The sequence below is a fragment of the Pogoniulus pusillus genome, chromosome 25 (assembly GCF_015220805.1).
Source record: "Pogoniulus pusillus isolate bPogPus1 chromosome 25, bPogPus1.pri, whole genome shotgun sequence".
NCBI lineage: Eukaryota > Metazoa > Chordata > Aves > Piciformes > Lybiidae > Pogoniulus > Pogoniulus pusillus.
In genome coordinates, this window is record NC_087288.1 from 12,676,126 (window position 1) to 13,671,792 (window position 995,667).

The 995,667-nt window shown below is 41.0% G+C and overlaps 7 protein-coding genes and 2 long non-coding RNA genes across 19 annotated transcripts; 5 read left to right on the forward strand and 4 right to left on the reverse strand.

Moving 5' to 3' along the window:
- Window positions 1–51,934: 51,934 nt before the first annotated feature.
- SMYD2 (SET and MYND domain containing 2) lies at window positions 51,935–85,104 on the forward strand. 3 transcript variants are annotated; one of them, XR_010307057.1, is made up of 13 exons: window positions 51,935–52,792; window positions 55,838–55,901; window positions 63,239–63,349; window positions 64,941–65,001; window positions 67,486–67,610; window positions 71,100–71,167; window positions 72,407–72,509; window positions 74,811–74,921; window positions 76,646–76,766; window positions 77,534–77,708; window positions 79,048–79,156; window positions 81,089–81,249; window positions 81,369–85,104. XR_010307057.1 is itself a non-coding variant. In XM_064164500.1 (12 exons), the coding sequence occupies exons 1-12, from the start codon at window positions 52,611–52,613 to the stop codon at window positions 81,167–81,169; spliced, it is 1,311 nt and encodes a 436-aa protein (XP_064020570.1). In that variant the 5' UTR covers window positions 51,936–52,610; the 3' UTR covers window positions 81,170–85,104. The 3 variants fall into 3 exon arrangements, 1 of the variants encoding a protein (XP_064020570.1); XR_010307058.1 differs by having other exon boundaries at window positions 82,039–85,104; XM_064164500.1 differs by having other exon boundaries at window positions 51,936–52,792; window positions 81,089–85,104.
- Window positions 85,105–87,871: 2,767 nt separating this feature from the next.
- On the reverse strand, window positions 87,872–158,015 carry PTPN14 (protein tyrosine phosphatase non-receptor type 14). 2 transcript variants are annotated; one of them, XM_064164498.1, is made up of 18 exons: window positions 157,828–158,015; window positions 151,038–151,207; window positions 129,164–129,261; window positions 126,883–126,950; window positions 123,978–124,048; window positions 121,714–121,801; window positions 118,923–119,011; window positions 116,659–116,746; window positions 115,865–115,947; window positions 113,279–113,336; window positions 109,197–109,275; window positions 106,151–107,640; window positions 103,062–103,205; window positions 100,981–101,199; window positions 96,707–96,835; window positions 95,550–95,784; window positions 93,300–93,463; window positions 87,872–88,667 (listed from the first exon to the last, which is right to left on the reverse strand). In XM_064164498.1, the coding sequence occupies exons 1-18, from the start codon at window positions 157,999–158,001 to the stop codon at window positions 88,539–88,541; spliced, it is 3,576 nt and encodes a 1,191-aa protein (XP_064020568.1). In that variant the 5' UTR covers window positions 158,002–158,015; the 3' UTR covers window positions 87,872–88,538. The 2 variants fall into 2 exon arrangements, with proteins under 2 accessions (XP_064020568.1, XP_064020569.1); XM_064164499.1 differs by lacking the exon at window positions 157,828–158,015 and adding an exon at window positions 151,359–151,412.
- Window positions 158,016–158,072: 57 nt separating this feature from the next.
- LOC135186410 (uncharacterized) lies at window positions 158,073–199,600 on the reverse strand. The gene is made up of 3 exons (XM_064164054.1): window positions 199,254–199,600; window positions 198,620–199,205; window positions 158,073–158,157 (listed from the first exon to the last, which is right to left on the reverse strand). The coding sequence occupies exons 1-3, from the start codon at window positions 199,598–199,600 to the stop codon at window positions 158,086–158,088; spliced, it is 1,005 nt and encodes a 334-aa protein (XP_064020124.1). The 3' UTR covers window positions 158,073–158,085.
- Window positions 199,601–200,419: 819 nt separating this feature from the next.
- LOC135186618 (uncharacterized) lies at window positions 200,420–203,735 on the forward strand. Of its 3 annotated transcripts, none has more exons than XR_010307061.1 (4): window positions 200,420–200,766; window positions 200,871–200,916; window positions 201,013–201,786; window positions 202,237–203,735. It is a non-coding gene; the product is annotated as an uncharacterized LOC135186618 (long non-coding RNA). The 3 variants fall into 3 exon arrangements; XR_010307059.1 differs by having other exon boundaries at window positions 201,749–201,786; XR_010307060.1 differs by lacking the exon at window positions 201,013–201,786.
- Window positions 203,736–242,023: 38,288 nt separating this feature from the next.
- On the forward strand, window positions 242,024–264,344 carry LOC135186625 (uncharacterized). The gene is made up of 3 exons (XR_010307062.1): window positions 242,024–242,054; window positions 243,745–243,855; window positions 264,221–264,344. It is a non-coding gene; the product is annotated as an uncharacterized LOC135186625 (long non-coding RNA).
- LOC135186622 (spermatogenesis-associated protein 7 homolog) lies at window positions 253,390–354,789 on the reverse strand. Of its 2 annotated transcripts, XM_064164509.1 has the most exons (6): window positions 293,737–293,804; window positions 277,390–277,468; window positions 270,771–270,863; window positions 266,367–266,414; window positions 255,937–256,055; window positions 253,390–253,956 (listed from the first exon to the last, which is right to left on the reverse strand). In XM_064164509.1, the coding sequence occupies exons 2-6, from the start codon at window positions 277,448–277,450 to the stop codon at window positions 253,444–253,446; spliced, it is 834 nt and encodes a 277-aa protein (XP_064020579.1). In that variant the 5' UTR covers window positions 277,451–277,468; window positions 293,737–293,804; the 3' UTR covers window positions 253,390–253,443. The 2 variants fall into 2 exon arrangements, with proteins under 2 accessions (XP_064020579.1, XP_064020580.1); XM_064164510.1 differs by lacking the exons at window positions 277,390–277,468; window positions 293,737–293,804 and adding an exon at window positions 354,706–354,789.
- A 4,060-nt stretch (window positions 354,790–358,849) lies between these two features.
- On the forward strand, window positions 358,850–447,778 carry KCNK2 (potassium two pore domain channel subfamily K member 2). 4 transcript variants are annotated; one of them, XM_064164506.1, is made up of 8 exons: window positions 358,850–359,631; window positions 359,742–359,799; window positions 361,506–361,816; window positions 375,942–376,059; window positions 412,243–412,403; window positions 414,411–414,597; window positions 424,228–424,367; window positions 445,553–447,778. In XM_064164506.1, coding segments are annotated over exons 2-8 (1,236 nt in total). In that variant the 5' UTR covers window positions 358,850–359,631; window positions 359,742–359,798; the 3' UTR covers window positions 445,871–447,778. The 4 variants fall into 4 exon arrangements, with proteins under 4 accessions (XP_064020576.1, XP_064020577.1, XP_064020578.1 ...); XM_064164507.1 differs by having other exon boundaries at window positions 358,850–359,217; XM_064164508.1 differs by lacking the exons at window positions 358,850–359,631; window positions 359,742–359,799 and adding an exon at window positions 360,371–360,909.
- A 13,269-nt stretch (window positions 447,779–461,047) lies between these two features.
- On the forward strand, window positions 461,048–558,998 carry KCTD3 (potassium channel tetramerization domain containing 3). 2 transcript variants are annotated; one of them, XM_064164503.1, is made up of 19 exons: window positions 461,074–461,133; window positions 529,866–530,566; window positions 534,769–534,822; window positions 536,186–536,231; window positions 536,964–537,037; window positions 537,487–537,545; window positions 537,753–537,833; window positions 538,611–538,748; window positions 540,530–540,620; window positions 542,921–543,111; window positions 546,907–547,022; window positions 550,392–550,479; window positions 550,599–550,715; window positions 552,191–552,361; window positions 553,606–553,761; window positions 554,748–554,844; window positions 555,879–556,063; window positions 556,166–556,304; window positions 556,644–558,998. In XM_064164503.1, exons 2-19 carry the CDS (start codon window positions 530,493–530,495, stop codon window positions 557,224–557,226), a joined length of 2,460 nt encoding a protein of 819 aa, XP_064020573.1. In that variant the 5' UTR covers window positions 461,074–461,133; window positions 529,866–530,492; the 3' UTR covers window positions 557,227–558,998. The 2 variants fall into 2 exon arrangements, with proteins under 2 accessions (XP_064020574.1, XP_064020573.1); XM_064164504.1 differs by lacking the exon at window positions 529,866–530,566 and having other exon boundaries at window positions 461,048–461,133.
- On the reverse strand, window positions 557,919–969,734 carry USH2A (usherin). Its single transcript, XM_064164511.1, has 71 exons — window positions 969,059–969,734; window positions 963,980–964,145; window positions 935,242–935,371; window positions 933,557–933,620; window positions 930,962–931,256; window positions 929,460–929,644; window positions 923,887–924,108; window positions 922,541–922,634; window positions 911,634–911,829; window positions 909,921–910,051; window positions 900,190–900,385; window positions 896,310–896,951; window positions 889,705–889,888; window positions 882,565–882,728; window positions 876,865–877,023; window positions 871,212–871,706; window positions 868,527–868,799; window positions 866,611–866,768; window positions 864,641–864,785; window positions 852,976–853,206; window positions 814,112–814,242; window positions 807,190–807,316; window positions 806,674–806,775; window positions 803,391–803,564; window positions 802,517–802,647; window positions 797,319–797,592; window positions 793,801–794,004; window positions 793,610–793,690; window positions 790,636–790,821; window positions 780,145–780,258; window positions 777,337–777,498; window positions 754,672–754,831; window positions 754,018–754,189; window positions 749,181–749,328; window positions 743,418–743,569; window positions 739,183–739,345; window positions 721,793–721,972; window positions 698,281–698,431; window positions 697,972–698,114; window positions 689,674–690,302; window positions 675,791–676,125; window positions 673,476–673,598; window positions 670,451–670,614; window positions 668,074–668,283; window positions 666,500–666,702; window positions 664,402–664,514; window positions 658,998–659,196; window positions 650,406–650,574; window positions 646,002–646,223; window positions 640,235–640,458; window positions 636,707–636,917; window positions 636,108–636,305; window positions 635,107–635,261; window positions 633,030–633,228; window positions 627,694–627,801; window positions 626,975–627,158; window positions 626,142–626,299; window positions 617,339–617,497; window positions 616,181–616,343; window positions 609,560–609,914; window positions 585,924–586,151; window positions 583,008–584,512; window positions 581,207–581,528; window positions 571,383–571,592; window positions 568,816–569,054; window positions 568,032–568,249; window positions 566,028–566,204; window positions 565,476–565,559; window positions 563,385–563,629; window positions 561,166–561,399; window positions 557,919–558,884 (listed from the first exon to the last, which is right to left on the reverse strand). Exons 1-71 carry the CDS (start codon window positions 969,541–969,543, stop codon window positions 558,795–558,797), a joined length of 15,603 nt encoding a protein of 5,200 aa, XP_064020581.1. The 5' UTR covers window positions 969,544–969,734; the 3' UTR covers window positions 557,919–558,794.
- Between the last annotated feature and the right edge of the window lie 25,933 nt (window positions 969,735–995,667).

Below are 995,667 nucleotides of genomic sequence, written 5' to 3' on the forward strand. Positions count from 1 at the left end.
TTCATACTAAAAGAAGACATGAGCAACAAGGAGAGCAAATCTCCACTGGACAACACAGTGTGTTCATCTGTTTGGTCACAATGAGCTTTAAAACACAAAGTGCTGATGAACTGAAAATATGCAGAAATACAGTATATTCATAAAGGTAAGAAAGAAAGAAAGGAACAGTGTGGTTAGTATTATAAAAGATGGTGGATTAGTATCCATGGAGACTCCTTTCCTTTCTTCATTCACCCAATACATACAGGATGACTGGTAATTTCACTACAACATCCCAATACTGCCTTAATCTGGACAGACAACAAACACCACTGTAGCTAAAAGAGTGATTTGGACTCCATGTCCCTTAGCTTGAGGCCTCTCTTTGTGTGCAATTGGGATGGATGTCAGTTAAGATAGTAATTTCTACAGCACAGCCACTTGCCTACTTTGGAAGTAGACTGGTGGACATCAATACTCCTAAGTCACTCAGCAACCTTGAAACAGTGATCTACATGAGGTTCATATTTATTACTACTCCTTCCAAACAACCTACCACCTCCAACTGATATTATTCTTTAATGATTAAGTGTTTTGTTAACAATAAGGGGGAGGGGAGGTTATTATTTTGTATCTTTGTGGAAGACAAAATATTTTTCAGTGCTGTGTTTTCCTTGCTTACCATATGATTGCTGGCAGTGGGTACTAAATGCTTTAACATGCTAGAAGTGTAGTTTTATGTGATGTTTACACATGGTAAACGCCTGAGGCTAGAAAACAGATACTTGTCTTCTAGGAGCAGTCTTCCAGGCAGCCCTTTTTATTATATAGGCCATGTGAATGAGATTAGCTTAGAGGCAAATGCCCTTTTGTTCCTCCAGTAAGAAGGTAAAGAACAAGCAAAAGAAGGAGAAAGCCTATCTAGACAGGACTGGCTCAAAAAACCCAAGGCGTTGGCATGTGAATGTTAATATATTTTCATATTGGAGAAACAATTCAGCAAGAAGAGTTGCCTCATGCCTCTATTTCTTTCAAGATGCCTGGCTAATTTATAAAATAACACTAAAAGCACATTTCATATGTGACTGTCAACACATAGAACAACGCTGTGGTAGCTGAAGCATGTCAGCTACACTACATCTCCCCAAAGTAGACCTAGTCACATCCTCCAGATTCTGCTGCATAGTCAACAGCTTAACCAAAACAGTAAACAAAAAGTAGTTTGTGCACACTACAACCCACTTAGATGCAGCCACACCAGTTGTGAGAGCTGGCATGATGGAGAACTTCAACTAAAAAGTATGCTACTAGCTTTAGGGAGTTTAGCTCCCAGGAGCTCCAAAGAGGTTGCATCCAGTAGACAGGCTATACCAAGGCTGGGAAATGATAGGTTTGGATACACCTGTATCATAAGGCCTGCAGCCCACCTTGGACACCCTATCTAGAGGCAAATAAGTATGCAGTGGTACTCCTTAATTCAGGGATCTTTAAGGGTTTACTCAAGCCAATTATACTACAGTAGCACAGAGGTTACAAAGACAAGAAAATGTCGATAACAGAGAGGGACGGTCACAGCCTTAGGGCCAACTGCTAATGAGAATTAGCAATGCATGTCCCTATGTCTATTATCTAGGAACTGAATGACACTGGTATGTATGATATGACCCCTAATGTATTTAGTCTTCCACTCTAGAGCTTCATTTCCCCTTTAGTTTCCCCTCTGCTATTCCCATTACACCTTTCTAATCTTTACAGTGTACATTTCTCTACAGCTATTCTCATCCCCTTTGTGTCAGTGCATGTGCAACAGCTCTGTGGGAAAGTCTTCATGTTGGAAAGTTTTCACGAGGTAGGCTATGAGAATACCTTTTTATTTTTTCTACAGTAATATTTTTTTAAGGGCTAATAACTAACTGAATACCATGTTTTTTACACGTCTCCTAACTTCTATTTTGAAACACCATCTTATCAAAAAGAAAAGTAGTTGCTTCACAATCTTTGAAGCAAAACTGATTAAAATAGCTCATGTTTTTCTTCCATTTAAATGTTCTATTTTCATTTATATGACAAGTAGTCTTGGAGCAACCTCTCTCCTTTGACCTGACATTAGACATTTTTTGAAATTACATCTGTTCTGGCTGAAGTCTTGAGGAATTCCAAACCACAAAGTTCTCAGGTGTGAACCAAGACGTAGAGCAACAGACGTGTATCATAGTTTTTTGACAAGAGCAGTTCAGTCTACCTCAGCTGATATCCCAGAGACAATGATATTGTACTGGTTTGAGGCGAATTGGAATATTTTAATGAGAGAAATTAGATTATTGGCTGTGAGAAGAAAAATAAAGTGACATCTGTATTACCCATTTGTGCTGCTGGGACATATAAAAACACGGACACAAACAAAGATAAGAGACTCTCTGCCTGGCTGTTGCCCTATTAACTCTTCTGCATGAATTTGCACATTTCCAACTAATTATTTTGCTTCTGACATCCCTTGCTGACCTTTCCAGCTCACCTCGCACATAAGAGAGATTCTGAGATAACTGCAAGGGTGGAAAGAAGGTGGAGAGGTGGTTGGAAGCCCCTCTTGGCCAGTCTGGCTGCTGGGAGGGATTTAAGTTTTCTGCATTATTTTTAACTTGTATATTACTGCATATAGTTGTAAATATCTGTAATATATTGTAAATATCTGCTTGTAAATTGTGCTAAGCTAGAAATATAAAGCTTCATTTCTTAACTTCCATCTGTCTGAGTTAGTCTGGTTAATCTAGTGTCTAGGGGGGTTAGTCTAGGGGGGAACTCCAGAACCACTACAAACATATATATTTTTTCTCTTTTGTAGTACATGTGGGCTCTTCAGCCACAACTACATTCTATGTTTTAATTAAACATATGATATAGCTATGTATTGAACTGCTTGCCTTGTGAAACATTTCTTAATGGTCTGCAATAATTATTTGCTTTTACACAGCTTTAGAAGATGTGTAAAAGCTTCTCTCAATTTGATCCTCATGCAACTTGGGTGCCTATTATTATTAACAGAGAAAGCTCTTAAAGTATCCTTATTTTTACTGCAGCTGAAATGTGATTATCCCTTTGAGATCCATCATGTCACCTATAGTTATCCAAAATGCTGTTCTCAGTTCATTATACACAGAAACAAAGATACAAATCCAATCCTTCAGTCTCATTTTATATGACAGCTCTCAGTCATGTGGGAGATGTGTACCACCAAACTGTATTTATAGTAAATCTATATTAAAAGCCTGTCCTATATGAGTAAGTGGAATAGAAAACATGTTCCTGAACATGTCCACAAATGCACAGTCCAATCCACATATCCTTTGCTCAAACACAATTCTAAAAAACATGTTCACAAAATTCTTAAGGGTTTGCTGCCTTTCAATTTCTCCCTCTCAGGTGCTTCCTTCCCAGGGGACTGGTTGTTTTAAAACAAAATCTAAGTATGAGACTTGTTTTTCCTAGAAAATCACAAGTTGAAATTGCCTTTTTTTTTTCCATCAGAGTTATTTCTTTATATCATAGAATCATAGAATCAATCAGGTTGGAAGAAACATCCAAGGTCATCCAGTACAACCTAGCACCCAGCCCTGTCCAATCAACCAGACCATGGCACTCATCCAGTCTTTTCTTGGATGCCTCCAGGGACAGCAACTCCACCACTTCCCTGGGTAGCCCATTCCAATGCCAATCACTCTCTCTGTCAAGAACTTCCTCCTAACATCCAGTCTAGACCTCCCGCAGCACAGCTTGAGACTGTGTCCCCTTGTTCTGTTGCTGGTTGCCTGGCAGAAGAGACCAACTCTACCTGGCTACAGCCTCCCTTCAGGTAGTTGTAGACAGCAATGAAGTCACCCCTCTTTTCCAGGCTACACACCCCCAGCTCCCTCAGCCTCTCCTCACAGGACTGTGCTCCAGGCCCTTCAACAGCTTTGTCGCCTTTCTCTGGACATGTTCCAGTACCTCCACATCTCTCTTGAATTGAGGAGCCCAGGACTTGACACAGTACTCAAGTTGTGGCCTGACCAGTGCTGAGTACAGGGGCAGAATAACCTCCCTTGTCCTGTTGGCCACACTGTTCCTGATATATCTTTGACATTGTTTTTGTTGTCTTAAATTAAAGGGGAAATCTGCAAATCTCCAAAACTGCAAAGGCCTGGTTGCAGGAAAGGCCATGATTTAAAGCAAAGCTCATAGCTCATAGCTCTGCACTTGAACACATGGGCTCCCAGTTCACAGCATGTGTAAAGGGCTTTCCAACCCACTGCATTAGCAGCTCATTTCTCTGTGTGGAGGTCGGGCTAGTCTAAATCTGGAACGGTCCAGTAATATTAAGTGATACATTGTGGGGATACAGTGAAGGGAGTGAAAGGGAAAATGTGTCACTTTCCATGATTCCCCACCACTCCCAAATTTAGAAATGAGGAAAGGTCTATGGAAAAAATGGCACTGCCTCCCACAGCACACTTTGATTCTCTTCTATCATAAATCATCACAGCCACAGCAATACAACTGTTACAGATGTAGAATCAACAAGAGTTTAGTTACCCAGATATTCAGAAAGGCAGTCTTCTGGGCTGTTGCAGTGCATTCAGAAAGTGTGCCTTTCACTCCCTGTGAAAGGCACACTGCTTTGTTGAATTGATACAGACCTCTTCTCTCTAAGGTAAGAAGCACATCTGCACATGCTGACAGAACCCACGTGAAAAGCCCAGAGTTGCTCAGGGCTTTCTTAACCTGTTTGCATAATTGTGGTTTTTCAGACCAAAAGCGGAAGGTAAACTTCATTCATGCCTGACCTGCTGGCCTTCACAGTTGGAACATGTTGGGAATCACTTCTGGCACAGAAAAGGTTAATTGTCTCCTGCTGTGAGGTAGTAGTCTAGAAAAGGATACCACATTTGGTGGGAATTATAGTAAATGAGGTTTTCTTTACAGCACTGCTCATTCTCAACATGTTGAAAGGGCATTAGTTCACAGTCACTTTCTCTGGAATTATCAAATCTGCTCAGGAAGCCTTCATTAGGATATTAAACAAGACTTAATAAGTGAAAGTGATTTGCATCGCTGATAATCGTGTGCATTAATCAAGCAAGCTTCTGTCTCTCCCTCTGCAATATGTTTCATGTTCCATTGTAAAGCCTCTTTAATTCTGTAGGGCTTCTTAAAAGGGAAATGTTACATTTAGAAAGCCATTTTTAAAATTATTTACTTAGCAAAGATCACTATAAATAATGTTCAACTCACTCCTCAGCTTTAACCATCAATATAATTAATACTGAGGGGTTTGTATCAGGGATATGGACCAGATGTGTTCCCATTTATCAGATATAGATTGCACTTACTCTAATAAATGTGTTTTCATTCTGAGTAACTTCTGAAACCAAATAACTGCATGTCGCACTTTAATCTGAAGTCTCAATTTTAGGCTAAGGCATTTATTTCTCATGCCATGGGGGACCTTGCAGGCTTTCACTACATCATCCCACATGCCAGAGTCACACCACAGTTCTTAACGAAACTGTGTGGCAAATATTTCCTTCTCTTTGGTAATTCCAAAGTAACTTTGCATGATCTACTCTTAAGGGGTGACATTGCTTACCTAAAGAGCACAGCCAACCAGCATGATGTACATGGTTGCTGTCTGGGCTGCACTCACATTGCAGGCTCATGTTGAGCTTTTCATCACCCCAGACCCCCAGGACCTTTTTCTCAGGGCTGCTCTCAGTCTGGATTTGCACTTGGGATTGCACCCACCCAGGTGCAGGACCTTACACTTGGCCTTGTTAAATGTCATGAGGTCGGCCTGGGCCCACGTCTCCAGCCTGTCCAAGTCCCTTTGGATGGATCCCTTCCCTCTAGCAAGTGGACTGTGCCACACAGCTTGGTGTCATCTGCAAAGTTGCTGAGGGTGCACTCAATTCCTCTGTCCATGTCACTGACAAGGATGCTAAACAGCACTGGTGCCAGCACTGACTCCTGAGAGAGTCACTTGGCACTGGTCTCCAGGTGGACATTTTTCCCTACACACAACAATCCTTGAGAAAACAGCATTAGATTCTTAAAAAGCCTTTCTCTGCTGCTTTTGCCTCTAGCCTTGCCAGTGTTGTCTGCCCCCTCTAACATGACCCCACAAACATCATACTCACAAGAGCCACTCAGATACTCCACAGCCATGGGAATATTTTCATCAAGAAAAACAGTATCTTCACCAAATGTCTCACCACGGATAGCCTTAAGGAACAACTTGTCACAAGAATCAACAGCTGTTGTGAAAAATGAAAGGCTAATTATTGTTTGTCCTGCATCAGGAAGGACTGTGGCTATGCTCTGTAAATGAACAAAAGTGACTGTGCTCGTTTGAGGCTAATTGGAATATTTTAATGGGAAAAATTAGATTATAGGCTGTGGAAAGGAAAGCTCTCATAGGCTTGCTGAGATGTATCACTCATATGGATGACCTCTTATCCACCAAAATGAGCTAGAACAAGCAAGTGCTTAGACATTTACTTAGGTGTGCAGATCAAAGCTTGACCAACTATGACTGTGCTAGGCTACTTGTGATATTTTAATCCTTCTGTGTCTGAAGAAGAGACGTAGAAATTACTGGTGAGAGTACAAGGTCCACTTTTTCTTCAGGTCTGAGGTGTTGAAGTACTAGAACATGTTCAAAGAAAGGCGACGAAGCTGGTGAGGGGGCCTGGAACACAAGCCCTATGAGGAGAGGCTGAGGGAGCTGGGGGTGTCCAGCCTGGAGAAGAGGAGGCTCAGGGGAGACCTCATTGCTCTCTACAACTACCTGAAGGGAGGTTGTAGCCAGGTGGGGTTGGTCTTTTCTCCCAGGCAGCCAGCAATAGAACAAGGGCACACAGTCTCAAGTTGTGCCACGGGAGGTCTAGGCTGGATGTTAGGAGGAAATCCTTGCCAGGGAGAGTGATTTGCATTGGAATGGGCTGCCCAGGCAGGTGGTGGAGTTGCCATCCCTGGAGGTGTTCAAGAAAAGACTGACTGAGGCACTTAGTGCCATGGTCTAGTTGATTGTCTAGGGCTGGGTGCTAGGTTGGACTGGATGATCTTGAGGGTCTCTTCCAACCTGCCTGATTCTATGATTCTATTTAGTTCAGTTCCTAGGAGGAGCAGCCATGGTTTCTCCTTACCTGCTGCACAGACTTTCTGCAGTTGTCCTTTTTGCAGCATTTCCTGCTGTTTACATTGTCCCAAGACCTGAACACAGCATTTAAGAAACCATCACTAAAATTAAGACCATTGAAATATTTATGTCTTTTAAGAAACTGCTGTTTGCTAGAGATCTTGTTTGCATTCACTCAGGCTGAGCACATAGCTTAAATGGAGCTAAAGAGATGATGTTTCTATAAACTTGTGGAGACGCAATTCATTCTAATGGCCTGAAACATGAATTATGTGCCCTGCTTCACTACCTTCATGGTTCAGTAAGCTGCTATAGCTCAGATGTAACCATTTATCTGAGGAGAGAAAGGTGTTATTCCCTGCTTACTGCTTATTTCCTTATACTTGTCTCTATATGTGTTTATGTGTGGTGTTCTCCCAGATAACAGGTATATTTAAGAAGATCAACATCCAGTAACTCTTTTCTCTTTTCCATAACAAGATTTATGGTTGGACCATTCACATGAGTAAGAAACTGTGCCTCTAAGCTTTGAAATCAGTTATGTGAATTCACTCTGACAACAACCAAATGGGAAAGGTATTTCAGTGTCCAATAACAAGAGCACAAATGCAACCATATTTTTTCCTAACTGCTGTGCAAAAGTTTTAAATTTTCAAAACAAGACCATAAAGTTTAAGTTCTCAGATCAATGCTTTGATGTTTAAATGGATGTGGCCGTTTAGTTTTCAAGTATGGTGAGAGTTGTACTGGAGGTCAGTGCAGCAGGCTTGCCTGAACATGGTCTATTACCCTCTGCAGCAGCAGCAGCAGCAGCAAGCATGGAACAAAGGGACCCCTTCATTATTACACACAAGGAAAACTCTGGCAGAGGCCAAGAGAAGGTAATGAGTCTATCTACACTGAGCAAATATAGTACTGTATGAAGATATGCTAACTAGCTCTAATTGACAAAATGTAGTCTTTCTACATTGCATTGCATTGTGCCATGTAAACATAGCCCAAACCTTTGCTTGCAATGGTACATTTCTGGGAGCTCTGAGTAAAGCCAGCTTTTGAGCCAAGACTCTCTCCCTCTACCTCAGACAACTGGAAGATTGGAGATAATGCTAATGACATCCCTCTATTCTGAATTATTGTTGCCAACTGTAACAGTCTTAAAGCCACTACTCCTGGGATCATATGATTTGCTGAGAATGTCTACTCTCATTTAATAATAAAAAGGTAATTTCCATCAATGATGCAGAGGAAAGCTTGGAAGCATGACCAGAATATGTCCTAAAACCTCTCCTCTCCTGCCAAAAAAATCCCTCAGAGGTAGTAAAAGGAGTCTAAAAGGTATTCTTTTTAATCTTCTAATATTTAAGCCAATGACATAATTCTCTGTGCTGCAGCATCTTATGATTTTTGAGCACTCAGAAGTATTAATAATGCAGCCTAAAACAGATATTTGTGAAAAGGCATCACTAAATAGCACAGAGGATAGCCACATGAGGCCTTCAAAATAGCATAGCAGGGCTGAGAAGGAAGGGAAGGGCAATGAACACACACACACAGACGTGTGCACATGCACACACACTGTATCAGTATGACAAAATGAAATAGGCTGTAGATGTTTCTCTGGTCAGAAGCCAAGATGGAAGAAATTGCTGGTGCTCATATACACCAATTTCCTTTTCCCCCAAGTAGGGTGGCTGCATTCAAACTGCCTACTGAGACTAATCCCTGGCTAATGCTGAGAAACTATTGCACTGTCCAAGAGAGTGCTAGTGGCTGTCAGCTAAAACCATGCCAAGAAGTTTGTTGAGAGTTAATATAGATATTTCCACACAAGTGCTCAGCTCTGTGTTCAGACCCATTCTATTTACTACTATAGGCTCCCAGTGTAGTAGTGTAATGAATTAGGGAATGGAGTACATGCAGAAGCTCTGATTCAGTGGCAGGCATGAGGGAGCTGCAGGACAATGGAGAGGGGTAAGAGAAGCACAAGCGTGAGGGAGTGTCTGGCAGGTGAGAAAAGGAAAGCATGAGGAGCCAGAAGGCACCACAAATTGTGTGCCTGTTAACACTACACAGAAAAGCAAAACTGCCTTTTCTTTTTGCTGTAAAACACGGCTTCAGTTTCGCAGGACCACTTCTTGATATAGAATCACAGAATCACAGAGTCAACCAGGTTGGAAGAGACCTCCAAGATCATCCAGTCCAACCTATCGCCCAGTCCTGTCCAGTCAACTAGACCAGACTACAGCCATAGTAATTCCTCAGCATGGCATTTTGTACTGCTGCTGAATTATCAGTGACTTTCACCAGTCTCTCAGATCTTCTGTGCTGTTACACTGTGAAATAGCAAAGTTTCCTGGTAAATATAAGCCTTACTAAGTTGGACCGGCATGAGTCTGAAAGAACTCCATGCCAAGTTTTAATTTAATCTTTATATGCCATGTTGAAAAATCAAACAAGATGATATCAACCACTGGTTTCAGGGAAAAAAGAAACCACCAACAATCCACAAACACACAAGAAATCATGTAGAGTAAGATCGTTGATTAAGGCTTAAATGGAGCAAAGGCTGCTATAAAAGGCATGTGTATATATAATTTATCAGGCTGCTAAAATTTATGAGTAATATTGATGTCTCCTATGAGGAGAGGCTGAGGGAGCTGGGGTTGTTTAGTCTGGAAAAGAGGAGGCTCACAGGAGACCCCATTACTCTCTACAACTATCTTAAGGAAGGTAGTAGCCAGGTGGGGATTGGTCTCTTCTCCCAGGCAACCAGCAACAGAGCAAGGGCACACAGTCTCAACTTGTGCTGGGGGAGATATAGGCTGGATGTCAGGGGGGACATTCTTGCCAGAGAGAGTGATTGGCATTGGAATGGGCTGCTGAGGGAGGTGGTGGAGTTGCCATCCCTGGAGGTGTTGAAGAAAAGCCTGGCTGAGGCACTTAGTGCCATGGTCTAGTTGATTGGCTAGGGCTGGGTGCTAGGTTGGACTGGATGATCTTGAGGGTCTCTTCCAACCTGGCTGATTCTATGACTTTATGAAATGCAGTTCTGTATGACTTAAAAATGGAGGAATATCTCCAAATATAGGGCCAGACCCTATCTCCATTGCCTCTGGTGTAGGTTTTCACTCCCTGAGAAAATGCTAGCAGAGTAGAGACAAACACTTCTTCCAATTTGTTGGAAAATCTGGATGTTACATTTTTGATCAGGCTCATCTCATGACCTGAAGCCAAGTACAGGAAAACTTTTTTATAACCATAGGATGCAAACACAGAGGGATCTAGTGACATTTTTATTTAGCAGAACAAGTAAAGCAGAAAGTTTGGGCACAGGAGAAAGCAAAGAAGCTGATTGAGCCAACATAATAAACCACCCAGATTTTGCCAGAGCCTTGGACATAGAATCATAGAATCAACCAAACATCACCTGTTTTTAACTGCTAGGGCCAGAAGGTCAGATATGAACTGCAATAATTGCTTTCAAAAATCATAACAAGCATTGAGCAGTACTTGTCACAGAACATGAGTCTGATTCTGCTGATCATCATGCGTAAACAACAAGAGGAAATCCTTTCAAGGTTTTGTGCAAGCAGTGCCATGGACTCTCCCAGTCCCCAGCTTTCTCACTGTTGTGCACTACTTGGTTGCTAATCCCTGTTTGGTGGCCCAGTTGCAGTGAGATCTGCACCCACACACTGACTTCTCTCAGAAACCACACTCCTCTTCCCAGAGGCACCTTCTGGAACCTACAGTAGACGATAGCTCACTGGTAATTTCTATAATGATGTACCAGTGGTACTAAGATACTTGCCTTCTTGCTGGAAGCACTTGGATAACCTGTCAGTGTCTGTTATGTTACCATGTCATATCATATTTATGTGACACTGCCTACAGGGTGGCATATATGAAGTTTCATGAGCACCTTCCCAGTGGTCATGGAGGGTGTTTGGAGCAATAGTAATCTTTACAACTTCTGGAGTGACACAAAACATTTTTGGCTTTCAAGTAATAAACCTGATGTCAAATGGAGGCTTTGCTATTGCCCTGATGTATGGTGCATCATGAAAAGGACAAGAAATGTGCCTGCTGTCCTTCATGGTAAACTATTGCAAGGATCACAGAATAATCACAGAATTAACCATGTTGGAAGAGACCTCTAAGATCATCCAGTCCAACCTATCACCTAACCATTCAAATTAACCACGGCACAAAGTGTCTCATCCAGCCTCCTCTTAAACATCTCCAGGAATGGCAACTCCACCACCTCACTGGACAGCCCATTCCAATGCCAATCACTCTTTCTGTGAAGTACTTCTTCCTAATATTCAGCCTAAACCTGCCCTGGTGCAGCTTGAGACTGTGTCCTCTTCTTCTGTCACTGGGTGTCTGGGAGAAGAGACCAACTCCCACCTGGCTACAACATCCTTTCAAGTAGTTGTAGAGAGCAATAAGGTCTGCCCTGAGCCTCCTCTTCTCCAAGCTGAACACACCCAGTTCCCTCAGCCTCTCCTCGTAGGGCTGTGTTCCAGCCCCCTCATCAGCCTCCACCCAGCAGAAAAAGACCATACTCCTGATACCAACCAGAATGGAGGTGGGAACTCAGATAAAGCTCCCACAGAAGCAGGCCATGATGCAAACTAAAAGCTGCAAGGAGTGCCTCAGCCTTTCCCTTGTAGCAGGGGACTGTACAAGGTGTGAGCAGGTAAATTTTCTGCTCAGTTGGGCAGCACAGCTTCAAGGACAGGTCAAAAAATTACAAGATGAAGTTGAAAGGCCTTAGGAATATCAAAGAAGCTGAAAACGAGATTGACTGGTGGAGTCAGGCTCTACCTGACCTGATGAAAAGTCAGGGACACCCATCCCTGAGAGAGGGGCATCAGGTGTGGGTGGCACAAGGAGCAGGGGATTCTATGCCCTCTTGCCACCTGCCACATAAAATTGGATTCTGGCAGAATGATCAACTCATTTGCCTTGTGATCTGCTTAGCAATGCCTTCTTGGCATACCAGATGTTACAGCCTAAATCTACATGTCTTTGTTTTCTTCAGGGTTATTACTGCTCTCACATGCCACTAACTCAGTGTTGGTACTCAAGTAAGAGAAAAACACAGGTTAAGCAATCAATATAAATTGGCACACAACTGAAGTAATTTAATAGTGATGAGACTGTCATAAATGGACTAAATTGAAGGAGAATCATTGCAATCAGTTCTTCAAAGCAGTACAGTAGCAACTGCATCTTTCTTCCTGCTGGAGATGGACTATACATAGAGAGAAAGAGACAGATGAAGAGAGGAAGGGAAAAAGAACCCTGATGTTGTTGGTTTTCTATTTTGGTATACCTGGCTGATACATCTTGTTCAAGGGAAACTGAAATACCAGTAGTGACTGAGGGAGTTGGGGCTGTTCAGTTTGAAAAAGAGGAGGCTGAGGGGAGACTTCATTGCTGTCTACAACTACCTGAAGGGACACTGTGGAGAGGCTGGAGATGGTCTCTTCTCACAAGTAGCTGGAGACAGAACAAGGGGGGATCGCCTCAAGCTGAAACTCAGTAGGTTTAAATTAGCTATTAGGAAAATGTTTTTCATGGAGAGAGTGGTCAGGCACTGGAATGAGCTGCCCAAGGAGTTGGTGGAGTCACCAACCCTGGATGTGTTTAAGTGTTGTTTGAACGTGGTGCGTAGGGATATGGTTTAAGGTGAATCTTGTAGAGTAAGGTTATAGATTGGACTTGGTGATCCTGAGGGGCTTTTCCAACCTGGATGTTTCTATGATTCTGTAAAGACTACACAAGAATTACCAAGACTGTGGAAGACTAAAGTTTGAACTGCTATCACATTAAAAACAAAAACAACACCAAAATTTAAAACCTTTTATAGATTGGTATTATTTTATCCACCTTTATAAGAAAGCTATTCACTGTTACATCCTTAAGAGGTGAGGATAACTTAGAGTGCATTCAGGCTGTAAAGTGCCTGTTAGGGGGACAGGCCAAGGATGGAACCAAGGGGCTGTGAATCCCAAATCCCTGCTCTGACAAATACTCAATGCCTCCACTCAATATGAAGTATTACTTTTCTGGGCCACTTCAGGCTACATAACCTCTTAATGGTTGTTCAAGCTCAGAGTGAATCAACAGGTTCCAAGAAAGCAGTGAAAAGTAAAAATTCCATATTAATTTGCCTGTGAGAGTCTCCCCCTTTGAAGAAAAAGAGTAATTTCCAATATGATTTTATTACAAAAGTAACAAAAAATTATTTTCTTAAATGAAGTTATAAAATTATTTTTTTATCACATCCTTCCGCATCTCCTTTTTCTGCAGATCAGAATGACAGGAACCAGATGCTAAGCCAGAAAGGACATTGTTCCACCTGCAACATCTGGCTCTTTGGCAAGCCATACGGGAAGCTTCAAAGTTGCATCTCTGCCTCTCACATGGTAAGGCTGTTGGTCGATTCCTTTATCTTCCTGGATGTAATTTTCCTTTGATTCACCTATAATTCTGAGGAACTGATGCATTTGTATCCATTTTGAATAAGGTTCTGAACAAATGCCACATTTGATCTCTAGGCAGATCCTTTTATTTCCTTTTATATGTTCTTTAATTCATGCACTAGCTTTACTGCTGCTCAGCTACATCGTGGCGGATACTTGCACACATGCCACGGCCTTTTTTCCCTACATGAAGTTAAATATCCAGGCTCTCAGCCATGCAAAACCCAGTAGAAATTAAAATACTTTTCTTAGTGCTTCTCCTTGCTGCAGTGAGATGTTCTTAGAGGAGAAGCAGCCTCCTGTTACTTGCTAACATTCCTGAATCAATCCTTTCCTCAATTCCTCAGTCCTACCAGATTCTTTCCTCTGTTACTTGTGAGCATTAAATCATATAAGTTAAACATTAAAGTAACTTCCAGGTGCACCAGAAAATGCAAGACAAGTGTAAGTTAAGACCAGGCACGACTCTCCTCAGATCCAGCTGGTGGAGTACGGCAACAACTAATTTCAGCTGTTTCCAAGCACTTTGATGTATAAGTATCAAAAAGCCTACAAAAGAGTGACATAATCGAGATCGCCGAGAACTACATATACCACCTATAGCACCCCCGTGTTCTGGCTCAGGTCTATAGAGGGTGCTGTGAAACACTCAATTAATAGGAAAGGAGTAATTCTCCATTAGCATTCATTCATTTAGGATTTAAATCCTGGTTAGAAATGCATCCTGCCCTACGGCTATCAGTATCTTTTTTTCTCTGTGCTGGAATCTGTAAAAGGGAAGACCGTTCCTACCTTCACTCCACTATTCCCTTCTTCCACCTGCATCAGACATCAGGCTGAAATGTATTTTTATTGTTATCTTATCCCTGCTTTGGGGTAGGTAGCATGCAGCCCATCATAATGTGGGATAAGGTGAAGCCTAAAAAAAACCCTTTTTTTTCCTCAAACAGCTCTTTTTTTTTTTCCTCTAGGTTCTCTATCTGGGACTGACCAAAACCCAGCAGCTAATTCAAAACATCATAACTCATGACTCAGGGCAAGTCATTAGTCCACAGAAAGCAATGAGTAGTTTCCAGGACACGGCCCAAAAGTGCCCCATCTGTTTGCTTTAAGCACACTGGGTCAGGCTCTGTCTTATGGTGGATGGACAAAGACGTACTTTTTAGCAAGTAAATCCCTAGGGAAAACTAATTGCAGCTCTGCCAATGACTGAATATTGAGTTCAAGAATAAATGCCTTGCAACCTACAGATAAAGCAATAAAAAGTAAAATTAATGGAAGTTAAATAAACGAGGATTGATCCAGTGCAATTAGTAGAAACATGACCCATTGTGTTCCAGCTTCAAAAAAGACTGCAGGAGTAAAGGAAGCCTACATTTTTCTGAATGTATTTGAAAAAGTATTGAGTCAGAAAAGCTGTGTTTTTTCCAACCTTTGGAAATTTTTGATGTGGAAGTTTCTTGGCATGGCTATTGCACTCAGGAAGCTGCAAGTGGAGTTAAGTCCCAGTCCTCCTAGGGTCTGTAAAACTCAGGATAAGAGATGGTCTCACATGTAATGGACTAATGTGTCCAGTTCTGAGCTCCTCAATACAAGAGAGATGTTGAGATATTGGAATGTGTTCAGAGAAGGGTGATAAAGCTGGTGAGGGGCCTGGAACACAGCCCTGTGAGGGGTGCTTAGCCTGGAACCCCAGGGGTGTTTAGCTTGGAAAAGAGGAGGCTCAGGGGTGACCTCATTGCTCTCTACAACTACCTGAAGGGAGGTTGTAGCCAGGTAGGGGTTGATCTCTTCTCCCAGGCAGCCAGCAATAGAACAAGGGCACACAGTCTCAAGCTGTGTCAGGGGAGGTCTAGGCTGGATGTTAGGAGGAAGTTCTTCCCAGGGAAAGTGACTGGCATTGGAATGGGCTGGCCAGGGAGGTGGTGCAGTCACTGTCCCTGAAGGTGTTGAAGAAAAGCCTGGCTGAGGCATTTAGTGCCATGGTCTAGTTGATTGGCTAGGGCTGGGTGCTAGGTTGAACGGGATGAGGTTGGAGGTCTCTTCCTACCTGGTTGATTCTATGATTCTATGACTAGCAATAAATTTAAAAAGACATGTGAGAAATGCCTATGGAAAGAGAAGCACAGAGCTAAGAGTAGAATACAACTCTACTCATGCCTTCCTAAGCACCCAATAGAAGAGACCATAGACACCCTTCAATGTTTCCAGACAGACACCCCAGTATTTGTTACCCTCAATTGGATCCCTTTATTTGGTCTTTGGACTGTACCTTTACTGCGCTGCCACAGTACTTTGCAATTATGAACAGGTAAAGGGGTCATGGTACTCTGCAATAGGCTGCCCGGGGAGGTTGTGGAGCAAGGCCTTAAGGCCAAGCTGGATGAGGCCTTCAGCAGAGTCTGGTTGAGAGGCATCCCTGCCCACAACAGAGAGTTTGAAGATAATCTCTAAGGTCCCTTCCAACCTAAGCCATTCAATGAGTTTGAGCTCATTTATTGCTTTTATTTTACTCATTTTGCATATTTATGTAGGAATATAAATGTATGTGGGATTTCATTCATTTCTCCTGCAATCTGTACAGACCCCTTTTTGCAGTCTGACAGTACAGCAGCCATGGTTGATAATCTCTGTCATGAAGTAGCCACAGAAAGTTTGTGGATAAAGAATCATCAGTGTTGTCAGTTTGGCTCAGAAAGAAATTAAGATCTGAAGGTGTCAGCTTTCATGGAAGTCTACACATCTTTTTCTCTCTTAGCAGTGGAGAAGTCAGCCAAAGGTGCAATACCTTCTCAGACTGACAGCAAAGAAGAATTTCATTCACTTCAGGCAGCAGTGTATAGTGAAAGGGAAGGTACAGGTGTCTCTTCTTGTAAAAATCTCACAGAAGAGCTGAAGTCATGCTCACCACAAACCAGCAGTGAACAAATAAATGTTATTGATATGTATGTATGAACATGCACTTTTGAGAAGCAGAACGGAAGCACTCATTGCTTCAGTGGATATCCGCAATCACAGAGTCACTGGATAAGTGTTGGCCAGTGTAAGGTAATGCACAGTCCTTTCTGGCACACCTGCAGCAACTGCCTGTCTCCCAACCTTCCCACTTTTTTTTCTATTCAAGGAAAACAAACAACTGCCTTCCTTGCTCCAGAGGCACAGGTAATGGTTTTCCTCTCAACTCAGAGAGACTGATCCCAGTCTTTACTTAACTTGCTGACACTGATTTACAGGTGTCAAGGACCATCAGAAAAATAATTCTCTGCACAGTGAACAACATCTTTGTGAGTAAACTCAGCACCTTTGAAAATCAGGCTCTCTTGTGCTTAGCTATCAAAATGATTGGCACCAGACATATCCCTAGACTGTGTGATCTATATAAAAGTAGTCCTCCTTCAAAGTCTTGTCACTAATTCCAAACCACATTCCTTCAAAATCCTGTAAAAAAGCTATTCAATTTCCACATAACCCAGTCCACCTCTCTGCAGAACAGTGTAATTCACCCTGTTCAACCTGGTTAGGCTATTCATATTTTCCTTTCAATTGGGCCAGCTCTATTTTTCATCACATCAGCACCAGAACAAATATAATTTCCCAGATAAGGTCTCAGAACATGCATGTTTTAATGTCTTCACTCAAATACTGCTGTTTTTTTCCTGTGTATCACAGTCCTTTTCCTATATTTCATACCATTTTCAAATAATCTCTATGGTGCCCTGTGAGAATTCCCTCCATCATCTCATGGAGTCCCTCAAAAGTGAATGGTGATTTGCCCTCTCTTTGGTCATGATCTTCTCTGCAAAATCAACAGCATTCTCTTTATGAAGGCAGTGACACTGTTCTTTCATAAACCACTATTAATTATTTCTTTTGTGTCTGTGGTCTTTCCCAGAAAAAATTAGATGGCAGTAGATGTCTTAAGAGTGGCTAGGGAATTCTCCCTGGTTTTGAGTGCTTACATCAGGCAGGCTTGCATGTGCACACCCAACCACAAGCATATGTAAGTTTACAGCAAATTCATTCCATCTAGTCAATGGAAATCAAAAGGGCTACACTGCCCTGCAACACATCTACCAAATACCCAGGAGAAAAACTTGGCATTAACCTTCAATAAATGAATGGGTAATATTGCAAATAATAAGATGGCTAAATATAGGCACAGTCTATGAATTAAACATTGCCTAACTTTGCATGATGCTAATTTACTTCGGCATATCTTGATGATATGTGGCTGTGTCCTTCTGAATGCTTTTTTATGGTCCAGTGTTGCCCTTTATAACTGCCTGCAGTAAAATATACAGTAATCTATGTCAACACAGGATACACAACAACATGCACACATTGTATACTGGACATGGATGATGCTTTACGTGATACAGGTAGACAGACAGGCATATATATAAACAAGGCCTCCTTAATTTCAACAAACTAAACTTCAGTTTATTGAACTGACTAGAAATATCATCAGTAGAGAAACTGTGTATAATATGACCAAAGTTTTCTGTGTGTTTTCAAACTATAAAACATTAGCACTCTGTACAGATAAATGTTATCTTATTCTTAGGAGAGAGACCAACCCCCAGCTGGCTACAACCTCCCTTCTCTGTATTTGGCCTTCTGTAAAAACCAGAGGCCTCCACCAAGGCAAAAGCAACCTTTACTGTATGCTTCACAAGCACAAAGGAAGAGTGAGCCACAGTGTAACAACAGAGATTACAATAGATAGAAAACAAACACACAGAAAGGGGACTTGCCCAAAGTCGCAGGTACACAGCAGGTATTCATTCCTTGTAAGCTTCTACTTGAAGACAGAATGAGACTAGCACCAGATAAGAGATGGGACAGACAGCTGTTGGTGGGAAGGCAGCTACAGGAATAATTACTGATGGGAAAGACTGTCTGAAGAGAGAGAATTTGAAGAAGAGCAATAAAGCTAAAATAGTCCATAGCAGGTTGCAGAAGGCCCCACGCTGATACAGGAGGATGTACTGTGTCTGTCCCTGTCTGAAGTGCCATGAAACGGCACTCCCACCATGGCAGCGACATCCCTCTGAATGTGCATGAGGCAGGCAGTCACCTAAACAATGTTTAGCACTATGAGCACCTTGGTGTGTACATGGTACAGTTATTTATAGCACAGCCAGTACTACACAGCATATGACTTTGTCCTCACATGTTCATTTCAAATACATGTGCTCTGTAAGTGCCATGCTCCTTTCAGCCAGAAAGGCATTTGATCCATAAACACACTTTTTACTCCTTTGCTCCCCTTAGAAGCCTACCTGTGCCTCAGAACTAATTCTTGAGTAGAACTTTCAAATGCACCAAGGGTGCTTGTTCCCCTTTCCATCCTCAGAGCTTTACCATATTTGTTCTTCTCCAAGTCAGAAAATACACTGAAGGAGAATATGCCAATGCTTTCACAAAAGACATGCATATCATGGATGGGAGGCTGACTGTCCTAAGACACATGCATTCAGCCTCTACCACCTCCTTGTACTCTCAGTGGATGAACAACTGGAAGGAAGTTGCAAAAGTCAAACAAACAAAAAAATTAATGTTTAACATTGGTCATTGTTAGAGGTCACAGAGATTCTAAGCCATTAAAAACTGAAAAGCCTTCTGGATCAAACCAGGCGCAACATATCCCATTGACTGTCCTTCCTAAATTAATTATGCAAATTCTGATCAAGTTTCTTGATCAGATATCACTGCCTGGATTCATATAAATGATGGCTGGAGAGGCCTTCAGTCACATAAAATTTGTCTTTTGGGCACTGTCATTTTTGAACATGTTTTTTTCCTGTTATTTTTATTTCCAGCTCAATATATGAAATATTTTGACACTTCAAATCTTCAAGTAGGAAGATGAGCCATCTCCAGAACATGGAATGTACTTCTAAACAAGTGGCAAACACCACCTCACACACACAGTCCTGAAAGATGTGCTCAGTAAACTAGTATGATTGTTTTTTTAAATAAAGAGATAAGCTTCCCACTACCCTCCCTGGTGTAAAGCTCATTAAGGAAGCTAGTTTTACCAGTTCACCTCCGTGTTTACCAAAACTGGATACTGAGAGCTCAGAGAAATAAAAGAAAATACAGCAGTATATAAAATAATAAATATTGGAAATCCTATGTTTAATTCATACAGCAAATTACCAGAGATTACTTGTACAAGTAGCCTGCAATGTCCTTAAAAATATTCTTTAACTGAGGAAAAGTTTTCTGACCTTTGGAGGAAATGCTTGCTTCTAGCTATGACTAAAAAGAGATTTCCTTCTTTCTCTGTTGTGTTAAGAATCTTTTCTTCTTATAAAGAAGGCACCACAGTGGTTTATAACTGTCATAAAAGCCTGCAATCCTTTTGAGGTTAAGCTACTCAGCTATTCAACTTCTACTACAGAAACTTTGAAATTCAAAAAGAAAAAATAATGTAAGTTTTTGAAGGACATGTGTTGCTGTAGGTGATCCTGTTAATTAAAAGTGATTGCCTGCTAGGAAATCATACTTTAAAAAGTTTCATGAATTTATTAGAACCCTGAAGGTATCTTTGTATGCACAGGGCTTTACATGCCATTTATGCAATTTTGTTTCAGATCTGTTTAAAGCTTCACTGACACTCCCTGAGCAGGGAACAGCACTGCCAGCATTTGTATGTATTTTGGCTAATTGAACTATGTGAAAATACATACTAATGAAGTGATGTTTGCTGAGAACAGTTTAAGACTCATTTTCTTCTATATTTGCAGCATCTTTCTGTTGCAGATATATCTTTTTGAAAAAAAAAAGCACAGATTCCTATAGGGTTTTGTGCAGAAATAGTCTTTTTTCATCTTTTTTTTTTTTTTTTTTGCAATGTGATTCAGAAAGTAGCTATGTGAATGTATATGTAAGTGTATGTCAGTGGACATAGTTTTTAATAGAGGTGAAAAGAAGACAGTCAACTGTGATTTGAGATGAAAATGCATCGGATTGTTATTAGGAGTGAAAAATTTTAAATGCAAAGCTAATGAACATCTACTGCAACTATTTATTTTGTTCTGTTTCTAGACTTACAGATTGTATTTTAATTGGTCATTAGTGAATCAGTCATATCTGCACAAATCCATTTGGCGTTATTCTCATATAGGCTTTTCCTCAGCAATGCTTTACTACCTCTTGACAACGGTGTTTGAGGAATAAACGATTGAGACAGAACAGTTGTTTATTGTGTGTGGATTTTTTAACCTGTACCATGGGAAATATCAAAGCTGAGGCATATGAATCTGTTGCAGTTGAAATGGGTGGGGATCCAAGTCCCTGTGCTCACCCACTGACTGCAGGTATCACAAGTTTGTCACTACTTCACAAAAGCAATCAGCTAATTGCCTAATAAAAATTGCAATCGGGTATTTGCTGCTCACGTTTTCTTTTCCAGGTCACAGACATTAGAAAAGTCTTTTCTTCTTTTCTGTCATGTCATTTTTGTACCTTATAATGTCTTGCATAAACTAACCCAATAGGTAGGCAGCACCCTGCCTTGGTGTAATATCAAAAACTGAAATGTTAAAAGGGAAAAAAATCCTCTGTGACTCTTACCAGTCAAGAAAAAAAGAGCTGAGGAAAAGTAACAGGAGATTTATGAAAGTTCACCCTACACTTTGATGAATGTGTGGGCAGGTAGTTTTGCAGAAGTTACAGAGAAATTTATGCATTCTAGGACTGATCCAGAATGATCAGCATCAGGAAATTGTTGAGACCTGACTGGGCATTCAGTAATGTCAGTGTTCATCTTGAGCTCTGGCACCCTTTTTTGCTGAGCTTTTCCAGATTGACACCACTTAAAATAGTATTCCAGTGGAGCTATAGACCTGTTCTAGTGGGAGGTGTCCCTGCCTATAGCAGGAGGTTGGAACTGGATGATCCTTGAGGTCACTTCCAACCTAAATCATTCTATGATTCTATAGGCAATGTGCATAATTTCAGGGGAAAAAAGCCCGTTAATAGCAAGCAGGGGAAACTGTCATTTGGTATAATGCAATCTTATTCTTTAATGCTAGAGTCCTTTTAAGTTATTGTTCTTTATTTCACAAAGACTGGGATTGGAGGAGTTGATTTTTTTTTTTAAGCTGGTCTTCTCAGACCATTGATAATATTTAATGGCAGTACCTTTACTAACTTAAATATTTAGAGTTTGCATGTGGATGTGCATATGCATGCACTTCAGAGTCAAAGCTACAGACTTGAGAGTTCTGACTTTTTCAAGTCAGAATATGCATTTATCTGTCTACCAGGCACAGCACAGACAGTTTGTTATGTAATGCATGAATAAGAGATGGATGCATTTCTGAATAACAAAGCCAAGAGTTAATGCTTTAGAAGGGAATATAAAGTACTGTCAGAAAAGCAAATATGCAATTTTTATCAGTCTCCCACTAATATTGGTACTGTCGATCCAGACTATAATGTCTTTGAGAATTAAATAAATGTGTCAGTTCATCCGAATGACTGAGTGAATAATGTATTAATGTGCATTTGATGTGCACATCTACAAGTATGTATCTGCCAAACCCAGTAAAAAAAAATCTCTTCTACACAGACTCTTTTTTTTTTCAGAAATGATACCTCTTGAGGCATTAGAAACAAACAGGGCTTTTCCCTCAAGCTGTTAGAGTCCCTCTTTGCCCTCCAAAATAATCAGAGGAGCATTATTGACATGTCAGTGAATTCATCATTAAATAATATCTAATTTCCATCACTATAATAGCAAGGTGTTTCAGAAAACTTAAACAAAATAAGACTGCAGGCTAAGGGAAGGACTTTGTTCAGTCATGCAAGATGTGGAAGAAAGAATCAGGAAAGATCCACAGCCTTTTGAAAAATCTCTAACTTCTGACCAAGAGAAAAGCAACATATTTTGCATTTTGTCTTACTTATCTGTCAAGTCTTCCTGCTGAGTGCTGGTGTCTTGTAACTGCTTCTGCAGCAGGACACAGCCAGTTCAACAAGTTCTCTGCCACCAGTGCACACTCAAATAATCACCAGCTGTTTTGCTCTGAAAAGAAAAAAAAAAAAAAAAGACAACCTGGTGTTGTTACCAAATGCCAAGACCCTAGTTGAGATGCAGACAATGTCTCCAGGCTCCCATTATGTTGCTTCAGCCCTGAGCTCTGAAGAGTATCGATAAGGGGCACAAAATAAAACAGGGAAATCAAGAGACGCTGAGTAATAGACCTTTGAATCTTTGTTATTGTTAGATTTACAAATAGCACAAACTGGTTTGGGTAGGGAAGGGAAATCAGTTTGCGGTTCAGCATTGGCCTTGATACAATACAATTTCTCATATGTGGGGGAAAAAAACATATTTGAACACTGAGAGTCATCTTGGTACAATGAAAGTGAATAAATCATGGCTGCTGTATTAATGGGTCAGCCTCCCCATACCCATGTAAAAGAGCTAGCAGTGTTCATGCTAACGTAAAGCTTATTCACCTGAATGCATAGTGCATTGAAAGAGAATAGTTTTGTGTTCTGAGTATTTGCCATCTTGCAAGATCCTCTTTCCTTTGTATCAGACATTTTTCATCTCTCCTTATATTTTGCCTGCAGCCAATAAAATCTTATGGTTTTGAACCCAAAAGATTTACAGAGAAATGCTGTATTTTGAATGAAAAATGACTCCAGAAGCTGAAAGCCTGGATCTCAGCTTGTATGCATTTGAATGCTATTGTTCAGCCTTCTAGAAAGAAATGTATAGTTACTTGCTCTTTAAAATGTCACCAAACCCAGAAGGCTTTAAGCAAAGCCATGGTCTAGTTGCTTGGATAGGGCTGGGTGACAGGTTTGGCTCGATGATCTTGGAGGTCTCTTCCAACCTGGTTGACTCTATGATTCTATAATGTGCTTTACTAAACCCCAAAAAGATCTCACCCGAAATGCCCATAAGTAAAACCCTTTCTGGAAGAGATGCCGATGCATAGCACTCATCCAGATGCAGGGCTTGGCAATACCCCTGGATGCTGTCTGCTCCTGAGGGATGTCTGGGACTGCTGCACCTTTTCCTAAGTGTTTGCTACATCACTGCTTTTTATCTCATTTCCACATCCACTGCAGGTGATAGCTGCAGTCTGCAGAGCAACAGGCTTCCAAATGAAAAAAGTAACTGGAATAATCACAATTGGTTTAGATTATTTGCTTAGTTCAGGTGAATTTTTCAGCACCTCTGTACAAAAATGAAAGATAAAAGTAATGTTTTTAAGGAAAAACTGTGAGTTTAGCATCTTTGCATGTCTCAGTAAATATGGTCTTATTGTGCCACTACTGAATCTGGAACTCAGTCTTCCAAACACATCCTTGGCTTCAGGTAGGGTTGTTATCTGCCTGCTTTCCAATCATACTGCCCAGTTTGGCCCACACATAGACTGATCTGTGCCTGCAGAGCAGCCCTTTGTCTGAAGTGACTTGGGTTTTGTATTTCCAAGGCAGCAACCCTAGAGGGAATAATACATACTCTTTTTGGCAGTGTTTTTCTCCTTAAGATGGCAGCTTGTATCCCACTATTTTTAAGGTAGTCCACTGAAGCAGTCTATTGCTTTGAGGCAAAACCACAAGAAAGTTAGCTTTATATGTGGTTCTTGGGTAAAATACACCAGCATTTCCCACCAGGCTGGTATTATGGTGGAGATATAATCCTTTCCCAAAAGATCCATCTTTCTTGGGCCTCAGTTCCAACCAATGAAGTAAAGGATGGGTCATCCAGAATGAAAAACAAAAAAAAAAAAAAAGAGAGAACAACAAAACAACAGAAGACAGCCATGGCTCTTTGCAGCTTGCAGTCCTGATATAACAGCCTCCCCAGCCTCTGGGGGATCAGGTAACAATGGGATTTGATAATACTGCCGAAGTTTATTTGAGGGATGTTGACAAGCCTAATTGCTTGGCAGCTTGGAGCAGCTGCAGGGCCCCTGGCTGGGAGGGGTGGGGGCGTTAACTCTTGGCTTGCCTGTGGGGTTCCTCATCACAGCTGAAACACTGCCTTAGAGAGGGTTATTGTGATACCAAACTGTGAGAAACACTCCTGGAAAGCATTAAAGTCCAAAATATGGGAAGTACTAAGCAAAAATACTGAAAGGATGTAACAGTACTAGGAGAACGAACAATGGGTTGTAAATAAAGAGCAGGTCTAGAAGTGGGCTTTCTGCACAAATTCTCTCCACATTTAAAGTAATGCGCAGCAGTGTCAGTTCTTGCCATAAAAGCTTTTTCCTGTGTTATCTAGAGAGCTAGCTGCCTGAAAAGAAAGACCAACCAAGGCAAAAAATACCCTATGACAAATCATTTCTCTAACAGAGACAATGAGTCAACTTCCCTCAGCAGCCTCTCCGCTATTTATTTTCACTTTTCGCTGAACTTTGATTGTTAAAGCAAATGGGGAAAATATATTTAATATTCTACTCAGAAGCAGAAGTGAATGAGGAAACACAACCCAACACCAGCATCACTGTGATATAAAACACTGCAGATGTTAGAAATCTGCACCATTTCCACTTTGTGTTCCACCCTAGTGGAAATGGGTCATTTGCACATCTAGCAGCAGGTATACAGCTCTAACATGACAGGGTAAAGTTGCTGTGGGAGTTTCAACTGTGTATTTCCAGACTATTTTAGTGACAGTGAAGTCTCCATTCTGCATTACAGTGGCAGTTTTGCAAACAATGTAGTTATCTGATGTGGAAAATAAAACACACAATTGTACAATTGTTTTGGAACACAATAAAACTGCAATTCTCATTATGCAGTGGCCATTTAATGCAGAAATCCCTAAATTATGTCTTAACTTTTTGGATTAGCACTTGGCATTTCACCATTTCATGGTTTGTGCTACCAGAAGTATGAGTAGCCAGAACTATGGCAGAAACCAAAAAAAACCTGCAACTTTTCACCATCACTGCCAAAAGGTCTTCATGGTGCTAGCCACAGACCTGCTTTTCTCAATTCCATTGTCAGTTGGGAAACAATTCTTAAAACTTGGCATGCAAGGGCAGCTCTAAGTCAAGCCCACTTGGCACAACTATCCCAGGCCCAAAGTATTTCCAGCATTACTATCTTTTCAGAGAGACCCCAGCTGTGGCATACAGTTATGACTTTTCCCTGCCATATTCATACGCTGTCTGCTTCTCTACCTGGCCCAAAGCACACATATCCTGTCCCAGTAAGGAAACACAGTCCTTCCCTTAATTACAATTTTCTTCTCCTCATAGTCACAGATTGCATTGGGTTGGAAGAGACCCTTAAAGCTCATCTTGTCCAACCCCCCTGCAGTGAGCAGTGACACCTCCAACCTGAAGGGGCATTGTAGCCAGGTGGAGGGTGGCCTCTTCTCCCAGGCAACCAGCAATAGAACAAGGGGACACAGTCTCAAGTTGTGCCAGGGTAGATATAGGCTGGATATTAGGAAGAAGTTCTTCACAGAGAGAGTGATTTCCCATTGGAATGGGCTGCCCAGGGAGGTGGTGGAGGCACCGTCCCTGGGGGTCTTCAAGAAAAGCCTGGATGAGGCACTCAGTGCCATGGTCTAGTTGATTGGTTAGGGCTGGGTGATAGGTTGGACTGGATGATCTTGGAGGTCTCTTCCAACCTGGCTGATTCTATGATTCTAAGATCAGGCTGCCTTGGGCCATACTAAGTCTGATCTCCTTCATTTTATCTTTAAGCATTTAGGATAGTGTTTTGAACCTACTCCAGCAACATTTCTGCATGAAATCAGGAGTTCTGAGTCTGCATCATCTGCATGTTCCATACATAAGAAATATTTTCTTTTAATTGTTTCTATTGATACTGGGCCTTCAGAGCAAGGGTTTCTAACAAACAAGCTGTAAACCCTAGAGATCTGTGAACTATTTCTAAGGAAGGTCTAAACATAGCAACTATATTGCAAACAATTCTATTTTCTTTGTAACCATCTAAAAACTTTCTAGAAATCCTCTAGGTTGAGGGCTACTTAGGGCAATCTTTCTCAGAACACAATTCATACTTACCATACTTCACATACTCGCCAAAAACATGACCCCTTCAGATCTGAAAAGACCAAAACTCTCCTTTGCACAACTGGTGTGATTTTTTAGTGTTTGTCATTTGGCTTGTATCAGTGAATCCCACACAGTGCATCATTTATGATAGGAATAGCTGGATGCACTTACGTATCAACCCACACCATCTGCTATTCAGGGTGTATTTTGACCACACCTCTTTGGTGCAGACCTTTGGATTTTTCCTTTTGTGATTTGCCATTTCTATTTTCTTAGCAATCAATAAACTCTGAGGATGACAGAGCTATTTCTTAGCTGTACATCAACACATTAAAAACAAGAAAATAGTTTCTAGTACCCGTATAGAAGCTAATGCAAAGGAGAAGACAAGATTTTAGATAGCTAATACACTCAAGTTGCTTTTATAGGCTCTCATGGCTGGCAGGCTAACTGCTTGTTTTGCACTGACTAAAGTAAAAAATAACTCTGTTTTAAATAGCCTCTCCTTTCATCACTTCTATCAGAGGAGAATACTTTGTTTACTAGGTGTCGTGTCCTCTTAAAGTGCTGAGAGGATTGATAAAAGCTAATCAGTTTCAGCATTTAAGATACAGTAAAAGACACAATTACCATCTGTGTATTAATGTACATCAAGGTGATTAATTTTATTTTCTTCCAGCTCAGTGAAAAAGAGCATAGTAAGGTAAAATGAACAATGGGTTCCAAATGAGTGTATTCTCCTATATCAATATTTTTCTTTCACCTGGGACAGTTTTGCTTTCTGATTTTCATTTTTTTCCCAGCACTTAATTCCAGACAATCCTACAATAAGCCACCCAAAGTGGCATTTATGCCAAGACAGTGAAAGGCCAAAAATCCCAATCTGCCAGCAGTGACTTCTAGTGCACAGTAAAAGGATACAGTGCTATGTAGTGCTCCATGGATTTGGACACATGGTGCATGTTAAAAGTAATGTCTGCTTACCTCTATTCCTTTTGACCATAAAGGGTTTTGTTCCTAAGTGGCACATTAAGGACAAATAACTGCTTGAAACATTTCCAGATAAATACTTTGAGGCAGCACTAATTTGCAACACCAGAGATCTGCTCAAAAATAACCTGAACACCTGTGTAGAAACCCCACACCTGGCCCTTTCTCCTTCTGTGGCTCAGAGTCACTTATTTGCAATTCGTGTCAGTTGACTCATCCAGAAGACAGGCACAGCAACTGCTACAACAGCCAGGGATTACTTTAGCCATCATTTCCTGGTGTTTAGGAAGTACCTTAAAAGCACATGGCTGAAGAAGAACCGGAATTTTGTTCTGTGATTAACTCACCCCTTGGCATTGAACATGTTGTTCCTTGGATCTCCAGTGAAATGATGAGAATTTAGGGGCTTCTGAGGTCCTCCACCTCGGTTGGTGCAATCCCAAGCACAGATGTAGACTGGGTGGCAAATGGCTGAGAGCAGCCCTGAGGAAAATGACCTGGGGGTCCAGGTTGATGAAAAGCTCAACATGAGCTGGTAGTGTGAGTGCAGCCCAGACAGCAACCCTGTGCAGGGGTGCAGCAAAAGCAGCGTGGCCAGCAGGGCAAGGGAGGGGATTCTGCCCCTTTACTCTGCACCTTTACTCTGCTCTCATCAGACTCCATCTGCTACAGGTCTGGAGCCCTCAACACAAGGACATGGAACTGTTGGAGCGAGTCCAGAGGAGGCCCACAAAGATGATTAGAGGGCTGCAGCAGCTCTGCTATGAGGACAGGCTACAAGAGTTGGGGCTCTGTAGCTTGAAGAGGAGAAGGCTTTGAGGAGACCTTCTAGTGGCCTTCCAGTATCTGAAGGGGGCCTACAGGAAGGCTGGGGAGGGACTATTGACAAGGTCTTGTAATGACAGGGCAAGGGGGAATGGGTTTAAACTGGCAGAGGGGAGATTCAACTAGATGTTAGGCAAGGGTTCTTTGCAGTGAGAGTGGTGAGACACTGGCACAGGTTGCCCAGGGAGGTTGTGGCTGCTCTCTCCCTGGAGGTGTTGAAGGCCAGGTTGGATGAGGCCTTGAGTGACCTGTTCTAGTGGGAGGTGTCCCTGCCTGTGGTAGGGGGTTGGAGCTGGATGATCTTTGAGGTCCCTCCCAACCTAAACCACTCTGTGACTCTATATACTGGCCACAGCAACTATGTGAGAACACAGACTCCTTCCAAGGCAGGGCAGTGCCCTACAGCTTCCTTTTGCATAGATAGGGAAGGGGAAAGAGTAAGTGGACAGAACGTGGTTAGGTGAGGGCCATGATCTGCCTGCAGCCCCTCCACTTCCCAGCTGCTGCTGCACGAAGAGCTTGCTCCAAATGCTACACCACCAGCCCAAGTCTGGCCAGTACTTCCTCCACATCCCCATAAGCGCAGACACCTGCTCTAACTAAATGCACTGGGGCCTGCAGCAAACAAAAACACTCCAAACACAAAACAGGAGATACCACACATGAAGGCCTCTGAGCCCCCTTGTTCTGCTGACAGACACGGCTATGGCGACACTGAGACCTTGGCGGCCTTATGGGCACCTCGGACCTGACTTCACAGGGAGGCTCCCAAGGCCCCTGCCGGAGGAAAGCCTCCGCAAACCGACCCAACCCCTGCTCGCTACCCGGCGGCCCTCCGAAATTATTCATGGCGTAGCCAGCAGATGTCAGCAAGCGATAATGAAACGCTGGCCGAGCCTCGCAGGAGAGACGGCGTTTGGGGTTGCCCGCGCCTGGCGTGGGCAGGGACCTCGGCGTGTACCCACGCACAGCTTCGCTCGGAGCTAAGTGCCCCGCACCCCGAAAGTCTCCCAGTCGCCCAGAGTCACTGGGACACAGGGACTCTGAGGGGAATAAACGGCTGGGTATGCTCCCGCCGGTAGCATCACAACCCAAAGAAGGAGCTGTGTCCTTCCAGCAGCTCTCTGTTTGCTCCATCCCCTCTTAAAAACCGAGGGGAGCTGCTGTGAAACCGACGTGGGGCCCCCTGGAGAAGGGAGGGTGTGGTACTGCGCAAGAGGAGAGGCATCGGGGAGCCTGGCCTGGGGAGGATAAGATGGCTGCTCTACAGAATCATTTGGGTTGGAAAAGGCCTCTAAGACCATCAAGTCCAGCCACCATTCAACTCTACCAAGTCTGGTGCTAAGTCATGCCCCTTAGCATCACATTTCTGCATCTTTTAAATGCCTCCCTGGGGAGCTGCTTCCACTGTTTGAAATCTCTTTCTCTGTAGAAGTTTCTTCTAATAACGAACAGAAGCCTCCCTCATGACAACTGGAAGCCATTTCCTTTTATCCTGCGTCTCGTTACTTGGGAGAAGAGACTGACACCCACCTCACACTACAACCTCCTTTTAGGCAGTTGTAGAAAGTGATAAGGGCTGCCCTTGGCCTCCTTTTCTCCAGGCTGCACAACCTCAGTTCCGTCAGCCACTTCTCATAAGATTTGTTCTCCAGACCCCTCACCAGCTTTACTGCCATCCTCCAGACCCACTCTGGGGCCAAAATGTCTGCCTTGTAGTGGGTGCCCCAAAACAGAACGCAGTAGTCCAGGTGTGGCCTCACCATTGCTAATAAATGAAAGGCACCAGCTCTCAGGAGCATTCCTCCCTCCTGGCACCACTCATTTTGCAGTGCATGAATAGTCAATATGTATCTGGACCTGCTTGACAAGCCACTGTTAAAGAGCAAACACAGTATCACAGTATCACAGTATCACCAAGGTTGGAAGAGACCTCACAGATCATCAAGTCCAACCCTTTACCACAGAGCTCAAGGCTAGACCATGGCACCAAGTGCCACGTCCAATCCTGCCTTGAACAGCTCCAGGGACGGCGACTCCACCACCTCCCCGGGCAGCCCATTCCAGTGTCCAATGACTCTCTCAGGGAAGAACTTTCTCCTCACCTCCAGCCTAAATTTCCCCTGGTGTAGCTTGAGGCTGTGTCCTCTTGTTCTGGCGCTGGCCACCTGAGAGAAGACAGCAACCTCCTCCTGGCTACAACCTCCCCTCAGGTAGTTGTAGACAGCAATAAGGTCTCTCCTGAGCCTCCTCTTCTCCAGGCTAAACAACCCCAGCTCCCTCAGCCTCTCCTCGTAGGGCTGTGCTCAAGGCCTCTCACCAGCCTCGTCGCCCTTCTCTGGACACGCTCAAGCATCTCAATGTCCCTCCTAAACTGAGGGACCAAAACTGAACACAGTACTCAAGGTGTGGTCTAACCAGTGCAGAGTACAGGGGCAGAATGACCTCCCTGCTCCTGCTGACCACACCATTCCTGATGCAGGCCAGGATGCCACTGGCTCTCTTGGCCACCTGGGCACACTGCTGGCTCATGTTCAGGCGGGTATCAATCAGCACCCCCAGATCCCTCTCTGTTTGGCTGCTCTCCAGCCACTCCGACCCCAGCCTGTATCTCTGCATGGGGTTGTTGTGGCCAAAGTGCAGCACCCTGCACTTGGAGCTATTGAACACCATCCCATTGGACCAGCCACCTTAAAACCTAGGGTTCTGTCTCAAAACTCTTACTCCACAGATTTACGAATCACCAAAAGAAGCAAAATAGCAGCACAGCAATCTCCATACAGCAGTGCTTCTATCAGGGTAGTGTACTTTTACGTAGGTTCAGATTTCAACACAGCCATAGGCAGAAGTAGAAATGGGAATGCATTCCGCTGAACACATACTGATTCCTTGTAAAACATCAAATATATCTGCTGACACTTTTCAGAAACACATAATAACATAAGCAGTAATTTTGCTATCAGGACTTTATATCAGCTACTGGGAGTAAGATTAGTTTAGTTCTTGCTGTGTTTATAGTGCCCCAGGTAGTAAATGTCAGGAGAAGCCCACACCAGTATCCTGCACGTTATTTGTTGACTACTAACTCTCTTCTGGCCTTGCCAGGAGAAATAAGGGTGAGGTAGCAAATTTTAATTCTTGTTGCACTTCTGGATGAACACCTCATCCCCTCATCAAGGAAACTGAAGCCATGGGAGTGTTGACAAGGCACATGTAAAATTGCTGTACATTTGCTAGGATTTTGCAGTAAAGCCTCACAGCTGAGCCTGGAGTAATCTGTTTCTACTGAGCTTTGCAGGTTTTCAGGAAAGAAGAATAAAATCCAGGGTCCTGAATCCTGTGGCTGAAGTTCTGAGTGAACCACTGAACCCTAGAGGCAGACATGTCAGTACACACCAAAAGACAGTGGTGGGTTTAAGTATTCTATCTGCTTTTCTCACTTTCTGATGTTGTTACTTAGACTGGAAAAATGTAAAGAAAACAATCACGTTACAGAAGCATTTGAAAAGCAATGAGGGACATTTTTTATAGGGAGATAGAAGGCATTAAAGTGGCATCATATGAGGGTCTGGACTTGCCTAACTAGTTTTCTTCATATTGGACTTTCTTTCCAAGTCCTAAGTGTCCATAAAGAAATCTTTCTCACATAGCTCAATTCTGTTATTTCACTGAGCCTGTGTTTGTGAGCTGGATAATTTACATTTTTTGGCCCCAGCTTCAAACTCCTCATTTCAGGCAGTTTGGACTTTTTTTTTTAGCCTGAAAATCAATTGGAACTTATGCAGAATAATGGTATTTTTCATACAAGTATGCCAAAGGCTTTGCCAGTTCTGCCCTAGCTGTCCGAACTGTCACCAAGCACAGAAATTACCAGCCCCAGAGGAATTGCTCCTTGACATTATGGGCTGCTAAAATGAAGTAAGACCAAACCCTTCTGCCCTGGTCCTCTCAGAAAGTTGCCCAGGCAGGGAGCACTTCATCTGTGCTTAAACCAGTGAAGAAAGGGAAAGTGGGTGAGAATAAGAACGCTGAAATTCTTCAGTGCAAATTCTAGATGAGATCAGGAAGTTATAGGAAATTCCCTACTGTAAACCTATGTGTGTAAGGAACACAAGGATGTGGCTGAAGGGGCTGGAGATCATCTAGCAATACCTGTTGCAACAGATTTAAGTCCATTCAGACGGACATGAAAGTATAAAACAAAGGCTGGGTTAAAGAAACTCCAGAAAGGTCTATATTTTCAGAGGTAAAAGACACAAAACCCCACCACTGAATACAATTTATAAAGTCAAAGTGGGATGTTAGTAAAACTAGGTTGAAAGACCAACTGATGGTATTTTACATCTCATTATTAATTGGAGTAGCTAAATCTTCAGGCTCCTGGTACACTCATAAAAAGTAACCCAAAGCCAGAAGATATCACTAACATTAATATTTACCTCAGTGAAACAAGTCAGAACAGGTTCCCAGAGAGGCTGTATTTTCTTTTATGTTAAATTGCTATTGCTACAGTAACCCCAAGAAAACACAAAGCCAAGGATGTTTGCACAGGTGCGGATGTGTTTGTTATTGCAGGATTTCTCCCCAGGGCTGCAGTACACAGGAGTGGATACAGGTGCTAAGGGCCAGCAGGGTCCAACAGCCGCCACACGGCTCCATGTCATGCAACCCCCTCACCCCCTGCTCCTTACCTTCCTCTGAAAATACCTCTGATGTTGGACTGTTTATCATGAAACTTAGCAAGGGGGGCTGTAATTTGAGGGGCTTACTGGTGCCAGTGGGCTTTTTTCCACAGGGTTCTAAGGTCCTTGTTCACCTGTCCAGGTTATTGGCTGTAAGCTTAAATGTGTACTTACATGATTAAAGCAGGTGTTTTGATCGAGTGACTGAACAGAGAAGCATTGAAATGGGTGCTTAAATGATTTGTGGAACTGAGGCCTGGAAAACGCCCAATTTCTCCTCAATGTGAAGGAAGAATCGACAAATGATAGGAGAAGTTAGTCACAGAGTTCAGAGAATTACCTGGAGGTGTAAAAGAAAAGCCTGGCTGAGGCACTTAGTGCAGTGGTCTAGTTGACTGGCTAGGGCTGGGTGCTAGTTTGGACTGGATGATCTTGGAGGTCTCTTCCAACTTGGTTGATTCTATGAATCTTGGATGCAGTCCTGTCTTCCATTAGGTAGCATATATTGCTACCAAATAGAGGGAGCTGTTGGAGTTGCTTTTTCAATCTTGATATTGTGCACCCCTCTTAGATTTTGCTAGTGCTATGCAGCAATAGAAATCCCCTTTTTTCCCCATATGTTAGGAGGCATTACAGGATAAACATATAATTTTATGTCTAAAAAGCAAGAAAAAATATTATTTGCAATACCTGTGATCCAACTTGTGGCCATTTGAGCTAGATTTCTAGCTCAGACATTAAAAAACTGGAAACAGAGAAACTTGAAGAGTATTGGAGTCTCTGACTAGAGAGGTGAACATTAGAGGGATATGCCATAAAATGGCAACAATGGATAAGTTAATATAATTTCACTGGAGCATCAAAAGCTTTATGCCTGGAAACACAGCTTATATCTTCCCCCTTTGCTGCTTCTGCTGCTTCTGCTGTGCCCGCTGCTATCTTCCCCCATCACTGTTTTGGCTGCTGCTTTCCTGCTTTGCCACTGCTTGATCCCATCCCCATCCTCTTTAAGGTTATTATATTCTGTAGTAGTTTATTCTCCTTATACTGTTATATTTAGTTTAAACTGTAAAAAACAGAATTTCATTTTTTCCAACTTTCAAAAAACTGAGCTGTAGTGAATTTACTCTATTGGAGGAGGGATCCGCTCTAACCCAGTACACCACAGCAAGGGAATGCTTGAGGAATCCTGATATTTAACAGAGGGTGAGATTTCTAGAAAGTTCTGTCAGTGAAGCAAGAATGAAGTAAAATCAAGGAGGAAAGATGTCAACACTCTTTGAGACATTGAGGTTTGTATCATAAGCCTGGAATTTACCTAAAGGTCTGAAAAAATCCAAGTAACTCTTTAGAGCAAAGCTGTCTGTACTCTCTGCTCATCTCTTGTCAAGCCTGGTGAGTTCTGTGGTTCTTTAACAGTCATTTAACCTGAATTTAAAAAAATATATTCCTCATGTTGAGATAACATTTAATAAATGCAGCTTTTCTATGACTGCATTTTTATACAGTCTCAGACAACTTTAAAATTATCAAAGTTGTAGGGAAATATAAGTTGCTGCATCAGTCCCTTACCATGCAGCTGTCCAAAGATTACAAATGGAGGTAGAGCATATCTGTAAAATAGAAAAATATGCACCAGGGATACATTCTCGTAGAGGACACTCTCAGCTTCTACAAATTTCATTAAGGGCTAGATTGTGATACTCTTACCCATGTCAAGTGCTGTCTTACTACTTCAGTCCAATGGGTTAATTCAAAGAATTGGGTATTATTCAACTTGAGAAAGGCACCACAATCTAACCTTAAAAGCTGAGTACTCTTATGCACAGTAGCACCAGGCTCATTGTGAAGAAAATTAATGTTGGACTCCCAAGGTCAATAATACAAGTCATTTGCCAGAAATGTTACATTCTACCAAAAAATATTCTGAGAAATTGCTTAACTTATGTGCTAAATCCTCTGGGGGGGAGGGGAGAATATCTCCAGTTTCACTGCCTAAGTGTCTGTTCCATTTAAAGGATATTAGCTAGCCAAATGAAAAATGCATGAATCAATCAGCAACAAGGACCTTGATCTCCGAATGAGACAATGCTGAGCTTTGAGATTTATAGTCTTGCTTCCAGAATTCCATTATTTGGAGGAACAACAACAATAACAATGGGAGATTACATCAGAATAGTGAGTGTTCTTCTTTTCCATTCTTTTCCTGTTGATCACAAGATGCTGACTTCTGTGTCACTCACCCCTGCCAAATGAATAAATGTTCAGCGTTTTAAAACATTACTACATGCATGCTCAGTTCAAAATATAATGCCTTGCATGTAAGGGCATTATTGCCACTTGCATTTTGCACTGCTAATGAGTTTATCCACAGAAGAATTACCCATTGCTTACTTTTCTTTCATATTTCTTCTGCGGGCAGAGCTCCTTTTGGGTTTTACTCATAGAAAAGATATTCTTGGGAATCATAATGCACTGATGCAGAGCTTCCAAGAATTTCATTCTAATCATTCGTAATTCTTGTTTTCTATTTCTCTGGACAATTGTAGAAAACATAATAGTGTTGCCTCTACTTTATAATGTTAACTTTTTGATACCTGCAGTGGGTGAAGTTCCCTTCTACATTGTCTGCCTGATAAGACCTGCTTAAGCTCTTTGCCATAGTGACAAAAGTGAGTGAAGGTAAGGAAGGGAGAGATTTACTGGAGAAGGCAAGATAGAGACACTTTTAAATACTGTGATATGCTTGTGAGCACACAGTTTTGGATGTCCTTCCCTACAAGATAAAGACTGAATGGAAATACTAAAGAATGATATGGTCAACATACAGATTGTTAGTAGCCGTTTATAACATTAGATCCTTTTACCATGTAGTCATATAGACACAGTTCTGGTAGGAGAAATAGTCAAAAGTAGCTTATTGTGAAAAAGATGCACATATCTGAAAATGGTAGTAAAGATCACATGTAAATCATAGAATCATAGAATCAACCAGGTTGGAAGAGACCTCCAAGAGCATCCAGTCCAACCTATCCCCCAGCCCTATCCAGTCAACTAGACCACGGCACTAAGTGCCTCATCCAGTCTTTTCTTGAAGACCTCCAGGGACAGTGCCTCCACCACCTCCCTGGGCAGCCCATTCCAATGCCAATCACTCTCTCTGTGAAGAACTTCCTCCTAACATCCAGCCTATACTTTCCCCGGCACAACTTGAGACTGTGTCCCCTTGTTCTATTGAGCCCTGAACTCTCTCCAGACTAAGAGATATTTGGATTTAGACTTCATTCAGTGCCTTATGAATTCTGCTCTGGGGCTGCATCCCTTCATGGCACAGCTCAGCCAGTGAGGCAGGAAGGAAAGGTGAAGGATATATCAGAGATAGGGATGTCCTTGCTTCCTTACTTCAGAAAAGTACAAATTATCCATGCCTTTGATATAATCTGAAGACACATCAAAATAACCAGCTAAACCTCATTCTCTGTTGATATGCTCCTCATTTGGGATGACAGTGAGCTTAGTACAGAACATATCAAGTTAGGGAGGTAATGCAAGGATTACATTACTTGAAACTTCCCATATTTCAGGAGTGACTCAGTAATCGGTTATCTGCAGTGAAAACAACATCCAGAATGAAGCTATGTGTCTCTATATGAATGTGTGTATATAAAAAACAAATTCCAATGTGAAATTGCCATTCACCAACCTTATCAGTGAAGAATTTCTCCTCAGTAGCTTTGTACAACCTCTTCACAAATAATTCTGCACAGAGCATAACTTAGTTATTCTAATAGCACAGAGAAAACACCTCCAAAACCACTGATATATGTATGCTTGCTAACAGACAGCAGTGGATTTTCTGTACTCAGGTGCCACATCCAGTAACAGGAGGAAAAAAAATAGATACGAATGTTAGACCTGAGCTAATTGTAGTCACAGACTACATTTCTAAGGTACTAGTTGACATGCTGTGCAAAGCTAAAGCCTTGACTACTAAACTGGGCTTGTATCATGCTATCTGCTCAGTGCTCCCCAGAGAGTGATCCAGTGTGCTGCAGGAAAAAAAAAAGTAAGTCCTTCAAGTCTCAGTAAGAAATCCACATCTCCTAGCAGGTACATAAGTTAAATAAAGACTCATTCCTCCCACAGATTACCTGAACATATACATCCCCTTTCAGCCTGAATAACAACATTTAATCCCCTTTTAGCCTGAATATTTATAACATACTACATTTGCAGTTGCTTTTCTACAAGAACTTTTACTTACTGTGTCAGGGTATATTTCTACAGAATTTATGATGAAGATTAGGAGGAGAAAGCAATGGTCTTCAGTACTCCTGACTGAATGCAAAATACAGAAATTCCTCATGGGTTTCGGTTGAGTTTGGGATTAAAACATTTTAAATTGCCTAATGAAAAATGGACAAAGGAAAAGTCTGAAAATATGACAGCTAAGAAATCATCTTGCTTGGAAAAATATTATATTTAATAAAATTATAGTAAAATGTCCATTTTCTACACTCTGAATAAGTGATTATTTATTAGCATTACTGGGGATGGTTCCTTAACAATAAATTCTTATGTTTTCAGAGTTCACTTGCTCCTGCTGTTGATAGGAGCAGTTTGCTGAGACCAGCAGTCCTCCAGCTTTTCAGGTCATTTATTTTAGACAAAGCAACCTTTCACCGTCTGGCTGTCTCTGCTGTCCTGAGTGAAGTGGCCATATAGAAGGCACTGCAACATAGGACATCATGGCATTGTCTGGTGCTAGTTGATGACTTGGTGGCATTTCTAGAAAAAGCAAGTGACAGAAAAACTCAGCTATGTATCTCATACATCCTCAAGTGAACCATGTTTTGGAGAAAGAGTAAAAGATAAGGGAATGGCCTGTACATGAGCTCAGAAAGAATTTGAAACCTGAAAGGAAAAGATTCTCATACTTTATGGTCTTGAGGTATTAGAAGGTTTGCACAGCTTCAGGAAGGAAAGCACAATTCAGTGTGAGGGGAAATAGTGAAGGTAATCAGGAACTACAGTTTCCATTTTGTGGCAAATGTTACCTTTTTAAAAGTGCTTTTCCAATTCTGAAACGGCACAAAATTTCTTCTGAAGTTTTCCTAGAAGTAAGATGCTAACAGAAAAATGTATTTAGTATTTACTCAAATGCTTTGATGTTGAACATTTATAAATGCTTGAATTAAAGTACATTTGGAGATGAAAATAAAAATGTAACATCTTTATTTCTTTTCTTTACTTTTTTTTCCATAATCAAATTTCAAAGAGTTAATATTTTCCATATAGAGTTTTCTGTTTATTTCCCAAAATTTCCAGACAGGCAGGGAAAATAAAGGGGAACAGTTACCACAGAGATTTTCACAGAATTATACAATCATAGAATCAACCAGATTGGAAGACACCTCCAAGATCATCCATTTCAACTTATCATCCAGTCCTGTCCAATCAACTAGACCATGGCACCAAGTGCCTCATCCAGGCTTTTCTTCAACACCTCCAGAGATGATGACTCCACCACCTCCCTGGGCAGCCCATTCCAATGCCAATCACTCTCTCTGTGAAGAACTTCCTCCTAACATCCAGACTAGACCTCCCCTGGCACAACTTGAGACTGTTGCCTGGAAGAAGAGACCAACTCTCACCTGGCTACAACCTCCCTTCAGGTAGTTGTAGACATCAATGAGGTCACCCTGCCCACTGCACCAGACACATACACATTAATAAATAAATAAATAAACAAGCCTTTGCCAGTGCTGTTCTAAACAGGTCTTAGCATAAAGTTTCTCTACTTGCTGTCATTGCTCCAAACATACTTGCAGACAAGTAATCTGAAGAAAGGGTCCATATCGTCACTCTTTTGTTTGTCAATTGATATCTACTGGGGAAAAAAAATACAATGTGATTTCAGTGGCCCCCTGTGGGTGGAGGAATCTGGAGAGATAAGTTAGGTTTCCCATTTTAGCAACATACTGTACTAAATTAAGTGATGGCTTTTCTTTTATTTAAGTGCAGTTTCCAGCATTGATACAGCTGCAAGAAAAGACTGGCAGCTAACATATTAATGAGTCAGAATCTATTGAGATTCACTCATTACTATTAATTTCCTCATCACTTCCAATTGATTCAGGAACTACTTATGGATATTCTTCTTCTGTCTTACTGAAATCCTGCACTGTTGCTGTCAAACCTGCCAACAGGCACAGCAATGCTACTCTGATAAACTAAGTCCAGTTCTATCCCAATCTTGCTTTCCTAGGGAAGAACAGAACTCATTAAATAATTATCATCTGTGACAAGAAAGTAGCTGGCCAAACACTTGCTGCTAATCTAGGTTTGACAGCAGGACTATACCTTTCAAAGCAGTGATTAGCTAGATGAACAGCAACATAAGTACCAGACAATGACATGGAAAGGACTGTTCCTAAAGGACAGATTCATTATATGTAGGGTTTAGTGTTTGTGTGACTTATGAATGGTATTTTCCAGTACACAATTTCACTTCTGCTGCCTTTCTCTTTGTTTTCTGCACATTTTCTGGAAGGGGACAGAGAGAAAATCTAGAGCTGAAGCCACAAGAGAGCAGGTGATGAAAGCTCTGCAAGACCTTGCTTACATTCACGAAACAAAGGTGGCTTGATCTCATGCTAGAACAAACCCATCAGCCTGCACCCCTATCTTGTGGGAATAAGAAATCCCTTACTTGCATCCTGCCCTCGTTTTATGCTTGGATTTATATTCACCTACTGTTTGTGGATTACATTTTTTAATCCCTGTGACTTTTCTTTCTCAGCAGAGCAGATTCTCAGTCGCTTTAAATTGGTGTAACACTACTAAAGCCAGTGGAGTAATATGGACTTTTCCACAGTGTACACCAAACAAGCAGTCAGCAGCAGTGCCAAAGGTGTTGTCCTATCAGCTAAAAGAAATCACAAACCCAAACTGTTTCCATTGTATGTAAAAGGCAGGACTAGATCATACCTAGAGCTGATGCTAGAATTATCTGCAGACAGACTTGTTTTCAACTGGACTGTTCAAGTGCTTGAAGTTAAGCATACACATAAGTGTTTGCAGGATTAAAGCCTCCATTTGGGATGACAGACTAAATCCAAATGGAGATGGATTATCTGGCAGAGGGCAGGTGAGGTGGTCAAAGTGACACACAGTTTATCATATGTCTCTGTAATTTACTACATGATTATCACAACTACATATTTGGTGTGGGGATATAGATATACATGCACACGTGTATACACAGAGCCAAACTTTCTTGGCATGGGGGCCACACAGTCATTTCAAATTGAGACTCTGAGCTGCAGTTGTTCCAGGACTGCTTGTCTGTTGCCAACACACTGAAGCGCCTCAGGCTTCAGTCTGATTCTTTGTTTGCTTGCCCATTAAAGTTCTTATCCCACACTCCCTTTTGGCAGAAAATTTTGTTATTTCTGCTTTATGCTGGCCTAGGCCCTTCTCTTGCTTCTGTTCCTATTAACCTATAGCAGTGACAGCCAGGAGCAAACTGAAGCAGCTGGTTGGAGATGCTACTATCAGACTGTGAAACAGCTGTTGTGCAGAGGGGCCACCCTGAAAAACTTCTATTACAGCACTGTTGGGTCATATTTTGGCCACTGCAGACAGAGAATTGGGAAAAGAAAGCACTTTCATTTGCAGATATTTAATTGCTGAAAAATGTAGGGGTGTGTGTGGCATCTTTATTGGATGTCACACAGAAGTAATGCTTTCCAGGTATTTTTTTGGCAGTTCTTATCATTATCCTGTTACTGCCAGCATGCAGTGGCCCCATGTTGAAACTCAGTGTGAAACTGACTTCCATTTTTTTCTGTTTAAATTAATATTTACCAGTTGGTTATTTCTGGCAGACTTGTAGTGATTGTATTGATTCAAGACAAATAGCCAAAGTCAGTTGGTGGTTACAGCAGTATGACATCTGGCATTAACTCCACTTTTACCAATGTCACCAAGAGCAGACATGGTTCTTTTCTCTTTTTGCTTTTTACAGCATGGCATTTGCTCTGTCCTTACCCATGGTAAGGCAGTTTTAACTTTGAGAAAGGTGGGATACAGCATTGAATATAGCTCTGGAATTTACTGGTTGGGCACTTCTCTTAAGATACTTAATGGGACCTACCTACATATTAACTTTCAGGAACCAGTCACTTCAGAATATCATTAGGTGCGTGCAGAAACAACTCTTACAAAAGCAGTATAACTTAGACCACCTCTATGAGACCAAAATAAAATAGAGTACTTTTGTATCCAGCATCAATCAGGTGGATTAATCACTTCAGAGTTATTTGAGCTATTTCTAAACAAAAGCTGTAGCAGAATCATTGACTAGGGCACAGAACCTCCATTGGATATTGATACAGGTCAATAGCTCTGCTATTTTAATCAAAAAACTATAAAATTGCATAACAATGCCTTTGTAATTTGCATGTGAGATTAAGCACTGTTGTGTTCAACTTCCATTAAGGGCTAGCTGTACTTGGAACTACACTCCTGTTTGTCATCTTAAGGGTGGGAAATCGCTAAAAGAACAAAGTCAGCTACCAAGGCTGCCAACCTGTTTGCTGTGACATTGATAAATATTCAAGCCAATGTCTTTCAAATGTTATTGTGAATCACCTTTCCCTCCTTCCTTCCCCTGCTTCAGTCATCTTGCTGGCTCAGAATATTCACCTTTGTCTCAGACCTCAGCTGCCTTCACTTTATAGCATATGATTGCTATTGTCTTTGTCTCTTTTATCCGCTTCACTGTGTCTCATTTTCCTAAAGTACCTGGCATCCACTTTTCCATAACACTGTTCCTTTGTTTCAGGAAAACATAATTTCAGGAGGCAGCAGAAATACAGTTCCAAAGGCCACAAGGTGACATCCTCTCTCACCTGATCTTTATTCATATCAGGGTTTAATGGCATTTTTTTTTCCATTTCTCAAGCACCCTGTAACTCCCTTCCTCCCTGACAGGAAGGCACATTTTATTTCTCATAAAAATGCTTTCCTATCAATCTTCTGTTCTTCAGAAGCTTCAGAGGCCCTTCTGTTAAAGGTTGGTTTTCTCATGTGGATGGACCTGTTGACCTGGTTGTGGTTTATTACTGTTTTGACATTTTTTCCTCCTTCCTAAATTTGGAGGAACTTAGACCCTTTTGTCATGTCTCATCTCTGTTGTATTGGCTTCAGCAGCAATCTTCCCAAACTCTGTTTTTAATTTTGTGGCAGGAACAATTGAGAAGCTGCAATTTCTGGACAGGCTGGCTTTCTAAAAGTAGTACTTTTAACATAGAGCTAATTTTGTGTTTGTGGTTCATACATAATCTATCTGCCTTAGATATCACACAAAAAAAATAAAAGGTAGTTTCTCTCATTTCTACCAAGTCAGGGAAGGACACATGTTATGTAGTCCTTTATGTACACTTTCTTACCTCCCTGATGCAGTAAAAAAGGGCCCATAGTCCATTGAAATAACACAAAACCTCAGTTGCTGATGGAAGTAGTATGTGATTTTCTGTGTACGTTTTACACCAGAAGGTACAGTGCCTATTGTACATCCCCATTTAAAACTCAAACACAATGGCTCATGCAGCTGGATGGTGACCTGCAGATGAAGTTTAAGACAGCATAGACTTCCACATGAATCTGCAGATTAATGAGACAGAGAACTATCTTCTTTTTTACCCACAAAAGGCTACTCATGGATTCAGAATGTGCTGCAGTCTAAAACCAAAGTTCAGCTCGCCACAGGAGCAGAGAAGAAATACGCACAGGATACACCTCAGAAACAGCCCAGCCCTTATGGAAAACTCCTGTGGAATTTAACAAAATGAGAAGCTTTCTGCAGCATTTTTTTTCAAAAACCATCCTATAGTTCAGATACCTCTGCTATTAAATTCTATACAATGGCTCAAAAAAGTTCATATAAAAGATGTAATGCTCCACAGGTTTTAGAGTAATTTCTGCAGTGTTCTGTTACATTTCTATAGGACCCCCTTGTTTCTATTCCAATTATGTTATCTAGAACTTTTCACAAAAGACCTGTCTTATAACAGGCCCTTTCCCTCTCTTTCTGTTTTCTTTATAAGTATTACAAAATGTGTATAGAGATATATATCACAATGTCTACTTCTTCCAACTCCATGATTTCAGGTGTACTACCACATGTGGCAAAGGCATCATTTGTCTTTCAGCTAGTTAGCTAAGTAAACTGTAAAAACTAGGTAACTATGATAGCAACTGCCTTCTCATCTTGATTAGGACAACACTAGTGTGGAAGAGGAGCCAACATGAAGTTTCAGTTGTTTAATTATAATTTTGAAGCAAAGCCTGAACTATAAACACTTACAGAAAGCCTTGTTCGTGAGCATCTCTCTTGGGACATTGTGTTGCAAGATTAAGTATGTTGGGCAAAAGTTAATATAGCTCCTCAGATAATTTTAAAAGTCTTTAGGAAGTGTTTGGCACATAATATTCCTTCAGTTCTGATGTAATTATTATGTATCACCCCTTCAGGAATACAGTAGCATTTTTCTTAGGTATTGATTCAAGCATTTTCATGAAAATGGACTACTTAATGTTTCTCATGGACAAAAAGACAGCAAGTACTTCAAGGCTGAAGTTTTTAAGGTATTTCTGTTGTCTTAATTTTCTCTCCTATCAGTCAAATTGTTCACAATTTACTCTTACCCATCTCTGAACCTCTTGAGCACTGTTAGAGTCACCGTTTCTGCATTCCTTTCCTGTTATCTCCCAGGCAAACTCTGTATCCACCTAGAGAGGGGCAAACTGTGGTGGGAATTTGGACATGAGACACAGACAAGCTGCTTAAAGTCTGCCAAGACCCAGTGGCACTACTTGTGGGATGGTAATGCTGTCAAGCAGATGGCTATGACAGCCAGATCACAAGTGACCCAGACTCAGAGCAAGTTAGGTTAAAGAGGAACATCTAAATTATCTCAATGGAGGCTCAGAGATCAGAACTCTGCACAACCCTTCATCTGCCTCTTCCTCATCCACTGGCTTGATGGAGAGAGCTGAAGTGGAAGATTAATATAATCTGATACTTTGATAGCCAGGAGGTTGTAATCTACCATGGAAACAGAGGTCAGAATTCATTTAAATGGACTAGCCAAATTTATTGACAATTGAGTGGAGAAACAGCAGTACTTTAATTAGATATTTTTGTCTTAAAAGCCACATATTTAACTCTTATAACACCACTGAATTCACTAGTCTCAGTAGGGAAAGAGGCTGCAAGAAATTCTATATGACCTTATGATGAGCAATACAAAAAGCCAGGGGAAATTTAGGCTCGAGGTGAGGAGGAAGTTCTTCACTGAGAGAGTCATTGGACACTGGAATGGGCTGCCTGGGGAGGTGGTGGAGTCGCCGTCCCTGGGGCTGTTCAAGGCAAGGTTGGATGTGGCACTTGGTGCCATGGTCTAGCCTTGAGCTCTGTGGTAAAGGGTTGGACTTGATGATCTGTGAGGTCTCTTCCAACCCTGATGATACTGTGATACTGTGAAATTACAGTGACTAAAGAGATGCTAAGAAATAACTTTCATTACTCAGATTTTGCATTTACAGAGATAGTTATGAAAATGAATAATGCAACATCTATGGAGGCAAATGGTAGGTATAATAACAAATGGGTAGAAGACTAAAAGTAATTGAACCAGAAAAGGTCCTGTGGTCTACTGTCTTTTTCTTTCCTATTTATTTTATAGGGTAACCAGCTTTCATCTTAAAGAGGCAGGAGGTGGAAACATAAAGCAAAGTGGTAGGCTTTATGAGTTTGAGACAAATACTTTTAGTTGCTAATTCTTGACTCAAGGATTGCCCATGCCGGGTTGAAGAGGCCCGAGAAAGGTTTGCTGAAGTCAAAATGCCTTTCCAAATGACTCACAGAAAAAAAAAAAAAGGAAAAGAAAAATAGGACAAAACATGTACATTATTCAAAAAGAGTATTTGAAGTGTGTTAGAGAAGAAATTCCAGAAATTCAAAAACTGAATTAGCCAGTTACTATATGAAGGTGGTAAAATCATTAATAATGAAGAATGCTATATTCAATAAACATGTCTCTCCTCAATTTGGAAAAAGAAGGATGACAGCAGTATCATATCAGACAGCCAAAAGCCTTTTTCAGTCCATTAGTAACCAAAGAGGATGTTAAACATCTACTTGTGATGAAACCCTGTAATTCATCAGACCCAGATAATTTGCACCTGAGGAGTCTCAAATAGTTGGTGGAGGACATTCTTCCTTCCACATGTTAATTTTTAATGGGTCTTGAAATAACATAGAAATTCCAGAAGACGGGAAGAAGACCTTTTGCCAGTATTCAGCAAGGATGAACAAGATGACCTTGGCAAATATAAGCCAGCTAACCTAACATCAAACTGGAGCAAAATAATAGAATATGGGACTCAACCGATAAAGAATTAAAGGACAGGAAGTAATTAATGCCAGTCAGCATAGTTTTATGGAAAACAGATCTTGTCAGACAAGCCTGATTCGATTACAAATTTGGCTGAAAAGGTAACTGCTTCGGTGTGATATACTGAGACATTTGATTGAATTCTGCAGAACACTCAGAGTAAAAATAACATTGTGCAGTCTCAGTGAAATACCCACTTGCAGTACAGTGGTTTCAGTAAGCAGCAAATCTCAAAAATGGGTTATCACTAGGAAGTCATCACTGAAGATAGATATGTTTAGTATGGCTGGAAAGGGGTCAGTCTTAGGCCTGGCACTAAACCATTTTTGTTGCTGAGTTCAATATAAATTACCATAGGTTGCTTTGCTAATACAATCTTCACATGTATAAATAGAAAACTAACCAAGATGTACATAGATGTGATGTTACATTTCTACACAACATTGGCGTGGCTACTGAAACACCACACAGTTTCAGTGACCATATGTTTAATGAAGCTGAAAAAAAATCAAAAGTTTAGAAAATAGCTGCAAAAATCATTGTTAGAACTGAAGAAAACACTTTACCATGAGAACTTCAGGGAGTGTGGAGAGATTGCTTGATTATAGTGTGTAAATACATCCATCAGCAGAAAAGCAGCTCACTCACTTTCCTTTTCTAGCGGTCCCAGCATGAGCTGGACAAAAAAGGTACACAATCTTAGGGCCCATGTCACCCTTGAAGGGTTTCAGTTTTCACATCAGTGGCAGGATAGGTTAAGCACAGCCTGGTGGCAATGGGGTGTCCCTCATGTCAGGAAGGGTGCCTGACCTGCTACACAGAGCAGCACTCATGCAGGTTGTCTGCAACTGTGAAGGCTCCAGGACTTTTCTCTTGCCTGTAATCCCTCTCCATGTAAAAGGGCAGGTAAAATGACCCTGGGTAACTCAGAAAATGTGCTGGCCAATTATCTTAAAGAGCCCCAAGGAGTTATCAGAGGATCAAAGATCCTTCTCTAGTCTTCAAGAAGCAAAGTTGCAGCTTGACGACAAAAGAGAGGCAGAGGAAGAATGTGACAACTTAATGATGCTATAGAAGCACTGGCTAAGATCCTCAACTTGAGTGAGCAGGTGCTGTTCCTTCAAAGTCTGTGGAGAGATGCTGATTTACACCAGTGGAGAATCTGACATATTGTATTTTTTTATTTGCTTGAGTCCTGCCGTGGCTCCATAAGCAAAGGTTAACGCAGGTCTGCCAGGGGCAGGCTGGAGTTAACACAGAATGGCAGTTGTGAGGTTGCTGATTCTGATAAAAGCAAATTGTGAACTGCAAGCATCTGAGTGTTGAGTGTCACTTTCACACCTAACAGCTGCCCTTGCCTGTTCCCCACAGTCATCCAGTTCTGTCATCATGATATGTTCCTGAAACCACATTTGTGCTGCTGTCACTTTTTGTCTTTGGAAATTTGTGTACAGGCTTTCTGTAATGACATACTAAAAATGCTTGCAAACCTCAAATAGGAGGATTAAAACACATTTAACCCAGGCAAATCACTTCCACACAGAAAGTCGGTTCTTCTTTGAGGTTTCCCCTGTAAAGACTTGCAGTAGGGATGTTAATGCTAACCAAGTTGTAGGAGGTATCTAGTGGGTGCAGGCTGTGAAGACTGTTACTTTAATAAAGAAAATGAGGAGCCCCTTTCTGAGTCTGGTTAAGTCTCACAAATGTCTCCAAAGAGAAGAGAGACATTTCTATGGGGTTGCCTAGCCTCTCCATTTCCACCAGTTCTCTTTGGTTGGGAACAGCCTGGCTATCAACAGAGCCAGGGCATGTCTAGAGCATTTTTGTCTGTGTATCAGTACTGGGCAATGTCAATACTGTCAACATGTCAACAATTCATGGCATACATGTGGAAGATAACACAAGGACAGACTTTGAATGTCAAACCCAGGCCCCTCAAGGGCTGGGAGCTGGGAGCACACCAGCCTGAGAGATGCACCAATCACTCACTGTGCTTGCAGCCCCTACTGAATTCTCAACTCACTGTTGTCTCTGAACTCCCACCTTGCAGGTTATTTCCTAAAAGTGATTAACTTCACTTTTCCTTTTTGAAAGGCATCGTTCCCCATCTCCTGCTGAGTTTTCACCTTCACATTTAATCTCAGGTTTGAAAAGAATAATATAGACTTGCACTCACCTGCTGAAAAGGTGCAAATCTCTGAACACAAATTACCCACAAATTGCCCAGACACCAGAAGCAGCTGCTACAGCAAGACAGAGTTAGGGGTGAGCAGTGAAATCTGCCCACAAAGTCTGTTAAATCAGCTTATGCTGATTGGTTTTGTTAGTTGTATGCAGGACGTGCTTCCAGTGCTCTGTCTATCCTGTTGTCAGTACCTGCACTGACCAGCTGAAAGCATCTGATGGTACCAATAATTTTTTGGGGAAAAAAAATGTACAAGGTTAGTAAACCAGATCTCTATGGAAATAATTGCATTAAATATAGAAAAGGTTATATACAGTTTCCTTTGTCCCTTCTCTCCCCACAGGCTGTTGGCTTATGATCATTCCTTGTACCTACCCTGTAGCTGATTTCATTGTTTATTCCTAGCTCACCCTCCAGTATGCTTGGGGCCCTGTGTCTTAGCGAGAGACTCCCTGTTCCCTTTCCAAGTTCAGAACCTTTCTGGCTAACATCTGTGGTGACGCCTAACACAAAAAGACAGCTTTGGGCACAGGGCGTGCAGCCTTTACTGAAGAGTACAGTCTGCGGTTCGGCGGTACCATTTCTGGAAGACTAAGTGATTAAGCCTAACTAAAAGTGACTAACAGGGATGGATCTTTTTCTGTCAAATGTGTGCAGTTTTCCACAGAGCAGCTCCAAGGTTGTGAGTGAAGGTGAACAGCTCTGCTTCTAAAGACTCCTTAATTTTAAGAAATTCAAAGAGCAGGCATGACACTTTGTTCTGTGACTTTCTTAAACCTATACCCTACTTCAGATCCTTTCATGAGCCATCATCTTTCATATTTAAAACAGATGTAATGGAAGTTGAAAGAAGACAAAGGAGATGAGAAGTACAAGTCTCTGCAGATGTAAGGTATAATTTAGCAAAGTATCATTTTATCACCCAATCCTGCCAGGTCCTCAACACATCCTGCAGGGTACGGACTCCTCCGTTCATCTTGTGAGCAGCAGGGAGTGAGAACACTCCAGTCTTTTTCTGGTTGCTTGAAACTCCCTAGTGTTGGCTATTTATTCTGCAATTGCATGCATATTTATATGGCTAAAGCCTTGAGAATCTTCATAAACTGATTAACAAGCCTGTGTGTTTTGCAATAAACAGTATCTCTTTAGGCAAAAAAAAAAAAAACCACATTCAGATTATCTGATGAACATGGATGAAAAAGGCAGACACCAAAAAGTATGCTCTATATACAGGTCTTATGTAAAGATAGGAAAAAAAAAGAGGGACTGCATAAATACACTAACAAAGTAGTTACAAAACTGTTTTCATTAATAACTTATTAAATCAGTTTTATTTCTTGAAAACATCCAAAGTAAGCTAAAAGCCGTGCAGGCAGCTGGCTGAATTTCTCCTGGAGGATTTGAATGGGACTTCAGGCTAGTGCTGAATTTCACTCTTGTGAATAAGTTTATGTATTATCTCTTGGAAAGCAACGTTTTTCAGGGTGGAATAAAGCCGATTCAGTAAATCACTATTTTTGTTTTTAAAACTAAATGGCTGTTTATTAAAAAAAGAGAGATTCTGAGATTAAATTTTTTCCTCATTACCTGAGGCATAATCAAATCGTCAGCAGTGATAATGTGGAACAGCAGTGTGCTAACTTTTGCTATCATCCCAGCTGGTTCCCTCCATAAAAACCTCATGAGCTTCTTAGATGTGGCCTATGACAAGGGTAGATGTGATCTGATAAGGTGTATGAGTTGTTAGATCTCTTTTATTTGGACACAGAAACTAAAGCCATGTCAGGAAAGAAGGCAGGAATTTGTCACTGCCTTTAGCATGACCAGGATTTCACTACTGGAGAATATAATGCTGTGTTTTCAGATTTCAGAAGCAAATGCTGAATCACTTCATTTTACCAATGTCTACAACTACAAATATAAAAAGAGAAAAGTTGAGAACTTTTCAGAGTAGTTTATAATGTTGTAAAAAGATTCTGTAGTTGAAAAGACAGCTGGGCCTATTAAGGATAGAAACAAAGCATATGTGTTTAGTAGGGTTTTTGGTAAAATCACTTATTAAGGACACTTTGAAATCAATAATGGCTGTTTCCTAAAAGTTTTGCTTTACTTTGATCAGGAATTAGTTCAAGGAATTCAATTGCTTGTGCAGTATAAAAAGTCAGAGTAGATGGTTTTAGGAGCTGTGGCTCTATCTATAATTGATCCATCAATTATTCAAACTGGACTAAACATAAGGGCAGTTTCCCAGTTAATGCTATTTCATTCATAAAATGGATACATTATTGACTACTATTTTAAAATACACTCAGTTGTAGAGATGCCTGTGATTGAAGAGTTCAGATCTTTGAGCCAGACATCCACTATCTATTCTGAGCTGGGATATGGAGTAAATGGCAGTCCTCACACATATGATGTGGTACTTGGCCAGTTGATTACATGCTGCTTATAATAAAGCTAACTGGATATTCTAATTCCATCCCTGCCATCCACAGATCTACACTGGGTCATGACTAACACTTAGCTCAGTAGTAGAGAGTGACAGCATATTTTTCAACAGCTGCATCTGTTTTAATTGCTCAATCTTTCCTTGTAAAAAGTGATGCATTAACTAGTTCAAATAATGTTGCTTCAGAAAGATATATTATTTTTACAATGGCCCCAACAGTTTCATCATGAGCATGTTAAAGATGTTAAGTATATGAAACCGAGTATAAAACACATTATTTATATGGAATAGCTTATTTTCATGGCCCTGAGAGCATGAATAGGTCTTAATTCCTCTGGCCAACCTCCTTGGGGACTCCAATTCACAACCCCTGCATCTTGTCTCCTGCTGTCCCAGGCATGGTCTTTGGACCTGGTTCAACTCCTAGCACCTGGAGTTGGCTGTCAATGGACCTGTTTCTAGCATATAGCTTTGTTTGTCCAGCTGAACCCTTGTGGGATTATGATGCAGCAGGTGAGAGATCCAACTTAAGAACCGAGTGAGGTTAGTTTTTGGGGAGTAGCATCACTTTACACACTAGGGTACTTCCAGTTCTGATTTTTGAGGTGCTTCACAACTGAAATATGATAGGGTTAAAGCAAATGCAGACACATCTTTGCTGCAGCTCAGGTGGTGAGCTGATCACCTGTGACATAGCTCATTTAGACACCAACAGCAGAGAAGGACCCAAGGACCCAAGCACCTAGCTTGAGGGAGGTGATGCTGGGAAAATGCCTCACACCTCAGCACAGCTTTTACCCCACCTTGTGGCTGCCACCTGGTGTCCATGGTGAGGCAGCTTGGGATGCCTTACCTTTTTTTTGCAAATTAAATCTTGCCATGCTCATATTCTGTACTGCTATTTTAGTGTTTCTACTTCTTTTTAGTTGAAATGATCCAGAGAAACTGCCTGGCTTTGAATATTAAAACCGAGTAGCTACAAACTACTGCTGCTGTTTTAATTTAGGACTAGATTCTCAGTTCAGTGACACAGTAGTTTTAGCTCTGTCACATGCTGCACTCTTAGTGTGCTAGTTTGAGACTAACTGGAATACTTTAATGAGAAAAATTAGATTGTAGGCTGTGAAAAGGAAACAATGGTGGTGGCCACTTACTGGCTCATTCAGATGTATTAACACAAGAACACAATACACAGAGAATACAGACTGTGTGAGAGTGTGTGGATCTCTGTCACAATTGGTGCCTATGCTTTTTTCTCCCTGTGTAACCCAACTAATTCTGCTTTCTGCCCTCCTTGCCAATCCTCCGACCTCACCTTGCATGTAAGGTATATTCTGGGGTAAGGTAGAGGGGTAGAAAGAAGGTGGAGGTGTGGTTGGAAGCCCCTCCTGAGGACTCTGATTTCTGGGAGAGGTGCTGTGTTTCTGTATTACCTTTAACTCATCTATTTCTGTCTACAGCTGTAAATATTGTAAATACCTGCTTGTTTATTGTGCTAAATAACACAGGAGAATCAGGGGAGCATGACCAGCTTCCTAGCTTGTAACCTAATTCTGGAACCCACTGAGCTGTCCAAGGCCCTCTGCTAACTCTTAAGCTGTCCCAGCTGCTGAATTGCCACTTCTGGAGGGCCCGGCCCCTCCCCGTCCGCGATCTCCCACCGTCCTCACCGATTTTAGCGACCTCATTTTCTCACACCACTGGAGGAGTGGGAGGTGACACAGTCCTGCAGCAGATGCTGGAAACCAGGATGGGTGGGGGGCAACCCTGAATGGCACTCAGCTTGCACGTATTGAATCCTGCCTCGCTTACCAACCAGGCTGCTGTGATCCAAACAGCAAAACTGCTCTTGATTGAAGCACTTTGTCTTGCTGATACTCTAAATAGGGTGAGGTGGTGGGGCAAACTCCCTTCCCTAAGAGCTGCGTCTCGGGTTGGCTTCCACCAGGTCTGTAAATGGAATTACGAGTGGGCTGCCCTCCCCAACGGCGAGGAGGGCCGTGGGCTGGGCAGCTCTCCCGGCACGCCTGCTAGGCAAGATTTCATGGCCTTGCTAGCCGAAGCTACCACAGCCTCTTGGAGCACAGGCCCTGCTGTCGCAGCTCGAAAACAGCTTCCCAGGTGCGCAGCCTGTGGCTGGCCTCCCCGGTCACGGCTGGCTAGTCCCCCGCCGCCCGGAGGAGGCGCTCCCCGCGCCGCACGGCAGGCAGGGGCAAGCAGCCGGGGCAGGCGGCAGCGGCTCTCCGGCGCCCCACAACGCGGCAGGACTCGGCCGGCCGCGGCCTCCCCGGGCATAGGTCTGCCGGGAGAGGAGCGTGGCGAAAGCTTGCCACGTCGCCTGTTTCCTTTCATCGCGGCAGGATGCGCTCTGAGGCAGCGCCGCATCCGGGCGACCTGGAGAGATTCGACAGTGCCGGCAAGGGTCGGGGTCTGAGGGCGCGCCGGCGCTACGCCGTGGGGGAGCTGCTCTTTAGCTGCCCGGCCTACGCCTCCGTGCTGACCGTCAGCGAACGCGGCAGCCACTGCGACGGCTGCTTCGCCAGGTAGGGCCTGGGGCGGGCCCGGGGTGCGGCGGCGGCTCTGCGGGCGACTGAAGCGAGAGCAGCCTCAGGGCTTCTCGCCGTTCGGCTGGCGACGGCCCGCCCCAAGGCGGAGGGGCGGCCCACCCGCGCCGTGGCCGTGTCTGCGGCACGCAGGCCACGGCTCCACGAGGGGGCCCTCGCCTCGGGCTCGCCGGTACTGATCCCGGCACCAGTGCCCCTTAGAGAGCTTGCGGGGGAGGGGGGAGGGTTCCGGTTGTCTTTCTGCACTAAACTCTTCCCCTTCCTCGGCTCGTGGTTCTCTGGCGGCAGCGCCATGACGAAGCTGTTAGCTCTGAGCAGGTCTTCCTTGCTTGGCAGTTCAGGAAAAAGGAAACACGTTTTGCGCCTAATGTGGTGTGGAAGTTAAGGTACACGTGTGTAACCTGGCTCCAGGGGAAGTTTCACCCATCCACCTAATGTTGTTGTAATGTAACGTTCACGGGAGAAAGGCTCTGCAGCTGCCTAGTTCATACTTTGCATTTCCATGGTGTGAATGGAAATACATACGGATGTGTAACGAGACACACCAAAACATCTGTATATTTCAGCCTCTCTATTGAAACCTTCAGGGCAAAGCAGAGGCAGAGAGCTTCGTTGTCATGCGGCTGTGGGTTTAAACTCGAGTGACGCCTTTGGTGACAGCAGAGCTGCTGTGGCACAGTTCGTGGCTCCCAGGCTGAGCTTTCTGGGTGCTCACCAGCTGCCCAGCTCACCTGTGTGCAGGAGCGGTCTGAGCTGCTGTGTGTATTGCAGTGGTTGTCATAAATATCTCCATGTCAGCTGCTGACTTGTGGCAGTTTAATGAAGAATGGCAGTGCTCACCTGGTTATAAATTGGAGCAAATGTTAGTGCTTGCTTCAGTAAAGGAAGCTGTGCTTTTGCTGGTTTTATCCCTATGTAAGTATTGCTTGCGTATGTAGACTGAGGAGAATATAATTGCTGCATTCTATTAGCTGTCATCTTAACTCATGCCTTTTTTTTCCACTTTGTCCTTCTTTGCTCATTATCTACTTAAGTGACTTACCCCTGTTGTTGCATATGAGATTTAGACTGGATATTAAGCAAAAAAGATTTACTAAAAGATTAACCAGGCATTGAAATAGGTTGCTGAGGGAGATGGTAGAGTCACTGTGCTCTGGAGGCGTTTAAGAAATGTGTGGATGTGGCACTTTAGTACATGCTATAATGGCCACGATGGTCTTATGTTGATGGTTGGACTCAATGATCTTCAAGGTCTTTTTCAGCTGAAACAATTCTCTTATTCTGTGATTTTTATAATACAGTTCCTAGTAAAGTCAGTCAAGTCAGTCCCATTAATTTGATGAACACCTGTAGAACGGAGGTGGTTTTCTTCAGTTTCTTCACACTGGTGGCTTTACTTAGGCCCTGAGTTTTACATTGTTTGGTGAGGATTTTTTTTTGGTTTTGGGCTTTTTTGTGCCTAATGACAAATTCTGCTGAAGAAACTGGCTAATTTGCTTACTCCATCCAGAAGATTTCTGTCTGTAAAAGAACCAGGCAACACTTTCCGTGGTCCACTGATATGAGGTAATATTGTAAAGATAATAGTTGCCTCATGGAATAACATTTAAAGGTCATCTCCAGGAGCAGCGTGTTTTAAATGCTACTTGTTCTCCATGCAGGCTTCTTTCATGGAGCTCTGGAGTAGCACTGTGAGTAAGGATCATACTGAATGCAGTACCATAGCAAGTTGCAGTGAGGTAGTCTGAAACCTGTTTCACACTCGAGTAATGAGGTTCCACTAAGAGGAAAAATATCTCTGTGGTGTAACATGATCTGCCAAGTGCTCAGAAGTGTATTTTGTGTCAGTGCCCTCTCGCATTAGCGCTGAACTAGCACATACTGGATTCCAAACTGAGCTTGTTGAACTTGCAGAGAGTGTTAGGAGGAAGGTTGTGGGCTCAGCAGTAGTCCCTGGAAGAGAAACTTTGCTAAGTGGTCATAGAACCATTGTAGTAAAATGAGAACATGACTAGAACGTTGTATTTGCATCTCACAGTATCTGTTACTTTAGGCAGCTGTGCTTGAGATGCATACTGTCAGCAAGCAGAATCATAAAGTCGGCCTGAACTCACTCAAATTGTACCATCTTCTTTGCAAGAGCAGTCAGAGGATGTAAAGACTCCAAATGCCAGTGACCTTGAAGTTTTGTGCACTGTCATATTGTACAAGGACATATACCCTTATTTTAATCAAATAACTTACCTTGTTAGAAGACAGGTTTTTTTGGGTGTGTAGACATGTTGAAGTCCTTGATACTGCTGTTGCTGTCACACCAAAATGTCACTTATTGGGTAACACATGCTCTGGTTTTGATGGGATCTGCCACAACACATGTACCTTGAAGCAGAAAAGGACCTTCCTTTCGGCAGTTGCCTGTGCTGGTGTATATACCAATACAAAAATGAGGAGTGTGCAAGCCTTAGGTCACCTTTGAATACACAGATCTCAGAGCAGTTGCTAGCAGGACATTATCAGGCTACGTGGTGACTGAAGTTCCATCAGTGTATTTAATAACATGATTTTTTGATACTGGGATGTGGTTACTCATGTAACAGTGGTCATGCTTTCTGTACCTAGACAGAGAAACATAAATCTAGCCGAGTAGAAGTAAAGAGCTAATACTGGCAAGCAAGTATACAAAGCAGTTGGGAAGTTTGGGAAAGAAAAAGAGTTAGCTGTGTGTCAGTGTCTGTCAAACAGCGTAGAATACTATGTTTCCAAACCAAACAATTTATCAGGACAGCAGGGTGCTTTTGGGTAGTAACAGTTGTTAGGGAAAACTTGGTTTTGAAACTCAAAACAAATTAAAATAGCACCTGCTATCAGGAGATGAGGGTCAAGTTCTGAAGAAAGCAGAGTTTTCATTGTGAAATGTAAACTATTGTGCAATATCCTGTATATATTTGTATACAATTATATACAGGATATATTTGTATTTCACAGAGATTGATAGAACAGAGTAACCTCTGTTTTCTTTTTAAGGAAAGAAGACTTGTCCAAGTGTGGAAGATGTAAGCAGGCCTTTTACTGCAATGTGGAATGTCAGGTATGGTAATGCAATTTGTAGGGATGGTGGGGGGGAGAGGAGAATGGGGGCTTGCTGAACTCTGTTTGTTATTTGTGTGGCGTTGGTAGTCTCTCATTTTTGCTGTGGTTAATAGTAGTCCAGCATCCTACAGATACTGACCATGGTGATGTGCATTGGACGATTACAGGATTTAGATATGGTCTGCGTGAGTCTTTCAAGGTCAGTTGCCCGAGGGCATGGTACCACAGAGAGTCTGATTAGCGCTGCCTGTCAGCCCTCTAATTATGTCTGTATTACTTCTTTCTTTAAGTGCAAATCAGGTAATTTAACATTAGCTCGCTAAACTGGTAAAAGAGTAGCTAATGGAAAAATCAAACCATTAAATATAACTTAAGGGGAGGTGGTTATTTTGTTTGGTTTTGGTGGTTTGGGTTTTTTTTGTTTGTTTTCAGAATCTTTGCAAATATTTTGGGTGGTCACAGGTAACAGTAGTTAGCATTTGAGACCTACCATGCTTTTCCCTAATTCATTCATTCTGGCAACTTTCTTCTTGCTGTATACTTTGTTTTTTAAAAGCCTCAGAAAACAGAATATCGGCGTACACTGAAGTAGGGCAGTATGAAGACATTCAAATATTTGCATGCAGTTTTAATGCCATTTTTTATTTCAAACTAGAATAAGCACCTTTAAGGAAAAAAAAAATCTTGCCAGAACTAGTTATCTAGGCTTTGTGGGCTGTCAACTTGATATGGGAGAATTATCCAGTTTACTTGTGAAAAACTCAAGTGGGTTGCAAGCTAAATAATGAAAGCTATGTAAAAATCTGTGATGCTGGGCTCAGAGTATGGAACAGTGCTCGTGAAGGATTGGAGTCATCAAAGGTCTGGCATGCAGCTATGTGTGAGCTATAAATAATCCAAACCTTCTCCTGCATGGTAGCGTGCTGTTGATGTGTGCGTTGCATGCAAAGTGTTCTCCATTGTTGTTATCTGGACAGAGATGTTGCTGTTCATGCTGCTCAGTTCTCAAGCACTTGGGAGCTGGCTACTGCTTTTAATTCAAGGATCCATCTTGCTCTCCCGCTGCACAAGCCTGGACCTCCCCATAGTTTCTCCTCCTATTGCCTCCCTAGATTCTTGCTTACCCATAGCGTCTTACTGGATTGTGGGTGAACCAAATGGCCTTTTGGTTTTGAGGCACCAGGAGGACTCAGAATGCATAAAAGGAATATTTTATTTTTACAAAATTTGTAATAGTTCACAAAGTACTGAAAAGACTGACAGCCTGTAGTTGCTAGGAAGAAAGTGAACACATATTGTGTGAACATCCTTAAGGCTCTTCAGAGCAATCTGGATGAGGTTTAAAGACTGTGTAGAGAAAAACCATGACTCCTTAATAAGAAATGCAAATCTGTAAGAAATGCTTCTATATGACATTCTTTCTTAGGAAGTTTTTAACTTGATGAGGGAAGGAAATACTTAAACCAGTTCATTGAGTGGTTTGTTCTTTTTATCTGAGACTGAGTTTCTTGTCCTGCCATATCAAATTTGCAGTGGTTTATGAAGTAGTTAAGCAAGATTTACTGAAGCAAGAAAGCCTAATACTTTTTGCCAGGAAAAATAGCTATTGGATCTCATGGTGGAACTAATAGAACTTCTTTCTCATGATCCACAGTCCTTTGCTTTTACTTCTAAGCCCCTGCTCCAGTCCCTTCCTCAGTGTCCTTGTTTTCAGTCTTTACTTTCATCTTGAAGAACAAGGAGAGGGTTTTTTCTGTCTTTCCCCTGAGTAAAGCCTTGCACATATTTTGCTTTCTTAATTAGTGTTAGGGTTTAGTGTGATGGCTAACATGCCTTCTCCCAAACAGAGAAGCCAGTTACACAGAGAACTTAGGGTCGAGATAGAGATAAGAGTTCAATATGGGGTATCATAATCACAGTTCATAATTACCTTAGCAAATAATCTAATCAATCCAGTAATACAATGCATGATTACCTTAGCCTAGCCTGTTAGCAGAAGCAGCATAGTGAAATACACAGGGGAAATAAACCAGCATAAAACAGAAAACAAAAACCATCAGCTAGCCAACTCCCACCTGTTCCACTGCCATGCCTCCAGAGAACTGCCTACACCCAAGAACCTGGAACCCAGAAGCAGCAGCCAGGACAGGAAGTCTCCCATGTTGCAATCTTCAAACCCTGTAATACTTAGCTGCAGTTAGCACTGACGTTTTTGAAGCTGACATGACTGCAGCATGGCATGAGTAACAGCAGCAGGTTTGATTCAATCCATGACAATTACACTTTTAATTTTAGTGCATATAATTGCTTATTACTGTATGCAAGTAGTATAAAATGATATAAAATGTAAGTAACTGGGTGTTATGGTGGTTTTGGTGTTTGTTTTTTTTCCTCTAGTGGGACATAGTCTAAGAATAAAAAAACTTAACTGCTCATGCCAGCTGAGTGTTTTTAAAAAGACTGCAAGAGGTGATGCTTAGTAAAAGCCTGTCTGATAAGTTAATGAATTAACATCTTTTCTACCTGTTGGTGTGTAGTACAATGCTGTAAAGGTGTTTTTCAGATGGGATGTCTAGACAGTTGTATGACAAGCACAGGTACTACCACTTTGCTCTTACTGGCTTTTGACTCTTTTATTGCTATAGCATTGTCTTCCATGTTTTGAGCCCTTATGAGTCAGTCTGAGGAAATGTATGAATGTTGCAAAGATTGAATTTTTGACATTCAAAGTTACCTTCAAGCGTAATATTCTTCACTGGTCTCCACTGACTGTACGTGCTGCACAGACAGTCTGCACTGCATCTTCAACCCTGTCTTCTTCAAAGGCACTTTTCAGCAGTTCAGCAATTCTTTGTCAAAGCCAGAAAGGACATTTGTGCCTTGATACTGAACATGTAACACTAGGATATGCAGTAAATGAGTCCCTTTTGCCTCTATGCATGTGAGGCTTCTCCATGCAACACTGATAAAAGAGCAGGGCTGTACTTGAGAATTGTGATGCTGTTATTAAATTGATTTTTATTTGTTTTCTCTGTAAATCCATGTTTTCTTTGCTCACCTCAGCTAAAAATTGCGTGTACCCAACATGTATGGCATGATATGATTTCATATGTTGTTTATACCTTGTTACTCAATGTATTTTGTTTGATGACAGTTCATCGGGTGAAGCATACTGTGTGGTACAGAAAACCAGATTTTTTGAGCTTACTCTTTTCTTGCTCAAAGACCTGCTATGCTACTTCCTAAGAATTCTTTCTAGTGGTGAGGAAAGACGTATCAAGAGACAAGAAAAAGGTGCCTAAGTGTGCAAGCAACAAGCAATTCAGAATTAGAGATTTTATAACTGTAGATGTCTTCCTCTCTCTAGTGTGTTTCTGTTGAATGAGGTTTGGTTGTTTGGTTTTTTTATCAGAATGATGTGGTTTTTGAAGCTGAAGTTAGTGACATTACTTGTATTTCCCACTCTGTTGAGCCTTATAGTATCCTTGTTTTGAGAGTCTTAAAATAATTTCCAAGCAATTAATCAGTGAAGCCTCACAGCAGCCTTTGTGGCTTTTCTCTTTTTTTTGCAAATTTGGTGTATGTACACAAAGGCACATTGGCTTGCTCAGGATGCTCTTAAGTGGTAAAAGAGCTTGTCTTCTGCCATAAGGTCAGCTGTATGATGCATTGACACCATAGTGTGAAAGACTGAATGTGGAGGAAGACAAGGTGTTTCAGTGCTAGAGTAGCTGTTTTGCCTTAGACTCTGTTTATACACACACATGCATGCAGAGCATCCCTAACACAGTTCCCTTGGTGCTAATGTGTCTTTTGTCTGTTGTGGTCTATCATTTTGCTATTATGATGGATAACCTTAAGTTTGGCCTGTGTTAAGCTGGATGTTTGCATAGGTATAGATTCAGGGCTTGGATGAAGAGTGGAAGTTGTCTTCAGCATTTGTCCTTGCTGCTTTGAATATTTTGTGGCTGATAGGATCTAGCCTGGGCTTGCTATGACTTTGTTTTCCCAGAGTCTGACCCAGTTCTTTTAAAAAGATCTGTTATTTCCAGATGATTCATACTGTTCTACACTTCGCTGTTGCCTCCTCAGAGCACAGGCTTATTGTTATAGTAGTAGTGCCAGGGGAGGTCTAGGCTTGATGTCAGGAGGAAGTTCTTGCCAGAGAGAGTGATTGGCATTGGAACGGGCTGCCCAGAGAGGTGATGGAGTCGCCGTCTCTGGAGGTGTTCAAGACTGAATGAGGCACTTAGTGCCATGGTCTAGTTGATTGGCTAGGGCTGGGTGCTAGCTTGGACTGGATGATCTTGGAGGTCTCTTCCAACCTGGATGATTCTATTCTATTGGCTCTCAGATCCCATCTGCAGCTGTTCAGGTTAATAATTTTAGACAAACAGGAGACCTGTGCTCATTTTTTCTGCTTAGAAATTAGCTGCTGAAACACTTTGACGAGATGTTTTAGAGAGTTATGTGGTTGCAATTGTGGAATGGGTGAACTTGATCCAGCTACTGGAGCTCCTCTTTCTATTATTTTACACATAGCTATTATTTATCTGAGACAGAGTTGAGGTCAGCTAGCCAAAGTGCAGAAAGAGATGCTTTTGTCTTGAGTGGAGAAAGGAGGTACAAGGACATTTGTTGTGACTTAGGTTTTTGGTTGGTTGTGGTTTTTTTTTTCTCTTTAGTATTCTGGGGTTTTTTTGTTTGTGTGTTTGTTTTAATACTGACCTATATGACACTGTTCTGGGAATTAATCCAGTAGCCCTGAATGGTGGAATTACTTTGAAGAACTTGCTGGAGAAGGTTATTTTAATGCTTTGATGTAAAAAGAATAAGCTTTGAAGAACTTCCTTTCCAAAAATGTTCTCAGTCATTCCTAAGTGAAGGGAAAAATACTAAGGATGTGATGAAATTAGGAAGAAAATGTAGCATTAGGGATTCAACTAGAACAATGCTACCTGTTATAATTCAAACCACTTAGAGGAAAAAAAAACTGTGGAAAGGAATGCAAAATACAGTCCTGCTGTGATCGCAGGGAAATCTGCTGTCACAGTGTTTCCATCCCAGGTATTACTCAGTCATCAGTACTCTCTCTTCTTGTGATGTTTCAGACTTTTATCTCATTTTGTACAATTCAGCCCTATCTTGTCCCTGTAACCTCCCTTACTCCTTCATATAACTCAGTATGATTCTGCCTGAGGAAAGATTTTAATTAACAATGTGTAAAGAATAAAGAGAACAAACAGATTTTTAAAAACACTGCTTTGAGACAGGCACATGAGTTTGCATTTTGATTTTTGGTTTCAGTGAGTAATCTCTCCTGTTTGTTTAAGGGGGAGTGTGTGTGTGTGGTCTTACAAAATTTGAGGTTCTTGAGCACCCTTCTTCAGGTTGTCGAATGCCCAGCAGTCAGATTGAAGCTGGTAGGTGTCATGGGCATGCAAAAAGGGGTGAGAGACAGAGTGTTCCCCTCTGTCTCTCAGCCTTTGGCCTGTGAATTCCTACGAAAAGACTATTGGGGATTTACCCAAAAAAGGACTTGGGGCATACATAGGAAACAGGCCTCTTGGGGGGGATGTATTTTGTAGTGTGACAGCTGTAGGAGAGTTGAGAGTGTAATTTCACATGACATGATTACAGTGCAATATACTATTTTGGTTCTCCTGATCTGTACTGCCACATCCTCTTAGCACATTTACACTGCACCTTCTTTCAAATGGCCTGTACATGGGCTTTTTTGGAAGTACCATACTGAAATGTCAGGGACAATGAAGTTGATGTTGTGAGGGTTGAACACCCTTAGTGTTGCACCACTTCAAATCCTACATGAGGCTGGGGTGGGTGTTCACCTTTCTGTTCCTGATAAAGCAAACCTAAAACTGTCCATGCCCATGGCCATTTTCAGTGGAAGAGTTTTTGGTGTACTGACTTTGACATTAGTGATCTCAGCTTTTGTTTTGTTCTGACCTCTAAATGAGAGTACCAACCAAGACAGGAGATACTGGGGGTCCCAATACAGGTTTGGGATGCCCTGTTCTACATGACCTCCAGCTGTAGCTCATGGATCATGGATCTCCCAGTAGAATTATATCCTATCTACTGCTCCTGGGTAGATGCTTGAGAGCTCAGGGTGTCTGAAATGGCTCTTGACACCAGTTAGGAAGCTGAGGGATGGTGTGTTACTTCTGTTCCTGCCACTCAATCATTCTGATGGGCTATATTGGCTTAAAAAAAATAATTGAGTGGGATAAGACGGGGTCTGTGATACAGGATGGATCACAGTAAGGGGAATTAAGAACTTTCTGGAGGCTACAAAAAGTTTTTCAATTTTCACTTTCAGTCAATTATAATGTTGTGGCCTTTGTTGTGATTACTTTCCTCTGGTACTGTTTTCTACCAGTTTAGTCTGAAAACAAAATTTGATGCTCACTATAGAGGCAGAATGTTATAGGTCTCTTGTAACACAGTGCTATAAAGGTGTGTCTGGGGTAAGTAACTCTGCATGTTTCAAATGTATAAAGGTTTGAATGGAGTAATTTCCAAAAAAGAAAGTCACTGCAGTCTGAGGGCAGCCCAAAGCAGTCTGTCTGTCTGTGCAGTGTTGATCTGAAATGCTGTGCTCATCTTGGAAAGATTCACTTGCTTTGGTGGAGATCTGTAGAGTGCCAAACGCTGGTGGCATGTGCCATGACTCTGAGTGTTAGTGTGTGCTGAGCTAGGAATATGCTACATATTCTTAACTGAAGTGTGTTTGTTTTTACTGCTGTGTTTTCACTGCCTAGCTGTGTTCTTATCCTACTACATTTAAGGGAAAAATCTGATAATTCTATTCAGTAGGTTTGGTTTTGACCTTACTTATACTGATTGTTACAGTGATTGTGAATCCATTGACTTCAAACACATTACTCCTGATTATACCAGGGTCATCTCATAATGAGGGGCCAAGGTATTAAATGGAAATGAACCCAATAAAGCCATCAAGCTTAGACCTACCCTGTCCTCATGTGCTTGATCTGAACAATAAGAACTGGTGATTTATAAATCATGTTGTCTGTTTGCTTCTTTGTAATTTAATGCTTTCTTTCCGTTGACTAAATGAAGATGTTCTGACCTCAGCTCATCACTTGTGAATCTGCTCGAATAAAGCAGGATAGCCGCACCCCCTAAATGTGACTCAAGCTTTTGTTCAGCTTCAGTGAGCATCATCTTATTTTTTTTAAAGGAAACACATTTCACTTGACCTTTAGGATTTGGCAGGACTTGCTGCATCCTCTTTTTCCTCACTTTATATTCATGTTTTATATGTTTTTAAAGTGTTTTTTTCTGCATTATCAGAGGGAAGACTGGCCAATGCACAAGCTGGAGTGCTCTGCCATGTGCACTTTTGGGCAGAGCTGGAACCCCTCGGAGACTGTGAGGCTAACAGCAAGGATCCTTGCCAAACAGGTGAGCAGGAGGCTAGACTTGGGACTTATGCCAGGGAAGACAGGAAGGTGAACATTGACCAACATAACTGTCCTTGCAAAGCACATTCATACAGGCTTCCTTGTGTCCAGATGGGTGTTGTACAGAGCATGAGCAGCTGAAGAAACTGGCCATCAGGCCACTGCAGCAGTATCAGGATTACTGTAGTCCAAGGGAAGACTTCTGGGGAAAGATGCAAGAGGCTAGTGAGCTTTTAAGCTGTGTAGTTCTAACTTAGGGTCAAGGTACTGTTGAACAGTCTGGAAAAGATTACTGGTGGTTTCACAATGTGTGTGGTGTTTCAGCCTACATTCTGGTGTTTTGGAGCTCATGGTTGCATGTGTGGCCAGCACCAAGGCCACACTGGTGAAGAGAAAGATGGATGAGACCAAGTATTAGTGATGAAATTCTGAGGAATGCTTCTACTGTTACCTGGCTGCAAGCAGTGACATCTTCATGAAGTAGTGTTTTCCAGCTGCACCTCTGTAGTGTTGCTCAGTGTGCAACTCCTAGTACCTTTTGTAAATCAAGAGCACCTCTGAGGTATTCAGGTATAGATGTTTCAATGACTGGAGTTAACTAGTGAAAAACAGATGGAGAGAGAAATCTCAGGCCCTTTGTCTTTGGAGAAAAAGAATACAAGAATTAGATTGCAATGTTAGCCTGCATTTTAGTGTCCCCTAACTATGTGGCTACTGAGGACAGCACAAATGCTTGCAGGGAAGGGACAGGATTTGTGAATTTCAAGGTTATTATGCTGTGTATCTTTGTAGAGCTATAAACTCTCTGCAAAAACAAATTTCTCTTTGAAGCATATTTGTGTGATTGAGGTCTGCTTATGTAGCAAGGGCAGCCTGGATACTATATAGTGAGATTTTGGTGGCCTGCTGAGAAGGTAGCTGCATTCTTGCTGTGTGTGTAGATGCATGTGTGAATGTATGTGTGTGTGACTTAATTAAGCCTGGTTTAGTGGTGATCCACAAACAAAATTGATTGTTTAATGACAAAAAGTCATTTGAATAAATTTGTGCTTTTATTGCTTACAGGGAGCAGGGAGAACTCTCCATGTCATATAAAAGCTAAATATGCAAACCATAGTCCCTGAACCTCAGCTGCTGGGCCACCTGCAAAGCCATATTTAATGGCCAAGATTACAAAGCAGTGGCCTTAGGCCAACAATGGAGCATTGCTTTTGAACTCTGTCAACAGTCAGTTTATTCACTTTCCTCAAAGTGAAGCCTGTCTCCTGTCTGCTCAGTATTGTTAGCAGCTTTCTGGGTGTCTAGAACAAAGCAAATGACATATTTAAAATACTGTTCAGTTTATGTATATAAATTTGATAGGAGTTAATATTTGACTGCCTAATTTGATGCAGAGAAATATTTCTGTGGCTTTACTGCCTGTAGTTAATAAATTCATTGCTGTTCATGAACTTCTATACTTTCCATATAGTGTGGGTGTGGACTTGTTTTACAGGTTCCCAGCTTATGAATGAGTAGACAAAACCAACAAATTGAAACATTAAAATAATTTTCTTGGTGTTTGGTGTTTTGTTTTTTTCCCTTATTGCTAGAAAACTAACCCTGAAAGAACACAATCAGAGAAGCTGCTTGCTGTAAAAGAGTTTGAATCACGTAAGTAAAAAAGGCTTGCAGGTAAACAGAGGCACTTATCTATATTCATGATTTGCTTTCCCCTGGTTCCACTCCATCAAAACCTTTCAGAGCATCCCACTCCTGTTGGAGGGAGTAAACAAAGAGAATTGTTACTTGGTTTTTGAAAGTGCAATGCTCTTTTTTTCTTTTGGTTGTTTGTGGGGGCTGTGAAACAAGGGTGAAAACCTAGACAGAGTTAATTATGTAGCATACATCCAGCTCACGGCTTTTCTGGTACTCTGGTGTCTTTTGAGAATTGTAATGTTGTAAAATTAAAATAGCTGGTATTTGTTACCAGGAGGCATAAAATCAGAGACAGCACAGTTGCTTGATGGTGACAGTGACTAAGGGGCTAATTGCAGAACCCTCTGGACTGTGCTTCAGTATCTGTCACTGCCAGTCAAATCTGACATGTTATGTATGATTGTGTTGAAATTCCATGTCCTAAATGCTCCAAAATAATCCAAGGAAGGAGATGAGGCAATGGCTTGCTTTTAACTGGAAGACTGCTGTTCATGTATGGTGAGGCAGAGTTAGAAGTCAGACAAGTAAAGACTAGTAACTATCCTGGCATAGAGAGTGGTGTCTGTTGTTTCTGTCATGGTATAGTATGGAAGGAGACAGTAGTTTTGCATATTCACATTTCACACTCTCATAGCTTCTAAAACCCTCTATAAAATGCTGAATAAGTGCAGTCCTTGCTAGGACCTCAGGTGGCAGTCACCAGGCACAGCAAGATTACAGTCTTGTTTCCTGAACAAAAGCTCCTGTCACAGCTGTTGGGACAACAAGGGAAATAAGAGGGGGAAGTGTCAACATTGGACCTTGCCTAAGGCAAGGGTAATTTTTACAGGTAGGTTGGTAGGATTAAGATGGAAGAAGATAAGTAAGTGCTGAAGTAACTTCTATGTATTCTGCATTGCAGCTTGTCTTCAGTAATTTATTAATCTGGGAGCCAGCATGTTGAAATATTTTCTACTATTGGAATGCCCCCTTTCTCCTCTAGGAGCCCTTGTCTTGTTTCTGGCTTAGTTAGTAAGAATCCCTGTTCCTTTCCTCATGTCTTAGCACACCTTTGCCATGTTCAGCAGTCACCTTGTGCATTGCAACACCCTGCACAGGAGAGGAAAAGGCACCTGGCTGTCAAATTTCCTATTTCTGATTTGTCCTCACAAAATTCTCATCGTTTTGTAATTGCCTCATTTAATTTTCCTCATTATTTTTTGTGACTCTCTTGTAATTTACATCTGCCCTTAGATATCATTTCCCACCTTCTTCCACTGTCATGCAGCCTTTCCTCTTCCTGCATGTTTTTAGCTCTTCTGTTGTTTTGAGTCGAAGGTGGGGGGAACTGGTGAGTTGTTGTCTTTCACAGAACATGAGTGAGCTGGTGACACTGCCATTGTGAGAGAGAGGATTAGGAAGAAACTTCCCAGCGCTCTGCTCTAGAGGAGAGACAAGGTGTCCACAGTGTATGGTCTGTCATCTGTCTTGCTCTGCAAGGCCCAGGCAGGAAAAGTTTTCAGTGGCCACAGCTTTGACTAGAACATGTCATTGGCTTGAGGGTCTCCAAACAAACTCGTACAGGAGCACACTTGGCATGTGTGCCATGAGATTTCCCCTTATGTTCTTGGTGTCTCTTGTTACCCTCAGATAATCTGCAGGTTAAACACATCTCTCTTGTTGGTTACCTCCCAGCCCATGGAGACATGTGCGCTCTCAGGCATTGTTTCTTACCTCCTGAAGCAGGTGCCTGCGATTGGTAAAGTTGACTGCACTCCTGTGCACTCTCATGTTACCCTCTTCTGGCTATAGAGGGAACCACTGGTGACTAGCCCCAGCATTGCTGTCAGCCTTTGTTGGGTTCCTGTCACACATGGACACAAATAGTTAGGGCCTCAGTGCAGGGAAAAGCCTACGTCTTTTAAAAGCAGAGACGAGAAGTCTCCCTTAGCAGGAGGCCAGGCTGGTACGTACTGCTAAGGATTAGGTCCATATGAGGAAGTTTCATTATGCAAAGCATGCTTCTTTTACCAAAAGTACCATGCTGAGTGTGACTTTATGGCACAGTAGGCAGGACCAGGTATCTCAAAATCACATTAGGCAGCTGAGGATAGCTGCCCATGCTTGATAAACTTCCAGAGAGTCAGGCTTGGCTGGTCTGCTAGCATTGACAAATGGACTCTAAATGCTGTAACTCATCTCCCAGAAAAAGGAAGTTTGTGTCCAGTTTACCTGATGATAAAATATGCTTTTTAGTCCTGCATGTTCTTGTAGCGCACATGTGGCTTTGGCAGAAGCAGCATTACGTTTGTGGAAGAAGAGACATTCTTGCAGTGCTTCCAAGTAGCTGTTTTGTAGAAGGGTTTCTGGTTTAAGTCTGGGTCTGTTCTAACCTAAGCCAGCTGCAGTGCATGGGGAAGTGTTCCTTTTACTGAAATGGAATGTATTCTTTGTCCACAGACCTTGACAAACTAGACAATGAAAAGAGAGAGCTGATTCAGAACGACATTGCTGCCCTTCATCATTTTTACTCAAAGCACTTGGAGTGCCCTGACAATGATGCCCTTGTAGTTCTCTTTGCACAAGTAAGTTGGCTAGAATACAGCCTGCTTAGGTGGATGGTGCTATAGGAGTTCAGCCTTTGTGAAAGGGGAAACATTTTGACAGTAATGGAAATGGTAGCTCTTTGCTAATCCTAAGGAGAGATGAGTATGCTTGATGGAGAGGATCCTCTTCCTTGAGCAGAAGTGGCTGGACATGGCCCATTTCAGTAGAGCAGGGAGAGCGTGCAGTCTTTTTGTGAGGTGCTTTGAAGAAAAGGGGAAGGAGTCTGTGTTAGACCCTGCCAAAATTAGACTTCTTGTGGGCCAAACCTAGTGCAGCTGTTCTTGCACTTACACGGAAGGCTTCTGGTCTGAGACCCTGCAGAGGCAAAATCCTTCATTCAGACTTCAAACTCGTGGAAATCCTTGCTGGTCAGGTCATCAATGTGTTTGACCTTCACAGGGAGTAAACTTCAGAGAGGTAGAAAGAAGAGCCCAAAACTTTTATCTAGCATATGGCTTTTAAATACGGTCAGGTAGTTCGGTCCTGTGGAGAGATGAAGGAAAGGCAGGATGTCTTGTTAGATAACTTCTGAAATGTCATCCCTTTCTTTTTTCCCTCACCTGCTTTTCATATACAGCTAAATTGAATAGATTGTGGTGGGTGGAATAGCACACCAGTGGAACACTGAAAGATGCATTTTCTTAGTTTCTCTCCTTGTACTTCAAAATAATCTAGTTTTTAACAGCTGGGTTAACAGTTTAAATTATTTTGATAGGGGAGCAAATGTTAATTGCTGTGATGAAAGCTAAAATGGCAATATGCAGGTTAACACTGGGCATCTACCAACAAGGAGGACAGTTACTATTCCCTAAACACAGAGGTACTTTTATTCTGTAGGGAAATGACTCTTCATCATGTTTAGCCTCTCCTCTCTATCCATTGTGTTGTTTCTAATTATAAACTTCAGTGAAAAGTGTTCTGTTTTAAAGACTTTACAGTTTGTATTTGTCAGAGGGATATTTTAAAGACATTAATACTTCTAATTTCTTGTGGTGTTTCTGAACGTTTTTGTTAGAACAAAACCAGAATTCCCAGAGATTGCATTGTTTTGGCTCTAATGACTTTTGCTTCATGTTCTGTCCTGGATCAACTCCAGCAGATCAAGATACTTTAGCTGACTTCCATGAAGTGCTAACTCCCAGATCTGATGTTTTATCTAGTCTTCTCTCTAGCTACACCTTAAGCTCACCCAGACCTTCAGGCAACTATCTGCCACTTATGGGTATTGCATTTGTTTTTATCTAAAATCTGGATGTGCTTCAGCAGTGTTTTGCAGGACACAACCTTCTGAGGTTTTAGGCCCACCATAAACCTTTCTAGAAGGAGAGGCATGTCTGTATAAATTTGTTTCCCAATAATTAATTGATTAATCTGACCTAAACCAAATAATATGGATATATTTTTTGCTCCTTTGTCTTGCTTTAACACTTTCTCTAGCCTAACTTTGTCTACTTTGCTCTTGCATTCAACGTTCTTTCTCCCCGTGGTTCAGGGCAGCTGTCTGGGACTTGGATATATCTAACACCTTTCTCACTGCTTTTGTGGGCTCTGTTGTTTCTTTTTTGCTTTTTGTTTCTTTGTTGTGGCTTTTGTTGTTTCTTACTCAACACAACTAAGGTATAATTTGTCATTTTGAGTGCAGCAAAGATTTTTGTCCAGACTATCCCTGCCTTTCCCTATTCTCTTTCTCACGTGTTGGTATCTTTGTACTCTCTTTTGCCTCTGTGGGACATTGTTCTCAAGAGTGGCACTCTTTCTTCTCATTCACACCTTGTCATAGTCTTCAGAAAGTCTATTTCTTATCTCAAACTCCAGTGTCTCAGCTTTTCCTTGAAGACCTTGCATAACTTTGCCTTGCTCTGATATTCTCTTTTCCATCCTTTGGAATGACCTTGAGTTCTATTTTTTTTTTTTTTGGTGTAGTCTCTTTACTCCCTCCACATTATTTTTTTTCTGTCATGCATTCATCTGGTGAAATCAGTGGTATCTCATCCCTTCTAATTCTTGTGATATTTCTGGTATGGTGCATGCAAGAAGTGAGTTGTCTCTGGCTTAGTGGAGGGGAGTTGATGATAACTCACTACATATTTTGAAATGTTTCACTGTGATTCAGAACCCTCAGGCTGTTCTTTCATATCAGCCTTTTGGGCTTTATGTTCTTACTTGCTGTTGATGTGATTTCTCTCTTCTGTTGTTTCTGTATGCTTGTACATTGGCTAGTGCAGTGGTGTGCTCATTTTGAGAGACAAGGGAGCCTTTGGATACTACCTTACTAAAAATAGCAGAATAAAGATCAAGGAAAGTTACTGGTGACTGAATCAGAGAAACGGACAACTTTCTTCACTTGTGAACTCATCCTTAACTGTTCAAACTTGAGGAGTGGCTTTGGGAAGTATTTGTGTGCTTTAAAAAATCTAATCCAAGATGTGTTCCAGCTTGTGGGGCATATCATTATTGGTAGTTTTGTTGTCAACTCTTAACCTTCCAGAATAAATGCTTAATTGACTGTTCCCATGCCCATTGTAGTTCCAGCTGGGCTTGGCCACACTGATAGTGGTTTTAGTGCTTTACTGGTACTGATGATTGTAAGGAGATGGTTGGCGATTGTGGAGAGAGCTCGCTTTGTGTTGCTATGTGTGTGACTCACAGTGAAAGTGGAATGAAGTACTTCAAGTGACCAAGATGCACCTCACATAAAACTACATGAAAGAAAGCTGAAACTCCTCTAAGATTCTCTTAAGTTTAGTGAGACTAAAATGAGAAGGTTTTTGAAATCTGAAACTGTTCTATAAGGAAGAGCAATCTCTTTTGATCATGTGTCTAGTTTAGTAATACTCTTCCTGTTCTATCTCTGCCTATTCTGCCTTTTATCAAGTTCAAGTCCTTATCACTGCCTTTGTTGTTCCTTCTGCGTGCTTTAGCTATAGCTGGTATGTACAGCCCTTGATGAGAGGTACCACTGTGTGGCAAATCACTATAATATATGTTTCACCAAAGCTCTTCACTGCCCCAGCCCAAATGAGTTTGCTGTTGTTCATCCCAGCATTGCTCCTATGTGTGTTGGCCCTTTCCTTGTCATGGCCAAATGAAGTCTCTAAGCCCTGTCATTGTTTAGCTTTGTTTCATCTTCACAGTTGTCTTGCTATGACATTTTCTAGTACTCTTTTGAAGCCCCATTTCTCTTTGTTTGCCTTCCAAGGAGCAATCCACTGGATGTTGTGTCCTGAGCAAGTGCAGGTGTTGGTCTGTCAGTTCTTTAGTGTCCTGCATATCAGTTTAGGATAGGAGCTTTTCCCTCACTTCACTTCTTGACGTGTCCTCTAGCTCCCTGTTAGTATGGGAGAGGTGGAAAGAAAATTCTAAGCAAATTACTGCAATTGACTGAAGTATGAGAATATGATGTGTGGGTGTGGAGTACTAAACTGGCCAGAATCTAATTTCTTCTCTCTCTATTTTTTTTCCCTTAGGTTAACTGTAATGGCTTCACAATTGAAGATGAAGAGCTCTCTCATTTGGGATCAGCCATATTTCCTGAGTAGGTTGATTTTAGTAGCTTTTAAAAATAAAGTTAACTTACTTAAAAACAAAGCTTCTCACACATGTAGGGAAGGAGATTTCTACTGGAAGCAATTTAATTAAACAGTTTGTCTTGTTTTAAATATCTTCAGTCAGCTAATAATACATGGCCAATGATTTACATCAGTTTTTCTTTAAAATCAGGTAGTTTTCATAAAATTGAGCTTGTAATTTGCCTGATTGTGAACTGCATGCAGATTGGTAGGAAACACTTGGCTGGCAAGTTCTGAACAATGACATCATGTAATGATCAAAGCAAAATGAGAAGGATTGCAGGTGACTTGCTCTATTCACAGTTTTCTGTCTTGACTGAGTGTAATCCTTCACCTGTTGTTCATTCTTTGTTCCTGGGCAAACAGTAAATCCCTTTTATAACTTCATTCAGTCCCCTCAGATGTTTTAAAAACCGCAGTGCTTTATGTTCCTCTGTCAGTAGAAAAAATATGTACAAGCTTCTTAGCTTTAGAAACAAACTTCAAGGTGTTACATGTCAGCTGCAGTCTGTGCATTGGGGAGCACAGCTCTCTTTTAAGGCTGTGAAACATGCTTCCATTTAAGTTTGGCCTTCCCACTTAATGTTGTGGCAGAGGAGGATATTTTCTGCCCCTGTTCTTTGCAGATCCTGTTCTGAAAGTATTATCACTGTCTGCTTAGGTTCATTTCCTTGTGAGACATAAATCACTAGCAGCTTATCTGTGTCAGGGTAATCTGAAACTTAACAGATGCACAGCTAAAGCAGGACCTGATTTTGCCAAGTGCTGCATACAGGCAGTAGTAGATAGTCCTTGCTTCACAGTTCTCCATCTTCAGGTTTCTTTTCCTTTTTCCACGAAGGAAAATAGTTTGTCTAGCATCGGTACCTGAATAGGATGTTGATAGTTAAACTATGTGAACAGCTCTGTCAGCTGTCCCATAGCACTGTAAGAACAGGAAGATAACAACTTGCCTGGTCCTACAGCAATAGGATTTTAAAACCATAATGCTTAATTAGCACAGCCATTCTCCATGTTATTAGAATAAATAACAGTACAACAGATTCTCCCAAGGTTACCTTCACGTTAAGCCTCAGAATAAAAACTGGTTTACAGAGAGAGGTTACTTCCATTTTTCAGACTTGTTTTGTAAAGTGGTGCTTAACTTTTTGCCTGTTGCTTTTGGTAGTGGTGGGGGAAAAAGATTTATTCTTTTACTTTTATAGTGTTGCATTGATGAACCATAGCTGTTGTCCAAATGTGATTGTAACTTACAAGGGGACGTTGGCTGAGGTCAGAGCTGTTAAAGAGATTGAGCCTGGAGAAGAGGTAAATGCACTGTGTTTGAATGTACTCCATATGCATGCATACTAAAAGTAGGGTCCATTCTGCTGTTCAGGAGTCATTTCTAAGAGGCAAGAATTTAATGATGTGGAGGAAGCATCTCTTGTTTCTCAGAGAAGTGTAAGATGTTGTTTTGGAAAAGTTGGTGTGGCTCTCGAGGACCAAAGTGATTCTCAGAGGCAGTACCCTAATTTTTGCACCTGCAGCAGTCACTGTGTATCTGCCACCCTCTGTCTCAGTTTATCCATCTGTAGAAGGAGGCTAAGTTTGCTGATGTTTGGCTGGTACTTTGAAATTCCGAGAGCAAAGGAAATTACTACTGCTATAATAGTTCCCAGTATGAAAGTAAGGTATTGAAATTGAAGCCAGAATAAACAAGGTAAATGGGTACAGTCCTTTGATTTCTGTTTGGACAGAGCATCCACAAAACATGGGCCTCAGTCCTAGCCACCTCAACAGCTTTTGCTGGGAAGTCACAGGTGAACAGGAGTGTGATTTTAGCTGTGAGTGAAGCTGAACAATGATAGATAAAATTCTGTGAGATTAAGGATCTGTGTTTACTTTCCAACTTCCCCAGTCAAATAATGGACCTGGCAGGAAGTCTTCAGCAGCAGAGCTGCTTTTTGCATTTAAAAAAGAAAAAAAAGTTGTTAAACTGTTGCAGAGGACATTGAGATATCTGCAGAGGATAAAGATACAGAGCATTCTCTCTGATGATGGAGCTTGGGTAGAGTTTCAAAGGCTGATTTACTGGTAATTTAGTGGGCAAGGTTAACGCTGATCAAAATAAGTGAAGATTTATTTTTGCTGACTTTTACTGCTTTCTGAAGTGTGTGATGCCAGTTTTGAAGGAGGGGAGAGAGGTTATTTGTGTGGATTATAGCAGTTCACCACTGTGAACGAGGCGGGTTTCAGTTGCTGAAAACAAGGGCGAATGACTCGGGTGAGCGACTTCTTCCAACGCCATTTACTAACGATGATTTGTCTGTGATGTTGGCAGTCACTGCAAATGCATTGTGGTAATGGACAAGGACTGATCCTGGTTATGGAATTTTACTGTGGAGTCCTGGACGTTTTCAGCATGTTGGGGGAGGGCTTACAGTGAGAGGTAGAGATATGGATTATTTACCTTGCTTGGCATCTTCTTTTGATTTAGTTGTGTCTTCAAAGCTGCATCAGTTCTCCAGGACCTCATGGCTTTTGCACATTTGCTTTTCTAACACTTAAGAACTTTATAAATGTGAGCTGGTGGTTTTGCTTGGGCTCTGGTGTGGTCTTATGGCCTGTGTCTCCATCTTCAGGTTCAGTGTGGCCATTGCATCACAACATCTGTGAAGTTTCTGCTGTAATTGTGGTTCCTGCATTCTGCATGCTTTTAAAATAGAGAGGGGAGGAGTGTGGGATCACACAAAGTGAGAAGAAGAAGGTGTACTGAGTGGAATTATAGGCACACTATACTTAAAAAGAAAGGAACATTAAACATAGATTGAGCAATGTGTTGCAAATACCTATAAAGAAGGAAATAGAACTAAAGCTGCTCTTTAGTCTGCAAAATGATGACTGCACTGTGCTTCTGACATGTTTCTTGGGGGAGATTTCATTTTTAAAACAGCATGAAAGCTAGTTGCAGGGGGTCTTTTCTGAAGACTGCTGAAGCAAAGGAAAACTTAAGAACTGTATATGTGAAAGGCCTTAAAAACCTTCAAAAGCAGGTTTTCTTTGCTTTAAAATATCGCTGCTGAAGTAAATCTGGAATTCGTTCCCTTGCAACTGGAGTACTGGGCCTGCCTTCAAACACCCCAAAGTCCTGTCCAGAGTTTCTAAAGCTACTAGTGACTCTTGTTGCTCCAATTTGCATAGGTGTTCAGAAACAAACAATGGAGATTTCAACCTCCAATAAACCAGGCCACAGTAATTTATCCTAGGCTGGATATCGTTGTTTTACTTCTGAAAACCAGCCATCTCTTTGTAGTCTGACAAGAGCCTGAGATAGTTTCCTTATCCACACCTGAATCTTGTCCTGGGTTTAAGCCAGAGTAATATTTGAGGGAGATTTCATAGTGAATAGGAGAGGAAACACTTCTCTGTCAGGTTTCATTCAGAAGTGTCAACTCCTGATGCTGCCAAGAGACTTGCAGTGTGAGGGAACAGGCAGGTTATGTGGCTGCAGGGATGCACAAGTTGCATGAAAACGTAATCAATGTACTACATATATCAGAACTAGTAGTAGTAAATACGTGTAGTTACACTGCTTTTCACTGACTGCTCTGGTTTTATGCTATATAGGTTTTTACCAGCTACATTGACCTGTTGTATCCCACTGAAGACAGAAATGACCGGTTAAGAGACTCCTATTTTTTCAACTGTGACTGCAGAGAGTGCATTGCAAAAGATAAGGTAATAAAATTGGTGTGAAATTTGCTTCTGGCTCTTAAGGCATCTACATAGGTTCTTAGATGGAATATGATAGCTGGTTTAATTACATTTTGGAAAGTAAGATAATAGAGAGCGTGGCTTGGGTTTGCTCTTCTGTCTAGAAGAGTTTCTGATACTCATTCTTTCCACTGCAATCATGACTTGTCAGGAAATTTCCTGATAGAGGCCTCCTTCAAGTTGAGCTACAAAGCAAATATGAAAACTTTGTTAAAAGTAGGTAATTATACTGTGTCTACACTACCTGGCCAAAAGAATTTAGCTCAGAACTCCTTGGGGTTTTTTTTTTGTAACTGCATGTTTTCTACAAGTTCTCAGTGACTCTTGCTTGGAGCTTTTCTGGGGTCTGGTTCTGGGATAGAATCCTGCTGCAGTTTCCAGTTTGGGCATTGACTGAGAAGTCAATTCTAGGTGATATTATAATGTTACTGGATGATTTGGAGAGCCAGAAGAATCTGAAACTGGCTTTCCTTCAGTGTTGCTTTATCAGTTGTCTTAGAGATAGTAGGGTCCTAGGTCACAGCTGCTTGTGATGTTCAGGCCAGATTTATGTTCATTAGACATCACCTAGTGCCCTTCAATGGACAAAAGCAGACATCCTAACAGTGTTCCTTAAAACAAGATGTTCCTTTGAAGAAAAGGACTTTGGCAGGGGGGAAGTTACCCAAATGGATGGTGAAACGATTGTGTCTGTGTGACTGTTTGGACCTTCACTGGCAGACCCGGGAGAAGTGAGCTTTGTGTGACCCCTGTCACTCCAGCCAAGATCAGTCTGATCCCTAAGTGCCAGATCATTTCCCCTTCCCCCTGCCTATTTTCACAGAGGGGCCCTTTTAAGAGTTGCTTCCCAAAGTAACTAGACATCCATCTCTACCTCTAAATGGGGTCGTCTTTTGTAACTTCTTGCCAAATCCTACCTAATGGTCTTGTTTCAGGCCATTCTTTTGATACTGTAGTTGTATTTTTCCCCAGTTACCTTGTTAATTTTGCCACTGAATTTAACAAAGTCAGGTTTTCATCTGTGATTTTCAGCAACACACTGCCTGTCACTGAGCCTCCTTCAGCTCTGGAAAAGAGTGCCCTGTAGCCCTCCAAGTTGACTGATGAAATAATAAAGGAAAAAAGAAATCTGGCAACAGGAAAAGATTGTCTCCAGGTTGCAGCTGACTCTTCATGAAGCAGTAAGAGAGAAGGATAAAGAGTAAATGGAGCTGTCCAGCAGAAATAACAAAATATGGGATTTCTCTGTAGATATAAAGGATCTTTTTCTGTCTTTAATACCTTCTTGTTTTCTGCTGAGCTGTCATTTGGTAGTAGGTCTAAGGTGTTTAGGCTTTTTCTGTCCTTAAATTTGTGTTAATCTCTGATCTCTGGGAAGCACTGAAATTTTCTGTATAAAGCTGCTTTCATCACAAAGTCAGAAAGCTCTTGAGTCTTTCAAGAGAAAGGGACTGGACTTCATGGGAGTAGAGGATGGCAGATGAACTGGAAGGCACAGGATTCTAGGTTTCTCAGCCAAGGCTTTAGAGAAAAACTGCAGGTGCACACTGTACCTTTGTTTTTAGCTTTATTGAAGAGCTTAAGTTCCCATCTGTGTCCTTTCATTGGAGTTAATTTTGTGTGGCAGATGCACTTTTATTTGTAGGGCTTGGAACCTGCATTTCTAACATCCATTGTGTTTCCTTCAGGATAAAGAGAAACTGGAAATCCGCAAGCTGACTGTTCCCCCATCAGCACAGACAGTATGGGACATGATCAAATATGCCAGAAACGTGATTGAGGAGTTCAGGCGAGCCAAGCAGTACAAATATATCCTTTGTCTCACCCTGACTCCACTGGCTTGGTGTGTGTGACCTAAAACATCCTACCTGCTGGATTGCTTCAGAAATAGCCTCAGGAGAAATACTATGACCGTTTGAAGTTAATCTCACCACAGCAGTCTTTGTGTCTGAAGAGTTGTCCCTGGAAATGAGAGGCAGTTTAACATTGCAGGTGCTATTGGATTGTGAGACCCTGTGGGGCTCTCGGAGTGCAGCACAGGGTTGTCTTCACACAGCAGACCAGCGTCAGGCCTGTGCATAGGTGTGTGCTTGTGTTAGTCTGCTGCAGTATTGCTCTGTTTTGAGAGGCTGTGCATGAGGCTGCAGCTGTGGCAGGTGGTCAGGAGCCTACCTGTTGTTAACTGTGCTGTGATGCAGACAAAAATGCAGGATTTGCTGGGCCAGAAGCAAACCAGGCCACCTCAGGCCTGATTCAGTGCCCACTGCATGGGGAACTGCCCTCCCTCGTGCCGGTGCAGCGGTGGTTTAGAAAAGCTACCATTTTTTGGGGTTGCTTTTTCAGTCTGAAAGCTAGTTTTGTAGAGTATCTGAGAAGGAGGGGGAATACTGCCATGAGCAGAATCCCTCCTAGTATAGACCACCTTGTGAAAGGAGCTCTGGAGTTGTATCACAGATGAGTTGATGCCTTCTGAGAGAAAAGAGGACTTAGCAGACCTGTACTTTGCTTTGGCATAAGCAGGTAGATTTTTGATCAGAGGCCATCTATTTTTACTGGGTTCCTTAACTTCTTCATACCTCCTAGTGAATTACTGGAGATCTGTGAACTCAGCCTGGACAAGATGGGTGCGTTGTTTGAAGACAGCAATGTTTATATGTTACATATGATGTACCAGGCCATGGGTGTGTGTCTCTATGTGCAGGACTGGGAAGGTGCACTACGTTATGGGCAAAAAATTATCAGACCATACAGGTAAATATAAGACTTTCTTGCCTTTAGTGTTCTAACTCAGTAATCTGAATAATTAAGGCAAGTTTGGGCACTTCTCTCAGTACATATTGTATAAACATGCTACCCGTGACATCACTACTTGAAATGGAATGTTTAAATGCTGGGACGGGTTTTGTTACTGTCAAAATGTGGCCTGTAATACATAGCAGAGGGTGACAGCTGTGCTTTGAGTTCTTAAGTTTGTAGCATCTTAGGGACTGTGCTAGTTCTGCTTAGGGTTTTTAATATCCTATTACTTTACCATAGCAAAGCTTGGAATTTCATCTGCCGTTCGTACTTTGAGGCAATGGAGGCAAAGACTGCTGTTGCTGTCCCGTCCCGGTCCTTTCCTTCTTCAAGTAGCACAATGGTCACCTGCAGGAGAGCAGAGACCTGTCCCAGGGCTGGGGCTGAGCAACAAAGGGAGCTGGGGCTGAGCTCAGCTCCTGCACTCAGAGGCTGTGGGTGCCCCACTGCCCTACAGCTGAGTGTGCAGGCTGAAGCCCCACGTGGGGCAGGGCAGCACACAGCCTCTGCAAGGCATAAGTTCTCCCACCAACAAGTTCTTCTGTGGTTTTGCAGTAACGATCTTGTTCATTAGATCCAGCCAGTTAAGTGCTGTATCTGATCCTGCCTTCAATCTCCCAGGCAGATTTTTGTCTTGAAATGGGACTGTCTTGCCAGCTGGGGGAAGCACAAGTAAAACTCTCCCTGTGGAACAGATGCCAATTTAAAGTCACAGATCACTTGGCAAAGAGCAGTGATACAAAGGAGCGGCCAACATTCCCCCCGCTGGGGGCTTAGTACTATTTATCTTTCCTGGGACTTGCCCAGCTCCTCTGGCTCTGAGCCTGGCATTCCAGGTCAGCTTGGCTGAACTGGGCTCTGCTAGTTCAGTGTGTGTGCATACAGAATGGCCTGTGTGCTGTACGTGCTGCTGAGAGCCCCTGGCTTCCCAGCAAAGATCAGCTGTTGTGGAACTCTTGCAGAGTTACTTCTGCAAGAGTAGGTGGCTCAAAAAACTCGGAACAATACAGTCTCTTTCTGTAGCTGGCCAGATTAAAACTAGTGACAGAAAGTCATTGCCATCTGACAGCTGTTCAGAGGCATATGGTAGTTTCAGTGCAATTCCCAATTGACAGGCGTCCCCATCCCAGACGCAGTTGGCACCGGCTCTTGGCAGTCACGGCAGAGGGGACGAGTGGTGAATGGGTAGGGGCAAGGAGAGGCAGCTTCTTACTCCCTGAGAGAAGGCTGGGAGCTGGGAAAATGCTGTGAAACTGCCAGGTTTGATACAACTGAATTTCTTTCTCTCTTGCAGTAAACATTATCCCTCCTACTCACTGAACGTTGCCTCCATGTGGCTGAAGTTAGGGAGACTGTATATGACGCTGGAGAACAGACCGGCTGGAGTTAAAGCCCTGAAGAGGGTACTTATTTCCTGCTTTCTTAATTAAAAATACCTGTTCAGGCATGGGACCATTGAAACACTACGTGCTGCTCTCTGGGAGCTTGGCTTGGTAGGAAATGCACCACATGGTAAGGTATTTGGTTATTGGATTTTTTTTGGCTCAGCTTTGACTTTTCCAAAGATGCAGCACAGGTCTGTTCTCGCGTACGGAGCGGTCTTACCTTTCCACAAGGGACTTCTGCTGCAGCAGCTGAATGAGCACAATGCTTAATCATTTGTTACTCGTTCTTCCTTGGGCTAGAGCTCTACCAGTGTAAATGAAGCAAAACTCCAGCTTCTCACTTGCTAGGGAAGGATAGAAAAAATGCTTGTCTCAGAAGAGGCATGTCATGTTTGACTGAAGCTGGTGATTTGGGTAGCCAAGTTAAACTAGGCCTGCTTTTGGTGGTTGGTTGTTCTGGAACCAATTGATTTTTAAAGAGCCCAAGGAAATGTAGTGCATCTGTTCATGCTGAAATTGGCAAATAGGAACATTTGGCTTCACATTTTTCCTCACCCTTTTTCACTACTAAATTTCTTACCCTTTTTTAATTGGTCTATAGTATGTTTCTTGACTTCTTCCCCTGTTGTTGGACACAAGTTTATTTTAGTTTCTTATGCATCAGTGACTACTGTAGCATGGAATGGCCTGGTGTAGAATAGCATGAATTTTTTTGTCTTCCTTTTTAGATGCTGCTAAGTTTTCAGCCAGCAATAACAGAGCCATCCAGCCATGGCAAAAGATACCATGAGAATATATGCTCTAAAATTTAGCTGTTACCTAGTTTAAAATTAGCATAGGTTTTCCTTTACTGTGGCGTTAAAAGCTTTGACAAAAACTGGGATTTGTGCCAGTAGGAACATGGGATTAGGGGGGTTGGGAACTGTAGGTAGATGTGTTGGCATAGTTAGCTTCCTAACACAAACATTTTCTAATGACTCACTTCCAAAAGCTGCCTACAGGAACAGCCCAAAGTTATCCCAGCCCCTGATGTTTGGGATTTAGTGGAAAAACAAACCCGTTGTTCTCTGTCAGTTTGCAAGCAGCTTGTCCAGGCCATCCTTTCTTCTTGTGGGCAGGAGTGGGCAATGAGTTCATTTCTAACTGCTGCTGAGGTGGAACCAAAAGCTTTTGTTGTACTCAGTTAACAAGATCATAATTCCACCAAGGAGAAAACTGCTAAATGGTCTGAGGGCTAGGATGCTGCAATTGCTCACCTTATCACTCTGGTCCTTAAATATTCTCAAGCTTACTCCAAAATTGTTTCTTTCATTCCTATCTACTGTATCCTTTTATGATGTCTGCTCTCCTTTTTTCCCAGTTGTGGATAGTGGCAGGAAGCACAAGTCTCTTAGAACCAGAGCAAGCTGTTGGTGAAACTGCAGGGAGCTGGGCACAGCAGTTTGACTCTGACAGGGTCTCCCTTTTGCCTAAGTGGGTGCCTGAGCAGTTACTTCCTTTGTAAAGCCCCTGGAGCCAGCAGAAGGTTTACAGAATCAAGTCTGAAATGCCTTAACATAACTTGTGCAGTAGGTCTGCTTTTCAGTCTGATGGCTGAAGGATAAATTGGTAGGAACAGAGCTCTGTCTGATACTGCTTAAGTCCTCTGCCAGAACATTACCCACCCCACTTACAGTTTTCTGTCCTGGAGCTGGTTGCATTCAAAGTCATTTTGTCAGGAATATAATTTTGAAAGGTGCTTTGGGATCCTTTAAGATGAAAGATTCATTCTCTGAATGTAAAACCTTTATTACTTAGTTTTGAATTTCATTTTATTGCCTACTGGGTTTATGACTACAAGGGGACAAAAAGTAGCTAGAGGTGTCAGACTGTTTCAAACCTCTAAAGAGCGTATTTATAGCCTGGTGTTATATAGGAATCAATTGTGTGAATATTTTTTTCTTTTCATAGGCAATTGCTATCATGGAAGTAGCACACGGGAAAGATCATCCATACATTTCAGAGATCAAACAGGAATTAGAGGACCACTGAGCCTTTGAATCTATGCAATCCTTCAAACCTTTATTTAAAAAGCCTTCTTACGGAAACCTTCGGGAGCGCTTTGAAAAGCGGTAGAGTATGAACACAGTTCTCTCCTATAATTGGAATGACAAACACACTTAGGCCTTGCAAAATGTCCCTAGCTTCTACACAGCTACAATTGCCATTTTTCTTTCTTCTTCTTTTTAAGGAAGCATCCATGGTCTCTTAAAGATTATGCCTTTTGACAGCTCACCTGCAAAAATGGCCATTTTTTCTTTATGGATTTGAACGTGTATTTGGGTAAAGTAAAATAAACACTTAGCTGGGTAGAGCAGTTCTGTGATGTCCACCCTCACTTAGATCACTTCATTTGATTTGACAAATGAGCAAAAGCTGTACTTCTTGTGTTGTAGGATGCAGTTCCTCTTTTCACAAGTCCTTTTTTGTTTGCAGTCATTTAAGAGAGAGGGGAAATGAAGGTGATGGATTCTGCACATTGTGCACTACCACCACCACTGTTCCCCCAGCCAGGTCATCTGCAGGTCCATCACTGCTACTGGCAGGTGGGAATTCATCACTGCAAGGACCTGGAGCTCAGCATGTCTTGTTCAGAGAATGCTGGCACCTAGCTCAGGCTCAAAGGCTTGCATAAGGTGTGAATTGTGCAGCTTCTGGCTCTTTAACCCCCTTCACTAGTTAGAATGGATTTGTTGCAGAGGAGAGCTACCTTTGCTTCCAGTGGATTAAAACTGTTCTGTTAATACATTAGCAATTAATTTTAGTAGAGAAATAAGAACCTTTTTTTGAGGAGAGAATCCAGGACTTGGCTTTCTCTGCCCATATGCAAGACTGAAGAATTGTTTTTTCTCTCCATTTAGATCAATTGCAGGAGACTGCTTGTTAGGATAGAGGAGGAAGAGGAGGGTGAGAGTGGCTGTACAGTTCCAGCACTGAAGCTGAAATAGGTTGCACAGTAAAACTACGTGGCCACTCCTTACAGCCAGCACAGCTTACAAGGTACAGTGGGACAGAGAACACATCACCATTAAAAAGGTCACATTTTCTTCCTGCTATGCACTGCTCTGAAAACAAAACTGCTGGAGAACAAGGGTTTTGTCAGCTCATTCCGATGAAAGCTTTTATAGCTCTCTAGGCAGCTGGAGTACATAAAACTGCACCAGATCCTGTGCTGCCAGAAACCCAAGACCACTTAACTATAGCCAAGCCTAGGAAGAGGGCACCAAATGTTTGTCCTACCTTTATCTCATCCAATGGAACACTTGCCCAAAGAAATGGCACCTTAGCTTCAGAATATAGCTAGAGCCCAGGCAATACTTCACAACACTATAAAGAATCAGGTTAGCTTACCAGAGCACCAGTGGGAGTCTTGCCCCTGTGAAACTTGGATTTATTTACAAGAGGTTCTTTAAAGCTGACTGTGGCACTGGCTGCGCCTATCAGGTTAACATGGGAAAGTAAAGCAGGGGAGCTGCAAGTACAAAACCTCAAGCTGGTACAGGAAATAAAACACAAGTATAGTTTTCCTTGGGGGGGGAGGAAAACAGGTTTATTGTATACTGTGAATTTGAAGGACAGCTTTACCAAAAAACCTTAGTGACTATAGCATATAAGAAACTATTTACACAAAGGCAGTGAAATGGGTAAAAAATTATTTCGGTCAGTTAATGCTGAATAGAACTTTATAAAAAAGAGAAAGAAAAGAAACAGTGCAAAAATACTGTCAAAAGTAATCAGTTCTATACACAAGATAAAACTGACAAGCATAAGCTTATGTACTGATATGAATAATACATTAGAATATAAAATAGCATGCATAGATTTCATTTTTTAAAGGCTTTCAATAGCATAAGGTAGTTCTGCCATTCAGCCCTAACAGGAAGGAGTGAGAGGCAGGAACTGATGTCTTGTTTCCCCAAAAATGTGTACGTACACTGAGGTGGTGAGATTCAGATCACTGTTTTGTGCTAAACTGGCATGTACAGAATTACAGAACAAATACAACAGGAAGCATCAAAATACTGAATTAAAACAGGACAGTAAAATCCAGTGACGTAAAACTTACTTAAACATCTTATTTCATTTAACACATCCCACACAGTTATATATGGGAATATTACAGTCATCTGCATATGTAAACTTTTTCCTTTGTAAAATAGCCAAAAAGAGGTACTTTGCTCCATATGGAGGACATGTTTTCCTCTTCAGTAATCTCAACAGGATAAACAGCTGATTAACAATGTTTCTGGCACTAAAGATTTATATTCTTTTCAAGACTGAGTAGCAGCAAGAAAATACTTTAACATACACAGGAAAGGAAGTTCTTACAAACCTAATGTATAATGAACTCGTGGAACTTAACCAACGTAGGATGTTGTGAAGGCCAGAGGAATAAATGGTTTCTGAAGAAAAGGTGATGTGACTCAGGGAAGATGGATCCATCAGCAGTTACTGAACGCAGCAAGTGGGATCTAACGTTTGCCTCAAGAAGCCCCAAAAGGGCTGGTTGCCAGATGTGCTAGAGGCTGAGCACCCTCTTCTAGATGCTTTCATGTTTCTTCTTTGTCAACTACCAGCCACTGCCCAAGACAGGCTCTGACCTCCAATCTGCCATGGAACTAGTCTGAGAGAAGCCTTCCTTTTTTATGCCTGCTTGCCTGCTTGCCTGCCTGCCCCTGAGATGTCAGAAGCTGCGTGTCCAAAACACTTGAGTCTGTACCAAAGCGATTTGCAAGAATAAAACTATTAAGCACTACGTTCATTTTAGGGATCAGCTGAAGTATTAATCTTTCCTGCACTGGGATTCCTCAGTGAAAGCTGCTAGTTAAGATCTGACTCCCAGATCACCCTCCAAAAGCAAAGTACCTGCTGCTGTTGCATGTGGGAAGCTCTCAGTGAGGGTGCAGATAAAGGACAAGAAACAAAACTTCAAAGAAACGCCAGCCAAACAATGGCAGAGAGGAACCAACACAACTGTAATCTAAGATACTCTACAAACACAACATTGATTTACTTTAAATGGATAAACACTGGTGGTTTTGACCTGTGTGCAATGTTTTGTTTCACACTCTAACAATAGTTTTATCTATGGTTAAGGATTAATCTTCTGTTCTTTGTCCAACAGCCCCAGCAGCTGGCTGATCCCTTCCTCAGATCACAGTCCCTGCAAGCTAAGGCTGCATGTATAATGTCTGCTTCTTTAAAGACTGGGATGGCATCTGTAGCTCCTAGAAGCAGCAAACAACTCTCTAGGAGGCTAAGAACAAATGGGGGACAACTGCCTTTGGCGTTTTGAATTTGCAGCCTTTCTTATGTTGGCATCAAACCTCATCCCCAAACTCTGCATTAGCAGATTTACATGCATTTTTGTAGCAGGGAGGCCAAATCATATTGTCATGCAGTGCTTCCCTTTCAAGGCCAATTCTGGTATTTGCTCTTTGGATACGATGCATCCAATACGCTGGTGCATCCTATATCCCGTGCAGCAGGTACCTCTGCAACTCTATGGCTGTACAGCATTCTTTTCCACAAAGAACAGCAGCAAAATTGACCTCTCAGTGATGCATGAGCTGCTACAGCAAATACCAGCTGTAGAGATGCTTCCACTTTCTGAATATACAGTTCACAAATCATTTGCAAGCCTGACAACAGCTAATATAGTCATCATCTCCTCCCAGGAGACTGGTGGGAAGCCAGCTGTTGAGAATGCAGCCTGGTCAGTAGCTGCTGAGTTTTCCCCATAGGCTTCTGTGTTACATGGGAGTACGAGATTGCCCATCAGCATTTAGAGTTGCTTGTGGATTACACAGACAGAGCAGCTGTTGGATCAAAGAATAAACTGTTCGTTTAAAATGACCATCTCTCTTGAAGCGTAAGACTTTTCCAGCCTATGTTTTGCCATTTGCAGTCTTGTCTGTTTACAAAAAGTCATTTAAAAAAGCTCTTGAATTCATGCAAATATTTAGTAGTATTTGTAGCTGAGGTAACTGATTTAAAATAAGAGGAAGAGAAATGTCCTTCAGTAAACCTTATATAAAGGACTGCATTAGCAGTAGGTTTACTGCAGTTCTCACAGCTGGAACAGTGTCTCCTGCCAGCTGGAACTAGTTTTGAGAAAAGGTATTTCCAGTAAAGCTAAGCATTTAGGTTCCCTGTATAGCTATACACGACAGAGGTTGTGGGAACAAGCTGCTTCTTTTCTTAGGTACTTGAGGACAAGAGGTGTCAATGCAGCTCTGCTGAGGATGACTGCAGCACTGAGTAACATCAGAACTCAGCTGTCACCTCTCCCACCCCTGACCCTCTAGAGAAACAACAATAGGTGTGAAATGTTCAGTTAACTTCAACCAAAACTTTGATGCCAGTAACCTCAATACCATAATTGCTAAGAGAGTAAAAAAAAACCTGGGAGTGGGGGGAAGGCTACAAAATACAGATGAAGAGTGGACAAAAAGGGATGACCTACACAATAGATTCCCAAGTCCGACTCTCACTCTAAGTTTTCTCTTAGTCGTGGAGCATGGGCAAACATGCCAGACTGCAATATGGATGCCTTGGGAGAAGGCTGCTTTTGTCAGATGTTTCAAGATGCAGATCTATTCACTGACTGTTGATGCATCTTTGCAAGGATTTCACTCCAGACTTTGCTCTAAATGAATGAAATTGGTCTCTTACAACCTACTCACTGTCATGCTTTGGTGTTAAAAACTCCATGCAGCTCAACATACAGCATCTCTAAACTGTCTCCTTTTCTCTTAAGGATTCTGCTTTTGAAGTCAGTGGAACAGAAACTAAACAACACTGTTGCTTCAGTCTCATGCATTTGTTCCTGCTATGACTAATAAAAGAATGGATGCAAAATGCATTTTCCTGTCACTCCCTGAAAGTTAGGAAATACTGCCCAAGCAATTTTGGTCTGATAGAATGGCAGCAGGTTCAAAGGCAGAGGGTTCAGTTTTTCCCTTACAAGACTGTATCACATTTCAGCTGTAAAACACTGGTTTGGTTGAAGCCTGGGCTGGAAAGGAACCTCTGAAAACATGCAGCAGCCCAATTCACTTATGGTATTAGCAGATCTAGTCAAGATAAAATCTAGCAGGAAAAAATACATTGAAGTCAGATGAAAGGAAAAGTTTAAAATTACCATTCTTTGAAAATGAAAGGGGAAAAATGAGTCATGTTGGCCTCTATCTACCACACCAGCCCTGTTAATTGGAAATGACTGTTTATTACATGGCCACTTACTTGGTTCATTAATAGGCACTGACTTAATTTGGAAAAGGCTTTTCAGTGCCATTTTATAATTATTATTTTTCTAAGCCACCTCTGGTGCATCTTTGCATGAAAAAAACCCATTTGTTTCATTTTCTTCCTTTCAAACGTAGCACTTTACCTTCTCGTCAACAAGAACCTTCCTGTGCCTGCTGCAGAAACAGAAGTAAACATTTCAGCCAAGAAAAGCAGAACAGTGAGGCACAAGAATGAATTTTTTTCCCTCCTGATTTTCTACTTCTCACATCCAAATGGAGCAATGGGACTTGACAGCTCTGAGTTCAAACTTAATTCATCATTAGGAAATTATTCAAAAAGTTATAACGAGATAACTAATTTAATACATTTTGCTTCAAGGTTTATTCCTTGGCTGTTTTCCCAGATATAAAGCATCTCTCAGCAATTATCATGCAGATGCTGCTGAAAAGACTTTAAATGGTTGCTGCACTAATTTAACAAGAGATGTATTGGCACTGGCAGAAGAAATTAAGAGGAAAACTAAGTTGATTGAAAATTCAGCTGATCCCTAAAAGGAACATGGTCAACATGCTACAGCTAAGTAACTTTCTGTGATGTGTTGGTAGTTGGAAGTCTCCACAAGAACACAGGTCACCTCGTTAGGCCTGTACTACAGAGAGCCAGATTAGCACAGCACAGGTTTAAATAAACTGAAGGAATATTCTGGTGCAGAGCCTTAGCTTGGGCTCCCACTGATTATAGGAAAAGGTAGGTGTGCAGACCTCTTCAGTGCTGAAGCTGAGTGCTCGTAGTCCTAGCCTTTGTATGCTGACCAGCAGTTTGGAGGTGGGGATGCAATGGATAAACAGTGATGGAACTGGAAGATAAATTTTATCTGGGAAAAGGATACAAAGAAAGCTGATTTCACCGTGACAGAGTAACTGCATTCTATCGCATGCCCCGAGGGGATGCAAGAGATTTCTGAAACTGGGTGTGACCCTGGGCAAGCCCATCCAGCTTTAAAGTTAGCCCTGGGGTGAGAAGGGCTGGGACCAGAGATGCCCGAGGCTCTTCTCCAGCCTGATCCATTCTCTGACAGCCTGACAGAACTGCACTTGAAGCAGGGCTGGACTGCTTAAAGGAGAGTGGCAGTGTGCAGGGAAGGGAGAGAGGAGTCAAGTGTGAGGAGGGTGCTTGGGTCATCTCATTTAAACTACACCATCACCTAGAAAGGTAGGACCAGATGATCTTTAGGGTCCCTTCCAACCTGGAATTCTGTGATTCTGAACTTCAGTGCAGGAACTTTCCACCTCTTACACCAGAAATAAAAGTGTAAGAGTCCCACCACAACTTTCTTAACCCACAGACCACCACAGTTCCCTGAAAGATTCATTCTCTGACTTCACCCTGCACTGCTTCAGCTCTTTGAAACCCCTTCAAAGATTGCAGGCAGTAGGAAAGGCCTCATTTAAAAGGTGGATATATTGCTTTTTTTCCAAGGACAAATATAAAACCATAATTCTTGTCGAATTTGAGCAGCTTAGCACCCAAAACTCTCTGCTCTCACAACATCCTGTGTTTGAGCCCTCTGGTACATGACCAGTCTCTGCACGTACAGAGACTCGGGTCTCCTTCATCCAGGACTGTGTTCCCTCAGCTTCCACCTGTACAGAACTGTAGCTGACGCCTAGCAGGTCTTGTTTTTACCACGGAAGCCACATATCTGGGTCCAAAACGTTCTTACATGAGAAAAAGCCTACTGCCAAATGACTCTTCATTTCAGAAGCTGTGTGACAAAATAAAAGTCCAGTACACTACCTCTACAAAGGATTGCTTTCCTTACGGACACGTTACAATGCAGACCAGTCACGTCAAATGTGGTTCAGCTTGAAGATCACTGTAAATTTTACAAGTTATTAAAGTAATTCACAAGTTGTTCAAAGAAAAAAATAAATTATGTCATGTATAAAATAATCCACTGGAGATTCTAGTAAAGAACAATCACTCCTTACTTTCAGGACAACTTTAAAAAGTGCAAGATATGCACATAGTGTTGTTAAGGTATTTTCACCTTGTTCATGAGTAAGGTTCAGTCAGATCCACAAAGCTGGGTCTGGGATGTTAGAAAAGGTTAAATAAGTCTGGAGTTCTGCAGGAACTGGATGAGCACTTGATAGACAAACTTGTACTGGGCTATGGTCTGTATCATAAACATTCTCTGCTCCCGCAGGTGTCTCAGCATCACAGGAACATCCACTTTCTGTAAAGCACAGGCAAGAAAAAGACACTTAAGGATGTGGGTTCATTCAATCAGTCAATCAATCAATCAATCATTGCCTCAAAGATCAGTTATCTGATGCAGAGACCTGTACTGAATGTAGTGTATTATAACCAACCAGAATAAAACACAGGGTTTTTTTCACCAGCTTTCATTTCAAGGAGGGTTACAGCAGTCAGGTTACTGCTCACCCAGGGCTTTCCCCACCAAGGCTTATGGGAATTTCTGAACTGATGTAAATAGGCAGATGACTAATGGCCTGTCTTCCAGTTGTGTACCACTGATTACCTCTCAACAGACCATCAACAGAACACTTAATAAAGTGTGGCTTCTTTTGGAGTTTTCTTCTGCTACTACATACTTATTTTCAGATCAGCAAGCTAACAGCTAGATAAATACATGCAGAAAGTCCAGTGCAAAACTTCAACAGCCAGCATTCTATAGCTTGGCTCAGACTACCACTGAGTGCACCAACAGGTGCCATGTCCACCTGCATACTGCCCTCAGATCTATGGCCAAACTTAGTGAAGGAGGATCTGAGAGGTTTTTAAAACAGCAAGGGGGTGTTGGGATCGTAGGCACAAAGGTCACTTGGACAGAATTAGAAGCGCAGGCAAATACACCCGTCCTGCCACTGAAGGATAAGGGAACTCGTCACCAAAAGGTCCAAAAACTCTCTGACACCTGACCTCCCACAGCCAAGACTTGGCTAGTAAATAATGTTCCTGAAGAAATACATCTGTAGAAGTGAAACAAGGACCCAATATCTGCAATGAGTATTTTGCAGACTTCTGGTCAGCGCTGGTCCATTCCCATCTACTTGTATGTCCATCAGCAGCTGGGACACATTGGGTATTCTCCAGGGATGCACCTTCCAGCTTAGCTTCATCTAAAAGAAATTCACTCACATGCCCCAGAAATGCTCTGCAATAGGAACCAAAGCACAGCAAGTGGAGACAGATCAGGTGGTGCAACATGAAGGCACATCCCATACCCTGTCAAGCACACTGGGGCACAGGCACCCTATAATGGCCCAAATTAAAAAACTCTGTGACACAGAAGTCCATCAAATGAGGCAAAGCATAAGAAGTCACTGCAAACTTCATTAGGTGTTACCATCAAGTATCTGGCATTTAGGGAGCAAACAACCCTACGATGTGCCTGCATTTTGTCTGTTACAGCAGGTACGTGATCTATTCAGAAGTCATCAAGCCATGAAGCTCAGTTTGCCAAGCTCTAAATCTAAAGGGCATGTAATAGGACCCAGGATCAGGGGCACATATTTTCTGTGGCAGCAGTAAATGCAAGCACTAAGATACATGCTCTTTGAGGAAGCTCTTAAACAGTTCAAGATACAAACCAGTTGTTCCATAAGCAGCAAACTGCACTTCATAATGTTAGTTTGTCATTCCAGAAACACAAAAAGAAACACAGAAAGTCTTTTGGCTGAGATGAGAAACGTTACAAGCTCTATGCCTGGACAGAGAAACAAAGTACGACTGCTGCTAACACCTGGAAGTGCAGCTGGGCACAGAGTCAGCTTCCCTGCACACTGAAGTTTTCTGGAGAGCTTAAAATAAAACTCACCCTGCATATCCATTTCTGTCCATACAGAAATCTCATCATCTCCATTCTGTGTAAACAAGCCCTAACTCACAGGCTATCACTTTCTGAAAACAAGGCCAAATATTCTGCCACATACCCAACAAGCTGTTATGAAAAGGACATCTCTAGAGAGTCAACAAGTGCAAAGACCTGTGATGAGTAATGCCATATTACTTTCAAACAGGTGCAAAGGAAAACCTAAGCTTGTTGCAGTTAACTTGGAGGAAGCTGCCCCCGTGGACTTGAACGCTTATGAAAGCCACACAGTCCTTCATTGAGCAGTCGTGTGGAATCTGATCTCACCTGAGCAACTACACCAAAAATGCAGGCCAGCTTCAACCTGCACACCACATGCTTCTCTCACAGGTTTGGTGCCTGACAGCTCGTTCATTTTCACTGGGCACACAGTGATATGTGCACCTCCTCGACACGGACTAGGCTCTGACTTACCTCAGAAACGAAAGAAAAATCTGTCCTGCCTATTTGACCTTGCCATTTGTAGTCAACTCAGAATTTCAGTCCAGGGAAGCAGAATCTTCAAACTCACCTCCACTACAACATACATGTCCAAAAAAGACAGGTAATGCTTTGCTAAGGTGGCGTTTGTGAAAAGCACAAACAAAAATGGCACTCATTTCTGACGCTCAGGCTAAAAGCTCTCTCTTACAAAAACACACTACAGCTGCAATCATGAGTTCATGTCCCAGTGCCAAGTCCGAAGCAGAAGCTGGGAAAGCAGAAGTTGGTAAAGCAGGGTATCAATTACTTTCTCGTGCTACTTGTCTACAGCAGTAAGGATGTAATGATGTGACATATCACTATACAGCAAGTAACTGAAACTCTATCCCTGCCATGAGATAAACAGCTTCAGACTCAAGCAGCTACTGCTTAGATGCCAGACTGACTGAAGATGTATAGGGACTTAAATATGACTTTCTGCCTAAATCTGAAACCTCAGACTCAAGAGTTCTGGTCTTAGTTCCACCACTGCAGCAGAATTTCCAAGATGGTATGCATCAGGATTTTCAACCTCCTTATTCTTCACTGCTCACATGTTAACTTCAGTAACTTGACTTACTAGGACACTTCTGAGGAAATCAAACAATAAGATGATATAACTCACTACTTAAAATCTTTCCGTCTCAGAAAAACACTCCAAATAATCTTGCTTCAAAATAAATCAATACAACCACTGCAAGAAACCTCTGTGCAGAATGCACTGTCACAAACAGAAAATAGACCATTAAGATTTTTATATTTTTTTTAAAATTAGGTTTTAATAAACCAAAAGCATGAACTTAGTACAATCTAGAACAACAAAGCCCTGAAGGAAAATTGTCTTTAACACTGACAATGACTTTCACCATTAATCAAGACAACAGAATGCTTTAAGGCGCATCAGAGAAATCCCTTATTAATGAGCACTACCATCAGCTCCTAGTGAAGTTGCCAAGAATCCTTCTGAGTGTCAACGTTCACTCCTGTGCTCAGATGTTGAGGCACTGCCTTTATGTTCACTTGCTACTTAACTCCTCTGCCAGACAGGTGGCTTCCTTAAACCTCACACTAAGGTGTCCAGAACTATTGCACAACCATTGGTGCAAACAGAGGCTACAATGAAGCTGACACAGCTACACTGATGCTCACAAGTGATTTGGGTATGGCTCCTCTAACTAGATATTGTTTGGCATGCAGAAGTGTCATGGCTGCTGTGGGAATAGCAGCAGTCAGTCACTTCCAGGTGCTAGCATGTAAGGAAAGAGGTCAAGCATGCTACAGAGTCAGAGCTGTTGTCGCAGACAAGCAGTTATTAAACTGCAGTCAGCACAGGAAGTCTGCAGTGGATCCTTTCTATCTGAGCCAGCTCCATCTTTCCCTTCCTCCCCCACCCTCAAATAAAAAAGAAGGGAAGATGGCATAAATTGTGACACAGATCTATGTGGTGGCTTTACCTCTACTGAGGCCCAGAGTTGGAGGAGGGTAATCTCAGCTGAACCAAGGGCAGGGTCTCTTGGTGAGAATGATAAGCTGCAGGAGGGGGCTAACGCAGGACAAAAAAACCTACTTCTTGCATCAACTTTAAGAAAAAAAGTGATGAAGTAGGCTGGTACTTGCCTGCTTTAGGATGCACATTTTTGCATGAGCCAAATCTGCACTGTGCACAGAAAGGCTCCCACCTGTAACTCCTCTATGGTAACACAGAAGTAGGTGAGCATTTCAGTGCTGCGTACATCCAGGCTCCCCTGAATTTCATACAGCTCATCCAGTGGATGATAGTTGGAAGGGCAGATGATACACAGCTGTCAGTCCTGCTCCATTTTTATCTCTACAAGAGGTTTTGATCTTTGGACAGTTTCTTTGCCAACTGAACCCAATAGCTGTTGCTTGGAAACTGTGGCACGTTATTATTCAAGATGTCATTTTCTTCCTGGACAGTTCCCCAGTGAGATAGCACATAGATGAAAAGCAAGTTGCTGCTACTGCTCTTACTCTCAACTCCAGAACATATTACTATAATTGTAATACTGTCTGTCGTTTCTAAAGCCCTATTCCCCCACATACACACATGCTTCTTTCTTAAGACAGGTAAGTTTTAGTCCAGATGGGGTTAGAGACCGTGCAAGAGAGGGAAGGAGTCCAAAGAGTGAATTTAGAGAGCAAAGAACTAGTTAAAAGAGCAAAGAATATGACATTATTGTCTAGGTTCTCTCAGGTAATCCTTGTAAACACACTATCTCTAAACTGTTAAGTAAATAAATATATGACTTAGACCAAGTTGTTAAAGAGCTAAAAAAGCCCTAACTTTGAATGTATTTAAAAAATACTAGTAAAAATGGTTTATTACTAACTCAGCAGAAAACGATGAATAACCTGCCATGGGAAATCCCTGCACGTAAGGCTCTTGTCTCACAAGGCTCATGGAAAGCACTTCAGTATCTTTTAGTTTACACATAGCTAGTCACTCAAGAGAGGCACTCAGGCTTTGTCTTGAGAAAGAAGCTGACTTACCTCATTATGCTCCAAGCACCCAATCATCAGTTCTGTCAGGATAACCACTCCAGTCCTTCCTACCCCTGCGCTGCAGTGAACCACGATGGGAGGGTTGCAGCTGTTGCTGCTGTCCAACACACTGTTGGTATGGCGACGCACTGACTGAATCTCCTCCAAGTAAGCTGCAAGATAAAATGCAGGTGAGGTTGCAAACATCTGTACACCTAAACATAAAATACAGGGGAGAAAAGCATAAGCAAGAGTAAACCTTTGTCAAAGTGGCAGTAATTTACATTTTTTTACAGCATGGTAATTACTTTGGCCAGGGCATGCTTAACAGCACTGAATCCAGCAGGTACCAGCTGGGTATCAATTACTGTTTTGGAGTCTGCTCCTTTAAATTAAACAGTTCTTTAAAAAATTAAATTCTGTTTTCCCTTCTGCAAATCTCCAGGTCCCCTGAGCAGATGATTCTAGACATTACTTACATCAATTCCTGCTATTAACAGGCTGGGATCAAAACAACAGCTAAGTCCCACTACTGCCTGTCAAAGCCAGTATCAGATGGGAAGTGAGCATCCATCTGCCCTCTTTGCACCTCCCTGCTTTCTCCCTTCTAGAGTGAGCCAGATTCTCACCTACTCTTCTGCTCAGGGTTTGTTTCTCAACAGCTGTGAGCCCTTCTGGGAGCCCACTGTCTTTGTTTTCCCTGAAGCTGTTTGTAGAAAGGGCATGATTCAAGAACAGTTGTCTTGTGGGGCTGTCCCGGTGTCAAACTGCTCACTTGGTTAGATAAACACACTGTAAACTACAGCTGACTGACCTCAAAACATCATTCCAGCATTGTGTAGATGCATGAGAAAGATGATGGACCTTGCTTGGAAAGATACATCTGGATGTGTTAACTGTTAAGAGATCTAAGATTCCCACCAGAGTGGGAAGTGAGACTGGAAATGAACTGTTCTGTCCCTACTTGTGGTGCCGTGGGACTGCAGCCTGAGAAGTCCTTTCCACGGAGATGAGCTATGGCTGGAGGCCTATCAGCAAAATAGTATGTGGTGGCAAAAACACTATGTGATGGCAAACAATGGGACAGAGGAAATGGGGGATGGTCAGGTTCTGATTACTGCTATGCTCAAACACAGCTACAGGGGTTAGCAGGAGAAACAAAGTATTAAACCAGGAACTGGGCAATAGCTTTGCCTTAAAGACAGACCCCACAAAACTCCTCTGTCACAGCTGAAATGTCGTTTTTACTTCCTACGCCTGTGACAGAAGTGGGGAAAGGAGAAGGAAGCTACTTACATTAAGATTACAGCACACAAAGGAGAGTGGATCACTGAAGGATGGTAGTTGTGTCAAGACCGAAGTGGAACTAATTGGACCTTGCTGGTAGTTGCAACTGAGCTACACTGCTGCAGCTGCAAAGCTTTCATGAACTAAGAGAGCAGGCATCTCCAACACATCAATACACCATGGGCAGAATCCTTCAGTTGCAATTTCAAGATCTCTGCATCACTCTCTACTGTAGCACCAGGGATGTGGCTTCAGTTAAATAATGGTTAAATTCCTGTTGCCTCCTATGGCAGTGTTTATTACTTGTTAAGAAGGAGGAAGCATTGTTAACTCCTTACAGGTTAATATCATAGCTGTGTTTTCAGAAATGCACAAACCAAGATGACAGTCAGTTAGGAGGCCCTTAGCATTCCACATATGGATAGGAGAGTGGCAGTGAGTTCAGACTGCTGCACATGTGATGGCACCCTCTGCTCTTTTGGCAACAAGTCCAGTGCCTCTGGATTACTAAGTGCTGGCTGTCAGTGATAAGGGCCTACTATGAAACTGGAGGAGTTGTGCCATATTTCATTAACATCTGAACCTCTCTCACCACATTTGTGTGCAGCCTAGTACCTCCTACGCTCATTAGGTAGCTGGGAAGTAGCAATAACTTACACTGACAGATCAGTCAGCAGAGGTATCCTATTATTTAAAATTTCCTGAGTCTTTAGCACTGCTGCTGCCTCTGATTTTAACTCCCATTATGTTGGATCTTTCAGGACCAAAATCCTCAATCACTTTAGCTCCTACCTCTTGAATCCAACTTTTCTCTCCAAATCACAGCAAAGTACAATCTAGTTGAGGCCTTTGTGTGCCACAGCAATAGCCATTTAATATCAATCCCAGCTGTCACTAGGTGCAGTGAACTGAATCAAGTCTGAGCAACCTTCTCCTTGATGTATTTTATCAGGGAAGTTGAAGAAGTCTTACATAAAAAGCCTTGGACCTCTTCTGGACAGCCATGGTCTGGCCAGTCAGTATACTGCAAATGCCACACTGTCCGCTCTTGTCCAGATAGCAGATGCTTGACCTTCAGACCAGTAGTCGCGTAGCAGCCAGAGTCAGTGCGGAACTTATTGGTCACCTTGAACTTCCCGTAAGTAGCTGAGCTGTGCTTAGAGCCCAGTTTAGGCCAGTAACGATGACTCTTACTTCTTCCTCCCTCCTTAATGACAACAATTGGAAAAAAAAAATAGCCATTAGTTCCTGCAGTTATAATTCTCTGCAAACAGAGGGCATAAAAGTCTGCAGATAAGCCAAGTAGTCTTGTTTCGTATTATTGAAGAGCAAGAAGCAAAGAAAATATCCTTTAAAACTGAAAATTCTCAGCCATAAAATAGCTCTGCATGCTGATGAACTAACTCTTATGGCAAAAGCCACCTACTGCTTGCAGCCCCTCACTAAACATTCTCCTCCCGGTAAAGCCTCTCCTTTAAATGGAAGGAGATTCTCTTCAGCAACTCCCAAGTATCTTTTGTTGATCAGCCTTGGGAACTGGACAGTGACTTGATGTGCTGTGGCACTCCCTGGGTTTGCTAAAAGCAACCAGGCATAAAAGTGAACTCAGTGCTAAGTTAGCAACATGTGCCAGTTTGTATAACATAGCACATAGTTCTTGGAATACTACAGAAACAAAATGTTTTGCTTGGCATAAGAAGAAAAAGATTTCTCTTTCTCTCTCTTTTTTTTTCCCCCATGGACACTCCTATGGAAACAACAGCTTCTGGTCTCTTTGCTGCTGATAAGAGTGACAGTGTGCAGAACTGGCCTTGGATGAGGTGGAAGCCTGTGTCATTTTAACCAGAAGCAGTTCAGTGCTTTCCGTTCCAATGGAAACATCTTTGTTTGGTTTGGCCAAACTGATGTGAAGCAGGAGGATGCGGAGGTTCTGCTTGTTTCACTTTAGTACTTGCCAAACTGAGTTTCAGAAGGTTACAAAGCACAGCATTAAAGCAGTACAGACATATGTTCAGAGTAAGAGGAAAAAAGGGTTGTTGATAGAAGAAACAGGTTAAGTGGGATGGGAAGCGATGATAACAGGAGGTTTGCTCACATCAAAAAGGGATGTATCCTGTGATTTTACCTACCTCTTCAGCTGTGACCATGGCTATAACATTCACCCCTTGTTCCCAGACCATCTGCCAGAAGTCATGGCATGTGTGTGGCAGAGGCCCTTGGGTAGCAATGTAGTGCCACTCCTCTCCACCTACCGTAACCTGGGAGTAACAGAAACAAACCAACAAACACCAAAACACCACAGTCAGTGCCCAAATTATCATCAGTGTCTGTGCCAGAACTTCCTTTTAAACAAAAGGGAACACAACAAAATCTTTCCTCCTTTGTTGTTCTGCTTTTGCTGAACATTCTGAACCAAAAATCATCCTGTTGATATGAAAAATCTGACAAACCTAAGTCATTTCTTGATTCCCATAAACATAAGGCATTGACCAAAATGTCATCTGTTTGTCTTGCAACTTGCCATTGCAACTGGATCATAAAGATGAAGGGGGAAAAAAGGCAGTTTTGTCAGATATGGCTGAAGTACAAGTAAACAGCTGACTGACTTCTCTGGGCTCGATGACAGATCCATGCTGAAATCAGACCCAGAGAAAGTGTCCACAGACATTAAAAAAAACATTGCATTGTTGCAAATTAACACAAAGCCTGAATGCAAATAACGTTTTTCAGGACAAATGCTACAAGCCTCTGCTCTTTAGGACCTCCCTCTATTATTTTCCACTTAGGCAAAAAGGTAATTTCTTAAACAGACTCTTTACTACATTAACCACTGCTGAAGACATGGCGAAGCTGTCCCCATGGGACACCATTATGCCCAAACACTGTCCATTACATACAGCCCAGGTAGGCTTGCTGCCAACTAGTCAAAAGACCACGACAGGTATAGTTTCAAGTTACCCTTCCTTATTCATCTTGGGTTTTCAGTTCAGAAGCTCCAAACTACTATAAAGTAACACATGAAATGGCTTTCAAATGCCATGTGAAGTTTAAAATTAATCTACAGCTGTACCTACTTAGATCTATTTCTCAATACACAACTGCAGAAATACATGTGCATTTTCATGGTGACATGCACTGGAACTTCTTTTAAAAGCACTAACACACAAATTTACACACTGTAAATTATGTAGGGTGCTAAACACATGCAACACTACCAGTGTAAAAGTTAACCAGTGTAAAACACTGCTGAGGCAGATCTTCATACTGAGGCAGTTCAAAAACAAAAAGCAAACAAACAAAAGATCACTTGTGCTTAAAAACAAAAAGCTATTCTCTGAGAGGTTACTTACTACACATCAGGAAAGGTTTATAGCAAAAAGATTTAACATTTTAGGTAAAACCCAAGGCACTTTGAGAGCTCCAGGTACTGTTTGGAAAAGTGCTTACCAGCAAAAAAAGGAAACCAGATGAACTAATTATTTTGGAAAGTTAAAAAGGTTTTCCTTCTAATTCTACGTATTAGCCCAGAGCCACTTCTCACAACAAAGTTATAAATCCCAGAGAAGATTTACAACAGAAATACTGACACGCTCATATATATCAAGGTGCCAGCAGACAACACTACAAGAAACAATCAATAACTGCCAGATTTAAGCATAAGCTGTGTTTGAGGTGCAGACCTTTGACTACTTCCAGTTATTTCCTATTCAAACAGCTGTTCATTAAGCTGGAATGCTTGTGCCTTGACACCTCTATCTAGCATAGCGTTTGTACAGTAACAAAACCTTCACTCCTCAAACCTGTGCATCAGTTCATTTTCTTATTTCATACTATGCAGCATTGTCCTGTTTGAAGGGTGGTTAAAATCTGCAGGACCAATGGATGTAGACTGGGAACAAACATAAACTGCACAGCACTAACTGACATCTTGCACTAGGACTGGTCCGGTGCTTGCATGCTTGTCTGCACTCCTGGGTGTTGGTATAGTATCACTGAGCTTTGAAACTGAACTGACACAAACAGTCAGATGATGTGGTCTTAAGAACTTTTTGGCTTACTAGATAAGTTTAATTACTTTCTTTATTTTTTCTCTGATACAGATGATGATCTTCATACCTTAACAGCAGAGGTCAATGATAAACAAGCAGAGAAATACTGTGAAACTGTGGGGCATGCAGACTGAGCAGTGGGAGCTGGAATCCTCCAGGCATGGATCTTATCAGAATGATAGAGGAGTTTTCTTTGTCTGCTGACTTTTGGTCCAAATATCCAGCCTCCTGGCACATGATTATGAAAGGACCATAAATAGTCTGGAGGGAATGGGCTGCCTGGAATGTTTACTGCATTCTGATGCCCTAACTGCAGGGTATTAAAAACTGAATACTGGGCTGCAAATACACAGACATACACACACGCTGTGCTACTGAGGTAAATTTCACAGATGCAATTTCACCTTCTAAGCAAAAGCACATCTGCTTGGCTTCCATGAGGCCATGACGAGTGCACAAGTTAAATACTAGCAGGGACCACTGCCATGCACTGAAATATTTGCGCCTGTATTCTGGGGGCTCTGGGAACGCGAGATGCAAGTGTGCCCAACACCGACACAGAAGGTAAAACACAGATGCAGAACTGCCCAGGGAAGATTATTTTCTAGCTTAGTTTTGTGGGTATAATTTATGTTGGGTATCTCTTGGCTTTGGCCTCCTACAAAGCAGATGAAAAATTCTGGGCTCAGAAATCCATCATCATAGCAACATTTGATTATGCAAAAATTCAGTATTTGCTACCTACCAGGCTATGTACAAAAGTGATAAACTGCCAGGACCCTGGTTCAGAAATTGTTTGAATCAACAGGATTTAACACTGTGAATCACAACTAAGGAGGCCAGCAAGTCTCTTTAGAAACTTTTACAAGACTCTTCCTCCAAGAAAACATTACTTTAACAGAATGTTTCAGTGGTTACTTTTTATTTCTTTTCAACGTGGATTTTGACAATGAGAAAACGCAGACAGCCCTCTCTGACAACAAGAGACTGTCATCTGAGGGAGGTGAGCACAGCTACTTCTCTCAAGGTAAAGTGAAAGCCAACAAAAAGACTCTGCAAATAATACTGGAAACAAAGGAAAACGAGCATCTGCAGCCACTGCAAAGATAGTTCACTGTTAAAACTGGCCACGTTTGCAAGTAACAGTCAGATCACAATTTAACATAGAAATAATTAAAACCAACATGAAATCTAAAATTTCTTGATAAAAACTTTGAAGCATAGAAGTTCAATGCAGAGATCTCACTGGTGAGCTGTTCTCTTTATCAAGGCATACTTTGAAATTCCTCAGGTCTCATCAGAAAAGGAAGCAACACATTATTTATATGTGTAAGTGCAGTGTCTATGTGAGCATGCATTGCTCATAACAAAATACTTCCTCTTTGGACGTGGAACTGCATACATGGGGCTCTATCCCTACCTTTATAAGTCATATCTTATGTGCTAGGAAATGGAAATGTATTTCAATCAAACCTAGTACACTGTTTCTTTCAGGCTGCACCAATCAATTACAGGCTCACAGGATGTTAGGGGTTGGAGGAGACCCAAGGAGATCATTGAGTCCAAACTCACTGCCAGAGCAGGGCAATACTATCTAACACAGATCACAGAGGAACACATCCAGACAGGCCTTGAAAGTCTCCAGAGAAGGACACCCCCACAACCTCTCTGGGAAGTCTATTCCAGTGCTCTGTGACCCTTACAGTAAGGAAGTTCCCACTTGTGTTGAGGCACAACCTCTTTTGCTGCAACTTACACCCATTGCCCCTTGTCCTATTGCAGGGAGCAAGCGAGCAGAGCCTGTCCCCCCACTCCTGGCCAGCCCTCAGATACTTATAAACATTTATCAAATGCCCTCTCAGTCCTCTTTTCTCCAGACTAGACAGTCCCAGGTCCCTCAGCCTCTCCTCATAAGCCATACCCTCCAGTCCCCTAATCATTCTCATAGCATGGCTTGTTGCAGTTCCCCACTGGCATGTATTGACTGCTCACCGTTTCAGGTACACAGTCATGACAGCCATGGTCATTGCCGCTATTGGGGCTGATCCAACTCAGGTTTAAGAAACATAGCATCTCCTTCTACATTAACCAACAGAGATATTCCACAATCAGCTGATAGAAGCAGGCATAAAAAAAACAAACCAATGCACTCTCTAGCAGTTAAATCAGCCCGTGCATGTTAGTTGACAGGGGACTTTAGAGATGCTCAAGCCAACACATAGGGTCAGTGATAAACTCCCAGGTTATGTTTTCAGATGCTCCAGAGTTACAGAATACGCTGCTCTGCATGCAGAACTGCAACCAAAGACTTAGCATACCTTCATTTGCACAGCAAAGTTCAAGAAAGCTTTTACCTTTACGTGTGAAGCATTGATGTAGCCTGTATTGTTTTCTTTGGTCGGCACCAGCTCTACTCGGTTCTCCTCGTAAGGAACAACCTCCCTAATGCGATTGCGCTCCGTGTTCTCAGGCAGGGCAGCAGTGGTGAAGACCCCATCTGCCTTTTTCTTTGGAATTTGCTCGTATTCTGTAAACACCATCCCTTCTTCCAACTTCCTCTTCAAGATCTTGCACTAAGATTTAACAGAAAGGAACACCAATGCATTAATCCTTCCTGGAAGAATGTTTACCACTGGACCAGTCCATCACTTGTTTGAGTTTTCAGTTGCAATTATCTGAGGAAACATGGCACAGTCTTATTTCTACTGAAATAAGGCAAATTTTACGTTTTTACTTTCTACCTCCAACTTTTTTTTTAAGACTGACTCCGTAAGAAACAAAACCATGCTAAATATGATCAGTCTGAACTTCTGCGACTTCACCACAGCAGATACTTGCAAAAATATTTGGAATTATTCTTCTTAGGCAGAAGATCACACTGTAAGAGTATCACTGTGTGATGTGGCCCACATTTTCAAAATGCTCCCTGACCTAGAATCATTAAATGGTTTAGGTTGTAAGGGACCTCAAGGATCATCTGATTCTAACCCCCCACCATAGGCAGGGACACGTCCCACTAGAACAGGTCGCACAAGGCCTCATCCAATTTGGCCTTGAACACCTCCAGGGAGGGAGAAGCCACAACCTCCCCAGGCAACCTGTGCCAGTGTCTCACCCTTGTCATTGGAAAGAACCCTTTCCTAACATCTAATTTGAATCTCTCTTCTGCCAGTTTAAACCCATTCCTCCTCATCCTGTCATTACAAGACCTTGTCAATAGTCCCTCCCCAGCCTTCCTGTAGCCCCCTTCAGATACTGGAAGGCCACTATAAGGTCTCCTCAAAGCCTTCTCTTCTCCAGGATGAAGACCCCCAACTCTTGTAGGTTGTCCTCATAGCAGAGCTGCTGCAGCCCTCTGAGCATCTTTGTGGAGTCCACTGGATTGGCTCAAACAGTTCCATGTCCTTCCTGTGTTGGGGGCTCCAGAACTGCACACAGTACTCCAGGTGGGGTCTGAGGAGAGCAAAGGGGCAAAATCCCTCCCTTGCCCTGCTGCCCACACTGCTCTTGCTGCAGCCCAGCACAGAGTTGCTGTCTGGGCTGCACTCACACTGCAGGCTCATGTTGAGCTTTTCATCACCCCAGACCCCCATGGCCTCTTCCTCAGGGCTGCTCTCAGCCATTTGTTACCCAGCCTGGATTTGTGCTTGGGACTGCACCCACCCAGGTGCAGGACCTTACACTTGGGCTTGTTGAATGTCATGAGGTTGGCCTGGGCCCACCTCTGCAGCCTGTCCAGGTCTCTCTTGATGGATCCCTGCCCTCTAGCAAGTCGACTGTGCCACACAGCTTGGTGTCACTTGCAAGGATGCAATTTCTGTGGTTGAACACAATGCCTGTGTATGCACAGGCAGAGTTTGAGTTCTGTCCTCTGAGTGCCAAACAATGCAAGGCTGCAAATTTCTATGCAGAAAGACACAAAAAATTCTTTTCAAATGCTGTCTCTCAAACCTTAATGGCAGCAACTGTTGTTAATTTCTGGAATTCCAGGCACATGCACATACTTGCAAGTGCAAACATCAGGAGGCAAACAACTTATGATTATTAATTTAATCCCCTTAGAGATACTAACTGAACTCCTTAGTTGCACTGGAACAGGTAAGATGGCATCTACAGATGATCACTGTAGAAAGGCTGCCTAATCAAGAGAAAAGTGTGTAAAATATTAAGATTTAAGGACTGATCTTGTATGACATTGTATGGTCACATGAAATGGTGAACAGCCTCAATTTTCACCAACTTCAGCAAACATCAAGATGTTTAACACATTGCCAGCATCTAAAGACAAACCAGTGTTAGGCACAGAACTTTGCCATTAATGCCTCTGAAAACTTTGGAAAGAGTGATTTTTTCACATTTCAATTTTAACACTACAGAAATTTCATGCTGCTAGGAATAAAGGGAACAACCAACATTCCACGAGGATCCATCTTACCCTCTCATCCATTGGCACCTTGGTGACTTCATCCTGGCTGTCCTCAGGCACTGGAACCCTAGCAACTGAGAGTCCGTTCAGTGCTGCCAACATCAAGGGCCTCTTCTGGGCCTCCAGGCCTGCCATCTTCTGCTTTTCTAGATTCTTTTGGCAAGAAAAGGCACGTTTTCATCTCTGTGTGATTATTTATAATGCCAGTAAAATGCTGGGATGTTTTTTTAATCTCCAAAATCTGCAACTCTCTGGCCAAGGAATGCAGATGATCACCATTAGCATCGTAATTTCAAATACAACCACTATTCTTCCTGTTATTCCTCAAAGGCTTGCTCCTACATGAGCACAGAATTTTCATTTCAAAGAAGCAATCCCAGCATCTAATACAGTTTACACACCATCAAAAGACACACCAGCTCAAGCACTCTTCTGCAAAGACTGCTCTGAATGTAGGACACACAAAGCATCACCCTGTGACGTTAAAGCAGCACTTCCATAGCCAAGGTACCTGAGGCACCTTCTAAAAAGCAATCATGTCAATCTGTTACAATGCACAGGAAAACACAGGCCATTGTTTCTCTTCTCATGCTTAAAATGAGGAGTCTTCTGACACACTCAGCTAGAACAGTGATTCGATTAGCACCCAGGATACATTTTGTACAAAAAAAATTAGCTTGCATATCCCAGAAGCTGAACCTAACAGTAGCCAAGGAGGTTTACAGTTCATCATATTCATGCATCATATGCTATGATGTGGAGAACTAGAGCAGGTATTTTAAATTCATCCTGCTGCCCTCCTTGAAGCACTGGGGACTGAAACATCTAAAAAGAAGACAGATCATCTCCAGAACTACCCAAATTGGGAGTATTTTATTCTGTTTCCTTAACAGCTCTTTCTGCTGGATTTGGAAGGAGAGATGAACACAGGGGAAGCAGTTCCTAGCGTGCATATGGAATCTGTGGTCATCACACTGGCCAAGGTCAGCTCCCAGAAATGCATCACAGAACCTGAACACACTCAGACATATGTAAATGGTTTGATTTTTCAAAAGCCTGTGAATGTTTTCCTCACCACTGGGCTCCTCTACAACACCAAGTAAAAAAACAAAACAAACAACCCAAAGCCAAACAAAAAAGCAGAACAAAAACCCAAACTCGCTCTGCTTTCCTTTCACACTTTCATAAAGCAGGTTCTTTCTTTGGTACTTGCAAGGTAAAATATGCAAGTCTGAGTTTAAAAGATCATCAAATTTCCATTAATATAACATGTGATCCCCTGTGACAAAAGGACAGTCTGCATGTATTAAGACTGCTGATGTAGGCTGAAACCACCTTAAAAGCTTAATGCAAAAGCTACTACTTTACTTTCAAATGAACAACAAAAAACCCCACCTTTTGACCAAAAAGTAATCTGAATGATTACTCAGAGGAAAAGTCTTCAAACACCACCTCAAAGCTCCCTTCTTACCTTCATTTCCACCCTAAAATCCTTTGAATTTCTGCATCTCCATACGTTCTCTTTCCTCAGATCAAAGGAGCCTGTTATTACACCAATGTCTACAGTATTCAGTCGTGAAAGATTATCCTTCTATATTTAAGCTTTAAGATTCTGCAGGGAGTAAATTCAGTCTCCATGATACAACTGAATGGCCCTGGTTTGATTCCCTAAGCATCACATCAGTGCAATGATCACCAATGAACAAGAATGCTTATGGATACAAAATATCTTTGAATATACAGTAGTATTTAAATCTAACTGCTCGAGTACATTGCAAACTCTTTTCTGCTCTGGACTGTTTAGATGCTTCACTGATTTGTTTCAGTGGCTGTTTTTGTTTCAGTTCTCACTTTTGAAAATAAAAAGGAAGAAGTCTGGCATATGTTTTGCTTTCTGTGACTGCAGTTACACTCCCCAGGGCACTACATCAAGCACCTAAGCCAGTCACTATCTGGTGAGCACTTCATATTTCTGTCATTGCTTGCAGGGGTACTGAAGCTTTTAAATACTTTTTTAAATTATAAATTAATTGTTTACAAGGACTCTCTCTCTCATAGTTGAGTACACTTACAAAAACAACAACAAACAATCCCCAAAAGCCACAAACAGCAAAACAAAACACAGAATCGCAGAATCAGTCAGGGACCACAAGGATCATCTAGTTCCAACCCCTCTGCCGTGGGTAGAGACACCCTGCCCTAGATCAGGCTGGCCAGAGCCTCATCCAGCCTGGCCTTAAACACCTCCAGGGATGGGACCTCAACTACCTCCCTGAGCTCCCACCAGGTGCATTCCAGGCTCTCACCACTCTCATGGTGAAGAACTTCCTCCTCACATCCAGGCTGAATCTCCCCACCTCCAGCTTTGCTCCATTTAGACAACGGCAGACACACACACACACATAAAAAAAAGAAACCCCAAAATGATCCAGATGCTCAACATCTGCTGCTTCTGTAATAAACAGGTATCAGGCCATTCAGTAAGTGGCAAAATAGGCAATCCCTATTCTACAGCTCCCAGTGGCTTATTCTGAAAACTGTTCTACAGAAAGTAGCAGGAAAGTCAATCAAAGGGATCACTTGAAAAACTCAAGTTTCCATTACGTTAGATATTAAGCGATACTTAAGTTGGCACCCCTGCAGAGAAGAAAGGCAATGCCAGACCTGAAACAGTTTCTCACCCAACACAGTGAACGTGCATCAGAGCCACCGTGCCAACAGATCTGCAGGGGCCAGGGAGCTGTGCAGGCAGGAGGGGAGCAGGCTTTGAAGGTGCCTCTGTGGTTAGTCTCCTTGCCACCTGGCTGTGTGCTCTGCCACCTGCCTCAGGCTGGTACTGCTGCCAGGGTGGTGGCATCAGCAGCTGGATTAGACTTGGATGTGGCCAGCAGCTGAACAACCAGAATACAGGGAGCAGACAAGCCCAATAGCAGCACGCAGGATCAGGCTGTTTGGTGGCCACACAGACCAAAAAAACCCCTAACTGCCTGTGGCATTTGCCAACTTTAAGCACACCAGCATACCGTTTTCTGGTATGGAAACTGATCTGTATGACTACTCGTTTCCAAAACAACACTGCAATAGACAAAGGCACTTACCCTCATCATGATTTCTCTTTCTATAATGCTGTCCTCAATAGAAAACATTTCAGACACAGGCCTTTCCTTGACAGGTTCTTTCTTGACCCGCTCCTTCACACTGGTGAGGTCAGGCTCTGAGATAGATGGCCCAAGTGAAGACCCATTTATTGCCATTTGATCAGTTCGAGAGACACTAATGGCTTTGGAAGGCCCTGGCCTCATGGCCTTAGCCCTGGCTACAGCCACAGAAATGCTAACACGGTCCTGCCTCAGGGCACCGTTGCTGACACTTTTACGAGGCCCTGGGTACTCCGGAGGAGGTTTATTTGGTATTCTAGCCAAGGCAGCCTGCAGCTGTGCACTGTACTCCATGTCCTCATGGAGGGAGGTTATCCGTGAGACGGATCCTGGGGCTTCCTCTTCCTCTTCGCTTTCACTGCTGTGGATCAGCATTGTGGCATCAGAGAATGTCTTTCTGTGATGATAATGAGGAACTTGCTGAACTTCATGTCCCATCTGAACTGACTCCTCTGGCTGCACCTGCTCCCGCAAGGTGTTCCTGCGCGGCAGGGGAGCATTTAAAGTTTTCAATGCCATGGCTTCTATGTCACGTACCATATTGCTGATCACCTCCAAACTGTGCCGCTTGTTCACAGCTGCATGGTGCTTCACGGCCATGAGCGGCTCACTGACCTCCTGCAGCGACTGACAGACAACTGGGGAGCTGTCCTCCTGGAAGGTCTTTACTGAGAGCTGGACTTTGCGAGTGACCAAGTCAGGACTGCTCCCACTGACATACCTGTGTCGGTGACTTGCCAGGTCCGGTGTGCTGGTGGCAGGACGTGGGCGTGGGTAGGGCGGTGGAGGTCTGAAGAGATAGTTCTTTAACATGTGAGTGGTGTTGTAACTCTGGTTGTTCTGCAGCTGCATGTTAGCCAGCTCTGGCGTGCTGACAGTGTGGGATATGGCACTGGCTGCTGTCTTATTTTGCCCGGCGTTATTTGGGTTCACTTGGTCAGCTGGGGCGACAGGCTTATTATAGCCACTACCCTGAGGCCTGTAGGTAATCGTGTAAGGATGTCTCTCGCGGATCTCAGGCTGACTGTAAACTAGGTCTTCTGGCTGGTTATAAACATGTGTGTTTCCAATATTGAGATTCCTCAAAGACTGACTTTGGCTGTCCACCTCGATCACCCCTCTCTTCATTTGCCTCATCACAGTTTCATAATCTGGAGTCGGACGATAAGACGGTACTATGATTGCACTGTGTCTGTGGCTGGGAATATAGTCTGCTCTCATGATGTCACTTCCAGGGATGCTCAGATTTGAGGACATTGGAGATGCCTGGATGAAGTTCTGTGAGCGATTGAGGGAGTTCATGCTGTGGGCACTGCATACACTCCCATTAGGTCCATTACCATTCAAGTAGCTAAAGTCCACTGGACACCTATCCAAACTGGTCTGAGACCTACAGTAGAAAGTTTCTTCATTTCCATGGAAAATGCTATCTGTGTGGAACAGAGATAAAGACATGGACAATTTTAATGTTCAAGGACCCACTCAATGTTAACAAAACCTCAAATGAGTCTGCACCAACAAATACAGAGACAGCGCGGTGCACAAGAACTGCAGGGAATGTTTGGTCTTAGGAGCATCCTTGAGTCACTGACTGAAGTAAAACAAAACTACTCAGTTAAAAACTCCTAACAGAAAAAATGGCAGTTTAGATTCTTGTAAGAGATGTGAAAGGGGAAAGAGAGGAAGTGCGTTTTTGTCTGGGGTGGCAAGGAAAAATAAAAGGCCATCTCCTCCCTCAGTATTCTGGAAAGATTCACTGCTGCTGCCACCTTAAAAATCCAATACTGCTCTAGCCTATAGTGATCCTAAAAATTCTCTTGTTTCTGCTGATGCACTGCTGCCTGTGAACTGAAGTAGCTGAGGATGGAGAAGTTAGAAATCCTACTTCAGATCAATCAATATTTTTGAGGATCTGAAGTATAACATAGCAGGGAGATCGAGACTCAGGGGAAAAACAAAACAAAGCAAAACCACTCCACAGATGCACTAAAGAATATTACAGACTTCAGCAAAAGACACTTGAGAGAGAATCAAGATGGTAAAGATGATGTCCTGGATCACAACTTCACCACGAGACTGCCCATGCTGAAAGTCTTGTACAAAAGTAACAGCAGCTCCCAAAAGTCTGAAATCAGCTGATTCTTTAACAGTATAGATAAGCCTGTGGTAAAGCTAAGGGAACTCTGCAATTCTTCTACAACTGAGCATATAGCTCTTCACACAGCCTCAGCTTCACAGGAGAACACTGATGGCCACTGAGTCACACAAGAAACTATACTTTCAAAATATCAAATTCTGTCTTAAACTTTGTCAGACCATCATGACTCTGAAATATTATCAAGGTATGACAAAGAGCTCCTCTGCTGGTAACAGTACTTCACACGAACTGCAACAAGCAGTAACCTAACAGACCTGGCATGTATATTCCAAAAGGTGGTGCAGTTAAGGGTGTGAACTTGAGGTGTTCAGGGGCTGGGCTCCATTCCTGACTTTTATCAAAGGAACCTGTACTCTTAGAGAATTTGTTTGTCAAACATGAGCATTAAATTAGTTTCTAACAATGCAGACAGGTGTTAGTAAAAAATGCAGAGATTATCTAAATACAGAGGACACTATGATTTGTCCTACAGCAAAAGGTAATTCCTGTCTCCTCTCACTCCATTTCTCTCCCTGGCCCCAGCTGGCACTGCCTTTAACTACAGCCATCACACTTCCTATAGAAAGGAACTCTTTTTTCAGCTCACTGAACTGGAATGCCAACTTTAAGGTCCATATAGTTGTGCACAGACAATTTCAGAGGACCTTCAAATTTGAAACTGACCTTTAAACAGAAGACTTACTGCAACATTAACTATAAATCTGCTTGCTCTCCCCCACAAGAAGCTCCCATTTGACCCTAACAGCATTAGAAAAGTAGAGCTAAGGGTTCTTTGCATACAGATAAAATTAAAGTCCATTAAAGGAAAAACATATATCCTCTAAATACCTTGTGAGTTATGTGTTTCAGTGTAGTGTTCTCCACACTGGACATGCATAGGAGGCAGTATAAATGGATGTTGCCTTGGCTGAAATCAAAGCACAAGTTAAAAACAAAAAGCATTAGGAACTTTGTTTGCCACAATTTTTCCAGCTGAAACAGGAAAAACAGTTCTATGCCCTTTCTACTGAATACTGCTCTTTTTTACCCAGCCAAAGACACGTGGCTTGGCATTTCTTTATAGAACAGAGAATAACATATTGTAAATTGTTTGCTCAGTTTTGTCACAGAGCCCAGAGCTGACCAATTGATTCCTTTAAACTAAACCACTTCAGAAAGCAACACCCAAACTCCCATTCCACTTAGAACTTTGCAAAAAGTTTATTAAAAGCCTTTGCCCTTGAATTAAAACAAAGTAAACCAGAAACCTAACCAGAACAAAAACAGGAGAGATGGAACAAATTCAAGGACCTATAACATTGTTATACAAGCAAAAGAGCACGTATGGGCTTAAAATAACTTTGCAAATAGATAACGAATTGGAGCCTTTCTCCAACTGTCTGCACTGCAACAAGTTCTTTAATACAGCAAGTACCAAGGGATGCAATTCAGCATTAAATCAGCAGGATCATTTGCAGAGAAATCATAGCTGCCACCAGCTTTGTCCAACGGTAAACTCCTGCATTCTGCAGCTCCATTTTACCACCTGCACTGGTGTGCAGGTTTATGAAAATACATTTTGATAACACGAAGAAAGCAGAAAAGAGAAGGAAGACATTTTCTCTTCATGAATACAAAACATTCAATCTCATGAATATGTCTTCCTTAACAGCAGAGAAAAGGTCTTTAGATCTAGGCTAATTCAAATAGTTCAAACTATTAAGGAACAGTGTGGATGCCTAAGATAAATGGAAACACCAAACAATTTACCTTTCCATGCACACGCACAACATGAGCACTGTGCAAGTTAACTACTGAAGAAGAGAGGGTGGGGAACAGGTTAAGTTTGCATTTTGCATGTTCATGGTGAGAAGGAGAATCAAAGGTGAACATGCATATGAATTCTTGCATACAAAATAGCTGTGTTAAGCCAAAACTGAAAAATGACAACAAATATTTCTGCTACAACAATTAAAAAGTATAAAAAACCCAGTCTCACTGCAGAGTCTGGACTAAGAAGCCTACTACCGGCAACCTGAGTAGCCGATCTTAGTCTGGAACAGAGATGTTAGAAAGCCTAACAAATGGAGGGCAGAGGAAAAGTGCAAAAAAGAAATGACTTCTACTGGGAATGTATAGATCTGAAACTGAAAGTTTTCTTTGGGCTAGACTGCTACAAAAGACATCTGCAAAAAATTAGGGGGGGTTACATCTGCAGAAGGTCAATATCCAAATTAAGGCTAACTTGGAATTTTAAACTGGCTAATTATACATATCATATTACATTATACATACATACATTTTTGCTGGAAAACCAACATCATGATCTTCTGAGAAATGGGCAGAGCCTTACCCCAGATATTCTACTTCGCTTCCCATTTTTGACTGCTGATTCATTACCATACAAATGAATAGGTGTATAAAGGTATGTACACTGCAGACAGCACTCAGAAAGGCTTTTCTTTTCCTTCCCAAAGAGAGTTGTCCCAACAAGTTAATAAAACAATTATGCAAAAAGCAGTTGAAAGTTCAACGCAAAGGGTTAGCAATCCAGTTCACTTTCTAATTGATGAGCACACACTCCTCCTCTTCGTCTTCCTAAGACTTTGGTTTTGTCCTAAAACATGTTGCATCCTTATGTTTAAAACACAAAGACGCAGCAAGATTTGTTTTTCCTTTGAAAAAGGAGATTTCCATTTCCTGTATTTAATACAGAAGGCAGCTCTCTCTTTCCCTTTGTTATGTATCTGAAGCCATACCACAAGAATTCAAAACACATTTCACTTCTTCATCTTCAGATTTTCATAGTCATGTCCAAGGACCAAACAAGCAGATACCAAAAAAACCTATAAATGTCTCTCTCAGAGAATACATCACAATGCCTTAGTAATATGGTAAGAACGAAAGGACAAGGAAATCCAAAACCAACAACAGCAGCTTTCCTACCTAGTGGCTGGGAAACCTATAATGTGACTAAGTGACCACAATGACAAGCAGAGGAAAACAGGCTGGGCTGAAACCTGCAAAGGTAAAACTATTCTGTTATCAGTACTGGCTTAACTGTAATTTTGGAACATATTCAGAAGCTGCACCCATACCAAGCGGATATGTCAAGAAAATATTCCTGCCCTTACTACTTTTCTGCCATGAAGCAACAGGCCAATGGTGTTACCACTCCAAGATAGTTTGCAAAGCAGGTACCACCATGAAAACTGACAATCTGCACACAGAATCATAGAATCAACCAGGTTGGAAAAGACCTCCAACATCATCCAGTCCAACCTAGCACCCGGCCCTAGACAATCAACTAGACCATGGCACTAAGTGCCTCATCCAGGCTTTTCTTCAACACCTCCAGGAACAGCGACTCCACCACCTCCCTGGGCAGCCCATTCCAATGCCAATCACTCTCTCTGGCAAGAACTTCCTCCTAACCTATAACTATATGTATAGAACCTCCTAATCTATACCAGCCTATACCTTCCCTGGCACAACTTGTGGCTGTGTCCTCTTATGCTGTTGCTGGTTGCCTGGGAGAAGAGATCAACCCCCACCTGGCTACAACCTCCCTTCAGGTAGTTGTAGACAGCAGTAAGGTCAGCTCTGAGCCTCCTCTTCTCCAGGCTAAACACCCCCAGCTCCCTCAGCCTCTCCTCACAGGGTTGTGTTCCAGGCCTCTCACCAGCTTTGTTGCCCTTCTCTGGACACATTCCAGTACCCATGGCCTGACCAGTGCTGAGTACAGGGACAGAATAACCTCCCTTGTCCTACTGGACACACTGTTCCTGATCCAGGCCAGGATGCTTAGCTGCCTGGGCACACTGTTGGCTCATGTCCAGCTACTATCAGTATCCCCAGGTCCTTTTCTGTGTAGCTGCTCACCAGCCACTCTGTCCCCAGCCTGTAACGCTGCTTGGGGTTGTTGTGGCCAAAATGTAGAACCCTGCACTTAGCCTTGTTAAATCTCATCCCACTGGCCTCTGCCTACTCATCCAGCCTGTCAAGGTCCCTCTGCAGAGCTCTCCTACCCTTCACACCTGCTCCTAGCTTGGTGTCATCTGCAAACTTACTGATGATGGAGTCAATTTCCTGGCCCAGATCATCAATAAAGATATATATAAAAATCTAAAAATACATATAAATAAAAATATATAAATATATATATATAAAAGTAGGTAATAGTGCCCTCTATCCAAGGAATCAGCAGTGCTGTTGCTGCTCTTATTTAACAAACTTTGAATTACTTCAAGAAATACATGCTAGATGTTAAAACTGGATCCTGAAAAATGTCCTTAGAACTGACTGGGAAAGACTCCCACTGCCTTGTTTTGTAAAGATCTCAGGAAAAAGTTACCCAGTTTTGTCAGGTTTGTAGTATTTATAGAGGTCAGTGGAATGGAAACAAGTACAGCTGAAGGAAAAGCTCTGAATCATAGTGCAATATGATTCTGGATTATAATCTGTTTAGCTAACAACCACACAGAACTTCACATGGAAAACAGGCTCTTAACCCACGGAGTTGGTAAATTTTAAGTAGACTTTATACAAAAACATGGGGAATGGAAGAAATGCAAAATGAGAGGCTGTAAAACGATGTATTGGCTGGGTTTTGACACATACAGCAGGAGACACTTCAAATTCTTTCTAGAGGATTATTTTCTCTACACACTGAAATAACTCAATCCAGTAGGAAAGATGCTTGGTTTCCTCAGGGCAAATGAAAATATAATGCCTTGAAGACAGTAATTTTTAATACTCAGTGGTGATATTATCCGGTTAAATTAATCACCCTGGGCAACCACACCCTTGAAACTCATTCCACTCATACTGCCTACAAGAAATGAGTTGATATGCTTATTTGAAATTGAGAAGGTATTACACAATGCCTCATCCTATTAGAAATGGTATAGACATTCTGAAAGACCACATACCAAGGATGATCTACTCCAAGTGGGTCGCCGTCGGATAGGGGGAGGAGAACTTGATTGTCTGTGGAAGAAAAAGGAAAGAGGAATACTAGACACTGCAATATTTCAGTACTGACTTCAGACTGAACAGGGAAAGCAAGAGGTGAAGAGTCTCTTAAGTATGTCTCATTAATGAGATGTAAAAAAAACAAAAATACAAGTAAAAGAAAATAATTCAGGTTCTTCTCAAGACAGAAAGTATTCCAGTTCAATAATACACATGCCTTCTGTTCATTATCCTGGATGGCTTACATTGAAACAAAGGAAACATCTCTGGTTTAAAAAATGAATCAAACAAACGAGTCTCTTACGAAATCAAAACTGAATGTGGTGCTCAGGCAGAGTCTTGGGTGGCTTAGTGGGAAATTTAAAACAATGACAATTTTATGAAATTCAGAGCAATCACTCCAAGGCAATGCACACAGATAATGAGGGAACAAAAGCAACTGGTTAGGTAACACTGGCAGAGCCACATACGATGTTAGAGTACCCAGATGCAGCGGAAGGCGTGTAGGAGGTAAAAAAACCCAACCAAACAAATGGAAAAAAAACCCAAGACACACAAATGAAGAAGGGAAAGGAAGAAGTTGAAAGAGGCAGAAATATAGTGCTTACGTGAAGAGAGGAAAGGTGGGATTTGTCCTCTTACAGTTTCTGATCTGGTGAATGATGTTATGTGCAATTAGAGGAAATGCACACAGGAAAACAAACTGTCATTTTAACACAGAGGGCAGGAACATTATTTAGCTAGAAAACACACATTGGCAAATGCTGTCACCAATATCTGTGGCTCTAACACAGAAGCTGACACCACATAAGACTGTGGTAAGTAGTTCCAGCAGCAAAAAAACATTTAAACTCCAGTTGTTTCGACACAGTGACCTCACATGCTGTTCCCTATCTTTGTTAGTCCACATATTTGTACCTTGTATATGAAAATGATATACACACCCAGCTCATAGTGTCCTCATATGGCTTGGCATTTAGAAATCAACACCATCTACAACTATTGCTTCTGAAATCTGGATTTTGAACACAGCAGCCCTTTCTGTTGGCCCTAATATATGGCTTTGAAGGGGACATACTCCATGATGACAGACTATGGGACTTGGCTTCCCTTGATTGTTACAGTGGAGGCAAGCAGGAGCTTCCTTTGTGCTCAACTCCTCTGAAATCATTAGCATTAAATTTAGCACTGGACTACTGAAATGCATTACGTGCTGCTCAAGAAATGTCTTCTCTGGTCTTCCACTCCCCTCCCACGAACCGCAAGTGCCATCTGTAATCTAACAAATGTCTCTTTTCAGTAAGTGAAAAGATAACTCTATGTAGTTCATGTCACTGGTCTCTCCAATACTCTAACTCAGTGTATGTTAATATGTGTGCACAGGTAGTATCAGAAAACTAGACCTTCCAATCTTCCCTTTCATCATTTCGGCTTTATTTTCCAACAGATCACAGGATATTAGGGGTTGGAAGGGACCCAAGGAGATCATCGAGAACAACCCCCCTGCCACAGTAGGACCACAGAATCTAGCACAGATCACAGAGGAACACATCCAGACAGGCCTTGAACCAGACAGGCCTTGAAAGTCTCCAGAGAAGGAGACTCCACAACCTCTCTGGGAAGCCTGTTCCAGTGCTATGTGACCCTTAGAGTAAATAAGTTCCCCCTTGTGTGGAAGCGGAACCTCTTTTGCTGCAACTTACACCCACTGCTCCTTGTCCTGTGACAGATGACATTACTCAGCCAAACAGATGAGCTGTCCAGCTCTAACTAGAGCTGTTGACAGAGACTCCTTCATACCTTTTCTAGCTAACTCGACTGATGAGTTTTGCAAGTAATTTATGTTCTCACTGCTGTACAAACCCAACGTATCATGAAACTTCTCAAAACTCTTGCATTCTTGAAAGTTAAATTTACTTCAAACAAAAATCGCTAACAGGCATTCTGACTTACAAGTAAAGCCTCATGAATTCCTCCACCACTTAGGATGACTCCACCTGTGTGAGAGGACTAGCTCAAGGCTAGATCCTTAACAGGTACTCAAAGTAGAGCCTAAGGGCAACTTCAGGTACAAATTTACAGCCGTTGCCGCTGTATGTGCAGTGCTACTGTGGCTACACAGATTAATGTTCCCAGATATCCTCCCACGTCTGGCACACATAAGAAGCAGATAAATTATACTGTTTCTTCAAAATGCCACTACAGTTCACATTTTGGCATGTTAACATACGTCAGCTTTCACTCCCATTTATACAAATACTCTGGATTATGAATGGCAGAGACCAAGGGCTTCAATTCAAGACTCTGTCAGATTGGCTGACTGGGGAGCAACAAGCCTCACAAGGCTCAGAATAAAATTTCTCAACTCTCTGTTCTTGTTGCTGGTTAAAACAAAATGAGAAATAAAAGAGGAAAGAGGGAAAAGAATAACTGACATAAGTGACTAGAAAAAAAAAAAACAAAAAACAAAACCAGACATGCTAAAACTCAGATCAGTTTCAAAGCCGGGGGTCAGAAAACAACTCTGCAGAAAGAGTACTCACTCGGTGCAGATTTTGTTCTGCTTGTAAAACTTGTGTCTTGCTGAAAACAGACGTGAAATGTATTTGGCATTTTCAAGATCATCCTTTAAATGCAAGGGAAAAAAAAGTGTGGCATCATTAATTTTATTAATCTTATCAAGAAGTAACAAAGAAGAGCTCTAAAAATCCAGTTGCAGTAATGCTTGTAAGGTTTGTCATGTACAGAACCTGACTGCCAAGTACATGTCTAGTGCCCTTGAGAGCATTCAAGGCACTGAATTACTGAAATATAGTGGCATGCCTTTACATGCTGCCACTTCACTGCTAAGTCACAGTGGGAGGGGAGGAGGGACAACAACAAAATATGGTTCAGGTTTGCTGGTTCATTTTTGATACTGGCCTTGGCTCAGGGAGAGACAGAGTGATTTTGAATAGTGCAGAACAGCATTGCAGCCCTCTAGGTTCCAGTACGTGCATGTATAGTAGCTTATGCCCAGTTTCTGCAACTGCTTTTGCTGCTATATTTATGCCAGCATTAAAGATGCTGTGGCACTATGGATGTTTAATTCAACAAGCACTTCACTTTCTTTTAGACTTCCCAACATAGTATGCTTTGGGATGTCTGGAGGAGAATACAAATATTGGTAGCCAAATTAAAGTAATTTCACATTTTGCATAAAGTAAAACATGAGCCTGCAGGGAGGGCGAGGACTTAGTGACTCTCAGCACAAGCCCCTTCAGGAAAGAGGGATTTTAAAGGTTTATTTTTCATATAAGCAGCCTTCTTGATGACACTGATGAAATTCTTTGCTTACAGTGTGAAAGAGTACATTCTCTTCTTTGTTGATCAACTCCAGAACAATTGAAGACTTGTTATGTGCTATATTCCCAATGTCATTCCACCTGCAGAGTGAAAAAATGCGGTAGAGTTTGCCAACACATACATTCAAACGTTTCACAAACACTAAGAATCCTTTAGTCAATAGGAATCTCATTTTATATGAAAGCTTTTCAGTAGCTGTTTGGTAAAGAAACATGGTCAGGAAAATAAGGAAGTCATGCTCTGGTTCAAAGAGAAACAGATATTCAGCTCTTAACCCAAAGCAGAATTAAAAGGTCTCTTTAAAAACACCAATGTGAAAGCTCATAATAAAAGAAACATGGAAATACATCAGTAACAATTTACTGAACAGTGACATATCTGAACTGACTGACTTCAGCCACATGCAAATGAGGTTTTAAAGCATGTTTTTTAACAGTGCCTTTCCCCTCCCCAAATGCTGTTTCCAGCTTTCCTCCAGTGCCAATTCTTCCTAAGGAAGGCTGATGACATGGTTATGTAGGCTATGCAAACCGTGTTCATACTCTGGTTTTAAGTTTGCAATCTCTTTTTTTCAAGTAATTGTCAGGTTACTCAACAGCAGAGTTATAATCTTCTTACAAATAGCTGACAGACATTTGTGTACATTGCATGCAATCCACGGAGATGGAAAGGACTTGTTTGTTCTGTTTGCAGCATACATTCCTCTTCATGTCACGGCAGGATGCTTGAAGTGCATATTTCCAAAGAGTTAAGATAGCTCAGAACCAACTGTCACTTCTACATGTAAAGAAACTTCTTGCCTTTGTCACTCAGCATAGATAAAGGATTATCTAATTTCTTCTCCAAATGAAATACGCAAAACATCAGCTATGAGGAAAAGGGAGCCCTACCATTTTTGAAGATGACACTCTAAAGGCAAAACCCTCTCAACTTTCTAGCTCAAGTCTGATACAAGACTTAGCTACAGCCTAGAAATTACTGCATCTCAGAAACCACTTTTTTTTTTGGCTGTACAAACATTCAGATTTTAATAGCAAGGACTAGTAAAAATTCACTTCAAGTTAATACCAATAGGTAGGACAAGGGAGGTTATTCTTCCTCTGTACTCAACACTGGTCAGGCCACACCTTGAGTACTGTGTCCAGTTCTGGGCTCCTCAATTCAAGAGAGATGTTGAGGTACTGGAATGTGTCCAGAGAAGGGCGACAAAGCTGGTGAAAGGCCTGGAACACAAACCCTGTGAGGAGAGGCTGAGGGAGCTGGGATTGTTTAGCCTAGAGAAGAGGAGGCTCAGGGATGACTTCATTGCTGTCTACAACTACCTGAAGTGACATTGTAGCCAGGTGGGGGGTGGCCTCTTCTCCCAGGCAACCAGCGATAGAACAAGTGGACACAGTCTCAAGTTGTGCTGGGGGAAGTATAGGCTGGATGTTAGGAAGAAGTTCTTCACAGAGAGAGTGATTGGCATTGGAATGGGCTGCCCAGGGAGGTGGTGGAGGCACCATCCTTGGAGGTCTTCAAAAAAAGACTGGATGGGGCACTTAGTGCCATGGTCTAGTTGACTGGCTAGGGCTGGGTACTAGGTTGGACTGGATGATCTTGGAGGTCTCTTCCAACCTCGTTGATTCTATGACTCTGTGATTCAATAGCAACCCACCAGAACAGTAGTAAAGAAGAGTAAGTGAAATCTTAGCTTCCTTGGAATCATGGAGACTTCTAGCAATGTTTTCAGAGAACAAACTTTTACCAGTAGTAACAAAACCCATGAAAGAAAGATAATGGAAAGGCTTGAGTGATTTTTAATAACCATGATAAAGAGCAGAACAGATAAACAAATGACACAACCTGGATTTTCAGAACTATAGAGTGAGAAAGTTCAGCTTTCTTTTAGTGGGGCACCTAAATATGGCAACCAGATTCTCTGAAATGCTGAGCACTCAGGCTGCGAACCACGAAGTTTAACAGATTTGCATTCAGAAGCATCAAAGAAGCAGACATAAAGGCAGGAAAAGGGATCAAAGCCTTGTAAGTAGAACAAGATACATGACAGACAACTACATCTTTCTTGCCATCAAACCCATTCACAGACATCAGAAATTATTCTTCATCACATCTCTTACAGCCAAGAAGGCAATCCTGAAAACTCCTTAGTTGGAGGATTGGCACTATTGAAGTCATATATATATAAGGAGAAGACCCCACACACAGAGCCCCGAGAAAAAACTTGCTTTAAATACAAAAGACCCTAGTTTGTACCTATAAATCACAGTTGTCCTTCCAATTCTGTTTTTTATGAAGATTCCCATGAAGAAAATACCGAGGTGTATGTCATTTCCATGATTATCCTGCAAAGAAAGGACAATACACTTAGTTTAATAAAGAGACTGGCCAATACATGCATATAAATGCATGCTGAGCTAACAAACAGAAACCCTTCCTCAGGACCAACTCTTAACTAAGCTGTATTTTACTGCTTGGTCAGACTAAGATTTTCATTTTTTCAAAGCAGTTAGCATTTAACTGGATTAATTCTGTTGACTAGTGAGAATAGATGAAAGCTAAACAAGCTCAAGGTTCTCCTCTGTTGAACAATACACACCCCACAAACTGACATTCACTGGATAATGCCCCACATTCTCTACCATAGAGCAGCACAGGTTCCAGTACAGACCCCTGAGGGACAGCACTTATCACTGCTCTCCATCTAGACTTCAAGCCATTGAACACCACCCTCTGGATGCGACCATCCAGCCAATTCCTTATCCACTACACAGTCCACCCATGAAATCCACGTCTCTAACTTGGCCAGTAGGATGCTGTGGGGGACTGTGTCAAAGGCCTTGCAGAATTCCAGGTAGATCACATCCATAGGTTGTCCCTTATCTACTGACACAGGCACTTTATCATAGTCACTTTATCATATCTATCAGTGTTACTGCAGCTATCTAGAGCCTGTATGACTATCAAAAGCACCTCTTCTGCATTCACAGTATTTTTCCACTCATCTGTTAAAACATGTAGAGACTTCAGAAAACCACACCTGGAGATGGAATCCCTCTCAAAAGCTCTACCCTTTATGCTTCCTCTTTAAAATACTCCATGTAGAAGTTCACAGCACGTCACCCTAAAAAGTACTCTATAAAGATATAGCCTCCATTGGTTTTCAGCTATTGGGTTAAAGATTCATCTGCATGTTCTACACAACATCTATGATTCTTGCCTTGTTTTCCAGAAGTTCCACTGGTTTTGTGCCTACCCATGTCACCTGGCAGCCTCCTGTTCCATTTTGCAATTATCTGTTTTCCTTTAAAAAAGATTGTTTTTTTTTCTCGGGGTGCAAAAACTCAATGCTGTTAATGAAGAGGTTTTTCTAGATTTATCAAGGAAACAACTCCCCCTCCCTCAGCTGCACATATAGTAACTGGTTTACACTTTTAAATGGTAAATAAAACTATGCTAACACAAAGATTGTGGTCAAAAAGAATAGCTAAAAGAAAGGATATGAGAGAAGTTAATACACTAGCATGAGCAAATTCTAGAAGCCATCAGGTGCCCCTGCATTTTAATAGATCAGATTAGAGTTGTTCACCTGGCTGCCTTGTACTCAACCCCCAGAAGGCAAGAGTGGAGTATCCACACCTGTTTGTGACTCCTAAGTGCTAGGTCTTTCGCAAGCAAATGATGGATGTCAATTTTCAAGCCCCAGCCTATGCACTGACTCTCAGTGTTGCATATGCCAGCATTCCTCCACATGTAGCACATGTTAGCATAGGTCCCACGGCTGACAGTTTTCAGATGACTCTAATTAGAAGACTACACATTCCTCTGCCTTGTCCCAGAGGCAGTGTTAGAAGGCAAAGAGACTGGGAAAATGTATATAAATGTGTACATTTATACCTACATATAAAAGAGAAATGCATTTCTAATGCATTCTAATGTAATTCTAAGAGCAGCAGCAAAAGGGAAATCTTTCATTTTTCCCTTTGAAGGCAGTTCTTTCTGTGTACAAGGCCAGCACACTTCTCTTTGATATAGGAGTAACATTTTCCTGCAGAGCACCCAGTCTACTGTTCATACTTACCTAACTGCCATGCAACAGTACCCTAGAATTGCTCTGCAGCAGCATTCAGCATTAAACCCAATTAATTTCAGGAAAACATTATTGGCAATAAACATTCTATAACTGTTGTTCTTGGGTAGGAGGTTTTTTTGCCATGCAGCTCCTTCTCTTTGGGCTAGTTTTGAGATTGGCCAAAGGATCCATTTTGACTTCAGTGGAAAGGTTTTTTTTGTTGTTGTTTTGGTTTTTTTTTGTTTGTTTTGTTTTGTTTTGTTTTTTTGTTTGGTGTAGGTTTTGTTTGATTATAAATTCCAAGTCATCTTTAACTGGCAGAAAAACTGCTAGCAGTCCACCATTTACAGTGGCTGGCTTGGTCAGCAAAGAGAAATGGGTCATGTTGTATCTCAGTTTCTCAGCACAACTTTATCACAGTGGCATGCATTCTGTAAGGCCAGGCAGACCATCCATGGCAGAAGGGGACTGCCTGCAAAGGCAAACTGATTACAAATGCATAATAAACCTTGAATCAGCTGCCTCAAGTTTATGCATGGAAGACCTGTGTGCATATGTAAGAAACTAAGGAAAGGGAAAAAAATAATGCTTAGTAAATGGCAACTTAGGAAGACATGAAAAGTTCTCATCCTCTTATCCTGCTAAAGATGACCAGAGTTGAGGCTCATCTGCTCCAGCCACTGAGACAGCCCTGACAGAAAACCAAAGAACATTCTCTGCTGCCCAAGTAAACAGGTCTTAGCATGTTATCAGCTTCTTCTGTGTAAGGGGTTTTGGTGGAGAAGTGACACTATAGGCCTAAGATATCCTCATACTGCAATGTCTGTTCTAACTACCAGCAGTATTTCACCCTCCAAAACAGAAAAACAAGCCCTGTCTCTTTTGGACAAACAGAGCTTGCATGTGTTCCAAAGGTTTCTGCAGACTTCTGCTTTGTTTGCTCCAGAGGTTCCATTACAATGTGCATAAACATACCTTCACAGGGAAAATTTCCTGTCCAAACCCATCAAGGCGTTCCACTTCATTGATGTACATTAGCTCAGCCTCTGCTGCTGTAATGCCGCTGCAATTAGAGTGATAAAAGGCAACAACAGTTTCAATATTGCATGCACACAAAAAAATACTAGTCAAAAAAACAGATTCACAAATCACTTTAGAAGATGCTGCAAGAAATGCACAAGACAAAATTGACTTTCAAAAACAGGATCAGCATCAGCAAAGGAAGGAATTTTACTGACTGTTGCTAAGGTCAGGTACAAAGCACAATTCAAACCACAAGACGAACAAATTGAACAGATGGCACCACATCAGTGCTCCAGGCCTTATTAAAACAAGCTATCACATCAGGTTGTGTCAGGTTTTGGATGGCAAATTTGAGACATATGGGTCCTAATCTGCAAAAATAATCTACAAGTTCACTGAAGTTTCTTTAATTTCCTTAAAATGGAAGACCTACATTTTCAAGTTGGCTGCTGAAAAACACAGGCATTACATCCGAATGTTAAGCAGATTCTCTTTCATAATAGAGAACAAACCAGCTGAAAACTTTCACACACATGTCTATACATGCTCCTGTCAGAGCTCAGGAATTCTGACAGATTTCTGTTCTCAAAGCACGTCAGAATAGATTGCAGGTTGTTCCAGAAGGCGGCCACTATTAATGTTTCTCTTTTTTGCTGCTCCATACTATAGCTTACAAACAGAACTACAGATGTTGAGGTGCTGGAACATGTCCAGAGAAGGGCAACAAAGCTGGTGAGGGGCCTGGAGCACAAATCCTATGAGGAGAGGTTGAGGGAGCTGGGCCTGTTTAGCCTGGAGAAGAGGAGGCTCAGGGGTGATCTTATTACTGTCTACAACTACCTGAAGGGGCATTGTAGCCAGGTGGGGGGTGGCCTCTTCTCCCAGGCAAACAGCAATAGAACAAGGGGACACAGTCTCAAGTTGTGCTGGGGGAAGTATAGGCTGGATATTAGGAAGAAGTTCTTCACAGAGAGAGTGATTTCCCATTGGAATGGGCTGCCCAGGGAGGTGGTGGAGGCACCGTCCCTGGGGGTCTTCAAGAAAAGACTGGATGTGGCACTTAGTGCCATGGTCTGGTTGATTGGTTAGGGCTGGGTGATAGGTTGGACTAGATGATCTTGGAGGTCTCTTCCAACCTGGTTGATTCTATAATTCTGTGATTCTAAGGCAGGTAAATACTTTGGAGAAAGAGGGAAATAAAGGAGGGAGAATGTTATCTACCTGCTGAAATGAGAGCAAGTTTTCATTTGTGTTGCAGAATTGGCACTAAAGTGCACAGCAGGGGAGAGAAATCTTTCCTTTCAATTCTGTGAGTTTACAGACATCATACAAGCAGCCCATGGCAGACAGCGAAGAACAGAACCAGACCTGCTCATGGCCAGCTTGGAACCCTTTGGTGGCATCAAAGGCCCAAGACTGCGTTGAAACTCAGATTGAGAATGGCCTTAGACTCAAGACTGGTATTGACCCCTTTAAAAGACTGGTATTCACCCCTTTAAAACTATCTTTTGTCATATAACACAGAGGGCTGCACTCATCACATAACATTCCTATTACAGTTTGTGTAATAAAGCTTTAAGTGCAAATACATAATATAACATGAAAGATTATTCCCAAGGACATACAGGCACTGTCATTTTCCTAAGAATAGCAGATATTTGAGTACTTCCACTAGCAAAGCAACTAGACAACACAAAAGAAGCCTGCTTACAAAGAAGGTATTTGTACCCAAGCACTAATACATGCCCTACCTCATCAACACCACAGTGTACCTTTCCCACAAGATCTAGAACTCAACTCCTGCTATTTTCTATCCCATCACACAGACAGCATGCAGTTTCCCCCTCTCTTGGAAGAGAGAAAACCTTCAGACAGACCCTCAGACCACCCCCAATCAAGTCATAGTATCTTTCATCATCAGATATTAAATGAGATTGAGAAAGGAGTCAGCTACATAGCACCATTAGTGTCACCCATGCTCATTAAACCTTACCATGCAAACGCTTGTTTATTTGGCATTAAGTTCCTCAGTCATTCTGTGTTCACAAGAGGCAGATAATCTTTTGCAACAGACTAATTAAAAATCCTGTGAGATGTAGCATAATAGCAACATCAAGATAGGCTAGTTTACCAGAAAAGCATGAGGGAGAAAGGGAAGTAATAGGAGAATGATGACAGCAAAGAAAACAATCAGAACCTTAACACATGAAGCTTACCTGTGAGTTCGGTGCTCCTGAGCAACCTTTTGAGTCAGTTCCTCCAAGACAGCTTCATCTTGGGTCCAGTCCTGTAGGAATGTGAAGCAACATCAAAAAACAGTCATCCAAAAAGAGAGACAACAAAATGAAAGACAAGAATTACAACAGCAGATGTTTTAGGATTGTCTCTTGTTCATACTCTCACAAAAGGTAGTGATAAAAAGAGAACTTATTACTAGCTGCACTGAAAATACAGAGCACAGGATGCTGAAAATGTTCAAGGAGAAGATGATTGTCTGATTTTAAAACTTCTTTTTAAGGGAGTGCAAAAGAATACTGTTAAAAATAGGGGTAAGGTGCTTATTATACCAAACTAGAAAACAGACTACAGAGCATGGATAACAGACCTTTTCCTGCATGAGGATCAACCAAGTCTTCAAAACCATTTGGAAGTGCACAGACCATGAAAATTGAAGTCATGGGTATTTTCTGCCCTACAACCCACAGCTACTCCCTCCCCCATATTAAAGGGGATTAAAAGTTTTGCTACCTCTTCAAATATGTAATGAAATGTACTTAATGCTACAACTCATTCCAAGCAGAAATTTTTGTCTTATACAAATTGAATAATGCGTAGCAGAAGCAATGCCGAAAGAATTTGGAACAAGTTAATAAAGGAAATTGGTTCATAAATTCAAGGGCAAAAGAAAAAAAATAACCTTTCTTGCAAAACCTCAGAGTTCTTATTCCTATTTTAAAAAGCCTTAAGGCTGCATGTAGTGTACTTAAATACACTGCCTGTTTCTTGCTCAGTGGGGCCCTCCCTCTCATATTTGCTTCTGCCACAAAAAAATGTGGAAGTGGTAGCGTGCTAATGAAAAATGGCACAGTACATGCCTATGCACAGCTACACACCTGTGGGGTGTACCGTGTACATAACTTTGTTCTTTTCACTGCTGAAGAAATGCTATTTGACACACATTGTAGCCTCACAAGATCAAACAGTGCAAATGTAGCTGCCCCTCCCTCATCCACCAGCTCACTTTGCTAATGAATTCACAGCAATGTTCTTGTTGGAGGCTCTTTCTATGCCCGAGATTCACTCAAATCCTTCCACTTGCTTCAGGACTAATTTGTATCTGCAGCTCCTGGCAACTGTCACTGAACTTGCAGTGAAATATTTACTAGCATGTTATCCCATCCTCCCCAGAAGAGCAAAGACATGTAGTAAAAAAAATGTGTAGAAAAGCAGCTAATTTAAGAGTAGGCTTCTGAAGACTGCAGGAAGCAGACACTTAGCTGATCTTGTTAAATTTAGGAACAGCAGCATGGATGAAAGGCAAGATACCACAAAATGAGCACATGCAAAACAGAAGAGAGCTGACCACGACACCATGTAGACAGCTGACTCAAAAACTGAGGTTCCAGAAGATGGGCCCAAGGAATAAAGTACTGAATTACTTAGAAATTAACCATCTGAAAGCTCATCTAGCTGATACCCTCCCCTAATTGCTTTTTGTTGTTGTGGCTGTTTGGGTTCTGATGTCTGGCTTTGGTTGGTTGTTTGTTTTGGGGGGCTTTATTTGTTTTTTTTTTTCTGAACAGAAAAATAATGCCAGTATATTGAAAAAACCTTGCAGAAGTTCAGCAATTTACAAAGTGACTGCTCGGTAACACATTTTTTTGTCTACATTTGCAGTCATCTTTCCCACTTAAGCCATCAACTATACACAAGACCATCAGTTACTTATCAATAGATAAAGGCAGCCTATCAAAGAGATCCTGTTCCACTAGTCAGGCTAACAGCAGTTTCTCAGTGAAAGGCCAATCATGAAACCAAATTCTAGCTATACAGGACATATTTGCATCTCTACACATTCATTGATTCTTCTTCCTGCTCACTGTTTTTCAGGTGCTACTGAACTCTTGTCTGCCATCTCAAAATTGCACTTCCACCCTAAGACACTGTGCAGCTGTCACTTTTTTTGGACTTCAGAATGGACTGTCCACTGCAGGTTTTTTGTACAAAGAGTGTTGGTAAATGGGATTAAATGCTTCTGGAAGCACCTTTCTCAAGCCTCCAAAATACAGTGAGATGATTCATTCTGCTACCACCACTCCACTAATTGCAGAGGGAAACCAGATTATCTTAACTTTGAGGCAGCTATACTCAGGGTGTGAGAATACCACTCCACTTCCACACCCCCCCCAGTTAGAAATAACTCCATGATCTTTTACATTTTATGACTCTTCTACTCAAGCCTTGATGGACTTGTTCATCTAAGATAAAACCAAGCTCCATCTCTGCAGGCTTTTGTTTTCTCTAATTCATTCTCCTACAGAGGCTCAGTGTCACGGATGTCAACTGCTTGATATTTGTCACCAGACCTTCTAACATCATCAGTGATCCAAAACACTTCAATCAGCATTTAAATTCCTTGCTAGTTGCCAATGTAAGTTTAAAACAAATTTATAGCACAGGCCCTGAAGAACATTCTGCAAAGACTTCAGACTAATACTAAGTTCACATTCCCCTGAGCAAAAGCTTCATGTGTCCTGTGACACTTTTACTACATCAGCAGCCCTCATATCCACTTGTTATGCCATGTGACTAATACTGCAGTACTGCTAATATACAGCTTTTTAAACAGCTGAACATACTTTTGTTGGTTCAAAGTAGTTGTTGTTGTTGCTGACACCTGTTCCTAATGGAGGCTTAAGAGAAACTGAAAAAGGGCTAAATTTCCACAGCATACATTCATTCAGATAAAATCACATTTGCTGCAGGTTTGGGGGAGACAGTTTTATTTCCACTACTATTAGTTCAGTGCTGGTGCTTTTACTCTGTTATCAACAAGGCCATCTCTCATGAATAATTTCTCCATGCCTCAAAGACCACAAAAGAAGGGGATGAGGAACTCACCATAGGAAACAAGACATACTCTCGGAGGAAGTCATGAGATTCAAACTGATTATAGTCTCCAAAACCCGCTGGAAAAAAACACCACAATTACTCATTTTAGCACTTTCCACACATGTTAAGACCTCACTCAACCTTTGCACAGATGCTTAATTTCAAGTGGGCGAGTCCTCTCTGAAGCCACAACTCAGCACAGATTTCTGATTGTACTTTAGCTTTTAACATGGTGGTCTGAAAATAAAAGTGTTATTATCAGAGATCAAACAGCATCCAACAAGTAATTTTTCTCTTTTGATCCCTAATATTATGACCATCTGTGATGTTGAACCAGCAGAAGTGCAAGAGTTTCTTTTTCTGTAGCCTTCATGAGCTAGTATCATCATCTAATATGGCTGAGCTTAGCCTCCACAAAAATGGTGCACACTTTTGCTTCTGCAACATTTCCAAACCTGAGCAGGAAAAATCAACTCATAAATAAACCTACCTCTGCCACAGTCCTACAAAAAAGATGCTTAATTTTACAGTTGAGGAAGTTAAAATCCACTAAATTTTTTCACTCAATTAAAAATTGTCAACAACCAACACAGTGGGAGGTGTGAGCCCCATCCTGTTAAAGCCACTATAAAAGTATGTCTCTCTAACTGACTGGCTCACACCTTTAAATTTACTTTTCAACCACTCCTCTTTAAGAGGTACTCACCTCCATGCTCACATTCTCCCCTATGTCTGGCTGAGGGCCCTTATCTAAATGTCCTTGAAACTTTTGAAAAAAGCATACTAAAGGCTAAAGTATGTTAAAGAAATCCAAAACAAAGTCTGTATTTATCTGTTAAATACACAGCAGCTTATATCAAAAGAATATCTTGCCAGGAGGTTTTTATTTTATATTAATTGAACTGGATCAAACACCATCTACAAGATTCTCACATTATAGAAGCTGGAAATCCCCACCATAAATCATGTTATCTAAACATTCTTTCAAAGCTTCTAGACAATTTGATGTACTGCAGGATGCCAAAAATGCAGCTTCATTTTGTTTTCACCTCAGAGTTATGTTCAAACATAAACAGAAAGAAATCAAAATGGACATGAAACAGAGTCTGTAAGTTTAAAAGAAATAAGTATTTCAAATACCATGAGTTGCATCACATGAAAAGGACAAAGGGAGTAATGCAAGGGCAGGAATAAAGCAAACAAGATTAGGTGTTGCATTCTGATGCAATGGTCTTTGAAATAGAATGGATTATGTAGAAAATTCAGAATGAAGTGATCATAAAGTATCAAACTAATTTCAAAGACTGACTCATTCTCAGTACTAGCAAAGCTGCAAAACCACAGGACCAGTGAAATGTATTCAGTATCCAGTCAGCCCTAATTTTACACAGACTTCATTTGCTTAATTTACACAATTAAACTGCAAGATTCGGTATGAAATTTTATTCACATATTTTCCTTTACCAATAAAACATTTCAGGACCTGACCAGAAACATTTTTTGATTCAATTTTTAACCAAGAAGTAAGATCCTAAACCAGAATTTCTGATTTCTAAGAAAGACCTTACTAGCATTACTCTCCTTGAATTTTCAAAAATGAGATTTTCATGTGTGCTGTGTACATACTTCTCCCTTTACTCATATCAGAGGATGTGCACAGGGCATGGCTGCTGGAAGAATCAGCAGACAGAAGCCCTGCATTTGGATAAAGTATGTTTCAGACTATCCATGACTGACTATGAGAACCTGAAACGCTTTCTCCACATACAAGGTTTCCATCTCTGCCCATATACATTATTTGATCCCACTTTTACTAATGTCCTTAGGAGGCTCAGAATAAAATGTAAGAGGTAGTTCATTACTCATTTATAACTCACATAATTATGATCATGTGTTCTTTCATACTTCAGATAGTACTGTAGAGCAAAATGAGTTTTTAATTAAAAACAAAATTAAAGCTGCTGCTATGCTCTTTGATGTAACTGCATTTGGAACCAGAGAACATGAAGCAAATTCATTACTGCAAAGTACTCTGTGGTTAAGTGTGGAAAATCTGGTGTTTTGTTCAGTTTCATTTACTTGGATTTTAGAAACAGGAAAGATGAACTCTGTGAAGTGTCCATCATTCCCTCCCTGAGGGTGCAAATGTTTCATCAATAGCACTTTCAAACCAACAGAAAACCCAGCTGTTGTGAGTAGAAGTCATAGGAGGCCTTACTGTCCAGTCAACACACAGAACAAACCAAAAAATGCCATGTTGTAGAAGGGCCATCAGGTCATGTCATCTTACCTTGCACTGCCAAACCAGCTAGTCGAATTCCCTGCTCCAGCGAAGAAAGTAACCGGCCATCAAGAACATCCTTCTTCACTTGCAGGTAATACTGGTATCTATAAAGAAAGAGCACTCATTATAACATCTACCTGCTTGTACATTTTCCACAGAACAAAAGACTGATGAAAGGAAGAAAAGTTCACCACAAACAGGACAGGTGCTTAAACAGCCTGTATCTGGTTTCAGATTATTTCACATTACTAAAACCAATCAATATGATGCCCACATGTGCAATGCTTCCAGGTGCATGAAAAGAAAAAGTTCTAATTTCTGCTCCCTAGGCTGCACAGAAGAAGGATATCTGCTCCTCCACAAAGTTTGTGGAGGTACTGAAGACCATGCAACCATCAACAGAAAACCAGGCTGCTCCATATTTCTTTTTAACCTCCTCCCCTTTCTCTTTTTTCTCCAGTGTGACTTATTTGATAGAAAAAAAATAGAATTTTAGCCATACATTTTGACCTACTGATACAACTTTAACTACAGCCATTTTAATGGACATCTCTCATCTGTAAGGATGGCTGACACACAGTATCATGTAGTTGCTGATCTGCACTTACTAATCACAAGACAAATTTTTTGAGCCATAGCAACAGAACTCATGCATTTCACCTTACATTTGCAACACAGCAGATTAAAATAAACAAGAAGCTTTCCACACAAAGCTTAACAAGGAACTGTCCTCCACGCATCCCTGAACAGGACCAGACCCACAGCAGAGCTGGCCAAAGCAGCAGAGATATGCGCTGGTCCCTCGAGTGTATCAGGTTGAAATGCAGCAGAGACAGCTCCAAGTGAGTTACAGTGCAGCCACAGTCCACCACACCTGCCCTCAGTCTCACCTACCCAGTCCCCAAACTTGCTGGTAGTAAATGATGCACCTGGGTGACCCAAATGAGGGAAACCCTAAAAGTCAACAAAGGGGTTTCAGTCTGTGACTTGACATGCCAATCTGGCTGCAGATGAACCAGGTTATGAGGTTACTGCTCCTTTCAGCTGGGTGACTGCTCACCGTCTCCCCCAGGACAAAGGACATCCATTTAATTTAGCATGGATTTAAAAGATAATTGCTTGAGATAAACTATGTTAGAAAGAAATAGCACATAAGCATACCAGTTTGACTTGGAGACTGCAATATCTGCAAAGTGGACAGCAAAAACTCTCAGAAAGACTGGAGACAGTAAACTATCTGGGTTCATCCTCAACCAGCACACCATATCTGACCTTATCTTTGAGCCCTTGGGAAGAGCAAAAGAAACTGTTCTGGTCTTGCTTTAGTTTAAGTCACATTCCCAGTTCCAACAGGCAAGGAGAATCACTATTAACATTACCAACGTCACAGAGACTGCACTGCCTACACTCTACTCACAAAAGTTGCCATTTAATTCAGTGTGGAGCTGTCAGGAAATACATCTGTGCTTGAAAACCAGCATAACCCAAGCCATGCTTTGAAGGCTAGAAATCAAACGCAGCATTTCACACTTCTCTTCGGTTAACTCTTCCATCAGTGATGTGAGATGCAGTAACTTGCCACTAGACAGCACCAACGCTCTGACCAGACCAGCACTCTGAAGGCAGCCTACAAATACCGCATGGCAGAGAAATCCTCTGAGGGAAAGTCTCTCCACATATTCTTCAGGTCTGAGAAGTCCCCTTCAGAGTTCACAATTTTTATATGTACTACAAAAGAATTGCTGAGTTACTGGGTTTTAGGTTTTTTCTTCCTCTCTCTCCCCTACAAAAGGCAAAATAATGTTTTTCAAATACTAAACTATAATCTCATTTTAATGCTTGTATTTGGCTTTCACACAGCATAATAGTGATTTTGAAACTCAACTGAGAGAGAGTGTAAAAAGCATAAGTCTTCTCAGCTTGAGCCATCTACTTCAGCCCCAGGTTTCACATCTGTCAGTCCAGGAGACATAGCATCTCTTTCCACTTCTCTGTAATGACTAAATCTGAATTCTGAAAACACACACACACCTTTTTATACAAGCTTAACATAAGCTGCTTTATCAAGTATGCAGGTGAGCAAGTCTTAGCTGAATCTGGTCTTTGAGAATTACAATCCTGAAAGTGGCCTGTTTATGTCAATGTCACATATGTGTGCATGAACTACATATTCCAGGCTAACAGAAGTAAAATCCAGACCTGCCAGAAAATTTCAGCTATTGTTAAAACAAAGCTAAGAACTACATGAAAGTCAAAACAATGTAAAATCATACAGTGATATTCTAGCTCCATAGAAGTCAAGGATGCCATTGGCTTTAGTGGAACTGTGATTTCCACCACAGCACCCACAAAATTATAGACAATTTTGTCTATAAATCAATAAATACAAATAGATAAAGAAAATAGATTAAAAAGTATATAGGTAATCATCAAAAATACTGTGTCAATGCAATGACTGTAGTATCAAGTATTATGACCAAGATATTCAAAAGAAACAGTGATGTGAGGTTTTAGTTGCTATTTTAATTGCCAGTACCTGAGAAAAATGGATTTAAAGCAGCAGTCAGCACCCACTTCATCAGAAGGATGACCATTTTGTTTCATTCTGGTTGTCAGAAACAGGTCACATTTAAAAAGCTTAAGGGAATATTCTACAATACTATGGCACAGCATTGCATTGACTTAGACCAGCAGAATGAAGTTCAAGATGTGTTATATAGTGCATAGATTGATATGCAGTAAGTATTTAAAAGACATCTAATTAGTGCTCTGATGTTAACCAGTGTATCTATCAGGAAAAACCTCATGGAGAAAATTGTCATCTTTCACAGGTAAAATGCACTGAAAAGCAATCACCTACTGTGGCTCTGATACCTTTTTCAATGGAAGTGCTAAAATAAACTGAAGAACACTGATGCAGAAACCTAGGGTATACATCTTTTTCCCTGGACTGACAGTGACAAGGGTTACCCACCTAAGGTGCTCCCTGGCATCTCCTTTCATTGTGGCTATATATGGAATGGGCTGCTCAGGGAGGTGGTGGAGTCATCATCCCTAGAAGTGTTCAAGAAAAGACTGGCTGAGGCACTTAGTGCCATGGTCTAGTTGATTGTCTAGAACTGTGTGCTAGGTTGGACTGGATGATCTTGGAGGTCTCTTCCAACCTGGTTGATTCTATGTTTCTAAGACACAAACTGGCATACCTCTTTCCTAAGGCACAAACTGGCATGGCTAACCCACTCTCAAGGAAGAGGAGGAGCATACCCTGGAGGAAGCTGTGCTTGAAGGCTCCAATAGCTCTACCGGCCACAGATTCATGGCTCAGACATGCTGCAAAACTGTGGTCAGGCTCTCTGCCCAGCCAACAGAGAGGATAAATTGGCCCATATTCTGCCAAGAATCTGAAGCTACTCCATCTGAAATTATATTAAATGCTGTTATTATGGCACGGTGCTAGCTGAGATTGCTCTTTGTTTGCCTGGATTGCAAAACTAGATCTATGGAAAAAAAAATCAGCTATAGATTCACCAAGGAAAATAGTTTCAGAACAGTAAGTAAAAACATGCATTTAATAAGCCCCCTATTAGGTGGTTTAGTTGGGAAACTGAACAAAAGAGAAGTTTGAAAGCTGCATCCCAGATAATCAAAGACAAGAAATTCAAAACTAGTACTTGGAAAGCTTTAACCACCAAGCCATTCTGGTGTAGCAGGGTTGTATAGGGTAAGAGAGAGACACCACCATAGCCAAGTGGGCTGAGTGTTGCAATCTCTCACCTTCATTGCTCACTTTGGTTTAAGCATTTTTAGAGAAGCTGTTGTGTATTCAATATAATAAAGGCTACTAGTTTGCCAGCCTGTAGCTAACTCCAAGGGGAATGGGAGTGAACAACAAGTCTGAACAAAGCCATAATTATAAGGATATAATTTTCCACAACTCTCTTTAGCCAATGCAGAAAACATTAAAAATATAGTTGCATTTATTGCATCAAAAAGCACACTGTATTTATAAAGTAAATCAGCTGCAACTGGACAACTATGAGACAACATGTAAACTCCAGAATCAACATCTACATTTTAGCAAACTATACTACATCAGAGGGGAAAAAAAAAAACAAATCCAACCACATGAATAGTATTATTAAGCAAGAGATAAAGATACTGGTTTTGAATTTAGCTGCAACACCCATATTCTGACTCAGCTGCAGCTGTGTAAATGCAGAGAAACTCCATTTGCCCATACAATTCTGCAGAGACCTCTCAAGATTAGGATTCAGGTTTGCTCTCCTGTCACTTAAAAAAAAAAGAATGTGGACGTTTGTACGATATCACTGAACTCTTTTTATCTTCTCATCCCCACTGTTTATCTGATGTATAACCTCTGTTGTTGTTTTATATGTGCAGAAAATAACTGTTTTACTGATTTCTGATCTCTCCAACAACCAATGTTTAACAACCAATGACTCAGATAGCACAAGCCACACAGAACCCGGCCTGATGAATACGGGAAAGGAGATCTTTGTGAAGAAACTAAAGGATGGTTTTACAAAAGAAAGAATATGGGTTAGTACTCCAGAATTTTCCTATGTGCTAGTTTGAGGTTAATTGGAATATTTTAGTGAGAAAAATCAGATTATAGGCTGTGAAAAGAAAACAGTGGTGATTTCTACTGCACTCAGTAGGCCTGCTGAGATGTATCAAAATAAGAACACAAATATAGATAAGACAGTGTGTGTGCATCCCCATCAATACCTGTGTTTTCTCCCTGGGCTTTTTGCTGTGTAACTCAACTAATTCTGCTTCTAATTCCCCTTGCCGATCTGCACAGCTCACCTTGCACGTGAGGCAGACTCTGGGATAAGGTAGAGGGGTGGAAAGAAGGTGGAATGGTGGTTGGGAGCCCCTCCCGGGGATTCTGGTTTCTGGGAGGGCTGCTGTGTTTCTGTATTACCTTTAACTTGTCTAGTTCTGTCTATAGCTGTAAATACTGTAAATATCTGCTTGTATATTGTGCTAAGCTGTGAATAGAAAGTTTCATTCCTCAACTTCCAGCTGGCTGAGTCTAGTCTGGGTGATTTCATGAGAGCTGGGGGGGCCTGAGTAACACCCTCAACTATCTCATCCTACTAGTAACTCTCACAAAAAAACACAAGGCAAATACTCCATTAATAATTACTTAAAATATATATACAGCATAGTATATCCAGTAGCCTTAGTAATTGAGCAGCATCCAGCTCTACTAGGAAATGTACAACAACAACAACAACAAAAAGCTTATTACACCAGGGACTTACAATCTAAAGATGCATCCACACACATGCATCAATATATGTATACTAAATGGTGGAAGGACTGAGATAAATAAAGATTCATACTGTTTGAAAGCTGTACTGTGATCAGTCTGGATTTTTACTTTCCCCTGCTTTTATAGTCTCCTTCTCTGTACATCAGTGAGAGGAAGAGTTTGGAATAGACAGTATCTCTAGTGCAGCAGGAAACATGTTTTTGTAAAACAAATTTTCACTGAATCAATGCATTTTTTACCACTAAATATTCACCTTGAGTGTACCTGGAAAAAACACAAAGCACTACAAGACACATTCTCCTTTAATATAACTACTACTAATGCAATTGCTGGCATGAGTAATTTTTTTGTAACTCACTAGGTATCTCCTTTGTCAAGCCTATCTGTTGGATAACTGCATAGCTATGCAGTTTGGTCTCTTCTCTGGAGGTAAAAGGAGCTGCTTTACCTTCAGTATCTTCAAAATAACAAGTCTTTAAGACTCAAAAGAGAAACAGACTGGCCCACAAGTGGTTTAGCTCAAGACCTTCAGCTTGAAAAACCACAAATAGAGCGTAATAAGATCTTCTAAAATCAGGAACATAATAAAAGTCTCACCGAATCACAGCAACTCAATTCAGCTCTTCTGGGTTTATCGTTGTATGGTAATACACTTCTGAGCAGAAATGCTGCAACGTGCACTTATGTAATAATCTGCCTGTAGAGGAAACACTTTCTCCAGCACAGAGAATTGCTTACTGACATTATTTTGAGTGTTAGCTTCGATACTGGTGTGTATGTATATTACTCATCTCACACCTTAAAATCTCTTGGCTTTGATGCTATTTAGCCACAAGATTCCACAGATACCAGAATGTTATGTTTGGAAGAGGAACTTAGTTTTTTTTAAACACAGAGTCTTGCATATTTTCTCAGCCTTTGAATTAGATATCTGAGCCAATGACATAGCTAATCAATGAGCAATCAAAATAATTACTTTATAATGACCAAAAGATTATTTTTATTTATTTATTACATATTGCAGAACATCATTATAATAGTTAACTCTTAGTGGTTGCTTTTCTGAGTGGACTCATGGAATCAACCAGGTTGGAATAGAACTCCAAGCGCATCCAGGCCAACCAAGCACCTAGACCTAGAAAATCAACTACATCATGGCACTAAGTGCCCCATACCGTCTCTTCTTGAACTCCTCCAAGGACAGCAACTCCATCACCTCCCTGGACAGCTCATTCCAATGCCAATCACTCTCTCTGCCAACAACTTCCTCCTAACATTCAGCCTAGACCTCCCCTGGCACAACTAGAGACTGTGTCCCCTTGTTCTCTTGCTGGCTGCCTGGGAGAAGAGATCAATCTCCACCTGGCTACAGCCTCCCTTCAGGTAGTTGCAGACAGCAATGAGGTCAGCCCTGAGCCTCCTCTTCTGCAGGCTGCACACCCCCAGCTCCCTCAGCCTCTCCTCACAGGGCTGTGCTCCAGGCCTCTCACCAGCTTCGTCGCCCTTGTCTGGACACATTCCAGTATCTCAACGTCTCTCTTGAATTGAGGAGCCAAAGTTGTATTAATTAGCTTAATTTTACGAACAGATTATCTGAGGCACACATCTGTTGAAGTCACTGGTGTAAACCTGGGCAAGAGACCAAGGAAAATTTGAGAGATCTAGATTTTGTTCCAAAGTTTCAAACCAGAGTACTACTTACTGGATGCTGAGTATTTCATGCAAGCCACTCAAGATGCCGCAACCAAACTGTCTGCAAACTTGGACTGGATTTCATATGGCAAGACAGAAAGGCAGGCAGACAAGACTGGGCTTTTCAGACATGATGTTCTGTATATTGACATAGATGGTGTTATGATTTCTGCGCTTGAGCATGCTGAAACACATTTCAGGTGCAAGGATTCAATCAGCACATCTTAATCTAAAGGCACTTTGAAAAGAGAGCTATATACATTGATGATGTCATTGTCAGTAATGCAGTGCAAAGGCCTTGTCTTTGCTGTTGATAAACAGAACATCTCCAGCTCGCTCCTCTGGAATTTCATCAGCTTGTCTCCCAGTGGAAGTCTGACATTTTGCAGTACTAGACAATAGCCATTTATCTGGGATTTGTGGGAGAGTATAAAAAGCAAAGGCTTTGCTCTCACTAAAGGGTAATGTTTTTGGAAGTGTATTATTGAGAACAAGTCTACCACACCCTGTCAGAAAGTTCAGTAGACTCACCAGAAAAAAAAGGGAAAGAAGAGGAAAGAGCCTTTGCCACCCGTGCAGGAGGAAATTCCTTCAGAAACTGAAATTGTTCATGCCAGGAGTAAACACAGTCATAACACAACTTAACAACCTTTTAAGACAGGTCAAGGTTAGCTTCAGGTAACTGAGAAACGAGGGTGTTCAAAAGCAGCATCCAACTGTCTACACCCCGGTTTCCTCCAGCAGCTAGATGGAAAACATGACTGAAACTAAAAATAAAGAGGTGGAAAGATTTGTGTCATTCCCTCCCCCTTCCTAAGAGAACAATGCTGCTTTAGCATCATTTTCACACAGGGGACTGGAAAAGGAGGGCAGACCAAAACACAGTTCACAAAACCATCTTCCACATCGCTCAGTTCCTCTCTTTAAAAGCAACACTTTACTGCTGGAGGGAAGAAAAGGGGATTTGGCTAAGGGCTTACTTCACAATGACAGTCACTTTGCATATTCTGATACACAACTTGTGAGCATAAGGACAAACAGGACACAGCCTCGGTGCACCTAGGTATGTACAGCAAACGGAGATGTTTAGGAAGACAGCACACACTTTGTAACTGCTCCCATGCAAGCTGCTTTTCCAGGATCAAAGTGTAGTAGCTCCTTTGTGTCCAGTGTTAAACAGGTATCTAGTGAAACTCTTTGCAGTTAGAAAGGAGATTAACAGCACTGCTCTCAACATTCTCACTGGCAGCAAAAGACTGAGCTTGGACTGCAAAGAAGTGCTCTTCCAGTGCTTTCCTTTTAATGCCATTTCTAATGAGCCACAAGCATGGACACGCACCCAGGCCTTGCTGTGGCCCAGAGACATGACACAAGCCTTTCAAAACACGCAGACCTTCCACAAGAGGCTTAGCCAGCAGATGCAGCTTTACAGTACCCACCAATATCTCTGCATTTAAAAAGGACCACCTCCAACCACAACGGGCACATTCTCTGTACTTGTGCTTTTTCTTAAGAATGCACTGTACTTTTTGGATACTCCAAACAAACCCACAAAGTTAAACCTTACATAAAAAAGCCAGTAATAGCATGCTTTAGCAAGAAAGGAAGGCATGCCACAACCTGATCCTGATTTTCTGCCCTTGAACACTTGAATTAATCATAACAAATTACAAGGAGCCCCACTACAATTTATAGGCACAATGAACTCCCTTACAACCACCTATAATTTTATCAGAGGTAATCCAAATACCTGAAGAATTATACAGCACAAAACTCTAACACAACTTTTGCAGTTAAAAAAAAAACCCAGAGTAAGTCATATTCTCTTGGTCTTCCCAGCCCTCCCTCTCTGCAAAGATCAACACAGGCTGGTGTCCAGCAAATCCAGGCTCTGGTGACACCACCATCTGTATAAAGGCTGAAGTGAGATTGAAGAAATAAAGCAAAACAATCAAAATAATGTAATATAATGGAATCTGTACTGCAGCATTTTCAGTTGAAAAACAACATTCAATATTACACAGAAAAACTAGAATAAAACATTTGTGGCTGAGGAGTTTGCTAGGCATATGTCTTTGTGAAAAAAAAAAACACCAACACATATCCATCTGGTTTGTGTTTTAAGCAGGTGTTAAAAGGGTTACTGTTCAGCATGGCTGTTCCATTGACTTCAGACTACTCACACAATTAAGTTTAATGCATGCTCAGCTACACACTTATGTCTCCTGAGCTGAACAAAACACTTGCATTAGGCTACAGGGGTTCAGAGGTTAAAATACAGGTGTGCTGGTTTGAGGCTAATTGAATAATTTTGTGAGAAAAATTAGACTATAGGCTGTGAAAACAGTGGTGATGTCTACTGCACTCAACAGGCTTGCTGTGATGTATAAAACAAGAACACAAAACATAGATAAGACAGTGTGTGTGTCTCTATGTCTGTCTGTCTGTCTCTTGGAGTCTGTGTTTCTCCCTAGCCTTCTTCTGTGTAACTAATCTTTCTGCTTCTAACTCCCCTTGCCGATCCTCCAAACTCATCTTGACTGTAATGCAGACTCTGGGATAAGGTAGAGGGGTGGAAAGAAGGTGGAAGGGTGGTTGGGAGCCCCTCCTGGGGAATCTGGTTTCTGGGAGGGCTGTTGTGGTTTTGTATTACCTTTAACTTGTCTATTTCTGTCTATAGCTGTAAATATTGTAAATATCTGCTTGCATATTGTGCTAAGCTGTGAATAGAAAGCTTCACTCCTTAACTTCTAGCTCATCTGAGTCTAGTCTGGGTGATTTCATAAGAGTAGGGGGGCAGGTAACTCCCAAACCATCACAATAGAAGGCTTTGTTTTTTCATCTGATTACTGTCACTTACTTTTCTGATCACACACACACACAAAATGTAGAACTGAGTCAGGTAGGTTAATCGCAGTAATGCCACATGCTGCCTTTAATACACAGATCAGGTTGTGGTGGTAACTAACAAGGTTTCAAGTATAAATCATGCCTGACAAACTTGCTGACTTTCTATGATGGATTTAGAGCATCAGTGGATAAGGGAAAAGCAACTAATATGCAGAAACAAAAAGGTGATCCATAGCTATGTATGCTGAAGACAATTAAATCTCCCGGAGAAGAGAAGCACAAGAAGCTCCAATTTAGAACCAGGAAAGATTTCAGCAAAGATGACATTGGAACCCAAAACATTAGTAACAGCTTAAATTTACTTCCTTTTCTCCTATGTGTTGATTCACTTCAAAACATGTGGTTCCTTGCCCTAAAAGAAAACACAGCTAACCTTCATGCTGTCTCCACTGTGGGAAAAGGTGGTTTAACTTACATATGGAAGCAACAGGAGTCAACAGTTAGAAATTTCTCCTGGTAGTCAGTCAGGCTAATGGCCAAGCAGGTTAGAAAATCATGCTAAAAAAATGTGGTGAGTTAACAAGAACATATGTAAACTCCAGCTTACATTCTGCAGTAATGAAAATAAAGAGATAACCCCTTTCAAAAACTGGACTAAGTACAGGCATAACTCTATTCTTTGGACACAAAACAAACATGAAGACTTCTGACTGCCCCAGTCTACCCTTCCTCTATTATGCCAGTTAAGAGTAATAAAACATACTGTATACATCCCATAAATCCTGTCTCATTTTTCAATATATATTTCAAATAATGTTCTCCAGTAGGGCTCTGAGGTCTGGAATGATATAAGTCATAGAATCAGTTGGGATTGGAAGGGACCACAAGGACCATCTAGTTCCAAACCCCCGGCTGTGGACAGGGATACCCTACTCTAGATCAGGCTGCCCACAGCCTCAGCCAGCCTGGCCTTGAACACCTCCAGGGATGGGGCCTCAACCACCTCCCTGGGCAACCCATTCCAGGCTCTCACCATTCTTATGGTGAAGAACTTACTCCTCACATCCAGCCTGAACCTATCCATCTCCAGCTTCGCTCCATTCTCCCTAGTCCTGTCACTTCCTCGTAGCCTGAAAAGTCCTTCCCCAGCCTTTTTGTAGGCCTCCTTCAGATACTGAAAGGCCACAAGGTCACCTGGGAGCCTCCTCTTCTCCAGACTGAACAGACCCAACTCTTTCAGTCTGTCCTCATAGCAGAGGTACTCCAGCCCTCTCACCATCCCAGTGGCCCTTCTTGTAATGGGGGCTCCAGAACTGGATGCAGTACTCCAGATGGGGTCTCAGAGGAGCAGAGCAGAGGGGGAGAATCACCTCCCTGGCCCTGCTGGCCACAGTCCTCCTGATACAGCGATTGCTCTAGTTGGCCTTCCGGGCTGCAAGCGCACACTGCTGGCTCCTGTTGAGCTTCTTGTCCACCAGCACCTCCAAGTCCCTCTCCTCAGGGCTGCTCTCCAGCCAGTCACTGCCCAGCCTGTGATCTTTGATCACATTTGGTGATTTGTGCTCCATAACCTTCACGGAAGTGTTCAAGTCCACACTGGATGTAGTCTTGAGTGACCTGTTCTAGTGGGAGGTGTCCCTGCCTATGGCAGGGGGTTGGAACTGGATAATATTTGAGGTCCCTTCCAACCTAAACCATTCTATGATTCTGTGAATTTATGGATCTTTGGGGAAAAAAAAAAATCTCATCAGTTAGGTAGCATCCCTGCCTCACCTAATCATTGTTTGAGAAAGTTCCATTGATTTAGTGGGGATTTACACTACTTGTAGGTAGTGTAAATCCAATCTATTCACTACTGCCTTCCACAGTAACCAGCTCTGGTAACGAAACATAATTCATGAAATGTGACACAAAGAAGTTGTCACCTATCTTACAGGCTGCCAGCAAAACAGCTTGCTTTCCTGTGAAAAGACTGCTGATGTGCTCACTGCCAGCAGAAACCAGGAAAACTCAGGTTGTTTCTGTCTTCCAAAGAGCTTGGTGACCCTAGTTTTTTCACAGGAACCATTGAAAACAGTCACTCCACACATCAGCAGATCATGCAACAAAACCGTGGCCCAGGAAGTTCTAATGTCCCAGTGAACACAGCCCTTCAAAACTCAACACAGCTCTGATAACAACAGGATGTTGCCAGAGAAATAGGAGACTCAGTGCCCTGTTGGGTGGGTGAAGTAGATCTATTTCACTAAATGAATAATTATTCTTTGTAAAACCTCCAAACCCAGCTGAAGATATCAAGTGCAAAAGCAGCTGCCAAAGATAAAACAGTGAACCAGTAAGCATCTCACTGCACAGGAATCTGTCATCTTCTGACACTGAGTTTTCTGCCAAATTCTTGTTGAGATTTTCAGCTGCATAAACAGCCTCCACAAAAATGCCTCTTCTAACCACATTTGGAGATTTCAGGATTGTACTGACATCCAATTTCAGCTCCTTCAGCTTTACACCTTATCAGCAAGGCAAAAAATACCCAAGGTATTCAGCTCCCTGAAACAAAGTGTTATGTTTAGAACTAGTTTAGTGGTTTGTGTCTCAAGAGAAGAGAAGTTTGCTCGCCTGCAGTACAACCATCAAAATCCAGAACAATTAACTGAAGACTGGCAGTGATACTGCAACCAAGATTTTCACTATCAAATTCTCACAATTTAAATGCAGTTAGAAATCCCAATGAAAAAGCACAGGTCTGTTCACAGGTTGCTGCTGTTGGCTTGACCCTCATGCTGACACTGCAGCTAAATGTCAGACATCTGAAACAGAAGATCAGTGAGCTGCAGATCCCTTTTCAAAACATCCAGTATAAAAAGAGAAAATTAATCACTAGCAGAAAGTGATGCACAACAGAGGAATACTGAATCATGCTGTGGAAATGTCCATTTCTCACTGATTACACAAGTCTAGAGCAACCTTCACTCTTGAGGCTTCATCAGGAGAAGCAACATGACACTGTGTAAAGTGTGTATCTTTATCCAGTAAGAAGAGTAGATACTAAAATACATAACCTTTACTGCCACTTAAAAGGGCCCAATAATATAAACAAACAAACAAATAAATAAAACCATAGAATCAACCAGGCTGGAAGAAACCTCCAAGCTCATCCAGTCCAACCTATCACCCAGCCCTAGCCAACCAACTAGACCATGGCACTAAGCGCTTCATCCAGTCTTTTCTTTAACACCTTCAGGGATGGCAACTCCACCACCTCCCTGGGCAGCCCATTCTGTTCTACTATCAAATACACAAATAGTTCCCATCAGGACAGTGATATGTAAGAACACGTGACTAAGCCCTAGAACATAAAATAAGTATCATTTTCACACCATCAGATGTAAATGTGATACTGTCTAACGCCAAGACTTTCCTGTTACAACATTTCTAACCACCACAGCCACTGCCTTGAAAACATACTAAAGCAAGAATGCAGGCTGAAGTATCAAACACTGCATTTAAAGTTATGCAACACTAGTTTTGAGAATTGCTACATATGTACTGCCCAACCACAGACATGAAAACACATTCACTTTCTGATCTAAAAGCACGGTACAATGTAATAGATTAGATCTAAGCATCAACAGTGTCTTAAAATATCTGGCACAAAGAGCTCAGCTTTCAATAACGAATACAGAGAGAACAAGCTCCCCATTCACTGAAAAAAAAAGTCAGCTGAGGCTTTGCCTTCCTCAGCAAATTATTTTATAAACAGAGAATTAACGTTGAATCTTAGGTCTCTCTTGAAGGAGCTCTTATTTTTAAGTCAAAGTTTAAACAGCCACTAAAATACACATCCAAAACCAACCAACTCAGGAATATTGCTGAAAAGCAAAACAACACATACACTGCAATAACATGAACACAAGAAAAGCCAGGGAAACACTGCACATTATTTATTGTTGCTGTCCTCTAAGAAGAACATTAAAGCTAATTAAGCATCAGCTTGTTTACAACAAGGCAGTCTACAAGTCTAATGTGTGCTTTTTATGCTGCAGTAGCCACTAATATTTAAAAAGTCTAATAATTAAAACAAAACAATAAAGTCATCAAAGCAGCACTAAAATGCAAATACCCCAGACTGTCTAAGCCTGGGTGGCCACCCAGGGCTCTTAAGACTCATCCAGCTTGCAAGCATTTTCAAGCTGCTCCCCTGCCCAGGCTACATGAGCTCCTAGACAATGGACGGAGTGTCTGAGAGGGCTGCTGTTTAGACCCAAATTCCTGCAGATGGAAAGAAAGAAAATCCATATCAGTGCAGTTGCAGTAATGAGAAAAATAGCACTGGGTCCAGGATGAGGCCTGGGACCTGTAGGCTCAGGCAGGCTGGCAACCAGAGTCTAAAAAAATTAAAGCAGCATTCTGTTCCAGCAGAAATTTCTTTGTCTTCCATCAATTCATAAAATTTCAGCTCCAGAGTTTCTGCTGCTCATTTGTGAGACATAGTTAAGAGCTCTCCCAGAGGACTTCCATGAATGCATCACTTTCATGAGGGCAAGTTCTAACTATTCTTTTACTGTGTTACAAGACACAGCACCTAGCTAGAGTGCTGTGTATTGGTTCCTCAGTTCAAAAAGAGTTAGTAGCACCACATATAGGTCAGCTGGCATCCCGTGCCACTTTGCAGCTGTTCAACACTACTTCCCTGTGAAAATCAGTCAGTCATTTGACTCTCCAGATCATCTCACTTTGAAAAAGAGATCTGACAGGATTCAAGGGAAGAAATTATCTTCTCTTTCTAATGTCTGCCCTTCTAATAGAACATCCTGAACTTTTCTGTTTATCTAACTTCCACTTACAGTAGTGATTTACTTAATTTATGTAATAACTTAAAATTAGTTTGTTGACTTCTGCCTCTCTGTGAAACAGAAATATTCTCTATATGTATATATAAAAAACATAGGTACTTATAAAGATGGAAATATTCTGTTATATGATAGGAGCTACATTGGTTTATGCAACACAATGATCCAAGAAGAAAGAGAATTAAAAGACATTTTTTATATGGAAATGTTTAAAAAGTATTTCCAGACTTAAAAAACATGGGATGATTCTAATCATTACTGTTCAGTCTTGCCTCTTAGTGAAGAGGTGCATCATCTTCCCATTCAGACAAGCTGCAAAGCTCTTTATAGTGCCAAGAAATGGCTATGGCCTTTCCTGCACAGAATCACAGAATTTAGGCTGGAAAAGACCTCTAAGATCAGTGATCCAACCATTAACCTAACACCGCCTAGTCTGCTGCTAAACCATGCCCCTAAGTCCATTTCTACCAGGCAGTTTTCCAGCCACTCTGCCCCAGACCTGCTGCATGAGGTTGTTGTGACTCCAGTGAAGGACCTCCAGTGAAGGACCCAGCACAGCATGTCCAGAGCTGCTCTATAAGCATAGCTCTGCTGACTGGCACATACTTAGCAGCTGGGAAATCTTCCAGAAGAGAGGACACCAAGAAACTGGTTGCATCATTTTTCTGGAAGCTACATAGCCTGCTCCTGGATACCATCTTTCCAGAGATGCAGACATGCTCTTAAAACATGTGCTGGGAAGTACACTGTAAGCATGAAATGCTTACAGAAACGCTTTCAGAAAGAGACAAATTTGGACAAGGCAGTTAAGACTTTTGCTGCCTGAAAACCCAGCTTTTCTTTTCTGCTTAGTTATACCAGTAATACTTCAATGATTAAATCCTGACTAAAACGTTCAGGTGTGAAAGACCAAACTCTGAACCTTAGTTTTTAAAATACTCCACCTTCCCTCTTGTTAAGCATCACTCAATTTTCACTCATTTGCCAGCCCATCCAACTTAATCCCACAAAACCAGACTGGCACAGCTTGAGTGATATCCAGCCTTAAGACAGCAACTAAAAGCACTGTGCAAAGGCAGCTGTAGCTGGCACAAAACTCCAGCTGATTTTATTTGTATTAAAACCTAGCAACATGGGACAATGTGAAACTTTAGCTCGTTCAGAAAAAGAAAAGCAAAGTAGACTAAAAGCAAAGATAAGCTGAAGTAGATGAGACACTGAAGGACTATTTTGAGGGAAAAGAAAAATGTCAATAGTTCATCAAATAAATAAATAGTTGGCAGAATATTTTAACCTCTAAATATGAAGCAGTCAGTACTAAATTTTCCCCACTAATTTATCTTCACATGATTCAAAAATTCATATAGAGTCCTATGGGTCTGTAGCTTTAAAAGGTGAGTTTAAATATTCTTCACCTAACACTTTGAAGAAGAAATCTCTCTTTGAAATACAAACAGAAAAACAAAAGCTACAAGAAGTGTGAAGAAAAGGGTATGACAGCAAAATATCAGAGGACATATATCTTCACTTAGTTAATGAAGAACAAGTTTGAGACTGATTTTTCACAGGGCCTCCAAAAAAGAGGGCTGGCAGGCACAGGCTCTAATTTTCCACCTGCCAACACATTCATTCCCACACTTTGCAGGTGCAGCCATCCCATTCCAAACTACCACACTGTCACAGGAAAGCTCTACAGCACATTCTTCAGGAAAACACAAGCTGACAGACAAACTTAAGGCAAACCCCCAATGCAGCACAGAGCAGATCCTGGAGTATGTCATTCCCTACAGAGCAGCTGATACCAGACCTACCATGCACAGCACCATGCAGACCCAACCCCATTGGTGGCACCCAAACTAGGAATTTCTGTCATTTTGCAAGATTATGGCCTAATCTGCAACAGAACAAAAGCCAATAGATGACTACTGGGTACAGGGCATATAGTAAGATACTAAAAGCTTCTTCCAAGGAAGAAAAACAGAAAACCAGACCAAAGCACTCCTTCATTCCTTTGCATCTGGCATGGCAGTATCACCTGTGGAGACACTGCACGGAGTAAAATGTAATGTAACTTCAGTTTTCTTTACAGTTCTAAGGCAAAAGAAAGAGGAGATGGGGAGAAGGGAAAGGAGAGGAACTGTTTGATAGTTGTGCAGAAAACAGCATCACACCCACATTTTCAGAAAGCTTAAAGAGTGTGTGGGCTCTGCTTTTGGAACAAGAGCAAAATGAAAGCAAGATTGTTCACTTTTAGACACTGCACAAAGACTTATTTTTTAAAAATAAATGGCTGAAAGGATGCCTCCCCTCCAAGGAGTTAGCAGAAAATAAAAGGCAGATTTATATTTCTAATCTATGCAAATATCTGCTCTACAGGGCATCACAAAGACTGCTTTATATTAGACAGTTTGCAGATCCCAGGTGTTTTAAATGAGCCAAAAGCACACACAGCATCTCCACCTGCAATGACTCAGATAACAGCTGGATCAGTAAAAAGAGGTGGTCTAAATAGTCTTCCATGAAAAACACCTTTTGCTAATGTGCCAACCCTCAGACTCCCACCCAAATGGTTCCTGCTGTAGCTGCATCAGAAAAAAAAATAACAAAGTTTTTTGTTTGTTTGTTATCTTGTTTTTTGTTTGTTTCAGGGATTTGGGTTTGGTTTTGTTTTGCCTTTTGTTGTTTTCTTTGATGGTTGTTTCTGGTTGGGTTTGCTTGTCCTGGCTGGCTATTCTATTTTTTTTTGTTGTTGTTTAAAATTTTAGTTTATTGCAAGTTCTTACTGAAATTTTCTAATGATATCAATTACAACATGGTGTAACTCCTACTGACACTTTAAGAAACCATCATAGTGCTTTAATGCATAATTCCCTCTGGAAAATGTCTGTGGGACTGGGTGGATGTAGAATACCAGGACTAGAGGTGGAAGAAACACTGGAGTGGTTGAAATCTTCAAGGATTAATCAGGACATATGTAGAGGTGAGAGCCCCAATCCAAGACAAAAGAAACAGAGCAGAAGTAGTAGAGAAAATAAGAGAACTCAAGGGTAGGAAATAACTCTTCTAGGAAAAGACCCAATGCCAAGAGTACAATGCTATTATGTTGAAATGAAGGCAGAGCAATAATTATTTCATTGCCATTACCTGAAAGAAGAGACAAGCAAAGCAGAACCAGTGGCTGCCTTCTGTACGCTTCCCTAGGACATCTGCTGGAAGCTTCTGTCATAGGTCCACAAACATGGCTGGCTGGAGAAGACTCACCATTCACACTCAAAATTGCTAACTGAACAGGAGTGACAGTGCCCTGCAGGTGGTCCTTCCCCTGTCCCAATGTTCCCCTTCATTTTTGAGAAGAAAAAAATCCCACGCCATCAATGGTTGCATCTTTAAGCAAGTGTCAGTTCTGTAAAACTCATCTGACCTACTGAACTGTTTCATGTGTGCCTCTGAGTATTCTCTGTTCATCTTTCCTTGCAGGCCTCAGAGGTTGACATAAAAGAGCTGCTAGCAGAATAAACTGCAGTTGTCACATTTTCTTTCCTCAGGATCCCACAGGCACTTCCTTCTCACATTATCAGAAATACCTCTTACAAATCAACTACAGACATCCTCCACTAAGTCATGGCTGTGCTTGTGTTTATACAATAGGTGCCTGCAGCTCTACAGGACCCCAGTCATCAGTTACATAGCCAGCTAAGATAACCCTTTCACACCTTTGAAATTATGAGGTCATTTGGGAATAAAATGAAGTTTAAAAAGCCTTATAAATGTAAAATCCCCTTCTGTGCCACAAGGGTGACTGAACACCGAAACAGGTTTCCCAGAGAAGTTTTGGAGTTTCTCTATCCATGGATTTATTAGAAACCCAGTGGGACACAGTCCTAGAGCAATCTCCTCTATCTGACCCTGCTGTGAGCAAGCAATCTCCAGAGGCATCTTGCAGCCTCTGTGATTAGCAGCACTGCTTTATGCTTAGGTTCGGCAAGTCAACTGACACTCCCACATCCACCTTTGAAGGACAGCACTGACTTCTTACTAGATTACTCTTCCACTCCTCTGCCAGCACGCCACACATGGACAGGTTTTCATACAGTCTGCTCACCTCTGCAGGACATAGTGCTTGCAGCAGTGACTCACCCTTATTTCTACATCCACATTTGGCTTGTGCAATACAAGAAGTTATCAGAAAAACCATGGAGAACTCCTGACCACTACCAACATCTGCAGGCAGATAAAATCCAGGAACCCACAGGCATAATTATCATTTTACACTTCCAACACCAAAGATTTCACAGATAAATTTTTATGGCTTCACCTCAACAAAAATTATCCTATTTGTACAAGAATTCCCCCTGTTGGTCCCAAATATCAGATGACAGTAGAACACAAAATGGTCCACAGATTGCTTTGAAGAGTTAGATGTTCTTTCAAATAAAACTTATGACAGACCACTGTCTCAGAGCCACTAACCAGCCACACAAGCAATGCTGCTCTCAACAAAACCTAAAGCCTTAGAGCACTTCTCCTCTTTGCAATGACAGAACATGAGGTGCAGGGCAATGCAGCCACTGGAAGCAGGGAGGAATGTGCAGCTTGGGACAAATCTCTCAAAACCTGCTATCAAGCCAGTCTATACAGAGCAGAGTAAACCACCTCTGTCAACCAATTCCTTGTTCTTTGGATGCTTGAGCATTATGTGTTTGCTCAACTAGTCTCAGAGGACTTCTCATCATCTTCAGGGAGCATTAATCAACCTTGGATATTCTGGAGTCTGCAATTAGCTAAAAGACATGAATGAGAGATGAATTTCACCTCAAGCTCCAAACACGGTCTGGCAAACTCAGGGATGAAGAAGTTTCCACTAAGAGAAGGTTACAGAGGTAACACATTCACTCCCAGCAGTGTCATCAGTTTGGAAGCTTCAGCCTTTGGTGATGCTTTTGGTTTGGCATTGGGTTTGTTTGGTTTTGGTGGTTATGCAACTTCCCAGGAGAAGATGAAGTGCCTCATGATGAGTTTTGTATTTAGGACACTTTTGTTATTTGTATGCAAATGCATTTCAAATACACAGACACTGAGTGGATGTGTCTAATGCCTACCTGACTATGACAGGTAACTGTAACATGATCAAACCTAAGAGAGGCCAATTTCAATTTTAAAACTAATGTTTTATCAGACTACCAAAAACAAAGAAAAATAACCAACAACACCATACAAAACAACTCACTTCCCATCTCTCAATTCCATCATACTTTAGACTAAGCCCTTCTCCACCATTTGTTTCAGGAGTCCTTCATGTTCCCACCACTCACTGCTTCAAACATGAGATTCACTGCATCTGCCCAGAACTGCACACAGCTGGATGTCTGCTACTATCACATTGTCTACAGTGAAGTAATTCCACTTCAGGAAACAACAAAAAGAAAATAATTGTAACAGGCTATTCTGTATCTAAGACACATTAGTAAGCAGCTGGTCATGCTACAGACATTTAAAGAAGCCTTGAGAAGCGCTTTTAAGACTTAAGTTATGAATCATTTCAGAAAGAAAAAACAATTCAGCAGCCACTCCATCTGAAAGTGCTGTGAGGTTCAAACTGTCAGTGAAATGTTTTGTTAATAGCAACCCGGGCAGAAAGAGCAAATGCATCTCTGCAGGTGAGCTATGAGTGAGCAATCAGCACTGCAGGCTGCAGATTGAAGAGATAACTCCCGAACAACTACAATGCTTCCTTGCACCAAGTTAGGCCAGGATTAGGCTAACAAAGGTGAGCAATGGAACATTTCAGACATTCCAGCTGCATATCAAACAATTCTGAAGGAAAGGGTATGAGGCTTCTCTCTGCCAGCAGGAACAGACACACAGACAAGCATTGATGTTCAGTCTATTCCCAGGGAAATACTTAAGTTTTGTGATGCATTTAGCCCACCGTTTGGCAAGAACTCCACATGGACAGCAACCGAGGGATGGCTTCTGACAGCTGTCATTTTAAGAATCAAATCTTCTGCATCCTACCAGAACCATTTTGCCAGTTCAGTGTTAGGAAAATAATCCTTGAAAATATACACTCTGTAATGTACAAAATGCTTTGCATCTTCCACTCTTTCTCCACTATGTATACATCTTCTGTAGACACAACTACCATGTGGTCAGTTTCAGGTTTGCAGCAACAGAACTTTAGTGTCATGGTCTAGTTGACTGGATAGAATCATAGAATGAGTCAGGGTTGAAAGGGACCACAAGGATCATCTAATTCCAACCCCCACTATAGCCCAGACAGGGACAGGTGATAGGTTGGACTGGATGATCTTAGAGGTCTCTTTCAACCTGGTTGATTCTGTGATTCCTTTCAGTGAGGAGGCTTCGCCCACTTACTTCAGAAGCTTTACCTTTAGTTGTGCTGATATAACTTTGTTCTAGCCAGATAAATGAAATAATTTTGGTTAAAAAGACAACAAGCCCACCCCTTCTTTGGATGAGGTGGGATATTTTTATTCTTTCTGGGGTTTGGTGTGGTTTTTTTTTTCCTTTTATTTAACTATAGCACAGATGTGCAAAAACCACACAGTGATGTGGTTTACAGGAATAGCCCCTCAAAATATTTGCATTGTTGCAACTGCAGTACTGGGCTCTGAACAGAAGAGGAATTCCCACTGAAGCTGTTTGCAAAGGTGCACCCTGATCCTAATTAAAGGACTAATACCCTCTAAAAATTTTAATCCTTTTGTGAATCATAAGGGGGAAAATCAGGAGTGGGATGGGCGAAACCCAGAAAAGTGCTAAAGTTCACTTTCAGTGAAGCACAGGCAGATATAAGAACCATGAACTAGAACTGCATCTAGAGGTCCTTTGCCTACGGCTTCCTTTTAATCAGTAAAAAGTTAAAGGAAAGATTTACAGTTCCTTTCACCATTTATGCCAGCTTTTTAGACTTTTATCTACTATTCCACTTCATTTCTGCAGTTATGTGTACTCATTCACCAATACAGCTTCTCTCTCTTCTATTTCACCCCTCTCCCACCCGCCCCATCAAGTGGTGAATTCTCTCCTTTGGTCCTTTTCTGAACAACTACCAGAAAAGGAAAGAACCAGGTGGTACCTGAGCAAATACTGAATGCCAGAAACAGTGACTGCCCATTCCATCCCAGCTCTACCACAATAGTGTGAACCAAGGGAAATCACATACCTTGTTACCTCCTGCTGCAGTCGGGAAACACTGGGCACATAGAACATCACCCCAAAGAAAAGCAAAGGCTCATTGGCAAATTTGTCCAGCTGCTTCTTCAGAGGCTTTTCCAGTTCAACCCAGCGGGACTGCTGGTTCTTGCTCAGAAACCAGAGGCCGAAGTAGTGAGTCTAGATAGAGATAAAATAGCATCAGCTTAACTTTTTCAGCTAGATCACACAAGCAATCAATGACACAAACATGAACAAATGGTCCTGTGTACTACTTTTACATATGCAAAATCAGAATCTCTTTTTTGCTGTCCTTTATTTTTAGGACAACCTTGAAGACCATGGCAAATAAATATTGCACTATGATATACTTCATCTGCTCCTCATGGCTCCAAAATGTGCATTAAAGAGCTCTGACTGACACTATGGCACAGGTGACATCAATCATTTACAGAAAGTGCCTGAGCCTTTGTCTTGTTGTACACCTGTGCCTTGTTAACACACAGCAAACAGTAAGCCCAAACCAAAGCACAAAGGCTTCATGAGACTTTGGATCTGTCCCACTGCAAGCAAAGGACAAGGACTCTTCCAGGAATAAAAAAGAATGAAAAACCACATGCTTATGTGAAAACATATCTACCAATCCTAGAACCAGTTACCCAATACAGAATAGGTTTTGTTTTTTCTTTTGTTGATTTTCTTAATGCAGCAATCCCAGGGTTTTACGATGGACAAGTATTAGACATAAAATGTACATCACACACACATGTTATTTGCTCTAGGCTCTTACAGAATGACTGCATCAGGGAAGGTTTAGGTTGGATATTAGGAAACACTTCCTCTTGGAAAGGGGAATTAGACACTGGAACCGACTGCTCAGGGATGTGGTGGAGTTGCTGCCCCTGGAAGCACTTCAGGAAAGACTGGATGTGGCACTTAGTGACATGGTTTAGTCAGTGTGGTGGTGTTAGGTTATAGGCTGGACTTGATGATCTCAGAGGTCTATTCCAGCCTCATTAATTCTGTGATTCTGTGAAAAACTCAACTATTTTCTATCTTATGTAAATCTCAATAGATGCGGTACTTTCCACATGAGTCACACAGGACTGTTGCTTGTGAAAGGTAACTAACAAAGGACAGTGTTCAGAATCAAGCTTCAAATGCTATAAACTGGCAAAAAGCAGTTGAAGGAAGAGCCAATCCATCATGAAGGATTCTGTCGAAGAGCTCTTAAGACAGTGTATTAAACACACTGACCTACCATTCAAACAAATGTATACTATAATAGACTGCAAGTACTACAGCTAGAGAGCTGAAGAAAGGTAGTTTAGCAAAGGAACCAATATATTAATTGCCTGCAAATCAGACTGTAGCCCTAACTGTGAAGTTCATATCAAAATCTTCTTCTTCAGCATTTCAGCTCAGAGCATGTGGAGACTTCCAGCAATACCTTAAATAGAAGAATACCACCCTGTGCTAACACTGGAATGAATGAAATGGAAACTGAGGCTTTTGCAGACACCAAGCAGACTTAATATCTCTAGGTAGGATCATTACTATTTTTGCCTATTTCATTGTGCTTGAATAAGCTTTCTTGGTGTTTAATACAACTATGCAACAAAACCTTGGCAGTGGTTTCCAGTAGATCAAATTAACCCTAAACAAATAACAACATAAAAAGATAAAAACAAAATTTGTTATAGCTTAACTTGCCTGGACAGGTAAACACAATGCTTTATACATAGAACCACATTCTAAATATAGATACTTTAAACAAATAATAGACAAAAAAAAACCCAAAAACACCATATACTGTTTTAGAAAGCTTTTCTTTGAAATCACTTTAAATACAGTAAAAAATGTTTGGCCTATAAATCAAATATCAAGATTTCACCCACTTCATTTCCCAGATGTTCATGCTTTTAAATAAAGAGCCTACTAAGTCAGCAGACAGATGTAAACCATCCCACCTTACAAGAGCCACCATCAACAACCTGCTTCATTTCAGCAAGAATCATTTTCTTGACTTAGCACATACCACAGAGCCAACTAATGCAACACTTAAAAATTAAAAAGCTTTTAGAAATCACAAGAAGCCAGCAGGGGCAACACTGCTCCAACGATTTTATAGCTGAGGGCATGCAAGAAAGAGCCATATGCAAAACCTGTGAATTGGAGTGTAGGTGTATTACTTAAGGGCCTCATTACATACCTATTTCCAACTGAAGAGAAAGTCCAGACTAGCATGTAACTAAGGTGACTAATAATTCAACCTGATCCCTCAGTTACACCTGACAAACCTGCAGTAGAGCTTCAACACTGCTCAGGCCTTTCTCTTTAAGCTCAGTTTGGTACAGTGAAGCAAGCCAGTTTTCTGTTTTAAGAAAATCAGTGTAGAATTTCCTTCTACAATTTAAAGGTATCTTCAATAAGTCTATCAATCCAGGGCACAAATAAAGAAAGAAGTCACTATCTCCCACAGCATAAACTTAAAACTAACCAAATAACTGATACAGTATTTCCTTTCCCTCCACAATCATCACCAGGTTAAAAATTCTTTCTGACAAGCTCACTGTGACAGCAATGATTAAAAAAAAAGGGGGGGGGGGGAGATGACAGTTGAGACAGTAAAGAGAAGGAATTTATTTGAAGGCAGAAAAAGGGACAGCTTTTTTATCACCTCATAAGGTGCAGTACAGAGCTGTTAAAAATGGACCTTCCATATTACTTTATAAAGGAAGTACTCCACCTAGGACCCAAGTTTGCAGTCTCAAGTACTTGTAAAATATCCAGCAACTAACATGGTTTGGAGTCTGAATTCAGCTTGAGAGAGTAATTTTGATAGAAAAGGTCCTTCTTAATCCCCCTCCCTCTCAGAATACATCAAAACATTCCATCTTTAAAACTTTCATCATTTTATAAAATGAATCAGGGAGAATAAAGAGGAGAAAGAAATGTGAAGTCTCACAGCAGACTTGTACATGTCATTTCAAGTAGGTTCAACTTAGCCTCACTTAAAAGGTAACAAAGCCATTAAAGGGGGAAAAAAATACAATAATCCCTGTGTATCCTACACATATAGACAAGATCATAAAATGCCTTTCCCAACCTTGTCTCTCCTCTTTCCCTTCCACCCCTCTTTTCACCTTTACTTTCTTACCTAATGCTGGTCTAAGAGCTCTTTCTATTGGAAACAGCAGCTGTTCAACCAGGATGCTTTGTCAAGAGCTTTGCTGAAAAGGCTAGACCCAGATTTTACAGTAGTTACATGGCTACACTTTCTACTGACCTATCCCTGAACCCTGACTCAGTCAGGGAGGGAGCTGCATTCCCCAGAGATCAAATAGAAATATGCATAATCCATTAGGTACTCTTTTTCAGTCATGTGTGGTGTAATGATTGAGAGTCTTTCACAACAATACATACAGCAATCTTAAACAGTTTTGCTCTTTAGCACTGGAGAGTTGGACAGCTTTTTGTTTATTTCTAAGAAATTAGCTTGAATGAAGCATGGAGGTAATCCTAATACAAAACTTGGGGTACACCTTTCTTTAAATATAAGGCTAAACTGAAATATTGAACAAAAATCAGTCTTTAGTTTTAAGAGACCACACATGTTCTCATCTGAGATGGCATGAATGAGTGTTGTTTTCTCAGTGTAGGATTTCATGGAGCTTTGATTCTTCCTTACTTGTACATCGTACTTTACTGATTAGGATTTCTAAGAAAAGGAATACTTCAGCTGAAGTTTTTGCTGCACCCGAGGAACTTTCAAGGTCTCTTTCCACAGGATCACAGGATGCTAGGGGTTGGAAGGGACCCAAGGAGATCATCAAAAGTCCAACCCCCCTGCCAGTGCAGGACCACACAATCTAGCACAGATCACAGAGGAACACATCCAGACAGGCCTTGAAAGTCTCCAGAGAAGGAGACTCCACAACCTCTCTGGGAAGCCTGTTCCAGTGCTTTGTGACCCTTACAGTAAAGAAGTTCCAGTGTAGACACTTGTAAGGATTTTCTCCTCAGTACACTAACCGGGCTCTTCTCCTGTACCCAGCTATCCAGATGCACAAATCTAGCAGAAATCTGACCTCTGTCAAAGTATTTTTGACCCTTTTGAAGAATTTGGTCACAAAGTTAATAAAAATGATGGTGAACCTAAGGAGGCAAGAAGATAGGCAACAGATGACTGCTTCAGCCACATTTCCTCTTGGATCAGGGCAGGAAGTCTAGGGCAGCAGCAGCAGAATTGAATTTGGGGACTGAGGGAAAGAACAGCACCCACAATAGCACCCAGTACCAGGCACATCCAAGCTTGCTGGCTCAAATTATTCCTCAGGAAAGGAGTAAAAGAGGATACATGCATAAAAGAGGTTGGTAATTCTCTTCTCTCCTAAACATTTTAAGTATCAATGGATGCTACCAGAATCAATCAGAAAACAAAGATTAACAAAACCCAAACCACTTCTGTCAAAAGATGCTGTGCTGTTGAAATGTGAACTTCACAAAATTAGTTCAATGTTGCCAAAACTTTGTTTGTAGAAGAAGCAGGGAGGGTGATGAAGGAAGGGGAAAGTGTTCCAACAACATCAAAGCATTCTCTTCCATGCGGTTAAAATATTTTTTTATCTTGAAACACAAACTTCTTATGCTGTCATATTTCTTTTTGCATGACACAATTCTGAAAATGAAAAAAAAAACCCAAAGCAACAGAAATCCCCTGTGAAACTGAACACCGACCAAAACAAGGTCCTTTGCTACTCTACTGTCCAATCTTTTTAGTTTGGAAATTTTTGACATTTCAGGCTTTGCTCCAAAGTGGAACAAAACATGTTAGAAATCACAAAATGCTTTGTGGAAAAGAATGCTAACCTGCCAACAGAGCTATTGCTCCCAAATGCAGGTGGACCTCCACAGAGAACCATTAAGCTCCAGACTTAGGCTGCACCAACATGATAAGCCTATAAGGAGTAAGAGGAGAATCACATTCATGGCACTCTTTTCTGCACTGCAAGGAAAGGGAAAGACTTAGTCTCTATATAAGCACATCCTAAAGCATCACAAAATGGTTTAGGTTGGAAGGGACCTCAAGGATCATCCAGTTCCAACCCCCTGCCATAAGCATGGACACCTCCCACTAGAACAGGCTGCCCAAGGCCTCATCCAACCTGGCCTTGAACACCTCCAGGGAGGTTGTGCTCCACAACCTCCCTGGGCAACCTGTGCCAGTGTCTCACCACCCTCACTGCAAAGAACCCTTGCCTAACATCTAGTTTTAATCTCCCCTCTGCCAGTTTAAACCTATTCCCCCTTGTCCTTACAAGGCCTTGTCAACAGTCCTTCCTCAGTCTTCCTGTAGGTGCCCTTCAGATACCGAAAAGCCACTATAAGGTCTCAACAGAAAGAAATGACAGATCAAAAGTAATTATTAGAAAACCTTCATCTCTAAAAGGGTAGGGGAAAGATGACTCTATTAAAATTCACATTAAAAAAATACCACACACACCCCCAAGTGTGAAAAATCACTATACAATATTCTGACTTTCTGTCCTAGATGACTGGATAGGGCTGGGTGCTAGGTTGGACTGGATGATCTTGGAGGTCTCTTCCAACCTGGTTGATTCTATGATTCTATTCCTGTCTTCGCATTCTCCTGTGTGCAGACACAGAAAGTGAGATGCTTTTCTCTCATTCCTTATGCTTGTTGACGTGCAAAAAGCAGATTTTGTTTAGTTTTCATCTGCAGTGGTTATTTGTATGCTACCTTCCAGTTGCCATCATTACAAAGGGACGTGGACCAACAAACATTAAGACACTGCAAAATTACTAGATTTCCAAGCCATGCTTACAGAAAGCATAAGCCAGGACAGTGAGATGATAGTGCAGCTATGTCTAAGCAATGATTTTCAACATGTGATTTGCAAAAGCGGGATACATGTGAGGAGTCCACAACGGGTAAGAAGAGACAGCTCTCTCTCCAGTGGGCATGACACAAGTGATTTCTAAAAAAGCCTCAGCACTTAAACACTGAACTTTACAGCAAGAAACAGAAGTGAAAGGATTTCAGTCTTTAAGAAAGACTTGAGTTTCTTCAGTCTTTTCAGAGGCACTGGGAATGTAAAAGAAGCCTTTCAGAGTTTCAGACGTGAAAACATTTTAGTTAGACAAAACCAACATCCTTGGGTTTTTACTAAGTAATCCCTGCTTGTAACACAACTCTTGTCTCTTTCAGCATGTTAGTAAAAATAATGTATTTCTATCACAGAATGGAAGAGGTTGGAATTTCTGAAGATCTCCCAGTCCAATAACCTTGCTAACACAGGTTTGCCTAGATCAGGTTGCACAGGAACACATCCAGGCAGGTTTTGGAAGTCTCCAGAGAAGGAGACCCCACAACATCTCTGCTCCAGTGCCCCAGCACCCTCAGCATATAGCTAGATATCCAAGTCAGTCACTGGCATAATTCAGCCAGCAGCACTGGTGAGACCAGGGTTACATCCAGGTGAAAGTTACTGTAACTTGGCCTTTCAGCTGTTCTGAATGTAACAGCCATTGCTTTCTAAGAAAAGAAGAAATCTCATCTTCTTAGTACAAAGAGCTCTCAAAGCTGTGATGAATAAGCAACAACAGGAAACCTTTAGTGCTGTTCTCCCTTCGGTTTTCATGCAACCAGATTACATTTGTCCAAGCTCCAGCTGCTGGTACCTGGCCAGCTCCAAGAATAACATGATTCAGACTGCCCGAGCTAAAACTGTGTCAATATGTACAGGGACAGATGATCCTTCCCGGGTTACTCTTACCTCACGCAATTCCAGCCTCTGAGCAACAGCCTCTAAGCACTCCTGCCCTGTGCTCTCCACAGAGAGGGTACACTCGATCACATTATTGTCCAGCAGACGGATCCTGGTCACAAAGCAGTTCTTGCTCAAGACATTGTAGCGTCTGGTTCGTCGCAGTTTCAGCCCGAAAGGCATGGCTGCTGGCCTGGAAGGTCCCCCCCTTCCCAGCACTCTTCCAGCAGTCAGCAGCACACTTGTCGACTTGCCTCCAAGGCTTCTTCAATCGGCACTACTCTTCTCCAGAAGTGGAGGGAGCTGTCCATTCCCAGGGCGAGCTTCAAGGGCGGCTTCCTGCAAAACACACACAAATAAGTTCAGCGTGAATCAAGATGCTCCTAAAGGTCAGTCAGTGCAGAAGAAAAAATGCTGAAAGGAAAAAAAGAGTCACCTATCAAACAGTAACACAAACACCTCCGCACACAGGACTGCCAGGACTTACATCTCCCAGGAGAACAAGTTATAAAAGAATTCTTATCAAATTCTGGCTTTGGCGCAGAAATTCAAGCGCTGATTTAACCGCAAAGCTGCTCTTTGAGAAGCTCACTACTAACAGCAACTCCACAGGGCACACATTCAGAGGTGCTAACTCTCCCACCATTACCCCCCACCACAGGGGTCTATATATAATCTTCAAGTCAAATTTTGGTGCCTTCGGGCCAGCTTTGAAAGTTAGTTTTAAAAGCTAAGGGATAGAGGCATGTAAAAGAGGTGTGACTTTGAAAGAAGAAAGGCTGGCCGAAATCAGCAGGAAATGCAGGGCTCAGCACCTCTGAAAAAAAACCAAACCAAACCTAAAGTATGCATGTGAAAGGCAAGAAGCATCCCAGCCACCTCAGGGAAGGCTCCCTCTGAAACAGTCCTTGACATTTTGCTCATTCCCAGCTGCAAAGCAATTCTGAGCTTCACTCTTTCAGGTGGAATGAATAACTGCAGGAACACAGCTGTCAGAGACCAGGATAACACTGAGTGGGAGAAAGAGAACACATATTCTACACGTAGTTTCTAATCTCGACCCCTAAAATATATCAGGGACAACTGCAACTCCTAAGTAAAAATACAAAGTATATAGAAGTACCAGAGACACAGAAATAACTACAACAAACCAGAGGAAAGCATTTGTACTAGCATAACCTGATTAAAAATGTCATTTCCCACATGCAGAGAATCAAAGAATCATTAAGGTTCGAAAATATCTTTAAGATCATCAAGTCCAACTGTAATCCCACTGCCACGACCACTAAGCTATATTCTGAAGCACCATATCTACACACTTCTTGAACACTTCCAGGGATGGGGACTCCATCACCTGCCTGGGCAGCCTGTTCCAACGCCCCTCCACTCCTTGTGTAAAGAATGTTTTCTTAATACTCAATCTAAACTTCCTCCAGCACAACTTAAGCTCATAAAGAATGAAATAAAAAGCAAATTGCTTGCTACCAAGTCTTCCTTATTTCGTTTGAATATTCTGGAGGAGATGGAGGGACACTAATGCTGGCACAGAAGATGGTTTTAAGGAAGGCCTCCTAAGATTCCTCTTCTGTTAACAAGTGGTACTGCAAGTAAAATCTCTCATTTCCTCGCTTCTTAAGAAAAGCAAGGAAAGCATTGCCAGCAGAGTATGCCTCAATCACCTGAATGTGACATTTCAGACAGTACACTGCTCACATCTACTATTTGGCTTCAAATTGCATGAATCAGTACTTTTCACTTTTTCCTGAATATAGTTGCTATGGAAAATATTAAAAGCAGCTAAATAGATGACAGTGATCACTAGAAACATAACTATCACACATTTAAATGCATTTTCCAAAGCCAGTATATCTTGGCACATATTAGGAGGTTAATGCAACACAAAGCAAAAAAACAAACAAAAAACCTCTAACACACACACACACACACACACTCACCCCCCCCAAAAACAAACAAAATAGACCAAAACAAAACACACAAAAAAAACCCAAACCAAAACACCACAAAAAACAACACCACCAAGGAAACAAAAAACACAACAAAACACTTCCACACAAACAGAAAATCACCAACAGCTTCTCACTGGTTAGGAGTGTGCCTACCCTGGCAGTCCACTACCTTCAGCAGAGAAAATCACAGAGAGCTTGATAAGGGGCTCAAGCTATTTGACTGAAGTGCAAACAAATGCATAGTCACCCATTTCTAACTCTCACAGGTACAGACATATATGCATTATTTTGACATGATTGCACAAGAGAGCTGTTATACTCTGCATTGCTGTAACATCTCAATCCAAAGACACATATATACATCCTTCTAACAATCTGACCAGCCAAGGACATGTCATCTGTCACTCACAAAAGGGGAACTGAGGTTGCTTGTGCTTGTCCAGCACCTCTCAGGAGAATGGCAGAAGGTCTGTGTACTCACAGGTAAGGTTACTGCTTTAACTCCTAGCCAACTATTTGGCAATTACCTTGATGACCAACCTATCTGAAAGTACAGCATGAAGTTGAGAAGTGGGAAGAATGGAAGGAAATGACAGAGAGAAGGAAGGGTGTGGAGGACTATGTCTTATCATTGTTCAGTCTCTGGCTTTGCAGATTACTCCAAATCAGACACGTGGAGAGTTCTAGCCAGCCAATTCAGCGTTTTAAATCATGCCACTCTTATCTTTCATTACTGTTAGTTACACACATTTCCTTGCAGAACAAGAGTCATCCTCTGTACAGTAACCACATAATTAGCAGTAGACTAAAGATTAACCCTACATTAGTAAAAAAGATTTGGCTTGCTGACCAGGTACATTGGAGATTACACCTACTGCAGGATAAGCCATCCTAGAAGATGTGTGTGCAAATATACTTTTCTGAAACAAATTCATCAATTCCTCTATAACAGAAATGTCAACATAGATCACAAAATAATTGCTCTAAGTTATATTACGTGCTCAGGTAAACAAGGCAAATATTTCCCTCACTTTGTAGCAACCAGTGAAGTAATGGAAGTTTGCTTTCAGTTAGAATCACAGAATGGCTTGGGTTGGAAGGGACCTCAAGGATCATCCAGTTCCAACCCCCTGCCATAAGCATAGACACCTCCCACTAGAACAGGCTGCCCAAGGCCTCATCCAACCTGGCCTTGAACACCTCCAGGGAGGTTGTGGAACACAACCTCTCTGGGCAACCTGTGCCAGTCTCTCACCACCCTCACTGCAAAGAACCCTTTCCTAACATCTAGTTTGAATCTCCCTTCTTCCAGTTTAAACCCATTACTCCTTGTCCTGCCAAGAGTGACCAGACACCACCATTTTCTAAAGATTCAGACATGCAGATGGGCTCATGGATGCACTGTGCAATACAATTTGTGTTACTTCTTCATTTCACTGATATATGTATGAATGTGCTGGTTTGAGGCTAATTGCAATATTTTACTGAGAGAAATGAAATCCTTAACTGTGAGAAGAAAGAAATAAATCCAACAGTAAGCTGTACCTCTAATTTTTCTGCTGAGAAACACGACTAGTCAAAATATAGATAAGACACTCACTTCTCACACACTTCTCAGCTCTCAGTTCTGTTCTAATCCTTCTTTCTGGCGGTCTGGTCTCTGTGACTGTATCTGCCATAACTCTTTGATCCAACCTAACCCTTTTTCCTCCAACCTCCTTGTCATCTTTTTTGACATCTCACCTCAGATCTCTCCAGATTTATCACATGAGATATCTGGTTGTTTCTGAAGGGAGGGAAAGAAGGAGGGGGGAGGAGGTTCGGGTTGGGAGCCCTCCTGGGGACTCAGATTTCTGGGAGGGCTATTGTGTTTCTGTATTACTAACTTGTATATAACTGTAAATATTTGTGTATATATGCTTCTAAATTGTGCTAAGCTGTAAACATAGCTTCATTCCTTAAATTCCAGCCAGCTGCATCTAGTCTGGGTGATTTTCTTGGTGGGGGGCAGGGGCAAGTAACTTCCAAACCATTACAATGAATGCCTGATGACAGCTCTTTCACATGAAATATCACAAATTAGTTTCCAGTTAAAGAATTAATTGCTATGGCAAGGCTGGGGCATCTTGAAATACCTCTGATTGGCCCAATTCGTCAGATATCCATGAACTTAATTCTAACATAAAAAAGAGTCACAAAAGGCAACACAATTTCAGCGTGCTGGACCAGATGAGCAGAGTACTCTGCATTTTAAACCTTTATCTCTTTTCAATGCATGCTCATCTGAGATGTAAACTCCATTCTACAAAATATTTCTCCTGAAACTCTTTGATGATAAAATTTGTGTACAAAATTAAACCAGCTTTTAAAATAATTGTCTATCATAAATGCAGTTCCATCAGTATGAAGATGAAGTCATACCATGTCTTAGTGGATCTTTGGTAAAGTTTGATATCCCTGTTTCAGCAGGCAAAAAAACCCCAATGAGTCAGCTCCTTTGCTATCACAGACACTGGAATACTACCATATGGATGAAGTCTGTGACTGTGGAATGGGGAATACTGAAAGTGGCAAGAGTATAAAGAATGAAAACATATTTAACAAAGAATAAAACTGAACCTTTAACCCAAAATATCATTCCAAGTACACCATCAGTTCTATTAACAAATTTCACTAGAAAGCAGCTTAAAGATGGAACCTGATACAAACTATTTATGTATCAGCTCAAGACATGCTTACCTGTCTCATTCTCTACCTCACATGGAAGCTTTGCATAACCAAGACTATCTCCCAAATACAAAGATCAGGCATTACACTCAAACACCTTAACGTAACAGACGGCACAGCCGTAATGGTTTAGGTAGGAGAAGGCTTATCCATAGCCGTAGTAGTAGTATCCATTAGCAACTATGCCTTCCTCACTGTCCAGTCCTGAATGAAGAACCAGGTCAGAATCACATTCTGATAGGTAATGCAGAGTTGCTTCTCATTTCTAAGAAAACTTGGTTAAGGTTTATACAGAAACTAACACCTCCTTAAGGGTTTACATTACTTGATGCAGATAAAAACTTGTGTCTTTCCAAAACAGTAATTATTTTGTTTCTTTATGAGACATTACAGTGAAACTGAAACAAACCACTAGTACACAGAAAGCAAATAAACCAATATTTTACACCTTTTCCAAACGTAAAACCAAAAGAAGCCAGAAATATGACCAAAAAAGTCTTCCTTTGCTATCCCAGAGTCAGTTTGGGCTGGTCAGGTCTTTCTGTTACCGTTTTAAAAGGCACAGACTGAAGGAAGTGATAGAAGCTGCTCAGTGCTTCATGAGGAGGAGGCCACACAGCAGAAACTGCTTTGTGCTATGAGGGACGAATGTCACAGGACATTCTCTGTCTTCCTTCTTTAAAGGCCAGGAGAGAAGAAAGTCTTATAAAGAACGAAGGCCAAGATAACTCTCAAGACATTTCCAGATATATGACTTGCTCCTCTATTACAGACTTCATACATTGAACTGCATCACAATCAAAGGAGCATAAAGAGCAAATAGCATGCGATACGAAATGCACTTAAAGGAGAATGTTTTCTCTCACTTAATTGGCTTTTGTACCAAACTTCTGAAACTCCAGGAAGAAAGCAATTACTGTCAAACTGCAGTCTGTATTTACCAACAGTGCATGGCACCTCTCCAAGCATTCCTAGCACTGCAGGAGCAGCAGCACACCTAACAGAAGTATGTAACCCTGGGCTAGGCTGAGACCGCAGCATTTGATGTAAGCTGCAAGTGGAGCTGCTAACCTACAGTTTTAGAGAAGAATAAAAACAAGCATATAGGAGACTGAACGTCTGGCACAATCCACCTCCATCTAGCTGAGTTTTGTCTAGAGGAGAAAATCTCTCACTGTGAAATACATCTCTCTCCCTTGATTGTCCTCACACGAGTGTTTCATGCAAGGATTATTTCTATCCTATTTCTATCACATCTATAATGTGACTGCATTCTACCCAATTACGGGTGAGGTCCCAAAGAGCCTGATAAACTCTCAGGAGACAAATTCTCTGGACAGCCAAAAGGAGGTCTTAACCCATATATGACACAAGCCTTCTGCTGCAAGGCTGCTGTTTTCAACTACTTGTTTATGCAGCTCCTGGCAAGACATGGACCTTCACCCTCAAGCATTTCGATCTTTAAAAATTCTTAGGAGGATTTAACTATTACCTTAATCCAAACAGCAATCCAAACAATAACATTCTCACCTTCTGGGAAAAGAATCAAATTATACTTTTAACTTTTGTAACTATTACAGTATCCTATGCTGAACTTGGAAAGTCTCTAAGGATCACAGATCACATACTTATGCGCATGAACGGACGCCAAGGACTCTCTAGGACCTTCAAAGCACAAGAAAAACTGCTGTAGTTACACTATTGTATCATAGTATCACAGTATCATCAGGGTTGGAAGAGACCTCACAGATCGAGTCCAACCCTTTACCACAGAGCTCAAGGCTAGACCATGGCACCAAGTGCCACATCCAACCTTGCCTTAAAGTGCCCCAGGGACGGCGACTCCACCACCTCCCCGGGCAGCCCATTCCAGTGTCCAATGACTCTCTCAGTGAAGAACTTTCTCCTCACCTCGAGCCTAAACCTCCCCTGGCGCAGCCTAAGGCTGTGTCCTCTTGTTCTGGCGCTGGCCACCTGAGAGAAGAGAGCAACCTCCTCCTGGCCACAACCACCCCTCAGGTAGTTGTAGACAACAATAAGGTCACCCCTGAGCCTCCTCTTCTCCAGGCTAAACAATCCCAGCTCCCTCAGCCTCTCCTCATAGGGCTGTGCTCAAGGCCTCTCACCAGCCTCGTCGCCCTTCTCTGGACACGCTCAAGCATCTCAACGTCCCTTTTAAACTGGGGAGCCCAGAACAGGTCCCAGTCTTGATAGAGCTCCTGCTGTGAGGAGATTGTAGCCAGGTGGGGGTTGGTCTCTTCTCCCAGACAACCAGCAACAGAACAAGAGGACAGAGTCTCAAGTTGTGCTGGGGGAAGTATAGGCTGGATGTTAGGAGGAAGTTCTTCACAGAGAGAGTGATTGGCATTGGAATGGGCTGCCCAGGGAGGTGGTGGAGGCACCATCCCTGGAGGTGTTCAAACAAAGCCTGGCTGAGGCACTTAGTGCCATGGTCTAGTTGACTGGCTAGGGCTGGGTGCTCAGTTGGACTGGTTGATCTTGGAGGTCTCTTCCAACCTGGTTGATTCTATGAGGCTGATCAGAATCCTAGCTGGAAACTGAAGTGTGATACCAGTGCGTATCTCATTCAACAATTTACCACAAAGACAGGTCTGTGATAATACAAATTCCTGTTGTCATGGTAGAGCAAGTTGCTGCTGTACATGAAAATAAAAAGGCAAACCAAAGAGGAGCAAAGGCAGGCAGGATGCTGTCTTACAGCAACATCTACTGCATACACGTGTCAGTGGAAGGGAAAAAGAAGTGCTCTCCACCAAGCAGCCACTGCATTGCAATTTCACCCATGCTGTTTATTACTGCTAAAAGTTCATCATTTCCATTTGCAGAGACAAAGCTTCAGGACTAACTTGCCAAGAATTAACCAGTCTGGCATTTTTATAAAATGATTAGCTGTGCTTCTGAAAGAGTTACTAAGGACCAAAGGGTCATGGGGTAATTACTTACAAAAATCGTGCCAGGAATTAAGTGACAGATAAAGCTACTGCATAGACATGCAAAGTGGAGCGTGGAAAACTCCCGAAGTTTGTTGACAGTCACTGTGAAGTACAATTCAGCTCAAAGACAGCACAGGCTCTGTTCTTCCCTTTTGATACTGACAGACTACAAAAATGCAAGACTTGACTCCAGACCTTCGTTCTCCATTTATAAGTTTACAACAGAACTACTTAGAAGGGGGGAAAAAAGACGAAACTGAGTCCACCACACAGCAGACATTACGAAGAGAAGGCTTTGAGAAGACCTTATAGTGGCCTTCCAGTACCTGAAGGGGGGCCTACAGGAAGGCTGTGGAGGGACTACTGACAAGGTCTTGTAATGACAGTACGAGTACAAGGGGTAATGGGTTTAGACTAGATGTTAGGAAAGGGCTCTTTACAGTGAGGGTACTGACACACTGGCACAGGTTGCCCAGGGAGGTTGTGGAGCACAGAATCACTGAATGTGATCTTGATCACATTCAGTGATTCTGTGCTCCACAACCTCCCTGGAGGTGTTCAAGGCCAGGTTGGATGAGGCCTCGAGCAACCTGTTCTAGTGGGAGGTGTCCCTGCCTATGGCAGTGAGTTGGAACCGCATGAGCTTTGAGGTCCCTTCTAACCTAAACCATTCTCTGATTTTATGAAGAAGTGACTTTGCCTTGCTTTGGAAAGGCATCCAGCTCAACTGTGACAAAACACAAGTACTGCTGTTCAAGTTAACACTTGTAGCACAAACCACTGTCCTGCGCCTCAGCATAAGGAGGGTTTATAACCTGGCTGTTGTGGGAGGGTGACTGGAGGCAGCACAGTTCAACCATAACTAAGAGAGATGAGGATCATTGGAAAAGAATTAAGTATCCTTGTAAAGGAAAGCACAGCTCCTACCTTACTCAGCCATTCCTCCTCACTGCAGAACACAAGACACTCAGTCCAAAAGTACTGCCAGTGCCTAAACATAACACAGACATTACAGGACATAAGGAGGAGAGCCCTTCTGGAGGGCTGTCTTCAGAACAACCTCCATTTCTAAGCAAGACTAAAGTTCAAAAGTCATATACTGGCATGGCAAATTCTGGATATCCTTGTGAGAATAATTAATTTGTTATTGTACCCAGCTATTTTTGTAAAGCTTCTAGAACCAAGAAACATGAAATGAGCTTAAACAACTACTGGTTATCTCTTTGTGCTTCTCTTCAGACACAAAGCAAAAAGATTTGTATATGGTCATCTTTATGGGATTTCACAGCATCAGTTTTCATTGGCAGCCACTGATTACATACTCCAAAATCTAGATGCTACATTTTCTCAGCCTTTTTTTCTGCACTTTCATATATAAACTTTCAGAGCAAAATAAAGCTGGCCCTTAATACTATAGTTTGTGCCCAAAATAAGACAAAAATCAATGGTGACAAACACAAAAATTCAATTGGAATATGAACACTGAAAAACATACAAGCACAAAAACTGTATCAAGGAACAGTAAGGAGGAAAAAAAAGAGTAGAGTTGTGGTGGTTTGGCCCAGGTCCCCTTAAGAAAGCCACAGAGTTCTCCAGAAGGACCAGAGAGGTCCAGGAGGTAGACCCTGAAAATTGTAATCCTGTTGTTCAACCCCACAGCCCTGCTATCACTTTGTAAGTAGCCAGCAAAGCTAAATCTCTTTCTCTCTCCCTTTGGCTCTCTGAAGGGAGTCCTTATCTGGTGAACCCATGGAGGGAGTAATCTGCTTGCAGTCTTCACAGTGAATGTCTTGCTGTGCAATCAAGGCATATTTGGGCCTAATGGGGGGGGGGGGGGGGGGGGGGGCGGGGGGAGAAGAAAATGAGCACTGAGGGTTTGTGGTTTAGTTTGGTTGAGGGGAGAGTTTTGGGGGAGTTCTCATGTATCCTGTATCTGTATTAGGTGTTAAGGATTCATGCATTCTGTACATTTTTTTTTACATCTTTAAATACTTTCCTGTATTCCTTTCAATTCAGCAAAAGCATTTTTATTCCTTTGAGAGTGAAATAATTATTTCTCTCCATTCTCTAAGCCCAAGCCAAGAGTTTTGAAGAAAAACTAGTAGGCAAAAAACCAAAACCACAACAGATAAGAGAACTCACAGGCAAGCCCAAAAGATCCCAGAAACAAAATCTAAAAGATAGTCCAAGAATCTGTTTCTTGTTCTGATCCACCTACTCCATCATGTGTTCTAGTAGAAGAACTCAATCATCATTCATTTCCAAACAAAGTGTCACTGGGGACCATTAAACATTATAAAATGAGTGGACTTGCTCCTCTTTCCAACCATGTTATCCCATCTGAACTATCAGCTCCTGCAGGACACAGCGTCAGCTGTTCACAGCCACTGAAAGCAGTAACCCAGGTGCACCAGAAATAACCTGCACTAACTTAAACTCTTAAAGAAAGTGACAGGTATCTTCAGTCCTTCCTGGATCATGTGTGTACCAACTTGGCAGATGCAGCATCTCCATAGCAGCTGCTCATGACAGACAAACTTCAAAACCCTTTGTTACAACTCCAAACACTCAAGTAAGTTACTTTAACCAGCAGTAGGATGCATGCACAGCAGATACATGCCTTCTGACAGTGACAAGAGTAGTGGAAAATCCTCTATTGTGTTTCCACAGTGGAAATCAAAAATAAATTAATTAAGAGGACCACAAGAGCAAGCTCATATTGCAGGATCCTTCTTTAGGTCACTGGGCTAAACAGTGTTTTCCTCGCTCTCCCTACCATGATGTATCAAAGTATTCGGACTTACAGGAGGAAAAAAAAATATATTTACTGTAAGTTAGAACAAGTATTTAGTTTGCACAGGAGAAAAAAAAAACAAGCATCACTTTGTCTGGCATAGAGAGTAAAGAAAAAAGTTGGCAAAGATAAGCCAAGAGCACGGAGAAAACATTTCTTCAGTGCAGATAGAAAAAAGGCAAAACTCTATCCAGCTGTTAGGCCATTTACACAAGTTTCAGAAGTGGTATAAAAAGGTATAACAGTGAGTACATAAACCCTATGTCACGCACAATTTAGAAGACAAAATTCTTCTCCCAAATTCCTTTGCCTATTCAGGCTGCATTTTTCCCTACTGCAGCCAAATTCACCTACTTTTTCCTTGCAAAGCTGGTAAAATGTAACTAACTCATCTAACTTGTCTTCTAAACAAAAACAAACAAGCAAAAATCTGGGACTTGCACCACTGATGAAAAACAAAGCTAGAAACCACTTCAACTCTAATTTATCTCTTAGCTCCTTCAGTACACACAACTACTCTTTACTCATTTCCAAGTCAGGTTAATCCACGTATGTGGACTATTCAGAAACCAGAAGACAGCAATGATAGTCCATTAAAATAAGTTCACATTAGCATACTGCTATCATCTAGTACCTCATGGAAGTGATCAAGTGCAGTTCTGAAAAATACTATAGTAGTTTCAAAAAGTTAACAAGGTAAACAAAAAGTTAGCAATTCTGCCATCAAGACTACCTACCACCCTAGACAACAAATAGACTCCCAATATTTCATTTTACTTTTCCCTGGAACAGTCTCCATAGGTCTTAGAGGATTTACAAAACAAAATTTGCTGCTTTTGAAGCCAAGTATTCATGTGCTACACAATTTCCTATTGCTACTACAGTTACCTCTGGAGTCTTAAGAAACTGCAAACAAGACAAAGGCTGAGATGTTGAGAATTGAAGGGAGATTTCAGGCAAGAAGACTACATTAAAAAATGGTCCATACAGTTGAGGAGGTTTGAACACCTTCTTGCAGCTGGAGAAACAGGACAGAAACGGCATAAAAACTCTCGACCAATATTAAAATGATGTATCTTAGCTGTATCCCATATATAGTTAGCTTCCTTTCACAGGGTGGTACCCTGAATACTGCACAATGAAAACAGAGGAAGAATCTGGTCGTAGATATTAGTATAAACCTGCCTTTCTAAGTATTGTTTTCCTTCAGCAGAACAAAGAGTGAAATCTTCCATGTAACATTTTGTTCTTCTGTAAAAGAAGAATTCTGCAGGCAGACTTCCTGTAGTGGAACACACTTTGCCATACCCAATTTAAACTGCCAAGCTTAAACAGAGAAAAATATTATATGTATCCATGGATATCTAATTTTAGAAAGACAAACAGTTCTCCTACTCCAGCAGCAGGGGAAGGATGGTAAGAAACAAGCAGTTACTACGAGTAGTATGGAAAGGAACTATGATATTACATGATGTGCCTGAAGGCAGTAAGTATGGACTTGGGCAAGTGCCCGTGACGAAAACAAGACTTCTGCAGGCTCTGCCTCTGGAATGGACTGACCACACTCAAAACCATCACATTTCATTGCCAGACTGATAAGCTATGTTTATTATCCTTTGAAAAGGGTGACACCTCTTGAGCCTTTGCAACCACTTTCAAGTGCTACATCACATTAGTAAGCACTGAAACTGGCACTATTACGACTCCATGGAAGGAACTATTAAGTTCTGCATGCAATTGATACAATTTTTTTCCCACAGTCACTGTGGGTTTGGCTTCCAGGATGTGGCCAAAAAGTCTTCAGAAACTTAACTGGGAGACTTTCATTTGTAGAATCTGAAGCAGAAAACTAGGTTGTTTCATTACTACCTAGTAACTCACCATCATCTATTATAGTCCTTGCAACCAAAAAGGAATAAAATCCAGTATGTGAAATGTACTATGAACATTCCAAAGGGAATATAGACAGGGAGAGTGAAAACAAAACAAACAAAAAAATTGAGAGATGGTTGAAATTTTGTGGGTTGGTTTGAGTTTTTTTCCCTAACAAAAAAGAAAGTCACCATTCTCAAAACAAACACTTGGATATAAATGATCTGGAGCACTACTGGCAGCCAAGAGATCTCTTTGAGCAAGGAATGTGGGGAGGAAGCACAGGACACTATTGGTAAAGCCTTCAGAAATTAAAACAATTTCTTTTTTCTTAACAACTGGCAATATCAAAGCTTCTGGGCAGAATGCATATTTTGCTGAGATAAAGCTACAAGGAAGCTTTGGAGATGCACTGTTTCAAAATATTTTGAGTGCTGAGTATAAATTCTTTCCCATTCTGACCCTAAACACAAATTATGCCTGCTTGCAACTCAAAGTTTAGCTGCTACTTTAGTTTTAGGCAACACCAAAACCATAACAAAACCTTTAAAAGGAAGTATTTGCATTCACTAAAGCACACATGGCTTCTATATGAGGAGGTCCACTAAACAACAAAGACAAGCATCTAAAATGAGTAAATAAAGGCTCTGTATCTTATGGGTTCTGGAGAAAAAGCCCAGATATTCTTCCAAGTGGAGTATCAGTGCTAGAAAACTGATGGCAAAACCAAGACAAGAAAGGGCTCATCTGGAGTACTGTGTGTAGTTCTGGAGCCCCCAACACAAGAAGGATATCAAACTGTTGGAGCAAGTCCAGAGGACCACAGAAATAATCAGAGGCTGGAGCAGCTCTGCTATGAGGACAGGCTACAAGAGTTGGGGCTCTTTAGCCTGCAGAAGAGAAGGCTTTGAGAAGACCTTGCAGTGGCCTACCAGTATCTAAAGGGGGCCTACAGGAAGGCTGGGGAGGGACTATTGACAAGGTCTTGTAATGACAGGACAAGGGGGAATGGGTTTAAACTGGCAGAGGGGAGATTCAAACTGGATGTTAGGCAAGGGTTCTTTGCAGTGAGGGTGGTGAGACACTGGCACAGGTTGCCCAGGGAGGTTGTGGCTGTTCCTTCCCTGGAGGCGTTGTCGGCCAGGCTGGATGAGGCCTTGCGCGGCCTGTTCTAGTGGGAGGTGTCCCTGCCTAGGCGGGGGGGTGGACCTGGATGATCCTTGAGGTCCCTTCCAACTCAAACCATTCTATGTTACCACTCTCACAGTAAAGAATTTCTCCCGAGTATCTAATTTAAATCAGCCCTCTTTCAGTTTGAAAACATTGCCTTTTCTCCTGTCATCACATTCCTGGACAAAGAGTCCCTCCCCAGCTTTCCCGCAGGCCCCAAGCAGGCACTGAAGATTGCTGTAAGGGCCTCCCAGAGGCTTCTCTTCTCCAGGCTGAACAACCTCAACTGTCTCAGCCTGTCTTCCTCGGAGAGGTGCTCCAGCCCTCTGATCATCTTTGTGGCATTCCTCTGGACCTGCTCAAGCAGGCTCATGTCTTTCTTACACTGGGACCCACAGAGCGGGATGCAGTACTCCAGGCTGGGGTCTCACAAGAACAGAATGAAGGCAAAGAATCTCCTCCCTTGCCTGCCAGCCACGCTTCTTCGGATGCAGCTCAGAATATGGTTGGCCTTCTGGGTTGTGAGCACACACTGTTGGTTCCCACCTAGCATTTCATCCACCACTCATCCTCTAACCCATGTTTGTGCTTGCATATTTATCTCGCTGGCCTTCTCTTTAGTAAAATACTGCTGGTCAGAAACACACCTTCTGTTCAAAATAATATCCAGTTTAATCACCTTGGTTCATTAAAACCATACACAACTGAACTCGGTATCACTGCTCATTAACACTACCGAAATTTAAAAGGACAATCTGAAAACAAAGCAAGCACTCAAACCCAGCAATAACACAAAAGGTCTGTATAAAGTCCAACCAAAAACAAAAAAGCATTTTTTAAAGGGTAGTTTCAAAATTTCCTATAGTAAAATCTAGAAATAACCACTAAACAACTACAATTACAAATTCAGCTTGCCAAGTTACAACTACGTTGTGTAATTCTAGCGTGTTATGCTGGATCCTATGCAGAGCAGCAACACTCCCACTTCAGCGTCCCACCAAGACCTTATAAATGGGATGATCTCCCTCTTCTATTCCTCTCTGTGGTTCTTCCTTAATGGCTGGCTTGAGTTTCTCTTTCTGTGTTTTTATCACACATGAGAACATTGGGCTGATTTGATGGTTTTGAATTAAAAAAACTGAAAGAATATAAATTAATCAAGAGGAAATACTGATATGGCACACACTTCCCCCTGCTAAAATCTTGCTGTTTAACCAACATTTTATCAGCTAGAAGTTTACCAGCCAGATTTCCTCCCCCTGCTTCAGTCACTCAGGCACTGCAAAGTGATTGAATCTCTCCCAGCAGCCAGTCAAGCATTCCCTAACTTCCGCCCCATGCAGTGACCCAAACTGGAATGCTGGCCCAGAGGTGCCCTGACAGTCAGGTAGTCCTGTTTGTTTTCCACCATCTGTGCTAACCAAACCTCGACAAAGGTTCTTCTACTCAAACACTACAATTCTTAAGCTAACTAAACAAATGCTCCCAAAATCCTTCTAACAGGGAGCTCATACATATCCCTGAACTCACAAAAAAAAAAAAAACCACCAACAAAAAAACCCAAAGAAAACAAAACATTAAACCAGATTATAACATTGCTTAGGAAGCCCAAACCCCAATCAAGAGCATGTGTTCAAGACCCCACAGCCAGAGTGCTTTGAAACACAATACAGTCTCTTTGATACAGCTCACTAGTTTAGAAGTAGGGGAAGCATATCCTATTAAAACATAACAGGAAATTGACCAGAGCCATAAATCTGAAGTTCTGGCTACTGCAGTTTCTTATCTTCCATGAGCAGTTGTTGGTGTGCAAACTCATGCAACCTTTTTTTCCCTTCAAATTAAAAAAGTAAACAAACAAACAACAAAAAAACATTTCAAAAGTGGAGCTTCCACTTGGTAATAGCCAATCACAGCCTTGGGAGACCTACATCTCCGAAAACTTCTCTTTGTCATGCCAGGATATCCTGTTATATTTTGATGGCTTACTTCTGCCTTCAGGCAAAACCATGTCACTGAAAAAGTTGGTGCACTAAGACTGACAAGTCCCAAGGAATCACTTGCATTTTCTTTTCATGTGCTTTCTGCATCCAGGTGATCACTATCTCATCTGATAGCATGCTTCTCTTTATCTACTGAAATATATTAAGATCCAAGATAATGGCAGCATCTTCTAATGGCTTACCAATGCTTAAATATTACCTCCATGAATTCCAGTAGTGGAGACAGTTTCTGCTGGGCTGGAGAAAAAAGGATGGTGGCAGGGAAGGAGTAGCCAAGGCTTTTCCTTGAATGGAACAAAATACATACACCAAAGGATTTTATTCAACTGGCAGCAATACACTAAGCTTTTTGCCAGCATGACAGTCTGTTGTGGGTAGGACTTGTTTTCCCACTCCTAAAAGCAGAGTTTTGCCAACAAAACATTAAAGACCAAGACGAATGGTGTAGGTGTGGGGTTTGGTTTGTTTTCAGTACACACAAGTGAAGTTAACTATGGTCCAGTTTCCTGCCAATCCAATCCACACATCATGGAACACTACTTTTCTTTGTTTCTGATTGTGATTAGATCCTGCATGCCTTTTTCTGGTTTTGTTTTTTTTAATCCTAGTGTAAGATCTCAAAGGTTGGAAAAAAAAAAGATCAGGAAAGTGGCTGAATTCAAAGGGCAGAGAACTACTCTAAGAACTAAAAGGACTTCTAAAACATGTATTTTTTGCCTACATTTAGACAACCAGCTCCTTTTATTAGACACTGTATGCAGAATGGAAAGATCAAATCACCACACCTACTGAAAAAACCAACAACAACAAAACAACCACTCTTCCATCTCTAGAGACTTATAAAAACATAAGCTGTCGCTCCTTGCACTAGGATTAATTATAGCAGAGTAGTTACAGCATGTTTGGAGATCACCTCATCTATGCATATGTGCCAAAAATAGGACTCAATTCTCTTCTTGATGGAAGGTGAGAAGGGAATTTAGTGTTATTTTAGATCCTGTAGAAGCCCAAGAATTATCTCCCTTTAGAAACATACATAGGAAAATGAGATGAAAGATCTTCCTCTCTTTGCATAAGCTGTTTTTTCAAAGCTGTTCCTAAGACTCCAAAAGCTATGCTAGAGCTGAGACTACTACGTGCAACTTCCCATTTCAGTCATTCAGTTCTGAATCTCAACCAGTTCCTGTTCCCAAGGATATAGAACCATAGAATCAACCAGACTGGAAGAGACCTCCAAGATCATCCAGTCCAACCTATCTCCCAGCCCTAGCCAATCAACCAGACCATGGCACTAAGTGTCTCATTCAGGCTTTTCCTGAACACCTCCAGGGATGGTGACTCCACCACCTCCCTGGGCAGCCCATTCCAATGTCAATCACGTGTTTTTCAGAAGACCTTCCCCCAGGGGCAAAAGCTTGTTAGCCAGAAAGTTTTATTTTTTGACATTACTCCTAGATAGTCTCCTCCCTAACAATCAAAGTCTAATTCAGAAGCCCACCAAGTGCATCATGATGATCCTATTGGCAGGAAAACTGTGTTACAGCAGCACAGAAATCTCCATCAGGGCACCAAAATTGCTTCACACTAGCGTATTAGAAGGGAGAGTTAAAAAGTTACAGAATTTCTTCATGCTTGAGAGCAGTAACAACTCATGTCATACACTGGTTTATGTCTGCTTTGATTTCTTTTTGCTGCAAAAATGCAGAATGCATGTTAGAAATGTTTCGGACCACCAGATTTGTTTCATATACTAAGTTCACTTTCAGGCATTTTATGAAGATTAAGAGAGTCCAAGAGTTGTTATTCTTCCATGTGCAAGGCTCTCTCTTTCAACCAAATTAAAAAGTGGAGTTCACGGTATGTTGTTAATTCCTGAGGGGAAATGATACATAACTCACATGCACAAAGAAATTGGCTTGCACACAGTTGTTTTTACAGCATGGGATCTGTTTCAATCTATGTTTATTTAACAATATGCAAGTCTAACAATAGTAATTTACTAAAAGCTTGTTCACTAAGTATGTACAATACCAGAAACAATGGTTGTAACTCCTTCCAAAGATACAAAAGCACCTACAAAACTACCAAAACATAAGCACTGCTCTGAATTAGCTATTTCAAAATCCCACATTCCAAACAGCTTCATCATTTCAATACATATAAACACTTCAATTTTGGACTACTGTTTCTCCTTTCAGCAAAGAGTTACTGCTGTTGAATTCAGCACAAAATTTTACTGTTTGTATTTTCATTGTTGTTTTTTTTTAATCCATAGCATTATTGCTGTTTGCTCAGACATCTTTTGCCACAGTAAATCTTAAGCATCGCACTGAAACACTGATAATTCAAATAGCTATTTACTAAGCTACTCAATCTATATTTAAGCACTTGAATAACCAGCTGCTTGTACGACTAATGGCCAGTGACAACACATTTGCAGGAGGGAAGGTGGCATTCCACCTTTCCAACAGGCCTGTCTGCAAATTCCCAGGCCCAACCTGCATCCAGAAGGATTACAGTCACAATCACATTTTGAAATCATTCATTATTCACAACAGTTGTTTGAAATGTACGAGGTTGTATTCTGTCCTCTCTTAAAAGCTGAGACAGCTAAATAAACTGTGATGAACAACCACCTCTGTTGTTAGCTACTGCATCAGCTGAGTCAAAATTCCTTCAACCCCTACACTCTTCATGGTCCCAACACATACTTTACCATCTCGCCGTGATGTATGCTAGTACCTTACTTACTTCATGTCTCTACCAGAAGACTGGAATTTTCTTTTTCTTGCTGAACATGTGGACCATAACACAATGTTGGCAATAACATTTGCAGTTTTAAGTCAAGACAGCATGGAAACTTCTGAAGAGGCAAGTCACCTCACTAAAAAGCAATCGATCAGAAAACAACCAGGTGTAGCAATTCCTATTGTGGCTCATAATCATTACAAAACACTTATGAACAAGGACGGTTTAAAGGTGTGTTAAGAATGTCAGACATACTTGTTTTGCAGCAACAACGAATGCATGAATCCTTTGCTGAGTTCAGGCAGCTGAGGAGGAGGCAAAGTTTGCAGACAGATTGTAGTAAGGTTTGTAAACTGCGGGTGTACTTCTTACTACCTTCAAAAATAAAGTGTTTCACATTTCAAATGCATCTCCTCTCAATCGACTGTGGCAATCAGTTAACCATCATTCAACTCACACATACTTGGAGGGTGAGTCACCAGATGTCAGGTGTTTAAGTTGCATGTTCCTCAAGTAACTCTCTAGTTGCTGACAGTTTTTCCACCTCTGCCTCCAAAGCACTGTGCACAAACGATCACAGCAGCAGAAAACTTCCATCAGAGGATTAGTATCATTAGTTATCATGGTTAGGATTAGTATCATTAGGAGAGATCTGAAATGCCGTAACCACTCTGAATCTTGTAACTACCATGAGCTACGCTGCACGTTGTCTCTGCAATGAAAAAATTTAATTAAGGGAATGGCATTACCAAGATTATTTGGAAATTCCTTTTTTCTGCTAACATTCTACTTCTTTGTTCTTCAGCCACTCCAATGCAGGCATCATCACTATTCTAATTTTTTAAAACACATTAATTCACTAGTGCTACCTATTTGAAACAGATCTGTCATTTCAGCTGAGCACATTTCATTGTTTTCCCCACTACTGGCAGGTGCCTATATACGCAGTGCTCACAGAGCATCTGGTTAGCAAGATGCAGCAGCCTTCAAGCTTTGGAATTCATTTCAAGCACTTCTCCACAAGAGAATTTTTTTAATGCCCATGTTGGTCCAGATGGCATCTCAGAGTTGTCCACTTGCCATGCGAGATAGCCGCCGCTATTGGACCACAACGGCAAGCAAACGAGCTTTTCAAAGTAAGCCATCGCTACTGGAGATGATCTATCTAAGAAAGTTCACAACATCTAAATTCTCTAAAAAGCACTTACAGGAGGTTTTTTGTAAATTAAAACTCTTTCTCCAGTGTGTCAGAGACTAGAGCTTTGAAGTCCCAGGCAGCGGCTGGGCTGGCAGCACGAAACAAAAGATTTCCTCAAAACTCTTGAATGCTCCTCCTAAAATTGCAACAAACAGCCTCTATGGTTGGCTTGAACTGGGGAGTCCTACCCCACAGCTGGTAGAATTTCAGTGCTTGCATGGAAATATCACCACACTGCAAACACTTAAAACCAACACAAGAATGCAAGATGTGCAATTCCCCAGCACTAAATACTGAAGACAAGATGATCCTATCACTTAACACCTCACGTGCCTGTCCCACCAATTTCAGCCAATCTCAAAAGCCACACATGCATAGAAGATGACACCAAACCTCAGAATCTCTCACTATAGCAACATTTAAATACAGAATGCACAGCAACACTGACAATCCATGCACAAAGGTGAGAAACAGGGAAAAATCAAGCAAGTTGCTTTCATTTTAGTAGTGGTTCTGCCATTAAAATAAAGCCTCTCCTCTGGCCACTTTGCCTAAGCAATAACTTGAGGACTGTGTCCAGTTCTGTGCTACTCAATTCAGGAGAGATATTGATGTACTGGAACGTGTCCAGAGAAAGGCACCAAGGCTGGTGAGGGGCCTGGAAGACAGCCCTGTGAGGAGAGGCTGAGGGAGCTGGGGATGTGCAGCCTGGAGAGAGTAGGCTCAGGGCAGATCTCATTGCTGTCTACAATTCCCTGAAGGGAGATTGTAGCCAGGTGGGGATCGGTCTCTTCTCCCAGGCAACCAGTAACAGAACAAAGGGACACAATTTCAAGCTGTGCTGGAGGAGGTCTAGGCTGGATGTTAGGAGGAAGTTGTTGCCAGAGAGAGTGATTGGCATTGGAATGGGCTGCCCAGGGCGGGTGGTGGAGCTGCTGTCCTTGGAGGTGTCCAAGAAAAGACTGGATGAGGCACTTAGTGCCATGGTCTAGTTGACTGGACAGGGCTGGGTGCTAGGTTGGACTGGATGATCTTGGAGGTCTCTTCCAACCTGGTTGATTCTATGATTCTATAATAACCAAATAAATAGAACATCTTTTTGATCCTTAAATACAAAAAAAGTACACGTAGACATAGATGCAGAGAGATCCACTGCTAACTGAACACACTGCAGACTTCAGTCAGGCTTCATTTAAAAACCAAAAATAAAATTGCAAGTGAATTATAAGGATATCCTCAATCTCTTGCAAAATAAGACCATAGTTTCTGCAAATTGTATAAGAATCACTGACATCAAATGCATCAGATGTACTTACTTACAGACAATATAAATGCACACAACTTACAAACAGATGTAATTTAAGTAGTTCTGCATAGAAAGAAATGTCAGCACGTGTCACACTCTCTACAGTTTCTTCCTTGTCATTCACACTCAATTTTCAGCTGCTATGCATAGCTATGAAAAAAAAAAAATCACATTTTGCAGCTGCTATACCAGTGTCTAAATGAAACAGGGAAGTGTTTATTTGTACCTTTTGGTTGGAGGCACTTTAAGGAAAGAATTAGTATTAAGAACAATACTTTAGTCTACAGCAAAAGATACTTGGCAGTATTGTTTCTGTCACAGTGATGAAGTACTTTGGGGGAGGAGGGAAATGAAAATCCAATATTATCATAATCATCATCATTCTTATTATTATTATTAACCTTTTATTACAGTTAAAACAACCGAGAGGTATAAGAGATGGAAATCAGGTACTCAAAGTTTCCCAATAACCCTAAGCTACCACAGATACTGACCCTCATCAATGCTTTGGAGACTCCAGACTGCTGACATTCATCTTTGCTTGTTCCCAGCAAGACGACACTTTGTTTAATCCAAACTGGAAGCAAAATTATCCTTCTGGGAAGTGCAGAAAAAGAGCTGTGCAAAGAAAGTGATTATATCACTATGATTAAGGAAATCCTTTTCCTCTCAACTGGTTTGCAAACCTCAACACTGCAAATTCAACAAACCACGTTTAGTCCAAGTGTTTAACAGCCACATACACTTGGGAGCTTTTTTTAGTTAGCAAGTTTATTACTGTCCCTACAACACCAAGGAAAGAGTGCCATCATTCCAAGAAATAAATCCCAATAAATGAAAAATTAGAAGTCACCTAACTCTCCAAAATTACCAGACCTGAAGTGGAAAACACAGCAAGTTCCTCAAAAAAAGAAAAAAAAAAACAACAAAATAAGTTAATGTAGAAGAGATATCAAAAGATCTTGTTAGAAAAACGAGGTCAATTTCTTTAACCATCCATTACAGTCCTGCACACCTAAATATATAAACACCCTCTTCCGCTGGGAGAAATATTTTCCAATACAAACCCAGACAAAATACCAAAAAGCATTTTCAGTTTTGTGAACACCAAATGTTAACTCCATTAAAGATATATGGAAAATGTAGCCATGTGCAAGATAGTTTGACTTTTTAATGGAACAATTCTCTTTGCCAGAAGCTTTTTGCCTTCTTCGCAAGCTGTGTTTTCCCTTCACCTATACACTAAAAAAAAAAAAAAAGCAGTTTTCAAGTGTGGCTGGTAAGGTCCATATTATAAACAGTGTATTTTATTTTACTTGTACTCTAAAGCAACAGAAGCTATTTACTCAATTCGTTTACCTAAATACCAAGTTAAGAGTATTTTACACTAAAATATGACAGAAAGAAGTTAATTTCCCTGTGAGTGTCACCAATCTGGCTTCATGTTTTACCTCAGGATTGAAACATTCTGCCTGCAAGTACTGCCATTAACACTTTGCTAAGCACAGAAATCAAAGTGAAAATGTTTTAAAGTATCCTCTCTTCAGCTTGTTAAAATGGATTATATGCAAAGTTCATTCAACAGAACCTTGCTACATTTTCCATTAGAGGGTCAGAGAAAAGCACTTTTCCCCCATACACTAAGGTCGTCTCTATCTTGCCACAAACTGATGGGAACCTCCGTTTGCTGCTTCTCCTTCCTATCTGGTGTTCCTGTGATGGAGGTCAACTCTCTTTGCATTTGCTAATAACTTTTCTGCTTCCTTACTGCCACTGCGAAGTCACTCTTCCGCTAAATGTAACCCAGGAATTCATGAAGGCAGTGGCATGGGACACCAAAACCACTGTACTGCAGAATCCTTTTCTTTTCTTTCCTGTTCACTGAGGGCTCTCTGAAATCACTTCTCTTTGATGTCTTTCCCACCCTTGAGAGAGACGACTGGCACCCCAGGTCACTGTGCTAGAGCCACTTCTTGATCTCCCTTCCCCTCTCCTGTAACTTTGCATCATCTCTTTGACATGGATGGTCCCTAAAGCTCCAAGAGCAACACCACATCCCTTGTTGCTTGCATATATGTTGCTGTACAATACATGTAGCAACAACAGAAAACATTTCTGAAGTAGATACATAAATCTCAGCCCCAGACAGGCACAGAAGGTGAAAGTCAATTTAAAAGAGATAATCAGATCTCAATTTGATGGTATTTCTTTAAAGTGTCCAATAACTAAATTAACTTTCTATGTTTTTTAAATGTAATTTTCACACTGTAAACCCCAAAAAAGCAGAGGTATTTGAGAAAAGCAGCTTTAGACAGAAACCTGATCTCTGGCAAAAATGCAGCATCAAAGGGACAAAAAGATTGCTCCCAAAGAAGGTTTAGAACTGTTCTGCTCAAAGCTGGAAAATTCACATCCAAATGATATATGCTGAACACAGAAATGAGTGAATTTCCTACAAGCAATTTTGGAAGGTACTGCTGAAATCCTTCAGGAAGATAGTTCACAGCAGAATCCTACTTCCAACAGATTCCTCTATCATTGGCACTATTCAAACATGTTCTCTTACACAGTATGAGCTACTGGACCTTTAATACACATTGCTACTCAAAGGGTACTGAAACAAAATACTTATCTAGGCTAATAATTTGCAGCAACTGAATCACATCACTGCAGTTACACCTAACACAAACCCTAAACACTGATGCACTTCAAAGGCCAAACCCTGGCCAACAAATGCACTCACACAACAAAATACACAGGCAATCTACATTTCTGTGTATTCATGTGCAGCACAGATAGGGGCTTAAAATACATAGCGGTGTCTGGTTTCATAACATATGCCCTTCCTTATCAAATGTCATTAGTATTGCCATCCCTGCATCTGTCTCCACAGATGTCATCCCATGTAATGAAGCATATGGGCTTAAGCTGACATTGTTTGCAAACAGGAAGAGCTTTTGGCAAAAGGCAGCAAACATAAAGGGTTCTGTGGGCTGCCTCTCTTAACCCATCTTTGGTTGGCTCCTCTGCTCAGCTGAAACTGGTCAGCTACTTTCTAAGAAGGCAGAATGCCAGCCTAACAGATGGGCAAAAGTAAAGTCATGCCAAAGAACCAGAATGTGCATCTAATTTGATAATTAGGGGCTGAATTTCCCCTTAGAAATACTGCAACTGCAGCACAGACCAAGTTTTCAAGCGTTAAGGGTAAGTGAATATGCTTCAATCTATCCCGTTGAGGGTTAATTCTGAAAATGACTAAACACAAACAAAAGTGAACCAGGGTGGAGACCAACCATTGGCTCCTAGCATTTAGGATTAGCCTTCTTCAAGCAGAGATGCGATAGAGAGAAGGGGATGAAAGAAACAGTAAGATTAAGCCTTTATCCTGAAACAGCTCTCCACAAGGGACACCTGCAAATCTTGGCCAAAACAGTTCTTTGGCCTTGCTGAAAATAATTTATGCTGACTACAGATAAAAGCAAGGAACTGATGGCCACTTTACAAAGCATTAAACACAGCTTTCCTGTCCAGAAGGAATAGCCAAACCAATAGCTAGTAAAAGGCAAAGGACAAAGACTGTTTATGGCTTGGTGGAAATCAAAACCAGTAATGTATACACTTACTTGGAACTGTTGACAATTATTGTCTCAGTTTTGATAGACAATGTTCCAGAGCTGTGGCATTCAGACGAAACATTTTATGGTAAAAGCAAGAGAAAGCTGGGAAGGCAACTGAAATCCTCTTCCCACACATTTTACAAGTTTTCATGCAGTAAAGGAGTAGTCCTGTAATTATTCTAAAGAGTCCTGCTGCAGAAGGCTCTTCCCCTTCTTTCTTACACCAGTTTACTCAGCAGGACAAGTGACAAGAGTCACACAAGACAGAGTCTGGAAAAAAGCATTGTTCTCATTCAGTCTTCTCATTCGACTCCTAAAGTTGCCTCTTCAGATTTATGGCTTTTAAAATAAATACTAAGAGTAATAGCTACATTGGCTCCAAGTAAGTGGGATTTACAGGCTTTTTGATTAATTTTTTAATCCTGACTTTCATCATATACCCCTGTGTTGAACTACTCTAAGAAGCTAAGAGATTGCTTGCTCTCATCTTGCCTACTTCGAGAAGATGTTTCAAGGGAGCTTTCACACTGTTGATGGAAGGAAATAAAACCACAGCTTGTGCTGGAGGAGCTGAGTCACATCTTCAGAGCAGAGCAGAAGGCTCAGCCACAGATTTTAAATAATTTAAAAGTGATAGCTGCTAAGTGCCTAAAATCACACACACACTGCTTTACAGACCTCCACTGAGACATTTTCCTCTTAAGAAATTTGTCAATGAAACATCCTTTGTTCTGCTGTCAAATTCTGGCAAGTTACTTTCCAGTACAGGGTGAGACTTAATTGGGCCTTTGTTTAATTACCATGAAGACAATGATGCTCAAATGAAGAGCAGGACATAGGCAAGTGAGTGAAAGCAGTCAATTAGGATGATCCTCGAACTATCTTTTAAGCAAAAGAAAGGGGCTATTTGTTGCTGTGGTCATAGGCTAAAAATGCAACACAATAAACCCGTCACTTACTAAAATGATGCCTACATTTTAGGAGTAAATAATTAAATGACAGACTAACTACAAAGAAGCAGCATTATTATGATTCAAGATCAAAATTTTATATCATAGCTCTGCTGCCACATCTTAGAATTCATTCAGTGGAATAATGTGAATGCTGGTGACAAATTGGTACAGACTCCCATGCTGAATTCTTTCACAGGTTCAGACTCAAAAAGAGGCTTAGATGAGAGACTAATCACTGAACACAGAAATAAATTACCAGAGTACATGTTAGTAAAAAATAACCATGCAATGAATTAAGAAACCATTTAGCATCCCAAAAATTGAAATACAAACAAACTAATTTAACTTTTATCCCGATAACTTCCAAATTCAGTATTACATTTGATAAAAGAGAAAAGGAGAGAATGCTCACTCTACAGCAATAACACAAGAGTTTATATAAAACTCACAAAGAAACATCAATTGGCAAGGCAGAAACTGCATTTGCAAACTCAAAACGTTTTAATTGGAGGGGTAAAGCCTGAAGATTTTCACATTCAAGTGTTACTTCAATCCTCTCACTTAATCCTTTCACTAAAAGCTGCAATCTTGCCAACATTATAGCCAAACACACGCTCTCATGAGCAAATGAGATCTATTAATGGAACATGAGACTTAGCTGTAAGCAAGACACAGAAAGTCAGGCAGAATACACAGCACAGCAAAACGCCTGCCTATGTTCTAAGGCAAGACTATCCTGGAGGAGTTCTACCTCAGTGTTCTCAAAATTCAGCTTGATATTTTGCTTTAAAATCTCATGTAAAGACTTACCTTTGTCTTCAGCTGGGCACCATAACAAAGATGTGATGGTTTGGGTGTTACCCCACCCCACCCCTCCACTTCAGAAATCACCCAGACTGGACTCAGCAGCTCTGGAAATCGAACGAAGCTTTATATTTACTGCTTAACACAATACACAAGCAGATATTTACAATATATACAGAAATATACCAGTTAAAAAGGTAATACAGAAACACAACAGCCCTCCCAGAAACCAGAGGCCCTAAGAGGGGCTTGCAACCACCCTTCCACCTTCCTCCCACCCCTCTACCTTACCCCAGACTTTGCCTTACAATTAAGGTAGTTTGGAGGGTTGGCCAGGGAGGTTAGGAAGCAGATGGATTAGTCACACAGACGGTGGTTAGGTTAGAGAGAGAAGTTCAGCTCAAAGCCCAGAGAGAGAACTCCCTTATCTATGTTTGTGTTCTTGTTCTCAACAAGCCTATGAGTGAAGTAGAGCTCACCACTGTTTCCTTTTCACAGCCTATAATCTAATTCTTCTCACCAAAGCATTCTAGCTAGGCTCAAACTAGCACAATAAGTAAAAGAGCACATAAGAAATTCAGCACATCAATTATTTTCAATGTCCACTTCAATAACTCTACCCTAGATGAGCCAAACAGAACACTGTGCATGCATCTCATTTCCTCATTTTCTCATCCAGAGTTCACATTCGAACAATCAGCTATTGAAACAACAGCACTTTCCCCAAGAGAGGCAAAAAATAAAAGCAGCTTAATGGTTGATTAGGGCAGTTAAACAACACAGCTCATTTCCTTTTTGCTGTCCAACCCAAGATATCACACAGGTGAGTTTACAACTCTTTCTGACACACAGACATCTAATAAACAAAGCACATAACCAAAATACTCAAACCATGGTGCAATATGCTAATGGATGTTTTGTGAGTCAGGTAAATGGGAATCCAACTCTGAAACAGTGAAAGACAGTGCCCCCACAGCACACACACACCCCACACACTTGAAAGTGCACTTAATAGCCTAGGGTACTTTACAGAGCAAGAATAAAAAGTGATACAGCTAAACAGGTTGTTCATCTTTCTGCATAAATTATTAGAGGACCAAGTACAGGCAAAAGTAGTATTGCTTTTTCTTAGCCTGCATGCTATTACAATAGCATCTACCATTAGAAGTCATCATCTAAGAAAGGGTCAGTTAGAATGCTATTGTAGAGAAAGTGGAGAGAAAAAAGTGAATGAAAGAAAAAAAAAAAGGGAAAAACCAATCCCATCTCATAATTTAAGTGAAACCTTTATCACTGAAATATTATATTGATAGCTCCTGAAAGAGATTACACAACTAATGGAAAAAACCCTGGTGAGACAGGAAGCTTAAACACAGCCAATCTAATGATGACTTTGGTAACGCAGGAAGCAGGCACACTACCAAAGAGATGGCAAAACCAGAGATTATTTTAGGTGCTTAGTTATTCCCAGACCTAACTGAAAAGTGTGCTTCAGGAACTCGGGGTAAACATATCAGTCTCACAACCACAGCTCTTTTGTTTAAAATAAAATCATAGCGACTGACTTTGCAAGCCACGCTTCTCCAGCAGAACTTACTTTGCAACAAGCTGTCAAGAGCTACTGACCCCTTTCACACACCGTTGGAAGTGCAATTTCCTGTTCCAAACTGATTCCCTGACTCCTCAAACCTCTATTCATGCACATTCTGGTTATGCTGGCGGCAGTGGGGCTGGTATGCGTATGCCAGAGGCTTTGGGATGCACTGCTCACCAACTGAACTTCCTGCTTGGAGCTCACAGTGCCAAGGTAAATAATCACAATACCACACTGACAAATGTGTCAGAAGTATGAGGTATTAACTAGATTGACTAGGGTCTTGAATAACTGAATTGTAATTTTCCGCTCTCCTAGCACGTAAGGTAAGGATGTGAGGTGTGTTACAATGCCAGCAGGTACCCAGCTGCAACACTGAAACCTTTTTGTATCTTAGAATCCACGCAGATTGTACTGGCTTCTCTTGCATAGAACTCACAGGCTCCTTTGTCTAATTTTCCTGCTTCATATTTGCCTTCAGAAAGAGATGTGAATGCAATCTAACAAAGTCTCAATTACTGATGCCTTACAGTCACACAAAACACAGTTGCCATCATCACGATGAGCAATGAAGGTGGTGAGGGACCTATGAGGAGAGGCTGAGGGAGCTGGGGTTGTTTAGCCTGGAAAAGAGGAGGCTCAGGGGTGACCTCATTGCTATCTACAACTACCTGAAGGAGGCTGTAGCCAGGTGGGGGTCAGTTTCTTCTCCCAGGCAACCAACAACAGAACATGTGGACACAGTCTGAAGTTGTGCTGGGGGAGGTCTAGGCTGGATATTAGGAGGAAGTTGTTGGCAGAGAGAGTGATTGGCATTGGAATGGGCTGCCCAGGGAGGTGGTGGAGTCGCTGTCCCTGGAGGTGTTCAATAAAAACCTGGCTGAGGCACTTAGTGCCATGGCCTAATTGACTGGACAGGGGGGGTGATAGGTTAGACTGGATGATCTTGGAGGTCTCTTCCGACATCGTTGACTCTATGCTCCTACCAAGACAAGGATCAAGTAATCAGCTCTTGGTCTTACTAGACATGGCAATTGCGTTTGCCTTTGTTTTTCATTTCCTCTAGCCTTGCAGCTTGTTCTTGTAAAGTTCATGAGTTAATACATCTGTGTTTAAACAAACTCAGTACATGAACTGCTTCCAAACACTTGATAACATCATCTGCTTATACACTTCTATCAGATCATCAGAACCACCATTGCCGTATTTCTTAAGTCAAGAAGAGATAAAAGTATATAAATCACTGAAGATACCATATAGACTTTGAAACAGTCTTTAAAGGCATAAACAGACAAATACCACAATGAAATATTCTTATTGATCACATTATTACAAAGTCTCCTAGATACAAAGAGAACTTTTTGTTGTCTGAAACATTTCTAACTCCTGCAAGAGACAAAGTGCAGCGGTAAAGCTTACAGCTGCATCTAGTATCTCTTTTCCCATGCAAAATACTGCAGTGGTTATAGTGATAGGCAGCACAAGGTGCAGTCAGATGGAGACTGTAATGAAGCACATCACATCTGAGAGACTCCAGATTAAGGATTTTTGTCATGTGGAAGAACTACTCTCAGGCCGTATACACTTCTGGTATTTTTATAACTTCATTTGCCTTTCATATACCTCTCTACCATTATGGGGATGAGATACATCATGTTTAAAAAAAAAGTATTTCACACACGCCTCATTTTCTTTTCCTAGTAGGCAGAGGCCTCACTGCATAAAGACAACAGCGACAACATCATCCAGAGCAGATTCTGCAGTGCTTGGTGCAGAGTCCCTTGTGCTGCAGTTAGAGCTTGATACCCAGCATAAGCAGTTTGCTACATTGATCAGATTCTTTTAGGTTTGACCCCTGTACACAAAGAAGTCACACAAGCCACTAAAATAACTTGAGGGAGACAACAATGGAGGAAATCTACATAAGCAGTTCCTATCTACACTCCTTCTATTGATGAATGGAACACATTTCTTAAAGTATGCTGTGAAGAACCGGTCTAATGATGTCTGATAAAACCTTGCATAAAGCACACCCAGTGTAGCTAGCATGAACCTGCCTTGGACATCACACCTCAAGACAGTCATATCTGTAATATACAAGGGGGAATGAATATTTGGCCTTAGGATAATGCAAATGAAGCACATAACAATGTACAAAGACGTGAAATATTGCAAAGGAGATCACTTTGCTCATAAAGACCCCAAACCACCAAACCATCAAAACTATTTACTTAAAGATCTCTGGATTGGTTTTCTATTACTGTTTTACTACATTCTTTGCTAAAAAAGCTTAAGTGTCCAAGCCAGAAAAAAAAATCCCTGACTTTTTTGAAGTTGAGTTATGCAGCTCATCTTCTCCCTCAATAAAGCTGTAGAAAAATAACAATTAGTGGAGCTAGTATTATGTTTTTAATTAGAAAAATATTTTATTCCAAACCACTATGAATAGACTTATATGATTACAAGGTCAAAACCTTGTCCATTTTACTAATGGAGACTTAGACTCTTCACTGAATGCTCAAGTGAACTGTCTAATGTTATTTTAACATGGTCCCTGAAACAAAACTGCTATTCCTGAGAGATTAATACAATAAAGCATAAAGCTCATTAGTAGGAAGTTGTCTTTTTTTTTTTCTGATAAGCAAAATAGATTCTGCCTTAATCTTATAAAATGATTTTATTCACTGTATTATCAAAGGGTCTTTTTCAACACCTGTGTTTTAAATGGTATTTTAATTCCAATATTTCAGCTCACAAAACACTCAGCTTTCCAAACTGCTCCCAGAGCTCACTAAGACCCTGGCAAAAAGCCTTTTTCAGATAAACAGGCACAAGTCCGTTTTTTCATCCTAAGAAAATACTGGAATAATTGAGGATATCCTTTCCTGTCATTGTCATATCCTTTGTCACTCTGATGGCAACATACAAGATGAAAAGACTGAGAACTGCATTTGCTTTGATTTGTTCCAAGCAAACACTAAACTACATTTTAAATCCACATTACAGTGGAAAACAGATAAGGCAAAATTTAAGTGGTATTTAATAGAGGACAGCATTTTATGAAGTTAGGTAGATATCCCATTCGTTTAAGAGATTGACTTGCATCAAAGTGACTGTATTACTGCAAGCTCGCAGTTCTGCTACTCATCACTATTTCAGTGTATCGATGTGGGAGGGGAAAGTTTCACCACTGTAGGCAATGTTACTGGTACTTGTCAAGGACACTGAACGCATAAAGCTAAGGCAAAAGTTAACCTACACGTTAACAAACTTCTATCCAAAACAAGCTGAAAATACAAAGGCAGGAAAAGAAACCTTATATAACATCAACAGAAGTTGACACTATTGACTAATGGGAGACAATTAGTAATTTTCTTCTGTGTGTACCCACACCTTGTCAGATGTTTTGACAGATTAATTAGTGCACAGGTGACAATCTGCATACCTTAGTCAGGTTCTAGGAAGAGTGTCAGAATGTACCGGTCTCTGCATAAACACATTTGTACATCAGAAGACACAACTGAGCCATCGTTAGGAGAGGGTTAACGTTTTCTGCAAGCACATCCAACCCACATGAATAATTTACCTTTTCAGCAGTGAAGATTTATCGGCAAATGTGTACTATAAAAGCTCAGAGCTATTCTGTGAGCAACTGCTTTAGGTTACAACATGAGCAACAAAGAACATGACTAGAGCAAAACTAACGTATCAGGTAGAGAATGTCTCTTAATCCACACTGCTGTATTCTCCTTGAATGTGCGTCCCTCCATCCCAGCTCCAAGGAAACATTCATCACCTTACAAGGTCTTGTTCTGAGGCAGTATCAGTAATTCCCTTCCAAAACAGATGTCCCTGAATTACTGAACTGTCCATTGGCAGGAAATGTGCCTTCCTGAACTTGCATATTTAACTACCTCTGCTTATGACAAATTATCAATTAAATACAGAAATCAGAAAAACTCCTGAGAAATGAAACCACCTATAGAGGAGGGCAAACCATGACCAAAAAGACCCAAACCTTCAGGTATGTGTCAGCAATCCCTAACACAACATTTGCCTACTGCACCAAATAATTTATTTTCCTTTCTTAGACTGTAACTCAAGTCCAGTACCATGTCTTTCGCTATTTGAAGCACTCAGCACAATTCACAATGCACAAAGGAATTAAAAAATATTATTAAATTAAATCTCTGACATGCAGCATAGTATTTAAACACTTTTCTCTATGTAACATTAAGTAGTATGAAGCATTAACTGCATACCAGAAGCCCTAAAATATGTAACACAGAAAAAACCCCAAAACTTTAAATGGCAGCTTTTATTTCCAGCTTGTCAGAAGGAAAGTTACTTTTAAAATTTGGAAGCTAAATATATTGGCAATGAACGTACTTCATGTTTGGATGCTAACTGCTCATCTGCCTCAATAGCACTCCCCAGCAAATATTTCACTTCTATTTTATGGACAAGATTTAGAGAGTCCAGGAGGCTACAAGGATGCTCAGAGGGCTGCAGCAGCTCTGTTATAAGGACAGGCTACAAGAGTTGGGGGTCTTCAGCCCGCAGAAGAAAAGGCTTTAAGGAGACCTTATAGTGGTCTGCCAGTATCTGAAGAGAGCCTATAAGAAGGCTGAGGAGGGACTATTGACAAGGTCTTGTAATGACAGGACAAGGAGGAATGGGTTTAAACTGGCAGAGGGGAAATTCAAACTAGATGTTAGGTAAGAGTTCTTTGCAGTGAGGGTGGTGAGACACTGGCACAGGCTGCCCAGGGAGACTGTGGCTGCTCCCTCCCTGGAGGTGTTCAAGGCCAGTATGGATGACGCCTTGAGCAATCTCTTCTAGTGGGAGGTGTCCCTGCTTAAGGCAGGGGGTTGGAACTGGATGATCCTTGAGGTCCCTTCCAACCTAAACCATTCCATGATTTCCAACTACTCACAAAGGCATTCTGGGACCTCAAACTACCAACAGAAACATGGAGAAGTAAAAGTAAAATTGCAAGAAAGCCCTGCCATCATCTTTCTTGGTTCTCAGAAAGGACCACAACAAAGTGGGAAGCAGCAGCTCTTATGCATCAGTATCATGATTTAGCTGCCCCTGCTATCAACGATTCCCACAATAGAGCCTTGGCAAAGGTGCCAGCAATTACAGGAACTTTACTCACATATGTCTACATGTGTCATTCTCTTCAAAAGCCAAAACTTACCCTGTTGGGCCTCCATTCTGAACCCAACAGAGCTCTGAACCTCTGTTAATACTTCTGTCTACCAGTGAAAGACTGCATCAGCCACCCCTTTAAGTTAGCAGCCAACTTCTTTATCTGGTACATTGATTGAAGTGTTGTCCTAAACAGAATAAGTCCTCAAAACACTATGCAGAATGCAAAGAGACACCAATCTTAGTAGTTCTTACGAGCATGACAACCAAGGGAAGAAAATCAAAATTAAATACATATATAATCTCTGATGCCTGTTTTAAAAGACCTTTGAAATAAATTATAAATTGCCATTATATCCTCAAAGCTCATCAGAGTTCTTCCTCCTGAAGCAAGTGTGATCACCTTGAGCATTTCAGAAAGCTCTTAAGGAAGAAGGCAGATTTTCACTATTTGGAGCAAGATTTTCAAGGCCTGCTTCAAATGAAGGCATCAGAAGTTTTACTCTACCTAGGCAGAAAATGAGCTTATCCATTGGATAGATTGCTTTTCCCTCTCCTCTCCTTCTGTCCTGGTAAACAACAGGCACAAAGTTTTGTGTAGAAATTCCTTTACACATTATCTCCTTTTTAAAGCACCTAAGATAAACATATCACATACTCAGAAAGTGCAGGGCTTCCACTACCAACAGGATACAGTTTGGCACTGAAAGAACAAATCACAATACTGAGGGAAGGGTGATAATGGCATGTATTAAGAGACATCAAAAATAGGATCTGGCTTCTATTAGTTGAATCTCAGATTGGCAAAGTCCCTGGATTTTGCCCAGACTTGCCCAAAAACCTACCTTAATTATCATCATCAATAAAAAGCTAAAGGCATTTTATCTACAGGGTAGTGAATGCCTCCTCTCAAAAGAGGGAGTTTCATGATAAGAGCTAATCTGAAAAACCTGAGGAATGCAAACTATTTTCTTGGTTGTAAAAACAAGAAAGAATTGCACAAACACGAGTTAAAACAACTACTGGTAACCCCCCAGTACTGCACAGCCAACCTCTTCTCAGCTAAGGCACTACACAGCGTCCTTCAGGTAGAAAAATGCTTTAAACCAAGTCCTATGTCCAAAGGATGGAGTCTTGAAAGAGTGCATTACTTTCAGGCATGGTCACAAATTTGGCCTTCCTATTAACCCCATATTCTGAGTTCATAAAAGCAGTGCAAGGTCCAAAAGAGCTTCAGCTCCTTCAGCTGGCAAGTCAGAAAATCAGTGCACGTTTTGTTTTGTCGATAGCTGCAAGACAGCCTTTCAGATAACTCATTCTGGTTGGTAAGACCACGTGCAGTCACAGAAGACTTAAGTTTTTATACTTTGGCCTGTAGCCTTGTTTTCTGAAAGTTCTACAGACAAAGTGTGTATTACACCCTACCTACACTAATCTGTTAACATCAGGTCTTGCTTATTAGATCAGTCACATTGCCTGCTACTAAACCAGTTTTTCCCCACTTTCCCCACAGCTTAACATTTATAGAATGGTTTAGATTGGAAGGGACCTCAATGATCATCCAGTTCCAACTCTCTGCCATAGGCAGACACCTCCAACTAGAACAAGTTCCTCAGGCCTCATTCACCCTGGCCTTGAACATCTCCAGGGAGGGAGCAGCCACAGCCTCCCTGAGCAACCTGTTTAGCCTAAACACATCCAAGAATCCCATGGTGTTGATACACTATTGCTTTGACAAGATTTTCTTTGAAAGATCCTTTAAGTTACAGAAGAGCTAACTACCTCCAGAAGCCGATCCACCATTTTTTGTCAGTCAGTGCACAACTATATTTTTTTTTACAGAAATAAAAAATAATTTTAGTAACTGTATAAGTAAAAAAAAAAAATCCTTGCCCACTGAAACACGCTCTAGAAATCATTGATCATTGCAAACCAATCATTTTTAAATGAAATCTAACCATCATTTCTGTCCTCCACATCAATGCAGGCTGTAGCAAGGCATGTCTCAACAAATTAAAATACCCAAATTTGTGTTGAGTTAAATCTGACATACAGCTTCTACGAAGCCTGAACATACATAATGAAGAACTAGTTAAATTCCACCTGCATTAATACTTAACTAAAACTACCACAATTCAGTGGTATTCCTTGTCCACTGACGCATATACTAGAAATCAGTGATCACTGCAAACCAATGATTTTTAAATGAAGTCTAACCATCATTTCTGTCCTGCACTTCAGCCCAGGCTGCAGCACAGCATGTCTCAACAAATTAAAATACCCAACTTTGTGTTAAGAGTTAAATCTGACATACAGCTTCTATGAAGGCTGAACATACATAATAAATACATAGTCAAACTCCACCTGCATTAATAGTTAACTAAAACTACCACAATTCAGAGTACAACAGAAATTAAACTGCTATAGTGGGTTAAATCATCATCATCCTGACACCCTGTTTCTAACAGCAGCTTACTCTATGTCCTCTAGAACAAAACATGAAATATCACAGCAGACAACAAAAGCATCATCTATCCTAAGGTACGTTTCTCAACCCCTTTCAGGTACTGCTGATTTATACCCTAGAGTAACACAGTTAAGATCCCTTCAGATATCCCTGTGACTGTTCCTCCTGTCCCCAGCAGTAGTTCAGTTTTTCATCCTACCAGGCTCTTGGTATAATGATAGATATTCCTTTGGCACTAAGTATTGCAATGACTTGTCGTTTTCTCTCTTTTTTAAAGGTGATTTGGTAGTACAAGACACTGTCTTTCAAAGTACTAGTCACTGCATCAAAGAGCAAGGGAATTATTACTTACTAATTGCAAAATATTATTTTGCATGTATATCCTACCTCTGCCAACCCCCTTGAAACAAAGTTACACTAATTTTGACCATTCCATTTTGTAAGAATGCCTTCCAATTTCTCCTCAATAGATGACAAATTGAGTGTTCCAGATGAATTTACACATGTTAATAATGTCCTCTGTGTTATTAAGACAGCACTGCATGATGACTGTGGCATTGCTTTTTTGCCCAATGCAAAGCACTAAGGATCAACACAAGTTCAAATAAAACGCTGTTGAAGTCTTTTCTCCCCACCTCAATAAATATAGTTAATTTACAATCTAGTCATAAGTCATTTGATTATTCCCTCTAACATGCATATTCTTGAATTTATCAGCATCATCTGCTGTGCTTCCCTTTTACCCAGCTTTTTTGGATTCCCTTTACAGTTCCTCAGTCATCTTCAAGCTTGCCTAATCCAAATACTTTTGCATCATTAGCAAGTTTTGGCACACCATCATTCATCTAGTTTATTAGATCACCAACATATACATTCACCACTCTCTTTTCAGAGCCGCTTCTACATCATGATGTAGTTTAAGATTTACATTATTATTGAAAAAAAAAAAGACAACAAACCAACAAAAACTTCTAGTCATAAGATGGAGTACACCAAAAACTAGAAAGGAAAGTTACAGTTTTGAAAACATCTGGTCTTAAGCAAGGCTGGTATCTAAACTCTTTACTTGAGAAGAATACAAGGCTCTCACTATGTCTACAAGACATAAGAGGGGGGCCTGCAGGTTAATGCTTTCTTTTTTCCAGAATGTTGCCCATCCAACATGTTACATATCTGATTCCCTCCATAAAAATCTTCTGGTTAGAAATCCTTCTCAATGTTACCTACATTTATGCTTAATTAGTCCAAGGTTTATGGTCCCCTCGGTATTTTCACAAGTTGCTCACATCTAGTTCACCATAATAAGTACAACTGCTTATTAGGGCAGCGCTGACGGCAGGGGAAACACATTTTAAAAGAAGCATGTGCATTCCTCAGACATGTTTTGGGCTGCATCATCATCTTGAGTCCTTAATTCCAGATGGCACTTTTAGCTTGAGAAACATTAAAGAGCAATCTTAAAACCTTCTTCACCTTCCTCTGAAACTACAGCCCAAAATACCACCCAGCACAGTTCAGACAGCAAGGCACTGTATTTGCATAGTTACATTACCTTTATTTGACCACAATCTTATCTTACCTCTTCACTAAAACTGGGCTAAGTTTCATTATATTATCCATGGACACTGAATGTCAAAGACAACAAAATTAAAATGCTCCTAATCCTTCAAACCCTCACATGAAGCCATCTTTTCATTCTGTATGTTTGCTTTAAAACTGGACTCCATTATATGTTAACAATTAAAAAACAACAAAGAAAAATAGCTCAACTGTACTATCTTAAAGGATCAGTAAAGCCAGTATTTTCTTGCCTACCAAAACACTGATTGTGAATAAACAGATTAAAATCACCTAAAGATTTATTTAAAGAGAAGAGGTGTAAGCAGGAGAAAAGACAATACATACATCCTTGTTTAACAAGGAAAGCCAAATCTGATTTCATCTAAAAATGGTAACATCAGTAACGATTTTGATTCCCCTTACACTTAATATAAGCTGTACCTTGTGATATATCTTCAGCTTTAAAGTGTTCAGCAAGCTCCAATTTTGTGCTCTGATTGCTTATCATTACAAAAGTATGCAGACACTTCAATCAAACTCAATTTAGCTGACTAAATGTATTTACAATAAAAATACCCAATAAAATAAGCACAAGCCCCAAAGATTGGATAATGAAGCCACATAGTATCAAGAGGCAGGAAAACAGAAAATAACCATCCCAAGAATGCACGTAACTCGAAAACAGTTCACAAAAGAGATGAGGACCAAGCCAACACCATCTCCATAACCTGATAATGCACCTAAATAGCAGCTTTTGGATACTTGGATGTTCAAGCCTTGATTCTTTTACACTCCAGAACTCTCATCACTCCTTTCTATAGCCTAGAGGAAAGAGAAGAGTCATGGACTGCAGTTCCTCCTCCCAGGGCTATTTCCATATTTGAGAGGAGCCCTACTCCTTCAGAGCATGTGAGAGGTCTCCTCATAGATCGCCTCTTCAGCTCCACGTGCAGAGCAAACCAGAAGGCCTTCAGGAGAAGATAAGCATGTGTAGCATAGACTACACTCCTTCTGGACAGGGACTGAATACAGCACAACCAGAGGAAAGTTCAAGTGCCCACTGAATTTTGACATCTCCTGTGCTAGGTTAGCAAGTGGAACCAAAAAAATCACACTTTTATCATGATCTTGAGTTTCCTCTCAGGTCTACCTCAGTGACTTTAGGATTTAATCTTCAATTGTTTTTTAATTTGTTGTGTTTTTTTTTTAAATATGCTTTTTAAAAAATCAGCCTAAGAATCAAGGAATCAGCAGATTTCACAAGGTCTCTGCATAGAGAACCCACAGATTTGAAAACTGCAACCAGACCTTGTCACATAAATTACAGAGACACTTGTGCACAGGCATACTCCTCACAGGGGGCAGATCTACAAGGTAAAGGTTTGTTTTCACAGATCAGGAGCTGAGCCAGCAGAACTCCACAAAGTAAAGTAAGGCAAGGCACACTGCAGTTGACAACGGACTTAGACATAAACCAAATTTTATGGCATCTGCTCTGCATAAAAATTAAGCCTTAATTGAAATCTTCTTGTAATTGTGCTGGAGGCATATGCACAAATATATTGCATACCAAGTATTACAGCCTGGCTCCTGCAAAGACGTGTATACATGTTTATTATTATGTATAAAAAATAAATTCCATAGTTTCAAAAGCACTATGCATGAACATGAACTTAAGCACAAGTGCACGGGTGGGACTTTTCAGGACTTCAAGACCCATACACTACTGAGCAGCACTGCAAGCTGAAAACCTTTTACCTTCCTATACTGCCAGCAGTTTATAAAACCCCCTCAGCTGACTAACCCTTGGAACAGAAAAGGACCTGCTTCCAGCTCAGAAGCTGGAGTTGTAATACACTTTTCACACTCCATGTATCTATGCTAAACTTAAATCTTGATTAAAATGAGGTGCTTAAGTACCATTTAATCAAACAGCCTCACTGGATATGAAGAGAAACAGAACCAAGAGCAGCCACTATAGCTGTTGTGGTAAGAAAACAAACAGAGAAAAAGGAAACCACAGAGTTACCAGAAGTATGCAGACAAATCCGGGTTTTTTTATATTAAATATTTTCTTCAAGGCTGGAGGAGCAACTAGCGGCCAAGACAAGCAGCTAAGCATACAAAATTAGAGATATTTCAGAGAATGCCATTCTATTCCTAAGTTATGGTAACTGACAGTCATGGGCTTCTGCTGGACAAGAACGACCACCAGGAGGAAAGCCAGGCACTAGTATTACCATTGGTTGCTAATTAACGACGCTGCACCAAAGCTACTTCTGCTGCTACTACAGAAACATTTAACAGACACGTTTAAAACTCTGAAGTATAACGTCTATACAAAACCTCAATTTGCCGTGCTGGGATCAGCCTGGCAGCCCTCGCTGTAGCCTTGATCTGACCACTAGGTCCCCCGAGCTTGCACCGAGCCACTTGTGATCTCAAGCTTCTTGCACACAGACGAAGTGCCAGAACGGATGGCCACAAACTTTAGGGCTTATCTTTTAGCTGACAGGCTGTGCTTTAAACTCTAAGTTTGCAAAACTCCCGACTTCTGTATCACGACCCATTAGATACACACAAGTGCCCTCTGCCTGTAAGCAACTCTGGCACAGCTTCTTAAAGAAACCAAAAGAAGTTCAAGCAAGTACTGCCAATAACAGAACAGGGCCCAAAGCTTATTTGCATCGCTATTATATCAACACATGCTTTATTTTACACCACGGAACAAGGACTAAACGTCAGCTACAGACCCCCCGGAGGGCAGGAGCAAAAGCTGTATAGTCTGTATTTAGTTACTCAGATTTCATAGGACATTCTCAGCTGGATAAACAGAAAGCAGCCCCTGTTGGGGCTTTCTTACCTCTCCCCAAGGAGACCTGGCTACCTTCTCGCTTAATATGGAGGTTGGCAGGTGGTGACTTGTGATTTGGGGGGAGCCATTTTATACGTATATTGTCCCAAACTCTGAGGAACTTCACCGTGTAACAGTGCTTTCAGAATAACCAAACCCAGCAGTGATTATCTACACAAGAGTTTAAAGAAAAAGAACTGTCTCCTGGTATATTTTTTTTTCGCCTACAGCTTCAGCCTGCGTGCCAAAAATCCCGCAAAACTTATTTTGGACAACAACCTCGACCTGCCACCGTTCCCATCTTGTTAAAGTTACAAACAGCTGAAGCGTTCCTTATAATGGAAGCGAATCATTATTCCATGCAGAGATAAAATGTTCTCGATGGGAAAGCTCCAGCACACATTATATCCACATACCACACATACATTACGTAACGCTTGTCCCAAATACACTGCGATAAAGAAAGGCAGCTCGACACCTTAAAAATGCATTGCCTTTGCCACATCAGAAATGTGAGTAGATGTCACTCTCTCTCCTTGCTGGGTTCTTTCCTGCATAACTTAGAGCTACAAGTTACTTGCTCGAAGACGAGCGGCCGGGTTCGGCTTGACTGTTAACTAACAAAGAACAAGGTAAACCCCAGGGCGGGGGGAGACAAACAGGAGCACGCCGCGGTGTAAATACTGGCGGCTCAGCAAAGAGCCCTTCTCCTCCTTGGCTATTTACAATTACCTCTTGATTCCACGAATGCCATGTTATCTGGGCGTCCAGCAGCTTAAATTCACAGCCCAGGCAGGCTGTCCGAAGCTTGTTTTTCGCAGGTCACCGACTGGCCCTGGTAACCCAAGCTCAGCTATTTTCGTCATTTACGAAGAACAGCGCACACGCCGCGCAGCTGTAACCGCACCTCGCGAAGCGCTGCGCGCCTCACGCAAACACTGCCCGTCGCACACATGGAGTCAAAGGCATCACTCAGATCGTTTCAAAGTCAGCGCGGGTGGCTGATAGGCGCGGAGACGCGCCCCAGCCCAAACTCCAGCAAACTCGGCGGCTCCTTACCTGCTGGGCGGGCGCCGGGGCAGCGCGGCGGCTCCGGCTTTGTGCGCTCCCGCGGCAGGCGGCTGTCCTGGCCCGGAAGGCGGCGACGTCTGCCGGCGGGATCCGAAAGGAGCGGGGAGCGCGGCGATCCGCTCTCCAGGGCGGTGAAGGAGGGATACCCGCTTCCGCCGCCCCGGCCCGACCACCGCGGGGAACTTCGGCGGGGCAGCCCGGAGCTGCGGCCGCCAGTGGCGGCGGCGGCGGCGCGGGGGGCCGGGGCGTCTCGAGCTCCTGCTGGCGCCCGCGGGGTGCGGGAAGAACGGAGGCAGGGCGGGAGGGAGGGAGGGGACTGGTGTCCCGCGGGGGCGAGCGGACCGGCGGGCTAGCGAGCCGGAGGCGGCGGGGCCGGGGCCGGGCTGAGGCGGCGCGGGGAGTCACGGCCCTGGAATGCCAGGAATGTGGGGCGGCCGCTGCGGTCGCGGGGCCCGGAGACGTCGGGAACGCGGCTTGGGATTTCTTTTCTCTGTCGTTGCTGGTAGGAGTTTTTTTGAGGGGTGGGGTTGTTTGGGGCTTTTGCTTTGTTTTCGGGTTTTTGTTTGTTTGTTTGCTTTAACTCTTCTCCCCTCCCCAAGGTAGGAGGAGAGCTGAAACCCACCCCGCGGAGGAGGGAAGCGAAGGGAGGAAGAGGAGGGCACAGCCTCCTGCCAATCCGTGAGAGTGCTGGCGGCAGCCTTCCCGAGAAGGGCAGCGCTGCCAGGCGCCAGGCTTCTTTGGCTCTGCGGTGCTGTCCCGGCCGGTCCCGTCCCGTCCCTCCCCGCCGCCGGGAACCAGCCCCTTTCCCGGCCTGCGTGTGGCCGCGCGGCGCCGGTGGCGTCTGCGCACGTGTCGGCGCGGGCCGCGGCGGGAGGGGCGGGCGGGGGCCAGCCCAGCGCCCTGTGGGCAGTGCGGCTGGGCGGGAGGCGCTGCGGCAGCCCGCGGCCGGGGGCGCACCTCCTGGAGCATTCGGGGTGGGGAGCGGAGAAGCTAAGGAACTCTTGGTACTCGTGGGCCTCGAAAGCTCCTGCGTACCCCTCCCAGCCCTACTGGGGGTAGGCGAGGTGCCACCCTGTGCCCCTCTTACAGAATCGTAGCTCCCACGATCTCCTTTCCATCTCCCCCGAGACTTGAATTACAGCATCATTTTTTATGCTCTCCCTGAGGTCGCTCTTCCTGCTCTCTTCCCGCTTTTCCCCTTGTCAGCTCTTTCGGTCTCGTAGTTACTGTGTGACCCTCGCTCCCATGTGGGTGATTCTCCCTGCTTCTCCAGCGGTGCAGAGATGCATGGTGCCTGCCTCGAGCACCAGCCTTGCTGGAAAGCAAAAGGCAGAACACCCGAAGTTGGTACGAAATGGGATAGTTGGCAGTACATTAAATGTCCAGGATGCCCAGTTCATGGCAGATGTGAGGAAGCCTTGCAGTGGTCTGCCGTGAGAGAGAAGGGGTAGAAAGGGCACCATGCTGTAGGAAGAGTAAGTACCATCAGGAAGGATTGATCTACCAAGAGTGAATAGATTACACCAGATAAATCAGGCTTAAGAACAACGTATGAGAAATTATGTGTAGATGCTCTTGCATATCATAGCTGATGGACAGTTTGCAAAGTTATGTTTGCCTTAAAATTATCCACATTCCCAAAAGCACACACAAATACTTCAGGTACCAGTGGGTACCAGAAAAAATGTCAAAGGGAGGTATCCATCCCCAGAGCGCAAGGACTTGTACACCTTACTGAACTCGTACGTGGGCAGATTTGTTGGGAGCCAGGATTACTCAGATTGATAAGAGGATCAAGAGCTGAGAGAGGGAGAAATAGATTCATGAATTTGATAGATAACTAATTGTATTTAAATACTGTATGTGGAATCAGGAATAATATAGTTAACGTTCTTGCACAGAAAGTCCTTTTCATCTGAGACTCAAACAAACACCACACCTTAATGAACTAAGCAATTACTGCCATTTTACATGCAGCTACACTGAGGCACTAAGAAGTGACACCATTTAAGATTTTAATATGAAATATGCTTGACCAAGTGTAGATGCAGAGTTTTGAGTAACAGTCTGGAAGAAACCTCAGGTGTCAGCAGTAGATGAGAAGATGGATCATCGAGCTCCTGTGCCCTGAATTGGTAAATTTTATGCTAAAATGTAGCTTTCCCCTGCTGAATGGAAAGTTGCATGAGGGGGTAGCATGCATCAGAAATAAGGTTTAACTTGTTTTGTTCACTCTCAGGTTCTTCCCGTGCCTGGGCAGGTGTAAGGATTTTGGGGTTTACACAGTAAGTACTAACGTTTGCATCTATGCCTCAAGGTGGTGTGCTGCTGCCTTAAGTGTTTTAGTTGAATTCCTGGCTTGCAGCTGCTCACTTCCATAGGTCTCTGCATTGGAACTGAACTTATTTAATGAGCCTCACTGCAAATGAAATAATGTTGCCAGAAGCATAAACATGTTGACAGATGAGAAGATTTGGAGAGGAGATTTTATGTATTGTTTACCTGCGGAATGGGTTCCCCTAGAAGAAATGAAACCAACTAGCATAAATAAAATCAGACTACTTGTCAGTAAGAGCTTTCACTAAAAGGTCAGCTCAACAAACTCTGCAAAATGAAATGTATTTTAAACTAACTTAACAAAGGGAAGCTCCTGAAACTGGGAATGGTGAAGATGATTGGTTTTTTTGTGAGATTACTTAATGCAGTGATTAATGTCTGTATTAGTCTTGCCAAGATTGTTGCAGGAGGTGCTTTGGAAAAACTAACTTTCCCAGTGATTATAGCCCGTTACTGCAAAGAGTCTTCCATCAGAAGATCGGTTGTGTTGGTGCTACTACTGCATTCTAGGACCATTGAAACCTGGAATCTTTACATTCATTTTGTTCCCCAAGAGATGTCAGGAGTACAGAACATAGGGATTAGAAGCAAGAGTCATTACCTGCTAAGTGGGGAGTGGTTTCAGGAAATACTAAAACCAGACTAGGTGCTCCTCACACTGTTTCAAAATTTGGATGTTAAAATGATACAAGTAATTGATTTGTTTCCAAAGGCTGGTTCAGATTAGCTCAGAAAACTTTGATGGTTAGTCTTCTATTAATTATATGTACTCTGGCTCAGGTGTCATCTTTCTGTGTTGCTGGAGAACCATGCTACAGGTTTGTTTTTTTTCCTGAGAAGGTGACAACTCTAAATTATATTTAGAGATTTTATTGACTTTCTGTAATGATTTATGGAATTGATCTCCAAAATATTCCCTGTGCTCTGGTGTAATTCTTTTACTGGCTCCTCCTACAATTCCATTACATTAAGATGCTCTACAAAACAGTAGAGTAGATGGGAAACTACTTATTGACTGCACCTCAGTTACCTTAGCTACCAGTATTCACTCTGATTTTGGGCATGTAGCAGCGCATCCCTGTGATGTAATTTTCTTCTCTGAAAACTGAGATAATGATCTTTAGAAGGTGCTTTTTGTGTTGCAGATGAAAGCACTGTGTAGAGAGAGGGGTTTTGGTTTTGTTTGTTTGTTTGTTTGTTCTTGGGGTGTTTTTTTGTTTGTGCCTTTTTTTTTTTGTTGTTTGTTTGTTTGTTTGTTTGTTTTATAGAATGATGGAATCAACCAGCTTGCAGGATACCTCCAAGATCATCCAGTCCAACCTATCCAATCAACTAGACCATGGCACTAAGTGCCTCATCTACTCTTTTTTTGAACACCTCCAGGGAAGGCGACTCCACCACCTCCCTGGGCAGCCCATTCCAATGCCAATCACTCTCTCTGGCAAGAACTTCCTCCTAACATCCAGCCTAGACCTCCTCCAGCACAACTTGAGACTGTGTCCCCTTCTTCTGTTGCTGGTTGCCTGGGAGAAGAGACCAACCCCCACCTGGCTACAGCCTCCCTTCAGGTAGTTGTTGAGAGCAATGAGGTCACCCCTGAGCCTCCTCTTCTCCAGGCTAAACACCCCCAGTTCCCTCAGCCTCTCCTCACAGGGCTGTGTTCCAGGCCCCTCAACAGCCTTAGTGCCCTACTCTGGTCACGTTCCAGTACCTCAACATCTCTCTTGAATTGAGGAGCCCAGAACTGGACACAGGACTCAAAGTGTGGCCTGACCAGTGCTGAGTACAGGGGAAGAATAAACTCCCTTGTCCTTGTGAAAATAAAGCCCAATGCCATTCATCTTGACTGAGTGGTTAACTATCAGCAGAAGAAACCTGGTTTAATCTCCATCAAAACAGAGGAGACATATTCTTTCAGTGTTATCTGCAGCTACATGCAATGAATACTGCACTGCCTTGGCACTTTGCTAGCAATACCAGTATTAAACATTTTTTTAACGTGTTTAAGCTGAGGCTAAAAGTAATTCCAGTCTTGTTATAACATGGAAAAATCTGTCCTTGTTAGTTGGTGAAACCATGTCATAACCTGTTTCATATAAAACTGCCTTTAAACTGTGCTTAAGCAACAGCTGGTGGTTTCTCCTGTGAACAGCAGAAGATGTTTAATTAGCTTTGCAGTCATCTACATTACAATCAAATCAGAGAATGCAGTTGCAACACATTCCCGATTTGTATTGTAAACGTGACCCTAACTGTGTTCCTAAAATCTCTGTCATGTGCTACAGCTGGCCACACTGACCCGATTGTAACAGAAGCAGAAACTTCACATGCTGCTAGCCGAAATTTCTGCTCCTAAAGTCATAGTCATTCTTTATAATGTTTGAAGCTTACCAAAAAAGTTTACTCCTCAAGCATTCCATGCTCGTTAATTATTCCATTTAATAGTGTTTCTCAAAGTCATCTCTTAGAAGAGGAATTTGGATTACACAATCTTGGAAAACAAACCTGTTGCCACCAAGCATGAGCTAACATGTTATAGTACTCTACAGCTTATCACAAGTAAGCCAGCACCCAGTTTTGTAGACCAGAAAAAGCCTTGATTGATTATCTGTGCAAATAAACTACGCTGTGTTGAATATTGTAGCTTGCTTAGGTTAGAGTTGTGTTCAGCCTGTGGACTGAATACCTGTGCCTCTTTTCAGCTCTTCAGGAAGAGCTGTAAAACTTTTAAAACTGTCTGGCATTTGTGAATAAAGTGAAAAACTTTCACACTTAAACTTTCTGGCATTTGTGAGTGAAGTGATGAACTTTTACAGTTGCATCATTATAAGTACTTCAGATGGGATTTAGCATGAGGAATATACCTTTCTAGGCAACTGTTACTGCTACAATAGTCAGAATGAGTAATATTTTTCCAGTTTTCATGGATTATAAAGTTGGGTACTTCTAAATGTATCATTTGACATGGTCTCTGGGTTTTCAAATTTCTGAAAACTGGTCTCCTGAGGAAAAAAAAAATTACTGTTTTTTAACAGAGGTTAATTTAGGAGCACACCTAGAAGTCAGCATACACCAGTGACTTGTAGGTATTTTAATGGCTGCTCACTACAGATAATTTTTATGTGTCTCAGCATGAATTTAAGTGTCTCACCATGGGCTCTCAGATGAAAATGTTGTGTTGGCACTTAGAGATAAATGGTTTATTGAGAAAGCAAAGCCTAATGTTGTAATACAAAATGTGGCTTATGGAACTGTCACAAACTTGTGTACATTGAATTGAGCCATTAATGTTTACTTACTGGTGTGAGACCATATTTGGATATGAGAGTACTGTGAAACTCTGAATTTCTGAAATTAACAATGAAGTGTACTCTAAAATAATAAAACCTCAGCTAGATATACCTTAGCATTACCTCCTTGGTACTCCTGGGTGACTTCACCCTGATATGTGCTGGGAAGCTCACAGAGCCAGGCATAGCCAGTCCAAAAGGCTCTTGCAGTGTATCAATGATAACTTCTTGATGCAGCTAGTGGAGGAACCAACAAGGAGAGCTGCACTGCTGGACCTTGTATTAACTAATGAAGAGGGACTAGTTGAGGGTATTAAGGTCAGGAACAGCCTTGGAGACAGTGATCATGACATAACGGCGTTTAGTATTATACAGGGTAGAAACAGGGCAACAAGTAGAAGTACAACTCTGGACTTCTGCAGAGCTAACTTCATGCTCTTCAGAGACATGCTTGCAGAAATCCCACAAGCTAATGCTCTAGAGGGTAAAGGAGCCCAAGAAAGTTGCTTAATTTTTCAAGGCCACTTTCTCCAAACCCACGCTAGGTGTGTTCCCCTGAGTAAAAAATTGGGTAGACATGCTAGGAGAGCTGCGTGACTAAGCAAGGAGCTCCTGAAGGAAGTCTGAGGGAAGAAAGAAACTTACAATTCGTGGAAGAAGGGATTTTTCATTTGGAAGAACTATGGAGAAGTTGTCAGGGCATGTAGGAAGGCAACAAGGAAGGCCAAAGCCTTCTTGGAACTGAAAGTGGCAAAGGAAGTTAAACAGAACAAGAAGAGCTTCTTCAAATCTCTCAGTAGGAAAAGGAAGAACAGGTCACACAGGAACACATCCAAACAGGCCTTAAAAGTCTCCAGGGAAGGAGGCTCCACAGTCTCTCTGGGGAGCCTGTTCCAGTGCTCTGTGACCCTTACAGTAAAGAAGTTCCCCCTTGCATTGAGGTGGAACCCCCTGTGCTGCAGTTTACATCCACTGCTCCTTGTCCTGTCCCAGGGAGCAAGTGAGCAGAGCTTGTCCCCCTCTCCTCGGGGGTGGGAACAGCCCTCAGATTTTTATAAACATTTCTTAAATCCCCTCTCAGTCTTCTCCAGACTAAGCAGCCCCAGGTCCCTCAGCCTCTGCTCATCAGACAGTGATCCACTCCCCAAATCATCTTTGTAGCCCTTCACTAGACCCTCTCCAGCAGATCCCTGTCCATCTTCAACTGGGGAGCCCAAACCTGAACACAGTATTCAAGATGAGGTCTCACCAGGGCAGAATAGAGGGGGAGGAGAACGTCCCTTAATCTGCAGGACACACTCTTCTTAATACACCCCAGGATTCCATTAGCCTTGGCCACAAGTGTACATTGCTGTGCCATGTATCTTATCCAGCAGCACTCCCAGGTCCCTCTCCACAGGACTGCTCTCCAGCAGATCACCTCCCAGCCTGTACTGGTGCAGTTTATTATTCCTCCCTAGGTGCAGGACTCTGCACTTGTCCTTTTTGAGTCTCATTTGGTTCCTCTGTGCCCAGCTCTCCAATCTGTCCAAGTCTCACTGGACTGCCCTGGCAGGGGGGTTGCACTCTATCTCTGGATCCCTTCCAACCCCTGACATCCTGTGATCCTGTGATTTTTGAAGTCTGTATATTGCTTCTAAAAGAGCCCTGGATTTCATTCTATTTTTTTTTGGTCAAAATTATCAGGAAAGTTGCTGAGAGTTAGAGCAATTTGCGAATGTGAAGCAGCCTATCAATATTATTTTCTATGCTAGCTATCCTTTGCATGATACACTAGGCACCCTGGAAAAACTTAAAACACACACAAACGAATTCCTGGAAAGGACTGATACAAAAATGGCGAAAGAAATACCAACAAAGCTGTTAGGAATGATACTCGGAAGAGGTGAGCAGGTCAAGTGACAGCCAAAGCCATTAAGATGTACAATGCAGGTGTTCTCTCGCTGCATGCAGAGATACAGGCTGGGGTCGGAGTGGCTGGAGAGCAGCCAGACAGAGAGGGATCTGGGGGTGCTGATTGATACCCGCCTGAACATGAGTCAGCAGTGTGCCCAGGTGGCCAAGAGAGCCAGTGGCATCCTGGCCTGCATCAGGAATGGTGTGGTCAGCAGGAGCAGGGAGGTCATTCTGCCCCTGTACTCTACACTGGTTAGACCACACCTTGAGTACTGTGTTCAGTTCTGGGCCCCCCAGTTTAGGAAGGACATTGAGATGCTTGAGCCTGTCCAGAGAAGGGCAACGAGGCTGGTGAGAGGCCTTGAGCACAGCCCTACAAGGAGAGGCTGAGGGAGCTGGGATTGTTTAGCCTGGAGAAGAGGAGGCTCAGGGGTGACCTTATTGCTGTCTACAACTACCTGAAGGGTGGTTGTGGCCAGGAGGAGGTTGCTCTCTTCTCTCAGGTGGCCAGCACCAGAACGAGAGGACACAGCCTCAGGCTGTGCCAGGGGAGATTTAGGCTGGAGGTGAGGAGAAAGTTCTTCACTGAGAGAGTCATTGGACACTGGAATGGGCTGCCTGGGGAGCTGGTGGAGTCGCCATCCCTGGAGCTGTTCAAGGCAAGATTGGATGTGGCACTTGGTGCCGTGGTCTAGCCTTAAGCTCTGTGGTAAAGGGTTGGACTTGATCTATGAGGTCTCTTCCAACCCTGATAATACTGTGATACTGTGATATTTGTTACATTCTGCTGAAGCATTTCAGTTAGTGGTTCATAAACTATGGCTGTTTGAGACAGGTTTCCCACTGCAATTAGTTGGGTGACTGAAAACTCTCTCTGAAACTTGCCTGTGAAAATGGCAGAAGTAATGTTGAGGTGGTTATGATGTGTGTAGGATAAGGAGGCATACTTCTGTCTTATCTATGCAATCTTTTAACAATGAAACACTGGAAGACTTTGGAGACAGCATTAAGATAGGTAGAGGTTAATAAGTAATTTGATTAGTTTCTCATCAGTGGTGTAGGTGATGTTCTTAATTATTCCACTGTCTGATAAGATTTGACCAGTAGGTAAACAAAAGAAGCAAGTACAGGTTCTCAGATAATTCTTGTGCTAGTTTAAGGCTAACTGGAATGAGAAAAAATGGATTATAGGCTGTGAAAAGGACACAATGGTCATGGTTACTTCACTCATAGGCATGATGAGATGTCTGAAAACAAGAACACAAACATAGATAAGACAAAGTGGGAGGGTCAGAGTGTGTGGGTATTTGTTGCAGTTGGTGCCTGTGCTTTTCTTCTTGGGCTTCTTCTGTGTAATTAACCCTTCTGCTTTTTAATCCCCCTTGCCTGGGAACTCTGATTTCTGGGAGGGCTGTTGTGTTTCTGTATTCCTTTTAACTTGTATATTTCTGTACATAGCTGTATATATTGTAAACATCTGCTTGTACATTGTGCTAAACTGTAAATATAAAGTTTCATTCCTTAATTTCCAGCCAGCTGAATCTAGTCTGGGGGATTTCATAAGAGTAGGGGGGCAGGTAACTCTTCTCTTAAATTCATATATATAAAAACCCCACTTTATGTGTATATATATATATATATATATATATATATATATATAATAAATACATATATAGTATATATACATAATAAATACATATGTAAAATAAATATAAATTGAGGTGTAACACAGAGAAAAAAATATGAGCTTTAAATTAGGTAATTCCCAGAAACAGGTTGTTTAAATGGATTCATAAAAATGGGTTGTTCAAATAGAGATTAGGCAAGAGCAACCATGGCAAATGGACAAGGACTTAGAATAGGTGTTCAAGAGAAGAGTGGATGAGGCACTTAGTGCCATGGTCTAATTGATTGTCTAGGGCTGGATGCTAGGTTGGGCTGGATGATCTTGGAGGTCTCTTCCAACCTGGTTGATTCTATGATGCTATGTGTGCACTTAAATAACAAACGTTTTTAATGTTTGCCTTTCTTTCTACCCTTCCAGTATACTAACAAGGGTTAAACTACTGACAAACATCCCCAACCTCTTGTTTTCAGTCTTTTATATGGATAAATAATTGTATTATTGTTTATGGTAATGAGTCTATCTGTGTAACTGTTCAGCAGGTTTAATTTCAGGGGTTACCACATCTGCAGAAGTTTGCAGATTACTAAAAAATCACAGTACTTTGACACTGCTCGCAAAGGTCAGAGAATATTTTCCTATGATGCAAATTATTCAGAGTAATTGCACTTAATATGTCAGAAGCAGTTAAAGGAAAGTCAAAGATAGTTTTATTCTTGTAAAGCATACAGGTTATAAGACACAATAATGTATTTACTGTGGGAAGGTTTCTTACTAGCATTTATGACAGATAGGTGGTAGGAATTAGAGCATAGGGAGTTGAGGTCTTGTTCCATAATGTTCTAACTGATCGAAGCTGATGTTATCATAGCACCATCCACTCTCCTGCATGTGTCCATTCCATCTTGTGATCTGAATCAGGCATTTTTCTTACCCCACAGTGCAGCAATGTGGAGACCCAAGCTGTATACACGCTGATATTACTGCAAAAGTTGTTGCCTAGTTTAACAGTGCTTACTATTTTAACCATCTCACCAGGCAGTTCAGATCTGCATCAAAGTTGTCATATAGGAGCAGTGACAGCATGCAAATGGAGGGCAGTAGAGAGGGTGAGAATATGGCAACATTGCCTTGAGGTGTTTGAAGCTGCCAGGGGCCACACCTGTAGGTTCATTGCATGTGATTCACTGTTACCTTATACATGCTAGGTAACCTCAGTCACCTTCTCAGTACTAGGCAAAGTACCCAGTGGTGTTGGGTAGGCCAGATGAGACAATGTGATCACCAAAGAGTAGAGCATCTGTAGGTATTTGGTCCACTAATATGGCCATCCAGTTGACCCTGACACTGGTGTCAACATGAGCATTTCAGGAGCACTTTCCATTAGTAGGTAAGAAATATGATGGTCCTTACTAGAGAAACACCTTGTTTCCTTTCCCAACAAATTTATACTTTATAACTTGTGATGTGCTATGGTCTCTGATTCTGTCCATGAACTGGGAAAAAAAAAAAAGTGCAGGTTATTTTAACCTTTTTTAAGAGCTTAAAACTAGACAGTTAAGAAATGTAAGGTATGAGGTTATCCATACATCCTAATGGCACTCTCCTTTATGTTCATTCTGTTCACCACCCAAAACATGGCTTCCATGAAGAAATACAACTATATAAAAGGATAGGTAATCTAAGAGTGTGTAAGTGATCAAACATATTTTACAGCAGTAGCTCACTGGACTTTATTAGCACAGACTTAAGCTTGCAACTCCTGTACTAACAACTAAACTGCCATCTTCTTAGTTACCTGCCTGCATTGGCAAAGATGGAGAATTTTGTTTCCCAGAGGCAAGAGGAAGGACTTAGTAGAGAGTGGGGTTTGGGTGAGGCTAAGAGAAGTGATCTGGCTTTCTTTTCTCTCACCCCCAGTCTGGCAGAGCACCTGCCTCTAAGCACCTCAACAGGGAAGCTGGAACCACGTCACATGCAGAGTGCCTGGCTTGTTTCTCTGGATGAGTGGGATTACTCCAGCTCCTCGGGTGCTCTTTGATCTCTGTGTGTGTATATGTATACATATATATATATATATATATATATATATATATATATATATAAATGAAATAGGCTTTACCTGACAGCATTTGAATCTGGCAAGGAATAATATGGAGGAAATGCTCTGCCTAGTTTCTGCTCCTTGTAATGTCTATACCAGGTGAGATTTTGTCACCAGAAGCTCTTTGCTTTTATTTCCCTTCCAGTTTTGTTCTTCTGTGTGCTCTGACATACGCTGCAGTAATATGAATTCAGCCTTTAGTGGTTTTTGTGTTCTACTTACTGTTCTGGCCTTTTACCAAAAAGTAGAGTAAAGGATACACGTGGGCAAACGTAATGCTGATTTTTTAACATTTGGTAAGAACTGAATGGAATTTCAAGGACAGAGAAAAACCACTTCACAGGGCTGAGGTTGGTTTTTCTGCTTGAACTCATAGGGTGTTTTAAATCTGGGAATTTTGAGAGCCTCTTAGAAAGACCTCAAGAATTCCAGCCATTAGAAAGTAATAAAAATTAGAAGTGTAAAGCAAACTGATGGTTGCTAGTAACACCTTTTATTACTATTGTTCAGTATATTTGGCCTTACTCTCCTATCTTCTACTTCAATTTTACATTGACTAATATTTTGTATTTCATATTTACTTCTGATTAATACATATAAAATACTTAGGGAGTAAGTATGGATTGATTCCATCATTTTTTGTTCTAGAGCTAGTTTAGATGCTTTATAACAATGCACTAGTGAGTTTGTTGCATCTTTTTATCCAATGAATGTCTCAAGGAAGGTTTGTTTAACTCCATTTCCTAAATATGATTAAAAGGGTTGGGTGCTCAGGTGCCCCTCTGGCAAGCAGCTCCTGTGGGGAATATTGCAGGAACCAGATCATCTTTCAGGCCCCTTCTACCCCGACCCATTCTCTGCCTCACATTCCCATTCCCGCACTCTGTCAGGGTCCAGAAGGACAAAGCTAAACCCTCCTCTTTGCTTTCAGAGGCTTTTTCCAGCCTCAGTCCACCCAAGCAACTCAGCCCCACGAGCTGCAAATTGCCATGAATCAAACCCTGTCACCTGAAGAGGTTAGAATCATAGAATCATAGAATCAACAGATTCTATGAACAGATCTCCAAGATCACCCAGTCCAACCTACCACCCAGCCCAGTCCAATCAACTAGACCGTGGCACTAAGTGCCTCAGCCACTCTTTTTTTGAACATTTCCAGGGATGGTGACTCCACCACCTCCCTGAGCAGCCCATTCCAATGCCAGTCACTCTCTCTGGGAAGAACTTCTAATATCCCGCCTAGACCTCCCCTGGCACAACTGGAGACTGTGTCCCCTTCTTCTGTTGCTGGTTGCCTGGGAGAAGAGACCAACCCCACCTGGCTACAACCTCCCTTCAGGGAGTTGTAGAGAGCAATGAGCTCTGCCCTGAGCCTCCTCTTCTGCAGGCTGCACACCCCCAGCTCCCTCAGCCTCTCCTCCCAGGGCTGTGCTCCAGGCCCCTCACCAGCTTTGGCGCCCTCCTGTGGACACATTCCAGTACCTCAACATCTCTCTTGAATTGAGGAGCCCAGAACTGGACACAGCACTCAAGGTGTATCCTGAGCAGTGCTGAGCACAGGGGGGAGAATAACTTCCCTTGTCCTACTGGCCACACTGTTCCTGATCCAGGCCAGGATGCCATTGGCTCTCCTGGCCACCTGGGCACACTGCTGGCTCATCTTCAGCTACAATCTAGTAGCACCCCCAGGTCCCTTTCTTCCTGGCTGCTCTCCAGCCACTCTGTCCTCAGCCTGTAGTGCTGCTTGGGGTTGTTTTGGCCAAAGTGTAGAACCCTGCACTTGGCCTTGTTAAATCTCATCCCATTGGCCTCTATCCATTCATGCAGCCTGTCAAGGTCCCTCTGCAGGGCTCTCCTACCCTCCAACAGATCCACACCTGCTCCTAGCTTGGTGTCATCTGCCAGGAGCTGACCCTGGAAAACCAATGAAACCTGCTCTTCCCAGAATGATCTGGACAGGATCACCTCTGTGATTATTATTATGTGCTTTTTTTGTTGTTTTTTTTTTTGGCGTTGGTGGTTGTTGCTCTCTACTCCTGGGGTTGGGGAGCAGTGAGGAGAAGGCTGCCAAGACATTTAATTAGGTGAAATGATAATCAGCTCAGTGGTTCCGAGTTTCTGATAGAAAACATCATTGTGTTTCAAACCTGAAAACTCCTTCAGGGTGGTGGTCAGGGAATAAAAAACACACTGGAAAAAAAAAATGTGCTCTTTTAAACTTTTAGTACAGCAATCATACAAGATTGAGCTGAATTATCTTTCCTTCCTTTCAGAACAACCCAAACTCCCTGGAACAGTTTGGGCAGAACTAAACACTAAGCCGCTTCGTGATCCTTCTGTAGGTCTTTTCAAGTGAGTATGTTCTCATGAGGACAATCTTTTTTTCCTTCGCAAAACAGTTTCTCTGTGAGACCGGGAAAGTGATTTCGGGTAAAGAGGTCTGAAGCACTCCCTCTGCCCCTGTGTGACATCTACTGCCCCCCTGGCTGCGCTGCTCACAGCCCTTCCCGCCGTGTCGGGGACCTGCCCCGGCGGGCTGCCCTCCTGCCCGCGGGAGTGCCCGGTGCACGGCTCAGCGCTTGCCTCAGGGCCGGTCCCCCGGCCCGGCTCCAGACAGTAGCCTGCAGGGCCAACCACGAGCCGGCACCGCCCGGCCTCGGCTGTGCTCCCTCCCCTAGAGCTTGCACGCTTCCGAGCCAGGCAATCAGAGGGGGGGCCGGCCGGCGCTGCGCCTTGCAGCTAAGGAGGCGAGACCCCCGCGGCCAGCGGTTGTGTGGCGGGGCCAATGGGCGCGCTGCGGCTGGGCCGTTGCTGGGGTGTGCGTGAACGGCCGCCGGGCAGCGGCGGCTTTGAGTTGCGGCGGGGACCCGTCCGGGCGCGTTGCGAGGGCTGCCCAGCGGGAGCTGGGGGCTCCTGCCTGCCAGCCGCCCACTCAGTCACCCAGCAGCAGAGGCTCTGCTTGGCCTCATGGCGAGCGAGCGAGAGTTGGTTGTGCTTTCGGGGCGCCTCTGCGCGGTCCGCTAGGCAACCCGAGAGGGCAGCTGCGCTGAGGCCTGCCGTGAGCTTCGCAGCGTCGCTGCTAATATGGAGCAGGCAAGATGCTCTAACAGAGCGAGTAACTGCGGTTAGCTGCGCACTGCCCGCGGCTGTGCCCTAGGCAGCGAGATGCAGGCGGTGCCTGCCTTCAGCGCGTCTCAAGGAGGGGACAGCAGCAGAGCTCAAGTCAGGCCCAGTGAGATGCGGGAGACGTCGAGCCCCTCAGTCCAGGGTTGGTTCTGTTTGTCCCTCCATCGTTAAAATCTGGGTTTACTTGGTTTGGGGTAACTTCTTGCTCACAACTCTCTTGCAGAGTCTCTAAAGGTAGAATCATTAGAACATCAGGACATAAAGTCCTATGAGTGTGTCAAACTTGGATTTGGGGCTTCAGTCTCACACTGCTGTCTGTGCCATCAGAAGAGAGCATTGTCGGTGTCTTGGGCTCGGCATTGTTGTACTGAAAAGTTGATTTGAAGACAGAAGCATAGCTGCCACCTAACCCAAAGCCGTGTTTTTTCAGAAGGCTTTCAGGCTGAGCACCACTAAAGTACAGTTCTGTCTGACTGCTAATGACCTTCTGCAGTGGGAGCAGATGTGAAGGGACATCAGGGAGGTGGTGGAGTCGCCGTCCCTGGAGGTCTTCAAGAAAAGACTGGATGAGGCACTTAGTGCCATGGTCTGGTTGATTGGATAGGTCTGGGTGCTAGGTTGGACTGGATGAGCTTGGAGGTCTCATCCAACCTAGTTGATTCTATGATTCTACAATTTGTTTAGTACAGGGCATTATTGTTTAGGGTTTGATTGAGGTTTTAAAATACCAACTTAACCTTCCAGAAGTGTGTCAATATAGGACGTTAGAAGTTGCTGCTTAGTGTTTAGATCAAATTACCAAGATGTATTATCTGGTACTTGTTAGGGAGTGGGTTAGTATTTTATTTCTTCCCACTGATTGTCTGGAAAGGTAGCACAAAAACATAAGCTTATCTCCATCTTGCTTCACACACATCACATTCTCCCCGCTGTTTAGTTCTTATTGATTGTTAATAGAATTCTTGCCTTCTGTCCATGTTTGGCATGATTGGCCATCTCCAGGTGTTTATGTTTACACTGAGACTTTCCTACATCTCTTTATTATTAGAAACAGAAGTTACTTTCTACTTGTTTAAAAACATTGATAATAATCACTAGGCCTATGTAGGTAGTTAGGACATAATTTTACACCTCATCTGACTCCACCTTGTCATCCCTCTATCCAGGAAACCTGAGATCCTCTTGGTCAGGGTCCTGTTATGCTTCAGATCAGAAATGATTCACAGAATGTTAGGAGTTGGAAGGAACCTCTAGATATCATTGAGTCCAACCCTCCCTGACAAAGTAGGATCACCCAGGGCATGCCACACAGGAACACATCCAGGCAGGTTTTGAAAGTCTTCAGAGGAGACTCCACAACTGCTATGGGCAGCCTGTTCAGTGCTCTGTCACCCTCACCATAAATAAGTGTCTCCTTGTGTTGCAGTGGAACCTCCTGTGTTCTAGCTTGTACTTGTTGTTCCTTGTCCTATCACTGGGCACCACTGAAGAGACTGGTACCTTCATCTTGGCACCCACCCCTCAGATACTTATAGACAATAAGATTCATTTGGTTCAGTTTTCTTTTGCGATGTTTCAATACAGCTCAGAGGAAAAGTTTAAAGGTTGCATTTATTCCCCTTAGGCTGCTGCAGCTTTCTAGCAAAACTTAAGCCCAGTAGTTTCCTTTAAGTTTCTTCCTGTGAGCTTCTAGGTACTTATTTCAGCCATCCAGAGGAACTGCTGTGCTCCCCAGACACTGAGCTTGTGCCTAGTCTGATTTTGTACACACCTAAGAAAATTAAAACTGAGGATATCTGGGGTTTCCATGCTGGCAAAATTTTGAAGTGCTATGAATAAAATCAAAAGTTTTCCATATTAGAGTCTGTATTTGGGATGAATGTGTGGCACAGAAGTAGTCTTAAAATTGATAAAGTGAATAATAATAAAAAATATTACCCAATACAAATAATATTGACCCACAATGAACTGACAGGGCACTGTAGTGTGGGACTGCCAGACCACTGTGATGTACAACTTCTCTAATTGTTTTGACACTGAAAGGTGAGAAGGATGATGCTGTTGTTTTAAAAGAAACCTTGTAGTGCTGATAGCTGTCAATGCAATTCAGTCAGATCAGATTTCTATTCTGGGCAAGTTGGTAGATTCATAGATATAATGTATGAAGAGAAGATCATTTTAAAGTAAAAATCATGCTTCCCATTTTCAGGAGTTTTGGGTAAATCAGAGTTAAGTGAGACTTAGTGTAATGTTGTTGGATATCCATAAAACAGGAAAAATGGAAACAATATTGGTAAAGGGGAGTTAGTGCAAACTTAGAGAGTGAGGACAGTGAAAAACCACAAGTTTTACAGTTGGAGAATGACCCAACAGTGAATCCTGAAAAGGATTAGTAAAGACAATTGGGCTACTGAGCATATTCATTAGTGATCTGAAAAGGAGATGAATACTAACAGTGTGGCAAGGAGGACAAGGGAGGTTATTCTGCCCCTGAACTCAGCACTGGTCAGGCCACACCTTGAGTGCTGTGTCCAGTTCTGGGCTCCTTAATTCAAGAGAGATGTTGAGGTACTGGAATGTGTCCACAAGAGGGCGCCAAAGCTGTTGAGGGGCCTGGAGCACAGCCCTGGGAGGAGAGGCTGAGGGAGCTGGGGGTGTGCAGCCTGCAGAAGAGGAGGCTCAGGGCAGAGCTCATTGCTGTCTACAACTACCTGAAGGGAGGCTGCAGCCAGGTGGAGATTGGTCTCTTCTCCCAGGCAACCAGCAACTGAAGGGGACACAGTCTCCAGTTGTGCCAGGGGAGGTATAGGCTTGATATTAGGAGGAAGTTGTTGGCAGAGAGAGTGATTGGCATTGGAATGAGCTGCCCAGGGAGGTGGTGGAGTTGCTGCCCCTGGAGGTGTTCAAGAGAAGAGTGGATGATGCACTTAGTGCCATGGTCTAGTTGATTGGATGGGGCTGGGTGCTAGGTTGGCCTGGATGAGCTTGGAGGTCTCTTCCAACCTAGCTGATTCTATAATTCTAAGACCACACAGTATTTCATAATACACAATAATTGCAATAGTTAAAATGGTAATTAAAAATCCTTTTTTTTAAAAATAAAATCAAAATGAAAGTGAAGTAATGGATTTGGGAAACATAATCTGAACAATGCACACCCAGTACATCTAGGCTCTGACTCTGATGGCCTGATTCCAGGAAGCTATTCAGTAACTCTTGTGGCTAGTTCTCTCAGCACTTCAATAGAGTGTTCACCAATGATAAAAAAGACTTTTATTAGGAAAAGAATTAAGAACTAATTAGAAAATGTTCTTTGACCATACATAGCCAAATGTATTTCACATCTTGAATATTCTTTGAAAATCTCGCTTCCAAACATATGGTAGAAGTGAATGGTACAAAGAAGAGTGAGGATCAAGAGAAGAACCAGGGAATGTTCATTTTTCTGCTTTTCATGAAGCATAATTACAGTACTGGCTTTGCAGGCTCAGAACAAAAAGCCTTTTATTACACTGTGCTGTGTTAAAAGGCAGAACTTTTTGTCACGGAGTACTGTAAAAATCCCAGAGTGGAAATAGATCCAAAAGCGAAAGTACATGTAAAGTATTTCAGTTAAAAAACATTATTATTTACCATTAATTTCTTGAATTGAAACTTTTGTCTCAGAAACACTGTAGATTTAGATGGCATATGCGAGGTACGATTACTAAATGCATGGTTAGGTTTGTATGGTCTTTAAACAAGTTACTTCACAGGGTTGGATTCAACATTTTGGACTATTTAGATTCTTGCTTCTAGCATAGGTATTCCTACATAAGATATTCTCTGGCTGAATTGAGAAGTCACAGAATCATAGAATCAATCAGGTTGGAAGAGACTTCGAAGATCATCCAGTCCAACCTATCCCCCTGCCCTACCCAGCCAAATAGACCATGGCACTAAGTGCCTCAGCCAGTCTTTTCTTGAACACCTCCAGGGACGGTGACTCCACCACCTCCCTGGGCAGCCCATTCCAATGCCAATCACTCTCTCTGCCAACAACTTCCTCCTAACATCCAGCCTATACTTTCCCTGGCACAATTTGAGACTGTGTCCCCTTGTTCTATTGCTGGCTGCCTGGGAGAAGAGGCCACCCCCCACCTGGCTACAATGTCCCTTCAGGTAGTTGTAGACAGCAATGAGGTCACCCCTGAGCCTTCACTTCTCCAGGCTAAACACCCCCAGTTCCCTCAGCCTCTCCTCATAGGCTTTGTGTTCCAGGCCCCTCACCAGCTTTGTCGTCCTTCTCTGGACATGTTCCTGCACCTCAACATCTCTCTTGAATTGAAGGGCCCACAACTGGACACAGTATATGTTGTGTATTACCTGGTTTGGGGCTTTAGTTGGAAAAAGAGTAGCTCAAATGAGAGGCATTTAAAATCCAGCTAGAAATACAATAAGGGGTTTACTGTTTGGGGGTTGTTTTTTTCACTTAAGGAATAAAAAGCTGCCAAGTATTATTACTGTATTCTTTCTCTAGAAAGAGGTTGAAAGCTGGTACTTGGCATGTTGTATTATTGCAATTTTGGAAGATTTAGTGTGTATAACTTGAAATGTCTGTTCTGAATTTACCTGTGTTTGTCCAGAACAATTAACTGTGGGTCAGATATCACAGATTGCACTGGCTTGGAAGGGATCCTCCAAAATTCTCTTGTCCACCCTGCTGCAGTGAGCAGGGATACCTCAGCTGGAGCAGGCTGCTCAGGGCCATGTTGAGTCTGATCTTGCCTGTCTCCTGTGACAGGGTCCCAACCACATTCCTGGGCAACCTGTGCCAGTATTTTACCACTGTCATTGTAATGAACTTCCTCCTTATGCCCAACCTAAATCTACCCTGCTCCAGTTTAAAACCATTGCCCCTTGTTGTATTGCTACAGGCCCCTCTGTTCAGTCCTTAGCCTTCCTGTAGGTCCCCTTCTGATACTGAAATTTAGCTCTAAGGTCTCTCTGGAGTCTTCTCCCTTATCAGATATGTTACTCTAGACTTCTGTATTTCTTGAAATTCCCTTCTGTTAGCACTTGCCTGCAAAAATGTAGGCTTCAGTTTTGGAAAATGTAGGATGTAACCTGTGGGATCTCTCTTGCAACTGACAAAAATATGGGTTTGTTACTTAGAAAGATACACAGATCAAACTACTTTTTGGGGAGACGTTTTTGTATCAACTATTCTTGGATACCTCTGCTAAATTGATTTGTTTAGTATGAAAAAAAGCAATTTGATTCAGTGATTTGCACTGGTGTGATGTTATAAAAACATGAAGTGACTACCATCTATCATTTACTTCTTAGTTATTTTGTGTTGCATATAGAGCTGTGTAAAGATAAATCCCTTTTTTATTCTTAGATGCAGAAAATAAATGGGCCTCATCTTCAAAGGTCTTTGCAACAGAGAGAGATTGTTTGACATCAGTCTTCCTCATCTGTGTTTTCATTGCAACAAGAGAAGACACCATCTAGAAATCATGAATCATAGAATTAACGAGGTTGGAAGAGACCTCCAAGATCATCCAGTCCAACCTAGCACCCAGCCCTAGCCAGTCAACTAGACCATGGCACTAAGTGCTTCCTTCAGTCTTTTCTTGGAAGGTCTACAACATTCTTTTTTCCATGGGAAAAAGAAACAAATTATCAGAGAAGAATGAGTTTGACAACAGCTTTATTGAGAACTGTAATTTTTCAGTTGTAATCCAGCTAAAAGCACAGAACCAAGGTATGTGTTATAATTTCTTTAAAACCCAGAGCCTGTCTCCTATATAGTTTCATGAAAGTTGATGGATGAGTAGAAGAGAGGTATCAAAATGAGTACTTTAGTGAGGAAAAGAGAAATATATCTGTTGTTGCCTTTGGCAGCTAGCCCAGCTGGCTGCTTGTTTATCCTTTTTCAATGATCAACCAGTACACATTGGTGATCCACAAGCTGTGGTATCTTACCTACTGGATGTTAGAAGGAAGGAGTTTGTATTTTGGGGGTGAGTAGAGACATATAAAAGGAAAATGGCCTTTTCTGATAATTTCATTGCTTATGGATCAGTTCTTTTAAAAGACAGTTAAAAAACTCAGGATTTCATGACATCTCACTGTTCAGTTCAATTTTATTACTTATTTAATTTTATATGACTCTTGAGATTTGTGACTAAGCACTACTTGAGTTAAAAATCCATTGATTGAATATGCTTCATGCATAACTGAGTTGATCCATAATAGATGCTAGTGAAAACACAAAGTGAATATCCAATGAAATGAAGTATGATGAAAAAGCAAGGTATGAAGTTGTATTGCCCATATTGACATGCTGAAATACTCTCTTCCATCTATCAGATATCAGGAACGAGTAAATAGTTGGTTTGTTGTGGATTTGGTGTAAAACTTCAATCTAGACAGCATTTTTAAACTGGAAAACATCTGAAGTCAGCACCAGGAAGACAGTGGGTGGTTTCTTAACAAGAAGTATTACCACATGATAGTAATTCTGGGTAACACTACCTGTAGGTGACTAAAGTTTTCCACTGTAAAATTACATTGTGATTTTGGAAGATAAACTCTTACTGATGTATATTTTGGGAAGATCACAGAGTTTCACTTTATATGTTTCTTACTTTGGTAAAGGAAAAAAAAACAAATATAAAATATTCTATGTACAGATGCTCAGTATCTGAAAAGCCTATTTGAAACACAAGTTCAGAGTTGCCCCAAAACAAATGTTTGTAGTGCATATAAGTAGTAATAATAAAAATGTAAGTCAAGTGACAGGTTTGTGTTTAAAAACACAAAAATAAATGCCTACAAATGGTCAGAGGAACAAATTGTCTTTGCTTTTGCAGAATTAGTGGCCAACCTTGCCTTTTGCTGCATTCCCATATATTATGAAGTGGAAATTATAGGTTGTTAATTGTCTTTCCGTCTTGTTAGTTTTAATCATTGATATAGCAGTAGAAGAGACTTGAAACTTTTATTTCAGCTTGCTGAGCATTTTACAAGGGTGTCTGTCTGTGTCAGGAACTTGAGTTCACAGGATCACAGGATATTAGAGGTTGGAAGGGACCCAAGGAGATCATTGAATCCAACCCCCCTGACAAAGCAGGACAATGCTATCTTAACACAGATCACAGTGGAACACGTCCAGACAGGCTTTGAAAGTCCCCAGAGGAGGAGACTCCACGATCTCCCTGGGAAGCCTATTCCAGTGCTCTGTGACCCTTACAGTAAAGAAGTTCCTCCTTGTGTTGAGGCAGAACCTCTTTTACTGCAACTTACACCCATTGGTCCTTGTCCTGTTACAGGGAGCAAGTGAAAAGAGCCTGTCCTCCCCATCCTGGCCATCCTTCAGATACTTATAAACATTTATCAAATCCCCACTAAGTCTTCTCTTCTCCAGACTAAAAAGCCGCAGCTCCCTCAGCCTCTCCTCATCAGCCATGCCCTCCAGTCCCCTAATCATCCTCGTAGCCCTATGTTTGTTATCAAACATACTAAAATACAGCTGGAAATTTGAATACCTGAAAGACATACCTTTCAAAGCAGGAAATATCTTTAATCTGTACTTGTTTTACAATTTAGAGTTAAATTCTACTGTTAGAGACCTAGAACAACAACTGCAAGCTCAAGAAAAAGTGAATAAATCCCATAGGAATAAACAAGAAGAAACCGAGCTACAGCTGAACAGAATGAAGCTGGAATTACAGAGAAGGATAAAGTTCTGAACCAAACCAGAGATGAACTGACTAAAGGGAGAGCACAGCTTGATCGAGCTACCACACAGGTAAAATGTTACATCACTTATCTTCTGACTGTCCTTACAGTTAATTTCCAGTTTTAATGTGCACCAGTTTAGTAAGAGCCAAGCTTCTCAGATGTGTTTCTTGAACGTTTGCCAAGGTTCAAGATTTGAGAAGTATCTTAGCTTGATATGTATTACCTGTAAACATATAAAACCTTGTAAGTAGTTGGAAGGGTCTTTTAGCACCTGGAGAAATATTTTTCCTCCTCAGGCAAGATTGAGCCCAATTCTGAAAAAAAAAAAAAAAAAAAGAAAAAAAAAAATCGATCTTGATGGAGTGGCATAGAGCAAGGGTGACATCTGGTGGCAAGTTCTGACCTTAAATAGACTTTGTCATGCAACTGGCTGAAAATCAGCTGTTCTATGTACTGCTTAATGTTGTGGAGGCGCAGTCTTTGGATTGCGAATTACTTTTGTTAAAACAAGACAAGCAAAAAATGTAAGAATACCATGCAAGTCTGGAGTGTGTGTAGTTTCCAAATGAGATTTTACAACTGAAGGAGTTTGGCTTCATAGTGAAAAATCAATAGGTTACTACAAATTGCTTAGTCAAGAATATTACAGAGTGTATTTAAATTACATATATGTGAAAACATGAAATGATTTGCATTTTAGCTCAGAATCATGCAAAGAAGAGGAGATTCCTGGTGTTTAAAATCACAGTATCACAGTATCACCAAGGTTGGAAGAGACCTCACAGATCATCAAGTCCAACCCTTTACCACAGAGCTCAAGGCTAGACCATGGCACCAAGTGCCATGTCCAACCTTGCCTTGAACTGCCCCAGGGACATAACAAGTAACAGCAATTTTCTCTTTTTCTTGATTAGTCAAGGGGCATTACCTTCCTAAAATAATTTTAAACAGCATTTGACAAATTTAGAAGTAGTGCACAGGCATCATAATTCATTGAATCTTCATTATTTCCATCTATCCTTTTACTGTTTGTTTTTTAAAATGTATTTTATTAGTTTTATTCATCTACAGGGTAAGAAAAGAGATGTTTCTGCGTGTATCTTCTCCGGCTATAATGATCATTCTCCATCTTTGTCAGCAAGGTTCTGCATGCTATTTAACTCTATTGGAGGATGTCTGTTTCCTGCAACTTCTGCATTGGTCCTTGAAAAATAAACCTTTGCATGCCGAGGGTTAATCTGTGTTTTAAAACAGATGGCAGCACTTGGTTATTGGTAGCTGTGAGGAAGTGGTTTAGGGAAGTCTTGGCTGGGAGTAAAGTGAAATCACGTTCTTCATGTAGTTCATTGACTACAGAAAGACACTGTCATCACAGTAAGGCTGTGGAAAGACAGCTTGCCAAACCTAGCAGCTCAGTTTGTCTGAAAAAAAAAATCTTTCTTTTCACTTATTTGATCCTCCTTGTGACCTGATTCAGCTTCCTAGATGATTTCGGTATTGAATGTTGCCTTGTTAATTTTCTGTGGGTTTAAGAGCTGCACTTCGAAATCAAAGGGGCATTAAATCCAGCCCAAGGGACAAGGTTACATAAGAAGACTCCTGGAGAAGGATGAGGAGTAGTAAGACAGCCTGGTCTCATTTGATTAGAGGTACAGCCCATCCTTAAGGTGTAGCATAACATATTGTCCAAAAAGATTCCTTCTGACCTGACACCTCAAAGTTAGCTCCTTTCTGTTTTGTTTCTTCTTTCTTGCACTGCAATTGGATCTCTGCTTGCTCTTGGACTTTGGATGTAGGTCTGTATTGAGATTCTTGATTTCAGTTTTCTGCCTCCTAGCTCCTGCTGGGGAGCTCCAAGCTGCATCTCTCTCTAACCTCACCCTCCATTTCTCTGATTAATCCATTTTGCTTCCTAACCCCCTGGCCAAACCTCCATTCTTCCTTGGGATTGGGGTAAGGTTGAGAGGGGTAGGGGGAAGGTGAAGGGGTGGTTGGGAGCCCCTCCTGGGGACTCAGGTTTCTGGGAGGGCTGTTGTGTTTCTGTATTACCTTTTACCTTGTATATTTCAATATATACTGTAAATAGCTGCTTGTATATTCTGCTAAGCTGTAAATATAAGCTTCATTCAATTTCCAGAGCCAGCTGAGTCTAGCCTGGGTGATTTCCAAAGTGTGGTGGGGCACATAACATCCAAACCATCACACTTTGTCTCTATTATCACTAATAAAAGGAAGTATGAGTTTAGTACTTACTCTCAAGTTGTGCCAGGGCAGGTTTAGGCTGGATCTTAGGAAGAAGGTCTTCACAGAGAGAGTGATTGGCATTGGAATGGGCTGCCCAGTTGCTGTCTCTGAGGGGTTTGGGAGTGGACTGGATGAAACACTTAGTGCCATGGTCTAGTTGACTGGATAGGGCTGGGTGATAGGTTGGATGGAATGATCTTGGAGGTCTCTTCCAACCTGGTTGATTCTACGATTGCTAAGAATTTATGTGGTACCAGCTAAAATTAACCTGTAGGTTATAAGAATGCTAGAGCAATTGTAGTAGATGACATCAGTCTTTCTGTATGGATACATATAATTTTAAACAAAAGTCATGTGTGCTTTTCACACTTGTGGTTGATAACTAAATTATGATAGGTGCAAAAGGTGAAAAGATTATCAGAAGAACTGAATTGACAAAGTGCTGAGAGTGCTGCTCAGTCTTTAGAACAGGAAATAAAGGCCAAGGTAAAGGAATACCAACAGTTAAGGCAAGGAAAAAAAGTATTTTGACTTCCTGAGGAGCTGAAATCACATGGCTTATTTTGTGCAGCCATTATTTTGTGCACCTGAGAGAGGTCAAAATTGCAAAGGTAATTGAAAAACTGAAAACAATCATCCCATTAGAGGAGGAAGGCTGATGGAGAGGTGCAGGATTATGTTAGTGGAGGGGTGCAGGATTATGTTAGTATTCACTAGACAATAGAAATATGTGCCAGAGACTCAACAGATACAAATCTATGAGAAACCAGACTTCATTGTTCACAGAGGTACATGTGTGTTAGTTCCAGTGTAATAACTGTCACAGTTATCTGACTTAATTTTTCATGCACCTTGCACAAAGAAAATAGTTTCTTTAGGATTACATATCTATTATTCCAATTTTGGTTCATGTGCAGAAATTGGTAAAATATGGGATTAGCATAACTGTCTTTAATTTCCTAAGTGCCAGCTCTTGCAAAGTGTAGCAGTATTCCCAGAGGTGTTTTGGAGTGAAGTTCTGTTTAGCATTAACACTGATTTGGCTCAGATCTAAACTCTTGGTGTTTCTCTTTTTGAGCTTAATAATGCAATGAGTGTTAGGAAATCCAAGATGTAGATTTTGCCATTTCAGATGTGCATTTTAAGTTTGCTTTTGAGGACTGAGTAAGAGTATGAACCTGAAGAAGACTACTGTTGTGTTAAATGTTGAACTTGAAACCATTTATCTGAGGTATGTCCAGAAAGGGAAATAATTGCCAGAGGATTTGTGCTGCAGTGGCTGATGAACGGGGCTCCTACCAATGTTCTTGAGTGAAAACTGGTTTCATAAAGTATCTGTGATGGTTTGGGTGTTACTTGCCCCCCACACTTTGGAAATCACTCAGGCTAGACTCAGCTGGCTCTGGAAATTGAATGAAGCTTATTATTTACAGCTTAGCACAATATACAAGCAGATATTTACAGTATATACAGTTATAGACAGAAATATACAAGGTAAAAGGTAATACAGAAACCCAACAGCCCTCCCAGAAACCTGAGTCCCCAGGAGAGGCTCTCAACCACCTTTCCACCTTTCCCCTACCCCTCTCAACCTTACCCCAGTCCCAAGGAAGAATGGAGGTTTGACCAAGGGGTTAGGAAGCAAAGTGGATTAGTCAGAGAGACAGCAGAGAGGCTACAAAGAAAAGCAGCTAAGGCAATGCCCCAAGGAGAAGTACCTTATCTGTGTTTGGATTCTTGTCCTTATAACTCTCAGCAAGCCTATGAGTGAACTAGACATCACCATTGTTTTTTTTCTTTCACAGCCTGTAATCCTTCTCACCAAAGCATTCTAGCTAGCTTCAAACTAGCACAGTGTCTTAGTCTGGGTGCTAATACAGGATCTCAGAGATACTGAACCTTATGTAGAAGTGGCAAATGAGAACTGGTCTTTGTATTTGAATTGTTGTAGCATGATAACATCCACTGTTGGATGCTATATTCAAATATAGCAGTCATATTAATCAAAACATGGGTTAAAGGCCTGTGACCCTTCTGTCAGAGTTTCTCCTTGCAAACACAGTCCATAGTGACTCTGTTATGCCTGGTGCATGCCCCTTGGGCACTAGCACTCTCTCAAGTGGGATCATTTCAGAATATGGCATTTTTGAGGCATTTTTTCAGAGAAGTAGCATGTCATCCACTGTGTGTGGGTTGTTGCTACAGCTTGTTTCCCCAGCTGATCGTTTGGATGTCAGGCAGTTTAGGTGCCATGCACAGGAACTGCTCTTGTGAAGCAAAATTTATTTTTAGTTACAAACAAAGTCATAAGACTAATGTGTAATTTCACATACCATCATCTAGGTTGTTCAGCAAGGCCTTTAACTGTGAAGGACTCTCTTGCAATCTGTAATGTGTGTGAGTTGTTATGTGCTTAATGTTCATTCATTTCTTTTTGGCTGTCAAGTCCAATTTAAAGGCTCTGTTTTACACACATTCAAATTTATGTGATATTGTGGAAATTCTGATCTGTGCATTTTCCTCAGGGAGGGATTCAGCCCTTCTATGAAACCCAGATACCAGTGCTGGTCTTACTGAATTCCATCCTGTAAAGCCTTGCTTCTGTGTACCTTACTACATGTCTGTTTCTAGAAGGCAGATGAGATTCAGCAATGCATTTCATGAACTTCCACCTGAGAGCCACACTGCAGAAAACATCAGCTCTAGGACTATTTTGGAAAAGCTGAAAGCTGTTTAGATATTGTAAAATCTGTGCCAGGGGAGCAGTAAGTGCAGTCATGATGCTAGCTTCCCGATTTGCATACCTTAGCAAAAAAGCTATTGCAACCTCAAGTCCAATTCTATCCTACAGATACCACTGTGCTGAAGTCACTGCAAGATGGATGTGTTAATCCAATTTCAGACACACTAGAAATATCTTAGAGTCATACCATCTTTCTGGACAGAGGCAGAGACATGCAAGGCAATGAGCAGCTATTTTGTTAATCACAGTAAAGCAACCTTAGGTTCATAGTGGGATAAAGTATTGTAGTCTTATTTTGTAATCATAGAGTGGTTTGGGTTGGAAAGGACTTTAACAGAATGTTGGAGTTCAAGAGTTCAAGAACGGGAATTAAAAAACCAACCAAACAAACAAAAAAAGAGCTATTATTATCTGTAAATACAGCATTGATTTTCAAACTTCTTATGAGTAATGGCAGTGAAACAACACTTGGAACATGAGACCTGTGACCTCACCCAGAAGCTGTGCAGAGCAGGCTGAGAAAACTGATTTGACAAGAAGCTTTGAGGTAACCGGTGCAGAAGAGTAGCTGATAGAATTAGTAGCATAAATTGGCAAGCTGTAAGCAATAGTGCTGTTGAGCATTTACTTACATAGCATGTTTTCCTCTAAGCAATCTTAAAATACTTTAATGGGTTATCTTAATAACCTATCTTAGTTGTAACACAAAAGGAGACCTTCACTAACATCACATAGATGAATGCAATTTGTGGAACTGGCTGTGTGGTTAGGATTTGTGGCTGTAACGCTGCTAATATGGTTCTTATCTTTTTCGCAGAAATAGGCTTTTGTTGCTTTTAGTCTCCAAACAGAAGTATGTCAATGCTTATCTGAGTTTAAAGTATGCACATTTGCTAAATTCAATGATTTTGTACAAAGGCTTAATATATCCTCGTTTTGTTTAAATAATCAATATATGCTGCTATAAAAAACTTTCCCCCAAATAAGGATAAATTCAGAGAGGTCTTTCAATGCTGCCCTACTACCTCATAGTCACATATGCAGGAATCTTTTCACTTACATGGCTCCTTTGCCGTCTGTGCTGGTTTAAGGCTCAGTGGAATATTCTAAGAGGAGAACTTAGATCATTGTTTATAAAAAGTATCATTCATGGGTTTCTTAAAAGGGATAAAATGCCAAAGTACAAACAATTTATCCTTTGCTTCTGAGCACTTGCTTCCTTCACTTCTCTTTTAATATCTTCCACTAACTTTGGCTGACCAGATAACACTTAAGCCTCAGTGGTTGTTTTCTGTCTGGGAGGGAGAGGGGGTGGCATTGAGCCCCTCTTGGGCTTCTTTTCTTTGTCCAGGAGGGAGTTTGGATTTCTGTATTATTTCTAAATTGTATATAGTTGTAAATACATGTGAATATACTGTGTACATATGCTTGTAAATTTAGCTTTGCTGCAAACATAGTTTTATCTTACTTCCAATACATCTGAGCTCATCTGGTAAACGTTGAATGGAGGTTCCTAACCCACTACATCTTCTCACTTTTGCTTTGGTGGCAATTAGAGAAGCTACACTTCAACAATTTCAAGTTGTGCTTCTAGAAACCTCTCACTGCAAATTTTACCCTTTCTTTGGAGAATCAATTAAAAAACAGAGCTCAGCATCTATATTTGGTTTATTTTATTTATTTTGCTTTTCACTTGTAGACGTGAAAAGATAGAATCTGGCCTTCTTCACTGAAAGGGTTATTAAACACTAGAAGAGGCTGCCCAGGGAGGCAATTGATTCCCCATCTTTGGAGGTATTCAAAAGCTGCAGAGATGTGGTACTAAGGGACACCTTTTAGCACCAGACTTGGTAGTTAGGTGATGGTTGGACTTGATGACCTCAGAGGTCTTTTCCAACCAAAACAATTTTATGATTCTATAATTTCTGCCAAAAATTTATCTGTCAAAATTGAGATTGTGGCTTTTGTTCAGATCTGCACAAACATTGGTACAGCTTTTGTATATTGTGAAACTTTAGGTACATTCATGCTGGTAGATTACCATGTCTGGAACATTCCCAGCTATTAGAATGTGTCTATTTTTGCTGCTAATTGTTAGAACAGCACTTTGCATGGCTTTAGCCCAGCTGACTAGCACTCTTTCATACAATTCCCAGGCACACTTTGGGAGTTCACATGAGCCTGGGACCATTCCCAGCAAGCGGTTTGGTTAGAGCCACCTGTTGTGGAAAACAGAAGGCTTTCGTGGCTGTTCTGTGCCACTTGGCCTCTATGCCAAACACTGGTTCTTGAAACCTGTTTAGTAAATAAATGTAACTGGTGCTTTCCAGTGGTAAGACTAATAACTTTTGTTTTTCCAGTGTATCTCAGAGGAGGAAATCTTTAGAAAATAAAAGAATTTATATTAGATGTTGAAATGGGCTGCCCAGGGAGGTGCTGTCCCTGGAGGTATTCAGGAAAAGACTGGATGAGGCATTTAGTGCCATGGTGTAGCTGATTGGCTAGGGCTGGGTGCTAGGTTGGACTGGATGATCTTGGAAGTCTCTTCCAACCTGGTTGATTCTATGATTCTATGATATTGTGCGCCTGTGGCTCTCTTTGGCCTTAAGAAGTTCAGTCTGGAGGAAATTGTAATATTGGAAGTAACAGTTCTGTCTTAAGAGCTGTGCATGAAACCATGGTATACATCACATTAGTACATAGCTTGTTGCCTTCACTGTCAGAAATCAATATAATGCAAAATATTACATGGAATTGTTGACTGAGTCTTGGAGGGTTTGTTTATAGCAAAAGAAAGCAAGAGTGAGATTGGCATCTGTTTTCCTTTATTAATGCTAATGGTCTAGCTATCCAGTGGAGAGCACAGCAGTGGTTAATCCACTACTTTGGTTTAGTCCTTACTGTGTAACAAGGCTGGTGTTCCAAAACACATACAGTTGTGAGACATACAGCATGTGTTTACTCTAAGGACAGCTAGGTTTTGCAATTGTGCTGTCTCAATAACTTAGCAGTTACAGCATCTTAGCAGTGGTTTACATATTCATGCTGCAGACAAACCCCTAACAATTCAGGGGAAAATTGGTCAGATGCTAAACTGCTCCTAAGTTTGCTCCATGCAGAGTATCTCCAGATAAACAGTACTACCTTTATATATCTTGTGGAGTTTGGTTTGGGTTTTGCTGTTTCAAGGGACAACTGCAGAATGGCTACCTTAAGTAATACAGCATACAAGTAGAATTGATGACCAGATTGAAAACAAATTGATTCTTGTGCTTATAGCTTTGGAAAGTGTAAATGACTAATTATTATTAGATACTTGATCCATTAAATCAAGTGAAGTCGGGGCTTGCTTTTACCCATTTAGGGCAGAACATGAACAAGTGTATAAACAAGGTATCCTCACGTGTTTACAAGTTAGAATGGAACATGGAGGAGACTCAAAGGTGTCAGGCCTTTCATTCTCCTTTCCCTCAGTGCTTCCCCCAACAGCAGAAGAGAGGGAGAGCAGAAAACATGTCTGGGCAAGCCAGAACATGTTTAGGCCTAATTTGGCCTTCCATGACAGGATCACAGGCTTGTTTAGGTCATGTACTTCTATTGTATCTGCCTGTGGTACCTTGAATGCAAGGGGTTTAGACATTTGTACTTTAAAAAAATCACTAAACTTTCTTAACTGAAACTTAGGTGACTACAACTTTATTTTTAAGAACTGTGGATGGAGAAGGGTATGAGTAGAAGGGAAGGTAACTGTTAGTGACAGTGACAATTTTAATCATGTTCTGAGGGTGATTTATTTATGTTGTTGCAAAAGCAAGCCTGTCATGCCAGCAAGCTTTTAATTTTTTTTCCCTCAGACCTTTCCATTTCTTGAACTTGGCTTTTGTGCTTTGCTGCCCATCTGGTAGCAGTAAATGGATGAATAACTGATGGCCTGTTTCCAGTTGGGCCATGCCAGTTCTATGCCATCTGTTGTCCAGCAGCACAGGAGTATGGAGAAAAAGGATTAGTTTCCTTAAAAGAACTTGTATTTGGCTTCCTAGATGGAATGTAGTTACATAGTTTTGTTTGTGTTTTGGTTTGTGGTTTGTTTTTTTGTTTGTTTGTGGCTTTGGTTTTTGTTGGTTTTTTTTAAGCACATCCTCAATTTATTTGGAGGAAAACACTTATAATGGTGAAACAACTCTCAGAAATATTCTGAACAAAATTTGGATGGTGTTGCCATGGTGGATGTTGCAAAATGTTGCTGTGCTGTGCCACAACTCCAGTGGAAAGAGAACTTGCCTCTACCTGAGATGATAGATGAAATCTAATCTATACATTTCTTGTTGATTTCGATGCCATTGCATGTTTTCTTTCCTTTTGTTGCTTTAGGAAAGTAGTCCAACTTTATCAACTCAGATTTTGTATACTATGTCCTGTCATGATCTGTTTGAGGCAGGTCATGTGGAGCTGGTTGCTCTAAGCAAACAAAGACTATGCCAACTACTTCAGCTGATAGCATGTCTCAGGTGCTGTCAACCAATAAAGAATAGTTCAGCTTATGCTCCTAAGCAGTGCTTAGGAACCCAGGCATAGCTGCCCAAACACTTAATATGACCTAATGGAATATCTTGCTTTTGATTTAAATTAACTGAATGGTTTGGCAATTCACATGAATGTGATCTTCCTTTGATTTTATAGAAAATATACAATCAACCAGGTTGGAAGAGACCTCCAAATCATCCAGTCCAACCTATCCCTCAGCCCTATCCAGTCAGCTAGACCATGGCACTAAGTGCATCATCCACTCTTCTCTTGAACACCTCCAGGGACAGCAACTCCACCACCTCCCTGGGCAGCCCATTCCAATGCCAATCACTCTCTCTGGCAACAACTTCCTCCTAATATCAAGCCTATACCTCCCCTGGCACAACTGGAGACTGTGTTCCCTTGTTCTGTTGCTGGTTGCCTGGGAGAAGAGACCAACCTCGACCTGGCTGCAGCCTCCCTTCAGGTAGTTGTAGGCAGCAATGAGCTCTGCCCTGAGCCACCTCTTCTGCAGGCTGCACACCCCCAGCTCCCTCAGCCTCTCCTCACAGGGCTGTGCTCCAGGCCCCTTTGTCGCCCTCTTGTGGACACATTCCAGTACCTCAACATCTCTGTTTCCCAGGCAGACAAACAAAATCAACCAGCAAAGCTTATGTTATGTGTTAGTGGAGGAATTAGGACGGAGTGAAAAGGAAGTGAATCGAAGCAAAGCTGCAGAACAGAGCAGGACAAATTATTGGCATTTTGGCTTTTTATCCCTCTCAGCAAAGCAATGAATGACATAGACTTCATCTCTCTCTTTTTTTTTTTTTTTTTTAACAATCAAGGATTAAATTTCTGTCGTTAAAATATTCCAGTTGGGAATCTCTTGCCGAGATCCACAGCCCTGTGCCGTCGCAACCTAATGCAAGACCAGTAGCAGGGGGCCAGTTGCCACAGAGGGCACCAGCACCGGGTACTGCGGTTGTTTCGGGCTGGCTATCGCTTACAGCGAAGGCCACACACGAACTATCCACACCCGCGGCTGGGGCGGGCTGCAGCCGGCCGCGTCGCTGTCCCTACGCCGGAGGAGGCAGTGGCTGCGCTGCAGACCGTTCGCCCCAGCGCTGCGCAGGGGGTGGCCTCCTCCCTTCCCGCTTCTGGGGATTAGCCCGGCGGGCGGGGGCTCCGCCGTCTGCCGCCAGTTTTGTTACACCGACTGCCGCTGCTTCATCCCGCAGGGCAGCAGGAGCAGCCGCAACCGCGTCCCATGCCGATCAAATGCATCGGCCGCTGTGGCTGCTTCCACCGTCGGGGAATCCGCGTCGAAGGGCGGGGAAGCGTTTGGTTTGGTTTGTTTTTACTAAGCGCCGGGGCGAGTCCGTCCGGACCGGTCTTCATAGTGCCCACTGTCCGAAGCAGTAGCTGCCACTGTTTTCCTCAGGGCTGCCGCCGCCGCTTTCCCCCGTGCCGCATTCAAAGCTGCTTTTCCACCTGAGACCGTAGAAAGAGCCGCTCCGCCTGCACCATCCCCACCGCGCCGCTGCCAGGGAGGGGCTGAACGGGATTCAAACTACCCGATTAATCTCTGGACCTGCGCCAGCCTACTGCACATGTACTCTGTAGACGCTAGAGTGAGAAATGAGGTGCAACACCAGAGAGATGACAGCTAGGGGGTTCCTGCCTGCCCGAACAATTGCGCTAAAAACAAGGACCGGGTTCAGACCTCTATCTCCTGCACTCACATCTCGCCGAATTTGCAGTGTGCAGCACAGCAGAGTAGGCTGTGTATCTAAAGGAAAGTCAGGGTGCTTTCCCCAGGTGCTTGCTTATTTGTGTGCTTCTAGTTATTTCAGTACCAGAATCAGTAATTAGAAAGTGTGCTAACTTGTAGTACATTAAAGTTCCTCGAATTCCCTGAGTCAAAACTGTTTTGCCTACAAGAAACTTACAGCATCCTTCTGGCACATGAAGAGGGCTACAGGAGAGCAGGGGAAGAATGTTCTACAAGGGCTTATGGTGACAGGATGAAGGGGAATGGCTTTGAGCTGGAAGAGGGGTGATTTAGGCTGGCTGCTAGGAAGCAACTCTTCACAGCGAGTGTAGAGGACACTGAAACATTGCTCAGGGAGGTTGTGAATGCCACCTCTCTGGACATACTGAAGGCCAGGTTGGATGAGACCTTGAGCAACCTGATCTAGTGGAAGGTGTCCCTGCCTGTGGCATGGGGAGTCAAACTAGGTGATCTTTAAGGCTCCTTCCACCTCAAACCATTCTATAATTCTACGATTGCTGCTGCACCTTGGCTACAGTTTGCAGGGCTTGCATATCAATTTTGGAATACACAAAATCTGTTCATCAGTCTTTTGGATCCACTTGCTTTTATAGGTTGTATTATTGATTTTAATCAGTTATTTTTATCCCTGTTGTGAAAAAAAGACACCTCTCTGAGAAAATCAGAGAATCACAGAATTAAGCAGCTTGAAAAAGACCTCTGACATCGTTGAGTCCAACCACTCACCCAACACCTAATTAACTGAGCCATGGCACCAAGTGCCTCATCCAGCTTCCTTTTAAACACAACTCTGAGCTCTGCTCAATCTTGGTGGGAAGAGTACAGAGCCAAATGCTTTGCTCCTGCCCCAACTGCCAGCCACTTACTCCTCCAAACATCACATTGGGGTTCACATCAGTGAGTGAAGAAGCACCCAGAAGGTGTCCTCCTCTTCAGAAAACACAACACTATCATGTCACCTATCAACTATTTTTCACAGAAGCAGTTCATTTTTCAGGTTTTGATGATCTCCCCGCTGCAAAGACTCGCCCTGACATTTTACGGAGAGCAGCTATCAATGTAAGAAGCAGTCCCATCTGGCTTCCCCTAGTGAGAAGTTGCCTTTGCCTACACAAGTAGGGAGATGCAGAGCACACAAGCCTGGTGAGTGCTCTTGTTCGACACTTGGTGGCAGCAAACCACAAAAGGTAACTTAAAGAGTATCTGAACAGGAAAGCCCTGGCGAAAATAAATACATCCTCCAAATATATTCATCTTGCTAAGGAAGTTTGAGTGCATAACATCATTCTTTACATCTCTCAACAATTCAGCGAAGATAAGATCATAAATACTAAATCATTAAAACACAACAATTGTTGATTGGATAGGGCTAGGTGATAGGTTGCACTGGATGATCTTGGAGGTCTCTTTCAGCCTGGTTGATTCTATGACAGAGGTCTTCACCGTGCAAACAGTCTGAAAATTGTTCCTATGATGTAATTAATGACCATTTGAGAATTGTAAATAAAGCATATTTCACTTTCTTATAATGGATATTAAAGAGCAGATATTCCTTAGACTGAGGTTTGTTAAGTTTCAGGAAAAAAACAAACAGTAAAGGAATTAATATCTGGGAACTTGAGTTGAGGCTGAAATTTTTCTGCTAAGAAATTTTCTTGGAATTCCATATTTGAAATATTATAAAATAACTACAGATAACTGAGAAGCTGTTGAATGTATAATCAGGGAACATGTAGATGGTAAAGAACCTGGCCTTTAGTGGTACTGCTTGCCAGATTTTGAGGTTATCAAAACGAATAAAAACTACAGAGTTATGTTTTGACAGCTGATGTTTATTAACAAAACTTTTAGTAAGTGAAATTTACAGTAACTTTACAAGTGCTTTCAGTGATGCCACACTGCTGAATGTTTCACAGTACACCAGAAAAAGGCATTCTTTCCAAGCTGATGCAAATGCTTTGCAGATTATAGAAACATGTTCTATCTTAAGAACAGAAGTAAACCTTTTGTCTGAAATCTCCAAAGTTTTTAACCATGATATCTCAAACTGATCAGTAAGAGAATAGTCACTCTATATTGATTCTTGAGGGCTCAGTTCAAGAGAGATGTTGAGATACAGAACCATGTCTATAGAAGGGTGACAAAGCTTGTGAGGGGCCTGGAGCACAGCCCTGTAAGGAGAGGCTGAGGAAGCTGGGGATGTGCAGCCTGGAGAAGAGGAGGCTCAGGGGGGACCTCATTGCTGTCTGCAGCTACCTGAAGGGAGGCTGTAGCCAGGTGGGGGTTGGTCTCTTCTCCCAGGCAACCAGCAACAGAACAAAGGAACACAGTCTCAAGTTGTGCTAGGAGAGGTATAGGCTTGATATTAGGAGGAAGTTGTTGGCAGAGAGAGTGATTGGCATTGGAATGGGCTGCCCAGGGAGGTGGTGGAGTCACCGTCTCTGGAGGTGTTGAAGAAAAGCCTGGCTGAGGCACTTAGTGCCATGGTCTAGTTGACTGGCTAGGGCTGGGTGATAGATTGGACTGGATGATCTTGGAGGTCTCTTCCAACCTGGTTAATTCTATGACTACATAGAAATACACCAATATATAAATATTGTTCCAGTTTGCCAAGCTTCACAACAAGCATTCTCTTGGCAATCAGTGGAATCTGATGCACAGCTGTAAATAAAGCCTTAAAGCAAGAGAACAACTTTTGTTTTGTTTTTAAAATGCAGCTATTTTATGCTAGCACAGAAAATATATTGGGAAGATGCTGAAAGTAAGTAAAAGCAAGAGCCACATAGTTTACTGAATATATAGGTTTTGAGGTCTGAAAGCATTGTTTTGGAAGATGACTTAGATCATAGCCTTATGTTTTTATAGCTATAGCAATAGGAGATCTGTATTTTGAAGTGAACCTGAATCCAAATTCTTGTATGTTATTTCAAGTGTTAGTTACCCTCCTTGCGCAAATCTGCTGCTTCTTACAGATGCTGGCCAGAGGTCTATGTTTTAGTATGGAATAGAATCAACCAGATTGGAATAGACCTCCGAGATCATCCAGTCCAACTTAGCACCCAGCCCTAGCTGGTCAACTAGACCATAGCACTAAGTGCCTCAGCCAGGCTTTTCTTCAACACCTCCAGGGACAGTGACTCCACTACCTCCCTGGGCAGCCCATTCCAATGGCAAATCGCTTTCTCTGGCAACAACTTCTCCTAATGTCAAGCCTATTCCTCTCCTAGCACAACTTGAGTCTGTGTTCCCTTGTTCTGTTGCTCGTTGCCTGGGAGAAGAGACCAACCCCCACCTGGCTACAGCAATAAAGTCACCATTGACTGTGGGAGAAATTTCCCAAGTAGTCCTCCTCTTTGCCTAAGATTGTATTGTCTAGCTCTAAGGACAAACTCCTCCTTATCTTCAACTGTATGTGAGAAGCTAAGATTTCAGAGTTGTTTTTCCTCCATATGTAGTCTTCAGTTCCAGGAATTTGTGTCCTTCTCTCCTGGCCATCCACGGATATATCCGTTTGGTTTATTTTAAGGTGACATACACCTGGTAATTCCAGGAGGAATTGCTCATAATATCATTCCATCACTTATTGACACTATCAAAACATGCTGTTTCCTGCCTTATATGAATGCAGTAATTGGTATTTTAAAAGTTAAGCTTTATTTCCTTCTGTTTGACAGTTACTTGTGGGTACTTCATTTCAGATGCTCAGTTTCAAACTGTTGCAAGTTTCTCGGGGTAGTTAAGATGTACCCTGTCATATTTATACACAGATTATACCTTTTTCAATGTGAATTTAATGCAGCATTTAAATTGAATGCTTTGACTGCACATCAGTTAAAATGTGAAAGCAGTGGTTTCTATCTAGATATCAGTAAAAAGGGTGACAACTATGCTTTATGTTTTCAGAATATGTGCAGGAGAAATTAAATACAGATCTCAGTACACAACACCTAGTAATCTTAGTAAACAGATCCAGAGTACTGTCTCCTCCTGATTTAGCTTTTCCCTGCTCCTAGCAAATAGCTTGCCAACTGTGTAGCAGCTGTGTGCATCTTACACCACATCAAAATGATTGATATTAAGTCTTACTGTATTGTGTATTTAAAGTGCTCAGATGCATTCAAAATGCTTTTGTCTGGTTTTGACATTTATGGATATGATTTTGGCAGATTCTCAATATTTAGTCTTTAGAGCTGCTACAGAAAGGTAATAGTGGTTTTCAACTACAAATAAACCAGGACACTTCTGTCTGTGTTACAGGTAAATGATAAGCAGCAGTCCCAAGCAGGTACAACTTCTCTACCAATGAAATCTACATCAGGGTCAAGCAACCAACAAAAAACACTTGTAGGAGAGTCACATGATGCACAAAGCTAAAAATCCTTAATGAAGAAGGACTCCCTAAGCAAGATGAGCAAAAAGGAAATCGTAAGTTGCAGTAAACCTGCATGAATTTAACTCATAGTAACTCTTAGTTATTGCTAACAAAAAGCCAGTTTGTGAAATAAATATTAAAAACTATATGGAGAGCACCATTTTATCTTACCCAGTGTTTAATGCTACAGGGGTTCTGCAGAGCTTGTTCTTGAATATTTACTAATATCTATAGTCACACAAACTTGTGGAATAAGAATGAAGAAGCAGATATCACTGATCTTCTGTAGAATTTTCGGTAAGTAATGCTTCATAAAACTGTTAACAAGATTAAACCTCAGGAAATGTGGACTACGTGTTGCTATTGTTGCCATTTGACTGTGTGTACAGTCAGTACAGGTTGATTTACAAATAGAAACTCAACTCACCAAATTATCTCTGAAGGCATTATGTCTTTGGAAAAATAAGGCAAACAGTAGTGGATAATTTCCTTTGTATCCAATACCCTACCTGATTTACTTTTTGCTATTTTTTTCTATTCAACACCTCTGGAATTTTACTAGACTATGTTTATAAATTACAGTTAGGCTAGAGGCTTAGTTTTAAACCACCCCAAAAATGAAGCAGTGACTTAATTTGCAAGTGGAAAACTAAATTTAAAGCCAGAGATATGATTCATGCAGTGCACAGGTCCAGTGCACTGTACCTTGGTATCCCTAATCCTAGATGGCATAGCATTCTGCAAGGAGGGATGAGGCCTGATGTTAACAGATCCAGAGAGGACTGTCAGTTTTTCCAGAATGTAAGCATCTGCCAATCCATCTCTTTTTACTTCCCAGCATACTGGCTTTGACCATAGCTGAAGGTCTTATTATATTCATCTTCACCTCTGCAGAAGAGAGCATCATAGAATCATAGAATCAAACAGGTTGGAAGAGACCTCCAAGATCATCCAGTGCAATCTATCACCCAGCCCTATCCAATCAACTAGACCATGGCACTAAGTGCCTCATCCACTCTTTTCTTGAACACCTCCAGGGACGGTGACTCCACCACCTCCCTGGGCAGCCCATTCCAATGCCAATCACTCTCTCGGGCAACAACTTCCTCCTAACATCCAGCCTATACTTCCCCCAGCACAACTTGAGACTGTGTCCCCTTGTTCTGTTGCTGGTTGCCTGGAGAAGAGACCAACCTCCACCTGAAGCCTCCCTTCGGGTAGTTGTAGACAGATCTTGCATTTTTTTCTTAAACATCTGTGTGTTAAGTAATTAGGTAATTCAATCAATCCTTGTCGTACTATGTCTAGAGACATCTTCCAGGGAGACTGAAAGAGGCCCATCTTAAAGAATGCATTTTGATTGCCTCATTTTCTATCATTATATCCACAAAGCTGCTCATAAAAAGTGAATTATTCCAGGTAAGGTTTTTGTCTTCAACTTGTTTAGAAATCTCATGTGGAATTGTAGCAATTAAAAAATCAACTCTATTGAGGAGCGAGCATGGATGTGAAAACACATTGGTAGCAGACAATAGGAAAGAAAAACAGTGACAAAACTGGTGTGTTTTCTTTTATCCCAGTCATTGTTTGTCTGTTTTAATCTGAAGCCTTGAAAAGTGTCCACTTGGAAAAGTGCTTGGAAAAAAAAAATCTATCTTTAGAAAGCTGCCTAATCTTTCCCAGGCATATTTAAATGGCTTTCTTATAATGAAGTAAGTAAATGTCACTAAAAGAAAGGACTGAGGTTTTAATAATCACTTATTTTCCTACCTGGCCTTGTTTGTGTTTTACAAGACTTTAGCTTTTGCTAAGTGTGAAATGTCTGCATTTTGAAAGATTGCAATGCCTGTTATGTTTCAGTAATTGGTATGAATTGTATTGGTTAATCTTAGCTTTTTGTTGCGTGAGTTAATACAGGTTAAGATTTTCAAGAAATCTGAAGTTACTTAGGTAGCTGCAATATTGAAATCAATTGAAAATGGGACTTCATACTCTACATCATGCTGCAGACTGATGAGACTTGAGGTCACATTTCATATATATCAAAGCCAGTTTTCAACCTGTCCGTGACTCAAGCATGCAGTGGAAAAAACATCAAAATGCCTCAGCAGAATTCCCTGTGAGAGGATTGCACAGGACATGTTTTACCACTGTGGCTATCCAGAGCAAATGAAAGAACATTTGTATCTGGCTTCCTAGTCTGAGTGTGAAAGTCCCTGTGAAGATGTCTTTGGTGTTCTGGTGCTGTTTGTAGCATGCTCAGCTGATTGTTGCTCTAGCGATCCTGTACTACATCACAGGAAGATGCGTTAGCACTCCTTTATTTTCCTGTTACATTGTAATTGGGGTAACATCTAAGTCGCTGTCCTAATTAGTTTTGAATGCTCTCTCAAATGCCCAGAATTCTAAGTGTTTCAGGAATGCTGGTATCCTTTTGCTGTGCACCCATACAGCTGATGGAAGGGTTTGGTTCATTCAAGATGTTCAGTTCCTTCTTCAGCCTTTAAACTGAATTTCTCCTTTTTACCTGGAAGGAAAGTGGAACAGAAAGGCAGATCTGTTTGGCTGCTGCACTTCCACAATTACTAAAGGCCAATGTTTGAAGTGATTTCTCATATATTAGAATTCAAAATACTCCCAGATCAGATCCTGCTGTGACTTTTGTAGCCTTTACAGCTGCATCATGAGTTTTCCAAGCCTTGAACACAGGAGCAGTACAGCAGTGGCAGGCCTGAGGCAGTCTTATGCACCCCACAGCATAGCTGCAGTCTAACTACCATTTGGGTAGAGTTTGCACAGCACATAAAACTTAATCCTTGGTAGGAGAAATGCCACTTACTGAAGATGAGGGTGAGCTACTTTTTCAAGCATCAGCTTCCACAAGATGCTTCACACCAAATTTCAGTTCCACTCTTGGGTGTAGTGCTACAATAGGTACAGTGCTACTGCTGTATACAACTACCTGAAGGGAGGTTGTAGCCAGGTGGGGGTTGGTCTCTTCTCCCAGGCAATCAGAAACAGAACAAGGGGACACAGTCTCAAGTTGTGCCAGGAGAGGTATAGACTGAATGTTAGGAGGAAGTTCTTGACAGAGAGAGTGATTTGCCATTGGAATGGGCTGCCCAGGGAGGTAGTGGAGTCATCATCCCTGGAGGTGTTGAAGAAAAGCCTAGCTGAGGCACTTAGTGCCATGGTCCAGTTGATTGTCTAGGGCTGGGTGCTAGGTTGGACTGGATGATCTTGGAGGTCTCTTCCAACCTGGTTGATTCTATGACCCAGAGTCTTTATGGCCAGAGGCTTGCACTTTGCATTCTAAAGCTCCTATTTGCTGCACCAGGAACTGTTGTAGTGTGTCTTTTAGGGCAGCAAATTTGCAAAAGTTATTTTACCCTCAGTAATGCTTGTTGATTTACAACAGTATCAAATCTGTCGTCTCAGCTATGCATACTGGACACTAATCCTATAGGACCCTAGAACCTGGACAGCAGTGTCAGAGAGAAGTGCAACGCACATCTAATGGGGATTTTCTGTGTACTATACACTGCAAGTGAGTTCCTTTTTAGAAGGGAAACATAGCTGAACAATGTAAAGACTCTGTACAGTAGGGAAAGTAGTATCACTCCATGACTCAAGTGCCACCTTTGTGGTGAGAACACTGAATTTGTTACAGAAATGGTTTCAGCTGCCTTATCCTTGTTCTTCTGTTTGATATTTCATCTGTCTAACCCTTAAAATGAGTCCATCTCCCTCTGCTTTTGTTACCTAAATAGCAACATATCCCAAAAGGCTGCAGGAAACATGAATTGGAAGCAGCTGTTTGAACTTTTTTAAGATACTGACACATTAATACTTGGTGGACTCACTGTGAAAGCAGATTGCAGTAGCAGCATTCAAAAGCAGTGTCGTGGATTTGTTTAAAATATGGAGTAGTGTATATATCATTTCAGTGACAGGAGACAGGTATGTCTCTTCTGTTGGATATATAGAATCATAGAAGCAACCAGGTTGGAAGAGACCTCCAAGATCATCCAGTCCAACCTAGCACCCAGCCCTAGCCAATCAACTAGACCATGGCACTAAGTGCCTCATCCAGGCTTTTCTTGAACACCTCCAGGGATGGCGAATCCACTACCTCCCTGGGCAGCCCATTCCAATGTTCAGCTACTATCTACCAGTACCCCCAAGTCCCTTCCTAGCTGCTCTTCAGCCACTCTGTCCCCAGCCTGTAGCACTACTTGGGGTTGTTGTGTCCAAAGTGTAGAACCCTGCACTTGGCCTTGTTAAATTTCATCCCATTGGCCTCTGTCCACCCATCTGCCTGGCAAGGTCCCTCTGCAGGGCTCTCCTACCCTCCAACAGATCCGCACCTGCTCCCAGCTTGGTGTCATCTGTAAACTTACTGATGCTGGACTCAATCTCCTGGTCCAGATCATAATTAAAGATATTGAAAGATATTAAAATATATCTGTGCATGTGCATATTCTCTGACACAGAGGCACAGCCAAACACTTGTTTCTGTGTAGCGTTCAGAAGCTATACAGAACTTAGCTATTTTATGGCTGCATCCTGGGTTTTTTAGGTCCACTTAGTTTTTTTGCATTGTTTTATTTGTTTTGCTGGTAATTTTTTAAACAGTAGACAGAATTTCCCTTGACAACTCAACTGGTGAAATACTTGAGTGCAGTGATGATTGATGGGTGCACAGAAAAGTCAGCAGCTTTCTGTATTTTGCCCTTCTGCTACTGTGCTTCATAAATTAAACAGATGAAAGCTTAGTGAGACTCCACTTTCAGTACTGGATGGATGGTGCCTCAGGGTACCTTTCTTTAGAAGCCCTGCTGAGTACCACATCAAATTCAGTGTAAGTGCATTTGATATTGTGAAGGAAGATTGCCTTTTTCACTAAGTCTGTGTATCCACATTGGCTTACTGGGTTGGGGTTTTTTTTTGGACAAAAGAGAGGAATGGGAAACTGTTAATTGTGCCTGGGGACTGCTTTGGTTTCTCCACTACAGACAAGGGAAATGTTCTGGGGTTTTTTTGGTCTTGTGCTGAAAATTAATATTTTCAGTGCTGTAGAGATTTAAAGGTGCTAGTCAGATATCGTCTGGCATGAAGTGATTGAAGATTTTAGTTCTCCTAAGGAGCATAGTTTAGATCCTTTTAAATTAACTTAGATTCAGGTGGTGAAGGTTAAAGCAGGAATGGAGATGACTGATACTTTGTCCTTGTCAATTTCTTGTGAGCAGTTACAGAATCACAGAATTACAGAATTAACCAGGTTGGAAAAAACCTCTAGGATCATCAAGTCCCACCTGTCACCTAACCTTTTAATTAACTAACCCATGGCAGTAAGTGTCTCATCCAGTCTCCTCTTAAACACCTCTTGGGATTTGACTCCACCATCTCCCTGGGCAGCCCATTCCAATGCCAATCACTCTTTCTGTGAAGAATATAATCTTTGCTCCTTTCCCACCCCACATTTCCCCCTTTTTTCCCCAAACCTACAGCACCTGGGTGCTGTTGCAGTCTCCTCCCACCCCAGGTGCGACCACTTTGCCCTCCCTGCTCACTCCCCTTTATAATCGGCTGCAGAAGAGGCAGTAGTCTCAAGCTTGCCCAACTGAGCAGAGGATCCTCCTCCTGTCACCACTGGTGAGTCTCCCACCTTGGTGTGTGCACACTGGGTGAGTGGTGGAGGGGTTCAAAGGCCAGGGGACCTGGTGGCCCCCTGGCTATGTAGGAATAGGCTTGATGAGTGCTCTGACATTACCCACAGGTGCTGGCTGGGCCTCCTCATATAGGCTGATCTCCTCTGTGTTTAACTGCTGCTTTCTGCATCCATGTCATCCATGGGACAGCAATGTGCCCTTGTGGCCAGGAGGGCCAACAGCGTTCTGGTGTGCCTTAGGAAAAATATGTCCATCAGCTTCAGAGAGGTTCTCCTCCCCCTCTATTCTACCCTGGTGAGACCACACCTGGAATACTGTGTCCATTTTTGGGCTCTCCAGTTCGAGAGACAGGGATATGCAGCAGAGAGTCCAACAGAGTGCTGCAAGGATGATTAAGGGACTTGAGCATCTCTTGTAGGAAGGAAGACTGAAAGTTTTGGGTAGAGAAGACAGAGAGGGGATCTTATCAACATTATGAATATCTGAGGGGTGTGTGTCAAAATGAAGGTGCCAGTCTCTTTTTGGTGATGCCCAGTGACAGCACAAGGAACAATGGGGACAAGCTAGAACACTCAATGTGAGGAGACACCTCTTCTTTACAGTGAGAGTGACAGATCACTGGAACAGGCTGCTGAGAGGGTTTGTGGAGTCTCTTTCACTGGAGATTTTCAAAACCTACTTGGATGTGTTTCTGTGCAGCCTGCCCTAGGTGATCTTGCTCTGGCAGGGTGGTTGAACTGGGCAATCTCTAGAGGTCCCTTCCAACCCCTAACATTCTGTGATAGCATTGAAAGATCTGCCAGAGCTTTCAAAAGCATAGGATGCTTTAGGTTGGAAGGGACCTTTAATGGAGTTTGTGAGCAGAGTTCACTGGGTTTGGCTACAAGGTAGAACTAAAAGGTGGGGAAACTGAAGTTTTGTCTTTGCTCTAAATCTGATGCTTTGAAAACAGGCACAACCTAACCTGCTGTAGGATGGGTGCTGGAATAGCTGTATTCCATACCCTGTGAACTGGTGAAGAATGCTTGGTGCTCTGACGAGCTCTAACAAAGGAGAGCAATCCTTAATGAAAATTTCTTCCCTATTGGTTTCTCATCCCATATCTTGTCACCAGCAGAGGAAAGTGTGGGATTTTGCAGTCATTTTAGAGGCAAGTCTCCTGGTTTCAGCCACCACAGTTACTATTTCTGCATTGCTGCCTAGGGTACATTGTGAAAATGTTGATGAGAACATAAGTGATTGCTGCCTTGCTGTAGCAGGCAAGAGAATTCTGTAGCAGGCATCATCCCTGTAGTACATGGGAGAAACTTCTATAAATTCAGTAATGCAGCTATGATTATTCTTCTCCTCTCCTCTCAATTAACCAGTACTGCACATATTGTTCCCTGTCAAATATCTTATTTTGTCAGATGGCAGAGAGCAGTGTTGTTCTCTTTTCGAATTGCTGGTTTGATTTCTGGCAGTGCTTGATTGCTTTAAAATGTGCTTTTTGCCTCCATTTCCCTCAATACTTAATTAACTGGAGAAGAAGACTGAAATGAGGTTTTGGTTAAGTAGGTGTTTCAGTTTTGTCCCCGCTATCTCATTCATTTATTTCCTCTAGCTCCCTAAAATACTCTGAGAGACTTTTTCATTTGTAAGAAATTTTGCAGTCCAAATTATCTCTCCTATAGCTAAATCTCTCTGGCAACTGCAGCCCATACTGGGAAGAAGCAGGGAGGCAAAACTGCTGAAGGGGTGCTGAAAAACAATTCAGTATCAAGCCAAAACTGCAGTGACTGTAGGTAAGCAAAACACAGCTGATTGGTTGAGAGGCATGTTCAGCTGGCCATGGCAAAAGGCTGCATGCCTGACAGTGCTGCAGCACCAGAGCTGAGTTAGGAGTGGCAACACAATGCAGGAAAGCTCTTGTAACTTTGCAGTCATGTTGCAAATGCTGTTTCCATCTGCACAGACAAAGTGAGGAGTCTAAGTACTGCTTTACAAGATTGCAGCAATGCTCAAGCAACACCTGAGGTACTTCTGTGCCTGTACAGGAATGTTTTTAGACATCTACAGTGCAGGCAAGTCCTCAAAAGCACTTGGCTCTCACCTTTATCCCCTTTCCCTTGGTACAGCCTCTTCTGTCCTAAGTGCCTGTGGGAAGATGAGAGCCTGCACACAATAAGCTACCATGGAGCAGAGCTCCAAGGAACACATTGCAAAAAGCAGCAGCACATTTACCTTTCTAAGATGACTTGGGAATTCCCTGCCCCTCCTCCCACTCATATGAAATCACCCAGACTAGACTCAGCTGGTTGAAAATTAAGGAATGAAGGTTTATATTTGTGGCTTAGCACAATATACAAGCAGATATCTATAATATATTCAGCTATACACAGAAATATACAAGTTAGAAGTGATACAGAAATGCAATACCCACTCCCAGAAACCAGAGTTCCCAGGAGGGGCTCCCTTCCACCTTCTTTCCACCCCTCTACTTTATCCCAGAGTTTGCCTTATGTGCGAGGTGAGTTTGGAGGATCAGCCACGAGGGTTAGAAAGGAGAAGGATCAGTTACACAGAAAGCAGATTAGGGAGAGAAGTTCATGCACCAGCTGCAACAGAGAGCCACTGCAACTGTGGTATGTATGTTTTGTGTTCTTGTTTTTATACATCTCAGCAAGCCTATGAGTGAAGTAGCCATCACCATTGTTTCCTTTTCTCTCACAAAAATATTTCAGCTAGCCTCAAACTAGCACACTTTTCTTTCTAAGGATAATATGGAAGTCTGCTACTTAGCCTAGAACTCCATATAGTCTAAGGTTATGCCTACCACATACACAGGTTCCTCAGGGATAGGGCATCCAGCTTGAAGTTTTAGAGTTAACTTCAGTCAGTAGATCAGTGTTCCAGCACAACTGTAGTGGGAAAAGGGAAAATGGTAATGAAATTCATGATTTACTGTTTAATCAGTTAGGAGTACTAGAACACCTCCATGGAATTTCACTTCATATATGATCTGCAATTTGAATCCTGGCTTGTCAGTAAGGCACTGAGAGTACCTAACCTGTGTGATTTGACTTGCTCAAGACAGAGAAAATTACTACTGTAACAGAATGAATCAAGTGGAAAATGGATTACTGTTTAATCAGTTAGGAGTACTAGAACACCTCCATGGAATTTCAGTTCATTAAGAGATGATAATCCTGATAGGCTCTCTTTGAAGACCTGTGGGTATTTGTAACACAAAAAAACCTGGGTGGAATTTCACTTCATTTCATACATGATCTGCAGTTAGAATTCCTCCTTGTCAGTAAGCAGTCTAAAAGTTCACCTGTCTTGGAAAACACATGAGTGGGTTCTGAATGACACATGATTGCAGAGTGGACTGAGGGTGTCTAACCTGTGTGATTTGACTTTCTCAAGACAGAGAAAATTACTAATGTAATAGAATGAATCAAGTAAAAAATGGATTACTGTTTAATCAGTTAGGAGTACCAGAACACCTCCATGGAATTTCAGTTCATTAAGAGATGACAATCCTGATAGGCTCTCTTTGAAGACCTGTGGCTTTTTGTAACACAAAATGGAATCTAGAAGTTGTCATGTAGAAAAGGAAAAAGGAAGGATGGAATTAAAAGCTGTTCAGCAGAGTCTGAGAAACTTATTGGAAAACCCTGAAAACTAGTCCAATTTGAAATTCATTAGGATGGGCACTTCAACAAAAAATGAGTTGTTCTTGTGGGAACATATTAAGGACAGTGGATAATTCACTTTTCACGAGCTGGGAACGCGGAATGTCCAGTGCTTCAAAAGGAATCACTTGTCTAGCTTGGTGTACCTGGTGCTTAGGAAGTAAATAGCAATCCAAACTGTGTGACAAAGATCCAGTGGTTTTCTTTGTGCAAATGCTCTGTTAAACTGACAGATGAGATCTGCCATATTTAATGGCAAGGGCTTTCCTCTCCTCTAGAGACATGGATGGCCTTGACAGACATTGAGAAATACCCAAGACCGGTGAAAAGAGCAACTGTCAAACCTCTTCCCTGGCTCTGAAGTGATTCTTATAATCGTGTCTGAAGTAATCTAAACGTTATTTAAACCTATTTGCAAGGCTGATCTTTGTAAATATTATGAGGTCATTTTATAGCTTCTGTGTTCTGTTTTGCTGAGTTGACTGCTAAAGACAGCCTTCAACAAAAGGGAAAAATTCAGAATGGGAGGCTGAGGACTGTGAGCACTTGTGGCTAGATCTCCACAGTGCTGCACCAGAAGATTCTGTTCTGTGTTTTGATTATGTGAGCATCTCCTTTCCTTCTTTTTTTCTCTTCCTGCTGATATAACTAGGCCATGGTCTGGTTAGACTTGGTTTCAGTGGCTAAGATAATCAAAACTCTCATCCATGCAGATGTGAAAATTCAGCTGTACATGTGTCCTGTCGTTGTGAGGTAGATGAGCATCCTGTAAACGTGGTTCATGTATGTTTTGCAATTGTTTCCATTTATGGAAGCCCTGAAGAAACTGGTATTTACTACTGTATGCATGTAGCTGAATCAGCATGCAAAGGGGGAAGAGCTGGACCTTGCCAGGCTGGATGGGTGGGCAGAGGCCAATGGGATGAGATTTAACAAGGCCAAGTGCAGGGTTCTACGCTTTGGCCACAACAACCCCAAGCAGTGCTACAGGCTGGGGACAGAGTGGCTGGAGAGCAGAGAGGGACCTGAGGGTACTGGTAGATAGTAGCTGAACATGAGCTAGCAGTGTGGCCAGGAGAGCCAATGGCATCCTGGCCTGCATCAGGAACAGTGTGGCCAGTAGGACAAGGGAGGTTATTCTGCCCCTGGACTCGGCACTGGTCAGGCCACACCTTGAGTGCTGTGTCCAGTTCTGGGCTCCTCAATTCAAGAGAGAGGTTGAGGTGCTGGAAAGTGTCCACAGGAGGGCGCCAAAGCTGGTGAGTGGCCTGGAGCACAGCCCTGTGAGGAGAGGCTGAGGGAGCTGGGGGTGTGCAGCCTGCAGAAGAGGAGGCTCAGGGCAGACCTCATTGCTGTCTACAACTACCTGAAGGGAGGTTGTAGCCAGATGAGATTTGTCTCTTCTCCCAGGCAACCAGCAACAGAAGGGGACACAGTCTCAAGTTGTGCTGGGGAGGTCTAGGCTGGATGTTAGGAGGAAGTCATTGCCAGACAGTGATTGGCATTGGAATGAGCTGCCCAGGGAGGTGGTGGAGTCACTGTCCCTGGAAGTGTTGAAGCAAAGCCTGGATGATGCACTTAGTGTCATGGTCTAGCTGATTGGATGGGGCTGGGTGCTAGGTTAGACTGGCTGATCTTGGAGGTCTCTTTCAGCCTAGTTGCTTCTATGATTCTATGTCAGTATACACTTGGCTAGGCAGTGTGTACTGCCAGAGCAGGCAGTGAAATGAGTATGTCCAGTTGAAACTCCAGAAGAAATTTAAGAAATTGAAATGGAACTGTTCTCACTGGAATTCTTGAAAATATTATCCATGCTACTTTGCCAGAGTAGAAGTTTCCTACTTTAAGTCCCATGCAGAAGAGAACATCTTCCCTTCTGCTGGGCTGGGGCTGGTGTGTCAGTAGTGGTTAAGAAAGTTTCCATATACGAGATCAGTGATGTTTTCTGTTGCGAGAAGAATAAGCTTGGGTGCTCATGTCAGCACAGTCACTTATCCTGCTGCTCTTTTAAAACTTTCCCATGTGCATTATCTAATTATAGAGCATTACAAGAACCTGTATTTAAATGGTAACAGTGCACACTGCTGAAAGGGATTGTTGGTAAATTGCTTATTCACTTTGATTAAGCCAGTAATTATTGCATTAGCATCCAAAATCACACTCATCTGCTGGTATATCTGGCAAGGGGGTGGGACTCGATCTCTGGAGGTCCTTTCCAACCTCTAACGTCCTATGATCCTGAATATCTCTTCCTAAGGCAACTCTGAGATGTGGTGGGCTAAGTAGAAAGGGTATGGCCCTTGAAAGGAAGAGTAAAGAACATGCATGAGATAGCACCAGGGATTAAGCAGAGGTCGCTTTCTGTGTTTGCTTCCATGTGACTCAGGGTAGTGCTGGGGTGTGGTACATCAGAAAGGATTTTTGGTTTGACTTAAAAATGTAAAAATAGGCTTTCCCCCTACTGGCTATGAAAGACACTGAAATATCCTGTGGGATCTTACCACAGAGGCTATACTCCCACAGTAATCAAAGCAAATAATTATATTTGAGTAAGGGCTTTCACCTTTTCATCTGTGGCATTCAGCTGTCTATGTTCCTGTCCTGAAATCTTTGGTAGTATTACTGGATGACATTTATCAGCTGTCTTCCACCTCAAATGAGGTGAAGCTTTTGATGTCTTTACAATGCTTTTTTTTTTCTTGAGAATTAATGCTTTATGATGCTTCTGAAAGTAAAGGCATAACACAAGTGTAAGATGTTACTTTTTGTCTTCAGAATGTTTTGGCTTTATATGATAAAAATCCAGGAAATAAGTTCTTTGGAACAGTTTGCTCACTGGAAGACAGATGGGCACCAGATCCTGTACCCTTGCAGGTGCTGTGTTAGCTTCCCAGCAATTTCCTGAAATGATGCACTTGCAGACCCATTCTGATGGCTATTTCAAGCCTAGGAATGATGTTTTTTTCCACTCTTCTGCATTCTAAGAGCTACTCTTTCAGCTATAGCTCTTAGCAAGAACCATATTTTTTTTTTGTCTTTATGGAAATATTTTTCATGGACTTGTGATGGCTTCTTGAATTCTGAGTATGGACCAGGGTTTAACATATCTATTGTGCAGCTGAAACCTCATTCTCACACTTCTTTATTGATGACTTGGACTGGGAGATTGAGTCCAGCATCAGTAAGTTTACAGATGACACCAAGCTAGGAGCAGGTGCGGATCTGTTGGAGGGTAGGAGAGCCCTGCAGAGGGACCTGGACAGGCTGGATGGGTGGGCAGAGGCCAATGGGATGAGATTTAACAAGGCCAAGTGCAGGGTTCTAACCTTTGACCACAACAACCCCAAGCAGTGCTACAGGCTGGGGACAGAGTGGCTGGAGAGCAGCCAGGCAGAGAGGGACCTGGGGGTGCTGGTAGATAGTAGCTGAACAGGAGCTGGCAGTTTGCCCAGGTGGCCAGGAGAGCCAATGGCATCCTGGCCTGCATCAGGAACAGTGTGGCCAGTAGGACAAGGGAGGTTATTCTGCCCCTGGACTCAGCACTGGTCAGGCCACATCTTGAGTGCTGTGTCCAGTTCTGGGCTCCTCAATTCAAGAGATGTTGAAGTACTGAAATGTGTCCACAGGAGGGCGCCAAAGCTGGTGAGGGGCCTGGAGCACAGCCCTGTGAGGAGAGGCTGAGGGAGCTGGGGGTGTGCAGCCTGCAGAAGAGGAGGCTCAGGGCAGAGCTCATTGCTGTCTACAACTACCTGAAGGGAGGTTGTAGCCAGGTGGGGGTTGGTCTCTTCTCCCAGGCAACCAGCAACAGAACAAGGGGACACAGTCTCCAGTTGTGCCAGGGGAGGTATAGGTTGGCTGTTAGGAGGAAGTTGCCAGAGAGAGTGATTGGCATTGGAATGGGCTGCCCAGGGAGGTGGTGGATTCGCCATCCCTGGAAGTGTTCAAGAAAAGCCTGGTTGGGGCACTTAGTGTCATGGTCTAGTTGATTGGCTAGGGCTGGGTGCTAGGTTAGACTGGCTGATCTTGGAGGTCTCTTCCAGCCTAGTTGCTTCTATGATTCTAAAACTACCTGATGTTGGTTTGAGTAAGTGGCTAGATAAAACAAAAGAAAACTCTTACAAGCTTTCCTGAGTGGAGACCATTTCATTACTAGCATGAATAGGAGACTCTGTTTGTTCTGCAAAAGTCTGTTAGAAAAACTGTCCAGTTTTTTAGTAAATGTGCTAGAAAAAAAATAGTTCTCAGACATAAAAACATATTTTAACCCTTGAGCTTGTGTAGGGAAAAAGAGCCCTTAGCCAAAGATTTCTAAGCAGACCACAGAACGCAGTCTGCAGGAGCAGTAAAACAGCATGAACAGCAGAAGTAAATCTTGGTGGGAGGAGCGGTGCATGCTTCCTCCTGGGCACACTGTTTGAAATTGCATGTTCTAAGGCAAAGAAAATTGCTTTTCAGACGTAGCTTGATGAACCAGACTGAAAATTGCCTTGGGCTGGAGTCCAGCAAAAGAATGGCACTCAGTGCACCACTTTACACCGTAGCTATGCCATGTAGGTACCTAGAGATTACTAGCACCTTCACCTTTGAAGTTAATCATAAAGGCTCTTGTCTTTGAGACACTCCTTCTTTCCTCCATGTATGCATTCCCTATATTCTTTCTTCACTCTTTCTTTCCCAGCTATGGAGTTACCGTCTTCTTTTGTGGCTTTTGTTGTTGGGTTTGGGGTGGCGTTGTTTTGTCTGTTGTTGCTGACTTCGTGTTTTGTTTTCCTAACAGTGAGGCAATTAATTGCTTTCTTCTTCCCCTTGGTTACTGTGTAACATCCTATTGAGCACATAACCCTCTCCCTGGAAGAGGGAAGGTTCTGCTCTTTCTCAAAGCTACAGGTGCTACAGCGGTGAATTTCCTGGTTGGGGGGAGAGGATCACTTGTCTGCAGTGCATGGCCCAACACAGGCTGTGGATCAGGCAATGAAGCTAGATGGGTTTAAGCATCTTCATAATGCATTAGCTGGCAGCAGGCCAGAGTGGAGGTTGTTGTAGGGAACGGATGTCAGACACTACACTGGAGTAATTGCCAGCCAGGAACTTGGAAAACGGTGTTGGTTTTGGACAGCAAGTACTCAGAAGAACAGAGCCCAGAGAAGGAAGTACCCAAATAACAAGTTGACAGGCATCCAGCATGGGTAAAAAAGGATAAGGCAAAGACCTTGAGAAATGTCTCCATATTCTTATTTTGTCTGTCTGGTCCAGAAAACAGTGATACTGAAAAAAAAATACTTTGGTATGAAGACAACAATGTAAAAGAGGAAAAATATATTTCTGTAGGACAAGAAGCCCACTCACTATGAAATTCCTTTCCCTCTGCTGGCCAACTAGCTTTTTCAAATTTCAAAGTGATTCAGCTTCCATTTTGTCTCTTGTGGGAACTATACCTATTCTAGTAAAAGTCACTGCCCACAGAGTTTTCATACTGTAGGTTACATTTATACTTCTCACTATCTTTCCCAAGAGTGTTTCTTTCTCCTGTGCCTGCTGTGTCCTTCTAACATACAGAGACAGTATTGGTCTTTTTCTTTTCATTGTTGCATGACTGAACATGCAGACATATAATTTAAAAGTCCTTTAAATCTGTCCTTGGGCAATCAGTTTTATTCTTTTTTTTCCCCTGGATTCCTTTGAAGTCTTCAGTCAGTATTTTTGGAGAGGAAAACACCAGGCTTAAGCTTTACTCAGGTGTACAACAATACATGTATCCTTAGTAAGCTTTATTTTTGAGGGAATTGTGTATAGCATCTAAACAACCTCCATCTCAAGTCAGCACTTTACAAACCTGAGCAGAGACACCCTGGTGCCCCACAGTGTCCTGAATTTGGCTTCATGTGGAGCTCACACATGACCCCTGCTGCTGGCATGCCACACAGGTACCACTTTTTGTTCTCTTGGTTTGGTTTTCACTATCTGTAGGGAAAACCAACTTATTTTCTGAAGGATGCCAATCCTCCTGTTAATAAGGAGGCCAACACCCATTAGCATTCTGAGGTTTTTTGTTATTTGAATATTTATCATCTTTTTACCTCTGCTGTATGGGCAGGCATGATACTTGGCAATCTCTCCAATCTGTGGTGTCAGTGTTTCTCAAACCAGCTACTGTTCAACTCAGTGTTTGGGCCTTGAAATTTGCCTAAAACTGCTGTATCCAGAAGGCAGGAGAAAAGATCTTACCTTTGCTCAGAAAAGAAGCTAACCACTTGTCTTAAGAGACACTTAATAAAACAACATTTAGAAGAGGTTTTTTAAGTGAAATCCTCTAGATTGAAAGGGACATATCTTTGTTTGGTGTCAGATTGCTTTGATTTGGTCTTAGCACTTCTCCAGCATCAAAGCATAGCACTTGAGAAAGACTGAAGTCTTAAACACAGGGGTTAAATTCTCTACCAAAGGTGGAGTTTGTCCCATTTAAAGTGCAGCCCAGGAAATGGCATAGAAAAGGAACACACAAGGCTGTCACTTTTAGCAGGCCTCCAAACAGACCTGTGGTTGATCACAGCTCTCTAAATATTAGGAATGTGATCCACTTCTATTAGAAGTGGGAGCATGAAGTGTGTGTGTGACAGGATGTCAGATGCAGCAAATGAAACCCAGAGAGGATGCTGCAGCTGGGTGCCAGCAGCACTGGTTCTGTTTGGCCCTAGCCTTTCAGTGTGGATCGTTGTGATAGCGCAAACACCTTAAAGAAAGAAATTCTTCCATTTATTTATTTTGCTTCTATAGGAGAGGGGAACAACTCTTTACATTTTTTTTCTATGATGCACTTTGCTAAGATGCATTGTAGTGTCACAGCTTGCTAGTTCAGGATTGACTGGGATCTGGAATGAAACTGTGGGAGCAAGAGCTGCGGGAGCTGGGGTTGTTTAGCCTGGAGAAGCAAGAGCTGCGGGAGCTGGGGTTGTTTAGCCTGGAGAAGCAAGAGCTGAGGGAGCTGGGGTTGTTTAGCCTGGAGAAGCAAGAGCTGAGGGAGCTGGGGTTGTTTAGCCTGGAGAAGCAAGAGCTGAGGTTTATTATCCTGGAGAAGCAGAGGCTCAGGGGTGATCTCATTGCTGTCTACAATTACCTGAAAGGAGGTTGTAGCCAGGTGGGGTTGGTCTCTTCTCCCAGACAACCAGCATCAGAACAAGGGGACACAATATCAAGTTGTGCCAGGGGAGGTCTAGTCTGGATGTTAGGAGGAAGTTCTTGCCAGAGAGAGTGATTGGCATTGGAATGGGCTGCCCAGGGAGGTGGTGGAGTTGCTGTCCCTGGAAGTGCTGAAGAAAAGCCTGTCTGAGGCACTCAGTGCCATGGTCTAGTTGATTGTCTAGGGCTGGGTGCTAGGTTGGACTGGATGATCTTGGAGGTCTCTTCCAACCTGGTTGATTCTATGATTCTATGATTTCTGTATTATTGCTAAATCGTTTATAATTGTAAATATATTTTGTATATATGCTTGTAACTAGCTTTGCTGTAAAATATACCTTTATCTTACCCCTAAGCTGTATTTAGCTGGTCTGGTAAATTTTACCTGGGGGGAGGGGGGGAGTTCCTAGCCCACCACACATGTATCTTCTAAAAACATGAAAGGAAAAAGCATGGTGAAAAATCAGTTCTGCTTTAATAGCAAAATTATTTACTTGTAGTACTGATGTATAAACAAAGTTATCCATGCAACTCTCTTTTCTTGTCGTTGTTGATGTCTGCTGATTTAAGTGATGGTTTGCCAAGGGAGGAGTTCCTTCTTTGAGGAGGAGGATTATAATACCTATATTTTACAAGAAAAGATTGGTGTGATGTTTTCAAGATTTGAGGAGTAAAGCACTGCTGCTTTTCTGAGAAGTATATTGAATGTTTGTCAAGGAGGTCCCCAGAGTAGGTTTTATTAGAAGAGTTTTGAAACACCTTCTTCCTGCTGCAGCTGTCTAAATGCATGCAAGGCTGCAGAAGTGGTGTAGCAGATGATCTGCCTCTACTTGAGTTGTGAACAGCAGTCTGAGACAAAGCATACTGAGCAGTACTTTGGGTAGTCTTCTCTGCAGTGGGAGCTGACATCAAAGTCCTTGAAGAGGGCTTCTGAAAAGATACAGACAGGCACTTCTCTCTCTTTGTCCTAGAACTGTTGCTCTGGCCTGGTGTCAAATGTAGGTGAGCATTTTCCACCAGTGGCCACTTTGCCTGTAAGTTAAAGAACAAAGTAACTGGGATAAAAATCACAAAACCAATTCATTGAAGGCAGTGTCTCCTACAAACCAATTCATACAGGAGGAATATTAAGAAACTTTTCAGATGGTCTTATGTGCACTGAGTTACCAAGGAAGGAGAAAAACCACCCTGCCACTGTGCTAGGGCTAGTTAGCAAGCTCTTTTTTCTAGCTTCTTTTGCCTTCCTTCTCTTTACAGGGTTGAGGATGCTAATGACAAGTAGTCCTAGGAAATGTTTTGCTTACCAGGGCCCACACAGGGAGAACAGGACATTTTTCTTTCTTGGCATTTTGCATTCTCCTCTACACAACTGATGCTTACTGGCAATCTGATAGCCCTTAAATAGCATCTTCTATTCTTTCTGCTTGTACACCCGTGCAGGTGTGAGCATGACTGTAAGAGGGAAGAGTTGACATGTGTTTGATCAGAAGTTATAGGAGGCTGGTTGTCAGTAGGTTACTAGAGATAAGATCTGGGGCTTGCAAGTATGCCCATGAGCAGTAGGGAAAGATGGGATGTAACAGACAGCAAAATAAAGGAGGAGCTCTGTTCTGCTTTGTTCAGCCTTCTGGGATGTCTTGGCCATATGTGACAGAATTCTGAACCCATCTCTAGTGAGAGCCTAAGTGGCTGGGTTGGAGCAGCACCAGTCTTACCACCCTGACAGTGTGGTTCCCGGTGGGGACGCCTGCCTTAAGAAGGTAAGTGCCTGCCAGCCCTGCCATCTATGCATCTCAGGAGTTTTGCTGGTCAGTTGGGTAGGGTGAGTATAATCTGCTCCTTGATCAATAGAGTTACTCAGCATTTCTTGTCATACACTTTTCTCTCTATGATTTCAGTATTTGAGCTATAAGCATTGTAGTTTCCAGTATACCTTTCTCTTTATGGTTTTTGTATTTGAGCTATAATGAAGTGTTGAAACTGTACCCAGAGAGGGGATACCCCTGTGTGAGAGCATTCCCTGCTCCCCCAAGAACTCGCTGAACACTCCTTCTCATGGATTCAAAGTCAAACAGAGCCATTGTTATCCTCATTAATAACACAGGTGAAATTGTGGCCTGTGATTTTGCTACGTGTCTCAGGGAGAGCACAGTTTCACAGATCCAAATAATGCACATGCTTGAGTTGGATGACATTCTTTATAAACAGCATCACTGCTGATCTAAAAGGAAACCTCAATTCTCAAAAACTGGAAAGTTTTACAATCTAAATATAGTCTACTGTATTTAGAGACTCTTGACTATGGCAGAAGGAGATGTTCTGCAAGACTTTGAAGTGAGGTACACTGGCCAAATTTGGTGAAGAACAGGCCTACCCATACTAGCATGAGGTTGAACAGCTTCTGGTATCTGGCAGAATATATAGAATTAAGCTGAATTACTTTAGGGTCTTGCTTTCACCAGTAAACATCATTCTGAAATTCAAAGGATTTAAAGTTATTACATTGCATTCAGGGGGAATCCTAAGAAAATCTCTGATTTAGTTCTCTTGAAAATGTTGCATATAGAAATCGTCCTAACAAGAATGTTGTCACTCCTCAGTAAGTTATTCAATTAAACTCACTCCCTTTTTGTCTGAGCACCCATGTAATACTTTCTCAAAGATTCTAATTCCACCTGTAAAAGGAGCAAAAAGAAAGTGTGTGGGTTTGAGTGGCAGGCACAGTCATGCTGGACATGTTTTAGTCATGTACATCTAATCATGACACAGGTGCCTATCATTGTAGGTCATGTAGGGATAGTAACAGTTAGATGAAAGGGCAGCTGCCACTTGGCAAAAGTGGGAGTCAAATATTCTCTTTGCCTAGACTACACAAAGCTGTGAGGAACAAACCTGCATTTAACTGCTGTGTTACAGGCACTCCCCAACAGCTCACAGTAAGGGGACTGGTCTCTTTCATGAGAGTCAGTGGTACCAGTGTGACAGGTCCTGCACTGTCAGAGTGTCACATACCTTCTGCTGGTTTGGAGAAATGCTTCTGGAATTGAATGGTGAGGCAGGAAGACCATGTGCAAGACCCTTATATTTCACAAGGCCTTGAATCAGTCTGTTCCTTTTCTGCTGGTCTTTGTCTGTACAAGTAAACATGTGAAAACCTGTGGTCAAGTCATAGGGTATTGCTCTTCGTTACTCTTTTTGCCACTAAAGACTATTTTGTCCTCTGATCTTAACACTAAGTAGCAGTTAGAGAGGACTACCCCTCTGTTCAGTTAGTGCCTGCTTCTTCCATGCTCAGCACACATCTGAGTTTGAAATAAATGCAAGCCAGCACTTTGCTATGTCACTTGCACAGTGAGTAATGAGCTCCTAAAGGAATAAGAGAGTGGGTTTTTTTCCAGCTCCTGCATGCTCTTCTCCCTATCCTAAACAGGAGCTGAGGCAGATCAAAACAAAAGAAAATCTGCAGCAATTAAGGAAGGATTCAAGTCCTGTGTACCAAGCTGAGTGACCAAAGTTAATCTGTAGCCTGTACAGTCTGCAACGCCAAGGAAGTCTCCTCTCAGTACCGCTCAAACTCAAGTTGAAAAGAGTAGGGTGACACATCTTGTAGCACCTCATGCACAAAAAGAAGAGAAATAGACTTAGCACAGGAAGATCCAAAGCACTACTGAAAATACGCAAGCAAGAGCAGGAATACTTACAAAAAGCATTATTGCTATAGGTCATACTTCACACATCAGATATATGAGATATACAACTAAATAAGAATACCTATAAATAAGAAGGGGATATGAGTTACCCAGGGCCACGGAGGCCCAACAGGCATATTCATGGATAACACAGTCTCACCATCCACTGCCTTTAGTCAGAACCTTACATTTGGCAATGAAAACTAGAATCATAGAATCATCCAGGTTGGAAGGGATCTCCAAGATCATCCAGTCCAACCTAGCACCCATCCCTAGACAATGGCACTAAGTGCCCCATCCAGTCTTTTCTTCAACATGTCCAGGGATGGTGACTCCTCCACCTCCCTGGGCAGCCCATTCCAATGTCAATCACTCTGTGAAGAATTTCCTCCTAACATCCAGCTTAGACCTCCCCCAGCACAACTTGAGACTGTGTCCCTTTGTTCTGTTGCTGGTTGCCTGGCAGAAGAGATGGACCCCCACCTAGCTACAGCTTTCCTTCAGGTAGTTGTAGGCAGCAGTTCATCTCACCAGTAACATGACAGAATAATGCTTGGAATGTGGCAAAGCTAGCTGACACACTTTTTTTTCCTCCCTAAAAAGCAAGCAACCAGAAAAAAAAACAAACCACCCCAACAACAAACCAAAACAAACCCCAAACAAACACCACCACCACTTAGGTATCACACAAAATGGTTGGCTCCTCTGAAGTTTGTGATGGATCTGTTGTGGGGCACACCATGTCACTGAAAAAACCCCAGATTTCACTAACAGCTAAAGCTGATTGGTACTCTCCCTAGGCATATAATCTGGCTTTCCAGTCTTGCATGAACGTGAGTTCGCAGCATCATCCTATTAAGAAAAACATGTTGACTGTGCTAAATCCTATTTGGATGACTGGGAAGTAGGATTATGCAACTCAGTGGAACAAATAACAAAATGCACTTGCTTAGTCTCATTCACACACACATTAATACCATCTCCTTTTGTCTAGGTTTGCACAGCACTCGGGACATGATTATTTTCATTCCTGCAACAGCCTGTTAGCTCTTAACTATATTTTTGGCTGCTGCTTGGTGAACAGATCATGTGGTATAGTAGGTGTAGCTGTTATTTGGGCAAACTTATTCAGTAACCTGTCTGTGAAGCACATTTATTTGCTGCTTTATCATCCCTCCTGTTTTGTCAGGTGTCAGTGTATCAGTACTATTGTACAGATTCGCTGATACTTGTACTGGTATCTGGTACTTGTCAGTGCAACAGAAAATAAAAGGGATTTAGTCCAAATCTGGCCTGTTTGAAAACAGGAAGATCCAGATGCTAGAGTCTCCACTGTTTTCTTGGCAGTTCCTTCTCCTTACCAGCTAATAAACCATCTTGTCCCCCTTTTGATGCTATGCAAGAGGCCTGTGTACAAACTGAGCAAACACAAACTTAACAGAAGCAATTTAGCTGATAAAATTGCTTAATCAGAACAAAACTAACTAAACTATGGTTTGCTGGGTTTGTTTTTGCTTAAAACTCTAGTGCCTTTCAGTTCTACTTCCCTTAAATAGTAAGAAGAACTGGCAAACACCTTAGACTGATTCCACAGCTGCCTACTAAACCAGAAGGTTGTTTTCAGGCCTAAGACAAAACATTATGGCTTGAGTATGAACATGGGATACAGAGCTGGAACAGGCTTCCCTGAAGTTGTTTACCAGATGTTATGAAACTCGGTGACTGCAGATAGAAATAGCATCCACACCTTGGCTTGTGCCTTCGTTTTTGGCTTGGAGTGGGAGTTCTGGTTTAATTCCTACCAAGTGTTTTAAAAGAGTTGGTTGATGTTTACCTCCTGATGAGTTTTCAAACAAGAAAGATTTGAAGGGCTGGTGAGGGAGAGGGAGGCATGTGAAGAAGAGCAAAAGTGGTAAATGAACTTCAGGCTGCTTTCAGACCTGATCATAACAACTGAATGATTGGTACAAGACTCAGTTAAACAAAGTAAAAAGTGTGTGGATTTTGTTTTTTAATCACCATGCCAGCTTGATAAGAAATAAAAATTTCCAATTATGGTTGAGTGAGATAAAAGTGTTGGTTTAAAAGACTTCTGTAAACTCTTTGGCTTTGTTCTGCATGATGTTTTGACTAAGAAATTAGAGCATGACAAAATTACTTGTGTTTACAAAACAACTAGCTGGCAGATCTGAAAATGTAATTGGGAGTGAGGACTTGATGCAAGGCAGGTATTTCATAGAATCAAACAGGTTGGAAGAGACCTCCAAGCTCATCCAGGCCAACCTAGCACCCAGCCCCAGCCAATCAATTAGACCATGGCACTAAGTGCCTCATCCACGCTTTGCTTGAACATCTCCAGGGATGGCAACTCCACAACCTCCCTGGGCAGCCCATTCCAATGCCAATCACTCTCTCTGGCAACAACTTCCTCCTAACATCCAGTCTGTACTTCCCTTGGTACAGCTTGAGACTGTGTCTCCTTGTTCTGTTGCTGGCAGAAGAGACTGACCCCCATCTGGCTACAGCCTCCCTTCAGGGAGTTGTAGACAGCAATGAGCTCTGCCCTGAGCCTCCTCTTCTGCAGGCTGCACACCCCCAGCTCCCTCAGCCTCTCCTCACAGGGCTGTGCTCCAGGCCCCTCACCAGCTTTGGCGCCCTCCTGTGGACACATTCCAGTACCTCAACCTCTCTCTTGAATTGAGGAGCCCAGAACTGGACACAGCACTCAAGGTGTGGCCTGACCAGTGCTGAGTACAGGGGCAGGATAACCTCCCTTGTCCTGCTGGCCACACTGTTCCTGATCCAGGCCAGGATGCCACTGGCTCTCTTGGCCACCTGGGCACGCTCATGTTCAGCTACTATCTACCAGTACCCTCAGGCCCCTGTCTGCCTGGCTGCTCTCCAGCCACACTGTCCCCAGCTTGGGGTTGTTGTGGCCAAAGTGTTGAACCCTGCATTTAGCCTTGTAAAATCTCATCCCATTTGCCTCTGCCTGCCCATCCAGCCTGTCCAGGTCCCTCTGTAGGGTTCTCCTACCATCCTACAGATCCACACCTGCTCCTAGCTTGGTGTTATCTGCAAGCTTACTGATGCTGGACTCAATCTCCTGTTCAAGATCATTAATAAAGATATCGAACAGGACTGGGCCCAGCAGTGATCTCTGGGAAACACCACTAGTGACAGCTGCCAACTGGATGTGGCACCATTCACCACTACTCTCTGGGCCCAGCCCACCAGCCAGTTCTTGACCCATATAGTTGTAAATATCTGTATATATTGTGTATATTTGTTTATACATTTTGCCTTGCTGCAAATATAGCTTCATTCCTTAACTTCTAGCTGGCTTAGTTAGTCTGGTAAATCATGGAGGAGGGGATAACTCCAAAACCACCACAGTGTTCCTCAAAGCAAGGCAAGTTAACCTTTGGGACAGTTTAATGTGAAGTGGGATGTAAATAAATGCAATAGTTTGGACATAAACCTTCCCTACCTATCTCTGTAAAACAACAATGAATGGAGAGAAGACTCAGGGTAAAAATGCACTAAATAGCCACAGCTGTTTATCCTCTCTGTGCCTATGAAACTCTGAGGTACACAGCAGTCATCATGGATCACCTGTCAACTTCTCTGATGTTTCATTTTCTCTCATTTTTTGCTGCTACTGTTAACTGATGTCATCTCAGAGGTTTGACTAGTACAATGCAAAGGGATGCAAGGACAGCTACTCATAATGATCATGTCTATGGGCTGGATGCTGCAGGCTGCACTGCTAATACCCTGCCTGGTGTGAGGATTGCTTATTTTGGCATTTCAGAGCAAGTAAGATGATTCCTTCAGCTGAAACCAGTGGTAGGTGAAGCTCGAGTGCTTTGATTTGATTTCAGATGCTCTTTGCCATGCTAGCTATCATTATGGAAAGCCTGTGCTGGCACACAAACCTACAGCATGTGGGTGTCTTTTTTTAAGCCCCAAGCTCTGGTTCAGCAGGATTTGTTTTCATCAATATTTAAATGCTGCAATACTATCAAGTGGGTGAATAACAATGATTTTATAGGGGAAGAAAAGTCTCTGGCATGCCACATATACTCAGAAAACATTGCTAAGCTACACTGCCTGCTTTTGTTTGCCATGTTCCTTTGTAGCTTGGTGCCAGATTCCACATGCTCGCTTATGTGAATACTCATGCTGACATTAACAGGGATTTCCCCAACAGGAGGGCAACAAGGAATCAGCTCTCCATGACAAATCACCTCGTACAGCAGTTCTGAGCTGCTTGAAGTGTTTGGCCATAACTCATGTCTTCTGTAACTGCTTCTGCCTTTATTCACAAATTCATGGACATGAGCGGAGATGATGTCACTTGACACAACTCCTTCACAGACCACATCAAAATAGAGAACATACTCTGTTCAGTTACTCCAGCCAAGACTAGAGTTGGCATTTGTTTTGTTTATATAAGGGAAGTAGTCTATTTTCCTTAATCTTTTAGTGAGTGTCAGTAAGATGTATTCAACAGGTCAAGTTCAGAGGTCTGTAGTGGCTATCCACTCTTAACCTCTAAGTATTCATAGTTTGCTGTAGAAGCAAATAAGAGCAAACTCTTGACACTTAGAGCACCTCCTATTCTTGCAGCTTATTTCTCATCTAAAGCATGTTTCAGTTCATTTCCTGGTACAAAAGTCCAGATCTCCCTCCCTCCCTTGTGTCAAATGGTACTTTATACTGTGAAAAGTGGTCCAACAGAAGGATACCTCCAGTAGCACTGCTGTGATTTTTCAAGATTCTAAGAATTACTAAAAATTAGGTTCTATATTTTGTGCTGAAAGGGCATTGATGAGGTCAGAAGTAGAAATAACATATACCTGCAGATGGCTGACAGGAATGTCGTAGTCTCTAGAGGCATAACAGCACTTTGAAAAAGTCGATACTGTACAGAGGTATTTGAGGGGGGAAAAGAATTCCCAAAGTTGGAGTAGAAGAGAAATATCACAGTGCTTCAACTCTTTTTAAAGTACTGCCCGATTTCTGGTTTCTCATTTGGTAGCAGAGTAGGAATGTGAAATTGAAGTAGCCAGTGCAGAATGGTCATGACAAGACTCCTGCTCTCTGCACCCACCAGTAGCTCTCACTACCTCTTACTCCCCTTTTACAAATACTCCTTTCAACAGCCCTGGTTTTGCAAGTAAAGCTCTGCACTGGGGAATCAGAAAACTTATCATTTAATTCCCAGTTCTACAACAGCCTCCAGTGTGACCACGGGTATGTTAACTAGTTTCTGGTGTCTTAATTTCCTCCCTGTGGAAGATGATAGACATTCATTCTGTCCTAACTGGCTATCAAAAAGAGTTCAGATCTGTGATGGTTTGGGTGTTACCCACTCCCCCACACTTCAGCAATCACTCAGACTAGACTCAGCTGGATCTGGAAATTGAATGAAGCTTATATTTACAGCTTAGCAGAATATACCAGCAGCTATTTACAGTATCTACATTTATATACAGAAATATACAAGGTAAAAGGTAATACAGAAACACAACAGACTTCCTCAAAACCTGAGTCCCCAGGAGGGGCTCCCAACTACCCTTCCACCTTCTCCCACCTCTCTCAACCTTACCCCAGTCCCAAGGAAGAATGGGGGTTTGGCCAGGGGGTTAGGAAGCAAAGTGGATTAATCAGAGAGACAGCAGAGAGGCTAGAGAGAGGAAAAAATGCAGCTCCGAGCTCCCCAGCAGAAGTGTGACTCAGGCAATGCCCCAAGAAGTGCCTTATCTATGTTTGGATTCTTGTTCTTATACATCTCAGCAAGCCTATGAGTGAAGTAGACATCATCACTGTTTGTCTTTCACAGCTTGTAATCTCGTTCTTCTCACCAAAATATTCTAGCTAGCTTCAAACTAGCACAAGATCCCAAGTGGAGCTGCTAGCATAGTGTAGGATGCAAAGCAAGAGCAAATTTTAGTTGTTTAATCATTGAGAACTGATGCAGTGTAGCCATACATTTGATATTCCCTTCATTGCAGGTCCCTTGTAACAGTGATGGGCACATTTATTTTTGCAGACTGTAAAATTTATTATTAGATCCCCTCTCACTAACGCTCTATAAACTTGCAATGATAGAAAATTGATCTTTGCATATAGAAACACATTTGTTTCCAGCGATTGCTAAATGATCCATTCAATTGCCCAAGATTAATGGCAGCTAAGATTCCACATCTATAAGGGTAAAATTATGTTTATCTAATTGCCTGTATAGATAATTCATACAGACTTCAGATAAATAACTGCAATTTTGTATGTCTTTGAACTGCCTGGATAGCATCTAAGTGAAACCACTTTGAGTTAATGCTTTAGTTAGAGTGATGCTGTTGAGGTTAGGCTGAAATATACTCTTCTAAGGAGGACCATTGATCAGCAGCTTCATTGTATAAGCCTGGTTACTTTGGTTAAACAGTGCCTGCCTTGCTAGGGACTATAACCTTGATAAGGAGCTCTGGATGTATTATGGTTGCTGCACTCCAGATAAATGACCCTGCTTTTGAGATAGCAAGGAGAAACAATTTGTTCTTTTTCACAGCTGTTACAGTCTTGAAAGTCACAAAGCAACTTCATTTTAGATTGGTTAAAACCTAAATAAAAATTTTGACTAAGATCTGTCTCATGCAGAGACTTAGACAGGGAAAAATACAGGTTATAAAAAGACCACTATGTGCCATATCTAAGCACTTAAGTACTCTGAATCATTGAATCATAGAATCATAGCATGAACCAGGTTGGAAGAGACCTCCGAGATCATCCAGTCCAACCTATCACCCAGTCTCATCCAATCAACTAGACCATAGCACTAAGTGCCTCAGCCAGAGCAGTGGAAAGGAGGTGGAAGGGTGGTTGGGAGCCCCTCCTGGGGACTCTGGTTTCTGGGAGGGCTGCTGTGTTTCTGTATTATCTTTAACTTGCAAATTTCTGTATATAGCTGTAAATATTGTAAATACCTGCTTGTATGCTGTGCTAGGCTGTAAATGTAAAGCTTCATTCCCTAATTTCCAGCTGGCTGGAGTCTAGTCTGGGTGATTTCATAAGAGCTGGGGGGCGGGTAGCACCCAAACTGTCACACCTCTCCTTTCCACACAAAAAAGTGGTGAAAGCTGGCACTTACAACATTTTAGAAACCATATTTAGAGGTCACAAGTATAACTTTTTTTGTAGGAAAGAAACTCAACAAATTCAATGATACTCTTACTAGATGCAACAGTAGTTATTCCATAAATTTAAAAGAGCAAAAAAGGCCAATAATGCACCAAATTTTAAACAGTGCCCTTCAGAAACCTAGATTTGAAGTTTTAAGATACATCTGAAGACATTCAGGAGAAAGTCCTATACATTGTACATCTCCCATTTTGTCTGTACAGTTCTTAATCTGCAACAGTACAGAATGGTACTGAAAACTGAATTTCCAGACTGTCAGAGCAGCTAATTGTCTACTGTGTTTTATCTGCAAGGCAGTTCTTAAAATTAAACAAAGCATTCCAGCTGTATTTTCTTCTGTCTTTTCAGAACTAATCTTTGCAGCTGTTTGAGTTTTCCTCTTTTATTATTCTTTCTTCTAACAGGTCTGCATATGTCTGTATCACTGCTATGTGACCTAAGTTTTCTTCTTGCAGCCTTCTGGTGAAACATGTGGTATCCAACAAAGCTCACACATGGGAAAATAAAGGGTCTGAGTGTGAGGACTGAGAACAAATAAATCATTCTGCATCAAAATGTATATCTATCTGCCCAAGTTCTGATACATCTCAAGGTCTAAAAGCAATCCACTCTTAGTAACTAGTAATAGAAATAGTGGGAGATTGTTGTGGGAGAAGATTTTACATGAAAAGAAGGAACTGCTGTAATCTTGTGCTAAGCAGAAAATTGGTTTTATCTTCCTATTATTCTAGCAAGGCTGGCAAAAACAGCCTTCATTTATTTTGTGTCTTTGACTATGCAAATGATAAACAGAAGCCGATTTTTGTAGGCATAAAGTCATTTTATATTGCTGAAATGATTTGCACATCAACCCCATTAGCAGCAACTCTGCTTCCATTGTGCTGCTTCCTTGCTTAACACTTCAGAAGACATGAGTTCAGATGCACCTTTTCATTGTGACTTCTAAGTTCTGAATTTTATCCTTCAAGGGACAGAATTTCTTGTGCCCAGACAGACATTTCTGTTAGAGAAAGGACTTGGCTGATATGTAGTATCTTTTAGTGAAGATAAATGCTAAACTGCAAAGGTGGGCTGCTTACGAGAATAAGATTGAGTCCTCACTGTCTCTGTATGAAAATCTGTTGTTTGAGTGTCTGTGTGCATCAATTTGTACTCAATGTGAGTGTCTAAACTGATAGAAATACATGCACACATCAGCAGAGTCCTGCTTAGCTATGTAAAAGTAATGCCTTCTTGGGAAAGCCTAGTAAGAAACACAGATAATGTTCACCTTTGATATATCATCTGGGAAAAGTTGCTGTTGTAGCTACTGCAGGTATCTGAACCTGTTCTATGTCATCTTGATCTTCTCAAGCAGGTGAGGTCCGCTTCTGTGTCAGAATCCTCTCTACCAAGCTAAGGTTCTCAGAAAGCTTTCTGTGGCATTTTTTCTGTTACCACAACACTGTTTCCATAAAATGATTCATCAAAACCACTTATTTAAAAACTACTATATAAAAGACAGCATTGAAAAAAGAAGAAAAACCTACTGTTGAGCATGAAGAGTTAAACAACAAAGAGAAAGGAATTCTGATTGTGATGTGTTATGATCCTGAACTTGCTCTCTTGCTTTTCTGCACTGAAGGTCTCCTATGAAACGTTTCCTGAATCTTTATGGGAAGGAGTTTGCCTTCTTGCCTTGTGTATATCTTGCTCAAAGAACTGCATCTCACCATTGCCTTTGAGCTATCTTTGCTTCAAAGTACTTTATAGTTTGCTCAGAGGAATAGGCTACCACAAATCTCTGTTACACAGTTCTCCTGCTATGCAAGCACTGTGGAAAAATAGAAGCTGTCGTTTTCCCAGCCTTTTAAATTTCATTTTAAAATGCAGGGGGATGGCATGTAGAAAGGCTGTGTGCTCCCTCGTACATAGCTATCGCACGGAGGAGCAGCACCTGCCTCACAACCCGGTGAATGACAGAAAGCTAAACACATTCCCAAGCGAATTCTCAGTTTTCAGGGCAAGGGATGAGTCATCCCTTTCCATCAACCTTGCTTTCGAAAAAGGAAGGGCAGAACAGACTGACATTGGGCGCTGCAGGCTTCAGCCAAGAGGTGGCGTTAAGGTGCAGTGCAATGTTCTCTTAACGAAACCCCATTCATTCCTCAATCTGTTCTAGCTGTAGCGTGCCTGAGGCCCAAAGATACGTCAAACAGTTAAGCAAATAAAAATAAAGTGTGGATTAGGAAGGGATTTAAAGGGATTTCAGACTGGAAAACTAAACCAATTTATGCCTCCAACAACCATGCTGCTTGAAGTTTATATATCAATCACACAGTCTGCAGGATATCTGTGTAAACATGACCCTAATGCTAGAGACAGCTATTAAGTCAGATACTAGGAGATAGTGTAGTATGGTATAGATACTATTTTATTTACCACAGTAATGCATAGTTTGAGCACATATATGCCTCTTCAGAACACCTTCCTTGTAAAAGACAAGTATTTCCAAACCAAGCTAATGCAGCCAAGCCTGTTTTGAAAACAAAACAAAACAAAGCTACTCACATTTAACACTGGAGTGCAGACTCTTTGGTGCAGATGAATCAACAGCAGCTGTACCAACAAAAAGGAGATTCAGTCCAATGACACACCAACATCACACTAATAATCATATGAAAATGGGTAGAAATAAAACTGATCATCCTGAGGTGTTAAAGTCCCTATGGGAATCTGGTAGCAGCCCAATGAACAATGCATACCTGCAACCCACCAAATCTTATTGTTTCCCTAGTGAGGTACAACATTGTGTAACTATTTCCTGCTAATAACAGACAAAGCTGTGTACAAAACTGCCTGTGTAATTGTAGAGTCAAATAACTTCTGTTAGTAGAAATATGTGAAGAACTGATGACCTTGAGCCTAGGGACAACTTGAATCACATGCTGAGAGCATCACTTGGCAGCTTCTCCTGGCTGTACTACTCATCCTTGAAATAGAAACTTTCTGGGTAGGAGTAGACGCCAATACAAAACTAGTGCAGCCTTCACCACTAGTGAGCTTTTGAAAGATAACATAGTGAAGTTAGTTGAGTTATGCCAACTGCAATTACACCAACCGAGGACTTGCTCCCTCATCCTCATCAGGGTAAAAGCATAGGATAAGTGCCTTAGCAGTGCTGTTGTTGGCTCAGTATCAAACCCGAGTCTGAATTGTGTGGGGTTTGCCATGTTTACTTGGGTACAGAAATAAGACCCCGTACAGCTACACTTATTAACTTTAATTTTAGTTTACAATTTAGGAAAAGCTGTACTAGTTTTGCATTGGTATCTACTCCTACCCAGAAAGGTTTTATTTCAGGGATGAGTAGTGCAGCCAGGAGAAGCTGCCAAGTGATGCTCTGAGAATGAGATTCAAGTTGTCCCTAGGCTCAAGGTCATCAGTTCTTCATGTATTTCTACAAACAGAAGTTATTTGACTCTACAGTTACACAGGCAGTTGTGTACACAGGGTTGTCTGTTATTCAGTGATTTGGTTTTCGTTGTAAAAGACTGAATCAAGAAGGCTTCAAGGAACCAAGCCTTGGCACTCTGCTGCTGCACAGTCTTCATTAAGCTATATAGGAGATGGCAAGGATGTTAATGGGCCTGGAGCACAGCCCTGTGAGGAGAGGCTGAGGGAGCTGGGGTGTGCAGCCTGCAGAAGAGGAGGCTCAGGGCAGAGCTCATTGCTGTCTACAACTACCTGAAGGGAGGGTACAGCCAGGTGGGGTTGGTCTCTTCTCCCAGGCAACCAGCAACAGAACAAGGGGACACAGTCTCAAGTTGTGCCAGGGGAGGTCTAGGCTGGATGTTAGGAGGAAGTTCTTGCCAGAGAGAGTGACTAGCATTGGATTGGGCTGCCCAGGGAGGTGGTGGAGTTGCTTTCCTGGGGGGGTATTGAAGAAAAGCTTGGCTGAGGCACTGAGTGCCCTGGTCTAGTTGGTTGTCTAGGGCTGGGTGCTAGGTTGGACTGGATGATCTTGAAGGTCTCCTCAGCCTGGTTGATTCTATGTATGTTTGATTGCATATACTTGGATATGACTAACATAGATGGAGAAATAACTATTTTTGACTGTGGAGTGAAAATCAGTTGAGTAGGAGAAGTTCAGTATTCCAGTTTCATTTGCAGAAAACTGACTCTATTGCTATCAAGACACTTTTGTGATTCCTGCCAAGTACCACAGACAGCTGGAGTTTATAGAAGTCCTCCAAATGAACTTTCAGACAAGCAGGTCTAACTACTGTATGCAATGAAGCCAAATTGGTTGTATCTAAGTAGGCAGCCATGTTTTCCAAAAGAATCATAGAATCAGTCAGGGTTGGAAGGGACCACAAGGATCATCTAGTTCCAACCCCCCTGCCATGGGCAGGGACACACTACCCTCCAAAAGATTGGAGAATATTTAGAAGGATGCTGAAGAGGTCCTTCAGTCAAGCCTGATGAGATTTTTTTCAGAGGCTCAAAATCCTACCATCTCCTCCAGGGATGTACAGAACATGTTGCAAGTTAGCACTTCAGAGCGTCAAGGTATGAGCAGAGGAGAACTTTGATATCCTTCCACAAGTGTGGCTTTTACTATGTATGCAGAAGTTTAGCTCTATAGGGAAAACCTGTAGGAATGACAGAGCACTACAATAAGTAAAGTAAGTGTTTTAATATTAAAGTTTCCTTCTGTATTATATTCCAAATCTGACTTTTGAGAACTCTAACATCAGATGGTGAAACACCTGGCAATTAGAAATTTTAGCCACTGGAAATCTGGTTTAGCACCTACTGTGAGAAGCTCTTTCCAGCTTGACTTAATCCTGCTACAAACAAGTAGGATTGACACTGGGAAAAGAAAAAAGAGAGAGAGAAAAATGGAAACCTGCTTGGGAACAAAGCACTCCTATGCCAAGAGTGTCTTCTGGATATTTTCTTCTGAGCTTTAAGAATGTAGAAGACAAAAAGGCTGCAGAACATCTTTGTTTTCTTCCTTTTAATTTTTTTTTAACCTTTGCACCTTCATTTAGGCTTTCACCAGTTGAGAATAAATCAATTTCTATTATACACATTAGTCTAAGCAGTTCTTAATTAGTCTTGATTCTTCTGTATGTTGATAGGCAATGCACTAGGACACAAATTCTACAGTCACTGTTTCTGTGATATTAGCCTTGCAAAAGTTGCTTAAGTACACAGCAACAATCCAGGCTCCAGCTTCCCATGTGCATGAAACTTTGAAGTGGTGCTGACACCATGATGAAAAGATCTGCTGGATTTCAATTAGGCTAAAGCACTTGGCATTGCAAATTGATGAAAGGATTGGTCTCCTGTCAAAAAAAAATTAAAAAGGCAGCAGCAATCTCATCTACTGTGCAGCAGCTACATGTTGTGTTTAAGCTCACAGCATGTTATCAGTCAGCTGTTTGGTTAGAACAGAACTGGACGCAATATTCCAGATGCAGCCTCAGCAGGGCAGAGTAGAAGGGCAGGAGAACCTCCCATCCACTATGACCCCCAGGGCCTTTTTCCCTTCACTGCTCTCCAACAGGTTAGTCCCCAACCTATACTGGTCCCTGGGGTTGTTCTTTCCCAGGTGCTGGACTCTACACTTGCCCTTGTTGAATTTCATTCCATTCCTCCCTGCCCACCTCTCACTCTAAGTCTGGTTGAATGGTAGCACAACCCTGCGGTGTGGCAGCCACTCCACCCAGTTTGGTGTCATCAGCAAACTTGCTGACAGTGCACTCTGTGCCCTCATCCAGGAATTGATATATTCATCAATGAAGAATATACTGAACAGAACTGGTCCCAGTACTGACTCCTGAGGGACTCCACTGGTTACAGGCCTCCAACTAGGCTCTGTCCCATTGACCACAATTCTCTGACTTCTTTCCTTCAACCAGTTCACATCCAGCTCACTCCCTGATCATCCAGACCACACTGCCTCAGTTTAGCTGCAAGGATGCTTTGGCAGATAGTGTCAAATGCCTTACTGAAATCAACATCCACTGCACTACCATCATCTAGTCACCTGATTCTGTCCTCATCAAAGGCTATCATGTTGCTCAGACATGACTGCCCCTTGGTAAAACTGTGTTGGCTGCTCTTAATGAGCCTCTTGTCCTTGATAGGCCTGAGGACAGCATCAAGGATAAGTTGCTCCATTACCTTCCAGGGATGGAGGTGAGGCTGATGGGTCTAGAGTTATCTGGGTTAGAAAGCCTTTGGAGTTCAAGCACTAGAAGTCTTGCAGTAATCTAACTACTGCTGTGACCATTCATCTCTGGTTGTTTCCATCTGCACCTGAAGTGCTATGAAGTTCACACAACTTGCAACTGGTGGAGGAATTTTTTAATTCCAAATTTTCTTATTATCAGTTTGCAGCTATTTATAGGAAGAAGAATATTTGGAGATCCCTCTCAAACATGAGTGCACGCTAATGAAACTTCCCTCTAGGTTATTTAGGATCGATACTGTACCTTTCTAAACATCAAAAGCTGTAATCTCACTGTTACTCTTCAGTGGTGTCCCCTAATTAAACACCTATCTTAGTTTTCATTTTACCTTCCTTTCAGTCAGCTGCCATATACATGCAAACAGAAACCACTGTTAAAACAGTATGAGGGAATTAAATAATACTTTCCTTTCTAGCATGAACTTGTAACTTTGTGGAATGATTTGATTCTTATGCCTCTTGGCAGTTGGGATTGCTTCTCCCAAGACAAGACTACAGTTCCAATCAAGTACTCTGTGTATCTCTTCTTTTAGGGCACACTATGTTATGCCTCAATTTTAGATCTTCATACATCTGTTGTGTAAGTGAGAGGGAGAAGCAAGAAGGGGGAAGAAATTCAGCAGGCAGCCTAACACAAGGAAATCCAATGTATTCTGTAGTAGGGTTTCATCTTTAGTTATGTAGATATTGTAATCACTAAAGACTATACACACCTTTGGCAGACATCAGTTTCTTGTAATGAGCCACCATGTGATCTTGAATGATGTAGTGGTTGGAGAGCTTGCAGGAAGGTCCAGGAGAAAAAGCTGCAAGAGGGAAAAGTCTTAGTTCATTCAAGAGGACAAGTAATGTCTCAGGAAATAATGTCTTTGAAAACAGTTTAATATTTAGTCTCTCCTGCTTGCAATAAAATCATGTCAGTGTTCATTCAGTTATTTCAAAAAGTAAAGGTAACACAAAATGGCATGAAAAGTGGGAAATTACTCTCATGCTGCAGGTTTCTGAATACCTAAGAATTATGGCTTGCAATCAGTAATGGAAGAGCCCTGGATATTACAGAACTCTGGAGCATAATAGAGGACTTCCCTCTCTAGTATCTGATATGATAAAAAGCATTTACATTTTCAAAGATCTCATATTAGAGAGTAGGACAAAGTACTATAGAAAACTGCAGATCAACATCTTACCTCTTGATGGTTCCAGGCCTAACTCTAGCACTCTGTAGTGAGGAAAATGGGCTGGATGCACACAAAGACAGAAGTTGGGCCAGAAAAGAAGCCAGAACATGGACAAAGCTGGTGAGAGGCCTGGAGCACAGCACTGTGAGGCTGAGGGAGCTGGGAATGTGCAGCCTGCAGAAGAGGAGGCTCAGGGCAGACCTCATTGCTGTCGACAGCTACCTGAAGGGAGGCTGTAGCCAGGTGAGGGTCAGTCTCTTCTCCCAGGCAACCAGCAACAGCATAAGAGGACACAATCTCAAGTTGTGCCAGGGGAGGTCTAGGCTGGATGTCTTGCCAGAGAGAGTGATTGACATTGGAATGGCATTGGAATTAGGAGTATTCTTGAACTCTATCAAAAAGAATAATTCATACTTTTGCAAGAATATATTCACAACTGTAAATTGTTACACACAGGAAAAGATCTAGAGATAAATGGACAAGATATGGTCAAAGCATTTTATAAAGCAGTTAAATTTATGGATTCTGTGACTGACCATGACACTCCTTTCAATCTCTAACCTACGAGAATCCTTAGATTGGAAGTTATTTACCTGATAAAACTTCATTAGCTTAGGAAAAAAGTCAAGAAGCAGATAGGCATTTTCCCACTTTAAATTTTAATCTGGTAGTACAGCTGAGCTGGATCATTGTCTTTCAACCTGTTTCCAAATGAAACTGTTCTATCTGTTTTCCTTCTCAAACGATCAGACAGGGTTTGTAGATGGAAAATTGCTAGGAAATGATGTTTGAAAATAACTGGAACACTGGAGAGCAGAACTCTTATGTGTATTTGGCCTTCCACCCATGAACACTGCAGTAGCCCTTACACAGAGATAATTAGTCCATCCGACCTATACAGACTTTGCTTTCTGACACAACAAAGTAAGTTATTGTTTCATTGATCATGCCCCCAGAGCACAATCTCAGTTAATGACTTATTGTACTTTGAAAGAATAGGAGACACTGGCTTGAGTCTGGGAAACAAATCCCTCTAATCTTGGTTTGGCTGCTCTCTTTCTTGTCTTAATCTCTTGCCTACCAAGTGAGACAGTGCTACAAATTGGTTTTTACTGCAAAGGGCTTTGACTAAATTAATTTTACTGTGTCATCTTTTGAACAAGCACCATAAGAAAGACCTAATGCCATATTTGTTGCTTCACTTAGTATTACTTACTAATGTGCTCCTGCCAGCAACTAAAATGGCACTGGTGTGACTCTGCTTTCAACAGCCTGTCCAGGAGCAGTACCGCATTCCAGCACAACCAGCTGCAGAAAGGTGGTGTTACTTAGCTGCAGCACCATCCATACTGACTGTTCATTGAGCAAGCTGACACAGCCACAGTGCTTACACCATGACACAGATAGGTGCAGAGACACCAACAGAGGTGCAGAGACACCAACAGAAATTATGACTCTTATGTTTGCTATAAAGCACCAGAGAACCTGAGGCAAAGTTATGACAAAACTGCATTTATCTCTTGTCTCAATGGAATTTAACAGTAGTGCAGGTACCACAAAGGAACCCAATGTTTTAAGCAGGCAAATACAAACCTCACAAAATTTCTAACCACAAGTGTTTACCACATGTCCAATTTCACAGAGATACCACTCATGGAGGTCAGTACCATATCAAAGAAACCAAATAGTTACAATTAGAACTATTCTGTTTCAGAGTTTTTATGTGCTTGAGACTCTAAGTTACTGACTTCCAAAATGTTGAAAACTTTTTGTTTGTTTGTTTTCATTATTTTTGCCAGTTGTGCTGTAACTTTCTGCTGGCAAAAGGAACCGGAATGTGTTAGTTTGAAGCTAACTGGAGTATTTTAGTGAGAGAAATTAGATTATAGGCTGTGAAAAGGAAACAGTGGTGGTGCACTCATAGGCTTGCTGAGATGCATAAAAACAAGAACACAAGCATAGATAAGTGTGGGTCTCTGTCGCAGCTGGTGTCTGTGCTTTCTCCTCTAATTCTGTGTAACTAATCCTTCTGCTTTCTAACCTCCCTGGCTGATCCTCCAAACTCACCTTGCATGTAAAGTATACTCTGGGATAAGGGAGAAAGGTGGAAAGAAGGTGGAAGTGTAGTTGAGAGCCCCTCCTGGGGACTCAGGTTTCTGGGAGGGCTGTTGTGTTTCTGTATCACCTTTAACTTGTCTATTTCTGTCTATAGCTGTATATACTGTAAATGTCTGCTTGGACATTGTGCTAAGCTGCGAATATAAAGCTTCATTCCTTAACTTTCAGCTTGTCTGAGTCTAGTCTGGGTGATTTCACAAGAGTGGGGGGGGTGAGGGACTCCCAAACCCTCACATGGAACAAGCTCTTCAATAACATTCAGCACCATCCCCAACTGATGTAAAGTGGGGCAGCTCTACTGAGCTCAGGGAATGGCAATGCCCTAAATCACAGCAGTCAGAGGCTCTTGTCACTAAGAAAGTGGTATTTCAGGGAATGCCTCTCATCTTTCCCTGATTGGCACTGACAGCCTGATGTCAATATATGCAGTGAAAAAGACAGGATGATAGAAGAACAATGTGATAATCCAAACAATATCCAAGAATTAAAAAGGGATGAAAAATCCATTTATAAAAAAAAAAATTCTTCTCAAAACCAATTACTGTCCCAGATTTCAAATGCTGATAATATAGAGGGCACTGGTAGTGTAATCTATGTTTTTTCTGGAGTCTTTCACAAAATCCTGTGTCCTGAAAATGTTAAACTTTGTGCAATAAGTGTGACTTGGGTTACTCCTATGTAAGGAAAACCAAAGAATTAAAAAGAAATTCTTTGCCAGAGACTTTCTGTTGAACTTTGGCAAGTTATGTTGTTTGTTCTGTGTCTCAATCTATCTGAAAAGAGGGCCATAAAAGACTTCTCTCTTTCTCAAAGAAGATGTTTTAAGGATAAAAAGGAATAAAATGAGACTTAGTGGCTGCCCTTCTAAGTACCTCACACCCCTATGAGCTTGTTTGAGCTCACTGGAAAGTTCATACTTTTAGAAAGATTTTCTGTTGTTTTCTTTTACATCTTTGAATAAATTCATACTGAGAGAAATATCTAATATGAATCTTCCAGGAATTTTAAGTAGCCATGTTTTCAGGCTCTGTTGATGGGACAAACACATCAGGTCAAATTAAAACAGCTCTTTGGTATGCTGTAAAGATAGGCAGAGTTCTAAAGGCCACGTCTGAAGAGAATCAAACTTCTGCATTTTCTGCTGTCTACACAGATCTTAATTACCTGCAACATTGAGCTAATTGCTTTGTCCAAGTTTTCAATATTTCAGAGTTTCAACATTTTCTATGTTTGTATGCTCATGCACAGATCTAACTACAACAAGTTGCCTGCTATGGAAATCTAAAGTCTGAATGCTATTGTACTGTCAAGACTTTTACATCTTGCCTCTATAGAATCATAGAATCAACCAGGTTGGAAGAGACCTCCAAAATTATCCAATCCAGCCTAGCACTCAGCCCTAGACAGTCGACTAGACCATGGCACTAAGTGCCTCATCCACGCTTTTCTTGAACACCTCCAGGGACAGTGACTCCACCACTTCCCTGGGCAGCCCATTCCAATGCCAATCACTCTCTCTGGCAACAACTTCCTCCTAACATCCAGCCTAGACCTCCCCTGGCACAACTGGAGACTGTGTCCCCTTGTTCTGATGCTGGTTGCCTGGGAGAAGAGACCAACCCCACCTGGCTACAGCCTCCCTTCAGGGAGTTGTAGACAGCAATGAGCTCTGCCCTGAGCCTCCTCTTCTGCAGGCTGCACACCCCCAGCTCCCTCAGCCTCTCCTCACAGGGCTGTGCTCCAGGCCCCTCACCAGCTTTGTCGCCCTCTTGTGGACACCTTCCAGTATCTCAACATCTTTCTTGAATTGAGGAGCCTGGAACTGGACACAGCACTCAAAGTACACAGAACTGAAGTTCTCCAGGAAACAGAGGCCCAACAACGAGCTATAGCAAACCAAGACAACTCTTTCAACACTGACTCTCTATTTCCTACTTTGTAATGACTTTCCTAGCAATTTCTTACAGTCCTGAACGTGTAGTTGCACGATGACTAATTTACCTCGTTTCCACTCATTGAATTGCAAGAGATTACTTCTGCACATCATGTCTGGAGAATGTATCATGTCCAGAGGTATAATGTCATACCATAAATCCTGCAGTAGCACTGTTAAAGTCTGACTGATACACAATGTCAGTGCTAAAACTTGTCTTTTCCCTGTAGCTGAGAAATGAGGATATGCTTTTGAAAAACTCAGGAGGTGACTTTGCTCCTCACCAGACTGCCAGTTCAAAGCCACTAGTTCTTGCCTCTTATAGGAGCAAACACATGTTCTCAGGAACATGTCAACTAGTTTACTCTCTGAAAGACTGCAGTGCTGCTCTAGCCCAAATAGTTTATACCATTGCTAATTCTTACAAGTGGAATTGCACAACATGGAGATAAAGCTACATGTACTTCAAATCAACAAATAAAACCTGTTCAGTGATGCTTAACTGTCCAACACCTGGAAATCCCAAATTCTTATCTACCCTTGATATTACTGGCAAGTGGAAACTGTCTCTGTAACATCCTTGGCTTTGCCTTTTAGAAACTGGTAGAAGTATTTAAGCAGTGTTGCAAGGAAAGAGATATCTCATACCATAAGCAGTTCTTCACTGTTCTGGTCTGGCACCTATTTGTTATCTCTCTACTTCTTCATCTTGCATTTAGAGCCTAAATTTGAAGAGGAGAGGGACCACCTCCTTGCTCTGTGTTTGACAAGGTAGAACATTTTTCCATGGCTATAACCACAGTGCTTGCTTCAGTACAGCTAAGAAGGTAATTGATGAGGTTGAAGAGTGCTCCAGTCAGCGGCTGACAAATGTTTGGGCTCAGCTGCATAGTTATCTCAAGATGCTCTCCTTCTGGGCAAGTATTTCTGCCCTTTTCCAGCTACATGAAGCACTGGCAGGCATTGAGTTTTGGCTTCTGCTTTAAACATTTAGCAGAGGTGTCTCTGCCTCTCTTCCCTTCAGAAAATACACATGTATCACTTTACACAGGAAGCCAGTGTAACAGACTGTTGAGGTTGGAATATGATAGATGTCATCTCTCAGTTCTTTGGAGTTCCTTTGAAAATATAGGAAGAGGAAGATGGTAGGATAATACCCTGCAGGCCCTGAAATGCAGAAGTCTCTATGTACAAGGAGCACAGTATATTTTCATACTCTGTGTCCCACCCTGGGTCCTTCCCTATGTGAAAGACATTGAGGTGCTGGCGTATATCCAAAGAAGGGAAAGTAGTCTGGGGAAGGGTCTAGAGAAGAAGTTTTATGAGGAGCAACTAAGGGAACTGGAGTTCTTCAGTCTGGAGAAAAAGAGGCTGAGGGGGAGCCTTCTCACTCTCTACATCTCCACGAAAGGAGGTTGTAGCAAGGTGGATGTCAGTCTTTTCTCCCAAGTAACAGGACACAGAGCAAGAGGAAATGGTCTGAAGTTATGCCAGGGGAGATAAGGTTGGGTATGAGGAAAAAAAAATCTTCACCAAAAGGCTTGTCAAGCACTAAAATGAGCTACCCAGGGAACAGTGGAGTCACCATCCCTAGAAGGATCTACAAGATATGTAGATGTGGTGCATTGTGACATGGTTTAGTGGTGGGCTTGGCAGTGCTGGCTTAGCAGTTGGACTTGATGATCTTAAAATGATTCTATGATTCCATTAAATGCCTCTGACTGGAGCTGGACATCATCAAGGGAGGAATGACGGACAAAAAGGGACAGGGAATGGCAGCAAATGGTAGTGTTTGTGAGCGTGCAACTAAGGACTGAAATATACAGATCTGGGGAAGATAGAGTGGAACAGCCTTTCTGAGAAGAGAAGCTTCAGGTAGAATGGCTTTCTGGCAATTCTATATATGCTTTGCATATATAGACCCAGTAAGCTGCTTGCCTGAATTAAGGTGACATTTTGGTAAGAACAGATATTAGAAGCACACATCTGATTTACATTGTTTCAGTAATAAAAAATGTATCTTTAATAATCCCATAAAATTCCAGCTACTCTTCCAAAATTTGATCATATAATCCCCTCTCAAGTAGTAATCTGAATACTTACGTTTGCTTTTGAGACTCCTGTGTCCTCTGAAGGGTCCCATCATGGAGTATGGGGGCACCATTGCTCTCTGAGACCCTTGCTAAGGAAGGAAAATATATTGGTAACATGTTACAGAGGCAATAAGAAGCACAGGTATCTTTCTGCAAATGTTATGGGAACTACAGAGGAGTCATCTCCTGGCCAAAATGCTGTGCTACAACTGAGAGAGGTAGGCATGAAAAGGCTGGTGCTTCTGACTTGTATCAAGAACAGTGTGGCCAGCAGGACAAATGAGGTTATTCTTCCCCTGTACTCAGCACTGCTCAGGCCACACCTTGCTTACTGTGTCCAGTTCTGGGCTCCTCAATGCAAGAGAGATGTTGAGGTGCTGGAGCGTGCCCAGAGAAGGGCAACGAAACTGGTGAGGGGCCTGGAGCACAGCCCTGTGAGGAGAGGCTGAGGGAGCTGGGAGTGTTCAGTCTGGAAAAGAGGAGGCTCAGGGCAGAGCTCATTGCTGTCTACAACGACCTGAAGGGAGGTTGTAGCCAGGTGGGGTTGGACTTTTCTCCCAGGCAACCAGCAATAGAACAAGGGGTCACAGTCTGAAGTTGTGCCGGGGAGGTCTAGGCTGGATGTCTTGCCAGAGAGAGTGATTGGCATTGGAATGGACAGATCAGGGAGGTGGTGGAGTCATTGTCCCTGGAGGTGTTCAAGAAAAGCCTGGCTGAGGCACTTAGTGCCATGGTCTGGTTGACTGGCTAGGGCTGGGTGCTTGACACATTACTTCTGTTTGTTTTATCAATTAGTAGGGCTCTTTTGACCAGACACTCTGAGAGAAAATTCCCTCTTACAACAGCATCTACTTTCTGCAGGCTACAGAAATCACCCATGGCACTGCACAAATGTCACATATTTGGCAATCTGAAATATCACCTCTGCTAAGCATAAATCTTCACGGCAACAGCAGCAGCAGCTCAGTAAGCTACTGTGCTGCTTGCTCCCAAGGGAAGTAGTGGGGAAGAAAGCACAACATCAGAGATTTTCTAAAGATACTCTAGGAGAGGCTCACCACAAAAAGCCAGGCCCAACACAGCAAAGTAAGCAAACAAGCCCTCTCTCATTTCAGCTAAGTGGCAAGCTGCAAGAACACACATTCCAAATAAACAGAATTCTACCCATTTTATGGACAGAAGTCCCCTTGTGACAGCTGAATTAATCTCACATGACTTACAGGGTAAAGTTTACTGTGTGCCACAACAGCTCAAGGAGCCAATCCTCAAATTTAAAAGCCACTCATTTCACGGGAGTCAGGCAGGCACAGATTCATAGGAATTTCAGGAGATGCCAGTCCCTGCCTGTCCAGTGATATGGCCTTCCTAACTCCCCCTAGAATCAAGAAGTTGGCACTTTAGTATGCAAGTCTGATCATGGAGACTAAACTTCAGTCCTTATTTTTAACTTACTTTTATCTTAGTGAAATGATTTGGTTACTGTGAGGGTTTGGGTGTTACCCCCCCACACACTTTGTAAGTCACCCAGACTAGACTCAGCTGGCTCTGGAAATTGAATGAAGCTTATTATTTACAGCTTAGCTCAATATACAAGCAGATAGTTACAGGATATACAGTTATATACAGAAATATACAGGGTAAAAGGTAATACAGAAACAAAACAGCCCTCCCAGAAACCTGAGTCCCCAGGAGGGGCTCCCAACTGCCTTTTCACCTTCTCCCCCTACCTCTCTTCCTTACCCCAGTCCCAAGGAAGAATGGAGGTTTGGCCAGGGGGTTAGGAAGCCAAGTGGATTAATCAGAGAGGCTAGAGAAAGAAATGTAGCTTGGAGCTCCCCAGCAGAAGTGAGTTATCTATGTTTGGATTCTTGTTCTTGTATCTCTCAGCAAGCCTATGAGGCAAGTAGACCTCATTGTGTTTTCCTTTTCACAGCCTGTAATCTAGTTCTCACCAAAACATTCTAGCTAGCTTCAAACCAGCACAGTTACCTGCAGAAGTTCCAGCAGTAATTTCAACTATGATTTAAATTGACTTCCTCCAGTTTAGAAACTTCTTTTGGTTCAACTTAAACCCATTCCTGGTTAACATAAAGCAAGCCAGTTGTCAATGCAGCACACATATATATATCTTTTCACTTTAAACCCACACTTAAACGTCCATGCTTGTTAAGCAGACAGGACATCTAAAGAGCTCCAAAGAGCTTTGTACTCCAAAGGGTTGTCCGCCAGCAGAAGTTCCTTGTGAACTTAGATCTGTGAACTGTACAGGAAACATCTTAAAGATGATGCCAAATGTCAAAGGACATGCCAAGTGCCATTAGAACTAGAAGAAACATGCAATTTTAAAGTTGAGTTTCAAGGTAACATAATTTGTGTGAGGAACCAGTGGCCAGTAGGTTGAGGGAGGTGATTCTCCCCCACTACTCTGCTCTGGTACCCACCTGGAGTACTGCATCCAGTTCTGGAGCCTCTATTACAAGAAGGATGTGGACGTGCTGGAACGTGTGCAGAGAAGGGCCATGAAGATGCTCAGAGGGCTGGAGCAGCTCTGCTATGAGGACAGACTGAAAGAGTTGGGGCTGTTCAGGCTGGAGGAGAGCAGGCTCCCAGGTGACCTTCTTGTGGCCTTCCAGGATCTGAAAGGGGCCTACAAAAAAGCTGGGGAAGGACTTTTCAGGATATCAGGGAGTGACAGAACTAGGGGGAAGGGAGCAAAGCTGGAGATGGGTAGGTTCAGGCTGGATGTGAGGAGGAAGTTGTTGAGCATGAGAGTGGTGAGAGCCTGGAATGGGTTGCTCAGGGAGGTGGTTGAGGCCCCGTCCCTGGAGATGCTTAAGGCCAGGCTGGATGAGACTGTGGCCAGCCTGATCTAGGGTAGGGTGTCCCTGCCCATGGCAGGGGGGGTTGGATCTAGATGATCCTTGTGGTTCCTTCCAAACCTGAATGATTCTATGATTCTATGATACCTTTCTTTTCCCCCCCATACACACAGTGCAGGATAATTGTTAGCTTGAAAGGCGTTGCCGTAACTTCAGAATCCTTGCTTTTATACAGGCGTAAACAAAACCTAAATGCTTAAAGACACTATTAAATAAATGGGAGATGACTAAACATTATTGGTTTTCCTCTCTGCTCATATTTCTAATTGCCATGAATCCCTAAGTTAATAAAATCACTAAAAGGTCAGGCTTTTCTTTTTTCCCTTTGGAAAATATCCTTCTACAGTCACAACAGGATATGGACAGAGGAAGTTGCCACTCTCAAACACAACGCAACACATTGAAACATTTGTATTGTTTTTTAAAGTAGTATTTATTAAACATATTCTTGAACCATTTTTATTAAGGTTATGAAATACTAGTAGAACTTAATAACAGCTATATATATATAATGGCTATTGGCTTAAAAACAAATTTGTTTAGCAACTGCTCACTGTATATTACTATTAATAATTTTTATCCTTTAGTGTCTTTTGAAATACAAATTATGCTGGCCAAATCCTTCACTCTTGACTTTTTCTTTTTGATGTCAAACATCTATAAAAGAATAGAATCATAGAATCAACCAGGTTGGAAGAGACCTCCAAGATCATCCAGTCCAACCTATTCCCTAGCCCTATGCAGTCAACCAGACCATGGCACCAAGTGCCTTATCCAGTCTCTTCTTGATGACCTCCAGGGACGGTGACTCCACCACCTCCCTGGGCAGCCCATTCCAATGCCAATCACTCTCTGCCAACAACTTCCTCCTAACATCCAGTCTATACTTTCCACGGCACAACTGGAGACTGTGTCCTCTTGTTCTGTTGCTGCTTGCCTAGGAGAAGAGGCCACCCCCCACCTGGCTACAACCTCCCTTCAGGGAGTTGTAGACAGCAATGAGGTCACCCCTGAGCCTCCTCTTCTCCAGGCTAAACAACCCCAGCTCCCTCAGCCTCTCCTCATAGCATTTGTGTTCCAGGCCTTTCACCAGCTTTGTCACCCTTCTCTGGACATGTTCCAGCACCTCAACATCTCTCTTGAATTGAGGGGCCCAGAACTGGACACAGTATGAACAGAGCTCTTAATCATGTGCAAATTTAGACTAGAGAGTAATTCTTTATTTTCTTGTGTATGGTCCTATCATTTTAGCTCAACAGTTACTCCACTATGATTTGAAGTGGAAAAGTGTAAGTGGGAGACTGCTCCGAGTAAGATAACAATGGAGAAAGCATGTAGCAAAAATTGTAATTAACTGACCCAAATACTTTTAATTTAATATGTGCAGGCTCTTTGTAACACATCACAGAGGCACTAAACAATTGTTATTATTGAACACAGTCAGAATAACAGCAGATCTTTCAGTAGCTAGTCCTTTACATGATCACAGAATCACAGAATCAACCAGGTTGGAAGAGACCTCCAAGCTCATCCAGTCCAACCTAGCACCCAGCCCTAGCCAATCAACTACACCATAGCACTAAATGCCTCATCCAGGCTTTTTTTGAACACCTCCAGGAACTGCTACTCCACCACCTCCCTGGGCAGCCCATTCCAATGCCAATCACTCCCTCTGTCAAGAACTTCCTCCTAATATCAAGCCTGTATCTCCTCTCAGCACAACATGAGACTGTGTCCCCTTGCTCTGGTGCTGGTTGCCTTAGAACAGTTAACTCATGCAGTGATGTCATTGCTGTTGTATGAACTCTGGTAACTTTCTGAAGACTCAATCAGATCACTGTCCCAGGCTTTACATAAGTAGTCATTAACATACCCAGAGAGTTTACAATTGAAGTTTGCAAACCAGATAAGTAGGAAGCAGGGGAAAAGCCCACTGCTGTTATTTCAGAGCTTTGTTCATTGTAACAAGATAAGAGTCAGTGGCAGAGAAACAAAACTTGATTTTCTCAGTACCAGAGCAATGCCTAAACCTCAGGGCATCTAATTTCATCTTAATCTTTCTTCTCTCTTCTGAGAAAAACACTGCATAGTTTCTATAGCTGGCTTTTGTTTTTCACTCCAGGATTCCTAAAAGCTTATAGGAACAGTGTGTTTTCCCATAGAAAGCCATACAAAATTATTTCAACAACGAGCTGATAGTATAAAACTACTGTGTCCAACTTATGATGATTCATTGTGGTGGTCCAATACTACACATGGAGTCAGACTGTACCCAAGACGATGCCACTAGCAATATACTCCAGTTAACATCAAAATCAGGTGTTGAATAATGAACATTCTTTTCCAGAGCAAAGTGTCTGACAGGACTTTCTGAATCTGAAGGACATGGTCACTTAAAAGCAGTATGTTGGCAATGTTCCTTACCACAAGCTTAAGTCCTCCTAGCTCCAGACACAGACTTTGTAAAACCATACTTGAATACTGTTGTTGAATAGTCCAGGAGCTATGCAAATGCTGTTACTTTTCCCTTTCCAGAGAATTAAGACAAGCACATAGCCTTTGAAAGAATGGTGTTAACTTTTGTGAAACTTTGAATTTGAATCATAGCCAACTGAGAGAAAACAGAGCTCCTGCCTCATCTCTGCTTCAACTCAGGTACAGTAGCAGAAGCTGCTGTGTTTTGGGATAATTTCAGAAAGGGAATTTCCCAAATCTGTCTTAATTTCTAACAATCTCTGTTAAACTGTACCAGATGCAGCAGGGAGTCTATAGCACATACTCAATAGTTACCTATCTATCTACAATTTAAACCCTAATCTTTGCAGTTGTTATCTGAAAGAAAAGTCCCAGATCCAGCAAAGGCTCATTTATATTTAATGATGTGTTCTGTTGTCATGATAATCTATTCAGTATCTTTGTATTTTCTGCATTCCTATAACATCTGAATCTGTCTTCCTACACAAACCCTGCAGCAGTTATTTTAGTCTGCGCCAAACAGCTTCAGTTTCACTGGATCATCATTAAACAATTCAATCAGTAATACTTTGCTATTTTACATCAATGCTTACCAGAATCATAGAATCAACCAGGTTGGAAGAGACCTCCAAGATCATCCAGTCCAACATAGCACCCAGCCTTATCCAAACAACTAGACCATGGCACTAAGTGCCTCATCCACGCTTTTAAACACCCCCGAGGAAAGTGACTCCACCACCTCCCTGGGCAGCCCATACCAATGCCAATCACTCTCTCTGGCAACAACTTTCTCCTAACATCCAGCCTGTACTTTCCCCGGCACAACTTGAGACTGTGTCCCCTTGTTCTGTTGCTGGTTGTCTGGGAGAAGAGACCAACCCTGCCTGGCTACAGTGTCCTTTCAGGTAGTTGTAGACAGCAGTGAGTCTGCCCTGAGCCTCCTCTTCTGCAGGCTAAACAACCCCCAGCTCCCTCAGCCTCTCCTCACAGGGCTGTGCTCCAGGCCTCTCACCAGCTTAGCCACCCTTCTCTGGACATGTTCCAGTGTATCAACATCTCTCTTGATCTGAGGAGCCCAGAACTGCACACAGGACTCAAGGTGTGGCCTGACCAGTGCTGAGTACAGGGGCAGAATAACCTCCCTTGTCCTGCTGGCCACACTGTTCCTGATGCAGGCCAGGATGCCATTAGCTCTCCTGGCCACCTGGGCCCTCTGCTGGCTCATGTTCAGCTACTATCTACCAATACTCTCAGGTCCCTTTCTTCCTGGCTGCTCTCCAGCCACTCTGTCCCCAGCCTGTAGTGCTGCTTGGGGTTGTTGTGGCCAAAGTTTAGAACCTAGGCTGTGAATTTTATAGACAGAAGTTCAGGTCTTATAACAGATAGATACTGAAATGCTTCACAGGGGATTGTTTCTATTGAATATCAAATGAAGCACACCTAAACAGGTTAACACTAAAATTGCTGAACTGCAGTTAAAGAGAGATGAGCTTTTACATTTTAGCTAATAATAATGCACAGACACAACCTGACATTGCTAATGGCATTCACAGAAGGTGTAAGACGGACTCTTCCTGAATATTTTGAATGATGTATAATGAAACAGATTTAAGCATACAGCTGGGCAGTTGGTGCTGTGAGAGGGTCATTCTCCAAAAAACAAGAGGTTTGGTTCTGTAGCTTTGTACTTGCCTACAGTAAGCAGCAGAGCAGCATCAGCTCCCAGATTTCCAGGCCTTTGTGTGTTGCACAATTTGGCTCTCAGTACAAAAGTTGTACTCAGTACAAGTGTAATTTTTAAGAAGGTTTCAACATCAGTCTTGTATCCTGTATTATTATTCACTAGTGATAGAATACTCTGGTTTATGTTCTCATCTTTAAGGATTTGTCACTGCATGCTATAATGGGTTAAAAATTAGCCATATATTAAGCAGTTCCCATTGATAAGAATGTGGAAAGTTTAGCATAGTTCTGAAACAGAAACAGCTCTGATCATATGTACTGAGCAATGGAATTTATGCTTGAAAATATTCTCAGGGGGTTTCTATTGATAAAGTCTGAGTTTAAAAGAGTGACCATTCACAGGAATACAGAACTACAGATCCAGATGGTATTTAGGGCTCAGAGCTGATTATGATATATACATTACTTCACTTTGAGGGTGGCAGCGCACTAGAATGAGCTGCCCAGACAGGTTGTGGAGCTTCTGTCTCTGGAGGCATTAAAAACCCACCTGGATGCGTTCCTGTGTGATTTACTCTAAAGGATCCTGTTCCAGCAGGGAGGCTGGACTAGAAGATCTTTGGAGGTTCCTTCCAAGCACTACCATTCTGTTATTTTGTGGTTATTTGTCAGTATGCTGAGATCCACATTAATGTCCTAGTGTTCCAGAATCAATCTAGGTCCATATTTGAATACCTGCAGCAGATTGCATCCTTCATCAAGCATCAGATATGAAGTAGCATATGCATGTTTCATCCGAAATGTTACAACAAACCCAGCTTGATTGTGTCTTATGCAGCACTTTAAAGCTGAGTGAAAAACTTCCAGGAAAATAAGACTTTTTTGTCAGTTTGTTAAAATAGAAATATTTCTTAAAGAAATAACAGGGTTTCACTGAACTTCAGCAACAGGACCTGCAAGAAATCTTGCTGGATCACATGGCTGTCTATGGGAGAGTGCAGGCTCCCAGGACCCACAGCTCCAAAGCAGACCCACCATGTCCTTCTCTCTCTCAGGAACTGTGACCACTCCTACACCTGACACTTCCAGGCCTACTGGCTTTCAGGAAGTATCAGGGCCATCTTCTCTCTTGTGGACTTGAAAACTACATCACAGAATCACAGAAACATTCAGGTTGGAAAAGACCCATAGGATCACCAAGTTCAGCCAATAACCCTACTCTACAAGGTTCACCACTAAACCATCTCCCCAAATACCACATCCAAATTACTTCTAAACACATCCAGGGTTGGTGACTCAACCACCTCCCTGGGAAGCCCATTCCAATGCCCTACCACTCTTTCTGTGAAAACAAATGTTTTCTAATATCCAGTCTAAACCTACTCAGTTGCAGCTTGAGGCCATTCTCTCTTCTTCTAGCACTGTTTACCTATGAGAACAGACCAGCACCAACCTCTCCACAATGTCCTTTCAGGTAGCTGTAGACAGTGATGAGGTCTCCCCTCAGCCTCCCCTTTTTCACACTAACCATTCCCAGCTCCCTCAGGTGCCCCTCATAAGATTTATTCTCCAGGCCTTTCCCCAGCTTTGTTGCCCTTCTCTGCACTTGCTCCAGTACCTCCACATCCCTCTTGTAATGAGGTGCCCAAAACTGAACACAATACTTGAGGTGTGGCCTCACCAGAGCCAAGTACAAGCAGACAATCACCTTCTTATCTCTGGCTCTGTCCTCCTGACGCCAGTCTCCATATCCTTATAACATGAATGAGGTCACCTCTGAGTCTCCTCCACTCCAAGCTGAAGACCCCCAGCTCCCTCTGCCCCTCCTCACATTTGTCACATTTGGCTTTCTGGTTGAGCAGCAGGAAACTTGAGACCTTTGAAAACACCTTTTCTGCTCAGGCTCTGTCAGAGTCTCTGAAGCCCTGGAAGATTGTTGTGGGCTTCTCAGGGCTCACTTCAGTACTAATAGCTAAAACACACGAAAGCTTGGGGATTTAGGAAGCTATGAGACAGAGTCTCCAGATTTAATGAATGCTAAAAAATTAATTTAAAGGCCCATGCAGATGGCTTCTAATGTGCATTCTAATAAGGCATAATTTATTTTCCTTCATCTTGGACTTTCCTGTGGAACAGGAGTTCTGCCACTTGACTGCCTCTACTAAAGTCTACCATACTTGCATTGGATGACATGCTGATATTTGTACTCTGTGGTGTTTAATTAGCTGATATCTTAAACTGCATGATTAACTATTAAGAGCTGGAGGCAAATTAAGCAACTGTTACAGTTACATAAGCGACACCCTAGAGAGTCCCTATGAAGAGATGTATGAACCCATACTCAAGCCATCCTCCCACTGATCAGCAGGAGCCAATTTTAGCAGCGTTCATGTCAGCTGGAAGGCCCCCCAGTGCAGCAAAGGCACTCCTTTTCAAATGCCTTTGCTGTCGATGGGTGGTATCCAATTGAAAACACGGAGAAGCAAGGAGAGACAGATGAAAGGAAGAAAGACCAGGGCTGTCCTTCATCAAATCCCTTTGATGTAAAATGGAGATGTTATACTTTGGGTATCTGTACAGCCAGAAAAGTAAGAACAGGAGACAAATAATAAGAAAACCATGAAAGCATGTGGAAAAATTATGGCTGCTCTTTATTCTCTATTTCTTTTCATTAACAGAACAGAACATGTTATAACTAGCAATGCATTTTAGAAAGTTGTCTTTCTTTCTGTAAGAGCTCTGACATTTTCACTCACTTCTGCATGTCATTTCTATGTAGCTGCACACAGATCAATTATTTTTTCTTATCTAGGACAGACTCATACATTCCTAGTAACAGTTTCAAGATTCTTAAATAAATAGAAAGAGCACCATGATTGTATCAGCCTTTTTTCATCCCAATTAAATAGAGGGTTGCTCAAGTACTGGTTAGCCTATAATCTTGCCCTGCAGGATAAGAATCACTCTTACTGGGCTTCTCACGGGCCAGAGCTCATCTGCAAATTGTTATCTTTTACACAGTATCCAAAGGAGAGAACTTCTAAACAGCAGGGAGTCTATTCATTAAAATATAAACTCTAGTTGATGAAGAACAAATTACTCAATTGCCTGAGAAATTAACTGAGCCACCTTTCAAGTAGGCAGCCATGCTGTGGTAGCTTATGGATTTCAGTGGGCAACACAGTCAAGTAGTTACTTCAGTGAAGACAAAAGCCTTTTTCTGAGTTTCTAAAATAAACACGTTGTAAGTGAAGCACTTCAGATTGCATTCATCAACAAGAAATATGGCCCCATCCTGGGCAGGTAAAAGCAGGAGAGAAATAAATTTATGCTGTGTCTGCTGATGGATACAAACCTGCTGCTGACACATTACTGCAGTTATTTGGAAACTTAAACCCTAGAATCTTTTCTACCCCTCTGCTCCTTCCAAAATTCTGTTTCTCTTCTCCACAAGTAGAAGGCTGACTTTGGGCGGGTGCAATACTGTCTCTTCCTTCTACCAGTGCCCATGAGCTGCTTGGACAAGGTCTACACCTCTAAGGACTGGGAGGCTTGTGGCAGCATTTGGCCAAGTATGTGCTGCCTACTCCACCAGCATGCTCTGCTCATCCTCTGTTCCCTGTGAAGAGGACTAAATGTCCCTCACTGACTGGAAAACGGGAATCATAACCCCCATTGTTAAAAAGGGAAAGAAGGATGATCCAAGGAACTATAGGCCATTCAGTCTCACCTGTGCCTGGTAAGATCATGGAGCAGATCCTCCTGCAGGCACTGCTGAGGCAGAAGAATTGTCATGATATTTATTATTATTCTGTTATATCTATTTCCCACTTTTCAACTCACAGGACTGAAAATCATCACTGATGTGCCATGTGGTAGGTCAAAGGTGACCATCTTGAACATAAGAACTTCACAGGGAACTGCAGTTCACATTTGAAACCTGCTGGCTCACAGCAGTTAAGTACAAGTTTCAACAGTTCACAAAGGTAATACAGCCTCTTCCTGCAGCAGCTGCATCAGATAGAAATAACAGACTGATTGTTGAAGAGGAGAAAAAAAACTTGGGAACTTTTTTTTTGTTCATTATGTCACTCCAAGGGCATGCTGTGCACTTGGTGGGGCTCCCAAGAAGCTTACTACAGTACCTTCAGCACTGGTGAGAAATAATCAGTGTCAGGTGTCACAAAGCAAAGTTAAGATCAGTAACAACTGTGGCTACAACAGCAACAAGGGAGGGTGAAGCCCTGGATGCTAGAAAACTGGAGAGTTTTCCAGAGTATGCAGAAAGCTCCCAGTGGCCAAAATCCAGTAAAGCAGCAATGCTCCATCTATTTGGAAAGCCTCTAGCATAATGGCAGCAGGAACAGGAACGTGTCTGTTTCTAAATGTCAATAAACAAACAACAACAAACCTACAGGGGGATGAATGAAGCCCAGTTCGGGGAATAACTACAAAGGCAGTGTAAATCACTGAGGATGTGTACACTGTCAGCTCAAGAAAATGAGCTTTCTGTAACTTTTTTGTGACATATGTCAATAAAATGATTGCTTTTTCCTGTCAGAACTGTAGTCCATCTAGTTCAGCATCTTGCCACTGGGATCCTGCCTTTTGAGTACTTGAAAAAGCCCTTCAGCAAGTAGAAATATAAAACCCAGTCCACTCTTCTCCTCCTGCTACATCTTCTAACACCCACAAGCTTCCTTCTGAATAAATATTAATTACTCTTCCCATTAAATCCACTGGAATTCATTACCAAGTAATTGATAGATCAGTTTGTATCATCTCTCCACACCATTAAAAGGATGAGAAACAAAATCTTGCTGTTTATCAATACTTTGTATTTGTAAGCAACAACTTAAACAGCTGCCTAGAAAGCTTTTCAGTTCCTCTAAATCATTAAGTAATATTAACTCAGCATTTGTGAATCTTCCAAATACTTCTTCTGCTAACTGTATACCATGACACCTTGACTACTGAGGCCAAGTTAACAACTTCCAAGTTTTAAATGAAATAAAGAGCCACTGACTGATATCTAAATCTGCTGAGATAAAAATTAAACCCACAGTTTACTACCAAATCTTCTACAGATACACTGTTGCAAAGTTAATGTGGTATTGAAGGACAGTGAAAAATATGCTATCAGGTACTAATGATAAATTCAGCCAAGCCTGAGACTAATAAGTATTTGTGATCACTAAAAGCTGTAAAGTTAGCATCATATCTTTGTGTGGTTTTGGCCTCACTAATTAGATACTGCAGGATGCAAAGGATGACATTATAACACTTCTTTCATGAGAGGCATGAAAGCTCTCTAAGAATCCACTTCACAGGCAGAATTGGGCCAACCAGTTGTAAATAACTAAAAGAGTTAAGACTTTCTTATTATCTTCATGGGTCAGAATGCTGGCACTGGACAGAACTTAAAGTCTTTATTTGCCTACCTATACATTCCTTGGTGTGTCTTAGAAAGCATCGTAGGTATCCACACTCTTGGGCAACTGTCACAGTAGGCCTGATAGGCCGAAATAGACTTATCCTTGTCCTGGCTTGCCCAGGAATGTTTTCCAGCTCTCCCTCCTTCTGTTTTGGGGAGAAGGAACCACAGGAAAGAGGACAAAGAATCTGGAGCCACAGAAGCCTGGCCTGCCCAGACTTCTTTACATCCTGTGGTAAACAAGGTACACACACTTAGCTCATGCCTGCCTTGTGCAAGGCCTGTGCTCACCCCAAATTTGGATAAAGCAAGACTATGGCTTCACCTAATATGGTCAGGTTTGGCTAACTGCCATTTCAATTGGCTGTTCTGTGTCCAAAGGCCCATTGGTCTCGAGCTACATTGATAAAAGGAGATAAGCAGGTAAACAGAACATGTGCTCTGCCACTGTATTTGTGCCTGCTGTTGCCTGCTGCTACTGCTCTCTGCTTATGGAAGTGATTCTGCCATTGCCTTGTGCAGCATTCTGCTAGCTCTGCTGAATTGCCTGGAAACTGCCTGCCTCAAGTTTACCAGGAACAGGCTCTAACTGCCTCCACGAGATGGGTCTGCATACCCAGGGTGACATTGTGCTGAGACTGCACATTGCAACGCATCCTGCCTGCACCTGAAAGTCTCCTGCCAAGACGGGAAGCCCTGGATACACAGATCATCCAGAGGACTAGGTCAGAGATTGTCTGCCTCCTTTTCCCAGAAGCCTGGCAAGAATCAGAAGTCTCAGTGACTGGCAGGACAGTAACAGAATTCCTTGAAAGTGTTTGGGTACTGTTTGAAGCTGTAGCTAGCCCTGTGAGTCATGAGATAGAATTTTGTGAGTAAATACTCAAAGCCCTTTTGTTACTCACCACTGCTTTCTGCCATAAGCAGAAAAGAGCTCCTTAAATCCATCTAGTGGACAAGTGGTATTGACTGCAAGCAGTATATTGGCCGCAAGAACCTTCTCTTCCAGTTCAGTTAATGTTTATATATTTTTGCAAGTTATTTCAAAATCCTATATTATTATCTGCATGAAGTTTCCATGACCATATGAAGAACCCATTATTATTATTAAAATGAGTGGTCAGGGGCGGTGAGAGTTATGAATATCAAAATTCATAAACAGTATTAATTTGGGGGAAATATAATCTTGCATTAATTAATTACCTCTCCACAACAGCAACCAACAGCTCTTTGTATGTTAATAAGCACATTTCTATCACTTCAGCTACTCATTTATTTAGATGGAAACTTTTTTACTTCGTTACAATTTCCTGAATATTTTTCATATTATGTTAGTGTGATGGTTTGGGTGTTTCCTGCCCCCCCCCCCCCCCACTTTGTAAATCACCCAGACTAGACTCAGCTGGCTCTGGAAACTGAATGAAGCTTATTATTTACAGCTTAGCACAATATACAAGCAGATAGTTACAGGATATACAGTTATAGACAGACATAGACAAGGTAAATGGTAATACAGAAACACAACAGCCCTCCCAGAAACCTGAGTCCCCAGGAGGGGCTCCCAATGCCCTTCCACCTTCTCTCCCCTCCCCCCCCTCAACCTTACCCCAGTCCCAAGGAAGAATGGAGGTTTGGCCAGGGGGTTAGGAAGCAAAATGGATTAATCAGAGAAAATGACAGAGAGGCTAGAGAGAGAAATGCAACTCGGAGCTCCCCAGCAGGAGTAGTGCCTTATCTATGTTTTGATTCTTGTTCTTATACATCTCAGCAAGCCTATGAGTGAAGTAGACATCATCACTGTTTGTCTTTCACAGCTTGTAATCTCGTTCTTCTCACCAAAATATTCTAGCTAGCTTCAAACTAGCACAGTTAGTCAATAAATTCTCAGGATGCCTTTTGGCACATTTCAATTTCTTCGTAATTCATTAAAAAATGAAAGTAAATCCACTCCATAAATATTTTTCCACTTTAATCTTTTACAGAACTGTCCCAGTGAAATATTTAACAAAGGTAGGAAGACTAATAGAAATAATACATTTTAGTTCTCATTTTCATCTCAATCGTGGATTTGCTTCCAACTCTGGCCCCCACTTAACTCCATGATAATGCTGACATTGACTTCAACGAGGTCACAATTTGATCCTCTAGAAGCTCACAGGCATTTTCAAATAGAAGACATGAAGACATAGGGGCAGGTATATGTGTGCCTGCAAAAGTGACAGAGAGGCCAGACCTGTCTTGTCTTCCACAGTTATGTACTTCACTAGTTTCTTCAAATGCCATTAAAAGGTTGGCTGAAAAAGACTTTATTGGAAGCTGAAGGCTTCTTAAAACAAACTCTCCAAAATGTGTAGTAAAACTATAATTTCATATTGCAAATGCAATATTTTCCATTTTATGAAAAGAAAATGTTCTTAACTAAAATGAATCTCTCTGAAGCATAGTGGCTATGCTACTGCAGCAAAACACTGGCTGGCTCTATCACAGAGACCCAGCTCTTAGAATCACAGAATCAGCTGATTCATGATCAAGCTCATCCAGTCCAACCTAGCACCCAGCCCTAGTCAATCAACTAGACCATGGCACTAAGTGCCCCATCCAGTCTTTTCTTCAACACCTCCAGGGACGGTGACCCCACTACCTCCCTGGGCAGCCCATTCCAATGCCAATCATAGAATCATAGAATCAACCAGGTTGGAAGAGACCTCCAAGATCATCCAGTCCAACCTATCACCCAGCCCTAACCAATCAACTAGACCATGGCACTAAGTGCCTCATCCAGTCTTTTCTTGAAGACCCCCAGGGACGGTGCCTCCACCACCTCCCTGGGCAGCCCATTCCAATGGGAAATCACTCTCTCTGTGAAGAACTTCTTCCTAATATCCAGCCTATACCTACCCTGGCACAACTTGAGACTGTGTCCCCTTGTAATATTGAGCCTATACCTTCCCCGGCACAGCTTGAGACTGTGTCCCTTTGCTCTGTTGCTAAAATATTACCTAAAGTTTTCTGATTTTTGTTCATTTTCTGTTTCTTATTCTCTCAAATGATGTAGACATTGTATCAGAGTGGAAGTGGCACGTTCAGTATGACAAACCAACACTGTTTAAAACTACAGCACCCTACCACTCTTTGCGGCCACATGATTGTTTTTTTAAGTGGTGCAAGCAAGAGCATTCCTGTTACAAGGGGAAATTAGCTAAGAGAACGAGATCATACAGCATAGTAGGAGATTCCTGCTGTTACTTGCTGGAAGAACACTGGAAGTGAAAGGAGGCAGTTTTAAATGTAACTCCCTGCTGCTCAGTCTCTTAAGGCATAGGCAGCTCTCTACTGGAAGCCTGCGAGCTGCAATCAAAGCTTGTCCTAAGAAACCTCCACCATAAAGCCATAAGCAGCAGACTATAAAGCTCTTACTAAGTTTGAACACAATCCTGGAAGTCCCAAGCACAAGGGGATCCTCCTGAGTGCAGCTCCACAGCGTTTGACAAAGTCATTCAATGGGTGAGGCGGGAAGGCACTTCTAGAGGTCAGCTAGTCTGAGCCCTCCTGCTCAAGCACTCAGAGCTGATTGCCCAGGGCCACGGCCAGATGGCTTCCCAGTATCTCCAAGGATGGATACTCTTCCAAGCAACCTGTGTCAGCGCTCCATCACCCTCACAGGAAAAGTGATTCCTGATATTCACGGAGACTCTCCTGTGTTTCAGTCTGTGCCTGTGCACAAACTGCTTCTTCAGTCACTTGGCAGCACTGAGATAAGCCTGGCTCCTGGCACCCGCACCTGCCCGCCTCGCAGCCTCCGAGAAGCCTGTCGTTCCCGCCCGTACCCCGGCGAGGGCGGCGCTCCTTCCCGCCCAGTCCGGGGCTACCGCGGCTGCAGAGTTACCTCTCAGGCGGAGGGCTGCCGGGGGGAAGGGAACCCTGCGCAACTCCGCGGACCTGCACCCGCACAGCAGAAGCTCTCGGCCCGCGTGGGTTCCGCCTGGCAACGGCGCCTACCCGGGGAGGAGGTTGGCGGCGCCGCAGGCCGCCTTCAGAGGGTCACCGCCCGGCGGGCGTCTCCGCCCGCCTGCCCTTCGTTACCCTGCCCTCCCTTCCTCAGCCTCCCCTGCCTTGCCCCCGGGGCGCCTCCTGAAGCAGCCCTGCCCTACGAAGCAGTGGCATCGACCAGGCATTTTGAAACTGCTTTAAGCGGCTCCTATTTATAGCTCTTCTGACTTATTTTTAGAGCTGAGCCTGGGTCTCGGCAGCAAAGGCTGGCGAAGCGTGTGCAGGGTACGGCCGGGCAGGCAGCGCCATCACCCCGAGCGCTTTCAGAAACACGGGTAGTGAAGCGATAAAATGTGTCGGCTCATCAGATGAAAAACAACTTGGAGCTTAAGCATAGGCTTGAGTCTGCTGACAAATGTATGGGCAGGCTGCAGGCAGCGTCTGAAGTGGAGGAGAGGCTGAAACGATGAAGAGGGCAGCATCGCCTGTCAGCGTGGCCTAGCTGGAGTGTGTCTGTCAGCACTTCTTGGCTGCATCTCTCTTCTGAAGGGAATAGAAGAATATCTCGGAGTCAGTAATGCTTCCCACACGTGTAGTGTTGCATAGTACTGGATGAATACAGAGCTGTCAGGAAAACATATTTCTGTGCTGCCAATAGCATGCTGCAGTTTCAGATGAACCATTGAAGCAGTCCCGAAGGTGCTCAGTTATCAGTATCCAGTCCTTAGCATCATCTTTGACACAGACGATGTTGCAGGAGGTCGTTAGCTTTTTCTGAGCACATGCATTCACCCTGAAGGACAGGTCCTCTCTTTCCTTGGTACGTTAAATTCACATTAAACTTAAAGGGAGCCACGTGTGTAATGAAGCAGCACATGGCCCAGGGCACACACATTCCATCACTGGTGTCCATTATCCGCATTAAGTGACTAGAAGATAAATTAGACTTCTTGTGAGCACTACTCTGGTATTTTCTGTGCTTCTTAAAAAAAAAAAAAAAAGTGTTCATCCAGATCTCTGTGTCCTCTGCCTTTCAGATTATGCAGCTCCAAAAGAAGGATTTAAGAAGCTGTAACCATAGAATCCAGACTACAGGCCACACTACCAGGCAAAATGGTTACACCAACGGCATAAGCTCATGTAAGTTAGAAAAGAAGTCATTCACAGGATTAATAGCAGAGATTAAATCTATCCTTTTCAGAGCCCAGACAGGGTTTTAACACTTCGCTTGAAGGGATCTGGGGGTGCGGATTGATACCCGCCTGAACATGAGCCAGCAGTGTGCCCAGGTGGCCAAGAGAGCCAGTGGCATCCTGGCCTGCATCAGGAATGGTGTGGTCAGCAGGAGCAGGGAGGTCATTCTGCCCCTCTACTCTGCACTGGTTAGACCACACCTTGAGTACTGTGTTCAGTTCTGGCCCCCCCAGTTTAGGAGGGACATTGAGATGCTTGAGCGTGTCCAGAGAAGGGCGACGAGGCTGGGGAGAGGCCTTGAGCACAGCCCTACGAGGAGAGGCTGAGGGAGCTGGGATTGTTTAGCCTGGAGAAGAGGAGGCTCAGGGGAGACCTTATTACTGTCTACAACTACCTGAGGGGAGGTTGTGGCCAGGAGGAGGTTGCTCTCTTCTCTCAGGTGGCCAGCACCAGAACAAGAGGACACAGCCTCAGGCTGTGCCAGGGGAAATTTAGGCTCGAGGTGAGGAGAAAGTTCTTCCTTGAGAGAGTCATTGGACACTGGAATGGGCTGCCTGGGGAGGTGGTGGAGTCGCTGTCCCTGGAGCTGTTCAAGGCAAGATTGGACGTGGCACTTGGTGCCATGGTCTAGCCTTGAGCTCTGTAGTAAAGGGAAGAGACTGTGAGGTCTCTTCCAACCCTGATAATACTGTGATACTGTGAATATTTTAATTAACTGATAGTTACTGTACACTCTTGTTAATTAATAGTACCTAGCCACTACAAAGAAACTCGACTCTTAGAATCATGGAATGGCCCAGGTTGGGAGTGACCTCAAAGATAATCCAGCTCCAACCCCCTGCCATAGGCAGGGACACCTCCCACTAGAATAGGTCTCTCAGGGCCTCATCCAACCTGGCCTTCAACACCTCCAGGGAGGGAGCAGCCACAACCTCCCTGGGCAACCTGTGCCAGTGTCTCACCACCCCCACTGGAAAGAACCCTTTCCTAATATGTAGTTTGGATCTCCCCTCTGCCAGTTTAAACCCATTTCTCCTTGTCCTGTTGTTACAATACTTTGTCCCTCCCCAGCCTTCCTGTAAGCCCCCTTCAGATACTGGAAGACCACTATAAGGTCTCCTTGATGCCTTCTGCAGGCTGCAGAGGCCCAACTTTTGTAGCCTGTCCTCATAGCAGAGCTGCTGCAGCCCTCTGAGCATCTTTGTGGCCTCCTCTAGACTCACTTCAACAGTTCCATGTCTTTCTTATGTTGGGGGCTCCAGAACTGCACACAGTACTCCATGTGGGATCTGAGGAAAGCGAAGTAAAGGAGCAGAATACCCTCCCTTGCCCTGCTGGCCATGCTGCTCTTGATGAGGCCCAGCACATGGTTGCTTTCTGGACTACACTCATGCTGTTTTAGTGAGAGTTTCATCTGCTTTTGAGTAATAGATGAGGAAGGGCATTCTGAGTAGAACATACCAATCATTGATCCTCCTTGTGTGTAGTTAAAGAGATTTAAACATTAATACTATGCTCCAGAAAATACCATAAATTCCAGAACTCACATTGAAGCAGTGGAGACTGACTGCTGTTCAGGAGTCATCCTGGTGACTAAAGTCTTGAACCTGTGTGCCATATAAGATAACATATTTAGGTAAAGCAACAGTTATACAGCAGGAAGATTAAATTTGCACATTTAGAAATATGTGTTTAATATTTCCAGCCACTTCAAAATAAAATGGCAAGTGGAAGATGGACTTTCTTTCCCTAAGTCTTCACATTAAATCAAGCAACTAGACAGTTTTATCTCCTAGCTTCATGTCTTCTAGCAGATCACTAGAGGTGACAAATGTTCTGAAGGGCAAGCTGCCTTTTAATTTCAACCAGGCAGTTAATTTGCATACAAATAACTGACTAGTCCTCTAATTATCTCGTAGTTCTGTTGATGATAAACAAGAGCTATAGCTCGTACTCTCTCAGTTGTGTTGGTGTAGCAAGAATAACAAGTAACTTTAAAAAACAAGTGGTTTTGTTACAAAGTCAGCACACGCATCTCTGAATTCACACAGAGAGCAGATGTCATAAGAAGATACCATTTATGCGCAGTCGCTCTGTGGGGTTGAACTGCGCTTAAGACAAAGTTTCTTAGATCCCGACTCTACAATCAGGACAAGTTGTTGCTAATGTGCTAATTCTTTTGGAACCAAGACAGTGTTTACATCCTCTAAACACCCACTTTTCTTCTATCAGTCATTGTTTTGATTGAAGAGAAGATAAAACAAGCACCTTATGTGGAAGATGTAGAGCTACTCTGAAAAGTTTGATTTACAAATGCTTCTATTTGAACTCAGTCCCTCACAAAGAGTGGATTCTTGCCTGAACCATCCTCTGTGAACAGGTAAGTTCAGATGCTTTTATTACCTTTTAATCTAGCAGGCTGGTTTCTAGCTTGTATTTAATTAACATCTCTTATGCTCATACTCTTGCAAAGGTTTGTTGAGAGCAACCTTGAAGAAATTCAGAATGAGATAAAGACGGGCAAACAGAAAACTGTTGGTTATCCTCATAAAAACCACTCTGCTGTTCTTTCTTCCTTTGCTTAGACTTAGGAGCTTCTTTTCATGCTGGACATGATAGAGTTTTGCTTGCAGCCCTATTCTTTTTTAGCTCAGGAGCAAGGTTTTTTTAAAAGCTCTTATTCTACAGGAGTAAGGCAGTCTCAGTCTTAGTGCATACTTTGATATATTAACAATATTAGTCTTATACCTGAGGAGATAAATACAGTTGTTTCAGAGTAATTCAATCGAAGTTATACTCAGTATTTGAGTTTGCAGATGTTCAAGATTAAGCATCTTTGTGTGTGTGTGTGTGTTTCTTTGGTGGTTTTTGTTGGTTGGTTGGTTGTTGTGGAGTGTGTTTGTGTTGTGTTTGGTTTTTTCCCCAACTCACAAGGATGCATAAAATCTTTGAACTTGAAAGTGGATTATTATAACAGGTTGCTATTTTCACTTTTCCTGAAATGATTAGGAGACAATGTATGAAAAAGCAGCAAGAAATATCAGTCTGGTTCTGTAACCTTTACTCAAGTGAGTAACAGTGCTGAGTTTGGGGGTACTACAGTGATGAGAAGTCATTTGGTTCTTAAGTTTAATTTGTTAACAAAATACAAGGAAAATACATAGCAATTCAGTGTTGTTGGACTTTTCAAGAGGCACAGCAACTAAACAAACAGTTGAATGATCTAGCAGCAGCAGGAGACCTGCTAATGCAAATACTTAGTGAAGTGACTCATAAAAACAAGCCAAAAGAAAAACATTAAACAGCTTGCCCTTTCTTCCTCTCTCTTTATCTCTTTTTTTTTCCCCTTTTACTCTCCATTTCCTTCCTCTCTTTTCCCCTCTCTAACTCCTCTCTCTCCCTCTCATCTCTCCCTCTTCCTGCTCCTCTCTGTTTCTCCCTTGCCACATCTTCTGTCTTAAAAGCACAAGCAGATCAACACCAGGGAATTTTCCCCTACTTGTATATGGTGCATCCAAAAGAGAGGCCAGAGAGAGATGCCATTCCTTTTTAAAACTCAAACCAATTTATAACATTCTCTCTCTTGCTGAATTACTGAGAGGAAAGAGGTCTAAAGAGATTCTCTAGCTGTCTTACTACATTCTTTAGTCACCATCTTGGAGTGAAAACAAACATCAAGACTAAGACTTCAAATGTAGTTGTGGCGTAAAAACTCCATAGAGGCTTTAAAGCCTCATTTTCAGAAATGCAGATATTAGAAATAACTGAATACTCCCAACTTTGGTAATAATCTAACTTCTGTGTCTGTTGAATTTTCATATGAATTCATTTAGTCCTTATGTCCTCTGCTTTCTTTCTGTGTCTCTTTCAGTGGATATTGTTCTAAACTGAGTCTACTGTAATGTGGCACATTCTCTGAAGTTTTCTCTGGCTTTCCTATTCCAAGTTTTCTTTCCAGGAAGCTGTGGTCACATGGGTTTAACCAATATATCTCTAAGTGCTTGCATTAACAAGGGGTGACATTTGAAGCAACATGAAATTCAAACTAGTAGGTGAAGGCTGCTATAGTACAGGAATTGAAAAAGATTTTTGTCTGTGGTTACCACACACAACTATCACTTAGAGAGGATAGCCCTCTTAAGGGTCTCATGAAAGCACAAGTTTTACTTCTTTAGAAAACATACAAACTGCCGATACTTATACCACCTTGTGAATATTAGTGTGGATTGTGCATATTGCAAGTTCAAGCACACTATAAACTGCAGAATTAAGCTTCTGACGAGATTGTTTCCATCATCTTCTCCCCTCCAAAACAAAGCAAAACTGTAACATACAAAATCTGCATTCTTGCTCATAACTAAGCTGTCTACAACTGTCTGCAGCTACCTGAAGGGAGACAGTAGCCAGGTGGAGGTTGGGCTCTTTTCCCAGGCAAACAGCAACAGAACAAGAGGACACAGTCTCAAGTTGTGCCAGGGTAGGTGTAGGCTGGATGTTAGGAGGAAGTTCTTCCCGGAGAGAGTGATTGGCATTGGAATGAGCTGCCCAGGGAGGTGGTGGAGTTGCCATCACTGGAGGTGTTCAATGAAAGCCTGGATGAGGTATTTAGTGCCATGGTCTAGCTGATTGGATGGGGCTGGGTGCTAGGTTGAACTGGCTGATCTTGGAGGTCTTTTCCAGCCTGGTTGATTCGGTCATTCTATAAACTGAGGGGCACTTATAAATGTACTTATATCTGCTCATTTATCTCCAGGTACTGGCACAGGTATAAGCTACTCTAGTTATTGCTGAATATTAAAAACAAAATCTATCTTTCATGTTTCTCATCTAATATAAAAATAGCCTGATTTGATTCTTGGAAACCTTTACCTGTCAGCTGCAGTGAAATGGTAGAGGAGCATGTTTCTAAAATACATTGTTTCCAACTATTGGAAGGAAGTTTGTCTTACTAATATCTCTATCATTAATTTGCAGTAATGATCCAAGAACTCAAACCATCAGGAAGGATAAAAATATAAGAGCAAGCCTTAAATAGTTTGTTGACAGAGACTCTTTAGAAACAAATGTAATGTCAATTTCAGCTACAGTGACCACTTGCCACTCTATAGTGCATTGTATTCTGTGCTTTTTACTGTTCTGTCATGCATAGGAAACTACAAAATTGATGCAGTCTGGTAAGAGAAGGCAGGATTTGGGAACTGGTACAGGAAGTATATATCCTAAGCCATTTTACAGGATATACCCTCACCTTTACTCATGATATGGTCTTTTCTAAGCAGAGATGGTACATTCTACAGGTTCTGAAGTCATGAAGCTAGTTAAGCATTACAGCCATGAAGTACCTCAGCTTGGAGGTACCCACCTGCCAGCCATATGGAGCGCTGCAGTAATTTAATCTCTCTAGTGGCATTTGAGATACAAATTTGCAGTCTGAGGAGATTATGCCCTGTGTCAAACTGGGCTTGGAGTGAAGGATTTAACTTACTTCACCTGAGACCCTGATGAGTATCACTTTTCTATGCTCATTGCAAAAGGTACATCTGCACAGCTAAAGCAAAAGTTACTGTATATTCAGTTTGTATGGGTTTGTAGATTGAGCTTTGCCTTTCCAAACTGAAACTCATAATCCAGAGATTTCAAGCCCTTCACATTCAAAAGAAAAGTGACCAGCATAGATGCAGATGGCTATCTGTAGGATTTAATTCATGGTATTGATAGCATTTCAGATAATTACTGAGTTTGTTATTATGCAATTACTTCATTGGCAAGTTGGGAAATAATTAGCAGCATCTGTTTTATAATATTTTCAACAAATCTCAGCCTGGATTCAGATGCATGATCCTTGTTGAAGTCCAAGGATGTCCACTGAAGTATTTTATTTGTGTTACAAGGGCACATTGGATGGCATTGCATGTCATGTGTTACCTTGGCTTTAAGATTATGTTGCCTAAATCACCATGAAAGCCCTGTTCTCTGCATTGTGCAAGAGACCTGGTGATTGCTTCCCAGCAGTGATGAGAATGAGTTATGAGCCTCTCTGCCTCTTCCTAAAATAACAAGGAACGAATTTCATGTGGGCAAACACTTGACTCATTATTCTTGGAACTGATAGCTTACCACACAGGAATTGGAGGCTGCTCAGTGAACCAGTCCATGGTTCACAGGAAGAAGAAGCCTCCAGAGGAGCGCAGCACTCAAAGAATAACATTCTTAGCTAAAAATAACCCTGAGCACTGAAAACAAACAGGAAAAAACCCCATTGGTTTACTTGTAGATGTGTTGCAGCAACATGTACCCCCAGACATATCGGAGAGCTGAATGATGCAGCCATCTTTGTCTCTTCGTTCTCTTCTTTCCAAGTAAAGCTTTTTCCTAACCACACCAGTGCTACATATGATTTACATGGTTTAACATCATGAGTGACATGAGCTAGTCAGCTGCTACTGGTGAAGACTGTGGTGTAAGATGTGAAGGTAAGAATGGCTGCCATAGGGCAATTGAAATGATGCAATGATATTTGCAGAGGGACTGAGAAAAGCAGGATTGATTAGAGATTGTAACAATGTGGTGTGAGGGAGGACAGTCCCGTATAGGAAGCTGTACAAGAAGAATGGGGAGGTGTCATTCTTGGCATCAGCTGAATCAGTTTGCAAAGGATGTAATGCAGCATGTTGTGCTATGAGTGTCATCAGTGGCTTGTATGGATGTATGTCAACATAGGTGTGAGGATGGATGCATTCAGGATAGTAGCAGCAATACATTTCCCCTGCCTGTTCACAGACACTGGCAAACCAGGGATTGCCTTTTCTCCCGTATCTTCCACTTGTGCTGTATGTTTTTCCCTCAGTTCTGTAGCTGACTGTGAGGAATGGCATGGCCATGTGTACACCATGGTTTTGAATCTGTATGTTTTGACAGTCGTTCTGCAGAGTCTTTGGCACAAAGTAGATAATGGCTCACTGACAGCAGAAGGAATATGTCTTTCTTGGAGATGTGAATCTCTCCTTGGATGAAAAAGCTGCTGTGTACTGCCAGCTAGTGCTCTTGCTGAACGTTAAGATTCCAAATTAAATCATGATTTAATCTACCTGAGGCAATATGTGCTATGAGGTGTGGCATGAAACTTGTATTGACTGTCGCATAGACTGGGAACCAAAACCAAACCTATCCTCACACCTTTTTCCTGCCATTGTGTTCCCTTCCTTATCCCCTGTGCAACCATTCCTCCCAAGGAGCAATAAAACACTCTTTCCTTGCTCACAATTTTAAATGGGGATAAGGAAAGTGATCAGCCTGCCAAGAGCAAGGGAGAGGGTCTGAAACTGCTTGATGGTAATGGGAAGTGGAGAAGAGTTGGTCACTCCCCAGAACAGTTCCCTTGCTTCTCAAAATATGTCATTTCATAACTGATACTACAAAAATAATAATGTTTCCATCGCTGAGAGAATTTCAGGAAGAACAATTAGCATCCTTGTTTGTATGTTGACAAGGCAGCCTTCATTTCAGTGATGGCATGAGTCTCCAAGGAAAGAATAATATTTCTGTTCCAGAATATTAGTGGCCTGAGGCTGATGTCTGTAAACTGTCTACAACCAAGGCTTCTCTGCACTGGAAATGACATTCATGTTGGAACAGGAATGCAGGAAATTAATGTGGCAACAGATACACTGCTAAACATAACTGTCTGTGTTAGGAGCTGGGCTTTCATTTGTGCTAAACTCTGCTTACCTATGCAAGAAGCTATAAAGGGATATTCAAATGAATAAAATTGTTAGAATTTAGCAAAACATGGAATAGCTTAAGCTGAAGGACACATTTTAATGCAGCTTACTGGTGTAAACAGCAGAAAACAAGTCATTTAAAGGAGGCCATTGCCATTATCTTGATTAGTGATGATAGCTTCATGCTGAAGTTGAGTTTGTGCTTGATTGCAGAGATAAGCACAACAAAAATCCTGATGAACGTCTTTATAAAATAAAAAAGGATCATATTTTCATATAAGCATAGAGTCATATGGAATTAAGCAGGTTGGAAGAGACTTCCAAGATCATCCAGTCCAACCTAGCACCCAGCCCTAGCCAGTCAACTAGACCACGTCACTAAGTGCCTCAGCCAGTCTTTCTTGAATACCTCCAGGGACGGCAACTCCACCACCTCCCTGGGCAGCCCATTCCAATGCCAATCACTCTCTCTGGCAAGAACTTCCTCCTAACATCCAGACTAGACCTTCCCTGGCACAACTTGAAACTGTGTCCTCTTGTCCTGTTGCTGGTTGACTGGCAGAAGGGACCCACCCCTACCTCCCTTCAGGTAGTTGTGGACAGCAATGAGGTGACCCCTGAGCCTCCTCAAGTCTAAACACCCCCAGCTGCTTCATCCTCTCCTCACAGGGCTGTGTTCCATGCCTGTCACTAGCCTCGTTGCCCTTCTCTGGGCACATTCCAGTATCTCAACATCTCTCTTGAATTGAGATGTCCAGAACTGGACACAGCACTCAAGGTGTGGCCTTACCCGTGCTGAGTACAGGGAAAGAATAACCTCTCTTGTCCTACTGGCCACACTGTTTCTGATCCAGGCCAGGATGCCATTGGCTCTCCTGGCCGCCTGGGCAGGCTTCTGGCTCATGTTCAGCTACTATCTACCAACACCTCCAGGTCCCTTTCTTCCTGGCTGCTCTTCAGCTGCTCTGTCCCCAGCCTGTAGCACTGCACTTGGCCTCATTAAATCTCATCCCATTGGTCTCTGCTCACCCATCCAGCCACTCTGCAGAGCTCTCCTACCCTCCAACAGATCAAGACCTGCTTCTAACTTGGTGTCATCTGCAAACTTACTGGTGCTGGTCTGAATCCTCTGGTCCAGATCATCAACAAAGATATTGAACAGGACTGTGCCCAGCACTAATCCCTGAGGGACACCACTAGTGACAGCTGCCAACTGGATGTGGCACCATTCACCACCACTCTCTGGGCCCATATATAGATATACTTAGCATGGTTCTGTTTACTTGAAGACATTTGTGTTAAAAACTCCAGGAAACTTCAAACACCTTTTGCCCATTCTTGTAGTGGGTCACAAGGGGGCTCTTAAAAATGACAGGTCCAGATTGACATGAAAATCCCATTTATGAAATGTCTTTAAGGAACACGATGCCTCTTTCCTGCTCATCTGCTGGTTTTGTTAGAACCTGTGCAGCACCAGTAATGTTTCTTGTTGTAATACCTTCTCTTTGAACAAAAATGGCATGTGTTTTCATCCTCTGAGAGCTGGGGTATGTAAGTACCTGTAATGGGTTTGAACAAATCATAATAAGTCTAGAAACATTAGACAGTAACTGCTTAACCCTGCAGTTATTTTATTAGTTTTTCTTTGTTATTAAGGTAGTAAAAGTAATTGAAATGTTAACCTAAGATATTTGCTAAAACATTATGCTTACTCTATCTTCAACTGATGTTCCAGTGCTGTGGGTTAAAGATGGATTTGCTGTTAGGAAAATAAGAGATTCTTAGATCTCAGCAGTTTTGACTTAGGGGATTAAGTTGCATTAATTGTACTTGTTGTCTCCCCACAGGGTGTATAGAGATGATCAAAAGGCTGGCAAGCCTCCTATGACTTTGATATTGTTGCATGCTAACAACAATAGATCTGCAAAAGCAGGAATTCCTCCAGAAGTTAGCAAGTTAGCCTGTAGAGTAAATGTTTTAGCAGGTGCCATAGCACAGGTGAAGTAAGTGAGGCTGTGACCTTGGGGAGCACTGTGCTTGGTACTTTCTAATTCAGATTGTAGATGCTTTTCGTTTAGCTTAGCTAGAGTTATATGAAATATTTTTTAAAGGAAGGGATACCTGTAGTAACATAGTACAAGGTGGAAGATATTTGTGTTATTTTAATTCTGCTTTCATGCAGCAGGGAAAGTGAGATAGTGTTTGGATATTGGTCTGAGAAGAGGAGCCGAGAAATTCTGGTTTTAGATCCTGATACTGACTCCAAGCTAGAAATAATGAGGCAGCTCCTGAGGCACAGTGTGGTAGTTTGGGTGTACCCTGCCCCCCACACTTTTAGAAATACTCAGTCGGGCTCTGGGAATATAAATGAAGCTATTTATTTACAGCTAGCACAATATACAAACAGATATTTACAGTATATACAGTTATAGACAGAAATATACAAGGTAAAAGGTAATACAGAAGCACAACTCCCCTCCCAGAAACCTGAATCCCCAGGAGGGGCTCTCAACCACCCTGCACCTTCCCTCTGCCCCTCTCAACCTTACCCCAGTCCTAAGGAAGAAAAGACGTTCAGCGAAGAGGTTAAGAAGCAAAGGTGAGTGGCAGGTGAGGTTAGGAATATGCAGCTCAGTCCGAGCCTAGCCAGAAAGTGAAGACAAAATGGCGAAAGTATTATCTAATGTTTACATTCTTTGTCAGCAAGACTCTGAGGGAAGCAGACATCACCATTGTTTTTTTTTCTTTTCACAGCCTATGATCTAGTTTTTCTCACCAAAACATTCTAGCTTGCTTCAAACTAGCACACACAGTTACCCCATTTTTGCTAGAGCATCACAAAATCAGCCCTAGTTACCTTACTTTCAAGATGTAGAAATACTGCCTGTATTATGAAGGTTAACTAGATAGTGCATGACAAACCGCTTTGATGATTGAGCATCAAAGAGATTGTATACTTCAAAATAGGGCTCAGTATTTAATAACTTATCAGATAACTGGATCCTGCTCCCTCTCGTCTTGCAAGAGTTTTGCAATTTGTTTTATGATGCTAGAATGACCTCTAAAGCTTCTACAATTTTCATCTGCATTTTATTTGATGGCTGCTATGCCTGGTCTCAGTGACATTTTGTGTTTGCCTTCAACCTCACTTCCTTGTAATTTTTTTTAAAGTCCTATGATAATTCAAGAGACAAAAAAAAAATCCCTTTAGGCTCTAAGATTCTGTAACATTTTAGATATTTAATCATGTATCTAAATTCCAGCATTATGTCAGATGCACATTTCCTCTGCTTTCATCCCTCTTCATCCGCTCTTTTAAGAGAAAGCCAGTTGTTCCATCAGCTGAACACTTCAAGTGTGTGGCTGTGATCAAAGTGAAGTCAGGACAAATAAGTTGCATAGGAACAGCTTAATTATACAACTGTGCACAGTTTAGGAGTATAAAACGTGTGCTCTCTTACTGGATTTGGGCAGGAGAGAACTATTGTTTTGTAAGAATAATTTTCTGGTTGTGGAAAAATAAATGTTGGATTCTTGGCATATCTGTTATACTGAAAATTCAGGGGAATTTAGAGCTGCATGTGAAATTTGTGGCTAGATAGAACCCATCTCTGGGAAAAATACAAGTCAGGGCAAAACAGTGACAAGTCATCTCTTTAAAATGAGGTAACTGTATTGTGAGGGTCTTCCAAGAGAGATGACTTTTTTGCTTAGCCTCTTCTTGTACTCTGTTCCATGTATGTACTTGTGTTCATTCTCAAGGAGAGGTATTGTTGGCGCTCAGGGCAAGTTGCAGCTCTCAGCTACTTTCATTTCACCCCTTAGCTCACTCCAGATAGTGTAGTTGCACCCTAACTTTTCACCCTTGCACAAGCACTTCCCTCACATTTGGATGTTGGGAAAATTAATATGGGCCAGGTTTCTGCATGTGTCAGTATCACATCCAACATTAGTGTACCATATTTTTGCTGGTGGACACAGGGCTTTGTAGGACACTCCTCTCTTATCCAGATGTAGATGTATAGATGCATTCCAGAGGGAATTCTTCACTGTTTCTACAGAAGCTTCTATGGCTACAACAGTAGTTCAGGGCTGCTGTTATGAAGGGGTAATTAATGTGAGATTATATTTCCCCCAAATAAATATCACTTATTAATTTTGATACTCAGAACTCTCACCACCCCGGACCATTAACTGTAATAATAATGGGTTCTTCGTACAGTCGTGGAAACTTCATACAAATAATAACATAGTATCTAGAAATAACCAGCAAAAACAGAAACATTAACTGAACTGGAAGAGAAGGTTCCCATGGTCAATATATGTCCTGCTTGCAGTCAATACTACTTGTCCACTAGATGGACTCAAGGAGCACCTTTCTGCTTATGGCAGAAGGCTTTAAATACTTACTCACAAAATATTATCCCCCAACTCACAGGGCTAGGTACAGCTTCAGACCGTACCCAAACACTTTCAAGGAATTCTGTTACTGTCTCGTTGGCTGCTGAGAGTTCTGATTTTTCCCAGGCTTTTGGGGAAAGGAGGCAGACAATCTCTGACCTGATCCTCTGGACAGTCTATGTATCCTGGGCTTCCCATCTTGGCAGGAGACTTTCAGGTGTAGGCAGGCTGTCTTGCGGTGTGCAGTCTCAGCACAATGTCAGTCTGTCTATGCAGGCTGATTGTGTGGAGGCATTTAGAGCCTGTTCGGAGTAAACTTGAGGCAAGCAGTTTCTAGGCAATTTAGGATGCACTGAGGCAGTAAGCAATGGCAGCAGGCAACAGCAGGCACAAATACAATGGCAGAGCACACTGCATTAACTGCTCAACTCCTTTTATCAATGTAGTCAAGTCTAATGGGCCTTTGGACACAGAACAGCCAATTAGAATGGCAGTTAGCCAAGCTTGACCATGTTAGGTGAAGCCATAGTCTTGCTTTATCCAAATTTGGGAAAAGCATAGGCCTTGCACAAGGCAGGCACAAGCTAAGGGTGTGTACCTTGCTTACCACAGGAGCAAAACAAGTCTGGGCAGGCCAGAGTCCTTTGAATCAGTGACTCCAGGTTCTTTGTCCTCTTTCTCACGGTTGCTTCTCCCCAAAACAGAGGGAGGGAGAGCAGAAAAACATGCATGGGCAAGCCAGGACACGAATAAGCCTATTTTGGGCTATCAGGCCTACTGTGACAGTTGCTTGCACCTCTGCAACAGAAATTGGTCTGTACTAAGTAAATCGTATTGGATTTTTAATCTATTGTTGACTTTAGATCAACAAATACGAAGGAGGAATAATTAAATGTATTGCTTGCTAACTGCACTCAAGATGTACATGTTCTATTACATCTCATTCTGTTATTTTTGTTCTTTGGTTAACAAATATAATAAACATGCCCACCTTAAATACATTACTGCAGGATGCTAATATACTGAGGATATTAAATATAATAGTTGTCCTGGAGAAGTAGTCCAACAGAACAAATAAAAATACATAAATAAGTTGATATGATTTGATGTGATTAGTCTGTCTTAAATTTCTAGGGAAAACAATTATCACTCTAATTTCTTTCTCGGATGTCCTAAGTAGCAAGATAGAGGAGCAAAGGATGATCACCAGAGCCACAGACCAGTTACGGACGTAAACCATCTATAGTGAATTTTGGTCTAGTTTACTTTAAACATTTGGTAGTTTAGCTGTCTGCCCTGGAAAAGAGCAGACTGAGAGGGGATGTTCTCAATGCTGATCAATACCTGAGGGTGGAGAGCAAGTGGACGGGGCTGGGCTTTTTTAAGTGGTGTCTAGTGACATGACAAAGTGACAACTGACACAAACCAGAACACAGAAGGTTCCAGTTGAACCTAAGGAAAAAAATTCTTCACTTTGAGAGTGCTGGACCATTCTGCCCAGAGAGGTTGTGGAGTCTCCTCTGGAGGCTTTCAAAACTCACCTGGATGTCATCCTATGCAACCTGCTCTAGGTGAACCTGCTTTAAGCAGGAGGGTTGGATTAGATGACCTCCAAAGGTCGCTTCTAACCTCTATAATTCTGTGATTCTGTGATTATGGAATCATGGAATCCTGTAAGTTGGAAAAGACCAGTGAGATCATGGAGTCCAACTGTTAATCCAGCACAGCGAAGTGCATGTCACTAAGCATCACATCTGCATGTCTTTCAAATACCTTCAGGGATGGTGACTCTACTACTTCAGTGGCAGCCTGTTCCAATGCTTGACAACCCTTTTGGCAGTGAAATTTTTACTAATATCCAACCTGAAGCTTCCCTGGTGCAACATGAGGCCATTTCCTCTTCTTCTGTCTTGTTACTTTGGAGATGATAGTCACAGTTCACTACAGCCTCAGGTAGTTGTAGAGATTAAGCTTCCTTTTATCCAGATTAAATGACTGCATTTCCCTCAGTCACTCCTCACAAGATTTGTGCTCTAGTCCCTTCACCATTTTTTGTTGCATTCTTCTGACATATTTCAGCACTTTGATGTCTTTGTACTGAGGCACCCAAAATGCAACACAGTATTCAAGGTGTGACCTCACAGAGGGACAACCACTTCTCTAGCCCTGCGGACCACACTATGTATAATTGAGAGATGCTTTCCTAAGAGAAGTAATAATACTAATAAGTAATATATTTCTGCTTTATAGAGGTCTATATTAATGAATATAATTTATCTGACCTTGATCAAGCTTTTGTTCTCTGTTATTTGTCAGCAGACTTCCTTATTTTCTGAAATAGAGTATTCAAAGCAAGCTTTGCTACACCTACTTTTCAGCAAAACAAACCCCCCTAAAATCAGTGAGCTTTCCACCACACAAAAATATTGAATTAATCACTCATCATTATTTTGTGTTCTTTGATAAATGTTTCAACACTGCAGTTTAAATCAGCAGGGTACCTGTTTGACATGATTTTCAGGGAGATTCCAACTGAGCCCTGATCTGCAAAAGCCTATACTTTAAATGAGCTCTTATTTTTGTAGTGCAAGTGCTCAGAGGTTGAATGAAATGTAAAAATAAGGTATGTGTGAAGGCCTGTTTTTAGTCTTTCGTTCTACATGGCCAGGTTGTTTACAAATGTGAGGTGTGAACTCTAGAGTAAGAGTGGAAGGTCACACTAGTCACACTATTTCTGAAAACATCATACAGTTTTATAGATACTGCTGCTTTTTTTTCTTCATGGAATTTTTTCTGTGCATTTATTAAGTACAAAAAGCCAAACAGGATATTGATGATGCTTTGAGCCTTCAGGGTCTTCACACATCCTTGCAAGACCAGTGAGAGAAATCCTTCTACTTTTTCTGTCATTTTTCTGTTATCAATCACAGAATTCATACCAAAAGAGTTTAATCAGAACCTTTTATATATCTACATATATTGGATAGCTCTGAAATTAGCTGCCTTGAAATACAGGGTTGCTGTTTGTCATGTTTGCATTGATGAAAATCATATGAATGGTATTTCCTGAGTTTTCTGGTGGTTTTCCTTGAACTTGACAAGCAAGATGGATTTTTGGGGTTTAGGCTGTCGTTGTGTTCCATTTCCAAAACGCTTGAAAGAGGCTGTGCTCTAATCTCCATATGAATGTTGGATTTCTGTATTCCAAACACCCACCATCCTAACTGCAATACATCTAAAATATGTTCTATAGCAGTCTGCAGTTTTATGCAGAAGTTCACAAATATTAGTCATTTTGAGGGATGATACTCATATTAATCTCAACAACACTTTCTGTCTCCTTACCTGTACAGTTGTATTGATGAAAATTATTTCACAGAATCAGTCAGGTTTGGAAGAGACCACAAGGATCATCTAGTTCCAAGCCCCTTGCCATGGGCAGGGACACCCTACCCTAGATCAGGCTGGCCACAGTCTCATCCAGCCTGGCCTTAAGCACCTCCAGGGATGGGGCCTCAGCCACCTCCCTGAGGAACCCATTCCAGGCTCTCACCACTCTCATGCTCAACAACTTCCTCCTCACATCCAACCTGAACCTACCCATCTCCAGCTTAGCTCCATTCTCCCTAGTTCTGTCACTCCCTGATATCCCGAAAAGTCCTTCCCCAGCTTTTTTTGTAGGCCCCCTTCAGATCCTAGAAGGCCACAAGAAGGTCACCTGGGAGCCTCCTCTTCTCCAGCCTGAACAGCCCCAACTCTTTCAGTCTGTCCTCATAGCAGAGCTGCTCCAGCCCTCTGAGCATCCTCGTGGCCCTTCTCTGGGCACACTCCAGCATCTCCACATCCTTCTTGTAATGGGGGCTCCAGAATTGGATACAGTACTCCAGGTGGGGCCTCACCAGAGCAGAGTAGTGGGGGAGAATCACCTTCCTGGCCCTGCTGGCCACACTTCTCCTGATGCAGCCCAGGATCCGGTTGGCCCTCTGGGCTGCAGGTGCACTCTGCTGGCTCACATTGAGCCTCTCATCTACCAGCACCTCCACGTCCCTCTCCTCAGGGCTGCTCTCCAGCCAGTCACTGACCAGCCTGTATTTGTGCTTGAGGTTGCCCTGACCCAGCTATGTTTCACACATAACTGCAAAGCAGTGTAAATGAGTCCTTATATGAAGCCTCATATCACCCTTAAGGTTACTGCTTGAAAGCTGCACATCAAAGCATTTTGTGCATCATTAGCTTGTTCCTTGCCAGATGACGTGGTACCCACACAAATATTACCATCTGGTAACTTCTGTTTAAAGCAGCTGTAGTCAGAGTATTCCAGAATTTTAATCAGTATTTAGATTTCTAAATGCCAAAGCCAAGATACCTAAGAAGAGCTTCTTAGACTAAGGTCTGCTCTACAGAGTGCTGACCTCCTCCCTGAACTCCATGCACATAAAGGCCATGTTCCCGATGATAATTGACTGGTTTTAAGAATAACTTTCTGTGGAAACATCTGCAAGGTCATATGGAATGAAGCAAGAAGTAAAGAGAATTGTCCACTAAATTGTGATGGTCTAGAAGTTGCTTAGGCTATTGAGTTTTAAGGGAAGCTGTGACTGAAAGCACGAGAGCTGTTTTGGTACAGTGCCTTTTAACAACCATATGCTGATAAAAACTTTTAAGTTTGGGTCAGATCCCAATTGAACACTGAAACAACCTTGGCTAAGACAAAATGAATCTGATATAGTAAATGATGAAATCTAAAAGAACCTGTATAGAATGTAGGGGGGTTTGTTTGGTTTGTTGGGTTTTTTTTTGTTTTGTGGGGTTTTTTGGTTTTGTTTTTGTTTTGGGGTTTGTTTGTTTGTTGTTTTTTTTATCATAGGGATTTATTTATAATTTCAGAATGACACAGTAGCAGAAAGAAACTGATGAAAAACCTGTCAGAAATGGGTCTTCCATTGCTGACAAGTAAGAAGCATCAACATTTTATTCTTCTTTTCCTTGAGCCAGAGTTTATATTTTAAGCTACAGGAATGATTTACTGGAATTTCTGTGTGATATAGGAGCAAGTAGTATTACTGCCTTAGCTCTAGATGCTGGACCTTATTTCTTTATCATCACAAATATGGATTTTTCTCTGGAGAACTCAGTGTTTGTACTTTGTTTTCCAGTCAGTGGAGTTTTGCCACTGATGTAGCATGTAGTTACTTGTGACCCATAGGTTGTAACTATAGAGAATGACTTTGTGTTGCTGAAAATTATGATTCCTTCCAGGAATCATTGGAGGAAAGAGAACTGGGGGACTTGTTGCTATAGCAGTGGGTAAAATGTAGCCTACTATAGATGAATAATACTGGCATGGGATTTCTATGAAATACAGCAGAATGTAGGTAAGAAATCAGTGGGTACACTTCAAAAAAGTTTAACACGAGAGTTCAAATATCAGTTCTCCATAATTTGATTTTACTAATTCCAAACCAAACAAGCTAACAAAAGCCAATCTCAATGGATAACATTTTACTACCCTAAATCTTCAAAACTTGTTCTTCTATGTCGTTGTTTTCCACATCTCCTTCTTATACTGGGCAAAGCTCATATTCGTGTTTGCCAGGTATCCCTTGAAAACTCCAGTTGCGAAGTCTAGGGTGCTTTACTAGAAACTGCAGATACTAATGCTGATTCTAGGAGATGCTCTTTGGGAAGGTTTTGTGGTGTGAGCATTGGTATATGCAGGTATTACAAAAAGAGATAAATGTTTCACTTTGATTTACTCTGCTCTCGACTGTGTGCAGTTCTGGAGCCCCCAACACAAGAAGGACATGGAACTGTTGGAGTGAGCCTAGAGGAGGGCCACAAAGATGCTCAGAGGGCTGCAGCAGCTCTGCTATGAGGACAGGCTACAAGAGTTGGGGCTCTGCAGCCTGGAGAAGAGAAGCCTTCAAGAAGACCTTGTACTAGCCTTCCAGTATCCAAAGGGGACCTACAGGAAGGCTAGGGAGGGTCTATTGACAAGATCTTGTAATGACAGGATGAGGAGGAATGGGTTTAAACTGGAAGAGGAGAGATTCAAATTAGATGTTAGGAAAGGGTTCTTTGCAGTGAGGGTGGTGAGACACTGGCAGAGGTTGCCCAGGGAGGTTATGGCTGCTCCCTCCTGGAGGTGTTCAAGGCCAGGTTGGATGAGGCCTTGAAGCAACCTGTTCTAGTGGGAGTTGTCCTTGCCTATGGCAGGGAGTTGGAATTGGATGATCCTTGAGGTTCCTTCCAACCTAAACCATTCTATGATTCTGTGATTCTTGTGTTGTGGAGATTATCCCATCAGAAATCTCCTTCCTTGTTCAGTTATTGTGATGTAGATGTCTTCCATGTTTGTGGTAGCTGAAAGTGCAGGCTTGACATCAGGTTGTCCACAGAATCTAGGAAATAGGTGGAGTACTTGCTTCTGCTAAGACTGTATAGTTTCAGAGGGAGTTTATATCACTATTGGTATCTGCTGCTATTGGAACTGAATATTTTCTGCTATTCATAGCAAACTTCCTGCTTACGTCTGGTAGGTGAGTGGATGTCCTTTCACCTGGAACTGTGCCACTTCTCTGGACTGGATCTCAGTCCTAGGTTTTTGCACAGCTATACAAGTCAATAGTCAGACACATTTGTCCAGTATTAAACAGCTCCACACAAGCAGACCAGGAGATTAGTGTAGATAAATATGCTGACACATAGTATATATGAGCACATATATTCTCTGCATTCCACTTACTTATGTTCAAGGTATATTATTTATTTGGGGTGCTTATCAGTCCAGGCATCAGAGCAGATTTCTTTAAAGCACTTTGTTTTCCCTTTTCTCTGGCTTCACTGAGGCACCCACACTGCTTTATGCATATCTACTGCTGTTCATCAATCAGAAGGCCACAATCAGCTCATCAAGGCACTTTGAAATCTTTGTAATGTGCATTTGTTGATGATCTTCTCCCCTTCCAGTATATAATTGCTTAGCCCCTGCTTTATCACAGATTTAGTAAGATATTTTTCTCAACCGTTCAAGTGCTTTTGCTAAAGTACAATTACAGCAATTATATTAAGGAAGGTTATGAGCTGAAAAAAAATGTACAAAGCCTTATTGTGAAATGAGGTAATATTAGCAACATGAATTACATGAAGCTTGGAACTTGGTTCAGATAAAACAGATTGAAGAAGACAAATTTTTGGAAGGTCAGGATTTTTTTTGGAAAACCATAGAAATGCTGGAACAATTGGAAGTATCACAACAATGCTGATTTGGAACAGGTAGAGTAGAAGAATCAGATTATTTGGTTCTTACACTTGAGTAAATCAAGGGTGATTCCATCCAAGCAAATATAATTTTGCCAATAGGAAATGTAAATGTAAACAGGAGGAGAACTGACCTAGAGCCCTTCGAGAGCTCTATGGGCAAGTCAAGTCTGACATTTTCTGTTGTCTGTGTTGAGAAAACCAAAACAAATACACCTCCTGTTGGTTTATTTTTGTGCCTTCAACAACATGGGAAAGCATGGGCTATGCCAAATGTCATTTCAGTGTGGATTACATATATGCATATGCACTGCTGGTACACAAATCACAGCACTTTTCAGGACATTCTGCATTCAGGGCATTCAGGGCACTACTCCTCCAGAAGTAGTAGTCACCAAAAAAAAGGGAGAGCCTGCAAATCCATGACATTTCACCAGTACCTGGCTTCTCCCAGCAAAACTCCCAAGAGGCAGAACGTAAAGAACAAGCCATATCTTTCATGAACCATTTGATATGATCAAGTTTATGTTGCACCAGTAACAATCTGCCTTGTGCATTAGAAATAGACCATGAGAGTAGTCTGATTTTATCAGGTCTACTTGTGTAACATTTATGTGTCTGTGATTTCAGAGGAGACAGGGACATAGGACTTCCTGAATTATATTAGACTATTGACTGATCAAGTCAGATACCTTGCTTCCTACAGTAGCCATGGCCTAATATTTCATAGCTGCAATTATTCAGATGTGGCTGGCTGAAAGACAGAAAGTAACTCCTATGTTCTCTTATCACAGCTTAAGGATTAAAATACTATCAATGTTCATTGATTGTTGATTAATGTTGTTTTAAGAACATAGCTGCAAATACTTCCTGAATCTGTATGCTTCTATTATTTTATATATATATATATATATATATATATATATATAATAATTTGAGGTTTAGCAGAAAAATTCTCTTTCTGTAAAAGCAAAGGCATCCATTGCCTTTGAACTGCAGGACAGAAGAGTGTATCTCCTCTTCTTCCCCACCCTTCCATAAGGAAGATAAAGAGGTAATGACTGAATGTAGCTCAAAAATGAGAGAAAGGGAAAATGCAGTCTGCTCTGCAAAGACTACTGATGGAACTATTTCTGGTACTGAATTTTATTCATTTGGAAATCTGGTGGCTTGAGCCCTCAGCCACCAGCTATGGATTTAATCGATGTTTGCAGCTGGATGAATAATTCAATTTGACCTGTCCTCTTCAGCTTGTGAAAACCATCTTCAGGTTTCAGCTCCCTCATGCATTTATCCAGACACTACTTGAATCTGTTCAAAACTGTGCTTGTCTTCCTTCAGGATGATGTTTCAGATAACATGGGCAGACTCTCAGTTCTGCAAAGATTCTGGTTAAACAGAAACACGTCAAAAGGGTTGTGCAAGGGAAAACCTGTGAGATTCAGCCTTGATATTTTGGTCTCTGGGTTAAATGGACACGTGGATGACATTATAATAATGGTGAAATGAATGGTACAGTTCCCTTGGACTTGGAAATGAGAGTGATTTCAGAGTAGATCCCAATTCCTGCAGATGAGAATTTAAAATTCAGACTTGAAAATGCTATTTTGAAATGTATTTTCTGTGTTCAGCTTTATGAAATGTCTCTTGTCATTTTAAAGAAAGAGAAGGTAAGGTTGGCTGATGTTGTTGCAGTGTAAATATTTGCATGAATGGTTGTTCAAAGTCTTTTCTGACAATTTTATGCAAAAGCTTTTGGTCAGGATGGTTGAAATATAACTTCCTTATACTAAAGAGGTCAGAGTAAACTCTCTGGTTTAGATGACCTGGAGAAAAACAATGCCAGATGATTAATTTTTGCTTTCTAAAACCATCATCTGACTAGTTCACTACAATAGAAGCTTGGTGGAAAATGCAGTGCTTTAGTGATGAGTATGCTAATTTGTTTGCAAGTTTAGGCAATCTTTGCTGGAGCAGCTGTTCTGTCTGTAGCATTCCTATCTCTGAACTAAATGACCATCCTACATTTCATGGACTTGTTATTTTAGGCTTACTTTTTCTGGTTCTGTTAGACATTCACTGCATTATGAGTTACAGTTAATGTACCTCATGTCTTTCATTCTCCATTAGACATCAGTAAAAGCCAAGAAGCAATATTCAATAGAGCCTATTTCTAAAAGCTTAGTAATTTTGTTTTTTTAGTTTCTATGTAACTTCCATCTAGATCCTTCCTCCCCACCTTTTTTTTTCAGTGAACACATTTAGCCACTAACATCAAGAAAACAAAATTATATGTTTTTAAAACAATCAAAGTGTGACAGTAAATGGTGTTATGATGAAATAGGCATAAAGTGGCTATATTGTGGGCAGAACATTGGTGTTCTTAATTATTCATTTTCATGCTTTTAGGTGCTTGGATTTTTAATGTGATGTAATAGGTACAGTTTTATCTCATTATTACATTTAGGGCCTTCAAGTGATTTGATTTTCTGGTTCAATAATCTGGCAATATTTGGATGAAATGCAAAAAACAAATCACACGCTGGTGAGGAGGGTCAGGTAGATGTAATTTCTACATCAGAGGGAAGGTGTAGGTCAAAAGAAATTGGAGACCAGCTTGTTGGTTTTGTCCTGCTTGTTTTGTGACAGAGCTGCTGCAAAGCTTCCCAGCAATGTGGGAAATATAGTTTTAAGTTGCAAAAGTTAGTGGTTGAAAGGAACTGAGCTTACTACTTGCACCCTGATAATAGATGTTGGCAAGAAAATCAGAGTTTGATTACTTTCATTGCCCTCTCGACATATCCCCCAATGTTCCTTGGGACAGTTGCAGCCAACATGGATTATAAAGACCTTGAGTTAAGCAAAAGGCAGAAAAGCTTCTGCAGTTGCCCTGCCCTGCCCTCAGCTTGCTTTTTCCAAGTTGTTGCAGTTCATGCAGTAGAGACTGAGTCCTCCTCTTATTTTCATCCTTGTCGGTATGTCTTCTGTACTATCCAGTCTGATTATTGCTGACTTTGAAATGTTTATGTAGCACAGGAGTAGAGGGCACCTCCATATCCCTAGAAGATCTTTTCTTGACTGGAGGAAGCAGGAGCAGGATCTAGTTTTGGTATGACTGGTGAACTGGGAGAAAAATTACTTCTTTCTCCAACATACCAGTCAGCAACATCACCTTGTCTCATTGTAGAAGGAAATATATGCTTTCAAAATCTTGCTTCTAGAAACCAAGTATCTGTAGTTGTCTCTAAATCCATGAAAGAACAACCCAGCCCACAGGAACTTTGAAGTACCTTGTCCTTTTGATTAGTTTGGGTACATATTCAAGCAGATTTATCTTTTAGCAGTAGTTTTCTATACTTTGTATGGAAATGACTGAAAATATTTCTGGTTAGTATTTTCTGCCTTCTGGGCAAAGATTATACTACATTTTGGATTATAATCTGAAAATATCTAATGCTCTCTGTTTTAGTGCAATATAGAACATTTGATTTTCATGGATACTGAATGCTGTTATGGATTTAGCAGCTCAGTTCTTATTTATCTTTCAGATCATTAAATCTGACATAAGTACTCCATGGGAAATAGAAATAATTTTGTTCCTTATGGTTATCAAATCATTAGAAAGGCAGAGATACATCTGTAATGGCTGTCCATTAATACAGTCATTATATTTAATAATAATCAACTTGCAGGCTTGGATTTTCTAGTAGCTGTTATTGAGGGAGCCCACTAGTCTTGATCTTTCCAAATGATTATGGAGCTTTTGCCTTCCTTCAGATGAAGGTAATTGGAGATGTTCACAGCACCCCACACCACCTGGAATGCACTGTCCAGGAGCACTGAAAGTTAAATGTGACTGTCAGAGTAGCTCTTGGTTCCAACCTTTTGTATTTTGAGTGTTATTGGGTAAGATTTCTCACCTCTGTGTGACACTAATGTAGATTTGATCCTCATTTAATAAATGCTGAGTGGGTGGTGGGGATGTGAACAACTTATAAAGCCAGTCTTGCTTCAGAGATACTACCCGAATGGCACTTAGACTCATCAAAATGGCTCATAATCATTTCCTAATGTTACTTTCCCATCATCAAGCAAAGAAGCTTAATCTAATGTGAACAACATTTGCAAGATGTTTGCATGTCTGGTGTCACCTATTTTAGATATAAATATTTAAATATTAACATATAGAAACATAGAATCAACCAGGTTGGAAGAGAGCTCCAAGATCGTCCAGTCCAACCAATAACCCAGCCCTAGCCAATCAACAAGACCATGGCACTGAGTGCCTCAGCCAGGCTTTTCTTGTACACCTCCAGTGATGGTGACTCCACCATCTCCCTGGGAAGCCCATACCAATGCCAATCACTCTCTCTGTGAAGAACTTCCTCCTAACATCCAGCCTAGACCTCCCCAGCACAACTTGAAACTCTGCCCTCTTGTTCTGTTGCTGGTTGCTCGGCAGAAGAGCCCAACGCCATCTGGCTACAACCTCCCTTCAGGGAGTTATAGACAACAGTGAGGTCACCCCTGAGCCTCCTCTTCTCCAAGCTAAACACCCCCAGCTCCATCAGCCTCTCCTCACAGGGCTGTGCTCCAGGCCTGTCACCAGCCTCATTGCCCTTCTCTGGATACATTCCAGTATCTCAGCATCTCTCTGGAATTGATGAGTCCAGAACTGGACACAGCACTCAAGCTGTGGCCTGACCAGTGCTGAGTACAGGGGCAGAATAACCTCTCTTGTCCTGCTGGCCACGCTGTTCCTTATCCAGGCCAGGATGCCATTGGCTTTCCTGGCCACCTGGGCACACTACTGGCTTATGTTCAGCTACTGTCTACCAGCACCCTCAGGTCTGGCTGCTCTCCAGCCACTCTGTCCCCAGCCTGTAGCACTGCTTGGGGTTATTGTGGACAAAGTGTAGAACCCTGCACTTGGCCTTGTTACCTCTCATCCAATTGGCCTCTGCCCACCCATCCAGCCTGTACAGGTCCCTCTGCAGAGCTCTCCTACCCTCCAACAGATCCACACCTGCTCCTAGCTTGGTGTCATCTGCAAACTTAGTGGTGATGAACTCAATCCCCTGGTCCAGATCATCAATAAAGATGAAGAGGACCAGGCCCAGCAGTGATCCCTGGGGAACACCACCAGTGACAGCTGCCAACTGGATGTGGCACCATTCACCACCACTCTCTAGGCTGGGCTCTGCAGCCTGTTCTTGACCCGTTTCAGAGTGAATCTGTCCAAGCCATGAGCTACCAGCTTTGCCAGGCGCTTGCTGTGGCAGACAGTGTCAAAGCTTGTGGGATATTGTTTTTCTGTAATGCAGTGCTGTGTTTTTCTAAGACACAGCAGCTATCCATCTGCCTCAAGTATACAAAAGCACCCATTTTTTCTAAAACTCAAGTGTGCTCTTCTATAATTGAAAAAAAAAAATCTAGTCATTTTCTGAAAAGTGACAGCAAATAACTCAATTTTCATGCTAGAGGTATTGAGTTATGCTGTCTCTTTCCAGTGATACAGTCTCACAGCCTTCAAATTAATCCTGTCTCTACAGACCTGTTGGGCACAGTGAGCTACTGCAGATCTAGCTGCAGACAGCATCCATCTGATTCTGTTCATCCAGGAGGAACAGAACACAGCTCTTAAAATTTGTCCTTGTCTGGACTGAAGTTGGCAATTTGCAAGCATGTGTGAAGAGATCAGTTGCTTAAGGAAAGGCTGTTTCTGTCTTCTTTGGAGGAGGAGGATCTTATAAGAAAAAACAAATGCACTAAACAGCTGAAAGCTGCAGTGCCAGACTAAAACAGGATAGAATGGGATTGTTGATGTCCCAAATTTCTCCCTTTTCATGATCCATTCTCTCCTCCAAATTGGCAGCTGTTTCCATGAACACTAATTCCTTCCCCTAACTATTGGCAAAGAGACTATTTCTAAGACTGTTGCAATACAATTTAAGATGAGAGTGCTCTTAGAAACACAAGTTGTTGTCATGCTCTGTCCTTTCCCCTAAAACCCCAATAGGTTTGTATGCCACACTGTTCCCTGTAAAATGGCCCTGATTGTTCAGTTTTCCTTCCCAGACCTTTTTATGGCCACAGCATAAACATTATTTTATCACCAACTTTGTGGGTGCCAATATACTTACCTGACAGCTAACTTAGATTTCACATGGGGAGTCTTATTCCTGGGTGGAACTCTGGCTTAGCAGAGTAAGCCTCTGTTAAAACTGAAACTATGTTAATTGCATAGTGTACCTAACTACTTTAGGCTTTAATTCTCTGAGTCATGTTGCTTGCTTTCTTCCTCACATAATGAAGCTGTACTTTCCTTTGTTTTTTCACTTCATTTTGAAGTAACAGTAAATCCTTTTGTTGATAGTTTTGGCTTTTTCTTTTTTTCATCATTGCTTTTAAAGTTCATTTTCTTTCTTAGCCTTTCTGACTCCGTTATGGCATTCTTGTGCTATTTCATCATTTTCATCCTTAGTCCTGTAGTCTTTTCAAACTTTATATGATTCTTCAACTAAAATATTAGTGAAGAGAAATTTTATTAGGAATCTCTACCAGTTACTTAATTTCTTTTGTAACTTTTGTAACAAAGACTTAGTTCTGGCTATTCTTCTATGTAAAAAACAGTCATATAAGTACCTAAATTGATTTTGATCTTGTAAATTCTTGTTGCACTGAATGAAAAGGATTTTCTCTTCAGTTTTGAGTTGTTCAACTTTTACTTTCACTGCATCTGCGACAGTATGTAGTATGATATTCCAAGAGTGCAACAATACTTTCCAGTATTATCATAGAATCACAGAATCAACCAGGTTGGAAGAGACCTCCAAGATCATCCAGTCCAACCTATCACTCAGCCCTAGCCAATCAACTAGACCATGGCACCAAGTGCCCCATCCAGGCTTTTCTTTTCACCTCCAGGGACGGTGACTCCACCACCTCCCTGGGCAGCCCATTCCAATGCCAATCACTCTCCTAACATCCAGCCTCGCCCAGGACAACTTGAGAATGTGTCCCCTTGTTCTCTTGCTGGTTGCCTGGGAGAGGAGACCAACTCCCACCTGGCTACAGCGTCCCTTCAGGTAGTTGTAGACAGCAATGAAGTCACCCCTGAGCTTCCTCTTCACCAGGCTACACACCCCCAGCTCCCTCAGCTTCTCCTCATAGGTATCCATGCCTTTAAAAAAATATTTTGCCTCTAAAATCTACAAATAAAATTCTGTTTCCCATTTTCAGATGAAAACAAAATTATCAGCTCAAATAGTTTATTTGTATGGGAAATCAGTGGTGCCCCTAGAAGGTTAAGCCTGTGATGATGTTGAAGGCACATATATTCAAGATTTTATCTTCCAGCATTATCAGTAGATCAGCATTTTGTAGGCACTGTATCAGTTTTCTGTAATCAATCTGTAATTCAGTTGAAGTATAGAGCAAGGGATGTTTTATCTTTAATTCTTCAAGTTCTGGCACAGTTAAGATACCTTATTTTGCCCTTACCTGTAGAACAGAACAGCCTCAGTACTACTTCAGTAGAATTCTATGAGACTGAATAGAAAGGAATACAGAGCACTGGTTAGAGAGGCTTTGTAAGTCTTTGAAAGAAGGTGAATTTGTGTTTAGAAAAATGGCTGACATTTCTAACTGTAAAGAGTTGTATGTGGAGTTCCTCAGGAGTGTGTGCTGGGTGCAGTGCTGTTTAACATCTTTGTCAGCAACATGGACAGTGGGCATGGAGTGCACCTTCGGCAAGTTCGCCAGTGGTGTGGTGTGGTGTGGTGGGAGGGAAGCAATGCCATCCAGAGGATCTTGGGCCAGTGACAACTGCATGAGGTTCAGTAAGTCAAAGTGCAAATCCAGGCTGGGTGCAGAGTGGGTTGAGAGAAGCTCTGAAGAAAGAGGCTTGGGTCTATTGATTGATGAGAAGCTCAACATGAGCTGGCAGTGTGTTCATGCAGCCCAGAAGGCAAATTGCATCCTAGGCTGCATCAAGAGGAGTGTGGCCAGCAGGGCAAGAGAGGGGATTCTGCCCTTTTACTCTCATGAGACCCCACCTTGAATACAGCATTGTGTTCTGGTTCCTCATCATAAGAAGGGCATGGAGCAATTCCAGAGGAGGACCACAAAGATGATCCAAGGGCTGCAATACCTCTGCTCTGAGTATTGGCTGTGGAAGCTGGGATTATTCAGCCTAGAGAAGAGAAGACTCCAGAGGCACTTTTAGCTGCCTTCCTATGCCTAAAGGGAGCCTATGGAAAGGCTGGAGAGGAACTTTTCATAAGGGTGTGTAGAGGTAGGACCAGAGGAAATGTTTTTAAGCTGAGGGAGAGTAGGTTTAGACTGGATCTTAGGTAGAAGTTGCTCAGGACAAGCCTGTGATAGATTGTCTAGGGAGGCTGTGGATGCCTCGTCCAGGGGTGTTTAAGACCAGGCTGGCTGAGGCCTTGAGCACCTGAGTCTAGTTGAGAGGCGTATGGCAGGGAGGTTGGAGTAGATGATCTCTAAGGTCCCTTCCTAAGCCATTCTATGATTCTATGATTCTGTGAATTCTCCAAAGTGCTGTTTTGCCATCGATTTCAAAAGGAATGGAATTAATCTGACAAAATGTCACAAGAAAAGTACTTGGAATACTTTGTTAATGACATAATGTTACCACTTTTTTAGTTGTGTACTTTCTTTATCCCTCTAAATGGCATATCTGGTATGAATATATAAAAGTTTATACTTTGAGGAAAGCTACATCTCCACAAGGTAAGAGATTTGATGTTGTTGTCTCAATAAGGGAAACGTTTGATGTTCAAATAAAGGTAGCCACATTCAGTTAGAAAGTGCACTACTGTTTTATTTACCCTAGCTCTTCTGGGTCTTGCTGGCTGAAATGCTAGATAGAAGACAAGAGGTAGCAAATAAGAGCTTACTAAAAGATGAATCACTGTAAGACAGTGTATGTGCACTCCTCACTTTGTTTCAGGACAAAGTCAGAGAGTTTATTTAAAATTTACTCCAGCAGTTCCTGCAATTTGTGTGCCTGACTGTTGAAGCATGAAAAGCACATACCTTCAGGTGCAAGTGAGAGAGGCTTTAAGAGGATGTTGAGGACTGAGTATTGAATATATATATTTTTTTTTTTCCCTTTTAGAACAGACTAAGATTGCTTGTGAAACTTGAAGTGAACAACTCTGCCATGCACTTGGGATTGCAAGCCCACAGGAGCTTGCAGACTGCATGGGCAATCACCTCCTGCCCTTAGAGTACCTTTGTCCTTGTGCACTGGCTTTGAACCTGAGATATTTTTGGAGTTGATCTATTTTCTCAGATACTGGGATTTGATGCAGTTACTCCACATGAGGAAGTAGATGTCTTTAGCCTAGCATTTATAGTAACTGCCCATCCTAATTGCCTTGTGATGTGAAAAGGGACAAGCAAGTGTTTCCTGCTTCTCTGTTTTGGTATCTTTCCATGGCTTAGGTGTGAGGCAGACATCTGAACTTCATTGGACTTTGTAAACAGGAAAGTCTTTTATAACCTTTTTCAGAGGAGTGCAATTTGAGCAGCTTATTCCATCTGTTACAAAATGTCAACAGGTTTATGCCTGATGATAGAAGACCAAAAAGCCATTTGAAACTTCAAATGTTTCTTGTGTTGCCTTCTATCAGATAGAATAACACAGTAAAACCTTCTGATAAGTTAGGAAAAATGCTTCTGAGCTCTGTTCCAAGGTCAGGCATATATTGCTACTGTACACAAAAGCATAGATGAGGGGTGTGGAACACAGCCCTATAAGAGCCTGAGGGAGCTGGGGCTGTTTAGCCTGGAGAAGAGGAGGCTCAGGGGTCATCTCATTGCTGTCTACAGCTACCTGAAGGGAGGCTGTAGCCAGGTGGGGGTTGATCTCCCAGGCAACCAGCAACAGAACAAGGGGACACAATCTCAAGTTGTGCTGGGGGAGGTCTAGGCTGGATGTTAGGAGGAAGTTGTTGGCAGAGAGAGTGATTGGCATTGGAATGGGCTGCCCAGGGAGGTGGTGGAGTCACCGTCCCTGGAGGTGTTCAAGAAAGCCTGGCTGAGGCACTCCGTGCCATGGTCTAGTTGATTGTCTAGGGCTGGGTGATAGATTGGACTGGCTGATCTTGGGGGTCTCTTCCAGCCTGACTGATTCTATGATTCTATGCATATGCACTGCATGTGAGTGAGGGGTGTTGTATTTGTGGTACACCAGTCAAGACTGATTGTATCGTCATGTCCTAAAATTCCAGCAGGAAGAGGAACTTGGAAGTGATTCAGGGATTTTTTGATACAAAAGGTGAACTAGTTTCGAGGGTTTAAGAGTATTCTTGAACTCTATCAAAATTCATGCTTTTGGGAGAATATATTCACAACTGTAAATTGTTACATAGAGGAAAAGGCCTAGAGATAAATGGACAAGATATGGCCAAAGTATTTTATAAAGCAGATAAATTTATGGAATTAGTTTTAACATTTTAAAAGTAAAATTGCCCTATGTGACACTAAGATCATCTGATAGAAATATATTCCACAGCAGAGACTAAAGACATCCTTAAAAAAACACTTTTGGGGACAGACTTGGAGAGAAAAGGTAGGAAGAACAAAGGAAGGATATAGTAATGACAAAGTGGAAATTAATGTGAGACCTACTGGCTGTAATATTTTTCCAGTTTCTAGAATATCCAGATGACTACAGTTGAACATTGTGAGAGGTGTTATCAGGCTTATGGCTGCATAATCTTGGACTACAAATGAGATTTACATTATTTTAGCAAAGAAAACTCTGCTCTACTTCTCAGGGGACAAGCCAGCAGAGTTCCCATTTCCCTAGGAATTCCAGGAAAACCTGTTAATTAGTCAGTGATTCATAGAGCTTGACTCTTCCCCACTGTGGATTTATGCTCAAAGATCTTCATTAACTGACTCTTATTAAGTGAATTCATTTCACACATTTCTAGATACTGTCAGCACTCAAGTGCAGGCACACTAGATTTACAGAATTGTGGTAATTGCTCATAGAAAGGAGTTACACAACTTACAGAAATGGGAAATGAGAATAGGCAATTTGTGTGCTTGTGTAATATCTAAATAGTCAAAAGTGAACTAAATAAAGAGTATTGATCATCTGCAAGTATTTTCATAGACATCCACACCAGGAAAATATTTTTTGTCTATAAAAAACCCCTACCAAGCAATCAAAATAGAATTACAGTGGAAACACATGCTATGTGAAAAATCTCTCTTGATAATTTATGCTTTCAGATCACAGTGTCAGTCTTGCCTTGACCATGGTTGATGCTTCTTTTAGTTCTAAGAGTTCTTATTTTTGAAATGTAATTCCTGGGGCTTGGTTTTCTGTGAGATTGACTTTTGTTGGTTCTTAGGTGGCAGCATTTACATGGTTGTTTTCACAGAGAAATAGAAAGCTGGATCAAAAAATTTGGTGTCACTTCAAATTAAACGGGAATAGAGGAGTACTGTTTATCAGAAGCAGTTGCTTACAGAGTAGCTGGGACCCTGTACTTAAAATGCACAAAAATAAAAGTATTCTCTATTTTAAAGAAATCATGGCACTAGTGATTTGTTAACAAATCCTGTATAAGCTAAGTCTTGCTATAAGGCAGATTTTCCTTTAATTTGCATCTACATCTTCATTGTAGCTGTCAGGCTCTTGGTAAGTGGAAGTTTTACAGTTAATAAAAAAAATACTACTCTGGTTTTATTTTATTTGGTCTTTGTCAACTACAGCTCCTATTTCTAGCTCTTCACTGCAAACCAAAGACCAAGAAATGGAAGAAAATATGTCATTTTGCCTGACTTCATATGTTAGGGCTTTAAGCTAATATTGGCTATTTTAGAGTTCCTGGTGGAAGACTGTGAAATTGAGGCATGTATGTGCCAGTTTGTGAGGCAAACTGGAATATTTTAATGGGAAAATGTAGGTTATAGGCTGTGAAAAGGAAACATTGGTGATGTCTACTTCATTCATAAGCTTGCTGAGATGTATAAAAACAAGAACACAAAAGAGATAAAAGTGGGAGACAGTGTCAGTGTCTGTCTCTGTTACAGTTGGTACCCTAGGCTTCTGTGTAACTAATCCTTCTGCTTTCTAACCCCCCTTGTTGATCCTTCAACCTCACCTTGCACATAAAGTATACTCTGGGATAAGATAGAAGGGTGGAAAGAAGATGGAAGGGTGGTTGGGAGCCCCTCCTAGAGACTCTGATTTCTGGGAGGGCAGTTGTGTTTCTGTATCACTTTTAACTTGTATATTTCTGTGTATAGCTGTAAATACTGTAAACATCTGCTTGTATATTGTGCTAAGCTGTAAGTATAAATCTTCATCCCTTAATTTCCAGCTGTCTGAGTCTCGTCTGGGTGTTTTCATAAGAGTGGGGAGGTGGGGAACTCCCAAACCATCACAATGTGAACTGTTGAAGTATCTATCAGAGGGACTCACATATGGCACATCTTCACATTGAGAGGTTCTAGGAAAACCTTAAGAAATGCTATTGTATGACTATCTGTGAGCAGTATAATGGTTTTAATGTTTTCCAGAGTCTGGGCCCAGATTACCAGCCTGTCTGGTCATAAATTATAAAGCTCTGAAATTAATGAGGAATAGATCCCTTTTTAATTTAATAAGAGTGGGAATTGGTTCTTTGTTACACAGTCTCTAGAAAACTTTTTCCCTGTCTAGAGAAGTTCAACTATTGGCCATAAAAGAATTAAGATTATAAGTAGGGGGTTGCAAATCAAGCATGCACAAGTGTTTGTCTACAAGTTAAAGTCCCAAGGGTGAAGGCACATTTTCTTTTGTTTGTGGATACATACATTTACAAATTGATTAAGAAGGCATCAAACTGTTGGAGCGAGTCCAGAGGAGGCTGCAAAGATGCTCAGAGGGCTGCAGCAGCTCTTCTATGAGGACAGGCTACAAGAGTTGGGGCTCTACAGCCTGGAGAAGAGAAGGCTTTGAGGAGATGTTGTACTAGCTTTCCAATATCTGAAGGAGGCCTACAGGAAGGCTGGGGAGGGACTATTTACAAAGTCTTGTAATGCCAGGATGAGGGGTAATGGATTTAAACTGGAAGAGGGGAGATTTAAACTAGATGTTAGGATGAAGTTCATTACAGTGAGGGTTGTGAGACACTGGCACAGATTGCCCAGGGAGGTTTGTGGATGCTCTCTCCCTGAAGATGTTCAAAGCTATGTTGGATGAGGCCTTGAGTGACCTGTTCTAGTGGGAGGTGTCCCTGCCTATGGTGGGGGGTTGGAACTGGATGATCTTTGAGGTCCCTTCCAACCTAAACCATTCTATGATTCTATGATTACAGAATTTTTTTAAAAAAGAAATATAGTTGGACTGGATGATCTTGGAGGCCTCTTCCAACCTGGTTGGGATAGGTAGTTACATTTGCTCTTTTAACTCCTCACCATATCTTCATATACCTTAAATGTCATACCAGAGATTTTAGAACAAGGTTCTGACTGTCATTTTGCTGCATTACTTAAAAGAGAAAAGAGTTTTCTTAGTCTACTTTGTTACATTTCTCTTGTGACAGCTACATTTTCTGAAATATGACTAACAGATGAGTTCCTCTGTGTAAGATTCCTATGTGATACAATTTTCTAGAATATGGAAAAGTTTGCCTTAGAATCTTTTTAGAGAATGGAATAAAAATATAAAGAGTGTGCCTTAAATTGCTGAGCCAAGTACAGATTTAGCTCCCTAGCTGCCAGCTGCAGGTAGGGAACTAAATAAATCTAGCTTCTTTTTCAACATTTATAATTGGGATAATCATAGTGCTGCAAACCATAGGGGGGGAAGAGTAGATGGAGGAGCCATGGAGAATTAGATTTCTTAAAATGTTACAGAAAATAAAACTCTAAAGATTATGTTATTCCCATCTCCTTTCTTCTAAGCAATAACTATTGATACAGTTGAAAAAAGATGTATAAAAGCCCATTTTGTGGCTGCTATTGTATAAACTCCTGAATGAAAAAAGTAAATTGGAGCAATGTAAGCCTTCCACCTTTAAATAATGGAATGAATTTTACACTCTGAGGCATACCTGAATCTCTAAAACACACTGGGGATCTTTCAGTGGCATTTAGACTGCATGCTGCATATGCACATTTCAGGTGAATGATGCTTAAGAAAGAGTTAATGAGAACACTGATTTTTTGCATCTATTCATTTGTAGTAAAGAAGCTCCAGTCTTTTAAAAACTCCTGGAATATTTGAGATACAATTACACAATCTTTTAGGAGACTTGGGGTAAATTTGGCTCAGACTTCTAAGTGCTTCCTAACCTGTTCAGTCAGCTGCGCTTTGTGAAGTCCCATGAAAATGTAAAACTTGACAGAAATGCCATTTGCTACAGTTAGTAACTTACAAGTTTACTCTTGTGTGTACATTGTGTGTTTTGAACAGGCAATACACAGAAAGAACGTAAGTGTACTTCAGAAGAGAGTATGTTATGACAAAATGACTTGTTCAGAAGACTCCTGAAAGACAGCAACAAGGGAAATGCTTTATCTGAGAACAAAAGCATGGTGACTTCTGAATATTACATCACCAAATGAGGAACCCACAAGCAAGACATAATTTTTACTGTAAGTACCACTGCTTTAGACAAATACTTTATTTAGCTTAAACTTTACAGTTTTTAGTGAGTTACCATAACTTGAGATAGTGGAGTAAGGTTATCTTGGGGGTGATAAGAGCGCACCTGAGGGATGGCAAAGGGCTCAGGTCCAGCCAGCATGGGTTTAGGAAGGGCAGATCCTGCTCTCCAACCTGATCTCCTTCTATGATCAGGTGACCCGCTTGGTGGATGTGGGGAGGCCTGTGGATGTGGTCTATCTGGACTTCAGCAAGGCCTTTGACACTGTCCCCCACAACAAACTGCTGGCTAAGCTGTCAGCCCATGGCCTGGATGGCAACACTCTGTGCTGGGTTAGGAACTGGCTGGAGGGCCGGACCGAGAGAGTGGAGTTGAATGGTGCCACATCCAGCTGGCAGCCAGTCACTAGTGATGTCCCTCAGGGACCAGTGCTGGGCCCCATCCTCTTTAACATCTTCATAGATGATCTGGATGAGGGCATCGAGTCAGTCATCAGCAAGTTTGCAGATGACACTAAGCTGGGGGCAGATGTGGCTGGGTTGGAGGGCAGAAGAGCTCTGCAGCAGGACCTTGACCACCTAGACAGATGGGCAGAGTCCAATGGGATGGCGTTCAATAGCTCCAAGTGCAGGGTGCTGCACTTTGGCCACAGCAACCCCATGCACAGATACAGGCTAGGGTCAGAGTGGCTGGAGAGCAGCCAAACAGAGAGGCATCTGGGGGTGCTGATTGATACCCGCCTGAACATGAGCCAGCAGTGTGCCCAGGTGGCCAAGAGAGCCAGTGGCATCCTGGCCTGCATCAGGAATGGTGTGGTCAGCAGGAGCAGGGAGGTCATTCTGCCCCTGTACTCTGCACTGGTTAGACCACACCTTGAGTCCTGTGTTCAGTTCTGGGCCCCTCAGTTTAGGAGGGACATTGAGATGCTTGAGCGTGTCCAGAGAAGGGCAACGAGGCTGGGGAGAGACCTCGAGCACAGCCCTATGAGGAGAGGCTGAGGGAGCTGGGATTGGTTAGCCTGGAGAAGAGGAGGCTCAGGGGTGACCTTATTGCTGTCTACAACTACCTGAAGGGTGGTTGTGGCCAGGAGGAGGTTGCTCTCTTCTCTCAGGTGGCCAGCGCCAGAATGAGAGGACACAGCCTCAAGCTGTGCCAGGGGAAATTTAGGCTTGAGGTGAGGAGAAAGTTCTTCACTGAGAGAGTCATTGGACACTGGAATGGGCTGCCCGGGGAGGTGGTGGAGTTGCCGTCCCTGGAGCTGTTTAAGGCAGGATTGGACGTGGCACTTGGTGCCATGGTCTAGCCTTGAGCTCTGTGGTAAAGGGTTGGACTTGATGATCTGTGAGGTCTCTTCCAACCCTGATAATACTGTGATACTGTAAATGGTAGAATTAGATTGATTCATAGTTAATTCAGCAAAAATGCCTTAATGACATACCTATATATAATGAAGTGTCATTTTAGTTAATGACTTTGCTTTTGAAATGTTGATTTTGTAGTAAGATCTGCTCAGATGCAGTACTTGTGCATGCATTGAAGGTTTCTTGTATCTGAATGGTAGAACTTGGGCAAATTGCGTCAGTTACCCCATGTGCTATTACTGTGAATCCTTACTGGGGAATTTGAAGGTATCCTTAAGTTTTTTTTTGATCACAGATATCATTTAAATACATGAAGACATATTTACTTACATAAAATATTGTGACAATTAATGTGGAGCTTGGAGATGAAGAAACTGTTGAATAGATTTATCCTTACCCCAAAACCCCACTTAAAACAGGCTTTCATTTGCACGTGTTGATATGAGTAGCCCCTATTGGAGGTCCTTGTGATTTTATTTGGGAATTGTCAATAGGTGTGTAAGTTCTGACACCAGTTTTTTCAGGCACTGAGGAAAATCCTGCCCAAAATTTAATAAAGCAGAAATTGATTTTGTAGTCCTTGGGTTGCATGATAGAGGAAAATCTGTTTGCAGACATCTATCACTCTAAGGACTTCCACTGTGGGTTTCTGAATTCAAGATGAATCTTCTGAGCTAACACAAAAACAGCTGTTCTGGTTTTAGATGATTTCCTCTGCTTTTGTATTGGTTTTGGGTTGTTGTTATTGGAGGTTGTTGTTTTGTGTGTTTTGGGGGGATGACTTTGTTGTTTGATTTGGTTTTGTTTTCTCCCCTCAAAAAGCCTGGTTTAGAAAATGTCTGTTTGTTTCTAATGTGATGCATGGATGTTTTTCTCCTCTTGATTGTAGTCCTCACTGAGCATAATGGTACACATAATCTTGAGTAATTGTGTTGGATGGGAGATAAACAACTTATCACTGTAATAGAACCTTTAATGCCATGCAACAGAACTTTGATGCAGTTCTGTTGTTTTTAGAGTTATGTCGCCTTTGGATCACTATCTACTGTCCAACATTTCTGAAGGTGAACTAGAATTTATCTTCCTTTTAAATGCCTAATTATGCTGAGATGATACTTTCCAAAATACTTGCCTCTTTTTTATTGAAGGGCACTTTGCCTCAAATTAATTCAATCTTCTATCATATACTCCTTTAAGGTGTATACTATGGATATGGATGTTCAGGCTGGAATTACTGATTTAAAAGCTGAGGTTATGATTATTTCTTCTTATTTTACTTTACTCCCTTCTCTGCTCCCTCAGAGTGTCAGTGAGTACATAGTTCTCTCTAGAAGGAGTTTAACATTGCTCTTTGCAGCAATGTCAGAAACGTTAGATAACCTGCCAACCATTAGCATCACAGATGAAGAATGAGTAGTTTTGAATCTCCAGGAAGTTGATGAACTCAAGCATTTATTCTTAAAATCTGAGAACAAACATCACCACCACCAAATTATTTTCTATCCGTTTTTATCCTGTGTTTCTAAAAGGTATGGAAAACAGCTGAGGTAAGTTATACTCAGGTAGCAAGACTGCTGCAGCACCTACTTGAAGCTGTTCCACAGCCTGCAGCACCACTACAAACTCATGACAAATGAAGTATACATTTGCAAAATCTAAATGAGACCTCAGGCAGGCAGAATGTAATTACCTCATGAGAATTTAAGTAAGGCCCCAGGACCACTGGGGAGGGAAGCTGTTGCTCACTGTTAGTAGGTGCCAGGCAGGAAATGTTTTTTGGATTATTTACTACATAGAGTAACCTGCAGTGTAGTCATAATTTAAAATGATAGAGTACTAAAGAGAAAAAATGTACAGTGTCAGTAATTTTCAACCTAATAATGAGGCATGATGGAACAGAGCCATCATGTTATATTATGTAATCTGCATTTTATAGAATGGGTGAATCTAACTTCAGTTGTTTGCTGTTTACTAGGTGAAATCACACCCACTTAGCATTTAAAAACAAAAAGTATTTTTCAACAGAAAAGAGAAGGAGGTAACAACTCTGCCCTCTTTGATATGGATGTTTTGCATAGGGGCTTGGCTTAATAGGATGCAATCATTTTCTTTATCTATCTGTAGCATTTAATATGAAGGGTATATTAGAGTACAATTCATAAGAGAGTTGGTGCACCACATATAAGAAGATGGGGGGTTAATATTAGCTATGGGCTGTAGCACAACTCCCCTTTCACGTGAAAACCAGAACACAATGCAAACAAGCCAAGGTCAGAGGTGATTTGCTTTGAAGGTTGTATATAACAGGTGTTTCATCTGTACATCTTTAGAGTTATTGATGCTGTTTCAGTATTTGCAAGACAAGTGCTGCCAGAAAAGCCATAATAAAAAATAAGAGAGAACTAAGAGCATAAGGAAAAGTCATAAACACTAACGATTTTTCCTAATACTACAAACAACACCTCAGCTTCTCTCTCTGAGGATACTGGAGAATCATAGAATCAACCAAGTTGGAAGAGACCTCCAAGATCATCCAGTCCAACCTACCACTCATCCCTAGACAGTCAACTAGACCATGGCACTAAGTGCCTCATCCAGGCTTTTCTTCAACACCTTCAGGGATGGTGACTCCACCACCTCCCTGGCAGCCCATTCCTCGTAACATCCAGCCTATACCTCCCCTGGCACAACTTGAGACTGTATCCCCCTGTTCTGTTGCTGGTTGCCTAGGAGAAGAGACCAACCCCCACCTGGCTACAACTTCCCTTCAGGTAGTTGTAGACAGCAACGAAGTCACCCCTGAACATCCTCTTCTGCAGGCTGCACACCCACAGCTCCCTCAGCCTCTCCTCACAGCGCTCCAGGCCTTTCACCAGCTTTGTTGCCCTTCTCTGGACACATTCCAGTATCTCAGCATCTCTCTTGAATTGTGGAACTAAATTGAGAAGCTGAGGTGAAAATTAAGAGAATGGAAAGGAAAATATTTTAGATGTCTTAGAAACAGGCCTTGTGTTTGAAAGCAGAGGATGAATAGTAGAAGGCTGTCCCATAACTGGCACTCATCCGACTAACTTTTCACCTTGCAAATATTTTGGTACACACTAAATCATGCTCCAGCCAAATGGTGATGTTTTATTTATGTAGCCTATGTTTCATTATTCCATTGGTCTTTAAACTTTTCTGAATTAGCTAAGGTGTGCTGCATCAGGAAATGTAGCCAGGTATTCGTCAGCACACTGCAGCTGTAAGGACTTCATTTGCAGTAATTGTTTAAACATATGGATGCTTAGTATGGAGGCTTTGTGTTTCTCCTGGCCCTTGGTGAGAATTCTACTGTGGTCAAGATTTCAAAGTTGGAAGTGTACTGAGTGCAGGAACAGGGAAAAGCTGAAATTTATTTGGGAGAATAAAATAAGTCAGGGTGTGAAAAAAAGCAAAGTTGGAACTGGATGATCTTTGAGGTCCCTTCCAACCTAAACCGTTCTATGATTCTATTATTTTATAAATGGAAGTTAACATGTGGTATCTTTGGAGTATGAGGTCACAGAATGATAGGGGTTGGAAGGGAACTCTGGAGATCATCAAGTCCAACCCCCTACCAGAGCAGGACCATAGAATCTAGTTCAAGTCACACAGGAATGCATCCAGATAGGTCTTGAAAGTCTCCAGAAAAGGAGACTCTGGGGAGCCTGTTCCAGTGCTCTGTAAGGAATTTCTTCCACATGTTGAGGTGTAACTTCCTGTGCTGTAGCTTACATCCATTGCCCCTTGTCCTGTCACAGGGCACAAGTGAGAGTAGGCTCTTCCTTCCTTCTTGGCACCCAGTTCTCATATATTTGTATTAAATCTCCTTTCAGTCTTCTCCTCTCCAGACTAAAAAGCCTTAGGTCTCTCAGCCTTTCATCATAAGGGAGACATGCTGCAGTCCCTTAATCATCTTTGTAGCCTTCTGTTGGACTGTTTCAAGTGGATCTCCGTCCCTTCCAAACTGGGGAGCCGAGAACTGGATGCAATATTCCAGGTGAGGTCTCACTAGGGCAGAGTAGAGGGGGAGAAGAACCTTCCTTGATCTTCTGGACACAGTCTTCTTAATGCACCCCAGGATCCTGTTGACCTTGGCCACAAGGGCACATTGCTGTCCCATGGATAACTTCTTGTCCACCAGGACTCCTAGGTCTTTCTCCACGGATCACCTCCCAGCCTGCACTGGTGCAGCTTATTATTCCTTCCCAGATGCAGCACTCTGCACTTATCCTTGTTGAATCTCATTAGGTTCCTCTTTGCCCAGCTCTACAGTCTGTCCAAGTCTTGCTGAATGATCACACAGCCATAGAATCATAGAATGGTTTAGGTTGGAAGGGACCTCAAAGATCATCTAGTTCCACCCCCCTGCCATAGGCAGAGACACTTTCTGCTAGGACAGGTTGCTTAAGGCCTTCAGGTATTCAGCATCCTTCATTATCAGGGCTGCCTTTTCATTCAGCAGGGGACCCACATTTTCCCTATTTTTGCTTTTGCTACTGATAGATTTGAAGAGGCTCTCATTCTCTTTTACTTCCTTTCCCAGTTTTAGTTCTAAGAGGACTTTGGACTTTCTTATTGCCTTCTTATATGCCCTGACAACTCTCTGTAGATCTCCCAAGTGACAAGTCCCTTCTTCCATGAACTGTAAGTTTATTTCTTGAAAAAAAGATAAGTGGTAGTGATAAAGCATGTTTGAGAAGTCAGGAGGCATCATGTTGAGATTAAGTGGATTTTTCATAGTTTCATTTTAATATGATTGATTGGCATAGACAAAATAGATGCTAGTGGAATTTTCTTGTATGTATAACCAATTCCCACCTTAATTAATCTGTAATTGAAAGAGTGGAATTACTTCCTTCATCCACTCCTGGAAGAGAAAGGAGCCACTCGATGCTGGTAGCAAATTCATATGACACTGAACATGATATAATCCTGAGATCTTCAGTCTGATGCCATACATCACAAAGTAACATATAGGCCTCCTTTCATGGTTTTATTTATGACAGCTGATATCAATTTGATTAGTTAATTTTAAAAGGAATATTAACATACAAGTGAAAAATAATAAACTGTGGAAAAATTATTTATTAATATTAAATCTCACCAGAAAACTTGTTTGTAAGGCTCGAACTCATGGTTGTGGGTATTTTGTTTCATTTTTTTAACAGGCTGGATGGGTGGGCAGAGGCCAATGGGATGAGATTGAACAAGGCCAAGTGCAGGGTTCTGGACTTCGGCCACAACAACCCCAAGCAGCACTACAGGCTGGGGACAGAGTGGTTGGAGAGCAACCAGGCAGAGCAGGACCTGAGAGTGCTGATAGATAGTAGCTGAACATGAGCCAGCAGAGTGCCCAGGTGGCCAGGAGAGCCAATGGCATCCTGGCCTGGATCAGGAACAGTGTGGCCAGCAGGACAAGGGAGGTTATTCTGCCCCTGTGCTCAGCACTGCTCAGGCCACACCTTGAGTGCTGTGTCCAGTTCTGGGCTCCTCAATTCAAAGGAGATTTTGAGGTACTGGAAGGTGTCCACAGGAGGGCGCCAAAGCTGGTGAGGGGCCTGGAACACAAACCCTATGAGGAGAGGCTGAGGGAGCTGGGGGTGTGCAGCCTGCAGAAGAGGAGGCTCAGGGCAGAGCTCATTGCTGTCTACAACTTCCTGAAGGGAGGCTGTAGCCAGGTGGGGTTGGTCTCTTCTCCCAGGCAACCAGCAACAGAACAAGGGGACACAGTCTCAAGTTGTGCTGGGGGAGGTCTAGGTTGGTTGTTAGGAGGAAGTTGTTGCCAGAGAGAGTGATTGGCATTGGAATGGGCTGCCCAGGGAAGTGGTGGAGTTGCTGTCCCTGGCGGTGTTCAAGAAGAGACTGGATGAGGCACTCCGTGCCATGGTCTAGTTGATTGGCTAGGGCTGGGTGGTTGGTTGGATTGGATAATCTTGGAGGTCTCTTCCAACCTGGTTGACTCAGTGATTCTGTGGAACAATATAATACATACAGATAAATTAGCTAGAAAGCAACTTAAGGAAGCTCATAACCTCATTTTTTCTCTCTACCTGACAAATATGTAAGTCTCTGTGTATAAAATCAGTGGGACTCTATAAAGGCATAGCAATCTATTCAGAATTGATTGACAACTAGAAGAAACCCTGCCAAGTCTGTGTTCTGGGCCAAAATATGATGCTTATTCCTGGATTTAATATGGATCAATCCTTGCACCAGTGATGAATAAAATATATTTTCACTTCTGATGTTTGTACTAAAAATGTCATGCATAGATTATTTAGGAGAAAAAGTTTTTTGACTTGTTCTCACCCTCAAAGATTTGGAATAACATGTTCTGTATCACTGTAAACTGAATGTCTGTAAAACCCAGAACAAATTCTTTCTCAACAGCGACTTGAATGATGGAGAGGTGGTTGCTGATCATTTGCAAACTCATTGGGTTGCATAGTTATCACAGAATCTCCAGTTTTATTATCCTTTATGTAACTGAGAAATTCCTGCTGATTTGTTGTTCTGTTTTCATTTCCATCATGTTCCAAACCAGCAATGCGTCACTGTCTAAAAATGTATTGGCAGGTAATAGAGAAAGGCAAGTGAAAGGTTGTCTCTTTTGCAAACTGGTAAAACCACATAACTTACATTTAAATGGAAACCACATTCTATGATCAGAGACAAACAACTTACGGGTTGTAGTAGAATTTATAAAATGAAGAACAGTGTAATTAAAGAAGCCCAGAAATGAAGCACTAAAGCAGAATTCCCATTGACTTGCCTTTAGATGTGCACTGTGTTCTTGTTTGGTTGAGGTAAGGGCATTTCTTTGGATTTTCTCTGCTGCATTTAATGCCTCTTCTATTTTTCCCCACTCTTTATAGAAACATGTATACAAAACAAGAACTCCTCAGTGGGAGACATGCCTACATAATGACTTTATCTTGCTAATATTGCCATTATTCCCTCAAATAGATCTTTCAGCTTTCCCACCTACGATTTGCTTCATATTTGCTCATGAAACAACTTGGTACATTGTGTGCACTTATGTATAAACAGGAAAGATAGTAGAAGGCTAAAGAACGTGCTGACACCATCCTCCTTCTTCTCAGACTCGTAACTTTATCAGTAAAGGACTCTTAAGAGTCTGCTGCAGTATCCCTGCAAAGTCTCATTTTGCCCCCAGGCCTTGGTTGACAAGGATAGATTGTGAGATGTTACCACCCTACTAGAACTGGCAGGAGAAATGCTGAGGCCACACCAGAGGTTGTGCAGGTGACCTCTGTCACACAGAAGACACAAGCTTAGACCATATCCACATATATAAACATAACAGAGCCTTGAACACCTCATAACACATTCAAATGAGAGATGGCATCTGCCTGTCGTGCTACCCAAACTGCTTCTGTCCAACTTCCCTATAGAAAAGGAAGCAGATCAGCAGGGTCCATCTGTAATGTGCACATGGTGCTGTCTGAGACTGGTATACATAGTCTGATCTCTCACACAAATAACCATTTGCTTCCAAAGAAGTCCAGGCAGGCAGAAATTGGACACTGGAGCTGAGTGCAGTGCAGCAGTTTGAAAATCACCACAAAGTTGTATTATACCTTTTTTTTGTTTAAGTGGTTATTTTTTTAAAGGTTATACCTCCAGCATAACCTTGGCATTGCAAAGAACCAAATCAAATATTGAAATATTATTCGCTACCAATTCATGTAGAAAAAAGGTTTCTGAAGTTTTAGTGATGCCCTTTTTTAAGACTGCCGTGGTGCTTCAGATGAGACATTCCCTACTTTCAAATGTTATTGTAATTATTTTAAAGATGTTTGAAAACCATTGATCAAGAAGAGTACAAAAAAATCACAGCTGCAGAAATAATCTGGTCTCTGATTGAAATGGGGAGATGTATAGTGCCTGTTGCTGAGGTATATGCAGAAATAACATGATAAAGTAATCACAGGCACCGTCATACTTTTGCTGTAATACAGAAAACTCACATAAAGAATAAACTGTAAGAGACAAAGTAAAACCCTCCTAATATATGAGCCATTGCTGCATGGATTGTATGACCTCTGGAGTGCAATTTCTGATGAACAGAGGAATTGCAAGATAAAGGCAGGGCAGGGTCTTACTAAACAGCTCTGCTGATGTAGCTCAGCTCTTGGAGAGGCAAGACACTCGGGAGATGCTGCATGCCACAGCTTCCCTTATTCTTTACATGTGCTGCTTGGAGTTTGGTCCATTTTGATTCTGTGATAATTATCATCTAATGTCCAAAAAGCAATGGCTTTATGAATATATGGGAAAAAAATGTTCTAGCACAAATAACATCCTCAGAGACAACAAACCATATGTTTTTTGCCTTGCAAAATATAAAGTTTTGGTTATTTATATGCTTACTTCCATTAATCTTCTCAAAATACAGACTGTAAGGCAACTGGGATGCTTAGATTGAAGAATTTACTTCAAGTTTCTATTTGACTGAAGTTAAGTATCTGGCAGAAAGGAACAGCATTGTGAAGAATTCATCCAGACTGCTATTGCATGGCAAAAAGAAGGCACACAGATGAGGAACTAAATTCCATGTAGAAGTTTTCTATGTTGTAGAAGCTATTGCTTCTATAGATAGCTGAGTACTTGTGCAAGGAAGACAACATAGAGTGATAGAATCAACCAGATTGGAAGAGACCTCCAAGCTCAGCCAGTCCAACCTAGCACCCAGCTCTAGACAATCAACTAGACCATGGCACTAAGTGCCCCATCCAGGCTTTCTTGAAGACCTCCAGGGATGGTGACTCCACCACCTCCCTGGGCAGCCCATTCCAATGCCAATCACTCTCTCTGTGAACTTCCTCCTAACATCCAGCTTAGACCTCTCCCTGCACAACTTGAGACTTGTTCTGTTGCTGGTTGCCTGGGACAAGAGACCAAACCCCACCTGGCTACAACCTCCCTTCAGGTAGTTGTAGACACCAGTGAGATCACCCCTGAGCCTCCTCTTCTCCAGGCTAAACACCCCCAGCTCCCTCAGCTTCTGTTTACCCAGGGTAGGAAAAATAACTCTTAACTGCAGAGAAAATGGAGATGGGGAAATCCTACAATGAAAACCTTTAGATAACTGAACAACCCACAGTGAGCCCATGCCTGCTCTTCTGATTAATTTTCCTGCATATTTTGTTCCCTGTGACTGCCCCCCCGAAAACAAAGGTTGCCATCCTGTTCATTATGACTTTTTTTTCTGCTTCACATGGACAAGCACAGCCTCTTTTGCAATTTCTAAACGTATGTGATAAACAGAACTATGTTGTAAGGGAAAGTAACCTCACTAACCTGTGCAAATACCAGAGAAGAGTGTGAGGATTGTATTAGAGGGTGAAAAAAAGGTTAATGTTATGAAGAAGTAGAAGAAAACAGAAAAGGGGATGTTTCAACTGCTTTTTAGACCTGTCTTTCAGCCATTTCTTTGACACTTTGGCCACTCGTGATTTATTTTTTTCTTCATTCATCCCAATTTTTAATTATATTAGTAACTCGAGGCTACTTCTTAGCTCAGCAATAGCTTCATCTTCTATTAATAAATGGCACATAGCCTTGTCTTTGACACTTGCTGTGAGTATTTTGGCTTTGATAGAACATGCAGTCCAGGACACTGTTATTGCCTTTTAAATCTCAAATCTTTTCAAGTTACCAGTACAGTGTTTCACCCTGATGATGATAACTTAGCATCAAAATGTTCAATTTTCACTAGGGTTCTTAGTGCTACTGTTGCTAAAAATACAGATCAGAGAACAAGTTCTTAAAAAACACCCTCCTTATTCTACAAGACATTCTTCCAGATGGTTTTTCTTCTCCATAGTCTGGAGACAGGCAGATAGAAGGGACAGCCTGGTACCTGAGAGCTGTGGGTTGGAGGAATATTACATCTCAGTGTGTGTGACTGAAAGGGCTTGGGATGAGTGTCTCAGGTTTTTTAGCTGCACACCAAGTGACCTGCCACGCTGGGGTTACAGCCCTCACGTGGCAGTGGGCTACATTGGTTTGGAGTCTGCTAGGGGACATGAGCCAACTGACGTGATTTGAGCCAGGATGCAGAGGCCATCCAGCCCAAATCCACAAGGGAGCACTAAAAGATCTGGAACATGCTGAGCTATCCACTCTCCCCACAGCTCTCTAAAGTCTATGTGGCTCTGTGAAGAAAAGAGAATGTGGCTTATGGGGTCAGGAAGACTGCCCATCTCTCCACTGAGCCTCTGAGACCAATCTGTTTTTGCAGGCAGCATGTCAGATAAATCTTTTTTATAAACTGACCATCCTCTGTTTTAAAATGTTAGGGTTTTGTTCTCATACTGCTTATTCAGAGTTTGTTCCAGAAGCTGGATCTTCTCATGCTTTTTTGTGATTTCCAGCCAAAATTTATTCACAGAATGGATTTGGGTTTGTGCCAACATGATCCATTAGCTCAAAAGTGCCTTTTTGATTGATCTACAATCTGTCTTTGTTTTGCCAGAATAAGTGAGCTGGGCTCCTCTTGTTTGCTCTGACATAATCCATTCTCTTTCTCTTTAAGTTTTGTGGATCACTGATGACTAGAACTAAGTGCATTTTGCCACTGATGTTTCACCAGGGCTTATGGTTGGCATGCAGCACATTGATAGCATTTGCTTGTGAAACCTCAACTCCTATGTGTTGTTGACACTAGCAAAAACAATCAGTCTAATCAAGATGGTGGATTTAACAGGATTTGTAATAAATGTAGCTAAAACAGGCTAGAAGGGTCCAGTTTATTATGCATCACTCCTTCATATTCACACAGGGATCAGGACCCACCATGATTAGGAACCAAAACTGACTGACCCACACGAGTAGTGCTATTTGTAGGTGGGTCTGAAAGAATCAGTATCCCAAGTGTGTGATATTTGATGGCTCTCTACTCAGAGACTGGTCACTTTGGGTTCCTTTGACAAAGTACTAGCTCTTCCCATTCACTTCCTGTAGGCTTGCAGCTCCTAAGAAGCTCCTTCCAATGGCCACAAAGCTTCTTTTAATTTCAGGTTGAGGGAAAAGTTTAATGATAATTTGGCCTTGAATAGTCCTAGGTAGATGCATATCGTTGCCTGTGCAACATATTGCTTTGAACCAGAACAGATCAATAGCTAGAGGAAGAAGAAAAACATCAACTTCCCTCCCTTGCAAGCTCCAGTGTTGCAAATAACTGACAAATATTTGTCAGCTTACCCCTTACATCCAGAAAGATTCATCACAGTTAGAAGAATTTCAGTTCAAGAGATATGTTGAGGTACTGGAACATGTCCAGAGAAGAGCAACAAAGCTGGTGAGGGGCCTGGAGCACAGCCCTGTGAGGAGAGGCTGAGGGAGCTGGGGGTGTTTAGGCTGGAGAAAAGGAGGCTCAGGGCAGACCTCATTGGTGTCTGCAACTACCTGAAGGGAGGTTGCACCCAGGTGGGGTCGGTCTCTTCTCCCAGGCAACCAGCAGCAGAACAAGGGGACAGTCTCAAGAGAGACTGGAAGAGACCTCCAACCTCTCACCCAGCCCTAGCCAAGCAACTAGACCATGGCACTAAGTGCCTCAGCCAGGCTTTTCTTCAACACCTCCAGGGACGGTGACTGCACCACCTCCCTGGACAGCCCATGCCAATGCCAATCACTCTCTCTGGCAACAACTTCCTCTTAACATCCAGCCTATACTTCCCCCAGCACAACTTGAGACTGTCCCCCTTTGTTCTGTTGCTGGTTGCCTGAGAGAAGAGACCAACCCCTCCTGGCTACAACCTCCCTTCAGGTAGTTGTAGATGGCAATGAGGTCACCCCGAGCCCCCTCTTCTCCAGGCTGCACAACCCCAGCTCCCTCAGCCTCTCCTCAGTAGTCAGAAAGGACTAGAGAGGTCAGAAAGGATTACAGAAGTTGGAAAGGACTACAGAGGTCATCTACTCTAACCTCCCTGCAATAGGCAGGGCCACCTGTCAACAAAAAGAGCGATCTAATTACTTTGTGCTAATTACTGTTTTGTGTTAAGGAAAAAAAAAATCTGATAGAGTGGAAAGATTTCAGATATCTGAGAGGATATCCAAAATAGAAAACTATTTAATATTTCTAAAAGAACAAAAATATTTTGGGTGTTTTATTCCCCCTGTTTATGGGATACTGATTTTGAGATCTGATTGGAATAAAGACCAAAACTGAAGCATCATATGAGATTCTGACTTAAGTGCAGAAGCAGCTGTGTTAGACTGCCAAGCCGCAGAACTCTCTTGGATGAGAATAGAAGTTTTAGAAAGAAAAGAGGTGATGGTACAGTAGATGGGGCTGACAAGCAGATCTTACTGAAAAAAAACACAAAACATTGCAAAGTTAAAACCCCCAAAACTTCAACAGTACAATTCTCATGTGTAATGATCTTACAAGAATGTGAATTTTACATGTGAAGGCAAAAAACCAAAAAGGGAACTAAACAATGACTGGCCTTTGACAGAACTACTATTTTGGTAAGAAACAAAGCTGTGTGGGAAGCTGTACCTCAAAGAAAATGAAGGGTTCTGCACAGTGAAGAAGATAATTTTGTGGAAATTGCTCCAATAGAGAGCTATTTCAGAAGACTGCAATGCCCCCTTGAACATGAATTGCATTGTTGTTGCTTATAAATGGGATATTGATATCCAGGTCAATATCAAATCTTACGTAAGTTTGAGTCAAAACAAAAAAATCCCAGGTTGTGCCATGATAAACTCACTCCTGTAATAGCTGTATACAAGATATAATTGCAAAGCAGCCTCTTCAAAACAGAATTTTACTGATTCCTGAGGGAGGCAGAAGCTGGAAATGCATGTGGCACTTCACCTGACAGGGAGAATGTATAAGCCAGCAGGCCAGGTGCACTTGGAGAGAGAAAAACAGATTGAAAGAAGCAACAAACAAATAAATAAAGACATAGACAGCAAAGAAAAGAAAATGGGAAAATTGAAATGGTCGTTGCAGTTTTAAGAGAACACTAAGAAAAATGTAGAACAAAGATCAGAAGTTGAACATATGTGCATGCTTAAAGAAACTTTCTACCCTGGAGACGTAAGAAACAAATGTCCATTGAGGCTTTTTAGATTGGAGAGGAGACGACTAGGGGGTGACCTCATTCATGCTTTTAAATATGTAAGGGGTTAAGTGCCAGGAGGCTGGAGCCAGCCTCTTCTCGGTGATGCCCAGTGACAAGACAAGGGGCAGGGGGTGGAAGTTGAGACAGAGGAGGTTCAGTGTGAACCTGAAGAAGATTTTTTTCACTGTGAGGGTGACAGAGCACTGGAACAGGCTGCCTAGGGAGGTTGTGGAGTCTCCCTCTCTGGAGATATTCAACAACTGAATGTGTTCCAGTGTGATCTGATATAGGTGATCCTGCTCTGGCAGGGGGGCTGGACCAGATGATCTTTCGAGGTCAGTTTAAGCCCCTGACATTCTATGATTCCATGATTACAAAGGAGAAAAATGGCCCAGTTCTCAGTGCGTATTTACAACTGAGTACACAATAAGCTAAATTGCAACTTGTTAAAAATTTCTTGTCCCCAGAGAATTCCCTATGTAATGTCATCAAGTTACTGGTTTTTAAATCCCTTTAATAAAAATGCAATTTTCCACCTCAAAGAATTAAGGAAACAAAGAGTGCTTCACTATATTTAACATTCCCATGCCATTGTAATGAGGCTAACACACACATCTTCCTCAGCAAGACTTAGCTGTCCAGGGAGAACACTTATGGTAAGGACTAAAGGACTGTGAATAAGTGGCATGGTTTACATTCTAAAGTAAAGAATGACTGGGTTTTGGCTTCATTTATACACTGATTTCAAATACAGTGGGTAAGGTGACTTCTAGCACAGTTCCACTTAATCCAAAGCCAAACTGCACATACTTTTTTTGAGGTACTCTTGTTTTTTAGTGTTTGCCTTTTTGTGCTTTCCTGCAGTTAATATTATCTGAGCATTATGTTCTGCAGAATGCCCATGAAAACTTCTTGAGCAGGTAGGGTACTTCTGTGTCATGGCTTGTGAGAGTCCTTCCCATTTCTCTAGGTTCATAAGTACATGCAGGCTGAACGCCACTGTTGTACCAGGGCAAGACCCAGGCATGCAATGATCCCTTGTCCCCATATCTCTCACACCCAGTTGCCATGCCAAGGAAAGCTCAAACCCAGATCCTGAATGTGAGCCATGGCATGTTGTAGCCGGGCGTTGGTCTGAAAGTTTGTGGAGCAGGACCCTGAGGCATGCCAGGTCATGCATGAGAACATAAATAGAGACACAGCCATAGATAATGTGAGAATTGAATGCCTCTAAGTTTTTAGGCTTCCTTTGAAGTTGATGGGAATTTGCCTGAGTAAGGTATGCATAAAAATGGAATAAACGTGCTCAGTTTTGGCCTGCTGGGACATGGGTGTCAATAGTAAATGCTTTATTGCTGAAATCGTAAGCAGCTAAATATTTCAGGATTAAGAATACTCCACCCAATGTTTTTCTGGTTAGAGTATTCCTAGGGAGGTAGATGTAAGCTCCTATCTCCTTTCCTGTCTCCCGGGTGGATGCTTTGGTTACTGAGTTGCACTTAGTGAAGCCTTTTAGCTCTTTATTCTCTCCCTTCCCTTCTTCACTTCCCACTTTGTCCCTGTTAAGTACTTTAAAAAGTCCACTCAAACAGTGTCTGGAATCCCCTCCTTTAAGAGGCCTGGATCCCAGAGAATGACAGGGATTCTTTTTCTGTAGTGTTGCCCAGTGGCTGGTTGATAGCAGTTCCTGGAGGACTGTTGTGAGTTTGTGGATTATTTCTTTACCCAATATGTTATATCCAGAACCCAGGTTCTAACTTTAGACTGCATCTGCTGTTCAATTAAAACTAGGTGTACCAGAGCAGAGCACAGTGACTCTTAAAATCATAGAATCAACTAGGTTGGAAGAAACCTCCAAGATTATCCAGTCCAACCTAGCACCCAGCTCTAGACAATCAACTAGACCATGGCACTAAGTGCCCCGTCCAGTCTTTTCAACACCTCCAAGGACAGTGACTCCACCACCTCCCTGAGCAGCCCATTCCAATGCCAATCACTCTCTCTGGCAACAGCTTTCTCCTAACATCCAGCCTATACTTCCCCCAGCACAACTTGAGACTGTCCCCCTTTGTTCTGTTGCTGGTTGCCTGGGAGAAGAGACCAACCCCACCTGGCTACAGTCTCCCTTCAGGTAGTTGTAGAGAGCAATGAGGTCACCCTTGAGCCTCCTCTTCTGCAGGCTGCACACCCCCAGCTCCCTCAGCCTCTCCTCACAGAGCTGTGCTCCAGGTCCCTCACCAGCTTCATTGCCCTTCTCTGGACACCTTCCAGTTCTTGTGTGTACGTTCTTTCCAAGTGGTCATTTTGAATGGTTAGTGGTTCAGCAGTTATCGGCAGGTTGCTTTCTTGTCTTAAAAATAGAGGAGGGTGTGAATCCTTGTGCACAGTGGGTATTCAAGTACTGATGAAAGTGACTGATGATAAAAAGCTTGCTTTCTACTCTTCTGTCGTCAACCGTCTATTGGAATCAAAAGCACATGGATAGAAATTAATCTTCCTTGAGTTGTTCTAAACAGACAATTGATGGGGGACTGCTTTGATCTTATTCAGTTGAAATTGATGAATTCTCTTAATTGCTGTGTTTGAATAGAGTTAGCAAAATTTTTCTGCATGCTGAAGCACCCTTGATGGTTTGTCTTCTTGAATGCCAAAGGAATAAAGTTGGTGAAGAATCTGAAGGGAGGTGGTGTCAGTGTACTGTTTGACAACTCAGACAGATGACAACTATCAGTGATAGATACTGGTAGAAGTGACCAGGTGTAATTTGTTTCTGTACTTGAATTTTTCATTGAAACTGCCATTGCTTAAAATGCATAAACAGTCCTTGGAATGGGAACTCACATCTTCCTGTGCCAAGTGAATACATAACCACTAAGCTAGGAATGTTTTCTCTTTTCCTCCTCTGTCCTTTTCCCACTTCATGAATCCTGGATTTTACAGGAAGAACTGGGATTACATAACAGTTCTTTAATGCCTGCTGGATTACAGGACTGTTGTAAATCTAAGGAGGGCCCTTGAATCTCATGCTGTCTCCTTATTATGCTCATGCTTGCTGAGCAGGTTTTGAAAGTGGGCCACCTAATCTCCTACCTGGAGTCTGTTTTTTCCAGCAAGCAGATTGCATCTTGCCAGCTGAAAGAGACACTCAGGGTGGCTGGGACTGTAACAGTAGACTGACATACACTGAAGGATTTGCCACATACTGAGGAGATGGCTGCTCAAGATTTGTCAGCTATCCTGAAACCCATCTTGGTTTCTAGTAAAAAATATGTTATTATACTAAAATATTGAGATTAGGAAAATAAGTCAGTGACTATTTCTGGAGAGAGGTATAGGAAATGAAATAATAAAACATATTGTAGCTACATCTCATTCTAGTTAGGTTTAAATCACTTTGAAGCCTGACTTTCTTGTGTAGCTAGCAGAAATTTAAGCCAAAATTCTTTCCCATGTAACGGACAACTGACACAGACCTCTGGTGCTCAGAGCAAGTTCTCTTGCATCCTGCCTGCCATGGGTTAGTCTTTGATCTTTAAAGGTACTTTTGGAGTGCCTTTCTGTGACAGTAGAGGCTCAACTGGAAGTCAGCAGCTAACAGACTCTGAAGAAATCCTTTATGCAACAGGAAGACAAAACATAATGATGAGTTCAGAACTTGCTCTGGGGTAAACAGGTCCTTTACTTGATTTCAGTAAAACTCTAATGATGGCAATGGAGGTTAAACACTCCAAGTACCCATATAAGTACATGTTCTGGTTTTGCTGGGACAGAATCAAAGGCCACCCTGGGCTGCAGGCCATTAGCAGTTGTGAGTCTGCTAGGACAACTGACTTCAGTTGGCTCACAGGTGTATCCCAGCCCATAAGCATCACACTCAGCATAAAGGAGGAAGTTTGCTGAAGAGTTGTGGCTCTCTTGCTTTGGCTCCCACCTTAACCTTCTTTCTACTCTGGAGGACTACCTTCTTGGATATTAGGACTGCAGTGTTTTTGCTGGACTGAGTATGACAGGATTTATCTTGTACTGGCATTGGTATTAATTTGGCTACTTTGTTAAATCTGTGTTCATTTCAGCCTGTGGGAATTCTTTCTTTTTTCTGATTCCCCTTCTCCATTGCAGAGAGGTCACTGGGTGATAGAATAACTGCTATAGTTTAGCCCCAGATATAGACTAAATGTAGACAACATATTCCAAGTGTAGACTTTATTTTGCACAAATATGTGAGGGCTACAAGTACAGCTCAGTAATACTTTCTAGGGACCTGACCCAATTGCAGAACAGTGCACTTGAGTTCAATAACATATTAGGGTAGGTGATCTCAAAGTATGGCTTCCTGGCAGTCCCAGAGATAAGTTTTCTTGAGGAAGGTGAAAGATGTGGGGTTAAATTCCTGTGTGCAGAATAAGCAGTTCTTTTTTCCCCTCTGTCCTGAGCGAGTCTTCTGATCATTGCACTATTGCATAATAGGACAAGGGCCAAGGGGTTTACATTGAGACATAGGAAGTTTCATTTAAACATGAGAAGGATTTTTTTCCCTGTGAGGGTGGCAGAACTCTGGAACAGGCTGCCCAGGGGGGTTGTGGAATCTCCCTCTTTGGAGATATTCAAAACTCGCCTGGACATATTCTTCTGTAATCTGGTTTAGGTGATCCTGCTCTGGCAGGGATGTTGGACTGGATGAGCTTTTGAGGTCCCATCCAGCCCCTGACATTCTGTGATTCTATGACAAAGTCTCTTGGAGGCATTTCTTTTATTTATGCTTTAAAAGAAAAGGGTCACCATCCCTACATTTTACACAAAGTTTGTTCTGCTAGCCATCTAGAAAAGCCTGCCAAATAAACTCTCCTGAGGAGATAAGTAAGGAAGGCTTATTTTCCCAGATCAGTTGGGCACAAGAATGCCATTAGTGTTGAATAGCGTGGTGGGAAGTGGTTTTGTGTCCAGGAGCAAAAATCTTGTGAGAGAAAACCAGTGGTACAGAGAGATTTAAAAGGAGTAGGTTTGGCTTTGGGTCACAATTTGCACATAGGCACCTCTGTCCAAATCAGATGCTGTGCCAGTCCCCTGCATAGTGAAACAGAAAACCCCACAGACATGAGGTAAGTCCAGAACTGGAGGTAACACATACGTGTCAGGAAAGCACTGTATTTGAGCCTGTTTACAATGCTGAGCGGTCAGAGGCACTAGTCTGAGTGTGTTGCTGTGAAGACCATACCTGCCCTACTTTCAGGAGCTGGCAATATTTATTTGTTAGGCTGTGCAATCTCATGCATGCAGCAGCTTGCTCCAAATTCCCACACAACTCCTTGTGTTGTGATGTGCAGCTATATCCAAAATCCTTCATATCTGGCTTACACTTATTGCTGCAGATTTGCTAACAGGATGCAGGACCTACTCCCTGTGACCCTCTAAGTTGTGGATACTTTCCCCACAAGTCTACTTTATTAGTTACAATATTGTGATTGTGGCTGACTTGCCACGAAATATTCCAGGTGGTTTTTTTTTATAAGTAAGAAAAATCATCAGATCTTTCCTCTAAAATAAAGAAAACATCCAATGAGTCCCCAAGAATCCAGTAAAAATGTTCAGCCTGAGGCTTCCTTACTCATTGCTTTTGTTGTGTTTCTTCCATTGAGATATTCTTACTGGATAAAGCCTTAAGTAAAAATCTCAAGTAGTAATCCTCTTAATAGCTGAAGTTGTTAAGGAAGAGAACATGAAAAGCTAGGATAACGGTAATTTCAGGAATTGGTTGCTTTATGGCTTTTCTATTAACTTCCCTTGGCAATCTCATGCTCGTTACACTGCTTTACTCCCATTTTTAAGGGAAAAAAATCACAGGAAGTTTACATAAATTGTTATGGGGGTCAGTTAGGTTGTATCTGTTGCTAATAAAAACTAAGAGAAATAGTTTTTTTTATTGAATACTACCTTTTATACTACCACCCTGATTTTTTTAGCTTTACTTTGCCTTTTTTATGTGATAGGGCAAGTGATTATAAAAATATTGAGATGCTGAGGAATTCAGAAATAGAACAGTCTCCATGTTCAGGCTGCTAAAATGTCATGGAAACTTCATAATATTAATTTTAGCTGTTTTACTTGAAGGAGTCATATAAAGAAACTCTCTCACCAGTCTGCTGTCCAAAATCTGTCTGGTTCCATTTGGCATCTGGGATATTTACATCTGGGGTACATTTATCCCCCCAATTGAAGAGAGATGTTGAGGTGCTGGAACGTGTCCAGAGAAGGGCAACAAAGCTGGTGAGGGGCCTGGAGCACAAACCCTATGAGGAGAGGCTGAGGGAGCTGGGGGTGTTTAGCCTGGAGAAGAGGAGGCTCAGGGGTGACCTCATTGCTGTCTACAACTCCCTGAAGGGAAGCTATAGCCAGGTGGGGGTTGGCCTCTTCTCCCAGGCAACCACCGATAGAACAAGGGGGGATAGTCTCAAATTGTGCTGGGGAAAATCTAGGCTGGATGTTAGGAGGAAGTTCTTCACAGAGAGAGTGATTGGCATTGGAATGGGCTGCCCAGGGAGGTGGTGGAGTCACCGTCCCTGGAGGTGTTCAAGAAAAGCCTGGCTGAGGCACTTAGTGCCATGGTCTAGTTGACTGGCTAGGGCTGGGTGCTAGGTTGGACTGGCTGATCTTGGAGGTCTCTTCCAGCCTGGTTGATTCTATGATTCTATGATTTATATTTGTAAAGAGGAAAATCTGGGCCAGCCTCCCCCTGTACTTGGTACCTACATTCTCCTTGGACCTGGAGACAAGCTTTTAATGTTCTTTCTGAAAACAAACCAGGAAACTGTACAAAATAGTACACCAGTTTCCTTACATGCTTAACATCAGTGGCATGACACAACTGCCATGACACAAACCTTATTTCTAGCAAAACTGTAAAGGCAGATTAGCAGATACTTCAAAGCTGAAAAGACCAGTATGAACCTGTACCTGTTCTCCTGCCAACATGGTCCATAACTGCCAGCCCAAAATTAAACCACCAAACCCAGAATTTCAAGTGCCTACACCTTACAGAAAGCAGAGGTAAGAGTGATTTAGGATGAGAGTGCTGAGAATGGCAATGCCCCATGCATCTAAATACCTGCAATTTGTGTTTCTTGCTATACAAGCAGCTTACAAAAACTGGGCTCTGTTCACCCAGCTTTCTGCCTCCATGGTGCCACTGGCATCTTTATTACAGGAGAAAGATTTGGTCACCAGGAAGGGCAACTAATCACTAATCCTTTGCAGCTAAAGCTAGAACACTGTGACATAATCATTTTCACTATCAGTCTTTTAATGGGGTGTGAAACTACCTCTTCACTTCTGTTTAGGTGCTGATGTGTAAAACTGTGAGATACTTTTTTTTTTCCCCCTCAGAATTTTAATAGCTGAAATTCTCTGCCTCTCTAACTATTGCTTGCAACCACCATATTTTGACATGAGCATTAATGCACAGCTTAGTTTCACACTGTGATTTGTGAGCTCGGTGTGTGGCATGGGGGGAGGAGAAAATGGGAAGATAATTGAGACAAACTAAGAGGTCTATCCTTAGAACAAGCTGTTGAATTAAAAACCAACCAACCGACCGAAACCACCAAACCACTGTCTTTATATGAAGGATTTGTAGCATCTTTTTCCAGATTTATCTCCATGTAACTGAAGAATGCTGAAGCTGCTAGAAAAAGGAGTCTCTTGTGCACATTTGAAAAGAATTCCTAGATTTCATTCACTTTCTCTTATGATTACTGTCATATACAGTAAGTCTGGTTTAAAACATTGATAGAATCATAGAATGGTTTAGGTTGGAAGGGACCTCAAAGATCATCCAGTTCCAAGCCTCTGCCATAGGCAGGGACACCTCCCACTGGAACAGGCTGCCCAAGGTCTCATCCAACCTGACTTTGAACACCTCCAGGGAGGGAGCATCCACAACCTCCTTGGGCAACTTGTGCCACTGTCTCACCACCCTCACTGTCTAATTTGAATCTCCCCTCTGCCAGTTTAAACCCATTACCCCTCATCCTGTCATTACCAGACCTTGTCAACAGTCCCTCTCCAGCCTTCCTGTAGGTCCCCTTCAGATACTGGAAGACCACTATAAGATTAATATTCTCCTTTTTCCATCTCCTCATTTGTATTACTTCTGCTGGCAAGTTCCTTCATTGATCCTGCATGATACTTGGTTTTGTCCAGGCTATTTTCTCTTATCTTGTTTTCATCTGGTTTATTTCAAACTTTGTTTGTGGATTACCCCACCAAAACCCAAACCAAACCAAACAACTAAACCACCAAACACCTCCTGCCTCAAAAAAACCCACCCAAAAACCCAACAACCCACAAAACAAAACCCACACCAGCCAACCAAACAAAGCTAACAACAACACAATCCCAACAAAATCCAAAACACACTCCAACCAGTAATGCAATTTTAGGTGATTTCCAATGTCCTCTCTCTGTCATTTTATTTCCAGATTGTTGTGCCATAGGTCTGTGTTGCTACGTTTAGACTTCCCTAAATGTGAATGTAGTACTTCACAAATATAAAAATCAAATCCTCAACTCAAGGCATAGTTTAAAATCAAATCCTCAGCTCAAGGCATAGTTTAAAAGTCAGCACATGCTTGCTTACTTACTCAAGAAAAACTACCTTTAGAGTCTGCATGAACTTTGGACACTTTTTGTATTGAGCCTGATGTGTGCAGTCTTTTATTTACATTCTTTTTCTTTCAAAATACTCTGGTTTTTTTTTATCAGTCTGCAAAGACAATACAGAGATTAGGTTTCCAATGCTGCCATGAAAATCTGAGGAGAGCTTGGTGATTAGTACTAATAGAAGTGGAGAGACAGATATACACCCTAGATATTCTCATTGCCAATCTCCTATTTTGGGGAAATTACAGCTAGGCCAAATGAAAACCAAATTACAAACCAGTGATTTTGTAGAACATTTTCATGATTACATAAAAATATTTTGTAACTATCCTGAAGCAGCACTAACTTTCCCTCAAGGAAATCAGTAATTCAAAGTAGTAGTAAGTTTTTCCTGTGCATAAATAATCAGTAACAAAAGTGATATATGGCAACCCACATTTATCATTGATGGAAAAGTCATTGAAAAGTTAGTTATAATTGTTGCTTCTGAAGCTGTCCAAGCATAACATGTTTGTGAAAGCAAATATGAAAAGAACAGTGACAGAACATGTGACAAATAAATCCCATTGGGTCTGGTAACACGACACAGACAGGGAGGAAACCCACTGGGAGATTTATAAACCAGTGAAGAAAAACACTTACAATAGCAAATACCTTATGGGTTCCAAAACAACTTCCCACTTGCTGCACGTGGATAAACAGGTAAGAGTTAGTAGTGATGGAAAGAATTAGAACCTAGTTAAAACTGACAGATGAGCTGTATGAAAATAGATGCACACATGTAAACATCCTTTCTGGTAATTGATGAGGTGAGAAACAATAACTTTTCTGATGAACAAATGATTCATCACAGACAGACGCTCAGGGTAGATCTAGTAGCTTGCTAGGGAGGTAAAATTCATTAATATATATTCTAGTTGCACCTCATACACTTAACTAATTTAAAAAGTTAATTAAAAGTGGTCATGTATTTTCAATTAGGACTGCTTTAAGTCCTATTAAGGTCTTAGCAGTCCTAGGACTGCTTTAAGTCCACTTTCAGGGGTGTTGGTGGACGAGAACCTCAACATGAGCCAGCAGTGTGCACTTGCAGCCCAGAAAGCCAACCAGATCCTGGGCTGCATCAGAAGTGTGGCCAGCAGGTCGAGGGAGGTGATTCTCCCCTACTACTCTGCTCTAGTGAGACCCCACCTGGAGTACTACATCCAGTTCTGGAGCCCCCATTACAAGAAGGATGTGGAGATGCTGGAGCATGTCCAGAGAAGGGCCACTGGGTTGATCAGAGGGCTGGAGCAGCTCTCCTATGTGTACAGACTGAAAAGAGTTGGGGCTGTTCAGTTTGCAGAAGAGGAGGCCCCCAGGTGACCTTCTTGTGGCCTTCCAGGATCTGAAGGGGGGCTACAAAAATGCTGGGGAGGGACTTTTTAGGCTATCAGGGAGTGACAGGACTAGAGGGAGTGGAGATAGGTAGGTTCAGACTGGATGTGAGGAGGAAGTTGTTCAGCATGATAATGGTGAGAGCCTGGAATGGGTTCCTCAAGGAGGTGGTTGAGGCCCCATCCCTGGAGATGTTTAAGGCCAGGCTGGATGAGACTGTGGCCAGCCTGATGTAGGGTAGGATGTCCCTGCCCATGGCACGGGGGTTGGAACTAGATGATGCTTGTGGTCCCTTCCAACCTTGACTGATTCTATGATTCTAAGTCTTTACCACTTCTAGAAACAGATGAGGGCTGACTGTCACTCAGCAAATGTTTCCTACCTACTGTATTTTCTTTGCCCTTCTATCACTTGTGGTGGGCTGGGAGGGTATGCTCTCAGAATGGGCACTAGGAGTAGCCCTGCATCTTTGCTGCTGTGAAGCACATTTCATTTGCTCAAAAGAGAAGCAAGTTCTAGCCATTAGTTTTTCCTTTAGTGTAAATCCCCATAGCAGGATATAGCTGATGGTTTAATAGCAGAATATAGTAACATGACATGGCCTTAATGTCATAATTATCCACAAAGAACTGAAAGAGATCGTTTAATGTCTCCAAAGAAGTGAAGAAGAAAGTAATTCAAAAGTCCTGCTGTAGAGTAAAATGAGCCTTAAAATTCACTTACTGAAGTCCAGTGGTAGTTCTGCTGAGCACCTTGGTAGTAAAATCTAGCAGTAGCAAATGCTTAGCTTTGACTTTAACTGGGTATGTGGCCTGGCCTGTTCTGGAGAGCAGCAGAGGCTTCCTGCTCTTAAGTCATGAGGAAGCAGAGGTTCCTTTAGAGGGAGGGAGTCTTGGCCACGCAAGGCCTGACGACTGTAGCAATGCCAAAAGATCAAAGACATGGGTTCCTTGCCATAAGTGCCTGTATGAATTGTCTGCACAAGTCAATGAGGGCAATGCCCTCATTGGAAGCTTCACCATAACAGTCCCTTGGGAATGTAGAAATCCTGGGCAATTAAATAAGGGTGAAGAAGGCTGAAACCTATAGTGCCTCCTGTTGCACAGTTGATTAAAGAAGAGCATTTTTTGTACCAGAGGTGGGGAGTTAGCAGGAGTCACTTGCTCTGGGCACAAAGGAAGTGCCCTTCATGGTCTTCCAGGGAAGGAATGGATCCTGCAATTAGTAAGAGGAAAAGAAAGCATTAGCAGTAGATAAGTGTGCCTTTTATGTACACTTTTAAAACTAGTCTTTCTAGGGTGATGTTTTTCTGGGATGACTATTTCCTTACAAGTTTGCTCCTGTCCTATCAAAGCTATATTTATATCACCTGCAGCCATTATTTGTGTGAATATGAAACTGCTATGTTTGTTGTGCAGCTTTGACTTCCTCTGCATGCTGCACGCCTGTCTCTCTTGGCTGAGCCTACTTTTAACATTTCAAAGAGTTGATCAGCTTCCAGCAGCCACTGTCTGTGAGTAAAGTGGCCATCCCAAACTCATGCCAATACATTTTTAGACAGCATTTGACAGTCCTGTACTTTGTGAGTCATGTTAGCATGAAATACCCAAACCTGAATATACTTGCTTGTATTTTTGTTGTTGTTGTTCAGATAAATCTCTTGCTCAGCAGCAAGCCTATTTGCTTGCAAGGTTGGAATTCTCTGTTGTAGCACTTTTTATTACTTAATCTTGTCAGTGTTGGTTGGTGGCATGTTTTGTCAGTGATATGCTGCATTTGAGTAAATTGAGTGCTCAGTAAAGCTCAGGCCTGAATCATCAAACTGGTTAAATATCAATTCCAAATTTGAGGGCAAAATGGTCACAATATTTAAACAATATGTGGTGCACATTGTGATTAAAAGGGGCTTCTAATCAACAAGCAACTGAACATGAGCAAGCAGTGTGCCCAGAAGGCCAAGAAAGCCAGTGGCATTCTGTCTTCTGTTAGAAATACTGTGTCCAGTGGGAGCGGGGAGGTGATTGTCCCCTTGTACTCAGGTCTGGTGAGGCCACACCTTGAGTATTGTGTTCAGTTTTGGGCACCTCAATGTAAGAGAGGTGTGGAGGTACTGGAGTGAGTGCAGAAGAGGACAATGAAGTGGAGGAAGGGTCTGGAGAAGAAGTCTTAGGAAGGGCAACTGAAGGAGCTGGGGATGGTTAGTTTGAAAAAGAGGAGGCTGAAGGGAGACCTCATTGCTCTACAAATACCTGAAAGGATGTTATGGAGAGAGAGGCTGGTGCTGGTCTCTTCTCACAGGTAATCAGTGATAGAACAAGAGGGAATGGCCTCAAGCTGTGACTGGGTAGGTTTAGACTGTATATTAGGTATCTTTTTTTTCACAGAAAGAATGGTCAGGCATTGGAATGAGCTGCCCAGGGAGGTGGTGGAATCACTAACCCTGGATGCATTTAAAGGTTGTTTGGATGTGGTGCTCGGGGATATGGGTTAGAGGTGAAGCTTGTAGATTAGGGTTATTGGTTGGACTTGGTGATCCTCAGGGTCTTACCCACCTCAATGTTTTTGTGATTCTGTGAGTAAAGATCTTCACAGCTGGATATTTTTTATACACACACACACACACAAATCATCAGCTTTCTTCCTTTCTCCCCTGAAAATTTCTTAGCTGTCAGCCTATATAAACACTGTCTGTACCTATCTCATGCAAAAGAATCCAATCACACGATTTTTTCCAGCATCCTATGGGAAAACAGGCACAAGTTTTCCTCCATGCTGACCTGTGTATCTAAAATGTTGTGGAAAATAGTACTACATGCCCTTCTTTAGCAATCTAAATATTTGGAATAAGATTTTGTTTTTCCTTGAGTAGAGGAATTATTATTAAAAGCTGAAAAAGGGTCATACTTATTGCCTACAATTTGAAATCAGTGGGATGTCTCCCAATAGCTTCAGGAGAGTTTGGATGAGGCCTTAAATTTAAGTGTTCTACCCAACAGGCAGAAACAACTTTGACATGCACTGGAATGACTGCACTGGAGCTTTGACTTTAATAGCCAAAGTGCTGTCTCTGTGAAAGTAAATATTTTCATTAATTACCTAGTAAATATCTCTAATGTCTTCTTTCAGTTGGCTAATAATTTTTCACCTATTGTCATCCCAGGTGCAGTCTTTGGCTGGAGCATACCACTTACTTAAAGTGAACTTGAGCTGTGCTTTATCACTTCTCCCAGGAGTGGTATCTGACATGTACCTTTAGTGATAGGCATCTTCATACCCATCAAGAAAACCACTCATTCTTTTGTATAACACAAAGTAGTTGTGTATAGCAGTTCCTGCTTTCCCAAAGCCTTACATAGCACTAGCATTTATTCTATGAAGTCACATCCTCTAATAATCCAGGTCCCTTCCAGCTAGATGGCTTTCCAGCCACCCTTTCCTAAGCCTGTGACACTGCTTGGGGTTGTTGTGACCCAAGTGCAGGGCCTGACATTTGACCTTGTTGAAGCTCATCCTATTAATGTTGGCCCATTGATCCAATCTATCCAAGTCCCTCTGTAGAGCCTCCCTACCTTCATGAAGATCAACACTGCCACCTAACTTGGTGTCATCTGTGAACTTACTGCTGACACACTCTGTCTTCATCAAGATCATCGATAAGGATGTTAAACAGAAGTGGTCCCAACACTTAGCCCTGAGGAGCACCACTTGTGACTCACTGGCTGCCAGCTGGATTGAACTCCACTGACCACCACTCTTTGGGCCAGTTCATCCAGTCAGTGCTTTATCCAGCAGTATGTGCTCATCCAAGCCATGAGCAGCCAGTTTTTCCATGAGACTTCCGTGAGCAACAGTGTCTAGGTAGACAATATCCACAGCCTTTCCCTCATACAATAGTCAGGTCACCTTGTTGTAGAAGGAGATCAGGTTCATCAGGCAGAATCTGCCCTTCATAAACCCATGATGACTGGGCCTGATCCCCTGGTTGTTCTCTATATGGCATGTAATAGTGCTTGAGATGACCTGCTCCAAGACCTTCCCTGGGACCAAGGTCAGGCTGACAGGTCTAGAGTTTCCCAGATCCTCCTTTCTTCCTTTCTTGTAGACAGGTGTTACATTTGCTACCCTCCAGTCCATGAATACCTCCCCAGTTAGCCAGGACTTCAGGCAAATAATGGGAAGTGTCTTGGCAAGGACGTCTCCCAACTCCTTTAGCACCCTTGGGTGTAGCCCATTTGGCCCCATAGCGTTCTGTGCATCTAGGCAGTAGATCACTAACCACTTCCTGATTTATTGTGATCACCTAATTCTGATTCCTCTCCCTGACTCCTAGTTCATGGGGCTGGGTGTCCAGGGAACTGTTGGATCCAGTGCTAAAGATTGAGGCAAAGTTAGTGTTGACCACTTCAGCCTTCTCCTCACCCATAGTCACCATGTTTCACTCTGCATCCAATAAAGGATGGAGATTTTTGCTCTTCAAGACTGCCTTGAGAAAGTGAGTATCAGTAGACAAGGAGAGGCATTTCACTTTTCTTCTGTTGTTTTGAGTACTGGGACTATGTTGATGAAGTTGACTGTGAGAATGAAGGTCTGCTTGCAAAAGAGTTTCTTGGGCTGGGCCTCATGTCTCTTGTTACTCACAACTGCTCTGGGGGTTCACAGTGATGGGAAGTGATGAGCTACAGCTCAATCTGAAATGACAGATGCAGTTTCCTTCCCCTGCTGTATCTCTCAGAAATGTGTGACCACACTAGGGAAGATCGGCATGACTGATGCTGCTGAAATTGGAGTCCTAAGGAACTCAATATTAGCCTCATTTGTATTATGTCACATTGATGGGGGAAGCGTTAAAGTAAGTGGCTTCTAAAGTGTTTGCTGATGGTGTCGCTGATTTGAGCAGGATTATAATCCATTAAACACCCGATGTACCACTGAATTTGGCCATTTTACTGGTAGAGACTCCGGCTTTAAAGGCTTGTGACCTATTCCTTTTTGTTATAGTGAGTAATCTTTTAATGTGATTGCAGAGACTTTTCAGAGAGTGGTGGTTGTGGGAGCAGTTTTTTGATTCTCCTAGTAAATCTTCTGCCTTTTAGGCCAGTGTAGATGTTCATCAGCTCAGTGTGAACGACTGACAGATGAAGGGGAAATCGGGGAGTTAGCCCGTGGAGAAGATAACTAGAACAATTTCAGGCTTTTTAGTGGCTGAAGCCACAGCTGAAGCAGCGTTTCTGATGTACCTATCAGAGTAAAATGGAAGGAGGCAGTTCGCTGGCTGGGCGTGCGATAGGAGAGCAGCTGCCATCCCTGACTCCTAGATCCCACCTCGTTAACTCCTTGCAGCAAAAGGCCGGGCTCTAAAGCACACGGGTTAAAAATCAGGCCAAGCCGAGAAAGGACGGAGCCGCCACGCAGCTTCGTCCCTCTGCCCGGAGAGGTCTCCTCGCTCGTTCCCCCGGTCCCTGCGGCTGCGGTGACATTTCGCCTAGTTCAAAAGTTCACGGGGAGGCTCTAGCGAGGCGGTCACGTTTAGGGCTGGAGCGGAGATCTCCGGCAGGTCCTGCCTTGCTGCCGGGGGCGGCCGGTGTCTTCTGCTCCCTTCTGCTTCTCCGCTCGCTCGTTTCCAGGCGAGACGTTGGTCTCCGCAGGTACCACGCTGTCTGCCCCTCTCCGTTTCTAACCTGCGCCCCTGCAGCATCTGCCAGCCGGGCTGCTGGCGCGGAGGGGGGCGCGCCCGGGGGGCCCGGAGCGGCGGAGGCGAGGGTGGGGGGGACACCCTCGTGGCGGCTGCCCGCCGCCCCACAAAGGGCATCGCCGGGCTCGGGCCGCTCCCACGCCCCGCGCACCGGAGCATGCACGGACGGTCACACACACACACTCTCACACACGGACACACACAACCCCCCCCACACACACACGCCGTGATGTGCGATGCGCGATGCGCGACGTGAGGCACCTCGCACGCCCCGGGGCCGGGGGGAGCCGGCGGGATCTGCGCTGCCAGCCCGCCCGCCCCTGCCGCTCCCTCTCCTCCAGACCCATCCATCAGTCTCTTCCTTTCGGTCTGCTCCTTTATTTTCTTTCTTTTTTTCCCCCCTTAAATTTCCTTTTTTTTTTTTTTTTTTTTTTTTAAATTTTAAATTTGAATTTCTTCTAACTGTATCTACACAAGCCCTGAAAAAATGCCTGCCCGTGGAGCGAGGAGAGGGCACCGGGTCGGTAAATAAGAAGTGAGTACGAGCACAATGGCGTGCCTCCCCGCTTCCAGCCCTGCGGATGCTGCATGCGCCCCTGCTTCCCCCGCGTTCGGGCGCCGGAGGGACCCCAGGATAGTCGCGGCGATGGCCCGGGCCCCCTTTGTGCCTTGCCTGGATGCTTTTCCTTTTTTCCCCGGCTCCGCTCCTCGGCCCCACCGCCGGTCGCCTCGCCCCCGCGCTGCACCCCGACGCGGAGCATCCCTGCCGCCGGCGGCTGGGGGCTCATCCACTGCTGTCCGCTGGACCGGGTCTGCGCCCCTCGGGGGCGGCGGGCATAACCCAGCACATTGGAACCGCCGTGGCCAAAGGGCGGCGGTGCCCGGTGCCCGCTCCTTTGTTCGCCGGCGGCCGCGGCGGGTCGGCGCTACTCCCGGCAAGCGGGCGGGCTGTGGGCTCGGCGGACCCGGCCGGGAGTGCCGAGGCCCCCCATACAGCCCTTGGGGGCTCGGAAAGTCGCGGGGGTGAGACGGGAGAGGTGAAGGCGGCGGGGAGTAGGCTCCCCCCGCCAAGGTGTGGGGCGCGGGAAGGGGGCCGTGCCTTTCCTCCGGAGCCCGTGGGGTGGGGGCCGGGCAGTGGGAGGCATGGACCATGGTGTGACTGATGCGCGGAGCCCGGCCCGTGGGCTACGCGGGGTGTCACGGGTCCTCGCTTGGCCCGAGACAAGGACCGACTCTCTCTCCCTCCTGGACCCGAGGTGGGTGACCCTGCCAAGTACCACCCTATCGCCACTCCCGCTAAGGAAGTGTCCCAGCTCTGCTGTCCCGAGGGCGACTTTCCTTTACATTTAAAAGATCTTTAGACCTGGACTTTCCCCACCGGCAACTGGAAGCGATGTGGTGGCTGTTCAGAATGTACTTCTAATTCAGAACAATTTAAATACAGCTAGTGTGGTCAGCTGCTGGGGCCGTCTGCCCACGGGAAACCTTTACCTGCGCTTGATGGGGAAGATACTTTTAGTGCCCATGTAGTTGCCGGTAGTCACATGGGTTATCGGGCTGACATACAGATGCTTTTTTTCTAGCCCGGTGGGTTTCTGTAGCTCTAAATAAAAATAACACACTCTAACAAATGGTGACTTTTCCAGTAAGTACACATATGTTTTGCTGGTATTTTCTGAAAGATGTGATCAATACTTAATTACTGCTTTAAGACTGGTATGATGAGCAGTGTATCGGTTTTATGGTTGTGCCTAGAGAGTTCAGAAATGATCATGTAGCTGTTGCTGGAGCACATTTGTTGGAGCGCAGGGCAAAATAGGTGAGAGAAAGAAAGATTTGTGTTTTTTCTGTTAGTTCTGTAATGCTGAGGTAAGACAGCTGGGAAGCTGCTTAGCAGTGGTTAAGAGAGCAGCGGATGTAAAGAATCTGCAGCAAAATACCACCTGATACTAACTTAATGAAATGCAGGAGTGTAAGGGAAATCTGCATTTTGGGAATGACTGAACATCATAAGGGAACAGATGCACATAGAAAGTGTTGCAAAATGTGTGTTTGCAGGTAAAAGGGGGAATACTAAGAGCAGCAGATTTGTTGTAAAGTGGCATGAGATTTAAGGGAAAGATTCAACAGTTTGAAGTATTCCTTTTAGAAGCAACAGGATTTTTGTAACCTCTTGGCAGAAGTTGCTAGCAAAATATGAGTGGCACTGTAAAAACTAACTTTCTTTTCCTCTTTTGCCAGTGGCGGCACCTGACTTGTTGGATCCCAAATCGGCCACTCAGAACTCCAAACCAAGATTATCATTTTCCACCAAGCCTACCGTGCTGACTTCACGGGAGGAAAGTGATTCGGCTATTAATGTTATGAAATGGAAGACAGTCTCAACAATCTTCCTGGTGGTAGTTGTGTATTTAATAATTGGAGCAACAGTATTTAAAGCCCTGGAGCAGCCTCATGAGACCTCCCAGAGAACCACCATAGTGATTCAGAAGCAGACGTTTGTATCTCAGCATTCTTGTGTGAATGCAACAGAGCTGGACGAACTAATTCAGGTAATCCATACCAAACCCTTGTCACTATGCCCTAGAGGAGCAAATTATATATGGCAGCATTGCTGTGATAAAAGGGGAGAACTTTATTAACAAAGCTCTGTATTGGCCAGGTGGTGTAACAAGTGTCAAGACCAGAAGCTGAGCAGCAATGTTTTCATGCAAAGCCTCACAGTTGAAAGCTATTGCTACTTTTAGGTCCAGTATGCTTGATAGACAGTCTTTTCACCGAAGCCTCCTATGATGCTAATTAAATGATTATTTGTCAGCAATATATATAATTAATAGTTCACATAGGAATTGATGTATTGATTGTGCCTTACTAGGTCTGTTGGAGTTTGAAATGCCTAACTCTGAGGAAGAAAACACACCGTCCATTGCCTTAAGGACTTCTGATTTACTGTGATTGTATCCCGCTAGCTTTCCTTCCAGCTGTATGTTTCCTTTTATTGATTTTGTTTTAAGCAAAGTACAACAGACTTGCTATTTTGATTTTAAATCTCAGTTTTCTGCAGTTCTTAAAACCATATCCACAACTGACATACATTGGTGTGCTCTTACTTATGTGTCTTTGCCCTTGCAGGTCACCAGTCTCAGATTCATAGGAAATATTTATTTGCAGTAGCACAGAGCTAGATCCAGAGCCTTATGAGGCCTTCTCTGAATTGAATTCCATATTCCCATATTCTTTAGTGCCATGGTCTAGTTGATTGGATAGGGCTGAACTAGATGATCTTGGTTGGATATGTTGGACTGGATAGATAGGTTGGACTGGGTGATCTTGGAGGTATCTTCTTATCTGGTTGATTGGATGATTCTGTGATTCTTATATGCATCCAGTGGCACTGCAGGGATCAACAAGGGGCTGCCAAATAATGCCAGTTCTGGAGATGTGACTGTGAAACTGGAAGCTAGAGTGAACAGCCAAAAGTTGGCAAGGATTGACCCCTTCATTAGTAGTGGCCATGGGGCTGTCTGGGTTGCAGAGCCTGAGATGGGACAGCAGAGAGCAGGCAGGTGTCCAGACCCTGATTAGCACAGACTCTGAAGCATGGGCAGCAAAGGAGATGGTTTTTGACAGCAGATATGGCTGGGAGTTTAGAATTAATTTCACCTTTCTAGACCAATCTGCATTGAGCAGCATTGTGGATACCTGTGGGTTGTGTTGGTTTTGACTTTATTTTGTTTATTTTCCTGTCAGTTTTAAATGCAGAGCTCAGGGGTACTGAGTTATTTTATGACACACTATCTCTGAATTTTAAAGGCAGACTGGGAAAATGTCTTTTATTTTCTTACTTCTCTCCTGCCTTGTTGCTAAAATGTGTTTCCAAAGTGCCACCCTTTAAATGACTGTCAGGCAGTTTCTGTCACTATGTCCTGACTAGGCATGCCTGAGGAGGTGCTGTCAATGCCAATTTCAGTGCTGTGCAATATGTTTTAGTGGCTTCACCAGCACAACATGGGAATCTTTCAGAGAAATATACACACATATTTTGACTAGAACAATTTTTTTTTTCAGATAGTATAAATATTCCCATGTGAAATTTTTAGGTCAGATATGGTACTGTGAAGATAAAAATAGAATTTTTTAAGCAATGTTATCTTACATTATCTATGAGATGGTCCTTAAGGCAAAAAATGCTGAAATTTGCTCTGGAGTACTTAGATATTTTAGCATTTATGATTCCCTACCCAGGAGCACAGAATGGTAATGAACCCCCACTTTGTCAGCATTCAGTGCCATTTTTATGTTCTGTGTGAAGGTCTCACAGATATCTGTATTAGCATTAGCTCCCATATTTGCTAGTGATTTTGGCATGACCAGAAAGACACAGACTTGTGATGTGTTGTGGAGGTGACGCAGCCTCCTACAGCACATGGATGAGAGGTGAATGTGGGAAGGCTCTGGGTGCAGTTAGGGTAAATGGAAAACTTTATTTCTCCTTGTTCCATTCTGCTTCTCTGCAAAGAAGAATACCTCAATGTGAAGGAAAGAATATGCTGCTGTGCTTCTTTTATAGGAAGAAATCTGAGGTATAGAGATCCCACCTGGTCCTACAAGTGCATTTGTGTGCCTTTCTTTAGAACAAGTGATAACAAATTACATCAAGTTAAGGAATTGACTGTCCAAAGTAAAATAGAAGTTCAGTGGCAAAGCAGAGTCTCAAATAATGTTTTCAAGTCTAGGCTTGTACCCTAACCATGGGGTCATATTTCTGCTCTACTTAACCACTTTGTTGCAGAAGCTAAATTACTAGAATACCATTTGTCTTTCTGGGCTTAGGTCTGTCTGAACTACAAGTTAATGCAGTGGTTCTTCAGTTTTCTTTGAATGTATGTGCATGTGAGGAACAAGTAAATAATATTTAAGAATTCACTGAAAGCTTTAAAACTGAAAATTAATATGTGCTAGTGTAGTAGGAAGCTGGAATGATTAGTGTGTGTGAAGAAAATTACAGAGCTTACAGACCATAATCTCTCTTTAATCAAGTATTTACCTTGGAACAAACTATAATGAAATTCATGATAAACTTTTCCTTTTGAACTTGGTGTTCTGGGATTCCAGAATCTGTTTTGCCTCTGGTTTGTGCTAGTCATTGCTCAAGGTGCTGATCATATTATTTTTCAATCTTCACAATTTCTGATCTGCCATTTACCCTGAAGCAGGATTGACTGTCCCAGGATTGCTAACCAACAGTACAATGTGCAGTGGCCTAGTCAGGTGAGGAAACTAGTTTGAAAGCACAAATTCAGCTGAAAAAGTTAAGTGGAATAAAAGTCCAGTTCACTAGCACTGAAGCACCATCTAGATTCCATCACCTCTGAGAGAATCCTTTTGCACAGAGCACAGCAGAGGGCTGTGCGCTTCTATAAATGCACACAGGATAGGGAATTTTCCCTTCCTGTCTGCTCTGTCCTTGCTTTATCCCACCTATCACCAAAAACCTTAGGCTTGATATTAGGAGGAAGTTCTTCATAGAGAGAGTGATTTGTCATTGGAATGGGCTGCCCGGGAAGGTGGTGGAGTTGCCATCCCTGGAGATGTTGAAGGAAAGATTGGATGAGGCACTTAGTGCAATGGTCTAGTGGATTGTCTAGGGCTGGGTGCTAGGTTGGACTGGATGAGCTTGGAGGTCTCTTCCTACCTGGTTGATTCTATGATTCTATATAATGCTGACAAATTTTCAGCATGTGTAGCTTTATTCCTAGGCCATTTTGGATTCCTGAAACCATGTTCTTTTCTTGGCTCTTCTAGGTGTACTCAGTGAGAATTATATGTTTATACACCGTATAGATTTTATATACCTATGAAACATGGGACAAAGAAGAGCTGCTGTGCAGCATAAAACATGTGCAAAGTAAATGAAATAGAGTATTCTGATGATGGCAGCCAAGTAGCCTCAGCTGTTTCAGAAAAGCAACCTGGGTTTTCCTTCTAATGTTTTGTCTCAGACCAGCAGAATTGTTCTTGTGTTGACAAAAAGGTGATCTTCACGACCTTCTCTGTTTTGGCTTCCATGGTCTGGTGTTGCAAATCTTTTGTTCAGTTAATTGTTGTCTCACTATAATGAGGTACACCTGCAATGAATAATAGCAATCTCTGATCCTGATACCTGCTTCCAAGTACATTGTTTTTTTCTTGGATATATTGTGAGAGCTTCTAGTTAGTGCTGTACCTAAAATGTGCAGAAGTCATGCAGAGTTTGGCCCAGAGGCCATTTTTTCCAGGCATTCTTAACTCCTCTTGCTGTAGCCTGAAGCCAGTATTAACAGCAAGGTTAGGTGCATCACTGTGTCTTGTGTACAACAGTGCTGAGATGGGCAGTGCACAGCAATCAATGCTGACATATCTGAATTTACAACCAGAGAAATATCCCAGAAGGGAAGCTTGTGAATGTATAACACTATCTTGGTGAGTCAAATAAGTATACAACAGACTTGGCAGGCAGTGCATGCTGTGATGTTAAACTTTGTTTTTTTCAAAGTTTCAGCTGGAAAGTTTTGAAAAGACCTCAGTTGTCAGATGAGAAAGCATTGATTTGGTGAAGGTTACACATAGTATCTAATAGGTTATAAAGCTGTGGAAAGAAATGCAGCCACTTTGCTACTGTTCCTTTTTTTTCTGGAAGACCTCTTGGATAGTGTTTTGGTTTGTCTCCTCATGCCTGCTCTCAGCTTGACCCTGGCATGCATGTCAAAGTAATGGCCAAGTGACAGAACAACAGATTAAATGTGGCTTGTACTGTGTGGATATGTGAGGAAATAGGAAATGTGATCTTCATTTACAGAAGAGATTTTTTACATCTTGCACAAAAAAGTTTTTTTTTCATCAGTGAGCTTTCTGTTGGCAAAAGCTGAGAGAAAGCTGGGAGTAATCCATCTGCACACACAAAACTAACTATAAGTATTAAAGAATGAAAAAAGAAAGAAAAATAATCCAACTAGAGAACTTGTGTCTACTTCTTTTAATCTAGATCTGGTTTACTTTTAGTGTGTTGACTGTTCCCTATAGTTTGTCACTAAATATTTGAGTCACTTTTCAAATTCAGATGCACAAAGAGTCTTACCAAGTACCTAGAAAAATCTCCTGCTCTATTTATATAACTGTGCATAGTAGCAAATGTGAAAATGCCTTAGGTTACATGTTCAAGTTGCACCCAGATCCTCTTGAAAAGCCGTGAAATACACACATATACCTTCATGGCATCTCCTAGGATTAAGAGTTTATCTTTGGGCACAGTTGAGCCTGACCAAATATGATATCAAACAACTTTGTAAAGTTGTAATTTTTTATCCTTTCCTACTTCTCATTCTTGCTATAGAGGGAATGAGATATAGGAAATAAAACATAGTTTACTTTCATAGTATCATAGAATAGAATCATGGAATGGCTTAGGTTGGAAGAGACCTCAAGGATCATCCAGTTGGGCTTGATGATCTTAAAGGTCTTTTCCGGCCAGAACAGTTTTATGGTAAGTGTCTGTTATAGGCTATAACTAATCATAGAATCACAAAATGGTTTAGTTTGTGAGGGACTTCAAGGATCATCCAGTTCCAACCCTCTGCCATAGGCAGGGACACCTCCCACTAGAACAGGTTGCTCAAAGCCGCATCCAACCTGACCTTGAACACCTCCAGGGAGGGAGCAGCCACAACCTCCCTGGGCATAGATTCTATGAATCTATGAAATCCCTCGAAAACCCAAAATGAAAACCAAGGAAAAGAACCACCAGGATTAATTGAGGGCTGGTCAGGGGCAGGGGGACAGGCTCTGCTCATTTGCTCCCTGTGATAGGACAAGAAGCAATGGGTATAAGTTGCAGCCAGGAGGTTCCACCTCAAGACAAGTGGGAACTTCTTTGCTGTAAGGGTCCCAGAGCACTGGAACAGGCTCCCGAGAGAGGATGTGTTCTGTGTGATCTGTGCTGGATTGTGTGGTCCTGCTGTGGCAGGGGAGTTGGACTTGATGATCTCCTTGGGTCCCTTCCAATCCCTAATATCCTGTGATCCTGTGAATTGACCTTGATCCCCCAAGTTGACCTCCTTGGGTTCTGTGTGGGTATATGGTTAACATGAGGAGAACAGCTCTCTGCTGAGGTCCACAGTCATGTCCCATACTAGTTTTCATCTTGCATTTGTGTCAGCTGTGTTCTCCCTTCTCTTTCCATTCATCTCTTAGACTGTGAATGAGATCAAAATGTGTTTCTTATCTCCCTCGAGGAAAAGCCTATTTTTTTGTTTATCTCTCTTGAGGAAAGTCTGACACAGTTAATGAATGGCATGGCAGCAGTGCTTCTTTCATCAAGCTGTCACCACTAGAATGTCATCATGGCTTCTCATGTGATTAATTTCTCATAAAAAAAATACTGGAGCCTGTCCAGAGAAGGGCGCCAAAGCTGGTGAGGGGCCTGGAACTCAGCCTGTGAGGAGAGGCTGAGGGAGCTGGGGGTGTGCAGCCTGCAGAAGAGGAGGCTCAGGGCTGACCTCATTGCTGTCTACAACTACCTGAAGGGAGGCTGTAGCCAGGTGGAGTTGGTCTCTTCTCCCAGGCAACCATCAAGAGAAGAAGGGCACACAGTCTCAAGTAGTGCAGGGGAAGGTATAGGCTGGATGTTAGGAGAAAGTTCTTCCCAGAGAGAGTGATTGGCATTGCAATGGGCTGCCCAGGGAGGTGGTGGAGTTGCCACCCCTGGAGTGTTGAAGAAAAGCCTGGCTGAGGCACTTAGTGCCCTGGTCTGGTTGATTGTCTAGGGCTGGGTGCTAGGTTGTACTGGCTCATCTTGGAGGTCTTTTCCAACCTGGTTGATTCTATGATACTTCAAAGTATGTGTTTCCCATGCCTTGTGTTTTATAGTTCAAGGTAGCTTGTTGCATCTCTACCAGTAGCTGATTTTTTAATCTTTTTCACAGTTTGGAGTTTTGTTTGGGATTTTTTGTTTATTTTGATTTTGTTTGCTTCTTTACAAAATTAAATTGCATTGTGGCCCCAAGAAACTTAATTTTCTGCATTCTCAGGAGCACATTGTTTTATTTCAGCCAGATAATGTCCATGATCCATGACCCTCAATCTCTGACTACTTAGAAAACTGCTAAACTAAAGAAGCACAAATTCTTCTTTCTCTCCCAGAGATTGAAATATATTTGAGCTTGCTATATCATTTTTGAGATAATAGAACACCGAGATGGAAGGATCTTGTTTTCAGACAAATCTGAAATTTATTTAGACAGGTTTACAATTTATTAGCTAAACCTATGAACTTGAATGAAATTGGTTTTATTCTTTGAATTACAACATTTACAGACATTCTCAATGCTGTGACCTGGAGCTCATGGGTTCTCTAAGTAGAAACTTCTTGAGTGAGCTTGAATGCACCAGTTTAAAGCTCAAATATTCTTAATCTCTCCCTTTTGTAATTCCTTCTAGCCTCTCCTAAAGGAAAGAGGAACCACCACATGTCTGAATGTGCAGCACATGGTCGTGCTGTGTAAACCTTAAAGCCTTAAAAAGAGTGATAGGCCAACATAAAATAAATTGATACTGCATCATGTTTTATTTATCTGGGTATCCAGAATACCACTGCATCAGATTTTTACTGTCATGCATTTCAGACCTTTATGAACTTTATGGCAGATTACAGGTACCTGTAGCAGAGTTGCCCATTGGTGGTGTTTTTGAAGCAACATGAAATGAGCATGTCTTAAAGTAGTTCAAAGATGAAGCTCAGAAATTTTAGTTTGGGTCATTTTGCTATGCATGTGTCTTTCCTTAGTAAAGAGTTTGTCCATCAAAGCACTGGACCCTGTGTATTCTTAACTTTTAAGTATAGAGGTAGTTCTAACCTGTACAGTGAGACCCTGTTTATCTTCTGCTCTCAGTAAGTCTGTCAGTCTAGTGGTCTCCCCAATATTTTCTTTCTGTCAGAAAGTAATGTTCCAATGCTATTGTCTCCCTCCATAGTAAATCCCATCTCCCAATTCTACCTGATCAGAGGAGTATTTGTTATGTAAAAGAGCTCTGTGAAAGACCTTTGATCATAACTGCACTCAGACCTGTGCTCCACAGATACCCACCTGCTGTGGTTGAGTCTGGGTGGGCTGCAGAATCCCCTGGGCTGTCTGCATTCCTTGCTTATCATAGAATCAGCCAGGTTGGAAGAGACTTCCAAGATCATCCAGTCCAGTCTATCACTGCTGCTCTGGTTCCTGCTGTCCTCTTGTAGCCGTATCTCCTCTTCTGGCTCTGCGCTTAGCTCCTGGAGGTTGCCTGGGAGCATTCCCTGCTGTGACAGATCAACTCCCTGTGCTTTATTTTCTACATGGCAATCAGACTAAAAGATTTTGTTTTTTAAGTGCAGTCTTTATCCTTCATAAGCATAAGAGTGATACAGATTTTTTTGAGAATAAATTAATTCTGACTGCCCTTGTCACTTCTTTGTTCAAGCAGATTGGTTTCTAACATTTTTTGCTGCTTCTGGTGTTGGGGTTCTTAGAGGATACATTTACGTCAGTTGAACAGTAGCTGGCTTGAATGCATCTGAATGACAGCTTTTGTCTGAGAAAAGGTGGCAGATATGACTCATTACTAAGTCAGTTTTGCTGAGCAGCTGTCTGCATAATTCTTCCAGTCTTTAATCTCAAGAAGCAAAGCAAAGCCCCCTTCCCTGAACGTGTATATGTACATACATATAGCTATGGACTCACATACACACAAGATTTATATACATAGACTGTTTGTAATGCATATTTAGAAATAGAACTGTGTTTCAATATGTTTCTTCACATTTTTTGCTCAAGTAGATTGTGAACATAAGGAGAAAGAAGTCCTTCAGTTCTTGCAACATGTTGGGTACTAGTCCCCAGTGCACATTACAGTCATATGTTACACTAAACAGAAAACCAGGGAGTCACAGAATTAGGCTATAAACATCACTGCAATCTCTTTCAACAGCAAGCTCCAAAGCATGTGCCTTTGGAGGTAGGCAAGTAATTTGCTAAATGTTAAAGGAATTCTAGTGTGCCTCTGAACAGAGAGCTAGGGTTTCCATTTCTAAACAAAAACTGAAATGAAAATGCAGGCCTTGTAGAATCATAGAATCAACCACGTTGGAAGAGACCTCCAAGATCAGCCAGTCCAACCTAGCACCCAGCCCTAGCCAGTCAACTAGACCATGGCACTAAGTGCCTCATCCAATCTTTTCTTGAACACCTCCAGGGACATTGCCTCCACCACCTCCCTGGGCAGCCTATTCCAATGCCAACCACTCTCTCTGGGAAGAACTTCCTCCTAATATCCAACCTATACCTCCCCCAGGACAACTTGAGACTGTGTCCCCTTGTTCTGTTGCTGGTTGCCTGGAAGAGCCCAACCCCCACCTGGCTACAGCCTCCCTCCAGGTAGTTGTAGACAGCAGTAGCTGGGCCATGTGAGGTGTATTGCCATACCACAAATGGGAAAGTGCATTGTCAAATGGCAACAAGACAATGAAGGAAGAAATCTAGGCTGAGAAATGGGTTTCTAGGAACTGTAAGGCATATCTGACTTTCTGACATCGCTTGTTAAATGATTGCCAGGAAGCACAAACCTTACTCCTGGGAAGCTGGGTAATGAAATATTGCACACTCTGTATTTTGTCAGAAGCATAATTTAATGTGTCTCTCTTTTAATGTCTGAACAGAAAAGCTGAAATGTTGTGTTACATCACTTCATAAAAGTGAAATTACTGGAAGATGGTACAAAGGCATGTATTCATGGTGTGGAAGGAGATGAGCATTAGAGTGACTGGTTTGACACATACTTCTTTCTGCCTGATCTCTCTATGAGGCAGTAGTTGACCACCAGAAGTTAGCAATCTCAGTTTACAACCTCTCTGTATTTCTCCTGTGGCTCTGTGGCCAATGGGCTGGCTTTTGTCAGTCATCTCCATTGACTCCTTGCAGGGCAAAGAGAACCAGAGGTTAAAATCTCTGACCTAGGAGGATTGTCTTCAGTTTTCACAAAATGACTGTGCTGTTTGAAAGGCTGTTTTATCTCTTGTCCTGGCTGAAAAAAGACACACCATTCTGTGTCCTAATCTGCAAGGGTAGCTCAGTGTGGCATTTATGGACAGATACCCATATCAGCACAGGGATGTCATAATAAAAAGCTGCAATGTATTTATCAGAAAGTGTTTCTAAACTATTTGGGCAATTAAATACTAACATTCAATTAAAAATATATTTTTATATTGTTACAATCCTTTTCCCAGTGTTCTAATTTCAGTGTGAACTGATGTAGTTTTGGAGCTCAGCTCCTGTTTTTGAAAGTAAGATAGGTCATGCCTGACCTATGCTTTCTGGGCTCAAGCCTCTTTTCTCTGGTGCTCTGCTGAAGCTTATTCCTCCATGCTGAAGCTTATTTCTTGGTTCTGCACTTTGGCCATAACAACCCCAAGCAGCGCTACAGGCTGGGGATAGAGTGGCTGGAGAGCAGCCAGGAGGAAAGGGACCTGGGGGTACTGGTAGATAGTAGCTGAAGATGAGCCAGCAGTGTGCCCAGGTGGCCAAGAGAGCCAATGGCATCCTGGCCTGGATCAGGAGCAGTGTGGCCAGTAGGACGAGGGAGGTTATTCTGCCTCTGTACTCAGCACTGGTCAGGCCACACCTTGAGTGCTGTGTCCAGTTCTGGGCTCCTCAATTCAAGAGATATGCTGAGATGCTGGAATGTGTCCAGAGAAGGGTGATGATGTTGGTGAAGGTCCTGGAGCACAGCCCTATGAGGAGAGGCTGAGGGAGCTGGGGGTGTGCAGTCTGGAGAAGAGGAGGCTCAGGGCAGACCTCATTGGTGTCTGCAACTACCTGAAGGGATGTTGTAGCTAGGAGGGGTTGGTCTCTTCTCCCAGGCAACCAGCAACAGAACAAGGGGACAGAGTGTCAAGTTGTGCCAGGGGATGTCTAGGCTGGATGTTAGGAGGAAGTTGTTGGCAGAGAGAGTGATTGGCAAAGGAATGGGCTGCCCAGGGAGGTGGTGGAGTCACTGTCCCTGGAGGTGTTCAAGAAAAGACTGAGTGTAAAGGGTTAACCCTGCTGGGGTGTGGTCTTGACTCTGACCCCAGGTATCCCTGACCCCTCCCCAGGGGTGGATCTGAACACTATCAGGTGTGGTGCTTAGCCCACGCCCACTTCCTATCTAAGATCCATATAAAACCAGAGGAAGTTGCTGTTTCTCTCTTGCCCTTCTTCCCTACCTGACTATGTCACCATCCTGTTTCCTGGTGCTCTTTGTTTTACCACATGGCCACAACCAATGAGGTGGACAAACCATTGGTTGTATTTACATATTTTGTATCTTGTTTTCCCCTTTCCTATACCTTTTGTATCTTCCCTACCTCTAATATATTTTATTTATTGTTAAAATTTTATTCTTTGAACTTCCTAAGTGTGACACTGTTTATTTGAGTCTGTTTACCTTTTCCTCTCTACAGCTAATTCCCTTTCTTTGGAAAAAGGGCATGGAGGAAGAGGGAAAGGTGTCCTATAAACTGTTATTGGTTCCCTTAACTATATTTGAGTCTCTGGCAAATTGAGATTAGAACTGAGCCACTGGATGACGCACTTGGTGCCATGGTCAAGTTGATTGGCTAGGGCTGGTGATAGGTTGGACTGGACGACCTTGGAGGTCTCTTCCTACCTTGGTTAATTCTATGATTCCATGACATAAAGATCGTGGCTGATCGTGTCGTGTAGCCATCTGTTGTGATTTGTTAAGCCTGGTCCAACACAACAGTTTTTGGGTTAAGCTGTATCCTTTACCTGAAAGTGTGTAGGTACAGCCTACTGCAGTTAGGAGACACATAGCCATAATGGAACTTTGAGCAGCTTAGCTCAGCACAACTTCCATGTAAAAGATGTTGAGGTGTAGTATGGCATCAAAAATGTACAGTGATGATAAAAAGCTCTGAAAACACTTTTCATCTGCATCTGTATAAAACTCAGTCTTGTTAGGTGGCCTAAACAGATGTATTGCTCTGGGTAGTGCATTCATCCACTACAACAAACTAATAAAAAGTGAACGGTCCCAGTGCTGCACCATATGATGTCCTCACTGGACAGGTGCAAGGACTTGTGATGAAAATTCTTAGTTTGGTGAAATGAAATTGTTTTCAAAATGTATTCAGTAGGCTTTATAATGCAGCACACTGGGGCTTATAAATCAAAGGAGTATCTGTATTGTGTAAATCACAGAATCACTACAAGGGATGGTTTCCACATGCTGCTTAGTCTGAGGTATCCCTACAGTAATGGAAATACCTGCCAGTATCACTGCTGCAGTGTTACTGCTGGCCAGTTGTACATGTTGTACAAATATAGAAGAGGCTTTATTCTTCTAATTCAAAGGGAAATTAAACTCTCTTTCCCTTCCTTTTCTTGCCTCCTCCTTTCTTGTTCCACAGTAGCTGTGCCAGTTTGAGGCAACTTGGAATATTTTAATGACAAAAATTAGATTATAGGCTGTGAAAAGGAAACAGTGGTGATGTCTACTGCTCTCTTAGGCTTGCTGAGATGTATGAAAACAAGGACACAAGCATAAATAAGACAGTGTGTGTGTCTCTGTCTCCTGGAGTGTGCATTTCCCTTCTGCTTGGATCTGTGTAACTAATCCTTCTGCTTCTAACCTCTCCTTGCCGATCCTCCAAACTCACCTTGCACATAAGGCAAACTCTGGGATAAGGTAGTGTAGTGGAAAGAAGGTGGAAGGGTGATAGGGAGCCCCTCCTGGGAACTCTGATTTCTGGGAGGGCTGTTGTGTTTCTGTATTACTTTTAACTTGTCTATTTCTATCTATAGCTGTAAAAATTGTAAATACCTGCTTATATATTGTGCTAAGCTGTGAATAGAAAGCTTTATTCCTTAGTTTCTGGCCAGCTGAGTCTAGTCTGGGTGATTTCATAAGAGTAGGTGGGCAGGTAACTCCCAAACTGTCACAGTAGTATTGAAATTTCCACATCTTTGATGCCTTCCTCCCTGGTCTTAAAAAAAAAAAAAAAAAAAAAAAAAAAAAAAAAAAAAAAAGCGAAATGGGAACAGCTGAAGGTACTGAAGATAAAACAGTGTCAAGTGTTTGTAAACACACCTCAGCATGCTTTCTGTTGACAACTCAGTGTGGAAAATAGTTTAGGTGTGGCAGCAGGATCCCTGTGGCTGTGGAGATGCAGCTGTGGAGTTTGAAATGGCTTCTTTGTGCATCTGAGTTTTGAGAATGGGAAAGTGGAAACTAACTTACTCTGAGATTGCATCAGGAAAAATGGTGTTAATGCAGCCTTGGTATTTTGCTATTTATGTCCAGACCAACTGATTTCCATGGGCACTGCTTAGAAACAAAAACGTTTCCATTTGCAATTATCAATATACTTTGTTATTGAATAAAATGCTGCTGCTGCACAACGCTGTTCTCTTGCAACAGAGTGGCCATGTGGAGAACTTTTCTTCTCTGCTCTATTGCTAAGTATCTTTGTGCATAATCACTGTTGGACAATTCAGCGAGCAGAAACTGTTAGTTGAAAACTTCATCTTATCTTTGCAGTATTTATTCTTCTGTTGATCTTCCCTTAAACATCTATTATTACTATAAGAATCTCAATGATGAAATAAGTCTTGCTTTAATGTTTCAGAATGAAATGATAATTTACATTCCTTAAAAAGGTTTATTGCAAGTTTAAAATTGACTTCTCTTGATGTTTAAGTGTTTGACTGAAATACCAGTATGTATCCTCAGTTGAGGTATAACTAAGCAGGAATACTTTTTGTGTTAAGAATTTGCATTAGGTCTGAGCAGGAATACTTTTTGTGTTAAGAATTTGCATTAGGTCTGAGCAGGAATACTTTTTGTGTTGAGAATTTGCATTAGGTCTGAGCAGGAATACTTTTTGTGTTGAGAATGTGCATTAGATGACAATGCTGAAATAGGAGGTGTTTCATATTTCTCAAGACTATGAAGATGTCACTAGTGGTCAACTAGTTCATTCTAGCAGCTCGAATTGAAGTTTTCAAGACTGATGTTTATGAAGTAGAAAGTTGTCTAAACTTAGGGATGCATATTTGATTCTTTTATTAATGTGATGAATTTTTTTCAACCATAAGTGTAATTGTTAATGTATTGAATTATCTCTTCTGCAGTGATTAATTGATCATTGGACCCAAAAGAATGGACAGGCATTTTTTCTTGGAAGTTTTGAAGTGACTGTTTTAGGAAGTACATTTGCTCACCTAGCTCAATAAGGGAATGTTTTGGGAGACTCAGTGTAAATATTTGTCTGATGAGTTTTTTTCTTCAGCAAATAGCTGCAACAGTGAAAATAATTGTTTGCCATCTATCTAGTGTGATGCTGTTACTGATACAGTGGATTTTGTGTTCTCCTTAATGATCAGAAATTTATGGCTCTGCTGTGTGCTGAAATGCTTGAGGTTGGTTGCTGAAGACTAAACTGTAGCCTGGCAGAATGATAAAACTTGAGCAGAGCCACACTGATCCTTTTCTGCTTTATTGGTTGGATTAAAGAAGTAATTTAATCAATTTACTGTGTAGTGTGTATTAGTATCATTCTTTCATGAATATTGACAAAAGTGTTTGTTTTTTTTTTTTAACTTGCAGCAAGTAGTGGCAGCAATAAATGCAGGAATCATACCTTTAGGAAACACAACTACTCAGATCAGTCACTGGGACTTGGGAAGTTCCTTCTTCTTTGCTGGCACTGTTATTACCACAATAGGTAGGACAAAGCTTATTCTCTTTTCATACTAAATGAGCTGAAAACGACTTTGATTTCCAGTGTGTATATTTGTTAATGGTAAATCTTACAAGTCTTCTGTTTTAAAGTACTTGTTAGCTGCTAGGGCAGAAATTGTAGCAGTCTGGAAGCATCCCTGCCTGAGTCAATGAGTCTTCTCTAGAAGAAAATTGTTGCTGTGTATTTCTGAGGTGACTACAAGATGTTGTGGAAGCATTTTCTGGGGGAAATTTGGTCAACTGTGTAATCACAAGTGTTAAGTAGGGCATGAGTTGAAGTGCATGTGCATTAAACCTTGACTGAGATTTATGGAATTTCAGGTCTGTATGTGCCCATTCTATACTGCTGTTGTCTCTAAATTCTGACAAATGATGAGAACATGGTAATCATTTGTAAGTATTGCATTGATAAGCAGATAGATATTTTGGAGGCTAACTTTGAGACATACTGCATTCAGAGAATTCTAAAGCTGTAAGGTGATTTATCTGTGCACACATCATTTCTGCTTTTGAGACCACTCTCTAAGCAGGTGTGAACAGGAGCTGTGTTTGATCTTTGAGTTTCTTCCCTTTGACTGCAATATAATTGGCATGGCACACAGTTCAGAGCTGTAGTGTAGATCACAGAAAGAGTGTCCACAAATGTGGAAGGAAAATGCAGAGAGGAAATCAAATGAGAAAAAGTTAAGACCTACATTATGAGGGTATTGCATAAGGAATTGCAGCACTGTTAGAATAATTACCTCTATGTAGTATTTATTTGCTTACTTAAGAGGATGTTCAACTGTTGTATGTATCTTTGTTCTTTCTTTAACAGTGTGTAAACATGATATTTTTTTGTGTGCTCAAGTATATGCATGCCTATATTTATGTTTAAATATTATTTTCCCACATCTAGAGCTGTTGAAACACGCTTTGTGAAAACAAAGGTTTAGTGAAAACAAAGAAGGAAACTCTTAACCTCCTTGAGATTAATACCAAACTTACTCATTATTTAGTAATAGGTCCACAAGGTAATAAAACCCAAGAGTGATGAAAAATGTAATTTTAGCAGACTAAAACAAACAAACAAAAAAGAAGCTAGAACTCTGAAAAGATAACTTTGTGATCCACCTTATGTTGTCCTCTTCTGGCAGCATAAAGCTTTTTGTTGTTCTGTTCTGCTGTTGTTATGTTTCAAAGTTCTATAGATAGTGTTTAATAACTGTTTTAGTTCCCACTAAGGATAAAAGTTAATGTAAAAAGACATTAAAAGTACTAAATGGTTCAAAAGGTATTCTAAAGGGCTGAAACGTGTTTTGTCATGTTATTTCCAGTAAAATGAGGACTTTTCTAATTCAAAATGTTATCAACTTGACTTTACAAAAAAATGTGTGAATACTGCGTAGTGGAGAGAGTGGCATCTGCAGAGGCATCCAGGCCTCTGATCCACTGTCCCCAAAAGGCAAGATAAGCCAATAGGCAATACATTAGAACATTAATGTATCAGGTAATTTATACAAACCAGAGTAGTCAGAATCAGGTAACACTAGGCGACTGTATATATTTATTTAAGAGTTTGTGATTAAAAACTTGAGAAAATCTGGGGAAAATAAACTCTTCATAGAATCAGCTGGGTTAGAAGAGACCTCCAAGATCAGCCCTAGCACCCAGCCCTAGCCAATCAACTAGACCATGGCAATAAGTGCCCCAGCCTGGCTTTCCTTGAACACCTCCATGGACGGTGTCTCCACCACCTCCCTGGGCAGCCCATTCCAATGCCAATCACTCTCTCTGCCAACAACTTCCTCCTAACATCCAGCCTAGACATCCCCTGGCACAACTTCAGAGTGGGTCCCCTTGTTCTGTTGCTGGTTACCTGGGAGAAGAGACTGACCGTCACCTGGCTACAGCCTCTCTTCAGGTAGTTGTAGACAGCAATGAGCTCTGCCCTGAGCCTCCTCTTCTGCAGGCTGCACACCCCCAGCTCCCTCAGCCTCTTCTCACAGGGCTGTGCTCCAGGCCCCTCACCAGCTTTGTCGCCCTCCTGTGGACACATTCCAGTACTTCAACATCTCTTTTGAATTGAGGAGCCCAGAACTGGACACAGCACTCAAGGTGTGGCCTGACCAGTGCTGAGTACAGAGGCAGGATAACCTCCTTTGTCCTACTGGTCACACTGCTCCTGATCCATTGGCTCTCCTGGCCCACCTGGGCACACTGCTGGCTCATGTTCAGCTACTATCTACCAGCACCCCAATGTCTCTTTCTTCCTGGCTGCTCTCCAGGCACTCTGTTCTCAGCCTGCAATGCTGTTTCCTTAGTTCTGAAAAGTAAGAAGCATCACATATTTATGTTGGAATGTTTTTTGGGGTTTTTTTGCCACTAAAGATGAAACTGAGCTTTTGAGGATAAGCACCAAAATTTAATTTGAAGAAAAAGTTCTCCATTTTGCTTATCAGAACATAAATGCCAGAGTTTCTGTTTATGTATTTGAAAGTGAAGAGAGAAGATCCAAGCAAAGGAGAGTTAAATAGGATTGAGGAAGGGGTTGGTGAAATACTCCAAAAAGTAAAAAAAAACCCATGAAATACATTTGTCTGGAAAATATTCTGATATCTGATTTTTTTTTCCCCATCATGTGAATTGTAAAATCTGCATTTGAGACTGACTTAAATGAACATGACTACTTTGAACACTGGAGTGTCTGGCTTCTGAGAGCCTGTTTCTTTCAAGGTGTCTCAACTTGAAGTAATCTGCTTTGGTTCCCTTTCCAAAGCACCAGGCAGATTTTGTTAAGGCAAGGTCATGAATCCACTAGCAGATTTCGTTAAGGCAAGGTCATGAATCCACTAGCAGATTTTGTTAAGGCAAAGTCATGAATCCTCTAGCAGCCTGTGTCCAGATTTCAGATGGCTTCTAGCAGGGGTATGTGTGTGGCAGAGCTGAGTGTAACCAGATGAGAAGGCAGCTGCACAGCAATGTGGAAAACGAGTTATTATGATTTACAGTCTGTGAAAATGTGGTAGTGAGTGACATGCTAAAGAGGTCACTGGGGAATGAGATGGAAGTGCTCCTTCTATTGCTTACCCTATAGAGGACTCCACTGAAAACTCTTTCTGTCTTCGTGATTTCCTATCAACTCTCCAAGTGTATATCTCATGTGATAAAATGTCAACAGAAAGAACTGTTTTGTATGAAAAAAAAATCCCACTGAGATGTCTTCAGAAGGTTAGCACTGCTTAATTTCCCATACCTGTACTGCTGTTCTTAAAAGGAGATGACAGCATTAAAGTATCTTTTTAGTCTATTTGCCTCATTATACACTATCTCCTTCGCTGCTTTTGTTGCTCCTGTGACAAAGTGTCTGACTTTGACCCAGTTATTGCCTGTTGACAAATAGTGGTTCACTCGTGCTCTGGAGAAACCTGTTGGGAGTTGGTAAGGAAATTCTCCTTCTATTTCATCTGGACTGAGCAGAGTCTCTCCCAGGACAGGAGCAACTAAACAAGATTTCCTCTGTAATTATTTCTCCCAGGAGCAGCAAGTAGCTAGTGTGTTGCCACTCTGCCCTCTATTCTCCTGCATTTGTTCAGGCAGGGACGAAGAGGGCTTATCTTAGCTGAACAGTGAGGAAGGAAAACTTGGGCTGTACAAGGTTCAGAAGTGATAATCACAATAATACTTCTGGGATCTAGGGAACCTGGAACAGTGGCAGAGGAAAGACCATGGTGAAGAGCTGAAATGAAATAATGCTTGATGAAGAGCTCAGTTAGAGACCTTGAGTGAGCAAATCAGAGAAAAGATATTGAGCCTTGTTAACCAAAATGATTGAGATCAACAGAAAGGGAGGACTATTTGGTTTTTTCCTACCTATTCAACAAACACTAAGGGTAACTCTGAAACTATAGAAGGACAGGTTTATGGGATGATACACTATTTTAATGACACAGAGAAATGGTGTTTTTTCTGTCAGCCTGCTTGTCCTGGGTTAGGGCAGATCCCTCCTGCATGTATCAGACATGCAGCTGTATTGTAAACTTGCACATTCTGTGGGTAACATAGCAATGTATCATCTTGTAGTGTAAATGTATGTGGGAGTTTTTGTTGACCTAGTAAATTCTGAATTCTGGATGAGAAACTTAGCAATAGGTAGTATAGAAGGTCTGGGGAGAAGCTGTTCCGTGGAATGACAATGAGTGTTCTCAGCCTGCAACAGAACAAGGGGACACAGTCTCAAGTTGTGCCAGGGAAGGTATGGGCTGGATGTTAGGAGGAAGTTGTTGGCAGAGAGAGTGATTGGCATTGGAATGGGCTGCTCAGGGAAGTGGTGGAGTTGCTGTCCATGGAGGTGTTGAAGAACAGAGTGGATGAGGCACTTATTGCCATGGTCTAGTTGATTGGGTGGGGCTAGGTGCTAGGTTGGCCTGTGTGATCTTGGAGGTCTCTTCCAACCTGGTTGATTCTATGATGGCATCAGAGACTTTTCATATTGCTTTTCATATCCTTTTTGTTTGTTTTGCCCTTTACACAATTTTTTCTCTTTTATTTCTGATTTGGAGCACTGCCAGCTACTTACTAGTCTTGTAACACTGAGTTTCCAACTATGTTTATATTCTGGACTATTTTATCCAACCTTCTGGAATGTTTTTCAGCTTATGTATGATTGCACTAGTTCTTGGTTTTGTTTTTGGGTTTAATAAGCCTTTTTCTGGAAGGCAGCACTGATGGTTTTACTTTGGTGTGATATCTATTGTTCAATCTTGCAAAGCAAGGAGAAAGACATTTTGGTGTTCTTGTACAGTCTGACCTTTTCATCTTCCTTTTCATTAGAACCAGTAAAATGTTGTGTTAAAACAAATTGTCAGGTATGCAGCTTTCTATCACTCTTTTCTGTTTTGCCGAGGAGTGAAAAGGCCAATTCATTGGTTGTGCCACAATCCCCAATTTACACTGCAAATGAGCACTGAGATTTTCACAGCTTACTCTGGCAGTGCTAGTGTGATATTTGGAACTGGATTTTACTTTCTTCATCCGTATTTCTCATTGCTAGCTATTCAGCATAGGGTTTCTGAGCCTCCTATAACCATAGAATCAGTCAGGGTTGGAAGGGACCACAAGGATCATCTAGTTTCAACCTCTTTGCCATGGGCAGGGACACCCTACCCTAGATCAGGGTGCCCACAGCCTGATCATGTCCACTTTAATTTCCAGGTTACACAAGCTTGTTGGTATCAATAAACAAAAGGCTGCCAGGAAGAACCACTGAAAATGGTTATGCTCTTTGCAGAATGCTAGAAGGAATGAAATTATTTCCTGCTTCCCTTTTTAGTTTGTTTTTGTAATTGATTCAGGAGCTGTGCAACCAACCAACCATGAGAACCTCAGATCCTATGAGCAAACAGAGGCATGTCATTGTGGCAAATGCAGAAAAAACTTAAAGCTTTGTTTCTACAAAATGAAGTAACAAAATTGAAGTCCCTGAGTAGGGAGAGTTTAGAGGTCGAAATAAAAGCACTTTTATATATATATATATATATATATATAGTGTTGTGCTAGTTTAAGGCTAACTGGAATATTTTAGTGAGGGAAAAATAGATATTAGGCTGTGAAAAGGAATCAATGGTGATGTCTACTGCACTCGTAGGCTTGCTGAGATGTATAAAAGCAAGACGACAAAACATAGATAGGACAGTGAGAGACAGTGCCAGTGTGTGGGTGTCTCTGTCAATGCCTGTGCTTTCTCCCTGGTCCTTTTGCTGTGTAGCCCAACTTACTCTGCTTCTAACCTCCCTTGCCAACCCTTGCAGCTCACCTTGACTGTAAGGTATATGCTGGGGTAAGGTGGAGGGGTGGTGTGCTAGTTTGAGCCTATCTGGAATATTTTAGTGTGAGAAATTAGATTATAGGCTGTGAAAAGGAAACAGTGGTGATGTCTAATGCACTCAATAGGCTTGCTGAGATGTATCAAAACAAGAACATGAACAAGATAACACAGTTGCTCTCTGAGTGCAACTGGTGCATGTACTTTTTCTCCCTAGCATGCTGTCTGTGTAACTAATGCTTTTGCTTTCTAACTCCCCTTGCATGTAAGGCAAAGTCTGGGATAAGATAGAGGGGTGGAAAGGATGTGGAAGGGTGGTTAGGAGCCCCTCCTGGGGACACTGATTTTCTGGGAGAAGTACTGTCTTTCTGTATCTGTAACTTGTGTATTTCTGTGTATAGCTGTATGTATTGTAAATATCTGCTTGCATATTGTGCTAAGCTGTGAATAGAAAGCTTCATTCCTTACTTTCCAGTTGGCTGAGTCTAGTCTGGGTGATTTCATAAGAGTGAGGGACTGGGGAACTCCCAAACCATCACATGTGTATACCCTGTCAGGATGATTTTGCTGGCAAGCTCCCCTTTGACCATATTAAGCTGTTGACCATAATGTGCAGCTTTTTTCCTAGTTGTTTGCACTTGCTGTTTAGTTAAGCTACTAAACAAGATCAGCTTTTTAAAAAGTAGTTTTAAAAGGCAGACATAATCAATGGCAGGGTTTAGGTTTTGTTTGGTGTTTTTTTTTTTTGTGGTTTTTTATTTGTTTGGTTTGGGTTTTTTTTGAGAGTAGAGTGTTTGACTGTTAACTTCATTTGAAAGTGGAGCTGACCAGCTTAACCTGTTGTTCCTGTCTGCTGGTCACTTTAGAAAGTAAGGCACATTTTAGGTGCCTTTAGGACAAACTCTGAGTTCTGAAGCCTTGAAGATCTGTTGTTGAGAAGTTTAACAAATCTGAACAAATATAATTTTGTTTTACAACAAGTGAGAACCTTCTTAAATATAAATCCCACTGTGCCTGGAACACAGCCCTGTGAGGAGAGGCTGAGGGAGTTGTTGTTGCTTAGCCTGGAGAAGAGAAGTCTCAGGGCTGATCTCGTTGCTGTCTACAACCACCTGAAGGGAGGTTGTAGCCAGCTGGAGATGGTCTCTTCTCCCAGGCAACCAGCAACAGAACAAAGGGACACAGCCTCAAGTTGTGCTGGGGGAGGTATAGGCTGGATATTAGGAGGAAGTTCTTGATGGAGAGAGTGGAGTTTCCCCATTGGAATGGGCTACCCAGGGAGATGGTGGAGTTGCTATCCCTGGAGGTGTTGAAGAAAACCCTGAATGAGGCACTTGAGTGACCCTGAGTGCCATGGTCTAGTTGATTGGCTAGGTTGGACTGGCCGATCTTGGGGGTCTCTTCCAACCTGCTTGATTCTATGATTCTATTGCACCACAGACTGATAAATCTTCACTCTGATCAGAAAAGCATAGGTGATTTATATATAAAAAAAAAAAAAAAAAAAAAAAAAAAGAAGAAGAAAAAGGCATCTGTGCTTTAGAGTTAGAGCCATGACTGCTGCTTGGGAAATGGGTGCAGGGAAATAAATTTGCTAGAATTCAGTAAGTGTTAAAGACGACCAACAGCTATGGCAACACTCCTGGTGAAAGCAAAGGAAATCTTGCTCTCACTCTTTCTGTTATTTCTTTGAAGATAATAAGAAAAGATGGTGGATGTGAAAGGAAATATTTTAGGGGTTGTAAAATTTGTTTCACATTTTGGACAGTGACAATGTAAAGTATAATTCAACAGCCTGAGAAAGGAGAACTTCTGTGATATGTCTATTTATTCTCAGGTTAAGAACTGACCAGAGCAAAGGTGTTTTAACAGAACAAGAATCTATTATCTGATTCATTTCCCCATTATAGATCATCAAGACAGGGAATTTTTTTCATTTTCATGTGTCTCATTATGGGATTTATTGAGCTTCAGTTGAGCCCTGGAGTTGTATTATCTTAGGCTACATTAAAAAAATGTGATTTAGTTTTGCATTTGCCTGAAATACCTTATTTTTCTGTGAGATGGCCTGTGAAGAGACATCTAAAGATTTTCAGTAACTTAGACTCTTATTAATATATTTTTCATCCTAGTAAATAACTTTTAAATCTGCACATGCAGGCATCACTTGTTATTGTCTGAGCTTTCTACTGCTAATTAGTCATTGCTGTTAAACTGTTCAGAATTTTAATGCCTGCAGACAAGTATGAAACATGGCTTTGCTTGTTCAACTATTCTGATAGTTTCTTTTGCCCACTATAGGTCAGTGAAGACTTGAAGTCATGATTCTGTATTCTTTGTCTTGTAATCTGCAAACTATGCTTTCCTTATGATTGGGTAAAAGGAGCAGTAGTCGGTATGATTCTGCACCAATGATTTAGTGCCATCAGAAATGCAACTGAGCAATTGCTACTAGTAGAATATTAATCTCAAAATAGTGTTAGATAAGAGTGGAGATACTGAAATGCAAGAATTAAAGGTTTCATTGATAGATGTCTTGTTCTATATATAGATTCATAGGTGCCTCTGAAGTGTCAGTGTTACCAATAGAGTGATTTTTGTAGGTCTAGCATACAAAGGGGAAAAAATAGTGTACTTCTACTCAATTCGTTGTCATTGGGTTAGTGTGCAGGGTAAGATAGCAGCATTTTCTTCTTTCCTTTTCTTTTCATTGACAGGAGAAAAATATGTGCATGCTTCACTGATGGGATAAGAAACCTGAATTGCATTTGTGATGTCATTTTATCTGGGACTTTGTGCAGTGGATTATTTTTGTGTCAAGTAAATTAGTTGCAGAGACCAAGGATCATACTCCATTTTTAGAGGGTGGAGTTGCAAGAACTGCAGATGGCAGCTCAGATTTTGGAGCCTGATGTATTAGAGCTTGTTACAGAAATGATCATATGATCTTAAGTTCAGCTGTTTAGTTTAATTCAAATAATGATGCATAGAGAAAGCAGTTCCTTCAGACACAATAGGAGAGGTGTGCTCTGCCATTCTTTGCAGTTTCTTCTCCCTAGTAACAAGTGATAAGATGAGAGGAAATGGACATGGGGGGATTTAGGTTGAATATTAGAAGATTGCTGGAACAGGCCTCTCAGGAAGGTGGTTGTATCCCCATCCCTGGATGTGTTTAAAAGAGGCAGAGATGTGATGCTGAGTGATGTAGTTTAGTACTAGTCTTTGTAGCTAGGTAATGGTTTGACTTAATGTTCTTAAAGATCTTTTCCAACTGAAACAATTTGATGATTCTGTTTTATGAAGTAACAAGCCCTGGCAGCTGCCCTATAGGTAGTGAGTTGATGAACTTACATGATAATATTATATGTGAGATATTTAATCCTGTAGACTAGAGAGATTTCAAAGTTTGAAACACGCATGACGATCAGTAACAACAGGTGAGACAAAGACATAGGCAGGAAAGAAATAGAGAATTTTAAAGATTCATTTCATTGGAATGATAAATTGTCTTTAAAAATAAGATAATTCTCAGATGAGTCTTGTGAAGGCACATCATAAACCTGCGAATGTTTGTATGAAGGAGTAGATGAAGCAGGATATGATCACTGTCACTTACTGATCTGTTAAGAGTTTGGAAGTGTTATTTAGGGATTTCTTCTTTTATTAGCAAGTTGTACTACCTATTGATAAAACTACAGCATTTTACCATGGAGAAAAATGTCTTTAATGTGATTAGAAATTAATAATGGGTGAAAGAAGAGGTATGATTTGTAGAGAAAGGCATTGTCTTGTACTAGAGCCACTCAAAACAGCTGGAAGAACAAACAAGCTTTTGTGGCACAGCTAAGGAAGATTTCCTTTGCTCAAAATACTGTTGCTTTTCAGACACTCAAAGACATTTCACTTCTCTATTATTTTATCCCATTTACACTCTTCTACCATCCTGATTCTAAAAAGAGCTATCATTAGGCATCTGTATGAAATATTTGAACTGTCTTGTAGCTGTTGAGAGACTCATGTCTCCACTCTTACAGCAATACATTTAAAAACATGTCCTGTCTTCTCACTTAATTTTTAAGATTTCCATAGTGATATGCTGCTAGATCATCTTGCAAGTATGAAGTACAGCACTGACAGTGGAAGTGTGAAAATCCATCTGTACTACTTATTTTTGATTCTTTTTTTCCTCATTATATTTTGTTTCATAGAGCATCTCAACCTTAGTGGTTGTATAATATCTCTGTGAGTGATAACTTAGAGGGGCTAATTAGAAATGTGCTGAAAAGAAGAGATTATATTTAGAATCAATTGATTTAGACACATGATTCATAAAACTCAATGAAGCAGTCAAAATTATTTGTCAGTCAATAAAATAATGTTTAATATTTTGGCTTTCATGTTGAAGGTGTCCTTCCTCCATGTTTTGTCTGACTTAAAGAAGTCCTGCCCTACCCAGGCTACAGTCATGGTAGGACAGTACAGATGAGAATCAAGGGGAAAAAAAAACCACATGAGGACTTTTCCCTAGAACTAGCAATAAAAAAGAGAATGATGATATTATGGGACCCATATTAGCTCTCATTACCATAAAGAAGTTTGATTTGAAGAGAAATCAACCCACTGCGTTTGAGTAGGTAGCTTTATGCTATGGTGCTTTTTAAACCCTGTCCTTGACAGATGTGTGAGTGTGTGTGTGTGTGTGCATGTATATGAATATATAATGTTATCCATTCTTGAAAATAGCCTGCCAGTCTTGGGCATGTGTTAGTTCCCTGCCAGCCAAGGTGCATGCAACAGTGAGCAGGATGACTTTGCTGAGGATACATGCTGTGATGTGTTTCAGAAGGGCAATAAATATCTCATGGCAGCTTGCCACTGGTTGGCCATGCACTCCTGCAGTTTTAAAATGGTTCCTGTGCTGAATGTAGAGGTAAAACTACTTTATTCTCACCCTCATCTAGAAACTTCAGGGTTTTTCAGAAGATAATTGTTTGTGTTCTTCTTAAAGCACCTATCTCTAATGATGGGATAGAAAAATGAAGTATTGAAAGCTATTGGAAGACTGATAGATTACCAGATGCTTGTTAGAACAGCATGCTGCTCAGTAGTCACACAGAGAAAGGATGGGAACTTCAGCTGTGGTCCTCTGTGAAAATGCTCCTGTAGAGATCTGCTTATTAACAGAAAAGAAAAAGGAAAAAGAAAAAAGGCAAGAGAAGCTGAAAAAGCAACAGAGATGGTGAATGTTTTATTCAGAATACTGGCAAGTGTGCTCTGTCCCTGGGGATGTTACACATACAGCCTTTGGAAACACCAGCCCCAAGCATCAAAGCTAAGATGTTCCTCTGAGTTGTCCCACAGTCCAAGTGTATGTTCTTCATTCTGGTGCTGGCTGCTTTCTTCATCACTCTCTCCTTCTCTTCCCATCTTTTTCATCTTAGGCTCTTCTACATCAACCTTTTTTGTCTCCTTTGCTGTCTGCCCTCCCTCAGAACTTACCCAGAAAAAGAACTGCAGACCTAACAGAACATTCACTGAGGAAGGCTATAGCCTGCATCTGGATAAAGAAAGGGCTTTGAGACAGGAAGTGGTGTTGGAGCTGCTTCTTTTTTATGGCAGAGCATTTAAAAATCTTTGTAGGTTAGTTCAGTTGTGGGCCCTTAGTAATACATCTGTCACACAATTTATTGTGTATGGCACTATTATTAACAATGTAGGTAAATACTAAATCACAAAGCAATTTCTAGGGAAACCTGAAGATTTCAGAGAGAAAAAGCAGACCTGACAGCACTTGACAATATTGATGCACACTGCCAGTGAATACATACAGGAGTGAGATGGAATCGTGTTCACCCATGTGCATTTAAAAATAATGCATGTCACACATGGGATGGCTAAAATGAAAACTCCTGAGCCTGCCAACACTTGTGTGCACGCCTGACTTGAGGAGCATTGGAAACCTTGGAAAACTCTTGTAGAAAAGGAATGGTTTTGTGGCTAGGAGACATGCTTGGTGTTACAGCTAGATTTGGTATTTGCAAGTTCAATGATGTCTAACCCAGAATTTTTAACTCTTTTTGTTCTGTGAAACAGGCACATGCTTCTGAAGCCTTTATGTAGTCATGACATTTTGTGCTTCCTGCGAGGCACTCTTTGTTAGTATGATTTAGTTGTGGCAGTTAACAAGGCAGGAATTATAAAATATGTAGTTAATGTTATTTCTGGAAAGCCCCACACACAACTATGTACAAATTAGTTAAATTTGGGTTCTAATTGGGTCCAGAAAAATCTTTACAAGGATGCTTATGGGCAATAAATTCATTTAGGAGAATTAGAAAATTGGAAAAGTATAGCCATGAAATGGCTTTGCCACACTTACAAATAGGCAGCCTGGAGCCCTAGGGAGGGTCTGTGCTACTCTCTGTGGTGGAGTAGAAATTTCAAGATAGTCCCTAGCTCCTTTGTGGCAGTGTTGGAGCTGCTCAGCTGCTGAGAGGCTTCTAGATCTCCCCAGGGCACTGGGAAAGAGGCAGATGATCTCTGGCCTGATCCTGGTACCTCTTGGCATGGACATTTGCAGAGGTGCAGGGAGGTTCTCTTGCAGATGTGTGGAGAGCACAATGTTGGTGGCACTTCTTGCCATGTCATAAGACACTTAAATGCCTTGTCCTGGGAAACTTGAGACACTTGAGTTTTTGGGTAGTTCAAGCCCAAAACATCAGGGCTAAGCTGGCGTGAAGCACGAGGCAGAGCGGAACATGTTGTCCAAGAGCAGTGAGGCAGAGGCAGCAAGACAGAAGCAGCGCACACTGAAGCAGTGTGGTTAGGCAGAGGCAGCACAACTGCTTGCAACTTAGCTCTATCTGTATTATTTTCCCAAGTGCAAAGGCTCCTTTGGCCACAGAGATTCACCAATCAGAATGGCATTTACCAAACTGACCATATTAGGTGACCCCAGGGCTTGCTCACCTTTATTTGGGCAAGACACCAACAAGTACCAAAACACGTGTAGGCACCTGTTTATCACTTTAGGAGGGGACATAATGGCCCAACCCTCTGTTTTCCTCCTACCCTTGCTTTCCCCATCAGCAGAAGGGTGGAGCAAGCCAGGACATCTAATAGGTCTTCCAGGACACTGTATTAATACAAATGACTTGAAATACACTGGGAAGAATAGCATTACTTTGTTTTCCCTTTGCTCTGGGAAATACTGCCAGTGTCCAGTGTGAGGGTAGTTTTACTGAAACCACCTCTAGCTTGTTTGGCTCTTCTTTAACAGGCTATTCTCTAATATTTCTTCAAATCAATGCTATTATAGTTTCTTGTCTTTCACACATTAGGCTCTGGTGAGTTTATTTTGATAGTCCTGAAGTCCTCTCTGCCGATACTCATCCTTTCATATATATTTCAAAGTTCTATTTCTCATAGAAATTGCATGTTTCTCTCAAGTCAGTGGCTTTAGGTATCTTTAAAGCATGTTCAGCAGTCAGCTATTGTTTCCTTCACTGATGGCTCAGTTGCTACCCATTCTTACTGTTTTTTAAGACATTTTCCACTGAAGTCCCACTCAGAACTGGTGATGCAGATGCCAGGGTCAGACCTTCGTGCTGCTTTGAAGTGTTGCATATACTGTCCTGTCTGACAATGCAGAAAAAAATTAAGCCTAGTAGAGGAAGAAGTTCTTCACAGAGAGAGTGATTTCCCATTGGAATGGGCTGCCCAGGGAGGTGGTGGAGGCACCGTCTCTGGAGGTGTTCAAGAAAAGACTGGATGAGGCACTTAGTGTCATGGTCTAGTTGACTGGCTAGGGCTGGGTGCTAGGTTGGACTGGATGATCTTGGAGGTCTCTTCCAACCTGGTTGATTCTATGATTCTACACTGGGAAGTTTTGAAGGTTTTCTCTGCCTTTTTAAACACTGGAGCAATTAGGTCCCTGTTAATGTCTGTAGGGCAGTCTCAGGTCTTCCCATACCTTACCTCAAGTAATGTGACTTAAAATATCTGAAAAAGTGAAAGATGTCCAGAAGGACATGTGCATGTAAGCAGCTATGTATGTAAGCATATAATGATTTCCTGGTATTTGGCAATACCATGGCTCAGCCATTCACTGGGAAAAACAGTGTAATACAGCCTGTGTATAAAAAACTTCTTGACTCTCTAATTGCACAAATAATATATGTTTAAAGGTATGAAAATATGTTTGGACATATGTGTTTCATCAGTACATGTATTGTACATGTGTATATGCACATATATGTATGTTTGCATCTTAAGCAGTATAGCTGCTTATTGTTCCTACCTTTATCCATGCAAATGTGCATTAATAACTTTCTGTTCATGAAGAGATTTCTCTGCACATTAATGCAAAGAGGAGAGAGGCTGATCAACTGTGAGAAATCACATCTCTCATATATAAATTGTGTACCTAAGATAACTTTGAGTGTTGCTTTGAGTGTAGCTTCATACACAGCTGATATACCTAACTGCTGAACAGGACAAGGGAGGCTATCCTTCTCCTGTACTCAGCACTGGTCAGGCCACACCTTGAGTGCTGTGTCCAGTTCTGGGCTCCTCAATTCAAGAGAGATGTTGAGGTGCTGGAATGTGTCCAGAGAAGGGTAACGAAGCTGGTGAGGGGCCTGGAACACAAACCCTATGAGGAGAGGCTGAGGGAGCTGGGGGTGTGCAGTCTGCAGAAGAGGAGGCTTAGGGGTGACCTCATTGCTGTCTGCAACTACCTGAAGGGAAGTTGCAGCCAGCTGGGGTTGGTCTCTTCTGCCAGGCAACCAGCAACAGAAGAAGGAGACACAGTCGCAAGTTGTGCCAGGGGAGGTCTAGGCTGGATGTTAGGAGGAAGTTGTTGGCAGAGAGAGTGATTGGCATTGGAATGGGCTGCCCAGGGAGGTGATGGAGTCACTGTCCCTGGAGGTGTTGAAGAACTGGATGAGATGCTTAGTGCCGTGGTCTAGTTGATTGTCTAGGGCTGAGTGCTAGGTTGGCCTGGCTGATCTTGGAGGTTTCTTCCAACCTGGCTGATTCTGTGATTACGATTCTCTGATAATTTCTTTGTCCCTGGGATGTAACCAGTTTGTAAGCAGACACTGAAATAACCTATGGTATCTGCAATTCCAGTCTGAACAGGGGTAACAGGTGGTTTTGCAGCTGCACCAAGGCTGTGTGACCTAGTAGCTTGTGGTGTTGATGTGGTGACACTATTAGTTCTCTTCTCTTTTCCTAGATACTTCCTTAACAGGTGGGAGGGGTTCTGTGGCACTTCGTGCTCTGCAGTTTTGTTCTTTGTGTAGCTCTTGGCTGAGAAGTAAGCTTGACTGAGGAGGGGTTTTGTTGAATGATAGCAGAAATGATCTTGGATGCCTATTATCAGTTCCTTAGAGAATAATGCAGTTTTATGTAACTTCTCCAAGGTATTTCTCAGATTTTTTTTGAGCCTTAAGCAGGGTTCTACCTTATGCAGATCTGGTCTCTGGTAGAAAAACTTCGATATATCCAACTTTTATAAGATGCTCTTTTAGGAACCTTTCAAAGGATTGGTACTGCTGTCAGGGCTTCTGGCTGAGCTTTGGACACTATGATTTCCAAGTTCTCTTCCAACCTCAGCAGTTCTATGATTCTGTGATTTGGATCCTGATCTCCTTTCTGGTCAGATACTTTTTTCATGGAGCTAAATTCAGTGTGACTTAAAAGTTTTTCAACTTTCTCTGAAAGGGATGTTGTGAAAGGAGTGTGGGAGCAAATAAAAGAAAGCTAATTTGGTAACTAGGTGAAAAAAAAACCTTCTGCCTTCTTTTCTTTCTGCTCATGGTCTCCCTTGTTTCAAGCCTCCTCATCTGGGACATCCTACGTCACTAGACAAAAAGATGCAGTTTTCTCCTTCATGTTAGAAAATAACAGGCAACTCAGGGAAAGTGCTAGCTGAAGCCAGAAACAGTTACTTGGGTAGTGAAATCATGGAATGGTGAGTAACCAGGCCATTCCTTTGTGCCTGCATAGAAATACAGTGGGGGAAACAAAGGACTCACTTGTGGCTTCCGTGAAGAGGAAAGGAGTTAGCAATGTGTCTGGTTTACTTTTTTTGTGTGAATAGCATGGAGACATTTTTAAGAGATAGTTTTGTTCATGAGGGAACTGTTAAAGGAAGAAGTTGCATTGTAATTCAGTGTTATTACATGGCCCAAATGCTTAGATACATATATATCCAGGTTTGAGGTATGATGTTTTTATCTATGGCAGTAATTTTGCAAGAAGTTTTGTTCTCAAACCAGCAAAAGAGTGATGAGGGTTGAAATGAATGAAACAGTGAAAGGGAAACACCAGCTACTTCAAGAAATGTACAGCTTCTTGGTCCAACCCTTAAACTTTGATTTGAACTTCCTTCACTCTTTTATCACTTACTCAGTTTCCCCTAGTCTACTGATGCCACATAAGAAAACAATTACATTTTGTTGTTGGCCATGCTCAAAGATAATATACTGACTGGAGAGAACTTCAAGGTATGAGGATTTTTATGTAGAATCCTGTAGTTCCTATCCTAAATTGTTCACCTAAGTCTTCAGTTTCTGTAGTATTTCCTAAGTTCTCAGTTCAGCAAAATTATGGCCACAGTGCTGTAGGAAAGACTGATTGTGCAGTAGGTGTTCACTAGGGCTCTGTACTGCTTATCAAGATTTTTATGAGTACAGGGTTGTAGGATGCAGGTTGTATTTCTCCACTGCAGGTATCAACTTTATATATTCCTCCCCCCCCAGTTCTACCAATACATGAAAATGAGCATCCAGAGGCTGTTGTTCAGGGTAGAAGAGGTAGCATCAAGTGGTTTAGTCATATGCAATAGATTTTGTGTTTGTGTGTGCAGGGGAAAAAATGTAGAGCTAATTATTCTCCCTGTAGTATTGAATACTCTCTAGTTCACAGTATGATCTTTGCCTTGAGAACAGAGCCTGCAATTACAATCTATGTAATCAAAGGCCAGAATGCAGTGTTGGCTAAACAGTATGTTGAGCCAGCAATGACCTTGTAAGGCTCCCCAGAGGACAACCAGAGGAAGCTGAAGGTGAGGAAGGCTCCCATTGCTAGAGGGTCTAGTGACCACCGAATTCAACAGTGTGCATGGGCAGTAGGGAAAGTTGTTGCGTAACAAATTGTGAAATAAGGGAGGAGCTTGGTTCTCCTAAGTTCAGCCTTCTGAGACATACTGGCCACATGTCACAGCATTCTGAGCACATATAAACTGAGAGCATAGGTGGCTGAGCTGTGAGCAGCACCGGTCTCACCAGCGTAACAGGTGCTGGTCCATGGTAGGGATGCCTACCTTTCAAGGTGGCAGATGACCAGTTCTGCTATCTGCATGTCTTGGGAGCTTTGCTGGCCAGTGGGATAGGGTGAGCATAGACTGCCCTTCAACCACTAGTGCTACTTGTGATTGTTTGTCATATCTTATACAACAGTGTAGTTTCCCCCATATACCCTTCCCTATGGCTGTAGCATGTGAGCCGTAGGTATTGTGGTTTCCAGTATACCTTTCTTGTTATGGTTTTAGTGTTTAAACTATAATAAAATATTGGAACTGTACCCAGAGCGGGGTCCAGTGGGAGAGCATTCCCTCACCCCAAAGAACTCACTGGAACAGTACATGATCCCTTCAAGAGAATCAAAAGGGAGGTCATTCTGCCCCTGTACTCTGCACTGGTTAGACCACACCTTGAGTACTGTGTTCAGTTCTGGGCCCCCCAGTTTAGGAGGGACATTGAGATGCTTGAGCGTGTCCAGAGAAGGGTGACAAGGCTGGTGAGAGGCCTTGATCACAAGCCCTACGAGGAGAGGCTGAGGGAGGTGGGATTGGTTAGCCTGGAGAAGAGGAGGCTCAGGGGTGACCTTATTGCTGTCTACAACTACCTGAGGGGTGGTTGTGGCCAGGAGGAGGTTGCTCTCTTCTCTCAGGTGGCCAGCACCAGAACGAGAGGACACAGCCTCAAGCTACACCAGGGGAAATTTAGGCTTAAAGTGAGGGAAAAACTTCTTCCCTGAGAGAGTCATTGGACACTGGAATGGGCTGCCCGGAGAGGTGGTGGAGTTGCCATCCCTGGAGCTGTTCAAGGCAGGATTGGACGTGGCACTTGGTGCCATGGTCTAGCCTTGAGCTCTGTGGTAAAGAGTTGGACTTCATGATCTATGAGGTCTCTTCCAACTAGCCTTGAGCTCTATGGTAAAGAGTTGGACTTCATGATCTATGAGGTCTTTTCCAACTTTGGTGATACTGTGATACTGTGAAAAGACTTAACACTGAGTTTTTGGGAATGTGAATAGACTTGGTAATTTAGCTTGCACTTGCACTTAGTTCATTTTCTACTGAGAATCACAAAGCTGTGCTGAAAAAAATCAAAATGGCAACAAACAATATGTTTCCTGTCTTTGTGTTGACAGATGAAGCTGTGAGATACCAAACTGACACAGATTGCTCTTACAAATATTTCTGATCCCAAAAAAAAGAAGTTCTGGTTAAAACAAGCTAAAAATAGTTAGGCTTCAGTTCATGAAAGCTTAATTACTTCTACTAAAGTGTTATAAGAGTGTGTTATGGCATTCTATTGTATAAATCGTGTCCAGTAGAACCAGACAATCGTAGTGTGACCAAATTAATTTAGGCCTTGAGTAGGATTGTTTTCAAAACATTCACTGTTTTCACCCCAGTTAAGTTCCCTTCTGGTTGCTTGAGGAAAGTGAGGTCCTGTATGCAAAAGCAGCTGGAGTTACAACATGTTTTGAGTGATTTCTGTGATAATTCATACAAATGAAATAGGAGACAACTTTGTTTGCATATTTTGAATGTAAGGTAGTTACTCTTATTTCCTTGCTCAAGCTGAATGCAAAGAAGGCAATGTGGATTGGTATTTTTTTTCCTGTGATGATTATGCAGGCTTCTTCAAAACGAACTGCTATTATTTGTTTAAAAAGTTAAAAAAACTAATTTACAGCATTTGGCTTATTACAAACCCTTCAACCCAGACAGGGTTGGTAACATTGGTGTGATTTCCAGCATCACATATTCCTAAACAATAGTGGAAACTTTTGGAAGGGGTAGTGTGATGGTTTGGGAGTTCCCTGCCTCCCCACACGTATGAAATCACCCAGACTAGACTCAGCCAGATGGAAGTTAAGGAATGAAGCTTTATATTCACAGCTTAGCACAATATACAAGCAGATATTTACAATATTTACAGCTATAGACAGAAATATGCAAGTGAAAAATAATACAGAAACACAGCAGCCCTCCCAGAAATCAGAGTCCCCAAGAGGAGCTCCCAACCACCCTTCCACCTCCTTTCCACCCCTCTACCTTACCCCAGAGTATGCCTTATGTGCAAGGTGAGTTTGGAGGACTGGCAAAAGGGGTTAGAAGCAGAATTATTTGGATTTCACAGGGAGAAAAGCACAGGCATCAACTGCAACAGAGACAGGCAGACTCTCTTATCTGTGTTTGTGTCCTTGTGTTTATACATCTCAGCAAGCCTATGAGTGCAGTAGACATCACCATTGTTTCCCTTTCATAGCCTATCATCTAATTTCTCTCGCTAAAATATTCCAATTAGGCTCAGACTAGCACAGGTAGATAAAAGTATGATGAGTAATACTCTTGTGTTTGTAATGTCTTTCCCTTCAGTCCAGTTTGGGCCACGAGCATACTGGGTTCTGGAGGACAGAATCAACTCCTACCCCTTTTCAGGAGAGAGAATGAGGATACTGCACCCTGATTGGAAGTTTTAAAGAGAATGTGATGGTTTGGGGGTTCCCTGCCTCCCCCCCACTTTGGAAATCACTCAGACCAGTCTCAGTCGGCTCTGGGAATATAAATGAAGCTATTTATTTACAGCTAGCACAATATACAAGCAGATATTTACAGTGTGTACAGTTATATACAGAAATAGACAAGGTGAAAGGTGATACAGAAGCACAACTGCCCTCCCAGAAGCCTGAGTCCCCAGGAGGGGCTCCCAACCACCCCTGCACCTTCCCCCTGCCCCTCTCAACCTTACCCCAGTCCTAAGGAAGAATGGAGGTTCGGCCAGGGGGTTAAGCAGCAAAGGTTAGTGCAAATGGAAAGTGAGGTTAGGGAGTAAGACGTTGCTCAGCCAGCAGCTCAAGGCAGAGCGAGACAAAATGGCAGGAGTGTTACCTAATGTTTTCATTTCTTCTCAGCAAGACTCTGAGGGGAGCAGACATCACCACTGTTTTCCTTTCACAGCCTATGATCTAGTTCTCCTCACCAAAACATTCTAGCCTGCTTCAAACTAGCACAGAGCATTTCCATTTAGAAGAGCACACACACAAAGGGCAGGCAGGTGGAATAAGTATAAAATCCACTAGGCCCGACCTGGCCTTCTAGAATCCTCCACCCCTTCCGCCCTCAGCCGGCCTAAAGATAGGTGCAAACCACTCCCGGCCCCAGCTGGGCCCACACGGCCTCAGCGGCTCAGCTCCCTGCCTGCCAGCTCCCCCAGGAGCCGTGCTACCAGAGCACACTGCCTGGAGAAGTGGAAGCAAGAAAGGCAGGGAGGAGGAGAGATCAAGTCAGGAATCTTTTACGCTGTCATTCCAGAAAAGGAATAGAATAACAATATAGCAGTATCCTGGGACGAGCTGATCCGTGCCTCTGGAATGGGGCCTCTGTCCCCATGGCTTTAAGAGGGACCTGGGATCCTTCAAGCTACCACAGTGGGGTATGTCAAATGAGCACAAATACTTGTTCAGGATGGAAATGCTTTCAAACAACAACTTAGTGAATATTTTTATGAACAAAAGCTGTGTATGGAAATGTCCTAAGTGTCTGAAGAGGCCAAAGGAGTAGAAATGTACTTAACCTTAATGGCAGTTCATGTCTTCCAAGACAGTTTATGAGCACCGTATAGTGCCTGCTGGTATCTGAAGGGGACCTATGGGAAGGCTGGGGAGGGACTATTGGCAAGGTCTTGTAATGACAGGACAAGGGGCAATGGGTTTGAACTGGCAGAGAGGAGATTCAAACTAGATGTTAGGAAAGGGTTCTTTCTAATGAGGGCGGTGAGAGACTGGCACAGGTTGCCCAGGGAGGTTGCAGCTGGAGATGTTCAGAGCCAGGCTGGATGAGGCCTTGAGCAACCTGTTCTAGTGGGAGGTGTCCCTGCCTATGGCAGGGGGTTGCAACTGGATGATCTTTGAGGTCCCTTCCAACCTAACCCATTCTATGATTCTATGAACACTGCTGCAGATTATTTCTTTTTAAAAGCCTTTTAAATATATTCTCACAAGTATTATATTCTCTGTGAGAGGCCAAAGTACACTGAAATGTGTGCAGATTCCTTTCCCAGTTTTCCAATGAAATGTAGCCCAGGGAGTTTGCAATGGAATGCATATTTGCTATTCCAAATTAAAGGGACTAATATGGAATTCACAGCAGCTAAAACAGATGAAAATTTCCCTATGCATACAGGTGCATCTGAGTTATTAGGTGCTTATTTCTGGTAGTAATGGAGTAGTACTGACCTTTAGTGAGGCTAATTAACTTTTCTGCCATGCATTTCAGAATGCTGTGATAATAGCAGGGAAATGAATATCAATATATGTTATCATCTGCAAAAATGCGATTATTTCTCCTCTTACCTTCATCTTACTCTTTAAAAATGATAAGCTGAATAAGGGCATGGAGTGTGTTTTAATTAATGTAGCTGACCTCTTCTACCAGGAATAGTTCTGTTTAGAAGTCATTAAGATTTACTGTCTGTAGCTTGCATTGCTTCTGTGCTGTCCATACCTCTATAGGCTTTCATGTTTTCGGGGAGAAAACCCAATATTATCTTGTTCAGCAACTGGTTTTTCTTGTCTTTCCGTTCCAAGAGATATTGCACTTTTGATAAAAAGGGAGCTATTACTTTTACAAGATGAACTGACTCTTGAGACAGAGGAAAAAAGTAAATTGACGCTTCTGTGTTTTAAAACTGACATTTGGGTGAAGATGTTTGTACAAAGTAGGAACCAGATCAAACCTGCCTCCATTATTCCTACAACTTTTATACTGAAAGACACAAAAATGCACTCTGCAAAGATGTTTCTTTTTCCTTTTCTGACTCCATTTTGCAGTTTGGCACTGGTAAATCTTGTATCTTTCATAAGATACCATTTCATATGGGCTATCAGATACCAAAGGATGGAGAAAGCAAAGAGTTTGACCCTGTCTAAACTGTAATGCCCTCAAGTGATTTAGATTTAAATGAGATGGCAAGATGATTGTTTCCCCAAGGATCTAAGGATGGAAAATAAAGAACCATAGGTTGGGAAATGTCTGGAGGCCTTTTGGAGAGGCCAAGGAAGAGACTGGCCGTGCCTTGTGCCTCACAGCCTCTCTCCTCTTGACAGCTAATGATCTAAACTTCTTAGAGGTCAAATTCTCAAGTAATTTCCTCTTGATTTTTCCCTTTGCTTAGTAAGTAAGTAATTTTTTATCTTGGGGATTTTGATCTAACTGAAAATGTATTTCACATCTGATTTCAGCAGACTATAGTCTAAGCAAGAATCTGTGTGTAGGGTGTAGAGTCAGCTGGCTTAGTCTGCACTAACTTAGCTATTTGTATTCCACCCCAAGACTTTGAAGGGCAAGGGAAGAGAGTGATTTGCCATTGGAATGGGCTGCCTAGGGAAGTGGTGGAGCCACCCCTGGAGGTATTCAAGAAAAGATTGGATGAGGCACTTAATGCCAAGGTCTAGATGATTGGCAAGGACTGGGTGATAAGTTGGACTGGATGATCTTTGGGGTCTCTTCCAACCTGGTTGATTCCATGATCCAAAGTCTGCATATGCATATATGTACATGTATATATGTGTATGCATGTATGTATACAGACACACATACATTTGTGATTTTTCCTTGAAATTCAAGACTATGTAAAAATAAGATCTTCAGCTAAAAGTCTTATTCTCTGTCTCACAAAGTAATTTGTCCAATTTTGAATTGTTTACTTAAATGCAAGTGAAGCAATTAGAGAATTCTAAAAGATTCCTCTTGTGAATGAAAAATTGTAGGCTATGTATTTAAAAGAAAGGTGTGAAGGAAATGATTGCTCATGGTTTTGGAACTTGTTGAAATTGTTCTCCACTGTAAATCACACTGGCTTCTTTCAAAAGTCAGCTGGGGATCTAAATCCAAAATATATCAGTGGTCTATAAACATAAATTTTGGAATTTATTTTGCACTGCCAGACAACAGTCAATTTAATGGCTTTATATGATGCAGAGATACCATATTCATGGAGTCACAGAATCAACCAGGTTGGAAGAGACCTCCAAGATCAGCCAGTCCAACCTAGCACCCAGCCCCATCCAATCAACTAGACCATGGCACTAAGTGCCTCATCCAGTCTTTTCTTCAACACCTCCAGGGATGGTGACTCCACCACCTCCCTGGGCAGCCCATGCCAATGCTCTCTGTCAAGAGCTTCCTCCTAACATCCAGCCTAGACCTCCCCTGGCACAATTTGAGACTGTGTCACCTTGTTCTGTTGCTGGTTGCCTGGAAGAGGAGCCAGACTCCCACCTGGCTACAACCTCCCTTCAGGTAGTTGCAGACAGCAATGAGGTCTGCCCTGAGCCTCCTCTTCTGCAGGCTGCACACCTCCAGCTCCCTTAGCCTCTCCTCACATGCTCCCCTCACCAGCTTCATCACCCTTGTCTGGACATGTTCCACATTTCCTATTCATTTACATCTGTTAGGAACTTTTGGTTAGAATCACGAACTTTAGACTGCTCTTTTTGGCAAAGAATTGAGTGTGAATCTGCACTTACAGCTCACCAGGTGGCTTGGGTGCAGACATGGATTTGTATTGAGGATTGGTAGGACACTTGTGAGCCACAGAGTGCTCATCTTCTGCTACCTTCTGTTGAAGCATTCTCAGTGCAGAGAGAAAACCCACACACTTGCATAGTTTTAGGTTACTAAAACTTGAGTACTGTGGAAGCAGAAGTTAGTTGTTGCTCCTTTAAAAGGTTTTAATTTTTTTTTTTTTTGCTGTCTTATAATTGCCCTTTCTTTGGTTGCTTGCATAATAATATTATTTAAAAAAAAATGTTATTTATAGTGCAAAATTCTGGGAAATTAATGAGCTGATCTCAGCATGATTTCCAGGTCTGATTTTCTGACATATCATGACAGTGTTGAAGATAGAATCATAGAATCAACCAGGTTGGAAGAGACCTCCAAGATCACCTAGTTCAACCTATCACCCAGCCCTATCCAATCAACTAGACCATGGCACTAAGTGCCTCATCCAGGCTTTTCTTGGACACTTCCCTGGGCAGCCCATTCTAATGGCAAATCATTTGCAGAACTCAGCACTGCCTGCTCTCAGCCTTGCTTGCTAAGGAAAAAAGCTTACATGGTCATGTCTGGTGTGCATGCACACATGTGAGATGGAAAGGCAGTCTGCCTCTCTATCCTCTAAATATGTTTGGAGCCTCTTTGCCACCACTAGCCAACCTGAGAGCAGACACTATGTTCCTCTAACTCTCAGAAAACTACAGCCTGAGTGATGCTGGGAAAAGCTGCCAGTGCCTCGATTAAGGGAGAGACTGCAGTGTGGCTCAGCACTCTCATCAGATACCAGGTAACCCATACCAACAAATCCCTCATCCCACAGAAAAAGCTCCTGGAATATCAGAAACCCTAGCTGCAAGGCATAGAACTCTGGAGAAAGCAGACTTCGCTGCTTCTCCATCTTGTTTCCAGGAATGTCATCAAAACCACCCAGCTGAACGTCCATCTGGTGGCAGGTTACTCCACCTGGCCCTGAAAATCTCTTAAAAATTTCAAGGGAGGCTGTAGCCAGGTGGGGGTTGGTCTCTTCTCCCAGGCAACCAGCAACAGAACAAGGGGACACAGTCTCAAGTTGTGCCAGGGGAGGTATAGGCTGGGTGTTAGGAGGAAGTTGTTGGCAGAGAGAGTGATTGGCATTGGAATGGGCTGCCCAGGGAGGTGGTGGAGTCACCATCCCTGGAGCTGTTCAATAGCAGCCTGGCTGTTTATTTGCTTTGCTGAATAAGGAATATAACATATTAGAAACTGGAAGCTAAAATGTGGAGTCAGTAGGAGTTGTTTATGCATGTTGGTTTATTTTGTTCTGGCTTTGAATTCCATATTAATCGTAATTGTAAAGATCTTTTCATGGAAAATGAAACCCAAAGCAACTAGCAAAAAAAAAAAAACCAACCCACACACACACAAAACTTCCAGGTACTTGATAGTGAGCTGCATTGATGAGAAAATATCTTGTTTTCTTTTTCAAGAAAAGAATGCTATGAATAAAGATCTTCAGAACTTTTTATTTTAGATACTTAGTAGTGTTCTTTCTTTTTTAACCTTAAGTCTTTTGAGGAAATTGTGTTTCTAAAATAGACTGGTATATGTCAGGAGACATGAAGAGATATTTTATTCATAATAAAATACTTCACCATTTGACATAATGTGCAAAATCATAGAACTCTAGCATGCTTTAAGTTGGAAGGGACCTATGAAGGTCATCTAACCCAATCCCCCAGCTATAAACAGGGGTATCTTTAAATCAGATTGCTTAGGGGCCTGTCCAATCTGACCTTGAATTTTTCAGGGATGGGGCTTCTATCATCTCTCTGAGCAACCTGTTTCAGAGTTTCACCACTGTAAAAAACAAAACTTCCTTGTCTCTAGTCTAAATCTACCCTCTTTTAGTTTAAAACCATTACCCCAAGTCTTATCATAACATATATATATATATATATATATATAACACATATATATATATATATATATATTTATATATATGATGCAATTGTGTGCTTAAATATGTGCAAAAGATGAGGTTATTTTTCCTGGCAATCTTTTTGCTTCCCTTCTCCCCTGGACTGTTCTCTATTTCCCAGAATGTCTTTGCATATCTTTATTTCAGGGCTAATGGTCTGTCTATATGGATTGTGTATGTGTAGCTTATAAGCAAGAATTGATACAGGACATAAAGGATTTAAAAAAAAAAAAAAAAGTCAAATCTGCATTTTTGAACACTGAAAAGTGATGAAAGGTCTCTTTAAGTGGTGCATGAAGAAAAGTTTAAAGCCACAATGAAAATTGTAGTTTACCTAAAAAGTCAAGGGTACCAGCATTTGCTTTAGCCAGTTGTATCAGCTTAACAAGATCCAAGGTCTGAGTCTGCTGATTGCAGGACTGTGGGATTTTTAGTTGCTTCAAATCTATGAGCTCACTGAAACGGAGGTGTGTTTAGAGCATACCCATGCTGGCAGGGAATATGTTTCACAGGAGAAACTGGATGTCCTTTTCCTCTTGGAATGACAGCTCTCCTGGAAAGAAGGGGCAAGTACTGGAGTCTTGACATATTTTAGCTGTTCACATCTCATTTGTTGCTGTAGATCTACTGCAGGTTTAATTTACTATCACTTTTGCTGCTTTTTATTATTTGTGGGGCAGACAGAAACGTGCACAGGCAAGGGGCTTTTAACTCTACAGGAAAGCATGTATGTCACTTTGTACTTGGGATGGAGAGGCCAGCAAGAATTGCTTTATTTGTAAACAACCTCCCCAAACCTGTTTGCTCAATTACTCACAGAGAACAAAAAGGAACTCATTAAAAGAAAACACCAAAACTCTAGGAAAAAAAATAATATTCAGATTTCCATTAAGTCTCAGCTTTGGAATAATTGTTCATAGATTGCTTTTGGCAGTACATCTAAAACTCACAATTGTTGTTTTTCTGTGGATAACTTGGATCAGTGAGTTTTTAATCTGCACATTGATATTGCTCGTGATTTTGGTGCAGAACAATTATTGCTTTGTCACATTTGATATGCATTTACTCCTGATAAGAATATGTGGGTGGTAAAAGTTTCATGATATTGTGAACTATTAACTTTTTATTTTAGAGTACATTATGTTTTCGCTAGCTGTTAGCCAGGCATTTTGCTCCCATGGAGTAATCTCACTTAAAGGAAAAAAAATAAGTAGGAGTTCTTGGATTTTGGAACTGATTCAATATTATTCTAATAATAATCTGAAGAAAATGAATGCAAGCCATAACAACAACAGAAAAGAAAACAATTGAAAAAGGGACAGAATTCCTACTACTGATAAGTAGAAACTCTTCACTGGGCAAAGTGACAGCTGAATGAAATGTAATGAACAACCTGTACTGGGTGGCAGAGCTGTCTGAATTGGTGTTGAAGCTATTAAAAGTCTTTTAACAATTGTTACCTAGTTCCTTGAGAAACTGCCTTAGCAACTAAATGTGAGTTATTGAATACTGCACAAGTTTCATATCCATACAATGACTCCCCTTACAGTGCTCCTTCACCTCTCTAGCACAGAACTTTGACTTGAAGGAAACTTCTTTCCCATGAATATTTATGGGCTGTTCTTTTGAAAGTTTTATTGACTTGATTACTGCTCCCACAGAATACAGGTGAAAAGAAAGCGCTGAAAGAGGATCAAGCCTCTGTCTTGTCAGTTCTCAAATATGACACATTTTATGAATGTCAGTCCAGGCTTTCCTGTTATTATTCACAATTGAAAAAGAAAAGTCTTGGTAATTGAGAGGGTATTTAAAATAAAATGTATTTTTTTCAAGCTTGAGCCAGAACGTTATAACTTTCAAAACAATATATTGACATTTCCATGACACAGAATTATGAGTTAGTGCTAACAAACAGAATTTCATCGTTTGGAATACAGATAATACCAAAGGGAGTGCTGTGCTTTTAACAGCAGTACTTTGTGACAACGTAGTTCCTGAATCATGGAATAATAGAATAATAGAATCAACCAGGTCAGAAGACACCTCCAAGCTCATCCAGTCCAACCTATCACCCAGCCCTAGCCAATCAACTAGACCATGTCAAGAAGTGCCCCATCCAGTCTTTTCTTCAACACCTCCAGGGATGGTGACTCCACCACCTCCCTGGGCAGCCCATTCCAATGCCAATTGCGCTCTCTGGGAAGAACTTCCTCCTAACGTCCAGCCTAGACCTCCTCTGGCACAACTTGAGACTGTGTCCTTGTTCTGATGCTGGTTGCCTGGGAGAAGAAACTAACCCTCACCTGGCTAAAGCCTTCCTTCAGGTAGTTGTAGACAGCAATGATGTGACCCCTGAGCCTCCTCTTCTCCAGGCTGCACACCTCCTGCTCCCTCAGCTTCTCCTCACAGGGCTGTGTTCCAGGGCGCTCACCTGTTTCATTGCCCTTCTCTAGACATGTTCCAGTACCTCAACATCTCTCTTGAATTGAGTAGCCCAGAATGGGACTCAAACTACTCGGAGAATTCGGTTAATTGAAGAATTCAATTTTGAGCAAAAATTTTAACATATATATATATATATATATATATATATATGAAATAATTAGTGTATATATGTGACAGAGAAATATTGTGCCAGGTTGGATGAGGCCTTGAGCAACCTATTCTAGTGGGAGGTGTCCCTACCTATGGAAGGAAGTTGGAACTGGATGATCCTTGATGTCTCCTTCCAACCTAAGCCATTCTATGTTTGCATGGGTACTTAATACATTCAAGTACTTGAATTTGCAAATAGCCTTTGTTCTTATTCATCATTCACATGCTCTTACACCGTGCTCAGAAATTCATGTGCACAGATGTGTGCATGTATGTTGGCTGTGACAGAAGGACAGTCTATAGATTTTTTAAAGTATTCACAATAGATTTCTGTGTGGCCTTGCACACACTTGACTGAGACACTTTACTGAGACACTTTGAGGACATTAGATGTCAGACTTTCCCTAGTTAAGGGTTGATGTAATGTGTTTGTCTAGTTCTTAGCCAAGGAGTTATGGACCTAAATGACATAGAGAATTTTGCACTTTCTGAGAATAGAAATTTTCTATCTCTATCTGCTTCGCAGTGCACAATGCTAGGAGAGGATCACATGGAAGACTGAAACTGCTCTTGCACTATTACTAACCACAGCTATAAAAGTCCATAAAGTATTTCTTTGTGGATATATTGACTATATGCAGTATACCACCTGTTTGTTTAATGATTATTCCAGACCATTATTTATACTAAAAGTGATATCTTGCATATCTGTGAATAACTGCTTATCTTTGCCTTGGTAGTGATGGGCAGGGGTGTATTTAAATGCTAATCTCCTGAGCCAGAGTGACAATCCAAAGGGAAAAAGCATCTGGAAATTCAGTGGGGTAGCTTTCATAAAGATTTCATCAGATAACTCCTCGGGGCCTGGAAAAAAGCATCTTTTGATCTCTTAAAATCAATTTGACATTCAGTATCAAAACACATGTATGCCCTTTGAAAAGGGTAATCTCTGCAATTGAGCTGCATAGTCAGGGTGGATGTGAACCTACAGCAATACTGCCGCTGGTTTGCACATAGCAGCCAGTGGCTGAAGCTGAGGGCATGGCATCCACACCTGGCTCCAGCCTTGTGGCATTCAGCAGCCAGGAGCTCAGCCTTTCCTCTGAGGCTATGCAGTTTTCCCAGTATCAAATTTCTGTTATCATAGTTTTTGTGTAGTTATGTGCATCTTCACCAACTCATCTTTCATCAGTTGCCCACATATCCAAACCTACAGCTGAGAGTAATTTTTCCTATCTCAAAACATATGACATTATTTTGATATGATTTTACTTTGCTTGCTACTTTATGAATGATGTCTCATATAATCTGAGTTATGTCAAAAACAGTGAGAAAACATTTACTGGTATTTGGATTTGCATTTTCTTACTTGGAGAGAAAATGTTTCAAACTTTCCTCAGACCTTTCAATCCCACTTGAGCTACTTGATATAAATGAATCATATGTGGTGACACTCTTTTCCAATCAATTTCACAAACAAAACCAAGTCCTAGAAACTGTGCAGTCCTGGAGTCCCCAACACAGGAAGGGCATCAAACTGTTGGAACAAGTCCAGAGGAGGGCCACAAAGATGCTCAGAGAGATAGAGCAGCTCTCCTATGAGGACAGGCTACAAGAGTTGGAGCTCTTCAGCCTGCAGAAGAGAAGGCTTTGAGGAGACATTATAGTAGCCTTCCAGTACCTGAAGGGGGCCTACAGGAAGGCTGGGGAGGGACTATTGACAAGGTCTTGCAATGACAGGCCAAGGGGTGATGGGTTTAAACTGAAAGAGGTGAGATTCAAAGTAGATGTTAGGAAAAGGTTCTTTGCAGTGAGGGTGGTGAGACACTGGCACAGGTTGCCCAGGGAGGTTGTGGCTGCTCCTTCCCTGGAGGTGTTCAAGGCCAGGTTGAGCAACCTGTTCTAGTGGGAGGTGTCCCTGCCTATGGCAGGGGGTTGGAACTGGATGATTCTTGAGGCCCTTTCCAACGTAAACCATTCTATGATTCTATATTCTCTCACATGAGAAATACTTCATTGCAGCCAGTTAGTTTCAGCAGATGCCTTGCTTTGTCTAGGAATTTTCTGTGAAAATATTTTCCTTTGGAGTCTCTATTCTTCTGATTCCGCTTTGAAAACATGAATCTAAAAGGGCATTGTGAAAGACTGAGATACCAGTTAACTACAAAGCAAAGGGATATTTTTCTCTACTTAAAATGGAAATTAGATTATATTTCTTTTATTCATTGTCAGTCTGAAGGCTTGAATGCAAAGACTGTCTCAGCATCTGAACAACAATCTTGTCAATTGTGTGAGAATTTTTACCATTTTTAACTCTTCCATGCTTACAATAAGACATATTTTTATGTCACAGCACAGAGGCAGAGCAGGGGAGAGAGAACCTAACTCGAAATTTAAACTTCAAAGATTATTTTGCTCAAAAGCTGTGATGTGTTTGTAGTTAATCAAAGTTACTGATTTCTACCTAAAAACAAGTCTCTTTCACATGGGGAAAGTTACAGGCACTTTCATCTTCAAATAAATGAATCACAGAGAAGGGGATATGAAAACTGAAACAAAAACAAAACCCCATAAATTCTTGGTTTTATTTTTTTGTTCTTCTTGCTGTTGTTTTGAGGTTTCTTGTATGTTTTTTCATTCCCCCCTTGTCATTTTCCCTTGCTTTCATCTGTATTGCTGACCAAAGGAACTGAGCTTGAATCTGATCTGAATCTTGGAGGCTGTAGGGGTTTTGGATCTGGAACTGTGGATATGTTATTTTGTTGAATGGAACAATTCTTTACAATCTACTTACAATGGCCTTTTATTCTTAGTTCACTTAGGGGTTACTGGAAGCTCCTTCTGAAATGCATTTCTCATCCACAACTGCTTGTCAGAGGCAGCATATTCTAAATGTGCAAAGTCCTTTGGGCATTAAAGGCATGCTAAGCATTTGGCAGGACATGAAAGGAATTTGGTGAAACTAGGAAGTAAATCATCTTCCTGGTTATGAAAGTGAATTTGGGATAGTGCATTAGATAAGGACAGACTGAAAAGGTGATGTCATCTTGGGTAAAACTGGTCCCGTTCTGCAAGTTAATTTTTGTACTCTGTACTATTTATTGCAGATGAAGGTTAAAAGTTCTGTGAGGGAAACAGATAAATTTAGCAAGTTTAAATCAAGTGCATTGTTCATAGAATCATAGAATCAACCAGGTTGGAAGAGACCTCCAAGCTCAGCCAGTCCAACCTAGCACCCAGCCCTAGCCAATCAACCAGACCATGGCACTAAGTGCCTCATCCAGGCTTTTCTTGAACACCTCTGGGGATGACAACGCCACCTCCCTGGGCAGCCCATTCCAATGGCAAATCACTCCCTCTGTGAAGAATTTCCTCCTAGTATCCAACCTACACATTGTTACATGTTCAAAACCAAGTGTGTTGGTTGTGATAGGGGAACAGCTGACTCTAGGAACCAACTTGGTATTATCAGTGCAAGAGAAAAGCTACATGAGAATGGGGATATGAAGAATGACCAAAGTACTGAGGCTGCATGTGATCCCTATCCCCAACCCTTCTAGGCAAGCAGCTTGGAGGTGGCAGAGGGGAGGCAGCAGGGAGTGTGCTGTGCCTAATTCCCTGAGGTGAACAGGACAGTCATAGACAGACTTTATGCCAGCCTCTGGAGCTGGTGACTCTGTGCCAGGATGCTACTGCGGAGGTGCCAGTTGTTCCTGCCCTGCACATGCAGAAGAGTTGTGCGATGTACAGGGATATGTGGTGACATTCCTGTGACCATGTACTTCTTTCTAAATACAGTACCCAAAAGGAGTTTTTTTCTTGGGTACTGTATGGTGACAGAGTTTTTCTAATTGATTTTTGGTTTTAAAGAAAGAAATAGTACTTTGCTAAAACAAATCCCTCAGGAATTACACTAGCCGTATGAAATATAAATGTTTTCTCTTCTATTGCATAAATTATGGATTCATTTTTCACTGGAGAAACCAGGAGTAGGATGTGAGGACAAGTTGTGTAACTCACAAAGCAGGCTGTGGTGTACAGCAGCAGACTGTTATAAAACACGACACTGTAGGAAGTATGATTAATATGTGATGGAAACCCCTTGGCAGATCCATTTACTAAAGTACATGTTGTATCATGAGAGTACTGTGGCTTGTCTTATGTGCAGTGAGCATCTCAACAGATAAACTGCAGCCCCTTTCTAAGGTCCAGTAATGCCTGAGATATTTTAAAAATGCAATTGATAAAGCAATACTTTTTTTGCTGTTTATGGAAGAAAATAATTTCTCATTTTTCAGGATGAAAAGTAAGAATTTGTGACTGTAGAAGTGAGATACTCTCCTTTTCTTGAACAAGACATGACTCTGATTTAGGGAGGAGAATAGACAGAGCTGAATGTGAACTTTGTGTCCTCATACCAATTAGCAGCAGATGAGAAGTATGCCACAGCAGCAGTTGCCTCTGAAATAGCTGTGGGATGCACAGAGAATGCCAGTTTGCTGGCGTGAAACTGGCATGAAGGCAGGTGAGCAAAACTGCCTGCTTGGCACATGCTTCACTGGGCTGCTATTTTGTCACCATTACAGGACACCATTTTTATAGAGCAAATATTCTTGAAAAAAAAAAAATAAAAGAAAAAGGGAGAACAGTTTCTAAATCCCTGGTATGAGTTTTGTTAATCTGGTGTATCCAGACCTCTGGTCCTAAATTGTGTTAACACCCCTCAGGAATTACACCCTGGCAACTATTCAAGTTCCTGTTGATGCGAAAACAATCATGTTTATGAAAGCAATGTAGCTTGGATCTATTTGTCCCTTTTTTGGTTGGTAACGAGCTAATTTTATTTTAAAACTCAAGGATCTTTTCTCCTTGGTGCAAGAAGGCACAAAACGTAGCTGAAATTTCCTGAATTATGGTAATCACTAAGTTTATCCCTGGCTCTGGGTTAGGGAAAGGATAATAGGTTGGTCTAAAGGCAATGTGACTTTTTCCACTTGCCTGAGTCATATTTTTCTCTTTCCATTACGTTAGTGGATGGAAAATTTGTGAAGTTGGAGAACTCCACAACTTGTAATTGATGCTATTTCTTGTAATTGTGCCCTTTTTGACTGGTGGGGTTTTTTTGTGTGTGTTTTTTTGGGGGGGAGGTGTTTGCTTGTTATTTATTTATTACCCAACTAGTGATTTGAGGAAAAAAAATATTACTAACTTTTATACAATTTTATCAACATTGCATTTGGTGTTTAAAAAAAACAAAAGCAAACCCCCCAAAACCAACCAAAAACAAACACTCCCCCCAAAAAAATATACCAACTAGAAGTAAGATATCTTCCCAGTGTGATTTATTTTTTAGTTCAATGAAGGTAAGTGAGGGGCAGCTTTTTCTCCCATGTACTGAAAGGAAAAAAAATAGTTTTGAGAACTGAGCTTAGGCATAGCTCACCTCAGGGGTGACCTCATTGCTGTCTACAACTATCTGAAGGGAAGGTGTAGCCAGGTGGGGGTCATTCTCTTCTCCCAGGCAACCAACCAGAACAAGGGGACACAACAAGTGTGCTGGGGGAGGTATAGGCTTGATATTAGGAGGAAGATCAGTCTGAAGTTGTGCTGGGGGAGGTATAGAATCATAGAATCAACCAGGTTGGAAGAGACCTCCAAGATCAGCCAGTCCAACCTAGCACCCAGCCCTATTCAATAGGCTAGATATCAGGAGGAAGTTCTTCCCAACGAGAGTGATTGGCATCAGAATGGGTTGCCCAGGGAGGTGGTGGAGTTTCTGTCCCTGGAGGTGTTCAAGAGAAGCCTGGCTGAGGCACTTAGTGCCATGGTCTGGTTGTTTGGCTAGGGCTGTGTGCTAGGTTGGTCTGGCTGATCTTGGAGGTCTCTTCCAACCTGGTTGATTCCATGATTCTGTACATGAGAGCAGAATTTAATAGATTTTACAGAGAAAAATCTATATATTGAACCCAAATGCTCAAAATAGTTAAAAAGTCTGATAAATAACAAACAGATTCAGTACACATGCTTTATATTGAGATGCTTATAATCACATTATGCAATAATTCTAAGATATAAAAATTAAGACTACACTGTGAGTTCTCAGTAGAGCCGATAAAATTTGTGAATTAGCTTTTTTAGTAGTAATTTGAATTTTCATTGAATTATTTTCATCTATATGAAAATTATATCTTCTGCAACATTCAAGATAGTAAGAAAGAAATTTCTGTATTATTTGCTAAATTATTTTGCTCTTTATTTACAACTTGGATTTTTCTACCACAAGGTAATTTAGGGGGAAAAAACCAAACAAACCCAACAGCTAAAACCAAAATTACTTTTCTTAATTTCTCAATGGAAAATAAGTCTTTTCCTGACAAGTTCTCCCTCTTGCCTCCCTCGAAGTGCACATTGTTGTGCTGAAAAGTCAAACAATTTCCAAAATGCCAGGGTTTTAATACTGCTGCTCCCAGAAAACAGGAATGATCCTTTGGAAGAGAAAAACCTCTGAATGAAAGCTGAGGACTGACACTTTTGAAACTTGTCTGTAGGGTTCTACCTGTGTGACCTTAGCCAAATCATGAAAATACCAATCTTGGAAGATGCACTTGAGGTTTGTGCACTTTGTATTTCAGTTTCTTCATTCTAAGTGGACCAGCAGCAACTGAGGTATTACAGGCACATCAAGGTGCTCTTTTACACATGCCAGTGAAGAGAAAATCATTTCCACTTTCAAAGGGACAGAGCCATGAACTGTAAACTGTTTCTCTAACTCTGTTCACAACACTGAAAAGACCAAAGCCTTTAATAATGAAGACTCCAAAAGTAGTCCCGTTTATGATAGAAATCCTTGCTTTGCTTATCCAAGTGGTAGTGTTTGTTTGTTGAGGTTTGGTTGGTTGGTTTTGTTTGTTTGTTGCTTTTTTTTTTTCCAGGCTGCTTCACTTTGAAACACAGAACATGTGAAGGAAAATTGTATCTTGTTTACAAGTACTGCAGCCTGCCAGTTATGAGTACCATTGCAGTATTTATTTGCAAGTAGCAGAGATAAGGCATAGCCTAAGCAGTTTCTATTAACTAATTGCAGTAGATAAGTGTGCTACTTTGAGGCTAGCTTTAATATTTTTGGTGAGAAGAATTAGATTATAGTCTGTGAAAAGGCACAGTGGTGATGTCTACATCACTCATAGGCTTGCTGAGATGTATAAAAACCAGAACACAAACACAGATAACACAGTTGCTCTCTGGCTCTGGCTGCCTGCCCTTCTCTCCCTAACCTACTATTTCTGTAGCTAATCCCTCTACTTCCTAACCCCCCTGGCTAATTCTCCAAACTCACCTTGACCATAAGTCAAAGTCTGGGATAAGGTAAAGAGGTAGAAAGGAGGTGGAAGGGTAGTTGGGAGCCCTTCCTGGGAACTCTAGTTTCTGGGAGGGCTTTTGTGTTTCTGTATTACTTTTTAACTTGTGTATTTCTGTATATAGCTGTATATATTGTAAATATCTGCTTGTATATTGTGCTAAGATGTAAATATAAAGCTTCATCTTAATTTTAAGCTTGGCTGAGTCTAGTCTGGGTGATTTCATAATAGTGGGGGGGCAGAGAACACCCAAACCATCACAATAAGAAAAGCTATCATAAAAAAAACACAACAAAACCAGAAAACAACAAAAACAAATTAACAACAATGACAACAACAAAAACCCAAAGAACCCCCCAAAAATTATCTGAGTTTTACTTCTCTATAATAGGTATAAAATACAAAGTAAGTTGGTGATTGTGTAGCAGTTTAATTTTAGCTCAGAGAAGATTGTATGACCTGCATTTCATTCACTGTCTTGTGTGGTTACCCTAGTAGGACCTGGTTTTAACCATTCTGTTCCTGCAGTCCTTTTAAAATGTGTAATATAATATATGTAACTCCTTAAACATCTCAAGTTGTTTGTAATTTAGGCTTTGGAAACATCTCTCCACGCACACAAGGTGGAAAGATATTCTGTATCATCTATGCCTTATTGGGAATTCCTCTGTTTGGTTTTCTGTTGGCCGGTGTTGGAGATCAACTAGGGACAATCTTTGGAAAAGGAATTGCCAAAGTAGAAGATACTTTTGTTGTGAGTATGCTGACTGCCTTCTTTGTTCTTCATGCTGCTCATTGAAGTTTAACAAGTGCAAAGTCTGCAAAACAGAGCATAGCTCATTGTTGTAATCAGATGTATAGCAAAAGGTAGGAACATCTTTTCGAAGTCTGAACATGTTACTGAACACCTCTAATTGAAAATTGGGTGAAGCCCAACATTTCCTACAGTAATTATGGTTGGGAAAAGGAATGAGATCCAAAATACTTGATTTTTACTTTGCACTTATAATACTCTCCTATGCTTGCTGTGATGCTTCCCTTTATAAATTTTCATGTTGGTTGTGATAGGAAATCAATGACTCAGAGATTGAAGAGGGAAGCTGTAGGGGTAACATGGAAATTCTTGCTGCTGCTATGAGTTGTTTCACAGAAGACATTTGGTGTCCAAGTCTAAAATCACAGGTCTTAAAATCTCTTATCAGATGCCATCATACCTGATTACAGCCTGTAGGCACCTACATTTCCAGATTTATGGACCTGTAGGTGGCTAAAGCTTTGTGTATTCACAATCTAGATGGTCAAGAGCCTGTTCGTGGTTCACTGTTTTTGGTCCCTTGCGGTCTCCTCACTAGGCTATATGATGTTCTAGTCTGTATGACATTCTGTTTTAAGGTATTTTCAGCCTCTTGGACTAAACTGCTTAGCACAGCCTTGAGATTTAGCTCTTCATTTTCTTTGGATGCTAGTCTTTAATTATTATGCTAAGTGACACAGCTTCAGTAGAGGAAGACACATGTCAAAAAGACTAGAAGCATATGTAGCTATTGAAAAAAATCATCCATTACCAGATCTTAACAACCAAATACCTTGAATTCTAGCAGAGAAGCTTAATTTGCTTAACTTAATCTCTGTTTCACATAGGGAAAATTTCAAGGTTGTATTTTACTAACACAGTTACTAAAAATGTAATTGCTGAGATTTTAGAAGCACAGGATAAATTGGATAATGAAATTTAATAAAATAATGATTCAGATGCTTTAATAACCTTTAATAAATGTCATAGGTATAGATATTATCTGATGTTCAAATCATTTATGAAGTACTATCTGTCTTTTGAGATGTAGAAGATGCCATATCCAGTGAATACTTAAATAAGCAGCCTGACTTTGTAGCTGTTTCCAACAGCAGTGCAAGTGTTAGAAGAATGCTTTTTCCACAACAAGCTCTAATTCTGGGAACAAGACACCTTTTCTATGCAGAAAGGATATGCCATGGCTTTATTTTTGAGGCAAGGCAAACTGGGGCTGTGCAGAGTAGTTTTATGCAATAGGGATAGCTTGAAAGCTTTTTAAGAAACTACACTGGAACTTCAGTTCAAGACCAAACAAGATACAGGTGAATAACACCCATTTCCTTTGAGATTTCTCTGAAAAAGGCAAAAACATGCCATAGGAACACTTTTTTTTAATCCTTTCTGATTTATTATAACTGAATATTATTTTTTCCTTAAAAGTCAAAAAAAGACTTGACACTAACCTGTGTCTTTAAGCATTTACTCATAGGAATAATGGTTTCCATTTTTTTTGGTAATGGATGTATCCCTACATGAGAATGCTCCATGAGAAAAATGCATCTTGTCTCCATTTCATAATGTCTGAATGAAAACACTGATCTATGTGTTGCAGTCTGGAACAGCCTCTTGATTTTTTTCCTAGTTATTCAAAAGAAGAAGTGGGAGATGCTGATGTATCAGAGCAGGGCATTTCCTGTTGTGATAATCTGAAGTAGTACTATGATTTGGATTACAGAGCTAGACCTTGATTATACTGACTTCAAAATGTGGTTTCATTGGCAGTAAAGTTAAATACAAGGACACACCCCTCTGAAAACCCTTTCAAAATAAACCCCCTGCTTTGATTTTCTTGTGTGAGAATTATAATGCACTGTCCTCTTGAGCAACTTAGGCTGTGTCACTGTGCTTCTGTACAGTGGCGCGGTCTTATTAACGATGGGTTTCCTCTCTTTCCCCTTCCCTTTCCAGAAATGGAATGTGAGTCAGACAAAGATTCGCATAATTTCAACAATTATATTCATACTGTTTGGCTGCGTGCTGTTTGTTGCTCTTCCTGCAGTTATATTCAAGCACATAGAAGGCTGGAGTACACTAGATGCAATTTACTTTGTGGTTATCACTTTAACTACCATTGGATTTGGTGACTATGTCGCAGGTAAGTTGTTTTTTTTTTTCTCATAACTCTTTATCTTACAATATTTTGCACAGTGATATATATCCTGCATTTTTGTATTATTTTGGGACAGATACATCTCTGTTGTGGTGTCTCTTTCTCGGTTTTACCCTTTATCATTCTTGTGCCAGTGCATATGATGAGGCCTGCCCTCCTCTTATGTGATATGGCAGCCTGGAGTCAGGAGATGGGAAAGTGAAATGCATGGTGCCTGTCTCTGTGTATTGATTTTTTTCTTCTTCTGTGCTGTTTACTTATTTTTATGATAGATTTTTTGTTCTTACAGATTGAGTGAAGTGTTGGAATTAATACTGTATATTCATTTGCTGAATATGCTTTTTTTTCAGCTGGAGTTGCTTAAAATGTCTCACTTTTTGAAGTTCAGAGACACAGTTTTTATGTGCATTTCTTACTTTTGAAGTGTTTTTCCAGAGCTCTGTTTCTGCCATTGAGTTGTCTCTATTGCTCTTGGATCCTGCTTCTGAGCTCACTTAGTTTTGTTTGTTACCTATGCATTTATCCATGTGTATGCATTCCACAATATAAGGAGAAGGTTTAGCATGACCTATATCTAACATGTCCAAATTTTATGGTTCTGCTAACCCAGACTGGATTGGTTGCAAATAACTTTAACAAAGTGAACTAAAAAACCCTTAGGCTAGTTCTCTACATCAGGTATCTTTGACATTTTTTCTTGTTCATGTGTTAAAAATGTCTTGCCACTTCTCTTTTGCTGTCTGTGCTGAAAAAGTGTGCTGTTCTGAGTGAGCGGTGTGTTGATGTGAGCATTACAAATTCAGAGCTTTGTGCTCTAAGACTTGCTTTATTCAGTCTGATCTCAATCTTCCTCATGAAGCACCATCATCTCTTCCATGAGATGCCTCTACCTGTGAACTTTGTGCAAGGCAGAGGCAGCTGAGGGCTGTAGTGCCGGGCTGCATTCAGTGAGCTCCTTTGCTGGAGAGAAGTGTTTGCAGTAGATGCCTACCTGGCATGGGCCCTTCTCATGTCCCATCCATAGCCATGGCTGTTGCATGAGTCAGAGTACACCAAGGTGAAGGTCTCAGGTTGGGCAGCTTCTCCTAGTGACTTGCAGGCCTGCCTGAAGTTTGCCTTGATGTTGGGAATTACAGTTCTTATTCCTGGCAAAAGTTTTTCAGAGAGGTGAAGTCCTACAGAGACCTCTGAAGGGTGTGAACTGTTTGTCATATTCACAAATGATCTGGTAAAATAGAAGAAATTTTAATGTTGAAGGTACTAAGTCTTGCAAACTGTTTAAAAAACAAAGGGCAGGTGAGAAGTTGCCAAAGATTCTCATAAATTACAGAACTGGGCTGTAAAATGGAAAAGTAAATGTATTTGGTCATTTACATAGCTTTCATGATGTTTCCATGTTTCTTTTGAATGTGTCTCACTGATGTCACACTTTCCTTTCCCAATTACTATTTTTCTTACTTATGTTTTGGCTTAAGGAATTTGTGATTCTAGTCAGATTCTAACTAGCATCAAGTAAAAAATTCAGTCTGTTTCTAAGCCAACAGTCTGAGTGTTTTGGACTTTTGTTCCTCAGGGGTGCATGTATGTCAGAGATTAAAAATAATAGTATCGTAAGGCCAGGTTATATTTACTGTAAAGAATTATGTGCAAAGACTCACTTTGCTCTAACTAAAATATTGAGTACATTCTTCATTACTATCGTTATAAATTTCCATTGGATTCTTCTATTTGTAGACCACTTGATATGGGGGGACCTCATTGCTGTCTACAACTACCTGAAGGAAGGCTGTAGCCAGGTGGGATTGGTCTCTTCTCCCAGGCAACCAGCAACAGAAGAAGGGGACACAGTCTCAAGTTGTGCCAGGGAGATATAGGCTGGATGTTAGAAGGAAGTTCTTGCCAGAGAGAGTGATTGGCATTGGAATGGGCTGCCCTGGGAGGTGGTGGAGTTGCTGTCCCTGAAGGTGTTCAAGAAAAGACTGGAAGAGGCACTTAGTGCCATGGTCTGGTTGATTGGATAAGGCTGGGTGCTAGGTTGGACTGGATGTGTTTGGAGGTCTCTTCTAACCTAGCTGATTCTATGAAAGACAAGTTTTCTTCTTCCACTGAGAATTATAGTGAAACATAAAGCAGATTGATGGGCAGCACTACTCCAATTTGCAATTGCAGTGGAGTGAACATTTTGCCAGTGAAAATGAAGCTGCCTATTCCTTGTAGTGTGTTGGGCATCTGTGGGATATTTGGTAATTGTGTCCATTTTGGATCATAGAATTCCCTAAAAAATAGAAATTTCCCAAATATTTGAAAACTACCAGTTGCTCTGGTGATTTTTTTTCTTGGGGGAGGGTAATATCACTCTAGAAGGGAATAAAATGGTTGCCAGCCCTAAATACAAATATCATGGTAGTCATAATGTGTGTTAGAGTTAAAAGGAACATTCCTTACAATATCTGTCATTTCTGACTAACATGGAGCTCACTGCTTTCTGCTAAGAGCTGAAGAGGGGCCCTGAGAAACTTCCAGAAAGGAGAGAGTCTTTCTGAATAGCTGTACCAAGTGTTGTTAAAAGTTGTGTTAAAGGATATAATGCAGGTTGTCCTTAGAAATAGTTGTAGAGTTTTCCAGATTGTTTTCTACAAGTTTCTTCTCATTTATGCTGGAGACAAAGTGCTCTGTTCTCAGAAACTAGAGAGCCAAAACATCCACTTTTGTACTCAGAATCTGGGTTGCTGTTTGGAGTCTATGGAAATTTCAGCTGCAGTTTCCACTAACAAGAGAAACCTCAAGGCAAACAAAAGATCACTCAAGGTGCATGCAAGGAGGAAAAAAAGAAAGAGCTCTTGTAGTGCATGGACAGTATTCCAAAAAAAACAAGCTTAGTAATTCTTCTGTACTGTGCAATGGTTTGATTTTCCTAATTTTGGAGGGGTTGATTTTTTTTGTAGGCAAATCAATACATTTTCTAATCGAAAAAAGTTAATTGTTGTAGTTTTTTCATAAACAAACAAACAAAAAACCACAAAAGCCTGAACTGTCTTGTTGAAATCAGGACAAACATCCCTTTTCTTGTTCAAGAGAAAGCACTGACTTTAATATGGCAGAGGAAAACCTATCCAGTATTGTGAGTATTCAGTGATAGATAAAAGAAAGAGAACTTTTCATGTCAAATGTGTCATCCATTTTTAGCATAATGAGATATTATTGGATACTGAAGTTAGCATCAAGGTATGTGTATATAAGTATAACGTGGCAATATATTGTTCATACATGCAAATAAATCCTTAGCAGTGCAGACTGGAACATAATTCTAAGGGTGTTTATCTAACAGCTTTCAAACCTAAAATCTAAATTAGATGAGATATCCAAAACTTGACTGAATTAAGTAGAGGTCAGAAATGTAAATAGCACATCAGTAGTCTTTTTCACAGTGGGGATTAATAATGACACAAGGTTATGCTGCAATTAGTCCAATTGAATCACAGAGTTTTACAGGTCTCATTTAAAAATGTCTTCTAACACAGTTAGATTTTGGTGGGTTTGGGGATTTTTTTCTTCTTTTGTTCATTTTTCCCCCTCATTGCTTGAGCTCTGTTTTTTAGCCTATTTTTTCTTTACTCTTTTGTTCTGTAATTGAATTTGATGTATTGCCACTGTAATACAGATATCTGGGTCTGCACTGTGTTGCTTGTACTGAGACCCAGTTTGGAGAGCACAGAGATATTTTAGTCTCACTTATTGTCACTGAAGTGGAACACTTCACCTGGTGGTCATAGCAGCCCAGCTGATCTGCTCTCACCATGTGGTATTACTTACCTGGCAGAAAGACCTCTACAGAAAGAAATTGCTGTTATGTTGAACAAGAGGCATGTGCCAAGCATCCTGTAAGAGATGCTGTGCACTCCTGCAGGCTTTGTGTCTTTTTTTGGCTTTTGGAAGTGCTCTTTTCCACCACAAGACTTCACGTCCATAATAGGGTCTGTCTGGTGTGAACCACGCAGCCTACTTTTAAGCTCGAGTCAGCATGTGATGTCTTGCTCAATTTCTGTATAGGACAGTGTGTATGGAGTGTTTTATAAGCTGTGCTTTGTATTCTGAAGTAGCTCTCCATTTTTCCACTGACTGGCATCAAGTAAGTTGCATGGCCTACTTATAGTCTCTCTTTGAGGTAGTGCAAAAAGATTCTGTCTCAAACGTGTCTTTCCCATATCCCCACGTAGGCTACCTTTTCTCTGCCCATTTTTGCAGTCCTCAGAGGTGATTTCTTTCAAACTGCATGGCCAAACCACTGTATTTCTTTGGACAAGGGCAAATGATGTTTCTGGATTAAGTCTTTTGGCTAGATTTGTCACAGTGGGGATGACGGACAGCTGTTTGTTATTCTACAATTAAAAATGTGTTTGATTTCCATCACATTTCTATACCTAGAATAATTTGTACTGCAGATAAAAAAAAATCAAGACACTTCTGGTTTGAAGGGCCAGCTTCTGAACAACCCAGAAATCTGTGCTGGTAGGGAATTGAGTAGCACTTTCTATTTTTGGCTTTTACTTTTGAAGCAAAACTACAAACAAAACCAGACAACTTCTCAGAAATAATTGCATGTTTCTATTTTGAGTTGATTAATTGTAGAAAGAATGGTGAACAGAGTGGCAATAATAACATTTTTTACTTTAAATGTACTTCTTTTATACATAAACTTTTTTAAAAAGGGCAAATACATTTAAAAAGCTTTTATTTGAAAGTCTGATCCCTTTAACAAGAACCAAAATCTGTCAGAATGTGTCCCTGCAATCTTCTCTAATGCCATTCTTCACCAGTAGCTTTTCATGTCCATGAGGAAAATGCATTAGGGGCTGAGAACAACCTATGCCTTCCAAAGTGCTGAAAATCCCAAATAATTTACAGACTCACAGGATATCTTTGCTTGGAAGAGACATTCATGATCATCTAGATCAACTTTTCACCCAGCACTGAAAGGTCACCACTAAACCATGTCCCTGTGCACCAGGTCCACCCACTGCTAAATGCCTCCACCACTACCCTGGGCAGATCATTCCAATGTTTGATAACCCTTTCAGTGAAGCAATATTTTCTAGTATCCAACCTAAACTTCCTTCTGCATCCTTTTCCTCTACTATCACTTGCTAGGCTGTCCTCCTCCTTGCTCTAACCTCTCAGGTAGTTGTAGAGAATGAGGAAGGCTCCTCTCAGCCTCCTTTTCTTCAGGCTGAACACCACCAGCTCCCTTAGCAGCTCCTCATAGCACATGTGCTCTGTGCCCTTCACAAGCCTCATTGCTCTTCTCTGGATGTGCTCCAGCCCTTCTTTGTATTCATTACAGTGAGGGCTCCAGAACTGAACACAATATTTCAGGTGTCACCTCAACAGTACAGGGAACACCTCTGTGTTTCTGCTGGCCGCACTGTTTCTGATCCAAGTGCTTCTAGTACAATTTGTTTGGCAGATACAAGGATGGTGTTAGAAGCAATATGATAGCCTGTGAAGACAGATAGAAAACTCCTTTGATTTCAAGGGTCTTTGAATCAAATTTGTACCACAAAACATCTTGGCAATAAACTGTGGCTGCTCTTGGTAAAAGATTATGTCAGTGAGGCTTCTAGATGAAGATTAAGGGCGCTCCAGTTGGGAATATATTTCTTCTTTATTGTGGTTGCAATCTTTTGAGGCTGAGGTCAAACAAAGTTGGAAAAAGGTTTTGTCCCTTTGCCTGCAAAGCTGGGTTTGCCAAACAACAGAATTTAGCTTCTGCCTTCTCAGTGCTTTGCTTCCTAAAGGGCTTTCTAAAATAATCTTTGCGTTATCAAAATTAGGCTATGGAAAATCCATACAAATGTATCATGTAGACATGCTTTTTACAGTGTTGCCAGTAAATCATTAGATGAATTATCTCATGAACTTCAGTATAGAAATATTTATCTATACGTCCTCATACCCAAATGCATTCGTATCCATCTCTATGACATGTAAATCAGTGCTGTAATGAGTGCTGTTTACTTTAAATTCAGTACAGTTGACTTTTGATTGTGTTTTCCTACCAGTGAAATTCTAGTTAATCATATCTCCAGTTAACTGCATTGTAGTATTCCATTATTTGATTGAACTCCCTTCCCTGGAGATGTTTAAAAGATGCAGAGATGTGGTGCTGAGGGACTTGGTTTAATACCAGGCTCAGTAGAGTTAGATAACATTGGATAGAGTTAGATAACATTTGCCATTGGAATGGACAAAGATACACCTGAGAATGATATTGATCCTAAACCACTCCACAATAAATTTTAAACCAATCATTAATGTACTACATATGTATGGATGCTTTGCCCAGGTTAATTTTTAATACATGCAGGGATGGACATTCTCAATGTCTATGGCCACCTTAGGGAGGCTGTAGCCAGCTGGGGGTTGGTCTCTTCTGCCAGGCAACCAGAACAAGGGGACACAGTCTCAAGTTGTGCCGGAGGAGGTCTAGGCTGGCTGTTAGGAGGAAGTTCTTCCCAGAGAGAGTGATTGGCATTGGAATGGGCTGCCCAGGGAGGTGGTGGAGTCACCGTCCCTGGAGGTGTTGAAGAAAAGACTGAATGAGGCACTTAGTGCCATGGTCTAGTTGATTGCTCAGGTCTGAGTGATTAGTTTGGACTGGATGATCTTGGAGGTCTCTTCCAACCTGGTTGATTCTATGAACAGTTAGACTCAGTGATCTTAATGGTCTTTTCCAACTAAAACAATTCTGTGATGTTTAAGTGTTACATGAGACAGTAGCTGTCTCAGGACAGGCATCCTTATGTTTGTTTTTCTCTTCCTAGTATTCCATTAAACAGACCTCATCTATGGAGTGACTGAAATTCAGAATCTAGCTAATAAAGTTTTAGCTCTTAAGCCTATTTGCAGAAGGTTGTTGACTGTCCATTTCTAATTTAGGAAAGCTGCATTCCTTTGGGCATGGCTATACAGAGCCATCTCCTGGCCAGCTCCTGTCTAAATATGAATGTGTCCTAACTCCTGCCCTGGTAATTAACCTTGCTGTAAATGAGTTAGGTATAAACTGTAAAGGAACTGTTCCCTGCAGACTGCCAGAGTTATGTTTCAGTTATAAACTTAACAACAAACATTAGAAACCAAGTGGGTGCTTTATATGACTCTTCCTTGTACATTGTATGGACAGCTGGAGAAGATGGTGAGCCACTGAGCATAGTTCATTACTAGCTTCTGATAGAGCAAAGGGATGGAGCTAATCAACTAACTTCTCAATGACAACAAATTTTGTGTGGATCATTCTTTAAATCTTGTTTCACTGGATTGACATGAGCTGGATGATGTTAACAAATAGCTTAATTTCTGATATTTTGCTTCTCTTGGGCAGTGACAAATTCAGCCTTTTAGTGGTTGGCTGACAGAGTCCTGTCTTCTACCTTACTCATGACCATGCAAGAGTGTCGAAGTATATCTGTTTTGGTAATGTGGATTCATCTTTTGGATAATTGAGTAAACTGCTACAGCTTGACAGATTTTTCTTGATAAATAAGACTTAATCACAGAATGTCAGGGGTTGGAAGGGACCTTGAAAAACCATCTGGTCCAACCACCTGCCAGAGCAGGATCACCTGTACCAGATCACACAGGAACGTGTCCAGGCAGGTTTTGAATATCTCCAGAGAGGGAAACTCCACAGTCCCCCTGAGCAGCCTGTTCCAGTGTTCTGTCACCTTCACAGGGAAAAAAAAAATCCTCCTCATGTTTCCATGAAAATTCCTATGCCTCAGTTTCCACCCATAGTCCCTTGTCCTGTCATCAGGCATCATCTAGCAGAGCCTGGCTCCAGCCTCCTGGCACATATCCTTTATTTATAACCACTGATGAGGTCACCTCTCAGTCTCTTCCAAGCAGCACAGCCTCAGCTCCCTCAGTGTCTTCTTGTAATAAAGATGTTCCATTCCCTTCATCATCTTTGTGGCTCTGCGCTGGCCTTTCTGAAGCAGTTCTGTGTCCCTCTTGAAGTGGAAGGCCCACAACTGGACACAGTACTCCAGATGTGGCCTCACCAGGGCAGAGTAGAGGGCCTGAAGAACCTCTCTCAAGCTACTAACTACAGCCATTTTAATACACTCCAGAATGGCATTGGCCCTCCTGGCCACAAGAGCACATTTCTGGCTCGTGGTCAACCTCCCATCCACTCAGACCCCCAATTCCTTTCCCCTTCACTGCCTTCTAAGAGGTGTGACATAAATCTTTAAAAAGATTACTGAAGCCTAAGAAAATTTCTGTCTACGAAGGCTCCCATACAAAGATAACAGCAGTAAAATCTTTATTTGCACATAATCTTTGTGATTGTTGGATAATAACAGCTAGGAAAATTCATTATCCCACATGAGAGTTAATCTTGTTACTGTAACAAGGTGCTTGACATTTTGAGGGCCAAAGTTTTGTTTGACTATTTCAGGTCAGGATAGAAATACACAAAGCAACATGTTATATATCCATTCAGACTACTTTCATGGGCCTGAACAGATTTCACTGTGGAATCTCTCCAGTTGTGGGCAGATACACCAAGCTACTACTGACAGCAACCCATTCTAGGAGCTTGATTTTATGCATTCTAAGCTGGCTGAATTGCGAGTTTACGGCTTCTATTTTACTGTAGTGCAAAATGTGGAATGAGAGTCATTTGGTGTTTCCAAGAGCTCTGAATGGACTATCTTCCTCCCCCCCCCCTTCTTATTCTTTTCTTTTTTTTTTTTTTTTTTTGGTGTGTGTGTAGGTATAAGGCATCTGTTCTCTATAGCTGTATTGTACCTGAAAGCTCTGTCACAGACACGTAATATAAGGCATCTGTTCTCTATAGCTGTACTGTACCTGAAAGCTCCGTTACAGACATGTTTGAAATGTATTGTTTTATACTTTAACACTGAAATAAAGCAACTGGTGCATCAGTTCAAAAAAGCTGCCTTCAGCTGACATGTGTTTTATCTACCTTTTCTGAGTATGATCAGTTCAGCTCAAATCCTTGCACCTGATTTCCTTCTCTGCAAGCTGGAGATGTTAGTGTTTGTCTGCCCAACATGGACATTTGTTGATGCAGGTGCTATTCTTCTTTAGTAGGGCCAGTGGATTCATGTAAGTACTGAGATGGGTTTGAAAGTCCTTGCAAAATCAGGTTTCTCAGGGTGTGAACAGATTACACATTCCAGAGCAGTACTTAAAATTCAGTACATCGTTTTTATTTGGAGCAGGTGGGAAGTCCTTTCCTTCAGGTTGTCTGAAGGGCATTACCTAAAGTAATGATATACCAGAAGTTGGATCAATTTGTCTGTATTCATTTTTTAATTATTACAAATGATTAGCAATCATTATCTAAAATTCACATTCTCCAAACTGTGTTTTCAAGAGTGGATTATTTGGGTTGCTGTTTAGTTAAATTTCAACACGTTGCTTTTCTATGAGTTTTTGCATTACTAAGAAAATAGAAGTGGTAAGAAATGTAATAGCTTGGGGTTTTCTTTTATGAAAAGAAGTCATTTTAAAATGTTTTTTTTGCACCTGTAACTTTTTTGCACTTGTAACTATTAAGTCTGATTTCTTTTTAACTGTGTTGTTTTTCAGGGGGATCGGATATTGAGTACCTAGATTTTTACAAGCCAGTGGTGTGGTTCTGGATCCTTGTTGGGCTTGCTTACTTTGCAGCTGTGCTCAGCATGATTGGAGACTGGCTAAGAGTCATATCAAAAAAGACAAAGGAAGAGGTAAGAACATTTTGAAGGGGGAAGAAACACTACTTGAAAAAACCCTTTGATTAGAAGTCAGATGTGCTTACAGCTGTTTAGAGCATAGGTCAAAGCTGTTTATGTATGAAATATATACTACAGCTCAAACTGCAGCAAAGTTTCCAACAGTCTACTCAAACATGCTGTAGTTCTTACATGGCTGCATGTGAAACTTGATTAAATATAGTATTAAATTAACTGTGTATGCCTGATTGGAGTACTGTGTGCAGTTCTGCAGTCGCCAACACAAGAATGACATCGAACTCTTAGAGTGAGTGCAGAGGAGGGCCATGAGGATGCTCAGAGAGCTGCAGCAGCTCTGCTATGAGGACAGGCTACAAGAGTTGGAGCTCTGCAGCCTGCAAAAGAGAAAGCTTTAAGGAGACCTTACAGTGGCCTTCCAGTATCTGAAGGGGACCTACAGGAAGGCTGTAGAGGTACTATTGACAAGGTCTTGTAATGGCAAGACAAGGGGTAATGGGTTTAAAGTGGCAGAGGGGAGAATCAAACTGGATGTTAGGAAAAGACTCTTTGCAGTGAGGGTGGTGAGACACTGGCACAGGTTGCCTAAGGTGGTTGTGGCTGCTCCTTCCCTGGAGGTGTTCAAGGTCAGGTTGGATGAGACCTTGGGCAGCCTGTTCTAGTGGGAGGTGTCCCTGCCTATGGCAGGGGTTTGAAACTGGATGATCTTTGAGGTCTCTTCCAACCTAAGCCATTCTATGATTGTACCTAACTTACAGTAAAAAAAAAGCTGCATGTTACTCTAAATAGTAGAATGATTCCTTAATTTTTGAAATAAAAATCATTTTGCTTTCATTGTTTCTGTAGGGAATGCAGGTAGGTAAGCAAAAATACTAACTGAATGTTTATGTTCAAGATACCTCCAATCGTTTTATACTGGTAAGAGAATAAATATTTCATATCATGCAAAGTATAGGCTTGAATTATTTGAGTATGCCTCTGTGTTTTTACCCACAATATCTTCAGCAGCATGCTAGTTATTTGCAGTCAGATGCATTACTTTCAGTTCAAATATAAATTTGACTTGTAAATATGTATTTACCATTCCAATGACAGTACAACATTTTACCTTAAATGTTGTCATTTAGGAAAACGTCCTGGTATTGAAAATGTTACAGGGTAAATAGTTTCCTTTGATTGCAGCTAGCAGAGTTCAGATTTTACTGGAAGTTTGAGAGTTTATTTTTTTTTAAAGCAGCATATTACTTCCCTCTAATTTAACTCCTGTTCCTCTACATGCATCAATTCACTCAAATATAAAAACTCTAATTTCTTTTTGAGGAAATGAATATGTTGGTTACTGTGCAGTGGCCTACTACTTACATTGTTTTGAATTGTTTTCCTAGCTGTAGGGCATGACATCAATGCCTAGATGTAATCCTGGCAATTCCTGAGTTCACAAAGACCGTGCTGTAACGGGTAGCTTACCACTAGATCCCTTCACTAATTACAGACCCTGCTGCTTTCTGACCTGAGGGCAGCAATGATGGTGGCAGCAGGAGGGAGGATATGAGCTGGGTACTTGGGCAAGATTAAACTCCTTCGTGAGGCATGTGGAGTGGGCAGCCCTGTTTTATTGCCCTTGCTATGATCAGAGCTCTTTATAGTTGGAGACAGCACTGTGGCAGATTTGTTGTAAGTACTTTTTACCAGGCATTTCATTAGCACTTAGTTCTGAAGAGGAGGATGATGTTTATTTGATGAGTTTCACTTAAAGAGTGTCATCTTGTGCCCCTTTTCTCCAAATTTCCAAGGAATTTTATAACTTTCCTTGCACAGTGAGCTTTACTAGTGTCCTTAAACTGAAACAAACAGAGCAGCAGACATCCCATGAGTGTTTGCATTTGCAAGGTCAACAGTTTGCAGGATCGTGATTTTGTTTTCTGGAAAAGCACTGAGGATGTCTGTAACACCACAGAATCACAGAATGTCAGGGACTGGAAGGGACCTTGAAAAATCATCAAGTCCACCCCCCTACCAGAGCAGGATCACCTCTACCAGATCACACAGGAATGTGTCCAAGTGGGTTTTGAATATCTCCAGAGAGCGAGGCTCCACAACCCCCCTGACCAGCCTGATCCAGTGTTCTATCACCCTCACAGGGAAAAAATTCCTCTTCATGTTTAAATGAAACTTCTTATGGCTCAACTTCCACCCATCTACAAATCTACACAACTTATTCTGACAGCTAGGAAACCAATAGATCAATTCAAAGGCCATTAAACTGCATGGATTTTTGTTCAGTGCTTTGAATTTCAGAATTAAATTTGTCTAGCTTATTTTTTGCCTCTCAACTAGGCAAAAGTGAGAGCTGACAAGCACAAGTAGTGTTTACCCTGAGCACTCCCCTAGTGTCTAACTGTTCTCAACTTGAGCCATTTGCTAAAGTTCATTTAGTTTCTGAATCCACGAAAGAAGCCATATGAGCGAGGCACTGTGAGTTGGTATTATGCAAAGCCACCTTGTTCAGGCTTAGTTTTACTGCATTTCCTCAGACATAGTCACACTACTTCCTAGAGTATTTAATCTGACTTTTCTCATACTATTCTCTTATCCAGGCAGTAAGATTTCTGGATAAAATGCTGTCTTGACTATGTCATTGTACATAGCACACTGAGGGTTGAATCTTGTTTAGAGTGTTTCTTTATGCATATTATTACACTGATAATATCTTAAGAATGTTTGAATTTTATGATATGCTGAGTTTATACTGAAGCTATTCCACTAGAGGCTAACTTTAAAGAAACATGAACAAATTCATGGATTCCTTTAACACATTAAATCCATTCCTATTTTTGTTGAGTAATACTCCATTTGCCGGGTTATGTGGCACAGTATTATGCCAAACTTTCTTTCCTCAGGCACCAGGAATGTAGCCCTTATTTCATCATTCCATTTTTCTCACCTTTGTAGCCTAAACAAGCATATTCATTTTGTCTACAAAAAGGAAAACCTCATCCTTCAGATATATCCAGATTCTCTTGGCTGTTGAAGGTATTCAGGATTTTGCTGTATCCATGTATCTCGTGTGTTAGATTAAAGACAGACATAATGTAATTGGTATCGTTTGTTTAAGTCATCATATCTCTGATGTTCACAAATAGTCTTCTCCCCTTAGAGTCATAGAATCAGTCAGGGTTGGAAGGGACCACAAGGATTATCTAGCTCCAATCCCCCTGCCATTGGCAGGGACACCCTACCTGACATCAGGCTGGCCACAGCCTCATCCAGCCTGGCCTTAGACACCTTCAGGGACAGGGCCTCAACCACCTCCCTGGGCAACCCATTCCAGGCTCTCACCACTCTCATGCTGAAGAACTTCCTCTTCACATTCAGCCTGAATCTCCCCACCTCCAGCTTTGCTCCATTCTGCCTAGTCCTATCACTCCCTTAGAGCCTAAAAAGTCCTTCCCCAGCTTTTTTGTAGGCCTCCTTCAGATACTGGAAGGCCACAAGAAGGTCATCTCAGAACCTTATCCAGGCTGAACAGCCCAAACTCTTTCAGTCTGTCCTCATAGGAGAGCTGCTCCAGCCCTCTGATCACCCCAGTGGCCCTTCTCTGGACATGCTTCATCATGTCCACATCTCTCTTGGTAATAGGGGATCCAGAACTGGATGCAGTATTCCAGGTGGGGTCTCACCAGAGCAGAGTAGTAGGGGAGAATCACTTCCCTCAACCTGCTGGCCACACTTCTCCTGCTGCAGCCCAGGCTCTCGTTGGCTTTCTGGGCTGCAAGTGCACACTGCTGGCTCGTGTTGAGCTTCTCATCCAGTAGCACCCCAGGTCCCTCTCCTCAGGGCTGCTCTCCAGCCACTCACTGCCCAGCCTGGATTTGTGCTTGGGATTGCTTCAATCCAGATGCAATTGCATTGAACCCCTTAACCCCTTGCTTAGGCAGGTCTGAGAATTTATACGAGAATTTGGCAATTTGAAAATGCTACAGGTTTAAAAATTGTGGAGATCAGTTTGAGAACTGAATTCTGGAGTAGCACAACTTCTGGTTTTCGTCTTTCAGTTGGACCCTAATGATGCTTTGTAGGACGAAACTGTCCTAAATGTATTGCATTTTGTTATAAGGTTGCCTGTGTTCAAACAGAACTGTTGTATGAATGTTCCTTTTGAAGGTACTATTTGATGATTAAAAACTGCTGCTCTTAGCTCCTCTGTATTATCTGCCTAGGAAAATTTAAGAAGCTGAGGGGATTGAGTTGAAATGCAGTCATCAAATCTCTTATTCCAGCAGAAACCAGAAGAGGTTATGAATTTCTTGTGTTGTCTGTTTTTCCAGTTAGGTTTGCAATGGTCTGTTCAACCTCTGTGGATGCAGATTACAGCAGAGGAACCTGTATAGGGTCCAAATAGTAGAAATCAGTGTAATGGAAAATCCTATTTCTAAGTATGTTTTGTTTTAAAGTGTCTTTTAAGACAACATTTTGTCAGGGAAATAGCTCATTTTACCTAAGAATAGTTTTTGAAATTAAAATAATGTTTTATGCTGAAATCTACTGAGTGATAGAAGCTATGGTAAAATCTATGGGACCATAATTAAAACTTAAACAGTTGAATATATTTACTATGAAACATAAGGCACTGAAATCTTCCTTCAAAAAATTTCTCTGACTTTCTATAACTACTTGAAGGGAGGTTGTGGCCAGGTGAGGGTAAGTCTCTTCTCCCAAGCAACCAGCAATAGAATAAGGGGACATACTCTCAAAACCGAGAACATAGAATGCTTTGGGTTGGAAGAGACCTCCAAAGGTCATCTAGTTGTGCCAGGGAAGGTCTATGCTGAATGTGAGGAGGAAGTTCTTGCCAGAGAGAGTGATTGGCATTGGAATGGGCTGCCCAAGGAGGTGGTGGAGTCACCATTCCTGGAAGTGTTGAAGAAAAGCCTGGCTGAGGCACTTAGTGCCATGGTCTAGTTGACTGGCTAAGGCTGGGTGCTAGGTTGGACTGGATGATCTTGGACGTCTTTTCCAACCTGGTTGATTCTGTAATTCTTCACTACAGGTACACCTACAAATAAACAAGATCTTGTGTAGGATTTGTGTAATATTTTTCGTGAGAAAAGTATCAGTAGCCTGCCATCTTTCAGATAATAAAGGAGAGTACAAATAATTCAGTAACCATCACTTGTGTTAGTTACAGCAGTTTGAGACCAAAGGCTGATAGCAGCCAAGTCTGGTGAATTTTACCAGAGCGCAGGCTGAAGACAGCGGGGTTGCAGATGTTGAAAAGCCTCTCTTCCCCTCAACAACCAAAACTAAGTATCAGCATTTTGTAGGCATCTATAATGATCCCCAAAGTAAAAAAATAATTTATAAAAGCATATTTAATGTCTATATTGTGAAAGGAAACCTCCATATTCCAGAAAGTAGGCATGTTGATAATGAGTATTGCCTTACACCTATATCCCTATTTCCATTTTTCCTAATACAGTTGCATTGTTCTTGAAAGCTGCTTACATACAGCTTTGTATTGTTAATGCATGGTGACATTTTCAAAACCATAAGGCATAGAATCAACCAGATTGGAAGATGTTTCATAGTAAATAGTACAATCAGTTAATCTATTTACAGAGCATAAAGAAATATATTGTTCTTGAGTGAAACTCAGATATATGACATGGAAGTTATCATCATAGAATCAACCAGGTTGGAAGAGACCTCCAAGATCAGCCAGTCCAACCTAGCACCCAGCCCTAGCCAATCAACTAGACCATGGCACTAAGTGCCTCATCCAGGCTTTTCTTGGACACCTTCAGGGATGATGATCCACACAGATGCTTTATAGGTTTCCCTCTGAAAATGACAGATCTAATGAACTATTCCTTAGCAGTTGCCCTAACTGGTGGCAACAGAAATGAGACATCTAAAGAGTTAGACCTGTGAAAGTCTTAGAACAGGTGACTGATCTTCAAGAGTACCATTCTGAGCCTCCACAGAACTCTGGAAGGAAACAAAAATTCCAGTGACAGTAGAATGGGGAAGAAATAATAATTAAAAAAAAAAGAATTAGACTAAAAAGTCTCTCCAAATCAGAAATTAATAAAAGAGGGAGCAGCTGCTGCTGAATGTCACATCTTCTACATCAGCTGCTTTAGAATTTAGGATCCCTTTCAGGCCTAGCAACACTCTATGAGCAATGTGGCCAAGCTCAGCTGCTATCCACAATGACAGACTCCTGCAGTCTCTACAGAATCACAGAAACATCCAGGTTGGAAAAGCCCCTCAGGATCACCAAGTCCAACCTAGAACCCTACTCTACAAGATTCACCTTAAACCGTATCCCTAAGCACCACATCCAAATGACCCATAAACAATCAAGGGTTGGTGACTCCACCTGCCCACCTGGGCAGCTCATGCCAGTGTCTGACCACTCGCTCTGTGAAAAACTTTTTCCTAATGTCCTCCCCAGTCTCAGCTTGAGGCCATTCCCCCTTGTTCTGTCTCAAATTACCTATGAGTAGAGATGAGCATCTATGCAGTTTAGAAGTTTTAGTCCATGCAACCATTTATTTTGTAGACAAAATCCAGATAGAAGAATTTTGACCAAAATAAAGAGTCATTCCTATCTGGGATCAGCAACAAACAGAAATTCAGGAGTCCACTCCAATCTTTCAGTCACTTGCTGGATATGACAGCACCATATGTCACAGCTGAGCTTCTAACACCTCAACAATCAAGACCACCTAATGAATATCCTGTGCAGCCTGTGCACTTCCTGTGCTCTACCACACTTAGCAAAATGCCACAAGAATGTTACCATGTAGCATCAAAATTCTAACCACAACAAAGTGAGGAGAAAAGTATTGAATATGTTTTGTGTGATGGCCATAATCCGATGAGAGCATCTGTAGAATCACAGAATCAACCAGCTTTTATGATTCTATGATCTATTTTACTTTTGTTCAGGGTACTGCCAGGAAAATTTGTTGTAAGCAAGTGAGACAAAAAAAGTTTCATCAGCCACCCATCCCAGATCATGCTTAATTTTGATTTTAAAATCCTGATAACCAGAATGACTGCCAGTTGCTCAGGTGGCTTTTGTCTCCTGAAATACTTTTTGAATGCATCAACTAGAGATGGAAGTGAAAGACAAGTAGAGACAGAAGTGGGAGTTTTAGAAGGATAGATCTGCTCTTGGAAGCAGTTGATACAGCAGTGAGATAGATGAAGTGTCAGAAAGTCACTGGAACATGCTGTGTTCTGCGATCTTAAGTAGGCGGTCTGTCTCTGAAGTTTAGCTTCATCTGTACTAGCTTGCCTTAAATTCCCTCCTCTTCATTATTCTCTGTGCTCTGATTATTCAGAGCACTCTTCTGATTTTAGTCTTTTTGGAAGGTAAAATTTCAACAGTGCTTTTTTTAACTTGTCGTTGTTTTTTTTGGTGTGCAGCAGCTTCTGAATTTCAGTGTTTCCAGCAAAAACACCTATCCAACCAAGAATCTCAGTCATTTAGGCTATACATTTCAAATTCCTGCTTTTAAAATTATATGCTTATGTCCCTTGATCTCACAGTATTCTCTTTGTTAAGCTCTGGTCCGGACTCCAAGTCAATAAAAAAAGAGATTCGTCTCCAGTGTAGATATCAACATCTGATCTAGTCATCTGCATTCCTTTTATAGTCAGTGGAAGGAAATCAATGTTTCTAGCATGATCCATTAAAGTTTTTAAGGCATCTACCATATGAGACAAATTGCATCCTGAAAGAGCCAGTTCTCTTCACTACACATGCAAATTGCAGATGACTGACTCAGTTTGGACAAGCGATGTTTCATTTTGGATGTCTTTCTTTGGAATTGGAACAACATGAATCTAGCTTTAAAGACTCATCCTAAAACTTCATGAGAAAGGTCTTGTAATGGCAGGACAAGCGGTAAAGGATTTAAACTGGCAAAGGGGAGATTTCAAACTAGATGTTAGGAAAGGGTTCTTTGCAGTGAGGGTGGTGAGAGACTGGCACAGGTTGCCCAGGGAGGTTGTGGCTGCTTGTTCCCTGAAGGTGTTCAAGGTCAGGTTGGATGAGACCTTGGGCAGCCTGTTCTAGTGGGAGATGTCCCTACTTATGGCAGGAGTTTGGAACTGGGTGATCTTTGAGGTCCCTTCCAACCTAAACCATTCTATGATTCCATGAGATAGCACATTCATTTCTTGTGGAAATTCAAGATGCAATTGTATCTTTTATATTTATAAATAACTTAAACAACTTTGACTCATCTGAATGATCATTCAGTTTAATCTTTTTGGCACCCAGTGGCAGAGCTGTCACTCGTGTCTGTCAAAACAGAATTAAGCTTGTCATGATGCATTATTGTACCCCCTATAATATATCTTTTCACTGTACTAGTTTCAGACCAAAGGTGCTCAGCCAGCATGAGGTTTGTAGCCTGAGGGAGAACTTGAACTGATCTATCATGTTCCTTGACAAAGGACATTAAATGTAGGCCATATGCATGAAAAGATGAAAAAACGAGAGCACTCAAGTTGGAAAAAGTTTTGCAATGGTTTAGTGAGTAGAACTGGCATGCCAGGCAAACAAGCATCAGAGGTTGTTCAGTGAGGGTATGTGCCCAAGGAGAAAGAAATTCTTTGAATGGCAGTGAGCTCTTAATCCAGCTCTTACTGTTTTAAGAAGCAGAACCTGTTAAATTAGAGATGAAGATGTTAAGAATGACTCTTCAGCCTGGTGAGCAGAGGCTTTTTACAAAGGCATGAGCCAATTGCTGATCCATTGTGTATTGTTATGAGTAAAATGGATCGGCTTCTATTGAAGAAAGCAACTGTTTGAGCTCTTCCTTCACTTACAGAAAATGTGAAAAAAACCACAGTTGCAGTAGTTTTAAGAACTGTATGTCCACAAGTTCAATGAATAGGCTAGATTGACTTGATAGAAGTTGGTTCCTAGAAAGCACTGAATCAGCAGAAGTCATGGTGTGAAAGGAATTGCATGTAAAGTTCTTCTGCAAGGCAGTGATACATAGGGCTGACACAATTCTAGGATGTGCAAGCAGGGGATCAGTGAAATCCTGTAGGAAAGTGGTGTTGCTGCTGCAGATGTTATTAAAAAGGGTATTGCTAGAAAACAGTCTCTAGATCCATGGTTTAAACTTTAGAAAGAATGAAGAGGTCACTCTCTTCTGCCAGGCAAGCAGCAACAGAACAAGGGGACACAGTCTCAAGTTATGCCAGGGGAGGTCTAGGCTGGATGTTAGGAGGAGGTTCTTGCCAGAGAGAGTGATTGGCATCAGAATGGGCTGCCCAGGGAGATGGAGGAGTTGCCGTCCTTGGAGGTGTTGAAGAAAAGTCTGGATGAAGCTCTTGGTGCCATGGTCTGGTTGATTGTCTAGGGCTGTGTGCTAGGTTGGACTGGATGATCTTGGATGTTTCTTCCAACCTGGTTGATTCTATTCTGTTCTATTTTGTTCTACTCTATTCTAAAAATGCCAAAAGAGCTGTCTGAAGAGAAGTCTGCTTAGAATTAAGTTTTTTGCACTCCAGCCAAGTTGTGTAGAAAACTGCCTTTATGAAAGAAGAGCCACATTCAAAAAGGTGGTAGTTTGTAATCATTTCTGTGAGATGGGGGAAAATGTAAGTCCTTCTATAGTAAATACAGCTGTAGCTTGCTGGTCAGATTTGACCAAAAAACTAAACAGAAAACCAAACCCCTCTCCAACAAGGAAAGATCTGAGTACAATCTCTCCATAATGTCTCAGAGATGTATGAAGAGTGGTGTCAGGAGAAGGTAGAAATGGCTGACCTGGTTTTGAATGCAGGTTGATCACTTCCCTTCTCAAGAGACTGAGTTGGTGTTCTCAGCTCTGCCCTAGCAACAGTCTGTAATAGTGAGTTTCTGTATTGATCACTCTTTTACAAGTACGCTGTAGTACTATATGCAATAATGACTATGAAGGAACAAGTTGTTCTCAGAGACTCGGAAACACGAATCTGCTGATGTTTCTTGAAACTCTCTTTGAGATGTCTTTCCTCATAGCTTTCTCTACTTTGCACTTGTGATGCTAGATTAAGCACACACAAATGTAACATCTACATTGTTGTTTTGGTGTGGTTTATATTTATGTACAAACAGAATATCAGGGGCTGGAAGGGATCCAGAGAGATCCTTGAGTCCAACCCACCTGCCAGAGCAGGACCACACAATCTAGCACAGATCACAGAGGAATGCAGGCCAGTTCTCTGTGACCCTTGCAGTAAAGAAGTTCTTCCTTGTGTTGAGGTGGAACCTCCTGTGCTGCACTTTACATCTATTGCTCCTTGTCCTACCCCAGGGAGCAAGTGAGCAGAGCCTGTCCCCCCCTTTCCTGACCCCCAGCCCTCAGATATTTATAGACATTCATTAAATCTCTTCTCAGTCTTCTCTTCTCTAGACTAAGCAGCCTCAGGTCTCTCAGTCTCTCCTCATCAGGCAGTGCTCCAGTCCCCTAATCATCCTTGTAGACCTCCGCTGGACCGTCTCCAGCAGATCTCTGTCCCTCTTGCACTGGGGAGCCCAAAACTGAATGCAGTACTCAAGATGAGGTCTAAGCAGCACAGAGTAGAGAGGGAGGAGAAGCTCCCTTGATCTGCTGCATGCACTCTTCTTAATACACTCCAGGATCCCATTGGCCTTTTTGGCCACAAAGGCACATTGCTATCCTGTGGATAACTTGTTATCTGCCAGCACTCCCAATATCCCTGTATCACACCTCTTAGCTGGGCATATTGCAGCCCTTTACAGGCAGGTGTTTTAATATTGTATATATCAAGTATCAGGCCCCAAAGTGATGTTAATGTGGAGAGATGTGCTGCCTAAATGCAATTACATAAGCAGCATGGCTCACTATGCTTGCTGACAGCAAGGGGGCACCTTGCACGCCAGCTCCATACCTGACCCTTCTCCTCCTTATCTCATTGTGTTCAGGGGAGATGGAAAAGCCTCCAGATTGGGCTACATGCATCCAGGTAGTGTTGGCTTGAGCTACTGAACATGCAGAAATAAAATGATCAAGTGACTTATACTTCATAATAAGAGAAATTGATTAACAAGGGCTGAGTTATAGTAGTAGCATTTCTTGGAGTTAATTGCCCTTGCAGATTCCCTGAAGGTACATTATCATGTTTTACATGAGGAAATCTTGGGTTTTGGAGATGCAAGATGTCACTGGAACAAATGTATCTGTGATTTAGCTCTATTGACAGAGTGGTAATTAATCTGGAATCTGATCAACCCACGTCTTCATGATTAATATTCCTGAAAACTAATGTCCTGGATATTGTTAAGAAAAGGCACCAAAACATGTTAGTAATACTGAGTATATAAGCACTTGATAGCTGTCCTGTGGAGGAGTCTCTAGACAAAGCCAGTTCAGCAGAATACCCTTGCATCTTCAACAAGTTCTGTTGACTGTAGTAAAGCTGCTTTGCAGTTTTGGTTAAGACAACTGAAGAAACTACAGAGTGCTTTTCTCCATAAAGAATGAGTGCAGTTCTAATACTAATGTTGAACAACTGAAATGGACCTTAAATATTTCACACAAATATCACTTTTGGATATTGCTATTAGAAAGGTAAAAAATAAATTCTACTGAGAGGTTGTAGCCAGGTGGGATTAGTCTCTTCTCCCAGACAACCAGCAACAGAAGAAGGGGACACAGTCTCATGTTGTCCTGGGGGAAGTCTAGGCTGGAAGTTCTTGCCGGAGATAATGATTGGCATAGGAATGGGCTGCCCATGGAGGTGATGGAGTCACCATCCCTGGAGGTGTTAAAGAAAAGCCTGTCTGAGGCATTTAGTGCCGTGGTCAAATTGATTGTCTAGGACTGGGTGCTAGGTTGGACTGGCTGATTTTGGAGGTCTCTTCCAACCTGGTTGATTCTATGATAGGAATGTTCCTATTTCTGGGAAAACCAAAAACGGACCAAAGAAAACCAGATAAATGTGGTGACTGTTAGGATATCTGGTTCTGGTTTTGTAGACATGTTTTTGTTTTTAATTGTGTACTCTACCTGGGTTTATTTTGTGAATTAGAACATGATAGAGCAAAAGAATCATTTCTGCATCTGCCATCTGTCACATCTCTACAAAACATATTCCCACAGCTGCCACCATATAGTTCCTCCACAAAAAAAGATAATCAAAATTCATGGACTCCCTGCATTCCATTCCCAGTGGGGAATGTGGTTTATTTCATCTAAGGCATCAGATGTGCTATGGGAAGTTGTGAGTGAAACCAAACAATCATTGCTCACCAGAATAAACTCGCAAACATTACTTATTACAGGACTGGATAATCCATTGTCCATTGGGATAGCATTGTTCCCAAAACATTTCTGACCAGCATGGCTATAAAAATACAACTGTGTAATTTAAATCCTACTCCAGAAGAGAAAAGTTCCCACAAATATGAATCTTTTCCCCTCTAATATATGCCTGAAAAGCAGAGAGATGTGTGTACCAATCAGGGTAACCAAGAAGGAGATCATATGCTGCTTAATTTGTGCCATTTACTTTAAAAGTAAGGTCTTTTAGCTTAGAGGCCTGTTGTGGAATATGTCTTTGCAGCAGATCTGAGGTCCTGACAGAATAAAAGAATAGAAGGTAGTGGTTAAACACCCAGGAAGGCTCAGCTTAGGTACTTCATTAGTGCCTGAGGTATTTCTACATTTCATTTTATTATTGTTTTCCTTTACCTTTAAAGGAAAGTAGAGCACAGACTTATTTAAATACCTAAAATACACAGATTGCAGCACAACAGAATTTGTGTACTTAGTAATAATGCTGCAATTACAGAAATACTATAACCTAGATAATTGGTATGGGAATTCATTTAGTTATAGCATTAATGTATAGGAAATGCACATGCTTCAATAAAAGTTGCTGTGAAACTTGTCTTTTTTTCCCTTCTGCATTCTAGACTTCTCTAGCCTACAGACATCATAGACTCAACCAGGTTGAAAAAGACCTCCAAGCTCATCCAGTTCAACCTATCACCCAGCCCTAGACAATCAATTAGACCATGGCACTAAGTGCCTCATCCAGTCTTTTCTTCAACACCTCCAGGCACAGCGACTCCACCACCTCCCTGGGCAGCCCATTCCAATGCCAATCACTCTCTCTGCCAACAACTTCCTCCTAACCTATACCTATACCAACCTATACCTTCCCTGGCACAACTTGAGACTGTCTCTCCTTGTTCTGTGGCTGCTTGCCTGGCAGAAGAGATCAATCTCCACCTGGCTACAACCTCCCTTCAGGTAGTTGTAGACAGCAATGAGGTCACCCCTGACCCCCCTCTTCTCCATCCTAAACACCCTCAGCTCCCTCAGCCTCTCCTCACAGGGCTGTGTTCCAGGCCCCTCACCAGCTTTGTTGCCCTTCTCTGGACACCTTCCAGCACCTCAACATCTCTCTTGAATGGAGGAGCCCAGAACTGGACACATTATTCAAGGTGTGGCCTGACCAGTATAGGGGCAGAATAACCTCCCTTGTCCTGCTGGCCACACTGTTCCTGATCCAGGCCAGGATGCCATTGGCTTTCCTGGCCACCTGGGCACACTGCTGGCTCATGTTCAGCTGCTACCTACCAGCATCCCCAGGTCCCTTTCTGCCTGGCTGCAATCCAGCCACTTTATCCCCAGTCCGTAGAAGGTTTCAGTTCAACATTAGAAGAAACTTCATTGCAGTGTGGGTGTCGGAGCACTGGAACAGGATCCCCAGAGAGATTTTGCAGTCTTCTCTGGAGACTTTCAAAGCCTGCCTGAATACATTCCTGTACTGACTACAGTAGGGGATACTGTGATACTGTGATACTGTGACTCGATGATTGCTGCAGGTCCCTTCCAACCTCTAACATTCTGTGATTCTGTAACAACTGATGTGGTGAATATAAATTTGTGTGCAGCAGTAGCTCAGGTGGGCAAAGGTAATACATGCTTCTGCAGAGCTGCAGGACAGTGAGATAGCGGTTAGACAAACCCTCCTATCCATGCAGGGAATGAAGCCACCCAGGAGCTGCATTGTTAAACTCATGAACCCTCTCTGTACCTACTTCTTCTTTTGCTGTTTTGATTTTTAAGTGGGATTTTGAGAACAATTTCTGTGAGTGCTGGATGAGTTTCTTGAAAGCTACGACAATGCTTTGTACTCTACTCTGCTGCCTGGTTAATGTGACATGTACATGCCCTTTCTGATTATGTCTCTGAGAGCATGGTTGGATGTGTTTTTTTTAAAGTAACAGAAAAAGTACATTGGAGAGGAAAAATGAAGCTGCAAAACATTTGAGAATGCATTAGGGATAAATGGTAGGAATTATATACCAGGGACCATCTAGACTGTTATGAACATCTGTAATGAAGGCCACTTATTTTTTTAATAACCTGCAATAGTCAGATGGTTATCTCCAGCTCATCTACTTGCTCTGTAATTACTGTTTTTTCTTCTTTTTGCTAACATGACCATTGTAAAACATATGAGCCCTGTATGCCAAAGAGAGACAATACAAAGAACAGCTCTGAAAGAGTTACATGCATTATTAAGAAGCACACATTTTCATTTTCTATTTCTGTGCTGCTTTTTTTTCTTGTTTGGTACTTAGTGGTTTACCTTCTTTCATATCGTGGGGTTGTTTAGCCCAGAGAAGAGAAGGCTCAGGGGGGACCTTATTGCTGTCTACAACTACCTGGAAGGAGGCTGTAGCCAGGTGGGGATTGGTCTCTTCTCCCAGGCAATCAGCAACAGAACAAGGGCACACAGTCTCAAGTTGTGCCAGGGGAGGTCTAGGCTGGGTGTTAAAAGGAAGTGCTTCCCAGAGTGAGTGATTGGTGTTGGAATGGGCTGCCCAGGGAGGTGGTGGAGTTGCTGTCCCTGAAGGTGTTCAAGCAAAGCCTGGAGGAGGCACGTAGTGCCATGGTCTATTTGATTGTCCAGGGCTGTGTGTTAGGTTTGACTGGCTGATCTCGGAGATCTTTTCCAGCCTGGTTGGTTCTATGATTCTGTGATAACTTCAATGTCATATATCTGAGTTTTATTCAAGAACAATATGTATCTTTGTGCTCTGTAAGTAGATCAACTGGTTCTACTGTAACACTGGGATATTTCCTCCCTGACAGAGAGGAACAAAACTAAGGCAAAGTTATGTTAGATAAATGTCCTTCATTTGTCCTTTATTAGGCTTTTGGGTTTTTGTGTTAGACCACAAATGCAGCTTAGTTCAAAGTACAGATTATGAATGTAAAGGTTATGGCTACATGGCCTGTGCTGTCCAGGCCACACTTAATAGGATGAGTGGTCTTCCTACATCGTGGGTAGTTTTGTTTGGATATCTATTCTTTGGATAGCCACTGTGAGCAGAGCATCCAGAAAGATCCTCAAACTCCTGACAAGTATAAGTAATTAGTGTAAATGAATGAAGCAGGTACTACAGTATCTTCAAATGTGATGGAGGTGGGGGTTTTCTTAGTTTTTTTCCTTTTAACACTAGCACTCTCTTGGACATAACATTCTGGGTTATGCTGTTGGCTTCTGTTTAAGCATAGAGTCCAGCTACACAATGAACAAGCTAAAACTTGGTGGTGATGAAAAAGGATAGAGTTTTGGTCTCAGCAGTGATGCTGGCTGAGAGCCAGGTTTAAGCCATCATTAATTTAGATGGGGTTTGAGAGGAATATATCAAGGAATGGCTGCTTAATGTCCATTTTTTCCCTATTTCTGTCAAATTTGGCATGCCTGACTTCAAATTATGTTGGTGTTAATGTGTATGCACAGTTGGGGAACTGTCTGGTCAGTAGGGAAGTTCATGCAGTATTTTTTTTAATGTATGGTTGAAAACAAACTCCCAAAAAATCAAAAGTGACTTTAACAGGAATGCATAGGCACACTTCCAGGTTGTTCAGAGGCTATTATTCATTATATCCTAATAGAGTAAATGTGGCATTTGCACCAGACAGACAGAGGCACCTTAACATAGACATTTACAGGTCTTACTAGAGATGACCTGTGGTATTTGAGTCATGCCATGGAGCTGTCAGATATGACACATAATGTATGGGATACCATACCATCTGCAGTGCTAACTGGAGGCCAGGCAGCCTGTGCTGGGCAAAGAACTGAGTCAGTACCCTTTCTTTGATAGAAAATATATATATATATATATATACACTTCTTCTTTTTTTTTTTTTTTTTTTTTTTTTTGTGAACTATGCTGTGTGGAGTATTTAGTTGTGTTACTATTATAGAATTACAGAATCAACCAGATTGGGAGAGACCTCCAAGCTCATCCAGGCCAACCTAGCACCCAGCCCTAGCCAATCAAATAGACTGTGGCACTAAGTGCCCCAGCCAGGCTTTTCTTCAACACCTCCAGGGACAGTGACTCCACCACCTCCCTGGGCAGCCCATTCCAATGCCAATCACTCTCTCTGGCAACAACTTCCTCCTACATCCAGCCTTGACCTCCCCTAGCACAACTTGAGACTGTGTCCCCTTGTTCTGTTGCTGCTTACCTGGGAGAAGAGCCCAACCCCACCTGGCTACATCCTCCCTTCAGGTAGTTGTAGAGAGCAATGAGGTCTGCCCTGAGCCTGCTCTTTTTCAGGCTAAATATATTAGTATATACCTTGAGAATTTGTCATTGATACTTGTTTTTTCTAGACTTGTAAGATGTTGCTTCATAAATGCATAATAAAATTACTGGCTGATGTTATTCAAAGTACTGCATTCAAAGATTAGAGCTGACACTCCTTGTGAAATATATCTGACACCTTCCAGTCTAGTTTAGACTAACTTCACTATGAGGTCGGTGAGACACTGGAATGTGTTGCCTAGCGAAATTGTGGGCACCTCATATCTGGAAGTGTTTTAAGACCAAGCTGGATGAGACTTTTACCAACCTAGTCAGGGCAAGGGGGTTGGAAATAGATGATCTTTAAGGTCCCTTCCAATTCAAGCCATTTTATGATTCTATATGGAGAAAGTCAATCCTTGAACTGGATTAGGGAATGTATCCCCAGTACTGGAAGCATTTCAATTCCCTGAAGGCTAGGAGTGAGCAGCAGCACCAGATTGTTACTTACTTTGTGGCTACCACTGTTACAGGTTCCTATTACTTTTGGAATATTTTGTCATTCAGCCTTATGCAAAGTACTTAGTTGCCAACAATTTATGTGAAAAAGAGGCCTTGACCTTGTGCCACAATGCCCCCAACCATGACAGCTGCAGAGTCTACAGAGCTGTGTGCTGGGCTGTATAATGAGGCAAGAGAATTGGGGAAAAGTAAACAATTGTTGCACTAGATAGGTGCCTTAAGAGTTGTTTTGGAGCAGCATAGCCAACTGGCATTTCAGTCACCTTGCAGAAGACATTTTGTGGCTGTCAGGCCCTAGATGGAGAGAAGCCATAATGCAGTGTGATGAAATGTCATACCCAAAGGACAGAGAGAATCTGAACATATACAGAAATGCCCCTCTGGAAAATGAGGGATCCAATTAGAATAGCAAGTTGCTTATATACACTGGTAGTGGGAAACTGCACATTTCTTTTCCTATAACCTTTTGTGCTTGAGTCTGTAAGTGCCATGGAATTAAAAGTTTTGTTCTGAAGAAATAACATTTATTTGAGTGCATTTCAGTTCACACAAAAGCTAGGGGCTGAAAGCAGTAATTTAGGGCACACATAGCTCACACAGCACTGAACTTCTAGTTTCTTATGCTGTGCCAATTACTTCTGGTTTACTACTAATGCATTTCAATTCTGCTTAGCAATAGGACTGCATTTTTCATTTTTTTCTAATGATTTTGATATAAAGCTGAACTCCTGCCAAGCAGCATTATGGCTCTGGTCTAGAGACAGATAGAACTGAGTCCACCATGTTCATGCTCCACATCACATTAGCTGGAACATGAAACTACCTCCAAAGGAATATGTAATAATGTTATTTAGCTGGCTTGCTTCCCAAAAGAAATTTAGTTATAATTTAGTTGTCAGATAGGCTAACAACTACTGGTTTAAAATTCTCCTGAATAACTTCTGTGCACAACAGTTAAAATACAGTAGCTTGCTCTGTGCAAGACAGGTCCATCACCAGCATGTGCTGAGTTGGGCTGGTAAGGGAATTCTGAGACTGTCCTAGGGATTACACAGCCTTGTTTCCTTCAGAAGCATGTCCAGGAGTTTTTCTCTTACTGGTAAAACACTAGAGAAGTGGGAACTGAGATTACTAGTAAAAGGAAGGTTAAAAAACGTGTGGGGAAACAGGTTAAGATGCTTGTAGCTTTCATTTGATTGCCAGCACACAATTTTAAAGCTACTGGTCTGCTAACATGCCTTGAATGTGATCATATCTGGTGCCAGAGAAGTGTGCCCAAGTGAAACAGCTGGTCTGGCAAATACTTACACAGTTGGTGAGGGGTACTTTCATTTAGTTGCCAGCACACAATGTTAAAGCTACTGATCCGCTAACACCCCTTGAATGTGATCTGCTAACATCCCTTGAATGTGATCATATCTGGTGCCAGAGAAGTGTGCCTGAGCCAAACAACTGGTCTGGCAAATACAGAGTTGGTGAGGAGTACAAAAGTGTAGGGTAAAATAGGAACCCATACACTGGCTCTTTGGTCCATAACCTGAGCTGCCTGCCTTTAGTAAAGCTGGGGGAAAACACAAAAGTTCCCCAATGCTGCTGCTTCTCATATTTTTATTACTTGTTTACTACAAATAAAAATACTGTAGCAGCTGAAATATTCCAGCCTTGCAGATTTCATTACTTTCAGATCTGAAGTGCAGTGTGTCTGATCCTAATTGCACAATTTAAATACTAATAATCATTCAGCTGGGTGAGTCCTCTGTGTATTTTACAGATAACAATCCTGGTTCAGAAAATATACATAATGGGTCCATATTAGTTGTCTGTGTAATTCACTGCAGCTGAGGCAGATGTAATAAAATGACCTCTGGGTAAAGAGATCTTTTTTGTTTTGTTTCTGGAGGAGGAAAGTTTTCCTGAAACCCTGTCACTCCTGTGTGAGCTGATTATTTCCTACCTCCATTATATTCCTGTTTTCTGCTGCAGTGCAAAGCATGACTAAGCCCATGGCCACTTTTATTTGATGGTTTACACCCCACCCCACCATGTTCCTCTGTGTTATTTTTGTTATTTATTATCTCTGTCCTTGCCAAGTCCATCTTGCTTGCCAGTGATTGAAATTCTGGACTGAGCAGTACTAATTAGACTAATTTATTTAAGTGGGTTAATTCTTCTGAAATGCTTTGCTTTGGAGCTATATTTATCAGCAGTCCATCTTCCCTGTTCTATACCTTCCCACTATTAAACTGCCTATAAACCAGAGATTTAAAGCAAAACAATCTGTTTCCTTTGTAGCTATAATGAGACAAACTCTTCAAAAGGTTCCTCCTTTAATGAACCTTGTAACTTGTTTAATATTGTAACAGTAGTTTGGTTGAAGTACATGACCAAAATTATAAATAGCATACAAACTGCAAGGCCATAGCTCGTTTCAGACTATTTTCTGTGAGCTGCTCAGTTTCCCTCATGCTGTATCTGAGGGGGAAAGAAACAAGGACCATTTGGGATTCTCTGCTTCCAGCTGCGTTCCTCCCTCTCCTCAACCCAGCCTCCAGAGCTTGGACTTATGGCATGGTCCAGCTTTCCTAATACTGAAGCACTGAAATGGTGGAGAGAAATTTTAAGGAATAAACAAACATTATGGTAGTTTTTTAGTGAAAATGGTTCAACCTCTGCTGTAGTGTGGCCAGCAGGGCAAGGAAGGGGATTCTGCCCTTTTACTCTGCTCTCCTCAGACCCCACCTGGAGTACTGTGCGCACTTCTGGAGCCTCCAACACAAGAAGGACATGGAACTGTTAGAGTGAGCCCAAAGGAGGGCCATGAGGATGCTCAGAGGGCTGCAGCAGCTCTGCTATGAGGACAGGCTACAAGAGCTGGGGCTCTGCAGACTGAAGAAGAGAAGGCTTCAAGGAGACCTTATAGTGGCCTGCCAGAATCTGAAGGGCACCTACAGGAAGGCTGAGGAGGGACTACTGGCAAGGTCTTGTAATGACAGGGCAAGGGGCAATGGGTTTAAAGTGGCAGAGGGGAGATTCAAAGTAGGTGTTAGGAAGAAGTTCTTTGCAGTGAGGGTGGTGAGACACTGGCACAGGTTGCCCAGGGAGGTTGTGGCTGCTCCCTGCCTGGAGGTGTTCAAGGCCAGGTTGGATGAGGCCTTGAGTGACCTATTCTAGTGGCAGGTGTCCCTGCCTATGGCGGGTTGGAGCTGGATGATCTTTGATTCTATGATTCTATAGAGGCCATCAATATAAGGACACAGAGAGTTAAACCACCGGAATTGATTGGGCAGCAGGAGTCTACATGGATTCATGAAATGGTAGTGATGACACAAAGCAGCACCTTGAAGCCAGCCTGATCAGAGCTCTGCAGGTAACAGGGGAAACACCCTCTTCCAGCTGTGTGCTGAGTGTACAGCAGCGGCAAACATCCTGCTGTATTTCTTCAGGTGTGATCAGCAGCAGCTCTCCACATCCCACTCTGCAGTTTTCTTCCTGCTGTGCTTTAGTATGTGGTTTTCAGTAAGCAGACATGTTGCTGACAGAATGGAAACTGTTGTTGTACTGGTGCTGTACGTTTGAGCAAGCAGAGAGTAGAGAGAACATAAGCAGCTGACATTTTCCTTTAAAACAGCTTTTCTGTCTATATTTAGAAAATCCTTTGCCAAGTCTCACAGGGATCTTTCCGCAGCAGTAAGAGCACTTGTACATAACCCTGCACCCGAGTGGCAATGCCTAACGCAGCCGGGATTGCTGGGATTTCAGCATCCCCTGACCAGCTGGGTACTGTGCAGCTGTCAGTGCTCTGCAGCTTATAATTAAATTGCCTATGATTAAACAAACAAACTTTAGCAGAAAACAATCTTATTGTGTTTTTGGAATCATTGTTAGCTCTGTAGCAGTGTGGCATCTTTTTCTGGCTTAGTCGCTGTTAATAAAAGAGTGAGTCTGTGCTGGCATTAGTAGTAACTCTTCTCAGTCCAAAGCTGTGTTGTGCTCTTGTTGGGGTCTTGATCCTCAACAGTGTCTAAAGACTTTGTTTGGGTTTTCCTCCTCATTTTTGCTGCAGGTAGGGGAATTCAGAGCCCATGCTGCAGAATGGACAGCCAATGTCACCGCGGAGTTCAAAGAAACTCGAAGGCGCCTGAGTGTGGAGATCTATGACAAGTTCCAGCGAGCTACCTCTATCAAAAGGAAGCTCTCTGCAGAACTTGCTGTGAATCACAATCAAGACCTGACTCCTTGCAAGAGAACCCTGTCAGTCAACCATCTCACCAGTGAGAAGGACATCTTGCCAGCTCTAACAAAGACAGACAGCATTTACATGAATGGTTTGACTCCGCACTGTGCAGCAGAAGAGATAGCTGTTATTGAAAACATTAAGTAGCCATGACTTTGGATCCCAGCCCTTGAGAAGCTCTTGGCTTAGACTAGCCATATACCCTTTTTTTTCCACCCTGTTGATGATCAATGCTAATAGCATTTTATATGTGTGCATGAGTTCCACAGAAACTACAGTCCAGAGTTACCATCACATCTTTTCAAAGCCACAAAGATGAACGGCACTTCTGTTATTGAAAGATGCTGGAACAAGCAATGTCTTCTGCCTTTATCTGCCCAGACTGTTTTTCACTTCTCCCCAATGTGCCATATGGCCTCAAGAATGAATCACACTCTTTTATGGTAACAATGTAGCTTTGAGGGATCAGTCCTTTAAAATTTCAGGGTCTACCTTACTGAGCCTAGGAATGGACCATTTCTGGACTACAACACATTTGTAAATGGCAAGAAATTCTTATGCAGCCTTTTACCTAAGAAATTTTTGTCAGTGCCTTATCTTTTGAAGAACCAGAACCTCTACAGTTCCTGTATGGTTGTTTGGGTTGTTTTGGGTTTTTTTCCTTTTGTTTAGTTTTGGCTTTGTTTTTGTTTTCATGAGAAGTGTATTTCATTAGAGCTTTCATTCTTCTTGAAATGATGGTGTTCTAAAAGGTGTGTGTGGTGAAGATACCGACCAGCATGACTTAATGCCAAAACTCAACAATCATCGGGTGGTGTTCTTAGCTCTAAATTTAAAGGCACTGCAGTTTCACAACTTGCAAACATGTCCCCAAGAAGCATTTTGTTTTACTCAGGTTCAGCTGATACTTGTTCACACTGACTTGCAGAATTTGCTGACCCTCCTGTGGTCTTATGCTTTTAAGCAAGGTTCATCAGTTGTTTTTGTCTCTGTCAGATGTACCAAAAAAACATAAATCTGCAACTTATCTACCACTGAATTATTTGATAGATGACAAGCAAATAATAACTAATATTGTGAGGAGAGGGAGGAGAGGAAGGAGAGGCTTTAATTGCTGTATTCTAACAACCACACCCAGAGAACAATGCAGAAAGATACAGCGATTTTTAAATAAGCATAATCCTTCTGCCAGATATTTGCTCTATGAAAAGGATTCTTAACTTCCTCTTTTAAGTCAAGTCACACGAGACTCCATATGACGTTTTACCCAGGAATCCTGCTGGAGTGCTTCCCTTAATGTCACACAGTACAGCGGCTGCCTGTGTCGGAGCGGTGACTAGCGTGGGAATGCAATTGAAACTGGTATCACTGTGACTTTCTACATTTCAACTAGAGATGGCTCTGAATGGAAGTGCAGGCATGAAGAAGAGCTGATAAATAGCACAATCTGAATGCTGATGGTTGTTCGGACAGGACAGGCTGACAAACAGATCTAAAGCAGACTGTGGGGTTTCTTTATTGGTTTTAAGAGAAGACATTGATTTTGTATTTTCCATTTTGCTTATAGATGTACATAACATTCAGGAGACATGCAGGATGGAATGGAGGATTTTGCTTTTTTTCTTACCTTAGTCTATTGTAACCTGGCTGTACATAAAATGAACAGAACAGGCCTTAAAGAATGATTTAGGCTCTGTGTAAATTCAATTGCTGATTGGGCATGATTCAAGTGGCAAATCTTACAGCATCTCTGACCATTAGGTGACATGCAAGATATGAATGTTAATGTTTTTTGGATGCTTAGCTTGTTTTCTAATAAATATAAGTTAATATGTAAATTCAATCAATTCAGTGTAAATATCAGTCAATTAACATTTACAGAGAAGTATGCTTTTAAAACTAAGGAAGTTCCACGACACAGCACCGAGCAATGCTCTTATAACAAAGACCCTTGTCTCCCCAGCACAGTGTTCTGAATGTCCGCATGGCAGGGGTTCCTCTTGCCAGGCATAAACTGTGAATTGCAATGAAAAATAAAGTTTTTAATTAAAATCAGCTTTTCTGAATCTCCTGCTTGCTACAACTGGAATGCTAAGAAATAATTTGTCAAACTGATTATTTTTTTTCTGGTGTGCTTTCATTGGTTACAGAGTATACAGCAGTTTACCACCTGCTTTAATTTTGGCTGGTTTAGCAATAAAAGCTTGACTCACCCAGCACAGAAATAATTATTAAAGAAATAATGCTCTTTGGTCCATGTGTTCATTGCTATTTTTTTTTCCCAAACACTTGGCAGGCTGCAGTTTCTGCTGCCATGTGCTGCAGAACTGATGGCAACTGGGAGCTGTGGGGAGCTCTGACCTTTCGTCCTGCCCTTCGTCTGTGGCTGCTGGTAACCTTCTGCAGAAGTATGCAAAGAAGCAGCTTGAAGGTCAGTAGTTTTTCACACCAGAGCGGTCATTCTGCAGTGAGTATTTTGCAAAGGCCTCTTCAATTAGCTCTTGGTCAAGGGCACGATAGCTTACAACCATGTGGTGGTTAAGTGAAGAGGACCATTTTCTTATGTTGTTCCAATCTGATACATCCATCTGTGGGATGTATCTCAGTGCCTTTTGAACTGGAATTGCAGAAGGGAACTGGCAATATTTACTGTTTGCTTCCTTTGATGCTCAGAGATGAGATATCTTAGATGAAACCCTCGGATCATTCTAACCAGTTTGTTTCCATTTACCAGCCTATAGCATTGAGTGTCCTATGTGGTTTCTTTCATTGTTAAGAAACTTTTGGGCATCTGATGATTGGCTGAAATGTGTATCTTGTTTGGAGGTCCTGTGACAAAGTTTGAGATATTTTGGACATTTTTTTCAGTCCTTTCAGCATTTTTTCACCTTTGTGTATAGTCTCTGTGAAAAGAACCCCTGTTAATTTATGTTTAAAATATATTGGGGTTTTGTTGGTTGTTTGGGGTTTTTTTCCCCACATTTGCAACAGATCTAAATTATTACACCTTACTAAACTAGATTTGCCTGTTTGGAACAAAGCATTAACAGGGCTATAAGGATGATTAGGGGACTGGGGCACTGCCAGATGAGGGGAGGCTGAGGGACCTGGGCCTTTTTAGTCTGGAGAAGAGAAGACTGAGAAGGGATTTTAAGAAATGTTTATAAACATCTGAGGGCTGGGAGTCGGGAGGGGGAGGACAGGCTCTGCTCACTTGCTCCCTGGGATAGGACAAGGAGCAATGGGTGTAAGTTGCAGCCAGGAGGTTCCACCTCAACACAAGGAGGAACTTCTTTACTGTAAAGGTCACAGAGCACTGGAACAGGCTCCCCAGTGGGGTTGTGGAGTCTCTTTCTCTGAAGACTTTAAGGGCTGTTTGGATGTGTTCCTCTGTGATCTGTGCTAGATTGTGTGGTCCTGCTCTGGCAGGGTGGTTGGACTTGATCACCTCGGATCCTTTCCAACCCCTAATATCCTGTGATCCTGTGAACAGATAAAAGCCTTTAACTGTAAGTTTAATAACTGAAGAAAAAAAAGTATGTTTTTAAGTACTTATGCATACATATACATAAGTACTATGTATAAGTAGATAGACTTCTAATAATCCAAACCCATATAATGCCATTAATGTTATTGGAAAAATCATGCAGTGATAGATCACAAACACTGAAGATGGCTAAGTGAGTTTTTAAGACTTGATGAACTCTATGAAGGTCTTTCTTTTCCTTCCCTTAAGAGTAGAACTTTGTATTAAAATCCTGTCCTACCTTTGGAAATCTTGCGTAGCTCACTTCTCCTTTCCAAATATGGAGCTACAAAAGCATGAGTTAGGACTTAAGGAAATTCAGTTTGTTAACCTCCTTTCTGTCACACATTCATGGGGACATTTCCAAACTGTCAGGATATTTGCCACTTAAGTTTGTGAAAATGGTATTCAGGTTTGGTAAAGGGTTGTTTTCTTTTGCACTGAGAAGCAAATCCCATTAAATGCCAAGAAGATGTTAGCAAAACATTTTGGATGAAAGACAAATTTTGGCATAGAAGAATCTGCGAAGGCACATATGCCACAATAATTTATTTCTCACTGTTAGAGGAACTATCACAACAATAGAAATGATCCAAAATCTGCTAGAGTAGTAGCTAGAATGAATGTGCTTTGTTTGGTATTGCCTGATCATCACACCTTTTTGTTACATTCTCTGGTGCACTGCATCTGGTAAAGTGCCTGTGTTGGTCAAAGCCTCAACCTTTTGGATAACCCTGCATGAGAGGCAGGGTGATTGAGTTGTAGAGAATTTGTTCCATGCCAAATTGCATAGAATCATAGAATCAACCAGGTTGGAAGAGATCTCCAACATCATCCAGTCCAACCTAGCAACCAGCCCTAGCAAGTCAACTACATCATGGCACTAAATGCCTCATCCGGGCACATGGCCTTGTTAAATCTCATCCTATTGGCCTCTGCCCACCCGTCCATCCTGTCAAGGTCCCTTTGTGCTTGAGTACCAGAGCAAGACATTATTCTGGCATCCTGCCTGTGTTTTGTGGCTCCAGATTACATCTCATCCTATTTTTAATCCTTAGGCTGCCTTGAGGTGCTACTGTCTGAGTTACAAACAGCCTGGAAGGATCAAACCTAGAAGCTTGCTTAATCCCATGAACATTCTAGACATGCCTTCCTCTTTTCACCTCTTCCTGGAGGGTAACATAGGAACCCACAGAAGTGCTAAACCTCTAGAAGGAGCTTTCTTAGGTCACTAAGCATGCCAGAAGACCAGGCAGATGGGAGGAAATTTGATCTGTATGTTTGTTTGGAATTCTTGTTCCTCCAGCATTATTCTCACATCAATGACCTGTAAATAGGAATGTAACACACCCTGTGGAAGAAGAAATGAAAGGCTGCTCTACTTAGTCAACCCTACGTACACACCACCAGCCTATATATGTATATAGCTTCATTTCCTGAGAAGGAAATTTTCCTGTCAGGGAAACTACATATAGTGTCGAAATACAGGAGTAATATTTCTAACAAAGGGCTGTCATACACTTATGTGGTAATTACCTTTTCTTTCCCACCTTGCAGTACTGTTTGAAAGGAAAGGATTTTATATATTAAGAGAAATATGCACTTAGACGAATTTGTCAGTGTTAAGGTAATTATTTTGTCACAGAAACATGAATAAGATTATTTTTGCATTGCCCTGCAGATTTAAATGAACAAAATAACCTGCATTTAATGTGTTTCACCTGGGAAAGTAGAGAAGATGCTGGTTTGCTTTTACTAGAAATAAAAAGCTGTTGAGTTGCACAGAGATGCACAATCACAAAGAGCCCGTGCAAGAATTGATTCAAATAGGTTTATTATGTTTAAGAATCTTGAACATTTCAGTTTTGGCTATTGCTTACCATACTTCCACAAATTTTCAGAGGAATATGTTGAGGAAGTTTATAAATAGGTACATTACTTACTGAAGAACAACACATTTTACACTTTACATGTGATAACTGATGCAGCAGCTTATATACAACTTGCTGTTCTGGACCCAGCTATAGTTCTGCCTTCAATATGTATCATAGAATCAACCAGGTTGGAAGTGACCTCCAAGCTCATCCAGTCCAAGCTAGCACCCAGCCCTAACCAATCAACCAGACCATGGCACTAAGTGCCTCATCCAGGCTTTTCTTGAACACCTCCAGGGTTGGTGATCCATACAGATGCTTCGTAGTTTTTCCTCTGTAAATGACAGGTTTGTAGATGTTCACTTCTTTGTGAACTACCTTTCTGTTTCAGTCACAGCCTTTATCACATTTGAGAGATTAGTCCAGGAGTGATTAGTTTCAGTTTGTACACTCCAGACAAAAAGATAATTTTGTACCATTTTTCTTAGTTCACAGAATCACAGAATCAACCAGGTTGGAAGAGACCTCCAAGATCACCCAGTCCAACCTATCACCTAGCCCTAGACAATCAACTAGACCATGGCACTAAGTGCCTCATCCAGGCTTTTCTTCAACACCTCCAGGGATGGTGACTCCACCACCTCCCTGGGCAGCCCATTCCAATGCCAGTCACTCCCTCTGGGAAGAACTTCCTCCTAACATCCAGCCTACGCCTCCCCTGCCACAACTTGAGACTGTGTCCCCTTGTTCTGTTGCTGGTTGCCTGGGAGAAGAGACCAACCCCACTTGACTACAGCCTCTCTTCAGGTAGTTATCCTGACTTTGTAGCTAGTGATGCATTTCTACATTCTGTTTTTCTGTACAGAGTAACAATTTGTAATGAAGAGGAAAAAGCCTCATGGTATGCTCTGTAGTTCAGGGCTCTGCATATTCTCCACTGTAATCTTTTACTCAGAGCAGCAGGCTCTGTTAAATGACAGTAAGCATGGTGGAACTTTATGGAGGTTAGCAGAGTTAAACTGATGTGCAAATGCAGCCCTTCAGCAAAAATTAGTTTCATTTCTAAACCCGATTTCCATGATGACCAGCTGACAGCAAGAATTCAGAGGAATTTTCTCTTTGCTAATTTCCAAGGAACTCTTTGCTTATACTTTCAGTCTACCCAAATGAAAAACACTTCTACTGCTAAATTTTTGCTAAAGTCTTGCTGGTTAAAAGACAGGCAAAGCTCAAAAGCAGCATGCAGCTGCAGTGATAAAACTGCTGCCTCTGCTCTGATCTTGATAGAGCAAAAAGAAATCTTTTGCTTTTTTTCCCAAAAAGACTTTTTCTGTACAGTGTTTTAAGGGCTTCACATTGGAAAAAGTGGATTTCTTCTAGTACTGAGCTGTGGAATGCCTGTCCCCAAAGGGTGTTCCTATCCCATGAAGAACAAAACTATCTATCCTATGAGGAGAGACTGAGGGAGTTGAGGTTGTCCAGTCTGGAGAGGAGAAGGCTCCAAGGTGACCTTATTGTGACCTTTCAGTATCTTAAGGGAGTCTACAAGAAAGCTGGGGAGGGACTTCTTAGGATGTCAGATAGTGACAGGACTAGGGGGAACAGAACCAAGCTAGAAATGGGTAGATTCAGCCTGGATGTTAGGAAGAAGTTCTTCACCATGAGGGTGGTGAGACCCTGGGAGGGGTTGCTCAGGGAAGTGGTTGAAGCCCCATCCATCCCTGGAGGTGTTTAAGGCCAGGCTGCATGAAGCTCTAGACAACCTGATGTAGTGTGAGGTGTCCCTGGCCATGGCAGGGGAGTTGGAACTAGATGAATCCTCATGATCTCTTCCAACCCTGACTGATTCTATGATTCTCTCTCTTCATAGTCCATCTGTGCAGTATGAGCAAGAGAAATTTCTTCCCTTTCAAGCTGTCTCCTTGTCATTAGTCAGCCAGCACCAAGGAAGACTTAATGCATTTATATCTGGGGCACATTCAGAGCTTGCAAAAAAAACAAAAAAAGAAAAGAAAAGAAAAAAGCAAAAGTGCATTGATATAATGCAGGCAACACTCTGACTCTCTTCTGACAGTCTCCAAGGACACTGAGAAATGAAAAGGTCTTTGTGCCACTTTCTGAAAAGCACAATAGTACATGACATCTTCCTCCCACCTTCACTCTTCACAGCACAGCCTAACTTTTTATTCTCCTCTCTGCTACAAACCATTAAGATATTTTCTATTAAAGAGCATTCAGACTTTGTGACTTTTCACTCCGTAGTTCATGAGGGCCTGGACTGCAACTCCTGGGCCCTTACCCTGTCCAAATGTGCAGCACGGTGCCGTTAAATCTGTACATCTCCTTCTCTTCACCACAGGTGACCAAAACATCCTGCATGCTCTGTGCATTACAGAGAAGGCTGTGCTAAGTATGGCTGTGCTAGTTACAGCAGAACGTTTCTTTATCATGTCTGTCACCAGCTCTAGTGGGCTTGGATCAGGGATTGTCTGCTGCAGGGATGTGCTCTGCCTTGTGTGAGCACATCTAACCATTTCAGTGCTCACGCAGCCCTGCTGGCTTTGGCACTCAGCTATCAGGAAATCTCTCTGTGTTAGAAAACATAAAGGAACTTAAAACAAAGCCATGATCTTGGGAAAGAAAAGCAAACCCAAACAACTTTTGGAATGCCTTTCTACCACTGGGCTGTAGCACACGAGCACGACACTGAGCTGCGTGGCACAGTCAACTGGCTAGAGGGCAGGGATCCATCCAGAGGCACCTGGACAGGCTGCAGAGCTGTGCCCAGGCCAACCTCATGACACTCAACAAGGCCAAGGTCCTGCACCTGGGTCGGTGCAAGCCTAAATACAGCCCCAGGCTGGGTGGGGAATGGCTGAGAGGAGCTCTGAGGAAGAGGCCCTGGGGGTCTGGGCTGAGCCAGCGCTGTGAGCGCAGCCCAGGCCGCAGCTGTGTGCTGGGCTGCAGCGAGAGCAGTGTGGGCAGCAGGGCAAGGGAGGGGATTGGGCCCCTTGGCTCTGCTCTCGTCAGGCCCCACCTGGAGCACAGTCCTGGAGCCCCCAGCACAAGAAGGACATGGAACTGTTGGAGTGAGTCCAGAGGAGGCCAGGAGGATGCTCAGAGGGCTGCAGCAGCTCTGCCATGAGGACAGGCTACAAGAGTTGGGGCTCTGCACCTGGAGAAGGCTTTGAGGCGATCTTATGGCGGCCTGCCGGAATCTGAAGAGGGCCTACAGGAAGGCTGTGGAGGAACTACTCACAAGGCCTTGTAATGGCAGGACAAGAGGTAATGGGTTTAAAGTGGCAGAGGGGAGATTCAAAGTAGATGTTAGGCAAGGGTTCTTTGCAGTGAGGGTGGTGAGACACTGGCACAGGTTGCCCAGGGAGGTTGTGGCTGCTCCCTGCCTGGAGGTGTTCAAGGCCAGGCTGGATGAGGCCTTGCGTGGCCTGCTCTAGTGGGAGGTGTCCCTGCCTGTGGCAGGGGGTTGGAGCTGGATGATCCTTGGGGTGCCTTCCAACCTAACCCATTCTGTGATTCCATGGATGCTTACTGCTATAATCTCTGGAGAAGATGGAAAACCCACACAACAGAGGCGGAGGTTTGTGGCTGGTGTAAGCACCACACTCAGCACTACAGCAGTGCCTTCTCTCATCTTCCCACGGCAGCACTTTGAACAAATAGATACATACTTCTTGTCACCCAGCAAAGGCAGTTTCTGCTTCCCCTGAGCCAAACAAGGCTAAAATACACTTACAGGAAAAGATGTAGCTCATCAGCTAAACTTGTCAGATCTCCCTGCTTAATTTGAAGGATCACATTAACAGTGCAATAGGGAAGGGGGGAAATACTATATGCTTATTATATGCCTTCCTCAGGAGGATGAAGATCTGACTGCACATAATTAGCCTGAAGAATTAGCTAGAATTACCAACTGAGCCAATAAAGTAAACCCTTCTGAGAACATTCATTTGGGCTAAAGATGTCTGCATCAACACTCTTGTGAAATCCCCTTAAAAAAAAATTATCAAAAAGCAAAACAATGCACAGAATGTAAAGAATACTACCAATGAGTAACTGGAAACAAACCAACCTATTATCCCAGCCACAGTCACAAACAATTCTATTAGTGTAGTCATAATAATTACAAACCATAGAGAGACAAGTTGCTTTCTCTGTCTGCAGCAGCTAGGCTACAAAGCCAGCAAACCATTTGTAAATAACTAAACAGTGCATTACTTATTGCATCACCAGAGAAGGGCAGCAAGGCTGCTGAGACCTCGAGCACAAGCCCTACGAGGAGAGGCTGAGGGAGCTGGGATTGGTTAGCCTGGAGAAGAGGAGGCTCAGGGGTGACCTTATTGCTGTCTACAACTACCTGAAGGGTGGTTGTGGCCAGGAGGAGGTTGCTTTCTTCTCTCAGGTGGCCAGCACCAGAACAAGAGGACACAGCCTCAGGCTGCGCCAGGGGAAATTTAGGCTCGAGGTGAGGAGAAAGTTCTTCCCTGAGAGAGTCATTGGACACTGGAATGGGCTGCCTGGGGAGGTGGTGGAGTCGCCGTCCCTGGAGCTGTTCAAGGCAGGATTGGACGTGGCACTTGGTGCCATGGTCTAGCCTTGGGCTCTGTGGTAAAGGGTTGGACTTGATGATCTGTGAGGTCTCTTCCAACCCTGATAATACTGTGATACTGTGATACCAGTGCAGGCAGGCAGCTACAGCTCTTCAAAACTCATGAAGACCACTGGTTTTCATAGATACTGATTTTAAACTGAACTTCATTTTCAAATCATTGCTTACCTGAGGCAACCATCGATGTACCAAAGGTCTCTTCTCCCAGACACCCAGCCACTGTACAAGGGGACAAAGCCTCAAGTTGTTCTCGGGGAGGTATATGATTGATATTAGAAGGAAGCTCTTCACAGAGAGAGTGATTGGCATTGGAATGGGTTGCCCTGGGAGGAGGTGGAGTCACCATCCCTGGAGGTGTTCAAGGAAGGCCTGGATGAGGCACTTAGTGCCATGGTCTAGTTGATTGGCTAGTGCTGGGTGCTACGTTGGACTGGCTGATCTTGGACATCTCTTCCAACCTACTTGACTCTATAATTCTATGATTCTAGGATCTTGTTTTCATTCATAAGTTTGGGGGTTGTTTTTTTTTAATTTGATTGTTGTTTTGCTTGCTTGGTTGTTTTTTTTTTCTTTCCTGTTTATGCCTGTAGGCTATAGTTAAATGACTTCATTCATTTTAATGTTTCATCATGGCACCTTGCCTAACTCATTGAAGCAAATACATGTGCTCTGTGACTCTGGTCTGCATATTTCTGGTCTGAAATTAATAAAACAATCTCCGGTGCAGGTAGAAAGAGTTATTTATGAAAAAATATACATGAGAAATGGTAGGGATGTACTAAGCACATGATTAGGTGTTTTTTTCCCCCAATTAATAGACCAGAAGTTTTGAAAATAATATGTTGCTCTGGAGATTGTGTCGTGGCATGATGTGTAAAGAGAATATGACCATGTGCAGTCCTTCGTATTGCAGTGGCTAAGACAGTTGCTGAAATTGCATGCAACCGAAACAAAGCTGTTTTCCCATCCTTTCTAGGTTGGCTGCCTGTCAGTTTGGTAATTTTGCAGCAAAAAGAAACCTGAAGCAGAGAAAGACAGGTGTTACTGGCCTGAAAGAACCTGGGGGCAGCTGCAGTGATTACAGTAAGTTCTCATGCTTCTTTTTCTCCACCTGTGCTTTTTGGGAGCTGTATGAGAGATGTCGCTTGACAAGTCAAGGGCTATCTCGTTACTGCAGATATATAGCTTGGGTCTGAGTCTGCTCATGGACCTTCACTAACTCTTATGCTAAAATATATAAACTAGAAACAAATTCAAAGAAGTAATGGGCAATGATTTCCCCAAGAACAACAGACCAGTCTGTCTCACCTCTGTGCCTGGCAAGATCACAGAGCAGATCCTCCTGAAGGCTCTGCAGAGGTGATTGGTGGTAACCAGCAATGGCTTCACCAAGGGCGATTCATAGAATCAGTCAGGGTTGGAAGGGACCACAAAGATCATCTAGGCTCAGGTGTTGCTGGCAGCTCTCTCAAAAGACCCCAGGGCTTGCCAAGCCTGCAAGTTTGCACAGAAGGGTGCAAAAGTGGGGAGAACCATCCAAAAGCAGGGAGAGGGTAAAACCAAGAACTGTGCAAAAAAGTAGGAGCAGTCCAAAAGCAGGGACAGTCCAGTCATGGCAGGAACCTGTCCTGTTGGGCACTCTGTCAGGAGCTCTTTCAAGACAGGGAACTCTCAGGGTGGGAACTCTCAAGGAGAGAACCTCTTCCATTCTCACTTGCTCTATTTAAGCTTTTTCTAGACAAAGTGTCCATTTACCAATAATTGTGGCTATGTAATAAATTAATAGGATTACTGTAGTGAAAAGTATGGGAACCACAGATAATATGCTGATTTTGTTTGTCACATTTGAGAGCACTTTAAATATCTGTCAAGTGACTAATGACAGGCAAATAAAATCAAAGCCAGCACTTGGGGTCTGGCCTTCTCCCCACAACAGAACTGCTGGTTGGTTGAAATTTCACAATGTCATAGGCTTTAAAGCACTACTCATTAAATGTCTCTTTTCTTCCCTAAAAAAAAAACACACAAAAAAACAAGCAACCCTTAGAATACAGACTCTTGGAAAGAGTATGAAAGGGAATAGACTTTGGGCTTAGACTTCAATCTGGAGCAGTGTTTGCCTCCACGTTCCCTTTCATGGGAGATGAGAGCAATTATTAATTTACTAAAAGCTATGCAAAAGACTGGACACAAAGCTGCTTTGATAAATGAGGTAGCCAGATTGTTGGAGTGCTTCAGAGGTGCTACTCATGAGTCTGGTGGCAGGTACATGAAATGAAATATATACAAAAGAGAATACAAAAGGAGAGCTTTGCTTTGAGTATTGCTGCCAAAAATAAAAAGCCCAGGAGGCAAAGCCCCGAGTTTAATGTCAAATAAACTGTCACCAAAGACCATAGAAGTAGCTCTGCTTTCTATGAGAAGGCTATTAAAGGGATGTTCTATCTAGGCAGAATATCAGGCTACAGTCTCATCTCTGTTTCTCTCTGGCTAACTCTATCCTCTGGTCTCCTCCTGTAGTAGAACAAAAGAGGGTAGTTTCTACCCAAAGGAACTGAAGGATCGGGATTGAAAATGGGAATACAATGTTGGTTAAGATAATTTCAATGCTGTGTACCTCTCTGGGATTCTAAAGTTTGGATGAAGTGTGATGTTAAAGTGCCTTTTCAACCATGTTTGTGACTGTTCTTGAAATGCTTTTGTCTAGTTTTTGAATAGAGGCAACAGCAACAAAAACAAAAGTATTTTCTTGCAGTTTGTTCTCATTTGCTTGTGCAGTTGAACCTCACATAGAAACATCACAATGGCTTCTCCTCCAATAAACCACAGGGTACCACAGGGTAAGTAGGAAAGTGAGGACACTGCAGGAAAGGGTTTGCTTTGCAATAACCAGAAGTCTTACTATTTGCAAAAGCACCGTTTATGCAGTGAGTGGGAACTTCATGTGAGTGCAATTTTGACTCTAATTATGTTGCTAATTTGCTTGATGTTCATTCGTCTTAGCATCTGAAGCTATGAAATCTAGTCACTTTCAGGTCTGCCAGGGTCTGTACCCACTGCAGCTCACTGGCAGTGTAGCTGAGTGGCAGAAGGGGAAAAAGCTGCTCACCCCAGAGTGGTGAGGTGTACTGAATTAGACCTGCTTATGGCTATTCTAAGTCATGAAATCTTCAGACCTCTTCTGTTGGTCCTTCACTGATAAGATGCATCCTACATATTGGAGCGACAATAACTGACTCAAGCTGAAAGCAGAACAGTCACATCATTGTGGCATTTTAAATCACCTAAGCTTTTGGGAGGTTTTCTTGGTGTTCAGTCACCTCAGCAATTTTGCTTTCTGAACCAGTGCTGGTGTGTGTGCCTGACAGAGTGTGTGTTGGGCTGCAAGGAGATGAGGGAAGCTACCTGATGTCCCACATTCTGCAAGCAGCCAAACCTTCCAAAGATGTTTTATTTTTTCACCCAATGGAATGCCTGTTCTTTGTCACATTTGGCTTATTCCATATGTAGGAGGACATCTGTTGACAGATGAGTTTTGGGTGTTTTGGGTTGGGTTTTTTTTTTTGTTGTTGCTGTTGCTTTTTAAATCAATCTAGGAAAAAGATGCGCATGAAGACGAGTAACTCTTTCGTCTTCACCCTTCTGCAATGTCACTACTCAGGATCTTGTCACAGCCTTCAAGCCTCTGTAGGAAAATAAAGGTCATGGCTTGTCTAAAAGGTGAAAAAAAGCCAAACCACACAAAATTGAACAAAGAAGAGAACACTTTCTAAGTCAATCTTTGTGCATCTAAGATCAGTACAGGAAAAGGCACAATGTCTCTAAATTTTGCTTTGTAAATCACATGGGGATGACATAAGCGTAAGACATGTGGCTGGAATATCATGTACCAGGATTGATTCATCTAGTCTTGCCTCATGTGTGACCTTCAGGCAGCAGAATTCATACTGTGTGTAAAATTACCAACCAACTGCCCTTTTGTTTTTTTGGTGGTTGTTTTTTTCCCCTTTTCTTTTAGAATAAAATAGAGAGTTAATGAACATGCACTAGAATAACTTCTAACCCTCGCTTTTATTATATCACAGAACATTTTCCTTCTAATTCATAAGCCCTCAAGTTTAAAAGATCAAGCTTGACATTAAAATATCTGAAATGACAGAAAATAAGAAGACAGAGACATATGATCAAGTGAGGGAACGTTAAGCTTTTCAGCTAACATGAAAGACTAATTACTGAGGTTATACTTAATAATTGATGCATTCATTCAGTATAGCCCTGAGATTTAGGTCCAATAAAGAATTTATGTACCTAAAAATAGTCAACACACAACCTGATTTTCCAGCATTTGGTCCCCAGATAGGGATCCAGCATTCTATGCATACAGTTGAGGCCCTAGAGCCAACAAAGCAGAGAAGAAAATGTCTCTGATGAGCACAGAGGGTCTAAGATTAGTGACCTCAGTCTTCTCAAAATTAGCTACACTGGATGTGACTCTGCTAACGATGCAGAGGATGTGGCAGGGAGGGCTGAGGAGCCTTCTTCTGCCATCTGATAAAAAGCTGCAGGTTTCTTCAGGTTGCCATCGAATTCTCATGCTCTAGATCTGGTTTAAAACTGGAAGAGCTAAAAATAGAAGCAAGTGTTCAATAGAGGCAATAGAGTTCAATATTTTTCTGAGAATGCTGAAAAATTCTTCTTGGCAGTCCTTGGTCTAATGTGTTACTGAGGTATTTTTCCCCCCTCAAAACACCTATCAGGACATTTTCATAAACAGTAAGAGAGGGCTGAAGTGGGTTTTGCTGCTGCCCCCCCCCCCCCCCCCCCCCCCCCTTACACAATAGTTCTCACCTAGCAACTCTCTGGACAACTGAATATTTTTAGCTGGAAACTATGAGTTCATGCACTGCTTAAGTGCAACTGAACTGAAGGACAACAGATCAGGCTATGAAGTTAGGAGCTTCACTCCTGCTGCTTGAAATGGAAGTGATGTGTGGCTCATTAGGGACCACAAGAGACAAAATCTCTCTTACACAGCTGAGCCACCCTAGTACCCAAGGTGATAGAGAAGTAATCCACTCTAGGAGCAGAGATTGGCAGTCAAAGTCTCAGCCTTAGAGAAATCCTTGGAAAATGTCCTGATTGTACATATCCACTGTTCTGCAACTGAAAGGCTTGATTAAAGTCTCCTGGTAAAACATGTTTTTTTTTCACCTGTGTGGTGTGGTTGGGGCCCCACCAGTCCCCGCCTCTAGCAGCTGTTATAGTGGAATTGATATCAGGTGTGTGGGGTGAGGGTGCTGGTAAAGTCTTTTGAGTCAGCAGGCTGCATGGACGACAGTGAGCTGTGATGGTGGGCTAAGGACTTGTGACTCTTTCGGATGGGGTGAGTGATGCACTGAGAAAAAGCTTGGTAAATGGGTTAAAACAAAGAAGGAGGTCACTGGTCTACACTTTGAGGGAGTTGTTGCTAGAAAAGGTGATTGAAGGGCTTAATTAACTGTGTTTTGCTTTGATTCTTTGTCCTCCCTCCTTTCCCCCTCTTCTCCCCTTTCGAAGTAATAAGTTAGAGTTTTGCTGCTGTTTTCTATTATACCAAGACTGTCTGTGACTGGCAGGATTATAGGTTCATCTGTGTGGCTGCTAAGAAATGAGGCACTTGTGAAATCAAGGTGGGGAGTTTGTATCATTCCACAGCTAAAGGAAGCAGTGTTTTCCAATACACCAAGCTGTTTTTATCTCCTCAGCCTAGAAGTGAAGGTCTCATTCAGTCTGAAATAGTCTTGTACTTGAGCCAAGACAGTGACACCTGCTCTAGAAAATACTATGACTGGTGATGGCATCTTAATTTTTATCCTATAGTTGTAGCATTCCTGGAGAGCTGTAGGAAATGTCCCAATGTCATTAAGCAAACAAGCTGGTAAGGAATCCTGCAGCAATCATGCTGCAGAGAGAAATCAAGCAGGTGCAGCACATAAATCAAATGCATAGCAGGAAGGGAACTGTGCTGTGAAAAGTAGGTGAGTTGCCTGTTATGCTGCTTCACATTTTTTATATTGATGAAAACCTGGGAAAAAAATGCTTTGTCAAGTTTATTGCTGAAGGTTACTTAATGAATGTGGGGCTTTGATAGATGTGACTGAAAGGACAAAGCAGTTTTCAGTGTGTGCAACTGTCTTTCAGAAGAGAAGTCAAGCAAGTCCCCACTTAAGTACTGATAGAAGAAAAACTATGAGTTAGCTTTTCTTTAAGTTCCTTTTTTGCTGCTTAATTTTCTATTCTTTCTTTTTTTGTTTTAAATCAAAATCCATCTCTATGGTTGCAGCATGAATGATACCTAAAAATGCATCATTATTTCCAGTCTTATGTTTGTGTTTCCATGTGCATGGTTTGGTTTTCAGAGTTTTGTGTGTGTTTGGTTAATTGGTTGTTTTTTTAGAGCCAAGCTTAGGGCTGGCAGGTGAATTCTTTAACTGAGCATTGCTAGATGTGGTTTTGAAGGAGGTGTCACTAGCTTTGGGTAGGTAAGAACAACACAGAAACAATAAAGGGAAGATAACCATGAGCAAATAGAAAATTAAATGGCTCTGTGACTGTAACTCTTAAAACCCTGTAAGCTTGGCCTTTTCAGTAGCAACTGTGTAGATTTCATATACAAACCTACCCTTCAAACAGCAGTTTATCACTTTGCTCTTCTGTGTTGACATAGTTGCTTGATTATGCACCCTTTTGCAAGAGGCTGTTCTCTCTACTCACCTTGAACATTCAGCTTCTCACCATTCATGTCTGCATGAACTCACTTGTCCTGACTTTGAAACAGCTGTCTAATGATGATTGCACCAAACCATCATAATAGGCCACAGAAAGCCATGTGCAGGATGTCACAGTTTCTGGAATCGAGGGCTTTCAGATAGCCCCCCCGAGCTGTCAGCTGAGGTACTGTGGGCAAATAGAGTTAAAATGGTTTGTTTATTTTTCCTGCAGAGAAATGGATTAAAAGGCAAGCATTGCTAGGCTCTGGTCTGCCAGATCCTTGTGTGCTCAATTATGGTATCTTCCTTTTTGAATTCTGGAGGACTAGAAACTCCTTCCTGTATTTTAGCCTGCCTCATCTGCTTCTACTCCCCATGCTCTCTTTGTACAGGTTACAAGGTAGTTTGTGGTAGCTTTGGGAACTATAAATGAGCCTCTCTAGCCCAGGGCAGATCTCTCCACAAGACTCCTGTTTTGTGTAAAGTAGTTGGTTTGGTCATGTGGGTTATTAAGCTTGTCCAATTCAGGGCCCCTCAATATAAGAGAGATGTTGAGATACTGGAACTTGTCCAGAGAAGGGTGACAAAGATGGTGAGGGGTGTGGAACATAGACCTGTGAGGAGAGGCTGAGGGAGCTGGGGGTGTTTAGCCTGGAGAAGAAGAGGCTCAGGGGTGACCTCATTGCTGCCTACAACTACCTGAAGGGAGGTTGTAGCCAGGTGGGGTTGGTCTCTTCTCCCAGGCAACCAGCAACAGAACAAGGAGACACAGTCTCAAGTTGTGCTGGGGGAAGTATAGGCTGGATGTTAGGAGAAAGTTCTATGATTAGGGACCACAAGACACAAAATCTCTCTTACACAGCTGAGCCACCCTAGTACCCAAGATGACAGAGAGGTAATCCACTCCAGGAGCAGAGATTGGCAAAGTCTCCAGCCTGAGAGAAATCCTTGGAAAATGCCCTGATTGTGCTTATCAACTGCAACTGAAAGGCTTGATTAAAGTCTCCTGGTAAAACATGTGGTTTTTTTTTTTGTTTTTTTTTTACCTGTGTGGTATGGTTGGGGCCTCATCAGCCTCTGCCTCTAACAGCTGTTATAGTGGAATTGATATCAGGTGTGTGGGGTGAGGGTGCTGGTAAAGTCTTTTGGGTCAACAGGCTGCATGGGCTGCGGAGGACAGTGAGCAACCAGCAACAGAACAAGGGGACAGAGTCTCAAGTTGTGCTAGGGGAGGTCTAGGCTGGATGTTAGGAGGAAGTTCTTGCCAGAGAGAGTGACTAGCATTGGAATGGGCTGCCCAGGGAGGTGGTGGAGTTGCTTTCCTGGGGGAGTATTGAAGAAAAGCTTGGCTGAGGCACTGAGTGCCCTGGTCTAGTTGGTTGTCTAGGGCTGGGTGCTAGGTTGGACTGGATGATCCTGAAGGTCTCTTCCAACCTGGCTGCTTCTATGATCTCTGGCATGAGCCAAGGTAGTCATGAGTAATGGGACTATACTTGCAGACACTGAATTGATTGTGTTTGTCAAATGGTTCACTTCAAACTTAGGTCAAAGTGTAAAATATTCCTGGGGTCACTCTTTGATTATCTGACCATAGTTTTATCTCTAGCTTTACAGATTTGTAGGAAAGACTAAATTTGGCATGAATTAAATATACATTGAAATGTGGCCATGAAAGCACTAAAATAAGCATCAAACTAAGGGTTCAAAGAATGCCCCCTGTGCTCCAAATAAAGCATGCTGCTAATGGATTGCTCTTTCCAGAAGTAAAACTGAGAGATGTGGATTCTGGGCAAGACCATGCTAGGAAGTCTATGGCACTTTTGACTCCTTAGTGGGAGGGAGCTGTGTGCATGATTCTCCTGTTAATTTTAGGTGGATGGATTATTTGAGGGGGAGTGTAATAACAGGCAAGCTACTAAATAAGAGCAAAACATAACTTTGGCATTGCTTACTTTCAAACTGTGCTGTAATATGATTATTAATGAAGTGAAAGTTTAAAACAAATAGAGAGAGGTACATAAGTTTCACCTTTGTAATACCCACACTTCTTTCCCTTGATTTTTGATTATTTGTGAGGTGGTTGCCATCTCCAGGGATAAAAATAAACCAGTGCTTAGGCCAGCTCTGAAGAGTGTTAGCACATTAAAGATAAATTATTTTGTCAAGAGCAGAGGACAAAAGAGGAAACACCACCAGCATAATGGCCATATGGTCTCAATAATACTACATCTCTAAAGGAAACTACAGCTGGTTTAAGTGTATCTGCTGTAACACACTGATTTCTAGTTAATAGCAGTAACTGAACTGTGGAAAAAAGGCAGTTGGTTTTGAATAGGAAAAATGCAACATTGTGATAGGTTGGATTGGATGATCTTGGAGGTCTCTTCCAACCTCACTGATTCTCTGATTATCATAGAATCAGTCAGGGTTGGAAGGGACCACAAGGATCATCTAGTTTCTTCCAACCACCCTGCCATGGGCAGGGACACCCTACTCCAGATCAGCCTGCCCAGAGCTTCATCCAGCCTGGCCTTAAACACCTCCAGGCATGGAGCCTCAACCACCTTCCTGGGCAACCCATTCCAGGCTCTCATCACTCTCATGCTGAACAACTTCCTCCTCACATCCAGTCTGAATCTCCCCACCTCCAGCTTTGCTTCATTCCCCCTAGTCCTGTCACTCCCTAACAGACTCAAAAGTCCCTCCCCAGCTTTTTTGTAGCCTCCCTTCAGATACTGAAAGGCCACAAGAAAGTCACCTTGGAGCCTACTCTTCTCCTGACTGTACAGCCCTAACTCTTTCAGTCTGTCCTCATAGGAGAGCTGCTCCAGCCCACGGATCATCTTTGTGGTCCTTCTCTAGACATGCTCCAGCATGCTCAAGTCCCTCTTGTAATAGGGGCTCCAGAACTGGATGCAGTACTCTAGGTGTGGTCTCACCAATCTGTTGGTATGTGAGTCATAACTTTACTTACTCCCTTTCCTCAAAATGAAAGGGCACATGAACACTTCAATGGCATACTAGCTGGAGAAATATCTGATCATTGCATCCAACCACTACAGATCAGATAAAGCCTAAATGAATGTTAAAAATGGTCACCTTTTTCTTTGCCTGCTCTTGATTGTGTTGTTTCTGTAGGATGTGAAAATGCAGAGGTACCTTGAGGCAAAATCTGAGCTCTGCTGAATTTCACTGCCTCCCAGATCTCATTTATAGCTAGTCAGAGCTAGAAACACTTGGAGCAGAGAATGAGTCTGCCCACATGATCCCCACAGCCAAATCAAATGACTAAAGAGCCAGTTAAACCTTGCTGTGGTCCTTGGTTTTCTTGGACCCGTTATCCAGAAGTAGTGAAATATTTCTGAACATAGAAATACAGCACACCAGTTAGAGAAATTTAGCTGTTGTGCTATCTTGTTTACAGCCTTGCTTCCTCGTTTTAAAAACAAAGGGCTGCATGGGAAAAAGGAAGTCTTGCAAAGCAGCAGTTTTGAAGATACAAGACCTTATGAGCAGCTATTCTTATACCCCCTGAAACAGCCATCAAATTTTCTCTTAATGATGCAATTGGCAGTACATCATTCTAACTGAGAGGGGATCATCAGAATGCAAAAGACAGACACTGGTATTCAGGAACTGTGCTGTTTGCCCTCTGGATAAAATGAAGCTTTTAATCTTTCTATCTGCCAGTCTTCTGTCAGGGCACCAAAATCACAGGCATTGTTCACACCTGCCTTTTGTGCTTTGATTTTTCAACTTGCTTTATCAAGGGATGATAATGCAAATATGGAACTACCTGTTTAATCTGGAAGGTAGCCTGGATGTCTGGTAGTAGTGGAATCATGTTTCCAATTAGAGTCATAGAATCAACCAGGTTGGAAAAGACCTCCAAGATCATCCAGTCCAACCCAGCACCCAGCCCTAGACAATAAACTAGACCATGGCACTAAGTGCCTCATTCAGTCTCTTCTTGAATGCCTCCAGGGATGGTGACTCCACCACCTTACTCTGGACTTAGCTAGACTAAGAGTATATTTAAATCACCTCTCTGTAAAATCTGAGTTTATATGAAACAAATAGAAAACAAATTCTGTTTTGAAGCAACACAAAATTAGAAATGTTTTTGCTGGTAAATATCACTGCTCCCTAAGAGTCTTTCACTGTCCTAACTTCAAACAGGTGGTGTCCCAGTCATACAGAGTAGGATTTCCTTTGCCATTGTCATCAACATCTCTTGCAAAAAGAGGTGCCTTTCTGTGGTTTGATCTTAACCAGCCAATCTTCTCTTAGCTGAATCATAGAATGGTTTAGGTTGGAAGGGATCTCAAAGATCATCCAGTTCCAACCCCCTGCCATAGGCAGGGACACTTCCCACTAGAACAGGATGCCCAAAGCCTCATCCAACCTGGCCTTGAACACCTTCAGGGAGGGAGCAGCCGCAACCTCCCTGGGCAACCTGTGCCAGTGTCTCACCACCCTCACTGCAAAAAAACCTGTCCTATTATCTAGTTTGAATCTCCCCTCTGCCAGTTTAAACCCATTCCCCCTGTCCTGTCATTACAAGACCTTGTCCCTCCCCAGCCTTCCTGTAGGCCCCCGTCAGATACTGGAAGGCCACTATAAGGTCTCCTTGAAGCCTTCTCTTCTGCAGGCTGCAGAGCCCCAACTCTTGTAGCCTGTCCTCATAGCAGAGCTGCTGCAGCCCTCTGAGCATCTTCATGACCTGAAATCATGCTAAAGTGACAATGAGTTTTTTGCTATGGTTGACTGCTTCTGCTTTTATATTTTGGTGATTAACACCAAGATATTGTCCCTTAAATGAAAAAGCAGATCATTTGAGTGTGTGTGCTCTGCAGCACATACAGCATATCTGTTTCAACTGGGGATAAAATCCAGAACATACATGGTCCTTCAGAATTGTTAGGAGAGTTTTCATGCCTGGGTTTGTTTTCTTTTTCTTGATTTGGGATATTTCCCTAATGATTTAAAATGAAAGAAAAAGAGTTTGAAAAACATATCTCTGTTTCTATTGAGTTGGGAATTAATTTGCTGTTTCCCAATGATCATCTCTCACCAAACTCAGAAACTTTGTTGATGCCATTAATTCAGTGTCTGATTCTGCTGTTAAATCAGCTTCAGGGACAAGCAGCACAATTTACCTTCTGGGTTTGTTTTTATGTGTATAATTGGTAATCTTAAGAGCTGGACTCTCCAAGAGTATGCAGTGTTTTTCTCCAAGCTTTTATGCTTAGATTTAATTACTGTGCACATAACTCTTGAGTGGGCATCAACAATTTCATAAGAATCACTTGTTGTGTATATATATATATTTTCCTATTGGCTTTCATAAGTAGCCATTAGAATAATTTACATTTGTTTGTTAAAAGATTCATTTTGAGTTCTAGCAGCATACCCTGGAGATACATTTCAACCAAATTAATTAGACTTCTTAAATTTGATTTTGTTGTACGAGAAATATTCTATTCACCTTGAAAAGAAATGAAACTATTGCAATCACTTTCTGAGTGGCAGATGATCAAACCCTCCTAAATCAGCACTGTGGAGCCTAGATGCAGTATTTAATAGTTGCAAGAAATAATTTAAAGTGTGTATGCTTTTAGCTGCTTAGTTCTGACAATTTAAGTTTACTTAAGGAAAGTTGCGTGTCTTGGAGATTGTTTTCTGGCATGCTGCTTGTGATACAAAATTAGGCAGATTCTTTGGCTCTTTTCTATGTGAGATTTCAGAAGAAGATGACAGAAAACTGCCCATGTGTCCACTGCCCACTAAGTCAGGGACTGGAGCTCTTCTGACATCTGAGTAACAATTACATTTAAAAAAATCTTGCAATGTTTCACTTATTCTGCCCTAAAAGTCAGCATACATTACAAAAGCATAAGCCATGGCTTGTGTTTCTTCAGATGTGCTTGCCAGTTGCATGCTGTAATGACCTGGATGAGGGCACAAAGTGCACTGTTAGCAAGTTTGCCAAACTGAGTGAAGTGGCTGAGACACCGGAAGGCTGTGCTGCCATTCAGTGAGACTTGGACAGGCTGGAGGGTTGGGCAGGGAGAGATAGTATGAAATTCAACAAGGGCAAGTGTAGAGTCTTGCACCTGGGAAAGAACAACCCCAGGAATCAGCATAGGTTGGGGACTGACCTGTTGGAAAGCAGTGAAGGGGAAAAGGACCTGGGGTCCTAGTGGATGGGAGGTTGACCATGAGCCAGCAACGTACACTCATGGCCAGGAGGGCCAATGCCATTCTGGGTTGCATTGAAAGGCATGTGAATAATAGGTCAAGAGAGGTTCTCCTGCCCCTCTACTTTGCCCTGGTAAGGCCACATCTGGAATATCGTGTCCAGTTCTGGGCCACTCAGTTCAAGAAGGACAGGGAACTGCTTCAAAGAGTCCAGTGCAGAGCCACAAAATTGACTATGGAATGGAACATCTCTCTTACAAGGAGAGCCTGAGAGAGCTGGGGCTCTTTAGCATGGGGAAGAGGAGATTGAGAGGTGACCTCATCAATGTTTAATGCATTAAAGTATGTAAAAGGTAAGTCCTAAGGAGATGGAACCAGGTGCCCAATGGCAGGACAAGGGACAATGGGTGGAAGTTGAGGCATAGGAGGTTCCATGAAAGCATGAAGAATGTTTTGTTTCCCTGTGAGCGTGGCAGAACAGTGGAATAGGCTGCCTAGGGGGGGGTGTGGAGTCTCCCTCTCTACAGATATCCAAAATGTGCCTGGATGCGTTCCTGTGTGATCTACTGTAGGTGATCCTGCTCTGGTAGGACTGGATAATCATTTGAGGTCACTTTCAACTCCTAATATCCTGTGACTCTGTGTGATTCTCTACTTGAAGGAGTACTTCTTGTTAAGATTATTTTGCTTAATAAAATCAGCAACATTTTTGAAGTGACAATTCTGGAAATAAATGGCTACAATAGCTGGAGCTTGGAAGTGTTCCCAGCTTGCTCTGTGTAGTTTCATTTCCACAATGCTCAAAGCATCTGCACCATTGTAGTATTAGAAGTCTACAGTGGTTGCCTGCCAAATATGTCATCGTTGGTGAAAATGCCAATAATACCTTTTAGATTGGTCTTAACTGGTACACAGTTAGGGCTTGAGTTTTTGTGGGCAAAAGTCCTCTTCAAAGTCTCAGCATCTGAAAATGCTGAGCTTTTAGCTATTCATGCCAAATCCTGAGTATATTTAGCTATCAAACATGAAGTTTCAGAATCTGAGCCGTCCTTATGCTACATTATGAGGTGGAGCAGGAGTGGGTATGAAGATGAATAACATGCTTGGATTTAAGTAGAGCTTCATTTGGGTAGAGCTTTCCTCAGAAACAGTTTTCTTATCTCTCTATTGTATATGAAAAAAAGAACTACATAGGAATTTCTCTTCTCTGGGAGTCACATTAAGGGGCTGTGAAGGGCTAGAGCACACTCAGCTTGGTTTTCAGCCTAATGCATGAACCAACTATTCAATAGGAAGAGCTATGCCTGGTCTCCAAACACAGGAAGATTTTTAGACATCATAGCTGTCAAGGTTCAACAAGCCTTTACCAGTCGCCTACAAACAAACGATTCTCAGAGGTGCTCTTAATAGGATTTATTGAGCCTGCATCCTTGGCACAAAATCCATAAAGTAATTAAGGTTTTGCAAAGTCATGACTAATCAAAAGTGAGGTGTTAGGAAAATTCCCAGACACCTTCCATTATAACAATGAGAGCTATGCAATTCCACAAGCAACCTGGGCTGGAAGTCTTGTAAGAAGTACTAAAGGCTCTGAAAATTAGTTGTTTGAGAAGCTGACATACATAATGCTTTGAGTGTGTCTATGGTTTTTTTGGTTCCTTTGATTGGTGGTTGGTTGGTTGTTTTTATAGTTTAATCAAGCCTCACTTGAGGAAAGGGTTGGTATTCTGTCTTACTGGTAAATTCTCATTTAAATTAGTAGCAGATCCTGAACATTTGGCTAAACAGTGTCACAAAATGAAGGCTACCTCACAATTCTCAATTTCTCAGTGTTGTAAAAAAGGGAGCACATAACCAAGATGAGTGGAATTAATGGTGAGAGTCATCACTCTGTCTAGGTAAAGGAGGTAGCAATTCAATGGGATGTCACTGGATGTCTTCAGTGACCACTTTGTCCTTCTCTGCTGTGATGGTTTGGGTGTTTCCTGCCCACCCACACCTTGGGAATCACCCAGACTAGACTCGGCCAGCTCTGGAAATTTGAATGAAGCTTATATTTACAACTTAGCTCAATATATAAGCAGATAGTTACAGTATGTACAGTTATATACAGCAAGGTAAAAGGTCCCTCACCTCCCCCCCCTCTTATGAAGTCACCCAGACTAGACTCAGACAAGCTGAAAGTTAAGGAATGAAGCTTTATATTCACATCTTAGCACAATGTCCAAGCAGATATTTACAATATTTACAGCTATAGACAGAAGTAGACAAGTTAAAGGTGATACAGAAACACAACAGCCCTCTCAGGAATCTGAGTCCCCAGGAGGGGCTCCCAACCACCTTTCCACCTTCTCCCACCCCTCAACCTTACCCTATACATTGCCTTGTGCCCCAATGAAGAATGGAGGGTTGGCCAGAGGGGTTAGGAAGCAAAGTGGACAGAGGATGAGAGGTTAGAGAGAAAATGCCCAGAGCCTGGACAAAGAGTGACTCCCTTGTCTATGTTTGGATTCTAGTTCTTGTACATCTCAGCAAGCCTATGAGTGAAGTACACATCACCTTTGTTTCTCTTTCACAGCCTGTAATTTAGCTCTTCTCACCAAAACATTCTAGCTAGCTTCAAACTGGCACACCATGCTTGTCATTCATTGTATTAACTTCGGAGCTAAGGCTGCCTGTTTCTCATGGCATTCATGGAGACTGGTTTCAGGATCTAGTCTAACTGAATCAGGCCCTATAATTTTCCTTTATACTTCTGTTTTTTTCTGAGTTTTGTTTGTTAAATCCAAATCTCTGTCTGCTAGCCAAGCAATAAACTGATAAGTGGAAAAAAAATCATAGAATTAACCAGTTGGAAGAGACCAACTTAGCACCCAGCCCTTTCCAGTCAACTAGATCATGGCACTAAGTGCCTCATCCAGGATTTTCTTCAACACCTCCAGGGAGAGCAACTCCACCACTTCCCTGGGCAGCCCATTCCAATGTCAAATCACTCTCTCTGGGAAGAACTTCCTCCTAACATCCAGCCTATGCCTCCCCTGCCACAACTTGAGACTGTGTCCCCTTGTTCTATTGCTGGTTGCCTGGGAGAAGAGATCAACCCCCACCTGGCTACAACCTCCCTTCAGGTAGTTATAGACAGCAATGAGGTCACCCTGAGCCTTCTCTTCTCCAGGCTGCACACCCCCAGCTCCCTCAGCCTCTCCTCACAGGGCTGTGTCCCAGGCCCCTCACCAGCTTCATTGACCTTTTCTGGACATGTTCCAGCACCTCAACATCTCTCTTGAATTGAGGACCCCAGAACTGGACACAGTAGTACAGCTGCTTTATGTAGCCCTAAATATCTGCACATACAAGAAACCATGTTAAGCAAAATTAGAACTGAAGCTGATATTTAATCTTCTTTGTGTCTCCTCTCCTAAATTAGTATCATCTGTCCACTGTAAGCTTAGAGAGTTCTTCTCTGACATTAGTTCAAAGTTACTGGTTGGGATAACAGATTTTAGAAGTAGCTGATTTATTTCTTTGTTGTGTTTTGTCAATTAGAGAAGGGGAAAACAAACAAAATCTATCACCACCCTTCCTGACTTTTCTAAGGTGCTAAAAAGATGAGAAGAAAACATCAAAATCTTCCTTAACTATGAGAAAAGTGAGAGGTTTGTCTTCATCTCTGAAGGAGCCAGTTAGCAGGGGAAGGAGGTGTGAGTTACTCTGCCTATTATAATGCATAGATTTGTGTGATGCTTGATTACTGTCAGCTGGCAGGTTGGGAGAGCATTTTTCCAGGCAACTAATTTTTTCTTTCTTTTCTCATGAGCAAGGAAGAACTATCTCTCTTGAATTGAGGAGCCCAGAACTGGGCACAGCACTCAAGGTGTGGCCTGACCAGTGCTGAGTACAGGGGCAGAATAACCTCCCTTGTCCTACTGGCCACAGTGTTCCTGATCCAGACCAGGATGCCGTTGTCTCTCCTGGCCACCTGGGTACACTGCTGGCTCATGTTCAGCTACTATCTACCAGTACTCCCAGGTCCCTTTTTTGTCTTTCAGCTTTATTGTTTTCTGATCAAAGCATCTCAGCAGATTTTCATTGATGTCTCCTTAAGTCTAGCAGGATCATAAGCAGTGTGACACAATAAAAAGGGAAAAAAAGCATTTATGACAAAAAATAATTTCCCAAACACGATGATTTGTCATTGAAGTGACTAAGAAGCCTACTGAGGCAAAGGCTTATATAGTCAATGTTGTTTTGATTTCATGCTCAGCCTTCAAGGAAGGGAGCACTTAACCAAGATAGTTTTTTTATTCATGCTGTCTTTCCCTCTGGAGGTTCTTGCATGCTACCTCCCAGAGCATCCCTTTGCACTGACCACAGAAAGCCTTGCTTGTTACACCCCAGTCCAGACTTGAGCAGGAAGCCTTTTGTGAGTGAGAGGATAATCAGGCCAAGTGTGTTTACCTTGTGTGTTGTTAGTAACAACAGCTCTTGGCTTTTGTGAAGCACATGTCAGGCAAAGAATGCAAACTGCTTTTAAAACAGACATTAATTAAGGTTGACAACCTCTACCCTCTTCCCTTGCCTTGAAGATGAGAACACTGAGCGGCTTTTATTCTGCCTTTCCAAATGGCTATTGCCCTTGAATGGGGCAAAGGATGTGTCAGCAAAGAGTAAGGGAGGAGATGAGACCTTTACATCCATGTGGGGATGACACAATCCTCCCTGGGAGTGGCTTCTGACATGCAAAATCTTATACAACTCAAGAAACAAACTGGTTCTGGGAGAGGGTTTCTGAGATGTATTTAGAATTGGGGCTTGCTCAGTTACCCCACCATGAGAAGAAACATATTGTTCACCAGGTAATTGAGGTGTGGTGACATAACTCTGCCACTCTCCTTCATTTTTGCCAAATTGTGGCAGACAGAAGAGGTGCCTGAGGACTGGAGGTGAGCCAATGTCACCTCAGTCTTCAGAAGGGGCAAGAAAGAGGTTCTAGGGAACTCTCAACCAGTCAGGATAATCTCCATCCCTGGAAAAATGGAGTGGCTCCTTCTGGAGGGCACCTCAAGGCACTTGGAAGAGAAGGTGGTTATCAGGAGTAGTCAGTATGGATTTACCAAAGGGAAGTCATGCTTGACTAACCTGATAGCATTCTATGATGACATAACTGCATGGGTAGATTCAGGGAGAGCAGTGGAGGTAGTGTACCTTGTCCTTAGCAAGGCTTTTGATGCTCTCTTTTGATGCTTGCTCCCTAGTGAGCAAGCTGAGGAAGTGTGGGATGGAAGAGCAGGAAGTTGGGTGGATTAGGAACTGGTTACAAGACAGAGTTCAAAGAGTAGTGATCAATTGTGCCAGGTCCAGCTGGAGAACTGTAACCAGTGGAATCCCCCAGAGATCAGTGCTGGGTGCTGTTCAATATCTTCATCAATGACATTGATGAGAGCACAGACAGACAGAGTCTGCTCAGCAAGCTTGCTGTGACACCAAACCGGGAGGCTTGGCTGATGCAGCTGAAGGCTGTTCAGCCATCCAGCAAGACCTGGACAGACTGGAGAGCTGGGCACAGAGGAACCAAAAGAGGTTCCACCTCAACACAAGGGGGAACTTCTTTACTCTAAGGGTCACAGAGCACTGGAACAGGCTCCCCAGAGAGGTTGTGGAGTCTCCTTCTCTGGAGACTTCCAAGGCCTGTCTGGATGTGTTCCTGTGCAATCTGTGCTAGATTGTGTGGTCCTGCTCTGGCAGGGGGGTTGGACTCTATGATCTCTTTAGGTCCCTTCCAACCCCTAACATCCTGTGAACTGCTTGGTTGGAGAGCTCTTCTCTCCCAGCTTTCACCCTCCTGTCATTTCAGCTAAGGGTAGAAAATGGGCCAGAATCTTGAATTTATTTTTTTAATTCCCTTTTGAACTAGGATTGCACAAACTTAAAGATACTAACAAGGGTGAGCTGAAAACCATTCACACTTTTAAATTGTGCTTGCTTTCTGTGACCTGCAGGGAAAACTTTGGTCAGAGACCTCTAGAGAAATGAAGTTGCTTGTTGTGGCAGACACTACAAACATTTTGATGTAGTCTTTGATACAAAACTAGGATGAAGTTAGTTGTATACTACAATTGACTTCAGTAGGCTTTGAATTGTACTGACATTTCAGAAGCTGACCTAAGAATTCCTCTTTTTCTTATACCTGTGTTCAGATGCTTTTATGTGGATCTGAGCCTTTCCTTGACCTGCTTGGGCTATCTGAACCAGTTATACTTGATGGACTTACTGTCTCTATCTACCTTTTATATGATACAAAATTATATTTAAATATTATTTTAGAATCTTTAGATCTTAAAGGTCTTTAAAAGTATCTTAACAGCCTAATGTAAAAAAAATAACAAGCTACATAAGATTCAGATTAATTCACATCTTCTAATATGGAAGTGACTGGAGTCCCCAACACAAGAAGGACATTGAACTGCTGGAGCGAGTCCAGAGGAGGGCCACACAGATGCTCAGAGGGCTGCAGCAGCTCTGCTATGAGGACAGGCTGTGAGAGTTGGGGCACTTCATCCTGGAGAGGAGAAGGCATCGAGGAGACCTTATAGTGGCCTTCCAGTATCTGAAGGGGATCTACAGGAAGGCTGGGGAGGGACTATTGACACGGTCTTGTAATGATAGGACAAGGAGTAATGGGTTGAAATTGGAAGAGGAAAGATTCAAACTAGTATTTAGGAAAGGGTTCTTTCTAGTGAGGGTGGAGAGACACTGGCACAGGTTGCCCAGGGAGGTTGTGGCTGCTCCTTCTCTGGAGCATTGAAGGCCAAGTTGGATGAAGCCTTGAATGACCTGTTCTAGTGGGAGATGTCCCTGCCTATGGCAGGGGGTTGGAACTGGATGTTCTTTGAGGTCACTTCCATTCTATAGTTCTATATACAGTAGAGTAGTTGCTTTGCTACTTTTTTCATGATAATCTTCCAAGCAGCTTAGGATCCAAACCATGGCTTTCCAAACTAACAGTTTCCTTGGGAAAGGAAAAAAAAACCCAGACTTCAAGGGCACAGACTTTAGCTCCTTAGTTAATTAAATGTAGCATTTATATAAAAAGGACAGCAAAATAATGAAAGCTATATTCAGCAAAGTTAGATTGCTATAAAGACATAAGTGGCATATTTTTATCATAGCTGAGCACTACTTACAGTAGTGCAGCTTTTTTCCATATACGTAATTTTTTGGGGGCAGACTGACAATCCATTTTGTTCTACATCCTTCCCCTAGGATGGTCCATCACTTCTTACTTCAGAGGAGAGCATGCTAATACAGGAGAGATTTTTCTTCTGTGTTAGTCTTTCCCTCAATCTTTAACATACTTCTAATCTGTAGCCATTCTGAGGCTTGGGCTTCCAAGCTCCTGTAGGTATAACTGGCTATAAGCATAGGTAGAACCAGTTGATTCCTGCTGCTACAACTGAATTGAAGATGTAGTAGTTGTGTAAATATTTATTGTTTAAAAATTGCTACTGTAATTGCTGCAATGTCTACATAAACCAGTTACAGACCAGCTCTTTACTGTGTCAGGATCTTTATAAGCATAGAATACAAAGATTTTATGTGCCCCAGAGAGCTTAATATCTATATGAAAGTCCTAAGACAGCAGATGCTGATTGAGAGGCAGAAGGCAGGTAGCAGTGAGATGAATTTTATTGGCACACTATGGAATCATACCTACATATCTGAGCCTAAACCTCTGTGAAAGGTGTTGCGATTTGCAGTTTGAGTTGTAAAGAGCAGCAAGGGATACTGAAGGAAGATCACTGAGGCAAAACTAAGCTTATTGATGATGAATTTCTTTCCAGCACAATCAGCTGCATGGGAATGTTAGAGTGCAGTCTGGACCCAAAGTTTCCTGAAGCAGTCTCTCAGGCATGAAACCTTATAAATAATAATATAGTGCAACAACAAAATCAGCTTGACCTGAGTTCCACTGGAGAGGGACCCTGAGCATAGAAATTTATGCCTTGAGCATTTATACCCTTCCAGGTTATGCTTCTGACCTTCATACAATTTTCATGCATCTTTCATGCACTCTTTGGTGCAGTAGTGATTCTGGCCTGAGATCTTCCAATAGTTTGTGGCTTTATGTTGAGCTCTCTCTGTCTTCAGGCAGACCAACATCTTACAGTTGCCATGCTCTCCTTATCTTCTATTGTGTGCTGGTTCTAAAGGCCTTGCTGTGACTGAATAGGAACAAGTTCTGCACATGTGTGTTCAGGAAAAGCCTGGATGAGGCACTTAGTGCCATGGTCTAGTTGATTGGCTTGGGCTGGGTGCGAGGTTGGACTGGATGATCCTGGTCTGGATCCAGAATAGTGTGGCCAGTAGGAATAGAGATTATTCTGCCCCTGTACTCAGCACTGCTCAGGCCACACCTTGAATAATGTGTCCAGTTCTGGGCTCCTCAATTCAAGAGAGGTGTTGAGATACTAGAACGTGTCCAGAGAAGGGGAATGAAGCTGGTGAGGGGCCTGGAGCACAAACCCTATGAGGAGAGACTGAGGGAGCCGTTGAGGGAGCCTGGAGAAGAGGAGGCTCAGGGGTGACCTCATTGCTGCCTACAACTACCTGAAGGGAGGTTGTAGCCATGGGGAGGTCAGTCTCTTCTCACAGGCAACCAGCAACAGAATGAGGGAACACAGTCTCAGGTTGTGCTAGGGGGCCAGGGGAGGTATAGGCTGGATGTTAGGAGGAACTTCTGGCCAGAGTGATTGGCATTGGAATGGGCTGCCCAGGGAGATGGAGTTGCCATCCCTGGAGGTGTTGAAGAAAAGCCTGACTGAGGCACTTAGTGCCATGGTCTAGTTGATTGTCTAGGGCTGGGTGCTAGGTTGGACTGGATGATCTTGGAGGTCTCTTCCAACCTGGTTGATTCTATGATAATGAATATGTAGTTGGTGTATATGCACAAAGAGTTTTGAGCAGCATGACTCCATGCAGACCAGCGGTATCTGTAAAGGGCGTTTGGACTTCTAGGAGCAATTTTTCAGGTTAAAATGTAGGTTTTATTAATTTCTTTTAAAATTTATTTGGTTTTACTCTAGTAGCATGAAGTGGTGGAGGAGGATGGCACACTGGTGACACCAAAACCAGGGTTAGGAAAAGAGCAATCAGAACACACAAAGGAATCGCACATGAACAGTGTGACTTGTTTAAAGAAGGCATGATGCCTAATGCTGACTTCCACTGGCCTGATTAATTTCCATGCACTTCTTACTTGCAGTGTAACTTAGAAGTGCAATGGGCTACTGTGAAGCTACTCTGTTATGTATTCCCCCCCATTTCTTGTTCCCTGTATATGGCACCCAAGAAATCTGAGCTTATACTGATTAGTCAAAACTAACAATCATGCTGACAGTGAAAGATGAAGCCCTTGTGGGTTATTTTCTGTCATTTACTGAGTGGTGAGTTATAAGTCATAGAAACTATTTCTCTGCTTTCAGCATGCAGTGCCCCATATTACTAAAACCATTTGGTTTCACAAATCTGATTATGTTCATACTATTTCTGAAACAAGACATTTCCCTTTCTGTTATCTTGGATAATACAATTTCCAGTGTGCATTTAGAAGATCAGAGAACATCAATGACTACAGCTGCCCCTATTTTTATGGCACATTGGTCATGATTCTCCACAGCTAGAGATGACTTAGTTATGTGATTCTGATTATTAAACCTTATAATAAAATAAGGTATACCATACAATCAATTACAATAAATGACTTTATTGCCAATATCTAGCAATTTCCTGTTATTCTTATCTCAGTTATTTTCAACAGAACAAATTGCCTAAGGATGATTACAGGTGGTTTATGAGCAGATTAGCATGACCTCAAGGCTGCATGGACAGCACATCCACAAGGGTAGAGAGGATCCTGAAGATCCTCAATCACACTTGCTCACTATCAGATCTTACTAGGATAAGTGTGAAAGGTTGTGCACATCACAGTCTTTGAGTCTTTCTGTGTATGTGTGCTACTTCTCTAGCAGCCTATGGTGGTCAAGGACAGAAGATGAAGATGATGGTTACAGTAATGTCTAACTGCTAAACCTATAAGCTGACCTATTAAAGGAAACAAAAAACCAAATAGTCAACACTTTATTAGGCTTCTGAACCTTTGACTGTTCTTCTCTAGCAATACAAACTAGAACAGTCTTTGAGAAAGGAGGCAGGATGGGGCACTTAGTGCCATGGCTTAGTTAATTAGAATGGTTAGGTGATAGGTTGGACTCAATGATCCTAAAGATCTTTTCCCACCTGGTTAATTTTGTGATTCTGTGACAGGACTGAGATGCTCCCACAAAACAGCAGATACAAAAGATCCCAGGGATGGCATTAGAAAGATGCTAGCACTTGGCAATCTCTCTTGCATTGCTGGCACTGAAGAAGCAGGCAGACATCAGAGGAGCATGTTGCTCAAGGCCATCTTGTGAATTCAGGGAGAGCTAGCTACACCTGCTACACCCAAGAATAGGCATTCTGAACTATGAGACTGACAAACTCTGAAGTTCACTTTAATTTATTTCATAAAAGGTAAAACAATGGGGAAGAAAATGGTCCAGCTCCTGTATGTAACAGGAATTACAGAGGCCCCTGTTTCAAGTTCAAGGGCTTAAGTAAAGAATTCCCCTTTTGTTTCAGTGCATGTAGCAGTACTCCAAGAACACAGAATTTTGCTGTTGAGCCCTTCACTTCAGCAGTGATTTTGCAGTTCCACATGAACAACTTGAGGTGTTTTCTGCCTCCTGCACATTGCCACCTTTCATTAGTATGGGATGTACCCACTAGGTTTAGATCCTGAACAGTCTTTCATGTTCAATATCTTCACTGATGATCTGGACCAGGAAACTGAGGCCAACATCAGTAAGTTTGTGGATGACACAAAGCTAGGAGCAGGTGTTGATCTGTTGGAGGGTAGGAGAGCTCTGCACATGGACCTTGACAGGCTGGATAGGTGGGCAGAGGCCCCCTTCCAACCTGTTTGATTCTATGATATTAGGCCAGTCTGAGATCTAGAAATGGAATTCAAACCAGATTCTTAGTTGTGTATCCAAAGTACTACCACCCATGCTTAATACCCCATACTTGTTTGGGGTTTTTTTGCCATAAGCAGCATCAGTGATATCAGTAGGATATTCACTGTAAAAAGCAAGCATTTGGGAACCAATTTATTGGACCAAGAAGAACAAACCATTTGCTATGGGTAAAAACCAAAACAATTTCTCTAGATTGTCTCTGAAGTAGCTCAGTCTTCAACTTACCAAACCCAAGACACCTAAATCAATGAATTGCTGTTATAAGATACTTCAAACTTTCCTGTTAATTATTTCAATGCTTTGGCTCCCCTTTGTGATACAGAAAATTGATTAATTTTTATGTGACAGATATAATTGTGGGAACTTCTTAAGTTCTTATGTAGTGATAAATAAGGCTTGAAAATATATTACCAAAACATGTTTGGTCAGGTTTGAAAAGGTTTCTATTGTATGATACCACAAAATATAACAGGATAATTAGAATGTGAAAGGGAGATTAATTGTTATTTTCTTACAAAGAACTTATCTATTGATGCAAAGTGGAGAAGCAAAAAATGCAAAACAAAGCAGGTGAAAGTAATGCAGATTTAAAGTAAGCAATTTCTGTGACAAAAGGAAGGTGACTTGCTTTTTTAGTTTCATTTTTTCTAAGTTAGAATTGAAAGCCCATTCATTAAGAAAGGGCCACTTAAAATGAGTGAGGAATTTGAGTTCAAGAGATGATTTTTTTTTAACTGAAGTTTGGTTGATTTTTGGTTGGTTTTGTTTGGGGGTTTTTTAGCTTAAAATGTTATTTCCTTCCATGAACAAAGTTTCTGTTATATAGCAGCATTTAGTGCTATGAAAATCAAAGCAAAGAGCAGGCAGGTCTGTTAAAAAAAATGCTTTTCTGAATAAGTCATAATGAAAATGTATCAAACTATTATTTACCACTGAAATGGCTGCAGCAGTCAGAAATCACATCCAGTCTTGTGTAGTTGGTCCAAAATTTATTCTACTGACCCCAAGACCTGATTCAGAGCCCAAATTCTTTGGACTACAGTTGGCAGAGTGATGCTGAGTGGGATGTGTTGCCCAGCAACAGGCTCTCCTCATTGACTTTGGAAGGTATCTGAACAGATGGGTTTTAGGAAACAGGGATCTGAGCCCTGAGCTTCAGAGACTGAGGATAGAATTTGAGAAGTCCTGACACTTGATTTTCACAGATTCTCTTTAGATGGACAGCTTCAGTGGCTTCAAATTTGAAAATAACTTTAAAAATCACTGTATCCACATTTAAAGGTGTCTGACTTACTTTAAACTGGAACTAGTTTCTGAAGCTTTGGGCTTCTGGAAGAATACTTCCAAACTAGTTCTGGTCTTCACAGGTGGCAAGTAAAAAAAACTCCTCCAAGTAAAGCACTTTTGAGGCTTTCGCTTTTTACTTTAGTCTCTATCTGAGACTGATCAGCTGAGCAGATGTTTGTGCAAATGACACTACTTCTTAGTCAAAATGCTCTCATATTCAGCATTTCTGCAGTTTGATAGGCTCTATGACTTTTCCAAGAAGCAGTTCTCTTAATCTTTCTGTCTCCTTTTCCAATATTGAGTTCATTTCGAGCCTAAAATTTCCCCTATATTCAAGAACAACAGAAAGCTTGATTTTGAAGTATACACTAATTTGGGAGTCTCCTGATATAGTATACCCTTGGGAGATTTCACTATGCCTGTGTGTCCCAGTCCAGAGAGATCTCAGGTATGGGAGGTTTGGATTCCTGGGCACAGAATTAAGACACAAATGGTGTCAAATGCATAGGTTAGCATTACTGCATTCACATGACATACATACATGAGGATAGGGAGGGATGAGGAGAAGAAAAGAGTAAGAGATGTGGGGGGAAAAGAGAAAGCAAAGAAAGATATACCCTCATGCAGAGAAAAGGAAGGTCACCCCAGAGTCACTGAGCATCCCAAAAGTCCATTTGAAGAGAGCGCGTGGGGAGCACTCCGTCTGCAGGTCAGAGCTGCTCCTCTTCTCCCTGCCTGCCTCATTGAATGTGCATCTTTTTGTGAGAATCACTTAGCATTTTCCAGGAGTGATTTGCTTAGCCAGGTCCACCGTGCAGTGCTGTTGGGCATGCTCGGTGTGGTAGGAGGTTTCCACGGTTGAGCCCCCCTTGTCTGTCTGGATTCTCTGAAACGATTGCTGCTGTTGTTAAACCAGGAGCTGCTAGACTGTGGTTGGGTCAGAATCGGCTTCACCTGCCACAACAGGAAGCCTTCACCTCCTACAAAAAAGTTGGGGAGGGACTTTTTAGGATATCAGGTAGTGACAGGACTAGGGGGAATGGAGCAAAGCTGGAGATGGGGAGGTTCAGGCTGGATGTGAGGAGGAAGTTGTTGAGCATGAGTGATGAGAACCTGGAATGGGTTGCCCAGGGAGGTGGTTGAGGCCCCATCCCTGGAGGTGCTTAAGGCCAGGCTGGATGAGGCTGTGGGCAGCCTGCTCTAGGGTAGGGTGTCCCTGCCCATGGCAGAGGGATTGGAACTAGATGATCCTCGTGTTCCCCTCCAACCCTGACTGATTCTATGATTCCATGTGTGTTAGGTTACAGGTGCTCAGTTCCAGGTGTGGTGGTCCAGACTGGTGGTCTTTCAGTCCCTGCAAGCTGAGCAGTCAGGCAGGTCCCATGGTAGCATGCACAAGCTCACTCTGCATTTCCTGGCTGACTTTTTTGTCCAGTTGTTGCATATTGGGGAGCTCCTGGAAGTCTGAGCTCAAGTAAGAGGATTTTTTTGGGACAGTGAGTACAAACAGGATGCTTGCTTATCCCTTCTCAGAAATTTAGCTCAAAACAAGTTTTCTGTTGGGTTTTTTTTTTTTTCTGAGATATTTGGACATATTGTTTATCTCAGTCTCTGACACTCTATTTGGAGAGCTACTGGCTAGCTGAGAAGCCAGAACAACTATTTCATTAGTTATGTTCCTCAGGTATGCTGTATAATATAGAAGATGTTTACAAAGTAGTATCAGATGCTAATCTAAGAAAACCCTTAGTACTCAGTCTTCCCTGTTTGTATATTAAATTCCCCAGGAGAACCCCAGAAACACATTTTTAATGCACTCCATCAAGATCACTAAACTGCATGCTTGATGTGTAATACCTTCATGGTCTAAAGCTGCTCTTACTGCTTTTGAGAGAATGCAGTGGAAAATGTATTTCATCCACACTTGCTTTAATAGGAAGGGAAGTAATCTATGGCTTTCTGGTCTTTAGCTTGATGAGTCCAGGATATGAATGTTTTCTCAGAAATTTTCCAAACAGGCAGGGACTTCTCAGCTGCTCTCAAACTCCTCAGTGAAAAAGCAGAAGAATGTGGGAGTATTTGAATTTGAGCCTTACAGCTGGACTTTGAGAGTTCATAAAGACATGTGGGTTTTTTTCACATTTTGGAATTGGCAGACCTCATGAATCCATTTTAGATGTCTTAAATACCTGGCATGGAAGCCAGGGGAGGTCTAGGCTGGATGTTAGGAGGAAGTTGTTGCCAGAGAGAGTGACTGGCATTGGAATGGGCTGCCCAGGGAGGTGGTGGAGTTGCCATCCCTGGAGGTGTTGGAAAAAAAGCCTGGATGGGGCACTTAATGCCATGGTCTAGTTGATTGACTAGGGCTGGGTGACAGGTTGGACTGGATGATCTTACAGGTCTTTTCCAACTTGGGTGATTTTATGATTATGATTCTTTCAGTGAGGAAGTTTCTTCTACTATCCAACCTAACCCTCTCTGGTGAAACCATTTCCTCTCATTCTGTCTCTTGTTACTAGAAAGAATCTCATTCTCATCACTTCTCTTAGTGCACCAAATACACCTCACTTAATTCTTGGCCACAGTTGTGCTGATGATTGTTTGCAATTAATGCAGTGGAATTTGTAGCAGTTGTTAGATCTGTCTGTTGGCCTAGGATACTACATAGTATAGTTAGTAAGTATTAAAATGTGACCTATGCTCAAGCACAGTAGTCATCCTTTGCTGGATTAACAGCCTCCATCATTCTGAGAAAGATGGCCATTTGTCACATTTACAGGAAATGGATACTGTCCCTAGGGGACACCTGGCAATCCAGTATGTTCTAGAGATACTGAGTTTGTATCGTTACCAGGAGCAACACAATTCTAGTTTCTGATGTAGTAAACCCTGAGCACTCACAACTTGATTTTAGCTGTTTAAGTGGTGAATGTTCTCACATTTAGACCATTGTGCTAAAGGTCTCCTAAGAGCAGAATCAGTGCTAATCATAAAATACAAAGTGGATTGTCAGCACAGTAAAATTTGCCATCTCCATATGAGACCTTTTCCATATTGATATATTTGAGAATATGAATGCTATGCTTAGTTTTGGCAGATCAATTTCTGTTTTCACGTGCATTAAAGCAGTAAAATCACAGTTTTGATCATTATCTGTAAGTTTAAGGAAGAATCTGCTGGAACTGAAATGTCACTGTGGCACTCAGGAACAATAAGGCAAAAAGTAGTCCTTAAGTGTAACACAATATAATAACAAATATTCCATTCTTCTACAGCCCATCATGTGAAAACTTCACCTTCATGAGGTCATTGCAGTGTTTAAGAATCATAGAATCAGTCAGGGTTGTAAGGGACCACAAGAATCATCGAGTTCCACCCACCCTGCCATGGACAGGGATACCTCACACTACATCAGGCTGTCTAGAGCCTCATGCAGGCTGGCCTTAAACACCCTCAGGGATGGGGCTTTGATCACCTTTCTGGGCAATCTGTTCCAGGGTCTCATCACCCTCATGGTGAATAACTTCTTCCTAACATCCAGTCTGAATCTACCCATTTCTAGCTTGGTTCTGTTCCCTCTAGTCCTATCACTACCTGACATCCTAAAAAGTCCCTCCCCAGCTTTCTTGTAGGCTCCCTTAAGATGCCGAAAGGTCACAATAGGGTCACCTTTTTGCAGTCAATAGTGGTGATTCTTCTACCAGACTGCATGAGAGCTTGTAATGAAGTATGGTTCAAGCATAACTTCCTGGTAGAGAATCATGTTAAAAGGCCACACACAGTTTCCATAATTAGAGTTATTCAACAAGAGGAACTACTTTAATTTTGTCAGAAGTGCATCAGTGGTAAAAATGTGACGACTTGGAATTTTATGTGCATTTTTGTAGTCAAAACATTGTACTAATTTGCAATAGGCAGCCTGAAATTCAGATAGTAATTAGAAGCCATTAAGGCCATTTAAAATCCTGCTGCAAAGCAGTCTGGAGATCTTATCTAGCTTACATCCCTGGAGGCTGTAAACTGAAGAATTTGGAGCCTGTGGAAGGATATCTGGAGGATCAATAATCTGCAGGCAAAAAACACTGAAGATGCCTGTATCAGGAAAACGTAGAATGTGCCTTTTTCTAAAGAGGCCTCTTGGAAGCAGAACTCTGTGTGTGTATATTTCCAGATTCTGTGTGGGGAAAATAAAGGTGAGCTGGTGGGTGGAAGAACTGCAGCTGAGTTGATTTAAGTCTGCAACGAAAACGAGAAAACCTAGGTGAAACAGCAGAGATAAATAAAATCACAGTATCACAGTATTAGTAGGATTGGAAGAGACCTCATGGATGATCAAGTCCAACCCTTTACCACAGAGCTCAAGGCTAGACCATGGCACCAAGTGCCACGTCCAATCCTGCCTTGAACAGCTCCAGGGACGGAGACTCCACCACCTCCCCAGGCAGCCCATTCCAGTGTCCAATGACTCTCTCAGGGAAGAACTTCCTCCTCACCTCCAGCCTAAATCTCCCCTGGCGCAGCCTGAGGCTGTGTCCTCTCGTTCTGGTGCTGGCCACCTGAGAGAAGAGAGCAACCTCCTCCTGGCCACAACCACCCCTCAGGTAGTTGTAGACAGCAATAAGGTCACCCCTGAGCCTCCTCTTCTCCAGGCTAAACAATCCCAGCTCCCTCAGCCTCTCCTTGTAGGGCTGTGCTCAAGGCCTCTCACCAGCCTCATCGCCCTTCTCTGGACAGAGAAAATACAGATTACTCAGCCACAAATAGATTGCAAACTCCTGTATCTCTTGAGTAAGGTTTTATTTCACTCACAAAAGCATTTCACTGTGAATGGTCTCAAATTAAACACTAGAGCATGAAGTTAGGGCTGTTATGTTATAAAAATCTCTCACTATCTTCTGTGTTTCCATGCTGAGCATTCATCCTTTGAGTGATTACATACATTTTCAAGGAGATTTCTATGGCTTGATATATACTTTCAGGTCCTTATGGGAGGATGTGATGCAGTTCTGCTGCCTTCTGTGTTGAAATCTACCTCTCCACAGCCATTTCAGTCATGCACAATCTGTTTTGAGACAGGAGAGATGGGAAGTCCAACTCAGAGAACGCCACACTTTTCAGATATTGAAGTTGACATCAAAAATCTAACAAGGATTACCCAGTTTCAGGCCATCATTATGGTCACTAGTGAGACCTGATTAAATCAGGACAATGACTTACTCTGTTGAAACAGTGTAAAAGATGTGAACATAGTCATGCAGTTGTGTGAGTTCATGTTCACTAGGAAAAGAGACCTCTGTGATGAACTATGCAAAATTAATAATCTGTATTAATTTTGATATCCAGGCAAAGGTTGTTAATAATGAGGAAACTCTTTATTAACATTAAATCTTGCCAGAAAACTTACAAGGTCCGAAACACACAGTTTGGATACTTATACACACAGGGAAAAGGCAAAACAAGAGCATTTATTTCTTCAAGTGGCAAATGCAAACATTCTACTGGAAGAGAAGGTTCTTGTGTTTAATTATACTGCTTAGCCGCTAGACGGACATAGGAAGCTCCTTTCTGCTTGTGGCAGAAAGCAATTAGTGAATTACAAGAGGCTTTAAGTTATTTACTCACAAAATAGTATCAGACAGTACCCAAAGCATGTGGAGGGGTTGCTGTCAGTGGTCTCAAAGACCATTAGATGCTTTGATCTTCCCAGGCTCTTTTCTCAGGAAGCTGTTTCCTCTTGATTCCCAATTCAGCAGAAGCCTTGCAGAGGGGCAGGCTGGATGCAATGCCACGTGAGTCTTGGCACAATGTGACAGTGGCTGTGCAAGCATGTAGAGCCTGTTCCTGGTAAACTTGAGGCAGTGGAGTTTCCAGGCAGTTCAGGATGCAATGAGGCAGCAGCAGCACACCCAGCTACCTGCTCATCCCTTTTTATCAATACAGCCTGAGACTAATGGGCCTTTGGACATAAGTTAGCCAATCAGACTGGCAGTTAGCCAAGATTGACCATATTAGGTGAAGCCAGGGCTTTTGTTTTCCTTTCCTGTGGTTGTTTGCCCCAGTACTGAGGGAAGGGGAGCAGGGGAGCATGTCTGGACAAGCCAGAGTCCTTAGACTCAGTGGCTCCAGGTTTTGTCCTCTTTCTCACAGTTGCTTCTTCCCACAGCAAAAGTTCAGGGGAGAGCTGAAAAACATTCTTGGGCAAGCCAGAACATGGATATTCTCATTTTGGCCTAATGGATATTCTCATTTTGGCCTATTTAGGCCTACCATGACAACCTCCAATTATCATGAGACAATAAGAAGCTCAGGTCACTGGCTTATAGGTAAAAGGCTCTCTCTTGCTCATCTCCAGCTCAGTAAAGCACATCAACAGTTTCAGAAGTACAGGAAAAAGAGACTGTATTTGAGGTATGGTTTTTAAACCAGTTCCTTATTTACCAGTCCACCAGACAGTTCTGGTGAATCTGGTGGCAATTGTGGCCAAATTAACATGTCTGTTTTCAGCAAAAAATCCTCCTCCCATTAAATGTGCAGGAGAGTAAAAACATCATAATTGTTTTGGGTTTTTTTAGCATTCTAATGAGATTCAAATAAAATTATCTTGCATTTTTAATTCTTAAAATGAAATCCAGAGCACTCTAAGACAAAACTAAGAAGAAACAGGTCAAAGCAGAAGTAATTGGGGTGAAAATGAGATGTTGCTAGTAATAATGTGTTATCTCTGGTATGGAGCATGCTTTCACCTGAAGTAAGACTTGGTACTTTGAGATATTCCATGCAGTTTGTAGATCATTGCTCTTATATTATGCATGTGTTTAAAAACCACTGGGTCTAACACCAGCCTTGTTACAAATGGTGTGCAGTTTGCTCTGTATTTACAGATGTGTAATTGAGAATTATATTTTTATTGTACAGGTAAATAAAAACCAGGATGATATTTAACCAGTTTTTAGTGAGCAAATGGACCTGTTCCAGTAACTGAAAGGCTCTAATAGTTGTTTGAGCAGGAAGGGTCAATGAAGTCAGGCTGCAAGAAATGTATACAGGGCAAGGCTGAGGCACAAGGTGAAGTGCATTTCACCTGTTCTTTAATGCTTTCCTTGGAAAGAAAAGACTATGTACTGAAAGGACCTTCAGAAGGTAATGATAATTTATCCGAAGGAAGGAGACTAACCATAATTAAAATACAACCAAAAGCCCCCTACAACCTGAAATCAGCAGTAATAACAGCACAAGAGATCAAAGGGCATGCAGTATGCACGAGTTTTAATATGATCAATCCAGGACCTCTATCCATGTCCTTAATCGTGCTGCTTTCAAGTTGCAATCCTGATTGCTAGGAGGACACTGAGATGTATGAATGTAGTAGTGTATGAGTGAGTGGTGTGTCAGCAGTTTAGCTACCCCAGATTGGAAACAAAAGAAGAGTGATACCATTCTAAGTACCCATCAAGCGGCAATCTCAATAAGAGGAAGAGTTAGCTCCTTTTCTGAGGCTTAGTCTAGCTACTATTTCCTGTTTAGAGGGTAGAAACCTGAGTAATTTTGATATGGCTACTGCAATGAAGAGATGTTCTGAATCCCTCATCTGGCCTTTTCTATCTACACTAGTGCAGATTAAACATTTCTAAATCCCAGTCCCAGAGGGACCTGGACAGGCTGGAGAACTGTGCCCAGGCCAACCTCATGACACTCAACAAGGCCAAGTGTAAGGTCCTGCACCTGAGTTGGTGCAATCCCAAGCACAAATCCAGGCTGGGTGGTGAATGGCTGAGAGAAGCCCTGTGGAAAAAGGACCTGAGGGTTTGGGTTGATGAGAAGCTCAACGTGAGCCTGTAGTGTGAGTGCAGCTCAGACAACAACTGTGTGCTGGGCTGCAGCAAGAGCAGGGTGGCCAGCAGGGTGAGGGAGGAAACTCTGCCCCACTGCTCTGCTCTTGTTAGACCCCACCTGAAGTACTGTGTGCAGTTCTGGAGCCCCCAACAGAAAAAGGACATGGAACTGTTTGAGCCAGTCCAGAGGAGGCCACAAAGATGCTCAGAAGGATGCAGCAGCTCAGCTATGAGGACAGGCTACAAGAGTTGGGACTCTGCACCTGGAGAAGAGAAGGCTTTGAGGAGACCTTATAGTGGCCTCCTAGTATCTGAAGGGGACCTACAGGAAGGCTGGGGAGAGATGACCCTTTAAGACTTATTTTTTACCATGACTCTCTATACAGCATCTATGCAACAAGCACACCATAAATCTTTAATGGAGTAATGTCCAGCTTCATGGCAGGGGCAGATCTGCACAAGGCCCTTCACCTACTGAAACTGATTTATAATTTTAAATGTGCTTACTCTATTGCTTGTCTGTGCAGAATCTTCTCATCTTTCAATCACAAAGTCATCTTGTTCCTCACAGAAATAATGAACCACAAGAGACGCCATTAATAATGCACCTTTCTAGGTGTCCTAGATTTAGAACTGGTATGTTAAAACAATATTTTTAGCTATCAATCATTCTTTAAGCAAGAATTTTACAAATAGTTTCCTTTTTTTTCATCTGCAATTCTAATATAAAGGTGCTGCCTTTGTCAGCTTCTCTTCCTCCACAGCACAACTGACTTTTATTTCATGCCAGCTGGGGTCACAGAGGTAGTAGAAAGAAGTTCCAAGTGGTTAGAGGTAGCTTGTGTTAGTCTAGCAAACTGAAAGCACTGGTAGGTAAACTTTTCCTTTGCCTAAATAAGTGCAAGAGAATTTGGGGAGGTTTACAAACAGTGCAACTGAAACTAGCACTGAGTTGCTGAGCAGCTCTGAAGGAAAGAAAAATCACAGAAAGAATTAAAAGAAAAAAAAATAATCTGTGAAGAAAACCTATCGGAAAAGTCTCTCTTGACCAATTATGTAGATGGAAAGTGTAAAGAAAATGAGAAGAGAGAGGTCGTCAGTGAGTTGTAGGGAAAGGTCAGCCCTTATTACTTCTGTGAGTCTCTGAAAGAAGGTCAGAAACATGATGCCTTTATGTAAATGGAGAGGTGAGGTTTGTTTGACCATTTTCTGGGGGCAAGGTGACATTTAATTTGGTTGCTATATTTCCCTCTCCAGAAGGTAAAAGCTGAATGAGTCTATCCTATTCTACACATGAGAAGTATGATGGAAAAGGATGAGTCAGGAGCCTGTGTATATACCCAGCAGTACTCTTTAGTGATCACTGCTGTAGGCCAGGATCTCCTGAGCATGGTACAGGCAGAGGGTGAAGACAGAAGATGGGACCTGCTTCTGAGTCTGCCCAAGGCAGCAGCAGCCCCAGGCTGCTGAAGCCACTTTCCACTATCGATTTGTGACCAGCAGAGAGGAGAGCCAGAGGAGTTTTGCTCTTTCCTTTTCTGCTTAATCTAGATGGCTGCAAACTCTGTGGTTCTATTAGGTCCTGCAAGGATCTTCATTCCCTCTTTTTCATGCAGATGTGAGAAAAGTATCATAAAGAAGATGGGTGGTGAAGCTGCCTTACATAGTGTCTGATAGATGTGAGCTGTACACTATCAGAAGGGACCACACTCTTGGTCTTCATAGCTCGTCTGACCAAAACCAACAGGCTAATCCATTGTGCTTCGATCACTACTAATTAGATATCCATACTCTGGTTCATTTGGTGTTATTTCTGTTCCTTAATTCCTACAAAAATAAAATAAGAATTTCTAAACGAAATTATTTTGTTTGTAATGCAATTACCACTAATGAACAGCTGCCAAAAAGACCATTTTGTCCAAACAGTGTAATAACAGCTTGCCAATGGACAGCAGTGTAAATGAGCTGTCATGCAGCACTTTCCTAAATTAAAAACATTAAAACCCTCAGATCTTTTCCTTTTCCTGGTTTTGAGCTTGCATAAACTGAAGTGAACAGATGTTAAAAAAAGCAAACACATCACAAGCTTGTACAGAAGGTTGTGACTGATACACGACTTGGGAGAGAGGCCAGAGATCAGAGAATGCAACTGCTCAAAATCATCTATGTGCTCTGTGCTGCCAACTTGCTTACAACTGAGAGTGTATGAAGTGACAAGGCAGCTCTTCATAGGAATGAGAGGACAAAGTCTCAAGCTTTGATATCTTCTTGGAAATGCATGTAAGCCTGTGCCAGCAGAAAGGCTGAGATCAACCCAGACCCCTGCAAGCAGACACAGTGCTGTTGCTTAGTGCTGGAAGCCAGTTCAAAGACAGTCCTGCTGACCTGCCTACAAAATGTCTACAGCCTTATTCCTAATCCCAAGTGCAGCATGCTGGTAATTTGCACTGAAATTTCAAGTGGTAAGCCACTGTGTTACAGAGGTTTCTGCTACATATTTATCTTAGAACTGATTTAATCTGAAAAAGCAGTCTTCTGTATGACTGGACTTGCTTGCAGAGCTGAAATTTTCCATGCATTTCTTTTTCTGCTTCAAATGCAGCAGCTGTGTTGCTAGAATGCCTGCCTGCATATTCTTACACAAGCACAGAATTCAGAATGTCTCAATAACAACTCATTAACCCATAAACCAGAGAAGAGACTATTTCTTCAGAACACAGTCCCTTCTGCACCCTGCCCCTGTTCAGCTGTCATTTTGAGAAGCAGGGACAACATCTTTGAGGTGGTGCAGAGTGGAGAGAAGTTGAGCCACTAGATCAAAGTTCTTTTTAAAAAAAAAGGATAAACCCCAGAAAACCAAACCCTGTGAGCTGCTTGAACTCCATGAGCATGATTCAGGAGTTTCTCTGTGTGGCTGTTCCTGTCTCAAGTTAATTTTTGGAGAGGTGCTGGTTCCTGGCTGATAGTGGTGTGTGTGACTAGCCTCTCTGAAATGGTGAATGATGCTTTGCATTGCACCACTCACAGCCTTGTCAGGGCAGATCTTGTGGGGCAGCTCCCATTTGTTACCTGTCCTTGGTTATTTTGGGTGTGACATCATGCAAACAGTGTGCTTTAGCTCATCTCGGTATCTGCAGCACCAGCATGTTATTCAAATAAACATTTTGGTCCCTGCAGGAGTTCAGCAGCTGGCTTGCTCCTGCCTTCTCTTGCAGCCCAGGAAACCCAGAATATCTTTCTCAGACCAAGCAGACATTACTGTAGCAGTGTAAGGAGCTAGATGAGAAATTACAAAGAGAGTATCTTGAAAGGAAAGAAAAGAGGTCTGTGTGCATGTTTCTTGTTGCTATGATTTCTGCCCAGGAGAGTTCAAACCACAGTCAGAGTAAGTGATGTGGCAGAAGGCAGGGACATAGCAGAGTGGGGCTGAGGGTGACGTGCTTGTGAAGCATCACTGAGTGCTGGTACAGGACTAATGCCTGTTTTTAAGGCTGTTTAATTCAGCATATTAGCAGCAGGACACTCCTTTGCATGTAGATCATTTTAATAATGTGCAATATATAACAATTTAAACTTGCAGTGGAGATCAGACAGTGCTCTACATATGCCTTCTGCTGTTTTAATGTAATAACATTTTGCAGTTATTGATTTACCATACCGCATTCTAAAGAAGACAAAATGCTTGCCCATGTTCAAATAATCTAGATAGCAAATGCTTTTGTTTCATACCCATATGGTCACCAGATGCAAACTGTCACGTGGCCCTTGGTTTTGCATATCATACACTGAAATCCACCTTGGTGTAACCTGGAGCAGAAGCAAATGGGTGTAAAGTGGGACATAAGGCAGCAGAGGATGACTCTGCATTTTCAAAGTTGCTGGGTGACTTTTGATGTGATGTGGATGACCTAATTTGTTTGGTGCCATGTTATTTTTACTCTAACAATCTTTATCCTTTTTTCCCTCCTAACACCCCACCCCTCTCAACTTTCACTCTTCTCTAGAGGGAATGAAAGCTTATGAGACCATGCTGTACAGGACTGCAATATGTTTGCCTGTGCATCTATTCCTTTCCTAGAAGCTTTTTGAATCCTTCTCCAAGACCCATAAACCAGATAAAGGTGCAGAACAAATGGGGGTTCTCTTACTGCCTGTGCAGACAGAACTCATGCTTCACTAGGGAGTTAGGCAGAAATGACCTCACAAAATGCCCCTCCCAGTAGCAAAAGCTTTAGCCAGAACTCGTATCTAAGACAATGAGCAGAGACAGAAATCAATAGGAAACCTGGCTTCACTAGTGATCCTACATCTTACAGCTACTTGTTTTTTCTTTACTGTTGCACAAAGGTTTATTTACACCCCTGTTTTCTAGCCTTTACCTCTCACTGACCTAATTTTGTCTTCCTCTCTGTTCTGTTTTTGTTTATTCTATAAATTTCTCCTCCATCCTTCCCTCCAAGTCCTAGTTATTACCTATTCTGCTGAAATGTTTTCTGCCTTGCACTTCATTATGCACCCAATTCCAATGATGATGTGGCAATTATTATGTCTAAATTAGTTAAACTGGTTTTGAGCACTTACAGAAAAGTTCCTTCATACAGGCAGACAGAAAAAAAAGAAAAACATCTTTCAAAAGCAGGCAGACACCACAGACAGGCAAGACAAATGGCCCTGATTTTGCTCACTTGCTGCAAGAGATTTGAGGTATCTTAATTCTCTCTTCATTTAGTTAAGCGTTCTCACTGATGGCAACAGAAGTGTTTTTCTCTTCAACTGTAGAAGCAGTGAAAACTCAAGAAGATTTGGAGTTGAGTGTATTTGCAGTTGAGTATGTTTTTGGCCAGCAAAGTACTTAGCACTCACTGCCATTTGCACTACTGACTGTTAAGGTCCAGAGAACAGAGATTAACAATATCTCTGTCCAGAGGAGCAAGATCTGCTCTTATGGATTTCCATGTTGTGAAACTAAGGTGTGAACGAGGCCATATATCACCACAGAAGTATTTATTAAAGGATAAAGTTGGACAAAACAGAGGGAGAGAGATAAAGAGAATGATAGAGAAGAAGGGGAAGAAAAGAACTGCGATCATATTAACCTCAGTGCAGATTGGGGGGGGGGGGGGGGGGGGGAGGGGGGAGAGAGACAGGTGTGTGACTCAGGGATGATCTTCTATGGAGTTCGTCAGGGGTTCTTCTGGTGGTGGTGCAGCTCTAGGAGTCTGGTGGAGGTCCACTTGGTGGTCTGGTGGAAGTGCATCCTTGGTAGTCTGGTAGAAGTGTACACCTTTGGCAGGCATTCCTCCTGACTTTTATACAGCTTTTTTGCTTTGGTGTCCAGGTGCAGCTCCCCAGGAAATCTTCCTGTGCATTCTCATGCATTTGCAGGGTCCGGTGCCACTAGGGGGAGGGCATCCGCCCCCTCCCTGGCTGTACCTGTCTGTACCCTGAATAGACAGAAGCCTTTTCTCTTCGGGGTAGCTGAGATAAGATGTAGGCATCCTGGGCATTCTAGCCAGGCTGAGGTCCAGGAGTTTCCAAGGCTTTGTCTGTTGATCTTCATCCCTGAGCTTTCAGCCAAGCACCTAGTCTGAGTCCCGGAGGTTAACAAAGGCAATCTTTATCTTTGTTGATTAGGGAGAGACGATGCAATCGTTATCTTTGCTGATGAACAAGAGAGGGGATTTAGACTCTCACACTGACTTAAATTATAAATTATTTGAGGAAGAGGAAATATTCTTTGTTCTATTTGTGCAGTGTCCAGTTCAGTGTGAGGCTGATCCATGACTGTGGCTTGTACCTTACACAGACACAAAATACAGCTAATAAAAGCAGCAAAAACCTTCTTATTTGTATCAACTGATACATTGGGAGCTGTGCACACACACAACAGTCTGAGTGCAGAAAGACATCATCTTGCAAAACCAGGAAAGGCTTGTTAGTGTTGGTGGCTCTGGGAGTACTGTGCTCCTTTGCACCATTGTTATTTCTTTATAAATTGGAACTCCCAGTTTAAGATGCCAACACTGGACACCTCATTCATGGCTCATTCACTGAGAATCACGGCAGCCACACGTAGGCAGCTTATACTAGTTCAGCAGCAGCATCTCAGTTGTTCTCCCCTCCTCTCTGCCTGGAATATTTTGTATTTTACCCTGAGATGGTTATCACGAGTGTTGGAAGTGTCTTTGTACAGGAGACTTACTCAGGGACCAAAGGGTCATGAGTACATCTGCTGGAGTTAATGCTAAGGCTCTATAAGCAGAGTCAGAATTTTCCTGGTTTTGCATTCCTATTTTTCCAATTGTTTAAACTGTTTAATTCTGTGTTCATAAATATCCTTTCGACCAAAAATCCAAAGAATCTCAGGGAGTTTTCACAATTTTTTGAATATTCATAATAGAGTATTCATGCATAAATTAATATTCATAATCAACAACATATTATTAATTTCCACATGGAAATTATATCTTGTATCATCCAGGAAATATGTCCTTGGAGAGTTGTTAGTGTAGTAACTGTGGAAAAAAAGGTGAGTTTTTTGGACCCGATATTTGGCTAGGAAGGCTTTTGCATGCAAATCACCTTATCAGTACATTCTGCAGGGGTTAAGACAGTTCAAGAATATCATAGAAACACCTGCTTGGGTTTCTTATAGGTAATCCAAAAGCCAGGGTTGGATGAATTGTATTTACTCATTTTTAAACAGTATAGCAGTGCCGGTGTCCTAAATTTAACTAGTTCTGCATACAGAATCATAGAATCAAGCAGGTTGGAAGACACCTCCAAGATCATCCAGTCCAACCTAGCACACAGCCCTAGACAATGAACCAGACCATGGCACTAAGTGCCTCATCCAGGATTTTCTTCAACACCTCCAGAGATGGCAACTCCACCACCTCCCTGGGCAGCCCTTTCCAATGCCAATCATGTTCTCTGGGAAGAACTTCCTCCTAACATCCAGACTATACTGCCCCTGGCACAACTTCAGACTGTGTCCCCTTGTTCTATTGCTGGTTGCCTGGGAGAAGAGACCAACCCCCACCTGGCTACAACCTCCCTTCAGGTAGTTGTAGACAGCAATGAGGTCACCCCTGAGCCTCCTCTTCTGCAGGCTGCACACCCCCAGCTCCCTCAGCCTCTCCTCATAGGGTTTGTGTTCCAAGCCCCTCACCAGCTTTGTCGCCCTCCTGTGGACACCTTCCAGTACTTCAACATCTCTCTTGAATAGAGTATTCCAGAACTGGACACAGCACTCAAGGTGTGGCCTGACCAGTGCTGAGTACAGGGGCAGAATAACCTCCCTTGTCCTACTGGCCACACTGCTCCTGATCCAGGCCAGGATGCCACTGGCTATATAAAATAGCATTTCATTCCATTCTGTGAGTAGACTACAAGTTTAGCACAGTTTTAGTTTTTCTGTATAGTCTTTTTTTGGGTTTTTTGGTTGTGTATAGAGAAGGTTTATTTGGGGGGGGTGTGTGGGGTTGGTGGTTATTTTTTGTGTGGTGGGGTGGTTTTAGTTTGTTTATTTTTGTTGTTCTTGTTTGGCAGGGGTGTTTGGTTTGTGATGGGTTTTGGTTGTTTGTTTTTGTTGTTCTTGTTTGAGAGGGGTGTTTGTTTTGTGGTGGGTTTTGTTTGTTTCTTTTTAATTGATCTCTTTTTAAACAAAGTTGAATTAGTTTAGCAAACCTGGACTTTTGCAAGGAGATTGTGCTGACTATGAGGATAGCTTTGTGGGCTGAGTTCTGTATCTGCTGAAGCTACATAAAAATCTTAGTGTGAACTGCAAGCTAAGATAATGCTGTTGCTCAATTTGCTTTAACTGAAAGTGCCTGCAAAAGATCAGACTAATTAGGACTGTCTCAAAGGACCTAAAATATGTACAATCCCATTAAAATACTCCTGAGCTTTTAATTGTTTATGGGTGGAATTGCAACAGTAGTTTGTGACTGGATTTTCCTATCTAGAACCAGCTGCCTCAGAGTCTTGCTTGGGAAAAGTGGATGAACACAACAGGGAGGTGGGGGTCCTCCAAAAAATACCAGTACAAACATACACTGTCTCTCATTGGAAGTCCTTCATTTTGTACTAGTATTAGCTTTTGGATTAGGTTTCCAAATATCAGAGAAGAATGTAGTGTGTGTCAGTATTGTACCATAGAGCCACAGAGTATCAGACTGGCCGGGATCTCTGCAGCTCTGGCCCTTGATTCTTCCATATTTTTATTGAGTTCTGAGGGCCTTAGCTTGTCAGGTTCTGAACATCTCCAGACTGGATATTTCATAGAATCAACCAAGTTGAAAGAGACCTCCAAGATCATCCAGTCCAACCTAGCAGCCAGCCCTATCCAGTCAACCAGACCATGGCACTAAGTGCCCCATCCAGGCTTTTCTTCAACATCTCCAGGGACGGTGACTCCACCACCTCCCTGGGCAGCCCATTCCAATGCCAATCACTCTCTCTGTGAAGAACTTCCTCTTAATATCCAGCCTAGACCTCCCCCAGCACAACTTGAGACTCTGTCCCCTTGTTCTGTTGCTGGTTGCCTGGGAGAACAGACCAACCCCACCTGACTACAACCTCCCTTCAGATAGTTATAGACAGCAACTCCTCTCCTCCAGGTTGGACTCCCCCCAGCTCCCTCAGCCTCTCCTCGCAGAGTTGTGTTCCAGGCCCCTCACCAGCTTCTTTGCCCTTCTATGGACACGTTCCAGTATCTCAACATCTCTCTTGAACTGATAGTTTGGACTAGATGATCTTGGAGTTCTCTTCTAACCTGGCTGATTCTATGAGTAGTGCTTGTAAACATTTTATCTTGCTAATTGTTACATTAATATGTAAGTCTCCTAGTGCTGGTCCAAAGAATTAGGAGCCTGTAGCTTCTACAGAGTTCCTGGTAGAGTACCTAACTGCTGATACTGCAGTTAGATGTCAGCTTTAAAATTCAGGACCCTGTACTGCTCTTTGTGAGCAGACTTCTGCCAGGGTTAGCAAGTTATCTGATATCCTGAACCCTATGGGAAATGTTTTTAGGAGTGATTAAATTAGTATGAGGGTCTGAAGCACTTCAAGCTCATGCCTCTGTGCAAACCCTTGTTTGAACTGAGTGAAGATGAATGTTTCTTGATACCTCTGCAGCCTTCCCTGAGTTAGGGTTATGATGCAGGTTGTTTGTCTTCCACAGGCTGATGAAATTGAAGGCATGTTTTCAAAAGGATTATAAAGCTGAATGGAGATAATTTCCAATGCTGTTGCTTAATTTTGAATATGGATTCTTAGCATTAATAAAACCATTAAGGCAGGGCTGAATCAGGGGAGGTTTTCACTAAACTAGGTTACAGAAGAATCCCACAGTTTCAGTCAGAAGGTTCAGATAGCTCATGACATCTTCAGATGATTTGAATTATTATTGTCTAATTATTTTTACAGTATACATAATCATATATTCTAATAATTATCATTTTGGTCTTTATTTCACAGCACAAGTTAGCATTTTAAGGTAACATGTTGTCTTTTAATCTAGTAGAGAAATTAATAGCTTAAAATCAGCCTGACCTACCTTTTGATCTGGAGATGCCAGCGATGAAAGAGAAAATTTACTGTTCCCTGCAGAAGATGGCAAGCAATATTGTCAATCACTGATAGAACCAGAAGGCACAATTTTTAATGGGTGTTTTTTTTAGCTGCACAAGAAATTAAATAAGTCATAATATACAGTAAATCAACAATATGGTTTTGTTTGTTCTGCAAGTCAGTAGGAAAAAATGAGTACCACTTGGCTTCGTTAAAGTTAAAAAATAATGCTGATGGTAGACTTGCACGAGTGAAATCAGAGCTGGGGAAAAGAAGACAGATATGAAACCTGCAGATTTTGTGTGTTGTTTTTGTCTTTAATTGCCTTGTTATGCCTCTAAAAGCAGCAGCATAGATTAAGGGAGGATGCTTGTGTTTTCTCAGAAACACAATCTTGAGGGTTTGGTATCAGCAGAACATTAATCCAAGACATTCTTATTGTTTGCAGACTTTAAATAGTTGATCAGATGCAGACTGTGCAAAATGTTACAGTAACAGAGAGCTAAAGCAGAAGTTCAGTCTATATAAAGGCAGAACATACAAAACATTAGCATTTTTTTGAGTAAGCAATTCACAGGCTTATTAAGAAGGCTTCTCTTTTGTAAGGGAAAATAATGAAGTCTTTAAGAGTGTTGAAAATAGAGACAAAAGTAATTTCAATTTAATCATTCAACTAAACAGTTCTGGTGTAAGTGGGAAGAAGTATTTCTCTAAGACTTGTGTAATAATTTTTACTAAATGGAATCCAGTGAAGCACCTTCTACATTGCTCTGCCTTTTTCAGATGTTCTGCTTAAACAGGTAATATTCAAAGGCACATTATCAAAACTAAAAGGAGAATAGTGCTGACCTCTTCCATTACTCATGTGCTAAATGACATGTGCTGGGCCCACTCCTGTTCAGTATCTTTACTGATGATCTGGACCAGGGGATTGAGTCCATCACCAGTAAGTTTGCAGATGACACCAGGTGAGGATTTTTTGGACGGTAGGAGAGCCCTGCAGAGGGACCTTGCCAGGCTGGATGGGTGGGTAGAGGCCAATGGGATGAGATTGAACAAGACTAAATGCAGAGTTCTAAACTTTGGCCACAACAACCTCAAGCAGTGCTACAGGCTGGGGACAGAGTGGCTGGAGAGCAGCCAGGCAGAAAGGGACCTGGGGCTACTGGTGGATAGGAGCTGAATATGAGCCAGTAGTGTGGCCAGGAGAGCCAATGGCATCCTGGCCTGGATCAGGAACAGTGTGGCCAGGACAAGGGAGGTTATTCTGCCACTGTATTCAACACTGGTCAGGCCACACCTTGAGTGCTGTGTCCAGTACTGGACTCATCAATTCCAGAGAGATGTTGGGATACTGGAATGTATCCAGACAAGGGCAATGAGGCTTGTGAGAGGCCTGGAGCACAGCCCTGTGAGGAGAGGCTGAGGGAGCTGGGGGTGTGCAGCCTGGAGAAGAGGAGGCTCAGAGGTGACCTCATTGCTGTCTACAACTACCTGAAGGGAGGTTGTAGCCAGGTGGGGATTAGTCTCTTCTCCCAGGCAACCAGCAACAGAACAAGGGGACACAGTCTGAGGTTGTGCCAGGGGAGGCATAGGCTGGATGTTAGGAGGAAGTTGTTGGCAGAGAGAGTGATTGGCATTGGAATGGGCTGCCCAGGGAGGTGTTGAAGCAAAGCCTGGCTGAGGCACTTAGTGCCATGGTCTAGTTGATTGGCTAGGGCTGGATGCTAGGTTGGACTGGATGAGCTTGAATGTCTGTTTCAACCTGGTTGATTCTATGATTTAGTATCAGTGAGACTCTTCTTCAGATTAGATGGGAAACCCAGCATCTTTTAGATTAGAAAAGAGACCTATTTGCACTTGGGATGACTAAAGACTGTGCTGAGCAGCCTAATTACTAAAATAATTCATAATGTTTGATTTCTGTTCTATAGCTATTTTAACCTATCTGTCTCACTTCAAAGTGAAACTGTAAGCAGTGCCAACAAGCAAACATGGACTGGCAGCCAGTAATAGCTGTAATGCCACCAGCCACTGTTTAAAGATACAAGAGTCTGTCACATGCTAACTGTGAAATGAAGTGAAAATGGCTGAATAGGGGACACGGTCTCAAGTTGTGCTGGGGGAAGTATAGGCTGGATGTTAGGAGGAAGTTGTTGGCAGAGAGAGTGATTGGCATTGGAATGGGCTGCCCAGGGAGGTGGTGGAGTCACCGTCCCCAGAGGTGTTGAACAGAAAGCCTGGCTGAAGCACTTAGTGCCATGGTTTGGTTGACTGGCTAGGGCTGGGTGCTAGGTTGGACTGGCTGAGCTTGGAGGTCTCTTCCAACCTGGTCGATTCTGTGGTTCTGTGATTTTTTTTCAATAGAGCAAACATTTTCCAGAGCAAGTAGACATCAAAAGAAAGAAACAAAGCCTGACATGAAGGACAGGAGCTCCTTTCAGTAAAATGAGGCCTCCAAAGCCACATCTGAAAGCTCCGCTGCGCAGCCAGGCAGGCAGCGTGTCACGTACGGCAGTGAAACCCATCTTCCCTGGAACATGAGCTGCAGGGGAGAGCCTATTTATTTATTTATTTATTTGTACTTTTTTTTTTTTTTTTTTTTTTTTTTTTTTTTTTTTTTTTTTTTTTTAATTGAATCAGTCTGGCCAGTTCAGAGACTTGAACTATATGTTTACTGGGTAAACATTCAGATGAGATTGGAACACCAAGTATTTTATGTCCTGTTATTTCTTTCGGCTTGTGTTTGTTGTTTCACTGCCCTTAGAATAAAGCCTGCTGGGTGGGAAGGCATGCCTTGCAGTTCTGCTGACTTCACACAGGAACCCTGACTGGCTCCACTGTTTACCTCACGCCCAAATAAAGCACATGCAGATTTGAACTCTTGTCACTTGAGTTCTGCTGGGAGGAAAAAAGAAAAAGCAAGTTGGCCTGCTCTTCTTCAGAGCCTGGGCTTGTGACGGCTCACAAGCTGCAAGCAGTTTGTTTGCTGGAACGCGTGGCCTGCTTCTATCAGTCATGAGAAGCGCAGGAGGACACCTCTCATGTTGTTTGTTTACTTTACACCTAGGGAATTGTCACTCGTGTTTGCCACTTCTCTTTCCTCATGATCTGCTTTGTCTAGAGTTTTCTTGTGCTGGAGATTTGGGTTCTGATCCACTGGTGTAAGAAGGAGGCATCCAAGCAGCAGGCTTCTAGTCATAGAGTCATAGAATGGTAGGGGTTGGAAGGGATTAATGGAAATCATCTACTCTAGCCCCAAAGGATGCAGTTTTTCACTGAACTGATCATAGAATCATAGAACATCAGGGACTGGAAGAGACCTTGAAGGATCATCTGGTCCAGCCCCCCCTGTCAGAGCAGCATCACCTAGACCAGATCACACTGGAATGCATCCAGATGGTTTGCAAATATGTCCAGAGAGGGAGACTCTACAACCCCCATGGGCAGCCTGTTCCAGTGCTCTGTCACCCTCACAGTGGAAAAATTCTTCCTCTTTTCTCAGGAAGCTGGGACTCTGTAGCATAATCTCTGTCCTGGTTCCTCTTGATTCCCAGTTCAGCAGAAGACTTGCAGAGGGGCAGGCAGGATGCGATGCGATGTGCAGTCATGGCACAATGTCAGGCTGGCTGTGCAGGCATCTAGAGCCTGTTCGTGGTAAACTCGAGGCAGTGGAGTTTCCAGGCAGTGCAGGATGCAATGAGGCAGCAGCAGCAGCACACCATGCTACCTGCTCATCCCTTTTTATCAATACAGCCCAAGACTAATGGACCTTTGGACATAGATTAGCCAATCAGAATGGCATTTAGCCAAGCTTGACTGTATTAGGTGAAATCAGGGCTTTTGTTTTCCTTTTCTGCTATTTCTTCCCTCATCACAGAAGGAGGAGAAGCAAGGGAACATATCTGGACAAGCCAGAGTCCTTAGACTCAGTGGCTCCAGGTTCTTTGTCCTCCTTCCCATGGTTGCTTCTCCCCATAGCAGAAGGAAGGAGAGCAGAAAAACATGCTTGGCCAGGCCAGGACATGGATGAGTCTATTGACAGTTAGTCATAATAATCAAGGTCAAGTGATGGGCCAAGTTCATTTGTGTATTTAGTCCTTGGTGTCAGGTAGTGTAGCAGGTTTGGGGGTTTTTAAAAGAAAAAAATAAATTGTCAATAAGTTACTAATATGAGTTGGAGTGTTGCATGAATCTCTGGTAAGATTTAATGAAATAGATCACAAGGTGAGTAAAACTGACAAAATATTTGCAGTGCTTGGGAAACAGCAAATAGGAGAATCCAGGCTCCCAGAGCCATTTTAGCAGATCAGGTTAGCAGTGCCTCACTAGTCAGTAAAAGTTGACAGATACTGTTGGGATAACAGACAGAAGGAAGTCTTCAAGAACCAAATCATTTTACTCTCTGGGACTTTGAAGTCAGTGTCTGGAGCAATACTAGGCAAATACTAACTATTACAATAAATGGGAAGAAATAAGCCAATGAAAACCTTGAATCAACACTGAGGGAATGTTCCAAGCCAAGTTCTACACTTATTTGCAGTCAGTGGGTTTTCAGGCATGTGCACTAGCTTAAAACAGAGACAATTTGGCTTCTATTTCAGAGGCCGAATGCTACAGAATATTTTGACATAAATTTTAACAATATACTTAACATTTAATAGAATAAGCTGAACTTTGTGAGGATCAGAATGGTTTATATATCTATTTGTAAATCAGAAAAAAAAAACCAAACCCAAACCCCCAAAATAGGTTCTGTCAGGTACACTAAATCATGATTAATTTCAAATTTTAAACTGCATTTTATTGTTTAAGATTAAGGTGCAGTTTTCTGACAGTTTCAGAGTCTTGGTAACTGCTTAACTGATTAAGTAGCTTCTGCTGTATCCAGATGTACTGTTTGAGGCTAATTGGAATATTTTAATGAGAAAAATTAGATTATAGGCTGTGAAAGGGAAATAATGGTGATGTCTGCTGCACTCATAGGCTTGCTGAGATATATAAAAGCAAGAACACAAAACATAGATCAGACAGAGCAGGAGATCCTGTGTGTGTGTGTGTCTGTTGCAGTGGGTGCCTTGGGCTGCTTCTGTGTAACTAATCCTGCTTCTAACTCCCCTTGCCAACCCTCCAACCTCACCTTGCACATAAGGCAAACTCTGGGATGAAGTAGAGGAGTGGAAATAAGGTGGTAGGGTTGTTGGGAGCCCCTCCTGGGGACTCTGATTTCTGGGAGGGCTGCTGTGTTCCTGTATTACTTTTAACTTGTATATTTCTCTCTATAGCTGTAAATATTGCAAATATCTGCTTGTATATTGTGCTAAGCTGTGAATATAAGGCTTCATTCCTTAATTTATAGCTGGATGAGTCTAGTCTGGGTGATTTCATAAGAGTGGGGGGGTAACTCTAGAATAAAAACTTCTGACAAACTCCACAGAAGAACATCCCTGGGCTGTGCACACGTTTCTCTCTCTCCCCCCATCTTTGGCTGATGGTAATATAATCCTTGCTCTTTTCCTTCCCTGCTTTTTCTCTGTTGTTCTTTCTTTCTCTCTCTATCTGCTTTGTTCAACTTTATCCTTTAGTAAATAGTTTGTGGTGACACATGGTCTCACTTGCACCTTAATTTCACAACATGGAAATATGTAAGAACAGATCTTGCTCCTCTGGACAGAGATATTGTTAATCCCTGTTCTCCAGACCTTGACACACGTAAGCATCCTTCAATTTCCTGTCCCATTTTAGTTCTAAAATAATGCATCTCAAAGCATTTCCATATGCCTTTGATAGTATCACTATCACAATTGACTTAACATATGTGATATATTGTCTGGCAAAGATAAATGGGGGGGAAAAAAAAATCCCACAGCTGGTTTTGTATACCAACTCTATTGCAGACTTTTGAACTTGCTTGAATAGTAACAATTAATGATTATCTATGCCAAGAGAAATCATAGACTACCAGTTTACACTACAGTGCAAATTCCATTTGACTCTACATTTTTGCATCAATAGCTGTTCTTTATTCTCTTTTGTCACCCATGCACAATCTCCCCTCTCCTGCATTAATCTCAAACCAGCACAGGCAAACTGTCCAAATGGAAACTGACAATTTTTTGTCAGAAAAAGAGTAACCATTTCCTTTGAGAGTTTAAACACTGAAAATTGATACTATTATTTGACTCTACTGGAGAAAGGAAGAGGAAAATGTTTCACAAGGCATACAGTTTCTGATAAAACTGCAAGAAATCATTCACTGTTGAAAATTCCCTTTTTTGATGGGTGAAGAAAAGGCACAAAAAGGTTGCTTTTTCAATGCAAAGTTGTTGTTTCCTCTGAGGTTTTCCCACCCTAGAACTGTTTTGCTGAATGCCTTTTGCTTCTGATAAGTTAATTCTTGCATTTTACAAAATAATTTTTCACAAAACACAGCAAAGAATATTTTGCTATAGCCTGGGGGGGGAATACTGTATATAGATGGCCAGATAGTCATATTTGCTTTTTTTTCCCTTTGTCTTTACATCTGCTGAGAAGTTTTGTATATCTGTCAATATATACATAATGTCTTACCATGTTAAGAACATTTGGGAGTGACTTAGAACTCAATATATAGTATTGCATAATCACAGAATGTTAGAGGTTGGAAGGGACCTCCAGGGATCACAGAGTCCAAATTCCCTGCCAAAGCAAGATCACCTAAGGGAGGCCACACAGGAATGCATCCAGGCAGGTTTGGAAAGTCTCCAGAGGAGGAGACTCCACAACCTCTCTGGGCAGCCTGCTTCAATTCTCCGTCACCCTCACTGTAAAGAAGCATCACCCAGTCTCAGTTCTGACCTGAGTAATGGGTTGATATTTTGTAAGTAACTTGAGTTGAGAACAGTAATACTTAAATCATTTAGAAGCTTCTGGATTTATTTCTCCCTCACTAGAAATGCTGCATGTGTGTTCAGCAGCAGGAATGTTTTGGTCCTAAAGATTCCCTGATGTTGGAAAACAGGAAACATTGCTTGTGAGTAACACAGCTTTAGAACTGCTTAAGAGAAATATATTCCTTACTGTAATGAGGGGTAATTAATTGATGCAAGATGGCATATTTTTTCAAAATTAATGTTGTTTATTAATTTTCAGTATTTAGGAGGGCAATGAAACTGGTGAGGGACCTAGAATACAGCCCTGTGAGGGGGAGCTGGGGGATTTTAGCCTGGAGAAGAGGAGGTTCAGAGGGGACCACATTGCTGTCTACAACTACCTGAAGGGAGGTTGTAGCCAGGTGGGGGTTGGTCTCTTCACCCAGGCAACCAGCAAGAGAACAAGGGGACACAGTCTCAAGTTGTGCCAGGGCAGGCATAGGCTGGATGTTAGGAGGAAGTTCCTCACAGAGCAAGTGATTGGCATTGGAATGGGCTGCCCAGGGAGGTGGTGGAATCGCCATCCCTGGAGGTGTTCAAGAAAAAGCCTGGATGAGGCACTCAGTGCCATGGTCTAGATGATTGTCTAGGACTGGGTGGTAGGTTGGACTGGATGATCTTGAAGGTCTCTTCCAACCCGGTTGATTCTGTGATTCAGTTACAGATTCTCAATGTCCTTCTGGTACATTAATATGCTGTAAAGTAATAGCACATTTAAAAAAAAAAATCATTATCTATTTCAATCAAGTAATACATTTAATCTAAATTAAATATCACTCTACCACAGAAACACTATTTCACCTTATCCATATTTTAATATAAGTATGAAGCATCCTTAAGGCAAAGCAGCTCCTGTAATTAAAGACCACCCCCAAAAATCCCTCTAAAATATTCTTCCAAAGTAATTTCCTAGATGTTAAAAAAAATACAATTATAATTTATCTACAGCACTGCAACATAAAATTAAATAATTGATCATAAAAACAGACACTACTGCTTCTGTGGAAAGCATTTCCTCTGTCAGAGCTTGTTCTCATGGTCCATAATTGAATACCTAAGGCAAATATGGACAAGACCTAGGGTCAGGATTAAGGTTGGGAGAGCGAACAAGCCTGCAGCTCTGAGTGGTGTTGGAATACAAAGAGGTGCCAAAGGATGGTGTAGATTGCAAGAACAATGCTTCTCAGAAAGCTTATTCCTGCAGACCATGATGTTGGCCTTTGACTAATGTTTGGCCAAAGACTGGAGTTCAGATTAAATGCCTGGACAGAAACAAAGCCAAGAGCTCCAGGTGGCGTAGGGCTGCAAAGAGGCTGTCAAACAACAGTGTAAGTTGTTGTAAGAAGTCTCCTCTGAGAGTTTGTGTTTGGCATTGCTGAGGATATCTAGGAGATTAAGCTTAGACTAAAACTTTAGGTGGCACAGGGCTGTCAGGGGCTGCAGAAAGATAAAGCTGTAAGGTTTCCTCACTAACAACTCCTGCGTGCCCTAACTATGGATTTAAGGTAAGCCTATGTCAAGGGCTAGTGTTGTGGCTGGGATGGAGAGAGAGCCTCCCAACAACAGCTGAGATTAGGCTGCAAAAGGGCTGGCAAAGGGTGGTAGAAAAAAATCTCCCACAAGAGCTGTTCAGGCAGGTCATGGCTAGGTGTTTTGAGCTAAAGGAGTTTATTAGGGTTAGGTGTGCAGTTAGAAAGACAAACCTGAGAGTTTCAAGTAGTGTGGGGCTGCAGAGGGGCTGCCTAACAGTGGTGTGAGCTGCAAGATTCTCCCCTTAGAGCCTATTTGTATGTATCTTTGTTAGGTTACAGTGAATGCCTGCATTATATTCCTGACAGGAGAGTGTGTAAAATAATAATCAGTTAAATTGGAGGGGAAATGTATGAATTGTATAGTATACAGGTTTGGTTATTTTCTTGTGTTTTGTTGTTGGGTTGTTGTTTGGAGGTTTTTGGTACAAAAAATACTCCAGCAGTTGAAAAAGTATTTTGCAATTCCTGTTTATATGGAGGTAGAGGACTCTTGAGAAGGAAAAAATGATTAATATTGCAAAGCAGTATATTTCTTTCTGGAAATGGAATATTAAATAATGAAGCATACAGTAAAATGTGACCAAGGGCCCTTTGATCTTCCTTACTTAGGTGCATGATGTTCTCTTATAGTCAGCACCCAAATCTTATAAGAAATGTAAAACTATATTTCACATAAAATATAGAGAGTAGCGTCAATCTAGTTCTACTCCTTTGTTTTTGGAGTAGGAGGGTGGGGAAGAAAGGTGGTAAATGAAAACTGCAAGCTGTCAAAGGAACCATCACTTCCAATTTCATAGACTCCTAGAACTGTTTTGGTTGGGGAAAGCCTATAGGACCATCAAGTCCAACCATTATCTAACTTTACCAAGTCTGGTGCTAAAACATGTCTCTTAGTACCACATCTATGCATCTTTTAACAACCTTCAAGGGACTGGTATTAAACCACCTTCCTGGGGAGTCTGTTTTGGTATTTGGGAACCCTTTTAGTGAAGAAGTTTCTTCTAGTATCGAATCTAGCCCTCTCTGGTGAAACCATTTCCTCTCGTTCTATCAATTATTACTAGAAAGAAGAGACAAACACTCACCTCAGTACAACCTCCATTCAGGTACTCCAAAGACAGTGGTAGCATCCATCACAATAGGCATAAAATCATACATCTACTCTTTTTCTCTTAGAACTTTCATTATATGCTTGGTCAAGCCTGCAAGGGATAGTGGCCTAGAAGGTTGGATGTGAGCTCTGAACTCAGAAGCATAAACTTTTCCCCTTTGTACAGTGCAGTATTAAGGGAGAAATTCACGAAATGTTCAGATAATCCTTGGTACTGGAGGACCCTAAAGCCACATCAGAGATCTAATTTTTCATGCCTTCCCTCATCTTCTTAATCTAGTATGTGCCTCCATTAGGGCAGGAGCTGAGGAGGAGGAATAAAGCTGTGTGCCTGTCCCTGTTCCTCACTGGCCGGCACACGTGTTCTTTGTGTGCATGACTGTTCTTAGCTCTCCTGCCTAGGACTGCTTTTGGTCTCGCTGGGTGGCTCCAGGTTTCATGTCTCCCCTCCTCAGGCTTTCTTATTTCAAAGTGGCAGTGAAAGAAATGTCTGTTTTGGCAAGAGTCCTTTCAGGAGAGCTGTGGGAGAGACAAAGTAAATAGAGTATTTTGAACTTCACTGTACACAGAAGCCCTAAGAATCACTGGGAATTAGCAGGGTAAAGATGAGGCAGTCAAGGTCTAAACTATCATCAAAAGGCTGTCCTGAGAAGCAAGGAGAATATGGACTCAGGCAGTAAAATGGCATCCTGCCTTGGTGCTCCAGAAGGCAGAGCAGTTCTCATGAAAGACATCTATATTACTAAAAGGCAGCTTCCTCAGCTGATGAACTCCTTTAATACAAAGCAGCTAGGCTAATTTTATTTCTGAGGATGAAAGTGTGATGAAAATTATGTGCAGGCAAGATCCTCAGTTGGTTCAAATTATGTATAACTTTTCACACTCTAAGCTTCTGTCAAGTTTAATTTCATTGCTTCTGAAAATGATATTCAAGACCAGAGTGCTAAAAGGGGGAAAGCTGTTGGGGAAGGAGAAATTTCTGCTATTCAGTTCTGTAGTTTTTTTTTTCTGAACAGATTTTATTTATTCTGCTGGAGTTAAGTTCATTTAATCCTAAGAGCCTGTTGCAAGCAGTTTTTACAATATGGAAGAAGAATAATATCTCATATATATGGCAAAACTCCCACTAGATTCCCTAAATATCTCATATACTTGATTATATATATATATATATGAATCTTTGCTTACATTGAAAAGTCCCTGGTAAACTCTGAAAGATCTGTTTCTCTTCTCTATTTTGTTCAAGTCTGAGCCACAATAAAATAAAATGTGACTTTAATTGTGATTTTCAGATACTATGGTATCATGGTTTGGGTTATGAATTCACCACTTACATGACTTGCTTTGAGATCTTTTGGTGGAAGGGCTTCTTCAACAGGAAAAAGCAGAGTGAAATTCAAGACCCAGTCATGAGAGAGGAGCTGTCAAAAGCAGCCAATAATTGATAATCATTGACAGATTTGTGGGGTCAAGCAGATGTTTCAGAATATCTTCTTGTAATGCCACCTTCTTGGGTGGACAGGTGAATATAATAGGCATTCTTTCTGAACATGCTAAAGCAGTCACATACCTCCAGCATCTACTGAAGCAGCCCCTATCTGAGGCACTTCAGAACAGACACTGCATTTTCTTTTTCTACTGCAAGCAGGTATTTCTGTCTGTTCTTTTCCCTACTCCTTTCCCATTCTGCAGCTGCCTTACTGCAACAACGGCTTCATCTTGCTCAAAACTATTAAATGTGCCAAAGTTAGGTCAAGCATTAATTTCTTCACTTTATTATGTTACAGTGCTATTCTTACTTTGCTCAGAGAGGACAAATGTTTGAATTTTACTATGAAATACCTTTTGAATGAAAAGTTCTTATAATGTGACTTGTTGAGGAATCTGCCTTCAAAATATCTATGAAGGCATGTATATTTAGTAAGCAGACCCAAACCAGCAAATTCATTCAAGTGTTAGTTGTTTTCAGGAGAAAAATAAAACCTTCGGTGTTTTAAGCTACATCTACTCTTTTTCTCTTAGAGCTTTTATTTATATGCCTATATAAAAAGATTGCTGATGTTTTTTTGCCATGTGTATCCCCTGAAGAGGCAATCCTTGATTTACCTGTGTAATTGGAAAGGAAACTGTTTACTATGAAAATAGAGTCATTGCTTTGGCTCTTAATTCCCTGTTTATGTTGGAACTGATTGGTGTTTCTTCATTAGCATCAAGAAGGAAGGATCTGGCCATCTCTGAACAACTCATTTACATTGTAATCACAAAGCTACAGCAGATTGTAACTGCTGATTCAATAACCAAAAACTACCCACAGGTCTCAGCAAATTGGATGGCCTAAATCCTGCCCATAAACTCAGTCCAGAATGAACCAAAGGGCATTCCAGCAAGCTGTGTAGGATAATCAAAACTTGGCTTGGGATTTAATCACAGAGTAATCTATTTATTATTGTATAATTATGGCTCCATTTGTAACTCTATTCTTTCCTACCACAATTCACTGACAGAAGTCTTAAAACATATATTTAGCTTTATGTGATGTTGTATCCAGGTAGAACCTATGCTTTTATTAGCGTATTCTTGTCTGGACAGTCATCATTTCTTGTGATTTCTGTTTGCTTTCAAATGTCTTTGTCCCATGTACTTTAGTTAAAAGGATTTGAGCATCTCTATCTCATTTATTCAAAAGGACAAAGTAGATAGGCATGCTAGGGAAATTGGGTGATGTGGTGCTGAGGGACACGGTTTAGTGGTGGACTTGGCAGTGTTGGGTTAGTGATTAAACCTGATAATCTTGGAGGTATTTTCCAAACTTAATGGTTCTGTGGTACATGTCTCTACAGCATAAGACCTAGGAAAGCATAGATATGAGGCCATGTCTTTGAAAAAAAAAACAACAAACAAACAGAAACCCCAAAATGATAGTTCTGTGTGCTGGTTTGAGGCTAGTTGGAATGTTTTAGTGAGAAAAATTAGATTATAGGCTGTGAAAAGGAAACAATGGTGATGTCTACTGCACTCATAGGCTTGCTGAGATTTATAAAAAGCAAGAACATAAAAACCTAAGACACGACAGAGTCAGAGTCTATCTCTGTCAGAGCTTGTGCTTTCTCTCTGGGCTGCTTCTGTGTAACTAATCCTTCTGCTTCTAACCCCCCTTGCTGATCTGCACAGCTTACCTTGCACATAAGGTATGCTCTGGGAGTGGAAAGAAAATGGAAGGGTGGTTGGGAGCCCCTCCTGGGGACTCTGATTTCTGGGAGGGCTGTTGTGTTTCTGTATTAGCTTTAACTTGTATATTTCTGTCTCTAGCTGCAAATATTGTAAATATCTGCTTGTACATTGTGCTAAGCTGTGAATAGAAAGCTTCATTCCTTAATTTCCAGCCAGCTGAATCTAGTCTGGGTGATTCTGTAAGACTGGGGGGATTGTTAACCTCCAAACCATCCCATTCTGTATGTAACTGCAATTTTTTTTTTGATAGATACCACAAGAAAGAACCGAAAATATTGGTATATTTCTTTGATTCAGAAGCCCATTCAGTAGACATTAAATGCAAGCATATCCAGTAAATCATACATACCAGTTATCAAGTCTGAGATGGCTTTCGGAATAAAGCTGAAGCTTTTCTTAATCTGTAAAAACCTGATAGTTTAACAGACCAGAATTTCTCTGAGAATCTTCCACCCAGAAGACAACTTAGAAAAAACGTGACATGTAGTTAGTACAAAGTGTCACCTGAGTCATTTATATAACATTCCTCCCACCATACTGCTCATATCATCTTCAGAAACGCAGGTGAAGAACTACAACAAAAGTGATAATGTAAAGGAAAAGCCTGAGATGTGAAATGACAGCGTTAAGAAGTACAATTTACACTTCACCTTACAAAACTTTCAAGGCCAAGGCATTTCCAGGTCATAAACAAACCTTTTTGTTCTCTTTATAGAAGAGAAACTGCATCACTGTGCTCTTATAATGTGCTGAGTACAAACTCATACTGTTGTACCCATCTCTTTCTTAGTCAAACAGCTATGGTATTTGCCTTCAAATTAGTAGTGGAAAATCCAAAACATATTAATATTCATGAGAATTTTAATTTTTTTAAACACAATGGATAGCAAAATGGTGGCAGCTGGGAAAAGTAAGTATGATGTATTTGTCAGCTTCACAGAACAAAATATGTGGGTTACTGGTTTTCTGTAATGTGGTGGTCACCATGTTAACACAAGGTGGAGTGCCACTGAATCTGATAAAAAAGTTCAAATCCTGTTCTGCATCATTATTATGGTGCCAAACAAACTTCCACTATCTTCTGCATATTTAATTACATGCATTTGTACACATTTGGCTTTTGAAAGCATCAGGAACAGTGTGGCCAGCAGGACCAGAGAGATCATACTGCCCCTGTACTCAGCACTGGTCAGGCCACACCTTGAATAATGTGTCCAGTTCTGGGCTACTCAAGTCAAGAGAGATGTTGAGAATCTGGAATGTGTCCAGAAAGGGGTGACAAAGCTAGTGAGGGGGCTGGAACACAGCCCTGTGAGGAGAGACTGAGGGAGCTAGGGGTCTGCAGCCTGGAGAAGAGGAGGCTCAAGGCTGACCTCATTGCTGTCTACAGCTACCTGAAGGGAGGTTGTAGCCAGGTCGAGGTTGGTCTCTTCTCCCAGGCAACCAGCAACAGAACTAGGGGACACAGTCTCAAGTTGTGCTGGGAGAGGTCTGGGCTGGATGTTAGGAGGAAGTTTTTTTCCAGAGAGAGTGATTGGCATTGGAATGGGCTGCCCAGAGAGGTGGTGGAGTTGCCATCCCTGGAGGTGTTCAAGCAAAGCCTGACTGAGGCACTCAGTGCCATGGTCTGGTTGATTGGCTAGGGCTGGGTGCTAGGCTGGGCTGGCTGATCTTGGACATCTCTTCCAACCTGGTTGATTCTATGATTTGTGTTTGAAGTGTCTTGACTGAAAGGCATCAGGAGACAAACAAGTATATCTTCTCTTTAGGATTACATATACCTCAGAAGAGCCTTGAGATTACAGATTAAGTTCTACCTAAGAATCAGGAACTCTTTGAATTTCACACTTATTGTGTTGTTAGCAGTGTTTGGGTTTTTTTTCTATTTTAATAAATATCTCTACAATATGGCTTGCTACCTGCAGTATCTGTGAATCATTAAAGGGACTTTATGAATATTTATTTAAGGAGCAAAGTCAGAAATTGGATAATATTTATCTAAATGTAGTCTACAGAGAATAAGAAGTTACCTTTTCCTCTTAAGATATGTAAAGAAAGCCTTTTCCATGTTCTCCATTTATTAAAGTAACAATTCTCAACCAGTTATAATTATTTATTTTAAGGAAAACTGATAAGACATGGCAAATAAGCAGTAGCAAAACAACCCTTTTTGAACCCTGCAAAATAGCTTTATGACTTGCTAGTCTTACTCTATAAGATAACAATAAATAGGATAAGTGTCAGAAAAGCAGATATTACCCCCAATTTAGAATGTACGTGGTTCTTTTGGAAACTCAATGAACAATAATCTTGTTTACAGACTTGTACAATGACTTAATGAGGACATTTTCTTCTTTTTAAAAGAAGGGAGAAATACAATTAATAATTTATTATTAAGAGTGAAATGCATTTAAAAGGATGCAGTTAATGCTATAGCCCACACCCAAAGCTTCTGAAAATCAGGACAGAATTTAAGCAAAGCTGTCATTCAGCCTTTGGCTAGTTTTAATAACTGAGGAGATTAAAGTGCACTCAACTTCCCATATTCTCTTTTATCACCATCTTGTCTTAAATTCTCTTTCTTTCCAGACTTCCAAAAAGTGCATTCAGAGATTGCAAAGCCTTTTTTTTTTCATTAGATCTGATTTTTCTAGGGACTTTTAAAACATCTCACCACAGTGGCACCTGGCTTTCAGTTGAATATTTAATCACTTTCCCCATATCCTTTCAGATGGATCATAAATGCTGCCTGTTTTCACACTTCAGTCTATTAAAAATGAGTTTGTATTTTGACTGGTGTAAGGTGATCATAATTCCTGCATTTGTTTATATATTCTCTGTATATATGCTCTTAAGCAGCTAATACGTTGTTAGAGTATCAAAACCTCCAGCTACACCTTCACAAGGTTGAGTGCAAGTAACTTGGTGCCATGGTCTATCCTTGAGCTCTGTGGTAAAGGGTTGGACTTGATGATCTGTGAGGTCTCTTCCAATCCTAATAATACTGTGATACTGTGAACTTTCGTGTTTGTATATTGCTAGGCAGTTTTTACTTTTAGCAGTATCTTCAAGAATGAAGAAAAAGAATTATGAAAAAAATTCTCTACTAATTCTTTAAAGCTTTTAATCAAATGCATTTTTAAAAACTATTCTAAACTGTAAGTTTCTCATGAGGCTTGGGCACAACAAGAAATAGCTAAATCTGCTCTTATCTAGTTTGAAGCCATTGTCCCTCATCCTATCACTATAAGCCTTTGTAAACATCTCTCTCCATCCTTCTTAGAATCATAGAAGGGTTAGGTTGGAAGGGACCTCAAGGATCATCCAGTTCCAACCCTGAGGTAAGAAGGGGGAAATATAGAAACACGGAGGTGCAAGATTGAAAACACAGAGGTGCAAGATTGAAGAAATGACTTTTTTTTTAATAGGATGTAATGTTTCTGAGATTATAGAAAGTCTGTAATAGATCAACTATTTACCTGCTTATCTAGAAACCAGAAATATTATCTCTAGCTATTTGAAAACGTGAGCTTTCTGTCCCGTAATCCTACAAATTCTGAAAGAAAGAGGTAGACAAAACCAAAATCCAGATAGAATCATAGAGTGGTTTAAGTTGGAAGGGACCTCAAGGATTATCCAGTTCCAACCCTGTGCCACACTTCCCACTAGTACAGGTTGCTCAAGGCCTCATCCAACCTGGCTTTGAATACCTCCAGGGAGGGAGCAGCCACAACCTCCCTGGGCAACCAGATAAATGACTGATAAAGCTATAGTTTATATATTATTACATTACAGTACTTTAAAATATAGTATTTTCTATTCTTGGTAAGAATTCCATTTAAGTGGGCACAGACCACAAAATTACACTAAGGCAACACATTTCTGTAAAGAGCCCTGGAGTGAAACTGCATTGCTGTTTTTTTTGACTGCCTGTAAGGTGCTACCGGCATTTTATCTGACCTGCTGTTGACTGAGTTGGCACATCTTGCATTGTTAAGTTTGCAATTAAGGAAAATCAGAACAGCCAGTGATTCATAAATTGGTATGTTTGGCCCAATATGTGAAGGGTTGGGGTTTTTTTGAAATGTAGGAAATTAGGGATATAAAGCTAAAGCATCTATTTAAAATGAGAAAGGAATAACTAGAAACATCACTTGTTAAATACTTTTTATTAAAGAAATGGCTCATTATCCTTTTGTGTGACGCACAAAGTCAACATCAATCAGCTGTATAATCTGTAATTATATAGCATTTCACTGCCAACATGGCCACAAAAAATCCATAGCTAGAATTTGATTAACTCTAACTCAAGCGACTGCTAAAGGATATTGGACTTTACAGACATGGACTTTAAAAATAACTACTTAATTTGCGTGCCTTAATACATGGATTTTCAGCTGGACATATTTTCAAGACAGCTTCTGAAACAGCAAGGCACCCAACTTCTGAAAGTCAGCCCCTTTTCATAGAACCAACCAGGTTGGAAGGGACCTCCAAGATCAGCCAGTCCAACCTATCACCTAGCCCTAGACAATCAACTAGACCATGGCACTAAGTGCCTCAGCCAGGATTTTCTTCATCACCTCCAGGGATGGCAACTCTGCCACCTCCCTGGGCAGCCCATTCCAATGCCAATCACTCTTTGTGGCAGAAACTTCCTCCTAACATCCAGCTATATCTCCCCGGGCACAACTTGATACTCTGTCCCCTTTTTCTATTGCTGGTTGCCTGTTAGAAGAGTCTGACCTCCACCTGGCTACAGCCTCCCTTCAGGTAGTTGTAGACAGCAATGAGGTCACCTCTTAGCCTCCTCTTCTGCAGGCTGCACACCCCCAGCTCCCTCAGCCTCTCCTCACAGGGCTGTGCTTCAGGCCCCTCACCAGCTTTGTTGCCCTTCTCTGGACACATGCCAGCATCTCAACATCTCTCTTCAATTGAGGAGCCCAGAACTGGACACATTATTCAAGATGTGGGCTGACCAGTGCTGAGTACAGAGTACAGGGGCAGAATAATCTCTCTGGTCCTACTGGCCACACTGCTCCTGATACAGGCCAGATTTCTATTAGCTCTCGATACATTGAATGAAAAAAACTCAAAAAAAACAAACCAAAACAACAACTTTTTTATATCCTTAATAATTTATTATTTTTCAAATATACTTTCTTCTGTTTACTTTGTTCCCTGACTACCAATGAGAGCAGTCATCTTTTTGTTCACCTGCTACTTTTTTTCCCTATTACCATCACCAATATTAGAGAGATCCTCTTACTCTTTCAAAAAGTTTTCTCTGAAATACCAACTTCAACCAAGGACCTTCAATACTAAGTGCTTGCCTCTCTCAAAAATGCCTTCCAGTGTTCTCTCGCATTTCATTCCTTCAAACATCTCCTCCAAATCCCTATCCCCAAGGAAATCTTTCACATTTCTAATTCAATATCTGATGACAAGCTGGAAAGCAGTATGCAAGGTAAAGATTGAATGCTAATTGATCTAAATGTTAAATGACATTAATGGTTTCTGTCTGGGCCCTAACTGGAGACTTCTGTGTAATGAAAAAGCCTCCACATTTTTTTGTCCCTCTAGTAATATTAGCTATGATAATGTTTTAATAGATTTGCAAACAGAAGTCTTAGTTCTGCTGTGTGAAATTGAAAAGTACCAATACATAGCTTATTTTGTTAAATCTTTACAATATTCTGGAAGTGAGAATCTTTGTTTCCACTAATACAGAAGAAGAAAATAAGTGCTGACAACCTTCCTTGTAATTAGTCTGTTTCAAGGCTTTCATTATTATTAATTTCTGACCTCTTAAGAAATTTCAGACATTTTATTCAGAACAAGATTTTTTTTTTCCCCACGAATAAGACTTTGTATGTGTATGTGTGACTCACAGAGAAAACTGAAAATTGCCTTTCCTTCCCTGAGTCAAGCACTGTGATTGTGGTATGAAAAGAAAGATGATGCAACATTAATTGCTTCTGTGGTAAGAAGAAAGGGTTTTGGCAAGGTGTGAAAATAAGGCAGTGTTGCCTTTTTACTTTATGTACTGTCAGAACAGTACTCAAGGTGTGGCCTCTCCAGTGCTGAGTACAGGGGGACAATCATTTTCCTACTGCTGGACACATTATTTCAGATCCAAGCCAGGATGCAATTGGCTTTCTTTGCCACCTGGGCACACTGCTGGATCATATTCAGCTGCTTGTTGACTGTAACTTCCAGGTAACTTTCTGCCAGATAACTTTCCAGACACATTTCCCCAGGCCTGTTGCATGGGGTTATTGTGCAGGACCCAGCACTTGGCCTTTTTGAAGTCTTGGCCAACTGATCCAATCTAAGTCTCTCCATAGAGCCTCCCTGTCCTTAGGCAGATCAATGCTCTTAACTCAGTGTCATCTGCAAATTTACTAATGGTGCATTTTAACTCTTCAACAAAATCTTTGATAAAGATGGAACAGATCATCATCTGGTGAGGGGCCTGGAATACAAACCCTATGAGGAGAAGTTGAGGGAGTTGGGGTTGTCTAGCCTGGAAAAGAGGAGGCTCAGGTCTGGGCTTGTTGAGAGGGCTTTAAACTAGAATGGAAGGGGGAGGGGGTTAAACATGACAGCACCAGAGATAAATCAAAGGGAATTGAGGAAGGTAGGCTAGAGCTAGGAGTAAAAGCAGCAGCCCAGCTGAAGTGCATGTACACTAATGCACGCAGTATGGGTAACAAACAAGAGGAGCTGGAAGCTCTGGTGCTGGAGGGAAACTATGATATTGTCGCCATCACTGAAACGTGGTGGGATGGCTCACATGATTGGAGTGCTGTGATCAATGGCTACAGACTCTTCAGGAGAGACAGGCAAGGGAGAAAGGGCGGGGGAGTGGCTCTGTATATTAGGGATGCTCTGGATGTCATGGAGGTAGAAATCAGGGATGATCAAGTTGAGTCATTATGGGTGAGACTTAAGGCGAAGGCAAACAAGGCTGATATCCTGGTTGGAGTCTGTTACAGACCACCCAACCAGGAAGAAGAGGTTGATTTATTACTCTTTAAGCAACTGGAGGCTGCCTCAAGATCACCTGCCCTTGTTCTGGTGGGCGACTTTAACCTACCAGACATCTGCTGGGACTTAAACACTGCAGAGAAGAAGCAGTCTAGAAGGTTTCTGCAATGTGTGGAAGACAACTTCCTATCCCAGCTGTTACGTGAGCCTACCAGGGGGGCAGCCCTGCTTGACCTGCTGCTCACAAATAGAGAGGGGCTGGTAGGGGATGTGGTGGTTGGAGGCTGCCTGGGGTCCAGTGACCATGAAATTATAGAGTTTTCAATACGTGGAGAAACCAGGAGGGGCATCAACAGAACCTCCACACTGGACTTCCGAAGGGCAGACTTCAGCCTATTTAAGGAACTAATTCAGAAAGTTCCTTGGGAAATAGCCCTTAGAAACAAAGGGGTCCAGGAAGGTTGGACCTGCTTCAAGAAAGAACTCCTGAAGGCACAGGAGCAGGCAGTGCCACTGAGCCGGAAGATGAGCCGACGAGGGAGGCAGCCAGGCTGGATGGGCAGGGAGCTGCTGAAGGAATTAAAGATTAAAAAGAGAGTGTATCACCTTTGGAAAAGAGGGGAGGTGTCCCAGGAGAAGTTCAAGGAGGTTGCTAGGTCTTGTAGAGGAAAAATTAGAGAGGCAAAAGCCCACTTGGAGCTCAGGCTGGCCACAGCTGCCAAGGAAAATAAAAAGTGTTTCTTTAAATATATGAATAGCAAGAGAAGGGCCAAGGACAACCTCCAGTCCTTGTTAGATAGAGAGGGGAATAGAGTGACAAAGGATGAGGAAAAGGCAGAGGTGCTTAACACCTTCTTTGCCTCAATCTTCACTAGTGGGACAGGTTGTCTCCAGGACAGCTGGACTCCTGAAGTGGTGGATGGAGTCAGGGACCAGTACAGTCCCCCTCTAATCCATGAGGAAGCAGTAAGGGATCTGCTAAGTCACTTGGATCCTCACAAGTCCATGGGACCGGATGGGATCCACCCTAGGGTGCTGAGAGAGCTGGCAGCTGAGCTGGCCAAGCCACTCTCCATCATTTATCAGCAGTCCTGGCTCACTGGAGAGGTCCCTGAAGACTGGAAGCTGGCCAATGTGATTCCCATACACAAGAAGGGTCGTAAGGAGGAGCCAGAAAACTACAGACCTGTGAGCCTGACCTCAGTGCCAGGCAAGGTCATGGAACAGGTCATCTTGGGTGCCATCACAAAGCACCTACAGGATAGCCAAGGGATCAGGCCCAGCCAGCATGGGTTTAGGAAGGGCAGGTCCTGCCTCACCAACCTGATCTCCTTTTATGATCAGGTTACCCGCCTGGTGAATGTGGGGAAGGCTGTGGATGTAGTCTACTTGGACTTCAGCAAAGCCTTTGACACTGTCTGCCACAAGAAGCTCCTAGCCAAGCTGGCAGCTCATGGTTTGGACAGATTCACTCTGTGCTGGATCAAGAACTGGCTGGATGGCAGAGCTCAGAGAGTGGTGGTGAATGGTGCCACGTCCAGTTGGCAGCCAGTCACAAGTGGTGTTCCCCAAGGATCAGTGCTGGGCCCAGTCCTGTTCAATATCTTTATTGATGATCTGGACGAGGGCATTGAGTCCAGCATCAGTAAGTTTGCAGATGACACCAAGCTAGGAGCAGGTGTTGATCTGTTGGAAGGTAGGAGAGCCCTGCAGAGGGACCTGGACAGGCTGGATGGGTGGGCAGAGGCCAATGAGATGAGATTTAACAAGGCCAAGTGCAGGGTTCTGCACTTTGGCCACAATAACCCCAAGCAGCGCTATAGGCTGGGGACTGAGTGGCTGGAGAGCAGCCAGGAGGAAAGGGACCTGGGGGTACTGATAGATAGTAAGCTGAAGATGAGCCAGCAGTGTGCCCAGGTGGCCAAGAGAGCCAATGGCATCCTGGCCTGCATCAGGAACAGTGTGGCCAGCAGGACAAGGGAGGTTATTCTTCCCCTGTACTCAGCACTGGTCAGGCCACACCTTGAGTACTGTGTCCAGTTCTGGGCCCCTCAATTCAAGAAAGATGTTGAGGTACTGGAACATGTCCAGAGAAGGGCAACGAAGCTGGTGAGGGGCCTGGAACACAAATCCTATGAGGAGAGGTTGAGAGAACTGGGCCTGTTTAGCCTGGAGAAGAGGAGGCTCAGGGGTGATCTTATTACTGTCTACAACTACCTGAAGGGACATTGTAGCCAGGTGGGGGTTGGCCTCTTCTCCCAGGTAACCAGCAATAGAACAAGGGGACACAGTCTCAAGTTGTGCCAGGGTAGGTATAGGCTGGATGTTAGGAAGAAGTTTTTCACAGAGAGAGTGATTTCCCATTGGAATGGGCTGCCCAGGGAGGTGGTGGAGGCACCGTCCCTGGGGGTCTTCAAGAAAAGACTGGATGAGGCACTCAGTGCCATGGTCTAGTTGACTGGCTAGGGCTGGGTGATAGGTTGGACTGGATGATCTTTGAGGTCTCTTCCAACCTGGTTGATTCTATGATTCTATGATTCTCATTGCTCTCTACAACTACCTGAAGGGAGGTTGTAGCCAGGTGGGGGTCAGTCTCTTCTCACAGATAACCAGCAACAGAACAAAGGGACACAGTCTCCAGTTGTGCTGTGGGAAGTATAGGCTGGATGTTATGAGGAGGTTCTTGCCAGAGAGAGTGATTGGCACTGGAATGGGCTGCCCAGGGAGGTGGTGGAGTTGCTGTCCCTGGAGATTTTCAAGAAAAGAGTGGACGAGGCACTTAGTGCCATGGTCTGGTTGATTGTCTAGGGCTGGCTGCTAGGTTGGACTGGATGAGCTTGAAGGTCTCTTCCAACCTGCATGATTCTATATGGTGCGTAATGGCATTGGAGATGATCTATTTCATGACCTTCCCTGGCACTGAGGTCAGACTGACAGGTCTATAGTTCTGCAGATATTCTTTTTGGCCTTTCTTGTAGATAATAGTGTAAGTGATCCACCTCCAACAACTTTTGGGAGGAATAGACCAGAGCAATTTCAGGAGCCTGCTTAGCTATTACAAAGTATGGGGAATAAAATACACGCTAAGATGAGCCTTTCCCTGCCCATCTGGGTATATAACCAACAACTGCATACATATCTACACACACATGTTTTGCTAAGTGTTTTCAGTCAGTCACTCGGGTAAGAACCTAACATTAGAAGTGTTACTAATTAAAACAATTATCAGTGATGGAGAGATCAGTATCTGTGTTTACACGGTGTAGTTTGAAGCTCCAAAAGCTTCATCAAGCTATTTGCATAAATATGGGCAATTTCAAACCACCAGTGAATAAAAATGGATGCAGTTAAGGGTTTTGAACTCTTTGCAGCAAATGAAGCAAGGTTAAGTTTGCAGTGTCTTGCTCACAGGTGAGCATTCAAGATATGTCAGTTTTAAGTAATCACCGACTTGATGAGTACACAGCAGATAAAACTGGAAGGACTCCTAGGAATGTGAATTGCTCCTAGCTATTTATACGCCCAAGTGCTCCCTGTTCTCTTACAACAAAAGTATGTAGGATCAAGACTTCAAATATGGCTTTTTTTTTGGTTGTATTTTCTTTCATTGCCACGGTTTAACTGTCCAGTTTAGACAAATGTAGTTGCCTGTGAGTATAAAATGTTTGGCTAAGCCCTTAGAAAAAATGATCTGAAAGAAACTTTGATTCTTAGCCTTTTCACAGCTTATTGGAGAGATATATATTGGAGTCACCTGGATATGTGGATTACCAGGTGACTCCTGCTGCTAAAGCCGGCACGGAAAGCCAACCGGCAGGAAAATGTTTGGGAAAAGCATGCCCCCTTGTGCTGCTGTATTGTATGAGACTTCAGTTTTTAAAGATACCTCAAGCAGGCAATTCAACGTTTTGCCATTAGAAGGCAAGCTGTTGGCTGTAAAGTGAATGTAAGCAAGTCTGCACGGCAGACATGGCATCAACTTTTACCCACAACTTGGTAACTCCATGTAGCAGTTTAAGAGCTAAGGCTCTATTTTGCTTCTAAATTGTAAACAAGAGAGAGGAGTTTTCTGGACAGTCTTTTGAATGCAGTGTGAAATGAGCAGGGCATTGGCTGTAAAAGGAAAATAATGATAAAGTCTGTATCATTCATTGGTTTGCTAAGAGGGTTAAAACCAGCAATGTATAAACCAGTTCATTCTCCTGGCTTTTGGGCACTGGCAGTTTTGCTGTTCCTGCTGTTTTGGGCACTGGCACTTTTGCTGCTCCTGCACTTTGCTGTTCCTATGACTCCTCCATACTGTATACTCTTTTTTTTTTTTTCCCCTGGTAACACATGAGGCCTTGCTGTTTTTTTTCATCTGGGGGGAGAGAAGAAGGTGGCATTGGCCCCTTCTGGGCTTTCGTTGTCCAGGGGAGGGAGGATTAGATTCCTGTATTATTTCTAAAATGTAAATAATTGTAAATGCATGTAAATATTACATATATATATATTTATTTGTGCTTGTAAATTTAACTTGCTATAAAGCATAGCTTTATCTGACTCCTGACCATCTGAGCTAGTCTGGTAAAGTTTATTTGGGGGGTAATTTCTCAAACCCCACCAAACCACGTGTTAGACAGGTCACCTGCTATTCTGCGGATTCAATACTTTGCTACTGGCTATTCTTCTGCCTCTCAGCAAGACATCCATGTCTGGTATTACAAACATGCATAAGAATCAAAATGAGGAAGAAGTTATGTGAGGTTTTTTTTCTGGTGCTATACTGAGGGTCAGACCAAGTAGCTGTTGTCCTTCTAGCCCACTGAAGGCAAATATTTCTTTTGATGTTGCAGTACTAACTTCACATGCAGAATACAAAGCTTCTGTCTCTAACCCTTCAGTGGTGGTAACTGAAATGAACCACAAAACAAGCTTTAAACAGCATGGATAAGGCTGGAAAATGTCAGAGGGAGAATAGAGAGAGTTGAACATATAATTTTCTTTCACAGATTACTGACAGAATTTGTCATGTTCTTATGTTTAAGAAACAAATTTCTAATATGTATACTCCTGTCTTCTCTACAAAACTTAAAAGCAAACCAGACTGATGAACAGTCCTTGATGCATTCATCAAGCATATAAATGAATTAATGCTTCAGGTGAATACCTACATTATTACAACCTGTGCCTCTATTCTGACAGCATACCCAGCTATTACTTGGGCCTTTAGCCTGCTATACAGTGGTGCCTGCTTATGCAGCAGTCCAATGTAAGTAAAGCTGTGCTAACTTATTAAAATCTAACCCCTTTTGTTTAGGATAGATTGCAGTCTTATAGAACATCCACTTTATAAGCAGAATCTGGCTCAACACAGAAATGTAGAGAGCTTCAGCTGAATGACTTAAATGATGAACAGAAATGCATGCATTGCACAAAACCTCAAATCAGACTGGTGCCTGCAGCGCTGCCCTTAGCGGAAAAGAAGCCCTGGCTTTTGCAATAGACATGTGCTAGCAAACAGCCCCATGCTGTGGCCACAGCGTGTACTAGTAAAGCAACACACTACTGCGCCTGAGCTCTCCCTTGTCTCACTACATTCTGCCACGATATACTGAATGTTATTAACTTGTCATCAATTAACACATTTTCATATTAAATTAGTTTGGAATACTGGGAAGACAAGGAATTTTTCTGAGGCGTGGTAGATTTGGATTTTTAAGAAAGTGGTTTTATTTTATTAAAAAAAAATGCAGGGGAGAAAAAATCAATTATAGAAATTCTGAAAGAAAGGCTGCTGAGCAGCATCTGGTCCTGGCAGCCCTCTGGCAAACAGAACTCAGCAGTGTTCTGTAGCAGGACTAGTGGACATCCCACAGCAAATCATAGAATCAACCAGGTTGGAAGAGACTTCCAAGATCATCCAGTCCAACCTAGCACCCAGCCCTAGACAATCAACCAGACCATGGCACTAAGTGCCTCAGCCAGGCTTTCTGTTTAACACCTCCAGGGACGGTGACTCCGCCACCTCCCTGGGCAGCCCATTCCAATGCCAATCACTCTCTCTGGCAACAACTTCCTTCTAACATCCAGCTATATTTCTCCAGGCACAACTTGAGACTGTTGCTGGTTGCCTGGATGAAGAGACTGATCCTCAGGTGGCAACAACCTCCCCTCAGCTAGTTGTAGACAGCAATGAGGTCACCCCTGAGCCTCCTCTTCTCCAGGCTAAACACCCTCAGCTCCCTCAGCCTCTCCTCATAGGACTTGTGTTCCAGGCCCCTCACCAGCTTTGTCACTCTTCTCTGGTCATGTTTCAATACCTCAAAATCTCTCTTGAATTGAGGAGCCCAGAACTGGACACATTATTCAAGGTGTGGCCTGAGCAGTGCTGAGTACAGGGGCAGAATAATCTCCCTTGCCCTCCTGGCCACACTCTTCCTGATCCAGGCCAGGATGCCAGATGCAGTAACTGAGAAAACAACCCTGGAGCATAACAGTATTCTTGCCTAACCTTCTTGAAAACAAAGATTTTGAGACTTATTTTCTGAAAATGAAGATTTAAAGACTTTTCCAGGGGTCCAGAAGATGTAGGTACATATTTCTGTAAAGGATATTGCAGAATTTTTCTTTCCCTTCCAAGCTCCTTCTGACCTGATCCTGGATCTATTGCCTCCATCCTTTCATTCTATTTTAAGAGAGGGAAAATTTGCCTTTATAGACATTTCTGCCAGTATCTCCTTTATTTAGCTGCAGGGTGGAGCTACTCTGGGCAAAGGGAACAAACATCCTTGGTAGCCACACACTGTGCAGCACCGCATCTGGAGCTGGAAAAAAAGGTTGTTTCCCAATTTGCAAGCAACAACCATATGTTCAGGAATGAAGAAACACATACTCCACCTAGTCCCACGAGCTTCCTCTCTTTCCCCTGTGGCCTATTTAAAGTTATTCTGGTACTCTTTATTGGACTTCAGCTGTTAAGTGGATACCTTCAAAACTTAGGCTCTTGAAGCTAAGCAATTGTAAGCAAAGCAGGGGAAAAACTGAGCATACAGTAACTATTGTTTCCAGTGACTCATAGTACTCTTTCCCAGAGTGACTACCTTGGTGGCACTCCAAGACGCCACCCTTTAAAGCAGATGGTAGAAGATTTCTGATTTGGCATTATTATTGTGTAACACCAGCAATTGAGATGATTGTTTAAGGAAAGATAAAGAGACTACATTCCTGTCTCAAAGTTCTGGAGTTTTGTGGTGAAATTGGAAACTAAACCAACCCAACAAAACAGATGGGGACTTTAAAATGTCGATGGGCTCCTCTCAAATATGTAACGTGAATTTATTTTGCAACATACTCCTAGGCAATAATTTTCTGATACGTTATATCAGCACCAAAATTAAATGCTTTTTCACATCTGAAACATATAATTGCTTTTCCACACCAGACACTGAGGGAGGAGGAAGATGAAAAAAAATCTGGCTCAGGCTCTATATAAACAGCTAAAAATGTATCCCTGTCACTGTTATACAGACTAGAAAGGTCAGAAAGGAGCCTGCTCAGGGTGGTGCAAAATCTCCAGCTATATGGATCTGCTGAGGAAGCAGAGAAGGAATTTATTACCTAACTTCCTGTGGTTACTTGGTGAACCACATTGTTTCTCAGGTAACAACTTAGCAAAACATGACGAAGAGCAGCAGTTCCTCTCTAGTCTTGTATTTTAAGTAGCTTAAGGGAAATCATGCTATTGGGAGTGTCTGAATGAAATTTATGCAGCAGAATTTGTTGTCTTCTGAGTGGAATAATTACCCTGTCCAGAAAACAGGATGCAGAAACTAAGAAAACTCTACTTGTACTGAAGTGCAAAAGACTGGATTAGAAAGCCTTCCTTGTGCTCTTACCTTTAATTACTGCAACTGAAGAGATCAAACTATAAATTGCAATGTGCACTGCTACATAGCAAATAATTAATTGCATGAGTTGCTTCCTAAACTGTACAGTCATTGCTCAGAAGCATATGTCTTTAATCCTGATGTCTACTCTGTTGCATAGTGCACATGTGACTTTTGAGATTTAAAAAAATGAATTAACAAAAAGGTTCCAGAAATGAGAAATACGAAGTTGCTTTGCATATTAATACTGTCTAGTATTGATGTGTGCTTTGAAAGGAGCTCACGATTTTTCTTCTTACACGTGATTGCAAATCGTGTATTTTAATTGCAACGTCAAGACACATAGTCTTGAGAATATGCCTTAAACGGTGAGGCCAAACAGAAATTACATTTTGGAAGTTTACTTTAAAAACAACAGAGGCACCTAGTGGAGTGTGTGAGGATTGCAGCCGTCAGAGGATGCATTAATGCACAGCTGATTTTCTTATCATAGAATGATAGAATCAACCAGGTTGGAAGAGACCTCCAAGCTCATCCAGTCCAATCTAGCACTCAGCCCTATCCAGTCAACTAGACCATGGCACTAAGTGCCTCAGCCAGACTTTTCTTGAACATCTCCAGGGACAGCAACTCCACCACCTCCCTGGGCAGCCCATTCCAATGCCAGTCACTCTCTCTGGCAACAACTTCCTCCTAACATCCAGCTATATCTCCCCGGGCGCAATTTGAGACTCTGTTCCCTTGTTCTGTTGCTGGTTGCCTGGATGAAGAGACTGATCCTCAGGTGGCAACAACCTCCCTTTAGGTAGTTGTAGACAGCAATGAGGTCACCCCTGAGCCTCCTCTTCTCCTGGCTAAAGAAACCCATCTCCCTCAGCCTCTCCTCACAGGGTTCCAGGCCTTTCACCAGCTTTGTTGCCCTTTTCTGGACATGTGCCAGTACCTTAACATCCCTCTTGAATTGAGGAGCCCAGTACTGGACACATTATTCAAAGTGTGGCACGAGCAGTGTTGAGTACAGGGGTAGAATAACCTCCCTTGTCCTACTGGCCACACCATTCCTGCCACAGGCCAGGATGCCAGTGGCTCTCCTGGCCACCTGCACACACTGCTGGTTCACGTTCAGCCTACTGCTACTTACTATCTACTATCTATCTTGCACTACTTCTTCCTGACTTGTCTTTTGTGAATCAAGTGACAAATGCCAATGCTGTTTATGTTTTCTTAAGAAAAAGTGACTCTTAAATGTAGTGTTATTCAGGCATTGTGAGGCAGACATGATTTAGGATGTTTTTCAAACTGATCTAAGCAACTTGGGCTGTGGAAGCATTTATATGAGCAATGCTAACAGTGCCATTTCTTTGAGACAGGTGGCCAGTCACAGTGCAATTTATAGTCCTTGGCTGCCTAAGCTATTACATCCCTTATAAAACATGCTTAAATTAAGCATGCAGAAAAGTGATCTTTCAGTCAGCTGCCTGAACCAGCAACCCCTCAAAATGGCCCATAGGAAACACTATGCAAGTTTTCTATGCAGAGTCTTTTAACAGTGGTAGGTTGAAGAGTATAGTTTCCAAGCATTATCCACAGCCTCAAACTCTCTCTGACTTAAGTTTTTCTTTTAAAAACTGATGAGCTGAAGCAGGGTGTCTTCCTTCCAAATATAGGAAAAGAAATACCCCTTCACACTCTTTTATCCAATACTTCAGCAGTTAGAGGGCTTCCCCAGGGAGTAAGAAAGGAAGTTCAGTTTTCTTCTCTGCCTAGTAGAACATTTGAACATCTTATGTACTCCAAGGAAGAAGGCAATTCAGAAGAAATCTGAAAGCAGGCTGAACAAGAAATTCAAACTACAGCCAGCCTACAAAACATACAGAAAGCATGAAGGTCTAGGGCTTTGTCATGCGTTTCACTGCCATTTAATTTTTCCTTCCCCTTAGGCTGTAGGGTGGAACACACCACAAAAGCATCTGTACTGAGATATTCAGAAGACATTACTGAAGTATTCATAGGCACACTCCCCAAGTTTAATACCCCATGGTGGTTAGCCTGTTATCCCAAGAAGCCTAACATCACAAACTGGTTTGGATTCAAAGGGACATTAAAAATCATCTAGTTCCAACTCCCTGCAAGAGGCAAGGACATCTCCTGCTACATGAGGTTGTTCAAGGCCCCACCCAATCTGGCTCTAAGCACTTCCAGGCTTAGATTCTCTGCAATTTCTCTAGGCAACCTGTTCCAGTGCCTCATCTCTATCATGGGGAAGAATTTCTTCCTAACATTTAAACTAAATCTAGTTTCTTCCAGTTTGAAGCCTGTTCCAATGGCAATCACTTTCTCTGGGAAGAACTTCCTCTGAACATCCAGCCCCGGGCACAACTTGAGACTGTGTGCCCTTGTTCTGTTGCTGGTTGCCTGGGAGAAGAGACCGACCCCCACCTGGCTACAGCCTCCCTTCAGGTAGTTGTAGACAGCAATGAGGTCAGCCCTGAGCCTCCTCTCCTCCAGGTTAAACAACCCCCAGGTCCCTCAACCTCTCCTCGTAGGGCTGTGCTCCAGGCACATTTGGTGGTGGGGCTTTTCAGAAAGTAAAAATAATTCCTGCCTCAGTCAATGAATCCCCAACCAAATCACCCTCTCCAACAATTCTGGAAGCCCCCTTCAAATACTGGAAGGCTGCTCTAAAGTCTCCATAGCCTTTTCCTCTCCAGACTGAACATGGCTGTGATAGAGCTTTGTGTGCTAGTTTGAAGCAAGCTGGAATGTTTTGGTAGAAGAATTAGATAATGGGCAGTGAAATGAAAAACAATTGTGTCTACTTCTCTCACAGTCACGCTGAGAACTTTGGGAAGAAGAAAGACTTTTTCTCCATTTTGTTTCTCACTCTTGCTTTTGCCTTAGACCTGGTCACATCTCATTAACCCTGCACCTCCTTCTCGCAGTGTGGCTCCAAAACATTCCAGCTTGCTTCAAACTAGCACACTTTGTAATACCAAAGCAGTTTCTCCAGTACGCTACGCTGGCAAAGGCATCTTTATCACTGTGATCAGCTGGGCTCTGCAGTATGACTAAAGTGATAAAACTTGTATTTCCAGGGCATGCAGGTGAGGAAATGGCCAGCAAGTTTATTCCTAGGCTACTCCAGTAATTCTCACAGCATTTCAAAGTATGATTTTTGAGCATGCTTCCCTACTCTAACCAAGTGTCCTCACCACAACCCAATAGGTTTAAATAGAGCATGGATCCTCACAGCGCATTTTCAAGCTCTAGGCAGACTTCACTTAAACTGAAATATCTGGCTCAGATTTGCTTATTCCTCTCTTTATTCGAGTGCAGGAATTAATCATAAACCTTCCCTCACATCTTTAAACCACAATTTTATTACTTCCTCTGTTAACCGCACTGTCATTTATTTCCTCTTCAGTTTTCCTTCACTTGCAGTGATGGATTCCTTCCTCAAACTGCGTTCTGTGTGTTGTATTGCCATGTCGTCTACTTTTTCGCTCTCACGGGGGAAAAATGCGGGTGGCAATGTGGGCTTTGAGCCCCACGGTGCTCCCACCGCCTTTTGGTCGAGTTTTCAAGGAGTTGGCTGTTTCCCTGTTATTACTATTTACAGGACGTGAGCTTCCCCGTCCGAAGCGGCAGAAGCGCCGGGCGGGCAGGCACACTTGCTAGCTGGGGGCTGTGGCGCCTGCTGGCAGCTCTCCCTTTTAAAACAAACAAGAATTCCTCCGCCTTGGCTCTTTCTCCAGGCGTGACGCCGCAGTCGGGGCGGGCTCGGCTGGCGGCCTCGCCGCACGGACTGGACAGGAGTAGGCCAGGCCGGTGGCAACCGCGGCGGTGACACGGCACACCGCGGCCGCCCCGCCCCGCTCACCTGCTCGGCCCGGCCCCGCCGCGCCCCACCGACTCGCAGGCAAGAGCCCTCCTCGGGAGCAGCAGCAGCGCAGCGACCTTTCAAGCAGCGTCCCTGTCGCTGAGGGGCGGTGCCCTACTCCGCCCCGCGGCCACCGCCACCGCGGCGGGATCCCCGCCTCTTTGCAGCCAGCTCCGTTCCGCGAACGGCTGAGGCGTTTTGGCCCGTGCCGGCCGCCCTCTCCCAGGTGCTGTCGCGTTGCCATGGCGCTTTGCGCTCGGACCGGGCACGCGGCACGGCCTGGCCGGGCCTAGGCGGCAGGGAGCCGCAGCGCGTCCGGCCGCCGACCCTCCCCTGCTCGCCGGCGCTCGCAGGGGACTCTGTTGGCCTGCTGGCAAATCCCCCGCCGCCTTCTTCCCCGCCGCCTTCGCCTTGCCCCGCCGCTGCTTCCCTCGACCCCGAGGTTCCGGCGGCGGTGGCGGGAGGCGGCGGCGGGCGCCGGCTGGAACAGGCGGCGGCGAAGATGGCGGGGAATGGCGGAGGCTTTGCTGGCGCAGGGAGCGGGGAGATCATCCAGCTCAATGTGGGCGGCACCAGGTGAGCGAGCATTGCGGGGGCCTCCCCGGGAGTGGCTGGCGGGCGGGCGGGCGGACGGAGGGGAGAGGGCACAGGCCCGGGTCCTGCCACCGGGTTGCTCCTGTCGTGTGCGGTGGCGGGTGGCCATCGGCCAGTCCCGGAGAGCGTAGGAGAGGGAGGGAGCCGCGCTCCTTTCGGCCGGCCCTCGCCTGGAGTCTACCCGAAGGGAAGGGCTACTTGGTCGTACCAGGTGGTGGTGGCCCTGCAGCGGTTCGTCGCAGTGCTGGCTCCCTTGGGACCTGTGCGCTGGGGGTCCGTTTTCTGGTGCTGCCTGTGAGGGGGGCTGGTTGAAGAGTCACCCAAGCACGGTGTAGACACGCTGAGCCAGGGGTACGTGGAGGCAGACAGTGGAAGTGTGGACAGCCCTGCCCGGTGTCTGCCTGCAGCGTCTGGAATTTCTAAACACGTATTCCTGTAGTGTTGTCTTACGAACTCTGAGCGTGCTGCTTTTTCTGGAGTAGGGGACAAGCGAGCTTTACTTTGCCATCAGATAGGGAGGCTTCTAATAATCAAGGTATCAGCAGCCTGAAAATATTAAAAGGGTTGATATGATAGTGTTAGCATCAACTAAAGAAAGAAAAAAGAGTTGTATTGTGTTTGAATGTACAGTGGCAGTGTGGAAGATGGCATATGTGGACATCTTGTCAGGCTGAGACAGAGAATTGTGGGACAGCTGTGATCAGAATCTGTGTGATAAATAGAGCAAATGTTCCTGTCAGAATGCTCAGGCATAAAATCCTTGAGATTCCCGTAGCTAGTAATTATCCAAGTAATGTGTCTTCCTGAGTCTGTGCACAGTGTAGCGCTAACTGTAAGTAGTAGGAGCCACTATTACTGTTGTAAGAATTTTCTTGCATTACTCAGAAGATAGACTCGTAATTAAAGTGTGTGCTGCAGCCTTTTCTTGAAGGAGGGAGCCATAAAAATCGATGCAGAATTCCTTTTTTAAATAGGGCATTAAGAACCTGGTTCAGCAGAGAGGAGTTGCTTATAACTTCCGTAGTAGGCAAACCTTGCCATTGCACTAAATAAGTTTCTTCAGTGAACTCTGTCTCTGAAATTATAGGCCAGTTAATCGTTTAAGTTTTTGTTAAAGGTGGAATGACAGAAATGCTTCAATCTCATAATTTTAAATACGTGTGACTTACAAAATGCTTCCACAGAGAATTGTGTACACGGTGTGAACTGAGGAAGAAATACACATCCTCAGAGGACTTGCCAGCATAGAGAAGTATAAAGAATAAGACAAGCTAATAACCATATACATTTAATTTCTTATCAGAGATCTAGATTCTAGTCAGCAGGTATCATTTGGATGTAAGAAGTAGAAAATGTGTACACAGACATTTCTCTTTTAATAGGGAGACAGTTTGCAAAAGTACTAGTCTGATGTGTGAAAGAGTTTGGTCTTTTGCCAGTTCAGCTTCCCTTGGGTTGCCTGTCCTGTTAGAAAAATAGATCTGAGCTAGGTTTTTCAGCTTGCAAAGGCAAACTCTTAGTGGAGTGGCTGATCTGGACAGCGAGTAGGGGAGCACAGACTACTATGCACATTTCCTTCTCTTTGTTAGTACCTGTTACCCTTTCTAGAAACCCGAAACTCTTAGTTTTTATGATGGAGTTGTGTGAAAAGGGCAGATCGGTGCTGTCCTCTGTCTTTGACACCAGCTGACAGCAGTTAGACTTTGTAGCGGCTTGTACAGAGATCCAAACTTTCCGTGTTGTCACATTAGGTTCTCCTGCTCCTTGGAACTGCCAGAGCTTCTTTATTGTGTTGATCCAGTAGTTGAGCGTTTGTGGATTCTTTTGCAGGGAGCACAAACATTTTGCAAATTAGAGTACATAGAAATTATGGTAACAACTTGAATGAATTTTCTTGACCCTTTATCTTTCTCTGTGTTTATAGAATTACTCTACAAGTGTAATAGACAATGAAAATGTTTTAAAACTGACACTTTAGTGTGCCTATTTGCAGTAGCATGTATTTTCTTTAACATAACTGTAGGCTTCCACCTGCTTAAGAGTGTTTGAGGATATTGCTCGGAGTTTGCCTAATTTTCCACATGTGATGTCTATCTAACCACCCAATGTTACCTGCATGGTGCTGCAGGTAGGCTTACACATATAAAAATGTCACAGGCTGGGCTTCTTTCTGCATCCTGGGAAGCTGCACTTGTCTGGTTATGTAGAGCAATGTATCTGTATTAAAACTTCTAAAGTACATATTTATATGAGGTATTGCCTACTAAACTGGTACTGTAGTGCCAAATCACAGACCGAGGTTCTTTATGCCACCTAAATCCACTGATTATGCAAAGCAGTAAATTTTCAAGGAGATGAGCATGGAATCACAAGGAAATGAACATAGGAAGATTTTGTCCTGTCCTCCTTATTTTGTAGCTTGGTCTTCCAGCACATCTTCTGGTCCAGAGTGTTAGCTGACTTAGGAGGTCCTAAAGTGGAACTCAACTGGTCAAAACACCAGCAAAACTTCAATTTGACACCTCTGAATAGTTAACTATGAGCCATGTGCCTAAACGTTCCTCCAGGTCAGAAGATGGACTGTAGTGCATACAGAAGATAGTACTGTTTCATCAAGTATCAAACATTTATTCAAACATCTTGAATGTCTTCATCAGACTTATCTATTGCTTCAGAATTAGACTTTATCATTCAGAGGTGTAAAAAACCAGCCAGTTAGTTGTGGTTGTATTACTTTTTCCACATCTTTCAACCTATGCACCCCTTCCTGTGAAACCAAAAGTCCTCTCAGCTATTTTTTGTATTTTGAGCTAAAAAAACCCCTACAAAGTTGTAAAACACTTAAAGTATCAGACAATAAAAGTCTGCAGCTTGCAGAGATCTCTAGAAGGACTAACTGGTGATTCTACATCTATCCCCATAGTTATCATCAGTGTCTCAACCTTGGATAAAATTCTTGTAGCTTTATTTTCTATTATGCACATACTATAATACAGTTAACTGAACCACCTCTTAAAATAGAGAAATGATTTGTATTGTTGATGATAAAAGCAAAGCAAAACTGCAAATACGCTTAAGTCACTTTGCATTTAAATAGCAAGCTGCTTTGATTGTCGTTGTTTTGGAAAAGACTTTGTGCACGTTTGTGCTTAGAATGCTGATACTGTAGATTTTCTGTTAAGAACAGATTTGTCATTGTTACACTTGCTGTGAACAGCTACACAATCCATGTTTTATGCAGGATAGTAGTTCCGTATAGCCTTTGTGTTTCTGCCCTGTCAGAGTTATAAACTACTCTTTTTGTTTACATATCCTTTCTCTCGGTATTTCTTGAAAATACAAGCAGATAAATTATGATTAAGTACGTCTATGGAAAAAATGTTCTTGTAATGTATTCCTGTACTATGTGGAAAGTTGTTGTGGAATTTTACTCCTGTGGGAATTTTTTTTTATTGCTATTAATTAAAGGGTCCCCAAAGTTTTCTTATTAGTGATACTAGTAAAAGGATATGCAACAGTCAGAGAGCTGATGTAGAGTATAAACTCTTGTTCAGGCTGCCAGTCCAGTTGTCTTCTTCATGTTAAATTAAAAACCAGAAGTATAGAGGAGTTCACAGTTATTTGTTATGTAAAATACTGTCTTGCATTACACAGAATACTATAATTTTTATTCTTTTATAATATTATTCAGAGTAAACATTTTCTTTTCACTCGTGTTGTGGACCTTGGGCCTCTCTGAGAGCCCAAATAGCAAAATGGCTATTAATTAAAATTATGGTAAAATATTAACTTGAGGCATGTTGCAGAGTGTAGCAAAGTTTGAGTCCTAGTAAGCATGATGTGCAGTTAATGAGGAATGTAGCACCCTGTTAATAAACTTATATTTTAGTGACTGCTTTTTTTGGTTCATTTAACATTGACAGAGTATGACAAGCAGAACAACCTGGTTGATTCTATCATTCTGTGCTTTGAACAGTGTGTTATGTGTAAAGAATGGCACTCTTGGAGTCCCTGGACAGTCTTGCTTCATGCAACCTTTCTGACTCTGTGCAGGCACTTAAGTGTCCTCAGACTTCCCAAATCCCTTGGATATCACCTTTATAGAATAAGTTAAAGTGTTTTCATAAAGCAGACTTCCTTAAAATTGTACAGCTGATTCTAAACTTTTAACTTTCATTTCCTAGGTTCAGCACTTCAAGGCAAACATTGATGTGGATTCCAGACTCCTTTTTTTCCAGGTATTTGTAATACATCATCACATTAAATAAAGACTAATTAACAGTAATTAAAAAAAACCAAACCAACATGTTCTCAATTGTTAATATGTGTTGTAAATAATGCTTGGTTTTTTTTCTCATTTTCCCTTACCTCAAACAGTTGGACAGATTAATTTGAAAGAAACTGTTAACCTAAAAAGCATCTTCTGTCTTGAATGATGCTATGGCAGCTTGTACATGCTGAAGAGTTGTCACTTTTTAGATGGAGTGTTGTGGAAATAAGGCTCCAAATTTGCAAGAAAGGGAAATTCCACTGGCTCTTTACTGTATCATCACTTGTGATCTTGCTGACTATACACAGTAATGCTGTGTTTAATGGTTTTCATGTTATTGCTGTACCTTGAGTTAACTCAGTGTTTTGGGGCTTTTAACTTGTTAACTCTGTTACGTTTTTACTACCATTACTCCTGTAGATTTTGCTGCTTAACGTTGGTACCTGAGTAATTTTGTGCTGTAGTTGCTGTGCTTCTATCAACCCAGTTAATCCTAAACACATAAATGGCAACGGAAAGGCTGGCAACTTTGCTTCCTTACATGTCATTATTGTAGTGTAGATTTCTTTCTCGGGAAAAGCCTGGCACCTGGCATGGGCAGCATTACCTGACCTGCTCCTGTTTTACTGAACTGTTCAGAAATGTCACCTTCTTTGAGCTGTAGCAGAAAAGGCACAAGGAGAAGTCCCATGCTATTTCCCAATCTGTTAACACTAAAGATACTACGTAAGGAGGTCATTCTGGAAATTTTCCAGTGCTGGAAAATCTCAGAGGTAGCTGTCATCCAGACTTGGATGAAATCTTGAAATAAAACTGTTGCTATTAGTTGGCTGCTTTTCTGCAAAACAAGTTTTTGGCATTGAGTTTTCTGTAGATCTAGAGCAAAAGTAGTTTTATCTGTTGGGAGAGAAGCTTGGAAGTAAAATTGTGCAAGAGCTCACCCACACAATTCTTACCCATATGTCATTGCAGAATGAATTGTAACTCTTCTTACTACAGCATCTTTTTTACCTATTTACTGCATAGTAACAAACTGTGGAACCCTCTGGGTGCCAAGGAAAACCTTTCCATTCTTTCAGGCTAGACCTTGTGTTTGTTTTCTTTGGGAATCTTAGCCTTCCCTGAGGTTTGCATGCACTGCTCCTTTTTTCAGGAGAAATATTTGACCCCCCCTCAACATTCTGCCTTGCCAAGGCAGTCTTTGCTCAGTTACACTGTTTTATCCAAATGCAACCAATATGAGGAGAGCAAACTGACCGAGAGTGTTGCTCTCATGTATTTGTTTTAGTACATTTCTGAGGAATATCTAAAAATGCTTTCTTGTGTTTCAGTTTACTGAGTGGAAGAATTTCAACACTGAAGGATGAAACTGGTGCTGTGAGTAATAAACCTATTGATAACACATTAATTTACTGTTGGCTCATTCCTAAAGAGTATTTTGCTGTGGATACTAATAGGAGTTACACTGCTGGAAATATAATTGACCTCTCTGGGTTTCTTTGTTCTCATCATCATTCCAAGATACATTTAACTGGAATGGTGTATATGTTGTTGTGTTTATTTGGCATCTTGCAGACAATGCAGAGGCAGCAACTGTACTTTTTTTAAATGAAAAACTGCTAATTGGCACATTGCAGAGGGAGGTGTAAATTGTCATTACATAGCTATTGCATATGTAGCTGAGTAATCCTGATATGGAAACATAGCTCTTGTTGGCCTATGTTTATATAGCCAAATGGCTGTTTCAACTCTGTTTATATGATACTGTTAAAAGGGAAGCTATACTTCAGCCAATGTTATTGAGTGATCATAAGGAACACAAGGACTTTGTTAGAATTGCAGAGTTAATTGTAATTGATTTAACTAAAGCCAATTCTAAACATCTCTTGAGGTCTTACTACATTTGGTGCATCCTGAACACATGATAGAAAGTGAGAGTTCCCGTTGTCCTTTGTGGAGACTGTAGAACTTTAAGTACATGCGTGTATTTTGTTTGTCTGCTGCCTATATCTCGTCTCCAACTCCTCTTTCCCATGCTCAGCATTAAAAAGCATTTTAGTTGACAGATGCTTTGTAGTGATGCTGAAGTACAGCAATTTCTCTTCACAGATATTTATTGATCGAGATCCAGCAGCGTTTGCACCCATTTTAAATTTTCTTCGCACAAAGGAACTAGACTTACGGTAAGAAGTTATTTCAAGTGAAAGCTAAATTGAATAGGTGCATCAGAAAAACTTAGAATTTGTCAGTTTTAGTCATCTGTTTGGATGCTAAGTATATGGCTCAGCTCACTTACAAGTTTTGAGCCATGTCTAGAGTATATGCATGGTGCAGTGGAGTCAGAAATGGTAGCATTACATTTTGTTAGTGGATTCTTGTAATTTAAACCACTTCTGGGCAATGTGTTTCTTCATTGTTTCTGTATCCTTACTCTAATGAAAGATAAATATTAAGATCACTTTGAAATCTCAAATGTCAACATGTTGAGTGGATTTGGTGGTAACTGTAAACTTGGTAACTTGACATTCACATGTAACATCTAATTATGTGTAGTATTTATATTCAAGGTATTGACTCGCTTTGTCCTTGTGGTTTTTTGGTTATTTGTTTGTTTGGATTTTTCTTTCTCTAGGGGAGTCAGTATTAATGTTCTCAGGCATGAAGCTGAATTCTATGGAATCACTCCTTTAGGTAAGTTGTTAGCTATTTGAATACGAGGTCATCTCATATTAGCTATTTGAATACGAAGTCATCTCGTATTTATTAGTGACCCACTTACAAGTTTTGGGCAGTTGTGATCCTGAAGGTTTTCAGAGTCACTGATATAGAAGGTTATTCGAAATAATGTAGTGCTTCTTAGGAAGTAAATCTATGGTCATATCTGGCTTTCCTCCTTAGTGAGAAGGTTGCTATTGTGTGAAGAACTGGAACGCTCATCTTGTGGCAGTGTCCTTTTTCATGGCTACCTGCCTCCTCCAGGTATTTTTGTGTTTGTGGTCTGATGTTGCTTGCAGTCACTTAAGCTTTATTTTGTGGGTGTGACTGGGGGTGCTGAGGTAGTTACCCTAGCTGTCAAGCTGTCCAGGGAAGATTTTCCTATGGAAGTATTCACATGAATGGTTGAATCAAGCATTGTTCTGATAGGACCCAAGGCTTATCTATATGCCATATGAAATGGCATATTTAGAGTAGTGAGCAGGCAGTTGTGGCATATTAAGCAGGCTGTGTTTGGTGGTAGACTAGAATAGAGCTTCTACAAGTAGATTTCAGTTAAGTTCCTGTTCTAGTGGGAGGTGTCCCTGCCTATGGCAGGGGCTTAGAACATTGATGATCTTTGAGGTCCCTTCCAACCTAAACCATTTTATGATTCTAAGTGTTAATCATAGAGAGGTTTTTTTTCTTTCTCAAGGTACAATTACATTAGATCACCACAGAATAGCTTTCCTTAATCATATGAGTACTTGCTAGATTTTTACTTCTCATTAGAGTCAAACACAGTTGATGTGTTAACCTGAAGTCTAGGGAATATCTAGCCAATTGTTGACAAGTTTTCTGGAGGTAGTTCCTTAAATTGTAAATGTCAATGTTGAGAGCAAAAGCATTTTCTGTTATGGTATTGCTTAATTCTTACAGCAGATGAATTAGACTTTAGATCAAAATACACAAATATCAATCCTTTATTTGGAAAGTGAATGAATATCTGTTGTATTGCTGAAGTTTGTGAAGTGGGACAAAACCATCTCTTCTCTTTTATAGGTATTCCCAGTCGTAAAATAAATAATACTGGGCCACTGACTGATGTTAGAACTGGTCAAAACTGCTCTGAGAGTGAGAATCATGGAGGTGGTGTTCAACCTACACTTGGTGGTTCTGGGGAAGGTACAGTCAGACTAGGTGAGTGTGATGGTTTGGGAGTTAGCCACCCCCCCCACACTTAAGAAAATCACCCAGACTAAACTCAGACATCTGGAAGTTAAAGAACGAAGCTATATTTACAGCTTAGCACAATATACACACAAATATATACAGTTATATACAAGTTAATACAGAAACACAGTACCCCTCCCAGAAACCATCAGAGTCTGCAGGAGGGCTCCTGACCCAATCTCCTCGTCCCCATCCTTCTTTCTCTCCCTTCAGAAATAGCCAGATCAACTCGTGTATATCTCACGTCATAAATCAGGAGATCTGAATTGAGATGTCAAAAAAAAAAGACAAGGAGGTTAGAGGAAAAAGGGTTAGGTCAGATTAGAGTTAAGGCAGAGGTAGCCACAGAGCCACAGAAAGACGGCACAGCCAGAAATGAGAGTTGAGCAGTGTGTGAGAAGTGTCTTACCTATATTTTGACTAGTTGCATTTCAGAGCAGAAGGATGGATGATATAGGGTACATGTTTTTTTCTTCTCACAGCTAAGGATGTAATTTCTGTCAGTAAAATATTACAATTAGTCTCAAACCAGCACAGTGAGAAATGTAGTTTTTAAACTAAACCCAAAGATGATTATCACTGGGAATTAAAAACTGAGTGACTATTTCTTGGTTTAGTCAGTTATTTTATGCTTGCCTCATCTTAAATTGCTGAACACTTAACTGTTATATAGGAAGTAGTGTTTAAGTTAATGCTCGCTGCTGCACAAACAAGCCATGAGGCTTGAATTCAAAGTTCTTCATGCAGACCTAGTATGGTCCCTTAGTCAAATACCTTACACTGTAGTAAAGCTACGATAAAAAAAAGACACTCTAGTGTCACTTTGGTTTTGGTTCAGCATCTCCTTCCTGCTCTTACATGTCTCTTGCTTTGGGTGCTTCTCTTGCCCTGCAAGAGTTGAGTTTTTAGAATAAAGTCATCTTCAGTTGTTCAACTATTTGCAGTGCTTTCCATATAAAGTATACAAAACCCCTAAGTAAGATAGGGTTGAATTCTGTCATTTCTGAGCTTTTGACTTTGCGAGCCAAATGAAGCTGTTAGAAGTATATTTCTTGTACAGTTGTGCAAATCGTAGCTCTGCTAGGAAAATCTAGAGTATGTAAAAATGTGAGTCTATAGCCACATAATGCAGAAATGAGTCTTGAAGATCAGTTGCTGATTCTTCTCTGCAAGTTGCTGCTGCTTGGAAGAGGGCAGTCTCAGGGAAAATGAGATAGAAAATGCAGTGTTTAGGTATTAGTTCAGTGTATCAAGTCCAAGAGCTGACTTGGAGAAGTACCATCCAGCGCTTCTGCCAAACCTAACATAGTTGCAGATTGGAAGCAGACATGGTCCTGCTAGAAAATAAATGGAGGGGCTATAGGAATTCTGACATACTGGAAATTTCAGTTTGACAGTCTGTAACAATAATACAAAGTTGTACCAAACATTTGGAAAGAACTTTAATTAGAGAAGGCATTGCTTCTTATTGGATAACAATCCTCAAATTTTAACCAGTTTATCAGGCTTTAAAACCAAGGCATGTTTTATTAACACTTTTCATACAAACACTTGCATTCCATGTAAGAACTGTAATAGTTGTAAGAATTGTGAGAAGTAATATCACCTGGAATCTAGCTTGAGAAACTTGATTATCAAAGTTCCTGTTTCATATCCTGTTGGAGAGATGTATCCTGTTCTAGATGTCTTTGGTCATCTTCTGGTGCCTATCACTTTTTTACCGACTTCAGCTTTGTTGTTGTTCTTAGGATTTCCTGTGGACCCCCGGAAAGTCCTGATAGTAGCTGGCCACCACAATTGGATAGTAGCTGCCTATGCCCATTTTGCTGTTTGCTACAGGTATGAGTATAGTGGCTTGTCAGGTTAGAGGAATCTAAAAAAGTGATAGTGATGAGCAAAGTAAAAAGTTTGCTTTGTTCTGAAATGACAGTAGATCATATTCAGTCTGCTGCTATAAATTGGAATTGTCACTTTAGCTTCTGCAAATAAACTGCTTGTTAGGAATTCAGATTTTGCTGCTCTTAAGTCAATTATTGATGCTGCTGTAAAAGTAATGCTGCTTCAAAAGCCAGTGTGAAAGCAGGCTTTCAGTGTGGGTTTGAAGACTGAAAAGTTAGACTTTCAGAGAACTTGGAACAGTTTGTAGATTTTTACTATGTAAATGATATACCTTGTCTTAAATTGCAGGGTTTTTACCTTAGCAGAACTGTTAAGCACTTGCTACTTCACCTGGATTGGATGGCTGAAAAATGTCCTTAAATACCTTCTACACAAACTGTCTATTTTTTAAGATCAGGTGACAGTGACACCTTCCTATTACATAAACTCTTTTTAGTTCACACACGGTGGTTTTGATTTAATTGGTAACTGTCTTTTCAGTGAAATGTATGTTTTAGCAAGATCTTTTGCCAAAAGCAAGCACTGCTGTCATAGTGTGGTTCAGAAGCAGAAGGGAGAATAAAGAGTGTAATGTGAATAACTTCTTTACTGCCAAGCTGAAGCCATAGTTTGCTGCCTTTTTCACTGTATAGAACACTAAATTACTTGCTTTACTTTGTAACTTAAATCACGTTGACTTTGTCTCTTATATTCACCGGTGTAATATGATTTGTTTTAGTTTGTACTTGATATAGCTTTTCTTGCTCTACTTAAAAGTTCTTGTTTTCTATTATGCTTAATATGGCCTGACTGGAGAAAGAGACAATGATTTGCAATTGTCTCCAGGCCAGTTGTCCCCTCCTTAGGTTGTTATCTCTGTTTTCCTTGGATGTTAGCTCACATAAGTGAGGGACTCTGTCTCTTTCCTGCTCGATCATCTTCTCACTGAGATTGTTACCGTTGAGCTTAAGTCATTAGTGATGCTTTTGATCTCAGGCTTAATTGGTTCCTGAAAGAGGGCACAGGTCAACATGCCAATTGAAAATGTTTTTCTTGGTTTGAATATGGAACTTTCAGGAACTCTAGGAATACAATGGTGGAATTGTATACACACAGCCTGTTCTGCTCTTAGGCAGCTTTGGTAACACTTTTTCCCCCTCTTTTTGCTGTATCTTAGTGCCTGTTTGTTTTTTATTGCTTGACAAATTACTATCTTGGATATCTACCGTCTGAGGAGACGACATACATGTACAACTACTTCACTGTATCCACAAATCCAAATATAGTTTGCTTACACTATTATGCTGCACTTGAATGATGTAATTATTAGATTCTTGTCAGGATTATTTTAACATAGCATCATCATCTGAATTTCAGTCACTTCTCAAAGTTTAAGTGGTAATTTGTAGTGGACTGGACAGTCAATTCTGTGCAGTTAAAAAATAAATATATTCAGATGCTTACTTGACAACTTTTATGCTGCTTGCAACAGACATTATGTAAATACTTAAAATAATTACTTTAATAAAGATTACTATTTTAGTAAAAAGCTACAGCAAAGCACAGTGCATCCTAAATATAGGTTTTTTTCCCCTTTGAAGTATGACAGAATTCTTCAAAACTTGATAAATCTTGTGAGAAGTCTTGGTTATGTTTAAAGACTTATGGATATTGCAGTTCTGCTGTTACGTTGCTTCAGTACAGTTTCTTCTGTGTGCTGTATGTGTAGAGCACAGGGAGCTGTCATGCTGCAGAATGCAATGCTGAAGGGAAAGAATGGCAAGTGGCAAAAAATAGACACGTTTCTTCTTTCCATGTTTATTTTTATACAGTGTAACTACTTAGAATTACTGTGGTCTAGCCCAGTTGTGAAGTGTCTAAATTGTTGCCTAAACTTAAATCAGGTAAATTGTACCTTTCTGGCATCCTAGACTTCTTTAAGGTTGCAGAGTCAAACAATCCTAAAAACCAACTTATAGTCAATTCAGTATATAGCTTTTTTACAATATACTGTAAACCAAAAATGTGACTAGATAGCACATCTTAATGCTAGAGCATGATAGGTGTCTTCTAGCAGGTTGTGTAAGACATCTTGCCTCCAGAAATGAGTAGAAATTTCTTCTAAAGTCATACGCTGAACCTTATCCTTTGGCTAACCCAGGCTTTTGATTGGATCATCCACATTGGTTCAGGCTTGGACTGAGATTATCTATTGCTGAATCTCTAATGTTTGCTCCCTGTTCCTTTGTTTGCCTTTGCAGAATTAAAGAATCATCTGGATGGCAGCAGGTATTCACAAGTCCCTATCTGGACTGGACAATTGAGCGAGTGGCTCTCAATGCAAAGGTGGTCGGGGGACCTCATGGAGACAAGGACAAGATGGTTGCAGTTGCCTCGGAGAGTAGCATAATCTTGTGGAGCATTCAGGATGGTGGCAGTGGCAGTGAAATTGGTAAGTAAATTGTCATGAGTTTTTTTCTTTTATGTGTATATATGTGATCAGAAAGAAGGTCATGTGATCAGCAGTGTTTGGCAATCAGTTTCATAGAATGACAAAACAAGATATAGGAAGCAGTGTATTGGAGCACATTACCTTGCTTCTCTGTGCTGGAGGAATCTCTTCTCAGAAAAGGTAAAGGTGGATAATTAAAGTCTGTTTACTGAACAGATACTAACTAATACTGTTCAGTTCAGCTTGAGGTTTTGTGTTAAACTTTTCACTGGACTTGCATTTGAATCTAGGCCGTAACTCAGGGGAACTGAATTTCTGAGATGGAAAGCTACAGATACTGAGAGATTCTATTTGCTTTGCTTTGCTTTACTAAAGTTGTATTTCTACACATGATAATAAGAAGCTTTTTGTTCTATCAGATGTAGTTCATAAAGGTAACCTGAAAATTAAAATCTCTTCTTTTTGTGACTGGAGTGTCTCTGTAGAGAAGAAATGCACATTGCTGCTCTAACCATACAGGAATTGCTGCTTGTACACCTTGACACTGAAGGACACAGAATTAGGGAGGCTTTAAAAAGATCAAGACGACATTTTCAGAAGAAAATATTCCTTAGTACTGATCTGATGGCTTGTCTGACTAACTGTTGTTCAAATGCAGCTTGGGTTTAGGAGGCAGTGAAGGGAACATTACTATTAACTTCCTGTAGCCTAATCCCTGGAGTTTTAATTGCCCCTCTTGTGCCAGTAGTGTATGTTTTCTCTGGGTTTTGCATACTGCTAGCAAAGTACAACAACAGTTTCCTTTTATCTGAAACTTAATGCTGATTAATTTGTTATGAGATGTATTTCCACAGTTGAAGTAATGACAATTAATGTGGCCATTAATTCAAGTCAAAATGACCAAATTAGTTTTGATCCATGTGCTTTCAAAGGAAGAGCTTACTTGAAAGGTGCTCTGGTCATTTCTAGCCTTATTACCAGATAATACTGTTTTTTTGGTGCTTGAATGAGTGGAAGCATCAAGTCAGACTTGAAGATGGAGGAAAGTAAATGTCTTCCATGAGATAATACTGCCTTTTTGCTTGTGACTCTTCAAGTTCATGTATGTAATCATGGTCAGCAGAACAGAAGAAGAGCTTCCATGGTATTAATTTACAGATAAAAAGGTCTGAAAGGTGTGTCTAACAGTTGAATGTGAAGTACTTCTATTAAAGAAGGAGTAAATACTGTACTCGAGAAGCCTTTCCTTCTGTAAGGCTTCCCTTGACCAAATTTTAGTGACCAGGAACTCTTAGCATGTGTGACAGCTGTACTCTTGTAATAGACATTGCTTTAAGCACTGTGCTGTTACATTCCTTCTGCATTTTCTGGTTTGACTTAGCTGCTCATGTGGCTGTGGAATTTCCAATAAGAGAAATGAAGCAATGTCTCATTTTTGGAAATCAGGTGCAAAGAAATGCAAAACCCATAAGTGGACTTTTATTTCAGGTGTAAACTCTAAAGTATGCCAGGATCGAAAGGTTCTGATAACTTGGACTACAGCTGAACATGGCAGCAAAACTGGACAATACACTTTAGTTACTAAACAGGCTGTAGTGCTTTGAAGTGACTGTAAGTCAAAAGGAATGTGTCTTGGGGCTAGGGGGAGCAGAGAGAACGTGCCTTACAAGATTGAGTCTTTAGTGCAACTAACTGACCAAAATGTACCATTCCTTTTTTGAATAATAGGTCATGCTACTTAATTTGGAAAAAAAAAACCCTCTAGAACCTGTTTGTGTTTAATAAATTATCACTTGAGGCTGTCTTGTTCCCATGTAGTGGCAAATGCTTGCAGTCTTCCTTTGTGTTTGAGAGAGAGAGTACATTGGTATCAGCTTGTGAAAGAAACAACTCGTTCCAAATAGTCACTGGAGCCTGTTGTCACCATTCTCAGAAGAGTGTGTGGGCTGGCATTTCTGTGATGGAGCTCTCCCAGAGCACTCTCTCCTTTCAGTATTACTTATGTTCGACACTGCTGCTGGATTGCTGCTGTAAGCAGTGTTTTACTGAGAGGGACCCTTAAGACAAGAGCCTGTCATTATGTATAGCGTTGTCTCCCCTGTGGATGGGTCTCAAGATTGTTGAGCCTAAGCAGGACTGACACTTCAGATTCCTCCAGACCATTCAAGCTGTCTTCCTTGATTTCCTTGAACCTCATCTTCCTCTGGAGTAATCAATTCTAGTTGTTTCTGTATTTTTTTTTTTTTTATTGCCTTTTTCATGTGCCTTATACTGCTGAATTTTATCTGCATCACATACTCTGGAAAACAGTTTAGCATCCTAATTAAAACACAATTATATACTGAGCTTCCTCCTTGAGGTGTACCTGAAGGCTGCTTCTTGGTTAGAAATGGCACTCTGTTTGCCTGAATTTGGCCAGAAATAATGTTGGGAAGTTTTCCAGCTATTGGGTACTCTTGTTTTGAAGATTTCTGCTGCAGTGAAATTATATTAGTGACAAGTAATATAAATACACAGAATGAGCAGTATGGAATAGGAAACTCTTGAGTAAAGCTTGACACTTGGCAGTGTATTGTATCCCCTGTAGTAATGACTTATGTAGTTAGCAGGCAGTAAAACTTACTCTGGAATTAATTGCAAACTGAGTTACTTATACAGGCAGTTTGCTGGACTTCATAGGTGCCAACTTGGAAATTATCTCAGGCTCTTTTAGTTTGCTGTAAGTTTTAAGTAGAATGAATGGACAAAATACAGTACGCTGTCCAAGTTTGCAGTTCAGTTGAAAATACCAAGACTAGAAGGCTCTAAAGAGAGGACAGATCTTGTGGAAAAGCTCAGCTGTTAAGATCTACCATAGTCATCAATATCTGGCATGCTTTGCAGTGTTCCAGTTTTTATTAAGTGAAATGCTTTTGATGCCACGTTTGCCTTATTCGGAAGGCCAGCATTTGCTGGTAAGTCTTACCTTCCACACCTGGAATAGTATGTGATGATGAGTGGTGAAACTTTGCCTACATATCTGTGATTTCTAATAGCCTGTAACTAAAGGTAAAAGATCTGGAGATGAAAAGAGAAAAAAATAAATAGATTTTTGCAGCTGCTTATTTTTCTAGGTTCGAAAGACAGATATGAATGCATTCAAGTAGTGTCCCATTGGAGTTGTTCCATCTTTTCCCAAGAATAAGGATAAATGCTTGTAGCCATATTTAGTTTCTAAAAATATATTTTCAGACTGCATCTATTTGATTTGACTTAAAAAAAGAAAAAAGGGAGTGGTGAGGACTTGTAATAACTTAAAAGGTAATTGCAGACTAGTACGGAGTAAATTTGTGTGGTGAATGCCAAAAAGTTACTGCTTCTTAAATGATGCTTAAAAGTCACAGATTAACAAAAGAAACAGAGAAACTCCCCAACAAACCCAAACACAAAACAACAAAGTCCTGCTTTGCTGTATTTTTTTAAGGGTTATTTTTTTATGCCTTAGGATGTATAAAGCCATTGAGAACTTGATGGCTGATAAAAATACGAAATGCATATTTTGCAGTTTCTTCTTCCTTCTTTTGCCTACTTTCTCCCTCCCAAGTATTGAAGGCATCAGCAGAGAAGAAATCATTTAATGGAACCCAGTTTGCTGCTTGAATAGCACCTCATCTAGCACCCTGCAAACTCAGTTTTGGCTGTTCTTTACTTGTTGCTGTAGTAAATGTGATATATGATAATAGTGGAGAGATTCCATTGTTACTGTCTTTTTCTCTTTATTTTAGATGAGCTTCACAGACTCTTCATTTTTTGTAGGAGTGTTCAGTCTCGGAGTCCCTGTAGATGCACTCTTCTTCATTGGCAACCAGTTGGTGGCTACAAGCCATACAGGGAAAGTAGGAGTGTGGAACGCAGTGACTCAGCATTGGCAGGTGTGTTCAGTTCAGTTTTCTCTGTTGCTTTTAAACCTGGTATGTCTTTCTAGTAAAAAGAGACTAATCTGAAAACATGTGTGAAATACCTGCTTGTCACAGATATTTCAGCCTTGACTTGTGTTAGGGATTTTGCTACTTTGTTACCTGAATATTGTGCCTGTGGGCAAAATCGTTTGAAAGCTTATAAAAAGCATCCTTGGTAATACCACCAAATAGAAGGATGTGGTATGTTTTAGGAGTAATAAATGCCAAGAGTGTGTGTGTATTTAAACTTCCTTGTGAATAACTAGATTTGTCAAAATTCACTGGGATCATAAAAAAACAATTATGGGGACTGTGTGACAGCAATTTCTGCACCATCAGAAAGAGGAAAACAAGAAAATATGATCTGGGAATCTCAAAGGTTGCTTTACAGTGGGAGACTCTTCTTCAGAAGAAATATGCATAGTGCTTTAAAGATGTTTGTCTTGGATGTGGATGCTTCTGGCTGCACTGACTTTATTCCTGCTGTCAGGATGCATATCAGATATACAGACTCTAAGGATCTCTGATTCTGATAAGACAATCGAGCACTCATGTGAATAACAAAGCTTGTAGCACGGCCAGCCACACATCTCTGTGCTGCAAAACTTGGATACAACTAAAAAATCCCCAAGTTGCCTTGCAAATCTTGAAGCAGAACTGACCTGAGGCTGCTGCATTGTTTGCTGACTAAGTTCTGATTCAACCTTTAAATGACAGTACTGCTAACAAATAACACAGATAATAAGCATGGGATAGCAGCAGACAGACATGTTAGTATGATCTTGAATTAAGCAAAACATCATTTAAAGCTCTATGGATGCCTTGCAAAATTGTCTGTTAAGAGACAACTTAATGCTGTGTGACAAGCTGGCATTTGACAATATTTTCTAAAGGAGCAAGTCATAAGGAATAAACCCTAATGTCCCATTCATCATCTTTGTTTCCAGGGGGAGCCACAGAAATCTTTCTGATCACATTAATAGTTCTTCAGTTTGACTGACTGTTCCTCTGGTGATATTACTCCTTGTTGAAGAGTAGTAAATCTTTAAGAGCGGCTTTTATGTGATAATCTCCTAAACCAAATTGGTTTTGCTTTTTTTTTTTTTGGCTTATTTTTTTCCCAAGAGGATTTGAATAGCTTGCTTTTAAACAAACGAACAAATCACCTGAACTAAAACAACAAACAAAACTCCAGGCAAACCCACCTCACCGAAGTGCTTTCTGTACCTCCTGCTTGTCTGTTAGTAAGAAGGGGGAAAAGATCTTCTTGTATATATTTGGCTCCCTTTTAGAACACATCCTTCCCTTACAGATCTAAATGGCAGGGTTGTATCTCTGCTCTTAAATACTAGACATCCTCATGAGGAATTTAGTGTAACTGCTTTCCATGGTTGCCTGTAGCTCTGAACTGAGCAGGTAATTATACTTGCTGCGGTAGGAGAAGTTTTGAGGAACAGGCTATGCCAGTGCCCCATTACATTCACACTGGTAACTGTGTTTCCGTTCAGGCTTTCTTTCCTGATGCCTTTCTAAATTCTACTTTAAGGAAGCTGACCTCTGCCTCTAATTGATGTTCACATCTTCTTCCTATCTTGGAGATTTAGACAGAATAGATGAGAGGTGGTTTTCCTAGTACTTATTCTTCTGGCAGTGTTTCAGTTGCATATAACAAGAATAAGAGGTTGTAAGTGCTAAATACATCAGTAATGAAATTCTTGCATAGGAGAGCTTAAAAGAAACAGAGTATTTAGTGTTATAGAATAAGAGGTAACATGAAAGCAATAGAGTATGACAGGAAGGCTTTGTCTGTGAAATGAGTTTTCTCACCAGCTGTGCCTTACTAGTGACTGTTGTACAGTGTTGCTCTGTTTTGAAATTTCACGTCTTGGCTCTGGTGTTCCTAACTTAGCTGCAGAAGAAAGGGCTTTTTTAACAGCCAGCAATCTCTGCTGTTAGCAGCTTTGTGGATCCTCTTGTTCAGGCCTCTCTTTGCAGTTATGTCTTCTGCAAGGTCATGAGTCAAATTGTGTGTCTGTTGCTGGGTTGTCTCTATCTTCACATGTTTTGTAAACTTGCAGATGAGAGCGCTTCTGTATATACCTTTGATCCATGGAATCAGAAAGCACCTTCATCTGTAGACCCGTAGATGCTGAGACTGATTAGTTTCTTGCCTTTCTACTCTTGTACTACTTTAAAGTAGTCTGGGAAGAAAAAAATACTTTTGAAAGCAAGCTCTGTGGCCTAGATTGTTGGATACCATTTTTAATTAGGTGTCATATGAATGTGACTGTGGAACGAGTAGAGTACTTCACAGAATCACACAGTTGTCAAGGTTAGAAGGGACCTCAAGTATCATCTAGTTCCAGCCACCCTGCCATGGACAGGGACACTTTGCACAGAGCCATATCCAGTCTGGCCTTAAAAACAGCCAAGGATGGGGCAACCTATTCCAGTGTCTTACCACCCTTGTAGTGAAGAACTTCTTCCTAATGTCTAATCTAAATCTGCCTTCCTCTAGCTTGGATCTGGTCTCCCCAGTTCTGTCACTACCTAACACTCTAAACCCTCTCCTGCTTTCTTGTAGGCCCCCTTAAGATATTGGAAAGCTACAGTAAGATCTCTTCTGAGCTTTCTCTTCTCCAGACTGAACAACCCCAACTCTCTCAGCCTGTCCTCCATTGCTTATCTGTCCCACCTGAGGGAAACAAGTGCTCCTTTTGATTATAAATGGTGAAGAGAGGGCATTCTTAAGCCCTTACCTGAAGCTGTAAACCAGCAAGTAAAATATGACAGGGCTACCTCTGAGTTTACTTGGTGTGGATGTGTATTGGCAGTGGGAAATCATAATGGCCCAAGCTGTTTTTCTGCTCATTATATATCTGCTAGAGGTTGAGATAATCTGCAGGGGGACCAAGTTCTGAGGGTAAAGGAAGACTTGGAGAGTTGCCATCCAGTTCCTTTGCCCAGCAGCCTCTTAAGGAGTTGTCAGAATGGGAAGAAGGAGGAGGCCAGAAAGTGTGTTACTTTGCATATCAGGAAAAAAAGAATCCCATTTTGAAGATAATGGTTTGGCTGCAACACGCTAAACTCTGTCTTGATATGGATCTTGTCTGTGTACTTCTGCTAAACTCCATGACTCAAGATCCACTTTGGTTAAGGAATGGGATCTACTAGCAGTACCTTAAGAATGCCATTGCATTTGTGAGTGGCTGCACAACAGCTTCAGGCTAGTGCCAGTCTCGGGTGCTTTTGAACAAAATGTATCAAGAATCTGTGAAAGCTGAGAAAGTAGCATCCTAACTGCTGGAATTACTTATTTTTGTTTCCTTCTGTTTGCACTAGGTTCAGGATGTTGTTCCTATCACAAGCTATGATACTGCTGGGTCTTTTCTGCTTCTGGGCTGTAACAATGGCTCTATCTACTACATAGGTAAGAAATAACAAAGGAGGTGATACTGAGCAGCTTTGTTCTAAAAGTCTAGTTGGTCTGAATTGCATCAGATCATCTCTGTGTATTCAGAGTAACAAACAAATGTCTCTTTCCCACAGACATGCAGAAGTTCCCACTGCGAATGAAAGACAATGATCTTCTGGTGACAGAACTGTACCACGATCCCTCCAATGATGCCATAACAGCGCTCAGTGTCTACCTCACACCAAAAACAAGTTAGTGTTGCATCACGGTCTCCTCAGTACAACCTGTTACAGATTAGTGTGGGTTTAAGGCACTGGGATGTCTTAAAGCATAGAGTACAGACCTCCAGAGGACTAGACAGGATCCAGGGAATTGTAAATTGTTATTCTGTCTCATAATTCTGCTATCTCTTTAGAAGCTGGCTGTACAGCTGGCTCTTCCTCTTTTCTCCCTTCTCTCTCCTCCTGGGTATATGTGATCTGTTATCTCTGGAATGGGGGAGGATTTCAGGCCTATCTGGAGCCTTGAGTGGCCTGGCTAATTCTGTTTTCTACACAATTCAGGCCTGGTTGGGCCTAATGTCAGTAGGTATGGGGTGGGGGCAGAGAAAAGAGCACTTAGGCCTGGGTATTAAAGTATATCTGGGGGGGAGTTTTTCTTGGTATGTAGTATTATGGATTTTGTGTACTTGATATGCTTTTGTACTGTTATATATAGTTATGAATAGTATTTCCATTTAAATTTCTAATTCTTTCCCATCCTATGTGGAGTGTTCCCTTTACTCTTCTTGGAAGGGTTAAAGAGCATCTGTCTTTGCTCCCTATAAACCCAAGACACAGATGAGGGTTTTTGCTTTTTCTATTGCTGCATAGCCAGGCTAAAGCAGACAAGGTAGCCCTTGACATCAGCAGTGTTTTTTTTCCTCTTCATTTAGTCATCATATGACTGATGACCACTAGGCATACTTCTGTACACATAGGTAAATAGGCACTGTGTGTGCATATACTTGTGCATCATGCACTGTGCATTAGAAAGTAAAAAACATATGCACAAGCACTGATAGGTGATGCATTAATGGACCTTTGTTGGTTTTAGGTTATGCTTTTAGATTGTAAGTTGTATTTGCTGAAATAGTTTGTGGTAAGCTGGGGGGGGAGATAACCTTGATGTTACTTCTTACTTCATAACCAATATACTAAAACCATTTACTTATGCAGCTGTTACTGTGTATATAGTATATACACCCTTTTGTAATCACAGTGCAGCTAACTCTTAAATGGAAAAAAACAAAACCCAAAAGAAATTCCAAATGAAGCAAAATCCAAGAAAACTCAGACTAGGAGAAGGTAACTCATGTAACTCTATATCACAGTGACGTTTGTAACTGCTCTTTCCTGTTTGCTTCTACGTGGCACATATTGGCCATATCATCACTGTGAGTAGTCCAAAATGCCAGATCATAAGATCTGTTCTTGTCATCTCTTCTTTCACTCCCAGGAGGGAGAGTCTATGACAGTGTTCAAGAATGTAGAATGGAATTGAATAAATGTTGGATTTTTTTTTCTAACGAAAAATTGTTCTCTCTATTCATGGGGAAATAATGAGTAAACAGCACTTAGAGGAAATACCTACCTTACTGTTGAAGCTGGAAATACTGCATCATTCCCTGGGCCCTTCCCCCAGCTTTTATTCCTGGGGAGAACAACTGTGTTTCTGTTTACTTTAGGTGTAAGTGGAAACTGGATTGAGATTGCATATGGCACCAGCTCAGGAGCAGTGAGGGTGATTGTACAGCACCCTGAAACAGTTGGGTCTGGACCTCAGCTCTTTCAAACCTTCACAGTTCATCGAAGCCCTGTTACAAAGATCATGCTCTCAGAGAAACACCTTGTGTCAGGTAAGCTTTTGTGTGCACAAATCTGTATTGGTGGTTCTTCCCTCCTAAGCAATGAAGTGTTTTGTGTGCATTGCTTTATAACTTGCATTGTTCCCAAAGCGATAGAAAGGAGTTGGACAGATCTGGGAGAGGTAGGGAGGCTAGACTGAATTGGATCATCTTTCTTAAAGTAAACATCCTTCAAAGCTTTTAGCAGGTAAAAGGCCTAAGTTTTATCTGACCAGATACTAGAACAACTCACTCTTGTGTGTCTTATTGCAAAGTTGCCATGTGGGGAAATAGAAGAGTTTGTAAACAAATGTATTCCTGTCAAGTCTTACTGTTGTGGGCAAGTCCTTTAGGGCTTGTCTTCTTTTACCAACCTTTCAGAAGCTTTCCGAGTTGCAGCAAAATGTGCACCATATCCTCATGGGTCTTAAAAAATGCCTTCCTGTGCCTTCAAAGGGTTGTCTTTGTTTCTTCTTTCCTCAGCAGTCTTCTATTGTTTCCTGTAGTGTCCTGTTTGGCCTATTTTATGCTTGGGAAAGCGTCTTGCTTTCAGGGAAGATGCAGTCTTCCCTCCCTGTGTAAAAACAATAAAAAAAAATCTCCTCTGTGGAAGGGTTTCTTGCTAACAGGACATGAGCTGATAAGCAAACCTGTGCTGCGAAGTGTCCTTGAGTCCACCTCGGAGGCAGGAAACCAGGTGGTACTTTCTGCTGCTATCCCATTTGTTTTTAAAAAGGACCAGGAAACAACATGGTAACCAACGATACTGCAAACAGCCCACAGGTTCTTTGTTCCCCTGCAAGTAGATGCTAAACCCTCAGTGCCAGGAAAGGGCACAGCTGTATGTAGAAAACTAAAAACCTGATTAATGAAACAGAAGAGTACTACTGTGTAATGAGAGTTCTGCTACCCTGCTGTGCATAGGACATGTCTTGTCCTAGCCTCTGCACATAGGAACTTGAGGTGTGCTGTGGACTACTGGTGCTGACCCAGACCTTAACACTGTGGCCCACCACCTGCCTCAGTTTGTTTCTTACGTTTCTGAGGGAAGAGACAAAACTAATAGGAAACAAGACCCCATCAACAATTTGCAGATTGTTAGGTAATTGTCTAGAGCTGCTGTCTGACCTGACAGTGACTCAATTCTGATTGATCACTCAATTTGAAAAGCTATCATACAGAAATCATTGGAGAAGTTTATCTCAGCAGTTTTGTCCTCCCTTGCAAATGTTAACGTAACATCTTTTCCTTTCTAGTTTGTGCTGATAACAACCACGTACGGACATGGACTGTGACTCGGTTCCGGGGCATGATTTCAACTCAGCCAGGCTCAACTCCTCTTGCATCATTCAAAATCTTATCACTGGAGGAAGCAGAGAGTCATGGCAGTTACTGTTCTGGAAATGACATTGGTAGGGTGCCCCTTGAATGCGCCGTGTTCACTGGTCTCATAAAGGTTTAACAAGACCTTCAACCCTATAGCATGCAAGTTAGGTGAGGGGGGTGTAAGCTCTCACATATTGCTCTCCCCTCGAAAAGATGGCAGGGATCTGTAAGACTGACCTGGAAATACTCAATGTTTAGGCTGTATAGAATGAGTACACTTAAAGGGCTTACTCTGAACAGAAGAAGGGAGGAAAAGCTTTTTAACATGGATACTATTCCTCTTCCTTAGGCAAACTGATGTAGCATTTCACTGTGTCTAGAGAATGACAGAAAGCACAGGAGACTGTATTAAAAGTATATGAGCATAGTAAGGGTTGGTTCTACTGTAAATTGCAGGTCACTGTTCAGTTGGGTTGGAAGGATGCACGTGTGAAAAATTCTTCAGTGCATTTGAAGGTGTATCAAAATTTACAGGAGCCTTGAAACTGCAAAGGCAAATTATGGTAGCACATTGCTGTAGGAAGATACTTGAAGGAATGCCTGTCAGTAAATACAGGTAGACAGGTAGTCTGGATTCCTTTTGTGGTCTGAGTCTTGCAAATGAACCTTTGAGGAATAGGATGCGCTGTGAGCATAGGATGAACCCAGTACTATGGCAAGAAACCTGCTTAAGCCTCTAGACACCTAGGAGCTGCAAAATAAGAACATACATACTATTATTAGGCCTAATGTAGGGTTTGGTCTGACATAGACATTCTTCCAGGAGCATGCAAGAAACTCAAGTATAGATACCCTTTAAAGCAAAAGAACACAAAAGATTTGTGTCTGTAGGGGTTTCTAATTTTTGGATGGCTTTTTCTAGCTTTTAGTTATATTTTATTTCCTGGTCCCAGTGCTTTAAAATTGCAGTTATCATACTAATAGGAGTTTGGGTCTTCAGGATGGTGTGGGGAAGAGGGCGAGGGAATTGGGAAAACAAGACTGAAAAGTGATCTTTCTTTTTTTTCTCTAGGACCCTTTGGTGAACGTGATGATCAGCAAGTGTTTATCCAAAAAGTTGTTCCCATCACTAATAAGCTGTTTGTCAGGCTGTCTTCAACAGGAAAAAGGTACCTGCATAGTTAGGGTTTTAAGTGGGAAAGCAGGACTGGTCGTGTGGCAGGGTCTCCCATCCTGTGATGAAGTAAGCAGCCGCACATAGAGGCTTCTGATGTGCTTGGCAGCTCTGGCTCAGCTCTAGCTTGTGCATTAGTAACAGAATTGTTCTTAATTTTCTGTAATGTAGAAGCCAAAATGCATTTTGAAAACAGTCATCTCAGAGGCTGACTTCATGATGATTCATCTGATGAGCTCACCAAACAAACACATGTTTCTGCAGAATCTATAACACTCAGACATGGTACCTTGCTGTCATTAAATTTCAAAACTAATGCTGAAGATGCCGGTGGCAGGGATTATGCTACTCACAAGTGTAGAAAGGGAAGCAGTTTCTCTCTTCCTTTGCACTTCTCTTTGAAGATACTAAATGTCTTTAAAATGTTTTCTAGGTCAAGCATACAATAATTTGCTGAAACTTCATAATATTTTATTACGTTGCTGCCAGTGCAGTAGAAGAGTTGCTTCTAAAATGAACAAAATGATGGAGATTTGCCATATCAAATGAGATTGCAGTTGTCGTAAGACAGAAGTTCTCTGTGCAGCTAATCTTGGATTACAGCTAATATTAGATAATATTACAGCTAATAATATAGATCATCTTGGATACTGATTGTTTTTTGGTTATCTTTTATGTGGTTAAATGTGCTGTCTCTGCAGTTGGTTTCTGAGAGTGCCCAGCACATGAAGGAGCTAGTTTCTGGCATTTTCTTGAGTTTCTAATCATTGCAAACTGAAATTGAACATGTGGGAATTCCCTAAGAAAAATAAAGAAGTAGTAAGACTGCAGAAGGATTGGGGTGGGAAGGGACTCTGTGTGCTACTGAGTAACATGATGGCCATGGGAAAAGAATTTTGTCTGGAAGAGATGTCTTTTTCTGCTGGCAAGTTTTGGGGCCACCTTAGAAGATCAAAACAGTACTGACTTTACTGGCCAAACTCTGCCAGGTGCAATTGTTTTGGCAACTTGGAGCTTCTCTTTCTCTAGGATCTGTGAGATCCAGGCAGTTGACTGCACTACCATCTCATCGTTTACTGTGCGAGAATGTGAGGGATCCAGCAGAATGGGCTCCCGGCCACGCCGCTACCTCTTCACTGGGCATTCAAACGGCAGCATCCAGATGTGGGACCTGACTACAGCTATGGACATGGTTAATAAGAGTGAAGACAAAGGTAGGCTGTGTTACACCAGGACTGTGTTGTGGTTGTTTTTCTGACCTCAGATGTGTATGACTATGGTAAATGGACTCAGGCACTAAGAGCTGTCCCTTTCAGATGTTGGCGGCCCCACAGAAGAAGAGCTACTCAAGTTGCTTGACCAGTGTGACTTGAGTACATCTCGCTGTGCCACACCCAACATCAGTCCTGCAACCTCAGTTGTTCAGCCAAACCGGCTCCGGGAATCTAATTCCAGGTAAGGCGCTAAGGGTGGCACCAGCTGCAGACACCAGACGTTTTGCCTTTCATGCAGGCAAAAACAGGTTTGATGACCTGAATGCAGTAGCTGAGCCCCTGAATCTATGCCTTTTCTTGAACTATGCACACACACACTGCTTGATTTCTATACATGAAGATTAAAGTATCCTACGAGACTCTGAAGTGACCTGGAAGCCCTTTTATGTGTGGGGTGGGGGAATTGTGATGTCTGCTAAATATTGCTGTTTTAGTGGGAGCAAGGTATGCAGAAGAGCTGGCTGCTATTCTCAGCTAATGTCTGCTCCTTTTGTGCTTGGTTGTTTTTGGTTTTCTGAAGTCTCCAGTTGCAGCACCACGAAACCATCCACGAAGCAGCCACATATGGTTCTGTGCGTCCCTACAGAGAAAGCCCCCTGTTGGCAAGAGCCAGGCGGACGGAGAGCTTCCACAGCTATCGGGACTTCCAAGCTTTTAACTTACCCAGCAAAAGCCCGACAGAAAAGGCAGCTGCTGCAAATGGGAATTCAAGCCAGACAGAGGCCAGGAAGGCGACAGCTGAGGGCAGTGCAGTGGAGAGGAAGGCAGTCCTGACAACTGCAGTTGAAGTACGAGGCACAGGTGTGACAGATGCAGGTGGGTGTTGCAGTACAGAGGTTCACCGTCTGCCAGAAAGTTCTCTGGATCTCAAAAGAAGAGGACCAGAAGAGGAGAGTGAAGCCAAAGCAGAAAGCAAAAAGAAAATGGGGTTTGAAGGAGCTGGCTTCCTGGGAAGGAAGAAAGTGCCGCTCCTGGCCTCTGCACCAGTCCTTGCTGAAGGTGTGCCTGAATTACCTGGTGCGGCTTCTCCGTCACCTACAAAGACAGCTGCTTCACCACGTCACCGGAAGAATGACTCATCCTGTCAAGACTATGGCTTGTGAAAATGTGACTGGTGGAAAAGAGGAGAGGCAGGTGCCCTCTGGCTGGTAGCAGGCATAACATTAGGTGTTGTGGGTTGTTTCTTGACTGGGACTTTGGTCTGATAGCTGGAATGAAAGTATGAGAAAGTACCTGGCTTCTGCCAAATCTTTGAAGAGTCGTCCACACCAGCATGTGGCTTCATGTCATGCTCCAAACTAGTATGGTACTTGGTCCAAAAATACTCTTGTGCATTCTTGCGTAAACGTGGTCAGGCATGTGATATGTTGTGGTTATTTCTGTTCTGGGAGAAGGGAGGGTGTGAAAGGAATACCTGGTTGCTCAGTGGGAGATGCCCTTCCCACACACTGCTCTGCAGAGCTGCTGCCGTCTCAGCTGGATTTTGCCTAATTCACAGGGCTGCCTCTGTTGTGTTTTATGAATGGGATCCTTGCTCTTTATGCTGCTGTCTCAAATCTGAACTGTTTTGTGCAGGTGAAGGAGGAAGCTATTCAAAACAGCGTATTACTTTGCCTCTTAGTCCAAATAAATTGCCAGAGGAGTGGTGCTTGTGCTTTGTGAAACTGTGGTATCAGCTGGTGGCTTTTGCTGATCGTGACTGAGAGCATGCATAAAAATATGCTTGGCAGAACACTCAGAACTGGCAGTCTCTTGAAGGCTTCCTTGTCGCTCTCTATGGAAAAAGGACAGAGAAGAATATGGGAGTAGGTTTATTGTCATGGTGTAATAATTCTCAATTACAAGTGCCTCGACACGATGCTGCCTACCTGTGTTTCACTGGCTGCTTGTTGTTTGCTCTTTGTTTCACCACCCTTAGTAAACTAATTTTATTGCCTGTAGATTAGAAATACATAAACAAAAAGGCTCTGACAGCAAGTGTTTAATAGGGAGTGGGCTGGGAGATGTTCTGCCTCTGAGAAAGCATGTTTGGGGTTACGCATTAATTAACAGCACCTTTTTTTGGGGGTGTTGGTTGGTTTCTTTTGATTTTCTTTCAGATTTGAGCTAAGAGAGTGGGAAGGAAGGAGGGAGAGGCACAGAGGTTGAAGCACTCCATGAGCATTCCTTAATTTCATTTAATGTTTATTCACTTGTGCATGAACACAGTTTTGTGGTGGAACTTTGTGAGGCTGGGCAAAGATGCGGCTGTCTTGCCATAAAGGCCCGTTTTAGCCACAGGCTGCATTTTTGAACAGGCAAAAGACTCTTCCTTAGCTAACACGCTGTCCTCCCTCCTACTCCCACAATCCTCCTCAGCTGTGAAAGTTGGATCAGAGACAACCATGAGCCTCTCTACCTTCACAGTCTTCTGCTACTGTCTGACTTTGGTATTGTCAGACTGTTATTTTACCTTTCTGAGGTGTCACTGCTACCACAATTTTTACAATGCAGTTTAAGAGCGGATGGAAGCAAAGGCAGCTTACCCCCTTCCCTGACAAAACAGTTCCATCTTTTACCTAGTGGGCATGGGGTAGGGAAACAGCAGTCCTATCTCCTCCCCCATTATCCATGCTGGCTGCTTTTGGCAAGTTACCCACTTTCCATTTTCCGGAGAAGGTGGTTGTGCTCTTCAGAGGTGGGTGTCAGTGAACGTGGTGTGCTCCTTGGTGACAGTGCTGAAGCCTTTGATGACATTGACAAAGTCGTCTTCATCTACATACTGTAAGAGGGTGGGGTGAAAGAAAACATGTTAGATGAAGCTGTATCACACTGAAGGAGATCCTGTTGCTTCATTTCTTTGTCCTCATCCCCTATAAAGTGGTTCTGAAATAGACCAGTGCGTTTCTAGGTCTTGTGTTTCCTGTTCTTCCCAGCCTGAGCTAAGACCCTGATGGCACATTCAAGCATCTGAATCTAAACCAGTGAGGTTCTCCTAAGTAGATAATGTTCATCTGCAGAATGGATGGAGGAGTGAGCAAAACTTGCTGACTCTGCTAAGCTACTTGGTGTAATAAGGGGAAGAACTGAAAAGTGTGGCAGGAGGAGCTGAGCAGTGCAGCAGCAGAGGCAGGTTAGGTTTAGGGAAATGTAAAGCAATATACAGAAGGTGGGCAGAAGAGCCCAGCTGAGCTCGTGCTGTCAGGGTTGCTTGCCACCAAAAGTGAGAGAAAGTTTATGATCTGCTCCTACCACTCCTGAAATTCATTGGGCTGTTCTGTAAACAGTTGTAATATACAGACATCCAGCATCGGTTAGGGGGTATTTGCAAACTAAACCAAATCATGCTATTAGCACAAGGTAAGCAGATGGAGCAAGAGATTCCATAGCATTAGGAAGCTGTTCTGGCTTCTGAGAGCATACAGAGATATGTTCTGGGTGGGCTGTTAGTCCCCAAGGAATTAAATCATCAGGATGTGATGGCTGTGAAAAATGACTCAAATGATTCAGGAGCTCCATGAGCTGCAGATCAGTGGAGACTGGAAGCCTAACCTGTACCTGAAGCCTTACCAGCTTCCTTGGTTCCGCTGCTACTGCTGGCAGCAGTACCTTCCCTACTGTGACATGTTTGTACCTCCTAGCTCTTTGGTATACTGAAGGTGAAAACCCAAGGAAGCTGCCTGGATTTACATTCTAGACCATCCTTCTTTTTCCTTTGGAAATAATAAATTTCACTTTGCATTTTGGACAAGGTCAACTTAATGATAACTGCATAGTCATTTAACTTTGTTCCTAACTTGCACCCCCTTCACCCTTATCTGTCCCCTTTGTAGGAACCTTAGTCAGTTTTTTTTCTGGGAGCATTAACATCTTCCTGGCTCCTGAATTCCTTCCCCCACATTTGCTCAGGGAAAGGTGGAAGCCAGAGGGGTGGAGGTTTAAAAGCCTGTTTCCTGGTGACAAAGAAGACTGGATGCTGCCACTGTCCTTGACTTCAGAATAACAACTTATATCTGTGTGTATGTTCAATGTCACGTTGGTGATACTGGCCAATCCTATCCTCTTGTGTGTTAAAAGACAGATACTCTGCCTGGCCCCTCAACCTGCCCTCCCATGTGGGCAGAGTTTGAAGTCTTAGTCACAAATATCAGAAGATCTGGATATTCACATTGTCCTCTGCTCAGTCTGCATGCAGAGAGCAGGTCTTATCAGCAACTGAGTCCAAGGTCACAGAACAGAAAGCACTAGAGCACAAGTTCCTGTTTCTGGCACTGAATGTATGAAGGACAGCAAGACCCCCTCCTCCTCACACATGTATTTGCTGAAATGCATGGAGAGAAAAGCCTGTGTTGAAAAGTTGATGAAATAGAAGGGAGTTCCACAAAGTGCATGTCCCTAGTAGACTGTGGAGTTACTATTTGGTGGGAAAGCATAGGAAGATGCACATCCCATACAGCCTGCTGTGCTGGGTTACAGTGGATCCCTCCCTCAGTAAGGTAAATTCACTACAACTCAGAATTTTGAAAGTAAGGGGAAAAATGAAATTGTACAGTTTAAATGTAGTAGAATAAGAAGAATAAACTACTACAGAAAATATAAAACCCTAAGGAAGAGGGTGGTCAAGCAGCAGCCAAAACAGCAGTGGGGGAAGATAGCAGCAGGTGCAGCAGAAGCAGCCATGGGAAGGTCCAAGCTGTGCTTCCAGACATAAGGCTCTTGATGCTTCAATGAAATGATACTAACTTCTTCACTGTTGCCATTATATGGCCTATGCCTACAATGTTCACCTCTCCACTCAGAGCTTCCACGTCTAAGTTTCTCTGTTCCCAAATTTTTTATGCCTGAGCTAGAAATCTAGCTCAAATGGCCACACCTGCAAATACAGATGAGAATAGGAAGCAGGAAAGATTTTTGAGGCTCTAATCTCTGACCACAATCTTTCAGGGCTTTTTGCTCTATCTCCAGCAGCTTGTAACATTTAGACTTTATTTTGTGACTAACAGAACAGGCAAATCAACAGCAGTAAATGCACAACAGCATCACAGAGGAACAGGAGTCCTTACCAAGCCACGACCAGTAGCGCGATGATTGCGAACGATGGCATCCCAAGGCGATTCGTCAACGAGAGACTTCTTGTCATAGAGGTCAAGAAGCTGACTGACGCTGCGGTGGAGAGAGGCTTGTGAAAAGGTGCGACGGAGATGGCTCTGACTTGGTCTTCTTGGCCCAGATGCAATATGGGTACTGTGGTTGCTTGTGGGAGATCCAGCTCCTGGAATTTTTGTATCTGACAGCCCCTATGAGGAAAAAAAAAAAATGAACAGCTAAAATAAAACAAATAGATGGAACCTTTCCCATTGTAAGACAATCACATCAGTTAAAGCAAAATCCCCCGGTCTGACTTACTGCTCCATCCCCTTCCCTCCTTGGTTTTTTTTTTTTAAGGAAGCAAATAGACAGAGGGCCAAAGATTTTTAACGACCAGAATGCTAGCCCAGATTTGCACATCAGTGAGATGTTAGCAGACCTCCTTTTTCAGGTAGTAGGGCCAGGGACAGACATTCACCCATAAGGAGAAACATGCAATGTAAGCTGCCTTTGCGCATGCTCTTTGGGTCATCTGGCACAGCACACATCTTGCAGCTCTGCAAGCTAACAACTCTACCTCGAAGTGCATTGTGTAGCTTTTGAGAGTGACACTGCTCGATGATTCAGACGTGTCAGCAATGGTCTCAAACTGAGGTTAAAGAGAGGGAGGAAAAAGTGTTAGGGCAGGGCAAGGTGCAGGTCTGTTTCTTAGGGAAGATGTGAATTAGCTGCAGTTCTGAAGGGGAGCAATGTAGCAGGACGTGGAGGAGGAGAGAAACTGGCAAAACTAAGGCACTATGTCACTTTCAAGTGGCAAGTACTGTGTGGGCAGTCAGCACTGCTTGCACATGACCTCACTATTGATTGTAAAACAACTGATTTTGCTGCCTGATAGTAGCCCTTTCTTAGTATGTCACAGCAAGTCCTTCAACTAATGCACTGTAGAATCTTCCTTTCTAATAAGTCCATGAGCTTCTGAAAAAAAGAAGGCAAGAAAAAGAAAATAAATGACTGGGTGGACACAGGAACATGAAAAGGAGCTGTGCAGGCATGCTGACAGCAATGACATTTTAAAGTCAAGAGGCACAATACACCATGACAGACTGCTGAGGAAAAGGAATCAAAACTCTGAGACAAAACCCAAGAAGTTTCTTATGCTTTTAGCCTTTGCCAGAAGGGGCACACTGGAAATCCCATTGCTTCCAAGAGCTCCATCGCTGAGGCACAGATGCAGCTTCTTGGCACTGAGACAGGGAAGAACAGAATGCGTGAAGGATGCAGGAGTCACTATCCTGCTTGATGGCGCTCACAGGAAAACGAAGCCGAGAAGTGACAAGAAGAATCATCTCATGGCTTGTTCTTGTGAAGAAGCACAGAAATGGAAAGCACTGCTGCTCCCAGCCTCAGTCTTGTAGCAGTTGTGATACTCCTTTTGCCTTGGTGTTCCTCAGAGTGTAAGAGGCACTGCCAGCTGCTGTGTGGTGGACCATACTCTATCTATTTTTTTTTTAGCATTATAACTCCATAATAAAAATGACGCAGAGCCTTCATCACTCCCCAGCAGTCCTCCTCCCAGTGCTCAGGTGGTCCTACTGTGGATGAACACAAGCATTTTGTGAAGGTGCCTAGATTTTCCCTGATTGCATTCACTTGCCTCCAAACCTTCCTGGCATGCTGCTCAGCTTAGAGCACTCCAGCTGGGTGGTGGAGAAAGGAAAACAAAGCCCTTCTTAAGTCCTGCTTTTTTAACAGGCATATTTATGACAAAGACTGTAAAGTTGGTCCTGGTTAGCCAGCCACAACAGAAAGTTGGGTACATCTGAAAGGTTCCTCTGCAAAACCATGCTATGGCACCTACAGCATGCCAAGGCCTTTTCAGGTCTACTGCAGGTGTTGGCTAACATCAGCTGACATCGACGGCTTTGCATTTTCTGTAGCTCCATAGCCAAAGTTTGTTTGGGGCATCGAAAGCATTTCAGGGCCTGCAGAGCAGTTTCCACAGCAATCTTTTCAGACAAAACTCCTGTAGTCTGGTTCATTCCTTTGACAGGTACATCAGACAGACCTTCTCCTATGCTGAACAGCAGTCATTTGGTAACAAATGGTGCAAGGAGCAAAACCCCTCTGTGCAGGCAAATAAAAGTACAATGCAGTGGATATAGAACATTACATTTTACCAAACACCCAAACATACCGGATGGATTTCACCCGATGAGTACACGCTCATTGGTGAGGTCCTCTTCTGGAGTGGAACTAAAGGAGGTCTGTCTCGTGCATAGGGTTGCTTGTGGACTTTTCTTTGAAGAATCAAGGAGAGAAGAATAGCCAAAAGGATCAAGCCTAGAACTACCATCAACACTGCAAACCACAGCTCATTGTAGAATTTTGCATGCCTGGACTCTCCTTTGTCCTTCTCTCCAGGTGTTGTCAAGATCAGCCCTGTAAAAAACAAGAAGGATTAGGGGAGAAAGGGACTGTTATTTCAGAAGGCATTTAGCAATATGCTATCCCTTTCCTTGCTAATAAATTAGGCAGAAATTTAAGTAATTTTATCATCATGTGCTTATTTGCACTTATGTTCAAGGTGCCATAATGGTTCAATATGCTAGTGGGCTATAATAAAAAACTTACTACCCTCAAGAGACCCTGCTTAAAGTTCTGGCATTTCTGCTTAGGCTGGAAATCACCACTGCATCAGCAGCTCTTGAGAAAGGAGGCAGTGGAGGTGGAATGTAAGAGGAGGGGAAAAAAAGCTTCTCCAAGTAACCTTGAGGAGTAGAAATGACTATGGTGATCTCACAGTGGTACAGACAGAGGACATTCACTCCAGCACTGTGTAATGGCTGGCCCATGCAGTTAAAAAAGAGAGGGGAAGGAAGGCTTCACTGAAATGAGTGATAAATTAATGCAAAAGCAACCAACATGAAACATTTTATTTCTCCTTTCTCCACCTATAGAAAAAAAAAAAAATCACTTAGTTGGCCTTGCTTCATATACAACAGAAGTGTAAGATAACTCAGTGACAGGACTCCCTGTTATTTGCAGTCCTACATGTGTATTCATACTCGTGGCTAAGGGCATGTTGCCTGTGGTGTTGGGTACAAGCAGCAACCAAGAGAAAAAGGAGCAGAGTGTGCAATGTGATGGATGTAGAGTAAATGGGAGCATTTTATAATGCAGCAGCCTTGCCTGAGATTTTGCATGAGGATAGAGAGCATACAAAGGGATATAAGGGAAATTGTAATGAACAAATGCAAAGACAAGGCCCATCTGTTTTAAGAAGCTAAACAAGATGCAACTCAAAAAATTAAAAACTGAATTAAAAACAGTATGTCAGTTAGAGATAGTCCAAGCTTAGCTTTGCTTCCACAAAAACGGAGTTAAAAAACCACAACCCTTTTACTGCCAGGCATCTATGGGTACTAGTATGATACTATGGATACTAGGATACATACTACTGAAAGGAAAACAAATTACTTAGGAGGTCACTACACCTAATGAGGCAAAGGCCTTGTTAATAGAAGAGAAAGAGCAGGCGTTATGAACCGAGTCTTGACATCATCACATATGACTTAAACTGGTGAGAGGAACATATCTGAGGTGAAACTGCAGAGGCTGGATAGTTGTAGCCAGGTGGGGGTCAGTCTCCTCTCCCAGGCAACCACCAACAGAACAAGGGGACACAGTCTCAAGTTGTTGTGGGGAAGATCTAGGCTGGATTGTTAGGAGGAAGTTCTTGACAAAGTGATTGGCATTGGCATGGGCTGCCCAGGGAGGTGGTGGATTTGCCATCACTGGAGATGTTGAAGAAAAGCCTGGCTGAGGCACTTAGTGCCATGGTCTAGTTGATTAGCTAGGGCTGGGTGCTAGGTTGGACTGGCTGATCTTGGAGGTCTCTTCCAACCTGGTTGATTCTATGATTCGTATGAAAGCAGATGGAGAATGCCCCTTTCTAGGGTGAGATGTGAGAGGAGAAACAACTGAGGAAAAACTTGGAGTGGTACAGGATTACAACTCAATAAATTCTTAATTTGGAAGTAAAATCTGGAAGAGAGCAGATTCTAGTCTGCAGAGCAGATCTGAAGCTTATCATGATGTAAAAGAACAGAAATCCATCCACGGCAAAGAAAAAATAGAACACACTACCTACATAGCTCATACTCTAAGCCACTAAAGATTCCCTGATCCTGCCTGAGATGCCATCCTGCCTGACATGCACTACAAATCAAATATCCACAACAAGTACAAAATGGATAGTTGCTAGGTAATTCCTTCACGTATTTACCAACTCCATCTCCAGCACTGTACTTGATGACTGGTGTCATGGCACTCCCTTCATCGGTGATGCAGGTTACTTGAAACAAAAAGGCTGCACAAAAAAAGGTTTGAAAATACTGTCAGCAGCAGAAATCAACACTCTGTAGGTTCTACCTTTGCACCATCATCCAGTAGCTGAGACAGGCTGGGCTGAGAAAAGCTGAGGCAGGCATAGCGCATAACCTACCTGAGTTCCAGCACAGAGTCTCATAATCCTTTATGGATGGGTGCTCCCATGCATTTCCCAGGGCATAGCCCTTAAGGGTGGGATTGCAACATGGTGTTTGGGAAAGCTTGACTCTCAAGAGTCATTCTTTGCCAGTCAGGTGCAATGCTTAAGAGGAAGCTTAGCACCAAGGACTTCTGTTTCAGGCATCTCTTTCGACATGTCTATACAACACTCCTGTGCTCTTAAGCTTGGGATGGCTATGGAGAGTTATTCTTAAATGTAGCACATGATAATATTAGTTTAGCTCAGCAGTCTTTCACAGAGGGGAAACGACAGGGAATTGAAACTGACTTTTGTCGGATGTCCTTGGCAGGTACAGCTCAGTGTCAAAGCCACTGTAGATGCGCTGCCCGCTCTCCGTTAGCGCGTACTCCTTCAGGCGGCCGTTCAGTACAAAAGTGCGGCTCCAGTCTAGGTGGATGGTAGACAAATTGCTGACAACAGAGAATGGAGCTGCATATCGAGGTGCTGCAAAGAAGGAAAGAAGCTCATTTCTTGCTATCAGACTCTGCATGATACAAGCTCTCTGTCACACGTGCTCCCTCTCCCTCTGACAGAGGTGTACGAGTAGGGAAGACACTAGCTAGTAGAAAAGACATGCTCTAGCATGTCAGGCTATACACTGAGAAAGCAGAAGTAGCTTATGTATTTTAAAAAAGACCAAGAATTCCTTTCTTTTTCCTTTGTGCATGTGGTACAAACACTAAAACTCTATAGATTAAATTCTAGCTTAAGGCGAGAGAGAGGGAAACACGGAAGGCTGTGGGACCTGAACTGCTAAGGCGAGGCCTCTTTTGCAAACCCAAGAAACTGTGCGTGATCATTTTTTAACACATGTACATACATGAAAGAATGAGGTTTCAGAAAGCAAGAGCAGATGGCAGGCAGAGAGAAAAGAAACCCAGAACTCACTTCAAGGGGGAAGAGTTCATCAGTTGGGCTCAAAAGCTTGCTGACAAAAACTTCACTTAAGCTTGAGGTGGTCCTTTCTTGTGGCTTTGCCATGAAGCCACATGCCCAACATGTGCTGCTTTGGTCATAAGAAAGCTGCATGCCCATCTGCACTTTGCTGCTAATTGCTCACTGCCACTTAAAGCAAATCTTCCAGGCCAGACAAGGGAGACTTTCAGAGTGACTTGGGAGACTTGGTGTGAAGACACCAGCAAGACAAGAAAAGCAAGACTGAAATAAGAGGGCTGTGGACCTCCTTGTGCACAGGGGTTTAAAACTGGCTTCCAAATCCTTTTGTTCTGTATGTCTCACTAGTTCCTTACAAGTTTTCTCCATGTAAAAGTTTACTATCACGTGCAGCTTTTCAGTTTGCAATGTAACAAAACACAGCTTTAGAGGCAAAGACCTGTTTGAATTTTTTGTTCTGTGGTGGCATTAAAGGAAATCTGAGGCTATTCCACCTGAACTTTTCTGCCAAGGATGTAACAGACACATTTCTAGTAATTGCTAGGCATAATATCAAGTGATGCAAAAGGAATTTATAGAAAGGTGATTCTAAATTCCTGACAGGAGAGTATTTATATAAAGAGTGAGCATCCTCTTTGGCCTGACCTGGCAGACTGAGATGAATGCCCATCTCATCTGCTACAGAATCACTCTGGCTACAGTACTATAGATCTTTTTAATAAAAGCTGATGTTAGACTACTAAAAATTCAGTTTTGATGGCAAAATCTATTCTGACTGCAGGCACAGGTCCTGCATGTTTAATTTCCATGCAGACCACCATGAGGCCTTAACATATTGCCCATAGTGGTCAGATAAATAGCAGCAAATTCTTTCTTTGGTGTCAACAAAGATCCAATCATTCAGATGACAGCTAAGGAAAACTCTCAGGAGCCCTAGCAGAAGTGTGGCATGAATTAGAACAGGAAGTTTGCTCCCCAAAACATTCATCAGGTCTCTTTCAAGATCTCCACTTTTCCCAGGAATTATTTATAGCAGTGTATTTATTACTACACATCATCCTTCTGGTAATACTTGAGCATTTTATGGCATGCAGCTTTGCTGCCCATTTTCAGTAAAATAAAAGGATTCCAGGTTCCCAGGACAGAGGATAGGATATGATATCAGAGGGTGAGCAAAGAAATATTTTTGAAGGAATGAGCAGTCAAGCCCCAGAGCAGAATTCCAATGAACAGGCAGCAGAGAACAGTAACTGAGGACACTGAAGAGGCAGGTTTCTGGGGCTGTCCTCTTTTGCAGAGGTGAAACCATTTGGCACTGTGCAGCCTCGTGCCTCAGAAGCGGGCACTGCTGATGGGCAACCTGTTTCTTATACTCACGCTCCTTTTCCGTAGTGAACCCAATCCATTCTGAGGCACTGCTGCCAACAGAGTTGTAAGATACAACTCGCAGGTTGTAAGTTGTGTAAGGTTCCAAGTTGGACACGTTGGCACTCTGTCCTTTTCCTGTATATTTCACCTCGGTTGGGCCAGGGCTGCAAGCTTTCACTGCTGGCTGTAGGTTCAGGGGACAAGCCATATACACATGCAGCTCGTAGCTGAGAAGAAAGTTAGGATTTTGATTGATCAAAGGCTTTAATCACATAGTCACCAGTCTTATATTTCATGCTAACAGCTGTATGTCTGGCTACCAGAAGAGAATGGACCTTATCTCATTTTCTGTCTTGAAGATCTTGGCCCCAGCTATAAACCACCTATGAGCATGCTTGAGGTCATCCTCCTAATGAAATGCCTGTTACCTTGCTGCCTACTTCTGCACATCAGGATTTGCCTAAGTAATACAGGATGCAGCTGTCTCTTCACTGACAGCTGAGCTCACAAATTTTTGGCTGTGCAACCACTGTGAGAGACAAGTGTGTGGCTCTGTGACACAAGTCCACTGACCACAGCTCATTTTCACCATCTTCATTCTCCCCAATTTCCTGCTTAGGAGAAGAACAATTTTGTGCATGAACATCTCTCAGATGGTATTCAGGCCACAGGGGATATCTCCACCAATGCATGGGAAAAGGAGCACAGCAGCCACAAACATCTACTGCTCTCAGCCCTCCATCTCAAATTGTTCTGCAACCACCCCTGGCCAAGCTGTGCAGGTTTGTCCTACCTGGTGACAATGCCGTTGGGTGACTGAGGGGCGCTCCAGTGGAAGGATGCATTCCTGGAGGTCACAGTGTGGATCTGTGGGGGAGGCTGCTCTGAGGGTGGAGCTGGCTGCGTGGTGATTTGGGCCATAGGTCCTTTGCTGCAACAGTTGAAACAGGTGCAGGCCTCCACACCAATAGAGTATGTGGTAAAAGGTTTTAGCCCATGTATTGTCTGTTGGGTGGCAGTCCCTTCTGACAGCTACAAAAATAAAGAGGGAACTTGTCATAGCTTCAAGTACCACAAGTACTCAATAAGAGTTACAGAAGTGAATTAACTCCAGAAGAAGACAGACACAAGGTTCTGCATGTCCTTTAAGTCTAACATTAATGCAGCTGTTGTGTACTGGAAACTCTGCATCCATTTTTCTCCCATTATGAAGCTGAAGGCCACTGTTCAAAGGAAAAGACCATGCCATCAGTGGCCTCACAGACATTTTGAATTGAGCTCTGACCACTGTATGTCAACTTGCAAATGTCATTCTCAGAAAGAAAGACAAAAACCCTTTAAAGACAAACTCTGGGATAAGTGGCACTGAAGCAAAAAGAAATAGATGTGGAAAACAGCTCCACGATAAGTGTGCTACAAAACACTCATGCATACCATAGAATCATAGAATCAGTCAGGGTTGGAAGGGACCACAAGGATGATCTAGTTACAACCCCCCTACTATGGACAGGCACACCCTACCCTACATCAGGCTGCCCACAGCCTCATCCAGCCTTGCCTTAAACACCTCCAGGGATGGGGCCTCAACCACCTTCCTGGGCAACCCATTCCAGGCTCTCACTAGTCTCATGTTGTGCAACTTTCTCCTCACATCCAGTCTGAATCTCCCCACCTCCAGCTTTGCTCCATTCCCCCTAGTCCTGTCACTACCTGACAGCCTAAAAAGTCCCTCTGCAGCTTTTTGTAGACCCCCTCAGATAGTGGAAGGCCACAAGAAGGTCACCTGGGAGCCTCCTCTTCTCCAGACTGAACAGCCCCAACTCTTTCAGTCTGTCCTCATAGGAGAGCTGCTCCAGCCCTCTGAGCATCCTTGTGGCCCTTCTCTGGATATGCTCCAGCATGTCACATCCTTCTTGTAATAGGGGCTGCAGAACTGGATGCAGTACTCCAGGTGGGGTCCAACCAGTGCAGTGGGAGAGAATCACCTCCCTCGACCTGCTGACCACGCTATCTCATAAGCTTCCCCACCATGGCTATAGGAGACAGCATTGGGCAGTGATACAAATAACGTGTAGTGAGTCAGCTTGCTCATACACAGAAGAATGTGCTCACTGGTAGGCACCTTTAAGTTGAAGGCCAGTATGATGCTGCTAGACATTCAAACGGCAGTGGTGTTGGACAAGCCCATTAGCAAACTCTCTTATGTTCAGCTAGGGAGACCTGGCATTCTAGTAAAGGATGCACTGCCCTCGTTCTAAAACTGCTCACAGGAACTGCCACTTTACCTTGTTGCTGGTATAGCTTCTTAAGCCAAAGAGACAAAAGGATGTAGAAAACACCAATGAGAGGCAACATCTGTTCCCACCTGGCAGCATATGATTTATCAGGGTGCAGCAAAAAGTAGGAAGGAGAGTCAAGCAAGCAAAGCAAAGCACTTGGTACTTCTTGATGGCAGAGCCAGAGATGAGCCAGCAGCATGATGGTGTGGGGGGATGGAAATGCATTCATGCCTCAACGAGATGAACTGGCCGACTCAGACATGGCCACAGCCAATTGCACTGGAAGGAATACCTGTGTAATGTGCAGTCAGTAGGCAGCTTAAGCTCATGAAGAGGATTGATGACCTGGGAATGTGTCCCTAGCACTTCCAAGCTGAGCAACATGGGCTAATGGAAAAAATCCCATACAACTATCAAACAGATAGTGTTAGACAAAAAGAGGATTCAAGTGTTTTGCACTGATTTGGTGTTAGCTGTTTCAAATACCTTCCAGACTTAGCCTCTCCCTGGTTTATGACTCTTATGAAGCCCCACAGGTTTCCTTAATTGAGATTGGTCATTTCTAGACACCTAATGGTGCTTTGGCTAAGACATCAACAGTAAAAGTTGCTTGGCTACTTGCACTATTGTTTAGTGCTTCACCATTAAATGCTTCCTACCAACAAGAAAGTTTCTAAGGAAAGCTCAGGCACAGCACTTTAATGTGAGCTTCAAATCCACAGGCTATCCAAAGCACACAGCCATTTCCTAACAGCTGCAGTTTCCAACTGCACCATTTGGACTGGAGGGAGCTGTTTGAAAGCATTTCACTTGGATGGCTAGCTGCCCTTGAACAATACTGATGCCTGTCACATTGTCACAGCACATCACTACATCAGAAGTGTCTAATGATGAGAGGAGTGAAAGTCCTGGTGCCGCTTTGGCCAAGGGAAAGCATCACAGAAGAAGAAAGTTAACAATGGGAGCACAGGAGAGGAAGGCAGTCTGCAAATCAACAGCAGCAGCTTGTAAAAACAAAACTGTTAAAGCTGGGAAACACAAACCCAAGTGGAAGTACAGAAACAGCATCGACAATACTCACCACCACATCGGCCCCTCTGCTATCATTTGAAAACAATCTGTAGATGCTGACCACCCCATTTGGCTTAAGAGGGGGTCTGATGTTCACCACGGCCACTGTGGATGCTACCCTGTCGAAGAGAGGAGCTCCCAGGCCCTCGGGAGGGGCAGGGCCTGTTCGGCAGCGGGACCAGCTGCTTGCTGTCCGGCCTGCTGAGTTTACAGACCACACCTGCAGCACACAAAAAGAAGGAACAGAGAAACTGTTAGTGAAGGACTCAAGCCCACAAAGCATCCATGGTTAGCCAAGGATGCTACTGCAGCTGTACCAACACTGACAAAAAAGCAGAGTAATGACACCCATGTAAACCATTCCCTGACTGCCACCCAATGCCTGTGTTGACTAAGTGACTTCCTTCCAGAATATTCCCCATTGCTGTATTTAGGTGAAAGAAGATTTCCTGACTCAGGCAGTGTGTGTTTGTGTGCGCCCTTCATAGCTGATCCTCACCCTGAATTCCTACCACTACCTGTGCTGTAGGATTCCTTGAGAAGCGGTGAGCAGCACTGATAAGCATATCTGAACAAAAACACTGACATCCAGTCCTGACAATTTCTCCTATTAACACACTGTCTTCATGCACGCAAGCAGCCCCACTGCATTCAGCCTGGCACTAAGTAACATCCACCTTGAGTGACTAGCAAAAGCCAAACTGTAGTTATCTTTTAAAACTGGAAAGTTTTACAGAAGCATTTCTCTCTTGAAAGTATTAATGTATCAGTCACTTGGCAACATTTTCAGTAAGCCATAAGATAAATAAAGCCTACTGAAATGCACATTTAAGTCAGCATCTCTCATTTATTTTCACAACAACATTTGCTTTATTGCATGAGCACAAAGGCAATGGCTTCAGCTCCAAGGTTTCAAAACATAGCAGCTTGAATTAGGCCTGATTAAAACCCACATGTCTCTATGAACTATGCCTACTGATTTTGTCAGCTTCCCAAAACCAGAGCGATCTGCAGACTACATAAAACTCAGCACTTATTAAGCACACTCTCCAACAAAATCTGCATGAAAATTAAATTTTGCTTTCATCAAGGAGTGAATAAACATATGGAAGGATGTGTAATCTTATTTATCAAAAAGCATTTGTATAATTAAACACGAATATCATAAAAGGTTGCCTTAGGTCATCATTTGCATGAGTAAGTAATTTGTAGAATGTCAGGTACAATAGACAGAATAGATGGATGCATGAGTGTATAGGGTTAAATTAGGCTCAATATTAGCCAACCACACAGTGATCAATCAGAATGATAGATCTAAATGGCAATACAAGAGGACTGAGTGATTTTTAGTCTAAGTATTCCTTAGTAAGCTTTCATGTCGAGGGGTTCTAACTACAGTAAAACATATTCTTATGTGATCCGCTATGGGCAGAGGTCCTGGAGAAGTAGACATGGGGACTGTGCCTTAGTGAAAAAGAGGAGGTTTAGAAAGAAGAGATCTTAAAAACTGACCCTGGAGTCCTTCCAACTTGCAATACTGAGTTCCAAGATTACAGAACACTCCACAAAGAGACTGTGAAAGGAAAAAGGCCCCCAAACCATCACAGTGGTTTTGAAGACTGTAATCCTGCCAATTGCAAACCCAAAGTTCCTGCCTGATTCCATCAGTTACATACAGCACTATCCAATCAAACCCTACAGAAGTAGAGATGATGCCCTATGATACAAAGCTCAGCCAAAGCACTTCCTTTTCAGTGAAATCACTAATATATCTCTGTTGTGAACTTTTCATAGAGTCAAACTCCATTCACTTCACTGCAGTAGGTCAAACCCTTTCTCTCAGTTCTGTTCCAGCTGCTACAAAGACATATCCACAGTCATTCATTTCAAAGGGCATATTTCTTTGTGGAAAGAATAAGCCACACATGGAAAAAGCAGCCCTGAGTGTGCCACTGGCATCAAACTAACACTAACTGGAGCTCAAACGCTCCAGTTATATCCAGGCTGTGCCCTTAATGAGCACAGAGCGTAACAGTGTCAGACCTGACCTGCCAAGTAAGATGCCCACAGCTAATCTAGAGGTGATCAGTTAGGAACAGAGGCTTCCTGTGTAGCACAGGAATTCACTCTCAGAATGGGACCTTCCAGGAGTTTTGGAGGAAAGAGGGATGCATTTCAATTGGGAAATAGATGTCTCAGAGTTGGATGAGAACATCTACTTCCACAGATCTCTCTCCTATTATAGGTGGCTACACCTTGTGTTTTAGAAAGCAAGCCTCATTTCAGAGAAACAAGGGCTCTTTCATTAAACTAGTTTTAGGACAAGGGAAAAAAGAGGATGCTCATGGCCTCTCATATTAGTGATGAGTGCTTAGAGGATTCCTGCAGGAGGTTGACCCACATGATTCAGTGGAGGCAGTCAAGCCTGTCACTCTGCAGATTAGGAGTGCACAAGCAGGTGACCCATCTTTTCACTTGGGGTGCTCTCAGTGCTGCCTTCAGGGCTGTTTCACTTTGAATGAACACAATGAAAACAAGGCTAGCTGGGCAGAGCACAGGCAAGCAGGACCAGATGTGGCTTCTCAGCTTAGCCCATCCCTAGGGACCTCGAGGGCAGCAGAGCTTGTGGGCCATCCCCCAGGAGTCACATGAGTGTCCTTCTTGAAAAAATGCTGAGGTCATGGCCACATGCATGGCCACATACTTGACAGACAAGTATTGCCTGAGCATGTCTTCTAGACAGACACCAGCTACTCAGCCCTGCCAAGACATGTTTCCAGCAGAAAACCTCGATGTATAGTCTGTGAAACTCTCTAACACCAGCTTCTGAGACAGCTGTGACAGCTAAGCAGGACTTCTGAGGATCTACATTCAGGATTACACTGACCTAAGCTGGATTCCCTCGACTCCCTCAGCTTCTGCTCAACCATCTGTATAAGGATGGATAGGCATAAAAATATTTCCCTTTAAGAATCACTGCCCAAGTAAATCCTGGTTGGCATTTGAAGACCTAGTGCCCAGAACTCATTGCAGATGAAAATGCTGATATTCAGCCACTTGTTTGAACAAAGAAGTGGAACAGCATGGCAAGAGAAACCACAATGAGAAGTGCCTATTAGAATAAGAGGTTTGGTCATGACTCCTCAAAAAGTCACCACAAAATGGTTGCAGATGAAAGCTGTTACTTGGCTAGCCTGGCTAAACCGATATGTCACAGAATTAACCAGGTTGGAAAAGACCTTTGAGATCAAGTCCAACCTATCACCCAGCCCTTCTAATTAACTGAACCATGGCACCCCAGCCTCCTTTTAAACAACTCCAGGGATGGTGACTCTACCACCTCCCTGGGCAGCCCATTCCAATGCCATTCACTCTTTCTGTGAAGAACTTCTTCTTAACATCCTGCCTGAACCTGCTCTGCTGCAGCTTGAGGCTGTGTCCTCTTGTCATGGCTTAGTCTTTTATAAAAAGCTTTTGGGGCTCACAGAAAGTCCTTATGTGATGTAACCAGCACCCAAAATTACAAAAACCTTACCTGTATTCACAAAGACATGTCAAGAAGCCAACAAGCAGCAGCATTACCAGCTGCCCACAAATCAAGAAGATTATAAAAGAGAGGAGTGTGGGGCAAAGCCATCACAAAACCATGGCAAAACACAGACAGCAGAGAGCCAACAAAAGTTTGTTGCAAATCGACTTTCCAATTATGCTGCCTCCAACAACATTAAGTCTGACATCATGGTGCGTGGCTCAGCACCCTGCCAAAAGACGCAGTGCTAATGGTTGCACTGCCCCGAAACATCCAGAAGAGGGCTCCAAAATCGGCTACACAGGTTGCTATTTAAAATGCTTTATCCATCCCCTGGCCCCTGGCCCAGACTGCACTTTGAAGTGAAGCCAAAGAGAGAGAGAGGAGGGAAATCTCTCCAGAGACTCTATATCTGGAGGACTGAAGAATTCCAGTTACAGGTAACTGAGCTTTTTCTTTTTCTTTTTTTTCCATCTCAAATGAACCTTCTCAGATCTCTGTTCCTGGAAGAAACCAGTGACCAGCTGTTGCTCAAGAAGATCACAGAACAACTGCAAGGTTCATCATCACAGCAAGAAGGGGGGAAAAACCTATAAAGAGCAGGAAAAAAAGTGTTGAGAAGATGACCACAGCCTTGCCACGGTAAACCTGGTCTGTTCAAGCTTAGTAAAGCTCCTTCCATAAAGGGCAACAAAATCTTAATGGCCTTTGGGCATCAGAGCAAAACACCCACTATAGATTCGTAGATAATGTCAGTGGAATAAGCCCATTAGATGACTAAATACATCTCTACTGCAGTACTCTTAAACCCCTAGGTGTTTACCGAGGAGTCAATGGTTTGAAGTAAGAAAGAGGCTTTTCTTTCATCAAATTGACCTAATACATGAAGGCATTTATTCCATAAAGGAGGTGCTAAGTGGGAACTAAGTTAAACAGCTGGATAGGTTTCCACAGCTGAGGAGTCACACAAGAATGGTACTAGAAGAAAAGAAGGAATGATCAACTATGGCCTTGTCATGAAGAAAAAGAGAAGGTGAAGAAGCTGCCAACATAAAGCACTCAGATTAAGTCCCTTCAAAGTATAAATATAGTCTAGGATTAAGTCAGAAAACTCACTGCGTGGCCAAAAGTTCCCCAAAAGAAACAAAATGCCCCAATCCATTGTCACATGACGTTGATTATGTGAAGAAGCACAACTGCAGCTGACTGAGCAGTGGTTTGGCAGAGAATGTTGTGTGTTTGTTAAATGTCTGCCAGCTCGCAACACTTGCATCTGAGACCTGGCTCAAATGATATGACAGGTTGCAAGCACAGAGACCAACTAGGAAGTCCCCAAGTGGGAATCCTCTCCACTCTTGAAAGGGGAGCCTTGGGCAGCCAACAGTCTCTCCCTTACAGGAGAGATCTTCACTTCTGCTGAAGTGTGGCAAAGCAGCAGAAGGCAGAAGAGTGGAATGGCTGGCAGCAGTTTGCCTGTCTGAAGACAGAGGTCCTGAGCTCCTGCTACTTTGCATGGAGGTCATTTCCTGTTTGCAGGAACTCAGTAGAAAGGAGAGAGTGTCAAATACCTGACACCAGCAGTAACTCCTGGCTTCCACCGTGTCCTACAGGCACTGCATCATACCACTTCACACCACAATTAATCACAATTCTAAGAGATACAGAATCTCAGCTTTCTGTGTGGCATTAGCTTGCACTGTGCTCCTGCAGGCACTCAAAACCCAACCTTTTGCATTAAAAAAAGTAGCCTCATTAGGAAATTGTGATCTAGCATTGGCTTTGAGCACTGCTTAGAGCTGTAAGGCAGTTAGGTAGTGCTGTATCATCTAGGGAACCACAATGTCAGACCAAGCTAGCCCTGTCACTCATGCACATACTTAAGTATCAGGTACAACTTGAGTCTCTGCCCTTAAGGACTGCACACATCTTTCCAAAAAGGATTCAATGCTGGCACCATTCAGTGCATGTCAGGAGAGACAAAAAGTAGCAGAGAGGAGTTCATACAACTTTTTCTAGAGCTGTTGCACAGAGGTCACAAAACCACAGCAATACTTTGAGACTTGCTTTGGGTTTCTTGACTTAAATTTGTTCAATTCTAACTCTAAACTTAAATAAATGCAGAGTTTTCACAGTGTAATTTTCCTCCAAGACTGCAAGATATTTTAGGAGTATATAAAATATGACATCAGTAATTTCAGAAACACAGCACCCAATTTTCAGTTGTGTTCAAACAGCAGTCTGCAAGAAAATTGAAGAGGCCATAATTTTGGCTGGTTAAAACTGGAGACAAACAGCACAGCTCCCTCTTGCCATGAGCTGCAGCACTCTTCACAAGTCTATCTTCTCATCAGAACTGACCAGCGTGCAGCTTGGTAATTTGGAGTTACTTATGCAATATCAGCACAGCTCACAGTACAAAGCCTGTCTACTGAAATCTAGCATTCAGCATTAGGATAATGTAATCACATCTGCAGTGTCAGGCAGGTATTACCAAAGTAGGAAGTTTCAAAAGTGGCTGCAGTCTGCAGGGACAGAGCAAAGGCGAGGGGGTAAAAAAGTACCATGTCCATTCATGATCGGGAGCACAAAAAGGTAGCAAAGAAATGTCTGCTTTCTGATTGCCCATCCTCAGATCCATACTTTTCTGTCTTCAACACTGATAGCATCCTTAGGGAGGCTATAAACATATAATGGGATAGATTTTAGGTCCAGGCTACCAGCACTGTGGTAATTTGAGCCTCTTAACATTGCTATTAATCTCCACTGTTCAAATGCTCATAATGAAAGTACTAAATCCATTGTGGAGAAGGAAAATGGAAAGACAACAGGCAAACACTTCAGGACTTAAACAAAACTACTGAATTCTAAAGGAAGCTCATTTCATATAACACAGTATAACACCAGTAATTAATGACAGATGTAAATAGGTTTAACTCTAAAAGGTAGACAATTAAATAATTTGTTTCCTATGGGTATATAATGAGATAGTTACCAAGTTCCCATGAGAGAGATAAGCAGATATTAAAAGGTCTTTCCAATACCTGTAATGGCTAAGGGCAACAGCTAATTCAATAGATTCGATCAAAATCACCACTTCTTTCTCTGCTTCTGATTTATTACTTTGGCTGTAGTTAGTCATCACTCATTTTAGTTTGCTTTTCAGCAGTCATAAATTAAGCCTCATAAATAAAAAGATACAATCAAGGAAATCATATCAAGTCATCTATAGCCCTGGAGTATATTTTCCCTTGGTACTCACACTAATGTCTTTTTAAAGGATAGCTTGCCGTGGCTCTGAATATGCCAGAATCACAAGATGGGTGCTGCAGGTCTCACTGGTAATTCTGGAAGCTAACAAATGTAAGCCTAATATCCCTATTCAGTTTAATGAACAAAAATCAAGGTTTGTTGCATCAAAGCACTTTTTAGACACTTGAATTTGGGGGGAGTCTTGACAACAGAAACACAGTGTCTGAAGCCTGAAGTGAGGCTTAATGATCAAGATGATGAGGTTTCAAATGGCCTTCTCCTGACTGTGTAACCTCTACTAAGGGAAAGGAAGCATCTTGTTCCACAAGAGGGTATTTAGAGTAGGCATCATTGAAACAGTATAGTTCTGCCTGCTTTTATTTTCAGAAGCTGAGGTCAAGCTCAGTAGCCTAATAGAGGTGTAGTATGAGAAACTCTCTTTGCTCCTAAGCAAGGAGCAAAATGAACCTTGTGAGGAAAAAATCCTCTTCTGGAGGGAAAGCACACAAGCAGGGGGTGAAAAAAAAGAACTAACTACGCTTTATTTTATGTCACCACTTTGTAGTGCTTCTTTCTGTCAGGCAGACAGGAGGAAATAGTGATTTAAAACCATAAAAAAGAGACAGATACGAGGGATATTACAAACGAGTGACTGTGTATCACCGGCCAGTCAGCAAACCAGTTTCACCCATTTTAAGCTGCAGAACTCACTGAGCTGTTTGTCAGTAACTATGCAGCAAACACTGGAGCTCAGCCAGTGATCTGACAGCCAGATTGGTAAACCAAGTGTCATTCTTGTCATCTCTGAAAAGCAACCAAGAAAGGTGACATAGTCACACTCTATGCAGTTGGTCTTCCCCTTAAACTTCAGGACTTTGCACCCATTTTTTAGCCTTCTCTCTCCAAAGTCAGATTTGTTCTCTCTTTTAGAGGACCCAAAACATACTTCCTCTGGTAAATCTTGGGGTACCTTCTAGATCCTTCACTTGGCTGCAGTAAGGGGAGTGTGAGAAGCATACTTTACAAGCAAGAGGGATGCTCTGTCTTCTACAGTGCTTGGAGGCAGGCAGCTTTAGTGCTGCATATCCTGTCTTGGTGCACTGGATAGCTCTCCTGGAGAATAAACCTCTGCAGGGAGCCATAAAACATTCCTAAAAAGGACAATCCTACTTTTCTGTCTTTTACATGTTCTGTGCCTGCCAAATGGAAATACGGATATGTTCTAAATCAGGAAGGCATTAAGCTATTAATCTAAAGAAGCAGTCTTAAGTACACAATTAAGTGCAATTGAGGAGGAGTGACATTGCACTCGCGTGGAAATCACACCATACTCTAACAGCTCTGCTTTGCAAATGGCACTAAATGTCACAAGTCTCTGTTCAAAAGGGCTTTCCTTTAGCAGAGAAAACCAGGTCTGACTCTATAGGATGCTATATGGCAACACTGCACACCGTCCTGATAAGGGCCTACAGACTGTTTCAGACATATTCCAGGAATCATAAGATTATACTTGCAAACTCATTAGGCCTCATGAGTCATATAGTTTGTTTAAGTCAGGTTGTTCTTTTCATAGGCTCATACAATTGCATCTGTTTAATACAGCTGACTATCTCAGGCAACATTCCAACAAATAATTAAAAAGCCAGATGCTCTAGAAAAATCAAATATCTAACTGCACAAATAGATGCAGAAAACGTTGAAGATCTCAGTGATTATTTCCAAGTACAGCACAGTAGGCATCTTTAATGACCCCTAAAAAACACCCACTGAAACCTAGCAGGTGTCAGTATGCATATGCAGATCTGTCCCTTAGAGAATAGAAGTGTTTCCTTGAAAAACAGTGACCTAAGCATTTAGCAGGCACAGTCCCTTTGACCAGCAAGAGCTTCTAAAGTCACTTCATCATTTCTGAAAGCACAACTTTCGTGTCTAGTCTTACAAGGCCTAAATATTCAGTTGAAGTTTCCATCAAAGGACTCCAAAATGACCAAACTCTAAACTCCCAAATTCAGATCCAAAGCAGCTGTCAGGGTTCATTGAACTAAATCTCAATACCTCCAAAGGCTGGGGAGTCCCATCGCAGCACTTTCATTTTATCTGCATTCCACTGGAGGAAATTCAGTTGCATTTAAAGTTTTATGTCCAGAAAACAAGACCCAAATGCAGAGGCAGCAGAATCAATATCCAGTTTAAGTGAAATATAAATCTGGGTTTCATCAGCATAATAGCAAAAGCCAAGCCTTATACTTACAAATAACTTGTCTCACAGGCAAGATATAAATTGTCAACAATGGAGGGGCTCTGAATAGATCCCAGAGGACTGCTGCAAGTGACAAATGGGCGCATGCAAAAAAAGTCTCAGGGTGAATTAAATAGCAATCATTGAAGAGAAAACAAAAATATTTAATGTCCCAGTCAACAGCTCAGTCTGACTACAAAGTAGAAACAAGACAAAAAGCAGTCTTGAATAGAGCATGGTAAATCTGGTCAAGAGGCTTTCTTTGTCATCCGTCACTGATAATTAAAAACTTTGGCTCAAGAAAGTCTCTGTAATACCAACTTCCCCCAAACCTGCTTCTGACTCAACTCAAAGCTGGTGCAGATGAGAATGTTTAAAGAGAAAACAACCCCAGCCCCTCTTGATGTAAACTACTTCAATATCGTAAAGTAAAAAATACTTAATAATATATTGGGAGAGGATGGAAAAAGAAAAGAAAAACATACGAAATTAAACTGCCTTTAAGAAGTAGAGTTTCACACTGCTCACATAATAGTAGAGCCATGAAAAACCTCGAGGGTACACAAATATTTAACATACAAGAAACACAAGTAGTTAAGATTAAACTTCAGAGAAGTGAATACTAAGTGAGTATGTTGCTTCTATAAATTTAGTTTCAGCTTCTCAACAACTTAAAATACACTAACAGTAAAACTTCAGGTACCACAATACTATTAACATTAGAACTGAAAGGTGTATGTTTGTTCTGAGTGTAAAGTAAGGTTCTCAAAGTGTGTTGAAATCATAATCAGAGGTGCCAAATGGCTTTGATTCTCACCTGGTATTCATATTCTGTGTACGGCAGCAAGTCGTCATCTTTGAACGAGGTTGAAGAACCATTGTAAACAAGCGCAAGGTCTAAATTCACGTGGGCTTGAGCCATCCTCCTTCTGTAAAGTTCATAGTATAAAATCTTCCCATTTGGCTGCTGTGGGCCAGTCCACAGGATGGAAGAAGTCAGCTGGAAGCCCTCAGCTGTTGTCTGTATTTCTATGAGAGGGGCTGGCTGTGCTACCGGGGGTGCCTCCAGCGTCTGCACCGATGCCCACTCACTGGAGGCACAACCCAGCTCCGTGCAAGCTTGGAGCTGCACTTCATACCTTTGGGATCACAAATCAGGAACAAAGTGGTTAAAACACTGCACATACAGACTGGGCATGAGCTCTGGAGCATTTCTCTTGGTCTTTAGCATTTTTACTAAGTGAACAATTTGGATGAACACCTAGATTACATGCTGTGCCTTGTGTAGCAAGGCTGAAAAAGGAAGAACAGAGTCTTCTAGCTTTTCTTTTTCTCTTTTTTTTTTCCAGAGCAAATTTAACATCTGCAGGAGGCAAATGACCAAAATCATTTTGATGCTATGAATCAAAATGATGATGATTCATTGTAAGAGATGGTTTGGATATAATTTGAGAGCTATAAATATTACTATGCTCTCTTTGGATGTAAATTAGTTATATGTAAATAGCAGACAAACTTATCAACCATGTAACATACACAAATTATACTACACAAATATATATGGAAAGGTCAGATAAATAATCGAGAAGCAGTGGGGAAGATTAATATCTTCAGTTTCAAGTTATCTCCCTTTGTAGCAGTTAAATCATCTCTGTTAGGTTTTTAGCTTTCACTTAAACACAAGCCACTTGCTTACAACACAAGTTGTGACCATGTTCCTGCCAAGAGGCTACTGATTTTTGCGTAGGCATTGTGCTAGTTTGAGGCTAACTGGAATATTTTAATGAGAAAAAATAGATTTTGGGCTGTGAAAAGGAAACAATGGTGGTGCCTGCTGCACTCATAGGCTTGCTGAGATGTATCAAAACAAGAACACAAAACATAGATAAGACACAGCGGGAGAGTCAGAGTGTGTGTGTGTTTCTGTTGCAGTTGGTGCCTGTACTTTTCTCCCTGAGCTGCTTCTGTGTAACTAATCCTTTTGCTTTCTAACTCCCCTTGCCGATCCTCCCTCACCTTGCACATAAGGCAAACTTTGGGATAAGGTAGAGGGGTGGAAGGGAGGGCTGTTGTGTTTCTGTATTACTCTTTAGCTTGTATATTTCTGTCTGTAGCTGTAAATATTGTAAATATCTGCTTGTATATTGTGCTAAGCTGTGAATATAAAGCTTTATTCCTTAATTTCCATCTGTCTGAGTCTAGTCTGGGTGATTTCATATGGGAGAGGGGGGCAGGGAACTCTTAAACAGTCACAGACACGTTATGAATGGGCTAAGAGATCTCTGGTCTCCTCATGCCAAACTTTCTCAAGTGAAACTGTACTCTTGAATGAAGCCAACCTGCAAAAATGCTCAAGCCCAAGACTGCCAGTTTTGGAGTTTCTAAAAGGGTGCTGACTTACTCCTCACATTAATTACAGCCTAACCCAATGCTATGCACTTGTCAAGGGGATGTGTAGTTGGTGTCAATAGAAATGAACAAAATGTAAAAATCTTGGTTTTCTCATCTCCCTTTTAGGAACCAAAAGACCATGGCTCTATCTGTTTAATCAAGATGGTGAAGCTGTCTGGCACCCACTTTGCAGCACTCATCCAACAAATGAGATCTTCCAGACTTACCTACTGTAGGGCTGTAGGTCTCCCACTATGTATGACCGTCTCAGAAAGGAAACATGAGATGCATCAAAGTCAACAGTTTTCTTTCCTATTTCAGCAGGCTTGTGGATTGAGATTGTGTAATTTCTAATGTCACCATTTACTTTGATAGGAGCATCCCAGGCCACCAAAATCTCCTTGGAAGACCATGCCTGCAACCTAGGAGGCAACATCCCAGATGGCGCAGAGGGGTTAGTTTTTATCAGAGCTGATGGGCTGGTCACACTCCCTTGACTGTTGTTTGCAGTGACAGTGTAGCTGTACTCCATGCCTGGCATCAGGGTGAAATCAAGATACCGAGTTTCCAGACCTGAATAAACAAGTACACCATCCCTCCTCAGCTCATAGCTCGTAATTTTACCGTTGGGGTTAGCTGGAAGTTTCCACGTGATTTCAATTGACTCTGAGCCCATAACAAGCAGCTTGGGAGCGTCCATATTTAGCGGTGGAGCCTCCATGGTCCTCACTGACTGGGATATGCTAGATGTGCAGCCCCCTGCAGTACAGGCAACCAGTGCAAAATCATACTGTGTGTAAGGCTGGAGATTAGAAACCAACATTTTCAAACTTTTGCCAGGATAATACTCTTCATTGTTTAGTTTCAAGATGTACTTGGTAATATCTCCATTTTGTATTTGGGGAGGTGCCCAAGATGCATTAATTTGAGTAGCACTGACAGCCTGCAGAGAGGGTGGCTCCACTAAGGCAGGAGCTGCTTCGAGTGTTCGTATGGCAGCTGGTTCACTGGTAGAGCAGCCTCCCATTGTACAAGCAACTATTGCATAGCTGTAGACTGAATAGGGTAGTAAGTCTTCATCTGTGTAGTTGAAAGTAGCAGCATCAAAGCTGAATGGATAGAGAACATCATTCTTTACGAGCCTGTACGACTGAAGAATACCATTGGGCTGTGTTGGGGAAGACCATGAGATGAGCACTTTCTGGGGGTTAACAGACACCAAGGATAACCTGGGGATGGCAAGACCTTTTGGGGCAGTTTGACTAGTCTTTGCAGCTGTCCAAGAGCTGTCAGCATAGCCTGCCGCATTCCAGGTGCGTATTTTATAGTCATACCTTGTCCATGGCTGTAACCCTTTATCATTGTATGTGAATGTAATACTTTCAGTGTTATATTCAGTGAAAACAATTTTCCCGTCTTCCGTTGTTGCAGCATTTTCTTCTGCGCACCTGTGAATAACTTCATAGCGAATTATTTTCCCGTTTGGATTAATTGGCTGCAACCAGTTCAGCTCAACATTGGTGGCGTTCACTGCCCGGATTACAGGTGCCACCTGAGACACTGGTGGTGCTTCATCTGTTCGGATTGGCTGGGGCGGAGAGCGAGTGCAGCCTGCTGCATTGCAAGCCTCCAGGATGAGCGTATAGAGAGTGTATGGCTCAAGGCGCCTGAAGAGGAACTGGCGAGACAAACCACTGTACTCCAAGTTGTCATCACTGAAAATATTGTAGGTCTGGAGAATAAAGAAAGAAAAAGTGGATAAAACCTCCCAAAAAAACAGACTCATGACAAGTTTTTTGTCAGTAACAAGTGGTTGAGACCTTAATCTGGGCAACAGATTATTTTTAACTGACGAAACTTAATTCCATAATAGTAACAATCAGCACACAAACAGATCATTGACAGAAAAGGAATGTTTTCATCCAGTTTTCATGACTTTTTTTTTCCATTTTGGGTGCAGTAATAAATCACTTAGTGACAGTTTTCACTATATTGTTTGTTATCAAGCTTCAAGGCAAGGCTCTCACAGGCTAGCACAAAGCTTTTTGCAAACTAACCCTAGAGATAATTGCTTAAGAAAAAACTCCAAATGAACCACTCTCACTGCAAACTTTGCCAGTAAAGGTGTAGGCAAAAGGTCTACACTCAGTTCACAGGATATTAGGGGTTGGAAGGGACCCAAGGACATCATTGAGTCCAACCCCCCTGCCACAGCAGGACCACACAATCTAGCACAGATCACAGAGGAACACATCCTGACAGGCCTTGAAAGACTCCAGAGAAGGAGATTCCACAACCTCTCTGGAGAGCCTGCACCAGTGCTCTGTGGCCCTTACACTCAAGAAGTTCCTCCTTGTGTTGAGGTGGAATCTCCTGTGCTGCAACTTACATCCATTGCTCTTTGTCCGATCTCAGGGAGCAAGTGAGCAGAGCCTGTCCCCCCACTCCTGACCAACTTCAGGTATTTATAAACATTTATTAAATCCCCTCTCAGTCTTCTCCAGACTAAACAGCCCCAGGTCCCCCAGCCTCTCCTCATAAGCCATGCCCTTCAGTCCCCTCTAATCATCCTCATAGCTCTCCCGTGAACCCTCTCCAGCAGATCCCTGTCCATATTAAACTGGGGAGCCTAAAACTGAATGCAGTATTTAAAATGAGGTCTCACCATGGCAGAGTAGAGGGGAAGGAGAATCTCCCTTGATCTACTGGATACACTCTTAACACACCCCAAGATCCCATTGGCCTTCTTGGCCACACTGCTGTCCCATAGTGAACTTGTTACCCACCAGCACTCCCAGTTGAAACCACTGATCTTAAAGAAGTCCCAAATTTCAGAACATTTTGTCAAACCCAGGTTTCTAAGAAACACATCCTGGCAATGTCTAAGCTACACCAAGTATAATGATGAGCTGTCATGCAAACCTTTCTATACATTAAATGAACAATTTATTTCAATGTAAATGAATATTTTTATGGCACAGGAATGCGAATACTCATTTAAAATACAACCACAAGCAGCGAGCAGTCACAGAGTGCCTCGTGCTTACATAGAATTTTGGTCTTAAAGTATTTGATGTTTTAATTTGATACTCAGCACTTCCATTCTCATTTTTGGTCAAGCAAAGTGTCAAGATGAAGATTACCTTAATCACACCATTGGGCTGGGAGGGTTCTGACCATTTCAGCAGCAGAGCCCTGCCATTTTCTTTCTTCTCCACAGTGAAGTTGCTCAGGCCACTGGGTGAAGCTTCCAATGTGCGCACAGATGTCCAGGGGCTTGAAACCTGTCCGGCATTGTTTACAGCGATGACATGAATATGATATGTTGTGAAAGGTTTCAATCCAAATAAATGAGCCTGATGCTTTGTTCCCTAAAGCAAGAATACAGATGTTTGAGTTAGTTAAAAAAGTAATCAGCATCTGTGGTTTATGTCACTTGGAAAATGAGGTTTCAGCTCCGTGTTGCTTCTGACCCCTTTGCAGAATACCCCATCTGGTCACCAGGATATTTTGGTGGGTTTTGATAGGTGAAATTCAAAAAGAAACTCTTTGGCTTTAAAAAAGTATCTGTCATTGTGCTAGAGCCTTCGGAACTGACTCCTGGGGAATCCTGCACAGCCCAAATCTCAGTTAGCCACTGGGCTCTATCAGGAGTGAGAGGGCCAGGGCTGACCCACCACCATGTGAGACCACAGCCCAGCACAACAGCATGCAAGTGAATGCAGACTGAAGGACCTCAGTCACAGTCAGAAGCAGCCACTGGCACTGCAAGTCACAGCTTTATGCAGCTCACCTGAAACAGCATCTGACCTAGCCCTGAAACCACTTGGACATGAGGCAAAGAGAGCCTTCAGCACAAATTCAGATCTAGGCAGCAAGGTGATAGAGCAACACTATTACTTTGAATCAGTTCAGCAGTGATGAGTTCAGCTCATCACTGATGTATTTAATCTTATTTTTTAGCTGTGTTTTCACACTAATTACATACATCTCAAGAAGGGAAGTGCAGGAGGTTCCTTCATGGGGCAAAAAGGGCTGAAGCCTATTTCCCTGTTTCAGTAAGTCATATTAAGTTGTTAAATGCTAACACTTCCCATTGTTTAATATTTAAACATTTGTTAAACTATCAGACTCAGAAACAAATTTTAAAGAAATATTAATTTATCTCTTTTTTTAAATATTAAAAGTTCTGTCATAAATATTTAAGTAGTTATTTCCTCACAACAATGAGTTAGTCTTTTAGATAAATATAGCACAGCCTTTGAATGACCATTATGAATATTAAATCTGAAGATGCCACAAGTACAGATTATAAACATTCTTTTCTGACAAATGATTCCTTTTTTCTGTTCACCAGGGCAAACACTAGCAAGATTAATAATGCAAAAAAGTATAATTCTTTGTTAAGAATCCCAGTCATCACTGCCAAAAAAGCCTAAGCTCCAATGCAAATAGCAATCACCTCGAACAGATTACATATAAAAAAGCTCTGGCTGCGGTGGGACACTTAGAGATATCTTTTGTCATAAGAAACATGGAAAGCATGTGGGCCATAAAGCAAAAACATATGTATATTGTCAATAGCAGCACCTGTTCAATTGGAGTTTATTTCAGCATGGAGAATTTGCTTCAGCCCCTAGATGGCAATACTATCAAACACTTTCTCTATCACGAGTACTCAATGATTAACAACCTGCGTTCACTCATCCAACATACTCAAGGCGGCCATTAAAAAAATAACAAAACTGATTTCATTATAGATTCTTTTAATAAACATTTATGGCTTGGATCCTTGAAAGTGGAAGCATTCAAACTGCCATAGCAAAAAAAAAAAAAACCAACCCAACAACCTATACAGCCCACTGCAAAATTATGAACTGCAGGTTAAAGAACAGAGCTCAAATTGAAGTTCATGCTTAGCATAAAAATCTGGCATCAGAAATTATGCTGGCACAAAACATGATTAAAATTAGCTTTACAATTGGATGTAGTCTGTATTAATGGCTTTTATGAGGACAGTTATCTATTACGTTTTCAAAACAGAACTTTTAAAAGCCTAAAATTTACATCCTATGGTTCGGAGGTGGGGATGGGAGGAAGGGAACGCACAACACTAAATTACTGCTCCTGAACCGCTACACAGAGGCTGTCCAAAGCTACAAACACATCATTACAAACACCATATGAAAGGCAATGGCTCTGCTTTCTAATCAGCTGCATCACCAGGATGGGCTTTTGTGACAGTGATGCTACAAAACACCTGATTTCCTCTTTTAAACAGACAACTGGCATATTTTTCATCACCCTCTACCATTTCCCTGCGAAACCCAAAGATTTAATTATTTACAATCCTCACCACACTTTGAAATGAAACAAAGATGGAGGGATTTCCTTGCCTGCAGTTCATCATGTTCTCTGGAGACTGCTAAACCATTCCTTCCAGGGATGACTTTTATCCCTGGCTCCTACAGATAGTTCTTGAAGAGCAAATGGTTTACATGTATTTTTGTTTAGTTTGGTTTGAAGTGAACTCAGGGGACATGCTCCCAGAATACAGAGCCACGTTTTCTCCCCCTGTACTGCTGCCATTGCCATTTGTGAATTTGCTCATCTGAAAGGCTGCTGCTTGATAGAGGATGGATGGCACTCTTAGTGATTCATTTTAAAAATGACTTTATGTCCTCCCATGACTTTTTCAGCCTAGAACTACTGTCCTGCTGGAATGGATATATATATATGTATAGCAAAATACACCTTGCAAAGGATAGCACTGCAACCTCTGGCTTCAGCAGATCACGACACAGCCTTAAACAGGCACAGGATCAAAATCATTGCCTGGAATATTCTCCCAGTCTTTGCCTGCAAAGCCATGAACTCATATATTCCATGTTTACACACTGCTAACAGTCCAGGTTTCATTCACCATTAAAAGAAAACCAACAAAATAAAATTTTAATGTGAACATTAAGATGTTCATAGACTGACTGACCATGAAATCCAATGGACTGCAAGCCCATACTCTCCTTTTTTTCCCCTGTCTCATACTGTGAAGCATTCTCATTCATCTAGTCATTAAATTAAGAAGAATCCAGTAAACATTTAAATATGCTCAGTCTCACATTCCCCCATTAAGGCCTGTCCTTTCAATGCAAATGCCACTGAACTGGACACCTGAGGGCAACAGTGCTGAGACACCATGATCTGTCCCCCATGCTGCAGCCCAGAGCCCAGCCTTTGCTTTTGGCAACCCTGGTCCCCTTCCTTGGTGCAGCACTGGCAGCACCACCACTGCTCCAGGCAGCACCACACCTTTGTTTTCTGCTGTGTAAAACTTTTCTCATGCTGCCAGTGGCAGCACAAGCTGTTAACAGCAACAAATAACACTCCTCAGCTAATTCCACTCTACCAACTGTGAATTAGGACAAAAGTTATTTAAAATAAAACCTTGTTTTAACACATTTTTCAGAACATAAAATGAAGGAAAATGAATCATGAATAATGTATCCACCAAGACTTGCTTCAGATTGCCTTTTTTGTTTGTTTATTTTTTAATTCATGAGCACAGAAGTCACTTAAAGTCTGGCAACAAATTAGCATAGTCTTTCATGCCATTCAAAGGCAGCAGCATCCATAATGTAAGGTGCCTGCCTGCCTTGCTACCTTTTGGTCCTTCTCCCAGGCATGGGCAAGGCTGTGCAGCCTTCAAGGGTCTGATGATTTTACACTGCCTACTGTGATTGCTTTTGATTACTTGAAGTGCCCCTAAGGTGGCAACAGGGTCAAGAGGTCTTTGTAGGTTGAAAATGATCAAAAATTAGCATTGATCTGTAGCTGTCAATAATACTCTGCACGGGTGGGCTCCCTGCACAAATGTTTAAACTGCATACAACTACAGAACCTAGTCATCTTCCAGTCTATCGATCTGATGAAGCAGCACTTTCCTGTGGTGTCACTCTTGGCTTTTCCTCTTTTTTAAAAGGCAGGTCAGCTTACCCAGTTGCTCAAGTCTCAGGGCATGAGTTCAACATGTGACAGAAACATCACAAGACCTCTGAACCACTGAAGATCTGCCCAACAGGCAGTGTGAGTACCTGACCCTTCTTCAGGGATAATCACCAAAGCCCAGCAAGCTGCTACCAGCAGCTTGGTAAGGTCAGGCTCTGGTTTCTTCTTTCTCCCTAGCTTCCCTTTGTACAGTAATTCCTATCTGGCAGGTATCTTTGATACCTGATTAAAAACCCATCTCTTTCTTTCTGCGTCTGTTTAACTAAACTCAGTGGCATCAGATGCTACCATGCTGCTAAGGGTAACAGTAATACAGAGATCCAAACCTGTTCTTTCCTAACTGCAGACATAAATGATGGGAAGGTAATGCAGTATGACATTCCCTTGTCTACAGAGGCAGAGCTTCTGAGCAGCCCCTGGACAAAGCAGGAGAAAGCTATGATCTCCTGGCGGTCAGAATGTTAAACTGTTCATCTTCCAATGCAATTGTTCAAATTCTCAATCAAGGAAATCAGATTCCTGCACAAGCAACAGAAGTGACAGGGAATGCTTGGGGTTTTACCAAGATAGTCAGTTTATGATCACCTTTGTCATTATCCTCCAGTTCCCTACCTAATCCAGATTCTTTGCCATTTTCTGAACAGCACTGGGAGCACTTCCACCTTGACTCTGACATCTCACGTTTCTTAAGCTACTTCTTAGGCTCTGCTATCACTCTAAAATTTCAAACTTTAATTTTTATACATAGGCAGTCCCTAACTTGTTCTTTGCTTTGTCTTCCTTCTCAGGCTTATATCATGCACGCTTTCTTTTTAATTAAACAACAAAAAATCTACTCTATTCCTAAAGCCTTATGCTCAAAATCACAAGGATATAATTTACAGATACACAAGTAATCTATGAGTCTCTTCTTGTAGCAGCCTGGACTAGAATATAAATTATTCCCATGGTAGCACTGAAAAATCTCAAAGGTTAGGCAAACGGAAACCAAAGTGTTATTCCTTTTACCAGGAATTATCTTGCCCAGAGGTGATCAGAATCCCCATTTTCACCAGAATTTGATGTTGCACTAGTTATTTTCCTCCCAATTTGGATAGAAAAGAATTTTAGTGGGTTTTTTTGGTTTTTTTTTTAATTTTTTTAAAAATTTCACTTTAAAACTTTGCATTTAACTCAAGAAGTTTTAAATTGTCTTTCCACACATTTCCCACTTCAAGCCAATATTATATTATTAGATAGTACTCAAGAGGCTCTCAATAGCACTACCACCACAATTCCCATTTTTACCAGAAATTGATATTGCACTATTTATTTTAATTCCAATTTGCATAAAAAAGAATTCTGCCTTGCCTAGAGATGATCAGAATTCCCTTTCTTTAGCAGAAATGGATGTTACATTGTTTATTTTCCTCCCAATCTGTACAGAAAAGAATTTAGTTTTTTTTTCTCCTTTTTTTAAAAATTTCACTTTAATGCTTTTACATTTGAAGAACTTAGTGTTTAATTCTAGAAGTTGTAAATTGTCTTTCCACGCATTTCCCACTTCAAGTCACTGTTATATTATTTGATGGTATCCAACAGGCTTTCAATAGCACTACCATCAGAATTTCCATTTTTACCAGAAATTGATATTGCACTATTTTCCTCCCAATTTGTATAGAAAAGAATTTTGCCTTGCCCAGAGGTGATCAGAATTCCCTTTGTTAGCAGAAATTGATGTTGCACTATTTATTTTCCTCCCAATTTATATAGAAAGGAATTTTGCCTTGCCCAGAGGTGATCAGAATTCCCATTTTTAGCAGAAATGGATGTTGCACTGTTTATTTTCCTCCCAATTTGTATAGAAAGGAATTTTGCCTTGCCCAGAGGTGATCAGACTTCCCTTTGTTAGCAGAAATCGATGTTGCACTAGTTTCCTCCCAATTTGTATAGAAAATAATTTGTTTTCTTTTTTCCTTTTTTTTTTTCATTTCACTTAAAAACTTTTACATTTGAAGAACTTTGCATTTAATTTTAGAACTTTTAAATTGTCTTTCCACACATTTTTCACTTCAAGTCAATTTCTCTTTTCTGATCCTCTTCTCTCCTCTCCCCTTCCCTCTACATTTCATATGCATTGGTCTACTTTGTACTATGAAATATCTTCTGCTTTGTACTACGAAATATCAAAGGTAAAAAGATATCAATGTCATGAGATTCCACTATGGACTCCATCTAGAGGACAATCTCAACACATTTTTCTAACACCATCCCTGGAGGCACTGAAGAAAAGCCTCGATAGGGCACTCAGTGCCATGGTGCAGTTGACTGGATAGGGCTGGGTGCTAGGTTGGACTGGATGATCTTGGAGGTCTCTTCCAACCTGCATGGTTCTATGATTTTATGACTCATAAAGGCAGCACAGAACTTAGAATTTGTTGAGTCATAAGGGGAATGAAGCTTCGGGCAGAGCTTTATAATCTGGTATAGAAGTAAGTCTTCAGGGAAGGTAAAAAGCAAGGAAAAGCAAGCATGCAAACTCTGGCTGGAGTACGTTTCTCTACATTACTAGTGCACTCAGACAGCTGAACTCCAGGAATATGTTTAAATTAAGTGTCACAGATCATGCTTCTGCTCAGCAGCAACTTCCCATCCATAGTTTCTTAGCATTTAGGAGCACTGTTCCTCTCACAGATCTGTTCTGTGTGATCTGTAGGCATAGCAAAAGAAGAAAAACCACTGCTGCTGTAAACAGCAGCTAGAGCCTAAGGGCTCAAACCTGCAAATGGTAGGGGGTACATCCCTTAATATGGAGCGTTAGGGGGTTAATGTTATATTTTTCCTAATGCCATAAACTGTATTTTCCATTTGATATATTGGCTAATGGCCAGAATGAAGTTAGATGCTTTTCTCAGAACAAACAAAATCTGGGCTGCCACTTCAGTGCAGTCTCTGTCTTCTTAGTCTCAAATGTGCTTTTTTTTTTTTTCTCTCTTGGGTTTGTTTTCGTTTGTCTTGTTTTGTTTTATCCTTAGTAATGTCCAAAGTAGCAGGTGCTGAGTAGGGCTCGAGTAATTTGACAGCAAAGGAATGAAACTGTGTGTTTTTTGTTATCCATAAAAACCGATAATTTATGTACCTGAACTTCTCAATTCAAGAACAGCTTTAAGCTTGAGAAGGGCAGATTTAGACTGGCTACTTAGGAAGAAATTCTTTACAGTGAGGGTGGTTAGACACTGGAACAAGTTGCCCAGGGAGGTTGTGGATGCCTCCTCCCTCGAGGTGTTCAAGGACAGGTTGGATGAGGTGTTGAGCAACCTAAGCTAATGGAGTGTCCAACATGAGAATGACATGGAACTGTTGGAGCCAGTCCAGAGGAGGGCCATGAAGATGCTCAGAGGGTTGGAGCAGCTCTGCTATGAAGAGAGGCTACAAGAGCTGGGGCTCCTCAGCCTGGAGAAGAGGAAGCTTTGAGGAGACCTTATAGTGGCCTTCCAGTACCTGAAGGAGACCTACAGGAAGGCTGGAGAGGGACTATTGACAAGGTCTTGCAATGACAGGACAAGGGGGAATGGGTCTAAACTGGAAGAGAGGAGATTCAAAGCAGATGTTAGGAAAGGGTTCTTTGCAGTGAGGGTGGTGAGACACTGGCACAGGTTGCCCAGGGAGGTTGTGGCTGCTCTCTTCCTGGAGGTGTTCCAGGCCAGGTTGGATTAGACCTTGAGTGTCCTGTTCTAGTGGGAGGTGTTCCTGCCTATGGCAGGGTGCTGGAACTGGATGATCTTTAAGGTTCCTTCCAACCTAAACCATTCCATGATTCTATGTTTCTGTGAAGGTGTCTCTGCCCATGGCAGATGGGTTGGAACCAGATGATCTTTAAGGTTCCTGCCAACCTAGCCATTCTACAGATCTATGAGCTTTGTGGTGGTCTTGCTTTGATACAGAAAAAACACACCATTGTCACTATCAAATGGTTTGGCTTTTGATTTCATTTGAAGTTTTGGTTTTGAAGAATTCAGATTACTCCTCTGTGACATTTGTGAATACATATACATGCCATAAACCACTTTCTTTGTCTGCTTTCAAATTTTGTCATATATGCTAGTATAAAGAAAAGTGTCTCTGAACACCGTAAAACTTCTTCCATCTGATCTTAAAATGACCTGGACCCAGTACCTAAAGGTTTCTATTTTCTGTACAATTTGAAAAGGATTGTTTGGCTGTGGTTTCTGGTGAATGGAAAGCACCATGTTATTTTTTCTCTTACAAAAGCAATTACTGCCAATTTTTGACTTTGCACAGCTTAGCAGCCATAATGGGGGAAAAGAAATATAAATTTGGGGGGGGGGGGGGGGGGGGGGGGGGGGGGAAGCCTAAAGAAAATCTTGTAGTCATACCAGGACAATTTGAATCTTTAAACTTAGATTGCAGAACTCCCACATCAGTTTTCTTGAAAATGCCACTGAATGTCATTTGTGCTCCATAAAATTAAGACTTTCCAGTTACATATAATGTTTCATCATAGGGCCTCACCTTATATTACAAACAGTGATTAATGAAGTCTCAGGTATACTCTTGTGTTACTGTGTGCAGCTTCAGGAAGCTATCTTTGTTCTTTTAGATCCTGTTTTGCACAGGCACAATAAATGTGTCATATTATTGTTAAATGCAAGCTTACTTTATTCCCTTTTCTCTAGCATCCTGAGTCCTTGTCTCTCTCACCCATCCTAGGCAAAACCCAGCAGTTCTAACTGCTGCTAAGCAGAGGAAGATAACACAGCCTCAAGGCAATTCACAACTTTAAATCCCCACTTTCTTCCAATACAATGGAAAATAAAAGCAGCATTTTAAAAACTGGAAGCTTTTTACTTCCTACAGTTTTATCCCTTTTTTTCTCTGCTCTCTGCTGAACAGTCCTAGCTTTTCATTCAAACTTTGCCTGCTATGTATGTAATCACTTCTGAGAGACACTAAAAAGTAAGCATAAACAATTTACATGGATGCACATTATAAAGGCCAAAGACTGAACATGTGGCTGAAAAAATGTTATCCTTAAAATGAACTAGGTATTTTTAAAAGTTATGGGCCAAAAGTATGCCAACTCCTATCTCTTGAAAGGCTTTCCTTTGCCCAGTTTTAATTGAATGGTTTACACTTCCTACATGAAAACAACTGATCTCCAAAGAGAGACAGCCTGAAAGGAAATAAAAGTGTACAGGCAGCAGTTTAGGAAAGGTGCAGTTCAATCATGCCAATTCATGCCAGAAGTAGGGGATTGCTAAAGGGGATCCCTGCCCTTGCTGGTCATAAAAGCTAGTTGTAAGCCTCCATAGGTAGCCTGAAAAGTACCAGTGTTACGTGATAGTAAGAGGAACAAAAATGTTGTTTTCCTATTGGGGATGCTGTGGGGCACACTACCAATGAAAAGAATGAGGCCCAATAAAGATGAAGTTGTGTCCCTGAGAAGCTATGTCATGCCATATCTATAATTCTCCCATGAAGACAGGCTGGTAACAATGGGGCTGTTCAACCTGGAGAGGAGAAGGAAGACCTTAGAGCTGCATTTCAGTATCTACAGGGGACCTACAGGAAGGGGAAAGACTGTTTAGAAGGGCTGGTAGGGACAGGACAAGAGGCAGGGTGTTTAGACTGAAGATTAGTAGATCTAGGTTGGATATAATGAGAAAGCCCTTTACAAAGAGAAGTAAAATAATGGAACAGGTTGCCCAGGGATGCAGTTGAGAGACCACTTCTGGACACACATGGCTTGAGCTTTTCAGTGCAAAGTCTCTGCCAAAAAAGAAAAGCTGCCTGTGACTAGCAAAATGCAGCAGATGTAAATACTGAAAAATGACTTGAAGATTGAAACACAACAAGTCCAGCTCAGATTCTGTAGTTTCCTTGGATATTTAAGTTACTTGGGGAATGAAAACAGATCAACATAGTCAACAGGTACGTAGTTAATCTTAGCACAAACCAAACTGTACTGATTTGAGAACTGAAAATGTCTTTACAGCACATTATTGACTCCAGCATATTAACTTGTAAATCCCCTAGTTTCACTGTCTCATCTATTGATTAGCTGCATGTATGCACATTATAAATGAGTGATGCAAAGAGAAGCTACTACAACTTATTTTGGAACAGACTCGTAAATGTATTCAAGCACTCAAATATGAAGACAGGTACAATGGGAAGTACTGCTCCTATATTGTGACACACTAATTGAGCAGTTAGCATCCTCAGTTACACTCTGTACTCTGTGCAGGGAAAGGGAGGTTCTTCCAAAGGGAAAGTCAGATGTCAATGTTCAACTCTGGCTTTGAGTAACACGTCAGAGAAGCTTCACCCTCTCTCTTCAGACAGACAATCTACACTGGCCATCTAAAGTAAGTTTGTAGAATTAAGAGCTGTTACTTTTGCTTAAATTTTAATTCATTAAAGAGTCACAGAGCCAAGAAGCTAGTGGCAACACTTTCAGTCAGCACACAGCAACAGACCGCATTGATGAATACTTCCTCAAGGCAAACCCAGAAAACTATTGATAACTTCAGAAGTTACATGGCAGCTGTTCCAAAAGACTTCAAAATCAACAGAAGCTTCCTTTAGCCTTTTCAGGGATCCTGCACCAGGCTTTGCCTAAACAGAAGAGCAAAACTAAACAGTCTATGTAGATGGCATTCAACCAGAATAGAGATTTGGTTTAGTTAATCCATAATAATGAAACATGGGTCCTGATTTTCACACATCAAGGGCAGTACATTGGTGACCTTCCTCTTGAGAAGATGCTACTTGAGTCAGTGTGGTTTCAAGTTTATTTTAACACCTTTAAACTGAGTATCATTATAAACCAACTGAAAGTGTGACACTTCTATGCAAGGCCAGAAAGACAAAAAAATCCAGTATGCTGAGGAGTTGTTGCATCTTGTGCTAGTTTGAAGCTAACTAGAATGTTTTAGTGAGAAGAACAGATTACAGGCTGTGAAAGACAAACAAGGGTGATGTCTACTTCACTCATAGGCTTGCTGAGACGTATAAAATCAAGAATCCAAACATAGATAAAAGGCACTTCTTAGGGCATTGCCTGAGTTGCATTTCTCTCTCTCAAGCCTCTCTGCAGTCTCTCTGATTAATCCGCTTTGCTTCCTAACCCCCTGGCTGAACCTCCATTCTTCCTTGGGACTGGCATAAGGTTGAGAGAGGTGGGAGAAGGTGGGAGGGTGGTTGTGAGCCCCTCCTGAGGACTCAGATTTCTGGGAGGGCTGTTGTGTTTCTGTATTACCTTCTACCTTGTATATTTCTGTATATATTGCAAATCTCTGCTTGTATATTGAGCTAAGCTGTAAATATAAGCTTCATTCATATTTTCAGAGCAGATTGAGTCTAGTCTGGGTCATTTCCAAAGTGGGGAAGGGCATGTAACAATCAAACCATCACACACCTTTTTTTCTTTCCTCAGAAATGTCCTGTTTTGAAAGGCACAGGTTCTCAGCTCTATTTGTCCTCAAGGGGGTACTGCATTTAACATCAGAGCAATTAGAGTTCACACTAGTGTGTTAACTTGTGGAAAAAGGGACGTTTTCCCTTTTTTACTCATTTGCACTCAGAGTCTCTACTCAGACTTTTATAGGCCAGGACATTCCAGTAACATTAAGAACAGCACTTCAATATGTCACTCTCTTAAGCTACAATAAATCTCATGATCTAGTGGAACATCACAGGTCTAGCATAAACTAGCATTAGAGACAAACTAAATTATCATCTGCCTTGAACTCCTGAAGAAAAAACAATAAAAAAATAATTTAGTGATTCCATAATGACAAGAATAATAATTCACTTCATCTGGAAAAAGATGTTTTCCAGACTTCTCAGCTGGTTGAAACATAAGAGCTCTGCAGTTTCATTCATAGAATCATAGAATCAGTCAGGGTTGGAAAGGACCACAAGGATCAGCTAGTTCCAACCCCCCTGCCATGGGCAATGACATCCCATGGATAGGGCTGGGTGCTAGGTTGGACTGGCTGATCTTGGAGGTCTCTTCCAACCTGGTTGATTCTATGATTCTAAGAGAGAAAGGCAGCAGTTGTGGGGTGCAGGACATCTGTTTCGAGCGGCCATTTCTACAAAACTGGTACAGAGCACTCCAAACATACCTCCCCTGAACCACTGACGTGTCCAGGTAGCAATCTGGCAACACGACTACCCTCAGGTAATTCACCAAAAGGTCTGGCACACATGAACTTAATTCTGGCACACATAAACTAAAATCTGCACGTGGCCTAAAGCAGAACTGGTCATATGCAGTATTTCAAATAGCATTCATTACAACCTTATGTGATTTTTCTGCTTTGTATGGCCATCTCAGAGCTTTTCCTTTAAAAACTGAAGAGTTGGATGAGTGTTGTGGAAACGAAATCTCATTGGCTAATGATTCACTTCATTTATTTACTATTTAATTTCCACGTTGCATGACGGATCACCAGAATCAGTCAGTACCAGAGTACTTTGGTTCTAGTGACAAATAATTTCTGGCTATTTTTACTACACAAATTTTTAGGATTGATAACTTTGGTAGTAAAATTCAGAGCTTTTGAGCTTTGAAACTATTTTACTACTCTGAAATTCTTCAAACCTGAGTGAGAAACAACAGAAAACCTCATGATGACCCAAAAGAAAAGATAAAAAGTGCTTCAGTTTGAAAAGAGAGTCATATTTTGGATTTCTCTTTCATACCCAGTTAACTTTAGATACACTTACAGTGATGGTAAATTTATACATCTCCATTGTCACCTGTTCAAAATGCACTGGAATGCCTAGGGTGGTTTTTTCATAGAATCAACCAGGTTGGAAGAGACCTCCAAGATCATCCAGTCCAACCTAGCACCCAGCCCTAACCAATCAACTAGACCATGGCACTAAGTGCCTCATCCAGTCTTTTCTTGAAGATCCCCAAGGACGGTGCCTCCACCACCTCCCTGGGCAGCCCATTCCAATGGGAAATCACTCTCTCTGTGAAGAACTTCTTCCTAACATCCAGCCTAGACCTACCCTGGCACAACTTGAGACTGTGTCCCCTTGTTCTATTGCTGGTTGCCTGGGAGAAGAGGCCACCCCCCACCTGGCTACAATGCTCCTTCAGGCAGTTGTAGACAGTAATAAGATCACCCCTGAGCCTCCTCTTCTCCAGGCTAAACAGGCCCAGCTCCCTCAACCTCTCATCATAGGATTTGTGCTTTTGTTGCTGCTTTCGTTCGTTTGTTTTGGTGTGTGGTGGTGGTTGTTCATTTCCCTTTTTTTTTACTTACATCTCCATCAGAACCTGTGTGAGATCTGGAATAAATAAGCAGCTTACATTTTCCCATGCTGGAAAAGTTCCAGAAGGGAAAGGACTCTTGACATTAGAGGGCTAAAGGAGTTTTTCAAGACGCTTCGTGTTTCTCTACCCGTTCTTTTGTATGCTAGGTTGCCTGCCATTATGTTTATGTAATTCTGACAGTGTTCTTAATGACACACTAACAGATTGTAAAACACGCTGCTGGCATTTACTTGTTTTTTATATTTTTAAAACAATGTCCTTCATGTAACAGTAGTTAAGCGCGGCAGAAGGACATCATTAGAGCCATGGTTAAACTGTAATTTACACCATTAGGAAGGCAGGAGCAATTTTTATTGCCTGGCAATTTTCTTGCTGAAATATTTGGACCATATGGCTCAATTTGTGTAATAACCTTAATTTCAGCACCCTTCAGGTCTGCCTCCATCTCCTACGGAATGGTAAAATGTGGTTTAGCAGAAAAGGCAACTGTCTATACTTAGAGAGTTGAGATTAATAACATGTCACGTCCTGTTTTTGGTGAAGGAATTCGAACAGCAGCCAGATGGTATCTCTACAAATAACTGTCAGGGGTCTTGATCTAATCAATACAATGTATTAATATATCTCCCTTCGCTGCTTCTCGAGGGGCTAGCGTGCAACATCTGGAAAGATTGGGGGGACCGCCAAGTAGAAAGCTGATCCTTTTCAGAATCAAACTGAGCCCAATTAATTTTTCATGTATACTTGATAACTGTTTCATAATGAGCTATGCGTCTTGACGGAGTTAGGGTTGGCGGCATGAGCGGCTTGTGCTTCCTATCCCCATTCAGTCCACTTACAGAAACCAACCCATTAATCAAACTATCTGGCATAAAACTGAAATCTCGGCTCAGCAAGAGATCAATAACCATCCTTAAAAAAGGAAAAAAAAAAAAAAAAGAAGAAGAAAGAAAAAGCAACAACAAAGACCCCACTGCAGAACAAGACTTTAGTGAGGAGAAGTATCCAGGCACAGTATTAGTAATTACTTTAACAAAGATCAAACTCAGAATCGTATTCATCTGACAAGCACCTATAACACAGAATTTCCTCTTAGCTTCCTGTCAAAATGTAACATTTAAGTCCATTAAAAATACACTGCCATTCTGCTTTCTAGATACAGAGGCCATCTGGTCCTGTTCACCATAATTGCTGTTATAGCCTCAAAAATAATATTTATCTAGTGGGGTAAATGAACAGACAGGCATCCACTCTCACTCACAAACTGTCTTCTCCTGATACACTGATGGTTTAGCACTGTGCAGGAATTAGGTTCTCACCCCCTAATCAAAGAGTGGGGCAGGATTATACATGCATTCCAGTTCATTTTGCAGAGTCTGAAAGGAGGAGAAAGAGAGGTCACTTGGCAGGCAGCAAATGGGAAACTGCAACAGGCATGGGGGAGATGAGCTTGAATGAGGCTGTGAAGCTGAGTGATGGGAATGGAATCAAAAGGGAGCAGTAAAGAGAAAGGACAGGAGGTCAGCTGAGAATACTAAACTTATCTTGCGTAGGACACCCCACGGCTGTTTGATGAGAATGACTTTGGTGACTGTAAACCTGGATTAGATTCAAATGGAGTCCTCAGAGGTATGAGGCTCTGTTATATCACCAATTCCCAGGAGTCATATGGCTTGCTCTTGCTTTTTTTTTTTTTTTTTTTAAGATATAGGTAGGATTCTCTGTTTATTAAAATTACACATTGTTTGTTAAAACTCCCTACGAAACATCAGCATATGGCATAGCACTTCTCAACCAATTTGAATAAAAGACTTATCTGTGGAGGCAAGTGGGGCAGAGGGATAGGTTGAGGAGTGGCCTTTCTAATTATCAGATGAAGAATTCTTGTATCTGTGGCTGTCGGGCATGACTCTGGGGAGTTTAGGCTGCCCTATGACTTCACCAACAAAGAGCTTTATCTTGGAATTGCCTGATACATCCACTTAAGAATGTTGGTGAAATATGAGTTAAAGTGTAGTCAAATCCAATTAAGTATTTTAAAGCAGATATCTAATTTGAATAACAGCTGTACATATTACCCAACAAATTTCTGCCTTCTCCCTCTCCATTGTTCTTTCCCACTTATATGCAAAAAACATCCGAAGCTTACTAAGACCTTGTTTTAGTGCAGCCACATACAACATGACCCAAAAGGAAGAATGACCCTCACACTGCTAGCAAATTACACTAAATAAGATGGTTTGTAAGAATTTTTCATTATTATTTTCTTTTTATAAATTAGAAAATATTCTGTCAACAGTGTTTGACAATCTGTCAGTGCCTGATTAGCTAGATCTTATTCTCACAACTTAAAGCATCATAGAGAAAAGCGTAAAAACAAAGAGAAAAACTGATCTAGAGAAACAGCATATGGGGCATCTTTACAATCTCATTTTAGCCATCTGTATTTAGGCTTTGTTATCATAAAATCATAGAATCAGCCAGGTTGGAAGAGATCTCAAATCAACTAGATCAGGGCACTAAGTGCTCCATCCAGTCTTTTCTTCAACATCTCCAGGGACGGTGACTCCACCACCTCCCTGGGCAGCCCATTCCAAAGCCAATCACTCTCTCTGGCAACAACTTCCTCCTAATATCCAGCCTAGCCCTCCCCCACCACAACTTGAGACTGTGTCCCCTTGTTCTGTTGCAGGTTGCCTAGGAGAAGATAGCAACCCTCAGCTGGCTACCAACCTCCCTTCGGGTAGTTGTAGACAGCAATGAGGTCACCCCTGAGCCTCCTCTTCTCCAGGCTGCACACCCCCAGCTCCCTCAGCCTCTCCTCACAGGGCTGTGCTCCAGGACCTTCACCAACTTCATCACCCTTCTCTGGACAAGTTCCAGTATTTCAGCATCTCTCTTGAATTGAGGAGCCCAGAACTGGACACATTATTCAAGGAGTGGCCTGACCAGTGCTGAGTATGGGGGAAGAAAAACCTCCCTTGTCCTACTGGCCACACTGTTCCTGATCCAGTCCAGGATGCCACTGGCTCTCCTGGCCACCTGGGCACACTGCTGGCTCATGTTCAGCTATTCTCTACCAGCATCTCCAGGTCTCTCTCTGCCTGGCTGCTCTCCAGCCACTCTCTCCCCAGCCTGTTATGTGGTCACCTATTCACTTATGATGGCACACGAACAAGCTGCACTTGCAGAAAGCTGCCCAACACTGTCTTTCTGTGGGAGGGTACCACCTCTTAAATGTTTCAGTTTGCATACTCCCATTGTATGAGTTAGCAAAGACTAGCTAATTAACCAGCTCAAAATCAATCACCTTCTTTTGATTGACAAATGCCAGTAGTTGCACACAAGTGCACAAGGGAACAGCAGTCTCATATGAAGAGTTGCAGCATTTGCAAATGTCCACACCTTAGATGCTCTGAAGGCTTCATGGTTAGATAGGATGTTCATGGTCTTACCTAACTAGATTAGATGCCTCAAGTCAGAGCTTGTAAATATACCTCAAAAGATCTAAGTCTACACATGCATCACTCATTAAAAAAAAAAAAAAACAGACCTATGGAATTGGTGAAAAACAGATCTTGCACATCAAGAAGCCCTAGGATAAAAATAAACAGGGTATTTCCAAATAGGTAACTAATTTCTTTGTGGAAAAACACATGCACTGATGCAGACAATCTGCCCTAGCTAGTCTACAGTTTGCAATTAGGCATGTTCACACACAACTCTATCAGTATTTTTACTTCTGGTCCAAAAATTCATTGGAAGGCAAAATTAGTTCTGTTAACTTCACATGGCACACTGAATTAGGGAGAAAATAGTCAAAGCAAAAACGGTATGTAACCTTTGCTAATCCGAATCAACAGCTGCCTGACAGCACAGTAAGAGCTCACACCCACCAAATATACCTTTTCCCTGCTATTCCCTATCTTAACTCACAAGTTTTTCACTCTTGGCAGAGCTCCAACAGGGTCTAAAGCTATGTTTCTCTGGCTGCTGAGAGCTTTCAGGAGACACTGAAGTGCCTGTGGTTACAGCGAGCATCATACAAATAAAAGAGCTGAAGCCTCTCTCTCACCCTTCTCATCCAGTTCTTTTACTCCAGTACTTCAAAATCATCAAAGTTGTGCAACAATCCATTTCATCCTTTCTACTTTAATTAGGCAATTCTCCATGTCTGTCTTGATAGGTGGGGCTTACTGAAGCACTTAATCAGTTTCTGGAGGGGCATCATAGTGCCAATCCAAGTGCTTAAACAGAGCTGGAGTGCCAAATCCAGCATATTCTTCAGCAGCACGGAAACAACAGAATCTGTGAGACACAGATTGCCTGAGACATTCTTATTTATTTATTAAATCAGACTTCAATGTGAAGGAGCACTTGTCCTGTACTCATCTCGTGTAAACTTAGCAGGTCTAGAAATTACAGCATGGGAAGCACTTTTTATTATTGAGTTTTCCTGGCAAATAAAACAATTACAGGAATTCCAGTAAAAGCCCTTCCTGAAACTCTGCTAATGAAGGCTTGAATCTCAAAAACTCCATTTAAATCAAACTATTCATTTGCAAATCCATCACATACAGCGCACACATAGTAGGTGTGGGTCATTTCATTGAAATTAGAAAGCAAATGTCTCTATACATGAGAGGTCACCAGTTGTTGTAAGTTAAAATCTTTCCACTGTTAGGCATAATTAAAATACTCTAACAGTGGTTTCAGTAATTTAAACATTGCAGTATTGTTGTAATATTTTTCTAGGCTTCAAGAGTTCACCATTGTTTGGTCCAATCAAATCTGGGAACACTAGAGAAGTTATCACCCATCAAGGTAATTACTTTCAAGTTGAAATAATTACTCCATCAATGTTAATGGTCTTTCAACTTCAATAAAGCACTCACCTGCCGATAATCACAGCTAACCTCTTGCTCTCATGCAATTCCCTCTCTATTTAGCAGGTTATATTACAGCCGTTAGAGTGGTCACTTGTCCTGAACAGCTGCTGAATTTCACTTTGATCGGCTGTGAACCATAACAAAATTAGTCATCTGTGTATGATTTCCCTCTAACCCATAAGCCCTTGCAGAGCTAAGGATATGATCTTTTGGCTGGATTAGGGCACTGCTGAGCAGCCATCTTGTTTCTGGTTGTGGCTACTTTCCACTCACTAACAGCAGCAGGGCAGCCTAATTAACTCCTGACCTCTGCTGCCATTTACAGCTTTCATTCTTTGCTAAGCAGCACAGCCGAATCTGTGGCATGTGCAGGGATTCCTCCGTTTGCTCTCATCATGTTTTCTTAGAGTGCAGTCCATTTCCCAGCTATCTGAAATAGCCATGTAACAAAAGAATGTTGCAGATATATTTCTCTGGTATATTTTTCTAATTCTCGTGCCTACAAACTTCATTCCCTCATCTACATGGAAGTTTTCATTCACATTTCTGCACAGTGCATCACTGAGTAATATTGTGTACAAGAAAGTTAATAACTATGTGGCATTTCACCTCTAATGCAAGCAAATGTTCACTGCTCCATATGAAGAAACAGAAACAAAGGCTCACCCTTAACATATGAAGTATTTCTGAATATGATGAATAGAAAAGAACTAACTCTAGATGCAAGATTCCTGACACACAGGAGGCACATGTATATGGCAGTATTGTCCACTGGCCACTCATAAAATACATTATCTCAGAACTGATTTTATAGAGGTTTTCAGCAAGTAGACTATTTACTATTTTCACTCTGGTTATACATTCAATACACAATTGCTGTCTGGTTATAACAGTAGAATCATGCAAGCCAAAGCCTCATCCTTGTACCAGAGTCTATTATTATTGCTGCTCTGCAATATGCCTACAGATTTCCCTACCACAGATGAAGAATTTGCCAATAAGAGCTTGGCCAATATAGTTATTTATCAGCAGCCCAAATAATGTAAGGTAGGTCAAGATGTGTTCTCAACTGTTAGCACAGCTGCATCCAAAACAATCTCTTTGCTGGTGCAGCGATATCAGCTAAGAGATGTGTTAATTTTTTATGTCCCAAGCTGACATAGCTATGCCAAAAAAAGTCTTGTAGGATAAATTTGGACTGAAAGCCTCATACTGAAAAACACATTGTGAGCAGACACAGCTGTAAGACTTCCCAGGAATAAGGCCTATAATGCTTACACCTATCTCTTGCATCCTGTAATTGTACCTACGTTCTTGTGGAAGTGCATTTAAATTACCAAGGCCTTGATTCTTCACAGTAATAATGGAGATCACTGTCCATAGAAAGCAGAATTTGTCTTTATAGCCCTCACAGAATCATAGACCAACCAGGTTGGAAGAGACCTCCAAGATCAGCCAGTCCAACCTAGCACCCAGCCCTAAACAATCAACTACACCATGGCACTAAGTGCCTCATCCAATCTTTTCTTCAACACCTCCAAGGATGGTGACTCCACCACCTCCCTGGGCAGCCCATTCCAATGCCGATCACTCTCTCCGGCAAGAGCTTCCTCTTAACATCCAATTTAGACCTCCCCCACCACAACTTGAGACTGTGTCTCCTTGTTCTGTTACTGGTTGCCTGAGAGAAGAGACCAACCCTCAGCTGGTTACAACCTCCCTTCAGGTAGTTGTAGACAGCAATGAGGTCACCCCTGAGCCTCCTCCAGGCTGCACACCCCCAGCTCCCTCAGCCTCTACTCATAGGGCTGTGTTCCAGGCCCCTCACCAGCTTCACTGCCCCATGACACATCATCTCTGGACATGTCATCTCTGGATACTTTTCCTTCTCCACATTCTAGCTACATATTCTTACATTTTTCACATTTACTTGGCTTTGAATTCTCCTGCTTATGATAAACAACCAAATAATTCCTATAAGTGGCATGAGATAAACAGTGTTTCACACCCACATAACATCTACCAAGACAAAGTCCACTTAGCCACAGTTTTACCTCCCAGCAACATCTGGAATACAGTGGTTAGAGAGCTGTGATGCTTTGATGCCATTTGGCACATACTGGCTTTATAATGAAATCAGCTCTGGGTCCTATGTTACAAGCTTAAGCCCTAAGTTCACAAGAATTAAAAGCTTGCTCTGACAATTCAGTCACTTTATGCATACTGCTGTAATTGAGACCTTAGTCTCAATCCGTTCCTCTATAAACACACCTGCCTCATGTTAATGCTGTCAGTAAGACACTAAATATCATTCTTGCTTCAGAGGGTTAAAATGAACTGGGAAGACATTGCAGGAGACGCTTGTACTGCTATAACCAGTCTTGACTTGACTTTGCTCTGCAAATAAACCAGCATGTCAGTTTAACTTGCTGTCACCTAACATCTGTCACTGCACTCCTGCTCAAACAAGCCAGGGAAACGGGTGACACTGCTCTCTAACTGCAAAGCATCAAAATAGCTTACGCGTACCTCACTGGCTTGTGACAGTGCAGGGAGGTCCTTCTTTTGTTTGAGTGGCAAACAGCTGTTGCTCTCAGAACTCACTTCTCATTTTTACCTCCACAGGCAGTACAAAATGTCGAGAGGTCAGCGATAAGGATCCCGGCAACCATACCTTTGACACATTAATTCAAATGCAGATAAGTGCACCTTAACTGGGGAGTGAATACCTGCATTTTGGAAAGGCAGAGCGGATGTGTCTGTCAAATGATTTGAAAACCCAGAAGATGCTGCTCATTTGACTCTGGAAATGGATGGAAACGAGCTGTCAAATAAGAACAGTCTGCAGGGATATTAGCGAGAGCTTTAATTTGTATCTTGCAGTGTCACAGAGACTGCATTTCTACTTTAGGTTTTGGTCAAGCTTTCTGTCCCGTGGCAGCCAACCAGAGAGAAACTGACTTGAGCAAGGGTGGGACTGGCTACCGTGATTGTAGCACTGCCTTTTTTTTTTTCCCCTGGAACAATCTAATGGGATAAGAATGGAGTCTAAAGATTAAATAAAGAACCAAACTCATTGCTCGCTTAATACTTTAAGTCTTACTTGTAACATGGAAGCTTGTGTGAGAGAATGACTAATGGTGTACCCCATGAGGGAGCTCCAGTAGAGATGCTTTAGGAGATTAAATGATTTAGCCTAGTACCCCTGAAAGCTATATTTTAAAGGGGCAGAAGTTTAATCACTGGAATGCTAACTCCTTCAATAAAATTACATTTTAATTAAAGTGTCTCATTCACAAAGCTACAGTTAAGGGTACATCAGCAATTTCATGATAAACTTCTATTTTTAAAGGGTTATAACTTTGAAAGTTGGTGTCCAGGCTTTTGCCTGCTGGGATAATTGACCTGACCTCCTGAAGATATCTTTGATAACAGGACCCCATGCACTTTATGTCAATAACTTTGATTCAAAGCTTTAGCTGTTCTGCTATATTCCGGAGAGGTAGGATTCAGATCTCAGCTTCCCAGTGTAAGTAACAACTCTATTGAATTAATGTAGTTACCACTACATTACGTAGCTTAGAGTGAGTGCAACTGATGGAAGAACTATGCAGAGAGATTTCTCCCCAAAGGGTAGTATAGTATTTTAAAATAAGAGTAGCAAAAATAATAATGGATAAATGTTCATGACAAAGGACAGCAAAAAACCCTATCCAAGTCAGCTCTGCTGCAAGACTAGCAGAACAGCCACACATATGCTGCCAGAATGTCATTTAGATTCAGAAGCATGTTTGGGGAAAATAAATGATTTTGGATCCAAGAAAATACTAATTCAGTAAATAATAACTTGTTAATTTAAAAGGCTTTTAACTGATGCTGTTAAAATGCACAGTGTGGCAACACTATTTAAAATGCCATTTTGGTAGGTTTTATTACCCACAATACAACCATCTTGGACATTTTGTGTTGCTGTTGGCATGCTTAGAAGGCATTGCAATGCATGACTGGCAGGGTCAGTTCCAATGCTCAGCAACACATTGCATGCTGCTGAGGCAGAGCATTAGGAAAAGCCCTGTCACTTCTCTGGTTTTGAACTCTTACCTATCCAATCACAATTATGACTGCAATTATTAAAAACAAAACAAAACAAAACAGTTCAGAGAGTTAAGGATCAAAATTCTACTTTTTAAAGCCTAACACACTGTACAATGCAAAAGCAACTATTTAATAAGTTCTTATTCTTATCATTCTGTTCAAGGCTTGTTTTCCTGTTGAGAAGATGTATTACAAACTTAATTTGTTTAGGCTTCTGGGAAGATAGGCAAAAAAACTGCTTTGGAAACACATGACCAAAGAGTATCCAAGATTACTGAGCTGGAAATTTCTCCCACCTTAGAATCATAGAGTTGGAAGGGACCATAAGAATCATCTAGTTCCAACCTCCCTGACATGGGCAGGACACCTCACACTAGATCAGGCTGTCTAGAGCCTCATCCAGCCTGGCCTTAAACACCTCCAGGGATGGGGCTTTGACCCATTCTAGGGTCTCACCACCCTCATGGTGAAGAACTTCTTCCTAACATCATGATTTGTCTAAGGGAGTTACTTAAAGGTTACTATTGGGTATTCCAGAGAAAGCTCTTTAGGATCCTACCGTGATGTCAAACATACAGATTGAGGTATCAAAGAATGTAGGGGATTTCTGGTATTATTCATTATAAACATGGCCTATGAATATAACATAGTAAAAATTCCAGGTTTAAGGAACTGAGGTAATACTGCTCAGGAAACCCAACTTAAAGATAAAAAACTTATTTTCAGGAGACAAGCAAGTACAGCAGCCATCCTAATATGCTCCCGTTCAGTTCAACTATCTACAAACTGTCTTTCTATAGAAAGATCAGAATGTAATATACAGGTGAGAGGAGCAGTGGTAACTGCACAAACTGTAATGTTTCTGTCATTGATTTATGTAACGTTGTCAGTCAGTTCACAAACCAACCTCCTTCTCCCTCCATGTACTGAGCAGAAATGTAGTATTGACAAATATTCATGTTAAAGCACCCCAAAGGGAAAGACTTATTAGCAGTGTAAAATAACATTCCTATGTATGTAATGAAAGTAAAAGTAGATCTGGTTGTATTACTCATGGATTATGAGAGGAACGTGCAAAGGTGTTGCATATATGAACAGTAACTTACTTTATGATTCCAACTGAACTACAAAACTAGAACTATATAAAAGGAGAATGGATTTTGTTGTTATTTCCACATATCCTCTGAAACTAAGTTCGACAGTCAGGCAAAAAGCTCAGGATAGTATCTCAGAGTGAGACAGACAAAGTTAGATACATGTGCTTAATTCCTCCAGAAATAAGCTTTTGAGTAACCCACTTGCCTTTACTAGGAGTTAGATGCTGATATGAAATCTTTTGGTCTGCGTTGGGCCAACCACAAAATTTAAACCAACAAAACTAACGGCAACTGGAAATCCAACTTGCCCAATCAGTGTTACAGGTGATTTTAAAATCTGACAGTGATCAAAGCACAGCAAAAGCAACTGAAAGCTGGATTTGTGGCCCAGCCCTTACCGTTACGGTTAGTGCAGTGACAGCTGGGATGCTGAACGTTGGATCGCTGCGTTTTTCTTGGTAGACCACTCGGTAGAGAGAGATAACACCGTTGGGAGAGACAGGCTGGGTCCAGTTCAACCGCACCGAATATGCACTTGTTGCTTGTGCCCAAGGGGCTCTCATGCCCCATGGGGAGGCCTCCAGAGTCTGGATTGAAGCCCACAGGCTGTCCACTGACCCCACAGCGTTTTGAGCTCTGGCACGATATTCATAGAGAGTAAAAGGCTTTAGAGCATCAGATGCATCAATAAATTCCAAAGCTCCTTCAGACCAGATGAACAAAAGCAGCTCTTCTTGACTGCCCACAGGACGTCTGAAATGAAACCAAAGGCAACATGTTTAAAACTGAAAATAACTTTAGGGTAGTAGATCCTGAAGTTTTAAATTCAACCTCTACCTTAAAATAACAGAGAACTTATTTCTGTACATGACACATACACAATATGTCTGCATGTTAGAAGCATTTCCCTGAACTTGTGTTAGGTGCTGGGTAGTGAAGAGATTTTTGAGGAAACAATTTTAATTATTCTCCTTTACTTAGAAGACCACAATAAAGTACTTCAACTAAGTGTGCTATCACAATCATAGAATCAGTCAGGGTTGGAAGGGACCACAAGGATCATCTAGTTCCAACCCCCGGCCATGGGCAGGGACACTCTACCCTAGATCAGGCTGGCCAGAGCCAGCTACTGTATTGCTACTCTACAGCAGCAGAGCAGCAATACAACAGCATATTGTCCTTCTAGGATAGAACGTATCAGATAGGAGACTTTTAGAATTTAGAACATAAGATTTTAAATCCTTGTGCAGTTGATGAGTAATGACTTCAACTGCAATATGGCTACAAGTTTTCAACATTCCCTCATTTATGGAAAATTTATATCCAATCTTGAGCAAGAAAAGTTCAACAGGACTGGATGATCTTGGAGGTCTCTTCCAACCTGGTTGATTCTATGATTGTATGTTACTTAGTGAACAAGGGATAAATTACCACGCTCTCAAGACCAAAGCCATGTACTTTTAATTTCTGGTTTACTCAAAATAAATATCAAATATCCCATTTGTTCCTGTGAATGGAGTAAGTAATCCCTTGTGCATAAACTTAGCAGAATTTGCAGCTGAAACACAAAAACTCATTACAATACCACAAGTAGTACTTTCTGTAATGAACCACATTTTTTTGCAACACTCTTTTTGCTTAAAAATGCAAACTGAAGAAGACAATTCAGGGGCTTTTGGCACAATGAGATTTCATTTTTCTGTATGTGTATATATATGTATGTTTGTATATGTACATATATAGGTACATAAAGCATTCCAACTACAGATCTCCTTGTATTGGACCTGGTGATATTCTGAGTATCAGAGATTACAGAAGATATTCAGCCCCTTTCTAATGTGGTGCCTTCTAGTATGTAATTTACAACAGCTGTAATAAGGCAAACACTCATCTTCAAAACAGAGTTATCAAATCAATTCTTTCACTTGGCATAAAAATGTTTGTGTGAAATTAAGTTGGTTACATTTAAACACTGCTATAAATCTCAATGATGGTTGTGCTGCACTGCATATGAATTCAAGTATTTCTTCTACTCTTCACAGGAGCCTTGGCCTTTGCAGAACATAAAAGCACTTTCACCATCCATGCCAACAACAAGCATGAAATTACATTATCTGCCACTCTGATTGCAAGTAGGCTAAATTTGGAGAAGTCAGATTAGTTTGTCTGACTATTGGGTGTCATCATGATGACACAGAGAAGCCAAGAATATTCCTTTGCAAGAGAAAAATCTGTATTTCTCAGAACTCTACCAGCTTTTACTTTGTAGTCAACACAGCAGTTACTCTAAAAACATAAAATGCATCCATTTTAAGAATCTGATAATTTTACCTGTTTGTAATAATACATTCCCAGGTTTCTACATACAAATATGAAGAACATGATGAATGCATGTGCATACACAGTTGTTTATTCACACATGTAGAAGGCATGCATGAATTCATTATTTTCATATATGAAGCTAAAGAATTTTTGCTATTCTAAAAGTGTTAAAGCATGATTTTTTGGTTTTGAAGGGTAGTATCTTGAGCAAAACAAGCAAAAGACATGATGCACTGATACTGAGAATCGGTTGACATAACCGGATGAAGAAAGGCAGGGAGAACAGGCAGGAAAGATTCTCCAAGAGTCACCTTTTTTGCAGCAAAATGCCTAGAAGAGTAAAAAAATTTACACTTACCCAAAAATTCCATCACCTACTTTTAATGCACTTCTCCATGCTTTATCATAATAGCAAGTGAAGCCCTACACAGAACTGTACCTTAGATGCTGTTCACTGACTTAATGCAAAACACGTATTTCTGAACAGTGAAGCACCTCTGTGCCTTTCTCCTGCACCTAGTCTTCTCCCTACGTAGTCAAAAATGCCTACAAATCCTCAGTAGGTAAGTGGGGAAAAAGAAGAGTGTATTTTAGTGCAATAAATTCACACTTTACATTTCTTGCCTGACCAGGAACTATGACACTTAAGTGAATAAATGAGTTTGTTTTGTAAGTTTTTGGAAATCTATAGTAAAGAGGTTTATGTTCACACTGAGAGATCAAATATGTCACCAACTGCAAGCTCACCCACAAGCAAAGCTGTACAATGTAGTCTGGTAGATCTTATTACTGCTGAATATTTAATGAATGAAACTTATGGTTAGGTAAATGGTTCCATCTGTAGTGCTAAAACCCAGAATATCTTCATGTATGAATAAACTTTGAACAGTCTGCAATAATTTCAATCGTTTTAAGATTTAAGATTCAACTGCTCATTTAACTGGAAGTGTTTCTTATGTACAATGAGCTGCAAAAGAGAATAACATTTCCAAGAGCTGGAAGCTGTCTCTTAATCTGCATAGCCTGACTTGTTGCTTACATTCATTTTAAAGATGCCCAGACACAGTTATTTGTATAAGGGCAAATTCTCTTTGCCCCACTGCCAATCTGAGCCAGATGACATAAAGAGGAGAACATAACCTTCTTTGTGACAGATAACTATAAAGCTGTAGGCAGAGGAATGCAGTTACACTGACTGCAACACTCACCCCTCAGCTTTCTTACGTGGAATGAGACTCAGTGAATCCCTGAGGTCTTGCAGGTCAGCCCAGAATTATACTCCGTGTGTTTACCTTCAGCCATGCAACAGAAGTACCTGTCCTAGCAATGCCTGCTTGTATTCCTTACTGGAGTGACAGTGAATTATTTATAGAAACACTGAGAAGTCCTGGGGTAAAATTCAAGTGGTTGGGGAATGATTCTATCCAATGTGGAGCAGTAATGCAACATCAGCGATGCTCCCTCTCTACAGCTTCACATCCAGTTAAAGCAGCATGACTTACCATTCAGATTCAACAAATCTACACTAATGTAGTTTGCTTTTTTTTTCCCTATTATCATTAAGATTTTTTTTTAATGTAAAAAAATGAACAAAGGGAATTTGAAATTATTGCACACAATATGCTAGTACCAATTAAGTACTGTATCAGGTACAGGTATCAATGAAACCATAGAACCAGACAGACACATAATTGTTTGGTTTGGAAAAGATCTCTAAGATCATCAAGTTCAAACACATCAGGAGTTCTTATATTCAATGTCTTATCCATCCATAAGGATTCTAATATTAAACTATCTACTAATGTATGTGCCTTGGAAGCTGTCGTTGGTGCAGCTTGTGGTTCAGGATATAAGGCTAAGCAATGAATTAATCATAGTGAGCCAGTCCAGAAGTCTCTACACTGCAAGTCACAGTCAATAGTCAACAGCCACTGAGACATGCCCTCTGTCACAACAGTTAACAGCTACTGAGACATGTCCTCTGTTTACAATTGCCTGTTGATTTCCTGCAACATTTTCACCACCAGGTGAAAATGCTCAGCTAATGAGCTACATTACAATCTCACATATACACACACACACACACTAAATAATATAATCTTACTGAACTCATGCTCAGCAAGACATGAGTTTGACATGACACGAGAGACACAGCCACTTTGACAGAAATTCAGACATCCCCTTAAGCATGACATGAATCAAAATAGTTATAATTTTACAGGCAATATTTCTTTAAGAGTCATCTTGTGCATCCTACATGGTGCACGATGGTGGTCAGCAGAGAGCAGTTCCATTAGCTGATGTGACCTACATCTTATTAAAATACATCAAGAAATACATCATCTATTTCCATAACATTATTTTCCCAGACTAGCAATTTCTGTGGTTGTCACAGGGATGTTTTGTAGTGATGAATGGGAAGAAAAGTAGATTAGGTAATTTTCTCATGAGCCAGATCTTTCCTCATTCACAATCTCTTCTGAGTTGTGATTCTCGCTGGGAAAGTTTAAAAGCTTCAGATCTGTGTTTAAAACTGCTGGACAAATAATATACATATTCAAAGAAAATCTCTCTCTCTAATCACAAACTAACATTTATTTTTTTACATATCTGACAAAATGACTGCAAACCTGCAAGTGGCTTTTACGATTCAAGAGGCAAGCATGAGTGTTGCCATTTTAATGCAAAGATCTTCACGCACACTAGCTCCCAAGCCTCCTAGATTTTGAGTTAAATGAATTTATTTTGGTGGTGATGCACTAAGAAAGAGGTGCATGATGAAGAAGAAATTGCATGGTATAACCTCCCATAGAAACACTGCAGTCTTGCTGCTGTAACAATGTAAGGTTATGTGTGGCTACAAAATGAAAAAGAACTATGTGCTTACATCCCATTTCTGATTTTTTTTTTCACCTATCTGAGAAAGATTTGATATTGTTGTTGTCTAAGCACATTTAAACTTCAGCTGAAATAACTGCCAAGTGATTCATGCCTATGTAGGTGAATATAACGATTGTATCTGGAGCCCCAGTGCGCCATTTTCATTTCACTTTAAATAAAAAACAAAATGTATCTGTGTCAGTCAATGCCCTTCTGCTGTACTCAGAGGTATCAAACAGGCTACAATTATGATTGTGAAGTGATTGTGTCACATTGGAGGAAGGTTTATTGCTTTTGAGTCTGCTAGGCAGTAACACATTCTGTTTCATATTACTCTTTATATCATTGTTTGGCTGTGACTAGAATAATCAAATGCCATCAAATGCTGTCAAATTCAATTTACAGTATTTTTCACTGAAGCAGGCTTTCTCCATTATATTTCCTGTTTTCCCTTTCTATGGTTACCATGGAATAGCACCAGTAATCAGCAGCTTTATTTACAAAGCCAACAGAGTGGAGACATGGCTTGGGCTATAACACATACTTTGTTCCCCTTTCTACAGGCAAGGACTTGGGTTTTTCATCAGACCATTAGGGAAAAAAAAAAGAAAGAAAGGGATATTTCAAGAGGGCAGGAATTTTTAGAAGCTACTTCTGTGTTTAAGGCAAATGTGAATTTATAATAATTATCGCTGCTGCTTCCGAAAGCTAATCTGATTCCCTGCCTGCTCAGTCACAGCTCTAATATACTAACATGTCCCAGACTTACTGTGGGAGGCTAGGTTCAGCCCAGCGTGTGTTTGCCACCCATAGTAGCAGTTTGGAAAACCAGGAATTTCAGAGGTAAGGTGTTTCTACAACACATGGCTTCAGTTTCCTATTTTCTGACTTTTTGGAGCTATTCACGTAGGTTCCTTCAGTGAGCTTTTATAAAAGGGTCAATGGACACACAGATGTCAGTGCTCTGCTACTGTGATACTTCCCTCAACACAGCTATCAAGACAGAAAAGCTTATGAACTCATAAAGAGTGAGGATGTGTCCATCAACCACCTAGACAGGGCAGCTGAATAAAAACACCAAGGAGTACAAATAGATGAACTGCAGTCACACTCCAGGTTACTTACAAACAGCAACATAATTTGTCTTGGAAAAATGACCACAGAATTACAGAATCAACCAGGATGGAAGAGACCTCCAAGATCATCCAGTCCAACCTAGCTCCCAGCACTAAGTGCCCCATACAGTCCTTTCTTGAACACCTCCAGGGACAGCAACTCCACCACCTCCCCGGGCAGACCATTCCAATGCCAATCATTCTTTTTCTGAAGAACTTCCTCCTAACATCCTATGCCTCCCCTGGCACAGCTTGAGACTGAGTCCCCTTGTTCTGCTGCTGGTTACCTGGGAGAAGAGACCAACCCCCACCTGGCTACCTCACTTTTAATAATCTTTGAAGAGGCAAATTATTCTTGTCTTCTTTGCAAAAATCTCAACTGTGTATCAAAGAGGACTGAAGAATTTACCTAGTGGTCTAAGTAAACACAGTGGAAATATCTACCCTAATGATTTTTATCTGTCCTTTTACATTAAAAAAACATGTATGTTTTCACCTGGTTTTTGTAATTTCTAGAGTAGGAAGATGATTCTTATCACTTATTCTCAACTTGTCCATCCATAGATCAGCATTTCATCTTAGCACTTGAAAGCTAATATGTATTTTGCCACATAATTATACACTTTTTTCCACCTCCTAGTATATCAAGGGATAAAGAACAGTTCTATAAGACTAAGAATCTGAGCTGATAAAACTATTTACCTGTAAATAAAGTAGTTCGTAATGATGCCATTTGGTTTCTTTGGTGGTGCCCATTTCACTTCTATGAGTGCAGATCCCATTGCTTTAACAATAGGTGGGTTCAGTTCCTCAGGAGGTGCTTCAGCAGTTCTTGAATATGTTTGACCACTTACTCCACACCCACCTACAAAAACAGAAGTTTGCTTAGTGATGAGAGCTCCTTCCTTAACATAAAATATACAGTAAAAGCAAGTACTATGTCAATTTAAGGAGATCCTGATGAAACAGTGCCTCCTTTCACCTCATTGAAGACAGGCTACGAGAGTTGGTGCTCTTCAGCCTGCAGAAGAGAAGGCTTCCAGGAGACCTTATAGTGGCTTTCCACTACCTGAAGGGAGCCTACACGAAGTGCTGGGTAGAGACTATTTACAAGGTCTTTAAATGACAGGACAAGGGGTAATAGGTTTAACCTGGCAGAGAGGAGATTCAAAGTAGGTGTCAGGAAAGAGTTCTTTGCAGTGAGGGTGGTGAGACACTGGCACAGGTTGCCCAGGGAGGTTGCGGGTGCTCCCTTCCTGGAGGTGTTCAAGGCCAGGTTGGATGAGGCCTTGAGTGTCCTGTTCTAGTGGGAGGTGTCCCTGCAGATGACAAGGGGTTGGAACTGGATGGTCCTTGAAGTCCCTTCCAACCTAAACCATTCTATGATTCCATTTAAATTACTGCAGCTGCATTAATTAAATACAATTGGTTTCAAAGTGCCATTGTAGAAAGACTTATTTCAACTGGATTTTGAAAATGGCCATTGAAATTAAGGATTTTTGTAATATCTGGGCTCTTGTCTCCTGTCTTTATTGCTCCTTGTTGGTGAGCATTCACAGAACCAATTTTTGTCCTGTTTGCACACTTTCAAAACCCGTTAAGCTATCTGTGAAAAGCTTTCAATAAAATGGCATATATTACCTAAACCACATTTTAAAACATCTCCATTTAAAATATTCATGATATAACATGCAGAAATATTTAATGCTTCATCCAGTGCTAAGCAGCTTTCTTTTCCACTAGGTAAACATTTGACTCTGATGTAAGAATTAGATTTTTATCTGTTTTGCTGAGTTGAATCTATCTGGTAAATCTCCATTCCTTTCCAGACACTGAGATGGGTCTTTAAAATCATCTTACCATTCTGGCATGCTTGTATTCTTATCTCATATTGCGTGTAGGGATCTAGGCCATCAACAATACCATAACTTGCGTGCCCTACTGGCTTCACCAGTAGACTGGGACTGCTTGCATTTACTAAGATGTTGTATTCCAAAGGCACACTGACAATGAATATCCCTGTTGTGAAACAGAGCAGAATCAGTGATTACCTCTAATACTAACAACACAGGACAACTTCAAAGAGGCATTCATCATATGCAGTTTTAAATATAAGCCCCCCCTGGAGGTTTTTACCTACTGCTTTTTTAAGAACCTACACCTACTTAAATGTAAACTGAACCAGGTACATCTGCAGATCACAACTGGAAGAGAGGCATTACAGATCTTAGCTAAAAATAAAAATGCAATTCAGCCAATGCCTGTGTTGCAATTACTGCTTCTGGGAAGAGTGACCTTATGACTGGGAACCAGGCAGCTTTTATAGGTTCATTTTGGAGAGACAACAGCTACTTAGCACTGCTGTTTGAATATAGGGTTGCATGATCAAAAAACTGAACTGCCACCATTCAGAAAATTAGCCTTTTTTTTCCCCCCCGGGCCAGCAGGAGCAGCTGAGTGTAGGAATAGCACCAAGAAACACATCTTTTCAAGTGATATAAAAGCTGCTCAGGTTTTATTGAAGAAAAAACCCTCATTATTTACTATTTTGTCTTAATTCAAGCATTTTCCACATCTATTCCTGGCACCTGTTGTCAGTTCCTAATTTTCCAGTTCTCTTCAGAAGGTGAAAAAAAAAACATTTTTTTCCATAAGGGTTTTGTTTGTTTTGTTTGGTAGTTAGGAAATGGGCTGCAGGCAGTAGCAATTTCATAAAGGCAAAAGAATCACTATTTGTTCCCTTCATTCTGCAGTCATGTAAGGCACAGACTTAAAGTAGAAAGCAGACCAAGTACCTTTCTGAAACGAGTTAAGATGTATCTGTCTAGTGAGAGCACGTTTCAACAAAACATCTACTTCAGGTATCACAGAGGGTTGTTTGTGGTTGCACTGAAAACCAGATGCCTATGAGCAGTATTGAGACTTGGCTAGATCTTGAAAATCTTTCCATTCACAACTTTGAAAAACAACTCAATTCTTTCTCCTAATTTGTCCTGTTCTAGTGGGATGTGTCTCTGCTTATGGCAGGAGGTTCGAACTGGATCATCCTTGAGGTCCTAACTTAAACCATTCTATGATTTACAAGCATATACAGAGATTTACAATTATAGATGAGTTAGAAGTAATACAGAAATTCAAAACCCCTCCTGATCAGCAAGACCACCTAGAAGAGCTCTCAACTAACCCCTCCCTTATCTCAGAAACCTCACATGATTAATCTTTGCAGAGAAAGCAGGGGTGAGATGCCAAAAGCTGACAAGTGGTTATAAGGACAAATCCTGTTATACAGATTTCAGGCAGAGACAGTGAACCAGTGAGCAGCAAGCCACAGAATGAGACTCTTAGTAACCATTCTGTGGTTTTGTAGTTCTCAGCAATCCAAAGGATAATACAGACAGACAGACTGAAAGAGTTTGGGCTGTTCAGTCTGGAGAAGAGGAAACTCCAGGGTGGCCTTCCACTATCTGAAGGGGGCCTACAAAAAAGCTGGGGAGTAACTTTTTAGGCTACCAGGGAGTGACAGGACTAGGGGGAATGAAGGAAAGCTGAAGGTGGGGAGATTCAGAGTGGATGTGAGGAGGAAGTTGTTCAGCATGGGAGTGGTGAGAGCCTGGAAGGGGTTGCCCAGGAGGTGGTTGAGGCCCCATCTCTGGAGGTGGGACTGGATGAGGCTCTGGCCAGCCTCATGTAAGGTAGGGAGGGTGTCCCCAGCCATGGCAGAGGAGTTGGAACTAGATGATCCTTGTGGCCCCTTCCAACCCTGACTGATTCCGTGATTTTTTCCTTTCACAGCCAATGATCTAATTTGTCTCATTAAAATATTCCAATTATCCTCAAATCAACACCATTCTCAAGAAGCAAACAAGAAACTGCAAATAAAACCAAGTAAACATCCCAAAAAATTCCAATATCCAACAGAAATTTCTCTACGATGTGCTTAAATTCATTGAACATGAAGATCAAAGGATCTCTTTATAATCAGAATAAGAAAAACATATACTCATACAACAGAGAAACTTGCAAACCCCTCCCTTCTTCTAGAACAGCCTTCAGCATCTGCAGCCAGTCTGAAACTACTACCTTGTGTGCTCTGATGACTGAAGGAAATGAAATGGGCATATTTGTTAAAGTCAGCTGGGAAACCACACGACTTGGTTAGTTCCAGAGTTCATAAATTTATGTCAGAGTAAAAGGAACGGTAAAAGCACAAGTGAACCAATTTACCTTAAGTGCAAATGGCAGTTTTGTTATTTGGTGTCAGAGTTACCAGGAGCACAATGACAACCTGCCATAACACATTTTCGTGTTCACTAAAGAACAAGGATTTAGTTGGTTAATATTCCCAGCAATACTCTTTTTCATAATTTACAACAACTAGATGCTGATAGGTTATTTAACATTTATGAAGTTAAGATGTAATCAGAAAACCCTGATTATCTTTACAAATAAAAAGTTAAATTATTCCTTTTTTTTTTTTTCCCCACTCTGTGACTTCATCTCACAGTAGGTGCACATTTTCATAGAAGAGAATCATAGAATCAACCGGGTTGGAAGAGACCTTCAAGATCAGTCAGTCCAACCTAGCACACAGCCCTAGCCAGTCAATTAGACCATGGCACTAAGTGCCTCATCCAGGCTTTTCTTCAACACCTCCAGGGATGGTGACTCCACCGCCTTCCTGGGCAGCCCATTCCAATGCCAATCACTCTCTCTGGCAAGAACCTCCTCCTAACATCCAGCCTAGACCTCCCCTGGCACAACTTGGGAGTGTGTCCCCTTGTTCTGTTACTGGAGTCACCATCCCTGAAGATGTTCAAGCAAAGACTGGATGAGGCACTTAGTGCCATGGTCTAGTTGACTGGATAGGGCTGGCCTGGATGATCTTGGTTGGATTAGATGGATAGATCAGATAAATTGGGCTGGATGATCTTGGAGGTCTCTTCCAACCTGGTTGATTCTATAAAACCATATCACAATTAGAGCAAAACAGTTGAACTGTTCCACTTGTAGTAGAACAAATACTAAAATAAGACCTTCTTATATTTTATTTAAAAGCAAATAATAGTAAAGGTAGATGTTAATATCCGACTGAAGAAAATATAACAATAGCTTTCTGAAATGAACTATTTGCATTAAACTTCACATATCCAGATATGTCATCCTGGTTGCATCAAGTCTTTCTGTCTGATGAAAGTAACAGCTGGAGGTGCTGACTGCTTTCAAGGCACAAAACTTTGGATTCTGAGCTCAAAAAACTTGTCCAGCATCAAATAATTTCCACAAAAAAAACCCAAAAAAAACCCCCACAAAAAAAACCCAAAAAACCCCAAACAAACAAACAAACAAAAAAACCAAAATGTAACATTGGCTTAGCAGAAGTCAGGACAATTTGTTAGGCTTCCAGTAAGGAGGTTAGCCAGGGAAGCTAAGAGACAAATAAATGCCATTCAAATACCAAATCTGATGCCAAAAAGAAGAAAGTAGGAATCCAGACACGTTACACAACTTTCATTCTAATGGATAAGCACGCCCAGAGGTGGATGAAGTAGAGTGTTACATGATTAAAGAAGACAGATGATCATTAATGCATGAAGCTAGTAACAAAGAAGCAGAGGACAGGATCTTTTGAGCCTGTTCAGCTTTCATGGTATTGGCAGCAGCAACTCAAGATATTGAGAAGAATCAGGCCCCCACTGAGGACCAAGGGTGTTGTCAATGAGTTGAAATGCAGGATGGCTATCAATAGCATTTATGGATATGCCTTGGGAGAATTATATGGTGAGGTTTTTTTTTCCATTCAGCTTTTCTGCTTCCATCCATGTGACTAATAGTTGTTCCACAATAATTGTAACATATCCTTCTGTATCAGTGAAATGTACCATACCTTTGAGGTCTGTGCACTGAGGCAATGCAACACAAGATAATGGGATACCTATCTCAGAAAATAAAGTCCTATTTTCCATAGTGAGTCAAGTGTGTCAAACATTTTTTTCTGAGCCTATCACTTTAACCACTACTTGGCCACCTTGCTATTTAGCTAAGTCAGGAGTTTTGAAATGCTATGTATTTATGAAGTCATAAGATTAAGATACATTACAGATGTTGAAGGATCATAATTAAAGCCATCCAAAAGGAAGGTCTGTGTAATATGATGCCCATAATTAATCCCGAGAGTTACCATTTGATCTGAATTTATTAGAGTAGATAAGAAGATGGAACACCAAAGCACCCCTGATATCCATAGACAGGAAGACACTGTGACTACTCTCTCATCAGAACTTGATTAATAAAAAGTGTATGTCAGCTATAGCAATTAAAAGAAGCATCGTGCCCAAGAGTGACTGCCAAGCCCGACAACTCTTATAACAAACATTGCATTCTAGGTTCACGAGGGAAAATCTCTATTATTTCAATACAGACTTTTGAAACAAGGATTCTAACACAGAAAAAAAAAAAATCGCTCCACAAACAGCGATATAAATAAGAATAAAAATCTGTAGGGTATTTAAGTTAATCCTGGGGATGTATGTGGCCCCATGTGTCTGCATGCACGGGACTTATTAAGGGGATGCATGTTGTTCCAGGAGGTCAGAAACTGCAAAATAAATTTCCACCTGGACTCTCACAATCCCCCAACAGTCTTTCTCTTGAGAAAAAAGGCTCTGGGAGCACAAGTCTCACGATGAGGATGAAGCAGAATTCTGAAGGGTCAATAATTAATTTCCTATTTTCTGCATGTACCCATGCTTCTGCACATGGGGTTTCTTTAACTAGCATTAGTAGCAATTCTCTGCTCTTAGTAGTCCCCATCAGATAGTAAGATCATACAGTGACCCTGAGGTGCTGTAATGAAAGGAACAGCAAGTTTTCCTTTCCTGTCTACCCAACAGGGGCACCACATGAAAAATGATCCTTTATTCTGTGGCCATCGTAGAAATACGGTGGGATGCCTCACACGAGTTGGCTGCTGCAATCATTGGCTACAGACTCTTCAGAAAAGACAAGCAAGGAAGGGACAACAGTAGGCTGACCCTGTATGAGAGCATTTTGATGATAGTGACAAGGAAGTGGGGTCAGAATAACTGCCACCTTGGGATTCCAGAAGGCATACACTAGCCTGTTACGGACATTGTCAGAAGAGTCCCTTGGGAGGTATTTCTGGGGGCCAAGGAGTCCCTATAGGCTAGACATTCTTCAGGAAGAAAGCCTTAAAAGGGCAGGAACAGACTGTCCCCGTGTGCCAAAAGATGAGTTGGCAGGCAAAAAGACTGGAGTGGCTGAGGGAACTAGGGTTCAGTCCGCAGAAAAGGAGGCTGGGGAGACCTTATTGCTCTCTATGAATTGTAGCAAAGTGGGCATTGGTCTCTTCTCTTTAGTAACACGTTAGAGGACGAGAGGAAATTACCTCTATTTGCACCAGAGAGGCTTAGATTGGATATCAGAAGAAACTTCTTTGCTGAAAAGCTTCTCAAGCACTGGAGCAGGTTACCTAGAGCTGTGGTTGAATTCCTATATCTGGAATCTAAAAGATTCATAGAAGTGGTGCTAAGGACATGGTTTGGCACCAGGCATGGTAGAGTTAGATAATGGTGGGACTTGCTGATCATAATGGTTTTTTCCAATTGAAATGCTTCTATGATTCTGTGATTCATAGTCGAAAACTTAAATAATTGCGCCCACAAGAAGTAGGCAGAGAGGAAGGAACTGAGTGACCAAATATTGTGTAAAGTGATATAAACCTGGTGGCCTTCTATGACAAGGTCACAACATCAATAGATAAGGGGAGAGCAGATGATGGCATTTATCTGGACCCAAGCAAAGCCTTTGACACTATCCCACATGACTTTCTGATCTCCAAGCTGATAAAATATGGGTTTGATGGATGGACCACTTGGTGGATAAAGAACTGGCTTGACAGCCACACCCAAAGAGTGGCTATCAATGGATTCATGTCCAAGTGGAGGCCAGTGACAAGGGGAGTCCCTCAAAGATCAGCACTGGGACTAGTCTCGTTTAGCATCTTCAAAAGTGCCATGGACAGTGGCACTGAGTGCACCCTCAGCAAGTTTGCTGATGATACCAAGCTATGTGGCGTGGCTGACATGCTGGAGAGAAGGGATCCATCCAGAGGGACCTGGACAGGCTGGAGAGGTGGGCACAAGCCAACCTCATGAGGTTCGATGAGAACAAGCGCAAGCTCCTGCATCTGGGTTGGGGCAATCCCAGGCACTGATATAGGCTGGGCTGTGAGTGGCTGGAGAGCAGCCCTGAAAGAAAGGACTTGTGGGTGCTGGTGGATGAGAAGCTCAATATGAACTGTCAGTGTGCACTTTCAGCCAGAAAGCCAACCATATTCTGGGCTGCATCAAGAGAAGTGTGGCCAGCAGGCCAAGGGAGGGGATTCTATCCCTCTATACCACTCTGGTGAATCCCCACCTGGACTACTGTCCAGTTCTGGAACCCCTATTAAAGGAAAGATATGGACACACTGCAACGTGTCCAGAGAAGGGCCATGAGGATGATCAGAGGGCTGGAGCACCTCTCCTGAGGACAGGCTGAGAGAGTTGGAGTTGTTCAGTCTGGAGAAGGCTCCAAGGAGACCTTCTTGTGGCCTTCCAATATCTGAAGGGGGCCTACAAGAAAGCTAGTGAGGGACTTTTGAGGGTGTTGGGTAGTGATAGGAATAGGGGAAATGGATCCAAGATAGAGAAGAGTAGATTTAGATTAGACATTAGGAAGAAATTCTTCACCATAAGGCTGGTGAGACACTGGAGCAGATTGCCCAAGGAGGTAGTGAAGGCCCCATCCCTGGATGTTTTTAAGGCCAGGTTGGATGTGGCTCTGGGCATGGCTGAATGTGCTCTGGCCATGGCAGGGGGTTGGAACTAGACGGTCCTTGTGGTCCCTTCTTACCCTGACAATTCTGTGATATGAGCATTCAAAGTGAGCTCCAGCACCCGGGAAGAAGGACCTGTGCATTCCCTTGCATAAGGACTGTGAATACAACCCTTCATCTGCTATAGAGCCAGAGTCCAGCCAGCTTCTGACCCCTCTGATTAGGTGGTTTCAGGAATACACAAACTTTTGCATGTAAAAATCTTAATTGCAGCATAACCAAATATACTACACTGAGCCCAATTCTCTTTGCAGGGTTGTAACCTTCCGTGAATAACAGGAATTTGAGCAGCAGGATAAGAAAATATCTAGAACAAGGACAAGTTTTTTCTGGGAAACACCCCACTTTTCATGAGCCTATGCTTTAAATCTATTTATAATGTTGCTGAATAATTTTGTAGCTTAAATTATATTTATTATCAAAACTCTAATACAGCATGAGTCACTTTCCAGTAAAGCCAACTGTACATTATATGCCATTCGAATTCACCTGCCTTCTGCTGGGTTCTAAATCCTTTCAGGCAGTAGGAGGAAAAGTTTAATTTAAGATTTTAATCTTTTTCATATATTATAGCATTTCTATAATGGATTTTGTGCTTCTGAAAACTAAAAGATTGACAGCTCAGGGTATTATAGATTTATTAATCATTGCTTAAATGGGTAGGGTGAACGCTGCTAAGCACTGCCACTGTACTTGCAATCTCAGGCTTGAAGGCTAAATATTCTTTCTAGGTGACTTTTTTTTAATGCCAGTTGACTCTACTGTAACTACTGTATAAGGTGAGAACATCTTAAATAATTAGGAAGAGATCAACAACTTCCCTGAGTTCACTGATAAAACACATACAGTTGTTACTGTAACATGCAAATGCAAAGTTTCTTAAGAAAAAAAAAAGGCCTGATTTTAACTGAGAAAAAAAAGTATCAAGAAACTGGAACAACACCTTACTGGAGATGAACTACACTAGACAGAGAATTGTCCATTTAGAGTGCTCTCATTGTCCCACAGTAACCACAGCATATCCTTTTTATAACATCAGTAAAGCACACCAATCGCTGAAGCTGTGATCTATATTAATGAAATAGAGCACAGTCCCTTAAATAGAAAGAAGGCATTTTTTCAATTACTCCTTCTTAGACTACTTCTGCAGAAGGCTAAGATAACCTGGTGACATCCAGAAGAAGAGTAATGAGTAAAAATACTTCAGGGCCTTTGTTGACCCACCCTCCTGTCCACATAACAATACAGTGCTCTAGCAAACAAAATTTACTGAATCAGGTCAAAGATAGCATAGGACGTGTGTGTCATACTCTTACACCTTCTGTTAAGAGAGCTTAACATTGTGTACCTGCAGGACAATTAGACATTTCAACTGCTGTGACAGCTGTCAAGTCAACATCAACCAAAAAGGTTGTCAAATGTCATTCTCGACAGCTCAGGTTAGTCTGTACAGAATGCAGAACTTCTTTTCAGTGTAATCGTTGGGCTTTGGTTTTTCTCCCCTTAATAATAGCTTACAATTTCAAATTAACACATGATTTTTTTGATCAGCTAATCCTCACAATACTCATGTCAAGCATATTGGTCAATAGTATTAATATGCCTCTGGGAAACAGCAGCTTTAGATACTGGTCATTTAAATCACACAAACACTAAAGCCAAACATGAGAATAAAAATATCAGAAGGATTCAGCTGCCTGCCTGAATATATTAATTTTTCCAGTCTTTCCTTTTACTAGAAAGTACAACATAAAAATACATTTTTACCTGGCACATCCCAAGCTAGAAATATAGAGTATGCATCAATTACTGTGACATTATATGGGACATGAATTTTCTCTGGTGTTCCTACTGGTGTTTGTATAACATATTTATCACTAATGTTGCTGCCGCCCCAAGTGCTGGCTTCCAGCTGGTAAACATATCTGCACAAACAGAAAAAGATCAGTAGACACTACTGTTAGAGGCTTTAGGCATATCAGTAATAGAACATTTCCACTTTCACCAATTTAAAGCAAATAGACTAAGTATTAGACAAAGTATTAGAAATACTGCGTCAGAGAAGCTTTTCACCTTTAAATGTTCTTAATGTGAGGAAAGTTAACTATAACTTAACATCTCGATCATTTTAATACTAGAATTCATGGTAGCTTTACACCAGAGAGAAGTAGTGACTCAAAAAGTGTCCAAAAGAATTTCAGAATGGCCTCTATAAAAATGTTAGCAGCTGCCACTTTGAGCCAGTGTGTTCAATGTGCACAGAAATGTTATAAACCGTAGACAGTGCTGTGTGCCATATGAAGATGTAAAGTTTTTTTAAGGATGATGACCAATGAGCCATTGACAACCTCCCGAGGCAAAAAAAACAAACCTCCCCGTCTTTGAATCAGAATCACCCATTCTCAGGAAAGGGAAAAGAGAAGTCTTTTAGTTAAGGCTTTTCAACACTTGGGGAAAATGTTCTATCAATTTTTCAGTAATTAAGTAACATGGTAAGGAATTTTCCTTTTGTTGAAGGAGTAACTTAGGTTTTGTACATTTCACAGACACATATTTGGCACAGCTTTCACACATTACCAGAGCTCTTTAACATGCCTTACCTACTGTTACGTTGTAGGTTAACATCTGTGAAATTCAAGTCTGTACTGCCACCCAGAAAAATCTGTTCTCCATCACGAAATAATTGATACTGAGTAATGATTCCATTTGGTTTCTTTGGTTCACTCCAGTAGATTTCCACTTCTGTTGAGCTGACTATGATATGATGAGGTTTTGGCCATACCCCTATCAACATCACAGTGACACTATTTTAACTTTATGACAGCAACATAAAGGCTTTTCTCCCCCCTTTTTCAAACAGTTTATGTGGTTGCTTTCAGCAATACAATACAAGCATAAAACAGTTTCAGAGAGAATGACAGAATTTAACCCACTTTGTGGATTTCTCCTATATCCATTGCAACCAACTACACAAGGAACGGATTAATGGAGGACAAGGCCAAAGGCTCTGATCTTCAAGTGCCCACTTGTCTCCATCTATTTATTTGTGCTTTAAAGAATATGCACCTGCTAATTTCTAACATTACTACTTAAAGATGAACTCAGGGAAAATGTCACAAAGTAGGAACACAGTGCCAGGCAGTCAGTAAAGCATGTGTTAAGATACAAATATTCCACGGGAGATAGATTCTCTTGCTTAAATTTATATGTGATAGCTTGATGGATGATAGTGGAGTTTTGTACCTTGTTAAACCATCACAAAATACAAGCCCATATGACCATCTCTTTGCAGTTCTATAAGAATATCTTTTTCCCTTACCGTGAGGAGCAGCTTGTAAAGTTTGACCTGAAAGTGGTTGGCTAGAAGCACACCCAGCAGACGTGCATGCGGTAAGCATGAAGCTGTAATTAGTGTATGGCTGCAGACCTAGAAAGAACAAACAGAGGTTAGACTGAGATGTTGACATCAGGCATCTCAAAGAATTGTATCACTACATAGAATGTTCTTGGACTTAAAGTTAACTTTTACTGTTTTGGGAAAGTATAAAATGGAAAGCATTTTTATATCTCAACAATACTGAACTAGTGAATTCTTGCTGATTTTTATATCTATCCTCCACTAGTTAAGAAGCTTTGACAAAACAATTCATATTGAGTGGGTCTATGGAATGGATCTATGGATGCCCTTCATATAGATATAGCTGAATGGGCTTTAAATCAATTCACTTAGATGGCACTTGCAGTTGTTTTGGGGTTTGGGTTTATTTGTTTTTTTTTTTTTTAACCTATGCTTCTGCCTGTACAAAATGGTTAAAAATTAACTTGAAAGCATATAAACATTGTTGGTACAGATATAATTTCCAGCAGTGATAATAGCCACAGAATTCTATAGAAAAGTCCCTGAAAATATAATTGCTTAGAGTTTTGGAGTTGAAAAACTGGAGAGCTTATAATGTTTGGAAAATTTATTACAAATATATTTATAAGAAAGAAAACCTCTCTCATACTTGAGCATTTCCTACTACAAAATCATAAAATCATAGAACGGTTCAGTTTGGTAGGGACCTCAAGGATCATCCACTTCCAACCCCCTGCCATAGGCAGGGACACCTCCCACTAGACCAGGTTGCTCAAGGGCTCATCCAGCCTGGCCTTGAACACCTCCAGGGAAGGAGCAGCCACAAAGTCCCTGGGCAACCTGTGCCAGTGTCTCACCACCCTCACTGCAAAGAACCCTTGCCTAACACTAGTTTGAATCTCCTCTCTGCCCCTTTATACTCATTACCCCTTGTCCAACACTAGTTTGAATCTCCTCTCTGCCCCTTTATACTCATTACCCCTTGTCCTGTCATTACAAGACCTTGCCAATAGTCCTTTCCTAGCTGTCCTGTAGGCTCCCTTCAGATACTGGAAGGCCACTATAAGGTCTCCTGGAAGACTTCTCTTCCCCAGGCTGCAGAGCCCCAACTTTTGTAGCCTGTCCTCATAGCAGAGCTGCTGCAGCCCTCTGAACATCTTCATGGCCCTCCTCTGGACTCACTCTAACAGTTCCATGTCCTTCTTGCGTTGGGGGCTCCAGAACTGCACACAGTATTCCAAGTGGGGTCTGAGAAGAGCAGAGTAAAGAGGCAGAATCCCCTTCCTTGCCCTGCTGGCCACATTTCTCTTTATGCAGCCCAGGACATGGTTGGCTGTCAGATGCAGAATTAGACCCATCTACACCTAAATCTCAGAAGGAATAAACCTAGCAAACATAGCAAAAGCTGTGGCAGCAGGTCCTACGTACAGCAGCGTGTTTTCTTTTGTACAGATGCCCACTCTACTGTGTAACACAGAGTGAGTGCCTGTGTGAGAGAGCCTGAATTAGGATCATACAGGTCAATTCGTACATATTACTCAAATCACTTTTTAAGTGCGTGGCTTTGTGACCTTAGTAATGTACTTTGAGGTAGCTCAAGTGCCCAACTGTAATTACTTCAAGAACAATGTAATTCTATGACAAGGGAAAAAATCTGGGCAAGATCTTTGTTTATAAACCAATCCTTGCTTATAGCCAGTAGGAAGGTATTTTAATTAAAATCTATTACAAACAAATAGAGAGAAAGAATAAGCAACAGTTATGTAGAAAGGCAAAATACTGAATGTAAGACATGCAGGCTGCTTACAAATTGAACAAGACGTAAAGGAGAGAAAATAAAGAGATGACTCAGAGGGACAGCCCTGGCTGTAACCTAATCATGTGCTGGAAGAGAAGAAAAATCATCTGAACGCTGAGTATAAAAGTAAGAAGGGAGAAAATGACAGCTGAAGACTAGAGAGAGGCAAAGGCATGGAGGAAAGCCAAGTATTTAACATTTCAGGATAGAAAAGATTACTGTGGCAACAAATTACTTGAATTCCCCTAAAGGGAGTCATGTTCACTTTTAAAGGAAACATGCATAATAAAGCAATACTCATTTACAACTACACTTCCAAGAGAAAAATGAGCATTGAAAAAAGAAGTGCACATGATTTCACTAAATTTATTGGTGAAATTCTGATACCTGAATCTTGAGTCATACATGGAGCAGTCATAGCAGATTTTTATCTGGATTATTAAAGGTTTGCATTAAATGCCTTGTCTTATGCATGCTTTGGAAAGCTCTCTGCAAATCTACATATGTGATTAACAACAAAAAATACCAAGTAAGGTAATCTTGAAACATAAACAACATTTTGCTTTTCCAGTTTCTTTACTTGATTTTTAACTAGAGGATTTTTTTTTGGGGGGTCCATTACTGTGGGGTGTTTAAATTATTTCTTAATGTAGCAGGATATTGTCGTTTGCTAAAAGGCTGTGAAAAAGTGTGGGGGTTTCAAAGAATGCATTGTTCTATTAGCCAAATCAATTTCTTCTGATACTCTTTGTCTCCATTTGTGGCCATGGCTCCAGCAAGGTCAGTAATTAGCTCCCAGGACAATGCTCCTGGGCCCTGTCGTGGGAATTTTACTCAGGAGAATGCCAGAGTGCTGACCACAGCCTCACACAATCCTTTTACCCCCAAGAGTTTCCTTTATATGAATACTGCTAATGACTCACTGCATGGAGATAGAGTTGTCCAGTGACAGCATTTCTGTATCTCTTTAGTTTTCACCACTCTGAAATGGAGACTATGTTCAGCTGAAAGAATTTCAAACCATTCAGTCATAAGCTCTTCATTTTCTTTGTTTTACTAAACATCTGTGATCTTGACTTTTAACTCAAGATGACTGATCCTACAAATTCTTGAAAAGTCTTTTACTTAGGATATTGTCAGTATGTTGAAAAGAGGGAGTTGAGAAGGGTATTTGCTATAAACCCACCTGCTGCTGCTGAAGAGGGCACTCTTAGCTTTCTTTTACAATTAGCCTAATTATTTTCCTCACTCTTACCCTCTTGCCTAGCCCCCACTGCAAAGCATTATCATGCCCATTTGTAAAGTAGTAGTAACACAAAGTGAAACAATGCCATAACTGTCATCCAAATTGTTCTGTACAGGGCAGTGGAAGTGTTCAGTAATAAATGATATAAAAAGGTCTTTTATTGACAAGCTGCCATGTGCTGTTTGCATTAGAGAATATGAGAAGATGATGGCTGCTGCCCCTAGCTCCCAATGGCATTCAACTCAGTGAGATAGCAGAAACTGCTTCAGTTTGCTTAAAGCATTGATAACACCTCTAAATAATTAACTGAGGACTTCCTGTCTTCAATTACTTAATGCTTTTTTTAACATCTTGAGAGGATTATAAGCAATTTATGGATTTCACATGATGAGCACATTCACTGCTATTCCCACAAAGCATTTGTGGGATCATGTTTCTAAAGCTTTGATGTAATTAAAAATAAGCAGCAAGACAATGGTGCCGTGTCAAGGTGCTAGCCTTCTTGTCTGCTACTTGCAAGACCCTAGATTCAAAGCCTTAAGAAACGCTAATGCTACAGCTTCATTAATGTTCAACTGTTGCTCAGGGAAAAGCAGACAGATCTGGGAAAAAGGGGGGAAATGGAAGATGGGAAAAATCAAAACATACATCCACAGAGAACAAGGCAACAGTTCAAGCACTCGAGATTATGGATGAAATAAACTTGATTGGTTTATCTCATTCTTTCAATTTAGACAGCAATAATTATCCACATCGTTATATCTCTGCCATGAATTGCACATTATTACCCAAGGAAGCTCTGGCAGAAAACAGTGTAAAATTTGATTATGTCTGTCATGAGGAACAATCACTTATTTCACTGCTGGCTTTACATGGCAACACTGAACGGTGACTTAATGGAAGTGGCACACAAAAGGACAAAAGATCCTTGGGTTTTAGGAGGAATTTCATTTCCTTTCCCAACTGCTAAGAAAAACAATATTGTTTGCAAGAAAATCTCAGTTACTCTGGAAGTATGGCTGCCTTTTGGGAAGGACAGTGGGAGCATGTACAGTATTGTTCAATAGGTTTGACTTTTTACAGTATAAGTATAATCTCAAACCAGCAATTCTACAAGATGTACTGCCATGTGGCACAATCTAATTATTATCTCGTGTCCAGAAGCATTGAATATGGAGATAGACATAATATACAGCTGATTAATTTCATACTTGAGCATGATATTGTTAAAGAAGAAGAGCAGTATTTTACTCCTCTGTGAATGACAACAGCAGAGATGAACTCTTTGAAAGTACTAAGGGATCCACTTGGACTCAGGGCTCATGCTTTAAGGGGTGGTTGAGATTGCCATATATGCTGCATAGCTTTCATGTCTTTTGGGTGGTTATCATATGATGGGCTTAACACATCATCTCTAAGTTTCCTACTTGACTGGAAAAACAAACAAACAAGAAATAAAAAAAGCAACTTATGAATTCCTAAAAATCACAGACAATAATTTGATGAGCAACCCATGGCCAAAGAGAGGAAAAAAAGATATACCAGAAAGCTTATATTCCCATTTTGTGTTCAACAGAAACATTTCTAAAGATAATTTTGCTTCAGCATGATGTTCAACTATTACCAAAAAAAAAAAAGGAATATGTAAAAAAATGAATTTCATATCTGAATGAAATCTTCCTCTAAAATCCCTTGATTAAAGCTTCTTTCAGATACACAAACACACTAGTGAAATTTCACTGAGTGTTTAGAAAATAACTATAAGCAATATATATGAGTAGAAACAGTGTCCAGGATCTTTCCCTTTCTGTTTTCCTTTCCTTTATATTATCTCAGGCATCCTTCTCTTTCCTAGACTGCTACACATTCACAGCAGCAGTAGTGACTTCAGCTACATTGCTGCACACGAATGAGGCTAAAAGAGCTGAATCTGTGGGAAGCTTGCCATTGTGCAAGCCTACACAGAATACCCAAAACCTCAAACACACCACAAAGTATGCATCTTGAAATGTGCTGGATAGATTCATTACAAAATTTTGGAATTAAATCTATTAATATTTTAACAAAGAACAGGCAGAACTGAAAGAGATTGGAAAAAATAGTTATTTAAGATAGGTGGAATAATGACAAAAGCATTCTAAACTGTGCACAGGACTGAAGATTTAAAAGTTACTGACTAGCATTTTCAATATGTTAATACTCTTATATCTTGATGGCAGGACATTAGCCTGTCAGGGAGCTCTGTCTCCTTACCTGATACTGTGTGCTGCATTCTGCCTGCAGCATCAGTGTATATAAGTCCTTCCCCTACTTGAGTGATCTGGTACTCTCTGATGATACCATTTGGTTTCTTGGGTGCAATCCAGCTTAAATGTAATGCTGTTGAGTTCAAAGCACTGATGTCTGGTGGCTGAACACTCTCTGGGACTCCTTGGACAGTGACTGCAACTACCTGAAGACATATGAATTAAACAGCAATTTAATGTAATAGTACACTAGATACCACGATCAATGAGAATGTCACTTTTGTTTTAAAATGTTGTTTGGGCTGGCATATCATTACCAAGGGCCTGGAGAACATGTTACTTTTTTCCTCCTTTTTCACAATGAAATCTGACCTTGAATACATTGCATAAGTCTACGTCGACAGTTTATCACAACAGGTTGGCCACGTTTTAGCTGCAGTGTATATAGCACAGGGTGAAACTACAAAAAGCTGCATTGCTTGAAAACTCTTGATAACTCTCTTACATATGGTTTGTCAGTGTCTCTGCATTTTAACTGCCTGATTGAATACCTTTTAAGCCCCAGTAAACATGGGTCTAAGCCTCCATATATCCCATGCAACTCAAACTCTATTGCAGCTATTTGCAACTCCATATATTTGTAAGGAAACAAAAAAAAAATCTTAATACACAGAATAACTTGGCACTTGCTAAGCTCTTGCTACAAAACAAAAACCAAACCAAACCAAACCAAAAACCCCAACCACAACCCACCAAAGCAGCCAAACAACCCAAACAAAATCCAACAATCCTTCCCCACAATAAAACCAATCACAAAACCCCTAAACAAACAATCAAAACCCAACCAAAACCAGCAAGAGAAGGAAAAAGCTAATTTTCTACTGACACACATCTACCATCTCTTCAGAGGCATTTCCACTGGTTTAATAAGTGAGTCAGACCTTTTCTGTTATTACCATCATAAAGTATTTATATTATGCTGTAAATATAAAATGTGCCCTCTATAATATATTGTCTTAGTGCATTTGGTGGAATCAGTCCCTACTTGCAGACTTCAGTGTTTGCAACACTAAACTCCTTAATTACAGGCAAGTGAAATAAGCAGGATTTATTAGTTCAGGTGGGTGGTTGCAGCACCTGTACCTGCATAGCTTCCTGACCACAGCTCTGTGTGCACATAGAGGACTATGCATGTATCTCCATCCTTATGCACCAGTGTTTCTTATATTTTTGACTGAGGTTTGCACTAATAAGAAAAAATGTTTGAACACTTGAAATAAACCTCAAGCTTTTAATCCCTTAGATATCAAAATCACAAAATAGAAACCATTATTCCCCATCTCTGCCCCACAGACCTTACATTTGCAGCCCTAGAAATTTCAGAGAGGCAAGGATATTGTGAAAAAGAGATCACTTAAGATATAGTTTTGATAAATAAGGCTGGCACTTTGCAGAATAGAAACCAGAGTTGGTTAAACAGCAACGCTGGTGAGCAGCATCCATGATTTAAAGTGATACAAAAGGAAACAAAGCAGTGACAAAGGAGGGAAGAGATTCAGATTGCTTAAAACTCAAGCAGAAGCAGGTTGGACACAAAGGGACTGTAAAGCCTGAATCAGGTGCAGACAGCTGGTAAAGTGTAATATAGTGGATGAAGGCTGAGAATAAGAAAGCTGTTGAAGAACTTGATAGAGTAAAAACAAAGCAGATAAAGTAAGAAATATCAAGGAAGAAGGGGCTATAGATCTTCTAATGAGAAGCAAAGATTTAATTGCAGTATTTAGAAAAAGTGCATTTTAATAATCCTTGCTCTATTCTACCATGTACAGCTTCCTATTTAACAAACATTAGTTCCTACAGTGCAATTTCAGCTTTGTTGAGATCAAGATACTGCTGTCTTCTTCTGTTTGCTTGCATCAACCATAGGTACCGTATAATCACCTGTCAGTAGTTGAATCCAAATAAGATTATTGATGTTTTTCACTTGCTTATTCAATAATCTTCATGTCTTCAGTTTACACCTTTCCAAGAGCATTTTTATGTTACTGCGCTGGCACCAGTTCCATAAAGACCAATTTACTAACCTTGCTGCTGTCTGTGCAACCAGCAACAGTGCAGGCTCGCAGCTGGTATGAATATTCTTGGTATGGCTGGACACCACTCGTGTCTGTGAAGCTCTTCTCTGTTCCTCTAAAACGTTCCATTCCATTTCGGAGAATGATATAGTGAATAATAAGACCTATTGCAGAAAGAAAGTTTTCCCTTTTGTTAGCTAGGAAATCCTTTGCAATAGGAATACTATAACCACCTGTTCTGTATACAGAAAATGTAAAATGAAATCTCTAGGCAACAACTGGAACAGACAATTGTCCTGTTTGAATGATCAGCATCTATTACCAGATACTCTTCTCAACCCCCTCACAACTTCTCAGTATTTCTCAATTTTTACTGAGAGTTGTTCCAAGTTTTTTCACTGTTTGGACATCATAAGTTGTCTTCTGGGAAGTTACGATTCTGCTCTTGCTTGATATTAAAATTATGTCAATCTAGGGAAAATTCCTCTTGCAGAGTTTAGGAATACATACCCCAAACAGCACTACAGGCTGGGGACATAGTGGCTGGAGAGCAGTCAGGCAAAAAGGGACCTGCAGGGACTGGTAGACAGTAGGTTGAACATGAGCCAGTAGTGTGCCCAGGTGGCCAGGAGAGCTAATGGCATCCCAGCCTGGATCAGGAGCAGTGTGGCCAGTAGGAAAAGGGAGGTTATTCTGCTGGATGTTAGAAGGAAGTTCTTCCCAGAGAGATTGACTGGCATTGGAATGGGCTGCCCAGGGAGGTGGTGGAGTCACCATCCCTGGAGGTGTTCAACAAAAGACTGGATGAGGCACTTAGTGCCATGGTCTAGTTGATTGGACAGGGCTGGGTTCTAGGTTGGACTGGATGATCTTGGGGGTTTCTTCTAACCTGGCTGATTCTGTGATTCTGTGATATGTTTTACTGTGACTAGTGAAGAAACATTTTGTTAGTCTGGAGCCCTGTCAGCTGAATGACAGAACAGACTCTTTTTTTTAACAAGCATCAATACCATTTGGTTGAAGTGGTTCCTCCCAGTTTAAAAGTATCATGTCCTCCCGGTTATCCACTTTGGTCCATCTTGGTGGACTTACACCCTGTGGTGCATCTTGCTTAGTGACAGCTCTGCTAATTTCACTGAAGCCTTTTCCATAGCTATTCCAAGCAGCCACTCGGTATTCATATGTGATAAAAGGTGTGAGGTTCAGGTCTAGGGAAAAAAAGTTACATATGGATCATCTCAATCTTCTCAAAATACAAAATACCTCCTCTTTTGTATTGTTTTGATTTATTTTTTTCCCCTGTGCCTATGGGACTACCTCTGTGTTTAAAGACAGAGAGATTTAGAAGTTGTTCCTTCAGTCACAGTCATTTTTTGATATAGCAATAGTTCCATGAACTTTTGCAAAAGCAGGTTTAGACCCTATGTGTTCACTGAGCTCCTTGCTGCTCATTTAATTTCCCTTAAGATACTGTTCTGATTTGCAGATTAATTCTTAAAGAATTGTACTTTACTACAATTGCTTCACATTTAATTAGAATACTTGATAGCATTCAGGACATCTTTTTCTCCAGAGTGAATCACCAGTTTGATATGCCACTTTCCCTTACCTGTAAATGAATACTGGTTTGGGCTTCCTGTGTAGACTGTCTCCTCTTCAACTGGACACACACCTTCCTTTATCTCTTTTTCTGTAGATCTCTGTGAACCTTTTATCCATGCACAGATATTCTCCCTGGGATCAAAGTCACATTTTCCACAGTGTGCTGTTTCCTCCATAGATAAGGGGCAAAGGATATTAGCCATGCATTCTTCTTTTACCTAAGGAATATACAATTTAAATACATTTATAGCATCTTCCTTTCCTTGCATATGCTTCCACCAGTATTTCACAGTATCACAGTATCACAGTATCACAGTATCACCAAGGTTGGAAGAGACCTCACAGATCATCAAGTCCAACCCTTTACCACAGTGCCCAAGGCTAGACCATGGCACCAAGTGCCACATCCAACCTTGCCTTGAACTGCCCCAGGGACAACGACTCCACCACCTCCCCAGGCAGCCCATTCCAGTGCCCAATGACTCTCTCAGTGAAGAACTTTCTCCTCACCTCGAGCCGAAATTTCCCCTGGCGCAGCCTGAGGCTGTGTCCTCTTGTTCTGGAGCTGGCCACCTGAGAGAAGAGAGCAACCTCCTCCTGGCCACAACCACGCCACACAATTCAAGCAATCACACTGAGTGTGTTGATACTTCTAGCATATATGAGACTGGTTCTGCCTTTGGCCTGTCTACCATCTTTGGTCATTAATGCTTTTATAATCCTTTATAAAAGAAACTTCTTTTATTTTCTTTCTTTTTTTCCTTCTTTTATTTTCTTTCTTTTTTCCCTTCACTTTCTTTCTTCCTTCCTTCTTTCCTTTCTTTATTCCTTCCTTTCTTATGAGTTATTGCATGAAAATGTCACAAATGTTAACTACTGTAAGGCCAAATGGCTGGGTTTGATGCAAGCAGAAGAGTCTATAATCAACTGTGAACAGGTTTTGAGAATCTGAACGTTCTGCTCCTCAACAGGTCAATATCCCGTGGCAAATCCGTAGCAAATTCCCAGCCCCTCACACAGCTTGCCAAGCACACGAGAGGGCTCTGTGCAATTCCTTGGCAGCTGTCAAGGCTGAGAACTCTATCCACAAGTGATAGAGATTGTGTCCTCTATCACATCATTCCTAAACAGCAGTTCTGCTGCAATAAGAGGACCCCTACAAATGTTGATGCAGATGTAAGATTTAACCTATAAAGGACAATTCACAGAAATATACACTCAACAGCCACAGGTTTCCATTAAAATTCATGAAATAATATTTTTTTGCCAAACCATAAGCTAGAAAGCAATAATTCTGATGAAAGATAGGTTGCTGCAGGAAGAAAAGCATCACTACATTTGCACAAATATTTCTACCCACTAGGCTAGAAATTTTAAAAGGAAAAATAAACAATATAGTTAATGCTTCCTTAACTCACCTATTGAAATTAGTTTGCTGATTATGAACTTTAGCTAATTTCCCAAACTTGGCCATTTCACAAAATTTACATTGTGACAGATAACAACACAGGATAGAAAACAACATAGGATGTAGAATGCAGAGGGACTGAATTCACATATTAAGTACATTCAGAGTATGTCTCAGAATATCAGCCCTGTTAACGTTAGTATATCTAAACATAACAGAAAGCCAACACTGATGTATCTTTTCTACTGTGTGTAAGTGAAATACAAAGCACTCCCTTTGTTTATACATTCTACCTAAGGCACGGATCTAGCACGTTATCTACCAGAATCCATTAACCTATTCTCAGCCACTTTTTGCCTTGCACAAACTACTAATACAATGAATTGAAGAACGGTAGCTGACTCATCCTAACACTTGGATTTTTCTCTAGGAGAAAATTATTCAGTCTGAAAATGAAATGACATGAAAACCTTGACATAAAAAGGATAAGATGGAAGAAATATTTGTGTATTAACTTAGCAGATGAACAAAAAAGATGTGGGAGCACCTGTGTGTGGCAAGATAGGGTCCGTTTTTTCTTTAGTGATACATTCCACAATATCTACCTAATTTCCACACTGTAGAATTCACAATATCCCACCCTATTTCTTTCTCTTTCAGCTACTTTCTCTCTCTCTCTAAATATCAATTGAAATTTATATAAAGGAATATACACACATATAAACATGCTTTCCATCCTTTGCATCCTTCATTTTCTTAAAATTTGTAACAGCAGTTGAGTGAGTTTGTTTTTTTTACTGCTTATATCTAACATCAAGATGCTAATTCTTGACTATTTCTATTGAATCCAGTTGGAGTTGCAAGATTTTGCAGCTGTTGAAAGTTTTGTCAAATTGTCTCATGCTGATACCTATAGCCACAGGTCACTCTTAAGAAAAAAAGGAATTAGCCTTTATTGTGCTACTCCTACATTAAAACAGAATGAAAATAAACTTATAATGCATTAGGCATGAAAGGGACCTGTGATGCTTTGGGTGTTACCTGCCCCTTCCTCCCCCCCACCTTGTGAAAATCACCCAGACTAGACTCAGCAGCTGGAAATTAAAGAATGAAGCTATATTTACAGCTTAGCACAATATACAAGCAGATATATACAATATATACAGCTATATACAGAAATACACAAGTTAAAAAGTAATACAGAAACACAACAGCCCTCCCAGAAATCAGAGTCTCCAGGAGGGGCTCTCAACCACCCTTCTGCCTCCTTTCCACCCCTCTACCTTATCCCAGACTTTGCCTTACATTCCAGGTGAGTTTGGAGAATTGGCCAGGGGGGTTAGGAAGGAGACAAATTAGTTAGCAGGTTAGAGAGAGAGAAGTGCAAGCAGCCAGAGCCCAAGAGCAACTCTGTTATCTATATTTATGTTCTTGTTTTCATACATCTCAGCAAGCCGGAGTGAAGCAGACATCACCATTGTTTCCTTTTCATAGCCTATAATCTAATTCTTCTCACCAAAATATCCCAGTTAGGCTCAAACTAGCCCAGCACCAAAAATACAATACCCTTCTTGTTGATAGAAGTTATACATGGACATACCCTAGTATTGTCGAAACCAACACAAAAATTGCCACGAGTTTTGTATAGGATCAAGTTTAAGTCCATCAAGAAAACACCAACTGCTTTATTTTTATTTATAATTTTAAAAAGAGGTTAGGGAATCTAACACTGCCTGCTCAAATTGAACTGTAATAGCAATTTTATACTTCAGAACTGGCCACTTCAATTTCAATTTTCACTTAAGGAACACCATCAGGAACTGTGGTCACAGAATGGAAGCTGGCTATACATGCCAGTCTTGTTAGCATGCCAGGTTTTAGCCACTGTACTAATCTGAAGTGCTGGGCAACACTTCACAGAGGCAGCTAATCATTATTAATTCCTTTAGAATTCATTGCAATAACATCAATCATGGTGAACTCATTCGGTATTAATATGGATGTAATGTGAAAATGAATAATGCACACAAGAGTTTTTATATTCCTATTTTAGAAAAATAGTTATGAACAGTGTATTTCTCTTTCTATCATCAGATCAGAGCTACTGAGAGATTTTCTATCAATTACCTTCATCGTCATTCCAGCTGAAATCTTGTCAGAGCAAACATATTTCAAAGGATTATATCCAACTCCATTACAGCATTCTTCGTTCTTTGGAATAAGCTCAGTCTCACAGCATTTTACTGGCACTTGGTCATTCTTTCTAACATGTGCTAGGAACTCACCACTGGAACCTGAGCAGCATATGGTATCTGACATATTCACATATTCCTGCCCACAACAGAACATCCCTGAAATGAACAAACAAAAAGAATATACCTGAATATGAAATGTAAGTAAATAAATACATAAAGGAGAAAGCTCAGAATACACTATAGCTTGGCATAAAACCCTCAGCAGCTGGAGTTATGCAGATGCAGCCCAAGTGAGATTAAATTCAAACGTGAGATGACTGAAGTAGGGGTCCTGACTTCTAGACCTGCTCAAAACAATCAAGAATTAGAGGAATAAAACAAGATCACCTACAAGCAACCTGAACAATCAAGGTTCCATGTGAATACGAGGAGGGATTTTTTTCCTGTGAGAGTGACAGAGCACTGGAAGAGGCTGCCCAGGGGGGTTGTGGAGTCTCCCTCTCTGGAGATACTCAAGAACTGTCTGAATATGTTCCAGTGTGGTTTGCTCTAGGTGATCCTGCTCTGGCAGGGTGGCTGGACCAGATGATCTGTCAAGGTCCCTTCCAGCACCTGACATTCTGTGATTCTGTGAACTCCTGTAAGAACCTTTGCTATGAAATCGAGTACCAAGGTACTGCACACAGGAGGTTGAAGGCTGACTGATGATGAATATTTCCTGCAGAATGTAGAAAGTGAGAAAGCTTCTTCATGTGCTTTCCAGTCAGGTCTCATTCATCCTCCACTTCCCTCACATGGGCATTCTTCCAATTGTGCATCTTGGCACTCCAGAATGTTTCACATTATGTTTTATGTTTTAAAGTGGGGATTCATAGTCAGTATGTTGAACTGAATGGGTGACTTTCCAAACACCCACAGTAAACCTTCAGTCACTTAATACAGACAATTATTCTTTAAGAAGTTAATATCTAAATATAATTTCCATTTCTGTAGTGGAATTGATAAGCTGCCAAAATTAATTCCACTTTAATTTTTCAATAAGTTTATTTTCAAATGAAAAGCTCATTATAACTACTCTAATTTTCTATATATTTATGTGAATGATTCTTCAACTGTGAAATAAAGTGTCGAACCCCATACCATTTAAAGAAAGGGGTTATTTTTTACTCTGAATCAAGTGCTACAAACACCTTAACAACTGGCAATGAAATAAATTTCATTACTAATTCAACTAGAAAGATACCACATGAAAATTCAGGGCTATGATATACTGCTACAGCTACAAAATACTTTGCATTTGACATAATTTCTGCAGTACGTAGGCATTTCAAACATGCATAAGTGGTCACTTTTCTCGCTGCGATTTATTGCAGCAGAACTCTCTTAGGAAGTCATACATAATGAAAATTACTCTTTAAGGGTATGATCCTGCTAAAGCAGTCAGAACATTTAATTCCAGCCACTGAAATGACTAAAAATGGTGATGTTACTTGCATACTTCAACTTCTCTTCAGGGCTAGTTCCATTCGTAGCAGTCAAACTGTGATCACTAGCTCTCCAAGAGGCAAATATTTCCTCCTGTTCACACCCTTTTCACAAATTGTGCTAGGATTCTACCAATTTTAAGTAGAGAATTAATGCAGAAAACGACTCAATTCAATACTAATAAGCAGCTCAGACAGCCCCAAGGGACTTTTGACAGGCAAACTAGAATTTTGATAATGAAGTGTTTTTCTATCGAAACAAACAAGGCTGTATTCTTTCACTGCGAACACCTCATCTTTGTTTAACTGAATTAAATTTTTCAGCCAAGATTTCACTCACATAACAAGAAGTGACTCCCTTTCTAGTTTCTTTGGTAAACCATTACTTCTTTAATTATTATCAACCTTGTTCCAGTGTGATAAATTGCTAATTACTTAATACCCTAATCAGCGTTCATTCTTTGCACAGATAAACTGTGACAGCGCCATTAATTTAAATAGTAATTTCACTTAATGGCCAGAACGGCACACCAGATTTTTATGCAGCATTTTCTGAAGACTGCATCCATCACTGCAATATTCTGACATAAAGATGTCTGACGTGCACTAACTCACTTAGGGAGAGCAGATGTTGCAGAGCAGAGTTTGGTAGTAATTCCCATAGTGCATCACTTCAGCATGAATGAGCTGCAAAGGCAGAGGTAGACAATCTTCTGAAACTGCATTGCATAGCCTCTGACCTTTGCTTAATTTATCAAATGTAACACTTGACTCCTGCACCTTGACACCTCAAATGTACAATTTTAAATATGCTCCAAGAAAAACAAAATAGAACCATGTAATATTGATGGATTGATTTGCTTTCTAAAAATCACTTTATTCAATTGCTTCAGGATCCAGAAATTGCTATAAAACCTTGCTGATTTCAGCAAAATACCCAAACACAAAGTATTTGTTTGTAAATCTGCTAGAATGTCTGCGTGTCATGCTTTATATATTTATGTTTCATAGGCACGTAAGGCATTACAGCAAAAAGAAAATCCATGGGCTGGAAAAGACACTTTCTGCTAATAGTGATTTCTGTCAACAATTTTTTCGTGTTCATTCTCAGCAACTCAAAAAATTTACAAACATAGTGGAGTGATGAATTACTAATTTAGTAAATCTGCAAAACCAATGCTTTCAAAAGGGAAAAAAAAAAAAGAGAATCAAAAGGCTTAGCCTCTGAAGCCAGAATAGAGGATCAACAAAATACAGAGCCAGTGTACATTGCAAACTACTCCAAAAATTCTTGGCTTGTGTGTGGGTAGTGCGACTACTACAGATCAGGAGCCACAACAGTCTAAAACATCATCTTTCATGATTCTGCCATGGCAGTGTAGGGAGATTTTTCTAGCCCCTCTTTTTTTTTCTTTAAAAACAAAACCAAACCAAACAAAAAAATCCCATCCTCTCTCAAAAAAAAAAAAGCCCCCAAATCAATCCCAGAATAGTTTTAGCTGACATTATCCTTTATAGCCAGAAACAGACTACTTTGGATAATCGCAGCAGTGTGGCTCAGACTGTGTACACAACGGCACCACTGCCAGCCTTTGCCAGTAGATGTCTCTACAGTCACCCTACTATATAAGACCAACGAGGGGCTAAAAATGAAATCTAAGGAAATAGATTTTTTAAAAAAGGCTCGTATAGAATGGACAAAACATATCTTTTTGCAGGGTAGACTCTCTGAAAAAGATATACAATGGCAAATGCAAAAGTATAATTCAAGCCCTTAAATATTTGGTGCAAATATGAACCTAGACACTGCAGAAACACATTGTTTTCAAAATGGCCCTGAGTCAAGCCACAACAAAGCTGTGCACAAGAGTTGCACTTTTGGAGATCATGGTTTTCTTGCATTCCCCTCCCCCCCCCCCCCCCATGGAACTAAAAGTCTCAAACAAATGCTTTAAATTGTAACGGTATTCTTAGCCACGGCTTGCACTGCCAATGACTAAATGGAGCTTCAGAAGCATTTCAGCTTTTGCATAAAGCCACCCTGTTACCTCTTCCCTTTCTAGACAATGAGATTCACTTTCCACTTATGTTCTTGCAAGATTCTACTTATCCCTTTGCCAATAAGTAAATTATGGTTTTATGTGAGAGTATTTTTTTTCCATTAGAATCATTATAATAATAGGGATAGGGAGTGGGTAGATTTTTGTGCCTGGATTATGCTTTTTCATGATGTATTTAGCAAGGCTGAATTACTCTAAGAAATTAAGCAAAAATCTATTGATCATGGTGTATATGACATGATAAGAAACCACAATCTATTCCATGATAAATGCAAAAAAAGATGACCTTTTTTCATCTACGGTTACTAATTCATCTTTCAAACCTTCATTTGCGTTCAGCTGTGTGCTGGCTCACAGCATAAAGCCCTCACAGAAAACTTGTGAACGGTGAAAAAGCCACTGTTTTCTTTTTTAATAGCCAAAAAATTGTCACCCTGACCCATTCTCAAGAAAAATGGTGTAAATGATAGAGTAGTATGGACTAAACACATTTTAAAGAAAGAGGTATAAAGGTTTCTTTATATATATATATTTAAGGTAAAAAACTGTTAAGAATACATATATGCTGAAATGAAGAACATAACTTTCATCCCAAGGTACCTGTATTACACTCCTACACAACTCATCTGCCCAGAGAGAGCAGTAAAAACATAAATGCTACCCCAGCAGTTCTGTTCCAACAGCATCTGTTAATTCACTCCATTTATAAAATACATATTGACAAAGACAACTGAACTGGGACCAGGGAGATTTGATTTGGTGTGAGAAAGTCAATTCAATGTGATTTTGTTAAAGGGCTCCTGCAGGCAAATAAAAGAGTTTAAGTAATAAAGTACATAAAGAGATATTTTATGAGCCAGTCCCATCTTGTGGCAGCCTTACAACGTGTGGCTATGCAAGGGAGCCTTGCTCAAGTCCGATATGGTGAGCTCTCATAGATGCTGTAGATCAGGCACAATTAGGCATCACAGTGAGTGGGAGCTAAAATCATGCAAGCAGTGCTGATCACAGCTTACACTTCATGAGTCACAACTGGAAGGGAAGGATAGCGCAGAAACCGCAGGAAACATTGCAGCAGATCTTATAATCAGCCCTTCCTAAGAGTCAGCACAGAAATAGGGTACTTTTAATATCACAGCAGCTCAAAAATTCAGTGAATTAAAAAAAAATAAAGAAAAAGCTGAAGAGTTGAAGATAGAGCTCATTCTCTGGAAAACGAGGAGTTCAATCTTTAGATCTGCCTTCTTAGTTATATATTAAGATCCTTCTTAGTTATATACTAAGATCCTTAGTTACACAACTGGAGGCTCAAACTGGCATGTCTATGGCAAAAGCATTGTATCACTCATTTTTGAATGCCAAGCAGAATTAAGAACTAAACCTTCATTATTTCTGTGCCTTGAAATTGGGCTCCCTTTTGAGACTGCAATTGTTTCTGAAGTCTTTTTGTCATGCTCAGAAAACCTGAGGCTGATGGTGTATAATTTGTCTAATAATTGGAAAGAAAAGACAGATGACAACACCTGAAGAGGGTTTGTAATAATATCTCTAATCTCTGTCACCAGCTAGTTATTTAGCACTTTAAGAGGAAGTAGGGTTCAGGCTGTACTTGTGAGTGATGGAGTAATTTTCTATGGTGTGCAAGAGATTAAGGGGATAGACCAAATGATCAAGTGAATGGTGCTACAGATTAAGCTTTGTTAATTTTAAACTGCAGCAGGTTTATCCCTGCGTAGACACACAAGTGAGGGGCATAGCCCTCTGAGCAGATAGCATCATAATTTTCCATTTCTAGGTAAGCAACCCCACACTTCCAAAGCACACAGCAAATCCCTGCACTGAGACGCACAACAAAGCAAGGCGGCAACGTCTAACCTCTGCACTACTCATTAACACTAGCCCTATTTCCCAACTGGCATAATGAAACATCACACACTCCTTTTGAATGTACGGATGTCTCCAGCCTTCCCAGCTCAAAACAAAGACAAAGAAGGCACACCATTTTGCAGTTTATCACAACAGGTAAGCAAAGCGCAGTGTCACTTTAACAAATCGGCATGCACACCTTAAATCTGAGTGTGTCACTGCTGAATGGTCAGTGTCACAAAAGATTTAAAAAGATGAAGACCCCTTTTTCTTGAAATTTATCACTCACCTGTGAGAGCTCTGTGTGCAGTCCCTTCTTCTTCATCACCACAGCAGATCAAGTCTTTGCTTACGATTTCTCCACCACAGCACTGCTGATTGAAACCATCATGGAGGGATCCCCCACAGCAGATTTGATCTCCTGACGTGGAGTAAGGCATTCCTTGGCAGCAAGAGTCACCAATTCCAACTGAAACTCTGTTTTGTTCTTCATTAGGGCAACATATTTCTCCTGTCAGTTTAAGAATACAAATAAAGATTTTGTGGATATGTAGCTCTTGAAATTCCTGAGTGGCTTTCCTCTGATAGCAACAAGGCTCACACATTTCATGTACAAAACATTCCACCTGAAAGCAGCATGGAATCACTCAGTAGTTCAGAATAGAAGTTCTTCACAGAAAGAGTGATTTGCCATTGGAATGGGCTGCCCAGGGAGGTGGTGGAGTCACTGTCCCCAGAGGTGTTCAAGAAAAGCCTGGATGGGGCATTTAGTGCCATGGTCTAGTTGATTGGCTAGGGCTGGGTGCTAGGTTGGACTGGATAGTCTTGGAGGTCTCTTCCAACCTGGTTGATTCTATGATTCTAATTTGTAATAACAATTAAAGACACATGCATTCCAGAACTCGGGCCCAAAAACTTTGTAAGACATCAAAATGTGAGCATGACAAAGACGAACAGAAAACCAAGAAAAAATTGATAGTTCTACAACTAAAAACCTTTAAGTAGAGGCAGCCACATGGTAGAGTTTGCATAACAAACAGTCAGCCTACTTATTCTCAGAAAAAAACCCTAAACATTTCCATGCCTTTAAATTATTCCAACTTGTTTTGAAAGACTAATTCACATTGCTTAAAGAGTTCTCTATTGTCACTTAAGACTTCATCTCCCAAAGAATTTAAGGATTAAACTCACTTTAAAAAATAAATACCACTGCCACAATCAGTGGGCTGGGTTGTTACTTAAGAAAAAAAAAATCAGCTTTTGCAGGAAAATGCCTCAGGATAAGACTGCCAGTGAGAATGACACTGTAATGGTGGGCTGGGATAATGAATTGTGTTCTATGAATGGAGTAGATAATGCTATAGAGGTTACAAAAACTATGATAAATTGCAATAATTTTCCTTCACTAGTGTCTGCATCTGGTCCAATCCAGTGTCGCAGTGTTTTCTGTGGCCCAAACATTGTTTGGAAGTAGCAAGCGATCTGTTCTGCCACTGAAGATGGGTGATAGGGATTAAAGTATTTGGGTTCCTGCTTGTTAATAAAAGAAATGTGGTTTGGTTTGTTTTTCTTTTTACACTATTTTTAATTCATTTAAAGTAATATCTCAAGTCCTTTTGTTCTGAAAGGTTGGAAATTACAGAGACAGAGAGAGAGCTCTAAACCCAATGCAGTCTTTGGCAGAAATAAATATGTGATGTGATTGTAAGAAAGTGTTCCCTCCTTCACACTCAGTGTCAAAGATGTGCCTGGCTGGTAGTAGCATTATTTGTCCTACTGTGCTTTAGGAATTTCTCCTCCCATCTTCATTCTGTAACTAATGTTTGCACTTCTTTGTACTTAGTTTCAGAAACTGAGATTCCTGTCTTCCTAATTTGTAATCTTCATGCCTTCAGCCCAGTGTGCTTCAGTACATCTAGAGCTATCAAGCTGGCCAAACAACATCTGGGAAATATGTATGCTTAGAGAGTTTCCTGTATAAATAACTTTATCAAATAAAGTCAATAATAAACAACAAACAAAAAAAGAGAGAGAAAATATTAGCCCAAATTTTTAGGCTATAATAGATATAATCTGTTTAGATACTTCACCATATTTTCCTGCATTCTCCAGAATCTAATTTAGTAGCTACACAGAGAAAGTATTAAAACACAGAACATAGCTTACATCTATTGGAAATAAAACTGAGGGTGGGTGTTTTTTTAAATAACTATTAGACATAAGACACAAAGGATCAGTAACCTTCTCATTAACCTCTCAAAATGGGATCCATTCCAAGCTAGGCTTGAAAATACAGTCTCTCTGAAAACTACCATGCAGTCTTACCAGTTAATTGTTATCCTTATCAAAGAATGACCCACATTAACACTTAGCTTGAGGTTATTAGCATATTCATAAAAAGAAAAAAGAAAAAAGTGACCAACATTGTTCATGTTGCTGCCCTTTAGAGTATGGAAAAAGGGAATGCAGCAAGTATACTTAGAAAAAAAAATGTTTAAAATCCAATTCAAACATTCACTGTTTCGTGCTTGTGGACTGCTGACTGAACAAGAGCTGCTCTCACACATAAGACATTTTGTTTTGCTGTGCTTTTCTTTCTTGATGTAAACAACATTAAGCTAGTTAACACAGACCACTGGATGGGGACAGAGGTCACAGTATAATCTCTCAATTTCAGTACACTGAGATTAATGAGGCCAGCCGAATAGTTTTCTCTGGTTCTTCCATGTGATAGCATTTTTCTGATGACATCATGGAAGACATTCTAATATTGTGATATATGAATTACTTTTCAAAGGATCAGAACTTGAGATGTGCTGAATATGTTGGCAGAAATTCAAACATTTTTGAGTCTAGAGAATGTGTGCCAGCTCATGAGTAATGGAAGCATTTTAGCTTCTGACCTGACAATTGCCTACAAAGAGATATATGCTCTGAACACTGCCCCCTGAAAGGGCTCTCCTCCCCCTTTCCCTCACCTCTCTCTGTCAAAACTCCACTAACAAACTAGAAAACCAAACTCTGGACAACAGCAGAGAAGCACAGTTTTGGCAAACTTCCCAAACAGTTCTGAGAATAAGAGTACAATGAGCCTTAAGAAAAGGATAAATTCCGTCATGGTAGGGAATAAATCCTGCCAGGCCAGTTTATCTGGGAAGTTGAGGAGTTGAGCAAACAATAAGGATCTGGCCCCAGCAAAGCCTTGAGGGTTATGGGCTTAGCACCATATGTCAGATGTCTTGTGCTGGCCCCCTCAATGTGCCTGCACGCTCACATGAGGCATGAAGCTTTGAATTCATTGGCCAGAACAAGGACGCTGGTGCCTATTGGCCGGTTTCATTTTCCAAATGCTGTCTTAACAGGGGGTGATTTAGAAACCACCTTTCTGCATTGACTTTTCACCAGCAGCAGCACCCCATTCATGGCTTGCTAAATCATAGAATCAATCAGGTTGGAAGAAACCTCCAAGATCATCCAGTTCAACCTAGTACCCAGCCCTAGACAATTAACTAGACCACACAACAATCACTAAGAGCCCTATCCAGTCTTTCTTTGAACACCTCTGGGGATGGTGACTCCACTACCTCCCTGGGCAGCCCATTTCAATGGCAAATCACACACTGTGTGAAGAACTTCCTCCTAGCATCCACAGCTTGAGACTGTGTCCCCTTGTTCTGTTGCTGGCTGCCTGAGAGAAGAGACCAACCCCAGCCAGGCTACAACTTCCCTTCAGGAAGTTAACCTAGAATCACAGCGGCCATGCGTTTGCAGCTTGCACTAGCAGCTCAGCAGCAGCAACTCAGTTCTTCTCTCCTTCCCTCTGCCTGGAATAGTTTGTATTTTACCCTGGATCATTATCATGACTTTTGGAAGTGTCTTTGTACAGGAAACTTACTCAGGGACCAAAGTATCATGAGTACACCTGCTGGAGTAAATGCTAAGGCTCCGAAAGCATAGTTACAATTTTCCTGTTGTCAAGTTCCTATTTTTTCAACTTCTGATTGTTTAAACTGTTTAACTCTGTGTTCATAAATACCCTTGGTGCCACTACTCCCTGTCAACCTAAAATCTAAAGAATCTCAGGGAATTTCCCCAAATTTTTAAATATTAAAATCAAACATTACTATTCCCATGCAAATTAATATTCATAAGTCATAACAGATTATTAATTTCAAACACAATTCCCCATCAAAGGTAATAACACACGTAGGATGTGTACTTTGATCTGCAAAACTGGCAGAAACAAAGAGTAAACAACAACTACAAAAAGTAGTGAAGTAATCAATAATATAAATGCCAACAGTTGTCCAGAAAAGAAATGGCTAGGGAAAAACACATGGGGTCAAGTCAAGCAGAGAACTAAACCACACCACTAAATTGCCTGATGGTGTTCCTATCAAGCAGAACTACCCTCCCCATTATGCAGCACTTACTGCAATTAAGTATAGTTTGGCATAAATTAGTTCTCTGGGAAATGACCCAATCATCAGGTTTCATCAATTAACTTTTTTGTGTATAAACAGCATCCTGTGTGTAGAAGACAATGTAATTTTCTTTGCTTATCCCACTGAACACAAGTCTAAAAGTCTTGATAAATGCCACATTTACGGCTATGTTTTTGTTCTCCTTGGTTTAACAGAGATATCAACTTTGTTTTGTTTCTTTCAAGCACTGGAAAGGAGTCATCTCTTACCTACTAACACCCTAGTGTAATAACCACCACAGCACTGATGTCTGGGTTGCACAGCATGTATCTGACCACCACAGCAAACCCCAGGTGATTTAAGAATAAATGGAATGTACTTGTCTTCGCAGCACTGGAAGTCAGGTTTATTGTCGTGCAGAATCCCATTACAGCATACCTAGAAGTAAAAAAAAAAAAGCATCAGTAAGGCAATACCTGTTAAAACAGAACATTACCTCTTCTATGGCAAAACAACATGTATATGAAGGCACAACACATCTTAGTATGGATGTTAACGTGACTGCAGTCAAACAAAATGCAGCTTGGCTAAAATCCTCTGTCATCCAGCATTATCAGACTTCACCAAGCTACTGTGTGTCTGACAGAATGCTGCTATTCTGTGGCCATCAACCATACTGAACCTTAATGAAATAATCCATTAACACGAATCGTCGTCATATACCTTGTAGGCTGTTTGAGTCATGGAATCGTAGACTCAGCCAGGTTGGAAGAGACCACAACGTCCCTTCAGGTAGTTGTAGACAGCAATGAGGTCCCCCCTGAGCCTCCTCTTCTTCAGGCTAAACACCCCTAGCTTCCTCAGCCTCTCCTCACAGGACTGTGCTCCAGGCCCCTCTTCTCTGGACATGCTCCAGTACCTCAACATCTCTCCTGAATTGAGGAGCCCAGAACTGGACACAGCAATCAAGGTGTGGCCTGACCAGTGTTGAGTACAGGGGAAGAATAACCTAACTTGTCCTACCAGCCACAGTGTTGCTGATCCAGGCTGGGATGCCATTAGCTCTCCTGGCCATCTGGGCACACTGCCCAGTTGAACTGGCCAGTTCAACCTACTATCTACCAGTACCCCCCAGGTCTCTTCCTCCCTGGCTGCTCTCCAGCCACTCTGTCCCCAGCCTGTAGCGCTGCTTGGGGTTGTTGTGGCTTAAATGTGGAATCCTGCACTCAGCCTTGTTAAATCTCATCCCACTGGCCTCTGCCCACTCATCCAGCCTGTCAAGGTCCCCCTGCAGGGCTCTCCTGCCCTCTCACAGATGAACACTTGCACCTAGCTTGGTGTCATCTGCAAACTTACTGATGCTGGACTCAATCCCTGGTCCAGATCATTAATAAAGATATCTCAATGTGGACTAGACTGCAATATGTAGATACAATCTACTATCACCTTACCCTTTTCTTTTCTCCCAATTTTTATTTATTTATTCATTTATGATGAAATATGTCATCTGAAAGTCTTACAACTGAAAAACAGTATTTCCCAACATGAGCTCTTGGGTTTTCTTTCACACAAAAACAAGCAGAATTTTCTTTTTCTAGCACATGATCACTTATTCATGACCACAGTTCTTCAGACAATGTGATCTCAAGAGAATAGTATTTATAGAAGGATTATTTTTTTTCCAAAATAAAATTTACATGGAAATGAATTTTGAAAAGGCCTTTTAACTGCAGACTTCTGTCTAGGTGCTGTCGAGAAAATTCTATGCCTGAACAATCAAATAATTATTTGTATACTTAGTCATGTGTCGCTGGAACAGCACCCTGTATGCAAATAAAATCATACAGAACAGTCAGGAGAATGGTAAAATTTGTAAACTCAGAACCAACAGTCAACACAACTTTTGTTAGCCAGAAAGAGTCCTCTTACAGATAGACAGAAAATGCAGTTGACAGTACAGCAAAGACACTAACACCAAGTTTTTCCTTTGTTTTCTTTTGATATGGAGAACTTCTGTGCCTGACCATGTTCTCATCAGGTTATCTTAGCTGCAAATAAAAAACAAGTGTTCCTATAGAACAGTATTTTATTTACCTAGCTATTTTATTTCCTGACAAAACCATTTCAAAAATGTGTATTACTAGGCTCAGGACATTTAATTTGCATCACATTTATAATACACAAATATATATATACAGAAAAAATAGTATTACTTTTCTTAAGTCAACCAGCAACAGAACAAGAGGACACAGTCTCAAGTTGTGCTGGGGGGAGGTATAGGCTGGATGTTAGGAGGAAGTTCTTCACAGAGAGAGTGATTGGCATTGGAATGGGCTGCCCAGGGAGGTGGTGGAGTCACCTTCCCTGGAGGTGTTGAAGAGAAGCCTGGATGAGGCACTTAGTGCCATGGTCTAGTTGATTGGACAGGGCTGGGTGCTAGATTAGACTGGCTGATCTTGGAGGTCTCTTCCAACCTGGTTGATTCTATGACTCTATGATTGTATAATTTCTTATTCACACTGAAAGGTAAGTCTTTCTTCTGTTCACCTTTGAATGGCCTTTACTCAATCACCCCTGGGAGCATTAGGTTAGATACTGGAGTTAAAATTTACAATACATAAACAATATGTAACTCAAAATTAACATGAGGTAGGGCAGAAGGTGCTCTTGTTTCCTCATTATACTTTGAGGTTTTCATGTCTTATATGCTTTCAGCTTTTTCAGCACACTTTCTCATTCAGCATCTGTTTTAGACTATCAACATGTCTGAGTTCTTCATTTTATGTTTGGGAATTTTGAGTCTCTGTAGGTCCAGTTATATTATTTTGCTGTCCACCTTGTCACTAGTAATATAATCCAATCTATGAATTTAATTAACCTACTGTTCATTCTTCCAGATCATTAGTTAAGATGTCAAATAAAGCTCTGCCTTGCACCTATTCTCTCTTTCCTCACTTTTGGATGGTTTTTTTAATGATTGGCACACCCTCCAAGCTGAGTTCATTTGCAATTGGCTCCAAAGCAACCTAAAAGACTACCTGGACTCTGCATTTCCAAGAAATTTACAATGATTCTTAAAAATATCAAATCAAGTACTGTCATGCCACTGTCCTCAGAATAGGTGGCATTAAACAATTTTTGACACTAAAAAGATGACCTCTCTCTTAACCTGTTTACTGCATCCTGAGCATGAGACAGCTGAGCCAGCGATTGCTTTGCCTGCTTGCATGAGAAGAGGTCAAACACACGTTCCTCATGTTCTCGGGACCAGTCTGAGTGCACCTTGGGACTGTGTCTCACTCTATCACCTGTTTAGCCCAATTTACTTTCTTTTCATGGATTTCATTCACTCGTGTACTGTTTCCTTCTTTTCATTGATGCACAACACCCTAATTTCACTTGAACACAGTATTTGCATCTTTCAGATAAAGAAACCTGCCCGTCTTTGGCATCATCCTGGCCCAAATGCTTGAGCAGCCAATTTGTCTTTCATGTGATGTTTCCAGCTTGAAGAAAGGCCCGTTCTCTTGTGAATTCTCAGCAAAAACAGCTGCTCTGTGTATTTCACACAGATACTGGGAGGGCTGTTGTAGTTCTAACTAAAGCATTCTGGTTAGATTATTTATAAGATTGCATTATTACTGTTTTCTGTTCTTTTCCTCCTGAATTACCTCCAAAAAATCCCCAGCTAAGCAATCATGTATGTTACAATAGCTTCAGCAGCTGCCTGCCTTTGTTACAAATTTAAGTTCCTCAGTAGTTTCAATACTCTACAGATACTGTGATACTGTGATTTTCCAAAAAGGGATCCAGTCAGCTCTAAACCACATTCAGATTTTCACCTGGCATTACTGATTGATATAGTTGGTGCTATTATTATGTAGCTCCATAACACCCTCTGCAGTCAGCTGTAAATTGTTAGGTAACACTTTCTTGGCAGTCCTCTGAAGATAGCTAGCTTCTATTTGCATTGGTATTCAGCCCAAGGATTCTGCATTATCAATCCATAAAATAAATGCATTCAAGTAATGCTAAAATTATGTCACAGACAAAGAAGAAAAGCAGTTGGATTGAAAGTTATAGTGGCAAAAGGTTATTATTATCTCATCCTCTTAGATCTGAAAGTGACAGTCCCAACTGGATGGTGTTACTATGTACATGAAAGTAGAAGCCTCATAGCAATCAGATACAGTGACACCAACATTTCAGGCAGGTCAGAGATCTTACCCTCAAACAGAGGGCTGAAAGCTTAACATATGCTTGCCAGCTAGAAAACCTTTGGAGACAATACAAGATGTTCATCTTAGATAACATGGGAGCCCTCAAAAATATTGGTAAACTGAGTTACTCACAAATGAGTCTTGTAGCTATTCTCCCATTCAAGGCCACAGAGGGAGTGTAACACAGAAGCATGGGGACACTGGGCTGGGCACAAAGAAAGGCTTATTACAATAGCTGTGAAAGGCCCAGTCAGCCATGACACTAGCCCAGAGCAGATATCGAATCTGGCAGGCAGGATTACACAATCTTTTAACAATTTGGGAAAATACGCCAAACTTATCTACACAACTCACTTTTAATTACAATTGTGTCATCCCTGATCCCTCTGCTTGCTGAAGACTTTGCTAAAGGATATTATCTGGCCTTATGGACACATGCCAGTTGAGCTAGGACTGATTTACTCGAATAAACAGATGTGCTAGGCAGCCATGTTTATCCTTCTTGTCAAACGCTTGCTGCCAGAGCCACTTTGTGAAATAGCAATTCACAAAACACTCTGAGGAATTCCTATTAGCTACAAGAGTTCATTAAAAATTTCCGCCTGCGGAGCAAACACCAGAGTAATGATTGACTCATCATGTTCTCACGTGAGAGGGAATATTTTAAATTAGCAAGGCTCATTCTTTTTGCTTAAATTATCTCTGAATCCATATAGACACCCCTTTTTGCTAGGTATACTTATCCACTTCCTTTCTCAAACTGCTGTTCTCTTTTGGTAATTTTGGTACAGCTTTTGATCTAAAATCCACGAGCAGAAATCACTGTTATTCTCTTCTAGATCACTGTGTAGTATCTTACTAAAATCATAAAATCATAGAATCAACCAGGTTGGAAAAGACCTCCAAGATCAGCCAGTCCAACCTAGCACCCAGCAACAAGCTACAAAAACCTGCAGTTAATGAACTAACCAAATATAACTCGGACATTGCTAAGAAGTACAGGCTTACCCTCTCACTCAGCGCAATTAACATGTGCCATTTGTGAAAATCCCCCAGCAGGGCTCTTAGAATCATAGAGCCAAGCAGGTTGGAAGAGACCTCCAAGATCATCCAATCCAACCTATCACCCAGTCTTATCCAGTCAACTAGACCATGGCACTAAGTGTCTCATCGAGTCCTTTCTTGAACACCTCCGGGGATGGCAACTCCACCTCCCTGGGCAGCCCATTCCAATGGCACTTAGCTTAACCCAAAGCCAACGTCAGCTAAAGAGTCTCTGCATTCCACCCTGCTGCACAGTGAAAACACACACTTCTGTTTCTGCTACTGTTAGGGGGGATGTGTTGATCTCTTAAGTGGAGAAGAAATTATAACAAGGCCATCTTTTTCTGCAATGCCTAACAGCAGCAAGCTGATAATCTCAAATGTAGCCCAAAAAGCTATAAGGAAATATTAATAAATAGCCCGAGACATATCTCCAAATTGGTTTTGTACCAAAGGCCTTGTATTCCTTTCACTTTATACTCCTGGATTAAAGGAAATTGTCTTGTACAAGAAGTGCAGCAAATGACCCGGCCAAAGGAGAGACCTTCAAAACCTGTTTGTCTGAGCTATACATATATACAATCTGTCTGCTTTTGCTGACCAGTTTAACATCTATTAAACAAAAAACTTGCTTATTATTCTGGATCTGAGCATTATTTAAGCTGCTCAGCATTTAATTCTCAGTGACATCCCTTTGCATTTAGCTGTACAATTAAAGTACAGTAAATAGCAGCTGGCACTGTGGATAAGAGGCTTTCTTTTCAGAACAAGTGCACACCGGCCAGCGTTGCTTTCCTTCACTTCTGACCAGACTGTCAAATCTAAGGACCACACATAGTAAAATCATAAAATCAACCAGGTTGGAAGAGACCTCCAAGATCATCTAGTCCAACCTATCACTCAGCCCTACTCAATCACAGGATCATGGAACACAGTCTCAAGTTGTGCTGGGGGAAGAATAGGCTGGATGTTAGGAGGAAGTTCTTCACAGAGTGATTTCCCATTGGAATGGGCTGCCCAGGGAGGTGGTGGAGTCCCCATCCCTGGAGGTGTTCAAGAAAAGACTGGGTGAGGCACTTCGTGCCATGGTCTAGTTGACTGGATAGGGCTGGATGCTAGGTTGGACTGGATGATCTTGGAGGTCTCTTCCAACCTGGTTTATTCTATTCTATTCTATTCTATCATGTTAGAGATTGGAAGGGACCCAAGTAGGTCATCGAGTCCAAGAGCAGGACCACAGAATCTAGCACAAATAACAGAGGAATGCATTCACACAGGCCTTGGCACTAAGTGCTCCATCCAGTTTCTTCTTCAAGACCTCCAGGGACAGCAACTCCACCACCTCCCTGGGCAGCCTATTCCAATGGCAAATCACTCTCTCTGGGAAGAACTGAGGAACTTCCTCCTAACATCCAGCCTATACCTCCCCCCGCACTTCATCATTATGACTGATACAGACTGACAGAAGGCTGGCATGTAAGGTCTTACATTGTCCCTGTCACAGACTCTAGTTTAAGAAGAACGCAGATGCACCAGGAACTCTGTAGGTATCTCTTGCAGACATTTGGGATGGCTAGTGTGTCTACATATAGGAAACCAGGCAAAGCTAAGAGCTGGGAATTTTAATCAATTGACCCACAAAAATAAATCCCATGTCATTTTATGTATGAGTGCTTCAGTTTCCTGTGGATCTTGCAGTCATTTATTACATTTCCATTACTTAACAAATAGCATCCACTCCTCACCACAGCCTTTGAGAATACAAAGAGATCATTATAAGAACTTAATGCAAAATTAATTTGAAAAAATTTAAAAGTCAGGAAGCTATAAAAATAAATGGACACTCTCCAAGTTCAGAGAAGCATTCGGACAAAGACTGAAAAATTAAAAATGAAGAAAACTTTGTCAATTAATGTAATAAAAATTTAACTCACAATGCATGCCAATCTCTGTTAAAGAGTCTACGACACCAAAAATCAAATAGGTTAATTTACCTTTTAGAATGAAAGGCTGCCTACAATTCACCTGCAAGATCTCAGAAATTCATCTGTTTAGCGTAGTATTGCTTTCAAGGAACTCAAAAGTTAGAGCTGTGTTGTCTGAAGTAATTTATAGTTTGATTTGAACTCCTCAAATAACTCACTCCCTTAATTACTGTCTTCTCTGACAGGGTACTTTGTGAATATGCGTTGTTTGCTCTACTCACAGAACATCTGATGATGCTTTTGACAAATAGGGACACTATTTCATTACATTAAATCTTACTTTCAAACTAAGAGTTTTCTGCCTCATTTGTCAATAAAAACCATTACAGACTCCTGCTATGCTATTGATCCTACTCTAAACAGGGACTCATATGAAGATTAACCTGAAAATAGCCATAATTTAAAAATATATCTGACAAATCACAATGGATCCCATTCAAAGCTGCTCATCATTGTCATGTACAGCCACCCACTTGTAGTGGAATTTGAAGAGATTTTCTGTACTAGAAGATCTTGTCATTAAGCATTAAAAAGCCCAGATCTTATCATTAAGCTTTAAAAAAAAAAAACAGAAAGACATTTTAATAACCATTATTTGCCATAAACTTCATAGTTTTACTTGTATTTTTGAGACTTTGGATACACCTAGATAACTTTCTCTGATTTTTAAGTGGTCCAATGCAATCACTTTGTTCCAGAGAAGTCAAATAAATATCATAATGTGCTCCACAAACACTTGAATACTTGATCTGACAAAGAATCTCCTCTAGAAGTTTGTAGTTTTATTGGCTGGCATGCACATGACTGAGCAAAATAATTGTTCCAGATGGGATGCAAAAATACATACAGCAGTCTGTGTACATTTATACCCACCATGGAATTTGTCTCTATCAGATTGGATCAGTGGACTCAAGAGTTTGGTACTAAAATTCCTCAAACTTCCATTACATGTGGTCTCCTAGATTTACTGTAGATCAAACACAGCCCGATTCCTTGAGATTAACTTCTGCACTGTGCATGTAGAACAAAGCTTTTTGAAGGGAAGAAACTTCAGATGCATGGTGGGTTCCAGACTGGTTAGGAACTTAAAAGTCCCCATTCAAAACTGGAGTGGGTTTGAAGGGGTTCTGAAACACAACTTCTGGCTTAGCTTCTTGTGCAAAGGACTGGATTCATATATATTAAAACCACTTCTACTCTGAATCAGTATGTACTAAATAAAAACAATATGAGGGTTCACTTTGGAACTGCACTATTGCTCCAACCCAAAATGTTAAGGCAAGACACATACATAAATGGTAACCATTTAATTTCTTCTGAAAGGAGTAAAGAAGACAACTGTCGCAGACTGAAGACAACGGAATCACTTGTCATCATCTGACACACATACACTGCTGGAGACATTTGCACAGCTATCCCTGTACTGAGCTTAAACATCTCTGTTTGATTTTAAGATGTTCCATGAGTTTAAAAAGTTTCAAGACACATATCAAACCTACAAAGAAGAAGAACCCTCAACTTCCATTTCTCAGACAACTAAAGAGGTTTGGTTTACACATTCATTCATAAACTATAATTTTTCATTATATTACTAACTTAAGAATACACGTACCTTCAACTCTGGGTGATAACACTCTTCTCCACAGATATTTTCATGCTTTTTACATTCTAATGAGATACACATTCCATTACTTTTGCTGCTTCTTGGAGTCTTTGATGGGGTACACCTCTGCGAAGCTGTACGTAAGAGTTCGTATCCCAGGATAATACCATTTGGCTGTCCTGGCGATGCCCAGCTAATTTCAAGAGATCTATAATAAGCAGAAAATTAACATCTGTTAAATTATTGAATTATAACATTAAAGGATTAGCATATAGTAGCTCCATTTCATACTAGTTCCCATGGAGTGTAATATTTTGAAGTGTCCAAAACATAGCCATGGATGGTGAATTTCACACCTGATTTAATGACTAAAAGCTATGAAGGTTTGAAAGACAAAAAATGGTGTCAATATGTGCTAGTACTCTGGGAAAACATACATTCAATAAAAGTCCTTCAAGATTGTTATTTAAAAGGTATTTAATTCATACTTCTGGAAGCTTTCTAGCATTCTACTTGTTCCATTTCAGTGTTAGGAAGAATGATTTACTATGTTTTCTTTCTATAGCAAAAGCATACATGAGCTATTTTCAGGGCTGGCATGATTGTTCTATTCACAGATAGGCATCTGGTAGATAATGGGCAGATGGAGAGCAAAAGACCACCCTCTGCTGTCACCAGTGAAGCTTACTCACTTTGTGGTCAGTCACCACTGAGATGAGATTGGTATTCATCTTGCCTTTTTCTGCATCCAAACACATTTTTAAAAGTATGTTGCTTTGAAATGTGTTCTTTGGCACAGAATTAAAAGAAATTATTCAACATGGCATCAGTAAGCACTGCTTCTCTTTCTGTGCTTAAATATTTGAATTCACACAAAATTGGAATTTAAAAAAGTGCAACTGTTGATCAAAAGTAAGATTCTAAACTTCTACAGACTGTTGCAGCCTGCAAAAGCCTGTCTGTAAAACAAAATCCTATTGTTGACTTCAAGTTTGAAGTCAGATCATCAGTTTAAGGAAGGATCTCAAAGGAAAAATTATGTTAAACTGTGGCAAGACTATTAACTGCTATGAGTGTGCTCCAAACCCTCACTTAATATTAAAATAATATCAAACAGAACATTTGAAACAGAACTGTGCTCTGTCTTTAATAATGTATACATTTTATGTTGTTTTATTTTATGTTATTTTGTTTTGGTTTATATCAAAGGAAAGTTCAGTTTCTTGAATAATCACTCTGGAATATGGCACAAGACACAAATTCCTTCCATTATGACTCTCTTTGGGCACAGACCTACATGCAGGACTGACAACATTGCATAGTATATATACAGGCTTGAAATACCTCTTTTTATTCTCCATGTCCCAATTACACAGCCCTTGTCGGTATGCCATTGACATCATAAATTAGCATTAATTTAAAGTGAAAATACTACAGTGGAACAGCAGCTGCTGAGATAAACTTTGACATCTTAACAGAATAAAAATAACTGAACTATTATTTCACTTCCTTGAGGTATAAACAGAGGAATACACACAGCAATAAGCCTTTAACAGAGCAGGAATTAATGTCACCTATGAAGAAATAACTTCATAGGTGACTTGCAGGGCTGCTATTATCATTCCAAGGTCGTCATCTGAACCAAAGATGTAATTCCATATTCTGTACATGGCTATTTTCTATGCACTACATTTCCTACCACATGCACATGTACAGACACTCACATACACACATCTACATTTGAATAATGCCACAGGAGTTAACTTTAAAATGCAAGAAAGAAAAATATATTGTATAAACTTCAGAAAAAGAATGAAAAGGAAGTGAAAGGTAGTACTTTAGCCATTATAAATGCCATTGCAACTCTTTCCTGGTCTTTGCACAGTAGAGATGACAGGAGCAAAGAAAGCATTCCCAGTCAGATTTTTGAATGCTTTGCTTTCTGCAAGTCTCATTCAAGGGCTCAAAGGCATGTTTTCAAAGTATTGCATCAGGTTTTGCAGGTTTGTAAATAATGCATCTCTCTAAAATAATTTCGCATTAGGCCTGAGAATTGATGCAATAATTTGAACATTTTGTCTTTTCTGCAGAGCTCAGCATCAATATTTTACTTTTAACAAGCAATCGCTATAGTCTTATATTTATAGATACACATTTGGGGTGCACATAGCCTTGTGTCATGTAAAGCTGCATGGCAAAATTAAATGCCAGAAAAGTTCATTGACTAGTGCTACTCTGCTAGTTTGAGGCATAGTTTGAGGCAAATTGGAATAATTTAATGAGAGAAATTAGATTATAGGCTTCCTGAGTGGCCTGTCCCCTTCTTCCATATGCCATAGACTTTCCTTTCTTTCCTGAGTTCCAGCCAAAGCTCTCTGTTCAGCCATGCTGGCTTTCTTCACCAACAGCTTGTCTTAAATGACACACCAGAATGGCTTGTTCCTGCACCTTAAAGACTTCCCTCTTGAAGAATATCCAACTGTTATTAATTATGCAAAATTAATAAGTTGTATTGATTTTGATATCCAGGCAAAGATTGTCAATAACTACAAACACAGCTTACTAACATTAAATCTCACCAGAAAACTTATTCACAAGTTTCAAAATGCATGGTTTGGATACTTATACACACAGAGAACAGGCAAACCTAAAGCACTTATTTCTTAAAGTGGCAAATTCAAACATTATAATGGAAGAGAAAGTTCTTGTGGTTAATTATACTGCTTATCCACTAAGTGGATGCAGGAAACACCTTTCTGCTTATGGCAGAAGACAATTAGTGAATTATAAGAGGCTTGAAGTATTTACTCACAAAATAGTATCAGACAGTACCCAAAGCATGTGGAGGGGTTGCCATTGGTGGTCTCAAAGCCATTAGAGGCTTTGGAGTTTCCCAGGCTTTTTTCTCAGGAAGTTGAGAGTCTATAGCATAGTCTCTGACCTGGTTCCTCTTGGTTCCCAATTCAGCAGAAGCCTTGCAGAGGGGCAGGCAGGATGTGATGCGATGTGCAATCTTGGCACAATGTCATGCTGGCTGGGCAAGCCAATCACAGGCATGTAGAGCCTGTTCCTGGTAAACTCGAGGCAGTGGAGTTTCCAGGCAGTTCAGGATGCACACCATGCTACCTGCTCATCCCTTTTTATCAATACAGCCCAAGACTAATGGACCTTTGGACATAGATTAGTCAATCAGAATGGCAGTTAGCCAAGCTTGATCATATTAGGTGAAGTCAGGCTTTCATTTTGCTTCCCCCAGCCCTCCTTCTGGCTGAGAGCAGAAAAACATGCCTGGGTAAGGTAGGACATGTATAAGCCCATTTTTGGCCCATTTAGGCCTAACATGATAGAAACCTTTCAAGATTTGTTTGACCTTCAACCAGTCAGCGTCCCTTGGGAGGTAGTCCTGAAGAACTTCAGGACTTAGGACTTGAGGCTTGGGTCCCATACTCTTTTCTATTTGAAGTTTGCCATTATAAAATAATAATTCCAGGACTGCGACCTTTTATGCCAAGTTTCAGCCTGAAGCTGAGTTATTAACTCTAAGGGGTGGAAAAGTAAGGTATTTTTAATGGCTCCAGTGGTATAACCTTCATTAGAACAGTATGGAGCTGACATCAGAAAGACTTCTAAGAAGTTGGCTGGTGAAATTATAATTTATGTCATGCAGCACCTTGAGGCAAATTTTAAAACAATTATTTGTCAATGCTACAAAGACATTATCCTACAGCACTCTCATCAATAATACAGCCCCCCAAACTGATGCAGAAGAGGGAAAAATGCCATGACTGCAATTAAAGACAATAAACTGCACAGTCTGTATTATATCTCAGGTATCCCATGAGCCTATACTCTAGAAATGTTGGGGTGTTTTTCTCTCTGATGACAGATAGTTATTACAATGCCCTCTTGTCTACACAAACTGGTTTTTTTTTTCCCAAGTTTTTTTTTCTTTTATGGAGGATAAATAAGCAATATTCATATTCAGCCCAGCACCTGCTGAAGCTGTCAGCTGCAGTGTTTGTCATATTTCAATCAAAGCTGAAGCCAGCCGGTCATTTTTATACTGCACAATCCCTACATACTCGAGGACCAGAATTAATGAATTAGCTATTGATTAAATTCCACTCTAGCAAATCCACCGTGGCAAATAAATGAACTACCCGGGGCACATGTAGGCCACGGCCAGACATGTCCGGGCAATCGATCAGTAGTTAGTATTCTTTTGGGATATAAGAACAGCTGATGATAATATGACATGTAGGAAAAGGCAGTGTAGAAGCAGAGTCTGTTTCTGGCTGAGCAGATTATAAAGTAGGAAAGCATTTTTGATCCTTTTGCATTCATGTGTTATGACATATTTAGTCTATATATAATAGCAGAAACATGCATAAGTGTTTGCAGTACAGACAATACAGACAAAGGCATACATAAGTTAAAGCCAAGGGCAAAAGATGAGATCCTGAACTGAGTTCTTATCATCAAACGAGCTTTGACTATATCTATAAGTGTGACAGAAAAATAGCAAGCTTAATTTCACCCTCACACAGAGACAAATGGTGAATTCAACCAAAATGTAGAAAAGATAAACAGCAAACCGAATTCCTTAAGAGACTGAAGAAGCAAATCCATGCTGCTGGGCAGGTTTGGGGGTTTTTATTTAATTTTTTTCCCCCTTTCTTTCTTCCCTGAAAAAAAACTACTGCTAAACGAGTATATTGTACCAGCAGTGTAATAAAATCACATGCACAGTAACATAAAGACAGAAGTCTAACTGTTTTATTGTTGGTGTAATTCTGAAAACCGTGTTAGTGAGATTAGTTCTAGTCTGTCTTTGGAAGATATGAACTCCCAAACAATCACTGAATATGTTACTATTTGGCTGCTTCAAGGGACTGCAGATCTGATGTTTTCTTTACAGTTTAGACATCTGCCCATGCCTGTGGATGTAGTGGATAGCCAGATTGGAAACAGTGGTTCAAGGAGACATAGATATGCTTGCCTTTTAAGATAGCTTACTAATTCTTGCTGTTTGTGACAGGTGACTTTTTTTTACCCACCATTATTCTAAGTTTCCACTATCAGCATCGCATTGCTCTCTGAGCATTAATCTTCCACTTCTTTACTGACAGCAAAATGTGATAATTTTCATTCCTCTACGCTTAACTACTTCCACTTATGCTTTATTTATTATCACACCATAGTGCTACCCAAATGGGCATGTGCTATCAACCTATGGTGAGATTTCTTCAATTACTCTTTTGGCCAAACATTCCAAGACCAAAAATAATAACCATGAAAAATGTTTTCAAGGTGTATACTGTATTTTTTAAATGCACATTATTCAATTCAAATTCTGGCTTCCCTTTCAGCTAGAAATCTCTCTGATATATGAAAGCAACCTATAGCATTGTACCTTGAGCCAATTATGTGAATAATGGGTGCTGACAGCTGCTTTGGCTCATCTTCCACTGTTGTAATCTGGGTCCCATTGCTTCTCGCACAGGCATAGATCGTGCAGGCTTCAATCTGATGAAGAAGAACATGAGTTTCAGATACTCAGCTACAGAACTGATTCAGATCTGATACTTGTTCAGGCTTCTCTTTCTATCCAAGGTTTTATTCTTTTCTATTTAAAAGATAGCACAATACTAGAAAAATATTGCAGCTTTAAGATATCTACCAGAGGTATATTGCATTTCCCCACCACCATTTAAAAATAAAAGCTCTCTGGCACTAATTTTTGTGCACAGAACTGCAGTGAATCTGTTTTTCTGCACGTGTATGTAGAATACAGTACACAAGACTGAAAACTGTACTTTGATTTGAGGTCTTGAGTAAATTTTCGATACCTACAATACATTCTTACACAAAAATAGTAAGGATAGTTTTTCCTTTATATAGTTCTATCCTTTCATGGCTTTGCTGAAAAATTAAAAGTGAAAAATTGAACTAGGAATTATATCTTTCATTGTGACAAATGCCACAAAAATAAAATCTTATTCCTTCAGCTCTTGAGATCTAACTAAGGGAAGGCAAAGTGAAACAGCTAGTGAAGCATGGTAACGTTCTTTTGGTATTTTTAACAGAGAAATTACTCAAAATAAAAAGTAATTTTAAAAAAATAACAACACAAAAAATGAAAGATAATGCAGTAATGTTACCAGTAAGATGCACATGCATCCAAGAGAATTTTTTTTTCAAGGACAAGAAGAAAACAAATCAAAATAAAATCAGACCCAGCTTATTTTGGTTCTACCTATTGTATTGTTGCAAATGTAAGTCCAGCTTAAAGACTAGGAAAGCAGAAAAGAAGAATAATTAACATCTCAAGCAACAGAAGGTGGCCATGGTAAATTAATATAGAGTATCTATAAGTGAGGCAGTACACTGAATTTGCATTGTTATTGAGAAAAGACAAATGTGTTTCCAAGTGGCATTCAGAAAGTCATATGCGTATTCATGGATGAAGGTTTGCTGTTTCAGAGGGGCTGGAACACAGAGATCTGTTATGGTATGCCTGTCTGTGATGTTTATTTATGGATGCAAATTTTCAGAATGAAGTATACATGATACTGCTAAATCCTTCTCATATATACTGCCATCAAAACCTGAGCGAATGAGAAAGGAATAGTTACAATTAAGTGTTTAACTAGAGTTTTTGAATATATTAATACACCTAAAGTACAAGAAGATATTTCTATTTTTTTTTAACTCTGCATACATTATTATGCCTTTTATTAAATATATGAATGGAGAAGTAAAGACTGAGAAAAGACAAAGCAACAAAAAATATAGTAGTTAACACCAAAACTGCTAAATCCTTCTCAATATATACTGCCATCGAAACCTGAACGAAATAGAAAGGAACAGTTGCAATTAAGTGTTTAACTAGATTTTTTTGATATCTTAATACAAGTAAAGTAGAGAAAGATACTTCTAATTTGTTTTATTCTGCATACATTATTATGCCTTTTATTAAATATATGAATGGAGAAATAAAGACTGAGAAAAGACAAAGCAACAAAAAATATAGTAGTTAACAACATAAATACTGCTATGATTTCAGAGATCAGTTCTGCTTCCTCCTAAAAAGAGAAAAAGATAACAGGATAATAAATGCAACATCATTACTTCTCTGTGCTGACATATGCATGCCTGATGTTGCTAAAACAATTGCAATTTTCTTTTAATGAGTAGGAGTAGAATCTTTGCCTCTTTGTAATATATGTTGGGGCTTTGCTAATGTTGTAGCACAGAGCATTTAGGAGTAAATAAATGGACTTCTTGATGGCTTGAAAAAAAAAGATAAAGGAAATGTGTGTTATGAAAAGTGTACACAGACATAAAATGTTATGAAAATAAATGTATGCCTTGTATGCATATGCACACAAACGTCGGTGAAACATACAACCATATAGGTAAAGAAATTCGTGGAACAATATTGCACTTAGAAATATACTTATTTTAGGTAAAATTAGATATATCACACAACCCAGAAAATATATTCTAACCTGTATATCGTACACAGTGAATGGAGACAAATCTGCTAAAAGAAAGGACCCCGGCTCGCTCATTCCAGTCTTGTACTGCTTATTATTTACATAGACAGAGTAGTCTGTGACAACACCATTCGGGTTTGAAGGCAATGTCCAGATGACACGTACAGCTGTACTGTTGATGATGACAACCTCTGGAGGGAACATGCCCTCAGGCTCTAGAAATAAAGGAAGAAACTGAATAAACTCCAGCTGTCTCTCCAAAAGCACTTGTTTAACCAAATGTAGATTAGTATTTCGGTTTAGCAAAGGGTTCACTGCTTATCTGTTTTCCTCTGATGAAGTTATCACAGTCTGTAGTCTTCTGTAAATTGGCTTATTATACTCTCAGTTAGAAACCACTGAGAGCTGATGTTAAAATGCTTTATACCAGCAGCATAGTGTCAATCATCAGTAGTATGTGGCCAGTGAGATATGATGATAAATTATTCACCCATCTGCACTGTAAACATACAAATGTTAATTTTAGGTCTCCCTCAATCCTAACCTTTCCCAAAAAAAAAAAAAAAGAGAGAGAGAGAGGAAGAGAGAAAACCAGAATGTTTTAATTTTAAAGCAAGACCTAAGACCAAAATACTTTGTCTGATGGAACGGGACATTGCCAAAGCAATAGGCAATATTGTCATTATGTAAATGGTTTTGGATTACTGTAGGTAATGATTGAGTCTAACACTTATTTAAATTAAAAGAATTACTAAAAAAAAAAAAAAGGAAAAAGTTAAATTACAGAATTATCTAAGCATGTCAGAAATAACCATGCAAAGACCTATTTTTAATCACAAGAAGTCATTTTTGCCAGTTGAAAAATTGCACCTGTGATTGACTCGATTTTATAAACAAAAGGTGCTGACCTTTGGCATCAGAAAGGAAATGGAATCCTCACTTAAAGTGCTTTGCTAATGACCTGGAACACTTGTTTCTGAGGTAATGATATTATAATGTTTATAATGAGACTTTATAAAGCAAAAAAAGATTAGAAAAATCATTCTAAACACATTTCTGATGCACCATTTTATAATTTCATTATTATTATTATTCTATCCTCCTCTTCCCGCCTCCCTGCACTTGCCTATTGGCATAGAAATTACTCTTAAGGAATTCTCTTCGAGGTTGAATTTATACTTAGGGTTTCTGGTGACTCAGAACAGATTCTGTGTATGACTGTCATGTCAAACACACATCACTTCACAGAGCAAATCTTTTAAAAACCCCATTAATTGTTTCTAAATCCACAATTTATTGATATGAACTCAGTTCTAAGTGTCGTGCACACAGACAGGAATATGCAGGAGAGGATGAGAACAAACTAGGTTAATATCTGCTATTAGAGCTTTTGCTTCTGTCTCAGTGGGACCCTTTATTGATCTACCACATGATGACAACCAGCACTTAAGCATTTTAGCGTTTTAGCCCTTTTTCCTTTTATACCGGAAATTTTATAATGGAAGGATGACTGATCTCAACCCTAACAAAAATCAATCAATTTCATTCTCGGATTTTAAGCCAAGCCACATTCACTGCTAACCAACCTCCATCTGAGGTAGTCACGTGCACAACTTCACTGTCGATGCTGTGGGCTCCGTTAAAAACTTGGAAAAATATCTGATGCTCTGTGTTGGGCTGTAAATCACCAATGACTGTAGAGTTTGCATCAGCTGGGATCCTCAGAGATCTTCTGTCACCGGTAGAATTCATGAAAAGGGTGTAATACACCACATCTCCTTGCAATTCTTTTAGGGCTAAGGAAAGAAAAACGTTCAGAGATCAACTGGAAAACAGCAAGTTTCACAGGATGTTATGGGTTGGAGAGGACCCAAGGAGATCATCGAGTCCAACCCCCCTACCAGAGCAGGACCACACAATCTAGCACAGGTCACAGAGTAACGCATCCAGACAGGCTTTGAAAGTCTCCAGAGAAGGAGACTCCACAACCTATTCCTATCAAGAGTATTTATTATGAAGAGAAAACCAAATTCTATGCAGACATCTTTATTTCAAAAAAGACAAAGATTTCATCAAGTGCCTTCTATGCTGCTCTTATAAGCAGTGATGCAGACTGCTCTTTCAAACTTGACAAAATCACTGATGGTTCACCATCCTATTTATACTGGAGAAAGCTTTCTTTGAACATCCTCATGAAGACAAAGGAATCTGTGAAGTAAAAAACTTCACAAGTGAAGTTCTAGCAGTGGTGCACAAAAGGATGGCTTTCATTTAGATAGAAGGAAGAGAGCAAATCAGATTGCTGTATGGCACTAGTTTCAGAAGGACATCTCAAAAGATGGTTTCTGTTTGTTCTGTTTTGCTCCTTCCCTTCACTCAAACAACACACTCTCCCACCCCAGAATACTGAATTCTTGCCTTAGCCATGACTTAGGGACAAGTGTCTGTGTCTTAAGTTATAGTTACACTCAACTTTACAGAGATGGCCTTTTGGCCATAGTGAAAATCAGAGTTACTATTTTTGAACAAGCATGATAATATGTTCTACATGTAATGTTGTAATAGACTCAGAAACATTTTATTTAGAGGGGAAAAAACAGTTTATCACATTTCTTTCTAAAATGTCTTTTGCCCAGCACTAGCTTTCCCAATGAAACACAGTTAAAATCACCAAGGCTTTCTGGCTACACAGGGAAGGACATTCACTGGTCTGAGCTGGTGGATAAACGAGGATTCCAGGTAAGCTTTGTTTCTCCATTTTAATAACTCAGATATAGTCTGTTATTTTATCTGTCCTTTGTCAAATGGTTTAAGTTCAGATCTGATCAAAGGTAACTGCTTTTCCAGTAGGCATCAAGACAAAAAGAATAATTATGACAAAAACTTGAAGCACTAATACATATTGGTTTAGATGACACACTGTACCACAGAACAAGACTCAGCTAACTAGGAAAGAGTATTCATAAAAGCCAAAGGGATATTTTCAGATTTAATAATATTCTTAATATTCTTAATCAAGTGTGATATATTATTTTTATTTTAAGTGGTACAGATGAGAGCCCTAAAATCTTAGAATTCTTAGAATGGATATTAAGGCAACTTATATTAAGGACTGCCAAGTTCCAAGAAAATAATTAGAAAAACAATATTATGAAAAAAAATTAAATTGAAATAAAAAATACTCTTACTGCAATGTAAAAAGTAATAAAATATGATAAGGTTTTCAAATAATGAATGGTCCTGTCTTGGTTTTTAACAATCACATTCACAAACATATATGGAGGAAATTTGCAAGGTACGAATGAAAATAAAACTAGATTGCATTACCTACATCTAGAAGGTCAGAGGTTTAGATTACTAAGATAATGAAACTGCAGTGAGCTGCTTCAGAGCTATTACATTTGTCAGCTTTTATAAGCATGCTTACTTCAGGCATGCAATTATAAAATAAAGGGACTACATTTGTTGCAAATCAGCACCCAGTCCTTCTAAGACCATTTGCATGTAGGTCTTGAAGAAATTCCCAATTGCAGTATTAGCAGAGCAACTACAGAAATTGCCTAAATTAATTTTAAGGAGCAGAGCAAAAAGAGAGAGAAAGGATATCCTCTCATTCTGAAGGGAAGTATATGCAAATTTTTATACAAAGAGATGAAATATAGCATAAAACAGCATTCTGTGTACTACTATTTTATAGATTTCTCATGAGTTTGAATTAACTCTTTATTCACTTCCACTATTCAATTTCTGCAAAAATAATATGTCATAAATACCAACCTGACTGAGAAATGGCAACACGTGCACATATTTTCCCCTGTTTTTTCCCCCCCCCCTCCTTTCAAGGGCATTTAGGTATATTATAAGTCAAGATAAGAACAGTGTTTCCTAAGAGAGCAAAGCAGAGCAACGCAAGTGATGACAGGTTAACATCTAGCTACTGGAATAAATACTAAGTACACTTACTTGGTTTTGACCATTCCACTTCTACAGCAGTATGATTAACAGCACGTGCAATGAGGACACTTCCTTTCTCTGGCAATCCTGCTAATGTAGTAGCTATCACTTCTTCACTTGATGTATATCCTACCTCGTTGTGCACTATAAGCTTGTACTCATAGGTTGTGTACCTAAGACATGTTAAAAATAATTCAATGGAATGGAAAAATGCAGACATAGAAAACATTTGTTGTAAGCCTCTTGCCTGTGCCAAAGTTCTCTTGTTTCTTCCCTCCAGGTCTCAAAAATTCAGCTGCATGGTCTGCACCAATGAAGACTCTCTAAGAGGAGTCTATATATTTTTTAATAATTCAGCATGATTAACACAGTAACAAAAATAAAACACATCACTTCTTCATAGTTGCAGCTTCTGAGGTGTTGAGAGATTATAGCTCAATTCAATATATAATTACAGTAGTGGCAACCTGCCAAAATTTGGATCAGAATTTAATCAAATGAGGCTTTTTTATCTCTTTTGGGAAACCTACTGATTTTAACTTGCAGTCTCATTTGTAGAAGTGATTCACCACACAGCTAGGACTCTCCCACCTCAAAAACATACTGAAAAAGAGTGCATAGGAATAAAAATTCACTTAATAAAGTAATTTTCTTCACAACTCTGTATACTCAACTTAGATTTCTTAAATACTTCAAGTGTATTTTGTAAATCAAATGTCTGTCAGTCCATAATTTCTTTGTGTTGAATGGCATATTAATGCATTCTATGAGAGATTTCATAAGCTCAAATGTAATCTCATCATAATAAAACCTTCAAATTTTCACTGAAGCTGCACCACTTTGAGATAGACATCTATAAACACACACAACAGTATCATACAAGAAATGTCTAATATTTAGAGATTTCACCATAAAAAGTCACTCACTTTACAGTAGCAACTCATATTCTGCAACCAACCTTCTAATTTTCAAAAGATCTAAGCTTTAGTAGTGCCACTGTGAAAGAAAACAAACTAATGGGACCTCACTAGTTCCAGCTTTAACCATATGCACTGTAGACCACTGACAAACATACATCTCTGCATTTTCTGTCACCTCTGGACACACAGCATTTTCTTGGACACTGTAGCACACATGCAATAAAAATGCCAACAGGATCTAGCTTTGCAATTCAATGATGAGAATTTAAGATTCATTTTTGTTGTCCGTATTTCCAACAATGAAAATTTAAAAGTTTGGCTTATCCTACCAGAAATGAAGAAACCATCTGAAAAAAAAAAATCATCATAGACTTTGGTCAGGAACAAAAAAAATAATTACAAGCAATCCCACTAATTCTGAAACATGCTTAAAGCATGACACAAATCATAGAATCAACCAGGTTGGAAGAGACCCCCAAGATCAGCCAGTCCAACCTAGCACCCAGCCCTATCCAGTCAACTAGACCATGGCACTAAGTGCCTCATCCAGTCTTCTCTTGAACACCTCCAGGGACAGTGACTCCACCACCTCCCTGGGCAGCCCATTCCAATGGCAAATCACTCTCTCTGGCAAGAACTTCTTCCTAACATCCAGCCTATATTTACCCCAGTACAACTTGAGACTGTGTCCCCTTGTTCTGTTGGTGGTTGTCTGGGAGAAAAGACCAACCCCCACCTGGCCACAAACTCCCTTCAGGAGGAAAATACATGCCGATATATGGATTTTCTTCCTACGAGAAATAAAGCCTCAGTCTTTCTGCAACATCTTCTTTCCAGCCACAAATTTGTCCTGAGTTAACTGCAAAAACATAGCTGCATGTTGCAAAACCCTCCAGAAAAGAAGTGTTCAAGTGTCTCCAAGGGTTAGGCATACTTTTCTGGCCATAATTCATTCAACCCAAAAGGTCACTGTGCCTAATTACTTGCCACTGAGGCTCCGTCAGAATATATTTTCTCCTCTGAACTGCTAGCGTAAGTACAGCACATATCAGTACTACCAAAATGAGCCAATCTAAAACCAAAGGAAACTATGTAGAATTCCTAAACGATTGAAAGAAAAGTGGACATTTTAGCAGGATTGGGTAGAACAGCTTCATGATTAGTTATTGCAATGGATGAAAATGAGCAGTGACTTCCAGCAAGCAGGCAATGGCAAGCCAGAGGCAGTAGTACCTGCTTCAGCCTATACAACAGTCAGAAGCAGAGGCCACATTCTATTAATTGTATTCAAGAGGGATGCTCACACAGCTTTTTGTGAAGTAGAAGCAACATGCAGATATTTGAGAGGGAATGCCTGACATGCTGCCCTCCTAAAGCATGCCAGCACACAACCACAGAGAACATCCTTAAACCACTCCTGAATGTTTTCCTGAGACTTCATTTACAAAGAATCAACTGAGACTCTTCTGTTACAAGCCATGACTTCAAAATGTGGAAACTAAGGTTGATCAAGAGCAAATGCTTTGCTCTAAACTACACAGTAGGTCTGTTCCATAGTGAGATACAGATCGTATCTTCCACTTCTCCACTCTCAACATTCTGCATTCAACTATAATGAAACTGACACAAAGATATCCTTAAATTAGATCTGCTGAGAGTGTGATAACTACTTGTCTTTGTAGGTAGTAAAGCAATTGTTAATTTGCACTTTTAAAAGCCTGTAAGAAAAACAATGATGAAAACAACTTTCAAATGTTTCCCAGATGCTACTTCTCAAACATTTGTTCTGCCTGGGCTACGACTTTGCCAATGCACCAATCTAGAGCATACGTATACACAACTGGTTTAATTTAACCAGCATAACAATGCTAAAATCTCAAAAATATCTTCATTTTTTATTTGAGTTTCAGAGCAAAACAATCTGTGAGTCAAGAATGACAGACTAATAATAAATCTCTGCATATTAAAATGATTAATACCAAAGATGATGACAAAAAATATTTCATTACATAATTAATATGTTCACTACATAAAGACACAATAAATACTTTGAACTATTAAATACACACTGTACAAAATGCCAGAATTTGTTTTTATAGTTTTTGTAATCTCACCTGCTAAGACCCTTATCTTCATAAAACCACTGAGTTCCTGAGTAAATATTGTGCCACAGATTTAAATCTTCAGGGGGATTTGATGCAAGTGGTTGCTGGATTTTACGTCTCAGGAGCTCATATCTAACACAAAAGACAAGCAGAACACCAGGATTATCTCAACTAATGTTCTTACATAAAAATAACCCTTTTCTTTCTTCTTTTTTTTTAAAGTCACATATTATTTTGTTTTTACAGCTGCAAACTTTCAGAGATAAACATTCTTTTTAATGTTTCATGATTTAGAGCATTCAATTATTAAAAAGAATACTTTGAAAATGGAAAATGAAGCACTTCCATCTGAAAGACTGAGTTTATTTACTGATTTACAGCAAGTTCTACAAAGATCAGAACCATATAGCTCAGAAACAGTATCTTGACTGATGCCATCTGTTATGTACTGACTGCTCCAGAACACGAAATGACATCTCTCTTTCTTGAAAGAGTGCTGAAATATTGCTATTACTACTTTACTGGTAGCTGCACCTTATGTGTGCATTTTTGCGCAACATGTTTGCAAAAAAACCCAATGCAAATTATGAGTGACAGAGAAGCACAGAATGAGTTAACTCTTCTATCTGTAGACCTTAACGAGGCACCTTGATATTTAGGAAGACATTCATAATATGAGATTGGAAGATCAAACTATTTAATCCTGGTCTTAATTAGTATCTGAAGTTGTATTCCTCTATCTGTTCTAAATAGCAGCCATGAAACTGCCTGATTTGAAAACATGACTTCCATCCATCTCTTCAGCATCTTTTAAACAAAACCTTTGTGGAATTGAGCAAAGATTAAATCACTAAATGTCTACACAAACTAGAAGGGACAATTTTAGATTTTGCATTATCTAACCATTCTAGGGATTACATAGAAAATTATAAAGGAATAAATACTATAATAGGTATGTTCAAAATCTTTATCTTTTTTTCCCCTTGTAATGACAAGACAAGGGATAATGGGTTTAAACTGGCAGAGGGAATATTCAAACTAGACGTTAGGAAAGAGTTCTTTGCAGTGAAGGTGGTGAGACAGTGGCACAGGTTGCCCAGGGAGGCTGTGACTGCTCCCTCCCTGGAGGTGCTCAAGGCCAGGCTGGATGAAGCCTTGAGCAACCTGTTCTAATGGGAAGTGTGCCTGCCTATGGGATGATCTTTGAGGTCCCTTCCAACCTAAACTGTTCTACGATTCTATGATTTGTGAAAATGTTTCCTTTGGTTTATAAGCATACTGCAAAATGCCTTGGTGAGCATTGAAATGATCTTTCTAACCACAGCATATTTGACACATCTTTTCCATGTTAAGATCATCCTTGATGATGAAATGTTGGTCAATGCCATTCCAGATTTGAGGTCTTGAATTAATAGAGTGTGAAATAAGTACTGCATACACTGACTTTGCATTGCTTCAAAGCCACAAATCAACTGAGAAGCTCTCTTACATGAGAGCTGAGATTTCCCATGCTGCATGGCAGATAGAATGAACATACATAACTTCCAAAGCCTTTTGCCCTCAAGTTTTGGGAACAATCCTCGATAGGTACAAACAAATATGATGTCACCTTTTGATGCTAAACCAAATAATGGCTGGGAGTATAACCTCAGAAATTAAATAGTAAAGATTAAACTTCAACATTATAAAAGCATTGAGATGATTTTATACCACAACAACTCTCACATGAGTAGTTCATCAGTGTCAGTAGAATTCAAAGACAGATCATTGCAGCTTTATTAGGACCACTGTTGGCATATTCTGTCCAATATATTTCATAGACAAGTCATGAAAAACACCAAAATCTTTTTGAACACTGAACGGTGATCATGTGTAAATCACTCCCACTGGCAGCTGCTGCTGCTCTGCTTGCTGCAGACTTCTTGTTCCATCATGCTGTACAGAGCAGCTGCTTCAGTGGTTGTTCTTGTTGAGGGCAGCATAGCACACCATGAAAGAAACGAAGTCTGCAGATGTAGGTCGTGCTGAATGACTTCAATAATCTACAGTAAAATTGTTGTGTTGTTAACCCCAGAATAACAGAGACTGCTCTCCAAAAGCTTCAAAATCTACTGCAGAGCAGTCATCATTTCATTCACTTGCAGTGTGCCCTAATTAAGTCCAAAGAAAGAGTTACACTTCACTCATTGACTCCTGAACCCCAAAGAGTAATGTCAGAAAGTCAGAAACTAAGAGATAACATCATAAAGTTTGCATTGCTCCAAATTTTCTGAGCTAGATTTCAGTAAAGAGAAGGAAACTACTCAATTGCAATTTAAGCTTACCTCAGATGAGGACCATTTGGCCTGAGTGGTGGTTGCCAGGAAATAGCAATAAATGACTCACTGATTGGAGTCACAGACAATGGACTAACATTCTGAGGAACAGTTGAAGGTGTAGTCACACTTGTAGGCAAACTTTCTGTGCAGCCTCCTAGAAAGCCATCACCTCCAGAACAAGCAACTACAGTAACAGAGTAGTTTGTATAGGGTATAAGATTAGTCACCAAATGACTTAATGTTGAGGTGGTGTTTCCTATAATGACAATTCGCGGATCAGGCATGCGAATCTCATAGTTAAGAATTTCACCATTCTGTATCAGAGGAGGTTTCCATGAGACCTGAGAGGGAAAAAAAATAGGAGTGTATAAAAAAGTATATCAACAGAATTCTTACAGCAGAGTGCAGAAACACAGACACAACATGCTACAAATAGATACAACTGGGAAGTGAGGATGTGCCTTTCCTTCTGCATCAAAACAGACTTTGTGTGTGAACTTTAACTGAAATCTTATTTTTATATATATTATATATCAGTTAGAAATCTAGCTTTCTTTAGTGAGCCACCAAAAAATCTACTATTTATCTTCACCAGTAAAATATGAATATTCCACTCAAATTTTGTGAGATCACAGAATGGCTGCGGTTGGAAGGGACCTCTGGAGATCATCTAGTACAACCTCCCTGCCAGAGCAGGTTCACCTAGAATAGGACAGCACTCAAACAGGTTTTGAATGACTCCAGAAATGGAGACTCCTACTTCTCTGGACAGCCTGTTCTAGGATTCTACAGCCTTCACAGTAGAAGAATTTCCTATGTTCAAGTTTGTGTGCGAATACCTCTTGTCCCATCACTGGGCACTACTGAAAAAAAGACTGTCCCTGTCCTCCTGACACCTACCCTTTAGAGGAAAGGCTGAGGGACTTGAGACATTTTAGCCCAGAGAAGACTGAGAGGGGATCTTATCAGTGCTTAGAAATATGTAAAGAGTGGGTGTCAGGAGGACTGATAAGATCCCCTCTCAGTCTTCTCTGGGCTAAAACATCTCAAGTCCCTCAGCCTTTTTTCTTAAGAGAGAAGTTCTAAGTCTCCTAATCATCTTTGTAGCCCTTTGACCACTCAAGAAGTTCTGTGTCCTTCTTGAACTGGGGAGCCAAGACCTGAACAGTACCTCAGATGAGGCCCCACCAGGGCTACGTAGAGGGGGAGGAGAACTTCCCTTGACCTGTTTGCCACCCTCTTCTTAATGCACCCCAGGGTCCCATTGACCTTCTTGGACACAAGGGCACATTGCTGCCTCACGAGATGTTCAGATGCATCAACAAAAGTGCACTAATTATCATAAATACCACTGTAATTTATTACCTGGTGTGCTCTTCTATTAGTTGCAGAGTAAAAAGAAATGTTATTTTGTGTCTGTACATTTATCAGAAATATGTAACTGCATTAACTCCTAAAAGAAACAACATTTGCCCACACTCTTCCTAAGAAAAAATGTGCAGGTTTTCTCTTTCATTTTTCAGCAATAAATTATACTGGTAAGTATCAAAGACCAGGCAAAACTTTCCATTTTTAGAATTATAAAATCATGATGAGAAAACTTTATCACAAAACCCCTGGAAATTACATACAGAATTAATGTCATTGATATATAGGTACTGCTACACTCACTAAGGTTAGGTGAGACTTTAAAAAAATGCATCTTTTTAAAGTCATATTACCATATATATATATATATATATATATTTACTCTTACCAGCTCCAGTGAGGAATCACACTCAAATCACTGTACCATAAAGTACAAAGATGCTCTCCACATGTTTTAAAAGCCTTTTGCCATGGTATCATGATGGAAGTGACATCAGACTGTCACAAGGACATTCAACTTTGCCACACTTTGAGTACTGTGTCCAGTTCTGGGCCCCTCAATTCAAGAGAGATGTTGAGATACTGGGATGTGTCCAGAGAAGGGCAATGAAGCTGGCGAGATGCCTGGAGCACAGCCCTATTAGGAGACGCTAAGGGAGCTGGGGATGTTTAGCATGGAAAAGAGGAGGCTCAGGGGTGACCTCATTGCTGTCTACAACTATCTGAAGGGAGGCTGTAGCCAGGTGGGGGTTGGTCTCTTCTCTCAGGCAACCAGCAACAGAACAAGGGGACACAGTCTCAAGCTGTGCCAGGGGAAGTCTAGGCTGGATGTTAGGAGGAAGTTCTTTGCAGAGTGATTGGCATTGGAATGGGCTGCCCAGGGTGGTGGTGGAGTCACTGTCCCTGGAGGTGTTCAAGAAAAGCCTGAATGAGGCACTTAGCACCATGGTGTAGTTGGTTGGCTAGGGCTGGGTGCTAGGTGGGACTGGATGATCTTGGAGGTCTCTTCCAACCTGGTTGATTCTATGAATTGTATTAAAAATCTTGAAGTTTCATAAAGGTAGTGTAAGAGCACTTCCCCCTAGAAGTACCAATGTAGGAAATGTATTAGCTTCACTTTGCTCATCTCTGAGGTTGTTTTCCTCTCTATTGACCCACTTCATCTATAAAAACTGTTTCCTTCCCAGTCATGGAATAAGTAAGGATTCACCTGCTCTGAGTGAACCTGCTTTGGGGCCCTTCCAAATCCTACCATTCTGTGACTGAATCAAAAATTACAAAGACCACAGAAATGGTTACAATCTAGATGAACAAAAATGAACAAAGGTAATGTTAAAGAGTCATATCAAAACAAGCTTAACTTTTCCCTTAATGTTCTTTGGCCTCCAAAGTATGCATCTTTAAAAAAAGGTACCTGCACAATTACACGTGGCTGCAGAAACAGAGCAGCTTGATTTATAAAATGATTACTGAAGGGCCCTTGAGGATTAGGAAATGTTATATCTTAGGTACAAAAGGACCTCTTAGGCCATCAGACCTGTAAGAACCCTGGCAGCAAAGTACTGGAGAAAGCTGAAGGATTTTGATAACAGAATCTGGAATACTATTAAACAGAGAATTAGAAACAGGGTGATCTTGAGTAAAGACAGCACAAACAAGATTATTAGTGCCCAAATAGGAAAGGCTTAGCTCTGGCTAATTATCAAGTGCTATGTTCAGATTTCTGTTACTTCTCTCCTCAAATCACAACTAAAAAAAATGATAAAGCAATGCAAAATTTCACAAAAGGTAGGAATTAACTCTGTACCATTCTCACAGACATGGAGCAAAACATCTATTTTGAAGTACTTGATGTGATCTAGCCATATGCTGAGGAAGCACAGGAGAATGAATGATTAGCATAGACACCAGAAAATGTTTTCAAGTGCAAGCATGGACTGGTTTTGGCTGGGAGAGAGTTAATTTTCTTCACAGCAGCTAGCACGGGGCTGTATTTTGGATTTGTGCTGGAAACAGTGTTGACAACAGTGTTGATACTTTAGCTGTTGCTGAGCAATGCTTACAGAGTCAAGTCCTGCACAGGAAGCTGGGAGGCTACACAGCCAGGACAGCTGATCTCTATTGACCAAAGGGATAGTCAAGATAAGTGTAGCACCTGTCTTAGAATTCTGCCTCAGTGAAGTGCTAAAGATAACACTAATAAAGTAAATCTGTTGTTATCAGCACAAACCCCTTCTTAGTTGTTGCTTAATACAAGGTGGCTTCTAATAAAAACTGTATGTCAAATGCTTCAGAAAATTCCTAGTACTACCTTTCAGAAAAGTGTACAAAACATCAAATCTTAAGTTTATTCCCTGGAAGAGAGGAGACTATTTTTAAAAATACATTACATTTTAGATGCTCAGCCTTTAAGTCTAAACCCACAAAACTACTCTAATAGAACTTGCACAATTCTCACCATGTACATAAAGGTGTGTACTGAACATAAAGGCACAGATTAATAATTTAGGCAGGAAAACAGATGCTGCTCCAGAGGCACAGCTCCTGAGCTGCTAAGTTTTATACAGCATTATATGGCAAAAACTTTTTGAGAGGTATTTGTTTATTAGTTTTGATATTCAGGAATCTCAGTCCCCTGACCACTGATTTTAATAATAATTGGTTCTTTGCACGGTCATAGAAACATTATACAGAGGAATAACTAGATCTAGAAATAACTTGCAAAAATATATAAACATTAATTGACCTGGAAAAGAAGGTTCTTGCAGTCAGTATACCGCTTGCAGTTAATTACACCACTTGTCCACTAGATGGACTCAAGGAGCTTCTTTCTGCTTATAGCAGAAGGCAATGGTGAATTACAAGAGAGTTTGAGTATTTACTTACAAAATATTATTTCCCAACTCATGGGGGTAGCTACATCTTCAGACAGTACCCAAACGCTTTCAGAGAATTCTGTTACTGTCTTGTCAGGCTTCTGATTCTTCCCAGGCTTCACAGGCTGCTGGGGAAAGGAGGCAGACTATCTCTAACCTGGTCCTGGCTTCTCTGGATGATCTGCATATCTCCAGGACTTCCCATCTTGGCAGGAGACTTTAAGGCGTAGGCAGGATGTTTTGAGGTGTGCAGTCTTAGCATAACGTCATGCTGACTATGCAGGCCAATGGTGTGGAGGCATTTAGGCAAGTAGTTTCCAGGCAGTTCAGGATGCTGTAAGGCACAACACTGCCAGAAGCAGGGAGCAATAGTAGCAGGCAGCAGCAGGCAAGCACAAATACAATGGCAGAGCACATGTTACCCACTCAGCCTGAGACTAATGGCTTTTGAACACAGAATAGCCAATCAGAATAGCAGTTAGCCAAGACTGACCATATTAGGTGAAACTGTAGACTTTACTCAAATTTGGCAAAAATATCAGCCTTGCATGAAGCAGGGACAAGCTAAGCACGGGTACCTTGTTTACCACAGGAGTGAAACAAGTCTGGGCAAGTCATGATCCTTAGACTCAGTGGCTCCAAGTTCTTTGTCCTCTTTTCCATGGTTGCTTGTCCCCATAGCAGACTGAGGGAGAGCAGAAAAAGATGTCTGGGCAAGCCAGTACATGTCTACAAAATAAGCCAGCTTATTTTGGCCTATCCAGGCTAACCACAACACCAGGTGTGACTTCACAGAATTTCCTGTGTACTAGTTGATAAAATGCCTTCTACTGCACATAACAGAGATGATTCATGGGGACACACTCAAAACATGTCCTTTTGTTTATTTGTTTTCCTAAGATAAATGAAAACCATCTTGAACAAAAAGAATATTCGGTGAGCAGCATGACACAGAATGGAACTTATTTTTATCTAAGCATGGATATCTCATACAAAGATATGTCCATCAGTTATCACTTTGGTTAGTTGCTTTTCTTTTTAGCAAGATAAAAGAATGACCAAGGAAACTCAGTCACTGCTGTGTCACTTGACCTGCTTTGAATTACTGTGTCATCTGGGAAAGACAGGATATACACTCTCTGATAAACCTCTCCTCAGGAGGTGAGAGACTGCCCGACCCATTCATTCATTGTAAAGGAAGAAGGCTGAGCCAGCCTGGGTAACACATGCATGGCACTACCGGACCTCTTCTCCACTTTGATGTGCCAGGGTCTGAGGTAAGAGCTTGGCAACGCATGAAAGCAGGAAAGCTCACTAGACAGTCTATGTTGGAAGCAGTAACAGTTTGTTCATTGATTTGAAGCTCAGCACTGAGACCATGAAAGCGGATGCCCATGAGGAAGAGAGAATAAGGTAACTACTGGGAGAGATTAACTGATTCAATGTAATGACTCTGGAAGCTGTCATTTAAAGATCAAAGCACCTTATTTTCTCCACCACAAAATTTAAAGAGACAGAAATTAGCCATTTTTCCCCCATTAAACAGTTATAACCTTGGAAAGTAATTTATTTTTTTCCCCAATAGCAATTGGAATGCTGCAGTTTAATTCTGAGCTCTATGAAGAGAGGCATTGGCACATGGATAACTTACTTTACTAGCTCAGGCCTGGTTTGAACAGTTTGCTTTTAAATCAGCATGTTTGGCTTAATTTTATTCTCATTTCTCCCAGCTACTGCTTGTAACATCTACAAACGGAATGTAATAAATACACTACTGAGAGCTTTTCACTGTTGGTCTCAAAGCACATTGTAAGTCTCATATTGCGAGTATTATTTTTCCAGTTTTACAGATGAAAAGACTAAATCCCAGACTAAGTCACATATCAGAAAGACACAAAACTGAAAACAAAGACCTGCTCCCTAAATCTGCATTCCAGCTACTGGACTATAGTTCTCTGCCAAACCCCAGCCCCCCTTCCCAAACGAAGTTGGGAGATAAATTTCCTCATGAGTTCTTATCTTTCTTAACAGAAATTATAGTGGGATTCAATCAAGAGCCAGTATTATACCAGAAAAGCAAATCCTGACAGAGGTCACTGGTAATTATTCTCATACACTTTGCACATGAATTACATCCAAGTTCTGCAAACACTATCACAGAAGAACGGCACAATCAAGTTTACAGTAGAAGACTGTTACCAAAAGAACGTCTAGAAACACTTAGCTTGAGCAGTGGAAAAACAGAAAGAATATTTATTTATGATCCTAAACATCTAGTACAGAAAAGTGTTCAAGCAGTATCAAAGGCAGAGGGATCATGCTGATGAAACCCTGATTAGTTCAGTCCACTGTATGATCTGCACCAAATGAGCAAGCTGTGCAAGAAATCACAGTCCTAAAATGTGGAAAACCTCTAGTGTGCAAATTAAGGTTGTTCCTATGGGTGTTGGAGTACCCTAAGTCGCTCAAGCAGCACTTATGTGGCAAATAAACCAAGGTTTCACTGACCTTAGCAGCATTACAAGGCAATCTTCACACAAGGATTGATTGCTCCTAAACAATTTCCCCAATGCACCAGGCATACTCACATAAAACTGGAAGTGTAGTGAATAAAGTCCAAACTTTTTTCTCTCCCTAACACAAAGGTGCTATGTGGGCTTCCTGCATCTGCCTTTAGCCTACAAGGCCTAAGCACCAGGATTGTTAGCATTTTCAAAATTATGTTCAAGACAGCTGCAGTCTGAAGCATTTTGAGACTGCAATAGCAACAGAGGTTTTAACCTGGAAAACAGGAAGGGTCTTCTCAGTTTCAGTCTCTACTACACAGTGATCTGCAGATGTAAAACACTGAAGGGTCACTGTCAGTCACTGACTTCTGTGACCATGAAGCTATTACCATTGCATCCAACATTCTGTAATCAGAAGCAACTTCATAGGACAGCAAACACTAACATGTAAGACGAAAACCAACCTCGGAACACGTCTATAACTGTCATTCCAGAGCACAAGGAAAATGGATAGAGAAACCCCTTTCCTTTTTGTACATGATGCTCAAACTGTAACTACAGAGTTTTTAAAATATCAGTGGTACCCATTCCATAGAGATGAAACATTTCTTTGTACTTTAGTCACAGCCTATTTACAGAACAATAGGCATTTAGTAGTCTTCTGTCCAGTTTTTGTGCTAATGAAGAACAGAAGACAACTATAAAAACAGAGGCTTACTTGTGTTTGCTCACATGCATGTGCACTTTAGCAGCCACAATTGAGAAATAGCTACTAGAAACATTTATCACTTTGTACAAAGAGAAGAATGGCAGGTGAACTGTAATTAGGTGACTGTCATCTCTAAGGGTAATAACAAATATGAATGACAAAGAAATTTAAAAGCCTAAAAAAGTCAAAGGAGTCACGAGGAAATACTTGTGAAAAAGAAGCAATCCAGAGAAAATCAATGGTGTGATATTAAATCAACAGATAAATTAGAAAGAGCAACGACAGTTTGGTGCTACATAATCACCATGGGCCTTCATCTCTAGAATGCAAAATATAAACACATTAAGAGGGAAGTCAATTAAATATTTTTTTTTTTGCTTTTCTCATTTGTATCTAATCAAATTGCAGAAAGTTTCTGTAACTGATGTTATCGTGAAGGAATAGCATGGCACAAGAACTATTTGTCAGTGAGATACTTATTTCCTCCAGGCAGAATAAAACTGTTTCCTTATAGACTAAGTACCCAAAATAAGAAAACAAAATTCCTTTTCCCCATTATGTACAGCTCATGGTAACTTCTATCCTGAGAAATAAAATTACATAAAGAACGACAGGAAATGGATACAGGTCCTTATCTATAAGTCATGCAGTTGGTGGCACCGGTCAGCAGGGGAGAACAACCCAGGCATCAGCACGTCTCCAGTTAAGACAATAATCAAGACTTCTGCTTTCCACAGTCCAAAGCCCTCAGAGGAGAACCATAGCAACGAGAGGGGAGTCTTTCTATCAAAAATTGAATAGTCAAAGTTGGAAAATTTCCACACTGTATTTATTTCAGCATATCCAGGCACATAAGGCTTTTCCTTCACAAAGAACTCCTTTAAATAATTATGCAGTGTAAACCAGCCTCTTTGTCAAGTCACTCAGCCTAGCTACATTCCCGAATGTCGTATTGGTATGAAGTGTGAGATGGAAGCAGCAAAGCAATTGCAACCCTCACAAGAAAAGGAAACAATTTCTTTTATACTTCTGTACATTAGGGTATAGCAAATCTTGTGTAACAGGAATAATGTTCACGGCATTGGCATATACTAAATAAACGGCTTTTGCAGTTGCTGAATACCTCCACTTCACTTTGGCATTTAATCAGCCACAAAAGCAGTTTATTGCACCGTATACTCTGCTACCAGGAACATTATCAATTCAGCAAATATTAAAAAATATCATGCAGGTGTCACAGAAATGGGTACTCTAAAAATTATCGCCAGCTTCACACTTTCTGTTGCAGAAGAAAGCTAGCTAAATGTTATGGAAAGATACCAGTCCATTCTGATTAAAACTAAATGTTAAAGGAGCGCATACACATCAGAAGTGTTTATGCCAACAGTGACCTGCTGAGCTGATATTTTCCTCCTTGCAGAGTGAAAGCTTTGGTCTATGAAAACAAGCTGCATACTCAAGTGAGTACTATCGTGGAGCACTTTGAATTCTCCACATCCTCAAATAATTTCTACTGAATCCATGACTAAATAAAGGAAGAGAAATATGTCTCCCTTTTTTTTTTTTTTTTTTGTAAATTCTCTCTGTTTTCACTAGAAGTAAATATTTGCTCTCATGGTTTAAGGATTGGTTGCACTGACAACTGAAAGCCTGTATTGATTTGCAACCGTGCCTTGGTAAAAGAGCCTTTCACTAATCTTTCCCTTCCAATACTTTCCACTCTAACCTGGGAGAACAGCTCTCTCGAAGGCAAGAGGTGATTACGGTCTCCTTCAGAGACAGCTTGCTTTTTATTCTCTGTTTAGGAGCTACCATCATGGACACTGAACAAGAGCATGGTGCAGCACAAGCAAATTCCACAAATTTGATTTCAACACTACATAGATTGTACGTGCCTTGCAGTTGTGGATGAGGCACTTGGTGCCATGGCCTAGTTGATTGGCCAGGGCTGGGTGATAGGCTGGACTGGATGATCTTGGAGGTCTCTTCCAATTTGGTTGATTCTATGATTCTATGTGTGGGCTTGATCTGCCTAGAAGGGAAAGTATGCCTTTCTGGGATTCTCATCAAAGTTTAAAGGCACCAATGTAAAGTAATCCAAAAGCAGATCTAACCTATTTCCACACAGCAAATCTTCCCAATCACTAAGTGGCAGTCCTCACAGAACACTTCACAGTTGTTCTGCCATGGTAGTTGCACAACAGCTACTATACTTCTGAGTGGAAGGGACACAAGGAGCTTGCAGAGCAGCTATTCAGATCTACACTCCAGTTAGAAAGAGCAGAGCAAAACCCCCAAATGTTTTTAAAACATTTTTGAGGCCTTGAGCAATCTGGTCCAGCGGAAGGTATTCCTGCCCATAGCGAGGGGGCAGGAACTAAATGATCTCTAAAGTCCCTTCCAATCCAAACCATTCTATGAATGTACAAAAACAAGTGCTACCTTGTTCTTGTATTCTAGTACTGAGCATTCACAAAACCCACAAGACAGCCTCAGTGCCTTGGCACAGCCTGCTGGGTAATCTGAGTCTTACTGCTCTGATGTGAACTTGCCATAAAATTTAAGATTAGTACACAACAGTACTAATAGGAAACTAACCAATTTGACAGACCTGCAAGAAGACCAACAAGTAAGATGAAATCCAGTCACTTCCTCTGGCACTCCGAACTGCACACAAGCAGAAGAGGAGAAAACCACTGGGTGTAGCAATTGTATTTTCAGTGATGAAGAGCTATGAGATCTTTGGCAAATACAATTTTATTTTCTTTTTTCTTTTAAGAGACAGTAAATATTTTTTTTTTAAAAAAAGCTTTTAAAAAAGAAAATTTAATCACTTGCTGTCCTGGACAAGTCAAATTTGCAGATTTTTAAGAAGTCTTAGAAACTTAGAAATCAGAAGAGAAACAATGCCTCAGTATAAGCTCTGCACAGAAATTGTTTCAAGTATTTCCAACTCTCCCCTAGTTATGGTGAATATCAAATTAAACAACACTAAGTAAAATTAAATACTAGATAAATTAGAAGAATTAATGTGTGTATGAGCAAAGGACAGCAACACACTGTACAGAGAGAGAAGATTTTTGCTGAAGGACAGATGATTAAAAAGAGAGTATATTTGGAAAGGCATATACATATGTCACTTCTCGCAATGAAATGCTGCTGCCTTTAATTATTTTGAACATTTTAACCTAAATATTTAAAATCAAGAAAAAAAAAAGAACAGTAAATCTGAATCATGGAAATAAAAACACCCAGGGTCAGCATCCTTGAGAGAAATTACTATTAACAGGCCAAACATGTCTCCAGGTAGAAAAAACAAATCTGAGACTACAAGAACAGCAGTGACACAAAATGACTACCACTGCTACAGAAGGTTGTACAATGTAGACATTAAAGGCCTTTAAAGAGCTTTGAATGTTCATTATTTGAATGTTCAATGAGGGTGAGGAAACAAAGGAACAGGCTGCCCACACGCTGCCCAGAGAGGGTGTGGAGGCCCCTATTGTGGAGATATTCAGGGTCAAATTCGGTGCAGCCCTGAGCAACCTGATGCTAGTTGCAGATGTCCCTGCTCATTGTAGGGGAATTGGACAAGATGACCTTCTAGGGTGCCTTCTAACCCAATGCATTCCAAGATTCTACGATAGACTGAGGAAGGGGGGAAAAGGCATTTGAACTCTTCAAGAATTGAAAATATATTGAACAAGTATCATTATACTGATATTACATTAAATTCACTTCATAGAGTGAAGACTGCACTGCCTAATTCCAGGTTTTGGGAAGAAATAAATGATTAAACTGGCTTTCAATATTGGTAGATTACATAATCTTGGAGCCAAGCAAAAGACAATAAAATTACAACTAAGCACACACCTCTGATGTCAAGAAAAGCCAGCCAGTAAAGAATCTGATAATTCACAGGTTTTTAAATTAGGACTGGGCATTGATTGCACTTGAGAAAGAAAAAAATATGAGTAAGACATAAAATTATTATGCCCTTATCACATTAACTGAAGCATTAAAGGTTGAATAATGACTTCTTTGTGCTCAGAGTTGGAGCAAAGGTGCAAAAGTTTGTGGAACAGAATGGACATGAGCATAAGAATGCCATCCAACTAGGGCTGCTGTTTACCCAGCATTGCTCTTTCTGGTAAATGCATGAAAAATGCTTTAGTATAAATTGTGGTACATAAGATGTATCTGCAGAAGCACAGAGGGTAGACTTCTGGAAGTAGACTCCTCAAATCTCCAATAAACAGTCTGGCAATTCATCATAATTACTAGTGGTCGATTATTATTAGTTCTTACTGTAACCATCATACTCATACTGAACTGATTTGCTATTAATATGGAGGTAACAAGCAATTCCTCAGACATTAAAACATAATTTTAAAACATAATTTGAAGACTTCAGGATTTTTTGTCTAATGGTGAAAAGCTCTTTTCCTAGCTAAACATTTTTGTGAACAAAGCAAAAAAACCCAAAGAGATCAGCATTATTTTACTGCTTAAATTAATACTCTCAAACTATTTAGCGTGCATTGGTAACACCACTCTGTTTGCCTTTTGAAAATACAATGTATACCAAAAATAATAAATCTAACAGATGAACTTCAGTCTTATGCAAATGTCCTTTGTTTTGTGCTCTGGTGAGCAAGCTACTGTACCAATACTTTTGGCATTAGTACAAGACTGAATCCATGGAAGCATGTGTGTATTTACACAAAAGAGGCTTCTAAGCCACAAAAATCCCTCTTGTTTGGTTACACTAATTTCCCTTGAATGAAGTTTGTATGCAAGCCAAAACAATGGTAGTTATCCTGTCCTCTAGAGTTCGTTCCCAACAGAATGATGTGAATAATTGAAAACTTCCTACATAGTCCTGTAATGCTGTTCTTTTGTAAATCAGAACCATGATGCTGGGGTTGTTCCTTCATTAGCTTTTTTTTTTTGAAGATGTTGATAATTATGTACAAGAGTTAATTACATGAAAAAGTATTTTTTTCTTATTATGATTTTAATGAAGTCTTGAAATTTTGGAGAAAGTAGTAGGTTTTGTATTCTGATCTGATTCAGGAGTTGAAAGTAAGCATTCAATTTTAATATTGAAAGTACATCAGGTGTGCAAGGAAGAAAATGAACTGGATTTCCTTTACACTGTGGTAGAGGGTGGCGTAAAGGAAAAAAATGGAAAGGAATATAAAGCTTTCCAGCCAAAGGACAGCACTAATTATGCAACTACCCCTTGTCATGGTAGGACTGAATAGGCAAAAATGGGCTTATCTATGTCCTGGCTTACTCAAGCATGTTTCTCTTCTCTCCCTAGTTCTGTTATGGGGAGAAGCAACTGCGGGAAAGAAGACAAAGAACCAGGAGTCATTTGGTCTAAGGACTCTGGTTTGCCCAGACTTGTTTTGTTCCTGTTATGTCCTGTGGCAAACAAGGTGCATACATTTGGCTTGTGCCTGCCTTGTGCAAGGCCTATGTTTTTCCCAAATTTGGGTAAAGCAAGATTATGGTTTCATCTAATATGGTCAAGATTGGATAACTGCCATTCTGATTGGCTATCCCATGTCCAAAGGCCAATTAGTCTCAGGCTGCACTGATAAAACATGCTCTGCCATTGTATTCATGCCTGCTACTATTGCTCTCTGCTTCTGGCAGTATACTGCCTCAGTGCATCCTGAACTGCCTGCCTTGAGTTTACCAGAAATAGGCTCAAAATGCCTCCATGTGATCAGCCTGCATAGCCAGCATGATATTGTGCTAAGACTGCACGTTGCAAGACATCCTGCCTACACTTGCCAAGATCAGGAGCCCTGAAAGTGACACACAGATCGTCTGCCTCCCTTCCCCAGCACCCTGTGAAACCTGAGAAGAATCAGAAGCCTCAGCAGCTGACAAGACAGTAACAGAATTCCCTGAAAGTGTCTGGGTATTGTCTGAAGCTGTAGCTAGCCCTGCAAGTCAGGAAATAATATTTTGTGAGTAAATATTTAAAGCTTCTTGTAATTCACCATTGCCTTCTGCTATAAGCAGAAAAGAGCCTCTTGAATCTATCTAGTGGACAAGTGGTGTAATTAACTGCAAGCAGTATACTGACTGCAAGAACCTTCTTTTCCAGTTCAATTAATGCTTATATATTTTTGCTAGTTATTTCTAGATCTAGTTATTCCTAATGTCTCCATGACTGTGTAAAGAACCAATTGATATTAAAATCAGTGGTCGGGGGGGTGAGACTCCTGAATATCAAAATGAATAAACAATATTAATTTGGGGAAAATATAATCTTGCATTAATTAATTACCCCTCCACTACACCCCTGCACCCACAAAATCTGTTGGCTGAGCCAGCACACGTATCTTTTAAATACACAGTTGATGGAAGGAAAATTTGTTACATCCAAGAGGCAATAAGAATAGTTCCTACCTTAACTGAATATGGTCCCAATGCTTCTGCATCAGGTGGCTGAACACCAGCAGGCCTTGATGGTCGGGTGGTAACTTCTGACCATGCACTGCTGTTTGTGCCTCCGTGAAGAGTGCTCATCAGGATTCTGTACTCAAACTTTTGCCAAGGGCTTAGAGCAGTACTCCGGTCAATGTAGTTCATAGAGTGATTGAGCGGAAGAGTCACTACAGTTGATATTTGGTCTGTTCCTTTCACCCTCCTTTCTATTGTAACATTTTCCACCACGCCGTTTGGGTGAGCAGGTGGTTTCCAGCATATGACAACAGAAGTTGGAGTATCAGAATACAGCTGTGGAGTAGGAATATTCTCAGGTGCATCTGGAAGAGTCTGCATTTCTGAGGTCTCAGGTGAAAGAGAGCATCCTTTAGAAGTGCATCCTTCTACCTGAAACACATAGACAGTATAAGGACGCAAGTCTTCTACAGTGCAATTAGATCTATCTCCTAGCACTGTAGCATGCAGTTGGCCATTTTGGTAAATATTGTAATGAGTGATAATGCCATTTGGTTTTAAAGGATGCTGCCAGGTGATGCTTGCTGTCCTTGCAGTAGCATTCAACAGAAGTGGTGGATCTAAAGGTCCAGGTTCTGTAACAGGAAAAGAAAAAGTAAAAAAAATTACTAATAGTCTGTGGTTTACAGAAGTCAGGATTAGCAAGCAGTACTCATCAAATGAGGTTCAAAATGACAAAGGAAGTTCAAACTTACTAAACACCCTATTTCTTCTGTAGGCTTAGCTAGTCAGGTGATGAATATGGTTCACTTCTCAAAGGCAAGTTTGCTCTGTGAGCACACCTTCCTTCCTCCTAGTCATCCACCCTTCTTTGCATATTTTTCCCTCTAAAGTGTCCTATTGATACTGTCAGCACCTGGCAAACGTGCACGGTTAAGTATCAAACAGATCTGCTGTTCTAGCTTTCATTGATATTTTTCTAGAGCCCTAGCTGCTAATTGAAACCAATGGCACAAGCATAACAAAGCTGCGTATTTTACAGCTCAGTAAGCCCCCACTGCATCTCTCATTATATATTCAATATTTTACTTCATTCTGCTTATAATTCTAATCCATTTTTTGCAATTTATCTACTCCCTGTTAATATTATAGGTGATTTTTTACTTCGACTGTGACAGAAGCTGCCGATTTAGCTCTTTCACCTACTGATAAATAAACAATGCACAGATCTGACCTTTAGGTTAACAGGTTTTATGCTTGCTCCACTCAGCACTCTAACTGATTCAATTATCATAAAGGTTCAGGAGCTTCCATGAATACTGAAAAAGACCGACCATATGCCTGCATAGGTGTTGTGGAACAGCAAATACTCTGCAGCCCTCCAGAGAAATTCCTTAATTGTAAATAATTTCACCATGCGACACAATCAAGTCACCTTGAATGCAAAACCCTCAGCCTGTGGAGGCAAAGTGTTATTTAAGCTTTACTGGGCTGCGTTAAATTCTGCAATTTGAAGGGCTGTTAAGTTTTTCAATTGAAATTTCATTTAAAATGCAGGTGCTTTTTATTATATTGAGGCTTTACTGCTCTCTAGGTACAAGCAAGAACATGGTGCAATAACACAAATCTGGCTCAATCACTGATCAGTAACAGCTGTAATTCCAGAACATTTAGCATTCTTATAAACCACATCCTGAAATCTATAAATTGCTACAGCAGATCAAGAAAATACTATATTCCTCCCTATTCTGCCCATAGCAATTTTGACATTTATGACATTTTTCTGTGAACATTACATTTTATAGAAATCCTTAAAAAAAGATATACTTGGATTTTGTGATTGTTTCAAATAGCTTTAGGTTTGGGGATTTTGGAGTGAGGAGGCTAAGTTTCTAAAGGTAAGAGTTGAAAATTAAAAATTCATTAGTGATTGTGGGTGTGTAAGACTCCAGGAGACATGAGAGAGCACATGCTGAATTCCACGGCAGTCAACAATATCATCATTTTATTCCTAGTGAAGCTGTATGCTGTCCCAAACACAGACATACACCCATCCCCATTATTTCTCCAGGAAGAATAATTTACTTCACATGGAAATAAATAATTCCTGATAATTATTAGAGTGGAAAGAGAGAGAGAGGGGAAAACAAAGTGAATCATAGAAAAGAAATAAATTTAGCATAAGCAGATTTCTCTATATTTTAAAGTAACAGTTGAAGCAGCCAGAAGTCCCAGTTCTCCCCTTGCATACAGAAAGAGGTAACTCTGGATTTATTCCACTGATGTCAGTGGAAACAGTGATACAAAATTGAGATAGTAAGCTTTTAACTTTTTTCCTTTTTTCTAATTCAAAAAACATGACTGTGTTTTTTTCTTTCATTACATGATGCATTACAAAGCAACTCCATAAAACTCATCCATATCATATTTTCTCTTCTGCTCACAGTGATAATAAGGATGGAGTTCTGTATTTAATGCTTGTGCACTCTAGGAGTAATTCAGATCTCTGAATGTATGAAAGATGATCTGTTGTAAAGAGCAATTCAATTATATTTGCATGTACTCCTCAGCACAATCAATTAGATCATCAGCTGGAACAAAATTTGGTCCGTTATTCTGACTTCACTGGAAGAGTGAAAGGTGAAGGCATAGAACTGAATAAGAGGTTTATTCTCTAAACTGAAAATTTTACTGGGGTGGCAAGGAAAGAGGAAAATTTTGCTTTGGAATTAAATACTTTGAAAGTAAGTTGCTACAAATTCTAGCCTGATGTGTGGGGGGGGGAGCTGTTGAAAGGTATAATATTTACCACTGAGCTACAAACTTGCATTTTATCTAATTACACCTTGTAAATAAGCTAGCCTGCTGTGAGCTTCTGCAAGAGGAATAAAAAACACCACACAAAAAAAATCCAACAAAAATACCCAATCAAACAAAAAGCAAAATGCAGCAATGAAGCAGTTTCTTGTGAGGAACTGGATCAGCCTTTTTAATCTTATTGAATAAGTTGCTGGCATTACAGGTGTAACATTCTTGGTAATTAGATGAACTAGTGCTTCAATCCTCACAGAGTTTAGATATATTCCTTAAGGACAATCTGTAATGTACGGGAGGAGCTGTCAAACTTAAACTTTGGGTCCCCCTAGTCCCTCCCTTTCCCTCAAGAAAGCATATTTTTGTAGCTAGCATACCTACCCACACATTCCCTACTGCCCTTTTAAAAGAGAGATTTTTAAGGCTCTCTGAGTTCAAACAAGACATTTGAGAGATGCTTAATTGGCCCCACTGGATGGTAAAGCATTAAATCCTGGTCCCCAACACTCATTCAGTGTAGCTTCTTTTTAAATGGCAAGCAGAATCATCTAATTCTATATACAAATCAACTGGCACAATACTGCTTGGTTGAAAGGGTCACTACAATTATGTAAAACATGAGTATTAACTATAATTGAGATAGTTTGCTAATACAATAAAAAGCTCTGAACATGAGAAAAGTTATGCTCACAGCAGTAGCTATCACTTTCTAAAGTAAGAATTCATGGATGAAATGACATGAAAAAGATGGTTATAAAATTTTAATGGAATGATAAAAGGCAAAAGTCAGCCTCTCAGCTGAATTCTTAAAATCCCTATATATCACAATCAGCTCCTTAACTGTAAAATCAATGTGGAGTATAACATGTTGTCAATGTGGTTGTCACTGGAGGGAAGACTGCAAAGTATGACAGCTACACAGCTCAGCCTGACAATGATGAAAATAAAATCATAAAGCTTTTTACATGGATGTAATTGTTTAAAGATGTAACTGCAGAACATGGGAATGGTGGGCATCTTTTTCCTTACAGTTCTTAGTTCATATTTCAAACCATTTCATTGCAGTGTTAATACTAGAAGGTAGTTTCATTTTAGCAAATGAAATTATCTTTTATGGCAGGCTATTTTGCTCATCTGCTTCAAAAGTTCAGACTTGACTTTAAATGAAGGCACGAAACTCTTGTTAGTCTTTTAAAATTCCTTGACTTGAATCACACATTTGTTTACTTATTGTATGGACCGGGTGAGAAAGGAGTTATACTCTCATGGATATATTTTAGGGGGAATCTATACTTTCATTAATATACTGAGAAATGTACCTGGACTACTGCCCTTTAAAGATAATGAGAAATACTTGATTTGCTGGGAAACTCTCTCACTAAGCAGAATAGAAACTCTGTGCCTTTTGTTCTTGAATCATTTACTCTTTTCAGAAATATGGACAACGCAATTATATATATTAACAAAACATAGTGTCTTTCATAGACTACCAACTGTATCAAACAGAAAAAACAAATTTCATAGCTCTTGGCACAAAAGATCACAAGAATCTTCTATCACGAGATCACATAACTGAAAAGATGTTAAGTTGTTCATACAATGAACCCCTTCGAATATGTATCAAGAACCATCTTTGGAGTACTCAGACTTTGCGATCTGCTATTGCAAATGCACATTGGGTCCAGAACCTACCCAGTTAGAAACTTCTAATTCTTAATCTATATACACACAGAGTCATCCAGAGGCAAGATCTTGAGAGGCTATGCCAGCCTCATAAAGTTCCACAAATTCAAGTGCAAGGTCATGCACCTGGATCAGAACATAACCAACCACAAACACAGGCTGGATGGAAAATCGATAAAGAGCAGAACTGAGCATAAACACTTGGGAGTGCTGGTTGATAAGGAACTCAACAGCAGTCCTGAGGACAAAGACTTGGGAGTGCTGGTTGATAAGAAACTCAACATGAGCCAGCAATGTGCACTTGCAGTCCAGATAGCTAACTGTATCCTGGACTACATCAAAAGAAGTGTGGCCAGCAGGCTGAAGGAGGCTATTTCTTCTACTCTGCTCTCGTAAGACTCTGCCTGAAGTACTGTATCCAGCTCTGGTGCCTCCAATACAAGAAGAGCGTGGAACTGTTAAGTGGGCCCAGAGGAGGGATAAAAAGACAAAGGATGGGAGCACTTCTCCTGTGAAGATGGGCTGAGGCAGGTGGGGTTCTCAAGCTGAAGAAGAGAGGTCTCTGGGGAGACCTTAATAGCATCTGTCCAGTATTTGAAGGGGCCCTACAGGATAGGTGGAGAGAGACATTTACAAAGTTATCTAGTGATGGGTAAAGGGATGAAGGGCAATGGGCTCAAACTGGAAGAAGCTGCATTTACATTAGACACTAGGAAGAAATTCTTCACCATGAGCATGGTGAGGCTCTGAAATGGGAAGCCCAGAGCAGCTGTTGATGGTCCAACTCTGCCAGGCTCCAAACTTCCAAAACTAGATTGTATGGGGCCATGATCACTGGTTACCACATTCAAATCAACTAACTACAGATTAGTTTATATGCCTAAATTATATAAACCTAACTTACAATGCTAGAGGAGATTTGTCATTTAAGAGAACTAATAGAATCAACAGAGAAAGCAAGCATTTCTAAAAGATGAGAACTGCATCATCTACCCTCTTCCCTTGCATTGCCTCTGTTGTTTACACAAGGAAGCTTTAAGAGAACAGGCCTCCTCACTCTGGAATCAAAAGCTCTGAGGAACACTCTATGACAGGAATAAAACTTCCCTGTTTTGTCAAGAAATAGTTAATACATGAAAGAAGCTCTTCCTTTTTTTATTCTTTGTTGTTTTTCTTTCTTCAGCAGCTTCCATACGTAATGATCTCAGGTGCCTCCTGTGTGCTTTTGGCAATGCTTATTGTGAATAAACACTGAACAGGCTTATCACTTTGTACACAAAGAGATGGCCTTGCAGTTTCTTACACAAAAAGTGAAAAATAAAAAATTGGACTACCTGACAGGTAACATGCAAAACCTTCTCTCTCAATTTATGCAAGCCAGGCACCTATAAAAGGCCTTCAATAAATGCTTTCTACACTGGAATCATGGGACTGAATGTGGACAAGGCAGAGAATATACTGGCGACAAATGTCCTGCTGTACCTAACTCAGCAGACTGTGATCTTGTGCAACAGTCAAAAGGAAAGAAAGCAACAGGCAGCCTTTCTTTGAAGTAGCAGTTTTGCCACCTTAAAACTTAGCCAAATCAAGATGGAGTTTGTCAAACACTATAAAAAGCCTTTCTCATCTGGGAACTACCTCTCTGATCAAAGATTAGACCGTGTGGCTACCAGACAAAATCATCCAGCTGGCAGCCAGTCACTAGTGCTGAATCAACCAGGTTGGAAGAGACCTCCAAGATCAGCCAGTCCAAATGAGTACCCAGCCATATCAATCAATTAGACCATGGCACTAAGTGCCTCAACCAGTCTTTTCTTGAACACCTCCAGGAATGGTGACTCCACCACCTTCCTGGGCAGCCCATTCCAATGCCAATCACTTTCTCTGGGAAGAACTTCTTCCTAATATTCTGCCTAGACCTCACCAAGCACAACTGGATACTGTGTCCCCTTGTTCAGTTACTGATTGCCTGGGAGAAGAGACTGACCCCCATCTGGCTACAACCTCCCCCAGGTAGTTGTAGACAGCAATGAGGTGACCCCTGAGCCTCCTCTTTTCCACACTAAACAACCCCAGATCCCTCATCCTCTCCTCACAGGGCTGCATTCCAGGCCTCTTACCAGCTTTGCTGCCCTTCTCTGGACATGTTTCAGTATCAGCATCCTCATATTTACAAATACATGTGTTGATTAACATCTATTGCTATCAGGTGTACGTGCACATACACACCCCCATATATTCTATTCCTACAGATATTTTACTCTTTGGTCAAACAAAAAAGACATGTATTTGCTGCATAAAATTGAACAAGAACATGTGCATACATGTATATCTCAACAGAGTAAGAGATAAAGGAAATTTCTACTGTCAAACTGTACTTTAAATACTCTAAGTCTACTGGTTAGCAGGCCCAGGAATTAAGTGCACTTCTGCAACAAGCTGTCAGGGTAAGCAGTTTTGTAAGAAGCATATTGAAACTTGACAGAAATACTGCTTATACCCAATGACAATCATTCAGTCTTAAGCAATTGAGTTGAATATCCTTTCACAGATGGCAGCCTTCCACAATGACACCAAAACCTTTGTCACCACTGAAAGTTGGGAGTTCTTTGCAAATTACAAGGGCTCATGGATACTGGGGACATATAACCTCTAGCAGTATCAATGCATTATGTACAACAAGCTCAAGTTTTGTCTTACGTTTGTGTTTCTATCATTTACAAGGTTCAAAATCCTACCATGTCAACTAAATGGCTGTATCTATATGCTGTTTAAATCAAGTGGTTGTTGAACAAATTATGTGGAGTAACTGCTGAAAGTAGAATTATCAACAAGGAAAATGATGGGTCGGGCAATGACAAACTCATTTTCAGACCACTAGATGACCATTTTGAATTAACAAAGATCATTGGGAGTGACAAGTTCCGTTCAGCTGTGGTATGGCTTAGGTATTCTCAACCCAGAGATAAGAAAACTGTCATATACTATTAGCTTCAACTTACTTTCTCTGATATGACTGAAATCAGGATCAAGTTTCTGAATATAAAGGAATGCCACTTACAAAGCTGTACTTAGGAGTATGTCTTAAACTAACCATATATGAACACGTGCACACAGAGGACAGTGATAAAAAGAATTAAGACACTCCTTCAAAAAAACTTAGATTTTTAATGAAAATCTAAGACAGTAAGTATGTGATCCCTTAGAAATTACTATTGAAAGTTAATACTCAAGAAAGAAATATATTATTGCTTTTCAACCAAGAAAGCTAACTATTCAATGTCCAGAGAAGGGCCATGAGGATGATCAGAGGGTTGGAGCAGCTCTCCTATGAGGACAGACTGAAAGAGTTAGGGCTGTTCAGTCTGGAGAAGAGGAGGCTTCCAGGTGATCTTCTTGTGGCCTTCCAATATCTGAAGGGGGCCTACAAAAGAGCTGGAGAGGGACTTTTTAGGCTATCAGGGAGAGACAGGACTAGGGGGAATCAAGCAAAGATGGAGGTGGGTAGGTTCAGACTCGATGTGAGGAGGAAGTTCTCCACCATGACAGTGGTGAGACCCTGAAATGGGTTGCCCAGGAAGGTGGTTGAGGCCCCATCCCTGGAAGTGTTTAAGGCCAGGCTGGATGAGGCTCTGGCCAGCCTTATCTAGAGTAGAGTGTCCCTGACCATGGCAGGGGGAATTGGAACTAGATGATCCTTGTGGCCCCTTTCAACCCTGATTCTATGATTCTAAATTATGTGCGGTGGCAGCTGAACTGTTATTTACATTTTCTGCTAAAGAAGTTAAATAAGATCAGATTGCTTACTGTCCTCTGCTGTAGACACTGAAGTCCAGTTGCTATAAGCACTGCCATAAGCATTGGAGGCAATCATTCTTATCTCATACTCAGTGTATGGCTGAAGATCTCCAATCTGGTATTGTAAGGAAGCGGTAGGGCTGGAAAGTAAACTGCAAAGAAAAACAGCATCAGTTACATCACCAGTTACATCATTTAACACCCCAGGATCTACAGCACTACAGGTACTGTAACAAAACTCTCAAAGTGAGCCCTATTCAAGATACTGGGATTTCTCTTGCTCAGCAGTTGACGATGGCCTTCCTACGTTCTGCGTACTCTAAAATGTCACCAGCAGAATGCCTCCGCCGCATCTGGAGTTGGTAGCTGGGCTCGCCTGGGGCGTTGTTGCGAACTGGTGTAGACCAGACAACCTGAAGACTGGTCGGAGTGGCAGATGAAAGCCTTGGAGGCATCACACCATCTGGAGCTGTCGAAAAACATGGATGAATTAGAGCAGAGAAAACCATGGAGAACATATGCTGGGTGGAAACAAAACGCTCCATATACTGGAAAAACTGTTCCTCAGGATCAACAGCAATGTTAACATGGTCCATTTAGTTTAACATTTTCGCTACTGAACAAAGCTATTTCTTCGTTTTCTTCTTTCCAATAGTTACAGGAATATCATTTTGCTAAAAGCAAACCTCCAAACACCAAAAGTAATTCAGAAGCAACATATTTGCCACCACCTGTTCAAATATTATCTACTTCTCCTTGTGCCCAGCTCTGCCACCACATGAAGTTAAAGAAACGCTCACAAAAATGTTACCCAGCAAGAGTAAAATAGATCAGATTTTTTTCTCACTCAAATACCATCTCACTCTTATAAATCAATAATGATTTTAGAAGAAAACATCAGAATTTTTTTTTTGGGAGGGAGGGGAAGATCTTTATGTAGAAAGCAAAATAGATTAACTGAAGTCTGTCTCTAGCCTCTGTTTTGCTAAGGAAATTAATTTTTATGAAGTCCAGAAATCTCAGATCAAAATGTGTCAGTAATGATATCACCAGTGACCTTTAACTGCTGCAAATTTCACTGCATGCAGTAAAAATAACTCTGCCAGTTCGCACCACTCAGTTTATGGCTTTGTCTTTTCACGAAGACAACAATCTGTTGAAGAAACTTTCTGTGTATAAACACATCTGGAAGTTTTATACATAGCATATATCCATAGCCATAGCTCTGAAGTCTGTGTTCCAGAGATTTTTAAATACTGTTAAGTTACTGCCCTTGTCCTTTAAACTTTTGTATAATAGTTTTGCTTTTCGTGGCCCAGTAGTTACAATTTGCCTCTTTCTTTGGTCTTTCCAGCAGAGCTTTTTTGTTGATGTTACATTTTTCCCTTCTCTCTATTGGAAAAAAAAAAGTCTCACAGATCTGCAACTTAAGGTGTAGTTGGAAGCCTCAAGGCCCTAGTTGTAAAATTAGCAAACAGAATAGAAATAAGACAGGAACAGAATGGAAATAGGCAGAAACAGAAACTTTTACTGTAAGTTTTATGATTCCATTTACCACTTGTATATGAGTTGATTACTAAGAGGAAATAAACAGACTCTGTGATACACTGAATCATTGCCTGCTTGTAGCAGATGAAAAGATGACATTGGCTCTGAAAAAAAGAGTCATCAGACATACACAACAGTTTTTACTCATACTGACACAGACATAGAGAGATATGTGAACTAATGTCTGAAAGCTTTGCTCTCATTACAATTATACATACTTATGACTGGGGAACTTTGAAATTCATCAGCTCTAGCTCCAAACTATATTATGTAAAAAGGAAGACGACATGTCATGGTGCAGTCTAGAGACTTGTTCACTGTCCCTTAAGTTCAAGGTCTGCCAGGGTGCATATTTCTTTACTAAAAGTTAGCTGCTGAGACACCTGAGTTGTTAACAGGTATTTTACTTCTGAGAATTGACCCCTAGTCCTGAAATCCTTTTGCATTTTTCAGGACAAGATGAAGTAGATCAGGATCTCCATCTTCCTTCACTCCCTTTCTTGCCTCTCTGTTACTCTGAAAAAAAGACCTCCAGAAATGTTCGGGCTTGAGCCAGCCTGGTTGCAACTGAATAGTCTTTCCTGCCACTGTTTATCTAGATCTAGGCAATAAGGCTCCAGTAAATCCCAAGTAAACTTGAAATCTTCCTGAGTCCACATCTAGGAGATATCAAAAACTAAGGTAATTCATGGTTTTCACACCCCTTGCCAATACCTTTACCTGCCATTACCCCTTCAAGGCCAATGAAGAGCTTGTCAGCACCTCAACTCAGAAGGAAGATGGCTGATTTAACTTGAACAACCCCCAACATCCCTCCATCTGGCCATTAAAATAAAACATTTCCAAGCTAAATGCCTCTGTGTGTGAATTAAATTTCAGTCTAAGACAAAAATGGAGAACATATATTTGTTTCACTTAACACTGTTCTACTTAGCATCAAACCAACAAATGTTGGGAGTCAAATTCTGTGATAAGGTGGTCTAAGTCTTATGGATACAAAGTACAGCACTTTTGGCATCCCTTTATAAAGTGAATCCTAAAGTTGTTACCAGGCAAACTCAGACAGCATGAGAAAGATGGTGCAATTCATGTAAAAACTTTTATCAGATGGTTTTAAAGTGTTTACACAAGCTGATACTAACAGAAAGGCTCAATGTCTCCTCAAAGCAAGGTATTACCTCATTTAAAACTGAATTGTCACTATCTTAAAATGTACTAGTTGTTTAAGTACACAGGGAAATTCTACACAGAAAAAAAAAACATGTTAAAAAATGAATACAATTAGCTGAGCTGTAATTTGGCCAGGAAGCCAAAGTTCACATTGTTATTGAGGAGACAACCCACTAAGGAAGCGGAAGCATTAAAATTATTTCCAGTTCTGTTAGGACACTCACTTTGCCTTTGTCTTTCATTTCTCAGTCTGTTAAATGGAGATAATAACACTCATCTTTCTTTGTAAAGCTCTCTGAGATCTACAAAGTAAAAGCTCTGATTAAGCTTTATGTATGTATACTGGTGGTTATTACAGCGATACAGCAATGTTCAGAAAAGCCCAAACATGTAGCTGTCTAAATGTCAATAATGATTCACGGTGCAGATGTTATTTCAATGGCATAGGTAATCTCAGCTAAGTGTCCAAATCTCTTCTACCAACAAAAGCACAGCACAGGAAAGAGTAGAAACTTTGGATAAATCTCTACTGTAAAAGTCTGACTTGTAGAAGAAGCCAGGCCCACTACGTTCAAACCAACATGTTAGAATATACGGGAAACTTATTGAGTCTGAAGGACTTCCTGTAGCTCACAGAAAATGTCCTCAGCTATGCACCAGTGAGTGTCCTGAAGGAATGGGGCAAGGAGGCAAGAGGGTACAACAAATACTTTGTCAATACTCTGCTGAGCATAGTGAGAAAGGTGCTCTATTAAACTAACCGTGCTTCAATCATTAAAACTACAGAGCCTTCACTCCAAAAAAGGCAATTCTAAACTGCACACAAAAATCCTGTTTCAAACACTCATCACCAAGATCTTCAGTCTAACATTTCCCTCAGCTTAACCCTTTTTATTCAATCCATGTTCTCAAGAGACTCCTTACTACTCAAGTACTAAGTGGCAACCAGCAATAATTCGACTGCAAATTTCTTGGCAGAAGAGCCATGTATCTATCAGCTTGATTTATCATCTTTAAGATGCAACGTTGCTCAAAAAGCTCCCCTTAAGCTTTAATATGACCCTCAGGGGGCAACCACTCCACTTGCAACCTACTGAATCAACATCTAGCCCGGTAAATCCTCACTTAGCTGGGCAGAAAGTCATGCTTTGCATATGAAGAGACTACAAAGGCAGAATAAAATCTTTAATCAGATGTCAATTCTAATAAAATAATTAACAAACAGCTCTGCAAAGCAATAAAACCTGAAAAACTCTTTCAGGCTGACAATGATAATTGTATTGCAGATACTCATGTACACACAGATGAGTCAAAAAAAAACTTAGTCTGTGCTCAGCCACCAATGTGCTAAGCAGTCTTAGAAAAGTGTTTTAACTTGCCTCAATTTCCTTATCTTAAACAACGTATGCAATCATAGTCAGCTTTGTAAAGGATTTGTTAATTTTAGGACAACAAGCATTGTGTTAATGGAACTCTATAATTCGCTACTTTTGCATATATACAATTTTTAACACATATGATGCAATTGCATCTTACAGCAATATTTTCCATCTATGTGGATACCAAAGATAACTGTAGGTATTTATCTAGAGAGGAGGAAAATAAGCTTTCTCATGGTCAGTTTCAGTCAGACTGCCATTAGATGAACGTCTCACTCCAACAAGTCTACTCTCACTCTTTTCCAAGTTCAATTCACAAACTCTATCTCTTCACCTCATTGCAGTGGCTGTTTAGACACTCTTCATTCAACTTCTATTTTAGGCACCCATACTGTGATAATCTCATTATGGCACTTTTTATGGCAATATGTTCTGCACACTGATATTGTTTCTTCTGATTTTCTCAGGTATGCCTGTTATCTAGTTGTTTGCTCAGTTCAAATAATTTCAGTCATTGCACTCTCCATAATTCTCAACAAGGGGATACATTTTGGTTTCATTTAACCTCATGGACCATGATGGACCATATGTCATCACTAGAAGGGAATGCTAGTTATAAACCTTTATCTATTCACAAAGCTGAAGACTGCATTTTTGTTGGGTTCATTCAAGTTTACTCTGATATGGTTTTTAAGCCTCTTTTCACAGCTGTCTTTACTGCTTGGGTGTATAGCAACTACACACAGTTTTTCTTGATCTTTCATTTAGTCATGCTCTTTTCCACCTACTCAATGACCAAACAGTGCATAGAGTATTCTTGGATTTTCTGCTTATTATGTCACTGATATGTGCTTTCTGTTACAGATATATCTTGAGCTAATGACACACATTCCAGGGACAATGCACCCCTCATTCCACACACATCCATACACTTTGGGATATACAATGTGCAAAGTCCATAGTGGCCTTCTTGCCCTTCTGTGCTATGGGAACAAGCAAGCAAAGAGATAAAAGAGTAGAAAAAAAGCCTCCATAAACTTCCCAGTCAATCCAAACCTGTTTACACCTCATGTCAGTGGAACTTTCTTCCCAGAAGTATTAACAGAAATATCTTGTTCTCTCTTCATAATCTATCCTTTTTTATACACCTGATCTCTGCTATAATGGTAATTTCATTTGAAAAGGAGAAGCTTTGTAAATCTTTGCACTTTCAGCATTAACTTTTAATGTTACTTGCAAGGCACAATATCACTTGGAAAAAAAAAAAGGCAAGAAGTTTGAAATGTCTAAAATTTACCTGAATTGAGTTTCTAAGTTTGAAATGCAAATTTTCCTCCACTTGTGCCACTCAAGTTGTAGAGCACAATTTCAGTAGGGCCCTAAAAATCAACATAGACTTTACTTCACAGCTTGCAGATCTGAAGATTATTGTTTTTTAAAATGCTAGAGCAAGCTTACTTATTCCCCATTAATATAGCTTTACCAAAACCCCAAATAATCAAACTTCCAACTTCAAATGAGCTTTTCTTCATGCACAATCTTACCATCTGCAATCCAGACATCGGTCTCAAGTGAAAATATGTGTAAGACATGCCCCTTTCCTGAGAGCTATATTTTACTGAGGTCAACACTATAAAAATGTCTTAGTCTCATCACCCTTACCTTTATGTAAGAACTAACCTGCCTGCCTCATGCTAGAAAGAAGTTTATCCATGTTACTCAGCAAGAACTTCGTTAAACTCTAAAAGCTACAAAAGAATGCCAAAAAGCAATTAACTAAATGATTAATGATTTTAATACCTGTAATAAAGACGGTGGATGGAATTTATAACTGCCCAGTAAAACTAATCAGACTGCTTAAAAGGATGAGTAGCCAATAACTGCCATATCATTAAGCTAATTATTTTTAAAATACTATGAGGAAAAAAACATAAGAGCTGGTGTTACAAAATCAGGCACAAGCTATAATTAAACAAACAGCTCCTGATGGTTAATTGTGACTGGTTACTGGAAAATGAAATATCTCTGTCAAGTAGCTTTGAAAAACTACCAGACCTAAGACTTTTTACTTAGGGCAAAAGATAAGGGAAGAGCAGAGGGAGCAGAATGCTGTTTATTTTCACGTGGTAGCTTCAGCTTCCTGCATGAAGCAGCTTTGAAGATTAATTTCAAGATTTTTATTTTTTAAAGAGAAAAGGTGATTTTTTTTAACATAATCTTAAACATCTTGCAGCTTCCCTTACAATTGATGTCTGCAGGCAATGAGGACAGTGACCAGAGGGAGAAATGTTAGCTTCCATGTTGATGGACACTTCTCTCATTAGAGTCTAAGTAGACTGCTAGCAAGGACACGTTTGGCTACATTGGAGTTTCTTTCTCAGTGTTGATGGTACAATTTCAAAGATCTGCAGGCTGGCTTAAATACTCTTAATTTCATGCTTGAAACTAAGCTGTTCTTAGCTCTGGAAATAAGGGCTCCCCAAAAGCAACAGCAACCCAAAAAATGAAAATTGTAACACTGATGGCTGGGAAAAGATCAGGGAAGAAAGTTTAAACCTACGTAACTTACAGAAAAACAGAAAAGCAAAGAGACATGTAGGAATCTTCAACTTCACAGCAGTTTTGCAAATACAAAGAGAATCTCTGTGTCCTGGGAAACGGGATACCAATTAAAATGCTGCAAGGATTTCAAATCTCCATAAGACTAAAAAAATGTTTTACCAGAAATGAGACAACTCATGATTTTGAGGAAAGAAAAGGCATGAGATGATTTCCCAATGAACACCTTTTCAGCCTAACAATTAAGTAAAGGGGATTTTAACAGCCTAGAAGACAAAAAAAAAGATCAAAGAAAATGAAAAAGGCACACAGGTGGTGGTGTTACGATAGTATGTATATGTCTCAATCTGAAGCATACTTTTAAAAATTAATTTTAATATTGTTTTACTCTATGACTGAAAGCAAAAAGATTAAGTAGGATATTCAAAACCAGAAAGCAGCCTGGTCTCTACAGGGAGAGTGATTTGGCACTGGAATGGGCTGCTCAGGGACGTGGTGGAGGCACCGTCCCTGGAGGTGTTCAAGAAAAGCCTGGATGGGGCACTTAGTCCCATGGTCTAGTTGATTGGCTAGGGCTGGGTGCTAGGTTGGACTGGATGATCTCGGAGGTCTTTTCCAACCTGCCTGATTGTATGGTTCTATGAAATGACTGACTATGCTTCCACTCAGTGTGGCAAAAGAAACTGAGAAAATAAATCAAACTAACTGACTGCTAAAGAAAGTAAGGTCTTAGATATGAATGCTCTCACTAAATATGAAGACTTCTGTCTCAAGCGTTAGCATTATGTGCACTCCCACAGTATGGATGTGTCAATGGACTGTTACAGAAAGGTCTACCCTTTTGGCAGAGAACTGAAGTGTTACCAGATGATGCACATTTTGACAGAAGCATTCAGTTTATAAATTCCTATGTGCACAGACTGGAGAACAATGCAGGTCTGTAAATAAATTAGATCATCAATAATTACCCCAACTTTCTACTGATGGGGGAAGCAAGGGTGGGAGAAAAACAAATGGCTTGAGCCATTATATCCACTCCCAAAGTGATAAACAGGTACCCACAGGTGTTTATGCGCTTGTGAGTGTCTTGCCCAACTAAGGGTAAGCAAGCCCTGCTTTCACCTAATCTGGTCAGTTTGGCAAAGTGCCATTCAGCTTGGTGAATCTCTGCGGCCAAAGAAACCATTACACTCAGGCAAATAATATAAATGGAGCTAAGTTGCAAGCAGTGTGCTCGGCTCTGCTCAGACAACGTGCTGTAGGCTCTCTGCTTGGATAATGTGCTCTGCTCTGCCTTGCACTTCAGACCAGCTTAGCCCTGATGTTCACACACTGTTTCCTCCAAGGAGCTTGCAGAATTTCTCAAAGCTTTGGTATATTCTAAATATCTAATCTTCTGAAAGATCTCATTATAGAATATATGTATATGTCACACAAGAAAAGCAACTACTTCTTGGATATTTTGTTCATATATCAAAAACTGTCATAGGAGTACACTAGGGAATATGTTGTCAAAGAAACCATGGAATTGTATCTTCTTATTTCCCATTTTCTCTGTGATGTAGGTGCTTATCACAACAATATCAAAGTGTCTTCTATGTCACTGCACTGATATATAGTGCCATTGAAAGGTATGAAGGAAATTCAGAAATTGTGAATGTCCAGAATCTCATAAACATTAAAAACTCTAACTTCACAGATGGAGACTCCTCTTTCTTTGCAAGAAGTATTGATCCCCATCATTTCTAAAAGGTCATGGAGAACATGGGAGGTGTCCGAGGATTGGAGGAAAGCCAACATCACTGCAATCTTCAGAAAGGGAAAGAAGGAGGACCCAGAAAACTACAGGCCAGTCAACCTCACCTCCATCCCTGAAAAATTGGATGAAAGAGCTCATTCAGGATGTCATCTCTAAGTATGTTGGGGAAAGAAGTATTATCAAGAATAGTCAGCATAGATTCACAAAGAGGAAATCATGCTTGACCAATCTGATAGCCTTCTATGATTGTGTGCCCAGATGGCAGATGAGGGAAGAGCAGTGAATATATTCTACCTTGACTTTGGCAAGGCTTTTGGTACTGTCTCCTATACTATCCTCAGAGATAAGCTTAGGAAATGTGGGATAGATGAGTGGAGAGTAAGATGGATTGAGAACTGGCTGAATGACAGAGCACAGATTGTTGTGATCAGCAGTGCAGGGTCTAGTTGGAGGCCTGTAGCTAGTGGTTTTGTGGAAGGGTCAGTATTAGGTCTAGTCTTGTTCAAAATATTCATGGACTTGGATGAAGGAACAGAGTGTACTCGCAGCAAGTTTGCTGATACAGAATGGGAGGAGTGACTGATACACCAGAAGTCTGTGCTGCCATTCAGTGAGACCTGGACAGGTTGGAGAGTTGGGCAGAGGTGAACCCCATGAAGTTCAACAAGGGCAAGTGTAGAGTCCTACACCTGAGGAGGAATAACCCCATGCATTAGTATGGGTGAGGGGCTGACCTGCTGAAAAACAGCTCAATGGAGGAGGACCTGGGAGTGCTGGTGGAACAAAAATTCACTGTGAGCCAGTAATATGCCCTTGAGGGCAAGAAGGCCAATGGTGTACTGGGATTCATTAGGAACAGCATGGCCAGCAAGTCGAGGGAGGTTCTCCTTCTCCTCCTCTACTCCACCCTGGTGAGGCTGCACCTGGAATATTGTGCCCATTTCTGGGCTCTGTGGTTCAAGAGGGACTGGAGAGAGTCCAGCAGATGGCTACAAGAATTATTAGGGGATTGGCATTTCTCTCACAAGGAGAGCCTGAGAGATCTGGGGCTCTTCAGACTGGAAAAGAGAAAACTGAGGGTGAATAAATAGCTATAAATGTCCAAAGGATGGAGGTCATGAGGATGGGTCTGGGCTCTTTTCAGGGTGGCCAGTAATAGGACTGGAGCACTGGAACAAACTGCACAGACAGGTTCTGGAGTCTCCTTCTCTGGAGAGTTTCAAAACCTGCCTGGATATGTTCCTGTACAAACTGATCTAGGCGTACTTGAGTTATCAAAGGGGTTGGACTCAATGGTCTCCAGAGGTCCCTTCCAATGCCTACCATTCTATGATTCTATAAAGACAGTAGATATCATGCCCTGAAAACACTGAGAACATCATTCTTGGAAAATTTACCTCTTAAAAGTTCAATCAAGTGTTTTCTAAAATTTGGCTTCCTGGAAGCCTTTTTAGTAGCAACCACATTCTCAAAAATGGAAGTTACAAAACCCCCATCATTTATTACTTTGCTCCAATCTTCAAGCTATTAGAAAGCATATTATCTTTTCTTGTCCACTTGAGTTGGACAAAGCTAAAAATGAAGATATCAAAGCAACAATAATTAAGAGTAGAAACTCCAGCTTGTGTGTTATTTTAAACTGCTTCTCAGTTCATTCTATGGCATTCAAAGCACACAGGCTTTGAAATAGCCTGTACTTCTATTTCTTCTGCAGAGTACAGCATATGTCAGGTTCAGACAAAATACCAAAAATGACTGCATATTTTATTAAAAGTCTATGTTTTTCCTCTCTTTCTTTTTAACAACAGTCTAATTTAATTGTTGTTCCCTTAGGTACGAAGTACACAGTTCATAATTCATTTGATATATAAAATGTCAGTTTAGATTTTTGGACTTCTTTGATAAATGAGAAAAAAAACCATGCACATTTCCATTTCCTTCTGTGAGGTTTTACTATCAGAAGCCCCCCCCCCCCCTTCCCATTGTGCTGCTCAAAGACCTTTGTGTTAAATTAAACATCAAGATTCAGAAACTGTAGGGAATGATATTTCCAAGACATACAGTACAAATATATGAGACTGGGAGAAAAGGTAATGATTTTTCCTACCAGAAAAGTGATGTCTCCCTAAGAGCATCTTTGATCCTTGAATTAGTTCTCAGTTATAATTTAATATATCAAAACCGTCAGCAGCTTTCCTTACATTTAGACATGAAGTGATACAGTCATCCACACAAAGAGCAAAATACAACATCCAGGGGCTTGCTCCCCTCTCAACATGTGCTTGTAACTCCAAAGTCTATCAATATTAATGGGAAAAATCTGTACACATCAAAGGAGATGGCAGAGATTTAATTCCATAATATCTGTCATTATAACAATATAGATTAATTTTCCCCCCATAGAGCCATTGATTAACATGCAAAACTCTCAGGGGGGTAATCTGCAGAACAGAATCAAAAATTTAGTTCTGGAAACAAAACTATTTTAATTAGGAAAATAGCAACAAAACCACTGTGTATTATTCTCTTATGTAACACAGGAGGCAGGGGCTGACAAAGCTGAACTATCACGTTTACAGAGTAAACAAGAATTCTTATCACTTCTCAAAATTGCCAAGTGCAATACTATGGCTGTCACTTCATGTTACAGTCTCATTCAACAGCTGCAGTATCAATAAATTAAGCTGTATTAGAAAGCAGAAATAGGATCACATTCTGATTCTCATCCTGAATATTAGCACTGGTAAAGAACATATGCCCAGATCCACAAATGCCTAAAACTCAGGACCTGCTCTTCTTGCCCTCTACTTTGTGGCCGACATGTAAATTTCTTCACCCCAACATAAGAAGTGATTTCAGCTGTGGGTTATGATATTATTTTCTCTGTCTCCTCTCCCATTCTTTCCTCCCCAACAGTAGTAGAGTTTCAGGAGGACAGACGGGCAGTATTCTGCCTTCCTTGTGAATCCACTGCTAGCAAGGGGGTGATAGGAATGCTAGTCACTTTAGGATAAACAATCCAGATCTTTTTTCAGCCAGTGCTCTAACAGAGATAAGCTGTGACAGAAGATGAAAGGTGACATCTCTGTTCCACGTAACTGGCAAAAATCTGTAACTACTTTATGGATTGGACTCTCTTTAAAATAGCGTATCAACTGACAGAAATATGATCCAGGTGTTATGCACTGAAGCAAAATATTTAATATTTAAGGCGAATAAAAAGCAATTCAGAGAAGCCTATTCACACATGGAAATAATCCGTGCAAAATATACAGTTGACTTATCTGATGAATAGGGTAAAAGGATTACAGCTCTTTATACGCTACTCAGCTACATAGGAATATTCGTACAGCATTAATAAGTAGCTACTCAGTTAGTGTCCTCTCCTACATACTTTTAACAAACAAACAATTTGTAGTAATTATCTCTCAGCTTTACTTCCTCAGCTAATGCTGAAGAACATATAAAAATTCACTGGAATTGGTGGAAATGTATGAATATCCCAGGTGGCCAGGAGAGCCAATGGCATCCTGGCCTGGATCACCAATAGTGTGGCCAGTAAGACAAGGAAGGTTACTCTGCCCCTGTACTCAGCACTGCTCGGGCCATACCTTGAGTATTGTGTCCAGTTCTGGGCTCCTCAATTCAAGAGAGATGTTGAGGTAATGGAATGTGTCCAGAGAGGGAGACGAAGCTGGTGAAGGACCTGGAACACAGCCCTGTGAGGAGAGGCTGAGGGAGCTGGGGGTGTGCAGCCTGGAAAAGAGGCTCAGGGGTGGCCTCACTAATATCTACAACTACCTGAAAGCAGATTGTAGCCAGGTGGGGGTTGGTCTCTTCTCCCAGGCAAGCAATAACAGAACAAGAGGACACAGTCTCAGGCTGTGTCAAGAAAGGTCTAGGCTAGATGTCACAAGAAAGTTCTTCCCAGAGAGAGTGGAATGGGCTGCCCAGGGAGATGGTGGAGTCACTGTCCCTGGAGGTGTTCAAGAAAACACTGGCTGAGGCACTCAGTGCTATGTTCTAGTTGATTTATAGGGCTGGGTGATAGGTTGGCCTGGATGATCTTGGAGGTCTCTTCCAACCTGGTTGATTCTATGACTCTATGACATACAAGAAATTATCTGCTCCCAAGTATAACTGAAAAGACAATGCACAATGGCAAAGAGCAGAATCAAAAATTTAGTTCTGGAGACAAAACTATTCTAATTAGGAAAATAACAACAAAGCACTGTATATGATTCTCTTGTGTAACACAAGAGGCAGGGGCCAATCTTCTTATTCAAAACTGGGTAGATCGATAGTCTTAGTAAACCTATCAGGTTTTCTTTAAAGCCAAGCCAGGCTGATTGTCTTTTGCCCTATATGCCACAAGTCAAATTCGCCATATGTAAAAGGTAAAGTAAATACTTTGGCAATGCATATTCTCTACAATACAGATTTTCATCAATCTTTTGATAAAAAGAGGCCTGGAAAATCTCTCCTTCGTAAGACACGGAGTGAAAGGGCTAAATCTTCACCACAGAATGTTACAGCTGCTTAACACAGATTACAACTATGAGGAACATCCTGCTGCATTTTCAGACAGCACCACCATTTTTTTATGAATAACAGGGAAAGTACAGACTGCTCAGTCTCACCTCTGTGCCTGACAAGATCATGGAGCACATTCTCCTGAAGACCCTGCCAAAGGCATACAGAAAATTACTTCACCATGAGCAAATAGTGCCTGATGAACTTTGTGTCTTTTAATAATGGAGTTACAGCATCAGCAGAGAAGGCAAGAGCTACTAATGTTAGCTGCTTAGACTTGTATAAAGTGTTTGACACTATCCCACAAGACACCCTAGTCACCAAATTGTAGAAGCATGGACTTGAGAGGTGGACCACTCAGTGGATAAGTAATTGGCCAGATGGCCATTGCTCAGAGAGTTGTGGCCAACAGCACAATGTACAAATGGAGATCAGTGACAAGCGGAGTCCAGTAGTCCGCTGGGACCAATGCTGTTTGACATCTTTGCCAGGAACATGGACAGTAGCTTTGAGTGTACCCTCAGCAAGTTTGCAGATGGCAGCAAACTGTGTGGTCTGGTTGTGCTGGAGGGAAGAGATGACATCAGAAGGACTTGGACAGCTTTGAGACATGGACCCCAGCCAGGTCATGAAGTTCAACAAGACCAAGTGCAAGATCTTACACCTGGGTTGGAGCAATCCCAAACACAAGTACAGGCTGGGCAAGGAATGTCTCAAGACCAGTCTTGAGGAGGAGTTGGGAGTGTCAGCTGACCAAAAAACTCCATGAGCTGGCAATGTGTGCTTGCAGTCCAGAAAGCCAACCATGTCCTGGGCCGCATCACATGGAATGTGTCCAGCAGGGTGAGAGAGGTGATTCTCTCCCTCTGCCTTCCTCTCATAAGACTCCGCCTAGAGTATCACATCCAGTTCTGATGCACTCAGTATGAGGGGCATGGAGCTGCCCTAGCAGGTCCAGAGAAGGGCCATGAAGATGATCAGAGGGCTGGAGAACCTCCCCTATGGGGACAAGCTGTAAGAGTTGGGGCTGTTGAGCCTAGAGAAATGAAGGCTCTGGGGAGAACTTAAGGCCTTTCAGTACCTGGAGGGGGCCTATAAGAAAGATGGGAAAGGACTTGTTGCAAGGGTTTGTAGTGATAGGATAAGATTAAATGTCTTTAAGCTTGAGGGTGGCAAATTTAGATTACATATTAGAAAGAAATTCATTACAGTGAGGACAGTAAGACGCTGGAACAGGTCTCATAGATGTATGCACACATCTGCAGAAATAGAAAGAAAAATGAGGAAAAACTATCAAATGTCAGGAATCACTAAGAATAAGACTCATACAGTCACCTCTGTTGTAAGAAACAAGGTAGCTCACAACACTGCATTACAGGCACACCGGAGGAGAAATGACAACTCCAATGACTGATTTTCATTCAATTTCCCTTTCATATCCATTCCTGTCTTTAAAGAGAAGCTTCTTTCTCTTTAGGTACTCAGTCACTGAGCCCAAAGACAGATGTCAAATAAGGAGAAGCACTACACTAGGGATAAGCAGGAAAAAGTAAAACTGAAAACACAGCCATAACATATAATTATCTATAGATAGAAGAAATATTTTAATGCTTCCAGGTGTTTAAAGAAGTTTAAGATCTATTTTCAAACCTCTAAAGAGCACCCCTGACTAGGAATTATTTTTAACTATAAAGGGAACCAGCAAAAGAAGAAGAGACAATTTTATGGCTGCTTTGCTCAAGTGCATTACAATCAGCAGGCTAACTTCCACTGGTCTACAACTACCTGAAGGGAGGTTGTAGCCAGGTGGGAGTCAGTCTCTTCTCCCAGGCAACCAGCAACAGAAGAAGGGGACACAGTCTCAAGTTGTGCCAGGGGATATACAGGCTGGATGTTAAGAGGAAGTTCTTGCCAGAGAGAGCAATTGGCATTGGAATGGGCTGCTCAGGGGGGTACAGTTGGCATCCCTGGAGGTGTTCATAAAAACACTGGATTAGCAGTTAGTGCCATGATCTAGTTGATTGGTCATGGCTGAGTGATCGGTTGGACTGGATGATCTTGGAGGTCTCTTCCAACCTGGCTGATTCTATGATAAATAATCCAGTTACATCAAAGCATAAAATAGGGAATAAAATGACTGAAAATTTTCAAAAGAACAAAAATCCATCAACAAACAATAATGACCAAACAATAACAATCACAAAACAACAAACATAACAACACCCCCCCAAAGATATAAACAAAGAAATAAAAAGCTAACCAAAGTGCCATAAACAACAACAACAACAAAAATCCCAAAGCCACAGACATTTGTCTTTGATGATAGTTGATGAAAATACCATTTTATATTCGAAACCATAGGGGCAGCAATTGTCAAAAATACATATAATGAAGTAAATGTTTTAGGAAGGCAGTGCAAATAGTAGTAGCAAAGTAACATAAAAATTCATCCAATTCCTAATACTTGCATGTATCTGGAAAATTGTTTCAAAGACAAAACCCATGGCATTATTTTTCAAGTGTCTTCTTCCTGTTTTCACTGTGAATTTCAATGTCATTTTATTGTAGAATTCCTTCAACAGAAGAATCTAACTAATCACGTAAAGAATGTTGACTTTAATTAGTGTCTGGACAGTCTAGTTCAGATTTACACAGAATAAAGAAAAAAAACACCTCTGAATCATGAATAGGCTTAAGATTATAAAAAATCACATACCTCATCTAGACTGTAACCTTTTTATGTGAAACTGGCCCAAAAGAAAGATTCATCTGATTGTAGATAATAATTTTAAATAATGATCTGCTGCTAAATTTCACAACAGAGCATTTTCCCCACTTTTATATATACATCTGATCTGCAGCTAAATTCCACAACAGACCATGTCCCCTGCTTCTACACATGCTTCTGTTTTTCAGAACTACAGTCAAGCTGCAATTTTCCAGCATGAAATCTGCTCTACCACAGATTTCTTCCAAGAGGTTTTAAGTACTGCTTGGACTTCATGGTAAGGCTAAGGTTTTGGAAGGACCTGGAGTGAGACCTCTACAATGAGGTTAATTGCCTGCTTATAGATGATCAACTGGCTATTTCAAGCTGCTGCACAGTTCTTTCTTTCTCATCTGGCACTTGCCAAGCAAGCAAAGGCATCCATTATTTTCTAGTCAACTAAAACTGCAGTTTTGATCTTGTTGCTCTAACTGTTTCATGAAGCCCTAGAAAACAGAAAGCAACCTAAGAGCCAATAAATAGTGTCCTGTCTGGACACTGGAGTTGCAACTACAGGAGATTGTTTTTTCAGCCTCAAAAGGAGAAGGCAGTGCAGGGGCAAAGAAAAGGAGGCAATCGGAAGAAAAAAAGGTATAGCTGGAATATCATTATCTTTTGGTACTGTCCAATTTTATGAGTAGAGACTTACATTAAGACTCACTGTAAAAAACAAACAAACAAACTTGAAACAGTCCTTTACGATATGTGGAGTTAGGCTGAGTCCCAGGGGGCTGCAATTTAGGAAAGCTAGCAGTAAATGGGAACCTTTGTGCCTCCCAGCGCCAGAATCTGAAGATACAACCTTTCAGGAATGAGACTCCCTCTTACCACCCAAAATAACCACTACCCACTCAAAACTAAGAATAGACACAGTGTGAGCTCACTGAAAGAAGTGCTGAACAGCCTGGGAGAAAAAAAATAAAAGAAAAAAGTAAAACTAATGAAAATTACAATCAGTCAATGCTGCTAAGGTTAGAGAAGAATTACTGTTTGATTAAAACAGCTCCTGGTTTTCCACACAAGCACTTTTGCAATCCTACCTCCTACCCATGAAATTATCTTTCTGGACAAAAAGAGCTAGAATGGACAATTTGCATAGCTTGCCACTAGCACTGTTTAACTAGCTAGGTGACTGAAGGGAAGGGAAGAGAAGAGAACCAAGGAACACAACATGTCTCAGAAATACCTGAAATCTCAAGTAAATGCTCTCAAAAAACAGTTTTATGGTGTGATGCTTAATGCACAATTAAGCAGCACAGTAAAATAAACTAGCTCCCAGGTGTCATGAGTTGAATCTGATGAATATATTCACTACCGTGCTGCAGTCATGCTAGCTTCAAAATGAAAGTGCTGACTGGAGCAAGGTGTCAACAGTGCTTGAAGTTCAGATTGTAACATGACAGGCTTCCTGGTCCGGTTGCTGGGGTGTTGGTCTACTCCACTGAGTGGGGTGCTGGTCAAGGGGTGGGGAAGTCACTGGTTTTGTGCTGCTGCTTCTGCATTTTGCTGCACTTTTCTGCAAGTAGGCCAAGTTAATTGTGCATTGTATCGTTTTCAGTAAAACTCTTGATCTTGAACCAGAGGTCTGTTTGTGGTACTTTCCCTCCTGTCTGTGTGGAGGGGAAGGGGCTTGTGAGAGCAGGCTGCGTTAACCCAGGATACCATGAAAAGCTACCATATCTATGTCTGAATTTTCTTCCTAAATAATTCTGGCCTAATGGCATCAGTTTGATTTGTTTACTGAATATTCATTCATCTAAGGAGGCCTACTAGCATCAGTGATCAACTTGCATGAGCAAATTCTTTCAGATGTGAATATAAATTGTATGATGTGATTCTTGCTTGCATAATTAGATCAATATCCAGTCTCAGAGGTGTTGCTGCCTAAGCTAACAGTAGCTGAAATCCTTCAGTTGCAGGACACCATCCTTTGTAGACATTGAACAAACATCAACAGCTATGCAGGCTCATTTTTTTTGCTGCTGAGAACTAACCCAAGCTTGTAGGCAGGGGCATGCACCATTCTATACACAAACAAGGGGCCATCAAAGGGAAGATGCTGAAGAGTTCAAGGCAAAATCTGACATCTTTCACTAGACGTTCCTCTGTAAATCACACATAAAGCACATAGATGAACAACATACTTCACAAATTACGGCAGGTATTAAAGAGACACTTCACTGCTTGGGCAAATATTTTTTCAGAGTATCTTCCCTTTTATGTCTTAAAATACTTTGAGGCCCTTTTCTATAGATAAATCAGCACCAAGTTAATGGTTTGTAATCCTCAGCACAAGTAACCACACAGAGACAACTCTGCCATGTGATACAGAATTACCATCCACAACAAGCTTGATTGTCTCTTGTCATTACTTGGGAATCCTGTGTTTTTCTGAGCTTTGGAGATGATGGTGACTGTGCCTATACTTCCCTGCTTCCCCATCTGATCCCCATCTGTATCTCACTGCTATCTCTCTTTGCACAGTTATTCAACATATGCTCTTCTCTGCACACAGGACTTCTCAGTACTTTCCATACCAGGGCTTTTGTGGTTGAAGAAAAGGAACAAGCGGATCTAACTAGAGTATAACCTACTACCAGTTGTGACTTTAACTTGCTTTTTAAGAGCTTATCATTTCTTATAGCAAAGCAATCCTAAATTAATGGGGTCCTCAGTGTGCTACTACATCAGAAATAGCACTCACCAATAAGAAAAATATGTAACCAGTGATTCTATACAGAAGATTCTCTCCTAGATTGTTGCAGTTTTACATCCACGGTATCATTTCATTTACCTAAATTAATTGTAAAACAATTTGTTCTCCAGATGTTTTAATAGCTAGCAGATTCGAATTTAGGTGAACTACTGGTTAGTATATTATTTTTTACTACTTCTACCAAAGCAGTTTAGGGCAAGATAAATAGAACAAATTTATTCTTTTTGGATAAAATATAAAACTCAAAAAAATTTGCTTCTACCTCTACAGTATGAAATTTGTCACTAATCATTTTAAACTATGCCCTTTTATGCTTCTACCATCTCTTTTAGCTTTCTGTGCAGTTCTTTGATGTAACAAAGACAGTTTCAGACAAGATTTCAGTTCATCTGGAAAAAAAAGCTTTAAGTCTTGAGGCAAAAAGCAGTGTATTTAAAATTTATATACTCTATAATGCCTTTGTTCTGAACTTGAACATCCTGAAAAACTTCTCCGCTTTCTTTTGCCTTCCGACTCTGAAGATCATTTTTTCTCATGGTTTCAGCTTCTTATTATGCAACAGTGACTTTAACTGGTGGTTCCAGCATTTAAGTACATGCACAGTCATGGCTGACCCTTCCTGATCAATTGCCAATCCATACAGGTTTGACTGATAAAAGAGCCAATTAGATTTAAGCAAATTAAGGGACATCACCAATGTCAACCACTTATTAAACCGAATGCTGAATTCCATGCATACAAAACACTAATGCACCAAGTCCCATTAAGAGTTGAAATTCTAACCCCATTAGTAACTCCAGACCACTACAGGGTAAGGGTCAAAGGAAAGTTTCATATTTATGGATTAACATTTGGATTCAGATTTTATTTTTTTAATCTTTCCAAGAACCCTTGAACCTGTACCACAATTCTAGTTAGGAGTTTAGATAAAATATACTCCTTATTTCTAAGATTATTTTTTTAAGCATTGACTTTATGCATGGCAAATAGGCTTAATGAGAACTTAAGATGTATCCAATCAGGTAACACTAAAGATTTTGTGTGCTTTATATTGTGTTCAATATATCTTAAATAAAAAAATAAACAAAAGAGATGCATGTCAGAAGAAAATTTGTATCACATATTACAGATGAAAAACAGTGACTTCAAAACGGAATACTGCTTTGTTCTTTTTCTCAGTCTCACACAACTTTCCATCAAGCCCCATGAGGTACTTCCCACAACACAAATTTCTGAAACTGCTTTTTTTTTTGTTATCCTTGTGTTGTGGGAATTAATAATATGTTGTGATTGTGAATATTAATTTCTGTACAAATACTACATTTTGTTATTAATATTCAAAAATTCAGGAAAATTCCCTGAGATTATTTGGATTTTAGGCCAACAGGAAGTAGTTGCACAGAATTGAGCAGTTTAAACAATCAGAACTTGGAAAAATAAGAATGCAAAACCAGGGAAAAGTCTACCAATAGTTATGGAACCTTAGCACTAACTGCCGCATATGTACTCAGGATGCTTTGGTCCCTGAGTAAGTTTCCTGTACAAAGACACTTCCAAACCTCCTGATAATGATCCCAAGGTAAAATACAAACTATTCCAGGCAGAAGAAAGAAGAATTGAGTTGCTGCTGCTGAGCTAGTGCAAGCTCCACGCAAGTGGATGCCCTGATTCCCAATTAACGAGCCGTGAATGGGGTGCTGCTGCCAGTGGAGGGTCAGTGCAGAAAAGTGGTTTCTAAATCACCCCCCATGAAATACATCATTTTGAAAATGAAACTGACCAATAGGCATCAGCATCATTATTCTGGCCAATGAATTCAGCTTTGTGCCGTTGAGGGGCAGCACAAGACACTTGACACATGGTGCTAAGCAACTAGCCCATAAGGCTTTGCTGGGGCCAAACCCTTATGTTTGCTCATCTAACACCACTCCTGGACCTGCAACAGGAGGAGGAGAGCAAGAGTCCAACTGGCCTGGCAGGATTTATGCCCTACCAGGACACCTTGAAATGAGAATGCTATGTTTTAACAGTCATCCAAAGGCCATGATTTTGTATATAATGAGACCTTTCACTCCTTGATCAAACAAAACTTCTGTCAAAGTGAAATCTTGGACACTGAAGTTAAAAAAAAAAAATTCCTTCTGATTTTGGTAGCATCTAGGTAATTGTAAAAGTGCTTTTAAGTGAAAGCACTGGATACAGCCCAGTGTAAAATTACCATTATACTCAACATTTAGGATGCAGTGGAGTGATATGGCATTCAGAGTCATTATAACAAATATCACAGTAAACATACACTGTCCTGCATACATACTTCTACCTGTGCACACATATAGCAAGAATATAGTGTGTGTGAGAGTACTTCTCTCATAAGCACTGCTTCATTTATTATTCATTTCACTGCAGATCACAGTCCACTGGACAATAGTATGGAAGATTTCTTTAATAACTCTCACTGCTAATTTAATTCTACTTAAACACACATATCTTAGTGAATGCCACATGCTTTTCAGCATGATTTTATGTGTAAATCAGGATAATATGTTTTCAGATCATTAACTAAAGGGAAGCATGAACTAAAACCTATTTAATCAATGAGGTATTGCTTTTAAACTACCACAAGGTCATAAAAAAGATAATTTCAAAGCTATAAGTTTTCTAATTGTAATCAACAACAATCTAATGATGAAAGAAAGTGTACCTTAATGGCTGTCATAAACTCATGCACATCCTTGCCTATCTTTAAAGATCCTTCACCTTCTTGTTTAGTAAAATTCTCACAACCAAATTCTGATAATTCTACATGCAAAATTGAAGTGTCACACTGAGAGTGGAAATGTCAGTGTCTTACCACTCAGTCTTAGCTGAGCAATAAAACTCACACGTGGTTCCATTACTACATGACAACATATATTTGTTAATATTAGATAGAATTTGGCAGTCAACTCACAAAACTATAGCATGTGCTAGGAATTTACCTTTTCTTCCTTGCCCAGTAATCTGTTCTCTGAAGCTCTGCATTTTATTTAATTTTCAGAACTTTTCCTGTTGTTTTGGACCTCTGTTTGCTTGCAAACTAACTGATCCAAGCGTAATTGTAGTTTTAAGCAGTAGGGTTTATGGGATATCTTTATCTGTTGTTTAGGTTTTTTTCCCTTTTTTTTTTTTAAATACTCTAAAATTTTATATTGTGCAAAGCTGAATTTGCAGCTGGCTTAAACTGTGGCGGCAATGCTGAATTCACCAGGATTTATACAAGCTGCAGACCTGCCTCAAGGTGTTGTCTTTGCCAGAAAAAGGTCTGTCTTTGCTATGCAGTCACTACCATGTGCTAAAATCCAGATGAAAACAAGGCACTTGGTCATTTTGATGTTTGTAGCCCAGGGTAAAGTCTGGACTCTCCTCTGCTGTTTAACCTGCCACGATGTCAAAAGGAAAAACTTCATTATTTGCCATTGGAATGGGCTGCCCAGGGAAGTGGTGGAGTCCTCAACCCTGAAGATATTCAAGAAAAGACTGCATGAGGCACTTAGTGCCATGGTCTAGTTGATTGTCTAGGGCTGGGTGCTAGGTTGGACTGGATGATCTTGAAGGTCTCTTCCAATCTGGTTGATTCTATGATTCTAGGAGATATATATATATATATATATATATTTATATACATATGTGCATGCCACTTTACATTATCACCTCACTAGCTACACCTACATATCTCCTAATATCAAGATTTTTTGGCCTCTCACTTTAGAATCCAAAATTGCCTTAAACAGATTATTCCACTGGCATTTACTCAACAAAAGATAATTCACTAGGATGTCCATGAAAAGGGAATGCAAGAAGAACACTTATACTTCAGCTGCAAATACAAGCTTTGACGTAAAAAAGTAAAGTAAAAAAGCCACATGCACAGTGCATAGGGAATATTTGCTCACTTTTTGTATTTCAAGATTTTATGACGATAACATCTTACAACTTTACTAGTATTATGGATTCTGACTAAAGACACTGCCTATGGTTTATACTGTTAACAAATTAACTCAGTTTATCCAGTAAGTTCTCTTTGTTAGCAGTTACAACTTTTATTCTAAAATCATAGACTCGTAGAATCAACCACATTGGAATGTCCAACCTATCACCCAGCCCTAGCCAATCAACTAGACCATGGCACTTCTGGGCTTCACCCAGGCTTTTCTTCAACACCTCCAGAGATGGCGACTCCACCACCTCCCTGGGCAGCACATTCCAATGCCAAACATCTTCTCTGGGAAGAACTTCCTCCTGACATCCAGTCTATACTTCCCCTGGCACAACTTGAGACTGTGTCCCCTTGTTCTATTGCTGGTTGCCTGGCAGAAGAGACCAACCCCCACCTGGCTACAGCCTCCCTTCAGGGAGTTGTAGACAGCAGTGAGGTCACCCCTGAGCTTCCTCTTCTCCAGGCTGCACACCCCCAGCTCCCTCGGGCTGTGCTCCAGGCCCCTCACAAGCTTTGTCACCCTTCTCTTGACACATTCCAGCATCTCAGCATCTCTCTTGAATTGAGGAGCCCAGAACTGGACACAGTACTCAAGGTGTGGTCTGACCAGTGCAGAGAACACAGACAGAATAACCTCCCTTGTCCTACTGGCCACACTGTTCCTGATCCAGACCAGGATGCCACTGGCTCTCCTGCCCACCTGGGCACACTGCTGCCTCATCTTCAGCTACTATATACCAGCACCCCCAGGTCCCTCTCTGCCTTGCTGCTTTCAGCCGCTCTGTCCCCAGCCTGTAGTGCTGCTTGTATTTGTTGTGGCCAAAGTGTTGAACCCTGCACTTAGCCTTGTTAAATGTCATCCCATTGGCCTCTGCTCACCGATCCAGCCTGGCAGGGCTCTCCTACACTCCAACAGATCCACACCTGCTCTTAGCTTGGTGTCATCTGCAAACTTACTGATGCTCCACTCAATCCCCTCATCCAGATCATCAGTAAAGATATTGAACAGGTGTGGGCCCAGCGCTGATCCTTGGGGAACGCTGCTAGTGACTGGCTGCCAACTGGATGTGGCACCATCAACCACCACGCTCTGGGTCTATTATAAAATTCAGGTGAATCTATATTCTTAAATTAGATAAGCCATCCATGATAGAATATAGCAACATTCACAGAAAAAAAAAAAAATGAATGCACTACTCACCTACATAATCCATTACCTACACAACTACCTGTTTCCACTTTCTAGGTCTAATGTTGAATAATACGACAAATTAGAAAATAAAAAGAATAATTTTGTTGGTCAAAACTACTAATGCAAACATATTCTTCTGAACTTTGAGTCCTCAATAATAAGTAACAATGTGTTCAACAGAGTACTTGTGTAATTGTTACATGCATGCAAAAAGCACTTTTTCATACTTACCTCCTGGAGGCATGACTATTGTTACAGCATCACTTATCAAGCTGCCCAGGCTGTTGGAAGCATTCACTTGTACTGTGTAGTTAGAAAACGGAATCAGTCCTTGAATGGGCACCCATACACTGGACTCCTGGCTGCTGCATAACATCCGAGTACCATTTACAACAGAATAATTAGCATTAGCTGTTGTGAAAAAACAAGGAGGGGGAGAAGAACAAACGTTACACCTTTCTTCTGCTACAGTTTGCTGTCTTTATGAATCATATTATGTCTATTCAAATGAAAGGCTGCCATTGATACCAAAGTTGGTTAAAATGTTATATTTGGGGGAAATAAAAAGAAAATACATATATTATTCACCATTTTCTCATCCTTTGGCTAACAATTTGTGATTGCTGTACAACTTGGAAAATAAATGAGCCGGCAATACAGCTGCAAAGCTGACTGCTATATACTGCAAATGGAAGCCAGCTTTCAGAATCACTCATGTTCCAGAACACTTTTGTGGTAGCTGAAAATTCAAAACATTGAGGTTAATTCCTACCTCTGTGAAATACTGGTATAACTTCCTAAATTAACTAGAAAAAGACTTACCTTAGGAGTTTAGAATCTAACTCTTTTGCATATGTAACAATTAGTCATCTGCAGTAAGACACATGCTTTCCAGCATGGTCTGCATTTCTCTCAAAGAGAAAAGAAGGATTTGAATTATTCCATTTATCACTGGGAAATGGCACAGCAACCTACGTGTCTTTTAGAACCCTTTAAGGATCTCAAACTTAGGACAATATGCTACCCTTCAAAAATAACAAAATAAGCCTTTGCAAAATACCCGATGAGTAAGGCCAGATAATAAAAAAATTCTATGTCAGGTGAGACCTTTTTTTGACTCAGAGAAGATTTCAGTGACCAGTGCTGTGACTACCACCCAACATATGACTGTAATATTCACCTATTGTTATATTAACAACAAGAAAGCCATTAGAAATGACAAACTGAGTTTTACTTTCCTAAGGTCCCAGTGAAGTAAAATACTTAATATTTGGCTGGCTGCATTTTTAAGACGTTTCACCTGCAATATGTGGGGAAGATTAATAACCCAGTGTTGACAGATCAAGGGACATAGGACAGTTTCAAATCTCGAGCATAAAAGTAGGCTCTCTAACAGCAATTTACGTGCTCAGTTCATGAGAAAATTAAACTTTTTCAAGCTACCTTATGGTTTTAACATGTTAATATTCTCACCCATGTGACCCCAGAATGAAAGCATGTACTTCCTCTACTGGTATTTTCATTCCAAAATTCATCTTTCTTCAAGTGGCTAGCTATACAATACATTTCAGAATACAGTTTTGAGTAACATGAGAGGAATTAAAAGGATAACACTCTATTCCAAGTTGCCTGGATAACAACATTAATATACAGTAATTATATAATTAGTTGTAACATTAAATTCTAGTTATAGCAGAGTGATTACTCGGCAATTATAAGAAGTATATAATTACTCAATAATTAGTAGAAGTATGTAATTACATAACCATTTTATTCAGCTCAAAAATGAACTTGCAAATTTATAATGAGAGAGACAACAGAGCAGTTTAAATTCCTTCATGGCTTCTAATAAAAAGGTGAGGAGTACTTTGAAGTTTCCTAACCTGAATTTTACACAAACAAAAAGTGGTTTATCCCATTTTTTAGCCAAGCAACTTACTGCTACTTCTAAATATTTTTCTTGCTAGAGCATTTTTTAAGTGAAGGTCTTACTGGGGATGCTTTGCAATATGCAGCTTTGCCAGTTGTCACTGCTCAAACTTTGCTTTCAGTGGGCTGGAAAATGCAGACACATAGGTTCAGCCTGAGAGAAACCGACATAGTGATAACATTGCCGTATCAGTCTGTGCCATTCCTGCCCAGACTGCTTCAATATGGGCCCTGTTTGTGAGTATAAGTGGATGAGGCCTCTCTTTTTTCCATTTTTCATGTGTGTTTTTGTCTCCATCCTGCTTATAGGTTTTATGGTAGTCTACCAACAAGTCCACTGCAGACCTAAATAGCAGCTGCCTCAGATACTGATAAAGTTCTAAGAGTCGTTGTTTCACTTCACACAAGTGGCTTCTACCAGAGTACCTCCCTGTTCTGCACAGTCAGTCCTCCAACAAGCAAGTTCTCCTCAAGATACAACTAACATTAACAACCTAAGGAGGCAGAAAACAAGCTCTTAGAACTGGCTTACAACATATTTCAAAATGTACATATGCAAGCACCTGTATCAAAAGATGAATTAAGACAGAAGGGTGCTCAGGACCACCACCTCCTGTAACCTCTCAAAAAAGACTAAAAACATTGAAGACATGAAAGGCTTCTCCACGCTCAGTAATTTTGCATCATGATGGTTTTGCTCTTCTACCAGCCTTCTTGCTCCATATTTCTCCTAACATTTCTCAGGGAATTCTTTGGCTAAGTCTGGAACTCTCTCTTCCCATAGAGAGTGATTGGCATTGGAATGGGCTGCCCAGGGGGGTGGTGGAGTCACCATCCCTGGGGGTGGTCAAGGCAAGATTGGACGTGGCACTTGGTGCCATGGTCTAGCCTTGAGCTCTGTGGTAAAGGGTTGGACTTGATGATCTGTGAGGTCTCTTCCAACCCTGATGATACTGTGAAAAAACAGTGCTGTGCTGCTTTTTTCCCTAGTTTATACCAGATCAAGGTATCTCAGTTTTTCAGCACATTATCCAAATGAAGAAATTAGAGCTATATCCATATACTTACTTTCACAGAATCATCAGGGCTCGAAGGGATCTCAAGGATCATCTAGTTCCTCCTGCCATGGGCAGTGACACCCCAGGGTCTCATAGCCCTCATAGTGAAGAACTTCTTCCTAGTATCCAATCTCAATCTACCCACTTCTAGTTTTGCTCCATTCCACCTTGTCCCATCACTACTCAACATCCTAAAAAGTCCCCCACCAGCTTTCCTGTAGGCCACCTTCAGATGCTGGAAGGCCACAGTAAGGTCTCCTTGGAGCCTTCTCTTCTCCAGACTGAACGACCCCAACTCTCTCAGTCTGTTTTCCAGGAGAGAGGAGAGGTGCTCCAGCTCTCTGATCATCCTCATGGCCCTTTTCTGGACATGTTTCAGCATGTTCATATCTTTCTTGTAATAGGGTCTCCAGAACTGGTCACAGTGCTCCAGTTTGGAGCCAGAGCGGAGCAGACAGGGAGAATCACCTCCCTTGACCTGCTGGCCACACTTCCTTTGATGCAGCTCATACTTTCAAAGTATGTATACTTGAAACAAATACACAAATATACAAGCATGCAAATACACATTTCATTCAAAATCATTGTTTACAAGTGCCAAGATTCACACATCACACTGGGTGCTGAGTACTTTTGTTTGCAGGTTCAGTGGGGTTTTGGGTGAACACTTTGAAGGAGGCACCCAAGCAGACATACATTTCTTTTGCTGAGTACCTCTGTAAATAGGTGACTAAAGCTCCTGGGGGCCAGTGGTGCGTAAATTATTACTGTCCAGGGTCTGTCATCCTATGGGGTTCACTAGATTGTAATAACATAAATGGGTATCCTTTTCTGTTCTTGTTATAATCATTGTCACAAGAATTTTAATGCCTCATATATTCCATAATTTTTTTTCTGTGTGCTGTACTGATCTGACCTTTTCAATATTCTGTAATTTGACTGGCTGGCTATTTCAAGTTCTCTCCTTTTTACAGCCTTATTAACTCGTGGGGAAGAGGTGAAATGGACAGCCAATCAGCATACCTCATATTGCAAAGGTCACAGTAGTACAGTATAGCATCAGCAGACACAGAACACTGTATATTAGTCATTACTGTTCTGATATCTTATTCATGTAACAAAGGTTGTAAGGAGTGCAGGAAATGGCATAACATGTGTTGTGGTTCTTAAAGAGAGCCAACAGAAATGAAGCCCTCAAATGAATTGGAGAAAAAAACAGAATTAGATTTGGAGGTATACAGAGAAGAAATTACAAAAGCAGGTACAGCATCTGTGGCGACCCTCTTGAGTTTTTCCCCAACTCAAAACTAAATCTATAATCCCCAGTGCTCCAATCCTTCCCCCCAACGCCTCCTCCACCCAAGAAGCCTAAACACAAGCCTTGAAGAGAGAAGAGGCCTACTCCTTACATGTTTGTCCTGACAAAGTGGCTCCTGCCTGATACAGGGCAGGAGTAGGAGGAAAGGAGAGTGAGTTTGCCATGACTTTATAAATAGATGGTAGAAAAGACCCCAGAGGACTTTTTAACCCTACAGTTCTCAACCTGGGACAACATGAAAACATTCTCATAACAAAGACTTAAAGGGAAGAAAGAAATAGCACACATTAAATGCATTCATCTCACATTTAAAATACGAGTTTTCCAAGAATTCAACATGTTTGGAGATACTCATTCCATCTGGATCAAAATTAAGGAACAAACTAATAAGCTGGGCAATGTGCTTCAACTGAGCCTTCTTGGAGAGGGGAGGCTGGACTAGATGATTGATCTCTAGAGGTGCTCTCTGACCTCAGTTGGTCAGTGATTCTATAAAAATTTGCAGAATACTTCAAGAACCCTAAGGCAACGCAGGGATAATCATTACAGTGGAAGCCTGTTCCTGTCAGTAGAAATAAGTGATCACTAGTGTAACAAAGACAAAGGAACGTGCATTTATATGCTCATTAATCTATGGACTGAAATATGAATAAAGCTGTATGGTGAAGATCATACAACTAAGTTAGCAGAGACCCCACGGATAGTTAATGACTGCAGCCAAGATTAGGTTCTGTCATGATGGCAAGCAGAATAGAATGGTGTGTGGTCTCACTACCCTTTTGAGCTTACAGTTCAGTGACGTGAGGCTTTCCACTTCAAAAACTTGTCATTGTATATGAAAGGATCAAAAAGACACTTTTGAAATTTTGAATGACTATTTTGGGTTTTCTCATTACTCCTTCATAAACATAGACATATCCATATCCAATGACCTCTGCAATTGATTCTGTTTTGTTTAGCCCTTCTGGTTAAAATAGCGTACTCAATAGTGTTAGATCTCTGCTGCAAATATATTCACCCATATTGTAACTCATCTGCTGCAACACCATCAAAAGAACTGGATCACCACCACCACCACCCCCTCCTAAGTTATCTAAGGGCACACTATTAGAACTCAGTCCACAAGCTAAAGAAGTCACAAAATAGGGAGAGGCTACCCAACACTGCAAAGCATTCTGTGAAAAAATCAGCTTATATGGATTTCACAGACTTCCCACCTCCAGCTAACTCTTACCTCAAAACCAACAGATAAAAATGTCCCAGGCACAACTCAGTATCCCAACATCCTATTGTCTATAGATTAGCAGAAAGCACCAAACAGCAAAAACATTTGCTGCCCTTGTGATGTTCAGCTGATGATAAAGCATATAGTTTTGGGTTTAATCCATTTTGTTTGAGAGGTTTTATAGAGAAATGAAAAGGTTATTTGTAAAGGTTATTTCACAAGATCTTTCACACCAAGAAAATTTCAGAAACAGTTAGTTTCAAAATCTATGTTTGTTTTTCCATGGTTAGAACATTGTTTTTCTAGCTGCAGCAGTACATAAATGGCGATTATCACAGTATCTGGTTTTTGAATCTATGTCCATAATTCATGGATGCCAATAAGAATTTTCCATTCTCCAGGGACACTATTGGAAGGAGACTAGCTAAACACACAGAGCAGAACTGGGAGTCTCAAATCCATAATCAAATATCTAGATTGATTGTGTCACTTGCACTTGTATTGATTTCAATTGGAGCAGCTGACCCAAGGGAATAATAAAAATGTGGAATAAAACTGATTTATGAGAACAAAATAAATCCTTTTGTGAGTGGTAATGAATTGGTGCTATTTAACCCTTTCAATCACAAAGGGAAAAAAACTATTTATTTTTGCAGAATGCTGAGTTAGCTGAGAGAAGTCATATTAAAAATGTCAATACTGTCAAATGCCATTACACTTAGTTGTAATACTTTGAAAGGAATGAAGCTCTAAACTTGAGCTAGGATTTTTATTTGATGCAAAACATTCTTTTGGCTTTTCCAGTCACCTTACATGAGGCATCATAAACGATGCACTTGTAGATTGAAAGAGCCACAGAATCACTCAAGTAAGTGTTTGTTGTACTTTAAGAGTAGCTCTCTCTAGTCTATTTAGGGCAAAACCATGTAAGGTAATAATATAAATAGCCATATCAACTGCACACAATCATCCCTATAAAAGGATGACCTCCCATAGTATCTTGATCTTTCTGATGTAACACTAGAAAGTTATGCAGTTAAAACCTAATTTAATAGCCCTGTATACAGTTCAAATAAAAACTTAATCAAAGCTTGCCAAATACTTTCTGTACCTCAGAAAACAGTCTCTAAAGAGAAGCATGTTTGTTTGAAACCAACACATAGAAGTATTTGAATGTAATATCTTCATCTGCAGAAGCTCTAGTCTGAGCATATGTGTTTTGTTTGGATGGTGTATTTACATTGCTGACACAAACCATTTTGTTTCCAATGTCACACATTTGTTTTTGTGCATAGGATTTATCACACATACCTCAGCACTGTCAATGTAACCTCCTCAGTCTTCCTGTGGGTTAAAAACTCTGGAAGACATTCATTAACTAAAAGACTGGTTTTGTACAAGAAGAGATTGGCAAATTCCCTTCTACTCAATAGTGTTTACCAGGGCCATCTCCAGAAATTGCTGTTATTCCCTAGACTATTCCCAGGGAGCAGGGGTGGTCTCAGAGACTATCCTGCTATTGGTAGTCACTAGGAATTTCAGCCTGTTAAGAACTAAAATGTTCCTTACAGAACTGCATGTCTGTTTTTAAAAATGAAAAACAACAGAATTTTTAGCACAATAGAGAAATGTAGACCAAGGTACATGTGACAAAGACATGATGATGTAAATGTAGAACAGTCAAACCACCATCTATGGTCTGATGCTAGAGTCTTGCTCAAATAAACAGTCCAATGTAGGTATTAGATAGAGATTGCTGTTATTTTACTTTCCTCTGATACACCTTCACTAAGGAAGTGAAAAGAAGAGCCTGTCTGTAGTTGAAGGAAATCATGTTAGTAGATGTACAAAATCTACTACAGCTTACATGCAAACCCATGAGTTTTCTAACCATGCAAATCAAACTTTAAAGGGCACATTACTGAGTGCCAAAATAGACCTAAAGCCTGCTCTAGTGAAATGACTGCTTGAAAATGGATCACACATCCCCTTTTTTCCCTTCTCAAACGTCTTTAGGACTAGTCAGCCTAATCTGCAGCTAAAACTACAGAGACAGATGAAATGAGAGAGGGATTGAAATATAAACCATCTCTGTAGTGGCCGACTTGGAGAAGCAGCTAAATATTCTACATTGGGAGTGGAGAATATCCCTTCAGTGTAGCAGCTGGCAACGGTGATTATGCCAGCACTGTTACTCATGGTGGGCATGAAGGGTTTTGCCATACTTTCCCTCTGCCACCATACACACTTTGCATTTGAACTGCTCAAACTCTCTGCTGGTTGTTCCCATGGATGATGCTATTTTTGCTGTCTGAAGTATGTTAACATGGCACAAGCATTGTACAGCAATAGGTCTCTAAACATCTGTAGATAAATTAAGAGACAATAATTATCAAGTATTTAAATTATTATTGACTTTGTTCAGTGTACTGCATTTTGGGAAGTAAAGACTTGGTGCACAGAGGCAATTCTTACAGCGTCATAGCTGGTCTCATGAAGCTCCTTTGTAAGAACACTGATAGGGCTTGCAGGTGCAAGGCCAGGAGAAAAATACTCCAAGAATAACGGCATGAGAACTATAGTGGAAGATACTTCCAGAAAGGCTCTGGAAAACACTGCCTTAGAGGCTTCAGAGTCCTTTGCATTAGTAACAAGAAGTCACCAAGGTACCTTTGGCACTGCAACATCACAGCAGTATAACAAACTGAAAGGGACTAAATCACAGAAACATTCTGGTTGGAAAAGACCCCTAGGAGCAGCAAGTCCAACTGACAACCCTGCTCTGTGAAGTCCACCCTTAAACCATATCCCCAAGCACCACGTCCAAATGACTTTTAAATACATCGAGGGTTGGTGACTCAACCAATTCCTTGGGCAGCACATTGCAATACCTGACCACTCTCACTGGGAAAAAATGTTTCTTTATGTCCACCCTAAACCTACCCAGTCGCAGCTTGAGGCCATTCGCTCTTGTCCTCTCACGATTTACCTGAGAGAAAAGACCAGCAGCAGCCTCTCCACAATGCCCTTTCAGGCAGCTAGACAGCAATGAGCTCTTCCCTCAGCCTCCTCTTCTTCAAGCTAAACAGCGCCAGCTCCCTCACCCACTCTTCATAAGATTTATTTTCTCTATGTATTACAAAGGTAATTTGCAAATTATCAATATCATTAATATCACCACCAATGTCTCAGGTTCGCTTTCCTTTTGAAAACCTTATCCTTGTTTTAAAGTCAAGGATCTTCGGTTTCTTTGGGTCAGCTTCATGAAGAAAGGAGTATTTTTCTTATTAGTAATGTCAAATTTAGTGTGCCTGTCATTAAATATCTATATAATCTATATCATCTATATCCATATATCTATATCCATATCTATGTCACCTGTATTTATATCCATATCTACGTCACCTGTATCTATATCCATATCTACATCATCTGTATCTATATCCATATATCTATATCCATATCTACGTCACCTGTATCTATATCCATATCTACATCATCTGTATCTATATCCATATATCTATATCCATATCTATGTCACCTGTATCTATATCCATTTATCTATATCCATATCTACGTCACCTGTATCTATATCCGTATCTACATCATCTGTATCTATATATCTATATCCATATCTACATCACCTGTATCTATATCCATATCTACATCATCTGTATCTATATCCATATATCTATATCCATATCTACGTCACCTGTATCTATACCCATATCTACATCATCTGTATCTATATCCATATATCTATATCCATATCTACATCACCTGTATCTATACCCATATCTACATCATCTGTATCTATATCCATATATCTATATCCATATCTACGTCACCTGTATCTATATCCATATCTACATCATCTGTATCTATATCCATGTATCTATATCCATATCTATGTCACCTGTATCTATATCCATTTATCTATATCCATATCTACGTCACCTGTATCTATATCCATATCTACATCATCTGTATCTATATCCATATATCTATATCCATATCTATGTCACCTGTATCTATATCCATTTATCTATGTCCATATCTACGTCACCTGTATCTATGTCCATATCTACGTCATCTATATCTATATCCATATCTACATCATCTGTATCTATATCCATACCTACATTAACAGAATTTCAGCTACAAAACACACAGGGTTACTGTGTAATCCTAATTTACTGAAGTTCAAATTACTTCTCCTGTCTTTAATACATTGTGGTCTGTCCCTAGCACAGGAACAGATGATACTACAAACATCTTTGGTTAGTGATCACATGCAGGAAGTACACAGTCCAGTTATTTACCCACCAGGAAAATAAAGTTCAGATCTCTTTGGTACCAGCTTTTTGGAGGTTCAGCTACAGGAAAGGAAAGGCTTAATAACTACCCAGCAATAGAAAAAAGCCCCAACCTAGCAGTTTTCACAGAAATAGCTTATTCTGAAAACAAATCATATGCTTTGGATACATACATGGAATGACTACACTGACATTTTTGTGAACTAACTTTTCTTGCAAACATTAAAGCACATCCAAAGTCGGATCTGTCATCAGTGCTGCGGTAGGCCCGGTAGGCCCAAAAGAGGCTTAGACACGTCCTGCCTCACCTAGGCATGCTTTTCTGCTCCAAGAGAGAGGCTTCTGCTCTAAGAGAGAGGCAAGCACGGGAAAAGGCCACAGAAGAACCTGTAGCCCGCCCAGGGCCCTGTGATAAGCAAGGTACACACACTTGGCTTGCGCGAGGCCTATGCTCTTCTCAAACCTGGGTACAAGCGAGCCTGTAACTTTGCCTAACACAGTAAGGTTTGGCTAAGCACCGTGCCGTGGGGAAAGCAGGCAGATAGAGATCTCTGACCTTGTCTCCTGGCTCCTCTGGACGGTCTGTGTCTCCAGGACTCCTAGTCTTGGCAGGAGACTTTGAGGAGCAGGCAGGATGCTTTGCGACGCGCAGCCTCGGCACGACGTCACGCTGGCCACGCAGGCCGATCATGTGGAGGCACTTAGAGACTGCCCCTGGGTAACTCGAGACAGGGGAGCTTCCAGGCAAACAACAAGGCAGTAAGCAGTGGCGGCAGGCAACGGCAGGCACAAATAGCACGGCAGAGCACACTGAGTTTACCTGCACCTCTTTTCATCCGTGTGGGCCAAGACCAATGGGCCTTTGGACGCAGAACAGCCAATCAGAATGGCAGCTAGCCAAACCTGACCCTCTTAGGTAAAGCCACAGGCTTGCGTTACCCACACTTGGGAAAAGCATAGGCCTTGCACAAGGCAGGCACAAGCCAAGTGTGTGCACCTTGCTTACCACAGGAGAAGAACAAGTCTGGGCAGGCCAGTACATGCATAAACCTATTCCTGGCCCATCAGGCCTACCATAACATATGTCAACAACAGAAGTTACAAGAAAAATAAACCCCCCTACACACAAATAAAACCACCTCCAAACTGAAGATAACATACATCATTTTGTACATTCACAAGCAACAGAGTTCTGAGCATAACTGTGCAAATTCATGTTGCAAAACTCCCTAAGGACATACAGTTAATTAAGGATTCTCTTTATGTCAAACTTGCATTCGAATGCAGCGCAACATCCAGGGGACTACAGATTCAGATTCATTTTGTGCTAATGCAGTCATCTGACACAGGTAGGAAGATAAGAATTTCCTCCAACTTTCTCCTTCAGGAAAGAGGTAATACCTGACTCTTCCAGTACTAGAAGTTAATTTTAGATATCCAGATGCAATTAAAAATGACCCTGTATTTCATCTAAACCACCCTGAGGGTAAACAGGGCTGAATGAGGAAACTACTTGAGGGAAATAAGCCTAACTGTCACCTTTCTTTTCCTTCTAAAGTCAGCTGACAATTGGAAGTGTATCAGATAATAAGAAGAACTTTAACTCCTTTTAAAAACAGGACAGCTGATAGTGATCTGGTAATATTAGTATTTCATGCCTTAGACTAACAAATTGTGGACCAAATTTCTCTTAAAGGCTTCTTCCAAGAAGCACCAGGATGCAAATGTCTTAAGTGAAAGCAACTCATCTTTGCAGGAAAACCTGTTGCCTAAGCACTGCAGAACCACTGTGCATGTTCAGATTCCTTAGGTGCTCATGAACACGGTCTTCAATTATAGTGGGCAGATCTTCCTTCTCCCAGTCCTTACTTTCGCCTTCTGGGACTTGGACATTGTGGTTGGAGCCCTTTCCTTTGAAGATTGAGGCAAAGAAGTCATTGAGCACCTCAGTCTTATCCATATGCTTTGTCACCAGCTCTCCATTTCCCTCTGGAAGGGTCCTCCTTTTCTCACTAATATATCTCAAGAAGTTCTTCTTGTTCCCCTTAATGTCCATAGCTGGATTTAATTCTAGCTGTCCTTTAGCTTTCCTAACCTGAGCTCTGGTTGCACCAACAATTTCTTTGTATTTGTCCCAGGTTCCTTGTCCTTGTTTCCACTCTCTGTAGGCTTTCTTCTTGCATCTAAAGTGTGTCCAGGAGGTCCCTATTAATCTATGCAGGCCTCCTGGCATTCTTATCTGCCTTCCTCTTTTCTGGAATGCATTGCTCCTGGGCCTGAAGAAGGTGATCCTTGAACACTGACCAGCTTTCCTGAGCCCCACTTCCTTCCGGAGTTTTTTTCCCATGGCACCCTCCCATGGAGATACCTGGAGAGGTTGAAATCTGCCCTTCTCAAGTCCAGAGCAGTGAGTTTGCTATGCACCCTCCTTGATGCCTTGAGGATCTTGAACTCTACCATTTCACGGTCACTGCAGCCAAGGCAATCCTTCAGCTTCACTTTCCTCACCAGCCCATCCTTGTTGGTGAAGACTAGGTCCAGTATGGCACCTTTTCTTGTGTGTTTCTCTACCACTTGGAGGAGGAAGTTATCATCAAGGCATTCCAAGAACCTCTTAGATTGCTGGTGCTCTTTTGTGTTGTCCTTCCAACGGATACATCCATTGCTCCTTGTCCTATCACAGGGAGCAAGTGAGCAGAGCCTGTCGCCCTCCTCCAGACACCCAGCCCTCAGATATTTATAAACATTTATTAAATCCTCTCTCAGTCTTCTCTTCTTAGTTTAGGCACTAACTGTAAAACCATAGAGAAGAAACTCCCCCAAGGAACTAGAAAGTTGTAAGGAGAAGGCACAAGATATTGTAATACATTTCCTCCACTCCACATCCTGCATTACCCCTATGTAAAAGGAGTAGATCTTCTCTTGACTTGGCTCCAAGCACCTGAGCTCTTCACTGCTGCTCTTCCTTTCAGCTGTGTGGGAGTGAGGCCTGGCTGGTGGGCAACCTGTTTGCGCTGTGCAGCGAGGCTCATCCTTGAGGCTTAGGTCTGGGTGTGGGACTAGGCTATCGCTGATCCTGTTTCTTGTATATATATTCGTTTTGCCTTAATACCTTTGGTACTTTATTTACTTTTGGAAATATTATTTCTACTTCACTTTCAACTTTGATTTTTTTTATGTACTCCTTTGGGGTTATTCTGTCCAGAGTTGACTGCTCAAACCGAGAGAGTTGAATTAGAAAATGAAGGTTAATCATTACAGGTATTTCTTGTGTGTACATTATTAAGGTATTACATTAAAAAACCCATTATCCATATCCTCCTTTACTGGCAGAATATCTAAACAATATCCTGCTGATCTACATTTGACACTTGCAATTCCACAGTGATCTTTCCAATGTCATTTATGATTGTATTGCCCTCGCTTTCAGTTTGGCTATTGATAAAAGTTGACCAGACACACGCTGTTTACCAAGACCTTGCCATGCTTGTATCTAAAAAAACAAGTATCATTGGTAGTAGCATAACTAAACAGCAATGGAAAAACCTGGCATGCATTACAAAAGATTTACACTGGATTCAAAAGTCAGAAAGTTAAAGAAGTCTGTAGAACTGGAACATTCTGTCTTGCTTTTATGTGTTACAATGTATTCTTTACCAATGTATTGTTGGTTTTACTGTACGAGGATAAACATTCCTTACTCCCAAACAAAGCCACAGATACTTGAAATACTTTGCAATTAAGATTTATATGGCCTCATTAGAAAACAGTCTGAAATGAAATACAGCTTACTATAACAAGGAAATAACCAATAAGCTTCCAGGCTCCTCACGTGAATTCCTATGAGGTATGTGTATTTGTAAACACAGCTGGATGGAAAGTTATATGCTATCTTAGTACGACAAATGGCAGATCCATTTGGTGGAAAACATGTGTCCATAAAATATTAAGACAGTCAGAAAGAGACATACGTCTGTGAAATTTGAAAGATTTGGAACAGGGCAAAAACGCAGCTAAGCCTGGGGACATCTATAGAAGATTCAGCATGCAATCAGCTGGTGTCTCTTAAAGTGTTGGAATAACAAGTTCATGACAGAGAAAGTGTTAAGTTACACATTATTTAAACACTTTCCATGTCATCAACCTGCTATCTCAACATACCATATGCTATAGTAGGGCACTGATAAGATAACAACACATCAAGCAGTTTCACAATATGCATTAGAGATGGTGGTGTAAAAATATAGAAATACAACATACATTGGAAAAAAAAATTACTCTCTCCTAGTGGTATCCTTTGCCCTGTCTAGGGGCTGTACTTATGTAGAAGGGATTTCTGTGCTTCAAAAAGTGCCTATTTCACTAGTCTATCCCTCAGAGGTGTTAACATTGCTTACTTAAAACAAAAAGCCGTGAAGAGACATTAGGTTCGAATATAGACCTTCCATGGCCCATGTAGTTAAGTTACAGTTGAATAAGACAGTGATATAATGAACCCAGCTCCTTGATCAGACAGAATAATACCCACATTACCCCATTACAGATGAACCTGCAATATGCCCTGACATGTTTAAACATTTATTTGGGTTTCTCTAGCTTCGAGTCTCCCCAGTTCCACTTCATTTAGAAATAAGTAAAACCAATAAATACTACATTTTATAGAAGCATTGCCAAAACCTTTGATTTGCCTGGTTCTGGTTTGCTCTGGTTTTCATAATGTTTTTTGTCTGATAGGCCTCTCCAAAGTAGTTCTTGGCATTATGTAATTGAGTATCCTTACTTCCAAATCAGAATAGATCATGGCTGGAAAGACTTAGCCATATAGTGAAGCAAAATCTCCCCCATACCCTGACATTCATTTGACATCTAGTAATCTTTGACATCCTTTGCAACAGAAGATAGTTAAACTCCCTAACGATAGAAGGTAAGTGCATTGCTTGGTAAATTATTTTTCCATTTCAGACTCATACTCCTACCAGAAACTTGAGGCTTTATTAAGACTAATGAATTTAAATAAAGATTTTTTCATGTGCTGCTGAGTGGGTCACCAATTTAAGTGACAGGTACAACTATTCTGATGTTTATTATACAGGACCCTTCTAGGTGATTTCCACATCCAATTTTTGTATTTTAATCTCTGCCTCTTTAACAGAGTCCGCAGCAAAGGATGAAATACAGTTGTTTATTATGCCAAGAAAATACCAATTAGCCATGAGACAATTCAATAAGCTTTGTGTAAATATAGTGAACAGATGATGTCCTATATAAGTTTGATGAATTAATGCTTAATTTCCTTCCTGCATACCCCCAGAACAGCCAGCATAAATGTCAATTGCTACAGCTCTGGCTTCTGTAGGGGGAAACTCTACTTATTTAGCATTGCAAAGCAAAGTTTCAGCAACAGTGAACAAACGTAATGAAATTTTGTGGGTTCCATTCCCCAATGATCCTTTCACCACCATCCAGCTCTCCTGAGTTGAACTAACACAGCAAGCACTTTAACTCAAGTCTTATAATTGCTTCCAATTTGCCTGTTTTGCTTTTGGCAATTAGCAAACTGAAATGTTATCATGAAAGAGTCCATCTCATTTATAAGGCCAGGTTTTTCCCTCCACTAAAATATGCAGGCACTCTGTTCTTTATTACCAGCAGGAGATAAATGGCTGGTTTTCGTTGCTGAAGAATATATAATGGTTAAAAAGTCACTTTTTTCCTCCAGCTCTACATAAATCACAGAACTAGTCAATATTTAATAATGCTTGCCTTGGTCTGGAGTCCCTTGATCACCCCTGTCATGTGTAATAGCTCCCTCTCCGATATCTTTGACATAAAAGCCCAGCTTTACTGCAATACTAACATGTAGAGGGTCATTACGGATCGACATTTACCTTAATCTGTGACTGCCAACCATGAACCGATAAATTCCAGCAGATTCCACTGGGAGAAATCAGTAAACTTCTCAGTGGAAAGAACTGAAGGAAAATTCTGCCGAGAACAGAATACATTTTCTACAAGGGCTGCTCTGCAAATGGGTTCTGACTTTTGAAAGTTCTCTAGCTGCACAGCTTTGCAACATTTAATACCGTTTTGATGGTTTGAGAGACGGGATGACAACCGAGGATGACATGACTTAGAAAGCAAGCAGAAATTCTCTCTGCAAAAACAATGCAAGATTAAACACAAGGGGGATATGGCTTTTGCATTATTCACCCTGCTGCCTTGGCGGAAATGGCTGTGCTGTCACGGGTCCAGCCAAAATGTTGCTCCTTTTTCTCAAATTGATCATCACTCCTTCTCCTCATAATCTTACAAGTGCTTCACAGCAGAATAGATCAAAGCCTTCATTGCATAAAAAAGGGACACGACAGCCTTTGTGAGGGGTCGGCTGAGACTGCCTACCACACATTACACTCTTCAATGAATCTGTTTCTCCAAACAGCACACAAACAAGTTCATTTATATACTACTTCAGAGAGGGCAGCAATTACAGTGTGTATGTTCTCTTCAGCACTGGTGCTGGAAACAACAAATTGTCCTCATTCCAAGAGAAAAAATATGTCAAGTTATGAAGCCATCAGTGATTCAGTTCTCTCTCTGTTACTGCATTTACAATACTGATTAAATTTGTGTACAGTACATGGTAGGATTATATGTCACCCAAACATTATTTTCAAGCACAGTTTTGCACTATACTCGTAAGAAAACATTTTTATAGTTGCTTGATGTTAATCGTGCTATTTAAAGTGTACTAAAAATTCATGACAACATTGTTTGGTATAATTCATAAACATTATTTGTGTACAATATTTTATTATTTATTATACCTTAGAGCATGCCTAATAGCTCAAATTGACAGATTAAATGTGCACATGCATTTTATGAACATTTATTTTTATTCACTGCCTAAGCATTTTATGTTTTAATAATAATTAAAGGATATGATATTTTACTTTCAGTTGAAAAATACTGACTTTGTGTAATGCATCTGGGGGAAAAAAATTTGTCCATTAACATTCTTTAGTGCCTTAGATAGTTTTTTAAGCAAGCGTAGCATCGCTGTCTACATCTGCCTGCTCCAATCTAGCAACACCTTCACTCAAGGCCACACCTCTATGGTAAGATTTAAAAGACAAAAGGAAAAGAATAAAATACCTCACCAACCAGCAACATAAACCACTGGAAAACAAAACACGGAGCCAACGAAACAACAAGCTATAATAGTAACTGTTGCTTTTCAGGCATTTAGTATTGTATGCTGAGTCTATTTGTTATACAGAAATAGAGACAGCTTTCTTTTCCTTTCTTCCTTTTAGGAATAAACATCTGATTTCACTGCATACTTTTTAGGTACTTGGCTGTTTGTAATCTTTACTTCTTTACAGCATCTTATATAAATTTCAAATATACCCATGACCAACCATATTATGAACAGCTCTGATGAACGGCTCCCACTTATATAAGCAAACCAAGTTAAATTCTCTGAGTATAGCTTCCTTATCTGAGTGAAGGTTGTGAGATAAGACTCCATGTGTATATCTAGAGACTAAATGAGTGCAGAGGGCTTATCTTTATTTGCCAATTTATGTGTTTGTGCAAATGTAAAGCACCATAAATCATCAAAGCAGCAGTCTTTAAAGAATAAAACCAATAATTCTAGAAACAATTGAGTGGCAAAAAAAAGTGGAAAAACGTAGGGCTAAAGGATTTTTTTTACATTTAAATGGACTATCAATGTTATCAATAGACTTATTATTATAATAAGAAAATAAAAATACCTTCGTCAGCATAGAAGAGACCAGTGAGAAAGACTGTATAAGTCAAATTTCCATTGGGTTTACTTGGGGCTAGCCATTTTAATTGAACTTCTTTGGAGCCGCCAACAGTAGCAAACACATCAACTGTTCCCTCAGGGAATGCTTCCATGGTCCGAGCTTCTACCTGTAAATTCAACCATGAGATTGAGATTTGTTGCCATAATTTACAATGAAAGAAAGAACAAGAAATGCAAAAAGTTATTTATTTAGAAAAAATGTAACTAACACTGCAGATGTTTTAAGTATTTTACTTCCCTGCCATATGCATTTGTTTGAAGCTGTTCGGCAACCAATATACTTTATACAGAGTAAAGAATAGGAAACAAATACTGGAAAAGAATCAAATATTTATTGCACCTCATGGTCTCAGCTTGGTACTAGGGGAAGAAGCAGCACTAGAAGACCACAGATGTTTTTGTAGTTTCTGCATTTTTAAAGAGAAGAGTGAAAAACATTTGTTTAAATGCTGTAGTCAATTACTGTAGATAATCGACAGAGAAAATAATTATCCTTTGCAGAATACTGCTGGCACCCTGGATTAACTTCTGATTTCTGATCTAAGTTGCAATAAAAAGTAGATCTTTGAGAGGAAACAAATTCTAATAAGAGAGCTGGAAAATGTAATGAATGAGTGTTTTTAATATAAAGAAATAATACTATAGATATTTAGTATTCAAATTTCACAACTTCTAGTAAATATTCAGTACTATGGGACAAAATAATTTGCTGTTATGTTATTTATGGCAACAAATTAGCTTCTAGTGCATTATTTACTTGGTGTTTTCTAGGGTATAAGATGGTTGTACACCTTTCTAGGTGTCTCAGCTGCAAGTTCACGGTAGGGCTAATAAATGCTATTTTGAATCAGCCACACTTGCTCTGTCACCAAAATAACCAGAAATACTTCCCTTGTCATTGAAATAGGAATGTTTTGCTTTTTAAGGACTAAAACTTTAAAGCTTATTGTTTACAAGTACCAGGCTATATCTCAGATGTGCATCAATACCTCTACATATTCTTTTACATACATACACTTATATTTGAAGTAAGTGAGCAGTAGCAGTGAAGTCAACAGGATAAAGCATGTGCCTAAAGATAAACAAATGCTTCATGGATTTATTGGTTCTCTGCCACACTGATTATTTGGATATTTCAGTCAAAATATCCTTGCAGAAGAATTTGACTGAACTGTACTTTCTACATAAAATAATTTCCTGTAAAGTTGCACTGCTAAACGCAGGTACTCTGATCTCACCATATCAGAAACATAGAATCATAGAATCAACCAGGTTGGAAGAGACCTCCAAGATCATCCAGTCCAACCTAGCACCCAGCCCTATCCAGTCAACCAGACCATGGCACTAAATGCCTCATCCAGTCATTTTCTGAACACTTCCAGGGATGGCAACCCCACTACCTCACCAGGCAGCCCATTCCAATAGCAATCACTCTCTCTGGGAAGAACTTCCTCCTAACATCACAGAACATGGAGAAATGAAAAACACTTTTTCTGCTGAAGAGGATCAAATTATTCTTAAACCAGTATCAATTTGTGCAATCTGCACCATCTGCACCAGATCCTAGACAGATGCAACAGATGTATTGCCCTCTGCCTTTTCTTCATGATCTTCTTTTCAGTGTAAAAAACATATTTAACCCAAGTTGAGAATCATCACCTGTAAATATCCTCTACAGCTATGACTCTGCACTGTACTTCGAAAGTAGTATTTTATGTAAAAACCACACATGCTACATATAAACATATGCCACAGAAAGCCTGTTTCATATTCCTTTTTCTAACCGTTACCTTATATCCACAATTCTGTTGTACTTTCAGAAGTATTTATTAATATCAATAAAATTACTTTGCTATCGTGTCAGTAATGTCAAATCACTGGCTAGGACTAATAATAGTGTCACCCAACTAAGTTTATAAAAAGCATACTGGCGTGTACACTCGAGCTAAATAACTGAAATTGATATTTAAGAGCAGCAGAGTGAGATGACAATTATTCATTGGTGATTTCTAAAGCCCCTTCCACCAGGAGCCATTCTAGGATTCTCTGATCATTTCCTTTTATTTACAAGATATTTACAAGAGGTAACACATTTCAAAATCAGCAGAATTTCAGAAATAAAACCCAGCAGTACTTCAAATTTCCTGAACTCCTGTAAAGGATCTATTAGAGGTGACACTATTTCTTGATAACCCATATTATTATTTCTTTTTAATCAGTGAAACCTCATTATAACAGACACAGAAGTGATATCCAGGCTTTCACTAGGGAGAGACTACAATTCAACATTTCTTTATGTACATGTTACTAATTTGACCTCGCTGGAAACAAAAAAGTTTAACAAAAAAATAACAGCGCCAAATATAAATGTTCAAATTCAGTAACTGCTAATGCTCTCGTAACTGATTAAGATCTTCAGAGCCACCTTCAGAAATGAGCTGGAGAAATCTCCTGTTTAGGATAGTCACAGAGCATTCATTCATCGATTAGGGCACATTAGGCACAAGATCAGCAGCAAAAAATAGCTGGAAGCATATCAGTTTACTGCTAGGGGATATTTCCATACTATTTAGAGGAGAGACAAAACATTTGGCCCTTTTTTTTTTTTCTTTCATGTGTTGGATTTGTTCTGTAACTGATATAAAAATCTTTCAAACAATCAAATGAAGATGCAGTGCTTTAACTTCCTGGCAGCACTTAGGTGAGCCTAAATAAAGATCTTGTACTTCAATTCCTGTGATTAGAGATGGATCACTGGCTTTGGAAAACAGTTTGCGTACTGATCGAGAGACGCAGCTGAGTATCAGCTACAGCGACCTCTACTTTGAATTGTTTCAAAAGTCAAGCTGCAAGTCTCCAGTTCAGTGGAGATGTGAAAAAAAGGCTACTAAAAATATATTTAAAAAATCCTAACTGCTGCTGCAGTGTCCTTTTGATGCCTATTTGGTAGAACAGAGGGACTGAAAATCTACATGTTTCCTGTGCATGCAAGATCTGGTAACAACTTGTCTCAAACATCGCTGCTAACACAATGGATTAGGTTATTACACATTGAATACCTTGAAAAAAGGTTTGCTCTGGGAGAATATGTGAAGTTGTAAAAATGTATAAGAAAAAACTGGCAAAAAGCCATTCAAGCTTTTAAGAGTAAATATCCTTCAAAGCAGAGCAAGCTATAAAATGTTTAATGGTTATAAAGTGTTCTTCTACAGATAGACAGTATTAACAGCATTTGGAAGACAGCAATCTTGGAAAGAATACTGTAAATATGACCAGTTAATTACAGCATAAAAATGAAATCTGAAAGTTTATTTATAAATCCAGAGTACAATATAGTGATATTAAGATAGAAAAATAACCAGAACAACTCCCCAATCTCCTTTTTTACTTCATTTTCTCATTAGCAAAATTAAAAGTGCACATGTAAAGATTAATTAAACAAACATTAAATGTCAGAATTAACACAGGTTTCTTTCTCAGTTATGCTTGAAAATAAAACCAAGCATAGAAGACATTCCAGTTATTCATCATCTACAGTACTATGAAATCTTACGGATTATCATCTTAGCTATATATCTGAAAACATTTAGCAAAACAAAACCTCCTCAGAAGGCTTTTCTTACACATGTCAAATTTAATATTCCTGTATTCTCAAATCCTGAAAAAAAATAGTGTTGTACAAGACTGTTAAAAATATGTTGAGCATAACATTTCGATCACATATTTGCATTCAAAAGATATTTACAAATCACCATATTTTCCTTGCTCCTGTTGCCACTTCTGGCTTTTGCAGTTCTCAAATTAACTTCAGTCCTTTCAGTCAGGCAGCTAGAAATTTGCTCATTACAGCAACAGTAACTCTTTCTTTATATATGTCCTTATAAATCTGGCTAAAGCACATCTGCACCTTTCAAACATATTAACTATTCCATTTTAATAATGTGTGTTACAGCCTCAAATTTTGCCTTTTTTTTTTCCACTGTACCTATGTTCTGCTTTGGAACAGTGCCTAACAATGACCTATGAAATCTTTAGCAGCTCTTAAACAGGATTTTTTCTTAAATGTCACATTTTGCCAGATGGGTTAGTACTGACCAGAGTGAATAATCACCATTTACTCTGATATTCACTGTCATCTGACATTTATCACACTCTCAGAATGCAAATTAAGGTACTTACCAATGGACCCAAAGCACAACCTTTTGCAGTGCATGCCTGGACTCTGAAGGAATGCAGACTCCAAGGAGCAAGTCCATGAGCATAACAATTCAGCTGTGATGAATTTTGCACCAGAACACCATCCATATACAATCCATAGCTAGTAATAATACCTATAAAATAACACGATAGCAGACACTTAATATCTAAAGAGCTACAGAGTTTAGAAGAAAACTGATGCTACAGACATTAAAGCGGTGGCAGTAGTAATTCAAACAGCTCACAGTTAAACAGGTAAGTCTTTAGCAGGGACCCTGCATGTAATACTCAGAAGGAACACTCTCTTTAACAGCCTTTAACTGTTGAAAGCCTTGCAAGTAGACTGCATCTTTTGAAAACAATTGCACTGTTCCAAAGATTACGAAATTGCTTCTAAATAGCACTTAACATCACCTTGAAATTAGGGAAACTGAGGCAATTCTGTCTCAGCCTGCTCTACATACAGCTATTGAAGCAAAACCTGGAAAAAAAAAAAAACACATAAAAACATCTCACATCTTAACAACTTTAGACTTGGAAAAAACTAAGTGAAGTTGAAACACTGAAGGCACTTTAGGCAAGTGTTAAGGACTCAAATAAATTGTCAAGAATTAATTTTATCACTCAAGACATCTTATTGATATTATTGTGGATAACTGTCTCAGATTTTCTGCTTTTTGCCAACAAACTTGGTACTTTATTAATTCATGAGGATTCAAGGGTTTGCAGGTTGGGGTTTGATTTGGGTTTTTTTTTTAGGGGGGAGTGAAGGCAAGGAGGAAGCAGTTTTAATCACTTTTCTAAGCAAAACCACAAATCAATATGAGTTGCTGTTTCCTTCTCAGAATGTCCTGAAATAAACTATTCCTTATCCAGTCAACCTGAAGAAAAAAAATTATTTGCAAACCAAACCCAAATACTAGCTAGACTTTTAGACAGAGGAAAGAATGATTATTTCCGGTGTAAGTGGCTAATAATAACTCAAAAATTGCAGGTGGTTGCTTACTTTATTTACAAGCAAATCTAAATCCTGCTTTTTTGAAGGTGTAGGATAGGATAGGAAAGACTGTGCATACACAGTGTTTTGAATTTAATTGACTAAAAATTGAATTTTACAGGTCTGTTTAGACTTTGGAAGTTGTGTCTGCAAGGGAACTCTTCTCAGAGCCATTCCTTCATCTTTCTCACCTCCGAATATTCTTTTTAAAAAAGCTATTTAAGTGTGAACTCCTAAGGTAAATAGATATAAAGCTATAGAATTTGTCAGAAGTTTAGTTCATTTCAGAGGATGCCTTCTAATCTTCCCACTATAGAAAGTCTTTTCCTATTGTAAAAGTATAGCTCAGTTCATCTTTTCTTCCCTTAAAATGGAATTGTTTGAAGCCACATTGAGGAAGAGCTTGTTTGAAATTGAGAGAAGATTTTCCCCTCTACTGGGTGGAGAAATGCTTCATAAATAAAAGTGTATACTACAACTCTTTCAACTGAGCTTTCAGGAGTTATACTTAAAAAGATTTATATGCTAAAGCAATGCAGAGCTGAGTATGGGAAGTGATTCACAGACTCCTTGATTCTTTCCTTTTCTAGAAAAGCTAGAGACTAAACCCAAGTCAGGCAGCAGAGACGTGTGAGTGGGAGGAAGTCCCGGTGAATCTCACACTATCAATCCTACCACATTTGACAGGCTTCCAAGCAAAAACCCCTTGGATTTCTGTGTCTAGTTGAGTGTAATGCAAGGGCATTCATGGTTGATATTTGTCCTACATTAAATAAATTATATATACCTTAAAACAGTCTGTCTATGCAAACATTGTCATTAAGGACGCCTTTTAAAGAGAGGGAAGAAAAAAACCCAACACCAAAAAAACCCACAACATTGAGCTACTTTAAATATCTGTGCCAGTAGCACTAACTCTTTAAAGTAATAGATAAATCATTATTAATTTCTTTAATATTTATGGTAGCAGCATGAATCATAATGAGATCATTTGATATTAATGCGTCACATGTAACTCTGTGGGATCCCCACTGTAACTCAGTATTAATTAACTGGACAATCCTTTTAAAGTGTTCCTAAAATCACAGCACTATGCAGCATCTACACTGAGCACCAACTGGCTGGTCAACATCGTGAGCTTCTGTTAGTTTACCCAGCATTCTCAGACAACCATCATCTCTAAGAAGCTGATCCATTATTTTTTTATTTGACTTCTGCATTTGCCTCACATGATTCAGATAGGGAAACTCACAGAATGAAAGGGAAAAAATAAAAAAAGTACATTTTAGAACAAAAGGGCTACTAGTTTAACTTCAAGATGTGAAGCTGTTTTTCTAAATTAGCCAATCATTTCTTTTGGCCAGGGATAAACAAATTAACCTCTCTATTTCACCAGTATGCTTCCAAAGCATACTAAGAAAAAGTTTACAGGTGATCCAAAGTTTACATACTTCTCAAGACTTACAGAATCATAGAATCAACCAGGCTGAAAGAGACCTCCAAGATCATCCAGTTCAATCCATCACCCAGCCCTAGACAATCAACCAGACCACGGCACCATCCAGGCTTTTCTTGAACACCTCTGGGGACAGCGACACCACCACATCCCTGGGCAGCCCATTCCAATGCCAATCACTCTTGCTGTCAAGAACTTCCTCCTAACATCCAGACTAGACCTCCCCTGGCAGAACTTGACACTGTGTCCCCTTCTTTTGTTGCTGGTTGCCTGGGAGAAGAGACCAACCTCATCTGGCTACAACCTTCCTTCAGGTAGCCATAGACAGCAATGAGCTCTGCCCTGAGCCTCCTCTTCTGCAGGCTACACACCCCCAGCTCCCTCAGCCTCTCCTCACAGGGCTGTGCTCCAGGCCCCTCATCAGATTCATTGCCCTTCTCTGGACACATTCCAGTATCTCAACATCTCTCTTGAATTGAGGAGCCCAGAACTGGCCACAATGCTCAAAGTGTGGCCTGACTTGTCAGGCATTGCTGAATACAGTACATCTTTCGATTTACATGGCTCTATTGGTGGACCATAGTCACCATGAAAAGATGTATTTTCTTCTTCTAGAATGATTATGTCTAGGTATCTAGACTAAATCTTGGTTTCACTGAAAACCAAATCTCTACTGACTCTAGTATAATTAGGCTTCACTATTGAAAAGAAATCCAACAATGCAGACTAAATTCAACCCGAAGAAAGCTACACACTCTTCCTTTTTCCTTCCTCTTTTCCTCTCTATGGATATGGCCATATAATCTGTCAATAATACCCCAAGACATTAAAGGTGAAAAGAGGTTTTGAATCTAAAGTGCCATAAGCACTTCAGACGTAAGGTACAACCTAGAAATCCAATTTTAAGCAAGCATACTTTTGCCTACATCAGTTCCACTGACTACAAACACAAGGTATGTCTTACAAGCACAATGATTTGCAGGAATAAGTATTGCACTTGTTCAAGGAGTAATTTTATAAGCAATTTTATAAACAATCTTTTACTACACCTAATACTTCTCATGGAAGTTACAGATCTGGAAGAGTGAGGTAAAGGCAACAGAGATCTGCTAGGAGATGACAATTTATGGTCAGCAAATCTTTACAATGCTGAGGTTTCCATGTGAAATAAAGCCAAGCTGAGTAATCTCAAAAAGCACTACTTACACCTAGGAGACTGAAACTCACCAAGATTGAGCAAATTAAGTCACAAGTGGGAAACCATTTCTAATTTTTGCAAAATAAAAGAGACATATTAAAACTTCTAAGAGAATAACCAGTAAAATGCCAAAGAAAATCCACGGGAAGGTTCCTTCTGCTGCTCTATCTCATGATTCAGTGTTCTGAACTGTGGTATTTTTCAGCCTCCTATACAGTTCTAAAATACTGACACAGAGAGAAATTATAAAGGATGCCAGCCACTATGCAGTCCAAAAAGACATGCTAAGAATGAGCAAAGTAAAGTCACTGATCAATGGAAGCTTTCCTGATCTGAAAAGTTTCAGAGCTGCTTCTTTTTTTGCCCCTCTCATCCCGCTGGCCACAGTATTCCTGATACAGGCCAGGATGCTGTTGGCCTTCTTGGCCACCTAGGCACACTAATGGCTCCTATTAAGCAGGTTGCCAACAAGCAACCTCCAGGCCTTTTCCCACTAGGCACTTTCCAGACACTGTTGCCCAAGTCTTGCATGTGGTTGCTATGACAGAAGTGCAGGACCCAGCAGTTGGCCCTGTTCAACTTTAAACATTGGCCTTGGATCATTGATCCACCCTGTCTAAATCCCTCTGCAGTTTCCCTGCTTTCAAACAGACCAACAATCCTAGCCAAACTGACAGCATCTACAACCTAGCACGCACTAACACCCTGAGTTGTTTCATAACAATTCATTTGTTGTATTTAAGAGGTGAGCTGAGATGTAGAGGCAAATGCTTTATTAAAAACATACGCCATGCAAATTTAGTCATGCATTCCCAACTTGTAGTCATTTGAAAGGAAGCCTGTAGAAATTCACTTCAAATACAAGTCTTTACCCTCTGCTTTTGATAGGCATATATGAATATATGCATGCATCTATTTATATTTATTTGATTAGTTAAACCATTTGTTTTTCCACAAACCAGGAATAAAAGGATCAGGTCCTGACATGAACTATTACACTTCAAAAAAATAATTGCCCATTTAAGCGAAAATTACTCAGAAACTAGCTACTAAGCTACATACATGGCCTTCTTTCCTTCCCCCTCCCCTTTTTCCTTCTTCCTTGCCTTCCTTTAAGCCTTTGTGCATACTGATGGAATTTTAGAAACAGGGTTAGAGAGTTTCTAAGAGCCTAGGAGGCAAAATCTTCCAGTATCACTCACATGCAAAAAATCATAAAATATCAAATGATGTCTTTAACAGCAGGTTACATATTCTTATTTCTTCCTGAAAGTAATGTAAGACTTTACAGAACATTACAGATGTGTAGCTTTACAATCACTGATTTTTGGGGAATCATTTAAACTGCCCATTTAAAGTTGTACAAGTAGGATGTGCTCTACCACAACTGGAAGTGAGGAAAACCACAAAGTTCACGTGAAACAGCTGAGAAAAATAAGTGATATGCATCAATATAAAGCAAAAAAGAAATTAATTTCTGTTGCTTTAAATTCAGCAATTTCTGCATAGAGTCCTCTGCTGTGATTAAAACCATTACACACATGAAAACAAAATCAAGATGAACCCCGAGGCCATATGATATACTGTGTGATACCATTACACATGTAAAATTTGTTCAAAACTTTTACACATGAATATTTAAAAATGAAAAACATTTCTAAACAAAAGAAAGTATAATCTTCAACAGCTACAGAAATGCACACCTTCAAGATGTCTACACAGAACAGAAATCTTAATGATTATTACACATCAATTCATGTCAAAGAAACTCGTGTGTTATTGGAGGGTGAAATGGACATCCTAGACAGATATTTCTCCAAGAATGCCTATTGCTCTGCTCAGTTGTCCTAGGAAACACTAAACAATGAGATGTAGTACACAAGAACTATCAAAAGGGAGCACTTTTGAGCCACTGAAATCATACGACAGGCTGAAACCCACAGTCTCTTAGCTGCGGACAATGATACTATCTCAGGTATTTTATGTGCTAAAATGATCATTAAAAATTAAGCACCACATATAAGCTGCCATTTAGAATATTAATTTACCTTTACTAATCATCTTTTTAACTTGAGGCTAAAAGAGTTCACTTACCATTCGGATACTCAGGCTTAGTCCATGAGATGTTAAAGGAGTCAGATGAATATGACTGGGCTTTGGGAGCAGGAACACCTTCTGGTGTACTCTCATCTGTTATAGCTGTGCTTGCTTCACTTATTGAACATCCACCTCCAGTGCAGGCCTTAAAATCCAAATCAAATGAACACATGTCAGTGTTAAATAGCTAATTTTAACAACTTTTTTGTTTGTGAAGTTTTTATGTTAACTTCAGTTTTACATATATTGGTGAGTCTGTGCTTTTCATTGAGGGCATGTAGCACAGATTTGTTTACCTCTTTCCTTAAATAACAACATCTGCTACTTACTTTTTAGGTATAATATAGCTAAAACATACTAATGTTTGACTCACAGCATTTTGCATTTTGCTGTGAGTCATAATAACCATTAGATTTCTACTGCTTCTGCAGCTACAGTTAAAGAAAATTACAGTTACAATATGTATCATTTACAATGCAAAAACTCTTCTGGAGCTGATTGAAAATCTTGCACAATGTCCAGGCAAAGAATTTACTGACCAACTTGCTAGGCACATAAACAATTATCTCCATGAATAATCATTGAGAAAAAAATATCATTCAGACAGACCTGCACTTCATGAGAGTGCACAGAGTGGTGTGCAGATGCAATTAAAATAGTGAAACTGTTATAAATCAATACCTAACAGTCATTATTACATATTTATGGATAACAAAGCAAATTCATTTCTATTTAAATTACCAGAGAAGACTGATTACATGATTTTTTAATTTTGCTTGATTGTGAAACAATACAATGTGCATATCACCCCACAGAACAGGCTCGTAAAGTTTCACATGCACAAACATAAGGCATATGTCACTACTGTCCTTATATGTTCTGGTTTTCCAATTACTTAAAGATCAGATGACAAGAGACAGAAGTCGGTCTCTTCTGCCAGACAACCAGCGACAGAACAAAGGGACACAGTCTCAAGCTGTGCCAGGGGAGGTTCAGGCTGGATGTTAGGAGAAAGTTCTTCACAGAGAGAGTGATTTGCATTGGAATGGGCTGCCCAGGGAGGTAGTGGAGTCACCGTCCCTGGAGATGCTCAAGAAAAGCCTGGCTGAGGCACTTAGTACCATGGTCAGGTTGACTGGCTAAGGTGGGGTGATGGATTGGACTGGATGATCTTGAAGGTCTCTTCCAACCTGGTAGATTCTATGATTCTAAGTTCATACACTTTTTTTTTTTTTTTTAATGAAGAATGTATCAACCCTGCACCAGATATGAAGATTTCTGGTTTAGTTTCTTGCTTATTTTTAATTTTGTTTAGCAGTACAATAAATCAAAACCTGAATTCAGCAAGGACTCAGATTTGGGTGTACTCTGAATTAAAGCTTAGGGGACCATCTGCTTTACAGGAGTTGCCCATGTGCTGAAGTGGACAAGCAGCCCACTCTGTAGCATCAGCACACAAGGAAAAATAATCTTGCTGTCCAAATGTCCAGGAAAAGATATGCTTCTCTCCATCTAGCAGGTTTTATTTGAAGTGATTAGCTTTGATTTCCCACTTCCCAGTGTGTTTTAAAACAACATATTTCCTACACTGCTCCAAAAGTGTATACCAGCCCCATGGGTTAAAATAAGAACTGTTTGTAAATGAGAGGCTACTTGATGCAACAGGATAGTTTTGATTTCACTGGAAATTACACTCCCAACACAACAACAGAATGCCATCCTGTGTTCAGTCTGGGCCATCAAAGAAAGATGAAAGAATGCAATCTCAGTTTTGGGAACATGGCATTTACTTTAAAAAGAAAAATTATCATTTTGGGTGTTCAGACTACTGTTGGCATCTCGCTAAGAACATCATCTTCCAGCAATGGCAGACTTGTCTCCAAATGGCCCCATGAAGAAGCAGCTCTGGAAGAACTCTTCCTCAGACATTTATTACTAACTTACTAAAGAAGTTCCACCAAGCCTTCCTCAGCAGCAGATGACTTTTTCATTCGAAGGCTCAGTAACAGCACTCTTCCCATTCATTTAGCTCTTGAATTTTATGAATCTCAATTTTTGTATCTCTGAAATTTGCTGAGGTACAAAGTTTCTGATGCTTCTTATGAAAATCAGTAAATGACAGCTCATCCACATTTTAAATAGTAGGATTTCAGATGAGTTTACCAAATGGATGTGACCTTGCTGAAACTCTGGCAATCACATCCAGTGACACTTAAAGCCATGAAATCCTATACCTAGATCAAGCCCCACTGTACCATTTTGAATTTCACCAAGAAATAGACTTGAGGCAAATTAAAACAAAACAAACAAAAAAGAAACCCACAAAACCCCAAAGCAACCAATCAAAAAAGCTCCACCAAAAAACCAACCAAACAAAAACCAAACAAAAAGCAAAAAGCAAAACCCAAGAAACAGCCATAAACTACATAATGAGACACCACACAGTCTTCTTCCAGCTACCACCTGAGCTAGCTTAGGCATATAGCACAGCCATGAGAAGATATTAGCTTAACAGTTAAATCACTTAAAGCACTCAAGTCATATAAAGGGATGTGCCACCCCAACTACTAAATGCAGCCTTTCAGCTTTCCATTTGCTTTCAGGCTGACCTGGCTCACAGCCATCCACCTTAAAGCATGAACAGAGCAAAAGCAAGTTCCTTTGCACTAATCATGAAGATATGACCTTAAAGACTCCTCAGCTGACTTTTGGAAAGAAGTATTAAGTTTACTTCTAAAAGCTGTTGCACTCATTTACAAATACAATTGCTGCTTATTAAATGACAGTAATCAATTATGAAAATCGGTAAGAGCACATGAAGATAAACATCTTGTTAATTTTATTTGATGTACTATGGTTAACCTGTCACACAAAAGTTAAAGCAGCAGCCTGTGAGGTGCTGAAAGGCCTGGTGATGAGGAGACCCTGACTTCATTGTTCACAGCTGTATTTTTGGGTAACTCAGCTTCCAATTTAACACATAAACCAAAATCATTTTTCGAACAAAAATAGTATTGACCGTGAAACATTAATTAGAAAATGTTCTGATTAATAAACTTTCAATCACCAAAAAGAAAGGAAGCATTCAGTTAAGTTTCCAGCTTCAAATTTGATTCTGTTGTTGGTTTTACCTCAGAAGTTTCATTAAAATTCAGGGTAAAATATATGTGAAACTCTAAATGCCTTGATTTCTTTCCAAAGGTGGGACTATTTTGTTTGGGGTTTTTATTTTCTTTTGTCAAGTACCACATCTGTCCACATTTAAACTTCATAGATTGTAGATCTCTGATATTACATTCTCTTTAAATTAATCTGACAAATACTGAATACAATGGATCCAAGTGTTTTAAGAAAGGTATCACACCTCAAATATATCAGGCCTTTCATGTATTTTGAGAGTTCAAGGCTGCAGGGACTTTTAGATTGTTCAACCTATTACAGACCATTGGATTTTATCCACATTAATCTGCTTATCACCAGAATAAATTGTCCTTTCTTACCTTCTGGTTACCATCAATGCAATGCAAATATTTAAACAAACAAACAAAGACAACTTCAAAGAAACAAAACAAAAAACAAAGCCCAACCAACTGACACCCCATGAAAATCACCCCTCAACAGCAACAACAAAAAAAAAACCCAACCAAAAAAGAAGTAAAATACCAAGTTAAAAACATTTATTCACTACCTTCTCAAAAAACTCTACGTGTTGATGAAGTAAAAACAAATTCCACACAACACTGCTTTGTTTGACACATACCCCAAGGAAAATCTACCAAAAGATGCAGTCTACCTGCTCTCTAGATCCTAACAACTCTCCCCTGTTCTCTCTTTGTGCTCCCATGTGCAGAAGGTGGACAGGAGTAGAGAAGTGTGGCACAAATTCTTTTGCTAGTCCCACTTGCTTATAAAGGCATAAAATGTTTGATGAAGTACAGCCTTAGATTTGGCCATGGTGCTATTTTATATGCTATACAATTTGCTACGCTGAAATACCTAGGCACAAATGAATTAATTTCAACATGAATCTAAGCTTTAATTAGAGTGAATATCCTTGCTTTTTTCAAGTTCAAGTCAGATCCTTATCATTACCTGAAGGTAGTTTATTTTTTGTGGTATAATATTTAGAACATTCAAGAGCATGTTAAGGAAAAATGAATGCATACCCAGTCTACATAAATGTAAATTTATTCATAATCAAGAGCAGAATATTTTTCTATGGCATTTATCAAAGCAAATACCCTTATATAGGTATTGTTATAAAATGAACAGTGTGGTTAAAACAAGGGACAACCCCATGCTTTTATGCACATATTTTCAGGTTTGTTAGTGAGCTGAAGCTGTTGTGTTTCATCACAAAATAAAACCAAGGATAAAGAATTGCAATGAAAGCACCAAGGTCTTTCAAAATGTTTCAAATAAATAAACTGCTGCTTTACACTGAACTCTTTTCCTTTCTGCTAGTTCCTTCTTCATGCAGATTTTATGAAGAAAGAGGGAATTATCATGGCACAAAACATGAAATGCTATCATTTTAAAATCCATTCAATGTATTCTTGCAGGTTGGGAGCAGAAGACATTTTGAAGTCTTCTTTATATTTCCAGTCATTTCTCTATTGTTTATCATCCAATTTATCCTTTAACAAGCTCTGTATTTAAATTATATACATATTTTTTTAGGGCCTGTTTTGAGACAAAACACCTACTGATGTTCAGGATAATTTCCAAACCAGGTTAAACAAAGTGGACACATATCCCATTAAGCATTTCAGATGTCAAAAATCAGAAGAATTTTCATCATTTTACACCTCTGCTACACATCTTTAAAACTTACAGCTAGTTTTATGAGGTATTCAGTACCCGGGAAAAGCTGCTGAATAGTAAAATCCAGGAGAAGTTCTGTACTGTTATAGATTACATTCCACTTTGTAAAATTCTGTCCATTGTTGGCCATATAAATTACATAGCGATCTAGGATTCCATTTACTTCTACTGGTTCTTTCCATCTGCAAATAAAAGCAAAATATGATTAAAAGCAGCTAAAGATTTAGACTAAGAAATGTAAGCCTTTGTATTTTAGGGACTTCATGGGGTTTATGTCAAGAATTTGAAAACAGTTGTGCAGCCACAAAAATAAAGCTAAGGCATACCTCTAATGTAGTATTTGTACTCAGTGAATAAATGATTACAGCAACAGACAAAGCAAGGGCTACAAAATGGGCATATCACCAGAACATTTCCTGCACTGAAGTTTGCAGAGGCTATGCCCATATGTAGGTTATACTGATTGCGTAAAGACAAAATGGAAATTAAGTTGGCAAGTGATAATCAGAAGGTTCACAGAACCACTAAACTAATCACTTCTATGCATTTAATCATAATAAATTTAATTTTATGTCACAAACCCTTCCCCTGATTGAACTCACTGGAATTCTTGAATAAACTGATGCACTATTGTGTTGTCAGGAAAGAAGAAATCCTTACTTACTGTACATATATAGTTCTAGAATCCAAAACCGTCAGGATCGGGGCATCTACGTGAGATGGTGGCAGCTGTGCTGTAAACAAGGTGACCTGGGAACTGTTTGTACAGCCAGCAAGCGTGCATGCAGTGAGCAGAAGCTGGTGTGGCGTAAAAACTGATAAATCTAGGGCAAAAAAGGAGTATGAATTGAGTTTGTATATGAATACTACCTTGATTTTTTTCTGTAACTTTCAGAGGACAGTGAATTCAGAAAATCACGAGGAAGGGGAACTCCTACCCCTTATATGTTTCAGATATGTCCCAGAGGAGCAAACAGGCGTTGGCTGTTTAACAGCAAATAACTGCTATTTTTGAGTGCTATAAAGGCCTACATGGCACACTCTTGTTGAGATGGTCCCCATGGTACAGCAGCTTTACACTGGAACGTACACCACTAAAATATTAGCCTCTTAAGTGCTACACATACTATACCAATTTGCTATAGCAGCAAATGAACACCTTTAAGATTACTAAATCAAATCAATGGAACAACAATTGAGGGTTCATTAACAAAGAATTTGTTCTTTTTATATATATGTACAGATAATGTAAGATATATGAATTTTAAGCATCAATACATACAATGATTCACTCTATTTAGATTTCATTCTAAGTATGAACACAAAGGAAGCTCATTGTTGCCACCACTCATATCGAACTGCTCTCTCTTTGCTTGCTTGTGTTTACCTGCGTGAACACCAAGCATTTGCAAAATATACTTCAGGAAAGACAACCTGTCTGATGCTATAGAAAAAACAACTGTTACATGTTTATTTATGATGAAGCTATCCTGAGATGCAATTACTGTAGAAAAAGGTGGATAAAAAGCAACATTTTTTACTGAATAAAAATTCTAAAAGATGTTTAGCTTCATATATTCTTCCCTATACTAAGAAAGCAATCTTTGTCAGAAAAAAAAATACAGTAGGAAAGTACTGAAGACATATTTTCCCAATATTTTTTCCTTTTTTTTAAATTACAATACAAATCACAAATTTTAATGAGCAAATCCTTTAAGAAGGAATTTACTGTTGAAATTCTGGCACCAGGATAAGGTATACAAGTAAAATGTGTATGTTACAGATAGACATTTTTAATGTGCCAGAAAGGGTCTGGGTTATTGCAAGGCAGAACAAATGCTAATGCTTTCAGAGCCAAATAGTATCAAGCTATCATTTTGAACAAAAATATTTGTCAGCACACATTTAAAAATTGCAACTGGATGACAGAACCATCACCAAAGCAGATATGTCAGAGACTCAACTGCTTTCTCATTAGTTTTCCCCTCATATGATGTCACCAGTCCCTGTTGGAATGGGATTCCTTCTGATTCACTCCACTCTGTATGAGGAGAGAATGAACTCGTGCATTTTTATTGAAATAGAGTATCACTCAGAGTTATTGTTCTGTGGAGCACATGGCAAAGTGTGAGTTAAAAACAAATAAAGATCATCAAGTGAATGCCTGTAACACAGTGACATGTTTAATCAACATAATGGGGCTGATTCTACCAGGGTTAAGCAGTGCTTATGTGAGTGAGTGGGGGAAAGCACACTCCAGGGCAGGTGCTCAAGCTGGCTCAGCAAGCAGAGAAAGTAAACTCCACATCCTGCATGAACTATATTGCCCTCATTACTGTATACCTTATGAGATCCCTTGTTTCCTGCGGTTACCATCAGAGAAGGTTCTAAAAAGTAGAGATAGAAATGAAAGCCTGTGAGACCTGTACCAGAAACCCATGATCTGCGTGGGCAAACAAAAGACCAGAAGGATTTTTGTTTGTACAATCCTAAAAGCTGAAAGTAATCCATGGCATCCATTTAATTTATATCCTTGTAAACAGTGAACATCCATTCTCCTCTCTGAGGTTGAAACTGTACTGTGGGGTTTCACTCATCAAGGAAACGCTTTTTGTTAAAAGGGTAGCTTGTACTGAAACCCTGAATTGGTGTACACTGTACCTGATGAGACTACTTGCATCTATAAGAGTTCCTGGAAATACCTAGTTAGATCTCAAGAGGAAGAAACTTTTTCAGGGATGAAGAGAATGGAAGATGGGAAGATGTTTTATTTCTCTCTCTGAAAAAAAACCAAGAAACTATAAGATACTACTTGTGTCTCTGACTGTAATGGGAAAAGGCAATAAAGACAGGACAAGATAACATGCTCAAAGTTTAAGAGAACAGAAATATCAAGGAAAGGAAATAGAGGACATATAAGCAGCAAGATTTCTGAGGATCAACTGTTAAACAGAGAGAAGGGAGGGAACAGGTTTTGTAAGAGTAGAAAGATAAAATATAGAAAAGCTAAAATATGGAAAGATGAAATCTGGAAAAAAGCAACATACCACCAGGAAGAAATCCTTATTCCTCGTCTTGAATTAATAATGACAATGTATTTTGACTAACAAATGCTGAATAGAAAATGTCAATGAAATTTGAAAGATTTAGGTGAGATAAAGGCCATTAAAAAAAGATGTTAATGGCAGCAGGAGAACAAAATACAGAAATTAGAGACAAGAATGTCACTCAAAGCATGAAGCTTACAACCAATAAAAATCTCTCCATTGAGTTTGTGAAAATTTGAATGAGCCTTTAAATACAGTGTCTAAAAGGTTAGAAACAGAAAGTGACAAATCAAACAATAAAAATCATATTACATCACAACTGATGTAATTATTTGTCACAATATGACCTGGCAAATATTTTCCTATTTAAAGTTCAGAGCATTTCAAAATGGATCAATGGATTCAAACGACGACAGATAGGAACACGAATCTGAATTAGGAGAAAGGATATTCTTAAAACTACAAAGCCACTGTTTGTCAAGGTCCTCTAGCAACAATGCCTTGTTTTCCATTTGCTTGATTGCATGATTTGCATAAGATCAAATGTAGGCAATTGTGGACATGAAAAACAGATCACTCTCAAATACATTAGAAATGGATCCATGAGCAATATCTAGAAATATGCTACAATAAAATGCACCCCAGTGCACGGAAAACTCAGCGATTAACGTCAAACAAACTGTAATTTACAATATAGGGCATGAATTATATGTTATTTTACAATTGATTTCATAAGGTTCCTGGAAGAATTTCATTGATCTCAATGTACAAAATGAACCCAATAAGTAAACATTTTTTTTCTTTTTGGAGGTCTCTTCTAACCTGGTTGATTCTATGATTCCAACCCACAGCAAAACCCGAATTTTATTTCCTTATTCGTTTACTTGATCACATATTCTTGGTGTGTTACTTTAAAATAATACCAAATGCTTATTATTTCTATTTTCCAGTGGCTACTGTCTTAACTTATTCTTTACCAAAACAAAGCTCAAGTTATAAATAATAGATGTTTACTGAGGGGGGGGAGGGATTCAGAATTTAGTCCTGCAACATTTTCTGCACTCAAAATGGCAAAGAGCATCAAATAGAAACAAACAACCAACCATCACCAAATGACAAACAAAAAAACCCAAAACTCCCCAAGACCCAAATAGACAAAAAAAAAAAAAAAAAAAAAAAAAAAAAAAAAAAAAAACCCAACAAAAAACCCCATCAACTGATCAACCAAATTAAACACATAAACAAAAAACCAAACCAAACAAACAGAACTCTCAAACAAAGACATTCTTATGAGTAACAAAATTCCTTCAAATCATCCTATAAGGCATTCTACTAAAATAGCAGGTAGCTTGAAAATTAATTCTGCATTTTTCAAGTAAAAAAACAGACCAAAAAAAAAGAAGCAAAAAAACAAACCCCCATCCCCAATATCTGTTTTAAAACCATTACTTAGTTTCCCCAAATAAGGGGAGAGCAGAGGAAGGACAGAGAGAGAAGGGATCAACCTGCCTTTTCATCACTTTGACCCTTTTCATCCTCTTTGAGGCAATACAAATAAACTATTTTCTAAAACATGTCAGCAAGAGAATTGCTAACTATAGCAGTTACCATTAAAATTGACATTTGCATACCATTACATTTATTATGTATGTGGTCTATGTAGAACTTCCCACACTAACCAAGGCACCTACCTTGCGTATCATGGCAAACCTAACTCTAGTGGTTGGTATATATCCAGTTTCTTATAACCACCAGAATAAGTCCTGATATCACAATCAATGCATGAGACAGAAAGAATAAAGAATGACCCTGTTTGCACGGTCAATAAGAACACTCGCTTTGCTTTGATCAAATTTAATGGGTAGTCACTGAAAGATAATACGCAACACTACAGTGCTACTTTTAGCATGGAATTTGAGACACGTTACCAAGATAGAAAAGTGTAGTTAGTAGAGCAATAAAAAGAAAGGAGAAAAAAAACCACAACTGCTCTGAAATTATATATAAGAACTTGAGAACTTGACTAAAAGCACGAGCTTTACCATCAAGATGTCTGATTATATCCCAGTTCAAAAACAGCACAGTAGTAGTGTCTACAATGTTTTAATTTTGCTGTAACATGCAGGATTCTGCATTTAGATTTACAGAAAGAGAGTCACATAGCCTTGTTTTCTCCCCTCTTTCACACTATCTCTGGTTTCAGGCAGCTATTGTAAGGACCAAAAATGGCAACATCCTGCCTTGGTGAGCACTCAGTTGAAATGTGACTTGCACAAGGAACCCCATGTAGCTTCTCTCAGGAAAATAATGTAGACAATAGCTATCCCATCGCTATATTCAAAGGAAAATAATATAGTGGCACTGTAGCAAAGGATTGTTAGCAGCACCACAAAGAAAACCTGCTGAGAGAGTATGAACATGAAAAACTTTCAAAGAATTCCAATCACCATGTTGTTTATGTAGGTAGACTGCAGGACTGCTTCAGCTCATTGCTCACATCCTTACTCTGTCCTCTCACCTTTGTCCTTACAGTTAGTTAAATTAACTCACAGTAACTTAATATTTAATTAGAAGGTAAACTCTATGGACCATAAATCTGAATCAGCAAATACAATGATGTCATCAGCTGATTTGCATGCATTACTGAAAAAAAAAAAAAAAAAAAAAGAACCCTGAAAAAATTCAAATGTGTGAAGTGCCAAGATTGTATTATCAGGCTGGCTCCAGCTGACATCATTAGCAGTTTTTTCCCTTGCACCATTCTCTGAAAGCAAGTAATAACTTATTTACAACTTTTAGTAGAGTGCATCCTCTGCGCTGCATTTATAAAGCACCAATCACTTAATTATGTTGAGTTTTGCAGAACCGTTGTTGGTGCAACCTTTTCTTGGAAGGCATTATATAAATGTGGCATCTTTTCCAGGGATCACTTGTGAATCTCATGTCACACTCCCCAGGCCCTTGAAATTATTTGACAAAATCCAAGACATGAAAAATGATACTACCTGTCTGCTTCAGGCAACTCCATCAAACCCAAGAAAGCAGTGTGCTTATTTACCTAATTGTATAAACTAGCAATAAACAGCCTTCCACATGTGGAACCGGAGCATCAGTTGAAGAAAATAGCTATCTTCTAAGATAGCAGAAAATTCTACCAGATGTTAATTAATAATTAAGAAGGTTCCAGGATGAGAATGACAAGAATTTTGTAAAGTCTCTGAAATACACAGGCGAGAAATAGAGAGAAAAAAGAAAAAACCAAACCCAAATAAAACCAGAGTCAGAAATAATTATTTTCAGGAAGTACTACAAGCTGTTGATCTGCTCTCTAACCAGAAAAGACTTGGTCACAATAGCATATGGATGAAACAACTTTGCTCCTGGCTGGCCAACAAATGCTGATGTGGTTTAGAAGTAATTTGCACATCAGTAAATATTGCTGCTTTCCAAATTACTCATACAGGAGCAAATTCTCATTCAATTTTAGATTTATAAGCCTCAAAAGAATTGAGGAAAGGTGCAACTTTAAGACCCCATTTGAGGAATTAAAGAACATAGCACAAAATCATGTACCACATAGAAGCAGCAAGAACATGACAGCCATACGTTTGGCTATGCAAAAAAAAAGTTATATTCAAGAAGAAAACCTCTTTGAACAAATGATAAACAAAAGGTTCTTTAATAATTTCAATATGCAGAGCCTTCAAACAATTAATAAATATATTCCACGCCTGTGGTAGCACTGCAGTTCTGCTTTTGGATAAGTGTTAGCTGCAAAGTACTTCCATGATTTTAGATAGACTTGTGTTTTAACAACACATGTTAGAAAGTCTCCTTGCTTTCACATTTAGAAACAGTGTCTCAATTATGGTCTTGCAACTCCTAAGTGCAGCACAGAAAAACTTTCTGACATTTATCAGCCTAAACTCCTGTACTTAGAGGATAAATGCATCCCTCAAATGCTATGTTTCATCCTGGCCAATTCACAAAGCCACATTGCATCCATTCCTGTTTATTGTGCTTCGGTTTCATTTTGGGGCTGGGGGTGTTTTTGGTAAAAGTTCTAACCTTACCCTAGCAAGGTAAAACATCTTTTTAATTAAGCATGTATATTATTCCCAGACCATTGCAAATGTTGGATACAAGGATTACAGTCTTTCATTGAGATAGTTACTGTATCTTTCCCTGAGATAGTTACTATGGGTACATTTGCCAGGCTGTTCTTGCCTCCTGTTAAGACAAACTTGCTCATCTGAAGAAGATTGTTTAGAAAAAAAGTTGAAGTGAAACATCAGAGAAGGATATTTAAACTTCTCTTAACACTTCACCATCAATTCATCTAGCTGGTTCCTTGCGTGACTCCAAAGACATCTTATGTCACCGACACAGAAGAATCATGGAACATGCATGAACCTCCCTGGAGCTTTTCTTACCCTAACATCCCTAAAGTGCTCCCCTGGACCATCAGCGTTGGACACCACCAAAACAAACAGATGCTTTGGGAAGTCTACAACTACCTGAAGGAAGGTTGTAGCCAGGTGGACACCAGCAAGGGCACACAGTCTCAAGTTGTGCCAGACGAGGTATAGGCTTGATATTAAGAGGAAGTTCTTGACAGAGAGAGTGATTTGCCATTGGAATGGGCTGCCCAGGGAGGTGGTGGAGTAGCCAACCCTGGAGGTGTTCAAGAAAAGACTGGATGAGGCACTCAGTGCCATGGTCTAGTTGACTGGCTAGGGCTGGGTGCTAGGTTGGACTGGATGATCTTGAAGATCTCCTCCAACCTGGTTGATTCTATGATTCCATTCTACACCTGTGTTTCTCAGGATCCCACTCTAGTGAATTAGACATTTATTTTCCTATTTATTTTTTATTTAGAGGGTATTTAGTGCCATGGTCTAGTTTACTGGCTAGGGCTGAGTTTGAAGGTCAGAGGGGAAGAAAGAAGAAAGAGGACAGAGTATGTTAATTTTTTTACCAGGCACATGAAAAAAAGGAATTGTGATCATATCAATATCACTACCTTAGTTCTATTTCTCCTTGTCATTTCTTTACACATCATATGGCATGACACAGCCCTGTTCTAAGATTTAATTGAAATCTTCTATTTGTGAATGCTCCCAGTCCAGTCACTATCGCTATCAGCTTAAGTAGAGGGTACTTGAAAGTACACATCATAAGAAGCATAATCTCTCAGTCATGTGTTGAGTCAAAAAATATGAAGAAGGGAAAGAAAAGAGGTGTGTTTTTTTTAAAAAAGTGGTTTGAATATTTTACATCTGTATTAATTCAACTTTATGTTCACAACTGAAAAATGTAGACAACTCCATTGCAAATCTGAATCTCAGATACCTGCTACTACTCTGGATTCACATTAATATGACTAAGAACTCTTTGACTCACTAACAGAAGCACATCCTGTCTTCCCAAGTCATTCCAATTTTGCTGCAGTGGAAAAAACAAAATTCAGATCCACAATACACTTGGTGCTGAGTTAATTGCATTAAGTCAAGAGAAGTACCTATTACTTTTACAACCCAACAAGGAACATATGTGAACGTGCAGGCACAGTAAGAGAAGTCTGTAAGATATTAAATTATGCAGGAATATATGGCAAGTAATATAACAACAACTGCTATCCATTTTATATAAATCAATAGTGCAGTCTCATCTGGAGTAGCATATATTACAGAGTACAGAAGTAAAGTCTAGCTGGAAAACAGCAGTGAGCACAGGCTTACATTCTTTTAGGAAGAGAGGTTGAAAAAAAAAAGGCATCCTGAGAAAAGGAAACAAAGAAGATGTCACACCGTACAGGTATGGAAGGTAGTAAGCACTACACAGAAAACAAGTCAGGACTCTGTGTTCCCACGAACTCCTTTTCAATAATACCAGGGGAAAAGAACATCCAGTAAATTTAGAAACTGTAATTTTCAGAGAAGCTCAACCCACACAACTCATGAAACATCTGTTGCTGACAAAAAGATTTGGGTTTATCTTATAAATCAAATTCTGGGGGAGAGGCATTAACTATCAACATCATGGTTTTAGAACTATTTTTATAAGCATCACTGAAAATTGTAAATTGCAAATCTGCAGAACAGAGTCCTGCCAGATTTCTATACTCTCTGTATCTGAGACTACTTAGAATTAATTTCATAGAATCATAGAATGGTTTAGGTTGAAAGGGACCTCAAAGATCATCCAGTTCCAATACCCTGCCATAGACAGGGACACCTCCCACTAGAACAGGCTGCACAAGACCTCATCCAATCTGGCCATGAACACCTCCAGGGAGGGAGCAGCCACAACCTCCCTGGGCAACCTGTGCCAGTGCCTCACCACCCTCACTGGAAAGAACCTTTTCCTAACATCTAGTTTGAATCTTTTCCCTTCCATTACAAGACCTTGTAAACAGTTCCTCCCCAGCCTTCCTGGAGGTCCCCTTCAGATACTAAAAGGTCACTATATTTCATCAGTTGTTTTGTTTTTATTTTCCTAAGAAAAGCAAGAGAGATATGGAAATAAATAAACTTCTAAGAGAAACTATGTCACTAGTAGATTTTTCTTATTAAATTAAATACACATACTAAATCAGAAAACACCATTTTAACCCAAACACATTTTTTGATAGTCCACAAAGTATTTAACAAAAAAAAAAAAAAAAAGCAATCAGAAATTTGAGAGGGCTCACTCAGACTAGGAATTGGACTGTAAACAACAACAAACAATTAGAATACGTGTTTACACTGCTACCAACTAGATGTTATAGCTTGGTGCTTTATAGACTATGAGCTTTATTTAGCTATATATGCATTTTACATCCACTTGTTCCACCATTCTGCATAGTATGCAAGATGATTAGATAACATCCAGACAAGGCACCATGTGATTTAAGAGTTTTTGTAAATGAAATACTATCACCTTTCCAGGACCAGAACATCTCTGTGTATCTGAATTACAGTCAGTGAATAAAGAGTTTTGCTAAAACATTAATGTAGCACTGGAACAAGAACAGTGGGAGAACTCAGCTTCTAAGCACCATTCCTAAACAAGCTAATTTATAGCAAGACTACAAAAGCTGAGCTAGCTTTCAGCTGGCTGCACAATTAGCAGCACAGTAAAGTATCTTGTACATCAGTCTGCTCTCCACTGTCATTACTAGAACAACCCAGCCCCAGTTATTGAGTTATTAATATGGTCAACATGTAGCTGGGGAAAATTGTTGGGATTCCTTTTTCCCTCTTTTCTTAAAATGTCCTCGCTTCATATTTCTTTTCAACACACACACACAAAACCAACAAGCCAAACAAAATCCTGAAAAACCCAAAGTTGGGGTTTTTTTTTCAACTTTACACGTTGCACTACCCAGTTATGTCATGTAGTGTCAGTAATATCATCTGATAACATAACTGCCACAATCTGATGTGATGCATTAAACTGGGATTACCAGAATAAATCATGTTTGTGGGTACACAGATCACAGGTGGTGCAGTCAGCTGCTCTGTATTATGGTGTATCTATAGGATGTGCAGATTAGGATGTAACATTCAGAGGTTTGTTCTCGTTTGTAAAGTGCTTCACAACCATAACTCAATAGTAAGGAGCCACCAAACAGTTATAATGGCATAAACCATCATCAGGGAAAAACACAAATCGATCAGTGCCAGTGATATAAAAAGAAGAGCATGCATCTGTCCCCAGACTCATAAATTCAGTGGTTGTTGCAGGCTTTTTCTCTATCCTGCATGTACTTTATTAATAACAGTAACAATCATAAATAATAATAATGCAGACAAGTTTGTCTCTTCATATTATCTGATGCTCTTCCTTTTTTCTTACATCCTATCTATACTGCTTTTGTAAATGGGGAGTAGGGGGGTAGATCGAGTTTAATTTATTGTTTGAAGTTTTATGCCCTTTAACTGGCAACAGTGTGTTATGCCAAGAAAGTTGCCTGTATATCCTCCCTGAAACATCTGCATACCTTAACTGGCACGTTAAGCTCCTACAAAGGAGGCAGAGAATTTACATTCTAGTGCATGTTATAAATAAGTAATAAGAACAGATTAGAATTATGCATTTACGTCTACTAGTGAGAGTGAGATGCATAATTCACAAGTGGCAAACCCTTAAGAGGCTTTCATATTTCATATGAATCCTCTTCCCCTCCAATCTTGTGTATGTAGAACACAGTATATTTTTCAGTCCCAGTACTCCACAACATGTTTCTTTTCCCAGCTAGACTGTTTAGATTTTATAATCACTACATTATCTTTCTTGCAGAAAAGAAACCGACACTGTCAGTAGTGGTTCCTGGGAATACACCTGCTTTATGTTACATTATTGGTGTCAGCTTCTTGAATTTTCTTGTGATACTCAAGGACGTGACTGTAAAGACAGATGTTAAAGATCAGCTCCTTCAGAAGGTGCCAGGGTAAATGAAAGTGCCCTAGCTGCTTAGAAAGAAAGCACAAAACATGGAACTGAAACTTCTGCATACTTTGTACTTAACATGATGATCCACTCCTTCCAGGTGGATCTCCTGGAGGAGTAAACTAATCTTTACACACATTCCTGTCTGCTTGTCTGCTGAAGCCTGTAAACTAATACCTGCTGTGACCACAATGTATGTGATAGCACATGAAGGCCATAGACTTTGCAGAGCCTGTGGCAGCAGTATCATCTCTAAGCACTTTATTAAGCACTGGTGATAATGTTTAGGCACTAAAAACTATACTCCTTCTAGTTGCTTTAGCACTTTTTGGTCCTCCAGACAGAAGACCACAGTGTCGATTCACTTGATTTCCAAAGAAACATGACTGGGGCCAGGATCTTTGATGGAAGAAGCAATTTTGTCATTGTCTCAACTGTTTTGATCTTGTTCTACTTAGTGCTACAGATTTTCCATCATTCTGTATGCAAAAATTTTAAATGATGCTCTAATTCTAACTACCATTTATTTATTTTGTCTCAATCTCTGTTATGCAAATTCTTTTCATGGTTAAGGTTAAGAGTTGTAACTTCTGTTTAAATCTTTTTATTTACTCTTTTGACTTCTTAAGTAGATCTCTCTTTGTATTTCCCTTGATGGGCTTTCTATGTACTTTAACTCTGCCTATAAACATAGGAAAAAACCCAAACCTTCAATTATGGAGGTATTTCAATTCCCAGTACAATTTAACAGCTTAAATTGTGTGACACTGAAATAATGGTATTAAATCCCCAGAGCTGTATTCCAAAAGTTCAAAACACATCAATTGAAATTAAAATATGTTCACCCTAGCTTTCAGCAATGGCAGAAGGTGCTGTGGTTGTTTTTGTATGTAGGAGAACAAGCTGATGAAGTTTAAGCATGCCAGTTCATGAGAACACATGAACATTCTTATGAGTTGGATTACATTGTTACTTGATCAGAATACAAAATACAAACAATCATAGAATGGTTTAAGTTGGAAGAGACCTCAAAGATCATCCAGTTCCAACCCCCTGCCATAGGCAGGGACACCTCCCACTAGAATAGGTCGCTCAAAGCCTCATCCAACCTGGTCTTGAACATCTCCAGGGAGGGAGCAGCCACAACCTCCCTGGGCAACCTGTGCCAGTGTCTCACCACCCTCACTGCAAAGAACCCTTGCCTAACATCTACTTTGAATCTCCCCTCTGCCAGTTGAAACCCATTACCCCTCATCCTGTCACTACAAGACCTTGTCAATAGTCCCTCCCCAGGCTTCCTGTAGACCCCCTTTAGATACTGGAAGGCCACCATAAGTTCGCCTCAAAGCCTTCTCTTCTACAGGCTGAAGAGCCCCAACTCTTGTAGCCTGTCCTCACAGCAGAGGTGCTGCAGCCCTCTGAGCATCTTTGTGACCCTCCTTTGGACTTGCTCCAACAGTTCCAAGTCCTTCTTGTGTTGGGGACTCCAGAACTGCACACTGTACTCCAGGTGGGGTCTGAGGAGAGCAGAGCAAAAGGGAAGAATCTCCTTCCCTTCCCTGCTGGCCACACTGCTCTTGCTGCAGCCCAGCACACAGTTAGCCATCTGGGCTGCACTTGCACACTGCTGGCTCATGTTGAGGTTTTCATCACCCTAGATCCCCAGGTCCTTTTCCTCAGGCTGCTCTCAGCCATTCCCCACCCAGCCTGTAACTGTGCTTAGGATAGTGCTGACCCAGGTGCAAGACCTTAACACTTGGCCTTGCTGAATTTCATGAGGTTGGCCTAGGCACATCTCTCCAGCCTGTCCAGGTCCCTCTGGATCACATCGATGCCCTCTAAAGTCTAAGTCAGTATGGCTTTCAGAAGGAAGCTATTAACACAGTATACCAAAGAAGAGGCTGTAGAAATTTTCACGACCCACAATCCAGAATCCTTTCTAGTCACCACTGAAAAGCTTTTTCCACTAAGAGGCACTGTCCTAAGAAGAAAACCTTTCAAGTGCTGGCAGAGCTGGTTTAGCTGCCCCTACTATCTAGTCAGAACTGATTCTAACTCCAAATTCCACAAATTAGAAGAAAATTACAATAAAAATACTATGAATCTCCCCAAGATATTCTACTTATGCACCTTTGTTGATGGAAACCATATATCCCCAGAGAAAGAACATAGAAACTTACTGCTTTGATTAAATCAGAAATTAAAATTAGGAATTGATAATGACACATATCCATATAGAGAACAGAGGCAGTTATTATCACCAGCATGAAAATGAACTCATTCCCATCTGACCAGTTATTCTCTTACATGTGCAGACCATGTACAACACCATTCCTCATCAAAATTACTGAACAGCATCACTCTTTAATTAGAAATCCAGATGCTTACCTACACATACAAGGGGACACAGAACAAGGGGGGACAGTCTCAAGTTGTGCCAGGGGAGGTCTAGGCTGGATGTTAGGAAGAAGTTGTTGGCAGAGAGAGTGATTGGCATTGGAATGGGCTGCCCAGGGAGATGGTGGAGTCACCATCCCTGGAGGTGTTCAAGAAAAGCCTGGATGAGGCACTTAGTGCCAGGGTCTGGTTGACTGGCTATGGCTGGGGGATAGGTTGGACTGGATGATGCTGGAGGTCTCTTTCAACCTGATTGATTCTATGTAGCCCTAACTGTACCTAGACATGCAGAAAAAGATGTGAAGACATGTGTCTTGTAAATGTGACTTAGAGGCGTCTCTGTGACAAAGGAAGATGGTATAGTGAAAGCAGCTATCGCCAAAACAAGAATGATGTTTACCACCCACACCTCCACTCACCTTATGACCATGAGCCTAAGCCATGCTTAATGGACACTAACCTCAAGTTCTTCTTAGATGTTTAGTTTCATGTTCACTTAAATATTTTTTCCCACTAACAAGCTGTGGTAGTTTGAGGGATCTCAGGTCCCCCTCAAACAACACCATAGGGTCGCAGGCCTAGTCCAGGGGTTTGGACCAGCTTGGCCTAGGATGTTGTAATTCCATTCCTTTTCCAGTATCACAGCTTAAAAGACCTCTCCCCCTTCTCTCCCCTGCCTTTCTTGCTTCCACTTCTCCAAGCAGTATGCTCTTACCTCATGGTTCCCGGGGGAGCTGGCGTACAGGGAGCTGAACTGCTGAGGCCTTGTGGGCCCAGCTTAGTGGGGGCTGGTTTTGGCCTACACTTAGGCCGACTGAGGGCGGAAGATTCTAGAAGGCCAGTTTGGGTCTAGTGGATTTTACACTAATTCCACCTGACTGCCCTTTGTGTGTATGCTCTTCTAAATGGAAATTCTCTTTACAACTTCCAGTCAGGGTGCAGTATCCTCATTCTCACTCCTGAAAAGGGGTAGGAGTTGGTTCTGTCCTCCAGAACCCAGTATGCTCGTGGCCCAAACTGGAACACAAGTCACTGGCATGTGCCACTCTATTTCATGGAATCAGCCAGGTTGGAAGAGACCTCCAAGATCATCCAGTCCAACCTAGCACCCAGCCCTAGCCAGTCAACCAGACCATGGCACTAAGTGCCTCATCCAAGCTTTTCTTGAACACCTCCAGGGATGGTGACTCCACCACCTCCTGGGCAGCCCATTCCAATGCCAATCACTCTCTCTGCCAACAACTTCCTCCTAATGTCCAGCCTAGACCTCCCTTGGCACATCTTGAGACTATATGCCCTTGTTCTGTTGCTGGTTGCCTGAGAGAACAGACCAACCTCACCTGGCTACAGTCTCCCTTCAGGTCAGCAATGAGCTCTGCCCTGAGCCTCCTCTTCTGCAGGCTGCACACCCCCAGCTCCCTCAGCCTCTCCTCACAGGGCTGTGCTCCAGGCCCCTCACCAGCTTTGGCGCCCTCCTGTGGACACATTCCAGTACCTCAACATCTTTCTTGAATTGAGGGAGCCCAGAACTGGACACAGCACTCAAGGTGTGGTCTGACCAGTGCGGAGAACACAGACAGAATAACCTCCCTTGTCCTGCTGGCCACACTGCTCCTGATCCAGGCTGGGATGCCATTGGGTCTTTTGGTCACCTGGGCACACTGCTGGCTCTTGTTAAGCTACTATCTACCAGCACTCCAGGTCCCTCTCTACCTGGCTGCTCTTCAGCCACTCTGTCCCCAGCATTTAGCACTGCTTGGGGTTGTTGTGGCCAAAGGTTAGAACCCTGCATTTGGCCTTGTTAAATCTCATCCCATTGGCCTCTGCCCACCCATCCAGCCTGGCAAGGTCCCTCTGCAGGGCTCTCCTGTACTCAAGCAGATTGACATCTGCTCCTAGCTTGGTGTCATTTATACAATAATACTGTGGAAAAGAAAGGAGTAAAAGAGAGACAAATTCCATCCACTCTCAAAGTCCAACTACAGTGTAAGTGAAAAGTTTCAGTCAGAAATAGATTCTCATAAAAATACAAGGAAGACCTGTGGAAAGAATGATGGAATTCTGTACTAAAAGGCTATTAAGCTTTATGTAAAGAAGTTAAGCATTCAGTGTGGAAACCTGGGTTAGATTTCTGGCAGTGATTCAACAGGAAAGGAATTAGCCTAGAATGCCTTTCATGATTTTTGTGATGTGATTTATCTCACAATTTGTTTTCACACCACTTAGGATGACAGGGATCAAGATTCTGAAATTACAGGAATCCTGGTGCAATCATGCAATCCATCACATGTTTCTGAAATCAAACTTATATTCAGCTTCTATCCCCCATGTTCATACTATTCATACACAAGGCAGGACTTGTGAAAGATGAAAAATACTCAGGAAGATCTTGGCTTATAATTACAGAAAAAAAAAATCATTAAATGGTGAAACATTTTAGAAAAGCAAATTATAAGGAAGTTGCACAGATTTATTGAAACAAGTCTGAAATATGTGCAAGCATCAGAGTTTCTTTTTCACAGGTTTATCTCATTATAGCTTCCTGGAAAATGTTGAAAATATTTTGTCAAAGCTTACTGATTCAGCAGGCTTGGTGGCCATGCATTTAACAAAACCAAGGAAAAGGGGAGCCTTTGGTTGGGAACCCTCCATAAGTATTACTGTGGTGTTACCTGCTTGTACATCGTCATCATTTACTAATATTCCACTGATGGTAAAGTAAGGTTGGGACATATCTGCTATAGAGAGAAGAGTCTGCATCTAGTGCAAACGAAAGCATGTACTGTTCAGTCAGAATAATTATCACATCTGATAAACCAACACAATTTGTAATAGCAGCATGGAAGAGAATATCTATTGCAAATCAAATATGCATCTAGCGTTCAGCAGTTCAGGAGACTAAATAGCCCTTAACGAGTAAAGACAAATATGAATGCTTTCCAGGGCATAAAGAAAGTCTCAGAGACATACTTCATTAAGCACCCTGCAATATTAAGAAGACTGCCCCGTGTTTTCCAAGCCTATTAAGATGGAGTAAAGTATATCCTTGTGAATGGACATCAAGAGATTCAAACAGAAGCAGCAAGCTCATAGGATCACAGGATGTTAGGGGTTGGAAGTGACCCAAAGAGATCATCGAGTCCAACTCCCCTGCTGGAGCAGGGCAATACTGTCTAACACAGATCACAGAGGAACACATCCAGACCTGCCTTGAAAGTCTCCAGAGAAGGAGATTCCAGTGCTCTGTAACCCTTACAGTAAAGAAGTTCCCCCTCGTGTTGAGGTAGAACCTCTTTTGCTGCAACTTCCACCCATAAGTTTAGCCTTAGCCAATCTGTTCATGAAATATCATATTTTTATTTCCATGAAACCAAATTTACCTGAAACTAAGATGCATTTTTAAATGATCCTGGGGAAAAACAAAACAACAAAGCAAACCAAAACACATCAAACAAAAACCCCAAAACAAAAACCAAGCAAACCAAAACCCCCAGAAAAGTGAAGCTCCTTTTCTTTATCTGTAAGTATTCAATTCCTAAGTTAAACATAAAATCTGGCACAGTTAGTGACATTCTGTGAAAAAACCTTTTTTAATATTTTGATTGAATGAAATCTTAACTTAAACTATAAACTCACATGTCTACTTCACCAGCAAAAGTAAAACCAGGGCAGAAGCCACCACTTGGCCTTAATAGCTTCAGGCAAACTGCAATTACCAGACATACTGCTGAAAACAAGATCCCACAGAAAGTATTTCAGACTATGAGCATAGCATGCCCAAGGAAGCATATTCTAGTTCTTATACATCTCAGGACACCTCTCAATGTTTAATAGTGAACTGTGGTCACCACATGATAACACAGAGGCACTGTATCACTTAATATGATAGAAAAGAAACAGAAGAATAGATTATGCCCTTCAGAGGAGGACAGACAAGGTGCACAAGAATGGGGTCAGTTTGCCCAAGAGATGTTCACACAGGCAGCGTTACAATAAACTGAGCTCAGAAAATGACAAACTAAATTTTTTTTGCTATCTAACTGCAACAAGAATGTCTTAGAGAAGACCTGAAAATCCATGTGATGGTGCAGAACACCATCAAGATGATAATGTGTGGCTACTTGGGTCCTGCTGCTTGCAAAAGAAAAAAATCCCTCATCCCTCAAAAAAAAAAAACAAACAACCAACCCCAAACCACCAAACCCAAATCAAACCCAACCAAACAAAATAACACATTCAAAAAAACAAAAGCAAACCAAGCAAATAAACAACCCATAGCTGTATTTAAATTTTATAAATTTTATAAATTGAACTCAATGAATAAACAAAATAATATGGGAGTTTTACTTCTCTTAGTGGATTTAATCCTCGGAATTTATGCATTTTTCTCCTCTGCTTAAAAAAAAAGAGCCTAGAGCTGAAATAGTTCCTATGCTGACAGAAAGAAAAGGAGGGAAAAAAAGGACTCTCACTGTCCTGCTGCTGTTAGCTGAGGAGAAGCTATCTGCTCTAGTTTACACTGGTATGTGAAGAAGATTGGGAGGTACCAACCGCTCTGATTTCATAATTTGAGCTGCATTTTAATTTTCAGAAAGTGGTACTCATGCAACCTGAGAGCTCAGCAATTCCAGCAGGGTTAGCGTGAGTTCTCTCCTGGCTTGCTGCGTTGCCTAAATCTGATCAAAGGACAAGGACTCCAGAAGCTTGTCCAGCTGTGGTTTTATAATGACACCATTAGGTTTTGCTCTATAATCAAGGTCCCTAAAAGTCTGTGTAGCTTCAGGCTTAATATCTGTGACAAGGTTAACTGAAATCTGCAGCAAGGATAACTACTTTAGCAGATTGTATCAGCAGGAAATATTTAAACACTATTTAAAAGGATTTTAAATAAGCAGATTTTATTTAACACTGCACTAATGCACTGCAATAGAAAATGATACAACAGAGCCGCTACAAATAAACAGAATGCTTTTACCCTTACCCCACCCCTCTCTCTCCTAAATTCCCCAGATCTGTATTATTAAGTCCAACGAGTGTACCAGATCATTCTGTCTGAGGCTGAATCTCTGGAATGCCAAACTCAGACATCCCATTTGCCCTTTGGGTTTGTGCCTGCTGAATCTGCATTCTGGATCTGGGGAATTAATTACGATAGTACCGCTCACTGGCAATGTCAGTGTTGCAAATCCAGGTGTATCAGATGTGCTTTCTTATATGCCTGCAACTTTTAGGGGCATGCAGCTTGTCCCATAAGACTGGTATACTCTGCCCTCTAGTGCTAGGTGCACCAGTAGATGATTACTTAAATGCATTCTCAGGCCACAATACAACCTGAAGTAGCAGGTCTACTTTAGACACCATTCTGGAAAGAATGTTATTTTCTAGACACCTTATCAGCTGCACACCTTGCTAAGGGGTAGCAACATAGAACTGTGGGATGGTCTTGCAAGACCTTAAAAGAAAAGACACTGGAACATGCATCATTGAGTTGCACACATGACATTTCAGATAACCAATTAAACTGTGAAGAGGTGAAGACTAATTTTTTTTTTGCTCACAGTAGTGTTAAGTAAGTCTCTATTTCACATACACACACAAAAAAGAAAGGAAATGTTACAATTGCATTTATAATATACATAGACCTGGCACAAATAATTGGATTGCAAGTGAAAGGACAAACTGGCTTCATTTGGTATTTCTATGTATTTCATTGCCACCTGGAAGACAAACTCGAGAGAACTACAGGATTTTTCTATTGATAGTCCTTTTAGGCAAAAGTTGCCTGCCAGCTTGGAGCAGGCCTGAAAACAAAGGAATGAACATCCTTAGGGTTGGAAATGGGTGGTTTTAAACAAGACTGTAGCTGAAAAGTACAGGACCCACGAGAACTACATCTTAAACCTAACAATCATTTTCGTCTCAGTGATCAAGCTTCTTGCAGTGATCCAACTTGATGCAGTTGTCCAAGTCCCAGAGGGCAAAAGGACTGGGAGAAGGAAGATCTGCCCACTATAATTGACAATCATGTTCATGAGCACTTAAGGAATCTGAACATGCTAAGGACATTAAGGGGAACAAAAACTTCTTCAGGTATATTAGTGAGAAAAGGAGGACCCTTCCAGAAGGGAAATGGAGAGCTACTGACAAAGCATATGGATAAGGCTGAGGTGCTCAATGACTTCTTTGCCTCAGTCTTCAATGGCAAGGGCTCCAAGCACAATGTCCAAATCCCAGAGGGCAAAAGTAAGGACTGGGAGAAGGAAGATCTGCCCACTATAATTGAAGACTGTGTTCATGAGCACCTAAGGAATCTGAACATGCACAAGTGCCCGGGGCCTGACAAGATCCACCCATGGGTCCTGAGGGAACTGGCAGATGAAGTTGCTAAACCACTGCTCATGATATTTGAAAGGTCATGGCAGACTGGTGAAGTTCCTGCTGACTGGAAAAGGGCAAACATAACATCCACCTTCAAGAAGGGAAAAAAGGATGACCCTGGGAACTTTTCCTTTCTGAAAATCTGGCAGAGAAAAGTAAGATTCATACAGCTGTTTTCATATCAACCAGATTGGAAGAGACCTCCAAGATCATCAAGTTCAACCTAGCACCCAGCCCTAGCCAGTCAACTAGACCATGGCACTAAGTGCCTCATCCAGGCTTTTCTTGAACACCTCCAGGGACAGTGACTCCACCACCTCCCTGGGCAGCCCGTTCCAATAGCAAATCACACTCTCTGTGAAAAACTTCCCCCTAATATCAAGCCTATGTCGGTCAAGTACTGATTTTTAGATAGAACTGATTCCTTCCTAAAAGCATAGGGTTTGGGAAAGAAAAAACACACCACCAACAACAAAAAAAAACCCACCAAAAAATCATTTCAATGGACACAGCACATCAAAAAAGCAGAGAAAATCTATGACTTTCTGGTGTAGATTGGGTCAGGAACTTAGTTGTACAGTTATTAAACAACAACAAACATTTTGGTGAATGAATAGGAAACAGGTGTCAAAGACAATGAACTTTGTCTCTCTGTTTAGTGGCAACAGCATATCATGTTGAGGCAATAAGTCACTGATATCAATAACATAATTGTAGAAAGAGTAATGATATAGGAGAGGACAGAAATGTAGGAAAGATTCATGAGATTAGAAAGTAAAAATTGCAATTTTATTCACCATGAAACCATAGCCCTTGCAAAGTGTATGCTTCTTTTATCTCTAGCCTACAAAGCAGGATATCTCAGGCTATGAAAGGACATAAAGCCAGGCCAAATGAAAGATCTGTGAAGATCTATTAAAATAAACTTAATTCAGAATGATTGCTACTTTTGGAGTCTGAAATCCCAACCTGCTGGCTTACATCACCTCTTCCCCTTCAGACAGTGAACAACTGGTGGGAAAATAAACTGCATCTGAAGCAAACAGAATCATTTGCACGCCAAGTTCAGAAAGGCAGGCAAGCGTGGCTTTTGTGTTATACCGCACAGGGCAACACAACATGACTTACCAGCCCTCTATTTTGAATAATCAATATTCTCTGCTCTATTTATATCCTGTATCTGCCTAAAAAAAATAACTGAAATCAAAATTATGACATGTTCAATAGGACCAAAAATATTTAAAGTTTCAGGAAAAAAAAATTAAAAACCTAATATATAAATGAAGGCACCAAACCTCCTCTGGAAACCTTATGAACCAGATGACGTTTCCTTGGACTACCTTAGCTGAATGTCTTCTGATATATCATTCAAGACTTAGAGACAGAACACAAAGAATCATGTCCTGCCCTGTTTAACTTATCCTTTTCTATATTTTCAAAGAACTATCAGAAAAATGTCACTTTACCACCATTTCTATCAGTAAGCATTTTGGCTATGAGTCGGAAACCAATGAGACATGAATCGAAACCTACCCAACATATATCCAAAGCCTGCTCAAAAAAAAAAAATTATATCACAAACATTTCCTCAAACCTTTTCCATTTATAGTCTATTTATAACCAGGCTCCAGATGAACACACTGTTTAAGCTATCTGTGATGAACTTTCACTAACAACTTTAATAAGATCGGAAGCACAACTATTTGCACTTCAAAATACTTAAGAACAGCATTATGGTATGGCAAAAAGAGATTAATGGAAATCTTGCACAAAAGATGAATGGCACTAGAAGAATACCAGAAAACTGGGGAAATGGGGGAGAAATTAATTGAACCTATACTTTTGATAAATATTTATTTTTTTGCAGAAGAAAAATGCACACTAGTTTGAGCTGTCATTATGCTAACCTATATCCTATTTTTCATATTATTAGTAATACATAATGTGGTAGTTTATATTCAAAAGTAAAACCAGAATGTATATACCTCATATATTTATCCAGAAATACACTAAGGTTACTATGGTTACGAAAAATCCATTACCTTTGAATACAGAATGAAAAAGTTTGACTTAAAGTGTGCACTATTTATTACAGCGATCATCAACAGCCTTCAGGAGGTTCTCTAACTGGATTCATTTTTCAGTGTCAAAACTGACCCACCACACCAGTAGCTTATGGTCTGTGCAAGGCAAAGAAATTTGAACTATATGAATTTTTAAATATGTTTTATACTAACTCAGGATGCAGAAATGGCTTTGAATTTTAAGGTCTTATATTAAAAAGAAAGTAGGGTCTTGGTACCCTTTCCCCCTTCTTGTCTGATACAAAATGCTTTCTTTTCACTTGCATCTACTACCACATACACATTCTGATGGGTCCAGATGCTCTGCCATGATACTTCTGACTCAGTATGTTGTCATTTTTAATTGTTGTTCCTGTTGTTGTTTGAATAATATCTAAACAAATAACTTAGGTACTTCATTAACCTATGCCAATTACATTAAAATAGGAAGTGAAATTACTATGCTTCGTTGTGCTGCTAAATAACAGTCATTTCACTCCTATGGAACAGTTTAAAACTAGGTTATTGACACGTTGCATAACTTAGCAGAAGAAAATGGATTACTAGTTAATGCACATAACAAATTAATTAAATAGGAACTACCCAGGAAAGCAACACAGTGTCTCTCTAAGAAATATTTAACAAAGACAGCAGGAACAAGTCTGTCAAATCTGCAGAAAATATCTTGTCATAAATACCTTACTGTTTACTTTTGCATTTTAGGGATGTTTTTTTAGCTAGATGGTACAAAGGCAAAAAAAAAAAGTTATAAAACCATTGAAAATGTGATTCAGCTTCTGTGAAAGAGCACAAGATTCAGCTACCTTCTGACAACAGCAAGTTCTATAAAGGACTCTTTAAAACATTGAACCCACTAGAGCTTAAAGTACATAATGCCCATCTAAACATTACCGTTCTTTTCCTCTAAAATGAGAAGGGAACAGTCATGTAATTATTTATAGCAACTACAAGATACCTGTCTGATATGCTATGTGGCAGAGAACTCACCTTTTACAATGTATTTAGTTCCATTTCCAAAGTAAATTGGTACTCCATTCATATACACAATGTATTGCGTAATGATACCATTTGGTTTTTTGGGTGGATTCCAATTCATCATCAGGGATGTGGGAAAGGATATTGCTGTGGGTGACTGCACATCCTCAGGAGCTGGTGGAGAAAAAAAGTATAGTACAGCACATGTAATACAGTACAGTGTAATATAGTATATAGTATTGTCACTTTCCACAAATAATAATTGCAGTGACCACCTACTATTGGAACTGGGTTTTCTTGTAAAGCTGAAATTTAAGAAGAAATTTTAGGCTTGCAAAATAAGACCATTTTGAGAACTCTTCTATTACTTGTGATGTTGTAAGGTCCTGCACCTAGGTCTGCACAATCCCAAGTACAAACCCAGGCTGGGTGGTGGCTGGCTGAGAGCAGCCCTAAGGAGAAAGACCTGGGGGTCTGGGGTGATGAAAACATGATCCTGCACTGTGAGTGCAGCCCAGACAGCAACTGTGTGCTGGGCTGCAGCAAGAGAAGCATGGCCAGTAGGGCAAGGGAGGGGATTCTCCCTCTTTACCTTATAGTGATCTTCCAGTATCTGAAGAGGACCTACAGGAAGGCTGTGGAGGGACTATTGACAAGGACTTGTAATGACGGGAACAGGGGGGAAGGGTTTAAACTGGAAAGGGGAAGATTCAAAATAGATGTTAGGAAAGGGTTCTTTGCAGTGAGGGTGGTGAGACACTGGCACAGGTTGCCCAGGGAGGTTGTGGCTGCTCCCTCTCTGGCGGTGTTCAAGGCCAGGCTGGATGAGGTTTGAGGAGACCGTTCTAGTGGGAGGTGTCCCTACCTATGGCAGGGGGTTGGAACTGGATGATCTTTGAGGTCCCTTTCAACCTAAACCATTCTATGATTCCACAATTCAATACATTTCATAACACTTGTTTGGCATAGATTTTATGCATATAACATACTGTAAGTTGGCAATGGATAATAATTTAAAAGCTGAATTTTCTCACCATTCCAATGAGTTATATACACTAGAAGCAGAGGCAATCCCATTGAATATCACAAGGGGAGCAGAATTCGGGCCTTAGTCTGGGAGGAATATCTTGTAATTTACAAGCTCTGTGCTAGCAATTTAAAACAATAACTAGCAGTGGCTGGCAATGTGAAAACAATATAAAGTAATGAATGTTTCAATAGAGAAACAGGGATAGCTGGAGGGTGTGATACAGTGTCTGTCTTCTGTATTGTCAATTTATTCTTACTAAGAGCATGCAAGAAGAACATTCAGAAATAGAAAACCCACACATAGACTTTTTGTTCCGTTCTTCTGAGGGACAAAACATGTTCCCCATGGCTTTATTTGATCTCCAAGGGAAAAAAGAAATCTATTGGTGCTTAAACTTTCTCAATATGACAGCGTATCTGAAAACAGTGAATGCTTTTCTCCAACACATCTAAGAATTCCTGCTTTATTCACCAGGCTGACAAAATAGGATGTAAACAATTTAATTTTTTTTATTACTGTATTAGGCCAGAAAGAAAACTACAACACTGTGTTTCATGTTTGTATCATCAGGGTCCATTAACCATTTGGCTGTCAGAGGCTCCACTCCTTCACAGGTAATGCCAGCAGACAAAATCAGTTAGTTTATTTAGAACTTCCAAGAGGCGATAATTGGATTTTGATTTGATTGGTGCTGCTGGCAGTTGTTAACGTGTTCATGTCAAAACACTGTTCTAGCAATGTTAGACTGTAAGTTTCAAGACTGTCCTCATCAGGACAACACCTTGCATGACTACCTGATTTGGCAGCACTTCAACACTGCAGCACTCTTTTCATCATTATGGCTGTAATTCACATTAACTTCATGCTAAGATTTTGTTTTATTGGTACTATGTTACTACCTAGCTTACATGACAAAATGAAAAAAAAAGAACTGGGGGAAAGAGGGAATTTTGCAGTCTACTCTATAAATTCTTCATTAGTCTACTGGTGTAAATTTGCAGTAGCTGATTATTTTATCTGGGTTGACATGGTTTTAGGATGGCAGAACCAGGAGATGTGGACTTCATGTTTAACTGAGAATGGAGTTCGATGTCACAGATGTTTTAGAAAGACTCGCTCCAGTAACTGATGTATATTACTTATCAGCCTAATATCTTAAGTCTAAACTGTAACATATTTTCTCTTTCTTCCTGCTCTAATTCTTAGTGTAACCATAATGCTAATTTGCACTCACAATCCTTAAGTCTGAGTGAAAGTACGAGCGTCCAGGAAAAGGGAAAATCTGAACAGTGATTAATAACTCTCTCAATCGGCATTTGGAGGTTTCATCACACTGAAATAATTGTTGCCCATTGCTAGTGTTTAGCAGTTAAAAGAAACCATGGAAATCAACCATTTGATTCTCAATTTCATACTGTGCCATACAATCAATTCTTTTTAGTCAGACTGTCTCTAGATTTACTTCTGAGCCATAGTAAAATGAGGAAGCTTTCATTAATCTTTCAGATGCTTCATATTAATGACAAGGCTCTTGCATGAACAATGTAACAGCAATTAAAAAGCCCATTAATCTGCATTACAGCTATTAAAGATGCATGTCATTAAAGGGTATGGAGTTTGATTCATTTTCGCACCCCCCCAAAAAATGGAGCAATTATGGTCTGGCAATGCACTTTGTCATCAAATTAGGTTGGGGTTTTCCAGCAAATGGCTTTGCAGCATTTAGCTCTTCTCCTGTTTTATTATTCATGACTGAAATGTGGAAGTCAAGACCTTTGAAATTACTTTACCTTCTTGTGGAGTGGAGATGTTCAATGCATGCAAGCTCTCAGTACAGCCAGCCAAAGTGCAGGCAGTTAGGGTTACAGCATAGTTTGTGAAGGGATGCAAGCCTGTCAATATGCCTGCAACAGAAGAAAGCAAGGTGTTAGGCATGTACACTGTACAGACTAATTACATACATACACAGACAGAAGTGAAATTTTAAGGTTTTCTGTTACAGGTTGCCACCACAACAGGCAGAAAAGACAAAATATTTTAAGGTTTCATTCCCATTATGTCATGATTTACAGTTTGCAAAACAAATTAAAAATAAATGGCATTCTATTCCCATTTTAATGGTAACAATGTTGCTAAATTTCTTCAGTTATGCTCACAATAACAAATAATACTTCTAGACTGAGGTGTATATTTTAATATCACTATGAAGGCAAAGGAGGCTTTTTCTTAGTCCCTGCTTGAAAGTTTTTGCAGTTACTCATTTTGGGTTTTTTTTTAGGGAATTTTCACTGTCTCGCAGAATAAAGATTTTTAAGGCTTCCTCTCCAATGTTTCCCCTACTCATCCACAAGCTGAAATACGTTTTTTGTGTGAAACATTCCATTTCTGTTCAGCTGCTTCCATGACAGTATAAAGAGCATATATTTGCTATACTACTAAGGGCATTGTAACTCTGGTGACATAGTAGCCAAGGGTTTACAGGGAAAAAAAATATCTAGTTTTTTCAAGTCCTGCTTATGTTAATGAGGAGAGTTGCTAGATTCCAACATATCGATCAGCAACTTATAGTAGCAAATGCCACAAATCACTGTTCACCACTTAAGGAAGTTACACAATATTTTGAACTGCAACATACAAAAGGACTACATGAGGGAAATGTGGTTTACAGTCATTTTCACAAACATCAACAGTTCTCATCATAAAGTAGGTCTGATAATAAAGTATTAAGACATGAAAATGCAGTAACAAGTGAAAGAAGGCCAATTCACGTCAAGTTTTACTTCAAACCCTGTTCTCACCTTAACACTCACAGCTTTTATCATTAAAAAAAATAATTATAGCAAACAATGATATTTTGGACCTGTCTGGCTCTGGGATTTGTAAAGCAGCCTGAAAAACAACAGTATCTCAGAGAACCATAACTCTTGGCCAAACATTCCATAGACCAGTAAGATTGCAAACCTCCGCAGCATTACATTTAAACAGAAATTACTCTTTATAATTTTTCTTCACTGAGTTACTACATGGAATGGAGCATAACTTTGGGTCTCATAAAAAAAATGTATTTTTTCCTCAGTTAAGCCCTTTATATTCACAAAAAGAAATAAACCCTGGAGAATTTGATGCTGGAAGTTAACAGTTACAGTACAAATATACTATTTTCTGAGCGAACCAATACAAGTCTGTGAATGTTTAAATTGTGTTTACTAACAGTTGTGTGGAAAATATGAGATTAGATTTCACTGCATTTGTAATGTTTGTGTCTTTTCTTGTACTCAATCCAAAAAACTTCAAAGGTTGGCATTGCAATCATCTTTCTATCTGAATTCTCTGGGGCCCAGTTCTACTCTTACACTACGAGTAGTCGCATTTATTTCAGAGCAATGTTAAACTAAAAACAGTGAATCAGAACCTGCTGTCTCTGGTTATACTTTTTATTTTGCAATTCTCCAGTTACCAGTGGAAAGCTGTATTGCCGCCACTACCAAAAGTAAATGTGCCACCAACCGTATCAGCCACCATCCAAGCAAATGTGCCTCTAAACCTGCCTCTGATGAAAGGCAAGTAGTCTTAAGAGTATTCAAAAAGCAGAAAATAGGAAATAATGATGTTGTAAAGCACTACTGTACCTGTAAAACCAGGATATCAGAATCTACAGTAAGTTCTGCAGGACCGAAGTTTCATCAGTAAAAACAACAACAAAAAAAACCCACCTTTTTTTTGCATAAGACTTAGTACAAAGAGATTAGAAATGATTAAACAAGAGCAAGCATAAAAGTAGTAAAAGAATTACATGTAACAAACATTTGCAGAAACCAAATCCTCTGTGACATTTGCAAGTCCTCAGTCAAGGGAAGCATGGTATATGCCATCTCTCTATTCACTCTGCTGTGCTTTGTGAAGCAATTTAGTTTTATTTGTGCATTTAATACTTGTAGCATTCTTTTCTTATGAAGCCGTGAATTTATGCTCCTTGCATCTCCTGATGGAAAATGTTCTGTGGGGTTACTGATGGCTTCAGGCACTGAAAGCTGCAGTAGCACGCATCCAGGAAGATGCCTGTAGCTATAGGTTTGGACTGGCCTGCTTGGTTTACTTTTGACAAAGTAGAAAGCTTTTACATAAAGCACCTGAAGCGCAACAGTGTGCAGATTGCATATGCAGGTTTGTGCAGGGGACTGAGAATTTGAAAACAAAACACAGCAAATAAACACTTCTGCAACAGGAGGCTTACATTAAAAATGCATTCAGCAAAGGCAGCAACTGAAAAAAAGATTAATCTGTTCCTTTCCTAATTGATGTTTTTCCTTCACGTGTGCTCTTACACAATTTTCTTTCAACAAAGAAACAGACGTGCTGCATAGGTAGGCCATGGAAAGTGCACAGATTTTATTTACATACTTCAGCGAACTATTTTTTTCTCTGCTGCCAACCTATCTGTTTGGCCAGCATCCACTGTAATCTGTTCTCCTTCATTATGTTAATCTGTGGGCGGAAAGATTTCTGTCATCTTCAAATCGCTTGTACAGCAATGGTAAACACCTTGGCCTGCCTGTAATTGGACAGGTGTCTGCATTGGTGTCACCCGGCTTTTAATTCAATTAAAGAACTGGCTGCTCTGCTCTCATTACCCACTCATTTCCTCTGCACTTGTAGTCAGCCAGTGAAATTTACACTCGGTGTCTGACTAATCTTAGAGTACAAAATCGTCAGTCCCATAGCAAAGATCATCAGTGATACACGTGAATTAATTTACAGCACAGCAAAATAAGTTCCACAATTAAAATAAAATAGCATTAAAAACTTTCCACAACTCTTCAGTTACCACACTCTCAGACTGGCTTCTCTTGTATATCCCAAATAATTGCTGATCTGCTAAGAGTCCATTAGGCTTTCCAAGGTGTTCAAAGCCAGGTTGGACAACATCTTGAGCAATCTGGTCTAGTGAAGGGTGTCTCTGCCCATGGCAGGAGGGCTGGAACTAGATGACCTTCAAGGTCCCTTCCATCCCAAACTGTTCTATGAATCTATGAACTACACTTGCATATATTCTCTTAATATTAACAGGAAGGAGGTAAATTGCACTTTGGTTGGGAGACAGAATTAGAGGCACCATCACTACTCAAAAAGAGGGTCAGCCTCCCACACCTGGCATATTAGTCCCACTCATTCAGCCTGCCACTGCTGAGCACCTGAATACATCTTGACTTAAAATTTACATCACAGACTACATTCCAAGCCTTAAAATTCACATGGGAAATCAGAGACAGTAAATCATTCTAACACATCACTCCTATTTGCCCACACAAAGAACCTTTAGAAGTAAATTCAAGTTCTAACACAGACATTTTGACACAATGACCCCATGAAACTGAATAATGTCATTTGTTACATATGACTGTAAAGTTAACAGTCTGAAAGAGTGATCTGGAATCAGACCTAGAACACTAAGACCACTTTATATGCAGAACCAGTATTTAATTTTCTATACATTAATTTAACTGATCTTTAATTATTTGCAGTATTTAACACTGAGGTTTAGAATGATGTCTGAGAGAAAATACTAAGTTCATTCTTGCAGATGAGGGACAAAAACATTGACAAGGACAGCATAAAAGGGTTAATGAATTTATGGTAAAATGGATACGTGGACCATCTTGAGTTAGTTGCATCTTTATATCCATTTCATTCAGCATTCTATCACATACAGTATATGAAAAGACTAAATATCTGTTCAGTACATCTGCAAGGGAAATAGAAGCACAGAACGGTTTAGGTTGGAAGGGACCTCAAAGACCATCCAGTTCCAACCCCCTGCCATTGGCAGGGACACCTCCCACTAGAACAGGTCACTCAAGGCCTCATCCAAACTGGTCCTGAACATCTCCAGGGAGGGAGCAGCCACAACCTCCCTGGGCAACCTGTGCCAGTGTCTCACCACCCTCACTGCAAAGAACTTCTTCCTAACATCTAATTTGAATCTCCCCTCTGCCAGGTTAAACCCATTAACCCTCATCCTGTCACTATAAGACCTGGTCTACAGTCCCTCCCCAGCCTTCCTGTAGAGGTCCTCTCAGATACTGGAAGGCCACTATAAAGTCTCCTCAAAGCCTTCTCCTTTCCAGGCTGAAGACCCTCAACTCTTGTAGCCTGTCCTCATAGCAGGGTTGCTACAACCCTCTGATAATCTTCATGGCCCTCCTCTGGACTCGCTCCCACAGTTCCGAGTCCTTCTTGTGTTGGGGGCTCCAGAACTACACACAGTACTCCAGATGGGGTCTGAAGAGAGCAGAGTAAAGGGGCAGAATCCCCTCCCTTGCCCGTCTAGCCACGCTGCTCTTGCTGCAGCCCAGCACACGGTTGGCTGTCTAGGCTGCACTTGCACACTGCTGGCTCATGTTGAGCTTTTTATCAACACAGACCTTGTACATTTGGGTAGATCAGCCAGATTCAACAGTATTCTGGTAAATTTTGAGTGCAAAAGCACTCAAAAGAATTGCTTTAGCACTAGGGTATTAGGGCTAACAATCCGCTCACAAACACTGAGAAACAGATTCCAAGCTAATTTCAGTATTTTAGCAATCCCCTCATGCACTTATAAGACTTTTATGAAAGCAGCTTCTCCACTGTTCCATTACCTGTATAATGTTTCCATGATTGAGCGAAGAACTCACTGTTATTAGAATTGGTGGTCGGGGGTGGCAAGAGTTCCGAGTATCAAAATTAATAAACAATCATCTCATGATAATTAATTACCCCTCCATAACACTCTCCCATTAAAAAAAACCCCACCCATATCTGCTTGGATATATATGGACAATTCACGCACATGCAAAAACCTATTTAATCTCACAGGTTTAGCACAAACACTGAAGTTATTTCCTTCATCCAAGAGAAAATCTCTGCAAGGTCAGTTCAGTTTATGGGGTTTTTTTACAAATAAATCTAGTTAATTTTAATTATAATCAAGCACTACCTTCATATGCAGCCTGAAAAATCATCTTCAATACCGAATATTAAGATTCTGAAAGTCAACTGCAGAGCTTACCCACATAAATCCCATTTGTTTCACAAGCTGACAGTATTTTTTGCCAAAGGGACTTTTCCTTGCCAGTTTTTTTTCATTGTTTCATTCCTAGCACGCAACTTTTGAACTATTTTGAAATACACATATAACAAATTGAAACAACACTTGGCCTTATAGACTTACCCTTTTTTTTTTTCCACAGAATCAACCACGTTGGAAAAGAGCTCCAAGATCATCCAGTTCAATCTATCATGCAGCCCTAACCAGTCAATTAGACCATGGCACTAAGTGCCCCATCCAGTCTTTTCTTGAATACCTCCAGGGATGGCACCTCCACCTCCCTGGGCAGCTCATTCCAATGTCAATCACTCTCTCTGGCAAGAATTTCCTCCTAATATCCAACTTATACCTCCTCTGGCACATCTTGAGACTGTGTCCCCTTGTTCGGTTGCTGGTTGCTTGGGAGAAGAGACCAACCCTCAGCTGGCTAAAACCTCCCTTCAGGTAATTGCAAACAACAATTAGGTCACCCCTGAGCCTCCTCTTCTGCAGGCTGCACACCCCCAGCTCCCTCAGCCTCTCCTCACAGGGCTGTGTTCCAGGCCCCTCACCAGCTTTGTCATCCTTCTCTGGACACGTTCCAGTACCTCAATATCACTCTTGAATTGAAGAGCCCAGAACTTGACAGTACTCAAGATGTGGCCTGACCAGTGCTGAGTATAGGCAAAGAATAACCTCCTTTTTTAAACTTTTAAAAATATAAAGAAAAAAAACCCCAAATCTCTGCTCCCCAAATCTAAAGATTATTTAGCCAACTTGAATGCCTGAGGTCATACAGCATCTGCCTACCAAAGTCACTTGTGTGTCGAGATGCATCATTGCCACAGTACACTTAATCACAGTCCACTGACCAGAAAAGGAAGTCCTCAACTGACTTCGTGTTTCTGACAGATTGTAGAAAAAACTGTTTAAGTACATGCATCTTCTACATATGCATTTCTGGACTGAAAGCCTGTGCACATCAATCTGTCACATACATCTGCATTTTTAAAGCATCTTCTACCATAAGTACAGTATGAGTCATAAAATTTTGAAGAATTATTGAACAAGAGGGTATCTGTTCCAACTCTCTGGCTTGAAAGAGAAAAGACCAAAAAAGAAGAAAAAAAAAATAAAGGAAGGCGGTGGAGTGGTTTAGTTAGTGCCTTTCTGTGGCTTGGACCTGCACCCCTTTTTCCCCCAAGATAAAAAGATCATAGCCAAATACACACCAGTTCCACTAGCCTTAAAGATGTAATAAAGGTTCAAGGAAACCTGTTACATTCCATGCAGCACAGGGCAGCTCAGTGGCTGCTTGCATTTACAGAAAACCTTAGTCCAACAGAGCAGATTTTCTGCAAGACAGTTAATTCTCAGTGTTTGCAGACTGAAAGACTGTTACTTTTTTTGCCTTTTTTTTTAATGTCTATAAAAAAGCCCATATTAACACCCCTTTTCATCCTCACAAACATTAGGAAGTTGATTTTACCATGTGCATAAGGTGAGGAGACCTTACTGTCACCTTTCAGAACATAAAGGGGTCCTGTAAGGCAGACTGGGACAGTTGTGTTGCAACATGACAATAGACTACACGTAAGGACAAAACGTTTTACAATGAGTGTGGTCAAACATGGAACAGGTTGCCCAGAGAGGTGGTAGATGTCCCATGCCTGGAAATATTCCAGGTCAGGTTGGATGGGGCTCTGAGCAACCTGATCCAGTTAAAGATCTTCCTGCTTACTGCAGAAGGATCAGACTAGATGAGCTTTTAAAGGTCCTTCTCAACTCAAAAACCATTCTGTGATTTCTCTGAGCCCTGCAGCCCCACCAGTGAGCCCGGCCCTATCAGTCACTGGCAGACCTCATCTCCTCTTCTGAGAGACTCCCTAGCTAGTCTCAAAGCTCAGGCACAGCTGAGCCACTTTGATTAACCATATTAAATCATTACATTATAACTTTTTCTGAGATATTTATCTGCCAAGCATAAAAGACTAAAAGGTTAAAAGTAATTACAAACACATGTCAAGGGAAGGAGGGAATGGCAACCACAGGCATTCAGAAGGGAAGCTGTCAACAACAATTTTCTTGTTATCACGTGTGCAGCCACAACTTTAGCAGTTGGCTACTGTGGCAACAACACAGATAGCATGAACTGCAAATAACACACAAAATTGAGAGAGAAATCTGTGAAAGGAATACTAAAAGCTCAACATGAGCCAGTAGTGTACACACAGCCCAGACAGCAACTGTGTGCTGGGCTACAGCAAAAAAGAAGCGTGGCCAGCAGGGCAAGGGAGGGGATTGTATCCCTTTACTCTGCTCTCAACAGACCCTATCTGGAGTACTGTGGGCAGTTCTGGAGCCCTCAACAAAAGAAGGACATGGAATTGTTTGAGCCAGTCCAGAGGAGGGCCATGAAGATGATGAGAGGGCTGCAGCACCTCTGCTATGAGGACAGACTACAAGAGTTGGGGCTCTCTGGAAAGGAGAAGGCTTTGATGAGACCTTATAGTGGCCTTCCAGTATCTGAAGGGGGCCTACAGGAAGGCTGGGGAAGTCTTGTAATGACAGGACAAGGGGGAATGGGTCTAAACTGGAAGAGAGGAGATTCAAACTAGATGTTTAAGAAAGAGGGTGGTGAGACACTGGCACAGGTTGCCCAGGGAGGTTGTGGATTCTCCCTCCGTGGAGGTGTTCCAGGCCAGGTTGGACGAGGCCTTGAGTGACCTGTTCTAGTGGCAGGTGTCCCTGCCTATAGCAAGATGTTGGAACTGGATGCTCTTTGAGGTCCCTTCCAACTTAAACCATTCTATGATTCTCTGATTCTATAAATGATTGTGAATTCTTTTACAGTGCGTTTTATTTAAAGATTATTTGCAGTTTTCACTAGTGCTCTCTGCTACCTGTAACTGGGAGCTGGTAAAATGCAGGGGTTTGTTGATCTCCTGAATTCTACAATGAGAGCGATGTGAATTATGAAATTATTTTCTCATACGACTTTAACAGGAGAATCATCAGAGGATTATAATCAGTGGCACAGAATCTGGTTAGAGGCAAGACAGCTGTGGTGTACCCCAGGGGCTGATACTGGGACCAATACTGTTAAACATCTTCATTAATGACCTTGATGATGTGGAAAGTGCACCCTCAGCAACTCTGTAGATATAATACAAAGGACAAGTAAGGTGTTAAAAACTCTAAAGTATGTCTTTTATGAGGAGAGGCTGAGACATATGGGACTGACCAGCTCACAAGAGAAGGCTCTGGGTCATCTATCAATGTGTATAAATACCTGACGAAAGAGAAGAAGCAGCAATCAGACTGTCCTCAGTAGTGCCCAGTGAAAGAGTAAGAGTCAACAGCCAGAAACTGAAATACACCAAATTCCACCTGAACACAACACTCTTTCACCATGAGAGTGGTTCAAACACTGGAAAAGGCTTCCCCATAGAGAAATATCTTTATCTGTGGAGATATTCAAAACTCAGCTGGACATGTTTCATGGGACATCTGGACCCTAAAGACCCCATGATTCTGTGGCATTTTTGATTCTGAAGTAGAAGCAAAAGTTGCTCAGAGATTGCACTGGAACAGTGTGTGCTAAACCTTCTTTTGTTTAAATACCACTTCTAATTTGTATTCCAAATGTTCATGTCAGCATGTGGAATGCCCTGGAATGCAGAGTAAAGCAACCCAGCCTTTAGAGAAAAGACTTCAGTGTAATGACCCAGTACTCCCTCTATTACTCTGTTGAGTGGGCCTGGCTGTATCCAAAGTGTATTGATGTTATTACACGTTTCTTTGAAGGGAAGACAGGCTAGCACAGTATTCCTTGAACCTCAGAAACTCGCACTTAAACTTTACGCTCCATCCCAGAACACAGATCCTGAATACCATGTTGAAATATACTACCTCATCAAATAAATTCCTGTTTCAGACAGTCAGAACCTCATTTTAAGGATTTTAATCTGGTGAATATTCCTTCCTTGGATGAGAGTGAAAAAATAGTTCGACATTTTGAAGATTACAGGGGTCAAAGTTTGATGGATTTTTGTCTCTGAGGAGTAAGAAATAGGATTTTTAGACTGTGGGATTACATATTTTTAAAAACCAAATTCATCTTTAATATTTAGGTCAGCTTTTCTTTTTGACAATAGGTTCTTCTGAACTTGACACATGCAGGACAAACTTCTGGGAAATGGGGAATTCTATGAATAAATTAGAGAGAGATGTTGAGGTACTGGAACATGTCCAGAGAAGGGTGATGAAGCTGGTGAGAGGCCTGGAACACAGCCCTGTGAGGAGAGGCTCAGGGATCTGGGGGTGTTTAGCCTGGAGAAGAAGAGGCTCAGGGGTGATCTCATTGCTGTCTACAACTACCTGAAGGGAGGCTGTAGCCAGGTAGGAGTTGGCTTCTTCTTCCAGGCAACCAGCAACAGTATCAAGTTGTGCCAGGAGAGGTATAGGCTGCATGTTAGGAGGAAGTTCTTCACAAAGAGAGGGATTGGCATTGGAATGGGCATCACCATCCCTGGAGGTGTTCAAGAAAAGACTGGATGGGGCACTTAGTGCCACGGTCTAGTTGATTGGATAAGGCTGGGTGCTAGGTTGGACTTGATAATCTTGGAAGTCTCATCCAACCTGGTTGATTCTATGATTCTAGGAATTTTTGCTACTGTGCTCCACTTAGAACCCTATTGCACAAACAGATCATGGTAATTGTTCAAAAGAATTTCTAGTCTATGTCATGGTAGGGCTGCTGGCCCAAAATAAGCTTAATAGATATCCTGGCTTGCCCAGGCATGTTTTTCTACTCTCCGTGAGAGAAGCAACCATGGGAAAAGAAGACAAAAGAACGTGGAGCGACTAAGTCTATAGACTCTGGCCTGCCCACACTTGTTTTGGTCCAGTGGTAAACAAAATACACACACTTAGCTTGTGCCTGCCTTGGTGCAAGGCCTATGCTTTTCCCAAATTTGGGTAAAGCAAGCCTATGGCTTTACCTAATACAGTCAGGTTTGGCTAACCGCCATTTTGATTGGCTGTTGTGTCCAATGGACAATTCATCTAAGCCCACCTTGATAAAAGTGCCTACCAAACCTTATTCGTGCTGTGTATATGCAAAAACAGACAAGCATTACTTCATAGTTCCACAAAAGGAGGTATAAGCATATTATTAGATGTGCATAAAAACATGGCACTTAGCAACACTTACCTGTGAGCATACTAGTGTCAGCAAGCTCAGCAGTAGTGATGGGTACACTGGAACTATCCTCTTCATATGCTTTCAAAATGTACTTCTCAATTACACCTATGACCCCGGCAGGTTTGTCCCAGGTGACCTCAATGCTGTAACCATTTATACTGTGAACTCTTGAGGGAGTTGGCACATTTTGTGGAACTGTAGAAGGATAAAAGAGAAAATAGAGAAAATGGCAGTTCTAAGGAGACTATTGCCCCTATTCTTCACTTTTAATGGCTGCAGTAAATCAGACTCGACCATTAGCATAAATACAATTTATTAGAGTTGTAACTTTTCATCATTGATTTAATATGACTGCACATCTTGAGCTATTCAGTTTAAGCTATATTTCAAACCCATCAAAACTCCATCTACATAACATTCCTTCTTGTCTTGTTGCAATTTTCAAAAAACATTTAATGTATCAAACATATTTAAGCTTAACTCACAAAGAGAGGAGGTGCATTGTATTTAGCTAAAAAAAATCAGGCACTATGATCATACAACCAAATGAAGCAAAACAGTATTGCAATGCAGAAGAGACTGACGTTTATCTGTTGGGTATCTAAGATGCAGAAGATCACAACTGTGAAACCCTTTTATAAGTGTACATTCACATTTATGAAAGTTCTTTAAAAGCATTAAGCTTTTCCACTTGTTTTCATATTTCCACAGTGCCAAACAACTGCCTCAGGGCAAAGCAGAGATTCGTAAGGTGCTTTTGCAAAATTATTTGCTCCTGATCATTCCATGTTTTAAAAAGCAAAAAAAGGGGGGAAAATGGAAATTGAAAATGTTTAAAAGAACCACAGAGCTAAGCTCATACATGCATACAGTTGCTAATTAAAAAAAATAATTAAGAATCATCCCATTTCCCATAATCTTTAGCTGTTTATTAGCTATTGCTATACCAAGTAAAGGTCTGGTCAGTAACAACTTCATCACAGATGACTGCACAAAGGATGCAGAGGAAAGGCCCAAGGAACACTGTGGCAGAATGATGGATGATGAGTTTGCTGTAAATGCATGTGGACTCCCTAGCCCTGCTGATGGTCACCACCAAATAACCTCTTGGGGATTTTTTGGGGATTTTATTGCTTGGTTCCATTAAATATGAACACAACCTTGTTTATAAGATGAGGATCAGAAGAAAGTATAAAAAGAGCTGGAAGTTGTGATTTGTGTGTAAAGTAAAAATGTGATACTCTAAGGAAAATATCTTCAGTTACTACAGTAATATATTGATTTTATTAGTTCTGAAGTGTATCACAGGGCGAGGTAAGGTACTGTATAGCAGATGGTCTTCTCATAAGGGACATAACAAAACCAACTCAAAAATAATTAAATAGTGCAATTATCCTTCAACCCCAGGGAACAGGGACTGCTCAGTGCTGTGGTCAGCTTGCAAACATAAATTCATAGCAAACCTTACAGTTGTCAGATATTTGATATGAAAATATGCATACATTATCTCTCTTCTGGGTGGTAGATGAAATAATGACAGTAAGTTGTATAAGAATACATTTGCAAATCCAATAATCGTGATCATGCATTGAGTACCTTGCTTCAAAGCAATTTTTGGATGGCTTTCTTCTTGACAGAATGCAATGCAATTAGGTTGCAACTTGCAGAACAGGAATGCTGGTTAAATAAAACATGCAGAACCGTAAATCTTCAAAAACTTGTTGGGTCAATGAGGTTTGCAAAAGCACTGAGCAGAAAAGGAATGGTCCTTTTTATTTTCTTCATAAAATATATGAAAATTTTGATCTTTAAGGCTCAGCAGGTGTTCTGTTCCTACTTTCAAACCTTCTCCACATGCTGCTTCCCTAATAAATATAGTCACATTTTCATATACAGTCTACGGACTACTTGCTAAAAGAATCCTCCTTCAGTAGCACTGAGCAGCATACCCATGTAAACTTTCACAAGACTCTCTTCTCCCTGGCAACTACATGGCCTCATATCTTCCACTGCTGGCTTGCTATCCCCATATCTCCTTTTGCTGCATTGTTTTATTTTATTACTAAGTTATACTTTGAAAAATACAAACTTACTTCAGCAGACTCATTCAGTGTGAGTTTATGTGCTAGTTTGAGGTGAATTGAAATATTTTGATGAGAAAAACTGGATGCTATCTGTAAAAAGGAAACAATGGTGATATCTGCTTCACTCATAAGCCTGCTGAGATGTGTAAAACCAAGAATTCAAAACACAGAGGAGACAGTGTCAGTGTGTGTGTGTCTCTGTTCTAGTGGGTGCCCTGGGCTGCTTCTGTGTAATTAATCCTTCTGCTTTCTAACTCCCCTTGCTAATCCTTCAACCTCACCTTGCATGTAAGGCAAACTTTGGGATAAGGTAGAGGGGTGGAAAGAAGGTGGAAGAGTGACTGGGAGCCCCTCCTGGGGACTCTGGTTTCTGGGAGGGCTGTTGTGTTTCTGTATTACCTTTAACTTGCGTATTTCTGTACATAGCTGTAAATATTGTAAATATCTGCTTGTATCTTGTGCAAAGCTGTAAATATAAAGCTTCATTCCTTAATTTCCAGCCGGCTGAGTCTACTCTGGGGGATTTCTTAGGAGTGGGGGGGCAGGTAATTCCCAGACCATCACAGTTTAGATGTGTACATTTCAGCATAGCTAGATGAATGGCTGTTTTTACTCAGTTAAAGCAGTTCAATAGTTTCACATTCTTTGCTCTTATGTAATTACATGCTCTAATGTGTATTTGCAAAAAAATTTGGAGTTATGCATAGAAAACCCTTGCCTGAACGCTTTGTAGCTGAAAAAAAAAGTGATTTGACATCTACACAAAGCTCTAAGCAGTTTGCTCCTTCAGAAACACTATGCAACTCACACTATTCAAAATTGCTGGGATGGAATTTTCCAATCTGACATTAGAAAACCAAGTTAAAATGGGAAAAAGTAAGCTTTAAAATGATATTTACCTGGTTCTCTTGTACGAACACGGGTCCACTCACTAGACACTGATCCTCCTTCATTCAAGGCAACCACCCTATAAAGGTATTCTTCAAAGAACACAGGTAAGTATAGAGGGGGGAAAAAGCAAAACACTGAACACAGCAACACATTAATACAAAATGAAATAAAACTTTCATTTAAGGAAATAACATGTTACCTGCAAAGGGTTGTAAACCACTCTCATGAACACTCTGCTCTTTTCCTCGGTATACTAGGATGGAGTCATTTCCCCTGCAGTTAACAGCACTGTCAGTTGATAGGCATCCGTCCAGATTGACTCTGACAGCACTGCTGGACACAGATGCCAAGTTAACGACAGCACCTCGTGTAAATTTAACATCCTTCATGCAACCACCGAAACCTAGCAAACAGTAAGGGATTAGTATCACATAAAGAGCTTCAGTCATTAATTAAGAATCACTTTTGTTCCTTTCAATTCTATATTTTCAGCATTAAAGACCATAATGTGAATATGTTATCTTCCAACATGACAGTTAGTCTCCCCTTCCAAGATACTAAGCCAGTAAAAATTCCTGCTATTCTGCTGTTGAGTTCTTGCCTTACTGAACTGCACTTTCATTGTTATCGATTCCATTCCACAAGGAAACAGCTTTCTGTTTTCTGTTCTGTCACTTCCCTCTTCAAAACTATTACCATAAAAGTGATTCTGGATTTGAAAATCAGCTTTCTGCTGCTTGCTAATACTTTGTTAATATACACTCTTCTTCAAACTAAGAAGAATATATAGATTAAATACATAATTAACTTCAAGAGATCACACAGGTTTATCTGTTTATCCTAGTGGGGGGGTATATATAACTGGTATGCTGTTTGCAGACAAAATCTAGAGGCATTACCCCAAACTCTTCATTTGCAAGAAAAAAAAAAAAGTCATCTCATTTTATATTTATACATATGCATACACATCTGTATGTATCATTCCTATTAACATTAAAACATTAATCATATGTTAAACATTAGCATTAAAAATATGTTAAATGAATTTGCACTAAAAACACCACTACAAAATTTCAGAATGCAGTCATTCAAATTTCTGCAAATTAAGTATCAGAAATATATAAAGAAATGAATATAGGAATATAAAATAGTTATCTAGATTAGTACATTGATCAGTGTTTAATGTTAAATGTAACATAAATGTAAAATGTAAACTCAAACTGGACTTTTGCGTACATAATTAACCTCATGGATTAAAAATCAGGGTCTTGCAGATCAGTGTCTTTTTCCTCAATTCTGTGAAAATACTGTATTTATATCTTATGGGTTTCTACTGCCTTTATTACTACAAAATGGCAAGTCTTTGTACTAACCATCCCATTCCAGAGTCTAATATGTACATATCATGCAAAAATAAAGAGGCACTGAAGGTGGGCACCTATTTTGATTTATCCTCTAAAACACTCTCTCTCTCCACAACAGCAGGAATTTAGACAAACTGCTCTTTAAAATGAATACATCCTAATTTAAGTTCAACTCCTACTCCATGGCAAGCTGCTCTCTTAGTCTTAGTCTGTGTCTTTCTTAGTCTATGTTAGAGGAAAGAATTAGTCTTAGTTTGTGCAACCATCTTAATGGTTACACAAAATTAACAGCTGTTTAATTTGCAATGAGATGCATATTGTATAATCTATTATAACATTTTTAGTACCTCCTTAGCTGCATTTACCATTGTTTGAAGATTTCTGACAGCAGCCAGATAATCATGCTTACTTTCAGGTAGCTGCAGAATGAGTAATGACAGCACAAACAGTCAAAAATGTTCCTGCCAACTCCCCTCCACCTTGACCTCTCTGAAGGGCATGCAACAGGTCATGCAGAGGCTCACAGATTCTGAAATCTCTTAGAAATAAAGTTTTAACTGATATGGGGTGGGACAAGAATTATATTTATGCTTTACTTACCATAAGCATAATCATATTCCTTTATTCAAAATTAGTGAACAAGTAGCCATTCATTGAGAAAATCTTTTGTAAGACTTTACTAAACTAGGAAGGTCTCCATATTTTATTCTAATATCATTTCAGCATTATAGTCCTAAAAAAAGCCATGTTTATTTCAAAGCTGTAATACCCAATCTCACTCATCTGAATCTACATTTAGAAGCATACAAGAATGTTCTTATATTCAGACACCCTGAGTATAAATTCACAGCAACCGCCTTGTTTTTTAGTGTACCAAAGTGACTTGTTGAAAAAAAAGTAATGTTTATTGATGTGCCTCAATATGCACTTCAGACATTCACTTTAGACGTTATTTTGCCCCAGATTGTTTGTTCACAGATCTCTTTGCTGCAGGAATTGTTTAGCCACTCACGAGGCTAAACCATCTGCTACGAGGCAACACAGACAGGCTATGACTGGCTAGCTCTTTTGGGCCATAAATACGCACACAGATCCTGAAGGAAGATTATAATATATGTGATACACATAGCTGGAAGAATACTTCATATTTTCTAGCTATCTGGGAACACCAGTGTATGGATTTGACTCCAAACTATGCTATAGCTCCGAAATCACAAGGCTCCATGGAGCTCTGTAGAGCTTACTTGAATGCATATGTTGAGTGTGAGCTCATGCATTCAAAGCCACTTACTAGACTGGCCACTAATCATTTACAGACTGTTACTTTATTTGCCCACAGTATCTGAAAAATACATCAGTTAATGAATAGCTTCATAAGGAATAAAATAAAATACAATAAAAGTAAGATAAATTAAAATTTAAAAATTAAGATAAAATAAAAAATAAGATTAAAACAAGGTAAAAATAAAACAAGGTAAAAATAAAACAAGGTAAAAATAAAACTAGGTAAAAATAAAACTAGGTAAAAATAAAACTAGGTAAAAATAAAACTAGGTAAAAATAAAACTAGGTAAAAATAAAACTAGGTAAAAATAAAACTAGGTAAAATACCAGACAGAAACTGTAGATAGAGCATGTTTGATTGGCATATTTTTGACTGCATTTCATGCAGTACATCCTTTTGTGGAAGCTGTTAGTATGAAGCTGTAATGAATGCTTTTCTCTTTTCCCTACACATTTGAGCTGTTCCAGATCAAAGTGATTACAGTGATGAGCAAAAACATAACTGTCTCTGCTCCTCCTGGTAACATGGAAAATATTATGGTAACATAGCCAAAATCCAAATTCAGGGCTTTATAATCAATTTTTTAGAACAGAATCTTAAGTATCACCTAAAAAGGACTAATAAGCTTTCAAGAATTCTTCCATGTGGCAGCATCCAGTCTCTCTACAGTGACTTATGATTATGGTTAACATCTACCACTGGTTCTGTATTCCAGATCCATGTGAAACAAACCGATCAAGTGAGACAAATTTATCTGAACTGGCTTTCTCTGATGAAGTTTTGAGATCTTGTGGTTGGGCATCATGGGTTACCATGTGCTAGTCTCCAGTTTGCCTGCTGTGAGTTAGATGGCTTCAGATATCACCAGGTTGGAAGAATTTTTGCAGTATTACAAAAGGATCAGGACAAAGTAAAGCTAGATGGGTAGGGATGACTGGGAGGCAGACCTCCTGTCACATATTCATCAGTTTACACTATGAGCGACAGAACTTCCACTTTATGAATGACGTGAGCTTTACATAAACAGATGTGTCCTTCTTTGTGCTATCTTACCTTGTGTTATCTTACCTTGTTCTAGCCCCAGTTCTTTATAAAACCTCTGAATCTCAGATGGCATTCCTCCTATGTAGACAGGTGAGTTTATTTTCAGCTGCTGAATACGGGGTTCAAGTGTCTGCTCTCTCAGTTCATTCATACTGGCTGAAACCGTGGAGCCCTCCTTGTTCACAGTGACTTTGTTCCACTTTCCATCACAGTAAGACAGCCCTAACCAGAGATCCACGTGTGTAAAGACATTGCCAGTTTTTAAAAAGATGTTCAATGTTCCACTTTTCAGGACAATCTATATATTTTAAAAGATAAAAAGAGAGTTTGAAAGGCAAGTCACACACAAAGCAAAAACAGACAAGGAGTTCAAGAACAAGATCAATGAATATGATGTTTTATCTTAAGTAGATCAGAAACTAAAACAAAATTGTTTACACAAAGCATGCCAAATACAGTGCATCAGTTAATTCAAAATGCAGAAAAACATAATCTCATTTTTTGACAACTTAGGTACTAATGTAATGAAATAAAATGAAAACACAATAAACCAGAACTGGTTTACTTTTTCCTTTTTTTTTCCTCTTAATTTTTGAGAATGAGAAAACAGGGGTTTATCCATCAATTCATTTTTTTAGGAGAATGTAACAAGATAACAAGCAAATGAAATGTCAGGCCTGATTAAGGTTTTTTTAATTGGCTGGTGAACTCAATTTCAAACTTTTCCAGCATACATTGATTCTGTACTTGATCTTTATTCCTCTAAATCCTGCCAGGAAAGAAAATTGTTTTTCATATGTACTTTTTGAGATTCATGTGCCAATTCTCCAATACAAATACATTTTACTTCAATTTTCACTGCAGAAGATTCCAAGTGCTTTACTGCAAGACTCTTTATCCTAACTGAATGGAAAGCAAGTGGGCTGAGACCATAAACTGGCAGGTATAAAGCACTAAATAGTTAGGTGATGAACTAAAGGGTCTGCCACTGCTACTGTAGACATAGAAAGCGGTCTTGAAATAGAAAAGAGAGGTTCAGAAATGGATTGCAAATTGAACACTGAGCTGCATTAGGAAGAAGGTAGGCAGTGGATCCAAGGAGATGATTCTTCCCCTCTATTCATCACATGTAAGACTGTATCTGGGCTACCACATCCAGTTGTGGACACTCCAGTACGTTAAAGATACAGGCACACTGGAGTGAATCCCGTGCCAAGTTGGTCAGGGCTTGAAATACCTAACATATGAGCTGAAACTGAGAAGGGAGTTTATTCAATCTAAGGAGTAAGCAGGAAGGTAATTTAATTCTTCAACTACCTCATGGGAGGATATAGGGAAGACAGACACAGACTTTTCTCAGAGGTGCACAGTGAAAGGATGAAACGTAAAAGAAGAATTGCAACAAGAAACACCACAGTAAGATAATTTTTTTTTTAGAATTGTGCATAATAAGGATGGATCAAAGATTGGAAGATGCTGTAGAATTTGAGAAGCTGTGGATTATCCATCTGCAGAGAAATGAACAGCACTTAAAATGCCTGAAGCAACCTTATCTAACTAAACTGGCCCTGCTTTTAGTACAGATTTGGAATAAATTGCTTCAACATGTCCCTTCAATCTAAATTATTTAGCACTTTTGTATTTTCCTTCTCTGCAGAGACCTGTCCCTACCTCATTCAATCTGTTTATAAACATGATTTTGAAGATGAAAGGAGTCATAGCTTTATGAAACAAAACACATTGGAGTCTGAATGACACTTAGTTAAACCTGCCATTCAAAATGGTCTCAACAAGACTCACTATGGCTTTGTCGCCTTTGAACTGGGAAGTCATCCTGAGAGTCAGAAGTATCAGAAGACACAAGTGAGAGACTTGAAAAAAAAATGTCAATGACAGTCAGATTGAAAGAAAAAAATACATGGTACTGATGTTGAACCAATCCTTTCCAGTTCAAGGTTAAAGATGCTCCGTAGTGGTACCGGCCCCGCTTAGATGGTTGAGCTGGACAGCAGAGGCCTAAACACATACTTATTCAGAACCCTCCTGAGAACTGGTCATTCTTTAATGGAAATGGAATAGGAATACCCTCTTCACACCAGAGAGAAATCACTTGTGATCAATAGGAATATCACCTAGACAAATCCCACATGTGTAACAGTCACTTCTTTGCTAACGAAAAAAAATTGACTTTGAATCCCCAAAACATTTATTTCACATCCCACGTTAACTCCATAACAGGCAACAGTTTCATCTGGGACACTAGTACTTCATTCAGCTAATTAAGTGCAGGTCATTCAAAAACATTTTTGTTGAAATTCTTTGCAGAAGCAAATCAGCTCTTGAATTTAACATCTGCTTTGCCAGCTACAATGTCATATAAGCTGGTGCTGCTGCCACACCTAAGTGCTTAGGCTTTGATTGCTGTTGTGGTCATCACCAAAACCAGTAATGCAAACTATCAGCAGTCACAGTACATTCTCTGTATCACAAGCTCATGAGAAAACATCCCAGAGTGAGAGCTAGCGATTCATTCTAGTTTGTCTGGTCACTGTTTACTCATCACTATTGTGCCTAGATCCAAAGATTATCAGCTTGACATCTCTAGCTCAAGTTAATTCTCAGAGCCTGGAAGACATGAAAGAATAGACATCTACATACAGCAGCTTTAATTTCATCGTAACAGCTTTTAATCTTATCTTGGACAGAAAAAAAGACTAAGTCTTTGGCTATTTGGTAGCAGGCCAGTCATGTGTCTAGCTTAGTCATGCCAAAATTATAAAGCTCATAAGAGAGCTGTGACCCATGCAAATGAAAGGTCAGGGAATACCACTTTACAGCAGCACTCAGTATAAGTGGTATAGCTTCTAATCTGTTTTGCAGTCCTAACAAAGATGTTGTAGCTCATGCACAACATGCTACACACCTCATTTTCACTTCCTATTAACCATTTTTTTGTTGTTTTATGAGCTCAAGTGTACAGAAAAATCTTCTATCATCATTATGTACACATAGAACACAAAGCTTCAAGGGCTGGAAAAGCACGCAGAAATACTCTGGAAAATTCTTCATCTTAAGGCTATGGAGATGTTCAGGGCAGGAGCAAAGTGAGAGTGAAAAAATAACAACTTCTTAGGATTTGTCCTAAGTCAATTAAGATCAAAGTTTTCAGTGCTAAAAGTACTTTAAACATAAAACTGTCAAAAATCAGGAAGAAAGAGGAAAGTGCTTTGTCTAAGTACTTTGTGGTTTTGACCGTACTTTAAAATCAGTAAGTCAGAAGCTATTTTCTCCAATTTGTTAGCCTTTCACAGAGCAATAGAATGGAAACAAGGATCACATACCACAATCTCCAGAATCTGAGCCCCATGTTTGTCCCTGTGAATGCTGTTCACATAAATAGTGCCTCTGTACTGTGTATTTCACACAAAATCTTTTTAGGGTGCGACAATAGTGCACATAATCCTACACAAAACTAAATAACATGTGATTAGCAAGACTTGCTTTTGAAACTCATTATAATCTTTAAACTAAGGCTGCTCAAAAAAGAGGAAGCAATCAGGACGAGCAGAATTTAAAATCCAGGAAAAAAGTTATCTGCTGGAAGTCAGTGATATGAAAAGTAAACACATGTTAAGTTATAGCTGACCTGAAAAGCAGAAAAATACATTCAGTCAGAAGTTTAAAAGAAAGTGAACATTATTGTCTCAGTTCTAGTTTAAATTTCCCAGAGACTCGAAATATAGTTAACAGAACCAATAACAATTAATGGATGCCATTCTCTCTTCCACCCCTCCTTTTGTAAAGAAAGGAATTAGATGTAGAGAAGAAAAGGTAAAACACACCCAAGTAACAAGTGTCACTTCTATTTGGAAGTTAAAAGGGAAAACTTTAACAATAAATAAAAGGTATTTGAGGTAGGGGAGTTGCAAAGAGGTATACAGAAGGGAAAACAAGATTATATCTATCTCACCAGATTGATGGCAATGGGTTTGTCCACCCTGTGGAATGATGGCCACATAGTAAAACAAAGAGCAGAAGAGTGGGGCTGGTAGGCAGGGAGGCAGGGCAAGAGACAACAAAACAGGAAGTTCCTCTATTTTTATAGGGGTCTAGACAGGAATTGGGATTGTGCTAACCACTACACCTGGAGTAAGGTTCAAACCCACCGCAGGGAGGAGTTATGAGGACCTAGGATCAGGGTCAAGACCACTCCCCTAGGAGGGTTAACCCTTTACAGTTATGTATAATGCCAAGCAATAAACCAAGCTGTGACATGACAGTCATTAGCAAAACCAAGCTGTGACATGACAGTCATTAGCAAAACAGTTGCATATAATATTTTTTAAATAATTACATCCAATAGAAATGAATAAAAGTCATAAAGAGTAACAATACCCTCACAAATTTCTACATGTAAAGGACTGCTTATTGGACCAACTAAAAGTTCCATTACTTCCAATGTAATAGCTGCTAGTTGACGCCCATAGTAACTAGACTTGACTGGACAATGGTGACCAGTCTAATTATATGCAAAATCCTTGGGGGAAGAAAAATATGAAAAAAAAAAAACAGAGCCACATAACTAACAAAAAAATCTGAAAAAATGCAACAAGCATTCATCCTCAAACAAAATCCTGGAAAAGATGCAAGCACAAGTACATCTGAACATAAACAAGTCTTATGGAACAGACGCCAAAGAAAAAGTTCACAGGCATCATCTCACAATTTTGCTTAACATAGAATTTCTAGATTTCCTGTACGGTTATAGGGATGAGATGAGATTAACCTGCACCACCAATTTCTGCCTGTATGACAATCAAATAAAAATGAAGAAATCACATTGATTATAAAAAATACATATACCTTGAAGAGAAAGCTTCATTAGGATAGTGGACAATTCCCATCATGAGCTTGAGAACTGGAAAACTGGGTAACTCTGTACTTTCCCAGGAAAGTCTTTTATTCACTTTTTGAATCCAGCAAAGAGACCAAACCTTTTCATAAATCAGTATCTTTGTTATTTATGACATAAATAACACAGGTTACTTATTCTGAATATTTGGTGGAGTCTTTTTGCTCCACTTTGCTGTGCACAGCATTTCAAACTAAGTAAAACATAAAATTAACTTATGGTTTGAAATTTCTTTAAATACTGTGTACATCCTAGTAGACAAAACTCATAGGCCATATCTTAACATAGTTATTTGTATTTCTGAACTTACTGCAAGGTAATCTGGGCCATCTTTATTGTAAGCAAACAAAAGCAATCCATTCAGTTGATCTGTTCTAAATTTGAATGAGACTTCAAATTCTGGTCCACCACTGAAAACATCTGAATGCAGTTCCAGAAACCCTTGAAAGAAAATGAATACATGACTAAATTAAACTGAGTATGTAAATAAACATGTTCAAGAAGCCAAAAGCAAAAATCTAAGTGCTAGTTTCAACTGTGACACTAAGAGCTCAAAGGTTTCAAGATTAAAGCCTACAACTTTATCACTCAGCCTTGTAAAGGAATTATCCATAACACAGTGCAACAAACTGAACTGATGCATCGTCCTAAACTTTGCTACATGGTTTTGTTCTTGTTCTTTTGTTTTTTTATTGTTGTTGTTGTTCTTGATGATGGTTTTGATGCATGATAGGCATCTGTGTTTCTTCAGAAGTGCAACTTTACCTTTTACATGCCTGAAATTGTGCCAGGAGAAATTTAGATGGGATATTAGGGGGAAACACTCTACAGAAAGAGGGGCCAGGTGTGGGAATAAGTTGCTGAGGGAAGTGGTGGAGTCACTGTCCCTGTTCAAGAAACATGTGGGCATGGCACTGCAAAACATTGTTTAATGCCTTGGATCTTAGAGGTCTTTTTCGCCTGGAACAATCTATGATTCTGTCCCAATTCTGTATACAGCTATAGCAGCAGCACCACTCTGAACGCAACTCCTCTTTCCATGTGGTATTCTTCTGTAAACCTAGAAATGACATTTTAAACCACTCAAAACCAATCCTTTACAAGTACACTGATCACTGGAATGCTTTTTGTCACTTCTTATATATCAAGAATACACTTGATTAATGCCAAGTACAGCAAGCTACCTTTGCCAAGAAAATGTGCTCCTTCTGAGAGGACAACAGGGCACCCTTCCCAAATATGACAGACATTGTTTTGCTCTTCAGCTTCCTGCCAGTTCAAAGATTCCCATTTTTCCTCAGGAGTATGCACTTTTTTCAAAGATATGTCACTGAGACACCCCACAAATCCTTTATGGACTATCATCTTCACCCCTGGGAAAAAAGGTAAAGAGTTTTTTTTAAGCAATCATCTGCAACTAAAAACAGGGATTAATTGACATGTTTTGTAAATCCTCACTCTCGTATGAACATTTATGTTCATGTGTGCTGGATTACTTTATGAAACAAAGATTTAGAAACACATATTTCTGGATTTAGTGAAGTGACACAAAGTAAAAAAGAGGATATTGCACTCTAGTGTACTTCAAATCATCAACTAGATTTCATGTTCTCACCGGCAGTGGGAGTACAAACAACATGAACAATTTGGCTTTCAGGTTAAAATGAAGAGAAGGGTGGATACGTTTCCACTAAGAATAACTGACTGTATGGTGGGTTTCTGTGCAGTCACCCTTCTGTTATCTACTAGTAGAACACACCAAGTTTGTATATGAAGACACGTGTTCATTAACTCTTCTGCAAGTCAGTTACGATCCGGTTCTATGTAAATACAGCTGCAGAACACAAAAATATTCACACACCTCTAAGGTCAATGCAACAATTCCTGAAGGATCCAAACTCACATCCACAAAATGCAGCATGTTGCATCCCTGTATGCAGGTGAGGCACATAACCCTATGCTTAAGCTAACAAAAACACTGGGAAATTGTTTGGTAATATGGAAAGAAATCATACCTGTGTAAGCTCCACATGCATACCAGCTCTGTGTATAAAGCTAAACTGTATACAGACTTCATATGCTGCTTTACTGTTGGCAAAAATCGGTTATATTTCAGTCTATCCCAGAAGACAAAAGTAGAAACTGTACAGCCTCATTTTTGCTTTCAAAAACTTAGGTAAATAATGATGCAAATTAAGTACTGCACTCATGTTTCTGACATGAAACCAATACAGCCTACAGACTGAGGGCATCGAGTCAGTCATCAGCAAGTTTGCAGATGACACCAAGCTGGGGCAGATGTGACTGAGTTGGAAGGCAGAAGGGCTCTGCAGCAGGACCTTGACCGCCTGTACAGATGGGCAGAGTCCAATGGAATGGGGTTCAATAGCTCCAAGTGCAGGGTGCTGCACTTTGGCTACAACAACCCCATGGAGAGATATAGGCTAGGGTCGGAGTGGCTGGAGAGCAGACAGACAGAGAGGGATCTGGGGGTACTGATTGATACCCGCCTGAACATGAGCCAGCAGTGTGCCCAGGTGGCCAAGAGAGCCAGTGGCACCCTGGCCTGCATCAGGAATGGTGTGGTCAGCAGGAGCAGGGAAGTCATTCTGCCCCTGTACTCTGCACTGGTTAGACCACACCTTGAGTATTGTGTTCAGTTCTGGGCTCCCCAGTTTAAAAGGGACGCTGAGATGCTTGAGCATGTCCAGAGAAGGGCGACGAGGCTGGGGAGAGGCCTTGAGCACAGCCCTACGAGGAGAGGCTGAGGGAGCTGGGATTGGTTAGCCTGGAGAAGAGGAGGCTCAGGGGTGACCTTATTGCTGTCTACAACTACCTGAGGGGTGGTTGTGGCCAGGGGGAGGTTGCTCTCTTCTCTCAGGTGGCCAGCACCAGAACGAGAGGACACAGCCTCAGGCTGCGCCAGGGGAGATTTAGGCTTGAGGTGAGGAGAAAGTTCTTCACTGAGAGAGTCATTGGACACTGGAATGGGCTGCCCGGGGAGGTGGGGGAGTCGCCGTCTCTGGGGCACTTCAAGGCAAGGTTGGACGTGACACTTGGTGCCATGGTCTAGCCTTGAGCTCTGTGGTAAAGGGTTGGACTTGATGATCTGTGAGGTCTCTTCCAACCCTGATGATACTGTGATACTGTGAAAGGCAGTTAACTCACAGTCACTGTACAGGATTTATCACACTGTACAGATGTTGTGGAAGGCTAATATAGGCCTAATACATGTCCTGGCTTGCCCAGACATGGTTACACCTTCCCCTTCTGTTGAAGAGCAGAGCAGCAGAGGAGAGAAGACAAAAGGGTTGGAGACACCCAGTCTGAGGATGCAAGACTTGACCAGCCTTGTTTGCAGTGACAAACAAGGTGTGTACACTTGTTTAAGCAAGCTCCTGACTTCACCTAATATGGTCAGTTTTGGCAAAGTGCCACTCTGATTGGTGGAGTTCTGTAGCCAAATGAGCCACATTACACTTGGGCAGCTGATAAAAGATATGAGCAAGGCAAACAACCTGCTCTCTGCTCTAACAACGTGCTTTGTCTCATGGTGCTCTGTTGCTATGCACCAGACCAGTTTTGCTTTGATTTACAAGTTTGTCCACCTGGAAACTCCTGTGACTCAGTTTACCAGGAGAAGGCATTAAGTGTCTCCATGCTGTAGGCAAGAATTAGCCACCAGCAAGACTTTGCGTCTGGCTGCACACCGTCCACCCTGGAAGGATCAAGACCAGGTCAGAGACTGTGCTAAACCCCAGCATTCTGCTAGAGTCCTGAGGAAATTCAAAAAGCCTCTAACAGCTTTCAAACCACTGACAGCAACCCCTCCACGTGCTTTGGGTACTGTCTGAGACTATAATGCAGCCCCAGAAATCCAGACACTATTTTGTGAGTAAAAACTCTTTAAAAGCCTCTTTGTAATTGAAGTTCTGATTTGGTAACTGTAAATTCTATTGTGCCTTCTGCCTTAGCAGAAAGGAGCCTCTCTAGTCCCCCTTCAAGTGCAACCAGCATATTAAAATCATAGAATGGTTTACATTGGAAGGTACCTCAAGGATCATCCAGTTCCAACCCCCTGCCATAGGCAGGGACACCTCCCACTAGAACAGGTCACTCAAGGCCTCATCCAACCTGGCCTTAAACATCTCCAGGGACAGAGCAACCACAATCTCCCTGGGCAACCCGTTCCAGTGTCTCACCACCCTCAAGACCACCCTCACAGTTTCCAACTGTTCAAATTGTTTGTATTTGCTATTTTTTTCTTAATTGTTTAAACTGCCTGTTTTCTGTGTGTAAATACCCAACTGTGTGTTCGAACCTTGGGAATAAGTTTTCCAGCGAGATTTAATGTTAATAAACAATTTTCATAGTGATTAATAATCTTCATCTGGATAGCAAAATTCATTCATCAATACCAATATTACTTTTGCATGTATTATAACAACAGATTGCAATCATACTCACCTAGATCCTTCCTTAGAATAGCATAACCCTGTGGAAGTCCTCCAACAAAAACTCCTGTGTTGTCTCCAATAATGGTACTGCCACTAGCTCCTGAGGAAGAACCTGAGCAAAACAGGTCATTATGCTTGTTTTCAATACTTTCAACAGATTCTTCAACTCACTAACAGAATACTGACATTTAAGAGAAGAGCTTAACATCACACAATATCCTAATACTTTCCTGTACATATCCTGGAAACATTTACCAGTCTACTTTACAAAAGAATAGTAACACAATCACTGAGTCACAAGCACAAAAAGAGTAATTCTTCACATTTAGTGCTAAATTACCAAAGATTCACAGGGGACAGACACTTCAGATGCACAGGCAAAATCACAGTGATTTTGTCAGAAAATTTAATGATTTTATTTTTGCTGGAGGGTTGAAAACAGGCAGTACAAAAGCAAGTGAGCAACACATGGAGTAACAGGGAAAAAAAAAAATCAAGGAAAGGAAATTGGATCTGGATGAATTACCTGTGTACTGGCCATCCACTGTGATATTTCCCAGTGCTTGTATTCTTGTAGCAATTATTTGGTGCCAGTTGTTATCATTGTACTCTTTCCCACCATCATTAGTTGGAGTAACTGCTACTGCAGATCCCTTTTTATGAACAAAAGAATGTAATTTGGAATATTACAAAAGTAAGATTTAGCATTCTACCTGACTCTTTACACCACCCTGCAGTACATAACATGTAAAAAATAAAGACAAAAAGTTCTGATTTCTTTTTGAATACTGAAAGATGTTTAGAACAAATTTGAATACTGAAAGATGTTTAGAACAAATTTCCCACTAAATTAACAGGGATTGAGGATTTATATGTGAAATAAAAAGGAAAGGTTCCTTAAAATTTGGGGGGGGGTCTAGTCTGCTACTCTGCATTTCTGTGGCCTGTTATTTGTTTGTTTTTTTTTCCCCCAGATCTTCTAGTGCTCTTTCTAGCTCAAAGACCTTAGAGTTATACATATGAAGAAAACCTTCTGAAAAAAACAACCAGCTGTGGTGATATTTAAACAAATCCTGTTAAAATGTAGTATTCTGCCTTTAGTAATGTGTCTCTATTAGAAATTGCCCTTCAGCATACAGATATATAAACACAGTATACACTTCACAGTACATTTTGAATTAGGGACTGTCACTGTGTAGCTTGTGTATGAAAATATATAGGATTGTGGTAGCTTAAGGCTCACTGGAATATTCCAGTAAGAGAAATCAGAACTTTCCTGACAGTTCAATGCAGAATCTGAATGAGCAGGCCACTGGTTATAAAAGAATAATAATTATAAACTCCAGTATCATTCATTAGTTTGCTAATTGGTATAAAAGGCCATTATAGAAACAATTTCTAGTGGCTTTTGGGCACTGACTCCGTTCACTGTTCCTTTGCTCCTCTCTAACTCTCCCACTAACCTTGAATGACCAACATGTGAGATCTTTCTGGTTTACTATCTGGGGAGAGAGAGGGTGGCATTGCCCCCCCCTTTGGGCTTTGTCTGGGGGCAAAGGTTGGAGTTGTGTATTATTATTTATCAATTGACTATAACTGTAAATAAATGTAAACATATTTTGTATATATGTTTGCAAAATACATCTTTATCTTAATTCCAAGCCATCTGAGTTGATCTGGTAATGTTTGATTTAGGAGGTTATTTCCTAAACTCACCACAAGGATATGTACATGTGTACACAACTGCAGAAAAAGAAATCACTTCCCATGAATATTTACAGTGTGTTTCCAGCTCTGTTCAGGCACCATCACGGTACTGAGGCAGTTTGCACAGCAGCCCTCTGTCCCATGATAACAATACAAAGCTAGATATTCTTACATGCTAAGGTACACTTTTTCATATACTATTTTTTATTGTCTTCTTTCCTATTTCAACATTTTAATATTTTACAAACACACATTTCATTATCGTAGTTTAATAATTAAAACCAGAACTGGTGTCATGCCCAATTAATGTGCCCTGGTAGCATGCCCATTAGTTTTTCCATTAGTGAATTCAACAATACTAATGGGATTACTAGCATGGGATGCTAATTGGGCGTGACATAAGAAACTGGCTTACTTCTTAGCATACCCTTGCTAATGATGAAATTAATGAGCATTTTATTAAATGCTGTCTCATCAAAGTGTACTTAGTTAGCGTTAAAATTGTTACAAACGATGCTGCATTCTAAAGATCAGGTGCCTGAATAAGTGGTTCTTCACATTATGTTTGGAAACAGTTTAGAGCATTAACAGTTCTGCACATCAGAAACCACATTTATCTGTAGTCAATTCAACCTGGGACCACACAAGCATAAGTGCTAACCTGTGCTTAAATTCAGGGGGAAAGAAAAATACTGAATAAATAAATAAATGCAGTGTTCAGGGCTCAGCATGCCCTTTACTGGAGACCTCTGTATGACATTTTATCCAGAACTACTTGAGTAACTTATGATCACATTCAAATATCCTGTGGTGAAATGGCTTGCTATACATTTTGCAAATCACACATCAAAATCTGGGTTGGTTCGCCAAGCTATACAACAAGTCTTTATTTTTAGTAGCTCTTGGAAATAGCTAAGTAAATATTAATTTCTGTGGCTGCTTATGCTGATTATTACACTCATGGAAATACATAGAAATACCACAAATAAAGGTCCTCTAAAGGACTATCTAGATGCCAAGGTCCAAATGTAACTACATTTCTCCTAGTCAAGTTCTTTCAATGCCCGAACTCCAGAAACACGGAATGGCTTAGGTTGGAAGGGTTCTTAAAGATCATCTATTCTAATCTCCCTGCCGTGGGCAGGGACGCTTCACAACTAGACTTGATTGCTCAAGGCCTCATGCAACCTGGCCTTATACACCTTCATGGAGGAGACATTCACCCATTCCACAGTCTCACCACTCTGGTACTGAACTTCTTCCTAAGACCCAGTCTAAACCTACTCTTCTTTAGCTTAAAACCACCCCCATCTTGTCCTATTGCTAGAAGCCTTATGAAGAGTCTATCTCCAGCTTTCCTGTAAGTTTCCTTCAGGTACTGGAAGGCAGTTATAAGTACTGCTGTTTTGCCAATACCAAGCAGCAAGGTAAAATCAGAATTCATAGGCAGGTATTCTCCAGATTCCTTTTTTTGAGTTACAGCTTATCCTCAGGCTGTGCCTTCTACTTCATCCTCTGCACAAACGCAGTCAACAAGAACAGCATCAAGTATTTCTCCTACAAAGTCTAGTAAATGGATTGTATTCTAAAATGGAAGAGTTAGATTCAACTCCTTTCATATTATGATAAGAATCCTGATATTCTATCCTCAGAAGACTGTACTAAGGAAATGGCACTCCAGATTGGCCTTAAATTTCCACTGTTAGTGATTTCACTTTATATAAAATATTCAGTGGTTCCCTGGGAAAAGAGAGAACAAATGACCTGTAGCCACCGGAAAATAGCTCTAATTTTAGCTAGAGCTGATTGTGTAATTCAGGGGTGGATTTAAAGGCATTATGATGTGAAGACACTCCACAGGCAGAAGAAGTTTTGCAGACACAGTGAGTTTAAATGAAGGTCTATGGAACAAACTCATGTGCAGACAAGACTGAGGAAGGTATCTGTTAATGAAAAAAAACCTCATGCTTCCTGGACTATGAGTAGAAACCTGCAAAGAATGAGAGTTAAACAATAAGGAAAAGCAAGCTGCTAGATAACATAAAAGTGAGAAAAAAGATCTTGTCAGAAAAATGGTGCTTTACATACAGTTAAGAGAAAATGAACAGACAGGAAGAGAAGGATTTGAAATTAGCACTAAGAGAAGGAACAAGTTAGGCTGATGATGACTTCCCACTAAGACTTCCCAGGACTATCCCCACAGCAAACACAACAAAGAGAAATCATGCTGCTGATCATGAGCAAAGATACATATAAGAATCCTGAAAGGGACTAAGGGTAAAAGTAATTAACCTGTGACAGGACACAGCTGGAAGGGTGCACAGAATATTACACCATGCTGCTCTAGATGAACAGCAGCAGAAAAACAATTGTCATCAAAAAGAATGTTGCCCTTTTTAAGTGAAGAGCACAGAGGAAGGACCATAAAAGCTTACCACTTATGTCAAGACCACGATTAATGACACCAGTATGTTTCACAGCTAGGAAATCACACGATGTCAATAAGTAGTAGTTAAAGCATTTGAACACTAGTGCAAACCCTGATGGACAAATGAGGGAATAAAATGATGTTATAGATTATGAATAACAAACAACAGCAAAAAGAAAAAATAAACAAATTATGTAGAGAACAAAGAAACAAAGGTTATGACAGAAAAATAGCACAGCATAGTAAGGATACAGAAGACTGTAAAGTTTTGATAACAAACAATTTATAGGTAAAGGTTTTTGAAAAGGGTACTACAAGAAGCATATTGAAATAGGCCACTGTAACCTACATCAGAGAAGGCACAGGAATCTGATCCACAATATTAATGAGAAATTAGACAGTATTAGCTTCCAAGACAATAAATTAACTGTTAAGACCTGCACTATTCCTGACAGTCTTGAATTAAACGTTTTTTTCTTCTGTATGCTGTCAGTAAATTAGCAAAATAGCTTGTTTCAGAATTTTTAAGAACAGGGGAAAATATGGAAGTGATGATTCTAAAAATCAGCATAGGACAGAGCTGCTGGTTCAAATGAAATGGAAAGATAAACAAAGATATTAATGAACAAGTAATTTGTTAAAATTCAAAGTAGTAGCTGCTGAAAACGTTAGTTGAATGAAGATCTAGAGACTGAATATGGATGATACCTGCATTTTTTACAGTTAAAAGGAAGACACAGAAGAGGAGGAGAAATGAAGAGCTGGGGGGAAGGACCCAAAGCAGCCACTCTCCTATCTGTTCCACTTCCTCCCTATCCCCAGATACTATTAAACCAAACAAATATAACATTTTCTAGGGAATAAGTCTGTAATAGTTGGCATAAAGTTACTCTGGAAGGAGCAAATCTGCAAGGAGGGACAGGAATACTATTTGAAACATTAAAATGCTAGTTGGAAAATACCTACTCTCATTAAAAGAACCAACCAAGAAGTAAAAATCAAACAATTACACCTAAAAAGAAGTTTCCAAGGAAATAAAAATCCCTTCTCAGTTAAGTGAAGGTGTAACTGCAAACCAGATAAACTGGAACCAGTACCTACTAAAATCTAGACGAGGGTAACATTAACAATGTTCAGCATGGTTACACAAACTGAAATACACTCTGATGCCATTTGCAACATGGAAAAGAAGATAAAGCCTGGTGCAAATGCACTGGAAATAATAGATTTTTTTAATCTGGAAGGTGGAAGCAGATATAGTGTTTTGTAGCACAAGGATGGCATACATACTAGCCTCTGCACAGCACTACGCTCCTCTACAGATTCTACAAGAGAATAGGAGCTTCGTCACTGCACAACACCTTTGCATGTTCAGGAACAACAGCATCTGAACCATGGCAGAACCCTGGAAACAAAAGTTAACAATGGATCTTCAGATCTCTAAACCTCCACCTTTTTATACCATTAAGGGCTTCTGTACAACTCCTCAGGGCTGAATCACAGAATTATTGAGGCTGGAATAGAATTCTGAGGTCAACTCCAGCCTAGGACCTAACACTACCACATCGACTAGACTATGTCACTAAGTTCCACATCCAATCATTCTTCAAACACCTCCAAGGATGGTGACTCCCTGGGCAGTCCATTCTAGTGTCTAATCACCCTTTCCATGAGGAAACGCTTCCTAACATTGAACCTCCTCTGGCACAGCTTCAGGCCATGCCCTCTCATCACAAGTTGCTTGCGAGAAGAGCCCAGCCCCACTGTACTACAACTTTGCTTCAGGTAGTTATGGAGCATGATAAAGTCCCCCCTGTCTCCTCCAGGTTAAACAACTTCAGCTTACTCAGCTTCTCCCTCCAGTCCATTTACAATGATCACATAGTCAGACACTGATGAAAATTGGTGTGCAGTTCTGGAGCCCTGGCTTCCTGGCAGTAGAGTGAGTGGCAACCTCCTGAAAAGAATGCCCACATCATACCTACAGATACATATGACACTGCATTCAGTCAATATCATTAGAAAACCTGATCATTACAGTTTCCTGTGTATTTAGGAAATGAGTGAGTCTAATGTTTATTCCACATGGAAATGTAATTTTGGGGTGCAGAGAAAATAACCAAACAGGAATGCAAGGAATGCAATAGCATCCTGGCTTGTATTAGATACACTGCGGCCAGGAAGAACAAGCAAGTGATTTTCCCCCTGTACTCAGCACGGGTGAGGCTGTATCTCAAGTACTGTGTTCAGTTTGGGGACACTCACCACAGGAAGGATATTGAGGTGCTGGAGCATGTCCAGAGAAGGGCAAGAAGGCTCATGAAGTGCCTGGAGCACATGGCCTACAAGGAGTGTCTGAGGGAATTGGGGTTGTTTAGTCTGGAGAAGAGAAGCCTGAGGGAAGACCTCATTGCACCTGAAGGGAAGTTGCAGCAAAGAGGGGCCAGCTTCTTCTTGGGGTCAAGTGACAGGACCAGAAGAAATGGTTACAAGCTGCACCAGGGGAGGTTTAGGCTGGATGTTAGCAAATATTTCTTCACTGAAAGGGTATTCAAACATTGAAATGGTCTACCCAGAGCAGTGGTGGAGTCACCACCCCTGAAAGTGCTTAAGCAGTGTGTGGATCTGGCATTTAGGGACATGGTTTAGTGCTGGCCCCTCAGTGCTGTGTCAAGGATTGGACTAGAAGATGTTTGAGGACTCTTCCAACCAGATGTAATCTGCGACTCTGCCTTATTTTTTTTTTTTTGTGGAATGAATGTCATAGTATTTCCCTCATTGTTAATGTCTTTGCTGTGACCATTATCACCAGCAGCCAGACACTACTTTCATCACATTAATGTGATCATCATTATGCCAACTTCAGTGACAAAGTCTCAAGACTTTGTCTTTAAAATAATTGACTACAAATATATATAACCTTCACTTGTTAATTCAAAAGTTAATTCTGCTCACCTTTGGTACTTTAAGCTGTACCTGTGTATGGTGGTACTGACAAAACCAAACACCACAAAACAAGCAAAAACCCCAAACAAACCAAAAAACATCCACCACCAAACAACAAAAAAAACCCTAAGCCCTTAGAAAAAGCAAGCAAATCTAAAATTATGAATTTGGGCAAAATAAAACAGAAGAGGGAGAGAAAAGCTTTAAAGTTTTTGTTTCGGTGTTTTTCTCTCCAAAATTGCCAGTTACCTCAGCATTCTGATGAGTTAGCAGAATTAGTAACAACAGTAAAACAAAAACAACAAAGAAAAAGGTAACTATGCAATGAAGAAATGAATGAAATGTAGGACCCTGCTTTTTGTTCTACCTGAGGATCAAAAAGGAAGTAAGGCCGCCCACTCTTCAGTTGAAGTGCAATGTATTCTTCTTGATTCCCAGGGGATGCAGAGAAAAAAATCAAACCATCAGATTCCTGGGTTCTAAATTTCACTTTAATACCTGTGTAGAGAAAACAAGCAGATGGTTAATGCTGTAAGTTATTCTTATGCATTCTATTAGTGCAATTAGAAACAGACAGACAATTGTTTTTAAAACAGCAGTAAAAGGGCAAACCAAAATAAAGGTTTGGGTTTTTTTTTTTCCACCTAAAACCACTGCCAGTCCTTGAGGGAGAAATTTTACTAATCCAGACTGTAAAAGGTTAACCCTTCTGGAGGTGGGCTAAACCAGACCCCAGGTGTAGTGGTTAGTCCACTTCCACGTCCTTCTAGCCCTCTATAAAAGAAGAGGAACTTCCTGTTTCTTTCTCTTTTTGCCTGCCTGATAGCAGCACCCTTGTTCCTGCTGCTCCTGTTTTAAGCTATCTCCTGGAGTATCACCATAACTGAAACAAATATGATAATGACAAAACCTCATGCCAGATTTAGCCCAGCTTTTCTAATGTGCAAATCCAGACACAGCACGGAGCTGTGCCTTTAATGTACAAATATTTTTTCAGAAAGAGAAATAAAAAGGCAGCAAAATATCTACCTATAGCATAAACTTGCATGACTTTTGCATAAAATGCTTTGTGCATTACAGGATAACTTACTGACTTTTACCTAAACACAAACTATTCAGTCTTTTCACAAGAACTTTCAGAATCTTGTGCCAGGAAGACAACAGCAGTGAGAAAAGTTCTCTTGTAGCTAGTGTCTATATTTAAAAAATAAGTAAGTTTAAAAAGCATAGATTCATAGAACGATTTGGGTGGGAAGGGACCTCCTGTCACTGGCAGAGACACTTTCCACTAGACTGTATTGCTCAAGGCCTCCTCCAGCCTCACCTCAAACATCTCCAGGGAAGGGGCACCCATGACCTCTCTGGACAACCTGTTCTAATGTCTCACTACTCTTGCTCTAAAGAATTTCTTTCTAATATCAAGTCTAAATCTACCTTCCTATAACTATAATCCAATACTGGCTTGTGCCAGACCCAGGCACAGATACAGGCTGGGTGCAGGGTTGGTTGAGAGTAACTCTGAAGAAAGAGACCTGAGCATATTGATTGATGAAAAGCTCAACATGACTCAGAAGTATGCACATGCAACCCAGAAGGCAATTTCTATCCTAAGCTGCATCAAAAGAAATGTGGCCAGCAGGCAATACAGGAGATTCTTGTCCTTCACTCTGCTGTTGTGAGACCCCACCTCAAATACTGTGTCCTGTTCTGGTGTCTCCATCCTAAGGAAGACACAGAGCTGTTGGACCAAGACCAGAGGAGGGCCACAGAGATGATCCAAGGGCTGGAATATCTCTCCTGTGAGGCCAGGCTCAGAGATCTGTAATTGTTCAGCCTGGAGAAGACTCTAAGGGGTCCTTACAGCTGCCTTCCAATACTTGAAGGAGAGCAACTTTTCATAGGACAAGGGGGAATGGTTTTAACCTGAGGGAGACTAAGGTTAGACTGGATGCTAGGAAGATGTTCTTCAGTACAAGAGTGGTGAGACTCTGGAGTAGATTGCCCAGGGAAGTTGTGGATGCCTCCTCCCTGGGGGTATTCAGGGCTGGGTTGGATGAGGCCTTGAGCAGCTGAATCTAATGGAGAGGCATTCCTGCCTACAGCAGAGTGGTTGGAGTAGATGATCTCCAAGGTCCCATTCAATCTAAGCCATTCTATGAATATCATTCTGATACACACTTATAGTGTATCATACTTGTCAATCGTAATCACATAAACGTTTCTTGTGCAACTCACACGAGGCACTCACAGATATCAAACATATTCTCCAGGCAATGAAAACCAGTCATGCTGTTAAAATACCTGTAAAAAGCAACTGTACCTAAGTAATGCTCAGCATGTAAAGAACTCAAGTGTCAATATTTAAGGAAAAACACAACTTTCCTGTCTCAGAAATAGCCAACATTGCTGTACTTCGAGGTTTCAGCAATTTCCAGCTTCTCTCTCTGCTGGAGTTTCTGCAAAGCCACAATTGTTTTATACCATCATGTTATAAAATTTAAATTACATGGTTCACAACAGTAATACTGCAGTAATTCTGCAAGTTTTCAAACTTTATGCAAGAGCTTCCTTTCTTAGGGTACTGATGAATCTGAAACCACAGTTTTCAGCCAGAGCACACAGAGCAAATTCTTCTAACATATTAAATAATTCAGAAAAGAACCCTGCCCCTTTAAGTTCAGGTATATTTGGAACTTCTTATAAGATAAGGAAGTTCATACAATCTCTCTCCAAGTAAGGACTTCAATATCTCAATACAAGTATTTTCTTGTATTGCTAAAAGTGAGTGCAACAGAGAAATCAAATATTAAGCAAACTTCAGTCTCATAGGTAACATTTTCCTAAGAAGATAAAAACTTCTGAAAATGGGTTAAAAAAATTATTAAAAGTTTTCTCAAATCCAGGTTGGACTTCACAATCCAAAAAAAAAACCCCAAACCAACCAGACAAAAATCATAGCAAAAAATTCCATTCAGACTTGTAGTCCCTATGTGTGTGTAATTTTTCTGCCTTGACAATGAAGACAGATCTTACTTAACCTACACACAAAAAGTTTCCCTTTGAAAACCTGGACTTGAAAACTACATTGTAATTTTTGAAGGGAGGTAGGCAAGATTTTGCAAAAAAGTTTCTGAAAGACTTCTATTATTTCAGTATGCATGTCTAAAGCTTTAATTTCATTGTTACTGTGGCAAAAATGATTGGTCCACAAGGAGTTATTTCTGGGGGGAAAAACAGCAGGAAATTCTACTACAAATTAAGCATTAATGTAATTCTGATAAAATCTTTAATTCCATTTCAGATTATGACTGCAATTGAGAAGCTGTCAGAATTGCTTTAATTATAAATAAAGATTTTTTGCTAATTTCTGTAATTTCATTTCTTCAACTATAAAGTCACTTTACCAAGCAATATAGGCATTGCATATGGTGCACATAAAAGACAAAACCAACAAACCATAGTAATAGAAGAACAAGTAAAATATGATACTATTATTTCTATTACTGTTTTAAAGTGTCCTGAAGTTTTAGGGCAGACTTTCTTCTGCTAGGAGCTACATAGCTTCTGCTTACACAGGAGTGGATTGTGAGTAGACTGTTATCCCAGTTTCAAGATGACACATTTGGATTAGCAAAAGAATGAGGATGTGAGTGACCAGCATGGGCATTTTAAAAGCATTCAACTGAGAAACAATACCAGCATGCAACCCTAAGAGTGCACAGTTTTGAGAGATCCTTTTAGTAACAAGATGGTATTAAAAGCAGAGAAATATACTAGTACTATGGCATCAGATGGGTCCAAAACCAACTTTTTGTCTCATAAAGAAAATACTCCTTTCCTTCCACCATTTAAGTTTTAGCAAGTCTGAGAACTTCAGCAACTCAGATGCACATCTAGAGTCTGATTATTCTGCTGCAATGTAGCATGGCTTGCAAGGTCTGCACAGAATTATTTCATAAGCAAGAATGTGATCTTGAGAGGCTGGCTGCAATTTTTGCTTAAAGCCAGTTTCCAGAGCAGACAGGGTAATTTTGAGTTCAGAAGAGACAGCTGGCAGTCAGAGAGAGAAATATCATTAAATTAGGGCAGCTCCCAGATTAGCATAACACACACTGTTAATTTTAAATTATTACAGCAATAAAATTTACTTCCAACTAATTCTAAATATTCTTGCAAAATAGAAGTTGAAACAGGTTTTCTTTCACCCAGACCAAAGAGGTCTTGTTTCCTGTGAAACACCTTTCTGGTTTAACTGAATTTTAAATAAACAAATAGATAAGTTACCACAGCAAAATACAAAAACATTCACAAAAAACTGAATTAAGTTTGTAAAATGAATAAAAACTTTGCATTGCAAAATACTAAACCAGTCAAAATGTCTTTTGACATTTTTAAATGTTGGGGAGCAGGAGCTGAGCGAAGAATGTAGGCAGATGGGCAAGATAATTGAAAACATCTTTTACAATAACAGCTGAGAGATTTCAGCAAAGTGGCCTACTTAAAATTAATCTCTTTGTCCTATGTATTCTGCTAAAACTGGAGTACCTTTCTCTACAGCTGCATGCTCAAAGTCCAGTCAAAACAGCTAGCAAATAAAAGTTATTAGACTCATTAAATACACAGAAGTTGCTACAAGTCTCAAAAGTTCCATGTCCTTTCACCAAAATTTGGATACAGCTACATGAGCCACTGTGTTCAAGTGTCAGACACATAAATGGTTCTAACCTGGATGTAATCAGCAAGAATAGTATTAATTTTTCTAAGTACATTAAATCCCATCCCATATGCATAGGATTAAAAAGTAAGAATAGCAATTAGCATGTTATGACTTTTTCTTTATGTATGAAAGGAAAACAATGCACATTATGATTGGGAAAAAAAGTTCTAAAAATCCATAATAAAGCTGCCTAATATCTGGAAAATCACAAAGCATTATTACAAATTAATTGTGAAGCACACCCATTTTCAGTGCAATTTCTCCCAGAACTGCACCACTGTGCAAACACAATCTGCATTTCTGCTCTACTTGTATCATTGCATAGAATCATAGAATCAACCAGTTTGGAAGAGACCTTCAAGATCATCCAGTCCAACCTAGCATCGAGCCCTAGCCAGTGATACAATGTTAGAACCATGCATTCCAATCAAATGGAAAGAAAACTGCTGGTAAAAAAAGTGATCTCTTTATGCTTACTAAATCCCTTATTTATGCATAATGACAACTAAAAAGAAACTGTTATACAGAATTTTGACTACAGTGTGTCTCAGCAGTCCCTTCAGGATGACAAACTTGAAGCACTTAAGCCTGTGTATGAACAGGTTTGCCTAAACAAAGTACATTTACCTATGCAAACTATAACCCAAAATTTAGGCTTTTTTTAACCTAGGAAGAGGGTAGATGGAGACTAAAAGTCTCAGTTACCATAGACTTCCATTAAACCTAGTCGCTATTCTCTCCGTGAGAGTGATTTTTACATGTGACATCTCATTACAATAGCTTCAAAAATGTTTCAAAATCTATTTTTGTAAGAAAAATTCACTTTTCAAAAATTAAGGAGACTTCACAAAATTGTGAAGCAGTTTCACATTATGGATGATGGAACTGGGAACAAAGGAACTCAAAGAACACTTTCCTGGACGTGCTCACAAAGACCCTCTGCTGAGTATAAGTTCCTCACCCTTTGTGCCACCTGTAGCTTTCTATTACCTTAATACATTTCATAGAATCAACCAAGTTGGAAAAGACCTCCAAGATCATCCAGTCCAACCTATCACTCAGCCTTAGATAATCAACTAGACTAAGTGCCTCATCCACTCTTTTCTTGAACATCTCCAGGGATGGCAACTTCACCACCTCCCTGAGCAGCCAATTCCAATGCCAATCACTCTCTGGGAAGAACTTTCTCTTGACATCCAGCCTAGACCTCCCCCTGGAGCAACTTGAGACTGTGTCTCCTTGTTCTATTGCTGGGTGCCTTAGAGAAGAGACCAACCCCACCTGGCTACAGCCTCCCTCCAAGTAGTTGTAGACAGCAGTGAGGTCTGCCCTGTGTCGTCTCTTCTGCAGGCTGCACACCCCCAGCTCCCTCAGCCTCTCCTCATAGGACTGTGCTCCAGGCCTCTCACCTGAAATAGTTCTGAAGTTCATCATTACAAGTATTACAGAGTTAAAATTTTCACTGATGAATTATATGCTGCATATTTTTATGTTGCTTTTGGCTTTTAGCAGAAATGAATATATATAGCTCACAGTCACATACATATGTATACAGACACACATATATACTTGCATGCACACACAAAAATACCTAAACTCTTTCCAAACTTTAATTGGAGTGTCCAATTTCAGGTCATCAGTCCCTTTTCATTTGTGAATGTAGTAAAACCAGAAGAAGCTAAAAAGTCACTGTTTTTAAAATTTGACTGTACAAAGTCCCAGTATTTGGGGAAAAAAAACTCTTTATTCAGGATGACACAATTGAAAGATCTTAGTATCTCAAACTGCCAAAAGACTAAGTCAGACTAAAAGGCTGAACAAGCATAAACACCAGAATATGAGTGAATAAAAGGGAGAAATATGCAATATTTCCTGAGGAAACTATCCAATTCCCAAATCCTCTCGATGAGAACCGAGTGTTTCTTTTACATTAAACTGACTAATTTGATACCTGCTTTTTATTTCGCTTGCTACCCCATTATAGCCACTACTGGTAAAACAAACAGGACATTTTAGCTTTAATCTTCTTACTACATAACCCAAATAACTTCAGTCATGTTTGCATTAATGCTGCATTAATCATGTTGTTGCGTATTAATGAGTTTTCAGGCTATGCTAATTACTGTCATAGATTCTGCAGCAGCCCATTAAATATACAAATTACAGAATTAAAGAGCCAGAGCTCTTCATGATTAATCTTTAAATGGAGAAAAACTAATGATGTCTGTACAAAGTTTCTCTCCACTTTTGGCTGACTGAACCCAATGAACAATCAATTAGAGTACTTGAAGAATAGGAATACTGCACATACTAAAAGATTCGTTATGCTGTTACTCTATGCAGAAGACTCACATTTATAAGTTTCTATCAAATGGACTTCTGTAACAGATTCCAGTCTTTAAGGTCTCCCAAAGTGTAGCAGAGGGGTAAAAGCTATAGGATATTCCAATTCATTATTGCATACTCATTGGAGGCTGTGGGTTCTGTATGAACACAGTAAATCAATCTTCTCCTTTTAGCAAGGACACAAGTCCTGCTACTCCCTAGTAAGAAAGATTTACAGCAAACCTTGGTGAAAAGAAAGCTAAGATAAGTTTAAAGTCATTTGATAAGATTTGATGTATTAGTAGCACTTTATCCCCTCACTTACAGACTGATGCTTTTTCAGGAAGAGCCTAATACCTAGTGGTTAAATCAAGAGACTCAAAATTAGGAGACCTTGAGTCTGTACACAGCCACTGACTGAAGTATGTCACTCAAGAGCTATCATTTAAACCTTCTCCTACCATACTCCTTCCTGAAAAAAGGTGGCCAATATCACTTGTATAAGATTATGTAATGTTAGAAAATTCCTTACTATTTTGTTCTCCATAGTCTTAAAATGAATATAAACACACATATTCAGAAAAAAAATACTTAAACACTAGGTATTTACTGATATTTGAGAAACACTCATACACCCCAAAAGAGGTATTAGTTTAGCCTTCTCCGAATACTGCCTGTGATGCACAACATCACAAGAAAAGATTCTTAATCTTACTCTGTACATCTGTAGCTGCAGTTTGCAATATACTGGGCAACTCCAAGTCTGTCCAATCATAGAATAGAATCACAGAATCAACCAGGTTGGAAGAGACCTCCAAGATCATCCAGTCCAACCTATCACCCAGCCCTAGCCAGTCAACTAGACCATGGCACTAAGTGCCACATCCAGGCTTTTCTTGAACACCTCCAGGGACGGTGACTCCATCACGTCCCTGGGCAGCTCATTCCAATGGCAGATCACTCTCTATGTGAAGAACTTCCTCCTAACATCTAGCCTATACTTCCCCCAGCACAACTTGAGACCCCAAAAGGAACTGGACCGGCTGATTCCCTAGATTTATGTAAACGAATAAGCAAAAACCTCCGAAAAACACATTTGAGAGATCAGAGTGAAGCCTGCGACAGAGATGTAGTTGATATCATCATTTGTTAGCATTCCTCTGCCATTAGAGTCAACATCCAGTTATTTACACAGATATTTAAAGCAATACAATCATTAAAGAAATTAATGTGCTACAATAATTCATTAAGCAAGTCTAGGAGAAGAATTCATAACTGTCTTCCACTTGTGTACATTGGGACCACATACAAGCAGCAAACATAGCTACCAGAGCAGAAATAGTAACCATAATGTTCAAACTCCAGGAGTCAAAGCCTACTTGAGGTAAGGATAAGCTGCAAGGTTTTTTTCTAAGTTACTCTTGATACCGGCATAAAATATGAACAAAGAGGAAACATCAGCCCAATATTCAGCTAATATTTCCTTCGATTTTATTGCTCAACTTGAAACAAGTCTAAGAAAAATTCTACTCAGTTATGGCCTCTCTCAAATCACACCTGCAATGTTTATTTTTGCTTATTTTTACAGAGGCTAGAAAGACATTCAATAGACTAAGATTTTGTTAGAAAAGGAAGAAAATATTTTCTAGCACTAAGAATCCTTTACAAGCAATAGCATTAATTCCAAGTATGATATTTAAAGCACAGAAATAGAGGTAAGGATTCATCTTCATTTCAGGACAAAATCTTTAGAGAAAGATCTGTATTCTGTTACCCACATGTGAACTAGGTCATATAAAAGGTCATCTTATCCAACAAGGATAAAGTGGGAGAGGCTTCTAGGTGTTAATGCAATGCAAATCATAATTACTAGAAATATGATGACAAGAAGAATCACTTCAAAGATTTACAACAGTGCAATCTATAAAAGGTCAACATCACAGTGAAATCAAAGGAGATGGAGGTCAGTAATTGTAAATAGCACTTCAATTATAAGTCTTCAGTTAGTATTTCCAGCAGTAGTATAAAAAAATGTAACACTGCACAGAGAGTAATTTAACTCATCAGGAAAACAGAGTAAGACTAGAACCCAAGAAGATGCAAATGCATCAAAATTAAAGTCAGTGTAATGATCTGAAACACAGCAAATTTAGACAACAGTGCACTGGCCAAGGCAGAATCCCTATCACACAGCATCACAGAAGCTGAAAGCACAATAAGGTGGAAATCCCACAGCAAGTGAAGAAGGTTATTGATTAGACAGTGTACATATGGAAGAGAAGAAAAGCTAAAATAAGGTAATGAGTGTCTTGAGGAATACTATAGGACAGAAATGGAAATAGTACAAGGAGGAGAATAAAAAAAAACCCAGCCCTTTTAGACAGAAATACAACACCAGAGAGCCACCACTCAGCAAAAAGCATAGTTTCAAGTTACACCCTCAGCAACAAAATCTACTCATGGTAGAACTGCAAAAAAGCTAACATATCCAAGTTAATGCAGCATTTTAAGGTAGACCAATAAAGTGCAAACAAGTCCTGTCAAATTAAGAACTGACTGAAAGGAATATATAATCTTTTCATCTGCAAATATTGTGGCAGTATTCCCTACAGTTATTGCTGACACAATGACCTCTTCCACAGAAAGCTTAAAATTGGTTTGATTTGCTAGAACTAACTTCACAAAAGGATTTCAATTGCAATGATCAAGAATAAGTCATACATAGATGACAAACTTTCTTTTCTCATGCTAGGTATACCAAGACATACAAGCTGTCAGCAAACAATTATTTTGCTATCCTCAATCCATCAATGCAGATAATTGTAAAAGTTCACTCATTGCCTACAGAGATACTTGTCACCTAACAGAACTATGCCTTGAAAGTGCAGCAGGTTCTGCTGTGACAGACATAATAATACTCCAATACTTTTTGTTATGTCATCCATGTGCCTTCCTATCTAGGAACTGCACACTGCAAATTAAACACTTTATGATGTTTCACATGAAAAACACCAAAAATGCACTTACACAAAAAAAAATTACTATGAAAACAGTAAAACAGCTATCACAACAGAATCTTAAGTGCCATTTTAGTGAAAGCATCACCCTTACAGATCAGAGCACAGTGGAAATAGAAATGTTCAATCCAAACTCTATTGCACTGTTTGCATAGGGCTACATGTAATCCTGAAAGGCAGCCTTGGCGCTGCTGTCTTTAAATGACCATGTGATTAAAGGCATGCAAGTCAACAGGATAAAGTGAACATGCTGGTTCAGTTACTGTAAGAGTGAACTGTTATGCACAATCTACAATATGCAGAGCACAGGCGAGTGCTGAGTGGGAAGCTTTGAAATCCAGTGATTTTCTCTCCAGTAAAGAAATTACTTTAGCATATGTATGACTTCTGCTTACTGTCACTAATGTTTCCGAATGAACAAAAGGAGGAATTGGTCACGCCTACAGCAGTCACAGTCCCTGGAATGTTTTTGAAAACAAAACTGGGGAAGGAGGGGAGAACCACCTGCATTTGTTTAGCATTAGCTGCTGTTACAATTTCCTTTTCTTTTCATTAACTCATAGGTATATGGCCCAACACTCCCACAAGGGAATCCACATTATTTATCATACAATCAGAGCATTTTCACCAGATTCACCAACCTTATCTGTTCTGAACAGTTTCTCTAAAGAGTATGCCACAGAAAACATGACCCAGTGCAGAAAACCAGCTGTGGAAGTTTCATCATCAATTTGTAACCTGGCTTATACCCAAGAATCAACCTCCTGCACTCAAACTGGTAAGAACCAAGCACATACAGAATCATAAACCAAACCCAGCATTTGTCTCCCATCTGAAAAACACACACTATCAAATACTTTCAGATTGATAAATACAACTCAACTCTCCCCCCTCCTTTTTTATTAAGGAAAGCACTGCACATGGGAAAATACCTGGATTTCATCCGGTAATACAGCTAATGTGACAAATACACCTCACAGGGGATAGATATAGCCACATACTATGATGACTTCTATATGCAATAACCTACCTGGGCAACTGTGATGGTACACAATAATGCTAGTGGCAAAGGAATATGAAATCATAGAATCAACCAGGTTGGACGACACCTCCAAACTCATCCAGTCCAACCCATTGCCCACACCTATCCAATCAACTAGACCATGGCACAAATGCCTCACCCAGTCTTTTTTTGAACACCTTCCACCCAGCCAGGTGGTCTGGCTGGTCCTCAGCTAGGGATTTCAGCTGAGATTTTCACTGTGTGTTGGGATGCACATGAAAGAGTAATGAGAGAACTGATGCATAAAGCAGCACAAGCAGTGATATCTGTTGGCGTTTCAGTTCATTGCCATATATTGTAAGGAGTCGTGCTTTTCTCATGACTCAAAGCAACATTTGGAGGAAACTAAGAATATCTCTTAACTGCTGAAGTACACCAGTTGGTGCAATGAGCAGAAAAGGTGATCCAGAAATAAGCATTAATAAAGACATTTTAGTGCTCTGAATAGCCATGCAACTCAAGCTGTAAGGGCGTAAAGAAATGGCACGATTTACACAAACACTGAAACCTTGAGACAAATAGTAAGGAATATACAGAACTAATGGCAGAAAATTCATACAGCACATAAAATTTACAAAATATTGTCATAACTCTGTTTGCCCAACATAAATTCAACTGCAACACTAAACAAGGAATGAGTTAAACTACCAATGCACAAGGATTTAAACAGAATGCAAACTTTCACAACATTTCCTTTTGCTGCCTTTTATGTACAAATGGTTGATCTCATCTCACACTTGGACTATAAATTCTTTAAGGCAGACATTGCCAATTTTTTTGTCCTAATACAAAAGAGACATGTAAAGATTTAAAATTCAACCAATTTTGTTAATCTAAATGAGATAACACTGGAAATACTTTCCTTAATTTCTTTCACACAGCATGATGTTATTTAGCCTCAATATACTCTCATATTTTCAGGCAGTTATTGATTGATCCCATGTCATCTGTTCAGAATTTTTAATTCCTTTTGGGATTCTTGCATTAAAGGCCACTTTGCTGTAGTCTGCCTTTGTGTTGATTTTACATTACTGCTTAAAACATGAGTGATTACAGAACACATGACTAATTCTGAATGATAGTAATGATTTTTTTCCTCTTTGCACTAACATTTTTTTCCTTTCCTCTCCCTTTCTCGAAGCATGAGACTGTCTGCAACACAGAAACTACTGACAGATTACAACATTGAAACTTTTACAATCAAAAAGTGAGTGATTTGATATACAACATTACTAATGAGTACAAGACATTCTACTGTTTCCCATGTGACCTTTTTCTTGTATCTTTGCCCTTTGCTCTGTTCCCATCAGACCCCACCTGGAGTACTATGTACAGTTCTGGAGTGCGTCCAGAGGAGGCCATGAGGATGATCAGAGGGCTGGGGCATCTCTGCTATGAGGACAGGCTACAAGAGTTGGGGCTCTGCAGCCTGAAGAGAAGGCTTCAAGGACATTTTCTAGTGGCCTTCCAATACCTGAAGGGAAACTACAGGAAGGCTGGGGAGGGACTGTTGACAAGGTCTTGTAATGACAGGGCAAGGGGTAAAAAAACCAAAACCCAGCTCTTGCCCCTGTGCTGTAATGATGGATTGAAGCCACCTTTTTTCTGTCTCTTGTGCTCTTGGAGGATTCAAATGACAACCAGCCTATTTAATTCCCAATGATTACAGTTTTGCCTGCATCATCTAGTGCATAATGACATAGCTTTGGAGGAAAACTGGCCTACAGCTCTTCAAGAGCACATGGCAGGAATGCAGCACCAAGTAGCTGACAGCAGGATTTCCAGGCACTGGGACCACTGAACTGCTGAAGAAAGGAAGTATTCACATAATTACAGAAACATTCTGGTTGAGAAAGATCCTCAGGATCAGCAAGTCCAACCGATAACCCCCCCTCTACAAGGTTGGTCATTAAACCATATCCTCAAGGACCATATTCAAATGACTTTTAAACACATCCAGAGTCAACTCAACTACCTTCCTTGCCAGACCATTCCAATGCCTGACCACTCTATGAAAAAATGTTTCCTAATGTCCAGTCTAAACCTACCAAGTCACAGCTTGAGGCCATTTTCTCCTGTTCTCTCAGTATTTACCTGTGAGAAGAGACCAGCAGCAGCCCCTCCACAACATCCTTTCAGGTAACTGAAACCTCACTCCAGAGTACCTCAAAACCATGTACCCAGACCAGTCCTATTTTACAGTAAAAGCTCTAGAGAGGGACTGCTTATGAACTATTAACACACTTCCTCCCATAGTATCTGCTAAGAATTCTGAGGCTTTTATGTGTGAGAAGATCTCAATCTGTGGCTTACAAAGTTAGGGAAACTGAACATTTCTGTCAAACCAGCCTTGAGAACTGGTCATTTCTCAGGCTGGTGGCAGCTGGCAGTCGCTTTGCAATTCTGCAGGAGTACCACACTGCCCTGATTTCCACCTCTGACATTTCTCTGGCCCTCTCCTGCCCATGTGAAAGACAGAAGGTCTGGCATAAACCAAATTACAGTCTTTGCTTCACCCAGGATTCCCATTGAGCTCATTTTTTCCCCTTTAAGCAGATGAAGCTCAGTAGCATAACCAAGTTTACACAGGAACATCCTAATTCTTCGAAAATTAACGATGCTAAGATGACAATCTAGCACTGACTTGGAATAAGTAACTCAAACTGACAGATTTCAGTCACTGAACCGGAACAATTTCAGAGAGAAAAGCAAAACACAAATGAAAGAAAGATTAAAGAATCCTAAAGGAGGAAAACAAATGGGAGAAACATCTAAATTTGAAAGTCCCTGTGCAGAGGCAGTGACTTTATATTACATTTCATCTTGTAAAAACACTGAACTAAGCTTCCAAAATATAATGATTATAAGTGCAAATTGTTTGTGAGGCAAGTAGCTCTGAACAGCAACAAAACTTCCAGGGAAAGGATTACTTTCATCCCAAGATCAAACTCTCTTTGCCTTCTACAGTGCAGTAAGTCTTCCCAACGGCAGACACACAAAAACCACTTATGTCCCAACTCCCTCCTCTTGAATCTTCCCAACAAGGTTTCACTCTAGTTTCATAATTCACTTAATTTGTTTCTGGCTCAAAAGATATTACCTGGGATAGTTGTATCTGCCAGTTTAGCTTTTCTTTTGTTCATCCAATTACGAATGTTGGTGGGAACAAAGACTGTAAATAGATTCCCCCTCCCCGCTCTGTGTCTCCACAGCAAGTCACTGAACAACTTGAAAATGCATAAAATAAAATCCTCCAAGGGATAAAACTGTACTACACAAAAAGTCTCACTATCTACTACAGTAAAAAAAGAGAATCTTAGTGGTGGTACCTCTGCTGGTAGTTTCATTCTTAGTAAATCAAGAAACTACTAAAACAAACTACAATAAAGGAGGACTATTAATTACCAAGCCTGAAAAAAAGTCTATATAATAATGTGACACCATTTACTATTTAACATATTTTTTTCTTTACTCAGAAGAAAATATGAGGACACACTCCACTCTAAGCATCAGATGTTGTAACTCAATCACCCTAGAATAACAACACTAATCCAAATTTATGTCATGGTCAGAACAAAGACATTTTAACAGACCATTTTAATCATCAGATATAAGGGTTTGTGGGTTTTTTCTCCCTACCTTGAAGTAGATCATAGAATCACAGAACATTAGGTGCTGGCAGAGATTACACAGTCCAACCCCCCTGCCAAAGCAGGATTACCACATAGGAATGCATCCAGGCAGCTTTTGAAAGCCTCCACAGAAGCAGACTGCACAACCTCTCTGAGCAGCCTATCTCAGTGCTCTGTCAGCGCTGAAAAGAGACTGACACCTTTGTCTTGACTCCCAATCCTCAGGTATTTACAGACATTACTATGATCACTTCCCATCCTTCTCCTCTCAAGACTAAACAGACCCAGTTCTCTCAGTCTTTCTTCACAGGAGAGATATTCAAGTCCCTTAATCAATCTCACGGCTCTCTTTTGGACTCTGTCCAGCAGATCCCTCTCTCTCTTGAACTGGGGAGCTCAAAACTGGACACACCTGGTGTGGTCTCACCAGGTGTTACAAGTTATGCAAAATTAATAATCAATATTAATTTTTATACCCAGGAAAAGATAGTTAATAACTATGAAAAAGGTTTATTAACATTACATCTCACCAGAAAACTTATGTTCAAGGTTCAAAACGCACGGTTTGGATACTTACACACACAGGGAACAGGCAAAACTAGAACACTGTAAGAAATTAGTAGCAAATGCAAACATTTCACTGGAAGTGAAGGTTCTTGTTCTTGCAGCCATTATATCACTTGTGGTTGATTATACTGCTTATCCACTAGATGGACTCAGGAAGCTCCTTTCTGTTTATGGCAAAAGGCAATTAGTGAATTACAAGAGGCTTTGAGTATTTACTCACAGAAATTCTCTCTTGACTTGCTGGGCTAACTACAGCTTCAGACAGAACCCCAAACGCTTGCAGAGGGTTCTGTCAATGTCTCCTGAGCCTCTGAGGCTTCTGAATCTTCTCAGACTCCACACGGTGCTGGGGAAAGGAGGCAGATGATCTCTGACCTTATCCTGTCTCTCCGGATGATCTGTGTATCTCCAGGACTTCCTGACTTGGCAGCAGACTTCCAGGTGTAGGCAGGATGTCTTGCAATGTGCAGTCTTAGCACAATGAGGCAGTGAAGCAGAAGCAGAGAGCAATAGCAGCAGGCAAACAAGCACAAATACAATGGCAGAGTATGCTGTGCTACCTGCTCATCTGTTTTTATCAATACAGTATGAAACTAATGGACCTTTGGACACAGATTAGCCAATCAGAACGGCAGTTTGATGAGTTTAACCATAATAGGTGAAGCCATAGGCTTACTTTACCCAAATTTGAGGCCTTGCACAAAGAAGGCACAAGCCAAGTGTATGCATCTTGTTCACCACAGAATGTAAACAGAAGCAAAACAAGTCTGGAGAAGCCAGAGTCCTTAGACTCAGTGGCTCCAGGTCCTTTGACCTCTTTCCCACAGTTCCTTCTCACCATAGCAGAAGGATGGAGAGAAGAAACAACATGCCTGGGTGGTCCAGGACACATATAAGCCTATTTTGGCCTATTCAGGCCTACCACGACACCATGGCAGCACCCCAGGAAACCATTGGCCCTTTTGGCCACAAAGGCAAATTGCTGTCCTGTGGATAACTTACTGTCCGCTAGGACTCCAAGGTGTTTCTCCAGGGAGCTGTGTGCTCCTTTCTGAATTCTCCAGGAATACCATTATCACAGTACCAAATACAAATAAATCTTGAGTTATTGCAGGCAACTTATTTTCATAAAATAGCTTTCTTATAATCTCTGTCACAATCGTAACCACACAGAGCAAATAACCATTTTTTAAGGAGACAAAGATAGGACTTTAGCACCAGCACAGTTAAAAAGTTACTTTAGTGAATAAGAGTGAAAACTGTGGTGTATTTTAGAAGTAATGACCAAAATTTAAAACCCATGCTTTTGCAAATTGGAACCAATGCAAAGGGGCTATCAGCAGGATAAGATGATTTGGTTGATATATTTTGCATCTGCTGAAATAAATCTATTTATAGGAGCGTTTTCAGGATGACTAAGTTAAAAGAGCACTGTAATAGTCAGGCCTGGTGAAGGAAATGCCTCCTCCTCCTGTCAATATTTCAAACTGATAAAGAGCTGACCAAGTACAATCAGTGCCGTGATGAATAAAAGAAAGCTTAGGACCATTAACATTAATGGGACTTGTGTGGCTAAATGCTTATATATTGCATTGAAAGTTTACCCAGTGGACCAAGATAGTATTTTTTCCCTTGGTTATGCTTCCCCCATACAGTATGTATGATCAGTTCCAAAATACTTGCAACATAATATAAACATCTGAAATAATTCTGTAAGATTAAAAGCACCTGAGGGGGAGGAAAGAAAAACAAAAGGCAGCTAGCTCAGAGTGAAAGGAAAAAAAGGTATTTTACACCAAAGGAGTAGTGGAAACTAAATGGAAAAGACCATTTTATAAAAGCAACCAAACTACAAAAGATATAAAAGCTTAAAGGTAATAGAGATACAAATCAATCTGCCTTGGCCCAGTCCTCCACCTGGGCCTACCAGGCTAAAACCTTCCAGAGCCTTCCAAAACCTCTCCCTGTCACTCAACCTTAGTGTGCAAAGGAGCAGGCCCCCAACTAGGTCCAGGTCTACAGGGCCTTAATGCCCCTCACAAACCACCACCACAGCAAAAATTAGGTTATCACGGAACAACAGAATCAGTCAGGGTTGGAAGAGACCACAAGGATCATCTAGTTCCAGTCCCTCTGCCATGGGCAGCAAACCCCCCTCAGCCAAGGCTGTTGAAGCCCTCTCTCCCTCACAAACCAAGGGATAACGTCCTGTCACACGCAAGGAGAGAAAAGAGAACATGAATTGGATGTGAACTCCCTTATGGGTGGAAAATAAAGGAATATAGAATAAACAATCACAATGTTCTGTGTCCTCCCCCAAGACTTTCTAGTCTCTCTGGAGGACTTTCTTTATGGTAATACCAATTAACTCTTAATTTCCCTTAACCTACAACAGTTGAGAAAATAGATATGCCACTTTCATAAACAGTTACAATTGGCTGATCTAATATCTTCAGAGTGCCTTAGCCTTAGGGCAAAACGACAACAACTCTAGCACCTGTCATCTACAACATGTACTTGGGGCTGGTTAATAAACTGCTAACCTGCAAGAGCTGGATGAACTTTTGTTGGAAGACAGACATTTGGATCAGAAAGTATAGTCCTAAGAACATAAATAACCAGGATATGACCTGGTTCAATAGTGTTAATTTGAAATGTGAGAGCCTGTTTTTCTTATCATCAATATGAAAAATCTATCATATCTCCAGTGCTGCAGACAACATAGCTTATATCTCAGCCCTCTCCTGCTATCTGAAACATACCACTTGGTACAATGTGAGGTCAAGGGAATGCATTTAGAGTTAGGGCTGTTTAGGAGAACATGATTCATACTGGTCTGTATTTGTACTATAATTGAGTAAAATGAATTCATATTTTGTGCATAGAGCTACTTAATACAAAAGGTTTCAAGAAACCCATTCAATATCTTCATTGATGATCTGGATGAGGGCATTGAGTCCATCAATAGGAAGTTTGCAGATGACACCAAGCTAGGAGCAGGTGTTGATCTGCTGGAGGGTGGGAGATCCCTGCAGAAATACCTTGACAGCCTGGACGGGTGGGCAGAGGCCAATGGGATGAGATCTAACAAGGCCAAGTGCAGGGTTCTACACTTTGGCTACAACAACCCCAAGCAGAGCTACAGGCTGGGGACAGAGTGGCTGGAGAACAGCCAGGCAAAAAGGGGCCTGCGGGTACTGGTAGATGGTAGCTGAACATGAGCCAGCATTATTCTGCCCCTGTGGCTCAGCACTGGTCACGCCACACCTTGAGTGCTGTGTCCAGTTTTGGGCTCCTCAGTTCAAGAGAGATGTTGAGATACTGCAATGTGTCCAGAGAAGGGCAATGAAGCTGGTGAGAGGCCTGGAGCACAGCCCTGTGAGGAGAGGCTGAGGGAGCTGGGAGTGTTTAGCCCGGAAAAGGGGAGGCTCAGGGGTGGCCTCATTGCTGTCTACAAGTACCTGAAGTGACACTGTAGCCAGGTGGGGTTGGTCTCTTCTCTCAGGCACCCAGAAATAGAACAATGAGACACAGTCTCGAGTTGTGCCAGGGGAGGTATAGGCTGGATGTTAAGAGAAAGCTCTTGTCAGAGAGAGTGATTGGCATTGGAATGGGCTGCCCAGGGAGGTGGTAGAGTTGCCATCTCTGGAGGTGTTCAAGAAAAGGCTGGCTGAGGCACTTAGTGCCATGGTCTGGTTGATTGGCTACGGCTGGGTGCTAGGTTGGACTGGATGAGCTTAGAGGTCTCTTCCAACCTGGCTGATTCTATGAAAGAATCTGATGTAAGATTTACAGGTGTGTGAAACACCACTGTGAAGTTACTGCTAGAAGGAAAATATTTAAAGCTTTTATATTGTGCCTACAGTAATTGAAAATCAAATGCTATATTGCAATATACTCACAATATAGATATTTAAAGATAAAAAGGTTCTTGTATGGATTTATCTACCTCTCCACTCTGAACTCCTGCAGTTCTACAATGGCATCATAGTAAGGGTTAAGGTAAAACTTTTAGGCCTGCTGATCAGTCCCAATCTTTACTTACCACTTCATTTAGCCTTTTACCAACAGACTGAAAAAAAGTAGTTCGCATGACTGAACAACAAAGCTGGCATTAAGATAACTGTAGTACTGTGTGCTTGCACAATTAAACCCATTAACAGTATGAAACAAGATAAACAGAGAATTCTGACAGAATTCTGAAATTACAAATGAAGAGTGGGTAGTAAACCTGAAACAGAGCAAACACGACACAAAAGGAAAAGGCTCTCCAACAGATAGGCAAAGAACAAAATACTTTGAAACAGCAATTTTACAGGTAACAAAATCACAAACAGTGGAGTCTGGAAAGAACATTGCTGTGGTAAATTCTTGGTTCTACAGCATTCTCAATTTTTTCATGAACACAGTTGAAAACACTAAGTTCCAGTCACAGAATCATAGAGTCAGCCAGTTTGGAAGAGATCTCCAAGCTCATCCAGTCCAACCTATCGCCCTGGCCAATCAACTAGACTATGGCACTAAGTGCCTCATCCAATCTTCTCTTGAACACCTCCAGGGACAGTGACTTGACCACTTCCCTGGGCAGCCCATTCCAACAGCAAATCACTCTCTCTGGGAAGAACTTCCTCCTAACATCCAGCCTATACCTCCCCAGGCACAGCTTGAGAGTCTGTCCTTTTGCTCTGTTGCTGACTGCCTGACAGAAGAGACCAACCCCCACCTGGCCACAGCCTCCCTTCAGGTAGTAGACGACAGCAATGAGGTCATCCCTGAGTCTCCTCTTCTCTAGGCATCCCCAGCTCCCTCAGCCACAGAAGCATACAAAGAGCTCTTTTTCCACCCATGAACCATCAAGGAGATTTTGTCACTGCTTCTCAAGGATGCACCCAGTTTTAGCAACTAATGCCTTCATGACTTGAATAAGACCAAGATGCAATGTTTTAGCTTATAGAAAAAACCAAACCTAAACAAACTGTAACTGACACAAAGAAACCCAAGAATCTAGAATGCAGAGGCTTTACTTACACTCTGCCATAAGCACATCATTCCATTTCCTCCACTCACTACACAGACTCTCCATAGAATATTAGGTCAAATGTAAGGTCCCAGTATTAATCTTCATGGCCATCCATGGAAGTGGTTCAAGATATGTCAAGAGTGCCCTTCTCATTATGTTGGTGACCTCTCTGAACAACTGCTGTTAGTTTCAAGGTTCACCAGAGCAAGACTGAACTCCCTTTGCAAGAAGGATAGGCCCAGTAATGCATTAAAGGACCAGATCAAAATTACCTCAAATTTCACACAAATTTCTTTCTAAAGACAGTTTAAACCCATTATCTATTCAAGCTTTTCCAAGTCATACATCAAAGCAGAAGAGAAGAGATAAGCAAAAGAAGAAAAACATGTTCAGATAAGAATATTACAGAAGAGGTAAAGAAGCAGGTATATGAGGAGTGGGGAAAACAGGTGACCAGTTAAACTTATCTCAGCTTGCAACTTAGTTAACTCTTGAGATCCACCAGTGATTCCAGAAATAGTTATGGACTCTGTCCCTTTGCAATTGGATGGCAATGAAGTACACTGAGCACCTGTGTCAACTAAAGCCCTGTATTTCCAAACTTCTGAACTGCCGACCACCTAATGAATGCATTCCAATAGATTTGGTTTTCTCCACTATCCCCTTCCCCCTCCTGGCGGGAGGCAGGGCAGCCCTAATGCTGAGCATGGCATGTGGGGTGTACACAATGATTGGTGGTGCTGTGAGAGAGATGCAGCTCAGAGCTCCCCAGCAGGAGAAGTGCCTAATCTATGTTTTGATTCTTCTCCTTGTATCTTTCAGTAAGCCTATGAGTGAAGTAGACATCACCCTTTGTTTCCCTGTCACAGCCTGTAATCTAGTTCTTCTCACCAAAACGTTCTAGCTAGCTTCAAATAACCACAAGTTAGCCGAGTATGACTATGCTTTAGAAGATACTGAATTACCACCTACAAACTATGATAAAGAGTCATAGAATAGCATTTGCTAGAGTCATAGAATCAAAAAGGTTGGAAAAGACCTCCAAGATCATCCAGTCCAACCTAGCACCCAGCCCTAGCCAGTCAACCAGACCATGGCACTAAGTGCCTCATCCAGGCTTTTCTTGAACACCTCCAGGGACGGTGACTCCACCACCTTCCTGGGCAGCCCATTCCAATGTCAGTCACTCTCTCTGTGAAGAACTTCCTCCTAACATCCAGCCTAGACCTCCCCTGACACAACTTCACACTGAACTAATACAGCAATATGAATATTCATTGCAAAAAGGAAGGCACAAAACTTTACATGCACAAAGTGCACATCAGTTAGAAAAAATAAAATCAAATAAAAATAATCAAATAAAAAATAAAAATAATCAAATTAAAAAATAAAAACTCTTTCAGTTTAGTTTCCACTTCCAAGTGGAGGAGAAGTTTGCAACTCTAAATTCATACTATAACACAGACTTAAGAGAGCAAAGAGTGATCTAAACCTTCCTCTCAAAACTGTCCAATATAGGCAGAGAATTTGAAAAATAAAGTCAGGCTTTCACTGCTAATATCGACCCCAAAAGGATCATCTGCTTGGTACTGCAAACCTAAAATTAGTTATAACTCTGATGGTTTGGGAGCTCCCCACCCCCCCCCACTATGAAATCATCCAGGCTAGACTCAGTCAGCTGAGAGTTAAGGAATGAAGCTTTACATTCACAGCTTAGCACCATATGCAAGCAGATATTTACAATCTATTCATCTATAGACAGACATAGACAAGTTAGAGTGATACAGAAACACAACAGCCCTCCCAGAAAGTCCCCAGGAGGGGCTCCCAACCACCCCTCCACCTCCTTTCCACCCCTCTGCTCTATGCCAGCGCTTGCCGTACGTGCAAGGGGAGTTTGGAGGGTTGGCGTCCCAGGTTGAGAACTCTAAGGTTAAAAAAGTCTCCTGGGGACTAGAAGACTGTTATTCAATCCCATAATCCTACCAGCTCTTCATAAACTCACGGCAAGGCCAGCTCCTTCTGCTTTTCTCCCCCTCCTGCCCTGTGTTGAGCAGGGGCCACTTACTGAACCAACAGGTAAGCAGTAGGCCTGTTCTGGGGCCTCCGAAGGCCTGTGTTTAGGCCTACAGATAGCAGAGGCATTGGCCAGTGGGGAACTGGAGCCCTGGGGATCATGGATTTAGTTTTGGCTGAGGGGAAGTTCAAGGGGGTTCACCAGGATTGTTGTATCTGCTTCTGCCATCTCTTTCCTGTATCTCTCCAAATGTAATCCTGTGGTTTTCTCTCCCATTCGAGAGCTTCATTTCTGTGGGCTCTCTTTAAATACCACCATAGCTGGCCAGAGGGGGTGGAAAGCAGAAGGTTTAGTGACACAGAAAGCAGGCCAGGGGGAAAAGTACAGGCATCACAGAATCATAGAATTGTTTCAGTTGGAAAAGCCCTTCAAGATGACTGTGTCCAACCTGACACCACCATGGCCATTAAACCATGTCCCAAAGTGCCATATCCACATGGTTCTTGAACACCTCCAGGGACGGTAACTCTACCACCTTCCTGGGCAACCTATACCAGTGTCTGACCACTGTTTCTCTAAAGAAAGTTTTCCCAACCTAAACTTTCCCTGGCACATTTTCTCTTGTCCTATTACCTGATACTAGGGAGAAGAGACTGACACCCATCCCACTACAACCTCCTCTTGGATAGTTTTAGAGAGCAACGAGGTCTCCCCTCAGCCTTCCTCCCCTCCAGAGTAAACAATCCCAGCTTCCTCTGCTTCTCCTCGTAAGGCTTTTCCATAACTTTTAGCAGCTTCATTGCCCTTCTCTGGACATGTTCCAGAAACTCCATGTCCTTCTTGTCATGAGTGGCCAAAAACTGAACACAGTATTTGAGGCACGGCCTCACCAGTGCTGAGTACTGCAACAGAGAGCCACACTGGCTTACCTACATTTAGGTTCTTGTTTTTATACATCTCAGCAAGCCTATGAGTCAAGTAGACATCATCAGATTCCTTTTCACAGCCTACAACCTAAATTATCTCACTAAAATATACCAGTTAGCCTCAAACTAGCATAGTAAGTTAAAAACCCACATGTATAAAATAATCATTTCCAGTTTCTAAGGATTAGGAAGTAGAACCTTATAGATTTCCCCATTATTTTTTAATTTGTTTGCAACACCTTAACACAATTCTGGAATTTGTAACTTTTTAAAAGCAGTAACTGTAGTGATATCCATTATAGTTAAGGGCAACCTAGGTAGCAATAGTTGGTGATTACCAGATCAAAGGCCTCACCTTAGATCAATAAGGATAACTCCTGTACATTGATTACCATCCAAAACTATAAAAATATAATTGCTTACCTGGAGAGGAGCAGTACAAGTGAAATGAAAAGGTCATAATAGGTCAATAATTATTTAAATTAAACTTACATCTACCTTCATCTCATGGACCAACTCTTGCACACACTGAAATGGTAGTGATTTACCAGTTTAAAGAGACATATTAACATGTCAGCAAAAGGCTTAGCAGTAATTGGGTCAGCAATTTTCAGAAGTCAAGGTTCCAGGTTGTCAGCTTCTCCATTTATGCTCCCAATTAATCTTAAGGTATTATAGTTCTTAAGTCTGTATGCACAGATCTAACTACTTTTGATCAAATCTCATTCCAAGTATATATGAAGACAGCAACCCTCTGAGATTTTTTTTTCCTACAGTTCATTTTTTAGTTTCTACAATACAGTAATAATTTTCTATAAAGAAATAAAAGAAAGAAAAAGAAAATGAAAAAGCTATGCAACAAGTCACTATTGAGCTCAATGAATCCTTCAATAATTTAGCATATGACATTCCAAGTTGCTATATTAAATGATCAATGACAGGTTTGTGTTTTCATTCTAATAGTTATGCTAACAGTTGCTTCCTGAATTCTCAGCCGGTATGCTGCAGTGTTACTTAAGGTCAAGATTTCATCTCTTTATGTTTGCTTTAGGGATCATCTATCAAGTCCAGTGAATTTCATGGGAAGTATGAACAGACTAAGGAAAAGACAGAGACTCTGGAAAAGAAATGGGTAATTGTTTAACCTGGAGAAGAGGAGACTCATGACCTCACTTCTGTCTACAACTACCTGAAGGAAGATTTGTAGCCAGGTGGAGGTTGGTCTCTTCTCCAAAACAACCAGCAAAAGAACAAGGAGACACAGTCTCAAGTTGTGCCAGGGGAGGTATAGGCTGGATGTTAGGAGGAAGTTCTTCCCAGAGAGACTGATTTGCCCAGGGAAGTGGAGTCACCAACCCTAGAGATGTTCAAGAAAAGGCTGGCTGAGGCACTTAGTGCCATGGTCTGGTGGATTGGCTAGGGCTGGGTGCTAGGTTGGACTGGATGAGTTTAGAGGTCTCTTCCAACCTGGTTAATTCTATGATTCTAAATAAAACAGGAAATCTTTCTAACTCCATTCACTTCACACTAAATACTTCATTATTATACTGAAGAATTAGTTTAAATCACTCTAATAATCTTAAATAACTTTTTTTTTTTTTTTTTAAGTGTTTTGGTCCCTTCTTTCAGTGGATCAGAGTTGTGAATTTATATGAGAGTGGTTATCCTAAGCTAAAAATGATGAGTCTAAATTTATCAGTGTCAGAAAATAGCTCTTTGCAGGACGGTAGCAAAACTCTCAAAGAAGAATTACATTTGCATAGAGATTTTGCACCTTTGAAGAATAGGGCTAAGAAAGCTCTTTCATGAAATCAGTCCCAGCCACAAAATCCTGATGGTGTGGTAGACACCAGAAAGGAAGTCAAAGAGTCTTTCTCTCAGCCTCTTCATTTTCTACTGCCCAGTGCCTGGCCTGGCAATATGAAAAAAGATGACAGCTCCTGAAGAGCACAGAAAGAAGACAACCAAGAACTTTATAATGGTCAAACCAGGAGGAGAAAAAAAAAATGTGGGGGAAGGCCAATGGAACACACACAGAATAATGGACAGAGTCAGAACAGGGGAAGTATGAAAAAGCAAAATGAGGAAAAAAGTGGGAAATTAAATAGAAAAACAGGACTCCTCAGCACCAAAAAATCTCTCTTTACAGACCCAGTTTAAAACATATGTTATTAGTAAACACTTAACACATGGAAAAGCATGCACTCTATCCTTCACATACAGATCATCATCTAGTGCAGCAATCAGTGTCTCTCTTAGTTTAGATCAGAAAGAGATTTCATGAATATTAAAGATTTTTACCCATTGACATCTGTATTAGTCAGCAGTGTTCCACATGATGGATACATCTGGAATTCTCCTATGACATTAGTAATTAAAAAAATATATATCCCATTCACAGTAAATATTTAGACCACATTAGGTCTATAAAAGTAAACTTGAAATTTAGGAAATGCAAAACTGACTCTGTCTGTGACAAAATTAATGGACATGCAAATGGAGGATGAATAATGATATAGTCTACAATTACACAAACACACATCTCCCATAAGATATCTGCCTCAAGGATTTTATGATGTTCAGCAACTAAAACAGAATTCATGTAGCAGATAAAGATTTTGTGCACAGAGGCCTGTCTTATTTGATGTAGTGCTCTGAGGATGTTTAATGGAAGAGGAAGGGGAGTATGAAAAGTGAATGGACACTTTCATAGCTAGCGCAGTTCAATGTCACTCTGGAGAAATCTGTCCCTACCTCTGCCACTAGTTCTTATGCAATGTGAGGCAAACCACTTAAATCAAACTTCTCAGCTATATTCACTTGCTATGCCCTCTTTATTTTCTTCAGTGCTTGCATTTAACCAACCCACAGAGATCTACAAGAGTGTTAAGTGCCCCTAATTGAACAGTGGTCAGTGAAAATTATACTTTAAACACATGAACTGCTCTGAAAACTCAGGTCCAATTTATGACACTGAAAATTAACCATCAGTCTTTTTTCCTTACCCAAAGTCCCCATACATTAAATGAAACTAACAATATAATTGTTGTGAAAGTATCAATGATGACAAAGTACTCAGACAGCTCAGTGAAAGCAGTGGAGTAAAAAAATAAAATAATTGGAAGAGACTCCCAAGCTTATCCAGTTCCAACCTAGCACCCAGACCTAGACAATCAACTAGACCATGGCACTAAGTGCCTCAGACAGTGTCTTTTCTTGAACACCTCCAGGGACAGCGACTTCAACACCTCCCCGGGCAGCCCATTCCTAGATCTCCCCTGGCACAACTTGAGACGGTGTCCCCTTGTTCTGTTGCTGGTTGCCTGGGAGAAGAAACTGACCCCCACCTGGCTACAGCCTTCCTTCAGGTAGTTGCAGACATCAAGGATGTCACCCCTGAGCCTCCTCTTCTCCATGCTAAACACCCCCAGCTCCCTCAGCCTCTCCTCATAGGGCTGTGTTCTATAAAGAGAGCTACCAAGTGATTTACAGAACAGTTGAATTTTTAAAACATAACATCTGGTCTATATCATATACAGAAGCTATGGATAAGCAAGGGTTTTATCCGTTGTTTACATCATAACACATAAAAATAACACAGTTGAATTAAGTTCAGGCTTGTATTTTAACCCCATTTCCTAAGTTCTAGGTGCTTCATTTTGCAGTCTTAGTTTTTCCCATATGCACTAGTGCAGAGAGCCTTTTTGCTCCAAATTACTGCAGTCTAATCCTGAATGATAGTTTTGTCATAATGGAATTATTCAGTCTATGATCTGATTGATTTTAGACCTTAAATACTGAATCTTAACACACGTAAATTTTTAATCCTTTAATTTCTCTATTCTGCCAGTAATTGATAAGGACAGTCATACTTAGACAAGGTCTTAATTTAATCACCCTAAAAATCAATTAGAAGGTGAAAAGCTTCCTTATATTATTATTATGAAAATTTTCTGATCACATTCACCAATGCAATCATAATCAATGCTTGACACTTCACACAATTTTAGTCAATACATAATTCAGTAGTTATGTCTTCGCCAGTTAAAAACAATATGGGAAGGGATTTGTATCTTAAAGGTAGGAATAATTTAAAGGCTCACTATTAGTCAAATGCAATGTCTCAAATCACCAGACTAAAAAAGTCTTTAGAGAAATAATCTAACTAAGGGCCAAGTACGCACCAGAAAGCATTCATTTCATTTGAAATGCTTAAAATAATCTCACCAGCCAATACAATGGTAATCTTCTTGGCTGCATCCTTGTTGAAAACTCTCCATAGTACCAGAAAGAAAATACTAGTCCACTACTAAACAGGAGAGGTGAAATAGTCACACCAACACTGAAACAGGAGAAGTGAAATAGTCACACCAACACTGAAAAGGCAGAGGTTCTGAACATTTCCTTCACTTCTATCTTTACCAGCACTGTTGGATCCCAGGCCTTATGAAAAAAAAACTCACAAGATCAATGCAAACACAGACCCACCATCAGAGAAGGAAGAGTTGGTATGTGAACTATTACAGTGGCTTGACTCCTACAGATCAGTGGGCCCTGACAATATTCACCCAATGGAGAATGTCACCCCCAACTACAACAAGTGAGTAATAAGGAAAACAATCCAGGAGTGCAGCAGAGGCAGGGATCTACCTGGCTGGAAGCATCTCTGTAGACATGGACCTGAGGGTTCTGGAGAATGAGCTCAATAAAAGTGACCGGTGTACTGCTACAGCAAAGAAAGCCAACAAGACACTGAAATACACTGACAAGGGCATTATCAGCAAAAAACTATGAGGTCATTATCCCTCTCTACTCAGCATTTTTCAGGTCACACCTGGAATACTGTATTTAGTTTCAGTCCCTGCTATGCAAAGTTGTGAACAGGCTGGGGGAAGTTCAGAGAAGTGCCACAAGGATTCTCAGAGGATAGGAAGGTTTTGTTCAGCCTTAAGGAAAGAAGGCTTAGGGGAGATCTTACCACTGTGTCCCAGTATTTAAAGTGTGTCTACAAAGAAGATGGAGATTCCATTTTTTAAAGGAAGCACATGGAAAAGATGAGAGGCAATGAGTTCAAGTTAATCCTGGAGATATTCTGACTGGACCCAGAAAAATCAGCCACTGGAATAATCTTCCCAGGGAAATGGTGGGTTCTCCAACCTCAGACATCTTTAAGGTCCATGTGCTGGGCCATTTTGCCTAGATCATGCTTTTGTCAAGAACACATTGACCAGATGATCCTTGAGGTCTCTTCCAGCTGACATTCCAAGATTCTGTAAGTCCAAGAAGGGACAGACTGTTCCTGTGTTTGTCCTCAAAGAGTTCATCTAATTAAATAATCTAATACATAAAATGGTTGTCATGTCACAGTCCTTTATGTCACTCTGTGTCCTCTTGTAAATTAGGGTTATTTTGTCCATATACAGTAGCCTTTCTCAAGATGGTTAAGAAACTGTCTTTATTTCCATGTAGTTTAATATAATGTGATGACAAAGTGGTTGGCATCCACATAATTGTACCTCTTTTATCTGCGCTAAACTGTGAAGTTGCTTGCAAGCCACCTGCCTCTGGGTTATACTTACTGGAGAGAAGGAATTACAGCTTATGAGATCCACTACTTCATTCTCATTCCAGGCAACCTGATGCCCTGAAATGACTTGGGTCTGGCTTGAAGCTTCTTTAGCCAAAGGATAGGGAATGAATCACCAAAGTTCAGCTCCTTGAATTATTTTGGAAAGCCACAACTACTTCATTGTAGGGTCTGATCCCAGCCACAGCTTGGATCCACTTTCCCCTTTCTCCACAACAGACTTTAGAAAACGTTTCAAAGAGCCAAAAAGTACTATAGGAACAAGCAGGTAGTAGTTTATTCTCCTTACACTGTTATATTATTTAAAACTATAAGAAATACAATCTTATTTTTCCTGACTTTCCAAACATCCTTGTTGTAGTGAGTTTACTCCACCAGGGGAGGGATCCACCCTAACCTGGGACAGGTTGCTCTGAAAGCTCACCAATATTTTTAGCTATGATTTGGTTTATCCTCTAATTGCCTGCTTCAAGAATATTTCCTTGTATAGCTCACTTATGAAGGTGGTTGTAGTTGTAAACTTAAGCTACTTTTTAGGTCAACTTTTTATGAGCAAATAGCAGTCAGAGAGTCAGAGCATTGTTCTTTTTTTTTTTTTTGAGGGCTGCAGTATAAAGATAACAAAGAGTTAGTGTCCTGCAGTTGACAAACTTGAGAGTTTTATTAAAGGACTTTATATTGGCATAAATTCTGAAACACTCTAATCAATGTTTCCCCCTCCCCTCCCCCCCCCAAAAAAAGGTGACTTTCTTTCTTTGATCTCTAGTATTCCAGCCCTTCCTTCCTAAACCAAAATGCACCCCTGTTTAGCATACAGTACATGAATCTTTCCTATGCAAAACTTTGAAGAGATGCTTGGCATCTTCCCCTGCCTCCTTTGGTTATTTATTTTTTTAAAGTTCACACATTTGTGCAGGTTTTCCCTTCCATCTTTTTCTCTGTCTGTTACTTTCAGCAACCTTTATTTCCCTAAATCTTCCTCCTAACAAGGCCCTCCCCAACTTGCACTTTTTCTCAGCAGTGCACAAGCACAAAAGTAATCCCAGGTGTCATGTCTGATATAAAACACAGTGCTTCCATTGCCATTTCCAGAGACACACTACACTTGCTGCACACAGAAGAGGCAGACAGTACAGAAAGTCTCCTTGAACTCTTGCTTTCCCTTCTTCACCCTTGTAAATACCGGATATAATCCGAGTTTTAGCTTCTTCAGTGAGCTGAACAAATACATGAGAATTCTATTCTTACTGAGCAAAGGTCAGACCAGATACTAAAACATTTTTTTTCCCACAGTCACTCTCATTAAATTCAATGAGCATTCCTTGTGCAGACTCATATACAAATTTTCTGTGTCACATCCTATCAGCATTTCGTTTGGAGAAGAGCAAGAAAAAGAAGCAGTATATATGTAAGAAAGTATATATGTATGCTTTACTGCTGGAAAATAATCTTGCAAAAGATAGTTTGGTACAGAAGTGGCTACACTCTCAAATTAATTAACCATCTAGACTGGGAAAGGGCTTTCCCACTGCAGCTTGATAAAACAACAGGAAAGGTACCACTTTTACAACTTTCTGAATGTGAACTACAATATGTTCTGAAAAATTCCATGCACAAGAAGGTTTGACCCTGTAGTGCAGAATGTCACACAACACTGGCAAAATAATGCACCTTGTCACTAAAGCTGAGAGGATTTTCAAACATACAGCTGCATACCATAGCTTGTGTTGTGTAGTTGTTCAAGTGCAACAGGTGAATATGAGAAATTATATAGAAGGGCAGAAATTCTGTTGTGTTTTGTTTTTTCTTTTCCTCTCCTGTAGTAACTACAATAAACCTTTTCTAGAATAAAAAAAAAGAGGTACTTGGTACTGATAGAAACTGTGTCAGTGCCAAACAAAACCATTTCATCTTAGTGAAAATATTGCACCTGTAACACTGGCCAAGTTAGCATCCACTTGGCTTATTCACCACCTAAATCCCTGTTGTGTCTGTTTGAAAATGCTTTAAGTTGTTTTGTTCACAAAGCAGCAAAGTTCACTTTGTGCAGGATCACTTTTTTTTCCTATATGCAGCTCCCTTCTCACTCCTTACCTTCAGGCTTCATGGGATTCAGAAGGAAGAAAGGAACAGTGTTAAGATGAAACTTTGAATTCTTTTTAAGTACTAGGACAAAATTCTACCTAAAGTGTCTGCGTGAACATTTCTCAGGCAGAGAAAAAAGGATGAGACCAAATCTTGCCGAAGCCAGCCACTTGACAGTGATCAAGAAATTGTCTTTCACAGAAAATCAAGACATGGGTTCAAATCATTCTTCTGTGAAGACAAGAGAAGAAAAATGCAAGAAGTTGGCATAAAAGTTAAAAGAATTTCTAAGAAAAAGCCCTGTGACAACAACCAAGATAGGAAGGATCAAATGATACAAGAGGTCTCCAAGAGCTCTTTATGAAGTGCATGATTTAATATAGGAGTCTTAAAAATATGTGTCACTATCAAAAGATCCCTGAAATATAAAATATGCTCAAGTTAGCTCTCTTCTCTTTCCAGCATTGGAGACCTTGGCTTAAGAATTTTTTCTGCAATACAGTTTTTCCCTCCACACTTTTTTGTCTACCTCCTTCTTCAGTTCAATGTAATGAAACACAGAATGATTCTGAAAAATATATGTGAGGGTATAAAAGACAACAGAGAGACAAAGAACACATAAACAAACTGAACAAATGCTCAGATTTCTCTTCTGTTCCAGTTCATTTGATCTTTTATAGGCCAATGCTGAAGCAAGCAAATTCAATAGCATTTGCCGTAAAGTTGTCTATAGATTAGGGAACCTATGGAACGGTCAGCCTAACCTTTGTTCTCAGGGACACTGTGTAGGAGGCCAAGTAGATGATGACTTGGAACGGTCAAGATGAATTTCTGATGGGAAAATTGCACCCAACCATTCTATGATGAAAGAACTGGCTCAACAGCCAAAGGAGAAAGCAACTGGCGTTGTATATCTTGTATTCAGCAAGGATCTCAACATGCTTTCTTATAGGATCTTTGCCATCAGATTGCAAAAATATATATTCCACCCTTGCTCTATGTAAGTGAGTAAAAACATACTGCATGAACAGCAGGGGTCAAAGGATTGTGACAAGTAGCACAAAGGCCAGTGGGCACTATTTACTAAGAACTGGTACTGGGACCAGTTCTGTTTACCAGGTTTACTCATTAAAATGAATCCCAGGTGATGGGACAGAGGGTACTATGAAAAGGTTTTCAGGCAAAACAAAATAATTGAGGGCTACAGTGGATACACTACAACCCAGAGAATTTTGACAGGCCAGAAGTGGGCTGACAGAGACCTTGTGAAATTGAACAAAGGCAAATGCTAGTCCTGCAATGCAATTTTGAGTATTTTGACAAAATAAGATACTTGAACAGCGGAAGGAATTGAGTGGAGGGACAATGAGGATAAGATTTAAGTACATATACAAGAAGACAAAAGACCACATTTGGAGCCATATAAAATAAGTGGGAATGGACACATCTTCAAAGACAGAAATTCTCTCTAAGGGGAAAGCCTGATGAGACTGGATATTGGAGCAGTATTTGGAAATACACTGGACTGCATATGGAAAAAATCCTCAACTACACAAAGCCCTAAAACTGGGCAAGAGGATGGACTAGATGACTTCTCTTCCAACTTCAATTATTCTGATTTGGTGATTAAAACTCATTTCTAACCATCTCAAATCTTATCAGTAATCACAAAGAGAAATGTTGGAAAATACCTAGAGGAAAAAAAATTGGAAAAAAAATCACCCAGCTAATGCAAGCTTCTCTCTGTATATAAAATTGTCAGTTAGAACTCTCTGTGCAAAGTCCTCAACAACAATAAAACAAACAGGCAGCAGCTCATTCCTTCTAAAAGATATATGGTCAAATGAACATCTTTCCTAGTTTCATTGAGTTAATTTGAGTTTATAATAGGATATATGTTTGGAAGACATCCTTAGAGGTCACAGAATCAATCCACTTACTCCAAAGCAGAATCAATTTTACCTATGTTATCCTCCCCAGATGCTCATCCAACTATTCTTTAAAATCTGCAGTGTCAGAGCTTTTTTAGGATTTTTTTTCCCACAGAATTGTATTTCCTTTGCTCAACTAGTCTGAATCTTTCAGGAAGAAATTCTTAGGAGAAGACAATATAACTTGCTGTATTTCAAGCTTATTATGCATTGCTCCTTTGCTCACAGCAGACATGGAGAAAAGTTCAATCTCTCATTTTGAGCTATACAATTTGATATACTCTAACACCATGATCATCTCTCCTTTTCATTTTTCTTAAGTATGCTGTTTTCTTCAGCCTTTCATCCTACATTGCTTTTAGACCTCCAATCATGTTTTCTTGGTATTCAGTCACAATGCACTCCATAAATTCCTGTTGAGATGCTGGGAAAGGCCTGTTTATTTGGCTCCATACCCTAATGAAAACACTTGTGCCTTCTAGTAACTATGAAATGTTTGCTCAAGATTATACAGAGTGGAATTTATTTTACATTACGCCAAAGAGAGCTCACTCTTATGAAGAGCTATGGGAAGATCCAACACAGAATGGTCATAGCCATTCTCAGCACTTCTGCTCAGAACAAATGTAAGTGACACTTGTGCAGTGTTCCACAGCAAAGTTATTAAGAAAATATCCTTACTGGAAAGGTTCTCCATTCTGAGAAATGCATGTATCTAAGTCAGAATTTAGCAGTAAAAAAAAAGTACAGATATATTTTTTTTAAAATACACATTTTTAAGACCACTTCACAACACTAAAAATGTCACTGTAAAAAAGCTTTACTTGCAATGCTCAATATATTAACATCTTACCTCATACAGTTATTTCCTGACTAGTACAGAGCTTGCATCATGTAGAGGTTGGCAAAGAGCACATATTCCATGTAAGACTCGTTTCTTCTAAAGGGCATTATCCTATTTCAGAAAACTTGAACTCAAAGCAAGTCCAAACACAAAAGTTTCTTCCAAGTGGACTGCATTTTGATCAATATTGCATGAGTCATAGAATCAACTAGATTGGAAGAAGCCTCCAAGATCATCCAGTCCAACCTAGCACCTAGCCCTGTCCAATCAAATAGACTACTTCTTTTCTAAAATAAGCAGCATCCAAGAGGAATCAAATTAAAACAGCAATAGTTAATTCATCTGTTTTTAAAATATCATGAAGATTCTATCATCTATTTGAGGAAATTAATTAATCACTAAATAAGGTCTCACTTCTCACATGGACATGTAATTGCAATTCCTGACACTGAGCTCCCACTGGTCTTTCAGCAACACATAGAACACACCGGAAGGATTCGGTTTTGTCATGGGTTGAGTTGAATCTGCTGATGGTGTAGTCAATACCATGCTGCCATCATGCCAGCTTCAAAACAAAATTGTCAGCTGGGACAAAGTATCATGGAGCTTGAAGTTCAGATTGTAAGAGAGCCTCTCTGTTCTGGTTGCTGGGATGTTGTTTTTTTCCACTCGGAGTGCTATGGGTCAGGAAGTTTGCTGGCTTCTGCTGCTGCCTCTGGCATCTGCATTTTGCTGCACTGTTCTGCAAACAGGCTAAGGTGATTGTGCATCGAATTATCTCAGTAAATTCTTTAGCACAACCCAGAGGGTTCTTTTAATGTTACTTTATCTTCTGTGAGGGAGAGGGGGACTTGTAAGAGTAAGCTGTGTTAACTTAGGACACTTTTGTTCTATTTCATGGAAAGAATAATACAATACCACAGAACTGCCAATTTATGTTCAATGTGATATTCGAAATTAGTCCTGTTTTGATAGGTCAAGAGGATTGTACCCTTCCACACAACCATCTTGCCACTCTCCAATTTCTCTCTTGTCACAACTGAGTTACTCTCTACACAGTTTGCAGCTCTTTCATACCCTTACAGACATACTTTCTCTTCCTGGAGCCCAACTATATCTCCATACAATGGAATCAAGGAGCTCATTCATTCATGTGTCCAACTGATTGCAATTTCTATCCTTTCTAACTATAATAGGCCCTACCTCATCAGCTCTGACATAGACTTTCTGTCTGGCAATGAATTAATCAGAGGAAAGATTCCAACCGTGATTTCTTTAATCCACGACAGTACTTTAGACAACTGAATTGCAGTTCAGAAACTTCTAGCTCTGGTTATTATATCCCAGAGACAGTCAGGGCTCAGTTTTCAACCAGTTGCTCTTAAGCTCACAAGTTCTTTCTGAAAGAATTCAATGTTTTGGCATCTATTTGTTCAATAAAACCTGAAAAGTTTATCTGTCCTTAGGAGCTTAATCCACCATACTTGCTCTGGAAAAAAAACCCAACACCAACAAACCCTCTTGCACAGCTTTTTAACAAAGTTTAAACAACACTCAGTAGGGTGCACATATTCTTTCTCAGAGAATCATGTTTTCAAAGACAAATGCAATCCCCTACTCTCTGTAATACAAAATTAAAGCTGCCTAACTCACAGGATTTACTTTTAAGTTATGAACCACAAATAGAAGGTAGTGATTCCATTTGGAATAAATTTGATCCTAAGTAGGGCTCATTTACACATGTCGAAATTCATACATCAGTTTTTGTTTCATCCATTTGGGGACCTCAAGTCCTAACTGTCAACCAAGGAATAAAAAGGAATTGAGAAAGACTCCCTTCATAAATATAACAGTTGGGTTGCTTTGCTATTTACATGCATACACACTTCACCTGTTCAGCATACTATTTCCCATGGATTTGATTCAATAGTCTTGAAGGATCTTACTTGTAAGCCTTGGTGTGCCTCAGCTAGAAAGTGCACGAAGACCCTAACCTTCCCTGCAGAGGAAACTATTCAGACCCATTTGAAAGTGGTGAAATTCAGCTTAACATGACATCATGTTCATTATCTTCATTCTTTGAGCTTTTTTTGGCCCTAGTCATTAGACTCAACCATTAAAGCGATAATAGAAGTATAATTTGAATTTAAAAGATACTCCGACACTTGGCTATTCACAGCTCTTTGAACTCCAATCCTGCCTGTCTACACTCTATGTGAAAGACAGTACCTCTCCACTTGTAGAGAACCATAAAGACAAACTAACAGTCTTACTGCAACATTCTGATTCCAGACTGACAGCTGCATTACACAAGCTCTACTGATAAAGCCAACTGCATGAAACGATTTGTAAAACCTTCAAGCCATTTCTAGAGGATTTTTAACTGCCCACTTATGCATCAAGTAGAATCTGAACTTGAGCTCTCCAACTGTTAATTCAAATTGATAGCACTTTGCTACCTTATGGGAAGATAGGAAGATAAATACCTAAATAACACAATTTTTTTCAGCATGATGAAAGACAGATGAGTTCCTTAGTGAAAAAAAAGAACTGTTCCTTTGCCTGGTGGTATTTTGATAGATGTAATGAATGCTGTTGTATCTAAAGAACTTTAAGGGATACAAATAAGTATTAAAATCCAAGTCTGTAACCTTTGGGAAATGATATTACAGACTCTTAAAATGCTTCTTCACAATTTGAGGAGCTGAGAAGTTGCATGTGGACAGTTCTGGCAGAAACACTCCTTATTTTTTACCTGACTTCCTCTCATCTAATGTGTACTCAGAGCACATCTTCCTGTGCAGCTGGAGGCTTCGTTACAGACAGAAGGATGCTGCTTTGTGTAGCCAGTGCTTATTGCCTGGGTTTTTTTGAGGGGGAGTTGTTTTTTGGTTTAAGATGAATTTGGAAAACTTCCCAGATAATACATCTGCCCATATTACTTGCACCTTGGAGTGTCAGACCAGCCCGGGCTGGAGCAAGGACAACTGCATTTATTAGCAATGAATAAACTTATCTATCTTTTTCTGGATTAGCAGTGGGAGACCCCAGACACACTAAGAAGTATCTGTCTGCTGACTGACACATACAAGCTGGCACACTTTTGTGTCAAGAATGTACACAGCTGCATGCACACTAAAGCTGTTCCATCTATAAAGCACAATTGCCAACTGCTTGTCTTCAGAGATGGGTAATGAGAGGGTCTCAGCAACAGTACAAGTGTAGAGTACAATTAAGGAATATGTTTCATTTCCTTAAGTGCCTCCCCCTCTGAACTCTCCAAGATTTGGTCTAATTTTCCCTCCATAATGTTTTGGAAGAAAGACTGATGATCTACTTCAACTCCTAGATTTCTATTTGCCAAAACCTTTGAGTTGCCGAGTACCTAAATCTCACATTACCAAAACAGGTTGATTTAACCTGTCAGTCATTACCAGCAGGTGTCTAGACAAATCACCTGACATGTTTTGGTTCTAGGTCATCTCCAGATACTCAAGACTACTAGCTAGTCAAAAAGAATAATGCAATTCAAAGCACAAATTATATTTAGCTACACAGGTGCCAGCATGAAGTGAGATATCATTTTAACATCTCTCAACCTGTCTGTCCAAACACTCTCACATCAGCCTAATCATCTCAATAAATCTTATTTGAGGCCTTAGTCTCAGTTTGGAGAGCATAACAAAATCACAGACTACACTGCATTTGGTTAAGTGTTGGGCTTGCTTGGTTACAAATAGACAGACATGTCTAACAACCCCAGTAGTGCAACATCCTTTTCACTAACACACTCAGATTTCTGACTAGAAGTAGGAAATTCAGTGATGCTCATAATTCTTTACCTGATCAAACTATTTACTGCAGTAAAGGGGCTACCAGGAGTTCCAGTGAGATAAACCATATCTCACAATTCATTTGATACTTAGATCATGACATCTGACAAAAGAAGAAAACCATGAAAGCTTTTTTACAGTAAATATATGGTAAAGGGTGTAAACTCTGATATCAGGAATACCGTTGAGCAATTTGCATGAAGAAAGGAGTCAAACAGCTGTTCCTACAGATTCCTGCACAGAGACAGGTTTTGCAAGTCAACATGGTGTCAATACTTAACTAACACATTATCACTTGTTTCATTATTTGACTATCAGTCAAGTAAGCACCTAGCAAGAAAAGTAACTCAAGAGATTTTCAAATACCTTTTTTTTTAAATAAGATTTACTAAGTAATCATAAAAAGCCATTTTTTGATTAAAAAAACCTTGAATTTTCACTCGTGCACTTAAAAGTATCAAGATACCTATGCACACACATTCTTGCCAGAATTACCTGCACTGACCCAGAAGACAAAGTACGTCACAGCTGAGTGCTCTTCAAATCTTCAGTTCTCTTTTGCATGCCAACAATGCTGTGTGGGTTTTGAAGACCTTATTTATCTTAACAAAGAGGGCTTTGTACCAGGTTAAGCTGTATTACACTGTGGTGTGGCCTTTGCACCATCAGCACGCTGTCTAGTGTGTGGTCTTACCATCACCTAGATCCCTTTTAGATTTCCCCTTGCTGCTGTAGGTTTCATGACTTAAGCATACAGACCCACACATCCCTTTCATACTTCATGCATGTCAATGCAATATCTCACCTGTAGACCTCTACAACGTCTAGATCCCTTTTGGATTTCCCCTTGCTGCTGTAGGTTTCATGACTTAAGCATACACAGACACACACATCCCTTTCATACTCCATGCATGTCAGTGCAATATCTCACCTGTAGACCTCTACAACATCTCAAATGCACAGGTTTATGAAAAAAAATAAAAACCCCACGCACCACCAAAAACCCAAAACCCAAATATGCTGTCTATGTCTTTGCCTTATCCAAGAAGTGAAGACAGCAGGAAATTATGAGAATCATAGAACATAAGATAATTAGTCTGCTTCAGTCTGAAAAACTCTGTTCCCAAACAAGTAACTAACCAGAAAAAAAGAGGAGACAATATCCAAAGGCCCCGAAACAGCAGACTTCTGTCAGACAAGCATGCTTTTTTGTTTCCTTGACAAAACTAATAGGGTCACAACACAAATGTTTTGAACAAGGAAGAGAGCCCTTTGAGTTTTTATGCATCCTAAAAAATCCTCAGAAAAGACACCAAAGAAAGCATACTTTAGTATTCACAGCAAATTAGTTCAAAACTTTCTATCCCAGAACAATAAATTAAGATCCATCTTTTATTTATCACTAGGAAATGAGTCAAATATGCAGTGGTATTCAGGATCATTGTGTCCAAAGGCAAGGGAACACAAATCCCACATGTTCAATAACATTTTCCACGGGCTTTTAATGTAAGGATCAAACTAGCCCATAATCACTAACAATCACCTTATGCCTGTAAATTAAGAACTACAGATTTTACCACGAAAATTCTATAGAAAATGATAATCAGTAGGAAAAACAAATGCAAAATATGATTGGTACATTCTGTAAGTCATTTAAATTTGTTTACCTGTGAAGTAAGTATTGGTGGGGAGAGTGGAACTAGCAAATCTGTAATATCCATTTCCTGGGAAGCGGATCCCTTTCATCACTTCTGTACTCAATGTAGCTAAAGATGCATCCATCCTTTCCACCTGGTAGATGGGAGAAGGTCCATTAAGTTCTTCAGGTTCATTCCAGCTTATCTTTACTGTTGTGCTGTTTATTCCTTCAACACGAGGAGCACTAAGTTTTCTTGGAGCTGTGCATTAAAAAAAAAAAACAAACAACATATAAATATTAAATATTATGTAGGTATTATTATTGCCCATAATATTTGGGAAAACATTTATTGCACATATTTTTTCTTTTTCTTTTTTTTTTTTTTTCCAAAACATCCTGCTTCAGCTTCTGATTATCTTTAAAAAACACAGCTATCCAAAAAAGCTGCACTTTAAATATCCAGGCAAAGAAAGATAAAATCCCTTAATCTTCAAAAACTTACTTCTAATTCCAACAGAAATACCTTGTTTATTCAGGCTTTACATAAATGTCTGTAGTGCTATATTTTTTTTCCCACAGTCTTTAATAATCTGAATAAACATTTTCATAAAAAGTCTGTTTGTATTCCTTGATCAGCCTCTCATGCCATACTCAATGTAAGCATGCATCCATATGACTTCCAACACTGGATTTGAGTGAACGACCAAGGGAGTATGTGAACAGTACATTAACTTTTGTTACATCTCAGAAGTAGGGTACATGACAATCTGATTCCTTCATTACTGAATTTATCAACAGGAGAACAACAGGCAAGAGTGAAGAGCTGTTTATCCACATAACTGAAGCTCCTATCAGGTTATGTAACATCATGGTGCGCACACAAGACCTTAATGTACATTCAGATATTAATTCAGCTCACGAAAATGATCCTTAGCAACTTTTCTCCACCAACATTGGTGCACAAAAAGCCTCCACAGAAGTTTGCTTCCATGAAGGTATCAGCGCAAGACAGTTCTATGTTATTAGAATGATCTTCCTACCATTAAAACCAAACCTCTGATATTCTTTTAAACATTTTGATAACATTGGTCACTCCCCAGCTGAATTATGATCAAATCTTATTTATTTCTTTCTAAAAATAGTGTTCAGTAAGCCACTGGAGGGCAGCATGACCTGTTTGGATAATGGCAAGATGGCCATAGAGATGAGAAGGAAATGGACCATGACTGAAACAATAAAAGATATCATCTGGAGAAGTACAAGAACACTCTATTACCTAAAGAATCTACATCCATCTTATCTTGCCTTTTTACCTTCCCCTTCTTTCCCTGATAAAGACTTAACAACAGAAGTGACATACAATGCCAACTCGTAAAAATTAGTTTTTCCCATAATGACACAGCAAAGAGCAAGAAATGTTTTTTGAGTACAATAAAAGCTGAATTAAAAATGCAGCTCTTCAAAATCTGACATAGCGCTTCACAGCACAGCGTTGTACATAGCATGAGCTCTTTAGAGAAGAAGAGATTGCTTCATTTAGAATGATGAACTAATAACATCCTCTTAAACATTTGTGCTTTTCCAAGATCGTTAATAGAATCTTTTTTCCTTTTTGCCTACAGCATGCTGCTTGCACTTTCTCCCTTCCCTCTCTCTCCCTTCCCTTCCCTTCTCTCTCCCTTCCCTTCCCTTCTTTCTCCCTTCCCTTCCCTTCTTTCTCCCTTCCCTTCCCTTCTTTCTCCCTTCCCTTCCCTTCCCTTCCCTTCCCTTCCCTTCTTTCTCCCTTCCCTTCCCTTCTTTCTCCCTTCCCTTCCCTTCCCTTCTTTCTCCCTTCCCTTCCCTTCCCTTCTTTCTCCCTTCCCTTCCCTTCTTTCTCCCTTCCCTTCCCTTCTTTCTCCCTTCCCTTCCCTTCTTTCTCCCTTCCCTTCCCTTCTTTCTCCCTTCCGTTCCTTTCCCTTCCTATTTGCACCTTCCCTCAAACTTGCTAAAGCTTGTTCTTAAAGAAAGCAGGGAGTTGGGGGACTAGGAAACTGCCAGTGACACTATCTGCTATAAATTCCTGCTTAGGCATCATTTATGATTTCACAATCTAATTAGTATCTCACACTAGGGTAGAAATTTACAATGTCAAAACTGAAGTAATGCAGTGTGAGGTCATAGGCTTTCCTGCATAAGTAGGGCACAGCACTAATGAATTGTGGTATTAATGTACAAGTTTAAATAGAAAACATGGCAAAACTTCACCTTTGAGGGAACAAGTGTACGTCAGTGTTTTAAGTGTGAACATAAGAGGTTGGGCCCTCCAGTTCAGATTCCTGATATGCTACAATTCCTTCTTTCTAAGCCACATAGAGACAACTAATGCTCATGACAACAACTGTATCTTCCTTTCAAGTCTACTATTAATAAACGGCAGTTACTTGGACCATAATTATGGCATCTCTGATATCCAAACCTGAAGCTTTTATGGGGCTTATGCAATTAACTACTTAAATGCATCGTAACACTTGCTTCTCTGACAGGGAAGTATTGATTTTTTAATCATTTTCCAGTCTCCTCTAGCACAAATAAATGTACTACAGTTACAGTTAATGCACTGTGTACACGCATTAAACACTGGCATGACACAATTTATTATTTGGTGATATATGGAACAGAAGCTTACATTATAGCAAGGATGCTACTTTCTGAAAGGGTAAGTATTTAAAATACAGTCTTGCTGATGCTTAAGAATTCTTGTGCATTAGAACAGTGGAAGACTGCACATAACAGCTACAGAACTTAAAGCATCACCAAATTCAAACAACCCACACAACAGAAAACCAAACTCTGCCTAGGAAAGGCAATACTGAAATCTGTAGCACTAGCTCAGCAGGACACTAAATGCTGAAATTAAAAACAGTCAAGACTAAAAGATACAGTATATATTTTCCTAAAGGTGTCACTGTGGTACCTGTAGCTACTTTCTGAAAGATAAATTGACTATAATATTACTTATTTAATTTTTTTTTAGTCACGTCCTCTTAAGACACATCTGTCAAAATAATGAGCATACTACATTTTAGTGGATCCAAAGTCACATTTTGTGTATTTTAATTATGCAGTTTTAATGTCTTGCTATATTATACATATTTAATATATTATAAAGCTAAAACAGTATTTAAAAGCCCATGATTGCTGCATGCCATTATGTAGCAGAGGCCACAAAAAAAGACCAATAAAGACAGATGGTCCATACAGCTTATGCTGAAGTCATATATCTAAATATAGAAGTTGCTACACAGGTCATAACAAATAAGCTTTTCCCATGTGTTTATGCACACACATGTACATAAAAATGAAGTTGGTAAGTAAAGAGCAGTTAATTTTGTTTTGTTTGAAATAATATCATTTTAGTTTTAGACTCAAAGACAGATGCCAGCATTTCACTCTGAACAGATGGTAATTCCATCTAATAGTGCATCTCTGTATTAGTAAGGTCTGTTGTGTATACAAACAGTAATAAACACTAGGTAAGGATCAAAATAAATTTTAATTGTTGACATTAAATTCTGGCAGCCACAGTTCTAAGGATACAATACTCCTTTCTCAAGTCTGTCAGGTTTACTACTACGACCGCTAAAGCTTTTCCCTCCTCTGCCAGACCCTAGTCCCAGGAATAACATATTTACACTGTGGCTACATTTAACGGGCTTAGATGTTTGAATAACTACTGCTCGGCATACTGTTGGTAGATATTTGTGTGCCCTTCCACAGAAGCCTTGAATTCACCAATCAGAATAGTTCTGGAAAGTAATAAAACACTCTGTAGTTTTTAATTACTGTTCAGTTGATTTCAAAGCAGAAACATTCAGCAAGTTAGAGAACAAAGATCTAGAGAAAATATCTTTGGTTTCATCCTGGAGTTTATACCTTGCAGGTAAAATTACTGCTACTACAGCACCTTAATACTGACCATCCATTTTGTTTTTGTGACAAGTTATTAGTCCAGAGGAACCTAATATTACCTTAGCATTTCTGGCATGATCTTTTTATTCTCTGCACTTCATGACAGTTAGAAAACATAAATATCATTTTTTTTAGAAGATTCCTTAGAGTCCATTTTGGACTCTCCTCCAAAAAACAAAAAAGAATAAAAGCCAGCCACAATGGACACCAATAGAAAATTTCATAACAGGGATGTGTTACAATGATATTTCTTTAAAAATAGATGTAATACACAGTATTCTTTTTTTAAAAATCATGAAAAATATATTGCTTCCACCATATGGGACAACCAACGACTCACCAACCGATTTAAGATGCAGCATATTGAGCTGACCATATGTTACAGTGCTGTTGAATGGCTGAGTGATTCATGCCCGTCACATTCTAGTATATCAATTAAAGCTCCTTGAAGTCTGCATGATTTGTGTCTCTGTTATTAAACCCTGCTAATTCATCCCACTTACACATCTGTTATAAATCTCTAGGAGTGCTGCATGATTCATGGCAATCTGTGAGCATGGTACAGCAAATTCTTCTCCTTGTAATTAACAGTAAATTGTTTTACTGCCATGCAATGAATTTTTCAGTTATATTGCAAATGAACTCCTAAATGCATGGTTCTTTCCTAAGGACTGACTTATATTATTAGGCAATTAAAAACTATTGCTTTGAACCAAAAGCTTTTAATCAACAGGAATGCAACTTAAACATAGCTTTTAAACCTTGCCAGTTTGACACTGAGGAGAAAAGAACAAACTGAGCTCTTTTCTCAAGTAAAATAGGTGGTTGGTAGGGTAGAAGAAACAAGGAACTGTTGAGTCCCTAACTTCCTCATACTCAAAGAGCAGTCCAACTACATTTTGTGCACTTGACAAGGCAAGTTTGAACAGATACTATCTATTTCAGAAGTTACTTAAGGCATCTGTTATTAAGAAATTTCTCTGATTACTTTACACTTTTCTAATCATAAAACAGTGTCTTTAGTCTCGAAATAAATAATTGGATACTTAGCCAAGCTGAATCATCAGAGGATTCCAATGCTGCTCAAGTGTTCTTGTCAAAGGTGAAGCAAATTCATTTCAGCTTTGCCTCTGCAGCTTTCTGAAGAGGCTTTGATTTTTTTTTCCCTGCTACATTCTTGGCAGCAGCCTCAAATTCATGAGTCCATACATCAAGTCAGTAGTTGAACAACAAATGAAATTAAATTCAAAGAAGGGAAACTAATTGAAGGACAGCAACAAAAGTGTTTGGTAATGTGCTTTTTAATATGGCATGCCACATTTGCATGATAATTTTTCCTTTTTAGCATGGAGTAGAAAGTGACTAGCTTAATGAGGGATTATTCAAGACAGGAACGAACAAAATGCATTCATAACTAAGAACAAAGATTGTATTATGAAACGGAAACAGGCAACTGCCGAGAAGTAACTGGATGATTGGTTTATGCATTATGAATAAAAAGGTAGAAAAATATTTATATTAGTATTCACTAATGACTATATATACAAGATTGTTGTAATTAAAATTATAAATTAACATATTAAGAGTGCTTGTTTAATCACTTTGGGTCCTATTCACGATGAAGAGACTTATGTACATGCATGCAAAACAATCTCCGTTTTCAGGCCAGCAGCAAATGGCCCTCATATTTGCCTTCTTTAACACAAGGAAATATATTTGTCTTATTACCTATTTAATGGCTATCTGTAGTTTCATAATTGAGGCACAGCATTTCATGGAAAAGCAGTCTATGACATGCATAAGCAACTGCTGTATTGCCATGACAAATGGGTTGATGCTTTTGAAAAGATCTTGCATCGGACCTTATTCATGAATGGTAGAAATGGACAAATCACACAGATTGAAAGGGCGATCAGAAAGAAAATGACATCAAGGAGTGTAAGACAGCCCAGAAAGCCCATCAGCATCATTAGCCCAGCAAACCCAGAGGCAACTCCAAAGCCACTGACACAACTACTGAAGAAATCTGCCAGGAAGCCAGATGCAGCTGGTGCTGGAAGAATATCTTCTACAAATTAGCTTCTGAACCCTGTAATTGCCATCAAAAGCAAAGGATCAGGAATAAAGTGTGCTAGGGTAAGTGGCAGCAGCCACAAAGTCATACTTTGGTGCATCTTGAAAAATGCTTTTTAAATGAACTTCTTAAAAAAAAATACTAAGAAGGGCAAAGGAAAGACGAATTTAATTACAAGAAATAAGCTCAGTCACACAGTAGTTAATGAAACATAGCTGTATAGATTGTTTAAGGCACCCTTTGACTATCTGATTGGAGAGGGACAGCATAAACAATTGCACTAGTCCCAGCACCTACATGGCCAGTTCCATCCTGATGAAATGTCAGAAATTGCTAGGCATAAAAGGCATTTCTCTGCCTGTCTGAAACATTTGGAAAACATAAGCTTTTTTCCCCCTTGCTAGATGCTGCAAAGAATAATGCAAGCAAGTCACATCATCAAAACAAAATCACTTTTAAGGGTTCATGTCTTTCACTGGTATCAGCTAGGTTAGTTTTGTAGATTTCAAGGTACCAACTCAGAATCCTACACAAGATAAAACCACAGATGAAGAAGTGCTTTTGAAAAAAGCATAGCCTAAGATCTAGTAAGAACAACAGGTTCAATGCCATTCTCAGAAATAAACAGCAATTTGAACTCATCAGAACCTGGAGAAAGGAGTGAAGTAAAATAGGGCTCTAGATGTTAACAAGAAAAAACGTGTAATTACTGTCCAGCATTGCTTTCGGCTATATACATGCAGTTCCACTTGATGATCTTGGGGTAGCAAAGCAAAAAAATGAAGCTCAATATGGATTCCAAATTTTCAAATTATTATAAATGAGGTTTTTTTCCTCATCCATCATCCAAAGGTTTCAATAGCACGTGCCCAATATTGCAGTGCATGAAACGTATCTGAAATACCACAAGGCTTTTGGAGTGCACATCTGCTTAACTTACTGCTTAAAAGACCAATCAAAAAAGAATGAAACATTAATTCTATGAGTCCTTAACATACAACTATTTCTGCATTTTTTATCTAATTATATCAACTTGAGATTCCCTTTTTGTATTGAGATTCCCTTTCTGTCCAGCTACCTTCTCTCTGATTAACAAAGACAAGTTAATTCTCTTCTTCCATCACCTTGACACGCTTCCTTTGATCTCTCGTTTCAATACTGCATCACCACATAATATTGACCTTCCAACACTCTGTACCTCTGTTGGAGCTGCTCACACACCAGGCATACCTGTGCAATTCTTTTATTTTACAGATATTCTTCTTCCTGATTTGAGATACATTTTTGATAGCCTCCACTCAGCTTTTATAAAAACTAACTTGACTCTTAATAATTTTGTTTTGCTGTTTCCTTCCTCTCTCTCCCCTGACATTCTTCTGACTTGCCTTCTTTTCTCATTATTTACAAATATTGTACATGTATCTATTGCTGAGGAGGAGATTTTTCACCCATCTGACAGACTCAAAGACATATGGATGATTTTAGTTTTCCTTCAGTCTCCTTCTGCAAAACTACTCCTGGTGTGTCCCTGGCATGGATGCCTACACTGAACCAGGTTGGAAGAGACCTACTCAATGTGTTTGCTATCTGGTTTAAGTTATACTACAAACGTTTTCTCACTGAAAGATCAGTAGACTGTTTCTGGTGCTTCTACCCCATCCCACTCAGGTCTTTCTCCTAAATTCTGACCCTCTTTTTATCTTTTTTTCCTTTCTCCCCACCTTTTTTTTTAAATTCTCCCTCAAATCCTTTTTCTTTTCTTCCTCAGCATCTTTGTTGCTAATGATTTCACATCTTTGTTTTTACTTGCTCTGTTACTGTGCCAGTTTGAAGCTAGCTAGAATGTTTAGGTGAGAAGAACTAGATTACAGGCTGTGAAAGGGAAACTATTGTGATGTCTACTTCACTCAGACGCTTGCTGAGATGTGTAAGAACAAGAGTATAAACATAAATAAGGCATTCAGGCACTGCCTGGGCTTTGAGCTGCATTTCTCTCTAACCTCACCTTCTATACCTGATTAACCCCCTTGCTTCCTAACTCCCCTGGCCAACCCTCCATTCTCCCTTGGGCACAAGGCAATGTCTGGGGTAAGGCAGAGGGGTGGGAGAAGGTGGAAGGGTGGTTGGGAGCCCCTCCTGGGGACTCAGATTTCTGGGAGGGCTGCTGTGTTTCTGTACTACCTTTCACCTTGTATACTTCTGTATATAGATGTAGATATTGTAAATATCTGCTTGTATATTGTGCTAAACTGTAATTATAAGCTTCATTCAAATTTCCAGAGCCATCTGAGTCTAGTCTGGATTATTTCCAAAACGTGGGGGGGTGAGGAACACCCAAACCACCACAGTTACATTATATAAACATGTTGCCAGGAAACAAAAACCCAGTGATGAAGTTTTTTAAGTATGGGGATTTTACACTAATATTCAAATTAACCTAATGGCTGTGAACAAAGCTTCAAAACTACTTGAGAATTCTCATGACAAATTTTAGAAGGCATTAGCAAGTTTCAAATGAAGACAGTTGAACATGCCAAAAATCACAGTCATCAAGGTATCCATTGATTTAAATGTTCCCTGTGATAAATGACTACACTCCACACACTGGAGGAGTGGAGATGGCTTTTGGTTACCCTCAGGATCAGAGGAGAAGAATTAGTCTAATTTAGTATAATCTCTAGCCCAACTTGGAACACAACTCAAAGCTCTTGGAATTGTATTACAATGCAAGACAACCATCATGTTGGACCACATTTCAGCTGAGACTTCCTTCAAAAAGCTCCCTTTGCCAGGGTATGGAGTGGGGCTGGCATCTAGCCAGGGAGGCTGTCTCTGTGCCAGAGAGGCATTCCTTCACGAAACACAACTCCCCAACAGCCCTAGAAAGGCAATTTTAATTTCATTTTGCACTATTCACTGCCACAGAAGGATATTAATGGACTAAGACATGACCATCCATTTTTACAAATGACAAGGACTGGTTCCTCTAACTTTGTTTGGAGTTTCAGCTCACTTTGCTCTAAAAGCCATCATACAAGTCATGTTTCTCTGAAAACCCAGATTTACTGAACTTCACAAAGTGGACCATGCATACACACAAACTGTCTGGAGATTATTCAACAATTCTCTCTAGGAACTGCAAATGTGAATGTCAGGATATAACATTACATGAAAAATTTAAGTACCTTACTCTGTTTGTAAAGTTTGTCAACGTTTGAGACATTGCCAACACAGGACTGACTCTTTGCTTTCAAGGCTTGCAACTGTAAGCAGGAAAAGGCTATGCTGCAAATGAACTAATAAATAGAGATGTGCCTATTACTCTATTTTGTATTCTCCTGTCCTCTCTAATGTGATAGGTCTCTAAGTATTAAGACAACCAGGGAGGAGATGGTCATAAACAAGCTGTCAAGCATAACTAAGCTATTGTTTCTGAATCTTTTAATAAATGTATAAATGCAAAGTTGGATCATTTGTAGTAATAAAGTGTTCTGTTTAAGCCAGATTTGTTTCCATGGTTATCAGCACAGACTGGAATGCTGGTCCTTGCACAGCTGTGTAGTATGGGATAAAGTCATACTCATACAAGTAGGAAGCTCTGTAGATGGCAAGCTTGAGGTCAGCAGTATATGGAAACAATAAATTTTGGAATCAGCAATTCAGCGAGAGAGAAATCTGACAGATCAATCTCTGCCCACTGAAACACAAAGTCCTGGGCTGCAGCAAGAGCAGTGTGGGCAGCAGGGAAGGGAAGGAGATTCTGCCCCTTTGCTCTGCCCTCCTCAGACCCCACCTGGAGTACTGTGTGCAGTTCTGGAGCCCCCAACACAAGAAGGACATGGAACTGTTGGAGCAAGTCCAAAGGAGGGTCACAAAGATGCTCAGAGGGCTGCAGCAGCTCTGCTATGAGAACAGGCTACAAGAGTTGGGGTTCTTCAGCCTGTAGGTGAGAAGGCTTTGAGGAGACCTTATAGTGGCCTTCCAGTACCTGAAGGGGGCCTATAGGAAGGCTGGGGAGGGACTATTGACAAGGTCTTTTTAATACAAGATGAGCAGTAATGGGTTAAAACTGGCAGAGGAGAGATTCCAACTAGGTATTAGGAAAGGGTTCTTTGCAGTGAGGGTGGTGAGAGACTGGCACAGGTTGCCCAGGGAGGCTGTGGATGCTCCCTTCCTGGAGGTGTTCAAGGCCAGGTTGGATGAGGCCTTGAGCGACCTGTTCTAGTGGGAGGTGTCCCTGCCTGTGGCAGGGCATTGGAACTGGATGATCCTTGAGATCCCTTCCAACCTAAACTGTTCTATGATTCTATTTGGTGAATCAAGGAACAATTAATCTGTTTTCCACTTCAGAAAAAATGGAAATCTAAGTAAACACACAGATGAAGAACAGAGAATAGAACATAGGTAATATCCAAACACCTTACATTTCACTTTGGTTCATGTATATAAGGTTTCTTGATTACTGTTTCTGGGCAACTTCTCATTCCCTGTCTGCAAACTCATGTATCTCTGCATTCATTATGCAGAGGAGCTTTGATGGAATTCAGGCAACCCAAATACGGCCCAGGGAGCCTTGGAAAACATTCTGCACAGCAGAAAATTTCAGATTTTTTCCTATGGGAGACCAAATTACACAAGAGAAGTAATTTCAAACACCATCATCACAAAAGAGAGAGGACAACACCACTAATTGCTAAATTAAGTAAAACTAATACTGAGAGAGTAATTAATGTGTTTCAAATGCCTATACAAAAGCAAACTGCAATGTTAAGCAGTCAGCTCTCTGCAGGTGACCACCAGGGTGTCACGATGCATGGGGTCTGAGTTTATAGTATTAAAGAGCTGTACTGACTTCCTCCTTCCATGAAGAAAGAGATGAAACTGATTTTCCTAACAATTTCTCTCTTAAAGCCCTCTTGATCTTCTGATGTCTAAGAAGTGAGTTCTTTCCAGCCTTTCCTTCAAAGTAAATACAGGCTTTTTTTCTCCTCTGTTCTGTTCTCATGCTTATTTTCCCCTAAATTTGTAGAAAATTAGTACCTTTGAAACTCAGGACATATGTGGTTGAAATCAACTCAAAATCTGAAAATCTATTAAGGTGCACTTTCTTAGACATTGTTTCCATAGGAAATTATGAGTAACACACAGAGAAAAATCTCATAAATCTCAGGGGCTAAACAAGCATTCTCAGCAGACCCTTAGCATGCATTTTGCTTCTAAGTCAGGCACGCTATGTACATACAATAAACATACAACTCTTCCTTCATGGGTTAAGCAAAGTGTTGGCACTGCATGTGTATTTTCCATGCTGTCACGCAAACACAACTGCAGAAATGCAACAACAGATTAACAATGTCTTAGCATCAGAGATGAATGAGTGGATTCAGCCACATTTACCATTTAAATAAATGGAAACAAAAATAGACATATCCATAGCTTGCAACTGAGACAGCAATACACACATTCCACTGCCATAATAGCATACTTTAAACCTTCACTGAAAACACTTTGGTTTTCATCTATCAAGATAAACAAAGAATAATTAAGGAAGTCACTTTGTATTAACACAACACCTTCTCCTGTCACTGTACATCAAGCTGTGATCATCCTAATGGTATTCATTAGTGACCTGTGTGGCAGATTTGCACTTTGATACAGACTGTTTCCTTACCAGCTACCAAGGTTTGCCCCATGCCTGGCTCACTGGTTACACAGCCAATTTGATTGCAGAGAGTAACGGTAAAGTTGTATGTCCTGTAAGGTCTTAATCCTGTCACTATATAGGATAGCTCATGAGCCTCAGCTATATGCAAAACCTGCAAAGCAAACAGATTGGAAAATGACAGTTGGTTAATAGTATTTTCATTCCTATTAATTGATGACACATTCCCTAATAAGAACTTGTCTCTGAATTTGCAGAGTCCTTCATTTAGATGTGGAAAACCCTGCAAAGACCAAGGTAGAAGACTATTTTGGAGAATCCAAACAAGCTAGGATTTAGGTGATAATACTTCCCATCACACTGTTTTATGAGGTAATAAGCCAGTTCCTGAGTGGATAAATGAGGAAACAAAATTATTGCCTCATAAAACTGTGTGGTGGTGCAGTTATCACTACAAACAGTGCAGCCACAAACCAGATGACGAAGATGACACTATTAAGTGGTGAAATCTGACCACCACTGAATGAGTGACACGATGAGCAGGCATTAGGAGGGAAGGGAATAACTGATATATACAGACATTTGAAACTCTTTTACTTGATTTTAGCCTATCAGAGAAAGAAGAACTGAATAAGCTGTTGTATTTTAGATAACTTCATTATCAGAAGTTTACATAGGTGAAAAATCTCACAAATCTGCTCCATCAGACCCAGGAGTAATAGCAGCCCCACATAATAGACAAATAAACTGAAGCCCATCTGTGATTCCACTAACAGCAACAACAAAAAAATCAGCTCTGAAACAAGAAGTACAATATCATCCCACACACTCATTACCCATCATGTTTCTTTGCTCATTCCTAAGCTTGCAGCATACATCTACTGCCATGCTATTTGCTCACCAAACCCAGCCACTCCAGTATTGCAAACCCATATATTTAGAGTTGGGTTTCTGCTCTTTTAGCTTTCCCTACTTCAAAGGCTTGTTCATTACCCATAAGGCCAGACAGGTACTTTCTAACTGAAAATGTAGATTCCTGCAAAACAAGATGGCTTTAAGCATATCAGCAAATAGAGCGATAATACAGAATCAGAACACGCTTAGATCGAGGCAATGTAAATACTGTTGCTCATCGCTCCTCATTTTGAATCTCACCCACTAAGGAAAACAAGTCAGCTCAGGAATCCAACTTAAAAGCAGCATATAACACTACAGATTGCTCAAGAAGAAGTTAGATTAACGCTATGAGAGGGAAGAGTTGGTACGTGTTTTGATCAGGAGTTACAACAGGCTGATAATCCCTGGGTTATTAGAGATAAGAAACAAGGCTTGCAAGTATGTGCATGAGCAATAGGGAAAGATAGTATGTAACAGATTCCAAACTAGAGGAGGAGCTCCCTTCTCCTTTGTTCCACCTTCTGGGAAGTCCTGGCCATACATCATGGATTTCTGAACCCATCTATACCGAGAGCCTAGGTAGTGCTAGGTTGGAGCAGCACCAGTCTTGGCACCAGGACAGTGTGGTTCCTGGTGAGGATGCCTACCTTAAGAAGTTAAGTGCCTGCCAGCTCTGCAATCTACACATTTTAGGAATTTTGCCAGTCAGTTGGATAGGAGATGTTCAAGAAAAGATTGGATGAGGCACTCAGTGCCATGGTCTAGTTGACTGGATAGGGCTGGGTGATAGGTTGGACTGGATGATCTTGGAGGTCTCTTCCAATGTGGTTGATTCTATAGTTCTGATTCCTTGTCATACACCCTTCTCTCTATGATTTTAGTATTTGAGCTATAATGAAGTGTTGAAACCATATCCAGAGGGGGGTACCCACATGTGAGAGCATTCCCTGGCCCCAAAGAACTCACTGGAACACTTATACAGAAAAGCAGGGAAACAATTCATCACTACATCAAGAAGGACATCAAGCTATCAATTTTACTAATACCAATTAGGAAAAACTTAATATAACTAAGATTAATACCTGAGAAAATGGTGGCAAGAGCCTTTGTTCAGTTATCAAACTGATGCTGTATCCCATCACTTCCCCTCTTGCTAAATTATCTTCAGGTTTTTCCCATGACACGTTAAGGGAATATGGTGAAAGAGGGAATACTGAGGGAGATGGCATAAACACTGGGGCTGAAATAAAACAAATATGATAACATTCATTTTAAAAAGTGAGCCATGTGTAATGCAAGCTTTCCCATTGTACTTGTATAACATCCATTTCAGACAGCTTTCTCTTTCTTTGTAAATCTTATTTTCAATTCTAAATGGAATTTCCATATTATTTTTATTGTACATAAAAAGTACATCACCAATCATTTTCCTGTGTTATACTCTGGCCGTGAATGTGGAACAAAGCTCTGCAAAGAAATACTAATCAACACTGAAGTCCTAACCCCTGTAGCAGGTAGGAAAGTACATACAAATGAAAAGTCCTCAAGAAAAAAAACTTCCTGCAACCTGGGAAAAAACTGATAAAAGCAAAAAATGTTCAATACTTCAGCATCTTAAAAGCAATTTTGTTTGCTAGGCCAGTTTGAAATTAACATGTCTCTCACTTCTCACAAAAACAGTTCCCTTGACTTCTATAGTAAATCTGTAAAAGGATTGTTTGCACTGCAGTTAAATCCCCACCTGATTACTCTGTAATAATAGGATACCAACTCACAGCACTTCTGCTATGTACAAACAACACTGCACTAATGGACCACTTCCCAAATACAATTTAACACTTTTATAACATATAGCATTTAAGAACAGATAAGCACAAAGACTCATTTTGAAAAGGGAATTAGTTTAGTCTGCTGTTGTTGCAGGAGCAAATGTCTGAGGACCTAATTTTGAAACTAACAGCAAACAAACGCATCAGTGATGTAACCGAGGTGTTTAGTTATAGAATATAGGCTCTGTAAGAATCAAACACTTGGATTTCCAATGAAAGCATTGAAATAAATAGCTATTATCCCAAATAATGTATCAAGTGGCAAGTACTTCTGAGAATATGAACAGAAGGTTCAGAGTAAGAGTCATTGTGAATGGGTTAAACTTCTAGAAAAACAACAAACATATTATGACACTTGGACTCTTCTTAAAAAAGCAAAGCCCCAGTTCAGGAACACTCATTAGAACATCCTTCCTGAATAGATGTACCTTCTTGGAGCACACTCCTGATTCACACCAAGTGTTAATAACATTTGTGACAAACCCAGTCTTTTTAACATGTTTTTACCCTTTAAAGAACAACTGGGGAAACAGTGAAGAGTGCCAACATTTTTTACCCTGTAAAGAACTGGGGAAACAGTGAAGAGTTCCAACATTTTTTACCCTGTAAAGAACAACTGGGGACACAGTGAAGAGTTCCAACATTTTTTACCCTTTAAAGAACAACTGGGGAAACAGTGAAGAGTTCCAACATTTTTTACCCTGTAAAGAACAACTGGGGAAACAGTGAAGAGTTCCAACATTTTTTACCCTGTAAAGAACAACTGGGGAAACAGTGAAGAGTTCCAACATTTTTTACCCTGTAAAGAATAACTGGGGACACAGTGAAGAGTTCCAACATTTTTTACCCTGTAAAGAACAACTGGGGAAACAGTGAAGAGTTCCAGCATTGCTTGAGAGATTTTGCAATCCTGTACTTTTGAAATTTCACTGTTATTGACTGGAATTGTTTTCACCAATATGATGTGAAGATTATGTTTTTGCTCAATGTGCTAAGTTCTGAAGTAATCTGACCTAACTTTACTTTAAAAAAAATAAATAAAAGGAGCATTTATCCCTACTTGAAGCATCACTAGACACACTCTAATGAAGAAAAAAAGAAGTTAGGAATACATTTCTAAGCTACTTTTGCTTTTCATTCGTATTGAACAAATTCAAAACAGTACCTACCAGCCTCTCTTGTTTTTCCTGATCTCCAGTCTGAAGATACACTACCTGCCATGTTTACTGCTAGCACATAAAACTCATACTCCGTGAATGGCTCCAGATCAGTAACTATGGTACTGGTCTGCGGTGCGGCCAGTGCGTTTTCATTAGGAGACTCCATAACTGGTTGAGGACTGAGCCATCCACTGCTTTGAAAAACACGAATTTCAGGAGGAAGAAAGTTGCCAGTTGATTTTATTTTTTTTCTCATGTAAATTTCATATCTTATAATTATGCCTAGAGAAGGAAAAAAAAAGAAGTCAGAAAAATTAGTGTATTTAAATATACTAAGGCTGGGGAGGGACTATTGACAAGATCTCGTAATGACAGGATGAGGGGTGATGGGTTTAAACTGGAAAAGGGGAGATTTAAGACAGATGTTAGAAATAAGTTCTTTATAGTGAGGGTGGTGAGACACTGGTATGGGTTGCCCAGGGAGGTTGTGAATGCTCACCCTTGGAGGTGTTCAAGGCCAGGCTGGATGAGGCCTTGAGCAACCTGTTCTAGTGGGAGGTGTCCCTGCCTATGGCAGGGGTTTGGAACTGGATGATCCCTGAGGTCCCTTCCAAGCTAAACCATTCTATGATCCTATGATGTTCTCAATACTCCACCCTTCTGCCTATACCTGTGTTAGTTTCTCCATTTCTAAAATGGGTAGAGTAATTGCTTGACTCACTGGCAGTAGGAGGAGAAAAGGACATAGCTTGTGTGATGTCATTAGCATCAGCCTAAACCATTCTATGATTTTATATGTGAGGCTGTATTCATACACAGAACTGTAGAGGTTGCGTGGCAGAAACAACCTCTCTCTCTTTGTCTTTGGGAAGACCAGGAAATCTAACTAGATATCCCAACAAATTTGACTAAGTATTGCTTAACTCAGCCTATGATGGCCATTAGGCTCATAGAACGGCTACAGAATAAACTGTGAAGAGTATATGCTACAGCAAACATCATGACCTGCAAGGTAGGAAGCGCCCTTATGAATATAAACAGGTATTCTTGTGTGGGCATTCCTCCTGTGGGCAAATGAGACATTCTAAGAGCAAGCTGAGCTTCCCATAAACAGATGAGGACACAAAATGTCCTCGCTCTGAAGCACAAGCATGCTTGCATATAAGTGCAAGTTCACAAAACCTACTGCACATCTATCAACAGATAAAGTGTTTACCAGTTAAATTGGTGGCATCACAAAAGCATCCTAGAACAGCTGTGTTCTTAGTTTCAAAAAACCTAAAATATTATTACCCAAGTTAGACCAGCAACTCTTGGCAATCGCCTAATCCCTAACAAAGTTACACTGGTAACAGAATTAGTTACCAAACATGACGGATGGTTTGAAAAACAGACTGCTCTGTTAATTCTTAGGTTGTTTTTCCATAACTGTTATCTGCTTATTTAGTCTTTGTCAGGCAGTATCACCACATCTGTCTGAACTGGGAGATCTGGCAAATTAAGAAAAAAATCAATTTTACTGTAAAGGTTTAATTATAAATGTGATTCCTGCTGCAACAGATGCCACGAAGGGCTAAATCCTGGACCCAACACAGTCGCAGTTGGAGTTCTGGACTCCAACAAAATAAAATATAGACTCTGAGGATATGTTTAATGGCAGACAGGCAAATTAAGACAGTGCTGACTACATTCTCTGTTTATGTTTCATGGTTTAACATTTTTGTCAGTGATATGGACAGAGAAATCGAGTGCACCCTCAGCAAGTTTGCAGATGGCACCAAGCTGTGTGACACAGTCGACTTGATAGAGGAAAAGGATCCATCCAGAGGGACTTGGACAGGCTGGAGAGATGTGCCCAGGCCAACCTCACGAAATTCAGCAAGGCCAAGTGTAAGGTCCTGCACACGGGTTGATGCAATTCCAAGCACAACTCCGGGATGGGTGGGGAATGTCTGAGAGCAGCCCTGAGGAAAACGACCTCAGGGTCTGGGGTGATGAAAAGCTCAACATGAGCCTGCAGTGTGAGTGCAGCCCAGACAGCAACCGTGTGCTGGGCTGCAGCAAAAGCAGTGTGGGCAGCAGGGCAAGGGAGGGGACTCTGCCCCTTTGCTCTGCTCTCCTCAAACCCCACCTGGAGTACTGTGTGCAGTTCTGGAGCCCCCAGCACAAGAAGAACATTGAATTGTTGGAAGGAGTTCAGAGAGCAAAGAAGACAATCAGAGGGCTGCAGCACCTCTGCTATGAGGACAGGCTATGAGAGTTGAGGCTCCACAGCCTGGAGAAGGCTTTGAGACCTTATAGTGGCCTTCCAGTATCTGAAGGGGGCCTACAGGAAGGCTGGCTATTGACAAAGTCTTATGATGACAGGACAAGGGGTAATGAGTTTAAACTGGCAGAGAGGAGATTCAAAGTAGATGTTAGGAAAGGGTTCTTTGCAGTAAGGGTGGTGAGACACTGGCACAGGTTGCCTAGGGTGGCTGTGGCTGCTCCCTCCCTGGAGGCGTTCAAGGGCTGGTTGGGTGAGGCCTTGAGTGACCTGTTCTACTGGGAAGTGTCCCTGAATATCATGGGGGCTTGGAACTCAATGACCTTTGAGGTCACTTCCATCCTAAACCATCTATGGTTCTGTGATATTGTAACCACATTTGAGAAAATGCAAAACCTTCAACTTACAAAATAATGACAATGTCCTACCATTTGGTTTCTCAGGTGGTGACCATTCCACGGCCAGTTCTGTAGAGCTTATGGTTTCTATCATTGGTGGATGTAGTCCTTCTGGAGGAGCTTGTGCAGTAATTACTGTTACTGGCTGGCTCTTTAAGCAGCCTCCACTAGTACAAGCTTGCACAGAAAAAACATACTTTGTAAATGGAATGAGGTTCCAAATAATTGCTGACGTTTTCAAACCTTCATACTGACCACAAGGCTGAAGATCAACCAATCCAGTACATGTCAAAATGTATTTCTCTATGGGCCCAGAATCATCAGAAGCATTTGTCCAGTAAAGTAAAACAGAGTGGTGACTAACAGGAAAGACAGGATTTAAATGCAAGCTTCCTGTAGGTGTTCCAGATTTTGTTCTGTAGGTCACTGAGGCACTCCTTGTAAAACCATGAACATTGCTGGCTTGGATGTAGTAGGAATAGAAGGTATACGGAGATAACATGGTATCAGTGAAAGTCTGAACACCTAAAACAAACAGGTGAGAAGTAAACAGTATTAGTAACACATGAAAAATAATCTTATTTTGCATGCTTACAATCTTTTCAGCCCTAATCCAAGACATAAGACATTTATGCCTGTAGGCATACTCTTCCTGAGATCACTGTGGACATTCAACCTTCTCTCCTCTCCTTTTCTTTCTGTCATCTTCCACTACACATTGGTCTAATTTTTTCCACTGAATCTCTCTTAGTTCCTGCTTTCATTGTCACCAAGATTAATACAGTTATCCTTATTGCTTTAAAATAATTATTTCAAATGTAAATCAGCATGGATTTTAGTAGATCAGATTTGGAAAAAACACCCTAACTGGTTTGTAAATTTTTACACCTCTGTTTTCAATTAATTTCACAGCATAAGATCAAAGAATTCATCGTTCTGTGATTTCACTTCCTCACTTCTAAAATGGTGCTTAATTTGTAGAGCATTTGATTTTGAATAAGTGAAAGAGAAGTGCAAATAATTATTTGCATTGATTAACTGGGGAGGTGGCTGACACCCCATTAGGCTGTGACGCCATCCAACAAGATCCAGACAGGCTGGAGAACTGGGTGAAGGCAAACCTTACCAAGTTCAGTAAGGACAAGTGCAAGGTCCTACACCTGGGGAGGAATAACAGCAGCCACCAGTACAGGTGAGGGGTTGCCCAGTTGGAGAGCAGCTCCACAGAGAAAGACCTTGGAGTCCTAGTAAAAAGCAAGGTCTCCATGGGACAGGAACGTGCCCTTGCAGCCAAGAGAGGAAGTGGTATCCTGGGGTGAAGCAAGGTGTGTCCAGCAGGTGTAGGGAGGAGCTTCTCCCCCTCTACTCTGCCCTGGTGAGACCACACCTGAAGTATTGTGTCCAGTTTTGGGCTCCCCAATTCAAGAGAGACAGGGATCTGCTGGAGAGAGTACAATGGAAAGCCACGAGGATGACTAGGGGACTTAAGCATCTCCCCTACAAAGAGAGGCTGAGAGACTTGGGGATGTTCAGTCTTGAGAAGACAGAGAGGGGAAACTCATCAATGTGTATAAACACATCCAAGGGGTGGGTGTCAAGTGGATAGGGTCAAGCTCTTTTTGGCAGTGTGCAGTAATAAGACATAGAAAGTCTCTTCTCGACATGAGGAGAAACTTCTTCACAGTGAGGGTGATGGAGCACTGAAACAGGCTGTCCAGGGGACTCATGCAATCTACTTCTCTGGAGACTTTTAAAACCTACCTGATGCATTCCTGTGCAGACTACTCTAGGTAATCCTGCTTTTTGGTAGGGAGGTCCCTTCCAACCTCTAACATTCTGTGATTGAAGAGGTATATACAAAACCTCTATTTACCTTCCTTACATTCTACTTTCCACAGCTTGTTCACAGCCATGACCATGAACAGCTCCTGGGTAGATTCCAGAAGCATTTACCATCTCAGTCAACACAGCACAACACGAATTTCCATGCAACCAAACCACCATACATTGATCTCCAGAAATTGTGAACCTTGAACAACATATTACATATCAGAGCATTGATACTCTTGATTTTTTTCAAAGCAAATGGAGAAAACACAGTTATTTTTAAGCTCTCTTTGCATGTCTGCATCAGCAAGCCAGCCCTGAGTACAACTAAGGGAAGTAGACCATAAAAGTCTGAGTATTGCCAGATAGTTAGCTCCTGACATTGAAGTGTAAAAGCAGCAGTCTCAGCAGAGTATTTGCTCACAGCAATTCAGCTATCACTCAGTGATCACACACTTAACACTGGAGACCAGCAATAAAGAGACTAAGTAATCTCATCTTCGTGCCTTTCAAGCCTGGGAACTTCAGACAAGATTGGAGAATGGTTGTGCCAGTGGAAGCAATGGATATTGTGACATCCTTGTCATGATCATGAGCAGGCAAGTGATGCAGCACATTTCAGTACTGCTTGGGAGATTCAGCTCTTTCTTCTTCAGCTTTCAAGGTTAGCTTGTTGTTTGTAACTGTGGGTGCAAGTACTCAAGTGTACAGTAGAACTGTTGAGCCCTTTCTAAGCTGCACAAAAACACCTGCCATGTCTGAAGTGCTTCTGGGTGCAAGACTGGGTACCAGAGCCTGTTCAACTAGTGTTAGACAAAAATCTTGGCCAGGCTGGCAAGAATTCTCACAGCAGGAGCGTGACAACCGGTTGCTGTGAAAGACACAAGCAACTAGGAGATTGCCATGTGTTTGGTTTCTGATTTTGTCTCCAGAGAAATGGATGGCCACAGAGGCAGTGAAAGTTAGCATGCTAGAAACCTGGGAGAGCTGTACTTTATGGGATGATAGGGTCCCCATCCTATGGGCCTTCAGCTGAAAAAAGCCATGGAGAAGCAGCACTCAAGAAGCAAAAAAAGAACAACCAAGAAAAAAAAGGAAAGGAGAAAAACCAGCAAGACTGCTGTTGGCAGCAACAAGTACTACAAATCCTCATGAGATGATAAAATGTGAGTAGCCTTTGAACTAGAATCACAGTAACATTCCAGTTGGAAAAAAAACCCAGGATTGTCAAGTCCAATTGTTATCCCTACTCTACAAAGCTCATCCTTAAAACATATCCTCAAGCACCACATCCAAATGACTTTTAAACATATCCAGGGTCGGTGACTCAACCACTTCCCTGGGCATCCCGTTCCAATGCCTGAGTCTAAGACATCCTCATTTCAGAAGCCAATCTTACTCTAGAACTAGAACATTTGAGCAAGCTAGATTATGATCCAGAGCCATAGAGGGAGCCTGAGCTGACTCCAGAACCATGAAAAAGCCCTGAACCAGCCAGCAGTCCTGAATCAGTAAGTGAGCTACTTCAATCGTAATACTGAACCCATGGGCAGTTCTGAAACAGTGAGGTAAACCACAATTCTACTCCATAATTAGCAATCAAGTGGCAACCTAAGCTATACTCAAGACAATCTAGAATGTGTTCTAGAGCCAACAAGTGAGCTAGTGCAGGATCTAGAACCACCTTCCTAACAAATAATCTCCCTACCAAACCAACTCCAGCATTCATATCTGCTCTAGAAACAACCTCATGGACATGACCCTAACTCTACAAACAGCCCCCAAAATCCAGCTTCTGGGGCCCCATGTCTGATGTTGACAGCAAGCACTTTCTTCTTTTTGAGTGCAAGGATTAGAAGAGGTAGATCAAGCAGAATGCTCATGTTGTTTACCAGAAAAATAACCAACACCACCTCAACGTTATGAGGAAGTTCATTAATTACTAACAAACACCTGATCACCAGATTGCAATTTCAGTGGAAGTACCAATAAGTAGAATTGGATAAAGCAAAAAGATACAAAGTTCTACATTCCTCAGGTGTAAACCACCACCACATACTTCGTTACATTTACAAATCATTACAATCAATGTGATTTGGAGTCAGTACTGTAAGTAGCATTTAGAGGTTTTGCACATTTTAGAATGAATACTTAATTTTATCCTCAGACAAGAATTGTAATCTCCTGAGCCTCTGTTTAACCAGAATAGTTAGGAAAACATTGCTTTGATCTGCTATTCTGCAAGAACATCAGCCAGCTCACCAGGCTGATTTAGAAGACAATGCTTAATTTTCCTTAGGAAGCTCAGTGTTTCTATGATGCTCTCATTTAATCATAAGATAATGTTCATCTAGTTACACTCTCAGGGTACTTCATAAGCATTACAAATTCCAGGCTATGCTGAGAAAAAAAGTAACACTATCAAACGTTTTAACAGCAATGTGTTCTTGATATTCAAACACCAGCAGAAGCATTTACATCATTTATCAGGGGCATTGCCTGGTAATGTCAAAAACATCTTTTGAAACCAAGTCAGTTTTTAGAAGGTAATGTGTTGTTCAATAGAAATATGCTTAAATCTTGTTAAACACCTAAATATATTCAGATTTTTTTACTCTCTACAAAGTATTCAGGTAATTATGAAACAAGATCCTCAACAATGCCCTGTTTCAAGTACACTGTTAAGAACAGATTTACGACAACAAAGTGTGGCAGCTTTTCTTTTGAAATTAAGTCCTACTTATAATAAAATTAGGCTTTGAAATGAAGTTTAAAATTTAGAATACTTCCTACTAACTCTCTAAATGATTTTGGTAATGTTTCTTTTTCTCCTCTCCATCACTTAATCCTATTCTTACACAGAGCTGTACACCTTTCCTCACGGTATGTACTGCAGTGTGTTCACACTGACAGCATAAGCCACAGAGTAAGCAGTGCATCACACAGCAGCGTGCACTACAACATAAAAATGTTAGTTAGGTGTATTTTAAAGGATCTGTGGGTCCTTGAATCATGATCTATTTTATTTAGCTCTGGGGTACATGGCAGTAATTAGAAAGACTTGAGTTCTGCAAGATATTAATGCTGCACTAGTACAAAAACACAACAAACTAAAGCTGTCTGAACAGAAATTAATGTTAGTGGCCTTAAACCACATCTGTCATCTTTAAAAAACAAACACACACAAACCCCAAATATACCAAACACTTGTGTGTCATATATACAGAAAAAGTGTATCCAAACCCACTTCCTTTCCTTTGATAAGAGGATCAATAGTAGCACAAAATGGCCTTTCCAGCTAGGACAGTGTCAAATCCTTGAGGACTGTCTTCTGAGGATACCTTTGCAAAGCTCAACATGAGAGAAGTGGTGCTGCTAAAGGCAAATCAGGAGCTACACTGATATCTTAAGAGAAGGTGCTAAAAGTTAGAGGCCACAAAAAGCTTCCCTAATCTGTTAACAGTTTAAAACCAGAAGGATAAAAAAAGGGGCTTAAAGTACATTAGTTTCTCATTCAGCCTAGTTCTTCATCTGGGACTTGGTCTCTCTCCGATTTTGAAGCCTGGGTATATTTGCAGGGATTGCTTTTGGTAAATCAATTTTAAAGTTTTTCAGATTAAACTGTAAAAAACTGTTAGGCATTCTGGGTGACTGTATTTGCCAGACTTTAGACTGTGGTATCCATGTCTTTCAAACAAAATTAGTAACCCAGAATCGTAACTCACAAAAGGAAAACAGAAATTTTTTTTCAAAAGCACAGAAAAAAATAATGACAGAAACAAGAAATCATTAAGAAAAGTTGCATATGTAGATATGTACACACAAACACCTTGGATAGCATCCCATAAATACTTACTATATGGGTGGTAGTCTTCAGTTGAATAAATTTCAGTCTCATCCCTATACAACTGGTAAATAAGCCTGTTAGAATTGGGAGAGTCAGGGGAACTCCATGAGAGACTGATAACAGAAGAATTGAGAACATCTCCTGTAGGAGGAGGTTGTTGCAATGGAGCTAAAACACACAAAGACAAATAACGTAAAAATTAAGGTAATTAATAATCACACAAATATAAATAAAAATGCAAACAAAGTGCTAATATTTCTTTAAGGAAAAAATGCTGAATAAACACACAGTCACCCAGACAAGATAAACTGATCCATCCATATGCTCTCCAACAAGCCCTCCAGCTTTTTATCCATGTATATGAAAAAGATTCATATATTTCACAGTATCACAGTATCATCAGGGTTGGAAGAGACCTCACAGATCATCAAGTCCAACCCTTTACCACAGAGCTCAAGGCTAGACCATGGCACCAAGTGCCACATCCAACCTTGCCTTGAACAGCTCCAGGGACGGCGACTCCACCACCTCCCCGGGCAGCCCATTCCAGTGTCCAATGACTCTCCCAGTGAAGAACTTTCTCCTCACCTCAAGCCTAAATTTCCCCTGGCACAGCCTGAGGCTGTGTCCTCTCGTTCTGGTGCTGGCCACCTGAGAGAAGAGAGCAACCTCCCCCTAGCCACAACCACCCCTCAGGTAGTTGTAGACAGCAATAAGGTCACCCCTGAGCCTCCTCTTCTCCAGGCTAACCAATCCCAGCTCCCTCAGCCTCTCCTCGTAGGGCTGTGCTCAAGGCCTCTCCCCAGCCTCGTTGCCCTTCTCTGGACACGCTCAAGCATCTCAATGTCCTTCCTAAATTGGGGGGCCCAGAACTCAACACAGTACTCAAGGTGTGGTCTAACCAGTGCAGAGTACAGGGGCAGAATGACCTCCCTGCTCCTGCTGACCACACCATTCCTGATGCCTCCCTTCCTCCCCAATTTAAGCAAGTACACAACAGCTTTCCAACCTTCCTTTCTCCAATATATTTCCAGAGCCCTATTTAATGGAAACATGTTTATCTGGTCATGTTATTGAACTTTATAGTTCAGTTATAATATTTTTTTCCAGAGGAATCATTCCATTTTAGCAGAGGCCAGGCATAACTTCCTCTAATAGAAGAGAAATGGAAAGTCCAAGTACCTACGAATTTTACTGAAGTGTTAAAATAAGCCTAATTAATCAAACGACAGAAAATATAAAGGGACATATTTTGAAGGTTATTTAGGCAATTTGATTCCATTTGTTTCCAATGAAACTTAAATCAACGAGACTGAGGTGTCTAACAGTTTAAGAAATCGGTTTGAGATTCTTATTTACAAAAACACTGCTCTGCTATCACCTCCATTAACTTTGGAAAATGTGCTGTTGAACTGCAACCAGTAGCAAGGGAAAAACAAACTTTAAGTTCACAAGCTAGCAGCCTCATGCTTTCAGAAAGAGCAAAGTCTTTTCTTCATCTCTTTTGTAAATCAACTGCATGATCACGGCCCTTTCTAAGACAGTGGCTGTTAACTGAGAAATTAAGCTTTATGTGCATACATAAACCACATACACATGTTTTTACAGCTGAACTTGACAATCCCAAAGGTCTTTTCCTGCCTACATTATTCTGTGATTCCACATTTATGCTATTACTTGAGTTAGAGCACAAGTTCATATCCTGCTATGAGGTGTCCAGCCAGCCTGTTATACCAAGAGAAGCACTACTCTCTGACCCTCAGTGCATTAACACAGAGCAAGACTGCTCTGTTTCAGCAGCTAATAATTGCTATAGCTTGACTCAAAGGCAGACCATGCCATTTCCTAGGCTCTTTACCAGAGAAGGGAAAATCAGAGGAGTATGAATCTAGAAGAACATATTTTGTTCCTGGAACGAGAATGGCCAAAGGTGATGCAGGAATCACTATATGGAGCAAGCTACCTAGAACTGGATGTAGAACCACCCAAATAAGGTTTTTCTCCCTTACATTAAGCATTATAGGAAAATATCAACATTAGAAACACCTTTTTTTTTTCTCCTTTGTTTGTAAACTTCTGTCATTTTTATTGCTTAGCATACACAATTCACCAAATTAGCAAAATTCAGTCAGGCAAGCTAACAGGAGACAAGAGGCAAAGTGTGAAGTTGCAGACAAAACAGCATGAGAGCCTCAAGCCACACAAATTATAAATGCAGAGGATTGCACCAATGTCAGGTTTTAATATAAACCTAAAACATTAAAGCTCTTTAGAATAAGATAATGAAAAGTCCTGCTCCTACTGCAGTCTCTCCGCCAAGAAATTTCTAGGATTCACTGGACTGAAGAGAACAGAATCATCATCTCCCAGTAGAAAGCACAGGTTGTTTTGCTGCCAGTCTAGAGTTCTTGAGTTCAGAAGCTAAAGTGTCCACAGGACAAAGTTTGAGAATCAAAGAAAATAAGTGCTCCTAAATCCCTTTGGCATTTCTGAAAGCATCTCACCACAAAACACATGCTTACAAGACCTAAGCAATCACAGAAATTTATCAGCATAATCTTCGTTGCCCAGTCTCAGTCTCACACTATTACATGTTGCTCTCACATGTTTGCTGTTTGCAGTTTAGACATGTAAGTAGAGAATCATAGACTGGTTTAGGTTGGATAAGACCTCAAGGATCAGCCAGTTCCAACACCCGGCCATTGTGACAAGGACATCTCCCACTAGAACAGGCTGCTCAAACCTCATCAAACATGGCCTTGAACACCTCCAGGGAGGGAGCAGTCACAACCTCCCGGGGCAACCTGTGCCAGGGTCTCACCACCCTCACTCCAAATAACCCTTTCCTAACATCTAGTTTGTATCTCCCCTCTGCCAGTTTAAACCCATTCCCCCTTGCCCTGTCATTACAAGACCTTGTCAATAGTCCCTCCCCAGCCTTCCTGTAGGTCCCCTTCAGATAATGGGAGGCCACTATAAGGTCTCCTTGAAGCCTTCTCTTTTCCAGGCTGAAGAACCCCAACTCTTGTAGCCTGTCCTCATAACAGAGCTGCTGCAGCCCTCTGATCATCTTTGTGGCCCTCCTCTGGACTCACTCTTAACAGTTTTATGTCCTTCTTGTGCTGGGGGCTCCAGCACTGCACACAATACTCCAGGTGAGGTCTGAGGAGAACAGAACAAAGGAACAGAATCCCCTCCCTTGCCCTGCTGGCCACACTGCTCTTGAGCAGCCCAGCACACAGTTGTATTTCAGATTCTTATGGACTATTTACAATACTACTGGGCAAATAAATTTAAAATAAGTCTTTTCCTTAAAGAATGTTAGTTGGACAGTGACAGCAACTCACATTTGCTTCCCTTGGCAATGGCTTATAAACAACAACAGTATGTGTAAATAAAATACCAATCTGAAATAAAAATAACCATAAATATCCAGCTAGGCAAAGCTCCACGTCTGTGCAACAAGTTAAAACAGTTTGGTATGAATAACCAAAAAACCTGCAATTGCTATATCATTTATGTCCAGAAGAGGACTCTGCTTGGCATTTAGAATATTGCCTGATGCATTTTTTTTTCTAACTAAAAATCTATGATATTATTTATCCATGTCATATTATGATTAATCAGTTTTATAGTTGAATTGCCATTGGCCTTTATCCAATGTATACTCCAACATAAATAAGTAGGTTGGTTTATGTTTGGAAAGCACTTTGAAGCTGAACAGCATCATAAAAGCACCATTTTGAAACATCCTACATTTTTAAGAAGAAATAAGCAGCCAATCAGCTGCCTGCACAATGAACAGATGTTATGCCTTCCAAAGAAGATTATGGAAGACAAAAAAAACAAAACTATATCAAAATGTTTTCAAAATTTGAGGTGGGGGGGGGAAATCACCTTTGGAAGCTAATTTGTCTTCTATCTCATTTAGAGCAGTTTGCTTTCTGCAATGTATATTATTTGAAATTCAAAATGAATCACAATTAATTACAAACTGGAATCAATAAGAGCTGTCTGTTGTTGTAAAATAACTCTTTGGGCAGGTACCTAGGGACATTGGTAGATAGTAACTGATCATGAAGCAGCAGTGTGCCCAGGTGGCCAAGAGAGCCAATGGCATCCTGGCCTGGATCAGGAACCGTGTGGCCAGTAGGACAAGGGAGGTTATTCTGCCCCTGTACTCAGCACTGGTCAGGCCACACCTTGAGTGCTGTGTCCAGCTCTGGGCCCCTCAATTCAAGAGAGATGTTGAGATACTGCAACGTGTCCAGAGAAGGGTGACAAAGCTGGTGAGGGGCCTGGAGCACAGCCCTGTGAGGAGAGGCTGAGGGAGCTGGGGGTGTGCAGCCTGGAGATGAGGCGGCTCAGGGCAGAGCTCATTGCTGTCTACAACAACCTGGAGGGAGGCAGGGATCAGTCTCTTCTGCCAGGCAACCAGCAACAGAACAAGGGGACACAGTCTCAAGTTGTGCCAGGAGAGTTCTAGGCTGGATGTTAGGAGGAAGTTCTTGACAGCAAGAGTGACTGGCATTGGAATGGGCTGCCCAGGGAGGTGGAGTTGCCATCCCTGGAGATGTTCAAGAAGAGCCTGGATGAGGCACTTAGTGCCATGGTCTAGTTGATTGGCTAGGGCTGGGTGCTAGGTTGGACTGGATGATCTTGGAGGTCTTTTCCAATCTGGCTGATTCTATGATCTCTGACTGCAGATCTATGCTGTGCATGTATCATGATGATGAATATCATATAAACATATGTAGAACATCAAAGGAAGTATTTTGTTGAAGGAGGATCTAAAAACATACTCCAGAGATTAACTGGGGGGCTCTAACCCCATCATTACATTACACACAGCTACCTCAGCTAATTCTCACAGTAGAACCAGTGTGGCCAGTGTTAATTAGGTCTCTTTACAGAAATAACCAACTAGCATCAGCAGAGCACACAGGCTGCCCAACACCCAAGACTGGTCTGTCAACTGTATGCCAATAAGGCATGTCACAAAAACGTCACACCAGCTTAGAGACTGTACACTGATTAACAAATCTACATTCATTTGACTAATTATGGCACAAAGGTTGAATTGGTGCCACCTCTTCTTATCTAGACTCACAGTAAGGGCAGAAGCACAGATGTTCCCTCACAATTACATTTCACGATCTGATCCTCAAGACAGCACCTCATACTTGATGCTCTGTTATACTACACGAAAGATTTTCCCATATCAACTGAGGAAAAAAAAGGCAAACTGAACTGAGGAGGAGTTTTTGAATTAATCACTTGAGGCTGGTCTTCAGCAGACTTCTTCTTTGGATCTGCTGAAGGCAGGTCTCCCTCTTCCTGTCAGTGGCAGGAAAGGGGGGTAAGATATAAGATCTATGAACACCATTGTATTTATGTGACTTAAAAAGTGAACTCTGCATTGGTCACTACAAAGAACATAGTAGGAAGTGCAAGGGAAATAAGGGCCATAACTTCTTCCCTGCGTTAGGCTGCAAGCATAAGCTGTGTGTACAACGCAAAGCTCTCTGTGCCTCTCTCTAGAACACTCCCAGGATACTCACACTGGAAACCACCCAAACTTCAGGCACTAAAAACATGAGAGGAGGAACAGTCAAACCCAGTTTTAGTACTGCTGACCTACTTTAATACTAAGTCAATAAGTAAATCTTCATCTGAAAGACATGCTTTTAAGACCTTACATCCACTTACTTTTACTACAGCCAAACAGGTTGAGGACATCCAAATTACTGGCATCCGGAACACAGCTGTCACATTTCAATCCAGTTACAAATTGTTTACAAACACACTGTCCAGTAACGAGATGACAAGTCCCACTAATGGCTCCTGCAGGATGACAATTACAGTGCTGACATCTATGAACGAAAAACAAATCAAGAAAATGATCAAAACAAATTAACACTTCAGTTAAGCACAGTAGGGTTTTGTCTAAAAGATTCTTGGGTAACAACTAAAAAAAAAAATCATAGACAGTTCAGTGGCCTGAGGAGTTAAAAAAAAAAATCTATTATGTATAAAGCTAATAAAATAAAAAGAACTTACAAAAAGGGTGCCTGTTATAAAAATACACATTAACATCTCAAAACCAGTTTAGATAATTCAAATGAAAACTGCTTACAGTTATAGAGCTTTTACACATATTGATCTCCATGCAAACTGGAGAACAACGTTTGGTAATAATCACAATAAGCACTCAGTCCTGCAGTGCTTGCTGACACAACCTTTCTTGCAGAGCTGTAGAGTTCGGTATCACTGATCCTCGTGCTGCACAAAACATCCAACCTTCTAAGTTACACGCAATCAGGCTTCCATTTGAAAAGGAATCACTTAATTCTTTTACTACAAAGAAAGTTGACATTAAAAATAAACAACCACCACCAAAAAACCAAACACACAAAAACCAAACAAACCAACCAAGCTCTGAGAATAAAAGGTGAATGAATGTAGACAAAAGTTGGGAGAAAAAAGACAAACATTGAAAAGAAACAAAATAACAGGAAGGCGGAAGCGGCCACAGGAAGAGCATCTTCTTTGCAACTGATGGACAAAACTGAAAATAACTAAAAAGAATGTCTAATTAAATGTGTAAATTCAATTTTAAAAGACCAAAAAAATTAAAAGCATTGATATCACACAAACATCACATTTCAATTCTGTCTATCTCTCTGGCTCAGTAGACTACTCCCAGGATTAACTTATGCTTTGGCTTTTGCATCTGAAATCTCTTGCAATCAGTTTGTTTTTCACCTGATGTACTACTTCCCTACCAACATTCATTTATACCAGAGATATCAATGTCAGATTATGCAAATATTCAAAGGCTCAGAATACCTCAGAAGTTTACAGAATCATTGAATAGTTTGAGTTGGAAGGGGCCTTAAAAGGCCATCCAGGCCACTATCCCTACAGGGACTAGGAACATCTTTAACTAAATCAGGTTATTCAGACCTCTGTCCAACCTGACCTTGAACACCTCTGGAGATGAGGCTTCTACCACCTCCCTGGGCAACCTGCTGCCTGTAAAGTTTCTTTTCCTGTATATCTAGTCTAAATCTACCCTCTTTTAGTTTAAAACCATCACTCCATGTCCTGTTGCAACAGGTCCTGCTAAAAAGACTGTCCCCACCTTTCTTACAGGCTGCAACAAGGTCTCCCAAATTAAACAAAGCACTTTCTTTCTTTCTTGCAAATGCTGTTATGCTACAAGCTGCAATGCAGACTGCCATTATTAGTCACAACAGAAAGTCAACAGCACCAAATAAAACATCATAGTTTAGGTTCTAATTCCACTGTACTTTACTGCAGAACAAAGATGTTTTGAAAAGACAATGAACTAGGAGAAATGTGACACTCTACAGCACAGTTATTAAAACACACTGAGAAATCTGTAACTCGTTCCCCTTCCCCTGAGCTGGAAAGGTCTGATTCTCAGGCATAAAGCAACATCAGCTTTAAGGCAATCTTAAATTACTCAACATGCCAGGACCCAAGAAGATGAAGCAACAGAAAGACCCTGGAGAAGCCCAAGAGGAAAACAGTCATGCTAACCTTTCCTTGTCTGGTTGCACCAGACACAAGGAACTAGGTGATGGTGACTTAAAGCAAGTTTCCTTGCCATTTTCCCAGTTATCACTATCATCTTGGTCTATTTCCATCTGTGTGAAGGCAGAAATAAAGGTGAGTTCAGTTATGTTTTAGGAACTGACATTTTAAGGCTCAAGAGAAAGGAGGATGGAAATTGTTTTCACATAAGGACACTAAAATTAAGGTCAATAATCAGTGAAATATACTTGTTAAAAAAATTGTCACATTTAATGTGCAAGAAAACTCTTCACATACATTTTCTGCCCATCATAGAGCTTTCTGTATTAGAGTTTCTTTACTCCACAGTAGCTCGTGCTGTGTGATCTCCTGGGTAATCATTCAACACCCTTAAAAAGGCTGATAAAAGCTAAAGCTGCAAAATAAGCTGCAAATTTGTTTTATGGACTAATATCCTTTGGGGAATAAATAAAATACATTCTCTCTTGCAAACCACTACACTGTAGTTTGCTCTCTTTTATAGTCAAGAGAAAAGGGCAGGTTTTTTGAACTGTATTAAGTCTCTTTATTTGTAAGCAGTGCATCCAAATCCCCCTTCAAATAGAGGTTCTGTTTAGAGTATTTAAATGTCACAACTGAAAAAAAAAAAGAGTTAATGAAGAAACAAAGACAGAATTATTTGCTCAGGAAAGCAGTACTTTATAGTTAAATGGTTTCATTACGTGTTGGCATTTAGTGCATATTTAGTTGGGAAGGGGTGTTAACAAAAGTGTTAACAGTAAAAGACAAGCTTCTCTTACTGCTCCTGTACATTAATGCACCTCTTATAAATAAAGATCCCCTTGATATTCCAGTTTTCATTATCATTCGCGCATGAGAAGCAGCAAACTTGTACAGTTGAAGTTTTCAGTGCCTGGCAGAGTGTGGCTGCTTCTCCCTGCTTGTTGCATTTTCCTCCAGGAAAGCTGCATGCGCTCTACTCACATATACTGAGCTATCATAGAATCAACCAGGTTGGAAGACACCTCCAAGATCATCCAGTCCAACCTATCATCCAGCCCTAGACAATCAATTAGACCATGGTACTAAGTGCCCAATTCAGTTGTTTTTTTTTTAACACCTCCAGGGACAGCAACTCCACCACCTCCTGGGCAGGCCATTCCAATGCCAATCACTCTCTCTGCCAACAACTTCCTCCTAACATCCAGCCTACACCAAGTCCCACCTGGCTGCAGCCTCCCTTCAGGTAGCTGTAGACAGCAATGAGGTCACCCCTGAACCTCCTCTTCTCCAGGCTGCACATCCCCAGTTCCCTCAGCCTCTCCTCACAGGACTGTGGCTCCAAGTCCCTCATCACCCTTCTCTGGACACGTTCCAGTACCCCAACATCTCTCTTGAATTGAGGAGCCCAGAACTGGACACAGCACTCAAGGTATGGCCTGACCAGTGCTGAGTACAGGGGCAGAATAACCTCCCTTGTCCTGCTGGCCACACTATTCCTGATCCAGGCCAGGAGGCCATTGGGTCTCCCAGCCACCTGGGCACACTGCTGGCTCATCTTCAGCTACTATCTACCAGTGCCTGCAGGCCCCTTTTTTCCTGGCTGCTCTCCAGACACTCTGTCCCCAGCCTATAGCACTGCTTGGGGTTGTTGTGGCCAAAGGGTAGAACCCTGCACTTAGCCTTTATAAATCTCATCCCATTGGCCTCTGCCCACCCATCCAGCCTGTCAAGATCCCATTGCAGGTCTCTCCTACTCTCCAACAGATCTACACCTGCTCCTAGCTTGGTGTCATCTGCAAATTTACTGATGATGGACTCAATGCCCTTGTCCAGATCATCAATACCCAGCACTGATCCTTGAGGAACACCACTAGTGATTGGCTGCCAACTGGATGTGGCACCATTCACCACCAGATCCTTCAAACATCATACATATCATTGCATTCTGTTCCACAGAATTACACCTTAGTTTTTTGTGATCCCATGTATAGTTTTCTTAAAACTGCAGACCTCTAGAGCTGGCTTTGTTTTTAAGTCTAAATCATGTTTTTTCAGTCAGGATTAAACATTCAGACAATTGAGGATTTTTTTTAAATTAACTAATCCCTTGAAACTTTAAATCATGTAAGAAATTTTTAGTGTACTTGCTAAATGCTTACTCTTCAAGATTCTCTGAGTCAAACACCTTTCATTAAAGCAGAATTATATAAAATCAAGGAAAACAGACTTTTAAAACATGGAAAGAGACATGTCAGGACAAGATGAATTGCAATATTGATTTTGTGAGGATAAATGGGTTTTGTAATATTAATATAGAGAAACCTTTATTACATTGACTCTCTAGGTGCAGTTAGAGCCTCTCCAGCAATCTGTTTAAAATCTTCATTTTTCATCCTTATGGGAAAAGCTCACTTACTAAATGGATTTCATAAACAGTGATCTGTCAAGATACATATATATAGATAAACAATCTGTGATGTTCATTGACCAGTTCATTATAGTAAACAATACAGAGGTAAAGTATTTCAAATGTATACCAATTTCAATCATTATAGATCTGTTCAGAGTGCTGCTAACATCCAGTATTTCTGCTTCTTTAATTGCCATGGAAATTCTCCTGCTTCACAAACTCAAATGCATTAGAAATATAGAGAGCTCCTGCTTTATCTCTAAAACATCATGAAATAAATTAGCTCACATACTAGGCTCAGGGGTGACCTTATTGCTGTCTACAACTACCTGAGGGGTGGTTGTGGCCAGGAGGAGGTTGCTCTCTTCTCTCAGGTGGCCAGCACCAGAACAAGAGGACACAGCCTCAAGCTACGCCAGGGGAGATTTAGGCTCGAGGTGAGGAGAAAGTTCTTCACAGAGAGTCATTGGACACTGGAATGGGCTGCCCGGGGAGGTGGTGGAGTCGCCGTCCCTGGGGCAGTTCAAGGCAAGATTGGACGTGGCACTTGGTGCCATGGTCTAGCCTTGAGCTCTGTGGTAAAGGGTTGGACTTGATGATCTGTGAGGTCTCTTCCAACCCTGATGATACTGTGATACATATTCCTCAGTGGGAGAAATTTAAAGCCTCGCAAGTTCTCTGTGTCACAACTTCTGTTTCTTTTCCGCTGTTGTGCCAAATGACACAGTTTTACCGCTACAGATATCTCATATCACAGAATGGTTTAGGTTGGAGGAGACCTCAAAGATCATCCAGTTCCAATCCCCCACCATAGGCAGGGACACCTCCCACTAGACCAGGTTGCTCATGGCCTCATCTAACCTAGCTTTGAACACCTCCAGGGAGGGAGCAGCCACAACCTCCCTGGGCAACCTGTGCCAGTGTCTCACCACCGTCACTGTAAAGAGTTTCTTTCTAATATCTAGTTTAAAACCAGTACCCTTCGTCCTGTCATTACAGGATTTTGCAAATAGTCCCTCCCCAGCTTTCCTGTAGGCCCCCTTCATACACTGGAAGGCTATCTTTTTTTGTTCTGTAACCAGAGCCCTTGAAACACACTTGGAGCAAGGAGGTTTAAATGACTTTGTAGCTTTATAGAGAAATAAAAAGCATATTATTATTTTTAAGAAGCTACTAGCAGTTAATGAAATGGATTAAAACAGATAAACAAATTAAGAGCTGGATTATCATTTTCAGTGGATTTTTTTTCTGTCCAAGTAGCAGGGGTACATTGCCCAAGTAGATGACAACCAAAAGGAAGTTAAGCATATGCAACACAAGTTAATCATGTTAATGTACTACCAGAACAGTCTTCAATACTGTCATGAGGATTAAGTAGTATTAAGGCATTAAAGCCAATTCTGACTCAAATTTCAGAACTGTGAAAAGCTTCCATTTTTATAAGAAGATCTGAATCTAGATAATTCTAGATACTTCTACATTTTTTAATTTCAGAAGACAGCTCAAAATGTAGGTAACCAAAAGCCAATATCCAGTTCAGGAAAGCTATTTCTTAATGCAGATCAACATCTTCATCACCTGCTAAAACTGTTGTGTCTCTGTGTGTGTGTGTGCAGATATTACAGCTACAGAAAAAGAAAAGTCTTTCATTATAAGGAAAATATGGTTAAAAGGGAACTTTAATACTACATAGATTTTATTCCTTACCATTAGAAATGACAGGAAGTGAAAATAGGAAGTTCTTACTCCTACAGATTACTTTATGGCCATTAGCAGATGCCTCTATGACCCGTGACAGTAAAAAATAATTCTAAAAATCTCCTAATAAGTGACAGTAACATAAAAATTAAAGTGAAAAATCTGCAGAATAATGTCAAATATATGCAAGATGAGACTGATAATCACTGCCTAAAAGCATGTCTACCCTACAACTAGTTGGGGAAAGGAGCACAGTGAGGAGAATGTTGGAGAGATTTTGCTTCTGTCTGCCGGTGTGGAGATTTTTTCCTCTTTTTGTGTGTGTGTGTTTTTTTTTTTAGGGCAAAAATACTGACTACAACACCACAATTTAACCCCATTAGCCTGAATGAAAATATGATTGTATTAGAGCAGTGCAATCTTCCTAAATAACATTTAAAAGGCAATTGAAATTGTGGGGATTAAGAACAATGATCCTAGAAAAGAAAGACAGAAATAGTTGGAGTAACAATGCACTACCTATAGATACTTCCCCCCCATTACATACCAGGGAATATATCCATATAATTTTAGTGTATCTAGAGCCCCCAGGCTACATTAGCTAAACATTTTACCCCATGGCACATAACTGAATGCTGAAAAAAAAAGAATGCACAGGTTCAGAAAAAGAGGCCTCTTTTTCAAGAGAAAAGATACTATATATCTATTAGGCTACTGAAAGCAATTTGGAAATACAGGGTCATCTAAAATTTCTTTTTTTTTTTTACTTTTTTTTCCATTCAAATATCTTCCTGAGAACTTTGAGACGGTCACCAGTTATAAGAATAGCATATCACCTGCACTTCAGTAACTAACCAACCAAGATACCTTCCTCAGGACAACGTAGAGAAACATTTACCCAACAGCCGTAACATTAGGTAGCATTAGCATTACACAGCACTCATGCTGTTCCTACTGAAATCTGTGGCAAAAGTTCTATTTCATTCAGCTCATGAGAGCACAAGTGGTATTGTAACATAGCATATGTACATCAGCATGCACACACGCATTCAAGAAAGGATCAGCGCAGCTGGAGGTCTCCTTTTCATTGTCACTAAACCTGTGAATCAGCTACCATGAGAAAAAAAAAAAGAGTATAAGAGGAGGTTACAGGTGATGTGTAAGGAAGAAACACTCACCTCCCCGTGACAGAATCAAATCCAAAATAAAGTTCTTTGCAACGTTCACACGTATGGCCTGTTACGGAGGCATCCTGGCAAACGCACTGGCCAGTTAGTTTATCGCAGATCTGATTCACTGAACCACCTGTGTGGCACAGGCATGGCAGACAGCCAGTGACACTGGATGGAGAGAAATAAAAACCTGGAGGGGAGAAAAAGGGATTTTGAGAACAAGTGACATGCAAGAAACTAAGAGTAAAATTAACTTGTGCATAATCAGGGATGAAACAATAGTACCAAAGCTTAGGTAACACACACATCAACTCAAATAATTCAGGAGAGTCCTCCCATCGAGCTGAGCTTCTAAATCTTCTCATTGGCACTTTGTAAAGCTATTATACATCTTCCAGTTTCCTACTCTGATTTTTTTCCCCAATTCTTTTTCTTCAGACTTTATTTTAGACAGAGAAAATGCAAAATAGAGAAAGTTAATATGTCTTTGGGGAAGGAAAAGACCCAAGGACATGAGAGGTACTAATTGAATACACCACAAGCAGCAGAAACGAAAAAAGAACTCATGAGAACAGACATTTGTCCATTCTAGTCCAGGACAAATGTCCATTCTCGTCTCTCAATGACAACTAGTTCTGAAACACACAAGATGCACTTCATTTCTGAAGAAAGTTTCTTAATCTTTCTCAGCCATTGGTAATGTTAATCCTTGAAATATGATGCTGATTCTTAGGAAAAGCTACATTTGATGAGCCTTACTAGGTCTATGCACAATATATATTTAATTCCTTCTCAATACAAATCTTGCATTTTACAGAAACTAATGAACTGATAGGGGAAAAAAAGTTACTTGTCTATTAAAAAGCTTCCATCCTAAACCCATTCTGAATCCTATATCCTTCAGTTCCAGCATGTTTTCCAATTAGGAACAGGAACATTCACTCCACCTTCCCCACAGTATATCTGGTATGCTTCTGATATGCTGTCTTTTATCCTATTTCCTTTGCTGGCAACCTTTATCTGTGCAAGTCTCTACCAAATTACTGATAAAGAGTCAATACATATTTAATCTGGTCATTGAAGAACTTGCCTATCATTCACATACTCATCCAAACTCCCAAACAAAAGAGGTTTTCCATATATTGTTTTAATGATGCTGCACCACTTTCATTGTTTTACAATATGTGGATTTACTTCACTCCTACTAAGTTTTTTTTCTTTCTCATCAAAAACCAACCCAATTCAGGTAATGGCATACTGGTAAGAAAAATTACTACTTCATTTTCTAAAACTATTTTCTATTTTTACCTGATTACTAGTCAGTATTTTACTTGGGCTTTCATATATATTGCTCTGCCTTTTTTTTTCCTCCCCTTTTTGAGTGGCACAGTTTATTTAAATGTAGCAAGATACTAGAGTTCTGTAAACAGTGATGGTGACAATATTAAGTGGCACTGGTCAACTGCAAGTACTGATCTTTGAACATTCATCTTAAGACAGGGTCACTGACAGAAGTTTCCGTGTGTGACAGCTGGTTGTTGTTAATTATTCTTGAATAATTTGAACAGAAGAAATTCAGGTGCTACTCAGAGGCACAGCAACTGCACAGACTCCTCAGCCACTTTTCCTCTCTCTCCAAATAGAGTTTAATCAGTTTCTTAGTCATATTTTCAGTTACCAAACCTTTTTGCCATCCAATAACTTCCTCATGTCCTGCTTTATAATAAAGAGCCAAAAATTGTATAGTAACGTATCACATCACCCAAGGCCTTATTATTTATTTTATCTTACAAGATATAGCTTTATATATATACCCCTAGGGTAGTATTCTCTGGCTTTGCAGCAGTGTTGTGCTGTGATCTCATATCCAAATAGCAGAGGAACTAAACAAATTGAAAACATTAGAATTTTACTGCTCAAACCTTTGCTCAAGTTTAGCCTCTGGTCCTCAGTGAGACAAATCTCAAGTGGACAGTGAAGTGATATGAGTCTCCAGTTAACATACATTGGCATCATAAAAAACCATGCTGTTGGCACTTTATTCCAGAGAGGCCCCAAACTGAGCCACCACGGAGACTGAATAGCTTGAAGTTATTAGTGAAGCAGCATGTATTATCTCATACTGCAGTTCTCTGCACAGTACAGTGCCCATCCTGTGCATAAATAGGGGAGACCATTTCCCAGCAATGTCACTCTTGAGCACAATGAATGACTCCACTCAAAGAACATAACAGGAAGATAGGAAACAAGTTTAAGCCTGGACTCCTGGAGAAGGTCAGAGCACTTCTTCAGGACCCAGTTTATCATTGCAGTAAATGACACACACTCAGGTTAAAACGTATCCTTGCCCACCTGAAATTTTGCATGAAACTAACATCTGAGCAAAATTATAGGAGTAAATAAGCACATCTGTAGAACATAAATTCATTTTAGCCCAATAGAATTAATCATTACATATATTGCTTTTGTCATGGCAATGAAATACATAATTATAAGTAATCTATACTTTGATGTTAAACACCCTGGCACTCCTAATGTCATACCACCTAAACCACTGTAGAGTAGTGAAGGACTTGTTACTAAAAATAAACCAACCAAGCAACATAATAATCTTTTAGAAATGGTCTTAAAGTTTAAATAAGTTTCTGGATACTGACACTTTTTTTTTCCAGAAGGAGCAAATAAAAGTACCATCTTTTCAAAAGCAAAAGTGAGGGATAGGAAAGCACAGGAAAGTCTTTCCCCTAATTCATGAATGAAATTAATACAACTACATGTAGATTAAAAGAGACAGTGGGTTACAATTTCATACTTCTTGTCATAATCATTATTATTATTATTTACCTCCACCACCTAGAATTTGACAGGAAAGAATAAGAAACAACTTAATGCAAGCTTAATTTACAGCAAGGTTAGAAGGGCTCATAAAAGTTGCTTTATGAAGGATCCAGTGCTGTAAAATAGAGCCAATTTCCAATTTTAAGACAGCTACTGCAAATCTCTACAAGATCTACATATATAAGTAGTATTAAGCTTATTCTTTGTCAGATCTTTTTCAATTCAAGCATAACTGATCACATTTGTCAATCAAACATACTCTTCAAAAAGAAGAATGAAAGTCACAGCAAAGTATTCACCTCCCTTTTTAAACCATACCCTTACTACTTTTCCCCCTGCATAGCTCATGGAAAAGGAACACCTGAATAATTCCCTTGCACTTTCACTTACTTAACCAACTATGGCAGTAATGTTCATTTCTCAACCACAGTCTAGGCTCCAAAATGCACAGCTAACAACACCATTTCACTTTTCCTGGCCAAGAATACAGGTAGTGTGTGTATTAAAGCTCAGTATTGGTGCCCAGCCACATGTCCTACATGCTGGCTTACGTCTTTTCCATACTACATGCTACTCCATGAAAAGCTGTGGTCTTTGTTTTCTTCTTCTCTACACTTCTGCTGCTCCCATAACAGGATTCAAGACCTGTGTCACAGGGACAACAAAGTCCCAGAATGAGACAGTGACAAACTTCACAAATATTTGAGGGCTGGAAATATCTCTTTGTACCATTACAGCCTATGACATCTCAAAAGCAAGTTTATATACAAGGTAAAACTGATCATTCATTTAGTTTCAAGCTATAATCAAGTGTTCCTCTTTTGAATAAACCATTAATTAAAAAAAAAAAAAAGTACAAAAATCTACCAAAAATGTTACTTGGATGAGAACAAACTGGAAAACAGAAGGTCATGGATACAGTCTAACAAATGAAACACATGGTTCAATGCTCTGGAAAGAAGTGAGATTTTTCATCATGATAAAATAATATCTCAAGCTTACACTCTGTTTGGCAGAAATTCCTTTGGCAATTCTTCCTGCATTAAGATTTTGGTAACTTTTGGAAATTGTATTAAAGCACACAGAAGATGTGCTACAACGAATCCAGCATCAATAAGTTTGCAGATGACACCAAGCTAGGAGTGGATCTGTTGGAAGGCAGAAGAGCCCTGCAGAGGAACCTTGACAGGGTGGATGGGTGGGCAGAGACCAGTGGGATGAGACTTAACAAGGCCAAGTGCAGGATTCTACACAATGGCCACAACCACCCCAAGCAGCACTACAGGCTGGGAACAGAGTGGCTGGAGAGCAGCCAGGCAGAAAGGGACATATGAGTACTGGTAGATAGTAGCTTAACATGAAGCAGTAGTGTGGCCAGGAAAGCCAACAGCATCCTGGCCTGGATCAGGAAGAGTGTGGCCAGTAGGACAAGGGAGGTTATTCTGCCCCTGTACTCAGCACTGGTCAGGCCACACCTTGAGTGCTGTGTCCATTTTCGGGCTCCTCAATTCAAAAAGAGATGTTGAGGTACTGGAACATGTCCAGAGAAGGGTGATGAAGCTAGTGAGGGGCTTGGAACACAGCCCTGTGAGGAGAGACTGAGGGAGCTGGAGGTGTTTAGCCTGGAGAAGAGGAGGCTCAGGGGTGACCTCATTGTTGTCTACAACTACCTGAAGGGAGGTTGCAACCAGTTAGGGGTCAGTCTCTTCTCCCAGGCAACTAGCAGCAGAAGAAGAGGACATAGTCTCAAGTTGTGCCAGAGGATGTCTAGGCTGGGTGTTAGGAGGAAGTTCTTGACAGAGAGAGTGATTGGCATTGGAATGGGATGCCCAGGGAGGTGGTGGAGTCACCGTCCCTGGATGTGTTCAAGAAAAGCCTGGATGAGGCACTCAGTGCCATGGTCTGGTTGACTGGCTAGGGCTGGGTGCTAGGTTGGACTGGATGATCTTGGAGACCTCTTCCAGCCTGGTTGATTCTATAGATAGGATGTTATTTTAAATACCTATAACAGACAAACTACACAGAATAGCAAAAAAAAGAGACTCGAACCACAAAGTTGAAATGTCCTAACAGCCCAAGAAGTCTTCAGTATGCATTAAAGGCTGCCTGTTTTAGCTAATCATTTGTGTGCTCTTAACTAGGCTGTGTTAACCACAAATATACTTGGAATACATTTCCTTATCTTTGTCCCAAGGCAGAGCCTTAGGACATGCTTAGAGTACTTGAAACCAATTAAACATTTTCATACCTCTACAACATAATACCAGTATTATGAGCAGGTTACATTCACCCCTGTTTTATGGAAAACTCTCCTTTGAAGCATACTGGCAAAGAATATTTCTAGAGAAGTTAGATATATTAAATGTTTGAATGAGCTCACACTGGGATCAAAGCTAAAATGCCAGCAAAAACCTCGTAGTATGCTGTGCTACTCTAAGAGCAATACAAGGCTTTTACAGTGATAAGGATTTACACTTTCACCTGCAGAAGACAGCTCAGTGTTCAGCACATACATGCTTATACTTCTTACCTAGAAAATGTAAAATAAACCATAAAAATTAACAGGAACTATTGTGGAACTACTCCTTTGAGTGCCATGCAAGCTTTTCTGCAAACCAGTCTGTTCATACTATCAATTAAACCTTTTTAAACCATTTAGTTCTGCATAAACCCTGGCCTTTCATTTTCAAGGACAAGGGCGGTCACTGACTCGGGAAGCCTTGACATCACTCCTCTGCCCATCTCTGATTAAGTGGCTGCTGTAGAGGGTTAGCAGGTCAAATAGCTCTGGAGGAGGAATCACTAAGAAAAACAGAATGCTGCCTTATTTATTAGTATATGTACCTAAAATAATTTAAATGAAAGTATTTTTTAAAATGCTTAATGGAGGTTAAGCATCTTTTTTAACCTCTGTTCAAATTATTGAATGGCATATTAAAACCAATGGAGATATACTGTACCTTTTAATGTGACCTGCTACTCAATAAATTTCACATATATTTAACTTGAACTAAAGCTACCTGTTCAGTATTATTAGTAAGGTTAGATTAATACTACCTTTAGTTTTGTTTTACCCACAGAACTAAAAGATTAAAATATAATTATGGAGCTTTCCACTTATAATGAACATTTAAATTCTGTTTACAGTAACATGGTACAAAATCTTCAACTGTTACATAGCAAATGCAGTATCACTCACCTGTAGGGGCAAACTGTACACAGTGCATTTGAAAGCCAGCACACCTCAACAGAGCAAGGCAGGTGAAAGCTTTAAATGGCATGTTTGCAAGCCTCTTCAAAGTTTAACCAACTATCTCCGTGCCTCACACCATTCTCAGCTTTATGCACGATGTGCTGTTCCTGAAAAATTTGCACTATGCCTTCCAAACAAGCATTTTTCACTATGAGGATGGTTCCTGTTCATCAAACTTAGCTGGTTTTGCCTGTTATGCAGTGATTGAGCCTTGCTATTTGTGTATTTTCTCAATATCTAGAAGCAGTAGGCTTAGCTTTATTCTGAACACACTGAAGCTGCACTAATAGCACAAATTATATGAGCTGTGGCAGCAGAATAAATAATCTGATAGCTATCAAGATGTTAATACTTCTGTTCACACAGCTAACAATAGGCCAAAAAAATACTTAACCACCCAAGTCAGAGACATGTTAAACATGAAGCTGTGTGTTCAACACACCATAAACTGTAGGATCTATGACGACATCCCACAAAGCAAAACTTAGTACGTCAAATATACTGTCTCCAATTTCCTTACCTGGCTTACACTCATCACACCTTCTCCCCTGACGCGGAGGCAAACAGACACATTGTCCAGAAAGATCATCGCAAACTGTTCCTGCCAACGTGCCCAGAGCATCACAGTCACAATGCTGGCAGCCGAGCGGGTTGCTCGTGCTGAGGTTGTACATATGAAGCATGCACTGGCTACACTGAAGTCCAGTTACACCAGCTTTGCAAGGACACTGTCCTGTTGATTTGTCACAACGCAGGGAGCCATTGATTGTACCTGCCTTATCACAGTGGCATGGCAGACAAACAAAGGAATGAATGTCCTGTACTTTGTGGTAGCCATCTAGGCATTCATCGCATTGTCTTCCTCCAATATTCGGTTTACACACACATTGTCCTGTCTTCACATCACACACAGTTCCAGAAAACGACCCTGCAACATTACAGTCACAAGGCTTACAACCAGTGACATCCAGCCCATAAAAGTTGTCCATGCAGGTGTCACAGTGAAGCCCTTTCACTCGTTCTTTACAATTGCACTGCCCAGAGACAGGGTTGCAGAATTGGTTCACCGAGCCATGGCTGTTGCACCAGCAAGGCTCACATCCATCTTCATTAGCATATCTGAGTGTTTTAAATCCAAAATTGCAACTATCACACCGAAGACCTGGAAAGAAAAAAGTAGTGGTTTTTTTTTAAAGGTATAAATTTTGGTTTTTGAGAAATGATAATTATATTACACTGGGGGGAGAGGTGGGGAGGGGATGGGTGTTGTGGAATTAGAAAGGAAAAATCAAGGAGGAGAAAGGTCTAATATTCTTCACCCGTGTAATTAACAGGAAGGACAGGCCTGCACAAATCAGTTGAGTAACAGTGGCATCCCAAAAATCTGTTTACTTTCCCAATTTGTTTCAGAAGCAATGTGTTTCTGCTGGCTTCTCAAATACAATTTAAGATACTTCTACAAGAGATTCTTTGTAACATTTCTACGACAAACTGGAATTAATCTCTTTGTCACCCATAACAATACCTGTTACACAATCAATGCTTACATGAACTCTTCACCCTATATAATAGAAATGCAGCATAGAGGGAATTGCACTGGGCTCTCAATCTGTTCTAATAAGATATATATATATAGTGAAAAAAAAAATAAATATAGTCTAGGACAACACAATGTAGACTAATTATGATGAACGATTTACTTAACAGTGTAGTTCAGATTTAACACTGATTACACTCATGTATTTGGTTGCCCTCATTGAAAGCAGAAAATGTTTTCCATAATCCAAAATGAAATATTTTCATCTAAAGGTATGATTTAGTTACCTCCCACAGCACATTAAAATCTAAACTGTTTTCTTCATCTCATAGTTTTATTAGCTTTGTTCTCAAAGTCATCATTTGCTTTACCCCTGGCCCAAGGGATGGCATTTGTATTTTAGTTTATATACTGTACATTACAAGAAAGCAAACTAGATTATTATATGAAAAATGCAAATTCTCAGTTACATGTTTTCCCTTGCAGTGGGGAAATCCTTCACTTCGAAGCCATCTCTTAATTGTTGCATACAGAAAAAAAAATAGAATGTTCCATCAAGATATTTTCATCATTTAAAAAAAAAAAATTAAAAAACCCATACAAAAACCCATCTAGCAACTCACATGTAGGAAAATAAAACTCAAAATGGTAGGAAATGAATTATACATATGGATAAAAACTCCAAAACTTCAACAGAAGGCAAGTTCCTTTAACAGTGATGAATGACTCACCTAAGGCATATCATTTAATTTCAATAAGGAAAATAAAAAAGGACCACTATTGCTGCAAATTTTAAAAATAACTGTATTGTTAACAAGAATTATGACTCATTTTGAACTATTAAAATTGGTCTACATGGATTCATATCATATCAGTTTTAAAAATATGCGCAGTGCTTATTTGAATATGCCATACATATTCCTGACAGGTAATCTATTCCTAACGATACTGAGGAAGGCCTACAGGGCATCACATTCAATGTTAACAAGTACAGGGGAGTTAGCACGCTTGGCATTTAATTCACATTCTTCTACCTTCTTATTCTAGATGAATGACCTACTTTAATAAAATTATTGGTGCTAATGTATTTTACTGGTGATAGAATCATTAGTAAGATTTAACAGTTGTGTTAACTCTACCAGTTCGTGTTTCATAACACCGCGGTCTTTAGTTGCGTTTTTCTGTTAGTGTGTTTGTTTAAATGAATAAAATGGCAATAGACAGATTGCTCTAAAAACCAATTTAGAAATCCAAGGAGGAAAGCTCTTTGTTAAAGTTTGCTACACACAGAAGCTTATTTACAATTGCTTCTGAAAACAAAGCAACAACAACAAAAATAAGAGAATCCAGCCTAGAAAAAATTAGGTCTTTATGCTGCAAACATTTGTATAACTACAGACCTCTGACGAAGTCACAGATAAATTTGCAGCAAGCATATATTTACACATTTTTTGCATTATTTCAGTGGAAATAAAAATAATTATATTTGTTCTTTGATGGCAACAATTAAAATAATTTTCTTGTATACCAAACTCCCACTGAGTTAAGAAAGGCTTTCGTAAGTGCAAGCTTGAAGCGTAGGGAAAGAACATATAATTGAGAGGTTCTGAAATCATCTTTATCAAATATAGAGAGTGAGTTTAAATAGCAGAAAGGTTGTGTTTTTAATTCTTAGAACCTCTTTTTATTGTATAGAAAACACAGGTGAAATGGCATTCCACAAAAAGAAAACAGAAACTCTTCAGGTTTGTGTCTGTGTAGAGCTATTTTTGCTATCTGCTGTTTTGTATTTGCTTTTGGAAATTAGAAGAAAGAAGAAAAAGACAAAAATAAAGAGAGGTCAATATTCACAAGTCAGTGAGTCATAAATTAACATACACTTAAACATTGCTAAAAAGACCCACAACTGTAGTTAAAGAAAATAGATTTCCTAATTGCACTAGTAACAAAGCAGGAAAGGACTTCTTTTTTTCCCTGAGACATATGTGTAGTCTAAGGCATGTACAGTTACCATGCAAGGTTCACTATATCAGGAAACTCTCCTTGCATAATATTCCCATACATCAACATTTCAAAGTGTATTATATATACTGTGTATTTTGGGCACTTGATAAATTTTGTCCTTATGTGGCTGTGGCTCCCCTCAAATATGCTGGAAGTAATAAATTGCTATAATCAAATCTAATTTCTGAAAAATACCTGTGGGAGTAACAAACAAAAAAGCATGTCTTGTAAAAAAAATGATAAATAACACAGAAGGTAGCAGTTTATTATAATCAGCTTGGCATTGAATTACAAAATTAAAATTATATGGTCCTTGATAACTAACCCTAGCTATGTACATGATCTGTGGAATTATGTTGACTTATTTTGCATTTCATAGGAACAGTTCAAAGAAATATAATAGAAAAAAAATTGATAGATTTATCACAAAGGACCCTGTAGCACAGAATATTTGGAGGGGAAAAAAATCCATTTATTTTGGTCTATTAAGAAAACTAGCATGGAAACGATTTGCTTAGAACTCATTAAGTATAAAACAGTTTGAAAAAGCGTTAATTTCCTAAAAGAAACATCTATGCAGTAAGCAAATTACCTTATTTCTGTGACTTATTAGTATGGGGCTATGTAAGTTAATGTAGCTATGCCATAAAGAAACTTCTAAAGGGTTGATTAAACTGAGCTTCAAGCCATAGGTTTGATAGAATTATTAAATTAATAATTTTTCAACAGTCAATTTCATTCATTTTTTGTAATATGCCTTCAGCAGGGAAGTTTACTGCACCTTTCATTTAGAAATCAAGTGAGTTTTAGTTCCAGAGAAAATAAGAAACAGGGCTCCAAAACTCTGCATTACACATACCAATAACATTTGCTTTGCACTTGCACTGGCCTGAATTTTGGTGACAGGTAATATCTCCATTGACTGTCCCAGAGGTATTGCAGTTACAGGGACTGCAGCCATCAGGGTTTGACTGTTGTAGATTGTAGAATCCTTCCTGGCACTGATTGCATTGTCTGCCAGACACATGTCTCTTACAATTACACTGGCCTCCAATCTAGAGAGATACAAAATATCACAGAATGATGAACATATCTATTTTTAGATGATACATTCATTAGCAACAAGAACAGGAATATGAGTTGGGGGGGGGAAGAAAACTTTAAAACAGAACAGGAAAAGATAAAAAAAAAGCCTGTGTAACACTTTAATTTGAGAGGGAAAAAGGGAAAGGGAAAAGGAGAAATATTAAACAATTCAATTTTGAATAGCATTTTAAAGTCCTGTTCTTTCAAAACTGAAGGAAAAACAGATGTGAGTAAACAAAAGGGCAATGTTTAACATCTGAGCAGAAAAAAAATGCAAAGAATTATTACAAGACTGCATTGCATAAATGCTGATTTCCACCAAAGCAAATTGTACTTTTTTGTAATCAGTTACTGCAAAACACCATATAATTTTCACATGCCCAGCATTACATTTTTTTGTTCACACCATATACTCCTTCATTTTAGTAGTTAAACAAGAGTGAGACAAAGTTGAAAGATTTCCTTTCTCATTACTCATCCAAAATACATTTTCTCTTCATCTACATAAGGGTGTGACCCGACAGCTGACAAACCCTTTCCTTTTGCTTCAGCTAGGATCCAAGCCTTCCACTTCAGTGGTGGGATATAAAGGTCTTCTCCTGCTTCCTAAACAGGCAGCACTGCTATTTTGAGGAAGCTGAGGCATCCTTTGTCATGCCTGGGCCACAGTCTAAACATAGTGCATGACCTGCACAAGATTAAGGGTCTCTTGGAAAGCTACCTCAGTTTAAAACTGCTGAAAGCCAAAAAGAAAAACCTCAACCAACCATCTCTATACTCACTTTCCTGATGTGGCAGGAAAACTGACCACAGGGGAAGTGCAATGGCACAGATACGGGGGAAATGAAGGGAAGACACTCATCGATACACAACATGGATGAGAAAAGGGAGTAGGAGACGTGAACTGATGCAAGGTTTAAGGTTGATAATCAAGGAACAAAAACTAACTTCAACTCACATGTTCTAAGGAACAAAGAGAGGGCAGGAAACAAATTCTGTTACTGGGAACTGTGTTTGGGTCAGTGTATTTTCAGTGTAATTATTCACAAATACAAAAAAGTACAGCGATTCAAAACTGGTTATTCACCTACAACACCAACAGCTGTAGTTTGAGACACTCTGCTTTTAATTAGGTACCAAAACAAAAGTCTCTCTTAAGAATTGTCTTTTTCATCTTAAACTCACCATCAAGCCAAGCTGAAACAACGGGTGAGTCCTATGGTGAGACAAAGCTCCATGAAAGTTCCACTTAAACATTATCAACACACCCCAATAAAGCTCTAAGCTTTATTAATGCAAGATAAAATAGATTATTTGAATGCCCAATAGTAAATTCTCAGTAGAGAAAACACTGAACAAAGTTAGAGAAGCAAATATTTTTAACCCTTCCTTGTAAAAGGAGATCTGCTACTGATGTATCACCCACATTTTTCAGGAAGACCTATGTATTGACAATGCAAGAAAATAATATTTTATAAACAAATGTAAGACAACAGCAAGTACAAAAGAGGTAAGAGTTAACAGACCACAAGAGCAGAAAACTCGGCTACAAGTATTTTCAACTCATCCCTTTTAGACTGGATTACAGACTCAGTCATGTATCGCAGCTATTCATCAGAGAACTCATACGTGAAAAGCAGCTCTGAGTTAAATCCTAGAAGGAAAATACCTACTTTAATGCAGAACTGTAAGAAACACTGTTAGTGATGGTAGGCTATTTAGACCACACATTAGCAAGTATTAAAGACACCTCATTAGTACTCAAACATAGCTCATGCCTAAGAAAACTTTAACTCCAAAAGCTACCACATGAAGAAAAGTATTAAATGTAAAAAGTCATCTTCAAAATGTAGAAAGGAGATGTTCCAGTGGGTTCTTTGGGATCCAGGAAGCACAGACACACATGGGTAACCCTCTCTGGGCACAGTTTCAATGCTTTATTATAGCTCAAATACTAAAATCATAGAGAGAAAGGTATACTGGAAGTTACCATGCTGAATAAGATAAAGAATGCCAAGTTGATCTATTGATCAAAGAGCAGGTTATAGTCACCCTATCCAACTGACCAGCAAGACTCCTGAGATGCATAGAGCTGGCAGGAATTTATCTTTAGATGGGCATCCCCACCAATAACCACACTGTCATGGTGGTTAAGACTAGTGCTGCTCCAACCCAGCTAGCTAGGCTCTCAGTACAGATGGGTTCAGAAGGTTCTGATGTATGGCCAGTACGTCTGAGAAGGCCAAACCAAGGAGAATGGAGCTTCTCCTTTGTTTTGGAATCTGTTACACACCATCTTTCCCTACTGCTCATGCACATATTTGCAAGCCCTGTTTTCCCCAGGTCCTATCTCTAGTAACTTAGGCCTGTTGTAAACTCTGATCAAACACATACCAATGCTTCCCTCTTACATCAGATCAAAATAAGGAAGATAAAAAGAGAGGATAGTCGGTAGCCAAATTTTAAAATCAGAATAAGGCAATAGAAAAATCATCTGTCAATGATCAACCTGCTCAAGGCACAAAGGAATGAAAACTGTTTTTCAAATGTCAGAAGAACATATAAAATACTTTCAGAGAGGCAAGAAGTAATTAAGTGGTATGACCAGCAGATTCAGACTGGACATCAGAACTTTTCGTTAGGAGTACAGTGCAGCACAAGTAACAGTTTGCCCAGAGGGCATGTGGAACCTCCATCCTGGAAAATATCAAGACAAAATCATGACTAGCACTAGCACTCACAACAGCTCTCCTTTGAGCAAGAGGAGATGCCAATTAATGCTTCTATGATTCTTTGTAGCATTCAGGAAAGACAAAATCACAGCAGAGATTCAAAGAAAGCATCTTCCAGCTGTTCACTGCGAGAAAGGTGTTACCATTCTACATTAGGAATGATTATCAGGACTGTTCTCAAACCAAAATGTCAGAAGAAAAAGATTTTAGCAAAATCTCACTATTGAAAAGTGACTACACATAAGTCAAAGGTTCTAGATGAACTGAAATATTAAATTCCTGAGTTAATTGCTTAAATCAATCCAAGTAAAAGAGGAATAAAATTACAAAAATTACATCAATCTCCTCAACAGGCTTCTGAGACCTACAGAGTAGTAGCTTTTTTCTGTGCAGAGAATTAATAGAAATTTAAAAAAGCATTTGATACACTAGAAAAAATAGGTACTATTTTGGCAAAGAAAAATCTCACATCATGATTCTATTGCATTTGCGTCTGCAACATTTGAGTCTGAAATAGTGAATAAAATGATGATCCAAAATTTGAATTAATATCTATATCAAGAAGTATAAACTTAACTCCTAGGGAACACCTATACTGCCTATAGCTAGTCAGTGATGAGGCTACAATTTGCTTGTCACTCAAGAAAGGAGTAAGAAATCATCTGAAAGCTCTAAGGTATTTTAAAAGGCAATACAATACTAGAATTATTAGGAAAATAACTTGAAATCATACAGAAAATGTAACTGTCATGAAACTCCACTGTACATGAACATTTTGAACAATTTGTACATCAGCCCCCCTTGCCCGCCCCCCTTCCCCAGTAAAATGAAAAAGGTTGTGGAATGAGTTGAATAAGCAAAAAATGCAAATGAAAAGGAATTAAAACCCAGATTTTTTTTAGTTTGGGAAGTCGTATCTAAGATGAAGAAACACGTGTAAAAAAAACCCTACATGTGTAAAAACACCCTACAGAATGAATGTTTATGATTTCTCACAATATAAGGAGAGAATATCCATGAAATTATCAAAAAGCAAACTTTAAAGAATGAAAAAAATACTTTTTTTTCTATACCCATCAAGTGTATAGAATCACAGAATGGCCCAGACTGGAAGAGACCTTGAAAGATCACCTAGTCTAGCTCCCCTGCCACAGCAGGATCATCTATACCAGATCAAACAGAAACATGTCCAGGTGAGGTTTTAATATTTCCAGAGAAGAGAGAGACTCCACAACCCCCCAGGGAAGCCTGCTCCAGTGTTCTGTCACTCTCACAGTGAAAAAAATTCCTCTTCATATTTACATGAAACTTCCTATGCCTCAGCTTCTACCCATCACCCCTTGTCGTGTCACTGGGCATCACCCAGCAGAGCCTGGCTCCAGCCTCCTGGCACTCACCCTTTATATATTTATAAACATTAATGAGGTCACTTCTCAGTCTCCTCTTCTCAGACCAGCAGAGCCCCAGCTCCCTCAGTCTCTCCTCAAAAAAAAAGATGTTCCATTCCCTTAATCATCTTCGTGGCTCTGTGCAGGACTCTCTCAAACAGCTCTATGTCCTTCTTGAACTGAAAGTTCTTCCTAAGATCCAGTCTAAAGCTACTCTCCCTCAGCTTAAAACTATTCCCCTTTGTCCTATTGCTATACACCCTTACGAAAAGTTCCTCTTCAGCTTTCCTGTAGGTACCCTTCAGTTATTGGAAGGCATCTATAAGATCTTGCCAGAGTCTTCTCTTCTCTAGGCTGAACAGCCCCAGCTCCTGTAGCCTATTCTCACAGCAGAGGTGTTCCAACCTGTGGATCATGTTTGTGGCCATCCACTGGGCTTGCTCCAACAGCTCTCTATCATTATGATGGGGAGACCAGAACTGGAAGCAGTATTAGAGGTGGGTTTTAAGTGTATTAAAAAATTTAGTTAGACACCAAAAATTACAACTCAGACAAAACCCTTGAATTTGGCTCAGGTAGCCCCAAACCACAAATAACTGGAATTTAGAAAGCAATGTCACAGAAGGATCAGGCTACTTAACATCAGCTTCAAGAAGCTACCTGAGAGGATACTGTGCTAGATGAAGTCTTATTTCACCTGGTACAACTATTCTTATCATAAATAGCTGGAAATCCAAACCCAAGTGAGAGCAGATGGTAGACATTTCCTGGATGCAACAAGTGAAATATGTAGATTACTGAGTTCTAAGAGAAGCAGAAACCACCAATATCTTCAGCATAATTTTAAGTGTCAAGCAATTACAAGAAGCACTAATTTTTAGACCACTCCACTGCATAAAATGTGTGTCCCCAAACTTAGACGGATGATTCCACCACTTGGCTCTTTTCTGGTTAAGACCTCATCTGGAGTACTTTGTCCAGGTCTGAAGCCCTCAACAGAAGAAGGACATGGACCTGATCAAATAGGGTAGCAGTTCAAGAGCTAATGCTTTGTTTTGACTCTAAGAGAGAGAAAGGAACTTTCTGGACATCTTTTTGAACATAGACTGAGCAGGCCATTCTTTCTGTTCATTCCATTTCAGGGTTTGCAATAGATCTTGATGTTCTGCCTTTTTGATAGAAATGCTAATCATACACTTCTCACCACCTTTTTATGTGATGCAAATCTAGCAAGGACCCCAGCACTAAATTGACTACAATCTCAAGAACTGGGAGTGGGGAGTAACAAGGTTGAAGACTTGTCCTTTTCTTCAGCTGAGGAGATAAGAACTGTAAGATGTACCGGCTCACGCACATAGGTTAATGGTGTGATAGTCTGACCACCAAATACCTGAGAGTATTCTTGATATATCAACTTAGGGAAATTAAAACTGAGTAACTTACAATAATGAAGTTCTTTTTCACTCCCCCACTATCTCTGCTTGTCATTACATACAATAACTTTCAAAAGCCATGGTTTTCTATGACTTCTGCTCAAAATGACACTCCAAAGGGTAAGAGCAGATCAAATCCCCAAATAACTTCACACATTAGCACAGAAAAACAGCAGGCCCATGGCACAAAATCCCTCAGAAATAAAGCCATGGAATTATTTAACATTAAAAAAAAAACATATTCCTTCATTTTATCAGCAAGATTAAAGGCCTTCCATGAAAGCAAATACAGGATTTAGAATACACATGGAGTTTTACAATTTGGTTTTGATGGATTCTGCTATCCAACTGAACTTTATATTGACACATTTGCATCCTTCATACTCCTTATTCTATTTGATATATCCATCGACTGAAATGTCCTTAATTAACTGCTTAATCTATGTTCTTTCCCTTACAGCACACATTCCAAATATTTATTTATTGTCAATCATAATACATAGGTTGATAACTGTGTAGGTGGAAAAATAGAGATTGCTCATTCTAATTTGACATCAAAGAATGTATCGTCTCTCAAGTAAAAGTACCAAAAGTACTTTGGTTTAAAATACACACAGCTACTGCCTAGCTTTTGTATTATGTGTTTAAAACAAAACTAAAAAGCATCCAAAATTCTGAGAGAAAAAAAATAAGAAATTCAGAAGACCACTATTTAAGGAGCATACAGAATGGTGAAAGCTGAAGCCTGTTTGAAAGCTCACTTAGTAGCACCAGAACCTGCTTTCATTTGACTCCTCAGAGAAAACAGTAGCTAACGAAGCTGGTGAAAGGCCTGGAACACAAACCCTATGAGGAGGGGCTGAGGGAGCTGGGGTTGTTTAGGCTGGAGAAGGCTCAGGGCTGACCTCATTGCTGTCTACAACTACCTAAAGGGAGGCTGTACCCAGGTGGGGTTGGTCTCTTCTCCCAGACAACCAGCAACAGAACAAGGGGACACAGTCTCAAGTTGTGCTGGGGGAAATATAGACTGGATGTTAGGAGGAAGTTCTTCACAGAGAGAATGACTGGCATTGGAATGGGCTGCTCAGGGATGCAGTGGAGCCAACAGCCCTGGAGGTGTTCAAGAAAAGCCTGGATGAGGCACTTAGTGCCCTGGTCTAGGTGACTGGATAGGGATGAGTGATAAGCTGGACTTGATGATCTGGGAGATCTCTTCCAACCTGGATGATTCTATGATTCTAACATTTTGTTAATCTTGAAGTCTCAGTTTTCTTGCAACACATGACAATACAGCTGCCACCCTGACAGAAGGCAATTAAGCCTCTGCAATTCTGAACAATATCCTCTGCAATAAAGTATAGCTCCTTAGCACCCATAAGTATATGATACACTTATTTGCAGGTTGAGAGTAAAATCTTACAAATCAGTAAAAGCTGGGTGAAAAAAGGTGCCTGAATTCACTTAGACCAGAATGGTATTTCCAAAAACTAGGTAAAAGCAATAGCAGCACTTTCAGAATCAAATGTCCTGGAAAAGAGTGCTTTTTTTCACACCAATATATATGGCATATTATAATAGAATCATGGAAGGACTACAAACTGCTGTGCCTGATTGAATATATAAGCATTTGTAGAGCAGTCAGGGCAAAAAGCTGCACAGGAAAATGAGTCAAGGATTGTAGTGTAAGGGCCAGAAGAAATTAATCTCCAGCTCTCCATACAGAGCAAGAGTGATCACATCAGCAGTATTCTGGCAGAATTTCCTCATGTGTGAATGGTTAGGGAAAAGGGAAGGAGGCAGCCAATTCTTCTTTCACTCTCATAAAACTCAGGCACTTCAAATAATTCATCTGGACTTCCTGATTGTCTGAAGCATTTTGTGACAGACACTCATAAAGAGGATGCAACCAGCATGTATCTTTTCTACAATGCTTAGATGTGAACAACCAGCACAGAAGTGGACAAATTTTATCAGGTTTTAGTAATTCTCTCTTGTGGTCTAATGAACCACACTTGGATGCACTGCTACACCACTATTCTAAAATGCCACTTGTTAATGTAAGATATGAAATTGCAACTTTGAGGATTTTAATGTCAGTTTGCACTTTAAAATACAACTGAAATTACACACAGACCTGCAACTTGGTGTGATGCACAGAGGCATGAGAGCTGAGAACCTGTGCAAGGGAAAAACACTACACATTGCATGCATTTCTCACCCAGGGCAGAGTGAAATGGGTGTACAGGCTACACAAAGTTTTCATGATGAGTTCAAAGAACCAAGATGAGAGTAGTCATGTTACAGTAAACTATACTATCCATCTTGTAGACTATCTACATTAATAACACTTAATTTGATGAGTAAATATTCTCTGTCATTCAAAAGATTCATTTGTGATTCAGATTAAATTTGAAACTGTACCTCTTGAAACTTAGCAAAACAACTGGCACTTTGTGAAAGGAAAAAAATATTGATGAACTGCAGAAAATAGTAAGTTACACAATAAAAGTGAATTCTGCCCCATTTTTGGCATATTGCCTTGAAAATTATCATTATGATGTGACAACTGATTTTCATGAGTAGAGTCCTTATTCCTTATGATTCCACCTTCCACAGGTCAAATTTTGAAACACTTTCTTGGTGAGGCCTTCCTATTACATATAATTCATTTCAGCCTTTAGTCCCCAGCCTTATTAATCTATTCTTTAATGCCTCTCAATCATATCTCCCTGCTCTGCTTCTACAGCAGCAGTCAACTTTATCAAGCAACAGTCTTCCCCATTTTTCCCATTTTACCTCTTCATTGACACTTTCACATTTAAGCTTCATCAACGTACTTGCACATTTCACTAAAAAGCAGTCACTTCTGTAAACCTCTTTCTCTGATTATTAATCGCAGCCAAAGTTAGTTTAGGTTAACATCTCACTACAACCCAAAACTTCAAGTGAGCATTTAATATTTCCCATACCTTGAACAATACTCTTACAACAGAAATATGTCAAGTAGCTGAACAAGATGTGTCTTAATTCCCTGTAGATTAAGTTCTACCTTTAAAATACAGTTCAGGTGAAGAAATTATTTCCTCCCTACTGCTAACAAAACTGATTTTGGCAGTGGACAAAACATATGCGAATAGAACATGAATCACAATATATCTTTAATACACACTCAAGACTTAGGTCACTTCCACTGTTTTGGGGGTTTGCATTGTTGTTGTTTGGTTGGGGTTATTTTGGGGCAGTGGGTGTTATTGTTGTTGGGTTTTGGTGAGGTTTGTTTTGTTTTTTGGTGGTTGGTTTGGTTTTTTGACATGTATGTTTTGATTTATAAGCAGACCACATCTTTTGCATGCCAATGAGGCCCACAGGCTTAAAAAGCACAGCTAATGGTTTCATATTTTAACGTAACTTTGACAGTTGTTTGGGATTTTATTGGAGTTTGGGGCTTTTTTGTTCTTATTGTTGGGCTTTTTTAAACGTACTTTATGAATTAAGAGGGACATCAATCCTCATGTTACACAGAAAACAAGCTTCATTTTAGTTCAATCTCAGTCTCAGCTTACTGTCTGAATTTTCAGAAGATTTTATCTAAGGCACTACCAAGACCTTCAAAAACACTCAAAACCTGCATGTTTTAACACTACTGCGTGTATATGTTAGCATCCTAATAGCACACTGTTAATACCCCAACAACTACTACTTGCTTCTTAAATTCATGCAGCATCTTTTGTCTGTTGCTGACCTAGATATAGAACTCTTCAACAGTACATCTCAAACTGCTCCCTGTGTTTTCTTGGTGCTAAGCCTTTGAGGTACGTGAATTATATTTGGAAAAGGCTTACACATCTTTTAATCAAGTAGTTACCACCTGAATACAATTTGCACAATCTTACTGCCATCTACCCAGTTGATGAAAATGTTTTGTCATTCTACTGTATTAAGGCTACTTACATTATCACACAGGAGGCTCTTATTTTTGGTGCCTGTTGCGTAACAGTCACAGGGTTTGCAAACATCAATGGCTGAAAGATCTGCACTTGCTTGTCTGTAATGGAAATCCTTGCACAGCTCACAGTTCCTTCCTGCATGAAAGAAAGGTTATGCATTATGGCTTCCAATTCATTAAAATTAGCTGTATAATTCAAAATTAAAGACTCTATTCCTTTGAGAGAATTCTATAATTTTCAGGACGTCCATTTTAATGCACCTTTCATCTCTACCTGCCAATTTAGTGATCCAGAGCATATGAAACAATGAACCTGTTACAAACTATGTTTTACTCCATTAAACTTCCATCTGTTATGTAATACCACACTTATATAAAAGCTGTGCCATGCAAATGCCTATACATTTTTCGGATAAATTATCGTTGAACCTGAAACTCTTCTTTTTTTCCCTTTACTAGAAAAAGCCAAGAAAACTCAGTGCTATTTTAAAGGAAGTACTCAAATATATTACTTACATAGAACAGAAACTTTTACTCAATAAGCAAGAAACTGACATCAGAGGAAAAAAATGTTTTTAATATGCCATCTGTTTAATTGATTCAGTTACAAAGATGATATTCTGGACTTAAATGCTTTAGTACATGTAATGGAAAGACCTTTGAAACTGTGTATTCCAGTTCTTTATTAAAATGTTTTGCACAGACTACTCTATAAAAGATTGAACACTATTTTGATGGTATTTTACAGTAGCTTAGGTATCACAGAATCATAACATGACAGGGGCTGGAAGGGACCTTGCAAGATCATTTGTCTAGCTCTTCTGCCAGAGCTGGATCACCTATATCAGATCACACTGGAACACATCCCGATGGCTCTTGAATATCTCCAGAGAGGGAGACTACATAACCTCCCTGGGCAGCCTGCTCCAAGGCTCTATCATCCTCACAGTGAAAAAATTCTTCCTCAGGTTCACATAGAACCTCCTATGCCTCAAATTCCACCCATTGCCCCTTGTCCTGTCACTGGGCATCACCGACAAGAGGCTGGCTCCATCTTCCTGGCACTCACCCCTTATATATTTATAAACATTAATCAAGTCACCCCTTAGTTTCCTCCTCTCCAAGCTAACAAACCCCAGCTCTCTCAGTCTCTCCTCATAAGGAAGATGTTCAACTTCCTTAATCATTTCTGTGGCTCTGTGCTGGACTTTCTCATGCAGCTCCCTGTCCTTCTTGAGCTGGGGGGGCCTAGACCTGGACATAATACTCCAAATGAGGCCTCACCAGGGCAGAGTAGAGGGGAAGGACAACCTCTCTCAGCCTACTAACCTCAGCCCTTTTAATACACCCCAGAATGGCACTGGTCTTCCTGGCCACTGGAGCACACTGCTGGCTCATGACCATCCTTCCATCCTCCAGGACTCCCAAGTCCTTCCTCCCTTCACTGCTCTCCAGCAGGTCAGTCCCCAACCTATACTGATCCATGGGATTGTTCTTTCCCAGGTGTTCAACTCTACACTTGCCCCTGTTGAACTTCATTAAATTTCTCCCTGCCCAGCTCTACTGACAGAATTGTAATTACTGCTCTATCTGAATAGCTTAAAAATATGTATGCAGAAGAATTTGCTGGCATTGAACATTATTCACTTCAGTTAACACAAGACTTAGCCAAAAAGTGACTGTAAAACCAACAGTCTGCTCTCTTTCATGCAACTTACCAGCAGTGTTGTGTTGACAGTTATCACACACTCCACCACTTCCTCTGTAGTGTTCCTGAGGAAAGGGATCCATTGCTAAGTCATAGTGGCAGCTTACTGCATGGCTGTAACATTGACAAGGTTTGCAGTTATAGGCATGAACTTGATCACCTTGGCGAAAAGGTTTGTCGTTGTACAATGGCAAACAGCGATCGCACTGAAATAAACAGAACAACAAAACCCAACATGAATATTTACTGTATTCCCTATGTCTATGTTTCATTACATGTTTTCTACTAAAAATACTGCATTTAGAGAAAAAGACAATATACAGGGAAATAAACCATTTTCCTTAAAAGAAAAAAATTAAGTTACTTTAACAACTGATCAAAATCAAGGAAAATAGACAGAAGAATAAAGATTAACCTATTTAGATACTCAACACAGGGTCACTGAAAATTAGATTAACTTCTAAAGATGCAAAAGAGTGACTCACTGAGAGAGAGTGATTTGCTATTGGAATGGGCTGCCCAGGGAGGTGGTAGAGTCATCATCACTGGAGGTGTTCAAGAAAAGACTGGATGAGGCACTTAGTGCCATGGTCTAAATGACTGGCTAGGGCTGGGTGCTAGGTTGGACTGGATGATCTCGGAGGTCTCTTCCAACCTGGTTGATTCTATGATCCTACTGTCTAAGGCACAGAAGACATCACAGAACTTCTTAGATTGGAAAAGACCTTCAAGATCATCAAGTCCAGTCATTAGTTTCACACTGACAAGTCCACGACTAAACCAAATCCCTCAGCACAACATCTAATCACTCTGAATCACTATGGTTGGAAAGGTCCATCAGGATCTACACATTTGTCTACTGTATGCACTTTAAAGAGTGTTTGTTATTAAAGTCTGTAGTACTGCGGCAGCTGTGGTTTGTACTGTTACTATTTGATCTTGTGAACAAAACAAAAGGCTTCTAATGGCCAAATGTTATGTTGTACAGTGTATCTGAAGTATCAGCACTTCATAATGTGCATTTATGACATGAGACTTCCCCAAGAAAGAGAATTTTCAACAAAACCCATATGTTTCCACACATACTGAACTCTGTCCAGTTACATTTTAAGTTACACCAGTGGAATAGCAGGATACCAAGTACGTTGTTTACATGAACACCTCAATATTTTTCTCCAAATTTATAAGTTACAAAGACTAATTATATTCAAGTACTTAGCTGGCTTAAATCCAAAACAATAAAAGTATCTTTTAAGTAGTTCAGAAGCAACTCAGAAGTTGAGTTTTTTTAATTTAGACAAATTCACAACACTACCATCTAAGTGAAGTTTTGTGGGGAATGTAAAGTTGGAATAATCTTCAGTTTGTAATAGACTCTACAAAATTAAGGAGAAAATTTATCGTGGGTACTGGTTCATCAAGAACTAAATCCAAATTGGGCTAAAGTTAAAGAACAGGTAGCATTTGGGACAACTACATTGACTTTGGGGTAAATAATCCAGCTCATTTTTAAGAAATTGGCTCCAAAAATGGTACATGTTAGCACCAGAGAGATTTTTGTTTAGAAGAATGTCCTTGAAATTTTACTGGCACTACTGAAAGTCCCTTCCCAAAATACTGGTGCCTTGCTGGAGCTAAGAAACAAATATACTGCAGTTACAATTTCTATCTTTCAGAAAGAATTTTAATGCTTCAATGCCTGTATGAAGTATTTGGGCAACTTCTTTCTTAAGTTCTAAAACTGTGCTCATCTTTCTTCATTGCTACTTCTCCAAGCATTACTTAAATTATTTAGGCCCAGTGTGCCTACTTCACTTATACACTGACAATTTGGATAATACAGTGAAGTTTCCAAACTGTTTCAGTCATAGCTGATTCTGGGAAAATATCAACTGTGAGGAAAAAGAGAAACTGAATTAGACAATATAAGCTTAAAATTGTCCAAGAATTGTGGAGCAGTCACAACTCAAAACAAAAGCAACTTGGGAGAGAAAATAAAAGCACAAGAATTTCTCTGCTGAAATTTAGTTTCACTAAATGAACTAAACTGTGGGAGGTTAAATCAACAATATCCACTGCATCTTTCTTCAATCTATTAAAAACAAACCAAAAATCCCTACATCACCACCATGGTAAGAGAAAAAGAAGGTTTCAGGATGCAAATTCGGAAGGCTTCACCTGAGACCTTGGAATTCTGATCTTCATTTATCAGAAGAATCACTAATTGTGATACGTCTATACGTAGTTTAATACACTAAAGGGAACACATTCACCAAAACTCTTATACAAGTTACACAGCTTGGATTTATTCACATCCTCATTCACACCCATTTTTCACCACTGTTGTCACACCCTTTGACTCTAGGTTGAGGAAAATAAGTATTACACAGCACCAGCAACATGAGACAAAAGGGTTCATTCAAGCATTGCCTGACTTAGGAAGCACAAGAAAAAAATCCGAGCTCCCAGCCAAAGCATCCTACTCATGCAGCTTCCTCCTCACAGCATGTCTACAGAAACACCATCCTCCTTGAAAGGGAAACTGTACAGTAATAGCTACCTGCCAGCCACGAATTTCCATTTGTGCATGACCAGCCACAAAGTGTCTGAGAGCATTTATCCTTTCATTTCAGATTTAATCTTGGATCAGTTACTTATGCACACCTGTGTTTGCATCTATTGTTAAATGACACAGGAGCACTACAGAGAAAGAGAGAAAAAGATGGCAATTGATTACATAGCACAGAGCCTCTCTGAACTAAAACCTCTCTTGTTCTGTGACTTTTACAAATGTGGCAAAAATCTTTTTAAAGGCCTTGGCAACAAAAAAGAGTCATTCAAAATATGGCAAATCACTGTGAAACAATTGCTGCTCTAGCAGTTATCATCTCACGCACTGAAACTCCACCTAAGATCTAGCATTCTGAATGCTGGATTCCAATAACACACCTTGAACACTGATGCAGAGATGTTGTCACATGGCATCAGTTATACTCCTACTCAATTATGCGGATTTTTAGTGAAGTTACTTTAAGTCACACTAAGTCCTAAAACAAAATCAAACTGAAGCATATGCAACCACACTAATTCTGACAATCATTCTGCTAAGTTAATTCACACTTATATTCTCCAGGATTAAAATTTGAAGCTATTTTCAAATCAGGCATCCAGTCCATCTAACTCTCATTTAGACTCTAACCCTGTAGACTTCTGTAAAATAAAAGAGACAAAGTACATTGTGAAGCTATTGAGTTCAGCGTGGGTTTTACTTTACCAAAGCTCTGACTTGATCAGGATATTAATGGTAAGAGATCATGTGTTTATCTACCCTATTTCCAGCTTGTTTATTTAGAAGAAGCCACAGTTACTATGCATTATTAATTTCACTCTGCTGAGAAAGCTATTGCATGGGATTGTTTGTAGGCTTTTTTTAAAATAATAGTTTTAGTGCAGGAAAAAGAAAAACTCAACAGTTTGGCTAATAACTTGGGCACTTCCAGGGAATATGCAAAAAAAACCCCTGTATAACTCAAATAAACATGGCAATGTGATTTACAACTACTTCCAACAACAGTGATGCACCAGCCCAGTTGTGTCTCACTCCTATTTCACATGAAATTAAATAAATACCCTACACAGTGGATAAGCCCCTGAAATGCCACACTCAGACTGGAACAGTCTTCTGGATTTCTGAGCAGTAACAACGACAACCATAAGCTGAGTTGACATCTTCCTACCTCTTAAGTAAAATTTACAGAAGATGTGGAAGGTAATTGACCATAATTCCTTCAGTAAGTCAACACCTGTGCAACAAATCACAAGGTACCTGAGACTGCAAAAAGTTCTTCCAGTATTTCAGCTATGCTTGTACACAAATTGTTTCAGAAGCCTGGATATTTGAACTGTGAAATTACACCAGTTTTCAAGGGATAGATTCATGGACAAAACCATAACTTCCACAGACATGTCAAAAGTTAGCCAAAATTATCAGGCATGTTAGGCTACTGGACAAGGTGCCTTTCTGCTTGCTGCTTCCTGAAACACCACTTAAACATCTGCCTGCCTGATTTCCTTTCTTGTTATTCTGATATAATCAGCTTCCTCCCCTGCCTATCACCAAGATACTCATATTATGACACAATGATTATCCAAAAGTGCATATTTTTCCCTAGGCTGCTTGCTTCTACAAGCTAGAATTCTTTATCCTCAAGTGATTATTTACTACAGTTAACATTTACAGATGCTCAGCTACTAAGTATCATCAATTCCAACATCTACAGTAATGATACAGATTGACCTTTAAGTAAAGATTAGATAGATTTTTTTTTTTAACAATATAAACCCCTTTATGTATCCAATTCTTGGTAAATCAGCAATGCCATATCCCGTTTTCAGACAGCAGATGTTTAACAACAATTATTTCACAGAAAATTCTGAAGACTTGAAGGCTTTACTGCATCAGTGTGCCCAGGTGACCAAGAGAGCCAATGGCATCCTGGCCTGCATCAGGAACAGTGTGGCCAGTAGGACAAGGGAGGTTATTCTGCCCCTGTACGCAGCACTGGTCAGGACACACTTTGAGTGCTGTGTCCAGTTCTGGGCTCCTCAATTCAAGAGAGATGTCAAGGTGCTGGAACATGTCCAGAGAAGGGCAACAAAGCTGGTGAGGGGCCTGGAACACAAACCCTATGAGGAGAGGCTGAGGGAGCTGGGGTTGTTTAGCCTGGAGAAGAGGAGGCTCAGGAGTGATCTTATTATTGTCTACAACTACCTGAAAGGACATTGTAGCCAGGTGGGGGGTGGCCTCTTCTGCCAGGCAACCAGCAATAGAACAACGGGACACAGGCTCAGGTTGTGCTGGGGTAGGTCTAGGCTGGATGTTAGGAGGAAGTTCTTCCCAGAGAGAGTGATTGGCATTGGAATGGGCTGCCCAGGGAGGTGGTGGAGGCACCGCCCCTGGAGGTCTTCAGAAAAGACTGGATGAGGCACTTAGTGCCATGGTCTAGTTGACTGGATAGGGCTGGGTGCTAGGTTGGACTGGATGATCTCGGAGGTCTCTTCCAACCTGGTTGATTCTATGATTCTATCTAGTCACTCAGTCCCATCCATACCCTTGTCAAGCATTTATCAGGATTGCTTTATTTAAATTCTATTTTCTATTCTTTCCTCTGTATTTGGTTTTTCCTGTGGATTGTTTCCACTTTTTCATGTGTCATCACAGAGAACTTTTGAACATACTATTACTGATACCTGTAAATTTCTCTTTACACAAATGTTCCCAAAATCTGGATTCCACTCTCAGTGACTCAACTTCCACATGCAAAAGGCAAAGCTATTTCCCAAAGCAGGACACAAGGCATTTGCAGGACAATTTGTAAACGAAGAGGCTGAGACACAAGCTCTGCAAGAACTTATTTCCTCTTTTTTCTTAATCTGGCCCCTCAACATCTGAAAGTTATTCTTAACCATTCCCTTCTTCACAGGATCTCAATTTCCACAGCAACAGATTTTTTTTCAAACCAGAGCTCAGTAAAAAACAAAACAAATATTGCACTTGGTATGTCAAATTTCATGGCATGATGTTGCAAATAACTAAAGTGAGATTTCAATTCGTGATGAATTATGCAAGTTTTTACTTTCTGCTATCGCTTTGCTGTGCAACAGATATCCAGATGTATATGCCAGATAAAGTCAAGATGGTCATTTCAGTTGTATTAAGTGTAGATGTGACAAGGACATACTCTGCCATATGGTAAGAGTTTGTCAGGGGACCTCTGATATTGGGTCCAAAATGCTAATATTAAAAACAAAATTACAACCCTGAAAACCTTCTTACACCCTTTCATTTGTGGTAGCTTGCTGCCGGCTGTTAAAGGTTAAGGAAAATTGACCGATTGGTCAATTAACTAATTGGTATTACCACAAAGAAAGTCCTCTTGAAACTAGAGAAAGCCCCAGGGGGATGGGCAGTTTGTCCCAAGACATTTGTTGTGGTAGGCCCGATATGATGAAATAGGCTTAGCCATGGCCTGGTTTGCCCAGGTATGTTTTTGATGCTCTCCCTCCTTCTGTTTTGGGCAAGAGCAACCACGAGAAAGAGGACAAGGAATATGGAGCCACTGAGTTTAAGGACTCTGGCTTGCTCAGACTTGTTTACATCCTGAGGTAATCAAGGTACACACACTTATCTTGTGCCTGCCTTGTGCAAGGCCTACACTTTTCCCAAATTTGGGTAAAGCAAGATTATCACAACCTAATATGGTCAAGCTTGGCTAACTGCCATTATGATTGGCTGTTCTGTGTCCAAAGGTCCCTTGGTCTTGGACTGTATTGATAAAAGAGTTGAGCAGGTAACACAATGAGCTTTGCTATCGTATTTGTGCTTGCTGCTTGCCTGCTGCCACTGCTTACTGTCTCAGTGCATCCTGAATTGCCTGCATCAGGAATGGTGTGGTCAGCAGGAGCAGGGAGGTCATTCTGCCCCTGTACTCTGCACTGGTTAGACCACACCTTGAGTACTGTGTTCAGTTCTGGGCCCCCCAGTTTAGGAGGGACATTGAGATGCTTGAGCGTGTCCAGAGAAGGGCGACGAGGCTGGGGAGAGGCCTTGAGCACAGCCCTACGAGGAGAGGCTGAGGGAGCTGGGATTGGTTAGCCTGGAGAAGAGGAGGCTCAGGGGAGACCTTATTGCTGTCTACAACTACCTGAGGGGTGGTTGTGGCTAGGGGGAGGTTGCTTTCTTCTCTCAGGTGGCCAGCACCAGAACAAGAGGACACAGCCTCAGGCTGCACCAGGGGAAATTTAGGCTGGAGGTGAGGAGAAAGTTCTTCACTGAGAGAGTCATTGGACACTGGAATGGGCTGCCCGGGGAGGTGGTGGAGTCGCCGTCCCTGGAGCTGTTCAAGGCAGGACTGGACGTGGCACTTGGTGCCATGGTCTAGCCTTGAGCTCTGTGGTGAAGGGTTGGACTTGATGATCTGTGAGGTCTCTTCCAACCCTGATGATACTGTGAAACTGCCTGCCTCGAGTTTACCAAGAACAGGCTCTAAATGCCTCCACACAATCAGCCTGCATAGCCAGGTTGACATTATGCTAAGACTGCACATTGCAAGACATCCTGCCTACACCTGAAAGTATCCTGCCAAGACAGGAATCCTGGAGGTACACACATCATCCACAGGAGCCAAAAGATATGGCCAGAGATTGTCTGCCTCCTTTCCCCAGTCTGTGAAGCCTGGGAAGAATCAAGTAGGCTTCTGGGTGGTTGGAGGGGACAGTTTGGCCTGCTTTTGTGCCTGCTGAGGCTAAGTGGAGTGGAGGTTTTCTGGAAGGCTCTGGAAGGTCTTTGGACTGGTAGGCCCAGATGAAGAACTGAGCCTAATTTGTGAATGTATTCCTGTTTCCTGAATACATTTTGTACATATCTGTAAATAGAATTTCCATTTAAACATCCGTTTATTATTTTACTCCTTGGAAAAAGGTATAATACATTGTCTGTCCTTTTGTTCTGGGCAGCTTGTGGCTCAAAACTATGACAGCAGCACAGGATGGAAGTTAAAAAAACACTGCTTGCTAACAGTACAATCTCTTGTCAAAAACACTTGACACTTTCCCTCCACTTGATGCCATGGTCTAGCCTTGGGCTCTGTGGTAAAGGGTTGGACTTGATGATCTGTGAGGTCTCTTCCAACCTTGGTGATACTGTGATACTGTATTTTGAAATTCCTTCATCAAACACTTCATTAAGTCAAAAATAAACAGGGAAATAAATGTCTAATTCACTGAAGTGGGATCCTGAGAAACACAGGTGTAGAATAGAATCATACAATCAACCAAGTTGGAAGAGATCTTCAAGATCATCCAGTCCAACCTAGCACCCAGCCCTAGCCAGCCAACTAGACCATGGCACCAAGTGCCTCATCCAGTCTTTTCTTGAAGACCTCCATGGATGGTGACTCCACCACCTCCCTGGGCAGCCCATTCCAATGGCAAATCACTCTCTCTGTGAAGAACTTTCTCATAACATCCAGCCTATACTTTCCCCAGTACAACTTGAGACTGTGTCCCCTTGTTCTATTGCTGGTTGTCTGGGAGAAGAGACCAACCTCCACGTGGCTACAACCTCCCTTCAGGTAGTTGTAGACAGCAATGAGGTCACCCCTGAGCCTCCTCTTCTCTATTCTTGCTGTAGCTGAAAATCAGGATGGATTTTGGTTTTCATCTTACCAAAACAATTCTAAACGCTTAAAACGCTTGGATTTCATACAAACATGGAATAAAATTTAAAGTAGGTTGTGACATATTTGCAAATGTTAATTCTATTTTATTATTACTTCTATTTTATTTTGTATTGACTAGGTACTGACACGGACATTAAAGGAGGAAAATAATTCATATTCTTCTTGTACTCTGAAAGGATACCACTAACTCGAGATTTCAATTACAGTTACAATGCATATATGCCAAATCAAAAATGTGGCTCTCACTTGATCAACCCAGTCACACTGCCAGAAAATATCTGATAAGGCAGATAGATAATTAAAATGTATTTGGTTTGTTTTCACAAGGTAGCACAAGTCTTGCAAGAGTGCTTGGAGAACTTCCAGATCTTATTAAAAATTTATAATTAATCCCTACAAAGTAACATTTCACAATGTGTGCTCTAATTAAAGGGACATTGTCAGTTTGGGGTTTTTTTTTCCTAATTTGAGTCATCTAAAATCTTCCAATTCCTGCTTGAATCCCATTTAGACTGTACACCTATAAAACTCTAATACCCTATAACATTTTACAAAGATCTTTCACATGATCCTGAATGCAATATCACATTAAAACTTCTTACTCTATTCTAGCACACATAGACTGCTTTGAGGGCTTTTTTGATGTGAGATAAGTTTCTCTTTTGCTACTTCTGTTGCTATCCCATGATACCGTCTTGTGCTAGTTTGAAGCAAGCTACAATGTTTTGGTGAGAAGAACTAGATTACAGGCAGTGGAAAGAAAACAATGGCGATGTCTACTTCACTCATAGGCTTGCTGAGATGATTAAAAACATAAGTCAAAACATAGATAACACACTTGGCATCACTCTCACTTGGGCCACTGGCTGAGCTGCATCTCTCTAATCTCACTCTCCACTTTAGGCTAACCCGCTTTGCTTCCTAACCTCTTCCTTGGGACTGGGGTAAGGTTGAGAGGGGTAGGGGGAAAAGTGTAGGGCTGTGGCTCCAGGCCTCTCACCAGCCTCATCACCCTTCTCTGGACACATTCCAGTACCTCAACATCTCTCTTGAATTGAGAGGCCCAGAACTGGACACAGTACTCAAGGTGTGGCTCGACCAGTGCTGAGTACAGGGGAGAATAGTAAGACATCCCCTCAGCCTTCTCTTCTCAAAAGCAAGCAACCCCAGTTCCTTCAGCTGCTCCTCACACAACATGCCCTCCAAACCCCTCACCAGCCTCACTGCTCTTCTCTGGACACCCTCCAGGACCTCACTGTGTTTCCCATACTATGGCACCCAGAACTGACACAGTACGCAAGCTGGTACTCACCAGGGCTGAGTACAGGGGCACAATCACTTCTCTATTCTTGGTGGATTTTTGATACAGAGCAGGAAGCCATTGGCCTTCTTAGCCACTTTGGTACACTGCTGGCTTGTGTTCAGCCAGCCACCAGCTCTCCCAGATTCTTTTCCACGAGGCTGCTTTCCAGCTACCCTGCCCCAAGCCTGTAGCATTGCCTGGGGTTGCTGTGACCGAAGTGCAGGACCTAGCACTTGGGTGTTGTTAAATCTTATTACATTGGCCTCGAGCCTGTCCAGATGTCTCTGCAGTGCCTTCCTATCCCTCTAGCAGATCAACTCTCCTACTCAATTCAGCATTGTCTACAAACTTGCTAAGGGTGCATTTGATCCCCTCATCCAAACCACTGATAAAGATATTGAAGAGAACTGGCCCCAGTACAGAGTCCCAGAGGGTGCCACTTGTGACTGGCTACCAACTGTTACAACTCTTTGGGCCCAGCCATCCAGACGGTTTTTAATCCAATGAAGAGTTCAACCATCTGTGTCCTGGGCTGCAACTCACACATTTCTGAAGAAGAATGCTGTGGGAGTGTCTATGGCTTTGCCAAACTCCACATAGATTTTGTCCACAGCTTTTCCTTCCTCCACTAGGTGGGTCCAAAATGTTTTAACTCTTCCTATCTCAGACATATTTCATAAAACTGCTTTAAAAGATCACCTTCTTAGCTCAAGCCAGACTGCAACCTACAGAAAAAGAATCTACTTAGTGTTTTACTATGAAGTTCTGCAGCAAATCTCCCAAATTTTCTACATTTACTGATTTTGGATTGTGTCATGGAGCTGCCCTGGATCACCTGAACTGTGCCCTTTCAAATGAAACAAAACTGGAAGCTGAACTACCAGACTGTGCCTATTGCTCTCTCTACTGAATGGGCCTGGGTTCCATAGGACCAGACTAAAACTGTTGTAGAGTAAAAACAAAGATAATAAATCCTGAAGCACATCTGCTGTGAACATTGGGTCTGTACTACCTTTACACTCTACAGATCCCTTGAGAGTTGCTACAGAAGGTGGAGTAATAGTTTTTATTAGATGCTGACAGTCTAAATTCAGGTTTGCATTTGGTGCTTGTAAGTAGCATAATCCTCTAACAAGAAATCAAAGCCCTCAACACAGTGTTCCAAACAATTTGTGGTAGAATGGCTTTTTGACAGGGGCAGGGGAGTTTCATTTCCTGATTTAACAGAAACTCTGCTATGTTTTTTTTTATATATATGTAATGTTTCCTCAAAATAGGACAACATGATCTCAACACACACACTCTTCCATAGGACTAAAAGACAAATTTTGAGTCTGTTCACAGATGATACAGATAGAGAAAGGAGAGACTAACATTATTTCCTTCTGTATAGCTCTCTTTGACACACAGGCACCTATAGGGTTCCATAGCTGTATCACAAGTATCAGCATGGCCATGGCAATTACACCTGAAAAACAAGACGTAGTGAAGAAAGCATGAATATGTGGAAACATCTGTCCAGCAACACACAACATGGTAGCAAAGATAATTTTGTTATTACATAATCTTGCTCTTCATTCAGAGCAAATTAATGTCAATGTTAAATGCAGTAACCTACAACAGATTACTTCACTCAAGCTATTTTTTTCAGTATCAACAATTGCTTTCCAGGAAAGTAAACCCAGCATGTAGTAGAACTACTGCTATTCTACATAGTAGCCTGAAAACTGTATTTCAGTATTATTAATAACTGAAATGTTAATAACTAAATTACAATCATTCATCAATATTAAGCTCTACAGGGTGTCTATAGTTTTTCAAGGAATCCTAACTGTGTTAAGCATAATTTCCTAGTTTAACATATTTTGATCTCAGTTAAAAAGTCTATTCCTTTCTAAAACAAAAATCTTTAGAGAGCATTATTTAGTAGGCAGAACCACCCCACTCTACCAGAAGGACTGCTCTTCTGGAAGCACAACATAGCTTTGCAAACTACATCTGAAATGAGTTTCTGTGACACAGTCACCAAGACTGTAGCTCTTTTACTAAAGGCACCAACACATCTCAATCCATAATCTGAACATATTAGCAGTGTCAAAAATTCTAAGGTACACGTGACTGCTAATGGTCTACTTTCTCTCAACATATAAACTAGCAAAATAGTTTCAGGAATAATAATCATGAACAAAAATCTGTACCCCATGCTTCTTGGAAATTATTTCATTGCCAAATTTGCATATTATTTACAGGGCATAATTAGTCCTTCCACAAGACAGCACACTTACCATATACAATAAAGTTGTCAGTCACAGATAACGTAACACTCTTACTGGCAGCTGCCTAGGTTCTAAGAGGAAAACTGCAGATTGACCTCTGCATAAGACTGTTAAAATTGCCATGTCTGGGAATCCATATTGCAAATCTGAAGTCAAGCAGAAGCCACGGTTTCAATCACAAGCCTTTGCTTAGATGCATTGGTAACCCAAGGAAAGAACTGGTTTTGATGGCTTTGTACAATACGTATAATTCATTTTCTAATAAAATGGGCAAGCCTTTAAAACAAAAAATTACACCAATCACTTCCAACTTGAAGTTCCTTGTCATTCACAAATGTAAAAGCAGAACAACTTCATTCAATTTTAGCCAGGTCATTATATACTTTGCACATCTGTCATGGTTAGAAGCAGTGATGGGTGGAGGAAGAACTCCATAACACCTACCTTCCACTGACTGTAACTTCATTAACTCCATAGTATCTATGCCTAAAATTTACCCAAGGCTCATTGGTATGATACTGGCCATGGAGATGAATCCTCACTTTTGTAGCTTTTACAAATTCTTGCAGAGATGGAGTATTGTAAAAGTCATTGTAACCAGGCCGGTGATTTGGTTCCGGTGTAAGCACACTGAAAGTTAGATTGCTGCGGGAATATGGTGTAAAGCTGTTTCAGGAGAGAGGAACACAAATGAAAATAAGATTATCACATATTTTACAGATTTTATCTCCTAACATCCTTTTTCTCAGAGTGAGTCTCCACTTAATTGTGCACAGGGGGTTTCTGTGGGTTCTGAAGGAAATTTTCATGTCAGTGGATCTGCCAACCATCAGGATTCCCCTGTCTGCTTTTCCCCCAACTTCCAAGCCCTTCCACAGATCCTGAGTTCCTAATTTAACATAAGGCCTTTAAAGGACAACTTCAAAATAGGAATAAAGTATGACTGATACAGTGCTGTCAGCACTGCTTACAGTTTAACACCACGTCTTTGGGAAACATGAAATATTTTAAGCTACATAAGGAAATAATTCAGATGACTGAGACAATAATTAACATTCTTATGTTGTTAATATATACCTGCTAAACAGATATAAGCACCATACAGAAACAACTGCATTTTGAATTCCAGAGTCACTGAACTATATCATTACATTCAATGAGTGAGCAGACTCAGAAACAATGAGTGAAGTGTCCAGCGAGTGAAGGCCAAGAGAATGCAGTAGGACTGAGAGCAAATTTACATATTTAAGCCAAAAAAGGGGGAAGGGCAGTCCTGAGGATTCAAGCAACAGCTGAGTAAACAAATACATACAGACTGCAGATTTGCACAATTTGGTATGAATCATATCTCCTATTGGTATATTTATTACACAAAGTGTAGCTATCCTGGCAAGATCATGGAGTGGATCCTCCTGAAGGCAATGCTAAGGCAAATGGAACACAAAGCAGAGGTGATTGGTGGTAACCAGCAATGGCTTCACCAAGGGCAAATCATGCCTGACAAATTTAGTGGCTTTTTATGATGAAGTCACACCAACAGTGGACAAAGGAAGGGTAACTGGTATCATCTACCTGGACCTGAGTAAGGCATTTGACTCTGTCCCAGAAGACATCCTGGTCACCAAACTGGAGGAACACAGACTTGCTGGGCAGAGCACTGCTGGATAAGGAATTGTCTGGATGATCACATGCAGAGTGGTGATCCAGGGCATAATGTCCACCTGGAGACCAGTGCCAAGTGGCATCTCTCAGGGGTCAGGGCTGGCACCAGTGCTGTTTAACATCCTTGCCAGTGATATGGACAGAGAAATCGAGCGCACCCTCAGCAGGTTTGCAGATGACACCAAACTGTGTGGCACAGTTGACATGCTAGAGGGCAGGGATCCATTCAGAGGGACCAATAAAGGCTGGAGAGCTGGGCCCAGGCCAGCCTCAGGAAATTCAACAAGGGTTGATGATAAGCTCAACAAGAGCTGGCAGCATGAGTGTAGCCCAGACAGCAACCATGTGCTGGGCTGCAGCAACAGAAGCGTGGCCAGCAGTGCGAGGGGAATGTCCCCCTTTACTCTCTCATCAGACCCCACCTGGAGTACTGTGTGCAGTTCTGGAGCCCACAACACAAGAAGGACATGGAATTGTTAAAGCGAGTCCAGAGGAGGGCCACAAAGATGCTCAGAGGGCTGCAGCAGCTCTGCTATGAGGACAGGCTACAAGAGTTGGGGCCCAGCAGCCTGCAGAAGAGAAGGCTTTGAGGAGACCTTATAGTGACCTTCCAATAGCTGAAGGGGGCCTGTAGGAAGGCCGGAGAGGGACTATTTACAAGGTCTTGTAATGACAGGACAAGGGGTAACAGGTTTGAACTGGCAGAGAGGAGATTCATACTAGATGTTAGGAAAGGGCTCTTCGCAGTGAGGGTGGTGAAAGACTGGCACAGGTTGCCCAAGGAGGTTGTGGCTGCTCCTTCCCCAGAGATGTTCAAGGCCAGGTTGGATGAGGCCTTGGGCAGCCTGTTCTAGTGGGAGGTGTCCCTGCCCATGGCAGGTGTTTGGAACTGGATGATCCTTGAGGTCCCTTCCAACCTAAACCATTCTACGATTCTATGAGTGGAACTCGCCTCCACAAAAGGCCAGAATGACTGCTCATCTGCACTCCTACATGGACTCATTACAAGTAGGTATCCCACAGTATTACCTGGCACTTGACATACAACATTTTTTAAAAAAACAATAATTCTTACCACTTCAAACTACTTTTGAGCTTTTGAAAGATGAGACTGATAGTTACAACTAGGTTTGCTGAGTCATACTCTTGACTTCATGAAAGATCTTTGAATTTACTGTGCCCCTATCCAGATCAGTGTTTCCCAAAATTCTCTGTTTCTGTGGGTGATACTGTCCTCCCTCTGGAGAAAGTATTTTATTCCTAAGTCCTTTTCCATAGGGCTGCTTTCTGTTACCTCATCCTCTAGTGTGTATTGGTAGTGAGGATTGCTCCAGCCCTACAGTGAGGATTGCAGAACCCTACACTGGCTCTTGTTGAACCCCTTGAGGTTCACCTGGGCCCATCTCCCCTGCTTCTCCAGGTCTCTCTGGATGACATCCCACCCTTCCAAGAGTATCACCAGCACCACTCAGCTTGGTGTCATCTGTAAACTTGCTGATGGTGCACTCAATTCCACTGTCTAGATTATTGATACAGATATCACAGTACAGGTGCCAGTACAGACCCCCAAGGAACACCACTTGTCACTGCTCTCCATCTGGACTTCTCAAGAAACAAGGAAAACAAAGAAGATTCTAAAACAGGCATCAGCCAACACTCAGACTAAGCAAAGATTCAGCTTCTAATAAGGGGGTAAAAGGCAACTCCTAACTTACAGAGGTGCCACAGGACGGAGAAACAAAAACCTTAAAGGACATAAAAGAAATCATTCAGTACTAGCATGTGGTCATCAAATCAAGAAACCTCAGGCCACAATAAGGATTTCAGTCAAAGCGATTTGCCTTCCACATCAACCCAAGGAGTCTTGGCTAGGCTGCCAAGATACAAGCACACTGCTATCTAAATCTTGGATAGTCAGTTTGGACATGTTTTGGCACTTAGAAGTATGTGGGTATGAAAAGGAGAAAAGTGTTTTGTTTTACAGCAAAATTGCCTTTTCCTCTCATAGAATCACAGAATGTCAGGGGCACATCCAGTCCAACTCCCCTGCCAGAGCAGGATCACCTGTACCAGATCACACAACACATCCAGGTGACTTTGGTGTATCTCCAGGGAGGGAGACTCCACAACCTCCCTGGGGCAGCCCGTTCCAGTGTTCTGTCACCCTCACACTGAAAAAATTCCTTCTCATGTTTAAATGAAACTTCCTATGCCTCAGCTTCCATCCATAGCCCCTTGTCCTGTCACTGAGCATCACCGAGCAGAGCCTGGCTCCAGCCTCCTGGCACTCACCCTGTATGTATTTGTAAAGACCTATAAAGGACTCAGCAGGGAACTCTGTTACATCAGTGGTACCCAAATCATTCATTCATATCACTTCCTATCATCACTTCTGTCAAAATGGAAGGGGAGAAATAGTGACACTTACAAACATTACAGAAATTCATACTCAGCTCTTCGGTTCTTTTCAGAAAACATACAAATACGAATTTCTGGGCTAAAAAGGATTAAACCTTATTTGGGTACTTCATCCAAAAAATGTTTTGCGTACTTAAATTTTCCCTATCTCTACCCTCTGCTCCAAGGACCAGCAATAAAGCTCCAAGTCCTTTGCTGAAAACTGGTATAACTCAGATGACCTTATCCTCTCCTCAGAATACTGAACTTCTAGAGAACAGACAAAGATGCTGACACTTGAAAAGTTTTAGGAAGGTAGCAAAAGTGGAAGGAAGGAAAAAAGGCAAAATGCCTACAGCACCTGGTACTATATTTTCTCATTGATTTCCAGCCAAGTGCTAAACAAGCCTAATACTGACTGGCATCTGAATTCAGACAAGGGATAGGGCGTTTGAATAGATGGAACAATTTAGACTCAAATACATATGAGCACATGCCTGTATGTGTAAAATGGTAACATATGTTATATACCATATTTATGAAATGTATACTGTACATTTTCACATTACAGTATCACAGTATCACCAAGGTTGGAAGAGACCTCACAGATCATCAAGTCCAACCCTTTACCACAGTGCCCAAGGCTAGACCATGGCACCAAGTGCCACATCCAACCTTGCCTTGAACTGCCCCAGGGACGACGACTCCACCACCTCCCCAGGCAGCCCATTCCAGTGCCCAATGACTCTCTCAGTGAAGAACTTTCTCCTCACCTCGAGCCGAAATTTCCCCTGGCGCAGCCTGAGGCTGTGTCCTCTTGTTCTGGAGCTGGCCACCTGAGAGAAGAGAGCAACCTCCTCCTGGCCACAACCACCCTTCAGGTAGTTGTAGACAGCAATAAGGTCACCCCTGAGCCTCCTCTTCTCCAGGCTAAACAACCCCAGCTCCCTCAGCCTCTCCTCGTAGGGCTTGTGCTCGAGGTCTCTCACCAGCCTCGTCGCCCTTCTCTGGACACGCTCAAGCATTTCGATGTCCCTCCTAAACTGGGGGGCCCAGAACTGAACGCAGTACTCGAGGTGTGGTCTGACCAGTGCAGAGTACAGGGGCAGAATGACCTCCCTGCTCCTGCTGACCACACCATTCCTGATGCAGGCCAGGATGCCACTGGCCCTCTTGGCCACCTGGGCACACTGCTGGCTCATGGTTCATGTAACTGGCTCATGAAAAAGCTTGCAACATGTTTCTAAAAGGTGATGATATTTCTTGGCTCTCTACTTATTTACTGCTTGAAAAAAAAGTTAGAAAGCTTTGGGATACAATTTTCAACTCGTTTCTTACATCTTATGCGTGATCAGTGACCAGGCTGAAGGACTGGATTTTGTGTTTAAGTTTGGCCTCCTAAGGTGAAGAACAAGTCACATTTGGGGATCAGGAGGTACACTTTCACATTCATTAGATTTAGTTTAAAACAATCCATTCTATCATAGGATCACAGATGTTAGGGGTTGGAAGGGACCTCCATAGATCAAGTCCAACTTCCCTGCCAGAGCAGGACCATAGGGTCTATCACAGGTCACATAGGAATGCATCCAGATGAGTCTTCAAAGTCTCCAGAAAAGGAGACCTTCTGCTCCTCATCTCAGTGTTTTGTAGTTGTACTGACAGTAGCCCCTTCAAAACACAAGCATGTAAAATTTCAAAAGTCTAGCTCAAAATAAGTAACAAAATGAGTGAATTGTGTCACGTTTCTCCACGTCTGAAATCTGATAAAAGGGACAGATGACCTTTGGGCAATCTTCAATCAAAAGGTCAAATTTGGGATCTTTTCTCTATACTCAGTAGCCCATAATGAGTATAGCAAATTAAAAGATTCTATCTCATTGGGACAAACAGACATAGTGTGTCACAGAGTTACCTGTTCAAAGCATCTATAATATGCAGATAATACCCACTCATACCTAGGAAGCTGGAGACAGTTGACAGAATCTGGTTTTTCCAGAAATCCATTATTATCCATTCCGAAAATACTGCAATTTTTAGCAAAATACTGCCAGTCTTCCCAGTTTAGATCATCTCTTTTTTTCCTTTCAATTCTTATTGCTTCAGGGTGTGGACTATAGAACTGCAGTATAATATAGAATACCTACAAGAAGGTAACACATTTATAAACCAACCATAATGGATAAGTTGTAAAACAATGAGAATACAAACTTTTACTTTTCATGTGACAATATAGTATGTTTTACCATGCACAGACAGCAAAAGTAGTATTTCACTCCACATATTCCCAGTTAAAACCAAAGACAACCTGTTTTGTTAAAGCAGCTCTTTCACCTCTTAAACATTATAACACTACTGAACTGCTGCATCAGAACTCCACTTTCTCCTAAAAGTTCAACTACAAGGTCTAAATTGTTATTCACTCCAGTAATACTATTTCGGGTACAGCTTTGTGCTACCAAATATTTAAGGAGTGGTATATTGTGAATTTTCCAGGTTTTCTGGTTGCTTTTATGTTGTTTTGGTTCCTGTTGTTGTGCTAATTGGGTTTGTTTTTTTTTAATCTATTTTTCACTTGGAATCTCATCAAATACCCTGTATTTAGGAGCATTTCTGCCCAGCACACTGCTTAGACAGAAATGTGTGTCAACCAAGCCAAGCCTCAGAACTTCTCAAGCATTCAAACTCAATTTAAGTAAAGACCTAACGTTTATGTAGCAGAAACCTGTCATCATATTCTTTCTCTTCTCACTATTACTAATAATAAAATAAAAAACCACAAGCTAGGTAGAATACATGGAAATTTGGTAGAGCTTCTACTGTGAATGCAGTCCTGGTACTAAGATGTCTCTCCTTCCAAAACATCCTGACACTCCTGCACAGCACCGTGAAGTGTTAAGTGAGCCATGGCTCCTTCAGGAACCTTGCCTGCTTGTTATATTCTCACTCCATATTCCACAGGGGGGCAAACTACCATGTCCAGAACATCTACAAAACAGAAGTCCTCTCTGATATGTCAGTGTGCCGCAGACTTGCTAAGTTCCACTTGACTGCAGTTAGATTTACACCAGAAGCAATATACCTTTATATGAGAACATCTAAACCAAGCACCTGCAGTTTTAATAGAAATTAAAATTAAGGATGAAATTTACAGAAGTGGAGTGATATGAGCAACCAATTTCTAAATATCAGTGTCTTCACACAAGATATTCACTCTGGTATACCACTTTTAGATTACTACTAGTTACAACAGCCAAGGCACATCAAAAGAGAATGACAATAACCAAAATACACTTGTTGGCCTTTTGCAGTGTTTCACACTGAAGGGAGTTTCCACCCTGGTCCTTTAATGATAGCATCCTAAAACATAAGGTTTAAACTTCCTCAGGACTGTAACAAAATGTCTAGAAAAGTCTTCTAGTTTTGAGTTAATAAACAGCAAATGTGATCTTCTCATTACCTGGTATTGTCCATTTTGTAAATCTATTGTGATTGAAATGCCACGATCCAGGCCTGCAGTATTAGTGAACACAGATGAAATCCAGGTGGTCCCAATGTCATCATCATTGATGTAATACAAAGGATGGGCTTCTGCATTCAACCTCAGCACTCTGTCGTTAGTGGTATCATCTGCTCCATTAGGGATGCAGTACCTTTGTATCAATGGGTGCACCCGGGGATGACTTCCAGGACAGCGGCACTCAGATTGGGTATGCAGGTGAGGAAATTTTCCAGTGAATACTTCCAAAATGTCTCTGTCACAGCATATATTTTGAAAAAGGATAATTACATACATGATGAAAAAGGACAAGTGTCACTTTGTGCCTCCAGGTTCATCAATTAAAAAACAAAAATATTAATCTTAGATTATAGTAGAATTGATAAAGGTCTGGTTTCATCCCACATAAATAGGGCAATCAGCTAGGCAACAGGTCACAAAGGGTCCCTACGTAATCAATGGTTAGCAGCAGGCACCTTCAGAAGGTGTCTTTGAAGAAGCACTCTGCAGTTGCTTTGACTGCTCCACAGACATATACACAGTCAAGGGAATCTGGCTAAACCTAGGTAGGACACATTCAGCCTTAAATGGAAGGAGAAAAGCTCTTAACATTTTATTATAGAATCATGTCTGACTTCATTCAGTAATCTGGGCAATGTTCTTAAGCACACTATAGCACTGACATACCTGCCTTTAACCACAGGTAAGTTCAACATTTGCTCTCAAGTGCTCCAAACAGACCAGACTGACCAGTATGACTTCCAAGAACTTGGACACAGATGCTTTCACTTTTAACCAAGTTTCATACAAATGTCCACTTTTTTAGCGACCCTAGTCTGTGACTGCTCTATTTACCTCCTACAGTCCATGTCAAAGCCATCGAACCACTTCAGTTCCCACTGAACAGAAATACATAGACAACTAGGTAGGAAAGCAGGCAAATGTAGGAACAGCATGAACATACTACCTAAGCCTTCATCTACTCATCTCTGGTGTACAAGTATCTTGTGAGCAGAGGACACACTTAATTTTTTAATCTAAAAACTGTTAATTTCCCCCTTTTCCTGCTTTATCCATAAGAACATAATTGTCATCTACTTAAGTAAATAAATACTTGCTCCAAAATTCCACAGAACCCAAAGCTGTCAGACATTTCAGATAGCTAAAGATTTACACTGATATGCAGGCAAGAATTTCCTTCACAGTTTATCCCAGAAAAACATTTTGCAGCAAGTTATCTATGGAAATAGAGATGCATCTATAAAGGCAACATTAAGTTGAAACACTTAATAAAATACCTGATCTTTCAATTTTTAAATCTTAGTAATTTCACTGACTGAAGTTGTAGTTCTAAGGATCTGACAAGCACCTTTCTGAAAGAATACAGCCAACATGATTTTTTGTATAACTTGGAATTCAGATTCACATTCATGCTTTACATTCAGAAGAGCTCATCATAATGTCCAGCAGACAGCTGAGCTTCTAGCAAACTACATCTTATTGAAAGACTATCATTAAGTAGCCTTAAGGTCTGCAGTTGCAAGTGTCATTGTGTATAGCCTACCCAGAAGCACCACACAGACAAATAAGATCTGACTATTTCTGGCTAGCTTAGATTGACTAGATTAATTCCAGCATCAATTGGGTAACAAAGGTAACATTTCTTTGTAATGCACTAGGAAGGGAGGCTGGAGGGCAACAGAAATTGCAGTGGCAACCCTAATTTGGTCTCAGGAACGGAGGAAGTCAAAGCAATTGCCCAGGGCTATTGGTCTGAACTAGTAAAGTCACTGGCACCTTACAGTGACAATCGCATCCAGAAAGCAATGAACAGTTAAGACAATAGAACCCCCAGACAGAGGTGTGTGCTTAGGGAGGGCATCAAGAATACCTGACATGGTCTGATACCATGGGGAAGCCTAAAAGAGAGGAAAGGAAACACTAAGAAGGACTGGACCCAAGTTCACAACCACTTAGCATACTGATAAGTCTGTCCTCTTCATTTGAATCCCTAGTGTTGGGGCAGTCTAAACTGGACTGGCTGCTATGCTTCATTCTGCACCCACCCTACAGTTTACATGGAGCTCTGGGAAACCTTGACAAACCTCATCCAGCAAGATTATGTTCATCAGCACACACTATTATGTCAAAATTATGATGAGTTGCAAACATCTAGACAGTTTGTAAGCACTGAAATCTAGCTACTGGATTATCACTAAATCAGGTTATAATAGGAACAACAATAGCAAGGAAAGTACACATTTATTACTGAGTGTTGAGTTTTACTACATGTACACAACACATACTACTACATGCACTAGCTATATTTAAGCAACAGTTCCAAAGAAAAACACATTTAATTGTTGAATTTATTTTAACTCAACATTTCTTAGGTTAAAAGCCATCTTTGAAATGGAGGTTCAATGAACTACATCACAAGCAATCATCTAAAGACAACAGCTGGGAGGGTACTATACTTTGGGAAATTAGTATCTTATTTTCTCTTCTTTCTTCTCACTACACTCTGATTTTTTCACAAATGTAAAGATTCCTTACCTGTTTGTAAGTGCCACTGGGTAAAATCGAAAATCTTGCATTCTTCCAACAAACTGCTCTAAACCTAAGAAAATATACTATAAATAATTAAATTATTGAGCAAAAGGCAGCTCTACACTGCACGACAGCACCTTTAATTCAGCACTCAAGGACCTCTCTTGCACAATTACCCCTCCTGAATGAAACCATCTTGGACCTGGACAAAACTATAGAGGGCAGCAACTTAATTTTTGTTATAAAAAAAGAATGATTTATAATAACTGTGTAAGAACATTTTGTACCTATCTCTTTTCTGATTAGAGAGGTGGCACAAGGATTGGCTCATTAGACAGAAGTAATGAGCCAGTCCATGTGCCACCTCTAATTAGAGAAGAGATACAGCAGGTACAACTGTACCTATCAATTTATACGATAAAGATTAAAAAGCATTTTGAAATATTCCTTTCTCTTATGCATTTATTAGTTATCTAGTATTTGGAATCTAGATCACAACAAAACAAATTTCCAAACACAAGCATCAAAAAATAAGGCAAAACCCCACAATTACTTTCTTGCCCAAGAGCCCAATAAAGTTGTTTAACTGACACAGAGTTACATTCAGGATTTTGCTTCAAACTGTGCTTCCTGAAGAGCAATAGTCAGTGGTATTATCACAGGATCACAAGATGTTAGGGGCTGGAAGGGACCCTAGGAGATCGAGTCCAGTCCCCCTGCCAGAGCAGGACAAATCATAAAGGAATGCATCCAGACAGGCCTTGGCAGTCTCCAGGGAAGGACACTCCACAGCCTCTTTTGGGAGCCTGTTCCAGTGCTCTGTGACCCTTAACAGTCAAGAAGTTCCCCCTTGTGTTGAGGTGGAACCTCTTGTGCTGCAACTATTTGCTACTTGTCCTATCACAGGAAGCAAGTGAGAAGAGCCTGTCCTTCCCTTCCTGGCCAGCCCTCAGATATGTATAAACATTTATCAAATCCCTTTCAAGTCTTCTCTTTTCCAGACTAAAAAGACCCAAGTCTCTCAGCCTCTCCTCATAAGACATGCCCTCCAGTCCCCTAATCATTCTCATAGCCCTCTGCTGGACTCTGTCTCATTTACAAAGTCAAAAATTTGTGGAAAACAAGAAAACATGCCTCAGCTGTTCTGCCATGATCATGTCATTCTGCAGCACAAGTACAATTCTAGAATTAGGTGAAGAGTAATGCTATCAGGTGTCAGTAGAGGCTGAGAGATTCTCATTCTGCTAGTGGTTTACATGAGTATTGATAGAATTGAAGAACACAACCAGCCAGAAATCTTTAGCTCTGTTTCTGACTCAAGAGCACCACATAGCCTAGTGGTTACACACAATCTCATTCTGAAATATTTTCAGGTTTTTACTCAGAAAAACTGTGACCATAAATTAATGGAACCTGTCACTTCAGATATTTACATTTTGGAAAACACAGGAAAACCTACATATATGCAGTAGCATATAGAATAAGTTACAAGCCTACAGCATCAGCTACCAAACATCTCTCTTTCAGCTTGTATTTTGAGAAAGCTAATTGCATAATAGGAATTTCCTCCTGCAGGAAAGCATCACTTCCAAGCACACAGATAAAATGACTCTCACATATTTTTTCACCACACTGTGGAGACCTTATTTTGTATATTCCAGTGCACTCCACTAAAATCTTACAAGATTTACCCGTGAAGCTTCGTCCGACTTGCAGTGTGCCATCAGCATCTGCGATTGTTCCCGTGAGTATCCTTGAATCAAAAGGTGTGTTGTCATCTTCCCAGCCATTCAAGAAGAAACTAATTCTGCTGTGATGTACCTACAGAATCAATGTAAAGAGGCAACACATGCTTCATTATGCAACCACTTTGATTTCTCTACATGCTACGTCTATCACTGATTAACCATTAACATTACTGCAGCATACTTGCTGCGTGTCTTTATTTTTGGAGCCTAATGAAAGTAGTTCACTCTTTTTTGTTCATCCATTAGCAATTCCATTAATAAGATCATAGCTCAGATTCACAGAGTATAAAATTCCTATAGCACTTAAAGAAGAAACTATAATACTGTGATCTTCTGGGAAGGGGGAGAAATGGAAAAGGAGAAGGGTGGCTCTCTTTCACAAGGTATGGGACTGGTTACAGCTACATTACCTCTTCAGGCCATGGGCACATGTTAGAGCTGTCAGCGCTCTTCTCACACACATCAGTTCAAACAAGCCTCAAGGGGCTACATACCATACTCAGGATAACCAAATACAGCATGTTTCAGCCAGGCCTCTAACACTCCTCCAAAATGCCTCCCTAGCCACAGCATGTTTCTTTCTACAGGGGCTGAAGGGAATGGTATAGGAACCAGCTACATCTTCTTTCCACCCAGTGGGTAATTCTCTTACATCAAGGGAACCCTTGGCTAAAAATATGCACTCAGCCAGCACCCCAGGGTACTGTTTTCTGCAAGTGTTCCCTTCCCTGCCAATTCATTTTAAATTTGAGCTAACATTCACAGAAATACTTTATGGCATTCCCCCAGCTCCACAAAGTCACAAGATGCAAAGTTCTTTTTTTGAATTAAAATTCTCATGTTAAGTTTACATAAAATGAGAAGAAGTTGAATATGAGTGCGCCTTACAATCTATGAAACCCAATACTCAAAAAAAAATGCAGGCACATATGAAAATTGGTAGCATTGTAGTTGTAGTCAGTTTCCTGTCAATGAAGTTAATTACAGAAACTAAGTCAAACAATGAAAAGTTTTGAACTGATGAACTGTTTTGAGTAAACTGAATTCATTTGAGTAAGTCTCATTTGAGAAAGTTTCATTTGCAAAATGGAAATTACTTGATTTTTTTGCAATATTTAGTTTGCATAAGGCTTATTTCATGTAACAGCTTGGTAGCCTTCAGATTTCTGAAACACTGTTTTGTGGTTGCCAGTTTCCAGAGTGTGATTTTCCTTTTGCAAATATGGATGCCTGCTGAATCCTGCCTACAGAGGACAAATAAAATTAGAGCGCTCTAGCCTGTCTTGATATTCACACTAATCAAAATAAACCAAACCTGGAACAACTGCTTCCATAAGGACAATAGATATGTGAGAATAAACAGAAGCTTTACAAGCCATAACAATTTGCTGCAAAGAGGAAAGCCAGAGCCTCAAAAAAACCCCAGTGTAAAAACCACAATAGAAGCGCTTGCAAAGCTATTCAACCAATAATGTCTTTCAAATTTCAGACCAAGATAAACGGATGCAATTATCTATAAATCTGAGCTCAGATGATCAGCATCAGTGCCTCAGGCAATATGATTCTATCAGGATTTTAAGAAAGAAAAATACAAAGTGAGATAGAGGTTTTTATTTGGATTTGTAAAAATTTATTTAGGCGTTAACACAAAATTGTACAGATGAATTTTTCCTCCTTAAGCTGTACTTTCAAATATGCACATGCATGCTGAGCTTCACTGCCATTTCCAGATTCAGTCAATATTTCCCAAATTTAGACAGGAATATTTATTGCCCTTCCACTGATGGAAATTTGAAGGCTATTATCATAATTACTAAGCCTTGAGATTTGTTCAAAAAGTTATTGCATATGAGTTTCACCGCTCAAAATACATCTCTCCATTTTAAATTATCTGTTGTGTTGACACATCAATGACCCAAATACAACAGTTTTTTTTATTTAATTTTAATTCAAAGCCCTCTAAACATCTGATGCCCTATTTGCAAGAGCCTAAGTATATGTGTACATGGTGGTTACATTGCATTTTTTTTCTGCATCACATTTTTTACAGCCTGTTACTGTCATTTGCTGTTTGACTGTTATCATCGTAAAAGATACAGGCTTTTCTACTTTGTTATTTGTAGCATTATCTCATGTTTTACAACATCTTTGCACAACATGCCCGCACATGAAATATAACTAGTGAAAAGTTCTCAGTGGTATTAATGCATAAAAAAGAATGTGGTTCCATCTCTACTGTCTTTACCCAGCCAAAAGCTGATGAACAGCCAATTTTCCTTTATCACATTAGCACAGCCATGAGGGAAACACATTTGTTCTAGTCAGCTACACTAAAGATACTATTACCAATCTAACATATACATGTTTTATATCAGCAGTATTCTCAGAGTATGAGGGAGCCAACAATATATTAACACTAGCATGACAGTTTATTTAAGAAAAGAAAATTGTCTCTGTAGAGGGACAGAAGTTAGAAATGTATGGCTAAAGCTCAGTGTCACTGGTCTAATAAAGGTAATAATTCTTAAGCTTTCTTTATAGCAGGTAACACTCCTGTGGCAGCTCTGTCATATCATTCAAATAAAAATGTTGTCTTTTACAAGTTTAAGAGTACCTTTATTTTTAGTCAGATATGAAACATGTTTCTGCTTTCCTGTTTTCACTGTGAAACATTTGTAAGTGGAATTCAGAAATGAGTGCACTCACCCCCACCTGCTCCTTAACTGTCTCAGCCACAGCTCCTCTAAGACCTGATTTTGCCTCCCACCATGATAAGCAGAGTACTTGCCTTTATGACCCCCCAACTAAAACTAGTGGGACTGTTTGCAACTTAAGAGTGACAGAATTGGGCCCTAAGCCATCAGGTATTTTTACTTGTTGAAAATAGGTGACTAATGACAATTTTAAATCTCCCTCCCCCACTACCAATCTCTTTGTATTAAATAGAATTTAGAATAGTTGGGTTTAATATAGCACATCCCCAAGGTAGCCCTAAGCACTTTACAATGCTGAATTGGGTATCAGTAGTGCAGTGACTGTGCAAGGCAAAGGCAGCAGTCATTAGGCATTTGGCAGTAGCTCAATGTAACGATCCCCCGGCTGGTTATTAAAGGAGGTATGAATATCTGACATGGGAGGAAAATGTAGGAGGGAAACCACGTGTGGTATTAAAAAAAAAATCCCAGTGTCTCTCCACTGTGGGAGGAGAGGAGTATTTCAAAGTTTGGTATCACTTTAGGCTAAGCTGAATGAGAAAGAAGGCTGGCACACTGGATTGGTCGATGTGGTTACTTAAGGTCTACCGACCATTAGCATTTAATTGCATACAAAACCACAGAACTAAAAGATCCATTTCACTAGTGACTAGGACAACAGGATTATTCCCTTATTGTCTTTATTAGCAAGGTTCAATAGTAATTTGCCCCTGGAGATTAACAGGAGATACACAGGAAAGGCTGGACTAATGGTCATGCCGTGCACAGGCCCAGAAGCTTTGGACATCGGCACTCTAATTCTATCTCAGAATCCATCCCTCCCTGCCACCGTTTCCCTCCCTTTCTGTCAAATACTTAGCAAATCACCTCACAATGAGGTGACAAGAATTAGTTACTCAGATAAATGCACTCCATAACATTAGCATCTGCCAATGCAATGCTTAATACCAGTTCCAAGCAATGAAAAAGTCATTTGTTGGTGAACAGAGATGGTGAAAGATATCCATAATCTCTCCTCTGGATCACAACGAGAATGCTATTAGAAGAGTTTCAAGGATGAGAGGTGATGGGCCAGTGAAGCTGATAGTGAACCTCCTCCACTACATCACTAATGAAGCTCTTACAGCTCTCCATCATAAGCAAATTGACCATCAACACCAAATCCAGTCACTTCCTACCTAGGAAAAATTCCCTGCCCTATGAGTCAGTGTAGTGCAGAAAGAGTACACACTGAAGAATAAGCTACTGCTTATAAAACAAGAAAGGGAGAGAAAGGCATTATAGCTGTTTCTTTTCCCACCTAAAGGTCTGTGCCACTTGGTTGCTATTCGTGAAAACAGAAAATAGGAAATTTAACATTAATTTTGCCACTTGGTTTGGATCAGGCAGAGCTAGCATGTAAATAAAAGCCAGTGTTTTCACGTACTAAATCCTATCAGAAGCTTCTATCATATTGTAGTAATTTGTGTAACAAAAGAAGCATCACAAACAAATACTGCACTTTTGAGCAGTTGTACTGGCTAAGACTAAGGGACTTACTCTGGCAAAATGGAGAAGGAAGGCAGCATAAAGGAGCACAGTATGCATGTGTGACACTGCCCTCAGTATTCTGAATCTCAAATCATGAACAGTTTAGAGGCTTCCTTAGCCACCCATGGTTTCCATATATTTAATAGCTTTTCACGGATTTCTTTGCATGATTTTGTACAGCTGTTCCCTGAGTGCAAAAACTTGTACTTCCCCCAAAGGCATCTACTCCATAGACTGATTCAAGAATGCTATCATTTCTCTTGTCTCTTTTTGTTTAAGCTTTCAACTGCAGTGTTATCCATAACACATGATATAATAAATAGTGTAACAGTATAATAATGAACAATATGACAATTATATATATGTAGTAGTGTATATATAGTACTTCAATAAAGATTATCAATATGCTTCTCAAAAAATGCCTAGCACTCCTCTTTATTAACACCCATTTTGGGTATCAAGTAAAAAGATAAAGTTACAGTGATGCCCATTTGTGAGCTACAATTGCACTTTCTAAGCCAAAATAATGTAGGACAATCCTGAGACCTTAATTGACAACATTTCGGCTTTCAGGTAATAACATACACTTACTACATCACAATATACATGTGTGATACCTGCCACATTTAAGCAACATATACTATTTCTTCACATATCCTATCATCAAAATGTCCCTTTACACACACAGAAAGGCAATTGAGACAATTTTAGTCTCTTCCATGTAGAGCTGAACTGCACCAGTTCAGCCAAAACAAATGAAGTGAATTCTTCAGTGGACACTATGATCTTTTATTGCATCAGTAAGATTTTTGCATTAAAAATAAGTAGTAATATTAATCCTGCCCATATACCTTCTAACAAATAAGATAGGAAGGAGAGACATGTCAAAGAATCCTTTATGTGCCATTACACTGAGCACAGACTAACATCTCTTAAGCACAGATCAAAACTCCACTGCACTAAATGATAAACAACCTCAATGTGTTAGAATTTCTAACCACTATACATTTCAAAGACATACCTGCTTTTCAGTAAGAACAAGCTTTCCCTTTGGGTTATCTTTCCTAGCCTAATATTTAATGACATAGAAAGGATTTATTAGAATATTACATATAAATTCAAGGGAATTATTTCAAAATAACACTCCTCTTTTCTACTGATTAAATACACATTCCTCATAGCTTCTAGTCAGTATAAAATACAATTTTGTCTTAAAGTTTCTTATCATTATCTATTGTTCTAATAACTAGATCTCACTGTCTGGTAAGACAGATGAAGAAACCAGATGGATTTCTTCCCAGATTTGCAGGCCATAAATGAGAAGATCCACAGTAGAGAGAACTCTGGCAGAAAACATGAAAGAAAAAAAGTGTTTTCTAGTCATTCAAGCCAAATGATACCAATGCTGACCTATTTACTTGTCCTGCCAACTTAGTCATGGCAAACACTTCAGCTGTAACTTCAGATCTTAAGGATATTTATAGCATCAAAGAGTCTCAGACGGCAGTGGCAGGAATGCCCGACACACATAAAACAAGGACAAAGACCAAAAAAATTAGTCTTCAGATAAATACTAGGAAATAGAATACATTCCAGTACATGTAGTGGACACTACTGCTTTCAAAGAAGATGAGAAACAAGCAGTTCAGGGATCTATGATATCTACCAGGAAATGAATGAGATTCTTCCAAATATCAGGTATATGCAAACAATTTTTTTAAGACCTAATTTGTAAATGCTAAAATTTAGCAAGATGCAAATGTAAGCTAAATGGAAAAAAAACCCACACAACTAAAAGATAAATCCAGTTTGCCAAATATGTGAAAATAAGCAAATTTTTCTTCAAACAAGTGTACAAAAAATGAACTGTAACTGCATCCAGTTCTGGAGCCCCTATTACAAGAGAGATGTGGAGATGCTGGAGCGTGTCCAGAGAAGGGCCACGAGGATGATCAGAGAGCCAAAATAGCTCTCCTATGAAGACAGACTGAAGGAGTTGGGGCTGTTCAGTCTGGAGAAGAAGAGGCTCCCAGGTGACCTTATTGTAGCCTTCCAGGATCTGAACAGGACCTACAAAAAAAGCTAAGGAGGGACTTTTTAGGCTATCAGGTAGTGACAGGACCAGTGGGAATAGAGCAAAGCTGAAGGTGGGGAGATTCAGACTGGACATGAGAAGGAAGCTGTTCAGCATGAGAGTGGTGAGAGCCTGGAATGGGTTGTCCAAGGAGGTGGTTGAGGCCCCATCCCTGGAGGCATTTAAGGCCAGGCTGGATAAGGCTGTGGCCAGCCTAATCCAGGGAAGAATGTCCCTGCCCATGGCAGGGAAGTTGCTCCCTTCCAACTCTGACTGATTCTACGATTCTGTGAAAACTCAACCATTAAAGAAGCTCGATTTGCACAGCATGACATTTATAGTAATAATTTCTGAGAAAGAAGGTGATACACAATATGCATAAAGTGCTTTTGTTACACCTGTAAGTCATAACAAAAACAAACAAACAAAAACTCCATTTCTTTTCCAGATGGGCAAATTGCAGAAATTACCTCTCCCCGTATTTGCTATATAAGGTCCAGAACCAAGAGAGCTACATAAGCTGTTCAGAGATTTAAATGACAGTACCCCAACAAAAATTACCCCTCCCCTTATTTGTTATATAAGCTGTATAAGGTCTGGAATCAATAGTTACACGAGCTTGTCAGAGATTTAAATGAAAGTACAAGTTAGAATAAATTAGTTGCTTAATCATTCAGAAATAATGAGGAATGGGAGATTGTGAGAAATCAGGGGTTGTTGCCACTCATGCATCTCAAGAGTTAATACACAACATACCATGACAATTTCTTACCATTACTGAATTCAGTGTGACCCTTAACAAAAGCTGCTATCTCACATAGCTTACTACAAGTGAAAATAACCAAGACTCAGAAAGCTTTTTTTTCTTCTAAACATACTGCATTTTTGTTGCATCAAGAACTTTTTCAATGAGTTCATTCTACAGAAACAGACAATGTATTAACACATTTTCTTCCAAGGTGAGAAAACAGATTAAGGTTATGACCAAAATGACAGGTCTGTGGCTTCCTTGAATACTTTAATAGAGTCAACAAATCAACAGTGGTCGCTGATGCTAACAGATGAAGGAAGACAATAGACGGAAGGAGGAGAATTAGTGATGCTGCTACAATGCTTTCATCAGAAATTTGAGCACGAAAATCTTTTTCATCTCCATCCTGTCTGAATATGCTCTTTTTGCCTGCTCATATAAAGAAATACAGCATATTGTACCACCAAAGCAAAAGCAGGTAGAAGAAAGAAGTGCAATGGTTACAAGATAGTAAAAGGGGTTTGCATATCTTAGAGATGAGACAAACACAAGTAGTCTTTCAGCATACTCTTGCATACTTGCAAATCTTGCTGAAGCTGCAGTTAGAGCAGCTTCCATGCAGCTTTAACAGTTAGTGAGTTTCTAGAAAGAGGAAAAGTCAGTGATACGAGTCTAAGCAACACAAAGTTGACAACAGGAATTTTGGGGGGAAAAAATAAGCAGACACCATTAGTATAAATCCAAATTTACTCCCACCTGTGATTTAATCAGAATTAGTGACTAGGTATCACGAGGCCTTTTTCTTTTTAATCTGGGTGTCTGTCCCTAAACTGATATATCAGAACAGGCAAACAGCTCTCAGGCACAGTTCAACACCCTCCTCCAGTGTGCAAATTGCACAATTTACACATACCAAACACTCATCTCAAAGGCTTCTTTCAAAGCTATTTTGCATTTTTATATTGATTTTAATTTCTACTGCATGTCTTTTTCTAAAGGAGAACAGGAGTTTCCACTGCTGAGCATCTGCAGATGCATCAGGATTTCATGCCATGGCCACCTCCTATTCCACATGCTATTTGCCAGCACTGCTATGTTGTTTATTTCTCCTTACAACACACCACACAGCTTAACCCAAATCAGAAGCCTTAGCTAAATGGACAATTCAGGAATAAGCACTATCCTACACTGTTGTGGTACAAGTGCATTTTGGCAGTGATAAGGAGCAACGGGTTTAAGTTGCAGCACAAGAGGTTCTGCCTCAACCCAAGGGGGAACTTCTTTACTGTGAGGGTCACAGAGCACTGGCACAGGCTCCCCAGGGAGATCGTGGAGTCTCCTTCTCTGGAGACTTTCAAGGCCTGTGTGGATGTGTTCCTCTGTGATCTGTGTTAGATAGTATTGTCCTGCTCTGGCAGAGGGGCTGAAGTCAATGATCTCTTTGGGTCCCTTCCAACCCCAAAGATCCTGTGATCCTGTGATATTATTGCAAAGGATCTTCTTGGCAGATGCATTACATACATCAAAATCCCTTGCACTTATGTATTATTAAATTCCCTTAGAAAACACAACCCTAAAAGAAAGCGCTGACTTTTAATCTTCTGTTCTTCACATTTTACTGTTTCCTTAATTTACAATGAAAATTGAGAGAACACAGAGGGAACTTGGCAGATCTAAAGCTTGGCAAGAGATACTTAATTTATGTAACAAACATATGAGAACAAGAATGTCAGGAGGAATTTGTCCAGGACCTTGTTCTCAAATGGAGTAAAAAGATGCTAATAACCACACTAAAAGGGGCAGGGGAATGTGCGTGTGTATAGAAATAAAGAATAGTGTCCAGGGGCACAAGCTATCTCAGGTAATTTTTCTGCATAAGACTTGACAAGTGAATGGCACCACCTATACCAGTGAAAGAATTCACTGATGAGTTCTCCCGTGAGCTTGGTGCTACTGAAGCTAGAACTCTGTCTCAATTGTACTTGTCTTTCCTATAAAGTACAGGAGAAAAAGAACTACTTTATATAGCTGTTGCAGTTACTTAAAATCTCCAGTGATCTTTCTAGATTGGTTACCTATTACCTCACAGCAAATTCAAAAGACCTAATAAAATTTATTTTACCTGCTATTAAATTACTTGATTCAAATTTCTGAATTCCAGTTACCATATAAAAATACAATACTACCCACGTATGGTTAAAACAATGAAGTTTTAAAGCCATAACAACTATGCACCTCTGAGTAAAGTCAAAGCTGCTACTCCCATAGGTCAAGCCTTTCAAGCAACTTGGCTGCAAGCATGAAGGAAAAGAGCACAAGAAGATAGAGCCCTTTTCTCTATGTAGGTTTCAGTCTGATGCTTTTCACACATCTTTGGGTGGTTCTCAGGCCAAATAATATCTCAGAAGAGGAGAGAGAGGTTTGGACATTCATGTTAACCACTGTTACTTAAGTACCAGCACCATTAGGGACTTCATTTTGATGATTTTTTTAAAAGCCAGGATTTAAGTTAACATTCATGATACTCCTTAGCTTCCAACTACTTTGCTGTCTTTTTTAAACAAGGAAGCCATGCCAATGTATTTCTAGGCTGAGATTCATTCTCCAACTATGACCAAAAATATAAACTCTGCCCTCTCACAAGACCATGCCAGTCTAGCTGAAATATGAAACCAGAAATCACAGAATGGTGGATATTGGAACAGACTTCTGAGGATCTTTGAGTTCGACTCCCCTGCTAAAGCATTGGACACAACACTCCAAATACATTCAATGTGTTTACAAGCTTTAATTCACTATGTATTTTATTTCCAGTTCTTTCATATTGAAATTCAAGGATGCTGCATTTTTATTATTTGCTAAAAGAAAGAAGCAAGAAAATCCAAAACATGCATTTTATTGCCTCTTTAGGCTCCACAGGAAAAGTATCTTTGACTTAGGTTAGGAGTGGAAACAGTATACACACAAACTACTTGGTGTCAGATAGCTGAAGTTGTCTTCCAAACCAGAATGCAGCCTTAAGCTGACTGGAAGTCTTCATGGGATATGACTTGAAATAATTTTGACTTTTATAAGCTAGTTTTTATTTGGTGACCTCCAAAATAAGTTTCAACAGGCAGGATCAACTAACCAGACCAGTGAATTAAACTGTATTTTAACTATTTTAAGACCTAGAAAGATTCCTTTATTTATGAGAGACAGAGAGGATGTGCACACACATAGATATTTGGTAACATTGTTCACAATCTTTTAGCAGAATGCAGAGGATTTTAACTTTCACTAATAAAACAGCATAAAAGACATCTGTGTTGGATATATTTTCCTGCAGGCCAGCAGGTCAAGGGGGGGTGATTCTCCTCCCCTACTCCCACCTGGAGTACTGCATCCAGCTCTGGAGCCCCCATTACAAAAGGGATGTAGACATGCTGGAGCATGTCCACAGAAGGGCCATGAGGATGATCCGTGGGCTGGAGCAGGTCTCCTAGGAGGACAGACTGAAAGAGTTGGGGCTGTTCAGTCTGGAGAAGAGCAGGCCCCCAGGTGACCCTCTTGTGGCCTTTCAGTATCTGAAGGGAACCTACAAAAAAGCTGGGGAGGGACCTTTTAGGCTCTCAGGGAGCACCAAGACTAGGGGAAATGGAGCAAAGCTGAAGGTGCGGAGATTCAGACTGGATGTGAGGAGGAAGTTCATCACAAGAGTAGTGAGAGCCTGGAATGGGTTGCTCAGGGAGGTAGTTGAGACCCCATCCCTGGAGGTGTTCAAGGCCAGGCCAGATGAGGCTGTGGGCAGCCTGATCTAGGGTAGAGTGTCCCTGCCCATGGCAGGGGGGTTGGTACTAGATAATCCTTGTGGTCCCTTCCAACTCTGATTCTGTGAAACTGACGGAACATCAGAAAAACAATTCATCTTTGGTTTTATCCTCTAGCTGTTTCTGTTACTCTTATTATTAGACTTAGACACTTTTCCAGGAGCTCTTGATTTTTAAAAAAGCCCCTTCATTAGATTGCTTTTGAAATTAAAAATCCCTACATGAGAAAAACACCCCAACATTTCTTAAATACTGAAATTGACCCATCACAATGTTCCATCCACAGATAACAAGTGGACTGACTAGTACTTCAGCTGTGAATATATTTAAATGTACATATACACATGCAGTATCAGGAAGGCAAAAACAGGATATGAAATAAACATAAGGCATCAGCTCTAAGCTCACTGTCAAGAATATTCCAAGGCTTCTAACCACAGAGTTCAGCTGAAGGTAGCTATCTGTCAAATGTAATCTGTGCAAGTGAATATGCTTAAGCTGGTGCTATGAATCAACCAAAATTGCTTTGGTCTTATTGACATTCAATTGCAAGAAGTTGCAGCTCATCCAGTCCAATAGACATCTGACAACACCAAGAGTGTTTCACTGACAGAAAGCTTTAAATATAGACACAAGTATCATCACAATGCACATGGGAATGAACTCTATCATCCTTCATCCCATCTTCAGAAACTGGTCATTGACTGGATGCTGTAAGACCACATGGTCATCCTCTCTGCCTCTTACCAGTTTCTGCAGTTCACAGATCATTGTGCCTTAAGAGATGGGATACAGACTGATTGACAGAAAAAGCCCACTTGATCTTTCATCACTGTCTCATTAAATCTCTCTTAAATCTACTTTTGCCATTATGTTTTTGTTCACCTTTGAAAATACTATGTCAGATCAAAATTTGTTGAAACTGTTTGCTTTATTTAAGGGCCAGATCTTGAGCTATTATAAACTGCTTTGAAATTCAGCAATGCCATTGCACTTAGACCTGCTCAGATTCAGATCTCAAACACATGAAATTTACTTCCTTCCTTACAGCTGCTTTTTACACCTTGAAACAAGATGTCTGGTAATGTGTGTTTGCAGGATGTTGGCCAATAAAGCATCTAGCATACTAGCACCCAAAAGAAGACCTGATATGTGTTCTAACTCCGCACAAAAGAAACACTATATGAAACCATCTATGTGCTTATTTGACTGTTTCCTCTCAGAGAACTTCTGCCATGGATGTGATGCTCCAACACAGTGTGATTCTAAACAAAACAAAAGTCAATTCATAGAGCCTCACTGTCTATGCCAGTTGTTGCATACCCACTTGCTGCCCCCCAACCACTTCCTGCTGCTTTGTTCCCTGCCCTACCATACAGTGAACTGAAATCATCCCAGTATCACAAAAAAAGGAAGCTGAGGAAGAAGAAATATGTCAGCTACATACACCTTGCAAAAATGTTTTAGGGGATGCACAGTGTAAATATTTGGCAGGGAGAGAAACTCACACCCATGTTAGGAGCACTCTGAACGGTTTTGCTCATGCTCTCAGAAATCCAGCGTACAAAAAACAGACTTGAGGAAGAAACCTCATCAGGGGACCACAAGCGACAGAACTGTCTTAAAACAGAAGGGCTAGAGAGGATAAAGGGACAGCAGTAGGAATGGCAAAGAAGAGCGAAGGGGAAGGAAAAAGCATAAGGTCGGGAGGGGCAAGTCGTCTCTTTGCCTTTCCTTCTTTTGCCTCAGGCCCGTATCGGCCTTTCCTTTTCTTGACTTAACTGGGATGAATTTTAATTGCAGTCTCTCTATGTGTTTTATACACTATGTACTCTCGACTTGTGTGGAGTGGATTTCCCATTCATCACAGGATTGCAGGCAAAAATCCCAGGAGTATTTTGCTTTCCTTCAAAGTTCGCTTTGCTAAAATCAATAACTTTAGGGCTGCTTCCACCACCCAGCACATACCCTCACCTCACAGCCATTTCAAAGTTCATGGGTTTATGATTATTTAAGTTTTTTTCCTGATCTTCACATACAGATTTATATTTGCAATCTTCCTATGATAACACTGACTAGTGTTTCAATAACAGAGGAAAGGCATTACAACAGCAATGGAAACACGCTATCATTTGCAGTTTTAACATAGTCAATATCCTAAAAGATCTTGAAAATTTTCTTGTCCTGCTATCACCTCAATACCCCAGCATTCTTCAAATCAAAGTTCTCATTTTCTTAGCAACTTCTTATATACCTTAAATACTTTTATTGATTGGGCTTTTATTCTGATCACTCAAGTCTAGTGTAATAGTCAAGAATCACTACATTCAGTTGTCCTCATCTTGTATGCAAGCCACTGTATTTAGTTTAAAAAGGAAAAGAAAAATCAACCACAAACAGAAAAAAAATGAAGGGGAAGGTGAGAAGGGAGAGGGCAAGAGTGCTTCCTACTGCAGATTGAGCATCATCCTTCAACAATATTGTTCTATCTTTTCCAGCTTTATATTACCTCTCCCTTCACAAAAACTGTGTCTTGGCATTTTAAATCCCCCTTCATTTTCCTGGTTGTCTCTCTTATTCCAATAATATCTTTCTTATCCTTGAAAACATGTCACTCCAATTCAGCAGTCTTATTACATATGCTCCTAGCATTTGTATAAAAGATATTTAGCTTTTCTCTTTGCCTTCCTTTACTTTTCTTTCTCACTATCTCTACAATGTTAATCCCTTCTCAACAGGAAATGTTTTTCCTTGAGTACAAGTCTTTCTTTTTGTGCACAGATCTGCTAAGTTCAGCTTGAATTCCCTGAAGATAGTAAATCTTTAAAAAAGGAGGGGAAAAGGCGACAAGGGGAAGAAAAAGATGGAGCCCTGGCATGTTCCTGAAAGAATTAACTCTGGTCAAGAACAAGCAATATATTAATACAAAGTCGACCTCAAACTGAAATCAGAAAGCAACTGAAATGCAGATCAATCTATAGAATTGTTTGCCAGCTTAAGAAATACTAACTTAATTAATAAAGCCTTCAGGATGCAAAAATACAAGTAATAGCAGGCAGATCAAAATAAGAAACATGTACATCATTAATTTTTTGGGGCAGCCGTGATTTTTGTACTGCATGAAAAACTGAGTCATAAAAGCCATGCTGTCAATTATGTGATCAACAAGGCCAAAGAGAAAGAAAGATCAATGTGAGAAGAGACAGCATTTGAAATGGTCCACATTTTTAAAGAATCAGTATTACAGAAGTAAACATTAGTTTTAAATAATCATGGATAAGTGATCCTTCTGCCACAGAGTATACACTCCAGACTGGCAATTCCCATTTCATCTTTTGTTGGTGAATACTTCACTAGTATTTCAGTTATCAAGTAATATTAAAATGGCTAACTACAGCTCTTCCACCTTCTACCCCATTGACACTGTACCCATGAAAAAATATTCTTTATTGCCTGTGTCAGTAACATTCTACCCATCTATTACTGACACCTCAGGACAGAATAAACATATCTATGCAGGGAAGTGACAGAGAAAACCCAAGAATGCAGTTACAAATAGTGATTCTGTTAAAAAAATAAAACTATTAACAAACCAGCTCTGCTCTAAAGAGTATTTTAACTATTGATCCATCTCTGCTCTTTCTGCATGAGAAGGTTTAGCAAGTGACTTGTGCTGCAAATGAACTCCAAACAGTAAAACATAGTAAAAGGATCCTACTCATCAGATTTGAAAATACAGGGAGAACAATTGTTCTCTTGCTGCATAATGACTCTATTTTCCCCAAGTCACAGAACAAATCAGATCCAAGATCTGATGATCACTATAGTAACATGAAAGGAGACAAGTTCATTAGGGATTCAAAATACTGTTTTTTAGCAGTTAAAATAGTTACATAGACTTGCCAAAATTAATTGAAACAAAAGGTCTGAAAGCTCATAACAATGCACATTTTATCTCTGCCCCCTCCATTTACAATACAGCACAAGCACTGAATCAGAATTTTCCTGAACTACTTGTAATCATGTAAATTAGGGATGAGATGTAGATGTCAAATGAAATGTCCCTTCTGAATAAAGTCTCTGTGCTCCACTAGTCAAAGAATAAGCACATATCCACACAAATGAAGCCACTACTAATGTGCAATTATTAACCCTATATTGCACTATCAGTTATATTTGAAACCACACTCTTCTGAACTGAACAGATGTGAAGAATTTTGCCCCACTTCGCACTGTTCAGTACTGTAAGTTATTCCCACATTTATTGCAAGAATATATTTGGTCTACAACAACTGAACAGCTCTGTTGGGAATAGAAGGTTGAAAATTCATCGCTCTCTTTTCTGGGGATGATTTACATAAGAAGAAAGCAATTATTCTTGCCCTCTGAATGCCTTGCCACAGAAGTTCCATGTATCCAGTTAGGGGATTTTTGCAAACAAAGTCTCATCTTTTCTTTCAAGGTTTAGTTTCTCTTCATGGTCAAGGATCCACAAAATTCTGCCTTTGGGTCCTTTCATCATTCTTCTCAACAACCTTCTTTCAGGCCCTTCCCTCCTACTCTGTGCCCTGCTTTCTTCCATCACAAAGTCTGTTGTAAAGAGTCATTCAACTCCTTTGTACTGTAACTGCACTACTCTTTAACAACAATTCACTGTAAGCTTCAATTCTCATTTTTTGATACCAACTGTCTCTGGAGTTACTACGCATCTTACGAACAGAGCTTCACAGTAGATCCAGACTGAGCTGTTAACTGATGATGGACCAAACATGATTTTGGTGGACTGTGTTTTGGTAACTTACTGATGGTAGCTTCTTTTGGTTTTTAGGGTTTTTTTGTGTTTGGGTTGTTTGTTGGTTTTGTTTGATTTTGTGTTCTGGGTTTTTCTGGGGAGGAGAGGCAAAAGAAGGAGAAAAAAAAGTGATACAGCTGCTCCCTCAAGCACATCTCGTTGGACAAGGGCCAAAGGAGGTTGCTCAGAACATTCATAGTGGTTTCTTGTGCATTTTAATATACAGGCTTCAAGCTAAGGCACAGGAAGAGATTACTAACAGCAAACATGTGGATGTCAGAAAACCACACAATTTAAGGAAAAAGATAATAGCCTTTCAAATATAATAAAACACATTTAGAAGTCAGGCAGAAGAGTGGCAATGCAGGTTATCCCTTTACATAATTACCTTGCTTACAAAGAAGTACATGCATAAGGCACAAGCAGACAGTAACTTGATGAAACAGTATCTACTACTAAGAATTGAGCAAGCCACCTGTCCAATGGGACACGGTCATAGAGCTAGAACAAGGATAGCATGTATCTCTGAATATTGAAGATAAATCTTCAGAGTAAGAATTTCAGTGGAAAGAAACAGAAGCTTGCAGGTCTGAAATGTCAGATTAAGGGCGTTATTTATAGTTTAATCTATGCTGTCACTGACTATCACTTGCTGATCACCCTACACATGTGATGACTACGAACCTTAACAAGATACACAGGCCACCTACAACCACAGTCAACAGCAAGGCTACACCTAAATATCCCCAAAAATGAGAGAGGCAAGGTTCAACAAGAAAATATTTCAGTTTTAAGGCAGAAGGCAGAAGATCAAAGCCAAAGGCATTCTTTGAAACTCTGACAGTATTACAAAGGGTCAGACAATCAAGGTTGTGTGATTCTGTACATAACCAAATGAATAGTGCATGGGAAAAAGATTTAGGTCAACTCAGAATTAAGTAATTTTTGTGAAATGGATAGAATCAAAGACACAAATTTCTACACACCAATAGTGCCAGTTTACTCATTTATCAAATTAGGAAAGAAGCTAATCAAATTTAGGGAAAAAATAACTTAGAAGTATCTTTAGAAGTGTGCTAACTAAGCAAGCACAGAGACTGCAGACTGTGATAAAATATGCCTGCCTTTGAAATCTAAAGCCTAAGATGTTGCAACATGAATGTCAGGAATTACATAGATCATACCACTAGAAAAACATTGCTCTAAATTGAAGCATGTTCAGATTTTGATAAAGTAAACAAGCTAATTGTATTAAAATTTTCTGTAAAAGCTGGCCTTTTTATCTTTTTTATTCCCAAAAGGTAAAAGAAAAAAAAAAAACACACACAAAACATGACCTTCAGATTAAGTGGGAGATCAGACAAGATACCATTTTCAATTAGCCCTGCACAGATCAAAGAACAATGCAGAAATTAAAATTAGAGACATGATGCGTGACCAGGTCTTGGACCAATTGTTCTGAAAATCCATCAAATCAGGTCTATACATAGTGAATTGGCTGGAAACAAAGCTCATGAGAGGCCTGGGACACAAACCCTATGAGGAGAGGCTGAGGGAGCTGGGGGTGTTTAGCCTGGAGAAGAGGAGGCTCAGGGGTGACCTCATTGCTGTCTACAACTACCAGAAAGGAGGCTGTAGTCAGGTGGGGGTCAATCTCTTCTCCTCAGCAACCAGCAACAGAGCAAGGAGACTCAGTCTCAAGTTGTGCTGGGAGAGGTGTAGGCTGGATGGATAGTGATTTACCATTGGAATGGACTGCTCAGGGAGGTGGAGTCACTGTTCCTGGAGATGTTGAGGAAAAGAGTGGATGAGGCACTTAGTGCCATGGTCTAGTTGACTGGATAGGGCTCTGTGTTAGGTTGGACTGGACAATTTTGGAGGTCTCTTCCAACCTGGTTGATTCTATGATTCCACGAAAAGCACACAGTTAAATACTGTATATTGGAAAAAGCTACATGGCTTTTGTGGAAGGAAATCAAGATCCAAATTCAAGTTCTATCAAATAGTTAAAATGCATGTAGGTAACAAAGAATTGACTAATAAAGCGTCTTGGCTTTCCAAAAAGGTTTCCAAACTGGCAGAGATTAAATGGTCATATTTCACACAAACAAGTTTTTTCAGTAGGTTACTGCAACACTCTGTTATTTAATATTTGGAAAAATACAGGCTTGAAAATACTGGTCAGCAAGTTAGAAAAGGATGGAATTAACACATCCAGACAATGAAAGTCGAAGCTGCCTTCAAAGTTACAAAAGGCTCTCAAAATTGTTAACAAGTAATAAAGTATCAGGCTAAATGTATTAACCATGAAGTACTAGATCTGAGAAAAAAAATATTCTCAACTATGTAAATATAACACCAAGTTCTGAACCATCTCTGCTCAGAAAAAGTGGTCCTGGAATTACTCTAGACAGTCATCCACTAATATGCAAAACATTTAGTGGCAAAGAGCCAACACATTCCTGATTGGGAAACAAATAACAAAAGCATAAAGCTTCACTGTTTAGAAATGTATGGTGAAAAGTACCTGGAATAAGTAGTGGAGTTCTGTCATTCTCATCTCCAAAATTATGAGTATAATCTCAAAAGCTTCAGAAAATACCAGTGAAGATGACTGAACTGCAGAAGGACTTGAATATGAGAGATCCAGTCTATAACCAGTCACAAGATCAAGTTCTATAGCCAAAATACCAAATAAGATGATCATGAAAGCAACTCACAAAAGAAACTGGCAGAAAGAAATCACAAGACAGAAAATTTTAAACCAAGAACCACTTCATACAGCTATAGTTGTCACAAAACACCAACAATAATCTAATTGGGATTTTTTTCTGTCATCAACATCTCAGCATCTAACTAAAAATAGGTCAGTCAGTGTCTATTCAATACAGTCTACCTTAAGAAGCCTCAAAAAATTACTGGATGTCAGAAAACAGGCCAGTGATGTACATGAAAGAAAGCTGCTGCTACAGCTCTAGTCTTCATTGATTCTCAGAATATCTAGATAGGCTGTAAACCAACACAGCAATCCTTAAGCAATGCAAAAATTTACAGCATTATTGAGCTCAAGTATTGCAAGAGATACACAGCATTTCTTGCCCTACTTCCATCCCAAACCATACTACTTTTCTGCCAAGCCAAGCTATTCAGTGCCACGTAATATTCTTCCCTTTCATGGCAAAATGATACATGCAAAGACTTACCAGAATATTCCTCCTGGGGGTTGCCAGGAGCATATATGGGTTTTGCATTGTACAGAATCTAAACATGTCATGTCACCTTCCATTTGCTGCATGCACAGGTGTTAATGCAAGACATGCATGAGAGAGTTTACACATAAATAAGAGAGGTTGCATAAAGGACATTCTCAAAGTTTACTTTTTCATTCCTCAGTCAGACTTCTGACTTAAGTCTCTGTCATGAAACTATAGAAACCTAAACCAAATGTAGGATTTTTGTTTGGTTGCTTTTTTTTAATAGCCATGAGAAGCAGAACTTTATTTGGCTGCACTCAGTTTTTTTTAGACTATTATAAAAAAAAGGGTTGAGTACCTTGTTATAATATCTACTCAATAACTGGTACATCATAAAGAAGAAAGGATAACAGTTCAGTAACTGTGATCTACTTCTACCAGCAAAGAAGGTCAAACCAGTCGCTGTTTTTTGGCTCACACACTGTGCATGTGAAGAACCACCTGCTAGAGGACCTTTTGCCCACACTACAAATGGTGATACTCCAATTTACAGCTCTAAGTCCAGCCTCCTCAGACAGAGAGGAGATCTGTGACAAAAAGAATCCATTACCTATACAAAACTGATAATGTAGATGTGTCCTGTGATTTTCACCTTAATGTTTTATAGCAACAGCAGAATCAAGTATATGCAACTACTCCCAGCCTCTAAAAGACTGCTCCCTACACAACTCAAGGGCAGGCAAACAAACAAGTGGAGGAGCAGTTACACAGCTGCGGACATGTACCTGAAGTTACACCAAGCAATACGTATCTTACTGCTGAATTTGATCACCTGAAGAACTTTTCTTCCTTGTATCACAAAACATTCTCTTCTGAGAAACAGGCAAGCTACTTCCATATAGTATGACATATCATGCTACCACAATGTTAACAACAACTATTACCAAAAAAAAGGCAAGCTTAAATAAAATACCTCTTGTGTACTGTATCTAAATATGGCAAAACCAGGTGTGTTTAAATGGTCACTAGAAGGTTCATTTACAGCTACTAATTATTCTCAAAGCAGCTATGGTATGTTTAGGCAGATTGAAATTTATTTTCTATTTAACACACCTCTCCACAGCTCCAAAGGCTCATTTGCCATTATTTACCTTTGCTTTACTCATTCTTACTTGAGAAATAAAACAGTACCAGCATCTGAATGGCCTGAAACCACAGCAGATTAGATGATGAAATGGTGCATAGAATCAGCCAGTGTTGGAAGGGACAAGGATTACCTAGTGCCAACCCCCCCTGCCATGCCCAGTGACACCCTACCCTAGATCAGGCTGGCCACAGCCTCATCCAGCCCGTCCTTAAAAACCTCCAGAGATGGGGCATCAACCACCTCCCTGGGCAGTCCATTCCAGGCTCTCACCACTCTCACAGTGAAGAACTTCCTCCTCACGTCCAGCCTGAACCTACCCATCTCCAGCTTTGCTCCATTCCCCCTAGTCCTGTCTCTCCCTGATACCCTGCCAAAAGAGTTACGTCCATAGTTTCTACTAACAGGTCACTAAACAGTCACTTCTGCTGTCTGTTGAGACTATAGCACCAGCTATATGGACAGACTGCATCCTCCAAAACATTTTCAATAAATAGGCAACTAACAGGCAAAAAGTTCTAATATGTAGAATTGATGAAAAATATCCCTTCTATTCCCAGGACTGACAAACTACTCATAGTAAGTGATGACTTCAAACAGGAGACCAAAGTGATTTGCTAAATTAAAATGCTTCCTTGCTTTCTCCTGTCCTTACTGAACTTCAGTTTAAAGCACCTTATATTACTAATACATAAACAAGAGTGTATAGAGTAAACGTTTTTCTCTCTCCTTTTAAGTTTCAGGTTCTTTGCTTTTAGTGGAAATTCTGAAGTATTAAAAAACTTGTGCAGAAAATAAAAGGATTTCACAAATTGGAAAGGACAAGTTTTCTCCTGATAGCCAAACAGTTATGATGTAAAAGCAGTCTCATTAAATCATAAGTACTTTAACCTTTTCTTGAAAGAACTGGAAGATTTAAAGATTTATAAAGAAATTTTGCCTAAACTAGGAAATGACTCATATTTGACATGTATTGAAATGATAATGCTGATTTCAATAGGCACTCTAAGAGCATTTTCCTCCCAAGAGAGTAATTCAGTCATGGTTACCTCTCTGCATTTAGATTTTAAACTTACTTCCCAAAGCTTTTAATGTGCTACAGTCTGCCAAAACATGGCAGAGTTACATAGATACGATCAGGCAAAATAAAGCATAGTAAAAAGATTATTTTTATAATTGCAGACACCAAATATGAAACAAATACATCAATCTGACATGGTCTAAAAGAACCTCCTGTTTCATCAGCCCTGGCTGTATCTGAAAATTCATGTTTCAATTCCACTCTTCTTAATTGGTTAAATAAATCCTGAAATATCAAAGGGAAACTAAGAGACTCTTAACAGGGAATCTGAAAAAATACATAATGGACTAGCTGTTATGAAGTGGTGAAAATCTAATATTAACACAGATAATGAGGTACACAATTGGCCTTAATTACACATTGCTATGCTTTCAATTTATTTCTTTAAAAACTAATTTTTAAGACACCATTTTTCCTGATGTTTCACTCCAGGGTATACCAGATTCTTTTACAAAATCATAGAATGGCAGGGGCTGGAAGGGACCTTAAGAGATCATCTGGTCCAGTCTCCCTGCCAGAACAGGATCACCTAGAGCAGATCACACTGGAACACCTCCAGATGACTCTTGAGTATCTCCAGAGAGGGAGACTCCACAACCCCCCTGGGTAGCCTGTTTCAGTGCTCTGTCACCCTTAAAGGGAAAAACTTTTCCTCAGGTTCACAAGGAACTTCTATGCCTCGATTTCCACCCATTGCCCCTCATCTGTCCTTTACTCCACTCTGTATCTTCAGACTTTTTGCTAATATACACCTAAAAAAGATACAGTGATAAATACCATTAAATCAAGATCACACTCAGATGGACTCTCAAACTTTCAGAAGCCTGAAGGGCTTGATCCTTACCAACTGAAATCAACTGGAGTAGTGGCAGTAATTTCAAGAGAACAGAAACCACAGTGAATGACATGCAAAAAACCCACCGGAACTGAAACAGAAAACTTTTTCATTCAAAAAAAAAGTTCCTTTACAAATATAAACAGTGGAAAATAAAGGCAGACATTATCAGGGAAAAATGTCATATTAAATGGAAAGTAAGAAAAAAAAATTACAACAATGGACTTCTGTTGCAAGTCCCCTTCAACATAGCTCAGCAGAACTTTTCAAAGGTGATTTTTCTCAAATGTGTATTGGGTATGAAGAGAGAAATGGGTAGCCAATAGCTCTGTCAGCAATACACTTGAAGAAATATACAGAAAGAAAGCTGCATAAACTACTTAAAAGTAGGAAGCTTCATTTAGAATGATGCCATCTAGTCTCAAGTAGCTTTTTTAACAGTCCATTCCAACAGTACTTGTGACTTATGTCCAACATCCCGCTGGCAGTGGTTGTTACAGTGAAACTGCTGGAAAAGTGGGAGGAAAATAACACCAAGAAATCCCACATGCCACCTACAGAAGTGATAGGAATTCCCATCTCTCTCTGTTGGATGAACTATACCACATCACTGTTTTTATGGAAGTTACTGAATTTAAATTGAAACAAGGAAAAACCCAAACAATTCAATGTTTTTATCTCTACTCTCCTGATCAGAAAGCTATTTCAGAAATACTTCTACACCAGAACAGACTGTTTCCTACTTGAGTAATACTTTTTTCTCTCTGGTGTTTACACTTTAAGAGAAAACTGTATGACTCTTCACTGTAGTTCTTCCAAGAAGAAGATTCTCCAAATCATCTTCTGTAAAACCTGCACAGAGCCTTTCACAAGTTTGTTAGCTCTGTTCCAAAATCTATTTCTTAAACATGAATGACAGAAATTGTGCCCAACATTTTACACAATCTCAGTCTGGAGCAGCAATGACACTTTTCTCTTAGTACTGGTAATGTCTTTCCTCACACATTTCCTAAACACACACCTATTTTTGGAGTCACATCGTGACAGTAACTCATCATCCCTACCTGGGACTACTACTTGAGCAATTTTCTCATGACTATCCACTTAGCAAAAGATTTTGTGAGGGTCTTTACCAGCTCATTAGTTTGCATTTTGTAACACCAAATTTTATTTCATGCCAGTTATCCGAGTCCTTTTCCTTATGCCATTCTTCCTACACAGCATCTGATTATTCCTCTTTCTGATACCTCTCCACATTATGTTCACAGCCAGTATTATCAGTACACTCTTGATATTTCTGCCAAGACCATCAATGAAAATATACAAAAAAGATAGTCCAAAGACTAATTCTCAAATAATTCAACTGGTTTTTTTTTGCTTCCCTCCTCCTTGGGATTATAAGTTCCTTTGAGCAGTATCTATTGCCAGCCCTCCTCATGAGCAGTCCTTTTGACCATACAACTCCTCATGGGTTGTCACATCAATGCTAAACTGAACTCCAGATAGGTCAAATCTGACACATTTACTCTGCCTGAAAATCAGTTTTTTCATCAAAAAAAAGCAGCTAAGAGGTTAGACAGTGATGAGCTATCTTTAGTAAATCCATGCTGCATTTTATCCCTTTTCCATTTAGCTTCACATCTTTATCTATTCCCTCAAAGATCTTTTCTAAATCCTTACATGCCACGTGTCAAGACAAACAGGTCTGCATTGCCAAGATCCTTTTTCCTTCCACTTTGTACAGGCTCTCGTGGGGATGGAGTTAAATTTCTTCACAATACCCTGTATGCTGATGCTATGTTCTGAATTTGTGGCTAAAACGGTGTAACAGAAATCTTGGCTATTATTAAAGAGTGCTTGCATAGTATCAAGCTCTTCTCTTTTCCCACTCTGCCCACTATTCCATCTCTGAAGTAAGCTAAGTTTGGGTCAAGAAGTGAAGGGGGAACAGAGCTGGGACAGCTGACCCAAACTGACCAAAGGGATATCTCATACTGTATAACTACACTTTTAGCAATTAAAAACTGCAGCAGGAGGAGGACCTCAAGCAAACAAGAGTTTTAGTTCCAAGGTGGTTGCTGCTTAGACTGGCTGGGCAGTGGTCTGCTTGTAGGAGACAGCAAGTCCTTGTGTCCTTCATTCCCCTCCCATTTTCATTTCCTTCATGAGGTTTCCCACTTCTGCTATTGTTATTCTCTTCCCTGTTCCACTGCCACAGATGAGAAGGGCCCAAGTGCTTGAGTGCTGGCCAGCACCAACACATGACACTCTTCCTAAATGTAAGCATTATAGATCCACCTCTGACTTGGTAGATTCACATAAAGAATCTCTTTAACTATGTACCAGTTCTTTCAGAACTTTTGGACAAAGATCAGTTGATTGCATCAATGTGTACACAGTAAGTCTGCAAACCCATGTTTCTACCACTTTATGTAAACTTCTGTTCCATACATCCATTTCTGTTACCCAGCTTGGTTATGTTCTGTGACTATTATTATCATTACTGAAAATAGAAGCAAAGTATTTATTTTGGTGACCTTACTCAAATCATCCTTAACCTAGAACACATCTTCACTGTACACAGGTCTTGCCTTCTTATACACAAAAAATAGTAAGTCTGTCATTTAACAGTCATTGCAATGTCTCATTCAGCTTGACATCTTTACAGTTTTATTTCTAGTCCTTCATAGTATTCTCCCTGTATTTGGCTTCCCAGTCCTCAGCACTTGCTGAGTGTCACCTCTGAGCATTTATTCTTTGAGATAAGCCTAGGCAATACACTTCCACTTTTTTCCTTTAAGGGTAGAGATTTCTCTTAATTCTATTATTTTTGTTTTTAATGAATTTCAGGCCTTTTTTCCCCCCCATTCAATTCCAAGGTTCCACAGTTCACTTTGTTTCATTATTTGTTTGTGCTCTTTGAAACCCTATAGTGTACTTACAGAAGCAAAGAACTGGAGACCAGCTATGTGGAAATGGACCCGGGGGTACTGGTGGACAACAAGCTCAGTAAGAGCAACGGTGTGCTGCTGCAGCAAAGAAAGCCAACAGGATGCTAGATGGCATCAACAAGCTCAGCAGCAGCAGAGGTAAAGAGGTTGCTATCCCCCTCTACTCAGTGCTTGTCAGGCTATACCTGGAATTCTGTGTCCAGTGTGGGTCTCCACTATGCAAAAAAGTACGTGGACAGACTGGAGAGGGTGCAGAGAAGGGCCACAAAGACGGTGAAATGACTAGGAAGCTGCCACGTGAGGAAAGGATGAGAGAACTGGGCTTGCTTATCCTTGAGAAAAGAAAGCTTAGGGGAGACCTTATCACCATGTTCCAGTATTTAAAGAATGGTTAAAAACATAATTAAGAATTCCTTTTTCAAAGGAGTCACATGGAGATGATGAGAGGCAATGGGTACAAGGTAGTCCTGGTGAGATTCTGAGTGGACACAGAAGAGAACTTTTTCACAGTGAGAACAGTCACTGGAATAATCTTGCCAAGGAAGTGGTGGATTACCCAACACTGGACACTTAATATTCAGCTAGACTGGGCACTGGGCTATCTTTCTAGATCAGTTTTGCCAGGAAAGGCTGGATCAGATGATCCTTGAGGTCTCTTTCAACGTATTTTATGATCTTACCAACCATTGACTCTTCTATCTCACTTGAATCTAGTTACAAATGCAAAACACTTTTTTAGACACGTCTCTGTCAATCCTCTCATCACTTAAAGCATTTATCCAGACTTTCTGTTCAGTGACCACTTGATAAAGAAGCTTTTCATGCAGGTATATTTGGACCCTGCTCTTGTTAGTAGAACTTTAATTTCCCAGCATAAACTGGAGGATAAGTCCCTGCAATGATACAGTTTTAGAAGTAGTTTTCTCTACTTTAATTACACATCTCAATCCAAACCCAAGGATTAAGATTCCTAGATTACCTCAATTTATCAGCCTTCTCTTCTTCCAGAGTATTTGCATCCCAAAGAAATTATTTTCAGTCTGTGTTGTCTTTTCTTCTTTCCTTCCCTCTTATAATTTAATAGCTATTTGGTGCTATTCCACCACTTAGCTTCCATTTTTACTATTCTGAATAAGCATAAATTCTTATACCTGAATTCGAAATCCATCTGCCATCCAAACATTTCTGCTCTATATTCAGTTTCACATCTGTAGCAAATACAAAAAAGTACACTCCTCTGCACTGAAATCTGTTGCTTAGCATCATGCACAAATACTTCACTTTTTCCTATTGATCACAAGAGCTATCCCATTTGCAGGCTCACAATTCCCATTGACTGCTTAGCTTTGGAGACCTTTGGTTTGAATCAGTCTCATATTAAGCATGCCTGTATTGAGTGATGGACTTGAACCTTAACTCCTTAGCAAAGCAGTCTCTGCCATGGTCAGACACACCACTCTCATTCTACATAAACTACAATTAACCTGCTAAGAAGAAAACACAAAAATTCACCCATCTGCTGAAAACACTTATCAAGAATCAAAACACCACAGGCTCCCTTAGCTGTTTTTCCTGTCACTAACTTGGCATACAAAGGCTCTACCCCCAGTTCCATGGCTGCAGCTATGAAGAGTAGTCTACAGCTCACCAAAGGATGTGTTCCTGTGTGATCTGGTATAGGTGATCCTGCTCTGGCAGGGGGGTTGGACTGGATGATCTCTCAAAGTCCCTTCCAGCCCCTAATCCTCTGTCATTCTGCAATATAGAAACTACACTGGTAACACCAGACTATCTGCATAGCCATCAGATGACTGCAGACTTCCCTAATGTATTGCTCCTTTAAAGGCAGTTTTGCCTCAAGACAACATAGAAATTCACATAGTCTGACTTGAAAAAGCTGGAAATTGTAGTAGGTCATTATTACACTTAGCCACCTTCATAGCCTCTGTCTCAGGCAGGGCATATAGACCCCACAGAAGAGTCTATGCTTCACACTGCACTTTCCATTCCTACTCCATGGGCATCACCTAGAAAGAAAGCTGGTTGGTCAAAGAAATCTGAAGGTACATTTATGGTTGGGTCAGGTGATCTGTACTTCTAGGTATAACCTTTGGACTCTGACTACCATTAACTAAAATTACTTAGGCCTATGAAAGTACATAATGCACTCTTTCCAGAAGAATTCATTGCTTAAGGAAACACTTAGATTCAAATATATCTACTACTGTCTAAAGACACAGACACTTCCATCTGAACGTCACCTTTGCCTATTTTTGTATAGTGTCTCTCAGTCTCATTTATCATTTATTTTTCCATTTATAGGGAAAAATACTTTGGGCAGCTGCTAAAATAAACAAACAAAAAAACCACCACAACACACCACAGCCAGACCTAGCACTAAATGCATCATGCTGCAGCCACTATCATCTTGAATGGTAAGCTGAATCCTACAATACCACAAACCACAGAATGAAAATTGCTAACTTGGGCTCAGAAATTTGGAAAAAGGTATTTGCCTGCAGTCCACCTAAGGATCTGGAAGCGACACTTCTTTATTCCTATGCATTGAACAAGTCTCCAAAAAGAAACAAAGGACCCAATTCTACAGAGTGCTTCAGGGTTCTTGGTAATAAAATTTAATATGTGTGTTTGTGTATTTAAATCCACTCTTTTAGCTCTTCACTTTGCTGTCCCAGGCTTTAGCAGTTTCTGATGCTAGGACAAAATGTGCCTGACCGCAGCAGCAGTAATATAGCACCCTTGGAGTGTTTGAAGTGTAAAGTTCATTAGTTCTACCTTAAGGTCACTCTTTTAATCCAACAGCCAAAATCTTATTCACACTACCATGCTGTTATCCCAGGAAAAAAAAAAAAAAGAAAGAACTGAAAAAATCAAGATGTCAGCTTAGATACTTCTTACAAGTGACAAGATCAGCACTAAAAAAATCCAAATCACAGTCAATACCTTTTAGCAAGTTTCAAGAAAACAGCAAAACTGTTCTTGATTGTGCTGCAGACCAAATGAAATTTAATAGAAGGGATAAAGAAAATGAAGGAAGGAGAAGATAAATATTTCAATACCTGATAATTATGTTTTGCAATTATTAGTTGAACTTGGCTTGCAAACAGAATTTACTAGAACATCTGCTGGGAATTACAACGCATGCAAATAACTGAATTTTAAGTTCTGTGTTTGTTTACTGATTTTTGTACATACAGTTTAAATTTTAACAAACTCAATTTTCCCTTATCTGCAGTGAATATTTGTACACATATTCAATGGTTATGTCAACACAAGACTTTTAGAACATGTCAATTTCTATTTTAACAATTATGCATTCTATTTTTAAAATAAGTAGTAATAACACTGGAACTTATTACCCTGGTTGAGCCTATGTGAATTCATGCACATTTACTTATGTGCACTCTAAGAAGTTTTTTAAGTGGATAGAACACACCTCTGTAAGATAAGTGCATAGATGAGGAAGACATCTGCATTTTTACAGAACCATCTCAAAGACTCAAGATTTACTGGTAATGTTAGAAATACATAGCTTCTCTTTACCCCAAATATATCCCTCAGGTGAAAATTACTAGTCTTGTTTGCTCAGAAAAATGAGAACAGCCATTTCTTTCCAGTGCCAAATTACCCGTAGTCTCAATATGAGCTCCCAAATTAAGATCTTACCTACAAGACTCAGGACCTATCATTTACATCCCCCAATTTACCTTTTTGTATTTATACAGTTATACCATTCTCACACAAATGTTGTATCTCAACAAATATTAAATGGTTATTTTACTCACCTGCACACTAAGATGAATCCATTTCTTCACAAGAATTCTCCCCAGTGTCATTACTTTTATTGGTGGCTGCAAACCATTTACTGTGCGATAATAAAACATGGTCTCTTTCTCAGAGATTGTGAGTTTGAACACAGTCTGCCCATCAATAGCCTTTTCTATCACACACCTTTGGAAATAACCAAGAAAAACAACATAAGGTCAGGGGCACACACATATACACATTCCTGCCAAGGTGCTATCCTGTAAAGTGATGCTAACCAGAATGTATTAAAATAAACGTTAAAAATACAGCTCTTGAGAAGATGCTCAGTGACAGTGAAAGTCACAGGATGTACTAAGTGTAAAAGAACTCTAACAAAGATATTTTCTGTCTTAATCTGTTAGATAGTTTTTGGATTTGTTTGGCTGGTTGTCTTGGTTGAATTTAGTGCATACTACCCCAGTTCACTTGAGGGTGGAAGAAGGGTTCACTTCACCTCTTCTTTTCAGGGTTTCATGACAGGAACAGTAGTGGTTGGCCAGCACTGCACAGGTCTCTGCCTCACTTAGCATACAAAGCTGTGAAAAATAGTACATCCTGTGGAGGCACTTGTATTTTCCTTAGTCTAACAAGGCAAATGCAATATAACCACCAAGAAAGCAGAACAAATGGCACGTTCTGGAAATAAGTCTTCCATCTGTCCAGGTAAGGTAACAACACCACAAGTTTCCCCGACACTCCCCCTCTGAAACAGCCTTTCTTTCACCAAAGTCCAACAAAGAAAGGCAAAAAAGCTATCCAGCCGCTTGTTAGGTTTTTTTCCTCCACAAAGATTTCATATCAATACTAAAATGTAACACTGCCATGCCAAGAATACCATCCACAGCAACCCATGTTGCATACCTACCTGCTGAACTATTTTTGCCAATACAATCACCACAATGCAAAACATTAGACTATAGATGTTTGTGAAACAGCTATGTATTAAGTTAATCATAACTACAACAAAAATTATCATGTTCTGTATTCTCATTTCAGCTGCTTCAGAACTTCAGTACTCAAGAAAATACTCTTAATTTACACCAGACTAAATTAGTGCACTAAATGAGAAAAGCATTCAATATTTTGTATGAGATCAGGATTTACCTACAGATGTTTCAGAAAAAAAATAAACAGCCCAACCAACTTATCTACCAGGTAACAGCCTGCCCTTTTAAAACTGAGAACTAGCCAAAAGGCTGGGTTTTGATACTGTCATTATTCACCATTTCACCTTTAAATACAAGTGAAAAATTAATTCATCTCGACTGTCACTGTTTTAGCCTGCTGGAATGTTGTCAATAAAACAACCTGCAAAATGCAGACTTTCAACTTCCAAACCTTACTAAAACCACATTTCTTAATATATTGTCCATTGGTCTTTTCAATATTTTGTTTGCTTGTAAACATGCTAGTTTTGCTAGATAATAGATGTGAGGAAAGGCTCAGTTAAGTAGCAAAATATTTAGGAATTGGATTTATTCAGTTCCTGGATAAACAATAATTGGATAATCCAGGTTTTGTTTATTTTAGTTATCTAAAAAAAACATCCCCACATTGTTTTTATCCCCAAAGGTGTCATGACTTTAAGAAGGGAAGTGACCTTGATGTACATCACTTTGAAAACTGGAAAGAACAAATGCGAATTGTGGCTCACTACTGAAAGAAATATCAAGAGTCAGAGAACAGAGGCTGGGGCAGGGGGGAGGAAAGAAAGGAAAAAAAAAGGAAAGAAAAATCTCAAACTGGAGCTAACCCAGGTGAAATGGATATAAATGCTACATCTGACTCTGAGCACAATTTTTCATTCCAGCCATGATCAGAGAAAGAAACTACTGCTCTTCATGAAGTTTTCAATTTCGGGTAACCTGTAGACCCAGAGTCAGTTCTCTATGGTGTGGTTGAAGAAAGAAAAAGCAAACAATGCAAATCTGCCTGGGCAGCTTTCAAAGAGAAAAATATTCCAGAGAATTTAACACAGCTGCACTGGTGATCCCCACACATTAACTGGAGCACTCACAAATGAGAACATCTGCATGGGTTCAAAATCAGACGTATGGTATCTTAAGGCAAATCCCTCTTTCAGTCTAATTCCTAATGTAAAACATCTGAATGGATATAAAGTAATAGGATATGATTTTAGTCCTTTAGATAAATACATTTAAAACCAACAGATCTCCTGCTGACTTCACAATCAGGCCATTCCCTTAGCCTTTTGCATGTAAAAGGCCCCAGCTCATTCCTCTCCCACCACAAATGTCTTCTGGTCATCTAACTTCTAGTTAGCCCAGTTCACACCACACCAACATAAAGTGCTCATCAGTATCACTGATACTAAGCTACTCAATTTTATGCCATGCCACTGCAAAGGATTTATCATCATCATATAAAACTTCCTTCGTTGTCCTAAGGCTTTCTTACAGACTACACCCAGTCTTAGTGAAAATACTTATATTCAATGAGTAATAGAGGAAGCACAGGGGAAATAAAATTCAGGGGCAAAAGCTCTGCTAACTTACCAAACTTATGGCCTAGTGGGAAAGCAAATTTAAAGACCAGAGTACAAATCACAGCATTTTCTCCCTACTCTCTTGCTTTTCTTCAAGATTTCCAATACACAGCAACTTAAAATGGTACCTACAAATATCTGTACTATAAATCTCAGGAGAATATTGAGGCATTAGATAAACCTATAACGTCCTGACTTTCTGGTCTTTGTAAGAATCCTCAGATTCATACAAGCCAATTTAGTTTAGGAAACTGATGAAGAAAATTCTGGGTCCTTTTTGATTATCCATGTATATTTGCTCCCTCAGAACGTCACGATTTTTAAACGGTCTTCACATTTTGGATCTTCACATCAGCATTCCCTCACTTTAGCCAGCATAGTAATTTCTAACAAAAATAATCCTGCTGTTCTTTTATATGGACACATGCTTACCAAGGAAACATGACAGTCCTTACAAGGACATAATAGGATACTACACAGCTTCTTATAGCAGCCAGCCCATATAACATTCAGCACAAAGAAACACATATAACATGGCATATTCAAAAGCCATAGGTCTGTTGCACTTGACAGAAGAGCACTTCACCCTCTCTTTTGCAGGATGCCTTCTGATTCAAGTGTCAGTGACTATTTGTGCACAATTGCTGTTTCACCACAACTGGAGCTGTTTTCTTTTTACAAAGGGGAAAACCAAAACAAAAGAAAACCCACAAACAAACAAAAAACCAAAGAAACAAAAGAAAAAAACCACCACACTTCTTTCTGGCAGCAATGGCAGGGGAGGGAAAGTCTAGACAGCAGCACATGACTCTGACCGCTGTTGTCCAGCTTCAGTTTTCAGGACTGGGCTCTATCATTGTCATTTCTACATGTTGAGCAGCAGCAATCTCACAAGCCAGAATCATGAAGTGATCTATTACAAAAGTGGATAAAACACTTATTTTAAAATTATCTATAAAACCCACTGAACAGGAATATGTACATTGTATAGTTATTAACAGAGTAGCAATTGAAGCTTGATGTTTTACACCAGTCCATGGATAATCAGACATCAGCAGAGTCTGGTTTCTGAGCAGCACTTAATTTGAATCTAAGGACATACATTTTAGACTCCATGGAAGCAAAAGCCTATCCCACTGACAACAGAGTTTCACTAAACGTAACACTGCAACTGCTTGCTTGGAAATCAGCAGGACATTCCCTCTTCAAGTAAAGCATATGCTCTGCTGAACAAGATTCTGATATGCCCATGTACGTGTGGACATGAAGTCACAGCACAGGCCAAGCCCTGGATTGGACTTTCTGGCATTCAAGATTCGAATTTGATATAGAAAATGCTGTATAGAGAAGACACTAGGCCAAAGCTCCAGAGACATCCTCACACATGCCTTCAGCCGAGCTGATTTAACTTAAACTAAGAACCACTTTTGCTCCGCAGATCTCATTTCTCGTCTATGAACACAATTGCTACAGTCATAATTTCTTCAAGTAATTATCATTATATAAAGCAGACTACAATTTTACACATATCATAGTTTTAGATGTTTCTATTGGTTTTGACGATTTTCACACCCCGACATCTATTGGTTTTGATGATTTTCACACCCCTACACACTCCCCATTTCAGAGCAGCACACCTAGTAAGTATAAAGAATACTACAACAAAGGAGATCATTACATTTGCTCTAAGAATAAGTTATGAGCAGAAGTAAAAAAAAATTTGTGTCATACTCTGAGCAAAAGTACCACACTTTGGGCTTAACTTTAAAGAAGATCTGCACAAGCAGAGTAGGAAAGAGTAAGTGCTCTTCATTTTGTGGTAGCAGGTAGGCACAACTTTCAGAAGGATTTGTGATGCATTTCTCAAAATAGCAAGTTTTCATTAAGGCCCAGTCAAGCCGAAGGGCCACTTACAACAACAATATCTCCTAAAAGCGTGACATGTAAGCAAACAAAAGAGAGAGTGTGACTAGCTACATTTGCTTTGTGAATACCTAGTGGAAACCTCATTAGCAGTTTGAGCAGCGGAATGTTTTGTTACAGCAACATAGTCAACGTTCCCCAGATGTAGGAGGAAAAACTGTGACCACTCTTCTGCAGCACCAAAATATGCAATTTGAAAGATCTGGAGACCTTCCTTGTTTGTTTTTAAGGCTTAAGATTGCATTAGGGATTCCCAAAATTTTAACTGTGTTTTTCCTATTGTGAAAGCAGCAACAGCACAAACCCCTGACAAAATGTTTTTCTAGCAGCTTTTAGAAAAAAAGGAATACGAGTCAGAAATACAAATTTAGACTTTTAAGGATATGTACATTGCTTATGAATAGTTCTCACTGAAAGCAATTGGACTACCATTTGAGTCAATGCCATTGAAACTGAACCTACTTCTCTTGACATCTGTGAAGACCTCAAGCTAAATACGGTTTTAAAACGTCACACTTTCCCACTGTACCTTTTTAAAATTTTAAGTAGCTTGCTAATAATGACTGTGACCACAACAACCAATTTTTTTAAGAGCACCAGGAAAGTAAACACCTTCAATACTACTTACATTACACCTTCTTCCTCAGGTTTCAACCATACAGTTAACGTAAATGAAGCTGCAAGCCTCAAAGAACGAGGGGTATAGATGCAATCCTTGTGACTATGAAAAATAAAACTGGAAGCGTTGCTGAAGGACTCTGGATGCAATTCCCTTCCATCTTCCACAACACAGGTACCAAGGCCTTCTGAAAGAAGCAGTTTGTATGAAGAAGGCGATGACCTGTATGGACATTCCTGAACGCAGAACCTCTTGATACAGGACGTAATACTTTCAATAGCTACTGAGCTGTGACAAAAAGTACTTCGGTCTGGCAGCCCACAAGTGGCTTCAGTTGGCACAACTGACACATTCTTGAAAGCTCCCACGTTTTCAAGCCTAGGGAAATGTCCCTGAGAGCTGACCAACACAAAGGAGTCATAATAAGTTAAGATTAATGTTTCAATAGCATGAAACAAGAAACGACACCTCAAGGAAAGAGCCCAGCAATTCATGTTTACAAAAAAGCTCCTCCTGATTAAAGCATCTGTAAATAAATAATGATGTCCATGTCGGTAACAATGTCCTCAGGTGGTACGCTTCAAGTGTTTATGTAGTATTTCATCTTCAAAACACTCCTGCAAAGACTGAGTCGCAGGGGGCATCTACATCTTCTGACCAGCAAAATGCACGTGGGTGACAGCAGTATCTGCAAACCACAGAAAAGGCATAATCTGTGGAATGAACATGCCTTTTTACACCAATAGAGACAATGCCACACTGGGGATATTAACAGTTACAATTCTTGCTATTTCAAGCCAGCAGTGCCATCTGCACACCTTCACTGGCTGCAGACAAGACGCCCCTCTAAGGCAACACGACTGGGCCAACTTGAGCCTGCACATGCCGACGGCCGAGCAGAGTTTATCCCAGATTTGTCACACCATGCGAGGCCAATGCTTAGCTTCGCACATTAAGTAATGCATACAGAATAAGGTAGGCCACGCAACTTCGGCATCTGAACACTTTTCGTGTGTGTTCCAAACTAATTGGCTGAATCTCACATTTACCATCCCCCAGTGCTTACCGCAGCGGCTCTGGGAGCCACTCCACGTAATCCCCACCGCACTACGTCGGGTGACACTGAGGGTCACCCCCTTGCCCTGCTCCCGACGTGCGCTGAGTGCCAGGGCACAGGAAAGGTAGCTTGAGCCCCCAGCCGTGTATCTCCCTCAAGTGAATGGCCTGCTTCGTGCCTCACCCCGCTGCCCACCTCACGTTGCTCCTTTCAACGCTCGGCAAAGCTGATTAAAACGCACGCTCCCCATCTGTCCCGTGTGGACCTTTCTAACAGCAACCGCCTGCGCTGGGGCTCACCGGCAGGCTGGACAAGGGCAGGCGGCGAACTCCGCGGTGACAGCCGATAAATAAGTTGCATTACCGTTATTTACTCCGCCTGGGAGAGAAGCGAGGAGAGCGGCGCGATGCCCGGCGGCTCCAACGCCACCCGTTGTCGCCCGGCAACGCCGCGGCCTTCTCCCCGCCCCCGCGGTCCGGGACAGCCGAGGCCCCGCCGGCCCCCGCCCGCTGCGTTTTAAAGCGGCCGCAGCAGCAGGCGGTAGAAGGGGCGCACGGCTTCTGTGTTCGCCCCCGCTCCCCGTCCCATCCCGGGTTAGCTTTAGGCACAGGATGAGCAGGGCGGCCCTCGGAAAGGCATTCTGCTGCCGCTCGGGTGCGCAGTATGAAATATTTAGCGCTGCCCTGGGCAGCCGCCCGTCGCCTTGGGCGGAGCGGGCAGCTCGCGGCGGGCAGGCTCGGACTCAATCATAGAATCACTTCGGTTGGAAAAGACCTTTAAGACCAGCGAGTCCTGCTGTTAAAGGAATCTAGCAAATGCTAAACCATGCCCCTGCAGCACCGCACCTCTGCATCTTTTGAACACCTCCAGGATTCTAGCCTGTGAGGTTTGACATGAACCTCGTTTTGCCCTTTGTAGCCTGTTTGTGCTGCTCTCCAAAGTTATCAGTGAGCTACAATAGGCTGTTCATATGTTTTTCTAGTCAGAGATGCACCAATTAATACATCCCCTGGGGATGCATAAAGCACTTATGTGATGGTTTGGGTGTTACCTACCCCCTACACTTCGGAAATCACCCAGACTAGACTCAGCCGGCTCTGGAAATTGAATGAAGCTTATTATTTACAGCTTATCTCAATAAACAAGCAGATATTTACAGTATATACAGTTATATACAGAAATGCACAAGGTAATACAGAAACACAACAGCCCTCCCAGAAACATGAGTCCCCAGGAGAGGCTTCCAAATGCCTTGCCACTTTCCCCCTACCCCAGGCCCAAGGAAGAATGGAGGTTTGGAAGTGAAGTGGATTAGTCAAAGAGGCTAGAGAGATGCAGCTCAGAGCTCCCCAGAAGGAGAAGCTGAGACTCCCCTATCTATGTTTGAATTTGTTTTTATACATCTCAGCAAGCCTATAAGCGAGGTAAACATCAGCCTTGTTTTCCTTCTACAGCCTATAATTTAGTTCTTCTCAGCAAAACATTCTAGCAAGGCTCAAACTAGCACACACCTGTAAATTTTGTCTTTTAAACAGAAGTTACATGAGCTGCAACCTGGCCAGTATGTTTCTTGACAGTTTTGTTGAAACAGCCTCCAGTTACTTGCCACCTTAGCATGTTTGGACATGACAACATTATTTGACAACATACATTATCACTACTAAATCATCCTCTGCCATAACTCTTAAAGCATTCTAACATGCCCTTCATCCTGCATCAAAGAAGTACCTCAACAAGTTCCTGAAACATCTCTGCTTTAATATGGATCTTTTTCCTTTAGTTGTCACAGATAAATAGTAATTCCTGCCAAAATGTAATCAGTCACTTAGCAGTGATTTCATGTTCTAGTAGTCACTAAACATCCTAGCTCTGTTATCTGAATTGCCTTCCCAAAAGTACTCAAATGTATAGAACTTCATTTACCACAGAAGGGAGGGTGAGAAAGCATCGGTCTAAGGCATGGTTCAACACCTCCATGCGTAAAACTTTTCCACAGTTAGACCACAGACTACAATGGACTACTAATGTTGTAACTGTAAGAGCATTTTTCAAGAGGAAACCATGTCTTAAAGAACATAATGGAGAGGAAACAAGCAAGAAAATAGAGCAGTAAAATCCCAGACATACAATCAACCAGGTTGGAAGAGACCTCCAAGATCATCCAACCTATCACCCAGCCCTGTCCAATCAACTAGACCATGGCACTAAGTGCCTCATTCAGGCTTTCCTTGAACACCACCAGGGACAGCAACACAGAAATATACAAGTTAAAACATAACACAGAAACACAACAGCCCTCCCAGAAACCTGAGTCCCCAGGAGGGACTTACATCCACCTTTCCACCTTCCTTCCACCCCTCCACCTTACCCTGGATCTTGCCTTATGCTTCAGGTAGTACAGAGGGTCAGTCAGGAGTGTTAGGAAGCAGGTGAATCAGTCACACAGATGACAGGTTAGAGAGAGAAGTTGAGCCCGAAGCCCAGAAAGTGACTCTTATCTGTGGTTTTGTTCTTATACATCTCAGCAAGTCTATGAGTGAAGTAGACATCACCACTGTTTCCTTTTCACAGCCTGTAATTTAATTCTTCTCACCTAAACATTCTAGCTAGAACAGTGATGGGCTCAAGCCCCTCATCCAGATCATCAGTGGAAAATATTGAACAGGACTGGGTCCAGCACCAATCCTTGGGGAACACCGATAGTGACTGGCGAAATGCAACAGTAAAAAAAGCCGGTCCACACAGTGTGCAGTTTTGTGTGCTTTCAGATGATACTGTAATGTGTAATTCCTTAGAATCACGAGTCTTGAAACTTGAGGTAAAATTTCAAGTAATCCATTTCTTTCCTGAAAACATCACAGATATTCTGCATTATCGCAATTGCTTGTAAGCAATATTTTAATTAGCAGTGAGCAAAGTTTTTACAACCAATTTGTTCATCATTTCTTGCCTTGTCTTCTGTTCATAAAGAGTTCTGACAAACTGAAAAATTTTGCAGGGTATTGAAAGCTTCTATCTGTATCCTGTTCTGCAAACACTTCATTCCCCATATTAGCTTGTGTTTGTGCAGTGGTGACTAGTCACACACTCTTTCCTGTTGTGTGAAGTGACCTGTGTAGACTGGTCCATGCAGCATGTCTTAGAGATTAGACTGAAGTTTACCATTCCAAATTCACTTTCAGTGAATATTCATAGACTTGGTTTATGTTTTTCTAGTAAAACTACGCCCTTGGAATATTTGCAGGGAATTAACATAAAGGATCCATTTGCATTGCTGAGTTAATATTTATTTCAAATTTAACTGCCTAGCAAAATTATTTTTCCAATATTTTGCAAGTAATAATAAAACTACAATGCAAGTACATTTTAATAGCTGGAGGGGAGTTGATTGTGACAACTCAGAATAATTAACAACTTATGTTTTAGAGGGGAGGAAATTCTGTATAAACCAGTGAAATAAATATTACAGTAAAAATTTCTGAAAGCACAGGAGGAGGCGGCAAGTATTTTATAGAGCTGTTAAGAACCTTTTAACAGCTTTAGAAGTACAGTACATCACATGGCTTATTTTAGCACCAAAAACTTTGTTACCAGAAAGGCAGAAATGAAAAGACTTTCAGGCAAGAAGTTTACAGGCTTCCTTCACTTGAAAATACTGAACTACAGTTCTGTATGGTAAACCCAGTGAAAGCAAACCTCTGCAAAGACTCCTTCACACATTTGCTTTTGCATGCCTGTGGTAGTCTGTAATAATGGCCTGTCCAAGCAGGAAGGGCCATCCTATACAGCTGGAGCATTTGGGCTCTAATAACTGACCATTTCTCTCCCCACAGCATCTGTTACTTCCTCCACATATCCCTTCCACTCTAGTCCATCACACACTTTGCTGCCAGTTCCCAGCACAAGGCTTATACAAATAATAGCTTCGCTTCTTGGATTACCCCACTCTCCAAAAAAAAAAAAAAGACTCTCTAATCAGTCCTCTGGTCTTCAATCCTTTCAGTGCATTATCTGTACCTAATGAATCAATTTTGATTTCATCCACTGACTACTGACGCCTTTTCTAGACTGTAAGTCAAATCCCTGCTCCTATTCTCCATTTTCCTTTAGACTACCTCCTTCGGTTACCTGTTTTGTGGTTGCTTAATCCATTGCTGCTTTGCCAAGTGACTCCTTCCATCCTTTTATCATCATTCAGAAACAAACATCCCATTCAACCTTCAGCATTCAAGCCGAGTGTGTCTTCAGCACTCTCCTCGGGTAACAGCAGAGGAGGTGGACTTTGCTTCTACATATTGATAAACTAGAAGGTTATGTCAGAGTTTGTCCAGGTTTCATAAAATTTGATAATTTTCTGAAAACAGATGAACTAGTTATTCAACTGAGGACTGCACCATACAACATGATTGGGGTCATTTCCTCTTACAAATGTTCAGCTTCTGCTTTTTCTTCCTGAAAATTCCTATTGCACAGTTCTCAAAATATTTCACCTGTCTTTAACAACTCTTTCATTAAAACCATTGACATCTTTCTTCAACTTCTAAATTCACTTTTATTTCACAGCTGCTTCTGTTACTTCTTGTAAAACACTACAGTGAATTATATTTCTTATTCCTAAGGACATGCTCTTTCCCCATACCTCTTCATCATATTTGCTCCTGCAAGGGCCTTGTCACTTCTTCAGCTAGCATCAAGTCTCTCAAACCTTTATCTCCTGGCTTTTGAATCTTTATGTCCCACCATTTTAGTCTGCTTTTCAGCATATCCTTCTTCACAGCACACAATATTCACTAATTCTCCCACTTTTAGCTTTCCCTCTGTCTTCCTATTCAGTGTCCCTTCCATCCTATTCAGCATCCCTTCCATCTGAAAGTTTCTACTCTCCAGTTGCCTTAGTCCAAGGTTCTTCAAAGTTCATAGTAAATCCTTTTTTCTTCTAAAGGGCTGTCTCCTATATGGCCTAAAGAAGAGATCTGGAGGAAAAACTCTAGAACCAATAAGTTGTTATTACTGTGATTTGCCTGGGTACTGGAGTAGCAGACCCAGTAATGCTGACATCTTCAGAGCAGAGTCACCCTGCCCATTTTTCCTGCATGGGACACACTGAAGTTCTCTCCATGCCAGAACCACCAATTAAATGCTTAAACCATTGCCTGTGCCAACAAGATTCCCAATGAGCAGCAAAAGCAAGACAAAAAAGAGGAGCTGCTGCTCTTCCCTTATCTGTTGCCCTCTGTGAGAACTAAGAAGGAACCAAATTTGGTGTAGGCTTGCTTTCTTCCCTCTCTCCCTACACTTTGTGTGTAGACTTTATACCAGCTTAATGCAATACTGCCTTCAGGAAACACTTAACCTCTTCAACTCATTTCTCCAGCAACCAAGACTCCTGAAAAAAACATGGCTGCCTTGGAAGCACAATGCAGTTGACTTCAATTTCTTTCTCCACTTCAGAATGATACGGAGCAAGAACTTAACCATCGGTGCTGTTATGCTCCAAAGTTCTCCTGTTACATTATGTGCCACCTTTCACATGTATACAGTGCCTATAAGCCACAAGGTTTTCTTTAAAGTAATGACAACTCTGCTCCTGGCACCACCTGTCTTGAAAAATCATTTAAAAAGCACTGCATTTAAAGAAACAGCAATCTCCCTGGAGCCACTGACTTAAGCTTATTACACTTCCACCTGCAAGTGAAACACAGTATTTATCATCCTAACTTTGAGTTGCTCATTATTCCCAGTTATCTTCAACAATCATTGTATCTGCTGTAACTGCATGCACATTTTTGCATAGTCATTTTGTGCACCTTGTTGTATCTGGTAAATTGAGGAACATTAACATGCATTGTAGGATTTCATGCTTTTCTAGAATTGTAGGATAAGTATAGGCTGGATTAAAATAAATGGACATAATCATTGTCATAAAATTCAGATGTTTGAGGCTGAAGAGAAAACAACACAAATTCGAAGTTATAATCAGAGCTCAGAAATTAGTTGCTGTGCATGTCTATGTCTTAGTTTCCTTATCTACTGTCAAGGGTTAGGTCTGGGCTGGCCACTAAATGAGCGACATCTACAAATCAAGAAGATTGATATCCACTTCAGCACAGCATTATGAGATGGGCAGGAAAGAACAAAACACCAAAGAAATAATCAAGTGCAGTAAAATTTCTGAGTTGAACCGTCAAATGTCAAAACCAACCCTTTTTCTGAAGTTCAAAGAAGTACTTAAGTTTAGCAGTAAATCTAGTTTCAGCTGCTAAAAGATCTACTGTTAAAAGCCAAAAAATAGACATATCTATGATGCCTGAATGCTGTAAGAGACTAGTCCTGTGAAATGCTAAAGGGCTATCAGTCAATAATAACCCATAGCAAAGGAAGTTGATAGTTAAGACCCTGTACCTTTATAAATCTTCTCTATACGAATAGGTAAAATAGAAACAGGGTAAAACATGTGAAAATACAATCTGATAGTCACACCAGGGATCATGGATTTGCATCTCTACTGGTGGAAATGTTCTAAAGGAGAAGTACTAGGAAGACCCTTAAAAAGTACAAGGAGACAAAGGAGCCTCCTATGGTAAGAGAAGTGACCATAGAGGAAACAGTCTTATTGTTTCTCTTCACAAAGCTGCCAATGGAGTAGGTCTTTGCAGAAAAGCTGAGTTTACCACTTTCTAGTTTAATAATTGCAAATCTAGAAACAAGTTAGAAGGCGATAAGGACTCTGCATGAGTAGTAGTATGTCAGGACAATCAGAGAGAAAGAGTGAGGCTAGACGATACAGCCAAACAAATTGTATAGTTGACTGCTGCCTAAATGGGCATTCCCACTCTGCACAGAGGATTTAGCAGAATCCACTCACCAAGAAGTCAAGTGAATGACAAAATTTGGTACAAAGATATTGGCAAGAACAAGAACATCCATTTTAAACACAAACTACTAGATGATCTCAGTCTGCTTCAAGAACATCTATCCCAAGTTGTATGATAATTTGATCCTCTTTTCAAGGCCAGGACTAGTGGCAGTTTCTGAACCAGCTATAATAGGCTGAGACATATTTGACAACATTATGCTTCCTGGTGTCTTTTTCCTTCTTGGATGGGAAAAGGCTCCAGACAACTCAAAAAAATACTAGATAATTTGCATATCCCTCTTAACTATAGCACCAACAAAAAAGGCAGAACTCAGTCCACCTATAATTACACATATCTCCTTGAGAAGACACAGCACATGCTACATCTGAAAACAAAGAGATATAGAGCATGTGCATAAGAGAAATAGGACATAAATGAAGAGACAAAACCATAAGAAAATGTGTTCCATTTGTTTTGTGAGAGGCAGAACTACTTTATGCCATTATCACTGCATTTTCATGACCATCGTAATGAATATGCACAAATGTCAGTGCAATTTTCATTAGGATCTGCACAAAATGCAAACGATTTGGTACAGCCACAGTCCAATTGAATCCTCTTTGAAATCTCTGAGGAAAGGTAAGTCCTAATATCCTGGTTTCCCTAAGGGAAGTGAAATACACTCTATGTGCATCTATGTTTATACTGATATAACTGAAGACTGGGGAATGCACTGCTTTACCTTTATGAGTATTGCAAAAACAATGCATCCCACAGAAACAGAGAAGGTTTAAATAACAAGGAAGGATCTCCTTGCACATAATTTATATTAAATATGATATATGCATATATTTTTAATCAAGCTCATTTGCTTAATGCATATTTTATAAATCTCATAATTAAGGTTTTTTTCTTGCAGAGTTGGTCTCAGAACAAGGGAAAAACATCAAGCTCAAGTGAGAAGAGCTAAATAGCTAGGGGTTCCTGTAGCCTGAACCACACATCCATGGTTTTAGACAGGGACTGGACAGAGAAGTCTCATCCCATTAGGATATGCTGCAAAGGAGAGCAACAGCTGCATTCACAGGAAAAGCCTCAAGACCAAAGAGGACACATGACTTGGCTTGGGCCCAAGAACAGTGCTGAGACTTAAATCCTCTCATTCAAGGACACCTTGACAAAATATCACACAAATGTCTATATTTGTGCCTTTCCACATTTGGATATGTGGGATAAAGAGAAGTAATTACCATCATCTTCCACACACTTGATGTGCTTTTATTATATGAATTTTACCAAGCAACACTAAAGATACCAGCATTATATCAGCATAACAGAACAGAAATGAGAAAATGGCCTCATATTACAGTCCAGTTTTCAGGGACAAGATGACTACTGAGTCCTCTTATTGAGATATGCTATCTACAGCTACCTGAAAGGAGTTTGGTCTCTTCTCCCAGGCAACTAGCAGGAGAACAAGGGGACACAGTCTCAAGTTGTGCTGGGGGCAGTATAGGCTGGATGTTAGGAGGAAGTTCTTGGCAGAGAGAGAGAATGATTTGCCATTGGAACAGGCTGCCCAGGGAGGTGGAGTTGCCATCCCTGGAGGTGTTCAAGGAAAGACTGGATGGGGCACTTAGTGCCATGGTCTAGTTGATTAGCTAGGGCAGGTGCTAGGTTGGCCTGGATGATGTTGGAGGCCTCTTCCAACCGAGTTAGTCCTATGATTCTAGTTCATAGGTAGAATTCATCCTCCTCAGTTTATGTTACACTGTAAGGCTTTGCTCACCTAGGTATCCAAAAGATGAAATTTGAGACCACAACAGTTTTGTCCTTCACAATTCACTATTATATGAGTTTGTCCCATTCTTTGGCCTTACATAAGTGACTTTCTGCAAGGAAACAGAGGGCTAGGGAGTGTGAATTTGCTGTAACTGTAGCAGCTCCAAAGAAATTTTAATTTGGAAGCCATGATGCAGGAAGATATGGCTGAACTTGGAGCAGCCATGCAACAGAAGGGAAAGCTGGGAAACAATGAAGTGGACTTGAGCCTTCAGTGTGTTTGGAAGTAGCCCAGGGTATTAACCCAGGACCTCCAGTGTGGCTCTGAACAAGACAGCTCAGATAACCCAGCTTCAGCCTTATTTCTGTGTTTTGTTTTCTCATTTCAACTGCTAAACTGAACATTTCTGTGTCACAATAAAATTGTGTGTGTGCAATCTGGGAGATACATTCTTTCTCTTGACAGATTCTCAAATTAGTGTGACTCAGCCCCTGACAGCAGAACTGGTCAGATGACAAAGACCACAGTCAGATGCTGACAAGAGTTTCAGCTTTTTTCCTGGCCAAAATGCACATTTCTTTCCACCTACCAGATGCCGACTTACAGAAGATGTTGCTCCTCTTGGGATATTTTAAATGTGATTTTGGGAACTGTTGTTGTCTTCCTTGCTTCTAAGATGTTTTTGTGGTAGTTTACCCTATGTAAGAGCATGGGGAATTGGCAGGACATTTAAATCAATTAGAAAACAAAGGACAATTTCTAAGGCTTTAATTCCAGGAAAATAAGTCACGAATAAGTCCAGAAATTGACACAAGAGAGAAAAGAAAAAACACAAATATCTAATTTGACATTTATTCCTGCTTAAAAATATTGCAGTGAAGCTTGCTTCCTAATTCTTAATCTTCTGTGAGCATGTGTTTAAGGAAAGGATAATTAAAACTATAGTGTTTTGTCCCCCCTAACCAATGCATTGTCATACACATCCTCCAGTATCAGGCTTAGCCTCTTCCCTTTGCAGTGCTCCTTCCCACTCAAATGTGATGAAATCTCCTTGTAGGCAAATAAAATAAAAAGGGAGCTGACAAGATACAGTGTCTTGTCTTCTCCCTGCTCCATTTCCCAACTCCCAGTCTTCTTTGTTTGGAGCATTTTCTACAAAGGCTTTTGTGTAGAAAGTGCCTGCTAGTCTTCAGCATTCATGACCCATATGTCAGTCTCTTATAATCAAGAGCTGTGATACTTCTCCCTTCCACGTAAAGCTCCTGAGGGTGTCCACTGATACATCGGGGAAGTCTGAACTAAACCACCAACAGCAACACATAAAAAGAGAGCTGAAATAGCATGAGGAGCAGAGACTCGAGGGTGTTTGTTTCACACTATGCCATGAAACCAAATACTCCTGGCTATAAAAAGCATATGTGAAACACTGCTAGTCTCATAAGTAGGACACATTGTAACAAATTTAAATAAAACACTGAGCATCCCCCTGAAATCATCCGGAACCTGTTTGATATGTTAGTCCACAATGACAGCTGGACAGCAGTGATAGGGAACTTCAAAGATGCTGAAAACCTTCCTTTTGAAGCTGCCAGACTGAACATAATCTTTTTATAAAAGAAACACTCTTCCCTGCCTCCCACCACCCCTGAAATATTGAAGGCTTATTTGACCGTATTACAAATGAATATAGGAATACAGTATTCCTGGGTAGGTTGCCAACATACTTTGACCTGGATGTAGGGGACTGATCTTTATACAGGTAAGTGAGACCATGTTTTCTCAGCATTTTACTTCAAAACCAACAATGGGAACAAGTTCTGTGAGGAGTAGATGTGTTCAGTGGAAGTTACTTCATGGGCAAACTTACATTGTCTGCCTCCAGACTCATCATCAATGAATCAGATTTACCTTCATACAAGCATCACACAATAAGAACTTTGTTGTCACCAAGTCAAATGAGATTAAATTGAACCAACAGACAAGAAACAAAATATTTCCATCATCTAGCATTAAATTCCAAAAATATAAAGTAAGACTGAAGTAATACTCCCATACATTCCTTTTCCACTTGAGCCTTACTTCAGATGTTAAGCAGCTTGGTGATATTTACCAGTAATCTAATTCATGAAGGAAGAAGAAATATAGAATAAGCCTCAACTAGACAACTGCAGGTAGAATACAGTTGTAAGAGTTTTAAATACATGCTTAGGTTTATATGCTTTTTGTACTGCATGCAGTTAGAGGGGGCTAATTTAGTCCACCTAAACTGGGCTCCTTTGGAGAACATCTGAGGAGCCAAGACACTGCTTCTGGTCATGACTGATTCTCTAAGATTTTTATCTTTATTTTTTCACATGCCAGACTGAGAAACCTGGCATGTGAGATACTGCTTGTATCTTACTTGGATACACGCAGTTCTCTGAAAATCTTATAGTTGTATGAGATTTCTAGGTTATTTGAATCAACTCCAAAATTCCTCGGTGCATTTCATATTTAAATGTTTACTATCTAGGCCAAATGTTTACTATCAGCCAACTATCCTAGAGCAAAACAGTAAGGAGCTCATTTACGTTGACTTTGGACTGTGCTGAAGCAACACTTATTCACGTTCAGCACTTTCTGTTCCATAGTTATTCTAAAAGTTGTTAATAATTTGAAGCATCTTATTTTGACTGGTTACAGGCCATCTTTTTTGGCTAGCATGAAGACAGCACAATGCTACTCTTCTCACCACATCATGTAAACCACATCCCTTGGCTTTGAAGACTCCTACAGACTCAAATCACAGCAGAAGATGTAGCCCTCAATTTAAAATTCACTGAAAAACATTTAAGCCTTCAAACTTAATATTTGCTTGTGTTCGTGCTATAAAGCTCAATGACTATAATAGTCATGGAAAATTAACGCTGAAGGGGCACAGACTAATTTAGAATGAATTTGTTTTAAACATGGATGAAGACAATTCATTTGCTTGATTGCCTAGAGAAATGAAGTTTTGGATGATGAAATTGAGGCCAGCTGTTGAGAGAACAGGAAACACAGAAAAACCTGAAAGAATGAGGGTCTGGTTTTGGGGGGGGGGGGGAAGTCAAGCACACAGGCAGTCTGGAGGTGAACACAACACTAATTCTTTTGAGAAACTACATTAAGTTATTAACTGTTTTCAGCACAAGAAATGTAAAGGAATTCTTTTAGAAACCTAGTTTATGCTTCTACTTTGTAATCACTTGAGAACCTTTCAAACAGACTGGCACAAAATATTTCTGGGTAACATTTAATTTTTCTATCACATTTCAGACTATCACAAAATATTTCTGGGAAACATTTTATTTTTTCCTATCACATTTTTAATTTTCAGCTGCAACCAGACCGAGTTTGCTGCTGTGTGGTCATCAATCTGTCACAAGGAGACAGACAGCATCCACACTGGGAGGGTGTCATTTGCAGATAGAGTGGTGACATCACTTCTTTTCTAGGATTCTACCACACATAGCAAAAAGAGTAACAGCTCAAACAGTAATTTTGCCTTTGAAAAAACCTCAGATATCATGAATTTTTAAAAACAAAAGCAGATGCAAGATGCAGTGTGCCTTAGGGTGGTCTCTTCCAACTTGGCATAGAAAACAAACAGCTTAAGGCCTGTTTCTCCCAAAACAGAAAGCTTGCCAGAGCCTACAGCCTTCTGCCTGAAAGGAGATTGTAGCCAGGTGAGAGTTAGTCTCTTCTCCCAGACACCCAGTGACAGAACAAGACGACACAGTCTCAAACTGCACCAGGGCAGGTTTAGGCTGGATGTTAGGAAGGAGTTCTACACTGAAAGAGCAATTGGCGTTAGAATGGTGGAGTCTCCATCCCTGGGGGTAAGAGGAGGCTGGATGAAGCACTTAGTGCCATGGTTTAGTTAATTAGAAGGGTTAGGTAATAGGTTGGATTCCATGATCCTAGAGGCCTTTTCTGACCTGTTTAATTCTGTAATTCAGTAAGACAGGAGCTCAAGTCAATTGCATTTTGGCAAATATAGTTTTGAAAGAATATTCTTCCCCCTATGAATCCTAGAATCATGAGGCTGTTGCTTTGCACAGTGATACTCTCATAGTGCAGATTTAACTGCAATTAAAAGAGGAAAGACTTGATCACCTACTGGTTTGCAAGCTAACCTGAAAACACAAAGCCTGAATAATGTGTGAAACAGTCCCTTGAATCCTTAACAATGACTTAAGAAATAAACCAACAAAATAAAACTACAAAGAGGTTAGTGCAGATACCAGATGGGAGACTTAGAGAAATCTCTGCAGTCAGCAGCACGAGGAAATCTGAAGGCCAATATGTGCAGACATTATCACAGATAAGGTAGTGGAAAGTAATCCTCACAATGAGATAATATAGCTTTCTCATATAATTATGATATTTGAAAAATGTAGTAACTTCATTTGAAATATTGACATCTAGTCAGCATAAGCTCTAGAACATTAATAGGCTGAGTAAAGAGAATAAATAGTTTTATCCTATTTAATCATAAATTTGGCTTAATGACCCTTATCTGATTATATGAGCAGCCCAAGCAACAATATTAAATAAATAAATAGAATATTAAAAGATTGTTAGCAGATAAGCTGCTTGGAAATTTCCAAATTAAATGCATTTGGGGGGGGGGGACACTCTGTCATTTAACAGCATATACATTTTCTAAATTAAGATGGCTGCACAGGTGCTGCAGCTGAGCCCCAAGCCTGTTGTGACCCTTGCCTATTGTTGGGAAGGGGCGGGGGGGGAGTGGAAAATCATTTCTCCTTGGTACCCCTGTAGGATTATTCAAGCAAGATGCTGGTTTGGCCCTTAGATACTCATAGTTAACTTTGTCTTTTGATAAAGCCTGAAAAAGTCTCAGAACTAAAGGATATTCTCTCTCCTCTTTCTCCTTAATGCATAAATAATAGTTATTACACAGCCTTCTAATGTGCTTGACCTTAAGAAATGTAAAAAAAACACAGAAAGATTGTTGTGCTCTTAAGATTATATTAAACCCAAGTTTTTGTTCCCAGGGGCACACTGCACTACTTCACACAATTTGTTCCACCTTGCCTGAACAGTCCCACATACATTTTCACAGCAATAATACCAGCATGAAAGAAAACAGTTGCTCCTTTCCACCAGTTTGCTCCTCTCTTCCAACTTTCCTTTTCTCAGCTTTTTGTTCAACTGAACCTTGAACTCAATTGGAAGGTTGATAGACATAGGGAAGGAATTTTTTGGCCACATTGGGGTTTTTGTTGTACTTGAATGGGTTTTACTGTGGTGGTTGTGGTTGTTTGGGGGTTGAGGGGAGTATTTGTTTGTGTTTTGTTGCTGTTTGGAATTTGGTTGGGTTTGCTTTGGTTTGAGGTTTTTTTTGTTTGGGTTTTTTCTTTTCTGTTTTTGTTTGTTGTTGCTTAGTTGTTTGTTTTGTTTAACGCAAGATCATTTCCCTGTCTTTCCAGCTTCATCACAGAAAGGTTTGCTGACCTACTAGAGCAGGCAAAAGACTTAAATCAGTACTTCTGCCAAAGACAAACCTTCACCGTAAGTCAAGGTGCCTGCTAACTTTCTGAACAAGCTTGATTAGTAAAGCAAAAATATGATAAAGAAGTTCTCAAATGCAAGTGTTATCCCCCAGAATGACACTGGCTGTATGATCAGAACAGATAATGTTTTATCCTGGCTTATGGATATATTTGCATCTAGAGATCAAAATGAGAATTTTATCCCATTGGCAAGTACAGAATCCATTTTTTCATGGGAAGAGAAGGTTACAACATGGGGTGTATCTTTGTAAAAGATTTATATACATATATATCTCTGATGCAGCAGAAAAGTAAATTATTTGAGGCAAATAAATGAGCCTTAATATGGGTTAAAACAAACTTTTGTGACTGACATTTTATCCTTGCAAGTTTCCTAAGTCTAACACACACTAGAGGTGAGTTGTCTACCTTCATATTTTCTCCAGTCCCCTAAACTCATATTTCATTCTTGCCAAGCTCCCTGCTCAGGTCAGACAGTGAAAGCAACCTCAGTGAGTGGTGATTCTGTAAAAGAGCACCAGTAGGTACTGTGCAGAAGTACCTGCTGGCAGAGCTCAGCTGGTTACACTCAGAAGCAGCTCTTCTGTTGCAAATGGCTATCACAGTTACACCCCCACCTCGAGAATGACAGAAACATTCAGGTTGGGAAAGACCTTTGAGATCATCAAGTCCAACCAAAAACCCTGCTCTAGAAGGTTCACCCCTAAAGCACATCCCCAAGCACCACATCCAATGCAATATACACCCTGCCCTGAATGCAGCTCAGCTGAAATTAGTAACTTTCTTGATAAATATGTCATTTAAGACCAAGAGAAAACATCTGCAAAACAGATTACTCAAAAGACACATGACACAATGCTAAAGAATGTTTTAGCTTCAGTTGTAGCAGTGGTTTTCAGACAGTGAAACATCTCTACTGAAGATTCAGCATCTAACAAAAAATAATTATGCACTAAAAACTAGAAAACATAAAAATTAAATGTATAATGGAATATGTAAACTATACTGCATTAAAAGTTATGTGCTAAAAAATTTACATTCCCAAGACAATGAAATCCAGATTTCCACGGAACTGCACTTCCCTACCCTCTGTTCTCACCACCCATATTCCTAGTTCTCCCTTCTACACTGTTGTGGTAGGGCTGATGGGCCAGAAATAGGTTTATGCATGTACTGGTTTGCCCAGGCATGTTTTTCTCTTGTAGTAAACAAGGTACTCACACTTAGCTTCTGCCTGCCTTGTGCAAGGCCTATGCTTTTCCCAAATGTGGGTAAAGCAAGCCTATGGCTTTACCTAAGATGGTCAAGCTTGGATAACTGCCATTCCAAGTGGCTGGTTTGTGTCCAAAGGCCCATTAATCTCAGCCCACATCAATAAAAGAAATACACAGGTAACACAGCATGTGCTCTGCTGTTCTATTTGTGCCTGCAGCCACTGCTTACTGCCTTGTTGTTTGCCTGGAAACTCCACTGTCTCAAGTTTACCAGGGAGAGGCTCTAAATGCCTCCACGCAATTGGCCTGCGTAGCCAGCATGACATTGTGCCAAGACTGCACATCACAAAGCATCATGCCTACACCTGAAAGTCTCCTGCCAAGACAGGAAGTCCTGGATACACAGATCATCCAGAGGAGACAGGAGACAAGGTCAGAGATTGTCTGCCTCCTTTCCCCAGCACTCTGAAGTTGGGGAAGAATCAGATGTCTCAGCAGCTGACAGTAACAGAATTCCCTGAAAGCATTTGGATACTGTCTGAAGTTGTCATTAGCCCTGTGAGTTGGGTAATAATATTTTGTGAGTAAAGACTTAAAGCCTTTTGTCATAAGGGAAAAGGAGCTCCTTGAGTCCATCTAGTGGACAAGCAATGTATTGACTGCAAGCAGTATTTGGCCACAAGAACATTCTCTTCCAGGTCAATTAATGTTTATATGTTTTGCTGTTAATACTAGATCTGGTTATTATCTGTAAAATGTTTCCATGACCATTGAAGAACCAATTATTAAAATGAGTAGTCAGGGGTGGAAAGAGTTCTGAATATAAAAATTAATAAACAATATTAATTTGGGGAAAACATAATCTCACATTAATTTCCTCTTCACAACATAAACCTTTTAAGTCACTCTATCCCTTTAGCATCCTTCCTTGGCTTTAATGAGAAGCCTCTCTGAAACTTATCATGCATCAATTGACAGTTAAAAAGCCAAAGAAAATAACACTGAGCTTCAAGCTTTCTGTGAGAGAAGACTTTCAGCTTCTCAATCTCACTGTTACTTTTCATTAAACTTGCCAGAACTAAATAGTCACAAGATTTTTGTCTTCTCCTCCTCCCCCTACCAATTCAGGATGGAACAAGGCAATGGGATATAGAGGATAGTAGGCAGAAACGGCTGTAGCCTAAGCTTTACAGTTTAAGATAACAGAGTGTCTTCCTTACACATGCAAGAACAGATGCTGAATGCTTTCCAGCTGTCTTTGCAGCCTACTGAATCTATTTGTTTGGGAAAATATAAATGACAAATTGACTTTTAGATTAATGGCTAGCATATTGGTAACATACAAATCACTTTTAACAGCCACTATTAACTTGGTAAAAAGAAGCTTGCTAACTGCTCTTTAATTAAGTACACTTAATGACCTTAAGGGGATTAGTAGTCTTGTCTGATAATCAATAAGCATGGCAAGATTGCTGCCCCATAGACAGGGGCTGGAGAACAAAATTAATCTGTGCAGATTAGTTCTACCTAGTTTGGTTTGTTTTCTAAGACAGGTTCAAAATTACTTCTGTTTAAAAAAATTTAGGAGAAAATCAAAATAGAAGGTGCTTTGCATAAAGTTTTTTCTCATGTAGCTGTTGTTAAAATGGCACATGTGCTTGTTAGGAAAAATCAAGCATTCTGAGCAGGAGCTAGTGGAGATCAGTCTAGAGGAAAAAAAAGAGCCTGCAATCTCCAGAGAAAGCTGAAGAGTGAAGGAAAGGACAGCCCTAGGGTGAATCATTGTCCACACAAAATGGTCCCCAGTAATCGCAGAATTTCTGCCACCACACAGAGCCTGAACTGCTCTGACTGCACATGGGTTTCCCTTCCATCTCTTGTTTGGGCCACAGCCATTCCAGCAGTTAGAAATAGCTGTGGGAGCATCCAGTCTCAGTGTCTTTAGTCTCACTACAATCCCTATTAGATGGTTTTGAAGTGAAATGCTGCTTGCTTTCTGTGATAGCTGAGTGGCCTCCACCCATAAACACATGTGTTTTCCATTACCTGTCCTTCCTCAACTCCTTATTGCCCCACACCTCTCCCTCCCTTTTCCCCTCTTGCCTGTGCTGCCCTCCCTCCTCTGCCCTCCACAGTATAATGACAATTCAGACTTCAGCAGCACAAGTACTGCCCAGTTAAACTGTTAAATACCATTATTCTGTCCATTCCCCAGAAGGCCACCTTTCCACAGCCAGAATTCCCCTCCACAACAAGCCTGTAAGAGACTTGTAGCACCAGGAGACCCACCCTTGATACTCTTCCACCCAAAGCTGTTCAGAGGGGGGCATGGACAGGTGTCTCTCATCAGTGAGTGATCTCGGGCCCACCTTAAAGGGAGTCACAGGTGTTTTGCTCTTACTTCACATAACAAACAAGTTTGCTCCTGATTATTATTTGGTATAGAATTCGTCCTTACTCAGGGATTGAGAGGTAGACAAGATGTTACACACTACTGGCTTGTGTGCAAGACATACTTCAAGACAAACTTTGATCCACTGAATAAAGCACAACGAGGTTAGTCCTTCCATATGCTTGGCAAACAGAAGGAAGTTTTCTCCAAAAGGCAGAAATGGAGCTAGATTCTTTTTCCCCCATATTTTTTAAGTCTGTGTTCATCTCAAAATCCATGCCTCATCCACATAAAAAGAATCAACCCTTCGAATTGAGATCTAAAGGCTTAGAAGTCACCAAGCCTTGCAGCACAATCAGATTACCAATATAAAATGCAGACAACAATCCAAACTGGTAAAAAGAAGTTTTCCATTCCAAATGGTCATCCTTCAGGCACAAATGCATGCTTATAGTTTCATAAGAACTCATGTGATAAGAGAAACAAGCAGTTATTCTTAGGAGTAGCTTACAAACAGCACCACTGGCTCTTCATCTTGCCCTGACAATAAAGCTCCACCTGAGCTCCTTCAGCACCAGGTGTCATGTCTGCACTAAATCAAGTGGCTTAATTGTAGAAGAGAAGCTTCTCTAAGACATGTATACAGTATATTGACACTTATGCTTCCAGAGCCCCAGGGATATTAAAATTGATTTCATACAGGCTGAGGCCTTCTGCTTTCTAATCCTGGGTGCCACAAATATAAATTAACCCAACTCCCTAAACAGGGGTAATTAGCTTCCAAAAATAGCAGCTCATAGAGAAGGTAAGAGCACAGACATTCAACTTGCCATCACACAGTTCAGCTGCCAAAGCACAGAGGACACTTTGCACGCTGACCAGAAGGAGGCCTTACTGCTCTCGGGCCCATAGGAAAGCCCCTACACAGCGACCGGGCCAGGGCCTTTTCACTGCCAGTGGTAACCACCCACCCTTTGCTTCTTAACTCCATTTTCTAACCCATCCAATACCTTTGCTTCCAAGGCCTTCAAAGCAGAAGCACTTTTCACTGCACATGCTGATGATGTGCTCCACCACCCACCCAGTCCACACAGCAACAACCCACACAGGCTTGCATGCGCCCAGACCTTTAGCTGTAGCTAAAACAAACCACCTACCTGACGAGGTTGAGGTAGCTCCTACCAGAGTCAGCTTTCCCCTCGGCAGTGCCTGACCAGGCAGAACGAAGACAGAGCTGGCTCACCCCGGACTAGGCCTGGCGCCCGGGCTCTGACTGCGCATGCAGGAGCTCTCTGCTCCCCACAGAGCCAGGGCACAAAATGGGGCCCAGAGCGCAGAGAGGTCAGTGGAGGGAGCAGTGAGGCGAGTCAGCCAATCAGCTGGAGCCAGCACACTCCGACCAGCCAATGGGAGCTCGCCTCCCTTCCTGCCTTAGATACGGTGATTGCAGACACCTGCTCCTCAGCCTGCCCTGGCCCAGGGCTTCACGTGGGCTCCTGCAGGTGGGGAGCATTGCACTAAAGCATCTGCGGGCCTCGTGGTGGCCACAGGTGTAGCCAATGATCTAAGCAGACCCAAACAACCCCCTCCTCTCCCTGCACTACCCTGAACTGTCCCCTTGCTTGGGCAAAACATAAAATAGATCCAGGTATGACCTTCTCATCTCCAGAGTCTTCCAAATCCATGTGCGTGTCTGATGTTTGCTGCTACTCCTCCTGGCCACTGTATTTTTATATTAATCAACCTCTGCTCCGGGACCCTTCTGCTGTTGGCACAGGCAACACATGTTAAAGAGTTTTTCTTCATGCATTTTTAAGTCCTTTCTGATAGTCATTGCTTTCTAAAATGAAGTCTACTGAAAGAAGTGCAATTTGGCTGGGCCACAGTGCCAAATACAGGAGAAACATCTGTTTAGACTGTTTGACTTCAAGAATGGCACTTGCAAACTGCTTCAGTCCAAGGAGCCTGTTGTGCTTCACTGCTATAGAGTGGCATAGCTTCTGTCACCTGCTTTCAGTTACTGATGGTAGCGTAAACAAAGAGAAGTTAAGCCTCAAAACCACCTGTTGTAGGTGTTTGCTTACTAGGTACCATTGCATTCCTTGCAGTGTGACCAGTGTGATCCAAAACTTCCAAAACCCACTTGGATACATTCCTGTGCAACCAGGAATGTATCCAAGATACACCAGATCTCGGTGTATCTGCCTTTGCAGGAGTATTGGACTAGATGCTCTCTGGAGGTCCCTTCCAACCTCTACCATTCTGTGATTCTGCCAAAATACAATACATTTTCTATGAATCACACACACTTTAATAACCTGCCAATATTCTCATTGCAATGGAAGTAGGGAGATGAGTTTGGGGCTTTTTTCTCTAATTATTATCACTTTCCTCTCCCCAGCTGTTCTCAGCCTATACAGCAGTGGTACAATTCTCTCTTGTTTTTCTTGGAGCTATAAACCGTGTTGTGGATAGGCTTGCAGATCTTTTTGTTATGTTGCTCTTGTGAAAAGGTTTTGTAGTGTGAAGTGACTGACCTTAATCTTTTCACATTGGGAGCTGAAATTTTTTTTTACCTTGAATCTTCTGATTGTAAGACAGAGTCCATTTATATGTAAGATATAAGAATAGCCTGGCTCAGCAAGTCATTTAGAAAGACATTTGGTCAATGTAAAGGAGCAAGGGAAGGAGGGGGAAGGGATCCCCCTCTCCATTGTACACTTTTGTCATGGTCACCTTGTGAGTGGGTCTCTGTGTGGAGGTGACAAAGGAGCAAGGGAATCAATGTAGGAACTATGTAAAACCTCACATATTGCAAGTATAGGCACGTTTACATCTTACAGTATTATCAAAGCCCATCTTAACAATTTGCCCAAAATCCATCAGCGTACCACAATCTCAAATATATCAAAGACTGTTTTTTTTCTTGTTACTGTAGTCAGAGGATAAGATATAAATGGGAGAGGACAAAGAGTCACGGAAAGAAATAGAACTTGTTCATTTTGTTCCAATCTGAGATGCAGAGCAAAACCAACACAGTACTGTAGTTGGCTGCATCCTCTGTTGTTGCCTTACAATGTGCAGAATTTGCCTCAAGAAATGACCTATGGTATTTTACCTATCTCTAATGAGTTGTATACGTTGACAGTATCAGCCTTTGCTTGCATATATGGACTGATTCATTATTTCCCACAGCATTAGTGGGCCATGGGGACTTCACCCTGTAGATGAAGGAGAGCCAGTAAATGGATGTCCACATTTACATAATCAGATGAGACCAAGAAACTTACTTGCTACTATGGTTGTGTATACCTTTGGCCCATTGCTGCCCACTAGAAACCACTCATGGCCGGGTCACTGGCACTGCTGCACGCTGGTCTTGTTGCACACTGAAGATTTAAACTCTGCAGAAGCAGCTGCTCTTGTACAAGTCTCGTGCCACGGATTTTAGAGTGCCTTAAGCAGGAAAAAAAAATGGATCCAACATGGGATGCTCCAGAATATGGCTGATCTGGAGCAATACATGACTGCCAGGGTAGGTTGACACTGAGCCAGGCACTGGGGAATAAAGGAAAAACCGAAGAGTCTCTTTAAACCACAACAATACAGCATGAGGAGATGGGACAATGCCATCCTTTCAGGCAAGAGCCCTTTCAGAGGAAGCTGCTGGCATGGAAATCACGTGGAGACTGAAGTGACAGCCAAAGAGAAAGGATAGAAACATGTGTCTAGTCAGATTATATTAGTGTGAGTTCTTTTCCCTTTTTGTCTTTCCCAGGGAGGGGAGAGAATTGTGTAGTGCAGCCTGTAGGTTTTTCCATGCAGCAAGAACCTGGTTGTATCAGACTGCTGTCTTTTCCTTTGTTAATAAGCAGGATTGCTTTCTGCACTGCCAGAGAGGCTGCTCGCGATTGGAATGCCTTCTTTCAAGCCCGAGCTTAGAGCATTTGCAGTGCTTGCATGGATCTTGGGAATGCAGGTAACTTCCATTCCATGGTACCCCCAGGGCCAGCTCACATAAATGCTGTGCTGATCCTGTAGGTACTTCTTTCAGGTGACAATGGTAGCTTGGGATGGGGCCCTGGCAGAGCTGTGAGCCAAGGGCTGTGCTGGGCAGCAGGGTAGGGGATAACACACTCCTGGAAGGAAATTATCATTTCTAGCCCACTCTCCCCACCCAAAGCCAGTGTTTCAGACCAGCATGGTTAACATGGTGTCTGTCCTGCAGAGAGGAGGAGCCTGGAGGGGAAGAAGAAGTGAGTGCTGAGGTTTCACAGAAGAATGGGAACAACCTGCTGGGAGTTAACTGAGGTGGAAGCCACCTGCACAGTCTAGGTGTCGTGATAGGCCTGATAGGCTGAAATAGGCTTGTTACATGTCCTGGCTTGCCCAGGCATGTTTTTCTGCTCTCTCTCCTTCTGTTTTGGGGAGAAGCAACTGTGGGAGAGAGGACAAAGAACCTGGGGCCACTGAGTCTAAGAACTCTGGCCTGCCCAGGCTTGTTTTACATCCTGTGGTAAACAAGGTACACATGCTTAGCTTGTGCCTGCCTTGTGCAAGGCCTGTGCTCTTCCTGAGTTTGGGTAAAACAAGCCTATGGTTTCACCTAACATGGTCCAGCTTGGCTAACTGCCGTTCTGATTGGCTGTTCTGTGTCCAAAGGCCCATTGGTCTCAGGCTGCATTGATAAAAAGACACACAGCTAAACTCAGTGTGCCTTGCTGTGGTATCCTGCCGGCGGTTGCCTGCTGCTATTGCTGTTTATGGCAGTGAATCTGCCACTGTCTTCTGCAGCATCATGCTAAAGCTATAGGCTAGCCACAAAGTAACAGACCCTGATATGTTTGCCTGGAACCTGCCTGCTTTGAGTTTACCAGGAACAGGCTCTAAATGCCTCCACGAGATCAGCCTGCATAGGCAGCCTGACATTGTGCTGTGACTGCACACCCAAGACATCCTGCCTGCATGTCAAAGTCTTCTGCCGAGATGGGAAATCCTGGATACGCAGATCACCCAGAGGACCAGAGAAGACATTGTCTGCCTCCTTCCCCAGCACTCCACGAAGCCTGGAAAGAATCAGATGTCTCAATGGCCGGTAAGGCAGTAACAGCATTTGGATACTGTCTGAAGCTGTAGTTAGCTTCACGAGTCGGTAACAATATTTTGTGAGTAAAGACTTAAAGCCTCTTATAATTCACCATTGCCTTCTGCCATAACCACAAAGGAGCTCCTTGAGTCCATCTAGTGGCCCGTGGCTGGTGTGAGGGACCAGTGGCTTGTGCAAGGGGCTGGGAAATGCAGTTGAAGGGAGATCACTGCAGGGAGAGTGTACCCAGCAGTCCTTCCCTCCCTCCTGAGGACCGTGGTAGCTTCTCTAATAGAGACGACTGCATCTTCATGTGGAGCAGATAACCTGCTTTTGCACCATCACTTGCCCATGCTAAGCTGCCTGTGCTACTCTCAGTAAAATGGGGTACAAAATCACCCCATCTTGAGATGGAGCAGCTCTTCATCAGCAGGAGCACTCAGGTGACAGGAAAGAAGGCAAACAGCAAGCAGACAACCAGGCCCCAGGAATGAGAAGTGTGAGATTAGAGTCTCTTTTTAGAAAGGCAGATATGCAAACCCTCAGCAGGTCTTCTGTCCCCCCTCCCAACTTGCAGTGCTGGATTGCACAAGGCAATCACGACATTGCCCCACAGCCTGTCGGTGGGTCCCTGGGATCAGCAGCAGCTCAGCAGCGGGCAGCAACAGTGGCACTGACTGGTGAGGCAGGAGAGGCCACGAGGCAGCACAGAAGCAGCGGATTTGCGTTAAGGCTTCAGGATGCCTTAAATCTCCGACATCTGCCAATTTAAGTACAGCTGAATTGCTGGATAATTCTGCTGGTGGCGCTCCTGGGAACACCCAGCCTGAGCAGAACAATTTTGAAGGAAATTACATGAGCTGGGATTTAGTGTTGTCTCTTTAGCTTGTGGAAGAGATAATCTGGCCCATTTAATGTGGAACAAAATTTGCTCTGTTTCACAGGCGTAAGGAGATAGTTTTGCCTTGAGAAAGCAGCAGTAAATGACTCTGAAGCCCTGCTGTCACTCGTTTGCCGAGACGCCGTAATGTGGAGTGGCACAGGCTGTTTTCTTGGGCCACTTTCTACATACAGGGAATGCTCTTTATAAAGAACACCACTTAGTCTTATGACAAAATTCCTCTAGTGTGACACAGAAGAGCACTGACATCAGTCTCGAAGGCTGGAGAATTTATGGCACAGTTAATTATTAATTTGGCTGGCATTTGTAAAGTAGAAGGGAGTTCTTTGCTTTTAGGCCATGCTCTCAGTGTGTAAATCTCTTGTATGGCTGCCATAATAATATTCCTGCAGCTATGTTGTCACCTATTGTAATTTTTCTGCTAATAAGAATATTTAAACTAACCAGGAATCCTAAATTTGGAGACTAGTTGTTTATTTCAGATATACTCTAGAGAAATAATAATGCAGTTCTGCTCTGAATTTAATTTAAACAGGAACAGGCAAAACAAATCTCTGCGGAGAGCATTTGACAATAATAAAATATTTCTCCCAGCGGGTGAGCTGGTAGCAATTGTATTGTTGCCATCAAAGCTCACGTTTCAGCAGGTCATTACCATCATAACAAGCCCTTGGACCAACTGGCATGGACATGCAACATTGAGCTCCTGATGGGCACATTATTTCAGACCTTTAACTTCATGGAGAACAAGACAAATACTCCTGGGAATGGAGGATTATATTTTGAAATTCCTTTCTTTTCTGTTCTGCTTAATAATAAGAGCCTGGGTGTAATCAATCTACTGCCACTTGCTTTTTCATATTAACAGAGGCTGTAAGGAGCCAGGCTGGGGAAGCTGAACACCAAGAATTAAGACTAAGGCCCTCGGTCTTAACGAAATGCTAACAATTAGCATGGCCAGGATGTGGCAATGCAAAGGCTTTTAAACGCTCAGGAATAGAGATGTTTAAAGCAAACAAATGCACCCATGTCCTTTTTCTGCAGTGACTGGGTTTTGCCTTCTTCTCTGATAGCAACCACAAGGAGGAAGTTAGTGAGCTCTGTGTTAGAGATGAACTATACACACAGAATCAGCATCTTATCGGCCAGGAGAAACACACTCCTTGTGAGGCAGCTACAGCAGGCAGACTGTATAACCAAGGATATAGTAATTAGCAAAGTGCCATGTGAAATCAGAGACCTACATTACACAGGAGAGATGAAATGAAAAGGAAAGGTGCAAGTAGAAAAAGCTGTCAGAGAACATAAACAACGGCTGTAGGAAAAAAATTCAGGAGACAGATGGAAGCTGACCTGTTCTTGAGTTTAGGGCAGGAGACAGGACAGGTAGCATTTAAGAAAAACAAACACCCCCATGAAACAAAAAGTGGGGGTTTCTGTACAAAAAGCCTGTGAACAAAAAAAATCTCAGGTGGTTTTGTGCTTAGGGTTCTGGGGGGGTTTTTTCCAGTAGGGTATTACCAGGTGATGCTCGAGGAGGACACATTAAAAATGTACACCATGAGGGCTTGTCCTGCAAACATCTTCACCTCTGTTACCTTTCAGGATATCTCAGGGTTGTTCTGGTTTTGATGGCTTGTTCTTTGGTGGGTTTTGTTGGATTTTTTCACCTGTTTAACCTCCATTGGTATTTGGGCAGCATTAGCATTGTATATCAAGAAGCACACATTACTGCATGCATAATGATTGGTGCATATGTTTCATGCC

Bases quoted from the DNA above. Each gene is read 5' to 3' on its own strand.
- USH2A (XM_064164511.1), bottom strand. From the start codon at position 969,543: ATGAATTGCTGGGCTCTTTCCTTGAGGTGTCGTTTCTTGTTTCATGCT. The intron at 636,918-640,234 runs GTAATTGATAGA...TATATTCCTTAG, and splicing joins CAGCTGGAATGACGATGAAG to GTAAAAGAAGAATGCATGGC. The intron at 571,593-581,206 runs GTGAGAATCAAA...TGTGTGCTGCAG, and splicing joins ACACAGAATATGAATACCAG to GTGTGGTCTGTAAACTCAGC.
- LOC135186410 (XM_064164054.1), bottom strand. From the start codon at position 199,600: ATGCTCCAGGAGGTGCGCCCCCGGCCGCGGGCTGCCGCAGCGCCTCCC. The intron at 199,206-199,253 runs GTGGGTTTCAGC...GAAGAGTTAAAG, and splicing joins TCGCTTCCCTCCTCCGCGGG to CAAACAAACAAACAAAAACC. The intron at 158,158-198,619 runs GTAAGGAGCCGC...TGTGTTTTGCAG, and splicing joins CCCCGGCGCCCGCCCAGCAG to GAAGCCGCCCTTGAAGCTCG.
- SMYD2 (XM_064164500.1), top strand. From the start codon at position 52,611: ATGCGCTCTGAGGCAGCGCCGCATCCGGGCGACCTGGAGAGATTCGAC. The intron at 67,611-71,099 runs GTAAGTTGGCTA...TTTTTCCCTTAG, and splicing joins TTGTAGTTCTCTTTGCACAA to GTTAACTGTAATGGCTTCAC. The intron at 77,709-79,047 runs GTAAATATAAGA...TCTCTCTTGCAG, and splicing joins AAAATTATCAGACCATACAG to TAAACATTATCCCTCCTACT.
- PTPN14 (XM_064164498.1), bottom strand. From the start codon at position 158,001: ATGCCTTTCGGGCTGAAACTGCGACGAACCAGACGCTACAATGTCTTG. The intron at 126,951-129,163 runs GTAAGATGACAT...GTTTTTTTCCAG, and splicing joins AGCTGGTTTGGCAGTGCAAG to CGGGTTTTGGAGACTATAAT. The intron at 88,668-93,299 runs GTAAGTCAGCTT...TGTGCTTTACAG, and splicing joins GGTGCTTGGAGCATAATGAG to AAAGTGGATGTTCCTGTGAT.
- KCTD3 (XM_064164503.1), top strand. From the start codon at position 530,493: ATGGCGGGGAATGGCGGAGGCTTTGCTGGCGCAGGGAGCGGGGAGATC. The intron at 552,362-553,605 runs GTAAGCTTTTGT...TTTCCTTTCTAG, and splicing joins AGAGAAACACCTTGTGTCAG to TTTGTGCTGATAACAACCAC. The intron at 556,064-556,165 runs GTAGGCTGTGTT...TGTCCCTTTCAG, and splicing joins TAATAAGAGTGAAGACAAAG to ATGTTGGCGGCCCCACAGAA.
- LOC135186622 (XM_064164509.1), bottom strand. From the start codon at position 277,450: ATGGTGCCCCCATACTCCATGATGGGACCCTTCAGAGGACACAGGAGT. The intron at 270,864-277,389 runs GTAAGTATTCAG...TCCCTCTTGCAG, and splicing joins CAGGAGTCTCAAAAGCAAAC to CTTTTTCTCCTGGACCTTCC. The intron at 253,957-255,936 runs GTATGTGACACT...TTTAACTTACAG, and splicing joins TTTCTCCAAACCAGCAGAAG to GCAAAGTGGCCACTGGTGGA.
- KCNK2 (XM_064164505.1), top strand. From the start codon at position 361,286: ATGCACATAGAAAGTGTTGCAAAATGTGTGTTTGCAG. The intron at 361,323-361,505 runs GTAAAAGGGGGA...CTCTTTTGCCAG, and splicing joins TGCAAAATGTGTGTTTGCAG to TGGCGGCACCTGACTTGTTG. The intron at 414,598-424,227 runs GTAAGTTGTTTT...GTTGTTTTTCAG, and splicing joins ATTTGGTGACTATGTCGCAG to GGGGATCGGATATTGAGTAC.